Source organism: Stegodyphus dumicola, chromosome X2 (assembly GCF_044657685.1).
Source record: "Stegodyphus dumicola isolate Sdum_Otavi_A_Nest chromosome X2, ASM4465768v1".
Classification (NCBI taxonomy): Eukaryota; Metazoa; Arthropoda; class Arachnida; order Araneae; family Eresidae; genus Stegodyphus; species Stegodyphus dumicola.
In genome coordinates, this window is record NC_140781.1 from 115521156 (window position 1) to 116557610 (window position 1036455).

Consider the following 1036455-nt stretch of genomic DNA (forward strand, 5'->3'; position numbering starts at 1 on the left):
CTTCCTTGCTACTGAATCTAACTTATAGTCTTAAGCTTTTGCTAACTGCAATTGCTTCGCAATTACTAAGCCAAAGTATAGTTAGGCATGCTGATTTTCATTCTATTTAAAGCAAAGTTATATTAATATAATGAATAGCAAGAGTGCAATAGTATGTTCTACAAATAGAATGTAACCTATCAATGAGTGTTTTGTTTTAGAGAAATAGTATGGAGAGACGATAACTGTTTACTATTTGTGCATATTTAGGTGTTTTCCATACTTATATCTATCTGCCTGTCAACATTTTACAACATTTTACTGGTCATTTAGTCAGTTATCATTTCCTCAGTTACTTAAAGAGTTTCAAGGTCTGAAGCATAGACAGTTGCAAATGTAGGGGAACAGGTTATCCAAAACACTTTTAATTCCACTGTCCTCTCAAATCAATGCAATGCCTAAATAAACCTAGCGATCAGAACTGGAATGCATGAGTAACGGTTATTATTAAAAATAGGCACGCAAGAAACAAACTTTATCATACCATGAGTTTCTGAGCAAACGAATTTGCAAACCAATACACAGACACAGATTTAGAGTTATAATTTTATTCTAATTCATATTATCAGCACTATAACAGGCCTTTTGTATCACATAGCGTTTGTACCGTATTATGAATATTGTAAAATTTGAATAGATAAGTAGATTTGCACTGTATCATCAAGTCACTTATAGTATATTATTCTTGAATTATCGTGACTGTTCCGTATTATTAGCGCAGTACGTAACTGAAAAACATAGTAAGATCTTTCTCTTGAAAAAATTTAAATTGAGATTAGATAGAGAAAACTGATAGAGAGAAAATTCATATTGAGATTAGATAGATATCTATCTATTTATTAATATCTAGAGAAAATCTATCTAGAGAATCTACCTAGAGAAAAATCTATCTAGAGAAAATTGAGATTTAGTCTGCATAGAAATGCTTGTCACTTAAAGTCACTTTGAGGCTCAGAAAACCCTCCAGTAATTATGGAGAAGTCATTATATTTACACCGAGTGACTGGAGTGGCATTTAGGCTGAGGGCGTAGTTAGGCCGTACTTCTTCAAATATGACGCCGCAAATCCTGCAATTCTGTTTGTTCACGAAGCTAAACAGAAAGTGCGCTTCATCACTGAACGTTACTTTCTTGATGAAACTCTTGTCTACTCCACCACTAACTTCAAAGACAACAGATGAAAATCGTGTAACCGTCAGTACTACTAACTTACTAGAGCAAAAATGGCTCGAATTTGAAAAGTTATGTTCTCTGTGTTATGTTCCTATATGAACTCCAATAATAAAATGAAAAATTCAGTTTACTTTTTGTGTGTGTTTGTGTGTCGAATAGCAATCATACTTTTTGTATTTTATTTTTTATAATGAATATAAAATTATGCTAAATATAAACATAGGGATCGGAAGCACATATAAAAAGTTATTTTTCGTAATTTTTTTTAAGTTAACATTTTAAAATTTACAAATGCCAAAATATGAATATTGAACAGAATTACGGATGGTATTCAAACAAAGGAATACGTAACTGAGATGCAACTTCATCTCAAAAATACTCAATGTGATTGATATCTAGAGATTGTAGAAGTCACCTAAGCAAGAGAGACTCTCCTTCGACATCAAAGCAATTCTGTGCAATACCACGCTATGATAGGACGCATTATCTTGTTAAAAGTAGCCATCGCCACCATTGCCATTGGGATAAATCAACATAACAGAATGTACTTGGTCAGCAACAATGTTCAGATACTACAGTTTATTCAGACACTCATGAACACGAAATAAAAGGCCCAAAGAATGCCAGGAAATCATTCTCAAAAGTATCACACCTTCAGCTGCGTGAAGGGTTGCAGCAATGCAATTAATGTCCATGCTTTCGTGCTAATTGCGCCAAATGCTCACTCGCCCATTTGCATTATATAACTGATCATGGAATTCATTGGACTAAATAACTTGTTTCCGATCATCCACTTTCCAATCCTTGTGTTCTTAGAAAATGTGAGACGTTTCATCTTGTAAAGCTGCAGACCAAAATTGCCTTCGGCATCCATATCCCATACAGCAAACTGTACGTTCGGAGATCATTTGAGACGATCTTTGATTAAGATCCGCTGCGATTTTCTGCTCTTTTACCGTTCTGTTGTCTTTTACAAGTATGGAGACTTTCCGTTCAGCCCAAGTATTCACCAGTCAATGGATGACCACAAGTTTCCTGCTGAGATCCAGTTTTTTTGCCTGACAGTCAAATCTTGAAACGCTTTAACTACACCTGCTCTTGAACATTTCATAAATGCGCTGGTTTCGTTGATACTTACTCCAAGCGCCTACAATCGTTTGATGTTCAAAATTCGTCAAATCAAGTTTTTCCCCAAAATTGTTAACAAAAAATTCACATATAGTAACTCTTTCGGGAAAGAAGATTCCACTCCATTTTTCTACTAGCCCAGCCTTCTCGCGGCAACAATGTGACGCCATAACTAATTTGCTTAAAACTGTCATGTGGTCATAAAAGTGGCCACTCGGTGTATACTTAATCCCGAATACAGTCCCAAATGAAATCATAACACATTTAGTATAGCTACTTAACACTTACTCTCCCCCTTAATTATATCCCTACCAATTATAATAAAAGGTTAAAAATAGAAAAGGTGAAATGGCACGATTTTTGAAATTGTTATCCGAAAACACCACCGGAGGAAGCCCGAAATAACACTATATTTGTTCCACCTCCAGAAAGCCTGAAATCGGACATAACGTTGAAAACGGGAGGATCATTAGAGTAAAGAATATGAAGATGCGTTCAAGCTATTAAAAAAGTTAACCAAAGAAATTATGCTATACACACCTGATTTTGAAATGGAATTTATTGTGCAAATACATGTTTCCAGTTTAGAGATGAAGATAGTATTAATACAACTAGATGCCAATGTGGAGTCAAACATTCTCTCTTACATTTAAGCGAAAGTTGCCAACGGCCATACTGCCAGACATATTGCTACCCAAAACAAATGAATATGTATTCTTTATGCCACGTGCAGTCATACTTCGTATCAGTACCAGCCTTATGTTAGGACCTAAAATATTTAAAAGCAGCAATCAGATATTTTATTTGTTTTAAAAATAGTAAACCAATTTATGAAGAGAGAAAGTAACATTTCCAGTAAACTAAAATGGAATTCAATTAATATTGCTTTTTTTCAAAACATATAAATAATTCTTGTTGCTATGAAAAGACCATATATAAGTTTTAAACCTTTCTATGGAGTATTAAAAAATATTCCGTTAAAAAAAACAAGCAACTCACTTTTAAAGTCTTTCATCCGTTAAGCTTATAACATAAACCATTTGCATTTTATGCTATAGTGCTAAGAGAATGATAAAGATTACTGGCAGTTATTAATAGTGTTACATAAGTAAAATACATCTTCGAAAATAGAACAAACAAGTCATCTATTGAATTTTCTGCAAAATTCAAACATTCATCCAGCAACTGTTTTGATAACATCAAATAAATTCATGCCATTAAACATGCTTTTAATTTCTTTAACAATTTTTATTACTTCACATATTGAATAAAGCCACTGACTTCCTAGTTAGGGCCTGCAGTAGAAAATTCATTCAATTTGTTAGTATTAACTACTTGAACTTACTGCATGGGTAACTGCTTCTATACCTAGGATGATTTTTCCACTAATTAAGTTTTTATAACTGAGCAGAAATTTAGAATAACTACTATAACTAGCTATGTAAGAGCCTTGACAATTAGAACACACTAAGTGATTGTCTCTGCCTCACAAACTATACTTTTGTGGTTTAAAGAAAGGCAGTTTAAGCAGCATCCCACTCCAAACTCTGGCAGCTTTGCTTATTTAGATCATTCAGAAAACGCTAAATCCCCACAATTACTCAAAGTGTGGCTTATGTCATTAAAGCGTCAATGTACTGTCTCTTGCCATGGTATAATTCCCTTGACAGCATGTGTTGAAATCATTTTACAGCACAACTGCTTTTTGTTAAACAATTCTCCAATCCTAGACTTTATCCTCCATGGCTAGATTTTGTAAGGAAACACTTTCCCTACCTTATAAAAGAAACTTCTCTGGGTATCCAGAAGTAAAATATACAGTTTCCGTGATCTCTTAAATGCAAATTCCCTTTCAAACAAAATGTTTTTAAATGATTAGAAACTGAACAAGGGAACAATTTTACCTCAATGAAAGAAAACACAAAGTACCACTTACACACCTGCATTCTTTATAACCAAATACTGCAAAGAATTTTGAACAGTTTTATCGTGATGATTCATATCAGTTTTCATATAACTCAATTACTCAAAATTGCTACTTAATGAAAAAAAAATCTATCATCTCTACTAAGACTGCATATTAATTGCTTACATAATATTCTTTTGCAGATGAAAATATAAAGCCTAAATAAAAAAAACTCCCAGTACCCATTAAATAAAACTAACATGAGCTTAATAAAAAAGCAATTTAAAATATTGACGATGCACAGACTGATAAAGTAACATTCAAATCAGGGAATGCTTTAGATAGTGAAGAGCACATTTATTCAAAATATTTCTATTTCAACACCAAACATTGCTATAGACTATTAGTACTCCAATGTGTATGAATTAGCATTAGCACTTTTATTCTGGGTTTAATTTTTAGGAAATGAGTTTAAAATGTAGATGTTTTCCCCCCATACCATAAACTTTAGAGATGATCCTCCGATTCCTAAAAGTATGATACTATGGAAAGATATTTCATTACACATGTCATTTTGCAGCTGAATTGCCATCTTTAATTCCAGCAATTTTTAGAATTCACAGAAACGTGACCAGTGAAAATCCAAATTAAAAATAAAATGTAACTTGTAGCTTGAATACATAATCAATATTCTTACATCAAAATCATCTGAGGGAATTTTATACTTCCTCTGTCTTTAAAACTTTGTTAGTTCAGATCTTAAGTGATGCACAAGCGAAACGGTAAAAATTTGCTGCAATATTCTAACCTCAGATTGCGCTAAGGCGGTGCAATAAGTTCAAACTCGTCCAACTAAGGTAGGTGGTGCTCTCTGTAAAGACACGTAATGCATGTACTTTTTGCTATACTCAATGGTTTTGCCCTTTTTCCTATGACATTTTGTTATGGAAACAGCTACGTTTACTTGCCAAGTCCTGTGTTCATTCTTACACATTTTTACTGCTTTATAGGTTGCTTTTTGCTTGCCTTATCATTCGCGCTTTAAAAATAGTATTATTATTATGACACCTACTCAAAGAAAAAGTTATGCAGCTGCTTTTGGCAGTGCAGTAAATGATCGAAATTGGAAATCTCACCGCGGCTAAAGAATTTCAAGTTGACGAGTGATGCATTCGGCGGTGGAAGTCCGAAGAAGAAGAAGTAGAAAAAATGCCCAAGAATAAAAAATCGCGCTGAACTGGTGTCATAGCCTGCTCTGTTTTCGAAGACAATTTAGAGAAATGGACAATACAACAGAGAGAAAAAGGATTATCAGTACGAACAGTTAGAACTTGCCTTCAAGCAAAGGTAATTGCTCGACAAATGGCCATTAAAAATTTTGTTGGAGGACATAATTAGTGTTTCAGATTCATGAAGCGAAAGAAATTATCTATTAGTACCAAAACAACAGTTAGACAAAAGATTCCCGTGGACTGGCTTGGAAAAATGATAGCTTTTTCGGAGTACACATCTAAGAAAATTAAAGAACAAAATTTGAAAAGAGGGCAAATAATTAATATGAATGCATTACTTTTGACTATTCTCTGAGCAGAACTGTTCATTGGTGAAAAAACTATTTCAGTGTTAGCAACCGGGAATGAAAAGACTTCTTTTACTTGTGCTTTGAGTTGTGTCACCAATGGAAAGAAGTTAATCCCTTTGATAATTTTCAAAAGGAAAACAATCCTGAAAGGAGACTTCCCTAAAGAAATTATTTGTGCCAACGAAAATGGATGGATGTGCGAAGAAGTGATGTTGTTTTAGCTGACAGAAATTTATCGAAAAAGGAAATATGCTTTTTTCCAACTTTGAGGACTCATTCTTCTGGTTTCAATGTGATCCCATTTAGTGGATGCGGTAAAATTGGAAGCAAAAAAACTTAGCAAGGATGTCTCAGTGATACCATGTGTGCTTGCAAAAATTTACATCTGCTAGATCTCACTATTAATAGAATTTTCAAGCATGAACTACGAAAGCAGTGAGAGAAATGGATGTAAAACGTATTCCATTCCTTCACAAATTCCGGATGAATTAGAAAAGCTTCATATGAGGAGGCTGCCTTAAGGGTTGATAAAGCGTGGCAATCAGTCCAAGCTGATATGATCATATCAGCTTTCATTAAATCGGAAATCATCGAAAAAGAAAATGAAAGGGAAGACAGTGACATTGAAAGAAGTGATTTAGAACAGAATGATGAAATTGACCTTGATGGTCATTTGTTAAATTTATTTAATTCTGACATCGACGAGTTAGATTTTGAAGGTTTTGTAAATAAATGTAGTTTAATTATAAAATTCTGTTTGTTTGTCTAATTTACATATTCTTTTTCATAATATGGTAATTTATGGTAATAAACAAAGTTTACCGAACCCGTAAAAATGTCTATTAGAAATCATCAAAGAAATCATCAAATATCTATTAGAATCTGTTTTCGGCAAGTACAAGGTAAATGTTTCTTTCTTCCTTATTTATTTATCTATTACTGATTATATTTATGTTGTAAATGTTATCGATGATGATTACATCAATATGGCAGGGAATTACTGAATACATGAATATTAAGTGCCATGTTTCGGAATGCTTTGCCGCGGTGTATACAGCAGTGTGGCTTATCCAATGAACTTTCCTTTTTTTTAGCTTTTTTTTAGTCAGTTATACTGTGTGCGGCGCATACGCCAAAGCAGCTTATCTACCCAAAATCATAGTAAATTCCAATTTAAAAATTCTGCTGTATGTGGAATAATTCAAAATGAGGTTTGACACACAGGACAAAGGCAGCATTTTTCTGAGAAGTGCCAAACAGGTAAGATGCTTCATGCATCAGGAAAGCTGATGTCTTTCCCTTTCTTTAATAATGCTGCAATACTGCTTTTAAATTAACTAAGACAGCCTATGTTAAGTTTCAAAATAAATATAAATAAAGGAGAACTGGTCTGAGTTTATCCATCACAGAAGTTTGGCAACATTACACCTCCTACAGTCAGCTAGATGTGTTTTCCCACATTCTTCTAACAAAAAACATCTAACATAAATGAAAACATTGAGTTGGATGCACTTCTCCACATTCTAATAATGAAAAAAAGCAAAGAACAAAAATGAGAACAAAAAAAAAGGAAATTTTTATCGAAATAAACAAAAGATATGGATGTTGCTTTAACTTCAAGAGCTGCGATTCCCAATTTGCTTGCGCCAAAAAATCTACCAAACCCAGAAGCATAGAACAGAAACAGACGCCCACACATAAAGGTCAAAAGCCATTTGACTCAACCGGTGTGAAAATCATTACCTTTTAGTGCCACCTACTGGCATTTAAAAATTCAAATAAATCGTTCTGTTTTCAAATTACGCATATGCATTGCTGGGCTGAAAAGACTGATCTGAGCTACTCACGTAAAAGCGACGCTGGGCTGGTAAGAGTGGAATCAATGTGTCGCGTCAACAAGATGGTCATGAACGGGTTAAAAAACAGTTTTATATGAATAAACTAAAATAATTTTTGGCATATTTGATTCATAATTTTCAGAATATATTTGAATAGAAAATACTGCATTGTTTAAAATGAACTGCAATATTATTTGAAATACAGTCAAAAGTCTTTAATCCGGACTCGTCGGGACTTCCACGATTCTGGATTATAGATCATCAATTTAAATCTGGTAAGATGGCATGCAGAATTGATACAATTAAAAATATGAAATCGTAATTTATGAAATAAAGAACAATTATGATCTAAAGGGTATCAAAATTTACGAAAAAATGCTTAATATTTATTTGTTTACTTTATTAAACATTTCTTACAATGTAAGTTGTTTAAGATGCTTCCACAAAAAAATCAAAAAGTTTCTTTTTCTTGTACCATATATAGTGGACTTTCCAATGCCATACTTCTTGCATACTTTTAAGACGGATAGGCCTTTATCCATTTTTTGCAGTAATTCCACTTTTCGTTTAATAGACATCGAGACATGCTTTCGCTTTGTAGATCCTTGGGCAGCTCCATATTTAGAAACTCTTTTTGACATAATCGAAAGTTCAAGCTTAATTTTTATAAAATTGCTCTAACAGTCTGCAAAAAATAATAAACTGGATCCAATTATGAGATTAAGGAACAATGCAATCTGCAACATTAACTGAAATAGATAATTAGATAATTTTAGCCTAGCTTATATCATCCATTATACATTAAACGCATAATGCATTTACGCATGCGCATAAAGTTTGTAGCTTTGAGATCCGGATTATAGATCATTTCGGATTACAGACTTTGTGCTGTATTGCAAATTGATCATAATTACGTTAAAATTTCATTGCCCATTAGTGAATTCAAAGTTCTGTTCTCACTCAGCATGTATTATTCTTAAAAAAGAAATTAGAAAAACTGAAAATGTTCCTGTAGTAACACTCCAGAAATAAAAAAAATCAATTTTCTATTATGTTCATATGCAGTTTAAGGCATGTGACATACTCATTGATGGACACAACTTACAGTTATAAATGAAAAGCTTATATTTTAGTTAAATGTTCAGTAAAAGTCTGTAATTTTAATTAAAAGAAAAAAGAAATCTAAATGACAGGAAAACTTTTCTTAATAATGTTTAATAGAAAATGTTTCAAATTTACAGAAAAGTGGCACAGTACAATAAAATGAACAACTGAATGAGAACATAAAGGATGATAAATATAATACCAAAATGTCTCCCATGACAGACACAAGCCTTATGTGCTTAAAGTTCAACTGCTTCTAAACACAGTAGTAAATCTATAAAAGAAGAAAACATGATTATAATCAATAAATTTAATATGCAGTAACACCAAGCTCCTTACTCAAAAGAAAACAAATTCCTAAAAATAATACTTACAGCCACATCATTATAAATACAACTGAACCTTAATATCTCAAAATTATTTTTTGTCTCTTCAATGTATTTTCCCACAGCTACCTCAAACATTTTTGTTGAGACCTTTGCTATCTCGAATATTCATATTATGTCACAGCAATGAATAAGCCCTTGTATCTCTAACATATTTGAAAATATTAAATAGCCTACAGAGGTGTGAGGGCTTATCCATCCAGTTTCCAGGCTCTACACTAGTGGGGAAAATTCTTTCTCTTTTTGTGTACTCTAAAAGCTAAGATATCAAAAAACTGCAACTATTCTTTGTATGGAGAATTTTTTATGACTTTTTGTCTCCAATACAATGATGACTTATCTGATATGAGCAGCAATTTTTCATTCCTGTCTCTCATGAAAATCAATTCTCTTAGAATCCTGAAATTTTATTTTTTGGTAGTGAACATTTTAATTGCAACATGTGGGGCTTTAAAAGATGCCAGAACTGTGCAAATATAACATCGCTATCAGACAAACATGATGAAGAAGAATTGCATTAAGATTATAAAAATGTGACAGTAAAAACAGTAGAGGAAACTATCATGAGACTGCATACATTTTTATTGTTCTGAAACAACAGTCCTGACAAAAGTAACTGGTGTAAAACAGATTACTGATTTGATATTTTTTTTACTATATCTCACTTGTTGCGGTTTCTACAGTTAGATTCGTGATTTCCAAAATTAGTTTTATACTAACATAACTTTTCAGAATTATGCCAATATAAAAATAATTTCCTTTTCATCATTTTTTAATTTTGATTTATTTTGTATATTGACAACCAAAATATTTTATCCTTCTCTATGCGATAATCTGAAAATCTTCAACTGTTTTGGTAGAATATTAATAGCTAAATTTTTTGCTGTTATGAAGTAAAGTCAGATGTAATACAAAGTCCATAATCTGTGCATCCAATATCTGGAATGGTCTAAAATCCAGACTTTTGGATCATCAGCAACCATTTTTTTTATGCTTTATGTTTGCGCATTATATTTTTCTATTATAAAACATGTGGAAAGTCTTGATTCTTAATTTTACTTCCACACTGACGACAACTTGGGCACATCATCATTAATTAGACTATCAACAAACACATTGCTGCTTGAGAAATAACTCACACAGCAATGTCTGAACATTTTTTTGTAATATTAGTAACTGAATACCCAAGAGCATGGCAATGTTTTATAATGCTTGACAATTACAGACTTCAAAGAACTGTACTGCAAAATTCTAAGTATGTTGACAAAGAGAAATCTAACAAAAATTTCTTTCAATTTGAACATTAATGATATTCATAGGCTAAAAAATTACATTTAGTGTTGTTTTAATTAAGAATAATTTATTTGCATTTCAGATAAGCCCAGGACCAATGGCAGAGCTGATATGGCTGTACTGGAAGCAGAATTAAGGAGAGGCCAAAATTTTACAATTCAAAGAAGCACTGAGCAATGAAATTATGGGATGGCAAAATCTTTAGAATTTAGGGAAGTTACTAGGATACAGAATTTAGGGGCAGCAAAATTTTTTTAATTTAAGGAGGCTCTTTGCAGCAAAATTTTAGACCAGCAGAGATTTCACCAGACCAAAAAATGTTTAGCACCAGCTTTTGATATGCCTTAAGTACATCGGGAATTAATTTATTAAAGACACAGCTAAGCCTTAAGCATGCGCAGAAAATATGCATAAGTATAATAAATAACTATTATAATTCAGGCTTAACTTCATCAGCATGCAATAGAAGCAAGACAAAATTTTGCAAAACAACATGTCTATGTCACCAATCTCATGATACATTGCCAACAGAATACAGCAGACACTAAGACTGCAATCTGGAGGTGTGTCGATATTGCAAGTAAAAAGTGAAATTATTCAAATAATGGAATTTTTGAAGAAATGTGGAGAAGTGGTACTAAATGAAGATGATATAACAAGAAGTTTTTCATTGCGATGACAATGCCCAATTATCAGTCAAATAACAGACAGCAAAATCTGCAGCATGGTTCTAAATCCAGAGAACCAGAAAAAAATAAGACAGAGGTTTTTTGAGAATGACAATTTAATGGGAGTTCTTGATCTAGCAATTACCTGCTTTGAACAATGAAACTTTGAAACCAAATAAAAATGTCTATCTATAGAATTACAGGGAATGTATTAGCACAAAAACTAAAGCAAATTAAACAACTTAATTCTTTTAAGGTCATATACACTTCATTATTACACAAATCACTATTTCATATTTTTAATTTCATAATTTCTACATATCATCTTATTGGATTAAAACTGATAATCACATAGCAATATTTAAACCAGGGGAAATCCCAAATCCAGAATCGCTGAAGCCTCGATGTGTTGGGATCTAAGATTTTGAGCTGTATAGTATTACATGCATATGGTTTGTAATAGATTAAATGCACACAGCTCTGATGATAGGTTGATAAAATTTATTTTATCAAAAGAAACACTTAGGAGTTCTCGAACATTTCACAAAAGTAGTCATACAACTCTTCACAATATCAGAAAGTACAATGAGCAGTTACACTTCAAACTACTAAGAATGTTAAACACAATGCAAGCAAAGCACATCTAAAAGGCAAAGCTTTCAATACTCTAAACTAACAGCTCACAATAACTGAGGGCAGATGCTCTGTTCAACTTTATATAGTTTTCACCCAACTGCTGACTTATTTCTAGTACTTTCTGTTCCTTGAAATTACTGGAAGGCATATGAGAGCCAAATTACGGTTGCAGCTACATATGAAATCAATTACAGTTATTCAATTACAACACCAATTACGGCGATACAGGGACCAGACAAAAATGTCAGGAAGTTTGGCGACTTTCTGCTAAATTTGGTGACAAATATTAGTCACTAAAACTGTTGCCAGCTTGGTGATATAAATTAGCGAGACAGCTATTTGTTGTTGTTGTTGCTGCCATCTTGTCCATATTACATGGAACAACGGTTGCCAAAGCCTACTTCAAAGAGAGGTTGAACTTCTATTTTCCATCTCAATTTTGAGGGACAGCACCCCCCAGGAGAATCCGGGGTCTCCTACCCCTCTCCCCTTCCACCAATCCACCCAAGCGGACTTTCAACTCGCCATATATTTAGAGTATCGCCATGCCACACGACACTATACATTTACAAGCATCCATGTCTTCTCCAGAATTCGAACCCAGGCTCTTTGGTACTATAGTAAGATCCCCTAACCACTATACCATCTGAGTGATAGATAGCCATTTACTCTGTTAAACAGACTTGCTCCTGTAATCTTATTTCTCTATCTAAGCATCCTGCCTCTAGATTTTCATGTTATGTTATAGAGGAAAATACAGTAATTTCACATACAATTGCACTAAGAAAGCATTTTTAGTTTAAAAGCATAAATGCTGCATTTACAAAATTTCATTCTTTATTCATGTCCATTCCTTGACATTAATTTTATACATCCTCATATATGCAAGTTTATAACATGCTTCCCTCTTAGGTTTCTACTTATTATTTCCTTTGAAGATGATAACCCTAAATTCTATTTCACATTTATTCAGAGCAGTCATTTTTTTTATAGATGATGACCGAAAGCAAAATGTTTTGACGAGACCATGAAGAAAAGCAATAATATTGCCAAAATAAAGAAGTTTTATTTCTTAAAACTATCAAGGTCCCAGTAGTTTAATACTGCCCAGTGCATAGCAACATTAACCTTAAAATAAAGAAATAAAATTGTGGAACAAATGCACACATACACAATCAAAGTATAAGATACCATCAGAAAATGTAATCAATGAATGTATTTCATGACAATCAACACATTTAATTGAATGATATAATACATTTCTAATGTATTAAAATATGTCATAGCTGAATGGAATATTAAACTTTGAATGAAAATATGGAAACAGAAAAATGTAAAGTGATGCAAAACCAAAACATATGCCTCTAAATAGCAGCACACTTAATAACAACCATAAGTTCTCAATAAATAATAATGAAAGTGATATAAAATTGCATAATTGCATAGCTAACTTATTTTGTCAAGGTCGTAGAAATCAAACAAGCAATTAAAAACCCAAGTCAATTTCTATTGAACATCTTTTTTCAAATATTAATGCCTCTGCTAGTAGGAGATAGTGCAGTTTGGCACCATTTTGCATGTTGTGTTTTCACCCACCTTGTTAAAAATTTAGTCCTCCACAAAAGCACATTATATTTACATTTTAATAACTATAATTTACCTTCTAATATACCACTCATCTTTAACCAAGAAGGCAGCTTCTAGTGCATCTAATAAAAGATCATTTCTACTAATGCCCTCACACTGGTTTACTTTTTTTAGTTTACTACCTGCCAACCTTGGAATCTTAAACACTCAGATTTTTGCAAGAAATTCAGGAGAAACTCTAAACCGGGAGGATTTCATGTTGCATGGTAGCACAATTTCAAAAGAAATCCAAACTGACTTTAACTCAGTTATAATGGATGATTTATGTTTTTCAACTATTTGTAAAACAATTCTGATGTAAAATATATTAGTATTTAATTAAGTATTCTAAATTTTATGTTTTTGGCTTACTTAATGTAAAAATTTTCTTACACTTTTAATTGAAGAATCAGTAAATTAAGTTAATTCAGATTAAATGAAATTTAAAAAAGTTCACTAAAATGTAATAAAAGAACAATTCAGATGAAATAAAATTTATTATGAAAAATTATTCTGAAAATCACTAGAAATGAGAGAATGAAATCTGCCTAATTTAAATTTCACTAATTGAATAAATTTCATTTATTACTGGGAAACATTTTCCTTAATAAGTCTAAAAATTAAAAACAGGAAGATATGATGAAAAACCAAGAGAAATGGCAGCTATGCAGTTTAATGCACTAACAGAGTTTATTCACTAATAAATATTCAACTACAGAAACCTTTCTAAGGAATGAGAACAACATGATTAAAAAGCAAAATAATTAAAACACTTAGAAGACATATGGCCATTGAGAAATGAAGGTATACGGTATACTGAAGGTGAAAAGTGTACAAAAGAAATTTGCCAAGAATTACTCAACATCTATGTTAGTAAAAAGAAAATTTTAATATGGATTCCAGATATTAACAGCAAACATAATGTCAATAAAAATATTTTTTCATCAGATTTAAGTTTTTTGCTACATGAATTCCATTAGACAGCAGTCTAGATGTTGACGGGCTGTTTCCTCTAGTGTTTTATTAGTTCATTTATAAATTGTTTGAATATGTTAAAAATACTGTAAAAGAACAATTAAAAAATACAAAATTTTTATATACAGTTTATCTTCATTTTCTTTTATATACAGCTATAGTTAATATAAAGTTCTCTATAAAAGTAATTCAAAATAATTCTATGTCTATAAATATGTCAAAACAAATTAAATACTTTTAACTGTTCTTGAATTATTTAACTTACTCTTGCTTTTCATAGTATAAGGATATACTATTTATGATCTGAAGTTAACATAACTTTTGGCATACTGCATTCACCTACAAAGTAATATTTTAAAACTGGCATTTTCTTCAATACAGAAACCAGTAGTTAAATTCCATAAAACATGTGGAAATTCATACAAATTATAAACAAAAACTAACATTCAACTATGTTAACCTACTAAGTGTATACACAATATTGATCAGAAATATGACTACACTTGAAATTAATACAGTGTGCTAATATACATAGCACAGAGAGATGATGAATAGTATATTGAACTTGAGTATATTGAAATATTCCTTTCATTTCTTCGACTCACATGGCCAACCTTACATCATTAGTGAAGATGGCACTGAATATGTAACAGCTAATTACAGTTGCAGCTCATGTGACTATATATCATACTAACTGTGAAGCCATAAAACAGGCAAGATTTAATTTAAATACAGCATTCTTTCCAGCAGCTGTGGGAATGCACTTAAAAACAGCAGCTTCCAACAGAAAACATGCAGAAAAGAAAATTTCCTGGAAGGATTACAACTATGATGCAGTATACACCAATAATAATTGTAGATATGTTCTCAATCAGCCTCTGGAAAAAACAATAAAACGAGTCTTGTGGTACTGTGTACTGTTCTTCAGTTTGAAGAAATGACATAACTATTTATTTATTAGATTATACCAAGCACATTAGGGGTATTTGTCTAATGAGAGGAAAGCCTTCATGGAAGATTTTTATTTAAGGAAATAAAAACATGTGCAGCCAAATAAAATATTAAACATTTACCGCACTGACAAAAAAGTGTGTATAGAGACTTTAATTAGGAAATACATCTTGTATGTTTACATGAAGATATAGATAACAGCAAGGTACATTTTCCTAAGTTTCAATGAATGAAATTTAGTAATAAATTCGTAATTTTAAACAGTATTAAAATGATTCTACAAATCATGTGATTAAAACTGTTTCATTTTAAAGATTAGTATGTTATCTACATTTGTGTAAACTAAAAATTCACTGTATCTTAATTCTATTTGTGTAAATTAAAAACTTCACTGTATCTAACTTTTGGTTAGTAGAATAATCTTCATCAGTATGCCTAGTAACTTGCAAATATCAACACATAAGGAAAAATAGATACTATTATCAGTTTAACAGCTGAAAAATTATAAAAACTAGTTTAAATACACTGCCTTAAAATTTTAACAAAAAGCAAAACTCTGAAAACTTGTTATTTAACCCCTTAACTGCCGCGGGCGTATATATATACGCCTTGCTCAGCCGATGCGTTAACTGCCCCCCAGATGCGCAGCCGATGCGTTAACTTTGCGAATAATTTTAGGTGTAGCAGCGCAAAGCAAATGATAGCAGTTTGGAAGGACGTATATATACGCCTGGGGCAGTTAACGCATCGGCTGAGCAAGGCGTATACATACGCCCGCGGCAGTTAAGGGGTTAAAAGAATTTCTGAATATAAAATTTAAGTAAGCATCTTTTTAACCTTTTATCTTTTTTTACAAAAAAAAAAAAAAAAAAAAAAATTTCTTCTTCTCTTGCCTGTTTCAGTAAACTACATGGGTATGAGGCCTGTGAGATGGCAGATGAATTAGACCATCAAGAAGAATGTCTTCATCAGCTGAATCTCCTCCATCCTGTGGAATTTGAACATCAACAACATTTTTACTTTCCAAGCAAATATATAAAAAATAAAAGCAAGCATCATTTCTAACTCATCCATATTATGAACAGTTAACAGAGAATGCAATAAAGAAATAAACATGACTTCAACTTGCAAAATTCAAAAATAATTTATAGCCTGAAAATTAGTATACTTCCCTTTCAGAAATATTCACTTAAGAAATTAATCACTATGTAGTTCAATATAGCACAATTTTATACTTTATTACATTGATAAATCAATGAATAAGAAGTGATGCTTGCTTACACAACAAAATGCTTTGCTCAGCATTGTCGCATGTATGTAGACCACTAAATAATTGTTCATAATGCAATTATATATTAATTATGTAGAAAAATCAGCTAAATATTTTGGAATAAATCCTTACGGTAAATTTTCTTCATTCAAGCAATCGATAGATCAAACTCCCAGGCCTATTCATCCAGAGTTCTATATCTTCCATTCTCTCACTGAATAAATAAATATTCTATTGAATGTATTTGCCAAAACAGCTCCACACAAATATTCTGCACAGGGACCAATAAGCAGACAGTTGTAAATAACATTTTTCATACGAACACTCCATAACACAAAGTTTAAAAAAATACCAGAAAACAATCATATTATTATAATTCCAATATGGTATAGCACAGTAAAACAGGACAATATTTTTGTGTGTTTTATTATAATTAATTCACTTTCATACACTTCTCACCTACAAATTTTGAAAACATTTAAGCACATCATTTACTCCCACTATCTTTATAATATAAGAAGTCTTTTCAGAAAGTCTCTAGTGTAATAAAATTCAAAATGTAACATTTATTCAACAATATTCGCTACTATTCCATACTAGAGTAACATATATGACATTTTATTTCCAGTTAACGTATGTGAAATAATCCCCATAAATTAAATGACTGCATTAATAACAGTTACGTAAAATGGCAACCTTATAATGAGAGATTTTGAAAAAAACTTTTTTGAAATGATTAATATTCCATAGCATGGCTATTTTCCGTGCTTTGTTTCATAGTTATTGTAACTCTTCTTTGAGCCTTTTTCGGTGGCTTTAGCATTCTTCGAGCCTTTAGCATTTGCTTATTTCCTGACTGCTTCAGGCTTTTGCTGTCTGCCACTCTTTATTTTTCCATTTGTTTTGTTCAACCATTTTTATCACTTACACCTGAATAATCTTGAAAATAGGTCTATTTTTTGCTTAAATACAAATGAAAAAATTTCATTCCCAGATTTATGCATGTTAAATATAATTCCATATCTTCTGTGATTCGAAAATTATGCACAAATTCAAAGTATCATTTTGTTACACTATCAAAAAAATGTAATTAAGTATGAATTATAACACCTTTAGCTGAAAATTGCCAATTTTTGCACCTCTTGATCTCAGTCTATAACCAAAACTGTGAGTTATCATCAATATTTGTTTATTTTGTTCAAGATTTATGCCAACATAAAATCATACTTTTGTCTAAATTTAAATTTTGCACATGCATGTTTAAGGTTTTCTAATAGTCCTACCAATGAATAAAAATCATATCCATCTCTAGAATTTGGTGACACATCTCTTTCTAAGGCATTTGAAGACAGAACTCTCATCTTCCAGAACCTCTAAACTTGTGGTATTCCTACTTTTTTTATTCTCTTTAACATATTCGATTTATACTTCTTTTATTTTGATAAATATTTCCCAGCCTGAAATCCTTCCTTTTAAAATATAGCTCAGAGTCCTTTAAATAAAGCATCCATTCTCATCATTCAGTAAGAAATTTTTTCCATGGCCCCATTTTCTATATAACCTTTCTCATTTATACACCTTATCTCCTACTTTTATTGAATGATCTTGCATTTCTATGGTAACTATTTTGTCTCTTTTAAAAAATCGCTTTTCTTGTTATTACTCCAGAAGAAATTTTATACAGATACCAATTCATTAGCTTTTTTTCTAAATGTTAATTCACAGGGGATCTAAGTTCAGTTGAAGCAGGAGTGCTACATGATTTGAATAAAACTAAAGCCCTCACTTTGCTAATATTATAAAAATTATTCCTAAATCCAGCAACAATGATTATTCACAATTCTGTAAAATAATCTAGCTTTTGTATTCTATTAAAATGCACTTAACAAATCATACTGGTCAAGATTCCCATAGTTTATCTGAAGCATTACTCAAAATATTGTGTGGTTAGAAGATTTGTGGCAACAAATGAAAAGTTCATAATCACTTTTTTTTAGTACTCTTAACTCATTTAGTAAAGTTTATCTTGAAAGCTGTAAATTGCATTGTTGACATTTCAAAATAAATCAGAAAACGAATAAGGCTCTCACAAAAAGTGAAATTTGTACGCTTTATTCACTACTGAAAGTATACATCTTGTTATTGGAAGCTGTTAAGCAACTATTTAAATGTGACTAGTGTAAGGCTGGCACAGAATAAAATTGTCCCTCAAATAAATATTTGGTAATCTGGGATTACTTTATCCCAGATTACCAAATATTTATCATATGTGCAACCAATTTGCATTGGCGTGTTTAATTATGATTTGTCAAATGATTTTCGGCATTTGAAAGAAAGAGACTTGCTTTAGAACACAGTGTTGTGAAATTTGCAAAAAAAATATTATCTTTAAATACAAGGTGTCTGAAATGGAACTATCATGCTACCAGATTAGAACCATTATTTATTTCCAGTTCTGTTGCAAAAACTCAGCTACAGAATGTCAGCAAATCATGTCTACAGCTTTAGGTACTTGTATCATATGGCACTGTGAAGGTTTGGCACCAAAAGTTTAAGGAAAAGGACTATGACACTCAAGAAGCAGAGCACTCTGGCTGGCCTACTGATGTTCATGAGGCTCGTTTGAGAGATCTTGTGGAAGAAAATCAGTATGCAACCACTCGTTAGCTTGCTAAGGAGTTAGACGTTAGTGCCATGCCCATTAGTCGCACTAAGCATCGTAGGAACTGGATGTACAAGTTCAGTTGCTAGGTGCTGCAGAGCTGACTCGAGCAGATAAAGACAGACGTGTTCCGGACTGCACTAATCTGCTTGAATATCAATGCAAGGACAAAATTCTGGACCGAATCATAACTTGTGATAAGTGGATTTACTTCAACAGCACAGGCCGAAATGGGGGTTGGTCTGTGCCCGATGAGCCTGTCAGCAGCATCAGAAAGCACAATTTGACTAACAAAAAGAGCATGCTTTGTTATATGATGGGACTGTCGTGGTATTATCCACAAAGAGTATCTGGAAAAAATAAAACCCTCAACAGTAAGTTGTACAGCGAGATGCTAGTCTGTGTTGATGATGCTATCAAGAAAAAATGTCGAACTGAGTTCTGGCACAAAAAGATAATATTCCATCAAGACCACATGTCAGCATTCACCACCTGGACTCTCTATGGACTCAAATGGGATTTTTACCACATCCACCATATAGCCCCGACATCGCTCCTTCAGACTTCTTTTTTCACATCTGCAGTTACACCTTCCATTCCACACAGGACGTCCGAAATGAGGTTGATCTGTTCCTGGATTCATGGCTACCAAGTTTCTGGTCTGAAGCCTTTGAAAAAGCTACCAAACCATTGACAGAAAATCGTAGATTTGGGTGGTGATTCCTACCTGCACTAAAGATATTGCTTTCATGCCTTTTTTTATAACTTTATTAAGAACGTTTTTTGGCGGAAAAGTGTCATTACAACCAGATACATCAACCCCAAGTATCATACTAAAATAAAGCTTTTGAGATATAACAGGAATTCCTAAAGACAAGTGGTCAATCTCATTCACAACTTCCACTAAAGAAGTAATAAATGAAGTATTTGAGAGTACAGATGTCCAGCTAACAATAAATAAATTTTATATTGAACCTATCCATTCTACAAGAATTGCAAGCTGATGTTAATAGCAATAGAGTTGCTCAAACATCGGAAGACACACAGTCAACATCTCTGAATTAGGCATATGCTAAGGTACCTACCTACCTTTTGTTCTGGTATTTATAGTTTGAATTTTAAAAAAGCTTAGGAAATAACTGAATGAAAACATTTAGCTAGAAAAATCATTACTACTTCATATTAGCTGATGCAGGTAAGAGGATTTCTTCTAATATTGCTCTAAATCTATACAGAGAATATCTAATATCAAGTACTTGCAGAAATTTGTGTAATTCTATTCATAGTTTTCTGATTCTGAACTACAATATCACGCTATATACACAATGTATGTATGGCATGATATTTATGTAACATACATAACAGCTGCAAAAATGAACTGATGAATTGCACACAGAAAGATATTAACAACATTAAATGAAATAATCATAAAATGTAACATAAGTAATATCTAGGGGCATTCTTGGGTTGTTGGTTGCTCAGACGCAAAACCAACAATGCTGCCATTGTTAATTTTATTAAAATTTTGATGTGATTTTTATTTTTGTGTTCAAAGGCAAATCATCAAAATTTACATTTATATCAATACTAATCATAAAAACATTTTGTAAGTAAAAGCTTGATTGTTAACATTTCACATAAATGGACTGTGACTGCCTATGTGCAGAGACACCTTTTGTACTCATATCAGCAATAGCCTTACTTCTGTATGCTACAGCACCTGAAATAGGCTATTAATGTAAAGTGTGTCATAATATAGTTTCAAAACTGGTATAGCTATAAAAGTTCTATTTTGTTTTACAAAAACAGTGAAACATTCAGCTGAATCTTGTAAGCATACTTCGCCTAAAGAATGGATTATTCTGTAAGAAAACTACGACAAGTTTGAGTTGTTTATTCATCCTGTCACAATCCCCTTCCCCCCCTCCTACACTTGATGCTCTTAGGTCATTTATTTTTCAATTTCCGTATTTCTTTACAATAGCAGGTGTTTAAGAGATTGTGGAAATGAGGATTCTTTTAGAGACAACACTGATATCCTAAATGGGTAAGCTGTGTAATTTCTATACTGTTACCATTTGTTACAAAATACTGATTACTAATTCTATTCTATATGTTTCATGATATAGAAATATTTATTACAAATATTAAATATTTTATACATATCATACAGAAATATTTTATCATGCATAAATACAGAGTATCTTACAATATTTAATACTGTACAGAAATAAATTAACGTATAATTTGAATATTTTATGTGCTTTTGAATACAATTAGCACCATTAGATTTTTCATATAAATATATAATCATATTACCAGAAATTGTTATATTGAGCTAATACTGCATATACAGTGAAGTTCTGTTAGTTTGAACAAAAGATGATGTCCTGAAAATCAGTTAAGAAATAATAAATTTTGTTAGTTTGAATTACTTGTCTAATACCTTCAATAAAATAATTTTTGAAAAATTAATACTCAAAATAAAATGTCTTTTAAATATCCAGCAAGCAGGCTATTACTTTATTACTCTTGAAAGAGGATCATCAAAATTATCAATATGTGAAATGAACTGCAAATACAAATAATTTGAGTTGAAAATTTTATATCCTGGTACACATATATCTTGAGTACTAAGCATTGTAACACCACCATATCATAAAGTTTACTGTACCAAAGTGCGCATTAGGCAAGCAATCAAGTTTTGTTAACCTTTCCTGCAACTAAATGCAGCAAAGGTTGCAACCCGTGATCATCCTCTATATTAGGAAGGGCCGGAAATTGTCCACAGTATCCCTCTAAAAGTGATTTTAACCACCCATCTTGCTACATCGCAATGGCCTCAATCCCACAGCACAAACTATTACTTGAACTTTCTCTTAAACCCCTGAGGCTGAACTGGGACACGAGGCACTCGTCTCACCTCAGGTCGTGAAGACCACCCCAGGGGAAAGACAAACTACAGATACCATTGTTAACCTGGAAGAACATTAGAACATATATGGATTTTTCTGTTTAATTATGTCCAAATTTCTTAGATAAATTTAGAAACATAACATCTAATATGAAAGTATATCTAAATTTAGAATTTTTTCATGTTAATAAAAAGACTCGTATCTTGTATTCTCCCTGACAGATGGCAATGTTAAGGATTATTTAAATATAAAAAATAATACTTCAACAAGTAATAATAGTAAAATTTTAACACAAAGTAGTTTAACACTAAGTAATAATTTTTAACACAAAAAATCTGAAGCTATCTGCAATATAAGATTACCCAATGCAGCAGTGGATCTCAAACTTTCGGTACATTGTGCCTGGTCACGAACAAGTCTAATACAGATGCAAGATAATTTCCCCAGAGAGGTTTTGAGATATTATTGGAATTAGATGACATTTTTATAACTAAGCGATATTTTTAATCTGGGGAAAATATATCTGCACTTAAAAGTACCTCAAAGCTGTTGAAGTTATTCAATTTTTATTGCTTTTGAATTATTCATTCAAAATCTTAATAACCAACTTAAGAAACTAAACAAAATTACAATTTTATTTATAACAATTTTATTTCAACTGTTCAAGCCACTTGTAGCATAATCTCATGTTTTATATTTCATGTCGAAAAGACCTGTGACATCTGGCTGCAATATGCAGTTGACTCTGGATTCCACTGAATTCTGCATTCAATTTTATTGACACTATTCCCACGTTATTACACATTTTTTGTGCATATGTGTGCGTGTAAAACATATAAACAACCTATTTTATTTCTCGTACCAATTATTTTTAGTCAATAATAGTATGTTCTGTGAATCTTCTACAAACTGAAACATATATTTGGTCTTTTTGTAATACAGTCAAAAGTCGTTCATTCGGACACCCATAATCAGGAATGATCTATAATCCGGATCTATAATCACAAACTCTTGTAGAAGCTTTTGTGTTTAATCTTCAGTCAGCCTTCTTTTCCGTTACAGCATGCTATAAGATTAAGCAAAATAACTCCAAGAAACCGCCCTTGGATGCAGAATATTTCAGAGAAATACTAGGCTCTGTTTATGGGCTACGAATGAGGTTATCTTCAAATTCTGAAGTTGCAAGAATGAAAAGGGAATGATAGGGAAAACCGGATCCTAACACAAATACTTTTGAAAGCAATGTGGTTAAGACTCTAGGGACATCAAACCTGACAGTTCACTCCACTCTTTCAGCTTGGAAAACATGGGAAAAAGACATGCCACTAAAGTGGACATCCCCGTTTTTTCAAACAGAGAATATTAAGGCCAATATAATGGCCATCCCATCCCGAAAAGTCAAGACTGCAAATATTCATAAAAATTCTCATCTATATGTACAATCAAAATGGAACAGAAAACAATCATTATGCATCATAATATATCCTTGGCAAGTGTTTATATTTTATTTATGAAATTGATCTATTATAAATGACAGCAGGTGGTAAATTTATACTTATTTTTTCAATAATGACAATGCCAATATGCATATCATTGTGAATACTTGCAGTCGCAAAATTCGAGGAAAAGAAAATATAAGAGAGAAGGAAAGTATAATTAAAGCTGCTGAAACAAAGAGTTGAAGAAATGAGGAAAATATGATGAGAATGATATTAAGAGTAAAATGTATAAATAAGAATGTTTCTTATGATAACTTATGCCAATTATATAAAGCACATTTCACACAATTTTTTTTTTCTTTTTTTTGAAAGCTAGAAATCACTGCTGTGATATAATACACTCATGTCCATAAATTAAGGATAATGCAAAATCAGGCAAAGGAAGAGTTAGAAGCAAAACAAATTTGACTTATTTGTAAAGCTTATTTATTAAACAAAAGGTAAAGAGCAAAAAAAGATGCTATATGTTTGATATTATTAAAAAAATTAGCGATTTTTTCTCCCTGGAGCAAATTACAAAAAAAAAACCTATTTACAAAAAACCAATATTACATGGTTGGTATGATTGTTAATACATTGTATGTCTCCCAGACGATGCAATACAGTCCGTACATGCTGAGTATCAAATTATCCATCTGATCTTGGGGGATATTACACCACTCAAAAAGCAATGCTCTTCGAAGTTCCGGCAGACATGCAGTAGGAGGTTGACTGGCTGCAACTTGTCGGCCAAGCATGTCCCACACATGCTGTACTGGATTCAAGTCCAGTGAGAATGCTGGCCAGTCCATATAGGTGATATAACCCGATTGAAGGCATTCGCTTACGATGTTTGCACGATGAGGACGGGCGTTGTCATCCATAAGCACAAATTGTGCACCCATGGCGCCCCGAAACAAACGTACGTGTTGTTCCAGAATGACGTCCCGATAGATTTGGCTTGTCATGGTTCCAATTTGAACATGCAGGTCGGTTTTGGAACCCAGAATAATTCCACCCCAAACGAGCACTCCTGCACCACCGTAACGGTGTCGTTCAATGATGTTTTCTTGGTGGTAATGGGTACATGTAGCTCTTCATATGAAAGTCCGGAGAGAATTAGACTGCAAGCTACACCTGGACTCGTCGGAAAACATCACACAAGCCCACTGTTGCGGTGTCCACAATGCATGCTCTCTACTCCAGGCTAACCGCAGACGACAGTGAGTTGCAGTAAGTGGAACGCATCTGACAGGTCTACGAGCATATAGACCAATCTGCCCTAAGCGTCTGTACACGGTCTGCCTTGAAATTGTCGTACCAGTGGCTGAAGAGAGCTGACAAAACAGGTCTGAGGCTGTGCTCCACCTGTTTCTTTTGGCAGTAACTGCCAAATACCGGTCCTCATTCAGCGTTGTAACTCTGGGGCGACCTGTGCTGTAACGTCTACTCACATTACCATCATCTTGGAATCATTGCCAAAGCCTGGAGATGACACTCTGGGCAATTCCAAGTTCATCTGATACTTCCAGTTGTGTACGCCCACATTCCAGATGGCCGATAATTCTACCACGTAAAAAATCATCAAAATGCATTCTTTGTGTCATAACTATTCGGTTATTGCACTGAAATGCTTATAAAGTGCCTGCGAACAATTTTACTTCTTTGCCTGTATTCCTTATATATCACTCTCTTACATTCTCGTCATTGTGACGTACCATCAGTGTCATCTGGTTACTTCCTGAAATTTGCATATGATTCTTGAAGATGTGTGTAGTGATTTTACAGGTGATATATTTATTTTAGAGTTCGATTTCTGCGTGACTTCGAATTATCCTTAATTTATGGACATGAGTGTAAATCATTCAAACTAGAATGCAAAAAATAAATAAAAAATAAGATGTACAGTTTTCCATACACAAGTATTTACAAATCTGATTATTTAACAGCCCAGACTTAATACTATGTGCTGTTCCAATTATACAAGACAAAGTCCAAGATCCGGATTCGCTGGAACTTCGGCGATTACGGATTTGGAATTTTTCTGAATATTAGATTATATGTTGACACATAGAAATTATAAAATTAAAAACATGAAATTGTGATTTATGAAATAATAAAACATTCATGATCCAAAGAGTATCAAAATTTACAAAAAAAAGAAGAAAAAAAAAAGGAGCTTAACATTCCTTTCAATGTAAGTTGTTTAGGTTGTTTCGTTTTTTGTGCTAATGGTTTCTCTTTAATTCTACAGACAGACATAATTTCTTGCTCAGTTACAAAATTCCATTATTCAAGCCCAGTAACTGCTGTGTCAAGAATTCCAACTAACTTGTCAATTGAAATTTTTTCATTTTCAATAACCTCTCTGTCAACTTCTTCACTATTGATAGCGGTATTTTCTGGATCTAGAACCATACTACAGAATTCACCATCGTTAACTGACTGATGATTAGGGCATTGTCATCACAATGATAAACTTCTGTTATGGCATCTTCATTTATTACCATTACTCCACATTTTTTTACAAAAATCCTTTAATTAGAAAATTTCACCCTTGAATTGCAATAACTGAAAACTTTCGAATTCATGGCTATCATCCTCACCATGAAATATGGCAGTTGGCCATAAGTTATGCCAAGCATTTTTTAAAGTATCTGGAGACACATCCTTGCATGATCTTATGATGCTCCACACAGCAGATTTCATGCTAAAATATTTCAGAAAGTCTTGAACGGTCTTGCCATTATTCAAGAAATTTAAATGGATTTTAAAAATGCTACTTTATATTTTCGTTTCAGCATGCACGTTATTCCAATATACATAGGCTCAATGATGGATGTACAATTTGGAGGAAAGAATAATACAGATACATTATCTTTACTAAAACTTTAAGTGAAGTATCAGCCGAACAATTTTTTAACAAGGAGGAAGGACAATTTTTGCATCAACAGGTAAAACGAACCAAATTCAAGTGTTGCTGTGCCTCAAGTATGAAATGATTTTCAAGCCAATCATTTATTAACGCATGTGTCATCTATGCTCTTTTATTTGCACTATATATAATGGGGAAAATCTTTACTCCTTTAAACGTTTGAGGTCAGGTATTTTTACCGATTGTAAAAAGTGCATACTTGTGCCTTCCTGTAGCATTTGCGCATGCTAAAATTGTTAGTCTCGCTTTGGAATCTTCGACACCAGTTGAAGCATTTTCTCTAGAGGTTGCCAAGATATTTTCGTGGTACATATTGCCAGAAAATACCAGTTTCATCAGCCTCGTAAATTTGTTCTGGAGATAACTTTTCACTATTAATGAGTTCAATTAATTGAATGCAAATAGTTCACCAGCTTCAGTATAAGCGAAAGCTTTTTCACGTTTTTCAAATTTTTGTTAAATTTTTCCTCGTCAAAAGACGAGGAAAAATTTAGCACATTTAACTTAAATCTGTAATCACATTAGCACATTTACTTAAATCTGTAAAAAATTCTTAGCACATTTAACTTAAATCTGTAATCATCACAAGTCATAATCTCAACATAAAAGATTACCATACTCTTTGTTATTCAATTACTCATATTTTAATAAAAATTATTTAGGCATCGCTGGATGAGTCATTACTCAAGTTGTCATGTGTTGATAAACATGCAGTGATGAAAGCACAATACAATAAATAATGATTTGCTAGGTTGACATCAGTGGTAAAAAATATTAGTAGGAGTAAAATCCATATGTTCTTATGTAGAATGTTTTGGTTTGAGATGTATGCCAAGCAGATATGCAGCTACAAAGGCAAATTATTGATCCCACAAATTTATGCTATAATGATTTCTTCAATAACAAGATATTTTATTTAGTGCCAAAGTGAAATTAAGAATCAGGGCTATGCATGTTTTATTATGGGATGGGGAATCAAATGCACATGTGTAAAGCATTAAAAAAAAAAAAAAAAATTCCTGAAAAAAAAAAAAGTTGGCGGGGGCTTTGAGGTCCAGATTTTAATCATTCTCGATACTGAACATCTGAATCTTGGACTTTCTACCATATTGGCTCATGAAATGTAAAAAACATATTTGTTTCAATTATGCAATTATAATAAAAATGCAAGTTTTTAATTCCATTTATTTTAACTGCATGAAACATGTTTATAAAAACATGGTTAAAAATTTAAACAGGTTTAAAAACAGAAATATTAAAATATAAATGAGAAATTCTACTTAAATTGCATAAAATGACATCAGATAAGAGTAAATATTAAAAATAACCAACAGCTTGCATTTGCTGCAATTTGATCCCAAATATGAAAAGCTTCTCGCCTTTAGTTGTCTATTGAAATAATTAATACCCTCACCCTTGTACAACATCACTGTTATTGGATTGTACAATCATCCTATTTTTCAACGAGTTCAAAATCGCAATCCTAAGGTAAGTTATGCTGAATATTTATGTTATGCCAAACATTTTTTAAAGACTTTGGAGGGGCCTTTTCACTGAGGACATTGCCACTCTCGTGCAAACACAAAACTTGAGATTTACAACATAATTAACATGGACTTATAAAACATAACTGTATTCTACTCACAGTTCCATGTTTTCCGTTGAGTCTAATCTATACCTCTGCAGTAAGACCGAAATACTGAGTAAGAAGCCATGATTCCAAAGAATACCATACCTATTATGCTCAAGAAGGAAATTTCATCTCCATATGTGGTGAGATACAAAGACGTCTCTGAAAATACTCCATTTCTACATGAAAAGCATTATGAGTACTACTTGGCCATCATGCTATTATGTCTACAACTGCCTTTTTAGCATCATTTACCTGTAAGACAAAAACAGAAAAAATTATTCTTAAAATATAAATGTTATGCAAATTTTCATACATACACCAGTTGTATGAAGTTTTATACACACAACACCAGTTTCATACACACAACATAACCTAAAAATACTATTTTCACATTAAATAGAATGTCTTTCAATAAAAGTCAAATTACATTACAATTTCAAGAAGCTGATATTTTTAATATATCAACCTGAATGTTGAAACACAAAATTCAAATGCATGTTTGCTTTTTCAGACAGTTAAATGTTGCATAATTTGGTTACTTGAAACATTTTCAATTTTGGTTTGCTTGACATGTTTTTTCTTTTCATGTTCCCTTTGATTTTGGTTTATCAAAGCTGTACTGTATTTATAACGCATTAAGAAATTCGTACCATCTTTGAAAAAGTTCAAAGCTGAAAAATGCAGAAAAGGAATACTGAACATTTGATAGCATGCAATTTCAGCAAGCACATGAATAAATTACAAATCAATCTTACCAATCAACCTACAGAAATTGAAAATATACATCTTAATTACGTTTCACTGAATTTAGCTGCCAATATAGAGAGGAATGAAAACCTGAAAAGAGATGATAAAAACTATATATAAAAGGAATTTCTAATTTAAGGATATTTTTTTTTTCATTTTTGCATGGCAACACATAGTTGAATTTAGTCCTTCACTATAACAAAACCTTTAACAAAACAAGCATTTAGCCTCATACCCATGTACAATCTTAAATAACAAAGCAAAGGAAACTGATATTTAAAATTATGGAGAAAAGTAATATAAATTTATTTGTAAGTTACAATTTTAATGTTATACTATACCTTAAGTAATGTTGTGATACTGTAACCTGCTGAGACTGTAGCCATTAATAATTTATAAATAAAGAAAGAAAAAATAAGAACTGGGAGTATGAATTATGTACACTTAAGAATTAAAAAAAATATTTGAATACAATAACCTGTATTTCTACAGAATAGTCCCCAACAGATTAATATAGACACAACTTTAACAACTCACGCACCTTTATCAATGACAACTGAGATAATATTATAATACCGAATATACTTAAATAAATCAACTAGGTCCTTTATATACTGAAATAAATCAAGTAGGTCCAGTGGTAATACTACGGTAAATCCAGTGGTTGTCCTCCAAATCCAACTATGCCCCATTTGAATTACTCGTTTTTATCCATTTAATACCATTAAGACTGCTATCCATCACGTCACAAAATGATGGGTTTTTCAGTAATTTTTGAGCCAAAAGATCAGAAATAAACACAACTTAATGATTTCAACTGAATACTGAATGCAATCATAACTGAAAACATTTTGCCACTGACATTAAACAATTCAACTGAATGAGGCCTTAAATACAGATTGAAATCTTAACTATAGTCTCTTACTAAAATACAATTTTTCCTAATACCTATTTTACCATCTAAATACATCTTTCAACCATATCATTTTATAGTAAATAATTTGGCCTTCAAAATTCCCCTCTATTGCAATTTTTTTTTTTTTTTTTTTTTTTAATTATACTACAAACCACCAACTGAATATAATTTCAGGATGTTATATCTTGAGAAAAAAAAAATGAAAGCTTATTTTATCCCAGCTATCCTTGACAAATCTTAAAAAAATCCAATTGCAACAAATTTATTAAAATAAACTATAAATTTGAAAATATAACGCTGATTTTTGTTGTTTGACTTCTGAATTAGTAACCTATAAATATTAGATATTTCTGTCTTGAAAGTCGAAGAGATCCATTCCTAGTATAGTTCAAATGGACTATTTTCTTTAGTGATCATTGGTTCTTTACCATTAGCTCTTTGGGAACTTAAACATGTAGAGTTAAGAAAACTCTATTCCTTTTAACATTCTTGCCCAATATAATATTCCTACTATTTTAAACTGCGTTCAGATGGTGGCATAAAAAGCATAGACGCATAGTCATAAGGGCATAAAATACGGGAGTTCCATTCACACCTGCGAGATGGGGATCTAAGCTGTGGCCAATGAGAGAAGCTAAATTTGCACATGCGTGGATGTGTCTACACTTTTCGCGCATCGTTTTCCAGCTCGATTGATTTCCCGCGCTCGCTCTGCTTGTTTTCGTTATTTTGTGTCATGGCTTTTTCTGCTCACAGCAAAGTTTTACTGGTTGAACAGAATGCTCTTTTATCTGCCCTTCTTACAAGCCAAGAGGCAACGGAAGAAGGTAAAAAAAGAAAAAGCACGAAATGGTCTAGAGATATTTTTTGGAAAGACCAATACTTGGCAATACTTATATTTCTGTGCAAAAGCAGTATGAATATTTCTGCATTGTACTGTAGTACTCTCTATACTATAAACATGCACATGGCATATTTATATATATAAAAACCTTCTTCAATTTTTATATATAATTTCTCTTAGGAGAAATACGATATTCTAAATATGCCTAATTAAAAAAAAAACTTGAGGATAAGTGACAGATAGCCTGTTTATAATATTTTTCCATCTTGCAGGTATAAAAGCAGTTAAGCAAAAAACAGTACTTACCATACATTTTTTTTCTTTTTTATTTTCAATCAAAAGGAACATTTTTCTGTGGTTAGCACTCTTTATTCACTGTCACTGTCGATCACTACAATAGCTGGCTGCACTACCAGTATCAATTATCACTAGTACTAGTATCTCACAACTGGTCACCGTGATAAGCAACCACGACTAGTACAATACTATGAAACGTTCAACCAACAATGTATTTTATGCTCAATCATTAAATACATTTTGCTGTGTTGCCAGCTGTTTGTATACATCTATTTCTAATAATTTGCATGTATAAGCCACACCCCTGAGTTTCATATGATTTTTCTGAAAAAAAGGGTTTACACCCGAGAGACTACAGTACATAGTAAACACTAACTTTCAGGAATTTTTGTGGATAATTCTGCAAACTGGTATGTTTACATCATATGAGTAATTCAAATTAAACTCTGCTGTGAGATGTCCTAGATGTAAGTTTCATACACGTCTGTTGTCAGAAGTAATTACTTTTAATTATTTTATTTTATTTTATTTTATTTTTTTGCTGACAGATTATGACAATTCTTCACTCACTGGCAGACATGCATATTAAAGCACCAAAAAGAGTTTAATTTCAACATATGCTGTCATTTCTATTTACGACCAATATCTCAAAAATAATTTCCCATTGACAAATTTTAGGTACCCAAGTCTTCAAATACAACAAAATTATAAACATTCATACCTTATCCAGGAATTTCTACCAGAGAAATAGCATGAATTTAATGATCAAAATTCCATTCAAATGATAGTAATAAAGAATGGATAATAATAACAAATACTATTCATTAAATTAAAGTCCATGTTATGAATTATGTGTGCTATTCAGTTTCATTAACCCCTTAACTGCCGCAGGTGTATATATACGGCTTGCTCAGCTGATGCGTTAACTGTCATGGGCGCATATATACGCCCTTTCAAACTACTATCATTTGCTTTGCACTGCTACCTGTAAAATTATTCGCAAAGCTTTGGAATGAACACCACAATGACCTTGACAATGTATGTGAAGGAGGATACTATTTCAGAGAAGTGTGGGGAGAAATTGGAGACAGGGATGTGTCTAAAGCGGTGAAAGTAATGACTGCGCGGTATTGGCTGGTGTTGTTTGAGTAAAACGTATTTTTTTTTATTCTGTGTCCTCCGTTTTAGTTTACTTTTTGTAGTAGGTTCCAGGAATAAAGAAAGATACAACAGATGTTTCAAACCCATTTATCTTTTTTAAATTATTTTTTGATGAACTGCTCGTACTTCATATTATTACTGAAACTAACCGTTTTTAGACGAGTATATGAACCAACATCTTGCAAAAAAAAAAATCAAGAACAAAATCATGGCATTCAACCAGTTATATATAAACATATAAAACATATAAAAATATATGTTTTTTAGGCATACTGATTTCACAAGGTATAACACTGAAACCTGATATTACACATTACTGGTCTAAAAATGAATTGATCAAAACTCCATTTTAGGGATCTTTTTTATTATAAAAACATAATTTTTATTATACTTACATCTTTTACTCAAAACATTAAATTTTGTGCATTCATTTTTTTTTTTTTTTTTTTTCTTTTATTCTTTATTTTGTGAAAGTAAAACTTGCACTTATTTTCCCCCTCTATGTGTGCTTGTGTGAAAAATCGTGGCACTGGGAAATAAATCTTGTACGTTTTCTGCAGCAGTTAAGGGGTTAAAAGTAAATTCCTTTCATGGAGACCGTAATTAAAAAACAGAACATCAACAGGAGACAAAAGTGTCTAGACTGTTGACTGCTGTTTTAAGGATATTTCACTACATTTTTTCCTTCTTGGAATTCACAAGTGCCAAATCAGGAGAATAGGAGGGGAGAAGACTGAGCAAATCATTACCCAAATCCTGCAGTTTTTCTATCGCCAACGCACCCTTGTGCACAGGTGTGTTGTCCTAGTGAAAGATGATTTTTTTCTTCTTCAAGCAAGGCCTCTTCTCACAAATTTTTGGCATCTAGCTGGCCAAGAAGGTTGGAGAAATATCCACCTGTAATTGTTCTCCCTTATGCAAGGTAATCAACTTACAGGATCCCTTTTGCATCTCAAAACACATTGGCCATGGCCTTTCCAGAAGATGCAATTGCCTTCGATTTCTTTGGCACTAAACCACTGGCTTCCACCTACTGCTTGGATTGTTGTTTCTGGCGTGTAGTGATGGATCTATGTCTCATCTATAATGGCAAATCACCGTACACAATCGGTAGAATCCCTGTTGAATCGGTCCAAAGACTGGTGGGAAAATTGTTTGTGCATTTGCTTTTGATCCGCATTCAGCAAACGCTGCACCCATCTTGCACAAAGCTTCGCATCCCTAATTCTTTATGCAGGATGTTTTATACCCTTTCTTCCAATATCCCCACAGCTTCAGCTATCTCACACACCTTCAGTTGCCTATTGTTCAACACGATATCATGCACTTTTTCGATGGTTTTCGGTATGGTTGCGGTTTTTGGCCATCCTTCACGTGGGCCATCTTAGAGGGATTTGTGACCAAGTTTAAATTCAGCTGCTCACTTTTTAACAGTTGACATGGAAGGAGCACAGCTCCCATAAATTTTATCAACTTTGGATGAATTTCCTTAGGGCTTATTCCATTCAAAATGAAGAATTTTATGACCGCACGGTATTCAAGTTTATCCATTTTAATGGATAACATGCAAGACGTCTACTGCAAAAATCCGTGTAAATAAACTACTTAAGAGAGCAAGTTGAAACTTGTCATACGAACTAATGACACCTGCACCCAGGCAGGAAACATGAATTTTTTGCTGATTGGAGTGCCATCTCTGGGTCAGGCCAGGGACTTTTCACCTTACCCTCATAGCAGTTGAAATTTCATGGTGATTTCTTTGAATACTTTACCTTGAGTAAAAACTATTTATTTCCTCAATTTAATTCAGTATGCAATTCAGAATCTCATTATTCTTTCTGTGCCTTGACCATCCATGCCAAAATTGCTGCCCAAGATGGGTCGCTCCCTTCTAGCTATGCCACTGCAGTGGAGTCAAGGAAAGAAGCTTAAGCAAATTTAATTAACATGGCAATACTAGGTAGTTCTGATTTTCATTTTGTTTTAGACTCAATGCTTCAGCAGACCAAAAGTTCACAATATATATATATATATTTCCATAATTCTATTTCTTAGAAGAAAAGTGATTATCTATTTGATAGTTTCTAACTTTTTTATGCGACAGAAATACTTTCAACTGCTGAAATGACATTAAGCAAATTATCTGTTTATTTCATAAAATCAATGAAAAGTAGCTGTTTCACAAGAGATTGATGCCATTAAATTTGATAAAGACGGCAGTCTTTAAGGACAGATTTTTTTGGGGGGGGCGGATATATAACCAACCTAATTTTATACATGTCTCTTTCAGAATACATTTGAATTTTCTGAATGAATTAACTTTTCTAGAATTCCTAATAATCTTTTCAATTTCTACACCAATAAAAATAATCATGGACATTTATCTTCAAGATTACCTGTCATAATAAGTATAATTTAACATGGTACATAATGATAATTATGTATACATGCAATTTCTCAGTTTTTGAGATTCTGAATTTGAGAAAATATAGGCAGAATTTTGGCTATTTCATTCCAGAGCACAATCACCTAGCTTAGGTAAAACCAGCAATAGCTATACAGTTGCAAAATGTTTCAATGAAGCAATGTAAATGGCTAGAGAAATTAGCAATGTATTAAATACTATGTAAATTTACCCACTTTTAGATAATTTTAGTAGATTGAATGAGAGAAAAACATGACAAAGCAAAATTTAACATCAAGCTAAAATATAACCTTAGCTTGGCATATATTTTGAGTAAAACTTTGATTGATTTCGAGGGCAATTACAGACAGAAGTAAAAATATTTTTGCCAAACTTTTTCTCTGCCAAATTATAGTTTTGGTTAGTCTATATTTTAGTGTGCCACTTGGATTATCGCCAAGTTGTTTCATTTATGGTAACCTGAGTAATTGAATGTTATGGAAACCCTATTATTATGTGACTGGTTGCATGATTGCAGTGAATTTGACTGATGGGAAAATATTTGTAAGGGCTTAAAATTTCTGCGTTGGATGTCGGTTAGGAAGTATGTTGCTTATCTTGTGTTGCACACCATAAAATGGCTGCATGTGATGAGATTAATGTGCATTAAGTTTCTGCACGAATGGGATCAAAAGGGGAGGGGACAATGATATTTTTTACTCATATTTTTACCCAAAGGAGCGTTAGCTCAGAAGGGCTATTAATTTCGTTTTGGCATTTTGCATTGTTTCAATTTCTGCTTTGATTTACTTTTCAAACTGCTGCCACCAAATATTACCTTGTGTTATATTTAAAGAAATTAAATAATGAATAATCTGCATAAATGTATGTATGTTTTTCGCATTGTGATAAAACAGTACGCAGAGCCATCAAATTTTGAATAACGTAATCTTCCTCCAGATATGGCCATCTGGAAGCCCAAATTTGGAATTTGTTTTATTATCTATTTCATATTTTATAAAGCATTTATGAGTTTTTGATTAAGAAGCTCAACAATTTCAAAGCAAGCAATGGCAACACTGTACGGGGAAAAAAAAAACATTTTTATCACTAGCACGTGAGACTGTTCATCAGAAATTCTAAAAGATAAGCTCATTTTAAAATAATTTTGCAATATTGCTGTTGTATTAAATTTTATGGCTTAAGTGCGAAGAACATGATATTTAATAAATAAACGTAACATAGAAAACGTTAAAAAAACGCCCCTTTGGGAGAAAAGTAAAATCTGAAGACTGTCAGATTTTTTTTCCATTTATTGTGAATTTATGTAGTGATGGCACTATGCATATTCTAGTTCAGATCATTTTTGAAAGTTTTTGGATGCTGTTAAAGAATTTTGTATGCCACAGACTGAAGACACATAAATTCTTAAATATGGTAAATCAATATTTCCTTTTTGTATTGCGTATATGTGATAAGATATATTTCTTTTTTTATGTTATTTCATTGTGTGATTTAAAATGCAGTTTATTGAGCTTCGAATGGTTAGAAATTTTGTTAAACTTTGGTGATGAGTAACTTTGTTGATGAGTAACTTTGTTTTAACATTATACAACGTCATCATTCTCCTAATTTTTTTTTAAGTGAAAATAGATCGATGCGTCGATGGACACCAAGTTTGTGCAATTCTTTGACTTGTTATTTTGGTTTTGTGTCAGCCATCTTGAAATTGCGCCTTGCTGGCCAATCGCCAATTTTTGCCAAGGGCATAATATTAATGGATGAATTTATAATAAATTTTTCCTCTTATAAAAAAAGTATGCAAATTTATAATACTTGAATCTGCACATCAATTTAAGCATTCCTTTTTTTTTTTTTAAGCCTTCAGTTCTTACAGTCAAAAGTCGTTAATCCGGACTCGTCGGGACTTCAGTGATTCCAGATTATCGATTTTTCCGGATTATAGATCATCAGTTTAAATCTGGTAAGATAGCATGCAAAAATTATAAAATTAAAGCTATATGAAACCATAATTTATGAAATAAAGAACAATTATGATCTAGAGGGTATCAAAATTTACCAAAAAAAAAGCTTAATATTTATTTGTTTACTTTATTAAACATTTCTTTCAATGTAAGTTGTTTAAGTTGCTTCATTTTATGTGATAATACTTTCTCTTTAATTCTATAAACAGACATAATTTCTTCTTCAGTTACAAAGTTCCGCTGTTCAAGTCCTATAATTGCTGTGTCGAGAATACCGACTAATTTGTCAATCAAAATTATTTCGTTTTCAATAACCTCTGTGTCACTTTCTTCACTATCGGAAGCGAATTATAATGACGAGGAATTTGATTTAAATCATATCACAGACGGAGTACATTGAGACGAAATACGACATTTAGTAGGAATTATAAGCTGAATAAAATAAAAACATCTGCCCTGAAGATAAGGATAGTGCTGACAGATCAACTTCCAATTCATTGCGTGCCGTGGTGTTCCCCCCCCCCACCGGCCGCAGAGCAGTGTGAAATTGATAAACAGATTTCGGAATGGTTAGAGAAACAAAGGATATGCCTTTATCCATTTTTTGCAGCAATTCCACTTTTTGTTTGATGGACATTGAAACATACTTTCGCTTTGTAGATCCTTTGGGAGCTCCAGCATCATAAAGGTTTAAGCAGCCATAAAGGTTTTACGTGCATGCGTCAACGCGACACATGCGCAGAAAGTTTGTAGCTTTGAGGTCCGAATTATAGATCATTCCGGATTATGGGTGTCCGAATTAACGACTTTTGACTGTATTAACATATTATTTGATATAAATCTACAATCATGGAATATTTATTTGACATAATCGAAAGTTCAAGCTTACTTTTATTAAATTGCTCTAACAGTCTGCAAAAAATAATAAGCCAGATCCAATTCGAAGATTAAGGAACAATGCAATCTGCAACATTAACTGAAATAGATAATTTTAGCTTATACCATCCGTTATACATTAAACGTGCATGCGTAAACCTATCATACGCATGCGCACACGCATATGCGCAGCCATAAAGGTTTTACGTGCATGTGTCAACGCGACACATGCGCAGAAAGTTTGTAGCTTTGAGGTCCGAATTATAGATCATTCCGGATTATGGGTGTCCGAATTAACGACTTTTGACTGTATTAACATATTATTTGATATAAATCTACAATCATGGAATATTTATATTTTATCTAGACAGATGAATAAGGTTACATAAGATACAATTGTATACTTCCTTACGCAGCTCATTTATCAAATGATGTAAAATTAAGAGAACTAGCAAGTCTGCCCTAGTAACAGAATTTTAAAAATTTAAATCCTGCTCTACAGGACATACCAGCTGGCTGTTTAAAACAAGCAAAAGAGAGCTGGCTTTGCTTTCGTGAATAAAACTCCAAATCAAATTCCATGGAAGAGAATTTCAGCTTAGCTTTACTATTAGTCCTTTTGGCAATTTTTTGATTTGGCGACAAACATTTGTCGCCAAGGTAGACCCTGCTTTGATGATGGGAATAAAATGGTGGATTGTCAATAAAACCCATTAAGGATAAATATATCTAGACTAAATAACAAACATGAAAAATAAGCTCTTAATTAGAATACTGCAAAATACAGTCTTTCTCTAATTTTTAACACTTAATACTGCTCTCATAAATTCATTTATGGCAGTGTTTATGTTACGAGTAATGAAATTTACAAAAGGTTAATATGTTAAATAATGAAATATAATATTAATTATATTAAATATTAATTAATATTTTAAGTAGTTAGTAAATATTTATATTATATTAGTCTTTAGGAAATATTTTAAATTTACAAAAGATTAATAAATGCATTTAAAGCTAATATATGTTATTTTAGTTTCTTAGATTCTGTTATTAAAAGTAAATAAGAAAACGTTTCAGATTGAAGGAAATCGAATTAAATTATTATAACGAGTAAATTTTGTAACAGTGTTAGAAATACTTAAGAATTAAATTATGCAAATGGTAATAATATTAAGAAGTGTGTATTTTTTAATCACACAATTTTTTACAAATAAATTATGATTATAATTTAAAAGTTAAAATTAAATTATCATAATGAGTAAATTCTGTACCAATGGTAATAATACATAACAACAATTGTCATAACTGATGATTTCTGTGAAAGATTCGAACAGTCATTGGAATATACTGGTAGTAGAGTAATAAGTCACTGAACACTATGTAGTTCAAGGCTGGCTATATGGGAATTTTTGTGGTTTTCTTTATATGTAATATGAATCTGATCCAGTTTCTCTTAAAATTTCCTTTATGAAGGCATCCGTCCTCTGCTAGCTTGCATATATATTTATTTTCTATTCATAAATGCTGTTATAAATACTGTTCACTCTTCTTAAATACAGATCCCTATAGTTTGTTTGCCCTTTTGCAATAACTATCTGGCAACAAACGTTAGCTTGTTTTAATTAAGGAAAAGAGAATGTTTTTAATTATGAGTTAAATGAAATATTTTGAAAATAATGTTACTTTTTATTTTTCTATGGTTTACACTGCTGTAGCTATCCACATCATTTTTAATGAAAACTTTACATAGCAATGGTTTAAAATTGTGGTAATAATATTTGTAGTTACCTCATTTTTTTTTTCATTCTGAAACTATCTTTCCAGCAGCAATTGAGTGATGTTTCTTAACACATGCAATTAATTGATTTCTTAGAAAATAAATCTTATTTCTGAATTGAAGACGTGTTGTATCTATAGGTCGAAAAATTTGGTCAATATCTAGCCAAAATTCTCTTCTGATTCAGACAGCATTTAAATAAAATAAATAATTTGTATATGATGCAAACAAAAATGCATTACACTATTTCATATAGTAAATAATTAATCAGGGAACAAAGTATAATGCAAGGTTTCTTTATTTTGTAAACAGAGTTATTTTATGTTTGGGATCTTTACTATCACTTTCCCCTTTCGTTTTCCCACCAGAATTCAAATGAGATTTTTAGTTTATAAAACAAACCATGTTTTGCCTTTCGAGGCCAGGTCACTAGGTTGCTAGATAACATAAGATTTGTACTCTTCAGTCTTGTATTATGACTGCTGATAGTTGAATTCCATGCCAGTTAAGTTTTGAGCTAACTTCACATTAAATTAATTTGTGTAGCCTTTGGCTACTAGTTTATTTTAATTCAAATTTTACATTTGAAATTAATTGTTATCATAAGTTATCTTGCCACAAGTGGTTACTAAGTGGTTAGTACTAAGTCGTAAGCACAAAGTGTGCCTTCTGTTCTATCTGTCTAAACTTTATAATAGAATAAGAATATATCTTAACTTTATAAGAATATATCAAAACTTTAGTTACAATTAAAGACACTGAAATCAAGATTTAAGTACTTGCAATGTAATCAAGTTTTTACAGATAAACTGTACTCTTACTTTTATTACAGAGTTTTTATTACAAAAAAATCCGACTTCTGTTAGATTAAATGTTAATCTAACAGAAATCTGAAGTAATGCAGAAAATTTGCATAAAATTTAAAATAAAAAGTCGACTGCTATGTCAACATTCTATTAATAAAAGTAATGATACTCAATGAAGGTTGTTCATATACAGCTATTAGATTGAGAGATTTATAAACTTTGAGAGCTGTAAATTATAAGCAGTATATTCCATAATCTAGGCAACATTATATTTTTTATAGTCAGGTAAATTATAAAAATGTTATGAAAACAATAATGAAAACCTGATTTTGCTCTATGAATTCATGCTAATAGTTTAGATCATTGCCCATTTTAAGAAACATGTAAGAAGTCTAAATTTGCTTGTGGTTCCTTAGCAAAGGAAACAGCAAGAGTTTACCTCATGCTACTAAAAATCTGTTTTTTTGGGGGGGGAGGGTGAGAGCAGTGTCTACAAATATATAAAGTTCACATTCGAAAAAATGTCAAAAATCATAAGATGTAATATTAAAAGCATCAGTTTTAACTATCAAGTTTAGCTTTTTAAGCATGATATTTAAAAAGTTTTGTTTTTATATTACACAAAAGTAACTTTAAGAAAAACTTACAATTTATCCCTCCCGCCATCAAAGCTCTGACACCTACCAAATTCCTTTAAGTTACGTGGACAGAAATGGCGGCATGTGTTTCAGTTCAGTATTGAGGGTTACCACAAATAACAAAGTTATCAATGTTTTATTTATCGCACCCAAATGTCGCCAAAAAGAACTGCCAAATTCAGGAAGACATGAAAGATCATAAAATAGCTATAAAAATAACTCATTTCAATTTCTCCATAAGCACGATGAGATAATGAAGAAAGTGCAAAATTTATATGTTGCTGAAATGCCTGCAACAGGTTGGAAGAAGATAACACATTCAGCATAAATTTTCACACGTTAGAGTTATAATCGGGTATTTCATAAAACAATTTTAAAAAATTGGGGATACTATATAACCGCAACTTGCCGAGGTTCCTGCAATCGCGTGCGAAAGACGCCAAACAGTGAGGTTTCTAGCAGAGGCGTAGCTAGGGTTTTCAGCGCCCGGGGACAGCTGAAGATTTTGCGCCTCTTTCTCTGTGCCAAGAGCGGAAAACATTTCATTCTAAAATTTCGTAACATCAATTTGGCGCCCCCTGAATACTGCGCCCGGGGCAGATGTCCCCCCTTTACCTCACCCTAGCTACGCCACTGGTTGCTAGCCCAGATGTTAACTAAGATAGGGAAAAGGGTGTGGGTGTATGTGATTATGGCAAAGCCTCGAAGGCTATCTGCCTAAGGGGAGGAATGCCTGCGTGGAGGACTTTCTAAGAGAACTGGCTCGTATACACGTTATAGACATGGGAAAACCACGAACACGCCCATGCAGCCAGCCCGTTCGCGGGATTCGAACCTCGGACCGAACTACCAGTGTTCAGCGACTTTACTGCTCGGCCGCTGGTGGGCCCGATCGGGAAAAAGGAACGGGGTATTTTCTTTCTATATGGTTGATTCCTTGATTCCTGGGTCATAAAATATGTATTGTAGACGTTCTTTGGTTGGGTGTCCTGACTTTGCATATAAATCTTTGTGCTGATGATCATATGACTTTGTCAGTAGACGTTTTGAATTTGATGTTTAATTATTTTCTAAATAAATTAAATACAGCTGTAATTAGAATAAGATAATTTTATTTTTATACAAGAAATTACAAAATATGCTCCTTTTCCTTACTTATGGCTCACAGTATCCCATGTGTAATACATATAATTAATTTCTAAATAAACTAAGTACACTTCTAATCAGAATAAATTGAGTTTATTTTTATTATAGAATAAAATATGCTCTTTTTCTAACTTATTGTTAGTATTTCTAGATAATTTCTAATTAGAATGATTTTTTTTAATTATCTACTTAAGATTTAAATATATGGGAGTCTGGCCATGACAAATAGGTCCAGATCGACTGGTGGAAAGAGTGTGCGATGGATTCTGATTCAGACGCGGCGGACGGGGATGATCTCCCCGCGTTACCTCGTGAAGATCTCGCTACCTCTGCTCAGGTATATTGGCTCAAAACTTTATTACCAATTTCCGTCTGCTAATACCAGTGGATCTAGTTCAAATTATGAATGTGTAATTGCAGACTGGGGTTCTGCTTGTGATTCAGAGAATTTTGACTATGATGTTGCACAAGCCAAAATTGCTAAACTACGTAAAACATCAACGCGATATTGTGAAAAGTACTCTGCATGAAAGGTGGGCTAAAAGGGACTGTACTGAACCGGACAATTTCAAGATGGGATTTCTTGATGGAATAAAGCTGTTCAACAGACAAATCTCCAAATTAGAAGGTAAGTGCAATTTATACCTAGCAGGTCGTTCCAATGCTAGAGCTCCTAAAGCTAAGTCTAAATTTTGTGCAACTACATCTAATAAATTTGAAGTATTAAGTCATAACTCCAGACTGTGATAGCAATTCTCAGCCTGAAAATAATGATGTAGCTTATTCAAACTCAAATGTATCTGCAAATATTTCATCTAATAACATTTGTAATATAAATGTAAATGCTAGTAGTTCTCAACAGCACGCCTCTACTGTTCTTAAACGTGTAATTCCCCCCCCCCCCATAATGGTTAGGCCAGAGGCAAACGTTAAGTTTAATGATTTTGCTAAGGACTTAGCCGCTAAACTACCTGATGTCAAGTTTTTATTGCGTCTTAGTGGTGAATTTCTAAAGGTTCTACCCCGCACTGATAATGATCATAGGACTCTGAGTAAATACTTTCTCGAAAACGACATCGATCATTTTTTAGTCAATTTTAGGCATGAAAAGCCTGTTAATCTGCTGCTGAAAGATCTTCCTTCTGATATCGAGGTCTCCGAAATCAAACATGAGTTAGTTAAGCAAGGATTCAAGGTTCAAAAAGTAGTGCAGCTGACAAAAATAGGACTCGGGCCCCCATGCCCTTATTTCAAGTACAGTTATTTAAAACGAAGAACGGTAGAAACGGCATGAACTCCAGTAGTTTGCCAAACGGAAGTAATCTGATTGAATTATTGGAACTAATGAAAATTCTATCTGACTTGCAAAGAGCGTTTGGAACTAACCTACACAAAGTTATCAGGTTCAGTGTTCCACCTTACTTGCTTGGGGAACATTCAAAAACCTGACTCGGAACAGGGAGCTTACTAAAGCTATGTTCAATGAATGTGGGAAGTAGACAAGATACACAGGAAGGGTATACGAAACCCTTTATTTTTCACTCTTTACAAGGATTTCCGGACTTCGGAATACAGAGACCAACCACTTGTGGTCTGAACGTAAGAATATAAAAATATTAACTAAACTCTAACTTAACTTTGGAATAACAAACAAGGGCCTCCGAGAAGATTGGCTGTATATTAACAGAAAGCCGTATGTAGTACAGAGAACTGTTAACACTACAATACGTTTAAAATTATCAAGAGGATTAAACCTCTGGCCTGGAAGGCAACCAGCAACCGAGTTAAACTGCTAAGGCAAGCGGCCTGCTTCTACTAACTCCTTCCTCTCCCTTGCTTGGCAAAAAGCCACAACTTAAGTACTTGGTGTTCGCCAGACAAATTTGCATAAATAAGTTAAAGCTTTTAATTCTGGCCGGAAGTAGAAAATAAGAAGTGATAGTAAAGATTTAAAATAAAATAAACGTTAGTAAAACTTAAGATCCTTACATACTTCCCGCCAGAGTTAATTAGTTTGAAACTGAGGTCTAAAACGACCTTGTTGAAAACTTTTAGCTCTAGAATCTAACGCGAGGCCAATCTTTTACAAACATTCCTCACTAGAAACTAGAAATTTTTTTAAAAAAATTTGTTTTTACATTATGAGCTCCATGGACAATTACTTTTCATCTGTACTGCATCTAAACAGGAGCTTTTAGTTGAAATCTGGTTCCTTCCAGAGATCTGGAAGGAAAACTAGTTTAATGAAATGTTACACAATTAAATGGCAAGTAACATGAATATTTATATTTCTCCTAACATTCTTATTTCATTCATGACTTTATTTAATTATCTCTCCCCGTGCTCTCTGACATGTGTTGTAAAAGAAAACACCAAACACGAATGTGTTTATGTATAAGTGTTCAACACTACCGCCTACAATCAAAACACTAACGTGTTAAAAATTCAACATAACAAGACCTCATAACACACCTTATCTTTATCTCTAAACCCTGAGGTACTATTCTGAAAGTGGCTAACTCTGAAGTGTAGCGTCAGAGAGCCTAACTACATTCATTCAACTTTTAACACATATTCACAATAATTTGGTCTTTTTACAGTCACACAAATAAGTTAAAATTTTCTGGCATTACTTTCACTTTTAACATATCACAGTATTTCTTAACACTTAAAATAACAGTTCACATTGTATATAAGAACATATTAACATGCCGTTAATTTTACGCATTTTAAAACATACATTAGTAGTACATTGTTAACTTCTATTCTTTTCCAAGCAAGTGCCAATTCTTCTACATTGAAATACTACATTTCAAAAGTCTTTCAGACTAAAACTTCTTTCTTGCCAGAATGTTTTAAATAAAATTTTATACAATAACTTTTACAATATTCAAGTATTTATACATTCCTATTATACATCAACTTTAGTTTTACTCGCAAGTAATTGAAAAACATAATACCAAAATAGGTAATAACTCATTTCTCGCCTTTTTGGCGATAAAGGTAGACCTCACATGAGGTGAAACGTCTTGAATTCTGCCACTTGCAGTAAGAATGAAAGATTAACTTAAAGTTGCAAAGTAACATAAAATTTTACTTATCTTTGTGATATTCGGACATTCTTTTTTCTGCCCAGTCCTGGAAGGTAGCGAAGATTAGCGTTTGGTTTATCTTCCTTCTTGTGCGGGCTCGCCCTTCAGTGCCTTCCTCTAGGAGCTTTCTTTTCCCTCCAGTTCGGTCACCCTTGAATACCTTCTTTTTCGCCTCTGCCTGTGGTCTTGGCCGTTTGATGGCAGCTGGTCTTGGCGGAACCGGGACACTTCTCTCTCGTTCCTGCTTGGATCTCGTAGCTGGCCGTTTAAATTTTCCTTGTTTCTTTTCCTCCGCCGCTGGTGTTCCTTCCGCAATTCGGCGACATTTGCTGCGTAGAGTCCTGTCCGATGAGTACATCTTCCGTTTGGGGGCCGGGTTATAGTTGCCGTTATTTCTCCTGGCTCTCTTTGCATTCGTCGTACTTCTCCCTTCTTCATTCTGGGGGTGGTCGTGCGCTCTCTTTTCTGGTCGGTGGAACGGCTTCTTTTTCTTGTTACCTTCAATTTTCCAACGGGGAAACTTTCTTTTCAATTGCTCCTGCCTCCTAATGGCTTGCCCTTGTGCTTGTCGTTGTTCCACCTCTGGAGCTTGTGCCTGCAGTGCCTGCCGTGCCTGAAGTGCCGGATCCTGCAAAAGATCTTTAAATATTTGCATTTTATTACGGTCATAGTATGGTTTTATCTGGTCAATGTTTGCGGAGCATGTTTCACCATTCCTGGCTTTTAACACCACTACAGCCTGAGTTATTTTTTCTATGACATATGGTCCTTCAAATCGTGGAAAAAATTTGGCGGTTTTATCTTCTGGTGCTGAAGAAAGTGAATGCTTAATTTTTAATACTTCATCTCCTACTTTATAAGTTACTCCCCGTCGTTTCAAATCGTAATAGAGTTTTTGTTTTCTCTGTGCTATTTCAGTGTTCTTTCTTGCTTCTTTAATTAATTTTTCTATATCACCCATTTTAAATTCTGGGGCTCTTTGTTGAACATAAAATAATTTCTGATTCAGAAGTCAAACAACAAAAATCAGCGTTAATTCACAAAATTTTCACAGGACTAGTTTCGATGGTTTTACCGAACCATCATCTTCAGCTGCAAACCGCAAATGAACAAGATAGGAAAAGATGTCTAGAAACCAGACTTCGCGAATTTCATTTCTCTTGCATCGAAATTGATGAGCTAATTTCTCTCACTCAACTCTGTTTGAAACAAACACATTTTGTTTTCCAAAATAAATATTACAAGCAAACTGAGGGATTAGCCATGGGAAGCCCCCTCAGTCCCATCCTGGCTGATATCTACATGCATTATTATGAATCAAAATTGTTTGAAACTTTAAACTTCCCGGCATGGTTCCGCTACGTAGACGATACTTTTACCCTGTTTGAAGGTAATAAAGATGATTTAAATAGAGTTCTTTCAACAATGAATTCTATTGATCCTGCTATTCAGTTCACTTTTGAACTTGAGACTTGCAATTCTCTTTCGTTTCTCGACATTCTGGTCACACGTAACACATCCAACTTCAGTACTACAGTTTACCGTAAACCTTCATCGGTTTGCCTTCCACCACACTTTAAATCATGTCATCCGACTAAACAAAAGTTAGCTTCATTTTATTCCTATGTTTTCCGTGCTCTTCAAGTTTGCTCCTCCAAACTAGCCCTTGATGAAGAACTAAATTATTTAAAAGCAATAGCTATTGACAGGGGCTTTTCACCCAACATTATTAATCAAGCAGTTAAAAAATTCTCATCTCAACACACTAAAAGCCACACTCTTATTTTAGGAGATTATAAAAATTCTGTTGTCATTCCCTTCTTTCCATCAATTAGCTATAAAGTTGCACATATTTTGCAGAAATTTAACTTTCGGGTTGTTTACTGTCCCATCAATAAAATTCCAACTTCTATACTCAAGGACCCCATTCCGGATATGAATTCCTGGGGTATTTATAGGATTCCTTGCCAGTGCGGTTTAATTTACATTGGCCAAACTAAGAGAGCCTTAAAATTTCGCGTCAAAGAACATGAGGCATATGTTAGAAAAAAGGAAACACAGAAGTCTTCTGTTGCTCAACATTGTTGGTCCGAAAATCACACTTTCAATTTTTCTGCTGCCAAAATTATTCAAAAAACATCTTCCATTGGAGAACTGGATTTCCTAGAGGCATTTCACATTCATAAAAATCTTTCTGTTCTAGTTAACGATCCTAATTCCAATCCAAATTTGCCTTCGGCTTTTAGAGAAATTATGTTTTAGTTCTGGTTTCGCCAACAGATGGCGCCACTTGCTTATTCTTGTCCAGGCTTTCTTATCTTATCTAAACATTTTTCTTATCTTGTTCATTTGCGGTTTTGCAGCTGAAGATGATGGTTCGGTAAAACCATCGAAACTAGTCCTGTGAAAATTTTGTGAATTAACGCTGATTTTTGTTGTTTGACTTCTGAATCAGTATTTATTCGGCGTGTTATTGTGTCTTAATAAAATAATTTATCTAACGGCGTTAGAATCTTTCTGCCTAAAAATAACTCAGCAGGAGTTTTGCCCGTTGTATCATGTTTTGCGGTCCTAAGGGCGAAAGCAAATTCATTGACATAGTTATCCCAGCTTTTATGAAAATTTTTAACATAACTACGGATAATTTTCACTATATTTCTATTGACCCGTTCCGCTATATTTGATTGCGGCCGATACGGGACCATTTTTAAATGACGTATGCCCAGTTTTTGGCACATGTCTTCAAATATATTACTTACAAATTGAGGACCATTATCCGATATAACTTTTAGGGGCGCCCTGTATTTTAAAATATATTTATTTAAAATAGAATCAGTAACTAATTTCGCGGAGGCTCGTTTTAAGGGAACAATTTCGGTCCACTTACTAAAATGATCAACCATAACAAGGCGATACCGACTTTTATTTAACTGACTTTTTGGGAAAGGGCCCAATAAATCGATGCCAATTATTTCATTTGGAAAATCGGATTTAATACTATTTAGAAACCCGGCCGGGCGGAAATTAATATAATTAACTGCTTGACATGTTGGGCAGGACTGGACATACGCCCTTGTTAACTTTTGCAGTTCAGGAAAATAGACTGCTTCGCGTACGCGTTTGATAGTTTTTCGAATACCAGCATGAGAAGCTAAAGGGCTGTCATGGAGCTCCTGCAGGATATTTAATCTAAGACTAGCTGGGATAACAGGTCGAAATTCGTTGTTGGAATTCGTAGTTTTTGTATAAAATAATAGACCATCTATTAGTTCGTAATGGGCCGCCCTATTTCTTATCGCCACAATATCTTGGTGGCTAAAATTTTCAGGATCCTTGAAATACTCATAAATGTTTCTAAACTCAGGATCCTTACCCAGTTCGGTTATTACAGTTTCTCGGGAATTTATTGTACATGCTGTGAGCATTGCCACCTTTACAGTATTACCTTCTTCATCTATTTCTATTCTGGATAGGGCATCTGCTACGATATTTTCCTTTCCGGGGGTATGCTTGATTACCAGATTATATTCTTGTAGCTTGAGTGCCCATCTTATTAACCTTGGGGATAAGTTTTTCCCTGAGTACAATCTAGTTACCGCCGCATGATCAGAATACACTGTTATTGGCGCCCTTCCAAAATAGATTCGGAACTTTTGCACTGCTAACAGAACTGCAAGTGCCTCTCTCTCGGTCGCGGAATAATTTCTTTGTGTTTGATTTAAAGTTCGACTAAAAAATGCCACGGGCTGCTGATTTTGCGAAAGTACCGCTCCTACCGCATAATCCGGAGCATCCGCTGAAATTTCTAAATTCTCATCCTTTTCAGGAAATTTCAACACAGGGGCTTGCGTTAATGCTTGCTTTAATTTTTCGAAAGCACTATTGGCTTCGGCCGTCCACGAGAATCTTGCCTTTTTCCTTTTAATTTTAACAATGGTTCAGCAATAGCTGCAAAATCTTTTATAAAGGACCTATAATATGAACAAAGTCCTAGAAAAGAATAGAGCTTCTTCGCCGTATTTGGCGGCGGATACTTTTGCACAGCGATTATTTTTGATTCGTCTGTCTCGATTCCTTTCTGAGATATTTTGTAACGTAAATATTTTAATTCAGGGGCTGCAAATTTGCACTTTTGGACATTAACTTTTAGACCGGCCTCATTTAATAATGAAAACACCTGTCTTAAATCCTGTACATATTGGTCCAGATTATCACTAGTAATAATGATATCGTCTAAATAGATAAATGTGGACTTTCCAAGAACAGGCCTTAGCACAATGTCCATACATCGCTGAAACGTTGCCGGTGCCCCTGAAAGGCCAAACGGCATACGCAGGAATGCATAAGTGCCAGACTTGGTTATAAAAGCAGTCTTAGGCACGTCCTCCGGTCTAACCCCTATTTGAAAATAACCAGTCGTTAAGTCTAAAGTCGTCATGTATTTGGTAGACGTTATGTTCCTTAGAATTTCTCCAATAATAGGTAACGGATATACCGGATATTTAGTCATGGAGTTTAATTTACGATAGTCGATCGCAAAACGCCACCTTTTTGGATGTGACAAAGGATAGTCATTACTTTTCTTACATAAAACCACCGGGCTAGCATAACTACTTGAGATGGGCGTTATGATCTTTTTACGTAGCATATCGGTGATATGCCATTCTATAATTTTTTCCTTATTCTTATCATACCGGTATGCTTTGTGGCGAACTAGCAGTGAATCTCCGGTGTCGATACTATGGTTAGTAACTTGAGTAAATCCTGGAATATCACTAAATAACGAAGCAAATTCACTTACCACTTGTCGGATTCTTTGTTGCTCTTCCTTAGGCAGGTGGTCAAGGTTTAACATTGGCGGTTCCGTTTTTTCTTCTCGAACTGGTTTCATCGTCAGCTTAAGGGACGCTTCATTAAAATCCAGCGTTGCTTCTGCTTCTGAAAGAAAATCTATTCCTAAGATGATATGTGCTTGCAGATTCCTTACTATAAAAAACACATTCTTCACTTGTTCGTCCTTCATACGAACGTATAGCGGTAATTTACCTATGCACTTACATCTTTCTCCTTGCGCAGCTAACACTGTCGTATTATCCGAATTATATATGCGATATTTACGAAAATACTTCCTAAAAAAATCTTCTGCCACACAGGAACACTGCGCGCCTGTATCCAGGAGTGCGGTGGCTGGGATGTTATTCACCAACACTTCAATCTTTGGAAGAGTCAAATTTTTCACCATCACTGTATTTAACTTGAAAGAAGAGGGATTTTCTTGGCCTTCGGATTTCCGCACCCTCCCGTCAGCAGAAATCCGTTTTAGTTTAAATCTTGTATTTTCCTTTCCGTGCTTTCCTTCTTTTCCACTGGCCTTCAGACTTTTTTCCTGGACTGTCGACGTTCGCCGGTTGTTTTTTGATACTCGGGTTTCCTTTTCCACTGATTCGCTTTGCTTCCGTAGCCGTGTTCTTGACTTTGCTGTGGTCTTGGCGCACCAAATTGGTTTCGTTTTTCATACTGGCGTCTTCTTTCAATGTCCGCCGTTCTTCGACTTTCAAACTGGATTGCTAGCTCAAATAACTTTTCCAGTGTAGTCGGATTTCTTAATTCAATAAAGTCTTGTACTTGGGGACGTAACCTAGGCAAAATCACTTGAATTATCTCAGGATCCGGACGGTTTCCATACAAGAGTTTGAAGACGTGAATTTTTCTTAAAATAAAGCTTGAGAGATTTTCAATTGGTTTCTGGTATATGCTGAAAAGTTCCGCTTCTAATTTCGCACGATCCCTTACGACAGGGAAGGCTTTTACTAAGGCAGTCTTGAAATTTTCGTAAGTATAGGTGGGACTTCCCGCTTGACCCAAGAGACTTCTGCCTATGCATTTGAACCAAATAAGCGCTTGGCCCCTCAAAGCGCTGGTAGCTAAGGTGACTTTTTGGAACTCATGCACGGGATACATCATGAAGTGGTCATCTAGTTTTTCCAAAAAACTGGTTACCGGTGAGTTTCCATTAAATGTTGCTTCTGGTTTCATCGCTGCGCGCATGGTCTGGACGATGTAACCAAATCCTTCCAGGGCGGCAGCTGGCATTTCTGGATTCTGAGCCGCTTCTGCAGGCAGCAGAGATTCTTCTTGAAACTCGGCCATGGTTATTCTTCTTCGTCGGGCGCCACTATCAGGTTCAGTGTTCCTCCTTGCTTGCTTGGGGAACATTCAAAACCCTGACTCGGAACAGGGAGCTTACTAAAGCTATGTTCAATAAATGTGGGAAGTAGACAAGATACAGAGGAAGGGTATACGAAACCCTTTATTTTTCACTCTTTACAAGGATTTCCGGACTTCGGAATAGGAATAGTGGAAGAGACCAACCACTTGTGGTCTGAACGTAAGAATATAAAAATATTAACTAAACTCTAACTTAACTTTGGAATAACAAACAAGGGCCTCCGAGAAGATTGGCCGTATATTAACAGGAAGCCGTATGTAGCACAGAGAACTGTTAACACTACAATACGTTTAAAATTATCAAGAGGATTAAACCTCTGGCCTGGAAGGCAACCAGCAACCGAGTTAAACTGCTAAGGCAAGCGGCCTGCTTCTACTAACTCCTTCCTCTCCCTTGCTTGGCAAAAAGCCACAACTTAAGTACTTGGTGTTCGCCAGACAAATTTGCATAAATAAGTTAAAGCTTTTAATTCTGGCCGGAAGTAGAAAATAAGAAGTGATAGTAAAGATTTAAAATAAAATAAACGTTAGTAAAACTTAAGATCCTTACAAAGTCACGCAAATTTTTAAAAGCAAACTGCCTGTTATGCAGGCTGCAAATGACTTAGTTACTAAATCTGACATCCTCTACTCTATTATGAACGAAATAAGCCCTTTATATTAACTTCCTATGTCGCATTTTTTGTGCTATTGCTCAGTAGGTCTCTCAAAAATTAATTCTATAATACATTTATAAAAATATGTAATAGAATGTTTAAAAATATGTAATTTTCTGTATTTAAATGTTTATATTTAACTGCTTAACTTTTGGTACCATCTCTTGCTTTGGTTAAGACTGTTGGGAGTTTTTGCATTCCTTAATTGTTGCTTCTTCCTAAGTTAAAGTACTTCTCGTCTTTGTTGCATTTCTTAGCCTAATTTGAGCGTCGTCACTTATGTAGCCCTGAAACATTTCATCGAGAACTTTTCCCACTTCCTACACTGTTCCTGATCGACGTGATGTCTACTTCGGAAACTCTGTAATTGCTTTTCCGTACGATGTTTTCAACCTAATGTTCTCCCTCTTCTATGCTCGGACACATTACAGATCGAAAATCCTCAAGATGGTTAGCCCGGGATAGCGCTGCCGCGCGGGTGCCTGAATTTTGCGAACTGCTCTCGCCTGAGTCGACATTCTCTTTCCACTCGTCAGCAGACTTGACTATAAATCTAGATCCTGCTCTATAAATCAATGAGAGGCCTATTCTGACTTACGTAAGTCCCGTGTGGGGCGCAGCAGCAATTACTAACAGGAAACATATCCAAATTTTCCAAAATATTATGCTTCGGCAGATCTACAAAGCTCCTTGTTTTGTTATGAACGATGACATTCATACTGCAGCCAAAATTCTTCCCTTAAATCGCTTTATACCGCGAGTTTCGGTTAACTTTTTGAAAAAGATGCCTTGGGTCGGTAACCCCGTTCTCCATTCATTGCCTATTTATCATCCAGAAAAAGACCCAGAGCCACTCTAGAAAGCGCCTATAGTAATGCGTTACCATTTCCTAAGAGGCGCTGCTATGGAGACGAGGCGCCTCGAGGTCATCACTCAACTCGTTCACTAACCCTCCCCCCCCCGCCTGAGTGAATTCGCTGTTCTTTCAGCTTCGCTCAGGGTCAATCTCTTTGTCCTGTAATCGGGCAATTGTTATTTCTTTCAACCGTAAAGCTGCATTCACACCAACGTGGTCGCGCGTAAAGCGCGAGTTCAGAGGCGGCATGCTTATTCACAAAGCCTACAGACCGTTTCTTCTGCTGTTTGCTCCGATTGGTTAAAAGAGGTAGGGTTACAGAATCTAGTGCTTGGCGACTTTTGATTTATCGCCTTTACGAATTGTATCTGAGCGTCGTGTACCAAAAAGTGAGCATAACCCACCGGAGAAACCGCAGACCAGTGGTAACGAGCGCGAGAAAAATTCTCAGACTTCTAGGTCGCCGGTTCTATCCCCGCTCGTAGCTTTCATAAACTCTGCTCTATACGGATTTATTTTTATTTTAACTTTATTGAATGTCTTTGTCATTATTTGTCTTTTCGCCTTCGGGTACGGTGTTAAAAATTAAACGCCTTTATTTTCTCTATTTTTGTTAATGTTAATTTTTCTTTTTTTTATTTACTGGTTTGTACTCTTTGTAGTAGGTACCAGTAAGTAAGATTACGATCCAAGATCTCGAAAAGCGTTTTAATAGATATAGCGCATAACTGAATAAAATATAATTTTAGTTATATTTACTCGTAAAAAGAACAGGTATCCGACACCCTTAAATGTTTACTGAATGTTTTCATTTGGTTAATTTTTTAATATTCCTTTAATTGTATAAATTAATGCGCTATGAAAATTTACACAACAGACTCTTCCTAAGTGAAATAAGGAAAAAGTGCATATGCTGTCTCGATATAAACACCTTTTCTTGTAAAACAATTACGTACTTTTAAAAGTTTAAATTCAAATACAAATGAACTATTAATAAGATCACTAGGTTATTTATGATATATTGCACACAATTCCTCTAAGCTTTCATTTATAAACTAAAAAAATATTGAATGAAATAAACGCTGTTTCCGTTTGTTTGGCGTTAATTACCACGCCTACAGGGCGATAACTCGCCATTCCAAATATGACCGCCAAGCAGATGTTTCCTCCAATGAGAGCAGCCCGTAGCGAAATTGTCTGTAGGCTTTGTGAATATGCAGGCGGCATTTGCCGAATGGCCGGAGACCGCGTGAGTTGCTTCAACCGCGTGAGTTGCTTTCGCGTGAGTTCTATTCTAACCTCCTTGGTTTCAAACATCCAGTTTATACCATGGTTTTTAAATGACTGCACTCTCAAAATTTTTTCTTGATGAAAAAAAAGGCCAAATGGATTAATCTTAATAAAAATTTCAGATAATAATAAAAAAAATGCATGTGCTAATAGAATAAATAGCTTTGTAAATTATTTGAAGGAAAATTCTCAAGTTTATTAGCAGTAATAAACCTTAATAATCAACCATAAATTATATATGGTTCATAATCTCTATAGAATAATCTAAAGCAATAGATTGTTGCTAGAAAATAGTGATCGATTTCGAAATCCCATATTTTGAATATTTCTTAAATTTTATCTACATCAATTTAAGGTTGCTGTTGTTGCCTAGTGGATAAAACGTCAGCTTCTTGAGTTAAAGATTTTAGATTCAATTGTCACCAGAATTGGTAATATAATGGAGTTGGTATTTTAAAAAAATACTTACAGAAAATATTATTGCTAGTTTCAGAGTAACCGGAATGCTTTTCAGTTTTCCGAACGTTAAGTGTGAAAAATCTCTCCCAGCCGTGAGATACCTTAGCTCAGAGGTAACATGCTCAGCAGAAAGTTCAGCTTTTACAAAGGACTTGTGTTGCGGCTTAGGGCCTTGCTTTTTCCTACCTTTGATGATGGTTCGAATACACTTTTTTTTTTAAATCTACCGCGACTTTTTTTAGAGGGGGGTGGATGCAAGAAGCTTGCATTTATTTTTCATTTCATTTCATTCATCATTCATATAAACCTAATTTTCGCTGGGCATTGTGTGCACTATCTTTCTTTTGACATTCGGCTGACACGAGACTAGCGAAAGCGATACTGATTTATTAGTATGAAGTTGCTGTTTCATCTAATTAAAAAATTTAGTGAGTTCTGAATTTAAAACGAGTGGTGACGAGTAAACCATTTCTTTAAAAAAATTAAGAAAACTGTTATTTAGACAGAAAAGAAGCTTGCTAGTATGAAGCTGATTTTACGGAATACTACTGTGCATTTTAATGGCTTCATGTTTGTTTTTCTTAACATGCATGACCACTTTTCGACAGGTTTAATCTTGATGATAATTTTTCATTAATTTAAAGAATTTTTGCATGAGCATTAGCAAATTTGCTAATTATGAAAATCAATTTTTAACGCAAGAAATGAAGAATTATATAAAATGCAGTTGCTTCAAGGAGTTTTAAATAAAAGTGACCTTATAAAATAAACCTTTAGATAGTGGCTGTTCATTAATATATGAATGACTAGATGAAGTAATTATTACATTTAAGGTAAAAAATATGTACATACGGCAGAAACTAATATATTTTTTAAAAAAATTCCTTTTGTTTATTACTTTATAAATAACTATTTTTTTAAGTGTGATTTTTAATTTAGTAATGCTGTAAATCCTGCATATATTTAAACAAAATATACTTTTTTATTACATTATTTAAATCAATTGAGGGAAGTTTATTTAAGGAAGCATTTAAGGGAAGTTCATAAATCATGCAAAAACATTTATTGTATTCTACCCCATGAAAAATTTACTCTCCAAAATAGAATCATGCAATTCGGATTTTTTAATTATCATTCAAAAATTCATAAATAAATTAAATTAGATATATACAGCGTTGGATATATACAACGATCCTTTACTGGGATATCCTATTCCTACAGTGCAAACGATTCTTTTCTGGGATATTCTGACAAAAATTAGTGTTCTGCTTTTGAATAAATAGTTCAATGAGAGCTAGAAATTCATCGAATTGATGAGGTTTCATGCGAAAGTAGTTAAAAGAAATTTCGTTTCGTTCAAGCGCATTTCAATTAAATTATTTGCATCTCCTTATCATCTCTCACATATTAATATAAACCACTGCATTCTGCGAGCATATGACATCTTTTAAAGCGAAAGTTGTCGCACTGTTGTGAACTGACGTACGCGGAAAGCGTTTTTTACACTTTGACGTTTGACGCCCCAACGGACTGTAACACTGGGCCATCCGAAAAAGCGGCGACCAACAAGTTCCCTGCCTCTTTCCCTAAGGCTCCTATAACGTCTAGAGGAGTCTTATCCAAAGAATATGTATTGTTAGACATAGACGTTCTTTGCCTTATCTTTCCCTCTTCAGACCCGAATCACTTGCGACGTGAATGATCTTTCGCGAGTGCTTCCTTTCTCGTGTAGTTAACACTACAAGATCATTGATCAAGGAAATATCGAATCTTTTCAAAAATCATGATGTAACCCGTCGAAATTGATTCTGGCCCTTTATTCGATCTCAAAATTACTAAATTAATTAAGTCCTTCAGTGTTCTTACCTGTTTTTTTTTCTTTCACTGTGGAAGTCAGTTTACCTTTTGTTACTTTGACAATTCGAGACTAAATTTTACCTCTTTACCGAACCCTCTTTTTGATGATAATTATTTAATCTTTGATGATGTGGGGCTAAAGGCATTAAGCCTATGAGCCTCGTAATTGAACCATTCCTTGATCCTTTTTTTTAAGCGGTTAGCCTTCCTGAGATTTTGCATTCGGAAATATCCTAATGATTCGAGCCATTTCGAGTCCTCTTATTTTTTTTTATTTAATTCTTTATTCTGTGTTTAATTAGCGTAAATGACTGAAGAAATCGAGAATATCATGCAAATCTTGCGGCTGAAATATTCAGGGTATGTGAAAATTTATATATCAGGAGCAACGGAACTTGAACGAAACCCAGTTTATAACTTTGTAACTCGTTTAGAAGAAAGAACGTCTATGCAAACAAAGAACGTCAATACATATTCTTTGTTTAGAATACGCAGCGCCATCTCTGTTCCTGTTGGAATAGGAATAGTCCCTGATGTTCAAATTTTGTAAAGTTTTTTGATTCGCAAACTATTTGGAGAGATAAATGTTTATTGGTGGAGTGTTTTTTTCGCTGTGTATCGACGATGTCTTGTGATTTCATTTCGGAGTCACTTAGTGATAACTAAGCATAATGACATATTATGTTGATATGCTTTCTTCTGTATAAAATGAAACCGACTGTTTTACTGTGATCCTCTGTTTCGCTAAGAAAGGTTGCGTAAATGCAGTCTTTCTGTATGAATGTATTTCCAAAATGGGAACAGAATATAGTGTTCATAAAAACCGAACAGGTAACATGCATAATTCATTATCATTCATTTTAATAAAACAGTACAAAGTTATCTGTATTTTTGTTTATGACTTGATTTGAATTTTTGATTACTGAAAGTATTAGATATCTTATTTCATTTTTTTTTTGAATTTTTGATTACTGAAAGTATTAGATATCTCATTTCATTTTCTGCAGTGTGCGTTTAAAATAATATTTATTTATACAGGTATGTGTAGATGAGACTGTCTGGTTTTTGTGTGCTTTTAAATTCGGAAGCATTAAAAATTATTTTTTTTTTGTTTTACTGAGAATTTGAAATGTGAGGATGGTTTGATACTTGCATTAGATGTTTTTAGTGGTCTTCAGCTCAAAGAGTAATAATTTTAAAGAATAATGTTTAAGATGCTATGGTTTATATACATTGTCAGAAATATTTGTCGGTATTCTTTATAGGCGATAGTTGGAATATCAGGTTTCTGAGTGAGTAAGTAATCAAAAGTAAGCAACCAGAACTATTTTTATTTAATTGTCTTATATTACACTTAAATACTTTAGTCCCCTCCTAAGCATTTTCCAATACTATCGGTATCCTTTCCTCAATGTTTTGCTCGCTTCTAAAAACAGGGAAGCATGATACAGATGAGTCAGATTTGGAATCAGAAGACGGCGATATGAAAGAAATAGAAAATAAAATAAATGATAATGAAGAAGCATCATTTATAGCTGAAGATGAGCATAGAGCAAATATGGAAGCAGATGTTTCAGAAAATTGTAATTAAAATGCAGTAAAAACCTAATCTACTAATGTTAACAATGATGTCGTAATTTTGTCCCCATTTAACAGCTTTTCGGAACCAAATCATAATTTACCTGTCGGTGCTTCACCTTTGCAATGTGTAAAGTTGTTTCTTACGAATGAAATTTTGGGAATTAATTCTCACAGATACAAATAAATATGCTGAATTCAGTGCAAGAAAGCGTGGCACTGTTGATTGTCAATGGAAAAAAAAATTCATCAATAAAAGAAATATGGTCATTCATTACAGCTCCTCTTATAAGGAGTATTGTAAAATTACCAAGAATAAGTGATTATTGATCAAATGACGGAATGCTTGGAAATGAAATGGTGAAGAAAATGATGAACAGAAAAAGAATTTTGGAAATCAGGAATTATTTTCATTTATCAGATGGGGAAACTGAAGTTAAAAATAGTGAAGAGAATTTTACGAATGCAAAAAAAAGAGCCCGTCATTTCATATTTAAGAAACAAATTTCAGCAACATTTTGCACATTGTGTTAAGTATCAATTGACGTAGCACTAATTAAATTTAAAGGTAGATTAAAGATCATGCAATATATGCCTATAAAACCAACTAAGCGTGGATTAAAAATATAGATGCTCTGCGCATCTTGCTTAGGATATACTTTATTGTGGTAAAAAAGATCAGATACAGGATAACAGTGAACTTTATTGTGGTAAAAAAGATCAGATACGAAAGTCAGCAAAAGGTATAGGTCATGATGTAGTTATGCACTTAAAAAACAAAGGCCATGAAATCTATTTTGACAGATTTTTTACATGCGTAGGCTTGATGTCTAAGTTATACAAATCTGGACAATTATCACGTGGAACTGTGATGACAAATCAGAAAAATATGCCCGATAACATGAAGCAAGTGAAGTTCGGAAATTAATACTACAGCCTAGTTATACAATGCAAAAAGCCTGCCGAATTTACTTTATTCGTCCTGGCTTGATAAAAAATTGATACATATCATTTCCATGAACTGTAAAAATGAACCACAAGAAGAAAAGGCTCCAAAAAACATACACAGTACCAAATCCGAAATCCAGACTTGTCAGGACTTCGATTCCGGATATTAGATAATCAGTTTAAATCTAGTAAGATGGCATGTAAAAATTATAAAATTAAAAATATGAAATTGCAATTTATGAAATAATGAAGTATTTATGATCTAAAAAGGTATCAAAATTTACAAAAAGAAGCTTAATATTTATTTGTTTACCTTATTAAACATTTCTTTCAATGTAAGTGGTTTAAGTTGCTTCGTTTTTTATGCTAATACTTTCTCTTTAATTCTGAAGACAGACATAATCTCTTGTTTAGTTACATTGTTGAAGTCCTGTAACTGCTGTTTCGAGAATTTTGACTAACTTGTCAATCGAAATTTTTTGACTTTCAATAACTTTTTCACTCTCGGTAGCAATATTTTCTGGGTCTAGACCTATACAACAGATTTTGTCGTCCATTAATTGATTGATGATTGAGAAGCATTGTCATCACAATGAAAAACTTCTTTTATATCATCTTCATTTATTACCGCTTCTCCAAATTTCTTTACAAAATCAGTTAATTGGAAAATTTCACCTTTTTGCGATATCCGAAAACCTTTAAAGTTAGCAGCTATCATCATAAAATTTAGCTATCCTTCACTATACATATTTGGCTATCCATCATGTACTTGGCGACTAACGACAAGTTATTCCGTTAAATTTTATCTTGCTACTATTGTGCACTGAGACAATTAAGCCTGACTTGTATTAGTTTAGTTATTATACTTGTCTGTTTCTTGCACATGCTTAAGGCTTATCAGTTTTGAATAAATAAATTCTCACATATAGTTAAGCCTTATTGAGGGCCAGCCCTAGATATCTTACTGCCTGATGCAGTCTCTGTGGGTCCTAAATTCTGCGACTCGGCACGTCCATACGAGCCCTGGCACCGGTTCTGGGTTTATGTGAATAACAAATCAGTTTGGTTAATCTTTGGATTATGGTAACTTGGCGATTTTTTGGCGAACATTTGGCAGCCAACCCTGCTACAGCAACCTGCTAGTTTTGTTTTGGACGCCATTTTGTTTTCACGAAGTAAAGGCATTTTTTGTTTTTACTCAACATTTTTTTCCAACAATCTGCCAACCGAATTACGCTTATGCTAGAACTTTTATGGGACAAAAGTGCTTAATCATGACGAAGATTAGGTGTGAAATTGAGAGACAGTGCAGAATCGCCCACTGCGTGCCCCGTTTTTAAGAATTGCACATACTCGGTATCCATGTACACGTCGACCAATTTTCACTTAAAAAAACATCCCAGAATTGCACAAAAATGGTATTGCGCACACTCTTGACTTTATCCATGTACACTGCTGAAGTCCTAGCTAGTAATCTTTATCGCCTTACCAAAATGTCGCCAAACTACCTGTTACCATATTCCAAAGATTAGCCATCAGTTTTTCTTAATTCAAATAGACCTAAATGTAATCTTTGGGTTTATGAGTATCATCAACAAAATCTATTTTTAGCATATGGAAAGAAATGTTTAATAAATTTTTCCTCGTCAACATTTTTTTAGTGTATTTAAACTAAATCTGTAATTATTGCCAAGCATAATATCAACATGAAAGTTTACCATACCCCTTTATTATTCAATTACTAATATAAAAAAATTGTTTAGCCATTACAATTCATTCCTCAAGTTGTCATGTTTTGATAAAAGGAAAGTATAATAAATAATGATTCGCCAACCAAAAATTATTGTCTATGTAGAATGTTTCAGTTTCCACATAGAACAATTGGAATGTTTCTATGAACAATGTGTCTGTGTGGAATGTTTCGGTTTGAGGTGTGTACCAAGCAGATGTGCAGCAGCGGAGCCAAATTATTTATCGTACAAATTTATGCCAAAATGATTGTTTCTTCAGTAACAAGGTATTTAATTTAGTGTTGAAGTGAAATTAAGAATCACGACTCTCCAGACATTTTATTGTGCAAGAAGGGGGAGGGGAATCAAATGCACATGGGTAAAGCCTACCAGAAAAATGTTATTGGCGGTTTTGAGGTCCGGATTTTAGGTCATTCTGTATAATGGACATCCGGGTTTCGGACTTTGTACTGTAGTACCATGCCCATCCACATTTGTTGGGTACGATAAGAGTATGGGAGGTGTATATATAGCAGATCAATGTCTAAAATATTACTGAGCTTCTAGAAAATCCTCTAAATGGTGGATATACATAAGCCTTTATAGTTCATAGAGTCACTAATTATCCAATCCTAAAGCAACCAAAGCAGCTATACAACTTCAAATTAGAATTGATTGAAGAATCCACATCTCAAAATTTGTTTCGAAAACTAACGTCGGGCATATTTTCGCCTAGTGCATTTCTTGATCACAAACGTCAAAAAATTTAATGGTTGTTAAACAAAATATATGTAAATCTCTAATAAATCAGACTGATCGCAGTCAAAGTAATAAACAGAGGAGCGTTCTTCCACACAACATTTATTCACGAACACCAAAGACGAACTGATACATATACACAATTGACATCACAGTTTCTTTTTACAAACAAACACTACCACCATCTATTGGCGATCTATGGATACACAATCCTAAACTTAACACTCCCCCCCCATGCATCCGTAACGGATGCATCAATTTTACTGAACTTCAAGATTATAAAGTCTTTCAATTGGTCTTCTAACAACACCCTTATCTAACTGAATCTCACAAGATCTAATTCTATCATCTCTTCCATGAAATAATTCCTTAATCCTACCTATCTTCCAGTTACAGCGTTTCACATTATTTTCTCGTACAAGTACAACATCATTAATTTTAAACACTGGAGAATTCTTTGGAGGTTTTGAAAACATGACTGATCTTAATTCTAACAAATATTCTTTATAAAACCTTTTCCAAAAATGTTCTAATATTAATTACCTATGCTTCCATCTTTTAATCAACTGAGATCTTGTAGATTCTAGTTTAGATTCAGGTGAAGGTAAAACAGTCAATCTAGATCCAGTTATAAAATGAGATGGTGAAAGAGGATCAGGTTCATTTGGTTCATTGTATACATACGTTATAGGTCTAGAATTAATAACAGCTTCAACTTCAACTAAAACAGTATACAGTTCTTCATAATATAAAGAAGCTTTACCTAAGATACGTTTTAAACAAGTTTTTACAGATCTTACCAAACGTTCCCAGAATCCGCCCCACCAAGGAGCACCTTCTACAATAAATTTCCATTCAAACCCATTTTTACCAAGGAAATTTAGAACCTTTTCATCTTTACATAATTTATACAAATATTTTAATTCACGATCAGCAGTCTTAAAGGTTTTAGCATTATCAGAATATATAACTCTACAAATACCCCTACGTGCAAAAAATCTACGTAAGGCTTGAATGAAACACTCTGCACTTAAATTTGATAACAATTCTAAATGGACTCCTCGAGTCACTGCACAGGTAAACAATGAAATATACACTTTTGTACCATCCTTTAAATACAAGGGGCCAGCAAAATCTATGCCACTTACCTCAAATGGTTGAGCTTTCTCCACTCGGTCAGCTGGAAGAGGAGCCGATATCTCGTGTCCAGCTTTAGCATTATATTTTTTACAAAATCTACAATCATGTAACACAGATTTTACAAAACGTCTAGCTTTTAAAATCCAAAATTTCCCTCTTACTTGCACTAAAGTCATTTACACCACTATGAAGTACGTTTTCATGACAATTCAAAATAATTAAATGAGAAAAATAATTATTTGGTAATATTATAGGCTGAATTTCATCGACATCTAATGATGATTTCACTAATCTACTTCCAACTCTTAAACAACCCTTTTCATCCATTACTGGATTTAACCCAAACAATTTGGAATTATGAGACAATGGTTTTTTACATTTAACATCATTCAACTCTTCAAAAAAATACTCACCTTGTGATAAGATAATCCAATAACACATAGCATCACATATTTCATTTTTGGTCACAGGACCAATCACTCTATTCTGTGACTTTAAATTATTAATGAATCTAAATACATATGACATGACTCTTAAAAGTGTGCCTAAGTCACTAAAGTTTTCTATTTTTAACACAGGTTGTAAAGGTTGAACACTGCTAGTAACTTGAGTCACAAGTCTTTCTTCAGCACTATCTACTATGTTACAATGCTCGTTCACTTTAGGCCAATTTATTTCATCTTGATGAAGCCATGGAGGTCCATGCCACCACACTTGATCTACTACAAGATCACTCACTTTAACACCACGTGTGATTTTATCGGCTGGATTATCTGAGCCAGGACAATGATGCCACATGCTCGGGGATGTTTTGTCTTGAATTTCAGACACTCGATTTTGTACGAATGTTTTCCATCGCCGTGGTGAGTTCTTTATCCAATGAAGCACAATAAGAGAATTAGTCCATAAATGAATCTTAGCTTGAGGAAAATGCACACGGACTGTAGTTACAAGTCTTGCACCTAACACTGCTGCCATGAGCTCGAGTCTTGGTAAAGATAATTTTTTCAGGGGAGCCACTCTGCTCTTGGCTATCACTAAACTTGTTCCACAATATTTTAAGCTGCGGAATTTCACGTACACTGCTGCTCCGTAAGCACTTTGAGATGAATCACAAAAACAATGTAGTTCCAGTGTTTCAGGCGTTTCATCAACATCACGAAAATACCACCGAGGTATCTGGATATTAGGTAGATCACATAGTTGCCTATACCATTTGTTCCACTTGTCTTGCAATTCTGGTGGGATAATTTCATCCCAATCAACACCTTTCAGCCATAAATCCTGAAACAGAACTTTTGCTTGAATAACATATGGAGCAAGAAACCCAATAGGATCGAAGATTTTTGAAGCAGCTTTTAAAACACAACGTTTTGTTTGGTCATTTGACTGGATGAAATCAATAACGTCTTGTGCATTAAAACAGAAGATATCCTTAATTGTATCACATTGAAGTCCAAGAATCTTTGAGGGGGAATCACAGTCAGGCAATTTAAAGCTAACGAAGTTGTCACTTGATTTATACTGGTTTTTTACAGTATCCGAATTAGAATTCCATTTGGTCAAAGTCATTAATGCCTTTTTCATTATATCATTGGCTTCATGATATATCTGTATAGCTTCCTCCTCCGTATCTGATCCACAAATAAAATCAGCAACATACATGAAGTTTTCTAACATTTCTACAGTTCTGGGATGGATGTCTTCAAATTTCTTTATATGATGCTTAATGCAAGCGCTCAGCAAAAATGGACTTGATTTTGCTCCAAAAATTACACGATACATCCGATAAACTTGAATTCTCGGATTGCTCAAACTTGAATTCTCATCAATCCACAAAAATCGCATTGAATCCCGATCTTCAGGTGCAACAGAAATTTGCAAAAATGCTTTCTCAATATCTGACGTAAATGCAATTCGATGAAGTCGAAAATTTATTAAAACTTTCAAAAGTTCAGGAAGAAGATTTGGTCCTTGTAGTAAATTATCATTTAGAGATTCATGATTTTTTTCCTTTGAAGAAGCATCATAAACAATGCGAAGTTTCGTAGAATTATGATCTTCACGGATGACAGCACGGTGAGGTATGTAGTAAGTTCGTCTCCCAGATGGAGTACCAAGATCGACCTTTTCTATGATTTCTTCCTTAAGCTGATAGTCAATCACTTCTTTATATTGCGCATAAAGTTCAAGTTTGATTTAAATTGTTCGATCAGCTTTAAAAATCGTCTTTCAGCATTCTTAAAATTGTCTCTTAAAGTCACATTCTGATCTTTCCATGGAAGTCTAACTTCGTATCTATTACCCTTTTGTGTAATCGAGTTGTTAAATATTTGCATGGCCATTTCATTTTGTTCTTCGTCAGAAATATTTTTAATTCCTATAGATTCAATATCCCAAAACGATTCGACGCTTTTTAGAAGTTTCTCTTCTACACTTACGTTCAAACACGCATCATGGATTTCAAAGTCTGATGAAGAAAATTTGCCTTGTATACACCACCCAAACAAGGTTTTCATCGCTACGGCATTTCTGTTTATCCTTTTTATTTCTTCGCTTGCTATTTTCCACATTATGTCCGCGCCGATTAAAACAGAAATATGATTCATTCCATCGGCGCCGCCGCCGCAGTCTGTCAAAGTGACACCGAATGCTTGGAGTTTGGATTTGATTTCTACATCTGGTACTCGTATATTGGCATTTGTTATGACTGGTATTTCAATGACTTCGAGATTTATGGATTTTTCAGGGTCATTAATATTTCGGAGCGTAAGTTCAACTTTCTTTCGACGCCAATATTTCCCGTTCTTTTCACCGAAGGTATGTAGATTTAAAACAGTTTCTCCTTTCACTGGTAACTGTAATTTTCTTCATAAATCTTCTCGAATTGCAGAGATTTGGCTACCGCTGTCAAGAAGACATCTCACAATACAATTCTTATTTCTGCCCTCAGCCACAGCATACGCCGTTTGAAGCATAATATTAGATCCAGTTTTGGCAGAAGAATTTTGAACAATTTCCGCTGATGTTTCGGTTTCCTTATTTTTTGCACTGGAGACAGCTGATGCGGGATTCACACACACACTTTCATGATGTTTACCGCGGCACTTTTTGCAGGAAAACTGTGTGTTCTTACAGTTGATAGCTAAATGTTTACATCCAAAACACAGAAAACATTTTCCTGTACGTTTCAAAATGTTGCGTTTCTCATCAGCGTTTACCTCAGTACATTTGTATCCAATTGTTGATAAAGCTGAAGCAGTCGGAACTTTCGGTTTATAATTCGGATAAACTTTCGTGCGTTGTTCATTTTGATGAAAGTATGGTTTCTGATTTGTTTTCGCAGAGTTCATTAAACTTGCAGCTTCTTGACAGTTAACTTCCTTTTCTAAGAATTCGATAAGTTCCTTTATATCAAATTCTGCTTCTATATTTCGACTTCGATTAAATTCCAAATTTAATTCCTCTGGAAATTTCTGCAAAATGATAGGACAGAGAATATTTCCATAACTTCCAGAAGTAACGTTTAACGATTCTAAACTTCGAATGTTGACTTCGCATTCATCGTACAGCTTACGCAGTGCTTTAACATTTGAAATGTTTCCCACTGGTTCAAGGGATAATAATTTATTCATATGCGAGGTGATAACAACATCTTGTCTTCCAAAACGTTCTTTCAATATTTCTATTGCGGAATCATAATTCTGGTTACTTAAAGCGAAACCGGAAATGGCAGCTAAAGCATTACCTCCAAGTAAGGATTTTAGGTACGCAAATTTTTCAGTTTTTCTCAATTCACTATGATTATGAATTGTATTTTCGAATTGGTTCCAAAAGTCTAACCATTTACACGAATCTCCGTAATAAGTTCCGATTTGCAGACATGGCAACTTCACTGTTTTCGTTTCAACTGGAAGTGCAACATTAGCCGTTTCGTTCTGATGAACTGTTCTAGAAGATTCCGAATTCTTCTTCAAAAATCGTTGCATTCTTCCTCTCCATATAACAGTTTTATCCTGGTATTCTTGACTTAAGGTAACTTCATTTTCAATCTCCTCCGAAGTTACTTTCGTTTCTATTTCTGAATCTAAACTTTTCAGTTCATTGATTTTCTCAATTAACTGTTCATATAAATCCTCGATTATCTCAATTTTCTCATTTAGCGGAATATTATTTGCTAAATTCGATTCGACTTTGGTTATCAGTTTCGTAGTTAATTGTCTAACAACCGATCGTTTCTTTTTCAAATGTTCAAGAACGCCCTCCATTTTCGAAATGTTCAGTCTGTCGATTTTCTGGTTCGTAATAATCCCGGTTTGCAGGCACCATAAACAAAATATGTGTAAATCTCTAATAAATCAGACTGGATCGCAGTTAAAGTAATAAACAGAGGAGCGTTCTTCCACACAACATTTATTCACGAACACCAAAGACGAACTGATACATATACACAATTGACATCACAGTTTCTTTTTACAAACAAACACTACCACCATCTATTGGCGATCTATGGATACACAATCCTAAACTTAACAGTCGTAAACACACTTGTGTTCGATGTAAGGAATTAGGAAAAAAGACAAACTCTGAAAGATATGTTTAAAGTTCTTGAGAGTGTGATATATGCAGAATTGTGCTTGTGCAAATCATGCTTTTAGGTTTCAAATTTCAGTTACTAAAATACAAAAAAGGCACTTTTCAGGACCATACAATTTCAGGTACAGTTCTGTTATCAGGACCGGATTCAGAAATGTATGTATGCATGATGGATGGATGTGTGTATTCATGTATGCATCTATATATGTAAGTATGAATGTATGTATGTGAATGTATGTCTAGACACAAATATGCATATACAGATACACATGCATCCACTTGTATATTTCTGATCCGGTTCCCGATTACTGAACAATACCCAGTTTCAAAAAGGTAAAAATGTTATTGCATCATCATGAAAAATGTGTTAAATGTGCAATGAACAGCAATATGTATTATAAACATAGACACATTTATGTATGCATATATCTTCTGCCTACAAATTTATGAGTGATAATATGCACATGCATATTTACCTATAACATATTCAGAAATAATAATATACTTCAGAGTCGTAGCTAGGGTTTTCAGCGCCCAGGGACAACTGAAGATTTCGTGCCCCCTACTGCTTGCCAAGGATGGAAAAAATTTAATTCTAAAATGTCGTAACATCAGTTTGGCACCCCTTAAATTCTGCGCCTGGGGACAGATGCCCCCCTCTAGCTAAGCCCCTGATATACTTATATAACAAAATAAATGAAAACATGGAAAAACAATGACATATGTAAACACACTTTGAAACTTGTACAATAAATAAAATCATAAAAAAGTCTATAAACTAAAGTTTATTCCTCACAGAGATGGGATCAAACAACTGATCAACAAAATACAAAGACCCTCATTATTTTTGGAAAAGGAAAAAGTCAAATAAAATAAAATGAAGAATAACACATCACTTTAACGAAAAAACTGCAATTTAACATGCAAAGAAAGAAAGTACATGAAGTGAATACCTCCATGCAATAAAAGAATAAACAAGAAATTTCTGTAAAAATGAAATTTAGAAGATTAAAATTATTTATTTATATTATATTCATCGTGGGATGTTAGGGTAACCCATTATATATGGCAAAGTACAAGAGGTATCTGCTTGAAGATTGGTGAAGGCATGGGCATGATTTTCCCAACAGAAATTGGCTTGTATTTACTTTACACATGATAGTAATAATATAGTACAAAGTCCCTAATCCGGACTCATCGGGACTTCGGTGATTCCGGATTAGGGGTTTTTCCTAATTGTAGATCATCAGTTTAAATCTGGTAAGATGGCATGCAGAAATTATGCAATTAAAACTATGAAACTGTAATTTATGAAATAAAGAACAATTATGATCTAAAGGGTATCAAAATTTACAAAAAAAAAAAAAAAAAAAAAAAGCTTAATATTTATTTGCTTACTTTATTAAGCATTTCTTTTAATGTAAGTTGTTTAAGTTGCTTCATTTTTTTTGTGCTAATGCTTTCTCTTTAATTCTATAAACAGACATAATTTCTTGTTCATTTGCAAATTTCCACTGTTCAAGACCTGTAGTTGCTGTGTCGAGAATACCGACTAACTTGTCAATCGAAATTTTTTCGTTTTCAATAACCTCTCTGTCACTTTCTTCACTATCAGAAGCGGTATTTTCTGGATCTAGAACCATACTACAGATTTCACTGTCCATTAATTGATTGATGATTGGGGCATTGTCGTCGCAATGAAAAACTGTTATATCATCATCATTTATTAACGCTTCTCCACATTTCTTTACAAAATCGAATAACTGGAAAATTTCACCTTTAGTTTGCGATATTCGAAAACCTTCAAATTCGTGGCTATCATCATCCTCATCCTCACCATGAAATATGGTAGCTGTCCATAAATTGTGCCAAGCATCCAATGTCATACTCCTCGCATAATTTTGAGACGGATATGCATTTATCCATTTTTTGCAGCAATTCCACTTTTTGTTTGATGGATATCGAAACATGCTTTCGCTTTGTAGATTTGGCAGCGCCAGAATTGGAAACTCTTTTTGACATAATTGAAAGTTCAAGCTTAATTTTTAAAAAAATTGCTCTAACAGTCTGCAAAAAATAATAAGCCGTATCCGATTACAAGATTAAGGAACAACGCAATCTGCAACATTAACCGTAATACCTTAGAATCACTAAAGATAATTTTAGCCTAGCTTATACCATCCATTATACATTAAATGCGCATGCATAAATGCATTACATGCATGCGTAAAGTGTGCCAAAAAAAGTTTATGGCTTTGTGGTCAGATCATTCCGGATTATGGACTTTGTACTGTATATGTATTTTGCTTAGTGGGGTCCATTTTTATATCCTTTATAAGAAACCCAGAAATATTTTGGTACTTAATAGAATTATGATAAAATATCTGCTCTTTAAACCAGAGCTATTTTATCATAAATTTTAAACAGCAATTTTATTGCTGTTTAAAAATTTAAGGATTATATCTATTTTTAATCAATTTATTCCTTCGTATAAAGATAACGGAAGTAAACAAAATCTCAGTAGCTATTTGATTTTATTAACAACTACCCAATCTACTTTTTCACCCCGATGGATCATACGTATTTACTGGACAACTCCAGAAGAGGAGATATTTTAGATCTTATTTTGGCCACCGCTTCGATTCCTGTGTGTCTTGAAGTTAAAGTTGAGCTCACTGCTGACCACATTTCAGTTATTGCTACATTATGCACTAATAGATGTAGTGTTGCAAAATACAAAAAATCTATTGACTGGACCATTTTTAATGATTATCTACTTAAAACATTCTCTCGAATTCAGTGACCTTAAAAGCATCAGTGACATCGATCTTGCTATTGAGATTCTCACGAATAGTATTCTTGCAGCTTTATAATAATGCTACGAGGAAATTCCCTGATGATCAAAATGCAGAAAGGCTCCCACATTACATAAGAAATCGGTTTAAAGAGAGGAATAAACTCAGAAAAAGATGGTGCATATCTTGAGATCCTAATGCATATCTTGAAATCCTAATATCAAAAGAGAACTTAATAAGCTTAATAGAATTATTAAAGAGAACATTTACAGATATAGAGATGAGAAGTGGAATGATAAAATTGCCAGTTTTAACGAATCAAACAATGCATTTTGGTCATTCGTTAGAAATCTGAAAAGAAAATCCAGTTGTGATAAGCCTATTTACAGAGAAAATAAAATTACATTAGCTAATAAAGATAATGTAATGGCAGATCACTTAGAAAAGCAGTTCATACCGAATCTGGAACCGTGCAACCTCACTTTTTCTTATGATATCAGATATTTTATACACAACTGGAAAAATGGACTTAGCCCAAGAAACAAACCCTATCTAAACTACGCCTAATGAAGTTAAAAAATTATAAGAAATTTAAAGAACAGGAAAGTTCCAGGTTGTGATGCAGTAACGAATATCGCAATTAAAAATCTACCGTTAAACACTGTTACTAAATACACAAGTATTCTTAATGCTTGCATTACAAATAATTATTTTCCCAGAAAATGGAAAACTGCAAAAGCTATATTGTTACCTAAGCCAGGCAAAGATATCATAAAACCTGAAGGTTTTAGCTCAATCAATCTCTTACCAGAATTATTTTGCGAAGAATACAATCCCTAACTGGCCAAGCTTCTACCCAAACAATTCGGGTTTAGAAAAACTCTCTCAACTACCAAGCATCTTGTTCGCTTAAATGAGTTTATTGGATCTGCACTTCATAATCATGAAAAGGTCGCCTTACTCATGCTAGACATGATGAAAGCTTTCGACTGCATTTGGCACGAGAGCTTATTTTCAAATTATTCTGCTTAGATTTCAACAGGGATTTAATTTTACTCATCTGATCCTTTATTAAGAATCGGAATTTTTTTCCTGAATATAGGTAATGACAACTCTACTCAGAAGAGACTTAACGCAGGAATAGCTCAAGGGTCTATCTTGGCCTAATTTTGTGTATATTTTATGTGGCAGATTTTCCGCTTGTTTCCTCTGATTCCAATGGTTTTGTAGGTTGCTACACTGATGATACGGCCCTGGCTGTAAAATCACTTAGTGTTCAAAATGCCGTCAATATACTTCAGATTATAATGCCACAGATTGAACACTGGTGCACTGTTTGAAGAATTTTGATAAACACACAAAAGTCACAGTTGCTCATTGTTCAGAAAAAAGCCAAAAGGACTCCCATCACTGCCAGACTTAAACTCTTTAAAATTAAAGTCCCCACAGTAAAAAAAGGCCAATTACCTAGGTGTCGTCATAGATAGCAAGTTCACTTGGAGTGATCACATTAATAAAGTATGCAGCAAAGGTCTCTCTACGATGGAAAATCTATTTCCTTTAATAGGTAAATATTCGAAACTGGACCTGCTTAGAAAAAGACATGTATTTACAGCTATCGTCAGACTAGTTTTTACTTATGCATTGCCCACCTGGGTGGCGGTCAATACAAAAGATCTGAATAAGCTACAAAATGTTCACAATAGATAGATACCTAGGATTAATCATGCAGGCTCACGTCTATGTGTCCATAGACTCCAACCTTCAGCAAACCTTGTCAGTAGTCAACGCGCGAACGACATTTTTACAACTTTGAAAATGTGCGTGTAGCGTATGTTGTAATTAACCATTCATTAATTTTAAATTAATAATTAATTGTAATCAATTTTATTACATTTAAAATCCATATACATATAAAACTGAATAATTAAAAATATACCTTGTAAATTATATGCACATTTAATTAGAAATTTTCTTTTAACTCCTCAAGCATTCACTAATAAAAAGTACTTCAAATCACTACTAATCATAGAAAAAATCAGAAGCTATAAATCATATCTTTATTCTGGATATGATTTCTACAGGGAAATAAAATTTAAATAACCAAGAATGATACATATAAGTATTAAACAAAATACACATAATTTATGAATGCAAAGATTTATATGTAGCATGCTTAGCAAGCTTAAGTTCTGATTTTGAGAATGTTTTTTTATAACACAGTTCTTCATTTGCCTGCATATTTATTTTTTCAATCAAAACTGCTTCAAGAGTTTTAAGACCTAAATTTGGTCGAAATTCCGTCTGATTTTTTTTTAACAATAGAAAAAATTCTTTCGCAAGCTGCATTTGAATGAGGTATTATTAAGACAGCAAGCATTACAGAAGGCAATACTTTGTATTTAATACACCCATTCATATTTTTTAATTTGGCAATTTCTCCCCATGCTATATCAATACGCAAATCTACAATTTCTTTCAAATCATCTACTTGATACATGGAAAATTCAATTTCTACTTGATTAAGACATTTTTCATCAATAATGGATGGAAAAGTATTCATCAAGTAAAGAACAGATGAAAATGAGACTTCAGTTCTCAAGTTGATGTCAGCAACTTCAGCATGTTTTAGAAATGGATCACTCAGTGGAAATTTATCAATTATATATGAACATGCAGTTACAAAAAAAGCTCGCACAGAATTGAAAAATGATTTCACTTCACTTTCATTCAACTTGGCATTTTTTAAATATAGTCTTGTTTCCGCACCAATCACTAAATTTTCATTTTCTTTTTGTTTACTATACTTCTGAAATGGAATAGACGTTAAAGTAACATCTTCATTTTCTTTAGAAATTACTGATGGTTTTACGAATCTAACAAATAAATTCATTAAAAGTTCAAAAAGTTCTCTTCTCAATTTATGTATATAAGGAGCGTGTTGTTGCAAATTAATATTTACTGTTATAAACAAAGGCAAAGTATTTTTCAAAAATAACAAGTACAATTTGGTGGTCGGTGACTGTAAAATTTTTTTAATGTTTTGCAATCTCTTTCCTTCATTCTCACTGTTATCTGGTTTATCTCCAAAAAAATTTATCACAGCATCCCACTGTTCCAAAATCCTTGTTATAGATTCTAAAAGAGACAACCATCTCGTACTGCAATATTTCAAAATTTTATGAGATTTTGCATTCTGTCCCAAAATTTGTTGAGCAACTTTGAAGCTATGCTTCCATTTCGAACTTTTCTCCAAGTAAAAATATATATCTATTATCAACATTTCAATTTCTGAGCCAATTAATTTTTCAGTAGCTTTTTTTGCAGCTATATGCAAGAGGTGGCACGGACAACCTCGGGTGATTATACTTGGTTGATGCATTTTGATAAATGATGCTACACCTTTAAACTTTCCAATCATATTACTAGCATTATCTGAAGAAAATGATAAGCAATTTTTCCATTCTAAACCTTTGTTTTTAAAGTTTTCATTTATACAATTAAAAATACCTTCTCTATTATTCGTGCATTCTAAAATAGAAATCAATGAAGTAATTATCACTCCCTTTTCTTTACTGTAGTATGTTATAACCAATGGGTACAGTTTGTTATCATTGTTATCATTACTTCCATCAGTACTTAGAGAAAATGATGTACTGCACACTGATTTTATAATATCAGCAACAGTATTTTCTGCAAGCGTTTTCACAATAGCAGCAGTTTTGGTATGACCGCAGCTAAATTTTTTTGCTATGACAGAATCCGGAAACATTGCTTTGAAAAGCTCTTTGGAATGATCCGAAACAGAAAGCGGTAGATTATGTTTAATTAAAAAACGAACAAAATAGCATTCGGCTTTTATAGGATCTGTTTCATCATCTTTTATTAAGAAATTTGTTATTTCTTTAGATTTTACGGTGCCAAGTTCTATATGCTTTTGAGAAAACACATGCCGTTTACAGTCATCTTTTCCGCCATGAGCAACTGAGAAGTCTTTGTTGCATACACTGCAGTGTGCGTGATTCACAGAAATTTCGGACGCTTTAATGCATGGAAATTCTGAAGAATATGAATTTTTAAACTTCTGCTTTGATAATTTTGGCTTCTTCGTTCGAGGCAGCATTATGATTAAAAATCTTTCACCTGATTCACAGTTCACAAGACACACGCTAAGCTCTCGCCGTAAACTACACAATGCAGCCGAATGCAGACTAAACACGCATCAGCGAGGAACCTGGGAGACAGACAAGACAGACAGACAGACAAAGTAGACAGATGTCTTGTTTTGCACCCGCTAAATCTTTCTGCACCGATGGTTGAAAAATCAAGCATAGGTGCGAAGGAAAGGTATATAGAAAGAGGGGCAATTTCGTATTTGAGGAGAGTAAAAAGGAACTTCGTACATCTTGTACGAGTTCAAAAGGCCAGGAAGAAAAGATGGGACAAAATAAAATTTAAAATAAATGGCCCAAAAATAATAGAGGGAAAAAAGGAGGAAAAAAAAAAAAAAAAAAAAAAAAAAGGGCCTATAGAAAGAAAAGGAAAAGAAGTAGAAAATATCCTAAAATACGATTGTGTCCATGAGTGTAGTTAAAAGGAGAAGAAACTGTCTTCATTTACAATAAATAGTGTCTCACAGGTGTGTTTGTGTAGTGAGTGTGTTTGGTAATGGTGAATAGATGTGTTACTGGGAAAAAAACAAATATTGACGGTGTTAAAATGCTTCGTATCAAGGTATTTAGCATGGAATATAAAGTAATATGTACGCTTGCATCCTGAGATATCAACAAAGGTCATCAAACAAAAGTATATATTAATTTAACCAAAGTAACTTATGCTACTTTCATTCTCAACATTTTCATACATTTTTCAAAAAGCAGCAGCAGACTAACAACATAGAACCATATACAATACAAGACCACAACCGCATACACCCAAATAAATAAATAAACAAATAAAATAAAATATATATATATATATATATTTATGTGTGTAAATTACTGAGTATATGTATTAAAAACACAAACAGTATTTATTAATTTAACTATCATAATTTATTACAAGATTAATTATTTTACTATCATAATTTATTACTAGTTAAATAATGTTAATATAACACAATGAGGCACACTGTTATTTATATAAGCTCATAGTTCTAAAAATTGATTTAAGGCGGTGAAGAATAAAACATCCCTTACATATGGACATTTAACAGATAGCAAAGAACAGTATGCTTTAAACTGATGAAAAATTAAGATTTATTGATTTAAAGGCACTTATTTATAGAAATTTGATTTAGTTTAGATGAAAGAAAAGTACTTATCTTAAAATTCCAGGCTTTTGGAGTATATTCTTACATTGTCCGCTGTTTTATTCTCGTCAACATTGGAGCCGAAATTCATTGGAATGATATAGGTTTTGTAGGGTAAAAATAAACATTTTTCAAAGAAATTTATTTGATAATCACCAAGAGGAAAGGAAAAATTTTCACTTTTTTACGGAGCGCAGCGATCGTGCTGCCGCTTGCCTCGGTGATCACACAGCCCCCCCCCAAGTGTGAGCAAGGAGACAGACAATTGGGTGGAACTATTGATAAGTCGTTAACGGTTGGAGTTACTGATCTACGATTGGCTAATTCTTCAAAACTAGGAACGCACTCAACACGTGATATATGATAACACGAGTATTCAGCCAATCATCGGATGAATTAGTTGGTTCCGTTTTGCGTACTGGTTCTATTGCTCTTGTTTCTGTAAAATTCGTAGTTTTTTCCATACTTTTCGTAGCTCGTAGTTTTTCATGAATTTCCGTAGAAACTACGGAGAATCCGTAGTAGTTGGAGTCTATGTGTGTCTAATGACACTCTACATAATGACTTAAAAATTGAATGTGTAGAGGAGTTTATTAACCGGATGAATAAAAATTTCTTCACGAAGGCCAAGAACTACAGTCAAAAGTCTTTAATCCGGACGTCCATAATCCGGAATGATCTATAATCTGGACCTCAAAGCTACAAACTTTCTGCGAATGAGTAAACAAATAATGCATTTATGCATGTGCGCAAAATACGTTTACGCATACGCATTTAATGTATAATGAACGGTATAAGCTAAGCTAAAATTATCTAATTATCTATTTCAGGTAATGTTGCAGATTGCGTTGTTCCTTAATCTTCTAATTGGATCCAGCTTATTATTATCTGCAGACTGTTAGAGCAATTTTATAAAAGTAAGCTTGAACTTTTGATTATGTCAAAAAGAATTTCCGATTCTGGAGGTGCCAAAGGATCTACAAAGCGAAAGCGTGTTTCAATGTCCATCAAACAGAAAGTGGAATTGCTGCAAAAAATGGATAAAGGCATATCCTTTGTTTCTCTAACCATTCCAAAATCTGTTTATCAATTTCATGCTGCTCTGCCGGGGGGATGCGGGGAACGTCGCGGCGCGCAATGAACTGGAAGTTGATCTGCTAGCACTATCGTTATCTTCAGGGCAGATGTTTTTATTTTATTACTATATAATTCCTTACTAAATGTAGTGTTTCATCTCGATGTACTCCGTCTTTGATATGATTTAAATCAAATTCCTCGTCATTATAAATATCACGAATACACATCAAATGGTTTTCTGGTTGCAATTTTCTAATTTCGTCTATGGGTAATGTATGCTTTATGCATGCGCGCTTTGAAAAAAATGTTTAATAAAGTAAACAAATATCTATTAAGCTTTTTTTTTGTAAATTTTTATACCCTTTAGATCATAACTGCTCTTTTTTTCATAAATTACAGTTTCATATTTTTAATTTTATAATTTCTGCATGCCATCTTACCAGATTTAAACTGAGGATCTATAATCCGGATTGCCGAAGTCCCGACGAGTCCGGATTAAAGACTTTCACACATCCAAAATGTTTGTCGTTCTTCTTTCGATATGCTGCAATATACACATCATCTCCTGCTCATTCTCTTTGGCGTTTTACTTACATTTTTTAGTCTCTTTTCTGTTTGTACGACCGTTTTTTTAGTTTTCATTTGAACTGGGGATTTCAGTTTTCTTTTCAGCTCTTTCTTGCCTGCAAGTGCCATTAGACCTTCTGTAACTGAGAGAAGAAAATCTTTCATTGTTTTTACATCATGATCAGGTTCGCGAACAAACTTGAATAAATGTGTTTACTATACTCGCATCTAAAAAGTAAAAAAAAAATCATGTGCCACCATTTTCTTGCTTTTGCGGCCTATTTCATATAGTCCTTTCAGTTGATCAATCAGTCGACATATCCCATATTCTTATTGTATGAAATAATGCTGTTTGGGCACAGTACTTTTTTTTTTTTGTCTTCCCATCTCGTTCTTTTCTATTAATTTCTTTCATTTCAGTTGCCTTTTCCAAGCAAGACAGGATAGAAATGGATCTTTTATCCTTCCATTTTATGCAATAAATTGAATCATCGCTAACTGAAAAGTCTATATATTCTCTTGACATAAATTTGTCTTTTAAATTTTTGGGTAGATACTTCCGATCCATATTTACAGTGCCACATGCATAGATGGGTCTGTGTCTTTAAAAAGCGAAACAAATTATAACTACTTCCTTTTCTTCTTCAGCAATAACTTCAACCTCAGTTATTCTCTCCTGGATTTCAATTTCATCTGAATCAGAACTGACATCTGAAGCAGAGTCGCAATCGGATGGCAGTTCGGCAAAAAGATCCAAAGCTTCCTGAGTTGTTAACTTTATCCTAGACATTTTAGCACATCAGAGCATACAACAGATGTAAAAGCACGAGCAATCATGAAAAAAGTAGATGCAAAAAAGAAAAGAAAAAATAATCGTGAGTGCTGCCATCTATTGAGTGGAAATTCAAGTGCGTGGTGAGACAAATTTTAACCCACTTATTTCAACTGCAAAATTAATGTTATAAAATATTGAATCCAATTAAGATTTTTGAAAATAAAATACCTTTGAATATTAAAAAGAATCATACATATCATAAATTGTATACCAAAATTTTTAAAATATTGAAAAATGCGAGATACATGGATATCACTCTTGTGATCCTATTTTGAATATTTTTTGCATATAAACTTAAGCCCTGGTGTAGTAGTAACATCTACTGAGAAAAATAATAACTAAAATAGATTATTTTTAAAAGATTAGCAAATTTCTAACGGAAATTGCTAACTGAGAAAATAAATATTAATTAAGTGGGACATATATTGACCCACCATGCCGCAAAGGGTTAAATGAGTTCAACATCTTAGATTATATTATTTTACCTGAGGATGCAAGTATCAGACCTTGCGTGGCCCACCTCACCCGTGACTCAAACTTCCTGACTTAGCACACTTCATTTGTATTGTACTCATGTATATGTATTTTATATAGTATCATATATTTCCTGTTTCTTTTCTCATTATTGTATCTTATATTTTCATAGTTAATAAAAATTTGTATCATTAGTGCATTTTATCATATATCTTTCTTGACAACATCTGTCAGATTACTCTGCTCACTTTGCTAAGCCCCACTCATTGGAAGGGATTGGGAGACGTAGGAGCATCGTACTAAAATTACTTATATAGCTTAAATACTGTAGAACATTTAATTAGTGAAATAAGAAAATCAAGTGTTACTTTGCTGCTTGTTGCACTACAGTTGCGTTATTCTGGATGCTTTCTTGGCCTGATGGAAATTGTGTCCTAGAATGAAACATATAGATCTGTCTCTGAACAAAGGATTAAATTTATAAAATGAATTTCAGAGTTAAAAGCATTTTTCACTGTAAATAGGAATGAATAACTTCATAATTCAGTAATTTACTTAAGAAAAATTTGTGGTGATCCAGAGATAGTTGAGGATTATTGGCACAGATAGAAACAAATGGTCTGTGAAAAATTGGAATAGGCTCACTAGTTATAAAATCTGACTTGAAGGGAGAAATTTGTTTTCAATGGTGGGAGTCATCCAAGAAATCATTAGATTTCAACAGCATCCTTGCTGTGCCTTCCTTATTCGGAGTAGCCAACTCTCCTGATTTAGGCAGACTCCTGATTTCCGACCATGCTCCTGCCAGCCTGATTTGCAACATATTTCTTCTGACTTTCTCTTATTCTAAAAATTTCCTTCATGATTTTTATGTAGCTTGGCTTAATACTTCATTATTAGCACCTAAAAAAAATGATTTTTTGTCGTCTGAAAGGGCTTGTTTTCTCTTGATACAAATTAAAAAAAAAAGAAGTCGTTTCATCAGTGAGATATGGTGCATTTCTGCTTTGTGTGTGAGTCCAAAATACGTATCCGAAAATGTTATATTCTAGTTCTCCAATAAGAATCAAGCACTGCTGAAAATCATCTGGCATATATTAACCAATTAGCACAAAGCAAGATTGAGGTTGTTATTTTGTTTGTCTCGTCAGTGAGCAGCATAAGCTTCACGTGCTTTCCAGAAACCGTTTAAGAAACGATGATCTTTTGTCTTACTTTATGTCTGGACAAAATGTAAATTACTCATGTACTTTTCAAAAATCATGCACAGATGACTTTTCTTCTATTATTTCATCAAGAAAATATAATATTGCAATACATAGCATATAATATTGCAATGCATTCATCGTTGCGATTTTTCGATTTTGCACAGTGAAAGGGCTGATGTTCTCAAGCATGTGCATACACAAGGACAATGCGAATTGTATTGGAAAAATTAAAATTTTCTGTGGAAACAAAAGGACCAAAAAATTACTAATGCAGCATGCCTGTTCTGTTCCTTTTTTACTGGAGCACAACTTGCCTCTGAGTGTATCGGATCATGCTGCAACTTTATTTAGAAAAATGTTTTCTGTCAGTGAAATCGCTGAGAAATACTCAAGAGCAAGGACAAAAACGGCCTCAGTTGTAGAAGAAATGTGTTCAAGAAATTGGTATGAAAAATAAATTTTCTGTTATATTAATTGCCTTAAAACAGTTCCATTCTGCTTGTCTACAGATGGAAGCAATAATACCAATGCAAAACTGTAACCCAATAGTTTCATTTTTTAAATCCAGAATCTTCAGAAATTGAGAGTAGTTTACTTTCTGTCCCAACTCTAGAAAAAATCCGACAGGCTTTAATATGCAGCACAGCTAATTATTAAAGCTTAATTATAAGGTGCACCTCTCACTTCATAAATTTAGTAGTTGATAAAGAAAGGGTCAACTTCTTGCCACTCTTCCACACTTACTGGAAGTAAGCGTGGATGAACGCATTGTTGATATTTGTTATTATTTTGAAAAGATTTCTAAAAGGAAGGAAAAATTGAAACAATTCCAACAGCTGCATAATATTGAAATAAGAAAAAATCTGAAATAAGTATGTAAACACAGTTATCTTTAGGGAAATATTTATCTAGAATCCACGATTCATGGAACCCACATCTTACATTTTTTTGAGGAAGAAGTGAATGCTTCTAAAATTAGAGTAAAAGTCTGCATTGAAAGTTATAAAATATCTTAAGTAAATGGAGATTTAGTTATTACTTCCAATGTTAAAAATAGATGTAAGAAAAATTAAGTAATTTCTGCACCTGTGAGCAATTTAATTGGCAAATACTAAAAAATGTAAGCGTAAATCTCTCCCAAAGTAAAATTAAAAAGTGTTTGACAAAGGGACACATTTTCCGATTAACGTTAAGTTTATCTTTTAAAGAACGAATATTTATGTTTTTATCTTCGGACCTTAAGAAAGCTTTTTGCTTTCTTGTATGCTCCGTTTTTCAGCGTTCTTAACACAATTCTTCAGTGCAGAATTTCATTCATATTTTGCAATCAGTGATTAGTGATCTGGTTAAAGTATTATTTAATGATTAGAGACAATGCTCATTTGCTATAATTAGAAGGTATGAGTAATAAAACAGGTTTTTATATGTAAGTATTTTTGCATTATTTGCATTTAAGAAATAATAACTGAACTTTCAGATATTAATTAGTTCTTATTTAAAGTTAATTCATTTTTTTTCAGTGTATTTTTTCAGTATATTTTCTTTCAGTATATTTTTATTGTTTAAAAATTCTCTTTGTGTTGAGAAAAATCTCCTGATTTTTTAGTGTCGTATGTTGGCAAGTATGTTTAATCATAGAATCTTTTGAATAGTAAATATGAAGCCAATTAAATAATAATCATTATGATAGTAGTAAAGAAAATTTGCTTGTTAATGGATAATTTATTTCTGTTTCTGCCTTATAAAATATGAAACAGAGATGTTAAAGGGCAATCTTTTTTGAAATTGTGCAATTTATTTTAAATAGTGCCTAGAACAATATTCCAGATATTGTCATACAACTGAAAAAGTTTGGTCATTGTGTCTAGTTGTAAGGAGAAGTTTTGTAAGGAAAAATTGATTAAGAATTACCCAAGGTTTAAAAATGAGATCTTGCATTTATGAAATCTTACCATAATGTATGTAGAACAACACCTGAATAATGAAATAGACATCGAAATATCACCAATTTGCCAATTGTAAGGCAAGGAAAATATTTGGAAATGTTTGAATTCAAGTTTTTACTTAAAGAATACAAATTTTAATTAACTTTCCTGTTCACTGTTTTGACATTTTACAGTATGTTTAGTGTGTACTGAGAAGGTGGACCAGCTTAAAGACTACCCCTGGTGAGAAAAGATGTACTGTGTGCTGATATAGTCAGAAGTATTGTAATAATTCTGTTAAGTATCATGTAATTTTGCCATTTTAGTAAAAGTTTTTTTTATAAAATTTTCTGATATTGCATAGTAAAAGTATGCTAATTACATGGTATTTTTATTAAAAAAAATCTTTTGGTACACCTTAGTTGAAACCACCAGATTTTCTGAATGTGCCAAACTCTGGCAGCTGTGGGCATAATCATTCTTCCAGTAGCCATTCTTATAATAATCCTTTTGTCAATAATGTGGGCATTTTTGTAATCTTTATTTTTTGTTGTATTTCGAGCTCGAATGGTTTTTATAAACAAATTATATATTTTTTACCTTAACTCTTTCCGGCACGCTACCTTTTAAGATCAAAGTTTTAATAGGGAAAAAAAAAGAAGAGTAGGCAGCCTAATTATACCTAGAGGAGTACACAAGTAAAATTTGTGAAGATAGCACTTATCGTTTTAATTCTGTAGGTGTGCCCAAAGTGGCACACTGATTGAATAGAGCTTCGAAAAGAGTGCTAAAATGAGCATTGTTGTCAATGAAATGACCGCTGAGATACGGACAAACAAAGAATACAGACTCTCAGTTGTCCTAGATTATCGGTGAGCCCAGTCTTGCTACACCTAGGGTTCGCTGTTTGATTTTAGGCAAGATTTCAGGGTAAAAATTTAAAACTAATATAGAATAAGAAGATTAGCATACAGCCAAAAAAATAACATATAAATTTCTTTTCAAACAATTCCTTTTATACCCTAAAAAAAATCTGGAAGATTTCTTAAAAAAATGAGGGTCTTAAAAAACTAAACATGGCTAAAATATTTGGACTGGTTTGTGTTGAGCTGCCATCTACTATAAATAAAGAAGGTTCATAGTAACCTATAAATCCTTTTTCATTCAATTTTTCTGTGCATACAGAAGGAAATTTTTAGGTGTGTCCAGACCGGACACACTGTGTCGCAAAGGGTTAAACATTGAGTTTGTGGAATTTGCTAGACATAAAAGAAACTGCAGTAAAATTTTTGCATGAATACAGAATTTTGCTGAAATTTTTCTAAAGGGGACAATGAGAAATGCATTTCCTAGATAACTGTTGTTGCCAAGGGTTGCACAAAGCTGAATCTCCGCAATTCTACAATTTTTTTAAGTGAAAACAGATCTATGTGTACTTCAGGAGAAGAAGAGTGCAATAAATAAAATAAAATAAAATAAAATAAAATGAATAAATAAAAATTACAGGAAGATTTGAAAAAAGATTGTTTTATTTTTGTAATGTATCATGTAATCTTTATTTAATAAATTAAATTTGTATTTTAAATTACTAAAGTATATTTTCTTTTCTTATGTTGATAATGTTTACTGACTTAAGATAAATAATAATAGTTTGGGAGTGCATTTCATGCTTGCTAATTACAAAATAGAAAATTAATTGCATTATTGATTAGATTTGAATGTATGTAAATTAATGTTATATTAACAAAATAGGAGCTGTTTAGATTACACGTTTTTCATGCTATATCTGAAATCCTGTCATTAATAAAAAATTCCGATTTAATTAGAAATTCGTAAAATATCTTTTTTTTTTTTTTTTTTTTTTTTTTTTTGTATGGTAAATCTGGTGTAAAGTTATTAATTGTACATTGCTATATACATTTTATAAAATTTTTCATGTGTAATTTTTTGTTATGCTTTTCTGTATATGGTACTTAAGCTTAATTCTTTTATTTCAGTTTCACCTTCTGATGAAGGCATGGCACTAAGAATGAGAAACAATTATCACCCTCTTCATTTTCATCAAATCCATGGTGATAACGTAAAGTTGTCAAAAAATGGAACAGTAGCATGTCGCTCCGAAGGTTTTTGTAAGGGAATTGTTTTTAGTGATCGCCCGGTTATGGTTTGTGAACAGATATTTGTGAAATTTATAGATATATCAACAAACTGGAGTGGAGCTTTAAGAATAGGTTTTACAATGAATGATCCTGTGTCTATGAAATCTAAACTTCCTCGATATGCATGTCCTGATTTAACATCTATGCATGGAAACTGGGCTAAAGCCATAGCAGAGCGTCAGGTCAAGAAAGATTCAATTTTATTTTACTATGTGGACCAGAATGGTGATGTTCATTATGGTATTGATAATGAGGAACATGGTGTATTTTTTGGTGGTGTTAATACGTCTGGTAAATTATGGGCCGTCCTTGATATTTATGGAAATACAGTGGCTGTTGAATTCCTTGGTAAGTTCAGTTATTTTTTTGAGAGTCAAAAAATTTATTTTTATTTGATTTTCATGTTGTTTTATGTTTATTTGATTTTTGAATATTTAAAAAAGACATATAATTGCTATATTCCTTTGCAGAGAGTGATGTTACTGTCATATGAAACCACATTTTTGAAAAAGAAAAGGTGTAGAACATACGTTAAATTTTTTAAAAGAGGTGGTTATAACATATTCATTCTAGATATAAACATCTAAATACATGGTTTCACAAATAAGGAATTTTATTAGAAAAATTTTGACAGTATGGCTGAAATGTTTTTCGCAAAGTAAATATGGTACTTCTCAGTTATACCAAATCACATATTCATTTCAATAATTTTTTTGGTCTTGAGAAAAAGAACAATTGAAGTAAGTACTAATAGGTGAAAGTGAACAAAAAGTAATTCAGAAACTCAAATTTACTTCATAAGAATTGTGTGCTATACCAAAGAAAATTTTTGAAAAATAAATTCTCATAAAACTTGTATTTCTGCTATTGAATGTAGTTGCATTAAATAGAAAAAATCATGTTGGAAGGTTATTACGAGAACAGTGGACTGTTAGTGATATTTTTCATGAAAGAAGAGAGTTTTTTTACTTGTAAATGTTTGAAATTAGGAATGCATAAATTTTAGTGGAAGTAATTGAGGGCAGTGTGACTGACAACTCAGTACTTTTTATGGATTGTTGGAAAGAACATTCTACACAACAGTAGATATGAATTACAAAAATGTCATTGGAGATATTTTGTGATAAAAAATATTCTTGCTGCCAAAAACGTACCACCAATAATATATGGCCCACTATAATGGATAACTTCTATAAAGTACTTCTTTATTGTTTGCATAAAGCAAAAATTCCAGTTAAACTATTAATTTTGCTTTAGTTAATTAAAAATGAAATTTTCAGAATTTTCCTTAATTTAATATCAGACGCTATTTTGGTCAACACAGAAAAACAACAGCTAAAAAGCTGCTCCCTAATATTCTCAAGCTTCATGAGTTACTTTGGTCCATAAGTTCAGTTTTGAATATATCCACAAATTTTGCAAGTATGAATTTTTTATTTTTAGTTAAAGCATACCAATATTTTATTAATTAAAGTTTTTGTCCTAGCAGGTCTGTGTAAAAAGCTTATTTTTACAGATTCCTTCTACTTGTAATTTTCAATAGTTCTCACTAAATTTTCTTAACAAATTTAGCGATTAGAACTGAATGTCTGTCATCAGTATTCAAGGAAATAAAGCATGTAGCTATCTTTTTCAAACATCCCATATAATATTTGTATTTAAACTCAGTTTAGGGAATAATGTAATTAAGAGAAAAAGTTAAAAGACTTTTAGCTGAACATTTTATAAAAATTTTGAAAACACAAGATTATGAAATTAAAAAAATTATTAATGTACTTTTTCTTTTTCCATCATCCTCAGAATAATCTCCATTAGACAGCATAAAATGATGCTATTGACTTAACCTTCAAAATAATCTCCATTAGATAGCTACACTGATTCTATTGACTTTTCCCGCGATTAAGAACGCATGGCAAAGTGATGTTTAGAAAAACATTCAGTATCACCTTGCATATTTACCTAGCTTTCAGTTACATTGCTAAATCCATTTTCCTCTCTGATTTATTTATTTATTTTTTTCATTTTAGGAAAGAAGGCACTGGGAGAGACTTTTATTGGGAGGTGGGGGAATCTGGTATATGACCTTTCTTGTCAAAAATTACTGCCATTGGAGAGGGTTTCTGGTATGATTTTGCATGTCAAAAGTGAGAGTGTGAGCAGGTGCATTATAATGATGCTGAATGTATTTATTTTGGTGCCATTTTTGAAGTGATGAAATCATATGTAGGTTAGCTTGTTGCAGTCTTATCAAATGTAAGGGGCATACTTAACATATTGATGACATAATTGCCATTTAAGCACAACTTTTCTTAACAAATTTCAACAGCTGGCATTCATGAAAGAATACGTGCAGATGTTGCAGTAGTTTATTAATTTTGTATTCTCCATATTTTTGAATTTTCGTGTGTTATTCTTTTTAAATTTTAAAAGCAACTTGCATATAAAAAAGTATCTTCTGAGGAAGTCTTGCATTCTTCATACTTTTTCAATGTTTTCTTTCATTTCTTTCATTTGTTTTTATACTGCACTTATTGCTTTAAAAATGTGTTTAAAAATATTATTGATTTTATGTATTAAATAAATTTTGTATATTTTTCTTATGTTTATTTTTTATGATTTCTTCTGTATGACATGATATAATTTTATATTAGTAAATAATTATCAGTTTCATTAATATAATTTGGTACTTTTCCATTTTGCCGGCGCAAATCTCGCCAAGCAGACTTTATTGGTGACAACATAAAAAGTATACATAAAATATGTTAACAAATGTTAGTTCTAAGAATTTTTATTTTGAAGGCATAAACATTTTAATATCGTTTAAAATTTTGTAAAAAGACAATAAATAGAGGCAAATTTGTAAAAAGACATTAATTTAAGAATTTACTATGCTCTCATGGTTCAACATCTTGATTCACCGGTTCATGTCATGCGACTCCAAGTGATCTTATCTCACATAAACTACGGTACAAAAATCTAATTCTCTCAGTAATTATCTACATTAATTTCAAGTTGAATTTTAAATGAAATCTTATGGAATACAAGTTTAAATGCAAGAATTATTTCAATTCGTACGTATAGCTTACTCAGAAGTAAACTTCGATAGTGTATTCTCATTAGAATTGATGAATTTAACCCTTGACTTTGCCTTGTCTATATTTTCACCTTTGGGTGAGCATTGTGATTGCATCCTAATTGACTTAATTACCACGAATGGCCTTGGGGCATAAAATTGATTTATCTGGTAAAAATTCTGTGCCAGTATTGAAAGAAACAATCAATCTGATAAGAAATGGTTGCAACTTGTTTTGAAAATGAGGTGTTGAAGGTTACCAGCGAGGATATTCATTCTGTTTGGCATTGGTTGTACAATTTTTGGGGCTAGCAAAATGGGAAAGTACCTATAATTTTTATGATAATCGAAATCTTGATTATGCCAATCATTTGCCAATACATATTTGGCTATCAACCTTTTGGACATCATTGACATAATTAGGAATCCATGGACTAGTGTGTTAGGCTAATAAACGTTTTAGTTAAATTTTATCTCTTGCATATATTACTGTAGTTAGACTTTTCATTGTGAAGATAATTCAATTTCTTTTCATTGTGTTTTATTGTTAAGATAATTCGTCAGAGCAAGGTAGATAAAGCAAGTTCAGAGTTAAATGGCTAATTTGGTGTACACTGTGCCCCCCCCAAAAAGGGGGGTAGTTCTATATCACCTGTTCTGGGCGATTGACAAAATTCAACTTGTGTTTTTCATGTCTCAAAAGCATGACTTAGGATATGTATTAAATTTATATATAGCATTATTCTAATATAGGTATTTTGACTCAAAATCGGACTTTTTCTGAACTGACATGCCAATTTTTTCCCATATTTTGATTCTATGACTCAAGTTATGCCAAACTGCCAAGTTTTGTAAAAATTGCATGAGTAGTTTTTAAAAAATTAGCTCTTAAATTTTAGCTCCTCCATGTTAATTGAATCTTCTATATATTTATTAATATTTGTTTTATTAAATTTATTTGATTCTTCCTTTCACATTTTGAAATTTAATTTCATTCCAAATAAAATTCACCCATTTTTATGATTAATTTTTAAAATTAATATTTTAAAGTAATTTTTATAAATTTTTCAAAAAAAATTTTGAATTATAACCTACAACATTTTACAAAATTTAATATTTAGGTATAATTTGAGACATAGAATCGAGATATGAAAAAAGATTGTTATGTCATTTCAGAAAATGTCCAATTTTGTGTCAAAATGCAGTAGAAGTCCAGAAATCCGCAGAGGTTGCGCAGATTTTAGGATTTTGCAGATTTCAGAACAGAAAAGATAAATTATAATATTCAGACTGAAAGTGCAAAATAAATAAGGCGTATTAGATACATTTAATTCAATTATTATATACATTATTGCAATAGCCCACCAGTGGCTGAGCGGTAAAGACGCTGAACACTGGTAGTTCGGTCCGAGGTTCGAATCCCGTGAACGGGCTGGCTGCATGGGCGTTTTCTTGGTTTTCCCCATGTGTAACGTGTATACGAGCCAGTTCCCTTAGAAAGTCCTCCACGCAGACATTCCTCCCCTTAGGCAGATAGCCCTCGTGTGCTTTGCCATAATTAAGTAACCCAATCCTATCCATTATTGCAATAACTTATTATATGCATTAAATTATTATTACATATATAAATTGATTATTTATTCATTGTATTATATGTACACAGCATCGAGTTTGCCGATTTCACCTCATGCAAAGATTTCCGGTTTCAGATTCCGGTGTTAGAATCACTCTCGCTGTAAAATTTCAACAGCTTTTCTTTATTTTCCCATATATCATACACAATCGTGTTGCAATTCCATACGATTCTGCTATAAACCGAGGAGTAGCACCTGCTTCCATCTTTTGCAGAATTTGCACTATTTGCATTACCGTCAATGCAACGTGTTTACGTTTTTCACGTGTTGCAAGCAGTAAAATCATGAGTGTGTTTCTTATCTTATTGTATTAAAAAGGGCTGAAATTAAAAATATTCTTAATTTATCCACAAAATATCTGGATAAAAAAAGAAGGCAGCACCAAATAATCTCGTGAAATAACAAAGCTCAGAAAATACAACGTGAATCATGAACTTGAAAGAAGAGTTGAGTGAATTTTCTGCTTTTTTATCTCGATGCAGATTAGAGAGCGAAAAAACTTTTATCATGATGTCAATAATTTGGTATTTCCATTATAACTCATTATTATTCGGTAATTATGATGTCATTATTTGGTAAGTATTTTTTCTTCGATATTTTGTACTGAGTGTTGAGATTTCCGGAACCTATAAACTGAATGTTTATATTTTGAGAGAAAACACGGATTTCAGGTCGGCAAATTTTCGGTATTTGACTGTACCTATGTTGGATCAGTGCTATGTATAAATATAATATACACTCTTTTGGGGGAAAAAAAAAAAAAAAAAAGCCGAAGCACCAAGGACTTTTGCAATTGTGACGAAATTTGGTATGCAAAAACATATTGATTGAACATGCAAATGGTCAAAGTTTCAAGGCAAATGAACAGGAATTGCAATCATAGTGCGCATTTCTAGTGTGCAATTCACAAAGTATAAAACCGGTAACAGAGACTGAATTTTTTTTTTTTTTTTTTTTTTTTTTTTTTTTTTTTTTGTTGCTGCCATTGGAATTTGGTAAAGAAGCAACTAAATATGCCATTATGACGAAATCAAAGACCTTACAAACAACTAAACGACTTCGAACGTGGTCGCATTGTAGGGTTGCGTGAAGCTGGGTTATCATACTGAGCAATAGGCCGCCACCTGCAGCGTACAGCTACTGCTTTGCAAGGATGTTGGCAGCAATAGTTACTACAAGTAAATTGCCGACGAAATGAAGGCTCTGGAAGGCCAAGGACAACAAATGCGAGGCGAGATAGGATGATTGTTCGCCAGGCCCGAACCATCCCAGTGGTATTATTGTCGACTATTCAATGCACTACAGCCATGTCTATACGTCCTGTGGTACTGTCTACCATCTCACAACACTTATTCTGATGTGGGGTTACACTCAGAGAGGTCTTTAAGACGTTTGCCTTTGACCCCTCAACATTGGCGGAGTCGTCTAGAGTGGTGTCACAGCCGATCATCATGGCTGCCATCAGATTGAAAAGCAAATACAAGGAACTTATTTCAACTGCAAGTGATCCAAATTCTAATGAATTTTAGAAATTTGTACCAACAAGCGATTTTTGAAATTTACATGATTTGGCTGTCAGATATTATTATGTGTTTGGATTAATATATGTTTGTGAACAAATGTGTTGTATTATGAATGTAATAAAATCAAAATATCATTCAAGATTAACTGATATGCACCTAAAACACCTAATTTTGCTAGCATCTTCAAGAACAAATCCTAATATAGATGATTTGATAAACAAAATTACATATTCAAAAACAACATTAATTAAGTACTCACTGTTTTAATAGTTATTTGGAATTAAATGTTCCATATTATTAATTTTTATTTTATATGTAAGCTAAGTGACTGAAACTTTAAAAATATTTACTTACAATAAAACTATAGTTTGCATGTTTCTTTTATTTTTTTACATAATTTTATAAATGTTCACTACTCAGACTTGCATAAAAAATGTGCTATTAGTATAAAAATCCCATAATCAGCCTATAAATAACATTTTTCTCCCTTTTTTTTAAATATTTTTTAGTGTGTTGGAAAAGTTGAAAACATAAAAAAGTTGAAACATAAGTTGTTAAACATAAAAAAGTAAGAACATAAGTTGGAAAAGTTGGAACATAACTTTTTTTTTGCAGATTAAAAAAGTGACACTCTTCCTGAAAAGGTTGGCCACAGATGTACGAACGGGGGTGAGGGGATATAAAGTAAACAAAACCCAGCTGACATGTAGCTGAGGCTTCACGTGATATAAACATTGGACAATTTAAATGCTTCATTTTTTTTTTTTTTTTTTTTTTTTCTTATGGGAAGATTGGGAGTGGAGTTGTGTTTTTAGGAATTCCTGTGTGTTTTCAGTTTGCATCTTTAGAAAGTAGACTAAGTTTTTTTTTGCAGATTAAGAGAATTAAACTAAAATTGCAGTGACTAAGAGAAACTTAAACAGAGTATATTTGAGTGGTAAATGAGCCCGAGTGGCTATTTTGACACCAAAGACAAGTGAGTTTAGCTATTTGGATACTGAAAGTTTGTCAGAGACTGATGGTTTTGAATTTGCTGAATTGAATTTGCTTCTGTCTCATACTCCATCATGAACTTGATCTGTTAAGTAGTTGAAGCCTTATGAATTTATGTAAATTGAAGGAATAAAATTAATTTAAAGTTATGTGAATGAAACTGAATTTTTCACTATTTTTTCGATGATCTACTGAACATAATAGTTGAAGAAGCTAATAATTTCTATGAACAAAAGATGAGTGAAAACTCATCTTCATCCCTTGTCAACAAAGTTTACTCATGTAGGTGTGCCTAAAATGAGGGGATTCTTAGGATTAATTATTCTACTGGGAATAATTAAAAAGCCCGACCTCAAAATGTATTTCACAAGTAATGAAACATTAGCATCTAGACCAGGGAGGGCCAAACTCCGGCCTGCCGGAAGGTTTCATCTGTCCCGCATATGGAAATTTAATTTGCTGGTCTGAGGCGAATTAAAATAAATATATATTTATGTATTATATCTCCTTTCCTTTTCTACTTTGTTCAAATATTATTTTTTTCTTCCTTTTTTTTTCCCAAAGGACTGTGGATATTTTTACTTTTCCTATTTTTGTTCTACAAAACATAAATCGCTGGAAATAGCAAGCACAGACAGCTTTCAATCGGTAAAGTGTTAAAAGCGGAAGTTCTTTGTTAGTTATAGCTATAGATTGGCACCAACAAGCGTTATCTCTTTCTCGGGGAGCAGACATATTTGAATCCAATATAGGTGAATTAGACCTCACATGGGATAGACTGTGCATTTTATGCTCCAGCCAGTGGCTTTTTCTTTTGGCACGAGTTCTAATATTATTGACTGCATATAGAAAGATTGCGGACTTATAGCATCATTGTGAATAGTGGTGAAATTATTAAAAGTATAGTGTAGCTAGTGCTTGTTTGGGTTATTCGTAAAATATTTCAACCCTAAAATGGCTACTAAAAAATGAAAAGTTTTAAAAGAAAATGAAAAGTTGATTCAGAGTGTCATGTATGTAATGATGAATAGACATGGAAATATTTTTTTTACAGTTGTAAAACATAAACTAGTGTGTTTCATCTGCAATGAAGCTGTAGCAGTCTTCAAAGAATATAACATTTCCTGTCATGTCACATCTAAGCATAAGAATTGCAATTATGATGCAGTGTCCAAATATGAAAGAAAACAAAATGCAGAAAGTCTTTGTAAAAAATTATCAGGCCAACAAAATTTTTTCGAGAAGGTAAACAGTATCCAGAAAGCATCTACACATGCAAGTTACATTGTAGCATACATTATTGCTAAAAATAATAAAGCTCTTGGTGATGGGGAGTTTGTTAAACAAGGCACGCTCCAAGTTCGTGATGTTTTATGTCCAGACAAGAAAAATAATTTTGAGACTGTAAGCTTATCTCGAAAAATGGTGACTTCTAGAATCGAAGATATTGATAAAAGTTTCACATCACAGTTAGAGTCAAAGATTGGCCACTCTAAATTTTGCTCCATAGCTATGGATGAAAGCACTGATATAAATGATACTGCTCAATTAGTATTATTTATAAGAGGTGTTGATGAGAACTCTGAAATTACCGAGGAACTGGCATGCATGTGTTCTTTAAAGGGAACTGCAACATGTTGTGATATTTTTCGCGAATTTCAGGAAGGGTTTTTAACTTTGAAAGTGCCTATAACAAATACAGTACAAAGTTCACAGCTAGAATGTGATATTCCCGTCGTGAAGGGTTTGGGGGGTATTGTTCAGTTTGTTGATACCAAATGTAAATTTTAGAGATGTAGTTTTCTTTTGAGCACAAAGCATTTTACTTTTTTCACATTAGAATTTTTTGCTTAACTTGTGTTTTATTTGGCTGTGGAAAATTACATAATTTTGAAACTCTTGATATGCAAATTATATTACATAAGTGCCTGTAATTTTTAACTGTGCAATAAAATAATTAATGGTAGTAAATTACATAATAGTCTAAACACCCTAGAGGAAATTAGTTTTAAAGAGGGCACACATGTTCCAGTTTGTGGGAGGGGGGGCTCTGAAATTACTTGAACTGCATGAGTTTAGTGGTGTGAATTAACAAAAATATTTGTCATTAAAATCACTTCTAACATACATATACAATTTGCATTGTTTCTATTTCTCAGTTATGTCTAAATTGTTTTTGTAATTTGAATCTGCAAAAATTAGTTATTTTAAAATGCTGCATTTATGTGCATTTGCAGTCTGTACTATTGGAATTAACACTAAAATATATGTAAAATCATAAATGTGGTTAAAGAATTTTCGGTACTTTCTGTTTTTCTACCAAAAGTTGGAAACTTGTTGAAAATTTTCTAGAATATTTGTAAATTCATTTTCAACATATTAAATACACAAAAGAAAACAGTCATTTTTAAAAGTACAATGCACTAAGAATTCCATACAAGAGCAATCAAACAATATAACTGAAAACGTTAGAAACATTGGTAATAAAACACTTACCTTTTTTGAGATTTTTTTCTTCCATTTTAGTTATCCCTATGTGCAGAGTAATCTGTTTTGATTTAAAAACTTGCACAGAATGCAGACTTGCACATAGCAATGCATATTTGCATTGTAAAACAATGACATGATGCTCCAGTCAGTATAAACATGTGGTATGTGCATACTTGGCTTGCCACACAAATACCTTTTAGCAACATCATGGGTTGCTGCGTAACTATTTTAGTGACAAACTACTTTGCCTCATGAATACTGTTCAGTGCAGGTGTTGATAGTAAGAAAGTATGCAATTTTGTGATACTAATTCTGTTATTGTAGGTATGTCTACTTGATAGTACCTCATTTGTGAATGAACACTGTCTCATATAGAGGCAGAAAATATTATTAATCTTTGTCTGAAGACAAACTAAAGTGGATGTGTTAGATTATTTGATTATAGCAAAGTGCTAGGACTGTCTGCCTTCAGGGAAGGGGTACCTTGGTGGAGGAATTTTTAAGGAACACTGGTTCATATTCATGTTACAAATATTTCCCTATTTGTAACATGAATATGAACCATGAAATTCCCATGCATCCAACCTGTTGGCCAGGATTTGAATTCATATCAAACTACCAGTATTCTGTGATCATACTCCTCAGCCAACGTTGGCCCAAATCAAGATATATAGGTGTGTAGTGGTTGCTACATCACAACGTTATTTTTTTCTGTTTAAGAATAAAAGAAAAAATTACTATTCACTTTTTAAAAACGTTCTTTTTAAAACAGTATCATCCTACAAATATTTCTACTGTTGCCACTCACAGTCTACATAAAGTTGTACAAAAATATTTTACAGTACAAAGACCGTAATCCGGACTCGTCGGGATTTCGCAGTTTCGGATTGGAGATTTTTCTGGATTATAGATCATCAGTTTAAATCTCGTAAGATGGCATGCAGAAATTATACAATTAAAAATATGAAACCATAATTTATGAAGTAAAGAGCAATTATGATCTAAAGGGTGTCAAATTTTACAAAAAAAAAGCTTAATATTTATTTGTTTACTTTATTAAACATTTCTTTCAATGTGCACATGCGTAAAGCATACAAAAAAAAAAAAAGTTTGTGGCCTTTGAGGTCGATATAGATCGTTCCAGATAATGGACGTCCGGATTACAGACTTTGTACTATATATGATTTGTAAAGGTTACAGGTGTAAAAACAGCATTTCGTATATGAACATTGAAGAATGCCACTTCATGATGGAGGTATTAATGAAGTTATATGATTTCTGGTATCAAAACTCATGATGTTTAGTCTGAAGACGTGGATGGCCATTCAGTCTGAAACCGAAAATTTTGGATTTGCCTTACTGTCAGCTTCTTTCTGAAATTTGAGAAGAGTGGTTTACAGAGAAATAATGGGATTAATATTCCATGAATGTCATGAAATCAGTTATTAATTTTTCTTTGAAATTAGGAATTATGGTTGTAACAGGCTAATGTAATATTGATCTTTTGCAGTGGTAGTTCTAAAGCTCAGCCGCATGCAGAGCATTCTAAGCTACAGTGTGATTGGTGGATACAGTAATAATTAAAACATTTATAATATGAGATTCTTTAACCTTTTAACTACTACAGTCATCAGTAAGTGATTTACCTAGTCTGCCGCATATTCTGGCAATGGTCAATAGACATTTTACAGTTTTAAAGCAGTTGTCGAGCAACATTTTGTTGTCAATGAGCGATTATAAAACAACAATCATTTATTATTCATATTGATAAATACCAAATTGCCTCAAAAATAAGCTAGTTATAACATAATAAATAACTAATTATAAAATATCATAAATACCCCCCAAAAATCGTACATTTTTTAGTTTCGGATTTTGTTTAATAAATAATACAATGGCTGCATTCTATCTGTTTATGTTTTTACATCACCAGCAATATAGAAAATTAATTCTGTCATGGTGTTCAGTAGTTTATGTCCATCAACACCTCGCCCATCCTTCCACCCTATTTTGAGAATAAATCGGTCTGAATGGCGCATGGGTGCTTGTGCTCATTATTGTGGATGAGCCAGTTGAACTATAATAAGGTTGCTGCATTGAGATTTGTGTGCATTTTTATTCTTTTGAAATAAGCTCGGTTTTTTTATGTGCATTTTTTGCATAAGTGTGGCTGGGCTATATAAATCCCCAAATAATACATTTTCAAGATTTTATGTCAGTTCTAATAAGGCTGCTGCATCCAGATCATGTGTGCATTTTTGTTCTTCCGTTTTTATATAACTGTCATGGATCAACCTTCATCATCTGCAAACAAATGGGTGAGATTTGAAGATAGTAGTGGCGGCAATAGCAATAGTACTAGTACTTATGGAAGCTTATTTGCTGATTTTGAAAATGGCAAGGAAAAGATAAGAAATAGTGACATAGACGAAGATATAATCGAATGTAATATTGAATCCAGTGATACTATTGGCCAGGATAATGTTAGTTTTCATTGGAGAGAATGTGACGAATTTCAAAGGGAAGCATATAATTTTGACAGTGTAAGTGTGGGAGTGAGTGATAGGTCTGATGTGGTTGACGATGCTGAAGAATACGATTATATCATAAAATTTTTTGGTGTGGGCCTAGTACAAATAATTGCAAATGAAACCAGTAGATATTCTGCTTATTTTGTACAAGAGACCAGAATGATGCATCAAGGCCCGAAACAAAATGGTGGGTAAACACAATGATTGACGAAATTTATTCATTTTTAGCATTATGTTTTTTGATACCTCAAGTGAAGAAGAGTACCATGTTCCGAGTATTGGTCGGAAAATGCGATGATTCGAACAGATTTTTTTTTAGCAAATATATAACTTATGGCAGATACATACAAATTTGCAATTTTGCCATTTTTCAAATAACTACAGCCAACCCAAAAATGATAATCTGCGGAAAATTCGAGATCTGTTTGAAAATCTAAACACCAAATTTTCTACATATTTTTCACCATTTCAAAAAAATATGTTTTGATGAATCTCTTGTTCAGGGGCAGGTTATCATTCAGACAGTATATACCTTCAAAATTACATCGATTTGGACCAAAACTGTTTTTCCTGTGTGATCGTGAAACTGGAATTATTTTGAAAATTTTGGTTTACACTGGTTCCATCAGAGATATACTACACAATGAAACACTTGGTTCTCGGGCACTATAGTGAAAAAGCTCATAGAAAATTATCAAGGGGGGAAACCATCTTGTATATACTGATAATTGGTATACCAACCTGAAGTTGGCACCACTATTTGGTTGAAAATGTCATTGGTGTATGTGGCACCGTCAAGAAAAAGTATTTTTCACAATTTACAACACTTAGATGCTGTCAAATAAAGCTGAAGAAAACGGCAAAATTTTGGCTTAAAAGCGAAAAGATAAAAGGGATATGCATTTTATTTCCACATTTCACAAATTTAATTTTAACATTTTTTTTTTCCACTATCCACCTCATTCATTGGTAGATAGTGGAAAATGAGTCATAGATCATAAGAAAGGCTTATGAAACCAGCTTGTGTATTGGACTATACCACAAATATGAGACTTATAGACAAGACTGACATCTTTTGTAGAGAGTGTTCGTAAAAGTATGAAGTGGTATAAAAAGATTTTTTCACCTGTTAGACATTTCTATTTTGAATTTATATTATGTATTTCTGGTAAAAACAGGAAACAATGACTTGTCATTGAAAGAATTTATTATAAACATTATGCCAAACAAATTTTGTGAAAACATGAAACCCTTACTCCAGTTCGATCTGGTAGATGAAGCAGAGAATTGCTTTTACAATAAGCCACCAGTAATTTCATCAAAAGACATTTTTTGGACAATGTTCCACCCACTGCTGGGAGAAGAAATGACCAAAGAATGTGCCACATTTGGGTAGTCACACTACCAGAATCAAAAGAATATGCAAATGTGTGACAACTTTGTGTTCGGAATGTCAAGTGAGTTTATGTGTTGGACATTGTTTTAGTATATACCACAGTCAAAAAAGCTTTTGATAATAACCTTTTTTGTTGTTTATAGTTTATAACATTTTATTTAGTCGAGGATTATATGTTAGTGCTAGTTATATGCTAGTGGTTACGTTTGTATGTATGTCTATATGATTATAAGTTTAGGCAAATATCTATAAATTGTTGTTATATTGTTTAGGGATAAAATTTTACCCTTTTCTTTTTTTATGACGCTTTCAACCTCTCTGAAGCTAAATATAATATGAAAAAAGAAATTTTGCAAAATCTAAATTTTTGCATTTGGTGGTGTAGTCATGTATAATTTTACCTGTAGTTAAAGGATTAATCTCCCCTTGCATAATTTTCTTTCTTTCTGTGTTGATTTCATTAGCATATGTTGCAAATTTTCTGAAACACAATTTCTATCAGTTTTGGATAATTTTACATATTTGTATTATTTCTATTTTTTAATTTACTGCTGCAAAGAATTAAACTGTAATTAAAGGAAATTTAGTATTCAGTTTATTGTGTGTGTATATATATATATATATATATTAATTATACTTGATGTTTGTTTATTTATTTTCAGATCCTGGTTTCTTAAATCAAGATTCTGTTACAGATGCTCAAAGCAATGCTCTAACCATATTCAGGAATAAAGGAAATCAGAATGCTTCCGGTGTCTTACAGATTTCTAATTTAAACTGCAATTTGTCTTTCCACCGTCTTCACGGGAAAAATGTAGTTCTAAAAAAGAATGGGTACTTATTGTGTTTTATGTATTGTGCTTTTTATGTATTTTTAATTATAATTGCAAAGCCTATATTTTGCTCTTATTGCAATAAAGCCTCATTATTGCATGTGTATATTATGCTGTCAATGTACATTGCTTTTTCATTAAAATCACTGTTTTGGGAAGGAAATCGTCAGAATTGTATTCATTTTGAAAGTGCATTATATAACAGAAGGATGAAATGATTTAAATTTCAGGTAGTTTTTGAAATACATAACATCCAGAAATCCATATCCCAACTTCTGGCTATCATGGCAACTGTTATATGGCTGGGTACAGAATTGAATAGACATTAGATGGCAGTAAAGATATTGTAATCTATGTGGCTTTAGTTCTGTGCCAACATTTATGTGTTGTACTAGTTGGTGGGTGTTGTCTTACCAGTCTCACTGCAACCATTGATTAGGTATTTTTTATTGGTGAGAGATGGACTGGTTAAAACAGTAGTTGAACATCCTTGCTACTCAGAAAATGTAGGATAGTTTAAGAAATGTGATCTCATGTTCTATAGAAATATATGGCTATAGAGGTTTTAAACTAATGGCATAGCCACCAACATTTAAACCCCAGTAATGTAATGATGGTTGATCAAAATACTGGGTATGTGTATGAGGTGAATGGGATTTGTACCTAATAGCACTTCAAACATGAATCCAAGTGTTGGGTGATGATGAAGAATGCAAAGATTTCAGCATTCATTTTCCTTGGTGTTTCTGTATGCAGATATATGATGTCATGATGCTATGAGTAAATGCAGGATTCATTTAAAAAAAAGATTACATTATGCCATTGAAGCATCTGCGAATCATTGAATATGTCATTATAGGTACTGATTTTTGTGATGTGTCTAGGGAAGCCAAAGCAATAGTAACTGTACTGACAGTTTATGATACTGCAAACTTGTTTAATATGGCTGTACAGTTCTAATTGCGATGTGGATGAGATGTCTGTTATCTCAAAAATTAATGAATGAGGTCTGTTTAGATCCTGCACTTCACTCTGTGTAGCCATCTCAAACCATGGCTTGCTGTCTCATAGCAGTCTTTCAGATTCACCAGTGTGAGCAACAGTTATTAGGTATGATATACTACAGTTTTAATATGCTGATTTTCTCCTGTGATTGAACTTCAATTACAAGTTCTTTCTTATGCAAGGTATAACATGATCTTAATAATAACAATGAGTAAATGTGATTTTCAAATGAAAAGTTATTTTTTGCCCAGCCCTTTTAAGCTGCTTTGAGGTATCATTACTCTTGCCTGTTTTGAATATGCCATGAAATGCTAATAGTTTGCATATCCCAGCGTGTTTTATGTTTCATGAAAATTTCAAGCTTGTATGCTTTCTTCATAGTAAAGTTATTTAAGTGACCAGCACTGCATTTGATATTGTTTAATATGAAAACACTATCTAAGGAATATTTTATAAAATTATTAGAATGTTATTTCTATGCCTTTTTTTGTTTATTCTATGAAAAACATGTAGTCTAATCAGTAAAATGTTCATAATGCTAAATGAGATAATTACAAATTATTCCATTCTTTTACATATAAAATTTTCAAAGCTATTCCACAGCAGATTTTATGGCTTAGACCACTTTTTGCTGCCTCTTAATAAGCAATTTTGAACAGATATTAAGCAACATTTTGGGAGGAGGATGTTTATTTGAATAATGGTTCAATCTTGGTTAAAACTAGGGTCAATCAATTTAGAAGTCAAACCACAAAAATCAGTGGTATATTCGCAAGTTTTCACAGGACTAGTTTCGATGGTTTTACAAAACTATCATCCTCAGCTGCCAAAGCTCAAATGAACAAGATAAGATGTAGTGATAAGATAAGATTAGAATGACTGGACAGGAGTTAAGCTACTGGTGCCATCTGTTGATGAAACGAGAACTAAAACATAATTTTTTTAAAGGCTGAAGTTGCCTTCAGATGGTGTGGAATTTTATTGATAGGAGATTAAACGACCTAAAAGTTAAATTTCTGTAAAATATTTTACATTCAAATACTCAAAATTTTACTGATAGGAGAATAAAATTTCAAGTACCATATTCAAGGGCCCCATTCTGGATATGAAATCCTGGGCTATTTACAGGATTCCTTGCCAGTGTGGTTTAATTTATATTGGTCAAACTAAGCTGTAAAATTTCACGTTAAGGAACATGAGTTATATGTTAGAAAAAAGGAAACACAGAAGTCCTGTGTTGCCCAGCATTGTTGGTCCGAAAATCACACTTTCAATTTTTCTGCAGTCAAAATTATTCAAAAACGTCTTCCATTGGTGAATTAGATTTTCTAGAGGCATTTCACATTCAGAAAAATCTTTCTGTTCTAGTTAACGACTGTCATTCCAATCCATCTTTGCTTTCAGCCTTTAAGGAAATAATGTTTTAGTTCTTGTTTCAGTAATAGATAGCACCAGTAGCTTAACTCCTGTCCAACCATTCTTATCTTATCTAATCACTATATCTTATCTTGTTCATTTGCACTTTGGGAACTGAGGCTGATGGTTCGATAAAACCATTGAAACAGTCCTATGAAAATTAGCAAATATAACGCTGATTTTTGTTGTTTGACTTCTAAATTAATTCTTATTTGGCATGTTATTTTATATTCATACTACGGTCAATATTAAACTGTGGGGATAATGAAGTTCCATCAAGAGATCCACGATCTCATTTTGCTGATTATTATTGTATATCTAGATATTTTCTAGTATTGAGCTTGATATATAAAATGTATGCATATATGTATAAAATTAGCCTTTTTTCATTAAACTGCCTGATTTCTGACAGATACTGTTTGACTTTTATTATTTTATTTGTAAATAAAAGGTTTTTGATTTACATTTGGTATGAATATTTAGAGCAAGATTAAATGCAGAACTACTAAAAATAATTATATTTACCTATTCAAATTATCTATATCTGTGAAGGCAAGCTCTCACATTTTTTTTTTTTCACTCTGAATTCCATTTCGACAGTGACAATGGACATTCATTAAAAGGACTGCAAATACACCTGTTTTCAAGTTCTCTCTCTCTCTTTCCCTTTGAGCATTACCCTTGCACATGTGAATGAAGCCTTTACAAGACATGTCTGGTAACTCTTCTTCCATGCTGATTCAGCACCGCTGTTTCTTTAGCAAGTACTCGTGCTTCTTCCTATGATTATTTATTTTTCATATCTGTGAAAGTGTTTAACATTAGTCATCAAAATTTTCCTTGTTGCATATGCTGCTAGGATGAAGAAGCATTCCTAATTATAGTTTTTGAATCCTGTGAGAAATTCTCTACATCACAGTCATGGGATTGACATAGCAGAATATTTTGTTAAAAAAGTAGCTGGCATTTTTCATTTCTTCCAAATCCAGTAGTCTTCTGCAAGCATGATGTCAAAATTTAATTAGTGATTTTTGCGATGCTTTGAGATTTTACTTCATTCAAGGTACTGTTCTCCTTCGAAGAACTCATGATTGCTATTTTATGATTGGATTTGTGTCAAAAAATAATTAAAATATCTGCATCTAAATAATTCACTAACAAGTCTAATCCCATGACTCTCAAATTTTAAGCATTCTTAATATTCTCTTTGGCTTATTGCCAGGAGTAAATTTTACAACAATATCCATTAATAAGACTGAAAGCTTAGAAAATGCTACATATTTCTTCTTTCTTTCTCTGTATGTATGTATGGTAATGATTTAGAGAGGTATGATGAGAGAAGATCACAAGTTTCACTCGTGGCCAAAGTGGGGAAAGACGAGATACTTGTACAAGATACAGCTTAAAGCTGCTATGTAGTAGATGAAATGATGGAGTTGCAGACAGATGTGCCAAGTTCATCATATAATTTATTCGTAGACGTTCTTCAAACATATTTCCAATGACATTAATTTCTTAGGACATGTTTTTGATTGGTACACTACAGTGTATTCATGTAATTGATTAGGGGGTATCAAGTGTGAAGATCACAATTAACTTTCAGTATGGCCAAAGTGCACAAAGGCGAGATGGTTGTACAAGAGATACAGCCTGAAGCTACTCTGTAATAAATGAAATGATGGAATTGCAAACAGATGTGCCAAGTTCAATATATAGTTTATTTTTTGACACTCTTGAAACATCTTTACAATTATATCTTAATTTCTTATGAAATATCCTTGGTGGGTACTGCACAATGCATGCAAACTACGCCCCACAATTTATAAAAAACACATTTACATTTTTGAGCAATGGTGAAGAAATACAGCAAAGTGAGAGAGATGCCTTATTTGGGCAGCAGCAGGTGAGCATGTAAAGTGTATTAAACAGTTGGAGTTATTCATAACATTGGTTCCTTTATTTCATAACATTGGTTCCTTTATTTATGTTCTGTATAGCAAAACAAAAGTTTACAGCAGTGCAGAGAAATTTCAAGGCAGTGTGATGTAAATGATGCAGTATAGGTGTGCTGAGGAAGGTTAAATTAGGATTAAAAATTAGGAATTTAAATGTCTGTTGAAAAATTTTTGTTAGATATTTATATTTTACTTGTATATATATATATATTATCTGCTACAGTCAAAAGTCTTTAATCCGGACTCGTCGGGACTTCGGCGATTCCGGATTATCTATTTTACTGGATTATAGATCATCAGTTTAAATCTGGTAAGATGGCATGCAGAAATTATAAAATTAAAAATTTGAAACCGTAATTTATGAAATAAAGAGCAATTATGATTTAAAGTGTATCAAAATTTACAAAAAAAAAAAAAGCTTAATATTTATTTGTTTACTTTTTTAAACATTTCCTTCAACGTTCGCATGTGTAAAGCATACATTACACATAGTCGAAATTAGAAAATTGCAACCAGAAAACTATTTGATGTGTACTCATGATATTTATGATGACGAGGAATTTGATTTAAATCATATCAAAGATGGAATACATTGAGATGAAATACTGCATTTAATAAGGAATTATAAGCTGAATAAAATAAAAACATTTGCCTTGAAGATAAGGATAGTGCTGACAGATCAACTTCCAGTTCATTGTGCGCTGCGACATCCCTTCCCCGCAAAGCAGCATGAAATTGATAAACAGATTTCGGAATGGTTAGAGAAACAAAGGATATGCCTTTATCCATTTTGTAGCAATTCCACTTTTTGTTTGATGGACATCGAAACATACTTTCGCTTTAGATCCTTTGGCAGCTCCGGCATCGGAAATTCTATTTGACATAATCGAAAGTTCAAGCTTACTTTTATAAAATTGTGCTAACAGTCTGCAAAAAATAATAAGCCGTATCCAATTTGAAGATTAAGGAACAACGCAATCTTCAACATTAACTGAAATAGATAATTAGATAATTTTAGCTTAGCTTATACCATCCTTTATACATTAAATGTGCATGTGTAAATGTATTACGTGCATGCGCACACGCATATGCCCACGCATAAAAGTATTACGCGCATGCGCAAACGCTTATGCGCATGCGTGAACACATTATGCGTTGACGCATGCGCAGAAAGTTTGTAGCTTGAGGTCCCGATTATAGATCATTCCGGATTATTAGTGTCCGGATTAACGACTTTTGACTGTATTATAATACTTATGCCTGAAAATTAAAATGTTTTTTTTATTATGTGATACAATACAAATCATTGTTCTTTAAGTTCTTTAAGTAAACTTGTAGTGCTCATTGTTATATATTAAATAGGCAAGTATACGTTTTACAACTTATGCCTGAAAATTAAAATGTTTTTTTATTATGTGATACAATACAAATTATTGTTCTTTAAGTAAACTTGTAGTGCTCATTGTTATATATTAAATAGGCAAGTATATGTTTTACAATCACATTGAGTGTCATTTGGCCATTTGGCACTCTTCGTACAAAATGCACACTTGCTTCTGTGTGCATTTTTTCTACTATTATTTTCATGCATTTTAGGAATGTTGTACAATAAGATGTAAAAGTTTTTTTTTTTTTTTATACTTTTTGATTTGAATTCCCAAATCCTTCCTTTAAATGGTGCTTTGTTATTTTATTAATCACATTTATGGAAAGTGGAATAAGACTGTTTCCTCTCATATTTTACTTGGATAATATATTTAATCAATGTATTGAAAAACTCAAAATTCATATGAAAAGTACATGTATAAAAACCCAGAAATTGTCTTTCAGCATCATTTGTTGTCATGCTCTTTTATTATTTCTTAACACTTATCTGCAGGGAATATATTGCATTAATTAGCCATTTATAGAGATAATAAAATTGTTCTATTTCATTTGTGCTAAATTATCCCCTGTTGTATACTACCATAATTTCCGGAAGAAAGGCTGCATCAGCGTAAACGCTGCACTCGAGAAAATGACGAGAAAAAAATTCAAATTGCACAGGAACGCCGCAATAGGTTAAATTGTGCATGACATCGTCGTGGGCCGTATAGATGCAAAATCTCAACCTTAGTCCTGATATATGACATATCAGTTAAGAAAAATGCATGAAATGAAACCATAACTCAAAAATAAATTAAAGGTAAGAAATGTTTAAAATATATTTATGTTCACGTATATACTTATATTTACCCACTAAAGAAGTCCATATTTGTAATACTCAGACTATATTATAAAAAATGTTACAACAACGAAATATTAAATTTGGATGACAAAAGGAAATTTTAAATTTTACATACAAAAATGAATACATCATATGAAGCCATCAAAATCTGATTCTTCACTATCTGAATTAAAAAGGTTTAGTAAATCCTGATCTAAGTCCAAGTCTTCCAGATCGTCATATTCATCCTCTTGGTTTACAGTCTCTTTATCTAAGGATATAATTTCAGCTTCTTTGAACCCTGCTATTATTGATGATGTTTTTACCAATTTCCACACACTTCCTACCCACTTTGCAACTTCTTCATAAGATGCTCTATGCATTTTACCGCTTTTGGTATACGTATGCAATCCTTGACTCATCCAACACTCCCACCGCTTTCGGACTTCAGCTTTGAAGGATTTATTACCTGACAAATGTAATGGTTGTAAGATTTTTGTCAAACCACTAGGAATTACTGCTGTGGTCTTAGACAATTTTTGACATCTGGTTTTCACTGACTCAAGTAAATGAGCACACATGAAATCCATACTGGATAACCCTTTTGGTTGGAAAAAAGATAGTTATGACACTGCCAAAAGATAGCCTTACGACACTGCCAAATGTTTTGTAGCCACTCGTGCATGATTGTTTCGCACATCCAGCTGTTCTCGTTTGCACAAATAATTACGTCATTAGGAAAATCTCCCTTCATAATAGTCTTTCGTTTAAAAATGATCATCGGCTTTAGCTTGCCATTGTTTGCGGCACAAGCTAACACACATGTAAATGACATTCTTTCATGCCCCGTCGTAAGTACAGATGCAGTTTTTGCACCAGTTTCATCAACAGTTCTGTTTGCAGGAGAGTCGAAAGCTAACAGCGTTTCATCCATATTTATTATCTGTGACCGAAGAAGTTTTTTTTTTGTCAATAATATCTGTCACATATTTTAGAAAAGATGCCTTTTTATCCTGTCAGTCCATTGGTAATTGTTGCCCGACTGTTGTTCTAGTACGCACAGAAATATTTTTTCTTTTCATAAATCAGCTACACTAGCAAGGCCCTCCTTCGAAATCATTTATGTTCATTTATTTTGCTATAAATTTTCCTTGTGAGTGAATTTTTACAGTCGAAATTTCCATTCCTTTTCCTCGTTGCTCCTTTATACAGTTTGCAAGGTCGTCCTCTAGATTTGGCCTCCTTACAGTGCCACTTCTTTTGGCTCATTTCTGTTGTGGCATATTTTTAAGAAGTTCTTTTTCAGTTCTCCAACGTCGAATACATCTCTCATCCACTTCAAACTCTCGAGCTGCTGCTCTATTTCCAATCTGTTCAGCACGTGAAATTACATTAAACTTAAAACCAGCAGTATAGCTTTTATGCCGTTTAGGTGCCATTTTCAAAAATTTTCCGCTTCCTTCTTACTTAAAAACTATCCAACAAGTACTTGTACCCAAACTGATGGGATCTGTATCTGACAGAATGCCAAGAAAAATCGATTCATGCTGAAGGGGAAATACGTCAGAGTTTGTTATTGCGAGGCAGGTGGAGTCGTGTCCGCCTTTAAAAAAAATTGCAGAAAAGGCAGGGGTGGAGAGAGGATGGGTCCTGGAAGATTCATCGAATGGCAGAGGAGAGAGACTCTTCAAACTGATGAGAATGTTGATTTGAAAGGGGTAAGAATGTTATTGTTCTGAGATCCTGTTTAGGGTGAATAAGGCATGTAGGTCCGTTCAAGGAAAAGAATGTAAACAAAATAACGTTTGCAGAAAGCAACTGAGTGGTCTTTTGTGTGGGAACAGCACCAGCCTACAATGAGAAGGCCATCCAAACTATCTACAATGACCATCATAGGAAATATTTTAGAAAATTTAAGTTTTAAACATGTAAACGCCGCGGCGTTTCTTTCGGAAATTATGGCAGTCTTAAATTATGGGCTACCTTTATTTTATATTATTTTTTATTAGTACATGTCCAACAGCCAACTGCAAAATAGATGCTCAGGAGGAAGAAATGTGATAAATTGTAGAAAATATTATCCTTGTTAAAACTTTTTTTTTTTTTCCAATGGCAGATTGTGAACAATTACAAATGTAACCCAGTCCATTAATCTATACAAGGCCGGATGTGGTGGTCTCTTTATAATGAAGGCACCTAATAGGTAGGCCACCATCGCCTTTCCTATGAAGGGGACGGGCAGTTACAGCCATGCCTTCTCCGCGATTCGAACCCAGGCCCTTCAGTATTGCAGTCAGCTTCCCTGACCACTATACCGGCTGGACGACTTATCCTTGTACTAAGAAAAAAATTATCGTGATGTTGCATTTTTGGCAAATTTTTGAATCTCTGAAACTGCTTTTATGATGAAAGTCTCTAATTATAGTTGTTTCTGATTTCTTTATGCAGAACCAGGAATTGTATTCATTGCTTAGTAATAATTCATTGCAAGAAGATAAATCTGAATGTTTTCGAAAGCTTCTTCCTTGTTTCAAATGAATATTTTCAAAAGCTGTTATTGTAGCCAATGGTATTCTACATCTATGAGTCTTCATGGTGCTGTGCTATTAAATTTTTAAGAGCATTTTGTCTTGTCATTGTAGTTATTGTCTTTCGATAATTACTTCTTTATTGAACTTTGATGAAATGCTTCATTTTGTGATTACTTCAACTGTTTAGTGGTGTAATTTCTTTTTCTGGAAAATGTTAATAGCTTTTTCTCTTCATGTAAAGGAAAATTTTAAAGCCTCTGTCCTACTTAATTTACATCAGCGTTAGTTTTATATGTAGATACGCTTGTTTCAGTGAAGGAAGGACATAAATCTTTCATGCTTAATTTAAATCAATATATTTTTTATATTTAGATTATAGAGTATTTCACCCACCTTCTTGGTGTGCCTTCGTGGTGTAGTGGTTTTGCACGCTGGGCCGGTATTCCAGAGGTCCATGGTTCGATCCCCGATGAAGATGTTGCTAATTTTTCATCTTGCCTGCTTCCAAAAAATACCTAATGTCTCGACAGGGGCGCCCGAACTAAAAGGGTGTTGTACGATGGTTCTTCACACCCAGAATTCGATGATTGAGTCCCCTAAAAACCCCAATCACCCTTCCTTCGTGGTGTAGTGGTTCTGCATGCCGAGTCGGTATTCCAGAGGTCTGCGTTTCGATTCCTGATGAAGGCGTTGCTAATTTTTCTTCTCTCTGACTTCGAAAAAATACCTAATGTCCCTACAAGATATGCTTGTTTGAAATCATAGCAAATTTAAAGCTGTTTTTATGTTTTTGTAAGTTTACTGAGTTGGTGACTTTTGATGTTATATTCATGCACCTAGCTAATATGCCAAGTACTCTCCTACCTTCTTTGAAATAAAAAGTAACTTTTTGTTATTCCAAAGAGGATAACGATTAGCTGTGGGAATATTTACTATGTAAATAAAATATCTAGGCTTAGGCTTAAGATCTGAATGCACCACTTTTTCAGCTACCAGTAAGCAAATTAGATCAATTAGTGTCAAGTTACAAACATGGAAGGAGGACGTTAGAGGATGTTATAAAGAGGTGATAGAAATGAAATATTTTATGCCATGCATTGGTGAAAATTGAGAAACAACTGAAGAATTAAATTTTGTGTAGAATTTGAATTCTTAGCAAACATAAAATGATTGTTTTTTTATGTAAATATGCTCCAGAAAATTTAATTAACACTTTAACTATTTAACTGTCAAGTTATTTTGATGATTTGGGTGCATAAATTGTCAATTTTTTTATCCCAAAAATGAAATGTTTGCCTCGCAATCAAAAAAAAAAAAAAAGTTCGCTTTTTGAACTTTAACCTCTATCCTTTGAAACCTTCAGTAAAGTTCTGCCATCTGTTGAATTGAAGCCGAAATAAACTTCTCACGATATATATTCGGGTATAACAATACGATGCACTCAAAAAAAAATTAGCCCGAGTAATGTTTGGGCTTGACATTTTGGAATACCAGTGCTGTGCCCGAGGTTAATTCGGGCATGACAGGTAAAAGGTTAAAGAAGGTTTTGAATAATTTAGCTATAGAAAGCTGGAAAGAATGGTTTTTCTGAACAGCAGTGATACGTGAATGATGATTTATCAGTTTCTTTCCCCCCCCCCTGAGCATTGTGCTCATGTCTCTTGTAGCAAAATTTCAAGGTTTGCTTTGTTTTACTGATGGTAAGTCATGGCAGGGAATACTGTAAATAACCGTGGAGTTTATATGTGGAATAACACCTTAAAAAGCTGAACCTTTACAAAGAGTGTGTGAATTTGTAATTAATTAAAGGAAAGAATTGAATAATTATTAACTTATAGAATGATAGAATGTTTCTTTCTGCAGTGAAGTGTAAATTTTTCAACTACTTCATGATATAGAATTAGAAACCTCAGTCAGTTACAATAACTGTAAATATTTGAATTTTGTATCAAGAGCTAACTGAAAAAAATAACTTATCTTAAAATAGCCTTAAAAAATAAGAAAGTAAAATGAGGCCAATTTTTGCATAGCAGATGGTAGAATTGGTTTGACAGAGAAAGCATGCTCAGGAAGGTTTTGGAATGCAAAATAGGGATGAAATACAATTCAGAGAATGTCTCGTGGAATGGAAAAGAGTTAAATGTCTTGAGTTCAAAAGCTGATTGATTAAGAAGACATATGAATTTATAAACCAAGAGAACTTTAGTCAGATCTGCTTTATTTCTGTCAAACTGAACTATAGCATGAACACAGTGAACCTAAAATAGAAAAATTAATATTTTCAATAATTTGAAGTCATAATAGAATCGGACTGAAAAGACTAATTCATCAGTTTTGGCAGTAATAGTTACTCTTTAAAAAAAAGTATTCGATTGAGATAGGTTAATTCTTTATTTTGATAATTACTCTTTTAAACAAAATATATTCGATTAAGACAGGTTAATTCTTTATTTTGATAAATCAAAAATGAAAATAATCATTTCATAGTATTTTTGAATGTTTATTTGCGTTTACATCTTGGTGTACAATTCTGTGATCTTATTTTCTTACGGGTAATTCAATTCAGTGCATGGTGGGATCTTTGAAAAAATAGTCCTGCTAGTTTTGTTTGTGTTTTGACAGCTCTCGTTGAAATTTCCATTTATTATCAAACTAAATGTATTTGCAGTATTTCTCATTTTATTAATCTGAAATTATGTTAAGTTACAAGTCAATGACCTAAATCCAGCTGAGGCTATTTAATTATATCATTGTATTTGCAGAGTTGTCAACTCTCCCGATGTCCGACTGTTTTCCCGCCAACGCAATTTAAAAATACTTCTCCAGACTTTCTCTTATTCTTAAAATTTCTCACGATTTTTATGTAGCTTGGCTAAATACTTTGTTATTTGCACCAAAAAATCTGCTTTATGAGCGAGATCACATGCATCAGAAAACGTAGCGTTCCAGTTCTCCTATGAGCATCAAGTGCCAGTGTGTGAGTAGCATCTCCGTTCTGCGGGTCTTATGCTTCACTCACATGCAAGACACATTTTTTCAGTAGGCAACCTTCGGCGATTGGCGACGAATGTAGACGTCAGGCACGCATTATCAATTGCTGCGAATTGTGTGTGTGTTCTTTTGTCCGTATGCAAAAAATAAATGTTTAGAAGTAAGTATTCATAGTCCAAAAGATAAATATTCAGCACTGTTTGCATTAAGACTTACTGATTTGTTATTCAGATAAACCCAGAAATGCAGAATTTATTTATCGGGACTTAAAAGCTTATGCTGAAACAGACGTTCTTTCTTTAAAATAGACGTTGTTTGTTGACGTGTTGATGTTAATGCTGTAGGTTACTATAACGCTTAATAATGAATTTACTTAACCTTATTTCATATTTATTTCTTAATGTATTTTTGTTTGATATTCCATCCTATATTTGCTGTTATAAAATTTCTTTTTAAATTTATTTGAATTCATGTTTTCCACAAAGTCATCTCTTATCCAAATAATTGTTGAGTGCTTTGCCATAATCAATTAATTTAAACTCATTTTACAATTTTTTTGTAATGCAGTTTTTATATCTATTTATATATCTATCTACATTTTCTTATGTATTATATATCTATATCTTTACATCTTTCTATATTATATATCTATATTTTCTTGTTGTTGATTACATTATCTTACCTATTAGTTATCCGTAAGACATACACATTATTCATAATCAATCCTCTAATGACTAGGTTTACCATTTTTTTTTTTTTTTTTTGTTGTTGTTGCTCAAACCGGAAGAATTAAAAAAAAAAAAAAAAACTCGCACAGAAAATAAAACCTGAAAAACCAACTACTAAGAAAAAAGGAAAATAAAGAAGGATTGAAAAGGCTAAATGAAGAAGTTATTAACAAAAACCAACAATGAGTTTAAATAAATTTTTAGTAACTCAGTAATTATTCATTAGTATTTATCATTGGTGTCTAGGGTTTTTATCACTAGTGTGAACTTTGTTTAAAAATTCTTTGTTATTTTTAACAGTATTGAAAAATTCACTGCAATTTAGTTGACTATTAATTTTGCAGCTTAGTAAAGCTTTTACTGTCGATTCAGCCAGTTTACCTCTTTCTTCAAACAATTTTTTTTATGAAAGTATAATTGACAATTTTCTTTTGATTCCTGCCAGTGTGTTTCACATGCTTGAAAATGTATTCTATCATTTAAATGGTACTGTGCAATGAAATGTGTTTTTCTTTGAAAAGACTGAAATTTTTTAGTCCATTTTTTTAACAATTTTTCTTTTTCTAAATTTCATAATTAGCTGACCAAACCTTTTGAAATCATTAATTCATAAAAAACTTGATCCATATTTATTGTATAATTTGGACAATTTAATTAATTTTTTCATTTGAATCTTCAATTTCAGACCATTTTAATTTACTGTTGTCTGTTCAAATAAAAGATTCCACCTCACCAAAACTGTTTTCCCATAGCTCAGTATAAGATAGACATCAATCAAAAAGGTTGTAAATTCTTGTAGGGTTGTATTGATATTAATAGTTCCATTAGTTCAAAATAAAAAACTTCTTTTTTCAGATGTGTCATTTTTACCATGTTCTATGCGTTCATGTGCACAAAGCAGGTTTTGTTTTGAAAAAAACTTCTTCATAATCATCACATGTAAATTTGAGAGCAGTTCTTAATTCTTAATGTAGGACATTACAAAGGAGCAAATTCCTCTAATTTCGAAGGATGGCACTTCAAAATATGCACCCTTAGATTTCGTCAGAATGAATATGACTTTCCAAACAGGAAAAAATTTCTTCCATAATAATCATACTAAATATAAGACACAAGTAAACTGGTCAGTTAGGGTTAACTTCATAGCGTTACAATATTTAGCGGAACAACATTTCTTTAATCGCCAATAGTGTATATCAGATGCCAGCTTATTGCGCGAAGCATATCACTGCGCATGCATGAAGCTAAAGCCCCGCAGAATGGAGATGCTACTCACTGTTTGCCATCTAGCATATATTAGCCAATGAGCACAAAGCAAGATCTATGTTGTTATTTCGTTCATCTTGTCTCTGAGCCAAAGAACGTTTGTCAAGTTGCGAGCCAAGCACTGAACAATACATGTTCTTTGGCTGAGCAGTCTGAATGCACATGCTTTTGAGAAATAGTTTAAATCACAATCTTTTGTTTTAGGTTATGTCTGCATAACATACACATTTACACTGCAGGGGAGGCATTTCTATATCTCCCGTTCTACTGGGCCGATTGACGAAATTCAAATTGCGTTTTTCATGTCTCGAAAGCGCCACTTAGGATATGCAGTCAAAAGTCTTTAATCCGGACGTCCATAATCCGGAATGATCTATAATCCGGACCTCAAAGCTAATGCGTTTACGCATGCGCATTTAATGTATAATGGACAGTATAAGCTAAGCTAAAATCATGTAATTATCTATTTCAGTTAATGTTGCAGATTGTATTGTTCCTTAATCTTCTAATTGGATCCGGCTTATTATTTTTTTGCAGACTGTTAGAGCAATTTTATAAACGTAAGCTTGAACTTTCGATTATGTCAAAAAGAATTTCTGATTCTGGAGCTGCCAAAGGATCTACAAAGCGAAAGCATGTTTCGATGTCTATCAAACAAAAAGTGGAATTGCTGCAAAAAATGGATAAAGGCATATCCTTTGTTTCTCTAACCATTCCGAAATCTGTTTATCAATTTCATGCTGCTCTGCGGGTGGGAGGAGGAACATCGCGGCGCGCAATGAACTGGAAGTTGATCTGTCCAGGGCAGATGTTTTTTATTTTATTCGGCTTATAATTCCTTACTAAGTGTAATATTTCATCTCGATGTACTCCGCCTTTGATATGATTTAAATCAAATTCCTCATCATTATAAATATCATGAATACACATCAAATAGTTTTCTGGTTGCAATTTTCTAATTTCGACTATGCGTAACGTATGCTTTACGCATGCACACATTGAAAGAAATGTTTAATAAAGTAAATAAATAAATATTAAGCTCTTTTTTTTGTAAATTTTGATACCCTTTAGATCATAATTGCTCTTTATTTCATAAATTACGGCTTCATATTTTTAATTTTATAATTTCTGCGTGCCATCTTACCAGATATAAATTGATGATCTATAATCCATAAAAACCGATAAACCGGAATCGCTGAAGTCCCGGCGAGTCCGGATTAAAGACTTTTGACTGTATATTAGATTTATATATAGCACTATTCCAACATAGGTATTTTGACACAAAGTTGGATATTTTCTGAAAAAACATACCAATTTTTTTACATATTTTGATTCTATGGCTCAAATTATGCCTAAATATTAAATTTTGTAAAATTTAGTGCGAAATTTATGGAGAAATTCAAAATTTATCTTGGTGCTTTTTTTCAGTTTGTGCCAAGAATAGTTCACTTGGCAAACTTCTTAATATATGGCAACCTATTTTCCTTTCCCTTTTTACATGATGCATGAACGGAATAAAAGTCACATCGTTCTTTCTTTCAAATAATGTTCTTTATATTGTATTTTTAATTATAATTATTATTATTTTAAATAATTTTTTCTTTTTCAAATTTCATTTAAGTTGCAGGGTTTCTTTCAAATAACTGTTTTAAAAATTTCTATTTACTCATTTGATTAAAATTTGTAGTTTAAATAAAAGGTGCATTGTTTATTTTTTTCAAATAGTTCACTGTATTTTTTAGTCGTAGTTATTATTTTAGGTAATTTTTACATTTTTAGACTTTTATTTTAATTGTTTGTATTGCATTGCCTCTTCAGATAATTGTTTTAAAATTTTCTTCTCATTCATTTGAACTGCACATTTTAAATATATTCATTAATATAAATTTTCCAGAATTTGATTTTATTTATTTGTATTGCGTTTCTTATGGAAGAATATTTTGTGACCCAGACTACGATGCGTTTGAAAACTTTATATTTTAAAAGAGAAAATACAGTAAAGCACAGTTAACATGTCTTTCAATGTTCTGTTCAGGAAACATATATAATGTATATCTGTCATTTTAATTTAAGATGACTTGCATACATTGCTTTAAACAATCTTTTAATTGTGTCCATTGCTTTACACAATTTTATCATCCTACATTTAATTTCTTAACATATTATTCATATATTAGTCAAATATTTTATTTTCAAATCGCAAGAATCAAATATCATAAAATTAAAAAAAAATTAATTAAAAAAATACTAAATTTTATGTAAAAATTTAAATTTTCTTCTTAATGGCTTGTTTTTTTTTTCTTCAGGCATTCTGCAAGTATATTAAAAAGCATCCAACTTTTCTAAACATTTGGTATTTCTGACAATCATTTTAAATAAAGTTATCGCCTTCCATTTCATAAAGGCCTAAAAGTGGCCGAGCGGTAAAGTCACTGAACTCTGGTGGTTTGCTCCAGGGCTCGAATCCCGGCTGGGGCATTTTTGTGGTTTTTCTCGTGTAACGTGTATATGAGTTGGTTTCCTTTAGAAAGTTCTTCACAAAGGCATCTCTCCTTTTAGGCAGATAGCTGTGCTTTGCCGTAACTTAACAATCCAATTAAATCCATTTCATCAGTATTTGGTCAGAGCTTTTATCAGTTTTTAGAGGCTAGGCATTTTGAAGGTATGAGATGAAAGGAAAGACTGGTTTCATCAAGAGGGAAAACATCTTTAGATTATATCCATATCCACTGGATAAATTCCTGAATCTTCACGTAATTCGACTGAGAAATCATGGGATGCTCCGTTTATGATACGATATGATGTTCTATGATGTAATTAAAATTTATACAATCATATAGTCAAAAACCAGTCACTCTTCACTTTAATCTGCAATGATATTGTTTTTGCCGTTTTTTTAGGCACAAACTCAATTCCTGCTGTTTGCTGGTGTACACATACAGGTGTTTACTCTTTGAACACCCATCCTTTTTGAAGTACCCCATTAAATTTTTGCTCCCCCGGCCTGATTTCCTTCTTTCCTTCTACATTTGTTTTCAGTGCCAACACAAGGAAATTAAGATTTTTCCATCGTTACACTGCCATAAATTTTGCATTGTCAAATTTTTTAAAATATTCGTTGCATCAAATGCGTTTTAGCTGAAGACAGCTTTTCATTTTCTAGACATTTTAACTATAAATAAAGTTTAAAGCAAAGTCCAAAGGATAAATATTTGAATTAAAAGATTTTTTTAAATGAGAAAGAAATAAACCACTCCAGCAGCACTTATCCTGTGCACTTAGTAAACGGATTCTTATATCATGTGCAAACAATCTAAATCGTATAATTTAGATTTTTTTAAGCCTAATAATTTCTATATTATATTAAAGAACATGTTTTTATATAATATACAACACAAGAGGAAATTACTACTTAAAACATTCTTTCTAAGAGGATTAATGTAAAAATTTATATATATATATTTTTAAAGTTGAGACATGACCCAAACTGTCAAAGTCGTGTTTGCTTAAAAACATTGTGAAAATAAACATCAAACGAACTTTCTCAGTTTTAGCCAATTCAATTTAAAAGCAGTTAAAATAAAGTAGCAGACGATAACATGGCGAAGGTAAAATTTTACTCTGACAAATATTTTTATAAAAAAGGGAAAAAGAAAGAAATTTTATAAGAAGTTAAAAATTTGAATAATATCATCTATAATTTTAAAAATAGCTTTTCTTATAGTATTAATAATTTTTATTACGTATCATTGAGGGATGAAATTTAGGCTTAAAAATAGCTGTGGTAATTTCACTGTAACAAAATCGATAAACTACATTTGGCGTTATTATTGCTCGGAAGAAAAAAAAAATGATGTCAAATTTCAATATGCAAAAATATGTAAATTTGCATATATCTTAAAACATTTTGAATAAAAATCTCTAATGTTTTGCAGGTATGCTTAGGAATACACCTACGTTAAGCTAGTGGTAAAAATTTTATAGGTTATAGTTCAAAATGGTTTTCAAAAAATTTATAAAAATTACAAATTTTAAAAATAAATCATAAGAAATGGGTGAATTTTATTTGGAATGAACCTAAATTTTGAATTGTGAAAGGAAGAACAAATATATATATATATATATAAAGAAAGAGATATTAATAAATATATACCAAATTCAATTAACATTGAGGAGCTAAAATTTTGAGAGCTAATTTTTTAAAACTACTCATGCGATTTTTTACAAAACTTGGCAGTCTGGCATAATTTGAGTCTTGGAATCGAAATATGGAAAAAAATTGGTATGTTATTTCAGAAAAAGTCCGATTATGTGTCAAAATACCTATGTTAATGCTATATATAAATCTAATATATATCCTAAGTCGCACTTTGAAGAGATGAAAACCACAATTTGAATTTCGTCAATCGGCCCAGTAGAAACAGGAGGTCCCTTCTTTCTTTTTTTTTTGTGCAGTGTACTTTTCAAAAATCGTACGCAGATGACTTTCCTTCTATTATTTCCTCAAGAAAATGTAATACATTTGCGATGCATACCATTTGTTGTGGTGATTTTTTTATTTCCCATGGTGGAAGGGCCGATGTTCTGAAATATGTGGATACACAAGGACAACATAAAATCTCTTGGGGGGTGAACTGAAAAATTAAATTTTTCTATGGAAACAAAGGAGCAAAAAGTTAATAGCGCAGAACACTGTTCTGTGCCTTTTTACTAGAGCACAATCTGCAGCTTAATGCATTGGATCATGCTGTAGCTTTATTTAGAAAAATATTTCCTGACAGCGAAATTGCTAATACTCAAGTGCAAGGACTAAAAATGGCTGCAGTTGTTAAAGAAATGGGTATGAAAAATAAATCTTCAGTTATTGATTGTATTGAAACAGTTCCATTCTGCCTCTACGGAGGGAAGCAAAACTGCCAATTCAAAACTGTATCCAATTGTTGTTTCTTTTTTTTAATCCAGGATCTTCAGAAATTGAATTTAGTTTACTTTCTGTCCTCACTTTAGAAGGCCATTCAGTAAGCTTTAATATAGCACACCTAACTATTAAAAATTTTTAAGAAAATGCGATTCCTCTGGGTAATGCGTAGCACTTGGTGCCGATAATGCACCAGTAATAGTAGGTTTGAAGACTGGTATTGCAGACATCTTAAAAAAAGAAAAATTCAGATTTGTAAATTATGAGGAACACTTGTCACCTCTTAAATTCAGCAGCTGAAAAAGGGGCAGCTCCTTTACCAGTAAGATTTGATGACTACATTGCTGATATTTATTATATTATTGCCTTGAAAGTAGTTCTAAAAGGAAGAAAAATTTGAAAAGTTCTAACTGCTGCATAATACTGAAATGAGAAAAATTTTAAAGCATGAAATGAACATGAAAAATTCAGAAATTTTGAATGTATGTACACATGGCTATCTTTAAAGAAATGTTTAGAATTTTTGACTAATGAAATCCACTTCTTGAATTTTTTAAACTAAATGCCGAGTTAAGACTATTGAAAGTTATAAAATAACCTAAAGTAAATAGAGATTTAGTTACTACTTCCATTGTTAAAAATAGGTTTGAGAAAAATAATTTCTATGCAAGTGAGCAATTTAATTGGCATTTTTCAAAATAATACTGTAAAATATAAGCATAAAGTTGATACAAATTTCTCTAAAAATAAAAATAAAAAAAATTGCTCATCAAGGGAAATATTTTCTGATTACTGTAAGTATATCTTATGAAGAACTAATATTTATATTTTTTTCTTCAGACCTTAACAAAGTGTTTTACTTTTTTGCACAATTAATTTTGCCATCATTCGATGTTCTTAACACAGTTCTACAAAGCAGAACTCCATTGACTGCAAAACATTTTTATCAAAGTTTGTAAAACCAATCTTTCTTTTGTCTTTTAATTCTATATATGATGTGATTTATTGTGAAATATAAAATCAGAAGAAAGTTGATTTGCAGGAATAGGGGCTGTAACTAACAAAGTTGTTGAAGAACTTTCAGAGGAAGACAGAAATAAGTTTTATTTCCACATTAGAAGCTACTTCTGCCGACTATTTCATTACATACTACATAAATTTCCAATCAACAATAAAGTGATTTATATGCTAAAGTTGCATATGTTTCTGCTCTAGTAAATGCATCTTTTTCTGATATATAATTTCAGTTGTGAAAGACGATCTTGATGTTGCAGCTGATAAATTGTAGACACAGATTTGCAGTTTATAATTACAAATTTTGGATAAAGTTATAAAACCTGCTAGGATTAAAACCAGTGAAGTTTAGTTGGAGAACTGAAAGGGGCTTAAATAATTTTAAAATGTAGTGAACTGTCTAGAATAATGTTGGCCATTCTGACAATTCCCCATAGTAATGCAGAGCACGAGAGGATTTTCAGTGTAGTTGCAAAAACAGTCACTAAATTTAGATCTAATATTAGTAATGACATATTAGGTAAATTTTTATTAGCAAAAGCAGGCCTACTGGCAGTTGCTATGAACAAAATTATGAAGTTTTTTCCCTTAATGACAGCAACATCTGCCACTGTTCATAGCATGTGTAAGAAAACTGATTAAAGTATTATTTTTTGTTAAAAGATGCAAATAATAAAAAAAAATTTTACATGTAATAATTTTTACTTTACATTTAAGAATTAGTAACTGAACAGGTATTAATTAATAACTGTTTAAAGTTAATTCATTAAAGAATGTATTTTTATCATTTAAAAAAATCTTTTTGTTGTGAAAAAAACTCTTGGTTTTTTGAATCTCTTAGGTTGGTTAGGTTATTTAATTACGGCAAAGCCTCGAGGGCTATCTGCCTAAGGGGAGGGATGCCTTCGTGGAGGACTTTCTAAGGGAAACTGGCTCGTATACACGTTACATATGGGGAAAACCACGAAAACACCCATGCAGCCAGCCCGTTCGCGGGATTCGAACCTCGGACCGAACTACCAGTGTTCAACGACTTTACCGCTCGGCCGCTGGTGGGCTCTCTTAGGTTGATAAGTATGTATTTGATAGAGTTGTAGGAAAAAAGAAGAAATAAAGATAATTAAAATTTTAAATAATAAAAAGAAACATTGCAATGTTAGAGCTCAAAGGAAGGTACAGAAAAGAAAAAAAAGGTGTAAATTATGTTTAGATTGTAGTATAATTGAATAATATAGAACATTTAAAAGTCTTTAGATAAAGAGTTTATGTTCCATTAATTGATTATGGTGAAACATATGAGAGCTACCTTCTTAAAGGGAGGGATGTATTTGTGAAGAACTTTCTGAGGGAAATTGACTTGTATTCATGTTTTAAATGAATAAAACCATGAAGGCTCTCTAGCAACCAATCCATTTGCCGGGATTTGAATTTAAATTGAACTACCAGTGCTTGGCAATCTTACTGCTAAGCTGTGGTGAATCTTCATTTAAGGGAAAGAAATAATGAATTTTAAATAATATAAGAGTATTTAAATTCATAAAAACTATGATTTGAGATTTACTCACCACAACATATTTAATTGGGTAAAATTTAATTGGAATTTGGTATTGATTTTAAATTAAAGTTTCACAATTTTTTTTTCAAAATTTTTTTCCATAATGTATAATGTAAATTCAAGTTATATTCTCTTAGAAATTATTGATGATTATCTTGCTCTACCTGCACTGATAGCTATGAAGTGCTTCTTGTTTTTAATATAAACTTTTTATCTAAATAAGACTTTTGATCAATTCATATTTAATTGATATAATTTCTGTATAAAAATAATTTTTGCTGTGTTTTTTATAAAGATTCATTTGTTTGGCTGTAATGAAATTAGCTGCTTTGGAATATAATTACATATAATTTTTAATGTGAATATATTTAATGTATCTATTTTTGAAGGTTTTGTGTAAATTTTTATGTAAAATCCACGAAGGTATAAAAATTAAGTCTATTTAAAATAAAGGTAAAATGTAATTTTTTATGGTATTGTTTGGTTTGTTGTTAATTGATAAGATTAGCAAAGAGATTAAGTCTTTAATAATAGAAATTTAAGAGTGACTGTATGAAGTTTATTTCGGCATAATATTTTATATAAATTATAATTGTAGACCAAAAGTAGCATAATTTATAATTTCACCCTTTTGCTGTTCATTGAGCTGTTGTTGTAACTCTGATGACTGATAGTTTCAGTCACAATATTCTAGCAACAATTTCACAAAATTTCACAGGAAAAATGCTTTTCGTATTATGTATTTATGTGTGTGTGTACTAGAAATTATGTGATTACGCATTCCCCTTTATCTTTGATTTTCTATATATTCTTATATACATGCATACACATACACACACATTTATATATATACAATATGTGTCTGTTATGTGTAATAATTTATTTTGTAGTAGATAACTAATATTAGATGATTACTTAATTAGGGAAGCCACCAATTCACTTTAATCATGGTTTGGAAAACTGCTGTGGAGATTCTTGGAAGTGGTAAACATATTGGTGACATCTTACTAGATGTAACTTTTGAAGAATCTCAAAATGTTGATAATTAGGAAATATCTTTATTATTACTGTATGGCATAGCACAGCACAATGGGGGCAATCCACACCCCACAATATTAATTATGACCTATTACATTTTTACTGATGAGAAGAAGTGGCCAAGCTAGAGACATCCTTTAGCTAGGGAGCAAAGGAGAATGTTTACTAGTTATAGTAGTATTTGCTAGCTTGGAAAGTCGTTGCTTTAATCCTGAGCAGTGATTGGGCACTTTTTTACAGAGAAATCCCAGGGAAAAAGTGACATAACATGCTGCAGAATGGTGCAAAGTGTATCCTTGAAGAGGGGATATGTTTAATTAAAAGTTTTGAATTTAAAGGCCTATTGCCAGTTGATTCCAATTAAGTTTAATAAATTTGTTTGTAGTTTTGTTTCAGTCTTTATACACATATATTTTTATTGTTTTCTAGAGCTGTTGTTTCAAGGAAGCCAGGATGCTATAGTCTTGCGTATGCTTTTACTGAGAAACCTGTAAACATTGGTGAAAATGTTATCATGCAAGTTCTTCAAACTGATTATTTTGCGAAAGGACCTTTAATGTATGGTATTACATCCTGTAATCCATCATATCTTGATCAATATGAACTTCCAGAAAATACAGATGATTTAATGGATCGGCTTGAGTACTGGGTTGTTAAACCAGATACTAACCATTATCGAATTGGGGATATTATTGTTTACAAAATAAATGCAGAAGGTATGTATTTTTCTGTTTTTTTAGGTATATTTATAAGGCTGATGTACTTAAATGATTTTTTTAATGCAAAGAGTTTGTTAAAATTTAATACTATAAGAGTCATGTATGCATTCAGATTTATGTAGATTGTGTCTCAAACACAGTTGAATTAGGTCAGCTTCTATACTGTGAAGTAAATTTTAAATGGAATGCCCTAAGATTTAAAAAAATGTTTGAATATAAAAAGAATGCGTATAGGTGAAATATAAATTGCACAATGTAGTCTTTTTCTTTCTTTCTTTTTTTGGTAAAATGCCTTACTTTCATTTTGTTGTTATCACCTGTAGCCTTATTTAATAAATAAAAATGTAACTTTATGCCAGACTGACATAAAAATATGTATTATAATTCATGCTTAAACTAGTTATATTATTTTTGAAATTTAAAAGTTGAAGAAATATCTCTTGTACTTTGGTTTTAAATGTATGAAAAATTAATTTTTAAGAATATAGTGATATTTACAGTTGCACATAAATTTTATGTGTTCTAACCCTTTACCAGGGCATGTAGCAGTCCTTACAAGTGCTTATCAACTCCTTATATTTGAAAATAAAGTATAAAGGCCCATATTGGTGCTTACTTTTCCTCTAAAGCACTTATTTTTGCTTTTAATGCTTATTTTTAGTTTTTAGCCCCTTTTTTTAAACGAACGTGCATTTTCTTTCGTATCAAAGCCAAAACTAAATAAACAATTTTTCTTTCTTATCTGGCATGTCAGATGGTGAATCATACTTAAGGAAATAGGCTTTTCTCCCCCTTTCTTTGCATTCATGTAACCTTTAATTTGCATGAGTACAGACAGGTGCATGTTGTTCTATTGTCGAAGAATTTGAATGAGGTGGAAAATTCTGATACATTCCATGTTCCTTTTCCTCCCAGTACCTGTACCCCCAGATTATAGGCATGCCTCTGTATGCAGTTGAACTTCTATCCAAGATTTTAATAATTTGCATTCTCATTCCAAGTGGTCAGTTCATGTTTGCATTTATTATGATCGTTATGCTTATTTAATAAGCATATGTGTGAATATTTATAATTATATATTTGCAATAAATGAAGTATAGATTGTTATGTATGTGGATTTGTCAAACACAGATAGATTACTGTTTATTTATACGATTAAATTATATTATTTATACATAAGAGAGACATTAATGCTACGTAGTCCGCAACAAGTGACGAGAGTGATGCAGCACAATTACCGTGCACTTGTCTGGGCTAACAGTAAGGTTAGAGGCACTGCCATCTATTGGTTAGCACAATAACAAATATCTAACATGCTCTTTTTATATCTAAAACAAGACAAGTGCATGTTACAAAATTAGTACAATAATTATATTAAGTCATTACTTACTTATCGGTTAACTTTAGAAACATTTTGGCAAATTGCATCTGCATCATTATTTAACAGTTGACTTTAGAAAACTTAGCAAAATTGCATACCTTGATGACTAGCTTAAATCTTTAAAATTATGATTTACTAATTAAACTGATATTTTAGAGTTATAAACATTTCATTAAATTCCATAATTAGTCCATAAAGTATAATTTTATAGCATCAGTAAGTTCTTCGTAATTGTATCTATATCAAAGAGGCTTTATTCTATTTCTGCTTGATCTTCTTAACACTGACTCAGTTGACACATTTCCTGGAATTTGAGAATGTTTAGTAGAATCACTTACCTGTTCCTTAGGTGGATTTTGCTTATCATCATCTACAAGAGCAGGTTGATCCTGTGTTGATTGACCAAGTCCAAAGAAATCTTCTGCTCTTCTGTTCCACTCTCTAGTTTTACACACAGATTTGTCTTTATGAATGTGATGTTGGTTTCTCCTATACACGCTTCCATCATTCGCTTTTATGACATCAGATCTTGGTTGAGGACTTGTCTTCATGATTATACCCTGTTTCCAAGGCTCTTTAATTTTTCCTTTGAACCATACTTTATCATTTTTATGAAGTTTTGGAAGATGGGCTTCATGTTTATTGGGATATTTCTTTCGCATCATCTGCCTTCCTTCAAAAGCTTTGCTTTCACCTTTTATTCGAAATTTTGGTTGCAATGTTTTAGAATGTGAGTGCAGGAAAGATCTGTCTTCGTCTCATTAATAATTCAGCTGGGGATGGCAAATCTTTTGCAGATTGAATTCTATAATCTAGCATAACAATGTACAAGTTTTCTCCTTCTTCCGCAGTTTTTTTCAGAAACTTCTTGAGAGTTTGAACAGATCTTTCAATTTGACCATTTGCTCCAGGAAAATTTGATGTGATGTGATGCTATGCATAATACCCCGTTCTTCAAGAAATTTTTGCAATGCTTCCTAGTTGTATGGTGGTCCACTATCAGCAATGAGCTTCTCTGGTATTCCATGTGTTGCAGAAATGGACTTCATAACTGTCATTACAGCTTGAGCTGTTGTACTCTTAAGTGGTTTCAGCTCTACATATTTTGAAAAGTAGTCTATCATTAACAGATATTGTTATCCACCCAGGTAAAAGAAATCATTGGGAACTTTTTGCCAAGGTCTCTCTGGTAGATCACAGTCTAAAAGAACTTCTTTCTGATTAGCCTGTTGATTTTTCTGACATATCTCACATCTGGAAACATATTCTTCCACATCTTTGTTGATTTTAGGCCAGTAAAAATACTCTCTAGCTTAAACCAGAAACTATACCTTTGTGAGACACGTGCAGTATTTTCATTTCTTCTCTAAGAGGCAATGGCAAAACTAGTTGTCCGCAACAAATTTTGCAATCCTTTGTCACATAAAGCCAGTAAGGTTGTACTGCTGGCCTTGTTTTACTTCTTTCTGGCCATCCATTTTTTATGTAAAATAAAACATCTTGCAATTCAAGGTCTTTTTCTGCCATTTTATTTCTAAGTTTTTCAGATGCAAGTACTCCTTAAAATATTACTTTATGCATTAAATTCAAGAGCAGAGTTAATTCTGACACCGTGTTATATATGTGGACTCGTGAAAACATAGATATAAAATAATGAAGGTGCACGTTTAGTTTTTAGAAACCATTTATTTATAATCATAGAATGTATTATATTACAGTGTATTATAAATTGAGCAAGCTTCTTTATATTGCAGTAAAAAGAGATAATAAATTCTTAAAAATAACCCATGTACAGACATTTCAAAAGCAAAAAATAAAATAGTAAGTAAGGGATTAAAAAACATTTAAAAAAAAATAAATCAAAAATTTCAATTTTAGTAACTTCTTGTAAGTTATTGATCCAACTGCATGATGTTATTGATCCAACTGTTGGATGGGATTTAATTATGGAAAGCCATTTTGTTGGGGTTTCTAGAAATTATGTGTTCATTTATTTTTATACATTTTCTCATTTAAGGGAGGGGGGAAAATTACTTTGAAAGCAATTTTGCTGGTAAATATATAATTCTTTTTACAAAACTTTGAGGTATTTCTTTAAAAGAGTTCTTTAATTCATTCCACAAAACAGTTTCTTGTTATTTATCCCTTTTTCTCCCTCTTAAATTTTTCCCTTGTACTGACATTAATTTTCTTTGCATATATGTATTAAAAATATATCAGTTTTGTAGTCAATAAAAACTGTGTAAATAACCTTGAAGTATGATATGATTATTTATTTATTTGCAAACAATCAAATTTATTTTAAATGTTGGAAAAGTGTAAACAAAGTTCATAAAAACATAACCTATAATCCTCAAAGTTCTCTAATTTGCATGACTTTTGTTTCCAAGATCTGCAGATTTTTTGAATTGAATGAATATAAATTAAGTACAAAGTCCATAATCCGGACTCGTCGGGACTTCGGCGATTCCGGATTAGGCCTTTTTCCGGATTATAGGTCATCAATTTAAATCTGGTAAGATGGCATGCAGAAATTTTACAATTAAAAGTATGAAACCATAATTTATGAAATAAAGAGCGATTATGATCTAAAGGGTATCAAAATTTACAAAAAAAAAAAAAGCTTAATATTTATTTGTTTACTTTTTGTAAACATTTCTATCAATGTAAGTTGTTTTTAAGTTGCTTCATTTTTTGTGCTAATACTTTCTCTTTAATTCTATAAACAGACATAATTTCTTGTTCAGTTACAAAGTTCCACTGTTCAAGTCCTGCAATTGCTATGTCGAGAATACCGACTAACTTGTCAATAAAAATTTTTTCATTTTCAATAACGTTCTCCACTATTAGAAGCGCGCATGGGTAAACACTTTACTGGCTTTACGAGCATGCATAGCGGATTCGCGCACCAAATGTGCATGCGTGAGTTTGTTGCTTTGAGGCCGGATTATAGATCATTCCGGATAATGGACGTCCGAATTAGAGACTTTGTACTGTATTATGAATTATTTTTATTATATATGATAAATAAAAAGTATTCCTTGTAGCTTTGCTCTTCTTTTATGATGCCTAAACTTAATGATTTGAAATCATTTTCCACTTGCGTGTGAATTTCTTGCTCGTTGAAGACCCTTGGCTTAGTAGGTCTTCAAAGGAATGACATTTTTAGGTATTCAAAATAATGCTGTTTTTAGGTATTCAGTGGAGTTTTGTTCTTAGAATATAAGTATGGGATCCATTAAATTGCATGGATAGTTTCTAGCTTGGCTGAGTTAAATAGTATCAACAGTACTGAAGTGTGCTTAGTAACAAATACAATTTGCATCTCAGCTTAAGAATGTATAAAATGGATTCAGATACCATACTTATAAAAGGAAAATGACTTAAATGAATGGAAATGGGAAATGACTTTGGAAATGTGTATTGAATATGCATAAGCAGAGAGCTCCAGATTAGGGAAAATATAAATATTTTATGTAGTCTAAGGATCATGTTTATGTAGTTGGTTATGTTTAAAAGCAGGAAACAAAGCAGGCTTCGAATAGAAACTTTTTAATAGTTGAAGCTTTGTGAAAATTTATATCATGGATGGTCAAAACTTTAACTACATATTTGAGTTAAAATATTCAAGAGCAAATGGATGTTTATGTCATTTTAAGAGTAGTAAAATAGTTTTAAATTCAAAAGTATGTTTCATTTAAACTAACAAGGAATTTTGCATATATTAAAATTAATGTATTTTTATGAACAAAAATTTTTGTTGCTGTTGCATATATTAAAATTAATGTATATTTTTGAAAAAAAAATTTTTGCTGTTGTTTTGTATTTAGAAAAGTATGCTAAACTTTCTTCTCTTTGTGTATTTATATTTTTAGAATGAAAATCAGGCATTTACCCCCTATTTCCTGCTTTCCCCTCTTTTTTTTTTCTTCTTGTTTATAAATCTTAACCGAGTTTAGAAAGAGTAAACTGAAAATCGAAAGAGATAAGAACGAGTCTTTATAATAATATGCTAACATCACAAGTAAAACCATCAGTTTCTAATTAATCTTAATCCATGCACCCAAGTGTGCGGAACTGAACCCATACTGTGCAGAAAGAATATATAAAAAAAAGTTTTAACAGAACAAAGAACCTGCAGTACAGAAAATATGGAATTGAAATACTACCCAATTGTTTTAATTAAAAGTATTTTTTATTTAACTCACTATTAATGCGACAACCAAGACCCTGTCATATCCAAGCTTTGCTTGACATTAATTACAAACTGGGGCTTTGGATTCTTTTTTTTTTTTTTTTTTCTTTACTCAGAGCAGATTATAAATATATAAATATCCATAGTATTGTTAGTACAGTTTGTTGATGTTTTCATCTTTTCTGGTATTCCTTTAGTTAGTACCTGTCTTAAAAATTGCATCGCCATAACATGACGTCGCATAGATGAAATTACCTAATTATCTGTTATTTAATACTCTGCTAATTACTGTAAGCTGCACATTTTGAACTTGTCAAATTATTATATGCTTAGTATAATTAAATGAAATTTGATTGTTAAAAAACTGAACTATTACTGCAATATCTGCTGCATATTGTGTTTAAAAAAAAACCACTTGTTACAATGTAAGTTACATTTAATGAGCTAGAGAGCCATTCTGCAGTTCGGCCATGCATGACCTAGATACCTTTTGGAATGTGTTTCTTGTAGATTGAGTGATTTTATATAGTTTGGAGATCTGTAAATAAGACATCAAAAAATGTTTACTCTGTATCTGAATTTTAAATGGTAATTCCTTGTAGTCAATGATATTCATGAAATCAAAACTCAAAGAAAATTTTTCGTTAATGTAATAAGGAACGCATCAAATGCATACCTCTTTAAGTTGGCATTAAAATTAGAAGGAATGGCTTTATATTAATTCCAAAGCCTCCATGCAGAAGTAAGAAACTACATTGAATGGCCAGTTATGGGCAACATTCTTATTGTTTGGTTATACAACTAATATTCCCTTATTTTGTAGATGTGTAAATAAAATACGTTTTTAATTTTTTTATTTTGTGAAGTGACAGATTTGTAAAACCTCTTTTTTTTAATAATATTAATTACAAAAACACAATTTTTTAAATATTAGTAAATATCTTTACTACTTATAATATTAAAAAATATTTCTATATATAGTATTTGAAATTTAGTAATAAGTATTTTTCTCTTTTTAGGGGAAGTAATTGTTTTGAAGAATGATCAAAAGTCAGCTGTTTTTCATGTTGATCCTACACAGCCACTATGGCTGTTTATTAATATTATAGGCTCCATCTCAGAATTGTGGCTAGTTGGTATGTCTTTACAAAAGCGTATTCTAGAGAATGTGAATTATCAGATTTACAAGCATTATATGACTAAGACACAATAAGTTTGTTGTTTTACTTTTGAATTAAGCATTATATGGTTTTAATTTCATTGGCATTCAATTTTAATTCAATAAAATTTCATTGTCTGAGGTTCAGTTTTTGAATTTTATTTTGTAGGCAGGTATTGTATCAGTCTTTGATTGTTAAGAGTAAGTAATTTAAGCTGCAGAGAGCTTAGTACCACAGCTGTTGTACAGTTTTTAAATTAAGCCTTATATTTGTACCATTTATAAAGAAAGCCAATTGCTTGTTTTACTGCACAAATCAGTTTAAGCTTCTTGATCATTTTATGTAAAATTTGCTGGATTTGTTTTTTTTTTTTTTTTTGGTAGGCATCATGATGTAGTACAGTACAAAGTCCGTAATCCGGACGTCCGTTATCCGGAATGATCTATAATCCGGATCTCAAAGCCACAAACTACTTTTTTTTCCGTATGCTTTACGCATGCGGCTAAAGAATGCACATACATTATGCACCCTATACTTCCACAGTTATAACACCTAGGTTCGTTACTCTTATTAGGTATAGGGCATGCTTTATTTTGTGTGTTAGTACTTAAATAAGCCTTATTCTTCGTATCTGGAATGCGGATTTTCTCATAAATTTTTAATTCTCTTTGAATTCAGAAATAGTTTTACATCCATACAAAATAATTTTGTTACTACTCTGATCGGGTATCCCATTGATTACACATCAAGAATTGATGAATCATCAACAGAATCGCGACTGGCTATTTCACGCATGGCAATTAAATATTCGGAAAGGGATTCACCAGGTTTTAAGTGTCGTTTAAGTTTCAGACATAATCTAAATGAACCACATTTTTTCTACTTGGCATGATATTACTTGCGTAATCAGAACAGCTTGGCTTAATGATTTGTTTTTCTAACCATTCCAAAATCTTTATCAATTTCACGCTGCTCTGCGGGGGGGGGGGGGGAGTCATGGCTCACAATGAACTGAAAGTTGATCTCTTAGCACTATCCTTATCTTCAAGGCAGATGTTTTTATTTTATTCGGCTTATAATTTCTAAGTGTAGTATTTCATCTTGATGTACTTCGTCTTTGATATGATTTAAATCACTTTCCTCATCATTATAAATATCACGAATGCACATCAAATAGTTGTCTGGTTGCAATTTTCTAATTTCGACTATGTGTAATGTATGCTTTACCCATGCTCGCATTGAAAGAACTGTTTAATAAAGTAAACAAATAAATATTAAGCTTTTTTTTTTGTAAAATTTGATACCCCTTAGATCATAAATGCTTTTTATTTAATAAATTATGGTTTTTATTTCATATTTTTAATTGTATAATTTCTGCATGCCATCTAATTTAAATTGATGATCTATAATTCGGAAAAACCCCTAATCCGGAATCACCGAAGTCCCGGAGTCACGAGTCCGGATTACGGACTTTGTACTGTAGTTGTTTTTGTGTCATTCATGGATGTATAAAATAAGCCCATCGTAATAAAATACCATTGCTTCTAAGTTTGGGAATGGTATTTGACTCAAAATGCCCCCGCAAAATGAGATCTGCTTCTATTCATCATTGGTTGAAACTGGTGTATAATGATACAACAAGGAACAAAAAAAGGGTCTGACTACAGTGTGAAATACTGGTTGTAAATAAATAGTTCAAAATTTTGAATTGAACCATGGCATTGCTTCTCTCACCATATACTTGGAGCCTTAATTGAATGAAAAACGTTGAAATACAAGTGTTTTTCTCTGGAAGTTAATTTATTCCACTGACCCTAGCATTTCTCATTCTCAGCTGAATGGAGTAGCATCAGAACTCGGCTAGAAATAAAATTTCTGCTCATCACAAACATCTTTGCCTCAATTCATTTTCTTTACTTCTAATATTAAAATGGAATTAGTTGTGATATTTTTAGTGCAGTATATGGAGATGATGATTTTCTATTTAAAGTTGTGTCTGTAGGTGAAACTTTTATTTTATTTTAAGCTCAAATTAAAAATTTCATTAATGAAGTTAGAATTTATGTATACACGCATGCAAACACACGCACACTGTGTCCATTAAAGTCCTTACCCAGCTGTTATTTTCAAAACCATCGGTTGCAAACATATACTGCCAGTTACAGAAATGTAAATATTTGCCTCATTTAAAACATTTTGGCATTTTCAAATTTAAAGAAATTAATTTCATAAAAATTATGAAATTCCATTTTTTACACATTCCTTTGCCTTCTACACTTATGTAGAAAAAATTTGTACTGATTTGAAAAAATAAAACACAAAAGGTTCGACTGACGTACAACAAAAATTGATGAGATATTTGTTACAAAAATCGGAGATCAATTTTAGGGTCTATATACAAATTGAAGAGCAAAATGTATGTTATGGAAAATTAAATGTTCTTTAGAAAAAGGCTTCTGATGTTAGGAGAATAAGTGATGACAATTCTAATAAAATATCAGTGAATATATTTTTTTTCAAATTGGAAACCTTATTTATGTACAAAATTCATGTTCTAGGCAGGCTTCAGTATTTGCATTTAGCCAACCTGTAATATTGTTTGCATTGATTAAAAATTAAGAATATTTGTAATTTAATAACTTTTTTTATAATTACCAGATTATGATTTTAAAGTAGCAAAACTTCATGGGAATATTAATTACATATTAGTCTGTGAAAACAAATTACATATGTGGAATTTTTTTGGCATGCCATACGTAACAAAATTATAAAGATACTAGCAAATTACAAAAGAATACCATTAAGAGTCAAAACTTGAAGTATTATAATTTATTTATTACCCACCCCTCAATGCAAACTCAAAAATAATATGAAATATTGCAAATTTTGAAAATGAGTATCTCTGTCCATTTAAGCCTTGAATATTCCAGCCTTGAAATCCAACAGGACTGATAAAAATACGGATTACTTTGATTTGCTTTCTGAGGTTATTTAAAATTTTAAACCTTGTGTCTAGTGGCTCAGAAGCATAATAATTTATGTACTTCTTTCATCCACGAACCCCTTGATTGAGGATGCAGTGAAAGATGTAAATTTCTTAGTTCATTTCTGGTTTTGGCGTGTTCCCCCCTTTTTTTTTTGCAATTTGCCACTATGCTTCTTGTATTTTGTTTTTACATACGTTTTTTCTGAACTGAATATAGGATGAATTTTAGATGTATTTTATTTAAAAATTTATTTTTCATTATTACCACCACTTTTTGCTTTCAGTACACAGTTGGATTAGGTTTTGAACTGCTTTTTAAGCTTATGTATGTATGTATATATCAATATACGTGCATTTTTTACTTTGCTTTCCATGTTAATATTTTTAAAAATTATTTCCATGTTAATATTTTAAAAAATACTGCGTGGAACTATTTCTTGGAGCCACAGCTCCTGGTAACTTTTTAGCGAGCTTTCTACAATATTTCTTCCTATTATTTCATATTTTTGCAGCATTTTGTGCAAAATTTTTAAGACCAAATAGGTCTTACCACACTTTACTTATTAGCTTTTCAATTTCTATTTCAATTATATATTCATATATATATATATATATATGTATATTCATATATCATTAGCAAAGTGACCTTCAAACACAGCTAAGACTAATTAAATGTTAATCAAGAGATTATCACCTTGGAAAATAAAGAGTTAAAACTACTGTAATTAAAAACTTCTTAATTCAAGAAAGTTTTTAAATACAATGGTTTTAATTCTATATTTTTCAAAGCGATAATAATTAAGAACTTCTGAATTCAAGGAAGTTTTTAATTACAATGGTTTAAGTCTACATTTTCCAAAGAGATAATGTCTCTTTTAATATGTACATAACAGAAAAAAAGAACTGGAAATCCAAAATATTTTAAATTCATCATTTGATGTTAGTGGCTGCTACAAAAAATGCAATTAAATAAGCAGAATTGCAAGATTCTTATTTATTTCTCGTGGTTAGCTTGCCTGGATAAATTGATTGTAATGTAGCAATTTTAAGTAATCATTAAATTGCATGCAAAATCAATTAAATATAGAATATTATTAGAGTTAAAAGGCCATATAAAGATCATCTGTTACTGCTTGAGACATCATGTGACCTACTTAAGATCACCTTTCACTGCATTGGATTTTATTGAGAGGAAGAAAAATATGAAGATTTTTCAAAATTCAGAAAACCCTCTCTCTCTAAATTCGCTTTTAGACGGCTAGAGCCCTTTCCCCGCCTTTTTGTTAAACTTAACCTTCATTGACATATGCATGCTGTCATTGTCATACACTGAAATTAATATTTGAGTAAATGGTTGAAAGGTAGTTTGAATTCAGATTTCAAGCACAAAATTTGCAAAACATTCCAAAAAGTATCAAGTTCTTAAACAGTTCTTAAACTGTGTAGGAAGATGTGATGGCAAACTAAACTTTGAATAAGTGACTTTATTTAAAATATTTTGTTCATTTACAAACTCGGTAATAACATTGCCTTGGTGTAACTTTTGTGAACAGTGTTAACAAATTGATGCACATAATACCTAAATGTTTTAATATCAGTTTTCTCAAAATTATTTTTAAGAATATCACTACTTAGATAACTATGAAAATAGAAGTTCATTAGCTACTGTATACTTATTATGAATTGCAAGAAAGTATTACGTATGTGCTTAAAAATCAGTCAATGCTGGTGTGCCATTTATCCTATTAAAATTATTTATAATAATCTTGGGAGATTTTAACCCTTTGAAGGGCATAATATATACCGGATGTTTGTCAATTTTTTAACCTCCTAAAAAATGTTAATTTTTCTACACCAAAAGCTGTAATCACAAGTTTCTATTCTTTCCTTTTGATTCTAAATGGCAGCGTCAATGCTCAATGCTCAATATTTTGTAGTTATGAAATTAATATACCTCTTTCAAAGGTATCATGTTTGAATATTCATAAATTTCATTGGAGGGTAGGAAAAAATTCACAGTCTTCAAATATATGGGAAGTTTACTAACCCTGTCCTTAGGACTGAATACAAGTATATTAGTTTCTTTTTATCGAGTATTTTTACACCACTCGAGTTTCTCATTCGTCTCTGTTTAGCTAAAATTTTAATTTCAACATTCCATCCTTTCCCATGAGAAAGGCTCGTCTGGCGTCAAAAAATGTTACATGACTGTAGGGGTTAAATGTGGCATTGTTAGCCCCCAAACACACCTGTTGTTTCATGTTTTCTAAAATCCTAGAATGCAGCGAAAATGAAAAGAGGTGATGGGCAATTAATTTGTCACACAGGGGTCATGCCATCTTCACAAAGGGACTGTGATAACATCACACAAAGAGAAAGCTGTAAAAGTACAGGAAATTGAAATGCACTTTAGGTCCACTTCTTTGTGTAATGGAAAAACTGCTGATTTGAAAACATGCTTTTATTCTTTAGGTCTTTGTTAATTTCTAATGAGAGACTAAGGAATACAAGAAAAATTTCCCCCCTGGGTTAGGAAAGAAGTACGTGGTTTAGTCTTCACAGCTGGTGAAAGGAGGGAAATATTTCTAAGACCAGTTTAAGATGCAAAATATTTATCTTTGGAAAGAAGAAAAAAAGGGGGGGGGGAATATTTGAGTTTTAAAATTTTGATAGAAATAAGAGCTTTGAGGTGCATCAAATAATAAAATCGCTTAACAGCTTTTCTTCTTGAACAAAATGATATATTACAACCTATATTTACAAAAAATTAAAAAGCGCCTCTTACTGGGCCTAATAATCGAAAGTGTATGTGTGTGTGTGGGGGGGCGATTCTTGCTATCATAGCATAAAGCATACTCTTTTATATATTATCTAAAGCATAAAATATAATAATTTCAAAATTGCAACATAATTTTTTAGCCGAGTCGTAGTGTTTCATTTAAAATAAATTTTTTACTTGAGTAACATCTCCTTGTTCAGTTACAGCATGATACGGTTTCTGCTTGCAGCAATGCATGCATATTTGCTAAAATTTTTTATAAAAATATAATATTGAATTTAAATCACTTTTAAAATCTTTTCCCCCGTATTTTACATAAGTATATTCATCTGGGTAGCATCATCAAAGAATGAAAAACATAAATTTTATTTTCTAATTTTAAATTTCTAGCGAAATTTTAAAAATATTTTTTGCCTTCAGACTTACATAACTGTACATCTTTATAGATGCACGTCAAAAGTTTTCAAAAAATAGATTTAAAAAAAATTAACAATTCCCAGCTACCTGGGAAAAAATTGTCGTATAGGGGCACCGGTATAAAATATATATAGGCCCTCAAAATTCAGGATTTCACTCTAGAAGTCTCAGACCCTTAAGACACAAAATTGTGTTCTAAGGGTCTATAAGTTACAATTCATTCAAAATTTTACCATCATTTAAATTATTTTATATACCGCCCTTCAAAGGGTTAAAGCACGTGAATTTCATAGGATATGTAGCTTGTGACACCTTTTATTCTGGCTGCTTACCACTTTATCATGTGAAGTATTTCTGAATTCTTATTACAGCTTCCTTATTTTAGGAAAGGAATCACTATATAGTACTGGTTTTTTATTGACATGATGCTCAAACAGGGTTCGTAGCAGTCCTTACAAGTGCTTATAAGTCCTTATATTTGAAAATAAAATATAAAGGCCCTTATTGGTGCTTACTTTTTCTTTAAAGCTTACTTTTTCTTCTTTCTTTTATTTTTGTTTTTGTTTTTAGTGCTTATTTTTTGCTTTTAGTGCTTTTTTTTTTAATCCTTTGTTTTTAATGAACGCTCATTTTTTCCCCGTACCAAAGCCGAAACTAAATAAACAACTTTTCTTCCTTATATGCAATGTTAGATGGTGAATCATACTCCCGAAAATTGCTTTCCCCCCCTTCCTCTGCATTAACGTAACCTATGGTGCGCACGAGAGTACAGACAGGTGCACGTCGTTCTGTTGGCCAAAGAATTGCGAAAGATGCACGTCGTTCTATTGGCCAAAGAATTGCGAAAACGTAGAAAATTTCGGTACATTCGGTATTCTTTTCCTCCCGCCCAAATACTACACACGTTTTAATTTCTATCAAGATTTTAATAAATTTGCATTCTCGTTCCGCGTGGTCAGTTCATATTCGTGTTTATTATGATCGTTATGCTTATATTATGAGCATATGTATGAATATTTATTATAATATAATTTCAGTAACTGCTGAAGTATAGATAAACTTTCAAAAATGGGTGTGTTTTTACACAGATTTAGCTTTCTAAGGAATAATATTCGGAATGGCTTAAATAAAAGGAAAGTAATTGAATAGTCAAAATAATTTCATTTTCTTTGCCAATACATTATACAGTACGGAGGTTAGGAGTTTCTTCGCAAAATCTCTAATATTGAAGCAGCGGACTTTTTTTTTGGTCATTGTCCAATCTGGATTGAATAGGACTAAAAGTTTTTGCGGTCTACCCAACTCAAGCGAAGATTGATTCTATTCTGAAAATTTAATACAGTCTGTTGAAAATTAGAATCAGAAACACCTCAGATTAGTAAGTCTCTTTCTTTTCCTTTATTTAGTTCTTTCTCCGAATACCGGCAGGTGTTGATTCTGATTGCGTAATATCACAATGGAAGAATTACGCTGCACGTATTGTGCAATAACGTTTGCAGTATTTTGCATTGGTAATTAATTTTGATGTTCAGTCTGAGATTTGTTTATGAACACTTAAAAGAGTTTTACTGTGCTTTCTCTCAGTTCCGTTGGTTTTTATATGATGCACATATCGAAATGTCAAAATCATTTATTTAGCCTAAATTTAAATCTAAAGAATGGCTGCAATCTCCCCCACTCCTCTTTTTCCAGTTACTATCCGGAAAATTCGGGAATTTCCGAGTATGCTGGTTAGTTAAGCTTTTACTGTTAAAGGATGACTGAATGAAGCAATTTCTCGTCTTTTGATTTCAGAAATGTGCCTCTTTTTTACTTAAATTACTTTGCTTGGGATATATGTTAAGGGAAAACTGTTATGCAGTGAAAATTTAGAAAATGTTCAGAATTTTGATTGATTGTTCAGAATTTTGAATATTAAATTATTTAAATATTAATATGAGTGGAAAAATAAATTGTATTTATTATTAGGTGCCAAACGAATACAATTAATATGGCTTATTATTTAATGTCTATATTTTCAACTGAAACATCATCATTAAATTTTGTAATATAGTTTAGTTCTGCATAGTTTTTTTTTTTTTTCCCTCTCATTGTAAACTAATTCTGTAAATTGAACTGTCATTTAAAATAAAATAAAATAAAAAAAAATTGTTTTCCATTGTTGAGGTAATGCTCATTCTCTTAATAAATATTGCATTGCTCATATTTTAAATTACAAGTCTAATTTTTCTTTTGAAGTTATGCAGTTGTGTATAATGTAATTAGACAGGTGCTTATTTTTTTCTTAAAATGTGCTTGAAAAGTGCCTATAGGTGCTTATCTTTTTAACTAAAATGTGGCTATGAACCCTGTCAAATATGTTGCAATCATATTTCCTCATTGCTTTATAATGTGCAATTTATATTTCATGTTTTATATTTGATTTTCCTCTTTAAATTTATATAGAAACCTCATGTAATAATGCAGTAACTGGTCTGGAAGATCAGTTTGAAAGTATGTCAATATCTTCTGAACCATCTGCAGATATGAGTATGAGATCTAGGTCCTCAAGTAATTCATCATTTTTTGCCTTTTTTAACTTCTGTTTTGATTTATTCAATGACGCCATTGTCTGTGTAATGACATTAAATTAACTGTTCATCTCATTAATATGATGAACTGAACTTTCGTGCCTGTGATTGTTATCGTGTATTGTGTATATATATATATTGTGTATATGTATGTTATCGTGTATATATATGTTTCGTGTATTTTTAAAGCTGAAGTATTTTAGCATTTACACATTAGACATTTATAAACTTTAGTTTAATCCATCACTGCTGGCAAAATTCTCATGTTTTACTTGTTAAGAAGATAGCAGAAGTGGCTTTTATATGGTTTTAATTGAATTTTTTTTTTCAAAATTTAATGTTATATACAGGATATTTTTAGGACTGTTTTTGTGAAAATTAAGAGATTCATATAGATTAAATATGCACTTAGACTGTCATAAGTTATAGCTGTTTCTATAATTTAGGACTTAAAAATAGTAATACTGAATTTTCATTTCTTTTCCCATGATGGTACATTTCCAGGTTAATTGTAATGTTAAAGTGTTGAGGTTATAATTTTCATTACTTTCTTTAACCTTAGAATTATGCAAGTAATCATTTTGACCACAAATGAAATTGAATTTTTCATATTTTTTCATTTTATAAAATTTTTGATATTTTTTTACTTTTTAAATATATATATCAAGATGATGTAATTTATTTTGCAGTAATTGACAAAACAGGCAATCTTCTTATTAGAACATAAATTTTATTTCTAGTTCACTGAGATAGATAATTTGAAGAAATTCTTTAGTGGCAAAACTTTCTTACTACTACTAGCTGTTAAAAAACTTCAGAATTCTAATTTAAAACAATTTCTAACGTTGCTGAGCAAAGGTTACATAATACAAATATGGCATTGCCACTTCAACAAAAAATATAGTTATTTATTAAATAACAAGATATTACAATGATAAAATAATTTAGTTGTCCGGTTTTAAATGATTTATTTTTTATACATAACTATATGTACCTAGAATTATGGATAGCAATCATTTTAACTGTTCTGTTAAGTGAAAAATGAATTCAGCTTAGTGTAGCATTGTTTTGATGGTCTTTGGTTTTTCTTTTTATTTTCATGCTAGATGTTTTTTTGACAACTGGTTGGAATAGAAGTGAAACTCCCCCTTTTTAAGTGGTAATGTTCCAAATGAGTTTCATGTTTCTTGTCTGAAAGTTTTAGTATGTTCTTTTCTGTGTTCTGTGTCACACCTTCATTTCGCCTGCAAATGTTCAGGGCTTCTGACTACTTTTTTTATTTGTTATTTTTTTTCTATCAATTATGTGGAACCATGGGAAGAAAACATCTTATCAGAAGAAGATTTAGTAAAAGTTTTGTAAGCATTATCCAATAGCAATTCTGGTACAGAAATTAGTTCCTTTGAAGAATTTAACACAAATTTATTGTATTTCATCTGCTGAAGAATGGATTATTCTAATTGCAAAAGTGAACCTGTTTCATCAAATGAGGGTCTGTTATGCCTTCAAAAAGAAATTGTCATAATATTTCACTGTCTAGTCCCAAGGAAGGAAAGGAACTTTATCGTTTGCATGTTGCATTGATTCCAAAACTAAAATTCTAGCAAGAGAAGGTTATTGGGGTTAAGGATTTAGCCTTGAATGTGAATTTATTTGAGGACAAGGAATGAGTCATCTTCCAAAAAGATCACAAAAGGTGTGGAACAAACCATAGTCCAGTAAATAAGCAAAGGCAAGTTAGATGTTTTGTAAATGAAAATTGATCAGAGGAGGAAGTAATGGCAAATGATTGTAGAGTGTGTAAAAAGGAAATTATTTCAGCAAATTTTGTTGGAGGACTTCAAAATGTTTTGTGAGAAGCAAGTAGGCCAACTACTTTTGCTAAGAGAAAAGTTATTTTATGGGAATACACATAGTTCATGGAGGCTATTAATAAAGTCTCCATGAACCATCATTGATAGTTAACTGAAGCCAAATCACATCAAAAACTTGGAAATCTGAACTAGAATTAGATGCTTTTATTGCTGTGTTATATGATTTTGTGGCTGCCAAAGGACTTTCAAGTTTGTGGTCCAAATCCTGGAGCACAAAATTCCTTAGTGAAGCAATGGCTAGGGACAGATTCTTAGAAAAAATAAAATATCTACACTTCAACTTGAAGTCGACTAGATCGTAAAGATTACAAATTGGTCCATTTGCTCTTGCTTCAGAGGTATGAAATATTTTTATTGAGTTCGAAAGCAGATGGAAATATTACAATTGATGAACAATTGTTCCTACAAAGGCAGGATGCTGCTTTAGTCTGCATATTCAGGAAACCCGATAAATTCGGCATAAAATTTCGGCTATTAGCTGATGTAAAAACGAAATGCTTTGTAAATGGATATCCTTATTTTAAGAAAAGATGAAAGATGGCAAGTTGAAGAAATTGTTGATGTGCATGCCATTTATTAATTGATTCGATCCTCTTTATAACACCGGAAGAAATATTGCTATGGACAGTTTCGTTGCTTTGAATTAATTAAATATTTAAGGAATAAAGGAATTATTTATGTTGACTCAGTAGTGCAAAAAAATTGTTTTGCATAATGTTAATATTAATGGTAGATAGTACAAAAAAGAAATTGTTGGCATGTAATCATGTAAAATAAAAACTTTTTTGAAGAATTATAACCTTGTAACGAAAATAAATATACTGAACTGAATAATAACATTTTATAAAAAAAAACTTTTAAAATATGCCAGATTTTTTCCATTTTCTAAGCAATGGTCATAATAACAGCACACTAATTAGAAGTAAACAAAACAAAACAAAACAAAAAATGCCACAGTGCTAGTGTTAACTGACTTATCAATAGTAAAAAAACTCAGTTTTTATATATTGAAAATACATTACAATTAAATTTTCAATTTTGTTCTCTGTATCTGCTGAGGAGTTTCAAAGAAGGGAGAAGACTAAAACCACAGTTTAACCCAAAGGACAGTTGAAATAGAGGGAAGGGATGTAATCACAATGCTTTAATATTTTTGCATTAATTTCAGCACGATCTGTGAACTTTTTTATCTGTGTTTGTAGTAGTCAACAGATTTTTTAAAAAATCTAATTTTTTAATTCTGTTGCTTCCCAAAAAGTTTCTCAATTTGAAGAGCTATTAGGTTTTTCAAAGCAGCAAACATGAAAAATCAAATATGCCTTCACTAGCTTTTGAAATTCAGACCTTCAGATTGCCAGCCGAACATGTTACCATTTATACTATGAGAGCATCCCATAGGGAAGGCAAAAATTCCTTTTTTTCATGTCCACTTAGAAGGCAATTGTAGAGAGAGGAATGAGACCCATTTGGCCAAACTCAGAGATGAATTACCGTCCACCACAATTTAGTGGAGTTCAACTGTAGAGTTTTTTTTTTTTTTTTTTTTTTTTTTGAGAGTGGAAGGAAATAGGAGAAATCAAATGTACTCTCATTGAGATTTGGATTTTCTGATTGCCAGTTCACCATACTACAAGAGCATGCAGTGGGATGAGGTGAAAATTCTCTATAAATTTACTGTAAAATAAATGAATTGCTGGAAAATATTCTTACTATCCCTGCACTGCTTGCAAACAGTAGCTTTATTAAGCAAACTAGAGTTATGAAATCTTCATTTTTAGCTTTTTAAACATAGATTACCAAACAGAATCAAATATTTTGTACGACTCTTCATTTGAAAAGCTATGAAATCAGTATAAAATGTGAGTTCATATTATGAAGTAATGCATTAGCAGTCTCTTGTTGCTCAATGGAAAAATTAAATCTGATGTAGTATATGTGAAGCATGCAAGCTAGAATATGTTAAATTATTGCCTGAATGAATCTATTTTAACCCATTTTCTTGAAATTATCATCAACCATTAGAGCAAATCATATTTCACAAGTGTCTTCAGTTGAGCAGCCATATTTTACATTTTATGCAGTGCAACAGCAATATTTTAACAACTGCAAAATGTTTTTAAATTGTTTAATAATAATGATATTATTTATCTCCTCAACTACTCCTTTTTCATTTATATTATTTTCATGATGTTCAATTGTTAAGTAATAGGGAGGACTCCAAGGAATATATCAGACTGGCTTGTATTTGTTTCTTTCACAGCATTTGGCTATTATTTAAGATGAGTACCTTGTTTGTGATGATTTTTTAAGTATTTCTTAGCAGAAAACAGACACTGATTTACTTTATGATTTGACTGTGTTTCTCAGACCTAATATTTATATAATTAAAGGTCCCATATTCACTATCAATATGAATAGCTTTAGCAATAACTGGGTCATTATAGAAATTATTGCAACCCACTTGAATCACTGTAACTGTTTTACAGTTGACCTTTCTAGTCTGTAACTTATGCAGTTTAAGTTGTAATTTACTTTATCTGACAGGATTTTAGCTAGTTATTTCCTAATAGAAGTTGTGTAAAGCACAGATTTTTCACTTGCAAAGAATGGAATACTATTGTAAAAGAATTTTACTTTGCCACATCAAAAGTCTGTCTTTTGGATTTGTTTCAGTGGCATTCGTTCATATTGGTCTGCTGTGTTGAAAGTCTTTGTTCTTCAAGTTCTCGTGCTTTAGTTTCTCTGCAAGTGCAGTTGAATTGTAACTAACCAGATGCTTCTATAACTTCCTTAAAAAAAGTAGACTTATAGCTTATTCTTACTACTGATATCATCATTTTACTTCTTGTGGTGTTTCATTCTGTAGTGTTTAGCAATAACAACTTTCTTGCATATGATACATTTTACTATGATTTTTATTAATGTCTGTGTGCACTTAAAAACAGAAACCAGCTGCTGTTTAAATGAAATATAAATAATCAAAGATGTCACCAAATTAACTTTCTTTTTGTCAAAACTTCTCTTAAACATGAAACTATGCTCTGAAGTATGTAAGATATGATTGGTGGTTAGCTACGACACATTCTACAAATATGATAATTTAGCATTATTTTTGTATTAAAAGTTATATAATTAAAGGTTGAAATTTGTTAAATGTATAATTTAGATATTACAATCTAAAACTGCTAAATAACAAAATAGCTTCAAAATTTGCCACTGTGCATTTAATTACATTAGATATGTAAAGACTGAATAATGGGCAGTGTGTTAATTATGACACAAAGTCATTCATTTACAACTGCAGCTTGAGTATAAACAGTAATCATGTGCTGAGAAAGAGAGTTATTTTGCTCTCGTATAATCACATTTTCATGTCTGTGATTTTAAAAATGCAATGATCTGCTTTTATTTTGATGCATTAAATTTATTTATTTAATATTTTTCATTGCTAAGTTTACATACACACACACACAAGACTAAGGAATGAAGGAAAATAATATTTTGACTTTTCTAACAATTTTTTTAAAAATTTGCATATGAAATACTAGATTAAAACTTATTTTCATACACTGCATTTATTTTGGGTACAGTTTTTATCACTTTTTCATTCTTCTTTCTGTTTTTCAAAAATATTTGCAACAGTTAAAGAAAGTGATTGCTAAACAAGCATGTGGTTATTAGAGATAAGTAAATGATTGCATCCTTCTCAAACCAAATGAAAAAAATTGCATGGGAAAAGCTGCAAAAAGAACTGCATGTAGTTTAATTTTTTTACATATTTATTGTCTTTAATATAATTAGTATTTAACAGCATATCTTGGTTTTATCTTTCAGATCAGCAGTCATTTACTGAATGTGTCATTTGTTATGAAGAACCAGTTAACTGTGCTTTATACCGTTGTGGTCATATGTGTATGTGTTATAATTGTGCTACGAAAATGTGGAAGCCAAGTTCTACTGTCCATTGTCCCATATGCAGAGAGACTATTCAGGATGTTATTAAGATATATAGATAATTAATATTTTATTAAGTTTATAAACTTAGGAATACAAGTTTTATATATAGCATGTGAATATAACTAAAGTGACTACTTTTTGAAAAATTTTGAATGTGTAATTCTTCTGAGAAGCAGTTTGCATTTTATGGTTTGCACAATAGTTTTCTGTAAGCATTTATGTTTAATATTTACTTTGATAGCTTTTGTATTGCATATGGCTTATTTTATCGTAAAGGTGACATGTTGTATTCATAATTTGTTTATCTTTTAATTTTATTGCTAGGCAATAAAATAATGTAAAGGTTTTGGCCAAAGTTAACTAATTTTTTTAGTATCTTTAATTTTAAATTCAGATGTATGCCAGAACTGCCAACCCTCTCAGCTAAACCAAGAAACTTTTAATATTTTATCTTATTTTGCAGGCCCCTGGTAAATCCCTAATTCTCCATGTTTTAAATTAATCTCTTTACATGTAGTTTTGGACAAATAATTTATTACTAAATGTCATAAGGAAAGGAAATTCTCTGAACACAATTTTGGAAACAGCTACTTAAAAAATTCTAACTTTTTTATCATATTCAGTTTAATTTTCTGATTAATTTATCTTCAATCTGATCCGTGTTAATCCTTTATAGAAATCTGTAAAAGAGTTTATAAAGACAGTTAACATTCTGAATTTTGACAGTTAACAAAGTTCAGAACAATGAATAAAATATTTACAAAGTTAATATATTTTACTTCATAATCATATTATAGCTAGTTTTTAATCCAAATGATGTGTTATAAAGGGACTTTATGTCAAGTTAGTCAGTTTATAATGTTTTAGAAGTCATGTCGCGCAGTTTTTCACTTTTAAAGCTTGGCAGCCATGGTAGTCATCTGAATTTTATTTATTTAAGTAAGTTTTATTTCAGCTAAGAATGAGTTATAGTTATTCCTTTATGTGATATAGTTTTGTGTGACTATATTTTTATGAACATTTGAAGTGAGCGAAAAGCGACTTACATCTCTGGATGAATTATTTATGTAGAATATATTGTATGAAAATTTTGGTAGTTTAAGAATGTTTCAGCATTGATTAAATAAAATATATGTATTATAAAATTATGATATTTTCCATTTCTTTTCTCAACATACAGCTTTTATAGGTACTCAAAAATGTTTTACTGAAATATGGCTTTATGTTAAAAAGTGTGCAGAAATGCTTGTAGAGAGCTCTGTTTGAAGTGTAAAAGTTATTATCTAGTCACACTTAAAGTAATGAACACACACACATGCTTCAGCACTTTTGACATTCATGGAAGCATTTAAGCCTCTTTTGATGTCTGTCATTGTTTCAGATAACTTGAATTGTCTGAAAATTGTTTTCTGGTCAAAAAAAGCCCAAGCTTTTTGTGCTGTACTCAAAATCCATGATCAGAATTAATGATCAAACGATGCTTTAATTCTATTTGCATTGTGACCCAAACTGCTGTGTTCTGGATGATTCCATTGTATGCTTTTCTTCTTTATAAGGTGGGCTAATGTCCAACAGCCAAATTAAATTACTTCAAATACAGTACAAAGTCTGTAATCCGGACTCGTCGGGACTTCGGTGATTCCAAATTAGGGGTTTTTGCGGATTATAGATCATCAATTTAAATCTGGTAAGATGGCATGCAGAAATTATACAATCAAAAATACGAAATCATAATTTATGAAATAAAGAACAATTATGATCTAAAGGGTATCAAAATTTACACACACACACACACACAAAAAAAAAAAAAAAAGCTTAATATGTATTTGTTTACTTTGTTAAACATTTAAGTGGTTTAAGTGGTAAGTGGTTTAAGCTGCTTCCACGAAAAATTCAAAAAGTTCCCTTTTCTTGTGTCATATATAGTGGACTTTCCAATGCCATACTTCTGGCATAATTTTGAGACAGATAGGCCTTTATCCAATTTTGCAGATATTCCACTTTTTGTTTAATGGACATCGAAACATGCTTTCGCTTTGTAGATCCTTTGGCAGCTCCAGAATTGGAAACTCTTTTTGACATAATCGAAAGTTCAAGCTTAATTTTTATAAAATTGTTCTAACAGTCTACAAAAAATAATAAGTCGGATCCAATTAGAAGATTAAGGAACAGCGCAATCTGCAACATAATCTGAAATGCCTTAGATAATTTTAGCCTAGTTTATACCATCCATTATACATTAAACGCGCATACATAAATGCATTATGCGTTTACGCATGCGCATAAAGTTTGTAGCTTTGAGGTCCAGATTATAGATCATTCCGGATTATGGACGTCGGGGTTACAGACTTTGTACTGTATTACACACGATATGACTTTTTCTCAAAATTTTGGAACAGTTGGCAATAATAATTTTGTGTATGATAGAGAGAAAGCTTCATCCTAACAAGCCTACATGTGATGGAATCATAGAACATTCAGAAATAATTGGAATTTGGTTAGGTTGGATTTCTGCTAACTGATCAGCTCCCTGCGTGAACTTGCTGGTTTCTGCATTTTTGTTTGGTTATCCTGTTCTCTCTCTCTATCCTTTTTGTTTTTGTTTTGGTTGTAACTATGAATTAGTTTTCTGTAGAGTACTCCATGAATGCAGCTTTTAGCAAATAGTCCTTGTTGACTGAGTGAGCTACACTCTTTCCTAATAAAGTTAATTTGTTGGAATTAGATTTAAAAAGCAAAATGTAATTTTAGATGTTTTTGAATCTGCTATAATATCAAGTAAGTCTTTTTTATTAGGTAATATGCACATATTAAATTTTCATTGCAAGTTGCTCGTCATAGGAAAAAATAGCAAACAGAAAATGTTTTTCTTATTGATGATAATTTTCAGTGGTCACATTTTGTGGGAGTTATAGATCTTTTGTTACATGTGAAGTTTTTCCTAATACAAAATAATTTAATAATGTATGGCAAAATTAAAACTTTAGTTTGAGAGAAGCATACATATGGTTCTAGAAGGGATACAATGACGGGGAGTTTATCATTGAATAGCGACTTACATTCTGATTCAAAATGTACCATAGCTTGGTCAGAAGAACATGATGTTTTTGTTGTAGAGCAGTTTATTCACAAGAGGTTGTTAGTAGCAAATGCAGCATCTCTTTTATCACCATTTCACACTCAGATAACAGCACCCTGTTCCTGATAAAAATCATTTATGGTTGGATGTCCTACTGTAAAAGTTCTGAAGGAGGTAATACAACAGAAAGTTACTGCTTTTATGCTCAAAATGATTTCCGAAGTTCTGGACAACTATCAAGGAAGGCTCAATCACATTGCATAAACAATGTGAGCCACCACTTGAGTGACACTTCCTTATCATCTTACACTAATATGCTTAAAAAATAATATTGGTGCAAGATGACATTATGTGTACTTTTCAAAGGTTAAAAAAAATTCATATTGTTTTTGGCTTAGATTTTATTATCATCCTAAGAGTTCTTTCTGCAGCACCCTGTATTTTCAAAGTAATTTTTTTCAAAATTTAGCAAATTCATATTAGGGTTCTTGTATGTTTTAAAATGACTTGAGTGTCATTTTAAACATGCAGTGACTTTTTTTGTATACATATCTGGTAGCCGTTTAATCAGAGATAGGTGCATTAATTATTTAATTATTGGTTGGGCGTGATGAGAAAATATTTTGATTAATGTATGGATTTCGTTAACTATCATGTTGAAAGGCCAAAATATCAGTAACTAAAATTAAATGATAAATTGTAGACAAGTTTTATTCACAATATTTATTCTCCAGAAGGTGTTTTCATTTACTCTGCATATATTTTCAGGTGATAAAACAAATTCTGTGATTTGAACTGAGATCTGATGTTGGGTGGGACAGCTTCGTCACTAAATGTTATGTTTAATAGATTACAGATTAATGATTGTATTCTTTATAACCTGTCTTTGAGCTGAGTCATATTGGGAATACTGATTGCAAAACCATTACATATGAAATAAGCACATTTTCAAAATCCTTATACTTTAGTTATATAGTGAAGTAATGAACTCATCTGGCAAATTATATAAGAGGTTCTAGATATACAAATTTATGTGCATCTTAAATTCTTTGTGATATTCTTGTGAGCATTTTAGGTGTTTAAATGATTTGGCATATGGCAGAATTGGAAACCTCTATACTTTATATTTCAGTTGACTGTTCATTACGTAATGTTTCTTCACAACCTCCCCCCCTTAATAGCAACTAAGAAACTAATGTGAGGGGATAGTACAGTGAGCACTAGTGCTGGATAGGGAGTTGCATCATATTCAACCTCATCCTACCAAGGAAATGTTGCTTGGACAATTATATCAAATTTCGTAGTGTCATGTAAAGTACTTTAAAAATCATTTTCAGAAATTATACAGGGCTAGAAGAATTTTCTGGATACATTGTGCAGTCTTTTGTTCTAATTAACTAGATTTTTGCCTCAAAGATTGTCATAATTTGGATTTGGTCTCTCATCTTTTGAACATTTCTCAAATGCAAGCACAGCTGAAAGCTTATAGCAGAATGATCATTTCAGTAGATGTACTGCTTAATTGTACCACAAGATTCTGAAGTACTGTAGATTGTAGATTCTTAGGTATTGGAGATTTGAGGTGTAGTTTTAATTGTCCTAGAGTACCTTCCTTGTCTTGAAAATAAATTTCCTCAGTAACATTCTTTTGTACTATTTACAGCTTCAAATCTCTTCCCTTCTGAAATTTCCTGACTTTATGCACCACTTTAAGGTATATATGTAATAGGAACAAATTTAGAAGTACTGATGTAGAAACGTAGAAATGCTGCAGCATATAGATGCAGCAGTGGTGCAGCATATAGATAGCATAGAATGTAGATCCATATTGAAGAGGAATTCTGGTTGTGTAAAATGCTAAGATGTTGAATCCGTAATGACTAGATAACTTGGCAGCCAGATACGATTAAATATTAATTTTTATTTCAATTGACATTTGTGGCCACAATTCACTTGGCACTTTAGCTGTGCCTGTTTTTGATACATTTGCAATAGAAAGAGGGCAGAACATACTCATGAAACTTCTTGTAATATTGTCTCTTGTAATTACGTGTAATACCGATTCAAATAACTTTAATTAACTTTCAGGTAAGATTTTTATATATAAAGTTCATATATATGCCACATATTATTAAAATAATCCCACACAATATTGGAAGCAATAAAACAAAATATCCAATATCTGCAAACCCTCTAAGGAATTCTATTTACTGGAAATTGTAAAACGTTGCCCACTTGTCGATGAAATATAAAATCTCATAAAGCATTATTATAACACTTAAGTAAGAATTTATTTCCTAAGGTGAATTCCTATTCGTATGATAGCTTATCAAACCTTAGGAAGTAAGAATAAGATAACGAACCAAGTCTTAGGAAGTAAGAGTAAGATAATGAACTAGGTATTTAGAAGTTTTCCTTCGTTTCCTAGATCTATGCTATTACGCTAAGAGAAAATTCCGTGAAACTCTCATCAGCTTTTACCACGAAGGCGAATACATTTCCTCTAGCGCACAAAAATCGGAATTTTTCCCGGCTACCGAAGATTTAGCTTTAGACATATTTTCATTGAAAAAGAAAATGCTTTTACTTGAAGAATAAGATATGTCTTACTATGAACTCTGAAATAATCACGATTACGCACATATGTATCAGTCAATAATTCGGAATTCACAGCAAACTTCGATATGTTTTAATGATATTGTAAGGATTATGTTAATTTTATTAACAGTTAAATTTTGAGCTAAACTTCCTTTCCTATCGATTCTTACTTCAACTTACCACTTCCGGCCAGAATGTAGTTTTAGATGCACGTCTGAAGGCTAATGAGCGGTATATAACCGCGAAGTTCTACAGTCTTAGCGAGAGAGGTACCAGATATTCTGGCTGCACGCGTCCGCCTTTTCAGGCTGCTCTCTCGTAAGCTATTATTACGCTTGGCCGTATTTTAGGCCCTTGATAGCTTCGCAGTCAATTAGCGTTAAGGGGCCAACTCTGTTAGAATCTTGATAACTTTGCCTATATCTCTTTTTAGTTAAGATTAAGTTTAGTTTAATTCTTAGTCTCTTAAGTTCAAGCCTAAGTGGCGGCTTTATTGTACAACTCCAAAACAGAGTTTTGTTAAACTTTAATTGGAATAATAAGGGATTATTTTACCCTTCTATCTTGTTGTTTCCTGCCACACGAACTCAGTTCTTAAGATTCTTCACTTCCAACAATAACTTAGAATTACACAGTGGAGAATCATACAATATATTCATCAGTTTTCCTCTCTCAGCTCTAACCGATGAAAAACATATTTGAAGTTTTTCTAAAATTTGACACGTTTATCCTGTTCTTTAATTTATAAAATAAGAAATAGTGAAAATAATACGAAAAAAACAGTACTGTTTTAGAATTTAGGAAGAGGATTGCACTTATGAGAGAAAAAATATACTGAACTTTATGTATGATTTTAATCATTTCCTACTGAACATTATAATATCCTGTGGATTGTAATAAATATATTTTATACGCTTGTAATAAATATATTAATGGCGTCCACAGTCACACTTTCTAAAAGAAGTCTAGTTTTAAGTATTTTAAATTATTCTATTGGAAAAAAAAAAAAAAAAATTAGTATTTTCAGAAATTTCATTTCAGAATTGCATATTCAATCTCTGTAACATCTGAGAAAGATATTTTCTACCATACTGACAACTAAATATTACAACAATTTTGATGAAAACATGAAAACTGTTTTCAATTCCCCTTCTAGAGGTACTAATAATTTCCACAATAGGCACAAGATTTAATTCATATTTGTAACTTTAGACACTATTTTCAAACAGAAAACAACTCCAGATATTTGCATGAAATAACATTATCTGACAAAGTGTTATATATTCAACTCAGTTTCGGTTACTTGATTATCAATAGAATTCTTCAAATTTTAATAGGGATATATTTCCATTAGAAAACCCCTGATATTTTCTCCCTTTACTTTTTAAATCATGTAAATGATTTCAGATTACTTTAACCGATGTAAAACATATTTGAAGTTTTTCTAAAACTTGACACGTTTATCCTGCTCTTTAATTTAAAAAATAAGAAATAGTGAAAATAATACGAAAAAAAAAAAAAACAGTACTGTTTTAGAATTTAGGAAGAGGATTGCGCTTATGAGAGAAAAAATATACTGAACTTTATGTATGATTTTAATCATTTCCTACTGAACATTTTAATATCCTGTAGATTGTTAGAACATAGCCTATTCTTTTTCAAAGAACTCATATCATTTTATATTATTTAGGGAGTACCATGGGACTTTTATTACGGATCCTTACTAAATGATAATAAAACGTTGCAGAAGAAATCATATTTTTCCCCTTTTATGAAGAATTACGATATGTCATTAAAGTCTGAAAACTTCACGTACCATACTTGAATAGCATGAAAAATTTCTTCAAAATCTCAATACCCATAGAAAATCTGAGACATTTTTATATTATTTACGAAGTTATATCACTTAACGCAAACTTGAAGACATGTTAATCAACTAGATTTTTTTCCCCTAAGATTTCGTGTAGTTCTTACTTTTTTTTTTTTCCGAAAATAGAAGTTTATATTTCGCATGTGCTAATTATTACGTTGAATAAATTTCTTCTTATACACATATTAATTAGCAGTTTTTACTGTGCAAAACTTTTTTAAAAGCCATAGTCGATGTTTCGGTACTATTCGGTTTCGAGGGCCGTAAAAAAATCGCCAAACTATTGTTGTTGCCAATGCTGCCAAAAATAATTGCGGCAACCCTAATAATTGCGACAAGAAAAGAAGTATAATAGTAAACAACTATCAAAGATTGATATTTTAATTTAGATGAAAGGTTAATTTCATATAATACTTTTTTATTATTATAATTTATATGAAAAAGGCTAAACATGACTGAATGGAAGCATAAGAGTAAATAACTATTTCAGATAATTATTATAATTTATATAAAAATTGCTAAACATAACTGAATGGATGTCTGCATCGCTATTTCGCTACCGACTTATCGCTAAAGCATAATTTCATCTCGTTGGTTGTTCATACGTAATTTTCTATATAATGAATGATACCTTTTCTTTGAAAATATTCTCGGGAAAGTGCAGAATCGCTCACTTATTTGTTTGCCGCTTTTTACCAAGGGTAAAAACAATTGGATTTTTGTCAATTTTCTTTTACTTTTTAAGTGAAAATAGGTCAATGTGTACATAGATAAAGCCAAGGGTGTGCGCAGTGCCATTTTTGTGCAATTCTGGGATTTTTTTTTAAGTGAAAATAGGTCGATGTGCACATGGATACCGAGTATGTGCAATTCTTAAAAACAGGTCAAACAGTGGGTGATTCTGCACTTTACCCAAAATTTTATTGCCGACTTTTCGTCATGGGCAATTCCCAAATTGTTAAATCCATAGGATATTAAAAAAGGATTTAAAATCAAAAAAAGATTAAAAAATTAAACTAGTATTTCAATGGCGTCTTAAGAAATACACTGACTACCAATAAGTATTTGGACACCTATACAAATGACGATATCTGCGGTCCTAAGGTACGTCACGGACTCCGCCGGTATATATCGTGTAGGAAACAGCATCGGCTTTAGTCGCATGCAAGATGCCTCGCAGTTCGGAGCTCTCTGATTTCGAGAAAGGTATAATTATCGGGTATCACAAATATGGCCGATCCTTAAGGGACATATCTAGCGATCTGAAGTACCCAAAATTGACAGTGGCCTATGTGATTAAGAAGTGGAAGGTGAGTGGTGATTGTCGGAATGTGCCCCGAGTCGGCAGACGAACGAAACTGAGAGATAGAGACCGACGAGTGCTGTCCAGAGAAATTCGGAAGAACTGCACCCAACCGATGGCCCTCATCCGCGAGGAGTTTCAACAGGCATCCGGGAGTATTGTTTCAATGAATACCATCCGTATGGAAGCACATCTGCTTGGTTTTCACGGTCGTGCTGCTGCCCATAAGTCCACAAAGTTCAATCGCGCTGCTCGGTTAATGTCGTGCAAAGCACATCGAAATTGGAACGTATATCAGTGGAAACGGGTTCTTTGGAGTGACGAATTAAGCTTCACCCTTTACCGTTCGGATGGCAGGGTCTGGGTCTGGCATCTACTCGGAGAACGTCTCCTGCCAGAATGCATTGTGCCAACAGTCAAGTTCGGCGGAGGTGGAATTATGGTCTGGGGGTGTTTCTCCTGGTATGGGCTGGGACCCTTGGTCCCCATTCATGGTAAGCTCAACTCCGATACCTACTGCACTATTTTGGATGACAATGTGCTTCCTACGTTGTGGCATTTTTACGGGTTGGACCCCTGTTACTTTCAGGACGACAATGCCAGTTGTCATGTTTCGACGTTAACCAAGGCTTCATCGAATGGACTGGCCTGCCCAGAGTCCAGACCTGAACCCTATCGAGAACCTCTGGGATGAGTTGCATCGCCGAATTCAGGGGTGCTCTACCCGTGCAAAATCGGTGAAGGAACTTCTATGTCTTCTCCAAGCCCGAGTGGAAGAAAATACCACTAGCTGTCATACAAAGACGTGTGGAAAGTATGCCTCGGAAGGTCCACGCTGTAATTACCTCTCGTGGAGGCTCTACCAACTATTGATTTTGAATAAAGTTAGTTTTTCTTTTCTATCACAGGTGTCCAAATACTTATTGGTAGTCAGTGTATAGAACTATATAAACTTACGCAATCGGAAATCAGCTCGTACGCTAGATTTCGCGCGCTGTTTAAATGGTCGCGTTTGCTAGATTTGCTTTTGCGCATACATTTTCGCTGCAATTTTTTACGGTCCTCAAAACGGAATAGTACCGATGTTTCTTTATACTCGTAATATCCATCACTTTCGCATAATAGTACAGTTACACAACGCTGACTAGAAGAAAAGCTGAATAACCTATATCATATGCAGAACACAAGCCATAACTTTCAAGAATTACTTAAAAATACATTCAGTTATCCAAAAAGTAACCATATTTTGTACAATAATATGCAAATTTCATATTTTCAACAAATTTTTTATTTCATATTTTCATTTAATTCAGTACTTATGTAGATAAAAATAGTAAAAGACAATTAATATTCAAATTATCTCTAATGCTGTGCTTATAATCTGTTAATTATTTTATCGAATGGATAGTATCAATTCTCCCATGACGAACGAGCTGCGTTCAGCGACTTTACTACTCGGCTAGTGGTTGCGTTGCCCTTTTCAAATTTCTGCAGTTCGATTCAATTCGCTATACGCCAGTTAGTATAAAGCAAATTGCTATCTTGATAATATTAACTAAACTACGCTACACATACAATCCGCAAGTAGCGTATTTACTACAATGCAAAGGAGTTGCGTTTGTATAGTGCTAAAATGACTAAAATATGACGTATCTTTCTACAGTAAAACGATTTCCAGGATTTCTAGGCCTCTAGCCTAATTTTTCAACTATTAAATTTCCCTTAAATTCTATTAAATTTTCAGTTTCATATTTGTGAGTATTGGCAGCCAAAATATTTTTGCTTTCGTTTTTTATCTTTTCATTCATTATTTTATATTTCCGTTGCATGATCGAATTTACGAAATTTTCGAACTTGCGTTCTGAAAATTTTGAAAATCGGCAAATAGCGCTGTATCGTCTATTCATGTTATTTTTTACAATTATTAGCAGCTATTTTTTAATGTTACAGATGTCTAAATGAATAGATTCATAAATATTTCTTTTCAGAAAAAATAAGATTTCAAATTTGGAAAGCATTTCTTTATAAGATAAACCTGTTTTTTCAGCAATTAAAGTGTAACATATTGTATGATGCAGAAGTAACCTCTAATAGTCTAATTCTAAGCAAATACGAAAGAAGCAAATTTAACCGCGGTTTGGAAATAATTTTTCAGAAAGTCAGTTCAGCGTAGAAGAAAATATTGGGTCCTTTAAAAAAAGAGAAGGAAACAGGAAAAACAACAATATATATTAAACATATTTTTAATAATACGTACTATCAACGCATTGGTCCCAATAAAATTTGAAGATCAGAGTATAATAAACACAAAGTTTTGAACTAATTGTTGAACGCATGTAAAAGTACAATTATATTTACTTATAGAATACGTATAAAAGAAGTAGCAATCAGAAATTTGAACAGGGAAAACATAGACTTTTAGGTACTTTCTGATTATCCGCCTAATTCTCAAAAGAATTTCACCCGGCAACGCGCTATGTCGCCAAAATAGGCACTACATGACAATACCAATGTGTATTTATGTGGCAACCAGGTATGCATGCGCGCAGCAGACGAAACTGCGGTCATTCGCATTGTGTTCTTGTTGCACTAAGTGCACTTTTTTTGGTAAAAATGTATTTACGGGTGCCCCTTGGGGATAACTGGTGATTTTTGGCCGTACATGGACACCGATTTTGTGCAATTCTTTGAATTTTGGATTTGTGTAACGGAGATTATTGGCGCAAAAGTCGCCGCTACACAAATCCAAAATAACAAGTCAAAGAATTCCCCAAACTCGGTATCCATGAACACATCGACCTATTTTCACTTATAAAAAAACATCAGAGAATTGCACAAACTAGGCATTGCGCACTCCCTTAACTTTGTCCATCGATCTTTATTCATTTAAAAAGTCAAAGGAGCAGCCAACAAAAAATATATAATCTCAATAAACTACATTTTAAATCAAACAATGAAATAACATAAAAAAGAAATTCATCTTAGTACTACACAAAGGAAATATCGACTTTCCTTATTTACAAATTTCCGTGTCTTCAGTCAAACGAAATTCCTGAACAGCATCCAAAAACATTTTAAAGTTATCCGAACTAGAATCTGTATACTGGCGTCGACACATAAATTCACAAAAATAAAAGTAAAAAATATGCTCCGTAGCGCCGGTATCCTCCGACGTTCGACCATACGCATTTCCTTCCTACAAAGGCCCACCAGCGGCCGAGCGGTAACGTCGCTGAACACTGGTAGTTCGGTCCGAGGTTCCAATCCCGCGAACGGGCTGGCTGCATGGTTGTTTTCGTGGATTTCCCGCATGTGTAACGTGTATACGAGCCAGTTTCGCTTAAAAAGTCCTCCACGAAGGCATCCCTCCCTTAAGGCAGATAGCCCTCGAGTGCTTTGCCATAATCTAATAAACCAAACCAAACCTTCCTACAAACTGGTGTTGGTGTATTTAATTAAGGCAAAGCACACTAGGGCTATCTGCATAAGGGGAGGGCTGCCTTTGTGGAGGACTTTCTAAGGAAAACTGGCTCATATACACGTTACACAAATAATTTCAAATGTATTATTTACTTCTTAACATCATTACTGTGTAATTTCTATAATCAATGTTCATACAAATTTTGTAGTAGATAAATGTATTGGTAACATAACTAAAACTTTTCAACCAATACTGTATCATAGTGTAACATAAACAATAAAACAATTCTAAATATCAGAAAATTTGCGTTGTGTTGCTAAACCCATTCTATGATTAAGGTCCAGTGTAAAAGAATTAATTACAATAATTACAACAGGGTAAGTAAAATCAAACTAACGTTTATTTTTGGTGAAAAGGGTATTAGGTTACAATTCTGATAGAGTCATGACACTCACTATTTACGTTACAATTATTAAAAGGTGGCTGTATAATGAGCATAGCTGAAGAACACAAAAATATAAAACATACCTTTAAAAACATAAACAGGGTCAGAGGGGGCCCCACAACTTTAAGAGAAGAATGGAACTATTCACACAAAATCTTGAAACTTAACATGTAGTAGGACTTAGGCATCTTTACTAGGCTTGCAGCATATCTGTTGAAAAGAAAGGATAGAAGTTAGCAAAACAAATAAAATCAACCAATGACAACAACAGCGACGAGGTCTGGCTCCGATTTTCCGCCCAAAGCAGCAATTCCATTAGGAAGGTTCGATACGTCTAACCTCTATAGACCATTTCTGAGAGGATTATGGATCACTTCATTTTTCCTTCTCGGCTTAGCATTTGGTGTAGGACGTATTTTCCCTGCAGCTCTCGGGGTCTGCCAGGCAGAAAGAAGAGGGTCTCATCTTGTCGCTGCGTCAAGCGTCAGCAAAAAAAAAGGGTGTCATCGAAAATCCTTTCCTTCTTTTCCCTCTCGAAAACACTGCGCAGCCACTTTAATAGGTGGCGCGTTTTTTGAAAATTTGGCGTAGAAGGAGAACAGCAACCAGCCAAGTCCTGCAACCCAAACAGAGAATTCTTGACGGGAAGGGGCTTCCCGACTACCAGAAAATCCAGTTAGCGCAGTTCAATCATTCGGGCTCGAAGGTCACACCAATGTGTCAACAATCTCCGCAGACGAAAACAAGGGGGATATCTAGCCTCGCATCGAGGTCCAAGTCGACCATGTAGAGCTTCCTACCCAACGATTATTTCTCCCTCCTCAAAATACGCTGTAGAACCTTTCCCTGCTCGCCTGTCCAGCAAAACAGGGTCCTCTTTAAGGGAAACTCCAGATGGTGAATACATCGAACACGTCATCCGCACATATGGTTTTTCGTTTGGGCGAAAGAATTTCGGGGTGCAGTAATCGTCTGATAAGGGATTCTGAGAATGAATTCCAAGCCGACGGTTGGGGTGTGAAAATTTTCAGAACCAAGTCAACACAAACGAATTAAAAATTAAACTATTACATAACAATATAATTCATAAAAAAATGTCAGCACTATATAAATTGTTTCTTCAGCAGCATTTTAAGTATAAATACTCATAACCCAGATTGAATTACAATTACTATTGATTTACCTTATCGCCAGTCAGAAAATATGTATTCGACAACTTTAATAGAAAGAGGGGTAAAAAAAAGTTAAGTTAAAAAAAATTAACACACTACAAGTACAGCAACAAAACTTTAAAATAATTAAAGTTAAAAGTTAAACAACCTTAAGATTCAAAATAAAGTAAACTTAAGTCCCTAAACTCAAATTAAAACTAAACAACATAAGAAAACTTTGTTTAATCTTTAGATTATGGTAACTTGGCCATTTTTTGGCGAAAATTTGGCGACCAACCCTGCTACAGCAATCTGCTAGTTTTCGTTTGGACGCCATTTTGTTTTCACGAAGTAAAGACATGTTTCCCCCCTCTCTCTCTCAACATTTTCCAACAATTTGCTAGCCGAATTACGCTTATGCTAGAACTTTTATGGAACAAAAGTGCTTAATCATGACCAAGATTAGGTGCGAAATTGGGAGAAAGTGCAGAATCGCAAACTGCTTGCCACGTTTTTTTAAGAATTGCACATACACGGTAACCATGTACACGTCGACCTATTTTCACTTAAAAAAACATCCCAGAATTGCACAAAAATGGCATTGCGCACACTATTGACTTTATCCATGTACACTGCTAAAGTCCTAGCTAGTAACCTTTATCGCCTTACCAAAATGTCGCCAAACTACCGCCAAACTATCATATTCCAAAGATTAGCCAAAGTTTTTAAATCAACCAGACCTAAATTTCACCCATCATTCAAATTCCCCGCAATCCCGCAACCAATTAAGTCATAATAAGGTTTCCATAGCATTTAACTACTCGGGTTGCCATAAATGAAACAACAACGTGGCGATAAGTGAAACAACAACTTAGCGATAATCCAAGAGACACCCTTAAATGTACTCTAACCTTTTTTTTTTTTTTTTTTTTTCTGATTAGGAATCGTAATGGGACTGTAGAGTTTTCCAGTTGATAAATAGAAGATGATGCATTTCTTCAGGAATATGCGCATTTTGTGTAATAGCAGAGAATGCAAAAATTCTCATTCCATGAAGCTGTACTTCTTAAACAATGGAATTTTACGGATCACAATCTGCGCACCGATGCCTAATTTGAGCAATTCTCTGATTTTTTAAGCGAAATCCAAGTGTACGCAATGTCAAGTTTCTGCAATTCTTTGATTTTTACGAAGCTAAAACAGACCGCTGTGTACATGTGGAAGAGCAACGCAAAAAAAAATATGTGTTTTATTATGGATTTATCTTGCGTTTCTGGCTTTGTTAATTGGTTGCTGTTTTATGCAATTTTTAGTGCGCAGCAATTTTTGAAAATAGCAATTCCCTTTCGCAAGTTAGGCTAGCGAAAAATTATTGGCCAACAATTAGCCACATTTTGGAAGGGCTGAGCGGATTATCAGACAGTACCGAATTTTATTTCAAAATAATATTAGAAATGTGAAAACGTTTTAAATGCATTTTTCCTTGTGTTTTGCTTTGCAAGCATATTAACTATTGTCATCACATTCATAATTCTCAAGTAAACTGCTCTCTCTGTATAAAATAGCAGTAATATTTACTCTTTCCTCTGGCACTAAATTTCTTAGGTAAATGTTTAGCATTTTTAGACAGGAAAATGAACGTTACCCCGATGCGTTTGAAACTGGCATGCTTAAAAAAATTTTCAAAACAATTTCCACGCTTGAAAAGTTGCTTTCATATGTACCGTATATTCCTGTGTATAACACGTACTTTTAACACCAAATATGTGAACGAAATTTGCGGGTGTATCTTATACGCCGGATATAAAAATGATAGATTAAAATTATGAAAAAAAATCAGCATACAAAAGTTACATTTTTACGTGCACTTATGCTGTTTATTTAAAAGAAATGACATACTGTTACGGATTTGGTATTTAAATAGCTAATGTTAGTTGCATTATAAATTAAATTAATTTATTCCCCGTGCAGTGCAGCGCGTGACGAATATTAAAAGAAAGCTAAGCCGGAAAATTGAAAATACAAGAGCGCATGCATTTAACATTTAATAAATATCTCTTTCGAGAAAGTTCCAGAAAGTTCTCACGCGCGATTTAAGATCTTATAAAAGGAGGAAAACCTCTCAATTCGTTGTATTTTTTAGTTAGTTTGTTGTTGTTTTAAGAGTGTATTTAGAAAACTGCTCTTGTTGACTGCAACGAATTTGCGGATTAGCTTTCTCTAGCTGTTTTGAATTAAGTTCTGTTGAATGTTTGAGTAGTTAAGAGATAACTACTGTGAGATAGTGTAATACTGTACGAATATCTAAGGAAATTTAAGCATTTTGTGATAATAATAAATTTTTGTTCATTTTTCATCAGACTTGTGCATTTATTTCGTAACGAACCCGTACGCACGCAACAATACCTTTTGAATTTAAAACCCTTTCATTATTGGATAACATGGAAAGTTCGTCTTCCGTTATATCTTCAGGCACATCATCGATTTCTGTTTGATCTTCAGCATCATTATTACTCTGATCCAAAAGTAAATAATCATCACCCGCTCCATGTTTCACCAACACCAAACATCCTTGCTGCAGCATGATTTCCAACTTCTTTCGCAAACTGAATGACTTTGCATTTGAAATCAGCATTGTGATGTTTCGTATGGCAGAAACCATATTTACCTACTAAAAGGAACACTAGATCAACTGTATTTCAACTAAAACCTTGGATGTTCACTTCAAAATCATGCCTTCAAATGATTACAGAAAGAGAAAACATCTGAATCCTAATTCTGCGAATTCTTTCGGGTTGAAAGTGCATTATTACTTCAAATTATTTCCCCTTTTCTCGAAAACCTATAATAGCTTTCTTTTGGACACTTGCATTGAATACAATTCATCCTCTTTGCAGGAATATTTCCTGCTTGTGTTGTCTACTTCACACCTTCTTGAACGTAGCTTGAGTAAGCTCCCTGTTCCTATTCAGAATCATTCATGTTTCCAAAGCAAATCAAGAGAAATACAAGTCCTGACAGTGGCTCCCGAAGAAGAAGAATAACCATGGTCGAGTTTCAAGAAGAACCTGATGTGCCTGCAGCAGCGGCTCAGAATCCAGAAATGCCAGCTGCCGCCCTGGAAGGATTTGGTTACATCGTCCAGACCATGCGCGCATCGATGAAACCAGCAGCAAGTTTTGACGGAAACTCACCGGTGACCAGTTTTTTGGAAGCATTGGATGACCACTTCATGCTATATCCAGTCCATGAGTTCCAGAAAGTCACCTTAGCTACCAGCGCTTTGAGGGGCCAAGCGCTTAATTGGTTCAAATGTATAGGAAGAAACCTCTTGGGTCAAGCGGTAAGTCCCACCTATACTTACGAAAATTTCAAGACTGCCTTAGTAAAAGCCTTCCTTGTCGTAAGAGATCGTGCAATATTAGAAGCGGAACTTTTCAGCATATACCAGAAACGAATTGAAAATCTCTCAAGCTTTATTTTAAGAAAAATTCACGTCTTCAAACTCTTGTATGGAAACCGTCCGGATCCTGAGATAATTCAAATGATTTGCCGAGGTTACTTCCCCAAGTACAAGACTTTATTGAATTAAGGAATCCGACTACACTGGAAAAGTTATTTGAGCTCGCAATCCAGTTTGAAAGTAGAAGAACGGCGGACATTGAAAGAAGACGCCAGCACGAGCAACAAAGCCAATTTGGTGCGCCAAGACCACAGCAAAGGCAAGAGCACGGCTACGGAAGCAAGTGGAATCAGTGGTAAAAGAAACCCGAGTATCCAAAAACAACCGGCGAACGTCGACAGTTCAATAATAAGCCAGAAAAAAAAGTCTGAAGGCCAGCGGAAAAAGAAGGAAGGCATGGAAAGGAAGAAACAAAATTTAAACTAAAACGGATTTCTGCTGACGGGAGGGTGCGGAAATCCGAAGGCCAAGAAAATCCCTCTTCCTTCAAGCTAAATACAGTTATTGTGAAAAATTTGATTCTTCCAAACATTGAAGTTCTAGTGAACAATATTCCAGCCACCGCACTCCCGGATATAGGCGCGCAGTGTTCCTGTGTGGCAGAAGATTTTTTTAGAAAATACTTCTGTAGATATAGAATATATAATTCGGATAATACGACAGTATTAGTTGCCCAGGGAAAACGATGCAAATGCATAAGTAAAATACCACTCTATATCCGTATTAAGGACGAGCAGGTAAAAATTATGTTTTTTATCGTAAAAAATCTACAAATTACAAGATATGTAATTTTAGGGATGTAATTTTAGGGATAGATTTTCTTTCAGAGACCGAAGCAACGCTTGATTTTAACCAAGCGTCTCTTAAGCTAACCATGAAACCAGTGCTCGAAGAAAAAAAAGAACCACCCACGTTAAATCTTAACCACCTGCCTACGGGAGAGCAATAAAAAATTCGCCAAGTGGTAAGTGAGTTTGCTTCTTTATTTAGTGATATTCCCGGATTTACTCAAGTGACAAACCATGAAATCCACACAGGAGATTCACTGCCAGTTCTCCACAAGCCGTATCGGTATAATAAGACTAAAGAAAAAATTATAGAGTGGCACATTCGAGATATGTTAAGTAAAAAGATCATAACGCTCATCTCAAGTAGTTATGCCAGCCCGGTTGTGTTACGTAAGAAAAATAATGATTATCCAGTTACACATCCAAAACGGTGGCGTTTTGCAATTGACTATCGTAAATTAAACAGCATTACTAAATATCCGGTATATCCGTTACCTATAATTGAAGAAATTTTAAAAAACATAACTTCTACGAAATACATGATTACGTTAGATCTAACGACTGGTTATTTTCAAATAGGTGTAAAACCAGAAGATGTGCCTAAGACTGTTTTTATAACTAAGTCTGGCACTTATGCATTCTTGCGTATGCCGTTTGGCCTTTCAGGGGCACCGGCAACATTTCAGCGATGTATGGACATTGTGCTAAGGTCTGTTCTAGGAAAGAACACATTTATATATTTAGAGGATATCGTTATTACTAGTGATAATTTGGATCAAAGTATAAAAGATTTGAGATAGGTGTTTGCATTATTAAATGAGGCCGGTCTAAAAGTTAATGTTGAAAAGTGTAAATTTGCAGCCACTGAATTAAAATACTTGGGATATAAAATATCTCAGAAAGGAATCGAGACGGACGAATCAAAAATAATCGCCATTCAAAAATATCCGCCGCCAAATATGGCGAAGAAGCTGCCTTCTTTTCTAGGACTTTGTTCATATTATAGATCCTTTATAAAAGACTGTGCAACTATTGCTGAACCATTGTTAAAATTAAAAAGGAAAAAGGCAAGATTCTCGTGGACGGCCGAGCCAATAGTGCGTTTGAAAAATTAAAACAAGCGTTATCGCAAGCCCCTGTTTTGAAATTTCCTGAGAACGACGAGAATTTAGAAATTTCAGCGGATGCTTCAGATTATGCAGTAGGAGCAGTACTTTCCCAAAATCAGCTGCTCATGGCATTTTTTAGTAGAACTTTAAATGAAACTCCAAGAAATTATTCCGCGACTGAGAGAGGCACTTGCAATTCTGTTAGCAGTGCAGAAGTTCCGAGTCTATTTTGGAAGTGCGCCAGTAACAGTGTATTCTGATCATGCGGCGGTAACTAGATTATACTCAGGGAAAAACTTATCCCCAAGGTTAATAAGATGGGCACTCAAGTTACAGGAGTATAATTTGGTAATCAAACACACCCCCGGAAAGGAAAATATCGTAGCAGATGCCCTATCCAGAATAAAAATAGATGAAGAATGTAATACTGTAAAGGTGGCAATGCTCACAGCATATACGATACATTCCCGAGAAACTGTAATAACCGAACTGGGTAAGGATCCTGAATTTAAAAACATTTATGAGTATTTAAAGGATCCTGAAAATTTTAGCCACCAAGATATCGTGGCGATAAAAAATAGGGCGGCCCATTACGAACTAATAGATGGTCTGTTATTTTATACAAAAACTACGAATTCCAACTACGAATTTCGACCTGTTATCCCAGCTAGTCTTAGATTAAATATACTGCTGGAATTGCACGATTCGCCTTTGGCAACTCGTGGTGGTATTCGGAAAACCATCCAACGCTAACGCGAAGCAGTTTATTTTCCTGAGCTGCAAAAGTTAACAAGGGCGTATGTCCAGTCCTGCCCAACATGTCAAACAGTTAATTATGTTAATTTCCGCCCGGCCGGGTTTCTAAACAGCATTAAATCAGAGTTTCCAAATGAAATCGATCCATTTCCAAATGCATCGATTTATTGGGCTCTTTCCCGAAAAGTCAGTTAAATAAAAGTCGGTATCTCCTTGTTATGGTTGACCATTTTAGTAGGTGGACCGAAATTGTTCCCTTAAAACCAGCCTCCGCGAAATTAGTTACTGATTCTATTTTAAATAAATATATTTTAAAATACGGGGCTTCCCTAAAAGTTATATCGGATAATGGTCCTCAATTTGTATGTAATATATTTGAAGACATATGCCAAAAACTGTGCATACGTCATTTAAAAATGGTCCCGTATCGGCCGCAATCAAATATAGCGGAACAGGTCAATAGAAATATAGTGAAAATTATTCGTAATTATGTTAAAGTTTTCATAAAAGCTGGGATAACTATGTCAATGAATTAGCTTTCGCCCTTAGGACCGCCAAACATGACACGACGGGCAAAACTTCTGCTGAGTTATTTTTAGGCAGAAAGATTATAACGCCGTTAGATAGATTATTTTATGTTCAACAAAGAGCCCCCGTATTTCAAATGGGCGATATAGAAAAATTAATTAAAGAAGCAAAGAAGAACACTGAAGTAGCACAAAGAAAACAGAAATTGTATTATGATATGAAACGACGGGGAGTAACTTATAAAGTAGGGGATGAAGTGTTAAAAATTAAGCATTCACTTTCTTCAGCACCAGAAGATAAAATTTCATTTTTAAGAAGAAAAAATGTTCTATCCACGATTTGAAGGACCTTATGTAACTCAGGCTGTAGTGATGTTAAAAGCCAAGAATGTTGAAACCTGCACCGCAAACATTGACCAGATCAAACCATTCTATAATCGTAATAAAATGCAAATGTTTAAAGAGCTTTTGCAGGATCCGGCACGGCAGGCATAATCTCCAGAGGTGGCACTATGACAATCACAAGGGCAAGCCATGAGTAGAGAGGTCCGTATGAAAAGGATGTTCCCCCGTTGAAAAACTGAAGGTAACAAGAAAAAAAAAAAAAAAAAAAAATGCCGTTCCACCGACCAGAAAAGAGAGGGCACGACCACCCCCTGCATAAGGAAGGGAAAAGTTCTACTAATGCAAAGAGAGCCAGGAGAAATGGCAGCAACCATAACACGGCTCCAAAACGAAAGATGTACCCATCGGATAGGAGTCTACGCAGCAAATGTCGACGAATCGACCCGGGAAAATCAGCTGCAGATGCAAGAAAGCAACAAACGTTTGAACAGCCAGCAACTAGATCCAGGCAACAACGGGAGAGTTGTCCCGATTCCGCCAAGAACAGCTGCCATCAAGCGTCCGGGAGTACAATCAGATGTTAAAAAGAAGTTCTTCAAGAGTAATTAAACAGAAAACAAAAAAGAAAGCTCACTGAAGGAACTGAAGGGCGAACCCGCACAAGACGCAGGATAAACCAGACTGTAGTCTTCGCCACTTTCCAGGACTGGGCGGCTAAACGGATGTCGGAATATCACAAAGATAAGTAAAACTTTATGTTACTTTGAAACTTTAAGTTAATTTTTCATTATTACTGCAAGTGGCAGAATTTAAGAAGTTTTATCTCATGTGAGGCCTACCTTTATCGCCAAAACGGCGAGAAATGAGTTTTACCTATTTTGTTACTATGTTTTTTAACTACTCGCGAGTAATCTAAAATTATTGTATAATAGTAATGTGTAAATACTTGAGTATTGTAAAAGCTTTTGTAATTTATGAGTAAGGTACCTTAAGAAAATTGTAAAAATATTATATATATATATATAATATCTCTACAGCCTAAACACTGTTTTATTTTACTTAAATCCCTCATTTCAAAGGTTTGCTGAGCGTTTTCTTAATGTGTATCATAGAAGATTCACTTTTAGTTAGAATTATCAAATCATGTACATATATCGCGATTATGATATAGTCATCAGTTCGTTTCTGAATATATATAAAGTTATCCGAAGTTATCTTTTCGAATTTGAGCTTTCGGAAAATTTCATCTAATTTCAGATTCCACATTTGTCCTGCTTGTTTAAGTCCGTAGATAGACGTTTTCAGCTTGCAAACGTTGCCTTCAGATGTTACGAAAACTGGTTCAGATATGAAGATCTCTTCATCAGTTTTTCTGTTCAGATAAACTATTTGAACATTCCATTTTATGTATCAACAGGTCATATTCGGCATCTAAAACTAGCAGTGTTCATATATGTAGAGTTGTAACGAACTACGGGTGAAAACGTTTCCGTATAATCAATTTCATACTTTTGCTAGTATCCTTTGGCGACGAGTGTGGCTTTGTACCTATCGACTGTGCTGTCTGCTTTTTGCTTTATTCGGAATATCCATTTGCAGCCAACGGCTTTTTTATTCTCTGGCAAATTGTTCAATTCCCATATATTGTTCCTCATTAACGAATTATATTCTTGCATAGCTGCTCTCCACTTAATCTGCATCTGATCTGGATAAAGTTTCTTCTACAGTTTTCTGGATTCGCAAAAACTTTAGAGTTTAAAAAAATTAGCGTGTTTTTGGAATTTAGGTCTTCTCTGTCCTCCTTCTAAATTTTGACTTTACGCTGCATTTTCTTCAGTTTTTAGTTCTTCTTCAGTTTCGCGAGTTTTTTTACCGCGGTATTATATATTTTAACTATTTCGGCTCAGCGCAGCTCCAAAGGTGAAATGCAAATTTCCCAACAATTAGTTAATGCAAAAATATGAAATGTAAATGTAAATTTAAAAAATCTTTTTCTTGTACTCACAAATCATTATGCGAAAATTCACTTGAAATTTTTACTCTAAAAAATACATGTTTGCTATGCTATTATCATACTATTATTTGTAGGTGCTTTATTTTTTTACCACGAAGTTTTGTCTTCGTTTGCCTCCTTAGGCGATGTTTATATCACGATGTTTTTGATGGATACAATTAGATATTTGGATTGCTTTTTGTTTAAATGAAACTGTAATAAAATAACAAACAATGTTTTGCATAATGATAAATTAAATTTAATAAAGATCATGCTTGCCATTTTTTATTTCTGTTTTAAATTAGTGACTTCCTCTGCCGTACCTTGTGTAATAAATTATTGAACGTGTTCCCTTATTATAAACACCTTGTATTTAAATATTTTACTGTTAGGCAATTATTTTTTATAGGATTTAAAAAACAGCATTAAATTAATATGCACAAGCAGCGGTTCATTCTTTAAAACCACTGCTTATGCATGTAATATCACAATAGTCGAATCGATGGCTAGGAGAGTTTTTCTTCTACGCAAAGAAAGTTATGCTTGTAGTACAGGAGGTAGACGCATGCGTTCAAATAAACTACGCGAGGTTTCGTTGCTTTAAATATGGCTGTCATTTTCACAAGATATTCGGTGAATAATTTTTCCACTGAATTGCTAGGTATTTTGTCTTTAATTGATTTAACGACGAGGACGTATTCAAGGAAAATATAAAAAAAATCTAATTTTCCTAATATTTCGTATATAATAAAAATAATAAGGAAAAGGTAAATTAACAATTTTTAAAGACCTTGGATTTCTCAATCATTCACCTTCTCAAATTTCAAATCAAGGAAAATGTTTTGATAAATACGATGAGAACAAAGGATACATTTTTAATAAAAGTTGTATGAAAATGTGTAAAAGGACGAGGACAAATTTTTTAATGAAAATACGAGAACAATGATAAATTTCTGATAATATATATGTAAAAATGGAAAACATTGTAAATGTATACAAAATTACATTGAAGATTAAATGAGGATTAATAATAATAATAATAATAATAATAATAATAATAATAATAATAATAATAATAATAGTAATAGTAATAGTAATAATAGTAATAGTAATAATAGTAATAATAATAGTAATAGTAATAGTAGTAATAGTAGTAATAGTAATAGTAATAATAGTAATAGTAATAATAGTAATAGTAATAATAATAATAGTAATAATAATAGTAATAATAATAGTAATAATAATAATAGTAATAATAATAATAGTAGTAGTAATAGTAGTAGTAATAGTAGTAATAGTAGTAATAGTAGTAATAATAGTAATAATAGTAATAATAATAATAATAATAATAATAATAATAATAATAATAATAATAATAATAATAATAATAATAATAATAATAATCGGCCCTTAAAGAGACGCCCTTAAATAAAAAAAAAGAATAAAAATTAGGTATAAGAAAATTAGATTTTTGAACAAATTTTAGCTAGGTACTTCTAAACTACTTTCTTGAAAATAACATTTAAAACTTTTTCAGACAAGTCTGTCTTCAATATAATGTCACAATCTTTTATTTCATCAATATGTTTAATTACGAAAGATTTTTAAATTTAGGGGAGAATATTCGTCCACTTTTAAATATTCAGTTTTTAAAATAAAGTTGAATAGTTTTTCTTTGTCTGCTTTCAGTCTCTTCCCAAACGATCATTAATTTTAACTTTGGCTAAAACGAAACTTTCTTTCTCATAATATTATTAAGCTCATAAACATACGAAAGGAAGTGTTATGAATCGTTATTACAATTTCTGGAGTATCTGATTCAACAAATTCGATAAATAATGAAATTTTAATATATTCTTATTTAAGAAATTTTGAATTCTCGATTAAAACTGTTTTAACTGAAAATATCATAAATCAATAGAAATGTAAATTTTGCGAGGTTTAAAACTAATAAATTCAAGAGAGCGAGTTGCATAAAATGGAACAGCTGTGTTATAAACCAAATGTTTCGTTATGTCATCTTGATAATTCACAGGATATCTATAATTGGTTAAAATGTGATTTTCCGTGACAAAATTTTCATCATTTGTTAATTTGATAGCAACAGAAACATAATACCCTTTTGATTATATTGTAAAACGCTATTATTCTCTCCCCATTTTATTTTTATTTTTTTTTCTCTAAATACTTCTTATTGACAACAATTTTTGGTTCAGTTTGATCTTTAAACGTTTCCAGTTCTTTCAACTCTTCCATCTATAGCATCCTTAACCCTTAATTTATAGTAATATAACTAATTTATATAGCATCCTTAATTCTATGTTTTTAATTTTGAGCGGATGAGCAGATTCAACCGTGAATTCTTCCGGCTTAGCTTTTGAATTTAAAAATAAATACTTCATTCATATAGAACAAAAGTTTCACTCAAATCATTCTATTCTTGAGTAAAAGAAATTGAATATAAGAAAGGAAATTGAAGGAGATCGAGTTTCATTTCTTCCGGCTATGTATTTCACGCTGTAAACACGACGTTAATACATAACGGATTTTTGCAAAAAATTATCATTATATATTGTTTTTGAATATTAGTCAATTATCATTATATATTGTTTTCATTATATATTGATTACATATTGAGATATTTTACTGCACTTTCACAAATAGGATTTCTTTTTATTTTAATGTTTTCTAATAATCACCAAAAGAATCAAAATTTTGAACAGAAATATAATTAATTCGGAGGATTGTGATATCAAACGCAATAGGCTCCAGGGTCTGTAGATATATCTAAATTGATAACACTGTTTTCCAATTTCTTTTGTTTCCAAATTTTTCATTCCTTTGGCTAGTAAATCTGAAGTAAAAATGCCCCCTAAAACCTTTTTTTATTTTTAAAATTATATTCAATCATTTGGTGGAAATTCCAAGTTTTGGTGCACTCCCCTTCATGAAATTATTTTCAGGAATCATAAAGGGACGAAATCTTTTCTCTCTTTGTTCTGATTTGGTTGATCTATGCTCAAATGTATTCTTTCTCCATTTTGAATGTTTTTATTTGAGATTTTGTTAAATGTATATAAAAAATGTGCCTCTTATCATTTGTGATTTTTAAAGAAACATCTTTCTTTATTTTCATATGTTTTTCTCATATTATCTCTCTGACGTTCAGAAAAGTGAACGCTCTTTTTAAAATAATGTCTCATTTATATGAGAAGCATTTATTATAATATTACTTGACAAATCATTATCCACTAACACAGTTCTTAGTAAGCTGTTAAGCAGCATCATTTTCTGATCCTATTTACACTTAAAACCTTTGCAACATTTTTGAGTTAGCTCTTTTAAAAGATCTAATTTATTTTCAAGCCTTTATTGATCAGTAATTTTGAAGAAGCTCTTTTTTTATGTAATCTTTCCAAATATATCTTCAACACTTTTTTTATTATCATTATAATCTGTAGTCGATTTCTTTACCTAAATTTCTGCTTCAGTCAAATTTTTAGTCTTAGAATCTGACTGTTTAATTGCCATCTTTCTTTTCATAAATTTTGTTTTTAAATCATTCGCTTTTTCAATTATTTGAGCCGTGTTTTCTTCATTAAGAGTAGTAACATAGTAAACTACACCTCCTCTATAATTTTACTCCCCATATAAGGATCACATGGGTGACAATAATAGACCACTATATGAAATAATTCAAACCAAATATACAATATTAAATCACTAAACACATTTATTAAGTTTTTTTGAATAGCATAAATAAAGGTAACTGGGTTAACTGGATTCAGTCTCTACATGAACATTATTTTAAATGCACTCACAAATTAAAACTCGCATCTAAAACTAAATTTGAGGAACATACAAATTTTCCTCACCAGTAATACAGCAATATTTTATCTGCTGACATTTAGTAATTAATTAAATTACTTTATATAACATTCTATACACCTTAAATCAGTGATATTATCTTTTATAAAACATTAAGATTTTCCCTCATCTATTAATTTAAATTAAGTTATAACTTATATCAATTAAACATTTTAAAAATTCACTTTCTCAGTTATTAATTAAGTAACAAATAACATTTCTGATTTTCATCTAACATTAAAAACAATTGCTCATGCCTTAGAAATTAACTTTCCAAAATCCTAATAATTAAACATTAAGGAAAAAGCAAAGGAAAATAAATCACTCACAGATTCAGAACACAAGGGTCCATTTTTGAAACTGAAGGTCCTCGCCCAATAAGCACGGTGATTTACGGATTTACTTAATTAGGGACCATGACATCTAATACTCTTGGGTTGATCATTCTACACTCAAGAAGAAAGAGGGGAATACGGATATAGAAGAGATTGTCCTTTCCATTATTTTTGGCATCCTAATTGATGACTAATTCTCTCATCCAAAACTGCACAGTTCACAGGCCTAAATGCACGGTTCTCAAGAATATCAGGAGTAGTAAACATGTCATACATAACCCTTCTTACTTTGGTGTCTTTCCTATAGCTAGAAGTTCCATTTTCGGAGTTTCAGGTATAGCGACCGCATATTTAGATGCTCCCAATGAAGACAACTCCCACATAGCACAAAAACATCCTTGGGATATCCCGAGGATGTTGCTCGCGGGATATGCGCACATCCTCAGGACATCCCGGAATATCCCGCGAACCTCCTAAACACCTCCTCCGGAGTGCTTAATGTCACATCCCGGGATATCCTCAGGACATCCTAACTAAGTCCCATTGACAGCGTGCGGGATGTTATTAGGATATGAACTCCTACTTACTACATCCTCAGGACATCCCGGGATATCCTACTAACCTCCTAAACACATCCCATTATATCCTAAAAACATCCTATCTATGTCCCACCGACAGCGTATGGGATGTTATTAGGATTTAAAGTCCTATTTACTACATCCTCAGGACATCCCGTAATAACCCAGTTTCCTCCTAAACTCATCCTCCCTAGTGCTTAATGTCACATCCCAGTATATCCTTAGGACATCCTATCTAGGTCCCACCGACAGCGTATGGGATGTTATCAGGATTTGAAATACTAGTTACAATATCCCTTTAACCTCTAAAATACATACTCTCAACTGCTTAATGTTACATCCCAGTATATCCCCAGAAATCTTCTTTATATTCCAGTGAAAGTGTGTGAAGGTGCTGTGATAACCTGAAACTTGCTTATTTTCCACAGACAGTCTCAGGTCCTCCATCTGTAGTTACTATGGAAAAATAAGAAATGTTAAGAATATTTATACAATTTATTTTCTAATTTGAATTTCAATTTATTTAATAATTTGTAAATATATCTAAAACTGAGCAAGAGACTTGAAATGAATTATTAATACAAAATATTATAAGAGAAAATTTTGCTTTAAAGTATTAAAAATCTTTCGATAATTTTTAACCATTCAATAGCCCAAAACTGAATTCTTCGATATATTCATAATTAAATTATTCTACAAATTCAGTTCTGACTTCAGTTAATTTGTATTCAAAATTCAATAATAAAATTAAGCATTTAATAACCTTTAAGTAGCGGACCAGATGTGTGTAAATTTTGAAATTCTGAACTTAAGTCGGTTATGTTGATTGAATCATTATTCATGGCTACAATATGATTAAACAGTTCATGAGTTCATCTTGCTATTTTCTGTAATGGAGCGGAAGATTTTCTAATCAATTTTTTTAATAGAAGATACATAGCTTTCAAATTTAAATGCACTGTAATTATCTAACGGCCGAAACATTTTTACATCTTCGCAAATATGCAGTAGGCCGTGAACATTATGAGCAATATACTGTTTTTCATAATAAAGCCCAAAATTTACTACGAAGAGTTTTAATAGAGACTGTGCGTATTCATCAATTGCCGTCTGATTCTGTATTTTACATAAGAGTCTAATCGAAATATGAAGTAGTAAAAAATGATCATGTAGCTTTTTGTTAAATTAAAAAAAAAAAAAAAAAACAAATAAATAAAATAAGTGGGCTAGTGTACAGTAAAAATTGACGGTATTTTGTAGCTTTCCAGTGTTTCAATTCTTTTAGAGTTGGTTCCTTGGTTTTCTTGCAAATTCAATTGGTACATAAGGCTTTAAAAACTGGTCATTAAAAAAAAAAAAAAAAAAAAAAAAAAAAAAAAAAAATTAGTTCAACATTTTTATGTGGTAATCGTGCTTGTAAGGTGCCTCCGCCTATCCTAATAGTAATCATTTTTTGTACTACTCCTAAGCACACAAGGGACATAAAGTCTAACGGAATATTTATTAGTCCTGTATTTGGAATGTTCCTTAAAATGGGATAATCGTTTTGATAATCGTCATCAGTCAGTTCTTCTTGAGACATAAAAGTTCATATTTCGAATCACAGTTTGAAATGGAACTTAAAGAATATTTGCTAGCGCGAAAATTCGACACAGTCCTTTTTCATAATTAAATACTACTTCATCTTCTGACGAATCCGATAATATACGTTGATTTATTCTGCTGTAAATCTGTCTTTTAGATATCTGAGATAATTTTTTTTTTAGTTCTGATCATTTTTGTAGAATAAAGGAAACATTTAGAAACTTACTTTTCACACTCTGTCAATCTAACGCTTGCAAGAGTCAGCAAGTCAGTTCGTAACTGAAAGAGAATTTGGAACGACGGCTATTAACGTTTAGCAGAATAGCTGAATTCTGGAAATCAGAAAGTAAGTACGTGTACTTTCCACTTTGTGGGGTTCTTCAAGGATATCACTATTACGGAGCAATTAAAACCGTTGGGGGCGTTTTGCGACTTTGTTGTGAAGGGGGAAGGGATGTGAAGGGATGTTTCCCTTGTAGGGGGATATACAAGAAGGGAAGGTCTGACACATAAATCTGCCACTTTAACAAAAGAGAAATCTTCTTGGGGCATCGGCTACAGAAAAAGTGCTCAGAGGTGTTACATTCTGAGCGGAGCTCGGTTTCTCAAAAGCAAAGAAAATTTGAGAAGCAGTTTTACGACCAATGATAATGATGATCAAAACTTTAAGATTTTCAACTTCAATTGTTATTTATAGTATAAAATAAAGTAATAAAACTGCTGAGTTTAAAGAACGCGTTTAATTTAAAAATTAAATCATTTTAATTTAAAGTTTGAACATCTATTTAATCCGTTATCTAATTTTGAGTTTTCATAACAACATTTAACTTTGTGTTATATACCTTGAAGAAACGTGTTTACTGCATTTTCTGGATGTTACAAATAAATTAATAAAGCAGCAATTATTGTTAAATTATGAGGAGTCATGTAGCATTGTCGGCATAACGTATAAGACTGCAGAACGCTGGATATATTTTTTTCGCGCTTTGTTTAGCAGAGACCGAATATTTGTATGGTTAAAGAGGTAGCAAAGTGAGGTTTGAGGAGAGTAAGAACTTAATGTTAGTTCTTCCCATTCTCAAACCTTATTTTCGTATTACAGAGAGGTAAAAAATAAGTTACTTCTTACCTCAGTCGCTTTGAAAAACTAATTCTCATTATTAAAGAACTTACCAGAAAATGAACGAAGAAACTGCAATGAATTTTTTAGCCCAATAAAATTATTCTTCTGTTTATAAATTCAAATTAAAGCAAGTTAAACCTCGTACAGACTAGTTTTTAACTGCGTCTGTAAACTAAAATTTCTTTTGTTAAAAAAAAAATATTGTTACTTATTACTGCGCAGCACTAAACATCATTCATTACTAATATAATAGTGTAACAGATCAAAAAGTATTTTTTTTCTTTTGCAGTTTCAAAGTATAGTTATTTCTATGCTAAGAACTATCGATGAATTTAATAGAATACTTTTATAACTTGATATTTCTGATTAGTGCCTCAGAGACGGGTAAGTGATTATATTGACCGATTGCCGTACAGAAGGGCTCAAGTTCGAATGCCATATAAGGCATGGATGCACATCATGCCCATCTGTTCATAGGATAAATGTCTTCGTAAAAGATTTTCTGAGTTAACCTGTAACGTACATAATATTTGTGTTCAAAGATATTAGAAAAGTATCTAAAATAATGTTTACAAAATATATTATGTAGCAATTAGAATTTAATCCTAAACACACTTTCAATATGAAACTCAAAAACGGATGAAAACACGTGCCTATAACTTGTAAGAAAGTTCTCTTATCAATTGGCACTGTGAAACAACAACAAAAATTTGAAAATATTATTACTTAATATTTACAGCCAACATATACAAGACGAAATCCAGTGTAAGCATAACAATTAAATTTTCATATGCAGAATAGGTAATCCATAGAGTAAGATTTCGATTCTTATAACATGACTTGCGTGTGGTACAAGGTTACTTTAATATTTTCAGATATGAGCTTCCATAAAAAGTAAGTACTGAAGATATCTGAGAAACAACATTCTCAGGAGATCTTCATATATCCCGGGACATTACGACTTGAACAGGACATCCTTAAGATGTTGATTTACGATGTCCTCAGGATATCTGAAAATCAACATCCTGAGGAGATCTTCATATATCCCGGGACATTGAGACTTGAATAGGATATCCTCAGGATGTTGACTTAAGAAGTCCTCAGGATATCTGAGAATCAACATCCTCAGGATATCCTAACTGCTTCCCGGGAGATTGCGACTTAAATAGGATATCCTGAGGATGTCTTGTGTTATGGGGGCTGCAAGCAAAATTCTTAATTAGGCAACGGAAGAAAGACGACCAATACCAACCTTTTATAAATTTCCATCTGACTTGAGACCAAGCACAATAATAATGAATAATAATAATAATAATAATAATAAAAAGACCAAAACAAAATCTTCGAGAAAGAGCTTGTTCGGAAAAACGCAAGACCCAGCCCAGTTCTTCCACTATAATCGCCGACAAATATCACGAAGAAAACCCGTAAAGCAACTCAGTCCGGTCCCCGCCATTGGCAAGCTACGGGAAGGTTGTAATTTACCTCCTTTTTCTTTTACATTTCTTTACGGTAGAAAAATCTGCTCCTGCCTCTTGTGCAACAACTTTTAAAACCTCGGTAATGCTAAACTACTGATTTCCTCTATGTTCCCTATTGGCTCTAATTAACTATAAATTAATATTTACCCAATCAAACACTTATTCTGAACTCCCTCTAACCAACGAGAAAAAGGTAATAATTTACGTCCAAATTTCCAAGAATATTCTAACCACTCTTTTAAAACTGACATACCCTTTCTCGTTCAAAACACCAAGGAATGTTTTTAACCGTAATTCTGTCAAAGACGCGACACCAGTAGTGATAAACAAAACAGAAAGTATTCATTTCAGAAGAAATATGTAATTTTTCGCCTCCAGCAAGCAAAACACGTGTTTAGTTTGGAAGTAAAGGATTGGATTGGATTGGATTATTCAATTATGGCAAAGCACACGAGGGCTATCTGCCTAAAGGGAGGAATGCCTTCGTGGAAGACATTCTAAGGTAAACTGGCTCGTATATACTTTACAGATGGGGAAAACTACGAAAACGCCCATGCAGCCAGCCCGTTCGCGGAATTCGAACCTCGGACCGAACTACCAGTGTTCAGCGTCTTTACCGCTCGGTTGCTGGTGGGCCCGTTTGGAAGTAAAGAGGGAGGCGGGAATGCAGCTGCATTCCTGACCTATGACCCCAAATGGATAGCCGCGTGGGAACGAATATCTCCGCTTTTTAGCTAACGTATTAAGGAAGTAGGGCATTCAATAGAAAAATGAGTTTAAATAATAATATATTAAGAATTAATTCACGAATATTATTAATATAAATTCACTATTCACTGTAAATTAATACACAAAAATAGAATTGCTTTTTAATTCACAGGTATGGGCTTTCTCTATTGTATCAATAACAGGCTAATGAAACTTCTGAATTGATTTGAGTATTTCAGTTTCCTTTGCAAATTTATCTTCAATATTTAGCCTAATTTCTTTTTGCAACTTTATGGCCTCTAAGATCTTTTGTATGCTTTTTTTTAGTATCGTCCCTTTGTAATAATGTAAAACTTGCATCATCCAAAATTTATTTCTGTATAAATAATAAAAATTCTGACAAAGAAGAAAGGGTTATAGATCCATATCAAAATTCTCTGATGCCTAATTGTAGAGACATTAGGATTTTTTGGAAGCAGGCAAGATTAAAAATATGCATCGCCTTCACCGGGAATCGAGCCGTGGATCTCTCAATTACACGCTGAGCGTGTAGACCACTACACCACGAAAGCTCTAAAAAGGCGGGAGAAATACCTTATAACTGTAAGAGTATCTAAAACAAGAAAAACTGTATAAAATTATATGGGAATCGGAAACTTTTAAACTATGATGCATTATATATATGTGCTAAAAATATTCATAAAGATAAATATTCAGATTTAAGTGAAAAATTAAAATACTTGAAGGTATTCAAAGAGAAGATGTAATAAATTGCATATAACTGATAAAAAAGTTATAAACATATTTATTACGAAAATATAATAAATATAACAAACCATTCTTTGTAATAGGCAATTTAGAAGAATTTGTATGATTAGAAGATTTAGATCCGAGCAAAAGGAATAGAAAAATATTAAAAAAATTGTACTTTTAGCCTAGACATAAAAATTCGCCCACCATTTACCTACATCAAGACTATTGTAGCTTTCCTAAAAAAATAAGGATAACTATACTGGTGGACAAAATTGAGAGATGGGACACCTTTTCCCATATATCTCGAGAAATACTGGGTAGAAATAGAAATTGGGTATGGCTATAGTTTATTGTATGACAAATAATGTGTAAAAAACAACAATTAAATACCATTTATTAGCATGAGTTATCGCCAAGGGTACAATATAGTCCAAAATTAAGGTTGAAAGATGGCAGTGAAAATGTGGCTAGTATGGGGTATGGTCGCCTCTGACAAACAGACAACATGCACAATGAGTAGCCATGCTATTAAATAGAGAGTTCAGGAGTGCCTGTGGAAGTCGCAACCACTCCTCTGCAAGAACAGTTTTTAACTCTTGAATGGTTCTGGATGGAGGCTGACGTACTGCAGTAGCTTTCCCAAAAGCATCCCAAGCATGTTCAATAGCAGTAAGGTCAAGAGATTTGTCTGGCCAATCAAATCGGTGAGTATTCTCGCTTTCCAGATAGTCATCAACCAGGTGGGCCGTATGTGGTCGTGCATTGTCGTCCATAAAACTGAAATCAGGGCCGCACATACGGTTCTAAGATATTTTGCCTGCATCTCTGGGCATTCTCAGAACCAGTGTTAAACACATGGAGCGGTGTCCGGGCATTTTGCATGATCTCTACCCAGACCATCACTCTTATACCATCATATTCGTCCGTTTCCATGATGTTGCTGCTATGGTATCGGGGCCCAGGTTCCCTCCATATCAATATTCTCCGAGCATCAAATTGTAGACTGAATCTGGACTCATCCGTGAAGAGAGCGTTAGCCCAAGAAAGATGTGCTCAGTGTTGGTCTTGTATTCATCATTGTAAATGCTCTCTTTTGTGAAAGGGAGTGTGTGGTATGCAAATAGCGGGCTTTCTGGCAAACAGCTCTGTCTCAGGAGCCTTCTGGCAACTGTCTTCCTTAAAACTGCTGTTCCTGTGGCAGTAACGAGATCACGAGACAGTTGTGTGACTGTGGACGTCATCTGTTGCTTGGCTGAAAGTACAAAATACTGGTCGTCATTACTCACTCTGGCTCCCGAGCAACTTTTTTCTGGTTTTCTGGACACTGTCCAACTGTTTTTAAACTGATTCCACAAATTAGAGATGACACTTGGTGTTATATCCAGTTCTCATGCAACCTGAGCTTAGGACTCCCCTGCCTTAAGCCCTACCCACGTTTTTCCATCTCCTACCTTCGTCTAAGCGATGATGTGTACTCAGTTCACCTAAAAGCAGCAGAAAATCACATGATTATTCAAGAAAGACGATAAAAATCACTTCTGTGCAGCAGAGCGGAATGAACTGAGCACATGGGCCCGGACTTTTACCTCTTGCTGGAGTAGCGATGCCCACATGATACGTAAACTCATCTCAGTGACACAAGCACCACAGTGACAGTTTTTGGCAACTAACTGTCCAGGTTTTATGTGGTATTTTAAAAGAAATATAGGAAAATGTTTTCGAACTCTTAATTTTGTCCACCAGTGTATAATTCTTTCTTTTTCAAAGTTTACAACCGAAAGAAATGAAACACATAATGAGAAAAATCGATGGAAAATTAACGAGATAAAAATTTAGTGAAATATATTATAGATGTGTTAAAGAACGGTATGATTTCATTATGTTTGGTTTTAAAAATCCTACAATGAGATATAGAAAAACTTTAAATCTATATAAATGCAAAAGAGCTCAGAACACTGGTTATGAGTTTTTAGTGTTTATAATGATAATAGTTTATTGTTATAAGACTCTAAATTTTTATTAAGTGCCAGTAAGTTATCGGCTTTCGCAATTTTGAAACTTACTTCATTAAATATTGTAACAGGAATTACCGCAATTCTAGATAAATTAAAAAAAAAATTCAGAAAGAAAAGGAATATAATCCTATTTATAAATTTTATAAATCTCCGTTAAATTCTTTGAAAGCTAAAACCATGACAGAGGAAGACGTTTGTGTAATAGAGAGAGAATTAATTAAAGTTTTATAGACTTTTCCAATTGAAAAATATCTGAAAAAGAAAAATTTAAATAGTTATTAGATTTTTATACTATATAAATGTAGAAGGGGAAAGATATCATTAATAACTATTTAACAATTCACCTTTTGAAATGCGTTTGCCTGGATACTTATTTAAAGGTCCTAGCGCACACTTGTTATGGAGTAAAACGAGATTAAACCCTGATTAAACTTATAAGGAATGGTCTAAGCCTGTAAACAAAATGGATGACAAAGCATACAAACATGGTATATGTTATTTAAAATATAAAGTTACTAAGACTAGATATAAGGTATGTGATAAAATATGATTTAGATGCAATTCCAAATCCCCCAGTTCGTGAAAGAATCGAAAAAAGGTTTGTTAAATTCAAGCAAATAACGCATTTAGAATGAGACACTGTGTAAAATGCAAAGAAAATAAAAAAAAACAAAAATTTACATGAAACCTTTTCTAAAACAAGAAACCTATACTGAAAGGTATTTGTGATGTTTGCACCCCTATAAAATGAACTTCTGTGGATCAAACAGATCACCCAAAGAAAAAGAAAAATCTTAAAAGGACGTGTATTATAATTTAGAAACCGGTTATTTTGTCATGAAAGAACTGCAGAGAATGGCTAAAATACCTCAAAAGGTTTCCTTTTGAGCATACAAACATGGTATATATTATTTAAAACCTTTGAAAACTTTTTATATCAACAAGATAGTTTTGAAAAACATATACCAATCACTATAAATTTTAATAGAAGGAGAGTATATATTTCTTCAACGGCAAAAAGATTTATTATTCTTAAAGCCCTTTAGTAAAAATAACGATGGAAAAAACTATTGATTAAAAGTAATTGATTGTTTTAGTAAATGTGTGTGGGCTATTTCTGTTAATAAGAACCCGGGGAAGAACTGACAAAGGCACTTAAAGAGATCTTTAAAGAACGAATTCCATGAAGATTCAGACCGATACGGATATAGAATTTGTCAGTAAAGAGATTGAATAATTATTAAAGGTGTCACAATGTGTCATAGTTGAAAGATTTCATAAGACTTTGAATCTAAAGATTAGGAACTAGTTGGATTCAAACAGAACTACAACATATATACACGTGTTAGATAAACTAGTTAAAATTATAATAATTTATTATCATAGAGCTATAAAAATGACACCTGCAGAAGCATCCGATAAAGATACCGAAGCTGTAGTTTATAAGACTTGATATAAACCGAGAGAAGTTAAAAGGCCGGAACTCAAAATACGAGATACATTCAGAATTCCAAAATTTAAGTACATATTTATCAGAGGTTATGACCGATCATTAACTGAAGAAATTTTTTATTACTTCTTGCGGTTTTAATCACGGATCCTCCTATACAGGGTGTTTCATAGATCATGGGACAAACTTGGAGGGGTAGTGGAGCGTACTAAAACATGCATTTTTTTATAGGAATGTAGGGTCTAAAGTGACGGCTTAAGCCGGGAAAAAAAAAAAAAAAAAAAAAAAAAAAAAAAAAAAAAAAAAGACACTAGAGGAAAATGTGTTTATGTACAAAATCAACGCAAAGTGCTTCTTAGTAGCAATACAGCATTCACAATAAATGTTCAAAATTGCGACCACCAGCAGTAATACATGCTTGGTAACATCGCGCAAGGGATTGACGAACATTTTAAAAAACGACAGGCATTTCGCGCACGCTTGCAGCAGCAATGGTCGTGTAACGAGGTCATCCAGTGAATCAACGGGAGTCTCGTAAATGCTGCTCTTCAGATGGCTCCATAAAAAAATCCAAGCTGGATAAATCTGGCGAACGGGGTGGCCGTCGAACGGGTCCACCACTGCCAATCGATCAGCCCAAAAATGTCCCATCCAAGTAATTGCGGACTCGAAAGTGGTTATGGGCTGGTACACCATCATGCTGGAACCACATGCGATCACGAACGACTGCCGGAACATCCTGCAGCAATTCCGGTAGCACCTCTTGCAGAAAAATATGATAACATAACATAAGACATTTGTACGTGCAGGTAAGAGGTATGAGGTAGTCGTTAACAATACTCTCCCACACATTCACGGAGAATTAGGGTTGGAATGCATGTGGACGTGTACCGTTTGGATTATGAGTTGCCCACACGTGCATGTTGTGGCTATTGAAGATGCCGTCCTGTGAGAAAGTTGCCTCGTCCGTGAATAGCACATCCGATGGGAAATCCGCATGCGCCGCACAATGCTGCAAGAACCAATGACAGAAATGAACTCGAAGAGGGTAATCTGTCTCTTGCAAGGCTTGGACTCTCTGCAAATGGTATGGGTGCAAACCATTTTCATGCAGTACTCTCCAAACGGTGGAATGACTCAACTGCAGACGGCGTGCAATAGCTCTTGTACTTGTCTAAAGTAATTCATGCACAATGTTCAAGATGGATTCTTCAATGCGAGGTGGTCGTGCACTTCTTCTTCCACTCCTGGTGTAAGACGTGGCTTCAAATGAGCCGTTTTCATACAGAGACCGATGCAACCTCTCGAACATTGTGTGCTTCGGCATACGCCTTTTCGGAAACCGTTCCTGGTACAACCGTAGCGCTGCTCTGCCGTTCCCATTAGCAGCCCCATACATGAGATGCATGTCAGCTTTTTCCCTGCGCGTAAACTCACCCATCACGCTCGACATCAGAGCTGCGAATGATCCTCTGATGCATCGGATCGTGGTTTGTCTGGCTCACTACCGCTATCTACCGCTGTATTGCCAGCCAATCACAGCTGTAGTTCCTATTACTGTTAGTGTTCCCTTTTTTTGAACATTTATTGTGAATACTGTATTTGCTGCAAAAAAGCACTTTGTTTTGATTTTGTACATAAACACATTTTCCTCTCATGTCGTTTTTTTGCGTTCCTGCCTTAACCCGTCACTTTAGATCGTATATTCCTATGCAAAAAATGCATGTTTTAGTACGCTTCACCACCCAAGTTTGTCCCATGATCTATGAAACACCATGTATATAGACTAAATAATTTGAATAACGAGGAAATTAATATACCTTTTTGTGAAACAAAATGCTGAAATACATTAAAAAAGATTAAATTTATAAAACTGAAAATATAACAACGAAAAAAAGAAATAAACTGTTTGTTAAATCGTTTGGATATCCAAAAGGTTTCAACTGTTTGAGGAAGGAAAGTTTTTAAAATGACCCATCAGGTCTCTTCTCTGTGTTTGCAAGGACTTAGACATCCCATGGCTATATTAAAGGGCGGTTGGAGCCAAAATTAAAACATAAGAATGATTCTATTTCAAATCAACTACAGATATTTGTTTTTTAAAGTTTTAAAATTTCTGAATCTTTAGATCTGAATGACCCATAAAACCTCTTCTCTGTGTTTGCTAGGATTTAGATATCCGTGGTTATATTAAAGGGCGGTTGGAGACAAAATGAAAAAGTAAAAATCATCTATTTCAAATCAACGGCCGATAATTCCTTTTCAAAGTTTTTAAAGTTCTGAATCTTTAGATCTGAATTATCAATTTCAATTTCCGTTGACTTTGCTCTTCTAAAATACTTTTACGACTAAATTCCAGTTTTTGACATTTTTATTTTAATTGCTGATTTTTTTTTTACTTTTTTCTGCGCATAATTATCTTTCAAGTGTGTTAACGCATGGTCTCGTTGAAATGATAGAAGATAAAAAATCTCTTACTCTCTAATTTGCGTCCTGAAAAGATACGCCTATAAATTGGTCGTCCATCATCCCAGCGAAATGAAATATACAAAGTAGCGCTGAACATTAAATGCGCGAAGCAGAAGGAGCTCTAGAGTTTTGCTTCATTTAGAAAGACTGGATGCGTGCAAGAAAACCTGTGGACACGAAGACGGCATGTTTTCAGTTTCTGCACAAACGAAATTTACAGGTGACAGGTGACGGAGGACGGGGACGCCTGATGTTTAACAGAGGTAAACAGGCATATGTCCCGCGCCCTCCCCTATCTAGTGGCAGCAACTCCCAGGAGCCTCATGAGGCCACCTTGGGAGTTTATTGAAGAATTTTACGTAATTGTACATGGCCATACAGAAGCGTCTTAGGAATACATTAGTTTTGATCGATAGGCGGATGATTTGTTACATCTTGGTTTTTAGACACTGTTAGACACTAATTACAGCATATACATACACGTACAAGTACATATAATTGCACATATAAAGATACATACAAAACACTTGTAAAACACATATAAAAGCACATATATAACACATATAAAACATGTAAGCACATTATATAAAAATAGAAATTAGATACTAGTTTGCACACACTTATACAAGTAAAACACATACTTATAATGAAACATATTTAAGCTAATATATAGTATACACTTACACTAAAGACACATTTAGATCATTTAGACACATTTAGATCACATATCACATGTAAAATGCGCAAATAAACATACATAAAGCATGCAGGCACACTGTAGAATATTAAATTTTGTTATTAGATGATATAGTAATTACAGATGAAACTTTACTCTGGAGAATACATTATGCAATACGTTATATCAGGTACACAATACTTATTTAATTTGAATAGATATGCAGCGCTTTTTATGTACATAATGCTTACAGAATTGATACACAATGTAAAAACAGATACACTATGCTTGTAAAGCATTAGATATTAGAATTTATACTGCGCACAATTGTACAAACGAAATAAGACACTATACTACTATATACAACACAGTTATGGTGTACAAATATGCAAACACAATTATACTAACGTATTAAAACACAGAATAAAACACTATACTATGGTATATAACACAATTGTGCACAATTATATAAACACAATTATACTTACACATTAAAAAAAAATCTATACTATTGTATACACACAATTATAGTACGCAGCACCATGCATGCTATGTTGCCAAGCTATATATTTCTATGCGAAGCTATGAGATTATACAGGTAATGCAGATACAATATTGATAGATATAGATGAATTATACATTATGCATATGTCATATACAGTGCAGATATAATACAGATAGTTTGAGTAATACAGATATGATGTGCAGGCAATAACTGTAGTGGAGACACTATGTTATAGAATGCGCTGAGCTTATTTTATATTATATTAGATGCACAGTGTTTATTGGATTAAAGTAGGTACACAGTACTTTTTATATACACATTGCTCACAGAACAAATGCACAGTGCAAAGTCAGATACACAACAGGTTGTAAGGTATTGCAGGTAGTGCACACGCAATGTAGATAGTTGCATAGTAATTATATGCTTTATATACAGCAGATACTGTGCAGAATTTGACAAATTCAGTGCAGAATGAGGTGCATGTTTATTGCAGATAGTTTGTATAACGCGTTTGTGTAATACAGTACTGGCAATGACTGTAGGAGAAACACTATGTTGTAGAATACACAGTGCATATTAGTATTGTAATAGATACATGATGCTTGTTATATACACAATGCTTACAGAATGGTTACACAATGCAAAGTCGGATACACATTTGTTTTACACTGTTCAGTTAAGCATGGACTAGCATGGACATGCAAGTAGTAATCTGTGATTAGTCAGTGTTGAGCTCTGTACACTGTTGATGAGTTCTGTACACGATTTGTCAGGGCGTTCCAATTACTCTGCGCACAGTACCTTATACACTGATAACTTGCAGTTGTTGTAATAACTGTGGTTATTCCAGGAAATACTTCTATAGATATTTCAGTCGTTGTAACTACTACAGAACAGTCGTTGTAACTACTACAAACGAAATTTACAGGAAGACGAACGTTTTTCAAGGCTGGCTCGCTGGTTCGAAAATAAATAAGCGAAGAGAAAAAACACTGAAACGTTGACTCCCGCCGCGTTGAAACAAATAAAAAATATAAAGAAGAAGAGGAATTTTTGTTTTGTTTTGTTTACGGAAGAGCGTGTTGATTAAATGAATGCAGAGAGAACACTGAAACAAATAAAAATAAGGTCAAGTTGTAAGGATCTTAAGTTTTACTAACGTTTATTTTATTTTAAATCTTTACTATCACTTCTTATTTTCTACTTCCGGCCAGAATTATAAGCGTTAATGTATTTATGCAAAGTTTGTCTGGCGAACGCCAAGTATTTAAGTTGTGGCTTTTTGCCAAGCGAGAGAGAGGAAGCAGTTAGTCGAAGCAGGCCGCTTACCTTAGAAGTTTTACTCAGTTGCTGGTTGCCTTCCAGGCCAGAGGTTTAATCCTCTTGATAATTTTTAAACGTATTGTAGTGTTCACAGTTCTCTGTACTACATACGGCTTCCTGTTAATATAAGGCCAAACTTCCACGTTTATTATTTTAAAGTTAAAGTTGAGAGTTTAGTTTTATTTTTATATTTTTACGTTTAGACCACAAGTAGTGGGTCTTTGTATTCCGAAGTACGGAAGTTATTGTAAATAGAGAAAAATAAAGGGTTTTGTATACCCTTCTTGTGTATCCTGTCTACTTCCCACAGTTTTTGAACATAGCTTTAGTAAGCTCTCTGTTCCGAGTCAGGTCCTTGCATGTTCCCGAAGAAAGTAAGACGGAACATTGAACCTGATAAAGTAAGGAAGAAGACAAAACAAGAAGAAAAAATGTGATGTGGACACCATATGACTTCCTTGTGTGGTCTATTAAATTATAGACATTTTTTGCTGCATTTCCTTTAAATTTATTTCCCCGAATTTCATTACAGATACATTACTCATTCAATTAATTTACTTCTCACTTCTCGGCAAAGCTAAAATACGTAAAAATTCAAAACATCTTCATTAAAAATTGTAAAATACAGAAAAACATAAAACACCAAAAAGGCATAAAAACCTTAAGCCGAACATAAAAACTACGTAATTCAATCACTTTTAAAGCTAGAGATGCACAATTTACCAACATATAATAATAAAAAAAACTAACTCACCGAGCCAGGTAACAGAGTGGGAATATATATATATATACGATTGGTGCAGCCGCTTGCACAAAAAAGGAAGGTGCACAACTACATGTTATAGCAGTCCCATATACAAAATTTTAACAATCTACGGCTATTCGTTCTTGAGTTATGCGAGATACATACATACGTACGTAAGTACGAACAGACGTCAAGAACATAATCTGAATCGGTTGAAATGGAAATTTTCGTTAAAATATGATACCCGAAATTTTTCGCGATTACAACGGTTCCTTTACTTCGTACAAGGAAGTAAAAATTATTATACTGTTTACAACTCATGGACAAGTTTTAAAGCAGAAGCATAAAGAGCGGATTAATTATTTGATAATTAAAAAATAAAACACAATATGAACAATATGAAGTTATGTTTTTTGTTTTGGATTTCATGTTTTACGAAAAATCTATTACTATATTGTAAAAATTGTCAACCTGTAAATACACAAAATATGATTGTGATTTGACAAAAAATGTACTTATTCAAACAGTCAAAGACATCATAAAAGTAATTACCAACTGAAAAATTTACCTTTATAAAAATAATCTTACATAAATGGAGGGTCTAGAATCCAAGAGAGTGAAACAACTTCATTCTTATTGTAAAGAATATGACATCCATAATTCTGCAAAGCTCAAAAAAGCTGATTTGATTAATCATCTAAATAAAGGAAAAGAGTTTCCTTTGAAAGAAAACCATTAAAACCTAAAACTGTTAAACAACTTATTATAAAAATTATAATAAGTTGTTTAACGGGCTTATTATAAAAATTATGATATCAATAATTATTCAAAGCTTAAAAAGGATGTTTTGGTTAATCATATGATTGATCAAATTCAAGGAAAAGAATTTAATAAAATCATTCCTTCAAAAGTTATTTTTGAAAACAAAGAAACCTAGACAATAGCAAATTAAATGTGATCCAGTGTGGTAAATATTACAAAAATTCATATGAAAATCATTATCAACGAAGTTTCATTCATAGAGATAGCACGCGTAATGATGAAGAAATTAAGCTAATGGAAACCGCTTATAAATCAGGTTTAGAAATATTAGATTATAATTAGTTTTATCTTATAATCGATGTTAGGTTATAATAGAGATTTTAGCTTATAAAAAATCAAGTTTGTAATCAAGATCAGAAAAACGAAAACAAATTATGATTCCTTTTGAGAGCTTAGAAAGTGAAAGAAAGTTTGCGGCGATTGCTGTGTAGAGGGATTTTTTGCAAATTATTGAGAACTAAAAACTAATAAATACAATATTTAATCCTTCTTCCTTATGAATGTTTTGGTAATTAAGTACAAATGCTACCGCAGTTAATTTACTCAAGGTTCGTTTAACATACATAGTTGTCAAGTCGTGGACAGAAACCATATTCCTAAATATCCTTAGGCACATAATTATTCTTTTTTTCACACATTTTCCTAATTACCCCAATAGCATATTTGGGTCAAAATAGACATACAGATGCAACTTATCGTAATATAAGGACTAAATTACAGAATAAATATTCATATTTTAAATATAAGATCCTAAGTACTACATTACATAATAAATTCACAAAAAATCACTTTGTTTTACATAACCATCACTACATGCAAGGAGGAGGTGAAGAGTACTTACATGAGCAGACTGCTGGAACCTGGAATCTAAATCAAACTCACGCAGTGCTGGAGGCCAACCTTCCGAGAGTCAGACTGCAAAATGTTTTTTTGAATTCATGAAACTTTTCCTTAACACAGTTACTTATCATATTTAACACAGTTAAATAGTGTTAGCAGAGAGTAGCCATTTTCTCTCTTACGCTAAATATCAATTCGGAACATTCTTTTTATAACACGTCAGAAGATAGGAACACATTACACATTATCAGTCGAAACTAGAAGCCGGTGTTCTAGAGTCCAGAATAATCTATTTACACTTCGACAACAGGAACATACGCCGGGAACATCTCACAGATTGTCTCACCTTGTTCTCAGGTCATTTATGAGTTTATTATATTTCTTCTACATCATACACTTATTCTTCAATGCAGCTGATATCTTCCACGAGGCTGAGATTTGTTTCGTAAGTTTTCTCATATCTCATACACGCTCGAGAGTCATCATCGCATTACTTTGCCTTTTTCTTCTCCATTACCACACCGTTCTACTAAGTTATCACTAATAAAAATGTTCTTTCTGAAACCTGAGGGGAAACTGCACACCTTTTTACTAGTTATCATTCGCAATTTTATCTTTCCTTTCCCCCTTTTTCATGTTACTAAATTCTGAGGGGAACCACCCGTTAGAATTTGTCCTTCCTGCTTCTCACTCACATTACATCACTCTTTTTCCTTCATTTTCTCTAACTCCTCATCCAACTCAAAGCAAGTCCAAAACTAATCCAAAGACCCTTTTCCAACTAAAACTTTCCTATTTAAATTCGGACTTAATTATTAATTAAATGGAAACATCTGACGCAACCACGATTCACTTGAACATAACTTGTCCATCGCAGTCTAGCATAGCCTTTTAATTATAATAACGTAGTAAATTAAAATTAGGTGTCGCACATATTTTCTACAGCGCCCCAAGAAAGACAAGTAGAATCTTCTCGATTGTCACTGATGACTCCAAAGGAGAACTCGGGACTGGCAGTGCCTGGTGTGCAATGGAGGGTGACCACATAATCCATCCCTGGGCTAAGAAGCTTCATCAAAGTAACTCGGTGTATCAGGCAGAACTTACAGCCCTAAAGGCAGCTCTGGACTTTACTGCTAACAATGGCAGGTATGAAGTAATTTACATAGACTCAATGTCAAGCTTGCAGGCCATCCAAGGCGGCCGCAGTAGACATCCCATTGTCAGAGACATACAAAAACTATTAATTTCGATTCCTGCAAGTCTGAGGCCCCAGCTACAATGGGTTCCAGTCCATACGGATATTAAAGGAAATGAAGTAGCGGCTATGATTTCGAAAGGCGCAGCCAATGAACCCCACGTGAGTAGCATTGGTGTGCTCCTTTCGCACTCGTATCTGAAAACTACTCTCAAATGTGAACTAATGAAGCAGTGGCAAAACTACTGGGAGACATGCACCACAGGCAGAAGACTGTATGATTTCCAACCTAAAGTTAACCACAATTTAAATAGCAGTTCTTCGTATCTCACTGTTGGTTGTGCATTAGCACTGAAGGCGTAATGAGTACGTTTCCTCAAGCACAGAATTAAAGAATCATAAGTCAAAATTTTAACTACGAAATCTTTATTTAATAAAATAAGATAATTCTGCTTAACTTAAGCATAACAATAAAGTAATAATGTTCACGGACATTAAAACACTGAAGTATTGAAAAGAATAACTTACAGAGAATCTTCATCAGTCCTAAATTTCATCAGGCTTACCTATTTTAGGCAATAAGAAAAAGAAACAGCAAACATACTTTGCCATCGTACCTGAAAGAGAAGAAAGTACTACTGGATTAGACCTTTGGCCAGGTACAAGTAGCTACGGTGAAAAATCAAATATACTGCATTGCACTTGAACTGTACTTTCTCTCGCCAATGTATATATCTTGGCGCACGTTCGTTTCGTATGCCTTTCGAGTTTCATTATGCAAAATACCTAAATTTATGCTAACACTCACACAGTATCTGGCAGGGCATGGCCCATATATGTCCTATCTTCACAGATTTCATCTATGAGACAGTGGCAAATGTATTTGTGGCAGTACTGGTGACCCAGATCACTATCTGTTTGACTGCTCGCCCACAGGGAATTCACATTTAAAAAGACCAACTGCAATCAATATGCCAGCATGGTTCAAGAACACAATTAAGAATAAATATGCGCTCAGCCGCATTAGAGACTGCACTACCATTGTTAAAAGCATTGCTGACAACCTGGAGTGACTTCTTTCCTTGGACACCGTGCCGTCAGCAGCCTGCTCTGTACTTATATTAATATACTTAATGTCTTGCGTTTTTTGTTTTTGCTGTTTTTAATTATATTTAATATTATGATTAATCCAGAACAAATTTAATGTATTCCACAATTCGTAATGTATTTGGTCATCTTTACATCTGTACCTGATATTTATAGCACATACTTCATATAACTGTATGCCTAACATGTATGATAATAGTGAAAAGTGTTCCGCTTAGTCTCAGCAGTCCCCACCATGCACCTTCTTTCCATGTTCTGGTCCTTACTTCAATGTTCCTCGTTTCGTGGCCAATCCCCGGAGGACACAGAAGAAAATCTTCTCGATTCGCCGTGGGAAATTCTTTGAGTTACACCTCACCCCAAGAAAACGTCTGTTACGAAACCAATACATTTGCCTACTCTTCTGTTTGCTTCAATAGTTCAAGGAACACGTAACAATAAATGGCGCCAATGCTCGATGTAAATTTTTTTACAAAGCTGCCGCATCCATTTACCTCCTATAAGGAAAGGCTTTCCAATAATTTCAAACTCAAGTGAATTTGATGCCTTGTGTGATTATGCCATTGATAAACTGATTAGTGAATCAGATGACCTTATGGCAAAAGGATCATGATAGACAATTTCAGAAATTAAATAATAAGAAATGAAACCTAAAATATACGATCCTCTTCATGGATTCATCGACTATTTCTCCTTTTCATCGACTTCTTCTGTACCGGTTTAAAAAAAAAAAATAAAATAAAATAAAAAAAAAACCCACTCATAAATATAAAAAATAATGATAATAAATATTTTATGTGTTCCATTCTACCAGCTTTGTCCTGTAAAAGTTCATCCAGAAAGTAAAACTGGAAAATAACTTAAATTTTAAAGGAACTGAATTCCCTGCATCTCTAGATAATATTAAAAAAACTGACTTATTAAACAATTTATCTGTAAATGTATATGATTTTGAAAATCAATACACCCATTAAGAATAAATTATAAATGTATGAAAACTTGTTTTGTATGAAAGATGATCAAAATGCTCATTACTGTTGGATTAAGAATATAAATAAATTAAAAAGAATTCAAATAACTACGCATCAAGTATTTCTCTGTGGTAAGCCAATTTAACTTTTGTTTAAGATAATGTTATTAAAAACACTTAAAAGTATATGAAATTGATTACGCATTTAATACTCCTGTAAAAGTAGAAATGTCTGAAAGAGATAAACTTTAAAAATTATAAAAGACCAATAACAGTACCATTTGTCATTGACGCAGACCATGAATTCCTTTTGAAAAAGAAAGACATGTGTCAACCGAATCCAACAAAATCCTGTTTAATGAAATAACAAAAACATGAAACCTATTTTTAGCTATTTACATTAAATATTGTTATGTTTTTCCTTTTCTGACACCAGTTGTTACGTTATTTTCTTTCTTCACGTTCGCACGGGGTTTGTAGATTTGGAGTGAATAACGACGACACTGGATGAAGTGTCGAAACACACTTTATTTATCAATATTAATCAGGACAGCTCCAAAACACTTTTACAGTCGTCAAAGATCTACTATAAACACGCTGGAACAATCAGCGACACAGCCTTCACACTATCAGGCAATAACGGTGGAGACAGCTTCCTGCAAAGCACCCGACTCTGCTTTCCGGAATACAGCTCCCGACTCTTCTTGGTCGTTCTCGGAACTCCACGTACTCTCGAGACTCTCCACGCTACAACTCGCGATGCACTCGACGGCACACAGAGCATAGCTCCTGACTCTCGGTTCAGTCGTTTCCGGAGCTCAACATGCTCTCTCGATGATGCACTAACCGCGATACACTAAGAGACTCCTTCGGTGAACTCGACGACCCACTCGGCACTCGCTGGTCGGCTGTCAACGCGATCGCTTTCGCATGGATTGACTCCCTAGACGAGACACACTCACTCGATGAGAGACGCACACTCCCTGACTGCAGACCAGCAGGGTTTACATAGCTTTTGGCTTGAGTTCGAGAACATTCTGGACTAAACCGGTAAGAATTCGTTCCAGAAGGTTCTCCATCCGTCCATGGGATATCGCCAATTTTGTCGCCAAATGGGCAATTTATCGCCAAATGTGGCAACCCTAAAACTGCCATCCTACCGCGCCTGTACATTTCGTAACAATATATACACGAAATTTATAAGCCACCTACTGCGAGTATTTACAGAGCAGCTGACGCAATTCAGCAATGAACAATTTATTGATGAAAAAATATAAAGACATTAGGAACATAGTAGACTTAAATGAAGAGCATTATAAAATATTAATGTTTGACATATATGTAAAAAGGAAACCATACCTAATACTTCAGATGATAAAAGCAAGCTATAGGTAATTGCCATGTAACTGAAGAATATAGAGTACCACCACTTACAATTTAAATTATCAAATTAATAATTTCATTCCTGTAATAATCCATAATTTAGCAGAATACGATGCGTATTTATTTATAAAAGAACTTGCATAGAATAAAACAAATATTGAAGTTATTCCAAATATCGAAGGAAACATACATGTGTTTGATTAAAAAAATTGGAAGAATGAAATTGAGGTTTATAGGTTAATTCAAATTTATGCCACCTAGCACTGATAATTTATCACAACATCTTACACTGGAAATGTTTAGAGAAAGTTCAAAATTTTATTCTGACGAAAACCTTTACTGCACAAAAGATATTTGTTGTTATGACTATATGTATTCTGAAGAAAGATGTAAAGAAACGAAATTACTAGCTCATGATAAATTCGATGATACATTAAACGAAAGTAAAAGTTTCGGCGAAGAATATAAGCGGGATGAAAAAGTATGGAATGAGTCTGAGATTAGGCATTTGAGTTATATACAGATTTATATGTAAAATCAGATGTATTAACATTAGCAGATGTTTCTGAAAACTTAAGAAATGTATGTTTAAAACATACATTTAGATCCCTCATTGTGCTTTATGGAGGCAGAATTAGTTTGAGAAGCAATGATAAAAATAACAAAATTGAATTAGAATTATTGAGTGATTTTTAACATGGTTTTAATGTTAGAAGAATGAAACAGGGAAGGTAAAAGCGAATAATAAATACATGAAAAATTATGATAACAGTAAACTATTCAGTTATTAAATGTGTCTAGACGTCAATAATTTATATGGATGAGCTATGAGTCAATGTCTACCGTATGGTGGATTTATATGGAAAAACAATGATGATTGGCCTAATAAAAACTGATGAATCAGATATCGGATATTTATTTGAAATTGATTTAAAATATCTAAACGAACTATACGATAAACTCTTTAGCGACTGAAAATAGAATTGGAGATCAGTTTAGACAAGCTAAATTGCTAACAACTTTATACGATAAAGAACATTATGTTGTTCATTATAGAAATTTGAAACACTAATTTGAAAATTGATTTAAAACTGGAAACGATTCACTTAATATTATAATTTAAACAATCTTCGGGGGTAAAGAAATACATAGCTTTGAGTACAGAAATGAGAACTAAAGCTGCTAATGATTTCGGAATCGTCTTTTATAAAGTGATGTCTAACTCAGTATTTAGAGAAAGAATGGAAAACATTAGAAAGAGAAGTGATGTGAGATGAAACTAAAAATTTAATTGCTAAAACAAATTTTAAATATACGAAACATTTACAAAAATTTAGTCACTGTTAACATGAATAAAATTACGATGACCTGCAATAAACCAATTTAATGAATATATTGGATTTATCAAAACAACTAATCCATGACTTTCGTTATAATATTGTTACAGATTTTGTATTTAATTAGATATTTTTGGTAGAGTTATAATTAAAATTGTTGTGTTTCCCCATGCAATGCAGCGCGAGACACTTTTTAAGAGAAAGCTAAGACGGACAAGTAAAAATACAGGAGCACGGGCATTTAATATTGAATAAATGGATATCTAGGTAATTTGCATTGGAATTGAATGAATGTAATTGACTACTGTGTTTACTGTAACCGTAATTGCATCCTATTATTGCTTTCCAGAAATCTAGAAAAGCAGAAATTACTAGAAATTTCTCGCGACCTATTTAAAGCTATAAAAAGCCAGAGAGAGAGAACATCTCAGCTCAGTTGTTTAATTACTGTTATTGTGAGTTGTAGCTTCGGGCGAACTGAGATAAATCAGAGTTAGCTTTCTTTTTAGATAACGCTTTGCACTACGTTGTATTTTAACGTTTTTGGTAGTTTAAAGTATAACTACTGATTATATTGTATGATATTTTGAACACTTGTACGAATATCTCTGAAGAAAATTCCAGCATTCCAGCAATATATTTCTTTTGATAAGAAAAAAAAAATTATTAACCTTTTATCGGACTATGAATGTATTACGAACCTGTACGCACGCAACAATATTATGAAATCTGAATATTCGGATAACATTATGCTATTGTATATCGATACAGATAGTTTCATATATTTTATTTAAACCAATGATTTTTATGAAGCGACGAAATGTATGATCGATTATTTTAATACATCTGATTATCCAAAAAATAATAATTATAATATCCACAAATAAATAGCAAGGTTTTAGGGAAAATGAAATTAAAAAAATGCATTTATTATGGAAGAATTCGTTGGATTAAGAGAGAAATACACTGAAGAGGATATAGCTTTAAAAAATCAAAAGGTGTAAAACAGAAAATGTGTCGTTAAAAACAGAATTTCATTTGAAGATTACAATGATTGTTTGTTTAGTAAAAATTAATATTACAGAAGTATAAAACATTATTTCGTTATAAGAACTGTATTTAATAAAATATTTATAAATAAATAATGGAAGAATTCAGCATTATGACAGCAAATATGACATTAGTTCCTAGATATAAAAAATTGTCAGAAATTACTACAGAACACTTGAAAGATGTGATAGCTTGGAATGAGATTTTCAAATATCAGACGTTACAAAATATTTCCTAATTAAATATATTGATAAAATAAAAGATTGTGACATTATATATTTCAAAACGACTTGTTAGAAGAAGTTGCAAATGTTATTTTCAAGAAAATGGTTTCAAAGTATATAACTAAAATTTATTCGCCAATCTAATTTTCTTATTCTCATTTTTAATAAGGGGTGTCCCGTTTTTCGGGCTTCTTTTTTACTTCCTTGTATGAAGTAAAAAGGAAGTATTATAATCGCGAAAAGTTTTAGGCATCATAGTTCAACGCAAATATCCATTTTGACTGCTATAGAATGCAATTTAACGATGTTTTTGCATGACATCTGTATGTAAGGATAGAATAAAAGACTCTTTTCCTCCAAAAAAATTATAAAACTGCTTTAAAATGAATTCTAAAGAGAGTTTCGTGGCGTCTGTACGTACGTACGTATCTCGCATAATTCAAAAACGAGCAGCCTCAGAACGTTGAAATTTTGTATACAGGACTGCTATAATAACATGCAGATGTGCACCTCGTATTTTGGTTGCAATCGGCCGCACCTAACGTATATAAATATATTTATATATATATCCGTATAAATATATTTATATATATAAACCGTTATTAAATATATTTATATATATAAACCGTATATAAATATATTTATACTCGTATATATAAACCGTTTGTTAAACGGCTCAGTGATCTCAGTTTCTTTACGCTTATATGCTTGTAAATTGTGCATATTTTGCTTTAAAGATGATTATGTTGTTCTTATCTTCCGGTTAAGGTTTTTATGCCTTTAGTAAATTTGCAAGTAATATTTGTACAATTATCAACAATTTAAAATATGTTTAAGTGCGGTTAAGCCTAATTTTTAAATAACATGGCGGACATATTTGTTTATATTTGAAACAGCAGAATAGGAGATTTGTTGCCAATCTAGAGAGACTAAGCTTCGCAACAACAAAGATAACGCCTTCATTTATTATTGCAAATTAAATTATGCTTAATCCTTTCTGGAATTTTTTCGAGAAAATAAGTGTTTAAGATTTACTTCGTAATTTTTAATATAGATATTTTGAGTTTTTATGTATTTTTACCTTGTCGCGAAGTGAGAATTGAATTAATTGAATGAGAAATACTAAATCGTTTGTAAAAAACTGTTTCTTTTTGTTTTGTTTGCTTAATTTCTTTTAAGCACCGTTCTAGATTTATTATAGTATTTGAATAGAACATGTGGCAACGATTAGATAATTCTTCAAATGATATAAGTTTTGTGCATTCTGAGTTATAATATGAACGAAATATAATTCTGTTAAGTGAAACTAGCGCCAGAGTGTCGCTATGGTAAACAAATATAGTGAATTTTAAAGAGTGCATTTATTCTATTGTGGTTTATGCGCTATCGACGAAGTAGATTTAATTTAATCCAATAAGTTTAAATGAAATGCAAGAAAAAATGGGTATAATTTAATATCTCGTACAAGAAAGTCATGTGGTGCACACATCAGATATTTTTTCATGTTTTTATGATTTGTTCTCATTCGATTTTAGGGCCCACCAGCGGTAAAGTCGCTGAACACTGGTAGTTCGGTCCGAGGTTCGAATCCCGCGAACGGGCTGGATGCATGGGTGTTTTTGTGGTTTTCCGCATGTGTAACGTGTATACGAGCCAGTTTCCCTTAGAAAGTCCTCCACGAAGGCATCCCTCCCGTTAGGCAGATAGCCCTAGTGTTGCTTGGCCATAATTAAATAAACCAAACCAAACCATTCGATTTCAAAATTATTTTTATGTACACTTTCTATGATTTACCATTAATCCATTTTTATATATATATTTATTAGAAATTTACTTATCCTCTTTCGATTCTTAATGTATTTTTATATACAACTTTTATCATTTTATTAAAGATTTATAATTTATTCTCATTCCATCTTTAACTCATTTTTATTCGAAAATTTGCTCTTGTCCTTTTATTTATTTGATACACTTTGAATATGAAATTTATCATTTGTCCACATTCGATTCGATCTCGGCCTTTTATATATCTTTCTTTTTTATTAGAAAATTTTCATTTATCCTTGTCTTGTTTATTAAAAATGTTATGTGATTTTGAAAGTTGAGCTTATGAGCTGTTAAGAAAATTTAAAGTAGTTAAAAGTGTTAATTTAAACTTATTAGCCCAAAAGGCGTTAGCCCAGAAGGGCTATTAACTGCATTTTGGCATTTTGCGTCGATTCACTTTTCAAACTGTTGCCACCAAATATTACAGCTCTATTATATTTAAAGAAATTAAATAATGACGAATCTCTATAAATGTATGTATGTTTCTCGTAATGTGATAAAACAACCGTACCTAAAGCCATCAAGTTTTGAATAACGTAATTCTTTTCCAAATATGTGCGTCTGAAAGCCCAAATTTGTAATTTGTAATTTGTTTTATTACCGATTCCATACTTTGTAACACTTTAACGAATTTTTGATAAGAAACTCAACGATTTCAAAGCGAGCAATGGCAAAACTGTAGGGTGAAAAATTTATCTCCAGCGCACGAGACTGTGCATCAGAAATTCTAAAGATATTCTCATTTAAAAAATATTTTGAGATATTGCTGTTGAATTGAATTTTATGGTTTAAGTGCGAAGAACATGATATTTAATAAATAAAGGTAAAACGTTGAAAAACTCCCCTTTGGGTGTAACGTAAAATCTGAAAGCCTTCAGATTTTTTTCCTTTTTTTCCGTTTAAAATTTTTTATTATAAGTGTGCGTATTAGAAAAATTAGATTTTTCATAATTTCCTTGAATGTGTCCTCGTCATATCATTTGTTAACTACTTATATCAGGCCTTGGATTATGAAATATTCTGTTAATGGGCTTATATACTTACGGATTAGATATAAAGGTTCATGATAAAGATAATTTATCATTAAGGAATCAAATGAATAATTCACGAACCATTATTTTCTACCGCATGGAACGAGATCTGCTAGGAGTAAGCGGATTATTAGCTCAATATTATTATGCTAATGTCTAGTCTCATTGTTTATATGTCCCCTATGCATAGCATAACTTTTATCTTAACTTTTCTATTCGATTCTGTTTTCGAATTTGCATTTTCCCTAATTACCATGCTTTCAAAAACGCATCACATTCTGTTTCCCCGACATTGCTCCATTTTCTCACGCAACGTCGTCATTATTATCTTCCACTTACTGTTATTTTATCTTATTTGCCTCAAAATACCTCCTTCAGTAAACAAGCTATTGATATTGCATTAAGTTAGTGTTTAACTCTCTCTATATCTTAGTTTTTTAAGATCTCTTTGGCTGAATTAAATGAATGAGTATAATGTTTCTGTAATTCCTGATTACAGTACATGGTATTTTATTATTATTATTATAAAGCAGTTATTATTAATAATATTATTAACTTATCTACGGTTTTCATTAAGAATCTTTATGTACAAATACTTTCTTGCGTATTTTGAGGAATGTTTCTATTTCGTAATCCAGGGACTTCTTGTTTATCATGCCAGTCATTTGCTGTGCAGTGGGAATGGATCATGTTTTGAGTTTCGTTTGGTTTCGAAAATATATTTTACTTTTATTTTGGGTAAAGTTTTAAGTTTTTCGCTGTCCTTACGGCGTGTCTTTGTGGTGTAATTGTAAAGCACGCCAGACTGACAGTCGGAATGTCAAGAGTTCGAGTTCCGGCAAGGATACTGCATATCTTTCATGTCTCCTGCTTCGATATACCTGATAAGTGGTTCCCGAACTGAAAGGTGGCGGACGATAATCATCACCAGCAATAGCTAGCGAGTGGGTCTTCCTTTCCCCAGTCGTCCTTTAAGCGGGAGAGACTGTAAAGGTTTTTTTCTGTCCTCACTGCATGCCTTCGTTGTGTAAGTGGAATGCCCGGAGTCCAAGTCCCGGTGTGGGCACTGTAAATTTTTTATGTCACCCGCTTTGACAAATCTATTGACTCTACAAAGTAACGATTCTATTCTTACCAAAATTAAAGCTTTCAGGGAACCACTGACCATTTGCTTTCGTGGTTACGATTTTAACATGACCTTAAAAGAGATAGATGTATACCACGCAGAGATCATTAAGATTTTTGCAGCAAGGAGCATGCAAAATCAACTTTGCGTTCCCCGGGATTCGAGCCACGGAAGTCTTAGTTGCTAAATGGATGCACTAACTACGTACACTACGAAAGTATGCATTAAGTAATGTGATAATTCTTTACAAGCTTTCTATATGAAGCTGAAACGAAAACGTATCAGTTATAACCCCACAGTTGCGGATGCATCGGAAAAGTTGGCGAGCTGTTTGCTGCCTCTGGTCGTAATTCTGAGGATACCTGATGTAGATGAATGCTTATATTATAATGATGAACTTAACAGCAGATATTAGTTATGGCAAAATCGAGGTAATAGTGTGAAATTTATTATGTAAATCGTTGCGGCTCAAAAATTTATGTTGTTACAAAAAATTGTAATATCTAAAAGCAACAAGTAGATATTTTGTGGTTTATATTATTTGAGCTGAAGCTTTCAATAGCTATATGATCTTCCCTAATTTCTTATAGCAATGTTATTCAGCTGTATTGGTGTCTTTCCTCGTCAAACGAATTTTACAGTGAGTGATTTCTTTCCCCTCGAAATTCACTGATATCATAAACGGCTTCAGAAAAGGCTAAACGAAGAAACAATGAAAATCCTTTCAGAAAAGAGTTATAAGGTATTTTCCCCACCTTCTTGGTGTGCCTTCGTGGGGTAGTGGTTCTGCACACGCGGTCGGTATTTCAGAGGTCTTTGGTTCGATTTCCGGCGAAGTCGTTTGCTAATTTTTCATCTTGCCTGCTTCCAAAAAATTCCTAATGTCTCTACAGAGTAAAAGACAGCTACCAAAATCTGATTCTCGAGATCAGATTTTTATCAAAATACAAGATGGATATAAAAATAATTTGATAACGAGTTATTTAGAGAGTTTGATATTTTATAAGTATAATAAGAAAATAACTAATAATGGAAATTAGATGCAGTACGTTAAGCAAATTTCACGCATTTATACCTCGGCCTTTCCATGGCAAGTAGACTTATTATTGTACATAATCGGAGAAATTATGTGTTAAACAAATTATTAGAATATTTAGTATGTAGTTCTAAAAACTCGATGAACTATTTTAAGTCTATTTTTAGAGTTCGAATATCGTTATTATCGGTATGATATAATATCTCAGAATGATAAAAGAGCTCAATTATGGCAGTATTTAAAGACTGTACATTCTCATTACATTTAAGAAATTTCTTGCACATATATTTTATTACATATTATGAAGTTATAGGCAAAGCTTTAAATACCAGGGGCGTAACCAGTTGGGAATTAAGAAACGTATACATTGAGAGATCAAGAGAGGCACAATTTTATAATGGGTGTTCTGTTTTTATATGATGACGATATTTGAAGACATTTGGTATAAGCTGTTATCACAGAATCACGTTTTTTAATATATGGCAGTGAGGATGAGCGACTAGATATTATTTGAAAGAGAATGTTATGTATTAATATTTCGATGATAAATGTTTCATTTTGATGGCACCTATAAAGTCCCGTTGTCGCAGTTATTCCAGATTTTCCTCGTCTTGTAGCCGTGGTGTTATTTCATCTTTTGACAGTGCATGATTGTTTGAATGCCCATGTGTTTAAAATTCGACTTATGAACTCTTTCACTATGTACTTTTTGTAACTTCAAACAGTCTATGGATAAGGAGCATATTGACGAATGCATTGCACTATTAGCTTTTAATTTTACTGTTCTTAAGTAGAGGGAAGCGAGATCAAGACAATTGGCTTAGTGGACAAATGTCTGGCATTAGTATGAATAAAAAAGTCCCGTTGTTAAGATGCAGGTTTCATATTTATGTAGAGGTATATTGCATACTGAAGATACATTTCATTATTTTATTGTTGCATGATATGAGTACCATTAATTACTTTAGAGAAAGAAATCAGCCATTTAATACTTTGCATTGAATTCCACACTATAGTTTCAAATGTTAACTTTGCTTCTGAAACAGTAGCCCGTATATAAACGTGGTGCTGTGGGGGTTAAATTAGGTTTTACGAGATAATAGATTAAAACAAATATGGCAATGGTTACGTTGGAAACTATTCAGTACAACGCAAAACTCACAAATAGTATTTGAACAGGGTTACAGTGAGCCAAAAACATATTGTTAATAATCTATGTAGCATAACGTGAAATAAATACCGTCATGAGAGACCCTTAATAATACAATTTTCCACTCTCTTCTATGAAATGATGTATGAATGAGATGTGATTTGATGTGAAAGAGGTTTATAGTGTTCTAGATGTATTTAATTATTATAAAAACTAAACAAGAAAGCAGACGGGGTGGAGGCATTGTTTTAAATGAAGTGCTTATACTTAATACCCATAGAATATGTTCTGCTAAGAAAGTTATGCATAGTTACATTAAAAGAGCTTACTATATTTTCATATCTATAGTACCATTGCAGACTAATTCGCAACATATTATTTTCTACCATGATTCTTACTTTCACATTTTATTATATGATTAACGATATTCACCGATACCTATACAGGTCATCGTTACAGTTGTAGCAGAATACATTAATAAAAGAAATGAGCACAGCATGTCATTAATGAATATTCTTTCAATACAAACAAGTAGAAATTTGCTGAAAGAAAGCGTGATAGTTACTTTTATGAAACAGCGAAGTTTAACACGTTTAGGGATTGGGGATACATGATGAAGGAGGCCTTTCTCTTTGATGTTTCCACTTTGTTAAATTAACATCAGAACCTTTCTGTCAGAATGTGAGTTCATTACTAAAGATAGTCTGACGCAGATGCACTGTAAGAAAGCATTTTTGATTAATACCAACAAATATGTTGACGGGCAGAATTCATCGGGGGAAAAATTATAGCGCGGTACTCTCAAAATTCAAACGCTGTCATATAGGTGCTAGATTGATATGACACTACTCATTTAATGCACAGTTATTAATATGCTAAGCTGCACTTCATGCTGACAGAAACCTCTCCAGTTATGATAACTGCGAACAATATTTGTAGCATGGCTTTTGTAAAGAGTGAATAGAATTAATTACAAAAAAATTTCACTAAGGCTATCTACCTAAAGAAATCTTCATACTGGATTCAATCAGGGAAAATATGCATTCGAAAAAAAACATTATAAAGCTAATTAGCTAGTGTATTTAGCAGTCTAGTCTAGAACTAACTGTCACTGCTTCGTCGCTTTAGCTATTGTGCCACTTAGAGGTTTCTTTTTTAAGAAATATATTCTTTGATCCATTACTTGACTACAATAAGATGGCTAAGTGATTTACTATATATCGTACGTTTGTGTGCTATCATCAGCTGTTTCAGACTCCACCAAATTTGCATCCATTTTACCCCTAATGATATCTATGTTATAGCTCTAAGTCAGAAATATTGGTAGAAAAGCATATGGTAATTGAAACACTGCGGCTAAAGAAATTATTTATAAGAGAAAATTCCACGCTAGTCGTAGTCGAAAAGAATTAAAGGATCTCCGTTAATGGAGAAAGATGACAGCATCGTTCATTACAAAGATAATTTAACCTCGGTTTTGGAGTTGTTGCGGTTTGATAGTTAAGCATCTGGAAACAGAAAACGGAGAAGGTAACGGAGAAGGTACATTCGAGAATACAAATATTTGATTTCACAACCATGCCTGTAGAGAAGATAATCGCACAAGAAGGAGAAATTATGAGTATATCATTTATAAGGATGAGAATCTAAGCTCCAAGAAACCAGACTCATTAACCTTAAGAGACTGCGTGGTTCACAGGTACGATGAAGTATTATTGCAAACATATGTTGGCCTGCGGGACAAGAACTATATTATGAACTGTGAAAGAAATATTCGAAATGACCTTGACAGAAAAGACGTGTTTAATAATGTAATTTGGATCAGATGAAAACTCTTTCGCCTTTTCAAATAAGAAAGCAAACGATCAACTTGATGTTTCAACAGGACGATTTATTTATAGGAGAGAGATAAGCAATTCTCTTTATTCAAATTTCTCTCTTCATTATTTTCAAATACAGTGATGTTTTAATTATTGCTCTGAAGGGGAGGTTATAAATGTTTGTATGTTTTTTATGAGAAATTTTGATTTTTACCTGCGTATTCAAACTTTCACTGGCCTTTTTTCCTCTGTCTTTTATGTTAAAAACACGCACATATATTTGAGAGTTTGGAGATTAAGAGACCTTCTGAATTAAGAGGTAACAGTATAGAAATGGGCTTAGAGTTTAAGAAACAAATGTTTTAATGTACAAAAAATGGTGTCACAACTAATCTGAATCAGCAGGAAAACAACATGAATAAAATCTTTTCTCCACATATTCGGAGAATTTAAAAAATTTGCAGTAGGATTAAAAGATTTTTGGTTTACGTTCCGTGAACATGCCGTCAAGTTTTCAGGTTATTTAAACTATTGCAAGTGCAGTATCATAAAAAAACCCTAAAAAATATCATCTCAAAATTATCACATGCTGCCTTGTTGTACGATGTTAGAATCCCTCTATATACAAGTTAGAATTCAATATATAGTGCAATTCACTTAAACGTTTTACAATGCATTTAAAAAAAGTTTGTCCGACTAAATACGTCTTGAATGACTAATCATAGACCCTCAGTTCCAATTTAAAAGTGAATGCTATGATAAACTTTCAGAAGGTTACATTTTTAACCACTTTATTAGAAATATACAAAATATTATCTTTTACTTATTTTTAACAATAGACATGTATTTTTCATGAATTAAGTGTGTACATACAATATTTTGGGAAACAAAGTCAAGGGCTATATAAAAATTAAAATTTTTTAATGCGAATACTGCTTTTAAACTGAACTTTATATTTGATTATACTATTATTTCTAAACTAATGAAATGGCTGCCGTGTAGTATTATGAGAAATCGTGTAATATTAACCTGTAATATTATGAAATAGCTATCATGTAATATTATGAGAAATTGGAAATAATTTTAATAACTTTTTATTTGAATTTTGGATTTTTTAAGTTTCAGAGTTAAAAAATTTTGCTTAATGTTTGTTTGAATTAATATATTTCAAGGATTTTGCTTTGTTATAAAATTCTACTTTTATAATAGAATAAATCTGTGATTTTGTGTCTTTCAAATTAATATAATTCTGTACTTCTTTATTTATAATTTTGTAACTTTTAATATTAGAAATACCATGGAAACACATCTGTTCTTAAGATATGCATTGGTTTCTAATTTTATTCTCTTTCATTGTCAATGTAATCGAACAAAATACGATACACTTCACACCGTAAAAAGTATCCGAGATATGACTAATTAAAATTTTTGAGAGACGAATGAGGAGTATGATTTAAAGAAAGCTATGTTTCTGACGTTTTGAATGTAGTTTTCTAAAAGACACCATTTATGGTTTAAAATCGTATCTCTAGGAGCATAGATTTTAAGTTCCCTTAACCAGAAGCGTGAAAACTTGAATTTTCTTATTTATCTAAAGTAATTCAACTTTTATACGGCCCCGAAATAGATTTACTAGCCTTTTCCAAAATGTGTGAATTGTCATCTATAATGTTGACGATATGTTTCCGAGGTAAATTTAGCATTTCTCATTGTAAGGAATTAAAATCATTCCTCTACCGCGATCTTGTGATGCTACAAGTAGCATATCATTATGGCACACCAAAAATGCCATCTTCGTATCCTAGAACATGGTTTATTTTCAATTATTTCTCAGGCCTAAATTCCACCCGTTCTCTAAAACAGAATATTGGTTTTTGAGAAAATGTCTTAAGTAGTATAAAGAACGATTTACGAAAGGGAATTTCGTTTGCAGATTTTTTTTTTTTGAATAAAAATTTGAGTTTCGTATTTTTTTTTCTATTAAAACGTGTCATGTGACCAAATTCATTGTAGTTTGGAAGATAACAGATATAATTTTAAAGAAACTGTCTTCAGTAGCATAACGAACGATTTATTAACTAGAATGTTTTTCGCAGAGGGTTCAGGTCAGACTTTAAATTTCTTACTCCTTCACTAAAGCGGGTCATGTGACCTAAATTATAGTAATCTGAGAGATAACATATGTAATTTATTCCTCTATCTGGAATTATAGTTAAATGTCCTACCATTCAAGATGTATTCTGCTTTCTTGACAGTGGGCCCCGGGCTGCGTAAGCATATGCCCTGAACAAGTGGTCAGCTTGTCGCAGGACCCCCAGTGTTTAGTCCTCAAGCGAACTTGGTATTCATTTTATCCACCCAAGTGATGGAAATCAAGAGATGAAAGGCTGAGTCGACCTTGCTCAACCCGGGAATCGAACCCCGGACGTGTGGTGTTGTTACGCGATGCGCTAGCCACTGCGCCATCGGGCTTTGAATTAATAATATGAAATAAATTAATAATATTGAATTAATAATATGAAATAAATATTTTTTGTAGCCGTATTAGAGCGATCCATGGAAACTTCATGAATCCATTATTCGTGAAAGAGAGGGAAAAGAAAGATTCAACTGAATTTAAGCGAAATAAAATTTGTGACATTCGTGAAAAGGAATAAAAAGCGAAATAAAGAAGTAACACCCGTAAAACTTCCGAATTAAAAGTCTGCGTGCTAAATAATTAATATTAATTACTAAACGGAAATTAGCAGTGAAAATTTAAATTTATAATTTTGAACATGTTTCATGAAAATCTGCTTCAGTGAAACTGAAGACGTTTCATTGGGTTCGAATGTAACTATGGAAGAAATTAAGGGAATTCCTTTGTGTCTTTGAGGTTTAGGGGTAAACACGTCGAGCTCATAGTTACAAGAACTCGGGCTCGATTCCAGCTCGAGGGCAAAGCTAAATTTTTAAGATTCTTGCTTTCAAAGATTATGCAATAGAAGTTAAAAACTTGAAACCCTTAAGTGTTTTAGCAGAGCATCAGTGATTTCATTATTTACTTTACAAATCTATCTCTGATTTATTAGCATACGCTATTTTTTTCATTCAAAAGTTAATTAGACTGGAACGGGAAACGTGATCTGAACCACTACGAGTGCGCATGCTCTCAAACTAGACAGGTATTGAACGGGTGAATGAGTTGGGCTTGAATGGACTACGATCGCGTTATGCACTACGAGGTGGTTTTCTTTCTTTCTTTATGGTGTTATTTAACATCTGCAACTTAATAATTATATGTCTTTTAAAATTTCTTCCCTTTTTTGTGAACACTAGTTTTGCAGAACAAATATGGAAAAGAAATAGGAATCTTAGTAGTTTATTAAACTGTAAATGTTGGACTTAGGTTCGATTCTAGCTAAACAGGAGCTCTCTCAGGGTTATAAAAATACAAACTATTATTAAAATTGGTAATGTTCTAAAGCTGCTTGTATGAGCTGAGACTAATCTCACTGATATGAAAGACAGAGAATATGAAGGTCCTTCTTTTCCTTGGGGTAGAGAATTTATCATACAAGAGATTATTTTAATGCAAAGAAATTGAGGACTGAAGCAAGTGCGCAAGTGGACTGTTGGTAAGATACTGCTTGAAGAGATCAGTATTTCATGTTGAGTTTTATTTTAATGAAAATAATTTTAGTTCATTTCAGTTATCAATATCTTAGTGTAATACGCACGCTTTCTATTCGATAGTCATAATTTTCTACAGAATTCATTAACAAAGTTTCTTCAGCCAATAATCTGTTTATGAGAAAAATTAAACTCTTTGGCGTCCGTTATGAGCCGGATGCAAGGAATCAAAGCAAGTCTGTGTGTAGTCCAAACTAATTTCCTAATAGAGAGAAGCTTCATTTGTATACAATGAAAGGAGAAAAATTGATCTTAGGCAGCCGAAAGTTTGGCACTCGTTTCTCCCCATTACGATAGCAGTGGCACTCCCGCAGCATTTTTATCAGACGATCGCTCGCTTTCCCCTCCCCCCGCACCAAAGCGAATGGCCCATTTCTGACGTCAACCGCGCAGAAGTCACCCATTGGCTGCGCAACTGACGTGTTATTTCCGTAACTTATTCATGAGCCCCCTCACACATCTGACAGCAGCACATGTATATGTGCGTGACTGCCGCTCTCCGTTACCCCATCACCTAAGGACGGACGGGCCCTTTAACTCGTGACCTAGATGGCCCGCTCCGAAACCTCGCCGGGACTCACGAGAAGAATCCGGGAAGCGAAGGGGTGCCACATCTACTACTACTACTACTACTACTCCTACCCAGAATGCAATGGCGCAGACACCACTCAAACTCGCAGTATACGGCAGCCATGTCTTCTAACAGACGTTGCTGTGACGCTCTTTTAAGACTACCACGCGCTTGCTTCGGATTTGGTACTCTTGCTCTGACAGCAGGGCTGTGCTGGCGGTGCTACTACCACTGCTGCTATGTGTGCTACTCTCGGTGAGTCGGACGTCTGCTAGGATATCACCAGTCTTCCATTTTAATAATCGTAGGCCACCTATGTCTGAGGCGCAGAATGAGACAGGGGGCCCAGTGCCCCTCATGCCTCCACCGATGCCGGATCTCAGTCATCTGACCCCCGAAGAGAGGGAGATCATAGAAAATGTCATATCGAGGCAGAAAAAAGAAGAAGAGAAGGAAATGGAAATTCTGAGGTACGTAAAACTTGTCTTGAAAATAATTATATATTCCGGAAAAAATAATTTCTCAGAATATTTGTCTTGTTTCATTTCCTAATGATCTAAAGCCCAATGGGACATATATTCATTATTCTGTGCTTTCATAACATGTAACTTTCTAAACGTTATGAGAATATATTAAGTGCATTTAAGTTTGATAAATGTAATATAATAAAAAGTGCAGGAAATAAGAATATTTCTCTTTGCTGGAGCTAAATTGTTCGAGTTTTGGTTTACACATGGTATAATATTTAATAAGAGAAAATTTCGATTATTATACGTTTGATCATTTAATGGAAAATAACATTAAATTTTGCATTACTTAAGATGGCAATTGGAAAGATAAGGAAATTTTTATACATTTTAATGAAAAATGTGCGTTGGAATTTTCTTGGTGGAAGGAAATATGTTTTGTGTTGAAAATTGATTTCTTTCAATTGCAACAGCTGCAGTGAAATTTTATCTTACTATATTCATGTTTTAACAAAGAGGCAAATCTGAAAAATCTGGACGCGGATATGAAAAGCGTACTAAGTGGATGTTTGTGCACAAATTATTTTAAAAGCAAAATGCATTAAAAACGTAAATACATGCTTGAAATCATGTTAAGTATTTTCGCGTTTTAATATCAATTTAATTCAAAGAAGATTCTGCAGAAACTATGAGTTTTATTTAAAATTTTATGCATGGTGTACATTCTACTTCTACTGCAGTTTCGTTGTAATTTAACATCTGATATCTAGACATACGTAAGATAAGATATCTAGACATATGTAAAAAGATCTAGATAAGACTAGACAGAATATGTAGTAAGAAAGCACCATAATTTGCAACTTAAATTATATAAGTATCTAGGAAATTTTTAAACATCAAGTTTTGAAATCGGAATACACTAACAATGTATTTAAGATTTAGTTTAAAAAAAACCTCGTAGTTATAATCAAGCAAACTGGAATAAATTTCTGTAACATTTTAACCATCGAGAATACTGCAATTGCTTTCATGACAGAAACGTCTCGTTTGGTTGGAAAATAGCTTGCGAATTTCCAATTACTGTAAAGAGGTTTCCTTAGCAATCATGAGTCTTTCGCAGTGAAATAACCCACGAGGCAAATGTATTTGCATTGGTTGAATTGCAATGGGAAACGAAATTCAGCAATTTTTCGAAATCTCTTCCGTTTTATGGGAAACGAAACTTAGCTATTTTCGAAACCTATTCCATTTTAACGTATTTGCATTTTAAGAATGGGAAAATTAAACCCGTTGTTGTCCCTGTTTCGTTTGTATGAATGAATACATGCAATGTAAATTGCTTTGTATGAGAAATGAAACCGAAAATCTAGACCCATCATTTTAAGCAGTTTTTTAATGCTGATGAGCTTGAACGTTTTGATGAGAAAATTAGTTCAAATATAAATATATAACAGAAGTATGTTCAGAAAATTTCTAAATAGGATAATTTATTTTCTAAGCGTGCATATAAATTTTCTTTCCCTGAACAAAAACTAATTGTAGTAAAACATGAATTAACCTAATGTTTTTTTAAATCAGTATTCAGTAAGTTAAGAATTTAATGATATTTTTTAATGCAAAACTCAATCTGTCCGAAAACTTGATACCCAAATTTGATTTAAGTTACTGTTTCATAGAATTCACTTCTGAGAATTTAATGAATGTTTTTTCGATAAGTGAATTCTGGAAATTTAATCATGAAATTTATAGTTTCTCTAGCCACTCATGTTTTCATGACTACTATATTCCAAATTAGATTACAGCTAGAAATCTTTGGATTAAGTAACTTCACGTTTTACCTTTCAGAGCTTTTTAGCATTCATTTTTGCAACGATGCAGTGAATTCAATTTTTGGTATTAGTAAATAATAACTTTGAATAAATACTATAAAGAAAATTAGTAAAGAATAACGGTGAATAAAGCTATAAAGAAAAATGAATTCAATTATTTTTTTATAAAATTTATTTTACTTAAACAAGCAACCGGAAATCATTTTTAAGATTTTAATGTCCTACAAGAAATGTATAGTTACTGAAATGAATTACTAAATTACTAATGTATCTGTAAATCCTTCTTAGTTCCGTAAACAGAAAAAATAGTTTTTTATAACCTCTAATATAAATAAAATTCTACTTTACAAGGAAATGTAAACTCACCTGGAAACGTTCTAAATACATGATCTCAATGTTCGTAAGCTGTATAAATTTTAGGATTATCATTTTTAAAAAGAAATGTCTAAAAATTGCTTCTTAGTTTAAATAAATTTTCCTTAATTGCATTGATAACAGGTTAAAGAAGAAATTTAGAAAATGCAATTTAGAGAACTGGGTTAAGATATGCAAGCTATTTTATACAAACCATTTACTTTATTTTTCAAATGAGGACATGTCTTCTGCCTGCTGCGTAGGATAAATATTGCATGGCTATATGTTATGTTTACCTATTTTTATGAGAAGCCTTAGTCCCTAAAACGGGATTGGGAGTGGAAAACAAACGATTATAGAAATATTCTACATTGGTTAGATTGGAAAATGTTCTGAACAAAAGGAGCTTTGACACAAAAGGTTTTCTGTTATGATACGAAACCTTTCTTTCTTCGCTTTCTGTGCCTTATTCAACCAACTTGATACATACACCTCCTCTCGCGAACAAAAGCGTGACCTCTTTTTACGTTGTTACTTGTTCATTATATTTAACTTATGTTGTTTGTTGTTTTATTGAGTAACGTAACTAATGTTTGAATTAGTTCATGAAACTTGATATAAACTAACAAAGCAATGACCGCTTTTATATTATTTTGTTTTACATGTGAAGCTAATTTTTATAACTGTATTTTTTAACTGGTTGGTTATTTACTTTCTTGAGGTATAAATGTATTTTGCATTAACCTTTTCAATGTTTCGTGCAGATTTTAACTGGTTGCTTATTTTTTTCTTAAGGTATACATGTGTTTTATATGCACCTTTTCACTGTTTTGTATAGATTTTAATTTATCATTATTTTCACTTTATAAGCACAACTGTATTTGGTGTAAATACAGAGTAAATATTTTCCTATTTTCCTCTTAAAATGAAATATTAAAACACATATCGTAGAATTTAAATTTTATTCTAAATATATTTAAATTTATTTTTGCTGAACTAAGGTTTATGATGTCGTTTTCTTTTCTTAAATGCCCTTCGATGTGAATTTTATGTACATATAATGTGTCTTAAATTTATGATAGAATGAAAGTTACATCTATTAATAATATGCATAAATTAAACATATGTAATTAATTAAAGACTGAAAGAATAAATAATTTTGAACCAACTCATTCAAAGACTGGATGAAAATACATAAATATAAAATCAGTACTACTTTAAAATTTATAATTGAAAAACGTGCTTTTGTAAATGAAAAATGTAAAATTCAGTAGTTTTAAATTAGAAGAAGTACTGAAAACAATGTATATATATATATAAAAGCAGAAAAGGACCATTTTACAATTTTCATTTACAAGAACACAATATTAATTAAAATTTCAAATTAGTACCAATTTTAAATTTATGTATCTTCTTTGAAGTCTTTGAACGACTTGGTTCAAAATTAGTTACTCTTTTTGTTATGTATAACAGGAAAATGGAGTGAAGTAATACGAGTAAGTAAAGAGAAAGAACCGTGTTGATGCGAAGTTTTTAGATTTGTGATTTTGCGAAATGTTCAGTATTGCATAAAATAATATTTAACGAATGAAAACGACTCGAGAGTTACTGAAATGCAAGGAAATGGCTATCAGAAAAATGATATTCCAAAGTATTTAATGCTTCCGAAATTATGATCAATATTTTCTTTCTGAGAAACATGAAACTCCACTGACCGCTAGGAGCTGCCACGTGAAGGGGGGGACTGAATTTGTTTAAAGGGAACTCCACCAATCGAGTACAGACTCTACTGTCTTCAGCAAGACAGAAGAGTACAAACATTAGGGAACCATTCACATAACGTTCGTGGTTGCCATTCACTGTCCACGCATTGCCTTGTCTATTGTAGCTGATCATTGATTAAACCTCTCGAGGTATGGCACATCACTTGTTATGGATCATGTAATTCAGTCATTTGCATTTATATATCTACTACATTAAATTTAAAGTTTTAATGTGTACATGACTTCTATTTTAAGGGTATGCAAAATAAATGGGTATTTTTAATGGCAATTGTATAGTTATGTGACTTTGCATGGAACATGCGAGCCAGGACTTATTCAGCAGATGATAGAGCCACTCGTGTTTTTTAATGCAGTAGCCCATAGCCACATGTACCTAGCGACCTCCTGAAATGTGGCGACTTTGTTGTAGTATGTTTTTATTTTAATTTAATTTTCAATTAATTTTAATTTAATTTTCAATTAAATTAAAAAAGAAACTACCGTCTGTTAAAGTACTCAATTCAAATTAGTTAAATTCATGTAAAATATTTTTTACTCCATAGATTTGAAATTCGCGTTTGAAAATTTGTTTTGAATCGCGTTTGAAAATTTTCTCATGCTAGATGATATGATATTGCTGCTTTGAAGTCAAAGTAATTTCCAAAAAGGATGAATCAGTACTGAAGGTATAGATGCAACAGTAAAGGGAAATGTGTTTATGATACTAGATTCGAGACTAAAATCTATTATTTTATGATTGGAGAAATGCGGTGCTCTAAATTAACTGTTAATCTGAAATTAATAAAACTTAAACTAAGCTCTGTCATCACATTAGTCATGAAAATTGAGGTAAGGTTGTAGAGACATTAGGTATTTCGAAAGCAGAAGATGTGAAAAATGAGCAATGCCCTCGCCGGGACTCGAACCACGGACCTCTCGAATACGCGTCGAGCGGGCTGACCACTAAAACCACGAAGGTATGCTAAGAAGGCGGGAGAAATACCTTGTATACTCCCCCTTTTTAAAGGGCATCCTCTGCACATATTGAGTAGCGTAATATTTCTAATGAATAACTCTGTTACTGACAATAACCCTATTAAACTATATCATGGGTCTATAATTCTGTTTTCTAGATAAAACTGTTATATATTGAACAGTTTAAAATCTCAACACTTTATACTTAATGCCGTACAGGAGATTATCCATTTTAACTCCATACATCACATAACATATGTACAACAAATGTATTTAGACAGAAATTTGCGTTTATATTTTAACTCGAGCTTGTATCACTCTATTGAAAGAATCTGAAGTTGCTGTTAAACAATATGTGTATCACGATGCTGCTCAGCGTTTGCGATGTGGATGTGGAGTAGAAAATGTACTGATTCCGCATACAAGGGTTCTATCTTAGTTGCTTGTCAATCTTTGTTTTTCGTTTTTCTTATTGTAAGAAGTCTTGTTTTTATAGTTTACAGTATTACAGAAATTCGTCCAGGATGTAATAATCAGCATTCGCAGCTGGAAACTGGAAAATCTATTTTCGTTTCCTGTCTAAGGCACAGCTGAGATTTCAAAAATTCCCACTCCAAAAACGTTACAATATTTTCTGAAGTAATTTTTGATTTTCGCCAACTTATGAATTTAATTATATGTTTATAGAGACATTAGGTATTTTTGGAGCAAGAGAGATGAAAAGTAGCAACTGCTTTCGCGGAGAATCGGACCACGGACCTCTGAAATACCGGCTCAGTGTGCTGACCACTACACCACGAAGGCACGATAGGAAGGCGGGAGAAATACCTTATATGTTTGTAGTATAAGAATGATAAATCATGGCTTATTTTCACAGTTTCTATTGAGTATTTAAAGTTTTATCTATATTCCAAACTTTGTGTCAGCAGTTTACTTACCCTAGTAACTCGGCTTGTCAAAATTTCTCAAAAACTTTGTTCCTCAGCCTTAGTGCAGTGCCTTGCTTCTATTTTCATTCTTCTTTCCAAAATTGGCCCTTTTCAGAAAAAAAATCCCTGCTCTTTCATATTTGTTCAGTTTACTTTCTTCTTTTAAAACGTGCGCTTTTGGAAAAAGGAAAAAAAAAATCCCTGTCAATTCTCATAACACCAGTTTTCACTAGTCGAATTTTATGTCTCTATAAAATATTTCAATGCTGTATGAAAATCGTTTATTCACTCGATTACCTAATCCCCGTCGATAGTATTTTAAAGTGTATATTTTAGACAGCATTGTTTAAATTTCTGATACAGAAATATAAACAGCATACATTAACAGAATTAACTAAGTTAAACTGCCTTTTAGTAATTCAGTGAACTATAATTTAACTGCATAATGTAACTATAATTTCACTTGTACTGTGAAAGAGGACTTTAAACAGATCAAAATTAAACCCAAAGTCAGTGGAAAAATCATTCCAGTTTCATCGCAAAGTAGGAAATATCCGGAGACGGATGCCGCCTCCTGATAGCTTAGATAAGAAAAGCAGCCTGATTTGATATCGGCTGTTTGCAGAATTAATATCCCAGCAAGAGCCCAGGTCGTTCTACTGGCATTCGAAATAAGGAGAATCTTTGGAGATTTAAGAGAACTATTGTCATTTGCATTTGAGTGTAACATTTTCCAGCTCTAAATAGGAGAGAAATAGTTGGATCTAGAAAACTCGAGGATAAATCTAAAGCGAAGAGAGAAATTAATCGAGTTTTGTCTTTAATTAGAAAATATTTGGTCCTGATTGCCAATTTCAAATAGCTCACTTAAAGAATAGTTCGAATTTTAATCAAAGCTCATATCTTTGCAGTGTAATTAAGAACTTAATAAAACCGTATGTTTGTCACTCTTAGAATTTTAAAACAAAAATTTTATATAACTCTATTTTAAGTCTTCCTCCGCTATATATTATGATATCCCGAGTTCAGCACCATGCAGTCAAAATAATAACTTTACTTTGTAAGGATAAAATCCTAAATAAAGTAATTACTCTTATTTACACTGAACACATCAATTAGCTTCACTGATCATTAAATGAGTACGCACGGAAAACTGAACTGAAAAATATCGATAGTCCAAAAATGGTCACGTGTATTGTAAAATTAACTCTTCAGAAGTGCGCACCATGGAGATCAGACAATATGGCGAAAGCTGTGAAAACCTATAGCGTCTCTTAATAATGCTGAATCAATATTATTGAATCATAAACTCAGTTTACTGACTTAATAATCTAACGACCTGTATACATCTTTTGAATGATGGAAAAACTTATAGCGTCTGTCAGCTCAATAATATTGACTCAAGGTGACTGAGTTTATTGACTCAATAGTCTAACAAATTGTCCATATATTTTAGAAGATTCCACCACTGACGGAGTGAATAAATCGTGGAACATAGTAGTTCCACAGGGTAGAAAAGCCAGGGAACACTAGTTGTATGTGCATCTTCCCCTCGCGAAACGTCAGTTGATATTCAGGTTTTTAAAAACTCACTCCTGACAAACAATTCTCGTGCATTTGGCCATAATTGACTAAATACGCATATTTAAGTGCCATGTCGTTGCTCTTGAAATTTCACACTCATCGTCATCTTTTTGTTCCCATTCTTTTATTGACTGATCGCAAATGACAATATCTAGAAAGACCTGGTTATCTTAAATTACTACTGTCTTCATCGTTTTTTACTTTTCCTCAAACATCATTTCGTATATTATTTCTCACATATTCAGATTACTGAACATAGGAAATAGTTTCTAAAATGACTGTTACTGCTATCTCTTTAATACCAACACGTTCAAAAAATTAGGACATTTCCCTCTACTCTATCATGCTGTATTGGTGCCGTGATTAGACCATCCAAAAAGAAACTGAAAGACAAGTAGTTCGATTCTTGGTGAGAGCACTGTTGAGTTTTCTCGTTTTTAACATCGAAAACTTAAAATAATTTGTATTTTGGTTTACTTACAGCGTAGTATTAAACATATAACTTCGTTCTAAGTTTTAGTCTTGATATTCAGTGCATTGAGTATTGAGTTAGCAACGTTTGCCCATTTCAATATAATATACACACCATTTTTGTCCTTGATGCTGATAATTGAGAAACGAGAGTAAAAGACTGAATTTTGCTCTTGATACTTCAGCTTTTATTAGCTTAACCTTTTTTTTGGCTGTGTGCAGATAATCCTCCCATGAATAATAGAAAAATTTGATTAGCCACTTTTAAAATTAATGGCAATTAGCACTATGAATACATACGCAGAATTATTGTGTACTTTTTAGAACTGCAAAACTATTCTGTATAATTGATTATTTTTTTGTATCCAAATATAATGTTTTTCGATTATTTTATTGATGTTTTTTCACTTTTTGTTTCACTCGTGAAGTAAAGTTACCTTTTGAGCATTCACAACTAATAAGGATACCACTCCGATGCATCACCACCTTTTTCTTCTGATAAAGTGCATCAAGCTCATAAATATTCAGGTGTACTAAATTATTATAAATGATCTGCCCTGTTCAGCTTGACCTGGTTTCCATACGTTTTGTCGCAACTTCATCATTATTCATCTATATTTTGCAATCAGTAACCCTACTCAGTTACACTTTTAATTCTTGGAAACTTAGAGATGAATTCAGCAGAACAGCTTTACATTAAACAGGCAAAACGTAACTTACATCTATTATATCCAAGTAATAATAAATCCCTTCCGTGTTTTTTGCTCAGAAAATTGCATTTACCAGCTGTTACATGAATCATAGTTTTTATTAATTAAACTGTTTTTTCTACTGCCAGTAAGATTTAGAAAAAGTATTAAATGATAGGTTTGTAGATGATTCGTTATAAAATTGTAGCTGTAGAAAATACTATGCTAAATTTTAAGAGTTTAAAGCCCAATTTTCTGGATTAATTTGCCTCATTGTTTGGCTCATAAACAAGTTTGGTTAATTCACTAGAGTAGACGGTTTCATTCATTCTAAAAAGGTTATCTAGGTAACTATACTTTTAATGTTGTCTCTGACCTGTATGTTTCAAAATTTAGGCTTATAAGGTATTTCTCCCACTTCCCTAGCGTGCCTTCGTGGTGTAAGGGTAGTACGCTGGACCGGTATTCCAGAGATCCGTGGTTCGATTCACGGCAAAGGCGGTTGCTTATTTTTCATCTTTTCTGCTTCCAATTAACCTAATGACTCTACAAGTGGCGCCCGAACTAAAAGGGTTGTGGATGATGATTCTCCGCACCCAGGATTTGGCGACTAGGTCCCCTAAAACCCTAGTCGCTCTTTAAAAAGGGAAGTATATAAGGCATTTCTCCCACTTCCCTAGCGTGCCTTCGTGGTTTAACGGTAGCACGCTGGGCCGGTATTCCAAAGGTCCGTGGTTCGATTCCCGGGAAAGGCGGTTGCATATTTTTCATCTTTTCTGCTTCCAATTAACCTAATGACTCTACAAGTGGCGCCCAAACTAAAAGGGTTGTGGATGATGATTCTCCGCACCCAGGATTTGGCGACTAGGTCCCCTAAAACCCTAGTCGCTCTTTAAAAAGGGAAGTATATAAGGCATTTCTCCCACTTCCCTAGCGTGCCTTCGTGGTTTAACGGTAGCACGCTGGGCCGGTATTCCAGAGGTCCGTGGTTCGATTCCCGGCGAAGGCGGTTGCATATTTTTCATCTTTTCTGCTTCCAATTAACCTAATAACTCTACAGGCTAAGGTAGCTATTGCTAGGCCGGCTCTTTCCTTGAGCCGCCTCCATTATTTTCTAGTTATTGCTAGTAAGCGTTTTGTGCTTTTCTTCTAATTACCAATATATCTGAGATATAGATATCAGTGAGACGTTAATAGTGTTTCAGTTGTTACTTATAGCATTTAAAGCTGCGTTAAATAATTTATTTTTCTATTTTAACAATGATTGTTTACTTTGTTTTAACTGAAATCACGGGTTTATTACATACCGACTGTTAGTTGCCTTCAATGAGCCAACCAGCGTTGCTATGAATGAGCTGGTGCCCCAACCATGATATCCGTATCAGGGCTAATATTTTGTAATTTGTTTGAGTTGAAGAACAAAATGCATATCAGTTACATCAATAAAACATTATTACATCAATGAAATATTATTTAATCTATGAAATGGACAGGTTTTTACGACAGAGACGGAATAAAGAGAAATTAGAAGTTGTCACCACGTTCTTTGCAGCAAGATTGTTTAGGAAAGTATATGGACAAGCAGAAACAGTAGGAACGGCAATAAACATTTTGTTGAAACAAGAGTTTGGCCAGTTAACAGAGATATATTTTAAGATTCTCATTTTGTTGCATCAGTGCAGTTTGAAAAAAATTATGTTCCTGTTGTAAAAGTTCCTGACACAAACCTAACTGCTTGTACAAGTGCAATGTAACATGACATGCAGGCTCTAGTGAGAAAAATTTGTTGCAACCATCAGTGGAATAAAATCAGAACTGCGTCCAGATGGTGCATAAACATTGTTGTCAAAAGTATTTTGGGTGAAATCTCTCCGATTTTATCTGAATTGTCAGTTGGAAAAGGATAACACTAAGCACAAAAAACAATACTGATAAGAAGTAGTACATACAAGAAGTTCCTGGAAGAGGCTGAAAAAAAGTCAAAAGGAAGAAGAGGCGCCGCTATGAAAAGAAGACTCCAAACTTCTGTACTGGAGAGAACATTTTAAGGCTAAACTTTCATTGCCTTCAGTAAATAGGCCTATAAATTTCAATGAGGATTCATGGTTCTGTATTATCTGTTACGATGACTTCAAGGAACACATCCTTCGATGTCCATCGCGTAAAGTGTAGGTTCAGGAGAAGTATGCTGGTTTAAGAAAGGGGATCAAAATGTATATTGCGAAAAATGTAGCTGAATTCGTCAAGAACGAATAATTGATGCAGTAATTTGTGTAAGATTTGTAGCCTAATATTAATAGTACGCTTAAGAATTCTTTTATGTATCGAAGGTTTTCAAGTTATGGCTATTGTTCTTTTTATACTAGCCTAACTAATCCTCAAATTCTCATTTTCACTAAATTGTTTCTAATAAACGAAATTCAATGCTGTTTCTTAGATTCTCACATTAGGCCTATTTTATGATTATAAAAACTAAACTAAAATCCAACTCCTGATTCCTTATGAATAATGTGAATGTTTCAATGTATTTTGGTGTATTTCAGTGGTCTGTGTTAGCTTCTAATCAGCATTTTATATTTACGAATCAAGCTCAAAATAATTTTAAACATTATATTGACTTTTTTTAAAGATGATACTGTATTAAAAAGAAAATAGCTACCGACCCATTTATAGGAACTACTCTGCTCAATGGAGGCGACCAGCTTCTTTCATTGGATCAATGGCACCTATTTTTATTTATTTAATATTTACTGAACATTTCGTAATTATAACGTCTAGTCCTAAACATAGTAGTAGGAAAGTATTATTTACATTAACGCGTACAAAACTGTAAAATTGCCAAATTCGACGTTTCTAAGGATAATTTTGCAAAAGTGGCCTATAAATAGGAACTGTAACAGCTTTAAATAGTATTAAAATCTTGTAGTTTAAATAATTTAAATAGATGAACATTAAGGTATTTGTGAATGGCAATATTTGAAACCAGACTCGACTGCCACGTGCGACTCTCGCACGAAGAATGTAAATTATTTTTAAATGTTAGAATATGTTTTCTTTTCTTGTTTGTATGCCGCCGTTATGTATGTAATGATACAAATATCATTAAAAGGCTGCAATTAATTTAATCATTTACTTGCTGTAGTGATAACTTAGTATCTGCTCAACTTACAAGGAATTGTTGCATTACCTCATGCGTGCTTTTTGAGTGTAAGTGATTAACTTTAGAGATAGAGAGATAGAAAGTGGAAAGTCCATGATTAGAATCCCAAAGAGTGCACAGCTGCTTGCATATATTTCCCATTCCAAAATTTCTAAAATTTTCTACATCGGCGTCCGAAATATAATGCAGTAGACGATAATTTGCTATCATTTGGATTTGGTGGACTGGGCTCTTGACTTTTCTTTAGACACCTTTATAAAAAAGAGGAGAATATGAGGAATTAGCGCATTGCCCTATGATCCATGAAACACATCTTCTGAAAGATCAGTGGTTCAAATTTCGGCAAAGATACAGCTGATTTCACCGGTTTCCTGCTGTACAAAACCTAACAGTGTGCAAAAGCTTAAATTTGACTTATTTCGACTTAATTTTCGAAATAAGTGTAATTGAAACTGTAAAAAATTAATAACAGTTACAATTAGTAATTCTTCTTTCAAAAATGGAAGAGAACACGACAAAACTTCATATTACAGAGTAGCCTCTGGTTTATAGTTCAGTCGCTACTTCAGGGAATATTGCTTTCTCATCTTCAACAGCACGTAAAACTGAATGCAGATAAAAATTTGAAAGAATGTAGGTAATTGGGCAATTTTTCGTTCCAACGGGTGCTCTTGGAAGCGGATATTCCGGCAGACGTTTCATGGGAAACAAGCGTGCTTAAGTAATCAGTATCTAGAGCAAGAATCCCAAAAGATACGCAATACACAGCATTACTTCCCAGATGCCGCTTAAGTATTCACCAAGATCTCTGTTGAAATGTCTTAATATGAGTCATTTTTATTCGTGCATCAAGTTTGAATAAAAGAGGAAGATTTATGTAGAATTTTAGCAACAAATTTCTGAATCACTTATCTTTTTTTCTGGTTTTTCTTTTGCTGAATTTTACATGAGGAATAAAACTGACCTTTACCAGAAGTTTTTGCATGTTCTTATTTTATTTAAACGTGAAACTAGCTGCTCAGAAGTTTACATTTACCATGTTCGTAACCAGATATGAAAGTCTGAACTTTTGATATAAAGAAATACACAGAAAATTAATAATATTTTTAAATATTCTGAAAAGAATTAACTCAGAGGTTCAGAAAGAGCTCTGAGTAATGAGAATACAAAATTTAATCTTCGGTTATTTCTACCACATATTGTTTTTCATTTATACAAAGCTGGCATACTAAACGCAATTTTACACTTGAACTTTTTAAAATTAAAATAGTATACTTTTTTAATTAAAAAAGGTTTTTGCAGTATCGAGAATTATGTGTAGGAAATATGAATCAAATTTCGTTTGCAGTGCTTTTTAATTATGTTTCGATGAACGAATAAATTCATTTTTTGACGAATATTGAGACCTTTGAGCTCAAAATTTTCATTTAGTTTGTTATTATTTTAACTGTTTTCTTCCAGCATATACTATTTATTTTCTTATTTCATAAAATATTCTTATTGAGCGAAAAATAAATAAGTAAAAACTGAAGAATATGTAAAAAAGGTTTGAAAAGTGGTGAGCAAGAAGAATTAGGATACCTGCTTTCTGCAGTTTTGATTGGAACACAGCTAATAGTTGGCGCTCATAAATTTCATGTTTCAAACTTAGCTTACGGCATAGCATAATGTTTAAGGATTGTACTTATATGAAGTGACTTTGGCTTTTCCATAATACGTTTTTAGTTTACTAACAAGGGGACATTAGAATTAATCTCTCTTGATTTTAATTTTTATCGTTTAGAGTCTTAATTGCTTGCACAACGAACTGGAATTAATACATGTTTTAATCTACGGAGTGAATGCCTCTTTTCCTGTTTTTATAATATTTATTACCTTCAGATATAATTTTATACCCAGATAGTTAATTCATTAAGGCAAATCGGCCCGCCAGTGGCCAAGCGGATAAGCCTTTTGAACACTGATAGTTCGACTCGATTTGGAACCCCGGTCAGCGGCTGACTGAGAAAATGTTTTCCTGGGACTTTCCCCGTCGGACATGAGTACGAGTCATTTTTGCTTAGAAATACCTTCACAAAAGCACGTTTTTCGTTAGGGAAATAGCCATTGTATGTTTTGCCGTATTCCAGTAAACAAACTCGTGGAGGTCATCATAAGAGAATTACATTCAGGTTATAAATACATGGGAAAGGCAAAGAAAAGTTTTCAGTTAATCTTTTCTTCGGGATTTGATACTACGAAATCGAAGTAAAATTTTAAGGTATTTCTGTAGCCGAAGCTCTGATATAATTACATAAAATATAAGTGTATTTCCTGAATTCTGGCCTAAGTTAGTTAAACACCTAGTGACTGCGTTTAAGCCTGAGAAAACTTATGCAGACTTCTAGATATTCACAACCAGAAACATTCTGATATATAAACCTTAAACATATCCTTCGTTTACTATAAATGTGTAAAACAAACTACTTTTAACCTTTCCAGATCAGGTTTTTAGAAGAATTCGCTGCTACAAGTCATATAAAAAAACGAATATGATTAGAAATAAATCATATATTTTCTATTCGGCATACATTATGTTTGTAATTCTAATTACAATTATTTAAATAACATAGAACGTTAATGAAGTACAACAGAAATTTATATGTAAAGCATCTCATTTGATCTAAACTTCCTGCAACTAAGCGAATTTGTGTAATAGAATTCTGAAAGAAATCCCTTTAAAGCAATACTCAAGGAAATATCATAGAACTCCGTAAAGAGAGCTTTTAAGCAAATGAAGTGGCGTTTTCATTTGGAGGTAATTTGTTAGATTAGTTGTCTTGAATCCCATTTATCTGTTGGAGTGGGAATATAAAACGTCGCATTTGGAAATTTTAGGCATTGTTTCATTTGGAAACTTTAGTACGTATGGAAACTTTTTTTTGAATCCCTCTAAGATAACTTCTTGTGAATAAGAAAAAAAGAGAAAATCTAAATTTGATAGGAAGGATCAGCGGTTCTGCCAGAGTATAATTAATGGATGCATGTGTAAATGTACTTTCACGTTTAATTTTAAAGCTATAATTTTACGGATTTTGTTTCAAAGGTTTCAAAAATACCATGATTTATTAATTATTTAATGTGTTTAAATACTGTAGTTCCACTAAATTGCCATAATTTATTCTATCATTTAAGCATTATCCATAAACGTTTAAATTATTGCAGTAGTTATAATTTATTTTCATTCTTTTAGTATACGACGGCTCGTACATGAAACCTATAAACTATACGTTAATAATATTAGTTTACTTTTTATGGTGTTTGCGGATAAACGGTTAATTTTTTTTGGTGTGTGTGTGTGTGTATGAGTGAACAAAACTTATAATTCTAATTATCTGGTATTCAGAGTTATTTTCTATTAGCGATAAAATTACTATTTGCTTAAGCAAACAGTAATTTTATCGTTGTGTAAGAATAATATGGCAACTATTAGAAAAAATATATTTTTCTTAATGGGAAAAGGCCACATAAGCGGCCGAGTGATTAGCGCCGGTGAATACGGGCAGTCGCACCAGATAAACGTGCTGACTGCAACACTACTTTCCATAGTTTTCTCCATGTCTAATGTGAATATGAACCAGTTTCTAATAGAAAGTCTTCCAAAGGTGTCCCTTACCTTAGGCCAATAGCCCTTGTAGGCTCTGATGTATTCAAACAACCTTTTTTAACCGTATCGCGAAAAAAAGACAGATTTTACAGAAGAAAAAGTATTTTATTATGTTGGGGTCCCAAGAGACGTGCATATTATTTCAAGGGTTCTAAAGGAGTGAAACAGTTTTGATGTAGTTGATACAGAACTGTGATATTTCGAGCGAAAAAAAATTAATTTCCTTCAGTGAATAGACATTTCACCGAAGTTTTCGGATACTTTTCGGTATCGATTTGAGCATATAATAAAACGCTTAAAACAAATTTTATAATTTATGGGTTTGTTGACTGCTATAATATATTCCAAAATGTACCGAAAAATTTAGATGACACTCAATAATCTCAAATAAAACGAGCAAGTTTTCTTCTTTGAGAAAAGCCTCCATACCTATTAATTTACTGTTACTTTGCTTGTGCTATTTAAGTACGTAAGTTATTCTCATTGTATAAGAATCATATGGCAAGGATGAATTTGGAAAAGGAGCACTTCAAAAATTAAAATAAACTTTTGATAACTTTTAAAATAGGACGAAGGGAAAAGAAAAGAAATTTTAAGGGAAACTTCAGGAGCTATTAGAAACTAAAATAACAATTTTATCTTACACATACCAAACGTATAATCCCCCCATCCCAAAACATGGTGAGAAGTATGCAAGTAGTTCGCTTACCGTTTTAAGTAAAAATAATATCTTTTGCTGCCAACTGCTGAAACTAAATCTTCACATCTGGATAAAATTATTGTTACGAAAAAATTTCAATTGTTAAAAGCTCCTGTGTTTGTTTTTGCAATATCTTTCGGAATGGGAAAGGGTAAAAATGGAAAATTACAAAAGTAATAAAAATTTATATTGTTTTAAAAACTAAAAATATAAAACTTCACGTTACTAAAAAATTTTATCAAGGGCATTCGATTTTTGCTTTAAATGCGGTCCATATTATACAGGAAAAGTATGAAAAATTTGGCAGTCATTATGTATTATAGAGTATTTAGTAAAAACGTATGTGAAGTAACACTATAGAGTAACCCTTGCGGTCTAAAATAATACTCGTCAGAGAATGTTATGAGAAAATTTAGCAATTTAATTATTTAGGCGATTCGCTTTCTCACGCTGATGTCCAAAGCTTTTTTTGTAATATTGAAGATCAATAAAAGATATTAGGTACTGTAAATTGGCAACAGAGTACTGTAGTGTCTCTGATTTTTATTTGTGTTGGCGAGGAATTGTATTTTTAACTGAAAGCAATGATACGTCTTTTAAGTATCAAAAATAAAAAAAGACTCTTTAAGGGGGAAATGTTAAAGTTTTGAAACGTTTTATGTTGCAGAAGTTTGCAAAATTAAAACAAATTCGAACAGAATCTTCAACTGTGAGGTTTGATAGAAATTACTCCTTAATTATAGAAAGATAAATTTTTCAGATGTAGTACATTATAAACCGACGAGATGATATTATAATAAATGATGCAACTTAAATCTTCACTGAAATTCCATGTAATAGATGAAGATAATGTGTAAAGCTTTTCGATGCATAACGTATTTCTTATTAATGGGCATTCATTAGCTCACATTATTTTTAACTGACATCTAATGTAAGTAAAAAATAATAATAACTACGCGTTTGATTGTATCGTAGGATTATAATATTATGATTAGGGAAAATGAGATAGTGCCATTAGAAAGCCGAAGAAATATATACAACAGAATTTATCAGTGTTAGCTCATGCCTTAAACTACTTTCCGACTGGAACTCTTCCACAGTCTTTATTCATGTTGCCTCATTGATCCTATTACGAATCGTTTCAAGAGATTTACTTTTCCGAATCTCTCCCATTTTCTCCGCTTTCTCACAATGAATGTCAACGATGTTGCATTAAAATCTCGTCCCTTAAGTATTGTAGCCTCACGATCATTCTGCTATACAATCGCCCACACTTCGGCTGTAAATTGCTGCTGCATGTTAGAGGCCATTTTGCTTAATGATAAATGCTCATGCACGTGACTAGCATTTGAAATGAAAAAAAAAGTTTCGAGTTTAATACGCAATTCACCTTTTCCGTCTTTAATATATAATAGAGATAGTTTTTATTTGTTTAGAAACGTATAAGCGTATTTATGATTAGTTCAAATATACACTCATGCTTTTAAAAATAATACAGAGTGTACATTCATCTAGATTTAATAACAAATCATGCAATTTGTAATACATAAATGATGATGTGTGTACATTAATGTAAGTTTAATAGCTTCGTAAAAAGCATGTACTGTAATTTTTTTGCTTCTTATATTGCAACAACAAAAGAAATAACAAAATGTATAAATAATAACAAAAGGATTAATTTTATTCGGCTTAGAAAAAGGAGCGAGAGATCCGGATAACTGGAGTGCCGTTTACCCAAAATCCAGATAATTGGAATTCCATTGTGATTAATTATCGTAAGCGTCAAGGCAATTTGCTGCCATCACTATAACTAAAATTTGCGAGGGATTAAATGAACTTAAAATATGAACTTTTATGTGGTAAATTATAGTTATTAAAATAATGTACCATACAAAAACTGAAGACTCTCTAGCTTAACACATCGAGCGCCAGAGCATAAAAAATTTATTACTTTTAGCCGCGGTTAATGTTTTGAAATCATAAATGTTCCCTAATGTTATCTAATAGCTTCGTGGAATATAATATTATAATCATACCTACCTGTTGAGAGTGGCTGATATGGGGGAGATTAGCTGCCTTCACAAGACTAGAACCATCTTTTCTACCGTAATCCGCTCAGACGTGGCAGAGACTCGGAAGGTTACTGTCAAATTTGAACTCGTGTTGCGTGATCACCAGAAGTTTGATTTTGAAAATGTCTTCCTATGGGGTTTCGGCCTCTTTGAAAGACTTTAGATTCTGGCATTTAATCGTGTATGGGCTTGCTTTGCCTACTTGGGTCTGAGCCTCACCTCTAGTGTTATGCCTCTACAGTATATTAATAGACCATAATCTGTTTGTATTCATTTGGATGAAGAAGGTCCACAAGGACAAAAAATTCTATTTTTCCAGCAAATGTTTTATGTATCACTAAAACCACTATTTCGTTCAATTATATATAGAAATTATATGAATATATGCCACAAGTATCCAAACTAATACAAGTGGCCTAAAATGGCACTTATTGTGTTAAGAAATAAACTTAAACAGCTGTCCAAAATCTCTAACAATTTACAATTCTTTCTAATTAAACAGCTGGAGGGTTTTGAGTCCCATTACAAAGATTATGATTCAACTTTCAATTACCAAAAGACTCTCAGTTTCACAGTCAGCGAGAAGCGCACGAATAGCTCTAAAGCGGAAATGACTTCACATAGCAGTATCTAATTTCACTAGGTATAAGTTTGTAAGTAAGAAACCCCAGTATTTTCACATTATTCACGTTTGTATTAATTTCTGAATTCGTCGAATTATTGTGACAGAAGCATAAACGTAATAAGACCGTGTAAAAGTTTCAAACTTCACCACTAGAGAATTAACGTAACTGTGATAAATGAATGTCTTGCAGGTTACCGAGCTATTAACTGCATTTACATTTTTTAACTTTCTAATTTCAAACGTGTCAAAAAGACTGCGGCAGGAAACCTACTTTAAACAACCCCTACATTTAGCTATTCCAGAGGAAATAACGGAAAAACAGAAGAGAGAAAAGCTAACAATAGAATTTTCTCTTACAGTTAATGAAAGACCTGAAACAAGATGCTCTCTGGAGACATGAAACTAGGTCTTCCGTAAGAACAAAACAAAGGGCAAAATACATCGGAGGTGTTTTAGTGGCGCTACAAAAGGAGTCGATAACTTTGATAAATGAGTGACATAATGGAGATTTTTAGCAGGTGTCTCTCTTCTAAAAATATAACTAGCTATTTTTCCCTATTTACTCGACAAAAGAGAAAATGGTAATTGCAGCGTTGATATTCGAAGGGAATTAAAAACATTTCCGTAAAGAAAATTTTCCATTTAATACGATAAATTTTTCAATAAAAAGACAGTTAATACCCCGCGGATTCCTGGTAGTCCGTCTCGGGTTGTATTCCTGACGGTTCAATGATATATAAACTACTAATTTAAATTCTGAGGTTTTCCTCTTGTGCAACATAAAACATAAACCCAGTTTTCCTTAGAAATTCCTTCTCGAAATCCCCTGTTCCTCACATCTTTTGAAATCATTTGTTAGATAAACCAAATGTGCATTTTTATAACTATACGATTCATTTTAACCCTCTTTTTTAATTACTTATCGTAAAGTAAAAAACGTTTCATTGGAATCGTTTGTAGATTTTATGTTAATTCATCCATTATTTTTTTATTTCAAATGTATTGTGTCTTTTACTTTTCCTTACCTCTCCCCCGGATGTAAATGAGATGCGTGCATTTAAAGATAGAACTTTTGAAATTTAAATACTTTTTGGCAGGTCAGGTTAAAGTACAGCACAATGTTTAACTATAGGTAATGTTGGTGTAGTTCAACTGCACTAGCTATTTAGGTCCCAACACACCACAGGACCCCAAAAGGACCCGCTGAGCACTTTAAAAAATGTTTTGCAGTTAGTGCCTTAGATAAGAACAGTAATTTGGAACAGCTGGTGTCTTTTGCACTTATAAAAATTTAGAATAGTTTTGACAGTAGTACTATTCTTTCGTCCAGCTCTGTGACTTTTTAGACTGAGTTGGTTACTTTCCTAGCCGAAGTCATTTGTGTACTTAGCAAATTTGAGCTAACGCTTGTTAGGATGTTGCCCAGTAGTCTCAAGAATCAAATTACTTTTGAATTTTAAGTTTACATTTCTGAAAACTCATACCCCGGAAGTATAAACAATTTAATTGGAAGCACAAACCGTGAATTTTGTTCAGTTTAAAATTTTAATTAAAAAGTTTAAATTTCTTAGGACTCAATTGTTATTTACACAGTCGGGGCCATAACTCGTCTGACGTTTTAGTACGGATTAAGAAGTCAAATTAATTTATGGATTGAAACCCTACGCGTTACCTTCAGGAATTCCAGTAATCCGAGTCTACAGATGAAAGTTATTTTGCTGTTTATCATTTATATTGCAAACTGAATTATGTTTTGACTAAACTGACAGCTGTGAGGTATTAGACTAAATTGAATTAAACGAAATTTAGAGTAATGTTTAGAGACCTAAAAGATTCAGCAACTATAGTTAACGATTAATAATGTTTTCTGCAGAATGTGGTTAATAGCCTTTTCCACAGAATCTAATTTTGTTAAATATAAAGATTAAAATCTTACCTGAGACAATTATATTCATTCATTTTAAATTACAGTTTATCAGTAACAATAATTTTACATTATTAATTAAAACGGACACAAATAATCGTTTCAGTTTCTTATGAAATTCTAGTTTTGTAAGATATCCAGAGTTTTCAGCAAATAATAAAAGTGCATGGCAGTTATTTAAAAGCTAGGGCCACGGCTCACCTGAATAATCTAAAAATGTGGTTAAATGGGTTGTCTTTTTTCTCTAAGACAAACATGTATTTAATGTAATGTAGCTCAGGGAATTCTGTTTTTACCTTTTCCTTACTTAGTTGCAGCAAAGATTATATTGTTAAAAAAATAAGATATTTATAATTCTGTTGAATAAAGCACAAAACACTTAATTGACAATATTGAAACATTTTTGTTTGTCTGAACATAACCAGTTTTCATTCCGTATAAAATAAAACAATGAAATTAATTTTTACTTGTATGTACCTTAAAATTAAAACGCATATTCTTGTTTTTTACATTTATTGAGTTAAAGTTAAGCAAGTAAATTACTTTACATATGTGTAAAATGAATGTATAAGTTATTTCTGTTACCTAAAACAAACTAAACGAAGCTGAATGCTGGTCGCGTTTGTTTAGTCTGCTTAAAAAATATTTCTTACGCATGCATGTTTATAAGCAACATATCTGCCGGGAGATATACGATGATATAGTGTTGAAAACCTCCATATTTTACGAAGCGTTGTGGTAATATGTTATGGATATATGAGGAAGTTATAGATAAGATATATGTATGGTTTATATGTTTATAGGCTTACAAAAAATTATATTTGTTTCAAGATAATAGCATATACATTCATTTAAACTGATTTTATAGTTTTTAAACTTATATATTCTGTAATATTTCAATACATATCTATACTATATTCTTTTTTCTCCTGCTTAAATTAAGAAAAAGATTGAAAAGCACTCAAACAAAATAATAGCAAGCTTAAAATTGAAAACATACTAAGAAGAATAAGCTGCCACGATTAAATGCTGATTTACTATACGAGGTAGATGCTTAAAAATTACTTTACGCAAGATAAGGACGCGACAGAATTAAAACTAAACTTTAAATATGTTAAATACGTAATAATATTTATGGTAAGTAACTATTAACATAATTAAGTAATTCTTAACAACATTGTCTCAGGTCTTAATTAATCACAATTACAAATCAATAAAGCACGTATGATGTATACTTGGCTTTCAAATGAATTTGTTAGTGACTAATCGCAAACTTAAGCAAAAAATCAGTAAAGAAAGTTAAAGTTCAAACATAAAATCCGTAAAGAATAAATAAATAAATGAGTAAACAATAATAAAAAAAGAATTGACCACTAGCAGTATGCCTTTCTATGCTGCTGGAATTCTAAAGAGAAATTTCCACAGTAGCTTCTGTGATTACAAGCTTTTAAAAACCCTTTATCGCATTTCAACAAAATCTGACAGGGCCCAGATTTTACCATTCTGTGTCTGAAATGGAGAAATAAAGTTCACTTTCAATTTAAAATAATTCATCTTTTGGGTTTACGTAAAACAATAAATTTTAATATATTGAAAAATTTTGTCTTCGATAAAATTCTTTATGAGCTTCTTTTGTTTTGTAAGCACTATTCAAATGTTGTGTGAGATTTAATTATAGTTGTTACTGATTTTCTTTGTCAGGCTAGTACTAGACGAAATCGAGTAATCCATTCGTTTTTAATTCTTCCAAAATTTTGTTATAAATCAGGGGTATCTAAATTAAAATATAAATCATGGGTATCTAAATTAATAGATAGATTATGGGTACCTTAATTAGCACAAGATCAACGGGAATGATGGTGTGAGGCAAGTGCTCTTTCGCAGTTAGGGTAGCACAGAAGAAACATTATGTCTCGGGATAAACTATAGAGAGACATTGTGTTAGGAATTCAGCGACACAATTCAGAGACTATTTTGCACCTAATAGCTTATATGCTCACTGAAAATTGTTTTTACGATTGTGCGATAACGGTTTGGTCTACTTAGAATTCCTTAGCTATATATTGCGTTGATTGTAAGTTCACTAATTTATCCATAATGCTGTGCAACAGGCAAAAGCCTCAGGCATCTTCTTCGTGATATCATGTCGTTTATAAAAGGATATAAAACAAAAATATGCAATTTAATACATGTGAAAAACGAGCCATATCTATTCTTCCCAACTTCACCTTTTATTAAAATCCAAAAATTTTATATTATCATTTGATTCCACAGATGTCCTTAACTGCTGATCGATCGGTCATAAGAATCTTGTAATTCAACACGATTGTCGTTTAAGTCTTAAAATTTGCATTTAAATCTTAGTTTTTGGACGTACTTACATTTTGTCAAGTAACGTGTTTTCCATGTTAAAATATCAATATTTAGATTTTTTAATTATTATTTCAACGCTCAAATATCTGAAAACGAATCAACAAATTCTGCTCTTGGATAGTTTTAAAACTGTAACGGCTTGAGGTTTAGAGTTTTATATTTATATTTGTTAACATATATGATTGTGAAAACATCACTAATTATCAATTATTATTGTTTGACTCCTTGATCCAACTATTTATTTTCATTTAATTATCTAAAAATTATCCACTTCAAAATAAAATAATAATTTGTTCCCCAAAACAATTCAGTATATTGCAGTTTTTATTAAAATGCCAGGTTGCAGAGAAACAGTTTTGGATAGTAATGGATAGTTAAATACTGGTACTCTGTCAAGGAGTACACAGGTACTTCAGTTTCCTGGGAAATGGCTGACTGTGTGGAATTTTCGCATACAAAACGTGAAAACAAGTTTCTTATCCTTAGAAAATTTTCCATGAAGGTATCCTTTCTAAGGAAAATAATGTAATCCGTTAACTAACAAATCAGTTTGTGGGGCATTTGTAATAAAAAAGATTACAGATTATTCATAAGGAATTTGTAACAATAACAGATACCGTTACCGACAGATGTCTGCAAGTCGATTAAGAACCTATTATGCATGTTCCCACAATGCTGACTTCAAAAACACATTACAAAGCTGTTATATGAAAGAAACGTTACTATGAAAGATAATTTGTGTGAAAGGTAAGAATGTTTAGACATAGCTACTAATGTAAAATTTTGTCATACCCATTCATATACGAATACTTAAGCACAAAAATGTGGAAGACAGCTAATTGATTGTATGATTTATTTAGAGACAAACGACTGTCTGATGTATATAGAGTCCCTTTAAGCCTAAATTTAAAATATGAGAACTATTGTGTACCACGACCTAAAGAAATAAATGCATATGTAAAGATGTAGAGTAAACAGTCACACGTATTAAAACAGCAGGTTAAGAACATGATTTTTAAAAGTAAAGTGGGTGGTGTTAAAATGGAAAGAACAGAATTGAGGAAAAGACAAATTTCTAAACTGAAAAGCTTCTATGCTTCTAAGCTTCTAAGTTGATTTGAAAGTATACGTCTTGTAGGCTACCCACGCACCAATGCCGTAAATATATCTCAAAAATGGGGAGGGGGCAATATTAGGATAACAAATGTTTGGTTTATTTGATTGTGGTAAACCACACAGAGAAGGAATGCCTACATGGAGGACTTTCCAAGAGAAACTGAGTCGTATCCAAGTTACACATGGAACCATAAACTACAAGAGTCCCGAGTAGCAAAATTATTCATCTAAATCCGAACCCAGGTCCAAGTACCAGAGTTAAACAATGTCCCCGCTTCGCCCATGGTTAGCTTGAGCGGCTGGAAAACAACAGCAGCGAATCGTTGACATTGTCGTACGTCGTTCATAACGATCGCAGAGCTTCAACTCCTGCAATTCCTCAAAACACTTAACACCTTCGACAATAGTTAGCAGGCTAAAATAGCTCAGTCCTGTTTACTATCGCTGTAGTGTTCATCGAACACTTCTGCATATAATGTTGCATAGTACTAGACCTCTCTTTTTTGCCAAGAAGGATAATCTTTGACAACTACGTATAAAACAGGCATAATATCATGAATGCTAGACAGCATAGGATTAAAACAAATGTCGTCCTGTCCAATGAATTCAGATTTCTAGTGTATCACAAACAGCATCCTTGATAAGTATAATGGTTAGCGACGACGATGGGTCCAGGTTCGAATCGCGGAGAAGGCATGAATGTTCGTATCGTGTCGGTACGGCAAGGGGATATTAAAAACAATGGCGATCATGAAGTACTCTGTTCTGATGGCTCGCCCGCTTGCCTAGTTGTATACGCAAATTACCATCGGAGACAATGGCACTCAGATATACACCTACGAGAGAGTAAGAGGGGGGTTAAATAATGTTTTCTTATGGAGTTTAGCAGCTCTTAACCCAGAAAAATAAACTCTAACAGCTGTAAAGAAGTTCAAAATCGTTGTGAACCGGTTTCTTCAATTCATATCAATTGTATTTACTGTAGGTGATAGCATTAACAACAAGGCACTGCAGTATTACGTACTGTCAAATTCGTCAAGGAGTAATTCAAGGATGTTGATGGTAAATTTTATTTAATGCCACAGTTTTCAAATTCATTGGACTTGAGTCCAATCCAACATCTTTGATTTCAATTGAAGAACTAGAAGCACAATAATACGAATTCAATAGGGAAAAGTCGGTGAATAGAAACATTAGTTAATTTAAAACCGTAGTATTCTTGATTTATCTGTAATGAGATTCTGCTTCAATTTCAACGGATCCTGCATTCTTTCATTCTCTCCCTCCTCCTTTTCCTGCATGAAGCATGATACCCGAAGCTGCGTTTACGGCTCTTACCTTAGGCTTAGAACGTAATCCAAGGTATTATAGATTCTTTTCTGATATAACTTTCATCAGAAATCCCTGACCCAAACGTATTAGATTGATCTCCACATGATCTTTCTGAACAGGAAAATCAAACGTGACTGTTCTCCTATATGATACATTCTTTAGAACTTGTGAATTATTGAATAAAATATAGATAACTTCTCTCTAGGTTGCGGGAGAGAATTGCGATTTACGTGAAGCCTAATCACTTTTGTTAAAGCAGATTTCTGTCAAGGGTGAAGAATTTCAGCGGCCTTATTCATTCAAAATAGTTATTGCTATTTTTTTGTCAATTTATCTCTAATGCGAAATATATATTTTATTTCATTAAAAAAACTCAGTATTATGATTAATGATTATAAATTTATCTGCACGTAAATTAATCACGAACTATAGTGTCATGGATAATGTATGCTTATAATATTTGATATTTAAATGCAAAATCCAGTGCATGTACGTATTTTTAATTTATTCCTGCATAAATTAGATCAGTTCATAGGCTTTGTTTTCCCTGTGAATGGGAACAACAAAGTGAGACAAGACTTTAACATTCTCTACAGTACGAGCTCGGATACTATGTAGGCACCTTCTACGTTGATGACACTGTGCAAAAACCCCGACTTCTGCAGTCCATGTACGCCAATATATGCGATTTTAAAAACAATTTCTTTTTAAATTTATTTGTTCATAAATTAATTATTAAGATGAGAACAGAAGAAAAACTCTTACCTGATACCATTTTAGAAAATCCAGACTTTACTTTGATTCTTTTTTTTACTAATTTTGTACTTTGAAAATCAAGAATAGAATATTAAGCTTTGTATACCAATTCTGAAGATAGGGTTTAAAGGAAGAAAATGACAGTCTAAAATCTGCACAATAAAAATATTACCTTATTCTTTATATTTCAAAGATGTTAGTTACAGTTAATATTTATAAAACTATTTTTTTTATTTACACAATGGATTTTGTCGATTCATATCTTGTACGTTACTATTATTGATCAGTAATTTCTAAACCATATGCTGAAAAGGTCAGAGATAACGTAAGCAAGGGCGAAATATTCGGAAGCAAATACTTTTTATTATTATTATTCTACATTTTCGTTAATGCTTTTGAGGATACGACATCGTACTAATGCGACTTCATTTTTAATACAAAGTTTAAAAAGAGGCCAAATTTTCTCAACAGTTATCTGAGTATAGATGCACTGCATCACAATTCCTTGAAAGAAAATTAATGAACGGAGAAGTCTTCTTCCAAAATTAATAAATTATCGCTTGAATCGTTGATAAATGTTAAAGTTCTTAGACATCTTCGTATCATAGTTTTTATTGATTATATACAGTCCATTTTAAATGACATTAAGTAAAATGAGATTAGTGCTATCACGAGGAAAAGACTTTAAAGGTTTTTATTCATGTTTAATGTGACGGTTAAAGAAAGGAAATGCATTCAACTCCTTAACGCTCATTATAACTAAAATTTATTACATATAATCAATTATAAATTACAAAGAAAACGTGATATATTTTAATTGCTCGTCCGAGAATCAGTCAGAAAGAAGATAATATCTATATATTATTCTTTATCATGAATTAGTTTTGTTCTTAATCGTATTTAGGTGAAAACGATAAGGTGAAAGGGTATAGGTGAAAAGGATTGGCTCGTAATACCTTTCCTTTTCAAATTATGACCCATTATGCTCGTGGGTTGAGATGTGATCCAATGATCTGAAATCCATTAATGTGATCCAATAAAAGCCAGATATGATATTAAATGATAGTTTCTTAGTACATCTGATTTATTCAATAATCTGACTTATTCAAAACTTTCCCTTAAAATAAAAAAGAATCAGCATGAAGCATTCAAAGCGAGAGCCCAGTATGAAGCTACTTAACATAAGATTACTTTGCCCATTATAATTAAGACTTTGGAGATGGTATTTCCCATTACTTCTGTGTTCAGGTGGGATACTTGTTGCATAGGTGTAACAAATTCAAATTTTTAGTATAAAGGCCATGCTTATGCAGTCCAAGGTAGAGTAGTCGGTGGTAGAGTATGTTTTGAGAAACAGTTATGATAGTACTATTTGAAAGACTACTTCTATCTAGATATATCTAATATATTTGACCTGAATCATTGGCAATGAGCTACAAATAACAAACTTGGATGTGCTTTGCTGAAGCATCGGCTAACATTTTCCTTTTGTGTAAGCTTAAAAATGGTATCACGGAATATGTATATCTGGGGAACATGCATCTGATTAGTTTTTCTCTCTGACTCTAGGACACATTAACTGAGTTAGTTCGCTGACTCAGTTTGCCCAGCAACTAGCACTTTTAAGCTCAAAAACAGCATATCTGGAGCTATGTCACCTAGCTTTCATAAGCGGAATTATTACGTCAGTGTGATGAGCTTTTTCGCTAACGTTACAAAACTGTCATACATCGTCTAGTATAAAAAATTTTATTTTGCTGAATGGCAGATGCAGAAATTCAAATGAACAAGGTATTTAATCTGATATTTTTTAATCCGTAGTTATTGAATACCACCAGTGATAGTCTCTATTTAGAATCAATTAATTTGATTTCTATAACTCATTTCGCAAAGCATTGAACAGAATAAGAATAGTCCATGGAAAGTTTTAAAAATGAATAATGTGTAGTGCAAAGCTGTACTGTGCTATGCCTGGAAAGAGCTTATTGCCTTAAACACAGTTGAATGAACTTTAAAATGTCACAATACAAATTTCATTCTGGAGCTATTCAATAATATTATGTTTAAATACTAAGGGAAATATTCAGTAAAAATTTGGAAAATCTCTTATAAAAGTTTTAAATATAATTAAAAATTTGTGCTTCGTAAAAAAGTAAAAAATATTTTAAATGCGAATGCCTAATATACAAGTTGAATTATACCTACACTAACAGATGGCATGACGCAATTATTTATTTGGTTGATTTATATAATTTTCATGTTGTAATAAATTATTTACTAAGTTGAATTGCCTTGAGAAATGAATAATTCGTAAAATACGACATCAAAATACTTCAATAATTTTAAGTTATTTAACTTAATTATACGTGTCCATAAGGCAAGAGAAGGTAGCCTTATTCCTTCAAAATTCTGATATAATAGTAGAACCGTATCTCGTCGCTAATTATAACGTTCTTATACATTTACTACATTGTATTTAACACTAGTTGTATAGTTATTATCAATGAATATCTTTTTTCACTTGCGATAGAGCTGGTAATTAATTATGCCAGAATATGTTTAGTAAGCATATCCAAACAAAATATCATCTATTGCTTAGGTTGTTTTATCAAAAAACGCCGAAAACTAATTAAAAAGTAATAAAAATTTAACCTTTTAGTTAAAAAAATCTGTTTTCCTTATAAATATTTCAGTTATGGGATATTTAGTTTAACACTTGTTTGCGATAAATATTATAATACAGGTGCAAAGTTAATATGCCTTTTTTAGAATTTTTATGCTCAGTTAATTTGTTTTTCTTACATTTTGAAGAAAAGAAATGTTTATGAAAAATAATTATGAACCACAACTCGATTTAGTGATTTACTCTTAAGAGTTTATTAAGTATATACATATTTCACCCTTTCATTTAAAACACCTTTGAATCGATTAGGAGGAAAACGACTTCTTCCCCTGCAAATTTAACATACAATGTTGTACATTTCCTGAAAATAGGACAAAGGGTTTCTTCCAGTACATTGTTTTAAAAAACACATCTTTGTATCAATGTATAGTCGAACAGGAGTAAAATAATTTTTTTCTGGATGTCTTTGTCAAAAATTCTTTTTTAGAATTATTCGATCCAGATTTCTTTTTAAAAAACCTCATCTTACAGTTGTTTGCGAAGGAAAGATAAGAATTATTCTTCTTTGATACCATTTTAAGAAATACAGACTTGTCTTTGGCTTTAATGTCAAAGTCTGTAAAAAAAATCTCCTTGCTTCTAACAAAAAGGGAGAAGTAAAGGATAATAGGCTGAAGTATTAAAAAGAAAATAAGTAGCCTTTTATTGAAGCGAAGTGGTTATCAACTTTATTTTTATGGCATAGTGGAAGACTGCCTTTTAAGGCTACCCTTTGTGTTTACGATGTAAGAGTAATTATCCTCACATGATGCTTATATGTGATTGGCCACTTATAGAGAAAGGAAGGAATCCGTGTTGAAGCCCACCAATACAAGATTTAAAAAATAAAAATGTTATCTTAAATTTGATAAATATTGACTTTATAAAATTTCTTATTTTTTTCCTATCTGTTTGGAGCACGAAAGTAAAATTTCAACCTACGTTTGGAACAAGTTTAATAAATAAATTATTTTTGAGTTAAAATTTATTTCCAAGCCTGATATATTGCGACTATCTTTTTGACGTGAGTATATCGTTTTTGCATTTGAAGTAATACGGCTATTTAAAATGGTGAATATTATTATGCGAAAACAAAACTTCTGTTCGAACAAACTTAACGTTTTGAAATTCCCGTTTTCCCCCTTTTCTTTCTAAAGGAGAGCAGACTTCTAAAGAGTGTATCTAAAATTGTAAGTATAAAAATCATAGTCTCGGCAGAAATAGGAGTTTATAGAATGTTGAAGGAAAAAAAAAGGAGTTTATTAATAATTTTATTTAGCTTTTTAATAGGTAATAACATTTATAAATAAAAACTGTGAAATGCGAAGAAACTGTACTAAGTCTTTAAATCGCTACGCAATGGGATTGCTTTCATTTCAGAATGCTGAGGTTTTCAACTGCTAGAAGAAGAAAAGTAATCAAAATAATTTACGAAATGATTAATGAAAAATATTGCTCACAATCTTTCATAAACGTGAGCATACTCTACATTTTAATTCTTTACATACCAAGCAGCAAGAACACGTGTTTCATGGATGAGTGAGAAGACCCTGAGTGAGGCAATATTTCTTAAGAACGGGAAGTGGAAGAAACATTGTATATGACTACATTCTAGAATACTACGAGCATAAATTCATTTTATATGTAGAGGAGAGTTTTTTTCTAAGATTTAAATTACAGAAAAGTTTAAGAATAAAAACTTGTTCATGCAGATTCATTCGCATATCGTGAGGTAACAAATATCTATTTCGTTCAAAAATCCATTCTGTGAATGGGACCCAGAAGGTTAATGTAAAAAATTAGTTTTTGAAAGAAATAAACATGTCATTTGCAACTAATTTATTCTGCGTCAGTTTTACTTATGCTTATCCAAAGTACTACTCAACATCAAATTTTACTTTTCAAGGCTTATCCAAGGTGCTATTCAACATCAAATTTTACATATTCAGCACTTTCAGTCTTATTACTTTAGTTTTAAATTAAATATTTATGTTTTACAGAAATAGTATCTCTTACGAATAAAAATATATTTTTTCTATCCAAGCAACAAGATCTACTCATGTATTTTAGACCTGCATTCTTACGTCGAAGTCTAAGAATTGTTACTGGCGTATCTATTACTGCTGGCGTCTCATGCTATGAGGTTTCTAAGACATAAAATGAAATTCATTTTTCATCTGTCATTTTATCGGAAGTTCCCTTATTTTGAAATTAGACTTATATAACGTTTAAAACAATTTACTTCTAAGAAACATCCACGAAAACATTCTATCCAAGGCAGTGAGTTTTTGTGTATTACTCAGCAATAGAAAAACTAAAGTTATCATCGTATCAACAAAGCGAAAATTATTTAGCGAACTTACGGTGTTAAAAAGTAATTGAGCAGCTGCTAGGTTTTCGTCTGTAGCTTCATAGATAAAATGCGCATAGACGATCTCCGCTTTCGTGTAGTAGTCCGTGTTCAAAATTCACACGAACGGCCCGATGATTTGCACCAGCAAAGCGCTTGTGTCTGCTCATTGTACCACCTACTGTGTCAACTTTATGCGACAATTTCACGCACTCATTATAAAATCTGCTTTATTCGGTCCCTTCAGTCTGCATTCAGATTTTTGCCAAGTACTTTTAAATTACCCTGTATAGACAATAACTGGTAAGAAATTAAACATTTCATAATATTTTACCATTAAAATGTAATATTTTTAAAATTGGCAGAGTTTTCAGATTTTTAAGATGCTTGAATCGTTTTACTATTATTTTTAGATTTAGAAATTCTTTTTTAAAGTACACGTAAACTCAAATGTTGATGAAAGATAGCGTTTATTCATCAGAAGAAGTACTTCTATATATGTATCTTAATGAAATCGTTGCCACTCTCAGCCAATTTATACTCATCCGATCCAAGAAGGAAATTAAATTTATATGAATTATCACTGGGATTTTTACATAAATATTTTAAAGTACTGACTCACATTTATATTTACTTCAAGTACATTCAAAATGACTGATGTCAGTTCACATGCTTTTTTAAGAACAGTTTCTGAATGAAATTCAACACATTTCTGTTATGTTAATTAATTTTATTGACTTGTTTCCTTAATTCATTTTAAATATTTTTAAAAAATAAACTTATACTTCAACATACTACAATTTTTATTCTGAAAAATTACGAAATTAATTTCATTGACTCTATTTTCAATGTATTTATGTCTATTAAGCATTCTACTAAAGTGTTAACTTTTTACCGCGAAATGATTGAATTCTCGCATTTATAGAAACTATAAATGAAATAAAGATAATTTTTCGAAACGATTCTTTATGTTTTGGATAATTTTAGAGATGCATCATTATTTCCGAAATGAATATGTATTTTAATTGATAAATTTAAATTCTTTGTATGTTTAAACTTTCTTATTAATTTAACGAATCAATAATGCATAATTCTTTGGTTTAAATTTTTATGTTTTACTGTATCGTACTCATTGAAATCGCTATATCAAGATACGAGTACACGAGCTTCGAAAAATCAAATACGGATAGTTTTTCTTTCATTGCAACTTCTACATTTTACAAAATATGATTGACAGACAAAATAAAATGAGAGTATATGAGCCTGTTTTCATGTCACGTATAATTGTTTACATGTCTAATGTAAACAGTCATATGTCATGTGACATGTGTGAACAGACACCTCCAACTGTAAATATCTGTGGGTATGGCAATATCAGAAAACTGAGAAATGCTCTAAAATAAAAGGTTAGAATTCTTATTACTTTAAAAATTGAAGGATATTAACATTTACTTTTGTTATAAACAGTATTTCACAGGATACTTTTATAGGACTTACATATTATATTCGATTACATATATCTTATATTCAATTTTAAAGCTAATGTATCATGCATGTATTTTTCTTGACCTCGCTTCTTTTCTTAGATTCATTCTTATGCAGTTAAAGCTTTGCAATAAAGAATATGAATCAAAGACACCAAAAGTAATAAAATAATTTTAGGCATTAAATAAAATGTTTTCTCGAAATTATTTTAAACAAACTTTTTCATGCAAATTGTTTCAAACATACATACAGTTATTTGAGCTTTACATGGAAAAGTTCAAATAACTGTATGTGTGTTCCTTCGTATTTAATAAAGCTCAAATAACTGTAACTGTATACACATACAGTTATTTGAGCTTTACATGGAAAAGAGTATTTAAAATGTCAAGAGCCTTATTAACTTTCTCTTTTCATTCATACATCATGACTCATAAAGTAGTAAAATAGACCTTAAATTTACACGCCGAACTAAGTTTGAACTCGGAACATTATTTTGCCTCGTAATGTGTACTAAAAGAATGAAAGATAAAAGAGGAGTTTAAAAAACCGGAGAAATGAAATGCATTTTTGAAGCGAAATAAATAAAGTAACATTTAAAATTAGCAAAAAGGATACCGCAGATTGGCCTACATTTTAAATAAAATTCTACGAGTTTCTTCTTTTCGAAGAATCATGTGTGTCTGATCACATCGACATCTACTGAGTTTCATTCAAAATCTGCATCAATCCAATAGTTTCATTTTCTTATTTTTAAATTAAATCTCATTTAGTTTCTTTTTTGTATGTAATGAGTTTAGGATACTTTTCACATGCGGCTTTTGTGATAAAGTGATAAGCTTGGTAAAGTTTTGGATTCAATTTTCGACCAGAGGAAGGTTGAATGCTCAAAGTTTCTTTTTTTGTTTCTCCAATGGGCGGGCTGTAGCCGTTTATAAGCGTCGACCACTACTAAGGCCAGAAGAAGTGGTTTCTTTATTATAGAGGCACCTAATAGGTGGGTCACCGTTGTCTCTTACGAAGGGACGGACCAATTATATCCATGTCTTCTCCGGAATTCGAACCCGTGCCTTTGGTACGGCAGTCACACTTTCTTTCTGGCGGAATTTTCAAGATTGCTATGTACAGAAAATCAAATGGCCATACGATGGGTCCCAAATTAAAATGTGGTGGAGGAAGTTATTTCCTTGATTGGGTCGACTGTGTTTCACCTACCTTTGTAGCCAGATTTTTAAGCTTGAAAAATATAAGAAATTCAAGACATACTTCCCTTGTGTCCTTGTGGTACAATGATAAACACATCTAGCTAGCACTCGGAAAGTCCAGGTATCAGTTCTAGGCACGGAATACTTAGTTTCAAGATTCCTGTTTACAAAACACCTAATGGTTTTCAAAATCATCAATCATAAAGCAAAGAAAATTTACTAATCACAACACTCTAAATGCTCAGGAAGGTTATAGCGAATACAATAAAACCTGTTTAAGACGTTTTGCTACATAAGACGTTTATTTTACAGTATTCTAAGCCTTTTTATATTTCGCTAATATTAATTTTTCTCGCATAAAAGGTTTTATTTTGGATGATTTTATGGCTGAAAAGGTTGACAGTAATCTTTTGGAAAACGTTTTATTCTTTCAGAAAGTAGATTTCTTAAAACAATTACTGAATGCGCATATTTTTCCAGTCTGAATTAGAAACGGAAGTAATCAATCTTGTTTTTAAAACAGTCATGACTTTTCCCTATTGTTACCAATATCTTTTGACTGACCACAGCCCCTTGCTATCATCATAATGGTAAGCAAGATCCTTAGACAAATTCCTCACTTAATGTAGCGAGATACGAGTATCTCGCTACATTAAGTGTATAGAAATAATATACATTAAGTGTATCGAAATAATATACTACATTAAGTGTATTAGAAAAACAACTAAGTTTCGGTCTACTTTCTTTCACTGTATGCAAAACGGAGAAAAGGACTGTTTGGTATAGGAAAAAGAAGGATGCTATTACACCGTTTCTATTGTTTTTAAAATCGTATCATCGATTTTTGAGACATTAGATAATTTTTGTTTGCAAAATGAATTAATGAATGTTTTTAAGCAAAGAATAAAATTTTTAATTAACAAAAGATTTGAGGAAAGATATGTTAAAAGTCTATAAAAAATTCAGGTAATTTTTTTCTATTTTGCGTTTTTTAAAAAAAATGTAAGGAGATAAGTTGTAAAATAACTTAGTCGAAATAAAAAGTGAAAGAAAGGAGTTTTAAAAAAGTAATTAAATTTAAAATAAAAATTTAAAAATAAAAAAAAGTTTTGATTTCAGTACAAGTAGTAAAGCTATAAATTCAGTACTAAGCAACGCGTGATTAACGACAATTAAAAAAAAAAGATTCTGTAGTTTAAGATGCTTTCCTTTTAGTTTAGTCCTCTGAAAAAACTTCTTGAGCATATGCAACTGCATTAGATTACAATTAAGCTGAAATTGAATATTAAGTTGTCAAATGAGAGCTAGAGCAAATATAGCATTACCCTTTCCTCATTTTAGTTTGACCGCGATAAATATGTCAAGATTACAAGCATATCTTATTTAGACTATCAGTACGTTTCTGAAGTTTGTTTTACTGCTAGTCAGTTTTTCCGATGATTTTGGAAGTTTGTTTTACCGTTAGACACTTTTTCACGATGAGGAATCATTTGTCAGACGAAATGGATGAGTGAGTGAGAGCAAATGGGATACTGGGAGGAAGTGAGAAACAGAGCGTCAGGAGGATGTGTGAGTGAATGAGACAAACGTTTCGGTGTTCGACAGACAAATATCTTTCTTAGGGATCTAAGTCAGGAAGTTTCTCTTCACTGTTAGTTTATCTTTACTTGCAGCTTTCTGATTTGTTAGCTTCACTATTAATCTTGATTTTCTTTGCTATTTGAGCAGAAAATTAGAATACATATAAATAGCTTACCTCTTAAATTTACCTCGCATTACATGTTGCTGATAATTTGGAGCCATTAATTTTGTAACAAGAACTAACAAAATGTGAATGAAAGTGTTTCCGGTCTGTACTAACCGTTTGATCCGTAAAAACCTAACATATTTTTAAGCATCTCCTCCCTAAGAAGACAACATCCGCAGAAGACCAAAATGATTTGAAAAGTGAGTGTTCGTCTAAGAGAGTGTACTCAAATTAATACTGCACTCGCCATAAAATACGTTTCACAGTATTCAGATTGTTTCAAACGTATAATATGTACATTTCTGAGAAGTTTTTTTATTCGGTGCTTTGCAGCTCCTTTCTTTCACCACAATGTTTTGTTCGATGATGCTTTCGAACTGCAAAATTTTATCTCTATTTTAACTTTTACGAGAATGTTTCTTAATGTGATGTTTTAGAACTGCGAAATGTTTCTCCCTGCTTACTTTTCTACTGCCATGATTAGTGCGACGATTTGTTTTCACCTTCGGTTGTTTTCTCTGCGACATTTCTTTCTGCTATGTGTTCTGCTGACACCAGTCGAAATACCAGCATTCAGCGATCTTACCATTCTGCAGCTGTTTCGCCATAACATTTTTTTCAAAAGATAAGTATAATAATTATCCAACCTAATCAAGAAAGGAAGCTCTTGAACTTAACAAATAACTAATAAATTTTAGACTTAGTTTTATAACACAATTTATAGAAATAAACATCTTAAGATTACTTTAAACATTTCTTGGAAGGAGGGTAGCTCTCTATAACTTACTATTTTTTTTTCTTTCTAAAAGCAGTCTCGGATGGTTGGTTGGTTAATGAATCAAGGCAAATCAGCGGAGGGCTTTTTACCTAAGCAAAGGGTTGCCTTCACAGAGAATTGTTTAAAGATATTTGAAGAACTCCGTGCATTTTTAAATACTCGTTCGCAGGAATGCGAATCCTAGTCAAACTACCAATGTTCATCGGTCTTACCCAGTGTTTCTATTTCCAAGTTCAGTTTTCATGATGGAATAAAAGTTTTTTAGAATACTGTCTTTACGAATAACACTATGGTATCTGCAGAAAAAATAGGTAAATATAGTAAAATGTCTTTTAACATTCCGCAATATTTGTGTCCAAATCATCCCAAATGACTTCCGATTTTGTTATGTTGTGAGATATAGACTTTTCCAAGAATCGAAGCTTCCTTCAGGGAGAATGTTGAGGTAAGTCGTATGCAAGTGAAACTCTTTCACCAAGCCTATCTTGTCTTAATTGGTCATCTTTATATTACAGTTGCGAAGATATAAAATATGCTATTTATGTAGTGTTCATCGGCCAGTGTTCATCGGTCCCTGATGAGCTGGATTACTATCAACATAGCTGTTGATGAAAATGGTAAGTGTTGGTTACTGATTAGATTACTGATGCCATCTGAACAGAAATGGTTGCTTATAAAAATATTTAATAGTAACTGATAGAAATATTTACTTAAACAGGGATTTTGACCTAAACAGGGAGAAAACTTTAAGCTTAAAGACATTGTTATTTATTGCAAATAAATTCATTCTTAACAACATACAGTCTGGCGAACATCTGCAACATTTTATTTGCTTCATAGCAACGAGATATGTTTAGATAAATGGCGTTTTTTTTCCAAACTTCTATTTCTTTGAGATGTCAAAATAAATAAAGAAATTGAGAAAGATATTGAACATTCTACACAGAGAACAACAGAGAACACAGTTAGTAAAAGGCGAGCATGGATTAATCTGCATTAAGAGAATATTTTTGTAATGCTGAGCTGAGTGTTACGATAGATTAAGAGTTCTCTCTTTAATCGCTTTACTTATTTGACACGGGTTTAAAAACTTATGTATATGTTCAGTATCAGAAAGGAGATACTAAATGACTTTATCTTATTAGTATCAAACCGGAGTACAATTTTGAAGATTGCTTTTATTCAAGGGGAAGAAAAGTGTATTTTGACCTATAAATATTTAATGAAAGCTGATTTTCAGAGTATTCTAAGTTAAGTACAAAGCCTGACTTTGATCTGTACTTAGAGTTTTCTGATTTAACATCCTTCACTTGTTATGGCTACGTCGAAAAGAATATAAAAATAAATCAAAGTATTTCATTTTACCCTTTGTCATTTGGGAGCGTATAGGGGTTTCTTAAATTGATCTTTCTTTATACGCAGATACCTTATACTTCCACTTATAAGTGGTCTAGAGGAGAGTAGCTCGATGCGAGTTCGAACCGTTACAAGTTAGCTGCATGGTCGTTTTCTTGGTTTTCCTTATGTAAAACGTGAGTATGAAACACTTTCATTTAGAAAGCCCTTCAAGAAGGTATCTCTATTTTTGGCAGATAGACCTTGCATGCTTAATTGAACTCATCTAAATAAACAAATACTCTAAAGGAGCGTTTCTAAATCTGTGGTCAACTGACCATAGGTAAGTCCTCGATGTCTGTCCTTGCAGTCCTCCTAGATGTTAAAAAAGCGCGAATTAATTGTGTATACAACAGTACAGCTGAAATTTCAGAGCTTGGAAATTACATATGTCGTCTTTCACTTTTAATTCACATTACAGTCGCATATCGCTTTTATTCCCAAGACCGATATTTTATGAAATTAATTACCGTTATCCTACGTACGGACTTCCCACTCTAATCTTAGACAAAAGAGGGATTTAAAGCAGTATAAATGTGGGTTTTTTTAACAGCATACGTCTAAACATAGAAAAACAAGATAAGATTCTGCAAGCTGATCCATCTCGTCCTCTCATCAAGTACCAGCATTCATTTAGTTTTTAGCTCCAACAGCGGCGGAGTGGTAAAGTTGCTGAACACTGGTATTTCGGTCCGAGGTTCGAATCCCGCGAACAGCCTGGATGCATGGATTTTTTTGTGGTTTCATCAGGTGTAAAGTGTGTACGAACCAGTTGCCCTTAGACAGTCCACCACGAAGGCATTCCTTCCTTAGGCAGATAGCCCTAGAGTGCTTTGCCATAAACAACCAAACCATTTAATTTTTAGTTAATAAGATAAAGATTATCCATAATCTAATAACCTTGAATTATTGAAAATGAATGTAATTTAACAGAATATTAAATTAAATAAATTTAAATTAATTGCATTTTAAAGCTATAAGTATACCGATGTAACACGTGTAGAGACATTAGGTAATTTTTGGAAGCAGAAGAGATGAAAAATTAGCCACGCCTTCGCCGAGAATCGAACCACGGACCTCTGAAATATCGGCTCAGTGTGCTGACCGCTACACCACGAAGGCAGGAGAAATACCTTATATGCTCCCCCTTTTAAAGGGCGACTGGAGTTATTAGGGGACCCAATCGCCAAATCCTGGGTGTGGAGAGTCATCATTCACAACCCTTTTAGTTCGGGCGCCACTGTAGAAACGTTTGGCAATTTTTGGAAGCAGAAGAGATGAAAAATTAGCAACTCCTTCGCCGGAAACCGAGCCACGGACCTCTGAAATACCAGCTCAGTGTGCTGACCACTCCGCCACGAAGGTACGCTAGGAATGCGGGAGAAATACCTCACACATGTGTTAAAAGTAGCTTTCGAAGGGTAATTTATTGAAGTGGTCTCCAACTGAAAGAAGTTGGAGAAAGGCTGTTCTAAAGCAACCTTATTTATTTCTCACGCCAAGCAGTAAATTTCTGTTTTCTTGATGGAATGAAAACTTTTCCTAACTTAAAATTTCTTAACATTCCGCCGTATTTGTGTCCAAACCATGCCAAATGACTTCCTATTTTGTTATGCTGTCAGATATAGATCTTTCTAAGTATTTAATCTTCCTTCAGGGAAAATGCAGCGGTAAACAGTAAGCAACTCGTTCATCAATTCTAACTTGTCTTATCTGGTCATCTTTATACATTAGTTAGGATGATATAAAAAATACTACTTATGTGATTCAGGCTCATCTCAAGAGTAAAGTGGTTTAAAGATTAAACCAAAATGAATGTAAAAAATAACAAATCTTGAAATTTTTGAATTCTGGAGGTCTTAAATGCATTTATTTGTTACAGTTCCGAAATTAAAATTCGAAAAGCAACTATATTCATAAAGTTCATATTTTCATTTAAAGTTTTAAATTTCTAATTCTAATGTTGGTATAGAATTTCGGATTCTGAATGAATAAAATCGCTGTAAACTGGTGATTCGATTCATATTCATTTCTCAGCGAACAGGCTGACTGGAAGTGTTTTCGTGGATTTCCTTTTGTGCAAAGAATACAAGGATATTTCTCTTACAAAATCCCTCACGAACCTCCACTTTTAGGTAAATAGCTCTCGCGCATTTAAGAATATTTAGTTAATCAACAGGGACAAGAAATGGTATGGATATATGCAGCGAGAAGAAAATTAAATGAATATCTATATAATTGTATATTATAGTGGCGGATTCTACAGCTCTGTAAGACCAGCAAAAATGAATGCACATTTTTGATATTCCTCAACAAAGCAAAATATGAATCCATCATTAAAGCTAAATGTAAAATACATAATTCAAAGTAATAAACGTCATAAATAAATTAGAAATCAAATGTGCCAACTGAATGCTTAGCAAAGGCATATACAAAATTAAGCATATGATGAAACATTGTAGTTTTAAATACATTAATGGAATTTTAAATTTAAAAACTAACGAATAATTCCTTTTATTTTATTACTTTTATTATTTAAAGAAAACATGGATTTTACACTGAATTGTTTACTGCCTCGTTACAATTCAGAAACTTTATTTCACCATCATCATTAAAGTTATGGCATTTCATCGAAACAGTTATCAACATTTCATCGAAAGAAGTTAAGCTTATTATTTAAACGGCAGGCGACATAGAGAAATTTCGTTATTTTTGTGTTATTGATTACTTTATTACTTTTGCTAGAAATAAAATATGAGATGAATTCAATCGAATGAGAATATGTAGAATTCGAATTCGAATTTTCCTAGATAACATAGGTATAGGTATAGGTAACGGGGAGCACGGGCACTGTCCCTTTACCATAATGGTTAATCGGTATTGCACCGTGCCCACCACTGTCTAGAGCCAATGTGTAGGAGCCACATTTGCGCCCAGCACCAAAAGCCGAGTCCCAACGCTCGGACCATCCAGAGGGCAGTTAAACGGACCAAAAGCGCCCTCCACACAACGCTCACCCAACCGTCCAGGCATTAGTACATATGATAGCAAATACTGAGATTCTCTGACAATTATAATACAATGTGCAATTGGTACATAATGAAATTGCAATTATAAATATACTGCATAATACAAGTCCAATAGTACAATATCAATGTAAAAAGTAAGATATAATTACAAATGCAAATATTTCTTGAACCATAAGTGCAAAATAATAGTAAGTTAAAGGACTACTGCTACAAATATTAGTACATATGATAACAATACTGAAATTCTCTGACAATTATAATACAATGATCAATTGGTACATAATGAGATTGTAAATATAAATAGACTGTATAATACAATACAAGTCCAAGGGCAATATAATGCAAACACAAGTATGTAATTACAAATGTTAATATTTCATGAACCATCAGTGCAAAACAAGACTAAGTTAAAAGACTATGCATATCGATGCAAAACATAAAGTTAAAGAGTAGTAGTATACAATGTTAGATATAGATATACTATACAAAAGAAAGTCATATTCTTACAACAGAATGGTATTGCAATTAAATACCAACAGTATTAAAATATAATTATAATAATAAACTCAAATAAAAATCCGAACATATGACCAATACAAAAGCAAAATGTTATTCTTAAAATATCTATGCAATGCATATTCAAATGCAGTCAGTAGATATATACTGATATAATTATAAATGCATAACAAGTTTGCCATTACTTTCGTGTTTCTTTCTTATTTTTATTTAATTCTTCACAGTTGTTTAAAGAAATTTAAAGAAGAATTTACTACGGCTTAAGAATTGTAAAGCTTGTTTTCAGTTACTAACAGAGGAAAAAAAACAATATATTTCCGCATGCGATATTTTTCTTCCATTCAGTATAAATATAATTGATTTCGTGAGCTCCTTATAAAAATGCTACGTTTCACTGTTTTTATCTCATATATATGTTTTATTATTTAGGTTGCGTTCACGCAAACAGGAAATTAATTTATTTAACAGTGAAAACATAAGTTTCTTAAAATACATTACCTTCATTTGTTCTTAATTAAAGAAATGGTCTTAACAACACGATTAACTGAAAGTCAATAATATATTCAGGAGGTGAAAAAAATATCTCTTGAAATTTCGAAAGAAAGGGAAGAGTTTATAATTTAATAACGAATTTTAGGTTTGGCACGCAACAAAATTATCTCACTTAAATGTTGAAACCGAAGCTTTATAAATTACGTGTTGACAGTAAAAGGAAGCATTATCTCACCGAAGAAAACTGAGTTTTAGGTTTGAGGGTTTTTTAAAAATTAATTCTGCGCACAGTGTTTGATTTGCTGGGGAATAGAAGTAAAGGATTGTATATTTGTGTCCGATATATGTGAATGAAAGGATGCAGGCAGTTGTAATGCCAGCGTTGGCATGCAATTCGTTTTTCTTTTTTTCACGAATATACTTAAACAGGATGGAAGAATATACTTTTAAATTAAGTATATTAGTTAAAGTATTCGCAGAGTCGTTTAAATATTTTATTTCCATTTATTGCAATGTATTTGAAAACAATAATTAGTTTCAGTCTTAAAAACAACTGCTAGAAAATTTCTATATCAGGAGGGGAAGGAAGCATTGAATTAAGTGTTTTTTTTAATAATGTGGGAATATTTAAAATTATGCGAAAAGCAACCTTAGATTGGTGTAAATATTGATTAAAAAACCTACCAATTTCGAAGGCAATCAGACGTAGCCCCTTACAAGGAAAAAAGTAAGTTTAATGGTGTAATGGAGCAACAACCAGTTTTTGCTATTGATCGGCATTTTAAATAATTTCTTGCGACTTCTTAGTTTTCCACCTTACACCATTTTTAATTTTGATTTCCATTTTTTCTGGCCCACCAGCGGCCGAGCGGTAAAGTCGCTGAACACTGGTAGTTCGGTCCGAGGTTCGAATCCCGCGAACGGGCTGGCTGCATGGGTGTTTTCGTGGTTTTCCCCATGTGTAACGTGTATACGAGCCAGTTTCCCTTAGAAAGTCCTCCACGAAAGGCATCCCTCCTCTTAGGCAGATAGCCCTAGTGTGCTTTGCCATAATTAAATACACCACCATTTTTTCTGTCTCAGAAATGGGGGTAGTTTTCAATATCACTTTTATTTCTTTTGATGCATTATATTTTATTATCACTTTCGTTAACAGAATGCGTTACATTCGTGTTTGCTTTGCCTACTGAACTTCATGTCATTCTATCCGTAATTGAAAAACATTTTATTGCTTCTGAAGAGGAGGGGCCTATGCCTTGATCACGCTTGAAACTAATAGAAGTTTACTCAAAATTGTTTCATATCTAACGTTATTTTTGCTCATTTTGATTTTTACATTCGCGTATTTCTCCTCCAGTTAAACTTATTAATAATTATGTTGTTACAGTTATGATATTTTCCTCATACATATGCTTTTAAGTTTTAACATTCTGCAATTTGTTCATCACAGTAATTCGTTTCAAAAGTGTTACTCAAATCTCAGTTACGTGAGTATAAGTTTAAATATTGCGGTTTCTTAATTGCAACTTATACTAAACTCTAAGGCAATTAATCTCTACTTGGACACCAAACGCTCAAATAGTTAAAATTCTCTTCTTATCAGTAGGGTCGAGTCCCAGCGAACGGACTGGCTCCACAGACGTTTTCGTGGTTTTCGCTATTTGTAACGTGGATACGAGCTAATTTCCCTTAAAAAGTCCTCCGCAAGACATTTCTTCCTTTCTTTCTAGCGCGGAGCACATAATAAATAAATAAGCAAATAAATGAACTTTCGCCTAAAGAACTGTTTTAAGGGTTAAGGAGAGATGTCGCCAGAATAAAGATAAGAACTAAACAGCAATAACTAAACGTTTATTTGAAAAAGAGTTTAACTGCCAACTTAAAGTAGTTAGCAACACAGCTTTAAGATTTAACAAATTTATGAATAAATGCAGCGCTTTGATGGTGTGAAGCAGCTAATCAACTTCTAGTTATAACTGCAAAATCATAAAAAATCTGGAGGTACTCTAGCTCTCAGATTTAAATTTGCACTTGGTTGCAAAGAGTTGTACAGTCAAGATCGATTAGTAGCGCTAAAGAGCGCGCTCCTAAGAGCGATAAGCACTGTCTCAGTCAACAGAATTAGTAGCATTTAACATAAATTATAGTTCAGACGTTATCTACACTTACCGTCGTGCAAATGAGATCAGAAAAAACTCCTTGTTAAAAAAAAATTATTGTGTCAGAAACCAAGTAGAAATAAGTCAGTGGTAAAACTTAGAGCTTAATAATTGCGATAATAACGGAATTGTCATAAAATGATTGCTGATAAATTGCCTAATACGTGAAATATATGTTGTTACTTTAAAATTGGGACCATAATCAGTTCGTTTTCCTCTGCGAAGCTCAAAAAGTTATTCCGACTTTGATTTCCTTAAATTCTTTCACCAGTATTTACACGCACATTGTAATCAAATGGATAAAACACCGGAATTTCCCTTTGGGCTGTATCCTAAATGAAGGAGGTGAGTGATACAGGGATTTCCATGCCTAAACGAGAGAGTAACTTAGCTCCCGTGGGAATATGATTCCAATGTTTTTGCTCATATATTAATATAAAAATAGCCGGATTCGTTTGGAAAGTCATCAAGAAAGCAATTCGTCCACAAAGTAATAATTAATTGACTTAAAACTGGTTAAGTGTTTAAAGCTTTTATGTTTTATGCAATTGTAAAAATACTTTTATTTAAACTACTCTGTAAGCAGTCAACGATTAATAAGATTAGTTTAAATTAAATTTCCAGGAAACATAAAACAAAACAGAGTAAAAAGAAAGTGATGTGTGAGCAATGCTGTTTCTGGCTGCATAAAAAGAATCACCTATAAGAATCACTTAAAATATTAGCACTACTCCACCCTTATAAAACCTAATACATCACAGCCAGTTAGTATACTATAAAAGTAACCAGCAAGGCGGCTCTTTGCTGATTAATGATTTACTTCCGATAAGGCACTTTCCAACATACAGAGAGCGTTAACACTTGTCTTTTTATACCATCTTCTCTCAAATACGTTCTTTTTTGTCGCCGTTCATGGAGCAATTATAAGTCAATGCCATTTTTTTTCGCAAAGGAAACTGTATGAGCTACATTAAACTTACCGAAAACGGTAATTGTGGTTGCGATCAATATGGAACTTTTTTAGCTCATGAGGGAATTGAAAGGCTACCAGAATAGATACTAGATTTGGATAAGGTAATCAATTTTCTGTTCTTCGGGAGAGTTTGGGTATGAATCAGCCATACGGTTGAAATAAAATCTTTGTTTTGAAATTTGACAAGTTCTCGAAGAACTATGAATATATTTTACTTTCAAATTGCTTTTTCTCAAAGCTATCATTTTTAAAAAATTTTACCAAATTCGTTTCTTCTTTCTTGGCATTTCCTGACGAACAAAGTTATTCATGTTTCGATAACAATGTATGATTCAGTTTTTAACTGTAAAATTTCGTAGAAATTTAATATTCTACCTATTTTAAGTTTTGTACTACTTCCTATTTTAAAAATCAATAATTTTTAAGTTTACTGAATACGGATTTTTAAATTTTCGCAATCTTAGTTAATTCAAAAGATTTATTAAAAAAATGAAATTTTGTCTTTTATAAGCTATTATTCCTATATTTATATTCCGTAGTATACTGAAACTTAGCATTTCAGCTGACGATTCGATGAGACTTCTGGTTCGATACCTAGTAGAGTCCAGACAAACGCATTAAATGCATGGGTATTTTGACCATTTCCCCATATATAGAGCAAATAAGAGTACGTTTATTGTAAAAAAAACATGCACGAAGTCATCCATCCTCTTAGGCACGACCTTCACGATGTTAGCAATGTTTAACTAGACAGACAAACAAACAAACTAAATTTTAGATAAATATTTAGTCTTGTATATTAAAATTTAATGCTTGATTTAAGACGAACAATTTAAGGTCAATATTTCAGACTAAAATTTAATATATAAAACAATGAGAAAAAAGGTCTCAAAATAAAAATTTAAAAAATGAATTTCATGTAACAGATATTTGCAGTTCATGTATCTATATCTTTAGGGATTTCTCTATCTTTAGGAGGTCATTAGTAGATTCATATATTCCTATCAGCTAGTCGTGTTAGTTTTGCTGAAACTTTGTTAGCTTTTTTTAGCTTAAGTAACTAGTTATTACGATATGGTTCCTTTACGATTTCTTTAAAAATTATTTATATTTATATAGAGTTTTTATATGTGTGATGCTATTATGTGTTTCTGTATGCCTACGTACGATCACATAATCTAAATAATTATTTAATAAATAATTGCATAAATAGGATATTCCAAAAGTGTTTGAGAACTTAAAAAAATCGAAGAATTGAGTATAATAGAATATACTGTTGGCACCCCAATTATACACGTTTGATAGCGTGTCAGAAAATATTTTCAAGTTTCCTATACACGGGAAATTTATTTTGATTCCTCTAAAAAAATTGAATAAATAATCTATGTGCATTAAGACACATGCTGGAAACACAAGAAGGAAATTAAAGTCATTTCTAAATGTGTGTTAGCATTTGGTTCTATCATTAGCAATAAAAAGTTTACTTAACTTATAATTGCGTTATTTTATTTTTTATGAGTAACGATATTTTATTATAAATATATAATTGTCATAAACTTGTAATAATATACAGTTATTTAGTAGAAGCTGAGAAGCATTAGTTTCTTAAAAAATTCACAATGATACAATTTAATGATACTTTATGCGATTTGAACAAATAAATATACTTTAAAAATTTTCATATTTTTGTTAATTAGTTTTGAAACGATTAATTTAGAGATTTTATTGAAAATAAATCCAAGGATTCTGATTTTACTGAAAATAAAATACTAGGATGTATTAATTAACTAGGCAATTATATCGTGACTACTGTAAAGATAGGTCATTCGTGAAAATCATAAAGACCAACTTCGGAGTGTAGCAATGTAGAAAATCAAGTGCACCTTCTTTTTCATCTAACCAAGGATCTTCCGTTTGTTAATTGGCAATGTAGAAAGCACAGAAGGTATGCTGTAATACGTTACAAGCGGAATAAAAAAGAATGCTACAATTGTTTTTCGGGTTGTCAAGCATTCTGCTTAAAGTTCAAAAATATTTTTCATTGTTACGATTGTACAACTTGACTGTTGGTTTGGTTCATATGATTATGGGAAAGTACACGAGAGCCATCTCCCTAAGCGAAGGGAGGCCTTCATGAAGGGTTTTCTAAGGGGAACCGGTTCACATCTGCATTACATATGAGGAAAACTACGAAACGTCTAATACAGTCGGCCGGTTCGCCTGGAGCGAACTACCAATATTCAGCAACTTTACCTCTCGGCCACTGGTGGGCTTAACCTGACTGTCGGAATAAATTATTTTTGACGAACATTATATTAATCTACATTAAGAAATTGTCGTACATAAACGAGCATCTTCATTATTAGAACACTTTAAATTAATTTTATAATTAAATTTATTTTTGGTGTTTCAGCCAGAGGTTTTCAGTTGGGGTATATCTAGTATCCCGCCAGAAATCATTTGGAATCCTCGAGAAATTGGAGCAAATAGACTAATCCCATGTAAATGATGTCTGATTACACGATACGTTTAAGTTGGGGTTCCAAGGATTCTGTAACAGTAAAAACGTTGAAAATCGCTGCTTTAAATATTGAATGAATTGCCAACCCTAAACACTAAAAATATGTAAGGAACATTTTAATTTTATAATCCGCTATTTTATATTAATTCACTTTCCTATCAAACCTAGTTTCATTTCTCTGTCAGGATGTAAATTTCCAGCCTGCCTGAAGGCAACATTGCTATCTTTGAAATCCTAGCTATTAGATTCCTTTGTCACTAAGCACTTCTTTCCATTAGGCTTGTTGACTCCGACTTTGGCCAGAGCCAACTTGCGCGCTGGTTATACTTAGCTTCATTAGTTCGGTTTATTTATCCATTATCTTAAAGCAAAAATTATTGGCTTCTTTAAGCACGAGTTGATGACATCCGTTAAACTTTATTTGGATTAATAAACGGGTCCTTTACACCTTTCCCTGTCTCTGTGGTATTTGCAAGACATTCGTAGTTGCGATAATTCGCCACTTGGCTTTCAGAGTTTTGGTTTTCTTAGCGTATGCTCCCTGAGAAAACCAAACTCTATAAGGAATTGATAAATTTATCATATATTTCAGAGGTAACAGCATAAAAAGGTAAACGATTAAATATACTGTCTAAAAACGGTAACTGATAATTAACTACTTACGTGACTGAAATATTTTAAAACGTATAACTGAATTATATCTCCCTAACATAAGAACGGTATTAAATATCAATAAATAAAGCATTAAGGTCAATGCATTTTGCGAGAAGAAAGCTATAACTAATCGCAAAATTATTGTGGAGGGAAATATTAAATGAAACAGTGCTAGCTACTTATTGGACCTTCAGTGTTATAGAAATACTAGGAGGTAAGGTTTAAACTTTGGGAAATTCCATTGGTAGAATAATCGTAGTTGGCAAGCTGGCAATTCAAATTCAATGTCTTGAACAAAATAAAAACTTTGCACACCTTATTCCATTATGTTAAAAGATATAGTCATTAGAGTAACAGAAATTCTTAATTATCTGAACATAGCTTAATGGCAATAATTCATAAATAATAGATTTAAACTTTCTTAGTTTAAAACAAATAAACATTGAAGGACCACAACTATCAGCCCGAAGCCAAAATTATTATAGTTTGGAAGAATGAATTATCAATAATGCTGTAAACAAATAGTTGAATAATAGACATTTTCTTACACAAAAGGTGTATTCCTGAAGAAAAAAAAAAAAAAAAAAAAAAAAAAAAAAAAAAAGGTTTTCCTTTGGTATCTGAAACTTTAATCGAAAGCATTTGAAACACCTATTTATGAAAGAATTCCATAAATTTTCTACGAAGAAAAAATTTAGATTAGGAAAAAGTTTGGTTTCATTCGAATCATCGAAGCATTATTTGAAAGATCTATTTATGAAACAGTTTCGTAAAATTTCTACGAAGAAAAGGATTAGACTAGGAGAAAGTTTGATTCATTCGAATCATCCAAGCATTATTTTTTATGTAAAGTAAGAAAAAGTTTAAATATTTAAAATCTATATAGCTTAGGTCTGAAGAATAAAGTTAAATTTTATGATGATTAAGCACAATTTCTCTCTGCTATTACTAACACTAGAGAGAAAAAGAAATGTATTACAAACAAAAGAAAATAAAGTCTGAGAGTATATTTTAATTTAAAAGACAGTAAAACATTATCAATATAAGCAAATAAAAAGGGTTTCTGACCTGTAACGGGGTATAATATTTGTGAATTTTAATAATGTGAATTTTAATAAACAGAGCATACAGTTCAGTGATAAGGAAATGTGGTTCACTAGAATGAAACGAAGAGAAAATGTGAAAAGGTTTTATAGTTTAGCTTTTACCTGCCTAATATGACAACGTTTCCTTATTTGAAAAGATTATGACCCATTCTGTATAAAGTTAGTTTTCAAAAATATTAACAGGCTTATAAGAATCATTAAAAAGTCTGGCTGAAAGAAAGCGAAATGCTGAGTTTTATGCTGCTAACGAAATTGCTCCACAGGAAACGCGATTCATCTGCTCTCAGTTCTTTCTCGACGTTACCCCCAAATTGATTTTTATCTGAAGTTGGAGTAAGGACGGTCAAACTCTAAATCTATAAATAGAAAGCACAGAGGACGCATTATCCGCTTTTGGAAGCCGCAAATTTTATTTCTGTCGTCTCGCTAAACTTTCAGAAAATAACAGTCCAATGGATACTTTGTGAGAATTCGGAAGGAATGAGGTCTACTCGTTACACGTCAGAGCAATGTTTCATTTCTGTAGTGTTTATACTTGAGAATGGCGACATTGTTGGAAGCTTGAAGGAATTTAAGGTTCTAATCATTAAGCTTAGATTTAGAGGCATTCATCATTATACCTGTATTCATCTCAAGTATTAGATCTTCGGATTGCGCTGCTTTGGCTTAGGATTTTCAAGACCGTACAATGCTTTATTGTAAAGATAATGTGATAATGCAGATCAGATGCATTAACATATTTTCTCCTTTTTAGTTCGTATGTTAAGCTATAGGCGAATTCGAAATTTTTATTTAATTGTCCATTAAAATAATTAATTATAATTTAAACATTTTTACTTTTCGATTCCGCTTACTGGCACAAACGCCATAGCTTTTTTATGTGTTGTTCATGTTTATACGTTTGAAGACGTGACATTTGTAAAATGCTCATGTGTCAGCAAAAACAGATCATGATATATCTTATATTATTATTATTGTTTAATCATCGATTACGGTTATGATAGTAATCAAACTATTTTAGTATTTTGGTATTTTCTGATAAGTTTGCTGTTAGCCAAACCAGATTCTACCGTGACTGTCATGAAATCGAATTCTGCATAAGGTGTGGATATTTTTCTGCGTCGATGTAACTCACTTTGTTCGTTCAACATCAGTCCATTTCTTAGGAGAAAACCAGATTGCTACTAGATCGCACAGTGATCGATGGATGAACTCACTTGCCGGAGAATGCGTAGGATTAAGTGCCTAGACACTGTAGAATTAAAAAGGTGCTCTTTTGTTATCAGTACCGGATGCAGAAATGCTTATATATATGCACGTATGTATGTATGTATGCATGTATGTGTTCATGTATGCATGTGTATATGTATGTAGGTATAGTGTATACACACACATACGCACATAAATGCATACATTTCTGAATCCGCTCCCGATAATAAAAGAGTACTATTAAAAATTCGAATCAAATTCTTGTTGCCTAGGTGGTAGTCTTTCTTGAGGCTTCTGAAGCTTATAATATTGTTGTTTAAATATTTAAAGCTTTTTATCCAAACTAAAGCAGTCAGATCTGTATGCAGATAAAACATTAACGTATAAAAAAGATAAAATTTATCGACAGTTTCAGTAATAAAGAAACGTTTCAGGTCAGTATTTGAATAATTTTTCTTGTGAAATCTTAAATTTCTTCAATGAATCTCTGTGTTTGTAGATTTTGATACTTACATCACAATTTTCAGTCGTGCACTGCCAGTATCTGAAACGAATTAGAAGAACATTTCCCTGCATTTATCGCAGACAATTTAGAATCAAGTTTCCTTTTTTCATACATTTATTTTCGTGATTCCAATTTTTAGTTTTATTTTCCGTTGAGAAAACATTTGATAGCAATTGTCGTAAGCATAAATTCAATTTATTTTTTTAATACCATTTATCGTAAATCCTTGAAAGTATTTTATATTTTATTCGAAAATAAAGCTATTTAGAAGTGGAGGTTTCAGAAATATAGGATATTTGTTAATTCCTTCATTAATGGAATGTTAAAGAAAGTTCTGAAGCCAATTATCTGAAGTAGAAATTGACTTAAACAAACATCAGATCACATCAAGGTCAACAGAACTGCTTTTTAAAATAGCCTGCTGCTAAGGTGAATTTTTGTTTTTGTGAATATTAAAATAGTTAGAGGTCTCATGGCATTAATTGACTTTAGTTGTTACTCTTCGGGTTTGGATGAATTATGATGCAGCATTCACCGCCTAATTTCGCAAAAGCTGAAAATATTTCTCTAGTAGGTTCGGTTTATTTAATTATGACAAAGCACTCGAAGGCTATCTGCCCAAGGGAAGAGAGATCTCCGTTGAGAATTTTACTAGGAAAACTAGCTCTTATGCAAGCAACATGTGGGGAAAACCAACATAATCGCCATGCAGCCAGCCCGTCTGTCGGGATTCGAACCCCGGGCCGAACTACCAGTGTGTCCAGCGATTTTACTGCTTCGCCAGTATTTCTCGAGTAGTAACTTGAGATTTACTTTTGCGATTACGTATTTTCTGAAATAATGGCGACAAAACAATCGAAGTTTATGTTTACTTGAAAAAGAAGGCCTTGGTGGAGCTTGCTCAAAAAGAAACTACGCTGCATTTGGTTTTGAACTTGGGGAAAGCCAACAACAGCTTTAGCGAAATTCTCATTTGTAATATTTTCACTTGAGCAATATTTCAATCTGAAAATTTTAATTTGCGAATTTTGGCAAACGGACTGGCTGCATAGGGTCTTCGTAGTTTTTCCAAAATTTTACCTGTTTTAGTTTACTTCGTAGTTTTACCAAAGTCAATGCCAACTAGTTTCCTTTACAAAATGTTTCGCCAACTTATTTATTTTTCTAAGCAGACAGCTCTAACTTCTTTTGCCTTAGTCGCTTAACCAGTTTTATGCTGTAAATTCTTGAGACGACGCTATTTAAGCTCATCAGTAGCAGAGAACATAGGATACTGAACCTCGGTAGATTGTCTTGGTAGTAGACTAGTTAAATGGGATTTCCGTGATTTTACCACGTGCAGTGTGAATAACAATAACTTTCCTTTAGAAAGGTCCTTCACTGTGACACATATCGTAAAGCAGATAGCCCTTGAAGATTTTCATATAATCAGTTCACAAAAGAGGCTATTTAAAATTTACGTTTTCATTTCACAAACTGAGTGTTCGAATTGAAAGATTTTATCGAATTACAGTATTTCAGAGATTCCGTTTTCAGAAAATTTTTCTGTAGATTTAACATGTAACATTTCTGGAAAACAATGGCAAAACTATTCCACAAATTTCTTTTTGTAAATAATGAAATCAAAATATGCTAGCAATTAGTCTTTATCATTTTATTAATGGTCTTTCATTTTATACTTACAATTATTCATCATTTTCCAAAAAATGAAAACTAGTTAGATAGTTTGCATCCGTATCGATTTTATTCAGGAACAGCTATCTACTATATTTTTATTTACAACAGGAACTAAAGCCTATTCGCCACTATAGGTGTGAAAGCATCATAGATATCTTTATATCATTCAGATTGACGTATATATATGCATATATATATATATATATAAGTTATTGTATAAGAATATAATTTTTTGGTCAATAACATTTACATGCACATATATGTATTCCAGGTGTTAAAATGTTTTCAATATAGCACGTTTTCACATAAGTTTATTTCCTGTAATTAAAAATCTGTCGAAAAGTAAAGTTAGTGAACTCTGGTAGTTTGATCCCTGGTTCGAATCCGAGTGAATGGGCTGGTTGAATGGGGGGTTTCGTATTTTTCCCCATGTGCAACGTGTAAACGAGCAATCTTTCCTTAGAAGGTCCTCCACGAAGGCATCCCTCCCCTTAGACACATAGGCATTGAGTGCTTTGCAATAATCAAATAAACCAAACCAATCAAAATCTGTTTTTGATCATGCCTACCATTTTTCTTTCACGACTCTTTGCACTTCCGTAGATTTTATAGTTTGCTTTGAAACACCTGTTTTTGCTAATTACTACCTTTCGTTTCGTAATTGTACAAATTATAAGAACTATTACTTTGCAAAATTGAGTTTTTTTCCTGTTCTTGTAAGTCTTTTAGAAAATTTCATCTACCTTCTGCATTTCACTTCATGACTTATTTTCTTTCAGTTTGAAATTTAGCATAATATACGTGCAATTCATACCTTGTCGGTCTTTTTCCATTTGTCGCTAGTTTTTATATATTCTTAGCACTGCTTTCATACGTTCAGACGCAAGTTGTTCAGTTACTTCTTCAGTAAGAAATAAAATTCTTATTCATTCATTTCTTTCTTATCAATTTGAAATGCATAATATCATGCTGATTAATTGTATAGATAGAGTATAGTATTATATTATTAAACTACTGTACAAATCAAGTAACTGAACACGAAAAAAATATTTTGTATTTTTGATGTGAATAAACATTCAATGAAGAATTAATTAATGCAGGATGTAAAAATAATTTTGAAAAACATAACGTTGCCTTAGACAGTGAAATATAAAAACAGTTTTTTCCTTAAAAAACAGGAACATTGAATAGCGTTTACTGAAATAAATATCTCAGTGCAGTATGAAGTACCGTTCTGACTCACTTTCATTATTCAGTGAAAATGCATGCATGTCTTGTACACCGACTTCCCTGCAATGCATTTTTTATCTTTTATTTTGTTAAGGGATAGAAACCCCCCAAATATATTTCTGAGCTCCCTGATCTTAGCTGTCAATTATGTGGTCATACAAAGTTATTCGTACGCTTCTGACACTAGATCCATGAAGGAGAAAAATATCTTCGACTAATTCCATAAAGGGAGTCCCAGAACGCTCTAACACGGATCCTGGATGGTGATGGAGTAATAGATAAGTGCATAGAAGAAAGATTGAAAGACACCCAAAGCAGTCATTTGTTGGAGGCTGCTACGTATATTTCCCTTTGCAAAGCAGTATGCCTTCAAAGGAAACTTATGAAAGGCAGTATTCTCTGGTATAAATAAAAGCAACACTTCAGAGTGAGGCTTGAGTTTACTGGAGTAAACGCAAAGAGGCAGTCGTAATGATGACGTATGTTTGCGAGTGAATGGTAGCTTGTAGTGAGTTTAAACCTGAAGCAGTTTTTCACAATTTGGTTTTCATTTCAGGTTATTACCCTTTTCCAGGATTTTACACTTTTAGGTAATCTCTTACAATATTTACGGTGTTTTCCCTTTTGTTTCCATTTCCAGGTTTCACATTTGTCTTTATTATTTACACGATTGCTTAACGCGAATTTCTATTTTTTTGTACAAGTGATAAAAGAAGATGTGTTTTTGTCCGAAAATATATTTAAATAGTACGTTGCTTTTCAGCATAGTTTCTTCATATATTCTGTAAATGTTTTCAGGGTCCAATCGGTATCTGAGAGCCATATATTTGATGTCTTTTTTTAAGCACAAAAATATAAATACCATAAAAGTCTCACGTGCCTTTCTATCACAAACTAAGATAGACGTTAGAGACTATTTAGGGAATTATCACTAAATACGACAAAATCAGAAGTAGGGTGTAAAGAATCCTTTATTAACTAAAATAAATGTTCATAGACAGCACTATCTCGTGCTTACAAAAGCCAACACTTTTGGTTTAACTCAAAAAGGTAATGACTAACTTAAAATTAATGAAGTTTAATTTAGCCTAACTGCTTCACAGGTTAATTACCACATAGGCTGGCTCTGACTCGAAAGTAGGTGTAAACAAGCTTAATGGCAAGAAGCGTTCAATGCCCCAAAAATCTACTCGCTAGAATTTCAAAGGTAGCAACGTGGCCTTCAGGCAGGCAGAACATGCTCTGTTTTCACCTTCCAAAACCTTTCCCTAAATACTAACTTCTTTCTACCTCATTTGAATGCATGTACGCTAGATCATGTGTATTCTGGCAAGAAAGTGTGAGTGGAAAGCAAGAGCGACAACAAAGGTTGTTCAAAATATAAATTAACTGCTAAGTAAATTAAATAATTCCTCACAGCCATATCTAAAAGCTACATCATATCATGTGTGAAGGTTTAATTATATCAACATTTCGTAGCTTTGTCAACCAGTTTCCACTAATTATACCCTTAATAATAGCAAAACTTTTCTGATTAATATGGTTAAATACGTTTGAAATTTAAAGCTGTATCTCTAAACAGATATGTTAATACCAGGATTAAGAAAGCATTAAATAATAAATAATAATATGCTATATTTTTTAAATCTTCAAATATAAAAAAATTACAGTGAGTTTAAGTGAATGCATTACAGATAACTTAAAAAATTACATTATATTAACTAATGGACTGAATTTCTAATAATTAAGAAAATTTTAATAAGATTTAACATCATACTTATAAAATGAGGAGCAAAATATTAATTGCGATATTTCAGCTCAGTCTGAGATGCATAGTTTTTGAAATCATGTTCAATTAATACGAAATGCAATCTAAAGTCTAGAACTGCAGTCAGCTTAGTAGGGTACTTACTATTTCTTTCAATAAAATTAGTTGAAGTATGACATTATGCAGATCTCACATTATGCAATTTCGTTACGCGGTAGATAAAACTGCTCTATTTTTAAACAGAACAAATTTTTTAGTTAGAAAAATTATTATTAGACTTTAATTGGTTAAATGCAAAATGTTGACAGTCTTTACCTGCAGGAATCAATCAAATATGAAAAACTATTACTTTCTCTGACCCAGGTACAATGATAATTAGCTTTTTATCCAATGCAATTTTTATAAACGGATAGGTGCAAAAGTATGTATACAGTGTTCATAATTAGAAAACAGTATTTTAATAATTCCCAAGGAGGATGACATACAAACTGAAATGAAGTACAAATCTTATATGCTCAAATTACTGGCTTTTAACATTTATATATTCCCGTATTTTCCGCTTATATATTCCTGGTATTTTCTACCCTCAAGCATATTTGGGGGGCAGAGGTGTCTAGGCATGCTTCTCTTATGCGTTGAAACATGTCGTCGTCAGCAGTGTGTGATTCTTGAAAGTACTTTATTTTTGATTACACCCCAAAAAAGAACATGACTGGGTGATATTTGGTAATCACGGTGTCCATTTGTTTGGACCCTAGTCGACATAATGTATACCGTCTCTTGAAAACTGCCTGTATTTCTTCTTCTTCTTTTACTTTCGGTTTTCCTTGGGTACTATGAGATTTGCAATTTAAGTCCAAAATATGCATTGAAAAACGATTTAAAACAGCAAATTTGTTTTCTAAAGGCATTAAAAATTTGCATGAAAAGATGCACAACTTTTTGCGTTTAACTTATTGAAGCATGTTGCGCATTTTCTAATTTACTTGTTGCTTTCGAGGCATGATGTACGAATTTAAACGTTCTAATCTCCAATTCAGAAACTGTTATCATAAGAATTCTCTAGCTAACGTAAAAACATTTTAACTGGAAGTATATGCTCGGATCAATAGTAAATAAAGACTGTAGCTATATTTAGCGAAAAACACATATACCAAATTCAGACCTTACTTATTCATCACACTACTTTCTTTTTACAATTATTAGAAGAAGTGAAAACTGCATCTTTTATGGCCATTATTATAATTTTTTTAGTTAACCCTAAATATCTTGGCTCATACCCAATGGAGTGTGCGTATCACAAGTTCTTAATTGGTTATCTATGGCTTTCTTTGTCCAATTCAGTAGCCATTAGCCAAGTATGGCTAATGTTCTTATGAAATGTGACATAGAAATGTGGCAACAGAGATCACTTTTATTTTTAATTTAGCATTGAATAAGTTAATAAGTATTTAAAGTTAAAATTAATTCAAAATTCAGTTTGAAATTAGCACATTTAATTGGTTAACTGCCATTAAAATTTACTTAGTTAAATTTTAAGTTAGTACTAAAATTCATTTAAAAGAGATCAAAAGTGACACTTTGATTTATAATTTCTTACTGAAATTGCGTAGTATCTGAATGAATTAAATCTAAAATAGCAAGGAAAAGGTAAACTTATTTATAACTTTGTCATATGGTATAACAACTTATATTAAAACAGTATTTTCCTTCAGCATTTTTGTATTCATTTCATGCACTTTCCAAATAAATATGCAAAATATTTTAATTATAATCAGCAGATTTATGTAAACCGTTTACTGATATTAAAAAGTTAAAATTTGTAATTTAACTTTTGGAATATCCCTCTAAATTTGTTTGTGTAATATTAAGTTAACAATACTTTTACAATTACTTAATTCAGATGTGCATGGATTTGGATATGATGTATTACTGCTTTAAAGATAAATTTATTTGATAAAGGATGAAGCAATGTTCAAAATACTAAAGGAAAAGGGTTTTATATACAGTTATTGCACATGAAACGGTTTGGACCTTTAAATCAATGAAATTTATAAAATTAATATAAATCTAATGCTATTGATGAACATTTAGGCATTAAAATTAAATATGCAAAACTAAAAAATTTGATGTGAAGAGTTTCTAGAATATGTGTTTTGTTTTTAATATAATGATTGCATTGGATAACGTTGGTTTAAACTATCAGCTGAATGTTTAATAGATGCATTCTTTGCCTTTTTTAATGCATTTTAGATCACCATCTTGGTTTTGCTTTGCATCTGAGAAAAAAGTTTTCTTAACATTATATTTTCAGAAAATGGGGAAATCTATTTAATGAGAATCCAGTTCTTTTTGCAAAACAGATTTAGGGTTTTTTTAATAATTGTAATTTCATTTGTTACTTACCCTATATACAGATATAATTCGATTTAATTCAAAAGTTAAGGTTCCTGTAATATGCGAGTAAAATAAAGCTGCGGAAGTTGAAAGGAAAGTTTAACAGTAACATAACTAAAGACATCGAGCTTAATTTAATCGAAACATATATCAGGTTGCCTAGGGTAAACCGAACTACACATGAGAGAGTTCATTTCGGTTTATCTTGGGCACCCGATATAAATGCTTTAGAAATATTCAATAATGAATGCAAAGCACTAAAAAGCTCCATTTTATGGGATGTATGAACTGAGATTTATTTAATGTTCAAGGTAATAATAAGACTAAACACGTTTATTCTTTTTCAAGCATTAAAAAAACGCTTGTCTGTTTTTCTTTGTTTCCAATAATAAAGTATGTGTCTGCAAGATTATCTTAACTCTTCTTGCAACATCTTAGTACCTACCCCAGTCAGGGATCATTGCTGCAGAAGATCGCGCATTCCTTATTAAAGAGAGCGACAGCCTCTCGCATTGATTTTGTTGTTAGTGTCCTAACCGGCGCTGCAAAGTCAGGGCTAAGAGCAACTAGGAGAAGAAGAGAAAGCACTTGTTAAAGGGACTGAAAAGGACCGTCAAGGTTGGGAGTAGGTCCAATCAGACTTAACTTTTGGCGTCCTTTTGGCTAGACGACAGACACCCACATCGAAATCACATGAGGGTCAGGCGTGTCTATGAAATCCAGTTGAGCCATGAGTCATTTTCCTGTCCAACTGTGTCTTCGAGAAGCGTAAGAGTGAAGTAGTCGTAAACCGAAGTGGGAGTAAATTGAATTTATTTTCGTTACATTCATGTTATATTTCTATAAAATTATTTTATTATCTCTGTTTTTTTATTTTATTTTCTACTAGCTGTACCCGCCCGGCGTTGCCCGTGCATTTAGAAAATGCAGATAAGTGAATAGCGCAGGAATAGTAGTGTAGGACATGTAGACTATCTCTCTCTCTTCCCCCCCCCACAAGCTACAAAAAAGAAATGAATTGTAATTAATCGATTTAATGTATCGTCAAAACAGCAAACTAACGCTAGAATAAAGAAATCAATTGTTACAATCGAACGTTATTTGAAAACAAATAATAATATCAGTGAGTCAAAAAAAAACCGTGATTAATTAATTATAAATAATAAGCTACAAAAAAGAAATGAATTGTAATTAATCGAATTAATGTATCGTCAAAACAGCAAACTAACGCTAGAATAAAGAAATCAATTGTTACAATCGAACGTTATTTGAAAACAAATAATAATATCAGTGAGTCAAAAAAACCGTGATTAATTAATTATAAATAATAAGCTACAAAAAAGAAATGAATTGTAATTAATCGATTTAATGTATCGTCAAAACAGCAAACTAACGCTAGAATAAAGAAATCAATTGTTACAATCGAACGTTATTTGAAAACAAATAATAATATCAGTGAGTCAAAAAAACCGTGATTAATTAATTATAAATAATTTTTTTAAAATTTTTCTAATTCAAAAATCGAAAATCGGGCTTCGAGGTCTGGTGGCCAGCCCCTTTGTGCTTCCGTATAAAAAATTCCAGGTCCCTGCGTGCGATAGATTTGGCTGGAGAGCTCGGTCAGACAGACAGACAGACACATTACACTTGCTTTTATTATTATAGATGTATTTTCATGTTCCCATAAAGTAAATCGTAAGGCTTACATAAGTAATTTATAACACTACTATAACAAATACATAAAAAAATCACAGTAAGAAAGGAAACAAGAAGGGGATTTTTAAGTAATAATTAAATAAATATTATAAATTTATAAGTCTAAATTGAAAGCGAAATATCTAAAAGAATATCTTTGCTTTAAGCTCCGTATTTTACTTCTTCACCGACTGCTTACACAGTTGAATATGCTACCGTTCCTCAATCTCACAAATGTTACCAAGCCTCGAAAAGTGTTCTAAGACAGCGGTCGTGAACCCTTAGAACTTCGCGGACCACTAATATGAATTTAATAAAAAAAACCTTAAATCAGACTTTAAAAATAAATACGCAAAAACAATATTTAACTTTCCAAATACATGTAATTCTAATTTGTTAATATAATATTCGAAACATTTTGTGTTCAGCAGCATGCCTTTAGGGAAATTCAGGCTACGCCCCTGATTATGAGTAACAATTAAAACACTATTAACATCTCACTGATACACATATTTCGTTCACATTGAAAAATGATATGATAAGTATAAAAATCTTACCTTTTTGTACAGAAAGCTTCACATTTCCATGTTACTGAAAAAGAACTTCAAGAACAAACCGGCAATATCAATACGCTGAAAGTGTTATGCCGCCAATTTTTAATTATTGTAAGCATAACAATACTCAGCAATGGCGCCATCGATCAGCAGTTAGACAAAACAAAAATGGGAACTTCCAGTGATGCAATTATAAACAAGAATGCAGATGGTTCTCATAAAAATCCATCAAGCTGCCTATTGACATGGAGAAAAACTGAATTACAAACGATAGCATTTGTTTGTAATTCAAAAGGAAAGAGAATTCCACTATTAGTGATAAAAGCAGTATATCAATGGATGCCAACTCTCACTTTTAAATGTCGCTAGATACACCTGCAAAAGTAGCTAAGAAGTCGCTAAATTCAGAAGGAATTTCGCTAAAAGGAGTAGCTAAAATTTAAAAAAATGTATAATCCATATTCCGTAATAGGTTTTATTCGTCATTTTTTAAACTGAGTCTTCATAAAAATCTAAATAATGCCCCAATTTTTCTGCGGACCGTCAAAAAGGTTTCAAGGACCACCTGTGGTTCGTGAACCACCGGTTGCCGGCCGCTGTTCTAGAATATCGATAGAGATAGGGCAACCACCCTAGAAGTCCTTTCAGCTGAACAGCGCTAGCTCAAGGAAGCCTCCTTATTTTATTTCGAAGAAATGTACGCCTTAATTCTTTCATTATCCTTTTTTATTTTCATCCAATTTTTTCTTAGATTTATTGGTTTTCTACATATTGCAATTCAAGCGCGTGTTTAGTTTTGCACTCTTTTATTCATAAGGAGCTGGATTTGTTTTGTTTTTGTTTGTTCATTTTTAACTGTAAAACTCTTTTAATTGTAAAATTTATTTTAAGTTCATAAGTTATTAATAATTTTCTATTTTGACTCCGCCCTGTGTCTTCTGATTACTTATGAGTTCTTACTCACCGTAGAAGAAGTGAATACGAAGGGACGAACATAAATACGAAGGGAAGAATATTACTGATCATTAAGGGAAGCTGATAATCTTTGAATTGTCCTGAAATGAATTGTTGTTGTGAGTATCTTTTCCCTTCACCTTCATTAACTATCAAAGTTGTTTATGATGGAATTCACAGGAGAGACTTCAGGTCGTCAAATGTAACTTTCGAACTGATATTAGATAACTATGGTTAAGTGTAGGACATTTTCAGGCTTTCATATAAAATAAATTTAATTTACAATGCTAGAACGTTTGAGTTTCACATTACACATAGCAAGTTTTTTAAATTTATAAAGTTTTTTAAGTGAATAAAGATTTTTTTTTCAAAAGTTGGAATCAGAACCCGCAATCCTTCTCTAGAAGACGAAACTGCAGTTCGAGCACAGTTTTCCAAGAGAGTGATCGGCGTCCTCTCCGACGAATTGTACGGCAGAACAGGAACTCCACTGTGCTTCAACTGACACAAATTGTTAACCAACGCTCTTCCCAACAGATTTCAGCTCGAACGATACGCAGAGAATTGCAGAGGATAGGAATTCATAGTCTGGAGCCTGTGAGAAGATCACTCAATTCTGCCCGACATGCAAGAATTCGTTTGCAGTGGTGTCGGGAAAGAAGACACTGGACATCTGAGGATTGGAAACGGGTAATGTGTTCGGATGAATCACGTTACGCCTCATTTTGCACTGATAGAAGACGTCGAATTTGGCGAGAAGCCACGAATCCATCTTGCCTTACTTGCACTGTGCAAGGGTCTGGTTTGAGTATCATGATATGGGGCATGTTGTGCTGGCATGGAAGTGGTGCCTTAGTGTTTCTCGAGGGTAAACAAACAGCTTGGCAGCTAGATTTATACTGGAAGCTCAAGTGCACCCTGCAGTGTTGCATTTTTACCCTGATGGCGACGGATACTTCATGGATGATAATGCAACTACGCAACGTGCCAGAAGTGTTCAAATTTGGTTCGCTGAACATCAGTCTGACTTCCAACAAACTTTCCTGGCAACCGCATAGCCTGGATCTTAACCCTATAGAAAATGTGGTGGATATGGTGGAAAGACACATCCGACAGCACTCTCCTCTTCCATCTAATTTACAAGATCTAAATATTTGTGTAGCCAATGCATGGTATTCTCTCGACGTTAATGCACTCCAGAAACATGTGGACTCGATGCCCAAAGGAATCAGAGCAGTTATCCGTGCAAAAGGTGGTCCAATAGAATATTTGTCTTGGGTTTCTAATTCCTTGTATATAAATAAAAAACAGGATATTTGGATATAGTGGATCTTACAACAAATACAGGTTTGTGAGAATGCTTATATTATATATATTATTATATTGATAGTTTGTAATTTCTGACTCCTCGGAATAGACAAATGAAACTGCTTGCAACATGGACGCTCGTGTAAGGACCAAATTTTCTTACAGTGTTCTTACAGCCTTCTGTTTCATCCTTCCCAGAATAGTGATGCGCCCTTCCCTAGATCGTTTCAACGCCGATAGGGGAAGATAATGCCCACAATGGGGAACTATAATGTAAAATAACATTTGTTGCAAAATATTTATAAGAAGTACAGATAAGTAACTTGTAAAATTATTGCTACGCTGATGAGTAACTCGTCTTGATGAGTAACTCGTCTTTATAATATGGAAAACAAGTAAAATAACTTAAATCTGTGTCGATTGGCAACAATATTTGATGCGGCTACCAGTTGATGATGCACCATTCTACTGAGAAAAACTTAAACTGAAAATGGAAATCTTTGGGACAGGATCTTTGTTATGTCCCTAGTACACTACCGATTCGTGCCCAGTCTTCAGTATTAGCTGTCTTTTTCCTGGGTGTCTCGTTATATGGTACCTTGTGCGGCATATTAGAGTGCTATTTAAAGTGTGTATGATGGAACACTGTACATGAACACTCTGAAGCAACTAATGTATCCACAACAACTATATATGTAAAATGCACCAGAGTAATCTATGTGTGTTTATTTATATATATATATGATGTACCAGCTTTTGTCGGGAATAAATAGATTGGTGAAGAATCATAGATGTCGTCGTAACTTAAATTATCAGACGATAAGTTTAAAAAACAGGACCCATATATTATTGGTCAAGAGAAATAGCAGTTACAAAATCAGATAACCGGAGTAAATAAAAAAGAATTACTAATAACTTTTTGTATGAAGTTTACTGCATCGTTACATTAAAGGAAAGAACCCGATATTCCTTTGCGAGTCCTTTTATAGCGTCTGAAAAGGCGGAGCTTCCAAGAAATGACGTCAGCCTCGTCAGCCATTCTAGTTCGCTTTAAATATTTCCAGAACATTCTATAACTGTACGAGTAGAAAAGGCTGGAAAAACAACTTGACTGCGGGGCTGTGAATTTAATTCCATGTACTTTCAAATAAGAGACCGTCGCCATTAAAAAATGAAAAGAACCTACAGTTAGAATTTTAAGTGTATTCTTGACTATGGAATTTTATTATTACATATATATTATTAGTGCATAATAATTATGTAAAAGCTGCAGTGTGTGCATTAGTATATAGTTATTGTGTTATGTAAAATGTATAATTTCAGTATACAGCACCAACAAAGATTTCTCTGGAGCTCCTGACGCCGCACATCTAGAGCGCCAAAGAGTTCTCGCGTCGTACAGTTGCGAATTCCGAACGATACTCGAATAGTCCTAGTCAGCCGCAAGGGTGTCCGCATCCGCTCTCACCTGTCACCTATAATAGAAAAGTTGTTTAGTGTTAAAATTTCTTAAACCCGTATATGACTACCTAATTGAAGGACAAAGTGAAGGACGCATACGATAACGTTTAGCTAAATGTGCCAACATGTCTCAGATCATACCGTCATTGCTCGTTTTCCGTACTAATCGTTCTTAAGTATTAGATACTCGAAGACGAGTTCCGGCTTCATTAGCCTGGTGCGTGTGAGCTTACCTGAGTTTAAATCCTAACAGCATTGAGGTCATTACAACTTTACGACACTTTCAGCCAGTCAGTTTTAACGTCTTGGGATATTATTTTTTATAAAGTTTTATAAAATAAATTATGTATTTAATTAATGCAGTTTATTTTAATTCGTATACTAGTGGCAATTTAGATATTTAAAAAAAAACATTTCGTAGCTTTATATAATCAGGTTTTAAAGCTGTTTCCATGTAATAAGTATTTTACCTAAACTCGCAACATACATTATGTGATCCATTTAACTTACAAAACAAACATGCACATCTGAAAATGAAATTTTGAGAAAATAAGGAACTTAATTAATTTACAGAGTTAAATAAATGGAAAATTATTACGTATATGAGAATCTAATCCTATCACATCAAACGATATTTGAGGTATTCCAAAGATTGTCTTTGCAATTTTCAAGTGTTGCAGTCTTTCTGGATGAGAGATTTCAGTTTCTTTTGAAACTCCTTCTTTTCTAATGGTTAGACACTTGCTCGAAAGCATTCGTCAGGAATGGACCAATCCATTATTTAATTAGCCGGATCATTACTGAGAACATTAAACACCACAAGGTTAGATACCGATACATTTGAGCATGGTCCTACCCTAGCTTTAAACCCACACCCTTGATTTTAGACTCTCAGTCAGCATATGATAATTACTATACCATTCACAGCTGCTTCTTTTGAAAACGTTTAAAATAGTTTTGAGTTGCATTATAAAATTAACATACTCCATATGCGTTCTTTACTGCTTGCTTTATAAAATATTAATCTTAAATCTATTTCTTCAGATACAAACTGCGGGGAAATGTAATGTTCGTTTCACTAATAATAATATCTATATGTTGAAAACTACACTCACATTATCTTTCCCGTTCGGGCATTTACATTGTCTCTCAGCAGAGTTCTTGTATAATAAACAACGGCAAAAGTTCAATTAAGATTTAGTTTAAGAGGCATGCCTCCGTTAAGAATTTTCTAAGAACTAGGAAGAATTTTCTAAGAAAAAGAAAATTTTCTAAGAATTTTCTAAACTTCTTACACTCAGGGAACAATTATACATAGTTAGTTTATTCAGACACCAGGATCTATGCCGGGGAGTTTGGTGATCTTATTCACTCTGCTCTGGTGCGAAGCTTGATTAATACAGTCGGAAGTTCCAGGCATATTACTTTCAACTCATCAACGTATTCGAAAGCGTGTGAAGCTTATCTTCGATGTCCTTGATACGAGAAAGCCAGGAGAAGTATTTTCGAGCTTCACACCCAATTAGCGAAATTATCTAACAAACTGAACGTTTCTGTCATGCAGTTTTATATATGGGTACGCTCATTACATGTCAAACTTTATAAACGGTATTAAGTTCGCATCACAAGGACAGACCAGGTGAATATGACACATGAACAGGAAGACTCTGAAGGCTTCTGTAATCAGGGACATAAACTCAAACTTTGAAAGCGTAGACAGTAAGCAGACCCTGATATAAAGGGCCTCTTTTGGGGTGATTTCCTGCCAATTTTATACTTGAAAAATCACATTATAGCATTGAGTCGCTTGTGAGTTGTTTAGAGGGCAAATAACGGAGAATAATAATTATTGAATTATGTGTCGATTAAATATTGAGTTTGTTAGTGAATATCCGATGGTGAAGTTCTGTTAGGATAATATTAATTTTAAATTGTTCTTGTGACTATCAGCTGGAGTTTTATGTGTCTGTTATTTTGTGTCTGTGCTTTTAATTCATTTGAAAACATTGCTAAAGTTAAAAAAGAGTCTGGCCTCTATGTTAAATATAGCTAAGGTAATAAATAGGCTTCTAGTCGTAAATCTAAGCACTAAGTGTCTCGGTGTAGATTTTGTTGTTCTGAATTTAACAGATGAAATTAATTTCTCAACGAAAATTACAGAGCTATAAAATCAACAAACATACATTTCATAAATTATTTCTCTGAGTTGATTGTGAATTAAATATGGACATTATAAATGGTAAAATTCACACTAGACTTATTTAAAAATAGCCCGATAACGAAACGTCTCTCAGAGCTAACCATAGATCTAACTTAAACTGTTTTCCTGCCCCATTTAAACAAATTCCTAAATTTAACAAATCTCATGTTCCCTCATTAATATGTAATATCTTCTACATCCAGATGTTTCTCGAGCTAAGCAAGATAGAAAATTATATGGAGCGACTAATTTCTTGCTTGATGGTATGCAGAAACTAGCAGTCTTTCGCATTCAGATAACGGTTCTTTTCTGTGCAAACATTTCAGTGCAATGATTCCCTTTTCAAAATTCACATTTGTTTGTTGCGAAATTAATGTTGTCTCTCAGAGTGGCCAGTACTTTGGTTACATATGTGACAAGGAATTGAAAATAGATTTGAGAAACTATTTTTAGATCATCATTATCATAGTTTTGAGAAACTATTATAATTTTGCAAATACATTCCGCTTTACTATTAATGCATCTCGTGGGGTTACACAAAATTACCCATATCAATCTGCAGACGTAACGAATATCATTTTGGAAGATCGATAACCACATCAATTAATCTTTCGGGGTAAAAAAATCACAACTATGCTAACCAATAAGTCTTTTCATCTTTCCATTATATCTGAGGCAAACAATATGAATTCATAAAAAAACATACAGCAAACGATCTTCGAAGAACTGAACTTGAAGAGACCAGGAAAAAGTTCAATTAAAAAATTAAAATTAACTGGTTATTATAAATTTTGACTAAAAGCAATTAAAATTACATTTATATATGATTAATGTATTTATTAAGGCAACACGAAAATTACTGAGTATACTAATCATGAAAAATTTCTACTTATTAGAAAAGTTGAAATGTTATTTAAATGAACAAATTCATTATAAGCCATGTTGATGAAATTATACCAAATAAAAATTAAAAGGTTTCGAAGAATGTAATATTATCAAGAAATAGTCTTGTTCTTAACAAGAGATTGAGAAGCATACGTCCACATCGACCATGATAATAAATGCTACTAAAATAGTTTTCCCTGCATTTGGTAACATTCCTTTTCGATCTAGTACAGAAAATAATTCTACAACTTTTCTGAAATTATTATGGTTAAAAAGTGTATAGAGATTTAGTAGATACTAGACTTATCCTGTTTTTACTGTCATTAATCGCAAATAAATATGGTAATGGTTATAAAAATGCAAACTGTAAAAATCGTTGGAGACTATCCTTGCGACTGGTTCAGTAACATAAACAAGAACTGAATTTATACACCATAGAAAAAACATAATCAGGGAAGGAGCGATTTTTTCCTTTTACACTTGATTTATATATGTGAAAAAAGCATGCAGGTCTTTTCTTGTTAATGTAAAAAGAATCAAAATTAAAAGTGTGAAAACTCCTCTATATCTTCATCCATTGTTGGGATTATTAGTGGATAAACTATTTTAATGATATGTTGAGAGAGAAGAAACCCCAAATGATTCTTGCCGAGTCGCTAGAGAAAGTTGAAGATTTATTCTTAGGCAGTTTTATTTAGGAATTTATATTTGTATTAGAGCTGCATACCGTTATACTTATCAATAAAATTAGAAAAAAATTGAATCTTAGACTTGTTAGTTTATTAGAAAGATTTTCAAGAATCTCCTTGAAGTTGTTAGATTCCTCCAAAATCGATACAGTGTTCTATTAAACAAGGCCAACATAAGGTTGAAAAATTGCTTAATCTTATGTTTAACATTGGTACATATCTGTTCCATATAAACAACGTTCAGAGTTTGATAATAAAACAGCAGGAGATCTGAAAGGTAGTTGATTATTTTCACTGCACAGTTGCTACTGAACACTGGTAATTTCACGGGCATACGATTATCTGGAGAAATGTTTCCTCCCTTCAGGTTTAGTGACTTACATTTTGAGTCCTTTCCGGTTAAAAACAACCCAGTTAGTTCCATTTAGAAAGCACTCTCTGGAAGCATGCCTCATTCAGAGGTAGATAAACGATATTTAATTGCTTCACTATGAGCAACAGCATCTAATCATTTTTATGAACAGTGATATAATTCTTGACACTCGTGAAAATATAATCACGCGACACTGAACTTCATGGAAAATCAGCAGAAATATTTACGACAGCTTTGTTTGCAGTGCCTGATTCTTGGTTTTGTGTTTGTTAAGAACAGCTTCTTAAATGCTTTTGGCTTTTAGAAACATCTAATGATTAATATTTTAATGGGTAGGAACGTGTTTAAGTAACAAGCCGAAATGCTGCTTTTAAATGAGTTATTTCACAGCAAAAGGAAGAAAGAAACTGTCAGTAAAGAAAAGGCTATTTTTAAAAAACTCTGCAGGGGCGAGTAAAATTTTGGTATAGGGTAACTAACATCAATTTTGGCTGCGCGTGCCAGCAAGTAAATTGTGACGATCGATTTCAATTTTTTGGCAGATCTCCAACTTCCAATGAAATAGAAAATTTTGTTTTGTCGGAGTGTTTCCGTCAATGCTATTCAGTGTTTTTCCTCTGATGTCTTTCTAATTTCCTGCCAAGAAACCCATAAAAATTAAAAATAATTAAATTCAATATAAAAAATTACTTAGTAGTCATTTTATGGTGTTATAGAGAGTATATTTATGTATCAGTAAGCAGTGTACGTGAATACATAAAAGGTATATGTAAAATATATACAGAGAAACGCTCCTTAGTGGAAGACTTCTATATAGGAACACATGTACGTGCATGATTTTATGTAGGAATTTGTCTAGAAATAACCCCTCATGCGGATTATTATCTTCATAACAGCATTTTTTTCTCTAACTATATTTTAATGAAATTTAATAATATGTAGCTGTATCTAAGTTTGTAAAGATTAATATTTAGTTATAATATATCTGTCAATATAAAAGAATCACTATTATACAGAAAAACTCCAATTATTCTTACTAACTGAGATCTTATTCTATCAGGATAATCGGGAAATCCGGGTAAGATCATCTCTTCTGGGGTATTGTAAACTGAGATTTGAAAATTTGCAAGTTTATTACTGTTATTTTCCTGTTATGTACTTTTAAGGCCTTTTCATTATTTCACAAATGCACGAACTGTCTTTAGGCGCAGTTCGTATTTCACCTGAGCTAAGAGAAACTGGGAGAAACAGGAATTTCCAGCTTCATCGAGCTGTTTTCCGTCCCCGTCGTCATTCAAGCGTGTTACTGAATGGCCGCCCACGGACTCCTGCTTGTTTGACTTCCCACGCGCTGGCTTCTGGGCAGTGATTCATGCCCGGCTACGATACAACTGTGCATTTGCTCATTTCTGCGGTTGGGTGATGTCATGACACGAATGTGAACATGCCTACTGACATTTGGGAAATAGCATATTAGTTTCTCAGAAATATTCTCTATTGCTGCACCTAATTTCCTGGGATTGATATTAAATACATTTACTATTTCTCTTGATAACTTTACTCCGTTGCAATGTAAAAGCGTCTTTTATTTCTTTACTCGCAGACTCAGGTACTGTTAAAAACACTTCGAAAAAGTGTTGTTTGTTTAGGTTGCTTGTAATCGTATATATAGACATAAATAGACATTTGCCTCAGTTGTGATCCATAATATTTTTCTTTTATCTTTCAGAACAATAAAGTCAGTGTAGCCTTTAATTTGTCATTCATTTAGTCTGGACTTCATAACAACATTCTGAAGCAATTATTATTTTATATAATTAGTGCCACAAAGAAAAGATGCTTCTAATTAACTTTCTAACAATTGGCTGCAAAAAATCTTATTTTACGAGACTTGAATAACTCATTTGCCTGCATCCAAAATACAAATGAACAGTCGCGAATGTTGCAACAACCTATAGAGTGCAAGGTAGATTGCTATTTAAATTTTGCATTTTAATTTTGCTAAAATAGTAATATTTTGAAAACAGTTTGATAATTTTCCGTTTATGACATTTTGCGTTCAAAAAAGGAAAGCAGAAACAAATGCCAGATTTTTTAAAATTTAAATTCCTTTTCGTGGTTTTAATTTTATTCAATATTAGAGATTTTGCTTGTTCATTTCATACTAAAATATTTTTGATTAAATTAGACAAATATTTTGCTATTTGATACTTGTAAATTGTTCTACACATTTTAAATCTCAGTTAAAAATTTAAATATTATTTAAGTACGCAGTATGTAAGGGGAAACTAAAGTAAACTTAAATCTCCAGGTATTGTTCTGCATTGCGTTATTTGAGAAAGAATGGAATTAAAAATTAAGTGCTTAATCAGTTACTGATATAAGAGAATTAAAATATTGTTTCCCTTCTTTCAATGGGATATGTAACGTTTAATCATATTTATCCTAGCATACCTACCTACTGTTTTTTTTTTTCAGTATCTGCGAATTAGTTACATGTTTGTATAGATTTTTTTTGAAATATCTGCTGGTTTGTTTAAAGTATGACTATCCAACTTACTTGTTCTTTCAAATGCAATAAAAAATAAGCTTGCAGTTAATTCATTTACGCACTTGTAACTTGTATATTGAATTAAGGAATACATGAAGATAAAACGTGATATTTTTTATGAAGCTGAAATTAACTTAGTTTAATATGTTATATCTATTTATTGGCTTACAATAAAAATACTTCATTTTAAGCTAACGAAGCATATAATACATATTTTTGTCAATTAATACAATATTTCATATGAAGGTAATTGGCAAATATTTAATTCATAAACATTAATAGGAAACGAAATTATATACTGTGTAGTATTTGAGCTCTTTGTTTACTACATTGCTTATTAATCATGAAGAGAGGTTTTTTTAAAATAGAGAAAACATCATTGTGACTTAGTATCAAGTTTTTTCCCACACAAGAAGTTTACATCTTATTATATGATGTGTAATTACGGTAGGTGACTTCTATTAGTTTTCTGATATAGGTTACGAATTTTGTATTTAAATTTCAAGGAAAGTTGTACCGTTTTTGAATGTAAAATATTCTGGAAAATAAAAAATACCTTTAAGTCTCAATTTTGTCGAAAGAAGGAGATTCTGCGCCAGGGTTAAGGAATTATAAGGTTCTATTTTGTTTATTTTCTTTTTAAGTGCATAATTTTTGTTGTAAAAATGCAGAATAAATGAAAGGAAAAATTACTTTCATTAAATATATATTTAGCCACAGAAGCGTTTTTGCACTAACAGATTTTTTTGTGGGGGTACTTGTAAATTACTTTAAAAATATCAAATCTCAGTTTAGAAATGCGAATATTATTTAGATACACAGCACATAAGGAACACTAAAACAAACGTAAACTATCAAGTATTTTTATAAACACTAAATATTTGTTATTTTATTGAGTACTTAAATGAGGAGAATAAAATATTGTCCAGTTTCAACTGATTGTGGTTGCAGTTAGTTCGATTAGCAGAAGTTCTACAGTATTTATACATTTGCATTTAAATGACAAACTATATATCTAAGTTAGTTACTTTTACCTACCTAAAAAGAGAAAGAACTTTACCTGCATACTATGTACTCTAAAACGGAACATTGAATATATGCTGACATGGCTTTCTTTCTGCGTTATTTTTGGAAATTCACACTTTTTAAGATCTTAGCAGATATGATGTAGAATATAAGCGTCTGTATGGAACGGTTAATTATTATCAACAGGAAGTCTCTGCGTTATTCGCGGCGTCGTTTAATAGGCACTGAAATCAATTAGAATTACAGCATACCGAGAAGTAAAAGAATTCCCACAATATACGTATGTTTCCGTTACCCCATCACAGGTGCTCATTGTATGGAGATTTTCATGGTTTTAATCACGTGGAAATTGAATAACAAAGAGCTTTCTTTATAAACTTCTCTATGAAGGCCTCATTCCTTTTAAGTAGATAGAGAGCCTTTATATATTTTTCTCATAGAATCCATTTTATAGGTAATATATTTCAAAATTTTCTTATTCAAAATCTTTAACATAATATAAGAATAAACAAATGATAGGTTTACTACATAAGACTCTTCATTTAGCTGGTGTTTAGTTTACTAAATGTTCATACTTAGAATTTTATTTTGATAAAAAGAGATGTCACTACTTTATGAATAGCATTTTTACGAATATTTGATTTTAAAACCTGAATCCGTGTTCGACATGCAGTCCTCTATTTTTGACTGTTTCGTCATGTTTTATGAAATAAAAACAAGAGATTTTCATTAATTTTACTACAGTTTTACATTTATAAAGTGTGTTACACAAACGGTACATTAGAAACATAAAATCAGAATTTTCCCAGCCATTAAAAATAACAATAAGGATAGTTCAAAAGAAAAAATAAAACTAAAACAGTATTAAAAGAATAATAAAATATGTAGGGAAGTAAATATGTGTAAAACAATGTCTTAACAGAGAATTACTATACAAAATTCTCAATGTATGAACAAAGAAAGGTAAAAAATTAGCTTCTTGTTCTTATTTTGAAGCAAATGCAGTACCAGAAGAAAGAAAAGCTGTGAATCTATTACACCTTTTTTATTAGCAATTAAAATTTTCTATCATATTTTACGAGCTTTAGCTGTAAAATTTCTCTTTCAACTTGTACTCTTATACATCATCTACATAAAAAATAGAAAACTGATGACATTAAAATAAATCCTTAACAACATATAGATCAATTTTGCTGCATTCTTTCTTTTTATCTTCAACAGAGATTTTATTCTTTGGTGGGGCATGCATGTAGAAGTATGTCAATAAACACAATTTATATTTGATTAGAGAATATTAGTATTATGTATACAGTTTATTTCTGTTGTATTTCTTCAGCATTTTTGAAGTATTTATTCAGTTTATTTCTGTTGGTTTGTGATTTGTCAATGTTCAATTCACAGAGTTAGGAATTTACTTAGTTTACGTATGACACATATATGTCAGTAAATATTTCTTAACGTAAAAAAGAAAAAACAAGCTTCAGTATATTTATAGACTGGAATATTTCCCTCACTTATAAGAGCAATTTATCATACATTTCAGATGTTAAGTTGGGATGTGTAAGCTAAAACTGCAAGCATTTTATAATCAAAGCCCTGTTTTAATTTATTTTTAAGTTGATTGTTTATGTTTTGTATTTTAAAAACGCAAATATAACAGCAGGTGCGTTATCATAACTTTATCACAAAAGGTCGAATATAAAAAGTCACCATTATAAAGTTAAATTGCCATTAAGCAACAAATATCAAATATCTTGTCTTATTGGAAAATTTCGTATGTGGCAGGAAATTTGGAAGTGAGCATGTAAGTAAGGGGCAAGTATTCACCATGTATCAAAAACTTTTAACATGCATAAAACTTTAAATTTTCGTTTCTTTTTCAGAAAAGCTGCTTTATTTTACCTGTTGCAACAACAATGACAGAAATTAGTCAGAATAATGTATATGTAAATTAGAAAATTTTGCTTGTATTCTTACAGTTTCAGTTTAACTGTAAAACTTCTGTTTATGGTTTGAGTTAATAAGTCTCCAAATTAGTTCATAATCAGGCCGTGACTACTGCCTAGCTCAAGAGGATCTGGACCGGAAAGCGGCAGCATATTTTAGGGCTCTGAAACCACTCTGTAATTTCTTACAATTCTAGTTTTGGCTCAAAAATTAGGAAAAAGAGAAGTTAGATGCTCTTAAAATCAAGTTTTGTTTAAAGTTTCAAGTTGTCTTAATCCAGCCGTAACTAAGGTTTAAGGAAAGAGTGAACGAATAAATCTCGGATGTACTAGTATTTCTTGCCTTACAAACTCAAACATAAATAATAAATCTATGCTGCAAGAAATAATACAGTGAATAAAATTTACCGCATTTTATAATGACTCTTAAACAAAAGCACAGGTATCCAATAAGCATCCAATGCATTTAGTATTAAAATAAAAACGCTTATTGGTAAAATAAAAATTGCACTAGTATGAGAATAAAAAATAAAAAGTATACTAGACAGCTTTCACAAATATTCTACAGAGTAAACAAATACCGCGTGCCATGACATTTAGAAAAAAAAATACTGTTTATGGTCTGCTAAGCGACGACAATACGAAGATCGCTCAGCTGGTCATCGATTCCAGACGGCTATTTTAACGCATGCGCAATGAAGGAATCCAAAGAGGGATCACGTCGCACTTCTCTGTTTAGTCTTTCTGTGGAAAGGAGGTCAGCTAGATGCTCCGTAAAGCTATATTAAGGATGAGCTCGCATGATTGATATTTTTCAATTATGTTTATTCTTTTTATTATGTACATAGGACTCACTTTGTATGCTCTGCTAATGCAATTAATAAAAATATCTCTGGCAGTCTAAACATTTTTCTCTAGCAGAAATCATCTGAGAACTTTTCTATATAATGTATCATAGACTATAATCCAAAAAGTCCTCCGTTTCATATAAGATGGACCTTAATAAAGCAAACATTTATAAATCATCAATTAAATTAACAACCAGTATGTGAATTATAAAAACCAATGCTAATTTTTCTTATTCAGATATGCGTAAACAAGGAAATGCTTCATTAATTGTAATAGCTAAAACAAACAGTACACTTGAGTGACAAGTTCCTTTATATATCTTAATACTTTACATTAGACATGTCCAACTCCTGGCTCTCGGAATGTACTTGATTCATTTTACTGCGGCTCTCTGTTTTTCTCGAGAAAGTAGCAACATCATATAAAAATAATATATTAATACACTGCACACTGGAAGTCCACCGAATATCAAAGTGCATATACAACCTTGGATTCTAAAAAGGACTCTTGAGACAGTCTTTTTACATAAATATTTTTTCAGAAGACGTTGAGAAGGCTATTTATAGATGGCTTAATATGAATTCAGCATAACTGAGTGCTAAAACGAAAATCTAGTAAAGTGGGTGTCCCCGAATTTTACAAAAGCTTCCCTGAATGCTTACCAGAAAGTAGAAAATTTTGCTTCGTATGTGATTTCTATATTCAGTAGTACGTACCAGAGTAAAACGGTTTTTTCACTTGTGAAAAGGAACCAGATTCTAGAGAGATCCAGATTAACGCATATCCATCTGACTTCAATTTTGAAAATTTCTAGTGCCAGCAGCATGCAGCTAGACATTCGTAAGCTGGTTGCATGAAAACGATGCCAGGTGTCGAGGGGGGGGGGAGACACAATCGATGTCCATCTTGCTATCCGGATTCCGGATTCCCTTCCTCCCTTCTTTTTGGAAACAAGCACAATATGTGATGGAATTACCCATTTTTACAGTCACTGCATGAAAATGGCTTTTTATTTCTTGCGACCCACTCAATTGTACGCTGATATTGGCTCACTTAAAACAGAGTTTGAAAAGCCTGCTTTAATATTGTTTACATAACATTCGCTAAAAGGTATTTCGTAAGTTCGTAGAGTCGATTTTATGGAAACGATCTTGTGATTATAAATCGGGAACGATCCTGTCTCATGCTTTGTTAAACTCACAAGCAGATATCGCTCCTTTCTTTACTAAAAATGTCAAATCACAATGCGCATTACAAAGAAGGAATGAGATGGAAACTGTTGATTACCAAATCAAGGATTGTTGTAGAATTTTCTATCGGTTTACGCTAAGATGATCAGGAAACAATTGAGACATTAAAGTACTGTGAAGTAAAAATTCGTAAGCTGGCCTCATTTAACCACTTCATCCTAGAAAACTCAGATATTTGGTATCATTTTGTTCCTCCAAAGGTAAACGTTTTTGCCTCAGAAACTGATCTTAGTTTACGATGGAAATGTAAACTATTTTTCCCCTTTCACCAGCAGTCAAATCCTATTTAGAAGTTCCAGTCAAATCAGCTTGAACCGCCTATTTGTCATACTCAGGGATGTTAAATAGCGTTACTCTACCTAGAAGACAAAAGTTTTCTTGTTCTTTTGTGTTTCCTGGTTTTTATATGAAAATTAACGAAAACGATCCCTTGAAGGCACGCTTTTAATTCCCATTGCAATGACAATTGAAAGAGGCATGGAAATACATACCTATTGCTTGTCTTTTTAAGTGACTTTGTTTTGTACGATCTACTCTGGAAGAAGCGTGACCAGGTTTAGGCCGTAAATTTCATTTTTTTAGTTTCGCCGCATTCACAAACTGGAAACTCAAAGCGACGAGCCTGCCGCTCTTGGGTGTAACGATCCAGGTCAAGCACAAGGGTGTTTCGTTGCTGATGCCTGGCGACACTTTTCAAATTGACGAGTCTGTTTCAAGGAAGACTGTGAAGGGGCTAAATGACGGAAACATTTTAAGGAAGGTAAAAGTAGTGTGTAGAATGAGCAGAGAAGTAGGTACCCATTAACATATGTGAATGATGAGAATATCGGAAAAGTAGAGATATTATTGAAAGATGAACATTTATCGCTTAGTGAAATGTTATCTAAATTTTCAAATGGTGCAGAAAAATGTCATGATATTCGTAAGAAGCATCTGAAAATGCATTTTTTCAGGATGAATGTCCCATTCCCTGACGAAAAGATAATCCATTCCATTCTGTTCTGCCAGACATTTCTTGAACGAGATGAAACATATGTAGAGTTTGAACAGGATAACTATCACTAGGACAGATTTCATGATCTCGAATAAAAATAGCCTCTCAGACCACGGGATAAATAGGCGTTCAAGGAAACAGCATCTTTCTGATACCAGAAAATTTCGGGTTTCTAACCCTTGAAATAAATCCATGTTATTCATGCAGTTCTTTTCTTTATTTGGAACAGTGCTGTTAAATTTGGTTGCAGAGAACGGAAATACATCTGGTATTGCGCTATTGTTCCCTGAAGAGCAATTCCTAAAAGAAGTATTGAAACTAACAATTTTGTAAACACGTGGCTGCTGATGTTATGTGGAATTACTTTAATATTAGTGGTAATCAGTTTTAGAGTTTAGTACTCATTTGCCTCTAACAGACGTTAAGTTAACAGGTCCTGACATTCTTAATAACCTTTAAAACCTGGTACGTGACAATATTTTGGATATCTATGTCTTCAACGCATAAGCTTATTAGTGGCTGTACAGCTAAAAGTATTGAATTTTGTTCTTGGAGAATGGAACTGGCAACTGAAGCTTTTTGGCATTCTACATGTGCAATTTGAAGGTAGCAACGTGGTTCAAGTGCGACGTGAACACCAGTTTCCTATAGAATATAATATCCTTCAAGAAAGTATCTATCATAAGACAGTAAGCCGTCGTATACTTACCTAGGTAACCACAGTTAATTATCCAACCACTTTTGAAATGCATTATATGCAGAACGAAACTTATGCGCATATCCCATTGTTTATGTCTGCTTGTAAAGCCATAAGTAATATCTGATGTAATTACTAATTTTTACACTCACTGCATTATTATTACTATTTCGAAGCAGGAGACATGAAAAATAAGCAATGGCCTTACCGGGACTCGAACGTTGGGCCTCTCGAATCGCACGGAGTATGCTGGCCATTACACCCCGAAGGCATGCTAAGAAGGCGGGGAAAATACCTTCTATACTACAACTTTTAAAGGGCGATTAGGGATTAAGGGACTCAATCGCCGAATCATGGTGGTTTTTTTAGTTTGTAGAAACATTAGGTTATTTTGAAAGCGCTGTAGAAACATTAGGTTATTTTGAAAGCACTGTAGAAACATTAGGTAATTTTGAAAGCACTGTAGAAACATTAGGTTATTTTGGAAGGAGACATGAAAAATGAGCAATGCCCTCGCCGGGACTGAAACTAGGATCCCTGGAATACCGCCTAGTGTGCTGACCAATATAATACCACGAAGGCATGCTAAGAAGACGGGCAAAATACCTTATATGTTGTTTATAAGACTTGATTTCTTTTATCTTCCTGTTAAAAGCTCCAGCTCCATCACAAGTTTATAGCTTGAGCTTAGTTCGAACTCAGGCGAAACTGCTGGCTGCATGACTGGGTTTTCACGTGTTTTCCCATGTGTAATATAAACACGAGTCACTTTCGCTTATAAAGCCCTCCACGAAGATATCGTACCTTAGGCAGATAGCCATTGTGTGATTTGCTGTATTTAAATAACTTAACCTAACCTTAAATTGCCCTTTTTATATTTTATATTTAAATCATATATTTTAATATGTATTTTAATTTCTTTCAGTGGTATATAATAAGGGGATACCTGCGAACTTTTATATAAAAAAAGTGATATAGGAATTCAGTGTAACAATACTGAGACTACATGCATTTAAACCTGTTTTAAAGCAAGCATATTTCATTAACTCAACGATATTCAGATGTCGCTGAATAAAAATGTTTGGGATTTATTTTGTATAATTACACTAGAGCCTGCGAGTAATAGCGTTTCAGTGTGGAAAGAAAGACTCCCGGTGTGTAAAGAGGTCATTATAAAGAGCCGTTATGTTTACACAATGATATGAATATCTGTTTGCACGTAACATTCTCATTACTCAGTCTTATCATTTCAGTTCTTTATAAAGAAAAAACAAAAAACTTTCATCAAGAAACACGTAAGAGAAATAATAAGAGCAAATGGTTCCATATTTGAATTCAGCGTAAGAGGGCCTGTAGTTGTTCCATAATTGGATGAAAGTAGTATTGTTATTAAGGCTACCTTAGTTGTTATGTGTATTTTATCAGTTATTTTTTAAAATCTTTTTTTTTAAATTAAATTTTTTTAAATTACCGAGAAAATAAAAGGTTTCATGAAAGTTTTATTAGCAAATTTCAAACATGCTGAGGCAGAAATATCTTGCCATGAAAGGTAACGTCTCTTTATAAAACATAAAATATTTTATACCCTCTGGAACTAACTGTAATGAAATTTAAAATACAATTTTTTTTATAATAGTTATGGTTTCCAAATAAAACAAAAAGGATTTATTTTGACTGCAACCTCCGAATTTCCACAGAAGTGTCTAAAGAAACAAATTACTGAAGATTAGTTTATGAGGTTAACGTGAATGGCTAATATTATCCTAAGCACGTGATGCGTCTGTCAGTCTTACCTATTTTAATAAGAAAATTAAAACAGATTAGACTGCCAGATTATCTCTTATTAGATTTAATGTCTAATATAATAAGTTGCGTTTGTGTTCTCCGTGCGCAACAGGAATATCACCTAGCTTCGTTTAGAAAGTCCTTCAAGCAGACAACATTCCTTTGAGCATATAGCCCGCGAATGCTTTGTTATAATCAGTTAATCTAATTAAACCAACTCTTTCACCAATTCGTATACAGAACGTTTCTGGACACTATTGTAAAAATTGTAATAAAAAGTATTTAGTTTGCTGAATGGCTCAGAAAGACGAATTAGTACTGATGCATTGTATTCTCACTTACTTTTTGTTTCCTCCAATGGCAGCCTGTAGACATTTATAGGCGTTGACCACTACTAAGGCCGGACGCAATGGTCTCTTTATTATGGAGGCAACTAATAAGTAGGCCACAGTTGCCTCCCTGGGAAGGAATGGACAAATTACATCCATGCCTTCTCAGGGATTCAAACCCGGGACCTTCGGTACGGCAGTCTGAGTCACTAACAATGTCCCGCCTCGGCGACATTTTCACTTACTGTGTATCAAGTATCATAGCAAGCAATCATGTTGAGATCCTTAGTGTGTTTTGTATTTCAGAAGGTTTGAAATTGCAGACATTAATAATACTTTTAAATTAAAAGCTTGATATTCCCTCTCAGTTATAAGTAATTTCAAATGAGCAAATATAACAATTTACATTAAAGGTACATATTTTATTTTAATTTTTCTCTTCACAATAAGCTTAATAAATTTGGCATTATGGCATTCAGTTCAATAAAATTAAACACACAGAATTTAAGCTTCGAACATTGATATAAACTAATCAGAAACTTAAATGGTTATGTGTTTCCTCGTGACGTTTAAATGAAGTTATATGAGGTGCTCAAAAATGTAGCTATAGGATGTATATTATTAAGTATTAGTCTTAGATATGTCATAAGGTTACAAAGTTTTCCGAAATACCAAAACAAGCTAAAGAATTTTAAGAAAGCAATTTCAATACTGGAAGTGGGAAAGGTTTGAAAACATTAAATCTCAGTTTTTATATGTTTTACTCTATATAGCAAAATACTCATTTAACAAACAAAATGTTTATTAGGCATTCATGAAACAAATACAAAAACGCATAAATTACGCTCAAACTCAGAGATATGCGTAATTTATATATTCACGAAGTCTGTTACGAATTTAATACTGATTTTTTTAACCCTGTTCGGAAACACAAATGGAAAAAACAGGGAACTTTTTTTTTGTATTTTTTTAAATGATTTATTGGTTAATTGATTACGACAAAGCATTAGAAATCCATTTCCTTGGAATGGATGCGTTCCTGGGAGAGTTTCTACAAAAGAATTACACTTTAAAAACTAACGAAAACCTCATTACAGCCAGCCCGTTCACAGACAATCAAATCCGAGACAAATCGGTTGAGTTCAGCGAATTTATACGCTTGACTACTGATGGACCAAGCTGGCTTATGACACAAAACTAAAGTAAAAATATGTGAAGGAAATTTTGTATAAATTAAAATACCATTACTCTTAAATTTAGATATTATGTTTAGCTTAAAATACATCAATTTTGAAAACAAAGAAATGCTGACCTTGTTTAAAAACTTTTTTAAACAATGACAACTTTTAAATGAACAATTTAGGGAATTTTATTTAGTCATAAACATGATCCAAACAAATTAGCGAAATTGGAGCTAGAAAACAAAACAAAAATACAGCTGTTTTAAGACTCTCACTTAAGAACGTAGCAAGTGCTTTTACCTTCTGAAAGAAAAGAGTTTCATTCTGGAGGGTATATGGATTAGTAACTGACTGTAGAAATTAAGTTATCAAAAAAGTATCTTGAAATTTAAATTAAAAGTAAAGAATGGTTCATTTCAGAAAATGCGGTTCCTTTAAAAAGTACGGAAAATGCTGTCGGACATTCATTTCTATATCACCATGCTGAACAAATTCAACCTTATATTAGAATATTTTATTGTTGCAGTTAAATCATATAGAATGAGTTAAACAACTAGCTATTAATCCTGGATAATGGATATCATTGTGATGAAACCAAATAGAATTACATTCGACAATGCATGCACCTATGTTAACTCATGCATTAAGCATGTACCGTTTATTCTAATTGCCTAGCGAGTTATTTTAAGTTCTATTTTGCCATGTCTAATTTAATTTTCATCATTCCAAAAGATGATGTAAATTACCTAATGCAATAGATTTGAGGAATGGTTATTAATATTGCGCATGAACTGTAGTTGTTGATAATTGAGTGACCAGACTTAAGTGGCAATGAAGTGAATAGTGGCTAGACTTCTCTCCTGCGGTCTCTCAGTTCTGGCTGGGCTTATGTATTTATTAATTAGAGAGTGTAATGTAGAATTCAGGTAAGTGATAATTTCCTAATTTGATGTCTGTCAAAGCCTAATGTAGTTCCAGACGCTCATGTCGTGTAACTTTGATTTACTTAATCGTAACTTCTGTCAAACTGTCAGAAGGACTACAGAAACCATTAAGTTTCTGTAATCCTCAAGTCATGGCTATAAAAGCTTAATTTGATTATTATTTAAGTTGTGTTGTACTTTAATTTAGTTATTAGAAAATATTTTACCGACCTTAATAACCTAATATTACAAACCGTTCAGAAAACAAAACGGTTTAAGCTACGATGAATTAAATGATTGGAAAACAATCGATGGGTTTGATATGAACGTTCTTTCATTTTTAGTTTTAATTATCGTCTTAAAAGTTTTACTTCTCAGTAAACGTTTTGGCAAGTACTAGTAAATTTTAGTAAACGTTTGTAAATGTTATTTCTCTACACATGTATTTTGGGAATTACACTGGAAGTGTCATTGAGTAATAAAATAACTAGATTGGAAATAACTTTTGTGGATAACATGTAGTATATGCATCATATGCGTGTACATGTTTGTGCATATCTATCTATATCTATATCTATGTCTATCTATCTACCTATATATATATGGATAAATCTGCTCTAGTGTGGTCTCAGGGTGTAATTTTAAGATCAGGAATGAAAAATGGAATACAGATATAAGTCCAGAAACTGGCAAAAATATTGGAGAACAAAAAATTTTTTAATTTGAAAGCTATATTCTTGAATTTAATTTATCTTAATGATATATCTTGAATCTTAATTTAATCTTATATCTTGAATATCTTAATTTGAAGGTAATATTCTATATTTGCAGACTTTACGATAAGGAATTAGTACAGTAGGAACAGGTCAACCAAAAAATTATATATAAGCTAAACAACATTACTCGAAAACTATTCGCAATAAAATTACAGCTTTTCACAAAGATTTATAATAATTCGTAAAAGCAATTTTGACAGCCTTCCAAATTCATATATTTACTAAGTTTACGTAAGTTGTACATAAGTTATTGCCAACGTAAAATAATTACAAAAATACTATAGATATCGCTTTATTCAAACTGCCACCTCTTTTAAAAACAGATGGGTTTGTTTATGTTAAAATCCTCGCGTAGTCTTGTGAGATGACTGCTTTCGACATTTCAGATTTATACTTATACTTATCTTCTAACGTTTGCAAATCCAGTTCAACAATTAATTTTTAATTCAGAAGTCAAACAACAAAAATCAGCGTTATATTTTCAAAATTTTCACAGGACTAGTTTCGATGGTTTTACCGAACCACCATCCTCAGCTGCAAAACCGCAAATGAACAAGATAATTATTAGATAAGATAAGAAAGCCTGGACAAGAATAAGCAAGTGGCGCCATCTGTTGATGAAACCAGAAATAAAATATAATTTCTTTAAAGGCCGAAGGCAAAGATGGATTGGAATTAGGATCGTTAACTAGAACAGAAAGATTTTTTTGAATTTGAAATGCCTCTAGAAAATCCAGTTCTCCAATGGAAGATGTTTTTTGAATAATTTTGGCAGCAGAAAAATTGAAAGTGTGATTTTCGGACCAACAAAGTTGAGCAACAGAAGACTTCTGTGTTTCTTTTTTTCTAACATATGCCTCATGTTCCTTGACGCGAAATTTTAAGGCTCTCTTAGTTTGGCCAATGTAAAATCTTTCTGTTCTAGCTAACGATCCTAATTCCAATCTATCTTTGCCTTCGGCCTTTGAAAAAATTATATTTTAGTTCTGGTTTCATCAACAGATGGCGCTACTTACTTATTCTTGTCCAGGCTTTCTTATCTTATCTAATAACTATTTTCTATCTTGTTCATTTGCGGTTTTGCAGCTGAGGATGGTGGTTCGGTAAAACCATCGAAACTAGTCCTGTGAAAATTTTGAAAATATAACTCTGTTTTTTGTTGTTTGACTTCTGAATTAGTATTTATTAATTAAACATTATTTAGTAAATTCTAAAAACCTTTCAAATCAATCTGCGATTTAAATTACAATTATTGTTGAAATATGTAAATTACTTTAATTTCTAGTTATCTTTCAGGTTATCTACACTGTAAGAAATAAATAATATGCAATTACTGTTAAAATAATGTTTTACAAATTGTATGAAATGCGTTTTCACCTTACTATATTTAGTGAATATGGATAATTAGATTTTATAAAATATATGCAAGTATTTTTAAGATACAACTGATATTAGCAAGGGTTACGACATTTACTTACCACGGAAAGCAAAAATTTGAAGCACGCAAGCAACGTATTAGTATTTTTTGGCGGAAACTTTGCACGTTTTGAGAAATTTACAATCCTGATTACCAAATAAAATGAGCAGGGTAGTTTCTTGTATATTTTAGAAATTAAAAAAAAGTATTAAAAATTAACAATTACTTTAAAAAGCATTTTCCTTGCAAGGAATATAATTCAGAGAATAATCCTGCTTCCCAATAATAAATAATTTTACATTTTAGAACTTTATGAGCATTTTTGAGCAAATCAATTATTCTTGAAAGGTTGCTTTATTCGTAATAATACTCTTACTGCAGCGAAACTAGTTTTACAGAGAGAGACTGCACATGTAATGCTGAAAATACGCACTCACAGAGCTTCTAAAATTTTAAATTGCGTGAGTAAAAATAAATTACAAATATCAAACAGTTAAATCGCAAGAATAACTAAGCACATTTAATAGAATGATGCAAATATTTACGAGCATAAATATATTATAAACAGGAAGTATGTTGTTCACCGACTGCATTAATGGACAGGACTAGACGAAATGCTTGCTGTCACTTTAAAACCCCACAGAATAAACAAGTGTTTATAGACGAAACAGGAAAAAATACTTTGGTAAACGACCCTGTCTTCCAAAACTTTCGATTAGATTTTATCCTTAAAACTTTTATTTTCCATTTTTGTTTACTGTAAGCAGCAGTAAATGGTTTTTTTTGCCCGTAGAGACCATCTTCCTTCCTCCAGGAAATATGTGTACTTCCTCACAGTCTGCCAGAATATAAAAAAAGAGATATTGACATGTCAGAGGAAATAGTAATTGAGCGCACATATCATAAAGTGCCCCACAGCAAAGAATACAGCAAAACTTTAATAATTTCAACTACAGTCTTTTCCTTCCTCCCAGTTTGTGAATTTCCATGTGTTTCCGCAGTTTTATGCTTTAGATTTCAGGGAAAAACCAATTCATAACTTAGATTATGATAGATATGTCTCGATGCATGGAGATAGAATTCAAGATTTCTTGAATTTTTTATTTCTCATAGCGAAAACTTTCTGTGCGTGAACACCAATTTTTTTCAGAAGTTTAATGGGCATTGAAAAAAGTTTTACTCGTAAGTTTATTAAATTACTTATAATTATGATTACAATTTTATAAAATAGATTAAATCTGATATCATCAAGAAAGGTTATTTAAACAATCCAATATCAGTTTCTTGCTTCTAAACGCAGTATAAATTGGAAAATATTAAATAACATAAGGGATTTCAAATTAAATTTAAATTTTATACTTATTAATATAACGGAAGTATATGTTATCAATATGTATCTTTCGTGGAAAGTCTTAGATATTTATGTCTATAGTGCTAATGGAAAGTTGCTAAAGTTAACAAAATTATGTAAGGTATATTTTAATGTTATAAGTTTTAATTTTGAAACTTTTTCCTGTCATTTATTGCTTCCACTTACAACTCCATACCAGAATGAGCTTTTAGAATCGCGTTGAATGCAAATGAGTTCGAAGACGTATTTTAGGAAAGTTCAACCAACTTCGATAGAGAGTGCTAGGAGTTCTTAGCAGCGCGTGTTTGCCTTCTGGCTAAGTCTCTCTTGAAGCTGTTACGCTCGGCCGTATTAAACGTGCCTATTGATATTCGCCGTCTAATTTAATTTAAGGGCCAACTACGTTAGATAACTGTGTTTAACTTCAGCTAAGTCTCGTTTAGTTAATTATAATTTTTATTTTCTTATTCTGAGTCAAAGCCCGGGTAGAGGCTGTTCTGTAAGCCCGAGAAGGGGGTCGACTGTTATTCTTATTTGAGTGAAAAAAGAGTATTTTAAACCTTCTTGAGTCTACGTCTCAGTTATCTGAACTCAGCGATAAGTCGCTACATAGTTTACTAGGTTTCTTGACGTTTCCTCTTATGCAAAGGGTCAGAAACCGGTCAGAAAGTATTTTAATATGCCATTTAGAGTTCCATTGTAAGACTAACTAGGCCTAACCAAATGAAATAGATTAAATTCGTTAAAAATAATCTAAATGAAATATGCCATCGTTCATAAAGTTCGCACAAACAAAAGCTTCCAACGAAAGTTCGTCGAAGTTGAAGTATTGAAAAAGAAATACACTCATGTCCATAAATTAAGAATAATTCGGAGTCACGCGGAAATCGAACTCTAAAATAAATATATCACCTGTAAAATCACTACACACATCTTCAAGAATCATATGCAAATTTCAGGAAGTAACCAGATGACACCGATGGTACGTCACAATGACGAGAATGTAAGAGAGTGATATATAAGGAATACAGGCAAAGAAGTAAAATTCTTCGCAGGCGATTTATAAGAATTGCAGTGCAATAGCTGAATAGTTATGACACAAAGGACGCATTTGGATGATTTTTTACTTGGTAGAATTATCGGCCGTCTGGAATGTGGGCGTACCCAAATGGAAGTATCAGCCGAACTTGGAATTGCCCAGAGTGTCATCTCCAGGCTTTGGCAACGATTCCAAGATGATGGTAATGTGAGTAGACGTTACAGCACAGGTCTCCCCAGAGTTACAACGCCGAATGAGGACCGGTATTTGGCAGTTACTGTCAAAAGAAACAGGCGGAGCACAGCCTCAGACCTGTCTCGTCAGCTCTCTTCAGCCACTGGTACGACAATTTCAAGGCAGACCGTGTACAGACGCTTAGGGCAGATTGGTCTATATGCTCGTAGACCTGTCAGATGCTTTCCACTTACTGCAACTCACTGTCGCCTGCGGTTAGCCTGGAGTAGAGAGCATGCATTGTGGACACCGCAACAGTGGGATTGTGGGATGTTTTCCGACGAGTCCAGGTTTAGCCTGCAGTCTGATTCTCGCCGGACTTTCATATGGAGAGCTCCAGGTACCCGTTGCCACCAAGAAAACTTCATTGAACGACACCGTTACTGTGGTGCAGGAGTGCTCGTTTGGGGTGGAATTATTCCGAGTTCCAGAACTGACCTGCATGTTCAAATTGGAACCATGACAAGCCAAATCTGTCGGGACGTCATTCTGGAACAACATGTACATTTGTTTCGGGGCGCCATGGTCGCACTATTTGTGTTTATGGATGACAACGCCCGTCCTCACCGTGCAAACATCGTAAGCGAATGCCTTCAATCGGAGGATATCACCCGTATGGACTGGCCAGCATTCTCACCGGACTTGAATCCAGTAGAGCACGTGTGGGACATGCTTGGCCGACGAGTTGCAGCCCGTCAACCTCCTCCTACATGTCTACCGGAACTTCGGAGAGCATTGCTTTTTGAGTGGTGTAATATCCCCCAAGATCGGATTGATAATTTGATACTCAGCATGCCTAGGCGTTGTACGGACTGTATTGCATCGTTTGGGAGACATACAATATTAACAATCATACCAACCATGTAATATTGGTTTTTTGTAAATAGGTTTTTTTTTATAATTTGCTCCAGGGAGAAAAAATCGCTAATTTGTTTAATAATATCAAACATATAGCATCGGTTTTGCTCTTTACCTTTTGTTTAATAAATAAGCTTTACAAATAAGTCAAATTTGTTTTGCTTCTAACTCTTCTTTTGCCTGATTTTGCATTATCCTTAATTTATGGACATGAGTGTAATTGCGTCTTACGTCTTGTACTCTGGTCATGTTCGTTCAATAATCTTGAAAATCAAACAATGCCAGCCCCTCATTAGGGAATTGTTGCTGTTCCTCCTTCGTGATTTCGTGATATAAGCTGCTAGCATGTAAGCTTGGAAAATCCATTGCTCGATTCCTAGTGAGGACAACTGATGTTTTATGTTTCCTGGCTTAAAAAAACTCATAAAATTAAATTAAATATATAGGTATTATGAGACGGAATGAGGCAAATAATGCGCCAAAAAATCTTTGATGTGTATAGAAAAATGTCCTATAATCTCTATTCAAAGGCCAAACAGTAATCAGCCATGCGATTTGACAAAATACCATTCTACGCGCGAAGTGTACTTTATGATTGCTAATGAATGGATGAAATTTTTGCAGTATTTTACCAATATATGCAGTACTTAAAAATTAGCTGTTTTTTTTTGCTAAACTATAGAAAGAAATTTCAAAAATATGTTGGAGATTTCTATGAAACTTCACCGTCTCTTTGTTTAGGCTTCCTTGAAAAACTTTGCTATAGAAAACGAGGAAATTAAAAATTTTTTTCTTTTTCCAGACCTTATAGAAATCTGCATTTAATATAGAGATTTATATGAGAAAAGAAAGTTGCGAAAGCATGGATTTTACAATTGCCGTCTATAAAATATTTATAACTGACATCCTATTAAATGTGTTAGAACATGTGCCCGATTTCAGTCATTTAGATCTTTTAAATACTAAAATGTCAAGAGCGTTTTTAAAATACGTTAATTTCTTAATGAATTTTGAATGTCAATGAAAAACAGTTTTAGGAGTTCAAAATCTCAAAGTTTATGAAATTTGAATCATGCACTACAGCTAAATAAGGCTGCATTTTGACTGCTTCCGTTTGCAGAAGAGTAAGAGTGTTAAGAGCGTAAGAAATTATGGCATTCATTCTATTGTTTGTGGTGTACCTCATTCAGCTAGTAAATGCAAAATATGCTGTTCGATTCCTGGTGAAAACGTAGAGTTTTGCTCTTTTGCACTTTTTAAGACCATTAAATCTTACTAGTTGTGCATATTAAAAATTTAAATAGTATCTACTAGTTTTGTAAATAGCATACAGAAGTATTTTCCTATCTGAAGCACAAAAAATAAAAAAAAAATAAAACTAGATCATGAAAAGAATAATATTTTAGCAAATAAAATGTTACATTCCTATTAGATTGACAATATTTCCAGCTGTTGCCACTTGAAGTAATTTAGTGGCCGAATGATTAAGGCCACGGAGTACTCGGAGTTCGACTTGCGTTCGATCCCAGATAAACAGGGTGGTTGCATGGCTAGTTTTGGGGTTTCCTCATGTGTAAAATGAGCTTCTCTTAGAAATTCCTTCATGAAGGTATGTGTTTCCTTACAGAGATAGCCCTCGAGCGCTTTTGCCATATCTAACTAACTGAAACCATTCAAATATCCATAAATATAGCCATTGAACTAATCATACTCATTAAAAATTTTAAACATTGAACTAACGTACAAGTGATATATGTATTTGTAAAATAAAGTTAAATCGGCATATAGAAAACACATGTAAAGAAAAGGAATGCATCAAATCTAGCGAAAGTTACGTGGATATTCACTTTTAAAGAACGAATTGTTTCTCTTGAGCACTTTCAATTAGTACGAAGTGACAGTCTAACACATTTCCCATTATAATTCGCAATTTTTGAACATCGCGTAAATCTTTACAGTAACCACTTGCAGTGTTATGATAATAGGAACTTAGCCAGTTTTTAGCATAATCAAAAAGAGGATATTTCAGGAACTGTAGACACATCATTGTTTATTAACGAACGCATGGTTTATTTTAAAAATATGAGTAATTTTGTTATCAAAACTGCTTCTTAATGTAGCCTCATTGCATAAAAATTCTGCCTTTGGACTTATAAACCTTCGAACCATAAAAAACACCTCTTATAAAATTGTCCTCTCCGATCCGTTACAGAAAGCATGGATTTTTGTTGGAAAGTAACTTTTCCAATGACAGCGCTTCAAAATGCAACAGACACCCGATTTTGAAATACCTGTCTCACGATCCGCTGGTTGTACATCGTTTTTTGAACTTCGGAAATATATTTATATTAACCTTGCCTTGCCTTGAGGAGCTCGTTGCTATCTGAAACGTTCTAGAACTCTCCTTGTGGAATATTCTGAGAAGTTCAATCTGCTTTAAATGTATCCGTAATTCAAGTGATAGTAAGTCAAACAAGAGGATATATTTAATACTCTCTCCTAAACTGACTCCAAAGTTTAACTGCATTTTCAAAATTTTAGTGGCCATTTAGAATAAATTTGCAATTATTAAAAGCTTAGTAAGGTTTAGTCTGTTATTTCAAATCGGCTATGCGTTAAAGGAAGAAATATTTTGTGTCAACTGTTAAAATATGCACACAGTTTTGAAACACACCAAGCAAATCATACGAGATTAATATTCCCAATAATGTAACGTTCGACCAATATAATCATAATATTAGTTTATTTCAATACATGCTTGTAAGTGAGTCTATAGTAAAATTATTAAATCAATTACAATGAATCTAAAACTCACGATTAATCTTACGAATGAATTTTTATGACTAATTTTGTGAATTGTAATTTATGCGTAATTTTTGCCCTTAATGTTTTGTCTAACGGAATTACTGCTAATAATGAAAGCTACATTCGTATTATCAAATACTTGCATTCATACTTAGTGATTCGGATTCGTATGTCTTGTATAGTGTTAAACCTGTGTTGTATCTCTATACTCGTGTCTTGATAATCTTTCTTCTTAGCAATTATACTGTAAGTAATGCTAAATTTGCTGTTTGTGTACGTAAAGCGCATAATTATTTGCACCTTTTTTGTTTCTGATATGTGATGAAGTACTAAACTATACAAAATCAATTTATGCCTTCAACCTAAGATTGATTTTATTGATACTAGGTAGCAGTGATTCCCAAAATGTGGGTCAAGAGAGAACTTTTGATGGGCAACAAAAAGATTTTTAAAGTATTGTTAACTCTAACTACGAAGTAGTTTAAGAGTTAATTAATTTTTAATAGTTATACATGCTTATTTGCTAACGATTAATTAATACATCATTTTCTTGTAATCTGTCTTATAGGTTTTCTGGAAAAATGAACACAGATGTATAAATTCTGTGTATTCAGAGCAATTATATGCTTTTGGGATACGAAACTGAAAATTTGATAAACGTTTATATATATAACTACCGTTCTCTGGTTTAGTGGTAAAGACTGTGGAAAAGTGGTCTTTCGACTAGGTTTATATTTTCGACGAGCTTTCGACAAGCTCGCTGCATGGGATATTTTTGTTTACGTATGGCGTAAGTGTGAGATAATTTCCTTACATTCCAGGTTCCACATTTAAGCTGCCCTAGTATAGCTAGGGAAGCTTAATGTAATTAATCCACAGGATAAGCAAAAAAAAAGCAACCCAAAAGATTATAGCACATCCGTAGATTATACCAAAAGAATCACATCCGTAAAATATAGCAACACATATTAACAACCGTAGATTATAACAATACATATTAACATCCGTGGAGTATACCAACACAAAGACACCTGTCGCGCATTTTGTGTGACAGAAATATTCATGCTTATTATCGAGAATAAGAAAAATTCCATTTGAATGCAAAGTCATTAGTAACATAATAAAAGTAAAATTAAAACAAATATTATTCCAAGTCTTAACTATTGTAAAAAAATGCAAATACCACGTGAATTAATTGAAAATAAAGTTTCTTTAATATCGTCTATAAAATAAAAAAAAAAGTGCGATTGCTTATCGCGTACATAGTACTATATGATCGTTTGGAATCATTCGTTTGTTAACTATACTGCGTTTCAAAAGTAAACATACAATAAAATTCTGACATTTAAAATCTGAGCTCCAATTTTATCATATGTTTTAGAAGGGAATATACAAATACATCATGTGACCAGGTAGGATTTATTCTACAGAATGTTCAAACTAGACAAAGATTAATGATGACACGCATTTCTGAAGCCTTTGAGTAACTGAATTAAAATATTAACTTAAGAGTTAACTTTGCTGTTAGGAATATCATTTACTACTTTACTTAATGAATGTAAAGCGCACAGTGTTAATCAGCGTTTTATTTAGGGTTTACTTATAGTTTTATACTGTGAAAGCACTTTTGAGGTTTGTATATAAGTGTGGAAATAGTATATAATATGCACTGACCCTTTTAATTAACACTGTCTCATTAATGAATAGAATAAATTTAATGTATAAATATAATCATTAAAATTTCGTCCTTTATCTTATTTACAATTTTTATTTTATTTGAATAAATCAGGATATCTACTTATACATAAAAATATTCCTTAATTAATGTATGTAAGAATAAAAGCTTATAATAAAAAACATATTTAAGAATTTTTTAAAACATTTTACTTGCATGTTAGGTTTGATTGTGTCACTGTGTGCATTGAAGCACAGAGTGACGTACAGCCCTCCAGATCACGAGTCTTCTTCTCCCTCCGGGAGCAAAAATATGAAGCCTAAACGCCTAGTTTTATATTTACACGCTATAAAACGTTCTCGCCTGCTATTTGAATAAAGTCGTGATTTCTCATATAATCTCATATAATATAGTCTTAGACAGATTAAGAATAATTTTTCCATTTTCTGAAAAAAAAAAAGTTGCTAAAGATAAAACATGGCCAGTGATATTTTATTTTATACATGTATCATATATCAGTTGTTTATAAAATCATATAATCATGCATCATAATAAATCTATATACAAGTAAACCAGTCCTGCGTATGGAGAATTCAGACAGTTACATTTAGTGACATTCTGTCGATTCGTAATATCATTATAAACAGGAAATATTCCTCAGTGAACTTCTGCTAGGCACTTATCTTTTGTAACGAAAAACCATATAGTGACCAACATCTCACAGTTTAGAGGATTCTAGATCGCGCGTACCATTCAAACTAATTATACTCGAAGAAGCTTTGACCAAGCGAATACTAAGTAAGCACGTGAATAAAGCAACCTGGTTCAAGGTAACTGGTAGTGTGATAATTTTAAGACTCTAGCGGCTGGCTTCCGACGTTTTGTTACTTTCTGACACTTTGTATGTTTCTCCTCTCTATCAGTTTAAAAGAAGTGTCTAATGTTACTAAGATTACTACTAATGTTACTAACTTACTAATGTTACTAAGATTGGCAAGTGAGTTATCACTACGTCTTTGAAAATTTAACAAAATCCTAATAAGGTTTTTAAATAATATTTTTATCAAGAACTTGAACTTAACAATTGCACAACTTCTGCGTACTAATTAAAAATCTGCCACTTGCGTGCATTAGATAAAAGAAAATCACACTCATAAATTAAAGTAATTCGTAACAGAAGACTACAGTATCAATGATTTAACTATGCGTTTGCTCAATTTAACTTTGGCTAACAGAATGGCTAATCTAACATTCAAGAACTTTGCCTTAAATAGTAGCAGCTGTTTTGTGGCCTGGTGAGATGTAAAGGGAAAGAGAAAAGACAGTATAGATCCAAACCATAAGAAAAATGGTTAATTAACTTAGACTAAACAACATAATAATATTTTCTAGAATGACTTGCACTGGAAAATTTTAAATTCTAATTGTAAGTAAAAAGCTATGAAACTATGAAAATTCTCTTTCAGGAAGCCCATTTGCCAGTAATGATTGAACTGCGAGTGGTCAGCAGGTTTACAGTTCGGCCACTCGTGGACATATTTAATAGGATTGGATTGAACTAGATTACTAGGATTATGGCTCTAGGATTATCATCGTAAGGGAAAGAATGCCTTCAACAAAGCCGTTTTAAAGAAAACATGGCTCATATTCCTGTTACACATGGGAAAAGCTCTGTAAACTCCCAATCAGACAAATCACTCGTCGAAATTTGAACCCAGATCGAACTACCAATGTTTCTCAGTTTACAACTTGGTGTATCAGGATCAGGATTTACAGAATTGAATTGATTATTTAAGGAATACTAGCTTTTATTCACGTTTCCATTGAAAAAAAACATGTAAACTTCCATAGTTTCCATAGTTTGTTCCCTTTTGGATGCATTTGAACCCGAGGCGAACCAATGTTCAATGGTTTTAGCTTTCAGCATGAAAAAGTTACAATTTGTATTTCAAATAAAATGTTCAAGCAATTTATAATTTCTTTCATTAATTTAGCACTCATCACAGATATTAAAAAGTAATATCTGTTATAGAAAATCCTTTGCCATGGCAAAATCATAATTAAACCAAAAAAATGTATAATCATCGTCTACTGTTGAACTTGACATGTTGCTTTATTTGTTATAGAAACCTTATTGCAGGGAAACAGGTTTTCCAGATAGAATCTGCATTTGCAATGCTGAAAATCTGTACACACAAATCTTTTAGAATATTTAGAATCTTTTAGAATCCTAATCTTTTAGAATTTGTACCCCAAATGTATATTAAAATATTCATAACAGCTAGGTTAGAATTAAATCGTAAGAAGAAACAAGCAAATTTTATAGAACGATGAGAATACTTAAGGGTGGATGAGAATACTTAAAAATATTATAAACAGGAAATATGTCGTTTACTGTCTGCATTAAAGGACAAGACTAGACAAAATGCTTGCTGTCACTGGGTATCCCACAGCGTAGACAAGTGTCTGATGGCTTCAGACAGAACCCAAAAAAAAGACTTTGGGAATTGATCGTGTCATATAAAACTTTGAATTTGAGTTTTATGCATAGAAATATTTATTTTTTATTTATTTTAAACTGCAGCGAATAATCTTTTCTTTTACCAATGGAGAACCAACTTATTTTCCTGCAGGGAATATGTGTGCTTCTTCACTGTCTGGTAGAATAATAAAAAAGGATGTTTACAAGTAAGAGGAGCTAGTAATCCAGTTCACATATCATATAGTGCCTCACAGTAAAATATACACCGAAACTTTAATAATTTCAACTACAATCTTTTCCTTCCTCTCCATTTATGAGTTTGCATATGCATCAGCAGTTTCATGCTTGGGATTTCAAAGAAAAACAAATTCTTGGCCTGTGTTACGGTAGTTATATATTGATGCAAGGTAATAGAATTCAAGATTTCTCGAACTTTTTATTCTTCTATGCAAGGAATTTCTGTGCATTGACAAGAATTTTATTCATAAGTTTAATATGTATCAACAAGAATTTTAATCGGAAGCTAACTTATAATATTAAGACATGTTTAATATTACTGAAATAGACTACTTAACTAATTACAGAAAAGATTGTTTTCTCCTAAATTCAATATGAACAGGGAAATAGTAAATAAAATAATGGTTTTAAATTAAAATTTAATGGTTTTAAATTTTAATTTAAAAGAGACAAAAACTATACAATATAAGGTTAAGTAAATAAATATTATGAGGAGGCATGAGTTGAATAATGCACCAAAATTTCTTTGATGTCTATAGAAAAATATCTTCTAATTTTCTATTCATGGGCGAAACAATAATCAATCCCGCGATTTGACAAACTACCACTCTACACGCGAAGAGTACTTTATCTTTCATGATTACTAGGATGCAGTTAAAAGCAAGGTATCTAGTACTTAAAAATTATCTGTTGTGTTTACTAAAGTATAGAAATAAATTTTTAAAACAAGGGGCAGATTTATAATCTCTCTCTATATAAAATTTAAATATTACATTATAAAGTTGCGAATATGAGACTTTTGTTTGCCGACTATAATGTGTTTGCAACTGACATCCTGCTAAATGGGTTATGATATATGTCCATTTCGATGTTTTCAGTCACCCTTCAATGTTGAAACATTAAAAAGTGTTTTTTTATAAAGAATTTTGATATCCTAATGAATACGGAATGCATTTAAACGTTGATGGAAAAACATTTTTTAAAGTGTCAGAAAGATTAAAAACTCCTAAACAATTAGTAGAGCAAAATAAAATCGCCCTGCGATCTGCTTCTATTGCGTAAGTTAAGGGCATAAAAATTCATATCATTCTTCAATTTAGTTGTGGCTTTCCAGGTTTTAGAAGGTATATGGTTCGTTTACCGAGTACTATTTAAGTAATACCTGTAAGAAAAAAATCGATAAAAGCAGATTAAAAAAAACTTTTTTGTTGTTGTTACTTATGCTGACTTGTCTGACAGTAACATCAGCCGAAGCCCCACGAAATTCCTCGTGGCAAGAAGCGCAAGATACGCCTGTCGTTGGCAACAGCCTTGAGCACAGATAACAGTGCGATTTAGCTCAGTTCCGTCCCCGCCCCCAGGTTTGATGGAGAGATGAAGGGTCCGAGGGTCTCCTACAGCAGACTACACGAGAGGACTTTCGGCTCGCCGTATACTTAGAGCACAGCCATGCTGCACCGACATTATACATTTACAAACATCCATACCTTCTTCGGGATTCAGACCCGGGCCCTTCGGTACGGCAGTACGAGACTCTAAACACTATACCGGTTGGGCGGAAAAAAATCTGGAAAAAAAAAAGGTTTCAGATTTTAATTACGTCCAAAGGGGCGTTTTTTTAACATTTTATGTGTTACCTTTATTTATTAAATATCATGTTCTTCGCACTTAAACCATAAAATTCAGTTCAAGAGCAATATCGCAAAATAATTTTAAATTGAGCATATCTTTAGAATTTACGATACGCAGCCTCACGCGCTGGAGATAAAAATGATTTTTCTGTAAAATGCTTTTATTGCTCGCTTTGAAATCCTTGAGTTTGTTAATCAAAAATTCGTTAAAGTTTTGTAAAATATGAAATTGATAATAAAACAAGTTACAAATTTGAGATTCCAGATGCCCATATTCGCAGCAGGATTACGTTATTCAAAATTTGATGGCTCTAGGTACCATCACAACGCGAGAAAAATACATACATTTAATGCAGATTCTTCATTATTTAATTTCTTCAAATATAATACAGAACGATTATACTTGGTGGCAAACGTTTGAAAAGTGAAACGGACATTCAGAATGATTCGACGCAAAATCGCAAAAAGAAAACAATAGTACCTCAGGGACAAAGCCCCTTTGGACTAAAAAAAATTCGTTATGTGAGCTGCTAAAAGTTCTTGGGGACTCTGTGAAATTTAGCTCTTTTAAATTCACAGGTCCATGGAGAGACTTTATTCTTTCTATGCCAGGATTAAAAAGATTAAGCCTCAGGTTTATAGTTCCACGCCACAAAACACTCTCGCTTGCTGTTTGTAGAAAGTCATAATCTCTCAAATGACTTTATCGTTATCGTCGAAATATTTACCAGTGAGATGAAGAAGCTAGTGAAAATATAGTTCCACGCCACAAAACACTCTCGCTTGCTGTTTGTAGAAAGTCATAATCTCTCAAATGACTTTATCGTTATCGTCGAAATATTTACCAGTGAGATGAAGAAGCTAGTGAAAATCGCTGGGCAGTAATTCTAATCTATGCGGTGGGTGTTCCAAAATTTCTCATTAAAATGTTTTCAGAAGGAAATAGTGACATTCGTACGGTGTGTGTCCTAGATGAAACGTGGCAGACGCAAAATGTCGGTACTCCTCTTTTTTTGCTTTAGATGGCGAGCTGAAGTATTTGATTGGATTCAAGTATATGGTAAAAAAATCTAAATGTAAACCGCAAACAAAAGGGTATCCTGGAATTCATTGCCTTCGTCTGCAAAGCACGTGAGAAATCTGAACACACAAACCTGTTCTTTTGGTTTTGTGGTCTTCCAAAATCGTTCGAACAGTTTTATGCACCAAAATTATTCAATTAGGCAAAGTTAGAAATCGTATATATCCGTCTTCATATATCAAGGTCTTGGCGATTTGGGGAACTAGAATAGAAGAGAAACACTCCAATGTGACAATCAAAATTGCAATAACAACAATTATTGCGATTTTGATTTGGGGAAACGTTTAAAGTTTATTATAGTCGTTTATTATAGAACTGAGCATGACTCGTGCTATTTTATTCGATATAAATAAGTTCTTTTGAGAAATAAAGGCAATAACATTTTGTCACATTTTTACCGATTTCTAACTTTGCCACATATCGCAAATATCCGTCTGTGAATTTCTACTAGGCGCTCATTTCTTTCAGTGTGAATCTATATAACGACCCACACCTTACATGTTACGAGCTTTTAAATCGCCATTGCCTATTGAAACTCATTAAATTCGAATAAGCTTTAGTGAAGCGATTCTAAATAATTACTACAATAATATTTGGTGGTTCAAGGTATTTGGCAGTGTGGGCATTTTATGCAAAACAGCAGACTCTAGTGGTCGGCTTTCGATGCACTCTTAGTTTACTAAACAGTCATTACTCAAATCACTTGAAAGTTTTGTAAACTTTGAAATTCTAACTGAAAATAAAAATATATAATACATATTTTACTTTTCATTCACGAAGCGCTACGGAACCTGAACTAGGAGGCTTAGAGTGATAATAAATATTTAAAAATAAATTAAAAACTCACTGCTGCACTTATAAAACTCGTTGACATTATTTGGGTACTGTAAAACAGGATTTATATGATATGAATCGAATTGGATAATTTAGATTACGAAAGCGTAATCGAGATCTATCTGCCTAAGAGAAAGGATGCTTTTGTGGAAGAATTTTTGAACAGAAATGCCTAGTATTTACATCACATACGAAGAACCCCCCCCCAAAAAAAGACTCCCTAACAGCATTTGAATTTTGGTCGAACTTCCAAGTTCCAGCGGTTAGTTTCATCTCTGGTGTACAAATTTTACGGGATTAGATTGGATTAGATTATTTAGTTTATGATAAAGCGTTCTATGGCTATATAGTTTAAAGAAAGGGGTAACTTTCAGGAGGACATTTATAAGGAAACTGTCTCGTAAATTCCCATATAGACAGACATTTCACCGGGATTTTAACTCCGGTAAAACTACCAATATATACCGGTTTTTTTTCCTTTGCCTGAAAAATTTATAAGCTTAATTACAAATAAAATGTATAAGATATTTCTCCCGACTTCTTGGCATGCCTTCGTGGTGTGGTGGTCTGCACGCTGAGCGCGTATTCCAGAGGTCCGTGGGTCGATTCCCGGCGAAGGCGTTGCTAATTTGTCATCTCATCTGCTTCCAAAAATGACTTAATGTCTCTACAGTGGAGCCCGAACTAAAAGGATGTTGGATGATGATTCTCCACATCCAGGATTTGGGTGACTGGGTCCCCTAAAAACCCCAGTCGCCCTTTAAAAGGGGGATTATATAAGGTATGTCCCCCGACTTCTTGGTGTGCCTTCGTGGTGTGGTGGTCTGCACGCTAGGCTCGTATTCCAGAGGTCCGTGGTTCGATTCTCGGGGAAGGCGTTGCTAATTTTTCATCTCTTCTGCTTTCAAAAATTACCTAATGTCTCTACAAATGGATGAGATAATTTCCCATGTCTTTAATTAATTTATCACTGAACATTAATTTTTAAAACTAGGAGCTAATTTAGAAAAGCGTCTTCTGAGGTCAAAACATAATTCAGCCGAAAAATAATATTCAACCTACCCTTTCACATATAATTTCACATTTTTCAGCTTGGCGCCTGTCATTCAGACGGAAAAGTTGCTTTGATAATACCTTTATTTCAGAGATGCAGGTTTTACTGATATACTCTAAATTTGCAATGCTGAAAATTCATATGCAAAAATTACTACAATTCTTCTTAATTTTCCAAATCAGAAATGAAATGAAAACAACAACTAAAGCGAGGAGAGAGTTAGATCTCTAGTTGATTTAAACAAGTTAAAAATGCAATTATTAATAAATATTAGAACTATTATAATCAGAAAATATACCTTACAGCTTCTACATTAATATGCAGCTCTTAAGACTTCCCTATTATCAGTCGAACCCCACAGCACAGAAAATAGCATGATGGCTGCAGAAAGAATTTAAAAATATGACCCCGGGAATCGCCTATGTCCTTCAAGAGTTTAGATTAATAATTTATTCTAACTGTCCCTTTTAACTGCCCCCCTTAACTGTCCTTTTTTATCTATTGATTTTATGCTGCAATAAATAATCGTTTCGTTTTATCATTGAAAAAGTAACTGTCTTCCTACTCGGAATGTATATGTTTTTTTACTGTCTGACAAAATCTAGAAAAATTATATTTTCGTATCATGGGAAAAAGCAATTGAATGAATATATCATAGAGTGTTACACAGCAAAATATTCATAGATTAATCAATTATAACTGCAATAAACTTTCGTTATGAGATTAAGCATTTGCCTCAAGGGGGATTTGTCACAGTTCAGCATTTTCCCGTATTTTGGATTTTGTCCCAATTTTGTATTATGGATTTCAGAACTGAATTAAATTCATAGGTCATAACAGCAATTTATCCATACATTTGGTTAGAATATGCGATTTCTCGACTTTTAATTTCACTTGAAAAGAAATTTTATTTTGTAATAGATGTCACATTAGATTTTTTATTTTACTTAAAAGTCTCTTATGTAAATTGCATTCCTCTACAATACTATAGCAACAGGATTTGAATCTCTTTTCAACACAACGGAATATAATGTATAAGACATTAATGGCCGAAATAATAGAGCGCTTGAAAACCAAGCTGTTTTGATTACGGTTTGTATTTGCGAAAAAAACCGACGATAATTATTGAATCACTAAACAATGAAATTAAATGAATCAATTAATTTTATAGTTGCAGTGTAGTTATAATTTATGTATTATGTACTTTCGAATGAGCATTGTATTTGCACTCTTGCGCATTATCTGTTTCGAAACCATGTTCTATGTTAGTCATTTTTGTACCTTTATGCCTTGAGCCTCTTTTTATATAACGAATAATCGTTACATAATCCTAAAATATGTGTCTCCTCATATATAAGATTTATTTTTTTGCAACGTTTGATATTGATATGCGGTGAAATACTTACTTTTACAGAGTCAATATTTTTTTCTATTTGAGCAATAATAATCTTATGCTATGCGGGAATGCTATTCTTTATTCGAGCAGAAAGTTAATTTGCATAAGAAATAGTACCATTCAACGTTCATGAGTTTCTAATTCTCCTTCCTAGAATAAAGTTATATGGTTAAAAAGATTAAATATTGTGTTGCTTGTTATACATACTACATATTCATCACTTCTTAAGTTTCTTTTTATATTGAAAGTACTGTTTGTTCACAGTCTGCTTACAACAGCTTAATTTATTTAACTTGTCATCAACGATTCAAAAACTTATATAACACGTTCATATTTTTCATATGGAAATTCTGCCTCGTAATTAAGAACAGAGGAAATTCTGATTTAAGAATTTTAACTTGTATGTGATGCATGATATATAAGTAGTTACATATTATTAGTTTTCACTTACTTATTCATTCCTGTTAGACGTTTAATCAATTAGATATTATTAGATGGGAAAGGAAGCGAATTCTATATTCATTGTCAACAGAAACACATAAGGAATAAATCCTTCGTCACGAAACATATTTTTAAAGGTTAAAGTGCTATTTTTTGTTATATCTATGACGAGGTAAGTGAATTATGTTTCTAGTTCAGATGTATAACGCGGGAAAAATTGCCCAAAGTAGTTAATCGAATCAACTGCCTCTGATGTGATCGATCCGTAACACGTGACGTAATCGGAAATGTAAGTTCTCTCGATGTCTTGATTCGACTTTTATAAATATGTCACCAGGACATCGATCATTCTGGGAAATGATCCTTTACGCTCGATTTATGTCAGAAGTGAATAGACGTGCTATCGATCTATCTAATAACCGAATAAATGATCAAGTAATCAGTGAATTGTGACGTCATTTGGTGGATTCTTAGCTTCCGGGTTAGTGTAACAGCTACGAGAATGTTCTTTAAACAGAAATGACATCCAACTGAATTTTATGATGCGTAAAAATAAACTTAGTTTATTTACGCAGTTTTCCGCAATAATATGCAGTATATTTTATAAAAAACAATACAAATTATTATTAGACTAAAATTTAAATACTTTAGTGCATGCTTTTCAAAGCCTAAATTTACTAGTTAATTTGTAAACACCTCCCAAGTGGTCGAGTGATTAAGACCACAGAACAGTCGTACATTGCACCGGGTTCGCACCCAGGCGAACGGGCTGGTTACATGGTTGGTTTTCGTGGTTTTTTTCATACGTAACATCAATTCGATCCAGTTTGTTTTAGTATATTCTCCACGAAATCCTCCTTTCTAGAAAGCCTTCCTGTTAATTGAGATAATATTTATTCCGCATTCATTTGCTTTTTTACGTTAGCAAAACAAGCAATGTTTTCTACAGTACGAAGAAACAAACTATAGAAATGTGGAACTGATCTGGCCATTTTGACGAGATTAAGCTTCTGAGAGGTGTAAATCTTGAAATATCAACTTTAGCCTCTTCGGTAACCGAATCGAATTCTTTCCCACTGAGAAGTGGATGGGCTGAATACTACACCATAAGAACACACAGAAGAAATGCGTTTAATTTATTTTTTCTTGCATTTTCCATCACTGAAAGGATAAATTAGGAAGCAGATAAAGCCACCTTTTGCTAATCATCAAAACCAAATCCAGGTGGCGATGAGTTATTCTCTATTAGATGTTACTTTACGCGCGATTGCAGAGTCATCAGATTTTGAGAGAAGTAGATGTCCTAGCTGGTAATCGAATCTAAGGTCTATGAGGAGTGTTGGGTATGTGAAATTGGATGTATCGATTATTAAGCTACACACATATATTTAATTCATTACAGTTTTAAGGTAATTTCTTTACTCTCGATGAGCTGTAAAAGTTGCTAGGATTACCATTATATTATGCTGAAGTAAAATTACCACATACTGCAGAAAATTTGGAAGCACATGAATGGAGAATCAAGAGAAATTATAAAAGCATAATTAAATCTATATTATGTTGATTAATTACTAATCATTATTTACGTTAGCAATGCAAAATCTTTTGAATACATAAGAACAAACCATGTGTACTATGTGTCTGATTACTACGTCCTCAAGCTTTGGTTCCCCAAAAGTTAGATTTTTCCTCAAAAATCAGGAAAACCGGCTTTGGAACACTTGAAAGGACGCTTTGCCTAGAGCACGAAACGATCTTAAACAAACCACAGTATGAATAAAAAAGGTCATAAAATTCGAAAAAATAAAGTTTTAATTTTGAGATCCTTCGATTTTAGAAGTGTATATTTGAGGGAAAAATGCATTTTAGAACAAAACAATTAAGGTATTTTATTTTTTAAAGGTATGCATACGTTTATAAAAATTAAGTTTTTCGCAGCTGGTGAACTCAGTGATATATATTTTGAATATATATCACTGCGATCCTTGCGATCACTTAAAATAAATATCTTCATTATTTATTTTAAAAAGTTTTATTGAGTTTTTTATTTTATTTTTCTTACTGATTTTATTATTTTGGATATTTTCAATGTGCAGAGAGCATTGCTTTCAAGAAATGCAGTAAAGTCAAGAGTATAGGTTTATAAAATTCATTCCTGTTCTTTTTTACGTAACATAATTGCAGAGCAACAAACTAGCTATTAAATTATTAGAAACATGCTTGTGTTACGTTTTTTGCGAAAAGAATTTCAAACCTAAGTCAAAAATGTAATTTAAACAAATTCATATCATATCCAGTGAAATGGTAAAGAACGTCAGTCCTTTAGCTTTGAAATCAGTTGCGAAAGGAATTGAAGACTGCTCGTTTCTGAATGCGCCATAAAGAAGAACCTGATACAGGACAACTTTATCACCTACATCAGCTAACTGACATACATAGAAGCTATGCATGTGAACGGGCTTAACGTTTTACCTTAATTAGCTGTGATTAGTATAAGAGCTAACCAGTTACAGCGACGGAAACGCTCTGCGTCAGATGGGCATTCAGGCCTCGGCTCTATGATCCCTGATTGGCTATGGCTTGAACCTTTCCGTAGGTGCGAACTAAGTTGACTTTCCTTACTTAATATTATAGCGTTAGTGACGAAAAAGTGATCGTATGAATGCTTTCTTAGCAAATCTGCCGATGAAAGTTCATTGGAGCTTTTATCCATCATTTCAAAACTGATCAAGCAATAACCTCACCGTTAAATAGTCATCGACTTATTTTTGGAGTACAGATATTCAAGCACTGATCCTTTTTAATGCAGAAATAAGCTTTACATTTTAGAAAACACAGTTTTAATTTTTCCCCATTTCTTTTCCTTTGTAGGAAGAAACAGGATGAAGTCCGACTCCTTGAGACGGCAATCCGCATGAGGAATGAAGAGCAGCGGAGGAAAGGTATCGAATTAGACGCTACTTGCCAAATCTGCCTAAAAACTAAGTTCGCTGATGGCATAGGTCATGTCTGCAATTATTGTAACGTACGTTGCTGTGCACGGTGTGGTGGCAAAGTTTCTCTTAGGTCAAATAAGGTAAATAAAATTGTTTTATTTATATATAGTTAGTATTTATGTTTAGTTAAAATAAAACAGTAAAAGAAAGAGAGGAAACCTAAAATTGTTAAATTCATTAACCGTGCTTCGATTGCTGCAAAAGTACAAATAAGTAAGTGAAAAGGTAAATCTGCTTCTCATGGAAAAACTACAATTACAATTACTCCTGATAGATGGAGAATCTAGATGGCAAAAAGATAATAAATCCATTCAAAAAATGAGAGATATGAAATGAAAGAAAGAGATCAGTTTTATATTTGCTTGAATAACGTATTAAATATTTAACTTAAAAGCAGCAATAAATTAAAAATTTTGCAAAAGTAAAATTATCTTAAATAATTACAAGAATGTTGCTTAATGTGCAATGACAACTGAACCTTGCAACAAATGTTTTACACCCGGTAATTGCATCTTACCTTCAGATGTTTCAAATAACTGTTGTTAAAATTAGCAAATGCATATAAGGCAAACATTTAAATCTATGTTAGAGATATAATATCCTATTCAATTCACAGTAAAATTTCAGATTTTATGTCATACATGATGTGATAACCCACAGCAAGCTCAAAGGATATTGGTAATATGTAGTACTGTGGCTAGTAGGAGATACGTAAATTCTTTTCGAGTTTTTAAAGGAGAGTAAGAAATTTAATTTTTAGTTTTGTAATTTTCCTCATTATCCAATAGTTATTCAAAATAATAATTAGTTTTATAGACCGACAGAGGAGAACATATTCATTGTTTTTGCCTACCTTCAAATATGTACACTACACAGGTTTACTACCTGCAAATATATATATATATACTTGATAAAATCGCTGAACATTGCATCGAATATCAATACTATATAGAGACCAGATAGTTTAGTTATTGAATATTTAATATATATTTAATTGAAAATTCGAATACAGAAGTGTGCTTTCATACATTCATTTTATCAAGCTTTTTTTCATAAACTTGATGTTTAAGCAAATTTTTAAAGATAGAAAACTTCAGCTAAAAGCGTATTAAATATTTGAAAAAATATTTGGATTATTCAAAATTGGAATGCTTTTAAAGGCAGTTCTCTTTTTTATTCATTTTAATGTTTTGTGCTTTTGTAGTAACTTGTCATTAGCACCTCTCATTTTGCAAAGAACCTAAGTAAAGAAAAGAAATATTAATTGCAAAATGCCTTTTCCTTTTTGGATAAAACCTTTTTAGATACAAATATATTTCCTTTTCAGATAAAACATTTTCTGTTTCCTCCCCCAAGCTGAAAAGCAAATGGCTTCTTGGTTTGCGGGAGTTTTGTAGAAACTTTTATTTCAGAAGCATTTCATATCATTTCAGCCATTAAACAATCGATTAGTAAGAATTTCAGGAATTCTAATGTTCTTTCCATTTTGAACATTTGTTGCAAATCTTTCATATTCTTTCAAAGAGTTTTTAACCAGTATGCTTATGTTTCTTTCTAGCTCGAATTTATTTAGCAATGATCACGTATGTTTGAATAAATTTCAGCAATAATTCTTCCAAAATATTTTATAACCGAATCGCATAAGGTAACATCATATCCTAATTTACGAAACTGTTTCTTAATTAAATTCTTTCTTTGATACGACATATCTTGTAACTCGCCCACCGCTTTATAAAATTGCTTTAATCCGAGATGTTCTTTGTCACAAAAGTTAATTCCAGTCATTTAGAACAATGTAGTAAAGCTGTAATAAGCCATCCAATATTCTTCTTGAGAAGTAAATATAAAGGTTTATTGTTTTGAAGTAAATATATTCAGTATAGTAAATTCTGTCGTCTAGTTATAAAGCTGTTGCTTTTTCAGTTCCCATTGGAAAAGAAAAAGCAAATGAAAATATTCATGCAGTTTCCATATTAGACAGAATTCTTGGACTGTTAGTCTGTGAGTTAATATTTAAAAACTTCCTACTAATGGTAACATAATTTTAATCATGATTTTACTAGGGTATCAGATGAGTGTATGCGAGTTTATTAACTTGAATCTCAGAAATTAAAATATATTATTGCAACACTTAACATCTAAACTAGGTTTAATTTAGTTCCTCTGTATTATTCCTAATACAGAATAATGCAGTCTGTGCTTTCATGTACATTTAAATATGTATTTTTAGGTTAGTGAATGCTTTCAAGAAAAGCTGCAGTTATTATAAGATATTAAGTCAAAAAATCTAATTTCAAAAAGGAACTATCTGCACGGTATTTAGAAATCTAATGCTATACCATGATAAGTGAGTAATCTAAAATATATACTCAATTCTAAAAGCAGGTCAGGTATTTAGGCCACCCAAACATCTTTCTGTGAGGGAATTGTCTGTACTTTAGAACCTTAAATTTTTTTAAAATTGTTATATGAAGAAGGTAACTATACTATTATAATCCGGAAGCTTTGAAGTTAATGTAGCTTCTATAATTCAGGAAATTCTACATGAAATGTCAAAATGGGTTTCACTATGGGTTCAACTACAGCACACGTTTACTCTTCCAACAACACTATTCACTGGAACACCTAGTACCAATAGAGGACTCCTGGAATAACCGCGATAATAGCTAAATATTTATATTTAGTTTATACAAATACAGAGAATGACAGATTAATAAGATAATTTTCAGTTTAGGGTTGAAAGTCATGCCAGCAAAATTTCTCTAATTAAACGTGTTATATTGGTCTTCAAATCATCCATATTTATTGGTTTATCCTTAATCAAGCTCTTTCTTTTAGGAAGCTTTGAAAAAAGTAGAAAAAAAGCTGGGAAAGTCAGTTTGTATATAGCTCCTGTTTTATAATACAATCAACATTCCAAGTTATCCATTCAGCATGAAATATCATTAAAGTTCTAGATGATATTAAAATAATTCTTGTTTGTAATTATGTTTTCCTGACTCTATGAACACCTTATATAAATGAATGAAAACTTTCAGCTCATAAAATCTTCCAATATGAAATTAAGCAGCCAATGATGCCTTTTAAATTGTTTTTTTGGAATGTATGTTGGGAGATTACATACTACCTGGCAGCAGAACATTGCTTCACAAATAATCAGTTAAAAACTGACAAATAAATATTAACTGTCAGTATTTTTGATTCAAATACATATACCAGCAATTCACCAGTGGCTGAGTGACCAATGAATTTTAGTAGTTCGTCCCCTTTACGAATGCCGGTAAATGGGTTAGTTTTGTTGAGAGGTTCTGGTATTTTCCCCATATATAATGTGAATACGAGTCAATTTCTTTAAAAAAACTTCACGAAAGTCCCTAGCCTTCGGTAGGGAGAAATCGCGTTCTTTGCAGTAATCGAGTAAAATAAAAAGAAACGTACACTTAACAAACAAAGGCTTGGCTTCAAGAAGTATAAAATGATAGATTAATTTGTCTGAGAGTCTAATAGCCAAATAATTTGTCTAATTTTTGTGCATGGAATTGTACACGCTTTGTAAAAGTAAAGAAAACAAAATGCAAACCTACATTTATTTTCTCAGTTACTGATTAGAATTATTGTAATTAAATTCCAATAAATGTAAGATGATTCAGTAAATAGAGTTAGACAAAGTATATACCTTTGATTTCAAGTAACTAAAAAACGAGTCAATTTCCATTTATTGGCAAATGATTAAATGCATGTGAGATAATCAAGCAAACTATCATTTAGCACAGATGATGAAAAATTTTTCTTGCAAGAGTTTCATTAGATAATGAATAAATTTCAGCAAATTCTTTAAATCCTGTTTTGCGTAATGTGATCTGCAATGGTATATAAACTTTTAAGATGGATGAATGAATCAGAAAGTTTAGAAATAAGTCTAATTCATTAAGTTCAGTTTGATTTAATTCTTTAACCTCGAAACCAAATGCCAAAAACCAAATTTTCTCATTTGAGTACAAGTTTAATAAGAATACAAACAAGAATTTCAGTGTCAGCCGAGTATCAGCCTAACAAACACATGAAATAACTTTTACATATTTATAAAATTCAGACTTTAGTAACTATACTGATTTCATTCGTTTTTAAATTTTATATTTCAGAATTTTGTAGAATTCCTGGATTCCTAACGTTTTTATGTTGGCAATGCACTTACCGCAACATCTGTGATTTTCTTATGCAGTGATTTAAATTATTATTAATATTCCCACATATTGATTTAAGATGCATGCTTAATGTGTTTCATGGGTGTTAGCATGAGGAAGTATTATGGTTGAGAAATCAACAGGTGCCACCTCTTTCCAAAACTATGATGCTCTATTTTAAATCTTCATAGCTGTCTAAGCATTTATTTACAGCGGATGGTTGAGAGTATCATCCCACTGTACTGAATAATCAACCGCGAATATGGGTTCCCTGTGTTGCATAGTCAGTGACGAGTATAAAAGGAGATGGGGCTACTTGATTTTAACTTTCTTAAAATCAAATATATTCATGGTATAATTTTCAACTAATTGTAACTTAAGAAATTAATATTTGCATTATTTTGACGAAATATAAATTTTCCTTGCCTTAGATTCATTGATTTATTATGAAAATGAATTAATGCTTAAAATCTACCTTTCTTGTTATTAGCAACCCACCAGCGGCTGAACGGTAAGACTGCTGAGCATTAGTAACTCATTACGCTTTCAGATATTGGCAAGCCTGCTGGCTTCATGGGATGTTTCTATGGTTTTCCCCATATGTGAAGCGATTATGAGCCAGTTTTAATTAAAATATGCTTCATGAAGAAACCTCTGCATTTAAGCTGATAGCCCTCGTGTGTTTTGTGGTAATCCAAATAATACAAAATTCAAACCAATCAGTGAGATGCAATTAGGGTCATAACCCTAATAATGGAATCAGCGACAAGCTGGAGTATTCACATCGGCAGTCGCTTTCTGAAACGAAAGTGATCATTAAAATCAAAGTTAATACCTCTCGATATGATCTCCTGGGTCTCTTCTGCCTTCTTATGTTGGAAATGACATTCTTTAACAGGAATAGTTTTTTTGCTATTACTTAAGCGAATGGACAGTCGTCACTTGTGTCATTTAACCAGAAATTATTCCTTAGTTGAAAATAAGCGCACCATCTAAACACGTAAGAAAATGAGCTCTGAAACGTACTGATAACCTCTTATAGCATCTATCCAAATTAACTATTTTTATAGACTTGAACCATGCATTGTAAAGCCCGAATCTTTTCCAGATTCAAAAAAGGGCTTTATCAGGATTACGAGTATCCTTGACGAATAACTTGGGAATTTGTTTATAAGGTATTTCTCCCACTTTCCTAGCGTGCCTTCGTGCTGTAACTGAGCCGGTATTTCAGAGGTCCGTGCTTCGATTGCTGGCGAAGGCGATTGCTAATTTTTCATCTCGTTTGCCTCCAAATAACCTAATGTCTCTACAGTGTCCCGAACTAAAAGGCTTGTGGAGGATGAATCTGTACACCCGGAATTTGGCAATTGGGTCTCCTAATCCCCAATCGCCCTTTAAAAAGGAGGAGTATATAAGGTATTTCTCCTATTTTCTTGGCATACCTTCGTGGTGTAGTGGTTCTGCATACTGGGCCGGTATTCCAGAGGTCCGCGGTTCGATTCCAGGCGAAGGCGTTGCTAATTTTTAATCTTGCCTGCTTCCAAAAAATACCTAATGTCTCTACATGTTTATAGCGTTTACCAACTAGGAACTTGTGAGATGTGATGCAATGTATTTACTGAAGTGCAAAATGAAAGGATATGTTTTATTAGGTATTTAATTTTCATACATTCTGAATATATCAAAACGTTTCAAGAGACATATTTTGACCAAACGTTAGTTTGGCTTAATTTGAATGAGGTAATAAAAATATTATATTCAGAGTCAGCTAATCATTCATGTTAAACGTTTTTAGCTTAAAAGTCCGCTTTTAGATATATTACATAATGCGGTGGTAATTTCTGAGAGCTTTAATGGTCTTACGTGTACCACAAATCACCTTTTTTACTTTTTAGTAATTTGGTCGTAGTTACTAATTAAACAATTTTCCCATCTCTTTTTCTTTCCTTTTAAATTATTTATAGCTTACATCTTGTCAAGTGGTATACTATTAGTCACACAGTTATTTAACTAATAAATGAAATTACTTACTTTCATGAGTAAAACGTATACAGAAATAAAGTCCTTTATATTGAAAACATTCATTTCGATTATGACCTCTGAAATAAAATTTAGGTTGATCTTTACAATATGGTAACTGGTAGTTTGGCGACATTTTGGAAGCGATAAAGGTTACTACCTGGGACTTTGGTAATAATGTGAGCAGTACTCAGTTCCGATTACGCATTATTTTGCGTGAGGGAAATGAGAGATCATGGGATATGTCATGTGATATTAATGGACGAATTACGGTTCTTTAATCGGAAAAGGGGGGAAATCGGGAAAAAATGTGGAAATTTTGTATTTAGCTTTATTCTGTGTTGTGTGAAACAGTGTTGTGTAATTTTTGGATCCCATGGCCCTAACTAAAGTGAATTCGAAATGGGTATTTAGGCATTGTGATAAAGAGAAGTTTGCTTTTTATTTAGCGGAGGAAGTATGGAGGAAAAATTCGCAGAAAAAAATCTTTCAATAATTTTATTGAATGAATTAGAAAAGTGTATCCGCCACGTAATCAAAATTCTGAAGAAGATTAGGTAAGTTAGTATTTTTAATTATTTGAAGGTATTATTTTTATGCAATGTTCTAAATGTAAGGTGGAAAGGAATTTGGTATTATTGGGAAAATTGTTATTAGCAATGATTTAGTTTAAAGTAATTAGGATTGTAAGGTAATTTTTATTAATTTAATGTATGTGCTCATTTATATTTTAAGTAGTGTTTTTGAATTTAATTATATTTTAATGAAATGATAGTTATTTTGTGAATTTTATGTTTGTAGGAATTTGGTATACGTTTAAGTTGAAATAAACGTGCATGGAAATAATTTAAATATTTGATACTAAGTATTTGTAATACTTGCGGTATGAATTCGTTGGTGACGTGTATAATGTAATAGATGATTTAGAGGTAAAAGTTTTTGGATATTTTATTTATTTTATATGTGGAAATCTTCATATTTGTAAAGGGTAAATACTTTTTCGCTATGAGGTAATTTCATATATGTTCTTTTTACCGGGTTTAAAGATTGAGAAAATTGTCATGTATTTTCGTGAAATTTTTCTAATTTATGAGAAAAAAGCAATGTACATGGATATAGTGAAGAGTGTGCGCAATGCCATTTTTGTGCAATTCTGGGATGTTTTTTTTAAGTAAAAATAAGTCGGCGTTGGTTTATGTGTATGTGTTATTTTGAAAAACGCGTAAGGAGTATGGTATTGTGCACTTTTTCCCAATTTTGCAGTGAATATTTTTCATGATTAAGCAGTTTTGTTTGATAAAATTTCTAGCATAAGTGTAATTCGGCTAGTAGATTGTTGGAAGAAGTGTTCAGTAGATAAGAAGAAAAGAAACATGTCTTTACTTCGTGAAGACAAAATGGCGACAGGGAAAAAAAAATAGAGGGTTGCTGTAGGAGAGTTGGTTGCCAAATTTTCGCCAAAAAATCGCCAAGTTACCATAATGTAAAGATCAACCAAAATTTACTCTAAATATTTTATTAGCAACAACTTTCTAAAATTTGTGTATTGTTTCGTTTCTCATCAATACAATCTGGGGGAAATTAGACTCATAAAACTAATTTCAAAGAACTAAAGAATTAGGTTTTTATTTAAACAGTTCTATCTTAGAATAAAGTAAATCAAAATTTCGATTCAGAGGAATTTTTCTAAAATATTCGAACTGTCACTAGCTTTGTTACACTATCAGAATTGCTAAAGGAGAGTTCATCGTGTTAATAAAGAAATACTGAAATTTAGATTTCGTTTACATCACATCAAAATTCAAAATATTATAAGTCTGTTTCTTCTCTTGATTCGAGTCATGTAAACTTTTTTACGCGATTGTGCTCATTACAATTTTTAAATTTTTACTAAAAAGTAAGTTTCTGCTTCTTGCTCAGAATCTTACAAATAGGATGAAAATTATATTAATGTGAAACTAATAGTTGTACTACGCCATGCGAGTTACAAGAGTTTAGAATTTGTTTAAACTGATAATTGTCACAAATATTTCACAGTCGTGATATGTTCGATACATGATTATTTGGGTTAATGTGCTAAGAATCTAGCTATCAGCTTAGGGTTATTAGATATTATAAAACAAATAGTCTTGAATAATTTACTAGACTTCTTTTAAGAGTTGAACCTGAGTCTTCCAATAATTAGTTCTACATTCAGGCCATTACACTACAGGATTACATGCCAGGAATGTCTTTAATTTCGAATTTGTAAACATCTTCTACTTAACTGCATATATTATTCTGATAAACAATTATTAAGTGAGTAACCACAAATGGCTGTGTAGCGCGCAAAAATACAAATGTGGTTGGATGCCAAGTGAAATGAAATAATGCCAGAATACTAGGACATAAAAATAAAGATAATGTATTGTGCTGTGAAAATTGTTCAAAAAGTACATGGTCATTTTGTGTTGAATAAGTGAAAGTGAAAAAAAATACAATTACCGTCAGCAGGCATTATGGCGTAAGATGTCAAAACGGGATATGACCACCATAGAGGGCGATGCAAGATTCCACTCATCGTGTCATTCTTTGCACAATATTATCCAGCAGCTGTTGGGGCAATATATCCCATTCCTCTATTAGTGAATGGATGAGGGTGTCCTTGCTTATTGGAGGACATTGCTGATCAGAAATATTTATCCCCAAAGCATCCCAGACATTTTTAGTGGGATTTATATCTGAGAATGTATCTGAGAAACCATGCGAGGTGTTGAATACCCTCACTCTCTAGACAATCATGGACGAAGACTGTTCGATGACATGTTACGTTATCTTCCATGAAAACAAATTTATCACCGACAGAACCACGGAACATGCAAACATTAGGCAGCAGAACATCATTACTGTATCGTTGGCCAGTCCCAGCTGGAAGCACACAGAGCAATGTACGGTCGTTGATCATGATCAGCCCATACCATGATACTACATGTAGAATACCTGTCTCTTTTCTGCATGTTTGCGGACTATTATGCAGTACAACTCTCACGCCACATCAGTTTTCGTCCACAATCAGACGAGAGACTGAACCTACTTTCATCTGAGAATGAAACTCAAGCCCAGTAGTCTTCCCTCATTGCGGTGCTGAAGACACCATTGCAAAAGAGCAGAACAGTGACATCTAGAGAATGAAAAGCATGCAATAGGACTGCGAGCGTATAGTCCTTCTTGAAGCAAACGTCTTGCCACAGTTTTTCGGGAGATTTGCTTGCCAGTAGCAAGTACCTTAGTAGCTGTGTTTCGCTGGTTCCTTTGTGTAACTAGCAATATGTACCTATCTTCTGCAGGCGTCGTACTGCGAATACCGACCTCCTCCATGATGTCTGCTATACATTCCATTCATATGTAGTGATTTCCAAAGCTTTGACTGTGGCAAACACTGTGGATTCATTAGCAGCATCTCGAATTCATTAGCAGCATCTGTTATTTTTTGCCCTTCTCCAATCGGCCAGGCGTAAAATCATCTAATTGATGTCAGAAAGATGTACTGAAAACTGCAAGTTTGTCAATTCATTCTTTCCCGTTAAAATTTGCTTTTGAACAACAACTATCAATACGCGTCAAATCCTGCACATCTCTTATCAACGCTGTTACGTGACGAACAACATCTGCAATCCAAAACTTTCGTACGCACAACATATCTTACTGTATCACGCACTTGTGCTAATGTCCCCATTTTCCTGCGTTCCATTTTGTCGTTGCTATCACTGCTACTGTCATCCGTCCTTAACAATTGTCCAACAGTGTATTATTAGTGATAAAGTTATTTACATTTCGCTTTAGAGAGTGGTAGGGTAATTGAAATAAATTTCCTTTTATAACGTCTCGTTACTACAGCAACACAGAGTAATTGTGATTAATTAGTTGATGGAAAAGCCTGATCGCACCCTTATGCTCTGACTTACATAAGATAATCAACTGACTATTGTTTTTTAGTTTATCGCAAAATACAAAAAAGATATGACACAATTTTTCCTGAAAAATAAAATTTTTAAAGCTGCAGGCAGCAGGTAAATACTCTATGCTATGTCTTTGGTAAATTTATAAAGAAACGACTGATCTAATATACTGTTAAATATCCCTGTAAATATGTACCTGTTAAAAATTAGTTTACAGGATTTAAATTACAAGATGTTACAAAAGATTGGGGCGATATAGCTAAGCATGAGATCCGCCATAAGCTTGCAGAGACATTAGATGTTTTTGAAACAGGAGACGTGAAATATGTGCAATGCCCTCTCCGGGACTCGAACCTAGATCTTTCGAATACGTCCCGACTGTGCTACCATTACACTACGAAGGCATGCTGGAAGGTCGGAAAAATACTTTATGTACTCCCCCTTTTAAAGGGCGACTGGGGATTAGGGGACTCAGTCGCCAAATTCTGACGATGACAAATTATTGCTCCCCACTTTCAAGTTCGAGTCCCATTTGTAGAGTCATTAAGTTATTTTGAAGACATGAAAAATGCCTAATGTCCTCACCAGATTTCGAACTCTGAACTATTCGAATAATTGAAAGCATATTCGAATACACATCGAATATGCTTTCAATTACACCACGGAGGCATGCGGAAAGGAGGGAGGAAATACCTTATGAGCTATAGTAGAAAAAAAGTACGTTTAAAATAATTTTTAGGCATGGATTTGAATGTGTATGCTTATTGTATTGCATCTCTAAAGAAATTCCAAAGATATAGTTTGGTAACACCCCTGCTACCTAATGAAGGTATCAAAATAAATATATTTTTACGCTGCAACATTATTACATTAATTTGCATAACGGACAATACTTGATTATTAATTAGTATATATGTATATATTATCATTAAACTTGGATGTCCTACAAAAGCTAAAAGTCATCTCGATATACTTACACAGGGTAAACATACAATTGCCCAATTCAATTTAAATTATAAAGAAGTAACTCATAGTGATGCACAATACTGATTTACAACAACGTGATGATTTAAGATATGATGTGGCGCAATTTTCCGATAATCATATTGATTTAACTAGTATTTTACTTAGTATTTATTTTAGTATTTAGTGAGTTTTCACAAGATTGACTCACGTTGATTGATTTTAAAAATCGATACACATTCCATTACTTTCCCCAATACTTATACGCAGAGTTTTTGAACGACGTATAACAATTAATTCTTGCATATCGATACTTTTTCCAAACACACCGTTGATGCTCACTGAAACATATCACTCAAGTCACTTAACAGACATGATATACACTTTTACTAGATACGTAAGAACAATTGGTGCAGTTGAAACATTCTGTTTCTCAACATGTTTATCGTATATGTGTTCCCTTCTGCGCAGCATATTCTAAGAACAATCAGTTCTGTCAAAAGTCAGTCATATGATGATATGAACACTGGATGGAATCACACTTGAAAAAAAGTCAATCCAGTCTGGAAGCATCAAGATAATAAGAGTTTCCCAGAAAATTCGTAAAAGTAATTTCTTCCACTCATCTCAAATTTCAATGTCTTATTACTCCATAAAAAATAAATATTAGCCTAGAACATGAAGCGAATACATTGCAGGGAACTGGCACCAGGGCTTGCAGTTTCAGTGCGTAGTAACTTCACCAAATCTAGAACAAATAGATTCTCCAAAAATGCTAAAGTGCGACTCCCAAAATGCATGAGACTTTTGAAGCTGGTAAGAAACTCATACCAGTCACTCCACCTTAAACTTAGTCAATCCTATTGAACAAATAAAAGTCGCTGGAACGGAAACTGTCCAATTAATTAATTGTATTGAAATGTGAAGTTTGTCTTCGGAAAACGTTTTACGCTTTCCTTACTAAGTTCAAAGAAAACACTTTGAAGAGCAAGGTGAGCCTTTAAACAGGATATGCTAGACATTAAGCAGATTATCAGAGACAACACAATGAAAGCGTAATGACAGACAACATCTGGGTGAAGTACCTGTAAATGATTGATTGCGCAAGTGTAATATTCGGAAACTTTTACGTTTGATACCTAGAAAAATAATTCACAGTAATGTTTTGTAACATTTTTATTTGTAAAAAAAAAAAAAAAAAAAAAAACGCGTATTTATATAAACGTTTCGCAAAATTCATATCTTGGTAGAAATCAATTGATTTTTATAATTTACTATAAAAACATCAGACTTTTGAATTTTTACATCAAAATATCCAAAAAAAATTACTTACTGAAAGCGGTTATATTTCTTAATAAAAACCCGTTGGTCACAAAAACGAATTCGGCTAGAATAATAATGACTTTCTGTAATTTTTAGAAAGAAAGAAAATTAGAAAAACTGTGTATAGAGCAAAAGAAAGAGCTCGAATTATTGTCTGAAATAATAAATATGTTCAAATTTGTAAAATAATTAGTTAATCATACTGCGTTATATCCTTTCTTCTATCTTAAATTTGAAAACTGTAATTACTTCCCAACATAAAGAAATTACCAAAATCGAAAAAAAAATTAAAAGCATATTTTCTTACGCATTACAAAAAAATATACTTGGTGCCCCAACAAAAAATTTGACAGTGTTACTTGACGTATTCAGAAGATTAGAAGAAAGAAAATATCATTGAAATAATTTCGTAACACGGCTTCAGTCAGGAGATAATGCGATTCAAAAATATCATGAAGTCAGTTACGGCTGACTGATTCTTGGAGACGTTATTTCTATCTACGGATCGTCGGACTTGAAATGCACACCGATTTCATTTTATGGTCGAAAATGATTTTATACCAGGAGTTCTTGATCATTACATAATAATTTACTGAGATCATTCGGTTAGACTTCGACAATATTCACAAGATTTCTGGCATTATCACGTCATGCATCTGAGTGCACCATGTGTCACACCCTATAAACTAGCAATGCAACATCGCCCATGTTGATGTCATTTGAGAGGCTACTATAGGATAATCACCCAGACACATTCACCTGCCCACCAGTGGCCGAGCTAACCACTGGTAGATCGAACTGGCCTCGAATCAATGCTAACGGTTTGGCTGCATAGGCGTTTCCGTGATTTGTCCTTTGTTTAATGTGGGTACATGCCAATTTCCCTCAGAAAGCCCTCAACGAAGGTATTCCTCACTCTTAGGCATACAGCTCTTGTGTGCTTTGCCATTTTTTTCGACTTTGGTAATTTCTTCATGTATAAACCAAACCCCTTATTCACCTTCATGGAAGTGACATCATGGGACTTTGAAATCGCTTAGATCTTGAATGAACTGAATACCGCATTCATTCCAAAGACATTTTATTTTATAACTTCTCGAGTGTAACATAAAATGTGTTTTTTTTTCCTGGGAACAACATATTAACTATTAAATTATGTTATGGGATGCCTTGTATATTATAAGGAAAATTATAAAAAAGAGTAATTTTTTTAAATTGCATATACAAACAAGATTTTGTTCCCTAATTTATAGAAATAATAAAAAAAACCGTGGAAAACCTTCTTCATCAATATATTGTTTATTTCAGAAGCAACAACATAATCTTATTTAGAACACTTTTTATGCATAAAAGTTTCCGTACAAAACTTTTAGGAAATGAACAGTCGCAAAGAAATATTTCATAACAAGGGGCACGTATATGTTATATGGAAATGTGAAATTTAATTTAAGAATGCGATTATTTCTTAAAACCTTGAGAAATTTTATAAAAAAGGGAGCATAATAAAATATGCAATTAAAATTGACTCTGATTTCTAACGTTGATATCTGAAATGTTTATACAAAGCTATCAATTACTTGTAACCTAAAAAATTCTTTTGCTGAATGGAGCTTTTAGAATTCAGCGAGAGAAACGCCAAAAGTGGGAAGAAAATCACTTTTTCTCTTTACACCTCTGTGGTAGGGTGGCAAATCGTTGGCTTCTAGAGGAGCAGTGTATAAGTTCGAACTCATTATCATACAAAATGTGTGGATCCCATTCTAAGCTGTACGTCTCGTCTGCACCATATGGCAGCACAATCAATTGCCCCTCTCTCTATATCGTTTAGCTATTTAGTCCGAAAGTGGACAGGACTTATTCACTATGCTAGTATTTAGGTGCCGCCTTCAATACCTTTCTACGTAATTAGACGCCGAGTGGCTTAGGGGAGAATATTTCTCTTCATTACCAAAAGACGGCAGCGCAGTAAACACGTAATCTAGTTTTCGAAGATAAAGTTGGAAACTATGTAGTTATGAATTCGCGTGCGATGAGTTATGAGGTTTTGGAGTCAGCAGTCTTCTCCTGGTTTAAGAAAGTCTCTCAAAGCAAATCAGTTACTTCGATGAATTAGAATGAAATAATGAGAAATAGATTGTTTTTTTTTTTTTACCGATTACTGTAGGATGTATGCATAGTAATAAGAAGTGATGAAATCTAAACAGCAGTGATCAAAGATTAGACTGAATTTCGTGCATTTTGAGTACAAAAAACCCTGGAAAACAGAACTTGCGGCCATATACTATTGTTTCCCTAAACACGATCGTCAAGTTTAACGGAAAAAGAGAATATAAGGCTCAGTATTTTGCATAATTTCGATTAATGAATAAGAAATAGTTTTTGTAAATGGGAAGAGGTTTTCAAAGAAAGATAAGCATTTGAGGCTAATATTCCAAAATAGAGTAAGACTCATTTTACTGGCCAATATTTTTCTGCGAAGAAATGTTCTAATTGTCTAGAAGAATGGAAGAGACACTTGTACAATTATATCACTTCTAAAGAGCGTACAGCTACCAGAAACAAAGCTTTCTTAAATCTATTTCGCTGTTGCAGTACATTCTGTTGTGTAGCTTATAATTTAGAATATCGACACATTAAATTTTGATTACTGTGATTAAATTTGCTATACAACAATTTAACGTAATTAATTTAATCACAGTAATCAAAATTTAATGTGTCGATATTCTAAATTATAAGCTACACAACAATTCCACTCGAAAGAAAGTATTCTATTTTAAAGAATAATTCAAATTCACCATTGTGTAATAAAACTATTCGCCAGTTCGGCTATTTCGTATATAATTATTACTTTTACTCTAACCATCTGCATCAAAAATCAAAGCAGGAGTATTCGGATCTCATATAAAAATACAGCGAAATGAAAGGAATTTTCAAGGAATCCAATAAGTTTGTTATGGAGGTTTGCAGCTTTATTGAGGTAAACGGCTTACTGGTTAACCACAATACCAAAAGCTACACAGAACTTGTCTCAAGTTATTATAAGATGTCTAAAAATGAAATGTTTGTACTCAGAAGAGGCTCTGACATTGATTTATACTGGAATTTTAGCACTTTTTTCAAGGACAGTAGAATATGATTGATTATATTTAGTAGCTAGGAAAAATACGTAAAAGAGACTAATGGTGAGTATGTATAGTTTGGAGAACTACTAAGAAACCATATTTATTCACTTTCACAAGATTCATACTTTATGCTTATTGATCCAACCCATAACAGTAATTATCCGTGTACAATAGATACTAGTTTGTCGAATATAAAAAAAATTCTCTAATATATACTTTCGTAATTAACATGTTGAAACAAGGCCGATTTTCGGATAGCCTCAACCTGATCATAGAAACAAAGTTTTCACGGTATAATTATCGTTTGTTGCGATTTTTAGAACATATCTCTAAAAGGATTACGGCGCTTACATAAAAAAGTAAAACAGATATTAAAAAAAAGTACCTTGATATTTTATATTAGTAGATCCAACGAAACGATTTTATAATATTTCCAAGTGGGGATGCAGTCTTTAAAGCCTGTAAGACTGCAATCCACGTGGCTTGGTGCCTGTGATTTTGATTATGAAAATACAAAACATAAGTAAAGCATCTATTCTGGCTTTCCCAGCCACCAAATATGGAACAGTATTAAGCCTGCGCAGACTATTCTTGAGATCAAAGTTAGGAGAACACCACTGCCTGATTCAACCAAGGAATTGACATCATTATTGATTGGAGAGTGGTACAAAATTGATATTAACATTGCTCATTATTTATATTTGTCCACTGCTTACGTGTTTCACCCGTGTAATGTGTAAAGGAGATATCATCCTTTATTAACTATTAAATTATGTTAGATGTATGTGGATTATTTTACCCACCGCTGGCATATAAAGTCACCATGGCTACTTTTTGCTACAGCAATACTCATGAGATTTCAGGCTGTGCTTCAAAAAGAGGGCTTCTTTCTTACATTATAATGAAGAAATGCAATATTGTTCAATCAAGATACAACTAATATTGTTAGAAATTCGGAAAATTTGTTCTGTACTTTTGTAATGTATCAATATATTGAATATTTCCGTCAGGTAACCTTAACTTCAAAGTCATTATATGAGAGATATGAATAAGCCGACTTTTATGCTTAGTAGTTAACTTTGAATGTTTATAATATAGCCAACCGAGTGCACCATTTTAGTAGTCCTAAATCTACCTATATCTCTGACCTTTACATGAGCCTCAATTTTTCCCCCGCTAGGATGGGATACCTATACAGAAAGTCTACAAAGATAATTAGAGAATTGGAATACATCTAAAGGGCAAGCAGTGAATTTTTTTATCATTGATGAAACAAATACGGTCTCAAAATGAACAAATATTCCTTTGTAGTTCATAATGAAGGAAAAGATGATTAAAAAAAGTAAAGAAAATAAATAAATGTTATCAATAGCAGTCAGAGAAAATTATAAAATAATGAGCATTATAAACTTATCTGAAAGGTTGAAAATTAGTTTTTTGTAAAATCCTTACAGAAAAACTGTATCAGTATTAAATAATATTGTCATACCATTAGATCAGTATAATACTATATCTGTGTAGGATACTTTACTTACATATGCTTCACAAATGGTCAAGTGGTTAAAGTCTCTGAATGATGAGAGTTCGACCCGGGTTCTGTGGCAGGAGAACGGGCTAGATGTATGTTATGTTTTGCGTTTTTCCGCATGTGCAACATAAATATGAGCCAAGTTTCCTTAGAATCAACCCTGCCATGAGGCAGATAGTCCCCGTGTGCTTTACTATACTCCACTAACCTAACTTGATCTTACAAATATTATGAAATTAAAGGGATCAATTTTTTTAATACGAAATTAAATTGAATTATCGTCTATTAAAGAACCGAAACACCTAGATGTCAAACATAAAGCAAGCGTAACCATAATAATATGTTTAATACTGATAAATATTGAAAGTAATAGAGACAGGAGATTTTTTTATACTAAAGATGCTTTCTAACTATTCATTGGTGCTCAATTAGGTTACGTTAGGTTATTTAAATACGGCAAAGCCCACTAGGACTATTTGCTTGAAGAAAGGAAAGACGTATTCAAGTTACCATAGGGAAAAGAACGAAATGAAACCATGAAGCTAGCCTGTTCGTTTGGGATCGAATGTGGATAGATGTTGATGTTTAATTAGTGAAATGAATGAGATTTACTTTAAAGTATGCGTGATTTTTCAACATTGATATGATAGTACCCAGAAACTGTTTCAGAAAAAGTGTAAATACTAGTTCAAATCACACCAAAATCGTTACTAATTGATTAGTAATAGAGATTGTATAGTTAATTTATTTGCAGATAAAAATGTTAACATTCATAGGCAAACTAAAATTATTGACGTTAGGTCATTGTTCATTATTCAGTTATTGATGTCAAATGATTGTTTTACTACCCGATAATTCATGTTTAATATAACTATTATTTTAGTCGAAATATTTAACTATTTATTTTAAGGCTGCTGTAATTGAATAATTTATGATTCGGTATGCAAAACGAAGGTATTATTTATCGAAGATAGATTTTTTTAACAAAGAATCTTTTACGTTATGGTAGGAAGTTAGAATGCTTTCGTTTCTTTCCCAATTGCAGGACCTTTTTTTTCACAAGAATACTAGAAAAAAAGCACAAAACAAACACTTTTAACAACAACAGCGTTTCTATTTTTTGAAAATATTTATAAACCCATTATTAGAGAAGTGCATTATAGTAAACGTAATCTTTAGTTAAAAAGCGTGTAGACTGATTAGAATTTTTTTTTCGCAGCAGGAGTACATGAAAAATAAGCAATGCACTTGCCGGGACTCGAATCTGAAGCTCTCGAATATGCGCCGAATGTTCTACCGTTAAGAAGACGTGTTGGAAAAGGAGGGAGAAAATACCTTAAATACTCCCCCTTCTAGTGGGGGACCGAGAATCATGGGATTCAATCGCCAAATCCAGCTGGTGACGAATTATTGTCCACCACCTTTTACCTCGGGCGCCACGGTAGAGTCATTAGGGTTTTTTCTGAAACAGGTGCACATGAAAAATGAGAACTCGCCGGAACTCAAAACTGGACCTCTTGAATACGCGCCGAATGTGATATTGTTACACCACGAAGGCATGCTCGAAGGAGAAACAAAATACCTTATAAAAAATATTTAAAATTAAGCAAAAAGGTAAACAACCCTGGTCTGATGTAGATTTTGAATAATACTCTATTGATTTTGAAAGCGATAGAGCTGGATGCTCTTTTTTATGAGAATTAAAAATATTTGCATGTATGATTTTTGGTTAATAGCGCAAAGAATGGGTGATCTGTAGGAATGAAAAATTTATAGTGAGGCCCATGTATCGGTGCATAATGTAGTATAGAATCAAGAAGATATGTGAAAAAGTAAACAAGCTAGCAACATTATGAAAAACGAAATATAATGTAGATAAACGCAGAATCGCGATATCGAAAGGCTGTCGCCCGAATCACCAAGAACGTAGAAGTCGGTGTTACTGTTCGTTACTATCCCAGCTCGTATAAGATTCTTCCTCTCTAATGGACTCTTTCGACTAAATTTGGTGCCCGATAGCGTATCTCTGGCTCTCGCCATATCATTGCCCTTCGGGATTCGTTCTGGATGTTAAATTGAGACTCATCCGTAAAGAGTGCGAAGCTCCACAAATCTGCTGTGCAACTGCGATGTTTGCGGACTCAATTCAGCTGCATTCTGTCGTGCGATGGCGACAAAGGAACACACGCCACATGTCGTTGGACATACAGTTCATCCTAATGCAGTCGATTTGATACAGGTTTGCGGGATATGGGACGTCTTGTTGTGCTGTTAGTGATCTACAGCGTTTTGCACATAGCAACAGGACGCGATCTTCTGCATTTGTGGTAATCCTCTGGCGTCAAGATCGACGACTTCTACAGGGGTTTTGATCTCTTTGGTAAGGATGTCACAGCCAATAGATGACACTGCGATGCACATTAAACTCTCTTGCAACAGCGGATTGTCTTGCACCAGCTTGAAACATCCCGACAACCCTCCAGGTCATTTCATTGTGCAAATGGTGTCCTCCGCTCATGTTTTTCGCCTTAGCTGTCTCGGATTACACGAAACTATCACTGCTTGGAAACTGACGCATTTATGATGCCTCTTTTTAAGGCGTTGTGGTGTAAATGCAGGATTGCGTTTTTTGCTAATTTGGTTGCCTATTTTCATTCGGCGAGGCAACTTGTGCCTCGTATGTAAATTATATACTTTCGCCATTAACATGTTGAAACTCCTCTTCCTACATTCACACGTTTTCTTTTAACGTTTGCTGCTTATTTTTTTAAGCACAAATGTGTTACAATTTTCGCTTGTTCTGTTTCGCTTATATCAAGTGTGCAGCCTAGAATAGTATTCAGTAACCTTTCGAATGAAGAAAAAAATGTACTTTAATACATTATTAAATCTACGGAATTTTATTTGAGCTTTCTTGTAGAATTTAAAGTAACAAATGCAGCCAGTTTTGTTATAATGCTTTTTCTACACGAATTTGTAGAAAAAGCATTATTTTGCTTTGGTTGCGAATACTATGCTTTCGTTATTAGAAAAAGACAAGATTTACCTTTAAATTAAAACAAACAGCACAGGCGTCTATAATTGCATTAATTGTAATTGATAAAGATATTTTCCAACAATCTGCCCTGAAGACCAAAACCGTCTGGATTTCAAATTGTTCTTCTTAAGAAGAGGATACAGTATAAAAATCGAACTAAAAGAATAATTCTCATATGTCTTTTAGAATTTGACATAGTAGGCAAAACTTAGTGAACATTTAGTCTTTAACTGGGATGGTTAAGTCCCAGGAACTCGACCACCATGCTTCACATAAGACTCTTTTATATACCTAGAGGGGTTATCACATGTCATCATTATTTTCGATTAAAATATTAAGCACATTTTATCATAATTAAAACTATTAATCTTTTATAAGCGATTGAACATTTGAAAATATTTTCGAAAGTTTTGATTTTATTTAAGGGTTCATTAGACCTAAAATATCATCTACGCATGAATTTTCGCCATAGCAATCAATAAAGTTTCCGTTGATATATTTACCATGTTCTCTCCCCCTCTCGGAAATTTGTCGAATGCGAAATTAATGAAGAAGTTATCGAAACTGAAAAATAAGCGTAATAAGTGAAGTATTTTTCTGAAGTTTATGTGTTTAAAACGCTGAAGATATTAAAACATGCAATTTTGGGAAGTGTGCCCTTTCAGACTACGAATCATTATGGATGTTATATAAATTCGACATCTGTTTTATCTTACTTCTACTTTAGTCTACATTTATCTTTTTAACAAGTAATATTCAGCGAACTTAAAATATAAATTAAAACATTTAGTTGAAAATAGGGCAACATAAAAAACTTTCTCATTTAAATTATCTGTACGTAGAATGCAAACCATATATTAACGGAAGTTAAAACAATACAGTTACAATTTTCTAAAAATTATAAATCTGGTGTTTTCTAAATTATAAAATTTAAACCACAACGCTGGTAAAAGGAGATTGTTGTATTTTATAAAGAATGAAGAAGTGCGGAAAATAAATCCAAGGTAAACGTACTTAAACTGTGCGAAATGGAATGATGTTCAGATCTGGCATAGTTATCGCTTTCAATCCAACACCAATTCTGAAATCATGACCATATGAAATTTCCATACACGAAATTTTCATATACACGAAACGTTTGAACAAAAAATTCCAAATTTGTTTCAAGTATGAACAAAAAGTATTTACTCTATGAAGATATACAAATTTTATAGGTTATTCAGAATGTTTTTCGAAAATTATTTAAAAATAAAATTGTTTATTATAAATCAGAAATATACCTGAATTTTATTTGAATTAAACCTAAATCTTAAACAAGACAAGAAGAAAACAATGAAGAAATTAAAATATTAATTAGAAAGCGATATTGTTAAATATAAAAAGCAAGTTAATTAATATTATTGAGCTAAAAAACTGCTCATGCGACTTTTACAAAACTTGATACTTTGGGATAATTTTAGACATGGAATTGAAACGTAAGAAAAAAATCGGCCTATCATTTAAAGGAAGTCTGATTTTATGTCAAAATACGTATGTTAGAGCAGTGCTGTTTATAAATCAAATATGTATATATTTAAGTAAGCAGTAATTTCGAGACATGAAAAACAAGTTACCGAGTTGTATTTTCGAGACATGAAAAACGCCATTTAAAGTTTGTCGATTGGTCAAGTAGAGCAGGAGGTTAAGAACTGTCCCATCGAAACTAAATATAGTCAGACATAACATTAGGTGTCTATAATTTAGAATAGCCTCTATTTCCAAGAGTAGTGTAACAGATTCTTCTAGTATAAGTACTCTGTCTCCTATGATTCTTTTGAGATGAAAGTTTGCAGATTTAAATCCACTTTCCAATATACCAATAGAGTGGAAAGGCAAAGCAGAAGGAATCATATGCCATTGAATAGGAAAAACCATTCAATGCTTCTATCTTGAATAATTCCTTTAAAGTCATTCTCAGTTCACTCAGTTTCCTTTCCGCTCCAACAAATTTAGTCACATTTTCGCTAAAAATGTGTTGGGGTACTACTCCATGTGCAGCAAACTTCTTCAGAACCGTAATAAATGTATCCACAGTTAAGCTACTAGGTGAATAGCTTTCGTTGCCATAAGAAAGAATAATGCATTATTGCCCTTAGTAGGTTTAGCAACACGGCTTTTGTTGAATTTCAAAGTTATTGAGCCAGCAATAGTCGATTCTACAGTTGAAAAATGGCTGTTTTAGTTGTACTCTAGATTCTGGAAAATTACCCAAAAGTTGAGTAAAAGTAGTATGCAAACGACGGATGTTGCTATAAAACTTTTAATGGCCTCCTTTGCTCCAATAATCCAGTAGTTCTACTTCAGAATATGAATGCTCAAATTTTGATCACTATAAAGTGCACTTGGAACTCGCGTTTAGAATGTAATGCTACGTTTACTATACAATAGCAATTTTTCTAAAGAGTTAAGTATATTTATCTAATTTAATACCCTTGATATAATTTTTAACAGTTTATTTTAAAAGTTCTTGCCTTTTATTATTTTTGGAAAATATTTTGAATAATTTCGTATTGCACTTTTTTGAACTAAGCCTAGTCCTATATTTGATTTTATATGCATCATGAGAACACCATTGCTTTTCATCAGGACTAATCCAGGGCTTTCAGTTGATCAGTTTCAGTTTCAGTTGACTTATGAAAGTCATTTTTTTATAATATTATTTATTAAAATCATATTAATAATTTTTACTCTTTCCAGCCAAAATTTATTCGGATCCAATTATTGCAAAATGACATCTAGAACTTATGATTTACAGCGTCTCCTTTAACTAATTGCCCAGTAATTATGTATTTATTTTAGCCAATTATTAGTTTTAGCAATTACAAAAGCTAAAATTTATTTGGACTTTTGTACCAGCATCTTCACATTTAGTTGCATTTTCATTTTGGTTTTTATAAGCACTATGAGATGCTATATTAGATTTCTGACATTATTATAGGATTTCTACCTTTCTTTTTCTTAAACTAGGTCTACAATATATTGTTTAATTCTCATTAATTTCGTAAAATTTGTTATAATTGTAAAGAATTCATTTTCACATTATACAATGTCATTCTCTATACTGAAACACAGTACTGTTAACGGAAGTGTTCAGTATGTACAGGACTATATGCATTTATGTGGCTGGTATTTAGTTTACCAACCAACTTATTTCCGTTTTCATAGGCATTCACATTTCACTTTTCAGCAAACGTTTTTTGGTTCGGTTTGTTTTACAGGCAGATAGTCAAAGCTCTCAAGACTATCTGCCTGTAAGGCCCAGCAGCGGCCGAGCAATAAAATATCTGAACGCTGGTATTTTGGTTCCAGGTTTGAATCCTGCGAACTGGCTGGCTGCATCGGCGTTCTCGTGGTTTTCCCAATGTGTAATGTGTACAACAGCCAGTTGCCCTTAGGAAGTTCTCCATGAAGGCAAGCCTTCCCTTAGGCAAATAGCCCTCGATTCTTTGCCATAATCACATAAACCAAACTAAGTCAAACTATCTGAAAAAACTTGGCAGTCGAGGCAGTTTTAATTCCATTTTTATTTTCCAGTTGACGTTTGTGTCCACAATCACTTGACTCTCTAGTCGTGCCCTTTTACAGAACATTTACATGTTTGATATTATTGCAATAGCAAGCAAGACAGCGAAGTTAAATCCTAGCACAGTAGGGAGTGAAGCTGAAATACGTAGTTATGCACGATGGAAGCACACGAAGAGAAAAGCTTTGGTTTGAGTTAAAAAGTTTCAGTTTCCAATTATTACATCATCATCACTGCGCAGGCGATGCAAAATGGAATGATCTAGAAATGACGCAATCGGGATAAATTATTGCTATTTCGATTTTTAGAACCGAGAAGAATAAAAGAGAATTAGGGGTTAATTTAAATTATAACATTGATTCACATATTTTTTATCTTACATATTTATATATACATATATGTTCTCCTTTCTTAAATTATATAAATATAAATATATCTGTGTATTCATGACTATGGAATTTTATTATTACAAAATATATATATGTAATACATATACACTACACACACATACACACACACACACACACACACACACACATATATATATATATATATATAAACAATCAGCTATTTTTTATATGCCATTATGTTTCATTAAATTTTTTGTTTAATGTTTATTATATTTTAATGTTTAACGTTTGTTATATTTTAATTTTGTTTTATTATTTTAATTTTATTATTATTTAATGTTATTTTCGTTTTTAGTTCTGATTTATACACCTCCTGTTAGCTAATTTGCCTCCATTTTTGATTTAATTTTATTAAGGCTTGATTGCATATATATGCAAAATCAAGAGATTATAATTAAATTAAAATTAGATCATGAAAAGAGAGCAAAACTCTAGCAGGAAATATACATATTAAAATTAAAACGAAAACATTTCAGAATCGAAACGGGAAAAAATTCACTAAAATAATAAATCTGATATAAAAAATAGTATAAAGTATAAAAAATTATTAAAACATTCTTGGTCTTTTTCAAGGCGCAGCCTTAAGAGTTTTCAACAGAGCCACGTTTCGAACTGTTAACAATGGAACTGCCAATTTAGTAAATGAATTAAAATTAAAGTACTTTAAAAGTGCAAAAAAGAGGTTTTCGCAATTCAATTAATCATTAAGTCCACCTGCTCCGACGGAACCCCAAAGTAAAACTATAAAAAATTAGAAAAGGTTAGAATAACCACTGGGTACAGCAAAAGCAATCAACTAAAGAAAAAGAAGAACTGTTGAAATTTTTACAAATTAAAAGCAACTATTGTAAAGCAAAAGCAAAACGTTTTGGGTCGAAGATATGAGGAAACAAATTTATTTAGAATAAATTAATCAGGAGTAAAATAAGTAGGAATTAAAAGTAATAATTAATGCAGAAAAATTTCCAAATTGGGTGGGTTAACCATACAAAAATAGAAGGCTTATAACCTACAAAGAAAAACAGAAAAACATTAAAAATTAATAAAACAGTTATATGCCTAATATTGGGAAAAATAAATAAAGCTGAAATAACAAACTCAAATAGATTAATCTGAGTTGACTCTGTAAAATGAAATAAAATAAAATAAAAGCTGAATGAAGCAAAACATCCACATGGCTATTTACCGAGTAACCCTAGAGAATGCTATTTCAAAGAAAGGGTGGAGGTTGAGCAACAGCTGGGAAGCTTGATTAAGTGAAAATAATAACAAAGCGAAAGAACTGTATTGTTTTCTTTTTTGCTTTCGTTAATGTTTTTTGACAAATTGCAAAATTAAAAAATTGGAGATTGAAAACTTAATGTAAATTTGTAAATTTAATTGACATTAATTTTGTATCGTTCACTAAATTAATTTCTAGAAAACTAAAAATAATTATTTAAAAAAATTGGCTATATATATATATATAATATACTTATAAATATATATATATATATATTTATATTTATTTATATACGTAAATATATATAGTCCACCAGCGGCCGAGCGGTAAAGTCGCTGAACACTGGTAGTTCGGTCCGAGGTTCGAATCCCGCGAACGGGCTGGCTGCATGGGCGTTTTCGTGGTTTTCTTCATGTGTAACGTGTATACGAGCCAGTTAGCCCTCGAGGCTTTGCCATAATCACACACACACACACCCGTAAGTATATATATATATATATATATATATATATACTTACGAAACTATTCATTAAATTTTTATGTTACGTTACTTATATCCTCGCATACACACAGATACTTTTGTTTATTATATATGTTATCGTGAAAGACCGAAATTGGGGAATGTCGACTTTCACCGGAGAATATCAACATTTACCAAATACGTCGGTGAAAGACCGAATATTTCACTACATTCTTGTATATTCGGACTCTCACCGGTGTATGTCGACAATCACAGATATGCTCTGGTGAAAGTCGAAAAGAGAGGTCATGAAGTGCCATAATAGTTTAAGTTGTTGCAATTAATAAGATTTGAATCACATAATTTAGTAAGTTTTTTATTACTGTTATTTTATTTTCTCATTTAGAACGTACTGTATAATTAAGTAAATTTTTAACTTCTATTATTTTCCTTTCTCATTTTGAATGCATTGTGTGTTTTAGGTTCTCATGTTTTTAAGTTCTTATTTCAAGTCTCAAGTGCGTTTATTCGCGACTGAATTACGGAGAAGAAAATATAATATTGTTATATATTCAACATTCACCATTAGTACATGGTGAATGTCGACATTGACCGGTGTAAGTCAGAAATAAGAGTATTTGGAAAATATTTCGGACATACACCAAGAGACTATGTGAATATTGACATTCACCGGTGAAAGTTGACATTCCCCAGATTTCGGTGTTTCACCGTAACATATTTTATATATGCATATAAGGAAATAACAAAAAGGAAGTAAGAAATATATATATATAAAGAAGTAAGAAAAGTTTAGATGTGTTATTCAATTTAAAGGATAATTTGCGCTAAAGCAGTGTTAGGTAATCAAAATTTAACGAAAACAACTTAAAACAAATTTTAATCCTCCTAAGGAAATAAAAAAATAATAGAATTAACATTATTATTATTTTTTGTTTTTCTAGAAAAGATTAAAAATTAATCCTTCCCTATTAGCTCCCAATTAGCAGGTTAATACTGAAGGCTACAAAAACGGTTAACTGTAACTCCCGGTTAATCCGATGTCTATTTAAAAATGAAAAAAAAAGGGGGGAATGACTCATGTTATTACTAGAAGAAAAATATCATTCAAATTTTGTTTGCGTTTCTAAGTAGTTTTCTGGATAATAGGTTCATTTCGTTAAGCAAATCAAATCGATATCACATCACCTACCTCACTTCATCTGTACAGTGCGGTATGTTTTTCTACATTACCCTAAATTTATATGAGTCAGTGGAAAACAATTTAATGGCTGTATGCTTGCATATCTGAGAATGAGATTACTGTTACGAGCTACTTTAATGTTTATATATTTCAAGTTACGTACTTAAATTCCGTATTGTCATGGGTAAAAATAGTTTCTAGATAGTATGACAACATCTGTTATAATGTAAGAAACTTACATTTCCTTTCCCTTTTCGTGTTTTCGGCAAGCAGCTTTTGGTAACGCTGATGATTTGTGTCATTAATTTTGCCACTATTCCGCAATAAACAAATTTAACTTCTGGTTTTAAACAGGCGAAGCTAATTCGCTTTGGTTGTTCAACTTTGAGAATGTAAACGGATATATTTGTATATATATGAATTTGTTTATGTCGATGTTGGAAGGCATGAAATTTTGCCTCCTGTAACATTTTTAGACAGGAAAGTTTATAAATAAAATTCCTTATAATGCCAATCCACCACTCAGAATAACAAATTTTAAACTATTTGTTAACTATCGAAAATGTATTTTCATTTTACTCCGATGGAAAACACTACTTTCAGTCAATTAGTTTCTCGTTATAAAGAGAAAGTAAAATCCATAAAAGCAAAATAGATACATAAACTTTTCTTATCGAAATATCGCTTGGATATTGAATTTCAAAAGCATTCAAGTAAACAGACATACCTCATCTTTATCCTGCGACGTCATCCGCCTTATTCGTTTTCTTTTTCTACTCGCATAATGTTTTGGTGGCTTTTGTTCTTCAGTTATTTTCTCTGGAAGCTCCCTAATTTAATCTAGGCAACTGCTCCCGAATGTAGAGAAAGGAAGTTCAATTGCCGAGTATATATCTTCCTTTCGGTTGCCGTTAATGTCCGTTAATAGTTACTTTTCGTAATGGTGCCTAATGTGAGTTTTGGGAGTGAGTCGACATTTGGAAAACAAAGATCGATGGAATGCGTCTATCTTTTGTTTTCTTTTATTCTGCTTCGCCGCAATTCAGCATCCATAAACACTTTAATGATTGTCTTTTATGATGGTGGAGGGATATAATTAGAAGTGCAAAGAATAGAGCTCCGATGTCGTCGATCTCCACCTTTAAAATAATTAACATTTACTTTGAGTTTCAAAATATAGGCTGCCCATAAATTATCCCTGGAACTTCAAAATTTATTTCTTTAGATATTTTGATGCAGTTTGCTCCATATTTAAGAAAACCGCTTTACGTTTTAATCTAATTATTTTTCAGAGAACGAAATGACATTTATGAAAATTCGCACTTTAGAGGAAGATTCCTACTTCGTATCTTACCATTTAGAGTAAAATTCATAATCCAAAACAGAAAGACTTCTGAATTAATAGGAAAAACTATATAATTTGAAGTATGCAGAGTTTATAGAGTCTGCGATACTGACCATATAACGCATCAAATCTCTAAAGTAGGCTTTAGGATTAACTAAGACATCTTACGCTAAGTACGATAGGTAATATAACTTAGGTTTTATTATCTCCATGTAACTAAGAAACTTACACAGATGTATAGAGCGAAAAAAATGGGACAGTTATGTATCTCCCGTTCTATTGGGCCGACTGACGAAATTTAACTTGCACTTTTCCTGTCTCGAAAGCGCGACTTAGAATATTATTAGATTTATATATAGCATTTTCCTAATATAGGTATTTTGGCACAAAATCGGACTTTTTCTGAAATGACGTGCCACTTTTTTTCCATATTTCAATTTTACGACTCAAATTACTCCAAACTACAAAGTTTTGTAAAAATTGCTCAAGTAGTTTTTAAAAAATTAACTCTCAAAATTTTGGCTCCTCCATGTTTATTGAATTTGGTATATATTTATTAATATCTCGTTTTAATTAAACGTATTTGATTCTTCCATTCACATTTTAAAATTTAGGTTAATTCCAAATATAATTCGCACATTTTTATGATTTATTTTGAAAATATATATTTTTGGTGTATTTAATTATGGCAAAGCACACGAGGGCTATCTGCCTAAAGGGAGGGATGCCTTTCGTGGAGGACTTTCTAAGGGAAACTGGCTCGTATACACGTTACACATGGGGAAAACCACGAAAACGCCCATGCAGCCAGCCCGTTCGCGGGATTCGAACCTCAGACCGAACTACCAGTGTTCAGCGTCTTTACCGCTCGGCCGCTGGTGGACAAATATATATTTTTAAATAATTTTTTCGAAAAAAAGTTTGAATTATAATACATAAAAGTTTTACCATCATCTTAAAGTTGATGAATTTCTAAGCATACCTGCAAAAAATTAGAGATTTTATTTAAAATTTTCGAAGGTATATTTGAGTTTATACGTTGGCGCGTTTTGAAATTTGGCATATTTGTTGAAAGCGATAATAACATCAAATTTGTTTTAGCCACTTTGTTAAAATTATTTGAAAGTAGGAACAATGAAACTTTTTTTCATTCATGCACAATGTATAAATGGAAAGGAAAATAGGTTGCTATATCTTAAGAAGTTCGCAAAAGGAATTATTCTTGGTGCGAACTGAAAAAAAAATGCGCCAAGATAAATTTTTGAATTTCTCCTTAAATTTCACGCCAAATTTTATTACACTTAATATTTAGGCATAATTTGAGTCGTAGAATCGAAATATGGAAAAACATGGCATGTCATTTAAAAAAAACCGATTTTGTGTCAAAATACCTAGATTAAGAAAATGCTACATATAAATCTAATATATATCCTAAGTCGTGCCTTTGAGACGTGAAAAACACAATTTGAATTGTGTCAAAGGCACGTCTCAATCGGCCCAGTAAAACGAGAGATATAGAACTGTCCTCCCCTTTTTTTGGGGCAGTGTAAATTAATTCTCGTGGAAACGATTTAAATAATTTTCTAAAATGTAATATAAACAATATAAAAATAGTTCAAAAATTATCTTTGGTTTACTTTCTGAAGTTATAACAATAAATAATGAGCTTCATATATATTCTCTGTCTAAGGCGGTTTAAATAAGACTAATAAGAAAAAATAAGTTAATTTCTAATTTTATATATTTTACGGATTCTTAAAAGAAACTACTTTAAAAAAATAAAAATTATGGAAAAAATGCTGTAATGAAGTAAAGCAATAAAACTGCGCAGGATTTTTATGTTTATTAACTAATTATTTTATCATGTTGCCTTAACTTTCACTTTTGCTTTCGTCGGCCCCCACCAAAATGCGAAGGTTAGTGTATTTAAATCACAGAAGTTCTTGAGTTCGGGAGAGAGCTTTTGGCAGCTATCGCTGACCATCTGGTTATTATTTCCTCATTCTGAATTACAGTTTTGCTAGTCATAATTGCTGACAATATTTGAGTGCCGGAGATAAAGGTTGTAGGCGAGCTTTGCTTTGTAAATTTAGTATTTAAATTTTAATTTAACTTTATGCAAGGTTACTCTTAGACTTGCGAATTAATATAAAATGTTTGTATCTTGATTGTCCTTCCAGGATAGAGAAATTAACATCTAATGTAATTAGGATCAGGACAAAATTAAGTAAAATATGCTTCATGGACTTGCTTCGTGAGTGAAGTATTATTTATGTTACTCTTCAATGAATGGGCCCACCAGCGGACACTGGTAGTTCGGTCTGAGGTTCGAATCCCGCGAACGGGCTGGCTGCATGGGCGTTTTTGTGGTTTTCCCCATGTGTAACGTATATACGAGCCAGTTTCCCTTAAGAAGTCCTCCACGAAGGCATCCCTTCCCTTAAGGCAGATAGCCCTCGAGTGCTTTGCCATAATCTAATAAACCAAACCTTCAATGAATGTTCGCAGTTAAAACATAAGTCTTGTTATTTATAAACTAACAGAACTTTCTTTAATATTTAGTGAAGTTAAACAGTTGTATAATACGGTATAGCATTTTTTAATTAAAGGGAAACGACAGCCCTTTTTCCCCCAAAAAAGAAACCTTAAATGTTCGTCGTGTATAATCAGTATATATGTAAGAAACAGAAGTTTCGATATAAATATACACTGGTGTGCAAAAATTAAGGACGAAGTCGAAAAATTAGCATATCAGCTGAACGAAGAGGCAGAGCGGACAGAAAGACCAATCAGGAGATTAAGTAAGGTGATGTACGGTAGCACATGCGCAGATATGCAGGTAGACGTAATGGGGGAGTGTCTGAGTAGTATAAAGCATGTTGTCGGTGTAAGATCAGTATTTCTGGCAAAGAGATTGCATGCCGTATAGCAGTTAAAATCACACCGAGTTGCTGCCTCAGCGAGAAATGGCGAATAATCAATCTGTTAGACGACATCTGGAGGCTTTTACCCGAGGTCGAATCATTGGGAAGTTGGAGGAAGGCCGCAGTGTGACAAGCGTGGCTGCAGAGTTTGGAATTGCTCACAGCATCGTTTCACGACTTTGGAGACAATTTCAAACTACAGGAACAGCTATCCGGGGGTTTAGTAGTGGTCGTCCACGAGGAACCATACCCGCAGATGACCGGTATATTGCCTTACAGGCCAGAAGAAACGGGCGGCAGACAGCGAGAGAAATCACTAGACACACGACACAGGCGACTGGACGACCGATATTGCGTTTTACCGTGGCCAGAAGACTGCACGGTGGTGGTCTGTTTGCACGACGCCCTGTACGGTGTGTACCTCTAACGCCTGCCCATCGGAGAAGGCGTTCTCTGTGGTGTCGGGAACACCGGAATTGGAGAGACAATGAATGGGGACGAGTACTCTTTACAGATGAGAGCAGATTCAGTCTGAGTAGCGCTTCTCATCGCATACTCATCTGGAGAGAGCGGGGAAGCCGCAATCATCCCTCGAACATCATTGAAAGGGACAGGTATGTAGGAGGCGGTGTTCTCGTTTGGGGAGGCATCATGCTTGGTAGTCGTACAGACCTTCACATCTTCGACGCAGGTTCAGTCAACGGGACCCGTTATTGTAACGAGATTATTCTTCCATATGTGCGTCTTTTTAGAGGCGCTATGGGTCCACAGTTCCTTTTCATGAGCGACAATGCATCATGTCATAGCACAGTAGCTGCCGAACAGCTCTTAGAGAGTGAGGATATTGAACGTATGGATTGGCCGGCACGATCTCCGGATCTCAATCCCATCGAGCATGTATGGGAATTTCTAGGCAGACGCTTGGCAGCTCGTACCTTACCACCAGTAACGATTCCGGAGCTTCGATTGGCGCTGCAAGACGAATGGGCAGCAATGCCTCAACAACTCATTGACACCCTCATTCTCAGCATGGGCAGACGCTGTGAAACCTGCCTAGCAGTCAGGGAAGATCATATCCCCTATTAAAGACCGGATGTTTCTTGCTGGACACCCATCACAGGGATGTTTCGGCCCTCAGTCGCATTGCGCTCCATGCTACTTTTTCAACAAAGCTTCTTTTTATCCCTCTGATTTCTCTTTTAGTAAGTGTTGCTTACATTACTCATGTCCTTAGGTATTGGGGATCTTACGATATTAAATGTGTTGATTTGGAAAGCTTTTGTACAAAGTTATATTGTAAAAACCGTCTCGTCCTTAATTTTTGCACACCAGTGTATTTTGTTATTTTCTATACACAAGCCTCTTACATGCCTTAAATACTTGCGAAATACTTATCGAAAGTTTCTGAATAGCCCGAAAAAAGTTATTCTATTGTACAGTCACTGTTACGTAAAATTAGAGATATTAAAACAGATACATTACAGTTTTTAACTATACGCAATAATTTCTTCTAAAGGGAAATCAAACGAGATCATGCTCCAAATGACATGTGCATATTTTCTATGAGAAGCATTAAAGCTTTTTTGACTTTAATTTACAACTGATCTGGTGAATTTTGGGAAGTATATTCACTTTTTAAAGCGAGATTGTATAGTTATATCCAAGTGTAAATGTCACAAATTTTCACGGCATTCTGACCTTTCGGAGAGCAGAGAAAAGCGTCCATCAGTAGAATATCTCAGTTTTCTCTCTCTCTCAAGCAGAAAAAACTGTAATCTACCATTAAAAACGATATATGCCATTATTTTATATCTATTTATTTATTTTAGATTTTGTTCAAGTTTTATTTAAACTGCATATTAAAATTTAGTCATGAAAGTACTGATTTCCTTTTGTATTCAACCAGATAAAATATTTAATAACTGTGCGTAGTAGCAGAGCAATTATTAAGAAACATCCACATGCGCCTTTAGCTCATATTAGTGTGGTTTTTAACTTTTGTGTGATGTGCCAAATGTTATGGGAAAGGTTATATTTGTATATAAAATAAAATTCCCAAGGCTAATTACTTAATGAAGATTACTGATTATGCCCAATATGCAAGTGAATTTCGACTAAAATCTTCACCTATTGCGTAGTACATGCAATAACCCAGATATTAAAAATGCTGAACCTATCCTTCATATAACTTATCGTTGGATAATATCGAAACAATTTTACTTACTTCTTACATGTATAGTGTTAGTTGAGTTCACCTATGCTTACAGAATAAATACAATTACACAATTGCTCGTTTTGTTTATTAGTAACTACCAAGTCCTTTCACTGTTTTCTTGCCTACATATAGGATCTCGGTCGTTACACCAAAGCTGTAATAATACTTTGACCGTTCTGTAACTTACTAGCCTTGCACCATCGCAGAGTGCACCATCGTACGTGCAACACTAAAGAATTTTATTTCATCTTCATAATGAATTATAGTGACAAAATGTAGAAACGGCAAAATTACGTTGAAGTATTCGTTCTTTAAAGCACATATATTATTTTCTCCAAGCAAGAAGAGGTTGCTCGATATTACACCTGAAGAATTTTACATAAAAGCACATGACGACCGATAAACAATGCCGGTCGAACACGTCTTTAGAAAGGCATTATCTCTTCACAAAAGAAACTATTTTCTTGGAATTGTAGTTAATATCAGGCAGTTCTGTAAAGTTCTAGTTTTACACATTATATCACCACGAACTACAAGGTACTTTGTAGAAAAATGGGAATTTGAAGTTTTCGATGGCGCAGTCACTGCTTACAACGTGCGAAGAATAAGTGGCGGCGGAGACGAGGCGAGGAGCTCTGTCGATTGCAGTGCGCCACGTAACAAAACCGCTTCGCGCTGAGCGATGAAGATTATTTCAGCGAAGTCGCAGTGTTAAAGTTTGCTTTTACATTGTGATAACAAGAAAGGAAAATACAAAGGTGCTTGCAAACTATACAAAAATGATCAAGGCTTTATTTCCCATGAAAAATGATTCTAGAAAAGTATAATTTTTCCGGTGATCTAAGGTATTATGACGTATGTTAAAGTCCGTAAGCAAAAATATACATTGAAAAATTATCAGTTAAATTACGCTAAAATAATTCTTTTACTGACCTGAAATCGCTTTACCAAGAAATATAATTATGTAGAATTCTAATAAGTTTTAGGCTAAAATGATAATTCTTAATAATAATAATAATAGCAGTTATATATAAAATTGAACTTTGTGTTTAGGAACTAAAACAACAGTTCCTAAACACAAAGTTCTAAGGAACTATATCAAACTAGCTTATGAACGTCCGATTGTGAGTTCTGAATGGTTATAATTTTATTAATAGTAGAAGAATGTAAAGTTTGAATTTTAAGCTGTTCTAGAAGTGCTGACTTTGAGCATTATAGAATAGATATATGAGATATAACAGAGTTACACGAAGACAAATATTGATGCTCGTCTGGCTAGTATAAGTATTACCGAGATAGTTCTTTTTGATGTATCTAGGGCCACAGTATCTAAGGTTATATCTTTATGCTTAGTCAAAAAGAATTTTATTCAGAATATATAAAACAACAGTTACTCGTATTATGGTGGAAATAAACATTCTTCTGAACTTACATATTTCTACAAAAACTAAAGGCTGTGAGCTTCGCAGGGCAATCGGGCAGCTACAGCAAACACACTGTTAACCAAGCCAATTTGAAGCGCTGGCTTAAGTGGCGCCAGAAGAGCAAAATGTGGGGACTATACAATGCAAAATATGTATAATTCAGCAATGGGTCTACCTTCATCGTCTTCCTCATTTCTGAATGAGTTTATCCATTGGAAGGTCCTTCAGAGGCGCATGATATTCACAGTCTCACGCTCAGAGTGAAGAACTTAGGTGGAAGTTTCTGGAAGCACTCATAGTTCTTAATAGGCACACCACTGTAAGATCTACTCATATTTTCTGAAGAATTAGGTCAACCCTTTGTTCAAACAGAGCAAAAATAATAACACAGTCGTTTTAAAAATATGAAAATACTTTAAACATATTCCATTCCTGCGCGTTTTCCTAAGCTCAGAATAAGAGAAACTGTGTAGGGTATGCTAATGGACAGTTAAAAATGTTGTTTTCCTTTGCTGTTATGAAATGAAACAGTCATTCCTTTTCAAGAGAAATAAATAAAGAAATTTTATCACCACTACCAAGAATATTCGTTTCAGTATTGATCTCCAAAAGAAGGCTTACATTTTATTAGAAAAGTATTACGATATAAATGCATATTGTTACGAATTTGGTATTTAAAATGCTAATGTTAGTTCAATTAGAAATTAAATGGTTTTATTTCTCGCGCAGTGCAGCGCGTGACGAATATTAAAAGAAAGCTAAGCCGGAAAATTGAAAATACAAGAGCGCGTGCATTAAATAAATAAATATCTCTTTTTGATTTCGAGAAAGTACTGGAAAATTCTAGCGCGTGATTTTAAAATCTTATAAAAGGAGGAAAACATCTCAGTTTGTAGTAGTTGCTTAGTTTGTTGTTGTTTAGAAAACTACTGTTGTTGATTGTAGCGAATTCGCGGATTAGCGTTCTTTAGCTGTTTTGAATTACGTTCTATTGACATTTGAGTAGTTAAAAGAAAACTACTGTGAGATATTGTAATACTGCATGATAATTTGAGAAAATTTAAGCATTTTTGTTGTGATAATAATAAATTTTTGTTCATTTTTCATCGGACTTGTGCATTCATTTCATAACGAACCCGTACGCACGCAATAATTTTTGGTGTCAGAAGGTCTTAAGTGGGATTTGAATGCCAATAACAAGAGCGATGGAAGAACAATTGAGACAGCTCATTAGTGCTTTTGCTGCATTCCAAGAAAAGATGGAAGCTGGCCAAGCATCATTTAAGGAAGAAATGAAATTGGGCCAGGAATCCGTTAAGGAAGAAATGAAATTGGGCCAGGAATCCGTTAAGGAAGAAATGAAATTGGGCCAGGAATCCGTTAAGGACGAAATGAAAGCCGTTCAAGCTGGTCAAGAAGAAATGAAAAGAGAAATTACTTGCATAATAGAAAATAAATTTGAAGCTATGGAAGGCAGAATTGACGCAGTTGAAAATAAAGTTGGACATATTGAAGAAAGAGTTTCTTCGGTGAAAGAAGAAATAGAAGAAAGAGTTTCTTCTGTAAAAGAACAAATTGATGAGAGAGTTTCTGCAGTTGCCAAAGAAATGGATACTTTAAAGAAATTCGTAGCGTCGGCAGGGAGCAGGAGTGATGATTTTAAATTCTTACCAATGCCTGCTCGTCCACCTCTGAAGCTATCCACATATGATGGGAAGACCTCCTGGCAGGTGTATAAGACACAATTTTCTATCGTGGCGGATGCGAATGGATGGGATTCCCAAGCTAAGGCCTGTCATCTCGCCGCTTCTCTAAGAGCCGACGCAGCGGATATCCTTCAGACTCTTCCCGAAAACAAAAGGTTAGATTTCGAAGCTCTGTCCGGCGCCTTGGAGTTCTTTGGGGAGAAGTGTTTAAAAGACTACAGCAGGCTCCAATTAAAATCTCGTCAATAGAAGCCTACCGAAACACTTCAGGAGCTCGCCGCGGATGTTGAAAGGCTGTCCCATCTCGCCTTTTCGGAATGCCCGACAGAAACAAGGGAAATCCTGTCCTTGCAATACTTTATCGACGGCATCCGAGATACTGAAATACAGAAAGCTCTACGAATGGCGGATGTAAAAGATTTAAAAAGTGCTCTAGTGTACGCCATGAAATTTGAGGCAGCCCAGCAAGCCACTCGTCGAGACCGCCACCCAGTCAGAGCTGCTCAAGTCCAGGAGCCAGGGGATCAAGTCACCGCTCGACTTGACGATTTAACTAGACAACTGAACGCCTTGAGACGGAATATTGGTGAGAAGAAACCGACCGTTAAGTGCTGGAACTGCGGTGCTGAAGGACACATACGACGAAACTGCAAAACACCCCAGGGTACTGATGTTAAGACCGCTTCTAACAAGCAGCAGGGAAACTAATTAGTGGCCATCTCGCGGGGCGGAGGTTGCCAGATAATGAAAAGCCCCCGTTTAAAGCGCTTCAGATTTCTGCAGTGAGAGGCGGCAGTAATGGACTTTTCATAATAGGACATATTAATGGAGTTCCGTGCAATATGACTATAGATACAGGAGCCAACGTCACCATCATCCGAAAAGATTTGGCTCAACAACTAGGAAACAAACTTATCTGGACGCCGCCCTGCGTTACCCTCCAGACTGTGTCCGGTGAGAAGATCGACATCGACGGAAAAGTAAATGTTAACATCACGTTTGGAAGTGCCGCTTACCATCACACGGCATATGTAGCAGAAATCACTGATTCTTGCATACTCGGATTGGACTTTCTAAGGAAATACAATTTTTCCTTGGATTTTAAAAATAACGAATTGCATTCTACATCTGAGGACATAGCGTTATTTCTCGTTAATGATGAAGAAGTTAAATCTGTCCATAAAATCATAGCACAAGACTATATTACAATACCGGCAAGAACAGAAATTTTACTTCCTGGATCCATAGCCGAAAATAGAAATTTCCGCTACGGCATCATAGAATATCCCAATAACTGTAATATCCCAAAAGGAGTATTAGTAGCCTCAACACTCGTCGACCTATCCAGAACGGTTATCCCGGTGAGAGTCGCCAATGTAACTGAAAAGTCGAGAGTTATTAAGAAAGGTGAAGTGGTTGCAACATGTACTCCAGTAACCAGCGTTGAAAAAAAGAGTAGCATCCCAGAATCCGTGTCCTCAGAGAGCATTACATCGGAGTTATTGCAGAATGCACAATTAAACGATAAAGAGAAAAATGCTGCCGATCGCGTCATTAAAGATCTTCAAGTTGTTTTCTCCCGCTCTTCTTCTGACGTGGGTCGAACTAGTTTGACACAACATAGAATAGATACTGGCGATCATCCCCCGATCAAGCAACATCCAAGACGTCTACCGTTTGCTAAACAGGAAGAGGTGCGAACACTGTTAAAAGATATGGAAGAAGGCGATGTCATCGAGCCTTCAGCGAGTCCATGGGCATCTCCCATCGTTCTCGTCAGAAAGAAAGACGGCTCAACAAGATTTTGCGTTGACTATCGCCGGTTGAATGAGGTTACGAAGAAAGACAGTTACCCTCTTCCTAGAATTGATGACATTCTAGACACTCTTTCTGGAAGCAAGTGGTTCTCAACACTTGATTTAAAGAGTGGTATTGGTAGGTAGAAATCCATCCTGATGACCGAGAAAAGACGGCATTTACTACGGGACAAGGACTTTGGCAGTTCAAAGTGATGCCGTTTGGACTGTGTAATGCGCCGGCAACATTCGAACGTCTTATGGAGACTGTTTTGAAAGGCCTTTCTTACGAAGCCTGTCTGATATACCTGGACGATATCATCATCGTCGGAAAGAGTTTTGAAGAGCATCTAGAAAATCTTAGAAAGGTGCTTCAGAAACTGAAAGAGGCCAATCTGAAGCTGACTCCCGCTAAATGCAAATTGTTTCGAAAGGAAGTGACTTACCTGGGACATGTCATCTCTGCAGAAGGTGTGCGCACGGATCCTGAAAAGGTATCAGCGGTTAAATCCAGGACGCGTCCCGAAAATGTCCATCAGCTGAGAAGCTTCCTAGGGCTTTGCACCTACTATAGGAGATTCGTGAAGAACTTTTCTTCCATCGCAAGACCACTTCACAAGCTGACAGAGAGCAAGCAAAGATTCTTGTGGACAAAGGAATGCGAGGATGCATTTAACAACTTAAAGGAAGCTTTAACATCTGCTCCAATCCTGACGTATCCTCAGCTCGACAGACCATTTATTCTCGACACCGACGCGAGCAATGAAAGTGTCGGTGCTGTTTTGTCCCAAGAAATAGACGGCCAAGAACGTGTAGTAGCTTACTGGAGCAAGTGCCTGTCTAAACCGGAGAGGAATTACTGTGTCACAAGGAAAGAGTTGCTCGCCATAGTCAAAGCTGTAGAACATTTCCATCATTATCTATACGGGAGAAAATTCCTCCTCCGCACGGACCATGCCTCATTGGCGTGGCTTTTAAATTTCAAAAATCCTGAGGGTCAAATAGCCAGGTGGATACAGAGACTCCAAGAATATGACATCACTATCCGTCATCGTAAGGGATCATCACACGGAAACGCCGACGCCCTGTCTAGAAGACCTTGCCAAGAAAACTGCCGATATTGTTCCAGGGTGGAAGCGAAATACGAACTGCTGACTCCGGTCGCAAGACAAATTACAACATCAACATCGGCTGCTCGAGACCCGTGGAGTGATGATGAAGTCAGGAAAGACCAGCTGGAAGACCGCGACATTAAACCCATACTTGATTTAATAGAGTCATCAAACAGAAAACCTACATGGCAGGACATTTCTATCTGTAGTCCTACAACAAAACAATACTGGGCACTCTGGGATTCACTTCACATTCGAAACGGCGTCTTATACCGGAAATTCGAGTCGGATGATGGGAAGACGTTCCGATGGCAACTGATACTTCCGAGATCCCGGATTCCTGATGTCCTCAAAGAACTACATAACAGCCCTACAGGAGGTCACTTTGGAATTATGAAGACCTTACAGAGAGTTCGTGAGCGCTTTTACTGGAATAATGCAAAGAATGACGTGCAAAAGTGGTGCCGATCTTGCGATGCCTGTGCAGGTCGGAAAGGACCGAGGAAACGCAGCCGAGGCAGACTGCAACGTTACAACGTAGGTGCGCCTTTTGAACGTATCGCCTTTGACATCCTGGGACCTCTGCCACGAACTGCTGATGGCAACAAATACATACTCGTTGTCATTGATTACTTCACCAAGTGGCCTGAAGCTTATCCTATTCCTGATCAAGGGGCAGTCACAGTAGCTGAGGTAATGATACAGCACTGGATTTCCAGGTTCGGAGTGCCTCTTCAGTTACATTCCGATCAGGGAAGGAATTTTGCCTCGGCAGTAATCAAAGAACTATGCAAACTACTCGGCATTGACAAAACTCAAACGACGCCATTGCATCCCCAGTCGGACGGCATGGTAGAGAGGTTCAATCGAACCATCCTTAATAACCTCTCATTAGTGGTTTCCAGAAACCAACAGGACTGGGACAAGAAATTACCACTCTTTTTACTGGCTTACCGCAGTGCTTCCACGAGACTACAGGCTATTCTCCATCACAGATGCTCTTCGGTCGTGACCTTCGTCTGCCTTGTGATCTATTGTTTGGCCGCCCTCCGGATGCTCCTTCATCGTCTGAGGAATATATTCAAGATCTCCAGGCCCGGTTTGAAGTGATGCACAACTTTGCACGAGAGCGAGTCAACTTGGCGACGGAGAAGATGAAGACCCGCTACGACACAAGAGCTACTGAACATCAGTTCCACGAAGGAGACAAGGTGTGGTTGTGGAATCCGACTCGACGGAAAGGACTTTGTCCGAAATTACAGTCACCTTGGGATGGGCCGTACACAGTCCTAAACAGGCTGAATGACGTCGTGGTTCGGATTCGTAAGTCTTCGAACTCTAAACCTAAAGTCGTTCATTACGACAGGTTAGCTCATTACTATGGCCATACATAATGTAAATAATTGTAAATAGTATAAGACCATGGTCCATTTTTGTTTTTAAATGTGTATTTGATTTGTATTTGATAGCATTTGATTTGTTTTATGTATTGCATTTATTGTTCATGTTGTTTATTATTGTAATGTAATGCTTATCAATGCATTTATGCCACAGTTGTAAGTTTTGCTTCCTGTCCAGGGATTGTACTGCCCGGGACGTGCAGTCCTTGGGAAGGGGGCAGTGTTACGAATTTGGTATTTAAAAAGCTAATGTTAGTTCAATTAGAAATTAAATGGTTTTATTTCTCGCGCAGTGCAGCGCGTGACGAATATTAAAAGAAAGCTAAGCCGGAAAAATTGAAAATACAAGAGCGCGTGCATTAAATAAATAAATATCTCTTTTTGATTTCGAGAAAGTACTGGAAAATTCTAGCGCGTGATTTTAAAATCTTATAAAAGGAGGAAAACATCTCAGTTTGTAGTAGTTGCTTAGTTTGTTGTTGTTTAGAAAACTACTGTTGTTGATTGTAGCGAATTCGCGGATTAGCGTTCTTTAGCTGTTTTGAATTACGTTCTATTGACATTTGAGTAGTTAAAAGAAAACTACTGTGAGATATTGTAATACTGCATGATAATTTGAGAAAATTTAAGCATTTTTGTTGTGATAATAATAAATTTTTGTTCATTTTTCATCGGACTTGTGCATTCATTTCATAACGAACCCGTACGCACGCAACAATATGTTTCAGTTTCATAGCCAACCTCGTATATATTATGATCTCTGTAAAAAGTTGTTTAAGGGATTTTTTAAGTAACTAATACTTCTGCCATTTTTCAATGATGCAGCTATAACTTATATTTAGATATAAAACGTAGCAAATAACACATGTATCATAATAGCAATAACAGAGAACTTTTATTGATATAGTCAGTTTAAATGCATGTATTATTTTATTAATATATTTCAGTTAAATACAGTGAAATTAGCTATAATAATTTTTAAAATCAGAAATGCTAAAAAAATCCTACTTTATATATGCATATATATATATATATATACATACATATATATATATATAGTCGGCAGGATTTATCCTCTACGTGGGAAAAAAGCTCCTGGATTTATTTATAACGCGCTTCTAAATTCAACAGTGGGTCAAGGACAGTGTGTGATCGTCTGATGCTTGTGCTTCTTTTCCGGCGATTCTTAAGTACTTTCCCTCGTCTCCAAAGTTATGCGTTTTATCAAGTGCTTCTAAAGTTATTGATTTTAGTGTTCAAATTGATATGTATGCGAACTCTTAAATTCAAGATTTTGTGATTGGAATGTTAACACGCTCAAAAACGGCAAAAATGTCAACTGATAAGAAAGAATCCGTAGCTATTGTGGACACAATGAAATTTCAATTCCCTATTTTTGATGGCAAAAGTACAAATTTTCCAATAGACAAATATCTTCTATTGTTTGAAGTGAAATGTGCCGCAAAGAACATTCCAGAAAAGGAAAAGAAATTTGTTTTCTCAGAGTGTATTAGAGGAGAGGCTTTAGCCCTCTATTTACGTGATTGTTTAGATAAAGACTGGGACAACATAAAGGCTATTTTCGAGACATACTTCACAACATCGGAATCTGTTACTTTTAGTGATTTTGTGTCTTTAAAATACGAGAAATTTAATAATATTGATGTTTATTTTCGTAATAAGTTGAAATTAGGAGCCAGCTTGAAACTAACAGATTCCACAATGGTGGAAGCACTTACGGAAGGACTTCCTGAGTCTCAAAGAATGCTGTTAACAGTGCAAAACATAGACACACCGAAAGACTGGATTACTCTTGCTAGGAAACTGTTTCCAGTTCGGATGCCGTTGGATGGTCTAGGAAATAATAATTATCAATTTGTTTCTCCAAGGCAAACTGTTCCGAGGTGCTATTATCCCAGACCAGTGCAAGCCACTCCTTATCAAAGTTTTCGTAGTGTGAGACCTTTTAATTATCAACAAGTGCAATACCGACATCTACAGTATGCGTATCGGCCAATTCGATATCCACAATTACCTGCTATTAATTATAACACGGTTCCTAAAAGAGAAGTTAAAAAATGATATTACTTTAAAGTGAATGTCCAAATTGGACAGGAAAAAATTCCCAGTATTATTGATACGGGATCGCAAATTAACGTTTTACCGTTAAAATATTTTAACAAAATTGGTGATAAATTTAGAAAAATTTCATTGAAATCTCATGATAAAATATTTTCAATATCTAGTCAAGTTCATATAGAGAAAATAATCAAAGTAAAGTGTAAAGTAGGTAAAATAGAAAATAATGTGATATTTTATGTAGTAGATTGAAATTTGAATTATTTATTGCTTTCATCACCATGTGTTTCTATGAAGTGTATCAGCTTGGAAAACAGGTAAGTAAAAATGTTAAAGTAGACAAGTTTTTCCAAAATAATTATGTATGTAAAAATGATATCAGTGCTGAAAAATCTAGTAAATATTTTGATAATAGCGAAATTTTGTATGTAAAAATGATCATAGTACTAAAAATTGTGGTAATTATTGTGAAAATAGTAAAAATTCTGATAGTAAATTATAGAAATTGTTGAATGATTATAATCATATATTTGCAAAAAGTAAATATGATGTTGGATGTATAAGGGTTGAACCTCCCAGAGTTATATTAACTTCTGAATTACCAATAGCCTATAGACCATATAGAGCATCTCCTAAAGATAATAGTGAAATTAAAAAACAAATAGATGAATTGTTAAAAGCTGGAATTATTAAACCTTCTTATAGTCCTTATGCTGCTCCTGTAACTTTAGCTTATAAGCGAGACGAGCAGTCCAGAAGCAGATTGTATATTGATTTCAGGAAGCTTAACCAAATTACTAAAACTGATTCTGAACCTATTCCTAGAATTGATGCTGTATTAGATCAATTAACAAATGCAAAAATCTTTTCTACATTGGATTTGGCATCAGGCTATTGGCATATAAAATTAAATGAAAAGGATACTGAAAAATTGGCATTCACTACAAATTTTGGACTATATGAGTTTACTAGATTACCTTTTGGTTGGAAAAATTCCCCAGCTGTTTTCCAACGAGCTCTTAGACAAATTTTAAACAAATATCAGATTCAATTTGCTTTAAATTATTTTGATGATATTATAGTATTCTCTCCAAATTTTGGTGAACATTTAAATCATCTTAAAATAATATTTGATATATGTGAGAAAGAGAATATAAAATTAAAACAATCTAAATGTAATTTTGCTAAAGAAAAAATTAATTTTCTAGGATATGAAATTCAAGCAGGTAAATACCAGCCCAGTAATGCAAATATAGAGGTTATTAAGAAATTGCAACCCCCCAAAAATGTCAAAGAATTACAAAGATTTTTAGGAAGTGTTAATGTTTATCATAAATTTATTCAAAATTATGCTAAAATTAGAGCCCCATTAACAAATTTACTTAAGAAAGATACTCCTTATAATTGGACTGATGAATGTCAAAAAGTTTTTCAAAAATTAAAAGATGCATTGATTTCTAGACCTATTTTAACTTTGTTTAATCCTAAATATCCCTGTCATGTATTTGTTGATGCGTCCAAAGAAGCTGTTGGTGCTGTTTTAAAACAAGAACATCCTGATGGTAGTTTACATCCAATTGCTTTTCATTCTAGAAAATTAAGACCTTATGAACAAAATAATGCCATTACTGAGCTGGAATGTTTATCTATTATTGATGCAATTGATAAATTTTATTATTATTTACATGGTAACCATTTTACTGTACATACTGATCATGCTGCTTTGGTTTGGCTTAAAAATATAAAACACCCTACAGGTCGTCTATTTAGGTGGTCTTTAAAATTATCTATGTATGATTTTGATATAAAATATAAAAAAGGATCTACTAATGTTGAAGCTGACATGCTCTCTAGAAATCCTATGTATCAACATTTAAAATTGCAAGTTAATTTATTATCATTAGAAGAAATAAAAGACTATCAAAATTTAGATAATGTTTGTAATACTAAGTATAGGAAAATGAATGATGTCTTACCTATTAAAAAGCAGGGATTGTACAAAATTGTGATACCCATGTCTCTACGTACGAAATTACTTGAAAAGGCCCATATACAATTTGGTCATATTGGTGTATCATCTATGCTAAATTTGTTATCTCCACAATATTATTGGCCAGGAATTCTTCAAGATGTTAAAAATTATTGTAAACATTGTGAAGTATGTCAGTTTAATAAGAAAAGTAAACAAAAGAAATTTGGTTTAATGCAAAATTTACCATCAGTTAGTGAACCTTTTGAAATATTATCTATTGATAATGTAGGTGGTTTAAATTATTATAATTCTACTAAAAAGTATATTCACATAAGTAGCATGAAAATGACAGTTCTGCATCAGGTGGATCAGTGGATCAGGGGGCGTGGTCAATGACATCACAGAGGGCGGGCCAAAGGCAACGTCATCACACTAGGAGGCGTGGTTTCGAGTGGAGTTGAGTTGTTGGTAGACTGCTGATTGAGTTGTAGACCTCCTGCTTTTCATTAAAAGTTAGTTTTTTTTAATTTGGCAACGGAGTCATGGCGTCCTCTAGGGATGAAAAAAGAAAATAATCTATTTAGGAATTGCTTATGGCGTCCTCTAGGGACGAAAAAAGAAAATAATTTATTTTAGAAATTTCTATTAAAAAAATACTCTATTATTCAAAATATAGAATTGAACTCTGAAACAAAATATCTCACCAGCTGAGTAGTTTGAAGATTTTAACCACTAAGCTGACGGGATACATTCAGATTTAGGTAAAAAAGCCTATATAAGAAAATGGAATTTGAATCGACTCATCAATTTATTCTGATACTTTTATCCTTTCTAGTTTTTCATGAAACTTTAACTTATTTCTCAGGTTTTCTGTTTCATAATAACATATTCATTTACTGTCATATTTTTTTAATACTTAACGTTTCTAATTTATTTGTAATATTTTATTTAATTTCCACATACTATTTTTTTCATACCTTTCATAAATTTCAGAACTTATACGTTATATTTCACAAACGTTCCCGCACGTGCTGTTTATTTGTTACATTACTTAATTTTAGATGCAATTTCACACTTTTTTTAACGTTATAATGTTCAATATATTCTGAATTTTAACTTCATTTACTTTTTTTAAACCATTCTAGTGTTAAAGTGTGTATATTCTATACACACTTTAACTTAGTGGTATGAAATTGTATTTAAAAACAAACGTTTATTTTTCATGATCTTAGTTCTTTTACTAAATTTTCTACAGAATTTCTAATTTCTTTCACGTGTTTAACAATATCTTCCTTACATTACCGAATATTTAAAAAAAAAAAACTTAAGTCTATAACTGTTAATTGCTTTTCTTACGTTCATGATTTCCCTTCTGTGTTTATATTTATTAATTCTAGCTTAACTTATTTATTATAATGTTTTTATTTCTGTCTCATCTCTCGTAATTCCAACATTTTATCCCTTTTTATTCATTTTAACGATATGGATTGTTTTCATTTACTCCATAATCAAATATTTCCTTACAATTTTTATAATACTTGTTTTATTCCTCGATCATAATAGATCATCTACAGGTTTTACTCAGAAATTTCCATTCACAACTTTACAGTATAATACCATTTATATCTAAATGTATTTCTTTCTCATATAGTTTTATGGTCTTCAAAGTTTCTAACATCATATTTAGTTTTAAATCCCGATTACCTTTAAGTGTGTTGATAATTTTCATTTCTAATTTTACAACCACGTTCAGTGTTTCATCCACACATACCAAAATATTTCTTACATTTTCTGATATTTAGTCTATGTTATATTTCAGTACTTCAAATGAATTTACACTGCTCACACTATTATTTTTTCATGTTTTAGAGACACTAACTATACTAATTTTACTATTTTTCCAGCACTAATTGCATCTATATCAGCACTCATGATAAACTAGCAATTGTTTTGCATCACATGCATAAAGAAATTCTTAAAACCAACTTTTTCAATATCGTACTCAAATTACTGTTTTCCAGATAGGAATTACCAGTATTCTTTGGTTTTACTCTGTTACATCTTTTTAAATTTTAACATCTTACTTTTAATTCTAACATACATCTTTTAAACAGTTTTTTCTTTTAATGATAGCCTTACCTTATTTGTTCAAATTAATTCTTTCATTCACCTTCTTTACTACCTTTCAGTACCTTCATAATTCACTATGCAAACGCAATGTCTTTCACTGACATTCTGTTTAATAATACCACAAGTTTCCTTAATTGACAAAAAGCGAATTATTTCTCATTTCAAAATAGAACTACTATATTTTTGCACAAACATTACCTTTATCCATTCAAGCCACCCCTTAACCTGTAACTGATGTAGCGATAGGAAAGGAGATTCTTATCATATGCTCTTTCGACATTTGAGGTTTCTAGAACTTCTTTGACAAGTATATCAATACCATCAGAAAATATACTTAACACTTTTACCCAGTTTAAAGGCAACATACTGTTATAAGAATGGTTTTAGTTAAATTTATATCACAAATAAACGCATTTTGTGCTAAATAGGCATAAACATTTAGATTCAGAGTATTTCTTTTTAATCCGATGTAAGACTTGAATTTCATTCATGATACGGATTGTCTCTTGATTTTCTTTTTGTTTACCTTACACTAATAGAAAATTTTTATTTTACAAGTTCAGCTTTAATGAAATAGAAATAAAAACTACGATACACCTGCTGATTTTAAGAAAAGGAACTTTGATATATTTCTGGAAATGTAAATGCTTTTAGAGTTTTCTTTCAATAACGTTGATTTTCATTACTTTACTAACTTCAATAATTCTCTTATTAGCTAATATGAATGAAAGAAGATTGTCAAAAATGTGACACAGTATAATTCTTACGGACATATGTACCTTTACCAGCATACAGATATTACTGATTCAAATGAAGAAAGATACAGATATTTTACTCCAATCTACATTAAATTAAAAAAAATATTGAAACTTTCATACATTCCAAAGAATAAACGAAAACTCAATAGATATTGTCATGTTTCTATATATGAGATAAAAGTTTTATGAATGGTATTTAAAGTAATGCTTAGAACTTCATAAAAGCGAACATTCACTATGTTAATACACATATCATCAGTTATTTACATTAATCAATTTAATATTAATCATTACATGTACTATATGCATATATATTTAAAGTTTAATTGTCTTACAATTGAATAATTAACTATTGAGAGAAAGAGGTTCATATCTTACACTATTTAATTCACATGGAACAAATTTTTCCATCAACCACATTGAACCAAGTTTATTAAATTCGCCAAAGCTCTTTTATTTCTGCATTTTCACACTCACGACACATTTTAAATGTAACTATTGATTACCATTTCAAACACCGATATCATAACTCAGTGTAAAACTACATCATAACTCATTTTTTCCCTACTAACTACAATTTTATATATTCAAGAAGTACATCTAAGACATGATCATTTTCTATGTTCTAGCAAATCGATTCAATTGCGAACATACTATTAAGACTTGCGATTTTAGAAGACTTGCATGTATTAACGATGTCAACGTTTCTTCGTTTTTGTAAGATTCGTATCAAACCATGTCGCATTCGAATGTGGTGTAAGAGATCACTTTTTCTTTTAAACACTTGTAAACAATGGATGCAATTTATAAGAAGAGAAGTATCATGCTGTTTCAAAACATCATCATCAGCATATTTCTGTTTCTTTTGACACCAGCAAAATTTAAAAAAAAAAAAAAAAAGGTTCGTGAGATTTTCTTCAAATTCTGTTTTACTTGAAAAAAATGTCCGAACATTCAATACGATGTAAAGATTCATATTGTTTTAAATTCTTATGCTCATTAAATATTTTTTACCACGATTTACTCTTAAAAGTAACTTTATAAGTTTTCATATCCTTTTTACATGAAAAGAACTTGTGATTATTCACTACAAAATTCTAAGACGAGAAGCTTCGCGACTTTTCAAACTACAAATTTAAATTTCTTAGGACATACACTACATCTGATGTTTCTTTCATGAGATTTCAAATATCTCTTCAGATTACTCGTATTCAAGAAACCTTACAAATATATCACATAAGTTCAGCGAATAATCGCTTCATAAACTCTTAAATTTTCAACACGAGTGAATCACTTGAAGCATATACTGCACTGTAAACATACAATACTTAAAAAAATTGTTATAAAAAATAAAAATACATTCATTTCACCAAGAAGCTTTTCTATTTAAATACATTTATTTATTTCCAAAGAACAAGTTTCTGTATTATACATAAAATATACTTAGAATTTTCTTTCATTAGTTAATATCAAATTAACAACAATATCCATTTACTGATATTTGATATACATGTTTGCTTTAAAATTAAAACTAAAATTTCAATATATTTCTATTAAAAAAACATAATGAAAAAAAAATACTCATAACATCAACCAAAGACAGAAATTTAAATAGAATAGCTGTACTTATATTAGTGCATTTTTATAATCTTCATAACATTTCGATTCAAAAAACCTACGAGTATTACAAAATAAATGAAACATTTTTTTCTGCCTTAAAGAATCTCTTATATTTTTAAAATTAATACATAAAAATATATCTTCACCAATATATTTAATTCTGTCCTCAACACTTATTATAATGCAATCATGTCTTGTTTGTGAAGGATGATTTACAATGCAACCTTCGCATTTATATAGCTTTTTTATCACTGAATTTAATTCAGTTTTGATAGAGTTTATGAGTTCTTTAAAAAGTTCATCATCATCACTTACCATATCCGAACAATTGTTTTTACATTTGATTTGCAACGGTAAAATAATTTCAAAAATACTTTTATATAAAGTATTAGATACATCAGGAATAATTTCTTTCAATTTTTTTAAAATATCACAGTTTACTTTTAGGTATGTAGGTTTTAGTTTAAAAGAATTTTCATCTTGTTTAACAACTTGTTGAAAAATACACTCACCTTCTTTGTTGAAAACTACCAACTCATTATTGCAAATGATGCTGGCACTCATATAGACAAGATTAAATTCATATATTTTTGAGGAAAATTCTTGCCATGTTGCAGGAGTTGTAACAACACTGCGTGTAGTAGGGTATAATATTTTATTTTGTTCCACACATTCACGTAGATGAATGTTCATTCTGTTTTCAAACTGATTTATGGACACAAAATATCCCCAACCAAGAGTCCACTGTGCAATCAACTTCGAACTTTCTTTTTTCTGTTCTCGATTATTCGGCATGAAGATATTTTCAGGAACAGACTTCATATAGTGGGCAAACCAGTCATCCTCTGGAAGTTCATCCTCATTATCTTCCAAGCGTCGTTTTTTAATTTTCGAAATTTTTATGTTTCGGAATGTGATACTAATTCTAGGATCTTTAACGTCAGGTTGAGAGGGTATTCCGTGCATCCAAAATTGATTCGTTGGGTGTCTCATTACAAGGAGAGTTCCATGAGTTAAGTCCACGCTTCGAGATGTGAAATTTCGCCTGGTAAATACCATTTGACGTTTTGCACCTAAACTGATGATAGGTATATCACTTTCAGGTTCGAGACAAGTTTCATTGTCCTTATGCGTTGAAATTTTCGCCACTCCGTCAGGATAATAGTTCAATAAAGCAAAATTATATTTTTTTCCAGTTATCGTTTCAACATAATCTTTTACATTTAGAAGAGTTTGAGTCCATGGTTCTGCACAAATGCTCGTTCCAGAGAATTCGTAACTAAGTCCTTCATCACCAAAACCGAGTACTTTTCTTCGTGGAACATACTGAGTCCCATTAATTTCAAAACTAATATTTTTAAAATCATAATTTGATAGTTCATCTAGCAAAATATCAGCTTCATTTCGTGAATAAAATTCTTCGTATAATTCCACATTTAACTCTGTATCACATATATTCCTCATATTCGCTTTTGAATCTAACGACAATTCTGAATGATATAGAAATACGTAGCATTCTTAAATAGCAAAAATTATCTAAAACATACATTAACGAAATGATTTCATCAACACTTATCGTAATACATTCTTGTCATGTCTTGTTTGTGAAGCCAGTCTTTAGGGCGTCATATGTGTAAAAATAATCATGATAGGATAGTGGGAAAGAGTTATAGTGTCTTAATGTTGTTATTCTGAACCTCGATATTACATATATGCATAAGGAGAATCTGAAAAGCATCATCCACTTAACATGATAGAGTAATGGAAAATTTCTAAAACTCTGATAATCATACGCGAAAGAATGTATTATCTTAAGGTTGTTGTTGCTATTCCAAGTTTGACAATACATACAGAAGTGAAGGAAGACCCTTGATGAGTGCTGCACGTTATCATGATAACGTGAAGTCTACAGCGCAGATACTTATATAAATTGCTTAAAACAAATTTTCCAAATTCAGGTCCCTAAAAAGATTTTAAGTGATAGGAACGCTGCTTTTACATCTTAAAAATTTAAGCACTTTTTAAGGAATCATAATGTAAAACAATTGCTAACTACTGCAAATAGATCCCAAACTAATGGTAAAATTGAACGTGTTAATCAAACTATTATAACTAGATTAAAATGCAAACTAAATTCTTATCACGGTAATATAGCATGGACAAAATTATTACCCCAAGTAACTGAAGAGTATAATAATACCCCTCATTCTGTAACAAAATTCCTTCCATCATATTTAATGTATGGAAAATTACCTTATGATTCCTTAATTCAAAATCAAGAATTGTATCCGTCAATAGAAGAAGCCAGAAAAATAGCTCAAAAGAGATCTGATGACTATCATAATGTAAATAAAGAAAGATATGATATTCATTTTAAACCTAGTAATTTTAAAATTGGTGATTTAGTAATGTATGAAGAATTTCAATACCCTAATACACGTAAATTATCTCCTCCATTCTCAGGACCTTATAAAATTTTAAAACAATATTCTGAAGTTACTTATGAAATAGATAAACCTAATCCTTTAACTAAAAAGAAATCAGAAATTGTTCATTCAACTAGATTAAGACCTTTTAATCCAGCAAGTGAGTTTAAGTTAACTGTCCGAAATAGTAGAATTCCTATCTCTGTTCAAAATTAAAATTAATTTTTTAAAAAATTCTCTTTTAAACATTTTCCTGATTATGACCTTTAATACCTGATTTAGACTTAAACCCTAACTATGACAAGTTATTTTCCCGACTATGACAAATTATTCTCCCGATCTTGATCTTTTATATCTTTCACATAATTTGAATTATTTTGTAGCAAAAATTTTCTTCTTATTGTAGGATAATATTTGTTTCTAATTTACAACATTATAAAAAAGACTTTAACTTGATTATACAAGTTATCCGTCTTATAATTTTGATTTTATATGATCTTTTATTTTTCTAACACCACTTTGAGGTAATGTACAATGCCAAAAACCAGTTACCTTCTATTAGGCAACGGAGGTTTTTCGATATTTGTACCTAGCACCCCCCAACCATCAGCAAGTAATCACGCTGATCTGTTGGCGAGGACATGCCATAGTTTTTAAGTCAAAGTGTTCATGTTCTAGTGTATAATTGTATTATTTATATTGAATTGTTTTTTGAATAAGTATAATATTTTATATTGAAGTGTAAAACATGTCAATCTTTACGATGAGAGGAAAAAATGCATCATATTTGTGAACTATCAACATGCATCATATTTGTGGACTATCTGGCATTTAGAGATTTTACCAGATATTTTCATTCTATTCGAACTCTTTGTATGAAAAGGACTTTAAAAAAAAAAACAAAACAAAAAAAAAAAAAAACAAAAAAAAAAAATAAATAAAATAAAAAAAAAAAAAATTGACATTTTTAACAAAATTGAGGACTTTTGCAATTATAACTTATTTATTTATCAGTATTCCGTATTTATTATGTTATAGTCTTAAAATTAGTCATATATTGTATATTTATTTATAACTCATTGTTTTAATGTTCAAAATTTCATATGCTATAAAGTCAAAATTTTATATGAGAAAGTCATGAACTATGATAGGCCATAGTTAAAGCTTGTACGCTATGTTCTGGATGTTTTCATGTCTTTTCTCATACTTTTGCTTCACTCCTGTATTAATGCTTTTCTCACCCCGGCCTCTCTTTTTGACGGGGGGGGGGAAGATGTAAAATATAAAAAAAATACGATGGCTTTGCTCTTTGCGAACCAGCAACCTTTAATTAATTTTCTGCAATTCAGCATCTCCCCTTAGACCATTACCTTCTAGAACATTCGCACCTATGACATAACCTCCTCATATAAATGCTGCGTCATAAGTTTTTCTACATTTTTCTAGAAGCTACTCTGTTACATAACCTTTCATATAAATGCTGCGTCATAAGTTCTCTAAAACAGATGCCTTCTCGCCTTCGTCCTGCTAACGCTTCCGCTATGATCCTCTTTCTTTGTTAGAACATTATGACGTATTAAAGTTTAAAGTCAGTCTTATCTAATAGTTCAAGTACTGAATAAGTTATTTGATTAACTTCATCTGGAAAAAGTCATCTTCTATAAATTAAAATAAAGATATGCTTGCTGTTAAAAATGAAAAGTCCTGAGTCGTCATTTTTCTCCGTGATTCAATCATCCCAGCTTCGTCAACCATCTGCCAGAACGTGTAATGGAATAGCCTCACCATTCGCCCATGATGTGTTGGAATAACTGAAAACATTACATATATATATATATAATATTAAAATTTGCTTTCAGTATGCATGTTAAAGTACTAAAACATTATATATGCATGCGTGACTATAAAGAAACTCTTAATCCATTAAAATATAATATCTTATCTTAGAAAATATCCTAAATATCTTCTTATTTTGAGAGCCTCCAAATAAATTTCCAGGTTTAATTGTTGATATGAAAATTAAAATAAACACTTTTGAGAAAATAATGCTTTTAATAAACACTATACATTAAAGCCTTTTACTGTACTTCTTCTTAACATACGTGTATAATTCGCATACCTAGGCGAAATATTTATAGTTTTTAATTCTTTTATTATTTTATTTTCATAAACTTTATATATGTTTCTTAATTTTTGGGGTGTGCTAAATAAATTAATTCAAGGCCTTATTTTACTCAAGTGCATATTTAATAAACATTTATGATGAATAAATAAGCATATCTTTACTCATGTATCGTGCTCGAAGCATAAATATTAAAATCTGATCTTCTTTCACTTTGAAAATAAAAAAGGTATAATAAATGAAATGGTATTATATTACGACTTTTGTACCAATCCATAGATTTATACACATTTCCTTGAAAACATAAGGTATTATCTAACAACTGAAATTGAGTGTGTGTATGTGATTACGGCAAAGCCTCGAGGGCTATCTGCCTAAGGGGAGGGATGCCTTCGTGGAGGACTTTCTAAGGGAAACTGGCTCGTATACACGTTACACATGGGGAAAGCCATGAAAACGCCCATGCAGCCAGCCCGTTCGCGGGATTCGAACCTCGGACCGAACTACCAGGGATCAGCGACTTTACCACTCGGCCGCTGGTGGGCCCAACTGAAATTGAAGAATAAATAGTAGGAACAGAAACATATATGAGACAGTAAATAATTTTGTATCAGAAACTGGGCTTTTAAAGAAATTCTTAAGAGTCATATTACAATCCATTTAGGGGTTCATGTATTAAAAATATAGCAAATTAAAACGGATTTTAATCCTTTATAACTTTTTATGAAATAAACATATATATTTTTTCATCGGAAGATGTCATAAAGTCTTTATCGGAATTTTTTCATTTACTACTATTAAATTACGGAACTTGTTACCAGGATTTATGGTCCAGGCATATCCCCTATTTTTAGACTGTAAAATATATAGGAACTCATTTATAATAGTGAAGTAATCTTTCAGTAAATTATTCACTTTAACTTCTTACAAAAAATTAATTCCTTTTTGAGATGTACACGATAATAAGAAAAGGCGGGTATGCCTCCGTTTTGAAATCTTTCTTTAAATATTAAAAGATATTAAAAGCTTTTCTAGTATACTCCTATTAATATTTCATACATTATTTTCACGTTTTACCGCCTTAAAATAAAAATTTAATTAAATTCAGATTTCCCTGCTTTTGCCTAATTCAATAGTTCACTACAGAAAAGTCACTACACCAAGGGACCAAGGCGTTTGGATTACGGGGTACCTTTGCAATTAATTGCAATTACCTCCACATCATCGTTCATAAAATTGAAATAAATAAGAGAGAAGCAGTCGCTAAAGTAAAGGAAAGAGCAGTTAAGCTCTCGGCCAAAATTTACCATTTTTAACTCCGCCTACGAAATCCCTCCCACTTTTCTGATTTGCCGTTTCTGGTGACATCTTAACTAGACGGAGGCTAATTTAACTGTTGCTTGTTGACAGCTTAAACCTCGACAGATCTGCCACTTCTAAGAAGAATTCAGTGAGTGAAGGGTATGATACTGTAAGCTTCAAAACTTTTTCTACTTCTCTTCTTTTATATTAGTTTATCTTAAGCAATACCTGTTCATTTCTTTTTTAAGATGGATGTTTACTGATTATTTCAATATTTAGCCACATTAATTGATACTTTAAGTACTTGATTTTAAAAATTGAAACAACGAAAGAGGTTTTCTCCTTTCCTCACTTTTTTTCAATTTTTAATTGTAAAAGACATTTTGTAGTTAGCATTTAATCAGATGAATTAAGCAAATAATAAATTATGATTTGAATGTTTCAGTTAATGATATCCCAATACTTCACAAATTTATTTGAACTAAATGTCAGAAAATAAGCAGCTAAGATTAGTTCAGTTAAGCTTATTTATTTCCTACAGAACAAGCTTATCTAAATAGTCTTATATTAAATCAGTCTGTATTATTCTTTTATATTTGGACTTGTGATTAATTACTCACAATTATTGTTTTGTTGTTTTGCGTAAAAATTGTTATGGGCACGCTCTGTATACACCGTGTTCAAACAAGTCACTACCCGGCCTTTTCGAAACCGTTGTACAGAACATATACTTCTAGTTATTAAAACATTTTATATGAAGCAAATATTCATGTTTTGGCATTTTTAAGTAAAACAATATATAGGAATATTATTATTTTTGCTCTTTTTCATAAAAATGTTCATGGACTCGGTGTATATACACTTTATCCAAAAAAGTCATTATCCGTCCTTTTCGAAACTTTTTTTTTGGTAGAGAATATATACTTATAGTTATAAAAATATTTTTAAAGACTCAAATATTCATGTTTTGACATTTTTAAATAAAAAAATGAGTTTTTAAAAATTACGAAACCATAATTTTTATACGTTCCCCTGGTCCTTATAACCATTGTTAGGAATGTGTGTGTGTATTTAATTATGGCAAAGCTCACTAGGGCTATCTGCCTAAGGGGAGGGATGCCTTCGTAGAGGACTTTCTAAGGGAAATTGGCTCGTATACACGTTACACATGGGGAAAACCACGAAAACACCCATGCAGCCAGCCCGTTCGCGGGATTCGAACCTCGGACCGAACTACCAGTGTTCGGCGACTTTACCGCTCGGCCGCTGGTGGGCTAACCATTGCTAGGAAATTATTATACTAATTATAAAAAAGTTAATTTAAAATTTTTTACTCCTTTTCGACAAGATTTAGTTTTAAAAGTGTACAAAATATTCAGGAGCTGCTCCTAAACTGAAAAGCGATGTGTTTGCACGTGTACTCATATTTTAATTTAACTAACTCTTTCACTGGCACCGGAGAAAAATAAAAGGAATAAAATAGAAAGAAAGAAGAAACCCTATATTGTAAGGTGGAACTGGATATAAATCTGACTCAATTAAATAAATAATTACATAACTTAAAAAGTAATTCATTTCAATAATCAAATCAAACTCAGTTTTTCTATGATCTGAAAGTAAAGAGAAATAAATCTTCACTGATGCTTGGGTATAAAATCAAACTTATACTTTTCCCAAATAAGGTAATACATATTCCATAAGAATGCTGTTTCTCAAAAATACCGTTACTTAAATCACCATAAGCTAAATACTCAATTATTTTTATAACTTTCTTTTAAATAGAAACACAAAGAAATAAATCCGAATACTTCAGTTAAAATTTTAAATAATCCATAATAACAATTAATTTAAATTTTGCTACACAACATCTACCAAGAACCGAAAAAAAATTATTGTACAACCAAAATTTTGTAATCCAACAACATAATAAATGACATTAACAGGCTAAGTAGACTAACATTTTACTAATAAAACAGCATTTGTCATGAGATCACTGATAAACAAATTCACAACAATTTCAAATTTACCTACAAAATAATCTGTAAGTTTAGAAAAACATAAAATTTGAATACAACTCAAACTGTACCCCCCCCCCAAAAAAAAAATCAGACAGCAGTAGCCATTGCACTTATTTCCTAACTTGGTAGTAAAATGTACGCAAACTCAAAATTAAAAGCAAGTGTGTAAATAATATATGCTTTAGCTCTCTGGGTAACCAACAGTAATTTGAACCAGAAAAGTTTATAAACTAGCTAAACACTAAACTGAAACAGATGTTGAAGCATGTAGGGTGAAGTGCAGAAACGGAATCCCATCACTTGACCAAAAATAAGCCGAAAGAATCTAGGGGTAACTAGAAGTATAAAAGGGAAAAAAATTAACTAGCTTAACTTGAAATCAGGAAATGAAAGTTCCGCCCAGCCAAATTATTCCCTAAACACAAACTAACTGTGAAGCCAAGAAACCGAAATTAAGGAACACCGAAAAGCGCACGCAGCCACTAGGGCCAAACCAGTTAAATTAAATGCAAAAATGAAATATAGCTTTAAAGAAAAAAATTCCCACACTTCCAGATTGTTTTCAAAATTCAAAATTAAACCAATTAAATAAAATTCTGTGAGTTGTCAAAGAAATACGCCAAGAGTGAACAAAATAAACATGAAAGGGTTCAAAATACCCACACATTTTGATTTTATGAAACACAATTAGTCTCAAGATCTTCAGACGAGATATGCACCGCAATTACAAAAGTAGTCTTTAGCAAAGTCAACCAATCATACATAAATACAAAAATCATACATAAATCATACAAAAACAAAATTAGAAAACCAGACAGCATTCTGTTAAATAACATGAAATGAAACCAGACAGCAGTCTGTTAAATAACACTGTAATTGTGAGATATAGTCTTTAGCATAAACCCAACAATTACATAATAGATATTTATGCCGCAAATATTTAGTCTAATTTTATAAACTGAAAAATAAACTAAGTAATTTCTAAAGATGTGTTTGAAAATCCTAGACCCATAAAATTTTATTTACATATTTATAGCTGTAGAGTTCCTCACTTCGGAATTCTAGGTTAATGTTGGAAGTGAAGAATCTAAGAACTGATAAGCGAATAATCGCTTAAGTTCGGTGACAAGAAACAACAAGATAGAAAGGTAACTAACCCTTTTTTATTCCAATAAGATTTAACAAAATTCCGCTTGGTAGTGTACAAACAAAGCCCGCACTTGGGCTTGAACTTAAAAGACTAAGAATTAAACTAAAAGTAAGATTAACTAAATAAGTATAGCCGAAGCTATCAAGGTTCAAATCGAGTTGGCCCCTTAACTTATTTGACTACGAAGCTTAGCAAGGGCCTGAGTACGGCCGAGCGTAATAACAGCTTTGAGAGAGAGAGAGTGGCCAAAAAGGCAGACGCGCGTAAATCAGAAACTCTGATTCTCTCTGACTCAGTAAGTAACTTCGTGATTTAAATACCGCTCCTCCTCACTAAATATTCAGCAAGATTCCAAAACTACGTTCTGGCCGGAAGTAATAAGGTGAAGTTAAGAATTTGACAGGAAAGGAACTTAAAATTTAACTGTTAATAAATTTAACATAATTCTTACATAGTTTCTAATAATAACTTATTCATATTAACATGTTACATATTATGATAATTTTTTGACTAAAAATGGGCACATACTTCATTAAAGTTACAAGATCGAAAAACAGTAAGGGAACGCATACAATAGGAACCCTTAAGTGCTTCACACATAAAAAGCCAAAGAAAAGCAGCTAAATTCATGTTGAATCACTTACCAAACACTTCTGAGATATTATTTTTGTACTTAATATTTTAATACAATTCAGATGAGCTTGCGAAGTATAATTTACCAACTGTGAAATACGTAAATACATTCAAATTTATTTCAATTATTACTTTTTTAATATATGACCCTTCAGCGTACAAGCGGTAAAGCCGCTGAATATTGTCGTAGATAGTCCGTTCTGGGTCATATCTCAGCGAACGGTCTGACTGCATGCTTGGTATTTGTGACTTTTACCATGCGTAACGTGGATAAGAGCCAGTATCCTTTAAAAATTCCTTTAAAAGATGATAGTATTCTTTAAAAATCCTTTGAAAAGCTTTATAAAGGTTCTCTCCCTCATAAGCAGATAGTCTTTGAATTGTTTTGTCTAAATCTAACCTTATCAGTTAGCTTATTTTGATCTCTTCCGCTCACAATTTCATTACCCGTATTTTTTGCAAAGTATCATGGCATAAAAATGACGTCTCTAGCCAAAAGAATAATTCCGTAAAACAGTGCTTCTCCCAGCTCCATTCCTTCACTTAAGTAACGCGTAGTGCTTCTTTACATAAGCTAATTAGTAGTCAGGGAATGAAGCGAGGAACACTGGCAATTCATCCCAGTTTCAATTCTTGACATTTTAATAGGTTGGTTGCTTGATGTTTAATAATGGTTACCACTGTAACTAAAATGCAAGCCAGTTTTACCTCAAAAATCCATCTGAATAGGCAGGTAGCCCTCAAATGCATTGCCATAAATAAGTACCCAGAGAGCTGCCTGTTCCCTCCAGAATGCACTAAGACTTAGGAGAAGTGATGTCACGCATCGGCTGCATTTCAGCAGTGTGTTATAGTCGACATACACGAAATAAGTGAAGCTCGTCTCTATTACTTTTCAGTTTCTGACAGAATTCATAATTCCAGCCAGAGTTCAGAATCATCTGGCTTTGTTCTGAAATTGAAGAGCAACATCAGCAGAAAATTATATTATTCGCTAAACATTTCTTTTAATAGTGATGTCCCACCAGCTTCCGAGCGGCAGAGTTTCTGAACACTGGTAGTTCGATCCAGGTTCGAGTCCCGGCCGGTAGGCTGGTTGCATGAAATGTTTTGTGGTCTCCCCGTGTATAACATGGATACTATTCATTTTCCCTTAAAACGTCCTCCACGAACGCATCCCCCTCTTAGGTAAATAGCCTTCGTGTGCTTTATTATATTCAAATAATTTAACATAACAAAACTTTTAAGTGATACTAAGTACTAAATTTGTGGTTTATTTCTTCGAGAAGAAACAAAATATGTGGATCAGCGATTTTACCACTTGAGGCTGGTGGACCTAGAAAGCTTTGGAAGGAACAGTTCAAGCCGAAATGCGATTTTTTTTCAGGAAGTGAAATATTTACGTGTTGCACCCATCCTGCGAATAAAATAAAAAATATATTAGAAGTAAAAAATGCAGAAGCAATTTAATTTGATTCGTGATGAAAATATTTGCTTTCCTTTTAGCTTCAGTACTATGTCTTCAGTACTATTCCTTTTAACTTCATTATGAAAGACATAGATGGCCATTAAAATTCTTTTGTCGTTGTTAGTGCTACAAAATTCATTTTGCAGGTTTCTTATAATATAAATATATAGAATCATTAAAATTTTAGGCATGTGTGAAAAACAGACTATATTATGATAAATACGGTATATGACCATAATGATCATAGTCACCGAGCTATTCAGTGACTCATAGAATCAAAGAGACACTAGATGGCATTCTGAGACTCAGGTCCGAGAAACTGTAAATTGTTATTAAAGTTCATATGTTGTTAAGCCTAGTAGTATTTAACGTGCCAGTGGTCAAGTCAAAACCGCAAACTACTATGTATCGAAGATGTTTCCGGCTTGAATGTGACGTGTAATTGCGCATTATCAAGTTAAAAGCCGATTCTGGAATGCTGTTGAAGATATGGGACATGCATAGGCCTTAATATAATCTAATGCTGACTAGTCGAACTGTCAGATATGCATATTAGTCACAAGCGAGATTCGTTTCGATTCGCGTTCTTTGCCATAAATCCCAGTACTAGAGCGGTATGACGATGCATAAAGACAGAAATCTCAAAAAGCGTTTCCCAGATTTAGGCCCTACGCATACACGTCATTATGTTACATGCAGACGCAAGAACCACCTGAAAGGACGATGTCAAGCAATTCGTGAATTCTTCTGCATCGTTCAATGTACCATGGATAATAATGTACTTGCCTTTATAGGTAGGCAAAACAATGGCTCCTCTGCAAAGTAATCTGTATTGCTCAAGACGACAACTCGCCCTTATATGCGAACACTTTTTGCCTTGCTCTGTACTATGCTTCTTGTGATAGGGAAAGTGATGCGGTTGTACTGATGCGTACTGGTCATTTGCCGAAGTGTGCGTTCTCTTGGGCATTGGTACGTCGAGGTCGTTTCGAGCTTTTATACCGCACCGTCCGTCTTTTCCTGTTCCATATTCACAAGATAGTGATTTAAATTCGTCCACCTCGCCGAGACTAGAATACGAAGCAGGATCTCTGGAATACGCGCCGAGTGTGCTATCATTACAGCACGAAGGCATGCTGGAAGCAGGAAATAAGCACCTTATAAAATGATGACATATATCGCTTTGGTTCTGTTTTCTTACTCAACGCTCGCTTTACACTATTAGTCACAAAACAAACAAAAACACGACTTCCGTATGAGAACCGCCCTCTTTTCTTTGTTTTATATTGATTCTAAATGGCATTATAAGTGTGCCTATTATTTTCATGTGCGTTGCTTGCTACTCATTTTTATGTCCTATAATCGTCTATCTATTACACAAGTTTCTCATTAATTATCTGCTTTCTTTATGATAGCCTGTGGCGTACTTTACAAAGGCTAATGTTGTAAAGTAGTTTAAATGTTTGCATTTTTTTAATTACTTTGTATTTTAGTGTATTTGTTTTTAATTATTTTTTATTATTTATCATTTTGTTGTAACTTTATGTACATTTCTGTAGGATTTTGCTTGGTTGTTCATTTTTTGTTCAACAATTTTGTCTTTAGGTTTTTAATTGCTAAGTTTCGAAGAAGATGCATCGTTTTCTCTTAATACATAAAATCTTGTGTTAGTAAAATAAAATCCGTAGACACAATCATGCTTCAGAAAGTGATGGACGAGAAGAAATGAAAGAAATCAGAAGCTAGTGTTGCCATTGGACATTTTAAAATTTAAAATTTTTTTTGTTAATTGATTTATTTTCCACTTCTCATTTATTTATATTTAGCTTCCTCACATCCATACAATTAGTGGATTCTCAGACAGTTGCCGTTTAGTGAAGCCTAAACTATAATCACATTGATTAAAACTTAATTATTAATAAACTGAGTAAAGTAAAAACAATAAACATAATTTTATCAATTTAGGACATAATTTTACATTTTTAATAAAAATGTAACTCTCAAAAATGAAAATCTGAAAGGTTTCAGATTTTAAATTACGTCTGAAGGGGCGTTTTTTTAACATTTTATGTGTTATCTTTATTTATTAAATATCACGTTCTTCGCATTTAAATCATAAAATAACCAAGAGCAATATCGCAGAATAATTTTAAATTGAGCATATCTTAGAATTTCCGATACACAGTCTCACGCGCTGGAGATAAAAATGATTTTTCTGTACAATGTTGTCATGGCTCGCTTTGAAATCCTTGAGTTTGCTAACAAAAATTCATTAAAGTTTTACAAAAAATGAAATCGATCATAACATATTCCAAATTTCAAATTTGGGCTTCCAGATGTCCATATTCGCAATAGGATTACGTCATTCAAAATTTAATGGCTCTAGGTACCTCTCTTTTATCATATTGTGAGAAACATACATACATTTATGCAGATTCTTCATTATTTAATTTCTTCAAATATAATACAGAGCAATAATATTTGGTGGCGACAGTTTGAAAAGTGAAACGGACATTCAGAGTGATTCCACGCGAAATCGCAAAACGAAAACAATAGTTCCTCAGGACTAATAACGTATCTAATTGATATACATTAAAATTTGCTTAGTTGCTAATACCTCCAGCTGATACTTTTTATGAGCATTTACAGCTTTGTTTAGATGATGAAAGATGCTTATCGCCATGTGTTAAGTAAATGATATGTTTTTATTTACATATAAGGTTTCAACCTAGAATTTGCAGCTATGTGTGTGGAACCTCGAGAACTGGTAAGCGAATAATAGCTTTAGCTCAGGAAACAGAAACGTAAACTCAAGACGGGTTAATTACTCTTTATTGCTCAAAATAAGGATTAACAGATGGCCCTTTTCTCAGGACGTACAGAAAAACCTTCACTTGGGCTTGAACTCATAATTACTAAGAAAATCAAACTTAACTAATGCTTAACTAAAAAGATATAGCTGAAGCTATCAAAATTCTACAGAAGTTGTCCTCTAAATGCTATTTAAACGGCGAAGCTATCAAGGGCCTGAAATACGGCCGAGCGTAGTAATAGCTTAGAGACAGTGTAGCCAAAAGGCAAACGCGCGCTAGTCAGAATCTATGGCTCTCTAAAAAACTCAGACTTAAGTACTGCTCGTCCTACATTTGCATTAACCGCAATTCTGAAAACACTGGCAGGAAATCGTAAGATGTAATTAGAAGGAACAGGAAAGTAGCTTTAACTAAAGATAACTGTTAAAAACTTAAGATAAACCTTACATACATTTCAAAGTTTTTAATATCTTTCAAAATTTTAAACTTTTTTATCTTAAATTTTCATTTGACGTATAGCGCTAATATGAAATCTTCAGATTGTAATTCTTCATGTGCTGGGAAATCCATTAAGTTCTGGATTCAAAAACTGTTGAAATTTTGTGTATATTTCTAACAGAACACGAACACGATTTTAGTGTCTGCTAAAATCTACTACGTTTTGGTGAAAAATTTTATCGATAACATTTTAAAATTTTTGAGAAACGAGGTCTTTTAATCTTAAGAGCATTCTGAATAAATTCCACTCAACCGCGTACGCGGCGAAACCCTCCGAGCTTCTAGTCCCTTCCGCCAGTCGATGCTATACATTGAGTATTTTATACTATGACATTCAAATCGTGTGAGAATCTAACAATGAGTGCAAGTATTCAGTAATTTAAGCTTTTGTCCATGCATGAGTTTGCAGTCCTCTTGAGTCTTTTGAACTTAAACTATGTCAATTTTTATTAGCAAGTAATTATGTAATTTTAAAATCAAACAAAATATATTTGTATTTATGTTAAGAAAGAAAGATTCTGCATGGAGACCTTTGGTTCTCCTGGAGCTAAATTGTCGCTTTTTTTTTTATCTGTATTGTATGGTATTCCTTAATAAGGGATTTAGACTTTTATTTTAATTTTCTTGCTTACTCAGAAGATGAGAGATAACTAAGTAATACGTAACAATATTAATAACAATATTCAGGAAATTTTTATTCTCCCCGTTCTTAAAGGAAATAGTTATAATTATTCTCTTTTCAATTAATAAATATTCCTTACGAATGCCGCGAAGAATTCATCTTTATAGTACATTTTATTGACCAATTCTATCTAAGAAGTACAGTAATCCTAGCTGAGACTTAACATTACTAGTTCAAATTGGGACCATTTTTGAAACTAAATACCTTTAAAACATTTACTCTTTCCACGGAATAAATCTTATATCGGAAAAGAGTTCTGTTATAGCAAGATCTGTGCAAGTTTCAGTCACTCATTATTGTACATTAAGATAAATGAAGGTATTTAAAAATAAAATAGTATAAAATAAATGCACGTTTATTATATTAGTTGGATTTGAAAATATTATTCGAATATGGAACTTTGAAAAATTAAAAGTTCATAGTTCATAGGTGAAATTCGATATCACATTAAAGTTCGTTTTTCTTAAGTTAATTTGCAGGAAAAAGTAAACAAATAAATAACGGATACTTGCTTCAGAAGAAATTTGCAACAAAGTTTCATTCATCAAATTATGTGGGCTTCAGAAATCTGAGCACCTGAATGTGTATCAAATTGATCGATAATATATTTAGACGGTGAGAAAATAGTGGAGAGATGTACCAAAAGTTTTTCAGTTTTGAAATTCTTACTTTGTGAAACATGATTACCCAGAAAGAGCTTTAATTAAAAGCACTTTTAAGATAACAACCGATTGCTTCTCTATTAATGAGCCGCACTTCACTCTCATAAAGTGCTTCCTAAGGTATAATTTGCTAGTATGTTTGCTTAATATTAATAACTTCTTTAGTTAAATGGAACAACAATGGCACTTCCCAATAAACTATCAACGTGTACCAAAACCGTTATAAAATGGTCGGCAGTCGTAACCATTGTCACTTACACTCCCGTCCGTCAAAAGAAGAGATCTGAGTTGCCCATGTGTTATAGTTGTATTTCTACCAAGGCACGACTTGCCTTGATCTTACGCCCTGTTTTACGAAATTCTTGTGGCGGAATCCCTTGGAGCAGGAAATGCTTTTAATGAAATATTAAAATCAGCCGCGGAAATACAGCAGTCACAAACAGGATGTGAGAAATAACATTTGCTATGTAAGTTCTTAACTTTTTATGAAATAAAGCATGGTGATAAGCTTGGTGCAATAAATACGACGTATTAATATTGAGGTCCATAATATTAAGGAAGTACGTTTGCTTGAATTTTTGTTCAGTCTAGTACTCGCAGATTTTCCTCCTTGTTTACTTCAGATGAGCTTTGTTTGGCCCAGCTTAGTACAGAGAAGCTGTTTTGGGTAAAATGGTTTTCTTGGATAATTCGGGAGAGCTATTTTGGTAATCAAACGTAGAATAAATAAATACGTATGACATTTTTAAGCAAAACCTATGTATCATAATATATACACATTTACATTATGATATATGTATGTAGCTAAATAATTTAATATCACATATGATTACTATTTTGGATTTTTTTATTATGTTTTGCTCTTGAATCTATCAGAACATCCACTTAATCTTGATTTGCTAAGCCAGCTTAGTTTTCATGAAAAGTGAGAATGGTTTAATTTTGTACACATCGTTTCCAACTGGACTGGAATCGATATTTCAAATTAATTTAAAGAACACTGGGATTATGTGCCTAAAAGGGATGCTTTTGTGAAGGCCTTCTTAAGGGAATACACATAGAGAAAACAGAAGAATTCTCATGTTGCCCTAAGCTGGGATTTGACCCCGGGTCGACCTGTCAGATTTCTGTGATTTTACCACTCGGCTGATAGGCCTCACACGATTTTCAACAGTAATGTTATGTTTGAACACGTGTTGCATGAAATGAGCTTCAAAATTTTCCATTTCATAAGTTCCATTTTCTTTCAACTAGAGTAGAGAAAGTAATGTTGATTGGCAATTATAAAAATGTTAAACTTTTATTTTTATTATATAATACTGATGATAAAAATCACTGAACTCGTGCCCTACAAATGAAGAAAATAAAGTGTATAATGAATCGGAAAACTGTAATTTAAACTCTGGATTATTTGCCAAACGTTGCAACATAAAACAAAAAGAAATGAGAAACTCACAATACCTGTACAATATTGACCCGTTTCAGATAAGCTTTCTTGGAATATTGTCAAGATGAATGGTTGGCCACGGATAAAACTTTTCCGATAGAAATGCAAAAATTCATTTGAAATGTATGGCAAAATGCATTTATAATTTCGTCTGAGCAAAATGATTTCGTGTTTCAACCTAGCTTAGCAGTTTTCAGTAGCTGACATAATCATAACTGAACACAGATACTGGAAATCCTTTCTTAAACGGAGATTTATTTCACACTTCAATTACCAATTCAGTTCTACTTATTTGTTTCGATTATAAAGTATGCAAAATGCATTGCAGGTAAGTAATTTTTATTCTTTAATTCAGTGTTACTTTCCATCTCCATTTTGGCATTAATTAATTACTGATTAATTTATAATGAAATAAAAATCCACTTAGAGGTACTTAAACATTTCGTTTAATATGCTAGCAAACTCAACAGATTACGTATTTTATTCTCTTTTGTATGTCAAGTTTAGTTTTAAAATCAACAAAAAGTTTTTAGAATTTTTACAATTTAAGTTTAAACAAAAGTTCTTTAGAATTTTAGAATTTAAGTTCAAAACACCTTATCTGATAGCCAGTCCGAAATTAATTGAAAGGTATCATTTTCCTAAAGAGAAAGTGGTAAAACTCATAATAAATTATAGTGGTACATAAGATTAGCGATAATTTCCATTTAACGATTGATTTCAATATTACCGTCCGAAATACATGAAAAACAATACCAATTTCTTTTTTCTGATTTAGCGGTGGATTTCCTCCATTTTTAAGAAAACGTTTTATAAAGGTATGCGTATTTTGAAGTCAAACGCAACTCTCTATTCAAATTTTTCTTAAGATTTGTTTTTTTACTTTATAAGGTATTTCTCCCACCTTCTTGGCGTGCCTTCGTGGTGTAGTGGTCAGCACACTGGGGCGGTATTCCAGAGGTCCATGGTTCGATTACCGGCGAAGGCGATGCTAATTTTTAATCTCTCCCGCCTCCCAAAAAATCCTAATGTCTCTACTGTGGCGCCCGAACTAAAAGGGTGTTGGATGATGATTCTCCTCACCCAGGATTTGGCGAATGGGTCCCCTAAAAACCCCAAATGCCCTTGAAAAGGAGAAGTATATAATGTATTTCTCTCACCTTTATGGCGTGCCTTCGGGGTGTAGTGGTCAGCACACTGCGCCAGTATTCCAGAGGTCCGTGGTTTGATTCCCGGGGAAAGCCACTGCTAATTTTTCATCTTTCCGGCCTCCAAAAAAATCCTAATGTCTCTGCACCTTCTTTCTTTTCAAGTGAGAAGGATAGGAGGGAAGGTGTACGGGAAAAATATATCCTAATTACGTAAGTTGAAATTTATGTTACGAAATTATGTAAACTAAGATTAAGAAATCGAAATTTGAGAACTCAGACCATGAAAGAAATGTAATTACTTAAAGGAATACGGCAAAGCGGACGAGAAATAATGTACCTAAGGAAATACTGTCTTCGTGAAGGACTTTCTAAAAGGAACTAGTTCATATATATATATAAATTACGGTTAAAATTACGGTTTCATTTTTGTTAATGTTTCACATTCAATTTCTAAATTTGTACTAAATGTTTAACAATTGCTTTGAAACCTTATAAAGTATCCTATATATTTTTAACATGTATATGATACAGACATTAGGCAAATCCCCTTTAACTGATTGGTATATTATCTCAGAGATGTGAGGAATGTAGTGCAGCTGGTAAAAGCAATTCAACGACATTTTTTTTTTTTTTTTTTTTTTTTTTTTTTTTACCTCTGTTACTTTCATGAATGCACATTTGTTATAAATAGCATATTCATTTATAAGGTGTCCTTGCATTACTGCTGTTTTCTGTGTGCATCCAGATATTGTTTCCAACCCAAATTTCTATGTAAGTCTAAGTCATTTGGACGCATCTTGCCCCTTCCACCTTTACTCTAACCTGGTGTATAACCTTGGCACTGAGACAATTGTATGTATTAAAAAAACTTAAAAAATTAAATGATGGATTATTTTATTTTCAAGTTCAATGATTGTTTCTATTCATATAATTTCGAATAAATAATGAATAATTAATGAATATTTCCGTATATAATACTAAAAAAATATGAAAGCTTTTCATAATTTATATTACTCTCAAAGTTGCGCTATTTTTTATTTAGATACACATACACATTTCGAGAGTATTTGGTCTAATATCTGAGCTGAAAATATTGAAAAACAGCACGTCATTAGAATTTCCGATAGACAATCTCGCAACCGGGAGGTAAAAATGGTATTTTTTCGTGCAGTGTTGTCATTGCTCGCTTTGAAGTCGTTGAGTATGTTAATCAAAAATTCGTTAAAGTTTTACAAAACATGAAACACATAATAAAATATTTAAAAACAGGCTATCTTTAGAATTTACGATAGATAAACTCGCGAGCTGAAGATAAGAATGATTTTTCCGTACAGTGTTGCCATTGTTTGTTTTGAGATCCTTGAATTTGTTAATCGAAAATTTGCGAAAATTTTTTTTAAATACGCAATAGGCGATGAAACGAATTTCAGACTCCAAATTCAGTCTTCCAGGTGCCCATATTCGGTTGGAGGGATACGTTATTCAAAATTTAATGGGTCTAGGTACCGTTATTTATTCACAGTACGAAAAAAATGCATACATTCATACAGATTCTTCATTATTTAACTTCTTTAAATACAATACAGGGCGATAATACTTGGTGGCAAGAATTTAAAAAGGGATACGCCGTTTATAGTGAACCGACGCAAAATACCGTTTCGAGAATAATAGCACTTCTGGGATAACGTTCCTTTAGGCTAATAATATAATACTTTAATAGCAAAAAAATTTAAAAGTTAAAAATTAATTTCGAATTTATTTAAATGAAATTTAATGATAGGGATAATCGAATTTAATGATTTATTTAAAGAAGTTTAATTCCTAAAAATCAGCAGTTTTAGTCCATTATTTACTGTAGCCAATACAAATAAATTTAAGCTGTTAATCAATAAAGAACACCAATACTATACTTACAAAAGCAGTATGAATGGTCGCTTTATTATATTGAAGTTCACTGAGTTTTCCGTATCCTTTTCTGAAACTAATGTTCAATTTTTAAAAATTTCTTCATTGATAAATAATTTTGAAACTTCCATGTTTAAAGTAATATAAATGCTGGCCTTTTTTGTAATGACAATAATTTTAAGGTTGATGGAAACCTATTAACAGTGGGCTTAAATGAAGTTATTTAACAGTATTCTCATTTAAATAATATTACGATGAGAGATGGAAAAACGTCTGTGACCTAACATAGGATTAACAGACGTCCGTTGATTTGTAATTGCATCCGGGGTTGCTCGTGGATTTAAACGTGTCCGGGATTTTTAAATAAGAGTGATTGTCCATTCAGTTTATTTTAAATAAGAGTGATTGTCCATTTCAGTTACCCTGTAATTACCTTCAGTTAGCATAAATTATTTTGAAAGGAAATCAGAAATTCGTATTGCACAATGCAGACCTACTAGGATTTTCAAGACCGTTGCACAAAAGTACTCCCGGAGTAAATATTTTTATGAAAATGATACAAACATTGCAAACAGCTTTCTTTTTAATGTTTTAGGTGAATGAAACAAAAAACTACACAGGACGTAGTTTTAAGGATTCTTAGCTTAAGCTATGTCCGCTTATTTTAAAACTTATTTATAGGCAGAGTAGAATAGAAACAAGAATTTTAGCCAAGCGCATTATCTTCCCAATATGCACGTTGTAAAATTTATGCACCTTGCTAATCAATATCTTGAATATTTTGGAGTTTTAAATCTATGGTTTTCTTTTACCATTTCTTCATAACAAGATATAGTTGCAATACAAGTTTGTATAATTAAAATACTGTAGGCTTTTCAACCATTGAAATAAATTTTTCGTAAAGTGTTTTAGATATGAAGTAAAGCATATTCGATTAATTTTATTCGGGACATTCCAAGTCGATTTTAGAATAGGTTATAGAATAAAATATTGTATTAACACAAAAGTAAATGTATTATAAAAATGTATTGTACATACGCCACTAAATAAGTATATGTTTTACTGAAGTATGGTAACCCTATCTCTGCAGCAATACTTGTAGCAGGGGTATAAGCTGATCCTCAGCAATTAACTATAGTTTAACTGCGCAGCCTCGAGCATGAGCACAAACACGCATGCGCTGTTCGGACTGATTTATTCGGGAAAAAGGGTGGATTAACATGAATTTATGCGGTAGAAAATTCTTCCTTCCTTTTTCCCCCGCTGTTTATTTTCACTGTTTTTAAAGAGTACTTTTAAATAATTTAAGATAATATGTTGATTATCATTTGTAATTAACTGCTTGATTACATTATGCTTGATTTTTGCAATTATTTATACAGTTATTTTTCTATTGGTAAAAAAATGAGGCTTTAAAAAACTTTATTCTGCTATATATACATAATTTTATGGTAAAGTGTAGTAAATAATATTTGTTATAACAATTATTTAATGATCATATTTTATTACATAATTTCCATTATTGTATTATCATTACATTCTAATAGCCTAATTATTATGCTTTATTAAAACCACCTTAACGATAAAATATGTTTATACAAATTTTAATATAATTAACAATTATTATATACTGGTGCTAAAAAAATAAGCACCAAACACTAAAAGAAAAGAATATAAAGAGGGGAGTTAAAGCATACAGTTTACATATGAGGTAAAGATTGCATCTTCTAATGTAAATAGACAACCAAAATTATCATGAAACGCGATCCCGCAAACACACCGTAATGTCTTAGAAAAGGGTCTGCCGAACCTATGTCTCAGTAGTCAAACAGAGGATAGTTCCGCTTAATTCGAGATAGCCAAAGCGGAAAGCATGAGCCGAATACACCATCTGCACGATGAAATGCGTTGGAGGGCTATCGGGATGTTTCAAGCCGCTTCAAGACACTCCGCTGTTGCGAGAGAGCTCAATGTGCATCGTAGTATCATCAGTAGGCTATGTAATTGTTATCAAAGGGATCATACCCATGTAGAAGACGTGGGTCCCGACGCCAGAGGTTTGACACAACGGCAGATCATCGTTTTCTGTTGTTATGTGCAAGATGCTGTACATCACTAACAGCACGTCAGCTGACGTCGCATCTCTCTGCTGCTGCAGAACGGCTCATATCCCGTCAAACTGTGTTGCGTCGACTGCATGAAGGTGGAGTATATGCCCGACGGCCTGTGGTTTGGGTGCCTCGAAACTCAGAACGCAGTTGAGTTGTGCCCATGAGCATCGCAGTAGGACACCAGAGCAGTGGGAGTACATACTTTTTACGGATGAATTGATTAAACATGGAGAACGATTCACGAAGGGCAATGATATGGTGAATGGCACGCGCTATCGGGCGCAAACATCATCGAAAGAGATCATTACAAACGAGGAGGTTTACTTGTATGGGTTAGGATAACAACTAACAGCAGCACCAACCTCTACGCATTTCCTTCTCCCACAGCCATACGATATCGCGACGAAAATTTACACCCTCTTGTGCATCCTTTTATCTCTGCAATGGTTATAGACGTGATCTTTATGGAAGATAATGCCTGCCCGCATAGAGCTCGAGTAGTGCTAGTTATCTGGAGAGTGAAACCATTATACATCTGCCTTGGCTTACTAGATAACAGGAACGGAATCCCACAGAACTTATGTGGGATATGTTGCTACGCCAGATAGCAGGTCGCAGTGTGCTACCACATACTCTCCATGAGCTCTGACATGTATTATTCCAAAAATGAGCACTACAGGCACAACAAAAAGAGATCAGCGACACTGTTGCCAGCTTGCTTCGGCGTTATCAAGCAAGCATTTTAGCTAGAATGTAAGGAATTAGAGTGTATCATACCCGTTATTAGCGTAGTGTTTCCCTTGCACATTCGTCCTACCCATTTTGTCTTTCGCAATGTGATTATCGTAATGCATATGTTTTCGTGTGTCTTTGCTTTATTTTTTGCTATGCGGTGTAGTAATTCCATACCAACTTCTTGAATCAGATTCACGTATACCCATTCAATAGTTTTTATTTTATTCCGTGCTTTGCCTTTGTTGCTTAATTTTGGAGCAGGAGTGAATCCTTCTTTTTATCCCTGAGCAAAGTTGTACCTACATTAATACACACTGAAAAAAAATTCTTAATAATTAGTAAGAATTCGTAGAGTCATTAGGTTATATCGATGAAGGAACGTGTAAATTGTGCAGTGCTCCCACTGGCATTCAAACTCGGGAACTCCCGAATACACGCCGAGCGAGCTTCCAGTGTCACCGCAGAAGCATGCAGAAAGGAGGGAGAATATTCTTTATAAATTATAGGATGATAAATGATTATTTCATTAGATATACATTACATATTACATTATAATAAATACTTAATATATTTCTTTTTTATTTTTGCTCTAGAATATATGCGCATTATTATATATATTTGGATTTGGGAAAAAAGTATTTAGGAAGAAAGAACTAAAAACATTCTTGTATAAGGGGAAAATGTCGCATTAATTTAACTATTATCAGGAAAGACTCTCTCAGACCACTATAAGTTTTAAAAGTAAACAGCAAAGTATGCACTGGTCACGGAAAATTCATGTATTATGAAAACAATTTTCAACATTTTTGGTTTCTAGGGTGGCAAACCAATGCAAACCTTCGCGTTTGCTTCTGCCAATATGAAAAAAAGATGCAAAAAATAACTGATGATATCCGATGACACTGGGACTTTCCATCTTTTGATATATAATATTCCTTCTCCCCGACGAAGAGCGAACTCTGATGTGACACATCCTACTATACAGCACATAATTAACATCCCTCTTGGATGATTCTAAATGTTTGCCAGTCAAGGTTCCGTTTGCCACGCTCGAACTATAATGACGTTTAGAGCCTTAATACATTAAAGTACAGAACTTAAGATACTTTTTTTAATACTGGGCTATGTTCTTGAAACTTAAGTAATTAGTAATTAGTAAGAATTCGTAGAGTCATTAGGTTATATCGATAAAGGAACGTGTAAATTGTGCAGTGCTCCCACTGGCATTCAAACTCGGGAACTCCCGAATACACGTCGAGCGAGCTTCCAGTGTCACCGCAGAAGCATGCAGAAAGGAGGGAGCATATTCTTTATAAATTATAGGATGATAAATGATTATTTCATTAGATATACATTACATATTACATTATAATAAATACTTAATATATTTCTTTTTTATTTTTGCTCTAGAATATATGCGCATTATTATATATATTTGGATTTGGGAAAAAAGTATTTAGGAAGAAAGAACTAAAAACATTCTTGTATAAGGGGAAAATGTCGCATTAATTTAACTATTATCAGGAAAGACTCTCTCAGACCACTATAAGTTTTAAAAGTAAACAGCAAAGTATGCACTGGTCACGGAAAATTCATGTATTATGAAAACAATTTTCAACATTTTTGGTTTCTAGGGTGGCAAACCAATGCAAACCTTCGCGTTTGCTTCTGCCAATATGAAAAAAAGATGCAAAAAATAACTGATGATATCCGATGACACTGGGACTTTCCATCTTTTGATATATAATATTCCTTCTCCCCGACGAAGAGCGAACTCTGATGTGACACATCCTACTATACGGCACATAATTAACATCCCTCTTGGATGATTCTAAATGTTTGCCAGTCAAGGTTCCGTTTGCCACGCTCGAACTATAATGACGTTTAGAGCCTTAATACATTAAAGTACAGAACTTAAGATACTTTTTTTAATACTGGGCTATGTTCTTGAAACTTAAGTTACGGAAAATAAACTTATCTCGAGTCTCAGTTATAAAATATTTCTGGAGAAGAGTTACTCTTAAAATTAGCGATTTTTTAGGTTATTTCTAATAGGATTAGGGCACTACATCTAAGAAAAAAGGAAAAACTCTAATTCCTTTCTCTGTTGAGAACTTTATTAAGAAAAGTGCCTTTAAATCAGGTGACACATGAGCAAGCTTACTAAATTTCCATGCATTGAACGTTCAACCACTGAAAACCGAGATGTTAATTACTGGTATTCAGGGTTTCTATCCACTACACAGACTGAAGAATATGTTTATCTCTCTACATATAATGTACAAAATAATTTTTTTGCATATTTTTGAATACTGTAAATATTAATTAGTTTTCTTTGTAAATTTAATATAAACACTTTCTTTCATTCCTTTTTTCAGGTGATCTGGGTGTGCATTTTATGCAGAAAGAAACAAGAACTTCTCATCAAAACAGGGCAGTGGTTACACAGTGGCATGGCAGCTAAACAAAGAGAAATGGAAGCAGGAGATGTGATGTCACCGAACTTGGACAAGAGGCCAAAACTGGAAAGAGCGCACAGCGAAGGGAAAGGGAATGACATACAGAACCAATTTTCACGAGGTATTAGTCGAAGGGGTTCTCTTCAACAAATCCACAGGACTAACAGTCAAAGAGAACTAAGGCGACAGTTCTCTCAAGAGAGGGATTCTACGAAACAAGAACCCCACTCCGAGAGCTCCAGGTATTCAGACAGAAGCCGGCCATCGCATGAACGAAGTCCTCCAGGGGGCACAAAACAAATGAAACAGACAGACATTTCCACACGTGATAGCATGTCTCGGTTGCATGGTAACAGTGACTACACGGGGAGGGGAAGGGACGAAGGGGCCGATCCTAGGAAAGAGAGATATCCTCTGTTAGACTCGGCTGACAACAGAAGACCTGTGAAAGAATATCAAATGGATAGGGAAAGCCAGTGGAAAGAACCTCAGAAACACCGAGACAGATTAATAAGTGATAGAAGAATTGGTCGAACTCAACCATGGGTAAATCACGAAGAGCACAGAAAAGTCCGTAGTGATTCTTCTAGGAGAGTAAGCCAAGAATCCCTTAGGAATCATTCCGATAGGACCCATAGGGACGTTCGAATGTCTATGGGAGGAGGTGTAGGGGAAGAGGACTGGAAAGAAACTTCTATTAAAAGAGAATACGATGTGCATAGTTCTTCGGATGATCCGCGGTTACGTTTGCACCCAGTGAGAAGCGGAAATGACAGAAGAAATCATTTAGATCCCTGTTATGCTTCTGACGGGAGAGGAAGGGGTCACAACAATCGAAAGAAAGTGGAATCTGTAGTGAGAAACGATTCATTAAGTTCAGACCAATCAGAAAGCGTGAGGCCACCTCCTCCGAAGCCTCATAAAAATAAGAGAGGAAGAAAATTGAGACAGCGGTCTCTTAGTAGCTCTGATGATGAGATAAGATCAACGCCGGAATGTTCTAGCTGTGAAGAAAGAGACGACGAAAGCGAAAGCATCAGTGAGAAAGGTAAGAGCATTTATACTTTTGAAAATTAAAAATATTGGTTACATTTTAAACACCATTTGATTTCATTTGTGAAATAAGCCATATATTCACACATTACCTTATGAACAATATGTCCAAGTTTGGATAGGTAAGACTCATTTAAGCTACATGCACATGCTAATTTAAACTGCAAAATATGTAAAAAAAACTTCTTAGATTTATAACTTCTTATTCTATTTAATTGATGAATTCTGTAAGCTTTCCTTCGACTACTTGAATGTAGTAATCGTTTTCTTAACAAAGGTCTAGGCGGAGGGAGAAACCATAGTTCAATAATAGTAGTACATTATTTAAGATTGAATAGAGAAGGAGGTATATTAAAAGCAAGAGCAACTGCAATTCAATCCAGTTTTCATGCCCAGTTTTTCTTAGCACTATTTGCACAATGCACAAAACGTATTTCTTAGATTTCTCTTAAAAACAATTTATTTATCTATAACTTGTCTAATATTCATTTCCTTATGAAACAAAATATGAAATAGTTATATTTATATAATAAGCAAAATATGAAATAGTCATATTTTGTTTCCCAAAATTGTTTCAGAAAATTTAAACTCCTTTTACTTCGTGCTTATGAAAACCTATTTCCAGTCTAATCATTTTTGGCAAAAAGTAAAATTTGGAGATGATTTAATTTCAATTAGTTTGTTCACCTAGTTTTAATTTCAATTGGTTTACAGCCAAGTTTGTTCAGGCAAAATTTGGAACTAGTTAAATTTCATCTAGTATCTTAGTAGAAATTTGAACTAGTTTGTTAGTAGAAATGACAAAATACTCCAAGGCTACCTACCTAAATCTCTGAGAGATCGTATACATGCATGAATAATTTTCTCTAGGATGCGAAAATAAGCACGTATTCACTTTACCTATTAAGAAACCACAGGAACAACCATGAAGTCTATCTATTCGCTGGACTTAGAAACTGGGTCCCTCTTTTACTACTCAGAGATCTTACTATCCGTTCGGTCATAGGTGAATGTTTGATTTTGTAGTCTTTGGGAATGTATCATCAGGCTTATTAGGCTTTAAGATTTTAATTAAAAAAGTTCCGTCAAAATGAAGATCTTCGTTTAATTTCTGAGTTTGGTTACATCCTTTTATCGGTTTGTTTTACTCCGAGCTTTTGATGAAATGCATTTTGAGCATTGCGTTTTCTTTCCCTCTATACGACTTTAGTTTCCTTCAGCATTCATCTAATGTTATTTTACCATCTCGGTTACAGTGTTGCTCTACAAATTTTATTTCAAACTTACTCTTCATTTGTCTCATTTTTGAAACATTTTCTATTTTTCAGACATAGATTAAGAAATTTTAGTTACCACCATATTCGCATAAAATCTTTGCATTTGTCTGTCAAAAACAAATGAGACCAATTTTTATCTCTCTCTATATAAACTTCCAACTTCAATTTTATTTTAGAACTTCATACTTTAGAGCCTTGTTCAAAATGGCATTACCAGGTCGCCGTAAATATAAAACATGTACGTGTGTTTTCTATCTGTACCAAAGCTTCCAGTTAGAAGATCTGTCAATTTTTGTGGTTTTTTTGTTTTTAAGTTATTTATTCTGTAGTTGTGGATCAGAATTAATACCTACATAAATTAGAGTTTTATTTGCTAAAATATGACTATAGCTGTTATTAAATGCTCTTTTTATGCAATATTCGGCTCTTGCCTGCTTTGCACTGATTTTAGTTAGGCCAGAGGAAAGTCTCATTCCAAAATAAGGGACTGACACAAAACAAATTCAGTTACAATAATAGGGAGATGTAGGCTTCTGTTCCTAGTCAATACAACTTCTACTTTGGTGGAGTTTCACCAGAATGGAAATAAATTAAAAATAAATAAATTTCTAGGCTCTAATGTTTTCTAGAGTTGTCGAAATTCCTCATCCTCACGCAGCGCCCACCAGCGGCCGAGCGGTAAAGTCGCTGAACACTGGTAGTTCGGTCCGAGGTTCGAATCCCGCGAACGGGCTGGCTGCATGGGTGCTTTCGTGGTTTTCCCCACGTGTAACGTGTATACGAGCCAGTTTCCCTTAGAAAGTCCTCCACGAAGGCATCCCTCCCCTTAGGCAGTTAGCCCTCGTGTGCTTTGCCATAATACACCAACCAACCTCATCCTCACGCAGCACTACCTATGCGCCGTGCACACGGTTCTTAAATTCTTCGGTAAAAACATGCCGAAGTTTACAACTGCTGATAATCTTGGATTCAAATTAATTCCAGGTTTCCCTGAAAGAAGCACATTTCCTACGTCTGCAATAAAGCCATGGATGTCACCATAAAACTTCTGCCTTTGTTAGGACGCCATAACCTGGGTATCTCAAGGACAGGAAGATAATACTTGTCTGTGATTCGTTCCATATTTAAATGTGTTTCTCCGGCGTAATGCACAGTTCCTTCTAACGATACCAAGCGCCTTCTAGACGCTCCATAATAAAGTATTATCATTTACAACGTTTACTGGTTTTATCGCAATAGAGTATAGCTCTAGGCATCTGAGTATTAAAACACTAAGGGAATATTTACACAAAATGAATTCTAATTTCTTCAGCAGTGCAGTCAACTCCAGCACTGTCAATTTTCTAAACATTCTGACTACGAAACTTTAGATATGGATCATGCATGGAGACGAAATGCGATCTACGTCCTCAGAAGTCACCTTTCTAACTAAAAAATCATATCTTCCTCACTTAATTTTACCCCTCTCTTCTAAAATAATGGCTTCTTTTTCCTACACATTCGCTACCCCTTCTTAAGGGCTTTCAGTGATGCCTACTAAATTATCAACTGAAGGAACATGAAAAAAAAAAAATAAGTTGTGGCGTTAACTCATGTATCGTAACTTCGTATCTAGGTAAGCTATTAGAGACAGCACTTGGCAGCATAGGCTGGCCTTTACCCTGCATTAGTTTCCTTCCTATTGCAATTTAACTTGCCTGCATAGGTTTCTATAAGCCGTGATTATTTATCGAGAACTAAGGGTTGGTCCAAGGTTTAATTGGGCTTGCTAATTTGCACGCTTTTATTTGAATATGTGTTTTGGTTGCCCTCAAGTTAATAGAGTTCTGCTAACCTTTGAGCATGTGAAACAGTCAGGTCGACATGCTAATAGTTCTATTTTAACCAGTTATGCTATTTGAGAGTCTTTTAGTTAGGTGGTGTTGGTGTATTTAATTATGGCAAAGCACACGAGGGCTATCTGCCTAAGAGGAGGGATGCCTTCGTGGAGGACTTTCTAAGGGAAACTGGCTCGTATACACGTTACACATGGGGAAAACCACGAAAACGCCCATGCAGCCAGCCCGTTCGCGGGATTCGAACCTCGGACCGAACTACCAGTGTTCAGCGACTTTACCGCTCGGCCGCCTGTGGGCCCTCTTTTAGTTAGGAGACAGATTGGACGAAAGACGTCTGACATTCTAGTTACTCAGAAAAATGTGATGTGATCAGATTTGGCATTGAAATGTAATAATAGAAATGAAATAGCTAAAATGTTTTACAAAAATAATTCCCAAAAGAAGCGAATTCGCGAAGAATCTCGAAGCGAGGTAGATAAATTCTGAAGGACAGCAGATTTATTTATGAAACCAGAAAAAATGGTGCCGCTCTCAAACAGCTAACTTATTTAATGCATAATGAGCTTTTAAAGAAACATCATTTTAAAAAAAATAAAGAATGTAAACATACACTGTATATTAGATTAAAAACATTGATACTTTTGAAATTACAACTTCTTTTCACGAATTTTCTGCGCTCTTGGTTTATAAATCACTCAGAGATATTTTTGCAGACTTTCCTGTCATCTAATATTTATGTAATAGGCAGTTTAATTAACAGTCGGTAGTCTATATTAGTATCGTGTTATTGTGCATAAAGTTTCAGCGTTTTCACAAATTCCTGCAACCTAATGAATATTTAATTCATGGCACTCAGTATTTGTTCGAAGTATTTGTTACCTCAAATATGTTAATCTATATTATTATAGGAAGTTAAAGTCTATTAATAATGTAAAAATTTTAGTGCCAGATCGTCCTTTACAGCTTTCGAAAGAATCTTGAATACAATCTTGGCAAAAATAGATTATTCATATAATGGGCATTTTATTAGAGACAATGAGACAATATAGATTCTCTACCATGCTTTGCTGTGAATTTATTATGTCATATTATAGATTAGAATGTTATTAAAAGGTTTCAATTTACTCTGGTTAATATTGTAGCACTGATATTTGTAAGTATATTCTTATATAACAGTACCATATAAGATTCCTTATACGCGTAACTAAGTGGAAAATATATGCAACAGATTAATTTTTCTGCTGAGATCTTACCTCTCGGAGAAGCGTGTATTGGCTCTTAAAAGCGATTGGACTGCACTTGTAGTACGGAGGTGGGGTCGAAAGGAATGAATCCGGCTCCGTAAATTAATGTAGTTTTCTAAGGAATTCTGTCCTTATAATGCCCCCTCCTTCTAATTGTACGGACCAATGCATATTTGTTACAGTGTAACTAGTTTATTTTTTAGTTTTATATCTTGTGATTGCATATAAATCCTTTACATTTCATTTGATTTTGTAGAGCATATAATGACTAAATAAAGCTTTTCAAGCATAAATATATTAATTCTTTTAGTATAACAATTTTAATCTTAAATTATGTATTTATTTGTTTACTTGCTGTACATAAATTTATATTATTAGCAACAATAAAAAAGGTGTATCTTTCTTGTTCTGGTTTAAGAAGGGTAATAACATCCTTATTTAGAAAAAGTTAAACTTAAGCATGCATAAAATAATACTTAATAACAAGGCATTATCTTTTACTTACATCTTTTATCTTTTTTATATCAAGCTCAATTAGTCTAGAGTCGCATTTCATGAGTGGGATATATTAGATACTTACTGCAGAAAAACGAAGCATTTGATAATGCGATGTTACATTTTTTTCAATATCGCAATTTAGTTAATTCACAGAAAAAGATCTTTTTATCTGAGAACAATTTGAGTTTGCTTAAAACTCTTATTAATGAAAAAATTGAAAAAATTTCTTGTCGTCTTTCTCAATTTAAAGTAATTTCAGAAACATACTAAGTGATGAAATACTACTAGCTCATCAGCGTTCTTTCCTGAGGTTAAACAGGCTGGTTGCATGAGGTTTTTGTATTTTTTCTTACATATAACTGAAATATAGTCTAGTTTGCCTTATAAAAGTTTCCACGGAAGCATTTGATTTTCAACTCATTCTTTGCCGTTTGGTTTATTTGATTATGACAAAGCATTCGAGGACTATCTGCCCAAGGAGAGGGAAGTCTTCGTGGAGCACTTTCTAAGGGAAACTGTCTTGCATACACGTTACACATGGCAAAAGCTACAAAAACATCCATGCGGCCACCTATTCGCCGGAGTTCGAACCCGAACCGAACTACCACTATTCAGGGACTTTACTGCTCGGCCGTTGGTGGGCCACTGGTTGCCGAATGGGATTGACAGCTGAACACTAATATTTAGTTCTGGATTCAATTCCCTGCGAAAAGAATTGCTACTCGGAATTTTCCATAAGTAGAACGTAATGACGAGTCAATTTCGGATAAAAAATATTCCATGAAGATAATATCTCATCTGTTAGGCTAATAGCTTTCGAGTGCTCTGCAGTAAATGAAATGAATAAACCTCTTCTAAGTAAACAACCATATCATAGATTTGCTACCTTAACCAAAATTCCTTTTTCAAATTAAGCTTCGAATCAGGTACGTATTTGTCTTCTCAATCATTATCATATAATCACTTCTTTCTCGCTGAAATATGCATAATAAAATTTTCTGTTCATATTATATCTGAAACCGTGGCCGTCAAAACTTCGATCAAGAGCTACGAGTATGTCTCCGCAACAAGCTTGGTAGCTCATGTAAGAAAATGTTTCTTTTAATATAATATTAAAAATCAACATAATGACTAAGCACTTGCAAGTTAAGTGATAAATAATGCCGTGCCAAAAAATTGCGTCAACACTAAAACTATTCAACTGCACCCTGCATTTTTCAAAACTTAATGGAAAACTATTCATTCGTATCATGAAATATTTATTAAAAACAGTAATACAGGGTAATTTATTTCTGAAAATTCCGTTTTAACTGCAGAATCTGTTAGTCACATTTGTATATTTTTAAGTTATTCATCATTATAATATAATTTTTAAATTGTTAATATATGAGTTAATTAAGCATTTAGTTTAACTGAAAAATTTTTAAATTTTATTTTACTCTAAAGATGTGGACATTTTGGATCCCTATATAATATAATCCTAATTCGTTCCGTAAAAGTGCTTTAAATAGATCGGTTGTTACCATTTTGAATTAAATTTTGAAATTATCACATGCTGATTAAGTTTAAGAATGACAATATAAATACATAATAACACGGCATAAATGTAGAATGTTTTATACAAAGAAATTGTAAAAAAAAACTTCAAACATTGAACATCTTAACCCGATGCCGAGAAACGCAGAACAGTCTGCAAAACGAGTACTAAGAGGGAGTTATCTGAGGGATTATTCCTCATTTGGGGGCTTAGAAGTGATTTGTTCCAAGAGGCGTCAGAGAAGGAGTGAGAGAACTATCAAATGGGGGTCATCATTGATAGTGAGGAGGAGAGTTTAGGGTATAATATCAGTTAGGAAAATCAGCACTGCGATGTACTTTGTTGCCCATAGCTAAAGTCCTGGTACGCCTGATACTTTCGCCTGTCACCTTATATTACCTTACATTCTTGCAAAAAAAGAGGATGCATAAGAAGGTGGTTTGCTATAGTTTGTTAGGCGGATAGAAGAGAGAGAGAGATCAAAATCCATAAGGAAATTTCTTAAGAACTGGAATGTATGATCCAAAATTTCAAAATTTAATTTGCTGTTTGGGCACCTACATATTTAAGTAACAATTTGTACCTGTTTCATCTGGCAGCTGAAATGTTTTGCCATATTCAGAATTCTCAAGAACAACAAAATTTTCTACAATCAGTTTATTTATTATTGTAATCTGCTTTATATAGTTGTTTGTCTCTTATTTTTACACCGCAATTTGCATCATTATATTTCTGTTGTTCGTCTACCTCGACATCCTTTTCATTAAATAAGTTAGAATTTAGCAAGGATTTACATGAGTAACTATTACAACTTGAACTTCTTCATAAATAAGGCTTAACAGAAGCCCAGACGGAAAGTCGCTGATCACTGGTCACTGGTACTGGTCACTGATCACTGATCACTGATCAGGGTACGAATCCAGGAGAACGGGCGAGGTGTCTGGGAGTTTTTGTGTTTTTCCCATATATAACGTGAATATGAGCCAGTGTTCCTTAAAGTATTCTCCACAAAAGCTCCTTTTCTTAGGCAGATAGCCCTCGAGCTGGGTTACAGCCGAAAACATCGCGGCAAAAACATCGCGGACGAAAACGTCGCGGAGAAAACAACGCAAGGCGAAACGTCGTGCTGCAAAACATCGTGAGAGAAAACATCGCAAAGAGAAAACATCGCAGTCCTAAAACATCGTGGTACAAAACATCGTTGTCGAAAATAAAGCGGTTCAAAAACTTCACAATTTAAAAACATCGTCGTCGAAAATATCGTGGTAAAAAATAAAGTATCTACAAATCATCGCATGACGATTACATCGCAGACATGCGTTTCGCAAACAGGCTTTAATAACTGTAAATGGATATTCCCATAATGATTTGTGAGCGCAAGATGGAAAGAAGGATAATTTTTACTTTCACATTTTTTTATTAACTAATAAATTTTTTCTGAAAAAGTAAGGAGCAAACTTAAGCATAGCAAATTAATGCAACATATAACAATTAATAGAATTTTAAACCGACATAGTTAACTAACAAAGGCCATTAATAAATAATTTTTTATAGTTTTTACTGGTAATTTTTAATGAAAAGTATAAGCTATAAGTTGCATTTAATTTTCTATGCTTAAGTTTCCTTCTTACTTTTTCAGCAAAAATTTATTAGTTAATAAAAAATGTGAAAGTAAAAATTATCCTTCTTTACATTTTGCGCTCACAAATCATTATGGGAATATTCATTTACAGTTATTAAAGCATGTATGGAAAAAGCATGTCTGCGATGTTATCGTCATGCGATGATTTGTAGATACTTTATTTTTTACCACGATATTTTCGACGACGATGTTTTTAAACTGCGAAGTTTTTGAACCACTTTATTTTTGACTACGATGTTTTGTACCACGATGTTTTAGGACTGCGATGTTTTCTCAAACGATGTTTTTGTAGCACAACGTTTTCGCCTTGCGTTGTTTTCTCCGCGACGTTTTCTTCCGCGATGTTTTTGCCGCGATGTTATCGACGGGCACACTCGAGCTGCTATATCTTAATAGTTTAACTTAAGGATCATCACAAATTAAGCTTAAAATATAGATTTTAAAAAACTTAAAAGCACTCGAAAAGATTTCGTTGAAGATTTCAAAAAGTATTCATACTACAGACCTAAATATAAAATTTATTCAGTGAGTTCTGAAATCTGGTAAAGTCAAACGAAGGAAATATTTGCACTAAATTTTATGTGCACTTAAGATACTCCGAAATAAATATCGGAGCTTAAAGGATTCAATCATTTCTAAACATTCTTCTTGAATTTGAAATAAACAACTTCTCTTTTGAATGTACTGTATAACTTTAAACTATTAAATAGTCTTTTTCTTCTCTTCGAAATCTAAACAAAGTATCACACATGCAGAAAGCCGACGAAGCCTGCTAATTTGAAACCGGAGCAAGTAACGGTTTTTGTGCTATGTTTATTTGGTTATTTGAATATGGCAGAGAATAAGAGGGCTAATTGTCTAAAGGGAAGATGTCTCCGTGAAGGAGTTAGTAAGGGTAACTGGCTGGTTACGATGTTATATTAGATTCTACATTACAAATGGGAATAAACACGGAAAGTAACCATGCAGGCAGACTTATGTGCCTGGCTAACCTTGAGCTACCACTATGCATCGGCCTTAAATGCTCGCCCGCTTGTTCGATCAATGGTAGGGTTAAATCAAAGGGAAATAAAAAAAATGTCCATCGCCTTTTATTGATGAATGAATGTGCAGTGTTTAATAAGTTTTATTTGATAATGCAGAAAAAGTAATTCTAATTCCTAGTCAGTTGCTCTGTTCGAAAAAGAGCTGAGAAACTGGGTAATAGCTTCAACCTCTAACTCATTCAGAATCCGGCCACGAATTAATTTGATTTATACATTTATTTGCTTTAATTAATTTGTTGGCATTTATTTGTCTTAATTAATTGTCATATTAGATTATAAAAAAAGAAACTTTTGTATTTATTACGTGTCTAATAGCATATGTGTAGATTAGAAGCTGTCCATTAACAAAAGTACGCTTTATATTTATCGATGTCCTCTGATCATTGGCATTTAGCCAAACGTTTCAAGACAAACTACCAAAATGAAACTCAAGTTCGGCAGTTTACCATCAAATAGAGATTAAAAGAGTTTCAAAGAAAAGAAAACAGAACATATGCAACTAATGCGCAGTTCAAAGAGAAACATAAAATCCTTGCGTATATGTTCAATGAATTCTTTGATTTACAAAACAGTGGTATTTTTCGAATTAAAATAATACTTAAACCTAGATTTAGGAAACAAGTTCAGTAGTAAAACGCACAAAATGGTATATCACGTTTAGATGGAATGGTACTATAATTCGTAAAAATAACTAACAGAATATTTCATGATTACATATATATTTCAGAAATAAGTAACACAAATTCCGTGACTACGAGATGAAATTAAAATTTTTCCTTAATCAATGCTTTTTAACCTTACAACATGAACTGAAAAAGCGCAAGAAAACGGGTTTTATATTATACCATAGTCGTTACCAACCTAAGCAAACATACTGATCGTACTGATCACTAATTTGAACAACCTGGAACTCCCCAGCTTGTTGAAATGTAGGGCTGAGCATTAAAGTCACCGAACACTGGTAGTTCGACCCAGATTCACTTTCTAGCCAGCGGGCTGGCTGCATGGCCGTTTGTATGCTTTTCTCCATGCGTAATATGCCGTTTATATGCTTTTCTCCATTTGGACAGGAGGCCGTTTCCTTTAGAAAATCCTAGACGAAGGCATCTCTTCCATTAAGCACATAGCTCTCGCGTACTTTACTGTACTCAAACAAACAAATCAATCAGCACGTTCGATATTGCTACTGCTGAGAATTTAGCTTCGATACAGGAATTCACTTTTTTTTATCTCGAGAAATGGTGTTTTATTTCTCTGCATCGAAAAGTAAGCGAAAACCAAGTAAAAACACTTAAAATCTACATTAACCTCTGCAACTAGCTTACACGTGAAAGCCTTCATAACGATGCCCGTCAAAAACACTTTGACTTTTTTTACGCAGGTCGACAAATGTTCTCATAGGTATAAAACCATTTCATCAGCGCATACAGGTAATTGGAATTTTATAAGGACCAGGTTTTTAACTTATGAAAGCAGCCATTATTAAACTGTCGGCACTGACAGAACGCTGGGTAGAAAGCAGGGTTTTATTCTGCAACGTTAATTAATAAAGTAAATAAACATCTAATTGAATAACACATCTCGACATAACAAAGCCCAGGCACCGTTGTAAACTTTCTTCTTTAGCAAAAACAGAGCCGCCAGTTTAAGGTGTGCACCGTTATGTGTGCAGCGAAGAGATTATAAGGTATTTCTCCCGCCTCCTTATAGTGCTTTCGTGGTTTAGAGGTCTGCACGTTGGGCGCGTATTCCAGAGGTCCGTGGTTCAATTCCCGGGGAAGGCTTTGCTCATTTTTCAAGTCTGCTTCTTCCAAAATATCCTAATGCCTCTACAAGATTATTGCTTAAAATGTTTCACTCTTTCCATCAAGTACAAAAGCTTATTTCACAACAGGTTTTAAAATTTAAGTTTGTGTTCACATTTATAGTTCTGTGGGTTTCAATCATAGACATAATTGATAAAAGAAATTTTGCTAAGAGTAAATTTACGCTCTTTTGAGTAAGTCAATCCTCCTTAAAACTAAACAGGATATTTTCTATTGTAGGACAGCACGTTCCAAACAATTTTCTCTAGAAAGATATCTCAGCCAACTTGCTACTTCCAATGAGAAAACATACTCTCTTAAATCAGCTCATTTTGAATGCAGTAAAAAGTTTCCAAACATAAAAAACAGTATTCGCCAAGTTATTAATTTCAATGGTTTTATAACGAGAAAGAACAATATATTTTAATACACTTTATTAACAATACTTATTTTGGAAACGGGTGCACTATTATGAGAGATAAATTAAAAGCGTTTTCTTAATAGAAGACAATAGAAACCGTTGGCACATATACCTCTCTTTAAAAACTGAGGCTTATTATGCTGTAATAGCCGCTAAATGATTAAAAATAAAAAACTTGGCTGTAAATTATAATTGAAAATAACTTTGTTTTGTTAATCTCCAGGCAGATGTTAAAAACTGCGACATCCATCTTGATGCCAAAGCTTCCACAAATGCTTTCAGTATGTCAGTAAAATTCACTTCAATTAAACGTATTTGTCGTGTACTTTGCTATTGAAAGTGTTTAAAAGCTTACCCTAGTTACCGAATTGAAATCCAAAGACACAAAAGAAGAAACCTACTAAGAAAATCGGGAATGAGCCGTTATCTTATTCAGTTATTTAGTGATGGTAGTCTGAGTCTGCTTGATTTTCGAAGACACGTCACAGTTGCCTTTTGTGACTTTCTATTTCAAGAAAACCATCTTTCAGAAAACTGGGTTTTCAACAGGTTAATTGAAGATTTTTTAAACCTTCAAAATGAACATGTTATTGTGAAAAACCCAGAAAATAGACAAAGAAAATACCAACTAAAAACCTAAAACAATTATCTGTAAAAAATGTAACGTTGGATTATGCTTAAAGCACCTTCTCCCATTCCACCTAAGTAAGAACGATTATCAGTGGATTTTACCATTGTCTTATTTTTAGGACAGGCTGTATTGGTCAAACTAATAAAAATCTGGTAAGTGTTTTGTTTTTATATCTGTACATAGATTTACAGAAACACATACGTACTTTAGAATTTATAAAAAATATTAATTTTTTCAATACTTGGTATGATATGGGTTAAATATATCAGCTTGAGAAAATCCGGTATATTTTCCGTTTTCATCTTGTATTGCGAGCGCATTAAATTAGTTCCTTCACATCAAAAGGCATTTTTTTTGCCTTTTTGAATTTTAGACATATTTAAGATCAAAACAGAAATTTAAAGCACAAAATGCTTTAAGCGGAAAATATTAAACTTTATTTCTATGAGAACTTTTGTATAATCTCTTCAAGCGACAACCATTATGAGCAGTTCATCTTTATTTGCAGTCCATTTGTTCCTGTTGCATCTTGCATTATAATGGAAAATGCCGAAATGTTTTGGCTTCATTTCAGTCTGTTTTTAACAGAAAAATTCAGACTAAGAAAGAAGAAGATATGTGACGTCTTCACTGTGAAAAATGACTTGTTTTCCATCTCGAATTATGATTGCTTTGCGCATTCTGAGATATTTTAGGTCAAGAAGATAAAGAAATTTAAAAGACTAGACATAGTTTATACAATGAATTTCCGGGTCAAATATTTCCAATGATTTTCAAAAGTGATTGAAAATTTGTATTACCAGCCTGGGATTTTCCTTTCATTTTGAATTGCTGAAATACGTTAAAGATTTGCGATGAACTAAATTCCCAATTAAAAGTGAATGGAGATTATTTTAGATTAGAGTTTTCATATATAGCAGAGCCCATAAGAGCTATTCTGCCTAAGAGGAGGGACACCTAGAATTTTCTAAGGTAAATTGGCTAGCATTTCCGTTACGCAAGGGGAAGACTCTAAAATAATTTGGGGCTCCACTGATGCAGCCCGAGATTATTTTAGAGTTTTTTTAAAATTGTCTGCCTTTATTCTCAAGAATAGCATTAAGAGCTGCTTTCTCGTAACAACGTTTGAAGTTTGCTTTCACTCTTCTGCAAATTGTGTGCCTACAAATGGAGCGTGTCATTTTGATATTAGTTTCCGAATTTCCATAGTTCCTTCTACATTAAGAACAAATAAATTTTGCTCCTGAAGGAGTGTGACCTGTGTCAGTCGCCTTCAAAATTAAAACTTTTGCCAATCAAAGTTACTCTAACCCCATTTTGCATTTCATATCAGCTTGATTCTCTTTTCCTTCCAATGGCGGGCACTTGCTTATAACAGCATTGGCCACTCCTAAGGCCAGAAGTGGTAGCATGTTATTGTCGAGATACCTAATAGGCGGTCACCGTCACCTCCTATGAAGGGACAGAGAATTTTACATCCATGCCTTCTCTGGGATTCGAATCTGAGCCCTCTGGTATCGCAGCCAAGCTTCCCTAACCACTATACCGTCTGGGCGGCGCTTGATTCGGCACTTTATTAAATCATATTAAAGAATAAAAATCCATCAGATAGTATGAATTCTACCAATAGTCCTTGAAGTTTATTTAAAGGAAATGAAAATACTATTTGATATTAGTTATTTTTTATTATCAATAACATGTAAACTTTTTATCTAAATAATTTTAGGATAAGTATTTGCTTTTAGTATGGAATAAAAGGTAAATTTACCTAATATAAAGGCATATTTATTGATTAGAAATTAAGATTTCGTTTATTTGCGTATTAAAAAATATATTTATCTGAGTGCTGTACTTGAATATTTTCTAATGATATATATTTTTCAATTTTGAACATAAGACTTTCAAAGTGGTTCTTTATTTTGCTAAAGTGACTACTATTTCCATAAGAATAACAAATCTCAGAACTTGATACGCTATTGTTTAGTATTAAATGATTCAAATGTGGCAGAAGAAGTATTGGACACGTTTGTACCAGAGTGCCAATAGTATTGGGCAGAAATTATATATCACAAAGCACGGTTACTTCATAAGATGCACAGGTATTCCAAACTCTTTCATAATTTAGAAGAGAAAAAATCAGTATTTTAAAATTCTGTGTGTAAATGATTACGAAACTTCTTTGTTGTTTTCAAAATTTCAAAAGTCTTAAATAACAGGAAAATAAGTCTGATACCTAAGAAAAACATTAACAGCAAAACAACTGCATAATGCATAGAGGCCTCATCTTCTTTATTTATTCCTCGAGTCATGACTAAGCCATAACATATGCAAAACGGAGTAGAGAGCCAGGGTGACGTAATGTCTATAATAAGTCTGATGTAATTCTATTGGTACATGTAATTACAGTCAATTATTCTCTGTTTTCTGAGACTATTCTTTGTTATTCAGTTACTTTTAGAGTATCTTGATTTTCCTCTCTTTCCACAAAAAGTATATACGTGGTGATACATTACCATCATTTCTTTGACTTTCATATGTAATATTTTTCCACTGTATCATATTCGCTGAAATAACACAACGTAAGTGACAGTGTGAAATTCTTACTCTTGCTTTGCAGTAAATACTTCTTTTACCTAAAGGAAAAAGACAATGCAGTTTTCCGGATAACTGCAGGAAGAACAAAAGATTTTTAGGAAATATTTCGAAGGAAAACATCAAAATACTTTTGTGTATTGTGCATGAATAAGAAATTGACAGCCTTTCTTCCATTGTTAAAATTTTGCATCTCTATTTACATTCGGGTATTTTATTTCTTAGGAGAGTAAGAAAGAGATATCTAAATTTAGAAGATGAAACGCATTTTTCCATCACTTTAAGCTCAAGACGCTATTCTATTTCTTGAATTAGATACCGAAAGCAATAAGCACTAGCGTTGAAGTGCTTCTCTGAAAGGAAGAGCATATTGATTATATATCCTACAACGCTCTTGAACATTCCAAGGAATCTGGAAAATATCTTGTTGACCCACTTTTTGCGTAAGCATTGAGTAGTATTCCTCCCTATTTATTCAGTTTTAATGCATGTTTTGTGAAAGAAGTTGTTTACGAAATATCGTGCTGTATAGATAAAAGAAAATGTCTAAAATAGAACATTTCTGGGATTTCGGCGAAAATTCTTTCATCCGTTTGAATGAAAATCCTCCTTTAAAAGTTATTAAAAATGTTTACTTGGTATATGCTATTTATATCTATTCTGCAAAGACAAACTTTAGTTTCTTTTGTGAGGAATTCGTACATCTGGCTTTTCCTAAATTGTTAAAACACCTGTCATTCGAGAGTTTATTCTATTCAGAATTCTAATTCAGAAGTTTTGCTTTTCGAATCTGGCAAGTATTTGATTGTCACAAAATACATGATAGTTATTTTTCTTACCTTTTTAAGTTATCTATCTAAAAGCTATCTCCCTTCGCCAAAGTCCACCATAAAAATTTGTACTTTTTACCTTATGACAGCACTTTAGGGATTAAGGGAAGGAATACCTTCGTGGAGAATTTCCTATGGGAAGCTTGTATTCAAATTACACATGGAGATAAACACGAAACCAACCATGCAGCTAGCTCACTCACAGGGATTTGATATGGGAAAGCACACAAATGCTACATTCCTAAAGAGGGAGATGACTTCGTGGAGGATTTACTAAGGAAATCTGGTTCGTATTCATGGTACACATGGAGAAAACCACGAAACCGAACCATACAGCCACTCCATTCGCCTGGGCTAGAGCGAACTGCCAGTATTGAACTGTTGTAACAATTAGATCGCTAGTGGGGGCATTATACATGGAAAAATTACTAAATGAAGATTCAGCTACATTTCGGAAGTTACTATTTACCAGCGTACCATGGCTTGTGTTGTTGAACGGCTTCTAAATTGAAATGTATCTCAGAGTGAATAAGGGTTAATAATGTTCTAAATATATTGGGAGTAAGAGGATGCGCAAAAAGATTATCAGTTTTTGAATGAAGGCAACAAAAATATTGTAAATAATATAAATAGTATACTATGGTATAGTAACATATTTTCAGTCATTGGTTCCTTTAAACGTGAAAGTACTCGAATTAAAAAGAACAAGATTCAGATAATTGTGTATGACTCAGATAATCACTGAATCCATGAGTCATTTTGCCATCTGATAACTCAGAATTTTACTCACGGTTCGGTATTAGCCAGCACGGAAGGACGGCAAAGAACACATGTACAACCAAGCCTTACGGAATCGAACACACATGTTTAATTTCAGGTAAGGAGATAACCTCTGCTAAACATCCTAGCGTCCAGGACGGTAACCAGCAAGTTAAATATTAAATTAAGTGCTCCTGTAAGTAATATAAATGGGATAGATAAATAGATTTATATATTGTTGATAATATATGTATATGTTATTTATTACGTAATATTTACAGATGCACTGTATGATTTCAAAAATTTGTAAAGTAACAGTTATGCAATTTTACTTTAGTTGTATATTTTCCTAAAGAAAGGGTGAGAACAAGTGTAAAATGGGATGCTACTTTTGAGAAGCGTTCATACTTCTGTGGTTATATTTTTTAGTTTAAGCTGATAATATTATCTGCCTCTCATAAAACTATTATTTTCATGAAAAAAAAAACTGTGAAAAAAACCAGTTAAACTTATTTTTTTTAAATAGTCATCTTAATCAAATTGTCAAAAAGGAACAGCGTATGGAAATCTGGCACTAGTATTAAGTCATTTCGAGAGTGAAGCTCTTGATTTTGGTGGTTCCTCCAAGTAAACGCACAGCTCTCATATTTTCGATATATTGTAAAGATATCTAGAATATTTTTCTATAAAATTTCGCCTTAATCTGCTCAAACCTTTGGTCTGTAAGTTTTAATGCTTTTTATTTGCTTTAATAGAAACAGGTATTATAAGATGTTTTCTACCTAATTTCTGCATGCCTTTTTGGTGTAACTGTAGCACACTCGGTGCGTATTCGAAAGATCCCAGGTTCGAGTCTCGGCGATGGTACTCATTTTTCAAGTCTTCTCCTTCAAAAAAAACTTAAAGACTGTACAGTGGCGCCCGAACTGAAAGGTGGTGGATGATGATTCTTCACCACCGAGATTTGGCAATTGGGTCCCCTAATTCCCAATCACCCTTTAAAATATAAGGTATATAAGGTATTTTCTCCCTCCTTTCTGCATGACTTCGTGGTGTAACGGTAGTACACTCGGTGCATATTCGAAAGGTACAGCTTCGAGTTCAAGCGAGGACACTGCACATTTTTCACTTATCCAGTTTCAAATTAGCCTAACCACTCTACAGTATAATTGAACATTTTTGGATGCATTAAAATACTGTAAAGAAATTCCGTGTCTCCTATGATTTCGTTCGGAGTTAAGATACAAAAGCATGTGTGCGTTGGAAAAACGGAATAAATATTTTTAATCTTTAAGCAAAATTTGCACATCTACGTCTTGTCCGATAATCATACCTTATTTAGACAAAAAATTCTTATGGCTAATATTTCAGTAAAGTGCTAGTAAAATTCACTATACTTAACAGTATCGACAATTTTATGCCAACATGCAGCTGTACAAATAAAGGCAGACACTATTAAAATATTAAAATTGGATATGTTTTTCGCAATAGTATGCTCATCCAACGTCCAAAATCAAATTAAAATCCATTGACTATGAACCTAGTATATTAGAGAAATGGGAATACGATTTCTTTCACGAAAGAGCATTAGTGAAGTCAAAATAAACAACTGCTAGAATTCAAGAATATGACCGTGGAATAGAATTGCCATATTATGCTATTTGGTGCGCAATATTAGATTCAAAGGCGTTTCTTTTGCAGAAAGAGTCAAAGCAATGTTTTCATGTCATAATTTACAAGACGTTTTCCAAACCTTACAAAGTTTCGCAAGCAGTAATTAAACACCCGGATTCAGATGAATCAAAAGAAAGTAGCGAATTTTTTGGCGTGTCTCAAAATGTAATTTCTTGACTATGAAACTGATTCCTAACTACTGAGTGTGCTCATATGCAACATCAGAAGCCGGCAATTGTTTCCTACACTTAACAGCCCGTGAAAACAGAATAACAAATACCACTTACCTGCAAAGGGAGCTTTTCAGCGCTGCAATACGAAACATGTCGACGCAAACAATGTAAATTTGCTTTCGCTAGTATGTGTTATATGCACGTAGGCCTTACGAATGCCTTCTCTCAATGTGGAACAACTGAGAAGGATTAACATCGCACTTGCAGTAGCAAAGAGTGGGATTCCTTTGTAAATTCCATACATCATAGATTTGCAGTCACTCTAACAGTTAGTGGAAACTACATGCCTTTTAAGATGGCATGAAGTTCTCAGAAAACATTTTAAGGTTTCTTACTTCAGATCAGCGAGGCATTTGAAAACTTAAATGTTAAGATAGAATGTTTTCTCTTAATAAAATACTAATTGGTAAGCCAAATTCTCTAGTGTCATACGCTTGTAGGACTACATAGACACACCTACTGCAATTTTGCTTCAATATGATAACGGCAGTGTATATATTTCTTCAGGAATGGGACTGATTTACCAACTTGTTTAGAAAGTCTACGTCTAAACTACAGCACCTTTACGCCATATTTCACAATGTCACTATTAACTTATAAAGCAGAAATTTATTATTTGCATTATCTTGATAGACTGTTATGCCAAAATCCTTAGCCTGGTTTTGTTTGGGGGGATTGTAAACAAAAATGTGGTTGTTAAAGGGGATTGTTTATTATTAACGGTTTAATTATGAAAGTAGTTGGCTGTGGAGGCAAAACCACTTGACAGGCTCTTTTTTTTTATAACTTACAGCATTAAAGAGCTTGACGGAGAGCACCGTATAAGTACTGTGTTTGCATACCTTCCCCATATCAGAGTTCTGTATTTCTTGCAACACCCATACCAGTTTTCTTCTTTGTATAACAAATAACAACTTTAAACATAGGAACCTCTTTCTCGAGTTAAAATTTCGCACATTTGAGCCATTTTTCAAAAATAACATATACACCAACCCCTAAGGCATCCACCTTTTATGTGGCAAATAATGAAGCAGTAAAGATAGTTAAGAGATAAGAAGAATAAGGCACAGTGTAATGTCCTACATTAATCTTTAGTATTGCAGCCAATAAGGTAACAGCTTTATTTTCTGAGTTTGTCTTCTGAGTTTCTGAGTCGTTCTGTGCACAGAACGAGGGAGACAAAGTTACTTTTCCCACCCAATTAGTAACTGGCAGCGCTAACAACACATCTCTGCTGGTTCTGTCTCATTGAAATAGAAATCCGGAAGTTCTTCAATAGTGAGAGGCTCGGGGATGCGGAGCAATAGTACTTTTGAGAAACATTCAAGAGAAAGGAAGCAATGGTAACAGGAGAAAATGTATAAAAAAGGAGTTTCTTCAGAAAGGTTATCAACATTTAATATTACATTAATTATACAAGTGACTATAGCCACTTTTGAAATATATTGTTCGAAAGCTACAACAAATTTGTTTCTCCTATTCGTTACCAAATATAATTCTATCATTTTGAAAGCGCCTATCTGATTAGTTTTTCAAACAGTATATGGTATTTTCCTCTTTTTATTTCAAGTACTAAGTCAGTAAAATATTTTTCAAAATTTTGATTTGATTCTCGAAATGCCAGTATTGGCTTCAGCTTCATCATCGTTGTTGTCTTTGACATTAGGGTAAACATTATGTAAATAGTATTACTTCAATTAGTTTCATAATTGGTTGGTTAATAGATCGCGGCAAAATAAGCTGGATCTGTCTGTCTTAATTGATTTCATGGAGCCATTTGACAAACATTTCCTACAAATGATAGAATTAAGCTGCTGTGCTTCATAAATGAAAATGGAACTAAATGTGCATTTTTCGTTAACAACCTATATTCGTAAACACCGTAAATAAATTAAAAGAACAAATTTGTAAAATCAAACATGAATCAATAATAATAATAATAATAACTTGAGAAGCATAGCTACCCGTTAATGTGTGTACAGAAAATCAAGTAAATTTACCCAATGAAAAAGATAAAACTCAGTACATAAATTACTTTATCTTTTTTTTTTTTTTTTTTTTTTTTTTTTTTTACCTGAAAGTTTAAAAAATAGGGGAAAACATCAAAACATGAATATCAATTAATTGCTTTTCTCTGAGGAAGATTAAATAGTGGAATAAGCAATACTAATACTATTGGAGCCTTTGTACACCACTACTATCATAATCTGAAGTCAAAGTCATCTTCTTGGAAACCATGAACCTGAAAATAGCAACCCGAGTTAGCAAATTATCTCTTCAGAGAAGGAAGACTGACTGAATTAAATGTTCCTGTATAGCTAGCTTCTGACTGTTATCAGGTCTGTCAATAAATTACCGTATTTGTAACTGCAAGCTGCAGGAGTTTAAGTTATAGGTATTCTGAGTTTGGTCAAATACTAATCTACAGTACATAGACAGATATTGTTCATTCATTTGTATGATTATTAAATACTTTTAAAATATATAAGCCCCTCGTCATATTTCAATGCTGACCACCTAAGTAATTAAATTTCAGCGTTAAACCTTCCGGTAGAAAAAGGTTACAGTCTTACTAAACAGAAAATTGTGTGATAAAAATAGAGTTTTTTCAAATATTTTGCATGGCATGGGAAAACGTTTGGCCATGACCAACATAATTTCGTATCTCTAGTTATTTCTGCACATCTCGTTAAGATAACAGCAGTTTAAAAAGCAAATGAATACCTGAAATTATTTTAAGTTCCTACATCATGATACACTAGATCAATAAGAAGTACTTGCGTTCAATTCATCTGCGCCATGGCAAATTTTTTAAGCGTCATAAGCAAAAAATAAAGCATTTATCATTACTTTTTTTATTATCAAAAACCGTCTGACTAATGATATCGCCATTGAAGCTTGCAGTTATCCATCAAACTAAATGAGATATGAGTCTGGCAATAGGATAAAATTTGGGTTCATACAGAACATGTCTCGGAAACTCAGAATATTTAGACTTTTAAATATGTAGAATTTTTTTTATAGGAATTGTCATAGTTTAGGAGAAAACAAATTATTTTTATTCGAATTTTCAAATTTCCTCTCAGCTAGTCATTTTTCGTAATATTAGTTTCTAATTTATCGGAGTGTTAAAAACCTTTTCATCATCTGCGTTTTAGAACAATTCTACAAATTTCAGCAAACATTCTGCAATAGCTTGCTGTTATTCATCAGCATAGCAATTATTGCTTGAGTCTTCTTTGGTGTTAAAAAGACAATAAATGAGTTAAATTACTCAGTACATCATAAGCATTTCCGTCACATTATCTAAGTGTACAAGTACTATTATTATAGTTATAAGGTATTTCTCACTCCTTTCCGCGTGCCTTCGTGATGTAACTGGAAGCATGTTCGACGTGTATTCGGGAAGTACGGAGTTTGAATCCCGGCAAAAGCATCACGAATTTCTTCAGTTTCCTAACATGGGAAAATTCAAAAATGACTCTACAAGTGTCGCCCGAATTAAGAGGTGATGGGCGATAATTCATCCCCACCAGGAATTGGCGAATGTGTTTCCTTCGTATTAGTAGCTCTTTAAAAAGGGGTACATGAGGTATTTTCTTCCTCCTTTCCACATGCCTTCGTGGTGTAACCATAAGCTTGCTCGACGTGTATTCGACAGGTCCGGAGTTCGAAACCGGCGAGGGCACTATGAATTTCTTCAGATTCTTGACCTTCGAAGAAAGAATTCTAAATGACTCTACAAGTGGTGCCAGAAATAAAAAAGGTGGAGGACAGTAATTTGTTACCGTCAGGATATGAAGATTGGATTCCTTCATCCCCAATTGGCATTTAAAAGAGGGAGTATGTTAAGTATTTTCTCCCTCGTTTCTGCATGTCTTCATTGTGCAACTGGAAGCACGCTCGAAGTGTATTCGGGAGGTTCATAATTCAAATCCCGGCAAGGGCACTGCGGATTTCCGCGATTTCCTTGCTTCGTAACATTATAATAAATATACATAGTAATGAGCTGTTTTAATAGTTATAATAATAACATTAAGGAATATGCGTGATGAGGGTAGAAACTACATTGTTGTTTTATTAAATACGCATTGTTTTATTTTTAACTGGTAAATCGAAAAATAAAGTATTTACTTTTTGCTCAGGGATTTTCATCTTTGAAATTCCATTTCATAAGAACGCAATATTATACACATGCAAACATAATTACTTGAAAAAAGAATTAAAACTGAGTTTCCATATCTTATATACTTCATTTATTGTGAAATCAGTTTCCCTGAGAATATTATGTATGATTTAACTACTGCGATATATAAAATGTATACAGTAAAGATTTTATGTTTAACATTTCAATAAAAACTTTGTAGAGTCATTAGGTTATTTTGAAGCAGGAGACATGAAAAATGAGCTGTTCCTCGGCGGGACTTAAACCCCGGACCTCTCGAATACGCGCCGAGTGTGCTACCGTTCCACCACGAAGGCATGCAGAAAAGAGGGAGAATATACCTTAAAACTTTATGTGTGCTGTTGAGAAGTACCTTAAAAATGATGTACGTGAGCGCGTCGATGAGTTGGCAGTTTCAGTATAAGTGATCTGTGTATTAAAATACAAGATAGTTTTTCTAATTATTTGCTCTTCTTTGATAAGAAAATATGTGCGTAGCGTATGATTTTTTTCACATGAGTCAGTTCTACGCTGCTTAATAGGAACAAACGTCTTGAGCAAAACTTTGTTTCCAAATACATTTCCCTTCTATATTTCCATAACGGAATTCTTAATTTTTATACGGGTATTTGGTATGTTTGCATGCTCTGTCTGTTTATGAACATGAAAAAGTAAGGAATTTTAATATGCTATTGTTTCTAATGACTGGGAATTTAACGCATTAGTCAGTACCAATCAGTCATTTAACCATCTCATCACCAAGAACGTTGCTCAACGTACGCTTCAAGGGGCGATTAATTTTCACACACGAGGACGGGGAAGTTCTGTCGAATTTTTGATGGAAGACACCCGAAGGAACATACCAAAGGGTCTTCTACCCTTCTGTTTCTACCACCAAACCTCTCAAGAAGATGGCTTGCCAGCATTTTAAGTGCCTCCGTGTGACATAGATAATATATCACTAAAAACATCCAAGACTTTTTCGAAATTTGAGCCCGAGCCTAATGATTCGGCAGCCGCAGGGCTGTTCTCTATACTGATCAGGATGGCCAAATTTAATATAAAAAGTAAATAAGTAAATAAAAGATAATAAGCAAAATGCAAAATTTCTTTCATTGCCATCAGGCTAATGTTTAGTTATGTTCAATAAAAAATATAAGAAAATGTAACAGTAACACCACAGAAATAAAGAATAAAGTAAGTAAAAATAAGCAAGAGTAATCGGCTAATATGAATAAGTTGGCAGAACTGCAGTTTCGAACGTTAATTAGAATCTCTATATTTAACTTTGGAAATTATAATCTCTAAAATTTATTCTCATGTTACACCAATTTCAGTTACTTATTTTTAGTTGCTTTAACATTTCGAAGAAACGGTATTTTAGGGTAAACACTGAATACTTTCGTTGATAAGTTCTAGGTATTTATATACCCTTTGAAATTTTTTTGTAATAAAATTCTTTGAAGTGTCTGTCAATTGAATTTAGTTTACCAAGAACTCCGAAATCCGAAACTGCTGATGTTTACATTACCCTGATTGTATGTTCAATGTTAAATTGCATTCCTTAAATTTCTTATAACAACTTAGACGATAAAAAGATATTCTGGAGTTTTAATGATGCCAGCTGAATGTTAAAAGGATTTAAAAAGGAGTTCTATATATAAAATTCAGCGAACCTCTCATGAAATAACAGGAAAATATTGCACAACAGTTCAGCTTCGCTTGTGCAATATCCTCTTTTTTAATAATATAATGGATTCACTAGAATTTCAGAGAAAATATTTGCATTGAATATCTCTGATGAATTGCTATTTATAAAATGCGTCTCCTTTTAAAAGACTGCGTTTTCTTTATTTATGAAATCCATCTGAACGGTTTCTTTTCTGTTCACAAATACTTCTTGGCTTTTGCTTTAAAACAACTTACTTGGAATTTAATTTTTGTATTATTTCTCCTTTTATATCTCATTTATTCAATTTACATTTTTCGGAATTTTGCAAGTTTTTAAATTCTTAACACATATTTTGCTTTTTATCAGTACACTCTAGATTACGTCATTAATATCATAATTAAAAATCGACCTTTAATTTCAAGTTTCTATTTTGTTCGCATTTAAATGTGTGTTTTATTTTGTGAAGAAGTTTAGAAACGCGATTTTTATTGAATAACATTCGTACAATTAGAGAATTTAAAACGAATAAAATGTAGAAAGCACTAATGATACTCATTTAGTTGCAATATTAAATTAAAAGAGACATTTCCAAGAAACATTCATAAAATAACGGAAGAAATTGTAAATAATTAAATATTTTGATATTTGCAAACAAATGTTTAAAATTTCCCTTTGATGAAAAGTTAAAATATAAGCCTTTATCTACAACTATGTAAATAATTAATTGCTTAGAACTTTGTGTTATTTTATAGGCTATATTCATGAAAATGTATCTTTCTAAGTTGTTTTTCTAAATGAAGATCACTATCATCATTGTATCTAGGATTCAAAATTATAACAAATATTTTCAGTATTATCAATTATTCAAGTAAACATTGCACATTAAAAATTTAATCATGACAAAGCAACATTTGTACGTCTTTCAATGTACTGTTGAATGCAATACGCATATTACAATCGCATAAAGCTAATTCAGTTACTATATTGTTACTAATTATTACCAAGCCATTGATATTTTAAGAATTTAATTTTAACATCGTGTTTTAGTTTGTTTCAAATACTGTTTGCTTTATGTATTTTTTAATTCTTCGTCAAGAAAAAAAGTTCTTTATGTTGTAAGGATCTTAAGTTTTACTAACGTTTATTTTATTTTATATCTTTACTATCACTTCTTATTTTCTACTTCCGGCCAGAATTACAAGCTTTAACTTATTTATGCAAAATTGTCTTGCGAACGCCAAGTACTTAAGTTGTGGCTTTTTGCCAAGCAAGAGAGAGAGGAAGGAGTTAGTAGAAGCAGGCCGCTTGCCTTAGCAGTTTTACTCGGTTGCTGGTTGCCTTCAAGGCCAGAGGTTTAATCCTCTTGATAATTTTAAACCTATCGTAGTGTTAACAATTCTCTGTACTACATACGGCCTTTCTGTTAATATACGGCCAATCTTCAAGTAGCCACTTGTTTATTAATCCAAAGTTAAGTCTAGTTAGAATTTAGTTAATATTTTTATATTCTTACGTTCAGACCACAAGTGGTTGGTCTCCGTATTCCGAAGTCCGGAAATCATTGTAAAGAGAGAAAAATAAAGGGTTTCGTATACCCTTCCTGTGTGTTTTGTCTACTTCCCACATTTATTGAACATAACTTTAGTAAGCTCCCTGTTCCGAGTCAGGTCAAGTAATGTTCCCGAAGCAAGTAAGGAGGAACACTGAACCTGATAATGTGTCGTCTAATGTTCCTTTGGATTTTGAACTTTAGGAAAAGTGCTGAGAAAGTGCAAACGACGAACAGTAGTTCAGTTAAAATATGGTTGCTACCCGATATAAGAATTAAGTGTCTCTCATCAGCAAACTTATCTGGTGAGCAGACTTCTTTGTCTGTTCTATTCCTCGAAGCGATCCCCTTGCAACCTCTGATTTGGTCTAAATCACTATCCATTCTGGGATATCGTACGCCTTTCGCTCTTCTCTACATACCCCAAGTATTATCGAAATAAAGGAATGTTTTTAGAAGAAACTGTTTTACTTGCGAAAACAAACGTCGACGAATACGTCGAGGGAAAAACACGTATAACTGAAGTTATATGCGTCGTATTGATGAAATACTGTTAACATAAATAGAGATAAATCGGGCAGAGATGAAAGCACATGTAAAAGATGTATAAATGAGAAACGTATAAGCAGTATGTTCTGTACTTTTATTTTTATTAGTATTAAATTTTTTGTAAATTTGTATTTCTTTTAAAATTTCATTCATAAGTTTCTCCGTAGAGGTACTTTTATTCATTTGAACAAGCTTTAATGTTTTTAGCATCTATTTTCAGAAAATCATTCAAACCGAATCGTTGGCATATTACCTTCTTTGAGTAAAGGAAAAAAATAGATGTTGGAACATATAACTTTTCACCTTTCACCTGAGGCATGATTTCCTATCAAGGCAGTTTAACATTAGAGAATTCGAGAGGAAACATGATAAGAAATTTGAGAACACGTTACAGAAACAAATATTATATGTTACTGAACCTAACACATTATAAATTCATTTTTTGACATAAAATATTTATGTAATTCGTTTAATTTCTCTTTTCTAATTATTTTTCTTCCTCTTTTCTAATTCTTTTTCCAATTCCTTTTACTTCTCTAATTTTTTCATAAAACATTTATCTAATTCTTTTCTTATTCCATGAAATAAAAGGTAATTTTATTTATATAATACTATTGGGAACATTTGTATGTTTTAAAAATATAATTCATAAAATGAAAGAGATTAAAAGAAATTCACAAGTACAGTATGTTTTTGTAATGCATATTATTCATTAATTATATTATTCAGTTCTTTACAATGCACAAAAATTGTTCAAAATTTGTATAGCTAATTTCTTTTCAAATACGTCAGAACGCGAAACCACAATCTTTGGGGATTGTCAAAAAATCCAATTTTTTTCTCTTTTCTGGAGAAATAAGGCATTTACTGCAGTGCAAATATGGGGATTTTATTTTCTCGTTCATCTAGTATTATTAGTACCATGATTATGCAGTTACATTACGCTTTATAAGCAGGAAATAGATAGATACTTTGTCCTTATGAATAAAAACTGTTGAGAAGAAACAGCATGAAATACACTAAAAGGCTGAAAATAAGTAACTGACTGCAGTTACGCTGCATAATTAAAACAAAATTTCTCCTGGGTAGAGAGCAGATATAACGTTATTACAATTGTTTAACTTATTTTTAGAATCAACCGAGGGGAAGCTAAACAGTGATTCGTGGATTAACAGAGAACAGTAAACCTGTATGCGGTAAATACATTACATACAGTAGAAGACTTCTAAAGTTTTTCAGATGCCAAAGGACTATGAATTTCTTAAACGTGAAAGCATGCTAATAAGAAAAGCTTATTACAAGCAATAGGTTGTTTCATATTTTAATAAGCACCAGTGGAAGCAGAATGAACACTGCTGGATGTGATTTCGACTTCAAATTAGGTGGCTACAGTTTAACGTGAATACAAGACACTTTCCTGTAGAAGGTACGCCGTGAAAGCCCTTTTCTTTATACTTAGCTTTCTCTTTTCATTAAATATTGTCAAATCCTGTCGTGTTTTACCGAGAACAATTAAACAGACAACCGCACCAAGAGCATAAAAAGTTATAAATTTTAAAAACGTTTAATTTTTGAAGTCGATGAGTTTTTGTTTTGCTAGAATTAACAGTTAGTAGTAGAAGCCTTCTTTAATACAGTGCGTCAACTGTCACTAAATACAACAAATTATACTTCTGTGGAGATTTCTTTAGTTTGACTAAAGGTTAATTTTTAGTTAAAGCAAATTTTTCTTTTAGTCTTGTTTTGCCCACGCTTTTCTGCCAGAATGCTAGTGAGACAGCGCGCGTGTATTCAAATTAAGGTTAAAAGAAATGCTATTTAAGGTTTTAGAAGTTGACTTTAGAGAGTTTTATGGCTGCTTGAATGCTAAGTTGTTATTTTGAATTACTAGTGATTTGATTCTGTGACGCTGAATGCTTCTAGTGAATGGGCTTGTTTCCGCCAACTTCTACGAAGCAGAGCCTTCCTGCGCGTTAAATTATCATGTGAGTCGTTAGGCTAATTCAATTGCATTTTATTTTAAGCCCAACGTTACTTATTTGAGTTAAGCCAGAAGTGTTCTCCTTTTTGTAAACCTAAGTGAGGCCATCTGTGCAACTATATTGATTAAATAAAGGTTTTTTACACTCTTCTTCTGACTTTTCCGTTGTACTAAAGTCTGGAAATAATTCCTCATATAGCCTTTTTAGGACTCATTAGTTTATACTACCTAAGGGAACGAGACTTTATAACTTCATTTTTCAAGTTTCTTCTCATTCATTACAGATACTCTGTATGAAAACCTTTGTCACGCTACACACATCCAAGCTGTAGTCTGTGCCAATCCATACATTTCAAAGTATATAAGAAATGATTGATACGGCGATATAAGATAATGCGAATTTTGTGTTCACCTCATTCAGATGGAAACAACGGCATAAAAACAGTAATTTTACCGTACTTCCATACATACACACATACACAAAAAATTCCTAGTTTGATGTCTGGCAAAGTTAGAAGCTGGGGGAGGAATACATTGCCGTTTTCTCTTTTGTACTACAGACTAGAATTGTGTGGCGTGACAAAAGGATATCACTTCAACCGTCTATAATATCTGACAAGAAAGTTAAATCATCAAAGTTTAATTCTGATGTATTACTGGTAAACATATATCAGTTACATTGTTTCCAATAAACATTTGTAATAGGATGATTCTTTTTTTTTTATTAAATCTTTGTTTATGCTTATTCTGTTTTAATGTATGGGGTAAAAGTTTGTAATATTTTTTTCTTAACATGTAATTCTTTTATTTAATAAGAAGCATCTTGTAAACTATTTCCGTTTAAAAATTACTTTTAAATTCAAAAGACGAGCAATTTATATACTTAAGTTTTACTGCATAGTGGTGCAAGAAATTGAAATTTAATTTCAATTTAAATGCCGTACAACTGTTTCCGACGCTTAAATTTCATAGAAGCTATAATTTAATGCAGTCTGACTATGGTACTTTTTATTTTTTGACGGGAATTGTAATTCCAAGTGAAGTCTTAGATGCAGTGAGCTCCTTTGAAATATTTCAATAGAAAGCATATACCTTGTAATCTTAATAAGCTGAAATTTTCTTCAAATTATTTACTCTTTTATCCTCGGTCTCAGTGTTATTAATTTCCGCAAATGCCGTATGCTTTAACTACATTTGAATCTTATAATATAGTTGGGAATCACTTATACCAAATTAATTATTTATTTCTTATTCTCTGGTTATTTTTATTTAATATATTAGAAGATCTGGTCTTCTTCGCTAGTCTACATTTAGACCAGAACCTTAAAAGACTACTGGGGACTTTTCACGGTGTCTTTATAGGTGACCTTTCACTGTGTCTTTTTTTTTTTTACTTTTAATTATTCACAATTTATTATTTAGTTATTACTTGATTCATGTGTTTTTCTTCACATAATTTACAACCTTTTGTATGACCTCAGTCCATTCATTTTTAGAAATTAAGCCCTGTTTTGTACATCAGCTCTGTACTCTTTGTGGCATGAACGCATTTAAAATATTTCTGACCTGAAAGGAATTATATTTCAACTGTAAAGGAATTATATTTCAACTGTAAAGGAATTATATTTCTGTAAAGGAAATATACTTCAACTATTTGATAAGGCCGAATGGACATAAAAAATGTACCTCTTTATGTCCTGCCAAATTATTAGTTCTCAAAAGAACAACGAGAGGTATTTATGTTGCTTTTAATCCATATAAGAAAATGAGATGAAGTGTCCTTTTTCAAATTAAAAATTCCCTCTTCCTATCTTTGTACCTTCCTATCATCAAAGACGGTTTTCTTTTCTGTGGTGGTTTCGATGAATCATAAAAATCATTAACATAAACCTCTTTCTTTGAAAATGACCTCTTTACTTTAATCCACGTAAAATACATTCCAAAAGGAAAAATTTCTCAATCGTGAAAATAGAAGAAAAATCTAGATTTTTCTCAATGTACAGCGATCAAAATTATTACACGTAACTTTCCATTTTTTATTCTTCTAAGAAATGAGAAATTGCTTGAGAAATTATAAAAAATTTCTCAAGAAACTATGAAGCAAAAAAAGAAAATATACGTCTCTGCGTTTTATCTTCAAACTAAACAAAAGTTTCAGAAAAAAAGGCGTAATTATTCTTTATTTAAGAAGTACGAGGCGAAGCATCGCAATTAATAATGCAAATATCACAGTTATATGCACGGTGAATGATGTTCTTTACTTTCAGATTCTGAGCCATGGTGTACACTTGATTAAATATGCCATGCCCACCTATTCGTTTCATACATTATAATTAGAAAGGACTCACAGTCACATGCTTGGAATAAGAAGATGAAGTGGAAGCTACATTAAGGAAGACGTAAACGATTGTTTACACCTTTTGCGGGAATAATGGCTCATGTGTGTGAATAGAGATTAGTTTATTAACATAAGAGTAGCTGATTCCGCATGTATTTATTTCTTTTCCTGGAAGTGCTGAAGCATTTATCTTCTGTTTAATTAAATATCAGCATTCAAGGAGAAAAGTTATGATTAGGTGTGAATAACGGAGAGCTTTAAGTTATGTGGAATGTCCGCAAGTAAGAAATGCGCAAAATGCACTGAAATATCATTAATATAAAATCCTTTACAAATAACTGGTTTACAAAATTTTTTAATTCTCTTTACCATTAATAAGACTCTAAGAGTAAATAATCGTCTGAGACGCATCATAAATTACTGACACAGTGTGGGATACACATGAAGAATATCTTCATCTCATTCAGCATCCATTTAAACTTATATATATTTAAAACCATTTGTAATGCATTTAACACATAAATCACTTAAGAAAGCTAGCAGAAAAAATTATAAATACAAAAAAAGAATGAAGAGCTAGAAATAAATCTCTGATTATCAAGTTGAACTAGCCAACAAGTGTATAAAATACGAGTAGCACATTTCAATTACCTGAAATATTCACTGAGGTGAAGAATATGTGTCCAATGAAAGTAATTTTGTGGTTCTTAGGAAGAAATTTTGATGTATGATGAATTTTCTTTTTCATATTTATTTGGACAGAATTTTAAGCAATAGTGCATTTTCTTGAGTTAGCAAACTAAGACTACTCCATAGTCGCCCGGCTGACATAGTTGTAAGGAAGACAGCTGCCATAATGTTAGTCCTAGATTCGAACCCTAGAAAGCATGGAAGTTGGTAAGTGTATAATGTCTTTGTGGCATGAACGCATTTAAAATATTTCTGACCTGAAAGTCCTCTCGAGAGGCTAGTTAAGCAAGGATGGATTAACATTCTACCAGCTGCCGGGAGATTCACCTTCAAAACTGGGATGAAATTGGGCAAATTCGTACTATCAACCAGTGAAGTACTCAAAGACAAAGCCAACAACACGCTCAATTCTTGCCATTTAGTCAAGATAAAATTCGTGGTCCTGATATGACATTACTGTTGGGCATGTGATTGTCACAAGAACAATACACAGAGTATTCCATTTACAAGAATTATTAGAAATAAAGAATTTTATCACAGAAAGAAAAGGAAATCATAAATATAATAAACTTTCTGTCCACAAGAGGCACGGAGCTTTGCAACATAGCATAAAATGCAGAAACTCCTGGTGGGGCCCATAGCGTGCCCTGTGTGTTTGGGGGGGGGAAGTTGTCTGGATAATTAATGTGGCTGGACAATACCCACATTGCCTATGGTTAAACAATGTGTCTGCCACTCTTCATCATATCCATAATAAGCGTAAAGGACGAAAGGGAGATTTTTCCTAGAAGGTTACAATAAGATCAAGATCAATAGTGAATATAAAAGTATCATTTCTGTAAAATATCCAACGTTGAAGCTCGGAGCAAAGTATATGGGTAATAAGGATCAAATAGAGAAATCATTGCTTAAAAATAATAATTTGAGACGAAAGGTATCGTTATTATTAATATTGTTGCGTGCGTACGGGTTCGTTACGAAATGAATGCACAAGTCCGATGAAAAATGAAAAAAAATTTATTATTATCACAAGAAATATGCTTAAATTACCTCAAATATTCATGCAGTATTACAAAAACTCACAGTAGTTATCTTTTAACTACTCAAACGTTCAGAAGAACTTAATTCAACACAGCTTAAGAAAGCTAAACCGCGAATTCGCTACAGTCAACAAGAGCAGTTTTCTAAACAACAACAAACTACGTAACTACAACGAACTGAGAGGTTTTCCTCCATTTATAAGATTTTAAAATCGCGCGCGAGAATTTTCTAGTACTTTCTCAAAATTAAAAGAGATATTTATTAAATGTTAAATGCACGCGCTCTTGTATTTTCAATTTTCCGGCTTAGCTTTCTCTTAATATTCGTCACGCGCTGCACTGCGCGGGAAATAAAACCATTTAATTTGCAATTCAACTAACATAAGCTGTTTAAATACCAAATCCGTAACACTTCCTCCTTCCCAAGGACTGCACGTCCCGGGCAGTACAATCCCTGGGCAGGAATCCCTGGAAGTCCGATGAAAAATGAACAAAAATTTATTATTATTATCACAAAATGCTTAAATTCCCTTAGATATTCTTTCAGTTTTAAAATATCTCACAGTAGTTAGCTTTTAGCTACTCAACCGTTCAACAGATGTTAATTCAAAACAGCTAAAGAAAGCTAATCCGCGAATTCGCTACAATCAACAAGAGCAGTTTTCTAAACAAACTCTTAAAACAACAACAAACTAGCTAAAATCACTAACTAACTGAATTGAGAGGTTTTCCTCCTTTTTATAAGATTTTTAAATCGCGCGCGAGAACTTTCTCGAAATCAAAAAGAGATATTTATTAAATGTTACATGCACGCGCTCTTGTATTTTCAATTTTCCGGCTTAGCTTTCTATTAATATTCGTCACGCGCTGCACTGCGCGGGAAATAAAACTATTTAATTTCCAATTCAATTAACATTAGCTATTTAAATACCAAATCCGTAACACTGCCCCCTTCCCAAGGACTGCACGTCCCGGGCAGTACAATCCCTGGACAGGAAGCCAAACTTACAACTGTGGCATAAATGCAATAATAATCATTACACTACAATAATAAACAACATGAACAATAAATGCAATAAATAAAACAAATCAAATGCTATCAAATACAAATCAAATCAAATACTAAATACACATTTAGAAACAAAAAGGACCATGGTCTTACACTATTTACAATTATTTACATTACGTACTATGGCCATAGTAATGAGCTAACCTGTCGTAATGAATGACTTTAGGCTTAGAGTTCGAAGACTTACGGATCCGAACCACGACGTCATTCAGCCTGTTTAGGACCGTGTACGGACCATCCCAAGGTGACTGTAATTTCGGACAAACTCCTTTCCGTCGAGTCGGATTCCTCAACCACACCTTGTCTCCTTCGCGGAATTGATGTTCAGTAACTCTCGTGTTGTATCTGGACTTTACTTTCTCCGTCGCCAGGTTGACTCGCTTTCGTGCGGAACGGTGCATCACCTCAAACCGGGCCTGGACATTAAGATACAAGGTTTACTTATATGTGTTAATTACATCGTATTCAAAACTCAATTCTTTTACAACAAAACAACTGTTACTGAATATAATAATTAGGACTTTTATTTAAAGTTCTTTTTCTGTGTTGTCAAAAGTTCAAATGAAGGTAATCTTTCAAAAGCAAAAACTATCAGTAATAAATTGAATCAAATCGGATTCAAAGTCCTTAATTGCATGCAAAAATATGATGACAATTTACAAATGTTGTCATATTTCTGTTAAACAATATACCACCACTGCTATCAATAATATTCATAATACATTGAATATGCAGTTGAATTGAGAGGCGATGAAGGCGCATCCGTAGGGTGACCAAACAGGCGGTCACAAGGCAGACAAAGGTCACTACCGAAGAGCATTTGTGATGGGGAATAGCTGGTAGTCTTGCGTTTCTTTTCGACCCTAGTATGCTTTCGGCAGCTTCCCGAGCTCGGTCTTTCGGACAAGGCGTCGGCATTTCTAGCTGAGGATCCCTTCTGAGGATGGATAGTCCTATCATCAGATGCTGAAAGCAGTTTGTTGTTTTCTAAGTCTAAGGAAAAATTGCATTTCCTTAAAAAGTTCAATCCGAGTATGCATGGATCTGTAATATCCGCCACATAAACCGTGTGATGGTAGGCGGAACTTCCAAACGTGATGTTCACGTTTAACTTCTCAGCTATGTCGATCTTGTCACCAGACGCAGTCTGAAGGGTAACACAGGATGGCGTCCAAACAAGTTTATCTTTAAACTGTTCAGCTAAATCTTTCTTAATGATGGTAACATTAGCTCCTGTGTCAATGATCATATTGCAAGGAACTCCATCGATGTGCCCATTGATGGACAGTCCGTTACTGTTGCCACTCACCGTAGAAATCTTGAGTGCTTTAAAACAAGGTTTTTCATTATCTGGCAACCTCCGTTCCTTGATAGGGTCATTAATTTGTTTCTGCGTCGTTGCTCAGAAATGGTCTCAATTTTCGTACCTGGGGTGTTCTGCAATTCTTTTGTACGTGGCCTTCAGCTCCACAGTTCCAGCACTTTAGTTTCTTGTCAATCTTTTTTCCGTCCCATGGAATTTAATTGTCTGTTTAACCCACCTCTCTTATTTTCCGTGCTCTGAGGTGTTCTGCAGTTCCTTCCTATGTGGCCTTCAACACCGCAGTTCCAGCTCTTTATGGTTGGTTTCTTCTCACCATTATTTCGTCTCAAGGCATTCACTGGTCTTGTCAAATCATCCATTTTATTATCCGTGCCCTGGGGTGTTCTGTAATGCCGTCGTATGTGCCCTTCAATACCACATTTCCAACATCTTAGAGCCACTTTATTCTCACTCCTACTCCGTATCAAATCGTCGACTTGTCTGGATAAATCATCTAAACGAGCCATCAATTGATCCACTGGCTCGTGGACTCGCACAGCTCTGACTTGGTAGCGATCTCTACGAGTTGCTTGCTGTGCTGCCTCGAACTTCATGGCGTACAACAGAGCGCTTTTTATGTCCTTCACATCCGCCATTCGCAGAGCTTTCTGTATTTCAGGGTCCCGGATGCCATCGATGAAATATTGCAGCGACAGGATTTCCCTCGTTTCTCTCGGGCACTCCGTAAAGGCGAGGTGGGAAAGCCTTTTAACATCCGTGGCGAGTTCCTGGCGTGATTCGGTGTTCTTCTGTTGACGGGATTTTAATTGAAGCCTGCTGTAGTCTTTTAAACATTTCTCGCCAAAGCGCAGCTCTAATGCGCCGGATAGAGCTTCGAAGTCAAGTCGTTGGTTTTCGGGAAGCGTCTGCAGGATATCCGCTGCGTCACCTCCCAAAGAAGCGGCGAGATGACAGGCCTTAGTTTGGGAATCCCATCCATTTGCATCTGCCACGATAGAAAATTGTGTCTTATACACCTGCCAGGAGGTCTTCCCATCATATGTCGATAGCTTCAGAGAGGGACGAGCAGGCATGGGTAGAAATTTAAAACATTCCGGATTGCTCCCTGCCGTCGCTACGAATATCTTTAAACCATCAACTTCTTTGGTGACCGCAGAAACTCTATCATTAATTTGTTGTTCCACGGCAAAAACTCTCTCTTCTATTTCTTCTTGTAACGAAGAAACTTTTTCTTCAATGTTTCCAACTTTATTTTCAACTGCGTCAATTCTGCCTTCCATAACCTCAAATTTGTTTTCTATTATGCAGGCAACTTCTCTTTTCATTTCGTCTTGACTTTCTTCAATCTTTACTTGTATAGCTTTTATTTCTTCTTTAACAGATTGCTTAACAACTTTTATTTCGTCTTTAAAAGTTAATTGACCAGCATCCCTTTTCTCTTTAACAGATCTCATCTCTCCTTTAACGGAATCTTCCATCTTTTCCTGGTTAGGTTTCATCTCTTCCTTCACTTCTTCTTTAAACGAGGCAAAGGCTGATATCAACTGCTTTAACTGCTCTTCCATCGCTCTTGTTATTGGCATTCAAATCCCACTTCTGACACCAAAAATTGTTGCGTGCAGACGGGTTCGTTAAGAAATGAATGCACAAGTCCGATGAAAAATAAACAAACATTTATTATTATCATAAGAAATATGCTTAAATTTCCTCAAATATTCATGCAGTATTACAAAAACTACTCAAACGTTCAGAAGAACGTAATTCAACACAGCTAAAGAAAGCTAATCCGCGAATTCACTACAGTCAACAAGAACAGTTTTCTAAACAACAACAAACTACGTAACTACAATGAACTGAGAGGTTTTCCTCCTTTTATAAGATTTTAAAATCGCGCGCGAGAATTTTCTAGTACTTTCTCGAAATCAAAAGAGATATTTATTAAATGTTAAATGCACGCGCTTTTGTATTTTCAATTTTCCGGCTTAGCTTTCTTTTAATATTCGTCACGGGCTGCACTGCACTGGAGATAAAACCATTTAATTTACAATTCAACTAACATAAGCTATTTAAATACTAAATCCGTAACAATATATTTACCTTGATTTATGGCATCATAAAATCCTAGTTTAATGAATTATGCAAAAGCTTGAAACAAATTTGCATTTCCTTTTATGTATAATTTCTTTTTAATTAAGAAGAAGCATTTTGTAAAGTGTTTTTTAAATTAAAAGACAAGCTTTTGCCTATAAAGTTCAAAATATACTTTGTACCAATGATCTAAAATGGCAGTTATACGGTTTATGTGTTTTAGAACTTCTGAGAGTTATAATGTTTGTCTTGAGCACATGTCTTTTGAGCTATCATTTTCAGAAGCGGCTTGCCAGCGGCAGAGCGGTAAAGTTGCTGAACACTCAGCGGCAGAGCGGTAGTTCGGTCTAGGTTCGAACGGGCTGGCTGAATGAGCGATTTCGTGGTTTTCCCCATGTGTAACGTGGATACGAACTAGTTTCCGTTAGATAGTCCTCCATGAAGTCATCCCTTCTTTTAGGCAGGTAACCCTAGCGTTTTTTACCGTGGTCATATTAACACAAAAAATCCATCATTCCCAGAATTTTTTACAAGGTCTGGAATACATAAGAGCTCACGTTATAATGTGAACAGAGTGCGAAAAAAGCAATTCATAATGACGAAGAAGTATGTGAAGAAATTCTTTGCTGTGGAAAAGTCCAAGTCAGTTTGTATATTTTTGGATTCTTAGCGTAACAAAAATATCTAGAGCATTTGTTAACAGGTATTTGCATTTAGTCTCTGGTTTATTAAACATTAGATACCCTAGACTATCAAGAACTTACACAAAATTGATCTTTTTATTTCTTTTCTGTTTTGTCTTGAGGTACTATCAGTAATGAAAACCAACCTTCTGAACCCTCCGGATTATCTTCCTGACCCATCTTCAGTTCCAGCTTCTCATCACTAACTGCGAGTATTTATGCCTTGGTCATATAATTATGAAATCATTGTAGCGCTTTAGTAAGAGGTTTAGTAGCAAATCTGATGAATTTATTACATTTATTTGTTAAGAAGAGACCACTAGACAGTCTTTTTTTAGCAGAGGAAAATGAAGATGAATGAGAAAATGAAGTATGAATAAATACTTACATTCGTACCAGAATTGATGTATTGAAATTAGTATACATTTTCAGATTCCATTTGCACTTTAATTTTTGCACATCGGCTATTTGAAATGAAATCTAGGCTCACCAGGTACCGAGCGGTGAAAGAGTTAAACATTGCTTATTCGCCCCTGGTTCAGCTCCTAATGAACGGGCTGGCTGAGTCTGAGTTTTTGGAGTTTTCCAAAAATGTAACATGCATAGGAGCCAATATCTCACATAAATTCCTCCACGAAGAAATCCCTCCTGTTATGAAGATAGCCCTCAAGTGTTCTGCTATAATATAAATAACCCTAATTCTAGATAAATTCTTAAGTTCGAAAGCATGCATTTTATTTTAATTCAGAAGCCCACTAACGGCTAAGTTGTTAAAAGCCTTTGAATACTATTACTTCTAGCCAGGTTTGAATTCCGGCGAACTGCTGGCTGCATGAGCATTTCATGGTTTTTCTCATGTAACGTAGATATTAGTCAGTTTTCCTTAGAAATGCCTCCATGAAGGCAAGAACTTCCTTTAAAATAGCTCTTGTGTGCTATCCAAGTAAAACAACCAACCATGATAATCCAGAAGTCGTTATCAGCTTGAGGGAAAATTCATTGAAATATACTCCGATCATTTAAAGAACTCGAAATTTGGTATAAAGAATGGCTGGAGGGTTTTATTTTCTGTGGAAGGTTAAGCAGTGATATTAAAAATAATAATCAACAGTTTTATTTCGGTTTTTAAAGTTGTTAAACATGTGTTTTGCCTAGAAAAAAATGACTCAAAGATTTTGGAAACAACCAAGTAAAACTGCGTAATGATGAGATACTACAGTGTTATTCTGGAGTTTTACTGACTAAGCAGTGCTTCCCAGAGCAATCACATGATTCCGTACGGAGCATGAGAATGAAAAGTACATTTAATGTGTCTATCTTAGGGAGATTTTGTATGGTGAAAAGAAGAAAAAAGGCGCTTTTCGTATGTAGCAGCTAAAGACGTCACGCATCCGCTACCATCTACAGCACTAGGAGAAAATCCAAGCAGGGGGATGGGGAAGATGAGTGTTCACAACTGTGAGAGCAGCACCAGCTTCCGGTAAGTGCGTAATAATGCCAAAGCCAGCTCTTTAAACTATTGTTGTTTCTACTCATCTAAAAGTCCCTGTGTTTTATAACACAGGAGATAATTTTGCTCCCCTTCATTTATTACCGTGAAAATATTTTTAACCTTATTCTGATTGGATTATATATGTAACAAAAATTTCCATAACGTGACCTACTTAACTGAATTCAATATTTTCAAAGCATACATAGTAATAACTATAGTTCAGCGTACATAATAATAACTATGTAACGCTGAACGAGAAATGAGAATGAATATAATAAGCGATGAAGCTTAGTTCTCTTAGGGTGCGGTACCATTTATCCCTTTTTTACTAAACAGACATTGTACGCATCAGAAGACAACAGATCCTTTCTATTTTTCTTCAAAGTTTTCAGGTGATTTTATTGAATTCAAATGCATTTAAATATCTAAAATTAATTCATGTTAGATTAGGTTCACTAATTAAGGCAAACACTCCAAGACTATCTGGTCTATGGGATGGAATGCCTTCGTGGAGGACCTTTTAACTAAAACTGACTTTTTTTCCAATGCGAGCGATTGCCTATGCCGGCATCGGCCACTCCTAGGGTTAGATGTGGTAGTTTCTTTATTATGGAGGCACCTAATAGGTGGGCCACATTTGCCTCCTTTGAAGGGATAGAAAATTTTTACATTCATGCCTTCTCCGGGATTCGAAGCCGGGCCGTTCTGTATCGCAGTAAGTCTTCCCTAAACACTTTGCACTGCACATTTTTCACTTCTGCTTAAAAATAATATAATGTCTCTACACTGACGCCGAACTAAAAAAAAAAAAAAAAAAGGTGGTGGATGAGGATTCGTCACCGCAAGGATTTGGCGATTGGGTACCCTAATCCACAGTCGCCCTTTAAAAGAGGATGTATATATCCCTCCTTCTTAGCATGCCTTCGTGGTGTAATGGTGAGCCTGCTCGGCGCGTATTCGAGAGATCTGATGTTCAATTCCCAGTGAGACCATTGCTCATTTTTCAAGTATCCTGCTTCAAAAGAAAATCCTAATGACTTTACAAGTGGAAATTCTAGTATCTGGATCTTTTTTTTTTTTGTTTATTTAACTGACATAGGAAAGCCGCAAGAGTACCTCCCTAAAACGAGGGATGGCTTTTTGGAGGTTCTTTCTAGAAGAATCTGGTTGGCATTTATATTACGCATGGGCAAAGCATGAAAACATGCATGTAACAAGCCAAAGCGCCAGTATTTGAGCTATAGTTTAACTATCAGTGTTCAGTAATTATATCCACTTTTCCGCACTGGCAGTAAGCTTGTAAGGTACTTCTTCCGCCTTCTTAGCGAGCCTTCGTGGTGTAGTGTTCTGCACGCTCAGCGCGTAATTGAGAGGTCCGCGGTTCGATTTCCGGCGGAGGCGTTGCTAATTTTTCATCTTGCCTGCTTCCAAAAAATGCCTAATATCTCTACAAGCTATCCGGTTATCTCAATCGGTTATTGCTCTTTCTAAGTCAAAGAAAATTATGACTGCTTTTTATTTATTTAAGTGCTTGCTTTTAGTTTTTTCGTAGATTTAAGAGTTCTAAAGTTATAATGCCGCACAGTACAAAATTAAGATAACAGTTCATTTAAGCTAACAAATAATAATACAGTGCATGCCAAAATTTAGGAAATAAGTAAATAATTTGGGTGATCATGTGTACAACAGGAAGACTGTCCTAAAATACTACGTAAAAAAGATGGAAAAGTTGTTTCAATAAATACGAATTTGGCCTAGAAAAGAGGACAATCCCGATTCTTCGCATATTTGAGTGGATGCTGGTCTCAGATAATTAAGGAATATTATTGCATATGCACTTGCCACAAAAATCACTACAGTAAAAATAAAACATATATAATAGATAACTGAACATTTTGAAAAAGCTTTTTCCTTTTGATGAAATGGGTACAATATATAATTAAAAATAATTTAAATAACTTCCGTATTTGGAGATATGCGATAAAGTTTATCTCAAAAATAACCGTGTAAGGTAGTATTGAATTTCTCTTTTTTCTTTTATAAACTGTATAAAATTTTTCAGGTCATCATCATAATGCGCAAAACCTCTACATTGATATATATTTCTTTAAGATTTTAGTAATAAGGTACAATGAGTGTTTGTTTCTCATAATATATAGTGACTGGATGAGTTTATTTAATTACGATGAATCACGCTAAGGATGTCTGCTTAAGCAGAAGGATGCCTTTGGGGAGAACTACCTAACTGAAATTGGTTCATACTTAGGTTAGACATCGAGGAAATCATAAATACACTGCTAGATAAAATACACTGTACCAGCGGAAGCAGAACCTGGGAAAAATTATAGTGTTTTCCAGCTTCAACTACTCAGGGCTAAATTAAAGCGTTTTTAGTTAGACTAATTATTTAAGGCAAAGCACACGAGGGCTGTGTACCTAAGGGATGCCTTACAAACGCAGATTCACTAAAATGCATATAATAACAGATTTCAAAGACGCAGTTTATCCGAGGGAAATTTACCTATTATTAGACGTTAGCGTTAGACGTCACTGACTGTATGTATAGTCCTAGCCGTCATTAACGATTCGCCTGTTTGGATACTACAAGATTAAAAAAACATTTAATTCTGGGTGCTAAAAATAAGAAAGGAATTAAATTTTATTATATTTTTTCAATTTATGTAAGAAATTTGTAATTCATTTTCCCTCCTGATATGTTACTTCTAAGCAAAGCAGACTGCAGATAACCACTGGAAGTAGATTCGAGGAGAAACATCTCAATCACTCAGCTTCAATCATTCATCATCTTCACAAAGTAGCTTCAATCACTCAGAGACAAACTCAGATTGACTAAAACAAAACCAGGAACCAAAGATTATTACTTACGGAGTTCCTACGTTTTTAGAACTATTCACTTCCTCATTATACTTCATAAAAGTTCAGTAGAAATAAAAAAATATGAACATAAAGTATAATTAAGAAAAAAAATATGGGACTCAAGATGAATGAGACCAGTAAGAGCATAAATTGAAGTGGCGGAGTCTTTCGATATAAAATTGTCTATATAATGAAGTAGCAGTAACACTAATTATCTCTGGCAATTCTATAGCACTAACCATCATTGACAACGCTAGTATTTATCTTTGCCAAATTTGAATTTTAAATTTTAAGTAATGGGAAAGAGAAAAAAAATATATTGCAATCTTTTAATTTAATATACCGAATTTTAATAACTTATTCATTTCCACTGCTTATTAATTATTTTTAAGCCAAGAAAATAGGCAGACGGTATTATTTTCTCCTTATATTATTTAACAAACACGGTGTTTTTCGACTTTCATTAGAAAAGTATATTGCCAGAACCCTTGGGGCCCTACAATTCTATTTTCTTTTAGTCTCGGAAACTCGTTCTAGTTCGCAGTCCCTGGTGACCACTAGGCCAGACACTTTCTTGTTCGACGTTTTTTATTGCTAGATTTCGAAAACCTTTCAAGTAATTTTTTCGGGTAATTTAATTTGTGTATCTGAGAAAACGTTCTTATGTTAACACTGAATAATTTAAAATGGTTTTGATTTTTTTTTACTTACTTTATGCTCTCTCGAGAATCAACTGCAAGTGCGTTTTTCCTAAATTCATGTGATTAAAAATTAGTTAAACAAAGAATCTGAGATAAATTTTTAACTCCTGATATCGACCTTTTAAAAAAATTTCATTTTTATGTCCTAAGAGACTAAAAGCCTAATATCCTTTACAAATGCATTCTAGTTTTGTGCATCGAAGACACTACCATTTGTAGATACTAAGAAAAATGCGGCAAATCTCTAAGGGATATTCCAGATATAATTCCATTATTTCTAAATAAAAAATAACGAAGTCTCCACCTTTTTCGCAAACTACATCTGAATTTTATTATTCCCCAATGGGAATCTTAACATTCGATAGCAAAAATTCTAATTTCTAAATAAAGCAAAAAAATGCATTTCTTTCATTCTACGATTCAATATCACCAACTTAAGAGAAACTTTTATCCTGAGAAAGCTAAACTAATGATATAAATCCTTGAAAATATGCCTAAGAAACATTTTGAATAAAATAACAGAATCGGATCATCATATGCACTTCCAATCAATATGCACCTTCTTAGTCAATATCATTTTCTAATGCAGTTTGGGATCCAGTTGTTATCACTAAATATCTTGAGCTATTCTTATCATCGTTATCCAACAACATTTTTACTGAGCCACACTGGTCATGCAACATTGTAATTGCCGCTAAATTATTCTTTGCAGAAGGAAGTTCATTTTGCCACTTTTGATGCCTCTGCTTTGCTTATTTTTCCTCAGAGCGATGGAGGAAAGTTTTCGATAAACAGCAATGATCCTTATTACTTCTTCAAGTAATACTTAAACAGTGTAATCGCGGTAAAGAAGAATTTCCAAATTAAAGGACTTAATTGATTGATTAATTATACAACGTGTGCACAGAAGTCCTTACCCAGTCTTTAGTTTGTAGAGTCCTACAGATTCACTTTTGTGTGAAAACTGGAATAGTAGTAACTGCACAGGAGAAGGATTAAAAGTACCCTTTATTAGCTCTTTAAAATTTACAATGCGTCAACTCGATGCTAACAAACTACGCCTCTTTTAGGGTGGTAACTGAAATTCATATAACGAAACTAAAAATTTGAAGATATGTACAAGTACTAGAATTACGGTACAGAGCTCAGCTAAATCCCGTTTCTTAAACCCCTGTAGAAACCTAGTGTCAGCAAGTAAATGCAATTAAGCCACACGAACCAGCAATAACTCTTGGAGCAACCGCTTAAATAGCAAAGGTGACGGCAGTAGCCTAACTCTTCCTATTTCCTACTGAAACTAGGTTTTAAAACTCTTTCTTTGAATTTGCATTCCTTCACGCGCGCTACCAAATTTAAATATTCTGGCACTGACAATTAGGGGAATGAAGGCTTATAGAAAAGAATAGCAAATTAAATAAAATTGGCTATTTAAAATAAATATAAATCCCTACAAGTTTCACAACCGTTGGTCGCAGACGTATTCTTCTATTTAAAATGTTTCAAATGATGCAAATATTCATGTTCCTCCATTTTTAAATGTAAAGACATCAGTTTTCTAAAATTTAAGTAATCTAACATTTATACATTTATCCAAACCCTATATTTATACTTTGGAATGTTTATATTCGTTATAAAAGTAAAACTCACAAAGTTTCATTCTGCGACTGCCAAAGTCAACCGAGGTATTAATTTCAAAATCTAAGAAATCTGACGTCATTTCCAATTTGCATTAAGGTTCGGTTAATACATACACTAAAATTATTCGAGGTTGATTTTTTCCTCTTAAATGCTTTCAATGGTATTGTTTTGTCATTTACTAGTGTCTTTAGCTCATAATTTGGTTACATTTGATAAGTCAACAGCGTTTTCACGCAAGTAATTCGCAAATTTCCTTAAAATCTAAAAATTCGTCATCAATATTCTCATGATGTTTTATTACATCAGCATCATAACATAGTAATCGTGCAAAAAATTTCATTAAAAATGAATATTTTTCATTTTTAATTACTGCAGATAATATTACGAGTTTGCTACTTGCCAGTATTGAAGTCTGTTGGTGCTTTTTAAAACACAAATTCTGTAAGATTCTTTGAATAGGATCTCCATTTTTTTAAAACAACAGATTCACTTGTTCTATATTTTTCACATTAATGTGCATAGAAATGTTCAGAACTTTGTATCTCAACGTCAGAAATTTTTTTTTCTAAATTCGTATTTTACTTTAGTTACGTATATGCAAATACAAAAATTTCACTCTTCAATTTGAGTACGGTCCCTGGATATGATTTTTCGATTTTAATATCAAGTATATCAATTAATTTCTATCGTACGAGAGTCAAACGCTTTATGTTTCGTTTTTATAACGAGTGCAAAATTCTCCTATATGTACCTATAGGGACAGAAGGAACGTATAAAAAATTAGATTTCGTAAATTCTATAAGATTGATTTCTTTTAGTTTAAAAATGCTAAAATACGAATATCTCCGTCATTTAAAACATTTTTGTAGTTGGAAGTACATGTCTACGACGAAGGTTGCGAAATTAAAGGCCGTATAAAAACTTTTGTGAACTTTTGTGTGTATATGGTGAAGCACTAAGAAAGAATACCTTCGTGGAGGTTTTCTCAAAATAATAGATCGCAGGTAAGTTTACTTTCGTGGCTCACATTTATGTTACACCCTAGGAAGACCATGAAAGCCTTATACAGCCAGCCAGTTCACCGAAATCTGAACTCATACAGAATTACAAGTGTTTAGTTGTTTTATCCGCTGTACATCAGGGAAACCTCACAATAAAGCAAATAGTTTTTTTCATATTCGGAGCACAAGAAAATTTGTAAATAAAAATTTCGATTTTAGGATTTAAAATCGTTTTTAGTAATATTTATATCGGGGAAGTGTCTTAGAACTACAGAAATAAGATATAAATGATCAAAGAAGGTGAAGTAACGCTAAAGTTCAGCAGGATCTCATAAAAGTTAAAGTGTGTCATTTTCCGTTCAGCTACCTTTGTTTTGTGATAAATATAATATTTTATTTATTTATTTATTACCACAGGAAACTCACTTTTGTTTTGTCCATATCACTTTTTAAATTGATGTTATCGCCATGTAACATGTATCATCAAATGTTATCCCCATGTACTATTTTTAAAGAAATTAAATAATGAAGAATCTGTCTGTATGTATGTATGTCTTCGCATTGTAGAAAAGGGATTGTACCTAGAGCCACCAAATTTTGAATAGGAGTAGTACTCCACCCGAACACCGAAATACCTCCATCAGAAACAAAACACATTTATATCGCTAACTCGCCTGACTGTTACTGTTCAGAAAAAAAGTAAGATATCTTATCAGTAAGTTAGCTTTATCTTACAGTTTTAATCAACAGACTCGGCTATTTGAAGCTGTCAAATTTTGCGACTGTTTGAACGATGAGATTTCAGATTCTCAGAAAACAAATACTTTTATCTTCCAGCTTGTCGCCATTCAATAAAGCCTAAGATAACTTTCAAATCTAATTTGGAAGATTATTGAGTAACAAATAAGCTATTTAAATGCAATAAACACTGTTTTTAAGACTATTTTTCCTACCTTTTAATATGATAAATTTAAATAAAAATGAATTAAAATCATGAGATGACTAATTAGAAATATTAAATATTTTTATGAAATTACACAAGCTGGACTCATTGAAATCATTATTTACTTTTCTGTTTTTATGATAACAATTTTAAGAGGCTAGTTTTTTAAATATATGCTGTGTTTGAATGTTTTGTAAGATAGCTAATAGGGATATAATAGGGATTTTATATGGCCTAAGTGCGAAGAAAGCGGTATTTAATTATACAATTAAAAAAAATTGTCTAAGAAAGTTGTTAGAAAGTTTAATAAGATAAACAAAAGTTGTCTATCTTATTAAAGAAAACTGGACACTGATATGACGAACTGAAAATAGTTTGAAACAAACAGAAAAATATACACCATCATTTAACACTCTATTGGAATACACACTGTACCGGGAAATCTAAATATCGTATGTTTCTCATAAAATTTTATGATTTTGCTGTTTAATTTTATGCGGCGTATGTTTTAAGCGATGAAGGGAAAAGCAAATTGCATTGCAAATCTAAATGCAACAGCAAATTTTTAACTTACGATGATCAGCAAGAGCATAGAAAACCTTAAGGAATCCTCTGGTGCGACGTTAAAATATGAGTCCTTTCAGAGTTTTACTTTTTTATTTATATTTATATTTGATTTCATTTCTAACTTTACGTATTTGGAGGAAAACGCTTTTCCCAAATTCGGGGCTATCAGATCCAACCCGATCAGCCACTGGGTAGAAAATATATAGAACGTTTACACTGTTTAACAGCGAATGCATCATGTTAGATGGCAGTGCATTTCAAATACTTCCCGAGCAAGAAAAACAGATATTTCTGAGTTTAACTGTATCAAACTAAAGGATTGTAATAAATACTATAAACTACTTTTAACAAGTTTCAAATATCTCTTACAATATGTAATGAGTATATTGAATGCGGAGATTGCGAATTTTGTTGTTATTTTCATTTGAGGGTATTTTTTGTTTGTTTTCTTTTGTTAATTACTGTTATTAAACTCAGATACCTTTTCCTCATTTATTATTCTTTATTATTCATTTCCATCTGTATTGTCTATATTTATTATTCCAGTTTTGCCAGTAACATTTTAGTTCTTTACCTCTCATGATATAATCCCACGGCATGAAACATTTTTAAATGCTTTTGCAATATTATGTAGAGTTTTTTTGAGTTCAATTTGCATGTTATTAATTTTGCTGCGTTTTAAATACTCACAAAGTACAGGAGAAGTTTTAAAGTGACCCTTTTTATTTTAATCTAAACTGAACGCAACTTTCGCCACAGACAAAATCACTACTCGTGGCTATTTAGATTAAGCAATAACAGAAAATTAAATTCATAAATCGGTACGTAGCAAGAATGCCAAAGTCGGAATATTACCTTCAAACAAAGCTGGCGAAAATTACTGAAATTAGATGCCATTGCCAGAGGCTTTGTCAACTAATGATACAAAACTATCAGTTTAAATCCACTCAAAGTTAATTTGAATTTGGTGAGTAAAACAGAAAGAAGAATAGAAAGAAGTAAATATCAGAATCATACCTGGTTAATTAACAAAAGTTACCTTATAAGCCAATATGACGATGGGGATAATGATGCTAGAAAATGAAGAGCAAAAACTGGAGAATTATGATTCGATTTTGTCGCTGTAGGGCTCTGAAATCAGTTTCTTAAACAATATAGCTAGTAATTTTTATCCCCTTCGACTCAGTTTATATAAGTGATCCTTATGATATTGAAGCTCGGTATAAAAATCTGTGTATGTCATGCGGAGCATGCGTTTGTCTTTAAAAAACATAGATTTAAAACAAACGTAAATAATCAGCAGAGTCGAAAGTTGTTAGCTGAAATGAATAAACCAATAGCGTATGTTCATATGTGATCGGTTAGCAAACACATATCCTTAGTAAGAAGAAATACAGAAAATGTGTCAATCGGGTTTTCCTTGCTCTTCCCGAATTATTCATTGAAAATGTTTTTATTATTGTAAGCCCGTTCTCAAGCATGGAATAATGTATCTCGAGATTTTCGAAATCCCTGAGGCTCTTATACCATAACTATTCAAACTGTGAGACATGAGAGCCCAGAACAGCTAACAACTAGCAACACTAAATTCAACATTTACAATGTACTACTTGCTGTCTTTTGTCAAAGCTCCCAATTAACAGAATGCGAATATTAATCGGTAGTGAGGGTGCAAGACAATTAAACTACAGCTGTAAGGAATTATCTCCCCTCTTATTTCGTACCCTTCATGGTGTAATTGGAAGCAGATCCGGAATACGAATCCCGGATAGGAATACTGTAAGTTTTTCATGTTTCCTTCTTCGATAAACTTAACAGTTATAATAGCTATAATAGAACAGTTATAATAAACAGTATAATAGAACACATGTTCCTGTGTAACACTCATGGGAGTCTGAAGGTCTGAAACACGGTTGCAGAAGACACAAAAGAAATGGGGTAATAGGGAGAATGGTCCCCTCTTATAGCCATACAGGCCTCGCAGCATGATGTCATACTGGAAATAAGGCAGTTTATCAGTGCCTGTGGCAATTGGTCCCATTCATTCAGCAACGCTGTTTTCAGTTCCTAGATGGTTCTCGGAGAGGGGTTGCGATTTGCAATTGCCCTCCCCAGAGGGTCCCAGATATGCTGTATAGGAATGAGGTCTGGAGACTTGGCTGGCCAATCCATCCGGCGAATATTCTCACTCTCGTGAAATTCGTCTACCAGAAGAACTCTATGTGGTTTCGCGTTATCGTCCTGTAAGATGAACTCGGAGCCTACTGCACCCCGGAAAAGGGAAACATAGGGCGCCAAGACCTCATCCCTATACTTCACAGCAGTCACAGAGCCTCTGTCAAAGACGTGGAGAGGTGTCCGGCCATCCAACATGATGCCTTCCCAGACCATTATCCCGCCTCCGCCATAATTGTTGATTTCGCGGACGTTGAAGGGTAGGTAGCGGGTCCCTTGTTCTCTCCATATGAAAGTACGGCGAGAATCGGTGTTTAGGCTAAAATGGGACTCGTCGGTGAACAGAACGGTCGCCCATTGCTCCGTACTCCAATCACTATGCTGCCTGCACCATGCTAATCGGACTTTCCTGTCCGTAAACGTGAGCGGGATGCGAACAGCCGGTCTTCTAGCAAACAACACGCTCTCATTCAGTCATTTGGAAACAGTCACGTCTTTCTAAAATGGACAAATAGCGATCTTCTCTGGCCGTCGTGGTTCTTGGACGACCTTGCCAGGCTTTCTCTCGATGGATCCAGTATCCTGGAACTGTTTCCATAGGTTACACACGACGCTGGGCGTTAAATTAGACTCTCTGCATATCTGGACTTGGCTCACCAGCGGCCGAGCGGTAAAGACGCTGAACACTGGTAGTTCGGTCTGAGGTTCGAATCCCGCGAACGGGCTGGCTGCATGGGCGTTTTCGTGGTTTCCCCCTTGTGTAACGTGTATACGAGCCAGTTTCCCTTAGAAAGTCCTCCACGAACGGCATCCCTCCCTTTAGGCAGATAGCCCTCGTGTGCTTTGCCATAACTGAATAATCCAATCCAATCCAATCCATATCTGGACTTGCGATTGGCCTGCCTCTAGCCTTCCCATAATTCGCCACCTCATTCCATCATCTAAACGTTGGTGGTTACTCATTTTTACTGTTCTGATGTGAATTTAACCGATAGCTGCGAGATAACACCAAGAAATGTGACGAAGTGTGCTAGCGAACGCAATTCGTCTTAACCCTCCACGCGCTTATAAAGCCTGTTTTTCTGCTGACTCAGCCTACATACACGTGTACGCTTACGTATTTGCCGTACAAGATTTTCATTTTTATCTAAAAGCAGTGGTGTTTGCTTCAGTTCAGTTCTTTTCATGCAATTCGATAAAATATGCAAATTCTCTTAATTTATTTCACCAGTGTATGTAGCTATAGTTATACACACTGGCACTTTAAACATTTCTGCTTCATATAATGAAAGCATATAGATTCTTTCGTTATAAGAATATTTTAAATTAATAATTGAAGTAATAAAAGAATATTTGAAATCAACCATCTAAGAGAAATGAAATCAGTGAGACAGACGTCTAGTGTAAGTGACTGGCAAAAAACTGTTTCATATTATCTTGTTGGTTAAATGATCATAGAACCAAAGAAATGGCATAGTTCCCAGTTACTATTAGTAAAAGCGAAGCTCTCCTTGTGTATGAATACTAATTAAAACAAATTTCACTGATTATAAGAAAACGGGGAGGAAACTGCTTTGATAAAGCATACCAGTGAATGAAACAGCTTTTAAACAAAAACAAATTCTCTTCTTTTAGTTTTGAGTAAAATATGTAAGATTATGAGCGAACACTCTATATGAAGATTCATCAGACGAATATCTGGAGTCAAGTTGCTAGACAGAAATCCCGAGCAAAAAGGAGCGTTTTATTACCGTGAGTTTAATAAAACGCTCGTTTAGCTTGGGAAAATTTCCGAGGAATCTTTTTTGATCTTTGAAAGGGCGCTCTATGCACTGATGAATCCAGATTTTGCTTACACTCAAAGAAGTGAGACTAAAAAAGTGATCTAAACGAACATTCAAATCTGCTGTACAAGTAATTGTTACGTATAAGATGAGTCTATAAGGCTGGAGGCGAGATACTTTTAAAATTTGTGAAGTAGGCTTATTGGTAGAAGTGAACAAAATGACAAATTAGCATTTTTCGAAGAGTGATTGATTACCAGTACGATTTCTTTTCAATGATTGTTGACGGATTTTCATAAAATAATGAATACAGTTTATCAGATTGACAATTCTGTGCTCCAAAGAGCTAAACTAATTACAAATTTTCGTGAAAAGCCTAGAAGTATATTAGGCCGATAAACGTCATCTTATGAGAGAACATTTCGTTTGTAAAGATTTCATGAACTATCTATCGAAACAGTTGTCCATATAATTGCCAAAACTTTACAGAATTTATTTGTTCATGAATCACGTTTATCCTGAATAATTGCTATGATACCTGTATGTGGCAATGTAAGTGAGTACCGAATATATAAATTTTATTTTCAATATTTGTATTATGTAGCATTCTGTGACCTGTTGTTTTCCCATACGTACTTTAAATTAGGAATTGTAAAAAGCATTTTTTAAAAAAATCGTCTGAGAATTTACTTGATTATTTTTTTACTATCATGTTTGAAATTAACTAGCATTATGCTAGTTAGTCTGATTTCAAAAACATTAAAATCGAAATTTTGATATTACAAACAATGTTCCGACTTTTGTGACGTCATTAGAAAGAAAAATGATGTCGATTGTTAGGATAAAACATGCGAAAATAGCTTGTTTTGGAACGGTTGTTTATGTGAAAGATCTTTCTAAAGAAAACAGCCCGTCATTTACATTAGTATTTAGTACATTGGTATACTTATTACCAATTAACCACAGCGCTGTGTACAGTCAGATATTTTCTGTAGACATTAAATCAAGAGGGAAATATTTATCCAAAAGGAACGCATGTTTTGATGATATTGGACAATTTTCGTGTTACATTCGAATTAAAGTTGTAAACAATACAGTTGTAACGGAGTTTATTTGTACTAATAATTGCTTCGCAACAATTTAATGCGAGGTAAATTGTTTAAAGTTTGAGTATGCTATAAAGCTTTTGAGTATGCTATAAAGCTTTTGAGCATGCTATAACCTTAAGTGTCGAAATGCTATTTCTATCATCGAGGTAAATATTCATTTTAATTAAATGTTTATCAGACCCGCTTTTAATTCAGGGACCTCAACAAGCAGCTCTGAATTTCCTCGGGGTAATAAAAGCGGAAATCTTTTAAATAAACCTCACAACTAGAACTGGCGGGATGAGGAAAGTTGGATTATTGCCACAGATTGCTTCATTAAGTAAAGCATAATTTTATTGCGTCATCAGCCTCAAGTTCCTTCATATGTTGCCTCCTTCCAGCTTCGCAAAATGGAGTCATAATTTAAATTTCGCTCTACAGAGTCTTGTGTTCTGACACATTTAATTTAATATAGAATGTAGCAGAACTTTGTAAATACTCTTGTGTATTTACGATTGACAGAGATTTTTATCACTCCTTTCCTCCTTAGTTATTTATTTATGACAGAAAAATTTCTCAAATGTTGTAGATTTGTTATTTTGTAGAAATTCGTGATAAATTAAGTTTTAATTACCGTTACTGCAGCCGTTTAAAATGCATGATAAATATTTTGATGAAATTAACAATTCGGCGATTTTTGATATGATTCATTAAAAAACATTGAAAGCCATCTAGTCTAGATATGGATGACCTTTTGAAGAATTCTCTAAGGAATATGGCTAGCATTCATTTTCTATACAGGATAAATCATAAAATTCCCATAAAGTCTGTTGATCACTTTGAAACAAAATCGGAATAGATTTCCCTAGCTTCCGCCACGTGGTCTCTAGCACCAATAATCGCATAGTGATTCTGATGGAAATAACAAAGAGGTAACACTGGAACCATTTTACAGTAATTACTTTTATGTATGTGCATTTAATATGTTAAGGCAGTGTTGTTAAATTTATTTAAAGATCAACTACAATTTGGGATCATCATTAAAATTATTTTCAAATTCCTTAAATGAAAACGATCAGTATCCCATAATTACAAATCTTAAATCATCACTGAAATACAAAGAGTCTTTGAAGGTATGTTACTAAAACTTAAACTCACATAAGAGCTGAAATTTCTCCTCTGAGTTTCGCCACAGAAGTTCTGCGGAGGGTTGAATTGGGTTTTTTGGTCATAAAATATTAACCCTAATGCCTTTATTCACACAAGCTCTACAATTTCGTTCTAAACATTCAAGGTAGGAAGCATAAGTACAGGACACATACGTTAGAGACATTTAATTCATTATAAACTATTTGCACACGCAGATGTTAAAGGTACGTAAAATATTTTTATTTTTTGGTATTTCAACTAAAATATATACAAGTCATCCTAATATTCTCGGTATATGTATTATATTGTAATGAATTAAATGCATTCCTCGCAGGTATCCTTGTGGTGCAGTGGTGAGCATATCCGGCTAGCAAATGGAAAGTCTGATTTCGTTTCTCGCCGAAGGGCATTTTATATTTCATGATTCCTTCTCACAAGAACTCTAATGATCCTATAGCCTAAATTTAGTTCAAATTTAAATTTTGACGTCCAGTATTTAAAAATGCGAAAATCAGTAGTTTTATTTTATATCGCCTAAAGGTAATTTCTAAAGGAAATAAATAAAATTTAATATTTGCTTTAGGTTTTTCTCTTAATGTAATCTATGTCCGGGATTTGGCGATGCATATCTTTTATCTAACTGATGGAGTTACAGAGTTGTCGCTTCGAGACAAAGATAGAATATGGATAATTATTTCTTTCAGATCGCGCACCTATTGAGACGACAGATATCTGCAGTTTATGACTCTTTTTAACAAATAACTTGGGATATAAGGATAGCAAAAACGGCATAAATTATGATACGTGATTAAATTTGTTTTTTTCTTCAAGGAATGGAACAAACACTATAACCATTATTAGCCGTTAACTACCAAACTTTCTGATTCAAGACTTTAACTTGAAATCTGAGCTTATGCATGAATTAGTTAGGAAACTCAAATCCTTCCCTAACCATTTTCATTACAAAACATGCTTTGTAGACAAATTGTCAGCTGCTTGTCTGGACATTGACCACATCTAAGCCATTTCAGCATAAAACTGGGTAAGATGTGCCGTTCTTGAGCGCAGCTTTCTTGAAGAGCTGTAGTTAAATTGCGCTTAGAAGTTCAAGGCAGCACTTTTATGAAATAACTTTTCATAATATTCAACATCAGTATAAAATTATGATAGGAGCAGGGCAGATAGGTATAGCAGCTCGGTTTGGTTATACGTGTAACAAACATTAGATGATTCAGAGAAATGCTTTGCACATGTTGAATAGCAATTTTCACATTTTCTTGAGTTTGAAATTATTTCTTTCTCTCGTTCGTTATCTTACGATTCAGTCATGTTAATTCCAAATCTCTAGTCTTGCGTAATCATGGCATAATTTCTTCCAAGGTCACTATTCTCTTCATATTCATTAATTACTACTGGTTTTTACATACTTTATCGCTTACATTACAATGCTTTCTTAAAGCTTTGGATTTTTTCTTTGTTTTTTTTAAATGACACATTTCACTTCAGTTCATATTCAAAACGATAAATATCTAATTCATAAGCTATGGCTTTCAATGTAATATTCTTACGATGTACAAGTTGTCCAATACGTCCCTAAGTAGCTTTACGTTATTATTGTACCGTATCCTGTAAGGGGTAGAGCTGTATTTTTCTAGTGTTATGACACGTTTATCAAAGTTTGTTTCCTAACAATTTGTTGTGGTTTACTACATATGTTACGGTGAAACACAAAAATCTGGAGAATGTCGACTCTCACCGGTGAATGTCAACATTCACGTAGTCGCTTGGTATATGTCCGAAATATTTTCCAAATACTCTTATTTCTGACTTACACCGGTCAATGTCGACATTCACCATGTAGAACATATAAGAATATTATATTTTCTTCTCCGTAATTCAGTCGCGAAAAAACGCACTCGAAACTTAAAATAAGGACTTAAGAATATAAGAACTTAAAACACACAGTACATTAAAAATAAGAAAGGAAAATAATAGAAGTTAAAAACTTACTGAATTATACAGTACGTTCTAAATGAGGAAATAAAATAATAGTAATAAAAAACTTACTAAATTATGTGATTCAAATCTTATTTATTGCAACAACTTAAACTATTATGGCAGTTTGAATTGTCGACTCCTCTCGTTTCGACCTACACCAGAGCATATCTGTGATTGTCGACATACACCGGTGAGGGTCCGAATGTACAAGAATGTAATGCAATAATCGATTTTTCACCGACGTATTAGGTGAATGTTGACATTCACCAATCTTGGTCTTTCACAGTAACATATACACATAATGTGAGGACTTGGGGATCCAAAAGTCCTCATGTTGTAAGAAAAATAAAGTGGGACAGCACGAAAATGAGTGTCTGGTGTGGGATGCCGAAAAAAGTTTAGGACCATCTTTCTTCCATGAACAAACAATAAGAGCCTAAGTTCACTTCGATACGCTAATTAATTACATTTACCCACAGTTGGAGGACCGACAACTAGAGGTCCTTTTTCTGCAAGGTAGCGTGCCACCACACTGGGCCCTCGTCAAAATATTTTGACCGTTGCTTTCGAAAGTGTGACTAGTACTAAAGGGTCAGTTGTTCCATTCTCCAACAAGCTGTTAAAACTGTTCACGAACTTTGTGGACAACCTGTAGAACTGCTGGATTTTTTATCACCTTGTTGTCTTGAATGATAAAGTTTTGGTATGGCAGTTACTTGTTATATTTATTTTCTTTCTCGATATTTAACATTCCGATAATCACAGTCAACTTTTTTTACCAATGGCGGTTTTTTGGCGGTATTTTGATAAAAATCATCTTCATATACGGACAAACCTCAATGTATCTTTCGCGTAAAGATCGCTTTTCTGCATGCATCGTTTGCTATATTTTGTCGGAAATAACGATATGAAATAACGTTATTTATTCCCTCATCCATCGTTCCCCAAACTACAATTTTACCGCATTAATGGTTTTTCCGTCATGTTCCCGATGCAGCATTTTTCATATGAATGTTTGAAAAAAACATGAAGCGAAGTACGTAGCGTTTTATTTGCGTTACTTACTGTTTGCACTTCTGAATATGAGAACTTTATAAGGACGTAATGCACCGCATGTAGCTTTCAGCTCGACATCCGCATTTTTAGATTCATTTCCAAATGTTATTTCGCTGCAAGTTGCAATGTATTTTTCTTGTTAGTTTTTTGTCATTTATATTTGTCGGATTTCTAGAGTTTCGGGGCTAGTTTTCAATTTGTGTATATGTTACCCGCAATGTATGAAATCCTGCATTCTCTAGAATACCTACTCATTTTATAGAAAACCGAAAGCTATAGAACACGATTGACATTTCATACATTTTCCAGGATTTCTATAGAATGCCAAATTACAAGCCCACAAAATATAAAACATATCTCTGATTCGTTTCGAATATCTATACATTTAATATATTCATGCATAATCCACATATTTAATACATTCATTCCCCAAATCCATACATTTCCATACATTTATTTTAAGGAGAAAGACATAAATTTTGTTTTGTGCAATTTTCATTTTTCTCTGTTTATTCTGAATAGAAGTTTTTCAATGGCACTCTTTCATTATTTTTTCAAAATAGCATTCGTTCTTTTGAGGAATGCATGTTTCTAAGTAATAACTTTATTATGATCTTTTTTTTATACTTTCACTAAACTGCATTTGCCAATCTAGAAAATCCTTAGGTATTTTACGCAGTGACTAAGGAAAGTATAAAATTCTCATATGCCCCTACTTTGCCTAAACACTAAACTTAAAATGCCTAAATATTCTGCAGAATGTCGGTGTTTCACACATTGCCTATAACATATAAAAGGATTACTGGCGAAAAATTATTAAGAAGATAAAAATTAACAAGCGATGGTGGCGATCTTTACTGAGAGACTTACTAAGCTTTAGAAGACTTACTAAGCTTAGCCAAAGCATTTTTCTGTGCTAAACGTGGAAGAGACGAAGATCGTGAAAACATTTAAAGTCTCGAAAAAAATGTAGTTTCAATTGAGATAGAATTCATCCAACGATGTATTTCGAACAATGGAATTTGATATATTGTATTCACGAAAGTAATGCATATTATTTAATTATAACATATTATTTATTTGCAACGTGTAACATGTTTTCCGTTTAATCGGTTTCCTTCTCATTCACTCTCCTCTTTTACCTTTATTACTTTGAAACCCGATAGCTTCCAGTTCCTTTATGCTTTATTTCTGACAAGTAAGAACTGCTATTCCATTGACACAAGCGATAAAAGAAAATCAAAATTACGTTTTTCTTTGAAATAAGAAGAGGCATATTATTGATACTTCTTTCGCTGAAATGTTTCTGCTGTATGGCTTCCGTATTCCTTTCATTATATATTGAACGAATCCTTTCAGTATGTTCTTCCTTTTTAAATTTCTTAACTTTCTACCTTAACTTTGCACAACATTCTTCACTGATTTTGAGATAAAAACCTCTAAATAGTATTCGATAAATTACATAAACAGATTTTTTTTATTACTAATTGTCATCAGATCATAGTTTTCTTTGTTTTCTCTTAATTATTACGTGGCTCTCTGTACTAAATATTTTATATGGTTTATTTGATTACGGAAAAGGACACGGGGGTTATCTGGAGTGTTTTCATGGAAGATGTTTTAAGGGAAACTGTCTGGTATTTACCTTTATACAGCGTGAAACAACGACAGCTTTCATTCATGCAGCTTGCATGTTCACCGGAACGGGAACGTAGTCGAATTACCAGCGTTCGGCGATTGTATCGCTTGTTTGCTGGTGAGCATCATGCTTATTTAATAGATTTAATTAAGTATAAGGTATTTAATCTAACGGTTCTGTCCCCAAAACTGAAGAACACTTTGATTATTTTCTAGAGCTATTTTCCAGATTTGGATAAGAACTGAATTGAATTAATTATGTGACTAAAGATACATCACATGCAGTTTATCAGCCCAGATTTGGAGATGAACTTAAGGCATGAGATAGAAATACTTCTTAAAAGCATAATTGTTTTATCACCAGTAATATTCTTAGAATTACCTTCTGTCAAATAATTCTTCTAGTATTTCTTTTATTTTCATAAACTTTTACGAATTCTGTTTAGGCTTAAAACCCTTTATACAAAATAGGTACATTGAGTCTGAAAAGTATTTGGTCACCTTAAAAATTTCGCAGCTTTATCTGACTTAAAATGCTAAATGCAATAAAAATATAAAGAAAAATGTTTGAAATTCTCCATTTGATATTTAATGCTGGAGGCGAAAATAAAAATAAATAATTTCAATATGCAAGAAAATTACATTATAAATAAAACCAAGGACTAAACGACTCACATATTATTATTCCGCCACTTGGAGTAAAATAAGTAACTAAATTTTAAAATTTAATCAATCGCTATTATTTTGTTTCATCATCTCTTGCGAAGATGACTGATCTGAATCTCGAAGGCATTCGTTTGATCAGCTTCAGGATCTGCAAATTGCTTTCCTCTCTGAGGCGCAGTTTTAATCTAATTTTGCCTTTCACAGAAATATTATTTAAGGAATTTTTCAACTCTCCCCATTAATGTTCAGTGAGGTTTGAATCTGGAGATTGAAATGTAGTTTCTAAGCGCGTGGAATTGAAATACAGGAGCAGTAGCCTCGTATGTAAAGCTGAGTATTTTAAGTCATTCTTCTTTTGGAAAACGTAACCTTTAACCTTAATTTCCTAAATCTTTTTCAAATTTCTTTTTAATGTACCTATATGTATATATATATATATATATATATATAAGCATTGAAAAATTTTGGCACGGAGATATGGAATATGATAACGTAATGATGGGGCAGTAAAGATAACAGCAGTCATCCTGGCCTTGTGGCATTTCTCTTATAGTTTATATTAAAATATTCGTTTTACGATTTTTAGCACAGAAAGGGGAAATGAGTTAAAACAATTATTGAAACTTAAAGTTAGAAATTTGTTTTAACTACTTTTGATGTTACATATACAAATTTTATCTTTAACGCCATTCATAAATTCCAGTGTACCCAACCCAGTTGCTCACATCAATCCTGAAACCTTTCTCTGCTTGACTGTAGAAAAACGACTGTGTTTATCAGGCTTTAATCCGAGCTTTCACTAAATGCTTCCCCTCTTAACAGTGTTAAATAATTCGCATATAGAGTATTTCAGGAAGTCCGATGTTAACAGCAAATGTTTATAAAAAAGTTACGAAGATAACAAAGCGAAAGTTACAAAGTTTTTTTGTAAAAAATAATTCCCTTTCTTTAATCACTCTGAGTAATACATCAATCATTTGGCAGCCAGTCTCCCATATCGATTATTCCATAATGCCCCACGCACTATTTCACTACCTAAATTACTAGAAATTGCAGAAACTTTAAAAAGAATTTCACTGCCTTTGCTTTGCCACGTCTAATAATTTACCCCTCTTCGCAATAATCCGGAGATTTTGGTCTCCCAGTTCTTGGTTTATTCTTCAAGCTTCCTTGCTGATATATTTTCATCATACTATGCACTTCTGAACGCAGAGTTCCAGTCAGTTTGGGAATATGTTTTTGCAATGCATTCTATTTTGCAGTGAATTTCCATGTTGATAATGATTTCTCTTTCATTTTAACTAAGGTATAAAATTTTTGCCATTTTGAAACTCGAAACAAAAACTTTCGAATTAAAATTTAAAGTCATCTCAAAGAAAAGATTTATGTAAACAACTGGCGAATCTTGCATTTTGCGTACCTATGATTACGATGGCCGAATACTTTTATGTGGCTATTTAGTTCTTTTAATTATTTATTGGTAATATTTTCTTGAACTTTAAATTGATTTATTTTTATGTTGTTGTTGTTGTTGTGACCTATCTCATGCGTCTGACAGTAACATCAGAACAAGCCCATGAAATTCATCGTGGCAAGGAGTGCAAGATTGCGCCGCCTGTCGTTGGCAAGAGCCTTTAGCACCGTACAGGTGGCAGTACGACTTTTCTCAGTTCCGTCCCCTGGTTTTGATGTAGAGCTACCAGGGGGGATGGTTGCGAGGGTCTCCCACTAACTTCTCGAGAGGACGTGCGACTGGCCGCATATTTAGAATGCCTCCATGTCGCATAGACACTGTACATTCGCAAACATCCCTGCCTTCTCCGGGATTCGAACACGGGCACGTCGCTAACCACTATACCGGTTGGGCGGCGGTTTATTTTTATTTCTGTATGTAATGTTAGAATGCGCATAGTAAATTTCAGATAACGTGTTTATTTTACTTATTTATTTACTTATTCATTTATTAATACTGCATTTAGTGTTCTAAATCATTCAGAGTTGCGAGTCTTTTAAAGTGGGTGAATAATTTTGTGACACTGTACAGATTTTTTCCAGACTTTGTATCAAAAGGGGAGTTAAAGAACGTATTTCTAATTTTAAAAATTGATAATTAATTTTGGCGGCTTTATAGAAGATGTATTACAAAACTAACAGTAGACAGATTTGTCGTTTCATAAGTTATGAATCAATTACTCTTGTATTTTCCATTTAAATGTATTAGTATTTCCTGTTAGTAGTACACAACAGTTCTGAGAGCACTCCTTATCCTCGTAATATTTTGAGCGTAAAATTTTACTGTAAGAACAAATCTAGGAAGGATATCTACTACAAATTTGTTTTCTATCACTGAATAGAAATTTTAAATTTTTTTAATCTTTCCTACATTTTCTAATCTTATTTGTAACTGGGTAATAATCAATCATTTGAACAAGCAGAATTTTAGGTAAAAGAACAATTCTTTTTCGGATATCGCCTTTTAAGCTGGGAAAAGACACGAACTTCAAAAGAAGCTGATATCTTTATAAATTTTATTCAAAATTAAGCAAAACTGAATGTTAGATTTTCATTAGATTTATAAATAACTTTATGCATTTCTTTGGAGACCAGCATGGAATCCGTCTTCTTCAAATAGCAGAAATATTGTAAGCAGTGCAACAATACTTCTGTTAGAGCTCTTAAAATAATGATATATTTTCAAGTCGTATTGACAGATTTTATCAGTTTTTCTGTATTTTATAGATTTCCGTAGTAACTTAAACTGAGGAGTCTTCATGCAACGGAAGATAACTGGAAATTGAGCTTCTTGTTTACTTGACACTTCATACTTCAGGACCTGTAAAATAAAGGGCACTAGCAAAAAATATGCAGCTCAAACATACAAAAGTTCATTTGCATAATCTCATTTGCAACATCCCATCTATACCATCACGATGATTGGCAAAAATATCTTGAAGCAAGACGGCAAGAATGTATGCCCTCAACTTAACACATGAAACGCAATTATAAATATTATGCGTATGTGATGCACAACAAAGTCTCAATAACAAAATTAAAATATACCTATAATATGCTAATAGAGATTAGTACAAATCTAATTATATTCAATTATTTTCCCTACTTTTGAGAAACTGCGCTGTTAAATAAGATTTTAAAAGTGCTGCTCCTAACTAGTTTTTTCTATGCATTTACACGCTTGAAAAATTTACCTTTCGCAAAGGTTACAAAGCGGATATATTTTAGATATAATAAACTTCTTGTAAAATATTGTTCTTCTTCTTCTTCTTGTTTTTAACATTTGATTTAGTTGAGTTTTCTACACGAAGTCAAATATTTATTACCTTTTTATTTTATGAAAAGGTTAAAAGCTTCAGTTTCATAAGTGTTTTAAAATAACACCTTAATTTGTAAAATCTAGATAAGGGAACAAAGTTTTCTAGTGAGTAGTTCAGTTTCTTTGATCTAGTTTCGTAAATTGTAATGTCCTATAACTTGCCAAAACAAGACTATATCCGTCAGTAATCTTTCTTAAACGGTTAAAATATTTCACTACAAAAGCGCAAATAAGCTTGGGAAGCTTTATAGCTTCAGACTGAGGAACTAAAGCAAAACAAAGGAATTAAATCTTCAACCTATAAAACTATGTATTTTCTTGATTAAATCCTGTCATTGTTCATTTGTATTTCAATCAGAGCTATTTTGTAGCTTCTCTGCCTGAGTTGTAAATAGAGATAAATCAGAAACCTTCGAAAATATTTAATTATTTAATGTATCTGATATGTGTATTGTTGTGAATTTTTCTCAAAATGCATTATTAAATTATAGTTTAAAATATAAATTTCCATTATAATTATTCTATATTACAATTTTTATATTAATAAATCACTTTAAGTCAAAAATTTTACATTAATAACATGATAGATCTTTTAAAACTCCCGAAATATTTTACCTACATTTAATTTTCCTTCTCGAAACTAAAATGTCTGAGGCTATTTTTCTTAAATTTAACGTGGCATGTATTATGGACGATAAAGTTACTTTTATTAGGATCTTATTCAAATGTGTAAACTAACTCATTTTCAGGATAATTTAGTACACATTTCTTCCGAGATGAATGCGTGTAAATATTCAACATTAATTACTAAAATAAATTACGATGCTTCAGTTGCTGTTCTTCATGTCAATTCAACTATGCTATATTATCGCTTTAAATTTCCTTTTAGTTAATGATAAAAATAAAATTAAAATTGTATAATAGTAATTATAGATTGTACGCTATAGAGTTTAATTGAGTCACTAGTTCTTCATTCTTTTGAAATTAAGTCGTATCCACTACAATACATTTAACTGGCTTTCTCAAAAGACAACACACATTCTACTGAAAAACAAAATAACACATTTTTTTATTTAAATAATTTATAGCATCAAATTTTGTCCGAAGAATCACTGCAAATAAAACAGAAAATGCTGTTATAATATTTAATCATGAATTTACTTGATATAGCTATTTTTACCCTTTACGCCAAAATAGTTAACGTATACCACTCTCTATCACTTATATTACGAATTTAGTATATAAAACTAATTTTAGTAGAATTTTTCCGTTTTGCCGGCGCAGGCGATAAAGTCGTCAATAATGATAAAACTGATGCCAAGTGGAATATCCTCGCTAGTAACCTTTTACGCCTCATTCTCAAAACAAGTCGGAGCCATTTCTTATCAGATTGATTTTTTCTTTCAATACTGACATACAATTACATAAAAGTTTTACCAGATAGTTCAATTTTATGCCCTAAGGCCATTCGCGGTAATTAAGTCAATTAGGATGCAATCACACTGTTCATCCGAAGGCGAAAATATAGAAAAGGCAAAGTCAAGGGTTAAATTCATCAATTCTAATGAGAATGCACTAGCGAAGTAAAGCACTACGGTTTTACATAATTTCTGAGTAAGCTATTTGTACGACCTGAAATAATTCTTGCATTTAAACTTGCATTCCAAATTAAGATTTAACTTGAAATTAATGTAGATAATTACTGAGAGAATTAGATTTTTGTAGCGTAGTTTACGTGATTTGAGATCACTTGGGGTCACGTGATATGAACCGGCGAATCAGGATGTTGAACCATAAAACCATAGTAAATTATAATTAATGTCTTTTTACATATTTATTGTTTTTATTTATTGGCTTTTTACAAAATTTTAAACGATATTAAAATGTTTATGCCTTCAAAATAAAAAATTCTTAAGAACTAACATTTGTTAACATTTTTTATGTGTATACTGTATGTTTTCTTTAATAAAGTGTGTTTGGCGAGATTTGCACCGGCGAAACGGAAAAGTATTAGAATTTTCAATAACACTCCCCGTAGCATATATTATTGGCTTAATGTTACTTCAGGTATCAGGTTCAATGTTCCGTCTTACCTTCTTTGGGAACATGCAAGGACCTGACTCGGAACAGAGAGCTTACTAAAGCTATGTTCAATAACTGTGGGAAGTAGACAGGATACACAAGAAGGGTATACAAAACCCTTTATTTTTCTCTCTTTACAACAATTTCCGTACTTCGGAATACAAAGACCCACTACTTGTGGTCTAAACGTAAGAATATAAAAATATAACTAAACTCTAACTTGACTTTGAAATAATAAACGTGGAAGATTGGCCTTATATTAACAGGAAGCCGTATGTAGTACAGAGAACTGTTAACACTACAATACGTTTAAAATTTTCAAGAGGATTAAACCTCTGGCCTGGAAGGCAACCAGCAACTGAGTAAAACTTCTAAGGTAAGCGGCCTGGCTTCGACTAACTCCTTCCTCTCTCTCGCTTGGCAAAAAGCCACAACTTAAGTACTTGGCGTTCGCCAGACAAAATTTACATAAATAAGTTAACGCTTATAATTCTAGCCGGAAGTAGAAAATAAGAAGTGATAGTAAAGATTTAAAATAAAATAAACGTTAGTAAAACTTAAGATCCTTACACAGGTTACGTATTAACGATGCTGAAATTAACAGTAATAAAGTTGTTCAACTAACGATTCTTTTGTAGCACTAGATTTGCTTTTTCATTTTTTAAACCAGAAATAAACTATTATCCTACTATTTCGTTTCTTCGGTTTGAGTTACATAAATTTTTAATTTCTTAAAAATGGTCGTTTGTTTAAGTAATGAGCCTAGGAATAAATGAAAAGTATTAAAATCTGTATATTTTAAGACGGTTACTTTTAACGAAGCATTTTCTAAATTTAAATTTTATGGTTCTCCTCCGTATAATACGTGCTATTAAACTTTCTATCCTTTTTGTACATAAAAATCAACTTAAACAGATATTTTAACTTAATTTATACTAAAAGCCAAACTTTTATTCAGTAGGCATAATATTTCAAAGTGGCAGCAATCCATGTAACCAATGCCTTAGAGGAAATATATTATAAAATAATTATGTTACGCTGTAAAATATTTTTGAAAGGTCAGAATTTAAATAAATGGCATTAGGGTTCATTTATAACTTAATGCCATTTAATGACATTTAAGCTAGCTAATGGAAATTAAGCTGTCTTTGTCATAATTCATTAAATAGACACCCATGACGAAAGGTTACCTACAACTTAACCTCAACCTCAATTCTTTAAATAGAAACTCTTAACTCGATTAAATTATTGAGCTTTTGTTTGAATAAAATTTAGTATCTATACAAAGTGACAAAAGCTCTATTTAATTGATAACATTGGAAACAGTTAAATCATGTCAAACTTATTAAGATATTAGATTCGTTATTTCAAAATAAGTAGAAAACACAAATTTTGTCTTACTGATGTTATTCTAAGAAATGAAAAATCAACTAAAGCTTAAGAGATACACAAATAAGTTTTCTCTCCCAACTATCATTAAAACTTAAAAATTAACTTTAAATGCCTACGTGTAATTAAATATAAAAAAGATCTGTAGTCATTTAAATAGATCCTTACTCATTAATTAAAGGTGTATGCAGAAGTGCTGCGGACACCTGGAATTTATCAAGTGGTGAATAAGCACTGTTTCCGATATGGCCGCTGTTCCTGGCCAAGATCATTATAAAGTGTTTTGTTCGTGACACACTATACAGCAATACTTTGGCCTCCTACGGACGATAGGTCTACTGCTTGAAATTTAATTATTGTTAGAGAGTTTGATTATTTTACATAATATAAGAAGCACACCTGCCAATTACACTTGCAAATCTTTTATATTTATCTAACAATGCTTTATTTAATAATATTATATTTTACAGTATATCATTTTACGTACTAACTGCATTGATTATTACACTTATAACAGAATTTTTTACTTAGCATAATTATAATGTTTTTGTTATACAATTTCGGATACATATTATTATCATTTTTGCTTGTTACTGAGCTATTAGAAATTTTAACACGTAGTACGGTTACTATACACTGCATTCAATACAGTTATGTTACCCTTTCACATTAGGCAATACATTATATTGAATCTTATTTCGTTTCTTATTTATATATATATATATCTTTATCACATAAATTTTACTTTCTACATTTGCCAACTTTTTGTTTTTGTCTTACGACAAATCTGTGTTTTATGTATTTACCTTGAGTCACAGAAATCCTCTCTCCTAACGGAGATCTACGTAATAATATTAATTACTTTCTAGCATAATAATTATTTGCTTCCTACATATTTTGTATATCAGGTTCTGTCGTTACAGTTTCTGGGAAATTATAGCTAAAAATCTGTTTTTAATTCGCAATTGTAAATATAGCGGTTTGATTCAGCCTTTTCCTCACATACGCATATGGTTAAACTTGACATATTTCTTTCGTAAAAATGCATGGAGAAAACGCCGCGGCCTGTGACCAGCCGATTTACATACCTATTTGTACTCGAATTGCTTAGTTTTATTTCTAACCGTACAGTAAGACCCGAACAGAATGCTGCCATCTGGATAAAGGTTTGAGAGTTTGCTGACCAAAAACTGCAAAATCGAAATTCATCGCTATATCTGTAAGCATATTGTTCTTTAAGAGCTCACATCTGTATGCTCACATCCAGAAATCCTGCCTTAATGCGCCAACAGAAAAATAAATGAGCTAAAGGAGAACTTAAACATTTACTTGAGTTAAGTAAACATCATGCGTATTATTATATTAAGCGCGATTGGAACCGTAATCTAAGAGCTTTGTCTCAAGTCGGTCGACAGAGAAACACGTCCTTAATAAAGCAAAAAAAATTCTTTTTTTTTTTTTTTTTTTTTTTTTTTTGCCTTATCAGTCATTAAATACCACTATTATATATAGAATAATTTTGTTGTCTTCGTAAATCTTGAGATAACAAATATCATGCAAACTGCACAGCAATTTAAAGGCTAACATACATAAAATTTCAAAAGAAGTAACAGTAATTTTAAAATTAAAACACGCATCTTTTTTCCTCGTATAATGGTGACTAAAATGATTTGTTTCTTCAAATCGATGTTGTGACAAAATCGGAGATTTTTTTAATTGCTAATTATTCTAAAGCAAGAATTTTTCTAAATTATTGATTTGAATAGGAGTGCTATTAATAAGAAATGGAAACTGATTTTTTAAAATAGTTTTTTAATGTATTTTGCATTTTATTTCATTAATTTTGTTTTCTAAAAACCAAAATCGTTTTTACTTTTTCTAGATATCATAGTGTAACGGAATGCTAATTTTTATGAAGTGTTTCTAAATTATTAACTTAACTAGGAGTAATAAATCGAAATTGAGTATTAAAAATATTTATGAAAGAACAAATGAAAAATGATGCGCGGTTTAGACAACGAAAATGAAACACTTAGCGAATATAGTAGTTCGAATTTTAAACCAATGTAACTATATGTTTCTAACTGAAAAATTTGAATGATTTCGAATTTTATCAACAGCAGCAAAGTGTGAAATTGGAATTCGCATCAGTATTACATGTAGCGAAATCAAGCATTGCGAATTATTAAAATGTAAAATATATCAGAGTTAAAAAACAGAAAAATTTACTAGTTTTCATCGGGCTAGTGTAATTGTTATTAAGATAGCACGATTCTGATACAGTGGGTGTTGCACCAGAGTGTACCTGTGCTTGATACAACAACTTTGCATCAAACAGTTTGTACTTTCTATTCAATACTTTACAGTAACTGAATGGATGATGGAAGTACTAAGATGGGTCGAGCTGCACTTTAAGATGCCGATGGTCTTGACTGTTCGAACACTGGAGTCTACACTTTTCCGAGAAAACATTAACTCCTAGTTTCAATGGCTCCATTTATTGAACGAATGTAGAATTTCACTAGAAGATGGAAATTGTGCTAAATCCTTCCATGTTGTGGTGGAAGAAATCGTTAATTAATTTCTCCAAGTTTCATGCATTATATAAAGTATTTCCAAAGCGATTATAAAATCTAAAATCTAGAGTTACAATGGCGGCAGGTAAAAATTTTAGTACAGAAGAAGATAAAATAAAATATACCTTAGATACCTAAGATACAACATTAGCTCAGACTATGGATATGGGCCTGTACAAAAAATACTCCACAAATATTAATAGCGCATAAATTCGCTGTAAGATAACAACATTTTCTTTAAAACGCTAAAAGTAAATTTTAGGTATTCCGGTCAACACCAGGTACATAATAACAAAAAATATCATCTTTTCACAAAATCTTTATCATCAAATTAGTAACGCTTATTAATTTGGTTAATACCTTTAAAAAATTAAGAACATCATTTTATTCAACGTAAACTTAAGAGGATTACCATAATTTAACAGTGTCGAATTTCATTAAGTAGCAGTATAGGAATTTCAGTAAATGAAAATACTTTTTCAAAGTTACCAGGAGGTTTTTAGGTGACAATTTCTTAGAGGGGACGTAAAATCTTCAATCCCGCATAGTTTCTAGTAGACAACATCATATCTACGAAAATAAAAGAAAAGAAAACGAATAAGTAAAATTTAATCGAAAGGGTTAATTAGTGTCCAAAACAAGGCTCTCCGCTCATTTATCCACCCTGGGCAGTCCTTCTCCTCGGTCTATCTGGAGGGTCCAACGCTTTCTATTTACTGTATCCCATCATCAGCTGTTAAAAAAAATACGTGTCGTTCTCGCTGTCTATCGTCGCTGTCGCTCGGGAGGTGGGTCACTCGTTCGTAGTTCTGTCTCTGTTTCAGCTGCTCGAAAACCCCACGCGGACGTTTTTCTTCACTTGGTTGGGAACTTTGAACATGGCGAGGAAGCAAAGTCGCCCAGTTTCTGCAACCTTCTGAGCGGCAAACGTGAGTTTCTCCAGATTTTCCGGTTTCCATAACTTGGCACAATTCTCCCATTTTCAATGCAGCAATTCAAAGCTACTCCGAGAAGTCAAACACCTATCCGCCTAATTGTGACGTAAACAACATGCTTCAAGTTGGCCTAGTCTAAAGAAAAACACTAAACGGCCAAAATTTCCACCCTTCGCAAGCGCACCCAGTAATACAGTTATATATAGAACCCAGCTAGTGAAGGGTGCAGAATATCCAAATAAGAACATATGGTAGACCGTTTGACTAAAAAGTCACCTTGAGGAACGCTGTTTGTCAATGATAAGAAAATAGCTTTAGCAAATTGAAATATTTTTCGTTACATCAGCTTACACTTGTTGGAAAAAAATAGTGTTAACAAATAGTACTCAAATTTAATTCTATTACATAACCTTCTTTCATAACAATTAATCAAGTTCTATGTATTGAATTTAAATTCGAGTACATGAAGTTTCAATTCATTCTAATACATACGGTTTCATTACAAATGTCGAGTAGTATAGTTACACCGTTATTCAGAAAAGTATTCATTTATATTAATTAAGTTTCTTCGCTACATTAGTCGAAATTATACAACCTGAGTCTGAAAATATGGATTCATATGGGAGGGTTGAAAATTAAATAGGGAAATAACTAATTCAATTTACACACCAAACTAGTGTAACAAAACAGAAAACTTTAATGGTCCTTTTTTCAGTGTTCCAAATATCCTCCAGAATCGTTCACTAATTTTTAAATGAAAGAACTACTAAAACTATATGATTAATTTCTTCAAAAAAATAGCTAAAAATTCATAGTAGTTTAGTACACAACTTTATTATTGTATAATAGTAAATTATGCATGCATTCCTGCACAACACTGCGGATTCAAACCTGGCGAATGGGCTGGCTACATTGGAATTTCTGTGTTTTCCATACGTGAAGAGAGAATGCGAGCCAGTTTTTCTTAAAAGGCCTTCCACAGAGGCATCTTTTCCCTTGAGCAAATAGTTCTCTCATGTTTTGCCACATTCTTAATAATTCAGTTCAGGCTTACATATAGACGCAAAATCTGCAGACATATACAAAATATACATTTGAAGATATGACCTTCCGTTCTCTAAAATTTCATTTCATCGCTCTTTTCATCCAGAACCCACCAGTGGTCGAGCGGTTGGGTTGTTGAACATTAGTACCTTGACCCGGCTCAAATCCCGGCGGACCATCTGTATGTATGAGAGGTTTCATGTTTTCCACCGCATATGTAACATAAATACCAATCAATTTTCCTTAAGAAATCTTCCCCAAAGGCATTCCTTCTTTTAGGCAGAGAGCCGTAGTGTGTTTTGATGTAATCCAAAACACTCAGAACGTATTATTGTTACTCCCCTGTGCAAATAAACTTTGTGTGCGCTGCATAAATTAAATAATCCAATGCGCACACTTGACTGTTGATAGTGATAAAGGATTTTTGCGTGTACAGCGGGTATGATTCGATATTTCAGGCAACATGTCGTTTAAAACTGTAAATATGGTAAAACTGTACATATGGTATGCTAAACATTATCAGATATAAAACAAGCATGTTAATTTCAATCGCCTTACTTCAGATTTGTGTCCTTTCCTTCCGTGCTTCAAATTTTTATCTCTATACAGAATACTTGAGAGAATGCTTCCATATTTATGCTAAAACGCGTAAAAAAGTTATATTTTTATAATGTAAAATATCATAAGTTGCACCAGATTTTCTCCGTTTCACAAACGAAATTGTTATATCTAAAAAATTTATGTTGTTGTTTTAATACCTTTAAACTTTAAACTTTGACTGATGGTGCCGGACAAAAAAAATTTAAAAAAAAAAATCCAATATCAAATAATTCATAATTCACATTCAAATCTATTTCATAATATTCATATATCATTTCGACATTCTTATAAACATTCGTATATCGAATCTATCAATCAATCAAATCAATCATATAGTGGTAGTACAATTTAACGTTTAAGGTTTTCGTTGTGAGTAACCTATGTAAAAATAAATATCAATAACTCCAAATTCAATTAAACTCCATGTTTCTTAAAAGCCTCCCGGCTCAAACAAATGGAGGGACATGACAGACCACAGTAAATTATACGCTACATAAATACACAAATGCAATTAAATTTTAAACACACATTTATTAAATTCTTGAATATATTATATAATTAAATAATGGATAACTGATCAGTATCCTACAACATATTTTTACTCTGAAAAGTAACACATAATGTCACACGCATTTACAGCTTACAAAAATTAATATACCTTAAGATGGAAAATAACACATATCTCATTCCAAAATTAACATACTCATATTAATTTGTAAGTTTACTATTTTTGACGTTCAATAGCTCACTAATTAAGCCGGTAAAACAAATCTTTAAACCTTCCTTTACAGACTTTAAATTAATTAGTCATTATTTAAAATATTCTAATCATTTAGTAGTTTACATATATAAAATAAATAATTTCCGTTTAAGTAATTTGAAAAGATAGAGAGGTAGACAAATTTAAAAATCACTCACAGATGGAAGACAGTTTTTCTGGATTGAAGAATCTTTAGTGTTCAATCCACTTGGAAATGAGCTAAAACAATTTTTTTTTTCAAAACACTTTCAGAAGCGTCCATTGATTCAGGAACCGCCTTAAATATGTCCATTAAGTGAGAGACAATTTCCGAAAGAAAAGATCTTTAGCGTCCCATCTTTTTTCTGTCAAAACACTTTCAGAAGCGTCCATTGATCTCAGGAACAAGGGAAGCATGATACCACCTTCTGGAACAAATCTGTATCTCATGACAAATTTCTTCAACTGGAATGTCTCAAACATTACTATTCAAGTTCTCCAAAATACACGATGAAGCGGCGAAACTAAATTTTGGGTAGAGCATTTTTGGCACAAACTTCTTAGTTGTAACCAATCTCTCCTGTCTATGACGAACAATTCTAACTGGAAAGCCTCTAACATGACAATTCAAAGATCACAAAATACACGATGAAACGGTAAAATCAAATTTTGCGTAGAGCACTTTCTCCGTGCGAACAAATTCTCATCAGCGGGAAAGCGGCGAGAAACCTCGCCTCAGACCGAGTCGCAAGCCCCCAGCAGGAGGTAAAGCCGCACCGAACTTTTTCTTTTACTGCCTTACATCTTCGCAACTCAAATGTCTCCCAATCCGACGCAATAGCCGGCGCCCGCGAGAGCAAGACCCGCAAGGGGTCAAGCCCCCACTCCTCTTCTTACTCTTAGCTTGAAAGAATCAGGAAACAGAATCAGAATGATCTCTAGCCTGGTGCAAGCACCCAGGAAAACTCGGTTTCTCCGCCTCTGTGAGTTCATAGGCTTTCAAAAAAATCATAAAATTAAATCTTACCAATCCCGGAATTTTAAGTTATCCAAACTGAGAAAATGACACACCCATTACGAATCAAACACCAGAAAATCTGACAATGCAATCCGAAAAACATCTGCACTCACAACGTGAGAAAAAAAATAGACCCCCCAACTAACAAGTGAAACTAAGCTTTTACGAGAATCCAATTATCTAACTTAGTACACCTCCCACTGTCTTGAAGTAAGAAAACTGCAAACCCTAACAAAGCGACAGGAAAGCGATTTCCGTTTCACACGCATTAGCTAAAAAAGGGCGACACACATACCCTACTGCCTCCATTGTTAAAAGGCCATAAACCAGATGGCTCCCGCCTTTGTTATAATTCCTACTCAAGAAAAACAAGTTAAACAACACCTTAAGAGCCTAAGAATACTTTTTTTTTCAGATTAAAATACACATGAATACAAATAAAAATATTAGAATAATAAAAACTTAAAACACATATTAATAATTGAAATTCGCAACATAACAAAATTATGATCTTGCTTTCTTTCTAATTACGTTGTCTTCAGAGCTGATATTCATCTCTTATACTAGATTTTACTTCATATGGACTTAGACTGCTTGTATTTATTTTTCTTTGTATATGATATTAGATTTAGATTGTTTTTATATTTTTCTTATAATTACAGTTCTAAGGGTAATTTTTCATATTTCCTTTTCCAATTTTGTAAAGCTTCTTTGTATGAAACTAGCGTCAACCTAAGGTTTAATTTTGTTTAACTTTAAAAGAAGAGAGTTCGAATTTCGAGAACATTTGAACAGGTAAACACTACGTTTGCAATAAAACGTTGAGAATTCATTATTTCGCACAAATAATTTTATCCACCCAAAATTGAGATCAGTAATTTGTTCAAAAATTGAAATATTGTAAGAAAACTTTAAAATTTAAATGTTTTCTGCAAAAGTAAACACAGAATTCGCCTAAAACTTTCCAAACATTACTTCAAATATTTACAGCAAAATAATCAAAGTGATATGATATAAAGTTTATTTAAAAAATAGCTAATCATATATTTAAGTAAATAGTAAATAGTATAAATACATACAGTAATAGTAACTAGTAAATAGTACCTAGACTAATAAATAAACAGAATGAGTTATATGAGTTACTTGGCGAGTTTCAAATTTTATTTATGGTATTTATAGAGATGAGATTTTGACTATAAGAAATAAACAAATGAATTACATTTAAAAATACCCGTTTAAAGCGTTCTGTTTTCACTGAAAAGCTATCACTCAGTTAGCGTTTTTATGTGTAATAAAAGAATGCATATTTAAAGAATTACAACATCTTGAAAATAAATTTTATTCGTTACACACTTTGCAGTTAATTTCTTCTAAAAATTGAAGAAGGACAGTGACTAGAGTCCCAAATTCAAAACTTGAAATTCTGAGAAAATTTGATTTATGATTTTTCGGATCATCATTTTGGAGGCATAAAGGAATGTTCAGAGTTACTATAAAAAATTCAGATCGGACATATTTCGTCTTTAAAAGACTGAGGATAGCCAAGATTAGATCATAAAATTATTTTCAAATCCTCATTCCGAAAGACAGACACAGATACTGTCGAATTCCGCTATAACGAACTTAAAGGAATTGTAAGTTTTGTTCGCCTATAACTGGTGGTACATTATACCCGATCCTTAAAGAAAATTAGATTTTCTCAAAAAAACAACATGTAAAAATTTAATCATGAATCCCAAAAAAATCTGATTAATATTTTCACAGCTACCTCAGTGAAAAAAAATTTAATTGAAAAATAAATTACAATTATTATTATGCGCAATTATAAAATTTGTTCACCTCCATTTCCACTTTCAATATATGTTAACAATTTTACGCAAAAAAAAATTATTATCATAAATACGTTGGTTCTAATCCTTCTTTCAAATAACACAGTTATGAATATGAATCATAATTTTATACCTGAAAATATAAAAACAGTAAAATTGAATAATAAAAAATATTGATGAATTTACTTTTAATTTTACTTAACTTCTGAGTACAAAAATAATCTAACTTTAAGTTGGATTGTTGCAAATTACAGGAATATTTTATCGATATATTTGTCCAAAAATTTAAAAGATTCCATCATTTTCGATTCTACAGTTTACATGAATAAAAACTTATTAATGGAATACATCGCAGCAAACCTGGCATACTCTGTGGTAGGGAGTTCACTTTCTGTGTAATGCGTTTTCTCAATACTTCATCAGCATCTGAAGAATCATCTACGCCTGCCTTTCTCATTTAAATTTCTATCGCAATATTTTCATCACTTGTATACTCTCATGTGGATTATCAATTAATTACTTCGATCAACATACCAAAAAAAATGTCGGATGGTAATTTTTTAACAAGTCAATCAATTCTTTTCTAGCCCGAGCATTCCATCAAGATGTGAAACCTTATAATCGGTGAGTTTGTCATACTTGTCCAAAATGCATAAAATAACTGCTTCTTGTAGAGATACTTCAGACTCATGATCACGCCTCTATGCCATAATAGCAAAAATTTCAAAATTTCTATCACAGTATCAACTTTGAATAGCGCATTGTCTGACAGTTTAGTCAAAGTATTTGAACGGAATCAGAGAACCCACTGACATTCTTTGGGTCTATGGTCATATATACCATACAGGTCCTAACAAATACACCATACAGTCATATAAACCATATAGTGTTCCAATGAGTCCTCGTTTTCCTAGAATTAAATTCACGCTTGCTTTTCAAAGCCTTTGTTTAGAACACACAGAAAAGTGAGGGTGAATATAAAAGAAAATGGAAAGGTGCTTTTTCCTTTACAAATGGAAAAGCAGCCTAACTGTGGATTATACTATGAATTAAAAAATTTTCTTTGAAACTCCCAGAAATTCTTGAAACAATATGAAACATACAGAAAATGTTTCAATGGAAGACTGTTTGTTGAGATTCGAAACCGGGTCGAACCTCCAGAGTTCAACTATTTTACCGCAAATAACACAGAACGCAGTTATTCGCTTAATATCTAGGTTAGTATCCACTTGATACGCTAGATACTTTAATCATACTCAGAAATTTACCTCTAAATATAACTCACAAGTTGTATTAAGTAACACTTAGTGGAGAGTATAACTTAACATACTTTATCTCTTATAACTCTGATTTATGAATATAATGTCCAGTAGTGACTTTATATTCATAAATCAGTAAGATGTATGTAGAAACTTTTTGTCTGTTTGAACTATTGGTTGTTAATGAGAATAGCATTAAGCGCGATAGCTGTGTTATGGTATTGAAGTTATTGAAGTTATTTATACTTACAAAAAAGAGCAGACACGCCTTCAAAATATATTAGCCTTTAGTGATTTCATTAAACTTTTGATTCTTACAAAAGAAATACATTTACATACATTTTATATATTATAAATTGGTTTGATCCAGACATATAATTCACGTTTGAAATTGAATCTGATATTTCCCTTACTTTTCTTGACATTCTAGTTATCATTATCAAATTCATTGCTGTTTACCGTAAACCATTTCCTCTGCTTGTTTGCCTTCCCATGCCAAATAATCTCACCCTGCTGAAAAAACTAGCTTCTTTTTGTCTGTTTGAACTATTGGTTGTTAATGAGCACAGCATAAAACGCGATAGCTATTGGTTGTTAATGAGAACAGCATAAAACGCGATAGCTGTGTGATGTAATTATCGATATTGAAGTTATTATTGTATCGTTACATTTTAAATTGTGTTCTTCAGAGCTTTTGCTCTCCTATGATTACAATCGTTTGAAATCATTTGCTACTGACAGAGAGTTTTCTCCTTCAGGCGCTGGTAAAGCCTTTAAAAGCATTTCGTCTTGCCATCAAAACAGACATTTTGCTATATAACCGTAATACCCTAGTCGTTATTCCATTCCATTATTCTATTAATTACTAAATCAGTCGGATTATCTAGATATTAAACTTCAATCCAGATATTCTCAGATTATAATTCTTCGAGTATTTATAGCATATCCTTTCAGTGTAGTTTATGTACATTAGCCAAACTAAAAGAGAACGCGCATCAAGGAACACGAATCTTATGTTCGAAAAGAAGGAAAGAATAAATCTTAATAACAAATCATAGCTGGGCATTTGATCGCAATTTTGATATTGGTCCCGTAAAAATTGTCCATAAAATTTCTTATGTTAAGGATCTGGATTTCCTAGAAGCTTTATGCATTCGCAAAACATTAATTCCAATCCAGTCCTCCCTAACGCTTTCAAAATTCAAACATCTTACTTTTCCCGTTTCATTAGTGTTTTCTGAGTAGATGATGCTGTCTTTGCTCCGCCCATTACATTCGGTATAAAATAGGTCGTCGCTCTTTTTATTTTGCAAAAATTTCTTTGTCTCTGCAGAAGAGAGACCTGCGTATGACTTCCTTAAAATCGATTAACTTTTACTCAAAAGCTACACCAAAGCAAAACTGCTTTTTTGCCTGATCTTAAAAAGGTTTCGTTTTTCCAGCATTAATTAAAGATACAATACGAAGAAATTTCTAGCATAGGTATCACTATTTCAGTTATTCAAACTGAAAATGGCCTCACTTTCTCTCCTTGGACTCCCTTCCCTACCATTCTGATGTGTTGCTTTCGTTCTTAGCTTTTGTTACTTTCAAATTTTACAATCCTGAGCCTCACTTGACAATTACAAAGCCAAAACTTATTTGGATGAGAAATATAATACTTTTCTCCTAACTCAGAGAAAGTGGGTAACTTTTCTATTGCTTCCACTCAATAATATCTCGTTCTCTCGCAGCGCGGATTTTTTATCATTGAAATACTGACATGAGAAAAGTAGTCCATGCCTGTTAAACAGTCCCAGGTATTTTCTTCCACAGAAAAGTACTTGGTACGTGCACGAAATCCAAGTATTGTTTTTTCATCAAAACAAGTCACATTAACAGCGAAATTGAGCATCGAATTAGAGATGTCGATATTCCAGGAAGTATAAGTAACTAGGAAAGCGTTTATACATAGCCAATAAAATTGTTTTCGAGTTCCGCAGTGTTTAATGATGCTTCTAGTTAAGTGGACTGACCAACAGCTAAGTATCTGACTCAGCGTTTGTCTTTCTCGGTTATTTTGCTAGCAACCGAATGGGTTAGCTGCATGACCTTTCTTGTGGTCATGTATGAGTGCAGCATACAACTTGCTCAAAAAAGGGACAGTTCTGTATTTCCTGTACTAATGGACTGATTGTCAAAATTTGTTTTGCGTTTTCCACGTCTCGAAAGCGCGACTTGGGATGTATATTAGATTTATATATAGCGTTGTCGTGGAATAGGTATTTTGATACAAAATCGGTTTTTTTTTAAAATAACATAGGAATGTTTTCTATATTTCGATTCTACGTCTCTAATTATACCAGAGTGCCAAGTTTTGTAAAAATTGCACGAGTAGTTTTTAAAAAATTAGTTCTCAAAGTTTAGCTCTTCAGTGTTAATTGAATTTGATATAGATTTATTAATACCTTTTTTTTATTAAGCTTACTTGATTCCTTCTTCCAGAATTCGAAATTTAGGCTTAATACAAATATAATTCGCTCATTATTTTATGATTTATTTTTTAAATTTTTATTATATTGTTTATAAATTTTTCGAAAACATTTTTATATTATAATGTATGAAATTTTTAACATCCTCTTAAAGTAAATGTATTTCTAGGCACACATGCAAAAAATTAGTTTTTTATTCAAAATTTTCTAAGATATACATGAATTTATATATTCGCGAGTGTTTGAAATTTAGCATATTCGTTATAATCGAAATAATAATAATAACTCCGAATGTCGTTTTTATGCCCTTTGTTAAAATTCTTTGAAAGTATGAATGATGACCATTTTTCCGCTCGTATACAATGAAAAAAAAGGAAAGGAAAATAGATTGCTATAAATTAAGATGTTCGCCAAGTGAATTATTCTCGGCAAAAACTGAAAAAAATGCACCAAGATAAATTTTTAAATTTCTCCATAACCTCCATAAATTTCTCGCTTAACAGAATCTGTGAGTTTTGTTGAAATATTAGTAAATCCTGTTTGCTAGGGAAAATCTGTATTTGTTGCCAATTTATTCAAGTCTACCTATATCATTCATGCTTTCAAAGAATGAAACTCGGTGAGCGTTCAGACAAATATAAAGCATAATAAGTTTATAAAAAAATGGTAAATAACAGTCGATTTTTGCATTTAAATTTTAATTATGAATTCTGTAAGGTTTTCAGTTCATAAAAGGAAGTTTCAAAGAAAGACTGAAAGAAAGCATTTCCTTTTGGGGAGAATATATTGCCTAAAACCTAAATTAAATTTCGAAATAACAAAGGTTTTTAACAGTTTTTGAGTAATGTATATATTCATATATTCATGAAAACCTCTTTTAAGTAAATTATTAAGCGAAATAAATTTTACTTCCTGGCCAAATGCTTTCTTTATAGTTTATTTTCATATGTCAAATTCGGAATTATTATGCAGCTACGCAATTTAAAACTTACTTTCTATCAAAACATGTTATGATCAACGTGTATTTCTTGGTTATAATTGTAGGTGTAACTTCCAGATTTCATACTGTAATTTGTAAATAATTGTTACGTTAGTTACCCCGCTTGTACGCTTCCACTTCATTGTGATGTTATTGCCTGTGAAGAAGAAAACAGCAGATTTTCAATAACATTGCATACAAATCAGCAACAAAAAATTATCGCAAGTACTTATTATTTTTGTAGCCCATCAGTGGTCGAGCGTAACATTGCTGAACATCGGAGTTTGTTCCGGGATTCGAATTTCGACGAACGGTTTGGTTGCATCGACGTTTTCGTGTTTTTCCCATGTGTAACGTGTATACAAGCCAGTTTCCCTTAGAAAGTTCTCTACGAAATCATCTCCCTTTCTTAGGCAAATAGCCCTCGAGCGCTTTGCCATAGTTAAATAAACCAAACGAAAAGCAATAATTTTTTGGTAAAATTGTTGCTTTAATTTGGAAAATTATCCTGCTATAAATGATGGCAGCTCTGAAGCATTAGCATTTAAGCTTGCTTATTTATTTTTGTTTCATATTAATGCTGCCACCCATCAAGAAGAACTTCGTCAATAATCATATATTATTAGAGGATATAATATTACTTATGCGTAAAAAATAATGCAATCTAATATTTCTTTTGCAATAATAATACTATGTATTTCATTAAACCGATTAATGGATTCCATTCGGATTAATAAGAAAGATAAATAAATAAGTAAACAGAAGACGGTTTTACATTTATAAAAATAAGAGAAAAAATAAATTTTGGATATACGAAAGTCAAGATTTGTTTTCCAGGCTCTTTTTAAAAGCATTTCCTATCATTTTTCATCTTCTGATGAATTTTAGGGCCTGTTTAAAGCGATTGTGTCTTCTGGTATCCATGAATTCAGGAAAGAAAATGTTTCTTTCACTCTTCTAATACAGTAGAGGAATTTCCAATTTTTTTTTTTTTTTTGGATTATTTCTGACCAGTCAGAGAATAAGACAACAGTAAAATTAGTTTCAGCTATTTCAGCATGTATACTGTATACATGAAATTACTTATATAACTATTTCAAGCATGTATATTATTTTTTGTTAAGCATCTCAAACATGCATATTATTTTACAGAGTTTTGTTAATGCGTATTGTATACATGTATAAATTCTCTGATCTCTCCATATAATAAAAAATTTTCATTTCATTAATTTTTGTTTAATCGAGGGACAGTTTTTAAATTTCACCTTCCTCTGAGGGAAAAAATTTTGTAACTAGATTTTATACGTGCATACAACTTGCCAAGAAAACGTTGGCTTCTGAGGGAAAAATAAAACTCGTCCTAGCTATCGATAACGAGACTTCATTAGAAATATTTTAAAGTTTTCAGCTAAAACAGCTACTTTGAGCTGTTTCTGACACCCGCTTTCTTATATTGAGAGGGAAATTTTATGAAAAAAGCATTATACTTACATTAGAGTTGTTTACTAAAACGTTTCGTAATTTCTAATACGAAATACAGTAAAACATGTATCCAAATAGAATTGTACTACCAGTAAATATGGGTATTCTACTATATAATTCTACAGCAGTATGCAGATATTCTACTATAGAATATAGCAGAAAATAAGAAAATACTCCTAACGATGTAAAATAAGCGAAAATCAGATTGAATTCTTGTAGTTTACATAAACCTAAAATCATTTTAGTCTAAAATGCTGAAACCTTGAATTATTCAGAATTCTATTTTAAATGTGTCAAATTGACATCTTTATAATGTCAAATGTTAGAGTTCATCATAAACACGAAAGTGAAGCTTCTTATGTAAACATTAAGGAGTATTTCCCTTCATATATGTAGGGAATGAAATATTATGAAATCTACGAAAACATTTTGCTGTGGTAAACACGCGGTTGTAAACAGATTAGATAGATCCGAGATTGTACTGCAAATTTCAGGCATTAGACAACAACTTCCTATTTGGATAGAATTCTAATTAATGTCTGGTGAAAACGGACGTTATTCGCCTGCTGAAAGTAATTTAAGAAAACGGTATTTTATTAGATGAGAAAGCTGATGCAGTTCCCCACAAATTAGCATAACAAATAGCCGTCTAAAATCGCATTTATTTCGTGACTGATGTGTTTTCGAAAATTTATGAAATCAGGAATAGGGGAATTTGAATGGGTAAAAGTGTAAAAGGCATCTCTAGAAGTTAATAGTCAATACAAAATATCTTTAATCTGAATTAAACATTATGGGAAACTGAAATAATAGAAACATGTATTATGTGAATTATTAAATCAATAGTAAACAATTGTTATGTGAATTTTTTAAATTATTTAAAATTTTTATATTGTTTACCTGGTAAGGAACACGTGGACAAAGAATATTAAATTGCGTGGAGTTAAGGATACTTCTCCGAGGTTCTTTACCAGTGTAATGGTCAGCACATGCAGCCTGCATCAGAAGACTCACGTTCAGTTCCTGGCAGAGCCACAGTTAATTTTGCAAAATATCTTGCTCCAAAATGCCTTACGACACTAAAATATCAAGGGCCTAAATTTTGAATTAATCGTTCAATATTTAGTAAAACTACCCACAGATCAGCAAATAAAAGTATTTCAATGTTGTGAATAGTTCATTAGTTAAGGAGATAAATGTTCAGGTAGATTTAGGACCAGCTGTAAAATGACCGAAAGAATTGAGTTAAAAGAATGGTGTCGTAGGCAACAATTCCGTAATGCAATTGCCATGTCTAAACATTGCAATGATTTCCGCCTGCAGAAGAAGTGTATTTGAAAATCTAATACTGCACATGGGGGAAGGAACTTATGTTGTGCTATTTGTGGAATGCATATAAAATAGTAAGAAATAATAATTAGGTGTTCGCACAGCGAAAGCGGATTTCAATTTCCTTCATAAAATGTTTTGCAGGCTTTCGAGAGCTAGGAAATCTTTCACAATTTTATGTTTATATGTGTAAAAAAGCGAAAAAAGGGAATGGAGATGTTAGGTTTTTTTTGTCTGTTGCATCCTGTTAAAAGAATCCACATTTAAAGCCATTTCCATGGATGTCATTTTCTTTGTTTCAGTTCTAAAATATTTTAATAACTTTTCACGTGAAAAGCGTATAAAATTTAATTTTCTTCTTAAGAATTCTTTTGTTAAAATTGAAAACAAAATACGCCTTGGCGTTTCAGTTTTTAATTTTGAATAGTGTTGGGCAAATTCTAGCTTTGAAACTTGTTGAGTTTCAGTTACTTAATTTTTCGACATTAAATTAACTTGCTTTTTATCTGTCTGTAATATTTTCCTTATTAAGCTTAGTAGTTTCGCTTACCATTCTTCTTTACAGAAAATTGTAATAATCGTAAACTCTACGGATGTAAGAATAATAGAGATTAATTGAAAGATGGCAATAACTACCGTTCTTGCCTTAATTCCTTATTATTACTTTATACACAGAAAATTGCATGGGAAAGTAGTTTTTAGCTAAACGGAAAGTACTCATAAAGCTTTTAAGATTGCAACTGAGCTGATACTTGAATACGAATCCTACAATTCTTTTAGACAACTAGCAAGTTATCGTTACATCTGAAAATATGGCAAACATTTGTAAAGGGTTAAAACAACCCTTTTATTAAACTGAACTATTAACGGTAACAGACACGACTTGAGCTACAGGTAAACAACTTCTTGTGACGATATAAATTAACAATAACAGACATTTAAATTTAAAGGATGATAAGTAGTCTAAAACTATACAATCAAATAAATAGGCTATTAGCTGGCTTAACTATAAGATAAATCAATCGGCTGCGAGGAAATGCAAAAGCCGGGATAGTATCTTTTAGATAGATTCAAATAGATTCTTTCAAACAGAGTTACGCGAGTTCCAGAAGCTTTCTCTGTCTAAGATTCAAAATTCCCAGCTTAAATGCACTAAACGCTTATACTAAAAGAATACTGAAAGACGAAATTACAGATTAAAATAATGAAATCTGGATAATTAACATAAAAATAACAAGCTAATGAGTTATTGCAGTTTTACATGATATTCTGCTTCAATATTCTGCTTTTGTTGAATCTGAAACATGTGTTGGGTTTATCTATTAATTTTTAACTAATAGCTCATTTTAAATTTTACTACTTTCTTTTAATTCTCTTTTCATCCATGTTTTTCATGCCAGAATGTAAATGAGATAGTGATAGTTTATTCGGATTAAGGTAAAAAGGAGTGCTATTTAAGAAAGAGTTTCGGAAGTTAATTTTAGAGCGTGTCTGCGTATTCCAGGCCACGTTGTGCAGTGATTAATAGTGATATGAGCTAGCGGCGTTGAGTGTTTCTAGCCATTTGGCTTTGTCTCGGCGATTTATTACAAACTAGAGCCTTTCCTGTGCGTTAAAGTAATCTGTGAGTCGTTAGGCCAATCTACCACACCTTGAAATTGTTATTTGTTTCATATTTCTGTTTAGCCAGAAGTGTTTGTCTTCTGTAAACCCAGGATGAGTCATTTGTTAAGTTGGGTTCGAATAAAATGGTCTTACACCCTTCTTCTGATTTCTGTTTTGCTTAACAATGCTAGAATAAAATTCTTCAGTAGTCCTTTTTAAAGTCTATAGTTTATGTTCCCAAAGAGACATAGACTTTACACATGTATCAAAATCATGGTTACACAATCATATATTTGTAGAGTCATAAGGTTTTTTTAAAGCGGGAGATGTAAAAGATGTGCAATATCCTCGCCGGACCTCAAACCTGGACCTCTCGAATACGCGTCGAGTGAGCTACCATTACACCATGAAGGCACGCTGGAAGGCGAAGAAAAATACACATGCGTGACGTATTAGAATATAAAATGCTTACAGGATTTATTTAGTATTTTGAAACAGTTTATTCTGAAGCGTATGTTCAGTTGGTCACTTAAATTTAATTATAGCATTCAAAACAAAGGTGAAATGTTTTTTTAACGTTACTATTACATTTTGATAACAGCCAATGCGAAACAAAATTAATTACTATGCACTTGACGTTTTTACACCACTGAGCAATTTACATTTAACATATTATTTAATTATGTTTATAATTTGTATTTTTCCTTTTTTTTTTTTTTTTAAATTTTCAGTGGACAGTTTCGTTTTACCTTTATGATTTGTCATATTAACCTTTCCGCTTTGACAGGGGTAGTTTAATCCACAACCCAATTAATGCGTTTCTGATGAACTGGGAGTTAACTGCATTTTTATATGCATATTTATAATAAACATTTCAAGTCTACCATAGATGACAAGATTTATTGTGAAGGCTGGATGGTTACATGCAAAGAAGAGAAGTCATTGCCGACTGAAATGCTTCTTCTTGGTATTATTCTCGTAAACATACGTAATTAAACTAGCGCAGAATGCGCGGCCAATATCCCATCCTTGTAAATGTATTTTCATAGTATTCGAAGAGGAGAAGCTGCAGGCAGCATGTTATCAGGATAGAAGCAAGAAGGGTAAGATTAAGAATAGCAAAGTACCATTTTATTTCAATTGTTTAGTAAAAAAAATTTGGTTTGACTACTTTTCAGTAGCTCTGGACAAAATTCGGAAAATGTCGTCGATGGTGAATATGATTTTGAAAGCTGTATAGTTAAAACAAGGAAAATGTCCTCAACTTCCAGTAAACCATTTTTCCTTGGCATAATACTCTTGAAAATTTCATTAACTAAACTGGGGCAAAACGCACTTTCACCAAAGTATTCATAGCAAATTGAATAGAATTGCAGACAGCACGTTTTCTGAATAGAAGCAAGAGTTAAACAAGGAAATTAGACTAAGAATAGAGAAATTTTAATTCCTCATTTTCTGTTGGTTAATTAAAAGTTTTTGTTTGAACACATTTGAATACTATTGGATGAAATAATTTCAGTTTCACTTTTGCCACCATGTCAGTACATTGCATCATTTAGTATTTTCTAAAAATTATATAAGAGGATTAAATACTGAAATAAAGGATTTCAAAAAGATTTATTATAAGCACATTTCGGATAGAAACAGGAAATAACTAAATTGAAAAGGATATTTAAATCACTCTTACGAATTATAAACTATTATTAAAATTATTATTAGAATTTTAACTTACATATTCCTTATCTTACACAAGCACATGTATATAATGCACATACCTTTTAATTCAATAGAAGCATTAATAACACAGCAACGTACACTTTCATGGCCTCTTTTGGTATTGAATGTATTACCAATGCCTTCCTTCTTTTTATGCAGTCACACAATATTGTTAATACCACTAACTTAAGTCAAGATCTCCAGTTATTCTAATCACTTTTTCTTCTCATACCATCTGAAATTAAGCTTACTGTTAATTTATTTGTTTATTGTTTATATTAACTTACACACACAAAAAAAAGAAATCAGTATAATACATTTATTTTTAAGAAGCTTAATTAATTTAGATGAATGTCTGCGATGAATTTTCCGAAATGCATGTCATACGCTTTTTAATCTCATTTAGTTTTAAATTATGGCTTTCTGCATTGCATACTGTCAAACAGTAAGTATTTAGCATTTTCAGGTAGCAGTTGAGGACCTGTGTTCCAAATCCCGACGAAGGCATAGTTCATTTTTCATGCTCCATGCTCCCTGCTCTGAAACTTTTAGATTGTCTATGAGATATGATCGCATTCAACAACCGATTGACACATAAGACTAGAAACTATGTCTATTATGAGCATTTCCAGCATAGCAGTTACATTCTGTGTAAGTCTGAACTTTGTTCACTCCGTGAATCATAGCGCTTAGCTATAAAATGTGTTCCTTTTCTATAAACATATTACAGATAACGGAGTGAGTTATTTAGTCTGTTGGGATAGAATGTCTATTCCCTGTCTACTCGAAGAATTTTTATCATAATTATTCTTGAAACCGTAGTCTTAGCTATCCGAAGACCTCGAAGAAGGTATAATTTTCGATATCAAAATTTTGTCTCCTGTCAAACCAAAAACTGTGTCCATTTTATTTGCGAGAAATATTTATTGCCGCGGGAATATTCGTTGCAAATCTCATCTGTAAGCGATCCATTTGAAAATAATTCACAGCTGGGCCATGAATAACCTTTTTCTTTATTAGATAAAAGCAAACGTTTTTGCATGGCATTACTTTATGATGGGAGAATATGATAACAATATTCCACTTGTATTATTTGGCATTTCTACAGCTCTCTTGAAACAGATGATGTCATGTTTTGTATCTTAAATTTCTGGAGATTAATTGGAATTCTAATAAAATGTATTTAACTTAAAACTCTTTAGATGTTAAAATGGGTTTAAATACGAAGTTCAAATTGCAGTTTTTAAATTTTACTCTATAGCCTCTCTGTTTCTCTCTCTCTCTCTCTCTCACTATATATATATATATATGAATAAATACAAAGTAAAATTCATTTCAAAAGCACCTAATCCATTTGCGAGCTGATAGCAGCAAGAGGCGGTATTAATAACGTAAAATAAAATTTTAAAAAATCGTTTAAAATTCATCACTAATTCAGTTGGAAATAAATCACGTGCAAAAACCTGGCAAATTACAAGAAATATGGCGGGTTAATATGGCAAAACCAAACATGAAGAATGAAATTTACATCTTTCCCCTGCATCATGAATCAGAGGCTTGGAACAACAGAATAGATGAATAAATAGAAAAATACACAAATTAAAGTTTAAAATTTTAAAATAGTCTTAGAAAAACAATAAAATTATTCCGAGTCTTTGTCAGTCCAATCCCTGCAGGAGGAAATAAACAATGCAAAAAATTGCAAAATTACAGCATCAGACACACCAACAAATTCAAAAAATTTGACGAAGTTATACAACTATTTTGAGCAAACTGAGTCCAGAAAGAAATTTGCAAAAATAATAATCCAATACTTGGAAACAAAACCAACGCAAAATTTTTAATCGCATATTAGAAATAACAAATCTATATGCAACAGCCCAGGTTAAAAAAACAGCTTAAATCATAAACAAGCAATAAAGCTTAAAAATAAAAATTTACAATTTTATTGGACCGAATCCAAAACCACGTAAAACAGAAGTAACTCATTTGAAAAAAAATTTAAATAAATGAAAGTTTGATCAAAAAATAAAATGAAAAAAAATAGAAGAGTAAATTCTTAAAATCAAGTAATAATATCAAGTAACAAGGGTAATAAAATATTTTAAAATGAAAAATAAAAATATATATATATATATATATATATATAGGGATACAGCCAAAATGTGTAACGTAATGAATTTAGAAATACTAAAAATTTTAAACAAATGCATATAAATGCATATAAATGCATGTATATATATGCATTTGTTTAATATATATATATATATATATATGATAAAAATATGAAAGCAAACTTCTAATTTTAATTAGCTATAACCTCTTTTATTTTTTATTTAATTTGGGGACTTTTTCTCTCCCTGTCTTAGAAACAGCGCCGTCTAAACTGCAACATTCAGATTAATCATGCGATCTTACGTAACGCTTAATGCAGATATCTCTTGACCAATCAAAATAATTGTAAAGCAAAACTTTTTGACTCCCTGCCTTCTTCCTCTGAAGTACTGCGACACTCTTTCACTTAAGCTTTTCTCCTGGTTTCACGCTTTGCGGCTGCCTTCTTTGTTCAACCAATATGTGCTGCTATGCTTTCAAAAATGTAGGGCGCTTAAGACGCCCCTCCGTATGTGAACCAAATATTGGGATTCCCAAATTGTTTTCCTGAATAATAAAATTATCTTGGATCCATCCGGCCATGTCTGTTTCTTTTGCAAATTTCTTCGCAAGTTTGGGTTTCTTTTGCAAGTTTGGGTCGTTTTCCGACATTACATAAAATAATTGGATTTTAATACCGACAAATAGTTTCAATGTAGAATGATTCTTTTTTCTAAATTTAAAATTATGCTACTTGCTAAAGAAAATTTATTGCATGCAAAATCTGTATTTATACACAGATTTCATCAATACGTATATATATATATATATATATATATATGTATATATATATGTGTGTATGTATACAGTGGCTCACGTCTGTTTCAGGACACTTATGGTTTTCATTTTATTTGCGAATATCAATTACTAAACATTAACAAAATGACTTTGTTTTTCTTTTACGTATATATTTTTGGTTTAAAAAAAAGTGAAGTATTCAAAAAGTTCTGAAAATGAACTCACATAAGTATTCGAGCACTTTGAACAACAAATGTATATTTATTAAAAGCATGAAAATAACGTGACATCCAATATTTCGTTAGATATCCTATACCCTTTACCTAAAATTACATTTCTCATTCGCTTTGGAATTATGATGGAGTTTAATCTTGCCATTTTTAATCGAATAACCAACTTTATTAGTCAAACTTACAGAATAACTGAAAAACATTTTAAGCGCGTGCTTCTTCAAGAATAGATATTTTATGCGCGAGGTTTCTTTATGTTTCTTATTGGTATTATGTTGGTATCGTAGCAACGCAAATACGTTACAGTCTTAAATTCCTTTCTCATGGGGAACTTTTCAAACAATTCTTTTTTCTATGGAACTTTCAATACAAAATGTTCAGTTTAAATACATTCAAATTGTTTCAAGACAAAATGTTCAGTTTAAATACATTCAAATTGTTTCAAGACAAAATGTTCAGTTTAAATACGTCATTCGAACTTATGGTTGATTTGCAACATTTTCCTTTTAACAAATCTGTCAGTGATACAGAAATCACAGAAAATTCAGAAATATACCTTGAATATCCTGCAAGTCCTAAAAATGACCTGATCTTTGTTTTCGTGGTAGGTTTAGGGAAGTTCTTTATGGCTTGGATTTTTACTTCGGCTGGTCTTCTTTGACTTTGTCCTACTACAAGACCTAGATATTTCACGATCGTATGAGTAAACTGACATTTCGAAGAATTAATAAGCAGTTTAGCCACTTTCATCTTTTCCAAAGTAATTTCTAAGTGTTCAAATGGTCTTGTCAAGTTTGTGAGAATACTGTGACATCGTCAATATGTGATACAGCAAATTCTTCACAGTTTATTAATAATCCTGCCATCAAACGGCTAAAATCATATGGTGCATTTTTTAGCCCGAAAAATAACATTAAGAATTTAAATGTGCCTAAACTTGTCACAAAAGCAGCGTAACGCTGGGCTCTTTTAGTTAGTGGGATCGGCAGTAACTTAGGGTAAGATCTAGAACAGTTATATATCTGGCAGATGACACTTTTTTCTACAAAATGTTCAATGTTTAGCAAGGGAAAGTATTGTGTCTTAGTTGCCTTGTTTAAACGACAGTAATCAATGCATGGTCTTTCCTCTTTCCCAGGAACTTCAACCAGTATGAAATGAGTATGAAGAGGTAAAATCCGATTCACCTGGTTTTATTACTTTGAGTTTTATCATCTTTTCTACTTCAATTTTTAAAATATCGGTTTGTCTGGAAGACATCTGATAAGGTTTTGCTCATATCGGTAAATCTGCTAATTCAATAGTATGTTCAGTGCGGTCAGTATATCCTGGTTCATTAGAGATAATACAGGAATACTTGTATACCAACTGCTTTAAATCTTTCCGTTGAATTTCAGAAAATAGTGAATTCAACTGCATGCCTTGCAGTGAATTCAACTGGATGCCTTGCAGTGAATTCAACTGGATGCCTTGCAGTGAATTCAACTGGATGCCTTGCAGTGAATTCAACTGGATGCCTTGCAAACCTTCAGATGTTTCCGTATCTGAGCTATAATTTAGACTGAATATTTCATCTTCATAGTCGTTTATCCTGTCTTCTAAACACAGAAAGTTTATATTTTCTGCTCATTGAAAATACGGTTTCGCCATATTAATGTGTTACATCTGAGTTCTATTTTTCTCGGGAAACTCGACTACATAATTTGTCTCTGATAATTGTTGACTGTTTTTCCAGAACATCCCCACTGACTTCATCCCCACTTAATTACTTGATAGTTATTAACTGACAATTTGATTGGCTTCGAAGGAGCCACAACTAGGACTAATTCTCCTTCCTGAAATTTACATTCTACGGTTTTGCGATCATACCAGAGATTTTGCCTTTCTTTGGCTTCTTCCATATGCTGGTCAGTGAATTCTTGACATCTCCACCTTGGAGTTATTAGTTCAGAAACATAGTCCACTAGACTATTTTCTTCCTCTTCTTTATCAGATACGTTTTCGTACAATATAATAATTGGAGTTCTTAAGTTTCTGCCGTGAACTGATTCTGCTGGATAGAAATATGTACTGTCGTAAATATTGGTTCGAAGAGCAAATGAGGCCTGAGGTAAGATTTTATCCCAATCCAACCTCTCGAATACGGCCGAGACTTCCGACCATTACACAACGAAAGCATGCTAAGAAGGCGGGAGAAATACCTTATATACTTCCCCTTTTAAAGGGTGACTGGGGATTAGGGGACCCAATCGCATCCTGGTGGTGCACCTTTTAGTTCGGGCGGCAATGTAGAGACATTAGGTTATTTCGATGCTTAGAGACATGAAGAATGAACAATGCCCTAGACAGGACTCGAGCCTCGGATCTTTCGAATACGGGCCGATTGTGCTGACCACTACACCACGAAGGCATGCTAAGAAGGTGGGGGAAATACCTTATAAACTAAAGAAGACGCTAAAAATTGCTCACGGTTTACTAGAAATAATTCCTAAAAAAGAGTGTAATATTTCCGAGTCGGCTAGAATTTGCGATCAGATTATAAAAGAAAATAATAATCAAAAGAGTTCAAAAACTAAAAACAATTCTCTAAAATGATTGTATGTGACATTTTATTTTATTTTATTTTCTGAATTTTTTTATTTTTCTTCTTTATTATTTTTATACATCGGGCTCTAAATGATTCCGAAAAGTATATAAAAATTGTTTTCTTTTTTGTATTACATAAATTGATAAATATAGATATGTAATAATTACGTAATCCGGTCGCCGTCTGTTTTAACGAACATCATGATATCGAGGAATGATGTTGGCAAGTTGATTACATTACAATATCAGCAGATTATATTACATACAAGCAATATAATAAAAATAATTGCTTAATTACTTGATAGTTATTTGTGCTATTACTATATAGCTACTCGAAACGTATTCTCTGGATATGAGTGTGAAACTTCAGCGACAGACGAATTTCACTAAATTTCATAATTTATGCCAAGAATTCCGAATTTTACCATCTTCCTTCTAGATAACGTTAGTGCCATACATTGATATCATATGATATTTAAAGTTTTGCTTTGTGCCAAAAATATAGCCAAATGCAAATGATAGGTACGTTCATCTAGATACGTTCAGAGATATCAAATAATAAATTTGCATTGATAAAAAATCCCTAAAACTAACAAAAACGGAAGCATATTCAGTGGGTATTATAATCAAGTATAATATGATTATATTAATATACAGGAGGATTCAGATAAGATTGTATAAACTTCTAGCATCGGAATCATACTGCTGAAAAGAGCGGCAAAAGATTATATAAAACACAAATATGTAAGAAAAATATAATTTATATACACATATATTATATTTTAGAGTACAGATAGGACAAGAATTTAAAAATGTTTCTTATTACTCACAAAACATTTGTGAAACGTGCTGATGTTACAGAAGGTGGTCAAAAATTCGACCGTTGTGTTGTAACACAAGTTCACTTCGTCGGCGCATGGAATCGCATACATTTAACGTTCGGATTTCCGAAGCAGTTACAGAGACATGAGTACCTTCTACAAGGTCTTCCATCTCATCATACAACCAGCCTTTTTTACACTGATCCAGATGTAATCTCAGAGCTTGTTAAACCCAATGATGTAAAATGATGAATTTCAGGTATCCCGAAAGAACGGTGGCCTAGTGCGTGTGGCCGCTGAATACTGGGAGATCGACCGTAGTTTAATTCTAGGTGAAATGGCTAGCTGCATGTTTAGTTTCGTAGTTTTCTCACTTAGTAACGTGGACACGAGCCAGTTGCTCTTGGAAAGTTCTTTACGAAGACCTTCTTCTTCTTAGGTAATGGTCCTTCGTGTGCTTCGCCATATTCATATAACCTAACCTATACACGCTTAGCTGAATCATCCTATATATATATACACTGAATGCATAAAAATATTCTGCAGTGCCTCGCATAAGAACTGAGGAAATCTGTCAGTGATATGTCATTGAGGTTCACGAAACTCTACTAAAGGATTTCTGAAATAGGAAACCTTATGCTAATTTAACTATGAGTTTCCTTAATTTCATTTTCTTCTATAAATTTCCTTTTTCTTCTAAATACTCATGCGTTTAATCTTCAATGCCATTAATTTTCATCATGAAACCCTATTTCATTCACGAATCTCTAATTCATTAGTACAAAAGAGGCAACTTTGGCAAAGATTTAACACATATTCTGTCACTAGAAATGCATATTGCGTTCTATAAATCAGTTAAGTTAAAACAGAAATAGTATTATCGGAAAATGGATCGGAAGTCATTTGTCGAAAAAGTAAGCCAAATTCATTTTCGACTAAAGTTAATTTTTAAATTGGAGAAGTAGAATCGTACCATTTTAAAAGGAAGAATTTTTAGATGACGTAGATGGAATTTTCAGCTGCTAAATTCAATTTCTCCCCCGTTTTGTATCGGTAATATGATTCTTTTTTTTTTTTTTTTTTTTTTTTGTAGAATTAATTTTCATGTAGAAAACTAGTTTTATGTTTTATCAATTCAATTATGGGATTTTGTAAATCAACTGAGTAGTAAATACATTATTTAATAAAAATATAATGATACATGCTTTTATGACAGTAAATTACTCCATATGGCTAGGAAATTTACTTTCTGAACCATGCTTACTGTACTATAAAAGTAAACACCAATTTTGCTTATTACGAAATACTGCAAGACACTACCTACTTAGCATTTAATAGAATCTAAATAGAAAATAGAATAGGATTAAAAGGAAAAATAAATGGCCATAAACGTTGTTCAGAACAGAAACATTTTTCCAACAATTTCGAAAATGTGAATTCTTTTCATATTATTCGAAAAGCAAATTTCAGATTCCGTATATAAGAAACAGAATTTCTCAAAAACAGAAATTTTCTTCGTGTATGTAATTATTTCATTTCCATTATTGAATAGAAAGGATACATAAAATTAATTGAAAGCCTAAAAAATATAATTCCTTTGAAGGGGCATTCACATCAACAAGGAAACTGAAATGGGTGTGTCAGGCGTGCTAAATATAGCTTCGCGGGAATTGGTTACAGGGTTAGAAATGTACGACCTAAGAATTCTGCTCATTCTTTTTTATGAAGTCATGGCATTCATTTTTGCTAATTTCATTATTGGCACTTTTTACTTTCGTTAATTATCTAGGACTTTATCACAGTGCAAACCAAATTTTAAGCATTTAAATTAATTTTCTCTATTCTATATGTTTTAATACTTTTCTTTTCCAGAATTACATTTCACTTTATCAATGTTAGAGTGTTGCATATAATTTATTAATGCAATTTTAACGGCTGGTAAATAATCAGTGAAATTCAGAATTGTACTTCATTATATGATTGAAACTAATCCTTTTTTACTATATTAAAAAACCTGTCTGAAAACAAATCATTCAGCTTTCTAATTTAAAATTGCTAAATTCATTTCACGAAATGGTATTTAAATCTCTTACAGATAAACAAAAGAAAAATTATGAAAGAAAAAGTTGTAACACATAATTAATTAATTGTTATAATTTTAAATTAAATTAAGTGTTCCTTTTCTACTGAATGCTGAATTAAAATATAAATAAAATCGGATGCAAAACGTGTACAGTCATTAAATGTTCGGAAATAGGAAAAACGCAGTACTAGTAGGCGTTATTATTTGCTTACTTTAAGGCTGTTAAGTGTTGTCAATCAATGATGTTTCTTAAAATTATAGTTATAGGTAATAAAATAGTTAATATTGTTTTGTGAGTGATTGCGATCCTTCTGTATCATGAAAATGTGGACTATGATACTTAAAAAGGAGAAAGGTCGCTCAATTACAGTTCCAGAGAGCACTGAATAAATTTGTGCTGGAAGTAGAAGAATACGTAATGGAAAATAGAAGACAGACAGTTTCTCAGATAGCTATGGAAATTATCATCAGTGCTGGATCGGTGGAAAATTGCTGCATGAAAGGATAGCGATGTCAAAGATCTTCGCGTAAGTGGGTCTTAGAAATTTTCCAGAAAATATCGGATCAAATGCTCCTATGAATTTTTTGTAGAATTAAGATCTCTATCGTAAACGCCAATAAAAATTTTGATTCACTGCTAGTACATGATAAAAGCCTAAAAAACATTTTATTTATGCCTGGACCACAATGATGAAACGTGGCTTCGTCACTGTGATTCAGAAAAGAAACATGAGAACATAGTATGGGATCACAATGCCGCTTCCCAACCCCGCGTAGCTAGAAACCAGAAATCTGCACGAAAGACTTCGGACACAATTTTCAAGGAAGGAGAGAAACCACTTCTTATTGACTATATGCCAGATAATACCACGATAACTGGTGTCAAATCTGCTATCTAATTAAGATCAAGAAAACATAAACGTAAAACGCAATGGTAAAGTCAGCAGAAATATTTAAATTTTACGGTGCAACACTTCAGTACTCAAGGTTTAGCGGCGACGATGATCTGCAGAAAGTAGGTTCAGAATCGGCTTGAAGTTTGTGACTAAATGTTTTTCACTGCTGGTGTGTATGTGTGTATGTATTTTAATTATGGCAAAGCACACTAGGGCTATCTGCCTAAGGGGAGGGATGCCTTCGTGGAGGACTTTTTAAGGGAAACTGGCTCGTATACACGTTACACATGGGGAAAACCACGAAAACACCCATGCAGCCAGCCCTTTTCACTGCTGGTATCCGACACTTAACGAATCGTTGGGCTAATTAGAGTCAAAAAGAATTACATAAGAAACTGAGAAAGCAAATCTCATTATTTATCTTGTAAACGATTGTTAGGCACTTATTGCACGCTCTTCTAGAGTAAATGTTAATTGAACAAACATTCTGAATGAAATAAAGGCACTAGATATAATATTTTAATTTTTTTACACGGTGTGCATACCCTTTAAAATTATCAGCCATTGCTAGAATTTTTAAATAAAATTGAAATTGAAACAAAAGTCGTCCTGATGGCTTGTAATTTAATTTTTGGAAGATGAAATATTTCTAATAAATTATACAGCTCAAATCAAGAAAGTACATTAAAGTAAAATTTGTAATACTTAAGGAGGAGAAATAAATATAGATTTCATACAACCGCTAATTCAAAAGTAATTTTGAAAATGTTACTCTTACTTTTAAGGTTTAAGTACAAATAATATAACTGTTTACTAACTCTTTCTTGTGTATGCATGTTTCCGAAAAAATATTTAAATTTAAATGAAAAGGTACAGGGGGAAATTCTACACATTTCTGTCGGGATTCGTTATTTCAAGCGATTAATGACAGCTTGATATTGCATGTAGAATATAACAGAGGCACATGAATTATTTGTTCAACTTCCAATATACAATTTGCTATCATATGTTCAGTAATGCCTTTGCTTTCAGAAAGTAGGGTCTGAATTTGTATAAAGCAAAACACTTCTCTGTATATCTAGGATTTGAATCAACGTAATACCAGAAATAAATCCCGATTTATGCCAACAGGTTTTTATTATGTATATTCGCACCTGCTGCTTGAAACTTTAATCTAATACCGATGGTTAGGAAGCAGATTTCTTTCACATAATTTCATCTAAGTAAAATACAGGACAAAGGTAATCAGATTAGCAAGAAGAAACCAAAGCTGTTATTTCATCTTTATCTATTAGTCTTTGGTATGTCATTTCTAAAATCAAAATGATTTTAGAAATATATTTAGAAATAGATTAGATTTTAGATTTTCACTCGTAAAATACGAGTGAAAATCCCAACGGTGAAGGCTTTTAATGTGATGTTGAAGATTACCATCACATAAAGATATCAAGATTACCAAGTTAGGCAAAACATTCTAATCCCCGTTTTAAAAGGCACGATTATGTGTTTTACTTACTATAAATAGGTATATTGATTTTTCATAAAGCAATATTTGATCCTTCTAATCTCTGCACAGGAAATTTTATGAAGTATAAATTGCAGCATGGAATATTGTGTTAGTGCAGGATAAAATGATGGACGGACTAGAATTTATTGTGGATTGAGCAACATTTGTAGATATTATCAGCTTATGGAAGTGTATCATAGGATGTCCTTCGAGAAAGTTTTCAAGTAATGGGTATTTCAAATCAAATAGATGGAACTAAATTTGATTTTATCGGGAGAAAGAAACGTTTCTATAGACGATAGAAAAAATCCGATATGTTACACCACATAATTTCCTTGTACGGAATATTAAATTATACGCATTTTTCCTGCATTTCATTTAAACTTAATTAAAGATTGAAAGATACAGAAAAACATACAACACCAAATACGGTTAAAACAATTTTTACAATTAAAATTACAGATTCTACTCAAAAACAAGCAATTCGGCCAGCAGGCATATTTTTTGCCGCACCAAACTAAAATTTTCCTTTTGGTCCCACTCGGCAAAAAGACACTGAAGGTGCAGAAAGACTTAATTCACTATTCGGATAAGTTTCAAATGTAAACATGTATGGCTGCTATAGTAAAAAAATCAGGCTTAGCCGCAATTAAACAACTTTTAATTACATTAACACATTAAAGTAATGGGAACACTCTAAGGAAAAAAAAGACATTTTAATCCCCAGCGCGCGAGACTGTTTATCGGAAATTCTAAAAATATGCTAATTTAAAAATTATTTTGCGATATTGCTCTTGAACTGAATTTTATGGTGTAAGTGCGAAGAACATGATATTTAATAAATAAAAATAACACACAAAACGTTAAAAAAAATGCCCCCTTGGGCGTAATGTAAAATCTGAAAGCTTTCAGTTTTTTTTATTTTTATATTTTATTATTATTTATTCTTGCTTCCACATTTAATAATGCTTAAGAGGGATAAGTTTGGTTTCGAAGAGTACTTTACTTGCCTTAAGATGAAATCAATTCAAATGCAGACAATATTCCCTTGCTTTTCGAAAGGGTAGCTTTTAACAAACTTCGTTTTTCAATACAAAAATGATTCGCTTTCTCTTTGGCAAAAAAAAAAAAAAAAAAAACACTTATTTATTATTTCTATTGCAACAAAACAAGAGAAATATTTTTACAAAAAATTGCAAATTGTACTCTACTTATTTCTATTTACTTTGTAATGTATCTTAAATCTCCTTACCATATACCTTCATGATGTAATTAGATGCACATCCGGTTAGCAATATGGAGGTCCAGAGATCGAGTACCAGGGCAGGTATTGCACATTTCTCATGTTTCCTGCTTCAAGAAATCTAATAAACTCTACAAGTGGCGATCGAATTAAAATGTAATGGGCGATAATTCGCCAGGATTTGGCATTTTGCTCCACAGTCATGCTTTAAGTGGGTGAGAGTGAATATATTTTTCCGTTTCTTACCACATGCCTTCGTGGTGTAAATGGAAGTACGTCTTGCTAGCAATCGGGAGAACTATCGTTCAAATTTCGGCTAGGGTTTAGTCGATTTTTCACGTTTCTTAACCCTAATATCTCCATAGCGACTTCAGAACGAAAATGTGCTGGATGATAATTCTTCTCTGCTTAGATTTGGTCCATAGATGTCTTTTGTCCAATCGCTCTTTAAGTGGGGTATAATATAAGGAATTATCAAATTATCCTATGTATGCTCTTGAGGTATCAGGTACTAGTACGTTCAGCTGGTATTTGAAAAATCTGTGATTCGAATAAAGGCTTAGATGTTTTCTTTTTCCTTTCCAGCTACGAAAAACATAATTGCCTCTACAATCCGTTTCCAGTTAAAAACGAATAATTTTCTCCGTAGTTAATGAAAGTACATGCATAAAATGTTAGTGTCTTTTGATTTCTCTTCTTTTAAGACATCAGGCCCACCAGCGGCCGAGCGGTAAAGTCGCTGAACACTGGTAGTTCGGTCCGAGGTTCGAATCCCACGAACGGGCTGGCTGCATGGGCGTTTTCGTGGTTTTCCCCATGTGTAACGTGTATACGAACCAGTTTCCCTTAGAAAGTCCTCCACGAAGGCATCCCTCCCCATAGGCAGATAGCCCTCGAGGCTTTGCCATAATCACACACACACACACACACTTTTAAGACATCAAACCAAAATATGACCAATTTATTTGAATAAAATAGCCTTCGATGAAAGATATGGTAGTTACACAATAAAATGTAACTAAACAACCTTTGTCTGGCAAAACCATCATGTCATAAGTATATTTCAGATTAGGGCTAATGAAGAAATTTATGACAATTTTAAATAAATAAATTTAGAGGCTTAATTTCTTATAATACAGAAAGCTGCTGGCAGAAATTTTTATACATCCACATCATAAATTCAGTGAACATAAGGTCTTACCTATTCCTCTTTTGTTTCAGTTGTCAAAAACCTTCTCTGTGAACATATAAATGAGTGGACTACTATCAGGCACTAACAGACATATTCTCCACTTCCAGATTTCAATTAAGCATATAATTCCCATTCATATGCTTAATTGAAATATGAATATTATGACATACCCTACACATCTCCATGCAACACTTTCGATACAATTTTAGAAACTTAAATGAGGGCAAAAATTTTTAACAGCATGTAAAAATAATGGAAGACAATTATTAGAAAATAATGAGTATTTGTTCAAAAATAGGTTATTTCTAAACCGCTCTATCCTAACAAATTTCACCCTATAAAAGTCATAAAAGAAGCTTCTTGCACGTTGAATAACAGATTAATTTTATGTGAGGTTTAATTGCGAATAATATTAGCGCATTACTTCGAATTTAAGTAGCACATTTTATTCAGATTTTTAAAACTCAAAATTAGGCTGCGACTTAAATTTAAAGCGGATCTTTTAACAACTTATTTCTGCCGATCTTCCACTCCCCAATGATTGGGTCTTAAAATAGTCAGGTCTTAAAAGACAAAATGGTTTTATAGTGGGTATTTTTATATCTATAATAAAGCCATTTTAAATTTTTTACGATTCCAGTTCTAAAATCAATCTGAACATAAATTCGAAGGCAGTTATTTTTCACTATTTTGTTAAATTTTCCAGTTTGTTAAATTTCCTACTGGGGCTTAACTTTAACGCTACTGGGGCGGTTTAAATTTGAAGTAGTACAGTAGTGTGTTTGATTTTAAATCTACTAAAAATTTAATTGCAGCGATGTGGGACTATTTTATGTTATCTCATACACTGCATATAATTAAACCATCTACTTTAACTCTTCTTGTGTTTGCCAGACATCTAAACTTGTATAAATTTTATTTTCTTATTGAATTATAACACCAGATTAAATTTTAATAAATGCTAACATGAGATTATTTTAATACTTATTAACACTTTAAATCAGTAGTCATATTGTTTATATATATATATATTGCTCAATTGACCCATGAAGTTCATATGTTGAATCTCAAACTATAGCTAATAGTACAATGCTAGTATACATACTGCTACTGATGTGAATTATATTGATATCAGTATTAAAGTCAACCTGACTAACGTGGTGTTAGTGTTCAGAGTGGTACTGTTATAATGATCTCATAATGAGTCGTATAATGGCTTACACTGGTAGATTCTTGGTCTTTACCGTGTCATGATTATGCTGTTCCCAATACAAAAAGTATGGAGATCTTGTTATATTTACAAAGACTGTTTATTCATTACTCCATATTACACTGAAATCCGCACTAATTTTTCGAAACCGGCCAGTGTAGAATCCTTCCTCCTACTTCTAGCACTGAAGAACGGTATTCTTATGTAGCTTACACAGTCTTCGTAACAGCAGCCTGCACCACCCCGTTGTGAACACTGGTCTCCAATACGGTGAACGTCGGATGGAAAAACGTAACCGGGGCTCCGTCCTGAGAATATGGGTATCTCCAGTCCCCAATCAGAAAACTTCAGAAAAAGAAAGGGGCGGTAGCTCTCAATAAATGATCGTGGTGATAATTTCAGCAGCCATCACAACAGCACCTAGACGTAAACGTGCCTTCAATAGCAATGCCATAATAACATTCATTTATTCAGCTCCAAAAGAAAGCGAAAGAAACAAAAGCCTCGAGGTTCACAAAATCCCGCCTTTAAGCATTTCTGCCAAACAAAATTATACGGTGAGAAGAATAAGAATCATAAAATTCCTCTTTCTTTATTAGGCAAAGTGAAATAAAATGAGTTCTTATCTGATAAAATTGCTTACCCATGTCACAACAAACAAGTTGGCGAATAACTGAGTCGCCAATGGAAAGTGATATAATGTCTTAGCTGTTCACATCATAATCTGATGCAATCTATCAGCTGTTTTCATAAAAGACTTCCACAACTTAAATCCAGTGTAACCTCGTCACAGCTGCATATACTTAGTGGTTAAAATTAACGTCTAGTGTTCAGAGTCCCTTGCAGCCTTTCTAATTAATATGCATTAATAAAACTTTGACTTTGAATTGGGTTATTTAGACCATGGGGGGAAAACTCCGAAAGAAATAAATCTTTCAAATTTTTGCCACAATACTGTTGAATAAAAATTTATTTAAAAGAGAAATTATTATAATTTGTTCAGAATTGGGAATCCTGAGGTAAATAATCTAATTCTAAGGCAAAGGCACATAGGTTTGCAGCGAGTATTCTGTACCCAAGCTTAGGCATTTATAATATTTTGGTAGCACAGGATAGGTGCATGATGAAAAAGGTAGACACCTGTGCATCCAAGTGGGCATATTATGTATTGCCGGAAGGAAGAGTAAGACAGCATGATTAATAGCCACGTGGAGAGTATCTTGAACATTATCCATGATATGCCGTATTATGCTACCTTCATCTCAGGCAGAATCTAAATATTTTCTTGATAAATACGATCATTTAGAAGTCCCCACAGCTATGGGCCCACAGAAAGAGAAAAACTCTTAAAAACCTTCTTTAAATGATAAAAGCATCGCTAAATTTGGTTCACATTACAGAACCTTTAGGTGATGGTTCTTCAAAGAAACATGGCTGCAAAATAAAATTGACTGTTAATTCGCGTATACAGTCTCAAAACATGGACGCAGTGCATGTTTTGAGACTTGATGCACCACATCAGTACGCGAAGCTAACCACATGCTTCAGTTTTGAGCAGTTACATCTTCTTCTTAAAATATTCCTCTACTGTCCATAGAATACTTCAGGGCCACATTTTGGTGAAAACCATCATTGAGAGAAATCGGAAGTAAAATCTGCGAGCTCTCGCACATCTTCCACCATGTAGATTTTATAGCCACTTCAAAATGAACCACAACTCTTCCCACACTGTTGACAAGAAAATGGGCAATTCACGTGCTATTACCAGAGCACTCGTATTCCAATATTGGAAACTGGAAGCTCCGTAAGCCGTAGCAACACTGATGTCTTGCGGAATAGGTCGCCGTCCCTTCCCTGGAACCACACAAATTTCTAGCATTTTCAAATTTCTTTATCAGTCCTTATCCAGTCTTCTCACGTACATTCTTTCACAGTCAGTTCAAACGACGGCATTATCGCAGTGCAGATGAACAAAACTTCATTTCTGATAAAATAAACTGACAACTAGAAGCCGTTACTTTTATTTAAAGTCATGCTAATCGAAGGAGAAAAATTATCTATTACTGACCAATTGCTTTTTATACGGAAGTGTAGTTTTTAATTTGAGAATTTGATATTTTCTATTTTCAAAAAACTTTTTTGGTGAAAATAGCAATTTAAGGGTGAAATTTTGAATATTTTTTGTTAATTCTTTTTCCCATTTTATAAGCAATCTAAATTTTAAGTTTCATTACGGTACGTTTATTGGAACGGGCCACAAAAAAACTCTGATAATAGGGGAATGCTGTTTGTAACCAACCCACAGATCTGAAAATATGTGTAATTTTAGTGCATTAGTATGTATGTTGAAAACTGACGATTTAACATATGCTGAAGTTAAGATTTCATAAATCCTTTATCTGAAATTTTTGTTTCTAATTCCAGGTGAACTGGAGTCCATTGGAGTAAAATGGAAAAAGGAAGATATTTTAGATGCCAAAATCAAAAAGTTCCTCGCGGTAAGAGATTTTAATGCACCATTTACTGCTTTTCTTTTTCTTACTTGTGAAATAAGTTATAAAAGTGTTAAAGAAGTAATGGTATTCTCAGTGGCGTGTTAAGTTCCAGATAAAGATATCTTTTATATCCCTTCCATACATTGCAAACGTTCTATAGATCCATCTAAAAATTACTGCTAAGGCATAACTGAAAACAAATTGTTTTCTGCCCTTCTAGAAAAAAACCCGATATTAGAGAGATCTATTAATACTTGTACTTTAGTTCTTCAACTGCAGATGCACAACTTAATGCAAAATTTCTGAAACACCTCTTGGAGGCATATTGTCTAAGCACATAATATAATCATATTTTCAAAATTAGCTTCATATCCAAATTTGATAAATTACGCATCGTATTAAAGATACTTTTATGTATAAATCGAAAGTTTTTACTATTTTAAAGTAGTAGCATTATTTTAAATGTTATCAAAGAATGAATGGCTGCTAAAAAGCACAGTTAACCCATAAAACATTAAAACTGCTTGTCCAACTCATTGCAACTCTTTGTGACGTCCGGATTCTTTCTATATAAGAATGATTATTACTTAATTTAAACGTCTTGAAGTTGACAGCTTTGTTTGAAATTTTGAATTTCTTTTACATTATTTTAAAGAATATCTTCTTCAAACAAAGTAATTATATATGCTAAAATTGTCATCAAGGAATGTTTTGACAGTCAAGAATATTACTTAAGATAGATTGTAATGATTTGCAAAATGAAATTTTCATGGAGATAAATGTCCCATTAATGATAAATTTTCATGGTGATAATATTCCTGTTTTATCTTACTGAATGCAAGTAACCTCCTCTTTGGGTAAGTTTAATTGCGGGGAGTATAAAAACTAGCTGCTTATAAATTTCGTTACATTAAACACCGTCATGCAACTTTTCTTCAAAATTCCAACGTTCAGAAGGAAAAATAAAACTACGTGAGAAATACAAGAAAGAGCTTGTTGAATACTACAAGGCACGGAGTGTTTCCCAGCTCTCACTACGGTAACACTGAAAAAATTCTCTTTCAACAGTGGGCAGGCGTCCCATTCTTTACCGTTGGCCCGTATCATATCAAAGTAATATTCTCTCTAGTGAGCAATCTGTATATTAAGTATGGCTATTAATAGCTGCTGTATCTTCATCTGGCTTTAACGAAAAAAGTAAAGCATTTCTTAATTTCTAACATTCTGATACTTCCTGATGAATAAATTATTTTAAATTTTCCTCTTTTTTAAGAACGAAGTATTAGGAACCAATAAGGTGTAAAGAAAAGACATTAACTGCATAGCTTTGTTAATTCATATAAAGTTTTAATAAAGTAAGCTGACAAAGAAATCGTAAAATATTATAAGGTATTATATTTTAGAAGATTATTACAGAATTCATAATGAAGAAGTTAGAATTTTGGATTTATTGTCACAAACTTTTGTAATTTTAAATGAAATGCAAAACTTAAACTTGTAATTATGTTTTCTATTTGATTTGTAAACATGAAAATAAAAAATTTGATTTAGAATTTTTTAAGTATTAATTTTCTTCCCCCTAGGCTTTTCCGTATGTAATTATTTTTCAAAGCGAACAAGTAAACCTAGTTATAATTATAATGCAGTTTAAAAAATCCTATAAATAGAGAGTATTGAGGTTGAAATATATTAATTGTACTTCAAGCTCAAAATAGCAAACCTTTCTTTTATTATAATACGGTACAAATGATGCTATCTTATGCAAAATACATAACGTCATCGCATGCAGATGCCATAACTGGAAATTGTCTTCTTAAAGCTTGCATTCATTTTGACTAATCTTCTTTAATATACAAAATTTCGAATTCTCCTAATCACCCGCAAAACTAGATTTTGCTATTAGTATACGTTGCTTATCAGACTCTTTCATCTGTTTTGGTCCATTTCTTAATTTCATTATTTAAGTATAAAGGAATCAAATTAGTTTAAATAAAAGCAAAAATTAAATTTTGATTTTATTTAAACTAATTTGATTCCTTTATACTTAAATTACAGAAATTTAAATTATTGCTATTTTTTTGTCATATGAAATTGTCCTCATGTTAATTATCCTCCTCGTCTTTTATGGAATGCAAATTTTTATAAAACCTCGTCTTTTGAGGATGACTCATCGCTTATGCAGACGTACAGTGGTGCCAAGAACGAACAAGATTTTTGTAAAACAGGCACTCTAATCCTAATACGCCGCGCAGATAAAACTGGGGAAACAGGGACAGAGTGAAGGTGATAACACGCGAGTAGGTGACCCCAAATGCAACGCTCCTGTACATGACGTGTAATCGTAAATTTATTATTTTTTTGCATTAAGATTAAAGTTTCTGTATCATGGCGATATCGGAATTGTGGTTGGCGGCTACATAAAGATAAGACAGCGAGCTACCGGACCCCCGCGAGCCATTGGTTGAATACTACTGCTCTAGACCATGATTTCTCAACCATTCTTAGCTTCTTTTCGTTTAGCGCCCCATCCTTCCGATGATGATATATTCGATGTCCTTTAAATGTGGTAAACAGGTACTAACTGAAAAAAGGATAAATATTTTCATGATGAGTTTTAATATTTGTATAAGTTAAATGATGATTTATTTTTATATATCTATATATAGAATAAAATGTTTTATATGTACACTCATCAGGAAATATTGAAACAGAATGGCTATGATTAAAGATTTTTCAAAGCATTTATAATAATGAACCTGATATAACACGCAGACTCTTGCCATGGCACATATAGTGATATATATATATATATAGACATAACATACTACTTGTACGGACTGGATATTACTGATAAACGGAATTATACGAAATTACTGAATATACGAATTATCTTTCAGAATTTTAGACTGATAACTCGTAAGAAACAAAAAGGAGTGAACCTACATAAAACTTGGACGAACGAGTGATTTAGTATGATTCCTATAAAGATGCATGAGTATAATATCTATATAATCAAAGCTTCTTAACTGTCCTTCAGTTCAGTAAAACCCAGTTAAATCTCCTTTTTGCTCAGTTCAGAAGCTCCAATTAAATCTCAGGAACGCTGAGCTCGCCTCGAAGGAAAGGTATTTCTAAAATCGTTCATGTCAGACTCAGCTGTTTTTGACTGCAGCGTTTTAGTGATCAAGCTAGGATACCGATGATCCCGAATTCTATACTTGACAAAGAAGCATCAGCCAAAAACAGCGACCTTCGCAGGCGCCGGCTATTGGTAAACATCATCATTAATATTTAAAATTGAGTATATCAGGACTTGTATTTCTCTTGCTTTGCGTTGGAAACATGAATGGTCCTGAATCGAAACAGGGAGCTTACTCAAGCTATGTTCAAGAAGGTGTGAAATAGACAACACAAGCAGGAAGAGTATACGAAACCCTTTATTTACAATCTTTTACAGGATCTTCCGAGCTTCGGAATACAAAGACTAACCACTTGAGGTCTGAACGTAAGAATATAAAAACTACTAACTAAAACTCTAACTAAAAACTAACTTTGAATTAGTATACAAATGCCTAGCGCTAAGATTGGCCTTTATTTAAAGAAAGGTACGTATGTAGTACGCCGAGCTGCTAAAACTACGATACGTCTACAATTATCAAGAGGGCTAAACCTCTGGCCTTAAAGGCAACCAGCAACAGAGTGAAAACTCATAAAACTACAGTGGCAAGCGGCTTGCTTCCTATAACTCCTTCCTCTCTCTCTCTTGGGAAAAAGCCACAACTTAAGTACTTAGCGTTAGCAAGTCAATTTGCATAAAGAAGTTAAAGCATTTAATTCTGGCCGGAAGTAGAAAATAAGAAGTGATAGTACAGTTTTAAAATAAAATAAACGTTAGTAAACCTTAGGATCCTTACAAGTAGACCACGAGAAAATGGTTCAAAACACCAATCATAGATTATTAAGCATTATTTTAAAAATACCATATATATTATTACATACAAATTTCTTATTGAAAATTAAATTAAATTCTTAAATTTAAAAATTGTAATGATATAGAATTTTGAATGTTTGCCTGCTTATAGATTCTTGCTAAGTTTTAAAAATTCGCTGTGCATACAATGAAGCTTCTTGACATTATATACTGACAGAGATGAGCATTGCTCGGCAAATCTGATGAAAGTCTGCAATCCTTCCACATATTTCTCTTATCATGTGTCTCGTCACCAATTTCCTTCTTGCCTCAACATCATCTTTCTCCTTTTCCAGTACGTGGCCGATTATTTCATCGTATCCTTGAGAGAGTGGGGCGGAAGCAAAATTCTCTACACCTCCCGCACCTTCTCTCTTCTTCCAAATCTGCAACTCCTCTTTCCTAACACTAAACTTCTCCCAGTATTTGATTACATTAAATTCCTCACATGGGCACCAGAAGAAATTTAAAACCCAAGAGGATCTTTGTCGTTCGACTCGTCATCTGAGAACATGATCACAGGCCAAAATTTATCCCAACAGCGACGTAAAATAGTGTTTTTTATATCTTTCTACACAGGAACCAAATTAAACCTGTCGTTTCCAATGTGAATTGATTTTGGAAGTCATGGATACTACTTTCAAAGTTCATACATAGATGCATAAAAGGTACCGGGCAGCAGTCAGGATAATTTGTTGGTCGGATAATGGTTCTTATGTTTGACGGCAGAAAAGTAGCACAAATTTTGTCTACATTTAAGTCTTCAAACTATTGGTTCCTTAAAGTTTTTTGTATCTCATAGGCCTAAATTTCGGGTTTACATTTGAGCCTTCAAAAGGGCCGTTATTTTGGTATTGCCTTTGAACTAAGTACCGATTACGAAAGATTTTACTGTATTTTAAAAGATTACTAAAAATTTTATGAAACTTATCAAAACGATAATCGGGCTTCTTTAAAAACAAAGGGGAGAAATAAAAACTTGATGCTCCAAGCATTTTCCATTGCAATAATTTGATATGAATACGAGCCTGTTTCCCTTAGGAAGGCCTTAGCGAAGACTTCCCTTTCCGTAGGCATATAGCTTTCGTGTGCTTTATAATATTCAAATAAACAAAGCTATCTTGACATTGTAGGGAAAAAACTAAAGAACACATTTTACATAATCTCGTAAAATTTGCGTTACGAGTCTATGGGAAGCACGGGCCCTTAAACTATCAAGCAAGTTTTATACTATACATAATAGTTTTTGCATACCAAGATTGCTGTCGACTAATAACAATCATTATAAAGCTTTATTATCAAGAATTATGGATTATAAAACTTTGACTGTGATATGATAATTTAAACATTCACAGGCAATTCTTTTTTACAATTGGGGCTGCAATGTTCAATAATTTAAAATTAGTCGAAATAAACTTCTAGAAACTCTACTGCACCTTCTACTAGTATAAATTCAGATACTACCATTTATCAATTTTTCTAATCTTGAGGAACGTTTTAATTAAAAGGGCGTTTGTAGTATCTCTATTAATAGGAAACAAAACATGTAGGATCTAGTCTTCTTAGCTAACATACGATGTAACTAGATCTACTTAAAAGTCTATCTTTGCGACTTCTCGCAAAGACTCCAAGATGAATACAGCAGAAGGAAGGTGTAAAAGACCCCTTTATTGAACACAATAATTTACATATGGCACTGACTTACGTGCTTAGATAGTCACGTACCATTTGCGGTGAGGCACTAAACAGATACTGTAACAACTAAAGTCAAAGCTAATTAGTAGTGCAAGACTACAGAAATCAATTAAACCTAGCAAGTTGACCCAGAAACCTACATCGGCAAGAATACGAAGACAATATTCAAAGTTAACAGCTGTTAGAACTTACAACGCGCGCTCACGGTTGAAATCATGCTCTAACTCAACGTTTTGCTACTTCAGTTTAAATGCACACTCGTTCTGATTTTCATACTGGCGAGAAACGCAAGAGGAGTAAGAAAGACAGAAAAAGTTGACTAATTAAAATAACTATTAGTAAAGGTTAGAGAACCCTACAGTGTATTTAGTTTTTTTTAAGTGTTGAATAATATTATACCAATAAAATGCTAATAGAACAATGAAATATACTTAAATCTGGGAAACGGCTGCCTAAGAATTGTCTTTTTAAATTACTACTATTAGTTCACACTCTCCCTATACCTTGTTAAAATTTTCAGTCGTTAATAAAATACTTTTAATTCATTCACTCAAGTTCAGATACATTTTTTTAAACTTGTACTGGATGACACTTGATGTTAATACAGTTTTTTTACGCTTCCTGAATTACGTCAATACTAATAATAATATTTACTAGTATTGAGTTAATTCAGGAAGCTTACTGAACGCCTATACGCTTGTTTTTTTAACAGAAAACGTATTATAAAGGAAAAGCACTATTTACATGCACTACGCAACCAATTTTTGAGTGTCTTCTTTACACTGTCATATATCTTATTTAAGCAACAGCTGGTTTCTGGCTATACCAAAAACATATGGAGATAGGTAAAATGTCTTATTCCTACTATTAGTTCACACTCTTCATATATCCTGTTCAAATTTTCAATCGTTAAAAAAATACTTTTTATTCATCCACTTAATTTCAAATACATTTTTTAAACTTGTAGTGGATGGCACTTGATGTTAATACACTTTTTTCACATATTAAGTCAATTCCTACTTATTTATTCCTGCTTATTGGAACTAAAGATATGTTGTTTTTAAATATATTATAAGACTTACAAATTATGACCATTTTTTAGGAATTCTCACCTGTGGAATTATAACAACTTATAAATAATAGTACATGACTGTGATAAATGGCATTGTAATATTTAACAAAAATTAGTGGCAAAAGTAAGACAGAGTTCTAAAGTCTTTTAAAGGGTATGGAATAAAAGAATTGTAGTTTTCTAGGGTTGGATGAAGCAGATGCTATGTCCTATTAAAGCGAAAATTCTCCCCATATTTCTATGTTGACCTAAGTAGGAATTGATTTCAAATTTTTTATATTACTTGTTTGCATTAACTAGGTATTAACAGAAAGAGGCAAAACGAAGGAAAATATCTAGCAGGATAGTCTACAGACATATTGGCACGAAATAAATATCTTTGCCGTTTATATCAAAAATAAGCTTTTAAGAAATTTGAAATTTTCTTTGTTCTTAATCAAATTAATAGCATCTACTTCTCAGTTGATTAAAATGTATAGTTTATTCCAAAATAAGAACAATTAATATACTATGATTCAAAATTTCAAAAAATAGGAACAACACGAGAAACGCAATATAACTCCCTTTTATGCATTTACAGCACCCAGTGTCTTGGCAACCTTCTAAAGATGGTACTCGGATGATTGGACATATGATCCTAAAGAAACCATTTAAAGAAGGCATGGACACTTCATCAGGAGCAGCAATGTTAGGTCTCAGGATAGCGGGAGGCAAGATACTTGATTCTTGTCAGATGGGCGCAGTGGTAGAAAAGGTTGTTAGGGGAAGCATTGCTGATACTTTAGGAAGAATAAAGCCAGGTAAGAACCACTCTGATTTTTGTACTAAAAATTCTTTGTGTGAAAGACAAGTTTTAAGTAATCCTTAGTTTTAGCCAGATTCTTTATTAGTAGTAATTTTAGCAGTATGTGTATTATATTGAAGAGGGCTCAGAATCAATATTTCGCATGTTGTATCTAAAATGTTATTATAGAAATAATGGAATTATTCTGAAATATCATTAGAACAGTGACAGTATTATTCTGAAATAGCATTACAAACACAATAGTATTATCTTTAAATATCGTTCTAACAAATGCTAAATAACTTTTTTCATTAAAACCTATACGGCATTCTCTCTCAATGAGACAAAAATTATATGCTGCTTATTCTTGGTGACTTACAGATAGCTTTATGCATAACTGTCAGACAAACGGATTTTTCGTAAAATGCTTCTTCATTTTCTGTGAATTTATTGAATGAATTAAAATTTATAATATAAAATAGAATAGTATTTTTATAGATTTTTAAAATTTTCATTCTCTAAATAGAATACTTCAAATACTTTAAGTGTTAATTTCATTCATGTGAAGTGATATATTCGACCTTTACATAAAATGTAATGTAATTGGATAAAATTTAAACTAAAAACAAATATGTTAAAATATTATTTAGGAATTATATTAACAGAATCTGTAGGCAAAATATTTTGAAATTCCTGTAAGAACGATGTGAACACAGAATGGATATCGAAATTTGTTTTTTTAGAACGTAAGTAAATACCACAAATTTTATTTTCGTGCGAGTTTCAGTAAATTGATTTGTGAGCTTATTACTTCTGTGTTTTTAAATTAGTTCCTTTTTAATTAATCCCGGACTAATAGTCATACAGAAACGTCTCCCATCTTAAAATTTTTCGATGCAATGAAGCAACAACATTTTCGAAGAACAAGTTGGTAATTCATAAATCACAGTTAGTAGTTTAAAATAAATTGTTTAATTATTTACTCTAATTTACTGTATTGAGTCACATTTTTTCAACAATGCATTATTAGTTTTTTTATTTCGCCTTATAGTACACTATTCATTGAAATATTTAAAATACTGTGATTTTATCAATAAATTCGTAGTATCCAGAGCAGTGTTTCTAAATCTTGTTTACCCCATGCGCTTTTTTCACTATTGCTAGAAGTTTATCTCCCCTTTCTTTCCCAAACTCCAAAAATATATACACATTTATTTAGATTTAGATTATTTTTAACGTGATTTGATAAATTTAACAACAAAAATACAGAAAATGTTGATAAATATCAAAATTTAATTAACAGTAGTTTTTTTTAATATTCATAAAATACTTAACAGCCAAATAATAAGCTAATTGTATCCCCCTTGAAACTATAAAATTCCGTCAGGAGAATTGCCCCTTTGGTTGAGAACTCCTAATATAAAGTAATCTGAAATACGAACAGTTCAAAAAAATGCATTCAAATATTCCTTCTTTAAATATTTGAAGCTCTATAGATTTATAAATAAGAAATTTTCTGAAGACGCCTCTAAATTCGCTTTCAGTTACGTTACAGCTTTATTTGTAGAATCTTAAAATTAAAATTTTTCATTCATCTTTATTGTTAAAAGCGAATTTCACTTTAAAGAAGGAATGTGAAACTCCTAATATATCATTTGAAGTAGAAATGCATCACGTAAACTCGTAAGATTTAAATAAGGTGCTTTAACAAGGTGCTATAATGTATCGCAAAATTCATCCTTCTAAAAAAGTGAAAATTATTTTTAGAAGCTAATTTTTTTTAAATACAGTTAAAATGTTGTAAATTTTAACTAGTTAAATTTTAGATACTGTTTAACTTTTCGGAGCAGGAAACACGAAAAATAAATTATGCTATGTTCGAGATTCGTTCCACAGATCTTCAAATGACTATTTAGATGTCCTAACCGCTACAGCAGAATAGCGTGCGCAGAAGAAATGTCGTCATTGGTTTCAAAATATAACACTAGATAATTTCATGAACTTTATTTTTTACTTTAGTTAAACTGATTTTATTAATTAATTGGGACAAGGAATTTAATTTTTAGTATTTTATCTTCAGGCGTCGCTTAGAATTAATTAAACGGAAAGTTAGCTGTTTTATTCAAACATTTTGGAATATTTGGTGTGTTTCTGCTGCCAATAGTTCGATTTTCTGAATTAGAAGGAATTTTATTAAGAAGTTATGCATTTATAATACTTAAGTTTGGGTGACATGGCAAAAGGTTTTGTAACTGCTATGCCTTTTCAAGAAACTTAAAATATTAACAGCTAGCCAAAGTTAAAACATGCTAAAAATGATATTCTGGAGTATATAATTTTTCTGTTTTATTGTTAAAGTCTTTTTTAATACTGCTCTAGAAAATAGCTGCCAAAACCTCCAAGTTCTAATGCTGAATTAGACTCTTAATTTCAAGATAAAATGTCAAATATGTGTTGTTGTAACATAAAAAATTTCCGTATAGCCTTCCCGCACTTATTGCTTCTAAATGAACTCACCGATTAAATGTTTAATTTTATCTTATAAGGAAATGTTTATTAAATAAATTAAATAAAGTCTGTCTACTTTGGAATAGAAATACTACTTTGGAATAGATTTAGAATAGAAAGAATCTCTCATGCAACAGCAATTAGTAGAAAGTTTTTTACATTTTCCAATGAATAATCTCATAAATTGCTTGGTTAAAAAAACATGAACTACTATGTTTTTTTTCTCCATTTATTGATATTTGAATAAATTATAATTTTTTTTTCATGAGCTTTGAAGTCTCGAAGTAAAAATAATACAGCTTTTAACACACATTCTAAGATTTCATTTAAATGAGAGCACGATTTCAAATGTAAAGAAAAAGAAAATTTCGAAAAGTAATTAGAAGGAATGCGAGAGCTTAAAAAGAATAAATATATTTTAATAAAATTTTAGATCTTTGAAGCAAATTTATTACAACAATGATTATAAAATACATATGGAATAAGTAAAACAACATATAATTAATCAATATTTTTAAAACACAATGAAAAAAAGACTATAAACAGTCATGATTAATTAAACGTAATAAAAGGAAATAAAAAAGAAATAATAAAAACGTATTCCTACTTTTTAAGGAAAGTAAATTTCTAAATGATTTATTTATGCGGAAGAGCAAATAATAATCTTTCTTTTTTGTATCACAGGTCACGAAACATTTCCGTAGGGAAGTAAATACATTTATTTTTTTATTTTGTCTCTAGCTACATTCTGGTGTTTTCGATTTGTCAATTAGAGGGAATGGGTGGAATGATAAAATTTCCATTTAAAAATCTGATTAATCATCTAACGCTATATTTTATGTTATGCAGAATTCTTTGTAGTCAATTACGTGATATTTTATGTTATGCAAAATTCTTTGTAGTCAATTACGTGATATTTTATGTTATGCAAAATTTTATGTAGTCAATGTGCCGCCGAACATTTTTTCAAGTCAAGCAGCATTGATGAGACAGGCAAAATACTCAACTGCTTATTTGAGAAGCATTGCGCCAAGAACGTAATACATGATAAGAAAGAAGATTTTTGAATAAAATGTTTAGTCATTAGGTTATTTTGTAGAAGGAGACATGAAAAATGAGCAATGCCTTCGCCGAGACTCGAACCTGGACCTCTCGAATACGCGTCGAATGTGCTACTATTACATCACGAAGGCAGACTGAAAGGAGAAAGAATATACCTTATAAATATTAAGGCAATATTCGTTTTGAAAGAGTTGTAAAATAGATTAACCCCTAGAATTAAATTAAACTTTTTAATGTATTCTTACCAGACCTTTAATAAAGATTAAAGCTCCTATTTTACAGTAATTTTAAGGAAATCATAGCTAAAGTGTTAAGAGTCCCTTCTTGTTAGGCAAAAAAAAATTATTCTTACTTAGATTCTCTGACCTAGTTTTAAATCTGAAACGGAAATTTCAAACTAAAAACCTAAAGGCAAAACTATATAAGCTAATTATTTCAGACTCAAGCAGCATATTAAGAAAAACATTTTATTGCCGATACTGAGGAATAACGAAGTTTCTAAGCCTGCCAAAATCTTTTTAAAAGAATAAAAGATATTGGGAGTTGTATGAAAAAGATTAAACAATTGACTATTATTCAAAAATGGTTACATAAAAATTTACCTGTACAATAATTTTTGATAACTGCCATCTTGATCTCGTTGGAAACTTTACCTTTTATTTCTTACGAAGGTGACGAAGTATTAGAATGGAATGGAAGGAGTCTTCAGAATAAAACATATGAAGAAGTGTACGACATTATTGCGGAATCCAGACAAGAGCCTCAAATTGAACTTATTGTTACTCGTCCAATAAGGTGAATTTTGTTATGCATTCCTTTTTCTTACAATTTTTTGAAGCGAAGTAAATAAAATTTTACTAGGAGATATGTATTTTTAAGTATTTCATAACCTTTTCTCTCGTAAGGGACCTTAACAGAGTTGACAGGGACCAGCCTTTGAGACGCCATACACACATTGGGACGCCCTCCACTATGGCTGACAGAGGTAATGTATGAATCTTAAATTAATTTTGTTAAATATTAATAGAAGTTTTGTATGCTTTCTCCAGGTAAGTTGGCTCAGTAATTAGAGCACTTAGCAAACAGAATGTTTCCGATAATAAGCCTATGTTCTCAAATCCTGGTGCTTCCTGATAGTTTCGGTCTACTTGAAGTTATTATATTATAACATCTCGTATTCTTAGCGACCATAAAATAAACAGACGTTAACAGACTGTGTAAGGAATTATCTTGAAGTCTTAAATACGGTCTTACGTACGCCAGTCTGGAGTGTAAAGAACCCTTTATTGACTCAATATTATTTACAGATGGCACCGACTCGAGCTTACAAGAAGCCAACAACTCAAAAGGCTTCACTAAAAAGATAACAAATAACTTGGAATAGAATTAAGTTAGAATAACGGCTTTTCACAGATTACTTAACGCGCAGGCAGGATCTGACTTGTAAAAGTCTGCGTAAACAAGCCCAATGGCTATAAGTGCTCAATGCCACAGAACTCTAATTGCAAGTAATCAAAAATAACAACGGGCCCTTCAGACAGCCAGAACACGCTCTAAAATAATCTTCCGAAACTTTTCCTTAACTACTAACTTCTTTCTACTTCATTTGAACACACGCGCGTGAACTCCTTGCATTCCGGCAAAAAAGCGTGAGTTGAAAGCGACAGTAACAGGAAGGGCTGCATCAAAACAAAATTAACTGCTGAGAAACTTAAATAAGTCCCCACAATGTTTTGCCATGAACCATTATGCTTCAACTACTTGAGTTTCTTAACTAACTCAAACTGTACTTGTCACGAATATGCATGAAATTATTAGAGCATTCAAAAATGCAAAAATTCAGTATTACGGTGGCTCATCTGTGAAGCAGTTCTTAAGATGGCTCAAATTCGAAGCTACCATTTTTCAGTTTACAGCAGTTTAGAAGCTGCATGTAATATGTTTGCTGCTCGCACCGTCACATTTTCATACTATAATTCATTTCGTTTCCTAAGATCTTCGCATTTGCGAAACTCATCTGTCTTGTAGCTCACCAGCGGCCGAGTGGTAAAGTCGCTGAACACTGGTAGTTCGGTCCGAGGTTCGAATCCCCCACGAACGGGCTGGCTGCATGGGTGTTTTAGTGGTTTTCCCCATGTGTAACGTGTATAGGAGCCAGTCTCCCTTAGAAAGTCCTCCACGAAGGCATCCCTCCCCTTAGGCAGATAGCCCTCGAGGCTTTGCAATAATCACACACACACACACACACACATCTGTCTTGTATACTAAAATATTGAAAGTAAATTTAGGAACTTCTTTCTCAGTCCTTTATTACTTAAATTACTAATTTAATTGAAGTCTAGTGTATTCTGAAGTAAGCAGTTAATATTGAAATCAAATTCATAAAATAATTCATGACTCGTGAAATATGCAAAATAAATGTTTATCTAATTAATGTTTAATTGTATTGCAAATCCGTATCTCCGGTGCAAATGATAACTCTTTGTAGTTCTTTAAGCAAGTGCAGGCCGTTATGTGCTCATATGCAAAATGATTTAGAATATGACTCAATATAAGTTTTGCAATCTTCTGAAAATCAGATCTGCCTATGCAGTTGTTCTATTAAATTGAAAATCTATGAAAATGTTTTTTAAACCATGTTTAAAGTCAGGAAAAAGGTTTAATGAAACTTTAATTTTTAGGAAACCGAGTGTTTCTATTGCACTCTAGACCAGTGATCTGGAACTGGCAGCCCCAGAATGCATTTCAATTATGTATTTTTTGCAAGTACGGGTTACAAAGATATCAATATTTAGTTATTTAAATCCGAGTTTACATTATTTTCATCACCATTAATTACGAGCAAGAATAATACCGTAGAAAATTTATAAATGAAGTTAATTAATTCACAGTGATATAAATCTTATTCAAAGATTTGAAGATCCAGATTTTATTAATTTTTTTTCATACTTATCAAAAATTAAATAAGCTCGGTTATGACATTTTGCACTAAGAATAATCGCTTTATTTGGGAATACATTTATATGAGAGTAGTTTTTTTTTCACGGTTTAAAATTAATAAGAACCCGATTGGTCGATGAGCATCTATAATCCGTGATGAAAATAATTTCTAGCAATTTTTTCCAAGGCTACAATATTTATAAAAATCGCCATCGAGTGTTAAACTATAGCAAAAGAAGTTCATAACTGTTTACATACAAACCTATGTGTTTTTATCTGTGCGTCGAAGAAATATTTAATAAATAAGAGAAAAAGACTATGTCGTCATTATTTATTCTCACGTTTTGTCCCACTCGGCATATTATCTCTGAAAATTTAAAAATTTTATTTATTTATTTATTTTTAGTGTAAATTAAAGTACTTTCTTTAAGGATTAATTAAACATGCTAGAATTGTTTAAAAGAAACATCAGTCTAAGAATTTAATATTCAGTAATCGATGTATTTGAACTGCAAAATATAACCAACAAAAGTATCTTACAGATACCAAACTTTAGATTTCAAACAGAAAATAAATATAAATTTGATTTTTTTCCATTCCAATGTTATTATTATTCTTTGTATATGTATTGATAAATATTTAATCAGAAAGTTTTAAATTTATTTAAAGTATTTTTGTTTTGTTACTAAAATATTTTATTTAAAAATAAATAAATAACAATAGTAAAAATTCTACCCTGTGAGCTGTTTTTAGATCGTGCACTCTGTACACATACTATCTGAGTTTGCTACCACTACTCTAGACGACTATAAAATTTATAAAATACATCTAGTAGCAGTTTAGCTATTTATATCTCTTGCTTAGTCCAGGCTAAATATATTTTACTATTATTGATTTAAATTCAGTATTTTAAAAATATAATACAATAAAATAGGTACTTTTTAAGAAGCTGTTAAATAAATTTAAATGAATATTTATCACAAATTATATGTGAAATTAATTACGATTACGTGCGAAATTAATTACTCATTCCATGTGCCATTTCCGTTGCCGCAAGAGATTCTTATCTATAAAGGTGAACTAAATAAATCTGCTATCATTGCATCATTTCCCTTTCCATGCAAACAATTTTTATGGTACAGTATGCTACATAATTTCAGTCAATTATTTTATGATATGCACGCTTTGTACCCTTTTCCTTATAGTTTTTATTCTTGAGAATGAGTTTTGATAAGTTCCTGAGAATGTGTCTCGTGCACTAAACTTTTGAGAAAGAGTATTTTATTTCCTTTCAGTTTAAGTGTAAACGTTTAACTATATATAATTCGTCTTGTAATAAGAGACGATAAACAATAAAGACTTATACTTACATTGAAGTAAGTAAAGTCAACAGAAGCAGGGCAACTAAATTATGTAGATATTTCCAATAACTAAATGAGCCGTGGTTCTATAGTTAGTTTATATAATTCGAGCTCTAAGTAATTTCTTTGATCATTAAAATTACTGGAATGAAACATGTAAGCTGCTTTACGTTGTAAAGGTTTCAAATTTGATATTTTATAAGTATTTTGCTTTTCAGGAAGCAATCTTAGACAAAGCAACAAAACAAATCAAGTAACAAACATTAAGCTCCATCAGAGGTTCGTTGTGATACAAATTTCGTAATTACCAAGTACGGAACTTTTGCCTATGAAAACTCTTAACTCCGAAATTTATAACTTCCAAACAGAATTTCGTGATACATTTTGCCCTCAACTTCAGGCAAGTATTTTCGGGCTGCAAGAGAGTTTCCGAGGTTTTCCCTATATAGAACGTGGGTGCGAGACAGTTTTTCTTAAAAAGATTTTTAACAAGGCATTCCTCTCTTTAGAGAGACAGCCCTCGTTTGCCTTGCCACAATCAAATAAACGAAACCAAACATCATAGTAAGTCACACCAACGTAACCAAGCAAATCATTCTTGTCTCATCGTATGAACAAAATATCCACTGCCAGCAATTAGCTCTGGAGAGCTCAGAAGGTTACAAATTAGAGGAATACGACCGATCCATCTCATCTAAACGTAGACCTTATGATCTTGTTTGGGTCGCCTCTTAAGTTCACCACAAAATAAGGAATCTAACCACAAAAACAAACTCAAGCACAATCACAACATTAAAACACAAACTATATACATACAATCAAGTAAAAAACAAGGACATATATAATTAAAAAATCACACGGCATAAAATTAGAATCTCAATAAGTCAAAATGAATAAAATTATAAGTAAAAAAAGACGTAGAAGGTAGGAAAAAAAGCTTAGAAGGTACGAGCAAGACTGTGCACATATCAGTTAAGTTCTAGATTGAAACTCCAGTTCTAGCTCTGGTCTTTGCAATGCCCCTGACCACAGATGAATCCTCCGAAACGGAGGGCTTTCGTTAACCGTTATCACATTTAGTAGAATACATACTTCTTCAAGTCGAAAGGGAGGTATGACAGCACATGTAGAAGCCTTGACGTCAACAGATCATGTCAAGAGGTCAGACTGAGTTGAATTTCGTAATTTCATCTTTCAACAGAAAAATATGCATTCCTAGTTGCCTTTTGTTAGCACACTGGATAAAAACAGCTTTCCGTGAATGTGTAGTCTTGGGTCCAACTCCCAGCTTAAGCTTAGGTCTTTACATTTGCACAGGCTTAAATACGAATCCTTTGCATTGACTATATATATGAATGGGGTCGTCCTCTCCAAGCAAAAAATATGCGAACGTGAACATCCTGACGGTCAAGCCACATTGCAGCTATCAACTAACATACTCTCTTCTGTAGAACCTGTCCTACCGGCCATAATTAGTTGCTTTAAGTGCCACTGCCAGTTTTTACTTTCACAGAGATAATGATTTACAATATAATTAAACATCAATTAGCTTAACATTTATTTATTCATTGATTTTATTTCAAACTAGAGAAAATGTTTAAAATGAAAATTGCGCTGCTACAATGAATTTGATACACTAATTCATAGTCAGCTAATTGCTTCAACATGCATGCAGAAATCTGGTCGGCATCAGTTAGATAGCTGAAGGTTTAGATCAACGCTGTTTCTATTAATGACTTTTTCGACTAACTACAGATCGCTGATTCTGCTTTCCTCTAAACAGGATCTCAAAGCTTTTAACAAGAGCTCATAACCACAATTGTTGACTATAGCTCATAACAACCTAACTTCAGCGATGAGCTTTTCAGCCAAGAGAGTCGGCAATTCAATAAAAGTCTAAACTGAAATTATGAAACCGCAGTATTTAACTTCATTTACACAAGACTTAAATTTCTATAAACTTTTGGTCTGAGCAAACTGCTGTGACTAGAGTCAAAAAAGAGATAAGACAGTATGACAATAACTTAAAATTTAAATATTTGTAAAATTAAAATACAATGGAACTTCGATTAACTTTCTATAACATGGATAACAAACTATACAAGGATAATTAAAAATCTTCTTACCACTATTACCAAGAATGGACAGTCTATAATTAAAATCCATGTTTAGCATATTACATTGCATTATAAGGACACAAAATCAAGAGTTATAATTGAAAATTGGCCCAATGACAGTTCCTTAGGTTGATTGCTATTATGCATAGTTAAAATATAACATTTTAAGCGAATTCAAAACCGTATGTTGCTGCAATACGATACATACATCAAATATCTTTATTTTCTTAAACAGCTTTCAATTTCCAACTTAATTGGCAGTAAATCGCGATACTATATTTTTTGCCTTATGGCATGGTCACAAGGCGCATGTAAAAATTATATACACAATTCATACAATACAAAAATTATTAGTCATTTCAGATACTGCGTACCTAAAATAACATCACACGGTTAAAGTAACAAAGTATTTGAATGCACATAAATAAAAATAATAAATAAATGTGCAAGCCTACGTCAATTGCATAAGCAGATCATAAATCATATATTTCCAGCAAAAAAAAAATCTGTAAATATTCAATCAGCAGAGTACTGCAATTATGATTTTAAAGCATCTCTCATTTTTCTTTGATATAAATACTCTGTGCGACTTTTTCGTCAATTTGCTGTAGATCATTATCTGTAAAAGCAAGAACTACGTAACGTCTGTCACCTAATGTTGATTGAATTCATTGGATTTCAAAAGTATGATTGCAACTTATTTCTTATTTTCTTTATCTTCACTTACGCAATCTTTCCCAGATTATTCTCTAGTTCGTCGACATTTCACTTCGAAGAATTCCCTAAGTCTATCCAATTCCAGCAGTACTATTTTTTTCCTGTCAATGACATGACCACTTTAATCCTGTCATGATTTAATGTCACTTGATTCATTTTTTTAATATTTTTTTAATAATTTTTAGTGATCAAAATATCATCCCAATGAAAAAATGGAGGCCCACTAGCGACCAAGTAGTAAAGTCTTAGAAAGCTGGTAGTTCGGTCCGAGTTTCGAATCCCGCGAACGGGCTGGCTGCATGGGCGTTTTCCTGTTTTTTCCTATGTGTAACGCGTCAATACGAGCAAGTTCCCCTAGAAAGGCCTCCACGAAGGCATCTCTCCCTTCCGTGTAGTGCCTTGACGTAACACGTAAGTAATAATAATAATGAAGACGAATGAAATGCTATGAAAACAAGGTTTAAAATAGGCCCGTATAGCAAATCTCGTTAATAATTTCTCTTCAAATGTAACTCTTCATGAGATTCAAAATGCCATGCCACTCAGGAAATCAAAACAGTATTTTAACCTTTTATTCTAAATACAGTTGCTCACTAGTAAGTGGATAAGATCAGTAAACTTTGCTCATTTTACCCAGATTCAGATTCTGAAGAAAGAACTGTCTAGGTTACTTTTCCTTTGGTTAACCTAAATACTAGCCATCGCCTCTCAAAAATTACTCATCGAATAGAACTCTACCCTTAGTTAGACAGATCTAGCGTGTTTTTCCATAATCCACTCTGAATAAGGCGGAAAAACAACTATATTTTGTGACGAGTTGTGACCTATTTTGATTTCTTTAAATTTATTTTTAATCGTTGCCTGTGGTTGACTTATTTTGTGCACCAAACTGGCTCAATTACTGACGGATCATAAAAGTAACGGTTAAATGAATGTTAACCAGAGGATCAAGTTTCCTCTATAATTATCACAAAACAGTCATGGTCATGCATGCCATCATTAAGTGGGAAATGCCGGGAGCCAATAACAGACTACTACTAGATTGGTGAATACAAGCAATGAGTTTGTTGATTAGGAATGTGCTTGGATACAGATCCCAGTCGAAATCTAGATCTACAAATTTCATTGAAATGCACTTTAAGCTGATTCAAATGTTCTGGAATATTTTTATTCTTTGAAAAAGGATTCTGCATCTGTCGCCCTCGAAATCAGTTTTTTTTTTTTTTATCAAATCAGCATTTGTCTAAAATTGAATTTTGCCTAAATTCTTATTATTGTTTTAACTTTTTCAGCACAACTAGATCCAAAATTTATTGACGGCTCTTTCTGCAGTATATAAATCTACCAAGATAAAAAACAATATTCACATTCTTCTGTCTGAAATCTTTAATTAAATTTTAATTCCTTTCTCAGTTTTTCAGATTTTCAAAATTTAACATTTTTTCGTTCTTTATGTGGTCGGTCTTTCTATGAGTTTTGAATTATTGCATTAATAACTCTCACTTATTAACACAATAATTCAAAACTCATAGGACAAACTTTACAGAGTTGCAGAACCCTCACAACGAATATTTTTGTGCAGATATGTATAGGAGTAACTGAGGCTTTGAGACACAAACAAAAGAAATCAGACACGAACGGAAACGTAAATTGTTTGCTTACAGCATCGTTTCTTTAGATCAATGTCTACAATAATTTCTCAAAAGTGTGTCTACCTATAGTAAAAGTATATGCTTGCCAGCTTTGGATGGAATGATTGGCTTGTACTGTTACCTATATAGGGCAGTAGATGGTTTGCCGTCCCTCAAGATCACGCATATGTGGACGCCATTTGCGACTGTTTTATTGATGGGAGATTTTTATGAATGTTCCGAGCAAGCAGACCTGTGTCTAATGTACGAAGTGGAAAAATGGGAACAGCAGAAGCAACGCTGAAGATGTATCAGGAAAGTTTAAATGGGTGCCTGAAAAGACGCATGCCAGACCACAAAATGTTTGAGTGGTTACACCAGCAACTTTGCAAAAGTAATTCGTTTGAAATCAGAAAGGAAGAAACGGCTCGGCCGAACGCTGTACGATATCCAGACGTGAATGAATTCATCTTGAACCTTGTGGGAGACAGACCCGTTATTACTATTGCACGAACTTGTGTAATAGTAACAAATGGTCTATTAGAACCTAATAGCACGTCATTTGTAGGTATGAGTCAAACCGTCGTTTAAAGAGTGTTAAATGAAGAACGATTGCATCTATTCCATTTTCGGTGAATTCAAGCTTTGAAAACAGAAGTATATCCTCAGTACATGAAATTCTTCTGCGCGGTTTTTTTCTTTTTTTCCTATCAAAGGGAGTCTTACAGCCGAACTTCCCACCTCATGTGCTATTCACGGAGGAAGCAATATTTACACACGAATGTGTTTTCATTGCACCCAGTTGACGTGTTTGGTCAACCTCAAACGCGCATACTATACGCCATATGCGTTCCAAGAACGATTCCCTGTGAATGTATGGCGAATGTTCTGAAAGTTTTCTCCCGACTGGCCTACTTCTACTACCAAACCGAGTAACCGAATCGATGGCAGATGTTATCTTATATTTCTAGAAGTTTCATGACAACGATTTTAAAAATGTTCTGATTGCCGTTTTCAATCGACTGGACGTGGTGTATCAGTCCATTGGCCCTCTCGATCGCCCGATTTATCATGCCTAGATTACTTTTTACGGGACATCTGAAAACCCTCGTTTACGATAATCTAGTTTAAGTCGTTAAGGACGCATGGATAGAGTACTCGTTGGTGGACCCGTTGGTGAGCAATTATTGTAAACATTTTTGTAAAGAAGCATTGTCGGAGATACTTTAAGTAAACTATTCATGTTTCCTTTCATGTCGTGTTTCTTATGTTTGTGCCGCAAATGTCACTTACAGTCTTACATTCCTTCATAAAAATGTATGTTGTAGTGTGTTCCACCATTCTTTAAAGTTTATTCCATGAGTTCTGAATCACTCTGTATATAAAATATGAACAATAATAAATATCTAACATGTACTTATACACATGTGTGATGACCTTTTTAATTCATTATTTTTTAATGCTGTTGCGTTTAGTAAAATAAGGTAGTAGCAATTGCATCATGAGATTCCTTAATCCAATCCCAAACCAGTTCGTTGGTTCTTTTTCAAGAAAATCTGAAAGCTCATGGTTCTTTTGTTTAAATCCAAGATTAACTTCAGTACATGGTGCTTTTCTATGTTATTGCTTCTGATTCTGATCGAAAGCTGTTCCTGGTGAAAATTTTTCGGCACAGTTCTTTGCAAGTTTTTGGCTGTTTAAATTGAATAATTTCATTTAAGAAGCATTCCTTTCTCTAAATACCTGAACTTTTTTTCAAATTCTTCAATTCTACATAATGCTTTTAGCTGAGTTTTTATACTGTCTAAATTGATAAAGCCATTCGATATTGTTTTGTTTTTAGTAATAAGCTAAATGTTTTAGAGATTAGGTGTCTGCCTTGTCCTGAAAACAAGTGAAAGGGAAACAAAATAGTGCATGTTACATTACACCGAATTCTTGCATTATAAGGGGTGTTTCTGCAAAGCACTTATTATTTCTTTGCATGCTTAAGCTTGCAATTTGAACGTTACTGTAAAGAAATTCGTTTGTTCTTTCCCCATTCTTAGAAAGGTCTTTCTCTGGTTCCCTGGTAAGCTAAGTCATTTGCTACCGCAAACTGCACACTTTTCTTCTATTTCTATGTGCTCCACGAAGTATCTACTGAACTTTTACATTGCTTTATTAAAAATTTAACATGTGTCTTCTTTATCCATTGATATAAAACTTTCTTTAAATTTACGTACTATGTAGAATAGTTGTACACTTGTTGAATACTTCGGTGGCAATCTTCGAAAATATTTCGGGATAAATGTTTTAGGCACCTTCCCGTAGATTCTTCAGTTTAGTCAGTATTTTAAAGTGGAATAAAAAGTAATTGGTCGGTGCCAAATCTGATTAATAAGGTTAGTGGCATAACGCAACCATTTGCTTCTGTTTCAAAAACGATTGGGCAACATTTTCTTTCAAGTTCTCATGGCGCATGTTGGTACTACAGAAACCAATCATCAGATTCTACTAGATCTTATGTACATACAACTTTTCATAGCTATCAGCCTCAGTTACTGTGAACTGTTTTCATTCAGCATTTATTGAATCTTTTCAGTATTATCATAACAGATTAAGAGACAACCCTTGTTGGGATCATTTGCCACGTCTCCTCTACTATCATCAAAGAATCTTTAATGCCAAAGGAAAACACCGACACAAGAAAAAGCTTCATTGCCAAGGCAGTTTTTAACGTTTCAACGGTTTTTAAACTCATTGTGTATGTGTTTTTAAATTAGTTCGGTGTTTTTTCACAGCACTAGTTTAAAAACACCTCATTTAGTTCACTATATTGCACCAAAACGGAAACTTATTCCAGTAAATACTCAGCGCATGTGACATTACGTAATACACGCATCAAACGACAAACGGGAGCCTGTGACTTTCTGTGACTTCCCTTCTTATTTAATCCTAACACTGAAGTGTTCGAGTAACTGAAGTAAAAATTTGCGAACAGCAGCTTTTCTACATTCGTTGCATTTATTAATTAATTAATTAATTTACGCTCATCAGATTATAAATTTTATTAGTATGAAGTTAAATTGATTTAGCTGCCATTCCATATACAACGACAGGACTCCAGTTATCCGTATTAAAATTATTCGGATTGCTCATTCTTCCTTCAAGGTCGTTTAAAATTAAGCTTGACATTAATTTACTTACATATTTTTAATTTTTTGCTGATTTAAGCGATACAAAAAGATAATACATTGAGTTTTAAATGCATTTAATTAATTTAAAGGAATGTAGATAATAATTTAAGTGAATGCTTATTGTCTTATAGTAAAAAGTAATTTATTCAAAACCAATAAACATGTCATACAGTATCGTCTTATTAATCCAATAGGATGTCAAAACATATCAATAACATGTCACTACATATCATTTGACAAATATGTAGCTTATAAGCAGAATCTTCAAAGCTGCTCATTTTTGGGTACGCTATGTTTTTCCTTATTTTGTGTAATACTTTATTAGATGTCATTTTTACCCTAAATGTTATACCTGTTAACTGCATAATTATTGCTAAATTTAAGCAGAACAAAAAATAAATGAAATAAAATAATAACCTTCCTGACTTGATTTGCATTGAATATGTATTTGGCCAAAAAACATTCTATTGTCCGAATGGATAAGTCTTAACTATGTCCGACAACTAGAATTTTACTCTATCAATACCTCAAAGAACGCAACAAAACTGTTAAAGCGCAACCATTTTACTAACCTTAAATTCTGTGGAACTCCATTTTTTATCCGAACTGCCGACACCCTCCAAAGAATTTAGATGATGCTTTAATAGAGCTTTCACTGGAAGAAATTGAATTGTTCTTATGATTCCTTTGAACCAATTCTCCAGCTTTAGGAGATGGTATTTAATTTGCTCTAACAATAGAAAAATCGCTTCATAATATCAGTACAAAAGGAGTTTAACTATAGACATCCATTAAAATTATTTAATTCATATGTTGATATTGGTAGAATTTCTCTCCCTCTAAAGTTGATAAAGCTTTTAAAATTAAATTTCTATTTTTGGCTTAATCCGGGGCCTTAAAAACAGGGTAGTTACAGGCTTTATTTCTGAAAATATTTATTCTAGAAATTTATTTCCATTTGCAAAGTTTCTGAAAATAATAATGTCAATTTTGTGAGAACAGTTTCAACATTATTGGTGGAAACGTTTCAGTGCCTTATCTTAAAGTGTAAAGTTCCAGGATACGTTCATCAATACTTTTATTGAATGAATTAAAGCTTAAAAAGAAGTTCTAATTTATACAATGCGGAATAATTTAATACTGAATAATTAATAATAAATTAATAATAATGCGGAATAATTAATAATGAAACAGCAAATGCGAATTTTATACAATGCGGAATAATTAATAATGAAACAGCAAATGCGAATTTTATACAATGCGAAATAATTCAATATATTTATTTATACAATGCGGAATAATTGCTCGCCAAAAGGTGCAAATGTTATTTTTACAAACGATTCCTAAGTTTACTAAAAATGATGCTGAGTTTTATCTGCTGAATTCAAGGTAAAATAAGCTGTGACAGTTAATTAATTTTGAAATATCAACTGCGAATTTTACACATAATGATACGCATCAAAGCATAACGAATACTTTATTAATTGGAATTGTTCCATCTTTATCATTTAACAAATCAAATCAGATTTTTGAATTTATAGAATCCTGCCCCCACAGTAGTTCAATTGTTCTCACAAAATCATCTTTATAATTTTGAGAAATTTTTCATTTAGAAATACATTAGTATTTTAGTAAAGAAAGCCTACAGCTTCCGTTCCCGATAACTTAAAAAAAATCAGTAATACTATTCACATTATCATCTCATTTGCTGCAGTGATCGTTATAGTGGATAGCACGCTGACTGCCGTTTCGATGCTGCCCGGGTTCGAATATCGGAAAAGACTTTTGTAAATGCATAGAGTCTGTGCAACATGAAAGCATCTAAAATACTAACAAGCCGAAAACCTATCGTGTGGTTTAGTAGAAGGCAAAGAAGGGTGGGAGACTCTCAAATTCGTCCGCCGAAGTGTTCTTCATTTTAAATCAGAGCGAACTCTACAATTAGACAGACAGTGAGGTGGGATTATATCTCAACAACCAATGATGGAATTCTGGTGCTCCGCTCACTTCTTCCTGTCCTACATAGAATATAGAAGAATGCATAATGCATATTCTACATTATGCATTCTATATTTTATGTACATAACATCAAAATTTCTGCTAATATTTATATGAAATTCTCTCAATGTGTGTCAAGTATATGCCAAAATTAATTCAAAATAATGTATATATCAAAATCAAATTTTTATTGTAATATTATTAAATTTAAATAAACATGTTCCCCTTGAGTAAGCAATAAAGCTAAAAGTCTTCATGGCGGCACAAGCTGCTACCATTGTGGTCTCCTGTCTCCTGTCCTGCCATCTCATTATCCTTGTATTACACAATCATCCGTATTAGATATATTTCCAATTTATAAGTTATTTTCTCCTCTTTCGTTGATAAAATTTATTAATGCATAAATTTGGCCCCAAAATATCGTCTATCAGATTTGAACTGTCAAGTAATTAATTGCCCTTTGTGTCACTGTTATTTAACGCACATCAGTCAAATCGAACGGACTTTGCAATTTTGCATCAAAGAACACGAGTCTTAAGTTACAGTTATTTTAATTTCTTAGCAATTCAATTTCAGATTTTTGCCTGTCCTGTTTCTCCTTGGGTTCCATCCTAATAATTCGTTCATTTCAGAAAGTAACGCAAAATTCTGTTCCTCTAAAGTACAATTTAAATATTGTGGCTCTTTAATTGCAGTTTAATGCTGAATCTTAACGAGCTTAGTTCCTGTTTAAAAAAGCGCTTACTGATTTTGGAGCGCGCTTTGGGGTTGCTTGTCGACTGTGTAAAATCCTTGCGGGGATTATGAGGAAGTTTAACTTTGAGAGCTAAAAGCCGTCCAGATGTCTAACTAACTTAATTGTTAGAATTCTAATTGTTAGCGGCAAGATTAAATAAACGTTAACTTATAATTGATTATATTGGGTTTTAACTTCTTTATTCTTGTGCTGACGATAACTTGCCCTGACACTTACATAGACCGTTATACAGACCATTAGGTCATATTAAACTCGTGCAGTTTTTAAAAAATAAGAACCATTTAAGGTAAAATTTAGCCCAGAAATAAAAAGGGTTTAACTGTGATAACGTTTCAAAGAAAATTTCACATTCAAAATTTAAAATCACCTTAAAAATCTTTTTTGCCTTTAATTATTTTTTTTCTGTTTCCTTGCCAATAATCTTTTATATGTATAATCATAAAGCTAATATTCTTGAAGTTAAGGGAGATTTCATGAAATTTTAAATAATGAACTTAATTAGAAATTTTAGTTCTTGTAGCAGAGATAGTCTGTAGATAATATTCCTGCAATTCTAAGATATTAAGTTTAAGTCCACATGGATGTTTACAAAGTAGAGGCTGTATTGCATAATTTCATGAACTCTTAGTAGGAAACGAAGCGTTAGCTAATTGCTTTCAGAAATGATTTCTAGACATTAAAAAACGGGCTTTAAATCTAAGTAGCAGCACTTGAAATATTTCAAATTCATGGCCATTGATCACCAGATTCCTTTTGCAATAACATGTAAAGGACATATAATTCTTCTGGCTGAGCGGTTGAAAGTTTCGTAGAAATTTCGCATTAAGCTTCTGACCTAGAACATTAAACAGGTCGTGAAAGGGTGTTCAGCTAACATCTTACTTGCTGCGACGTATACCAAGTATCTTATTAAAATTTTCAACTCATCTAAATGAGAATAACCGTTTATATAAATCAGCAAACTCATCTCTAGAAAAAGCTTCTGTAAATTACTTTTCAGCCACCTGTGTTATAATTGTTCTTTAGCTCGATAGTTACATTTACGAATATTATGTCTAATTAAATCCCCGTCGGAATATTTTATCTACATAAATTACTCATATTCGAATCAACGAAAAGGAATATTTTGCCCAAAATGGAAAGAAAGTATTCTATCTTTAACCATCGATCAGCGTAACGTATAATTAAAAAGAGACAGAAACAGCATTTCACTTTATCAAAACAGTTGAAGTAACTAACCCAATAATTAAAAACCGACTTTCTTTTTTTTAGTTTCAAAATGAGGCATTAATTCAGCCATCATTTCCCATACTTTTAACGGGACCAAACTTTAATACAAAGCATAAGATCTGGGACACAAAACTTTTAAGAGCCTCGAAAAGTAGAAAGAAAGGTTGTTGTTTTGACTAATCTCACTTGTCTAACCTCATCAGAACAAGCCCAGAACATGTATCGTAGCAAGAAGAAAAAGAATACGTCTGTCTTTGACAAGGTCCTTAAGCAGCATATAGGTGACAGTACGATTTTGTCCAGTGCCACCCCAATTTTTAGAGAGAGCACCGCCCGGGATAGGTCGGAGAGTTTACCACTTCTCTTTCCCTACCACCAAACCACACGAGAGAACTTTTGGCTCATCATATGTCTAGGATGCCTCCATGTCACAAAGACATTATTACATTTACATGGGCGGCAGAAAGAAAAGATAAACTGACTAGTTGCGTTGAGTAAATATAGGGTTAGCCCTAAACGAAACAGAGACCTAGATTAAATGCTTATAAATCAAAAAGTGCTTGCTTTTTATCCGGAAAAATTTAGTATCGTTTCATGAAAGAAGCCTTTAAGTTTACAACCGCCTATTTTTTGCTTGTTTTCATAACATTGTAATATTCTAGGTATTTTGGAAATCCTTGACGACTAAAATATTTAAGAACTGTGAAGCGACTTATCGTAGAGTTCTTGTAAGCAAATGACCAAGGTCCTAGGAAGGATTAATTTACTCTTTATTCCAAATCAAACTAAATGAACAGATAGCCCCTTCTTGGGCTTACAGTAAGCTTCCACTTGGGCTTTTAACTCAAAATAGAAAGTAAGAAACTAATCTAATACTAACTAAAATAAAACCAGCCGAAGCTGCACATAATTAAGTAACAGAATTGGCCCTTATTTAAAATCACCGGCGGATACTACCAGGCACGTAACAATACAGCCGAATAGCAGTAAGATTATACTAGCAGCAACAACGTGGCCGAAAGGCAGACATGCGCTTCTAAGCTCTTCTAGTGAAATGATCGATACTTTAGATTAAATACTTGTTTCAACCTCATTTACATAAAACGAAATCCTAAAACCTCATTCTGGCAGGGAACGTAGTTGGAAAACGAGAAGGTAAATGAAAGGTATGTCCAAAAATGAAAATAACGATCAGAAAATTAAACTAAACTCCTACAACATAAACATCATACGAGAGATCTTGACGACAAACAAATACACGGGCTGTTAACTAAGTAGATAAGCTTTTTATGATCTTAGATAAACAAGTTTTTTTTTACTTTAGTGCGGCATCATCTTGAAATAGTATGGGCAAAAGTCTGCCTTGGTATTGGATTGGCCTTTCAACGGCCCAGAACATGGCTCTGGTATGATGGCTATAGAAATCCGGATTAACAGTGATTACTTCATGTGGGAATACATCAGTAACAGAGGTTTTCTTCCTCCATTTCCTAGAACTTTGGATAATCTGATTGGATTGGATTGGATTATTTAATTATGGCAAAGCATACGAGGGCTATCTGCCTAAAGGGAGGGATGCCTTCGTGGAAGACTTTCTAAGGAAACCTGGCTCGTATACACGTTACACATGGGCAAAAACCACGAAAACGCCCATGCAGCCAGCCCGTTCGCGGGATTCGAACCTCGGACCGAACTACCAGTGTTCAGCGTCTTTACCGCTCGGCCGCTGGTGGGCCTTGGATAATCTGAAACAACGCATCACAACAGTTGCTACAAAGGTCATAACATAATAAGAAATGTTTGGGAAGAATAGAACTATCACATTGATATGAGACGTCTTATAAAATCCTTACGGGAGAGTTACTCAGACAATTCGTAACTTAGCCAAGTAAATTCCAGAACATATTCTTCTAATGGTGTAGATCTTTCATTCGTGGTATTGAAACTCTTGTCTTTATAAAACTTCTAAAATGTGTATTTGTTTTAGGCTAACCTTTTATTGTATGAATTCAAAGCATCAAACTAAATTTCAGCTAAATCTATGAATCATATAACTATGATATAACATCGTGGGTAAATAATGTTCGGTACCTCTTTTGTGTGTAGGTACAAAACAAGTTAAATTAGACAAACTCAACATTAAATTTTAATTCAAGAATAGGCAAATTTTTGCGTTGTGTGATAATCTTAAAAAAACCCGGTGATGATAGCTGGTAAAAATCATGGAAAGTGAATAAAAACAAACCAATAAAAAAAACAAATTTTAACTTTTAAATAACTCAGAATTTATTTTTATGTAAACTAAATATGATTGGACAATTATAATTTATAAACACCACAAATCTCCCGGGTGAAAGGGATCCAACATTCAAAGAAAGAAGAAAGTAAGTTTGTACCAAGGCGATTTAGCAGTTCATTTCAACAATTTCAGTTTAGCATACGAATTATTCAATACACATTTTAAATATAAACGGATGATTATGTAATTTCTTTAAAATAACATAATATTGCACTTTTGTTTTATTATCCAATTCCTTTAAAATTATCAAAATATAAAGTAAATATTGCGCATTTGTTTTATTTTCCAATTCTCTTAAAATTATCAAATATTCACCAAGAATAAATTAACATTTTTTTGCGTTGTTTCCTTTATCCTCCATAAAGCTAATAATACCGTGGCAATTAAGTTAACATAAATTTTATTAAATTTCATTACCATGTACTACTGAACTGAACCAGGGATGCGAGCACGCTTCTAAAACCGGAATTTAAAAGAATATATAATTTTCCTACCGCACTATTGCAATCAATTTAGATAATTAAATTCCTTCCGAAACCTGAATAATTTAACTTTCCTCTTCTTTCTTAACCTTAACTTATTTTTCCTTTAATTAAAAAAAAATATTGACATCGAAATGTCATAATTGCACATTAACCCAAAAGGAAAGAACTTATCTGTCTGCATTAATCCTTGAATCCGGACACTGCTGCACGTACTGTGGGACCGGGAACCTAAGAGAAGGTTCAGATGAAAAACGATGGAAAAACAACTGCCAAAATCATTCGGCTGGAAGCAGGAAACACATCAGCCTTAGGCGCGGATGGATCCCGAGTCTGAAATTCCTTTTCCTTTTAAAAGACGAACTGCACAGTTGGCTCCGCACGTTGTAGAAACGGTAATGCTCATCATCAGACACTAGTCGTAGAACTTAGGATCAAAATGTGAAATCAGTCCTCAATATGATATGCTGGGGAGAAACTTGGCTAGGAGAACCACTATATTATTATTCAGAGGCTCTCAGCCCTTCAAGGGAGGAAACAGTAGATTACGTATACCGGTATCGTTGGTAAAGATGTCCAGGCGAAGAGAGCCATCGCAAATGGTCCATGGAGGACGCCCTCAGGCTTAAGAAATCGTTGCTTTTAAGAAATACTGTAGAAACTGCATATTTATCCCGACCATGAAAAGTTTCGTGAATATTGCATCAATCAGTTATGGCGGAAAGTTAATGAAGAAAACCGACTATGAAAAATCAAGCAGCATCTTCATGCTAATGCCCGAGGGAGCAACAAAATTTTTGCCCCTCTTCACTGCTACGAAGTTACTGTACAGCAGATTCAGGAGCAAGAGAGCGAAAATAGCCTGCACGCATTTTTTAATCTGAATGGACACCACATGCCGGAGAAATCACTAATGTTGGGGAAAACCTCACTCAAAAAGCGCCAAGAAGAAAATAGTAGAAAAAATTTCACTTTTTCTCTCAGAAGTTCATACAAGTTCTGGCAACTCCCTCCCCTTCTCGCCAAACCCCCAAAGAATGTAGAAATCTTTTTATCGCACGCAAAGTTTCCCATCCAAGTCAAGAAACAAAAATGGGAGCTTGTAATTGTAACGACACGTAGTCCTCAAAAATGACTATTTTAACACTCGAAAGAATCTAACCGGATTTACAAAAATTTAGATAATTAATCAGGCGTAACTTAATTCCTATTGCACCTATCTTAACGAAAGTAGGCTCACATGAAAGATATAAAGCTTAAGCAGATTATGTTTCATATATAAATGATCATATTAAGTAATTTTAAACCTCAATATTACGTAGAAAATTCGACCAGTTACCAAATGTCTCATTCGCGTTGGCTGAGAAATTGAGTGAGAAACAGAGTTAAACTTATAAAACCCTCAATTAGTAGAAGGAACAATTATTCTCCTATTAGATAAAACAAGCGTTGTGTAGTATAAATTTGGAATAATTGAGAAATTAATTAGACTACTTAAATTCACTATACAACAATAATCATGTAACTATAACACAAATCGTGAATCGTTGTAGCAACATTCTCGTTCCATTCTGTTGTTTTTAAGAGAATAAGTAATTTTTTCAGTGCCAGTGCTTTTTATTCTTACTATAAATAATGACCTAATACTAAAATTCAGGCATAAGCAGATTTAAATTTACAGAGGGACAGGATAACGTCTGTGATTTGGCTCTTTCTCAAGAGTGATTCTTCAACAGTATCATCCTAAAGCTCTATGACTAAATGTTTTCTCGTAGTACTCAAGATGAAGGAGAAGCAGACGCTAGAAATCCTCCTAGAAGATTCTACCAAGCTATGTTAGTCTGATTTCAGCTGTTGCAAGGACGTTTCTATCAGTTATGCTCTTTGTCAGTAGTTTCAGATGGGGATGAAAAAAAGGAATGGTATAATTACATTTTACTGAATTACTGTCATAATAAAATTTTATTGTCATAGAAATTCGATTTGTCGGCTTCAAAGATAGTGAGAATGGTTCTAAACATTTATGGAGTTACAATTCAAGGTCGCTTGTTTGTTAACGTTATCTAAAATCAGTTAAAGATGACATTAGTCGACTTTTACGAAAGCCATGGTATCATTTGTGAACGAGAGTTGCGCAGTTAATGCAGAATAATTTAAATATGTCAACACGTTACTCTTGAAATAATTTTACTCGCGACCTTTTTCCTTTCTGCATTGCAAAGTCTCGGCTCTTCTACGGGCATTGATGCTTTAATAAAAAATCCAGTTGGAGATTTTGCGCCATACCATGTACTGATGGATTTCCCTGTCCCGAAATATGTTTTATTGCTAAACCTTAAACTGCAGCTAAAACAACCCGACTGTCCACATTCAAATATAAGTGACCGAGCTTATAAAGAAATTACCTTCGGACTCTTAGTTCTTCTTTGGCAGAGTGGTGGGGGGGGAGTGTTTGTTTATTTGGATACTGGAAATCACAAAAGTTTTTCTGCCTAAGGTAAAGGAGACCTTGCTTTACATGCCAGAAAAAGCATAAATTCACCCGTGTAAACCCAGACCAATCGCCGGGCTTCAAATTCGCACTAAATTATCAATGTTCAATGGGCCTTTTTTGAAAGACTGCTCTAATGTCACGCAGAAACAAAGAACTCGTAGCAAACACTTCATTGAACAAAATGCAAATATTTTGAATGAATATGAGGTTAAACAATTAGCCTACTTCTTTATTTTTGTTTAGTCCTGAAACATTCTAGTACTGTATTTTTATGTCTTATATCTCCAAATCTCTTGCTAATGTTAGAACTCCTCAAGTTGCTCGTCATTTATGCCTGTGATTTCTATGACACTTACACCAGAAGGTCCCAAACTTCGAGCCTTGGTGTCTAGGATTGCCGTCGCTACCTCGCAGGGCTGGTGTATTTTCATCAAAGAGGAACTTGGCATACACGATTATATAACCGGATTATCGATTTGTTGATACTATGGTGGAAAATACCATCAATAAAGCACAAACTAGTTTCAAAATACACCTATCATAGATCTAACTTTCCTAATATTTTCAAGGAGATAATACCAAAAAATTTGTATGAATTCAGGGCCATTCCATAGCCCAAACTTCAATTGAATTTACTTCTATAGAACGAAGTCTTATCGAGTTATGGTAATATCTATAACTAGTTAACTGTTGGCTTTCAGTAAACGATGAATATTCGCTATTTCAGTAGTAAAATTAAAGGACTCTTAATTCTGTCTGAGACGTCAAATGTTTCTGTAAAGTTATATTGGGGGGGTCTGAATAAACAAATGTGGAGCTAGAAATAGTTTGACTGTGTCCAAGTTGATTTCAAAATGAGATGCACAGTATATAACACACATATTTGTTCCGCTAATTGAGATTTATTTAGTGATACGTTTATTCAGGATAAATATTTATTTTAATACATTTTACATAAACTGTTTGTAAATCAGAAATAAGTGTTCCATTTATTTTCTTTTTAATTTAATTAATCGAACAGCATCAATTTAATCAATCTAACTGTTAGTTAGTCTTATGTTTTGCCTAAGGACACCGCGAACCGAGGAAATTTGAGAATCATTGGCTTAAACTACAGCACGAATGAAAGTTGTTGAAAGCCGATAGAACTCTCAGCTCTTGAAGCAGATGAAAGCTAATAAGTGAATCCTCTCTTTGCAATGCACTTTCAAACAACGGGTTTTACATTTTTTAATGAACGACAACACAGCCTCAAATCTAACTTCCTTTAATAATTTAAAAAATGCTAAAAACCGCCACCTAAAATAACTAGAATGTAATTAAAGTCTACTAAAGTACTACAAAAGAATGTAATTAAAGTCAGTTCGTATTCTTATTAAACGAATGTCTAACAGCTTCAAATACAGGCAAAAGAGAAATATATATACTTTGTATATCAGTTAAATGTACTATTGTTATACTACATGTCTTTCAACTGTCCAATCTCTTCACTAATACATATTGGCTGCTTTCATGCATGCATTAATATTTAAGCTAAGCGAGCTCAAATTTCTATTAATGAAATGCATTTTAGCGCAAAATATTTTATGACTGAATAAATGGTACTTCTGATTTAAATATTAAATCTTACTTAATTAATTACCTTGTATGTTAATCATTTTTCACTGTTTAATCTTGCAATTTATCATAATAACTCTGCTAATATATATAATAAGTATAATAAATCTCTAATAAATATGGTTAATTTATTAGTTTGCATATCTGACGTTACTCATATTCCCGTTTTTATTTGCACGTTTAAGTATACTTACCAATCAATTTTGAATTCAACATGCATTAATTGTTTTTGATTCGAAGGTGTAAATTGATAAATAAGTAAACATATACACACAGCGTATGGAAACTTTAAATTTTGAATATAAATTTACGTATGTATTAACTCATGCGAGATTGAAGTTATATTTATGTTTTACAGTGTTTAAAAGATCTTTATGTCAACTTACGCTCAAATAAAATGCGTATAGGAAGTTAGCTTACCAGTCTGCCTTGTACTTTTTCCATCAAAAAGTGACATTTATCAATGAATTTTTCAATTTTTTTTTTTTTTCTTCATAAGTCGTATGTGAACATCTGATATTTTGTACTACCATATTCTCTCTATTTTACGCAATATTTTTTGCACAAAATTCTAAGGGCCATGTGATTTCAAATTCTTAATCAGCAAGAATATGTTACTACGTAATATGCCGTTCTTCAACTTAAGCATATTTTAATTAAAAACTTTAAATTACTATTACAATTCTGGTACTAAGCAGAATCTTTCATATTTTTTTTTCTTCTAAAATCAGATTGGCTCGTTACTTTGGACACCCGAAAGCAAATGAGCCTCCAAGAGGACAGAAGGCCAAGTGTGATGATCACGTCTCCAAGCTCACCAGATAAAATGCCACTCAGGCCTCGCCATGCTTCCGTTGGTGGAAGGATTCAGGTAATAAAAACTTAATACATGCAGAACTAAATAGAAATGAATCCAACGAGATGGAATATAATGTCTTAAAGCTATTAAGAAATATTTTTCTTTATTAACAGCAGCAGTTAAATATCTGCAAACCTTATTTAAACAAAAAATTGCGAAGGGTATTTGGTTTATTTGACTATGGCAAAGCACTCGAGGGCTATCTGCTTAAAGGAAGAGATGCCTTCGTAGAGGAATTTCTCAAGAAAACTGGCTCGTACACACATTACACATGGGTAAAAGCACGAAAACGCCGTGAAGCCAGACCGTTCGCGGGATTCTAACCTCGGGTCGAACTACCAGTCTTCAGCAACATTACCGCTCGGTCGCTGCTGGAAAGAAAATGTTATTTAACTATCAGTGTTAAATGCGGTTGCTACTAACTGCAGTTATTTTAATTAAGGGAGGTTTTATAAGTATACTAACTGCACAAGACTATGGAAAATACGCAACTTATTCTCGCTTCCTATTAACAGGCATCTGAAATCCAATAAAAAAAATCCTTGGAAATCTACGAATTGTATTACTTTTGTTTCTTCTTCTCCTTGATATAAATGTGTAAGATAAAGTAAAAAGATAAATTATAATTTAAATTAACTATAACCCTTAAATCTCCTCTTTATTCTAAAAATAGTAATAATATTTCTGGACTGCATCATTTCTAGGCTTCTATGTCACACGGCTTGCATAATGCTAAAGACGTTGTTAATTCAAAACCTGAATTAAAAATTTCGAAAACTGAAACTCTCCCTTAATAAGCAGCTTAAGCTGAAACCTTCTCTTAATAGACTGCCATTCTGGATAATTCCGCGCTTTTCTGCTTCAGATCTCTTGCCGCTAAGACACTACTTCACTCGCTCTCCTCCCATCCAACAGTACCAAAATGTAAACGTTCTTGAATAGGCAAGATTAGAATGCCAAGCAAATTGTGGCTGCAAATGTAAATTGAAATAAAGCTGAATATTTAATCCTCATCCACTATTTGTAATGAAAAAAAAAGTAGTAATGTTGGTGGTGTAGAACGTAGAATGAACAGCAAAACTGGCAGAAACATTTTACATGCTAAATTAACATGAAATCAAACGTTTGTAGGTTGTGCTAAAGTAAAAATGAATTGAAATAACAGCTATGTTATACTTTAATAAAGCTTAAGTGAGTCTTACATCAAATGTTGAAGTTCTCATAGAATACGCTGTTATACAAACCGTCGTAGCTTTTAACTTCTGATCTATTCTGATACACATATAACGGGTGGCCATAATTAAACTGACAGTGCTCACAGTGTTCTGTAGCGAGATCTATTTGCGAGAATGACGCAACATTTTGTAGGAAGATTAAACAAGACAGGGGACGAATGATTCCGCGAAAAAAAAAATAGTTCCAAAAGTCACCGCTAGGGGAATATTTGGCGCTGTGTAATAGAAAATAGAGTGTTAACAAATGCAAATCAATAAGGAAATTACCTTTTACTTTGCATTCAAATGAGGTTCAATGTGGCTGCCGTTGTTGTGGACCACATATTGCATTCTGTGCACAGTATGCACAACAGCAGAAAGTAACATGTCTGCAGGAATCTCCCGTACAGTCCTTGATATGTTATCCTTCAACGTAGCCAGGTCCTGGACCACTCCTTGATAGACCTTGGACTTAAGGTAACCCCATAGCCAGAAGTCGCATGGGGTAAGATCAGGCGACCGAGGTGGCCATGCAGTTGGAAAGTAGCGGCTAATGACTCTTTCTGTTGTGAATTTCTGTCGTAGCATCTGTTGCGCCCGTACAGCAACGTGTGGAGGGGCTCCATCTTGCATGAAAATGATTTCCCCCAGGCATTGTCTTTGCTGAAGTGCCGGAATGACAAAGCTGTTCAACATGTGGCGATATTTCTCTCCGGTAATAGAACAAGTTTACGGTCCTGTCGGGGTAATGTTCTCACAGAAGAATGGACCTACGATAAATTTTATTCCGTATTAATTTGCATTTGTTAACACTCTATTTTCTATTACACAGCTCCAATTATTCCCCTAGCGGTGACTTTTGGAACTAATTTGTTTTTTCGCGGAATCCTTCTTCCCCCGTCTTGTTTAATCTTCCTACAAAATGTGGCGTAATTCTCGTAAATAGATCGCGCTACAGAACACTGTGAGCACTGTCAGTTTAATTATGGCCACCCGGTATATATATATTATTTATAATTTTTAGCCTCTCTTTCTTTATGTATTTACATATATATATATTAGCTTTTGACCCATATAAAGCTATTAGGTTAATTATATATATATATATATATATATATATATATAATCCAAAAAACTGAGGTACATTTTATACAGGTTAAATAAAATTACGGAGGGTGTTTGTGCATTTTTAGAACGATTTCGAGGCCGTTTAATGAATTTTTAAAATATGGAGAGTTTTATTTAAATGTTCGATCTCAGAGCTTTTTTTCCTGGTTTACAAGTATTCATCATGATTTCCATGACAGAAAGGCTTTTCGTAAAATTTCCAGAGGTACTAATTTCCATTCCTCTTCCATTAATTTCCGAAGTTCATCAATCATGGTGAGTTTGAGCTAAGAAAGAGCTCTTTACGAGAACGGAAAGGCAGCAAGAGAGTTACAAGAGTCCACAGGTGAAAAGTGAGAGAACTTCGCAGGAATACGTTGAAAAGGTACATATGCAATACCTGTACAGTTTTAATTGTTTCAGGGAATTCAATGGTACCTTTGAAGTACATCTCGTTGGTCTTTGAAAGTTATTGGGATAAAGAAATGGAACTTCTGCAAATATCGGGGTAAAACTTTCTCTTGATAGAACACTGAAGTAGTTATAACATTTTTTCCGCACTTCTTATTCTTAATTACCCTCTGTAAGAGAATCCTGAAACAATCATAAACACCTTATTGGAGCTTTTTTTGCATTGATGAAATCAGATTTGTAACTTTCAGAAAACGTGATCATAGTTATGGATACTTTTATAATTTTGCTAATTTTCGTTCATTTGTACGTCCCTACTTTCTTCTGTTATTAATTCTATTCAATTTCCTCACTACTTACATATATTATTATATTTAGTCATTTACCTCACTACTTACTCATGTTATTACTTTTATGCATTTACATTAAAACTTATTAAAATATTTTAACTAAAATCTTTTAGGAAGAATTTAATATTTATACCAACCACACAATATGTATAAAGATTTAAATAATATTACATCAGCCAGACATGCTAAAAGACAGAAGACATCATAAAGTAAATATATCAACTAAGAAAAGTTAACAATATATCAAAGGGAAATAAACATTTCAGTTTAAATAAAATAGAGATTAAGTACTAAAAAAATCGCAAAATCGAATGAAATGTATAATGAATTTTCAGGAACATATTTAAAAACAAGTTACTCAAAAATTGCCTTAGTTAGGCTGTTGTTTATCCAAACTATCAATTTGTAAAAATGTTTGTTGAAATTTGTTGGAAAACAGCAAGAAAGTATTAAAAATTCCTTAAAATTTAATTTTAATGTTTCGAGCCATAAGTTCATTTTAAAGTTTCTAAAAATCAATTTTTACTCACTTGAAAACACCACTCAATATTTATTCTTTTAAATTCAAATTTTACTCACCTCTAGAAACTCGAGTTTTACTCATCAGAAACAAGATTTTTGGTGTGTAAAACCTAAAACACGAAAGTAAGCAAATTAAAATTTTTCTGTTACTCGCTTTGGATAAAATTTGGCTTCCAAAAGCAAAATTTATAAGTATCCCTTAATATTTTTAAAAGGGAGAAGTTTATTATGCGCCTTCTTCGGCAGGCATGCAGTCTTCTGTGATATTTGATGGGGGAGGAAAACATTTTTCATGCAGCTGTCTTTACGGGGTTGGAAAAGGGCCCATGCAATCTTTATATTTTCTCTCCTTTTTCGTGCAGTTGGACTACATTTGTCAGAATGGAGAATACAAGTATTCCTTAGAAATGGGTATTAAATCAGTTTACATGAAGGATAGCGACAGATGCATATCCTGCCATTCAAAAACGTATACTAACTTTTCAGATATTTTGGATACCAGCGGCCGAGCGGCAAAATCGCTGAACACTAAAAGTTCGATCCGAAGCTCGAATCCCCCGAACGAGATTGCTGCATGGAAGTTTTCGTGGTTTTTCCCATGTATAATGAACAAGTTTCCCTTAGAAATTCCTCCACGAAGGAAAACCTTCCCTTAGGCAGATAGTCCTTGTAGCTCTGTCATAATCACACAAACCAAACCAAAATGAGATAATTCTTTCACGAAGAGCAGGAAAAGAGAGTAATTTATTTATAAATAGGAATGTTTCATAATTTTGTTTAAAAGTAAATATAGTTAGCAAAAGTAGTTTTCAACTCTGCATGGTTCATAAGCATATAAATAATATAATATACATAATTTTTGTAAATTAATGAAGAATAATTTACTAATTAATTGAGCCTTTGATAAATAAGCAGTTCTTTGTCTTATTTTATTGAAGATTTTCCGCAATAGATGTATACTACCTTGGAAAACCAAAGCAATCACCCTCAATTTTTGTTGATCTATAGCGATTTTATGTATGAACAATAGTTTTATATCACTGGAGCAAAGAATTCAAATACCACATTTTGCTCTCAGTGAAAACTGTTCGCACATTTTTAGCATTCAACTACTGAAGTTTGTTAAAAAAGGGCTTCAGTGTGCCTTTGTTTGATTTTGTTGGAAAACTTTAGAGCTTTGGACAGCATAAATAAAAACTGCCATATATTTTCATTAATGTTCCTTCACACTTTAGCCTTACTAAAAGGAAAAAGTTTCTAAATTTGTGTTTCTTTCCACGTAACTTATTAGTAATGCCCCTTAACGCTATAAATGCACCCTATTCTTTCATTTCAATCTGCAGACACTTTCAATCTGCATGCAGCTTTAAGCAGTCATATTATTTTCCTGTAAATACTGCTTTCCTACTGTGAACAATAACTTCTACTACTAAAATAAGAAAATTCTCTGAATAAGAATGTATTACAGACACGAAAAATTTGATTTGATAGTAAAAACTATAAAATTTTGATAATTTTTATAATTAATTTTGGTAATAAAAACTTTTATTCTTGTGAAATACCTACCCCTTCACTATTCGAATTGAATCAAAAATAACGCTCAAGACTTCCATTAATAACTCAGTAATTTTATTTTCTTGCAACAGGTGAAGCTGTGGTATGATTCACGAACATTACAGTTAGTTGTTACCATTATGAAAGCTGTGGGATTGCCAACAGGCCCTCAAGGCCAGAAGAGGAATCCATATGTAAAAATGTTTTTACTTCCTGACCGCAGGTACGTTTGAAACATCAATAGTCATGAATTTCTAATCTTAAAAGTGTTAAAATTTTGAATAGTACACAGCATTAATTAAGAATTTCAATGCATTTTCTTTAAAGAAAAATATTCATTAATTCTACTTCATGATTTTTAAATGACTTAGATTTAGCCTTATTATATGGAAAATTATGTTGATTCTAGTCATACATAAATTGACCGTAGTCAATTTATGTATTCCAAATCATAAATTAGCTGATTTTATATCCATTGTATTACAAATCGATTAATTGTAGCTATAAATATTACACAGATTCTGCTTCCTAGAGACCAGAGAAACGCTGAAAAACTCATTTTATATCTAGTTATGGACGTAGTAATATTTCAGTTATGAAGAATATGCACTGCTGATTAAAGGACGATTTAAAAAACTAAGCTCACTAATTTCATCCAGTGTCCAAAGGTGTAATAATTTATGTTAATTATCTATAACTGAGAGCAAAACTGGACTTTTGCGCATAGGTTCGATCATGAAGTATACAAATTAAGCGACTGACAACCTGTTGCACAATGGTCACATCTTGGAATCCGACTCTGCAGTACTGTTTAAAGTTAATATGGTTTCTGGAAAAAGAGCAGCGTTCGTTAGTTACGATTCAAAGGCATCATTTAAGCAATGGGCAAAAGTGGGTGTTAACTGAAAGCTTTAAGGGGGGAACAAACATAAATGCAGCTCAACCAATATATGAATATCTGTCTAAGTGTCATATCAAGAACTTGAAGCCGCATTTTAAGCATTGAGTGTATTACTAGACAGCCCGGTTAAGAGCGGCGAAGTGCAATAGTTGCATCCTAAGACTGTTTTCGTCATTTCGCCTGGATGTGACCAGGAAATGGTTAAAAGGTATTTGATTTAATATTATTTGGTTTTAGACCTTCAGGCTACCACAAAAACTCGAATCATCCGTTATCCAATTTTACAAAAACCTCACAAGGTTGGACTTAATGTGAAAAAAACCTATGGTTTGTGCCCTAATTTCATCTTCCAAAAGAACGCGGTTAGTTTGGTACCATCGTCATGTCGTCTTCTTCAAATGAGCCAAGAAAAGTGGGACCGCGTACTGCTTGTAACCTGTGTTACGAATCTGGATACGTTTTTGTCTTGAAGCAAGCGAGGAGCACGCAACTTGCCTTCCCGTGTTCATGAAAAATACCATGTCTAAAGAAAATGTTTCATGGTTTAGGATGGAGTTATCAAAAATGCCCGAACTGAACTGCATGGATTTGATAAAGGTTCTGTAATTGGTCACAGATACGTAGACAATACTTGGAGCCCCAAGTAAAAACTTTTAGGCGTCTGTTAAGCCAGTTTGTTTGCTAATGGATATCAAGGCTCATACGCATCGAGCAAGAATACTTGGAAACAGAAAATATCACTCGAACGAATTAGCCAGCTTAAATAACAGACATAATATCTCATAGATGCCCGAATGAACATCTATGAGATGCCTTAGCAACATAAGTGCAGAACGTCAAATGCCTCCCCGCACCGTCAGATGCCTCCAGATCTGAAAAGCACATTTCCAGAAGAGTGGCGTTCAATTCTCCAAGGACTTAATCAATAGTTTGGAAATTTTAAAAACTTAAAACGTGAGGTTTGTATTTCTATTAGCGGTGACCGTACACCATATTAAAGAAATATTTGTTGCAAAACAGGCGATGTCATTTTTCCATCATCTTTAGATTTCCATAGATTTGGTTTTTAATTCAATGTTTTGAACTTTATCAGCTGGAAAACATGGTCATTTATATGAAATCATATTTTATAAATTGTTTTAATGATGGTTCAGTAAGTAACAGTAAGTTTTATTTCTCTCAATTCCCTTTATATTAACAAGTAGTGAACTAATACAGAGGTTCTCTATTCTTCCACAATGAGTTTTAAAAATATAATTGAAAAAATGCTGTTGTACTTATAAATTTTCATTCTGTATCTGTGACTTAAATAAAGGATGTCCCCAAAATACAACAGAATTTAATGTGAAAAATGAGCAACGCATTCGCCGGGAATCGAACCACCGACCTCTGGAATACGCGCCCAGCGTGCTGACCACTACACTACGAAGGCCTGCTAAGAAGGCGGGAAAAAGACCTTATAACATAAGCCAGCACTTCTGGCTTAACTTGAACAAATAATGATGAACTTAAAATGGAATGTAATTTAGACTAACCTAAAGGCTCACAGGATGAATTAACCGCGCAGGAAAGCTCTGGCTCGTAGAAATCGGAGAGACAAGCCTAATGTCTAGAAGCACTCAACGCCACAGAATCAAATCGTAATTTAGTCACGGTAACAACGTGGTCTCAAGTAGGCAGAACACGCTCTAAAATCAACTTGCAAAACTTTTGCTTAAACAGTACTTCTTTCTCTTTTAATCAGAATAAACGCTCGCTATCTAATTTACACTTTGGCATGAAAAGCGTGGGTGAAAAGGAGAGAGACAGGAAAGTTGCTTTAACTCAAAATTACCTATTAGTCAAAATAAATAAATAAATTTTCACAAGTTAAAACTCAATGTTTTTGTTTCAAAATTAGAAATTTAACACGTTAATGAGAACTTTTCCTTCTGTTTTTAAATTTATTAAGCGCTCTACAATTTCATTTCTTACGAACAACTGTTTTTAAACAAATTACGGTTTTCTTTAAGCATTAAAAGTAATTCATAAAAAATAAAATAACAATTTCTGTCAAAATAAAGATTTAAACCGCAAACTCTATTTTATTTCGGAATGAATTTACTTCAAACGAATTCAGTTTGTGCATATATTATCAAAATACTCTTCATCGAGGTACATAATGTGATATAATTTTGAAAACACTTAAAACTCCTAGAATTATTCGGGAAAACAATATTTTTCACTAGTATTTTTGAAGGCCAAGAAGTTTCAAATTATAAGTACAAAATTCTAATAAATTACGCCGTTCTTTTCTTTAATTCCTTGTGTAGATTTAACTCTCTTTAAATTCGTTAGATTTTCTAGAAATTCGTTATAAACCCCTTCTAATATGAAAAAAGGATATTTTCTAATTTTTAAGGTTTATTTATTAATGCTTAGAAAATTTGCGAATAAATTCATTTTGCCTGCATTGTAGCTAACTTTATTAATATTTCTCTCAGTATCAAAAAATTAAATATACTCGTATATTAAAATTTCATAGACCAGTTTTTCATGTTACTACCTTGTCACAGTACCATGGGTAGTAATATTATTTTAATATATGCCATTTGACTAGTTTAAAAACTTCTCTTCTGAATATTTTATTAAAAATTGATTCAGATCACAAGGTTTGAAAATGCAAAGTAATATTCACTTAACAAATGCATAATTACTCGTTTTTTCAACTTCCTATATTAATTATTAATATAAATATCAGCTTTATTTATGAGTTCAAATGCAAAATGACGTGCTCATATTCCTGAAAAATCTCATTCATTTAAGGAAAATGAATAAAATTTTATTATTTTAGATTTCTCTGCTATTAAAATTAACTGATCACTTTCAATTAGTATTTTATGGCGTTTAATTTTTAAGGAAGCTTGTTTAGCTAAAACAAAAAACTTTAAAACGGAAACTTCAGTTTAAATTTTTAAAAAAAATAAAGGATCAAAATGCGTCTTATCACAAATAACATATTTCGTTTTATAAAAAAAAAATATTTTATGCTTGTAAATTCTCCAAATTCTTTGTATACAACTACTTCAAATGACAAACAAAGTCTTCATTTGTCAAACTTCTGGCATGCCTTTCACTTGTGAAAAATATGTAAATAAAAGATTTAATTTCTGTGATACTTATTTCCGATCATGTAAATCGCCGCAAAAATTCTATTCATTGTAAAACAAAGTTATTTATAAATTACCTCCACGTCAGTTTCTGCACTGTGTGTCATGAAAAGATCTCCTCTGACGTCACCAAAAGCGAGGGTTACAGCATAAAACATCCCGGCAAAAACGTCGTGGACGTAAACGTCACGTAATAAAAAACGCAAGGTCAAAATGTCGTGGTACAAAACACAGTGAGAGAAAAGAAAGCAAAGAGAAAACATGGTGGTGCAAAAATACCGTCGTCGAAGAAAAATTGCCAGTAAAACTATATAAAAAATTTATTTATGAATGACCTTTATTAGTTAAAATAAATTAAGCAAATTTAAACCTCTATTAAGTGTTATAAGTTGCATTAAATTCTGCTCATTTTCAGTTTTTAAATGCTTAAGTCTTCTTACACTTTTAGCAAAGATTTATTAGTAATTCAAAAATTTGAAATGTAAAAGTAAAAATATTCCTCTTTCCTTCAGGTGCTCACAAAACCTTATGCGAGTATGCATTTACAAGTTTTAATGCCTGAAAAATGCATGTCTGCTTTATTATCATCATGTCTTCTTTATTATCATCATGTCTGCTTTATTATCGTATTATTTCACCAAGATATTTTCGACGATGGTGTTTTTAAACTGTGAAGTTTTTGAACCCCTTTATTTTCGAAAAGGATATTTTATACTATGATGTTTTAAAACCTGCGGTGTGTTCTCTTTGCTTTCTTTTCTTCCACGATGTTTTGTACCCCGACGTTTTCACCTTGCATTATTTTCTCCTCGACGTTTCCATCCTCGATGATTTCGGCGGACATCAAAATTAGAGGCTTATTAGAACATTCTGTAGTTAGAGTACTATTTGCCATTAAAAACAAGTAGGGTAAAGATTATAATAATGTAGAAATAATTACGTTTATTTGTCTCCTCTTGCAGAATTCTGTTAGACCCCGATGAAGGATGGCATTTTGTGTCCGAAAATGTGTCCAGATACTGTTGATTTTCAGCAAATTTTCATTTTTTATATATATTTTTATTTGGTTTTATTTTAGGTCAGTGCCTTTCACATTCAAATGACTATTACTGATAAATCATTATTTGTAATCAAATTATTATGTGCATTAATGTTTTGATTAATTGTCTTTTTCAGTGAGAAAAGTAAACGTCGAACGAAAACTATAGCTAATACGAATGAGCCCAAATGGCACCAAACTTTTATATACTCACCCCTTCGAAGATCTGATTTACAAACAAGAACTTTAGAAATCACGTGTTGGGATTATGATCGGTACAATACAAATGACTTTCTAGGAGAGGTAATTCAACTGATCTTCAGAAATTCAATTTATTTTACTGCTGATTTTTTTTTCCATTTCTTTTTCAGGCTGACATAAAAATTTCAAGTTGGTTTTGAGAGATTCAATAAAAAATCTAGTAGCAAATATATTGGCAAATGAAAATTTGATTACACAACTTTCATCATTATGGTTCGATTTACTCCTTAGTCTGTAATGAAATATCGATTAACGGGGACAAGGATGTCGGCGACGGCTTTCACAATCAACTCAAAAGGCTACACTGGAAACAAGAATAACCCGTATTAAAATTAAAAGAAAACTAATGTGAACAAGTTAGCTGGAGTTTTAAGCAGCTCATTTGGAGAATAATTTCCTTTAATTTGATAAATTAAATGTGCGTTCAAAATACGCAGGACAGATGACGGAGAACCGGGACACCTGGCGTCTGCCAGAGGTAAGCAGGTGCACGTCCCTCGTCCTCCACTATCCAGCGCTTATCGAAAAATGAAAGGCGTTGAGTGAGAAACATATCCTTACAGGAGCTAGATGACTAGACAATGGCTACAGATTTGGGAACAGAGGATGCAAGAAACATATTGCAATGTATGTAAATATAACAGGAAACATAAAGCATAAAAGTAATACAATAAATAAATAGTGCAATATAAAGTACATAAGTAAAAATTACGTAAAAAAATAAATAAGTAGTGAAATGTAAAAGAGACATCTGAGTGAGAGAAAGTCTTATATGGACCTGGCAGATGTCCTGTCCCAGAACTGCAATCACAATAATAGCCTGACATAGCTTATGCACGGTGACCGGAAAAATACCCACAGGAAAAATGCTCACAGAATAATGCTCACAGGTATAAATGCTCACAGGAAAAAAGCTCACACAGAAATATGCCCACATAGAAAAAAGCTCACATGGAAAAATGCTCACTTAGAAATATTCTCACACGGAAAAAAGCTCACATAGATATATGCTCACATGGAAATAAGCCCACTGATAAATAAAATACGTAGGAATATCCTTACATTAATCAATCAATAAATTAATCGATTTGAACATCGTACACCTACTTGAATTTTTCAAAGAAAAATTATTTAAATTACCAAATCATCTATGATATATATATAAATGAAACTGTATAACTTATGTGTAGATTTAGTAATATTAACAAATCGGCTGTTTTGAATTAGGAAAAAGAGAGGAAGAAGGAAGAAAAACGAAACAGAATATACAGCGAAAACTTATTACAATTTTAATTGTTAAAAAATAAAATAATAGTAAGTGTAAGTTACGCATTTTATAATATAAACATTTAGAAGAATAAGCAAATAGAAATAATTATTTTATTTAAATTACGTAAAATACCTTGTTATATATAAATCATGTACATTTTACATAAATTTATAAGGTATTTCTCCCGCCTTCGTGGTGTGGTGGTCTGCACGCTGGGCGCGTGTTCCAGAGGTCCGTGGTTCGATTTCCGGCAAAGGCTTTGCTAATTTTTTATATCTCCTGCTTTCAAAATACCAAATGTTTCTACAGTGGCGCCCGAACTAAAAGGGTGGTGGATGATGATTCTTCACACCCGGGATTTGGCGATTGGGTCCCCTAAAAATCCCATTCGCCCTTTAAAAGGGAAAAGTATATAAAGTATTTCTCCCGCCTTCCTAGAATGCCTTCGTGGTGTGTTGGTCTGCACGCTGGGCGCGTATTCCAGAGGTCCGTGGTTCGATTCCCGACGAAGGCTTTGCTCATTTTTCACATCTCCTGCTTCCGAAGTACCTAATGTCTCTACAAACTTACTGAATATTAGCTAATATATGTAAATATCTAATTTTATCATCGATTTCATCATAGTTTCTTACATGATTCGCGATTACCAAATGTAAGTTTTCATATTTTCGTTTTCTTTTTACTTCAGTTCTCCCTGTATTTACAACAGCTAGAAATAAATGTTGACAGGCTAAATCTTTTTTCAGTCCGTCAGACAAAAACCACATACTAGGATGGTTACAATTAAATAATGAATTTAGTATCTTATGAAAGCTTTCGTAATAATTTGTTGTTTTAGGGGATTTTTAGAAGGCTGCTTCATAATGATTCCACACTTTGATTGAAAACTGTGGTCTTCTAGAACTTTTGTGGCTCCAGACTTAAATAACTACATTCAAACATCAATTTCCATAGATACACATCAAAAGTATGCAAAAATAGAGTAAATAAAAAACGAAAATAAACTATTGGCAGTTACAGGAAAAAAATGTCGGACAAGGGGCAGTGGTATAAAATATTACAGTACATGCAAAATTTTACTATAATTTTCATTCTTTTATATACCGCCCCTAAAAAGGTTAATAGGAGCATTTTTCCAATAATTTTTTCAAATGATCAAATAATTTTTCTTTAAAAAATTCAAGTAGGTGTACGATGTTCAAATCGATTAATTATTGATTGATTAATGTAAGGATATTTCTACGTATTTTATATATCACTGGGCTTATTTCCATGTGAGCATATATCTATGTGAGCTTTTTTCCGTGTGAGCATATTTCTAAGTGAGCATTTTTCCATCTGAGTATTTTTCTTATGTGGGCATATTTCTGTGTGGGCCTTTTTTCCTGTGAGCATTTACACCTGTGAGCATTGTTCCTGTGGCTTTTTTACTGTGTTTTTTTTTCTAGAACTCTTATGCACAATGTTCAAAATAAGCAAAAAGTAATTAAGGGTAGAATGAACAACATTACAAATGAATAGATTAGGTTATGACTCGCATTATTAAAGGACAGTATTTACGATCGAATATGAATAATGCCACTGAGTTCAAACTCGCGTGAACAAGTCTGTTAGAATTTCGTTTTTCAATGTACGATGTTCATAAATCCCCGGGTCAACTACTAGTAAACTTTCTATTGTTGTTGAAAAAACAACTCCCAAGTATTGTGACAACATCTGCTATCACTGTTGTTGTCACATGAAAATTTTTTTGGAAAGAACTCGGTTTATTCTTCTCCAGTTAATCGGAAATCGAGCGTACAGTATTTTTTAATTAAGATGCTTCCTCGTACATTACAGAAGAAAAATAAAATAAAAGCTTTTCTCGCAAAATATAGAAAAGTTGTATTTGTAATACTCCTACTTAAATCTTGATACGTATCTACTTAATCTTTGATACGATCTATCTAATCTTGTATCTATTTACGTTTAAATAAATTAAAATTTTCAGTATTTCAACGGTCTTTTCTTAAAACATCTTTACGAGAGAGTGAGAGAAAATATTGGAGGGTTAAATCAAAACCAAGTGTATGCTTCATTAGGATAAATTCTTACAACAAACTTAGTTACTTTACCGTCTTTATGATGCTTGCAAATAGCTTCATATAAATTAAGGTTGTACTATATCCGAAATGTTTTCAGAGATATGCTGCCCCAGTAAGATTAGAATTAAAATTTCTGCTTTGAATTTCTTCTGTTATTATTCAATTTCAAATTAAACTTTTAGAAACGTTTCTGATCGTAACTAGAAAATTTTTAAATTTCTGTATGCTTTCAGGTTTAGATGCCGGTCTTAATGACTACGTTTATTATGATATCTGATATAAAACAGCTGTAAATTATTCAAACTGTGGCTGATGTTTCACTCTTCTGATTTGAGAGTACAGGTCAAGGAGAAAACCCAATGCACAGATTGCGCTTGAAGGGAAGCTGAGAAAAATCATCCTTACAATATTTTGCATGTATGCCTAAGCGGTTTTGCCTACAGGCTTTCTGCATTTTGAAAACAAAATAATAATTATTTATGTGTACTTCAAGTGCACACTCTTCCATCTTGTGACCTGTAACATCGGAAGCAATCTTACCAGCATATCAAAAACACTCAAGAACAGCTAGGTTTTCACCTAGACTCTCAGAAGTGTGACCGGCATATCAGAATGTCATGTAGAACACACAGGGTAACCCAAAATAAACCGAATCCAAAGTAAGTGAAGAACACATGAACTGTAAGGAAATGTTATATCGAATGGCCAAAAATAAACCGAACCTGACATGGGAGACTTGCTTGGGTTTATCTTAGGTCACCCCATCATAGAATTCTAGTAACGTGCCCAAATGTTGGTGAAAATAACAACGACACAATAACGCAGAACAAAATTCAGAATGGCCATTCTAGCATTTACCGCCGTGAAAAGGATGCAACGTTTTCAAAGATATTATGCGTTTTCAAAGTATATCATCTTCAGCAGAGAATATAAACTCTTCGATGCAAGATTTCCGAGCCTGCTACACTTATAGTTATTGTTACTCTTAAGTTAAAGACCGCTTTTGTTGGTAATATTTCCCATTCGCCCGTAAACGCCTTATTCAACCAATGGGCAACATCTTTCATGAGATTTACACTACATATCCAACAATCACTAGGCATTTTTTTTTCAAATTTCTAGAGAAGTGATTGACCAATTGCTCTGTAAATTGCTCCATAAATAACGTACTCAGTCCCGCGAGCTTTTAGAGGACCAAAAACAAAGTTATAACGAAAAACGCATTTTTTGGTCACACTGCATCATAAAAACCAGGAAATAATCTTCAATTTTCAAAAAATATTTTGCATGCTATGTGCAGTATTCTATGCATTTTCGTAAAACTGACACGTCTTTTAACAAAGATATTAAGATTTTTTTAAAACCTCTGTTTTTCTCATTTTATGCACAGTTATCAGCCGAATTTAACGGTTCTAACAGGAAAGCTCCAAATGATGAAAAAAGAAGCATTAAAAAGAAATTTGATATAAAATCATTGAATATTCAGTAAGATATAAGCATTGAAAGTGTAAAGACATTAGGATTTTTTGGAAGCTGGAGACATGAAAAATGAGGAACGCCCTCACCCTCTGGAATACGCGCCCAGCGTGCTGACTACTACACTACGAAAGCATGCTAAGAAGGCAGGAGAAATGCCTTATAAAAGAACTGATTTTTAACTACGCATGTGCCAAATTTATCAGCCTTTCCCTTTCATAATTAGGTAGTCAGCCATGCAGGGCAACTTACATAAAATTTCCTTATAAATTCGAAAAGATAATAGAGTTCCTCGCTTATATTCTGTTACATTAAGTGTCGAGGAACCTGGGGAATTTCTAAGAGAATAATCGCTTAGTTCCAAGAACAGAAAGCTCAAGAAGAGTTAATTATCCTTTATTCACTCAAAATAAAATTAACAGTCGACCCCTTTTTTCGGGCGTACCGCAAAGCCTCCACTTTGGCTTAAATTCAAAAATAAGAAATAAGAACTAACTAATGACTAACCAAGAGATTTAGTCGAAGTTAATACAATTCTAAAGTAGCTGGCCAGTAATCATAACTAGCCGGCAAACTATCAAAAAGCACATAATACGACCGAGCGTAAAAGCAGCTTAGAGAGGCGTAGCCCAAAGACAAAAGCGCGCTACTCGAGAATCCTGACTCTCTTTTTCGAAGTCAGTTGAACTTGACTGAAATACCATTCTCTTTCTCATTTGCATTCAACGAGATTCTAAAATCTCATTCTGGTAGGATCGATTAAGCTGAATCGAAATAAAACACGAAAGATTCACTTAAATTAAAACAACTGTTATAAAATTAAAATATACCTTACAAGATATAGACGATATATTGAGCTGTATTGCAGTTGCATTTTGGAGCTAACTGGACGATAAGTGATTTTCGACAAATTGTCATTTTCGAAGTTTATCGGACACTTCTTTGCCGTAAATGCACGAGTCCAGTATCTTGCAAATAAGCGAAAATACGCATCTAATGATATATAAGTAACGGGAGAAAAATGTTGAGTATAAGAGCCATATTTTAATGTTAAAATGAACGAATATTAAGTTAAGAAATTGATAATGTGTGGTACGCGTATTGCAACGGTTAATCCGTGGTTCGAATCTTGATAAAGACACACTCGGCTCACATTTCGCGGCTGCAAAAAGCTTCATAGTCTTTGTTATAAGAAAGCTGTTATCTTCACGGAATCAAATGTTAGAAAGAAGACGTTAAACTGTATGTGCCTAATAAACATTTTTTATATTGAAATATGTAGTACATTGTTTTGTATAAACTGTAACCGAAAGCTAGAGTAGGATGAGAATGATGTTTATTAATCAATAGCTATAAAATAGAATTTTATAGCTATTGATTAATAAACATCATTACACTAAATAGTGCCAATTAGAGAAATAACTACCCTTCATGTATTATTCTTTATTTGCTAGCAAATACTTAAAATTATTCATTATCGGCATGTAAAAGGCTGCCAAAAGGAAAATAAAATTACCACAAACATCTAACAGTCCTTAAAAGTTCTGTAATATAGACGCAATGCACTGAAAATTATGGAGCCCTGTCGCTCTTTTGACTAATCCGCATAAATACTATTATTATCAAATCTTGAATAAAGAAATATCAATGAAGCAATCACTCCGCAGTAATCTTGTCAATTATTTTTAAACATAGGAAGAAAGTTTCGTAGCTAGGAAAACCGTGGATCTCAGACATCGGCGTGTGTCGAAAGAAATGCACAGCACGTGCTAGTTGCAGAATACATCACATCTTATGGAAATAATGTTTCTCTATTGCGAGATGAAGTTACTTGAAATTAATGATCCTCATCGAATTCTAGAAGCAAATTAATCTTTCATTCCTCCATGAAAAATGACAACTTTAAAGAAAATCTCTATAAATGATCAAAAACAGGTAGTAAATATACATATAATAGAGAGAGAGAGAAAGCATCGTTCAAATATCCCTTGGCTTATTCTAAAAAAATTATTTGAATTATATATTTATATATAATTCAAATATATTTATATATATTTGAATATATATATTATATATATATAATTCATGTTATGTTTGTGATATTAATTTTCGATAAAATTTCTGCACAAAGGTACCAAAATAGTTCTTTGTGTAATTTACGTTTTAAAATTGATTATTAACTATAATGTTCAAATTTCACCCCCCCCCCAAATGTTAACTTGTGCGATGATGTTTAAATTTTACATATTGGAAACGATTTGGAAATTAAATTAAAATTTTTTGTAAACCATATATTTTGGCTATGCACTTCAGTAAAAAATAAAATGCTCATCAAAAGCTTCAAATAAGTCCATAAAAAAATCTGTGGAATTTAAAATGTCACAATTTGCAATTATGATTAAGTTCCAAAATTTGTAAATAAAACAATTAACATAATACCTTATTTACCGGTATACTTCTATATCAGAAATAATTATTTATTTTCATTTTTCAGGTTTTAATTGATTTATCAACTGCTCACATGAACAACGAAAGTGAATGGTACCGGATGACTACACGTGAAGAGAGTTTAGCAGCTCAATTAGTAAGATATTTTTCATTGAACTAGTTAAAAACATTAAAAACAAACGTCCTCAAACTTACAAGAATGCATTACTTTTACCAGCTCCTACTGTCGCACATACATAAATATAGTCAACGAAAAAGGCAATAGTAAAACCTGTTGATGAACCACGCTGACATTTGTATGAAATTCGATAAACAGCTGAGTTACGAAATATTAAAAATCTATAATATATGATATAATCCAAAACAACGATTTTTATACTAAGGGCTATTAAAGATATAATTTTTTTTTCATTTCTCTCGCTTTTCCAGCTATAAGAAAGAATTTAAGTTATTACTCTGAGTCGCCCAGACGGGAAAGTAGTTAGTGATTCTGACTGCCGTACCGAAGGGTCCGGGCTCCAATCTCATAGATGTAAATTTGGCATGGATGTAAATTTGCTGTCCCTTCGTGAAAGGCAACAGGGACCCACCTCTTAGATGCCCTCATAACTACTTCCGGCCTTAGTAGTGGCCAACGTCTATGAGGACTTGTGCCCACCATTGAGAAAAAAAATTATAACTATGCCACTTAAAGGATTTTTAAAGTATGCCTACCATACGGTACTTCACTTAGAGTTATTTGTCGCTCTGGCAATAATCGACATACACACAACTACAGATGTAAAATTCAACCAAATCTTTAGCTGTACACTCCTAATGAGACACACTTAAAACTAATATGTTACAATTAAAAAGAAAAGCCGATTCCTTCTCAAAAATAATGTTAACGATTAGGTGACCTCCTTCGGAGTACTACGGTTGAAAAATATAATTTCTCTAAAACAAGGCCACCTTATTATTTCCCTCAGATAACCATTATAATGAAAGTTACCAATCTCGAGCGACAAATGACAATAGCACTTCGGCTCTTAACAAATACACACTGATGCTAAATCTTTTCAGCCATCAAGGGAGCTTTTCACTCCATTAAGCTTGAGCTGTGGTTAATCTAACTAGTTTTTAAATTTTCTTTTGAATTCTCTTAATTTGCAAAACCTTCTAGTCTAAACGAATATATGTGGCAAGAAGCAGAAAGAAGATAGGGCAGAGTTCAGATTAAGCTTAACTGTTAGTTAGACTTGGTAATAATTTTCGTAATATTAGCTGCACTAATTTACTTTTTTTCTCTCACTTCAGCAGCGAAACAACATGTTTCTGGAAGCCGAATTATCCGGATCAGTGACGTCCGTAGATCGTCTTTCTCCCCCTTCCTCCATTTCCGTATCTCGTTTATCCGACAGTGATATTTCTGAGCTGGATTATGATGAAGGAATTCCTGTTACTAGAAGAGGTAGGAATAATTTTCAGAACTTTGCTAAAGCTCCCAATATGCAATATTTCATAAGAGTAAAGCGTTAGATTTATGGAGTTTATTAAAGTTCTCCAAATATAAAAGTCAAACTGATTTATTGTTTTGAGAATGGAGGATTAAATGCTTACAGCTTTAAACTAGCACTAAATATATGAATATTTCCGATCAAATTCAACTGTTGTCTTATTCACCTATTTGGTTATTAAATTTCGTCTCCTTTTGCCAATCACACAAAATTTTAATTTAATAAAAATTTTAATTATAATTTTAGTTTTTATTAATTCGTCTGTTACTTATTTTATGGTTTAAAGTGTCCCAAATATATATTTTCTAGTGCAATTGACTATAGTTTTATCCATACCTTTCTGTTTTTCTTATCAAACGAATTACCAAATCGAATAAACCCACTACAATGTTTGCTTGTGTAAAATGTGCAAAATAACTTTATACACGTCATGAGGTCCAAAATCGTTGGTCAGAAATTGATTAAAATTCTGTATAATATAATTCTCTGAAAGCTCTCGAGTTCATTTCTCTGGACACTGTTAAGCAACACCTCGATAACTGCTTTATGAATAAACCTAACGACTTTTTTTAAAAAAGGAGTTTTCCAATTACCATTCAAATGGGAAAAAATCATAGAATAAAATGGTGCTTTCACGATTCAATGAAATTTTCTTATGTTTTTGGGTTGCTCCATTTGTATTTATTATCAAGATGTTCCAGATATGATGATGACGATAAAACTAAACTTTTATCTCGTCATCATCAACTTCATTTGGGCTGTTCCATTTGTATTATTATCAAGATATTCCAGATATGATGATGACGATAAAACTAAACTTTCGCTGCCTGATAACACATATTTTTTACAGATCAAAATATTAAAGAATAGGAGCTTGGCTTGCGAGCTAAAGCGCTTTCTCCCGTAAACCATAAGTGACAAAATAACTCACCAACAATCAGTACACCAGTAAAGAAGGAACAAGATCACCGCGCTCGGGGCCTAGGTTGCCAAAGCTCTTTTTCTGTACTTAAGATTCGGGCTCGTTACTTAAACTCACTTAGCATGCATTTTCTAGTCGAGCAGACGGAACAATAGGAGTGGAGAAAAGCTCCGCATACTAAATAAAGTATTAATTAAAATAAATCTCACAAACACTCTACTATTATCATCTGCAGGAGGGAAGTTTCGTGGAGAATTTTAAAGAAAAATGATTTGAACTTCAGGTTACACGTGGGGTAAACCTTGAAGCTAAAACAAGAATAAAACTGGCACCATTAACTAAATTTGGATGCATTAGATATATAGAAATGTATGTTGCTTAGTTTGAAGCTTAATCTCTCCAGGTGGTTGTTCTTCAAAGGGACTGCTAATTATAAAATACGAACAAAAATTTGCAGAATATTTTTGGCATGATACACATTAAAACAGATAAAATAAAAAACGGAGAATTTTCTAATTAACTTCCTAATTGTCTTATAAAATTAACATTTCATCTTCATATGTATATGTGAAATTATAGACAATGAAACACTAGCAATGCTTTTGAAGTAGTATATGCTAAGTAAAATATTATTTGTTTTTAATTCCAGTGTAAGTCTGAAAATGAATTTCTTAGTGGTGAATTTTCTGTCAAACGGCCTAATGCAAAGAAATTTATTTGCTCTTATAAAACAGTAAATCATGAAACTGATATTAGCGATAACAATTTTAAACTTTGTCAATTTCTAGGGTCTATCCTGCACAAATCTAACATAAAGTTTTTGAAAGTTCTTAAAACCCTACTTAGACTAACAAGCGAGTTACCGCTCCGTCTGTGAAAGCTCTACAAAATCCCAAGAAGGTTTTAAAATAACCCTTTTATTTACAATTTGAACTTAACCATTGCACAACTTGAGTGTGCAAATCAAACGCACCCATTTGCGGGTATTAAACAACAGAAAATTGAATTTACAAATTAAAGTGGATTCGTAAAGGGAGACTACAATAACTGGCCTAACTAAGCTTTGATTCGAAATTTTAGTTGTGCGATTTAAGTTCGGCTAGCAAAATGGCTAATGCCGAACTGCTCACTTAGCAGAACTGAACGAGAGAAATTACAAACTGCAGCCATCTCTGCCAAAAGCTTTGAATCTAAAACTAGCCTATCCCTTAAGTAAAATCTCCGAAAATAAGTTTCAAGAACTCCTCCGTAAGTATGCTTACTCTTTTGCACTCTGGTGAGAGTGAACTAAAGGAGATTCAGTATACAGAGCCATATCATAATAAAAGCGGGTTAATTAACATAAACCATAAAAATTACGACATTTGTAGATGTAAATCTAAGTTTCGTTTGACGAACATGTTTCAGATTTAATATCAAATTCGGTTTTGACCTCAAATGAAGTTTATTTTTAATTTTATCCATTATTACTACAAAACAAATGTCAATTATTTTGTATATTCCATTTCACGTGTTACTATTATTATTACTATTAAATTGGTTTTTATTTCGCAGAAAATCGAATTCCTCCTGTTGATGGTGGCAGTAGTATTAGTTCCGTAGGAAGTAGTCCCACTTTAGTTGGGGAAGACATCATTGGAGTTGGAGAGAGAAGGTCAAGAAGGGATTTATGGCCAGATGACAGGAGGCGCTCTAGCACAGGTAGTTATGTATATAAAATAATTATGAAAATAAGGAAAGTACAAGAAGATAGAATAAAATTAAATAAATTAGAAATGTAGTTATGTCATAATAAATAACATGAGCTGCGGATCTAGTTCATTAATTCAGTTTTTCATCTATTCATCAGGTTTTTCCTTCCTTCTCTTAACCCCTTACTTACAATTTATAATTTTAACTCTAATTTCAAAGCATTCATGGTATAAATAAACTGTGACAATCACACAAAGAATTCATAAACAATTGAATGTTTATGTCAAATAGATTTCATCATCAATAAGCTTTTAGTTAAATCATCCTTTTTCCGTAAAAATGGCACATAATTAAAAAGCTCCAAACAAAAAAAGAGGGTAATCAGTTTGGAGAAATTTTAACACACTTTACTGTAAGCTTGACTAGAAATGGGAAGATTTGTCGTAGCTAATACTTATGTTCGACGATAGTAATTATTAAACAAGTGTGTCTTACAAACTATGAACTCTACTGATCGCACTATTCAGTCCCTGTCTTAATTTGAGTCCTTTAATTCCCAGGAAATAAAGTATGGCGGATTTAATTTTAGTAATCAAAGAATATCGGAAAACATATTTTATTTTTTTCCTGTTAGCAGGACTTTATCATTCCATCACAGAAAATATGTTTTTTTACTCTTGCCTAGCAAGTCAGTATTTGTTATTCACAGCATTGCTCTTGAATATTATTGCATTGGTATGCAAAAATACGATATAATTTATAAAATTTAATATCATAATGTTATGTATGTGAAGGAACATTGTGCAGTTTTATATAATTGAGTCAAGACATAATACGCTCTTTACCCAAGAACATTAAAATGATTGATACTAAAAACTTGGCGAAGAAATACATATACATGATTATAAAATCCCAAATCATGATATTTTCATTTTACCGGATAAAAAGTTATTATAGTACATGATCCTCATGTGTTTGCATGTAGACATTTCCATGGAATCAATCATCAATTAAATCTTGTAAAATTTACACTCATTCTTTTAAGAAGGCCAGTTTGAGTTCCTCGGCTACCGGAAGCATGTTACAAGTCGCATCTTAATATATTCGAGTTCATGTGTATAAGCTTACTAATTCTGAGCTGATGAACGATATTTTAAGTTCAACTTATTGATCCCCCCCAGAAAGAATTTATGAAATTCCGAACTATCACTCAGTAAGAGAAATTATCTAAATAATAAAATTTCGAGTTCTAATACTCACTTGTACTTCCTCCCCGCGCCTTTTTCTTATTTGTATTTTTCAGAGCTTTAATATATGTACAGGCATTTTCTAGATTCGTTACTCTCAAATTAGTACGAACACTCACTTTTACAAAAATTTTCAGTTGCTTATTATGTATTAATGATTATTTATTAAGTTAATCTTTAAATTTCCACATTAATGTGTTTATGACTTATTGGTTTTTCACTCTCCGCACATCATATTATTAGCTTCCGAGTTTATAAATTTTTATACGTGTCATAATAGATGATTATCTAAATAATTACACAGTATGGTAGTCTATTTACGTAAAACCATTCCTAATAACGTAAATGATATTAGTTTCATCCTTCCTCTTAGTTTAATAATTAAATATATTCGCTAGGTTCAACTCTCAAATTACTTCGTCAGCGTATAATATTTAATTTTTTATAAGATTCTAAAACATGTGATTCTCGAAAACTTAAAAAATTCTTGCTAGAGTTTTTTTTCTATACGTAAGTCAAAATTGGGAGTTTTTAAAATTTTGTGTTAAAAATATGAACGTTATTCCCGAAATGAAAAACATTGCTGCATTCTTTGCTTGTCACGAATGGTATTTTGCGCGATAGTTCTTTCAACATCTGAGCTGGTAAAATTTATAAAAGATCTTTCACTGGTGAATTAATATTTCCTTGAAGCTCTACACATTCTTCAGTAACTATCAGTTTTCCTTAATGATACTAATTGTAGTCTTCAGTACCCATCAGTTTTTATGTATTTAACGTACTGTTTTTTCAGTTAATAGCTTTAGCATCTTTGGCATTATTTTACATTCGTAAAATAAGTTTTCCCTACTGTAAAAAATATTCGCAGCGCCTAATATTAACTTTGAAATCAATGGCAACGCAGTAATAAATATAGCTGATTTTAAATTGTTTAACACATTAACTGCAATTTTTAAGGCTTATCAGTATACCATTTTGTTGTTGTTGTTACATTCAATCTATGAAATGTCCATTAGTATTTATGGTATCAAACATATTAACAGATGTATTTTTTCACAGTTCATCCAAGAGATCTATACTCTTACGAGAGAATGGAAAGAAGAGAACCCCTTCCAGGATTAGAATTTTCTTCCAGAATGCCCAACCGGGTGAGATCGAGGTCAGTGATGCCAAAGGAAGGATCAATGACTCGATCTCGATCCCCTGCCAGGAGGTTGATTGAGGGCGGTGTTAGGTCAGGATCTCCACCTGACCAAAAGTAAGAATACAACTTTAATTTCTGAACTAATTAAAGATGATTAATTAGTGTTATCAGATGACAAACTAGAACCAGTACCTGTGATCCGCGTTTCTGTGAAAACAATAGCGCAATAATTTTAAGTGCAAACAGTAATGCCAACTAATTTTAAACTCATTTGGACTATTCTTTTGTGTCCTTTGATTTAATATTTTGCTAAAGTTTCGACGCGGCCGCATATGTTATCTTTACCCGAAACTCAGAACATTTCTTAAGGACGTTTTGAGAAGCATTCAGTGTGACGTTTATGTTCCACTAAATTAATGAAAACATTGGTTATAACAAAGAGCAGCATGGGATAACTTCCTACAAAATGAACAACATTCAGAATATGAGTTAGTCTATCCCATCTATAACTTGAAGGCTTGTTTTGGGATTCTTTGGAAAGATTCAGCCTCCTATAAGAACATTTTCTGAGTTAAGAGTAATCTTCACGGCGGAGTAAAATTTTTACATCGTGCTGCTTATAACAACCTTGTTATTTAAAAATTTCTGTTACAACGTAAAAATCTGTAACAAATTACCTGACGATATCCAAAATGCCTTACTACTGTATGCAATATTTACTGTAGCATTTGGAAAATACTGATTATATTCGTAAATTATTAATGTAATTGGAAGACAATAGTATGTGCTGATAAAGTCCAGAAAAATCTAGTATTGCGGCAGAATCAGATTAAAATTCAAATACAAATTTTTCTTAAACTTTTTCTAACTGATTTCCGAATGAATTATTTTCACCATATTCAAAGGGTCTGTATGCACCCTGCATCTTACCTATGAGTTAAAAATTTTTGAATGAATAAATGTGATGATTTGTTGTCATACTGTGAGATTTTTAAGGATATGATATGGAATTTCAATAACCGTGTTTTTTTAATTATAAGCGTAGTATGCGATATTATTGGTAAATATACCTTTCAATAGCTAATATTTTAGAAGAAAAAAAATTACCTTTGCATGTGTGTGTGCATACACACATATATATATTGAAAATACCCATCCTTTCTGAAAGCATAAACAAACTTAAACTGAAGAAACAGTGCGAATTTTGTAGCAAATAATACCCTAATAATGCTTTTAAAATAAATACTATGTGTTTTAAGAGTTTGCAGAGAAGCTTAGAATTGCAATCCGAATGAAAAGGTATGAGATTTGAAAATATGTATAAGGCTAAAAGCAGTGGCTTTTACGATTGTAGTTTGCTTGATATGTTTTCTCCTATAATCATATAATATTCTTTTGGTCTTCATATGAATTTGTAACAAATATCCCTAAATGTTAGTTTGTAGTCTGAAAACAGGCAGAGGCTTAATGTACATTTCTAAAAAATTCATATATTTATTAAATGTATTGTTTTCTCTTAACAGCGAGGCGCCAGCGCGACAACCTTCTGGTACCCCCTCATCTAAGAAAAGAAAGCTTCCGCAGATTCCTCCAGAAAGGATCACTAGAGACCAGATGACGCTCGATTTAGAAGAACGTGCCAGACAGTATAAGCTTCGAATGCAGAGGAGACCTGATGGTATGCATCTTATGAGAATTTTTTATTTTAACATTAGAATTATCAAAGCAGGTCATCCGTGGCCCAAAGCGTGTTTTGTTTCTCGTATCGCCTTTGCTTTTAAAACGTAAGTTTTGTAAATTTTTTACCGTTCTTAAATATTCAAAATCCTTCCTCAAACAGAAGTTCTGTAAAATTGAATAAATTATCTTATTTTTCATGAAACGTTTCACTAGAATTACTTTGGCATATCATTGATCATCCAAGGTTGATAAGCATCTGATGCATCTGATAATTTAGTGTGGCTAATGATGCAAGAACAACAAAGCAAAATTTATTAACGACAAATATAACAAGAATTAAAATAATTAAGGATTCATTATTATGCTATCTCGGTCTTCCACATCTTACACAGTTACCATCTTTTCTGCCACTGATCATAGGAGCACAGACAACGCCCTCTAGCCGAATGGTGCTGGAATTTTAAATTTAATAAGGCCCATTGTCTTCTTTTTCTTTATTTATTTTAATGACTCGGTGCAAACAATTTTAGTCATAATACGAGTATTACGACGCAAACAGCGATAAACGCGAATCCGCGTAAAGCTCTTTTGTCAACGAACTTATCTCAAATCCTTTATCTGCGTATATTTTAATCTAGAAATATCCAGAGATTGATCTGAAACGAGGTCGATATCTAGGTTAAAAGCTTCAGTTCTTTTCCTAATTAAAGACGAGATGGAATGTTCACCAATTCGTGTCAAACAAATTTCCTGTGATATATTATACTTTGTTCAAGAGTTAATGTTGAAGAAAGAGAGAACACTTCTTAATTTATTTCAGGAAATAACGGCTAATATCTAGAAAAATTTATTTTTCTCGTTCTACCAGGTAGGAAAAATACGTATGAATAAAATTTAAGCTCAGCAGTGTGTAGCTGAAATTATTTAGCATTATATTGGAACTGGAGCATTTTGGGGAGTCAATAATTTGTAAATAATGTACAATCAACACTTCGCTGCATCTTCATGGAAAAATAAAATTTAGGCTCAGCAGTGTGTAACTGAAATTATTTAGCATTATATTGGAACTGGAGTATTTCGGGGTGTCAAAAATTTGTAAACAATGTACAATCAACGCTCCGCTGCATCTTCATGGAAAAATATCATCGAAAAAATATATTTTCTCATTTGATAAAAGCGGAAAGAAACAACAACTATAGATTAACCAAAGAAAAAAGGCTATCGCATTTATTTTTAATAGCATTTAATACCACTGCCTGGATTTATTTTACAAATGTAAATAGCAGCATATAAAACTGGAATCAAAACGCTATCTTTTAAAGTATTTTTGGACTTTTAATGTTTGAATAACAAAAGTCTAGAAAACTACATATTATATTTTCAGGCGTGTCGACAATGATAGTGTCTGACAGCGAAGTGTCTCCTCGCCACAGTATGGACAAACAGTTCAATGTCCATCCCCATCCTCCTCCCAGGAGTTCTCGAATGCCTCCTCATCAACAAGGGGGTCCCTCCAACAGCAGACCAAGAGGCTCTGCTACCTCTGCTGGTACAACGGAAGGCATGGAGAAGGACGTAAATGCAGTCCCTGCTCTTGAGAGTGATGGATCTGAAACCAGTTCAGTTTCTAAATACAGCGTCACCAGTGCCTTTTCTTCTCAGTCAGAGCATCCTAGGGGCAGCAGGACATTGAAGTATGAGGCATTTTTTATAGCTTTAAGCATATTCTAAAATTGTTTTTCGTGCTTCTGAATCTTCTTTTATAATGCAAACTGCTATTCCATGTACGATACTCAGAAAGTTATAAAAAATATCCTTCTAGTTTAAATTACCTTGTTAGGTGTACTCTTATTTAACAGCCGGTTTAGTGAGACTACATGTCAAGACGCGAGTTATTGCTTAATAACTATATGAAATACAACTCAGACTTGAATAATAACGAAATTAAATCTTTATTACCACAGCTTTTAAGTTACTCCTCACAGGTCAAATCTACAACTTACAAACAATTCAGCTTAATGTTCAACAATTCAAACATACTTGACTTAAGCACCTGGTATTAACTAACAAGTACTAACTATAAATTCAGAAATTTTCACTTGCCACGTGAAATACCTGTCCGTGTCTTCAGTCAAAAGATACTCAGACCGGCAGCGAAAAGGAGGAGTAGCATAAACATAACAGTAATTATCTTCAATGTGAATTAATGCAAGCAATTATCACTTATGTATACTGATTATATCTGTCCCTTACCTTTTGGCTGTGTTAACTAATTAACACTCTTCTTTTAAACTGCACTTTGTGCATTTCAAATCAGAAACAGCAGGACATAGACTAAAAACGTTTAAGAACTGGCTAGAAGTTTATGGCTAATATCATAGGATAACTTTTACGTTTCAAGAATTCTCTGAAATCTTTTTTGTCATTTTCAAATTTTATATTTGTTACCTAAGTAAGGGAAAGTGAAGTTTAATCTGTGATCAGTTTCTGATTAAAACTTAATCTTCATTGTATTGTTAGGAGATAGCTAAAATATATAGTTGCATAATATTTCTATTCGAAGACATTTTAATACATTAACTTTTGCGGCGCTAAATTAAATTCGCAAAAAAAACCTGTAGTCAGTCCATTTGAAAACTATTGTAATATTTCCATTTCTCCATCCATATATCTTGCGTATCAATTGCTGGAAATTAACTATTAAATTATAATCCGTTTCCTAGGTCACACATCATTAATTAATTACATACTTAAAGATTGGTTGTGTGGTTTCTAAAAAAGGCATTTTTTTATTTTTTATTATTATTTTTTTTACTTTAAAATTATTTTTTCATTGCAAGTTTTTAAAATACTCTCATTTCACGAAAAGTATTTGGCTTCTTACCAAGCAATTTTGATTATTTTAGAGAGCATTTTTTATCTTCAAAAGCATTTATTTTAAAAAGAAAGGAAGTAAAAAAAAAATAAACAAAAGAAAAAAGAAAAAATGTAAAGCTCTGCGGGAAATCAAAGGTAGAATTCTTTTCACTGAAACATGTTTAATATTTTTTAAGATATCACTTCTAGAAAAAGGTATATTGATGAAACTGCAAGCTGCAACTATGTTTAGAATGTTCGTTTTTCAAGAATAATCATGTCTATATATAAAGTTAAGCGTAACTCTTGAGATGCATTTTTAAAGTCGTTTTCATCATATGAACAATTTTAGTTTCCCTGAAAAGAAAGTTAATACGCTTCTAAAATCAGTTATTGTATTAATTTTTCTTTCTCCCATAACAATACTGTCACAGTTTAGTATATATCTGAGCTCTCACTTTTGTATGCTTAACAGTAGCAACGTAACTATAATATTTGTGAAGAAAAAAGAATTTTTGCATTACTGATATTCTTTTAGGTATTTGTCTTGCGTAGAAACTACGTTTTTATGATATTCATCTAAAACTAATATTGATTACTTTCAAAAATTTTATTTAAATTTTATTAGTAATACTGATTACTTTCAAAATAGTTTATTGTGTATGATTTGCCTTTTGATTATCTTTCTGTCAGGTCTGCATCCAAAAAATACATCTGTGTATAATTTTGAATTAATTTATATTTTCGTGGAGAGACAATCGGAATGGGAATTTTATTTTCAGTATCATTTCTTAAACGATCTTATTTCATTCACTGAGGAAAGTTTCTTACTTAAACAACGACATTACTTTTCTTGTTGATAAGTTATCCTCTGTAATTTTTGCTTATTTATTTATTTAAAACAAAGCTCATTGAACTGAGAATATAACTGATTTCGGAAAGTATTTTTTTCTTTACTTTCTTTCCCAATAACAGTTAAAATGTACATATGGCCGTTTTATGAATGATTTGAAAACTATCATCAATAAAATCATATTTATATAAAAAGAAAAATCGGAGTAGCAATGACGAAATTTTCATGGAAAACTGTCAATTCTGCAAGTATATGACTGCTTTTAGTAAACTGTTTATACAAATCAACTGCAATTTTATTTATTTACTCAGAGAAGAGGGATAAACCTCATTAGTTATAAATGAATTTAAAAAATTAATCTTTTCTAGAAATATTTGTATAGCTTTCCCAATGGTCCTAATTGTAAAAAAGTTATGATTGCACAAGCATTTTATCAGGTGACACTTAGTAATTATTCCTACTAAAATCGCATATTTATTTATAGGAAAATCTTTGCAGTGATACTAATCAATCAGAAGACTTAACTTCCTTACTACTATCATTTCTAATATGCATACATTTCTTTGCAGAGAATTCACATCCCCCACACCAGGATATGGCCCTGTCCATCCCCCTAGGCCATCCCGTGGGTCTTTAAACAGAAGTAGCAGCGATGGTGCTGCCAATGAAAAAGCAAACGGAAGCCTTTCTGATACAGCTATAAGTAGTTCAGGCGAGAAAGGTGCCAAACAAGGTCAACAAAGAATAATCATAGGCGGAAAAATTCCGAAATTCGGAGGTCTCTCCGCTAAAAGAAGTAACAGTACATCTCAGCTTAGTGTTAGTGGTAAGTATCCTCTAATTTACCTAGATATGAGAAGTCTTTTATTTACAGCTTTATATAATAAGAATATCAATTTCCACTGCATTGTCAGCAACCATTTTTACTCGAAACAAAGATAGCACTTTAATATTAAAAGACAAAGATAAGACTTCTTTAAAAGTTTTGACTTAACACTTTACTTAAAATAGTCATAAAAGCAGAATCACCCAGATTTCTAAAAGCGTCAGTTTATTTTTAAATTGCGATTTTCTGAATGTCTTAATTGGAATATCGTATGCAAAATTTGTTCCTTCATATTGCTCTTTTTTAAGTTAAATTTACACTATCTCATGTGATCTTTATATGAATGTAAAGTATAAAATGCTGGAATGGATTAGTTATCGAGCTATGAAAAAGAAAATGTGGGGAGGGGAGACAATGAACTCTTTGCTCTAGAAAATGTTGTAATTTATATGAACAGAGTAAGAAGGTTAGCTCGGGGCTAAGTACCATTGGGAAGTAGAGTCCATGGTGGACAGATTTTGTAACCATAACCGCATATGAAAAGAACACCTTGATTCCTTACATTCCATTTGAAAATGACTACAGAGAAGCCTGAATACACCCAATCGACCAGCCTTACTTCAGTGATAAACCAGGTTTATTTTGCGGTCCGGCTGTTAAGTTTCAAAATGTTTTGCGTTATTTCATCCTTCTCTACAGGTGGCGCTGTTCCCGCTCCAAATTTTTTTCTGCGCATGTATTTTTAATTTTGTTTTTGGGGCAACAGATGTAAAAAACCAAACGACGCAAGAATTCAACATTCAAAAACTTCTACTAGTGCTCATAAAAGTCCAAGTGTTATTTATTTTGCGTCCTTATTTATTTGTGTCAAAGCCAAGTGTTTCAAGGTAGCTATAAATCTATGATTCAGTGGATCTTCAAGGTAAGCCTTTTAATAATTATTAATTGTTTTACTTACCGCCAAACATGGAGCCACCAGTAAGGATTACTGGTAACCGAAAACCGAAAGTCCAAGCCTAGTATTCTATTAGAGTTACTTGGTTTATAAATAAACCAAAATACGTATTTTTATGTTATAAATGAAAACCTATTTAAGGAAATTTTATTTGTATTCAGATTGTTTTCATGTAAAATTTATTCTCAGATTCTAGTTTCTATTATACACTTTAAATATATTTTTGAAGTTTGCACGACATCTGCACGGAATTAATTTTATTCTTTAGAGTAAACAAGATATCAAAAAAGAAATCATCAATTCCGTTAAAAATCGAACTCAAATCAAGTAAATTGGAAGATTTTCTGGAATGTTTGACGATATTTTAGCATCAGAAAATTTAGGGAAAATTGTTGCATTAAAATCAAATCTACAAAGATGTCGTGACAAGCTTGAAAGATATTCCTATGGATGTTCTATTTTTGATTTCTAGTCTCAGGGTTTGGCAGATGACTCATTAGCGAGAACAGAAATATATCTAATTTTGATTAACAAAAACTCCCACCTCACTGATGGTGAAACGTTAAAATCTGCCACATCCTATGTGAATGTAAAGCTTCCAAAGTATGATCTTTCAGCGCTTTCAGGCCAGTTTGAGTCCTGGTTGAGTTTTATATCTATATTTTCTTATATTCGGTTGATTCTAATGAATATCTCACAGATATTCAGAAATTGCGATATCTTCAAACTGCAATTTCATCTGATGATGCGAGACTTATTAGAGGATTTGCAAATAACCTCTTAGAATTATAAACATGTGTGAGGCGCTTTAATCAATAGATACGGTAATCAAAGAGAATTAGGATTTTTCTCAGTGTAGAAATTTATTTAATCTAAAATTTATAAAAGCATCATCTGATTCCATTAGAATGATGATAGATACCTGCAGTGAAGTAATTTAGAATTTTAAAACACTTGGTCTAGAATGTAAGCACTTAGTCGACTGATACATGAGTTACAAAATAAGCTAGAAGATACACTTAAAATCAAATGGGAATTAAAGCTAGAGGATAAGAATTTTTATCTTTAAAAACTTTTCTTTCGTTTTCAGAAAAACAAGCTAGAAGTCTTCAGAGTGTAAAAGAAAATTATAATAATCAAGATAGATCAGCAAACTCTATTAGCAAATCTTTCGCTCTTAAAACAAGTGTAAAATTCAAGCAGGATTATTGCGTATTTTTGCAATCATCACACCATTTACATAAATGTGAGAAATTTCTTAAAATGAATACTGATGAAGAGAACTTCGCAAAGCAAACCTGTGTTTTAAATGTCTGAGACAAATTCATAGTGTTTCCTCATGCCCATTTACTACTTGTTGCAGGGCATGTTGTAAACAAAAACATCCCACAATTCTTCACGCATTTCGAACTGATAAAAAACATTCAGCTGAATATCATTAACAGTCTACCCTATCCCCAAACCAAACTTTATGTCAGACTTTAGCTAGCACCTCGGAAGAGTAGCAGTTTTGCTTCACAGGGAATGCAAAGAATTCTAATTTAATTTTCCTTGCAACTGCTGTTATAAGAGTACAAAACAGTCAAGCTCAGTTTCTTTAATGCCCAGCTTTAATTGATAATGGTTCTCAAACATCTTTAATCACTGAATTGTGTTGTAATCTACTAAATCTTTCATTTCAAAATTCTAAACACACTATTCTAGGACTTAATGACAGAGTTGTCACACGTGCTACGAAAGAAGTTAATTTAAGCTTTACTCCTCATTTTAATAAAGATAACTTCTTTGCTAATATTGTAGCTATCAAACAGCTGACGTCAAACTTACCAGATTTTGACATTACAGAATTTCGTTGGCCACATCTAAAAGGACTGCAATTGGCGAACCCTTCTTTTCACATAAAGAAATAAATTGTCATTATTCTGGGTGCAGTTATATTTAGATTTAATTCAAACTGGAAAGATAGTGGGAAATCAAAACCAACCGTCAGCTCTAAATTCAAAATTGGGTTGGCTCCTCTCAGGAAGGGTATCCGTTTGAAATCGAATTCAGAATTCTTTAATCAATTGTCATCCTTTAGTAGACATTTAATAAATAAATTCTAGAAAATTTAATAAATAAATTCTAGAAAGTCGAGTCATTTCCAGATATGAGTATATTGAATGAAGAAGAGCAGGATGTCTAAGCATCCTGTATTTAAATCACACTAGTCGAAATTCTGATAGTAAATTTGTTGTCGATATCCCATTTAAGAATAAAGCTGTCTTAGGTGATTCATGAAACCAAACGAAGAGACTATTCTTTTCCTTGGCAAGAAACCTTCAAGAGAATCCAGAACTTAAAACTCAATATATAAACTTCATGTGAGTATATCAAACTATGAATCATATGCAGATTGTTCCAAATGTCGATTTTTAAAAATCATTTTCAGAGTTTTTTTTTTTTTTTTTTTTTTTTTTTTTTTTTTTTTTTTACAGATAAAAGTAAAATTACGGATTTTGTTTGACAGTTTTACAAAGTCTGAGTCAAGAGTTTCTTTAAATAATATTCTCCATACTGGTCCAAAACTTCAAAATGAATTTTTCAGTAGTCTTTTTAAATTTAGAACTCACTGAATCGCACTCACTGGAAAGCTTAAAGAAGCAACTAAATCTATTGTTAAGTTCATTCGAAAATCATAATTCAAGCTTGAGAACGACTATTTAAAAACGAGACTTCCCTTGCCTCAAGACAGCAAACTGATTCCAATGAATATTTATTATTATTAAGGTAGGAGATTATTAGACGGGATTATTAGAGTAGGAGCACGATTAACAAACTCAGATTAAAATCAAAAATATCAAATTCTTGTAGCAAAAAAGCATCATTTCACCACATTATTGGTACAATATTATCATAAAATTCATTTACATAGTGGCCCTCAACTTACTTTATGCTGTAGCCGTCAAAACTATTGGATACCTTCTGGAAGAGGGGCAGTGAATTCTATCTAAATGATTTTTTTTTATTTCGATTCAAGCCGCAACCAGATAGTACCATCATAGCAGGCTTGCCTTCTAGTAGATTTAGCGTCGACAGTGCACTTTTAACGTTGGACTTGACTCTTATGGACCATTTATGACAAAACCTTATCTGACACGCAGCAGCGTAAAAATTAAAATTAGACATTGCTCTTTTTATTTGTTTCGTCATTAAAGCAATTCACCCCGAGGTTGCTTCATATTTATCAACAGATGCCTTTCGAGAGGCTTTAAGATGGTTTATAGCCAGACACGAAAAGCCAGTAAATTTGTATTACGATAACTCAAAGAATTTTTGAGGAACAGGAAACTAAATAAATAAGCAATCAGTGTTTCGCATTTCTCCTAAAATTCAAAATTTTGCAACTTAGGAATTGTATGGTATTTTATCTCACCTTTCGCCGTAGGATTGTGGGAGGCTGGAATCAAGGATGCAAAGCAATATTTATTCATAGTTTGCATATCGGCTGTCTTAACTTCTGCGTAACTTATCACTCTCGTAACACAGATTGAAACAGTCCAGGCCACAGACTCCTCTTTTTCAGATTCTGAAGACATAGAATCTATTACTCCAGGATATTTTTAATAGATGCTCCTATGATGTTATTTAAGAAAACTACAGCAAAATTGTTTTGCTTAAAGTGAAGGTGGCATCTGATTCAGCAACTTCGTAATCAATTCTGATCAAGATGGCCGAAAGAATATCTGAATCAACTGTAACTATGAGAAAGTGGACTTTGCGTGCGAAGATTATTCAAGTAAATGACTTGGTGTATCACAACGAGGATTCGCTTCCTCCTTTGAATTGGAATCTTGGATGAATCACAGAAGTTTTTCTTGGAAAAAACAGAGTCGTTCGGGTTGTTAAAGTAAAACCTTTGAGAGGACGTTATCGGCGTCTAGTTTTTAAATGCTGTCCTCTTCCTAACTATTAATCTTTAACTAGAGAGTTCAGCAGAGCGGAGGAACAGGAAAGGAACCTATAGGTGGCGTTGTCATAGCGCCAATGTTTTTCTGTGTATGTATTTTTATTGTTGTTTTTGTGGCAATAGATGCAAAAACCCACACGACGAAAAATTTCAGCTTTGCATGAAAATGTCCATGTGTAAAAAATTCTACAAGTGCATATGAAAGTGAAAAAATTCTACAAGCGCATATGAAAGTGTAAAAAGTCCAAATCTTATTTATTTTGCGTCCTTATTTATTTGTGCAAAAATCAAGTTTTCCCAGGTAGCTATAAATCTATAATTCAATCTAAATTCAAGCCAAGCCTTTTAATAATTGTTAATTGTTGAACTTACCACCAAACACCGGCAGTAGAGGGAAATAAGATGAGCTTGAAACTAAGATACTATAACGGAATATACAGTTCCTTGCTCGAACTCGAAATTGGGACGCATTAGTTTTAACTAAGAATGGAAAAGCACACGAGGGCTATCTGTCCAAGTCAGTGGCATTCGAACGTTATGGCAATGCGATCCATAAAATGCTAACAACCCGAAAAACCAATTTTGCAACCCCAATCAGAGCTTCGACCTTCAGTTATATATATCATCAATTCAGATTTTTTAGTACTTTTATCTACCTTGCGACTCCACTAAAGAGTCGCGACTCATAGTTAGAATACCACTGGTCTAAGGGAAGGAATGCTTTCTTGGAGAACTTAGTAAAATAAATTGCCTCTTAAATTTACTCGAGAAAACAGACAAAACAACCATGCAGTGAGTCCATTCCCTGGGATCCGAACCAGCAGCCTTATTTACTTGGCCACCAGTGAGCCAGCTTTTGAATTCATGTATTCTCCATTACACCACAAAAGCAGATATAAGAAATGTCTTAAATTCTTACATCTGTATAATGCAATTGTTATTTGTAACCTAACATTTAGGAAAGTGAGTAACATTTAACCTCAATGCAGAATAATGCACTTTCATCAGAAAAGTAGCAGAGAAGAGCCTTAATTGTTTGGACTAACTGGCATCACAACACTTTCAGATAATCAGGATAGTTCGGCTAACTTTTTTATGTCAATTAATTACCTATTTACGGTCGGAATTTTATTTTATTTCAGCAAAGTTATAGAATCTTAAAAAATAAAACATTTTTTAATTCCCCAAAACGATATACAATTCACACACGTTTTTCGACAAAATTATTTTCTGTTTGCGTAGCTAATTTATTTTCAGATTAAAATGACACAATAAAATTCCTTTTTTATTTACATAGACCCTAAAACTAAACCCATGTTTTTGTTTTTATTTTTTTATATACCAAAAACTCACAATTTATTCTTCTTTAACTAAAATTAAGTTATGACGCTTTATTGACTTTAAATAATAATTTGTAACTAGGGTAAACTGATGTAAAATGATAACAAAATTAACTTTTGTGTTATAGTTAGTTAAGAAAAAATTAAAAAGGTGTATACAGATTAATAAGTCATATTTTACTTGGTTAGAGAGAATAACAATTAAGCCGCCATAACAAGAGTTTCAGTTAACAGTAGGTAATTTGATTACCTGATTTTTCTCAGGTAGTTTGACTACCGAGTTGTGTATATGAGGAGAACAACATCTCCACATATACATACATACCTGTTTTCGCTTAAAATACATCAGAGAATTACACAAACTCGGAATCACTCAGAGTTTCGGGGTTGAATATATTAAACTTTATTTATATTATATTACAATACATTATATTACATTATAAAAGTTCTCCCTTCTGTCAACATGTTTTCGTAATGTATCGGTAGCACACTCAGCGCGTATTCGAGGGGTCCAGGTTTGAGTCCCGGCGAGGGCATTGCACATTTTTCACATCTTCTGCTTAAAAATAACTCTGCAAGTGGTGCCCGAACTCAGTATACCTTCCGACGTTTTCAACAGATCGATGTAGTCTTAATTATTTCATGAAAAAGGGTCTGGGTGCAAAAACTGATATAATATATAAAAAAAATTATCTGCTTCTTTATTTGTTGCAAGGGTTTATAGGTTTTATTTTCTGTTGCAGCATAGGCAAGATTTGTGGAAAGAATAGCATAATGAATAGAGAAAACAAATTTCATTAGATAACCTTGAATCTCTTTTGGATATTCTTAAAAATTTTCAAGAATCTGAATATTCAAAATTTGAGCTCTGTCTGAAAAACAAAGCTTCATTGATTTATTTGGTTAATATTGTACTGAAAGTGAATGAATACGTTAAAATACGTCACCATTTGGTTATAAGCTTTCCTTTAAGAATGGGGACTTTTTAACGAGGAAAGCCGCAAATATGGTCTAGTTTCAAACACTCTCTCTTATGCTTTTTTGTCCGTTCAACCTAAATACGGAGTAGCTTCTTACAGAAATTCCCCACGGAAGCATCATTCCTAAACAGTTATCTCCATTATTAGCAAATGTCTATATTCTTTGTCTCGTTTAAATGTACAATTAACTTCTTTCCTAGACTCAAATCTCAATAGTATTAGCTTCTTATTGCAAAGTTATAGTCTCCGACAGCTAGTAAAATTATCTCAAACTTAAGAGCTCAGTAAAGCAAGAAGAAAGTATAATTAGTTGGTTGGTTGACTGATTTAATCAAAGCCAAAATACGAAAGGGTTATCTGCCAAAAGACTTGCCTTCTTAAAAAACATATTAAAGAAAACTGGCTCTGAAAGCTTCATGAGAAAAACTACGGTAGCTACGTGAAGACAGCCTGTGCGCCGTAAGTAGAACACGAGATGAATTACCAGTGCTCAGGAACATTAGCCACTCAGCCATTAGTGGAGTCTACTGCGAAAAAATGAAATCTCAACTAAACTTCATACGCTACCTGTATTTAAAAGTAATCAAAACTGTTGTTAGATGCAAACTACAAATGTTGCAGAGAATTACAAATTTTAAAAAAATAACTACTTAAAACACAAGGGATTATTTCATTCCCTAAAGTTAAATTTGAATTAATAAATTTCAAAATTAGGTAAAAAAAAGCAACTTTTGTTTAACGTAGATATTTTTTTATTTTTACAAAATTGATTTTTAAAAGATGGGCATGAATATTTTTTTAATTTAAGCATTTTTCGTAACTGTACGTATATGTATATAACCACTGGCTGCAAAAATAACGACCGTGTAATGACTTTTATGGACACTCTGAATAATGATTAAAGTTACTTCCTTGAACTATTCATTAGACCCAAACAAAGAATGCGAGTTAAAAGTCTATAGCGAAACAAAACGATTTAAATGCGTAATATTTTCAACCCATTTAAGGGAAAATTGTGATATTGAATATCAAATCAATAAACTAAATCAGAATTATAATTAATATCTCAAGAGGGAAGACATCGAATAGCATATACAAAGAAATCGTATTCAAATCTGAAGCAGTAAATCATTCATGCGGTTTGGTAAGCTGCTGATGCTGAAAACTCTAACACTCTGCTCATCATGAGATCTTTAACTCAACTTTCAAGCTCACCAGAGTAACAAATACAGCAGTTTCAAAATGATATAAGTACCCTTTAATAAATTTATTTTTTATTTTATTTTTAGTTACATAATTAATTTGTAATGTTCTTAAACAGCTACATCATACTAGATTTTCTTAACATGAAAAATCAGCTGTGTCTTCTCCGGGATTCGAACCGCAGAACTTCCAAGTGCTAGCTGAACATGGTTGTCACGTACAATACTGAAGCATGCCTGGGGGAAAGCGTGAATTGTAATTCATAAAAAGTTTTTAAAACATATTAGTTTGGCTATAAAATAATGATTTACGCAACGTATGAAAAGAAGTTTGCTAATACTTTTGCTTCTTTACTATTGTGTTTACTTATAGAACAAAACATTGAATTAATTTTCTCAAAATGTTATTCATTTTCGGGAAGTTTCGTGATTTCTCTAAAATTTCTAAACTTTTTCATAATTTTAAAATTAAAAATTTTACTTTTTATCGAAAAAGACCTCTCGAGAAGATTTAACTTATTCAAGAATATAAAAACTCTCCTCTCAAATTAAAATTCTGTTTACTATGTTTTCTTCTCCCAAATGTTTGTGCTTTTCTTAATACCTTTCGTTTCAAACAGGGCACAAAAAGCGCATGGGATTCCGTAGAAAGAAATCTTCTACTATAAACGTCCATCGAAGCGAAGAAGTAGCTCCGCTTGAGTGTCGTCATCTAGTGAAACAAGCCAGTAGTGTCTCCTCAGATGGCGAAGGAAGCCTTAGTGGAGATAGTTCAGTGTAAGTAATCCTTTAAATTTTTTCACAAAGCGCAAGCTATCTATAACTGAATTAGACTGTTGAAATCTCAGTGTGTGTTGAGCGTGGTAATAATTTCTTAGGAATACAATGTGGCACATTCGACACAAGCCTTTCCAGCTGGAGTGATATGTAATTAATCATGTTGTTTATACTCTTTATTATTAACTAAACTGAAAGAATTAAAGGCCTATGCCCACCTTAGTTAAGTTTTTCGAAAGCACAAAAGAGATTCTATTATGAATAATTTTACAAGCATTTCTAATTTTGATACCATTAGTTAAAGGTGTTTTTAATAATATAATATGACATTTAACTAGACTTCGATTCATCCTGATTCATTGTTGGTTTGCATGCTACGTCTACTGAATAAACATCTCTCAAACATTCCTTTCGGTACCATATGATTATAGTTCATAAAGAAGATACACTTCCTGTGATTTCTTCCTTAATATAGGTGATGCTTATTAATTTTGTTCGTGACAAGCTTTACTGAAACTAAGTGAAAGTTAATTTACATACACTTCTCTTATACGTAAAAGGAAGTTGTAATCAACCAGTTGTACCTTATTTGAATGAAGATGTTAAGGTAAAAACTGATTTCTGATATATGCGAAAGTGCTTCTGAAAAAAATGATTTGAAAACTTTCTATGATATAGCCACTCTCACCTGAAGAAATAAGTGGCCAAAATAACAAATTTGGAGTTGTAGAAAAACTTTAATTTTAGGGTGATACAAAAATGTAATTTTGTTAAATAAAAATTTTCGATTTTTAGCATTTCTACGAATGAGAATTTGAAACCTAGGTGTCTACATATAAATGTTTCTCTAATGGAGATAGCATCCTTCATAAACTGCATTTAAGAATTCACACGCATAACTCTCTTAATCAGCATTTGCACATATCACCAAAACATTTTTCTGATTCATATTGATTTTTTTTTTCTACGGGATCCGTACAAAAATTCCAGTTGCGTATATTTTTACTATAAAATCAATATACAGTAAATTCCGTTGATAGTATATAGTAAAAATATACGTAATAATATAACTAAATAGTTCTAAAAGTCTACATTATTTATCTCATTAAGTGCTCAGACAAATTGTCTGTGATAGCTGTTGGTGCGATATTAGTCGAGTAATCTTTCTGAAGCATCCTGTAGACTTGGTACTGCCGTACGGTATCAGATAATGATGCTGTACGTTATTAATACTTCATAAATAACAGCTGAAATGTATAAGATTCAACAGAGACGTCCTACCCCAGGCAGCCTATTCATGAAAGATCATAGTGCAGGATACTAAATGTCAGCTCAAGTATAAGCCGTTTAAATCACCCAGGATTGGGAAAACGCATGTTTATTTACACGATTCAGAAGTTCTTACTACATAAGGCCGAAGATTTTGGGAAGAAATGCCGCCAGCAGCATGAAACAAAGTGTCCTAACATGCTCGTGTTATGAATATTCATGACATAGCTTTTTCGAAACTTAAACTCTTCGGAACTGAAACTTTTTTGACCTAAACCAAAACCTTCCTCTTGGCGATCTTCCAGACTGGATAAATTCGCACTGCATTTCAGTGCTGCGTGGATGACATTTCGCTGTGCTATCTTTCTATCGCAACAATATCAAAAATGTAAATGTTATGGAAAATGTACAAAATAAACAAATAATGTGCCAAGTTGTGTGTGGCCGCAACATGTTTGCTGAAAATAAAATGAATAGTTAATCTCGCTTGGGTGCTCGTTTCCAATTCATTGTGGATCGTCCTTTCAGCATTCTACGCCATAAAAATTCCTCCTCTTCAATATTCCCTCTACGTGCTCCGTCATCAGTATTCTGTGCGTTTCTACATCTTAATGTTCCTACATCAATACTTCTCTAAATTTTGCTTTCATTACACACACCCACACGCGGTATTTGCTATGCGTTTAAACCGACCCTCTTTGCAACATACCATATGTAAGATATAACAAAATATGACAGCTGCTGTAAAACAAATAATTGATGACCTCAAAATTAACATTTTAGATTTGGTGATCACCCCCTAAATTTATCTGTTCTCCAAAATTCCAGATTTCTCTATGTTACATAACGTTTTAATGCAGATACCTCTTCTCCAATCAAATTAATTGTAAACCAAAGCTTTCTCTAACTCGAACTGAAACTATCGACTCCCTTCCTTCTTCCTCTGAGTTGAAGCGTTCTCTTTCGCTCACGCTTACCTGCTGGCAAGACGCTGCTTTTTCATACTGGTGCTTATTTGCCTAAGATAACGTCGTACTTTAAAATGGAACTTATTGTATTCCACTGTAATTAAGAAATATCTTGTCTGAAAAAGGATGATTTGGTAGGGAAAAAAATAAAGATTGTGATTCTTCAAACTCAGGTTGTGCTAAATGTGTCATCATGTTTTTCCACTCCGTGCTACCTTCAGGCCACTACGGTCTTCTTGGTCATCTACGCAATATCGAAAGCTATTAAAAGTTCCAATGTTTTCATATTAAAATAAGTTAAAATATTACCATCAACAAATCATAAAACAACATAATTATTTATAATGCAAGGTTATTTTAAAACGTAATTTACTCAGTTTGGAGCATAATACCACTTCAACATCACTGCTGATGATATTCCATTCTTTTAGTGAAAATAGCACTAAACACTATTTCGTTTTACTGATAAGGGTTATTGAACTTCAAAGCACTTTGGATGTTTCCTCACTTTGGATGCTTCAATGCACTTTGGATGCTACTGAACATTAAAGCGTTTTCTTTTTAAGCGATGATCGGAAATGGAGAAATATTGTGAATATTCCAAGCGAGCAAGAATCATTAAACATATTTGACTACGTTGCGACACTGATTAAATGACCTTCATTCAAAACACTTTTTCTTCTCTTTCAATTTTTAAACCCGCAACCGCAAATACTCGATGACGTTCAAGGCATTTTTGAAAACGTTGGAAACGAATTTGATGATCCACTGGAATTAAGGCAACAGAGTTCGAAACCCATTGCGGAAATTTTAACCCGGTTAATCCCGTCGACTTTCTTAACATATTTGTTTAAAAGTTAATATTATGTTTTGTATTTTCAAAATTATATCTCTTATATTTTGCTGCTCTAATGCTTTTTCTTCCACCCTGCTTTCCCAACCTTTTTTGGGGGGGAGGACGGGGAATATGTAAGACATAACGAAATATGATAGCTGATTTAAAAAAATAATTGGCGACCTTAAAATTAACATTCTAGATTTGGTGATCTTCCCCTGAATTAATCTGTTCTCCCAAATTCCAGATTTTTCTATCTTACATAACGTTTTAATGCAGATATTGTCCAATCAAATTAATTGTAAACCAAAGCTTTCTCTAACTCGAACTGAAACTATCGACTCCCTCCCTTCTACCTTTGAGTTGCAGCGTTCTCTGTCGCATATGCTTTCCTGCTGACAAGATAATGTTGTACTTTAAATACGTAGAAGGAAACAACCTGCACTTTTTTACATATTTCGATATTGCGTAGATGGCCGAGAAGACCGTAGCGGCTTGAAGGTAGAGCCGAGTGGAAAAACATGATGACGCATTTAGCACAACTGAGCATAAAGAATCACAATCTTTATTTTATTTACTTTGTATATCAAATCATCCTTTTGCAGACAAGATATTTCTTAATTATAGTGGAATACAATAAGTTCCATTTTAAATGGCGTTATCTTAGGCAAATAAGTACCAGCATGGAAAAGCAGTGTCTTGCCAGCAGGGAAGCGTAAGCGAAAGAGAACGCTGCAACTCATAGGAAGAAGGGAGAGAATCGATTGTTTCAGTTCGAGTTAGAGAAAGTTTCGGTTTACAATTAATTTGATTGGAAAAGAGGTATCTGCATTAAAACTTTACGTAAGATAGAAAAATCTGGAATTTGGAAAAACAGATGAATTTAGGCGGAGATCACCAAATCTAGAATGTTAATTTTGATGTCGCGAATTATTTTTTAAAGCAGCTATCATATTTTATTATACCTTACATATCCCCTACTTCAAAAGAAAAGTTGGGATAGCAGGATGGAAGAAAAAGCATTAAAGCAGCAAAATATTAGAAACATAATTTTGAAAATACAAAACATAATATTAACTTTTAAACAAAAGTTATCATCGTAGAAGTCTGACTGATATTTTGACTCAGTTTGACATTTCACTGAAAGTCGTAGAATTTTAAATTCAATAAAAATTTTAAGCACTGTATTCTTTTAAAACAATTGCATATTTTAGAGTTCTGAGATAAGAATTTCCAATGAAATTGTGTAAGGATCTCGATGAAAAAATCTCCACAAGGTAAAAGTTCAAATTTTTTCACAAAGTAAATGTTCAAATAAAAATAGTTCAAATTTTTTGTTGACGAAAGTATTTCCATTATAATACAGACTGAGATGCCAACATTCATGTGAAAATATAATACTGAATTTATGATTAATTGAATAACTTCTTCCTATTGTAGATACAGATATTTAATACAACAGACAAATACAGTATAGTAACAAATACAGTATAGTAACATAGTATAATGCAATACTCAATAAAATAAGAATACTTTGACGATTACTTAGCATTTTCTCTCCAACAAAATCAGCGTACCATCGGGGATGCTTAAGTACAACAGATCAAAAAACCTCCGTTCCTTAGGAGAGGTAACTGGTTTTTAACATTGTACAATTATCAAAGTTTTTCTGTTTTTAAAATCTTTCATATTACTTAATAATAATACAACATTATGCAAACTTAAAACTGAAATTGAAGATAAACAACTTGTATAATCAAGTTAGAGTCTTTTTTTTAACCTGTCCGTACAATAAGAAGAAAGAAAATTTTTGTTTTAAAATTTGTGTGCGTGTGTGTGCTGTAGCACTACTGTGCTAAAATATGGTCAGAGGATCGTGACTGGTAAAGAAAATAGAAAAACCAATCACCAAGTCAATCTCATGACCAAAGTTGAATCTCCTAACAGAAAAGAAGAAATATTCAGGGGGATGTTAGGAGTATACCTAGGGGGGGGGCAGAGGGTGTGTGCTATTACTTCCTGTATCTTCCTTAAAGAGAGGATGCAAGGAGTAATACACATAGTGTGAAACCTAGTGTCGCATAAAATGAATAAAAACATTCGTCTTTTAATGAAAAATCTAGTATAAAATCCTGATTTTCACAATGTGTTCGAAGAAATTTTCCTCTCCTCATCTTCTGGGCTATGGGGAACGTATACAACAAATTTTGAACCGAAAAACTCTGGGAAGAAGGAAAGGCAGGATAGGAAAGGAGCTAGATTGGGAAAGGTCAAAATCGGGAAAAATAATTTGTCACAGTTAGGATTTAAGTCTAAATTAGATATTAAATGTCATGATCGGGAAAAAAATTTAATGCAGAAGTTTGGAAAATTAAAATAAGTTAATTATGGACAGAGATAGGAATTCTAATATTTCTAACAGTTAATTTAAATTCACTACCTGAACTGAAAGGTTTGAGTCTGGCTGAATGCACAATTTCCGATTTCTTTTTAATTAGAGTATTAGGCTTATAAGGTATTTCTCCCACTTCCCTAGCGTGCCTTCGTGGTGTAACGGTAGCACTCTGGGCCGTATTCCAGAGGTCCGTGGTTCGATTCCCGGCGAAGGCGGTTGCATATTTTTCATCTTTTCTGCTTCCAATTAACCTAATGTCTCTACAGGCTTATCAATTTCACAATTTCAAAAGTAACTTCAGAATATTGTTTTAAAATTTTGTAAGGGCCCGATCTACACATTTGGAGCTTTTATAGTACCTGCTTTTATAGCATTTGGAATCATTACATATATATATATATATAATGTGTCGCGTGCAGTTTCAATTGTCTGTTTCGGCGAAACGCGTGATGGAGTTAGCTTAGTTCGAGATGCATTAAAAAATATTTCCCCTGACGTGCCTTAATGAACTTCGAATTGGGCTATCTGCCATTTACCACTTCTTACTTTTTATTTTTAACTCGAATAATTAGTTAATACTTTTACTATGTTTTAAATATACCTTAATTAGTTTAGCATATTGCTTACTATTAGTATTGATTTTTACTTGTAAATAATCAAATGTTATGTTTTTCTCTTTTAACACATTTCATTGCTACTTATTTTGCTTATGTTAAAGTCTTCACGGAACCACAGTATTTCAGCGGCTTTTTAGCGTTGGTACTAGGATTTTTCTTTTAATTTTTTTTAATTTTGCAGCACAATGCGCAAAGTTTTTGACCATATAGGTCTTTTATCGTTTGTTCTTTCGGCTTTACTTTAAATTATATATATATACATATATTCGTGTCCAAAATTAAGAGAATTGGCAAATTATCTCTATTTTTATGAAACGCCTTGAACTAAAGATACTAGTGCCACCGAAGAATTATGCAAATATTCAGAATCAGATATGTAGGAGTACAAGTACATGTCTTCGGAGCTGTGATTGTGGAGGGGATGAAAGGGTACAAGAGGTAAGGAGTTTCCAACGATCTGTCTGCTCGTACTCCTTGTCGACATTCGCCGTGTCATGTGCCAGGTAAAATGATTAGCCACGAACGTATGAATGACAAAATGAGATAGAGAATTTTTGGAACATTGGAGGCAAGCCAATCACAATCATAGGAGACTGCAGAGCTCAATGTAACGCCCAGTGTCGTCTTCAGTATGTGTAAACAGTTTCAGGACATTGGATCCATATCAAGAAGACCTGAACAAGGTATACCAAGATCCAAAACGACGAATGAGGATTGATATTTGGTGCTCTCAAAGTAGCGACGCAGGACTGCTACAGCACTCACTTGAGCAATATGGTAAAACTGGAACCCGCGATCCAAGGTATACAGTTGCCGGAGGACTTCATGAGATAGGGCTGTGTGCCTGACGATCCGCTGTTTGAGTCTTGATCACTGCAGCACACAAAAGAGCGGATCAAGCATGATGGTGCAGAATAGCATGCGTCTTATAGCAGACTTCAGTGAAGCATCGTACTTTTTACAGATGAGTCGAGATTCAGCCTAAACACTGATTCTCCACCTGCCTGTATCTGGAGAGAGTTTTGGACACGATATCATTCCTCCCTCATCAGGGCAAAGAATCATTAGGATATTGAACCTGTGATGGTTTAGCCAGACATTTAGTTGCATGGCCGCTCACACCTGTATGTGTTTGACGAAGATTTCCTGACTGCCATGAGGTATAGGAAGGAGAGATTACAGCTTTATGATCAACTTTTCAGGGGCAAAGTTGTCCTAAGTTCCGGTTTATGGACGACAGCGCTCGTCTGCATGCAGGGGCGATGCAGGGTCCAGTATGCCATCACCTGTTAAGCTCAGCTGTTCGACGATTACCTGGAAAGTGAGGATACACACCGCATGGGTTGACATCTAGATTTCCTGGCCTCAACATTATAGAGCATGTCTAGGAAACGTTTGGGAGCGCAATACCATCTCACTATCTCTCTCCTAAAACCATCCTTCAGCTGAAAACCACTTTGCTGCAGGAGAGGGGTCGACTCTTCAGAGACTCTTCATCTGCGTCCTGTCTAGTATGCAGTCACGAAAAGCAACCTGTCTTTCTGAAAGAGGGGACCATTCCCCATATTAGACTCATTTTCAGCTCGATATTACAACGAAGATTTTGGGATTTTGGACATCCCTGTACTTCTTAGCTTTTCTGATAATCATGCATTCATAAAATTATTTTTGAATAGTACGTATCTTTCGCTGTAACATGCATTCATAAATATATTGTACATTCATAAATATGTTATATATTCATAAATATTCTATACAAGCGTACTCATACCAAATTTCATTAAAATCTGTCCATTAGTTTTTCAGAAATTCGATATAATGTGCAGTCTCTTAATTTTACACCCAAGTATATATATATATATGATATTCTGAATAGAATTATTTTTTGAAATTCACAGAGATATTTCCAAATTTCGAGAAGATATGGAATGGTATTTCGATGTTTAAATCTTGGATTTCCAGAGAAAATTTCAGTCTGTTCTGGAATTTTGTTCTAAAATCTTATTCTATTATGAATGCATTTTAAAATATTTAATACCTAGATATAAATAAATGAATTAAAATAGCAAATGTGAAATAGAGCTTTTCATTTCAAAATCTCTTTTTAGGTGGTTACCCTCTATCAGATTAGTGCCGGAAGGAGAATTTTCCAGCTTCATGGAAGGGTTAGGACCTGGTCAGTTAGTTGGACGACAAGGATTAGCTTCTCCTAGTTTAGGTGACATTCAATTAAGTTTAGGAGATAGAAAAGGTAATTTAGAAGTTGAAGTGATACGAGCTAAAGCCTTACAACCAAAACAAGGAAAAGTTCCCCCAGGTAAGATCACTTTCTTAAATATTGAGCATATAGTAAGATTAATCAACATGGAAATATACCAAAAACAGAAACCGATTATTTCATGCCAGTTTTAATTTGATAAGCATGGCAAATTTATATTTAACACATTGAGTGCCACGCGAATTTATAAAAGAAATTCTCATTAGGCCACGCGAGCAGCTTAGAAGTGGGCTGGTATCGTGGTATAACAATGCCAAGCGCACTTCCTAATATTTCTAGTTAAGAATTTTTTTTTTTTTTTTTTTTTTTTTTTTTTTTTTTACTTTTATATGCACTCACTTCTCTGTTGTTCTTGGTCCAGCGCAGACAAAAATGTTTCTTTAGCCTACAACGTGAAAATGTCAATTAAACCAGTTTAATGTCACCTCGCAAACTGCCAGGACAAAGACAGTCTATTTAGCAGTATTTGCAGCTATTACTAAGAAAACACGACACAAACTCCAAAAAAATTTGGAAAGTCTCTACAATGCGAAGATATTGTAAATTATGCTATGAAGAAATTGCGGCACAATTTGGTAAAGAAGTGGCCAGCAATTTCGCTAAATAAATTGCCACATTTTGTGATACCTGCGAATATCAACCGTTTTTAAATCTACTGTGTTTGAATAATGTTCATTAAAACAACGGGTTTTTTTTTTTTTTTTTTTTTTTACATTTTTTAGCGTATTTATCACTATCAATTATCGGAGACTGAGGCGGCCTGAACGGAAAGTTCAACGTCAGTTATCGGTGACTAATGTGGCACTCAACGTGTTAATCTGAAATGCTTTTGATTTTGATACAAGGGAATACGCCGGTTAGTAATAAAATCTGTTTTCAGACTCTCATAGGCAATTTTGAAAATTTGCTCATATTTGGAAAAAAAAGTAACATCAGTCTGCATTTCAGTGAATATACGTAGATAAGGTTACATAAATTATAGCACAAATACTTTGATAATTAACTCAAATAAGTTAGTTATCAAATGCTTACCTAATCTAGCAAGTTGCTTGCTAGATTAGGTAGGTAAGATTATGGCAAAAAAACTCGAGTGCTAACGCCTTGAAGAGAGGGATGTCTTCGAGGAGGACTTCTTAAAGGAACTGGCTGTATTCACATAACACGCGGGGAACCATGAATACTTCCATGCAAACAGCCCGTTGGCCAGAGTTCTCACTTGTGTCTATTAGTATTGAAAAATTTTAACGATCGTTATGTTTTTGCTGGGGTTTCTTGAACTAAGGCAGTCGAAAGATAAAAGTTGATCCCGGGAGAACGGGCTTGCTGCATGGTTGGTTTTCGTAGTTTTTTACATGAGGAGTGTGTCTATAATCCAGTCTTCCTCAGAAAGCCATCCCTTTTCCTTAAGCATTTCGAGGGATAAGAAGTTTTAAAGTGCGACGAAGTCTGAGAAAAAAGTTTGCTTTTGATAACTAAGGTGTTTATATATATATATATATATATATATATATATATATATAAAGTTTTATGGTGTGTGTTTATCTGTTTGTTTGTTTCATCTATAGGGCTTAACAGCTGATTTTAACTTATTGCCTTTCTTTGAGAATTAAACTATATTTTCCCCCCGAATAAAAGTAAGTTGAAGAAAGTGCAGATTGCACTTTTATTGAGAAACGAAGGAAGCGTTTTCTTTCATTGAGTCATGGTATTTAAGTTTCACTAAGTACAGTGCTGCAAATAAGAAGTTCTAAGTCAGAATTCTGTATTTTTATCACCATCATTAATTCTTTATTTTAATTTGAAAGAAAGTTTATTCCTAAAATTTAACTTTAGGAGAATAACGTATAAATTCATCTAGGTCAAATAATTTATAAAAACATCCAATAAAGAGTTCCATTTCACATGCATTAAAAAATAAAAGAAACTCTTGATTGCATTTTAAAATCATAAATCTATTTACATCTTTCAAAACATTATTCATATTTAACAGATTATATTTGGCATATAAAGAATGAATTTATATAAATTGTGAAAAGTCCCATTCCGAGTGGCATTCTTGAAGGCTAAATGGGGAAATGAAGAGAAATGAGACGTAAAAGGAGGCAAATATTGATGAAGAGATGTCGAGCGCAACAAAATTTTGCCAATACGATAAACTATGAATTAATTGGGGTAACACCAGGGACAAACGTTAGCTCACTTTAACTCAAAGTCACGGTTAATCTGAGGGCAGTTAAAAAATACACAAAAAAATAGAAATAGCCCATATTGTAATTAACAGAAAAATACTATCAATAATTTACCTGTACTTTCAAGTAACTTAATCTGGAGAACAAGTTAATTTAGTTTTGTAAATTAAATCAGTATTCAGAGTTAAGATAGCACAGTGTAAATAATTTGACTCCGCATCATTAGAAACGAAGGAACTAAGTTATAAATGATATTCAAGAACAGAGCAGTATTTTCAAAAAACTTGAACAGTATCATTGAGCTTAAACACGTGCGTAACTGCCGGTTACTAGTTTTGTTTTTGCTAGTGCATCGTTTTATAAATCCCAGATTACATGCAATTAAATTACATACTGTTGTGAATATAAAACACTCCTAGATAAGAAAATAAGAAACAAATTAAGAAAGGAAGATTGTTTCAGGGTAACGCTAATGCGACAGAACATAAATTAGGTTAGCACACAGGTTTGTATTTCAGTAGATATCTCTCATTACATGTCGGTATCTTATCTCTAAATTTTAATCTATAAAATTTTTCAATATAAATTAAACTTGCTTACTTGCCACCCTGCAGGTATTTAATGAATAGATATTTTTAAGTTTTGCCAAAAAATATTCCTTTGAATTTAAATAATTACACAAACCAGCCAAAATATTTAACCGAATATGATAAAAGTTATTCTTTTGAAGCCTCAACAGTTTTTATTCGAAAAGATATTTCATCTCGCTGAATGTTTGATGTTCTTAAATATATGGTACGAAGACTGCAAAAGAAAGTCCCTCGGTTTCTGTAAATTACGTACTATACATAATGTTACTCGTATGAATTTCACAAATTCAAACCGAAAATGCTCTCCTAAATTCATGTCCTGGTTCCATGGAAGTCAGGAAATTCCTTTCTATAATATTGAAACCATTCCTAAGCCTTATTTGAAGTTTGAAATAGCACGCTACTTGGCAGAAAAAAAAATTCCACCTCCACTAAAGAATGCAATTGCATAAATGAAAGCTACTTGAATGTCCATGAATTACGATAGGTGAGCTGCTAGAGTTTCCGAGTAGGGATTCACCGGGCTTTATGGAACTCCAAAAAGCATCATTCTCAAGCATTGTTCTTACTAAAGCGCCTTCAAAGAGTGACCTGCTCCTTATCAGAATCAATTAAATCTTCCACTTTTCTCACGTTACAGGGGAAAATGTACAGAATGAGAGAACTTCATTTCAGGTATCCACCGCATCCAGAGGAGTCTTTACGTGGTCTTTATTTTCCCAACTGTTGGTCGTAAGCATATACTTCATTTTGCAAAAATGCTTAAATGACGTAATGATTAAAGTTATCATATTTTTTCATTTAAAAAAAATAATTTTGTACAAAACACGGGATCTAACTTTTTATACGTTCTCTTGGTCCTTATAGTTAGGAAAATTCTATACTCGTCATAAAAAATAAAACGCACAGAATTTGACGTCTGTATGAGAAAAATTGACCGAGAAAATTAATTTAAGTTTGCAATGTTTGATGTTGATGTTTTCCTCTTAATGCCTTGAATGATATTTTTTGTGATTTACTAGTGTTTTTAAATTATAATTTTGTTACATTTGGTACGTCGATAGAATTTTCACACAAGTATTTTGTAAGTTTCCAAAATCTAAAGATGCGTAATTGATATTCCTATGAAGTTTTATTTAGAATCATAACCTGGTAATCGTATAAAAGAATTCACTAAACTACAGGTATTTTTTCGTTTAAAACTAAAATAAATAATATTATAAGTTGGTTGCATGCCAATACTGAAGGCTGCTGGTGTTTTCTAGAATGCGCATTATATAAGACCTCCATTTATAAACATATTTGCGTTGATCAGTATTTTTCATAATAATCTGTATGGAAATACTCGTCGCTTAATATCTTAACACCATTAAACCTTTTTCTAAACTGATATTTTATTTTTAGTTACGTACACATGCTAGCATTTCGCTTCTCAATTTGGGCATGGTCCCTAAATACGATTCCCAACTTTAATACTAATATAAATATATACTATAAATACTTGGTCAATTTTTGTCGTATGGGAATCAAACGTTTTGCATTTTATTTTTTACAAGAAGTATAAACTTCTCCTACATATCGGAGGATGGTATAAAAAAGAAAGATTTCGTAATTTGCAAAATTTGTTTCTTTATATTTCAAAATGCTAAAATATAAATCTTTGCATCATTTAAAATATTTCTGTAACTAGAAGCGCATATGTCTGCGACCGACGGCTGTGAAAATAAAGGCCGGGTGAGGACTTTTGTGGGCACGATGTAGATATGTGAGTATATCGTTTGTGACCTTTGGCAGTACTAAAACATAAATTTTCAGAAATTTTTGGCTGTCAGGTTATTGTTTAAATTAATTATTTTCATTAGCTTCTTAGATGCTCAGTTTTATAGTAAATTTCAGCATTAAAATGTTCTCATGCATCAAATGAAAATAATACAAAATGCCATTTTATATTTGTAGCGCCTTATGTTAAAGTGTACCTTGTTAAAGGCACAAAATGTATTGCTAAGAGAAAGACATCAATTGCAAGGAAGACGCTTGATCCTCTATATCAGCAAACATTAGTATTTCACGAAGATTACAGGAACTGTGTACTACAGGTAAGCATAAATTTCGAAATTCATCTTTTTATTATTCAATTTTTTAAGCTTTTCAAATTAAAGTGTATTCTTAACTATGCAATGCAAAACTAATTACCGTCGAGTTACAATTATTCTTACCTTAACATTTTCTATGAATAACGAATTCGTATATTTCCCCTCAAAACAGATTTACTTCTTAATGCAAATGTAGGCAACATATTACTGGAACAATTTTAGGCCAATCTGCATAATGTACACCTTCATCTAAATTAATTTAATAGCTTTTTAATAACATGTACTCTCCTATATTATACTTTTGTATTACTTAAATTAAACGAAAAATTAAAGAAAAGAACAAAAAGAAATTAACAACAAGCTAAATTTATTCGCATAGGCCCAAAAATAAAGCACTATGAATAACTAAAGTTTCGGATAGGTGGAAGCCGAATAACAGGAATTCTAGTACAATTTTAAAACAACTCTTACACATTGCAAGAGACAGCTTTGCGTACATACTTCATTTTCATTTTTACAACTAATTGTGCTAATTTCCAATGCACAGATAATAGTTATGCGCCAGCAAACTCATTTTTAAGTAGCTAATTTTATATATGTAATATTTCGCTTTTGGAAACATAAAAAATTTAACTGAAAACGGCCATCGAAACAAGCATCTATTAAAGATCTTATGAAGATGTAGAAAAAGAAATGTCCACGAAGTTGTATTCTTCTTATTATTATTATAAGGGCACAGCCCCGATCCTCTTAGCCGGCACAAGCCGGTCGTATGATCAAAAAATTGGACTGGCCAGAAAAAAAAAACAAATATAAGAAAAAAAAACTTATAAAGTCAAAAATCTAAGCCTCAGTACCGAATTCCAATTCTATCTTTGTTCGTATTTGTAATCTTCATTATTGTCTCTGCAGAATCTTTCAAATTTGAATAGTTCCTTTTAAAATCTTCCTTAAAATTCTTTCTATATTTCTCTTTTGCACTCCGGGTAAGCGTACATTCATCGACGAAGTGCTTGGCGTCCCCAAACTTATCACATATTAAGCATTTATCATTATTCTGTAGATGGAACCGATTAAAATAAGCCGGGAAACGCCCATGATTAGTCAGTACCTGATTTACATCAACATTATTTATAATATTCATATTCTTGTTTAACTTTATATTTTTCATAACTCTTTTTTCTTATTAGACGACTCCCAGCAAAAATTCCATTCTGTATAAAGCCAGTTTTCCATTTCAGCAATGGCCTTTTTTCTTGAATCTTGGATTTCAAAATTATCGGTCTCATCCTCAAATGCCGCTATTTTAGCAATAGTGTCCGTTCTTTCATTTCCGTCAAGTCCACTGTGTGCTTTACCCAGTGTTATTTAACAATATGTTTTCTTTCAGCCTTTTTAAACAAGTCTTTTATTTCATTAATCAGTCGATTTTTATGACCTGGTTGGGCGAATACCTAAAGCGCAGATAGGGCATTAGTATAAATATTTATAAAACGTCAAACTGTTAATTTTTTCCTAATCCAATTCAAAGCCTCTGTCAATGCGTATAGTTCTGCTTGATAAACAGAATTCATTGGTTTAAGTTTTATTCTCACATTGCCTATCTCCACTCCATGAAAATAAGTTACCACAACGCTACCCCCCCCCATCAATTCCAGAACCATCTGTAAAAACGTCTACTTCGCTGCCAGAAGTAAACTCAAAATCGTAAAATAATCCAAATCGTGTCATTGGGTGAATAATATCATCATTCTCTTGTTGAAAGGCTTTACTTATGAGTACTTTTTGTCCAATTTCAGTATCTATAATAAATTTATTGGCTAATAGAAACTCTTTGTAGTATGATTTGTATAAAATTGAAAAGGGCGGAACACCCGCAACGACTCAGGCATCTTTAGTCGAAACGGTTCTGAAGACTCTTGTAATGGCAAGCATACAGTCTTTCTGCAGGGTGTCCAATTTCATTCTAATCTTAAGTACCTCCTAAGCCCGGCAGCCCCAAGCTCCGACTTCATATATTACGGATGATATACTACTTTTTTAGGGGGGTCGATAATTTGCAAACACATTTGCACAAGCAAATTTACATGTATTAATATTCTTCTTATATGAGTGTAGTTTAAAAAAATCATTGCAATCGAGACAAGTATCTTACTAATTTATCAATTAGCAGAAAAAAAAGGAAGGGCGCGAAAGTTTAAGAAGCATCTCTCTTCTCCCCCTCTCAACCCAAATTTCCTTTTGACATTTACCTCTGTGAAGCCTTATGTAATGAACTCGCTACTGTGAGCATTTTATTTTGTAAATGCGGGGTGAATCAAAACATCTTTTTTAAAATTCATAAAAATTGTACAATTTGTCATGTAAGGATGCAGTCACATCCAAATTTTGCCAGGAATTCGAATTTCTCTGGCAGAAGGGGGAAAAATCTAATTATTGCAAAAAAATTTATAGTTAAGGATTTTAACGATAATGATTGTAAACTAAGTTTGGTTGATAAGAAACTGCTTCTGCCTGAAAAACGAATAAGTTGTTCCAGCTCTGCGATAGCTTTTTAGACAAAACAGTTGAAAACCTGCCGAAGCTCAGTGACTGTAATAGCACTATAATTCTCATGCGACATTTCGAAGAAACCGGAGGTTTAGCCACTCGAAGCAGCAGTAGCAGATCGTCATTGGTAGATTTTCGTGCAAATCGTGTAACCGGCACAAGTAGAGATTCTACCAGCACAATCAACGGAGCGGTGTTAAAGCAGCAATGCTTGGGAAACTGCGAGAACCACCGGTCTGTTGAGTTCTTCAACCTTGCGAATCTTGCATAATATGTTGCAACTGCATCTCCACAGTCTACCTGTGCTGGAGTCAAATGATAATTCATAAGTAGCAAGAATTCGCTGTATGCATTGAGAAAAGTTGCTAATAATCCACGATGGATTGTGAACAATCCTTGGGACAGATGAAAAACATTTTCCGCTACACAGAACTATTAATACCTGTAACTGTCAAATAACAGCAATGGACAGTCTTAGCGAATACGGCTTGTTCTTTTTTTGAAGAGCCATTGGCAGCAAGTAACACGAACATGTGCTCCATAACACACAAATTTACCTAAAATATTGTTGCTTCTTATGCCTTTATTCGGAAATCAACCCATTTGCATCAGGCCACTAGCCAAAAACAAAAAATTAAATTCAAAATTATATCACCAAAAAATTAAGACATAAAAATTTCACAATTAGAATGCTAAAAATCTTCACTGATTAGAGGCGAAACAATCGCGTGCTCAGGACATAAGATCTCTAGCCATACGATATAGCAGGAGAACATCACCACTATGCTATAACTTAAAGCGTCAAAGTCCAGACAGAGGAGCAAGTGTTGCTTGTTCATAGTGCCTATTTTACAAATACAGCATTGGATATTAGTCAATATGTCTATTTTGCTGAGATGTTCGGCTAAGCAGTCGTGCCCTGTACCCAGTCTGAAATTAGCCACTGCCTTTCTACGTGGCCTGCAACTGAATTCATTCCAATCATTCCTGATATTCTCCCAGAAGGTTACCTAAAATGTTTCAAGAGGAAGATTGTCTTGTTTGTGGGCACAAAGCCTCACAATGACTTTTTCTTTTCACCATCAGCATTACAGCTGGTCCACTGGGTTAGGTGTTCATCAACTTGGTGAATCACGTCGACGGAATTAAAAAAAAAGCTTGACTATATACAATACAATAAGGAATATTAGAGGATCCGGAACAAGGAGAGAAATCATATGATGAGGACACTGCTATTATAGTATAAGTTTGACATACATATATAAAAGAGTCAAGGTGTGAATACAAGTACAGATGTAAAATTGAACCAGTACAAATATTTAAGTATTACACATCAACCAGGAAGAATTTAAAATATTAAGTTAACAAGAATGTAAATGGATATACAGAATGGCTTGACACAGCTGAAAGTGTTATATGGTGTTAAACTAGTTACGAAGCATTAGAGTGCGGCTGGCAGTATTCATCACAAGTCTCGTCTCCTTGATAGTGAAGGTCCCACTGCATTCACTTCTGGTTTGCGACAAAAATCAGGTAAAGCGTTTTAATTTGAAGTACGAGAAAGGCTTCCATATCTGGTATTCTATGAGTGATGTTCTATTCTTGATGTTTCTATGCCTAGTGAAAAAATTTAAAATATTTTTTCTCTTCCAGGTCACTGCTTCTATATCTGATATTCTATGAGTGATGTTCTATGTTGATATTTCTATGCCTCATGAAAAATGTTAAAATTTTTTTTCTCTTCCAGGTCACTGTTTGGGGAGATTACGGACGAATAGAGAAAAAAGTGTTCATGGGTGTAGCCCAAATTATGTTAGACGAATTGGACCTTTCTAATTATGTGATTGCTTGGTATAAACTATTTCACGAGTCATCACTGATTAACCTCTCAGCTGGCGTGCCACAAACTATGGTATCAGTGGATAGCTTTGGCTGACTACAGCATGCCTTAGCCTTTTCTACTGCAGATCGGACATTACAAAGTGCCACTTGTGCTGCCGGGTGAATGACAGCCCAGCAGTTTACGAATCCATGAAGTCTTATGCACAGAAGCCCGTACCGTCATTTCCAGTGGGAAGAGTGCCTGAAATGTTACGTCAAATATATAAATATTCCTCATCATGACTTTCCTATTCTCCAAAAACAAATATTCATATTTTATATTCTCTTCCACAGTGCAAACTCATTGTGCACGTTTGCTGCGTATGGTTTACTCAGGACTTCACTGATGTATAGGGGTCCACGGGAATAAAAATCAAATTGACCCATTTAAAATCTCATCAAACAATGCCAAAGCTCCAATTTCAAAAATTTATTGCCAAAAGAACAAAGTTGTGTCGCTATCTCCAGCGTAGAAGGATGGTCTTGTTCACTGCTTGAACAATGCATTTGGTAATGTTGCCAACACATTTCAGGCCATTATTTCTAACAGCAGTTTTGTGACTTAGTATTATCAATCTAGATATGAAGAGAAAATAATTTTTCCTCTATTTTCTTTTTCCCTTTTTTATACACTCTCGTAAGTGAAAGAAATATGTGCTAGTTTAAAATGAAAATAGAAATGGTAAATAACAGTAGACAGTAAAATGCACTAATCTTTTTAATAAAATTTAAGATATTTGCAGATAAGTGCAAATTTTTTTTTTGAAGAGCTCGATATTTTTATTGAATGGATATCAAGGTCTACACATCTAGGCACTGCAGACAACGATCATCCCATATATGCTTAAAGAAATGGCGTACACGTTAATTTTATGTAATGGTGACTGCATTAATTTAAGTTATGAAAGAACTGAAATCTTTTGTAATTATTTTTGACAAACATTATAAAAAACGTATATATCATATCTCAGGTCTTAAAGTTAGATCTTATATCATGTAAATTTAGTTTCAACTTTGTAGCAAATTACTTAGTGTGTAAAAAGAATTTTTAAGATTATGATTTATCATTTTCTCCAAAAATGAAAAGAAAAAAATTGTTTTTCTCGTACTGTATGAAATTTTCACGTATACATAATTTTTAACATCTTTGTTGTGTTTTAAAGATTTACATTTTGTAAGAGTGTCTGATTCAAAGACTAAGGAATCATGCCTTGTATATGTTTGTAATGAAACTCAGAAATCTTGAGAAAGATTTGGGGAGTTAAAAAATCAATAAAAACAGGAAAAAAACAGAAAAAATTAAGAAAAACTGATAATTAACTGTGAATATATCTGTACAAGCTCATTGTAGCTACAGTATCATATCATGTTAACATTTTTTTCATTGAATATTATTATATATAAAGCGACTGCAGTTGTAACATTTGTCGGTACAGCTTTTTTGGCTGTTGTCTTCAAGAAGTTTGTTATACGCTTACATTTTAAAAAAAGTATGTTATTGATAAGTTTTGATGATTACAATAATTCTCTATTATAATCATCATATCAATAATGCATGCTACTACATCGATTATTACAATTATTCTACTAAACATAATTAAATTTTCGTATTCATCACTTTAAGATTCTGTGTTTTTATTCTTGTGTAGCCTACATTTTATGCCATATGATTATAAAATACTAATCACATTAATGAAGCATGAATTCTAAGCATATCGTTAGAGAGTGATATGTAAAAGATATGATGTAAAATGTACTTTCCAATGTTAGAGGAACAGAAAAACAAATAATTCAGTTGAAAAATCAATTCAAAACACTTAAATCTTCATTCCAATTAACTCAATGTTGGTACAGCAATCATGTATGCATTTTTAAAAGCATCAACTTTTAATCATCAGTATGAAGCTCATCTCGCAAAACTGAAATTTACCTTTCGACAAATTAAATCTGATATTTTTATTTCCGTAATAAAGCACAAGAAAGTCAAAATTTGTATTTGCAAATTAAATTTATTCAAAATTAAGAGCTCGGGTGCTTTGAGCATGTTAAAAGTATAATAAGTTTAATATAAATATTTAATGTATTAAAGCCATGGAAAATATACTTTTTATACTTAAAACGAAAAGCATATATGTACATGGTGTTTACAGTCCAAGTTATGAAAAATTAAAAGCGTTAATCTTTCAAAACCCTTTTATTTAATTAAAATTCCCAAGTTTTTTGTTGAGAGATTGCAACAATACTGAACTGCAAAGAGAATGTAAAATCAATTTAACCTGATATATTTAATCGCTGGAAATGCGATAATCTGAGCGAGTAACTGTATTTTCCTACCATTAATTATGGATTTTATATGAGGATGTAATACAAATTCCTTTGGCTGATAAATTTAACAAATTAGTGATGTAAACAGCTAGGTTTCCTTAAAAATGATTAAATTTATATTTTTATAAGCTAACAAAGCTATTCTGTATTAGCCCTCTTGGCATTTTTTAGCAGTATTGCTTTCCATTTTGCTCATTTAGCGTAAAGAATGGTCATTCAAATAACAATATTAAATTGATCATTACCAGCACAAACATTGGGATAATAATTTTTCAAATCCTTGTTTTTCACAGAAGGTATGGAATCTCGTTTCCTTAGATCTTCATGATATTTTTTCGATTGAGCTGAAAGGGGACTCTTCTCCTGCTACGCTGATGTAAGAAATTATGTGAGACTAAAAGTACTGAGAGTATCCCTGATGATATTATTCATGTACCTGGGCCTTCTTAAGTTAACAAGATTCCAAATTATCCAAAATCATGATAAACCATTTCTACCAGAAAACTCAAACAGCAAAGGAAAACCCAAATTACTACTGCCGATACTCAACTATGCCCAATATTCCAGCCTCCAAAAAGGCTACAGTACAAACATAAAAACCACCTTCACTGAAATCTGATAGATTTACGAGTATCCCACAAGTCAACAATAAGGTTTTCCAAGCTGAGCATACATTTTCCAGGCGATAAAGCCTGGAAATTATCAGAGTTACTCACTCACTTTCCAGACTAGTTGAAATGAAGGCAGAATATTCAGCAACAGAGGGAAAACTGCCAAAGCTATTGAGAATGCTTCTTTGGCAGGGGTTTACACTGAGAGAAATTTCTGCTAGACATTTCTCTACGCAGCACTGAGTTCCAAAGATATTTCTAATTGTATTCACTGTCCCTGTCAGGTAAAGCAGACAAGATGGCAAATGTATTACATTTTCTCTATATAAGACACAGTGAAGGAAGCAGTTCTACTTGGTACAGGATGAAAAACTTGCGATATCGTTAATAACCAAACAGACAGAAAATCCGAAAAATCAAGTTACTGCTTTAATCCAATGATCAGTTATCTGTGGAAATGCCTTAAAGTATGATTAACTCCCGATTTGTGAAGAATAAGACCAGTTCACAGCATCACAGTAATTTCTGGCTAAGCATATCCACATATAATAATATCTTTATAAAAATAAAGATATTCGAATCGGCAATGTAAAATCTCTGTCTAAAAATGAGCTTCTCGATTTCCACTATTTTATACGAACAACATGACAAAGAAATTCGGTTCCTCTATTTTATAAAAGTAGCTTAAGCAGAGGTTTACCATAGAACTCTAATATTTCGAATTAGAGTTACTTCTTTACTGGTAGATCCACCCTACACACACACATACATACACACACCTTAGAAGAATAAACCACTAAACGCTCGGTTAACATGCTTCAAAAATTAAATTTATTTGAAAATTACTTTCTGTATCACAAAACACTGGACGCTAGTGGTTTGTATACTAGTTGCCAAAGAAGAAATAGACAATATGAAGGACAAATTCAAATGACTCTAACAGAATAATAAAATTCTCCAACAGAAATAATTCATATTTTCAAATTGGGAAACCGTTTTGATCACATTTTTTGCATTTCAATCAAATACTAGTTAATTTTTTCCCCTTAAAAATAAAATATTTAGGAATGGTATTCGATGGCTTACATCCCTTTCACATGCGCTTTATCTAAGGGAAGATGCCTCTGAAACTTTGAGAATCTTATCGAATACGTCCGTGGAGAAATTTCTGCTTGAATTATGTGTGTTTACAAAGCTTTCACATGATCCGCACTAAATTCAGACGTCTGTCAATGGGCATGAAAACCAGTATCGATATTCCAATCAAGCTAGGTTTTCACGTATACCATTTGGTAGATTTTGAGCTAGTTCGATGTTTGGCAGACACGACATAGATAGCGTAAATGCCAATGCAATAAAATGATTCGAAAGTTAATTAATTAATTATCTATTCGAAGTTGAAAAAAAATGAGCCGGTAGCGTTACATACAAATATCATTCAATGAGCATAACTACACACTATAATTTTCTATGGATCCTCAGCTATGATCAGGTAGGCTCTCCTTTTGTATGCAATTACGATAAAACATATATTTCGAGTTTTGTAAAACAATAAATGATGCTTGTTCTACGCTTTCATTGATATTCATCATGATTTATCATATATGCTTCTAAACAACAGAACAAATTTTATCTATTCCGATTTACAAGAAGTTCTGAATGTAGTGCAAGATTCTTTTGTTGTGGTAATTCTCTGGCTGTTAAAGGGTCTAAAGAAGAACGAAAGTCGTTGGAATCAACGTTAGCTGTCTTCTTTATTGTTCGCACAATTTATTGTACGCACTGAATGTTCGCATATCGAAATCCACTGATATATGTCCGTAGGCTTCGTAGCAAATAACTGCTATGAAGTGTTACCTTATATACGAATATAACCGTCAGTTCTTGACACTAAAATAATGGTCCAGGAAAACACTTCCATCGGTGTCTTGTTGGACTTTCAAATCTGCAATAAACAGCAAAGCATTAATTAAGAATGAAATACCAGAACATAAAAATTACTAGGACGGCGTTTTTTTATCTTTTTTCCGGATGCCACATAAGATTCATTCATTACCCCCTCCTGAAAGGAGACAAAACACCGATCTGTTGAAACTATAATATTCCTCTGTCGATGCAACATACACTTGTGCGTAAAATTGTGAAAATTTGCACATTATGCCGTATTTCTGAAAAACTGATGGACCAATCTTAATGAAATTTGTTTACGAATATACATTATGAAAAGAAGATGACAAGACCCATTCAAAAGTCATTTTTTACGCACGAAAGATAATCACTAAAGTTCACAGTGCATGGATGTCCAAAATCCATGCCCAATCCCGTTATCGTCCCGGCATGTGGACAAGGGCTGTCGTACACTAACAGGAACCCAGGACCAACTGCGCCCCCTAAAAAGTCGAACATTTCTAAATTTCTGTATACCTCATAGTAGTCGCGGAACTTTTGTTAAACGCATGCAGAGGTGCGCAGCCGTGCAACATAATATTTCCCCAAACCATTACGCCTTCCCCACAGTAATAATTCTCTTCTTTGATGAGGGAGGGATGGTATCGTGTTCAAAACTCTCTCCAGATACAGGTAGGCGGAGAATCAGTGTTTAGGCTGAATCTCGACTCATCTGTAAAATGTACAATGCTTCATTGAAATCTGGTACGCATGTTATTCTGTACCATCATGCTTAATGCGTTTTCTCGTGTGCTGCAGTGAGCAGAACGGAAACAGTAAGTCATCAGGCACACAACCCTATCTCATGAAGCCTTCCACCAACTGTATCCGTCATTCTCCGGTTCCAGTTTCAGCAGGAGTGCTGTAGCAGTCCCGCCTCGCCGCGTTGAAAGCACCAAATAACGATCCTCATTCGTCGTTCTGGATTTTGGTCTACCTTGTCCAGGTCTTATTGATATAGACTTAGTATCCTGAAACTATTTCCATATATTTTTGAAGACTGGAAGACGATACTGCGCGTTAGTTACACTGAGCTCTGTAGCCACCTGTGCTTGTGATTGGCCTGGCTCCAGTCTACCGACAACTCTCCATCTCATTTTGTGATCACATTTTCGTGGCTATTCATTTTACCTGTTACCTTATAAAACTTCCCAACCCTTCCGAGAAAGACAGCGAACGCAGTGAAGGATTACGAGCACGCAAATCGCCGAAAACCTCTCGTGTACTTATATCTCTTCCACAATCACAGCCATGCAGACACGCACATGTACACTGAGCAAAAAAAAAAAAAAAAAAAAAAAAAAAAAGACAGTTTTATATCCCTTGTTCTACTGGGCCGATTGATGAAATTCAAATTGCGTTCTTCATGTCTCGAAAGCGCGACTTGGGATATATAACAGATTTATGTATAGCACTATTCTAACATAGGTATTTTGACACAAAATCGAACTTTTTCTGAAATAACATACCAATTTTTTTACATATTTTGATTCTACGGCTCAAATTATGCCAGACTGCCAAGTTTTGTAAACATCGCATGAGTAGTTTTTAAAAAATTAGCTCTGAAAATTTTAGCTCCTCAATGTTAATTGAATCTGGTATATATTTATTAATATCTCTTTTTAATGAAACTTTTTTGATTCGTCCTTTCGCATTTCCAAATTTAAGTTCATTCCAAATAAAATTCACCCCTTTTTTATGATTTATTTTTAAAATTTGCATTTTTAAATAATTTTTTATAAATTTTTCGAAACAAAATGTGCATTATAACCTAAACTTTTTACCTTCATCTTAAAGTAGCTGTATTTCTAAGCATACCTGCAAAAAATTTTAGAGTTTTTTATTCAAAATTTTCTCAGATATACACGAATTTACATATTTTCGCGGTTTGAAATTTGGTATCTTTTTTTTTTTTTTTTTTTTTTTTTTTGAGCGATAATAACGCCAAATCTGGTTTAATTTCAAATAAATTTTTGCGGATAATTAATTATATAAAAATTTTTCCCACAATGATGCGTAATAAATATTTATTAATACTATATGAAAAGCTTTTTTTTTAATTACGGATGATATTATTCAACTTTTTAACTTTTTTTAAAAAATTTTCCTTCTTCTTCCTTTTTTTTTTTTTTTTTTTTTTTTTTTTTTATAATGTTTGAAAGAGTAAATTTTTACCTTTGCCGTGTTATCGTCTGCTACTTTATTGTAACTTCATTTAAATTTAATTGTCTAAAACTGAGAAAGTTCTTTGATGTTTATTTTCACAATGTTTTAAGCAAACAGGACGTTGACAGTTTGGGTCATGTCCCAGCTTTAAAAAAATATATATAAATATCAATTTTTACGTTAATCGTCTTAGAAAGAATGTTTTAAGTAGTAATTTTCTCTCGTGTTCTAGATTATATAAAAAACATGTTCTGTAATATAGAAATTATTAGGCTTAAAAACTCTAAATAATATGATTTAGATTGTTTGCATCCGGATATAAGAATCGGGCCACTCAGTGGTACAGGATTGTTGGTGTATTTAATTATGGCAAAGCACGCGAGGGCTATCTGCCTAAGGGGAGGGATGCCTTCGTGGAGGACTTTCTAAGGAAAACTGGCTCGTATACACGTTACACATGGGGAAAACCACGAAAATGCCCATGCTGCCAGCCCGTTCGCGGGATTCGAACTACCAGTGTTCAGCGACTTTACCGCTTGGCCGCTGGTGGGGTCAGTGGTACAGGATAAGCGCTGCTGGAGTGGTTTATTTCTTTCTCATTTAACAAAAATATTTTAGTTCAAATATTTATCCTTTGGACTTTGCTTTAACCTTTATTTATGGTTAAAATGTCTAGAAAATGAAAAGCTATCTTCAGCTGAAACGCATTTGATGCAACTGATATTTTAAAAAATTTGACAAGAATGCAAAATTTATGGCAGTGTAACAATGGAAAAATCTTAATTATCTTGTGTCAGCACTAAAAACAAATGTAGAAGTACAGAAAGAAATTAGGGGAGAAAGCAAAAATTTAAATTGGAATCTACTTCAAGGAAGTTGGGTGTTCAAAGAGAAAACACTTGGACGTGTACACCAGCAAATAGCAGCAATTGAGTTGGTGCTAACGGAAAAGATAAAAACCATATCATTGCAGATTAAATTGAAGAGCGACTGGTTTTCGATTATATAGTTGTATAAATTTAAATTACGTCATAAAACATCACATCGTATTCAATGACGGAACATCCCATTCTCCCGCCTTCTTACCGTGCCTTCGTGGTGTAGTGGTCTGCATGCTCGGCGCGTATTCAAGAGGTCCGTGGTTCGATTCCCGGCGAAGGCATTGCTCATTTTTCAAATCTCCTGTTTCCAAAAAACTCTTAATGTCTCTAAAACGTATATGGATATCGTCTAAAGACGTTTTCCCTCTTAATGAAACCAGTCTTTCTTTCATCTCAAGCCTTTAAAATGCTTAGGCTCTAAAGACTGATGAAACTGATTGAATCGGATTATTAAATTGCGACAAAGCAGGGCTATCTGCCTAAAAGGAAGGATGCCTTCGTGAAGAACTTTCTAAGGAAAACCAGCTGGGATACACATTACACATGAGAAAACCACGAAAATGCCCATGCAACTATCCCGTTTTCCGGGATTCGAACCCCGAAGCGAACTACCAGTGTTCAGAGACTTTACCGCTCGGCCGTTTGTGGGCCTTTATGAAATGGAAGGCGATAACTTTATTTAAAATGAATGTCAGAAGTACCAAGATGTTTCGGAAAGTTGGATGCTTTTTAATATACTTGCAGAATGCCTGAAGAAAAAGAGCAAGCCATTAAGAAGAAAAAAATAAATTTTTTCATACAATTTAGTATTTTATTTTTTTTAGTTTAAAACTTTTTTAATCTTATGATAGTTGATTCTTGCAATTTCAAAAATAAAATATTTGACTAAAATATGAATAGCATTTTAAGAAACTAAATGTAGGATCATAAAATTGTGTGAAGCAATGGGCACAATGATAAAATGATGTTTAAAGCAATGTATACAAGTCATCCTAAGTTAAAATGTCGGTTATCCATCTCTCTTATTTATATATCTTTTCTGAACGGAATATTGAAAGGCGTGTTAACTGTGCTTTACTGTATTTTCTCTTTTAATATATGCAGTTTTCAAATGCATCGCAGTCAGGGTTACAAAGTACTCTTCCAAAAAAAAAACGCAATTTAAATAAATAAAATGAAATTCTGGAAAATTTATATTAATATATTTAAAATGCTCTATTCGAATGAATAAATAGAAAATTTTAAAACAATTATCTGAAGAGACAATGCAACACAAATAATTAAAATAAATGTCTAAAAATTTAGAAATTACCTAAAATAATAACTATGACTAAAAAATATAGTATAAAGAAAACTACTTAAAAAAAATAATAAACGATGCACGTTTTATTTAAACTACGCAGTTCGAATGAATCAATAGAAATTTTTAAAACAGTTATTTGAAAGAAACCAGGCAACTCTAACAATTAAAATGAAATTCGAAAAAGAAAAAAATTACTAAAAATAATAGCAATTATAATTAAAAATATAGTATAAAGAACATTATTTGAAAGAAGGCACGATTGTGAATATTTTCCCCGCTAACGCATGATGTAAAAAGGGAAATGAAAATAGGTTGCCATATATTTAGAAGTTCGCCAAGTTCATTTTGCGCCATTCTTGGCGCAAACTGAAAAAAAAAAGCCCCAAAATAAATTTTTGAATTTCTCCGTAAATTTTTCACCAAATTTTACAAAATTTAATACTTAGGCATAATTTGAGTCGTAGAATCGAAATATATATAAAAAAATTGGTATGTTATTTCAGAAAAATTCCGATTTTTGTGTCAAAATACCAAGTGAGCTAATTTTGGCGCAAACTGAATAAAAAGTGCCAACATAAATTGTTGAATTTCTCCATAAATTTCGCACCAAATTTTACAAAATTTAATATTTAGGCATAATTTGAGTTGTAGAATCGAAATATGGGAAAAAATGGTATGTTACTTTAAAAAAAGTCCGATTTGATGTCAAAATAATTATGTTAGAATAGCGCTATATATAAATCTAATATATATTTTATCAAGCAAAGCAGTAATAACAATTTTTGAAAAACCAATTTTGGTCAAGAAAACATCTTGCGCAATATGCTGCAAAATAAGTAAAAAATAAAAATTGTAGAAAGCTCGCCTAAAAGTTACCAAGAGCTGCTGCTCCAAAAGGTTTAAGACGTTTTCAAAAATTAATACACATGAAAAGCAAATCATTAGACATGTAAAACATAAATACAATAAAATTAAAAAACAGAAAAAGTTAAAAAGTAAGCGGAAAATGGTAAATTAGCCCAATTCGACATCCAAACAGGCTTTTCAAGGGAAATTTCATTTATTTGAACGTCGAATCAAGCTAACCCCATTACGCGTTTCGCCGAAACAGACAATTGAAACTTTTTCGCTAAAAAATTTTTTGACAAAGTGTCTTGGAAATTTTAATAGTCTCAATTCTCTGTTCCAATTTCCCGACGCGTCCGCTCAGAATGACACATTAAGGTGTTAAAATATGTTAATCAAAATCAAACTTTCTAAATCTAGTCTAAAATTAAAATCAAAACGAAAATAAATAGCGATGAGCTATTAGTCCTAAAAATACAAATACATTCGGGCTGGGCCTGCAAGCTTAAAGATTAACAATTTTATTTTTAAAAAATAGATTTTATAAAACTGTAAGAAAACCTGTAGTTAATAATCAATATAAAATAAAAAATTGAGAAAAGAACAACCCAGTGGGTCTTGCTAAGACCAAGAAAAAGTTGTAACAAAAGAAACAAAAAACTGACCTTTGGCGATGTAAAGCTGTCCCTCTGAAAACATGCAGAAAAATGGCTGCTAACTTCTAGCGTCTTATTTTGGATGACGTACGTAGGGGGGAGCGAAGTGTTGTGGGCGTTTAGCCAATGCGAAGTGATTTTCGTTATCTGTAACTCGTCTCCTATTATCGGAGGGGGCCGGAAACCTCGGAAACCGTGTGAAGAGCTCAAAAAATGGCGCTTGGCTTGTAGTAGGATGGGAAAAAAATTTTTTTCGAAGTGAAAATGGCAAATTCAGCTAAAACTATAAAAACTTGGCCATTAAAGCATGAGAAAAAGGAAAAAACAGTAATTTGTTAAAAAAGTAGTAATTCTTCAAGCTAGCGGGCGATCAAGCTACTATGAAAAATGAAAAAAGCCCGATTTGTTAATAAAAGCAGTAAAATTGGCCACTAAAGAAATTTAAATTTAAAAATATGTACATAATAGTATTTAAGATTAAAGTGCCAAAATTTTTTGGAGGAAAGAGAATGAATAAACAAGAATTTTCTGTACATTTTTACAATAGATTCTCTGAATTAGTCATCCTTCTTAAACCGTCCGTAGCTTTAGGTATAAAAAATCATTATCTAACTCAAAAAATCTATAATTAGGTAAGGTTAATGCCAGCTTTGGTAAGGGAATTTTTAATTATTTTATGTGGTATTTGGTTACTTTTTAAAATAGTTACGAAGTATAGTATTTCTTCTTGTAAGTGTTCCGCAGTATTGCAAATTCTTTTCATTCTAAGTAGCTGTGAATAAATTGTGTTGATTATTACTCTTTTGGAAATATTTGAATTCCAGTTAGTGAGTTTAAGTGTGGAAAAATTAAATTCTCTTCTTTTATCGTAAACTTTAATAAAACGGTAATCAATAATATGTAAATCAAGGTAGACTACATCATGCTGTTCTGTATTGGTTTTATTAAGTTTTAAGCAAGCAGGGTAGATGTTAGCGTTTTCTATTTTGTTGTAGTTATTAAATGCTATGACATCATCAATATATCTATAGATGTGTTGGAAAAAGAGACTTTCTTCCGTTCTGAGTGAACGTACATAGGTTAGTTCTTTAGTGAACAGGAATAATTCACAAACTGAAGTTGAAAAATTCCCGCCCATAGGTATTCCTTGAACTTGTTTATAGATGTAATTGTCAAATTGAATAAAATTATTGAAGAGAACGCTGGTAAGGAATAGCTGCCATTTTTCGTTGCTGAGAATGGTAGAAATTTGTGGAAATAAATCTGGAAGAGCAAGTAAACTTGTAAAAATTTCTTCGAGTGGTAGAGATGTATAAAGGTTTTCAAAGTCGTAGCATTGGATATGTTCTATTTGAAGTGAATTCAGAGTTTTAAGAACTTGTTCATTACTAGAGATCATCCAGTTGCAATGCAAACCTTTAAAATCATAGTTATTGATTAGTTCACGAATCATACGAAGTTTTTGCGCAAAGAGATAATCTATTTCTTTGAGATAACTTTTAGTACTATTAGCTATGAACCTGAATTTAATTGGAGACTTATGAAATTTCGGTAAGGCATAGAGATTTGCAAACCTGTTGTTATATTTCTGGGGTTGTATTTTAAGTCTTTTATGTAGTGCTTTAAATTTATTTAGAAGAATCTGAGTACTGGAAGTTATTTTATGGTAAGTGCAAGTGTTATTTAACTCTTTATGCAGAAGGTTGTAGTAGAAGTGTTGTCAAATAATACTAAAATTGTTGCTTGCTTTGTCAATCTTCGTGATGATAAAGTTATGTTGCAATTTTTGAATGAGATCCTCCAGGCGTTTTTTATTGTGTAAAGAGTTGAAATTAGGCGCCTTGAAAAGCAAACATTGAAATTCTTTTATAAGTGCAGCTTTCCATTCAAGAAAAGTTGTAGTGGGTAAATTGGATCTTGTACTAGCAATAATAATAAATTTATCTAGATCATTATTGAATTGTTTGAGGCAGACGTGTCTATTAAGACTGAAAGTAGGACGAAACTTGGTGCCAAGTTGCATAAGGTTACGTAATTCAGTATTTTCTACAATATTAAGATCTGTGACTATATGTTGGTGGAAAGGATCGACATATTTTTTGTAGACAGGCATTTGGCAGTAACATGTGCTATTATCTTTTATAACGTGGTGGTTTATAACTAGTTGACCCAAGGTTTTTTCAAATTTAAAACAGGGTTTAATCTGGAGAGGTTGGTTAGGAAGCAAGTGCTGATATTTTTTTAAAATGCTAGGAATTTTGAACTTATCGTAAGAAGGGTGTTTGAACTGAATAGTACAAAAAAGTTTTTTGTGAAAGAAATTACTGTTTTTTAGTTTAAAATTGCAGAAGTCTAAAATAAGATCCTTGACTATTTTGGAGCATTGAGACGGTTGATTTACTGTTTTAATCAGATTCCATAAGGTAGTATTCTTAAAGGTATGAAGAAGTTTTATGGCATTTTTAACGAAGTCTTGATGTCCAAGGTAGGAATTAAGATTATGAATAATTAATTTCAGATCTTGTGACGAAAAAAATTTTTTGTTTTTAGCATCACCTCCTCTAGTTCCTCTGTTAGTAGTAGTGCTAAAAAATCTGAATTGTCCATATATAGAAATCTCGTGCTGCCTATTAGTGGTATTACTGAGATATGCATTCAGTCCGTAAGGATAAAGTGACTTATTTTGAAGTATGTAAATCGACTCCTTAAACAGTCGAAGTTTGGTGTTAGGAACAATATCAAGCACGTTAATTTCTATGTGATCAAAATTATGTTGATTATAATGTTCAAGAATAGCTGTAAGTTGATGATCTTTGGTGCTATTATTGTTTTTATTTTTAAATCTTTTAATATGAGATCTATGGTTATTAATTCTGAGGTTGAGAGGGTTTTTAGTTTGACCTATATATGCGAGAGAACATTCTTTACAGGTGATTTGGTAGATGCAATTGTATGTCTTTCAAAGTGATTGTGTTTTACTTGCAGTAGAAGGAAGCCGAGTAGCATTAGCCTTACAGGTTTTTCAAAGCTGGTTGATTCATTTAATTATTTTTATGTTATTTATCTGAGCCAGTGATTGAAAGTAAAGAGGGAGCTAGCCTGCTTTACAGTGTTTTTTGGGAGGAAGACTAACCTATCGTGAAAGTGGAACTGTTAACAGTTCCCGGCAACTTATAAGCTAAAGCTCAAAAACCTGAAAAACTGAATACATCAGAACTTACTGACACTTTTTTGCGCTAATAGCTGCGAAAAAGAAATAATTTATCAAGCAAAGCAGTAATAACAATTTTTGAAAAACCAATTTTGGTCAAGAAAACATCTTGCGCAATATGCTGCAAAATAAGTAAAAAATAAAAATTGTAGAAAGCTCGCCTAAAAGTTACCAAGAGCTGCTGCTCCAAAAGGTTTAAGACGTTTTCAAAAATTAATACACATGAAAAGCAAATCATTAGACATGTAAAACATAAATACAATAAAATTAAAAAACAGAAAAAGTTAAAAAGTAAGCGGAAAATGGTAAATTAGCCCAATTCGACATCCAAACAGGCTTTTCAAGGGAAATTTCATTTATTTGAACGTCGAATCAAGCTAACCCCATTACACGTTTCGCCGAAACAGACAATTGAAACTTTTTCGCTAAAAAATTTTTTGACAAAGTGTCTTGGAAATTTTAATAGTCAAGTCGCGCTTTCGAGACATGAAGAACGCAATTTGAACTCCGTCAATCGGCCCAGTAGAACGGGAGATATAGAACTGTCCTTTTCCTCCTTCGCAGTGTACATTTACGTATTCGACTCTGAATATTGCATAATTCATCGATAGCATAATTAGTTCCTTTGGTTCAATACTTTTCGTAAAGGTAGACAGAACCTGCAAATTCTCTTAATTTTGCGCAAGTGTATTTTAAATTAATGTATATCTTTTATTAGCCTTTAATACCATCTTATTAACTTGACAAAATCAAAATGACAAAAATCAAACTTCATTTATCGTTAATTTCAAAAATCAGATTGCATGCGTTGCCTAATTTTATTAAAATAAGAATCAAACCACTGTTTCTATTACAATTTATGCGAAATTTTGCACGATGTTGCAATTAATCTAAAATACACTCTATAACAAAAAAATCGAAGCACCAAGAAGGAATCATCCGACTGCTTTGAAAATTCGTATGCAAAAATGTTTTGACCAAATATGCAAATGATTAAAATTTGGTGTCCAACGAACGACTAGTGCGATCTCCAGCGCATCGGAACTAAGCGTCCAGCATATGTTTATAAGGAGCTGTTCTTCAACTGTTGTTACTACAGTTCTAAATGGTAGGGATTGTATATATTATCTAATATTTTTTATTTACTTCATTTAAACAAGTTTTATATTTTATTCATATTCAACCAAGTTTTTATTTTCGTACCTTGCAAAGAAGATTTTTGTACCTGATATAGCAGGTTTTGTGGACTGTATTTATATGTATTGTATTATATTCTATATGCGACAGCTCTATGGCGTAGTAGATAAGACAAACAATTGGAAACTTCCCATGACGGGTTCGAGTCCCAATAGAATTCTTTACGCACATAATACCTGTACAAAATGGTTTCTCTTTTTTGCAACTTATTTTTATGCTCTTCATTGTATTTATGCCAAACAGAATTTGTCTCAAGAAATTATCTCAAGGAAAATGTACTTCTTCAAAATTATACCATAGATATGCCATTGCTTATGCTTTATCCCATGGAATGAGATGGCGGCACATGAACATCACTCCAAAGATATGCCATTACTGAAGATTCTACTCAAATCAACAGATGGCGAAGCACTTCTTTCTCTTATGAGATCCGCACCCAGTGCTTTAAGACTTTCCGCTTGTTCGGATTTTTTTTCCTCATATTTATGCCATTAAGAACTTAAGAAATATAGACTGGTAAAGGCCTCAACAGGCTGCATGCCTTTTACACGAATGATGATCTGTGATCTGATCTGTTGTTACTACGCCGATTGCCTCTTAATTGAGTTACGACATAGACACACAGACTGTTGTTAAAAGAGGGAGCTCTTCCCGAGTTAAAGCTTTCTACTTTTGCGGTTAGTTTTGAATCTGAAATTATTAATGTGAAAAGGCGGTTTCTGTACTGAGTTGCTGATTTCTATCAATAGACATTCATTTCGGTGAGCTAATTCAGTTACTTGACTTTGCTGTTTGTTGCCTGTGCTTCGTCTCATGTCTCCTGCTGTGCTTATTTTCCTGTTTGTGGCTGCTGCTTCGTGTTCTATGATGGAGCGTCTGATTAACTACATTGCATCAGAAATTACAAACCTCCAGTTATAAGCCGAGGTTTACAACAACCTTCCTGACAAAGATGCTCGCGACCTGTCCTTTTTAAAACGACTAAAACGATTCATTGACCAGGAGCTGCTGGAAGACCAAGTTAATTCTGCTACTTCTGCGACCTGTAGTGATAGCTACAACGAAGAATTCCCTCAACTTCCAACAGCTAAGCCGAATGTCAGACGCGCTGAAGGTCCTGCATGTTCCGACGAGGACATCAGATAATATAAAGCTTTGAACGGAAGTTCAGATTCGGAGAACGTTCTGAAAGGGGACACTAAGAAACGCACTCGTAAACGTATTCGAAAGACTACCCCTCACCCTCCACCTCCTGAGCATTCTAGTTCACCGATTACTGATCAGGCAGTTGCTGCCTCCAAACCTGATGCTATGGATACCACTCCAAATGATCAACCTGCACTAACGACACCTTCAACTAATCAGGGCACCTTAGGACGTAAACCACCACCCATTATGATGAAAGATTTATTTTCTCCCTGGTTAAGCTCTATTAATGGGATATAATCCGTGATTAGTATGGACAGGTAATTCAGGCTGGCTTCAAAATCCAATCTAAGACTCCAACTTTATACAGACAAATCATTTTGGTGCTTACGGATGCTGGAATCCGCTATCACTGTTTTGAACTTCCTGAGGACAGGTGTATAAGAGCTGTGATAAAAAGTCTACTTTCATATACTCCGATCGATGAAATAACGGATGATCTACTTGCTAAGGGTTACAGTGTTATTCGTGTTAACCAATTAAAACGTAGAAGAAACGGCGAAGTGATCAACCTCCCCCTGTTCCTAGTAACTCTTGAAGAAAAGATAAGAGTCATGAGATCTTCCATGACAAATTTATTAATGGAATGAGAATCACTATGGAGAGATATAACCGTCGTGGCTGGGCCACTTTAGTGTTTCCGCTGCCAGGGATTTCATCATGTTCAATCACACTGCAACCACGAACCCAAATGCGTACGATGCGATGACTCACATGAGTCATACAACTGTGACAAAGAAAGAAGCATTCCACTGAAGTGTGCCAACTGTCAGCAAGTGGGTCACACTGCAAATTACCAGAAGATGCAAGAAATTTCTTAAGCCAAGACCTCCCCCACCAGTATCATCTTATGCTAACAGAGTTATTACCAACAAATCCTATTCAGAAGCCCTTGAAAGCAGTCTTGCACCGGAAGTTCTCTCTGAGGCAAAAACAATAAATCAGCGAACTTAAATGTTTCGTTAACATCATCAAAGAATCTGGCCTCGCACTTCTATTTAAACAACTCACTCAAGACATGAAACCAACATATCAAGACACTCAAAAATCTAATAATGGATAGATAAAAAAATACCTTTTATATCATTAAACGTATATGATTCGCCGTACTTTTTTTATTTAAACGTATATAATTCGCTAACGGTCTCCAAAATCGAAAGCATGAAATGCAAGAATTTCTTTATGATCACGACACTGACATTGCGATTATTACAGAATCGCAGGCGCAGCAGTGCCACCGTCTTAATATTTCAAATTATCATAGCTACCGTTGTGATCAGACTTCTCATCCAGGCGGAGGTGTCATTATCTACATTACAAGACATTATGTACGTTGCGGACATTATCTACGTCCTTTTTGTCTCATAAATGAATGCAGTGATAAAGGCTATGAATCAGTGACTGTCTGTGTTACCCTCCCTGTGTTCAAAGACTTATATTTTCGTGCATTGTATAACCCACCCCAAAATCACCTTACTGAAAGGCTGCTGGTTACGCTATTACCTCAGGATATTTATGTTATACTTACGGAGGATTTGAATGCCAAAAGCACTGTATGGAACTACAGATGCAGTAATTTGAACTTCAAAATTCTCCAGGATTATATTTTAAACCATCCTGTAGCACCTGTAGCATCATGTTAACGCACCGGATGAATAAACCTATCGTCTTGACAGGATTGAACATTCTGACATCTTGGACATTGCATTATCTACAACTACGATTCCCATTACTTTAGAAGTTGCCTATGAACTCTCGTCAGATCACCTACCCGTCATTGCTACACTTGGGATTCAAAAAAGTGATTTCAATTCCTCAAGGAAAATAACTGAATGGCAACTTTATAGAAATATTATGAAAACTTCTACTTTTAATTTAAATGACATAAACAGTGTACAAGGAGTCGATGTGGCTGTCTCTTCTATTACTGAACATATTCGAAGCGCTGTGGAAGAAGAAAGAAGCGATACGTTTAATAAAAGAAGAAGCAAACGATAAGAATTAATAAAAGCGAAAAGACTTCGTCTCCCTAGGAATATCCGACACCTCATGAGGCAGCGCAATCGACTACCACCTAGTCTGAGATCCCGTCGCAAAAAGGGCTTAAATAAGGACATTTAAGAAAGCAGTGAAATCCCACAAAGATGATATGTGGAGCGAAAAATTATCGGAGATTAAGATTCAGGACGGTTCGCTCTGGACTCTGATAAACATCTCAAATCGACTTATATTTCAAATCGCCCTCTTTACTACAACGGAGAAGTGGCTATCTCTAGTAATGATAAAGCGGATATTTTTGCTATGCATTTGGAAACGCAATTCACGCCAAATGAATGGCTGGTGATAAAAATTTCGAATCATTTACGTTACTTCAAGCACGTGACTGAATGTTTGCACCATGCGTAAAAATATTCCCAAATTTGAAAATTCTGCGAAAGTTGTGAATATTATTTAAAAACTTAAACCGCGCAAAGCGCCCGGTAATAACGGCATCACAAATGCTGCTATCAAAAACTTGAAGCACAGCATTATTTGTAAAATGACCAGCATTTTAAATGCATTCTTGTACCACAACTATTTTCCTAGCTTATGGAAATATGCAAAAGTTATTTTGATTCCGAAGCCTGGTAAGGATTACAATAAACCTGACGGTTACCGGCCGATCAGTTTGCTACTAGTGCTAGGAAAAATCTACGAACGGATTATTTTTTTCACGCATGCAGTCTTATCTTAATTTACTACCGCCTGAACAATTTTGTTTGAACATTCTGACATCTTTCAAGCTTTCAAGCATCAACAGCCAAGCTTTCGACGATTAAGCGGATCCGAACTACGAAGTACGGATTACGGAGTTTGCTGGCTCAGCGCTTACTTACGATACATTCTTTCATCACGAATAGGACTTTTTATGTTTGTGTAAATGGTGCTGACTCCTGCAAAAAGAATACTCGTAGTGGTATTCCTCAAGGCTCGGTCCGAGGACCGATATTTTATTTATTTTATGCTGCAGATTTTCCAGAAATACCACGGTACAACTCTATTTCAGCTTGCTATGCAGATGACACCGCGTTAGCTGTGAAATCTGCAAATGTAAATCACGCAGTCAAAAAACTTCAAGATCTTAGTCCTTCGATTGAACAGTGGTGTGCACAAAGAAAAATCCAAATAAATGCCTCAAAGTCACAGCTATTGATAATTCGGAAAAGCAAAAACAACTTTCTTTATTCAACGAAATTGTTCCGGTGGTTTCCCAGGCCAAATATCTTGGCGAAGTTTCTCAGAAAGCTCAATGAAAGCTTCTATCAGGAAGCATTGGAACCTTATATAATGAACCACTTAGAACTTTTCAGCTACGAGATTCTTCATGAGGACCGCCATCTTCGTCCTTTTGCAGCTTTCGTGCTTAGCGATAATCAAAATTTTCTTACATAGAGCTTAAAAGTGCTTTCGCATCTGCTCTGTCCAAAATCTCAGCTGAATTTGTGTTTATAGCATGATTTTGACTTCGTCCTTATCACTCATTTAATGCAAAGCAAATGGTTGTAAATATTGTGTACATAGTCTTCCAGTTTATGAGAAAAATTTTTATTTTGTGTATTATATCTTGTCTCCAGGGCTCACTTAGGCATTTCTGTCCCTACATCGCTACATAAAGCAACCAAATGAAGATATATACAGCTTGCAATTTTGCAAGCTAGACGTGATGGCAGACTCAACGGAACTGTTGTTAAAAATTTCTGTTGCATTGCGATTTAGGATACCTTTCAACAACTTGAAAAATGTCTCGCCGCAGGATTCCAGCTCATTACGGGCAACTGTCAGGGTTTTAAAGAGGCAGGTTGGACAAATAGGAGAATCGCTCGTCATATGAGTCGAAGCGATGCAGCGATTAGAAGATGCTTGCAAGAATGGGTGGACAATGGCAGATTTCAGCGTCTGGCTAATAGCGGTAGACCTAGGGCCGCAACAGATCAGGAGAACAGTGATTGTCAGATCAGCTGTCACAGCACCTGATTCATCTCTATCAACCATCAGACGTGCGACCCGCACACGAGTGTCCACCATGACCATTCACAGGCGGCTGACAGAGCGAAATATACGCTCGTGCCGATCGTTACGCCACCTTCCACTCCAGCCTTCACACTGTCGAACCAGATTACAGTGGTGCTTGGCTCGATCAAGTTGGAATGAAGCTGACTGGGCACATATAGGCTTTAGCGACGAATCCCGCTTCCTTTAGCTACGAACTTCGATCATTCCTTCTTCGATGATCGTAAGACGTGTCTGGAGACGCCCAGAGCAGCGCACCGATCCTGCTTTCCCTACCTCGTCACTCAGGCCCTCAACCAGTAGTTATGGTTTAGGGTGCCATTTTCTTTGATAGCCGAACCCCTTTGGTCGTCATTAGAGGGACACTTACAGCACAACGTTACGTCGACATTCAGAGACCTGTTTTGCTGCCGTTCCTTTTGCAGTACCCTGGCCTTATTTTTCAGCAGTGCCACCTTTAAGTCCGATTATGCTATACCACATCGATAGTTCTCGATATACTACATCCCTCCCCCTTTACCATAACTGCAGTCTATCTGGAGGACGTCGAATTCTACTGGACCGACGCAAAGGTTGTGGCACTGCAGGTTTCTTTGGTAACCTGGTTGTATCAGCAGCAGGTCCGGTGGATGGAACATCTGGTACAACCTTGGGCTCGGAGGACGACACAGACTCATCTTCCTGGTGGCTACTAACTTTGAATGGTTCTGGAACTCCACTCTTATCAGGCTCTTTGGAAATCACGAGAGCTGGAGGTGGACGTATGAGCCCCTCATCTGTTACGATTCCTCCATCACGCATCTGATCGATATGTCGTCGCCATAGCTGACCATCTACTAATGAAACTGCCCATCCTTGGACTCGACGATTCCAAATCTCCATCGTCTATCACCTTGGCGATAATTTCTTACTGCCACTCTATCTCCTATTCTAAATCCTCGATCTGCAAACTCGTAGGTTCCTTTTCGAATTCTGTCTTCCACCCGCCTATTGAGATCTGGTCTCAATAAATCTATTCTTGTTCGAATTTCCTTCTTCAGCATTAGCATTGCAGGGCTCTGTAGAGTAGTTAAATTCGGAGCTTTTCTATATTGCATCAAAAATGTACTGAGTTTTTGTTTCAAAATTCCTGGATAATTTTACTTTGTTCTTAAAGATTGTTTTACTGTAAACACATACCGTTCAGCCTGCCCATTACTAGATGGTTTAAATGGTGCTGTAGTTTTGTGTTTGATTCCGTTACTCTGTAGAAATATCTTGAACTCATGTGAAGTGAATTGTGGTCCGTTATCACTCACCAACAATACTTGAAATCCGAATCGTGCAAAAAAGTTCCGTAAACATTCTATTGTTTTGTAAGTCGAGCTTGATTTCACTGGATAGGCTTCTAGCCATTTTGAGTGAGCATCGACGATTATCAAAAATGTATGTTCAAAAATAGGTCCTGCATAATCGATGTGAATACGTTCTATTGGAGCGCTCGGGTACTCCCAATGATGAACTTTTAACTTAGGAGGATCTATTTTATGTTTTGCACATTCAGAACAGTTTTTAGCAGTATTTTCAATATCTTTATCTATACCAATCCAAAATACATAAGATCTAGCAGTTGCTTTAATCTTTACAGTCCCTAAATGTCCGTAATGAAACTCTTTCAAAACATTCTCAAGGTATCGGTTTGGAATACAAACGCGTTGCCCAAACAGCCACCTTGGAGACTCTACTCCATATCCCTTCCTTTCAATTCACCGCCGCTTTGTAGTATTCGTAGCAGAGGACTAAGTTCAGCATCTATTTCAGTTTCTTTAGCCAAATCTCTGGCCGTGATTGGAAGAGTTTCAATCTGCTGTAATTGAAAAATAGTTACATCATTCTGAACAGACAGTTGCTCTGAGTTCGTCGGCAATCGTGATAGAAAGTCAGCATTACCATGCTCGTTTGTTTTACGGTAAATAACATCGAATTGGAATGACTATAAAGCCAAAGCGTAATGTAGGAGTCTTGTTGCTGCCAAAACTGGCATGCCTTTCTTTGAGCCGAAAATTGCAACAAGAGGTTCATGATCTGTAATTAACGTAAATTTCCTGCCCTTTTAAGTACAGAAAAAAGTTTTTTTTTTCATTCCCCAAATGATTGACAAAGCTTCTTTATCGGTTTGAAAATATTTTTCCTCCGTTTCAGTCAGTGTTCTTGAAGCATATGCAATTGGCCTTTCAGTTTCATCAGGAAGTTTGTGAGAAAGTACCGCACCTAACCCTACTGGTGATGCATCAGTTGCCAATGTTAAGCGCAATTTTGGATCATAATGCATCAAAACTTTTTGTGAACACAATTCTTTTTTAATGTTTAGAAAAGCCTCTTCACAACCCTTCGTCCAAACCCATTTTGAATTTTTCTTAGTTAATTGATATAAAGGATTTGCGATTGTCGCTAATTTAGGGCAAAATTTTCCATAAAAATTAAACCAATCCCAAAGAACTTTGAATTTCCTGGACATTTCTGGGTCTTGGGGCTTTTGAAATCGCTGATATTTTTTCATCAGTCTTATGTAAACTATTAGCATCAATTTTATGACCTAAAAATTTTTCTCATTCTGAAAAAAAATTATTTTTCTCTAAATAAAATTTCAATCCGTGAGTTTTACATTTTTCGAAGAACTTTTTTAAAGTATTTAAATGTGCCTGATTTTCTTACAAAATCTGCAGATACTTGTCTTAAATTTATAAGAATTTCTATCATGGTCAATCCCCGTACATCGCGAACACAATTTGCCTTTAGCACTCTTAGCTGCGAAGTTTTGTTTTTCAAACTTTTGTTTTGGAGCGACTGACTTAGATTTACCTTTATTCCTGGCGACTGCATCTACAAGGAATGTTGATGACCTAGCCCAATTCGAGCAAATTTGGCTAGAAATATCGCAGACCATCCGGGAGCTTTACCAGTCGATACCACGCCGTGTGGCAGCTTGCATCCAGGCTAGAGGTGGATCAATACCTTACTGAGCTCGTTACTTTGTAACTATGAAATAAATCCCTCAATTGTTCTGAAATTTTAATCATTTTCTAATTCTGTGCATAATCTTCCTATCCAATAATTTTTGTCTCCATCGGACAATTCCTTCTTGGTGCGCCGATTTTTTTTGTTATATTATGACGTTTTATCGAAATTAACGCCAAACTCAGGATGAACTTTGCCATTTATTTCAGTTCATGTAGACGCGTACGTATCAAATATCGATCATTTAAATTTGTAATATTTTATGCTCAATGCAATTAACTGGGAATAAATCTTGATTTGAATATTTTTTATTTTCTAAACGGTGTGCTTTTTACAGTTTGTTTAAACAGATTCAAATCATGCACAGATAATTTTAATAGAACTTTAATTAATATTTGTATATACCATGCTTTTCTGTTATTTTATCATACCATGCGTCAGGTATGAAATCTTTTAACGAAGTGCTGGCATCTGTAGATTTAAAATTACCTGTCGGTTAAAATTCCGATTTTTTAATACTTCATGCATCATTACCATGTTTTACTAATTTTTATCTTGCATTTGGTGTAAAATAATCTTTACTAAGTTTTCTGCCATAAATTCTGAGAACCATTTCTTATGCTGTTTCCACTGTGTACTATCATAGTCTTAGGTCGAATGTCTTTCAGATAGCGATGTATTTGTTCGACAGACTGACCATTAAAAAAAAAAAAAAAAAAAAAAATCCTAGAGTGGTAAACATCACAAATGCTGATAAAAAGGCAAGGCAACAGTTTAATTACTGACATTATAAACTACTTCAATACGGAGATAAACACTAATAGAAATTATTCGATTCTTACGTATTATCCTGTTGACAGTGAAACTGTCGTCAAGCAGCGCGATTTAGCACCATTTATGAACATGCGGGACGTTACAACACACTCATAAAGTTTCGTTTGGAAACCCAACTGATTCTCGAGAAGCCACCTTTTGTTTCAACGAGAAAGGATATACAGTACCCTACGCTTATTATGTTCAAATTTCCAGAAACCGAAACAAATGCATATTAATTAATTAAAAAAAAGTCGCCATTTATTATACTCAGCTCCACTCTTAGTGAATTCAGAATGACAAAAGACAGATTCTTCTGTGCCAAAATTTCCTGCTTGTAAATATCAAAGCTTGGTGTTTACGTATTATCGCCACCACCATACTAAAAGCCGCCATACTTTCAGAATACACCAAAGTGACAAACATTCGCATATACTAATTCTTGAGTTTTGATGAGCAACTTCACCATTTTCATATGCGTTCTTTTTGTCATATTCCATATTCCAAAGATTTTTTACAGAATTTTTATCTTAATTATAAAATATGCGCTTGTAAGATTTGCCTGTAGTGGAAGAAACCGAATATAGAACTTCTGCAGAAATATAGTACTTTGCCACAAAACCACTAAAAAAGACAATTGTCTTAAATCTCTAGCATGGTGCCTCAAAATTTCAGTCAGGTCAAAAGAAACAAATTTTAATGCCTCCAGGTTACCGCTACGTGTCAAATGACATGATGGTGGGAATTTATAGTTATATATCATAACGAAAGTAATTTTCCCTGTTAACCACTTTCTCCATAAGCCAAATTCTTCTGTTAATTAGGGAGCTATCAACTGATCCATCACGGTTATGTCCCACTTCAGACTTTCCAAGAAAAGGCATTTTGGAAAATTGTCCCATTTTAGACTTTCCAGACGTTAAATCCGAAAATGCGATTGAAGTTTCACGACTGAGAAATATGTATGAAATAATGTAAAGGTCTATAGTAAATAGGTTTTATACTCTTTTTCGGGTTAAATCGTTATTTAAAGCGTAAAAATATATGCAATAATATCTGCATTTGTGCTAAATTATTTTTTGCAATTTTAAATCTCTCGTCTCTTTTTTTTTTTTTTTTCTTTTTTTCTTTTTTGGTAAAGTTCGCCAAATTGTGTCAGGGTGGTTGTGCTTTTCCGTTCAGATTCATTTAAGTATTCATTTAGTATTTCATTTAAGTATTGTGGACCGTGGCTTTATCTTTCAGGTATGTAATACTTAATAAAATGAGCCTGACAGACATTTTCCAACTCCCGCCGGTCCCTATACTTGTGCGACACTGTTTTCAGAGTTCTTTGTCTGCACTGGACTTCAGAGGGCAGAATTTCCTTAAGGTTGCTAAATCAACCCTCTAGAGCAGGGGTTCCCAACTTTTATGCATTCTTTTCACCATTGCTAGAAGATCATTCCCTTTTGTTTCCAAAACTAGAAATATATACATGGTGTTTGTAAATGAATTGTGTGGTTTTAAAACGAATAATAAATCAATGCATTACTTGATATGCACAAACCTTATAGCATAAGCTATGGCAATGTCCAAGTTTTTAATGCATTAATCAAAATCCTTCAATATATGCACCCTTGGTCACATGACACACATTTACACAATGATCAAATTTTTCCCATACTCGGTGTACCATGTCGGTCTGCAGTGCATGCTTTATCCAACCACAAATTTTCTCAAGGGGCCCGGGCGGTACATAAACTTGGTCTTTAACAAACACCCAAAGAAAGAAATTGCATGGTGTTAAATCCGGCAAACGGGGTGGTTAGGGGAGAAGGTTGTTTGTTGTTGTAGCATGCCCAATCCAGTGTTGGTGAAGAACACAATAAAGAAGCTCTCATACATTCCTGTGAAAATGGGGTGAAGCACTGTCCAGTTGAAAAATGTAACTATCATAACTGATGTTCAGCTAGGGTAACAACCAGGTTTCGATCATATCTAGAAAGGAGTCACCGATCACAGTTTCTTGTTCGAAGAAAGATAGGCCAAGCATTTTCTCATGGGACACTGTACAGAATATGTGTACAAAACTCATGCTGCACTAAAACTACAAACCTGGACACCTCAAAAGAGCACACAGAAAGCTTTTTCCTGTTGCAGCATCATCTTGGAACTTGACACTGCAGCCGCGCAGTAAGCATGACAAGGAAATAGCAGATAGCGCATGAGAAACTCGGACAGTTGCCAATGTTTACGGTGTAGGTTTTACAATGGGTAAGGTAATACATCAATTTATTATTAATTTTTAAAACTGCACTATTCATTTATAAACACCCTATATGTGTAATATATATATATATATATATATTCATACAGATTTTAAATCATTTTTTAGACATGTTTTATAAATTAAACAACAAAAAATGCAGAAAATGTTGATAAATACCAAGACTTGGATAAACGTAGTACTTTATATTTATAAACTAAATACTTAACAGATCAATAAAAGGCTGACAGCATTCTTCCCTGGTTGAGAACTCTTGCCCTAGAGCAGTGTTTCTTAACCTGTGGTTCATGGACCCCTTGGGGGTTCATGGGTCATATTTTGGGGTTCCGCTGACTGCTCCTAATTTTTAAAATGTTTGCATCAATATTTAAAAACAAACTTTTTTTGTCACGGGCAACCTCTGTAAGCCAACTTGGATAAATGTAGTATTTTATATTTATAAACTAAATACTTAACAGATCAATAAAAGGCTGACAGCATTCTTCCCTGGTTGAGAACTCTTGCCCTAGAGCAGTGTTTCTTAACCTGTGGTTCATGGACCCCTTGGGGGTCCATGGGTCATATTTTGGGGTTCCGCCGACTGCTCCTAATTTTTAAAATGTTTGCATCAATATTTAAAAACAAACTTTTTTTGTCACGGGCAACCTCTGTAAACCATCTGTCTGCCATTTCCCAATAATAGAGACCCCCACAATACGAGAAAAAGAACATTCGCAAACCATATAAAATTTGAAATTTTTAGAAACACAAAGTAGCCTTTGAATTTTACTTCACTTGGAAATAAAGTGACATTAAAATCGGTTCCGCAAAGTTCTAGCAAATTTTTAAAACAAAATATTTGTTTTACTTTTTCATAAGTTGTAATTAAAGTTTTTTTCTTTTCTTTTTTTTTTTTTCCAAGTGTGTTTTGGTGTCTTAATGTTTCATTTGGTTATTTGATATTTTTTGTAGTCCAAAATGTCCAAAAAAAGGAAGTATGATGAAAATTATGTAAAATATGGATTCTGCTGCATGAAGGAATCGAACAGTGTTGAAAAGCCACAATGCTTTCTGTGTGAAAAAGTTTTGGCAAACGTCAGTATGAAACCGGCAAAATTGATTGAGCATCTCAAATCTCTTCATCCTGAAAATGTATCTAAAAATCTAGATTTTGTTACAAAGATGAAAGCCCAGTTTTTGAAATCTGGAACATTAACCAAACTTGGATTTGGTATTTCACAAAAACCTTTGGTTGAGGCATCTTTCAGAGTTGCATATCGTATTACCAAAAGTAAGAAACCGTATACTATTGGAGAGATATTAATTAAGCCATGTGCGCTGGAAATGGTTGAATTAGTTTGTGGACTGGAACAGAGAAAAAAAACTTGAGGCTATTCCATTGTCCAAGGATGTGATACATTCAAGAATAGTTGAAATTTCTTGCAATATCTTGAAACAAATTATCGATGAATTGAAAGCATCGCCATTTCCCTTTAGTATGCAACTGGATGAAACTACAGACATCTCGAATTGTAGTCAACTTCTTGTTTTTGTTCATTACATGTATGCTGATACTATCAAAGAAGAATTCTTATTTTGTGAGCCTCTTTTGCAAACTACAAAGGCAGTTGATGTTTTAGCGATTTTAAATGTTTTCTTTTCCAAACACGACTTCGACTGGAAACAAAAACTTAATTCACTTTGTATGGATGGAGCACCTGCGATGCTTGGCAATAAATCTGGTTTTGCCCATTCGGTAAAAAAAAAAGAGGCTCCTAATGTTATTGTTACACATTGTTTTTTACATAGACATGCACTGGCTACAAAAACTCTTCCAACCTTAAAGGAACCTTAAATCCAGCTTAAAAGAAGTATTGTCAATAGTTATTAAAACTGTGAATTTTATTAGAAGTAGAGCTCTTAATCATCGTCTTTTTAAAACACTGTGTCAAGAAATGAACGCAGAACATGAGGTACTTCTGTACCACACGGAAGTGCGCTAGCTGTCACGAGGGCAGGTTTTGAAACGAATTTTCATGTTGAAGACAGAAGTATCACTTTTTTTAGAAGAAAATGATAACTCACTCTTCGAATATTTCAAGAAAAAAGATTTTATATGTAAATTGGCTTACCTAGCAGACATTTTTAACCACATGAACAATATATGTCTTTCAATTCAAGAGCCTGATACAACAATTATGGATGCCACTGAGAAACTACAGGCATTTTTATTGAAAATGTCACTTTTGAAAATTAGAATTCAAAATGGGATATATGCAAACTTTCAAATGTTGGACGAAGTGCTTTTTGAAAATGGATCTCGGAAAGACAGTTTGTTATTGAATAACTTGAAAAATGAAATCTGTGAACACCTGGAAGTACTTCAAATTTCATTTGAAAAATATTTCAATTCGGATGGAATAAATATAAAAGATGAGTTGTGGATTCGTAATCCTTTTCTTTGTGATATTGACTGTATCGATGACATGAACCTTGCCAAAGATGAGCTAATTGATTTGAAAACAAAATCCTTGTTAAAAATGGATTTTGATTCAAAAACTCTTGGAGAGTTTTGGTCTTCTTTAAGAGAAGCCTACCCATTGCTTGTAAAACGAGCTATGGCAGCCATTATTCCGTTTGCTACAGTATATCTTTGCGAAGTGGGATTTTCCACACTTGTCACAATAAAAACAAAACATCGAAATAGATTGAATGTCAAACATGATATGCACGTTGCTTTGTTGAAAACCATCCCTTGATTCAATCTGTTAATCAAGGAAAAGCAGCAACATTAAAAATTTTAATTTCTTTTATACTATTGAAATAAAAATATTAAAATAATTAAATAATAAAACAGAATATATTTTGTAATGAATGATGTTTAAGCAATTTTTTTACAGAGAAGTCCGTGACATATTTAAAATTTTTAAAGTGGTTCATTGTGCCAAAAAGGTTAAGAAACACTGCCCTAGAGGCACTGTAAATAAGTGAAAGCTTCTTCTTGAATACCAGCTGATAGGAGGTGGAAATGCAACTTCTGTATGTTATCCCATCTTTCAAAGTTTCAACATTCAAAATTTTCAATTTGGGATAGATACATTATGTTTACATGGAGTAATAAGAAGAAAAAAGTTCCTGAAATGCTTTTAAGCATTGTTGCACAAAATAATAATATTTGAATAGAAAGGAAGTGGTAGCTGTAGACTGAAGAAAAAGTGAGGAAAGCCTTAGGCATGCTTTTAATCATGAAGAAGCAGATTGACTAAACAGACAAATTTTAATCTTTCAGTTAGCTAGAAACAGAAATTTTGAAACTTCAATAGAGTATTATAAGAAGCATCTTTTTAATGCACTGTGTGCTTAACTTATAACATGCTGAAATGCCAAACGAATAGACTTACGCCTTAGCAAAAAGTATAAATTTTTAAAAGATTTTAATGTTCTTCACAGCTGCAGCGAAGGATAAACTACATTTAAACTGGAAATTTCCATAAACAAGGAATTATAATTAAAGAACTAATAACAAACGCAACCATCTCAAGGAAGCGCAAAGAAGACAGAAAAGCGAAAAAAAGTTGTTAAAAGTCGCTTTTGTAGAATAATTTCACGTTACAGAGCTAAAAAATGTTTGTTTCCAGAGCTTTTTTTTGCTAATTCATTAAGTGTTAGGAGAGAATCTTTTATCAACTAGCTTATGGCTCACAAGTTCGAGAAAGTGAAAGCTGATATTGTTCATCAGAAACTACACAGTAAAAAGAAAGAAGCAGATGAATCATCATGCTGATGCTAACTGGATACAGGACATTTTTGCTTGGGCTGCTAAATGAATACAAGCCACATGAAATTTATAATACAAATTAAACTTGCTTCTGTTAGAGAACGTTCCTAAAACACACATTAATATTTAAAAGTGAAACAGTAGTTGGTTTAACAAACTGAAGCAATAAATTAATGTGTTATTAACATACAATATAGACCCAACAATTAAGAAGACAGCACAGGTTAAGCAGAAAACGTCGATTTTGAAAGTAGTTAAGAATTTACCTCTAATTTATCATAGATATAAGAACTCATGAATGACAGATAAGCATTTTTACTGATTTCCTTTCAAAATGTCACAGTGAATTAAAAAATGAAAAAAACTGCTTTAACTAAATAATTGTGCAGCACACATGCCTCTAACAGCTTTCACAAATATATTAGTGTCCCTTCCTGAAAACAAAATTTCTAACATTTAACCTTAATTTTATTGTATTATAAAAGTTTTCAAATGTTTTTACAGAACATGTTTAGTAAATGATGGACAAAATTGAATTTTTTGAAAAAAAGCAAGCACTTTCAAGGAGATAAATAAGTCGATACTTCTGCTAGAGGCCATGCACATTAAACATAACACAATAAAAACAGGTATACGAAATATTTAGATTTGTATATTAAATTGTGATTTAATACGATACAAAAAAAATTCAACTGCTTATATAATAAATTTACTGTAAATGAAGATAAATACAGCGGTGATAGATAAACAGACCATCATCAAACTAGTGATATGATTGTAAAAGAAACTTTTGATTATTAATGCAGCAGCAATTCTTTTAAATGTAGCAGTTCATAACAGTATGTTTAAATAAGTATAATAGTTTGTGGGTGCACATTTTGAATATCATACGGATTTTGTGCAGTTTGACGCACAAAAGATAAACCTGAAGCAATATCTGTATGCATTATCAAAAATCAATATCTATTATATGAATAAAAAACTATGAACTTTGAGAATACTCCCAAATACAGGAGTTTCAACTACGTTCAGTGAATAAATCAGTTTTTCAAGTTTTTTTAATCGTTTTATCTCTAAAATAAGATGCAGGTTAATCTGACCTAAAAACAGTCAATTTCTTCTGCCTGCATATAAATTTCTAAGCTTTCTAAGCAACAAAAACATATGGAACAGACACATGCCAAAATAAAATGAAAAAATATCTTTGTTTATTGAGCAATTAAACAAAAGAACTTTATCTCCAACTTGATACAGGAAATGCACACAATTTTCTGAAAATTCTACTTTTGTAACATAAGCTTCAATTTTGTATTTTGCCCCAGCCTCAAATTTGTATGTGTGTTTGGCCGAAAATCAGCAGTATTTTGATATTCTGCAGCAGCAATGCATTCAGCATAATAAAATCTTAGTACGGCTTTTAGTAAATAATGCAGCACTCGGAAAACTGGCATTTTAACTTTAAAAATTTTATTAATAAAAATTTTAATGAAATGTTAAAATTAATAAACAGCAAAATAAAATACATATTTCTTTTAAAACAAAATCAATATATACAACATTTATGACTATCACATTTACACAATTACCACATAAAAATATGCAAATATAAGACAAACATAACAAGATATGCAGTTATGATAAACAGAAAACAAAAACAATACATACCTGTCATTTTTTATTTGAAATCATACTAGGTCTAAAATCCAAGACCAGAAATACAAGCTAGTCCATCATCAAATAAAAAAAACATTTTAAAACTACTTAATTCCAAAATCCAAAATGAAAAAGCTTCAGATAAAAATACTATTGCAAATCCAGTCTATCATACTGTGAGTCCTTTGCTTTTAAAGTTATATTATAAAAATCATGTAAATATATTACAATGATAATCATTATAAATTTGTATAGCTACAATATAAATTATTTTATCTGCCATTTTACATCATGAAGAATTATGAAAAGCAGAGTGGAATGTTAGATATTTTAGGAACATTTACATACTAGAAAATATTCCAGTTTCCTTTGCTCGTAAAAATAATCCATACTGTGCAAATGGGCAATAAGTTGTATTTCATACCATTAAGCTAAACTTAATTTTCCAAATGGATGAACATATAGTGATAAACAAGAGTATCTCTCCTTTCTCTCTAAATCACATCATTGTATTTCTCAAATTTAGCAGAAAAGATGCACTTTTTTTCCAGAATTTGGGGATGGCCTTGGCAATATGCATGAATTTAATATCTCCACCCCCCAAAAAGAAGAGTGAAAGATGAAGATTTATGTTCAATGGGTCACGAAATGCAGAAATGAACATCAATATGCTAGACAAAGCACTCAAAAGGTTCCAAGATATTCAAAATTTATCAATAATCATATCACCGTATGTTAATAATTTAGGCGTGCATAAACGAAATATCACCATACATTTTTAGTTCATACTTTCAGCATGTTACAGTATTATGCCACAACTTCCTGGTTCAAAACTGCTTTTTAACTAGATGGCCACAAGGGATGCCTAAGACACTCAGAATCTTAAAACAGCACTGATAATTAAAAGATTTTTTAGCTTTATGTTTACAAGGCTTCAAAAAGTTACATCAAAAGAATATTATAGAAGATTACCATCATGTCTGAAAGATAAAGATTCTTATCTTAGTGTCGCAGTATTTAGATAGTGCACTTATTTTAACTCTTTCGCATAGATAGAGGCTAAAATCTGTTTCTCTCAAATATCTGAAATGCCTGTATATATCAATTTTTGTTGGAATGGATTTCCTTTCCCCATGCCACGTAGAATGCTACAGCATCAACAGTAACCTACTTATGTGAAGCAATTAGTTTTATTTTGGACATCTAAAGATCTCCAAAATAAAACTAATTTAATTTAAATTAGATTTATTTTGGAGATAGTTTTATTTTACAGTTTCCCTTAGGGACAGGATTGCAACTATGGGCATCAATAGCTAAACAAAGGAGAGGGAAAGTGTATTCAAGTAACAGAGCTACTTTTAGTCACTTCAGAAGAATGATTGGGATGTCATTTAACAACTGCCGAAACTAATGAGCCACGTACTTACCTGATGGCAGAAAGAACCAGGTAGAAAACAGACGCAGATGTTCAGGTAACCTGCTGATATCTGAAAGTTCAGGCATTTCAAGTGACTTTGTTATGAAAGAGTTAAACTTGTGAATAACTCTACAGAAGACCATCTATCCACTTTAGCCATAGCAAAGAATGCTGTTGCTGTAGAAAATCTAATGAATCAAGGATGTCATATCTTCTATATCCATATGATGGATACCTTAAAGATTAAATTGGGAAGAGTCTACCCTATTCTTCAAGAGCATCTTAATTTCCAAATGGTGAAATGGTGCAAATTAACATTAAAAAAATATTAAACAACACAAAAATTGAAATGTCTGGAAATTGCTGAAGGACATGAAATAGGAAAATATATGTATGAAATGTCTTTTGATCCTAAATGAAGCCAGCTTTTAATGGTGATGTTGAATTCACAAGTTACATCGAAATCATAATAGTATGTAAGAGTTTACATATTCATATTCTTGAAAAATGGCCCAAACTGAGACCAGAATATGGCTTGTGATAAACACACCAATGTGCCTTTACATACAGTTGCAAGAACTGCGGAATTTCTGCAACCAAAAAAATAAGTTATTATATGATATCTACTGTATTCATTTAATTTGGATTCAGAAGATTTAGTTTGTCTCCCAGCCCTTCGATGAGTTTCTACCACCTGATGAAGCTGCAGCAGCTATGAACAATTCGAATACACACCAGATAAGATTAAAGTTTCGGTTGTCTTGAAAATGGTTTCAGTACATGATTACATAACTTAACAGTTTTAGTGTAGGTTTTGAAAAGAAGCAGTAATTATTTCATTTTTACCTGTTTTCATGCATTAAGTATCTGAAAACTTTTGAGTGCATCCCATATTTTTCCTGCATTTATAAACAGTAAAAATGTACTTTAAAATTCATTCAGAATTTATACAAAATAAAGCTCAATATGGTAGTTACACTAGTGATGTAGTTCATAAGATATCAAACTAATGAACTACAACATAGTTTATGATATTAAACTGGTATTGATAACACGCAATGGCATAAGGCACAGCAAGATCGAGTAAGCATTTCCTGTTTAAATGCAGAATGGTGGCATTGTAAACAAGTCCATTGTAAACTGGGATTCATGATGGGCCTTCCAGATGCAACACATACGGGAAAACTAATGCCACAACTAGGACAGCATGAATACCTGCATGGAAATTTTTACAAATTAACAATATGAACTTCTAATATAGACTACAGTTATTACAGACACTATAAGGAAGGAACTGATTGTAAGGAATGTTAAATTATACTTCATTCTTGCCACTACAAAAAGAAGGCTGGTTTTTAGTATTCAGTATTTATCTGAATTAGTAATGATCTTTTCAACAGTTTTAATGATTTAACTAGGTAAACTTCAAAGAATCAAACAAAATGTTACATACTACACTGAAGTGCAACTGAATTAGGGATAGACATGATTATGCAAACTGTGTATCACTGTGACGCATTCATGCTGATGTGAGGTCGTTGTGGTAAGATTGTTGTTAATCAGTCATTTCAACTACCGGTATGAGTAAAATTTCTGATTTGGACACCTCCGATTGTGGACAGATAGTAGGCACTCGATGCATAGGCCATTCACTTTCTGGAGTCATCAAAGTACTATGGTTTTCAAGGTCGAAAGTGTCAAGCATACGGATGGTGGGGAAAAATTAGCGATGAGGCAAATTGCAAAGGACAATTAGCCTTGAACAAGCATGGTGTGAAATGGCTCAGCCATATTGTACATAGCCAGAGACGCCAAATATTAACTCAAACTACCACCTAGCTGAGACATAGGGCCAGTCATTTAGTCAGTAAATGGACCATGCAATGATGGCTTCACCATATGGGCTTTGGGAGACATAGATCCACAAGAGTATCATTGTTCAATGATTGCCATCCAGTTGCACGTCTTGCCTGACAAAAGAACACAGAGAATGGACACCAGAGGACTGGAAACAAGTAGTATGGAGTCCTGAGTCACGATTTCAACTACTTAACACCAATGAGAGGTTGCAAATATGGCATCAAGCTCATGAAGTCATGGATCATAGCAGCTCAGTTATGGTCTGGGGTGTTTTCTCTTGGCAGTGTTTGGGATCTTTGGTACTTGTACCAACCTCCCTCAACATGATTTGGTACATATAGTTGCCGAGCAATCATCCTCCTTGCATTTATGTTGTCCTGTCATTCACAAGAAAATGGAGCCCTCCATTGTTTGTCATGAATTGGTTACCTAGAACCAGATTTAAATCCTGCTGAGCACTTCTGGGATGCTTGGAGAAAGATGTGAAACTGCATCACACAACACCTAGTCACCTTTCCTGAATAATGGACAGCTCTATCTGATGTTTGACAAGCCATTCCCAAAGAATGCACCCACAAACTTACTGAATCTATACCCTGTCATGTGGCAACCATTATCAAGGCCAGAGAAGGCCCAGCTCTTTATTGACTTGCTATCCCTAATTCAGTGTATTTACATAAAATGCAACTATTTCAATATATGATAAATGCCAAATGTAATAATTGCACTTTTATTTAAACAGTTCTATATTGCATAACAATATGTGTGTGCTCTTGCTCTATGGGATCATTTGAAACTAAAAACGTGAAAAACATAAAACTGATGCGTCAAAAGTTAAATAAATGTAAGTGATTGACCAAAAAATAGAACAGATTTTGGCTGGTCAAAAGGATATAGTATGAAGGAAGTGGAAGCATTTGCAGCTGTTAAAAAAGTATAATTATATACCTGTATAAAGGTCAGTTTAACGACACTCAATTGGAAAAAAACTAGATTATATGCTATGGCGAAGAAAAAAAAAAAAAAAAAACCATATTTTGGCTGGTCAGAAGGAGTTAGTATGAAGGAAACAGAAGTATTTTCAGCTGTTAACAGCAGCATAATTATATATCTATATAAAGGTCGATTAAATAAGCCTCAACTGAAACTAAAAAACTGGACAATATACTATTCCCAAGTAGCACACGACGCTGCAAACTGGTCATGGTAACTTTTATGGCGTCTTTACAACGTTGCGAAGATGCAAAATATTTGCCATTGCAACTTCGCAATTTGTCGACGTCATTGAAACGTCATGATATGACTGCTTTTAGACGTTGTAATAGAAAAGAGCACTCTTTTCATAGTTCATCAGTGTTAATTTTAGAATGAAAAGAGACTAAATCTGCCCTTTCAAGAATCTGAAGTCCACGTAAGATTTATTTTGCAATGTTTCATTACTTTATTTCCTCTAAATATATTCATTTAAGGTAGATTCATCTAATGAAATATAAATTTAATATAAATGCTTTTGATCTATTAAATTTAATTAGTACTAAAAATACGTGCTAAATTATTGTTTAAAATTTTGTTAAAATAATTAATACTTAAAATATTTTTTTATAAATATTACAGCAAAATATTTAAAAATGAAACCAATCTATAAAGTAAAAGTTATTAAGTTATGCATTTTATATATTTTAAAAAATCATATTTCCTAAATCAATGCAAATCACATGTTAGCAATTATTTTACTGCTAAAATATGACTTTATTTATTATTTTTGAAGTAAGGATGAATTAATATGCTGACATAATATGAAAATTTTGCCGCATGCAGAGCAAAAAGTACAATTTTCGTGAATCTTTATACTTGGATAACAATAGGGTAACTTTAAAAAATCCAAAAGGGCGATTTTAAGAATTCCGAGAAAATGTCCAATGTTAAAAGACGATGCATATCCATGCATTTTTAACGTCTGTCCAATATATATGACGGAAAACTCATCGACGGTCAGGACAAGCAGAACGGAAAAATTAATGGAAAAGGAGAAAGAAATATTAACAATTTTAATGGAAAATGATAAAATTAATGGCTTTCATAAATTACTAATAAATGTTGACATCAAAATTAGAAAAACTGTGAACAAAAATATGAAATTCATTGCCTATAAAAATTCTGATGAACTGTTTTTTTATGTTTTTACGTTTTTCCCATGCATTCAAGAATGCTTGTTTTAATCCTAGTACACTCGGGATTTGGTGATATTGACATTACAAATGTTTTAGTGAGCTCAATAAATATTTTTTTTTTTTTTTTTGTAAATTTTGTATTCTGTGAACATTGTTCGTAATTCTATTCAGTTGAAATAATTCTTCTACGCCATTTAAAAAAGATTCTATTAAATTATCAGAAGAACCGTCGAAAGGTTTAATGCAATTGAATAAATCGTTGAAACGTTGCACTGAATTGCTGTTCAACATTCGATGTATATTATTTACTGGATGATTATATAACGTAAGATCTGAGCTCGAGGCTTGCGTGCTTTGGCTAGCTGCCAAATTTGAACAAGTTAGTAATTGCACGATAATTTGACTCCATCTTATTTTCAGGAATATTTTCTTCACGCTTTTGTAATTCGCCGTCAGAATTAAATACTGGAGACCTTCCATACAAAAAGAGAACGACGCACAAAAATATAATGATGGCAGTTTATACTGAATTGAGAAGAATCTTCATGATAATGCCGAATTTCTGCTTATTTTGTTTGTGAATATCTGCTTGCACTATGCTAATAATATTATCTATAAAGTTAAATAGTGTTCTGTTTTGGTGTTTTGTGACTTTCTGATGATTAAACTTATATTGTGGCGGTGCAATATTTGGATACACGGATTATTGTTATATTTGGATACACGAATTTGGTTATAACACCGTGCGATATTTGGATACATGGATCATCGTTATATTTGGATACATGGATTCGGTTATAACGTCCTAAGTGCTACAGCGTATATCATTCATATTAATCAATTATTGTGTTCATGATACAGGTTGGTGCTCAGACTTTAAGCATATAATAGAAAAAAATAGTGTTAAGGAAACATTAGCCTTACTATGAAATATTGTAATCTATAATTATGCCATACTTAATTGTGAAGTATTGAAAAACACTAAATTTTTTTCATTGACTGAAAATTACAGTTTTACTACTTGTTGTTTGCTATTTATTCTTCCAAACACTGTGGAATTCACGTTTTTTTAAATATTGCCGTTACGTATGTCTATTAGATACGTACATATGTCTATTCATAAATGAATGTTGGAAATAAGGTTTTGTTCTTTATTAAATTTAAGTATATTCATTATACTTCAATAAGTATATTAAGTAAGTCATTTAAGTATAGTATATTCATAATTTAAGTATATTCTTCGCTTACATTTTATGTGCTTGTGATAAAAAAATATTTCATTGTGTGCTATTTAACGAAGAGCTCACTTTAACGTACTTGCTTACTATCATATACTATATTATTTAAATTATTTCTGTACAGTATCAAGAGGAAAGTTATTGATTACAAAATGTGCCTGAAATGATCATTGTAATCTAGCACTATTCTAAAATGTAGAAACTAAAAATAGGTAATACATTTACATATGATCGAAAGAAATGATGTTAAGAAACATCAGCATTACTAGTAAATACCGCAATCCATCATTATTGCACTTTCAATTAGTTACTATTTAAAAAACATAAACATTTTTTTATTAATTGAAAATTTTAGTTCTGTTACCTTCCTACTGTTATTTATACTTTCAAACTCTACTAGTTCATGTTTTTTTTTTTAAATAGTGCTGTCATGTATGCTGTTTGTTACGTTATTATTTCATTTTAGATATGAATATGGGAAGTTATTAGATTTAGGTATATTTTTGTATGAAATATTTTTGATCACATTTATTAACTACTTTATACTGTCTTTCATTTGCATATCTTGGAGATATAGAAATTAATGGTTATATTTCTTCCTGTGAAATACGAAATAAATTTATACTTGAGTTCAGGTAAAATACTGATTATGTTACCTTAAGAACCGCTTCCTATTTTATCATGACAGGGGCAATTTTCAATTTCTCTGAGATTTAACAGAAATAAATGTGATAATTCTGTTATCAGAAACGCTCTTTTTTTAACCCACATATATATCTTTACTTTTATTTATGTCTAATTGAGTTTTAGTTATTTAAAACATACTATTAATGTTATATATTTATAATAACCACTTTCATAATTTCTCACACTTAAGGGGGAAAATATGATGAAATCTTAAACAATCATAACTTGGAATTTTAGTTATTTAAAAAATATAGTTTAAAGTACTGAAAATAATTAAGGCTATTATTAATTATGCATATTTAGTCTAAGAAAAAATTGTATTATCTTCTGGTTTTCAGGAAATGATAAAATATTTAAACTTTAAATAAATAGAAGGAATACAAAATTTTAAAAAAAGAAGAAAAATATATTAATTAGTAAGCCTTTTTTTCTGCATAAATCAATATGTCCACATAACAACATTTTCACAACTGTTGCAAAAACGTGGAACTTTGCGAACATTTAGGTGTCGTGATATGATACTTTCCACAACCAAAATATCACAGGCGAAACGACGTCTACGCAACAAAAACCTCATCTGCAAAGATGTAATAAAGACGTCTTTGCAAAGGTTTCAAAACAGTGGATGTTCGCCGACATCTGGGCATTTTAAAGATGACATATTGCAACATTTTTACGACATCTGAGACGAGTTTGCAACGTCATTACGACGTTGCTGTGCTACTTGGGTTTAAACAAGACATGCTCAGTCAATGAAGATGAATTTTGAACAACACACAAATCCCTTCAATCAGTTAACATTTGGTACTTTATGACTATTGTTCTGTAAGCATTGCATAAGCAGCTTCAATATGGTTACAATAACAGTTCTGTACCTGTATGCAGTGCATTCCACAACATTTCCCAGATATGTAAAACCGTAGATATCAATGAATGAATGCTATGTGAGACAGGATATCCATGTAACATATAAATTCAGTGAAGGTTAATTGATAAATTTGCCACAAGATTTTATTAATTTATTAGCTTTAATAAATCAGAACAAAATATACCATACACCAGTAGTCTCAAACTTATTGTATGTAGGCCAAATGCATGATCTGAAAACAGGTGATGGGGCAGTTATTTTAATAAAATGAAAACTTATTAATAAAATAAAAAATATTTTTAATAAATTTTAAATATCACTTACTAAATATTTATCCAAACATGCATAAGCAATAATAATACCACAAAGGAAAACAAAAATTCAAGTTTATATATATATTAAATCTGAAATCTACAGGTTGGTGCTAAGATATCTGTTATTGGTTTGCAATTTGTAATTCAACTATATTGACAGCTAAGCATGAAATTCTTACACTGGCATTTCTTTAAAACAATGCTAACAAATTTAATTAAACATTAAATCACTGCAACATGAATAAAAAATTTCTGAACACAAGAACTGTGATAAAATGTCACCAGTGAGAACTAGGATATTGTTAATGCTGAGCTAAGAGAACTCTACCACGGCATTCTGTGTATGCGTGTGGAAGGGGGTGTAGGAGTCAAGATGTTCTGACCACAGATAACCATGGCTCTCTGCTTGCTGATATTTTTATAGCCATGAATAGCATAATATCCATTCAGAAAAACACAATTCTAAACAGCAATTTGTAACCTGCAAACATACATAATGTTTTGAAGGCGACCATTTTCATCCCCCCTTTCTGTTTAGTTACATTCATTAGCAAAGTATATGCCAGGGACGGACAAACTTCAAGACGATGGGAGCTGCATGATAGATTTTATGAGCATTCGAGGGCCGCAGGTCCAAATTTATATGGTTTTAAAAATAATGAGACAGATTTTGTTTATAAAGAAAGTTTGGAAGTAAAGTAATGAATATATGATTACATAAAAATATGAATAAATACATCTTATATCTACTGTTTTGTGTTTAGAAAAATTAAGTCCCAAGAAAATAAAAATTTGTAATTCTTGTACTGGGCAATTGAGTGTTTTTTGTGTAGAGAAACCAAATATTTTCTTCTGATTTCCTTTACACCTCTACATTTATAAATATTGTTGTTTTATTTTACTAGAAATAAAATAAATCAGAAGCATATTCATCGGTTTACAATTACATAAAAAAAATTTTTTTTGAGTAGATCATTCGAATCCTTGCACCCTAACCCAAGAATTTGTTAATATTTTCCTCTAAAACTTTTCCTCTAAAATACTTTCACTGATGACCAGTATAGAAGAATTCAGAATTAAAAAAAAAAAAAAAAAATCACTGATATTTGAATAATCAGTATCTCCCATACAGCCCTGACTGTTACAATACTTCAGCGTAGCATTCAACGGAATTAGCCAGACTTTTTTAATAATCAGTACACTATGTATCATTAAAAATTCTTGAAAGTATTTCTCGAATCATCCCAACAATTCTGGACATAGATAATGATTTTCAGCCGCATCATTGAAAATTCTCGAATCATCTCAATAATACTGGACATGATGAGAGTTCATGACAAGACAGGACAGATGTAAAAAGGACAAACTGGATGCCATCCAGAATATCTTTGAATCATTTCTAAAAAATTGCAATGCTACACTTTGGGTGAAATTATTGATGAAATGCTGCATCCCTTTCGAGGTCGCTGTCAATGAATTAATTACATGCCTAGTAAACTATCGAAGTATGGAATAAAAATGTATGCTTTGTGTAACTGAAAAACATTTTATACATTTTGGTCTCAAAACATATTGTGGAGCACAACCTAGTGGTTGTTACGCTGTCTCAAACAGTCCTATGAATGTTGTGAAAAGATTGGTCTTTCTAGTTAAAAACTCATGCAGAAATTACAATAGATGATTACTACACAAGCATCACACTTGCAGATTATTTACTGCAAAAGAAACTGACTTTTGTTGGACCATTGAAAAAAAACATAAGAGGAAGCGCCACAGGAATTTTTGCCAAATAAGAGATGGATGGCGCGAACAGCAGTATTTGGTTTCCAGTCAGGCAAAGTTCTTGTTTCTTACATTCCTTGTAGAAACAAACCTGTAATTCTTCTTTCTACTACGCATGATGATGACAGCATTGATACAACTACAAATAAACCTGGAATAATCATGGATTATAATGCTAGGAAAGAAGAAGTGGACACCATAGATAAATTGTGTGCAAGCTATTCAGTTTTGAGAATCAAAAGGAGATGGCTTTGTGCTATCTTTTCCAATCTTCTGAATTTGACTGGGATAAATGACCAGGTTATGCACATGCTTGCAATGCCAGCTAACACAGCACCATGCCAAAGGATCTTCCTAATTTATATATTAGTCTTATGAAAGAGCATCTTCATTCACGTGCAAAAATATAAATATTACTTTCCAACATTTCTAAGCCATAATAATGCTGCTCCTAATGATGAAGTGCCAGAGCAATCCTCATTGAAATGAGGAACATTATTTTCCAACATTTCTAAGCTGTAATAATGCTGCTCCTAATGATGAACTGCCAGAGCAATCGGTTTGTGAGACAGAGAAAGAAAGAGATGATCAGCATCTATGAAATGGAAGACATGCCTTACACACACATGCAAATGTCATTCTATTACCAAAAAAAATTTGCGTGGAATGCAATGCGAGCTTTGAACATTGAGAAATAGCTTTAGAATTCTGTTATTAGTCTACTCTATCCTATTTATATCTGTACTATTCTTTATTTTCTTAATTTTTATTTTTTTAGATATAAATAAAAATATTAAAATTAAAGTTAGTTTAAAATTAACTTTTCTAACCAGTAAGAAGTAAATTTCTTTGCAGAAGTAAGTATTGCTAAACTTAAGTTTTTTCCTACCAAGGTGAGTGTAGTTTCCTTTTTTATTTGTCTATACTTCTCTTTGATGAATATTAAAACTAGCTTGGATTTTAAAATATAGTTATTAAATAATAAATTCTAAATTTTTTATAATGAAATACATCATCGCCTTTCCATCTGACTAATATAAGCATTTATAAATTATTTTCTTTCATTTGAATGTGACATTATTTGTATTTTGAAATGATAAGGTTAACATTTTATTTCTTAAATTTATTATCAATATTCACTTATTTCTGCTGTTTTTCATGCCAAAAACCATAAAAATAACATGTGTAAAAAATGCGATGTGCGCGAGCTCATGTAAAACTTTATATATACTCATGTAAAATTGCCATGTGCACATGCTGGAAGGTTAAAGAACCAAATTGTCAGATTAAATTGTATACTGAAGTCATGATGCACTGAACAGAAGATCAGCATCAAATCCCAGTAATTTCAGTAAACAGTGAGATGTAGTATTCTTGAAAAAACTAACCCAGGTTACTTAAACAAACTTTTGGAATCTCTCCTCCCAAGAATTACAGCTATGATTTATGCACATGATGATGTAACTACATATTAAAGCTAAATTTTTAAGCGTGGAGGAGCTTTTTTCATATGCATTATATGAGCTGACAGCAAAAATAAGAATTTTGTAGTCAGCATACTTCTATTTTCAAAAACAAAATGAATTCTTACAAATTTTAACTCCCTTAGCATTAAAGCCTAAATGTGACTTGAGCAACTTTGTTTGTGTTACTAAAATATAATAAATGTAAATTTTTCAGGTATAAAATTGTCAAAACTGCTAAAAAAATATTCAAATTTTCGTTTTCAAAGCAACAAATAATCAAATCTTAATTATTTTTAATTAAAAGAAGTAATTACCATGAATCATTTTCTAAAATAAAATGAGCATGCAAATTATTTAATGAAATGAACTAACCAATCAGGAATATTTTCTGCACATCCCCGGCAATGAATAGAATTACTTCGACTATCTTTCGGTGGATGCCTAGGTTTAAAATATATATATATATATATATATAATAAATGCATAATCATGTTCAGTTTATAAAGGGAACACATTAAAGCAAAATTATAGAAACATTTGAGTTTAAAAAACACACAGACTATCAAATAGTGAAGGAGCTAAAGAAACAAAAATTAGCACAATATTCAAATGAATAATACTCTAATGAACATGACGTAGATTCTGATTGCTTTTAACTCCTCCATGAATAACAGGAACAGTTAGTGTCCAGATATCTCAATAGTCACAGAAACATTTCTTACTCCAAAAAATATCTGTCTTCATAAACAAAACGGTTAGTTTAAATTGTTTAGCAATATGAAACTGTTGGACAATCTTCTATTTAAGAACTTTTAAATTATAAACTTTTTTGCAGCAAGATTTCTCATCATTTCTTTTTTAAACACATATACAGCCTTTCACTGATTTCGCTGAAGTTGTTATAAAACATGAATATTCTTGGTATTATTCAACAAGAATGATTGACTCCAAGAAAAAGCTACAAAACAGCATCTTTAAAAAAAAAAATTAAAAAAAGTAAAATAAAATAAAAAAATTTAAAAAAAAACTTGGCATAAATTCTTTACTTATGTGCCAGCTTTCAATCTCAGTTAGATCATAACTTTAGGATGTCTTGTTAAAACACAATTCACTCCTGGTATCATATCAAAAGAATGGGAGCAATATAAGAGTCAAAACTTAAAATCCCACTTTTACAAAATAATTGCAACTGTTCTCATTGCAGTCATCACACTGTTTTGGGTTTGAAATGGTTTTTCATGATCAGACTGAACTAAATAACATGACACTGTAAAAATGCTTCAAAGCATGCTAAGCCATAAAAGCTGTTGTGTCAGTATATCATAACAGACTAGCTATTAAGCACAACTGAATCATCACTCTTAACTCTCCATGTATGATATTGAATGGGAATGTTTTTCATAAAACCAAATGCGATTCAAAAAGGATGAAATTTTTGCTACACTTGCACACACTACACTCAATTTACAAAATTGCCTTGAAGAGAAAATGAAACGGGAGAAACTAGAAGTCAATGAAAGGCATATAATGAAATCAGTATCTTTTATTTCATGGACCAATCAAAGAATACACCCAGAATAATATGAATAGAATAATATGAAAAAAGAAGCAGATTTCATTCATTTGCAAAATCTGTATTTCTTGTAATACGAAAATGAGTAAGGAAAACAAGAAAGACTATTTAATCGCACATTCAGTTACTCACGTTAACTGAATGTACAGTTCATGGTAATTGTTTATTTTAGCAGCCCCCAAGATTAAATCACCAATGAGAAAATTGCCACAAAATGAAACTTTATGTTAACAATGAAACTATGAGTATTTAAAGATGCAATGCTAAAGATTGCAAAAAGAAGAACAGCCTAAATGTTGGAAATTGATTCAGCGGTTCTGGAATATTGTCACTGCTATTAGATTTATGTATTCTTGGGCACAGGAGTTGATGTCCATAAAATGGTGTCACAAGCAGCTATATAGATGTCAAAGAGTAGCAGTTGACTAGAAAAATTATATGCATTAAAATAATAAAGCTAAGGTTAAGATTCTTAAAAATACTCTTAGGAAATGATATGTGAGTATTATCGTTATTACAGTCAAACTTCTTTAATCCGGACGTCCATAATCCAGACCTCAAAGCTACAAACTTTCTGCGCATGCGTAAACATATAATGCGGTTATGCATGCTCATAATACGTCCACGCATGCGCGTTTAATGTATAATGGACGGTATAAGCTAAGCTAAAATTATCTAATTATCTATTTCAGTTAATGTTGCAGATTGCGTTGTTCTTTAATCTTCTAATTGGATCCGGCTTATTATTTTTTGCAGACTGTTAGAGCAATTTTATAAAAGTAAGCTTGAACTTTCGATTATGTCAAAGAGAATTTCCGATTCTGGAGCTGCCAAAGGATCTACAAAGAGAAAACATGTTTCGATATCCATCAAACAAAAAAAGGAATTGCTGAAAAAAATGGATAAAGGAATATCCTTTGTTTCTCTAACCATTCCGAAATCTGTTTACCAATTTCACGCTGCTCTGGGGGGGGGTAGGAAAACGTCACGGCGCGCAATGAACTGGAAGTTGATCTGTCAGCACTATCCTTATCTTCAGGGCAGATGTTTTTATTTTATTCGGCTTATAATTCCTTACTAAATGTAGTATTTCATTTCAATGTACTCTGTCTTTGATATGATTTAAATCAAATTCCTCATCATTATAAATATCACGAATACACATCAAATAGTTTTCTGGTTGCAATTTTCTAATTTCGACTATACGTAATGTGTGCTTTACGCATGAGGACGTTGAAAGAAATGTTTGATAAAGTAAACAAATAAACATTAAGCATTTTTTGGAAATTTTGATACCCTTTAGATCATAATCATTCTTTATTTCATAAATTACGATTTCATATTTTTAATTTTATAATTTCTGCATGCCATCTTACCAGATTTAAACTGTTGATCTATAATCCGGAAAAAACCAATAATCCGGAATCGCTGAAGTTCCAATGAGTCCGGATTAAAGACTTTTGACTGTATTATATATTCTGTTGTTTATTTTTACATTCGCACAAGCTTGGCGAAATTAGAGCTGAGATCTTGGCACAAATCTTAAATTGCTAAATATGACTTGGGGCCACTATAACAAAGAAGCACCCTGTTCTTTACCTCTGAATCCAATGAAATGCTTAAGATGACTATCTGTTATAATGCTGGTCTCTAGACTTAAACCCCTTGTAAATATTCCTCCACAGGTTCATTAAAGATATCACACTCATTCAAATCCTGTCTTCCACATAACAGGAGCTTTGGAACTAAACTATTAAAGCACTGCAATCCATAACCATTGCACAGATAGAATGCTTTCGACAAAAAATTTTCTGTTGCTATGATTAATGCTGTCTTAACATATAGATACTATATGCACTGCTCCAAATGCATACAAGTCTATAATCTTAGGCAGCTCATATTATGCTTGATAGATTTGGTAGAAAACAGAATGTAGAATTTGGTACAGAAGAAACAGAATTTGGTAGAAAACAGAAGACTTAAAAAGACCAGAAGCCCATCATTTTATAAACACATTACTGCCTCTGATGGATGCTGTTTTATAGAAGGCATGCACCACATAGAAAGAATATGACTCTGTAAACTTTCACACTTTCCTTATCACATGATATATGAGACAATTTTATTGTACACAAAATAACAATTTTACAAAAAATTCAAATCTACTCCTTCTTTTAGAAATACTTTGTGAACTAACTGCAATGTATTAGTAAAGAAGGTCTAGGAAAGATTGAAAAAAATACACATGCTTGAAATCACTCACACTTAAAGCAAAAAGACACACCCTTTTTGACAGTCTACCATTAAGTAATACTCATTCAGGTTAGTTTGAAGGTTAAAAAAAATAATTACATCATAAATAAATATCAATCTAATTGTATATACATTTTCTTTTTATACAATATTTCAATGTATTAAAAATGACAGATGCAATTTTTTTTAACTTCATTTTGTTTTAAATGGAATAAAATTATGATACCTTTCATATGCTCTAAATAATTTTAAACTGAATAAGAATTTCATCAGTTTTCATTAATTGTATTAGATAGAAATTTTATGATTTTATTTGGTTAACAATTCACAGAAATGGAAACAAAAGTTCTTTATTATTATTATCAAAAGCATGTAGAGTACAAAGTCCGAGATTTGGACTTCCAATATCCGGAATGATCTAAAATCCGGACAAAAAAGCCACAAACTTTTTTTTTTGCATGCGCATTTTATTTTCCCTTCCATAATAAAACATGTGAAGACTTTCGCTTAAAAATTCCAATTCTTAATTTCACTTAAACACAAAATAAAATACCTCAATATGAAGAAACCATCACATAAGCATAAAATTGTGAGATTAGTAATTTGGCTACGTAGCTGAGAAACTGCCTGCCATACATTTCAAACCGAAACATTCACCTACTACACAGGTTATCATAAATTAAGGAAAAATCACGATTACTGAAAAAGTTACATGTAGAATTTTATGAAAGTTACCCACAATATACAATACACAGTAAGGTATCAAATAACATAAAACAAAATTACCAGACAAATATGATAGCATAGAAATTAGCACATGTATAAAATGAACAAATCAAAGGGGTCTGTTTGCTATAGGAAAAGTACCTTCAATATTGAATATGATTGCCTCTAGAAGCAATACAGCACATACAGCAACATGTGATGCTTTCAATTATGCAGTCTATCAGTTCCATAGGAAGCGAGAGCCATTGCTCTTGCAAAGCAGTTGCAAGTGCGACAAGGGTCTGAGGGGGTGGATTGAAAGCAGCTAGAAGTCTCCCTAAAGCATCCCAAACTTGCTCGATAGGACTCAAGTCCGGGGATCGAGCTGGCCACACCGTGCACATAATTGTTTCCTGTTGAAGATAATCATCTATGATGCGAGCCCTGTGTTATCTTGCGTTTTCGTCCTGTAACAGGAAAGCATCACCTATTGCCCTGCACCTATTGCACACATAAACATTAAGGATGTCATCTCTATAAATCTGAGCATTCACGGTTCCCCTTGGAAAGACATGGAGGTCTGTGCATCCACCCAAAGAGATGCCACCCCAATTACAGACACTGCCCTTTCTGTATGCATCTCTTTCACGGATATTAGACGGATGATAACGGGTTCTAGGTTCTCTCCATATCAAATAATGCCTAATATCGCTTTCTAGACTAAATCTGGACTCATCTGTAAAGAGAACCGCCCTCCATTGATCAGGCATCCAGTGGACATATTGTCGTGCCCACTGAAAACGGTCCCTCCTATGGTGTGACGTGAGCGGCACACAAATGGCTGGTCGCCTCGCATACAGACCACCTTCGTGAAGCCTTCTATGCACAATTGACGTTGACATGAACCTTCCGGTGGCTGCAGCAAAGGAGGATCTAAGAAGAGTCGGAGTAGCGGTTCTTATCCTGCATGCGCATAATATCAAATATTGGTCATCAGCGCTCATCGTAGCAGTAGGCCGTCCTCAGCTGAGCCTCCTAGATGCCGAATCTGTGGTTTGAAATTGCCTCCAAAATCTATGAACCACAGAAGGACTCACATTTAGCCATCTGGCCACTTCTGTTTGACTTTGTCCTACCTCTAGTCTCCCAATGGCTCTCCATCGCAGTTCTGCAGGCAAATGATGCCTGGAGGTCATTGTTACGAATTGGCTATCTCAGATTTCTGATGTCACTGTCACAGTGAAATTTGTGGGCTTGCTCTCAAACATGGACTTTTATGCTCCTCACAGATGATGTATTCCGGAAGCAGCGCCACTAATTTGCATATCGCAGTTTTACTTAGCTACTCTTACTTGGCAACATATTCAAATTTTACACGGTTTGGCTTATTTTTGAGGGAGTTATCACTATTTTTGTGATTTTTCATTAATTTATGATAACCAGTGTAGTATTTTGTATCCCTGATGCCAACCTCACGAGTCATTATTTATTATATTTTGCTTTCATCACCGCATATTTATCAATACATGACAACTTCAGTAACGACTCATGCAGCAATGTCCAAAACTTTTCTTATACATATTAGTAATTGAATAACATGAGAATGGCAACCTTTTATGCTAACATTACACCTGGCGATGATTACAGATTTTTAAATGCTCTAGGAAATGCTGACAAAGAAAAATTTAACAAAAATTTCTTTTCATATGCTAAAAATATATTTTGTTAATGAAACTCATAGGCTAAAATATTACATTTAGTGCTATTTTAATAACTTATATGTTATTCACATAAACCCAGAAAAGGAGGCAAAATATGTTCGCACTGGACTGCAGAATTTAGGGAAGACAAAATTTTTGGAATATGGGGAAGCACCGAGCAAAATTAAGGGTTGAGAATTTTTTTATAATTTAGGGAAAGAACTGGGATCCAAAGTTAAGAGTTGGCAAAAATTTAGAACTTAGGAAGGCGCTTTATAGCAGAATTTAGGACCCGCAGAGACTGCATCAAGCGGTATATAGTGCCGTCCCTAGATAAAGCCTTAAGCATATGTGGGAGGTTATTTATTCAAGACTCAGATTAGTTTCAAGCATGTGCAAGAAATAGATGTAGGTATACTAAACTAATACAATTCAGGCTTGAATCAGTATGCAATAGGAGCAAAAAAAAATTTAGCGGAACAACTTGTCTCTCGTTGCAAATCTTATGATACATAGCCAATAAGGTGTAGCAGACACTATTAAGCTAGGCTAAAATTATCTTTACTGATTCTAAGACATTTCAGATAATGTAGCAGACTGTGCTGCTCCTTAATCTTCTAATTTGATTCAGCTTATTATTTTTTGCAGATTATTATTATTACACCAATTTTATCAAAATTAAGCCTGAACTTTTGATTATGTCGACGAGTTTATAATTCTGGAGCTGCCAAAGAATCTACAAAGTGAAAGCATATTTCGATGACTATTAAACAAAAAGTGGAATTACTGGAAAAAATGGATAAAGGCGTATCCGTCTCAAAATTATGCGAGGAGTATGGCCTTGGAAAATCAGCTGTATATGACATAAGAAAAAAGAAAAGGGAACTTTTTCTGAATTCCAACACTTCACTCGCAATGAATAACAGAAAAACTGTTCATTATGCTAAGAGTGACGATCATGACAAAGTGATGATTGAATGGGTCAGACAGCATCGCAGCGAGGTCGTGCCATTGACGGGTCCAATGCTAATGGCTAAAGCCAAAATATTTCACAAAGAAATTACCTTAAAAACTGAGTGCACATATTCGACAGGTTTGTTAACCAAATTTAAAAATTGCCATGGTATAAGGCAATTAAAAATTTCAGGTGAAAAAGCTTCAGCTGATACTGAAGCTGCAGATGAATTCATTGAACTCATTACTAGTGAACAATTATCTCCAGAACAAATGTACAATGCTGATGAAACTGGCCTTTTCTGGCACCGTACCGTAAAATACTTTGGCAACCTCTATAGAAAAGACTGTAACTGGTGTCAAAGATTCCAAAGTGACACAATTTTAGCGTGTGCAAATGCTGCACGAACTCACAAGTGTAAACTTTTCATAATCGGAAAATAACCTTGAGCATTTAAAGGAGTAACAAATTTCCCTGTTATATATCATGCAAATAAAAGAGCATGGATGACACAAGCATTAATGAATGATTGATTTGAAAATCATTTTATACCCAAGGCTCGGCAACATTTGAATTCGGTTGGTTTACCTGATGACTCAAAAATAGTCCTGATTGTAGACAACTGTTCGGGTCATAATTCACTTAGTTTTAGTGAAAGATAATGTATCCATATTATTCTTCCCTCCAAATTGTATGTCCGTCATTCAGCCTATAGATATGGGTATAGTGTGCATGCTGAAATGCAAATATTAAGTAGCATTTTTTAAATCCATGTTAAATTTCTTGAACAATGGCAAGACTATTCAAGAATTTTTGAAATATTTTAGCATAAAATATGTTGCATGGAGCATTGCAAGATAGTGGGAGGATGTGTCTCCAGATATGTTACAAAATGCTTGGCATAATTTATGGCCAGCTAGCATATTTCATGGTGAGGACAATGAAGATGATAGGCGCAAATTTATAGGTTTTCGGATATCGCAAACTAAAGATGAAATTTTCCAGTTAATGAATTTTGTAAAGAAATGTGGAGAAGTGGTAATAAATGAAGATGATATAACAGAAGTTTTTCATTGCGATGACAATGTCCCAATCATCAATCAGTTAGTGGACGCTGAAATCTGTAGTACGGTTCTAGATCCAGAAAATACCACTATTGATAGTGAAGAAAGTGACAGAGGGGTTATTGAAAACAAAAAAAAATTTCGATTGACAAGTTAGTCGGTATTCTCAACACAGCAATTACTGAACTTGAACAGTGGAATTTTGTAACTCGACAAGAAATTATGTCTGCTTATAGAATTAAAGAGAAAGTATTAGCACAAAAAACGAAGCAACTTAAACAACCTACATTGAAAGAAATGTTAAATAAAGTAAACAAATAAATATTAAGCTTTTTTTTTGTAAATTTTGATACTCTTTAGCTCATAAATTCTTTTTATTTTATAAATTATGATTTCATATTTTAATTGTATAATTTCTGCATGCCATCTTACTAGATTTAAATTGATGATTTAATATCCGGAAAAATCCCAAATCTGGAATCGCTGGAATGAAATATGTTCTAAATTACAAGAAGCTTTTTAGCTTGTGTAATGATATCTTTCATATCCAAAAATGTATTTGCAGTATAATAAATTTTTTAAAATTTATTATAATAAATTTTTTTAAATTTATTTTGATTTATTTTAAAATTTATTATATTATAAATTTTTAAAAATTTATTTCGAATTTGAGTAGCTTTTCTAATAATTTAATACTATAACTTAACAGTTCAGACTTCCATGCAATTTATTTTTTATCCAATTGAGAAGGGGGAAAGTAAAAGAGAAAAAAACCATGAAAACATCCAATGTGGCCAGCCTGTTCGGTATGATTTGAACCCTGGACCGAACTACCAGTGTTAAAAAAATTTTACCGCTCGGTCACTGGTGGGTATTTTAGATTTGAAGGAGGAAAGAGAAACAAGGTCTTTCCCTTCTGTTCTAACCTACACAGTCTATATTTTAACATTCTTCATGAAAAAAATTTTTTAACTGAAAATTTCTTAAAATAGTAGGCACCTGTATTACATAAAATGTGCTACTGTAGATGCACTCAATATCACAAAATTAATTTCACAGGCTAGTTTCAGTTTCCAAAAAGAATCTGCAATAAATAATTCCTAGACTTGCTTTGGATAGACAATTTTCGAATTAGGCCCACTGCATTATTTCTGTTTTCCCTCCCGTAATTTGGCTATAATTTCGAAGGCGATCACTGGCATTTATCGACCTTATTTCTAAAGCAAAAGCATAGTATATAAAGTTTTACAAAATAATGTTAAAGACAAAATTTGGCATGAACACTAGAGTTTCTTATATTGAATAAGCATTCAAACACTAACATGTAAAGAAGATAATTTCATAATGTTTACCTTTTGTATTCTTATTAAAAACAAAGGGAAAAAAAAGAAAGTTTATACTGAGTATTAAATTTATTCTGATAACCATAAAAAGTAAAAGAAGTGAAAAGTACAAGATTTTATAATAAAAAGGAATCATTTTTAGTTTTATATTTAATTTTATTTGCTATAAAACTTACTTCATTATAGAATGATGAGTAAAGATGAACATAGAAGTTTTTAAAAAAATACTGACACTCATACTCGGAAAAAGAAGAGAAGTCTAGTTTGAGTGAATAGCGAACAGTTAATTCTAAAACCTCACCTTACTGTGCATTAGCTAAATTTCAATATAAAGTTTACAAAAGTGAAATTAATTTCCACCTCTCTACGAGATCCCCAAACCGTTTGTGAACAGGAAAAGAAATTCCTATCAACCATGACATGGCCATTGCAAGATTTCATTGCCAGAACTACTAGCAGCCATTACAGGGTTGAGAGGGTTAATGTCTGTTACAGGTACTAAGGCTTTATTGGACTAACAGTCTTACAAGGAACATAAAGCTTGAAGTCACATGCAGCAATAACAAGCTTATTAACATGCAAGATACAACAGCTGCATCAATCAGGATTGACAAAAAGCAGAAAATCACACAGAGGTAGCTCATAATCACATGAAGTCCCCCATTTCAAGAAGCTCCTAAAATCATTAATTTCCTTTAAAAACCAATAAACATATCCTCTGCCTTAAGATGGTAGGTTCTCAAAAGAGCAAGGTAGGAAATAGCCTCTAACAAAGCATTTGTTTCTAATACAATAAATGGGGGATTACAAAATGTTGTGTGAAAAACCTCTAAACAGCCACATAATACTTGGCAAGCTTCGTTAATTGGCGTATTTAACCCTATTTGATTTATTCTAAGAGATTTTGACAAAAATACTGTCTACCAGATAAAGGGTCTTTAATCTACGTAAGTCCAAGCAGCAGACACTATAGTTACAATTGCACCAAATATACTTTAGGCAAAATGAATTACTTCAACTACCACCAAGGCCTTTGCTGCAGTATTATTGGTGAGCACAGTGAAATTAATTCAGACAACTGTAGCTACAAGAAATCTCAGCCTGCACATTTTCTGCTTTCATGTAATGTTTTCTGTCCCTTAACAGTCCCTTCAAATTTAGAAAAAGCTTCTTGGCAGATCTTCAAATGATTTAAAGATGAAAAATAATTTAATAATTTTAGTACAATTTAGAAAATATGGGGGTGGGGGATGAAATCAATCTGATCAATCTGGAAATTATTTGAAATTCACAAAATGTTCAATAATCTCCCAATAATCTCAGAAATTTGTGTCACAAGAAAGTTGCTACCTTATGCACTAAGATTGGTGTTATAATATCCAGTTGTAAGATGTTTTTTGAAAAACAAATCTGGACACTCGAAGAAAGTACTTACGGATTACTTACTTGATAAAAATTTCTGCAGCTAAAGATGCATATTTAGCCTTTTTTTCATGTGATATATTTTCTAATGATTCCAGTCGCATAAAAGCTGCCGAACAAGTAGCAAAAGCTCTATTTGCACAACTTGCTAATGCTAGAATAAAAAACAAGTGCTTTCACATTGACTAAAAAAAAGGTTCATAAAATAATACAGAAATAACTCATAAATTTGAGAACAAAACAAAGCAATTTTCTAATTGCATGACATATGAATAATTTTCACTGTTTTGATTTTAAAACATTCAAGCAGTATAATTATCAATAACAGTTATTTTATTCCAAATTTCCCATTTTCTCCTGCCTTAATTTTCATTCATTACAAAGCTTCTCAGCAGGTTTATAGATTTAGTTGATTTTTTTACAATAGGAAATACATATGGACTTAAATTGTGAACAAAATAGCTACAGATTTATTAAATACAAGAGTACTTTAATTTACACTATCTCTCTTAAGCAGTTGTTTTACACATATTAGACACCCAGATAAGAAGGGATCACACAGCTTAAACCTCAATCATGTAGAATGTCCTATGTATCTTGTAGTTCTGTATTCAGAAATACAATCAACAGAATTCCTAATTAATTTTTTAAAAAAGGCAAAAAGTTATTTAAAAAACAATCTAGGGCTGAATTTTTTTCAAATGTTAAAATAAATAAATTTGATGAAACATTTGTCAAAACAAGAACATTCGCAAAACGTTATCATAAAACATTTCAACTACCTGATTTTCAAAGATATTTTAGTCTCTGATCAAGTCAAATATGCTTTTAAATCAGAAAACAATTGGAGTGCTTCCTTTCAAAAAATGCAGGTCAAACTTTTCTCATAGTACTATAACTTCCCCTAAAACTTTCTTTCTAGCTGGAAACTACCTGTTGTGCTTGCCAAAATAGCCAGGATGTAACACAATACATGAGTAAATGTAACAATTTTGTTATCCAGAAACATGACTTTTATGTACAAATATTTACACGTTGATGATATTATATGATTTAAGAAAATAACTCCAATGAAACACATATGTTCAATACCTTACAAATTAAACCAGCCCTATTGGCTAAACTTGAAATTCCCACTCAGGCGTAAATGCCCTACCACACGTTCTGCAGACAACTCTTGTCTGTCTCTCTTGATTCCTATCGTGAGAGAGGCAGCTGATTGGCTGACTGCAGCCAGATACATGACACTACCATTCCAGCATTTCCTCTATTTTGAAAATGTGCCAACAAATATAACAAATATTATTAGTGCAACTGAAACATGCAGATTCATTAACATATCATGTGTCTAATGCTTTGTACATTATGTGAAAATCAAATTGTAAACCAATGTTAGAATGCAATGCATACTCTAAACTTCTTCAATATATTATACATTTAAAAATAGCCAACTACTATCTAATGACAGTTCTACCCTCTCAGCTGTCATTTAATGCACTACTATTTTCTAAGGTGAGGAAAAATTCAATATCAAATGGACTATATTATATGTCTTTACACACACACACACACACCAGTGGCTGAATGGATAAGAAATCCGAGCAATGGAAGTTCATCTTTGTTTTGTGTCCAGTAGCTACACACACAAATGTGTAATTGAGACATCCATTGTAGCCCTTCTATAATAAAAAACTTAACTTTAAACTTCCGGGGATGTTATCTGCATCATGGCACATTCAGATGTGAGAAACAAATAGCTTAATAAGAAACAAACCATTATACTGGTGCAGATTTTGAATAAAACTACTGATTCTGGGGGCGATCAGATACAGATCACTCTTCTTCAAGATTATTTTTACTTCTGAAGAAGAAGGACTTACTTAAGCGATGAACATATTTTTAAGTGAATTAATTTTCAAACTTCAGACCAAATAATATTCATTCATTGATTTTAACCTACCTTTATATTAAACATGGCAATTTATGAAAAACCTAAATACTGTCCAAACTTAAAATTTTCTAACTGCAGTTTAATGTACGTTTTAATTCATACTAACGAATAAAATTTTGATCAGATGTGACCAACAAAATTATTTATGTTTTAAATTTTACTGATTGCACTGAAGAGAACAGCATATACTTGCATGCAATAATGTGGTGCATGCATACAGTTTTCTTTCCTAAAAATCACATCAATCTCAGGTAAAATAATTCATTTAATATAACAGCTCCCAAACAATGCAAAAGCATTTTCTAAACTCTCTTATCTTTCAATGCTTAGTAAGATTTAAAAATTTAAAAATTAAAATTTTGTAATTTTTATTACTTTGTCAATAAGAAACAAATTTATTATTTTATACAACTTAAGTTTTTAAATATACATTTAATGAATTTTAAAAATGTTAATATTATAAAAAATATTCTATAAGGTTAAAGATAAGTCACAGGGTATCTTACGTCTAATATTATGTAAAATATCTCACTCATTCACTATTAAAAGCTATTTTTAACTAATATCACATTTACATACTTAAGAAAGCAGGGAAAGTTTTGATTTACAGCACACATTTATATAAAAAAATCATGCATGTTTTAATTAATAAAAGTTTATTGTTTATCTACAAAATATACTTTTTTGCAATATATATGGTTTTAATTATCCTCATTATATATATATTTTAGAGCAATTTTGAGAATTTGAGCATCACAAGCAATGAGGTGAAAAATACTAAATACTTTTGTACCTAAAAGGGAGTAAATATCTTCAGGATTCAAAATATCTTCATATTCCCTGAGATGCAAAGCTGTTTTCATAGCTGCATCCATATAGCCTTCAAAACGAAAATTAGTATGTTAGAAGGAAGCCACAATAAATATACAGATTTTGCATCCTATTCCGAAACAGATTATCGCCTTTTAATATCAGAGATTATGATAAAATGACTGGGATATTACAGACTTAACATATTTTTTTCATATTAAACTTGGCATGAAATATCTAAAAGAAAATAAAACTACTTTACTGCAAAAGGAAATTACCTTTCTTCTAACTGCAATTATTAAATAATGGCAAAGTGGGATCATCAAGAAACATGAAATTTAGTAGAAACTATTTTACACATCACTGGAAAACTATCATTTACTTTTTGAACACGTGTACACTCATTTTTTATTTTCTATGTCTTCTGTTATTTAGTCAAAGTAATTAACCACCAAAGTTTTGTACAATAGAGATCCTTTCTGCACAAAATTTAGGCATTTTGTTCTAAAGAGAAAATCAATATGAACACATGAGCAGTAACTAAAAAATGTCAGTTAAAAAATTATTCAGAACTGTATAAATAGCCCTGCAAACCCACCTCACATTTAAACTGACAATGTTAAAGCAATTCAGCAGTGGGGGGGGAAGCTTTTATTTTAAAATTCATTCACAGGAACTTCTAAAATGCACTGCCATACAACAATTAGCAAACCTGTCTTATTTTAAAAAGTTGCAAACTACATTTGAAATGTGTTATTACACATTTCTTAACATCAGCTTTTATTTTTTGATTTCAGATTTCATTTATATTAGTTGCAGTTAATTGAAAAATATATTTGAATATGTTTAAATGAAAATATGCTGCTATCATCTTGTTAGATCATTGTGACACTGTTCATTTGTAGCTCAGCAGTTGTGAGGGCTACATAAAACAAAGTTTGTAAAATGAATATTATTATCATCAATGGTTTCATGAGCTCTATGACACAAACTACCATTCAATTGATGACCACTTACCATTGGTAAAAACTGAATTTTTCTGTGACACAGTGCACATATTCACGGCTCCTATTTAAAATTTAACTGGACAGAAGCTACAGAAATCACCAAACTGAATCTTCCTCCCCCCACCAAAAAATTAAGTTAGACACCAAAAGGTGCTCCTTATGAACTAACTGATTCAATTCCAGGTCATTTGTTGATGAGCAATAATTATGATGACTCAAGTTAATACAATGTAGATTTTTATAAACTCTGTCTCAGACATTAATTCTAATTAAATCACTTTATTTATTGTGAATAAAAATATTTAAGACACCTGCAACTGAAATTTTAGTGTAATATACAAATAAGCAAACATTATTTCATAGATTAAAACATTTACATTTAAATGATTTTAAAAAAAATATTGTTGTTGAAAATTTATGTCAGTGATTGTTAAGTGCTATGTAGACAAAAAGGTTGTTATCAATTTAAAATCTTTATAAAAAATTAAATTTTATTTGCATATAGGAAAATACTCTTCATTTTCTGAATGATCCTTTTATTTTGATACAGTTTTCTCACCTTGATATAGATGCTTCTGAGCAAGCATGAAGAAATGATAAGCCTTAGCACCTCTCCAGGGATCATCAATTAAATAAGGAGCAATAGTTTGGAGAGATACTTCTTCTTCCATAATTTTGCCTAAATCATTTATCTAAATTAAAAACAGAGAACACTGTTAGTATAAGAAAGCTAATCCACAAATAAAACAATGAAAGAACAAAATATTTCTTTCTTGTAATCAAATTCTTTTCTTTAATGACTTTAATGTCTGTAAATGACATCTGCAAAAGAGGTTAACTTCTAGGGCTAATTCCACATTTCTCATAATTTGGCTTATAAATGTTTTATATAACCTTACATCATACTGAGATAGTTTTGCAATATAGTAGCAAATACCTTAAAAAAGCACAATTATATGCTGGCATACTTATGAAAATTTTGTCCTTGCTGAGGTGTGTGTACAATTATGGCAAAGCCCTGAGGGCTATCTGCCTAAAGGGACAGATGCCTTCGTGGAGGACTTTCTAAGGAAAACTGGCTCGTATACAAGTTACACATGGGGAAAACCACAAAAACGCCCATGCAGCCAGCCTGTTCGCGGAATTTGAACCTCGGACCGAACTACCAGTGTTCAGCAACTTTACCGCTTGGCCATTGGTGAACTTGTCCTTGCTGACCGGTGGCAATCCCCTACCTTTAGGGGCTGCCTAATGCAATTTTTCAGCAGGATAACGCCCGACCACACACTGCTCACATCTGCCAACATGCTCTGCAAGGTATACAGATGCTTTCCTGGCCACCGTACTCTCCTGACTTGTCGCCAATCGAACATGTGTGGAATGTGATTGGGTGCCGTTTGCAGACTCTGCCCCTGCCTCATTCGGAAGACGAACTGTGGCAAATGGTTGAAAGGGAATGGAGAGCCATCCCTCAGGACACCATCTGCACTCTTACTGAATCTATGCCTAGACGTGTTTTTTTTTGTGCATCGCTGTCCGCAGTGGTCCTACATCCTACTGAGCCGACGCCGTTCTCACTCTGTATTCTGACTATCATTTTGAAATAAAGATCACTTATTGCTGCTTGCTGTCTCTGTCTTTTTTCCAAATTTCATCACTTTCTGGCCACTCCTTCTTGGCATTGCATTTTCAATGTCGAGCAGTGTATATACAAAGCCTCAAGGTTTGCCGAATTCGCCTCATGCAAAGATTTCCGGTTTCGGATTCCGGTGTTAGAATCACTGATGCTGTAAAATTTCAAGAGCTTTTCTTTATTTTTCAGTATATCATACACAATCATGTCGCAATTCCATACAATTCTGCTATAAACCGAGGAGTAGCACATTTCTTATAGTAATTTACTCATGGTTTCTTTTGATGTAAAATCATTATTCACCAATGTCCCAGTGGAGGGTGCATTAAGATGTCTAGAAACCAGACTTCGTGAATTTCATTTCTCTTGCATCGAAATTGATGAGCTAATTTCTCTCACTCAACAAAATGTGTTTGTAAGCAAACTGAGGGATTAACCATGGGAAGCCCCCTCAGTCCCATCCTGGCTGATATCTGCATGCATTATTATGAATCAAAATTGTTTGAAACTTTAAACTTCCCGGCATGGTTCTGCTATGTAGACGATACTTTTACCCTGTTTGAAGGTAATAAAGATGATTTAAATAAAGTTCTTTCAACAATGAATTCTATTGATCCTGCTATTCAGTTCACTTTTGAACTTGAGACTTGCAATTCTCTTCCGTTTCTCGACATTCTGGTCACACGTAACACATCCAACTTCAGTACTACAGTTTACCGTAAACCTTCATCGGTTTGCCTTCACACTTTAAATCATGTCATCCGACTAAACAAAAGTTAGCTTCATTTTATTCCTATGTTTTCCGTGCTCTTCAAGTTTGCTCCTCCAAACTAGCCCTTGATGAAGAACTAAATTATTTAAAAGCAATAGCTATTGACAGGGGCTTTTCACCCAACATTATTAATCAAGCAGTTAAAAAATTCTCATTTCAACACACTAAAAGGCACACTCTTGTTTTAGGAGATTATAAAAATTATGTTGTCATTCCCTTCTTTCCATCAATTAGCTATAAAGTTGCACATATTTTCCAGAAATTTAACTTTCGGGTTGTTTATTCTCCCATCAATAAAATTCCGAGTTCCATGCTCAAGGACCTCATTCCGGATATGAATTCCTGGGGTATTTATAGGATTCCTTGCCAGTGTGGTTTAATTTACATTGGCCAAACTAAAAGAGCCTTAAAATTTCGCATCAAGGAACATGAGGCATATGTTAGAAAAAAGGAAACACAGAAGTCTTCTGTTGCTCAACATTGTTGGTCCGAAAATCACACTTTCAATTTTTCTGCTGCCAAAATTATTCAAAAAACATCTTCCATTCGAGAACTGAATTTTTAGAGGCATTTCACATTCATAAAAATCTTTCTGTTCTAGTTAACGATCCTAATTCCAACCCAAATTTGCCTTTGCCCTTTAAAGAAATTATGTTTTAATTCTGGTTTCACCAACAGATGGCGCCACTTGCTTATTCTTGTCCAGGCTTTCTTATCTTATCTAATCATTATTTCCTATCTTGTTCATTTGCGGTTTTGCAGCTGAAGATGGTGGTTCGGTAAAACCATCGAAACTAGTCCTGTGAAAATTTTGTAAATATAATGCTGATTTTTGTTTTTTGACTTGTGAATTAGTATTTATTCGGCGTGTTATTGTGTCTTAATAAACAAATTTGTCAGGCAAATGAATTGTTCTCCTTATGTACAAAATGATCTGTTTTGACTTTAAAAATGCCAGAGAACTGCACAAATTTGGCATCACATGCAATTTCAGCACTGCACACATTAAACACCTTCTAAAAATACATTACCCTAATTATATATTATCACCCAATTGTTCATGATGCAATATTAATAAATTACCACATTTAACATATATTTGCAGTGTCTCATTAATAAAGTAATACCCTTTTCATATTTAATTTTACTTTTATATGCATCTATAAAAATAAGATCATTCAGTGATAAGATCATTTTTAAAAATCAAAAATGTATTTGAATTTTAAAGAATTTGATAATTGTAAGCAACTTTTCAATGCTGTTAGTTTCATTTTTAACATATTCTACAAACAAATGTTATTTAGCATCAAGCAGACAGTGAATAAAATTTGTTTGCAGCAACAGACAGCATATTTTTTTGCATCTACTTTAGCAAAAATGGGAAAAATTAGACAAGTAATATAATGGTAATAATAATGCTGAAATACAAAAGAATTTTATCCTACGTGTATGACTTACATCTCTCTGTAACACATAAAAATTATACTGTTTAGAATACCAAAAGTGCAACGATAATAATGATACTGAGACACAAACCGAATAAAATGAAAAACAGTTTAATGACTGGCACAAATGCCTGATGTTACCATTAAAGTAAACCCCTATGTAGTACGTTTCAACATTTGCTACGGTAACATGAAACCAATCACACATTTGCAATATACTTCCTCAACATCTTACACAAATGAAAGTAAAGGAATCTAACAGTAACAAAGCTATTATGAACAATACATTAACAATAAAACATAAGTCTTACTCATATACAGGGTGTTTAATAGATCATGGGAAAAACTTGGAGGGGTGGTGGAGCGTACTAAAACATGCATTTTTTTATAGGAATGTAGGGTCTGAAGTGATGTGGTTAAGGCAGGAACGCAAAAAAATGACACGAGAGGAAAATGTGCTTATGTACGAAATCAACACAAAGTGCTTCTTTGTAGCAATACAGTATTCACAATAAATGTTCAAAATTGCAACCACCAGCAGTAATACATGCTTGGTAACATAGCAGAAGGGATTGACGTACATTTTGAAAAACGACAGGCATTTCACGCACGCTTGCAGCCGCAATGGATAATCGTGCGACGAGGTCCTCCAGTGACTCATAGGGAGTTTCGTAAATGATGCTTTTCAGATGGCCTCATAAAAAAAGTCCAAGCTGGATAAATCTGGCGAACGGGGTGGCCATCGAACGGGTCCACCCCGGCTAATCCATCAGCCCGGAAATGTCCCATCCCAGTAATTGCAGACCTGCACGTGGTTACGGGCTCGTGGCACAATCATGCTGGAACCACATGCGATCACGAACGACAGCCGGAACATCCTGCAGCAATTTCAGTAGCACCTCTTGCAGAAAAATATGATAACATAAGCCATTTGTATGTACAGGTAAGAGGTATGGGCCTATGAGGTAGTCGTTAACAATACCCGCCCACACATTCACAGAGAAGCGAGTTTGGAATGCATGTGCACGTGTACCGTGTGGATTACGAGTTGCCCACACGTGCATGTTGTGGCTATTGAAATGCCGTCCTGTGAGAAAGTTGCCTCGTCCGTGAATAGCACATCCGATGGGAAATCCGCCTGCGCTCCACACTGCTGCAAGAACCAATGACAAAAATTAACTCGAAGAGGGTAATCTGTCTCTTGCAAGGCTTGGACTCTATGCAAATGGTGTGGGTGCAAACCATTTTCAAGCAATACTCTCCAAACGGTGGAATGACTCAGCTGCAGACGACGTGCAATAGCTCTTGTACTTGTCTGAGGCGATTCATGCACAATGCTCAAGATGGATTCTTCAATGCGAGGTTGTCGTGCATTTCTTATTCCATTCCTAGAGTCAGAGGTGGCTTCAAATGACCCGTTTTTGCACAGAGACTGATGCAAACTCTCAAACATTGTGTGCTTCGGCATACGCCTGTTCGGAAACCGTTCCTGGTACAACTGTAGCGCTGCTCTGTCATTCCCATTAGCAGCACCATACATGAGATGCATGTCAACTTTTCCCCTGTGCTTAAACTCACCCATCACGCTTGACATCAGAGTTGCAAATGATCCTCTGATGCATCGGATCGTGGTTTGTCCAACTCACTACTGCCCTCTACCGCTGCAATGCCAGCCAATCACAGCTGTAGTTCCTATTACTGTTAGTGTTCCCTTTTTGAACATTTATTGTGAATACTGTATGGCTGCAATGAAGTACTTTGCATTGATTTTGTACATACCTCTCGTGTCGTTTTTTTGCATTCCTGCCTTAACCTGTCGCTTTAGATCCTACATTCCTATACAAAAAATGCATGTTTTAGTATGCTCCACCCCCCCTCCAAGTATGTTGCATGATCTATGAGACACTCTGTACATTTTTTTATACTCATGGTTGGTACAGCAGAATCCTGCAAACTCGACTCCTGATATCTCAACATTCCGTGTAACTCGGACAACGTTTTATGAACTCATTTCAGATATCTCTACTCCAAACAGAGCAAATATTACATACAGTACATATAATTATTATTTACGCACATGTCTTTCTTGTTCTGTTGAAAGACTTCAGTGTTCTTTTTCTGTAATTTTTGCTGTTTTTGCACTGTACCATTAATTCTTGGAATTGACTAACAAATTTCAAGATATATACTTGGCAATGCTGTTTGTTTCTTTTGAAAATATGATGAATGTCAGGTTACAGCTGGCTGCTGGCTCACATTGCCTTCTATCGCTACTTGTTTGAAGTTCTGTGACTTCCATGTTATTGCAAACTTACTCCAGTTCATTGCAGGTATCATACCTTAGTTCACATCCAGGCGTATAAGTATTACATACTTTTTGGGAAATTTTGATATTCTGTGAAGAGAAGTGAAAATGTCATTCAAAGAGAAAACTAATGTGACAATGGAAATGACACTAAATGTCTTAAAGAGACTGGAAAAGGAGAAGTGTAAACAAAATTACCATGGATTTAGGTGTTGGACGGACTACTTTGATAGGGTGAAAAAATAAAAGGTCCGAAATAGGGTCTTGGTGAGTGAAAAGAGCATGCATGGATTGTTTAAAGGAAAGGTATGAAAGGGGATGAATACAAAAAAGTGAACGAGGCACTTATTAGTGGTTCAGGCAGTGAAGGGAACAGAAAACACCAATTTCAGAACCAATTTTAGAAGAGAAAGCCCTAAAATTTTATGATGAATTTCAAGGACAGCCTGGATTTACTGCTAGTGCTGGCTGGCTCAACAGATGGAAAACACAGTACAGCATCAAGCAATAAGTGGGGAAAAGCTATCTGCTAACTTGGAAAATGTTGCAATACTCAAAGATAATTTCCCCAAACTAATTGAAAAGGAGGGTATATCTGGAGATCAAATTTATAATTGTGATGAGACTGGTCTGAATTTTTGAATGCTGCCTTCGAAAACGCTGGCATCCAGGGAAGAAAAGTTGGCACCTGGCTGCAAAAGAAGCAAGAAGAGAGTCACAATCTTGGCATGCAACAGGCAGCAACTGGGGCTTATAAGCAAATTAAAAAATCCTTGAACATTTAAAAACATAAAAAAAAGTATACTAATGGGACCGAAAGCAACTATAATCTTCTTATTAGGTACTGGAACCAGTCAAATGCATGGATGAAGAGAGCAATATTTAATGCTTCGTTTCATCAGCAGTTCGTTCCATTGGTGGAAAATATTTTTAAATAAAAAAAAAATCTACCAAGGAAGGCGATTCTCATTCTAGACCAGCAGTCATCAACCCTTAGAACTTCACGGACCACTACATATATAATTTTATATTTGGTGGACCACTAATACGAATGAAAAAAAAAAAAGATAAATACATTTATACAATAATAATCAGCAAACAACACATATTTCGTTCACATTGAAAAACTACATGAAAAGTACAAAAATCTTACCTTCTTGTACAGAAAGCTTGACATTTCCATATCACTGAAAAGGAACTTCAGGAAAAGCAAGAACAAACCTTCAAACGCAAGGCAATATCAATAAACTGACAGTTTTATGCCGCCTATTTTTAATTATTGTAAACATAATAATCATCACTTACTTAGCAATGGCGCCATCGATCAACAGTTAGACTAAACAAAAACGGAAACTTCCAGGGATGCAATTATAAACAAGAATGCAGATGGTTCTTACAAAAATCCATCAAGATATCTATTGACACGGAGAAATGCTGTGTTATTAATGAGCACAATAGCATATGTTTGTAATGCAAAAAGAAAGATAATTCCAGTTTGCACTATTACTGATAACAGCAGCATATCCATGGATGCCAACTCTCACTTTCAAATGTCGCTAAATACACTTGCAAAGTCGCTAAATTCAAAAGGAATTTTGCTAAAAGTAGTAGCTAAAATTTTAAAAAAAAGTATAATCAATATTCTATAATAGGTTTTGTTACTCCTCATTTTTCAAACTGAATCTTCACAAAAATATAAATAATATCCCAACTTGTCTGCACACCATCAAAATGTTTTCACCAATCACCAATGGTCCGTGGACCACCGGTTGGCAACCACTGTTCTAAACAATGCCTCATCCCATCCTGATGCAGAACAGTTATGAGACGAAGATACAAGAGGCATGTTTCTCCTTCCCTATGTAACTTCAGTGTGTCAGCCAATGGTACAGGGTGTTTTGGAGGCACTAAAGAGAAAATACAGATGTAAACTTCCTTCATATCATGTCCTAGCTCATTTTTGGAGTGAGATCGAGCAGATAAGCCTCGCTTGTTCCTGCAGAAAATTGCTGGATCATTCAGGAAATAAATTTCATGAAAGCAGAGAAGAGATAGAAAATTATAAAAATTTTAGGCTGCGAAGAAGTTAGTGATAGTGATGTTGAAGAATGGATGGGATAAGGTAAAAATTGTGAAATTTTAGGACATGCAGGAGTAGTTGCACTGGTGAAAGACAATGTAGATAAAAAAAGATGAATCAGAAAACGAAGAGACTGAAGACAACAAAAAAGCTAAAATGATGACCCATAGTGAAGGACAAAAGGCCGCTGAAGGAACACTCTGTTACATGGAGGAGCAAGGTGCATCTGGTATGGTCATTTTGTTTCTCCGTCACCTATGGAAGGAAGCTGCACAATAACAGAATGAGTGTGAGAGACAATCTACCATTACACGATATTTTTCTACCAAGAACTACTAATAATGTTTCTTCATTTTTTGTATGTAAGTTTTTCACTCAGTTTACTACTCTTAGGGTATTTGTTCAGTTTATGACTTCTTATTGTGCTAGAACCTGACATAAAAAAATCAACACTAACTTAATTGTATGCTGTACTTCTGAAAGAGAAGAGTTCTGAAAAATCCACCCCTTATTCAGTAAGCGTCAACAGTCCACATCATGTAAAGTTTGCGGGACTCTGCTATACTGTGTCAGAAAGAGTGCACTAGGCACATTTAAGCTGCTATATTTCACTATATTATAACCACTCTCAGGGCATTTCACAATTTACATAGTGCTTGTTTAACTTTTACACAATATTTTGGTCTGTGGTTATTTTCAGATATAAATGACATAACTGCATTTCCCTAACCGCTGTAATATGTTAAAAAAAAAAAAAAAAAAAAAAAAAATATTAAAATAACCATTTATAATTTCAAAACAACTTACATCATTCCTATCAAAAGTTGTAACTTTCCGATTAGCTTTGTACTCTTCCACGAGAATTGCAATCAAAACATAAATTTTCCTTAAAAGCAAGGGGTCAGTAAGTTTTTCGGGTATTTCCTTCACAAACTGAAAATATATTAAATTTAGCATGACATAAATATTAGTACTATATTAAATAGATACAGAAAATAAATATTAGCAAAAAATACCTTATATAATACAAGGGCAGCATGCAAAAATTTGCAAGCTTTCTTGTAGAGTTCAACAACGGTAAATATGGATTTCTCTTGCTTCAAGTAGACAGCATATTGTGAAAGAAGTGAATCAACATCTTTGATATCATATTTTTGAGCCAAACCAATTGCCATTCTCCACTGATTCAGTTTTGTGCAGCATTCAATAGCAGCATTCAGTTTGTTACACTACAAATAAAAGAAAAAATATTTTTAATAACTGCAGATCTCACAAAAAAAAAGCATTTATTAGTCTCAAAGCTTAATGACATAGTAAAAAAGACCCCTTACAAAGGAAGTCTTCTAAACTTTCAGTTGTTCTTAAAAACACACAAGAATCTAAACATGGTGTTTTGATCACCAAACATGAACCTTTAGAAGAGTTTGATCACCAATACCAAACATTCTGATAAGTTTCATTTTCATCAAATCTTCGAACAACTGCTGCACTATCAAAAATATTTAGATTTCTATAGTTTCAATTTCCTATTCACAATGATTTAGTAGGCGACCTTTTTTTAAACCGTTATATACTTCTAAATGAGAAAGAGCATTTGTAACTATTTTGTTACAGACTGTTGTTACTACTATAATCTATAACATGATTTATGTTCCAGATTTTTTTCAAGCTGCAAGTAACTTTATTTCCAATAACTTCATTTTAACTTCCTTACTGTAAAATACTTAATAATTTCCAAAAATGCATGCAGTACAAAAAAAATTTAGTTTAATGTATTGGAAATATATCTATTAACTTCCATACCTCTTAAGCAAACATTTCTGCTTCGAAGAAATGCAGACATGCACTAGCAGGAAAATTAAAGGAAATTAAAGGATATAAAATGCGATTTAATTCGATTATTTGAAGTCCAATGAAAGGTAAGTTGTCAATATTATCACATAGTCAATGGGATTTGCCCTTGTTTACACAAAAACGTGCTAATTTATGCCGCTTCCCCATTCTTTCAACAAATAAGGGGAGGAGTTCAAAAGCATTCTTCCAATTCTAATTTCAAACACTATATGCTGGTCAAAATTTTTACATGTGGAAGGTGAAACATGTTATTGAGACAGGGTTCATAGCCACATTTTAGTTAAAAAAATAAGCACCTATAAGCACTTTTCAAGCACATTTTAAGGAAAAAAATAAGCACCTGCCTAATTACGTCATACACAACTGCATAACCTTAAGAATTAGACTTGTAATTTAAAATATGAGAAATGAAGTACTTATTAAGAGAGAATAAGCATTACCTCAACCATGGAAAATAATTACTTTTTTTTGTTTTTAATTTTAAATAATAGTTCAATTTACAGAACTAGTTTACAATGAGAGGGGGAAAAAAAAACTATGAAGATCTAAACTATATTACAAGATTTAATGATGAAATTTCAGTTCAAAATAGAGAAAATAAATAATAATAAGGTATATTTATTGTATTCGCTTGGAACCTAATAATAAATACAATTTATTTTTCCACTCATATTGATATTTAAATAATTTAAATCTAAATTCTGAACATTTTCTAAATTTTCATTGTATATCAGTTTTCTCTTAACAGATATTGCAAGCAAAATAATTTAAGTAAAAAAGAGGAACATTTTTGTAATCAGAAGACAGACATTTGCTTCATGCAGTCATCTTTAACAGTAAAAGCTTAACTAACCCGCATACTTGGAAATTGGCGAATATTCGGACAGTCGAGCGTAACTTGAAGGAGCAGAGTGGGGGGGTAGACTGTAAATTATGCTCTTTAAGATTAAAGAGCTCTGTTATGCTCTTTAAGATTTTTCCGCTAAATAAATGCTTTTGACATTTCAATATGTGCATCATATAAAAATAAACCAACGGAACTAAAAAATATTCCGCTTAGCAAGCACAGTAAAACTCTTTTAAGTGCTCATAAACAAATCTCGGACTGAACATCAAAATTAATTATCTCTGCAAAATATCGCAAACGTTATTGCGCAATACATGCGCCGTAATTCTTCCCTACGTGATATTACGCAATCGGAATCAACAACTGCCGGTATTGGGAGAAAAAAGAACTAAATAACTGGGGTGTTTTTCATTCTAATTTTCAACAGACAGCGTTAAATTTCTGGAATAGAATCATTCTTCGCTTGGGTTGGTAGACTGCAGAACTTTTAGTCCTATTCAATCCAGATTGGAAAGTGTGTCCCCCCCCCCCCCGAAAAAAAAGGTCATTGCTTGTTTTGCAGCGAACTGTAACAGTTTCAATATTCAAGATTTTGTGGAGAAAGGGGAGACCTCCCAACCTTCGTACTGTATAATGTAGTGGCCAAAAAATTAAATTATTTTGACTATTCGATTACTTTCCCTTTATTTAAGCCATTCCGAATATTATTCCTTAGAAAGCTAATCTGTGTTAAAACACAACCATTTTTGGAAGTTTACTATACTTCAGCAGTTACTGCAACTATGTTATTATAAACATTCATACATATGCTCATAATATAAGCATAACGATCACAATAAACACGAATATGAACTGACCAAGCAGCACGAGAATGCAAATTTTTAAGATATTGATAGAAATTCAAACGTGTGTAGTATTTGGGTGGGAGGAAAGAATGCCGAATGTAGCGGAATTTTCTACTGCTTTCGCAATTTTTTGACCAATAGAACGACGGGCACCTGTCTCTACTCTTCGTGCACACCAAAGGTTAAAAAAAAAAAAAAAAAAAATAAGGGCTTTAAAGAAAAAGTAAGCACCTATAAGGGCCTTTATATTTTATTTTCAAATATAAGGACTTATAAGCACTTATAAGGACCGCTACGAACCCTGTGAGAAATCATCTAATTGATTGTGAGAAATCGTATACAATTCGGAGAATGAAAGCAGGACAGCTACTGACAAAGGTCTACAAAGACATAAAGTAACCAAAAGCATCATGTCAAGAATCAAAAAGCATTTAAAGATATCAATGAAGTATGCAGGCAACCATGTCAGTCGAAAATGTGCATAACACACACTTGAGACCATTATTTGTCAACAAGTGCTGAAAGAAACTGACATCTTCCCAAATTGCAAGGGAGTCTGCTGCAGCCACACCAACTCAACTTCCCAGATGTACCGTGAGTGATAGACTACAAAACCCATGATTTGTGTCTCTCTAACTAAGGCTGCAAAATACGCCTGATTGCAGCAACACAAAGGCCATCACAAATGGGAGTACCATAGACTGGAGCTAAGTTCTCTTTATTCATAAGTCTTGTTTTTGTTGGGAAAGTAATTCTTGATATGTAACACTCTGGAAGGAATGCTGCACTAGTGACCAATTATCTTGAGGGTGAAGAAATACAACAGATAGATAGAGTGACCTGCATATTCTTCAGATTTGAATTCAACAGACTAGATGTGGGATGCATTGGGATGCTGATCTGCACTATATCTGCTCCCAACTAGCATTCTCCAGAAGCTCCAAAACACTAATTATTGTGAATGTCTTTTTAATGCAAAACCTTCTAGACCGGGGGTCAACTAGTGGTAAGCAAATAAAGAAGCAAAGTATTTTTAACTATTAAATTCAAAAATTAAAACCTCAACATCCTGATTGAGTTTTCTCTCTAACACTCATAAATTTATGTGATCTGAGCTTTGTTCAAAGTCAGTAGCTGCTTACAGACTTTAGCAAGAGGCGAATGATCTGTCTGTATGGCAGTTTTCGTGGTTCTTCTATGTTGCATGTTTCACAAATATTCTTTTAGCTGTAGACATAACAAAATTTGCCATAAATGATGTTTTTAAAAGGAGTGATAGAAATAGATGCAGTATTTAATACGAAACAAAAATAAGTTCCTATTAAAAAGATAATAGTATCTCATTAATTCTCTTAAGAGTTTATTGATTTATTAGAATGTCATCGATTTATCTCGCCATTTCCAGGCTCATATTGCTTCATTTTCAATGAGAATCACTTTTTACATTGGTTTGCTGTCTTTAACAGCAGGTATTTTGTCTTCTTGTTTTGTATTCCTTACTTTTTTATGCAATTTGAGAATATCGCCGTCTGTTTTTGAAGACCTCATAATATATTCTGTATTTAAATATTTGTTAAAAAAATAATATACCAAACCTAGATTTTCAGAATACAAAAATGGCTTGGATTGATCAAGCGGAAAAGCAACAATTCACAGATGATGGATCCAGGACAATCTACTAGCACTAAGAATATTGAAAAGGAAAAGGAAAATGTTTATCGAAAATATAATGAAAGTTATTTACTATTTGGGTTTACTTGGAATGGAGATGAAATGGACCCTCAATCTAAATGTGTTATTTGCACTGAACCATTATCCAATTAAATTATAAAATCATTGTTTCTTTAAAGACATCTTGAATTACTAAGCATAACAATTTAAATGATAAATCTGAAGAATATTTTAAGAAGAAAATTATCAGAATTCAAAAGTAGTAGACAAGTAATGAAAGGTTTTATTACTTCAAGTGAAAAAGCTTTGAAAGCTAGTTACTTGGTAAGCCTAATAATTGCTAAGAATGGGAAGGCTCACACTATTGGAGAAAACCTTATATTACCAGCAGCTAAAGATATCATTTTAACATTATTTGATGAAAAAGCGGCTAATGAACTTTATAATATTCCGTTATGAAATCATACAGTACGTTGATGAATTTATGAAATGGCAAATACCATAAAAGAGACGCTTATTAAAAAAACAAAACACAGTGCAATTTCACATTGCAATTGGATGAAAGTACTGACATAACGAACTTCGTACAATTATTACTTTACATATCTTCAAAGAAGATAAAACAAATTGCTGAAGAATATTTTGTGAATCTCTTCATGACAGAGCAACTGCAAGTGCAATTTTCAAAGTAAATGACAATTTTATGTCTGAGAATGATATTCCTTGGATTAAGTGCATTGCAGTATGCAGTGATGAGGCTTGGACTTTAACAGGAAAACATTCTGAAGTGATTTCTCAAATAAAGAAAGTCATACCTTAAACTAAATTTACTCACTGCTCCATACATCATGAAGCTTTAGTAGCCACAGCAATCTCTGAAAACAGTTTTAAATCAATCCCTGAAAACAGTTTTAAAATTGTTAATTTTATAAAGCCAAGCTTTAAATTCAAGAATATTTATTATTTTATGCCAAGAGATGTGCAGTGAACATGAAACTCTTTTGTTACATTATGAGGTAAGGTGGTTATTCAGGGGAAAGTTTTAAATCACCTTTTTGAACTTCTACCCAAAATTTAAATTTTCCTCTGCGATTCAAAAATTGAATTGCAAAAATGTTTATTTAGTGAATTATGGTTGGCATGTTTAGCATATTTAGCTGATATTTTTGCAAAGTTAAATGAATTAAATTTAGAATTACGAGGACAAAATTTTAATTTGTTTATCATTAGAGATGAAGTAAAGGCAATGATAAAAAAAGCTTGAGCTGATAATCAAAGAATTGTATGATAATATTTCAAGCATTCTGCCAATTTTAGAAAGTTTTCTAACCAAAAGTAATTTGAAAATAGAAGAACTAACATCAATATTAAAAATCATTCATTCATTTTTTCATTAATAAATAATTTCAACAAGTATTTTCCCGAGGATTAAGAAAAAGAAAATTGGATTAGAAATCCATTTTATCCAAATATACCTAAAATTTTGTCATGAAGGAAAAGAACAATTGATAGAAATTTCTTGTGATCTAACTGTAGCTAAAGATTCCAAAAATAATGCACTTGTTAACTTTTGGCTTAACCAAAAAAAGAATTTATAAGCATTTCAAAAGAAGCTATTAAGGGTTTTTTTTTTTTTTTTTTTTTTTTGTACAATCTATATGTGTAAACAAGGATTTTCTTCCATGATATATTTAAAAATTAAACACAGAACAAAATTAAATGTGGATTCTAATTTACGCTTAAAACTAAAATGAAATAAGACTAGACATAAAGAAATCGATTTCTCTTAAACGGGCCCAAATTTTGCATTAAATTTTAGAATGAAAGTATTATAACTTAAATTCTGATAATTAAAATAGTAACCAATTTTTAATCTAATATTTTATGTGTGCAATAGGTTGTGCAAATGGCAAAATATTTTTAGCCCTAAAGGAATTAATTTTAAAACAGCATTTTGTGTCGATTCACTTTTCAAACTGTAGCCACCAAATATTATTGCCATATTTAAAGAAACTAAATAATGAGATCTGCATGAATACATAAATGTTTCTTGCATTGTGAAAAAACAACAGTACCCAGAGCCATCAAATTTTGAATAATGTAATCTTCCAACAAAACATGGCAACTTCGAAGCTGGAATTTTCAGTTTTGAATTTGTTTTAATATCTATTTCAAATTTTGCAAAACTTAAACGAATTTTTTATTAACAACTCAATGATTTCAAAGCGAGCAATTGCAACACTGTACAAGAGAAAAAACATTTTAATCTCCAGCACGCAAGACTGTGTATCGGAAATTCTAAAGGTGTGCTGTTTTTAAATATTTTGTGATTATGCTGCTGAATTGAATTTTATGTGTTTTGAGTGCAGAGAACACGATATTTAATAAATATTCTTTCTTTTTAGCCCAAATGGCATAAGCCTAGATGGGCTATTAACTTCAATTTGGCATTTTGCATTGAAAACTTTAATGTCCATTTCACTTTTCAAATTGTTGCCACCAAATATTATCGCCCTGTGTTATATTTAAAAGAATTCAATAATGAAGAATCTGCATAAATGTATGTATGCTTCTCGCACTGTGGTAAAACAACGGCACCTAGAGCCATCCAATTTTGAAGAATGTAATCCTCCACCGAATATGGGCGTCTGGAAGACCAAATTTGGAATTTGTTTTATTATTGATTTCATATTTTGTAACACTTTAACAAATTTTTGATTAACAAACTGAATTATTTCAAAGCGAGCAATGGCAACACTGTACAGAGGGGGAGGAATTTTATCTCCAGAATGCGAGAGTGTGTAACAGAAATTCTAAAGATATGCTCTTTTAACTATTTTGATATATTGCTGTTGAACTGAATTTTATGGTTTAAGTATGAAGAACATGATATTTAATAAATAAAGATAACACACAAAACACTCCTTTGGACATAATATAAAATCTAAAGCTTTCAGACTTTTTTTTTTAATATTTCTATTCAGAAATTGAAAAATAATCATTGTAAATTGTAGTGGTGATACCAAAGTTTTTCAATTTTTTTTTAGATGGTATGCATTAGTTAAAAGGTTGAGGACTGCTGTTCTAGACAATCTAATACAAAGCACAAAGAATCACTGTAAAGGTTGGCCATTACCTCACAACTTATTCATTTTTTCTATGTATCTCTAAAAAATTGTAACACCAACTTTCTCTTACCCAAATTTATATCACATTTTCTGTTTTTATTTAAATTTGTTTTACGTAAATATAGACTATTTTGCATTTTGCAGATTTGGCATGACATGACAAAATAAAGATCTTGAACAAGTTTCATCCTCTTAGCTGCAAAATTGATCAAATTACATGAGTTTTTATAGTTGGTCCATTAACTTTCCTAACCAGTATAAAAGCATGTGGCACAAAGAGAGCATATTGAATGCTAAAGGTAGAAGTAAAGGAAATGAGCATTCGATAATTTAAATTTTTTTAGCTGGAAAACAGATCATACACTCTTTTGCAGAAAACAAACAAAAAAAAAAAAAAAAAAAAAAAAACAAAGCACCATGAAGGAAGTGGTTGTTTTTGATGAAACTGAATATGTATATAGCTCATACACAAATAATAAAATTATTAGAAAATCAAGATCATAGTACCTGTTCACGGCTCACAATCACCATTGAGTGTTCAAATTAGTAACTGGTTGAACCACCCCTGGCAGCAATGCTTGCTTGAATTCGTCAAGGCAAGGAGTGGTAGAGGTTCCTAATGTCATCCTGTGACACATTCTGCCAGGCATTCAGCAGTTGTTGTTCCAGATCTGTGATATTTTGTGGTGCCCGAACCTGGCAGAATACCATGTCCCAGATATGGTCAATTGGTGAAAGGTCTGGTGACTTTGCTAGCCAAGGAAGAGTATCAACTGCATGGAGAAAGTCCACAGATGAGCGAGTGGTATGTAGCCTGGCTTTATCTTGTTGGAAAATGGCCCCAGGATGACGTGCCATGAAGGGTAATGCAACCGGCCGCAGAATGGTATCAACATATCGTTTAGCTGTTAAAGATGTACGGAGGATGACTAAAGATGACCTGCTGTCATAAGAAATAGCACCCCACACCACCACACCTGAGGTTGTGACTGTATGCCTTTGTAAAATAAAGGCTGATTGGGACCACTGGCCCTGTCCTCTCCAGACACAAACATGGTGGTCATCTGCTTCAAGAGTGAAGCGGAATTCATCACTGAACACTATACGATGCCAGTCTGATGGCAGCCATGATGATCGGCAGCAACCCCACTCCAGATGACTCTGCCGATGTTGTGGGGTCAAAGGCAAATGTCTTAAAGGCCTCTGTGAGTGTAACCCCACCTCAGACAAGTGCCGTGAGATGGTGAACGGTACCACGGGAGGTATAGACGTGGCTGCAGTGCTTTGAATGGTCGACAATGATATCGCTGGGGTGGTTCGGGCCTGGCGAACAGTCAACCTATCTTGTCTCACATTTGTGCTCCTTGGCCTTCCGGAGCCTTCATTATGTCGGCAATTTCCTTGTAGCAATTATTGCTGCCAACATCTTTGCACAGTAGTGTCTGTATGCTGCAGGTGGCAGCTTATTGCTAGGTATGACCACTTAGCTTCACGCAGCCCTACAATGCGACCAAGTTCGAAGTTGTTGAGTTGTCTGTAAGGCCTTCGATATCGTCATAATGGCATCTTTAGTTGCCTCTTTACGGAATTACAATGGCAGCAACAAAAAAAGGTAAATTTTCCGCCTTTGTTACTGTTTTTATACTTTGCAAATTGTGCACTAGAAATGCGCGCTATGATCGCAATTCCTGTTTATTTGCCTTGAAACTTTGATCATTTGCATGTTCGATCAAGATGTTTTTGCATACTGAATTTTGTCACAATTGCATCTTTTTGGTTGCTTCAATTTTTTTGCAAAACATAGTACAAACAGATATGAAGAAGTTGAACAAGTTAATAAGTTTTAATAATGAAATATTTTTTGAATAACATGAACTAAATAAACCTATTTTTATATACAAAACCCTTCAAAAATAAAGTACTGAATAAAAATTTGTAATTAAACTATTACTACAGCTAAATTAATTTTATACCATATGGCAAAGTTATTTTCAGAGATTATTATTTCTCTGAGATATTTCGCTGAGAATTAATTTCAGCGTAAAAAAGAAAATGCATTCTGTGAAATTTGTTACATTTTTTTTTTTTTTCATTTTAAATAAATTTATTTAGAACCTGGATCACCTAGATCAGTTAACAATGGCAGCAGCCAATTAATTAAAAAAATTAAGTAACAAGAAGATTCAAAATTTCCAAAAGAATTATGCTTTGCTATTGATAAGAATTTATATAATTTGGAAATTAAACTTCATATCATATATTAATGTCTCCCAAAATTTTCTTTATATTTTGCTTTTAAATAATAGAAAGATTAATTCAAAAATTCCATTACCTTTACATAAGCTCCAACAGCTTGCTCACACATTCCAACAGAGGCAAACATAGCTCCAAGGTCCTATCATATTTCAGTAAAAAAATTAAATTCGTAGGAATAAATTGATATAAGAGACATACAAGGAACATCCAATAGTAAAAAAGGAAAATAAAATGTACATTGCTCCAAAAAAAAAAGGGGGAGGGGACAGTTCTATATCTCCTGTTCTACTGGGCCGATTGACAAAATGCAAATTGCGTTCTTCATGTTTCAAAAGCAGGACTTAGGATATATATTAGATTTATATATAGCTCTACTCTAACATAATTATTTTGACATCAAATCGGACTTTTTTTAAAGTAACATACCATTTTTTTCCATATTTCGATTCTACAACTCAAATTATGCCTAAATATTAAATTTTGTAAAATTTGGTGCGAAATTTATGGAGAAATTCAACAATTTATGTTGGCGCTTTTTATTCAGTTTGCGCCAAAATTAGCTCACTTGGCAAACTTCTTAATATGTGGCAACCTATTTCCATTTACATTTTTACATAGGAAAAAAAGACCCAATCGTTCCTTCTTTCACATAATGTTCTTTATATTACATTTTTAATTATAATTGTTATTAATTTTTAGCATTTTTTCTTCTTTTTTGAATTTCATTTTAATTGTTTAAGTTGCATGGTTTCTTTTGAATAACTGTTTTAAAAATTTCTATTTACTCATTCAAACTGTGTAGTTTAAATCAAAGGTGCATCGTTTATTTATTTATTTTTTTTTTAAATAGCTTTCTTTATACTATATGTTTAGTCAAAGTTACTATTTTAGGTAATTTTAAATTTTTAGACTTTTCTTTTAATTGTTAGTGTCACATTGTCTCTTCAGATAATTATTTAAAAATTTTCTATTTATTCCTTCGAACTGAGCATTTTAAATATATTTATTAATATAAATTTTCCAGAATTTGATTCTATTTATTTGAATTGCGTTTCTTCCGGAAGAATACTTTGTAACCAAGACTACGATGCATTTGAAAACTGCATATATTAAAAGAGAAAATACAGTAAAGCACAGTTAATACGCCTTCCAATGTTCCGTTCAGAAAAGATATATATAAATAAGAGAGATGTATAACCGACATTTTAACTTAGGATGACCTTGCATAAAAAAAACTGCTTTAAACAGTTTTATCACCGTGCCTATTGCTTTACACAATTTTATCCTACATTTGGTTTCTTAAAATGTTATTCATATTTTAGTCAAATGTTTTATTTTTGAAATCGCAAGAATCAAATATCATAAGATTAAAAAGTTTTAAAAAAAGCACAAATACTAAATTTTACGCAAAAATTTATTTTTTCTTCTCTTTTTCTTCAGGCATTCTACTTTATTCTTGCTCTTTTTCAATAGGCATTCTGCAAGTATATTAAAAAGCATCCAACTTTTTTAAATATCTTGGTATTTCTGACAATCATTTTAAATAAACTTATCGCCTTCCATTTCATAAAAGCCCACAAACGGCCGAGTTGTAAAGTTGCTGAACACTAGTAGTTCACTCCGGGGTTCGAATCCCGGTAAACAGGCTGGTTGCATGGGTTTTTTTTCGTGGATTTTCTCATGTGTAACGTGTATGCGAGCTGGTTTCCCTTAGAAAGTTCTTCACGAAGGCATCCTTCCTTTTAGGCAGATAGCCCTGCTTTGCCATAACTTAACAATCCAATTCAATCTATTTCATCAATATTTGGTCAGAGCCTTTATCAGTCTATAGAGGCTAAAAATTTTGAAGGTATGAGATGAAAGGAAAGACTGGTTTCATCAAGAGGTTTTGGTTTATTTAATTATGACAAAGCATACTAGGGCTATCTGCCTAAGTGGAGGGATGCTTTCGTGGAGGACTTTCTTAAGGAAACTGGCTTGTATACACATTACACATGGGGAGAACCACAAAAACGCCCCTGCAGCCAGCCCGTTCGCGGGATTCGAACCTCGGATCGAACTACCAGTGTTCAGCGACTTTACCGCTCAGCTGCTGGCCGGCCCCATTCAGAGAAAGTTTTTTGAAATATTTGCAATTACTTTATAAGGATTTATTAATAACAGTAATAATTACTTATTATGTTACTGATGATTAGGATTCAGTTCTTGACAATTACATTCTAAATTAGAATTTTAAGGATATAATGAAAATACACTACGCACAAAAATACATTTTAGGATAAAAATGAGTTGATTTTTTGTGTTTAAAAACTTCTTAAATTATTTAATAAACATCGTACTTTCGTTGTTAATTGAATCCATAATGTTGGGTGTGGTTTATATAATTATTCTTACTTGTCCACAGAACCTGCTGACTTATCCAGCCATTAAGTAGCTGCAGATCATTTCTACATAACCATTGAACTTCTATTGATTTGGTCTCTAGAGGGTTGTATGTTTATATCATACTTTTATAAAAATGATTATTCTGAATCTTATGTTTCTATAAAAATATACTGTGCTTTAAAAATATGGATGATAGTATCAGCCGCTCTTTCAGCCAGTTCATAAGCAACAGTTTGTTTAGAAATAAATTATGCAGTTAATGTCATAAAATATTTTCATAAAATTCAAATAAACATCAAACAAAAGTTCTCAGTTGTACACAATTCGATTTAAACGAAGTTAAAGTAAAGTAGCAGACGATAAAACGCCGAACGTAAAAATTTACTCTTATTTTTTTTAAAAAAAAGAAAGAAAGAGAGAAATCAAAAAAATTAGTTAAAAATTTGAATAATATCATCTATAATTTAAAAAAATAGCTTTTCATATAGTATTAATAAATATTTATTATGCATCATTGAGGGAAAAAATTTCATATAATTACTGCTCCGTATAATTTTATTTGAAATTTAAGGTTAAAAATAGCTGAGGCAATTCACTGTAGCAAAAATCCATAAACCACATTTGGCGTTATTATTGCTCCAAAAAAAGATGCCAAATTTCAAAACGTGAAAATATGTAAATTCTTGTATATCTTAGAAAATTTTGAATAAAAAAAGTCTAATTTTTTGCAGATATGTTTAGAAATACACCTACTTTAAGATGATGATAAAATTTTATAGGATATAATTCAAAATTCTTTTTGAAAAATTTATAAAAATTATTTAAAAATAGAAATTTAAAAAATAAAACACAAAAAATGGGTAAATTTTATTTGAAATGAACCTTAATTTCGAAATGTGAAAGGAAAAATCAAAAAGGTTTAATAAAAAAAAAGAGATATTAATAAATATTTGCCAAATTCAATTAACATTGAGGAGCTAAAATTTTGAGAGCTAATATTTTAAAAACTACTCGTACGATTTTTACAAAAACTTGGCATTCTGGCATAATTTGAGTCGCAGAATCGAAATATGGAAAAAAATTTGTGTTATTTCAGAAAAAGTCCAACTTTGTGTCGAAATTCCTATGTTAGATAAGTGCTATATATAAATCAAATATATGTCCTAAGTCACGCTTTCGAGACATGAAAAACGCAGTTTCAATTTTGTCAATCGGCCCAGTAGAACGGGAGATATAGCAAATGTACTTTTTTTTTTTTTTTTTTTTTTTTTTTTTTTAAAGCAGTGTACATCAGTCTAACACTTTGCAAGTGCCTCCTAGAAGCACAGAACTGTAGAAATAGAGTAGTGCATGAGTTTTACAAATATGCAGATGTGTTCTGAGGACAATGAACACAATACTGCAGGGAAACAGTCAATTTTCTTGTATTCAGAGGTACAGGACTTCACAGTGTATTGCATAATGTCCCAGATGTATTCAATTAGTTCAGATCTAATGACATAAGTGGTCATACCAAGATTAAACACAGATGAGTATCCATCTTACTACAGTTTGGTGTCGTTGAAGACATGTAGTTGCACGTAGTCATCTTAGAAGAGGGAAAATCGAAATGAATTAGCAACAGTAACTCATCAGAAAAAATATGCAACTCTCCCAAGTAAACCTTCTTTCCTTTGATACCGGTTTTCCGGAAATCCATACATTTTCTGAAAGCTTATATCAGAAGCAGAAAAACAGTGAAGTCTTAGGGGCAGAAGGTCAAGCGTTTAGGAAATACTTTATTGCGTACTTGTGAGAGTAACAAAATACACAACTCTCACAAGTAAACTTTCTCTCCTTTGATACCTATTTTCCGAAAACCGATACATTTTCAGAAAGCTTATATCACAAGAAGAAAAACTGTGAAGTCTTAGGGATAGAAGGTCAATCGTTTAGGAGCTATAGAACTCAAAAAGTAGCATTGAAGTGTGTATAGATGGACATAGTTCCCCAATGGCATCTGTATTTCTTGTATGTTCATGTACTGTCTGCTTCCGAACTACCTGATGGTCAAGTTCTACAAAAAGAACTGGTACCTGAAGAATTTATAGGAAAGACCCAGCCTCTAGATAGTCAATTTTTCAGACACTACAAATCTTTTGTCAGTTGCATAACGGGCACAATCATTAGCGAGACACAGGAGCACATTTGGGATCGCAATAGTTTTCTGGCCCTGCAGTCTTTTTCACTATATCAATTCAGCGCTCCTCGTTTTAAGAACTTGATCAAGTATACTTTTTATAAAAGCAGATACTTGGATGACGAACCTCGAAATATGGATTGCTGCTTCGATTCATTGACAGATAATGAGTGTGCAAAGTATGATGCTATCGATTTGTAAAATGTACCCATTGTGAACTGTCTTTCTGTCTGTCTCACTGTTTATTTGATGAATTGCACATTGTTTGTCTCTTGTAACAGATTTTGTTTGAAGTCAATAACAAGTCACATTTTCAACATCCCAATGTATAATGTTTCTTTTCAACAAGTTGTTCCTTTATATTGAGATCCCCACCTTCTAACCATATTATTAGTTCATATAAACACGTGAAACGAGCATTTTAGCTACTTTAAGTGTCATGTTTCCAAAACTTTTTTTTATATACTTCGTGGGCCCTATAGCTCCTAAATGCTTGTTCCTCTGGCCCTAAGATTTCACAGTTTTTCTACTTGTGATATAAGCTTTCAGAAAATATATGGTTTCCCAAGAAAACGGTATCAAAGGAGAGAAAGTTTACTTGTCCGAAATATTTTAAGTGTAGCCAGGTGTCCTACGGAATGTCAATTAAATTCTATACCACTATAAAGATAGTATGGCCTGTTATGGTTGAGTTGCCTGTTGTATGTGGAGATTTTCTTCATACATAGATCTTTCCATCTGTCTAAAAGAGTCGAAGAAACTCATCAGACCAAGCTACTTACTTCCAATCAAAACTGTCCAAATTCAGAACTGTCAGACCCAGATAAGCAGCATAGCTCTGTATTATGTATTCATCAGAAGTTCATTAGTTGGGTGTCTGCTTCAGCCTATACCATAAAGGAAATGTTCCAACACTCTTATATCACTATTGCACAAAATAATTCTTGCCAGTTGATGCCAATCATATTTACCTATAGTGATGTTGTAAGCTCTTTTATGGTTATAGGAATGTCATATGTTCAAAGTTTTGCAGGAATTCTTATATACGGGGTACATTTCTAAAATGGCCATTTTATGGAAAATTCAAATTTTGTCTCTATCCTCAAAATGCTCAGACAATCCACTTCCCAAACTCCAACCATTAAATAGCATTAATAATCATTTAATTCATAAATGTTTGTCATTAGCATGTTGGAAGCACCTTTAGGACTTCTTTAGGTTTCTATCATTTTATACATGCTTTGATAGACACAATCAGACAAGCATAAGTAGCATTATTATGTATATTTTGCAGAATCCATTGTGCCACTTCTGGCATTTCAATACACATTATCAGGAAAATAAATATACAAAATGGGAGGTATTTGCATTATTTGATTAAACAATCTACTTCCAAAGCACAAGGCAACTCTCTTAACCTTTTGAGTGGTACAGGTTTTTAGATCTGCTCATGAAGACCTGTATTGAACCACATTTAATAGATGCATTTGTAAAATTGCTTATTCTAATCTCCACTTTCAAAAACTTTCATTCATTAAGATGATATTAACATCCTTAAATAAAGTAAGAAAGCAAAATATTCTAAATAATAAACTAATATATACCAAGAAAACAAAATTTTCATTGACTGGATAAATGCAGTGATGCCACTCAGGGGGTTAATGCTAATGCCACTGTTTATTACCAACTGAACTCATTCTCTCATATATAATGCACAAAAATTAACAATCCATTATAGTAGCTTGTGAAGTAAACATTGCTAAAAAGAAAATCCTTTTAATTTTTTTAAGAATGATGCATACAGCTGCAAAATTAAAGAGTTAATTACTACACTGAAGAAATATATTTGTTGCAGTCACCTTTTTGAGGGAAAATGCAAGAGATGTATGTGTGTCCTAACAATATATGGTGCAAGAAAATTTGGCTTACAAGTTATTTTAGCCAATAAGAGAAAAACATAATGTTCCAAGCAGTTGCTTCAGTAGTCAGGATAAAGAAATTAAAGAAATTGTTTTACTCAGGACTTCATGCAATATACATAGAGCACAAGGTCTCTCAAACTGCTAAAACTACTGAACATCTTTTATATGGTGATCCCACAAGATGATTGCAAGGCAAATTTTCACTTCTTCACAAGGAAACTAGTTCTCAAAGCCTCAGAGGAGATCTCAGCTAAGCAACAAAATGTCTATATCAATCCATGCAAGTGGCATTGGATTCAGGTCAGGTAAGCATACTAGCCTGTCCATACACTCAAGGCCCTACTCCAGAACACAATCTTCCAAAGGAAGAGCCCTTATGGTATCAAGAACTATCATCCATTAAAGAGAACATATTTCCAGTGGCTCCTCCATATGACAACACCAAAAGTCCAAACATCCCATCCCTGTACCCTCTACTTATCACACTGCCATTTTGTATGATGTACATCTAGTAGATGCCAGTACATCCTCTTATTCCTGAATAAATCATGAACTGCCCATTTCAATTTTGAGACCTTTGGTCACAGAACAGTGAATATTTCTTACGTTATATTCTATCCATAAAAAGACACAATGATTGGTTACAACAAATCTTAAGACACATGTGATGAGAACATCACACAACTCTATATAATACAAAGCAATATCAATTTGACACCTCCTCCATATTCTACAATGGCTCGTGTTTAAAGGAACACAAAGTACAGGTCTACATGTATAAAACCATATTGAAGAATGCAGTTTTTCTATAGTTTAGGCCAATATATTTCATTCTGCAACCCAAAAAATCTCTCTTTGCAGGTAACTGGCATTTCTTATCCTGTTTGAAGGGCCAATTCAGACAGAAAATGATCATTGGCTTCTGCTGTCACATGTATGTGACCCTGACCTGAACATCTGTAAACATCCCAATACTCAGGAAACAGTTCTGACATTGAGAAATCATACTTTGAAACATGCCAAAGTAATTCAAATCTAACCCTTGTGATTCACATGTTTCTAGGTGACCAAATACTTGACAAGGTACTTATTCTTACAAATCAAACCACTGAGACACTGCTCAAATTCTTTTTGCAAAACTTACACTATTAAATTGCACAATGTGAACAGCATAACACTGCATTAATCTAACTTCATATTCTTGAATTCAGACAATTACATATATGGACATCACTGATGCTCTTCTATTTTAGAAACCTTCTGGTATTGCTGAAGCATTAGATTTGTACTCAGATTTAAAATTTAACATTTGCAAAGATATAATTAATTATTTTCAACCGCACATTTTAAAAACTTCTTCTGGTACACAGAAATGTATTTAATAGGTTAATCGTTTTAATTAAAACTGTATCTTTAATTCAACTCATTCTCTTTGTGGATATATAAGCGAAAAAGATGTGCATTACATATCTATGAAATTTTAGCTAAATACAGTCACAGTTTCATTAATATATTTGTTACAATTCAACTTAATCATGAAACCTATCTATTAACAAAATTAAAGGTGGATTAAAAAATATTTTGAAATTGCCACTGGTGATAAATTATTTAATACAACTGATGCTCCATTAAATGTTGTATTATCTCAGTGCAACGTATCAAATAATCGCAAATGCATTCGACATCAAGAGTATTTTTATGTGGCATGATAATCAGTGCTTCATATCAAATGTGGCATACATCTGAATTATGATGCATACATAAAAATTAGGAAATAATGAAGAATTTCATTGCCCTAGAAATCTCTACTTTTTAAAAAAAGTTTTGTGATTATATTTCATGCGTTCTTATGATGATTCATCAAGTTATTACACTGAGCTATCCTCAGAGATCATGCTGCAGACCAGAATTCTGGACAACTTCGTGTGATTCTTTCTCAAACTTACGGCTTGTTTAGGTGGTGAAATTTTTTCTTTTGGTGATGATCTATAATAAATTAAAATACACAAACAGCTTAAATGAAAAACATACTACAAAAACTGTATTTCTAAAATTTTAGAATAGAATAGGGGCATCTCATAAAAGTCTATGAAATCAAATATTTTAAATTTTACTAGAAAGAAAAAAGAACAGAGTGATAAGGTCGCATAGAGGTTCTTTGTCTAAAATGAATAACTTCACAGTTCAGTAGTACCTTTTCAGTACATAGGTGACATCCTGTTGCAATGAGTTTCCTTTGTTAATGGTTGCAGTCTTGAAGGTCACTCCAAGGGACAAAGAGATAAAAGAAGTCTTTTTCATCAGGGTCAGGAGATGGCAACTTTGTTATGTACGAGTGAAGGAATATCCCCCCCCCAGAGTTCGACACAGGTAACAACAGAGTGAGATATAAAAGGTTTTTCAAGAGAAGAGCGAGGTCTTTCCTGCTGGAGCTATAGGTATATTGGCCCGCTAGAACTATCACTCCTCGTGTATAATGCAATAGAGCATTCTTCCCATTAACAAATTTCTGAAATTATGGGGCTGAACTTATTCAAGTTCCATACCTTCATGATTTGCAATTGTTAGCATTTTTATTTCATTAAAATTCATGTTATTGTTAGAACTTGAGTTAGGGGTTCATTTCAAGCCTGTATTACAACCTGGGGTTTGTGTAGCAGTTTCCGCCACTACACTACAACAGTAATGTAGTTAAATACTAGTACACATTGCAGGAATTTAGGGACTAATACTGAAATTTTTTATTTAGGTGAGCTACTTAATAATAAACTTAACTGGGTAATTAATAAAATACATAGGAAACATAATGTGATTAAATATGCTATTTAAATTGGTGAACATCATTTTGGAAATAAGACCAGATGCCATGAAAATTATTTATGAATGAGCTACTTTATGAATGTTGTCTTATGGGGCACTACAGTATAAGAAAAGTTTAAGGTCAGTTCAAACAACATTAGCCCTACATATCAGACGTTTTGCACAATTTTATACGAGACATTATACATTCTAACCACTATTATACCTAACTGTTTAAAAATACAAGAAAATTAAGAACTTATGACAAAGATCCTTTTGATGTAGAGTTTTCTCAAGAAATTGGTGTCACTTTGATAAACAGGTTATTATTGATTCTGGATTGAAGGTTGTACATACTTAAAAATTTGATCATGTAGAAGCATGTAAACAACAGAAGCTGTGTTTCTATCTTCTTTCCCACCCAATTAGTAACAGCAGGAAACAAATTTTAAGTTCACAGAGCAAAACTGCTCGAGTTACCAAGTTGAAGTGATATATATATATATATATTTTTTTTTTTTTTTCTAATGGGGAGTTGTGACAAATTTCTTCACAAATTACAATCTCAGATATATATTTAATGAGCTAAATAATCATGGATAAAATTCAGAATAGCTGAAATTATGGTGAACTGGGGAATAAATTTAATGTACTACAAGAACTACTTATAGGAAATAAAAATATGCATTAAATAGATTAAGGGACACACTGGAAATCATATAGCAGAGAAAATCACTACAGAGACAACATATCCAATCTGCATAATAGTTTCAGAAAAGTTCTTAAAACGTATTTAAGAACACGGGGCATTAAAATACAGCATACTTTAAAACTGGCATGAACAATGGTCCTTAAAACTTAAATGAATTTCATAAAAGTACAAAACAAAGCAAGAAGAATGAAAAAGCATCTTCTCTAGTCAAGGAAAAATTATTTAGATTTATATATGTGGATTCTTCTTTGTGTCCTTGTGATTCAACAGAACGTATTTTTTATTGAAAATATTAAACATATTTTACATTATTGCCCTTCCCTTGTTTATAACTTAGAAGACCACAGCTTAAAATCTGTAATAACCAGTGGCGACTCATGGCATTAAAACTAGTACACAAACTTCTAGGGACAATTTAACAAAAGTTTACAATTTTTTGAAAAATCCTATTTTAAATTTTTGTTATGTATTGATATATGCATTTCAATTAAATTCTACTTTTATATCAATGCATGCAGTGTGACTTCAGAACATCAAACATCAACAGTCTATTAATGAACAATAATCAAGTTATCCATCGAAGACATAATAGAGAGAAAACACTTTACTATGAGTAAAACCATACAGAATTCAAGGAGAAATACTTGAGCAATATTCCTAACAGCTTTGCCTTGACCAGGAATAAAATTTTATATCACTTAGTCAGAAGATGAATGCTTTGATAATTGAAATGTTAACTATGCTTTCATATTTTTTAAACTGATTAAAATGTTTAACTGATGCATAAATCAATGTCGCTTACTACTTCATTAAACAATTTGATAAATGCAGAAAAACATATAGTGTATAAAGAACAGGGATCAAGATAAGAAATCACTGTCACAAATAAAAATAAAATGGAATTTGTTTAACATATCAAACAATGAATAATTTAAGATGCCAATAGGTTATTTACTATTGGAATTAAAAAAAAAAAAAAAAAAAGATTAAATCAAGCTTTGCTACGCTTGCAGACTTCAAACTTTAAAAGGTTTAATATTAGTTTCAATAATTTGCACATTTTGTAATGCAACAAATGTCAAAAAGTTATACGGAAAATATGTGTTCTCATTTTTTCCCCTCTATCCAAAGTGCTAAGAATATTATTTATGCTACATTAATTCCAAGTATTGTTCCTGAACAGTAAAGCAGCATAAGTAATTATTCCATTTCCTAACACATTCAAAAATAAAGTCAAAAATGTATAACAACAAGAGAAATAAAACTAAATTTTAATATTAATTTTTTTAAAAATAACCATTAACAAAAAAGAAGTTTTAAGATATTTCATAACTAAAGGCAAGTCACCTTTAATAACTTGTGATTCTCTGGCAAAACATTAAGTAGGTTTTCTAATCCTGCATAATCTTCAAGAATATAATAACATTCTGCAGCACGTTCATCATTATGTGCCTTTTGATAATACTTGACAGCTTCAGACCTTACAAGAAAAAGGATAAATATTTTCAGTTTTACTCATGAATATTTAAAATTCTGCAAATAAAGGAGAATTATTTTCTAGCATAATACATTTCTGCGCACTTACCATTGCTGTCTATCAAAGTAGTAATCAGCAACACCATTCCAAGCTTCTTCCATTTCTTTCACTTGTAACACATTTCCTTTTAGTAGTTCAAACACTCGAAACCAATCCCCCAATAAACGATGAAGTTCAATAGCTAATGCTCTGAAATAAAATTAAGTACACACAAAATAAAAATGAAAGAAACATACTCTCTTACGCATTGTTCAAAACAAATAGAAATTCTTATTCAGTAGACACCAGTCTAGTTGATTCTTGTGTGTAGAAGCAAAATAATTTAATTAGTCTCCATTTGTAGAAGTATGTAATTGTTATGTCTGCTGAAAAAAGTTGATGAAATCAAAAAGTTAGGAGATATACTTTCTCCATTGATTTCCTTGGTTCTAAACAGCTGTAATTGGATAACTAGATATGTACAACACATTCTTAAAGTTTCTTTGCCTCTAAAGTTTTAAAATAATAAAAAAGAATTTACATTTGTGCTACGACAGTATGGCTCCTGATGTAATTACCCAAGCATAACTTCCTGAGTATATAACCAACGCTGAACTGGAAATAATAGTAGTGTAGTGTTCAACATCCTTATATTTTAAACACTGGAGAAAAATGTTATAAAAAACTTCAATCTCTGAAATGCTGCATGATCTGAACACAGTGGTATAGACTCTATCTTATTAGAATATTTCAAAAGTGTGGGCAATTTAAAAGCAAGCAGAGGTATAGAGAAGGGATTTCAAAGTAATATAATACAGATAAAAAAAAACACTTAAAATCTAAGCGTCAATTCAGGAAAAAAAAAAAAAATGCAAAATACATTTGATAAAAATTAATGGAGCTATTTAGAGGGAGAAAAAGTGCTAGAATAGCAAATGATATTATAGGATGAAAAGAAATGTTTTAACATGAGCAAAATATATAAAAGTCAGTTCTAAACACGCCTTGTCACATAGATATCCTAAAGACTGCACAACTAAATATCTCTTGAATAGTTGACCATAAGCTTCTGGTTCCAATTACAGAAATGTATCAAATAAGGTAAGTTTTCAGATCATGATTATTTCAATCAGGTGTGTGTGTGCGCACACGCATATTACTAGTCAAGATGCTGCATCACTTGAGCACACCTCACCCACTTTTGGCGAGGACACACCTTTCAGTTAAAATATACAAATTCTTTCACCTTTCAGTTAAAACATATAAATTTTACACAGACCATATAAAAAATGTGGCAACAAGAATAAATTTTATAAAAATTCAAAACACATGCAATTACTATCAATTAAGCTAATTAGTAAATATCTTTTACAGATTACATACAAGTATTGTTAAAACATCAATGCATGTTAAGTTTTTTTATGTAAATTTCGACCAGCCACTTTTGCATTAGAAAAGCATTGTTTTAACCTTTTTGGGATGATGTGTCATATACGCATTGGCAGCCAACTGTATTACAGAGCAGTGTGTGTTATATATGAATCACCATTTAAATGCACTGTCAGGACAGGTATACAACATACGAATTTTTAAACAGAATGTTTAATATCTCTTTTTTTCCCACAAGATATAGCCCTTTGTTTATTATGATGGAATTTATCAAGAGAGGAGAATGCTGATCTTCATTCTGTAGCAGTATTTTTTGAGGAATCAAAGGAGAAACTGTGGGTTGAATAATGTAAATAAACAGAGCCGTCTATTAACTGCGTCAAGTGATATAAACATATGGGAATGCTCTGGATGCTTTTGAATTTTTTTTTTATACAGAGATATATGTCTTATTGTTTTAGAGGTTTTATTTATACCTCTTAGAGTTTGTCTAGTGTTGAGGCAAATATTTTGTGCATGGTTTAGCAAAATATTTTTTTATACTTCAAATGGCTAGGAAAATATTATGATAAAGTTTTAAAATTAATTCTGACTTTACCTGAGGGTTCTCACAACATGCCCAAAGCTGGAACAATTGAACCACAAATTTAATTGAAGAGAATTTTTTCCAAAGTTAGGCTTAAGAGCAAAAATTGCTCATCCTGACGAAACAGAACATCCTGTCAGTGCAATGTAGAGGTTCAGTGACTAAGGTGCTTATCCCGGCAGTGTTAATAGCATAAAATGTTACTAGCAACTGATTATTTAGAATTGGCAAATTCAAAATTTCTTATGTAATGAAAATCAATTAAGAGCTTTAATAGAGAAAGGATACCTTACTAACAGCAACATTCTTCAAAGAGGACTTTCATATAATCTTACTGAAAAATATCACATGACCAAAACTGCCACAGTTTGAAAGCTTACTGTGCAAAATTTGTCTCTTAAAAGTTTAATGATATGTCTATGACCAACAACTCAAGAAATATTTATTCATGCAAACTTTTAAATATCCTATATAATTGCATTAAAGTGAACATTAGCTAGCTTGTCATGAATTTACGTAATTTTAAAGAATTAAAATTTTATCATGTTTCTTATGAACTCTGAATGTTTCAGATATAGCACAGGCACCTGATAGCCTATCTTAGCATATAGTTTCACACCCTGAAGCATTAAGCGATTAGTTTGGCAAACATAAGTCTAAACTAAGACAGTCAATCCACCATCTGGATTCAGACATAAAATAAAGGCATAAGGGCTAATTACAAAATATATACATTCCAATACCCTCTTCTGATTCTGCAAATAATAAAGATCAAGGAACAATGCTCCCAACTGCTGACCAAGAAGTTTCCTTATAGGCTTGATAATATAAAGGCTTGACGACTGGAGACACGAGGTACTTCCCTTCAGTTTCAATAAATAGTTCAAAATTAATTTGCTCTATAGGTGGCACATTAATCACCACAGATAGCCAAAAAGCAATATCATTTGCACCATGCAATATCATGAATGCACATAGTGCTGAAAAATGACCATGTATCCCAGCTGTTACAAAGCTATCAAAAACAGTTAAGGACTGGGAAAATATCATGTTGCAGGCACACACACAATCAAAAAACATCTATCATATCTGGAAATATGCAAACAGTATGGCATGCTTCTAATGAAGATTTCTACACATAAGCTCTTCACTTGGTGAGAAATACTGCAAACAATTCATTAGATTAAATGGACAAATTTCCAACCATCAAAATTCCAATTCTGATATGGTTTTCAGTACTGAAGGATTTACAGTTTGCAATATGATTATAAAGGTCTTAGTTTGTGAATAATAATTCTGCTTGAAAAAGGATTCATATAGCCTAATTTTGTCTACATAAATTTTGATTACCATCTCATTCAAATAAAATTTACTTACATTAATATTTATGAAACTAATTTCAAATAACTTTCTGATAATTCCTACATTTTCTCAGGCATAATACAGAGCAGAAGCACATACAAAGAAAGTGCAGGAATAGTCAAATAGATAAGATAAGATATTACTCTCTTTTCTGAAAGTCTAAAATATTTATTATTAGATTTGAAACAAAAAGAAAATTTATGAAACTTCTCAATAATTAAAAATATTCAAACATATATTAAATAATAATACTAATATATATAAAAAATATGTTTTTTCAAGTAGCAAACACACTTTTTTTCAAACAAAAATTTTATACACTTGCATTATAATTAATTTTAAATAAAACTTTAGAGTTCTTTTTTTATATATATTTGCTATCTGTTGTTATGTGACATAGACACTCATTGAAGAAGGAAAATAAAGCCATTAAACACACACTACAAAATTTATCTCTAAAAAAATACTCAAATTAAAAAAAGGGAAAGAATACATTTTGTTCTGCCATTAATAAACAATATATTTTATATAAAGTATAATTTTAACAGCTTTTTATGAAGACATTTTTCACATATACATTATTTATATCAACATTAAAGAAAAATGTACAACATCAAATTAAATAATGCCCTTGGATGAATGTAGATTGACCAAACTTACGTTCTATCTGTTTCCAAGTATATTTGATCCACTTCTTTATAATTTTTGAAATAAGCTTCTATTTCAGCTCTTCTTATGGTATCATTCTAAATGAACACAAAATTAAGGAAGGAGAAAAATATTAGCAGATAAAAACAAAGACTTTAAAAGTTTTCAAATACTACTACTGTGACCAAGAAATACAAGAATGATCCATTTCAGATAAGCACTTGCGGGAAATTGCTTGTAAAGTATTTGCAAACTTGTTATACCTTTAGCGATATCTGACAACAATCTGCATTTCATTTTCTTTTATTTTTTGTAAGAAAACTGCTTTTAATGAACATATATTTGCTTCTGCGATTTCCCAAAGGGGCAAAAGTAAAAAGAACATGTATTGAATTTTTTTTCCACAATAAAAACTTAAAAAATACTGGGGGGGGACCTATCAAGGACAATACATTATAAAAAAACAAGTTTTTAAAAGGCATAAGATATTTAAGGAAGGTAAAGAATAAATAAAGATGAACCAACACTCTGATAGAGTGCAAACTTCACATAATGAACACGTAACATATGTCATTCAGTGCTCAGTTTATCATCATTTAACAATCAGAGATATTACTGAACAAGTTTCTATATGATTTGCAGTTTGTTAGGTAAAACAAAAAGGAAGATAATGCTTAAAGCAAATGTAATGCTGTTTTTCTGAAAATGTCATACAGTTGAGAATCATAAATTTCCATGAACTGACAAGGCTTAAATCAATTGAGTGTTCTGTAGAGTTTGCATGAAGCAATTCTTAAAAAATTACCTAAATTGTGGCAAAATAATTCTTCACATCAGAATACTACTATTGTTTATGATATGTTGGCCCATAACTCAGCAAATATGGATTCATCAGCTTTGTATTCACTTTATACTGCTGCTTTAAGTTTATCATTTTGAATTTACTGATGCAATAATGAAAATTTACAGGAAGAGGTTTTCCAAGAATGACTAAAACATGTTTTGAGAGCTGGGAAAAAAATGCTGGCTTAAGCACCATGCAGATGGAGAGTGTTACTTTTAAGGGGATATAATAAATCTGGCAAATTATGGAATATTTCCCAAAACTTTTTCTTCTTAATATTAAATCAGGGGTTTTCAACCTGTCATTCACTGGGGGACCACATTAACACTATTAATGACATTCAAAGGCTAGTAAGTTATACTGTAATATTTAATACTGTAAGATATTGGCATCTATCATTCCTAGATTATAGTGTACTAGAAGATATAGTGGGATTATCACCCCATAGACCCCATGTGAAAACAGGGTAATCTTTTTTGTACAAATAATAGAGGGCACTGTCAGCACATGTGCCCCATCAAAATCAGATAGATGTTTGTTTACAATCGTTGATATGACGCTTTCTTCCTGAAATTAATTCATATTAAAAATCGAAACATTAGTCTATTATTTTTAATTTTGCTCAATAACCTCGGATATTCTTTTTTGTTGTGAGTTGCTAAACTTAATTTGATATGTCGGCAAAACTCTTACGAAAGTGTTCGTACCTGGCTTTATATCTAGGCACCAAAATGCCACAAAAGCATCACTGTTTAGAGTTTCTAAAGATGAAATACTTCGTCAAGAATGGGTGAAAAGAATTTCCAGAGGGGATACAGAACTATTGGATCCACCACAGTAAGTGTGAACGGCATTTTGAAGAGCATTTTATTGATAAATTTTACCATCATATTAAAGAAATAAAAATTCCAAGAGAACGAAGTGAAGAAATAAAAATTCCAAGAGGTAAACCACTGCTTAAACCTGTAGCAATACCTAGCACATTTCTGAATACTCCAAATATTTTAATAAACCACTACCAAAGAAAAGAGAAGTCAGAAATAATATAACAACTGTGACAAGAAAAAAAATATGTTTGAATAAAAATAATGGTATTTCAAAAATCCCTGTTTCAAGAAATCTAAGCATAAATGATGTAGAGACTGTCCAGTTACCTTCTCTATTTGGCCCAAAATTACAAATTAAAAACTGTCCTCAATTCTTAGTATTCTTAATTCTGATTTCTGATAAAAATTTGCAGTACCCTTTGGTGAGAAAATTAATCAGCATCATTGACAAAAATGAATTAATTGCAGATGTTTTCATGTGTGGCCAAAAAACTCAGTCTATTACTTTTAATGCTGTGAGTGAGCTAATGATTTTACCTAATAATGTTGATTCGATACCTGTCTGCAATGGAGCTGGAACCATTTTGGAATATAATCAGCATTATCGTAAATATGTAAATATTATGCATGATCAAATATACAGTAAAAAGTGTACAATTAAGATTAATGAGTCTGCAACATGTGTGCATTGTAAATATGTAAATAGATTGCTAAAAAGAAAAATTTGTAAAAATAATTATTTGAAATCAAAATTAGGAAATAATAGAAAAACAAATTGATTTGCTGGTTAAGGAAAAAAAATTATGAAGTTATCCTTAATACTGGCGGAACAAAAAAGAAATGAAATGTGCACTTCTGTTGTTGCCTGAAATCCGAAGCAATTACTTGCTATAAATGCTTACGATAAGGCCTCCAGACATAAAAGTACTCAAGGTATGATTTATGGCCCAAAAATGTTATTCAATGCATAATAATGAGAATGAAAGGACCTAATCATTATGAACATATCCATGAAAATAAAATTCTGATTGCGCCTGAAAAGAACTGCTTCAAATGTACGTTAAAAATTACCGCAGTAGATTTGGTTCTGCGATTCTGTTCTTCAGGCAATCAAACTCAGGGTTCGTACACATTTCTGCACACGGAAATTAAGTACTTTTAACCCATTAGCCGCTGGTGTTGCATTGACGCAACGGTCAACATAAATGCGTATATAAATATAACTATCTAAGATATTTTATACCAGCAGATGATTTTGTGTAGGGAATATTATGAAGATTATTTCTGCAAAAAAATATTTGCCTTCAACAATCATTTTGTTTATAATAATTAATCTCATACTATAAGCAAAATTTAAGCAAAATTTTCAACCGGGTATTTTTGCTGAAAATATTTAACGAAAGAATCGCCGTCTTTATGAGTGATCTATTTTTAGTCAAGGTCACCGTTTATCAGAACATTACATCTGTCAGTTGTTTATATTTGTGTTGGGAAGGAAGGGAAAACAAGTGTTGCGTTGACGCAACGTCAGCAGGAAACGGGTAGTCAATCTCCTTTTTCACTCATTCCTTTCGATGTTCTGGTTGTTTAAAAATGCCTAGAACGAGATATCTTACATTAAAAGAAGCCCTTCAAAGATTTTTTGATGAAGAAACAGATGATGATAATGTTAATAATGACCAAAATGAAACTGATATTGTTGTTGTTCCCCCAGAAATTGCAGAAGCTAGTGACAAATAAGAAAGGAATGGCAATGTTTTAAATAATGATATTTTACCAAATGATACTGCTGGGGAAGTTGAAATTCACGTAAGTACGTTTCAGCCTTCTGAAAGCAGTTATAGTCACACTAAAAAGTTTAAAAAGCAGAAGACTGAAATCTTGAAGTGGATAAAAAAGGAACTGTTAGTTATGTCTCAGGAAGAACATGAAGAAAGAGATAGAAGAGAAATTATAAAAGACAAAATACAAGGTAAAACTAGTGCACATATTTTCAATTTTCATTTTGGTTAAGACATTTACTCTCTTCTCGTTGAACAGACAAATATATACGCTCAGAAAAAAAAAAAAAAAAAAAAAAAAAAAAAACAGAATTTATTGCATCTGTAGCCTGTATGAGAATATTTATTGAAATATTATTGCTTACAGGATATCATTCTTTACCTTAAGAAAAAAATGTGTTGGTCTTTTGATAAGGACATTTCTGTTCCTGTTGTACAAGAATCGATATCACGTTAGCAGTACAGGATTATGAAGCAGAATTTGCATTTGACAATAGTCAAATCTTACTAAACATCACCACTACTGGAAATTTAAAGTCTCTTTCAGATTTCAGACGCGAGAATGCATTATTCCTTTTGCAAACTCCTATTGAAAGTGTAGAATTAACCAGAAATAGATCAGCAACAGGAAGACCTAGTAAATTCAGCATTCAAAAACCATTGCATGGAGATGGTAGACATTTTATCGTAAAGTCCGTCGATAACAAAAGACTTTTGTTGTGAAGAGTACCATAGCCAGACTGTTTATAGATGCTAAGTATGTAATGTAGCTTTACATCATGATTGTAATGAAGCTTTTCATGCTTGAATCTTTCAATTGAAATAATCTGTATTTGTAAAACAAATACAATGTATATTTTAATATATTAAATTAATTACAAGTAAAGTGATTTGCAGATTTATAAAACGTTTACAGCTAAAAAGTAATCCTGCGCTCCACTCAAAAGAAACATCACACGAGTACAATCCTACTCACTAAACATCCGTAGTCTTATTCCGCTGACGTTGTGTGAACGCAACACTCGCTTTTTCCACAGGTAAAGGCATTTTTTTTTTATTTTCAATGTAAATTTATGTTATAAATGCTTAATTTAATATTTGTTATTATTTTCATGAGAAAAGAAACATTCCTTGTAGCTTTGGCGGTTAATGGGTTAAGGACTTGCAAGAACCACTGACAAAAAAAATTAAGGACCTATGAGCAAATGGGAACTGAATAAAATCAATTAAAAATATTATCTATGCCTGAACTTCACCTTTGTAATACCATCCTAAAAATAAAACAGTTCTGTAAGTAGAATGCATTATTTTAAACATAACTTAATTAACATAATTATTATTCCCTCCATCCCAAATCAGTTGCTCCATTTAGGTCGAAAATTTTGTCCCAAATTAGTTGCTACATTTCAAGTATGTGGAGTCATAAACAACTTTCGATGGAGTTTAGTAGACTGATACCAGTACAATTATACATCAATTCAAATTGTTTTATTTGCGATTAAAATTATCATAACTTGGTATTTTCGTTCTCAGTTTTTACTTTCCACAAATGTAGCACTTATTTCGGGACAGTTTTTCGAAGCAAATTTACAGGATTCGCATACTCTTAAGCCATGCTCCATTTTGTAAGGATTCTACCAATGGTATATCAGAAAGATCATGTTTGTGTGATTAAGGCAAAGGGCTGTCTACCTAAAGGGTGATGCCTTCATGGAGGACTTTCTAAGGGAAACTGGCTCATATACAACAGAAAGATCAATTGAATTCACAATTCATTAGCTAGAAGATAGTTTTATGTGTTACTGGAAGAGTCCTTACAAAATGGGTTCATGTCGTAAAGGTGTGCGAACCCTGGATTTTTTAATACTGATTTAAGGAGGGAATGCTTGGTAAGTAAATGTTATTAATTTATAATGTAGCATCCTGAAATTTCTGAAAAATATTCAAATGAAATCATAAAATCATCAGTATCATTAATCAGTACAAAAGTTCAAATGTAGCAACTAATTGGGGACAGGGGGAGTAATAAGTTTGAGAATAAAATAAACTTCATGAAATTTATCAATTGGCATTAAATATTTTACACTTATAATAGTTGGACATATTTGAAAGAAGGGATATTTTATTTACATTTTACTAACAGTTAACTTTATGCTGATTTTTTTTAATGTTTTATTTTGTCTTATACTTGCTTAGTCTAGAGGTTTAGTAAACAGCAGATAGATTTTATCTCATAGGTTAAAATGAGAAGTAAAATCATAATCAGCATGATTGATAACAAAAGACTGGCTGTTGTCACCGCTGCTGCTTGCCTAGAGACATGTACTGATCAGAACAAACCTGAAAGGCCTGATGAAGGCCTGGCTGGCAAGTTTTGAAAGTTTGTTGGGCTCTGCCCGAGGCAGTAATTGCCATGGCTTCATATAGAGTTCCAGTGGTTTTAACCCAGCTAATATACTTTAAGGTTTCTATGAGCCAGTAAAGCAACAGAGGTGATAAGGTGTTCTGTATTATTTCAAGTCTCACTAGATGCGAAAAAAAAAAGTTTTACATGAATTTTTATATTTTTGTGTTTTATCTTGGGATCATTGTAAGGATTAATGAACCACAATAACTCGTTTTAATATACAGGGATAATTTTTAAGAGTAAGCAGTTAGTTATAAATAATTCAATTAGGTAGTTGAACCTTTGTCATTATGGATATACATGGCCACTAATAAATTTTATTTATTTTTTAACAATAAAAAAGCCCTATTAAAATCACAATCTAATACAATTTCACAGTTTAAAATACATGTAATTTATGACACTGATTCTTAAATGATATTAGGATAATTAAATATTAAAAGCTACAAAGCATTTATGTTTTGTAGCAAATACACTAAACAAAATATTTATGCATCTTTTTAATTTGAAGCTTTCCCAGACATTTTGGCTAATTTATATTGATCTACTTCTCTTTAAGCATCTTTTCTAACAATCAGAAATATGTCTCAATATATCTCTATTTTCTGTGTGCTTTAACTCCTAACTAGACAACCTCTCCACAATGCACCTATGAGGGTTTACTTGATCTGGTAAAAATTAAATAGTCCAAAGCCCTCCAAAAGGCATGAAGCAAATTATTGGTATGTCTGAAAGTAACTAAAGTCAAACAAAGGTTTAAATAAGCCTCTTATTTAAAAAGGATTTAGAAGATAAAGGTTCTAACACTAAATATATTTACTATCTTCTGAACATTTGTTCAGAAGAATTAGACAATTTTTAACCTAAGGTTTTTGCAGTGTAAGGCAGAGTGTGTTTTTGACCTCCACTTCTCATTGCATTAGTTCTTGCCAGCTCTGATAATTTGTGAATATTCATCTGTGCATTATCACTGCTGACATTTTAATTTGTTATGACGATAGAGTTACCGAGTCAGCTTAAATTAAAATTAAATTGTAGAGTCTTTGACCATTATACGCTATGACTTTGTCCACATTTTTAGTTTGAACTTGACTCTTCTTTAATTACATCACCACGAGCTATAATTGATTTTGTTAGCATAAGAACAGGTTAAAATGAGAAGTAAAATATTGGGTATAACACTAAATTTATTTTGAAAGTGTTTTATAGTTATTCCACAAGTGCAACTAACTATAAAACACTTTCAAAATATATTTAGTATTATATCAAGGTATTGTCATTTTTCTCATTTCATTCATATGTAGTTTAATATTGTTTTGAAATCTAATTTGCACATTATTTGACTACATTTCATATGTACAAACTACATTCAAACAACAAAAAATTGACATTACTAATTTTGCTTTAAGTTAACCAGCAGAACAGATGTGATAATTTTCATTATCATTTCGAAATGATTATTAGGTTGTTTGATTACAGCAAAGCATATGATACACTATAGAAATTAAACTAAGAAGAAGCTAAGTAACTAAGAAGAATGTTTTCATGGAGTACATTTTAAGGTGCCAATTCATTTCTCAAATATTATTAAATCAAACTGGCTTACTTGCATGACTCAGTTTGATTTAATAATATTTATAAGTATATACATTGTTATAATTTATTTACTAAATAATATTGATTAATTGATTATATTATCTCCTAAGTTTAATTATAGTAGGATTATCTTACAAGAGTGAATCCATACTAGTAAGTTATAGATTGAAAGATGTTTTGAAATAACTTGAAAGTTAATTGTAAAAATGTTTTAACGGGGACTGGAATTAAGTCATGAATAACAAAATTTCAATTGTAAAAGGAATAAATTAAAGGCAAGAATTAAATTAAATGCATGTAATCATTGTCATTGATCGGAAATTAGTTGACTTTTCAAGGGGAACAAGCCAATTCCCGTTCAATGAACAATAATTAATAAATAAATATAAAGGTGTTTCATCTTTACTTGAGCAATAAGGTTGAGCCAAACCAGCAATTCAAGTCAGGCCAAGTTCTTTGAATATCAGCATTGGTTCATAATCCCTTCTATTCACAGAAATATTTGGCCTGACTTGAATTGCCAGTTTGGCTTAACCTTATTGCTCGAGTAATGACGAAACACCTTGGTATTTATTTATTAATTATTGTTCATTGAACGGGAGTTGGTTTGTTCCCCTTGAAAAGTCAACTAATTTCCGATCAATGACAATGATTACATGCATTTAATTTAATTTTTGCCTTTAATTTATTCCTTTTACAATTGAAATTTTGTTATTTATGATTTAATTCCAATCCCCGTTAAAATATTTTTACAATTAACTTTCAAGTTACTTCAAAACATCTTTCAAAATATAACCTTACTAGTATGGATTCACTCTTTTAAGATAATCCTACTATAATTAAACTTAGGAGATAATATAATCAATTAATCAATATTATTTAGTAAATAAATTATTACTAACTTACTTTGCAGTAATTGTGCAAGTAGTAGTAACTTGTTTTCACACTAAATGAATTTAAGATCATACTACATTGTTATAATGATGTAGAAGTCATGCAAGATTTTCTGTTCTAAAGAGGTGCTAGAATCAAAACGAACTATGAAATTAAGACAAGGTAAAAATATATTCTTTTTTAACAAATACATATATTTTGTGTATGCATTTTCTCACTTTCATTTTATTCATATGATAATGCTTGGCATTTGTAGTAAAATTTAATTTCTATATAAGTTGCCTGCATTTCAGATGCAGTTCAACAATAAAAAATAGCATTACTTAATTTGCTTTTAAGTTAGTTAGCATATGAGATATGGAAATTTTCATTATAACTTAGAAATGATTAAGGTTAGGTTGATTAATTTAGGCAAAACACATGAAGGTTATCTGCCTAAGAGGAGGGTTTTATGTATGCCTTTGTAGAAGGCTTTTGAAGGGAAAGGGGACTTAGATTCACATTATGTTGGGGGAAAACCATGCGAAATCACATGCAAACAGCCTGTTTGCCAGGAATGATTACAGGTTACCCAGTGTCGAACAATTTTACCTCTTGCCATTGGTGGGCCTCAATATGATCAAAAATTGTTTCACACTTTTGTGCACTTTATTCAGATTTTATCTGTGAGTAAAACCAGGTAAATATTAAAAGATCATGTACAAAAAAACCTGAGCAGTAAACATGTAGAACTCTAAATGTTCGCAAATTCGATTTAAAATTGTCTATATTTTTACAGTTTTTATAGATTCATTCAATATTAAGTGATATACCATAGTGTAATTTATATAGTTTCATATTAACATGCCTGTCATAAAAAAAATTCATATATAAGTTTTAACATTCATATAAGTAGCTTTGAATAAAGGTGTGAGTCTATTGTTCTATGCGAGTTCATTTGCTATATTACTTGAAAAGAGAGAAATGTATTGAGTTTTATATAGTTAAAATACAAGAAATAAATATTAATATAGTCTCTTAGAACTTTATAAAGAATTTATTTATCAAATATTTCTTAACAGAAGAAATTTGAATGTTTAATTACTTCCAAAACGTGATTGGTATAGTTTTTAATATAGATGAATTTTTTAATATAGATGCATCATTTTGCCAACAAATTTGTTTATGCCAAAATTCAAATTTTAAAGGAGAAATATTCACTATAATATTTAGGAAATGGCAAACTTAAAAAGGTCATAAAAATCTAATTACCCAGCTTACTCAATTTTTATTTCTTTGCTAATTTACAAATGCTACTATTTAAAAAGTTACTTTTACTTTTCTCTATGAAATGAAAATTATCAAAAATATTAAAACTACCATGAATCAAACTAAACATGAGCATTAAAAGATATATAATTTCTATAATAAAATGCACACAAAAACGAGAAAACTTCTCTAGGCCACTTAAAGGCAAATAAAAGTAAATAAATATATTTCTTAAAAAAGAAGAGAAAAATCTTGTGTGAAAGATGTTAATTTAGACCTTTAAGCAGAATTGCAATTTCAGTAAACACCTCGAATTTATGGGGCATAAGCGATCACAGCGCCATCTAACGGAATGTCAAAACTCGATTATGAAAAAAAGCGCCGATAATTCCATTATAACTTCTAGTACACTGTACCTAGGTAATGCTAAAATGGTGGTACACTTAACATTGTAATTAAAATGGTAAAGGGCAGTAGATGGTGTTAGTTTGAATGCGTATTCTAGTAGTTTCCAAACACATTTTAAAGGTACCCAATAATTATTTTCATGTAAATACAAAAGGATCCAGTCCACAGTTGGTCACTCAAGTGTAAATCAATTGCCTAGTAATGCAAAATTCTTAGACTGGCCAGCTACTGGCTGTTAATGTTAAAAAATCCAGAGTTTTTTAATTAAGAGTGAGACTTAGAGTGGATAATAACCATATCAGACTAAAACTCAACTTCCAACACTATGTCATCTATGAGTAAAAAATATAATTAAGACACAATAACACGCCGAATAAATACTAATTCAGAAGTCAAACAACAAAAATCAGCGTTATACCTACAAAATTTTCACAGGACTAGTTTCGATGGTTTTACCGAACCATCATCTTCAGCTGCAAAACCGCAAATGAACAAGATAGGAAATAATGATTAGATAAGATAAGAAAGCCTGAACAAGAATAAGCAAGTGGCGCCATCTGTTGGCGAAACCAGAACTAAAACATAATTTCTCTAAAAGCCGAAGGCAAATTTGGATTGGAATTAGGATCGTTAACTAGAACAGAAAGATTTTTATGAATGTGAAATGCCTCTAGAAAATCCAGTTCTCCAATGGAAGATGTTTTTTGAATAATTTTGGCAGCAGAAAAATTGAAAGTGTGATTTTCGGACCAGCAATGTTGAGCAACAGAAGACTTCTGCGTTTCCTTTTTTCTAACATATGCCTCATGTTCTTTGACGCGAAATTTTAAGGCTCTCTTAGTTTGGCCAATGTAAATTAAACCACACTGGCAAGGAATCCTATAAATACCCCAGGAATTCATATCTGGAATGGGGTCCTTGAGTATAGAAGTTGGAATTTTATTGATGGGAGAATAAACAACCCGAAAGTTAAATTTCTGCAAAATATGTGCAACTTTATAGCTAATTGATGGAAAGAAGGGAATGACAACAGAATTTTTATAATCTCCTAAAATAAGAGTGTGGCTTTTAGTGTGTTCAGATGAGACTTTTTTAACTGCTTGATTAATAATGTTGGGTGAAAAGCCCCTGTCAATAGCTATTGCTTTTAAATAATTTAGTTCTTCATCAAGGGCTAGTTTGGAGGAGCAAACTTGAAGAGCACGGAAAACATAGGAATAAAATGAAGTTAACTTTTGTTTAGTCGGATGACATGATTTAAAGTGTGGTGGAAGGCAAACCGATGAAGGTTTACGGTAAACTGTAGTACTGAAGTTGGATGTGTTACGTGTGACCAGAATGTCGAGAAACGGAAGAGAATTGCAAGTCTCAAGTTCAAAAGTGAACTGAATAGCAGGATCAATAGAATTCATTGTTGAAAGAACTTTATTTAAATCATCTTTATTACCTTCAAACAGGGTAAAAGTATCGTCTACGTAGCGGAACCATGCCGGGAAGTTTAAAGTTTCAAACAATTTTGATTCATAATAATGCATGTAGATATCAGCCAGGATGGGACTGAGGGGGCTTCCCATGGCTAATCCCTCAGTTTGCTTGTAATATTTATTTTGGAAAACAAAATGTGTTTGTTTCAAACAGAGTTGAGTGAGAGAAATTAGCTCCTCAATTTCGATGCAAGAGAAATGAAATTCGCGAAGTCTGGTTTCTAGACATCTTAATGCACCCTCCACTGGGACATTGGTGAATAATGATTTTACATCAAAAGAAACCATGAGTAAATTACTAGGAGAAATGTTTTTAATCTTTTTTACAAACTCTATTGAATTTTTTATGGTGTAAATGTTATTGTCTAATAGAGTTGAAAATCTAGAAACTAAATATTTAGCTAAAGGATACGAGGCAGTACCTAAATTTGATACAATAGGGCGGAAAGGAATACCACTTTTATGAATTTTGGGAAGAGCATATAATCTGGCACAATTCGCAACAGATGGGATAAGCGAATGTTTTAAGTTGCTTGAAATGATTTGCGAAGATTTGATCGCAGTTTTTATTTTGGATAAGTCCGAAGGTGAAGGATCTTTAGGGATCGGATTATATGGTCCTTCGTTTAAGAGTTTAGTGACACCATCGATGTAAGTGTTCTTATCCATGACGACTATCTGGCCACCTTTGTCGGCCTTTGAAATGATAATATCCGGGTTAGAATGAATTTCGCGCATTGTAGCTCTTTCTCTCGCAGTTAGATTTGGTTTCAAAGGTTTATTATTGAATTTCACATTATGAGCGATAAGATGCCTAATCATTTCTTTCTGTGAATCTGAAACTTTACTGAACTTGAAAGCTTTTTCGATAGGAGCCAAAATCTTTGGAATCGAGGGTTTACAGGTTTGTGAGAAGTTAAAATTATATTTTAGAATTCTCTCTTGTTCTTCTGAAAGACTAACATTAGAAATATTAACTATTGGCTTGATGTTTACAATGGGAAGATTTTTTGAACTACTTGAACTGGAAGACTGTAAAAGAAGTTTTTCGAATTTAACTGCAAGGGTGTTTTTATGACGGTTAACTGCATTCTCCGTTCTAGACCAAGACTTTTGTTCAAGGGCAGTGAATTTTGGATATGATTTAGCGAGTTCCAGATGGAGCTTATAGAGTTCATGTTCAATTTTGGACAATTGTTGACGTGTATCCCTTATCACGGACCGAAGTAAGGCAAGCTTGCAATTTAACAGAATTCTTGAAACGCGACTCGAAGGTTTTTGATTAGATTTGATTTGAATAAAATTGGGGATCAATTTTTTACATTTACATTTAAGTAAAAAGTCAAGATGATTCAGGAATTTTTGCCGTTTCAGTCGTAATTTAGTGAAACGATTAACGGATGAAGGCATGATAAACAATGCAGAAAATCAAACTAAATTAACTGAGCAATAATAATGTACACACGAAACAGCAGAAAAATCCCTCAGTGAAATGAATAGAAAACAAAACGTTTGTAAGCAAAATGCATGAAATCAGACAGGCAAAGCACAATATCCAAATGTACAAAACATAAACATAAATTGAAAAGTGCAAAAATGTACTCACCGAAACTCCTACAATCACAAAATGGCGGCCACACCACGTGCAAAAAAGAAAGCAAAATGTAAGCCTGTTTGGGGCTTCTATAATTAAGACACAATAACACGCCGAATAAATACTAATTCAGAAGTCAAACAACAAAAATCAGCGTTATACCTACAAAATTTTCACAGGACTAGTTTCGATGGTTTTACCGAACCATCATCTTCAGCTGCAAAACCGCAAATGAACAAGATAGGAAATAATGATTAGATAAGATAAGAAAGCCTGAACAAGAATAAGCAAGTGGCGCCATCTGTTGGCGAAACCAGAACTAAAACATAATTTCTCTAAAAGCCGAAGGCAAATTTGGATTGGAATTAGGATCGTTAACTAGAACAGAAAGATTTTTATGAATGTGAAATGCCTCTAGAAAATCCAGTTCTCCAATGGAAGATGTTTTTTGAATAATTTTGGCAGCAGAAAAATTGAAAGTGTGATTTTCGGACCAGCAATGTTGAGCAACAGAAGACTTCTGCGTTTCCTTTTTTCTAACATATGCCTCATGTTCTTTGACGCGAAATTTTAAGGCTCTCTTAGTTTGGCCAATGTAAATTAAACCACACTGGCAAGGAATCCTATAAATACCCCAGGAATTCATATCCGGAATGGGGTCCTTGAGTATAGAAGTTGGAATTTTATTGATGGGAGAATAAACAACCCGAAAGTTAAATTTCTGCAAAATATGTGCAACTTTATAGCTAATTGATGGAAAGAAGGGAATGACAACAGAATTTTTATAATCTCCTAAAATAAGAGTGTGGCTTTTAGTGTGTTCAGATGAGACTTTTTTAACTGCTTGATTAATAATGTTGGGTGAAAAGCCCCTGTCAATAGCTATTGCTTTTAAATAATTTAGTTCTTCATCAAGGGCTAGTTTGGAGGAGCAAACTTGAAGAGCACGGAAAACATAGGAATAAAATGAAGTTAACTTTTGTTTAGTCGGATGACATGATTTAAAGTGTGGTGGAAGGCAAACCGATGAAGGTTTACGGTAAACTGTAGTACTGAAGTTGGATGTGTTACGTGTGACCAGAATGTCGAGAAACGGAAGAGAATTGCAAGTCTCAAGTTCAAAAGTGAACTGAATAGCAGGATCAATAGAATTCATTGTTGAAAGAACTTTATTTAAATCATCTTTATTACCTTCAAACAGGGTAAAAGTATCGTCTACGTAGCGGAACCATGCCGGGAAGTTTAAAGTTTCAAACAATTTTGATTCATAATAATGCATGTAGATATCAGCCAGGATGGGACTGAGGGGGCTTCCCATGGCTAATCCCTCAGTTTGCTTGTAATATTTATTTTGGAAAACAAAATGTGTTTGTTTCAAACAGAGTTGAGTGAGAGAAATTAGCTCCTCAATTTCGATGCAAGAGAAATGAAATTCGCGAAGTCTGGTTTCTAGACATCTTAATGCACCCTCCACTGGGACATTGGTGAATAATGATTTTACATCAAAAGAAACCATGAGTAAATTACTAGGAGAAATGTTTTTAATCTTTTTTACAAACTCTATTGAATTTTTTATGGTGTAAATGTTATTGTCTAATAGAGTTGAAAATCTAGAAACTAAATATTTAGCTAAAGGATACGAGGCAGTACCTAAATTTGATACAATAGGGCGGAAAGGAATACCACTTTTATGAATTTTGGGAAGAGCATATAATCTGGCACAATTCGCAACATATGGGATAAGCGAATGTTTTAAGTTGCTTGAAATGATTTGCGAAGATTTGATCGCAGTTTTTATTTTGGATAAGTCCGAAGGTGAAGGATCTTTAGGGATCGGATTATATGGTCCTTCGTTTAAGAGTTTAGTGACACCATCGATGTAAGTGTTCTTATCCATGACGACTATCTGGCCACCTTTGTCGGCCTTTGAAATGATAATATCCGGGTTAGAATGAATTTCGCGCATTGTAGCTCTTTCTCTCGCAGTTAGATTTGGTTTCAAAGGTTTATTATTGAATTTCACATTATGAGCGATAAGATGCCTAATCATTTCTTTCTGTGAATCTGAAACTTTACTGAACTTGAAAGCTTTTTCGATAGGAGCCAAAATCTTTGGAATCGAGGGTTTACAGGTTTGTGAGAAGTTAAAATTATATTTTAGAATTCTCTCTTGTTCTTCTGAAAGACTAACATTAGAAATATTAACTATTGGCTTGATGTTTACAATGGGAAGATTTTTTGAACTACTTGAACTGGAAGACTGTAAAAGAAGTTTTTCGAATTTAACTGCAAGGGTGTTTTTATGACGGTTAACTGCATTCTCCGTTCTAGACCAAGACTTTTGTTCAAGGGCAGTGAATTTTGGATATGATTTAGCGAGTTCCAGATGGAGCTTATAGAGTTCATGTTCAATTTTGGACAATTGTTGACGTGTATCCCTTATCACGGACCGAAGTAAGGCAAGCTTGCAATTTAACAGAATTCTTGAAACGCGACTCGAAGGTTTTTGATTAGATTTGATTTGAATAAAATTGGGGATCAATTTTTTACATTTACATTTAAGTAAAAAGTCAAGATGATTCAGGAATTTTTGCCGTTTCAGTCGTAATTTAGTGAAACGATTAACGGATGAAGGCATGATAAACAATGCAGAAAATCAAACTAAATTAACTGAGCAATAATAATGTACACACGAAACAGCAGAAAAATCCCTCAGTGAAATGAATAGAAAACAAAACGTTTGTAAGCAAAATGCATGAAATCAGACAGGCAAAGCACAATATCCAAATGTACAAAACATAAACATAAATTGAAAAGTGCAAAAATGTACTCACCGAAACTCCTACAATCACAAAATGGCGGCCACACCACGTGCAAAAAAGAAAGCAAAATGTAAGCCTGTTTGGGGCTTCTATAATTAAGACACAATAACACGCCGAATAAATACTAATTCAGAAGTCAAACAACAAAAATCAGCGTTATACCTACAAAATTTTCACAGGACTAGTTTCGATGGTTTTACCGAACCATCATCTTCAGCTGCAAAACCGCAAATGAACAAGATAGGAAATAATGATTAGATAAGATAAGAAAGCCTGAACAAGAATAAGCAAGTGGCGCCATCTGTTGGCGAAACCAGAACTAAAACATAATTTCTCTAAAAGCCGAAGGCAAATTTGGATTGGAATTAGGATCGTTAACTAGAACAGAAAGATTTTTATGAATGTGAAATGCCTCTAGAAAATCCAGTTCTCCAATGGAAGATGTTTTTTGAATAATTTTGGCAGCAGAAAAATTGAAAGTGTGATTTTCGGACCAGCAATGTTGAGCAACAGAAGACTTCTGCGTTTCCTTTTTTCTAACATATGCCTCATGTTCTTTGACGCGAAATTTTAAGGCTCTCTTAGTTTGGCCAATGTAAATTAAACCACACTGGCAAGGAATCCTATAAATACCCCAGGAATTCATATCCGGAATGGGGTCCTTGAGTATAGAAGTTGGAATTTTATTGATGGGAGAATAAACAACCCGAAAGTTAAATTTCTGCAAAATATGTGCAACTTTATAGCTAATTGATGGAAAGAAGGGAATGACAACAGAATTTTTATAATCTCCTAAAATAAGAGTGTGGCTTTTAGTGTGTTCAGATGAGACTTTTTTAACTGCTTGATTAATAATGTTGGGTGAAAAGCCCCTGTCAATAGCTATTGCTTTTAAATAATTTAGTTCTTCATCAAGGGCTAGTTTGGAGGAGCAAACTTGAAGAGCACGGAAAACATAGGAATAAAATGAAGTTAACTTTTGTTTAGTCGGATGACATGATTTAAAGTGTGGTGGAAGGCAAACCGATGAAGGTTTACGGTAAACTGTAGTACTGAAGTTGGATGTGTTACGTGTGACCAGAATGTCGAGAAACGGAAGAGAATTGCAAGTCTCAAGTTCAAAAGTGAACTGAATAGCAGGATCAATAGAATTCATTGTTGAAAGAACTTTATTTAAATCATCTTTATTACCTTCAAACAGGGTAAAAGTATCGTCTACGTAGCGGAACCATGCCGGGAAGTTTAAAGTTTCAAACAATTTTGATTCATAATAATGCATGTAGATATCAGCCAGGATGGGACTGAGGGGGCTTCCCATGGCTAATCCCTCAGTTTGCTTGTAATATTTATTTTGGAAAACAAAATGTGTTTGTTTCAAACAGAGTTGAGTGAGAGAAATTAGCTCCTCAATTTCGATGCAAGAGAAATGAAATTCGCGAAGTCTGGTTTCTAGACATCTTAATGCACCCTCCACTGGGACATTGGTGAATAATGATTTTACATCAAAAGAAACCATGAGTAAATTACTAGGAGAAATGTTTTTAATCTTTTTTACAAACTCTATTGAATTTTTTATGGTGTAAATGTTATTGTCTAATAGAGTTGAAAATCTAGAAACTAAATATTTAGCTAAAGGATACGAGGCAGTACCTAAATTTGATACAATAGGGCGGAAAGGTTAACTAAAAGTTAACTTCATTTTATTCCTATGTTTTCCGTGCTCTTCAAGTTTGCTCCTCCAAACTAGCCCTTGATGAAGAACTAAATTATTTAAAAGCAATAGCTATTGACAGGGGCTTTTCACCCAACATTATTAATCAAGCAGTTAAAAAAGTCTCATCTGAACACACTAAAAGCCACACTCTTATTTTAGGAGATTATAAAAATTCTGTTGTCATTCCCTTCTTTCCATCAATTAGCTATAAAGTTGCACATATTTTGCAGAAATTTAACTTTCGGGTTGTTTATTCTCCCATCAATAAAATTCCAACTTCTATACTCAAGGACCCCATTCCGGATATGAATTCCTGGGGTATTTATAGGATTCCTTGCCAGTGTGGTTTAATTTACATTGGCCAAACTAAGAGAGCCTTAAAATTTCGCGTCAAAGAACATGAGGCATATGTTAGAAAAAAGGAAACGCAGAAGTCTTCTGTTGCTCAACATTGCTGGTCCGAAAATCACACTTTCAATTTTTCTGCTGCCAAAATTATTCAAAAAACATCTTCCATTGGAGAACTGGATTTTCTAGAGGCATTTCACATTCATAAAAATCTTTCTGTTCTAGTTAACGATCCTAATTCCAATCCAAATTTGCCTTCGGCTTTTAGAGAAATTATGTTTTAGTTCTGGTTTCGCCAACAGATGGCGCCACTTGCTTATTCTTGTTCAGGCTTTCTTATCTTATCTAATCATTATTTCCTATCTTGTTCATTTGCGGTTTTGCAGCTGAAGATGATGGTTCGGTAAAACCATCGAAACTAGTCCTGTGAAAATTTTGTAGGTATAACGCTGATTTTTGTTGTTTGACTTCTGAATTAGTATTTATTCGGCGTGTTATTGTGTCTTAATTATAGAAGCCCCAAACAGGCTTACATTTTGCTTTCTTTTTTGCACGTGGTGTGGCCGCCATTTTGTGATTGTAGGAGTTTCGGTGAGTACATTTTTGCACTTTTCAATTTATGTTTATGTTTTGTACATTTGGATATTGTGCTTTGCCTGTCTGATTTCATGCATTTTGCTTACAAACGTTTTGTTTTCTATTCATTTCACTGAGGGATTTTTCTGCTGTTTCGTGTGTACATTATTATTGCTCAGTTAATTTAGTTTGATTTTCTGCATTGTTTATCATGCCTTCATCCGTTAATCGTTTCACTAAATTACGACTGAAACGGCAAAAATTCCTGAATCATCTTGACTTTTTACTTAAATGTAAATGTAAAAAATTGATCCCCAATTTTATTCAAATCAAATCTAATCAAAAACCTTCGAGTCGCGTTTCAAGAATTCTGTTAAATTGCAAGCTTGCCTTACTTCGGTCCGTGATAAGGGATACACGTCAACAATTGTCCAAAATTGAACATGAACTCTATAAGCTCCATCTGGAACTCGCTAAATCATATCCAAAATTCACTGCCCTTGAACAAAAGTCTTGGTCTAGAACGGAGAATGCAGTTAACCGTCATAAAAACACCCTTGCAGTTAAATTCGAAAAACTTCTTTTACAGTCTTCCAGTTCAAGTAGTTCAAAAAATCTTCCCATTGTAAACATCAAGCCAATAGTTAATATTTCTAATGTTAGTCTTTCAGAAGAACAAGAGAGAATTCTAAAATATAATTTTAACTTCTCACAAACCTGTAAACCCTCGATTCCAAAGATTTTGGCTCCTATCGAAAAAGCTTTCAAGTTCAGTAAAGTTTCAGATTCACAGAAAGAAATGATTAGGCATCTTATCGCTCATAATGTGAAATTCAATAATAAACCTTTGAAACCAAATCTAACTGCGAGAGAAAGAGCTACAATGCGCGAAATTCATTCTAACCCGGATATTATCATTTCAAAGGCCGACAAAGGTGGCCAGATAGTCGTCATGGATAAGAACACTTACATCGATGGTGTCACTAAACTCTTAAACGAAGGACCATATAATCCGATCCCTAAAGATCCTTCACCTTCGGACTTATCCAAAATAAAAACTGCGATCAAATCTTCGCAAATCATTTCAAGCAACTTAAAACATTCGCTTATCCCATCTGTTGCGAATTGTGCCAGATTATATGCTCTTCCCAAAATTCATAAAAGTGGTATTCCTTTCCGCCCTATTGTATCAAATTTAGGTACTGCCTCGTATCCTTTAGCTAAATATTTAGTTTCTAGATTTTCAACTCTATTAGACAATAACATTTACACCATAAAAAATTCAATAGAGTTTGTAAAAAAGATTAAAAACATTTCTCCTAGTAATTTACTCATGGTTTCTTTTGATGTAAAATCATTATTCACCAATGTCCCAGTGGAGGGTGCATTAAGATGTCTAGAAACCAGACTTCGCGAATTTCATTTCTCTTGCATCGAAATTGAGGAGCTAATTTCTCTCACTCAACTCTGTTTGAAACAAACACATTTTGTTTTCCAAAATAAATATTACAAGCAAACTGAGGGATTAGCCATGGGAAGCCCCCTCAGTCCCATCCTGGCTGATATCTACATGCATTATTATGAATCAAAATTGTTTGAAACTTTAAACTTCCCGGCATGGTTCCGCTACGTAGACGATACTTTTACCCTGTTTGAAGGTAATAAAGATGATTTAAATAAAGTTCTTTCAACAATGAATTCTATTGATCCTGCTATTCAGTTCACTTTTGAACTTGAGACTTGCAATTCTCTTCCGTTTCTCGACATTCTGGTCACACGTAACACATCCAACTTCAGTACTACAGTTTACCGTAAACCTTCATCGGTTTGCCTTCCACCACACTTTAAATCATGTCATCCGACTAAACAAAAGTTAACTTCATTTTATTCCTATGTTTTCCGTGCTCTTCAAGTTTGCTCCTCCAAACTAGCCCTTGATGAAGAACTAAATTATTTAAAAGCAATAGCTATTGACAGGGGCTTTTCACCCAACATTATTAATCAAGCAGTTAAAAAAGTCTCATCTGAACACACTAAAAGCCACACTCTTATTTTAGGAGATTATAAAAATTCTGTTGTCATTCCCTTCTTTCCATCAATTAGCTATAAAGTTGCACATATTTTGCAGAAATTTAACTTTCGGGTTGTTTATTCTCCCATCAATAAAATTCCAACTTCTATACTCAAGGACCCCATTCCGGATATGAATTCCTGGGGTATTTATAGGATTCCTTGCCAGTGTGGTTTAATTTACATTGGCCAAACTAAGAGAGCCTTAAAATTTCGCGTCAAAGAACATGAGGCATATGTTAGAAAAAAGGAAACGCAGAAGTCTTCTGTTGCTCAACATTGCTGGTCCGAAAATCACACTTTCAATTTTTCTGCTGCCAAAATTATTCAAAAAACATCTTCCATTGGAGAACTGGATTTTCTAGAGGCATTTCACATTCATAAAAATCTTTCTGTTCTAGTTAACGATCCTAATTCCAATCCAAATTTGCCTTCGGCTTTTAGAGAAATTATGTTTTAGTTCTGGTTTCGCCAACAGATGGCGCCACTTGCTTATTCTTGTTCAGGCTTTCTTATCTTATCTAATCATTATTTCCTATCTTGTTCATTTGCGGTTTTGCAGCTGAAGATGATGGTTCGGTAAAACCATCGAAACTAGTCCTGTGAAAATTTTGTAGGTATAACGCTGATTTTTGTTGTTTGACTTCTGAATTAGTATTTATTCGGCGTGTTATTGTGTCTTAATTATAGAAGCCCCAAACAGGCTTACATTTTGCTTTCTTTTTTGCACGTGGTGTGGCCGCCATTTTGTGATTGTAGGAGTTTCGGTGAGTACATTTTTGCACTTTTCAATTTATGTTTATGTTTTGTACATTTGGATATTGTGCTTTGCCTGTCTGATTTCATGCATTTTGCTTACAAACGTTTTGTTTTCTATTCATTTCACTGAGGGATTTTTCTGCTGTTTCGTGTGTACATTATTATTGCTCAGTTAATTTAGTTTGATTTTCTGCATTGTTTATCATGCCTTCATCCGTTAATCGTTTCACTAAATTACGACTGAAACGGCAAAAATTCCTGAATCATCTTGACTTTTTACTTAAATGTAAATGTAAAAAATTGATCCCCAATTTTATTCAAATCAAATCTAATCAAAAACCTTCGAGTCGCGTTTCAAGAATTCTGTTAAATTGCAAGCTTGCCTTACTTCGGTCCGTGATAAGGGATACACGTCAACAATTGTCCAAAATTGAACATGAACTCTATAAGCTCCATCTGGAACTCGCTAAATCATATCCAAAATTCACTGCCCTTGAACAAAAGTCTTGGTCTAGAACGGAGAATGCAGTTAACCGTCATAAAAACACCCTTGCAGTTAAATTCGAAAAACTTCTTTTACAGTCTTCCAGTTCAAGTAGTTCAAAAAATCTTCCCATTGTAAACATCAAGCCAATAGTTAATATTTCTAATGTTAGTCTTTCAGAAGAACAAGAGAGAATTCTAAAATATAATTTTAACTTCTCACAAACCTGTAAACCCTCGATTCCAAAGATTTTGGCTCCTATCGAAAAAGCTTTCAAGTTCAGTAAAGTTTCAGATTCACAGAAAGAAATGATTAGGCATCTTATCGCTCATAATGTGAAATTCAATAATAAACCTTTGAAACCAAATCTAACTGCGAGAGAAAGAGCTACAATGCGCGAAATTCATTCTAACCCGGATATTATCATTTCAAAGGCCGACAAAGGTGGCCAGATAGTCGTCATGGATAAGAACACTTACATCGATGGTGTCACTAAACTCTTAAACGAAGGACCATATAATCCGATCCCTAAAGATCCTTCACCTTCGGACTTATCCAAAATAAAAACTGCGATCAAATCTTCGCAAATCATTTCAAGCAACTTAAAACATTCGCTTATCCCATATGTTGCGAATTGTGCCAGATTATATGCTCTTCCCAAAATTCATAAAAGTGGTATTCCTTTCCGCCCTATTGTATCAAATTTAGGTACTGCCTCGTATCCTTTAGCTAAATATTTAGTTTCTAGATTTTCAACTCTATTAGACAATAACATTTACACCATAAAAAATTCAATAGAGTTTGTAAAAAAGATTAAAAACATTTCTCCTAGTAATTTACTCATGGTTTCTTTTGATGTAAAATCATTATTCACCAATGTCCCAGTGGAGGGTGCATTAAGATGTCTAGAAACCAGACTTCGCGAATTTCATTTCTCTTGCATCGAAATTGAGGAGCTAATTTCTCTCACTCAACTCTGTTTGAAACAAACACATTTTGTTTTCCAAAATAAATATTACAAGCAAACTGAGGGATTAGCCATGGGAAGCCCCCTCAGTCCCATCCTGGCTGATATCTACATGCATTATTATGAATCAAAATTGTTTGAAACTTTAAACTTCCCGGCATGGTTCCGCTACGTAGACGATACTTTTACCCTGTTTGAAGGTAATAAAGATGATTTAAATAAAGTTCTTTCAACAATGAATTCTATTGATCCTGCTATTCAGTTCACTTTTGAACTTGAGACTTGCAATTCTCTTCCGTTTCTCGACATTCTGGTCACACGTAACACATCCAACTTCAGTACTACAGTTTACCGTAAACCTTCATCGGTTTGCCTTCCACCACACTTTAAATCATGTCATCCGACTAAACAAAAGTTAACTTCATTTTATTCCTATGTTTTCCGTGCTCTTCAAGTTTGCTCCTCCAAACTAGCCCTTGATGAAGAACTAAATTATTTAAAAGCAATAGCTATTGACAGGGGCTTTTCACCCAACATTATTAATCAAGCAGTTAAAAAAGTCTCATCTGAACACACTAAAAGCCACACTCTTATTTTAGGAGATTATAAAAATTCTGTTGTCATTCCCTTCTTTCCATCAATTAGCTATAAAGTTGCACATATTTTGCAGAAATTTAACTTTCGGGTTGTTTATTCTCCCATCAATAAAATTCCAACTTCTATACTCAAGGACCCCATTCCGGATATGAATTCCTGGGGTATTTATAGGATTCCTTGCCAGTGTGGTTTAATTTACATCGGCCAAACTAAGAGAGCCTTAAAATTTCGCGTCAAAGAACATGAGGCATATGTTAGAAAAAAGGAAACGCAGAAGTCTTCTGTTGCTCAACATTGCTGGTCCGAAAATCACACTTTCAATTTTTCTGCTGCCAAAATTATTCAAAAAACATCTTCCATTGGAGAACTGGATTTTCTAGAGGCATTTCACATTCATAAAAATCTTTCTGTTCTAGTTAACGATCCTAATTCCAATCCAAATTTGCCTTCGGCTTTTAGAGAAATTATGTTTTAGTTCTGGTTTCGCCAACAGATGGCGCCACTTGCTTATTCTTGTTCAGGCTTTCTTATCTTATCTAATCATTATTTCCTATCTTGTTCATTTGCGGTTTTGCAGCTGAAGATGATGGTTCGGTAAAACCATCGAAACTAGTCCTGTGAAAATTTTGTAGGTATAACGCTGATTTTTGTTGTTTGACTTCTGAATTAAAAAATATAAGTTAGGCAACTTTTGTCAAAATTTTAATGAGAAGTGATTGACTACTATTTTGTGAAGATTAATATTAGGCCAGCATGTTTAATAAGCAATGAGTGAGTAACAGCATCAAAACAATGCAGCATAAAATGAAACTCAGAAGGAATCCAATTTTGATCAACTTCAAGGGCAGTGTTCAGTGCACAACAAGAGAATATATAAGCAAGTGTAAAGAAATTTATATTATCAGCAAATGTTATAAATGTTAAAAGCAGAGACAGAAATGTGGGCCAAAGTAAGATATGTGACAGCCGAAAAATTTAGTCAGAAAGCATTTCATCATTGCAAGGGAAATTCTACACAAATAAAATGTATTAAAAAAATGAGTTTGTCTAATTGTTGCATGATGTTAACCTTGCCGATCACATTGACAAAGTTTAAAAAGAAAGTCTTTCAAATTTATGTCAGATCCACTCACTTAAATAAGAGCACAGACCCAAAAGCTACAGCATAATTGGCTATCTTAATCCATGGCACTTACTAGCAATTCTATGTCATCGAACTGCAAGCACTCAAACTTATAAAGGCGAACGAAAAATGGCACTGATGATCCTGATGATATCAAGAAAGATATAGGGCATTTTGATCTCAGTTTCAAGCTTCAAGGTGTGGTAACTGATACTGCCCCTCCTGTGATTCGAAAGAAAAAAAAAGGCTTTGTAGCACTGCTATAGAAACAATCAGAACAAGAGGGAAAAGATTTATATTGTATATACATCCATTATAATTCAGACTTTATGAGGAGAATTTATATGGAAAAACTAATAGATCTGAAGATATCATGAAAGTTGCTGTGACTGTCACCAATTTTTATTACAGCAAGAAAACTGATTCGCCATCAATTTGCAAAGTTTCTGGCCCAAACACTTTTAGTAATCTTCTCTCTGCTCAACAAATATCATTACATAATAGATCAGAGCAATCATATAATAATGCATGTTTGTTGAGCAGAGAGAAGGTTACTGTAAGAATTTTTAATTTAAAGACCAAACCATACAGTTCATGAAAAGCAAGGGAGAACTGACTGATGAATCCTATAATTCAAAGTGGATCAAAGACTGCGTCTCTGACCAACATTTTATTGTAGTATGAATGACCTAAATAGATGGCTACAATTAAAAAGCAACTGATTCAAAATCTGTTTGATCATAACAAAGCTTTTGTGACCATGGTCCACTTACAAGAACACAACTTATAAAATATTTAGTTTGTCTTCAGCATCTGTCGCTACCTCTTGACAAATATGCTACAAATATATTCAAACTGTAAAATAAGTTCAAAGAGAATGTTCATAACTTTCATGACCCACAATTACCTTTAGATTTATTCTTTAAACTATTTATTGATGATGCTGTCAACATTCCATATTTATTACAAATGAAACTACTAGAACTTCAAATCAACTCTTTGGTAAAAAAAACTCTGCAGTGTGCCCCTGCTTATAATTTACAACTATATTTTTTTGGATATATTCCCTAATCGTAGCAAACATGCTTTGAAAATGTATGCTTAGTCAGGAAGCGCATATTCATGAGGGCATTTCTCTGAAATGAAGCATGTGGATTCAAAGACAATAAGTCAGATTAAGGATTAATATTTCAAAAATACTCTGTGCATTAAGAATTTCAAAACTGGTATCAACTTAAACAAGTTGCTGAAGGAAATCCATCGTTAAGTTTGTAACTGATATAGTAAAAAATTAATGTTTCATTCATTCTTTATAAGAACTGATTATTTTCACCTACTGCACTGAAAATGTTTTTTATTTAATCGAATTTTCATGTTAAGTACTTAATTTTTCAAAAGAGCACAAGCCACAGCAAAAAGCTCAATATGCCATGCACTGAAGACCAATTTCACATATAGAATATTATAATAGACAAACTAGCACTTTATAAAAAAAATTCTCCTATCCTCAAATGACAACATAAGCAGAAATGAAAAAAAAAATGAAACTAATCGTTTAACACATTTATATACATGTGTATATATATATATACACACCGGGTGGCCATAATTAAACTGACAGTGCTCACAGTATTCTGTAGCGCAATCTATTTGCGAGAATGACGCCACATTTCGTAGGAAGATTAAACAAGATGGGGGAAGAAAGATTCCGTGAAAAAACAAATTAGTTCCAAAAGTCACCGCTAGGGGAATATTTGGCGCTGTGTAATAGAAAATAGAGTGTTAACAATTGCAAATCAATACGGAAATTACCTTTTATTTTGCATTCAAATGAGGTTCAATGTGGCTGCCATTGTTGTCGACCGCAAATTGTATTCTGCACACAGCATGCACAACAGCAGAAAGTAACATGTGTGCAGGAATCTCCCATACAGTCCGTGATATGTTATCCTTCAACGTAGCCAGCTCCTGGACCACTCCTTAATAGACCTTGGACTTAAGGTAACCCTATAGCCAGAAGTCGCATGGGGTAAGATCAGGCGACCGAGGTGGCCATGCAGTTGGAAAGTAGCGGCTAATGACTCTTTCTGTTGTGAATTTCTGTCATAGCATCTGTTGCACCCATACAGCAACGTGTGGAGGGGCTCTATCTTGCATGAAAATGATTCCCCCCAGGCATTGTCTTTGCTGAAGTGCCGGAATGACAAAGCTGTTCAACATGTGGTGATATTTCTCTCCAGTAACAGAACAGGTTTCCGGTCCTGTCGGGGTAATGTTCTCATAGAAGAATGGACCTACGATAAATTTCGCTGTGAACCCACACCAAACAGTTACCTTTGGTGAATGTAAGGGAATTGCTGTGACGGCATGTGGTGATTTGTAATCCTACATTCGGCAGTTCTGGGTATTCACAGTTCCATTCAGGTAAAAGTGGGCCTCATCTCCCCATAAGATTTTCCACGGCCAAGCATCATTAACCTCCATTCTGGCAAGAAGGGTGAGAGCAAAAGTCAATTGCTTATCATGGTCGGGGTACAGTAACTCCTTTACACGGCTGATCTTGTACGAATAGAAGTTGATAATCTTTCGTAAGATTTTCCATACCGTAATGTAAGGCATATCCATATTCCAAGCTACTCCATGAGTGCTAGAGGTGGCAGCAATATTGTCTGGTCCTCTGTCGACAATCGCCGTGGCAATTGCTTCGATTGTATCCTGTGGTACAGGTTTTCGTCCTCTGCCTGACTGAACCTTCAGAGAACCTGTTTTCTCAAACGTCGCAGCCATTGCTTTTAGCCCATTAACTGACACAGGACCGTTACTTTTACACATTTTTTTGTGCGTTCTAATAGCACGAAGAGCGGCTGATGCGTTGCACTGGTTGAGGTAAAAGAATTTGACCAGTAACACACGCTCGACTAAAGAAGGAAACATTGCACATAAACTTTTAATCCGATTGATTCTAAACATAACACATTGCCTTTTAAAACTCAAGCAGCTGGCACTGTGTGAATGGATGTAACATGAAATTTGAATAAACTTCTTCTGCTCAGCGTACGTGATATTGCAGATCACGAGACTTTATCGGTGTTTATGTAGATTTTACGCTTTTTTAAAAGTGTTGCCATATTGCACTTGAACTAAATCAGAAAATGTGCATAATAAAAGGTAATTTTATTCCGTATTAATTTGCATTTGTTAACACTCTATTTTCTATTACACAGCGCCAAATATTCCCCTAGCGGTGACTTTTGGAACTAATTTGTTTTTTTGCAGAATCCCTCGTCCCCCGTCTTGTTTAATCTTCCTACAAAATGTGGCGTCATTCTCGCAAATAGATCGCGCTACAGAATACTGTGCGCACTGTCAGTTTAATTATGGCCACCCAGTATATATATATATATATATATGATTCATACAAATAAACGTACATGTATACAAATATATACTTTTCTGTTTTACAGAAGTAATTTTAAATTTAATTAATACAACATACAACTCTAAATTAGTGATTTACACTAGTAAACTGACTTTTCACTGGTTTCTATCTTTTAATTGCATGCAAAATAGCTTTTTAAGTATTTACTCTTAAATACATACATTGATGTCCAAAATACTTTTCACAAACTGAATCCCTTGGTAATCTTTGCATCTCACAAATGCGGACTCAGCAGTTGCAAAATCCATTTTCAACAATGCAGCTTCAGCAAGCAATCGCCTGAAATGTTATATATGTGTTACGAGGGGGCATGAGTGTGTTTGTGTGCATATATATTCACACACACACGTACATAGAAGATTTACAAAATATAATACTAAAATTAGTCCCTAATAACTTACCAAGAAAGTAAAAATACTATGTATAGAGAGAGAGAACGAGGGTGTTTCATAGATCATGGGACAAACTTGGAGGGGTGGTGGAACATACTAAAACATGCATTTTTTATAGGAATGTAGGGTCTAAAGTGACGGGTTAGGGCAGGAATGCAAAAAAATAAGAACACAAGAGGAAAATGTGTTCATGTAAAAAATCAACGCAAAGTGCTTCTTTGTAGCAATACAGTATTCACAATAAATGTTCAAAATTGCAACCGCCAGCAGTAATGCATGCTTGGTAACTTTGCAGAAGGGATTGACGAACATTTAAAAAGAAAAGACAGGCATTATGCACATGCTTGCAGCCACAATGGATAGTCATACAACGAGGTCCTAAAGTGAGTCAATGGGAGTCTTGTAAATGACGCTCTTCAGATGGCCTCATTAAAAAAAATCCAAGCTGGATAAATCTGGCGAACGGGGTGGCCATTGCAAGGATCCACCACGGCCAATCCATCAGCTCAGAAATTTCCCATCCAAGTAATTACGGACCCGCACATGGTTATGGGCTGGTGCATCATCATGCTGGAACCCCATGCGATCACGAACAACAGCAGGAACATCCTGCAGCAATTCCAGTAGCACCTCTTGCAGAAAAATATGATAACATAAGCCATTTGTGCGTGCAGGTTAAGAGGTATGGGCCTATGAGGTAGTCGTTAACAATACCCGCTCACACATTCACAGAGAAGCGGGTTATGAATGCATGTGGACGTGTGCCCTGTGGATTATGAGTTGCCCACACATGCATGTTGCTGCTATTGAAAATACATTCCTGTAAGAAAGTTGCCTCGTACGTAAATAGCATATCCAATGGGAAATCCGCCTGCACCGCACACTGCTGCAAGAGCCAATGACAGAAACGAACTCGAAGAGGGTAATATGTCTCTTGCAAGGCTTGGACTCTCTGCAAATGGAATAGGTGCAAACCATTTTCATGCAATACTCTCCAAACGGTGGAATGACTCAGATGCAGACGACATGCAATAGCTCTTGTACTTGTCTGAGGTAATTCATGCACAATGCTCAAGCTGGATTCTTCAGTGTGATGTTGTCATGCACTTCTTCACTTCCTAGTGCCAGAGGTGGCTTCAAATGACCCGTTTTCACACATAGACTGATGCAACCTCCTGAACATTGTGTGCTTCGGCATACGCCTGTTCGGAAACAGTTCCTGGTACAACTGTAGTGCTGCTCTTCCATTCCCATTAGCAGCACCATACATGAGATGCATGTCAGCTTTTTCCCTGTGTGTAAACTCACCCATCACGCTCAACATCAAAGTTGCAAATGATCCTTTGATGCATCAGATCGTCATTTGTCCAGCTCACTACCGCCCTCTACCGCTGTACTGCCAGCCAATCACAGCTGTAGTTCCTATTTCTGTTAGTGTTCCCTTTTTTGAACATTTATTGTGAATACTGTATGGCTGCAATGAAGCACTTTGTATTGATTTTGTACATTGCTCTCGTGCGGTTTTTTGGCATTCCTGCCTTAACCCATCACTTTAAACCCTACATTTCTATACAAAAAATGCATGTTTTAGTATGCTCCACCACCCCTCCAAGTTTGTCCCATGATCTATGAAACACTATGTATATACAAGGTATTTTAAGGTGAGGAGGTAAAGAGGAGCAAATTTTATTGCTTGGAAAATTACTGCTTCTTACAAATTGTTCAAAGTACACAAAATGCCAGTGAGCTGCACTTTAGGCTTCTCACCTCTACTAACATGACCTCGCATGACTTTTTTACCTTAGGATTCATCAAAGATACATGCACAGGTCCCTTCTTACAAAGAACATTACCATAACTTCGGCAACAAATTGTTGAAGCAGCAAATTTCATAGCTTATACAGCTTGAATATGCATGGCACAAACTGACTATGTGTTATTCCATGTCAATTAAAAGGTGATACACATACAAAATGCCTGGCTTCACAAACTTTGATCTTTATTTTATCAAAAGTAACATGATAATTTTACAGGCAAGTAAATTCCTCTTTTTGAATCTCCATATAAATGCATATTTACAAAGAGATTTAAATTGCTAATGTGTGCATAAAGGAATTATTTCCTGACACTAGTTTCCCTTACTCATAAGAATATACAGATATAATAATAATAATAATAATAATAATAATAATAATGTGAAAATATGCAAATTCATAGCATACTGGAATAAATAACAAGAAAATTGCAAATGAGTGAATGTTGAAATAAAAAAACCTCACTACATTGCAATAAACCGAAAAACGCTCATATTTGCCCCAAATTTAAAATCCCAATGAACGAAGCAATATAAAAAAATAAAATCAATTATACATGTATCATCAAGGTGTGGCACATGCATTTAAGATATGCGTTGTCCAAAAGATTGCTTTCAAAATTTAGTTCTACTTTCTACATATTGCAATTTAGATGATTACTGCAAAGTGTAGAATTTAGAACAGCTCATCTAAAAAACTGAAATGATTCAGCTCACAACAAACAAAAATGCTTTATCATCAAATGCTCTCTCAGGGGAAGCACTGTCTTTTACTTAATAAGTCACTTTGCAGATACAGTGGCAGTGTATTTCATTAGTGCTTATTCCTTTCCCCACCTCTATTGTTATGAGATAAAATGGATCTTGTTTAAACATGATTGGACATATCTTCAAATTATTTTCAAGTGTTAAGATCTTAATTTTTTTGCTTATTGATTCCAAAGGACCCCAAATTCACTTTGCATGCTTTCAATTCCAAATACACCAGACATATCTATCTGAGGGAAGGGATTCTTCAAAGAAGGACTTTCTAAAGAATAGTAGCTCATAATACTATGCATGGAGAAAATGACAAAAATGGCCATGTCGCCACAATGTTTAAGGAATCTAAATTTAGATCAAACTATGAGTATTCAGCTGCCTTACATGCTCTGCCACTAATGTGCTCTTTCACTATAAATAACCTATTAAATATGAAAGCATTAAAAATTTTGAAAAATTAAAACATTTTTGCTGGACTACCTCAAAGACATAATTAACCTTAAAAGATAATGCTTCAGTCTTACTGAATGTGTTAGCACCTTGCAAACTGCAAATAAAAATATCCATAAACAGTGGCGATAAGGGTGTAGTAAATCAGATTGGCACATCTTAAGGCAGTGTAAATTCTGCATATAATGAATTAGAGACTGCATTTTATGATTTCAAGACTGAAGGCCACAGTGCTTAATTCACTTGCTGATATTTGGTAATGGTTTGGATATTATATGAAATTTTAAAACTGTCAAATTTTGTGAGAAAATTCACAACTGCCAATAAAAAACTCCATACTTATTTCTCCCCTTTGGAGACCAATACTTATAAAGCATTTTTGGTTAATTTTTCTTATTATTATGTATTACCTGAAGAGCAGTTTTGTATATACTTTTGAGGAAACTAGAGTTTAAGGTTGGAAGACCTTCCTTGTGAGTATCAAAACATCAAGTATAAAACCAGGTACAGAATTATTGTACAGTAGTACTCCAGGACATCTAATTACATTATAGAAGTACTGAATACAAAGGTCAGAAGATTCTTTTTTCTTTTTCAGAAAATTTGCTTTTACTTTCCCTTCATAATGCAAATTAGATAAAATTCCAGCTCTTTAAAATACCTGAAAATCATCATATACACGGTATTTAATTTGAAAATTACAGGTTATAATTACTATGTTGCACATGTGTAGTCACAAATTATAACTACTGTCATCAAGGAGTCACCATTTGAAAATATTTAAGAATTACAATTCTAAACAAACAATTTTCACAACACTTAGCAAAGATAAAATTATTACACAACAACCTTGAGTTTGGCATAAGAGTTAGGTTGTTGTGTTACTAATTTTATGTTTCACTTGGAGTGTTTCTCTTCCGCTTTCAACTTAGCAAAGTTTATAGCACACATGAGGTGTAACACATAAAAAATGAGACTAAATGTGTAGGTTGAAAACAAAGTGCAGTTGGCAGCGACTGTTTTGGTGATGTCATGCCACACACCTCCTCTATCCATGCAGCCAGTTTCGACTTAATTGACCATGCCAATGAGGAGTACTGCAACTTTGAGTGAACACGTGCAACTGCATTCTGCCGGAAAAATGTCAAAATGTAAAAAACTGAACAGCAAATTAACATGAAGTTTCTTGTGAAACTTAAGAAATCAGCCAAGGAAACATTTCAAAATGTTAACCGAGGCTTATAGAGATGAAACTTTGTCTCATGCACGTGTGTTTGAATGGCATAAGCAATTTTCAGGGGGGACGGGAAAGTGTGGAAGATGATGAACAGGGGTGTCCAGCATGTTTATCATGATTGAATGGGTTCCCCGTGGTTAGCCTGTTAATCCATACTACTACATCAAAGTACTAAAAAGACTTCATGAAAAAATTAGGGAAAAAAGGCCACAGTAGTGGAGTGATAGATGGCTGTTGCACCAAGACAATGAACCCGCTCACACCGCTCCATCTGTCAAGTAGTTTCTGATCAGCAAAAACATTACTTTGATGGGGCATCCTCCTTATTCACCTGATTTGGCTCCATGAGACTTTTTTTTTATTTCCTAAAGTTAAATCATAACTAAAGGGAACCCATTTTACCTCAGCTGAAGGGTTTTAGGCAAAAACGGAGAATCTCCTGAAGGGCCTTCCAAAAACGTTGTTCCAGAACTGTTACCAACAATGGTAGCACCGAATGCAGAAGTGTGTGAATAGTGAAGGGAACTACCTTGAAGGTGATAATGTCACGGAGAACTGATTCTGTAAGTACAATGATTTATTGGACCAGTCTCTTTTTTTGTGCGTGTGTGTCACACCTTGTATAACTTGAATTCTTTTACACAATATAAATTTTAAAAAGCATCATTTATGAATTAAGCTTTACTACATTTATGTATGATATATAAATGTTACATTACACATTGCATTATTAATTATTTTAAGTAACTGCATTAGGTTTTGTGACATAGTACCAACAGATAGAAGGCACTACTACATATACACACACTCAGCTAGACAAATAGGCTCAAAAAAGAAACAGGACTCACCATAAACGTTTATGAGGATTTTCTTCAATGAACTGAGCAGCATCTTTAAGACCAACATTGACAATTAAATTTCTTGTATCTCTCAAAGACTAAAAGTAAAAAATTTTTCATTTTAATTACTAAAGATAAAATTATACAAAAATAATTAATACAATTATATGTATGGAAATTACTTCCCATAATAGATATGAAAAAGACATTGGTTAGTAATAAATTGTAAAACAGGTATATCCATCTCAAAAGTAGAACTGCTGCAAAAAATGAATAACGGTATATCCATCTCAAAATTATGTGAGCAGTATGGCATTCGAAAGTCAATTGTATATGACATAAGAAAACAGAAAAAGGAACTTTTGAATTTTTTGTGGATTCCGACACTGCACTCTGAATGAATAATAGAAAAATTATTCTTTATTATGCTAAAAGTGAAGATTATGACAAAGTGATAACTAAAAGGGTCAGACAACTTTGCAGCAAGAGTGTGCCATTAAGGGGTCAAATGTTGTTTTAGCAAAGGCTTAAGCTAAAGCATTTCACTAAGAAATGAACTTAAAAACAGAGGGCACATATTCAGCAATTGGTTAACGAAACTCAAAAACTGAAATGGTACAAGGCAATTAAGAATTTCAGGCGAAAAAGCTTCAGTTGAACTATTTATAGATGAATTCATTGAACTCATTAATAGTTAAAAGTTATCTCCAAAACAAATTTACAATGTTGACGAAACTCGCTTTTCTGGCAACATGTGCTGCAAAATACCTTGGCAACCTCTATAGGAAAGGCTCCAACTCATGCCAAAGATTCCAAAGCAAGACTAACAATTTTAGCATGCTCAAATGCTGCAGGAACGCACGAGTCTAAACTTTTCACAATTGGAAAAAATACACGACCTCAAGCATTTAAAGGAGTCAACATTTCCCATTATATACCATGCAAATAGAAGTACACGGATGACCCAAGTGTTAATGAATGGTTGGTTTGAAAATGATTTCATACCAAAGGCTCAGCAGAATTCAGTTGGTTTAACGAGGCCTAAGTGATATGTATGTAGGCCTTGGTGGTTTACTTGATGTCACAGAAATTGTCCTAATTCTAGACAACTGTTCTGCTCATATTCCACTTAAAATTTTAGTGGAAGATAATACATCCATATTATTCTTTCCTCCAAATTGTATGCAAATCATTCAGAATATAAATACCCAAATAGTGTGCATGCTGAAAATGCAAATACAAAGCAGAACTTTTAAAATCTATGTTAAATTTCTTGAATAATGGCAAGACTATTCAAGAATTTTTTTAATATTTTAGTTTAAAATCTGCCTGGTCGAGTATCGCAAGATTGTGGGAAGATGTCTCTCATACTTTAAATGCTTGGCATAATTTATGGTCAGATAGCATATTTCATGGTAGGCATAATGAAGATGATAGCCAACCACAAGTGAAATTTTCCAATTACTGGATTTTGTAAAGAAATGTATAGTAGCAGTAATAAATGAAGATGTAGAGCAGAAGTTTTTCATTGCGATAACAATGCCCCAATTACCAATAAAATAACAGATGGCAAAATCTGTATGTAGTAAGTTTCTAGATCCAGAAAATATCGCTATTGATAGTGAAGAAAATGACAAAGAAGTTACTAAAAATGAAAAAATTTCTATTGACAAGTTAGCAGAATTTTCGACACAGCACTTGCAGGACCTGAACAATGGAACTTTGTAACTGAATAAGAAATTATGTCTGTCTACAGAATCAAAGAGAAAATATTAGCACAAAAAAATAGCAACTTACATTCAAAGAAATGCTTAATAAAGTGAACAAATAAATATCAGGCTTTTTTTGCAAATTCTGTTACCCTTTAGATCATAAATGCTTCATTACACAGTAAAAAGTCCGAGATCCAGACGTCTAATATCTGGAATGATCTAAAATCTGGACATCAAAGCCACCAACATTTTTTTTTTTTTTTTTGTATGCTTTATGCATTTGATCCCCCCCTAAGCTCATAATAAAACATGTTGAGAGTCCCGATTCTTAATTTCACTTCTGCACTAAATAAAATACCTCGTCACTGAAGAAACAATCATTTTAACATAAATTTGTATGATCGATAATTGGCTCCGTTGCTATGTATCTGCTTGACATACATCTCAAACCAAAACATACTACGTGGATACATCGCTGATTTACATTTACTAATATTTTATATCCCTGATACCAACCTGGCAAATCATTATTATATTTTGCTTTCATCACCACATGTTTACCAACACATGACAACTTGAATAATGTCTCATGTAGCGATGCCTGAATAATTTTTTTATGTTAGTAATTCAATAATAAAGTGTATGATAACCTTTTAAGTTGACACTACGCTTGGTGATGATTACAGATTTAAGTTAAATGCACTAAGAAATGTTGACGAGGAAAAATTTAACAAAAATTTCTGCCCATATGCTAAAATAGATTTTATTAATGATACTCATAGGCCAAAAATTACATTCAGTGCTATTGAATTAAGAATAACTGATTTGTTATTCATATAGAACCAGAACCAGCGCCAGGGCTCATACAGCGGCACTGGGCGGTAGAATTTAGGCAAGACAAAGGGAGGCGCTTTGTAGCAGAAGTTAGGACCTATAGAGACTGTATCAAGCTCTAGCGCCGGCCCTCAATAAGCCTTAAGTATATGTGGGAATTTATTTATTCCAGACTCAGATAAGCCTTAAGCATGTGCAAGAATTAGACATAAATATAATAACTAAACTAATACAATTCAGACTTAATTGTGTCAGTGCGAGATAGAAGCAAAATAAAATTTAGCGGAACTTGTTAGTCACCGATCTCATGATACGTGACTAAATACATATTACGATGATAGTCGTGAATTTTAAAGATTTTTTAATATCGCAAACAAAGGGTGAAATTTCCCAATTATAAATTTTATAACAAAATGTGGAGAAAAGCGGCAATAAATGACAATGCTATAAAAGAAGTTTTTTTATTTAGATGACAAAGTTCCTCAATCATCAGTCTATTAATAGATGGCAAAATCTGTAGTATGGTTCTAAATCCAAAAAATACCACTACCAATAGTGAAAAAAGTCACAGAGAGGTTACTGAAAATGAAAAAAATTTCGATTGACAAGTTAGTCGGAATTCTGAACACAGCAATTACAGGACTTCCATGATGTAATTGAACAAGAAATTATGTCTGTCTAGGATTAAAAAGAAAGTATTAGCACAAAAAAAGAAGCAGCTTACATTGAAAGAAATGCTTAGTAAAATAAACAAATTAAAATAAAGCTTTTTTTTTTTTTTTTTTTGGTAAATTTTGATACCCTTTAGATCATAATGCTTTATTATTTCATAAATAATGATTTCAAATTTTTTATAATTTCTACATGCCATCTTACTAGTTTTAAACTGATGATCTAAAATTCGGAAAAATCGCAAATCCGGAATCGCTGAAGTCCCGACGACTCCGGATCTCGGACCTTCTATTGTACTTGTTTGTCTATTTGTATATGCATGTATATGACTACACAACTAAATCTCCTTGAAAGTTCATATGACACAAACACATTAAATCAATTATCAAGGGGTCATACAATCTTTGTTCATGCTTTAATTTGATGCATTTACTACTTTTATCTATTAATTTCTACAACTATCTCTATTTAATCTTTAAACATGTTGGTTCAGAAGACTAAAAACATCATTAATTTATAGGCACTTCAAGTATAAAAATTAACACAAACTTTAACATCATTTCTGAAGAAATAGTTTTCATCAGGATCATCTGGATTTAGCATTAAATCAGACAGAAGAACTGCTGTCACTTCCAAATCTTTAAACTCGCACATGTATCCCATACAAGTCATTGGCTCCTAAAAATATAAAATACAAATGTCATCTTTCATAAAATATGTTTAAAAAAATGTATTAAGATACTAAAAACAATGGAAGCAATGGCAATAACTTACAGTGTTTTGAAAAATAATTCATAAAATTCATGAAAAGTTATGAATGCAAATAAAGTATTCACCTCTGGTTCTGTGCCCCGATAAATATACATGCGCATTTTATCCATAATTGCACACATCTCCCCATCATCCTGCACAGAAAAATAAAAGTATAAGCAATATTGCTTTATTTAAAGTTACCATACAGAATACTAAACATGATTTCATACACATTAATTAAATGAATCATTCATCAATAATTAAGAACTTATATGTATTCTATACTGTATTGCTCAAATCTACATTAAAAACAAGGCATTAACACATTACGGCAGCTAGAATTCTATCAAATGTATTGATATAACTAACTTAATAGAAAAAGATAACTTCTATTAAAAAACTATAATATAAAATTGTGAATACAATTTAAGGGATGGAAATTTATGTACAAATACTATGTTCTTATCTATTAGCTACACAAAGAAACCACAGCACTAGACTTTATTTGGGATACAAAAGATTTAAAAACCACATAGAGTGAAAACATACATTTAAATATTTAACTTCTAGAATTAAAAACAACAGCTAAATAGCAAATAATAAATAATCCAAAAATAACTTCAACACAATACTAACCGCAGCCCATTCAATGTCCCATGCATATTTCCTATCAAATGCCAATGGTTTAGAGATAACAGGTGGTAAAGTTGCAGCCTTATGAACATTTAAATTGGCTCTGTTATTAGAATTGTCTAAAGCTCTCCTTTGTTCTAATTTTGATAAATCAGTTGTGCCTTTTATACCATTTCCCTCTCTATGTTCATTGTATGAAACTATAGAACTGCTCTCTCCAGTATTTCCTGCCAAGGATTTGTTTTGTTCTGATGATATTTTTAAAGCCTCCATGTTATGCAATAGTGAAGATGCAGCCGATTTTGAAGAAATGTGATCCAGCTGTGAAGAAATGTGATCCAGCTGTGAAGAAAACTTTAATGTACGAGTAGTAGGAGAATCAAAAGTATCAATCATCCCTGCTACTTTGCTGCTAGAACTATCAGTATGTTCAGACATCTTAGGAAACTGCAAATCAAAATCTGATGTAACAAGCTTTGATTTATCAACTTCATGACTTTGGGGAGAAATGTTTGCAGTCAGTCTTGGAGATGAAGGGAAAGATGAATCAGAAAATTTCCTGTGTGTAGTAGAACTGTCATTATATGCATTATCTTGATTAGCCCAATAATCCATAATTCCATGGAAGGTAAGTTCTCCATAAATATTAATGCATGCCATTACACTGAAAATTAAAAATATAATGAAAAATTAGTAAACTTTAAGAGCATATACATTTTTAGAAAAGGTTTAATAAGCATTTTAAGAAACAATGTAAAAGACAAAGAATATTATTTAACAAGAGCTTTTCAAGTAGCATTTTGTAGTCTACTTAACATAAGCACTGAAGTGCATCTCAGATGAACAGAAAATTGTGAACTCTTACAGCTTTTATTGATCGCACAAACATTAAATAATTGTTTACAAATTTAAATATGCATAAAAAACTTAACGTAACTTCAAACAAATCCAGAATTTTTGTAAATATTTTTGTAAACCAATGGCAGGCCTTCAGCTGACTTCGGCTTGGTCATTACTGAGGCCATAAGTGGTGGTCACTTTATTATGGAGGCACCCAATAGGTGGGCCACCTTTGTCTCCTATAAAGGGGCAGACAGTTACAACCATGCCTTCTGCGGGATATGAACCTGCGCCCTTTGGTATCGCAGTATATATATATATGTCATAATAAAAGCACAAGGAAAATGACGGAACACTGTAGATGCGTGATTAGACCCATATTGAAGAAGATTTTGATTGCGTAGTATGCTAGTAATGCTAACTTGGTAACATCTAAAGAACTTGGCAGTCGAAGCAGTTTTAATTCCATTTTTATTTCCAATTGATATTTGTGGCCACAATCACTTGGCACTCTAGTCGTGCCTTCCACAGAAGATTTACATTTTTGATATTGTTGGGATAGAAAGCAAGCCAGCGAAATCACATCTTAGCACAGTAGCGAGCAAAAGCTGCTGAAGTGCGTAGTTATGAAAGATGGAAGCACGCGAAGAGAAAAGTTTTGGTTTACAATTCGGTGATTGGTCGAGAGGGATCTGCATTATGGGTTAAGTAAGATCGCATGATTAATTTGAATGACGCAGTTTAGACTTAAGCGCTATTTTTAGGACAGATAGAGGAAGTTCTCAAATGAAATAGAAAATAATGGAAGTTATAGTGAATTAAGTTTAGAAGTTTGCTTTCATATTTTTTATCTTACATATTCCCCCCTTCAAAAAGAAAAAGGCGTAGCGACAGAGAAGCCTTTTTAAAGAGAGAGTTAAAGCACTAGCAAATATAAAGAAAAAAACAAAACACATAAGTCATCAAATTTTTGTTCTGTAAAGTATAATTTATAAAGATCAATTTTTTTTTTAATAAATTTTTAACTTTTAGAGTCCTATTGAATTTTTCAGCATTTCAGTGCAAAAGTCTTTTTGTTTGAGAATTCACATAATCATAATTCTTCAGGGAAGGTTCTTGTTATTACAGAATATCACAAAATAAACTTTTACTTAATGATTACTTATAAATATTTATGATATTAATTTTCATACTGATAAATTTTAATTTAACATTATAAATAATAGGATTAAGATTTTCAGAATTTATGGTTTCACCTTTATCATCTTTCATTTACAATTCCTGATATTACCAAACTGGAAGCCTCACAATACTTCTAAACAAACATATACATCAATAGGGCTGTCCTCTTGAGCTAACCAGTGTGTTCTTTGCACTGGTGGCCCAGGGTGCCTAGACAGTTACTTGAAAAGGCCTCCGTTCCTTTCATTAAGGTTACTGGCCTATGAGAACTGCACTAATACATTCCATAATAAAAAAACACATATAATAATAATAATAATATAAAAAAATTACACACACACTCATAAAATGAGAGCTTCCAACATTATCTTACTTGAAGAGGGTGAAGGGAACAACTGTACAGAGGTAATTACAGACCTCTGTTGAAGGAACCAGTACACCCTCATCATACTATACTTAACACACAATAACCCATAAATTTTAACATGCATTTACCATAACTTCATATTACATATCTGTAACAATTTCACTTAATTTTTACACCAACTTCATTTTTAGAATAATTATAAAATTCGTATTCAAAATTCTCAACAAAATTTCAAAAACATAAAAACTTATATTTCAAAAACATAAAAACTTATCTTAATATCCTTCCCTATGAATAATTTAAATAGCTTAAAATTCGTTACTTAATTTGCTCACACATAATTATGAAAAATTCAAAATTAGAAAAATTAATGAACAAGAATTTCAGATTTTCTCAAACAAATTGCAAAATTTTAACCAATGTTGAAATGAAAACTATAGAATCCGCAGCACATTAAATTATTTAGTTCCTGAGCTAGATTCACACGAATGTAATAATTTTTTAGCTGTTGAAAAAGCGGAAGTGCAAATAATTTTCTGTCGCACATACTTGCAAACACTAACTCGGATCAACCTTGAACTCGCTGTAATGCTGAATTCCTAAACGGTAATTCACTGATGATTTCTTTTTCACTAGGCATTCGAACTTCTCAATTTATCGAGATATTACTTTCAATCTGTAAACACTATGCGTGATTATTTTTTGAAGCATTTGCAGAACACCACAGCAGAAGAATGATCCGTTATTTTTTAAACACTGAAAAAACAAATTTGATGATTCACTTCTTACACATTATCTTGGAGTTATCACAAAACGATGATTTGAAGAGCTGAATTAAATTTTCCATTGAGGTTTCAGGCTGCAGGAAGCTATCCTTACCGGCTTAATTGTAATAATAAAAACACAAGGAAAATGACGGAACACTGTAGATGCATGATTAGACCCATATTGAAGAAGATTTTGATTGCATAGTATGCTAGTAATGCTAACTTGGTAACATCTAAAGAACTTGGCAGTCGAAGCAGTTTTAATTCCATTTTTATTTCCAATTGATATTTGTGGCCACAATCACTTGGCACTCTAGTCGTGCCTTCCAGAGAAGATTTACATTTTTGATATTGTTGGGATAGAAAGCAAGCCAGCGAAATCACATCTTAGCACAGTAGCGAGCAAAAGCTGAAGTGCGTAGTTATGAAAGATGGAAGCACGCGAAGAGAAAAGTTTTGGTTTACAATTCGGTGATTGGTCGAGAGGGATCTGCATTATGGGTTAAGTAAGATCGCATGATTAATTTGAATGACGCAGTTTAGACTTAAGCGCTATTTTTAGGACAGATAGAGGAAGTTCTCAAATGAAATAGAAAATAATGGAAGTTATAGTGAATTAAGTTTAGAAGTTTGCTTTCATATTTTTTATCTTACATATATATATAAATCATTAAATGCAATTAACCTAGAGCAGAGCAGTAAAATAAAATTACACAAAATAGAAATTGAACTATTTCTAAATTATGATTTTTCAATAGTTATTTGTGAATGCAAATTGATGTTTAAACACATATCTACTCCAGCATGATGAATAATGACAGTATTCAGATCTACATGCATACGCATTTAATTCTTAACCCTTTCAAGATGGTCCTTCTTTGTTTAAGATGCTCCCTCGGGCGTATGAAAGTCGAAACAAATTGTCCCTCAAGACAGCGGTGTTGTGCCACTATGCTTAACTTTAGGGCAAAAATCTCAAAAAAAGAGTTTGTCCTCACACCATAATTTTTAACATCTTTTCAGATTATTATTTATGCTACCACATACAATAAAATTAACATTTATAATCTTTTTCCTTTACTTTACATGAAAATATAAAAGAAAAAATTGGTTACTTTGAGAAACAATTTTCGGAACATGATATTCAAATTATTCCAAAGTTTTAATTTATAAAACATATTAATTAAAAAAATACAAGAAATACTATTTACAGGAAGAAGTAGCAGAATCTTTCACGGGAAAGGCAGGCACACAATGAACTCACTCTCTTTTTTATTTTATTTACAAAACATCCATATCAGAACCACTGAAATATTGCATTTTAACTCTTTAGAAAATGAATCATCACTCTCATCCATGTCACTAATAGGCTCATTTACATTACCAGTACGTCCTTTCTCTGATAAATAATGCTTGGTCACCATAATAAACTGACGTCATGGCTTTCCAAAATAAAAAAGGAAGTATGCAAAATGCAAGCAATAAAAGCAATGCAAAGTGTAACAGTACCCAAAATAGTATACCTAAAAGACCCTATAAAGTAGCAAATAAAAGAAGAAAAAAAAAAGGGATTCCTAAGAATTTCAGAAACAGGAATGTTTATATCACATGGTGAGGTAAAGATAGGAGCTTTATTTGTTTACATTAGCTTCCTCTCCTCTCCCGCAATAGCTGACACCAAAGTTAGGCAGAAAGGGATCAAACTGAAGGTCAAGATCTGAAAACTATATTTATTTCAAAAGCAATGGACATGGGATGCTGTCTAGTAGTTTTAATAAAACGGTTCAGCTTACAATGCGTATCCACATCACCCGACCTGTGAGTGCTATCTCCAGTGGTGAGTGGGTGGGATGCTGGTCCGGAATCGCTTAAAGTAACAATAAACATCCACTTGCATAAGAAAATAATACATCTAATACTGATAATATAGCTTGTATGATCAAAAGTATCGAGATCTTTCTATAGATGGAAGTGGATTTTACCAATGACCTCAGTGCAAGCTCAAAAAAAGTATAAAAAGAAAGATGCGAGTTGCCAAAAGTCACTGTAAAATAAAAGATATAAAAACACATAATAACCATTAGATGATGATGGATATGTAAACTAAATTATTTTTGAACTTCCTGGAGTGATTGTGTTGAAACAACTGTGTGAAACTGCAAAATTTCTGAATGATTATAAGCTACCTATGCTATTATAAACAATGTCATAATAAGAGTAGAAAGATGCAAAAACTGAATAATACAACTAGCTTGATACACCCGTTTGGCACACCACACTGTCTGTCAGATAAAGACTTGAAAATACTGAAAAGGACTGTAAAATAAAACACAGGAAATTGGCAGAAAACATTCATACTGAATTCCATGTTGCTTTTTGGATGAACTTTAGATTGTCATGATTATTGAGCAGCTGCAGATAAAATAGTTTGATAACAACATGGTATTCCACAAATAAACCAAACATTAATGCATCTAATGCTAAGAGTCACTCACAGTGGTGCAAAATTCGAACACATAGCAGCTTTGAGTAATGGCAATATGTGTTATTAAAAGCTAATCTTGTACATTAATTATCAATCTAAAAGCCACCTGTGCACGTACAGCATGCCAACAAAGTGTTACCTAAATGTACTGTATCTAAAGTTTAATGGCGGATACACAATGGACTGTGACTCTTTCGCATGCTTTCGACTCAGTTCTCTGGTTCTCATATACAAAAGTCAGAAAACATAGGCCTGCATCAATGAAATGATCCCATATTGTCCATACTGTGGCAATTATTTGGAAAGTGTGAATTCCTATTTATATATGATTGTGCTCCCATTCAAAAGGCATATGCCATTCAAAGCTGATTTGATAGCATGGATGTTGATGAGCTTGATTGGCTAGCTTACAGCTTTAACTTCAACCTATGCAGAAACTCTGGAATCAGCTTTTCATCAGTAACAAAACTGACTACTGCTCTTTTACAAGCATAGTACTTAATTCCTACTACAACATTCCAAAAGTTAGAGAAAAAACTCAGTCATGAAGTGGCTGTTGTCACTGCAATAAAAGGTGATAACACGCTAAATTACTTTTAATATCTCAACGTGTCCAGGTACTTATGACCAGAAATTATTTTCAAGGTCTACACAGAAACATTAGATATTTAATTCCTAGTCAGCCTTTTGTGAGAATATTCAAGTATTTCTTAATCGTCTTTTTACTCATCAGCTATACTACAACATAAATTCTGCTAAACTTAAAAAATATTTGAAGACACTTTAAATTAAAAAATTTAGTTTTATCAAATACAAAGACAGTAGAAACTCTACTAAACAGCTTCTATCATCCAAGATCTGACCAACTGACAACGTTTACAGGAATAATTGAAAAAAATGTAGTAACATTAGAAAGGGTACAATGAGAATCAGGAACATTTGCAAATTTTATTATTAACAGAGTTTTTCACCTTTCTTATCAGACATTCTGGAATGAACAAATGTAGAAAACAGAGAACGAAATTTTCAAGTTTTGAGTGAAGAAAAAATCATCCACAGCACAGATCTGGAAGACAATAAAAATTACAGGAATGCTGAGGATGACAATAAAATAGAAAACGTGAAAATTAGCCATGCTGAAGTCTTGATTTGGGGTTACTTGGGGGGGGGGAGGGTTAAGGCATGACAGTTTTTGCTTAAAGGAAGAAATACCTTTATGGAAACATTTGGGCAAAACTGTGAAAACTTCCTGTAGCCAGTCCATTTGCTCAGATATGGACTCCAAAATCTAAAGCAGTGGAGATTTTAATAAATTTCTTTAATATTTAACCCAAGTGGCATGGCTCTTTGCATCTGATCATGAAAATCTGTATTTAAAAGGTATTTATAAGCTAAATTTGCATAATTAAATCACTGTTTTCATAAATTTAAGCTAATATATACCAAGTGACTAAAATTTTCATGACTGGATTACAGGCAGTCATACTATGGGGCAGTGGGATGACGATTACATCCTGATGCTTCTCCTAAGGATTTTTTTAACAAGAAATGACATGATCATGTGACAGTGAACACGGTTACAAGATTATTTCAGGAAAAGATTAACTACTTTTCCCAAAAGAAATTGTCACATAAAAATACAAGAAATTTGACAAAATTTAAAAATTTGTGCAAATTTCAATGGACAGCAATCCATTTTTTTTCCCAAAAGTATTTTTGTCATTAAATAAAACCTTAGATGCCCCATTTGTTAAGTGAAGGAAGCAAATTTTATGTTAGTAATAAAATAGTTTAAAATAATGACAGCTTAATACTGCACTTATTTTCAGAATTACAAATAAACAGTTCTTGAAAACCTCATCAAAAGCCATAATTTCATCACTGCCATGATTTAAAATTCATTTATCTAAACTTAAACTATCCAGATTGATCATGGTCACAGTTGCCTTGGATAAGTTCTACTGCAGTTCTACTAAGTTCAATTTTCAAAGTTCACTCAAAGTTCTACCGTATTAATTACATACTAACTATTTTGTATAAAATGCATTTGAAAATTACTACTTACTGAGATGACAAATTCAATGATATCTTTGATGGAATCCCAGGTTGAGAATTTTGAATGATATGATAAAGATATACCTGAGGTAAAGCATGAAGAAAAAAACGACCAAATGTGTCACCCTTGAAAGTAAAAAAAAAAGAAATAATAGAAAATACAATCAACTAAATTATTTCATATAAATGTACATAAAAGTATTAATAAAAACTGCACTTTTAACAGATAAAATGAATTTTGAATATCTGCAGAATGGCTACAAAATCCTCAAAAAATGAAACATAACTTGATCATATTTAAAAAATATAATGCATTAAAAAATAGCTTCAAGAAAAAAAAAGATGCAATTAAATTAATCTCATAAAATAAGTAAACAACAGGTACAGTTCAATAACTTAAGCTACATTCCTACAAATGAATCATTCTTATTTCTGTCATCTCTCAAACCTACAATTCAAACATTATCATTTATAAAAATTGTAATTGCAACACTTCAGTCACTTTCAAATGTATTGGTCTTGGAAGAGAAGGCAAAGAAAATACCATTCATTTTAAATATTCATTTACAAGGTTTGAAAAAAAAAAAAAAAATAGCCTATCAACTAACAAAATAAATAAAGATGCAACTTTTTTACAAAAAAAAAAAAAAAAAATTGCAACTATCGACTAGCTAGCAGAAAAACATGATTTGTGATAAGTGTGAAGTCTATAACCTAATTGAAAACTACGAAAAGCATGTGCGATGCCACAAAAGCATGACAACTACCTTCAACAACAATTGAAGAAAAGGTTTATAAATTATGCGAATTGATGTTTCACTCGGCAGAAATCCAGTAGATAAGTTTCACAACAGCTCATACGGATATTCTTAGTATACCTATTGGTGATCTAAGTATTTACAGGTTCTGGAAACACATGAATGGAAAGCTGAACATATGTCATGCAGACCTACTGCAAAAAGGATATTCAGACAGAAGTGTAGAATTTTCTGAAAATATTTTAGACAAAGTGAACTACATCTGTTATTTTACAGTTTTTTGGCATGAAAAATGAGTGAATATTGATAATAATTTTTTAAAAAACCTAAAATATTAACCTTATTATTGCAAAATACAAATGTCAGAAGGAAGGGAGGGAAGAGAGAAGGAAGGGAATTATGTAGCAATTACCTTTTATATCAGATTACATTTCAGATCACATGACAGATTAATGCCCAGATGTTGGGTTAAGATTTCATTGATAAGTGCGCAATAGAGAATAGATGACAGATCTTTTTTGTTTAGTTAGAAAAATTATTGCTCTATTATTTTTTAATGAAGATGGGAGTTAAAGGGCTATTATTAATTTATTATTCAAAATATATATACATAATCTGTTTTGAGTTCTAGAATTTCAGACTTTGATGCAATGTTACATCAAATACACACAGTTTGAACTAGTCTTTAGGTGCAAGAAGATATTTCCAACATAAAACACATTTACAGAGCTTAGACATGTTGTCTATTACACTTTGTTAAACCTATGCATAATCCTTTTAAACTGTACACTGGGAGCCAAAACAAACAATAAATTAATTTGAAATATTCAGCAGCTAAAAATATATTTGTGATAAGGAAAAAGAAAAAATAATTCCCAATACATTTCAGTTTAATTTTAATAATTAGTGTATGATTTCCAGATAATTAAAATGAGCTGTGAAATATGTGAAAATTTGCCAAATACAGTAAAAATAACAAACATCTTCAATTTCAAAGTACTTCAGAGTAGATATGTAAATTTTGAAAAATGATTTTAAAGACTAAGAAAATTTTACATAATTTAGGAACTGCTGATAAATTATTTGAAGGTTTATGATAAATTAATACTAAATTTTGAAAAATGATTTTAAAGACTAAGAAAATTTTACATAATCTAGGAATTGCTGATAAATTATTTGAAGGTTTATGATAAATTAATACTACTAGTTTCATTTTCTAAATGGCAACTTCCATTTGGTTACATTTTTGACAATTAATATTTTTAGACTGTGTAATCCACGTGAAAAAAAAAATGATGTAAAAAATGGAAATTCAAACTCACCAGAACTAGGACGGTGTCACTGCATGTGATACAACAAATAGGTCTACTATTTAACTAAAAAAAGAAGATAACATTAGAATTTACATATAGTTAAAGCAGTATGAAAGTACAACTGATTACTCCTCTGAGTAGCATGACTACCTTTAAAATGGCATGAGATTCGTTTGTCAGCATTTATTACATTGTTATTTAAAGTATTTTCTTTACTAATCTTAATATTAACCCAACAATTTTATGAAAACAAAAAGTAAAATAAAAAATTATACAAATGTAACTAACAAATGCTATTTAAAAATAATACTTCATAAACATATCTGAAAACCCATGCAGCTCAGAGGATTTAAGATCATAAGAAAACAAAAGGCAAATTACTTTTATTTTCATGCGGATAATTAAAGGAGATTTGCAAAATATTTTTCAAATATATGGTTTTTAAAAAATGAATTTCCTTTCAAAGTGTGGATGAGATAAGCAGCTTACACAAAAATGGATGTCTACATTTTTCGGCCTGCCAACAATGAAGCAGATAAAATCATCATGTAGACAGGTAAACTTAAGCATTGTAAATTTCAAAAACGCAGAGAAATTATGTACTGTTCATTTTAGTCAAATTACTGCATAATTAACTTCATTTATTGATGTCTTTATATTTCAAGTTATAAGTAATGATGGCATATGTAGTTTAATATCTTGATATATTATTGCTGCTGTAAGATATAATAAAAATTCTCTTTTATTACATGAAACAATTACTTCTTTGGTCCAAACCCAAAAATGAAATGCCTGACAATTATTCCTTTCTTTGATATTCAGTGTAATGATAAAATAAATGTAATTTGGTCGGTTGTCCTTTCTTGTAAAATTCCAACCCTTTTCTGGACTCACTTTCAAAAATAAGAAATGTGTGATTTCCAAAGCATTAATTATGGAGACAATTTAGAGGCTTAAATCCTGCTAGAAAATTTTTCAGCTGAAAATGTTTAATGACAATCAGTTTTACAACATACTTTTTTGGTAAATGCAGAAAAGTAAGCAAAAAAACATGAAAGAATGAACAGTTTTAGCACTAACATTAAGACACATTTTCCCTAGTACCTCTCTTCACGTTTAAAAGTTTCTTTAAACCACCTTGCAGATTCTGAACACATAATTTTCAATACTAGAATGCATTTAATACATGAAAAAAGAGAAAATTATCACTGCATTTTGAAGACTAATGAATCCAACATTGAATAGCAACAGAGCCTTTGGGGGGAACAAATTATTCTAATCATAATATTCACAAGTCAAACAAAAATGAGCAGACCTTCGAAAACTGAACGTCTGCTTAGTTCCCCATACTTCTTGGTTAGATTTAGAAGTATATGGTAAATATGATTTTCATTACTCAGTTATGCTCCTAATGGCAGCCAAACAGCAAACAATTCCCGACTTGTTATCTCCAACGAGTGCAACTCATAACCTTGCATCACTTAATTCACTCTTACTCTTCATGATTATCAAACACATTTAAAGAAACACATTTGCAAAATTCTACCTCACATTTTAATATCACTGGCCTTGTGCAACTGTTTGTAAAATATATTTGTCACTTTAGTTTACTTATATATTTTTGGTGAAAGCACTGAGAATGAAAAATCATTTAAAGAGCTTTCTGCCTAAGAAATGCCATCTTCATGGAAGTATTTCTAATGGACACTAGCTTATAGTTGCATTACACATTGGCTAAGCCACAGATATACTCATGTAGCTATAGAATCCTGCAAGGATCAAAATTCCAGAGTAAACTCAGTGTCATTTTTAACATCTAAGTCATCTTAAACAGTTTAAACCCATAACAGCATCAATGCAATTAATAACGAGAGAAACTATGTATTTAATTAAAAATGTAATTTTTGAACATTTTTATGATACATACAGATGATCTCTAAAATGCAAATATTTTTTTAAAGGCATTACAGAAGTTCAATTAAAATCAAAAACAGCAAAATTCCATTTTATACAATACAAAAGTTAAACTACATACTAAATTTTTTAAATAAAACTTACATTTTTCTGAGTATCACTGGGGTTCTGCCCAATATTTGGATATTCATACACAGTGCATCTACAAAATATTACTTTTATGTAGCATAACATATATTATAATGAATAAAGTATACAGGCTTAATTTACCGTATCACAAAATCATTCTCAAAATTTACATTTTCTACTGCTTATAAAACTATAACAGCTTATATTCTGCTAGAATAACTAAAAAGGAGCTGCAGGAAAAATTTCCAGGACTGATATAGCTTTAAAAATCACAGCTACTGCACAAAACAAAAACAAGTTCATATTCCTGTTTGATACTATGCACAAACAATTTCATCACAAATCATACTAAAACACTGTGTATTGTTTGATATAACAGCTATTATGTAAAGGAGCATGCCTGAAAGACTACAAAACAATAGTCAGTGACTCTCATACATCTACTTTTCCCGATCTTTTTTTAAACTTCGTAAGAAGCATAATATGCATAGTCGCTTAACTATGATAATATATAGAAAATCAGAAGTTTATTGCAAATCATATACACTTAACTAGCACTGCCATTCTTGCACAGCTGCTTAATTTATAAGATTTTCAAGGAAATAAATTTGCTGCTTAAAATGATTTTATAAATAATCACTCTATATCACAAAACAAGTGATGCTGCTGCAGCTGCTATTATATCAATGGCATAAAATGCTAATCATTTGCATCTTCAAGCTTACCATTCTCACATACCAAGTTTCATTGCAAGTGCAACCACTTCTTTGGCTCTAATTCTTTTATCAAAAAGTGTAAAAATAAATATTTGAAAGAAAATAAAGTTGTCATGTGTTGATAAACATGCGGTAATGAAAGCAAAATATAATAAATAATAATTTGCCAGGTTGGCGTCAGGGATATAAAATATAAGTAGGTGTAAAATCAACGATGTACCTATGTAGAATGTTTCGGTTTGAGATGTATACCAAGCAGATACGGATCGGAGCCAAAGTCTCGATCATACAAATTTACACTAAAATGGTCATTTCTTCAATAACGAAGTATTTTATTAAGCGGCTAAGTGAAATTACAAATCGGGATTCTCCACGTTCTTTACTGTGGGGGGGGAGGGAATTCAACATGCATGAGTAAAGTATATAAACTACTACTGTTTATGCTGAAGATTTAATTCTTCTAAAGCTTTGTTCACGCAACAGTTTTTCGACCATAACAGGTCTAATCTTAGCTTCACTGCTAGGCAACCAGACCTTGCTACATTACACAAACTGGTTTAAGGATTGTGCTTAAAAGTTTTAACTTTTTAACTTTATGCCAGTTTGGTATAAGAAACAACCAAACACAGAGAGGCAAACATAAACTGCATCTCGGCAGACAGTTTCGCTGATTAAACTACACATTTATGCATGTGCAACTTTCCTTTCCTTGATTGGCTACAGCTTAAAACCCTGCTAAACAGATGTGAATGGTCTTAAATGACATTTATGCCTTTAACCACACAGCCTTATGATGACAAAAACTTCATCTGAATGAAGCCTTAGTTAATGTATTGGTCTTGGTCAGTCAGCTTTATTACAACATCTATTATTTATTGCAGCATTTTAAAATGATATAATTTGGGGGAAAAGAAAACCATCTGATGACTAAAAAATTATTGCTGAAAATAAAAAGCAACATATCACAGTAAAATTTCTTTAAATTTAATAACTAAAAGGTTATTGAAATCAATACCATTTGAGTTTCAAAAAAATAATTTTAACAGATAAACTAAAAACATAATTACATCATTTTACTACCTCATTTTAAAATTTGCTTCATTTAAATCCAATTTGATAATGAATTCCAAGTTAATGATTAAACAATAATAGTTTACTAATAACTGTTACTTATTTTTTTCCTCTTATTCTTTAAGAATGTTCTAATTTATCTAAAAGCTGCATTATTTATGCTATACATCAAAATTTCATTAACAATTTTAGCATTATATTAATCCATATTGCATGGCAATAAAATAATCATAAAATTGCCGGTGAAGCAAAATTAAGATAAATTGAGAAATAAGATTATTTAGCAAATCTGTCAAAGGGAGATTTAACTGACAACACATTCATATAAATGTTAGTAAAGAAAAAAAGGACTCTCAAAACCATCATGGAGTTATAATAAAGATGAAATAACTTTAATCTGAAGGTTTATATTGATGAATACTGTAGATTTAACAATGATAAATTTTTACCTTTCTTCTGATAAACCAGGCTTTTCGTTTAACATCATCAAAGTTTTACTCTTTGGAGAATGGAAATGGAACTTGCAGAAACTACTACGTGAGGCAGCGAAAATATCTGAATGATTCATGGTAAGATAATGAGGCTCCAAGTTAATATTGCAGGAATCAATTGGGGATCCAATGCCATTACACACAATCAAAGAATACTAGAGAGGAAAAATTTCAAGTTCTGTGATATGTTTTTCTAACAATAAAATTTGTAAAAGCTTAAAATAACTAAAACTATTAAGTGTATTTTCCTAACCAAAATGACATTCACTCAGACTGGTACAAAGAGTATGTTCCATGAAGTTGTAGGGTTCCTTTATGTTAATTAACTAGTTATTTTATGATTTAGACCTTTACTATCACTTTCTTATATTTCCAGAATGCAAATTACTTTATGTGTATTTAAGATGAGGTTTTTAGATTGCAAGACGTGCTCTGCCTCTTGAGGCCATGTCACCAGGTTGCCAACTCAGATAAGATTTGTAGCCTTTGCCCTTGAATTATAATCGCTGATACCGACTCACCACACTGGTTTTAGCCAGCTTCGTGTTAAACTGATTTGTGTAGTTTTCAGCTACTAGTGTGAATTTAAATTTATATCTGACTGTTACTTTATGTTATATCACCATAAGTGCTGGTTGACCTTTTAAGCTCCAGGTGCACCTTCTGTTCTACTTTAATTTTATATAATAGGGTCTTTTACACCCTTCTCAAGTTTCAGTTGTTATTTTATGCTTAGCAATAATTTGCTAGGTCTAACTAAACATTTGGACACTACATGATGACTGCAAAACATAACAAACTGTATAAAGTGCAAGATCATACTTATACAGATATGCGGCTAGCTAATTTTGTCTGGCTCACCAAATTAGATGAAGTTAATATTGAGTAGTTTTATACTCTAATATACCAGTTGACAGCAATGAAAGGATTCTTAAAATAGTAAAACTTACAAAAGTCATAAACCAGAACCATGTTCCTTTCCTCATTGACCTATTAGATGTGATTGCAACTAATTCACTGAATTTGTTTTAATGCATTAACTTAGTTGTTAAGTTCTTTTAAAAACATATACATACCCTTTCATATTGTACATTTTCTCACACAGAAATAATGGAAACTAATGATAAAATAATATTAATTCTTCTAAGGGCCCAGAATGTGACAATAGTTTTGGATAAACCCCCATTTCCATTGATACACCTGCAGTACACCTGCAGTACACATGTGATTCTCCAATCAGTGTACGAAATGATGTTGACTGACATTTTTTTAAAGATGAGGCCCAAGGTGAAAGATAGAGGGAGAGAACTGAACGATGTTCATCTTTGATCTGTAGGTTTGAATATAAAGTGGAGACAGGTGGTGCTGAAGCAGCAATCAGATGCTGTTAACAAAAGACAATGGCAATTGAAAAATGGCTTCTTTAACTCCAGGATTGCTTTCTTTCACTATGAGTGGCATGACTGCTTTTATCCCAGTCATGAGTTTTTGGTCAATTGATATACATTAGCTTAAAATTTAAAATATTTTGCTTTCTCTTTTTTTCTAATGATGTAAATATCATCCTAGTGAATGGAAGTTCATGAAAATAGACTAAATTAATTATAGAAATTTAGCTTAAAATGCTCTTTAAATACAGGTCTTCATGAACAGACTCAAAAAGCCATACCACTCAGAGGGTTAATGAAATATGGCAAAGCATGTAAGAGATATCTAGGTGCAGAGTTACCTTTATGGAGGACTTTCTACAGGAAATTGGATCACACTCACTTTACACATAAGAGAAACCACAAAAACAGCCACATAGCCAGGTCATTCACTGGGATTTGAATAGGGATCAAACTACCAACTTCTAGCAGTCTTATTTTGCTAATATCAGCAATGAGATGCGAGGAGCAAATAAAATATCTCTCAAAAGCCTTCATTTTTAATTTCAGAAATTTCTAATATTACTGTGCAGTTTTCATATTGAAGAATGCATTAAAAAGGGTTCTAAAAGTGATGACTGTTCTTCAGTTCTTCTTATCTGTACAGAGTAGGTAGCATTCAAATTGCTAGATACTTGTCACTGCTAGTACTGTTAGCCACTGCAACCATCTATGTAAAAATTCAAGTTTAGAAGTGAAGAGTTAAATTATGGAAACTTTGCATTCCAAATATTTTCTTAACCTAGTTACATAACTTATGTCCACCTTGAACTGTTTTTGTAAAAGTGCTGCACATTTTGAAGCATTTTGTCACAGCTCCCAATAATAATCATGAGATATTTAAAGAAATTAAATGTGGTAATTTTATAAATGCTTTATAAATACATTACTATACAGCATACAATCTTCTTTATAATATATTAGTTTTATGAGCATTATACATACAGATAACTGATTTAATAATCAGTTAACTGTAGTCTTCTGTTTATCATAAATTAATCTTTTACTTCATTCACACATTTTGAAAACTTTATTTTAATTCCAAGAAAGCAAACCTAAAAATTCTTAATAATAAAATATAAGGTAAAGTTTAGATGATGGCATGCCTGAATGGGACAAAAAAGAATTAAACTGCAGAACTACTTTAACTGTCTACCAAAAGAAATCTAAGAAGTCCCAGCATTCATACTAATAACATGGAAATAAAACTTTCAGCTAGAGTTTTGAGATTGTGTGTTCACATACAAAGGGTTCACTGGCCACCTCTAAGCATTTTTTCCCTTGAACTATAGTGTTTCCCCCCCCTAGTTTGTGTTGCAAGTGATGTATGTCACTATCTAATAGCTTTTTATTTTTAATATAAGAATTTTTAGTATTTTTGGATTATCCGCAACCTTATCAAAAAGTTACAAACTCGCTGCCAACTTTGCACAGCATTTACAAACTCCTCGGTGAATAACTTTTCACCAAGCTAATGCTCAAAAAGCAACAGCCATTTTCAAAATGGTGGCCCACTAAGAATTGCATACAACAGCAACTAAGCAATAAAATTAATGAAGCAAAAAACATCAGTAATAAAACATAAAACAAAACTCATTTTTTATACTCTTGTTCTTCCCCATGGAAGTAAAAGTAATGAAACAGCAATCACCAACCTTTATTGTAGGGCTGTTTGAAGCTATTTCGCTGCTAAGCTTTCCTGCCTTGTTCGTTTTTATCAGTCCAGTCAAACTGCTAATCACATGTAACTACACATTTTTCAGTTTTAAATATACTAATAAAACCATCCCTTTGTAATAAAACTAAAAAATTTTTTGTCACGCTTTTAAAAGAGCTTTTAAATTTATCACAGTTAAATGTTAGAAGCATTACAGGTTTGAAATAAGCATTAAATCAGATATCAATAAATGTCTTTAAATAGCAGTGATAAATGCAGATGACTAATTTAGGAGACGGTAATAAAATAAAAAATGTATGCATATATATAACTTTAATACTTTATTAACAAAAAATGTCATATGTTTTTCATAAATCCTACAACTGGTTAATATAACAATTTCTGGATAAAATAATAAAACTTCTAATATAATTTTGTATACTTGATGAAAAAACATAGTATATTATTTCATGAAACATGATGAATGGTATTAGTTTAAATAAGAAATTCAGAAGACTATATTTCATGAAGGCAGTTTATGTTATTCTAAATCTCTTATTCCCCTGATTTTAAACATTTCTCTCATAATACTTATCTGTATCATAAAAAATTAATACGAATTGTGAAATATATTAAAACAAAAATTCTGAAATAAGATTTTTATATCAATAAGCGCAATTAATTTAGAACTAATGAATTTTAAGGGGAATATAGCTGTGGGGTTCATATAACATAAATACCTTCCTTTGTTATCTTCTTTGTGATATATGTGATAAACATAGAAATGCATTCTGAAATTCTGAGGAAATATTACGAAACAGAAAATTTTGTTATAATTTCGGAAATTAATTACAACAATTGTAATCATGTTTTTTTTTTCCCCCCTGCTATTTACAGTATTTATGCATACTGTTCTTAAAATTAACTGAAATGTTGACTAATTCAGTTTGGTTAAAAATAGGTTAAATAAACCAAATTAATCAGTTAAGATTTAAATTAAATAAATTAAAATTTTTATCAAGAATGTTCCTATTACTTAGTTTTATGATTAAAATTATCTTTTTACCAAAAACTTTATTACACATAACTAATAATCATAAAAAATTATTCTTCTCTAAGCAAAACTAATTTATTAAATATGTGCCATTTTATTTTCAAATGTAGCTTTTCCAACAGCTATTTACATCACAATATACTTCTGATCTTTAGCTATTTTCCTGCATTTAAACACTAAGATAAATATGTTGCACTAATACAGTAAACATAAATCATATGTACCGATTTCTCCAAAGAAACATTATTTTTTACAAACCATAGTAGCTTTCTTAGAAAGAGAAATGTAAAAATGAAATTTAAAAAAGCTCTTGCATATAATCTTAAAAACTACTTAAATAAATTATTAAAAAATAAGATTTTCAATATTCATTCTAGCTTAAGAAATAGCAAAAGAAGTAAAAGAAATTACATTTTCAGTCTGAAAACATATTTCATGAGTATTTTTCGATGATTTTCAATTAGTGATTAATATGTAACAAAAACGTTGATTTACTTGCCCCTTTTATAAAAATACTACAAGTAATTTTAAATTAAAAAATCTTTCATATAATTATAATCAATAATCATAATTCCACCAAACTATAAGATAATATTTTAAGCATAATATCAATGAAAAAATTAATAAACATTTAAATAACATCACATTCATTATATTCAGCATTATCTTATTTCCAATGCAAACCGTAAACAGTATTTTCAATACAAAAATGACTGCATCTAGGGAATTCTAATACAAAAGAAAGAATATACAAGGATATATCTCATATCTAATACAAAGCTATGAGCTTTTTAAGAATATCATTTATATAATACATAAAAATTTTGAGTTTAAACACTAATTCTTCCCAGAACCCAAGCAAAATGTTTTATTTGGATATAGATCAGAACTACACATCTTCATGAACTTTAATATGCATGCTGAGTTTTTAAGAATAACTGTTTTTCAAATGGTATCAAATAAAAAGGAAACTGTTGACATTTAAGTTAGAAGTTCTATGTAATTTTTTTAACACAAATAATGACAAAATCATAGTTAAACTCGCACCATTCAGAGTAATTCAATATGACTGAACCAATTTCAGAAAAGTATAATTCCATATATATCATTATATCTATCTGAAATAGCAAAGGGAAATTTTCATGATTTAAAATGCCACAAAAATGCTCATATGAAAGCTATTTTAATAAAAGCTCCAGTTGCAGCATGAACTCACTCACAATTGGAGTTTTTTTCTCATACCACATGCCATTGGTACAGAAAATATACTTTCACAGACATCACACTGAGAAGAACCAGACAGAAATTTTGAAAATGAAACACATTGTTCGGCCATCGCAGAAGTTTTTTACACTCACCTACCAGATATAGAAATTTTATCCAGAGCGACAATTATTATCTGAAAACGAATTACCTTTCAGGTATAAACATCGGTAGTAGAGTGAAATTAATAATCAATAATTCATTAATCATGTTCACAAAATCAAAGTGATAAACATAGTTTTAACTAACTTATTTTTAGTTAACCTACATAAAATAAATAATCACAAAGGATGAAATCAAAAATCTTTAAAATTTATTTACAGCTTTATCAGTTATTTATCTCAAGAGATACATTACAGAGAAATTTTTTTGGTACTTTCCCGTTTCGCTGGCACTGGCGACAACATACAGTATACACATAAAAAATGTTAACATATGTTAGTTCTAAGATTTTTTTTTTATTATGAAGGCATAAGCATTTTAATATCCTTTAAAATTTTATAAAAAGCCAATAAATAAAGAAAATAAAATTGTAAAAAGACATTAATTTAAGAATTTACTATGCTTTCATGGTTCAACATACTGATTCGCTGGTTCATATCGTGATCTCACCTCACGCAAACTACGCTACAAAAATCTAACTCTCTCAGTAATTATCTACATTAATTTCAAGTTAAATCTTGATTTGGAATGCAAGTCTAAATGCAAGAATTATTCCAATTTGTACGAATAGCTTACTCAGAAATTATGTAAAACCGCAGTGCTTTACTTCGCTAGTGCATTCTCATTAGAATTGATGAATTTGGCTATTCTTTATTTTTGCCTTCGGGTGAATGGTGTGATTGCATCCTAATTGACTTAATTACCCTGAATGGCCTTAGGGCATAAAATTGAACTATCTGGTAAAAATTCTATCTAATTGTATGCAGTATTGAAAGAAACAATCAATCTGATAAGAAATGACTGCGACTTCTTTTGAAAATGACACATAAAAGGTTGTCAGCGAGGATATTCCGCTTAGCATCAGTTGTACCATTATTGCCGACTTTATCCCGTGCTGGCAAAACGGAAAAGTACCATCTTTTGTTTTTCTCTCTCTCTTAGCCTGATTAAAATAAATACACCCCATTCACATTCATTTAAAGTTTTAAGATGAGATTCTATATGCAAAACCTCAAATATAAAACAAATGCATAATATAAGAGCATGCATTATCATTAAAATCTAATGTGTACAGCATTCTGAAACTGTTAAGAATGGCACAAATATGAAAATATTACAAATATTGACCATATTGGTCCATGTCTTGATGAATTTCTATTAAAAATTCTACAGCTATCTAAACCAGCTACAGATCTAGTGGGGGGAAGGGGGGCAAGCTGGGGTTCTTGCCCCAGGCGGCAACTTTTGGCGGCAGAAAATTCAAATATAATGCTGGATCATATTTGGTATGTTGTTCGCTAAAACAGCTCTCTAATTTTAGCACAATGTTAATAGTTTTAAGGCCAAGTTTAAAAACCTCTTTTAATAAGATTTATAATTAAATATTAAGAACCCTTTTAAAAGAAACATGAGTTAAAATAAAGTTAAGTACAACCGATTATAACTATACATATAAGATCAGAAAAAGGCCAATAGAGGGACTCCAGGCGTCACTGATAGAATCGGACTGACCCTATCAGTAACAACTGGAGTCGCTCTATTGTTTCCTGTCTGGGTGGGATGTATTCAAATGAGAAATAAAACGATAGCTTCTTGAAAAAGTTGCCTGGTTTCCATAGCAACGTCTGCTGGGAAATGAAGAAGCATTGTAACCATTTTCTAAGAGCTAACCCAAAAAATTAACCTTGGGAAATCCTGGACAAATGAAATAATTCAAATTAATATTCATCGAGTACAGGGTGATTAGTTCACACAGATTTAAAAATGCTCTAATTTTAAATCTACTTGTCAGAACTGTTTGAGAAGGAAAAAAATAGTTTCAAAATATGCTGATAAATGGCGCTGTCAGGATTTTTGTATTAGAAAATTAAGTGTAAAAGAGGGGGGGAATTATGTGTGTCAATACAGTTCTTCCTCAAATTTTAATACACACTCCTGAAATAAATTTTCAAACATTTTAAAAAGCTTAAATGTATTAATATCAGTTTAATTACAGTAACAGTTTAAATGAAATAGCTTTATAAGCATGCATTCTGTGATAATTAAACATACCTCTTTAATTATTTCATCATTCTTGGCCGCTATGCAACAAAAATCCCCACATGCAGTCACTGCAGAAAGATTCTTCACTAATTTTATATGTTTCTTAAATAAAAGAAAAAACCATGACTTTTACTATGTTTAAAGCATTAAGTCTACCAATGAATAATAAAAAAAAAATACACATACCTCTTTTGTATTTGAATTCCAAAACATAATAGTGCTTTCTTTTTGATCTTGTGATTTGTTAAAAGCATATGCTAATGTGTTAGAAAAATAACACCACTAAAAAAAGGAAAAACAAAATCAAAACCATTAGCAACAATATAAAAATAAAGTGATATATTTAAAATGTACTCAGAGCAACACAAAATTATGCCAAAAAAAATTATGATTTTATAGCACCACAAAAATCCAAAGTCTTTTACAAAACTTCCACTGTTTGCAAAACATGTAATATAACAATTCTGAAAACCTGAATGACAGAATTATAAATATCAGAAACAAATTAGTAATCATATAAACTGTAACAAAAGTACTAACTTTATAATATGGGCGTATAGTTGCAAAAAAAATATAACAATCTACAGCAAGTGCAATCCGCTGTCCATCACCTTCCCAAGACAAACCACAAATACTTCCACCAAAGCGAAGTACATGAAGTATCTGGAAAAATTTTAAATTGTTTAATTAAAAATACAGTTTATTATATGCAGTGTGGCTTAGAAAATATGTCCAGTGAGCATCAGATTAAGATGGGAACTCAATAACCATGAAAAAAATGCATTTATTTATTTATTTTTAAATCATAAATATTTCTGTCAGTGTCACCAACATTAAATAAGATTACAAAAATCTACATAGGTTTGTTAATTAAGAACAAATGTATTAACAGTACACTGTAGAGAACAAACTCCTTTAAATAAATTTATTAACAAGAGAACAGCAGTAAAACAAATGAAAACAATTCTTTTTATTTGAAAACAAATTCTTTTTATTTTGAACACTTTTACTGCTGCCACTTGAGCAAAAAGAAAATTGCAATGCAAAGAGTTTGATTGATGGCATTACAGTACTGCAAATGATGTTGCCACACAACCCCTTTCCAGAGACAATATTATACCTCATAGTCTTTTAGATATGCAGAAAATCTCACTCTTCAACCAGGTCTTGTGTTTCTAGGGTCAATGTCTTTGAAAGGATGAATGTTACTACAAAGTTGTTGTGAGATTGCAGAGTTATCAGCTTAACATGTCTGAAGATTAGTGGTTACCTCATCTTTGAGTGTGAAACAAGGTTTCAGTCTATCTATCAATATTCTTTGAATTTTGCCTGAAACTATCACATTGAAAAATTTTTCAAAATGTTGTTAACCGAAATATAGTTTAAGACAGGGTGGTTGAAGAGAAGATAAAATTATGTTATTAATGTTGAATACCTGTAAACAATTTAAATTGTTATTAAAGATGAATACATGGAAACAATTTGCCAAGTCCTTGTGGTGTATGAAAACTGATTTTTCTCCATGACTGGTTGCTGGAGTGCAGTTTTAGATTTTGGATGTCGCTTTGCAACTTTTGTATAAAATCTGAATGCTTCAGAGTTGGATTTACTGAAAAATTCTCCACGCAAACAGACTTGCGTGCCATACATAAATCCATAAGGAAAAAAAAATGCAAATCTTCTTTAATCACATATCTAATGCCAAGAAGAACTAAAGATAGAACATCAATCGAGTAATTTGTGTTAGAAAGTGGAATTTCAAGCTGTTTTTCAAAGTTCAATGCTGCTGTTTGGTTAAACCATTAGATTGGGGGTGATAAGCTGTGGTGCTGTTTGCACTGACACATAGGTATCTGCTCAAGTATTGGAAGAATTGTCTTTCAAACTGTCGCCCTTGGTCAGATGCTATCTTCTTTGGTATTCTAAATCTGGAAATCCAAGTCGCAACAAATGAATTTGTAATAGAATCTGCAGTTTGGTCTTCTTACACAGCAATCCTGATGCATTGTAGTCCAGTTATCAAATGATTATAAGAACACATCCATACACTTGGCTGAAAGAATGGAAAATCCTAGTGAATGTTGCCAACACACAAGCCATCCTGTTCACCAAAAAGAAAAACATGAACTGAACTTTTAAGAACTTAACTACTACCGGCTTGCAAAACATTTCTACAAAAACTGATAAATAATCCTGTTGTTAGAATTTGCAATAATGGTGTCAAAGAACCCCAGAATTGTAACAGACCCATGTCAATCCTTAGCATTCAAGCTGATTAATCTTTGCTCATGTTATTGTCTACTGCTTAGTATCTCTATATTTGTAATTAATTAGTCCCTATTTGTAAGTAATTACTCTACAGTATGTATCTCTTTACCTGTAATGTATAATTCTGTTTGCAATCTTTATGACAAATGTCCTTGCTTAAGCTCCTCTTTTATGTTCTATTTTTTGTCACTTTGCTTTATTTGCACAATTTTGTTTTTCCTTTATTATTTACCCTTCATAAAAGCACCAAGGATTTCACACTTGCCTGTTGTTAATTGTTACATATTTAGAGTACCACATCAGCTTGAGGGATTTCATGACTATCGGCTCTATTACTATCGTGCGCTCTTTTAATTCCTACATACAAAATACATGCATTATTATACTCTAATTAAGTCTATTCTTTAAAAAATCTCATTAGACTGTATTAGTCATGTTTTGGTATCTAGTAAGAAAATTTAACTTGATTTGATTAAGGGTTAAGGTCTTGCTACTTAAGCATCCTGGTGTGTACACCATTTCATGAAGGAGAAAGTTCAGAATTCTAAAGGAACAGCTTCGATCCACCAAGTGAATCTATTGATGATAGTAAGCTTATACCTAAAATCTTTGCAGGATGGTTAAAGAAAAAATAATATCGATGTTGAAGCGCTTGAAATGTTGAAACTTTGAATTTAGCAGCTGGAGCATGGCTATATTTGTGAACTTTAGCTGATTAGCATGCCAAGCATGCTCTAGTCCACAGTTGACAAGCTGTTGGGTACCGATTTCAAAACTCAACTACAAATCGATATTACTACCGTCTAACCACACTAGCGAGAGCAGTTTGGATGAGAGCCAAGATGGGTCATTTAACCGAAGGGTGTGGGTGAAAAGCTTGGGTATTTTTCCTTCTCAGAGGTTGAAGGGTGTGGGTGAAAAGCTTGGGTATTTTTCCTTCTCAGAGGTTGAAGGGGTGTGGGTGAAAAGCGCAGGTATTTTTTCCTCTCGGAGATTGGGGGGGGTCATTTAGTGCTTTTTTCTTACAATACTACACTCACCCCTACATCACTAATAGATATGCCCACTTTTGCCCCAAACCAGAAGTTTACATAAATCTGGAATACGTAATCGAACAGTAATACTCAAAACTCAAATAATGTACAAAGTATTGACAGAACATGCCTTTTATTCTTTGTAACATAATTAATGACAATATTTTTATTTTATAACATTTAACATGAATATGAAGATAATTCTTTCATGAAATTCAAAACATAAGAAAACTCTTTTCAGTTGCCAGACTCAGAATTACAAAGTTACAAATCTTAAACATGTGAAGTTATACTGATAACAATACACTTGCATAAACTTAACACTCAGCTTTCCACATCCTCCCACCTTGAGTTAGAAGACTTCACAACGCAACAATTAACAATCGTATTACAAATCAAGTCTTTCTGGTACTTTGATACTCTTCCAGATTGCGTTGTTTCAGTTTGTGCAATGGATTCTGCAGGGCCTGCTACTCATGCCTGGGATACGTCAGAATGAGACACTTGCTTTATTTGCATTTTCGCTTAAACATTCTTAGCCACTTCTTAAGTAATCTCTATTGGAAACAACCATTGTATTGGTCTCATTATTTCTCCATGAGCTGTTCAAAGTTTCACAAGCCTGGTGATTTTTTCTTTTTGAGCAATAATTTCTGTTACTTGTCCTACAGGCCAATAAAGGCATTTCTGATTGTCACTGCCTATGAGAACAATGTCTCCCACAGATATCGTTCACCATTTCTGTAGCTTAGGTCTTTGAATTCATGAACCTAAATATTCAGACCTGAATCTTTTCCTAAGATCTTTTTTAAGTGCAAGTCAATATTTTAACCTTCTATTAAGGCTTTTGTAATCTGCTGCATCACAGTCTGGCACTCCGATTTCCTTGATGTCTTGAAGAAATAATGATGGTGATAGAAGAACAAAATCTGAATCATTTTCCGAAATATATGTGAGAGGTCTTGAGTTAATAATCAACTCACAGTCACATAGAACCATGATCATTTCCTCATATGGGGACAAACAAGTCACTCTCTTTAACATATCTCATGATTCGAATGAACTGTTCTCACCAACCACCCCACCAGGAGGCAGAAGGAGGATTGAATTTCCATTGAATGCGAATCACATTTGAATTCTCATTGATTCAATCCAAATTCAAAGTTTCTAACAAATTGTCGGCTCCAACGAAATTGGTTCCATTGTCACAGTAAATTACTGCATATCTACCTCTTCTTGTCACAAATCTACATAGGGCCAATAAAAAGGTATCAGTTGAAATATCCGACACAAGCTCAATAAACCACACAAGTAAAGAGATAAACCCAAGTCTTTTTTCGATCTTTCAAATATAATGGACTGGCTAAATCTACCCCCAAGACTTCAAATACTGCAACATCTCAAATATGGTCTTTAGTGATGAGGGCTAAGTCAGCATTCAAATTTTTACCAGAATGTCCTTACATGTAACAGATTTTGAGATGATTCACTTCACAATTTTTCTTCCATTTAAGATCCAGAAACATTCCCTCAAAAGATTAAATAACATTTGAGTCCCCACATGTCCATGCCTTTTATGAAAAGAAAATATTAAAAGTTTTACAACCTAGTGTTGAGAGGGGAGAATCACAGGTCTTCTCGATGGTCAAATTTTGTTCTTATTCTGATGAGATCGTCTCCATCTTTATGAACTTTTAGTGTTCTCGATTTTTATCTTTCTCATCTAAGAATGCTTCTCTTTGAATTATCTTTATTACTCATTTCTCAGCTTCTGAAAATTCCTCTGCATCCAGACATCCTTGTTCTTTCAATTTTTTTCGATTTTTTAAAGTCTTCCAAAAATTTTGAAATCCATCCAATTATGTGTAAAATTTTTTTCATAATGTGAAAAGTAACGATAGTACCAATCAGTATCTACATTTTTTATCTGAGTAGTCAAGCAGGTAGTTGAAGGTGAAACACAGTTTTCTTTCATTCCCTTAAGAACTTCATCTTCATTTGCAACAAATTCTGAAGGCCATTTCTCATTAGATAAATACAACCAATCAGGGCCCTTCCACCATTCTGATTGTATCATTTTCTTCGCAGAACAGCCTCTGCTTGGAAGATGAGCCGAGTTTAATGTCCCTGGCCCATGTCTCCTTTTCTTCTCTGAAGTCATAGTCCTGATTTCCGATTGAGCAAAGGTTCCCCATGCTTCTTTTCTTTTAATCCAAGTAAGTAAAATAGTGGAGTCAACCCAAAAGTAAACTTCTCCATGGGGAATCTCACACCTAGTTTTAGAGGCAAGGCAAGAAGCAATTGTGGCTGCTAATAACTCTAGTCTAGGAATATCCCCCCCCAGTTGGGGAAACTCTGGATTTAGCATTTAACAACTGTACTTTAACACATTCACTAATCTCAACTCAAAAAAAGGCTACTGCAGCACAGGCATGTATGCTTGCAACACAAAAGAAATGTAAAGAATATTTTTCATTATCATCACCGATTTTCACATATCGAGGAATGCACACCTTTTCTAAATAAAAAATATTTCTCACCCGCTTCAGAAATTCTGCTTTGGTTTCAGAGTCAACCTGTTCCTCACAATTCAACTTCCTTTCCCAATTTCTCTGCAATATTAGTTTTGGGAACAATGCAACAGGGAAAGGTCACACCAACAGGATCGAAGATTCGATGAGCAACAGAAAGTATAATTTTCTTCATAACTTTTTTTACACAAAGCTCCCTCAAACTAGCCACATTAATACCAAAAGTACCCAATTTATACTCAAAGTAATCCCACTGCATCCACAACACATCTGTAACGGGAGTGATTTCATCAATGAAATTTGTACATTCTCAGTCTCTTAAGTAATATTTTCATTCAGCCATAAAATTGGTTGAAACTTTACTTAAGCTTTAATTCTTGTTCGTTTGGCACACTTCTTACACAGTTATCTACACAGAAACTTCTCATCAATAATTTTAGCACATTCTCTGGATATTTCATATCTTTACGGTCTAAAACACTTTGCAAATGATGTAGAATCACAATTCCAAACAAGAAAGGGCTACACGACACACCAAACAATACACAGCAATGTCAAAAGTGCTTCACAGTTGGCTGTTTTCTCTAATCCACAAAAACTGCAAAAAGTCTAAAAACTATCTGATGAATCAGAAGATGAAATACAAATTCGTAGAAAAGCTTTGCAAATGTTAACTATAAAACCAATTTTTTCCAACCAGAAAAGAATACAAAATATTTGGTATCAATTCAATCAAATTTACTCCATGCTCCAAACAATCATTGAGACTCGATCTATCTTTCCGTTTTGCCAAAGCATTAAAAACCGGGCTCGATTTTGGTTGTACTATTGTCCTTTATAATAGAATGGTAAGCTAAATAATATATAGGGAGTCACAATTCACCTTTGGGAACTTCCTCTATAATATTTTTCTCTAACCACTCTTCAAACACCTTTCCATATGATTCAAACGATCCTTGTGTTTTAGATTCTTTACAACTTAGTGTAGTCTTTTTTCAGAAAGCTCAAAACTATCAGGAAGTGGGAGATGACCTTCAATCCAAGGTAAGTTCACTAAAAAAGCCTTTCATTTTCTATCCCAAGCCAAGAGATGTTGCTAAAGTCCACAATTCTGAAATGCAAATACTAGTTGTGAGCACTAAAGTAATTAAATAAACCTGAACTCTCATTACTTGTGTGACTAATGACCACCCAAACCAACTTTTTTTCAATTTCAGCAAGTCTACTATTTAGTTCCAGATGGTTTCCTGTGATTACCTTTCCCGCATTGTCTGCTCCGATGAGAACTCCAATCAAACCATCCAAATCTTCTGTTAGATGAATGCCCTGGTATCCAAGTTTTTTAAAAGGTTGCCCGTGCTTGTTAGCTAATATTGTGTCCCAAATCACTGCTTGTCCAAGTCCTTTAAAATGGAAACTACAGACCTGAGTTAAGCTTGAGAAGTATATTGTGAACACATCATGCTGGCAAGTTGACGTACTGGAGCCACCAAACAAGGCATGCTGTAGATACTCTTTCCATTTGGAACCTTACTTCATTACTTCTGGCATTTATTTGTGAAAATATGATCACTGAGGGCAGAATCTATTGTTCAAGCTTTACATTTAATATTTTCCAAATTATTATCACTGTTAAGGTCTGACAAAAAACATTGGAAGATTTAGACAAGTTGGTTAGAGCTTCATCATGATGTACCACTGGTTCGCACAGTTCATTGTTTTTGTTAACCATGGAAAAATTCTGTTCTTCCGACAAAGTATTGCACAAAAATATTTCCCCCCCCCCACATGATTGGCAATTCATTTTCGAATGGCTCATTTTCACTCTGCTCATCTCTTAAACACAAAAAAATAACAATGGGCCTTTTCAACTGCACTTTGTTTTTCTTGTAAAGTTAATTTTGGAGCTCTTTTTTATAGTTCCAGGATTTATGCTTCTCAGAACAAAATATGCACAATTTCTTATTATTTATATTCGATGCCAAAAGTTCTGCTGCTGATGAATTTCTGAGTTGAATTTTCCTTTCAACAGTCTCTTGGCGGTTATTAAAATAGCTTGCCTTTTTAATACTGGTCAAAAATTTGAGTAGCAATCAAAATTCTCTCCTCCCCCTCCACTTCATATTGAAGAAAGCCAAGGGAATCTAGATCATTAGTAGGCATTATCGTAATCAAAGTGGGGGTTTCTTTGGAGGATTCTTCCTTCGCTCATCGAAGGGCAGTTCTAAACCGTCCCCATGCTTTTAAAGTTTCATCTGGGAAAGGTGACTCGACAAAAGGGTAAAGCATTTCAGCTTGGTAACTCTCTTAGTTTCATTTCCAACTGATCATTAAATTTTCAAAATGAAGCCTTTTGTGACTTATGTTTTAACAACATAATCGATAACAGATCTTGAACGTAAACATCGATGAGTAACTCCTCCTTGCCATAGCATAATTGCAACTGTTTCACAGCCTTATCATAGTTTATATATATTAATATATAAACTAAATATACATATTTATCATGATTATCAAGGTTTGGGTCTTTATCAATTTTCTGAAATTGTACCCAAAAGCAGCGTCAATTCTTGATATTTTCATCAAAAGTGGGTAAATTAATTTTAGGGTAATGTAACAAATTATTAGATGCAGTACTTACAACTATGAGAACAGCAGATGCAGCATAATGTTGACTTTTTTCATTAATGAGATCCTTTAATTTATTCTTCAAAACTCTCCACTTGTCAATGTAGCTCTCTGGATACATCAATTGCTTCTTCGATATCTTCCTCCTTCTCCTGGGACGTAAACAAAAGGTTTCTAAATTCATATTCGCATGCCACCATTAATTTTGCTTTCTCTTCAATAACTTTTAATTTCGAAATTCTACCTTTGAGAGATAACTCTTTCACTTATATGTAAGTCATTGTAAGCAGTCATAAATAGTCTTCTATTCCGTTTTCAAGAAAGTTTTAATTTTTCCATCACGAAAATATAATTAGCTGAATAATTATTATAACTCACTCAAATCACAGTAGATGTCCTGTCTACAGACGTCAGATGTCGGATACTGATTTCAAAACTCAGCTATAAGTAAATATTCCTAATACTCAAAACTCAAATAATGTACAAAATATTGATACAATACCCTTTATTTTTTATAACATTAATAATTACAGAGTTTTTATTTTAGAACATCTAACTGTGAATATGAAGATAATTCTCTCGTTAAATTTGAAACACAAGAATACTCTTTTCAGTTGCCAGAGTCACAATTACAAAGTTGCAAATATTAAGCACATGAAGTTATACTAACAACAATATATGTGCATAAATTTAACACTCAGTTTTCTGCAGTCTTGTTTATACCAGGCCAAACTGAATCTCTTTGTCACCAGCTTCACTGTTGCACGAATTCCAGGATGGGATAAGTTTTCTATAGCGATAAATATTCTTTCGTGAAATTCTTTAGGAATGTATCGCCAGTTAAAACTAATGGAAGTACCACAGTAAATTTTTTATTGCTGTCTGGGATAGTAATTTATACTATTCCAAAGCTGGAATTTGATTTAAGAATCTTAAGGTGTTCATCCTCCTGGCAATCTGCTATCACTGTATTGAAATTGGAGTAGTGACAGTTTCAATTTTTGACAGTGTGTCTGCTATGATGTTTTCTTCTCCAAAATTATATTGTACGTCTGTAATGAATTCAGCAATGTAATTCACTTTCTGGACTTGTCTTTAAGGGGCTTTATCTAAATTCTTCTGGAAGGCAAAGGTGATAAGTTTATGATCAGTGAAAATAGTAAATGATTGTATTTCCAGACTGTGTTTAAAATGGTTTATGGTTAATAAGGATCATAAGCACTGTAGTTTTTCTATGCTGATGATAGAAATCAAGGGGAAAAGCCTTAATAGCTGTTGAATCTAGTTGATAAATCACGGCGCCCATGGTAGAACTACATGCATCTGTTGTTAGTGATCTGTGGCATCTATTTAGGGTGCATTGACATTGCTCAGTTGCACAATTTGCTTTCCATATCAGCAAAAATATTCTGTGCATCTTTGGTCCAAATTAAGGCTTTTTTTTGCTGTTTTTCTTTCCTTCTTTAAGCAAGATTGTCAACAGCTCTTGCAGGTTGGCACAGTTTGGTATGAAGTGATTGTAAAAGTTCACCATTCCCAAAAATCTACATAAGCTTGTGAAGGTGTCTGGTTTAAGATATTACATATTGACACTGGATGGAACAAGTTTAACTCCTTTTGCTGCTATTTCATAAAATGAAAATTCAACTTTGCCAAAACCAAATTTACATTTTGCAATGTTTATGCTCAGCCTACAGCTATGACCCTTCTAAAGACTAATTCAAGATGTTTTTTATGTGTTTCTGTGTCTGAAGAAGCAATGATAATGTCATCCATACAGCAGAACACAAAGTCTAGGCTGCTCAGCATGGTGTTCATAAACCTTTGGAAGGTTTGTGCAGAACTGCATATATCAAATGCCACATAAGGAAATTCAAAAAGTTCTAAAGGTGTTACGATGGCAGTCTTCAAAATATCAGCTTTGTGAATAGGAATCTGTTGGTAGACCTTTATTATATCTACGGCTAAAAGCATATTTATACAGTCCGTTAAAAATGGTAGTGGGTAATAGTCTGGTACGGTGTTTAAATTAATTGCATAGGATCACTGCATGGCCTCCTGTCACCAGATTTTATTTAAAGTGAGATGTAATGGACTTGACCAGCTGCTTTTGGATGGTCTGCAGAAACCTTCTTGAAGAATATAATCAAAGTCCTTCTTCACACCAATCAACTTTTCTTGAAAAAGTCTTCAGAGAATATGGGGGTTCCCTTTGGCTTTAATGAAATGTTACACATAATGTTCTTTAATTTTATTATTTATGTTGAGTTTAAGTAAGTAAGAAAATTTATTTAAAATGGCTCTATATTGGTTTTAGAAAGTGTCAGCAATGAATTTAGGAGTGATGCCATTGTTACATAAAGTACCTTATCGATGAGGAGATACTGAACATAAATTTCCTATTTTTACTGTTGACTAATAAGTAAAAATGTGAAAGAAAGTCTATTCTAATGCTAGGTTTAAAAAAGGCCATTTGAAAGATCCACGTAGCCCCAAATTTAACTCCAACAATTTTCTATCACACGTTTTTGAAAGTTGTACTATTACCTGCAAACAGCTCAAGCTTAAACACAGTTCTTTTTTCGAATGATGATGAACCGATATCTAATATTTCTGCTCCAGTGTCAATTAAAAAATGGGTTGCTGATGCATTGTCGTGAATATATAAACAACTCAACTTGAACCCTTGACTTTCAGTTGTCAATGAAAGCCGGGATTCAGTTTTACTGTTTCGAACCCTGATATTTGTATGGTGGCATGCATTTGTAAGCTCTCTTGCCAAAGTGCTGGTGAAAATAACAGTTGTTCGGGTCAACGTTATTTCTAGAATGATTCCTTAAATTTGATCTGTTTCTTTGTCTTTGTGAACTGGAATCCTACATTTACTCATTCTGCTATCTGCAGTACTATGTTTGATATCTGTTTCTGTAAACCTTGTGCAAAACTGTTATTAAATGGTGGAGAAACAATGTGAGCTACCTGAGGTGGATTGGGATTTAATTCCCATATCTTGTCAGCCATTGTTGATAGTTTAAGACAAATCATCACTACAGACAGACAAAATGTTTCCAATATTAAGTAGTAATCATTGCATCGATAAGGCTTTAAAAAATTCATCTGCCACCTAATCCGTCGAAAAGTTGCACATTTCACAAAGAAGTTGGGATGGTTTCCTCTCACCCTATTAAAATTCAGTTAGAAGTTTCTGAATTTTTCGTGATTCAGAACTGGAAAATTTCAGTAACCCTCTTTTTAATGGCTGGATTTTTGCCATCATCTGGTGGTTTGATGAGGATATTAGCAACTTGTGACAATACCCCTGCTTCAATTGAACTGACTACATAATCACATTTTGTTTGAACATGCGTAATTCTAGCTTAATAAATGGAAGTGTGCTTTGATCTGCAGAAAGCATAGTTTGGGGTCAGGTTTCCAAAAAGGAGGAATTTTTAGACTTACCCTGGGCATTGTTAAGTTCTCCAACGGTGTTTGAGCATTCCCATTTATAGACGCTTAATTGCAATCAATCAATCCCAAACACAGTCATCAATTTATAGGTTCTTTGATCAAGAACAAATGTATTAACAATATAAAAGTATACTGTAGAGAAAAAACTTCTTTCAATAAATATATTAATGTTAAAAGAGGAGTAAAACAGATGAAAACAAGTTCCTTTTTGGAAACAAATTCTAATGTTTATTTTTTATTCTGAAACCGTTGCCACTTATGCAAAGAGAAAATCACAATGTGAAGCGTTTGAAAGATGGTGTTTTAGTACTGCAAATGCACTCTAGATCAGTATATTCAAACATGTATTAAATATTACAGCAAAAGAGGCAGCTTGAAAACAATTGTTAATAATACTCACTGTGTTCCATCCTCATAAAATTTCAACAAATTCAGTATTACAAAGATTTTAGTGCACACATTCATTCATTCAGTATTACAAAGATGAAGTGCCTTCCTATTATAAAGACTTTAATGAAGTGCTGTTATCTATGATAATGAATCAAAGTCATTGCTTACTAAAGTTACCTGACTAATACTATGAACAGGTAGAAAATTATCTCCAGTTTTGGCAACTGCACAGAATAGCATCATATAGAAAACAATCATTATTATATTTCTACGAGTTATTTTTAATAAATTTAAAAGGTAAGTAAAATTACCTCTCCACAGGGGTTAAAAAATTTTACTTCATGTGACTTTTCATCTCCAGAAAGTGTAGCTTTATCTTTCTTTCCAGCAACAGCAATAATGCTCCCAAAAGGATTCCATTCTACTGATGTAATTACCAGACCAGTGTCAACAACAACTGCACCTAAAATTAAAAAAAAAAAAAAATTTTTTTTGAAATAATATACAAATTCTCTTAATTTTGCACATAAGTGCATTTTTTTCATAACACATTTTAAACTGAGAAAAGGACTGATCAGCACAACAGTGTTTGTGAGTATTGGCAAACAACAGATGGCATCTTTATCTACCTTAGAGGGAGATTTTATTATAGTCCAGAATTCTAAAACATTTCACTGATATGAAATTATTTTGCTTCATATAAATAAAGTCTGATTCCTGTTGGTCCTCATTTTTGACACATAAACAAATATGGATGAAATAATCCTTTGAAGTCCTCAAAAGTCCAAGTGCTAAAAATGATCAGTCATACGTGTGTTGAATTATGCATGCCTTCAACAAATTTGCAACTGGCTGACACAACTGATGCTTTTATCTTCAAATACATAATGGCTAATTTCAAATAGCAATTTAATTTTGCATTAGATTCAACTATTCAGTTACAGAAAAGCATATTGGAGATCTCTTCCTAGGAAGAATCATGTGTCACAAGAATCACCTAATGGAAAGCAGGTTTCCATTACACAGTTGGAAAAACATTACACAGGTAGCTCACGAAACCATTAGAAACAGAAACTGGAGTGAATTACTTAATTTTTTTAAAGTAAGATTAATCTGTATTGAATTTGTCACACAAACATAAATGAAGGCAATATTAAAATATGAAAAATAATCAAACAATTTTTCTTGAAGCTCAGAAAGAAAAAAAAAAAAAAAAAAAAAAAAATGTAATTAGTTGATTTATTGGACATTAGTACAAAATTTTTTTCAGAATATAAAAAAATCCAATAAAGTTCACATCACAGAAATTCACGCTAGTATGAAATCTCTATTTATAGCTCAATAAATTTCACAGAACCATTTAAAAATTTTCTATATTACACAATTGAAAGAAAATTTCATTTTTAGATGAATTATATGTGAAAAATCCTTCACATGTCAGAAATAAAATTGTGTTCGCTTTTTAATGATTGCAAATAATAATAAACATGACACACAGCTTTACATTTCATATTTATTACACATCTAGAAATTTTAGAAATCAGCTTAATATTTTATCTCAGTATGGTCTATTTTACAATAAGAAACAGTGTAGGAAGGATATATTTTGGTATACTTTAAAATAAAGAACAAAAAAAAAAAAAAAATGAAACATGCAAATTACAATAATATAACTTAAAAGTTATATGGCTTTAGTAATAAGATTATCAAACATTATATATTTGTAATAAAAGAGATACATTACTAGACGTCCAGCATACATAATGGAATGCATCTGAATGAAAGCAAATATTTCACTATGAAATCAAACACAAAATGGGGAAACAAGAAACAGAGGAGATAAAGGAATAGTCAAAAACTAAACTGCTGCTGCACAATAAAAGGGTTGCCCATATGATGTACAGGAGAAACTGCTAAGCGGTTAATAGAATTCAAAATGATAACCTGCATTACTACTCCCTGTTAAGCGTTATATTCACACAGCAGACATTATTCCCTTTTGTACAATATTTCTACACTACACTTTTTGTTCATAAGAATGATTTTGAAATGAAAAAATATAGCAAAACATACAGAGTGCTTCTAAAATATAGAGCAAAACAACATAGCAAAACATACAGAGTGCTTCTAAAATATAGAGCAAAAATGTAAAGGCAGCTAAAGGGGAAAGATAGAAAACAGATTTTATAATGGAATGTGGAAGTGGAAATGACATATGTAAGTGTTCACATGTATGACTGACAAAAAAAAAAAAAAAAGAACCAACCATTCCAGTTATTGGGAATTTTACAACAGACCCTCAAAAGTGCAACCATCAGTCATAATAAAAGATTCATAGAGGTAGTTAATAAGTTAGCAATTCTGCAGCTATCTACTTGGGTATCAATCTGTGTACATCTTTTCAATCATTGCTCTGCTTTTTCTGTCCACAGCCCCAGAGATAAAACACATACTGGTCAGCTCTCTATATATTCAGCAATAAATGCCACTCAACACTGATCTCAACAGCACCCTCCGCCATCTCAATGCACCAGTTCTCCATACGCATTACATAACAAAATCTACTTATTTCAGTCCCCTCAACCTGTCATCATATTTTTGAAAGATATTTTAAAATCACCCTATGTAAAATAAGGTCAAGTAGGCATAATGCCCAGCAAATGAAACAATCTTCCAGGCTAATTGGAGAAATGAAAAGTATAACCTCTGTGTTCTCATGTCTAGGCTTCTTTCATGGCTAACAAATATTAATTAGCTAGCATTAATACTCAAAATACTTTCTTAGAAATTTCTAATTTTAAATCTCCATAGCATTATAGCCTACATGACTCATTTTGCATAGAAATCAGAATACTAAGCTATACAGATTTTCACTCATCAGCAGCCGAGTGGTTAAGACTGCTGAATACTGGTAGTCTGACCTGGCTTGGGTTCAATCCCCAGTGAATAGGCTGGCTGCATGGCTTGTTTTTGTGGCTTCCTGCAAACAGTCTCACAAAGGCATCTATTCTCTTAGGCAGACAGCCATATTCGAATAACCTAACCCAGTGGTCTAAAACTGATGTCCCCCGGAAGCAATTTTGTGTGGCCTGTGAATGCACTTCCCATAAACTAATTAGCCGTATTATGACATGAATTTGAAAAAAAAAATTTTAAGAGTTTAATGGCTTGGAGTACAATTTTACATTGTTTTCATTAGCTAAAAATAACAAAGTCATTACTCCAGACAATCTACAAATGGAACTAATTAATTCACACTGTGATATAAAACTTATTCAAAGATTTCATGATAAAAATTTGATTAACTTTTATTTGTACTTGTAAAAAGATATTTATCCTCAGCTTTTTTGCAATAAGAAAAACCTTCTTTGTCTGGGAGTACATTTTAAATGTGAACAGCATTTATTCCGTAGTTAAAAAGTAATAAGTCTATGAATAGAACCAGATTGCCAATGAATATCTACAATTAGTGATGACAACATTTTCTAATTTTCCTCCAAGGTTGCAAACTTTCTCAACATCAAATCACCAAGAGATGTAGCTGAAGGTGTAGTAAGAAACAAAAATGCTTATCATTATTTACATAAAAATATGGATTTTTTTCTATAAGTATCATAAGAAAATGTAATTAAAAAAGGAAGAGAATCGGTTATCATTACATAGCTTTTAATATTTTAATATTTACTTTATTATAATTATTATTACTCTTACTATAGTGGCACATCAGCTACCTTCACATCATGCATTTAGCCCATGTACAATTTGTGTTTGAGACCACTGAACTAATTTATACTGATATGAAAAGTTATGTTCTATATGTTATTTGAACACTGAGGAATTATTTTTGTACAACTTCAGTACTAAAAGCATAACAAAGGTGAAAATAATGTTGGCCATAAAAATTCAAATTCATATAACATATAATTTACTTGTCTGAAACATCATCTGCAATAAGATACAGCACATAATCTTCAAAAGCATGAATAATAAAATACAGGAAAGTAGATAAGTAAAAAAAACTGTCTATTTGAAAACTAAAATATGGGGAACAAAATCTTGGTTAAAATTAAGTTGAAAAAAAGTTAATTTAGGGGGTTTTGCTTCTTAGCTGCTAACTGTAAATTTACAACATAGATGTAAAATGTTACCACAGAAAACATACAAGTACAGGAAACAGTGCCATACTATTATCATTTTCATTTTTCATCAGCTGTATCAAGCCACTCTCAAAAACAATAGCAAGAGAAGGAATATCCCAGTCTTTTTGTTTCTTGAACCAACTTATCATTATTAAGTCATCTTTTTTCTTGTTATCGGTTAAAACTGACAAAGGAACTTTTCCCTGCAATAGATATTAATACATATAGAGAAAAAAATTACTAATAGAAACACATAGACAACTCATCAGACTAATAACACTGTATTGACATGATAGCAGGAAATTAAAAAAAAAATTGTCAAAATCTATTTAGAAACTTTATAATCACAACATAGGTTAATTAGAACCTGGATATGATTTACAAATTTTTTTAAAAAGTTCATTACTGCCTGCATTACTTATATTGATCTTTGTACAAGGTTCCAACTAAAATTCAATTACTAAATTCTTTGACTTCCTGTCTCTCATAACCAAATAGAACAATTTTCCTGATTAAGCATAAGTTATCAAATTAAAAGTGGTAACTGAATACTTTATTGCATTTACTATAACTAAATAGCGTATAAAAATTTTAATGTACCCTCTTACACAAAAAAAAAGATGCACCAGCAAGGAGTTATCCGAATGGGACAAAAATCGGTAGTGACATACATGTACAGAAAAAAAAATGATTACAGTTTCAGAAAAATTGGATGATTTATTGAAGTTATAGAGCTTCACAAAGTGAAAAAGTCAGTAACGCATTTCTCCAGCTCTGGCCCTTATGCAAGCAGTTATTCGGCTTGGCATCGATTGATAGAGGTTGTGGATGTCCCTTCTGAGGGATACTGTGCCAAATTCTGTCCAAATGGCACATCAGATCGTCAACATCCCAAGCTGGTTGGAGGGCTCTGCCCATAATGCTCCAAACGTGCCCAATAGGAGAGAGATCCGGCCAGCAAGCACTAAGGCAAGCAGTAGAAACGTGCAGTATGGGGGTGGGCATTATCTTGCTGAAATTTAAACCCAGGGTGGCATGACATGAAGAGCAACACAATGGGCCTTAGAACTTCGTCGATGTACCGCTGTGCTGTAAGGCTGTGACGGATGACAACCAAAGGGGTCCTACTATGAAATGAAATGGCACTGCAGACCATCACTCCTGGTTGTCTGCCTGTCTGCCAGAAGACAGGTTGGTATCACACCTCTGTCCGGGGCGTCTCCAGAATCGCCTTCGCTGGTCATCGAGGCTCAGTTCAAAGCAGGACTCACCACTGAAGACTATTCTACTCCAGTCAGTGACATTACAGTGCGAATGAGCCCGACACCACTGCAAACGGGCTTGAAGTTGTACAGAGGTCAATGGTAGTCGGCACAAGGGGTGCATGACCTCAGCCCCCCTTCTGTGAGCCATCTATGAATGGTCCTTGCGGTCACTGAAGCACTAGTTGCACGTACAATCGATAGTAATGATGCATCTGGGGCTGTGGTTGTGCCACTGTGACGATTGCTCGGGCTTCACGTTCTGTCGTTTCTCTATACCTACCGCTTCCTTCTTGACGCTGTGTGCAGCCACGGTTCACCCATTCCTGCCAACATCGTCTAATAGTGGCATCGCTCCTGCTCAAATGTCGAGCTATTCGCTGACAACCGACTTCTTTGAGTCCAACTACACGACCTCTCTCAAATTCTGACATCTGCGCATATCGTTCACGCACCTGTATGCGAGGCATAGTTACTGTCTACCAGAGTACATGGAATGAAATTCCTGAAGAATTTATGACCTGGAATAATAATTTCTCCTCTTAAAAATCCTGCCAGTAGCGCAGATCAGATGCCCTGTAGCGACAAACCTTCATTCATTGGTAGCCAAAATGTAAAATTTTGCATTTTCCATCAAAACCTGTATACATATCAATTTGCGTCCAATTTACTTTACATCTTCTCGGTGTGTCGTGGTGCATTGCTTTTATTTTTATCTAATAGTGTATTTTACTCACTACTTGTAAGCAAATCAAATGCATATGGAAAAAACATATAAAAAATATTCAAAAAGCAGGAAGGTTTTTTTTAAAAAAGAAATATTAAATTCTGGAAAAAACAGTTCATTTTGAAAATGATTTTTTTTTACATCAGTACATGATTCACAATGAATATTACTCCCGAGTTTCAAAATAAAAACTGAATGGCTAGGAATAATATTATTGGATTGCAAAAGTGCTTAAATAATACAGTTCTTTATTATAATGTATTAGTACACAACAATAGTCACTTTTAAACATTATTCATTTTTGAAAGACCGTTACGCTTCTATAAAGAGTAGTGAGAGAACAGTTACAGTCCTAAAGAAAAGCATCAGCAACAGCTCACAACAGCAGGTGGAGAGGAGAATGATGGAATGACAATATTGTTCCAGACATGAGTGAAAAAAAAAAAAGATGATAACATTAATTCTTCCTTTTATACAAAGGCAAATTTACAGGTTGGTATTTAAAATATGAATTTCTTAATAATACTTAAAAGGACTAATCTGCAAAAATTTCCCGATTCTTTTGGAAAAGTTCCAAATTTTCTGAATTTAAAAAAATGTTTATGTTTTTACTGACCTTCTCTGACTATTTTCCATTTCCCTTATTTTCTAGGATTATCCAAATATGTAGGAACACTGTTCACAGTTATAAAATGAAATTTTTCTAGCAAAGGATAAACTACATTCCTAAAACATTTAATATAAATTCTTCACTTCTTAATAATGAAACACTTTCATGTCCACTATGAATAATACATGAAGTTTTCATCTAACCATTTTCAGAAAGTTTTCCAGTACTGTTTCCATTAATTGATACAATTTTATTTGCCTTAAATGCATTGCTGATGTTATGCTCTTCAATGTTTTACACATAATTTTAAAAAACTGGCAAGCAATTTATAAACTACAAAATTCACAACAGCTAAGTATTTTAATAGCTCTTTTTTCCCCAAAAAGCTTCACTGATTATTGCACAAACATATCCTAGCAGTCTCAGCAAAAATATTTTAACATGATTCTAAAAATCTCCAATTACTACGTATCTTCCTAATTGTTAACAAATTTAGTTATTGATATATTTAATTAACATTCACTTGTAATTATTACCTGTGACAAGAATATATATAGTGCATTTATAATAATTGCATAGTTTAAGGAGCTGCACAACAATTATGACCAGAAATGTTACATGATTTTTGCTCTAACATCAAAATGTCTCTGTAAGCTATTAATAGATTTTGTTTGGGTAGCTATGGTACAATTAATTATTTTAGCAGTCTATTTCGGCCTCTGGCTACTAAAAAGTAAACATTGGCAGTTCATACATATATTGGATCTCAGGAGGAGAACAGACTAGCTAGAATGGATTTTGTGCTTTCAGCTATGGGTAATCCAAATACAAACCAATTTTTCAATAAAACCTCATATGCAAATGCCAAATACTTTGCGTTGTTCTGCAAGAAGCTTGGAAATGTTCTGCAAGTAATATAGCACAATTTTATTTAGGGACAAGTTCATATATTTTTAATTACATAAAATATAATTTGGAGAGCATAAAATGTAGAAAAGATTCAGTAATGCACATACATAAATACGTAGGTTGATCCAAAAAAGTTTACAAGCAGAAGCATTTGAAACGTAATAATTGTGGAGCGAATATTTCCACCCAGGGTGGTTGACAGATGGCGCTAGTTGTCCTACAGCAGTTCTACGAGTACATAGCGTCAGTACGCAGACACTTAAGAGTGACAGTACTGGCACAACGTCTAGAAAAGTGGTCTCACAGAGATGAAAGCTGTAATTTGATTCTTATGGGCCAAGAATGTGGCCGCATCCGAAATTCACAGACGAATCGTTGAGGTATACGGGGACAAAGCAATGAGTAGACAACAGGTAGCGAAATGGTGTCATTCTTATCAAGCGGGCAGGGAGAATGTGGAAAACCGCAATATGGAAGCAAACGGCCGTCCAAGTTCTTCAAGGACGGATATCAACACGGCACGTGTTGAAGACATCATCCAAGGGGATCGACGAGTAACCGTGCGTGAGATTGCCTCAGAGTTGGACCTGAGTTATGGTAACGTTCAGCGTATCGTAACCAATGAGTTGCGATATTCCAAAGTTTGTGCCCGCTGAGTTCCAGGTGCGTTGTCCACGGAGCATAAGGCCACTTGAATGATGTGCAGCCTCACATTTCTTCAGCGATACCATTCAGACAGCCAACACTTCATTGATTGCATCGCTACCGGTGATGAAACATGGCTTCATCACTTCACCCCCACATCCAAAAGAGCCACGATGAAGTGGAAACACGCTGGATCACCTACGAGGAAGAAGTTTAAGGTCACACCCTCTGTCGGTAAAGTGATGGCAACCGTTTTCTGGGATAGGACTGGTGTTATTCTAATCGAGTATTTGGAGCATGGCCATTCCATTAAGGACGATCATTATTGTCCCACCTTAACGAATTTGCGTAAAGCCATCTGACGCAAACGGCCTGGATTACTTTGCAAAGGCGTCATTCTTCTACATGGCAATGCCAAGCCCCATACAGATCGCCTAACTCAGGAATTGCTGTAAAAGTTCAAGTGGGAGGTCTGGAATCACCCTCATACAGCCCCGATTTGGCTCCAAGTGACTATTTCATTTCTCCGACGTTGAAGTAATACTTATCCGGAACACGGTTCACCTCAGAAGATGCAGTGAAAACAGCTGCCGGGAAATGGCTCAATGAGCAGGGCCCTGATTACTACCTAGACGGGATAAAACAAGTTGGTCGAACGTTCTGACAAATGCCTAAACAGGTTTGGCGACTATGTGGGAAAGTGAAGGCCAGATGTGTCTCTTGATTCCCATTTGTATCTTGTTTCTATTGTTAATAAATACTTTTTCATTTGCTTTGTAAACTTTTTTTTGGATCACCCCTCGTACAAATATTTTACAAAAATTTGGGATAGATTCATTCATGGACTGATCTGAATAATCATTTTTATGGAGGGAGGGAGGCTTCCTTTATTGTTCTGCAACAGTGTTTAGCACATTCTGTTTGGGGTCTGCTACAAATATATCATAATGTGCACTTACCTACAACAGAAGATTACAAGTTTAGTAGAAAGGAGCTTTGATATTCCTATAATAAATTTTTAAAAAGTCTGAAAGCTTTCGGATTTTATATTATGCACAAAAGGGTGTTTTTTTAACGTTTGGTGTGTTACCTTTATTGATTAAATATCATGTTCTTTGCACTTAAACTACAAAAAATTCAATTCAACAGCAATATCACAAAATATTTAAAAACAGCAAAACAGTATATCTTTAGAATTTCTGATACACAGTCTTGCATGCTGGAAATAAAAATGTTTTTTTTTCCATAGTGGTGCACCAAACTTTTAATATGATAAAAAGAGTGCATACAAAAATGGCAGTCTTGCTTGACTGAAAGACTGTTACGAGTACGATTGCCTGAGTTTGGTACATCCTTAAAATTGGACAACTTCCATAGTGGTTTTTTTCCATAGTTTCTCACTTTGAAATCGTTGAGTTTGTTAATCAAAAATTTGTTAAAGGTTTACAGATTTTTAAATAGATAACAAAACAAATTCAAAATTTGGGCTTCCAAGTGCCCATGTTCGTTGGATTAGATGGTTCTAGGTACCATTGTTTCTTCACAATGCAAGAGACATTCCTGCACATTCTTCATTATTTAGTTTTTTAAATATAATACATGGCACTAATATTTGGTGGCAACAGCTTGAAAAGTGAATCGATGCAAAATGCTGCTGTGAAATTAATAGCCCTTCTGGGCTAATAAAATTTATAATATATCCCTTCATTACAACTTATAAATTAATAAGTTAATATCCAAAACTGCAGACTGGGGTCACAAATCTGTGTTCTGACAAAACATCATAATGTTTAGTAACTTTGTATCAAAACTCTTTCCTTCCTTTAAGTCTGCTTACTACAATTTTAATTTCAGGTCATTATAATATGTTCATATCATAATACAACACTTATGTATTATTGCAAACACCTTAGTAGAAGTTGTCCAATTTTAAGGATGTACCAAACTCAGGCAATTGTACTCATAACAATCTTTCAGTCAAACAAGATCGCCATTTTTGTATGCATTCTTTTTGTCATATTAAAAGTTTGGACAGTTTTTATCAACAAATCATAATTTTTACATTAAATTGAATTTTAAGTATGTGGATATAAAACTTCAAAATATGTGGATATACAGCACATGTGCAATTTCCCAGCAATGGAACAAATTAAGGTAAAATTTCAGCAGGAATGCAGCATTTTACTGCAAAATCAATATTATGAGCAATGATGATATGTCTCTGAGAGATAGTTAGGGCATAATAAGTTTGTGCAATTCTGTAACTCTTTTAAGTGAAAACAGACCGCTGCATACATGAGAAGGAGAACAGGGAAAATAAATTACAGAATTTCATGAGAAATTCATTTTACTTTTCTAATGTATTATATAATCCTTATTTAATAATTTAAATTTGTATTTTAAATCCCATTTTCTTCTGATACATGTTGAAAATGTTTGCCAAATTATCATAAATATTGATAGTTTGATAATCTTTTTAAAAAATGTCATTAAAATCATCATCACCAAGTTGTACCTGTTCAATAACTCATGTCTTTTCATCTATACTAAATCAGCAAATTGGGCCAAGTTTGTTGCATTAACATGCGAGTATCAATAATAGATTTAAATATTTTATTCCTAAATAATTAAATGCTGAAAGGAAAGCTAAGGAAAAAGCGAAATATCTTGGTTGGAATAAGTATCGTGTTGCTGAACAAACATTCAAATAAATTTCCAATTTCTTAAGGGAGTCAGGTAGCTTTTTTGGATTAACCTTACTTTTTCACAAAATCAATTTTGATTTTATTTCTGCATAAAATAATAAAAAGAATATCCCTAATTCACCACAATTCTTTTGTATTTTAATTTATGCACTGCAAGCTGAGTTCACAGTTGAAGAATATTCAGTAACAGCAAAACATTTAGAAATACTTGACAAGTAAGCCATTGACATATATGCATAAGACTACATTCTTAACATGAATTTAAAAGAAAAAATCATACATGTTGCTTCAAGGTGCGAGACGAAAGATCAGAAAACAAATACTGATTTAAACAGCATCGACACATATAAAGCTATTATATTGAATAACACCATTTAAAAGATAAAAATAACGCATTTAATTTAAAAGTAGCCAATAAGCAGCAATGTTGGCTAAGATCTTCTTTTTAATGTATCTCAACATAAATTCATATTAAATAAGAATTGAATTAAAGTACAACAAGTACCTTGGCCACATATCTTTCAAACAAAGTTATCTGGTGCATGTTTGTCCTATAACAGAAAAAAATCTAATTGGTGAATTTACCATGGTAGAAATAGTACCTGCCTGCCCCTTCATACTCTTTATAATAAAATGCAATGAAAACTGCTACTGTTTACTAAGAAAAATTAATTAATTAATTAAATACTTAAAAACATACTACAAAGGCTCCACCAAATTCATATATATGCACCTCCCCAGTGTTACAACCAAGCAGCAGGAGTCTTCCATCTGGTGACCACTGAAATTCATTTCAAAACATTAGTTACCACTTGGAGGAATTTTCAGTGTGTATTAACCACTGCTGGGAACTATAAGTTGGCACCAAAATATGATAACAGCATGTCAATAAATAGCTTTACATGTCTGAATTATGCAATTACCTTTTCCATATCCTTTCAACCATGTACTCGGTTTTATTACATGACCTCTGAAATGTTCCAAATTTGCAATTTTCTTCTATATTCCTTTTTATTTTCCAAATAATGAAACAGTAGCTATCCAATTTTTTTTTTTTTTTTTTTTTTTTTTTTTACAGGATCACAAAGTACTGCCATACATTTCAGAATGTTCTAGTCCCCATACAATAAAACTGCACATGAGGAAAGGAAAAAATACTCCAGAACTAAAACATTGCAAAGTAAAAAGAAAAATAGTAAAACCAGTAGTAGAAAACTGAAGCAAGTTAACTGATCATATCAGCTCTAACGTGTAATCAAACAGAAAAATGTTGCCAAGAACTAGATATGAAAGTTAAAATGTGTGCACATTTGAACAATTATTTCTGAAATTACTGAAACTGAAGAATCTGAGTCCCCAATATTCAGATCACTAACATGAATTGCAATTATTTAGACCACTGCTGAAGTTACCCTAGTGCCAAATTAAAATTTCCAGTAGTGGTTAATACGAATAAAATTCATTACTAAAGCACATTTTGTTACTAAAATCTCAAATTTAAAATACAATTACATATTACACTAAAATATTATGATTAAAACATAGTTTGTGTAAGAAAGAACCCAAGGTATTTTTACTATTTACTCATTTGAATATATAAAATAAGCAGAAAGATATCTAGTTCATGTCCTAATGAAATACTTACTTCAACACATGTTAGATTCAATCCTTTCAGTTCTTTGCCCCATATCCGGTTCCCATCAACAGAACCAACAATTATAACTCCTAAAAGAGATTTTTTTTTAATATGAGACAAAACAGGATTAAAATAAAAATGAATACTAAAATAACAAATTTCCAAAAATAAAAGTGTATATATTTACCATCATCATAAGTGATGGCTATCTTCGAACCATCATGGTTCCACGCCATTCCTTTCACCAATGACTTCTGCCTGTTATTTACCATCTCCTCGTACCATATACCTAAAAATAAGTACTTTAAATATTTCTAATAAGATAAATGATTGAGTTAAAAGAATTCCAAAAATAAAATTTTAGCTTTACATTACCACTAGCATTACGGTGTTTTCCGTATACCTATAACTACGATCAGTGGTCATTTTAACCGCTTGTTCTGAATAGAAGAAAAGGCTCACATTTTGCTAATGTTATGTAAACTTTATGCTTATAATGATACCTTCTGCTTGTTTAATAAGTAAATGAAGTAAACTGAGTAAATACATGCAACCAAAAGATAATTTAATGTAACAAAGAGCAAAGTAAGGTCAGTAAATGCATTAATCAAAGGCTAATTTAATATGACAAAGAGCTAAAATCACTCTAGATGTTTGTAAGCTTCTTATCATTTAAAAAACTGCCTCATAAAAATTTTCAATGTTAAATAACTATACTGAAAATTATACATATTACTATTTACATTACTCTTTTGCAGTGCATACATATTATTCATTTTTTTAATTTTATCTGTACATGTTCCACAAACAATTTTTTTACAGAATTCACCTGTATTCAACAGTTTTGTTGCAAGTACCAATTCTCTTTTCATTATATACAGAAAGTTTTTAAATTTTGGATGAAATGTACATTTTTCAAAGCTTCTCAGCCGTATTCAAAATAGAATAATGACGCTCAATATTCTTATATGCAATTGTTTCCTAGTAAATTATCCATGCATTTATCACAGCCAAATCAAGAATGTTAAAAAAAAAAAGTTGGACTGACCAACAATTGGATGAGGATTTCACTGAGTATTTTCTGACTGTCGCGTCCAAAACAACTGCATACTTGGTCGAATTGTAAAAATTCACAACTCCCGGTGTATTTGTTTCATCAGACGCAATTTCCAATGTTGAGTGCATGGTACTCAGGAGCAGGATGTTCTCGTTTTTTTTTTTTCCTTGATAAAATGAATGCATTATAATGTCATGCTTAGCAATCTTACTAGAACAGAGCTCACACCTTGTATTTTTGAAAAAATAAGGATACTTCTCTTTTTGAATGATTTATTGTGCCAATGCAGCTTATCCCTGAATTCCCCATTTCTTAAACTAATTTCAGGTTACATCAAGCGAAAAGCTGAATGTTCACCTACTACTTCTCCAGCTGGTCTTGTTTCGTCTTTTTCCAAATAGGGAAATCTGTTCAGTAAATATTTTGACTGCACATAAGTAGCAAGCCAAAATTTAATGTGGTATTTGTCAGGCCTTTTTAGGCATATACTGAATAAATCAGCATCGGGTCTTCATGGGAAATAATTGTTCATCCACTATTTATATTTTCTTCTGGTTTATAACACTTCAAGTTTTCTATAAAAGCATTCCAGATATCAAAAACAAGGGCAAATGGATCAGTTTGCAGTCTTTGGGATCTAGATCTAAATTTTTATTTTCCTTTTAAGTTTTCTGAACAAGTTCTCCAGATGAATCGGATTCACTTGTTTCAGTAGGAACAATTTAGTCCTTGTCGGATAAACTGGATGTAGTTTCAGTATAAAATTTTTCATCGGGTTCAGTTTCTGAAGCAGAATTAACATCAGAAAGACTTTCAAAAATTTTCAGCATCCCTTCTTTCATTAGATATGTTCTACCAACGCATCTACACGACATGAACAGATCAGAACAACAAAACTATCCAAATGACGCAAAGTACATTTGTGTCTACTGAAAAATAAACTTTCTAACGCAAGCAAAATCTGCAAACATGTGGCACGCAAAAATTCCAAAAAATTCCAAACAGATATTTTCATTCAACCCTCCTCCCCTCCCTACTCACTTCTGTGAAATATGTAACCTTCCTTACCAAAAATACACTTCTTTATCTATCAGCAAACCAGACAAATATTTAAAAATCTATAATTTTCTGGATGCAGTCAAAATGACCAAAAGCCATAATTCTAGGTACAGTCAAAAGTCGTTAATCCAGACTCGTCGGGACTTCGGCGATTCCGGATTATCGATTTTTCCGGATTATAGATCATCAGTTTAAATCTGGTAAAATGGCATGCAGAAAATATAAAATTAAAAATATTAAACCGTACTTTACGAAATAAAGAACAATTATGATCTAAAGGGTATCAAAATTTACAAAAAAAAATAAATAAATAAATAAATAAAAGCTTAATATTTATTTGTTTACTTTATTAAACATTTCTTTTAATGTAAGTTGTTTAAGTTGCTTCGTTTTTTATGTGATAATACATTCACTTTAATTCTATAAACAGACATAATTTCTTGTTCAGTGACAAAGTTCCGCTGTTCAAGTCCTATAATTGCTGTGTCGAGAATACCGACTAATTTGTCAATCAAAATTTTTTCGTTTTCAATAACTTCTGTCACTTTCTTCGCTATCGGAAGTGAATTATAATGATGAGGCATTTGATTTAAATCATATCAAAGACGAAGCATATCAAGGTGAAATACAACATTTACATTAGTAAGCAATTATAAGCCAAATAAAATAAAAACATCTGCCCTGAAGATAAGGATAGTGCTGACAGATCAACTTCCAATTCATTGCGCGCGGCGTTAAAGATAAACAAAGTTTAGATAAACAAACGTTAAAGTTTAGATAAACAAAGGATATGCCTTTATCCATTTTTTGCAGCAATTCCACTTTTTGTTTAATGGACTCCGAAACATACTTTCGCTTTGTAGATCCTTTACATATTAGTAAATATATATCGGAAATTCTATTTGACATAATCGAAAGTTCAAACTTACTTTTATAAAATTGATCTAACAGTCTGCAAAAAATAATAAGCCGGATCCAATTCGAAGATTAAGGAACAGCGCAATCTGCAACATTAATTGAAATAGATAATTAGATAATTTTAGCTTAGGTTATACCGTCCGTTATACATCAAACGAGCTTTCGTAAACGTATTTTGCGCACACGCAAATTTGCAGCCGTAAAGGTCTTAGGCGCATGCGTAAACGTCTATGCGCATACGTGAACTCGACGCATGCTCAGAAAGTTTGTAGCTTTGAGGTCCGGATTATAGATCATTCTGGATTATGGGTGTCTGAATTAACGAATTTTGACTGTATTTACATTTCATATTTACGCTTTGTCTTTTTTTTTTTTTTCCATGGTGATACTTTTCGAAGAAAGTGACACCACCTTTGAAAATGCACAACCCAACATTGCATGTTTTGCACATGTACCACTTTCAGTGCTTCAGAAATGGTCAGCCCTCTCCCATCCATTTACAAAATAATTAGAAATCGGGGGGGGTGAATTAACTAATGTTATATCTGCAATTAGAAAATTTAAACTATAAAATTAAATAAACTTCTACAACTTAAAATTATCAAAACCTTGATCTTTACAATATGGTAACTGGTAGTTTGGCGATAAAGGTTACTACCTGGGACTTTGGTAATAATGTGAGCAGTACTCAGTTCCGATTACGCATTATTTTGCGTGAGGGAAATGAGAGATCATGGGATATGTCATGTGATATTAATGGACGAATTACGGTTCTTTAATCGGAAAAGGGGGAAAATCGGGAAAAAATCTGGAAATTTTGTATTTAGCTTTATTCTGTGTTGTGTGAAACAGTGTTTGTTAATTTTTGGATCCCATGGCCCTAACTAAAGTGAATTCGAAATGGGTATTTAGGCATTGTGATAAAGAGAAGTTTGCTTTTTATTTAGCGGAGGAAATATGGAGGAAAAATTCGCAGAAAAAATCTTTCAATAGTTTTATTGAATGAATTAGAAAAGTGTATCCGCCACGTAATCAAGATTCTGAAGAAGATTAGGTAAGTTAGTATTTTTAATTATTTGAGGATATTATTTTTATGCATTGTTCTAAATGTAAGGTGGAAAGGAATTTGGTATTATTGGGAAAATTGTTATTAGCAATGATTTAGTTTAAAGTAATTAGGATAGTAAGGTAATTTTTATTAATTTAATGTATGTGCTCATTTATATTTTAAGTAGTGTTTTTGAATTTAATTATATTTTAATGAAATGATAGTTATTTTGTGAATTTTATGTTTGTAGGAATTTGGTATACGTTTAAGTTGAAGTAAACGTGCATGGAAATAATTTAAATATTTGATACTAAGTATTTGTAATGCTTGCGGTATGAAATCGTTGGTGACGTGTATAATGTAATAGATGATTTAGAGGTAAAAGTTTTTGGATATTTTATTTATTTTATATGTGGAAATGTTCATATTTGTAAAGGGTAAATACTTTTTCGCGATCAGGTAATTTCATATATGTTCTTTTTACCGGGTTTAAAGATTGAGAAAATTGTCATGTATTTTCGTGAAATTTTTCTAATTTATGAGAAAAAAGCAGTGTACATGGATATAGTGAAGAGTGTGCGCAATGCCATTTTTGTGCAATTCTGGGATGTTTTTTTAAGTAAAAATAAGTCGGCGTGTACATGGTTTATGTGTGTGTTATTTTGAAAAACGCGTAAGGAGTATGGTATTGTGCACTTTTTCCCAATTTTGCAGTGAATATTTGTCATGATTAATAAGTTTTGTTTGATAAAATTTCTAGCATAAGTGTAATTCGGCTAGTAGATTGTTGGAAGAAGTGTTCAGTAGATAAAAAGAAAAGAAACATGTCTTTACTTCGTGAAGACAAAATGGCGGCGGGGGAAAAAAAATAGAGGGTTGCTGTAGGAGAGTTGGTTGCCAAATTTTCGCCAAAAAATCGCCATGTTACCATAATGTAAAGATCAACCAAACTTAGTGCTAACAAAACTTCTTTGAATGAAAAAGAGAAATGCTCTAGTGAAAAACCAAACAGCTAACTGATAAAATTACCCCTGACCTTCAGAAAATCACCCCAATTATTAGATTAGATAATTTTAGCTTAGCTTATACCGTCTGTTATACATTAAACGCGCATTTGTAAACGTATTTTGCGCACACGCAAATTCGCAGCCGTCAACGCGACGCATGCGCAGAAAGTTTGTAGCTTTGAGGTCCGGATTATAGATCATTCCGGATTATGGGTGTCCGAATTAACGACTTTTGACTGTATAAACAATAATATTGTTGAAAATAATTACTAGAAATGAACAAAAAAAATATCATGTAAGTTTCTAGAAAAAGTCAAAAAATATCAAAGTTATAAATAAAGAACTAAAAACGTTACGTCCAATTAAAATGGAGATAAGTCAAAATGCCTATTCCCATAATTCCAGTGTTAATGAAAGCTCTTTATGCTCAACTGTGCAAAATTCTTGTGTGTTTTTGTATATATAAACGTAATGAACTCTCAACAAATTCAATTCAACAGGGCTGATATGAAAGAAGGACGTGGCAGTATTTTATCCAGTAAATAGTTTTACAATAATATAAAAATTTAATTTTTCAAAGCAGACCATTAAAGAAATACAGTACAAAGTCCGTAATCCGGACGTCCATTATCAAGAATGATCTATAATCCGGACCTCAAAGCCACAAACTTATGCATGCGCATTTGATGTGCGTATGCATAAGTTTATGCACATTCACTACACATGCCCGTAAAGCCAGTAAAGCGTTTACCCATGTGCGCTTTCGATAGTGAAGAAAGTAACACAGAACGTTATTGAAAATGAAAAAATTTTGATTGACAAGTTAGTCGGTATTCTCGACACAGCAATTACAGGACTTGAACAGTGGGACTTTGTAACTGAACAAGAAATTATGTCTGTTTATAGAATTAAAGAGAAAGAATTATCACAAAAAAAATGAAGCAACTGAAACAACTTACATTGATAGAAATGGTTACTAAAGTAAACAAATAAATATTAAGCTTTTTTTTTTTTTTTGTAAATTTTGATACCCTTTAGATCATACTTGCTCTTTATTTCATAAATTACGGTTTCATATTTTAAACTGTATAATTTCTGCATGCCATCTTACCTGATTTAAACTGATGATCTATAATCTGGAAAAACCCCTAATCCGGAATCGCCGAAGTCCCAACAAGTCCGGATTACAGACTTTGTACTGTATTTAATAATACATTCAGTTAATTAAAGAGCCATAATTCTAGCATGTGCATCTGGATTCTTCAAAGGTGAAAACATAGCTTGTTTTTGCATCATACCCAGAATGAAAAAAAATTCTTTATTTGATCTTCAAAGTAGAATCCTGCTTAATATACCAAATTAAATCCTCTTTTTGATGTAAATTTGGATTGTTGTATTTCCACTTTAACATTTTAAGGCTTAAATCCAAATATTTAAAACCTGGTAATATTAAATTCAAATGAAGGCCACACAGTTTACTCCCCCTCGAAAGCATGCAAAATTAGAATGGGAAGAATTGCAAAAATTGAGCAAGCGGATAAAAAATGGATTAGAACCAAACCAGACACCAACTCCTCCCAACCAACTCAATTTTAAAAGTGAACATTTCTGAAAGGGTATAAAAATGTTCATAACACAAGCTTCAAAGACTTCAGAAAAATGGCAATTTTGACTTGACAAAAAAGCTTAACACTCTAAAAATAATAATAATAATAAAACAGACCTAAGATTTCATAAAAGTTTTAAATATATATTCAACTTATCAAATTTGAGTTACCATGAAAAGAGATAGACATTTAATAAAATTACTAACCTTTATGCTCCATCCATACCATAATAAAGCCATTAGTATCACAAGATGTAAGCTTCTCATACCGTTCATTCCACTGCACAAATGAAACAGTACCTAACAAGACATAATTCAAAATTTATTTACGCACATGTATAGGTTACAAAAAAACTTTATACAATTCTTAGTAGAAAATGCGAAAACAATAGCAGTAAACAATTTTTTTATGATAAAGTTTAAAATATTTCAAAAATAAAGAAAATATACATATTCAAAAGAATGCAAAGCTTTTGAATACAAACTTATCAAAGGTGCAACAAAGGAAACAAGCAAAACAAAAGAACTGTATAAGAACATAAAAGTTCTTTAGCAGCCACTGCATCATGGAAAGAGTCTCTTTTAATGATTAAGAATGAGTAGTTAAAGGCAAGAAAATCATAAATATATATGAAAATTAAAGTTGTGTCCATTGCATTACTTTTGGACAATATCACAATTTTTAAATGTTACAGTAACATTCAAAGAAACAGTGTAAATGGTACAAATAAATCCAGCAAAATAAGCTATGTTGCTTTGCATTAATAAATTACAAGATAGTCAGTATACAGTAACTTTTAGATTATTTTAAGTCTGCATTTATATGAGGCATATCAAGAAAATTAATGTTCCCACACTGACAACAGATTGCATGCCATGAATTGTAAAACACAAATGTGTATGCCTGACAGTTAGGACTGGCCGCAATATGCAGCAGTTGCCTCTTTGTATTGCAATTATAACAGCTTAAAATGTTGCCTCTTATTTTCCACCCACCAAGTGCTACATTAGGTCTCATAAAGTTTTTGAATGCATAAAAGGTAGTACCAACTGAAATTCATCATTCGCTGTCTCAGGTTTGTAGGTCTGATGTCATGAACATGCAGGCAATTTTTGAAGGCTTCATTACACTGGGCAACTATTAGTCATCAATAATGACCCTGTGCAACATGTGTGGCAAAGCATTTTCAAGAACTGTTATTTCACAATTATGAAATTTAGCAGCCATTTTCCCACACATATCTCAGTCTTTGCTGCACAAAATTTTGATAATGCATCTTCTTCTGACAGGTGCCACGCAGCTTAGTATCTGAACATGGGATCTGAACTTTTCTGCAGCAACACGATGATGACAAGGACGAATTCCATGACAGGATCACCGAAGGCAACAAGACATAGGTTGCTCACTCTGGCCCAGAAACAAAGCAGAAATCAATCCATTGGCATCACAGTGTATCTGTGTTCAAGACAAAATTCAAGCAGACTGTCTGCAAAACTGGTGTGTACAATATTCTGGGACAGAAAGGGCATTCTGCTCATTGACTTCCGAGCTAGTAGTGAAAAAGTGAATGTCGACCATTACTCATAAATCCAAAAAAATAATGCTCACCCACATAATGCTAAACGCATAACATATCTTCCACTAAAATTCTGCCTAAGGTTTCTATCTTTTCTAATACTTAAAGAAATTTCTGTTTGATCGGCATTTTCAGTACGATGAAGAGGTACAGATGGATATAACATTTTGGTTCCCATTCCAGGCAACAGAATTCTTCAGCAGAGGAATACAAAAGTTGGTATGGTATAACAAGGGTGTCAATTCCAGTGGTGAATTTATTGAAAAGCAGCTTACCAACTGCTGTATCTGTTCCAACAAGATGATTGATGCCTGGCCACATACTGCTCTCATACCTCTGGACTGTCTCCATGCGGTTGATAATCTTCCTTGGCCAGCAAGGTCACCAGACCTTTCACAATCGAGCATATTTGGGAAATGAGAGGCTGCCAGATTCGGGCACCATAAAATATCGCACATCTGGAGCGACAACTGATGAATGCCTGACAGAATGTGCTGCAGGATGACATTAGAAACCTCAACTCCTCCTAGCCTCAACAAATTCAAGCATGCATTGCCGCCAGGGGTGGTTCGACCAGTTACTAATTTGAACACTCATTGGGTGATTGTGAGCTCTGAACAGATACTATGACCTTGATTTTTTTTATCATTTTATTATCTGTGTATGAGCTACACACATATTCAGTTTCATCAAAAACAACCACTTCCTTCACGGTGCTTCGATTTTTTTGCAAAAGAGTGTATATTTAACTGGACAAAGGTTTAATTTGTTAAAATTAGAAAAAAATGTGTAATAATTTAGATACTGGAGAAAAGCAGAAAGTAAAATTGAAACAAATGTGAAGCCAACTATTTACTATTTACTTATCATCTGAATTAATTTCTGTAATACAGGATACTTCTTTCAGAAAAATAAATTTGAATAAACTAAAACATTTTTGACATTTTGCTCACAAATGCATTCATAAGATTACAAGTTTACACATCATTCTAAATTTTTAAATGTGAAAATGTAAAATTTCCTTTGAATATATTCCAGAAATGCATCCATAAGATTACAAGTTTACTCATTATTCTAAATTTTTAAATGTGAAAATGTAAAATTTCCTTTGAATGTATTCCAGAGTACTTTAACATTTGAACACAGTCTGCTATGGATACTTATGACTGGATGCCCTGAGAAACCATATTTTGATTTAGTAAACTAGTTAGGGCTACCTGATTTAGGAGAGACATCTGTGTGACAGGTTCCATACTCATTTCTTTACATGAAATTAAAGACAATCATCATCAACAACAAAAAAAGAAAAGGACCTATCAACCAAAGAGAGCTGAATAAATTAAAACAAGAATCTATTCATTTGCTTTAAATCTTGCACTATTATTCTGAACATTAAACATACCCAAAAGTCACTAGGCCATTTTAAGATGAAATAACTTTTTTATTTAATGCATTTGTCACTTAACAAAACAAAAAACACTCTTCTTGGGAAAACAATTATTCTTAGTTTTGAAAATTACGTCCCTTAAATAACCAACATTTTGCTCTTCCAACTAATGCACTTTTTCTAAGGATTAAAGTTGTATTTAGATACTAAGTTATATTTAGACCTGGAGTTGGTGAAACCTTACATGTTTGGACTTAATTTCTAATAATGGTATTTGATGAAAAGATAGTTTCAAGTAAATATAGAGCAATAATAATAATAATAATAATAATAATAGATTACAGATTAACTAATAAATGAATAATATTTTGTTTAAAAACACAGTAAATTAAATTTCTATTGTACATTACATAACATTATTAAAGAACATTTGCAGATAAAAATATGGATAATGCTAGACTAAATAATATATGAAAGAAGTAAGAAGCAGTTATGAATTTTACAAGTAAAAAAATGAAGCCAAGCTGAAAATACCAAGAAAGCTAAAGCAATAGATTTTTCACTTTCAATGCAAATTTGGTTTTAAGCACTGTTTCAAGATCCAGTAGACACTGTTTGGTTATTTACTGCTATTACATTCATTCAGAATAAAACTTTCAGATCAGCTGTTCTTGTCATTCTTAAATCAGTCATGCTTGCTTTTCACTCTTCTATGGCAAGCTACTTTCTTTTGCCGTTGCTCCAACTTTACCTGTGCTGGACACTTGTAGGCTGCGGCCAAAAAAGTTCCTTGGTCAGTCGTCTGAGCTCTGATTTCTCAATAGCTTCTTGAACCTGGGATATTCCTCTTCTACCCTGTGTTTCCACTGTAGAACTTGCATTGCTGTCTTGTCCTTGACCTCCTTCCTTGGTGACAGGATTCATGACCTGTGATGTCTTAATTGCTTTTCCTTCCCTGTTCGCTAGCTGGTAGATCTTGTATAGGGTCTTGTTTCGCCTTCCTTTCTCACTGACTTGTTCCTCTCTTACCGCTGGCTATAGTTTTCATTTATTAATGGTAAGAGAGGAACAACTCTTGGATCATTCTGTCACAATTTCTTTTCTCCTGGCTCGACCACTCTGGACTCTTTTCTTTTTGTTCCTGGCAGAACCATTTTCGACACTGAGGACCCTTCTCCAGTGCTCGATGCTTCCTGTAAAATATCTTTAAAAACAGGTATATCATTTTGGCCATAGTATTGTTTGACTTGATCCACATTAGCCATGATATTGCCTGCTCTTTCTCCTTTTAAGTATAAAACCGAACCACAAATATGCTTAATGATACACAGACCTTCAAAACAAGGATAAAATTTAGATACTTTCTGTTGTGAGGGTTCAAGACAAAGAATGTTCCAATTTAAGAACTTTATCCCCGCCTTTAAGATCAAAACCTCTTCTGCTCCTGTCACAATACAGTTTCTGTTTTGCTCTGGCTAGGTCTGAGTTCCTTAGTGCCTCTTCTATTCTTTCTTTGAATATCATTTATTATAAATTCTACCTCCCTTTTCTGGTCAAAGAACAGTTTGTCTAAGGTGTTAATTATTTTTCTCCGCAAAAATAATTCACAAGGAGTTTTTCCCATGGTATTGCACTTGGCTGTTCTCAGGGCAAAAGCCAACTCATTGACGCAGTCATACCAGCATCAGTGATAAGTTTTTACATAGCTACGGATTATTTTTTTGTAAAAATACTTAAAAATTATGCATATATATACAACTATATATTTTGTAAAAATAATATAAAAATATTATATTTTTGTAAAAATATTTGTTCCTATTTATGCGCTGGGCAATATTTGACAACATTCTGATAGGGACCATCTTCAAGTGGCAGATGCTAAGCCCGACACACAACTGAAATTACACTGAAAATCAGAAAAGGTGGGGAAATGAAATTTGCAAAGTTTAAATTTCAGAAATTCGATAAATTTCATCGATGGCTGGGAAGCAATTTTCTTTTGTAAAATCTGAAAAATTGAAAGCAGAGAGACCAGTAATCTACTAGGACAATAGGATATGTAATGGGAGCTATGGTACTATGTTGTAAAGCCATGGAATCCCCCAAGAATTTCATGATTTCAGACCAGGAAGTATTAACTCAAGACTGATGGACCTACAGCTTTTTGTCACAGATTTTATTTTTGGTGATATGGGGACGAGGGTGTAAGCGGCATAAGTGGTTAAAGCCGAGCTCCGTTGCCAAGGCAACCAGTCTCTGCTACGTCACAGAATCTGGTTTAGGGCTCGTGGCATAGGGTTCAAAGTTTTTAACTTTACGCCGCGTTTGGGATAAGCGTCGACCAATCAGAGCAAAGCTAAAACGAAGCGACTTTCTTTAGACGATTTCGCTGTCACATCGAAGGCGACGTTTTTTTTAATATGGAACACATCGTATCCGAACGAAATAATAAGTTGTAATCGTATCCAAACAAAATAAAGAGTTGATCTTGCAAGAAATCTACGATGATGACATGCTTTTTTAATGAGTTTTTAATGCATTTTTAATGAGTTTTTCAATTTATATTGAAATATATGGATGAAACTCGTAAAGCGAAAGTTAAGCTCAGGATTATGCATGCTGTGTATGATCCTGTAGATGATTGATCCCATTTAATATTTTTCATTTTATTGTGAAAATTCTTTAAAAAATGCATGATTGCAAAAATTTTATTTTTTCTGTGTAAATTATTATTATTACTTTCTTTCTGTCTATAATTTTTTTTCCTGTTTAATTATTTTTGTATTTAAGAATAAATTTATTGAAAAAGCTGAAAATATTGTATTGCTATTTGCTTCAAATGCTGATTTTCTTTCCAAACAAACTTCATGAATTAATTTTACTAAAACATCAAATGAATATCAAGAATCTGCTGTTTTTTTTTTTTTTTTTTTTTTTTTTTTTTTTTTTTTTTTTTTTTTTTAACAGTAAAAATATTACTTTAAAGAAAAAAGAAAAAATTATTTTCACTTATTTAAGATTAGTCACAATAGTCAATTCAATGGTGTAAGCTTTGTATAAGTAATAAAAGATTAATCTTTTGAGAAAATGCTCTTATGAATTCCAAGAAGGAAAAAATATAGTGAAATATCCTTAAAACAGTCAAGAGCCTAGACAGTTTTGTCTCCTGTTGAAGTTCTGTTCTGTTTTTTAATTACGTTTTTCATGAAAGGAATTTACTTTTAATGAAACTGAATAGCACACATAATTCGTAACATGGGCTATAATTTAATGAATAGTATTTATTATTATTATCTACTCTTTATTACTATCATTTGAATGGAATTTTGATCATTAAATTCATGCTATTTCTCTCGTAGAAATTCTTGGATAAGGTATGAATGTTTATAATTTTGATGTATTTGAAGACTTGGGTACTTAAAATTTGTCAATGTGAAATTACTTTTGAGATTTGGTCGTAAATAGAAATGACAGCATATGTTGAAATTAAATTCAGGGGTATGGGTTATACATGCAAATTATTAGAAATAGGTGTATACAAACAGCTGGCAAGACAGCAAAATGTATTTAATGATTGAGCATAAAATACATTGTTGGGTGAACGTTTCCTAGTATTGTACTAGTTGTGGTTGCTGGTCATTATGACCAGTTGTTGGATAGTAGTACTAGATAATTGATACTGGTAGTGCAGCAAACTACTATAGTGATCGAAAGGGACAGTGAATAAGGAGTGCTAAGCACACATGTTTCACTGTCATAGAAACATGTTCCTTTTGATTGAAAATTAAAATAATAAAATAATAATGTATGATAAGTACTGTTTTTAGCTTAACTGCTTTCACACCTGCAAAATGAAAATATATTATGTACAGGCTATCTGTTAGTTACCCTCAAGATTTTTTTTTAATTAGGTATATTTAGAATATCTTATTTCTCCTAAGAGAAATTATATATAAAAATTGAAGAAGGTTTTATATATATAAATATGAATGTGCATGTTTAAAGTATAGAGAGTACTACAGTACAATGCAGAAATATTCCAAACTGCTTTGCACAGAAATATATGCGCCAACCAAGTATTGGTCTTTCAAAAAAATATCTCTCGACTATTTCGTTCTTTTTCGTTTCTTACCATCTTCCGTTGCCTCTTGGCTAATGAGAAGGGCAGATAAAAGATCATTCTGTTGAGCCAGTAAAACTTTGTCGCGAGCTGAAAAAGCCATGACACAACGAAAAAAACAAGCAGAGCAAACGCGGGAAATCAATCGAGCGGGAGAACAGCGTGGGAAAGTTATAGACATTCCACGCATGCACAAATTTAGCTTCTCTCATTGGCCACGACTTACACCTCGTTCTCGCAGGAGTGAACAGGTCTCCCGTATTTTATGCCCTTATGACTATGCCTCTATGCGCTTTACGCCCACGTCTGAACGCACCTTTACAGACATTTAAATCCAAACCCAATGATACAGCAACCAGGAGCACTAACCACTATACTGGCAGAACGTATTCAAAAAAAAAAACCTTAAAATAATTTTACCTGCATGTCCTTCTAAACTTTGATTGATTGAAAGACTAGATGAACTAACAACACTTGCTGTATGCTCTTTACCTAAAATATTAAAAATAAGAAATCAGATTTTTTAAAATTATTTTTATAATACACTACATTAATATGCATATATATATATTTTTTATTTTTTCCTACAAAATCTTATTTTTATAAATTTGCACCAAATAAATAAAATTAAAAGGAGAACTAAAATTCATGCAGAGATTCTGATTACACTTACAGAAAACTTATTTGCCTTTAAAAAGGATTGTAGTGCCCTCTATGTTTCCTCTTCATCTTATCTTTAATTTCTGTACATTTTAATTTTTGTAAAATGACAACACAAAAAGATTGTTCAAAAGATAAACATTTTTTGGAATTTTGTTTTCAAATAGGCCACTTGATATTTGTTCCTATCCTGTTTTCTCATAAATAAAATTGTTTAAAAAGTTTGTTTTTTATGGCATATTAATAATACTTCAGATTTTAAGCAACGCACTTCACTGGTGACTACCAGACATGTTACTCAAGAATCGAAAATGAAAAACGAAGGCAAGAGTTAAGTAAGTCAAAGAAATGATAAATATTTTGAACTTATCACTGAAATGGAGATATGAAAAATTAAGTAAAATAAGGGAAAATTTTCAAAATTATACTTATTATTTCAAAGTTAGATAATAAACTTCTTCTGACATTGTTTAAAGAATGATACCTAACACTCACTATATCAGACAATTTTAATCATAGACAGACGTTCATATCATGTGTGATACATTTTTAATCACATCTAATGGCGGACAAAATATAGGAAATAAAATCTGCATCACATCAGAATGCTGCTGTAGCTTGCTCTAAAGATGACAATGTTTTAGTTAAATTACAGGAGCAGGTTTCAGAGTTATCCCTACAAGTTAGCAAACTGAATAAAAGACATTATTCTAGACGTCAAACAGTCCAGATCTCACTCTAGAAGTAATTCTACTAATAGGCATAGTAACAGAAATGAAAGTTTATTTTATCACTCAAGGTTTGGTTACAAGGCTTTCAAAGGCAATAATCTTTGCAATTGGCCTAACGAAACCAATATTCATTCAAAGGAAAACTAAATCCCCGACTCTCGCAGACGACAGAGGGCCAAGGGGTAGAGATGTGTCGTCTTTTTATTCATGACAAGGAGAGCATCACCAAATTTTTCATTGATAATGATGCCAAAATTTCCGTGATTCCACAATTATCGAAAGGAAAAAGAGCTGTTGCAAAGCTGGAACTCTTCACTGCAAATGGAACCAAAATTAAGACTTATGGACAAAAGTTGCTAAAATTGGATTTGGGACTGAGAAGGGCATTTGATTGGCCTTTTGTCATAGCTGACGTTAATAAACCAATAACAGGTATTGACTTTTTATCTCACCTTTTGGTTGACAGCGAAACTCGTAAATTAATTGATGACATCACTTCATTGTCTTCAATTGGTGACCCCTCCTATGCTGTCATTTCACCAATGTTTCATGCAGTACAGAACCAGTACGATGTAATCCTCAAACAATTCCCAGATCTTTTGGGGCCAACACTCATCAATGATTAAATTACAAGTCACAACATTGAACATTTCATTAAAACTAAGGGGTCTTCTGTTACCACTAGGGTCAGAAGACTAAGCCGAAAAATTAAAAGCAGCAAAAGCCGAATTTGAGTTTATGTTGCAACAAGGTCTTTGCAGGCCTTCGAAAAGTTGTTGAGTCCTCTACATGTCACTCGAAAGAAATCAGGTGACTGGAGGTCATGGGAGATTACAGGACTCTTAATAATATCACCACTCCTGATCAATATCCTCTACCATTCCTCACCAACTGTGGCTATATTCTACACGGAAAGAAAATTTATTTCAACCATTGACTTAAGTAGAGCTTAACAAATTCTGGTGCATGAAAGTGACATCCAAAAAACGGCCATTATAAGTCCTTTTGGGCTATTTGAATTACCATTTCTGACATTTGGTTTACGCAGCACAGCACAGACATTTCAGCGATTCATGAATATGGTACTATTAGGATTAGACTTTATATTCTGCTATTTAGATGACATACTAATCACTTCTCCAGACAAAGAGTAACACCGCAAGCACTTACACATAGTTTTTCAAAGATTAAACGACTATGGTTTATGCATCAATGTTGCAAAATGTATTTTTGACACTTTTAAACTTAATTATTTGGGGTATGAAATCACACCTGAAGGAATAAGACCTCTCCTGACGAAGGTTGAGGCTATACAAAACATACCCGAACCCACATCAGCTGCTAACTTGTGCAGGTTCTTAGGGATGATGAAATTTTATCACCGCTTCATCTTAAAGTGTGCCAAACTTCAACGTCTAACCTCACTACTCAGTGGAAGATGTAAAAATAGTAAAATATCGTTAACATGGGCTGAAGATTCTCACAGCGCATTAAAAAACCTCAAAAATGTGCTTTGTCACGCTACTATACTGGTTCATCCCTTAACTGACACCACTATATCTCTCACATGCCACGCTTCAGATACAGCTCTTGGGACCATCGCTCCTCAAATTGACCAAAGAGAGATGTATCCATTAAGTTTCTTCTCACGTGCCTTAACTGACACACAGAGAAAGTACAGCACATATGATTGAGAGCTCTTGACCATCTACACTGCAATAAAGCATTTTAGGTACATATTCAAGGGAAGATCTTTCAAGATTTATATGGACCACAAACCTCTCACCTTTGCTTTTCAACAAAATGTAGACAGAGCCTCTCCCAGACAAGCAAGACAATTGAGTTATATTGCTCAATTTTCACCAAATATTCGCTTCGCCAAGGGAAAAGAAAATGTTGTTGCAGATACTCTTTTGAGAATTAATACCATCCCCAATCGATTACACAACTATTGCAGAGTTTCAAGATGATGAAAAGCTAAGGATTTTAAAAAACAACCCAAGGCTGAGAATGGTTCAGATTGCCATTCCAGGCACTGACAAATCGATTTATCATGATGTCTCCACCAGCAGTAACAGTAAATACAATCTGTACGTATTTCAACTCTATATGGATTTGGGAGAAATTATAGTTGATTTTACACCTCAAACAGAAACTTGATAAATCAACAGCTACATTTTTACAAATATAACAAAAAAGAAATGATGTTTTTAGTCACCAAATGCAAAATTTCTGTGATGTATATTTAAAATAACTATAACTGTAATGGCATTCATGCTATGCGATTCCGTTGTTGTGATGCACGTGTTACTGTGCTAGCTGAATGTCATGTGAACTGTTTAAAAATGTAATAATAAAAATTTTGATTTCTTGAGATATTAAATCAGAAGTCAAACAACAAAAATCAGCGTTATATTTACCAAATTTTCACAGGACTAGTTTCGATGGTTTTACCGAACCACCATCTTCAGCTGCAAAACCGCAAATGAACCAGATAGGAAATAATGATAAGATAAGATAAGAAAGCCTGGACAAGAATAAGCAAGTGGCGCCATCTGTTGGTGAAACCAGAACTAAAACGTAATTTCTTTAAAGGCCGAAGGCAAATTTGGATTGGAATTAGGATCGTTAACTAGAACAGAAAGATTTTTATGAATGTGAAATGCCTCTAGAAAATCCAGTTCTCCAATGGAAGATGTTTTTTGAATAATTTTGGCAGCAGAAAAACTGAAAGTGTGGTTTTCGGACCAACAATGTTGAGCAACAGAAGACTTCTGTGTTTCCTTTTTTCTAACATATGCCTCGTGTTCCTTGACGCGAAATTTTAAGGCTCTCTTAGTTTGGCCAATGTAAATTAAACCACACTGGCAAGGAATCCTATAAATACCCCAGGAATTCATATCCGGAATGGGGTCCTTGAGTATGGAACTCAGAATTTTATTGATGGGAGAATAAACAACCTGAAAGTTAAATTTCTGCAAAATATGTGCAACTTTATAGCTAATTGATGGAAAGAAGGGAATGACAACAGAATTTTTATAATCTCCTAAAACAAGAGTGTGCCTTTTAGTGTGTTGAGATGAGAATTTTTTAACTGCTTGATTAATAATGTTGGGTGGAAAGCCCCTGTCAATAGCTATTGCTTTTAAATAACTTAGTTCTTCATCAAGGGCTAGTTTGGAGGAGCAAACTTGAAGAGCACGGAAAACATAGGAATTCTTGAGATATACTCATTAGTTGAGTCTACTTTGAAAGTATAGAAGTTATTAAGTTTAACAAACTAAACAAGAAGTTACATGGTGTCAGGAGCAAAATGGATTTCAGACCACCTGCTCCACTAACATTCTCCGTCGGAAATGTTAAAGAAAAATGGAAAAAAATGGAAGCAAGAGCTAGACAACTATTTACTTGCAACGGAAAAAGATGCCAAGCCAGATAAAACTAAAATTGCAATCCTTTTGAATTTACTCAGTACTGAAGGACTCGAAATTTATAACACGTTTCGATTTGAGCCACCTGAGAATAAAGAGAAGTACGAAGAGGTCTTGAAGTTTTTTGAAGATTATTGTTCAACACGGCAGAATGTCGTATATGAATGTTACAAATTCTTTTCGTGTAGCCAGCAAGAAGGAAAAACAATTGAATGTTATGTCACTCAGTTACAGACTTTAGCTTCAACTTGTGAGTTTGTTAAACAAGAAAATGGATTGATTCGCGACCGTATTGTATTAGGCATTCGGAATAGGAGTCTGACCGAACGTTTGCGTTGAGAATCTAACCTGGGATTAGAAAAAGCTATAGAAATAGTTCGCACCGCTGAAGCAAGCAAAGAGAAACTCCGGAACATGAAAGATTATCCAGCGACTGTGAACAGTGTGAAGAAATATAGAAAACAGCAGCATCAATCAAAACAGTCAGTGCCACCAAAATTGTCGTCGCAGCAGAAGCAATCAGCACTAGAATATGACTGCAAGAAGTGCGGAAGAAGGCACAAATATCAGGATTGTCCAGCTTTCGGAAAGACGTGTGCGAAATGCAAAGTAAAGAACCACTTTGCCGCGGGGTGTCCCAAGAACATTTGTGAAGTTGGAATACCAAATAATGAACTTAGTATATATAATGAACATAGTGTATTTGTTGACTCTGTAATGATAGATCCACCAGTAAATGGGCATAGTGAATTTAAAATAAGTGCAAAATCATTCAAAGAACTAACAAATTCTATTGATGAAGTAAATAAGGATATTCACAAGGTAAGTGAAACATGGGTGAAAAGTATTACAATGTATGTAAATAATAAGTCTTTCAAGGTTGATTTTAAGTTAGATATTGGTGCAGAAGGAAATATTTTGCCTTTATATGTTTTAAATAATGTTAAACTTTAGCCTAAACTTAATGAAACTGATTTGTTCTTAACTGCATATCGTAATTTTAAGTTAAAACCAGAAGGTACTCTTATAATTAATTGTTCAACTGAAAGGCTTAAGAATGTACCTTTACAGTTTTATGTTCTTGGTGATCTAAGCCTATATTAGGGTTAACAGCTTGTTCTGCATTAAAGCTAATTGAAAGGATTGATTCCTTAAAGAGCAATATCATTAATAAAAATGATTTAATTGCTCAGTATAAAGATGTATTTACAGGTACAGGGAAATTTCCTGACAAACCATATCATATAACCCTTAAAGATGATGCAATACGAGTAATACACCCCCCAAGACGTGTTCCTTAGGCTTTACAGCCTAAATTAAAAGATACTTTAGATAAACTTGAAAGAGAAGGGATAGTATCGAAAGTAAATAAACCAACTGATAGGGTTCAAAGTTTGGTTACATTTGAAAAACCTAATGGGAGTCTTAGATTATGCTTGGATCCTAGAGATCTAAATAAAGTAATTAAAAGGGAACACTATCAAATTCCTTCTCCAGATGATATAATTAGTAGGTTAGAAGGTAAAAAAGTATTTTCAGTGGTAGATTTAAAAGATGGATTTTGGTATGTACCACTAGATGAAGCTAGTTCTGAACTATGTACATTTAATACTCCTTATGGAAGATATAAATTTAATAAAATGCCATTTGGAATATCCTCTGCCCCAGAAATATTTCAGAAAAGAAACCAAAAATTATTTGGTGATATTGAGGGTGTGGAAGTTTATTTTGATGATATCATAATTGCAAGATCTGATGAGGTTACTCATGATATAATTATCTCTAAGGTTCTTGAAAGAGCTAGGTCTCTAAATATAAAATTTAATACTGATAAACTACAATATAGGGTACCGGAAGTCAAATATGTAGGCCAAATTATTTCTGAGTCAGGTGTAAAAGCCGATCCTAGTCATATTAAAGTAATTATTGATATGCCAACACCAAAATCAAAAACTGAAGTAAGGAAGTTGTTAGGAATGTTAAATTTTCTGTCAAAATTCATACCTAATGTATCTAATGTTACTGCTCCTTTAAGAGAAATCATTCAAGAAAAGGTAGAATTTAATTGGAGAGAGACTCAGGAAGAGTCATTTAACAACATCAAACAACTGCTAATCAAAGCTCCGATTTTAAAAGTTTTCAGTGGTAATGAGGATATAATTATACAGTGTGATAGTTCGAATGATGGCCTAGGATCGTGTCTAATTCAAAAGGGTAAGCCTGTATCATTTGTGTCTCGCAGCCTAAATAACAGTGAAAAAAACTATGCACAGATCGAAAAAAAAGCTATTGGCCGTAGTATTTTCTTTCAAAAAGTACCACAATTTTGTTTATGGACGAACAGTCACAGTACAAAGTGATCATAAGCCATTAATGGCAATTGTTAAGAAACCATTGCATAAAATCTCGTCTAGAATGCAAAGGAGGATCTTAAAATTACTAAAGTATGATTCTGAGATAAATTATGTTCCAGGAAATCAAATGCTTTTTGCTGACACTTTGTCACGTGCATATCCTGTAAATGAAACAATTAGTGATGATCTTGAAATGCTAAATGTTGTTCACATTATTTCAAAATATTTGCCTATGAGTGAAAGAAGAGTGGTGCAATTTAGGAAAGAAACTGAATCAGATCCAGATTTGCAAATAGTTATGAAATATATTAAAGAAGGTTGGCCTAAATGTTAGAAAAAAAGAGATAGTAGTGTAAAAACATACTTTAAAGTTTAAAATGATCTTTATACTAATGACGACTTGTTACTTATTAATGAATAATTAGTTGTACCTTATGATTTGAGAAAAGACATGTTTCAATTAATTCATGAAGCACACTTTGGAATTGAGAAATGTAAAAGTAGACCCCGTGAAATTTTTTACTGGCCAGGTATGGCAAATGACATTGAGCAGCTTGTTTCCAAATGTGAAATGTGTGAAAAATTCAGAAATAGAATTAAAAAAGAACCTCTAATGCAACATGAAATTCCAACTAAACCATTTAAAAATATTGCCCTTGACATCTTGCAATTTGGTAATCAAAATTATTTAGTAGTTATCGATTATTACTCTAAATGGATTGAGGTTTCTAACATAAAAGATAAGACAGCAAATGAAATTATGAAAAAGTTAAAATGCATCTTTGCCAGGTATGGTATTGCAAATGAAGTCGTTTGCGACAATAATCCCTGTAATAGCTACTTATTTAAGAAATCTGCTGAAGATTGGGATTTCAAACTTAAATTTAGTAGCCCCAGATATCCTCAAAGTAATGGGTTGGATGAAAAAGCTGTAGGAATAGTGAAAAATATCATGAGAAAAGTGCAAGATATAAGTGTAGGCTTAATGGAATATCGAAATACCCAATCAGTGGAATAAATTTGTCTCCTGCACAACTTTTACTTAATAGAAGATTAAGGACAAAATTACCTATCAGTAATAAATTGTTAAATACTAAAATAAACAAACCTTATTCTAAATTTCATGCACTTCAAGCTAGGCAAAAATATTATTATGATAGAACCGCACAGAAACTGCCTGAGTTAAAACCTGGAGATAGTATAAACTTGTTCAACTTTAGAACTGGGCAATGGGATAAAAGTGGAATAATTTCAAAACATAAAGTTCCTAGATCCTATATTATAAGAAATTCAAATGGGGAAATATTACGAAGAAACAGACTCCATATAAAATTTTCAAAATCACCTTACAAAGTTAATAATGATTATGAGGATATATAAGTAGATAAAGAGGAAAATTCAAATGGAAGCCCTGATAATCTTTCTGTGCCTATTAATATAGGAAATCAACAAAATAATTTGTCCAATAATACAATAACAAGAAGTGGACGGTTGATTAGACAACCTTCAAGGTATAGAGACTTTGTCATGGAATAAAATAATGTAACATATTGCATATTGTGAATATACTTGTATTGATATTAATTGCTATTTTTATTATTGTTTATAAACTGGAGGAAGGGATGTGATGTATATTTTAAAATAACTACAGTCAAAAGTCTTTAATCCGGACTCATCGAGACTTCGGCGATTCCGGATTATCGATTTTTCCGGATTATAGATCATCAGTTTAAATCTGGTAAGATGGCAGAAATTATAAAATTAAAAATATGAAACCGTAATTTATGAAATAAAGAGCAATTATGATCTAAAGGGTATCAAAATTTACAAAAAAAAAAGCTTAATATTTATTTGTTTACTTTAACCACTTCTTTCAACATGCGCATGCGTAAAGCATGTATTAAGCATAGTCCAAATTAGAAAATTGCAACTAGAAAACTATTTGATGTGTACTCGTGATATTTATAACGACGAGGAATTTGATTTAAATCATATCAAAGACGGAATACATTGAGATGAAATACTACATTTAGCAAGGAATTATAAGCTGAATAAAATAAAAACATTTGTCCTGAAGATAAGGATAGTGCTGACAGATCAACTTTCAGTTCATAGCGCGCCGCGACGTCCCCCCCCCCCCCCGCAGAGCAGCGTAAAATTGATAAACAGATTTCGGAATGGTTAGAGAAACAAAGGATATGCCTTTATCCATTTTTTGCAGCAATTAAACTTTTTGTTTGATGGACATTGAACATACTTTCGCTTTGCAGATCCTTTATATATTAGTAAATATGTATCGGAAATTCTATTTGACGTAATCGAAAGTTCAAGCTTACTTTTATAAAATTGCTCTAACAGTCTGCAAAAAATAATAAGCCGGATCCAATTCGAAGATTAAGGAACAGCGCAATCTGCAACATTAACTGAAATAGATAATTAGATAATTTTAGCTTAGCTTATACCATCCGTTATACATTAAACGCACATGCATAAACGTATTATGCGCATGCGTAAACGTCTATGCGCATGTGTTGACGCATGTGCAGAAAGTTTGTAGTTTTGAGGTCCGGATTATAGATCATTCCGGATTATGGGTGTCCGGATTAACGACTTTTGACTGTATAGCTGTAATGGCGTTCATGCTATGTGATTCCGTTGTTGTGATGCACGTGTTACTGTGCTAACTGAATGTCATGTGAACTGTTTAAAAATGTAATAATAAAAATTTTGAATTCTTGATATATACTCATTAGTTGAGTCTACTTTGCAAGTATAGAAGTTAGTAAGTTTAACAAACTAAACAAGAAGTTACAATTTCTTTCAAGATTTCCTACAAAAAATATATAAAATATTTTTTTTTTCCTTATTCAAAAGCTATTTTTTTTTAAATGCTGTATTTTCAGATATTCTGGAAATAAATTGCGAATATGACTTTATTACTGAAGCTTACTGATTAGCTTTTTTTTTTTATTTTATCTGACAGATTCATTGTACCTATTGATTGATAAATTTTGTTAGTTTCATAATTTAATATTTTGCTGAGTTTTATATTTTACTACTGTAATAAATGCATTAGGTAACAAGTAAAATTTTACTATGAATAAATAAAATGTTATGCATAATCTTCAATTTAAATAAACATCACTAGTAGATGCCTTGTGCTGAAACTCTAAAGTGACCACACGTCCCGATTTAGGTGGGACAGTCCGGATTTCAGACTTCATGTCCCGAGGTCCCTCGCTTTTCTCGGCGGGTGCCTGTTTATCCCGCTTTTCTGAAAAATAGAATTTTAAAGTCAATTAACTCGAATTGGGCACATGGTGACACCTCGCTGTTGCTTGCTTCGATAAAGTTATGATGTCATCACTCAGAAACACAGGAATTAGCGAAATGGCGACCACGTTGGTCACTAAGGCAAAGAATATATATTGTTGTTCTTTGGCAAAGGTAGTTTGTTGTGTTTCGGTGGTTATTTTTTTTTTCTCACATTAGTGACATTACCCTAGGCTTCATTGAGCATCAGTCATGCCAAAACGAAAGTCAAAATTCAAAGAGGAATTACAAGGCAAGTTTCCATTTATAAAGAAGGCTAGAAGTAACACCGATAGTGACATGAGGTGCGACAAATGTGGATCACATCTCTCCATCGATTATAGCGGGCATGGAGATATGAAGCATTTGAATATGGATCGTCCCCAAAACAACCTGAAATCGTCAGGTACAATTACGAACTATTTTTCGAGATCTTAGTTAGGGGAAAAGGAAGCTTGGTTGGCTGCTACAGAAGGCACCTTTACATACCACACAATTTATAAAAATCACAGCTTTAGGTCGATGGGCTGTACTTCCAAATTAATGAAAAAGTGTTTTAATCCAAAATTCACTCGCGCACGAACAAAATGTGAAGCCATTGCCATGAATGTTCTGTGTCCATATGTAATGAAACAAGTCAAGGTAGAATTAAATGTCTCGAATTTTGTGACAGTGTCTACAGACGTGTCGAACCAAAACGATGTCAAGCTATTTCTTGTAATAGTGCTGATATTTTGTGCCACTGTCAGTTGTGAAGGTTAAAATCCTGGACATGCAATCCCTTTCTGAAGAAACAGCACAGATGATTTGCAATTTTCTTGTAAATGCATAACAATGCCATTGTCTGACAAAAAAAATTGTTGGCTTCTGCGCAGACAACGCTAATACGAATTTCAGTGGATTAAAAAGAAGAGGCAGAAACAACATTTTTGCAATATTACAAGATGCACTCGGGAGGAAACTACTAGGTATTGGTTGCGCTGCTCATATCGTTCACAATGCAATCCAAACAACAGGGGATTTCTTGCAAATTTATATGGAAGCAGTTGTTATGAAAATTTATTATTATTTCTATATCTATACTGTTCGTGTTGAGTCATTCAAAGAATTTTGCGACTTAGCCTGTGTAGAGTACCAGCATATTTTAGGATATGGGAAAATTAGATGGTTATCACTGATGCCTGCAGTAGAGAGAGTTTTAAAATTGTTTCCTGCACTTTGTTGTCGGAAGAGAAGTGCCTCACCCTAATCCGCAACTTTTGTGAGAATCCCTGCGCTGAATTGTGGCTCTATTTCGTACATAATATCGCTGCGGTGTTTCAAGCGGCAATTCTGCCCATTGAAGCACAGACTGAAACAGCATTGGAAGTATCTTCTGAACTGGATGATTTAATACATAAATGCTTTGAGAGGCATGGAAAAACCTTTTTGCCCAATGAAGTACGCATGCAGATTACCCAATTAGAAGAGCAAGGATTGGTGAGAAAAAATTACGTTATAAAAACCATTGTAAATTTTTACGACAACTGTGCTGAATATCTAAAAGAAAAGCTAAATGCATTTAGTTGGATTGCATTAAAGGAGCTACCATCGTGGAAAAAAGTACAAGAGAGCTTGCAACATTTTGGGTGGAAGATTCCAAAGGTTGACAACGATAATAATGAGTTATTTGATGAAACAAGCTACATTTGTGGTGATGGCGATAAGGAGTGCGCCTTGCGCCCTCCGATAAATGTGGCAACCCTAGAGGAGAAGTTTCTTACGAGAAGCGAGCAGAGCGAGACGGGCCGGCTGTCGGGAAGTATGCACGAAGTTCCGAAATAAAGCTTAATTTTTATTGTGCACTATGTCTAGTTAATATTTGTATTAATGCAGTAAGAACATAATCTGTGATATGGAATGTGAGGATTCGTGGTAAAACATGTAGGTAACAAGAGTCACCATAATGGTGACCCGGACTGTGTTAAATCAGGCCGTATGAACAGTTTTCAAGCACTTTCGGTTTTGACTACAAGCCATTACTCAAAATGCCCAACCAGAAGTGATGGATTAAACCGGTTTTCATCCTCTGCATCACAGATGAGTAGTAATTATAGATCATTTTATAATTCTGTTTTCTACTTATCATTTAATTTCATTTTCTTTAGTTAAATTTTTGCTTTTATTTTGGCTTAAAAACCTTGCACAATGTCTGATGTTCATGCCGTACAAATTCCAGTTTATAACCGATCAGACCCATCTTTATGGTTTATTATGTGTGAAAGTACCTTTATTCTTGAAACCCCCAAACCTATCACAGAATCCATTACTAAATATAATTATGTAGTTGCTCATCTTCCTCCAGATACTGCATCACTAGTACGGGATTTACTTATGAAACCAGACCCTATTGATTCATATACAAAGCTCAAAACTGAGTTAATAAATCGATTATGAGAATCTTCTCCGCAAGAAATTCGCCAATTATTATATGGAGAGGAATTAGGTTCTCGAAAACCTTCTGATATGCTTAGAAATATGAAATGTCGAGCATAATCTTTAAATGCTCCTGATAACTTAATGTTAGAATTATTCCTTCAACGTTTGCCTTCGACTGTTCAGTCTATTTTGGCAGCAGTTTCCAATTTAACTGTTGATAAAGCTGCAGAAATCGCTGAAAGAATTTTAGAAGTAAATCCAACCCCAGGGACTTGTGCCGTTTCTCGCACAGTCTATCAGTCTTTTGAGGATAAATTATTTAAAGAAATAGAAAAATTAAACAAACGTATTGATCACATTTCTCTTTCTCGTGGTCGCTCGTCAAATTGCGGAGATCACAATAACGAAAGAAGCAATTCCAAAAGGAGAGATTATTCTGTTTACTGGTATCATAGACGTTTTGAGAAAAAGTGTAGAGAAGACAAATGTACATGGCAGGGAAACGAAAACAACAAAGAATAGAAGCAACTTATTCTTTCCCTCAAGTTTCACATCGCCTGTTTGTTCGTGACAGTAGAACAAACCTTTCATTTTTGGTCGATACCGACTCCGACGTGTCCTTACTTCCAGCAAATAATTCTCCCCAACAAACACTTTTCGTTGCTAATTCTTCCACTCTTCATGTTTATGGTCAAAAAACACTTTCTTTGGATTTCAAATTAAGACAACAGTTTACATGGACTTTTCTTACAGCAAATGTTAGCACACCCATTCTTGGAGCAGATTTTCTCCATTTCTTTGAATTGGTGCCTGATCTCAGAAACAAATGTCTCAAAGATTTAAAAATGCAATTTAAAACCATCGGCTGCATGAAAAATGCAGGCATTTATTCAGTAAAAACTGTGTTTAGTGATACACCATATCACAAAATTTTAAAGGAATTTCCTTCAATTACCAGATCCTAACCAACCTGTTAAACACAACACTGTTCATTATATCATAATTAAAGGTCCACCTGTGGTTGCAAAACCTCATCGGTTAGCTCCAAATCGCTTAAAAATAGCAAAACAAGAATTTCAAACTATGATGCAATTGGGGCATTTGAGACCTTTGAGCAGCAATTATGCATCCCCACATCACATGGTTCCAAAAAGGGGAAGTCTGGAATGGAGACCTGTAGGAGATTATCGAGCATTGAACGCTCAAGCAATAAAAGACAAATACTCTATTCCAGGCTTAGCCGATTTTACTGCTGCATTGCACGGTACTAAAATTTTTAGTCATGTCGACCTGATTAAGGCATACACCACTAAATACCAATTAAACCAGCCGACATCCACAAAACCACCATATGCACACCATTCGGTTTATTCGAAAGAACCTGTATGCAATTCGGCTTTTGCAATGCATCCGCGACTTTTCAGCGTTTTATAGATGAAGTCACGCAGGATTTAGAAGGTGTTTATGCTTTTGTCGATGACTTGCTCATAGCCTCTAGAGATTCTGAAGAACATTGCAGGCATTTGAAAACTTTATTTTCCAAACTTCAGGAATATGGACTTTGCATAAATGTTTCAAAATATACTTTTGGTCAAACGTCTATCGATTTCTTAGGTTTTTCAACTTAGTGAAAATGGAATTGAACCTTTCCTTCTTCCCCTCAAATGTATTTCAGATTTTCCTCAACTTACCACTCTCACTCAGCTTCGCCGATTTTTAGGCATGTTTAACTTTTACAGATGTTTCATACTTAAAGCAGCACATATTCTTTCTCCTTTAATAAAATTGTTAGAAGGCTATATTAATAAAAGGAAATCTCGTTCTCGTGTTCAGGATTCATCCGCACAATTAAATTGGAATGAGAATGCTGAACAAGCCTTTATTACTGCCAAAAATGCCATTGCTCAGGCTACCCTTTTGAGACATTCTATTCCCGGAGCGCAGCTAAGCATCTGGGTAGATGCCTCAGACGTCGCAATAGGTGGCACACTTATGCAATTGTCTCAACAAACATGGGAACTTATAGCATTTTTCTCTATGAAACTCAATAAAAGTCAACAGAAATGGTCCGCGTACGATAGGGAATTATTTTCAATTTATTCTGCAGTTAAGACATTCCGACACATGTTAGACAGCAGAAATTTTATCATTTATACGGATCAAAAACCGTTAATATACACTTTTAAACAGAACCCTCATAAATGTTCACCTCGACAATTGCACCATTTAGATTTTATTTCTCAGTACTCTACTGATATTAGGCACATGCAAGGTTCAAAAAACGTCGTTGCTGATGCTCTTTCAAGAATCAAAATTGATTCCATAACAAAATCTCCATTTTTGGATTTTAAAAAATTTTTGGAAGCTCAACAGCATGATCCGGAGGTACGAAACCTTCTCAAAAACAATACATCATCTTTGAAACTGGAATGTAAACTGTGCCAATATTCTAATGGTAATATTCTTTGTGACATATCAACGAACATTCCTCGTCCATTTGTTCCGAATTCCTTTCGCAGACTCATCTTTAATCATCTGCATAATCAGTCACATCCAGGAATTGCAGCTACTACGAAGCTTATTTGTTCTCGTTATGCATGGCCCGATATGAAATGTCATATCAAAAATTGAGTGAAATCCTGTGAATCTTGCTAAAAATCGAAAATTACTAGGCATACTAAAGCACCACTGGGCACATTCTCTCTTCCTGATGCACGTTTTTCAGAAATCCGTATGGATATCATTGGACCGTTACCTCCATCAGAAGGCAACGTGTACCTTTTGACTCTCATAGATAGATTCTCCAGATGGCCTGAAGCCATTCCCATCCGGATATGAAAATGGAAACCATTTGCAGAGCCATCTTCAACTGTTGGATACCTCGTTTTGGCTGCCCATCGATCATAACAACAGACCAAAGTTCTCAAACGAGATCCGCAATTTTTGCAGAATTTACGCGCATTTTGCGTACGAACAGAATCATAACAGCCTATCATCCAATGTCCAACGCCATTGTTGAACGATTTCATCAACATTTAAAATCTTCTCTCAAGGCTCACGAGACCAATAACTGGACTGAAACACTACCAGTTGTTATGCTTGGTATTCGGACAGCCGTAAAGGAGACATCCTGTGCTGAACTGGTATACGGCACAACTCTCAAGCTGCGTAGTGATATGATAATGTCATCTAAGATATCTCCGTATGACACTCAATTTATCATGAATCTTCGGCATAGAATGCAACAATCAAATCCAATAGCAACATCTGCACATGGCCAAGAAAAGTGTTACGTAACTGCTACCTTAAAGCATGTATACTTACGTGTCGATCAAGTAAAGCCACCTCTGTGCTAACCATATACAAGTCTGCATAAAATCCCTTCTAAAACAGACAAACCTTTCACAATTGATAGTAACGGTCTGAAATCTACTATGTCTATAGACCGTATGAAACCAGCTTATTTGCTTTTGGACTCTAATTTGCCTGAAATGAAAACAAATAAAGCCTTGAACACAGTTCAGCAGAATAAATCTGCAAATGAACTCTCTAAGACACAAACTGTCACTAGATCGGGAAGACATGTTCACTTCCCTAAAACTTGTTTCTTACATAACAATTTAAAACTTTTTTTAATTCATATCATAACATATTTTTTTGTTATTTCATGTTTATTATATGTGTTTACCTTGTTATATATTGAATTGCATTTTGATCTTTTCTAATTTTATATTCTAATTTTGTAATTCTGAAAAGAATACCCGACAGTACGGATCCTCCGAGATATTTTCATAACCTGATGTTGTTCCTTTGAATGGCCATCAAAGGAACTGGAAGAAACTCTGTGGTGATTGTGATAAGGAGCGCTCCTTGCATCCTTCAATAAATATGGCAACCCTAAAGGAGAAGCTTCTTACGAGTAGCGAGCAGAGCGAGACGTGCCGGCTGTCGGGAAGTATGCACGAAGTTCTGAAATAAAGCTTAATTTTTATTGTGCACTATGTCTAGTTAATATTTATATTAATGCAGTAAGAACATAATCTGTGAACATAATATGTGAGGATTGGTGGTAAAACATATAGGTAACAACATGATAGGAGTCACCATACATTAAGCAATTTACTTCTCCACAAAAGATTGCAGATTCCAGAACGCTAGTGTCGACTGTCGATGGACTGAAATTTTTCATCATTTCAAGGATAAAAACATGCATGTGCGCAAATCCATAAAAGTGTGGAGTTTTTGTTGTGTTTCCCAGGGACAAACGGTGAAAGAGTTTTCTCCTGTATGAATATCATATGGACAACTGAAAAGACACAGTTAAAACTGGAAACAGTACAAGCAATGTTAATGGTGAAGTGCAATTTTGAGTTTGACAGTTCCTGTGATGAAGTCTACGAGAGACTTCTACAAGAACCAAAACTTCTTGGAAGCATTCATTCATCAATGAACTTCGTGTACGGTGCACCTACACAGGATGATCCTTCTAGGTCAGCGGCTGATCAGGAAGGCCCATTGTCCGCGTCATATTAAAACATTTACGGCATCGTGTGCTGGATGGACACATTCAAGCAGTAAGGTAGGTAGGAAGTTACAAACTTTTGTTTTCCGACTGCTATTTTTTTATTCTTTGACTTCACTCTTACTGGAAGCACATCTGAGTCCAGATACCAAAGTCCGTGATTGCTGATTTAATTGTTTGATTCAGTCTGAGATATGGATAAATTCTAATTTTACCTTCAATAACAGAGTCTGTTTAACACATAGGTAATTCGCAAATGATGGGTAATTCTTTAAAGGCAAAGATCTTTAATCCGGACTCATCGGAACTTCGGCGATTCCGGATTATCGGTTTTTCCAGATTATAGATCATAAGTTTAAATCTGGTAAGATGGCATGCAGAAATTATAAAATTAAAAATATGAAACCATAATTTATGAAATAAAGAGCAATTATGATCTAAAGGGTATCAATATTTACAAAGAAAAGCTTCATATTTATTTGTTTACTTTGTTAAACATATCTTTCAATGCGCGCATGCGTAAAGCATAATTACGCATACTCGAAATTAGAAAATTGCAACCAGAAAACTATTTGATGTGTATTCGTGATATTTTTAAAGACGAGGAATTTGATTTAAGTCATATCAAAGACAGAGTACATTGAGATGAAATACTACTTTTAGTAAGGAATTATAAGCCGAATAAAATAAAAACATCTGCCCTGAAGATAAGGATATAGCTGACAGATCAACTTCCAGTTGATTGCACGCCCCAACATTCCCCCTCCCCCCCGCGACGTTCAGCTGACTGAAAATAAATCAGATGACATATTTGAAATTGAATTAAGAACCGTCTCATCAAATAATGAATATGTGGGAAGGGAACAACCAAAGTCTGAATCATGTATCGCATTATAATAAAAAAATGGTAAAATTCTGCCATAAAATAAGAAACAATTTAGAAAAATCAAAATGTAGCTTGTAATATATTCAAAATAAAACTACGCATGTGAAAAATATTGTAGCATTTTTATTTTAAAACAGAGGATTTTTAAGGAAAATGATTTGTATTTGTCCTACCCATGGTTAAAAACGCAAAAGCTCCCATGCAGCCATTTCATTCATCAATTCATCACCATCTGAAACCACATTGAATTTCTCGTTTTCAGTGGTTTTAAAATCTGTCCACCGATGTCATTGAAATTTTTAAGTTTTTAGCCCAAAACGCGTTAGTCCAGAAGGGCTATTAATTTCGTTTTGGGATTTTGCATTGAAAACTTTAAATGTCGGTTCATTTTTCAAACTGTTGCCTCCAAATATTATAGCCCTGTACTGTGTTTAAAGAAATTAAATAATGAAGAATCTGCATAAATGTATATAGGTTCTCACATCGTGATAAAATGACGCTACCTACAGCCATCAAATTTTGAACAATGTACATTTCCATCTGAATATGGGCATCTGGAAGCCCAAATTTGGAATTTGTGTTATTATCTATTTCTTATTTTGTAAGACCTTAATGAATTTTCGAATTAACGACCTTAATGAATTAACAAACTCAACGATTTCAAAGCGAGCAATGGCTACACTGTACGAGGGGGGGGGTATCTCCAGCGCACAAGACTGTGTATCAGAAATTCTAAAGATATGCTCATTTTAAAAGAATTTTGTGACATTGCTGTTGAACTGAATTTTAAAGTTTAAGTGCAAAGAACATGATATTTAATAACTAAAAGTAACCCACAAAACATTAAAGAAACGCCCTTTGTCATAATGTAAAATATGCTTAAAAAAGTTTACAGATTTTTTTAATTTGATTCCATTTATTAATAACAATTGCCATAAAACAGATTACTACTATGATAATATTTTTTACTGAATTCCCCATGTGCTGTACATTAAATCCATAATCAGAGCACTTACTATTACAATCACAATTATGAAGTATTTATTATTACAGCTGCATGATCAGTGCATTCATTATTACAATTGTGAAGTATTTATTATTACAATCTGCATAATCAGGGCAATTATTATTACAGTTACGGAGTATTTATTATAACAATCTGCATTATCAGGGCATTTATTATTAAATCTGTAATCAGGGTATTTATTATTACATAAACTAGTAGCATTTGTATAATGCTACAATGCCTAAAATATGACACACAATTCGTCACAGAAAAAATGACTTCTAGAATTGCTTGTATTTCAGTCTAGTTTCCCAATGATTAAATTTCATCACTTCTATTAAATCTTTTTTTGTATGGGCTCACAGTCAAAATTTACTTGCTTTTCATCTCTTTATTAATATTTTATATTTTTGCTGTGTTAATTGAACAGCTTGGTGATTTTTCAAATTTTTTTGTTTTCCAACTTTCTCATTTTAAAGTTTGCAAAGTAGCACTAATTGTCTATTGCCAAATCTTGTCATTTTTTACAACTTTTAACTGTTTACCTTTAGAATAATAGCAGCTATTTTTTTTAACTTTTATGTATTCCTAGATGAGTAGGTAAATGGATTCCCCACCCCCAGAAAAAATGATAGTTCAAGGTTGGAAGACCTTCCTTGTGACTATAAATTCTGCAGCAAATGCAAAAGCCAATACTGTTCCTTTTTTCATGCATGAAAGCATAAGTTATGAAAAGTAAGCTTTAGAAGTGATTCCAGAAATTCGTGCTTAGCTATTTCCTAGAATTTTGAAAAGATTGTGCTTTTGAAGAAACTAGTAAATCTATTAATAAGGGGAGGGAGGAATTATCAATGGGACATTTGAATCTCTAAATCTCATGAATATTAAAAATGATTTGAAATTTAAAAGCTTGAATCTTTATGCCTCCCCCCCCCATCTGAATCTGCTAAATCCTAAACTATATGTCATCTCTTTATTAATATTTTATATTTTTGCTGTGTTAACCTTTTGAGGCCGGGGCTTTGGTAGCAGTAAAAGCTACCAAAAGAGGGGAAAATCTTGAACCCAATGCTTTCCCCCCTTTAAAAAATCACCTCCTATTTGCAACAGAGATTCTTGTGTAGTTTAATGGATTCTCAGAGGGGTGCATCTATGTCGCAAAAGGGAGATCTTTGAAAGAGATAAGTGGTTGAAAACCCAGGGATGTCAAATTTGACATTTCACCCCACTTTTCAGCCTGTAAAATGGGGGAAAAAGACATGGCCATTAAAGTTGACAACCCCGTCCATTCAAACAGGGAATACAACTGCCAATATATTGGTCATCCGTCTACAAAAGGTTAATTGAACAGCTTGGTGATTTTTCAAATTTTTTTGTTTTCCAACTTTCTCATTTTAAAGTTTGCAAAGTAGCACTAATTGTCTATTGCCAAATCTTGTTATTTTTTACAACTTTTAACTGTTTACCTGTAGAATACTAGCAGCTATTTTTTTTTAACTTTTATGTATTCCTAGATGAGTAGGTAAATGGATTCCCCACCCCCAGAAAAATTGATAGTTCAAGGTTGGAAGACCTTCCTTGTGACTATAAATTCTGCAGCAAATGCAAAAGCCAATACTGTTCCTTTTTTCATGAATGAAAGCATAAGTTATTAAAAGTAAGCTTTAGAAGTGATTCCAGAAATTCGTGCTTAGCTATTTCCTAGAATTTTGAAAAGATTGTGCTTTTGAAGAAATTGGTAAATCCAAGGGGAGGGAGGAATTATCAATGGGACATTTGAATCTCTAAATCTCATGAATATTAAAAATGATTTGAAATTTAAAAGCTTGAATCTTTATGCCTTTCCCCCCCCATCTGAATCTTCTAAATCCTAAACTATATGTCTGTTAAATGTTTTAACATTATGGAAGGATTAAAGGATCAATTTTATTGACATCCAATCAGCATTCATTAAAAAAAAAGAATACAAATGACGTTATTTCAGTTGACTTGAATTATCAGCATCATCTCATAGCAGCCCTTCAAGGCTTAATGCCACATACTTTATTCTTGACAGAACTTAGTATTCCTCGTTTACTGTTTATCTATATAATGCAAAGTCTAAAATCCTGATGTCCACTATCCAGAATGATCTAATATACAGACCTATTGACCACCAGCCATAAATTAAATAATATAAAAAAAATCCACTTACAAAATCTAGAAACAAAACAAAAGGAAGCAGGTGTGCCACAAATATGATTTTTCTCCTGACTAACTGAGATTTTTGCATGTCAATTTCAAAGATCTGCTGGCTAGGGAATCAGACCATTGCCATTTACAATGCAATAATTGACATTGTATTGATATTAGCCAGTATCACAAACTTTCAGCACTGAGTGATTGTGAAGATGTTAGCAGTTTTCGATCTGACATAAATAATTAATAGAAGGTCTCACTGTTGCTATGTCTACATGTCACCTAACTAGATTTAAACTGATGATCAGAAATTCTTTGAAAGTGGAATCATGAAATTGCCAAGATAGCAAACAGCTACTGAATAAAATGGTCAATATGTTACCGATTGACGTTATTTCTTTGTATAAAGCATTTTTATTTTAATTATGGAAACAAACTTAATTTCTAATGAACTTTAATGCACATGCGTTTTATTCCAAATAAGTCTTTTCATGTTCAAATTTCAAAATCAAACACTCAGTTGTTATAAAAAAGTGCACATCTGTTGCAGATATTCATTATATAGGATACCTGATAACTGTTAATATGATGAGAGTTTAAAAATCAGTCTAATAATTTTACCTATTTCAACAGCCGATATGAAGAACAGCTTGCAGACATAGAAAATTTCCATAAGATGCTACTGCAAACCATATCAAACCCCCAAAACACATCAAAATAAAAAAAATCCTTAATCTTTGAATTGGATCCGGCTTATTATTTTTTGCAGACTGTTAAAGCAATTTTACAAAAAGTAAGCTTGAACTTTCATTTATGTCAAAAAGAGTTTCCAATTCTGGAGCTGCCAAAGGATCTACAAAGCGAAAGCATGTTTCGATCTCCATTAAATAAAAAGTGGAATTGCTGCAAAAAATGGATAAAGGCATGAAGAAAGTGACAGAGAGGTGATTTGTTTCTCTAACCATTCCGAAATCTGTTTATCAATTTCACACTGCTCTGCAGGGGGGGGGACGTCGCGATGTGCAATGAACTGGAAGTTGATCTGTCAGCACTATCCTCATCTTCAGGGCAGATGTTTTTATTCTATTCGGCTTATAATTCCTCACTAAATGTAGTGTTTCATCTCGATGTACTCCGATATAATTTAAATCAATTTCCTCGTCATTATAAATATCACAAATACACATCAAATAGTTTTCTGGTTGCAATTTTCTAATATCAACTATGCGTAATGTATGCTTTATGCATGCGCGTGTTGAAAGAAGTGGTTAAAGTAAAGAAATAAATATTAAGCTTTTTTTTTGTAAATTTTGATACCCTTTAGATCATAATTGCTCTTTATTTCATAAATTATGGTTTCATATTTTTAATTTTATAATTTCTGCAGCCATCTTACCAGACTTAAACTGGTGATCTATAATCCGGAATCCCGATGAGTCCGGATTAAAGACTTTTGACTGTATTATGTTTTTTACTGTAAAGTTTACAGATTATAGTTATTTTTTATAATTATAGTTAATTTTTACTTTAGTTTTGAGAATTTTATTTAGATATTTAATAAGCTATAAATATAACTACCTTTTTTCTGTATTTATTTATATATTTCATGCTCCTGTTTTTTGGGGGTAGGTATAATCAAAAATTAAAATATCAGAAATCAAAGAAGATTACCAGCAGAAATTTAGTAAAGGAGGAAAGGGGTGCTTTTTGACTTATTGCATACTACTTTCGAAAAGTTGCAACTAATTTTTTGCCAAGCTAATACACAAAAGGCAACAGCCATTTTTAAAATGGCAGCACATTAAGAATTCCATAAAAGAGAAATCAATAAACAAAACTAAAAACAGCAAGAAACATCCATAACAATATGCCTTTTTCAAGAAATCCTCATGCAATTTTATGCTGTTCTCCCCTATGTACACACCAATCTGTTTCTTCTTAAATAAATATCAAAGAAATGATAAATTCCACGCTGCGCATGATGTTGTTCTCCGACACCTATGCTGTACATAACGACTGGTTTGGTTTTGGTTTGGTTTATTTCATTATTGCAAAGCACGCTAGGGCTATCTGCCTAAGGGAAGGGATGCCTTCGTGGAGGACTTTCTAAGGGAAACTGGCTCATATACACATTACACATGGGGAAAACCACGAAAGCGCCCCTGCAGCCAGCCCGTTTGCGCGATTCGAACCTCGGACCGAACTACCACTGTTCAGCGACTTTACCGCTCGGCCGCTGGTGGGCTCATAACGACTGGTTCTTGCTTTTTAAAAAATCACAATGTCTCCAGAATGTACAATGAGCCCCCCCCCTAAAAAAAGGAAGAGTTCTATGTCTCCCATTCTACTGGGACAAAATTCAAATTGCGTTTTCCACGTCTCGAAGGCACAACTTAGGATATATGTCAGATTTATATATAGCATTGTTCTAACATAGGTATTTTGACACAAAATCGGGCTTTTTCTGATATAACATACCAATACCTTTCCATATTTCAATTCTATGACTCAAATTATGCCTAGATGTTATATTTGGTGCGAAATTTACGGAGAAATTCAAAAATTTATCTTGGCGCCTTTTTTTCAGTTTTCGCCAAGAATAATTCACTTGGAAAACATCTTAATATATGGCAACCAACTTTTCTTTCCCTTTCATTATGCCAGAGAGGGAGAAAAGGCACCTCGTTCCTACCTTTTTACACTGTGCATGAGCGGAAAAAAAGTTACATCGTTCCTACTTTCAAACAATTTTAGCAAAGTGTCTAAACCACATTTGATGCTTTATTGTCAAATTTCAAAATGAGCCAATATATAAATTCATGTATATCTTGGAAATTTTGAATAAAAAACTGTAATTTTTTGCAGATATGCTTAGAAATATGTCTTCTTTAAGATGATGGTACAAACTTTCTAGATTATAATTCAAAATTTTTTTTGAAAAATTTATAAAAATTATTTAAAACTACAAATTTTAAAAATAAATCATAAAAATGGATGAATTTTATTTGGAATGAACCTGAATTTTGAAATGTGAAAGGAAGAATCAAATAAATTTAATAAAAAAAGAGAGATTAATAAATATATACCAAACTCAATTAACACTGAGGAGCTAAAATTTTGAGAGCTAATTTTTTAAAAACTACTCATGTGATTTTTATAAAACTTGGTAGTTTGGCGTAATTTGAGTCATAGAATGAAAATATGGAAAAAAAATTGGTATGTTATTTCAGAAAAAGTCTGATTTGTGTTAAAATATCTATATTAGAACAACGCTATATAAAAATCTAATACATATACGAAGTCGTGCTTTCGAGACATGAAAAATGCAAGTTGAATTTTGTCGCTCAGCCTAGTAGAACAAGACATATAGAACTAACCCTCCTTTTTTTTGTTTTTGCGCAGTGTACTTATGTGGCAATCTAGGTATGCGTGAAGTCCATAGACAAGTATTGATTTCCACCTCTAAATCTGACAATAATTTTTCCCAACTTTATTTTTCCATCTTCAATAATTTTTTCTTATAAGGAATTGTAAAGGGACTGTGTAGTTTGCCAGCTGATGAAAAAGACAGCTTTACATTTCTTCAAAAATATGGCATTTTGCCCACGAGTAAAAAAATGCAAAAATTCACTTTCTATGAAGTTTTACTTCTTCAACAACTAAATTTTATGGGAATACAACATGAAAAGCTGCAAGCAAAGTGTCAGAATGTGGAATGTCAAATGTGAGTAATTCTTTGATGTTTAACACACACTGAGTACATGCAAAGAATAACAGGATATACAATGCCAAGTTTATACAATTCTCTGATGTTAAGCGGAAACAGATCACTGTATACATAGAGAAAAGAGCACAAAATATTCCATACAGGTTTTGTAGAAGATACATATTTTATTTCAAATGTTTCTTGCTCTTTTAATCTAATTCGTTTATTGTTCTTATATGGAATTTTTAGCATGCCACCAATTTTAAAATGGCTGTTGCATTTCACATAGTAGACTGACATAAAAAATTGGGCAATAATGAGTTGCTAATTTTTTGGACGGGGTGTAGGTAGTCAAAAAATATCCAGTTTTTTTACACTGTATTTCAAAAAAATTTGACTTTTTAAGAAGTACAATCTCACTGAATGCGAATTTTTGTACTCTTTAGTCTTTTGCAAAGTCCCATATTTCCAAAGAAAGATATCTGACATATTTTTTTAAGATGCTTTCTTTTTCATCAGCTAGCAAATTCCACAGTTCTCTTATCATTTGTTACAAGAAGATAACAAATGTACTCAAAGTAAAAAAAAAATACACACTAATTAGAAAAATGACCATCAATTTTGGAGGGCTGCATGTGCCTGCATGCCTAGTTTGCAATATAACATTTTGGTGATGTCATGGGCTGTCGCATCATTATTTTGTTGATATAGTGCTATCCCTCGTGAATACTTTTTTTTTGGGGGGGCAGACATCTTGTATGAAAGCAAAGGGCATAGGAAAGAAGCCAAAATGCAGCAATATGCCACCGAAAATGCACGGTATAGCTTTAACTGAAAACTACTTCCATAATTACATATACCTATAAATTAGCACAACCACTTGGGCACCATTTAGCAACTTTTTACAAAATGGTGACTTATAATTGATAAAAACTGTTTAGTACAGTCAAAAGTCGTTAATTCGGACACCCATAATCCGGAATGATCTATAATCCGGACCTCAAAGCTAAAATCTTTCTGCGCACGCGCCGCGTTGACACATAGGCATTTACGCGTGCGCGTAAGATATTTTACCACTGCGCATATGCGTGTGCGCAAGCGCAGAATACGTTTTCGCGTGCGCGTTTTGTGTATAACGGACGGTATAATCTAAAATTATCTATTTCAGTTAATGTTGATGATTGCGTTGTTCCTTAATCTTCGAATTGGATCCGGCTTATTATTTTTTGCAGACTGTAAGAGCAATTTTATAAAAGTAAACTTGAACTTTCGATTATGTCAAATAGAATTTCTGATTCTGGAGCTCCCAGAGGATCACACAAAACGAAAGTATGTTTCGATGTCCATCAAACAAAAAGTGGAATTGCTGCAAAAAATGGATAAAGATATGAAGAATGTGACAAAGAGGTTAGTGAAAATGAAAAAATTTCGATTGACAAGTTAGTCAGTATTCTCGGCACAACAATTAACGGGACTTGAACAGTGGAACTTTGTAACTGAACAAGAAATTGTGTCTGTTTATAGAATTAAAGAGAAAGTATTATCACATAAAACGAAGCAACTTAAAACAACTTACACTGAAAGAAATGTTTAATAAAGTAAACAAATAAATATTAAGCTTTTTTTTTTTTTTTTTTTGTAAACTTTGATACCCTTTAGATTATAATTCTTCTTTATTTCATAAATTAAGATTTCATATTTTTAATTTTAGAATTTCTGCATGCCATCTTACGAGATTTAAACTGATGATCTAAAATCCGGAAAAATCGATAATCCGGAATCGCCGAAGTCCCGACGAGTCCGGATTAACGACTTTTGACTGTACTTAATTATTTTAGATTTTAATTCGGCACATAGCTGGAAGATCAATCAATAATCACAGTTACTTTTTTTTTTTTTTTTTTTTTTGTCTCAGGTAAAAATTTTGTGGTGATTGCATATAGAACAGCTTCAAAGTAATAGTAATTGTTCCTTTCAGTGATTTTGCAGCAAAATGCTGTACTCCTGCAAGAAATTTTCTGCAATTTCATCCACTGTAGGTATCACTGCAGCCATATCAAACAAGTGCATATTTTTAAATTCATTTAAAGATGAAAATACTATATCATGATTTATCCATAAAAATCACTGAAACTTCTATTACCAAAAAAAATGACATTTGAAAATGGCAGTACATTTTGCTAAAAACTGAAAAATTTTTATGTATATAGTAGCCACAGTTTGGTTCATTCTGGAAACTTGGAGGCTTCTACTAAGATAATACATAAATCAATACTAATATGCAAATATTAACCCGGCGGAAGTCGCACCAAGAAAAGTTACTAGAGTGGGCGCGTGGGGTATCACATACCCCAATATTTAAAATACAATAAAAATAGTATTATTTAGTTTTAAAACTTTTTTTTTCTTGTGTTTTATAAATAAGTGAATAATAATTGGGTTTCAAAAAATTAATTTCCGAAATAATCTTAGAGTTAAAATTAAGATAAATGAAAATAATAAATATCATGCCTCTAAGTTTTATTGCATCTCTAATACACCATGCTTATTTTATTTCTTCACACTTTGAACGAAATAGATTCATGTGTTCTTGGCACAGAATGTTTTCACATTTTAAACATTGCATTCACGTTCTTCTGTCCTTGGCGCAAGGGCAAAAAATTTATCACATCTTTCATACTTACTTGTTTCGAATTTCATGTATTCGTTTTAATTCTTCATTGAAACTTCTGCTTTTGTTTTGCATGCAGTACGTCAATTTCTTGGAAAAGTATTAATCTCTGATCTTTGTTCAATACTTTTTCTCATTAATTGTAATGCTAAGTTCTTCAAAAACAGACTTTTGTTTCTTGTTGGTGGATTAGCAGTTGAATGTAATATAATTTAAGCATTTATTACAGCAACATTCAGTGCAGGAAAGAAAATTACCATTGGCCACCTTTTTGTTATTCAGGCAATTGAATAATTGGCTGGCATTTCATCCCCCATATCCACTGCTCCTTTAGTCTTATTATTAAAACATATAATTCCTGACGTTTTATTTTCTCCAATAGTATCATCTATAGTATGATCATTATATAATTTTGAAAGCATAAGAACAGTTTTTCCTTTTTTAGGAACATCAGGAATTAATGTTTTATCTTTTTTGAAACCAAAACATCGTAGAAAATATTCTTAGTTTCATTTTCAGTTTCCAAAATGCAATCTTCATCGCTTTCAAATATTTCTAATAAATCTCACATGCGTTGCATCTCCAGTTCAAAGGAACTCGTTCTTTTTACCATAATGCAGTTAGAAATTTTTAAGAATTTAATGTCAAGTACTTTAAAATCACTTGCGAGTAGAAATATTTACTGTTACACTCTAGAAATAAATTTCTGAACTAAATATTCAGTCAGAAAACCACTTACACGGACAGGCGCATGGGGTGTGTCATACCCCAGTTCCAACAAAATACCGATAAATCTTTTTCTGAAACACACAGGCAAAGAAAAAGTGGTTCTGAAAGTCAACCACAACTAGAAACTCAGCTACTGAAAGCAGCACAGAATTTCAGTTTCACAAGTTAGGAATATTCCACTTTTATGTAGGGTTGGGGTAACACCCCACGTGCTTTCCCGCAGGTTTTTCTCCAGGAGGAAATGCTTCTGACATTAAGAATTATAATTCTGTTATTGCACTTTTTAATGCTACATAATATGTAGAATTGCATCAGTGTTGGTTTATATCCAAATTCTACTTCAATTTACAATTTAGAATTTTATTTATCATTAAATCATAAAAATTTTATTTATCATTAAATCATAAAAAAACTCAAATTTACAAATCTCATGTAGGCTGAGCATTGGTGCAGGATACCTACAATATATTTGTCATGTGTCTTGCTGGCATTATGCAGTTTACATTTATGAATTAAGTTTCATGATATAGTGCTAGAAATAATGCATTTACTCAAATGTTTTATTTTTTTCATTTCTGCATACCTTTCTTTAGTAGTCATAATGCACTGGTTTATGATTAATTAGTAAAGTGGACTCATGAATATAATTATTATTGACAAAGCTTCTGACATTATGCACAAAGTGAAAGAAGTTACACTGAAGGCCTTATGATTTGATACAATCATTTCAAGATTATGAATTTTGTACTAACTGAGATTAAAAAATGTACAAGAATGCAATCCACATGAAAATAAACAAAAAGTGTAACTTACGGGTTTCCAATTTCAAAACTTTCAAAACGCCATTATCACCTCCACAAGCAATATAACCATGTGTTTTATCCCATGCAATGGATTTCACACTGATGCTCTTTGGTAGAGCAATCTAAAGTAAAAGAAGACATCTCTGTATGCAAATTACAGTTAAATATGGACAAAATTTACAAATAAAAGTCAAACTGTACTTGGTCAGTTTCCTAACAAAATTATCAGCAAGCATTAAAAAGAAATAAAATAAACAGAGTTAATACACTTTAAAGCCTGCCTAATGTAATACAGTGAAACCCCTCAATGACAAATTCAGTTCATAACAAATCTGGATATAATAAACAGACATTTTAATTCTCAAATATTCTTAATGTTATTTTACACAGTTATTAAGGACCTCCAAATGTATGAAAATCAGATATAACAAACTTCATGAAAAAATACTTTTTTCGTTTCTTACAAGTTTCTGCAAGTTTTAACAGAAAAATTACAAACCATTATACTTGTATATGCTTAAGCTATATATTAAGATAGTGAAAAACATCATTATGTTATTGTTCTTTTATCTATATGTTTTTCTTTGCATTTTACTTAACACCCATTTTTTGGAAAAACTAGGTGCACAATAAACATATTTCAGGAGCTTATTGTGTACCCACCCGCCTGTAGAACATCTAGGCTATTGATGATCAGAAAATCTTACATGCCAAGATTTTTTAGAAATGTGAAAATTCTTCTGTTTCCTATCCAAAGCTAATTATAAGGACATGGACGACTTCAGAACTGTTTGAAGAACAACTATTAAAATGGGATGACGAACTTGCAGTCAAAAAACAAAAGATTCTACTTTTGATTGACAACTGTATTGAATGCATGATTGTCAAAAACTTGGATTGTTTTCTTGTTCCAAATGCAATGTGAATTCTCTTGCAAACAGACCAAGGTGTAAGCAGGAGCATGAAGTGTCATTACAGAAAGCAATTTATTTGAAGTATTTTGGAGAAATATGATAAACATGTAGATTATAACATTTCAGTTGATGCAAAACTAGCATTAAAAGCATCTTGGCAATCTGTTATAAAATCAAACATTTGAAATTGCTTTCACCACGATTATCTAACAAAGGATGTTTAACAGGAAAACGATGAAAAGGATTTGGATATCACTACGTAACAAGAGGAAAAAAATTTCATTTTAAATAGCTCAATCAAAAGGGTGTTTTCTCAAACTTGTGATAATAATGGTACTTCGTGTGAAGATATTATAATAGAAATTAAAATGAAAAATGCTTATATCAGAGATTCTTTTGATATCGATGAAAATGTTAAAGAAATTCACCATACAGAAAGCAAACTCTACCATACCACATGCCAAAACTGTGTGTGTCAGTAATAAGTTTTTATTCACACAAACTATAAACAGAATGTGATGTACAGTTCAGCGACATCGTTTTAATTTTCAGACAAAAATTTGGATAAAATTTCCCTGCAGGCTGCATCATACAAGCTGAAAATTATGAAATATCCCTTTACTCAGATGCTAAGTAAATAAGATAAAAGATAAACATGTCAATATTTTAAGCTGTTCATTTACAATATTTTATCTTTTGGGGATAAATTGATTACGCATAGTTATAAATGTGTGCTTTATACAGAAATATGTATTTCAAGAAAAGGATCTAAACTATAACTTTTATACTAAGTAATGCATTATGCAAATTTATTAATATACAATACAATTTTTCTTACAAAAATCAGTTATTATTCTCTTTTTTTGATAGATGCGACAAACTAAAGAGTTCCCTCCCCCTTCTTTGTCAATAGGACGTCAGTCACCAAATGTAATGGGCTGTTTATATCCCACCAAGAATAGTTCTGCAATGATTTTACAAATAGGTAGGAAGAATGAACATCAATCCATACATTTTCTCTCATAGATTTTCACTTGCATAAGTGGATGAATTAGCAGCTGCCAAATATAAACATCTGCATGTTAACAACAAATACTATATTATTGATTCAGATATCAAGATGTGTAAATGACAAAATAAACATCAGTGTGGCACTGGCTGTCACCATTTTGATTTTTACCTAATTGAACTGATACAGTCAAAAGTCTTTAATCCGGACTCGTCGGGACTTCAGCGATTCCGGATTATTGGTTTTTCTGGATCATCAGTTTAAATGTGGTAAGATGGCATGCAGAAATTATAAAATTAAAAATATGAAATAGTGAAGCATTTATGACCTTAAAGAAATTAAAATTTGCAAAAAAAGGTTCAATATTTATTTGTTTGCTTTAAACATTTCTTTCAATATAAGTTGTTTAATTTGCTTTGCTTTTTGTGCTAATACTTTCTCTAATTCTACAGATAGAGGTCATTTCTTGCTCAGTTAAAAAGTTCCATTGTCCAAGTCTTGTAACTGCCACATTGAGAATTCCCACTAAATTGTCAACTGAAATTGTTTTGTCTTCAACAACCTTTACATCACTTACTTTACTATTGGTAGCAATATTTTCTGGATTTAGAACTATAGTACAGATTTTGCCATCCATTAGTTGACTGATGATTGGGGCACTGTCATTGCAATGAAAAACATCTGTTATAGGATCTTCATTTATTACCACTTCTCCACATTTCTTTAAATACTTCATTATTTGGAAAATTTCACTTTTTGTTTGTGATACCTGAACACCTTCAAATTCTCAGCAATCATCATAAAGTTTAGCTACCGTCTGCTATACATTACTGCCGATGTATCATGAGACTGGTGACTACAGACATATTCCAAGAAAATTTGCCTTGCTTCTACTGTTTGCTAAATAAGTTAAGTCTGAATTATATCAGACTATCAGTTATTTATTACACTTATGACTCTTTCTTGCACATGCTTAGCCAAGTCCTGAATAAAGTCCCACATGTACTTAAGACATATCCAGGGCAGGCACCAAACATTTAGGAAATCAGTGCAGTCTCTGCAAACACAAAATTCTAAAAATTTTGCAGTCCCTAAAATTTTGTGTCCAGTGATTTCCCTAAATTCTTGAGATTCTGTCATCATGTAATTTTAAAATTATGCTGACCAGCTCTGGAGCTGTTCCTGGGCTTATCAGAATAACAAATCAGTTATTATCAATTCAAACAGCACTAAATATAATCTTTTACCTATTACTCACAAAATCTATTTTTTGCATATAAAAGAAATTTCTGTTAAATTCCTTCTCGTCAGCACACTCAACACTTAGCAGCAGAGTTAGCTGAAATCTGTAATCATCATCAAGCATAATGTCAAGATAAAAAGTTGGCATGCTCTTTGGCATTCAATTACTAACATTAAAAGAAAAATACTTCAGACATTGCTACATGAGTCGTTTCTCAAGCTGCACTGTGTTGATAGTCATGCAGTGATGAAAGCAAAAAATAACAATTTGCCAGGTTGGCATTAGTGTCAAATGAATATAAGAATCAGGATTCTCCACGGGTTTTATTATAAAAAAATACCAAATGGTTCAGCATAAAGCATGAAAAAAAAAAGGTTGCTGGTGGTAGGATTTTAGATCATTCCAGATTTCTGACTCTGTACTGTACTGGTAATTCTGAATCCAATTACATAATACTGAAAAGAAAAGTTTCAAGCAATTTCTATGATCCAGTATTCTATGAATGGGAAAAACCTTATGGCAGACACCCCAAAAGACTTGACAAAAAACTACACAAAAAATTAAGCTACTGTTCTTTTATTGGGTTATTGGGACTGAATCCAGTGTGTATGTACACTGCGCAGGGAAAAAAAAAAGGGGCAGTTCTATATCTCCCATTCTACTGGAGCGATTGACGAAATTCAAATTGTGTTTTTCACATCTCGAAAGTGCGACTTAGGATATATTTTAGATTTATATATAGCACTATTCTAACATGGGTGTTTTGACACAAAATCGGACTTTTTCTGAAATAACATACAATTTTTTTACATTTTTCAATTCTACAACTCAAATTATGCCCAATTATTAAATTTTGTAAAATTTGGTGCAAAATTTATGGAGAAATTCAAAAATTTATCCTGGAACTTTTTCTTTTCAGTTGTGCCAAGAATAGTTCACTTGGCAAACTTCTTAATATATGGCAACCTATTTTCCTTTTCACATTGTGCATTAGTGTGGGAAAAAAATCACATTGTTCCTTCTTTCAAATAATGTTCTTTATATTATATTTATAATTGTTATTATTTTAAATATTTTTTTCTTTTTCAAATTTCATTTTAATTGTTTAGCTGCATGGTTTCTTTCATTCAAAGAACTGTTTTAAAAATTTCTGTTTACTCATTCGAACTGCGTAGTATAAATAAAAGGTGCATCGTTTATTTTTTCAAATAGTTTTCTTTACTATACAGTCAAAAGTCGTTAATTCGGACACCCATAATCCGGAATGATCTATGATCCGGACCTCAAAGCTACAAACTTTCTGCGCATGCGTCGCGTTCACGCATGCGCACAGGCGTTTACGAGAGCGCGTAAGACCCTTACGGCTGCGAATACGTTTGTGCGCATGCGCGTTTAAATTGTAACGGAGTTATACGCTAAGCTAAAGTTATCTAATTCAGTTAATGTTGCCGATTGCGTTGTTCCTTAATCTTCGAATTGGATCCGGCTTATTATTTTTTGCAGACTGTTAGAGCAATTTTATAAAAGTAAGCTTGAACTTTCGATTATGTCAAATAGAATTTCCGATATATATTTACTACAAAGCGAAAATATGTTTTGAAATCCGAAATCTGTTTATCAATTTCACGCTGCTCTGCGGCAGAGGGGGGGGGCAGAAACGTCATTATTAGATTATAAAGATTATGTCAAATAGAATTTCCGATATATATTTACTAATATGTAATTTGTATCTACAAAGCGAAAGTATGTTTTGAGATCCGAAATCTGTTTATCAATTTCACGCGGCGGATTGGAAGTTGATCTGTCAGCACTATCCTTATCTTCAGGGCAGATGTTTTTATTTTATTTGGTTTATAATTCCATACTAAGTGTAGTATTTCACTCTGTCTTTGATATGATTTAAATCAAGTTCCTCGTCATTATAATTCGCTTCCGATAGTGAAGAAAGTGACCCAGAGGTTATTGAAAACGAAAACATTTCGATTGACAAATTAGTCGGTATTCTCAACACAGCAATTATAGGACTTGAACAGCGGAACTTTGTAACTAAACAAGAAATTATGTCTGTTTAATAGAATTAAAGAGAAAGTATTATCACATGAAACGAAGCAACCTACATTGAAAGAAATGTTTAATAAAGTAAACAAATAAATATTAAGCTTTTTCTTTTTGTAAATTTTGATACCCTTTAGATCATAATTGTTCTTTATTTCATAAATTACGGTTTCATATTTTTAATTTTGTAATTTCTGCATGCCATCTTACTAGATTTAAACTGATGATCTATAATCCGGAAAAATCGATAATCCGGAATCGCCGAAGTCCCGACGAGTCCGGATTAACGACTTTTGACTGTATTTTATAGTTTATTATTTTAGGTAATTTTTAAATTTTTAGACTTTTATTTTAATTGTTTGTATTGCATTGTCTCTTCAGATAATTGCTTAAAATTTTCTATTCATTCATTCAAATTGCGCACTTTAAATATATCTATTAATGTATATTTTCTAGAATTTGATTTTATTTATTTGAATTTCGTTTTTTTCGGAAAAATACTTTGTGACTCAGACTGGGATGCATTTGGAAACTGCATATATTATAAGAGAAAATACAGCAAAGCAGAGTTTACATGCCTTTCAATGTTCCGTTCAGAAAAATATATAAATAAAAGAGATATATATCCAACATTTTAACTTAGGATGACTTGCATACATTGCTTTAAACAGTTTTAACATTGTACCCGTTGCTTTATCATCCTACATTTAATTTCTTAAAATTTTATTCATATTTTATTTTTGAAATCGTAAGAATCAAAAATCATAAAATAAAAAAAATTTTAATTTAAAAAAAAAATACTAAATTTTATGCAAAAATTTATTTTTTCTTCTTAATGGCTTGCCTTATTCTTGAGGCATTCTGTAAGTATATTAAAAAGCATTCAACTTTTCGAAACATATTGGTATTTCTGACATTCATTTTAAATAAAGTGATCGACTTCCATTTCAAAAGGGCCCACAAATGGCCAAGCAGTAAAGTCGCTGAACACTGGTAGTTTGCTCCAGGGTTCGAATCCCGGCAAATGGGCTGGTTGCAAGGGCGTTTTCATGGTTTTCTCATGTGTAACGTGTATACAAGCTGGTTTCCCTTAGAAAATTCTTCCCGAAGGCATCCCTCCTTTTAGGCAAATAGCTGCATGAGTAATTTAATAAACCAATTCATTCCCGTGTCGATTCAATCCATGCCAATTCAATCCATTTCATCAGTATTTGGTCAGAGCCTTTATCAGTCTTTAGAGGCTAGGCATTTGGAAGGCATAAGATGAAAGGAAAGACGGATTTCATCAAGAGGGAGAACGTCTTTACATGATATCCATATACGTCACTGGATAAATTCCTGAATCTTCTAATAATTCGACTGAGAAATCATGGGATGCTCCGTTTGTGAGATGATAGGATGTTCTAGGACATCATTTAAATTTATACTACCATATACAGTCGAATCTGGTTAATTGGACTACCGGATAATCAGACCAGCCGCTTTTTCGGACCAAACCCTAATTAACCAAAACAAATCCTATGTACATAAGCCTAATAGTATTCGCTTATTTGGACCAAAATTCCGTTTAATTGGACCGAAAAACATGAAAGCGAATAAGAAACAGAAGCCACAAGTTGGCTGCATAAGCGGATGTACAGGTGGTCTGCGATATATTTGAGGATCTGTGGTTGTGACTCCCCAGGAAAATGCCTTATCGAAGATCAGGAATTCCTTAAAGTGCATGACAAAAGCAAAACTGGTAGGAGATGAACACGCGCACCATTTTCTTTGACCTTTCTTTAACCTGCACCTCCGAGTTTCGAGGAAATGAACAATAGAGATCCAGCTCCACCTGAAAGGAATTCCCGCCTGTTAATCATGATTAAAGTTTACACAAGAAAGCTGTCATTTCATCACCTTTTGGGGATGACTTTAGTGTCAAAGCTTTGAATGGGCAGCATTTTATCTCCCTCTTGACCTCAACATCTTGAACACGAAACACCAAGGTTTCTTCAGACCACTTTAATCAGTGAACTGTGTGCGTGTCTTGTCTCGCCTGCCAAAATACCATGACAGGACTTGACGTTAGCTGAAAAAATTGGTTTCCTGGATAAGATCAAGCAACAACCACGAAACACTAGTCAGTGTCAGTTGGAGGAAATAACCGGATTGGCAAAGACTACAATTTTGCGCTTGATAAAGCAAGAGAATGAGCTGGAAGAAGTATGGGCCCAATGTGAAGGACGAGAAGGAACTTCCAAAAAACAGAAGCGTAAAGGCAAGTACCCAGATGTCGATGAGGCCCTTAATGAATGGTTTGCCATTGTTACTGGACGATCGGTGTCAGTAAGCAGCCCAATGTTAAAATGCAAAGCAGAAGAACTCGCTAAAAAGCTGGGCCACGATGACTTTCAAGCTACGGACAGTTGGTTGTCTCGAAATCTAGACATGACATAAAATTCAAGGAAGTACATGGCGAGAAAGAAAGTGCAATTTACTGTAACAAAATCCATAAACCTCATTTGGCATTATTATCACTCAAAAAAAAAGATGACAAATTTCAAACTGTGCAAATATGTAAATTTGTGTATATCTTAGAAAATTTTGAACAAAAAAGTCTAATGTTTTGTAGGTATTCTTAGAAATACTCCTACTTTAAGATGATAGTAAAAGTTTTATAGGTTATAATTTAATTTTTTTTGAAAAATTTATAAAAATTATTTGAAAATACAAATTTTAAATATATGTCATAAAAAATGGGCGAATTTTATTTGGAATGAACCTAAATTTTGAAATGTTAAAGGAAGAATCAAAAAAGTTTAATAAAAAATTATATATTAATAAATATATACCAAATTCAATTAACATTGAGGAGCTAAAATTTTTTAAAAACTTCTCATGCGAATTTGTACAAAACTTGGCAGTCTGGCATAATTTGAATTGTAGAATCAAAATAAGGAAAAAAATTGGCATGTTATTTCAGAAAAAGTCCAATTTTGTGTCAAAATACCTATGTTATATATATATATAAATCTAATATATATCCTTAGTCGCACTTTTGAGACATGAAAAATGCAATTTAAATTTCGTCAATTGACCCGGAAGAATAGAACATATAGAATGGACCTTTTTTTTTTTTTTTTTTGGCGGAGTGTACTATAGTTGTATTTGCATATATACATGCATTTCTTAACCTGGTCCTGATAACAGAACAGTACCAATATTAATAAAGAGAAGAATGGAAGTCTAATTAAAACAGGCATTAAAAAATCGACAAGCAAAGTTGAATGATGATAACAACCATTCTGTAAGCAATTAGGGGCTGATCTTTGGAATATGGTAACTGGTAGTTTGGCGACATTTTGGAGGCAATAAAGGTTACTACCTAGGACTTTGGTAATAATGTGAGAAGCACTCAGTTCCGATTACGCATTATTTTGTGTGAGGGAAATGAGAGATCATAAGATATGTCATGTGACATTAATGGACGAATTACAGTTGTTTAATCGGAAAAGGGGGGAAATCTGGAAATTTCGTATTTAGCTATATTCTGTGTTGTGACATTAATGGACGAATTACAGTTCTTTAATCGGATAAGGGGGTTAATTTGGAAAAGCTTCATTGTGTGTTGTGTGAAATAGTGTTGATTAATTTTCGGATTGCATGGCACTATGTAAAGTGAATTCTAAATTTTTAATGCGTTTATCTGATAATAATAATAAGTTGAGATTGTGTGAAAGGAAGGATATTACAAGTTTAAATGGCGGTGCAAGAAATATGGTGAAAATGGACATTTTGTGAAAAGGAGTGTAAGGAAGGATACGTGGTTTGCTGAAAGTAGTTTGAGTATAGGTGAAATTTTATTAATTTCTTATTACTTGGTGAATAGACTTCCATTTGACTACTGGATTTAGGATTTAGAAATTAGCAGTAGTACTGCAGCGACGTAATGAAGATTCTGAAGAAGATTAGGTAAGTTAGTATTTTTAATCATTTGAGGATATTATTTTTATGCATTGTTCTAAATGTAAGGAGTAAATAAATTAAAATGGTATTATTTGAAAATTGTTATTAGCAATGATTTAGTTTAAAGTAATTAGGATTGTAATCTAATTTTTATTAATTTAATGTATGTACTTATTTATATTTTAAGTAGTGTTTTTTAATTTAATTATATTTTAATTTAATGATCGTGATTTTGTGAGTTATATGTTTGTAGTATTTTGGAATATGTTTGAGTAGTATACGTTGAGTATTTTCATGCATTTTCCTGAAATTTTTCTAATTTATGAGAAAAAAGCAGTCCTGCTAATTTATGAGAAAAAACCAGAGCTAATGGTTATAGTGAAGAGTGTGCGCAATGCCATTTTTGTGCAATTCTGGGATTTTTTTTAAGTAAAAATAAGTCGATGTGTACATGGTTTAGTGATATTTTAATTAAATGATAGTTATTTTGTGAATTTTATGTTTGTAGGAATTTGGTATATGTTTTAGTTGAAGTAAACGTGCATGGAAATAATTTAAATATTTGACACTAAGTATTTGTAATGTTTGCGGTATGAATTCGTTGGTGACGTTTATAATATAATAGATAATTTAGAGGTAAAAGTTTTTAGATATTTTATTTATTTTATACGTGGAAATGTTCATATTTGGAAAGGGTATAGACTTTTTCGCGATAAGGTAATTTCATATATTTTCTTTTTACCGGGTTTAAAGATTCAGAAAATTGTCATGCATTTTCGTGAAATTTTTCTAAATTATGAGAAAAAAGCAGTGTACGTGGATATAGTGAAGAGTGTGCGCAATGCCATTTTTGTGCAATTCTGGGATGTTTTTTAAGTAAAAATAAGTTGACGTGTACATGGTTTATGTGTATGTGTTATTATGAAAAACGCGCAAGGAGTTTGCGATTGTGCACTTTTTCCCAATTTTGCAGTGAATATTTGTCATGATTAAGCAGTTTTGTTAGATAAAATTTCTAGTATAAGTGTAATTTGGCTAGTAGATTGTTGGAAAAAGTGTTCAGTAAATAAAAAGAAAAGAAACATGTATTTACTTCATGAAGACAAAATGGCGGCGGAAAAAAAAAATAGAGGGTTGCTGTAGCAGAGTTGGTTGCCAAATTTTCGCCAAAAAATCGCCAAGTTGCCATAATCCAAAGATCAACCCAATTAGGTACAGATTACTGCTACAAAAATCTTAATGAAATAATTTTATAAAGTAAACAAACCCTTAAAAGTTAAAGACCATGTTAAAACTAATAACCCAAGTAAAATCTCAGAACTTCTGGAGTTTTTCAGCTACATAAATGAGATCAACAATTTTTTTTTAAAAGAATATGTTGGCCATATTGAATAGCAGATTTAAGATACAAGTGCCTAAAATAAAAACTTGTGACAACCTTGATGATTCAAAGTATGCTTTCTTTGAAATTAATAACAATGCCAGTAACTAATTTGACATATATTTGGCCATAACAATGCAATATGAACTTGCATATTTATAATTCCACTTGACTAACAACTTTTTTAATTACTTGTTTCCTTTTACACTGCATAGCTGATATATCTGCTTTTGTCACTCCTAATCATTATTCTCCCCCCCCCATCTCATTTCTATTTCGGTTTCTCTCTTAAAAAAATATGGCTTACATACATCAGTCTATACGGTATTTCTCCCGCATTCTTAGCATGCCTTTGTAGTGTAGTGGTCAGCACACTCGACGCATATTTGAGAGATCCGTGGTTTGAGTCCCAGCAAGGGCACTGCTCATTTTTCATCTCTCTTGCTTTTAAATACCCTAATGTCCCTACAGTGGCACCGAACTAAAAGGTGGTGAATGATGATTCTTCACCGGGATTTGGTGACTGGGTCCCCTAAACCCCAATCATCCTTTAAAAGGGGGAGTATATAAGGTATTTCTCCTGCCTTCTTAGCATGCCTCAGTAGTATAGTGGTCAGCACGCTCGATGCATATTCAAGAGGCTTGTGGTTTGAGTCTCAGCAAGGGCACTGATCATTTTTCATGTCTTCTGTTTTTAAATACTCTAAGGTCTCTACAAGTCCCCTCTGCATTTATCCTAGCTATCTGGTATGTTCACCTTTTTCCTCTCCTCCAGCTAACAGCAATTCATCACACCAGCCAGTCAAGTGCTATACAGACTATATGCTTGCATCTATGTAAAAAGAGCCCTACCTCTCTTCTACAACATTTATATATTTTCCCATTCCAAAACAGCAACTATGCTCATATGGTAGCTTGCCACACCATGGTGTAGCTAGGGTGGAGATCTGTCTCTGGGCACAGCTTTCAAGCGGTGCCAAATTAATGTTGCAAAATTTTAGAATGAAATGTTTTCCATTCTTGGCATACAGAAAAGGGTACAAAATCTTCAGTTGTGCCCAGGTGTTAAAAACCCTATCAATGACTCTGTTGCCACATACATGTCTCAATATATCTCAACGGACTATGACTTTTTGGCTTGGCCACCAGAGCTTCTCTGTGAATTGCTTCGCTCTTCACACATCTGAATATAAGTCTATGCTAACCACAGTAAAAGCTATTGTCCTTCAACACCAAGATGTTACACAAAGGAAGGGACTCCATCCGGGTGCCTGAAACAAGTGACCTCTTCACCTAAACGATACACTATGTTAGCATTATTTAGAGAAGATGGAGAATTTAATGATCAATACCATAATATCACGAAAATTAGATTGGTATCATAATATTATCCTCAATATTGGCTGGAAAAATAAGACAATGATACATTAAACCTAATTTATTTAATCATACATTAACACTAACTAATCAGCAATTCACCATCACTAACACTTATTAATATGAATGAAAGCATTTTCATTTCAGTTGCATCAAAAGTTCCGGGAAGTACTTTGAGATTATGCAATATGAAGAGTATATAATAAATTTTTATTGCTACTGTTCAAGATAAATTTTATTCTATGCATTGTCGCCTTCGTATCTACAATATGGGTTGATCTTTACATTATGGTAACTTGGCGACCAACTCTCGTACAGCAACCCTCTATTTTTTTTTTCCCGCCGCCATTTTGTCTTCACGAAGTAAAGACATGTTTCTTTTTTTTATCTACTGAACACTTCTTCCAACAATCTACTAGCCGAATTACACTTATGCTAGAAATTTTCTCTACCAAAACTGCTTAATCATGACAAATATTCACTGCAAAATTGGGAAAAAGTGCACAATATCATACTCCTTACGTGTTTTTCAAAATAACACGTACACATAAACCATGTACACGCCGACTTATTTTTACTTAAAAAAACATCCCAGAATTACACAAAAATGGCATTGCGCACACTCTTCACTATATCCATGTACACTGCTTTTTTCTCATAAATTAGAAAAATTTCACGAAAATGCATGACAATTTTCTGAATCTTTAAACCCTGTAAAAAGAACATATATGAAATTACCTGATCGCGAAAAAGTACATACCCTTTCCAAATATGAACATTTCCCCATATAAAATAAATAAAATATCCAAAAACTTTTACCTCTACATTATCTATTATATTACAAACGTCACTAACTAATTCATACCTTTACTTCACTACAAATGGTTACAAATACTTAGTGTCAAATATTTAAATTATTTCCATGCACGTTTACACAAATTACTTTACTTCCACCTTATATTTAGAACAATGCATAAAAATAATATCCTCAAATAATTAAAAATACTAACTTACCTATTCTTTTTCAGAATCTCGATTACGTGTCCGATAAACTTTTCTTATTTCTGTTTCAGGATCTTTAAAATCATACTTATAGTTAAAACCAAGGTACCAGGTAAAATAAATAACTTAATAAAACATCTTTACTTCTATCTTGCACAACCTTAAAGAAACACTTATTACTACTCCTTTCAATCCCACTAAATACCCATTTTGAATTCACTTTAGTTAGGGCCATGGGATCCAAAAATTAACGAACACTGTTTCACACAACACAGAATAAAGGCAAATACAAAATTTCCAGATTTTTCCCGGTTTCCCCCCTTTTCCGATTAAAGAACCGTAATTCGTCCATTAATATCACATGATCTCTCATTTCCCTCACACAAAATAATGCATAATCGGAACTGAGTACTGCTCACATTATTACCAAAGTCCCAGGTAGTAACCTTTATCGCCTCCAAAATGTCGCCAAACTACCAGTTACCATATTGTAAAGATCAGCCACAATATGATTGCTTTAAATATTTTACGTATAAAAAAATCAAAACAGAATGATTAACAAGCCTAAGCGATAATTTTACATTTGGTGAAAACTTCCTCATGATTAATCAAATTCACAGCTTCAACATATTTTACATCTACACGAACGATATTTGACAATTAACTCAAAACTATTTTTAATCTCCACTTGCACTATTCTAATATCATAAATTTAAATGTATAAACATCATATTAATACTGAAAACTACCTTCTTACTCATGTAGCACTGCATTTTAAAAACTTTTAACCATCCAAGATCGTAACTGTCTTTCCATATATCCAACAAATCACATATCTCACCGGTATACCAAACAGACACAGCATCGCCCAAAGAAGTCTTTTAGCCCGACAATCGATGAATATCATAAACTTTCTTTTTTTGTTACCAGATTACTTGACGTGATGTAAATGTAAGGTAATGCTCGTAATGTAACGCTAGGTTACTTCACAATTCTAAATGGTGAGGGAATGATAAAACTCTTCTGTCTGCTACGATGCGTATTCTTATGGTGCCCTTAGGTAACAAATAATGGCATACCGCCATTTTCATCGAAGAACACTATTTGTGAAGAAAAGCCATTTTCTATAGAAAACAAACAAAAATCAATAATTTGCAATATACTGCAACAAAATTCTAAATAACATAAGGAGGATCATGAACTCATGGGAAAAAAATTCAAAAATTTAATGAATGCCAAAGTAAAAAAAAAATGCAATAAATTTGTTTAAAAAAACACAAACGGGTCTAAATCAGGTCCAAAAGTAATTGCCCAACGTTTTTGTCATAAATGCACATTGCTTGACTTTTAATACTAATTCATCTATATAACAGAGCCTAATTAGCAGTAAATTGAAATCCTTTTTCCTATATATTTCCTCTTCTCCCCTAGCCACTCTTATTATTATTATTATTATTATTATTATTATTATTATTTTTTTTTTTTTTTTTTTTTTTTTTTTTTTTTTTTTTTTTCAATAACGTTTACTTCCATTGAAGTAATAAAATGCCACTCTCATCCTTAAGGAGCCAAATATCACCACCAAGGCTGCTTGCAAAATATTATCCATTTATTCTTCCCTTTTTGCGTATAGTTAACGGTTTCGAAGTTGTTTAGCATTTTATTTTGAAAGAGTGAATTCAAAATTTTAGTTCTGTATTTACAAAAATATCTGTTATATGATCGACTTCTGCTATAATACTGTATTTCTTCTAAAACAATGAAAAAGTGACATAGAAGAGAACATGAAAATGCTAACATTTGATCAATACAATTAACTTCAGCATCTTTCCTTTCTTGCGCATGCTCGATTTCACTGGAGAATGGTGTACACACTCGAGTACCTGGACCTCAGGCCCTACCTCTATGGAACAAGAATTGGGTATTCCCTAATTATGAGAGCATTAAGGCAAAAGATGAAGTAAGAATAAATTAAGGGTACATCCTAAGTTTTAGATAGTTAATAACTTGTGGGTTGCTTGGTGAACTTTGAAACCAAATTAAAGTGTTTATATATTATTATAAGGAAATTTTGAAGCAGTTAAGTGGATTGATAGTCGGGCATAAGAAATTAGAAATGAATGCTATAACCGAATGAATAATTCATTAAAAATGAGAAGCAGGGGAAGATAAGTGAATCTGTTACTGATGTAATTGATTGCTATAACCAGAAGTGTGTTTATCTGTTACTTGAAGTGCCAGAGTGGAGATCAAAGTGATTAGCTTGGTAGCAATCACCTTTCTATTATCTTCCATAACTAACAATAAAGTTTAAAACGAAAAGAGTGTGAGCGATGCAAAACAACACGAAGAAGCAAACGTCACTTTCGCCAATCTGAGCGATAACTGATTCTTGTTTGGCCTTTCAGCCTGTTTACAAAGTGAAGATGGTAACCCGATTTCGCGGAAGAGCGATTCTCAGAACTGTTCCTCCAAACGTTTTGTTCTGGCAACAAATATCGTATGTGATAACAGCATTCTCGATCAAACAATTCAAGCATATACTAGAAGGACGACCATTCGCACTCCCCATAAACCTTTGATTTTTGCTTTTCATCAAAAAACGAGAAAGCCTCACCTAGACAGCTCCGTCATTTACAATATGTTTCAGAGTTTTCAACAGATATACATCACATTGGCGGGAAAGATAATATTGTTGCAGGTTCTTTATCCAAGATAGAATCTATCTCTGACGTATAGTATGAAAAATTGGGAATGCACAAATCAGTAACAAAGATCTTATCGAGTTACGCTCGAAACCATCTTTTTTAGCCATATCCTTTAGACTCTGGTAAAGATTTTAAGCCATATCCTTTGGACTCTGGTAAACTAGTATATTGATGTGATATTTCAACAATAAAAATTCGTCCATTTATACCTCAAGATTTTCAAAAGCATATATTTAAAAAATTCACAACTTAGCTCACCCTGGTGTGAGGACTGCAGTTAAATTAATAGCTTCCAGATTTATTTGAGCCAAATGGCAAACCCAGTGGGCAAAATCTTATATCTATTGTCAAAAGAACAAAATTTCCAGATATATGCTCTCACAAATTGCCACTTATAAAGAAATAGATGATAGATTCAGTATTATTCATGTTTATATCTTACGCCCGCCTCCTACTTCTGAAAGGAAAACACACTGCCTTACCTGCATTGATCGAATCATATGTTGGACAGAACTTATTTCTTTAGAAAATGTGACAGCTGAAAATGTGACAGCTAGAGACATTTTTAATCACTGGATTTCACGCTTTGGAATGTCATATCGTGTAATCACTGATCAAGATAGTCAGTTTCGGTCCGAATCTATTAAAAGCATTGGTATTAATTATGGATTTAAAGTGCGCACAACAAAGGCATATCATTCATAATGTGATGGAAAAATTGAAATGAAATCGAATGATCCATCGAACTTTAAAGGTTTCAATCAGAGAACATAATTCTGTTAAGTGGACTCAAACCTTATCAACAGTTTTGTTAGGTCTAAGGTCGGTTTGCGTAGTGATACAAATTACACCATTGCACAAATGGTTTATGGAAAACCTATCAGGCTACCTCGAGATATCTTGGAGAAACCAAAAGATATCTTGGATACGGAGACGTTTGCTAAAGAACTACAGAAGCAAATGGAACTATTGAAACCAGTAGAAACTTGCCGAGATCCTTCTCTAAAATTTTTGTCCATAAAGACTTGCATGATTGCCCACATGTTTTCATACGTGTTGACAGAGTTCGAAAACTATTAGACCCCCCTTATGATGGACCCTTTCCAATTGTGAAGACATACGACAAGCATTTTACTGTGACCATCAAAGGCAGAGACGTCAACATATCTGTAGACAGATTAAAACCAACATAATTGCTATTAACTGAGGTGAACACTCTGTCGAATAGTGTACAAACATTGCCCAATGAAAATCTGACTGCACATCAACAACCTGAAAAACAACCATCAGATTTGCTGGACACAGATGTTCATAAAAAAACTACACGCTTTGGGAGAGAAGTAATATTTTCATCAAGTTACAAAGATTAATTACATAATATTCATTATTGTTTTTTCATATTAATCTCATATTTTTTATATTTATATACATATATTTCCCTTTCACATTTATATACATTGCATGTACACTAAAAGTTTTGTTATTGTCATTAGAATTTGTATAAAAACTTAAATGGGGTCCTACCAGTGACCTAGTCGTTAAGGTTGCTAAATATTGGCAGTTCAACCTGGCTTTCGTTCGATCTCAGACGAATGGCCTGGCTGTATGATGATTGTGTTTCGTGGTTTTCCCCATGTGTAATATGAACACTAGCTAGTTTCCCTTAGAAAGTCTTCCCCGGAGGCATCCCTTCTCTTAAGCAGATAGCCCGCATGGCTTCGCCGTATTTAAATTATCTAACTGAAATTAACAGTTCTATTGAGTGGTGAGTTCTTAAAGTTTTAACAAAGGACTAGCACCCTTAGATGAAAACGCACGTCTGTAAATTCTGAGCATGCGTTGTAACCATCGCTCGTTTTATTTTCAAAAAATAAAATAATAAATAATATCCCTAACAACAAGGCTAACACTCCATGGTTCTATTCCATAAGGTTTTGCAGCCCTCTGACATAATTTATGCGCGTTTAAGCTTTGAAACTTAACGTCCTGTGTTAGAGTATCAAATATGGTACAGTGGGCTCACAGGAGGGAACTGAAGAGCTGTGTATATGATATGATGGGAACGAAGAGTTCAAGGGCCATCTACATAGATTGTTCCAAAGGTGAGGTAGGAACAGGAAGTGGATATTGCCTCCTGAATGTCTCAAACGTATTAAGTGCATGGAACAGAAAACTCAAACACAATAATTCGGTCTTTTAAGAAGCGGAACTAGTTACCCTGCGAGCGGCAATGAGCTTCTGGTTTTAAAGATTCTTATCTTTGATGGAACGTCCGTTTTAAATTAGAGGACTTCCTGTTCTCAAGAGAACTAATTTTCATGTAATTAACAACGGAAGTGCGTTAAGAGCACCCCTTGTGCTGTTTCCTTGCTAACTACCACCCAGTGTCCGCTAAATGACCAACATATTTGCTATTAACCCACAGATAATTCCCACAGAGGAAAGTCGTAGAATTAACGTAAAAGGAAAGAAAGAGGTTTTTGTGTGAGATTTTTACTTTAAGAGATGCTGTAGGTAAGTCGCAGTACGCGACTGTCAGAGCCGCATCAAGCGGAAGTTTTGTATGTGATGGCTGGACTGCATTAATGATTTACTTTTTATTAATCAAGAAATTTTTATTAAGTTTTAAAATAAATATTTAAAAGACCTCTGGTCTGTTTATTCATACATCACGGATGATCCTACTTTATATGATCCTATTTCAACATGTATACAGACTCTGCATGAAGTCTGATGTCAATTCAAGGAAATCGATGCAGGCATCCCATTATGAGACGTATTCAAAAAACCTTCTCTCTTTTACCCAATCACCTAAGACCTAAGTTGCAATTAGCGCCGGTTCATACTGGAATCTTTGGCAATGACATAGCTGATCAGAAAGCCAAATTAAGGTAACAGATATTAATGTTATTACCACTCTCAGTGTAAAACATCCAGCTTCTCAAGTATCCACCCGTCAGCTTCTTTATAATAAATGGCAACTAGATTGGAAAAATTAATTTCCAAGGAGAAGAGTTTCAATTTCATTCCAAAAGTTGATACATTTCTCAAAAGTGCCAAAGTTCACAAAAGTCTTCATTCGAGATGGACCATTTATGAGCTACTTTAATCGGTTTGGTTTCATGGAAAGTGATTTATGGATACTTGGCAAAATTGGCGCTCTAACATTATGTATTTGACTGCCCATTTACCTGCAACTACTATCTCCGGAAGCCAACAGCTAAGAATTGTCATGTATGGGCAGCTAACAGCTTTAGAAACAGGCATGCAATATCTTGCACTAAGGCATGTACTTCACATGCTGTCATTATTACTAGGAGATAAGATTGATCAGTTAATACTGACAGTCACATTAAAATGTTTTGTAGCTAGGAAAGCACCATGTTTAACAATATCTAGCCATTGCATACATTCATGTTTACTCTTTATGCTAACTTATTCTTGTACACTTTTCTTGCTTGATGTGTAATGTTTAAATATTTGTCCTGATTTCACCTATATTTCTCTGTTTGTGTTTATATCCTGTCCTTATTATATCTGCATGCCCAACTTATGCTGTAATAAAGCAATACCTTGTATTTGCCCTCCCTGTTCCTCCCCTTCTTTTAATATTTCCGGGTGAAATCTCGAAGGATATTGCGCTAAGCTCTAGTATTTTTCATTTCATTGACAGGTTTGGTTTGGTTTACTTAATTATGAAAAAGCACACTAGGGCTATCTGCCTAAGGGGAGGGATGCCTTCGTGGAGGACTTTCTAAGGGAAACTGCCCCGTAGACACGTTACACATGGGGAAAACACGAAAATTTCATTGATGGGATCCAAGATACTGATCAGCACCTAATCCAGTGAACTATTTCTTCTATTGAATACGAAAAGAAAAGCCTGAAAACCATCTACCGTAATGTGAAATACTGTTACGTTAGTTGTTTGATTACTTTACTTACTCTATTTTTAACTTTCAAAATTTTTTATGATTCTTTAATGAGTTCTGTTATTACCATTTGTTATGGTTTCTTGTAAAAAATGATTTCAGAATTTATTGCGCCCAGAGTCACAACTAAATGAGGGAATGCAACAGAGATTATAAACACCGCTGAATTACTGACTTAAGGAGTATTTATTGGGGGTGAATGGTATATTTAATTATGGCAAGGCACACTAGGGCTATCTGCCTAAGGGAAGGGATGCCTTCGTGGAGGACTTTCTAAGGGAAACTGGCTCGTATACACTTTACGCGTGGGGAAAACCACGAAAGCGCCCATTCAGCCAGTCCGTTCGCGGGATTCGAACTACCAGTGTTCAGCGACTTTACCGCTCGGCCGCTGGTGGGCCCGAGTATTTATTGAATTAGTTGTTTGTAAGAACTGTGCCCTGACAAACCATTGAATTCTTAATTTTTTTAATTTTTTTATTAAAGAATGTTTTTCCATTTTTTCTTTTCCAAGTTAAATCAACAATCCATTCATACACAGTAATAAAATGTTCAAGTGTATGATGAAAAAATTAAAACGTTATATTTTTTGAGAAATATTATTATCATGCAGACAAATGTGCCCAATCTGATCTGGAAACTAAACTAAAAATACTTTTCCCCTTGTTCTCGTTAATTATGAAGAATAATTAAAAACTGCAAATTTTAATCATGTAATTTCGACTTTTTGTTACTGTGTGCATCATGTCAAATATATATTAAAACATACTCATATACTTACCTATCCATAAGAAAAAGGTCATATTAGTAAAAGCAAAAAAATTATAAATCATCCTGCGGAAGTTTCGACTAAGAGTTCTCGCACAAAATGCAACAATCGCATGAATGGCTACCTCGACTACTTAAAGATGTGAGAAGAAGAAACATGTTATGGAATCTAAAACCTTCGTTTTCATATGCATCGTATAACTACATAGCGCCTGCTCCAGCAGATGGCTGCTAGAAGAGTTACGAAATTGAATTTGACACAATATACTTTCTGGTTCGTTTCCTTTCCATTATTTGATTCGATTTTTTAGTTCTTGTTCTAGAAGTTCATTAATTATTATTTATTTTATTTTCTTAAAGTAGCCGCGGAGCAACGGTAGAATGCACACGAAGCTCTTGGCGGCCAATGCTTAATTTCCAAAACTAGAAGTGCCGGAACTTTATGGAAGATCGTCAGAAAAGAGAAAAAATAAATCAAATAACTAAAAAAATGTAAAATAATTAATTAAAACAATAAAAGAATTAAAGATTGAAACAATTAAATCATTAAAATTCAATAAAATATAAAGAGATATGAAAAAGTTTTATAAATCATTAAATTAAGGGTGGGTAGTGAAATGAGAAAATAAAATAACGTACATTGCGGGGAAAAAAAAAAAAAATATTGCTACAGCTCTATATCTCGTGTTCTACTGGACCAATTGAAGAAATTCAAACCGCGTTTTTCATGTCTCGAAAGCGCGACTTAGGATATACATTAGATTTATATATAGCACTATTCTCACATAGGTATTTTGACACAGAATCGGACTTTTTCTGAAATAACATACCCCCTTTTTTCCATATTTCGATTTTACGACTCGAATTATGAATAAATATTAAATTTTGTAACGTTTGATACGAAATTTAGGAAGAAGTTCAAAAATTTATCCTGACGCTTTTTTTCAGTTGCGCCAAGAATAATTCACTTGGCGAACTTCTTAATGCATGAAAACCTATTTTACTTTCCCTTCCATTGTGTAGGAGCGGGAAAAAAGGCACTTCGTTTTTTACATTATTTGCATGAGCGAAAAAATGTCACATCATTCCTACTTTCAAATAATTTTAACAAAGTGCTTAAATTACATTTGATGTTATTATCGCTTTCAACAAATGTGCCAAATTTCAAAACGCGCCAATTTATAAATTCACATATATCTTCGGAAATTTTGAATAAAAAAACTGTAATTTTTTTCAGGTAAGCTTAGAAATACAACTACTTTAAGATGATGGTAAAAGTTTTATAGATTATAATTCAAACATTTTTCGAAAAATATATAAAAATTATTTAAAAATACACATTTTAAATATAAATAATAAAAAATGGGCGAATAATATTTGGACTGAACTTAAGAATCAGATAAGTTTAATAAAATAAGAGATATTAACAAATATATACCAAATTGAATTAACACTGAGGAGCTAACATTTTGAGAGCTGATTTTTTAAAAATCACTCTTGCGATTTTCACAAAACTTGACAGTTTGGCGTAATTTGAGTCGTAGAATTGAACTGTGGAAAAAATTTGGCATGTCACTTCAGAAAAAGTCCGATTTTGTGTCAAAATATCTATATTAAAAATGATCTTTATAAATCTAATACATATCCTAAGTGCCCTTTCCAGACATGAAAAATGCAAGTTAAATTTCGTCAATCGGCCCTGTAGAACGGGAGATATAGAACTGTCCCCCCTTTTTTTGCGCAGTGTACCTCGTTTTATTTGAGGGTTCGCCTGAATTTAAGCTCTGAATATACAGTATAATATACAGTATTACGACAAGGGGTCATAGAAACAAACACCCTTTTTTTATGGCCCACCAATGAAAAAAGTTAAAATAGTTAAAGAGTCACTAGTGAGAATAAAGAGAGTTCTATATATAGTAACAGACTATAGAAGGAAGATTAAGAGATGATGTGTAGGTATGAAAACAAAGAGAAAAGAATTCAGCCCTTTCTGACCAAGATTTCCTGTCAATGTATCTCTAGCTGTCAAGCAGAATATGACAGGAAGGGAAAAATTTCTTCCGAATTCCAGTGGAGAACATGTTGTAGACTCTTCTTGTGTATTTTGGTAGCATAAGCTGTACACTCTACTGAAAAGATGAAGTAGCCAGTTTTCGCTAGGTCTTGGAAGAACAGATGACCGCAGACGAAGGCTATAACAACTCTTTAATTTAACTAAACGGAACAGAAAATGCACTCGGTGCTCACAAATTTAACCAGCACTTGTAGCTGAGTAACTTCAACACAAAATAGTATTACAGTCACAATGAATTAACTTTTAGCTACGCGACTGGCTTCTACTTAATCTAAACGGCTTGATCGGCAGCACACAGCAAAGCCGAGCCTAGAATAACAATATAATAAATAATCAATAAAGTAAGTAATCAATAAAGTATTCACCATTACAGCTATATTCAGACACGCGGCATAAATTCAGAACTCAGTCTCTTATTACGAATTCTTAAAATCTGCTACTTAACTACTGTTCCCGAGCTCACTTACATTTTCATATACGTCATTAAATTTGAATTTGGTAGGAAATTGAAATCAGAAGGAAAATGAAGGTCAGAATTGCGCTTATATATAGACCGTAATTTATCAAACATATCTTTGTAATTCAATATGTGTATCCTTTGAACTTTACTTAGTTTTTTAGGTTCATCTTTCCAGGCCCCCTAAAATTTCCTTTCTTGTTATTATGTCACGAAAATTAGGTGGCTTAAATAATGTTATAATTTAAAATTTCTTGGAATGTAGGAAGCTCTTTTCATTTCTTAACGTAGTTGTCATCATTTTTATTTTTCTCCACTGTACGTATTTTACCTATTTTAGAACAATTCTATAAAAATTAATTCTTACGAATAACTTTTTTCTAGTTAGAATTTTATTTAATGTTTAAATCATCTCTCATTTAAATTACATGGGTCATATAACTTGATAATAATTTGAACACTTTTCTTTTATAAAGCTTATTTCACAAATAACGTAAAAAATGCAATAAAAAACATTTTATATCTTTATTCCAGAACACAAAACACAAACTTTAAAACAACTGAAAAAGAACCAGTTTTTTACTTACTGTGGCCAGCCACTTGGAAATAAATATAGAAATAAAAATTACCCTTCAGCAGAAGTTCCTTCCACAAAAGTTTTCATAGACTTGACAAAACATATAAACTCCTCATAAGGAAATAATTTCAAATATATTCATCATTACTCTTAAATAAAATTCAGTATCTAGTTAACTAGTAATGTTGGAGAAAAAAAAGTGCGATATTTTCAAAATTAATTTTGATTATGTAGTTTAAGAGCTTCTTGGAAACGACGTCATATTAATAACTTCAACTAAATTCAGAAGTACAGCAGAATTGAAAAAGAAAACAAATGCTTTACGTGAACTCATGCAGAATGAAGCAATACACCCCAGCATATAAACAAAAGATTGATACTGGGCCTTTTACCGCCCGCTCCAATCTTCGTTCCAATATTGCCGCTCCGTGCTTCTCTAAATTCCAAAAAGTTTTCCACTACTAAATTCTGTCTTCAGTGCGGTCTCACCCAGAGCTTAAATTGCACTGGAACTTCTTAGTTTCGGGTATAAATCATAATTCTAATCGGAGCGCACCTGAGCCCTAAATAAGATGGCTCCGGTACTTTCTTTTAGGTAACTGAACAAAAATTTCAGTAAACATTTAATCTCGAAAATTTTTATAATTCGTAATAAAAAAAAAAAAAATCTAAAAGCTTTCAGATTTTATATTACCCACAAACGGACCTTCTTTTTTTTTTTTTTTTTTTTTTCTTTTCTTTTCTTTTTAATTTACAGACACATACACGTTTCGAGAGGATTTGGGCTAACTCCACATTGTGCTAAAAATATTTAAAAACAGCATATCTTTAGAATTTCCTATAGACAGTCTCGTGTACAGGGGGAAAAAAAAATATTATTCCCTACAGTGTTACCATTGCTCGATTTGAATTGTTGAGTTTTTTAATCAAAATTTGTTAAAGTTTTATAAAATATGAAAGAGACAATAAAACAAATTCCAAATTCAGATTTCCAAGTGCCCATGTTCCAGTGGAGGACTATTTTACTCAAAATTTGATGACTCTAGGTACCGTTGTTTCTTTCACAATGTGAGAAACCTACATACATTTATGCAGATTCTTCATTATTTAGTTTCTTTAAATATAATATTTAGTGGCAACAATTTGAAAAGTGAGTCAGTGTTTTGAGACTAATAAGCCCTTCTGTGCTAAGGCCCATATGGGCTAAGTATATTAAAAAACAATAATTAAATTTTAATTTAGCTTTTCACACTTTATTAAATTTTGATTTAAATTATTTTATTGCTTTAATGATTAATCAATTATTTTCTAAATTATTAATGATTTTATTAGTAATTGTATTTATTTATTTATTGTTCCTTATTCCTGACGGTCTTCCAAAGGGCTCCGGCACTTCTAATTTTAGGACTTAAGCCCTGGTCTCACCGGATCTGGCACCGACTGTGGATGTGAATGATAATATATACCAGCGAACATCTTTTGTCATGGAGAAAATTAGTCAGAAAAGTTTATACTTTTAGCGGCGTGTAAACTAAATTATCGTCATTTTCATTCTTCGGAAAAAAATGCAAAATACTCCTAAAATTTACATGGTATAATTTTATTTTTAAAATTTGTATTGGTTTCTTACGATTTTTCTAGCATATTTCTGGGCCTATAAAGATGCGATGACAGAATACTGCAACTTTTGAGGAGACAAAAGTACATCAGTTGAAATTCAGAATGCTTCTAACAAACGACCTTGCGTAATCATTCTAAATAGTGGCTCCATCTATGTGTGGGATTTTAAAATGTGTGAATAAAATTTAATTATTTCACTAATTCATTCTTTATTTATTTTCCTTTTCGTTTTGTAAAGGTATTTATTTATTTATTCCTTTTACTAAAATAAACACAGTTCTCTACCTGTAAATTCCTACAGTACATTTATATTTATTGCCATGACATAATTAGTGGAGTAATTTAATTAGCATTATCTAGCGAAGTGAAACTTTCACGTTTATCAGATAGTAAACATAGTACAATTGTTAGTGCTCATTCTCAAGGAAAGGTTTGAATAAATGTTCTTCGTAATTCAGTAAAAAAAGATATAATATAAGGAGCAAGCATTGTCAATAATGTTGAGCTTTTAAAGTCAGCAGAACTAATAGAACTGAACTGTAGAACTTCTTTCATGCCTTTTGTTTCTTCCCACAATTTTGGTTCTTCATAAATAGTTTTTGACAGAGACAACTTTAACAGATTTTTATTGAAAATTTGCGCAAACAGACGCTTACAAAATTTAATTATAAAAAATAAACTAACAGCATTATTTAAAATATATTAATTAAATTACATTAAATTAAATTAAAAGAAAACAGTCTTTATGAAGTGTTACTACTTATTGCCATCGGACGATGCACTGATTTTAAAAATCTTTTTAACTTGGGACTCGAGATCTCTACTGTTATAATCCGTAACACAGTTTCCCACAGTGGACGATATTAATTACCAGTGGGCTCTGAGGGAAGTTAAAGGGCTGGTGGTCCGAAGGGTAGTAATTGAGAATCAAATGAGGGTTAAACACATGCTTCTAAACATTTTTAAAACAAAACATTTCAAGCATCCTTATTAGAACTATATGACAGTCGAACTCTCACGTATATTGGTCCAGTTTGATCTTTTATTTTAAGAGAACGCAAATTACAGATTATGAATCTATAAAATTCTACAGATAGCGCTCTTTTTAATAACCTCTCGCGTTCTAAAGAAAAGGGATGTTACAACGAGTAGTTGTTGTAAAAGTGGATTTCATATATTCTTAGCCGGTGGGGACATTTTTTGCCAGTCGTTGTAACGAGTAGTTGCCGCTATAGCGAGTGGCTATTGTAGCTAGCGTCAACTGTATAAACATGATAACAAGTCTGCAGCTGAGGTGGTATCTATAAGGATCAAGTAGCATGGTCTTTCAGTATACTCCACTGCATGTGCGGTGGCAGGAATTTGTGCATATTTTGTCAGGTCTATTGTTGACATCAACGCTTCGAGGGGTCTTTCATCACTACCATTCTATTTCTGTATTGCCTGATATGTTTTAATAATCGATGCAATGCAAGGTCAACAAATTTCTAAAAATTTCGTGTTCAATTAGTGCTTGCAGATCTCATTCAAAGGATACATCATTGTTATACAGGTAGGACAGAGGGTTCTAAAGAAACTCAAAGGAGGAGTTGAGCAAAAAATAGCCTCTAAAAGAGGAGAGTAAAACACAAAGGATTGGGAGAGTATGGTTTATAATTTAAACTCCACAGAACTGTACGCCTTGCTAACAATTATAACAACAGGTAAAAGGAAAACAAAGTGCATGAAATTACTTTCCAATCAAATGAATCATTATATCAGATGGATTTAAATTCTAAATTTCAAGTAATAAAAACGGAGTTGGTTTTTTTTTTAAGGAGGGGGTTCCCAGTCTGTAGCCGATTTTCCTTTGAAAGTCTTCCTCGAAGATATGCCTTCTATATTCAAAAACTGATTAAGCAAACAACTAATCATTCGTTGGCCTTCAGTTCACCGCACATGCCTAATTCACATTCTTAGAGCACTCAGATAATTTATTTCATGACATAAATTGCTGCTCAGATGACGGCCGTTTAGTGTAGAGACAACTTTCAAGAATCCTCTAGCGTAAATCATAAGCTGATGCATTTGCTGTAAAGTAGAATAGTTGTTTGTTTGAATATGTTTGTACTTGTAGCAGATAATCGAAAATATCGGTCTTGCATAATAGACGTAACTCGCGTTTTTTTTTTTTTTTTTTTTTTTTTTTTTGCATAACTTTTTTTCAGGAACTTTTCTTAATTAATAAAAATTAGCTGTCATTGAAATACAGCCTTATACTTTGTAGTAGTAGCTTTTAATTCGTAAACTTTTTCTTTGAGAAAATCCATCAGTTAATGGATGAAATACTTCAGCTTATACTAGGCTAAATAAGGGAAAGTGGAAAATAAAAAATAGTAAGTAAATAAAATGTTCAGTCTTGCTATATTGAAGTCTCGTTATATTGAATTCTCGGTCTATTAGTCTTTAAACTTGATCTTACATACCTAATAGTTACACTAAAGATTTCTTGACTGTCGGGCTATAAACTGGGTCTAAAGGCGCCAAAAGTGAATATGATTGAGTGTTGATAAACATAAGAAAATTTTGCTGAAATTGTGATGAGGAGTTTTCAATCTGAATTTTAAATCTTCTACAAGAGCACTCGAGGCTGCGTGTAAGAATACTTTTATGATAATCCTTTGTAATCTTATTGTGCGGTGGTTTGTAAATATTGAAAACATGCTTGTTGCTGTTTTCTGGTAGCTTCTCAGCACTAATAATGATTTAACGCTAAGTCTTTTAAAGTTTTAAATATCCTTTTGTTTGAATTTATATTGTCTTTTATAGAATTAAAATATGATTATAGGAACAATTTTTTCACCTCGTTGTTATAATTTTGCTGATTTGCTCCTATCATACTTAAATATACTATAGTCCTTCAAAATGGTAAGCTCAATAATTTTATAATTAGTTGCAAATGAAATACGTTACAACTACGCTGAGAAAAAAATATGCAGTAACACTAACATCTGTTTATGCTAGACTTACCAAGATTTGTTTCTTTAAATATCCTGATCTACATTTTATGCAAAAATATTAGTATATATGTTACCGGCAAAGTATGAAACGCCGGCATTCTGTAGGCACTGTATATAATGCTGGACGATTTTAGGCAAAGTATGAAATAAGAGATTTGTTACGTACTTTACCTAGGCATTCTATAGAATGACAAATGCTTTTTTGGCAAAGTAAGTAAAGAAAGGTTATGATAAGACTATTATTTAAAAGACGTTAATTCCTCTAAAATACAAATGTTATTTTAAAAAATTAATGAAAGAGTGTCATTAAAAAACTGTTCTTCGAAATATGGAGGAAAAAAAAAAAAAAAAAAAAAGAAAGAAAGATAGTGAGATGATCTTGATACAACGTAATAAATTAGTATTTTCTGTCTGGCTGAGACTGGCAATTGGTAAGATCTACCTGATAACGGAAGTTAAATTCAGAAACAATGATAAGTTTCACATTAGTGCCCTTTTTAATACCTTTTTTTTTTTTTTTTTTTCTGGAAGAGCTTACAAATGTGCTTGTTATAGTTCAATATCATTACGTGTAACGTTTTTGTAATTGCTTGAAAGTTCTTTCGACATTCTGTCACGTCATTCCTGTGCAGTACTCAAATGAGTTTTCATGAAATGCGAAAATAACTCAGCGTCCGTAACGCAATACTGCGTAGTACTGACCCTTTTTTTTAACAGGATCAATGAATTTACTTTTGTTTTCTACAACCATCACAACCTGGCGATTCGGCGGCCCGGTAGTCCCGTGATTCCTTCTTAGTAGTCATTTTGGCCTTTTTACATCATTTATTAACTTTTGGTAAGTAGTTTCAGTTTTTCGAAACGAATCGGAAACGTATTTTATACTTTGCAGGTTTGTCATTTGGCATTCTATAGAATGCCTAGGAAAAGTATGAAATATGAATCGTTTCATACAGTCCCGGCTAGTTTTAGGCATTATTTACAATGCTTAGGCATTCTACAGAATGCTGTATTTCCTACTTTTGCCAGTAACATACATACAAAAATAAATAACATAAATATCTTATCTAACATAGTGATCGTATTCTACCATTTTCCAAATCAACTCTACAATTAGTGCAACGTAGGCGAATATTCCATAACATTTTAGGAATATTTAATTTTCATTCTTTATCATATTCTACCACATTCAGTGATCGTATTCTACCACTTTCCAAATCAACTTTGCAATTAGTGCAACGTAGTCGAATATTTCATAACATTTTAGGAATATTTAGTTCTCATTCTTTATCATAAGCTTGGGAATGTAGATAAGCAAATGTCACTTGTACAAATGGTACCAAAAATGAAAAAGGTAAAGGTTGTGGTTAACATCCTAAGGAGCATGACAACACCAGACTCAGTTGGATTAGCAGAATGAATCTGCATAACTTAATTCTTCAAGCTGGGTTTATTGTCATACAATACGTTAGAAGTTTTGATTCCAGGCTGCCCATATTTACTGATTTCGCTTCCAGTCTGGCAGCTACTTCATACATTCACTACAAGAGTCCTTATGTTTTCGGTATTCAACAAATGTTTTTTACTCTTTCAATGAACCAGAGATCTTCCCTGGGCTGAGTTCCAGTGCGTACTGTTATCCAAGGAAATAAAGACAGTTCGCCAAGCTCGTTGCTGCTTCTTTCATGAAACGTCTTTGTTTTCACCATACCTCACATTAAAACTTCTACTCGCCATCAGCTTCTTTCAAAATTGTAAGAAAATCGGTTACTGACTGAAAGACTCATATTTTCACTCCAAAACTCAGCGAAGACTTTATAAGATCGAGTTCTTCACTAACCCGTTTCTTCACATGATTCGCGGTATACATAAAGCACTTTAAATAAAGAGTCAGTTACGTTTGCAACTGTAGCAGGATTGATAATCCTGATAGTTATGTTTTTGAAGTAAGGGAATAGTTCATTTCTCATGTTCATTTTAGGAAGCTTAAATGAGGTATATTAGAATAATATATTGAATAATAATCAGGAAAAATATAATGTAAGGAGAGGGATTAAAGCCAACACTGGTCTTGCTGTTCATCCCTCAGCTTTGGTTAAGACCTAATCGTGTACCTGTGGCTGCAATACTGTATAATAATACACTATAAGCGTTAAACCATGTATATATATATATATATATATATATATATATGGGATTTTAAATCCATAATTTTAAATCCTTAATATTTTTCCTCGCGCGCTGTCTAAATTTTAGCTGTTAGCACGAGTGAAATTGATAGAACTCTCGCCACTTTGTTTTACTAGGAGATATAAGCTGTTGTTATATAGATGTAAGATGTTGTTTTAGAGATATAAGATGTTGTTTTATAGATGTAAGATGATATAGATATTGTATTAATAGATGAACGGTCTTATACATGTTTTAATGTTTTATTAAATGTGTTTTGTTTGAATATGAATTGTGATTTCGAAACTAAAGAACCCACAAAATTGGTGTCAGAATCGGGATCAAATTACAAGCAACAAATAGAGGAATATGAAGGAATATTTGGTTGACAGAAGTTGGATGACAGAAGGAATATTTCTGTTAATAGTGAAATCGATGCATCAACTGCTCGAATTTTCAACGACTCTTCTTTTGCTGTTTTTGATGAAGATCATGAGGTAAAACAAAATATTAGTAAGTCGTTAGCTCAATTTCCGTTTTCACAGTTTTCAAATATGTATATAAATTTTAATGATATTGAAAGTTTGATTTCCAAATTTGATGGTAATCCGTATAATTCGGTTGACAAATTTATTGAAAACTTTGAGGATGTATCTAATTTGTTCAAACTAAATGAATTACAGAAACTGATATTCGCCAAACGATCTTTAACTGGTAATGCAAAATTATTCATTGAAAGTGAAACGAAAATTAATTCGTGGAATGCAGTTAAGGCTTTATTAGTAAATGAATATGGTGTTCAGTATAACTCTGCTCAGTTACATGAATTATTATCGAAAAGTAAAATGCAGGAAAAAGAATCCCTTTATGAATATTTTTTGGTAATTAAAAATCTATGTTCTAAAGGTAATATTGAAAACGCTGCTTTATTTGAATCTGTTATTAATGGTATAAACGATTCTACATTTAATAAAGCTATTCTTTATGGTTGTAAAACGTTGGCAGAATTTCAGGAAAAACTTAAAATATATGAAAAAATTAAATTAGACAATGATAAAAATAAATCCGTTAAGCCTAATTCTAAAAATCAGAAGCGACCATTTTGAAAGTAAAATAAAAACAAATATTCGTTGCTATAACTGCGGAAATCTTGGTCACGCGGAGAATTTTTGCAAAAATAAGAGCAAGGGAAAAAAATGCTTTCGTTGTAATTTATTTGGACACGTAGCTGCAGAATGTATAAAAATTAAGACAAACACAAAAGATCTTCCCAGAGTGAATCATATATTTGTAAAGAAGCAGTTAAATGATATGCATAAAATTGTATCGATAGATAATGTAGAAGTAAAAGCTCTCATTGATACAGGAAGTGATATAAATATAGTATCGGAAAATATTTATAAAGTAATTGGTTCACCTAATATTAATTCTTCCGACATGATTCTAGTAGGCTTTGGTAGTAATAAAGTAAAGCCTATTGGTTATTTTAAAGGTTCCATACGAATTGATGATTGTGAAATTAAATCAAATATTTATGTTGTGCCTCAAGGAACAATGAAAGAAAATGCTGTTATTGGAAATGAATTGCTTTCGCAAATGGAAATTATTATAAACCAGAAAGGCATATCCGTGAAAGCAGTAGAAGATGAAAATGAATCGGATTTAATGTATGTAAATATACATCAAGAAGATGAGTTAGATAATTATTCGGATATTAATAAAGCATGCGAGTCCAAAGTAAACCACTTAATTGAATGCTATATTCCTAATAAAACGAAAAACCCTATAGAAGAAACAGATGCTGCTTTAGATGAATTAAAGGAAAAGGTGTCTCAGGAAGAGAAAAGTGATGTTAAACGTGGACAAGGAAAATTTCAAAATGTAGAGGAAGAGAAGAACTCCATTCTTAAAGGAAGAATAAAAAACCCACCTAAGAATGTTCAGCAAGTCAAAGAGAGTAATAGAAAAATTAACGATTCCAAAAAACCCACTTCAGGCCCAAAAAGTTCTAGAAAAAGAAAGAATTCAGAATTTAAGAAACTGGTTGAAGATAATTGTGGTAAAACAGGAATATCAACAGTAAGAAAGAGTAAACAGCAAGAGTTCCATCTGAAGAAATGGATCCTGGCATATCTGAAAATCTTAAAGGAAGGCAAGCGAAAAGAAAATCTACTAATATTGAAATGCTTAGTACTTTAAAAGATGACCAACCTATTTCTTTGAGACCCAGATTACCAATTATAGGTAAAGAACAACTAAAGCAGGTAAAAACTATTTTACAAATGGATTTGGATGCTCCTGAACAACAACTTAGATCTTTGGAAAGAAAAGTTTCCGTATCAGAACAGACTGTAGAAATATTACAGAAACAACTATCAGAAGCAAAGAATGAAGTAGAAGCTGCAAAATTTCAGATGAGAATCAAAGATAAAATCCTGCCTGAGAAAGAAAAAGAAGTTCAACATGTTAACCTGAAAATGCAAGAACGAAATAAGAAAGCGTATAACAAATATAACCTTCGAAAACGTTCTCCAAAACGTTATGAAATTAAAGATTTAGTAGCAATCAAAAGAACGCAATTTGGATCAAACGTTAAGTTAAAATCAAAATATTGAGGCCCGTATAAGATTATCAAAGTAAAGAAAAATGATTACTATGATGTTGTAAAAGAAGAAGATCATGAAGTACCCACTAAAATAAGTACATGCTTTGAATACATAAAAAAATGGACTCAAGCAGAAGAAGATGTATAAAATAATACTGATTATGACATTTAACCTGGATTGATACAACTGATAACCGAACTTTGGTTTTTCATCTTATAATGACTTTCAGTTAATGTTAAAGATGAAATGAAATCTTCGAAAATGTTAAAGATTGAAGATATTTTTCATTTCAGATGAAATTTTCTGAAAAATAGAAGGGACTGTTGACGATGTTATAGTTGCAAAGATGAAGGAGAATTAAGATGTTTCCTTTCAATATTGTCCTTAGCACACAATCTCCCCCTTTCCCTTCGTATTTCTTTTCAGGTTTCGGCTTATTCATGGTGATGGTTCTTTTACCGAAGAGAACGATGATGTAAGATGACCAATGATGTATGATGCCAAGAGTAGAATAATGTCGTCGAGGTCGACGCATAGCAGGAAGGCCGAATGTGGGATTTTAAATCCATAATTTTAAATCCTTAATATTTTTCCTCGCGCGCTGTCTAAATTTTAGCTGTTAGCACGAGTGAAATTGATAGAACTCTCGCCACTTTGTTTTACTAGGAGATATAAGATGTTGTTATATAGATGTAAGATGTTGTTTTAGAGATATAAGATATTGTTTTATAGATGTAAGATGATATAGATATTGTATTAATAGATGAACGGTCTTATACATGTTTTAATGTTTTATTAAATGTGTTTTGTTTGAATATGAATTGTGATTTCGAAACTAAAGAACCCACACACACATATATATATATAATACGTTTAGAATTCCTCAAATAATCAGTTTGGAATAAATCACATGCAAAAACCAAAAAAAATCAGAAGCAAAGTGGCAAACTGCAGGATATAGGGGAAAAAATATGCCAAAACCAAAAAATGAAATAACAAATATGAAATGCATACCTTTCGCTGCATCGTCATCAGGGGGCTTGTGAAACGCAAGGAGTAAATAAATAAAACAACTTGTTTCTGAACCGACAAAGACACGAACGAAACTTTAAATTTTAAAAATGGTCTTAGAAAAACAATAAAAGGAATCAACAATAAAAGTAATCTTTATCAGTCCATCCCTGTTGAGGAGGGTAGACTGATAAAGGCACAGTCATTTTTCACATAAGCGGAAGAAAATGTAATTTTCTTCACTGTACTGAACATTTAACGTTAGCAGTGACTGAATTTATTTACTTCTTATCAATTCTGTCTCAAATTCTAATAATGACAAAGTAAAGACAAACAACCAAAAACAAGAAAAACTCATTTGCCCGCATACGATGCGAATTTTACAGTACTTTTAGATTCTGTTTATGTACAGAAGGAAGAAACATCTGATGATTTTGAAATGGACATTTTTAGTGCTGTAGATTTGTGACACTGCCCCTCATAATGACCACAAGCTCACTGAATGATCTCAAGCGATGCATAACGTAAGAGGTATAGAATTATTTCGCAGGAAATGCGGCAATAGCTAATACTGAGCTTCCGAAATCGACGCGAACAATATGTGTGGTCTGATAGAGACTATTTAAAAAGAATTTTTTTCGATATATATAAGTAGATGTTTAAGTTTCAAGAGCAGATGATTTACAAAACTATAATTTCCTTTCTTAGAAAACTGCTAATTAATTATTCAAACTCCATTAGTTCAAAGTAATTTACTATTTATAGCAGGCAAAGGTTCCGATTTAAAAATGTCGAGTTTGATTTGACCTGGTATTTTATCACTATCAGTTCATTTCGTAGCCTTGTTGCCGCAAATGAATAATAAGTAATCAAAATTTATTTCCTCAAATAAGTTTTGATTTTGAAAGCTTATTACAAGAAGAGTATTATGCGCAGACTGTTAGGACATTCTGTGTAATCTTTGGATGTGAAAGTGCACCTAATGAAACAGTAGTTCGCGGACAAATAAAGAAATTTGTGGATTCGACAGTAGACATTAAATCAGCACGCTCTCGATTCAGCCGGCCTGTTGAAAATATGGCTATTGTGAGTGGCAGTGTTGTTGCAAGTTCGAAAAATCCGAACATAGAGTCCCAGAAAGACTAACAACGAAAGGAACTTAAAGATGAACTTCAGTGTGTCATTAGCCACTCTCAACAGGCACATGTATGGAAAAGCAATTAGGAATTTCATCGAAAGAGTGCGGTGCTGGAGAGCAAGCACTGGAGAACAGTATTTTTCATTCTTAAATTGGAACATTTACTTGTGGTCAGTATGTGAAAATATTTCCCATATTTTAAAACTAAGATATTTTACTTGGCGTATTAAATACAGTTTTTTTGTTCGGACACTATTTAGTGCAGTTTTTCATCTATCACAATATTCTCACAGAATCACTAGTACTAACATTGAAATGTTATCAGTGCAACTACTAAGAGATCAGATTAAGATATTTTCTATCTGACTTGTCATGAAATCTCTTATAAGGTATTTCTCCCGCCTTTTTAGTATGCCTTCGTGGTGCACGCTCGACGCGTATTCGAGAGGTCCGTGGTTCGAGTCCCGGTGAGGGCATTGCTCATTTTTAATCTTTCGTGCTTCGAAACAACCTAATGTCTTTACACTCTTAAAGAGCTTTACAAACGTTAATTTTGGGGAAACTGTTATGTATGTTCTTTATTATGCGTTCAATTTTTGTGTATGTTGGAAATTAATTTCGATTTAATGAAACATTCTAACGTTCATAAAGTTTCTTGCTCCTATGAACAAACTAAATGATAAATGGGTAGTTCCGAAAGATTAAATAAAGAATGTCCTAAAATTCAGGCATGATTTGAATTTTGCGCCATTTGTGCGGTAAAATGTTGCGAACGAATCAAAAAGGACAGCATGGCAGTTAACAGTTCGGGGTTATTAAAAATGTAGCGCTACATGAAAGAACAACACATTTTCATTGTTGAGCAACATTTTAAAAATAATGAAGATTTAGTAGCTACGCTTCGCAATTTAGCACAAAATATAGTCGGAAGAGTGACTGAACTTCAACAACTGTGAAGAGGTTAAATAACAATTTAGGAAGGCTGGACAATTAGTGATCTTCTGGCCGTCCTTCAACAATCGTTTAACACAAAACATCGAAGCAATTTGTTTTAGAGTGTTGCTGAGCGTCTAGGGATATCAGTTCGGCCCCGAGTTCAAAAACTGGACATCTCGAGAAGCTCTCTATAGCGTATTCTTACGAAAGATTTGCATCTTCACACTTACAAAGTTCAATTGATTCAAGAACTTCCACGAAAACTTTTACATATAATTAAAATAAAAAGCAAAATATTAATATTAATAATAAATAACCAAAGAAAGAAATCAGTAAAAATAAAAATAGTATTATACTAATGATTGCTTTAAACACATTCTCATCAGGGAAAGAAGTGTATAGATTACCTTAATTAATTTAATTAAATCAAAAGCTAAATTTCTAAAATTACGCGAGACAAGGTAAACATTTTTTAAAAAGCAAAAAATAAAAATAATATAAAATGAGATGTGGCCTTGTCTGGCGTAACGCAAATTACATACATAAATCGTCTTTCCCTTTATGTGTATGATTAAGTATAATACTCTTGATTTACTTTATAGAGTCTCACCCTCTTTGGTAACATAAATTACCCCTATGTCTTGGAAATTACAACAGAGACTTGGAAAGGGCGTAAAAGACCCTTTTATTAAAATCAGTAAATTAACAGAAGGCACTGCTCATGCTTACAAAACCTGCCAGCATTTATAGCATAATTCAAAAGTAAAGCTTTTGTTTGGTTTATTTGATTATGGCAATGCAATTGAGGGCTATCAGCCTAAGGAGAGGGATGCCTTCGTGGAGGACTTTCTAAGGGAACTGGCTAGTACGCACGTTACACACGAGGAAAATCACGAAAGCGCCCATGCAGCCAGCCCGTTCGCGGGATTTGAACCTCAGACTGAAATACCGGGGCTCAGCGACTTAACAGCTCCGCCGCAGGTACTCAAATTAAAGAATTTAGCTGAACTAAGTAATTCGTAAGTTAGTCCAAAGGCTACGCAGAAAAATGGGATCTAGTTACTCCAGCCGCGTGACAAGCCGAAAGCGAGAGTAACGGAAAGCCGCAGATAAACTGCTGTCAAGAGATTCAACTAGTAACGTGGCCTTCAGCAGACGAAACACGCTCTGATTCCACAATCTAAAACCTCCTTTAAATACTATATCTTTTACCTCATTTGAAGACGCGTGAACTAGAAATTAGCATTCTGGCAGGAAAACGGAAAGGGAGAAAGACAGTAAAGTTAACAGAAAATTATTGGTTAGTAAAACTAAATAAATCCTCATTACTTATTTACAAAATTTTAGTTTAACGACTTTAAAAGTTATAAGATTATCGTTATTAAATTCTTAGTTTTAAGGTACGTACCTGCTCCTTAATTTATATTGTATGCATAATGTATTATTTGTGTATGCGTGCATTTTTTTCTTTTTTACATTCATTTTTCTTACTTACAGAAACCGCTCGAAAAAGTATCAGCCTCAAAAGAAGTAATAAACACCTAAACTGGGATAATTTCGAAGCTCAGTATAAACAGATTCCAAATTCTGACTGGTAAATTTAATTATTAAAAGAAGTGTATATCAATCTTAATAAATAGTAAAATGCACATTTTTGTATTAATTAAAAATAAAGATTTAATGTATTTAAACGAGTATCTTTTAAAAAATAATTTAGGTCAATTTAATTTTTTTAATGTAAAATAAAACTATCACATTTGCTCATAAGATTCTTTAAATCTCTGTAAGTGTACCAGAAGAAATAATATCAGACATTGCTTTTGCAAAGCAACTCAGAAGCAGAAAAAATAAAGGCTCTATTTAAAAAAAAAGTCTTTATTTATCTAGTTAGAAAACACTGAACTATTGTTTTTCAAAGGTTAGCTTCAGGCTCATTTTTGTAGATCAATGAAAAGTTAAAAGATAATTTATTTATAAAATATGAGCAAAGCTTCACTTACTCCATTACATTCATCTTGCAAACAAGAGCTAACCAACTCATAGCCAGTGGGTTTTATTCGGCCTGCGTCAAGATTGATAAATTATTATTATTATTATCTGCTACAGGCTTTCTGATATGTGTATATTGTCATATACATTTTCTGGCAGTGCATTATATGTTTTTGAACGAACTGTATTGTCTAAAGAATTTCATATGTTTGAACTGGGAACTTCAACCGTTTAAAGTAACACTCGCTCATTTTTGAAAACGGATTTTACCAGAACTGCATCTATGTTTGGAAGCCTTGCTGAGTTGCTATTAGATACAGTAAAGCCTTGCTGAGTGCGGATTTGCAAAACGCGATTTTACATATACGCATTACCTTAATAGTTTTCTTTTAATTTGTCCAAAGCTAGAATTTCTTTCATACGCATTTCAACATTTATTCATCAACACTGAGGGCTTGCTGGCATCAGCTCTAGCCAGAGGTTGTTAAAAATTTTAAAGGATTTCCATTCCAACTGAAAAGGAAGTCGATGAAATCGCGCATATTGCAAAAGCAATTGGCAGCGAAGGATTTTCAGATATTGAAGAAAGAGAAGAAAATAAATTAATCGGGAAACGACAAATAAAGAACTGGATGATCTTGTAACACCAACCAACAGCGAAAGCAGTTATAATAAAGAAGAAGATAAAGTGCCTTTAACTTTCAAGATGTTAAACGAATTGTTGAAAATATAGGTTCGTAAGATTCTATACTGTGTACTTTTAAGTTACAGTTGAATGTGAAGAATCTTAAGAACTGGTAAGCGAATAATCGCTTGAGTTCGTGAGACAGTAAATAAAACAGAACTCCGTCTTGGAGTTTTACAATAAAGCCGCCACTCAGGCTTGAACTTAGGAAACTAAGAACTAAAACTTAACTAATCTTAACTAAAAAGGTATAGCCGAAGCTATCAAGATTCTAACCGAGTTGGCCCCTTAAAGTTGAATAACAGCGAAGCTATCAAGGGCCTAAAATACGGCCGAGCGTAATAATAGATTAAGAGAGAGTAGCCTAAAAAGGCGGACACGTGCTAGCCAGAATCACTGGTTCTCTCTAACTAAGACAGTAGAACTTCGCGGTTAAATACTTCTCATCAATTTGCATTCAAACGCGATTCTAAAAATACATTCTGGCCAGAAGTTGTAAGTTGAAATTCAGGAAGACAGGAAAGGGACTTTAATTCAAAATTTAACTGTTACGAAAATTAGCATAATTCTTACAGGTGGTCTATCGAATTCCTAAAAAACGAATTGTTAAAAAAGCATCTGTTAGAAAAGGGTCCGAACTATATGATTTAAGAATGGAGACGGATCCAAATGAAGAAAGTAAAAAAGACCATTTTTTTGAGAAACATTGAAAACACTGCACTCCTTACCGCGAAAATTTAAAAAAATTGCGTCAAATATTCTGTCTGGCAAAACTCACCAGCTTTTTTTTTAATATATATATCACGTACTTATTAAGCAATAATAAAAATGCTTTTAAATGAAATTTGTTTTGCTTTGTCCTTTTGGATGAAAGAATATTTGGTCAAGTTACTTCTCGACATAAACTTCAATTAAATATTTTCTAACAGTGCTGTATGTTTTTTAATATCTTTCAGTAGAGCTGTTATTTTTTTATCTTTGATGTTGTAGTCTAGCTCTAAGTATGACGCTAGAATAGTTTTTTTTTTTTTTTTTTAAGTTCATTACGACAAAGCAAAGAAGACTAATTGGTTAAGAAGAGACTTGCCTTCATGGGAAGCTTTCTAAAGGAAACTAACTCGGATTCTCGTCGCATATGAGGAAAAAGAATGAAAAAATAACCCAAGGTTTTCCGGGATTCGATCCTGGATCAACCTACTAATGTTCAACGGTTTCATCTCTTCGCCCAGGAATTTCAAATCAAATTTATTCAAATTTGATACGTCATTTAACAGATCACGCTAATACATTTATGCCTGAAATCAAACTCCTTCAAAATGAGCAACGTTTTAACGTTTTACTGAAAACTTCCTGTAGTAGATCACAAATACGGACTCCTACGCAATATTTCGTCAGTGCACTGATAGTCTACTGGTTTTAAAATAAATTAATCGCTGCAGATCGGCAAAAAAAAATCGCGTAATAAAAACAACAACAAAGTGTGTCTTGATTAATCAGTCGCGTAAAGCGAGAAAGAATATCATTTCAGTCAGTCGCTAACTGATCATCGCGTATACCAATTCACGTTGAGAAACATTTTCCTGTGTTAGCTGAAGAGGACGGGAAAAAAAATTGCAGTAGATGAGGTTAAAGCGCGTTTTAAGCTGGCCTTTTTCGATACAGAAATTGGCTTTCCGTATATATATATGATGTACCAGCTTTTGTCCGGAATAAATAGGTTGGCGAAGAATCATCAATGTAGTCGTAGCTTAAATTATCAGACGATAAGTTTAAAAAACAGGATCCATTTATTATTGGTCAGGAGAAATAGCAGTTACAAAATCAGATATCCGGAGTAAATAAAAAAGAATTACTAATAACTTTTTGTATGAAGTTTACTGCATCGTGACATTTAAGAAAAAGCCCCGATATTCTTTTGCGAGTCCTTTTATAGCCTCTGGAAAGGCGGAGCTTCCAAGAAAATGACGTCAGCCTCGTCAGCCAGTCCATTTCGCTTTAAATATTTCCAGAACATTCTATAACTGTACGTGTAGAAAAGGCGGGAAAGACAACTTGACTACGGGGCTGTGGATTTAATTCCACGTACTTTCAAATAAGAGAACGTCGCCATTAAAAAATGAAAAGAACATACAGTTAGAATTTTAAGTGTATTCTTGACTATGGAATTTTATTATTACATATATATATGTGTATATATGTATATATATATATGTAAGATAAAAAATATGTCAATCAGCTTTATAATTTAATATATTAATAGCTTCTTAATTCCTCATTTTAAATTTGGATATTTCGTTTCTCTATTCTAAAAATAATAACATTTCTGGACTGCGCCATTTCTAGATTAATCTATGCTACAAAGCTTGGGTAACGCTAATGACGTAATTAACTGGGAAGCTAAACTCTGATAAATAATTGAAATCTTTTTAATTTAAACCAAACCTTCCTCTTAACAGACTGCCATAGTGGATAAATGCGTACTTTTAGCTTCAGCCTCTGTGGACGCCGATGCGCTCTCTTGCTATCGCAATAGTATTAAAAAATGTAAATATTCTTGAATAAGCACGATTAGAGTGCCAAGTGAATTATGGCCACAAATGTGAGTTTAAATAAAAATAGAATTTTATCCGCTCGAATTCTTCCTCTTCAATATGTGTCGATGCTCTAAGCATCAAGTATCTACGCCAAACAACATTGCTACGCTTTTTCGTCTCAGTTTTCTCACTTCAGTACTTCTAAAATTTGCTTTCATTATATATATATATATATATATATATATATATAGTCATTATATATATATATATATATATATATATATATATATATATATACGCAATATATATATATATAGAATGCGAATATTTTACGCAATTCTTTTTTATTAAAACTATTCGTTCGCTTCATGAAAACTTAAAATTATTATGCAAATAGTTTGGTACGCATTCGAGAAGCATTGTAAAATATTTAAGTATAGATTTTTTTTAAATAATAAAGTATTTCATTAATATATTTTCCTATGTGTTTGCGCAAATTTAATTTGAAATGTAGTTTAAGGCTTGTTTTAATATGGTAAAGGATGAACCGCTGAGAATCTCTCTTTCTACAATTTGTTGCAAAAATAAATGGAGCTTGGCGCTGATGTATCGATTCTTTTCTCCTCCTGCGAATCTTCATCCATGCAATTAACCGTCTCATTCTGATCCCGAGTTGAGCCATTAGACGAATATCTCGCAAAGGTCATTGGCTAGGGAAGAGAAAAGTCATCCAGCACCGAAATAAACTCGTATAAATAAATAAATAAATAACCAAAGAAAAGTGCGCGCAATCAAATTCCCGTGGGACATCGGATTTGAGAAACAAACAGCTTTTAGTAGGCGGACTTAGCACAAATGCGTTTCGTACCACTGAGTCTGTAGTTTCATTCGTTCGGCTGTTTCTGTTTATTCGGCTTAATGTCATTAATTATAGCCTTGTTCAAGTCCATTTGAATTCGTTTCGACAGTGTCGGATATATTTCGTTTTAATAGTGATGTATCTCTCTTTCCTCACTTTTAATTTTCATCGGAAACCAAGTACGCGAAACAGAAATTGTATTTTATTTTTACTGTCGAAATCTGTCTTACGTTGATTTTCAAGGTTAGTTGCGGTGTGCCTGTAATTATTCTATTCCGCCGTCAGTAACTCATAGTAAAAATAAATATTTGTCTGGAATATGGAATGGCGGATGCTAAAGATAACTTATAAATTTCTCGATCTTTTTTTGGGAGGTAGAATTTTTTTTAATGCAATTTTATTTCTGTTTGCGCAGAATGGAAGAATATTTCAGTACCGATAGCTGTTGGTTAGGTTAGATTATTTGAATAAGCACACGAGGGCAATCTGCCTGAGCTGAGAAATACCTTCATGGATGACTTTCTAAGGAAAATTGGCTCGCATTCACGTTACACGTAGTAGAAACCACGTAAACCAACCATGCAGCCAGTTCATTCGCCTGGGATCTAAACTGTGTCAAACTTCCAGTATTCAGTGGCCTTAACCACTCGGCCATTACTAAGACTAGTTGTTTGTTAGATTAGATTATTTTGATATGGCAGCTCACATGAAGGCTATCTGCCTGAGGAGAAAAATACCTTTCAGGAGAGCTTTCTAATGAAAACTGGCTCGTATGCTCATTGTTGTGACTAATATCGCTTGTCTGACAATAACATCAGAACAAGCCCATGAAATTCCTCGTGTCAATGAGTGTGCAAGATTGCGCCAGTCGTTGGCAAGATCTTTGAGCACCATACAGGTGACAGTACGACTTCGCTCAGTTCCGGCCCCGATGTTGATGAAGAGTACCCAGAGAGGACGAGTCCGAAGGTCTCTCCCTCCTCCTCCCCTACCACCAACCTCTCGAGAGGACTTTCGACTCGCTGCATAATTAGAGTGCCTCCATGCCGCAAGGACACTATACATTTACGAATATACATGCCTTCTATCTTAATTCATTTAAAAAGTAAATTTTTAATTAAAAAAACAGCTAAAACTTAATGTAGTGTTTGCATAATATGCAGAAATATAATAAAAAATATAATTATGATTACTCTGTATTTCTGTTACTTAAAAAAATTCTCTAATTCTTTTATAAAAAGTTAAGTCCTATGTTGTAGTTTAGTTAGTCCTATGTTGTAGCCTAGCTTAGTCCTATATTATACGTAAATCTAGCCTTCTCGCTACCATCAAGAATAGGCGACACAAGCAGCTTACTAGGCCGCTGATCTTCCGACGCTCATCAACTAATTGTTCTCATAAACGGATTCCAAGGAAAGGTGTATTTTCTCGGAATGATTAATACGTTTAACATATACGGGGCGCCAAATGTACTGCGCTTAGAGCTCAGAAAATACTAGAGCAAAGTCTAGATAAGATGGTTTAGTCCCATTTCAGTCGGTATCGAATCAGCCAAAAAAATTATAATTCCCATTCAGTGGAAAAAAGGCCCCCTACTGAACAATATAGTTGCAAGTAAATAAACACCCGTCAACTTCGGCCAAGACTTTGTTATTTTCCTCTTCCTCGAGTTATCGATACGCTGTTTCCAATCGTTAGAATTTGTTTGTCTACTTTGTGAAAACAAGCACATCGGTGTTCAGCGGTTTAAACCATTCGACCATTGGGCGGAGCCGCTTCGCTGTAAATAATTATTACTAAAACCTCAGGGTACATATTTTAAAGAGTTTCACCCCTTCACCATCATGTATGATAAATTCTTATCAATGATTAAATTACCTAAATGATGAAAATTTTCATAAAATGAAATGCAGCATCGAAAGTATTGCTCCTGCAAATATAAACAAAGAAAATTTCTATGTCTTAAATAAAGTATTTTTAGAAATCGTATTATGCATTCATTTGATTGGTTTCCTCTCTTTGCATTCGAAAATTTTGCATAATTAACTAAACAATTTTTGTACAGTATGTTAACCTTGTATATAACTATACCCATGGAAAACAAAAGTAAAATTATACACGCTTTAGTCATTCATTTCTATTGCTTTCAATATCTTTTAACTATTACTACAATCGTTTGCAAAATTAAGAGAATTTGCAAATTATGTCTATTTTTTATGAAAAGTATTGAACCAAAGCCAAATATTCATTGACGGATACGTAAGCCTACTCGTGAGTGTTTGCGGAGCTGGTGATTGAGGAGGGAATATAAGGGCACGAAGGTTTTTAAGCGATATGTGTATTTATTTATGTATATTTCGATATGTGCATATTTCGGCTCCTTCACGATTCTCAGGAACTGGTAAATTTTATAAGTTAAAAATGAGTGGTCACGTACGTATGGATTTAGAATGTATGATGACGGGAAGAGATGGAGAATTGTCGGCAGATAGGAGGTAGGCCAGTCACAAGAGCATGGCGGCTACAGATCTCAAAGCCGTTTGCAATTTGTGGAAACAGTTTCAGCTCGGCAAGGTCGACCAAGATCGTCAACGACGAATGTGGATCGATTTTTGGCCATTTCAGGACGGCGACAAATGACCGCTACAGCTTCTCAGCTCTCAGGTGAACTCGAGTGCTGCCACTGGAACTCGAGTTTCACGGTCTGCAGTTGCCCGAACACTTCATGAGGTAGAGCTCTTTGCGTCTCCTTTAGTGCAGCACCGAAGAAATCTGTTTAGGATGGCGCAGACATCATGTGCCTTTGACCAGACCTCAGAAGAGAACCGTGCTTTTTACAGATGAGTCGAGATTCAGCCTAAACACTGAATCTCCGCCTACCTGTATCTGGAAAGAGCCTGGAACACGATACCATCTCTCCTTTCATCCAGAAAAAGGATCCTAACGGGGGTGGAGATGAAATGAATTGGGCAGGCATTATGTTGGATGGCTGCACATTCCTGCATGTGTTTGACAAAGGTTCTCTGACTGCTGTGAGGTGCAGAGAGGAGATCTTAGAGTCCTATGTTCGACTTTTTAGGGGTACAATTGGTCCCGGGTTCTTGTTAATCGACGGCAACGCTCGTCCGCATACGGCTCAACTGGTCGACGATTGCTGGTAGGGAGGATATTCGCAGCATGTCTTGTCAAACCAGATGTCCTGATCTTATCTCTAGAGAGCAGGTGTAGCCAAACGTCATACCAGTAAGAGCCTCACATTAGGATTTAGAAAATTTCGACAGTCATATCTAGTTTTATTTCTTTTTCTCTTCTCTAAAAGCTGAAATTTCTTATTTGAATGCTTAAAAATTTCAAAATACTTATTCATAAAACATTTCACACGTACACAGTTTCATAAAAGAAACGTTTGCAGTAAATATTAATGTGAACATCTTCCTTGATATTTTTTTTTTTTTTTTTTTTTTTTGTTCTTGTAGTTAATGTGGCTGTATAAAAATAAGAACATTTATATTTCTCCTGCTGTGTATTCAGGAAGAATCTTTGCACCTAAGTTTTAAGATGCAATTCAACATTCGTTTGTTAGACAGAAACCAACCATTTCTTTCGGTTTCCATACCCCCTATTTAAATTGTTGACTGGTTTTAGCAGAAATAAATTAAAATCGAAAGAATTAATCGTAAAGGTCTTTACGGATACAAAAGCATAAAAGGACTTTTTATTTGAGGGAAGAATAAAGTATAAATTTGAGAAACAAATCCAATGATTTTTCTTATTTTTAAAAATTCATATTCAGGCATCTGGAAACAATAAACTATGTAAAAACAGGGGTAGCATAAGCTGCGGAGAAACTGCTATTCTAGAAAGGTTTGTTTGCCATCTTGTTTGTTTGAATATTGTGAAACATAAAAAAAAACTACCTGCCGAAGGAAAGGGATACCTTCATGGAGGACGCTTTGAAGGAAAATAGCTCGTATATATACTATTCGAGAAAGCAAATTGCTTTAAAATAACTTGTCAGTATTTTTAGGATTTTGCACAAATTTAGTTTTTCCATGTACAGTTAGTTAACCTACATACCGAGATGAAACCTAGCCCCTAAATAACTGATTTAATTATTTAGATGCAATGAGGATTAGCAGTTTTTTTTAAAGATTTGATCTGAATTATCAGATTATGAAACTCTTCAAAAAGATTTGCATGATCTGAGAATCTGAATTTACTGTCCTTTTTCCTATCATTAGAATCTTTCGAATCCTAACCTAAGAAATTGCTTAACTTGGTAAAACATTTGGAAAGATTAGCTTAACTAGTGCTTAACAGTTAATAGTTCAATAAAAAATAATAAATAAATAAAAAGAACGCGATTATATTATTGCAATTTCAGAGACATCTTAATCATTAAAATCATATCGTGACGGCTCTGGGCGCCACACTGTTTCAATATAGCATCCAGGTAAATCTGCCAGAATTTTCGAGTAATCCGTGCCTGCGCTTTATAAAAAATTCTTGAAATTAATTCTTGAATCGTCTTGATAATTCTGAGCAGAGATACCTAATACCAATAAGTCTTGTATGTTTCTAAAAACTCATAGCATGGTACACAAAAATGCTACGACATAGTTGTCTAGCACTTCTACTATTGTACTACTAGTATTGTTCATCCATGGTTGCTGAATTTGAGCTGTTGATTGAAATTTGGGATGACACTCATATATGTTTATTAAATTGTGTTGAAAAAAATTAACCTGAAGATTCATAACTTTAATCTTATTTTGACTGAATTTCATTCACATAATTTTAATAAATATATATATTTAAAAAATATATCCTTAAACTTCTTTTTTAGTTAAATTCCAAATTTTGCTTTATTTAAAAACTTTTAATATTAAGTAAAAGTTTTTCTTTTTTTTTCTTCTCCTTATTTGACGAATTCAAGAGGTTTGATATTAAAAAATATATCATGTTTCGGGCTGAAATTCGAGGTAACTCATGATTCGACCTAGCTTTAGCTTTTTTTCTTTCTGTTGCAAGTTAAAAACTGCGCATTTACCTATTACTATTTAGGAAGATTTGAGATATAGCAGCACATCGTAATGCCAATACACGTAAGGTCGTTAAAACAATAATTGCACAAACTAGCAAGACTGCAAAAGGGGTGATGCATTCGGAATGAAATTTACTTCCCAGTACCAACTGCATCATAAAAATTGCGATTAGGACAATAAGTATGAAATAGCCCATGATGTTAGTTTATTAACATGAGACCCAATTATTCGCCTTCCCTTACTGGCCCCATTAACTCCATCTCTGCTATATAAATCCCACTCTCCAGAGATAACTAAACTCCTTGTCTACTTCAAATTCCTCTGCATCCAGAATTGCCACAGTTTGTTCCTCCAATAGTAGCAAACGCGTGTCTAGCTCAGTAGAATCTAAAGAAGCACCATTCATCGAAAGTTCGTAGAAAGAATAGTTGTCCCACCCCACCAGTAAGCCCACTGAACACGCTTTGCCTATTTAGGCTAAGCGAAAAAATCCCTCGTATGAACAAGTTAGGAAACTATTAACTTTTAAAATGAATGTCAAACGAAGTGGCATTATTGTTGAGAAAATAAGGCAACGCGTTCTAAAGAATTACCTATGCTTTGTAAATATAAAGAAAACATTGAGGTTATAAAATATTTCGCCCGCCTTCTTAGCATGGTGGTCTTAGTGTGGTGGTCTGCACGCTGGGCGCGTATTCCAGAGGTTCGTAGTTCGATTCCCGGCGAAGGCTTGCTCGTTTTTCAGGTCTCCTGCTTCCAAAAAAATCTTAATGTCTCTACGGTGGCGCCCGAACTAAACCGGTGATGGATGATGATTCTCTACACACAGGATTTGGCGATTGGGTCCCCTAAAAGTACAGTCGCCCTTTAAAAGGGAGAGTATATAAGGTATTTCTCCCGCTTTCTTATCATGCCTTCGTAGTGTGGTGGTCTGCACGTTGGGAGTGTATTCCAGAGGTCCGTGGTTCGATTCCCGGCGAATGCGTTGCTCGTTTTTCATCTCTCCTGCTTCAAAAACACCTAATGTCTTTACAAGCTGATGAAAAAAGCTATTCAGGACAAGTCTTCTCTTTCCGCAGCTTTCCCATTGCGATCTTTCATCTCTAAAAAAACTACGGTCATAGTTTTCGGAGGGTCAGCAGAAGCCACTGCAGATGACCTGAAAGTAAGTTTTCAGAGTCTGGATCTTAACTTCTCTAGTGAGCACCGTTCAGCTCGAAAGCCACAACCCACGGATACCTGGGCCCGTGTAACTGGATAGTCGATATTCAACAAAACACTTACGACATCGTCAAAATCCACTGTAGAGTGTTAATCGGAATCAGTTCTTGCGCTTTCCGTCTTTTTTTAAGAATATTCAGGTGCTTCAGTTGCCAAAGATTAGAACATTTAAGTTACTTTTGCAAATAATCAACAGCATGTGCCACTTGGGGTAGGTAGGTCCATGCTACTGATAAGTGGACAGAGTGAACACACCACTGCATAAATTATGAGAAGCGCAAAAGGAAAAAAGACATAGCACTTGAACTAACGCACTGCATATATCCTGCATATGCCCTTGAACTGCATATATCCTGAATAACATTTTCAAACAAGATACTGTAGTTGATAACATCCCGGCACAAAGAGAAATAAGACTGAATGTTTCATAATATTATCCATCCATTTTGCAGATTCAGAGCCATTTTTGCCAAACAAAGAATTCAGCAGTGTAATCAAATATCTGAATACTAAGAAGGCCCAAAGTCCAGATGGTATGGATAATGATATCATTCAGGCAATATATAGCACTCATTCCGAACTTTGGCCCACCAGCGGCCGAGCGGTAACGTCGCTGAACACTGGTAGTTCGGTCCGAGGTTCGAATCCCGCGAACGGGCTGGCTGCATGGGTGTTTTCGTGGTTTTCCCCATTTGTAACGTGTATACGAGCCAGTTTCCCTTAAAAAGTCCTCCACGAAGGCATCCCTCCCTTAAGGCAGATAGCCCTCGAGTGCTTTGCCGTAATCTAATAAACCAAACCATCCCGAACTTTTGTTCGCTTGTATTACGGCATGCCAGAGGGTGAGACATTTTCCTGTGAGCGCAAACATCGCAGAAGTAGTCCTATTTTAAAAAGGACAGAAGGACTCTGAATGTAGCGCATTATCATTCAGGTCAATTTTTTTATTACCCACACATGGTAAAGCACTGGAAAGAATTATAATGCAGAGGATGCAACACCACATAACAAGATGAAGACAGCTAAACGGACGTGAATATGGTTTCATTGCAGAAAAGTCCGTTGAACTTACTTTAAATCATTTTCGTAGCAAAACTCCGTTCAACAACAGAGGAAAAATGCATTCATTGATAATTTCAGTTGATATTCAGAGAGTCTTCGACACTTTATGGTGGCATGTTTTGCTGAACAGTTTGAAAGACATGGAATTACAAAAGCATTCTAAGATTAAATTTACATCTACCTAAATGCTAAGCATGTTTAGTTCACAACAGATGATGGAGTTTATAGATCAAGCATTATCAAAAGCTGTCCTCAAGGATAATATCTTAGAAAATTCCTTTGGAATCTCTCAGTTGATTCTGCTTTCGGGCTCTTCAGCAACAACAACGACATCGAAATACTACTTCTTGCTGGCAGCCAGAGGACACAGCAGGCGGCACTATGAATCGTGTGCCCACTATGCACTTGATAAATTTATCAACTGAGAAGTAGATCACAAACTCATAATTTCAGAGGTTAAAACGCAGGTGCTCGTGATAAACTACGCAAAGATATATAACCGCATTCCAGGAACTAAAATAGGAAGCATTAACATTAAAGTCTTCCAATACCTCGAACACCTATGTGTAATTAAAGATAACAGGCTCAAATGACATCAGCACATTGCCTACATTAAGATACTAAGTTTTAAAAGTTCGTTAAATACAATTCTCAGAACAACAGCAGCTAAATAGGGGTATCCTCGAAAATGCTGCAGAAAGAGTAGCATTGCACGGGGCTTCCATGTGTGGCTTACATATAAATACGTATGTAATAAATCAAATTAGATAGACGCAACGACCATTAAAGCATCTGTCGGGTATACCATACGTCTCCCACTATTGCTTTGAATATGCTTGCTGGGCTACCTCCTTCATCTCGTGGTACAAACAGAAGTCTGCAAGGAAAACTTCAGCTGATGCAAATTAATGTGAACGATAAGCGTTCTACATTTGCTCCAGCCTAACCAAAAGTCCTTCCGGAACAAGTGAAAGAGGAAGAAGTTCCTTTTACTGAAGTCAAAAAGAGAAGAACAGGTACTATGAAGCAAACCAAACAGTTGTCTGAACACGTCCTCTTGTTAAAAGCAAAAGAAGCAGAAAAGACTTCTGAATAAATCAGAACTCAAGTGGCTTCTGAACTTAGCACCAGGAAACTGGGCATCACTATTGAAGATGTGCGGCGCACAGGCTCAAAAGAACTTTTAATTAGGTATAGCGAAAGAAGAAATATAGAAACACTCAGGAAAGTAGAGCCCTCACTTAGAAAGTCCTCAATTATCATAGTTCCATGTCCGTAACAGTAGACGACATACGTGAAGTTTTTGCGAACCTGATGGCGTCAGCGAGTGAGAAGCAAATACATCATAGAAATCCTCTTCGCCTAACTATTAGCCTCAGCTAGATCGTCGACTTACAGCAGAATCTAAAAGAGGATATTTAGGACCACAGAAGAATTCTCATAAGATTTAGCTCTTGTACTTTCGGAAAATATTTTCAAGTTGTAAGCTGATTTAACTGTCAGCGGCTGTAACACTTGAGCAACTCTTGTAAAACTGTGGTGACCTGTGCAAACTGCGGGCAGGCTAGCTCATAGTCTGCATAACTGCAAGGTAAACACTCCAAACTGCGTCAGTTGCGCAACTGATAATAAATCCAAAGGGAATAGCTTCAACACCACACAAAGTGCAAAGGAATGTCAAGCCTACAAAGGTGGTACTACCTTGCCTACTGCTACTGCTACTGCTACTACAAGTCTACTGCTCAGAATGGAAGCAGCGGCGCAGGGGTAATTGAACATTAGGCTTTTGCATTTCCAAAAATGTACATGGCTTTGCTGTCCTTCAAAGCAATTTGCAGCGCTACCAAGCATTAACAATGCAGCACAATTTATTCTAGAAAATAATGTAGACATAGTCTTCTCATAAGAGTATCGGTCAGCGAATAACAGGTTCACAGAATTCAGTGGCATTAAAACTTATCAATCCACAGGTAATCAAGCAGCTATCGACTACATTGGCCCACTTATGCCCCTGCTTATGCATAAAGGACATTGCACAGCTACTGTGCTGTTGGAAGAGCCTTACGGCAGATTGCCATCACCAGCATGTATTTTTCTCCCTGACACGAGATCACCGCAGTACCCCAGGAGCTCGACCATTTCATGCTGATTCCGACTGGAAATAAGATAATCGCGGGGACTTTAACACTGTTAGTCCTCTATGGGATGACCTTGAGGAAAAGAGGCGTGCTTGCCCTGTTCTTGCTTTCAACACTACTCACAGCCTTGCAGTCGTCAAGTCCATCGACAGCCCTCCTATGTACTGAACAAGTAGGGTGCAGGGGGGGGAGTCTGATATAACATTAGTTACCATCGGTATACTTAAAATAATCCATAACTGGAAAGTTAGTGAAACCTCTTGTTCAGTGACCATCGCTACATCGAGCTCGTATTGATTCGGTACATCAGCTTATGTCAAAAAAGAGATAGAAAAACAAATCTATTAACATAAAAAATTTAAAGACGCATTGTCATCCAATGTTTAGTTTAGTTTAGTTTACGAGTATGCTGCAACCCTCCTGGCCGATAATAATCGGCCTCAAGGTTAACGCGGCACACCCGACGCAGACAAACAAACAAACAAAAAAAAAGTTAAAAGATAAAAACAAAAGATTAAAATACAGATTGTGTATCTTTAAAAATACACTCACACAATACAAAATAAGGAAAATAAGCATAATCGGTTAGAAAACAAAAAATAGTAAGACGACACATAACTCACTCACCCAACACATAAACTCGTAAACAAAAAAAAAAAAAACTAAAATATTTATTGTCCTATTCCTATGATAGTCTTGTTTTCGTTCACAATCCTCATAATTTCTGTTGCATAGCTATTCAAGAATTTTCTTTTTTCAATTACATTCTGTTCATTTATTTTTCCAAATCTCGTCCTCACACTCTCGGTCAGTTTACATTCTTCCATAAAATGAGCTGCATTTCCGTACTTCCCACAAGCCAAGTATTGTTCATTGCCCTGGAGATTAAAACGTTTTAAATAGGCCGGGAATCTACCATGATCCGTGATAACTTGAATAGTATCTATATTATTAAATAGACCCATTTTTCTTTTTACGGTCAAAATCCTCAAGTAACCCTTATTTTTATTTGAACCATTCCATTCCAGAGCCCATTTCTCAATTATACTTGCTTTCATTTTTCTCAAGGTAATTCTTCTGGAATCATTAATAGCGTCATAAATATCACCCTCTCCCAGGGCTGCCTCTTTAGCTAGCATATCCGCCCTCTCATTCCCGGTAACACCAATATGTGCCTTGACCCAATGAAAATATATACCATGTTTCTCTCTTATTTTGTTATAAATGTTTTTTATATCCAAAAGAAGTCTATTGCTTGGTTCCGGATTTGTCAAGCCTTTCAGGGCCGAGAAAGCATCAGAATAAATATGTATTGTAAAGTACTGTTTCAAATTTTTATAACTCCACTGCAGTGCCTCTCTAATTGCTCCCGCGGCTAATCTTTGTAATATGGTAACAGGTAGTTTGGCGACATTTTGGTAAGGCGATAAAGGTTACTAGCTAGGATTTTAGCAGTGTACATGGATAAAGTCAAGAGTGTGCGCCATGCCATTTTCTGGGATGTTTTTTTACAATTTTTCTGGGATGTACAATTCTGGGATGTTTTTTTAAGAGAAAATAGGTCGACGTGTACATGGATACCATGTATGTGCAATTCTTAAAAACGCGGCAAGCAGTTTGCGATTCTGCACTTTCTCCCAATTTCGAACCTAATCTTCGTCAAAAAATCGCCAAGTTACCATAATCCAAAGATTAACCGCAACCGCATCAGCTTGATACACTGATTTATTTCCTTCTAATCGTATTTTTCTGTTAGCACAATAGCACAACCAGTTCCACCTTCATATCCGGAGCCATCAGTGTATATATCACTCATGCGAGTATTCATATATAATCTTTAGCGTACGGTATATCTTTGAAATCTTTTGGGTGTATATTAATAAAATCTTTTCCTGTCAAGGCGTTACCATTTAAAACATCACCATTTTCACATGTTAAAATCTTTTTAAAACCATAGCCGAGTAAAAATTTTTCATAATAAAAGTTATAAAAAACTGAGAGCGGCGGAATGATAGCAAGTAAGCAAATAACTTCTGTAAAAACAGTACGGAAAGCTCTTGGGATTGCAAGCAGCCAGCTCCTTTGCAATGAATCCAGTTTAGTTCCTCTGCCCGGCAGCCCCACATGACAGTACCATATAAAATGTTTGGCCTAATAACATTTAAATAAATATCTCTACGAGTGGTGCTTTTTAGCTTTAAAGTTTGTGAATCAAAGGTACTTTTATAATATTTTTAAAATTTCTCTATATCTCTGTGAATCGCCTTAAAATGTTCAATAAAAGTTAGCTTTTCATCAATAATCACTCCAAGATATTTAAAGTGACTTTTAAAATTAATCTTTATACCATTAAATTTCAACTTTGGTTTTCTAGTAGCCTTACCACCTCTAGGAAAGAAAATGGCGTTTAATTTTTCGTTGTTAAACTCTATATTTTCTTCTCTACTACAGTTCATAAAATTTTCCTCTAAACTCTTAAAAGTTTTTTCGAGTTTCTCTAAAAAGTCATCATAGAAAATAGCCAAAATATCATCTGCAAAGAATAATTCAACCCCAGTCATGTTAATAAAAATTTTATTGACAATGAGGCTCCAGAACAGGCGTGCGCTTCAGGAGCCTTGAGGACATCCTCTATCAATATCATAAACAAGATGAACAGAATCATTTTTATTTTTGAAAACAATCTTCCTATTTTTTAGATAATCTTTAATAATTTAAAATAGTTGTTTGTGATCCCCATTTTCTTCAATTCAGATAGCAGGGACGGCCAAATAATTGAGTCAAACGCTCCACGGATATCGAAAGAGATCAGGGCAACATGATGTCTTTGCTTCTTATCTTTCAAATGAAATAAAACGTTATATAAGGCCAAATCCGTAGACTTGCCTCGTTGAAAGCTATATTGCCTGTCACTAACATAGTTTATTTCTCGTAATTTGTGTTGAATTCTATTTGTAATTAGTTTGTCATAAATTTTTGCATACATCTATATCCTCTATTACATTTTGGAATGAGTATCATTTGACCAATTTTCCAAGCACCTGTAAAAATACGCAAATAAAGACATCTATTATATAAAATCAAATGAAATGAAGGAAACTCCTCAAATAATTTCTTACTAAGCCAAACCCCGTTTCTATCTAATCCGGGGGCAGAATGGACTCTTAAACACTTAATCGTATAAGAAATTTCTTCATAGGTAAAAGCATCTTCAATTTTGTAATCATCTTCCATATTGAACTCCCCGTGATACTTAAATCACTATCCTGCTTTCCATATAACGTCTTCCACAATTTTCCTATAAATCTCCTCCACAGAGGCGATCCTCACTTCCTGTGACGGTTTCAAAATCATTTGACTTCTTAACTTTCCTTTTGCAGTCCGATAATAATTATCATAATACTCCTTATTTAGTAGAAAGATCCTCTATTTCTATAATTTCTTTTATTTATTTTTTTTTTAATTTTATTTTTTGTAAAGAGCCAAATTTCTTTTGTATTTAATTTTTCTCTTCAGTCTAACATTATCATCGATCTCGCTAACCTGGGAACTCTTCCTTAGTGCACGAATAAATCCTCCTTTGCTTGTCCAAATCTTAAGTCCACCTACTAGTAATTTGTCTTTGTTTTTTCTTATATTTTATTTTTAGGTACTTATCCATATTATCGATTAAAAATTCTTACAGTCTAGAAACACACTCATTAATTTCCATTGATGTCTCGCACTTAATTACTCTATCTTCATCGTATTCAATGCTTTTACCAATATTATGAGGCATATGTTTGACTTTTCTTAAATTTCTACTGTAAGCAAAGGAGTAATCATCTTCAATTTGGAAATCTTTTAGTCTCACTAAAATATATTTATGATCACTCAGTGATTCAGTATCTAGAATTTCAATTTCAGCGTTCCTCATTTTTAGTGTCGACGACCCAAGCGCGAGATCAGTCCATCCAACACCCGGCGAGGAAAAGGTAGATCTAGAATCACTATCGTTAAAAGGTTGTAAATCATGTTCTAAAATAAAATCGTTGACTAAAATCCCCCTTTGATTCAAAATCTTAGCCCCCCAGTTAAAACTTTTAGCATTAAAATCATCAATTATAATAAAATCTTCTGCATATACGTTAAAACCTTCTTCCAGTTCACCAAGATGTTCATTCAGGTCTTTCGCCGGTGAGAAATAAACAAAGGTGACACTCATTTTAAAGCCTTCCCTTTCTACAGTAATTGTAACAATACAGTCGGAGGCCGCCCCTACGGAAAACTCCAAATTTTCATTCACAATAATAATGGGTGACGGGTGAGAGCAGGGTCCGGACACCCGGGCGGCTTTCACTGACTATTGGGGTATCGTCCGAATCCCGCAACTGTCCAGAAAAAGAATATTGCAAACAAGGGCAGATGGAGGAAAACAGGGGTATTGCGGATTCCTACAATAACAATGCTTATTATACAATATAAAGATACTTACATCAAAAAGTGCTGTTAATATGTTGAATTACCACAATAGTAGTACATCGTATTACATTATACATTAATAATTCACTATTATAATAGTCGACGTAGAGACGATAAATTAATACGTATAATAATAAAATTTTTTGAACTCTACAGACATTGCAGAGCGGTATCAATGCGCATTGTATAACCTATAGCTATATATATTATACATTAATATTACATGCATACAATACATTAATATACAGAACATAAAAGCTGCATTTGATATATTAATACACTATACATTAATAGTGTACTCGATTTAAGCCATACAATAAAAAAAAATGTACCTAAACTCTACAGACATTTTGGAGAGCAATACCAATGCGCATTACGCAATTTATAGCTATATACATTATACATTAATAACACATACACACGTCCATTACACTGATTCATATATAACAGGAAAGCTGCATTCGATATATCAATATAATTACATAATACAATAAACATTAAAAGTGCACTTGATATATTAATACATAATATAATAAAATTTGCTAAACTCTACAAACATATTGCAAAGCTGTACCAGTGCACATTATGCAGCTTATAACTATATACACGAATAATACAGGCACACATACATTACATTAACACATACGTTTCAAAAAAGTTGCATTCGATACATTAATAGGTGCACTGGATATATTAGTATTTACAATAATAAAAATTTTGGTTCCGGCAACGCAATAATATCTGGGGTATCATTCAAAATTTTATCTATAGCTGAGAGCTGGACTGCTGCAGCAGCACAATGATTTAAATTTAAGCTTAAAATCTTCATATATAAAACCAAACAAAGCAGTAAAATATCAGTTAAAATCTCAACAATAAAAACAAATTTCATAAAATTTTAAAACCACTTAGCCTCTTCTTCACTGTTAAAAGCTATAGTATGTAAAATCAAATCACTTAAAATTTATCAATATAATATCAAAAGTCTCTTACCTGACGCGAGAGGTGGGCGAGACAAACAAGATCCAAAAATCCAAGACAGTACAAAAATCTTCTTGTAAAAATCAGGAACAGAAGTTTGCAAAATTTGTGAAATACAAAATAGAATCTCTAAAATAAAAAAACGCGTAAAAACAAGGAAATTTGTTAGTCCCAGCCAACGTGCTAATCCAGCACCATTTTATAATTTTTATATATTCAAGTGATCTCTAATAAAACGTATTCCTTCCAAAAGCACAGGACAATCTTTTGAAGAAACATAATGATCTTCTGCATGTTTAGTACCATACTTCTTATTAATTTCTTTACAATTGATACAACACTTGGCAGTCGATTTACATTCCGATCTTAAATTATTTAAAGAACAATTACTACATGCTAATTCGCTCTTACAAAATTTCTTCTGGTGACCATATCCATAGCAATTTGAGCATCGCTTTGGACGTAGATACAATTTTACAGCACAGGATTTCCATCTAATTACCAATCGCTGTTCCTCCGAAAGGAAACCCTGACAAACACCATAGATTTGAAATACACGATGAGATACCTCTCTTTCACTTATCGGAACCCTAAACAATAGCCTAGTACGGTCTTCACCATATTCACATTCCATTTTCATTTTTTCAATGATTTGATCATCCTCCACAGTATCTGAAATACTATAAATTATAACCTTCGGATTAATAAATTTTTTCCTACGAGGTCTCATAATATTCGATAGTTTCTCATTTTCAACAATTGCTCTTTCAATATTTTACAATCTTCTCGACTGACTAACTGCACAACCACATCTCCATTTTTCCTACTATAAGAATTAATAACTCTTATGCCTAAATTTGGTGGGCTAATATTTCGTTTCATTTCCGTAAATACATCTACATCATTCTTAAGTGATTTTATTACAATTTCATTATACCCAGATCCCTTAGGTTTCACCACCTGCTCAACCTTGGTATCTTTTATACCAGTATTTCCACTCACTTTCTCCTCATTCTTCTTGTTTTCCCTAACTTTCACATCTCCTTTGATATGTTCTTTTATTTCAGCGATGTCTTGTATTAAGTTTTCCAATTTATCCTCTGTTTTCTTCATTTTTCCCATTTCAACATCCATTAAATTATGACGAGTCAACCAGTTAGCAATGTAAACTAATCCTTGATTAAGTGTTTCAATAAGTGCCTTTGCAATTCTTTTCTCTCTCATATCCTCAACAACTTTATATAATCTATCGATTACTAAAAATACATCTTCGTCGTCTTCCAGGATCTTATTATCCATAGGAATGGATTCTCTTGTGTTATCATTCATTTTAATGTAAGCACGCAAGACTGGGACAAGATGCGAGTTTAGAACATATTTACAAATAAATAAAATACTCTATAAAATTCCAAAATGTCTAAAAATCCATTTTCATATCAGAATCACAATATAAAACCCTTAAAATAATTTTTCCATAAAAAACGACATTTTTATCACTAAGTTTTGCCCCCATCGGGTAGAAAGACTTAAACAGTTGATGCCCCAGATTTTCAAATGTCAATAGGCAGCATTCATTAGGCCTGGCTTAGTATTCAAATTTTTAGAAGTTCGTAATTTCAAAACTATTTAAAGTATTCCAGCAAACAGTACATATTCTGAAATCGCAACATGAAATCTTTCAAATAAAACTTGTTTCAGTACAAAAAAGTCAATATTTACCAGAATATCAATCAATACGAAGAGCTTGACAAAATTGCCGCCACGTCAGCTCAGTATTCGAAATTTTTAAAGTTCATAAGTTTAAAACTATTCAAAATAATCAAACGAGCAATACATTTTCTGAAACCGGAACATATAATCTTTCGAATAAAAGAGGTTTTAACACAATAGAGTCAATATTTACCAGAATATCAATCAATAAAGAAGAGTTTACCAAACTCGTCGCCACATCTGTCGAGTTGAGGGACTCGCAGAGTCTCTCGCAGAGTTGCACTGCAGAGTATCATTTAATTTTCTCACCCAATGTTGAAGATCTCATCGCGCAATATAACAATTGTGACAGTGAAGAAGACATCGACGGTATGTACGAAGTTCTAATGCAAACACTGCTTACTGTGTGTGAAAGAGTTATGAAAAGGTAAATTTATGCTGTCGCGTAGCGTACTTGGTGGTGGAACTCCGTCCTGACGGCAGAACTTAGCATGGTCTGTGCCCTAAGGCGCCGAATGCAAGCCTATAATAAACTTACAGAAAGAGCAACACTCTCGCTAATATTTCGAAAGCACACAGTTGCCTACAAAAGACAGGTTACGAAAACCAAGCTTTCATCTTAAAAAGAGTATTGCAAGAAGACTGCGAAAAAAATTTGGAATTGTCTTTCGAACATGAGAAGATGTTTACAGCTACTAAGCTTTCGGCCACAATAAGCCATGGAATAACAACTAACGTAGAAGTAGTAGCGCACAATCTATCAAATCTTTCAGATATGAGAACATAGACCCAGATAATCCCGCACAGAAAAATATTAGAGCTAGTGTTGAGCAATGTTACAAAACCACGAAAATAAATTTAGAACCTGTGAGATTTAGAACCTGTATATTAAACCACAATAAAGCAGCAGGGCTTGATGGAGTAGACCATGGCATTCTGCAAGCCATAAAAAGCACACATCTGGTATTACTGTTCATCTAAGTAACAGCGTGTTGGTGCAACAGGCATTTTCCAGCCGGCATGAAACTTGCCGAGGTTGTGCTTTTCCTAAAAGCGAACCGAGACTCTAATGTTGCGGCGTCCAATCGGCCTATTTGTATCCTGCCCGCCTTGGGGAAAAAACTACAGAGTTGTCCCCCAAGGACTAAAATACTAGATCTTGTCTGGATATAACAGAAGAGGAAAGCAATACGGTTTCATTACTGGCAGATCGATGATCACGCACTGCAACACTTAAAGAAAATGATAGTAAATAATAGGATAAATAACTAACACACTCTTATTATCTCAGTAGATATACAGGGCGACTTTGATTCGTTGTGGTGGTACAACATACTCAAGAGATTACAGCACATATGTTGCCCAAAGATCGTATTTTACCTAGTCTATAGTTAATTTAATGATCGCCGCATGCAACACAACAAGACACAACAGACGCAGTGTGCACTCACATTCTATCAATACAAGTTCTCCTCAGCCTGGGTCCGCTGCTATGGAATCTAGTATCTGACACAGCGCTGAAAATCTTTAATGCAGATCTTTACACTGAAATATCGACTGAAGCAAATATATTTTTGCTAGTTATTAAAGGGTGCAGACGTAATGCATATGAGACTAAAGAGCAAGAACCAATGGACAAGATGACCAAATGAGCCAACGACCATAAATTAATTATTGCCAACTTAAAAACACGAGGTATGTAGATGACATACTCACTTGGGTCCCAAATTTAAAAGAGGTGAAGGGACGACTTCATAGGTTATTTTATTCCATGCTTCGGACAGGTGACAGCAGGACACGGCACCCGGACGGCTTTCTATCCATGCTTCTGACAGCAACACCAATATGAGAAGTTTCTTCGAGGACACTTAGGACTTGGTACACAATAGTTGCAGAGCATATTGCATTTTGTAGGGCCTCCCTGTGGGGGATAACTATCGGTACCAAAATTTAGAATCTGCCACGCTCAGCAAAAAGACTGTTCCTCTTAAGTATTTGACGGCGGTACAAAAGATCGCCTACTAATGCACTAAATGTGATTTCAGGACTGCCGCCTCTGCATCTGTTAGTTCAGCGCGAGAGTGTAATAGCTTGTGTACTCCAAATCAAAGAGACAACAAGTTTATGGGACAGAACTTACGTATGTACTGACTATGAGCAAAGCATTTCCGAGCCACTTTATCACCCGGCTGAATTCAATACTTCAATTAACTGTATTCGCAGGTGTGGTTCAAAGCCATCGCAGTCTACACTGATGGGTCAAAAGGGGAATGTGGCACCAGCAGTAAATATTGTATATTGGATGAAAGCCAGATCATAAAGACCTTGAAAAGAAAACTCAGGAAATGGACCTGGAAAAGAAAATTAAGTTTTTCAGGCTGAGCTGGTTACATTAAAAGCTGCACTTATCTACGTATTGGCAAATACTGTTCCAATATTTATACAGATTCTGCCTCTAGCATTTAGATAATACAAGGCACATATTGAAAAAATCCACTCATCAAGCCCATACAAAAACTTCTAATAAATATAACAGACAACCGGCGGCCCAAACTCCATTGGATGCCTGCTTACACAAGAATATTGAGTGACGAAATTGCAGATCCAACAACCAAGAGAGCAGCGAGTGAGCTACAAGTAGTTACACTTAATGTGCTCTCCTCCCTGGCTCGTTCTTAAAAACCCAGCTCGAAACAGAATTATTGAAGAGTTGGAAAATCTGTATGAAGCAAATGATACTGCTAGAAGTGTCTACAGATTTTTTGCAAAAGTAGGTCAGTTTTTAAGAAGTGTTCACCTCAATTTACTCTGTTTCTAACAAGGCATGGGTCCTTCTTGACTTATCTGCATCGTTTTAGATGACGTGAAAATGACTAGTGCTCATGCGCGGTTAAAAAAGGTCAGGATCACTATGTGTTATTTTGCGGAGAGACTGCAGAACGTCACCTTAGACAACCAGCAGACGAGAATATTCGTGCATGGACTGAAATTACTTTAAAAATAGCTACTCTTCGAATTGCATACGCGTCTGTTTCAGTATCGCACATAATGTCTCAAACAGACGAGTAAATTTCACCTGTCATCCTCGTCACCAGCACAACCCTATATGTACTGTACTTGAGTGTAATGTATTTTGTTTAATTCAACGTTTTCTGTTCTTTTCCAGTTTATTTTTTATTTGCTTTTGTCTTATTTCTTTTTTATGAGTTATTAAATTTTTATGTAATATGTCTTATATAGATAGATACAGACATATTACACAAGTATGTAAGAAAAATAAAGAATAGATAAAAGCCTAAATTATCAACTTTCTCTATTCTAAAAATAGTAACCCCTCTCTGCACTGCGTCATTTCGAGACTATTCTATGTCATATGATTCTTATGTAATTATGATGATGTAAACGGAACTAGAACTCAACCAGCCAGTAGTAATGTTAGAGCAATATTAACTGCCCAATCAGAATGTATTGAGAACCAAAACTAACTCAGTCTGAATAAGATTTCACCCTGAAAATAACGCACTTCTTTCTACGCTTTGCCTTAGCTGGATTGCAAGTCTGTCTGCTTCTTCTTTTTCGCTGCAAATATATAAAAATGTAAGCCCTTTGGAACAGGCAACAGGCACATTTAATGTGTTGACTTGTGTGTAGCCACAACATGTTGCTGAATATAAAACTGAAGATTTAATCTGCCTTCACCTCCAATTTCCTAGTTATTATGGATCAAAACTTCTACGCCATCCAAATTCCTGCTCCTTATCATTGCTTCTGAGTCTGAATATATTACAACTGAGTCGACAGGATACATGTCCTGTGCCTTGAAATTCCAGTAGAAATGTCTGCAATAACCAAGTATCTCCTCAAACTTCCATGTGTAACTGAAATTCATAATGGATATCGAGTCCAAACGTGCTCACTTCAGTGAAAACGAAGTGTACGGACATCTGCTGTATAATTAGAACAAAAGAGGCGTTTTACATCATCAAAGTGTGCCTGTGATTCACAGAAGTGTTATCATCGAAATTGTCGCTACGATTGTGAAAGCGAATTAGTTAATTAATGCCTTCATGTTCTAATCTTCAATATATCTACTGCTCTGTCAATCTACGCACGCAACCTGGCATCAGCAAGTCAACTAAACCGAATCGTTCCCAAACAAGTGTATTTAAAGTCAAAATCCACGCTTCGAAATTTAATCCAGCATATGCGGTGATTTAATAAGTGCAACGTAATTCAACAGCAATAAAAAATGTGAAAAAAAATCGAATAATATATTTGCTGCGAGTGCTTAAAAATGAAATCTAGTGCCAGCCTTTCAAAATTAATTCAGCGTTTGTTTATAGTAAAATGACGAATGTTTTCCCGCTTTGCCTTAGCTGGACTGCCGTCTGTCTGCTTCTTTTTCGCTGCAACTATATAAAATATATAAGCCCTTTGTAACAGGCAACAGGGACATATGGTGTGTTGACTTGTGTGTAGCCGCAACATGTTGCTGAAAATAAAACTGAAGATTTAATCTGCCTTGCCTCCAATTTCCTAGTCATTATGTATCAACACTTCTACGCCATCCAAATTCCTGCTCCTGAACATTGCTTCTGAGTTTGAATATATTACACACACACACACACACATATATATGTATATATTTGCACAGGAGAAGAAAGTTCAAAATAGCTAATGCTTAAAAGTACATTTGATATTTCAGTTCCAGAGGGAAAAAGTTATAGATAACTGGACATTATGGCATAGTAGATGATCGGATGGAATTTTAGGAGTACGACCAGCTTGATAGTTAACATTCAATTATTCTTGAATGACGATATTCTTAACACATTACTGTTAGAAGTCTATGGGTGCTAAACGCGCCCCATAATTTTGGATATGAAATTACATTTTAATTAATGGCGAATAGTTAGTACAGATAAGTAACATACAGACAGAGGCCGACCGACACGCTGTCAGCAGGCAGGCAAAGAGGGGAAAGAAAGAGAGAATACGCAGTTATTAGCTATTTATGTTAGGCGTATAGCTAAGCTGTGATTTGTTAATTTTAGGTTGTTATGTGACATGGAACTAACTCCACAAAGACATAAAAGAAATGAATGAAATTAAAAACCTGTGCCATCCCCGAAATCCCCTAATAAAAAATACAAAAAAAGAACTCCCTTCAACTCAGTGTTTTTAAACCAAAAAAAAAAAAAAAAAAAAAAAAAAAACGAAAAGAAAAGAATTACGTAAAAATACATTAAAAAAAAATAAAAATAAAAATAAAAAAAATTTAAAAAAAAAAAAAAAAAGACAGGAAAAGGAATACCAGCAAAGTCTGATTCACCGTTATCAATAGCAGGTAGACTATATCTCATCTGAACTCCATTTCTCGAGAAAACCACTGTGTTTTTGTTCATCCAAATTTAGCTGATGAGCCATTTTAAGTTATTTAATTATTATAATTCATCCGAAAATTCCTCGCTCTATGAGCTTTATTGATAATCATGCGTACATAAAATGACTTTTGAATGGCATATTTCTTTCTCTGTTATTACAGGTATATTCATACTTCGTTTTTCCGAAATTCGACATAATATGCAAATTCTCTTAATTTTTAGTATGAGTGTACTTGCTAACATTAGCTGTAGCTTAACGTGGATACATCATGAATGAAATTAAATCATCAAAATCTAATGATTTACGATATCCGTTACTCTTTCTATTTTATATAATTTTTAAGTAATAATTAGAAGTCATAATAAGCGTCAGTGAAATAATTTTTGCAATACCTGGTACAAAAATTTAATTTCATCAAACAACCGTAAATTAAAATCCAGTTGCTGTTTTCAAAACATACAATTTGCCATTAATTCCTTTTTTTTTCGAATAGATATAAAATAGAAATTTCAAGCTAGCTGAATAAATTCAATCCTTTTGAACAATTAATAAAGAAGCGAATTACTTTCGAAAAAAACGTATTATAATTTTAGTTAAGTGAATTTGTTTCAAAGGTTTTTTTTTAAAATAAAATTTGCAAAGAATAGCATTTTTCATCGTTCTAATTTAAGTTTAAATTACAATTCAGTTTTTAAACATACTAAAAATCATATGAATAGTATTTCGTTTTGTTATTTCATTTAAAATACACTGCTCGACATTGAAAATGCAACGCCAAGAAGGAGTGGCCAAGAAGTGATAAAATTTGGAAAAAAGACGGAGACAGCAAGCAGCAATAAGTGATCTTTATTTCAAAATGATAGTTCAGAATACAGGACAGGACAGGAAAAAGTGCAGGAGCACCACGACATCGTCATAGTGTTTTACTTCCTTAGTGTGTAAACTGAGGTTAGTATACTTGAATATGGCAAAGCACACGAGGACTATCGGCCTATCAAAGAGAGATTGCCTTCATGGAGGACTTTCTTAACGAAGTTGACACGTTTCATGTTAAAGACGGATAAAGCCACAAAACCAACCATGCAACCGGGATTAAATCTGAGTTGAACTCCCAGAATTTAATTGTCTTAAGCTCTAGGTTACTGATTATATTGTAAATGTGTATGTTAAAAATATACTAAATTCTAATAGCGTTGAATCGTTTGAGTTTTTCAATGTACATACAAGAATATTTGAAAAAAAAAAAAATAGAAAGAAATATGCATACTTTCATGCCGTGTCAACAACGACAACAACAACAACAAAAAAAAAAAAAAAAAAAAAAAAAAAAAAAAATTAGGCTTCGAGAGCTTATAAGTTATTTATGCTAAATCTCAAAAGTATATGGCATTTAATCGCAAAGAATGGCATTTAATCGGAAAAAAAAATTTGCTTTGAATTATTCGCATTTATTTATTCCATCCTCAAGGGAAGTTGGAAGTCAGTTTTTGTTATACGGGAGACTAGCGTTTTTCATTTATTCATTTACCTATTATTTTTTATTACGAATATAAATTTTTTCTAAACTAAGTGTAGAAACCAAAAAAAGTTAGTTTCCTCAGTTTTCATAAAATTTATAAAATTGATTTTTTTTTAAATTTAAAAATGCCAAAGTATGAACGTTAGCGTTATTTAAAACATTTTTTGATACTGGAAGTGTGTGTGTACGACCAACGGTTGCGAAAATGAAGATCGGATAAGGTCTTTTGGAGATACGGTGCATAGATTGCCAAATCACTCAAGTGCTATCTCAGAGGAAGCATATCTTCGTGAGGACATCTTACGGGAAACTAGCTCGTAATAACATTATACATGTAGGAAACCCCGAAAATTACCATGCAGCTAGCTTGTTTTCTGGGATTTGAACGCTACCAATGTTCAGCGATTGTGCTGTTCGGCCGATGGTGGGGTTGATAAAAGGGCTTAATAACATTTCTGCTTCAATCAAACTAAGTTTGTAGAATTAAGACACAATAACACGCCGAATAAATACCAATTCAGAAGTCAAACAACAAAAATCAGCGTTATATTTACAAAATTTTCACAGCAAATTTTTGTAAATATAACGCTGATTTTTGTTGTTTGACTTCTGAATTAAGTTTGTAGAGTCATTACGTAATTTTTGGAAGCAGGAAAGATGAACAATTAACAACGCCTTCGCCGGGAATCGAACCTCAGACCTCTGGAATACGCGCTCAGCGTGCTGACCACCACACCACGAAGGCATGCCAAGAAGGCGGCAGAAACACTATATATAGTCCCCCTTTTAAAGGGCGACTGGGGTTTTAGGGGACCCAATCGCCAAATCCTGGGTGTGGAGAATCATCATTTAACACCCTTTAGTTCGGCGCCACTGTAGAGACATATGGTGTTTTTGAAAGCAGAAGACTTGAAAAATTAACAAAGCCTTCGCCAGGAATCGACCCGCGGACCTCTGAAATACGCGCCCAGCGTGCATACCACCACACCACGAAGGCATGCCAAGAAGGCGGTAGAACCACCCTTCAGATTTAAAGAATTATCTAGTATGTTTATTATTTAAATTAAGTTGAATGTTTTGAAACAAGATTGTTTTATTTAAATACGAAAGGAAACAGATATACGCAATGTGTTTGTTCTTTCAGCAACTTCGGTATGAAATTTCGAGTATTCTTTCTCATAAATGATAGCTGATTTTAACAGAATGAAGGGAAGCATGAGTGGAACTTACGTGTGCTTTTAGGAGCTTTGACAATGCAATTCCAAGTCTTCTATCTCATAAATGATTCTCATCTTAACCTAAAAGAAAAGGTATAGGATCTCTGCCTAAAAAAATAATGCTTTTGTGGGGGATTTCTTATGGGTCTGACGCTTCGTTTTCTTTGAAAGCATCAAAATGTACGAAACGTTGGAATACTACATGAATTATCACTGTGTCTTGTCAGGTACCACAGACACTGAGAAAGGTGTAAAACTCAAATTATTTATTCAACTCAAATAAAAGTTAACAGAAGCCATCACTCGTGCTTACAAAATACATAGTCAGCAGTTATAGCTTAACTCAAAGATAAATAATTTAATTTAGTAAGGTAGCCTAATGGCTACCCAATCCAAGTGATGTGCAAGTTGGCTGTGATCTAAAAGGTCGGCATGACAAGCCTAATAGAGAGAAGAACACAACGCCGCAGAATACTATTAGCAAGGAAATCAAATTAGCAACGTGGCCCACAGTACGCAGAACATGTTCTGATTCTACCTCTAAAACCTTCTTTTAAATACTCTCTTCTTTCTATTTCATTTGAATATCACGCCAGCTAGAAGTTTACATTCTGGCATTAAAATGGAAATGAGGAGAACAGGAAGACTGTTTAACATAAAATAACTAGTTAAAGAACTAAAACGATACCTTGCAAGATCTTACTCATTATACATAAGAAAAACCTTGAAAATCTGATATAGTCAAACCGTTCTCAATTAAAATAGTCAATTTACTTAAAAAAAATAGGCACTTCAAGGTCGTTACAATCGTCTTCTCTTTACGAAACGATCGCAGCTTGTGTCTTCATCATTCTACAGAAAGGATTAGGGATTTTATCCAATTAGAAGACTCCGCCATATTCTGCAGCAGTCGTTACCGTGGTTACGAAACATATCATATAGTTCAAAAAGCCCTTGCAGTGCCTGTTATAAAGTAACAGACTACACCGGTGCTAACCGACTTCAGCTACTCAATACTGTTGTCCTACTATAACTGAACTTTTAAAATATTTGTTATCGATGTTGTATAAGTATGGAAACTTCTGTGACTTATTAGCAAGCTGCTACTAAGCCACAGAAGTTTTATTCTTAACTCCTGGAATTCCATGCTTTCAGAAAAACGGCAGATATGCGAAGAGAGGTGGAAAAAAAAACGGTAGAATGCAGCAGAGATTTAAAAATATAGCTTTCACCTGGCAAGCTAAATCGTTTAATAATTGGTTGGTTAAGTCTCCTGTAAGCGAGGAAAGGAAAGCTTTAGAACTTAGGTGCATTAGAGACGGTTGAGAAATCACTGTGGCTAACCTTTTTTCTCACTGGTCACTGCCTCATCGCTTTTCTTAACCGCTACCTTTGCTGCAATGATTCTTTCCCCTTTATATTGCTTCCCTAGATGACCATTTCTTTCGTACAGAATTACACGCTAGATTTTCATCAAACAATTTTTTAATCGCATTTTATTGCATTATAAGACTAAATTCAATTTGTATTAGTCTAAACATTAGCCTAAACATAAAACTTCCGGACGAATTACCATTCTGTCTTTACTTTTCAATACAAGAATAATATGTAACTACAGTAATGTAAAACAACGGGATTTGAACTGGAATGTACAGAACTAAAGCAATTCACAAAATTAAATTTGGGCAAACACCATGAGTATTTAAAAGTCAAAACTTGAATCTGAAGCTTAGGAATCTGGTTCTGCTATTTCACCACTGCTAACGTAATTTTCATCAAAAGATAAAGTCACCAGATAGTAACTTAGGTTTTCGCTACTTTTTTAAACTCATTTCATTTACACACCCATTTGAATGAATCTAAAAGTACAATGGTGATAGAAAGAACAATATTAATATGCATTATTAATTTGGCATTGGTGGAGCACAGGAAACAGTAGAAATGTAGGAAAGATTTTAACATAAGACATAAATAAATAAAAATAAACCTTACAGAACAGATTAAAAATAATTTTCCATGTGAGCGAGTTATGCTAAAAAGTTTTCTTTCCAGATAGTTGTCCTGGAAATCTTTGCGTGCAAAATTCCTTAAGCAATTGGAGAATGTTCTCTTTGTTTTACATTTTCTAAAATAAATAACTGCTGCATTTAGTTAGATAAAAGTCAAACAGCGGTTAAGTCACACAAGGCACTTTAAGCTAATTAAAAGAAAAAATAGATTTAAATTTGCATTTGAAATTTACAACATAGAAAGAAATGCAATATTCTGTCATTAGTAAAGGTGACTAAAAGTTTTCAATAAAATCCTTCTAATGATAACTGTACTAGTTTTCTAAAGGTCCACTCGCTAAAATAAATAAGGAGAAGAGTAAATATTGTTACTTTTCAGATTAACTTCACAGTTTTAGCTCTCCTATTGGCAAGCCGGATTAACCATAGATCATTCATTCAGTGGATGTACTTGGCATAATACCACGATTGTATCCTAATACAGTAAAATTTTGATTATTCCAGGAAAATATCCCTAAATGGTAATCAGATAACCAGGAGGTGTAGGATACTGATGGCGTTTACAAAAGACTGCTCATGAAAATATGGCCGCTGATGTAAACAAACCACAGACCTTGAGCAATTAAGAAAAGTAGCTGCTGAACACTGAAATCAGTACATTTAGTACTATAACAGGCAAAATTATGCCTACAGTAGGAAAATGATTTCATAGTTATATAAAGACAGTTCCGTTGCAATACGTAGTGTTCTTTATAAAAATTGTTCAGCAGCCGAAAAAATACAGTACAACGAATGCGAGAGAAATTTAAAACATGTACTCTGCGAAGTTCAGCAACTTGCTTTGCAAATGATAGGTTCAACACGAACAGTTGATCCAGCAGCAACACATCTAAGAATAAAAATAGAAAAACAGAGCTGGAATAACAGATAAATGCAAATTATTAGAGCGGACCGCTGTAACTTTGGTTATGAGGTGCCCTGTCTTCAGAACTATGACTCAATCGGTAACAATACAAACGATATATTTTGAATGAATTTAGAAGTACAATAATGATAGAAAGAACAATATTAATATGCATCATTGATTTGACATTGTGGTACACATGGGATAAAACAGAATATACGGTAATGGAAAGTCTAAACTCTACTGTACATTAAATTATACAGAAACATTGAAAGGAACTTCTATAATGTAATGATTTATCCGCAGAGACTGACTTCATTAATGCAGAGCAAAATAGGATGAAATGAGGCACATGAGCTAGCAATACATCAGCGAAACTTCTCTCGCTACTTAATATCCAAAACTCTAACATAACTCTAACATAACTCTGGGGTGCAAATTAAGAGAATTTTCCCATTTGATCAATTACCTCCAAAACTGATAGACAGATTTTTAATAAAGTCTGGTATAGATATAGGTTAAAAATATATAAAAAAATATTATAAAACAGTCATACTATACGCACATGATCGTGCATAAGGCTTATCGGCATAAGTAGGTCTAAACCAGAGATGACAAGATCAAACAAAAAGGAGGCGTCTCATAGGGGTTATGCTGCCCCCTGAACAGTCATATAGCTCTCACAACGTGACTTCATACTGGAAATGTGAGTCCGTCCTACTCTTAAAGCAGGCAGGTTTCGAGTCCTAGAGCGTTCTGGAATAGAGAAGACGAGTAACAGTTGTCTTTCCACGCTCATCCCAGACATGTTCTGTAGGACTTAAATCTGCAAATCTGGCTGAGTTATCCATTAGGTTTATATCCTCACTTTCCAGAAAATCTGTCAGATTAGTCCTGTGTGAGCAAGCATTGTCGTCCATAAAATGATATCGAGTTGAAGAGCTATTAGAATTTTCCGGGTGAGGAGTTGAGCATGCAACAACACCTCCATCAAGACTCGTACCCCATATCTTCCGATTTCTGGTCTAACGTGCTACCAATTATACCCCGAGGGCACGCGAGGGGGATGCAATATATCCTCACATTCTGCCCCATTTAAAGAGTAGCTGCGGAGAGAGGAGTGAGACTCCGTCGACCAGATCAGGTAGGGATGAATTATCATCCACCACGTTTTAGTTGGGTGCCAGTATAGGGACATTAGAATTTCTGAAGCAAGAAACATGAGAAAGCAACTAGAAATTGAATCATGGATCTTCTGATTACTAGTAGGACGTGCTGCCAGTTTCATTTAAGCGCTTATGGGGATAAGGCAGCAATTCCTTAAAATATTATTGAAATTTGTGTCTTCGGAGTTTTTTGTTTACACCTCATAACTGGATACCTCCGAATAAAGAGCTAAAGGGCACTGTATTTAGTAGATGGTTTTTTTTCGCGTTTAACCTCAAAAAATAAATAGCGTTAAAGAAGTCATTCAAAGATAAGCTTTAAAAATTTGTTTATTTGAAAAAAGCTAATTTAAAATGGTAATCATTTTGTTTACATGAGAAAAAACAATGTACTGAACCTCTGTTTATTTGAATATAATCTTTTCAAAACTGTATTAAATTAAGTGTACAGATAAGGGATTATGTTAAGGCAACAAAGTAAATTCTAAATCTGTCTTTATCTGTAGCTACTTTGAATTAATAAATAATTGTTAATAATTATCCATATTTTTTCCTTTGACAAGAGTTTTTGGGATCTTTAAATAATTATTGTTGTTGTTTTTTACGCAGGTAGATAAAACTTACATCTATATTTCAGTACGAGGTATACTCAGTGAACTATTGATAGATTAGCAAAAAATAAGCCATGTTATTCTTTCATGATAAATTCTCCTGGCCCAGAAAAATGCGAAAGTGAAGTATTGAAATCAAATTATCAGCCATACTGTGCATTTTTATAACAAATTTTTCATATTAACGAGCAAATAGTACAACAATTTATACATGGCAGTAAATAAAAAAAAATAAATTTCATTTTAAGTTAGTAAACTTCTATCTTGAAATAGTGTGGGAAAATCGAATTTTTTAGGTATCGCATGAACGGAATGCTGCTATTAAAAGTTGTATCTAGAAATTTATTTTCTTCATGAGTCTATATCTCGAAAATTTAATAAGTGATTAAAAAATAAAAAATAGTTTTGAACATATATTTTACTATATATTTATACCTCGCTAGAACGCACCTTATACTGAAACACAGTGTATAGACATTGTATGTATTTTACATCCTCCCTCCCTTAGACTATACCTACGACAACAAGTCGTTCGCGACACACTTTTAAGATAAAAAGTAGATCTTACATACAAAAAAGTTGGCCATCCCTACTCTAAAGGGCCGTTCCCACTGGGGTTTTTCTGAGCTAACGGGGACAACTAACGTAGCCGACCCATCTCCAAAACCAGTTTTCTCCCATAGGGCAGAAAGTTGAAAGCATAGCGGAACTGCAAGCATAGCGGAGCTAGTCAACACAGGGAGCTGACTCCGTTAGCTCAGATAAACCCCAGTGGTAACGGCCCTTAATAGGTAACCATTTTTCGACACTGCAGCCATTTTTATCTGATTTTTTTTTTTTTTTTGCAAGAAACGCATCATATTATTGGCCGGTTGAGGATTGCATCAGTTTCAGAAATGTTGGATTTTGCTAAGCGTCGCATAAGTGATTTTGCCAGATGATGGCAAAAGCATTGATGCAGCTGGAGAATAATTTCAATAAGCTGGATTTTCTTCGCCTTTTTATTTGCTCCGTTTTCAATGCTTCTAAAGAATCAATCATTCCGTTTGTAAAAACCCAATACTTTTCTGTCCTTTAATCTGAAATTTAAGACTAAAAATACTGTACTTTCTCCCAATGAAACATCCCATCTACATGCTAGCCATTAGATCAAGGCATGATCCTAAGTTTCAGACTTAAATACGGAAAATTATTCCTATGCCGCATTTTATCCAACACTTCTATAATTCAAAATTTTGATAATTTTGTCAAAAGTATAAACAATTTTTATGAGCAGTTTATATGTAAACAATCCAATATTGATCCATTGCTTTCACCATTAATTAAGTAAAAACATAAGCATTGAAAAATGCTTTTAAAACTGCTTAAAAAACACTGTTTAAATCTTTCCAATTTTATTGATAAATGCAAAGAAAGTGAATCAGACGTCACTGAATTATTAAATAAAAATATAATAACGTTATAAGGTATTTCTCTCGCTTTTCTAGCATTCCTTCGGGGGTGTAGTGGTCAGCACACCCGGCGCGTTTTCGAGAGTTCCGTGGTTTGAGACCCGGCGAGGGCATTGCACATATTTCATGTCTCCTGCTTTAAAAAAACATTTAACGTCTCTACAGTAGCGCCCGAACTAAATAAGGTGGTGGATGATGATTCTCCACCAAGTTAAGATTTTGATTCGGTTATTTCTTTAATTCAAAATGAATTTTGACACAATATAAATTTGCATGACACAATATAAATTTTGAAAGTTATTTTCATATTATGAACGTAGAACGTATAATATATATGTATATAATATAATTCTGAAGTAATGTAATGATACGATATATATGTATATAATAGAATGCTGAAGCACTTAAATAACGGTACGGTGCATTTATGAGAAAATTTATTCGCTGTTTAAAAAATATATTGTGGGTGAATTATAATTCTTTGTTATGATACACATAATTCATTTACTAGAAATCCTTTTTAGCAATATAAAATAATATCAATAAAATTCATAAAACCAAAAATTATGGTTAATTTTTTTTTTTTTAGGTTAATGTTTATGTTCTCCGAATAAAGGACATCTCAATTCAAAGGACAAAATTCGAGATCCAGAGAATTTCGTCTATTAATATGTACTAATGTATATAATTTAAAAATGCAAATTGGTGGGACGCATAACGCACAATAAAACAGACTACTTAGTGAAAAATCCTGGTACTTTTGCTTCGCTGTTTTGAAAATGCTATTTATAAACTGATGAGCCAAAACATTATGACCAACCCCACATTTTTCAATGAACTCGTCTAGAGGACATGGAAGGTTATATGATTAAGTGGAAATGGTATTTAACTGCTGCTGGAGAAGGTAAGGAATCATTTTCGCACTTAATTTTGCGAGTGATGGGAAAGGCTGCTGATCTAAGCGAATTTGACTGAAGGCAGATTGTAATGGCCTGGAGATTCCGGCCGAGTATCTCCAAAACTGCACAACTGGTATGTTATTCACGATCTGCTTTTGCTAGTATTTATACAAAGTGGATAAGTGCCAGTGAAACCAGCAGTTGACGCCAAGGTGTTCGACGTCCAAAAGAAAAAAAAAAATTAGACCGAAGACTGTCCCTCTTGTTACAGCAAAATCAACACCTGACAATGGCTCAACTGGCAGCTCAATAAATACAATGCAAGTGTTTCGGAACACACAGTTCAGCGGACACTATTGGATATGGAACTGCACAGCAGCCGTCCCACTCATGTGCCTCTGTTGACTAAGCATTATTGTCAACTACGCCTACAGTGGGCCCAGGGACATCGATAATGGATAATGAAAGACAGTTGCCTTGTCGGATGAATCACGATTTCTCATTCGTCACGTCGATGGTCGTGTCAGGGTTCGCCGTCTTCCAGGCGCACAGTTGCTCTCCCATACAGCGGTCATACATAGGCTGGTGGCAGCGGATTATGCTTTGGGGAACGTTCTCATAGGTGTCTCTGGGACCCTTAGTTGTAGTAGAACAGAGCGGGAAAGCGGCGGACTATCTGAACATAATTATGGATCATTTGCATCCATCCTTACATAGCGTCTGTCTTCCCAACTAGAAATGGAATCTTCTAGCAGGACAACGCTCCCTGTCACAAGGTTAGAATTGTGTTGAGGTGGTTCGAGGAGCATTAGGATGAATTCTAATTAATCTTCTGGCCACCCAACTCGCCGGATCTTAACCCGATAGAGCACATTTGGGACGTCATGGATCGGAAACTCAGAGCTCAAACACCACCTTGTCGGAATATCTTGACTTTACGTGACCACTGCTTAGACATTTGGTACAATCTGTCTCCACTCATCTGCCAAGAACTTGTGGCATACATGTTAAGGCGAGTTGCTACTGTTTTTCAGGCCAAAGGTCGCGCAACGCGTTATTGAGTAGGAGGTCATAATGTTTTGGCTCTTCAGTGTAAACTGAGCTTGGTATTAGTTGCTGAAATTAATGAATTTAATTTTCAGGTGTAGTCTGAGCTTAATTTCTAACGCCTATGAAAAGCCACAGTAAAAGGTAAGCAAAATTAATTAATAAATAGTGAGTAAACAAATTTATGTAAAATGTAATGAAATAAAAATATTTATAAATTAATTATAGAGAGATAAACAAGAAGTTTAAGCAATGTGTCTTAAAAATTAAAGTAAATAATAGAAAAATGAAAGGTAAATAAACTGATGTTTGCAAGACATGGTGCAGAGGATAAAAGATAGCGAAACATTTTGAAAGATATTGGGGGTCAGATTATTTTGGCGTCGAATCTACTTAGAGCCCTCCTTATCCAATGACTACAGTCCATGAACATTTCTCTTGCTGAAGAAATCGCTGTTTCTTTGCGCTTGTTCCTGTATATGTAAAAACTTATATTACATTAGTTTAGATTTATCAATAACTATTGAAACTGTAGGGGCATTAAAGAATCAGCTGCTCAGGATTTCCAGCAGTATATTTTTCTGTTACCAGGGGATATATGGCATGCATCAGTAATTAGTATCAATACCAGTTTTATTGATTGTTAAAGAATATTGTATTAAAAACAGGTGATTCTGTCAATATTGCTGTTTGATTAACAAGAAAGTACAGAAGTTCATCTTATTTACAACTCTGATGTGCTTCAAACGAAATCACGATTACTCTCGAGAAGTGCTGGTTTGCAGTGGACTCAGAGTAAAGTCTGGGTGCAATTGCAGATTTTCTGTATAAAAATATTTAATTTTTAGTTCATTAAGATTACAAGCGCCTTAGGTTTTACGAAAATGTTTTTCCCTCTTTTGTCCACCTTTTCTTTTTTCCTGTCTCCTTCTTTTCCCCCTTTTTTTTTTCTTTTTTCTCTTTTTGTGAATGTGTGCATGTAATGCCTCTTTGCACATGCGGGTGGTCTGTTTTTCGGCGCTTCGCTTTTACGCTTTATTTCAAAGCCAAGGAAAAAAGATATCTATGCAATTAATCTTTCTTATCTCACGCTGTCATTTCTGTTTGCGCTCTAGCTCTTCTGTTGAGTTTTGTTTCAATTACCTCTTCTTTTTAATTTCTCCAAGGTCTCGTTCGAATGTTTTTATTTTTTAAAAGTAAATATTCTGTAAATTGTATGCTTTACAGAGTTGGAAGTTACGGTCAATTAACGGTCTCTCAACAAGGTAACGGTGACGAAAATCGGTCACCTTGTTTTTTGTTGTCGCAGAGTACAAACTTCACAGATGATGATGACTGTTTTGATTAATTTTTATAAGTTTTAATTTAACTCTTTTATGATGTCTATGATCAAAAGCTTGTCATAGATTTTTAAACTACTTCTTGATTGCGCTCAAATTTTGCTCGCGCATACTTTGTGGATGAAAATACAATGTTATGAAGCGATGTTTTTAAATTTTCATTTTGTTTCTTGTAAGTTAATGGGGAAATTATTTTTCGCCAATATCTTCGTTTAACGCGCAGACGAAAAAATCTCAGAATTTTTTATCGGTCGGATAAAGCGAGAAAAAAATCTTTATAATGAAATTGATATAAATTTTTATATTTTTTGGCAAATTTTCGCTTGCTCGATTTGTTTCGTCTATTTCGCGTTTATTATTTTAAAATTTCAATATCTAAAAATGCATTTATTATAAAGCTTTAAAATTTTCTTAGATTATAAAACAAACTCTGCCCTCAAAATCGTAAAAAACAACCTTATATTTAGCGTAGGTATAGGTTGATAGCACAAACTAGACTAGAAGAGAAACACGCTAATCTCTCTCTATTTTGCAACAAGAAGAGAATATATTAATTGGACGATTTTCTAGATAAAATATATATATATATATATATGCTGCGCCAGAACTTGAAACAGAAGAATTTTCCGATCTTATTTTGGCAACACGGGGTTTTTCTTAATAGCATGGTTCCAAAATTATTATGATGTCATTACACGCCACACCATTTTTATAAGCTTTTATTTAACTCTTTCACGCTGCTCGATCTCATATTTTGCATACACACTTTATGGATGACAAGCCCGTGTAGTGGAATAATATTGTCTTAAAAACATTTTAATAGTATATAATTTATAATTCGATACATGAGATTTCTAATGTATATAACTGGCCAGGAGGTCGCCTTGCTTCGCATTCTGCCAAAACACACTTAGATTCATCCAAGACGGGCCTTAATTGCAAAACCACATCCGTAAGTCCTCCACTGACTGGAGAAAGAGGATTGCTTGATTCATGTATATACTCCCTATTTTTAAATAAATAGGTTACAACTGGAATGCTTGTGTCATGATTGCGCTTCTTATATTAAAAGTATAGCACAGTCTCATATTTCCTGTGAAGTTTATTATTTATGAAGGTTCAACAGGATAGCATTTGCCCGAAAATCGTGTTGCCGCTTAAATTTAATGGAGAATTAGAATCAATGTATTTTATCGTAAGGTAGTTGATAGTAACAGAATTGTTAGAAGTAAAAAAGGAGTTATTCATTGCTGAAAAACGATTTTTTAGATGAATAATTTGATTGTGAACTTGTAACTGAGATTAAAAAGTTGAAAACTAAAAAATAAAAAAGGTTTCATAAAAAAAGCCTTTATTTAAAACTCACAAAATAATTACAATCTCAAGCCCTGCTGCGCTGCCCCATTGTGGTGGTGGGGAGTGTCATTATGTAGAATGGGCAAAGTACGTCTGGAGCCTAACTCCTTTATGACTACCCTAAGCTTGAAGCGCATTCCAATATGCCCAGCTAAAGCATAGCAGATGAAGACCTTTTAGGGGACTACATTCCTGGTGCTAAGATGTCACAATCTCGGAACCCCAGTGACCTTTCCTCTTTTCCTTTTCCTCTCCTCTTAGCTTTCACTTCTCCCCTTCTTTCTTCCTTGTTGTCTCCTCTTGCGGAGGATGGGGCTGACTGTGAGGTGCAGTTACAATTCTTTTGTGTCTGTTTCACCATGGTGAAAAAACTGTCTACGCGTCTGCCGTACGTGGAGATCCTTACGGTTTAAAAGAAGGATCCTGGTAGTTGAGGGGCTGTCCCCAACTCGCTGCTTTGGCCTCTGCGCCATCTCAATCGAGAGGCACTTAGCTGTTCCGATAGTATCAATCGGCTGGTCACTAAGCCCTTCGTGTCATTGGCTTGAGGATAAGCTTTCAGAAGTTTCCACTTTCAGGAAAGCTGACTGTGGGGCTTTAGTTTGCGTATGGGTCTGGCTAGTACTACATTGGCATCTGTGTTCCCTCGTTGGGCTCCATGGTGGATGGGCCGGTGGGGCCCGAAACTTTTCTATTTATAATTCGGCAACTTTAAATCTTTCAATCACGTGGAAACGAAAAATTCTGGAATTGTTGAGAGAATACGCCATTCTGCCATTATTAATGACAGCATCAAATATTCTGAGTTCTTAATCATCACTGGCCAACTAAAAAATATATCACCATTTTTTGCCTATAAGTATATTGGGGCCTCAGCTAGCGAGACAAAAAGCGCAAAAAAGCTCCTTTCAGGATCTCTGCTCATCGAGATGATAATTGATGCACAAACCTCTTCTCTTCTAAAAACAAGAAATATGAGTGGAGCGAACTTTTTGTTAATGTGTCTCAAAATCGCTTCTTAATTTCAACTTACCACTTCCGGCCAGAACGTAGTTTTAGAATCACGTTTGAATGCAAAGTGAAGAAGAGTGATATTTAACCGCGAAGTTCTACTGTCTTAGTCATAGAAAACCAGAGATTCTAATTAGCACGCGTACGCCCTTTTAGGCTACTCTCTCTTAAGCTGTTATTACGCTCGGCCGTATTTTACATAATTCTTCGAAGACACCCAGAGGTCTCATTTCAGAAATAGACCTGATATCAGTCTCTGAGGAAGAACTTTTAATCAACTAGCTAAGGAAAACGTGTATGGGGCTCTCCGAATTAAAATCCGTAGGGATGGGCAACTCGTTAATACAAAGTATATTATCCTCACTTTCTTATCTCCAGAGCTACCGAAGTTCCATTCAGACGGGGTACTTGATTTGTCCCATCAGACCTTACGTGACGAACTCACGGCGCTGTCTTCTGTGTTAGCGGTTCGGTCATGCAATAGGCTGCATGCCGCGGAAACCTGGCTTGCGGTCGTTGTTCTATGACCAGTCATGAAAATCAGCGTTGCAATGTTGATCCAAAATATTTAAATTCTTATGCTGATCAGGCGTCAGACTTACGAACCTTCCATAAATGGAATGGAGAGAAAGAAATATAGCATATGAAAGCTATAAAAAATTCTCCAATCCTGACGCTAACAAACGTTTTAGCCCCGTAAACCAAGACCAAACGTTTCTTATGCCGAAGCCACCAAATCATATTTGTAAATAAGTACTCAAATATATCATGATATACACAAATAAATAACAGAACCAACACTAACTGACAGCGAAAAACTTTTAAATCCTCTTCCTCCCAAACAGGCAACAGATAGCACGGATATTGATCACCGAGCTATCTATTGCCTGTTTGGAAGTCCGTACTTTTGCAGCGCAAAAGAATGGACAGCTCTACTAAAAACAGAAGCCTAAGCCGAAGCACTGTCGATAGGATTTTATTGAACCAGATACGGAAATAGAGCGAGGCACAAATCTTCCCAAACATGCCTTGCTTCATAAAACGAAGAAACAGCATTGCACTAATAAACACTCCTGATGTTCATTCTCACATCGTGGAACTGTCGAGGATTCCTCCAAGGTCTTGAGGGTAACAGCTCATTAATAATTACCAGCCTTTTCGTATTGCAGTACAATATACGTTCCTCAAACTCGACAATTCTGCATAACTTCGCAGATACTCAGTGATAAGAAAGGATAACACTTGTATAGTCATTAGGTTATTTTAAAGCAGGAAAGATAAAAAATCAGCAATACCCTCCCCGAGACATGAACCCTGGACCTCTCGAATCCACACGAGTGTGCTAACCATTACACTACGAAGGCATGCTGGAAGGAAGGAGAAAATGCATTAAGTCTGTTTACTCCCCAATTAACTATCCTTTAAGTGCTCTTTCCTTGGATATACCTCTCCAAGCAGTTGTCGAAGGGGTAGACATCTGGTAATTTCTATCAGTAATGTTTATCTTCCCACAAATGAGAGTATCGATCAGAGAGATTTCCACTATTTAATTGGCTAGCTTCCAGCACCGTTTATTCTGTCTCGCTGGTGATTTCAGTGGATGCAATCATCTGTAGGGTAGTAGAGATACGTATCTATGTCGAAAGCAACTTAAATAGCTACTCCATGACCATGATCTCTGTATCCTCAACAACGCAGATAATACTTTCAACAGCCAACAAGAACCTTTCACTCGATTAAGCTTGTAAGGATTATATTAATTTTATTAACAGTTAAATTTTGAGTTAAACTTCCTTTCCTATCGCTTCTTAATTTCAACTTACCACTTCCGGCCAGAACGTAGTTTTAGAATCACGTTTGAATGCAAAGTGAAGAAGAGTGGTATTTAACCGCGAAGTTCTACTGTCTTAGTCAGAGAAAACCAGAGATTCTAATTAGCGCGCGTACGCCCTTTTAGGCTACTCTCTCTTAAGCTGTTATTACGCTCGGCCGTATTTTAGGCCCTTGATAGATTCGCAGTCAATTAGCATTAAGGGACCAATTCCGTTAGAAGTTTGATAGCTTCAGGTATACATCTTTAGTGAAGATTAGTTCAGTTTAATTCTTAGTTTCTTAAATTCAAGCCTGAGTGTCGGCTTTATTGTACAACTCCAAGACGGAGTTCTGTTAAACTTTAGTTGGAATAATAAATTGTTATTTCACCCTTCTCACTTAATGTTTTCTATCTCACGAACTCAAGCGATTATTCGCTTACTAGTTCTTAAGATTCTTCACATTCAACTGTAACTTAGAAGTACACAGTACAGAATCTTTACAACCTTGCCATTTTCTCTCATGATCTTCTACCATTCTGATCCTTTAGAGTAGGGAATTATCAATTTAATAGCCACAATTTCCAAATCATAGTACACTTTGCAGAAATGGGAAGTCTTGTCTGCAGAATACGACGGTTTTTGCTGGACAATGCAGAACAGGGCTCCTCTCATCATGCCTATTTCATTAAAGAAATGGTGAAGGATGTGTATATTGATCATACTGTGAGGATAAAACTATTCGAGCCACTGAAATATCTATTCCAAAATCATCGGTAAAATTCCCAAAATACCCAAGGCCTTGGTGTAATTTTGAATGTCAGGGTGCCGTTAGAAGACAGAAAAGCCTGGAAAATTTTTCGGCAATATTCTACCGAATCAAACCTCAGCATTTTTAAAATAACTGTAACAAAAGCACATCAAGTGCGTTGGAGGAGTCAGAGGGATTCGTGGATCTCGAATGTGTCTTCGATAAATTACTCAACTTCGAATAAGAAAGTGTGGCAAAGAGTCGGAAAGCTCCTGGTATAGACAAAGAACATATTCGCTCCATTTCGAAATGTCGATGTGATAAGCAGCAGAGAAGGAATCGATAATAGCATTTGAGAAGCGTTTTCATCCGTCTCAAATAACAGTAACTATGATCCTGCATTCTTCTCTGCAAAGCTACTCTTTCAAAAACAGTCCATTGATTTCACCTCCCCAAATTCTGAACTTTATATTCAAGATCTAACTATGCTGGACTGAAAAGAACTTCATCACAGACAAAGAGATCATGTCCTTGTCCTGACGGCATTAAATATCCTTTGTTAAAACACCTCTCCTGTAAGTCATTTTCAGCTCTCCTCATTCTTTTCAATACAGTGTAGAAAGAGGATATATTTTCCAATGCATGTAGCAGAGGTTTTGTTATTCCAACAGACAAACAAGGAAAGACTCAACGAATTCCTCTAGTTACCGTCCATCTCTTTAATTAGCTGCCTATGCCAAATGCTCCCAAAACATGTTAACATTCACCTCGTGTATTATTTAGAGATGAATAACTGTATTTCCTCTTATCAAAGTGGATTTAGAAAAGGATGGGCAGCTGTTGATAATATTCTGCTCTTAGAAATAGGTATTAGTAAAAGCTGATAAAAAAAAGGAATGACTTCATTTTTATAGTTTTTGAGATAGAGAAAGCCTATGTGGAGGTAAGGCATCCTTCGTGACCTGTACAATAGGTGGCTTACTAGGAAATCTGCCGATTTCCATCAAACATTTCTTACAAGATCGAAAGTTTCACGTGAAGATTGAACTTGTCCTCTCTCATGTGTTTAGTTAAGAAGAGGATGTTTCGCAAGGCAGTGTGCTAGGTGTCGTTCTATTTAACTTGAACATTAGCTTTCTCTTAAAACAACTCACTCCAGCAGTACATAGAATGCTTTCTAGGTCACGACCTGGAAGTTAGTCGTCAGGGAGCTGACATGAAATACGTCAAAAGAGAATCACAAATATCTCGAAATAGAAAAGTTAAATGCTTTCAGGTTGCAGGTTTTCTACCCAAAAGACTGAGGGCGTGCATTTTCGTCGAAAAAAGATTCCTCATCCTGATCTCGAAATTTATTTGCAGGCCATAGTGATTCGTGCATAGAAGGAGACAAAATTCCTAAGTGTGGTGTTCGACCACAAGCTTATTTTCCTTCTACATGTCAACTCTCTAAAAAAGAAATGTTTAAAAATTATGAATACTCTGAAAGGCTTTTATACCGTTTGGGGAGCCGATCGCAGCTAAATGTTTCTAATTTATTGAGCCTTTATCCGCTCAAAACGTGACTATGGATCAGTTATTTACGGGTCGGCAAGACCTTCTGGGCTGTCCAAACTTAATTACATAGTTCACTAAGGTCTCCGGATCTGCACCGCTGCTTTTAGAACATCTATAGTGAAAAGCCTGTATGTGGAATGCAACGTAACTTACCTGCATTTAAATCATGAACATCTTTGCGTGAAGAAATATTTTAAAATCCTGTCGAAAATTAGGAATCCCGTTTCTATACATTTTTTCAATGACTCATGCTCTCGTTTATATCAGGAGCGTCCATCAAGTATACATATAAACGTATACCGTAAATCTAAGAGTCGACACCTTGCTAGACCAGTACAATATGCCTAATATCAACACACAACCAGAGAATCATTTTGAAGTTCTACTATTGGAGGACTGGAAAATTCAACTTCTTGATATATTCCAACATTGGTATAAATCTAATAATAGTGATATATTTTACAGAGAGATCTTTACGAAGCATATCCATAAACAGAGAAATTATATTCCTTTCTATACCGGTGGACCAAAACCCTAAGATCATATTGGTGAAGATTTTGTATTGGAAGAAACAATTGTTGGGTTTCGATTATACCCAGCTAGTTCGTGTCTGACTTCTAAACTCACTGCGGTTTATCAGGCTTTAATCTTCCTCTCTAAACAACGTTGCAGGAATTTCATTAACTGCATAGATTCTATGGCTGCCTTAACGTCATTTAAAGATACTAGTTATAGTTCACATCCCATTATTGCCGGAGTTCTGAAATTTAATTAGACTCTAAAATGTCTGGATATCAGGTTCTGTACTCTACAGTCCTTAGGCACGCTAGCTTAAAGGAAAATAAACTATCAGATATTACAGCTAAGGGTGCTACTACAATATCCAGCCTTAAGGTCCCACTCGCAGATATCGGGGCGTTGATAAAACATGAAATTCTCAATAAATGGTAGATGCATTGGGATGACCAAACAAACAGTAAGCTAAGAAACGTTAAACCTCCTATAGAGGGTTGGTCGTTTATGCTAAATACGTAGGGAATACGTATACTCTTAACTCATTTAAGAATCTGTCACTGTCAACTGACTTATGAGCATCTTCTAAAAGGCGAGAGAGATCCACTTCGTGTGAATTGCAATGAAATTCGGACAGTTCGTCATATTTTACTGGATTACCATTCTTTGCGCAGAAATTGCATTACAAACAAACAAACATAAAATAATTAATAAAATAAAAGGAGAAAAATACTTTATCATATAGCTTAACTGGAGGAAGAGGTTAAATAATTTTCTGTAAAAAATTCATCCGCAATTTTATAACACGAATAACAGAAGCGTGGGAACTTAAATAGTGAAATATAATAATCTAAGTGCATCGTCAAGAGTATAAGCCTATAAGCCACTATCTTTGTGAATTTAATCAAGGAAGCCCCACGCTTTTATTATTCATGATGTAAAATTGTAGTAAATTTTGTAAAGTGAATTACTTAATTTCTTGTTTCCATTAAACTACATGAAAAATTGATTCTCTGGTTTTAATTTATTAATTATTATATAAGTAAAAGCTTAAATTGTTTTATAAGATATTTCTCCCGCCATCTTAGCAGGCATTCGTAGTGTAGTGGTTAGCACGCTGGGCGCGTATTCCACAGGTCCGTGGTTCGATTCCCGGCGAAGGCGTTGCTGATTTTTCATCTCTTCTGCTTTGAAATAACCTAATGTCTCTACAGTTTTATTACTTGATTAATTAAATCCGCTAAAGCACGTTATCTTGTATTTATGCGACTCATTTCAATCAAATACGGCATTTTAATACATTCTGTGTTTAACTTATGATGTTGGGAGGCCCCCAACTTGTCAGCAACAGTAGTAGTGACTCCTATGAACTGGAAATTACACAAACTCTTAAGAAGGGTTTAACTCCCTTTTTATTTCACTTCAGAAATCACAGTTGCGTTCACTTGACGCTCAAAAACTACGCCGACCCGGCGGTTGAACAAAATAGACAAAAATGCAACTAAAAATAAATGACAGGATGAATAAATAACGAAGTCACTCCTACGAGGCTCTATAATCGTAACTAACTTAACCGCGTTCTAAGATACAGCTGAGATTCAGCAAACTTTCTGATTAAGAATTTGAAAGATTCAACGAACTGTCGAAATAGGCACACAGGCCGAAACGCGCAGTTCTTAAACTTTCTACCAAGCAAGCTTCAGGCTCGTGATTCAAGAAGAACACTTACAATCTCGTTTCCCTTCTATTTAACTCAACTTACTTCTGCTAAAATTTGAATACTTTGCGCGTTCTACTACGATTTACATACTCTAGCTTTGGCAATTCTAGGGGAAAGTAAAGGCTTGACAGGAAAGATAGCTTAAAATAAATGTTAGTTAAAATAAATATAAAAACTACAAACTAATGATTTTTTTTTTCATTTTTACAGGAAGAAAATTTAGTTAGTTTGTTATAAACATTCCATGGTTCATTAGGCTACGGTTTCCGTTAGAGAATCTTCCCATGCTTAAAGCTGAACTTAGTCTTCCAGTTCAAGAGTGTGTGTTAATAAATAACATAAGCAATGTCTTCAATCTCAATTCTGTTCCTTTTTCTTTCCTCTTTGACTTCAGACCATGCCAGTATCATAACTGAGATGTACGTTAAATCATTAATCACCTCGGAAACGAGCCACGTACACATATAAAAAAAATATGAGAGTAATTGATGTAAATTAAAGAAATAATTTTGAATTCTTTCTTAGCTCTTGACGGCAACATATAAAATTATTTTCATGTCCAAAATTATCTTTACATACCCAAAAATGATGATATTCAATGAAATATCGAATCAATGTGATCCGTATTTGCAGGGAATGTGTGAAAACCAAGCCTAATTAGCATTATCCAATCAAAAGTAATCAAACGGTTTGTGATATGCAAATCTAGGCGTTACGTCATCCAAGGGTGAATCAAGCGCTTTGCGCAAACTGAATATTTGAGTGAATTTCTGCAACATAGCGTTTGATTTCAGTGTGTAGGGACTCAAAGCGGTTTGTTATGGCTTCGAAGTATCATTCGGAAGAATCTGTAAAGTGGCGAATTATCGGCCGTTTAAAAGCAGGGCAGTCAATCATGGAAACAGCCACATGTTTGAATATTTCAAGACAGACAGTCTCTAAGCTATGGAAAGAGTTTCAAAATGATGGAAGTGTTGTAAGAAGGCCTGGACAAGGTCGGAAACGAATGACAACTTCTTCTGAAGATCGGTATCTGGCATTAACTGCCCGTCGTAACAGAAAGGCTATTGCTCGCCAGTTAAATTCAGAGCTTGCAGCCGCCACTGGAACTCTTGCATCACGGCAAACAATATACAGAAGGCTTAATGAAAAAGGCCTGTATGCCAGAAAGCCAAGGGTATGTGTTTTACTGTCTTCACAGAAAAAGAGGGATCGCTTTAATTGGTGTAAAGAACATCAAAACTGGACTGAACATCAATGGTCCCATGTTCTCTTTACTGATGAGTCGTGGTTTAGTTTAACTAGTGATTCTAAACGTGTTTACATCTGGAGGGAGTCAGGAACACGAAATGATCCCTCGAACATTGTGGAACGTGACCGTTTCGGTAGTGGGGGTGTCATGGTATGGGGTGGAATAATGATCGATGGACGTACGCCCCTACACGTGTTCAGCAGCGGATCTGTGACAGGCCAGATATATCGAGATGAGGTCTTAGATCCTTATGTAAGACTTTTCAGGGGTGCATATGGACCTGACTTTTTATTTATGGATGATAATGCCCGTCCACATCGAGAAAACCTCGTTGATGAATTCCTTGAAAGTGAAGACATTAAGCGAATACCTCGGCCACCAAACTCTCCTGACCTTAACCCGATAGAGAACTTATGGGACTACCTTGGAAGAGCAATTGCACGTATACATCCTCCTCCTAGAGATGTAAATGCTCTGAAGACGGCATTGCTGGAAGAGTGGAGATTAATTCCCCAAACTGTGGTTAACAACGTTATTTCCAGCCTTAAAACACGTTGTGATATGTGTGTACAAGTCAGGGGAGATCATATTCCATATTAAATTCGTAAGACTTAATTCTTTTTCTGAATCATTCATTTTTTTTCTTAACTCTCTTTGTCACACTTTATTACCATTTTTATTGTTTCATGCTACAATTTTATATCATATGAGGTGATCTTCAATTTTTTCTTTTGCATTTATGTGTCATCATGTTATGTATGATTCCACGAAAATTCATTAAATTATAAGTCATAGTCTCTGAGAAATCCGTGAATTTATGCATGTAAACATAATTTTGGACATGAGTGTAATTTTGAATTCTTTCTTAGCTCTTGACGGCAACATATAAAATCATTTTGAGTAAACTAACCTATCTGCAGTCTTTTGAAATGAGTACTGAAATAATATGCAATAGACTTTTGATATTCTGTAGCTCAGTTTATTCATATTTACTAATTGACTGGTATATTTAAAGTTTATAAATGAATTTGAGTGATTTAAACATTAATATATTAGTTGTATTCTACTCTTTGTCTTCATTATTCTAAAAACTTTTGAGTAAAAAACTGTGATAATTTTTTTAAGTTTTAAATATCCTGACTGTGCAGATTTTCACTTTATTACCTTTTCTATGAACTAAGTACGGATATTTCTGCCTTCATAAACAACATAATGAAAAAAAAAGCCCTTTTTTGTATTACATATCTGATGAAATAACTAAACACTAATGCTTTTAGGATTAGCCTTTTACTACAAAAAACTTACACTAGGTACTATTAAATTTATAATTATATCAGGTAAAATTACTCTTAAAGGTTTTATAAAAGATATTCTTAGTAATGCTTAAGACTCCATAAGAGTCAGCATTCACTATGTTAACACATTTATCATCAGTCATTTACATTAATCAATGTCATATCATCAGTCATTTACATTAATCAATGTAATATTATCAGTCAGTAAATGCTTACATTTTACTTTACTTTTTTTTCTTTTATAAAGATTTTTTAGATTTTATTTTCAAGTTAATATTTTTATTTTTATTATATCTGCATAATTAATTATTATAAGAAAAGGCTCCATACCTGACCATATTTATTTCACATTTTCACTCACGGCTCATTTTAACAGTTACAACTGCATACCATTTCAGACACCAATATGTTGCTACATTAGCACTCAATTTTTCTATAAGTCGCCACTTTATGTACTCAAGAAATAGAACTATATCTTCATTATTCTTTGCATTAGAGAAAATCGACTCAGTAGCAAACATATCCTTCACACTTGTGATTTTAGCACCCTTACATGTATTGATAGCGTCAGAATTTCTTCGTTTTTTCTAAAGTTGGTGTTAGCCTATGCACCACTCGAATATGGTGTAAAAGGTCACTTTTTTTTAAACGCTCGTGAACATTGGGTGCAAATTTTAACATGAGAAGCTTCATGTTGTTCCAAAGCATCATCACTAGTGAAACTCTTTGAGCAGCTATTGCATTTAAAAACAACTTCGTGTGCTTTCACATGTCTTCTTCTTAAATCTCTTTGACTTGAAAATCTTCCGAACATTCAATACAACTTTTAAGATGGGAAACTTCATGAAGTCTTAAGTTATCAAGTTAATAAAATTCCTTTTAGCCGGATCTACACTTAGTAGTAACTTTATGAATTTTTATACTTGTTCTTAAATCCCTCTGATTTGTAAAGTCTTCCGACCATTCAATACTTTTTTAAGATGAGAAGTTTCAGGACGTTCCAAATGATCAAGTTGACTAAATTTCTTAAGAAATAAGACTCTTCATGAGATTTCAGGTGCCTGTTCAAATCCCTTGTTTTGGGAAAACTTGTAAAGATATTGCACAAGTAAAATTCGAAGATGAATCTCTTCATGAATTATTAAGCTATCAGTGGGAGTGAATCGCTTAAAACACATATTGTATTGGAACCGTGTTTTTTCATCATGAGTTTTCATATGCCTATCTAAATCGCTGTGTCGAACGAATGACATTTCACATTCTGCACAGTAAAAGGATTTCTCTCCGGAATGAATCTTTAGGTGGCGAGTTTATGCTTTAGATCAAACGCTTTATCACAAGTAGGACATACCTAAGAGAAAAGTGCAGAAACTCATAATTATAAGAATAACTTAATATATATATAATATATATATATATATATAAACCTATTTTATACGCAAACATTGGTATACAAAAAATAGAATTTAATAGAATATTGATATTATGCACTTTTTATGCTGTAACGCGCACTTCTTAGGCTGTAATAGTTGCATTTATCATAAATCTTAAACGTTGTAAGGATCTTAAGTTTTACTAACGTTTATTTTATTTTAAAACTTTACTATTCTCTCTTATTTTACACTTCCGGCCAGAATTAAATGCTTTAACTTGTCTATGCAAATTGTACTTGTTAACGCCCAAGTATTTAAGTTGTGGATTTTTGCCAAGAGTTAGAGAGAGAGAGGGGGAAGTGAGCCGCTTGGCCACTGCATTTCTGTACGAGGTTTCAATCAGTTGCTGCTTGCCTTTAAGGCCAGAGGTTTAGTCCTCTTGAGATTTAAAACGTATTGTAGCTTTGGCAGTTTCGCGTACTACATACGTATACTTTTAAAAAGGCCAGTCTTAGTGTTAGGCATTTGTAAACTAATTCAAAGTTAGCTCTCGATTAGAATTTTAGTTAGTAGTTTTATATTTTTACGTTCAGATCACAAGTGGTTGGTCTCTGTATCCCGAAGTACGGAGAATAAAGGGTTCAGTACACCCTTCCTGCTGGTGTTGTCCATTCCACACATTTGAACATAGCTTGAGTAAGTTAACTGTTCCTATTCAGGACACGTAATATTTCCAAAGCAGATCAAAAGACATACAAGTACTGACAATGGCGCCCGAAAAAGAATACCCATAGCCGAGTTTCAAGAAGAATCTGAGGTGCCTGTAGCAGCGGCTCAGAATCCAGAAATGTCAGCTGCCATCCTAGAAGGATGATCACTGCGCTAGCCTAACACAGTTCTTGACAGGTTATGGAGCATTTCCAGTATACCTGAACATATTTAGACTTAGGGATACTCCTTTCTGCGAATGCGGAGAGGAAGGCGACACGGACCATTATTACTTCCATTGTGTACATACAAGAACCTGGCACTTAAAGAAACTAGCGGACTGTTCCTGGGCAATGTGGGCGTCTAACACACTCAAAAACAGAGTAGACCTTGGTAAAATACAGAAAATCTCAAGACACTGCCTAAGCAGAAACAACCGTGAATAATATTATGTTTCAAATGTTCAGAACTGAAAGCAGATAACCAGAATAACGCTTAGTGCCTGCAGTTATCAATATGTAAAAATTGTTATTAGTATGTAATATTCAACCTTGTTACTCTGGAGTCTTTCCCGCCGTGATGGTATATAATTTTGTTTGTTCATGTCCGTGGTCGGAAACCATAATAGTGGTGCACTCACTCACTCACCCTAGAATACATCGTCCAGACCATGCTGGCATCAATGAAACCAGCAATAAGCTTTGTTGGAAACTCACCTGTGAATCACTTTTTGGAAAAGTTAGATGACCACTTCATGCTGTATCCAGTCCATGAGTTCCACAAAGTCACCTTAGCTACCAGTGCTTTGAGAGGTTAAGCGCTTAATTGGTTGAAATGCATCGGAAAAAATCTCTTGGGTCAACTGGAAAGTCCCACCTACACTTACGAAAACTTCAAGACTGCCCTGGTAAAGGCCTTCCCTGTCGTAAGAAATCGTGCGAAATTAGAAGCGGAACTCTTCAGTACATACCAGCAAAGAGTTGAAGACCTCTCAAGTTTTGTTTTACGAAAAATAAAAGTATTTAAGCTTTTGTACGGAAGCCGGCCAGATCCTGAAATAATACAAGTAATTTTGCCTAGATTACTTCCCCAAGTACAAGACTTCATCGAATTAAGGAATCCGACGACTTGGAAGAGTTATTTGAGCTCGCAGTCCAGTTTGAAAGTCGAAGAACGGCGGACATTGAAAGAAGACGTCGGTACGAGCAACGAAGCTAATTTGGTGCGCCAAGACCACACCAGAGGCAAGATCACGGCTACGGAAGCAAGTCGAATCAGCGGTTAAAGAAACCTGAGTATCCCAAAACAACCGACGAACGTCGACAGTTTAGTAACAAGCCAGAAAAACAGTTTGAAGGCCAGCGGAAAAAGAAGGAAGGCTCGGAAAAGAAGAAAGAAGATTTAAACTGAAACGGATTTCTGCTGACGGGAGCGTGCGGAAGTCCGAAGGCAAGAAAATCCCTCTTCCTTCGAGCTCAATACAGTGATTGGGAAAAATTTGGTTCTTCCGAAGATTGAAGTATTGGTGAACAATATTCCAGCCACCGCACTCCTGGACACAGGCGCGCAGTGTTCCTGTGTGGCAAAAGTTTTTTTAGGAAATACTTTCGTAAATACAGAATATATAATTCGGATAGTACGACGGTGTTAGCTGCTCAGGGGAAACGATGTAAATGTATAGGTAAAGTACCACCCTACGTCCGTATTAAGGACGAGCAGGTAAAAATTATGTTCTTTATCGTGACATCTGCAAGCACACATTGTTTTAGGGATAGATTTTCTTTCAGAGGCCGAAGCAACGCTTGATTTTAACCAAGCGTCCCTCAAGCTGACCATGAAACCAGTGCTGAAAGTAAAAACGACCCCGCCCCCACATTAAATCTCCACTACCTGCCTATGGGAGAGCAAGAAAAAATTCGCCGAGTGGTAAGTGAATTTTCTACTTTATTTAGTGACAGTCCCGGATTTACGCAAGTGACCAGCCACGATATTGACACGGAAGAGTCTCAGCCAGTTCGCCACAAGGCCTACCGCTATGATAAGTGTAAAGAAAAAATTATAGAGTGGCACATTCGAGATATGCTAAGTAAAAAGATCATAACGCCCATCTCAAGTAGTTATGCCGGCCCGGTTGCTCTATGTAAGAAAAATAACGATTATCCGGTTACACACCCAAAACGGTGGCGTTTCGCAATTGACTATCGCAAATTGAATAGCATTATTAAATATCCGGTATATCCGTTACCTATTATTGAAGAAATTTTAAGGAACATAACTTCTACAAAGTATATGACTACTTATATTTAACATCGGGATATTTCCAAATAGGCGTAAAGCCTGAAGATGTACCTAAGGCCGCTTTTATAACTAAGTCTGGCACTTATGCATTCTTGAGTATGCCATTTCAGGGGCACCGGCAACGTTTCAGCGATGTATTGACATTGTGTTAAGACCTGTCCTAGGAAAGAACACATTTATATATTTAGACGGTATTATTATTACTAGTGATAATTTGGATCAACATACAAAAGATTTGAGAGAGGTGTTTTCGTTATTACATGAAGCCGGTGTAAAAGTTAATGTTGAAAAGTGTAAATTCGCAGCCACTGAATTACGATATTTGGGGTATAAAATTTCTCAGAAAAGAATCGAAACGAATAAATCAAAAATAATTGCAATTCGAAAATATCCGCCGCTAAATACGGCGAAGAAGCTGTCTTCTTTTCTAGGACTTTGTTCATATTATAGGTCTTTTATAAAAGACTTTGTAACTATTGCTGAGCCACTGTTAAAATTAAAAAGGAAAAAGGCCAGATTCTCGTGGACGGCCGAAGCCAATATTGCTTTTGAAAAGTTAAAACAAGCGTTAACACAAACCCCTGGTTTGAAATTGCCTGAGAACGACGAGAATTTAGAAATTTCGGCGGACGCTTCGGATTATGCAGCAGGAGCAGTACTTTCCCAAAATAAGCAGCCCGTGGCATTTTTTAGTCGAACTTTAAATGAAATTCAAAGGAATTATTCCCCAACTGAGAGAGAGGAATTTGCAGTTCTGTTAGCAGTGCAGAAGTTCCGAGTCTATTTTGAAAGTGCGCCAATAACAGTGTATTCTGATCATGCAGCGGTAACTAGATTATATTCAGGGAAGAATTTATCCCCAAGGTTAATAAGATGGGCACTTAAATTACGGGAATATAATTTGATAATTAAATACACGCCCGGAAAGGAAAATGTCGTAGCAGATGCCCTATCAAGAATAAAAACAGATGAAGAAGGGAATACTGTTAAAGTGGCGATGCTCACAGCATATACGATACATTCCCAGGAAACTTTAATAACCGAACTGTGTAAGGATCCGGAATTTAAAAATATATATTATTATTTAAAAGATCCTGAAAATTTTAGCTACCAAGATATTGTGGCGATAAGAAATAGGGCGGCCCATTACGAACTAATAGATGGTCTATTATTTTATACAAAAAACTACGAATAATAACAATGAATTTCGACCTGTTATCCCAGCTAGTCTTAGATTAAATATACTTCAGAAATTGCATGATTCGCCTCTGTCATCTCATGGTGGTATTTTCGAAAACCATCCAACACGTACGCGAAGCAGTTTATTTTCTTGAACTGCAAAAGTTAACATGAGCGTATGTCCAGTCCTGCCCAACATGTCGAGCAGTTAATCCTATTAATTTCCGCCCGGCCGAGTTTCTAAATAGCATTAGATCAGAGTTTCCAAATGAAATAATTGGAATCGATTTATTGAGCCCTTTCCCGAAAAGTCAGTTAAATAAAAGTTGGTATCTCCTTGTTATGGTTGACCATTTTAGTAAATGGACCGAAATTGTTCCCTTAAAACGAGCCTCTGCGAAATTAATTACTGATTCTATCTTAAATAAATATATTTAAAATACGGGGCGCCCCTAAAAGTTATATCGGATAATGGTCCTCAGTTTATAAGTAACATTTTTGAAGAAGTGTGTCAAAAACTGGGCATACGTCATTTAAAAATTGTCCCGTATCGGTTACAATCAAATATAGAGGAACGGGTCAATAGAAACATAGTTAAAATTATTCGTAGTTATGTTAAAAATTTTCATAAAAGCTGGGATAACTATGTCAATGAATTAGCTTTCGCTCTTAGGACCGCCAAACATGACACCACGGGCAAAGCTCCTGCTGAGTTATTTTTAGGCAGAAAGATTATAACGCCGTTAGATAAATTATTTTATGTTCAAAAAAGAGCCCCTGAATTTCAAATTGTCGATATACAAAAATTAATTAACGAAGCAAAGAAAAACACGGAAGTAGCACAAAGAAAACAGAAACTGTACTATGATATGAAACGACGGGGAGTAAATTATAAGGTATGGGACGAAATATTAAAAATTAAGCATTCGCTTTCTTCAGCACCAGAAAATAAAATAGCCAAGTTCTATCCATGATTTGTAAGACCATATGTGGTCGAAAAAGTAACTCAGGCGACAGTGGTTTTGAAAGCAAAGAATGGTGAAACATTTACGGCAAATATCGACCAGATCAAACCCTATTATAATCGTAATAAAATGCAAATATTTAAATATCTTTTGCAGGATCTGGTACGGCAGCCACAATCTCAAACAACGTCAACCGCCAGAATCAACTACGAGTAAAGACATTGGAAAGAAAAGAAGAGGGTCCCCGATGGAAAACCGAAGGTAACAAGAAAAAGAAACTATTTCCCCGACCAGAAAAGAGAGGGCACGATCGGCTCCAACAAGACGAAGGGAAAAATTCCAGCAATGCGAAGAGAGCCAGGAGAAATGGCCGCAACCATAACACTGGTCAAAAAGGAAAAAAGTGAATCATCAAGAAAGGATTCTACGAAGCAAATGCCCGCGAATTAACCAGAAAATCCAATTGCAGTAATAAAGTAAATGAAAAAAAATCTGCCTGATATGTTGCTCTTTTACTTCTAATTCATTTAAATGAACCCAACCAATGAATAAAATATTTCAATTTTTATTCAGATTTAGTACATTTATACAGTTATTTAATTTATAATATACGAAATATTGAAAGTAATAAGAGTAGAAACACCAGTCTTTCAGAATTTAGGACGAAAATTTCTATAATGAGATTGAAAATATACTGAACTTCATGCAAGATTTTTATTGTTTCATACCAAACTTTTTACTATTTCGTAGATTCTTAAAACACATTCCAATCTTTGTAGATGGAGAATGTATATCATTTCACATTAGTTAGGGAGTGCCTTGTGACTTTAATTGCAGGTGTTTACTGAATGATATTAAAACTTTCAAGAAAAAGTCAAATATGTTTCATCTTTCATGAAAATTTATGAATAATAACGATATGTCCTTAAAGCTCGAAGACTTCACATGCTATAAACAGCTTCAAAATATAAAAATATTTTCAACATCTCATTACTCTAAAAATTCGGAATCTAACAAGCCAGTTTAAAGATAATTGGGACTCAAAACTCATAGGTAACATCAAAGAGTTTAAAAGCATGTGTTCAAATGTAAATGATATTAAAACATTATATGAAAATATCTGAATATGTGGAGAATGATAAAGGTTAAAAATGCCAATGAAATTAATATTATTACCTAAATGATGTAAGATAGTAGAATTAGTCTTTGTAAGACTATTATAGATTGAGAAATTAAACAACATGCAAATTAAAATAATACTGTATAATCTAGACTAAGTAAGGGCTATTCAATGAATTATAGATGGAATAATAATTAACAGCCATAAAGTTTAAATATTTAATTAAAAAATTTCGATTTTCGGCATGTTTAAGAAATTTAAACATGTAAAATACGCGAAAAATATGTAAAATTAATTAAAATCAATACGATATTATAAACTAAAAATATTAATTAATCAGTTAAAATTAAGGTACACAGGAAACCATTAAGGAAAAAATGATAAAAAAGAAAATTACATCTAAAACTAAATACAGTTCATGTATATAGTATGAGAATTAAAACTCAGAGTGTGTTCAAAATTAAGAAGGTTACAATGTACGAAAGAAGTTAAAAATTGCATCTAAAATTAAATAAATGTCATGCATATGATTAGAATATGAGAGTTATGTTGAAATTAAGAGTATGCTGCAAATTACGAAGGTTAAAATGCATTTTAAGTTAAAATTTATATCTAAAATTAAATAATTAATACTCAAAATCACGTATTTTTGTAATTACGCTCGTAATATATAATAAAAATATTAAAATTAAGAGTATTGGTTAAAGGTATGATCAGAAAATATAACAAATTACTTAAAAATTAGAATACGTTAAAATGTATGAAGGTTAGAACATACAAAAGATGTTAAAAATTAGATCTAAATTAAGTAACATAATAAATTAAAACGCGGATCTGGACAATTGCTTTCGTACAACAAATAAGATAACACTAAAGGCTCTGTTCAGACGATGGTATAAATGTCAGAGGGACATAGTCAGATGGCATAAAATGCGGGTGTTCCGTTCACACATGCGAGACAATGCTTAAGTCGTAGCCAATTAGAGAAGCTAAATTTGCGCATGCGTGGATTGTGTGTATAACTTTCCCGCTCAGTAGGTTTTGAGTGTTCGCTCTGATTGGTCGATTCTTATACCAAGTCTGCAAAAAGTTACCGAAACCCCTAAACCAGTGTTTGTGACATTGCGAGGTCTGGTTACCCAGCAACGAAGCTATGCTTAAACCACTTATGACATTTATACCACTTTCTGAACACGGAAAAATTAAAAATTTACATCCAAAATTAGGGCCTTCTGAGTCAATCATTAAATTCGAAAATAAATGCCGTTAAGTATCATCATATACATAGTAAAACCGCTGGAATACGAAGAAAAGTACAAAGGCTAAAAATCAATTAACAAAGAAATTACCTCCGGTAAATCAATAAAAGATAATCTGTTATCAAATTGTAACGTCATCTTATCAACTAATAAAGAATGAATAAGCACTCCTCCGTTAGCTGCAGCGCCGCGTGCTGGTTCCTCCGCACACCGCGTGCGAGTTGTTGCACGTTGCGCCTCCTGTCTTTGAACCGGCTATTTAACACTGCGGACAAGCATTTGGAAGAAATATATTATATGAAAATTTTATTTCAGCAAAGGTAAGAAACACGCAGATAAAATTTGCTAAAAGATTAATAATTTCCCGCAAGTCTGAGAAAAGCATCATTTAGGCCACTACAGACCGTAGTGAAATGTAGTGTCAACATTGTTCAATGCATCAACAAGAAAAATTTGGCAAAAAGCATGAAATTAAAGTAATGGCTATGAGAAGAATGAAAAATCTAGCATTTCTGAATTGTAGGTACTTTTCTTCACAGCCTGTTACAGAATGAACTTTTTAAAAAAAATTTCTTCTTTGAAATGTCAGTATTTTATGTGTCAATTTCAAAAATTTCATTATATGAAAACGAGATTTAGTAAGAAATTTTACATGAATTGTGCTTAATAGACGATAAGACATCCAGCATTCGTTATATCAGTCATGGTGCTATCTGCGTTACCTGTGTTCAAGATTAAGAAGCTCTACATTGTGGCATGATTTAAGACCATCTAATTCTACATGAATTAGGACCTACTTAAAAATTATCGAGCTTAAGATAAAAATCCTGATAGAGATTCTCTACGAAACCAAAATTAACATTTTTCTATATCTAGGAAAAAGCGAAAATACAGAGCATTTACAGGCTATCATGAAGAAAAAGTTAAAATGGAAAAAAGGAAAAAAAAAAAAAAATTGCAAATTATTGGTTCAGAGCAAATTATTGCAAATTATTGGTTCAGGTTCTATACAAATTAGACTTGATTGAGTTTTTAAAGTTTTTATAAATTGAGTTTTTAAAGAAGAAAGCATGGGCATGGAAAATTATTTTGAGCATGTAATTAGCATATAATATGAAAATTAAAATCAAATTTAATGTAATCCTTTTAAAACCACTACAAATTTCGAGTCCAGTGTAGAATAAGGCAGCCGAACTACGAAAAACTAACTTCTCTACACGAGAGTACTTGAGCAGTTTAAGTACGACTTGAAGAAATTAAAAGAAAGTGAAGCAGGTTTCGGTAACTTAATCAACAATCATCTAATGACCATTCAGCCTGTCAGAAATGCGATTTGTCAGCTTTCAATAGAAAGGTAACAAATCACATTACGAATTTCTCTCAAAATAAAGAATTTGGTTCTCTGTTCCTCCGTATAATTTTGTCGACAGTCAAGACTAGACTAGTGGTTCTTATTTAGTGAGCTTCTCTTCAAATGTTCCAATAAATGGAAATTCTCGTTTCAAGGCTCTCTCTTTTCTTTCTTTCTTTTTTTATTTATTTTTCTTTTATTTATTAATCATTTTTTATATTTTCTGACATGTTTTTGTGGGGATGGTAGGAGATATCAAAATACAGTTTAAACTGAGACCTTCATTATTAATGGAAATACTATAGTAGTTACATAGTACCTGTAGGCGAAATGAACAATTTCAAAATCAGATACTCTTCCGAAGTCAACTTCCGGTGAATCGGGTTAATACTGGGGACGAGTCCAAGTTTAACTCGCGATTAATGCGAGGGCAATTAAAAAGCATGAAGGAAGAGAAATAACCTACGTGGTAATTAACAGAAAAACACAGGGAAAACCCGATAATCCGGCGCACTGGAAAATTAGGCATGCTGGATTATTGAGCTGAAATTGCATAACGACCTAAAACGATTATTTTAGCATATTCAGGGTAATGAGGAATGAAAAAAAAAATGCATTATGATAATTCTGCAAGAATAGTAAACTAGTAATTTAAAGAACATTATTAAATAAATTTGTGCGTAGTTTATTTATACAGTTTTTATTCGGAAGTCATCTTTTTAAACTGATTTTGAATGGATACCTGTTTCAGAGAGATCCTCCCATATTTTGTTTTAAAAAAGGAACACATTCTATAAAATATGAACTTTCATTATTTTTCATTTGGCGAATTTTACAAATGTATTTAACGCTTTACTATCTTCATGCCTTTTGTATTTTCCCATATGATTATGACCCACAAAAACATTTCCACGAAACGAAAGAAATTCGAATTATTTTTATTCAATTAAAAATATGTTGAATGTTTTTCTTCGAAATCTCCGAAAGTAGAACTTGGGAAACAACACCATATAATACATATCTCATCAGCATCATACATTTCACAAAAGTAAAAGTTATTCTTGGCCACATTTGCATTGGAAGTTAGCTCACAGTTACATGCGGTGTTTTCATCAGTATATTTTAGTTTATCTGAAATATTTAATTTACGGGTGCCATACCTTTTTTTAAAACAATGAAACAATCTGCCAAAAAGAAATAGCTATCTTTTGGCATATTTATTTCTTGAAAAAGTTTTCAACGTTTTTTTAACTTTTTCTGTCTATGGGTAGTATTGCAATCGACAAAGTGCACTTGGCGTGTTTCGTTCTCTTCTCCTAAAATGTTGCTATTTTTAAAGGAGTTGAATGTTAGTCGCCGAGGAGCGGATGTGCTGAATTATTTTATGTTGTAGGAGTGATGTACTGCTCCGAGTAAAAGTATATGCTTAATGTTATATTAATAAATGTTTTTGTTTCGTCTTGTCAAATGGTGCCTTCTTAACCACGAAGCCATTACACCGTGTTAGAGACTTACTTTCAGATATCTTTATATTTAAGTATACTATATTCTACAAGTTATCACGATACTGGAAATTGGGATATTAACTTATCTATAATGACTAACCATACTTTTTGTATACTGCATATATAAAAGCTATGGTTAATTAAAACAACTGAAGCCCTTAAAATCTCAATAACGAAATTTTAAATTTTGGCACTTCAAACTGCTGGTCTTATAACTATAATAATTTATTTTCAGTTTATGAAGAAATAGTCAAAATGAAATGCATTTTTCAAATATGCAGCAAGCAGGCTAATGTTTTAAATCTGAATGAGAAGAATATTCATCAAAAGTTGCCAATTTGAGAGTTTGATTGCAATGTACACCGAAAAGCCACTACATTGTGACCCCATTCCATCTATAACAATGGGCTCGCCCAGGAACAAAACCACTGCGCGTGCGCGTCTGATGTTGGAGCATATAAAGCGGCTATTCATTGTCTTTCCAAACATAGCGCGATTAGTGACATAATGGGAAAAGCAGCTGATTTATCAGACTTCGATAAAGGTCAAATCGTTATGGCTCGGCGACTGGAAACATCAGTATCAGAAACGGCGCGTTTAGTGGGCTGTTCACGTGCAGTTGTTGTAAGCACACATCGAAAGTGGTGTACGAATTGTGAAAGGACAAGTTGCTGACCAGTTGGACAAGTTGCAAGTGTTTCGTCGATAACACACTGATTCCAGAGGAGAGCGGAGATTGTTACACATTGTTCGCCGTGACCGAAGAGTTACAACAGCCGAAATCACCACTAGCTGCAAGAGTGGCGACTTAGACAGTGTGCAGCGTACATTGCTGCATATGGGCCTACACAGCCGGAGGCCGAAGCATGTCCCTGCACTGACGGCACGCCATCGTCAGCTGCATCTGAAATGGGCCAAGACACATGGGAATTGGACATTAGAAGAATGGAAGAAAGTTGCATGGTCCGATGAATCATGTTTTGTAGTCCATCATATCGACGAGCTTATGCTAATGCGCCGATTTCCAAACGAACCCCTGGCTCCCGGATGCGCAGTTGGACGGAGACAAGCCGGTGGCGGGGGTATTATGGTGTGGACGATGTTTTTATGGAGCACATTATTACCCATAATCCAGATAGAACAATCCCTGACGTCTTTGCGATACGTGAACATCGTTTCAGACAAGGTTCACCCATTCATGATAACAGTATTTCCAGAGAGGGATGGTGTTTACCAACACGATAATGCACCATGTCATAAGGGTCGAATCGTCAGGGAGTGGCTCGAGAAACATTCCAGTGACTTTCAAGTCATGTCTTGGCCTCCAAATTCACCTGACATTAATCCAATAGAACATTTATGGTCCCACTTGGAAAACCAAATTCATGCTGCCACGCTACCCCCTCGCAATGGGCGGGAATAGTAGTACCAGTTGGTGAGCTCTTGGTACCAGATACCTCAGACTACGTATCAGCACCTTTTGGGGTCAATGCCACTCCGGGTGTTGGCAGTTTTGAGGACAAAAGGTGATCCTACATATTATTAACAGGGTGGTCATAATGTAATGGTTCATCGGTGTATATAATTTGTAATCAATTGGTTAGCTTTGTGTGTACATACATATATCTTGTGTATACATACATATATAAGTGTTGTAATTCCAAATATTAGTATAACACTTGCGTGCTTTAGTAGTAAAATTACTGTCATTATCCATGATTTTTCTTTTTAATTCTGCCAAAACTTCTTTGATAAATCTAGAAAAAGAATAACTATTAAAGTATTTCTTGGTGAAAAAAGTATGTTTCATACGCCTATGGAAATTTCTTAACTTCTATATTATATTTTTTCCCTCCCAGGTGATGGCAGTGTTAAGGATTTGCTGATGCTGAAGACCAGTAGTCCAACTAGTAAGTAATAATTCCATTTATAACAGCCCACCAGCGGCCGAGCGGTAAAGTTGCTGAACACTGGTAGTTCGATCCGAGGTTCGAATCCCGCGAACGGGCTGGCTGCATGGGTGTTTTCGTGGCTTTCCCCATGTGTAACGTGTATACGAGCCAGTTTCCCTTAGAAAGTCCTCCACGAAGGTATCCCTCCCCTTAGGCAGATAGCCCTCGCGTGCTTTGCCATAATTAAATACACCACACCATTTATAACAAGTCAACGAGTCGCATGTGCTTTCATTTTTTTATGATTCAGTGGCAACAGTGAAACGATGTTTTGTTCTGAAGATTTTAATTCAAGGAGACAGTTTGGGATTTGGATACTGGTTTGTGACGAAATTTTGTACGACGATGCTTAAATAAATGTTCTTGTTTTGAATAAATGTTATAGATTTCATTAAAAAAGTTATGATCCTTCTTGTAATATAATAATACTCAGTGCAACAGTGGATGTCAAAAAATTTTCTAGATTGGAACCTTTGATCACAAATTAAAGTCTAATGTATGTAGTAGATAATTTCCCCACAGAAGTTTAAAAAGAAATTACAGATAATTAGTTGGCATTTTTACAATTAGATGATAGTTCATAACCCTAGCGTACGGATTTATTTGAAAAAATTCTTCTGTTGACTTTTCACAAACAACATTCACCGAAGTACTGAAAGAAGCTTACTCTTATAACTGATACCAATCACTTTTGCCATGAACAAGAATGTACATGTTTAATTTTGTCCTAGTTTGAATGACTATTAAGATTCATTATCCATAACTTAGACAAAACAAGTGCATGACAAGTCCAAGTCGTCAAATGTACCCAAAGGGTTAATTCATTAAAAACACATCTTTATTCAAAATGATCTCAAAGCTGTTTAAACTGCTTTCAAATTATTATTATTTCAAATTATTCTGTATTCAGAATCTTTATGAGCATCTGAAAACATAAGGTAAAAAAGTGCAACTTTATTTTGACTGTTCCTAGGCAACATGTGCCAAGTCATATCATATCAACGTGTCATGTAAAAAAACCCACTATATTTTATCATAATATGCAATTAAAGTTACAGATGGATACTGCTGAATTCAGCGTGCTATTTTATTGATGCATCTTTGCAACAATGTTTCTCCTTTTTTATGTGTATAAACATGTAAGTAACATATTTTATTTCTAGATGCCATCAGTTTTTATTTTTATTCAACAGTGGTATGTTTTGTACAAGAAGTACAAGAGGAACGAACAAGATACTTGATGTGATTTTAATATCAATTTCTAGTAATACTGCTGTAAATGCTTTTATATATAATTGTTTTTTAATATTTTATCATAAAACAATAATTGCTTTCTGCCCCACCTCCCAACAGAGCTTAAATGGCGCGGAGCCTAGCTCTGGTACTTCTTAGTTTCTGGGACATATTCTAACTCTAGTCGGATCGCACCGGAGCCCTAAATAAGAAGGCTCCCGCACTTCTTTTATGTAACTGAACAAATATTTCAGGAAAAATATTATCTCGAAAATCATATTTTTAGCAATAAAATTATATTAAAAATCCTTATTAAATTTTAATTTATCTCTTTATATTTATTTAATTTTAATCATTTAATGAGTTTAATATTTAATTGTTTTAATAAATAATAATAAATTAGTTATGAATTAATTAAATAATAATTATAAATTAAATAATAATTAATTAATTTTATACTCGTTAACAATATAATTTTTAAATTATGAATGATTTCAATAGTCATTTTATTTATTTATTTAACTCTTGTTTCTCTTTCCTGAAGATCTTCATAGGGCTCCGGCACTTCTACTTATAGAAATTAAGCCCTGCCCTTCAAGAAAAATACCTGTCCTTGAGAACTGTCAACATATCCCTGAGATTATAGGCTGAGAATTATTACAATACTGTAAATTCCGTTTATGATATTTTTTATGAATGTCTTAAGTTTTGCGCTACTATGATAAGTACCATATGCCACAGTTTTTGCATTTTGCGCACATATGTGAGCTTATGTTGAAAATGAAAATTAATTATGGAAGGCGTTTCCGATGAAATTAATTTTAAATTTCTGGTTTAACGCAAAATGTAAATATGAATGTATAACATGAGGTTTGATTGATAAATATTATGATGTCTTTATTTTCAAATATTGAAAATAATTATTATGAGATGTCAGCAAATAAGATCTGATATGATCACATACAGATCATTATGCATCATAAAATAACAGGCAGTGACACACACAAGGGGGGGTCCAGGGGGTCCGGACATCCTATCGTCCTTCATTTTTTTCGATTTGTTATAATCCTACGTGTATAGTATGTACAATAATTTCAAACGAAGGTAATGATAATTTCAGTTCTAATAAATGAAAAATAAAATTTCTTTTCTCTTTTTCTTCCCCTTCAAAACTGAACTACATGGAAACATAAAACACCCTCTTATTCTCAAAACTGAACTATTCATTTGCTTCCTATTGTAATCTGTAGTGTACTTGCAGGACTAAAGAGTCTATTTATCCCTGGTGTACATGAGGGAATTCGTTATCTTTCCTCCCTATTTTGTTAACAGACAAGGTCAAAAGTTGAGTCATCTCGCCACGTGCACTAGTAAACCCACGTGACAACAAAGTCAAAAATTCTTTCATTACCTTTTATTTCATGATCCTACATCACATGTAACGCGCATATTCTTTCAATGCAGCGTAAATTCATTTTGATTTTTAAGTTGTAAAAATACGATTTTAAAATTATATTGTAAAAATGAATGATCAAAATCGTAAGAGAAAACAAGTCACATTATTATCTTTTGTAAAAAAAAGTACGTGAAGATGAAAATTAATATATTCCGGAAGCGAAAGAAAATTCTCGGTCTACCGCAAATTGTTTGTCCCAGACCGGAGAGATTTTATATGATGAATGTACAAGAGAAAACCGAAATAAGTAAAAATTTAAGGTATCCAAATTCCAGCCAAAATAATGAAAATAATATTTAAAGTCCAGTTTCAAATATTACAAAAACTGATTTTGATACACGTTAATTACACGTTAACACGATAATTACGTTAAAATTAAGGGACCTGTATCGAATCTTGAGGTAATTGATATTTTAAGCAATATATGGTACCCTGATAAAAATTATACGTTTAGAATTACACTGATAAACTCAAAAAAAAAAAAATTGAAATTTTATTGTGTTCCATTTTCTACGAAGAAGTAGGTGCCCACAAAAACGAGAGCTCTGGAAAATTAGTACAGAACCTTTCAAAAAGTGGAACCACGCTGTAGAATATTTTAAAAACCACGATTCATTGAAATATCACTAACAATGTCTCAAAATTTACTCAAATTTGATAAAAATCAGTGAAAATTCTATCGTCAATATCGACAAAGTATTAGACGAAAAGAAAGATGAAGAAGTTTCTAAAATCGACACATTTTATGTTCTATTATTAAAACCGTAATTTTCAGCGGTAAACTAGGAATTGCTTTAAGGGAGTATTGTCTCTTAAATTTAACCGGGGAAACAAAGAAAAATGAAGGAATCTTTCGAGCGCTGGTTAAATTTCGTGTAGAAGCTAGAGATGATATTCAAGAACAGGATTTCTTAAACTGGGGTCGCGACCTGCAGCAGGGGGGTCGGCAAAGGTTTTAGCAGTTTTGATATTTCTTTAACTTATTATAATAGTTTTTAAATTACCAAAAATTTTTACACAATGTATCTGAAAATAGACAAAGATAAGACAATACAGACAAAAAAAAAAGGAAACGTTTCGATGCATTCTTTTTATAATATAAACGTTCATTTTCCTTGCTTTGCACTTGACACCGTCATTTCGTCTGTTACTTATTGAAAATGTTCACATTGTTTTATGTCTTAAAATTAAAGTAAATGACCTAAAACTGCAATTGTATATTACAGTACAAGTGAAAAAATTGACAGTTTCACTCACGCGTGTGTCGAATTTGCGCAATATTTATGGGGTTCCACAAATTTTTTGTAAATATTATGGGGTCCTGGGGGTCGTGAAGAAATCTTATTGATAAAAATGGGTCACGACTGGAAAAAGTTTAAGAAACCCTGTTCTAGAAAAACATTTGAAAGACAGTGGGAGAAATACTTACATCAGCTGGAGAACACAAAAGGAAATAATTTCATCAATCAATGGAATTATATTAAACGATATTGTCAACAGTGTAAACAAAGTGAGTGTTTCAGCATCATTGCAGACAAAACGACTGATACTGTAGGCATTCAGCAGTTATCTTCAGCTGTACGCTTTATTAATGATAATTTAACTCATGAAGAATTTCTACAATTTATTTCAGTTACTAATTGTACTGGCATTGATCTAGCATCAACGATTTTGAAATCATTCGGAATAAATTTATTGTTTTTGAGGGGACAAAGTTACAATGGAGCTAGATTAATGAGTGGGGAACTGCAAGGGCATAAATGCTCATTTATAGAAAAAATATCCTCTTGCTATAAACGTTCACTGCATTTCGCACAGTTAAATCTAGAAATACCCGTTTTATGCAATATATCGGAGATCCAGAATTGTATCAGGAATATATATATATATTTTTTTTTCAAACATCAAAACGACAACATTATCTAAAATCTAAAATTGAAGAATATTACCCAGAGTCAAAAAAAAAAAAAAAAAAGTTGGAATGTGCATGACAAGATGGGTTGAAAGACACGATTCTATAATCGTCTTGGTGGAGATTTTTCCTGCTGTTATAGCAGCCCTTAAAGAAATTTCGTTTGGGAAAGACAGAGATGTCTCAACTCATGCATGTTTAATTCATGCCTCATTATTAAAATCAGGTTTCTTAATATCCCTGTTGTGTTTAAGTAAGTTGTTTGTTCTAACTAAAAAAGCTTTGTGAATATTTACTGTCGATTACTCTTGACTTGAAAGCCGTAAATTACGCAGACTCAGTAGTTGAAACCCTCGAGGATTTAAAAATTAATGTCGATTGTATTTTTAAAGAAATATATGACGGAGCTGAAAAATTATTGAAAGGTTCAGAAGGAAATAACGCAGAATTGAAAATGCCCAGGTTTCATCTCGGAAAATGCTCCGGTTATCGTAACAATGTCCCAGCTGCTAATGCAAAGAATACTGTAGGTGAGGTATTTTTCTACCTTTTTATAAACAACATGATCTCACAACTCAAACTACGATTCCAGAAGCAAAATAATATTTTAGGAAAACTTTCGTACTTGATGAACCCAACTTATAACGCAGAAAATGTAAATGACTTTTTTGAAATTGGACGAATTTTATTCAAGAGGCGAACCTTTTATTTTTAGAGCACAGAGATATTTTACTTTCCTAGCTGAAACTCTTTAAGATGACATTAAAACATGGTTCTTCACCATCCGCATTTGAATATTATTTGTCCTGCAATGATGAATTTTATCCTCATGTTAAAGAACTTTTAAAAATTTTGTGCATTCCTCCTATAACGAATTGCATAAGCGAGAGATCTTTCTCGACTTTGAGAAGGCTTAACATACTTTAGAAATAACATGCATAATGAACGTTTAAATGGTCTTGCACTACTAAATACTAAATTCAAGCAACGTCATCATCACTCCTGAGGAAGTTATAAATGAAATCGAAAAAAAAAAAAAAAAAAAAAGTAAACTACTAGATTTTATTCTGTGACTATTTGTAAGCCTATAGAAGCGGACTAATGACTGTAAATGAAAACACTATAATCATCATGTTTTCAGTTTTACAATTACAGATTAAAGTAAGATTTTTCTTCCTCTATGACTTTGTGCTTCTGTAATGATAAATTTGTTTTGTTGTTTTTATTTTTGAATTATGAGAAAAGCAAATACATAAATTCTTGTGCTTTCTGGTTCTTTAATTAAGCATTTGTTATTAATAATTAATTTTATAAATTAATGCTAATTATTTATTCAATATTTTTTTGCTGTTTTTTTTAGTCCCGACAAAAGATAAAATCAAAAGAGTATGTTTGGCGGCGTATTGGAGTATGATATGAGAATGGTGGAATTTCGACCCTCGATCCCCCCCTTGAAAAATTCCTGTATGTTCCTCTAGGAAATGTTTATATTTTATTTATGAAATCAATACGCTAAAATGGTAATATGTGCTAAATCTATATTTATTTTTGCAGCATGTCAGTATCCCAGGCCACAGAATTTAGGAAGGAAAGGAAAATGCAGGAGAGAAAAGAAGAAGGAAAAAAAGTTTAAATATTAATAATATGTTATATGTTAGAAAAAAGGAAACACAGAAGTCTTCTGTTGCTCAACATTGTTGGTCCGAAAATCACACTTTCAATTTTTCTGCTGCCAAAATTATTCAAAAAACATCTTCCATTGGAGAACTGGATTTTCTAGAGGCATTTCACATTCATAAAAATCTTTCTGTTCTAGTTAACGATCCTAATTCCAATCCAAATTTGCCTTCGGCTTTAGGAGAAATTATGTTTTAGTTCTGGTTTCGCCAACAGATGGCGCCACTTGCTTATTCTTGTCCAGGCTTTCTTATCTTATCTAAACATTATTTCCTATCTTGTTCATTTGCGGTTTTGCAGCTGAAGATGATGGTTCGGTAAAACCATCGAAACTAGTCCTGTGAAAATTTTGTGAATTAACGCTGATTTTCGTTGTTTGACTTCTGAATCAGTATTAATAATAGTGTAGGATACATTACATAATGAGAATGATATTAAGAGCAAAATTTATAAATTATTTCTTACGAGTTGTGCAAATTATATGAAAACGGTTCCATGCGAAAAGGTTTTTCATACCATTTTGAAAGACAAAAATCATTACTAAAATGATATAAAGCGTAGCATTTTACAATTATGATCTATTTATATTCATTCTGCATACTTTTTTAAACATAAGCGATTCCTTATTATGATAATTTACGAACCCATATTTAAGATAAAAAACTGTCCCAGTTAAATTGTTTCAAGTGTAATAAAAAATTCTTAGTTATTTAAATTAAAAAATTACCATCAAACTTCATTTTATTTTTTAATTCCATTTATTTTAATTGCATGAAATAGCTTTAATAAAAACAAGAAAAAAGGTACATAGCTTTGAAAACAGAAACATTAAACTATACATAAATGAGACTTAAATTAACATCAAATCATATAAAATATTATAAAAATGTTCCATGATGACTCTAAGAGTCTTCTAACTTTTGCTGAATCTAAATTAAGCTTTGATAGGAAAACTGAAATGTTGTAAGCCAAGCCGTAGTTCCAAAGGATTCACATTATCTCCAAAGAAAGAAGTTTCGTTATAAAGTATTAATTATTCACATGAAAACTTCAGGAGTACTATCCTGCCAACATTCTATTATACCTAAAATACACAAGTATATGTACATACATATATTGTAAGGTTTATACTAAGTTTCTAGCAGTTAATTTTGTTAAAGCTACTTTCCTGTCCATCCTAATTTCAGCTTACAATTTCCTACCGCAATGTGTTTTTAGAATCGCGTTTAATGCAAATGAGTAAGAGTGGTATTTAAGTTCCACTGACTTCGAGAGAGAACTTCTGCCTAGCGCGCGTTCGCCTTTTGGCTAAGTCTCTCTCTAAGCTATTACTACGCTCGGCCGCATTTCAGGCCCTTCTTGAATTTACGTCTTAACCCTTCTTGAATTTACGTCTCTGTTCCTGAACAAAAGCGATTGTTAGCTTATCTGTTCACGATGTTTCTACACGATGTTCACGATGCTGTTAGATAAAAGAGTGGAACCCCACAACATACACACATGTAAACATACTTACATTTCTGAATCTGGTCTCGATAACAACAACAGCAACAAAGCAAAACAAAAAAAAAAAAAAAAAAAAAAAAAAACCTGAAAGGTTTCAGATTTTAAAATACGTCCAAAGGAGCGTTTTTTTAACGTTTTGTGTGTTACCTTTATTTATTAAATATTATGTTCTTTGTACTTGAACCATCAAATTCAGTTCAATAGCAATGTCGAAAAATAATTTTAAAATGAGCATATCTTTAGAATTTCCGATACACAGTTCCGCGAGGTGGAGATAAAAAGGTTTCCCTCCCCCGTAAAGTGTTGCCATTGCTCGCTTTTAAATCATTGAATTTATTACTCAAAAATGCGTTGAAGTTTTAAAAAATATGAAATCGATAATAAAACAAATTTCAAATTTCAAATTTGTTCTTCCATATGCCCATATTCACAGGAGGATAACGTCATTCAAAATTCGATGGCTCTATCAACCGTTGTTTTATCACAATGCGAGAAATACATTTATATAGATTTTTCATTATTTAATTTCTTCAAATATAACGTAGGACTCTAACATTTAGTGGCAACAGTTTGAAAAGTAATTCGCCGTTTATAGCGATTCAACGCAAAATCGCAAAACGAGAAAAATAGTCCTTCAGGAACAAAATTCCTTTGGACTAAAAAAATATACCGAGATTTCTAATTTAAGGATAATACTTTTCTGTAGTAATACATAGTTAAGTTTATTCCTTCACTATGAAAGAAACCAGTTGAAACTATGAAACATTCAAGTTGGTTTCGTGAAATTAGATTTAGGAGAAATAAAACTCCTTGAAGAGTACATATAAGAATAATATTGAGAAGTTTCCTCCTGTTTAAAGAAACTGACCGAGCATTAAAAGTAAAAACTTAGCCACTGCTTTGCAGGCATAGATTTTTATATTTCTATTTAACACAGACAATTATCATAGGAAATTTCAAACTACATTTATGTAGCTGCAATTAAGCTTACGAAGTAATTAACATAGCTGCTTTCCAATTAACCTAACAGAATGACAATTCTTGTTTAGAATACTTTTCTCAAATGCACAAGGAGGCAAATTTCTCAAGGTAATTACCTAAGTAACACACGACGTTGCAAAGACGTTGCAAACTGGTCCGAGAGGTTGCAAAGTGGTCGTGGTAACTGTTACGACGTCTTTACAACGTTGCGAAGACGCAAAATATTTGCCGTTGCATGTTGGCAATTTGTCGACGTCGCTGAAACGTCATGATATGAGTGGTCGTTTTAGCATCTTTTTCATAGTTCATCAGCATTAATTTTAGAATGAAAAGAGACTAAATCTACCCTTTCAAGAATCTGAAGTCCGCATAAGATTTATTTAGCAATCTTTCATCACTTTATTTCATCTAAATAGATAAATCTAAGGTAGATTCATCTAATGAAATATAAATTTAATGTAAATAATTTTGATTTATTAAATTTAATTAGTACTAAAAATACGTTCTAAATTATTGTTTAAATTTTTTAAACAATTAATACTTAAAATATTTAGCTCACCAGCGGCCGAGCGGTAAAGTCGCTGAGCACTGGTAGTTCGGTCCGAGGTTCGAATCCCGCGAACGGGCTGGCTGCATGGGCGTTTTCGTGGTTTTCCCCATGTGTAACGTGTATACGAGCCAGTTTCCCTTAGAAAGTCCTCCACGAAGGCATCCCTCCCCTTAGGCAGATAGCCCTCGAGGCTTTGCCATAATCACACACATTAAAATATTTATTTATAAGTATTATAGCAAAATATTTAAAAATGAAACTAATCCAGAAAGTAAGTTATTAAGTTATGCATTTTATATATTTTAAAAAATCATATTTCCAAAATCAATGCAAATCACGTTAGCAATGATTTCACTACTGAAATATGACTTTATTTATTATTTTTGAAGTAAGGACGAATTTATTTGAATTAATATGGTGACATAATATGAAACATTTTACCACATACAGTGCAAAAAGTAAAGTTTTTGCGAAGATATGAATTGTGCGTTCACGGTTAAAAATGGGACGATTTTAAGAATTCCGAGAAAACGTCCAATGTTAAAAGACGATGCATATCCATGCATATTTAACGGCTGTCCAATATATATGACGGAAAACTCACCGACAGTCAGGAGAAGCAAAACGGAAAAAATAATGGAAAAGGAGAAAGAAATATTAACACTTTTGATGGAAAACGACAAAATTAATGGCTTTGATAAATTACTGATAAATGTTGACATCAAAACATAAAAATTACTGTGAACAAAAATACAAAATTCATTACCTATAAAAATTCTGAGGAACTGCTTGTTATGTTTTTACGTTTTTGTCCATCTAAATGCATTCAAAAATGTTTGGTTTAATCCTAGTATAGGGTACTCTCGGGATTTGGCGACATAGACATTACAAATGTTTTAGCCAGCCCGATAAATAATTTTTGTAAATATAATCTTGGGAACATTGTTCGTAATTCTATTCAGTTGAAATAATTCTTTAAAGCCATTTAAAAAATATTCTATTAAATTATCAGAAGAACCGTCGAAAGGTTTAATGCAATCGTATAAATCGCTGAAATGTTACACTGAATTGCTGTTCGACCGATTGACAATTCATGTAGTATATTATTTACTGGATGGTTATATAAACGAGTATCTGAGCTCGAGGCTTGCGCCTTGCGCGCTTTGGCTAGCTGCCAAATTCGAATACGTTAATTAACTGCGCAATAAATTTTAGGCTCCCTCTTATTTTCAGGAATGTTTTCTTTACGGTTTTGCAATTTACCGTCGGAATTAAGTACTGGAGAGCTTCAATACAGAAAGCGAACGATGCACAAGAATATAATGATTCTACACTCTTATAGACGAAAAAAAAAAAAAAAAAAAAAAAAAAAAAAAAAAAAAAAAAAAAACGACGCACCACGACGCACCGAGAAGATATAAAGCAAATTGGACACAAATTGATATGCATACAGGCTTCGACGGAAAATGCAAAATTTCACATTTTGGTTGCCAATGAATGAATGGTTTTCGGTACAGTGCATCTGATCTGCGCAACTAGCAGGATATTTAAGAGCAGAAATTACGATTCCAGGTCATAAATTCTTCACGAATTTCATTTCGTGTGCTCTGGTAGACAGTAACTATGCCTCGCATACAGGTGCGCGAATGATATGCGCAGATGTCAGAATTTGAGAGATGTTGTATAGTTGCACTCAAAGAAGCCGGCTGGTCTTATCGGCGAATAGTTCGACATTCGAGCAGGAGCGATGCCACTATTAGACGATGTTGGCAGGAATGGGTGAACCATGGCCGCAAAAGCGTCAAGAAGGAAGCGGTAGGCCTAGAGAAACGACAGAACGTGAAGACCGAGTAATCTTCACAGCCGCACTCACAGCCCTAGATGCATCATTATCATCGATTGTACGTGCAACTAGTGCTTCAGTGACCGCAAGGACCATTCATAGATGGCTCACAGAAAGGGGTTTGAGGTCACGGCGCCCCTTGCGCCGACTACCGTTGACCCCTGTATAACGTCAAGCCCGTTTGCAGTGGTGTCCAGCTCATTCGCACTGGAGTATCACTGACTGGAGTAGAATAGTATTCAGTGATGAGTCCCGCTTTGAACTGAGCCACGATGACCAGCGAAGGCGAGTCTGGAGACGCCCCGGACAGCGGTGTGATACCAACCTGACTGTCTTCCGGCAGACAGGTCGACAACCAGGAGTGATGGGCTGCAGTGCCATTTCATTTCATAGTAGGATCCTTTGGTTGTCATCCGTCACAACCTTACAGCACAGCAGTACGTCGACGAAGTTCTAAGGCCCGTTGTGTTGCCCTTAATGTCATGCCACCCTGGGCTTACATTTCAGCAAGATAATGTCAGCCCCCCACATTGCACATGTTTCACACTTTCACACTTTCAATTTTTCTGCTGCCAAAATTATTCAAAAAACATCTTCCATTGGAGAACTGGATTTTCTAGAGGCATTTCACATTCATAAAAATCTTTCTGTTCTAGTTAACGATCCTAATTCCAATCCAAATTTGCCTTCGGCTTTTAGAGAAATTATGTTTTAGTTCTGGTTTCGCCAACAGATGGCGCCACTTGCTTATTCTTGTCCAGGCTTTCTTATCTTATCTAAACATTATTTCCTATCTGGTTCATTTGCGGTTTTGCAGCTGAAGATGATGGTTCGGTAAAACCATCGAAACTAGTCCTGTGAAAATTTTGTGAATTAACGCTGATTTTTGTTGTTTGACTTCTGAATCATTATTAATAATAGTGTAGGATACATTACATAATGAGAATGATATTAAGAGCAAAATTTATGAATTATTTCTTACGAGTTGTGCAAATTATATGAAAACGGTTCCATGCGAAAAGGTTTTTCATACCATTTTGAAAGACAAAAATCATTACTAAAATGATATAAAGCGTAGCATTTTACAATTATGATCTATTTATATTCATTCTGCATACTTTTTTAAACATAAGCGATTCCTTATTATGATAATTTACGAACCCATATTTAAGATAAAAAACTGTCCCAGTTAAATTGTTTCAAGTGTAATAAAAAATTCTTAGTTATTTAAATTAAAAAATTACCATCAAACTTCATTTTATTTTTTAATTCCATTTATTTTAATTGCATGAAATAGCTTTAATAAAAACAAGAAAAAAGGTACATAGCTTTGAAAACAGAAACATTAAACTATACATAAATGAGACTTAAATTAACATCAAATCATATAAAATATTATAAAAATGTTCCATGATGACTCTAAGAGTCTTCTAACTTTTGCTGAATCTAAATTAAGCTTTGATAGGAAAACTGAAATGTTGTAAGCCAAGCCGTAGTTCCAAAGGATTCACATTATCTCCAAAGAAAGAAGTTTCGTTATAAAGTATTAATTATTCACATGAAAACTTCAGGAGTACTATCCTGCCAACATTCTATTATACCTAAAATACACAAGTATATGTACATACATATATTGTAAGGTTTATACTAAGTTTCTAGCAGTTAATTTTGTTAAAGCTACTTTCCTGTCCATCCTAATTTCAGCTTACAATTTCCTACCGCAATGTGTTTTTAGAATCGCGTTTAATGCAAATGAGTAAGAGTGGTATTTAAGTTCCACTGACTTCGAGAGAGAACTTCTGCCTAGCGCGCGTTCGCCTTTTGGCTAAGTCTCTCTCTAAGCTATTACTACGCTCGGCCGCATTTCAGGCCCTTCTTGAATTTACGTCTTAACCCTTCTTGAATTTACGTCTCTGTTCCTGAACAAAAGCGATTGTTAGCTTATCTGTTCACGATGTTTCTACACGATGTTCACGATGCTGTTAGATAAAAGAGTGGAACCCCACAACATACACACATGTAAACATACTTACATTTCTGAATCTGGTCTCGATAACAACAACAGCAACAAAGCAAAACAAAAACAAAACAAAAAAAAAAAAAAAAACCTGAAAGGTTTCAGATTTTAAAATACGTCCAAAGGAGCGTTTTTTTAACGTTTTGTGTGTTACCTTTATTTATTAAATATTATGTTCTTTGTACTTGAACCATCAAATTCAGTTCAATAGCAATGTCGAAAAATAATTTTAAAATGAGCATATCTTTAGAATTTCCGATACACAGTTCCGCGAGGTGGAGATAAAAAGGTTTCCCTCCCCCGCAAAGTGTTGCCATTGCTCGCTTTTAAATCATTGAATTTATTACTCAAAAATGCGTTGAAGTTTTAAAAAATATGAAATCGATAATAAAACAAATTTCAAATTTCAAATTTGTTCTTCCATATGCCCATATTCACAGGAGGATAACGTCATTCAAAATTCGATGGCTCTATCAACCGTTGTTTTATCACAATGCGAGAAATACATTTATATAGATTTTTCATTATTTAATTTCTTCAAATATAACGTAGGACTCTAACATTTAGTGGCAACAGTTTGAAAAGTAATTCGCCGTTTATAGCGATTCAACGCAAAATCGCAAAACGAGAAAAATAGTCCTTCAGGAACAAAATTCCTTTGGACTAAAAAAATATACCGAGATTTCTAATTTAAGGATAATACTTTTCTGTAGTAATACATAGTTAAGTTTATTCCTTCACTATGAAAGAAACCAGTTGAAACTATGAAACATTCAAGTTGGTTTCGTGAAATTAGATTTAGGAGAAATAAAACTCCTTGAAGAGTACATATAAGAATAATATTGAGAAGTTTCCTCCTGTTTAAAGAAACTGACCGAGCATTAAAAGTAAAAACTTAGCCACTGCTTTGCAGGCATAGATTTTTATATTTCTATTTAACACAGACAATTATCATAGGAAATTTCAAACTACATTTATGTAGCTGCAATTAAGCTTACGAAGTAATTAACATAGCTGCTTTCCAATTAACCTAACAGAATGACAATTCTTGTTTAGAATACTTTTCTCAAATGCACAAGGAGGCAAATTTCTCAAGGTAATTACCTAAGTAACACACGACGTTGCAAAGACGTTGCAAACTGGTCCGAGAGGTTGCAAAGTGGTCGTGGTAACTGTTACGACGTCTTTACAACGTTGCGAAGACGCAAAATATTTGCCGTTGCATGTTGGCAATTTGTCGACGTCGCTGAAACGTCATGATATGAGTGGTCGTTTTAGCATCTTTTTCATAGTTCATCAGCATTAATTTTAGAATGAAAAGAGACTAAATCTACCCTTTCAAGAATCTGAAGTCCGCATAAGATTTATTTAGCAATCTTTCATCACTTTATTTCATCTAAATAGATAAATCTAAGGTAGATTCATCTAATGAAATATAAATTTAATGTAAATAATTTTGATTTATTAAATTTAATTAGTACTAAAAATACGTTCTAAATTATTGTTTAAATTTTTTAAACAATTAATACTTAAAATATTTAGCTCACCAGCGGCCGAGCGGTAAAGTCGCTGAGCACTGGTAGTTCGGTCCGAGGTTCGAATCCCGCGAACGGGCTGGCTGCATGGGCGTTTTCGTGGTTTTCCCCATGTGTAACGTGTATACGAGCCAGTTTCCCTTAGAAAGTCCTCCACGAAGGCATCCCTCCCCTTAGGCAGATAGCCCTCGAGGCTTTGCCATAATCACACACATTAAAATATTTATTTATAAGTATTATAGCAAAATATTTAAAAATGAAACTAATCCAGAAAGTAAGTTATTAAGTTATGCATTTTATATATTTTAAAAAATCATATTTCCAAAATCAATGCAAATCACGTTAGCAATGATTTCACTACTGAAATATGACTTTATTTATTATTTTTGAAGTAAGGACGAATTTATTTGAATTAATATGGTGACATAATATGAAACATTTTACCACATACAGTGCAAAAAGTAAAGTTTTTGCGAAGATATGAATTGTGCGTTCACGGTTAAAAATGGGACGATTTTAAGAATTCCGAGAAAACGTCCAATGTTAAAAGACGATGCATATCCATGCATATTTAACGGCTGTCCAATATATATGACGGAAAACTCACCGACAGTCAGGAGAAGCAAAACGGAAAAAATAATGGAAAAGGAGAAAGAAATATTAACACTTTTGATGGAAAACGACAAAATTAATGGCTTTGATAAATTACTGATAAATGTTGACATCAAAACATAAAAATTACTGTGAACAAAAATACAAAATTCATTACCTATAAAAATTCTGAGGAACTGCTTGTTATGTTTTTACGTTTTTGTCCATCTAAATGCATTCAAAAATGTTTGGTTTAATCCTAGTATAGGGTACTCTCGGGATTTGGCGACATAGACATTACAAATGTTTTAGCCAGCCCGATAAATAATTTTTGTAAATATAATCTTGGGAACATTGTTCGTAATTCTATTCAGTTGAAATAATTCTTTAAAGCCATTTAAAAAATATTCTATTAAATTATCAGAAGAACCGTCGAAAGGTTTAATGCAATCGTATAAATCGCTGAAATGTTACACTGAATTGCTGTTCGACCGATTGACAATTCATGTAGTATATTATTTACTGGATGGTTATATAAACGAGTATCTGAGCTCGAGGCTTGCGCCTTGCGCGCTTTGGCTAGCTGCCAAATTCGAATACGTTAATTAACTGCGCAATAAATTTTAGGCTCCCTCTTATTTTCAGGAATGTTTTCTTTACGGTTTTGCAATTTACCGTCGGAATTAAGTACTGGAGAGCTTCAATACAGAAAGCGAACGATGCACAAGAATATAATGATTCTACACTCTTATAGACGAAAAAAAAAAAAAAAAAAAAAAAAAAAAAAAAAAAAAAAAAAACGACGCACCACGACGCACCGAGAAGATATAAAGCAAATTGGACACAAATTGATATGCATACAGGCTTCGACGGAAAATGCAAAATTTCACATTTTGGTTGCCAATGAATGAATGGTTTTCGGTACAGTGCATCTGATCTGCGCAACTAGCAGGATATTTAAGAGCAGAAATTACGATTCCAGGTCATAAATTCTTCACGAATTTCATTTCGTGTGCTCTGGTAGACAGTAACTATGCCTCGCATACAGGTGCGCGAATGATATGCGCAGATGTCAGAATTTGAGAGATGTTGTATAGTTGCACTCAAAGAAGCCGGCTGGTCTTATCGGCGAATAGTTCGACATTCGAGCAGGAGCGATGCCACTATTAGACGATGTTGGCAGGAATGGGTGAACCATGGCCGCAAAAGCGTCAAGAAGGAAGCGGTAGGCCTAGAGAAACGACAGAACGTGAAGACCGAGTAATCTTCACAGCCGCACTCACAGCCCTAGATGCATCATTATCATCGATTGTACGTGCAACTAGTGCTTCAGTGACCGCAAGGACCATTCATAGATGGCTCACAGAAAGGGGTTTGAGGTCACGGCGCCCCTTGCGCCGACTACCGTTGACCCCTGTATAACGTCAAGCCCGTTTGCAGTGGTGTCCAGCTCATTCGCACTGGAGTATCACTGACTGGAGTAGAATAGTATTCAGTGATGAGTCCCGCTTTGAACTGAGCCACGATGACCAGCGAAGGCGAGTCTGGAGACGCCCCGGACAGCGGTGTGATACCAACCTGACTGTCTTCCGGCAGACAGGTCGACAACCAGGAGTGATGGGCTGCAGTGCCATTTCATTTCATAGTAGGATCCTTTGGTTGTCATCCGTCACAACCTTACAGCACAGCAGTACGTCGACGAAGTTCTAAGGCCCGTTGTGTTGCCCTTAATGTCATGCCACCCTGGGCTTACATTTCAGCAAGATAATGTCAGCCCCCCACATTGCACATGTTTCACACTTTCACACTTTCAATTTTTCTGCTGCCAAAATTATTCAAAAAACATCTTCCATTGGAGAACTGGATTTTCTAGAGGCATTTCACATTCATAAAAATCTTTCTGTTCTAGTTAACGATCCTAATTCCAATCCAAATTTGCCTTCGGCTTTTAGAGAAATTATGTTTTAGTTCTGGTTTCGCCAACAGATGGCGCCACTTGCTTATTCTTGTCCAGGCTTTCTTATCTTATCTAAACATTATTTCCTATCTGGTTCATTTGCGGTTTTGCAGCTGAAGATGATGGTTCGGTAAAACCATCGAAACTAGTCCTGTGAAAATTTTGTGAATTAACGCTGATTTTTGTTGTTTGACTTCTGAATCATTATTAATAATAGTGTAGGATACATTACATAATGAGAATGATATTAAGAGCAAAATTTATGAATTATTTCTTACGAGTTGTGCAAATTATATGAAAACGGTTCCATGCGAAAAGGTTTTTCATACCATTTTGAAAGACAAAAATCATTACTAAAATGATATAAAGCGTAGCATTTTACAATTATGATCTATTTATATTCATTCTGCATACTTTTTTAAACATAAGCGATTCCTTATTATGATAATTTACGAACCCATATTTAAGATAAAAAACTGTCCCAGTTAAATTGTTTCAAGTGTAATAAAAAATTCTTAGTTATTTAAATTAAAAAATTACCATCAAACTTCATTTTATTTTTTAATTCCATTTATTTTAATTGCATGAAATAGCTTTAATAAAAACAAGAAAAAAGGTACATAGCTTTGAAAACAGAAACATTAAACTATACATAAATGAGACTTAAATTAACATCAAATCATATAAAATATTATAAAAATGTTCCATGATGACTCTAAGAGTCTTCTAACTTTTGCTGAATCTAAATTAAGCTTTGATAGGAAAACTGAAATGTTGTAAGCCAAGCCGTAGTTCCAAAGGATTCACATTATCTCCAAAGAAAGAAGTTTCGTTATAAAGTATTAATTATTCACATGAAAACTTCAGGAGTACTATCCTGCCAACATTCTATTATACCTAAAATACACAAGTATATGTACATACATATATTGTAAGGTTTATACTAAGTTTCTAGCAGTTAATTTTGTTAAAGCTACTTTCCTGTCCATCCTAATTTCAGCTTACAATTTCCTACCGCAATGTGTTTTTAGAATCGCGTTTAATGCAAATGAGTAAGAGTGGTATTTAAGTTCCACTGACTTCGAGAGAGAACTTCTGCCTAGCGCGCGTTCGCCTTTTGGCTAAGTCTCTCTCTAAGCTATTACTACGCTCGGCCGCATTTCAGGCCCTTCTTGAATTTACGTCTTAACCCTTCTTGAATTTACGTCTCTGTTCCTGAACAAAAGCGATTGTTAGCTTATCTGTTCACGATGTTTCTACACGATGTTCACGATGCTGTTAGATAAAAGAGTGGAACCCCACAACATACACACATGTAAACATACTTACATTTCTGAATCTGGTCTCGATAACAACAACAGCAACAAAGCAAAACAAAAACAAAACAAAAAAAAAAAAAAAAAACCTGAAAGGTTTCAGATTTTAAAATACGTCCAAAGGAGCGTTTTTTTAACGTTTTGTGTGTTACCTTTATTTATTAAATATTATGTTCTTTGTACTTGAACCATCAAATTCAGTTCAATAGCAATGTCGAAAAATAATTTTAAAATGAGCATATCTTTAGAATTTCCGATACACAGTTCCGCGAGGTGGAGATAAAAAGGTTTCCCTCCCCCGCAAAGTGTTGCCATTGCTCGCTTTTAAATCATTGAATTTATTACTCAAAAATGCGTTGAAGTTTTAAAAAATATGAAATCGATAATAAAACAAATTTCAAATTTCAAATTTGTTCTTCCATATGCCCATATTCACAGGAGGATAACGTCATTCAAAATTCGATGGCTCTATCAACCGTTGTTTTATCACAATGCGAGAAATACATTTATATAGATTTTTCATTATTTAATTTCTTCAAATATAACGTAGGACTCTAACATTTAGTGGCAACAGTTTGAAAAGTAATTCGCCGTTTATAGCGATTCAACGCAAAATCGCAAAACGAGAAAAATAGTCCTTCAGGAACAAAATTCCTTTGGACTAAAAAAATATACCGAGATTTCTAATTTAAGGATAATACTTTTCTGTAGTAATACATAGTTAAGTTTATTCCTTCACTATGAAAGAAACCAGTTGAAACTATGAAACATTCAAGTTGGTTTCGTGAAATTAGATTTAGGAGAAATAAAACTCCTTGAAGAGTACATATAAGAATAATATTGAGAAGTTTCCTCCTGTTTAAAGAAACTGACCGAGCATTAAAAGTAAAAACTTAGCCACTGCTTTGCAGGCATAGATTTTTATATTTCTATTTAACACAGACAATTATCATAGGAAATTTCAAACTACATTTATGTAGCTGCAATTAAGCTTACGAAGTAATTAACATAGCTGCTTTCCAATTAACCTAACAGAATGACAATTCTTGTTTAGAATACTTTTCTCAAATGCACAAGGAGGCAAATTTCTCAAGGTAATTACCTAAGTAACACACGACGTTGCAAAGACGTTGCAAACTGGTCCGAGAGGTTGCAAAGTGGTCGTGGTAACTGTTACGACGTCTTTACAACGTTGCGAAGACGCAAAATATTTGCCGTTGCATGTTGGCAATTTGTCGACGTCGCTGAAACGTCATGATATGAGTGGTCGTTTTAGCATCTTTTTCATAGTTCATCAGCATTAATTTTAGAATGAAAAGAGACTAAATCTACCCTTTCAAGAATCTGAAGTCCGCATAAGATTTATTTAGCAATCTTTCATCACTTTATTTCATCTAAATAGATAAATCTAAGGTAGATTCATCTAATGAAATATAAATTTAATGTAAATAATTTTGATTTATTAAATTTAATTAGTACTAAAAATACGTTCTAAATTATTGTTTAAATTTTTTAAACAATTAATACTTAAAATATTTAGCTCACCAGCGGCCGAGCGGTAAAGTCGCTGAGCACTGGTAGTTCGGTCCGAGGTTCGAATCCCGCGAACGGGCTGGCTGCATGGGCGTTTTCGTGGTTTTCCCCATGTGTAACGTGTATACGAGCCAGTTTCCCTTAGAAAGTCCTCCACGAAGGCATCCCTCCCCTTAGGCAGATAGCCCTCGAGGCTTTGCCATAATCACACACATTAAAATATTTATTTATAAGTATTATAGCAAAATATTTAAAAATGAAACTAATCCAGAAAGTAAGTTATTAAGTTATGCATTTTATATATTTTAAAAAATCATATTTCCAAAATCAATGCAAATCACGTTAGCAATGATTTCACTACTGAAATATGACTTTATTTATTATTTTTGAAGTAAGGACGAATTTATTTGAATTAATATGGTGACATAATATGAAACATTTTACCACATACAGTGCAAAAAGTAAAGTTTTTGCGAAGATATGAATTGTGCGTTCACGGTTAAAAATGGGACGATTTTAAGAATTCCGAGAAAACGTCCAATGTTAAAAGACGATGCATATCCATGCATATTTAACGGCTGTCCAATATATATGACGGAAAACTCACCGACAGTCAGGAGAAGCAAAACGGAAAAAATAATGGAAAAGGAGAAAGAAATATTAACACTTTTGATGGAAAACGACAAAATTAATGGCTTTGATAAATTACTGATAAATGTTGACATCAAAACATAAAAATTACTGTGAACAAAAATACAAAATTCATTACCTATAAAAATTCTGAGGAACTGCTTGTTATGTTTTTACGTTTTTGTCCATCTAAATGCATTCAAAAATGTTTGGTTTAATCCTAGTATAGGGTACTCTCGGGATTTGGCGACATAGACATTACAAATGTTTTAGCCAGCCCGATAAATAATTTTTGTAAATATAATCTTGGGAACATTGTTCGTAATTCTATTCAGTTGAAATAATTCTTTAAAGCCATTTAAAAAATATTCTATTAAATTATCAGAAGAACCGTCGAAAGGTTTAATGCAATCGTATAAATCGCTGAAATGTTACACTGAATTGCTGTTCGACCGATTGACAATTCATGTAGTATATTATTTACTGGATGGTTATATAAACGAGTATCTGAGCTCGAGGCTTGCGCCTTGCGCGCTTTGGCTAGCTGCCAAATTCGAATACGTTAATTAACTGCGCAATAAATTTTAGGCTCCCTCTTATTTTCAGGAATGTTTTCTTTACGGTTTTGCAATTTACCGTCGGAATTAAGTACTGGAGAGCTTCAATACAGAAAGCGAACGATGCACAAGAATATAATGATTCTACACTCTTATAGACGAAAAAAAAAAAAAAAAAAAAAAAAAAAAAAACGACGCACCACGACGCACCGAGAAGATATAAAGCAAATTGGACACAAATTGATATGCATACAGGCTTCGACGGAAAATGCAAAATTTCACATTTTGGTTGCCAATGAATGAATGGTTTTCGGTACAGTGCATCTGATCTGCGCAACTAGCAGGATATTTAAGAGCAGAAATTACGATTCCAGGTCATAAATTCTTCACGAATTTCATTTCGTGTGCTCTGGTAGACAGTAACTATGCCTCGCATACAGGTGCGCGAATGATATGCGCAGATGTCAGAATTTGAGAGATGTTGTATAGTTGCACTCAAAGAAGCCGGCTGGTCTTATCGGCGAATAGTTCGACATTCGAGCAGGAGCGATGCCACTATTAGACGATGTTGGCAGGAATGGGTGAACCATGGCCGCAAAAGCGTCAAGAAGGAAGCGGTAGGCCTAGAGAAACGACAGAACGTGAAGACCGAGTAATCTTCACAGCCGCACTCACAGCCCTAGATGCATCATTATCATCGATTGTACGTGCAACTAGTGCTTCAGTGACCGCAAGGACCATTCATAGATGGCTCACAGAAAGGGGTTTGAGGTCACGGCGCCCCTTGCGCCGACTACCGTTGACCCCTGTATAACGTCAAGCCCGTTTGCAGTGGTGTCCAGCTCATTCGCACTGGAGTATCACTGACTGGAGTAGAATAGTATTCAGTGATGAGTCCCGCTTTGAACTGAGCCACGATGACCAGCGAAGGCGAGTCTGGAGACGCCCCGGACAGCGGTGTGATACCAACCTGACTGTCTTCCGGCAGACAGGTCGACAACCAGGAGTGATGGGCTGCAGTGCCATTTCATTTCATAGTAGGATCCTTTGGTTGTCATCCGTCACAACCTTACAGCACAGCAGTACGTCGACGAAGTTCTAAGGCCCGTTGTGTTGCCCTTAATGTCATGCCACCCTGGGCTTACATTTCAGCAAGATAATGTCAGCCCCCCACATTGCACATGTTTCACACTTTCACACTTTCAATTTTTCTGCTGCCAAAATTATTCAAAAAACATCTTCCATTGGAGAACTGGATTTTCTAGAGGCATTTCACATTCATAAAAATCTTTCTGTTCTAGTTAACGATCCTAATTCCAATCCAAATTTGCCTTCGGCTTTTAGAGAAATTATGTTTTAGTTCTGGTTTCGCCAACAGATGGCGCCACTTGCTTATTCTTGTCCAGGCTTTCTTATCTTATCTAAACATTATTTCCTATCTGGTTCATTTGCGGTTTTGCAGCTGAAGATGATGGTTCGGTAAAACCATCGAAACTAGTCCTGTGAAAATTTTGTGAATTAACGCTGATTTTTGTTGTTTGACTTCTGAATCATTATTAATAATAGTGTAGGATACATTACATAATGAGAATGATATTAAGAGCAAAATTTATGAATTATTTCTTACGAGTTGTGCAAATTATATGAAAACGGTTCCATGCGAAAAGGTTTTTCATACCATTTTGAAAGACAAAAATCATTACTAAAATGATATAAAGCGTAGCATTTTACAATTATGATCTATTTATATTCATTCTGCATACTTTTTTAAACATAAGCGATTCCTTATTATGATAATTTACGAACCCATATTTAAGATAAAAAACTGTCCCAGTTAAATTGTTTCAAGTGTAATAAAAAATTCTTAGTTATTTAAATTAAAAAATTACCATCAAACTTCATTTTATTTTTTAATTCCATTTATTTTAATTGCATGAAATAGCTTTAATAAAAACAAGAAAAAAGGTACATAGCTTTGAAAACAGAAACATTAAACTATACATAAATGAGACTTAAATTAACATCAAATCATATAAAATATTATAAAAATGTTCCATGATGACTCTAAGAGTCTTCTAACTTTTGCTGAATCTAAATTAAGCTTTGATAGGAAAACTGAAATGTTGTAAGCCAAGCCGTAGTTCCAAAGGATTCACATTATCTCCAAAGAAAGAAGTTTCGTTATAAAGTATTAATTATTCACATGAAAACTTCAGGAGTACTATCCTGCCAACATTCTATTATACCTAAAATACACAAGTATATGTACATACATATATTGTAAGGTTTATACTAAGTTTCTAGCAGTTAATTTTGTTAAAGCTACTTTCCTGTCCATCCTAATTTCAGCTTACAATTTCCTACCGCAATGTGTTTTTAGAATCGCGTTTAATGCAAATGAGTAAGAGTGGTATTTAAGTTCCACTGACTTCGAGAGAGAACTTCTGCCTAGCGCGCGTTCGCCTTTTGGCTAAGTCTCTCTCTAAGCTATTACTACGCTCGGCCGCATTTCAGGCCCTTCTTGAATTTACGTCTTAACCCTTCTTGAATTTACGTCTCTGTTCCTGAACAAAAGCGATTGTTAGCTTATCTGTTCACGATGTTTCTACACGATGTTCACGATGCTGTTAGATAAAAGAGTGGAACCCCACAACATACACACATGTAAACATACTTACATTTCTGAATCTGGTCTCGATAACAACAACAGCAACAAAGCAAAACAAAAAAAAAAAAAAAAAAAAAAAAAAAACCTGAAAGGTTTCAGATTTTAAAATACGTCCAAAGGAGCGTTTTTTTAACGTTTTGTGTGTTACCTTTATTTATTAAATATTATGTTCTTTGTACTTGAACCATCAAATTCAGTTCAATAGCAATGTCGAAAAATAATTTTAAAATGAGCATATCTTTAGAATTTCCGATACACAGTTCCGCGAGGTGGAGATAAAAAGGTTTCCCTCCCCCGTAAAGTGTTGCCATTGCTCGCTTTTAAATCATTGAATTTATTACTCAAAAATGCGTTGAAGTTTTAAAAAATATGAAATCGATAATAAAACAAATTTCAAATTTCAAATTTGTTCTTCCATATGCCCATATTCACAGGAGGATAACGTCATTCAAAATTCGATGGCTCTATCAACCGTTGTTTTATCACAATGCGAGAAATACATTTATATAGATTTTTCATTATTTAATTTCTTCAAATATAACGTAGGACTCTAACATTTAGTGGCAACAGTTTGAAAAGTAATTCGCCGTTTATAGCGATTCAACGCAAAATCGCAAAACGAGAAAAATAGTCGTTCAGGAACAAAATTCCTTTGGACTAAAAAAATATACCGAGATTTCTAATTTAAGGATAATACTTTTCTGTAGTAATACATAGTTAAGTTTATTCCTTCACTATGAAAGAAACCAGTTGAAACTATGAAACATTCAAGTTGGTTTCGTGAAATTAGATTTAGGAGAAATAAAACTCCTTGAAGAGTACATATAAGAATAATATTGAGAAGTTTCCTCCTGTTTAAAGAAACTGACCGAGCATTAAAAGTAAAAACTTAGCCACTGCTTTGCAGGCATAGATTTTTATATTTCTATTTAACACAGACAATTATCATAGGAAATTTCAAACTACATTTATGTAGCTGCAATTAAGCTTACGAAGTAATTAACATAGCTGCTTTCCAATTAACCTAACAGAATGACAATTCTTGTTTAGAATACTTTTCTCAAATGCACAAGGAGGCAAATTTCTCAAGGTAATTACCTAAGTAACACACGACGTTGCAAAGACGTTGCAAACTGGTCCGAGAGGTTGCAAAGTGGTCGTGGTAACTGTTACGACGTCTTTACAACGTTGCGAAGACGCAAAATATTTGCCGTTACATGTTGGCAATTTGTCGACGTCGCTGAAACGTCATGATATGAGTGGTCGTTTTAGCATCTTTTTCATAGTTCATCAGCATTAATTTTAGAATGAAAAGAGACTAAATCTACCCTTTCAAGAATCTGAAGTCCGCATAAGATTTATTTAGCAATCTTTCATCACTTTATTTCATCTAAATAGATAAATCTAAGGTAGATTCATCTAATGAAATATAAATTTAATGTAAATAATTTTGATTTATTAAATTTAATTAGTACTAAAAATACGTTCTAAATTATTGTTTAAATTTTTTAAACAATTAATACTTAAAATAGTTAGCTCACCAGCGGCCGAGCGGTAAAGTCGCTGAGCACTGGTAGTTCGGTCCGAGGTTCGAATCCCGCGAACGGGCTGGCTGCATGGGCGTTTTCGTGGTTTTCCCCATGTGTAACGTGTATACGAGCCAGTTTCCCTTAGAAAGTCCTCCACGAAGGCATCCCTCCCCTTAGGCAGATAGCCCTCGAGGCTTTGCCATAATCACACACATTAAAATATTTATTTATAAGTATTATAGCAAAATATTTAAAAATGAAACTAATCCAGAAAGTAAGTTATTAAGTTATGCATTTTATATATTTTAAAAAATCATATTTCCAAAATCAATGCAAATCACGTTAGCAATGATTTCACTACTGAAATATGACTTTATTTATTATTTTTGAAGTAAGGACGAATTTATTTGAATTAATATGGTGACATAATATGAAACATTTTACCACATACAGTGCAAAAAGTAAAGTTTTTGCGAAGATATGAATTGTGCGTTCACGGTTAAAAATGGGACGATTTTAAGAATTCCGAGAAAACGTCCAATGTTAAAAGACGATGCATATCCATGCATATTTAACGGCTGTCCAATATATATGACGGAAAACTCACCGACAGTCAGGAGAAGCAAAACGGAAAAAATAATGGAAAAGGAGAAAGAAATATTAACACTTTTGATGGAAAACGACAAAATTAATGGCTTTGATAAATTACTGATAAATGTTGACATCAAAACATAAAAATTACTGTGAACAAAAATACAAAATTCATTACCTATAAAAATTCTGAGGAACTGCTTGTTATGTTTTTACGTTTTTGTCCATCTAAATGCATTCAAAAATGTTTGGTTTAATCCTAGTATAGGGTACTCTCGGGATTTGGCGACATAGACATTACAAATGTTTTAGCCAGCCCGATAAATAATTTTTGTAAATATAATCTTGGGAACATTGTTCGTAATTCTATTCAGTTGAAATAATTCTTTAAAGCCATTTAAAAAATATTCTATTAAATTATCAGAAGAACCGTCGAAAGGTTTAATGCAATCGTATAAATCGCTGAAATGTTACACTGAATTGCTGTTCGACCGATTGACAATTCATGTAGTATATTATTTACTGGATGGTTATATAAACGAGTATCTGAGCTCGAGGCTTGCGCCTTGCGCGCTTTGGCTAGCTGCCAAATTCGAATACGTTAATTAACTGCGCAATAAATTTTAGGCTCCCTCTTATTTTCAGGAATGTTTTCTTTACGGTTTTGCAATTTACCGTCGGAATTAAGTACTGGAGAGCTTCAATACAGAAAGCGAACGATGCACAAGAATATAATGATTCTACACTCTTATAGACGAAAAAAAAAAAAAAAAAAAAAAAAAAAAAAAAAAACGACGCACCACGACGCACCGAGAAGATATAAAGCAAATTGGACACAAATTGATATGCATACAGGCTTCGACGGAAAATGCAAAATTTCACATTTTGGTTGCCAATGAATGAATGGTTTTCGGTACAGTGCATCTGATCTGCGCAACTAGCAGGATATTTAAGAGCAGAAATTACGATTCCAGGTCATAAATTCTTCACGAATTTCATTTCGTGTGCTCTGGTAGACAGTAACTATGCCTCGCATACAGGTGCGCGAATGATATGCGCAGATGTCAGAATTTGAGAGATGTTGTATAGTTGCACTCAAAGAAGCCGGCTGGTCTTATCGGCGAATAGTTCGACATTCGAGCAGGAGCGATGCCACTATTAGACGATGTTGGCAGGAATGGGTGAACCATGGCCGCAAAAGCGTCAAGAAGGAAGCGGTAGGCCTAGAGAAACGACAGAACGTGAAGACCGAGTAATCTTCACAGCCGCACTCACAGCCCTAGATGCATCATTATCATCGATTGTACGTGCAACTAGTGCTTCAGTGACCGCAAGGACCATTCATAGATGGCTCACAGAAAGGGGTTTGAGGTCACGGCGCCCCTTGCGCCGACTACCGTTGACCCCTGTATAACGTCAAGCCCGTTTGCAGTGGTGTCCAGCTCATTCGCACTGGAGTATCACTGACTGGAGTAGAATAGTATTCAGTGATGAGTCCCGCTTTGAACTGAGCCACGATGACCAGCGAGCCACGATGACCAGTTTGTGAAGGCGAGTCTGGAGACGCCCCGGACAGCGGTGTGATACCAACCTGACTGTCTTCCGGCAGACAGGTCGACAACCAGGAGTGATGGGCTGCAGTGCCATTTCATTTCATAGTAGGATCCTTTGGTTGTCATCCGTCACAACCTTACAGCACAGCAGTACGTCGACGAAGTTCTAAGGCCCGTTGTGTTGCCCTTAATGTCATGCCACCCTGGGCTTACATTTCAGCAAGATAATGTCAGCCCCCCACATTGCACATGTTTCTACTGCTTGCCTTAGTGCTTGCCGAACCTTACCTTGGCAAGCAAGGTCGCCGGATCTCTCTCCTATTGAGCACATTTGGATCATTATGGGCCGCGCCCTGGAACCAGCTTGGGATGTTGACCATCTAACGCGCCAGTTGGACAGAATTCGGCACGATATCTCTCACGAGGACATACGCAAATTCTATCAATCAATTCCAAGCCGAATAACTGCTTGCATAAGGGTCACAGGTGGACAAACGCGTTACTGACTTTTTTACTTTGTGAAGCTCTATCACTTCGATAAATCATCCAATTTTTCTCAAACTGCAATCACTTATTTTTCTGTACATGTACACCACTTCTACCGATTTTCTTGGATAACTCCTTCTTGGTGCGTCTTTTTTTTTTTTTTTTTTTTTGTTTAAGAGTGTAGTTTATTTTGAATTGAGGAGAAATCATCATGGTAATGCCGAATTTCCGCTTATTATGTTTGTGAATATCTGCTCTAGAAGACCACACGAAAATTTTGAATTTATCATCCTTTAAAGGCATCGTTTAAAGAAAATATCGGATACAGCTTGCTAAAATCGTCCATACAGTGAAATACTGTTCTGTTTTGGTGTTTTATGTGTTTCCAGTGATTGAAATTATATGGTGGTTTTCTCCAGTCTTCAGTGGCACCAGCGGTGCAATATTTGGATACATGGATTAACAATTCGGTTATAATGTCCTAAGTGCTATATCGTATATCGTTCATATTAATCGATTATTGTTTTGGTGCTCCGAAATAATTCATATAAGACCAAGAACAATATATAACGTTAATGCATTTTCTGATTCTGCTGAAAATGCAATCAATGCAGCAGCAATAACAATTTAAGCTCTTATGGTATGTTCATTAGTTTCAAAATACAAAGAAATCATTGGACTGGTTACCAGCACTTAATATGACTGCTAAAGATGAATTAGATATATCTAATAACAAGAAATAATACATTAAAATTAATAATAATGCACATTCTATATTATGTTGTCTTTTGTATAGCATGCAGAAAAGGTTAATGATTTTAAAGCGTATGAAATGTATGATCGAAAAAATAGTGTTAAGGAAACATTGGGATTACTATGAAATATTGCAATCTATAATTATGTGATATTTAATTGTGTAATAGTAAAAAACACGAAATATTTTTATTGATTGCAAATTGCAGTTTTATTACTTTTCGTTTGGTATCTATTCTTCCAAACACTGTGTAATTCGCGTTTTTTTAAATATTGCCGTTATGTATGTTTATTAGATTATCTCAATAAATGAATGTTGGAAATCAGGTTTTATTTATTTTTTAAATTTAAGTATATTCTATTTTCTTCGCTTACTTTTTATGTGCTTGTGATAACAAAGAAATTCATAATAAATAGAAACAAAAAGTTTCATCGTGTGCTCTTTAACAAAGAGCTTACTTTAACGTAATTAGCTTACTATCGTGTACTATATTATTTAAATTATTTCTCTACAGTAACAAAAGGAAAGTTATTGATTATAAAAAGTGCATGAAATAATCATTGTAATCTACCACTATTCTAAAATGTAAAAACTAAAAATAAGTAAATACATTAACATATGATCAAAAGAAATGGTGTTAAGAAACATCAACATTACTAGTAAATACTGCAATTCATAATTATTGCTTTTTTAATTGCTTACTATTTTAAAAACACAAATATTTTTTTATTAATTCGAAATTTTAGTTCTGTTACCTTCCTTCTGCTTATTTATACTTTTAAACACTGCTAGTTCATGTTTCTTCTTAAATAGTGCTGTCATGTATGTTGTTTCTTAGGTTATTATTTCATTTTAGATATGAATATGGGAAGTTTTTTTGGTTATTAGATTTAGATATATTTTTGTATGAAGTATTTTTTATCACATTTATTAACTACTTCATACAGTGTTTCATTTGCATATCTTGGGGATATAGAAGTTAATGGTTATATTTTTTACTATAAAACTCGAATAAATTTATACTCGAGTTCAGGTAAAATACTGATTATGCTACCTTAAGAACCGCTTCCTAATTTATCATGATAGGGACAATTTTCAATGTCTCTGATATTTAACAAACATTAATGTAATAATGCTGTTATAATCAGAAACGCTCTTTTTTTTTTTTTACCCATATATATATCTTTACTTTTATTTATGTCTCATTTAGTTTTATTTACTTAAAACCTACTATTAGTGTTATATATTTATAATAACCACTCTCATAATTATTTTCACTTACATACTAAAGGATTAAGGGAAAAAAAGGATGAAATCTCAAATAATCGTAACTTGGAATTTAAGTTATTTAAAAAATATAGTTTAATGTACTGAAAATAATTAAGACTTATTAATTATGCATATTTATTCTAAAGAGAAAAAGTTGTATTATCTTCTGGTTTTCAAGAAATGATAAAATATTTAAACTTTAGAAAAATACAAGGAATACATAATTTTAGAAAAGGAGAAAAATATACTAATTATTAAGCTTATTTTCTACATAAATGACTATGTGACAGAAGGACATAATAACGAATTTTTCACAACTGTTGCATAAAGGTCGTATTCTATGAATATTTAGGCGTCGTTAAGACGTCGTGATACGATGCTTTCACAACCGAAATATAACCTAATAAAGACGCAATAACGACGTCTGTGCAACAAAAACCTCATCTGCAAAGACGCAATAAAGACATCTTTGCAACGGTTGCAAAACAGTGGAGTTTCGCGACATCTGGGGGTCTTAAAGACGACATATTGCAACGTTTTTGCAACGACATCCACGAAGAGTTTGCAATGTCGTTACGACGTTGCCGTGCTACTTGGGTAGGAATTTCTAACTTTTTATTCTCTTTCGCCCCATTTCGTAAATATTTCTTTCAATATGGAATTACATAATGCATTAAACAAATGCACTTTATAAAAGCTTTAGCATTTTCCGAATTTTTCTCGACAACCCAAATTCAAATTTTCCCTCCGCAAATGTATATTTTCATATAAATTTTAAAAGTAATTTCTGAAATTACCCTTATAGAATATTTTGAAATAATTAGTTTTCATAAATTTAAGTTATTATTGAGTAAATCTTAAGTGGCAAAAACTGTCAGCTGTTTGCAAATGTCGAGGGGTATTACCAGGTTCTCCAGTAGAAATTTGGACACAAAACAAAATTTCCGTTTAATATTTACTCTGAAATATTTTACTGCTCAAGCATATAATGTACTATCTACTGTCTACAAACTCTTACCATCTGCCAGGCAGGTGCTTGATTCTATTCTTGTGGCCGACGGTGGAAGTTGCTGTTTGCAAGGTCATTAGACAGACAAGTCTGGGTTCTCCCAACGCTCGAATTTAATGATGTCACTTCACTTACAAAAGTGAGAAAAACGGAAACATAACATTGGAGCATTCGATGACCCAGTTACGTCACACAAAGCCAGTGACTTTAAAGATTTCTGGTCGATACACAGCAAACCTTGTGGTATGAATTTATTCGAAAAACTGCAGGTCTTGTCTCTTACAGATCCTTTACTATGTAGTAGAACATATTCTCATCCATCAATGTACATAATTTTTCTCAAGTTAACTTCGTCTAACTTGTAGTATTTTTATGTTAATTAAACAGTTATCTTATTATTTTAACTGTACTTACACTTTTACTTTCGTCATCTCCCCACGATACAAGTTAGTTCTCATATTTAAGCACAGAGTTCTTGAAACCTGAAGACAATTATCAGTGATCTCCACACAACTGAATTACACTGAATTGTTCTTAAATAAGTTTTAGCTTCACTGTTCATAAACGTTTGAGTGCTACAGCTTGAGGGCCTAGGTTCTAAAGCTTACTAGGCGAGCTTTAATTTGTATTTAATATTTTAATTTCAGTTGAGCATTTATACTAATTTTCCCGAAAGCTGCGAAGATTTGATTTTCTGTTATTGTTATTAGATTCTGAAAGCTGAAGTATAAGTAAAAATGTTTATTTTATACTTTCTTCTGAGTTTGTGTTATAGGAATTAGGAATAGGACAATGAGTCTTTTGACTGTCTCTCGGGTTCTAGAAGTTAACACTCGGAGTAATATGAGAATCGTACAAACTCATGAAATATAAGCAGTCTCACTTAGGTAGCGTATTCATTCCGATATATATTTGATTAATTTGATGGATTTAATAGTAACAAAACGTATAGACCAATATCTATACGTTTTGTTTATGAACAGTACCCATTATGACGAATTTATAGCCAACAACATAGAAATTTCTCGCAAATTCTATGTATTTAAGGAAATTTTTAGAAGAGAGTTCAAATTTCAACTATGTTCTGATATCCGAAATCTGTTTCTTTAAATAGTAAACCGATATAATATCAGCTAAAATGACAGGATTAGCATCAGCGAAAATGATAAGAACATCGTAAGAGAATATGTACCGTCAGTTCTCGATTAACACGTGCGATATGGGGATGATATCCACAGTTAACTCAGAATCAATCTTAATACGAAAACAAGTAAAACACACATGGATAGGGTTTAACCCATATTATAATTAACCAAAAAGTATTATAATATTAATAAATTGCGGTTATTTTTAAGGGCAGTATAATCTCAAAAATAAGTTCAGTTATTTACGAAAGTTAAATCAATATTTAAAACAAAAATAACTGTAAATAACGAAAGAATAAAACATATGTAGAAGGGAAGAAACTAAAGTTACAAAAGGCATTAAAGAGCAATATTTTTCAAGAGAACTTGAGCAGTGTCATTGAGTCCAAATTCATCTTAAAAAGCCGGTTGGAACTTTTTGTTTTTTAGCGGAGTTCATCTGGCAAACAGCGTTTACTATCACTGTCGTTATAATCTTGTAGTTTTCTTTTCTTTTTCCTGTACTTTTAGTTCAGAGTTTAGGTGAATGGGATAGTAATTTTTGCACCGTCCACGATACGCAAACATAACTTTTAAGACGAAACCCGGTTAATATGACTCCATTTAATCGCAAATTGATTGCAGTTAATTTCTCCCAATAGAAATCATTGCTTAGATATATAACTCTTTTTACATACTTTCAATACATTTCCGTAACCAAAATATGTAAAACACTTCTTTGCTCAAAGTAGCCTTTTCATAAGGCTACAGAGTTTGGTATTTTTTTCCTTCCAATATGATTCGTTTGAATATTTAAAAGAGGTTGAGATGCAGAGGTAGTCCAAATAAAACTGACTCAAGACGCAAGCTTTAAAAATTCTTTCTTTAAAGTTCAAGCATTTCCTGAAACAGAAGATCTCAAACCATAATCCAGTTATGAACAAATTCATGACTTGCACCCAACATTTAGCAGAATTTTAAAATGTATAAAATTGTTTACAAAAAGTTGTAAAGACACTAGGTTATTTCGAAGCAGGAGACTTGAAAAATTAGATACGCCTTCACCGGAAATCGAACCACGGACCTCTCGGATACGTGTCGAGCTTCCAGACCACTACACCACTAAGAAAGCGGGATAAATACCTTATAAAGTTACAAGTCTGTACCCTTTTTGTTTGTATTGTAAAATTTAATTAGCTGTATAAACGTTTGACGAAAATAATTAAATTATTTTTAAATACTCTAATTAAATTATATTTAAGGACAAGATTCAAATGATCTTTGAAGACAACTGAACGATCCTTAAAGAACCCTTTTTCTGTTGCTTTATACATTTCTTGAAGACGCTGAATCTGTCCAGCAGATGGTTTCCCAAATAAACGTATACTCGGATCGAATAACAAAAAACATTTGTTAGTGTATGTATAAGATGGACATAAATGTAACATACTAAATTAGAACAAATCTAGTGCAAATCATAATATCAATGCGAATCAAATTAGTATGCTTTTAAAATTGGTTTGGGCATATTTTTATTTGGACACTTCGTATATATATATATATATATATATATATGTATGTATATATATGTATATATTATTTTTAAAGTAATAGAATCTGAAGCTTTTTATTGAATTTTAATTGTGAGAGTAGGGAAATTAATTCTAGGTTCGTGGGAAAGTTCGGATGAACATTAAATCTGAAGTCTTGCTCGAAGAAACATGAGACATCATCTTTGAAATAGCTTAAGTCTTCTTTATGATTGCGTCAGGGAGACCGACATGATTTGTATCTAGACTTGTTTAAAGTTTAAAACTAAACCAATTCCTTTTAATACATATTTTTTCCCTCTTTATTTCTTTATGACCTGATGGATATTAAATCATTTTTCTTCTTTTATATGCAATTCCAAGAATGTTAATTTCTCTTTAAAAGAATTCTTGTGTACACAGTGTGTTGCAGTCTCCTTTTTTGATTCTCAGTTATGTTCCCGTGTGAAAGGCTACATGCCGGAAATAAATCTGCCGTAACGCCTTCTGTTTTCTCTGCATCGCTGAGATTTCTTAACTACCCGAAGCTTATCTGACAACCTTCTTTAACACTCGAATCATACAATACTATCTGACATTTAGCTTCATGATACCACCGCAATGCTTCACGGCAGAACTAATTGCTAAAACCCAAAATTTGTATCGATTATGCCTTGTGTCACGAGAGCAAAGTTACAAGCATCGCTGAGAAAAAATTAAAACTGGAATTTTTCCGATTTTGCAAGTATAGAGAGGGCTCTGAACTTTATTTCAAGTTGCAAAATTCCCGCTTTTGAAATAATGTGAACTTTGAAGGAATCGTTATACTGTATCTTTTTGTTCATGATCAACAAATTAAAATTAACTAGTTATTCTAATAGTAATTCTGGACAGTGAAATATGTGCTCCAAAAACACTGCAACTTCATATGAGACATATCTAAATCGCAGAGCCGTACCTAGATATGTTTTCACCTGAGGCAAAGAGAGAAGTGAACGCCCCAAATGCAATGCAAGGTGTCTGGCCTTTTGCGGGGTTGAGGGAGAGAAAGTAAAAAGAGATATATATACACGCAATACACATACACACGCATAATAAAACTTAACATATACAGTTTTATATTTTTTTAAAAGTATCTATTTAAAATCGTAATACCATAGCTTTTATAATAATAGTTGATCATTGTTCCACATATTTAGAAAAATTACTCGCATAATGATTTACAATTTTAAAATAAAACGCATTAAAAACTTTCTTTTTGATAAATGAAAATTAACATTAAAATATTGAAACAGTATACATTGTAATGCAACTTGGAGAAGTAAGCGTAGCACTGATCTTTAAAGCATCATATATATATTCTTTTAGCGGAGTAAAATCATCAATGTTTTTACAAAACCTAGTTGATCACCGAATTAAAAATATGTAGACAGAATGGCCATGATTAAATGTTTTTCTTGACCTAATGAAGATCCTAGTATTTTTTATTTCCTGAAGCTTCTTTTTTCATCACCAGCAACAGTAACTGGAAACGTTAAAAGTATTTTTAATCCTGCTTCCAAATTTGGATACAATTAAACTAAATTATATTTGTGAATTATTTTTATAGGATCTAGGCTTGCAGATTCTTTAATATCCGAAATTACTGAAAATAGCGTGTTTTTAAAACTAGATATTTGTAACTGAATTTCTGCAGCATTTATATTACACGAGTACTTAAGTGCAAAGTTATAAGCTGCTGCCTTTAAATTACCTGAATTCAGTGGCATTAATTTTTCACCAGTCAGAAAGGGGAAAACGGAAGTTTAGTTTCCGTAGCTCCATTTCAGTTGTGATATTAAAACATGTAGCAGTTCTTTAATTTCGACTATGAAATAATAATTTTCTTAAAAACACTTTTCTTATCAATGGATTCTTGACGGTCTGATTTGCTAACCTTTCATTTAATTATTTACCTTTTGTTTCTGTTCAAATCCTTCTGAGATATTTAACTCTAAAAATAAATTTTCACAGTTCTCAAGAATATTTTTATAAATATTTTCTGTCATCTAGTGTATAGAAAGATATAATCCTCTATTAAGCATGCAGTTTTATATATTATATCTGTAGTCTTTGATTTTAAGGCTTTACTTATTTTTTCCTATTAATTGCGTTACTGAATTTAGCATAAAAATACACATAAAATTTTTAATTGTTTTGCTTCAATACGCGTTATTTTCATTCCAATGCAATGAGTTGACATTTGATCTTTTAATAACCGGTGTTTTGATAATAATTTCTTCGGTGATTTGTAGATCTGATTCTTTAACAGCGTTTTTTAAAGAATCAGATCTACAAATCACCGAAGAATGCGTATACGTATGAACTTTTAATGTCGTTTTTAAACATACATACGTACATCGCGTCAACTAGTAAAATAAAACGAAATTTGTAGATTCCCTGTGCAGATTAACAAATATTAATGTGCTTGAATTTGCAGAAGCAACATTTTTTCACATAAAATTTAAACTATGAATCGAACAAGGAAAATATTTAGCTTGATCATTTCTTTGCAAAATAATGAATTGCACATCTTTACATAATTCAGCCATACTAGTCCTGTTATCATAGCTTTGGCATCGAACGCGAAAGCATAGGCTATTTTTTTTTTTTTTTTTCTAATTTATACACAACTTTGTTCGCTAAATTATTATGAGTTTTTTTTTTACTTCTTTAAAATTGATTAAGCTTCCTTATGGATTCTTTTTTATGCACACATATCTAATAGCTGCTTATGCTTGTGATGCAGTTGTTCATGATGGGAAACATGGGATGTACAATTAAAAATGAAAGAAAAATAATTCACTTCCTAATTTTCAAGCAAAATTTTCAAATTGAACATGGCTACCTAATATCAACCACGCTATTTTTTTTCCTAAATGTAAGAAATATATATCTTAGTTTAATTATCTTAATAAACAAAGAACGAAATAGAATGATCTATTTTTAAAAACCTTTTTATTGGCAATGCTTGCTCTGAAAACTACATTGTTACAAGAGATAGAAATACCCATTTTTTTTTTATCAAAGGCTGATAGGCAAATATATTTTTTTGAAGAAAGCGGTTTAGTGCGTGCTGTCTCATAACGGAATATATCCTCTATTTTAACAAGAACTGAGGTTTCGTTGCATGATTTTGGTAATAATTTTCTACCACAATTAATCCATTAAAGTCCCCAAATTCACAATAGTTCCTAAATACACTAATAACCTATGTAGACTGCAGGACTTGATTGATTACTGAATCGTGAATCTAGTGTTCGTGAAATAGTGTCTCTGTGGTCTATAGCAGTCTGTGGACTATAGTGATCGTGAAATAGTGTCTCTGTGGTCTATACCAGTCTGTGGAATATAGTGATCGTGAAATAGTGTCTCTGTGGCTCGTGAAATAGTGTCTCTGTGGTTCGTGAAATAGTGTCTCTGTGGAAATAGAATCTGTCTCCAATCACTGTGGTTCCAGCGGTGCAATATTTGGATAAACTTACTAGCTTTGTGCTTCGGTTATAATGTCCTGTCGGCTTTCAGAATTAATTCATATAAAACCAAAAATAACATACAACGGTAAGCCAATTTCTGGTTTTGCTGAAAATGCAATCAATACAGAAGCAAAAACAATTCAATCTGTTATGTTATGTTCATTATTTTCAAAATACAAAGAAATTATTGGACTGGTACCAGTACTTAATATGACTGCTGAAGATGAATTAGATATATGTACAATATGAGCAATTAATTAAATATTAAAATTAATAATAATGCACATTCTATAGCAATTTGTCTTTTGTACAGTATGCAAAAAAGGTTAATGATTTTAAACAGTGTATGAAATGCACGATCGAAAAACTCCTGTTAAGGAAACATTAGCATTTCTATGAAATATTGTAATCTATAATCATGTGATATTTAATTGTGTAATATTAAAAAACACTAAATATTTTTTATCGATTTCAAATTGCAGTTTTATTACTTTTCGTTTGGTATCCGTTCTTCCAAACACTGTGTAATTCGCGTTTTTTTAAATATTGCCGTTATGTATGTTTATTAGATTATCTTAATAAATGAATGTTGGAAATCAGGTTTTATTTATTTTTTAAATTTAAGTATATTCTATTTTCTTCGCTTACTTTTTATGTGCTTGTGATAACAAAGAAATTCATAATAAATAGAAACAAAAAGTTTCATCGTGTGCTCTTTAACAAAGAGCTTACTTTAACGTAATTAGCTTACTATCGTGTACTATATTATTTAAATTATTTCTCTACAGTAACAAAAGGAAAGTTATTGATTATAAAAAGTGCATGAAATAATCATTGTAATCTACCACTATTCTAAAATGTAAAAACTAAAAATAAGTAAATACATTAACATATGATCAAAAGAAATGGTGTTAAGAAACATCAACATTACTAGTAAATACTGCAATTCATAATTATTGCACTTTTAATTGCTTACTATTTTAAAAACACAAATATTTTTTTATTAATTCGAAATTTTAGTTCTGTTACCTTTCCTTCTTCTTATTTATACTTTCAAACACTGCTAGTTCATGTTTTTTCTTAAATAGTGCTGTCATGTATGTTGTTTGTTAGGTTATTATTTCATTTTAGATATGAATATGGGAAGTTATTAGATTTAGGTATATTTTTTATCACATTTATTAACTACTTTATACTGTTTTTCATTTGCATATCTTGGAGATATAGAAGTTAATGGTTATATTTCTTACTGTGAAACGTGAATAAATTTATATTTGAGTTCAAGTAAAATACTGATTATGCTTCCTTAACCCATTAACCGCTGGTGTTGCATTGACGCAACGGTCAAAATAAATGCGTATATAAATATAACTACCTAAGATATTTTATACCAGCAGATGATTTTGTGTAGGGAATATTATGAAGATTCTTTCTGTAAAAAAATATTTGCCTTCAACAATCATTTTGTTTATAATAATTAATCTCATATTTTAAGCAAAATTTAAGCAAAATTTTCGACCGGGTATTTTTGCTGAAAATATTTAACCAAAGAATCGCCGTCTTTATGAGTGATCTATTTTTAGTCTAGGTCACCGTTTATCAGAACATTATATCAGTAAGATGTTTGTATTTGTGTTGGGAAAGAAGGAAAAACAGGTGTTGCGCTGACGCAACGTCAGCAGGAAACGGGTAGTCGATCTCCTTCTTCACTCATTCCTTTCGAAGTTCTGGTTGTTTAAAAATGCCAGAACGAGGTATCTTACATTAGAAGAAGCCCTTCAAAGATTTTTTGATAAAGAAACAGATGATAAAGAAACAGATGATGAATAATGACCAGAATGAATCTGCTATTGTTGTTGTTCCCCTAGAAATTGCAGAAACTAGTGACGAAGAAGAAAAAAATGGCAATGTTTTAAATAATGGTAATGATGTTTTACCAAATGATACTGCTGGGGAAGATGAAATTCACGTAAGAAGTAAGTTTCAGCCTTCTAAAAGCAGTTATAGTCATACTAAAAAGTTTAAGAAGCAGAAGACTGAAATCTTGAAGTGGATAGAAAAGGAACTGTTAGTTCTGTCTCAGTAAGAACATGAAGAAAAATTTAAAAGAGAAATTATAAAAGACAAAATACAAGGCAAAACTAGTGCAAAGATTTTCGATTTTCTTTTTGGTTTAGACATTTACTCTCTACTCGTTGAACAGACAAATATGTATGCTCAGAAAAAAAAAAAAAAAAAAAAGAGCCAAGAATTTATTGCATTTGAAGCCTATATGAGAAGATTTATTGGAATATTATTGCTTACATGATATCATTCTTTACCTCAAGAAAAAATATATTGGTCTTTTGATAAGGACATTTCTGTTCCTGTTGTACGATAATCGATATCACTTTTGCAGTACAGGAATATGAAGCAGAACTTGCATTTGACAATACTGATAAATTATATGAGGTGAGACCGTATCTAAACTTACTAAATATCACCACTTTTTACTACTGGAATTATAAAGTCTCTTTCAGATTTCAGTCGAGAGAACGCATTATTCCTTTTGAAAACTCCTTTTGAGAGTGTAGAATCAGCCAGAAATAGATCAGCAACAACAGGAAGACCTAGTAAATTCAGCATTCAAAAACCATTGCATGGAGATGGTAGACATTTTATCGTAAAGTCCGTTGATAACAAAAGACTTTGTTGTAAAGAGTACCATAGCCAGACTGTTTATAGATGCAAAGTATGTAATGTAGCTTTACATCATGGTTGTAATCAAGCTTTTCATGCTTGAATCTTTCAATTGAAATAATCTGTATTTGTAAAAGAAATACAATGTATATTTTAATATTAAATTAATTACAAGCGATTTGTAGATTTATAAAACGTTACACAGCTAAAAAGTAATCCTGCGCTCCACTCAAAAAAAAAAAAAAAAAAAAACATCACACGAGTACAATCCTACTCACTAAACATCCGTAGTCTTATTCCGCTGACGTTGCGCGAACGCAACACTCGCTTTTTCCACAGGTAAGAGCATTTTTTTAAAATTTCAATGTAATTTTATGTTATAAATGCTTAATTTAATATTTTTTATTATTTTCATGAGAAAAGAAACATTCCTTGTAGTTTTGGCGGTTAATGGGTTAAGTACCGCTTCCTAATTTATCATGACGGGCAATTTTCAATGTCCCTAACAGAAATAGATGTGATAATGCTATTATAATCAGAAACGCTCTTTTTTTTACGCACATATATATATATATATATTTACTTTTATTTATGTCTGATTGAGTTTTATTTACTTAAAACCTATTATTAATGTTATATATTTATAAAAACCGTTTTCATAATTACTCTCACTTAAGGGAAAAAATGATGAAATCTTAAATAATCGTAACTCAGAATTTAAGTTATTTAAAAAATATAGTTTAAAGTACTGAAAATAATTAAGGCTATTATTAATTATGAATATTAATTATGAGTCTAAAGAGAAATTTAAAAACTATAGTTTTAAGTACTGAAAATAATTAAAGCTATTATTAATTATGCATATTTAGACTAAAGAGAAAAAAATTGTATTATCTTCTGGGTTTCAGGAAATGATAAAATATTTAAACTTTAAATAAATACAAGGAATACAAAATTTTAAAAAAGAAGAAAAATATATTAATTATTAAGCTTATTTTTCTGCATAAATCAATATGTAACACAAGGACATAATAACGGCATTTTCACAACTGTTGCAAAAAGGTGGAATTTTGCGAACATTCAGGTGTCTTTAAGACGTCGTGATACGATGCTTTCATAACCAAAATATCACCTGCGAAAGACGCACGTCTATGAGACAAAAACCTCATCTGCAAAGGCGTAATAAAGACGACTTTGCAACGGTTGCAAAACAGTGGATGTTCGCGGACATCTGGGCGTCTTAGACGACATATTGTAATGTTTTGGAACGTCGTAACGACGTTGCTGTGCTACTTGGGTTCATACCCTATATTTTCTTTCTTAATGCAGATCAACAAATCATATCCTATAAGTTCATTCTTACTATCGATCAAAAAATAATTCCTTTCAATATGATAAAGTAAAATGTATAGCTTTCATATAAGGGAACGTACCGGCAAGCAGCACATCGCCTGCTTGTAATGATGCATCTCATAGCGAATGGGTTGGTTGCATATATTTTTGGACATTTCTCATGTGCAACTTGAAAACGAAACTGTGCCCTTAGAATATCCTCCACAAAAGCACTTCTCCTAAAGCAAACAGCCACGTGTTTATAATGAATTAAAACAAAGAACCGGCCCTTAACATTCGTACATCTTTTCTAAATCAACTGAATTTTTATTGCAAGAAAGGCTTATTTGAGCTTGATCAGAACTTTATATATTGAGTATTTGCAACTTATTTTCATTTGCAGTAATAAATTAATTTGCGGCACTTGTCCTGATTACATTTAACGTTTTAATTTAAATTTTTCTTTTAAATCCTTAGCTTTAGAATGTTCATTTATTTCTCTTTCTACCTGTTTCAATCTTTTCGGAACTGTATTTCTTAAAATTTCTTTAGCAAAAAATCATGACTTTTATAAGTATTAAAAGTTTCACACTTTTAATCTGTCAGATTAAGTGTCGAGGAACCTAGTGAAGTGCTGAGCGAAAAATCACTTAAGTCCAAGAACAGAAACGTAAACTCGAGAAGGGTCAATTACCCTTTATTTACTCAAAATAAGATTTAACAGTCGGCCCCTATCTTAGGGCGTACAGCAAAGCCTCCACTTGGGCTTAAACTCAAAATGTAAGAAATGAGAATTAACCAATGACTGACTAAAGTGATTTAGCCGAAGCTGACACAATCATAAACTAGTTGGTCTGTAATGTTGAATTAGCCAGCGAACTTTCAAAAGGCACGTAATACGGCCGAGCGTAATAGCAGCTTAGAGAGGTGTAACCAAAGGCAAACGCGTGCTACTCAGGAATCCTCACTCTCTCTGTCGAAGTTAGTTGAACTTAAATACTGTTCTCCTTCTCATTTGCATTTAACGCGTCTAAAAACTCATTCTGGTAGGGAGTTGTAAGTTGAAGCTAAGTACGGTAGGAAAGAAGCATTAAGTTAAAATAACTGTCATAAAATTAAAATATACCTTGCAAGTATATTTATATCTGTTATCTTAAAGTCAACAGGAACAAAACTACACTGTATAAAAACATGTTCTTTTACATCAAAATCTGTTATATTAAAATTAGACAGGTTAAAAACTCAAAATTTTAAACCACTTTTTTATTTCTTTGATGCTAAACAATTAATTTTATTGATGTACAAAATTCTCACGCAAAACGGCATTGTGAAACTTACCGTTGTTTCGCATCTTATACTTAAGAATAGCAAAAACCATTTATCCAGCACTTTTAATGAAAGAAATGGGCGATATAATTATTTGTTTGAATTGCAATTTATGGTTCAAATACTTATCTAAATACTTATCAAAGTTATCTGCGCCAAAACAATGGTTGAAGCGAAGATTAAAAAATGTGTTAAAAAACTGTGTGCGTGCAAATCCAATATAGTTGAGGCTGGATAAAAATGAGAATAAAAGCAGATTACAATTTATAGTAAAAGCCAATATCTTCTGAAAAACAGGAACAATTTCTGATGAGCTTGCTTCCTAAATTCCTTTCGGAACAATAAAAATCTTTTAGGCGAAAATATTTAAAACTATGACATTCCAGTAAAATATGACGAATAGTCAGAACTGCATTGCTTTTTTACACAAACTGGATTCTTCTCGCCTTTCAGAAGATGCTCATGAGTCAGGCGACAGTGACCAATTTTCAAACGAGTTAAGAGTATCAACAGCACTCAACAGTGGGTTAACACTCCTCAGCTTAGTTTGGTTGCTTATTCCATTGCATCTGCCATTTATTGAGAATTTTACGTTTGATCAACGCTCTGTTATTTGTGAGCAGTATTTGAAGATTAGATATTGTAGTAGCCGCTTTGGCTGTAATATCCGCTAGTTTATTTCCTTTTATGGCTGCGTGGCCAGGGATCCAGGAGGACATACAGAATCTGATATCCCAAACATTTCAAAGTCTGAATAAACATCAGAATTTCGGTAATAATGGGATGCTGGATCTTTCAGTGACGTTAAAAAACTCAAACAGTCTGTGTAAGATAATGAAATCCTGCGACGTTGTTCCGAGAGAAAAATTGAAGCCTGAGAAACTGAAATAAGTTCAAAAGAGAAAAATCACCAAGCAGGTTGTGTGTAACCAAAACCCGACATTTGTTTTTCCCACTACAAAAGCTGCACCGGCATGATTTCTGGATTTTGATGGATATGTAAACAGAAGGCTATAATTTCTGAATAGATAATATTCTTGATATAATTTCGGGTATAGACATAAATATTTATGTCTATGCTCCGCAATGATCTGTCTGTAAATGATATCTGTCATGGTGAGTCAGATTTATCCCACTGTTGGAACGTATCAAGAAGCTAAGTTTTCCAGTCCTTCCAAGGTGGAATCTCATATTAGGCACATTATACTTCTCTAGCAGGGTGCTTAGACAAAATGGCAGTATACATGATAGATGTGCCTGATATAAACGAGAGTATGAATCATTGAGTAAATGTAAACAGACGGAATTCCTACTTTGCGCCATGATTTTAAAATATTGCTTGACGCAAAGATATTCACGTCTTAAATGCAGGGAAACCACGCTGCATTCCACATACAGACTTTCCACTGGAGATGCTCTAAAGGCAGCAGTCTAGATCCAAGTGCATGGCGATGTACAGGATCCAGTTTGGCCAGCCCAGAAGTCCTTACCAACTAGCAAATAACTGATCTGTAACCACGTTTTGATCGGATAATGGCTCTTTATATAAGAAGCACTGTGCTGCGGTCTGCTCTCTAGGAGATATTTGACAAGACTTTCAGAATATTCATAATTTTTAAACGTTTCCTTTTATAGAATGATATAGGGGAGGAAAGTAAGCCTGCAGTCGAGCAGCAACCCTAGGAATTTTAACTTTATTTTTCTATAGGAATCAGTATGCCCTCTAAATAATGCTCGGGATCAGGATGGGGAATCTTCTTACAATAAAATTTACCACAGTATTTTGGGTAGAAAAACCTGCAACCATTCTCCTGTGACTATTTAACTACTCCACTCAGAGATGTTAGCAATTCTCTGTCGATGCACTTCAGGTCTGCCCCCTGCCAACTAACATGCAAGTCATGAATGTAAAGCATTCCACGGACTACTGGAGGTAACCATTTTAAACACAGAGTCAATTTTTAAGTTAAATAGAGTGTTACTTAGCACACTGCGTCGCGGAACACCCTTCTGTCGACTAAACACACCAGGGATGACAGAGCCAATCGTCACATGAAATTTTCGATCTTGTAAGAAATGTTTGATTAAAATCGGCAAATTTCCTCGTAAACCACTATTGTACAGGTCACGAAGGATGTCGTATCTGCATGTAGTATTATAGGTTCCCTATACCAAAACCGTAGAAACGAAGTGATTTCTTTTTACGAGCGGTTTAAGGATATCAGTTTCTAAGATCAGAATATTATCAACAGTAGCCCTTCCTTTTCTAAATCCACCTTGATGACAGGAGATACAATATTTCGTCTCTAACTAAACTAGACGAGTATTGACAATCTTTACAAGCAGTTTGTAAAGGCAGCTTGTTAAAGCAATGGGCTGTAACTAGAGGGATTCGTTGGGTCTTTTACTGATTTGGCAATTGGGTTAGTAAACGCTGTCTTTTACGAATTAGGAAACACGCGTTTCTTCCATACTCTGTTGAAAAGAAAGAGAAGGGCTGCCAATGACTTACATGGGAGGTGGTATTTTAACATGAGATAACTAAGGCCGTCAGGAGCAGGGCATGATCTCTTTGCCTGTGGCAAAGCTGTTGTCAGCTCCAGCATAGTTTGATCTTGATTATAATATTCAGGAGTTGAAATCAATGGGCTGTTTTTCAAAGAGTAACTTTGCAGACAGCGGTATTAGGGGTACCTCTCCAGCGGTATTAGCGATTCCTTCCCTGCTGCTTATTATATCGCCATTTAGTTTTAAAATGGAGAGCATGTGATCTTTGTAAATACCAGGGGCTTGCGGAGTTCTTTTTCATACATTCTTATTCGAAGTTGAGTAGTTTATCAAAGACACATACGAGATCCACGAATTCCTCTGACTCTTCCGACACGCGTGACATGCTTTTGCTTTAGCCCGTTTGAAAACCACGAGATTTGATTCAGTAGGATGTTGCCGAACGCTCCAGGCTTTTCTTTCTTCTCTGATGGCGTTCTGAATCACGAAGACGTTGGTTATTTGAGGAATTTTACCGATGATCTCGGAATAGATAGTTCTGCAGCTTGAACAGTTTTAGCAGTAAGAATCCTCACAGTATGCACATTCTTCACCATTTCTCCAGTGAAATAGGTATGATGAGAGAAGGAATCCCAGTCTACTTTATCCAGCAAAAACGTAGTTCTCTGGAGATAGGACTTCCATTTTCGTAAAGTTTACAAATAATGGAGAAATGGTGGCTGTTAAACGGATAATTCCCGACACTAAGGGAGCAAAATGGTAGACGATGAGGAGAGAGAATATCAAAGTTAATCTAGTGGAAGGTTCTTGTTGGCTAATGAAAGTAATTTTCTTTTGCATTGTTGAGAATACAGAGATAATGGTTATAGAGAAGCTGTTCAATTTTCTTTCCCCATGGATTTGTTTCTCTTCTACACTATAAAGGATTGTTTCTATTGACATCACAAACCAGAATAAGGGTACTTGGAGCTGGCCAATTAAATCGTTCGAATCTCTCTGATCAACAATGTCATTTAGGGTAAGATAAATATCACCAGATATTTACCTGTACTTGCAACTACTTGGAGAATCCAAATGAAGAGCACTAGAAGGATTTAATTGAGTATCTACGAAACTTTGCAGGATTTTCGGGTTTGAAGAATGTCTATTGTACTGCAATACGAATAGGCTGGTAAATATTAAGGAGCTGTTTAATACCGTGAAGTATTTGGGGGAATCCGCAACAGTTCCACTATATGAGAATGACCATTAGGTGCATTTATTACAGCAACGCGGTTTCTTTGCTTTATAAAGCAAGACCTGTTTTAGAGCTCCTTTTATCTAAAAGCTTTCTATTGCCTGTTTGGGAGGAAGATGATTTACAAATGTTTCGCTGCTATTTAATTTTGCTTCAGATTTTTTTCTTGTATATTATAAGATGTTTGTATACTTATTGAAAAATACAATTTGGTAGCTTTAGCGTAAGAAACGTTTGGTCAGTTGAACAGTGCTAAACAATTTTTTAGCTTCAGAATAGAAGATTTTCTATAACTTTAAAACTTATAAACTGCATTTCTTTCTCTTCTTTCCATTTACTGCAGGTTCGTAAGTATAACGGATGGTCGGCATGACAGTTTACACAGTGCCGACTTTTATGACCGGTTACAGAGCAGCGAGCACACTCCAGGCTTCCATGACATGCGGCTTTGGCATGACGGAACTGCTGACTCTGTAGCAATAGTGCAGTGGGTTCGGCATGTGATCAGATAACCCGACTTAGGTTCAGGTAACGTCTTAATGGACTTTAGTAGCTCAAAGTAGCTTCAGTAGCGGACAATGCAATAAATTCTAAATGGAATTCAGTATGAAAGGTAATTGCGTCGCGAATCTCCGTCTTCTCGCTCTTCTCCTCTGCTTCTTTTCGCTGTGTCGCCTTGTCACTAGCCACGCTGAGTTTACTTTTCTAATTTCGTCCATTGTTTAAGAAATGTAAACTGTATAAAATTGTGGTGTGCATAATGCACCCATAGTGATTAAGTGCATTAACGTGTTAAGTAAGAAAAGGTTCTAAACTGAGTTTTTGTCACATACGTTAGCAATATATTAGCACTGGACTAGAAAACAAATTTCCAAAGGTAATTAAGTGGTATGAAAATTTATCAAAAGTATAACATGTACAAATGTTTCTTCGAAATAAGTTATGAATGTTTTCGTTTCAGTAGAATGAAGTCGGAAAGTACAAATTTGGTAATGAAACACTCATTTCAGCCTTTGAGATTTTATCACAAAGTGCAATAAACACATGTGTGCGTTAGTAAAATTCTACTTGAAAAATTAGCATTTAGGGGAAAACATGACTTTCTTCTCATAGTCACTTGATGTGTAATACAATAAGTTAAAATAGAAACTTTTGAGTCAGAGAAAAACGTATTTACAAAACAGTGATTCTTAGTTTCCTAGTAATTTAAATCAAGGCGCTGATGTTTATTATGAATGTAAGATATTTTCTTAGACATGTTTCTAATGAAATTAGTGTATAAACTTCTTTTAAGAAAGAAATAGACTTCATGAGAAAAATCTACGACAGTGAAAGTCAGTCATTCTTGGTGACTTCACGAAAATATTCTGTATGAATTGGGTTAAGAGTCTCTATTATCTACATTCGAATACATCAGTGTCAGATAAAATTAATCTATTCCCATAGTATACTAAGATGAAAATTCCATTTCTTTTCTTAATTTTCTGATTCAGCGTGGTAGTACATATTATTGAAGTTAAATCTTCCAAACGTTTAAAACATTATTAAATTAAACAATATAACTATTTAATAAAAATTTTTTCGCAAATCTTTACAAGGCGTTCTAAAAGATAAATAAGAAAATATTTGAAAATTCAATGATTTGCAGTGGCTGTAACGTAAAAATTGGTAATAATCAAAGTTTTCAAAAGGTTTATGAAAACACGATAACATCACAGTAATCCGTAAATAACTTCCATCGAAACTGAAAACTTTATGTGCAAAATTTACTTGGAATGCAGGAAAAGGAACATTAGAGGATTCAAAATGAAGAGATATTTTCCCGAATGAAATGTGCAGTATTTCAGGAAGTATTCACTTAACTTCTAACTTGGTTGTAATGAACATATGTGAGACACGAAATGCATTCGGATGCGAAAAAAGAATAACAAGCATTTAACTTTCTGGCATGAAAAGCAGAAAAATTTCATTGGAAATGTAATCATGAAAAGCAGAAAAATATATGAGTGGAATATCTTGATGATAATTTCTGAATGTGTTTGTTTTTTTTTTTTTTAAGGCGAAAAATGTTCACTGCAGTTTCCATTAAGGCTCAAAAGAAACAGTTTACTTTTTTGAGTTGGAAAAATTTTCACTTTAATATTTTAAGACGAAAAATCTCCACTGTTATTTCGTCTATGGAAAAACCCATGTTAATTTCAAAATGTACTTAGAAAAATTACACTTATTACACACTTTAAGTTTAAAAAGCTGAAAAAGAATTTGTTTAGACTTTTTTAGGTCGAAAACGTTTCGCTTTATTTTTTTAGGAAGAAAATTCTCCACTTTTATTTTGTCTATGGGAAAACCCATATTAAATTTAAAATGTTAGAGGAAAAAGTTACATTTTGCTTTTGAAAAGTCGAAAAAAATTCATTTAGATTTTTTTAGGTGGAAAAAGTTTCACTTAAATTTTTTTAAAGAAGAAAAACATTTTTATTGGTTACGGTATACTTCATTATCGTTCTAACCTTTCTGCTTTTGAGTTGTAATATTTCTGAACTTGAATCTTCAGAAAACGAAATCACTCTGATTTATTAAATTCTTTCTAAGTGTAGAATACAGTCTTCAAACAGAATATTTTAGTATAAATAAATGCATTTATAGACAATCGGTTAAAAGAGAAATGTGTTTCGTACTTTGTGAAATGTATTTTATTTACTTATTATGTGTCATGCTCATGATAAATAAAAATGTTATACATGTGCGCTGAAGTAAGTGGCTCCAATGTTTAATTAAAATAATGCTTTTTTTTGAACATGTGGTCTTTCTTATAATAAGTCATACTAAAATGCGTTAAAATTTTTTAAGTTACCGATCATTTCAACTTCCTTTAATGCTGAATTTTTTTTAACTCAAAGATGTTCCGCTTTACATATCTTCTAAGATGAAAAAAGTGTTTCTCTTATATGCTTTAAGAAGATTAAAATGTTTCACATCAGTTTTCTAAGATTAAAATTTAAATATTTAGGACAGGAATGTTTTCCCTTATGTAATTTATTTGCTTTGTGAAAAATAAATAGAAAATATATTTGATTTATTTTATTGCCTGAATACCATTCTTAAACAGTAACTCTTTTTTACAAAGGAATGCGGAGCACCCATTTTACATAAATGAAAGTACATGCAGTTTGTAGATAAATAGAAAATAAAATAAGGCTTATATATATATATATATATATACTAGAAAATTAACTTCATAATGTAATATTTTTCCAGGAAATAGTTTAAAAAAGGAAATCACTTGATGATTACACATATGAATCAAATCTTTTTCTTGGTAAATAGTTATCCGGTACATGTTGATGCAAACTTTATTCACAGCGAAAGCTGTTCCCTTCTCATCATAATATTCCAAAGGTTATTGCAGAAATTAAAAGTACATTACAGTATTTCTGTACAGAAGTACGAACTTTTCAATACAAAATTACAGCCAAATAATATTCCATTTTCTTATCATTGTGCGAGAACTATAATTTAATTAATGTTACCTTTTTCCGAAATGAAAACTTCAAAGACTATCTAATTCATTCAAATTTTTCTACATTACATATTTATTGCTTTAGTAGATAGTACCCATCTTAGAACTATTTTATTAACATAATATTAGGAACTAAATATGAAGTATGTATGTTCTACTGTAGAATATTTGCTATTTTACTCAAATGAGGATAGAAACTTTACCGAATTTAAGTTACACTCATGTCCATAAATTAAGGATAATGCAAAATCAGGCAAAGGAAGAGTTAGAAGCAAAACAAATTTCACTTATTTGTAAAGCTTATTTATTAAACAAAAGGTAAAGAGCAAAAAAAGATGCTATATGTTTGATATTATTAAAAAAATTAGCGATTCTTTCTCACTGGAGCAAATTACAAAAAACACTTATTTACAAAAAACCAATATTACATGGTTGGTATGATTGTTAATACATTGTATGTCTCCCACACGATGCAATACAGTCCGTACAACGCCTAGGCATGCTGAGTATCAAATTATCGATCTGATCTTGGGAGATATTACACCACTCAAAAAGCAATGCTCTCCGAAGTTCCGGTAGACATGTAAGAGGAGATTGACGGGCTGCAACTCGTCAGCCAAGCATGTCCCACACGTGCCCTACTGGATTCAAGTCCGGTGAGAATGCTGGCCAGTCCATACGGGTGATATCCTCCGATTGAAGGCATTCGCTTACGATGTTTGCACGGTGAGGACGGGCGTTGTCATCCATAAACACAAATTGGACGCCCATGGCCCCCCGAAACAAACGTACATGTTGTTCCAGAATGACGTCCCGATAGATTTGGCTTGTCATGGTTCCAATTTGAACACGCAGGTCAGTTCTGGAACCCAGAATAATTCCACCCCAAACGAGCACTCCTGCACCACCGTAACGGTGTCGTTTAATGATATTTTCTTGGTGGTAACGGGTACCTGGAGCTCTCCATATGAAAGTCCGGCGAGAATCAGACTGCAAGCTAAACCTGGACTCGTCAGAAAACATCACACAAGCCCACTGTTGCGGTGTCCACAATGCATGCTCTCTACTCCAGGCTAACCGCACGCGACAGTGAGTTGCAGTAAGTGGAACGCATCTGACAGGTCTACGAGCATATAGACCAATCTGCCATAATCGTCTGTACACGGTCTGCCTTGAAATTGTCGTACCAATGGCTGAAGAGAGCTGACGAGACAGGTCTGAGGCTGTGCTCCGCCTGTTTCTTTTGGCAGTAGCTGCCAAGTACCGGTCCTCATTCGGCGTTGTATCTCTGGGGCGACCTGTGCTGTAACGTCTACTCGCATTACCATCATCTTGAAATCGTTGCCAAAGCCTGGAGATGACACTCTGGGGAATTCCAAGTTCGTCTGATACTTCCAGTTGGGTACGCCCACATTTCAGACGGCCGATAATTCTAACACGTAAAAAATCATCTAAATGCGCCCTTTGTGTCATAACTATTCGGTTACTGCATTAAAATGCTTATAAAGCGCTTGCGAACAATTTTATTTCTTTGCCTGTATTCCTTATATATCACTCTCTTACACTCTCGTCATTGTGACGTACCATCGGCGTCATCTGGTTACTTCCTGAAATTTACATATGATTCTTGAAGACGTGTGTATTGATTTTACAGGTGATATATTTATTTTAGAGTTCGATTTCCGCGTGACTCCGAATTATCCTTAATTTACGGACATGAGTGTATTTACACAAAACTCCCAACGAGTTTTAGAGAAATTTGCAATAGAAAGCAACTATATTTACCTAAAGAATGAGTCTTAACAGATTCTTATCGGTTTGGTTTGGTTTATTAGATTACGGCAAAGCACTCGAGAGCTATCTGCCTTAAGGGAGGGATGCCTTCGTGGAGGACTTTTTAAGGGAAACTGGCTCGTATACATGTTACACATGGGGAAAACCACGAAAACACCCATGCAGCCAGCCCGTTCTAGGGACAGATTCTTATCGGCTTCAGATCTACTATGAGTGGGGAAAACTGAAATATATTAGTACACAATACACACATATCATGCTATCATGTTGCAGATGTAGTATGACATCAGAGTAGCGGGGAGTTCTACGTCAATCGATAAACGTGTACATGAAACCGGATTGCAACACAAACAGGATGAAACATGTGGCTGACGTAGCAAGGTAATCCGAGGTGACAATGCGTGATGACGTCACGAACAGGATGCAACGCGTCCGTAGTTGGTGACGTAGACACCCGCACGTATTCCCCCGTAAATTCCCTCCCCCCTGTGAGTGCCACGCAGTCCCAGCGCCACATGGCCTAAAAGTGGTATTTTCTATCTACTTAAATACATTTTGGGGAATGGGAAAAGCTTCTCGAACGGAAGAAATGTTCCAGATGCTTTTACCAGAACTAAAGATAAAACTGTATTTATTATGACTATAATGGCCTTGAAGCGCAAAAGTCACGTGATCGAGATGGTCGATGTGTTTTTGTGGTAGTGTGTGGTTGTGAACTCGTGGTCGTAGATTTTTTGGATGTATATTTTGCTGTTAAGTGATTTTAAATCACTAACGCTAAGGTAAATAATATTTTTATCTATACTTCGTTTTATACTTTTTAATTTTTAGATTTATTTAGGAAAATTTGTAGCTGTTCTCAATCCTATTCAAGTATTTCGTTTTAACATAACATCGAATACATTAGTTTGGACGTTTCGCATAGTGTTGTTTTGAATATTTGTTTGGAATAGTACATTAGGAATTCCTTATTTTGATTATTTCTTTCTAATAGCATATTTAACATTCTGTCCCAATGAAAGAAACTTTATCACCACAAACATTTCAGGCATTAATAACAACTACAGATGCATTCATTCAATTGATTCCATGTTTGTTTCAAAAGTATGAAGCTGAATACATATTGTTAGGAAAATTTCAAACTGATGCTCCTGAATCACGTTTTGAAATGTATCGGCAAATGTTAGGTTCAGATTATGAAATAAATGACCTACAATTATTAGAAAATGAGAAGAAGCTTCGTTTTATAATTTAATCATCAAATATGACTGCCCCTTTAACCAGATTATGATAAGGATTCTATCTTTACTTTTGCGAATATTAATTGATTATTCAAATTTACTAATTAATGATTTTTTTATAGAAAATGTTTCTTCTGATATTTTAGCAGTGCTAGTTTATGTTTCAGGTTATGATGCCATGAAAAAATTAAGGGTGATAAAATGCAATGTTTGCCAGGACTTGTTGTAAAGTATTTATTCAGTAGATACAGCAGATGATATTTTTGGTTTTCTTAAAGAATTAGATAAGGGGGAAATTAAAAATTTTCCATCTGAAGTTACTCTATTAAAATCTTCAATTTTCTATTTTTTATTTGGTGAAATTCTTAAAAACATGGAAAATGCATTTCTTATGCCAGGAAAGCAAATGGATATTTTATATAAGTTATCTTGCATACAGTTATTACACTATACAGTTACTTTAATTTAACAGCTTCTTGCACTTGTGGAATGAATTTACAAACTCGGTTAGAAAATATGTTTGATAATTTGCAAAATAATGTTAAATAATTATACAAAATATAAAAATGACAAAATTAATATAAAATGTTCATATAAAAATGTTAAAAAAATTAATTAATTTCAGTTAATAACTCAATTGTTTATTTTGATTTATGCTTTGTTTCTGCATAGATTATGTATAACAATATGTAGCATGTATGTATATGGTACAGCTCCAAATTTTATGAATTTATTTTTAATAGTGGAATAGGCCTGTAATTTGGGGAAATACTTAAAAATAAAAACCAAGCCTAATCACTTATCTCTTGGATAGTTTGGAAAAAATGATTCAACATAAAAATGGAACTGGTACAAATAGGTGGTTGTCCTTTTTTATGAATGCAATTAGCATTTAGCTCTTTGAAATTATCTTGAAAGATTTATTTATAGTATAACGTGCTTGTAATTTCATCTTTATATTCAAATTTTCTAGCATTTAAGGAATTTTAATTCATTTCCCTGTTTCGATAAAATTGAGATATGCAGATTTTATTAGTGAATGGAGTAAAGAGAGATGACTATGGGTATTTGACTTCTAAAAATTTATATAGCTGATGCGATGGTAGCGGCATGGAGTTTTACAAAATAATTTTTCCCTTAATATTTATTTTACTAGTATGAAAATCTAAAATTTGCATCCATAAATCTATTGAATTCCCCCCTTATGTGGATTTTATATTATTTTGGCAATAAATTTGATTCAAATTACATAAATGAATTTCATTTTTATCAAAATTACATAAATAAAGTTCGCATGTGGTGATTCTCAATGATATTTTTAGTTACATAAACGAAGTACAAATTGTTAAAAAAATTATTGAAGATATACATTAGCCTGTAAAAATATTGCACTGTGAAAAATTTAATGTAAATCATATGACCTACTCACGTTTATTAATTTTACTTATATTTATTTTAAGACAAACTACTATTTTCGGTAAAATTTAACTCTGGGATTATGGTAAAGCGAAAGAGATCGACTATTTTGATCACGTGACCTTCCGAAACTGATTTCGCTTCAAGGCCAAGATACAGTCGGCTGTGGTCCGCAGTTGGTGACGTAGCAACCCGCACGTATTCCCCCGTAAATTCCCTCCCCCCTGTGAGTGCCACGCAGTCCCAGCGCCACATGGCCTAAAAGTGGTATTTTCTATCTACTTAAATACATTTTGGGGAATGGGAAAAGCTTCAAGAAACTCTAATTCTCGAACGGAAGAAATGTTCCAGATGCTTTTACCAGAACTAAAGATAAAACTGTAGTTATTATGATAAGTTATTAAAGATTAATTTATTTCGCCTTTCAGAACATAGTATTCGAGGTATTTTAAGAAAAACAGCAACATTGCATTAATTTGGTGGATATACGGGAAACCACACTAAAAAGGAGAGCTAAATATTTTTTTAAAAATTGAAATCGGAGATAGATAGGACCGAAAACCAAATTTTAATGATGGGTAAAAAAAATAGCCTGAATGTTCAGACTGGAGAATCCGAACAATTTTGTACCCGATAAAAAAAAGTGTTTATAAACAAATTGTTATGATTGTTTCTAATGATGGCGGGAAGAGAAATTTTTAAAAGCTTTATTCAGTACCCGTGGGAGAAAAACCTCTATCAACAGCAACAGATTTTAAATAATTGCGATGTTGAGAGGGCCGAAAAAAAGAAAAAAGCCTGTAAACAGGAAACCTTAAAAGCACGATAGTCGAAAAAAGTTTTTTGAAAAGACCCTAACTAAATGTACTGAGAATAACTGTGCGATAGAATGTAACTTTTTAATTTTTGTGTATATTTCTTAACTTCCATGTGACCTTCTAAATGGACAGTTCCGACAGGGTTCCGGTTCAACGAGTGTAACATTTTTAATTCACATTTCGAAATATTATTATAATTTCGAATCCAATGAATTATTTAGAATTTATGTTTAATATACAACATGGTTCCTAAAAAGTGCCTTGAAACCTAAATCGGGAAAGCCTTTCTGTACAATACGTAATAAACTTTACTAAAATTTTTTGTATGACTTGTACATGTACAGTGGGTAGAAAAAGTATTTGCACACCTACATTTTTGTTTGCAATTCATAAAAAGAAGCATTAAGAAATAAAAAAATTGGTATTGCCAAATCAGAATAAGTTTAATCATCCAAAACAAACAGAAAAATTACAATAATATAAATAACAATGCTTTTTTGTAACAAAAATTAAAATATCTCGTATCAAAAAAGTATTTGCACAACTGCATGAATACAAAAGAAATAAAATATATAAGCAAATTTCAAATAACTAATATTTAGTATGCATTTCTTTAGCATCTATTACTGCTTGTAATCTTGCTGACATTGATTTAATTAAATTTTCTGTAACAGTAGGATCAGTATTCTATCACTCTTCAATAAGGGCAGGTTTGCTTGAAATCTTCCTTTTTCTCATTTTTAAATCCAAAGAATTTCATAAATATTCCAAAGGAGTTAAGTCTGGTGATTGTGGTGGAGTGGCATGTTTTCTGGGAACATTATAAAGCAACCACATACGTGTTATACCGCCAGTGTGCTTGGGATCATTGTCTAGCTGAAAATAGTACGAATTACTGATACCCAATTTTATTGCACTTTGTGGCAAGTTATCTCGCAACACATCAATATAGGTTCGAGCTGTCATATTCCCATCAATGAAACACAAATTACCAACTCCTTTGCTAGCCATGCACCCCCAAATCATAACAGAACCTCCTCCATGTTTAACTGTAGGTAACATATTTTTGGTATGAAAAGCAGTACAAGGTTTTCTCCAAACTAATTTCCTGCCATCTGATTTAAAGATATTGAACTTACTCTCGTCGGAGAATATGACATTTTTCCAGAAATCAATTGGCTTATTGATATATTCCTTAGCGAATTCAAGTCTCTTCAATCTATTTCGTTCAGTTATGAGAGGTTTTTTCCTTGGAGATCTCCCATAAATGTGTGCATCGTGCAGGACATTTCGAACACTTTGGGCACAGATTTGAACTCCAGATGTTGAAGCTACATCATTGGCTAAAGTAACTGCACTAATAAATGGATTTTTCGATGCTTCTCTTATGAGTTTTCACTTCATTCGCAGTGAAAGTTTCTTTGAGTGTCCAGAGCGCAAGTTATTTGATGTAGATCCTCTTTCTTTATGACGTTTTATAACATACCGAACAGTAGAGAAGCAAACATGTACTTTTTTACCTATTTTTCGATAACTTAGGCCATTTTCACGTAGAGAAACAATTTTTTCTCGCAACGAAATCGGCAATTCAGTTTTCTTAGGTGCCATTACAGTTTGAAGTCGACAATCAACTGATAACGTTTCTACAACACCTCCTTTTATAGTCGTCTTACGTATGTTATTTACTGCGGGAGGACTGTCAAATAATAGCATAAAAACTCAAATTTGCTAAAGTTGAGTTGAGTGTGCAAATACTTTTTTGACATAAGATATTTTAATATTGTTGCAAAATATTTTTTTATTAATATTATTATATTTTTTGTAATTAATTTAAATTAATAAGCTTATTCTATGTTTTAAATGCCAATTTTTGTATTTCTTAATTCATTTTCTTATAAATTGTGAACAAAAATGTATGTGTGCAAATACTTTTTGTACCCACTGTAAATATTTGAGTTTCTAATAAGAACATTTAGTTACTGAATTTATATTAGCAATAAGAAGATTATAACTTTCTATTTGTGTTCTGGCAAATTTGCTAAGCGGCTTTCCTCACAGCAAGTAAATGAGTAAATTTTATTTTCTTATCTCAATTAAATAAAGGAGATAATCAGATTTACTAATAATCTGATTCTTTCCTCTCATTTAGCATGCTATCCCATTCAAATTTAGATTCAATTATTTAAAGGGGCCTTTGAACGTCTTTTTTAATTTTCTTAGGTTTAATCTTTCCTGCACTTCTCTTTTCCGATAACTCAACAGTTAATTATTAATTGAAAGAGCAAAAAATCACTTAGTCGCAAATTAAGTAAGTTTAAATAACGAGCGAGAATCTAAGAGAACTGAGATAGTAACTTTTACCACGACAAGTGTAACTCTCGGATTCTGCCTTCCATAATGCTGTGATGATTACTGGTACATTTTGGGTTTTGACTTTGCTTGTAGTTACTTTGGAAGGCGAGTCGCTCTAGCAGCCAGATTCGTAATTTTTAATTTGATATTTGTTCTGTAAATAAGTGTAATTTTGTATTCTCAGACCGCAAGAAGTGAACGTTCTATTTCTGTGAACAATTTTAATTTTTATGACTACAAGACGAAGTACAAATATATATTTTAGCTGTTTTACGTTTTTTGTAATCACTTTGGAGTGTTGATACTTTCTAAATTAAGAACGATACGAGAACTCGTCCGACAGTCTAAAAAGGTTACCCAAAATTTAAATTAATTGTATTTAGGGTTTAATTTTACAGCTCATTGTCTCAGTCTGTCTGTATGATGATTACTTTCATCGCATTTATCTAACTTACCACATCTGAACCAGTGAACTGTACTCTTTCAAAAAGCCTTGCGATATTATTAACACTTACAACAACATTCCAAAATTTTTTTGCTCTTTTCCTTAAGACATTTTGAGAAAACAATACAATTTGAAATGCTTAATGGTATAATTTTCACTCATGTGTTAGATTGCACGCTAACAAAGCGGTTCTCAACCTTTTATTTTTCTTTCGCATACCCCTTAATGAAACACTCTACATCCCCTTCACACCTATGATCCCCCCTTCAGCGATCTCAATCTCACAATGTTATTGCTTTAATGCCATAAAATTAATTAATTGCAACGAATAAAATCCGAAAAAAAAATTTTTATCCCATTTTTTTCCGTTCAGAGAATGATAATTTGAGATTGCTTTAAAAGAAGCTTCATTAAAAGGACCTTAAATCCAATTGTCCTTCTCATTTCGTTTGGGAGAGTAATGTTTGAATAACTCTTGGAGGCCTCTTAAGTAGGTTACTGTGTTTTCGGTGACTTCGTTTGTAAAGTGAATTTCATTTCTCTGAAAAGAATTTGTAAAGTGTTTCGAATATTTCAGTATAATTCAAACGCTGTTATTTTAATATCGTAAAATTAATAAAATGCAATGAATAAAGTCTGAAAAATGTAAGTTTTTTTCAATCACAGAATAATAATTTTGAGACTGCTTTAAAGAAAGCTTCATTAAAAGGTTCTGAAATTCGATTGTCCATCTCACTTTGTTTTGAGCCAGTACATGTTTGAACAACCCTTAGAAGCCTTTCAATTGGGTGATTATGTTTTCTTTTTTTACTGCGCTTGTTAAGTGTACCTCATTTTTCTGACAAGAATTTGATTTGTAAAGTTTTTAGAATATTTCGTCTTCAGTGCATGATTTCCAAAAATCTAACTTTTCGAGCATAGAACCAGTTTTGTCAGACGCTTTTGAAAACTTATGGAACTGTTCAGTAATCCTAAATTAAGTTTGCTTATTTTTTAAAAATATCGGATAGTTATGCGAGACTTTGAAGCCATTCATCATTGTGAAATCTCAAGCTTAACTGAAATGAGTAGTTTTCCTGAACTTGCTTGGCGTAGACGCCGTATCAGAACGATTTTTCACAGCAATTTCTGTTCCATACAAAAATCTAACTTTTAACTATTTATCAATTTTTATATAAACAACACTTTAAATTTAGCAGCTTGTTTGAAAAAAGATCATCTTCAGACGAAACACCATTTAAAAATTCTAAATCAATAATAAGGTTATTGTTTTATTTCGTTTCTCATATATTTCTATGAGACGTTCACTAGTAAAAAAATTTTCGCAGTTTCTGACTATTTTCTTTTGCTGCTACTCCTTCAACCACTTTTTTCTCCTGTAGTGTGTTCAGGACTTTCTGATGAGATTTCACCAATGAACATTTTTTTTTAACTCCCCTCCCCTAACTCTGTCATTTTGTCATTTTCTACTAGAAACTGGAAAAACTCCGAAACATATAGCAGCACATTCCTTTTTAACAACATAAAACTTCAGTATCTTAGTTCGGTCAAAATAATTTGCTTTTCCCCATGTGTAACGTGTATACGAGCCAGTTTCCCTTAGAAAGTCCTCCACGAAGGCATCCCTCCTCTTAGGCAGATAGCCCTCGAGGCTTTTCCATAATCACACACACACACACACACACACACACACAAAATAATTTGCCAAAATTTAACAACTTTCTTAGCGTAGGTGCAGACAGAACTTCGAGATTTTAGAAAACAGTTATACAAACAAAATAACTGATTCATAATCTTTATGGTCGTGCTGTTGGTGGCATGAATAGAATCGCATTCAGTTAAAAGTCTTACAGATCCCAGACCGCTGAATACTATGAATTTAGCACCGGGTTCGAGCCCAGGCGAACCCAGGCTGACCGCTTGGTTGCTTTTAGTGTTTTTTCTTTCATGTATAACGTAATTATAAGCCAGTTTCTCTCTACTCAAGTAGATAGCCCTCTTGTGTTTTGTATATATTACCTAACCTCTTTAGGAAACGTAACCCTCTCCTGTTCTGCTATGCCTAACCAAAGATAAAAGACATACAAAATTTTTAATTCTTACTTTAATACATTGATTTCAATGTTCTCAATAAACTATAATAAGAAATTTTATTGGGAGACTGAAACTTCAATAAATCTATTGGTGTCCAAGACAGAAGAAAAAAAAAATGTGTGCTTTTCATAAAAGGTACTGGAGGGAAAAATCGTTAAGAGGGAAATAAATAAGAGAACATTTTCTATTTACCGTCAATAAACATATGTCGAACTTTTTATTCACAAATCAAAGAATTTCATTTTATAGCTTTCAAAGTTCAGTTGATAAAGTAAAAATGTGAAATTCGTTAAAAGGGAATCAAAGCGATTGCTATAGGGAAATTAAATCTGAACGATTAAAATTAGGCACAAAATGTAATGAGATGAGCTGGAAAAAGCTATAAATTATATTTGCGGCAGGATGAAGTTTGAGCAACAGTTTAACACGTTCACGCCGAGGCCAATTTTAATGTTCTTCGCCGTGAGAAGGCGCTAGAATTTTTGCCGCGTTTCATCTGGCGGCGCGCGATTATTACTTGCTCAAACCTGTATACGAGTTGTATGTTTGCTTAGTTATTAATTATAATTGTTACTAAAAAAGTGTTTATAATAAATAAACGTTAATTTTTCATTATTTTAATTTTCAGCGTCTAATAACACAATCGAATGCGTACCATCGGTGGCACACGCCGCCCGATAAGACAGACTAGTGCGGGCCACCGGTGGCCCGCGCCGGCGTGAACGTTTTAAACTCTAATTTAAAGTTATTACATTAACTTTATATGATAATTATCATATGTCGCTGTGCAACCTTTAAAATAAATCTTGATATTCATTGTTACATTGGTTTGGTACATTTTTTAAATGCTTTCGAAAAAACTTTCGTTGCTATTCAATTCCCAACTAGAAATAGCTATTAGCTAGATCCTTGGGCTTAATTTGGAGCTGTTGCTAAATGTTATGATGGCTAATTTTTTTCTACATTTCAGAGTAAATTGTGTATATAATCAGTTGCGGATTTATGAACTGGAACACTTACTCACCTGAACATTTAGGAGCCTTCCATATTAAGATGCAGGGTATTACTAATTTTTAAAATTTAATTAATGATTTAGAGTCCCCTTGATTAGGTTTGGTTTATTTGATTACGGCAAAGCACTCTAGGGGTATCTGTCTAAAGGAAGGGTTGCCTTCTTGTGACTTTGTTTTTGTCCAAGGGAAACCGGCTTGTGTCACGTTACACAAGGGGAAAACCATGAAAACTCTTACCCAATAAGCCCGTTCGCTGTGATTCGAACCCCGAACAGAACTTACCAATACAGGCCCTCTGGAACACAGGGTCTCTTGCGATTGCGACATTTGCGGCCTCATAAATCCACTTCTGCTTATAAGTTTATTTAATTGTGGCAAACCACTCGAGAGCTATCTGCCTAAAGGGAGAGGATACATTCGTGGAGGACTTTTTAAGGGACACTGGCTCGTATGCACATCACACATGGAGAAACTATGAAAACGGCCATGAAACCAGCCCAATGGCTGGGATTCAAACTCCGGACCGAACTACCAGTATTCAGCGACTTTACCACTCGGCAGCGGATGGATGCTCTGCGTATAATCTTCTTTCTTTTCAGCGTTTATATTAACTATACCTTGAATGTCCAGTGTAAATACCTAATCTATAATTCATTACTTTTATCTCTTTAAAATTTTAACATATCTATATATTTCCTTGTCGTAGTTTTATTTCATGTATTTTCAGTGATATATTTTGTGTGTAGTATTAGTATTTTTATGTTGTTGTTTTAAAATTATTTGAATTATACTATCATCGCGTTCGAATATGTGTACACAATTAGAAAATTAAACTGATTCCCCAGAGAACTTAAAAATACTGCAAAATGCGTCATTACCACTTTTCCAAGTCACTAATTGCCTGAGACTAGGTACATTTAGCACATCATTTTATAGCCTTCTTTTCGCAGAAGAAAAACCTCATAATCATCCATCCATTTGCTATTCAAAGTCGAACAGTTCAAAGTCAGTCAAAATATAATGCTTTTTATGAATCATATGATAGTATCACTCGAGAACTAAAATTGTTTATCATTTTGTTTTATTTTATACTTTTCCACCCAGTTAAACGGAATTGTTTAAGCATGAGTGATTGACTGTTAAAGATTTGTGTGTCAGTTCTTTGTTATCTCGGAATATTTATATCACGTACACGCTGATATCGACACAATTTGGATCTAAAACCTTTCGCCATGTAATTTTAATTTTTTAAAAGTGTATTTTAATGGTAATCTTGAATCTGAAGAATGAGCACTGAGCGTTTCATATTCTTCTTTAAATTTAAGATTTTGTTTTAAGAAAAATCGAATTGCAGTCTCTCTTATAATCTTAAAATTTAAGAAGTGAATGGTGTCGTAGTATTTCTTGTTATTTTATAAATAGTCACAAAAACATACAAAAATTTGTCTATTGAACTATATTTTGTGGTCTAATAATCCTTGAATTAATTCTAAAGCTGTAATGCATTCGATCTTCTAAAACAGTGACAGAAATGTGACTTATTACGATACACTTCGCAATAAATTGAAAATCAAATGTTTTCAAAGCACAAATAAGATCTATTACAAGATAGTTTTCATATTTATTACAAGTGCAAAAAGCCTCTAAATGAACTTTTCTAAAACCCTTCATAATGCATATAACATTAGAACATATTTATTTGGAAGGGGAAGAAATTTTTTGAGAATTCTTATGCATCTTGTGTAATACACTCGCAACAGACCGGAGTGTGACAACTTTGAAAATAGCTTTGGTTTAAGCAGCATTCAGTTTTGGTTTGGTTATTTAATTACGGCAAAGTTCGCGAGGGCTATCTGCCTTCTAAGGGAAACTGGCTCGCGTATACTTATGGAGAAAATCACGAAAACGTCCATGCAGCCAGCCCGTTCGCCTGGAATCGAACCCAGGTCGGAACTGCCAGTGTTCAGCGATTTTACCGCTTGGCGGCTGGTGGGCCTCAGCATTCAGAATGAACTAGCCTGCTTAGAAAAGACTGGCTATTAATGATTAAAGTGGTGTTGCCAGTTGCTAAAATAAAAGCTATGCAATTATTGAGTCATTTCAAAGTATTTGTGCTTGGTTACGGTTGCATGTGGTCTGTTAAAATTGAATTTCTACAAAATGTACAACAAATAGCAGTCACCTAGTAATCCCCGAAGCACTAAATGAAAGTGCCTTCTGAAAAATATACTTTCTAAGCTGGCCATTTTTTAAACTGCAAGACTGTAAAGCCTGTTAATGCTATACAGCAAATTTTTGTTCAGTTTTAGAAATGGTGACAAACTGGAGATTTTATGAATTACGCAGTACGATTACAGATGAATTATGAAAGAAGTTTGCAGTTGCTTAATAAGCAAAATTTCCAGTAAACTGAACGAGTACACTACCATGCACACTACTTCTACATATAAAACACTTATAATACATTGCACATGTTTAATCTTACCTGAAAATATTTTACATAAGAGTACTTCTGTCCCGGGCAGTAAAAGAAATATTAGAGAGCCTAATATTTATAAGGTGTTGAATATTATTTTATGCTGCTTTCAAAGTAATGAGGGCATACTTTAGAATACAAACAATGGATTACCCGATTTGTAAACCGAGGATTGTGTAAGCAATTCTGATAACAACAACAATAAAAACAGATTAGGATAAAAGTGTTCTCCTGAAGTTTTATTTGTTTTTCAATCAACAAAAGTTTACTACTCTGAAAACATCTTATCTCATTTATAATTCAGGCCACTTCTTTAAGCATTTTATATAAATAAAAACAGAATCAAAGATCTGAACAAAATACTTTTAAAGTGTTGTTGTTGTGACTCTTGTCTGACATTAGAAAAAGTCCACGAAATTCATCGTGGCAAGATGTAAAAGCTTATCGTTGGTATGAGTCTTGAGTAGTATATAAATGACAGTATGATTTTGCCGAATTCCATCCCAATTTTGTGGAAGAGCAATTGGGGGAGACTAGTGTCTTCCACCCCTCTTCCCTTACCTCCAATTCACATGAGGAGACTTTCGGCTCGCCATATATTTAGAGTGCTCCCATATCGCAAAGACACTATACATTTACAAGGAATCGAAACCGGGCCCTTCGGTAAGGTGGTTAAGAGTCATCAACCACTAACCCGTTTGGGCGGCACTTTTAAAGTGTTGCTTACTTTTTCAGGGTAATACTTGCTATAAAAGAATATAACATAACTAGTTTAGTTTTACTTTATATTATTTTAGTTCTAGCTTCTGCGAGCATTTTACGCTTTAGGAAACATTACGAGGAAGTAGCTTGTTATTCTCCCTCACAAGTTTTAGTCATAATTTTATGTTACGAAACAAATCTACCTAATTTTATCTTATTTTGGCACTAAAACATCAGAAACTTGAAAAATATACTTACTAAATAAAATACACATACTTGAAAAATAGTAATAATACTGACTACTTTCATGACCTATTGATGTTACATTCAAGATACTTCATACAGACAAACTTTTCAATCTATATCATCTTGTAAATAAATATCCAAGTATTTCGAAATTGTGGTCTAATTTTAAAAAATGGAACCTGCTTACTGCTTTCCATTTTACCTGAGATTTTAGTTATTTGAGATGACACCGTTCTTCAGATAATCTAGATTTTGTCCCTTTGTGATTAAACCAAATCGCGATTTTACTCCTTTGGAACCTTTGGAAATATTTGTGTTAAATTTATTAAAGCATAATTATTGTTTTTGCTACATGGGCACCCTGCCATTCTACAAAAAACGTGTCGGGACATTTGCTTTTTAAGCGTTCTTTGGGAATAGCTGAACCCATTGATTATTTAGCTCTTCTCATCCCCAACAGTTTTTCTCCTCTTCCGTTATTTCATCATCTCGTCTCATCACACAGAATTTTGCCTAAGGTACACCAAAAAGGGATAACCAATATTACACTCTGAAAGGTGAGAGAAAAGGCTACGAGAGTTCAGTCGAGTCTTACGAGGAAGTCGAAACATCACCCTTATTTTGTGATAAAAGTAAGCCTCCTTTAATCGTTAAGCCGGGATCTGACTACGGGAGTAATGTAAAATGTTAAATTTTCGTTTTATAAGGCAGTACCTCCTGAACTGTGTCTTAAAAAATGTGTACCTTATTTTAAGAACTTCACAAATGGAAGGGCATGTGGTAACAATTTAAGAAAATAAAAAGCCTTATAAAATGAATGTCACAGCCATCTTTTTCTAACATCTTCTATAAGCAGGATTATGTTAGTTACATCATCAGAACTTGTAATACCTAAAAAGATATTATACAGAACTATCCAAATTGCGATGGACATTAGAAAACGACGTGATTATAAAGTTCCTTTCAGCAAAGCATTATACATTTTCTTTTAAGAAACTTATTGCACTTTATTTTTAAATGCAAGACTTCTCTCTTTGTGATTATCTTTGGCTCATAAAGGCCCATCTATACTAGAAAACATTAAGCCCAACAATCGCATGCGATCTTGACGAACTTGCTAACTGGAGGAAGAGGCGCTCACTTTTTTGAGATAAAACTGATGTATTCATTTATTGCATAAAACTCACAAAGAGCCGTGTTTTCAGAAATAAAGGAAAAGTCAGAAAAATCATCAGTTTTTAGTTCATTTCAAGATTCACATTTCATAGGTGTAGAATTTTAGCTACATTTACAAGCCCTGAATGTAAATGCGAATCAAGAAAAACAAAATTTTAATATCACGATAATAAATAACGTAGATAAATAACTAACTTCCTACTTCAGTGAGTTCAACACGTGCCATGTTTATGCCATAATTTTATTCATAAGCTTTAATACATTTATATATGTCTATCTAGCTGCAATTGTGTCTTAGCTAAAACACGAGCTTTGGTATTAAGCATTTGTATTGGTTGACCAACTTCATGTGACACCCCCGGTTTTTTCTCTTAAGCTGCAATTACTGAGTTAGAAAAGAGACCGCCAATGACAGAGTATATTCACTAACATTAGTCACGCTTCGACGGTTTCTGTGCGAAGATAAAGAAGATAAAAGAAAAGCGATAGTTTTCTTTTCACCCCCCCCTTTCGTTTTCTTGACACCTTTTCTTTTCTTTAACCTTTCCTTCAATCAGACCGAATTCGATGAATTTTCGAAGACGCTCTGTAAATAAAAGTGAGCAATTATTTCGGCATGAGATATAAGAACTTCTTTTTTTCTTTCTTTTTATGCACTGTGGAGTCTTGATTACGGACAATGCAATGTTCTTTCACTATTGTCTTCTTTTGTTCAATTTTTAATTTTGAATAAATGGTGATGGGAATTTTTTTCACTTATTTTTATATGCTATCGTTTTTTCTTCTTGTATCGGTTTCTTCAAGGAAAATGTCTCCATTGTCTGCGAGTTGGTAATAAAGGGAGTAATTATTGGGAAATTTTTTTTCTTGATTGGTAAATCAAATGCATCACGGAGTTTTTATGCTAAATCATTTTAATTTCTAGCAACTGAAATTGCAGTTCATTTATTTCAGATACTGAAAGTTAAATGTAGTTTTAACAATTCTTTGTAGTTTTAACAACTCTTTTACTGAATATAGATTGACTAAAAATGAATATTCATAATATTCATATTTGTATTTCAGAATGAATTAAAAGCTTCTAAAACTATGTTCTTAAACATGTAAAGGTACTAATTCAGAAGTCAAACAACAAAAATCAGCGTTATATTTTCAAAATTTGTTGTTTGACTTCTGAATTAGTATTTGTTCGGCGTGTTATTGTGACTTAATGTAAAGGTAGTTAAATAAAAATGAAAATAACATAATAGCATTTACTTGCCAATCATAAGCAATTTCTCTCCTTTTTTTTTTTTTTTTTAACTTCGTCTTCCTTGAGTTGAAATCCCGGGAGTTGAAATGTAACATAATGTACATATATATATATATATATATATATATATATATATATATAATTTAAAGTAAAGTAAAAAGAACAAAGATAAAAGACCTATGTGGCCAAAAACTTTTTAAATATACCGTAATTAGATTAGCATATTGCTTACTATTAGTATTAATTTTTACTTGTAAATATTCAAATGTTGTATTTTTTTCTCTTATAACACATTTCATTGCAACTTATTTTGCTTATGTTAATGTTTCCACGGAACCACAGTATTTCAGCAGCTTTTTAGCGTTAGAACTAGGATTTTTCTTTTAAGTATATATTATTATTATTATTATTATTATTATTATTATTATTATAAGTAAAGTTGTAAGAACAATACAAAAAAGACCAATTTTGGTCAAAATTTTTTTTATATTCATAGCATATATAGTAAATGCACTCTCAGTTAGTTTAAGACGAAAAGGTGACATTTTATAGGAAAAAGACTTTAGTTTTGAATTATTACTTTAGTTACTGATCCAGATACTTCTACCAACTGCTTAGACTACGCTAATCTTAGTAAATTGTACTCCAAAATTTGAGCTTAGCAGCTCTAATGTTATTCTTTAGCTCTTATTCTTATTTGGCTTAACTGTAACTTTCCCCCAACGTTGAATATAAACATGTCTATGGAAACATGTATAAAGATTTTTTTTCTTTCTGAACTAAGAAACATAATATGTAATACAGATTTCACGCTAAATGCTTCCCAAATAAGTGTTTGGAAATTTGTTTTTTAAATAAAATGGTTTCTTTTCAAGACATTTAACTTCCTGACCCCATTTATGGTATGGTTCCCACTAACGGCAGAGCGGTAAAATTGTTGAACGTTGGTAGTTCGACCTGGGTTCGATTGCAGGCGATGCTGCTGTCTTTATAGGTATTTTCGTGGTTTTCCCCACATATAACGTGAATACGAGTCAGTTTCTTTTATAAAGACCTCCATGAAGACATCCTTCGCTTTTTTATATAGCCCTAGCGTGATTTGTCATAATAAAATAAGCCAAACAACCATCTGTGATTGAATAACTAAAGTCATTAAAAATAATAGCTTTTCCTCAGGGCTAATTTCTAGCGGAAAGGTCTGACTCAGGTTTCAATCAAATCAAATCAAAGGTTTTTAAGATTTTCTCTGGTCTAAATAAATAAGTAAAGAAAAAAACTAATTGCATTCAGAAGGATTGTTTTGTAGGTAACCCATTCCAAATAGCCCTTACATGTTAATAAAATTACGGCTCAGGATACCGAAAATATTCAAAAAGTATGTATTGAACTGCATATGGATAAGTTATTATTATCACTATTAACTTTATGAATGATTATAGAATATTATACAACTGGCTACGTACTAAATCACCTCAATAGTTAATTGTTAAGTGATGTCATATATAAAACACAGGAGAGAGGTAAAAAAGAACAAATGAATCAACTGTATAAATCACTTTGCTTATTAAAAGTATTTGCTTTCAGCCTGATCATAAGACCGCGAGGAACAACTGGAAGTTTAATTAACAGACTTAATAACGGCTGAAAATTTTATTATGTTCTCATAATTTCTACTAAAAATAATTCAAGTGAAAATAAGTTATCTTAAAATCAGGAAAAGCTCTCACACATCAGCATTAAATATTTGTTAGGTTGTTCATTGCGGCGATGCACTCAAGGACTGTCTTTGTTCCTGTGGCCTTTCATACGGAATTGCATGGATTGTATTCACCTTACGCATGAGCAGAAGACGAAAATCCTTTAAGCCAGCAATTTCAGTTCTGAAATCCGAATCCAGGTGAAATTACCAGCGCTTAGTTGTTTTATCTATGCGAGCACTGGCGGGTTTGGAATACAGTTATCGCAAAACATAAATTTTTTTCTGATCTCTTGGATTCTCATTGAGCGGGAAATCCTTTCAACTTCAGCTAACCTAAGGAAATAATAAAAGAAATGAACTCCCTTCACGCTTTTACTAAATAATGATTCCATTTATGTTGGAAATGAGTTGGAAAAATTTCTTCACAGGAATTCCCTCTGGAGAAAGATCGAGAATTTCGGTACCTTTGTTAAAATCCTTAAGTCATTTTGTTAAGCTAGTTAGGCCTAGAATGCTATTGCAAATTTTTTTAATCGATACTCATCATCACCACTTCTTTGTCTACAATCCAGTAATTAGTGCAATGTTTGATATTTATATACAATAGCAGATTCTTGCCACAGTTATAGCAAAACATGTAGACCAAAACTTAGAATTAATTGAGTCTGAAAATCTATCTTTTCATGTACTTAGAATTGTTGAAGAGATTGCTGTGCAGTGTTTACAGCAAACTTCTGTGTAGTTGATATTTATATCAACTTCGTAAAAAGATATATTTTCAAAACCAAAATTTTACAGAGGATATAATGCAATATTAAAAATACATTATCCAGTAAAAATGATACCTGAGTACAATATTAAAAATACATAATTCAGTATTGTAAATAAATGTAATATCACTATTACCGTCTACGTATTCATATTATTACCGTATACCGTATTTGCTCGTATTAAATTTTCCACCCTTTTCCTACTAATTTTACCGCTTGAAAACCGAGAAGGGGAAATTACTCGGTGTATACTATTTCTGAAATACGGCTTAAATGATGAACACAGCGCATTAAAGAGCATATAAAAGACATACTAATATTTTTATGTGTTTTTTCTTGGTGACTTATCTCACTTGTCTGACAATAACATCAGAACAAGCCCTCGAAATTCATCGTGGCAAGGAGAGCAAGATTGTGCCTGTCGTTGGCAAGAGCCTTAAGGTAGTAGTACGACTTCGTTTAGTTCCGCCCCCGATTTGTAGGATATCATCCCTGGGGGACGAGTTCGGAGGTTTCCCAATCCTCTTTCCCTACCACCAACCTCACGATAAGACTTTCAGCTCGCCATATATTTAGAGTGCTCACATGCCGCAAAGACACTATACACTTATAGACATCCATGCCTTCTCCTAGATTCGAACCCGGAGCTTCCGTTACAGGAATAAGCTCCCCTAACCACTATATCGTCTGGGTGACACTAATATTTTTATATATTACGTATTCAAAACGGCTTATCAGTTTCAATAATGTTCTCCCTGTTTACACACAGTACATTTCTATTTGTGCATACGTTTTACATTATCCCCATAAATCAGACATTTCCAAATCATACGCAAAAAAACTAAGGTAATAAAGAGTATAATAATATAATAATAATAATAATAATAATAATAATAATAATATAATATAATAATAATACTATGATATATAATATAATAATTCGAGGGAGAGAAATACGAGAATAATCATTGTATTTACGTAAATTAAAACAGTATATTAAACATGTATATTTTAATGTATTTACCAGGTTCATGAGATCAAAAATTAATTTTTTAATCTTAGTATGTATTCCTTTTTTATAAATTTTATGATTTTAATTCTCGTTTTGGTACTTACGTATTAACGCATCTACGTTAGTAAAATAAGCAAAATTTTCAGATTGTTCCAAATTCTGGCAATCATGGGCATGACCATTCTTCCCCCAACCATGCTTATAAGAATCGTTTCAGTCAAGCAACGCCGCTATTTTCGTATGCGTTCTTTTTCGTTGTATTCCAAGTTCAAACGGTTTTTTATAAACATATCGTCATATTTTTGCCTTAGTTTTAAAATATCAGATTGTTGAACTTGCCAGCAATGGAAGAAACTGGGGTAAAATTACTGCAGGAACATAGAATTTTGCTGAAATTTTTCTAAAGGGAATAATGAGAAAATACATTTCCTAGAGGATCACTTTTGTTGAGGATTGCCCGAAGACGAGTTCCCGTAATTTTCTGATTTTTTTAAAGCTAAAACAGATCGCTGTGTACTTCGGAAGAAGAATAAGGAGAAAAAAAAAATTGAAACGTTTCAGATTTTATATTACGTCCAAAGGAGAATTTTTTTAGCATTTTGACTCTTACCTTTATTTAGTAAATATCACGTTCTTCGCACTTAAACCATAAAATTCAGTTCAACAGCAATATCACAAAATAGTTTTAAATTGAGCATATCTTTAGAATTTTCGATACGCAGTCTCACGCGCTGGAGATAAAAATGTGTTTTCTGTACAGCGTTGCCATTGCTCGCTTTGAAATCCTTGAGTTTGTTAATCAAAAATTCGTTAAAGTTTTACAAAATATGAAATCGATAATAAAACAAATTCCAAATTTCAAATTTGGACTTCCACATGCCCATATTCGCATAGGATTACTTCATTCAAAATTCGATGGCTCTATGTACCGTCGTTTTATCACAATGCGAGAAATATACATACATTTATGCAGATTTTTCATTATTTAATTACTTCAAATATAATGCAGGACTCTGACATTTGGTGGCAACAGTTTGAAAAGTGAAACGGACATTTATAGTGATTCAACGCAAAATCGCAAAACGAAAACAATAGTCCTTCAGAGACAAAGCCCCTTTAGACTAAAAATTGCGAAAAGGTTTGAAGAAAAATTTAAGTATTTGATTTTTTAACGTATCACGTAATCCTTTTTTAATAATTCAAATTTGTATTTTAAATTGCTAAAGTTTGTTTCCCTTTCATATGTTATTAATGTTCATCGACTTAAAAATAAATATCGATAGTTTGAGAAGTTTCCTGAAAAAAAGGGCGACCATCAACTTGCCCTCAATAAGTAGCTTTTACTTTTTTATTTGTAAAAAATGGCCAAATTACGCCCAGTAATTGCGTTAATACGTAAGTACCCTTATTTTTTCAACAAAAAATTAAAGAAATAAGGTAACACATATAAAAGTATTTTGAAATCATTTTATCTGAGTTATTATAAAATATATCACGCAAGTATCTTAAATATCGTTAGAAATTATATAATGATAAAATGTTGCCGTCTTGTTTTCCGGGAAAATCATTGTAAAATGTTTTCATTTTCTAGAACGCTGTTACTAAATATTCTGAACTAAATGTGATTGCTGTGCGGAGCAATTTTAACATGACAAATTAGTAGATGGGTAGATAGTTGATTCAGTCGCCCTCCGCAAGGTAAGTGTTTTGACGTGGACCATGTACTATAAATGATCAAGCTTTCATTTTACGTTCGACCTCTCTATTACTAATAACAACACATGTCTTAGAATATCTTTTAAATCTTACTCTGTTCTCTCTCTGTATATTTCATGAATATCTTCTACAAAAAAGCAAACTTTAAAAAATATTTTAGGTGGTGGAAAATTAAAATGGAAGTCAATTGCTTAGAAAATTGTGAGCCAACGAATATCTCTTTTTATGGCCCTGGTATGTTTCATAATATTTTTAAATAGTTTTCTATGCTATATTTATAATTTAGCTTTGTAAAAGATATTGCAGTAAATTTTATAAATATTTGTGATTACGCGTTTGTAATTTTTTTCTTGCATCCTTGCATATTTATTTTTATTCATTCATTTATTTATTTACTGCACTCATATATTAATTCCTTTTACTACATTTCCTTTTTCGTGGCTTTTTATTGTGCACGTAAAATTTATTTTATGCATTATTTTGCATAGTTTTAATTTTGAATCAATTAACTTTACAACTGTAAAGGTAAATCATAGAATCAGAAATATGAACAGAAATATGACTGGAGTTGATGATAATTGTTATCAGAGACAGATGTGTCTGACAACTGTCATAATATTGAAAATGCTAAACATTATTTTTGCAATTAAATTCTTCACAAAAGAAGGCATAACATTGACAAATATGCATGACTGCAGTTACTGGTGACACAAAATCTTGCTATATTCTTATGAAAAGACGACAAGCTGCATTGTTTAGATAGAGTAAAGTGTCATTTAAAGATGATACCAGACTACTAGACCAGGCCTCAGTGTATATTTGACCGCTGAATATGTGTGTGCTCTCATGTCGAGGAATATCAGATTGAAAGCAGAACAAGTGTCAGTTTTCCAGACATCAACGGAAATGTTGCAATGAAAAAAATTCTGCCTGATAAGGATGGGGATGTCGAAAACTTGAGTTTGAAAGGTGTCCGGAATGTTGACGAGAGATAGAAAGAAACATCGGGTCGAATATTCTTGAGAAATTTTCTGCTTGATAAACGCCGATAAAAATTTTTATTCACAGCTAATAACGTTAATTGAAACATTTTTTTCAGTGTTTCATCTCATGGTGTGGAAGATCAGAGGATGTTCTCAATCCCTCAAGTTCAGAACATAGAAATCTGCCATGAAGATTTTTAGCACCATTATTTAGATAAAGCTGGATCACCTTTATTGATTACACGCCGCAACAGAACAATAAACGTATTTTATCATAGTACTCCACTGTAAGAGATGTTTAATTGTGCTGATCTGCTGATTCAACTTCAACAAGCTATAAAATAAAAAAGGCTTTAGCTAAACAGAAATGTATTGTTTTTGAACGAGAACGCTTCAGCACCCATGGCTCCATTTTTTTAGACAGCTATTCAGAAATACGGATTTCAGCTTCCTCTCCATCCATCTTATTTACTAGGCTTGACTCTAAGTGACTTCTTTTTGTTTGAAAAACTAAAGCAGCGTTGCGTGGGTCACGTTACAGCGACTATGATGATTTGAAGAATGCCTTTCACGTGCGGTTTAAAGGCTGTGATAAAACACACTTTTTTTGCCGGAATCCGACGCTTAACGGATCGCTGTGTTAAATGAATTGAAGTCAAGGGGAACTATGTGGAAACGTGAGAAAAAAACGTTTAAGCTTGCACATTTTAAAAAAGTAATTTTAATCTTAGAAGTGAGCTATGCTTGGAAGTTATTGAACATCCCCCTTTCGTGTATTACACGATCTATTAATATATGACAATTATGTGCAACGTTATTACAGAAATAATTATAAAATATTTAATTTTAATCTGATTAAAGAAATTGTTCTTGGTAATCAGCTGCTAATTTTCGCAAAATAGTTAATTGTTTCAATAGATACTAAACGTTTTCTCCAAACTGAAGCAGTGCATTGCTTTTTCGTGTAACAAAAACACCATTTAAAATCAGCATATGTTTCTTGAAATATTTAATACTTTTTGATTGAAGTAAATTGTATTAGTACTTTTAGCAGATTTAATAAAATAGATTTCTAATGATATATATTATGCACCTCGACTACAGCATTTGTCTTTAACTATCCTATCTGTACAAACATATTACCTGCATCAGCTTGCAATAAAGGTAAAACGTTTTGAAGTAATATTTGCATTACAAGCTTTTTCCTTTAACTCTTTAATATTTTATTTGGAAAGTAAAAGATTGCATTATACTAAATTGCATATGTTTATAATTTAAGCTGCATAGAGTTTTATTATTTACTGCCATTCTTACAGTGTACTGTTCTTGATTTACTGCCATCTTATAGAAGTAAGTCATTGCCGTTTTGTAAAGACTTGTGTTTTAATAAGACTGCAGGAGGGAGAGTTTTTAACATTTTAATTACAACAAGAGAAAATAAATGCTTTAGATTGCGTTTTAAATACTAGATAGGTTCAGAATGAAATCTTCAACTTTCGAAAGGAAGGTTCTCTCTATACAAAAAGATAGAAGAATGATTCTAGACGTAAAAGTCGAGTATAATAAATAAGTTATTAAAAAAGTAATCTAATTTTTGTCTTTGAAATATATTTGAAATTAGGCAATATGAAGGGAACTTCAAAAGGCCGAAGAGAACACACCAGCACTGGCATACTTAAGGTATCCAAGTGTATTGCGTGGAGACATGCTAGCTTATACCTGGATTAAGGCACAGTATGTGAGGGCTATCTGCCTGACAGGAAAATTGCTTTCATGGAACATTTTCTAATGAAAATTGATTCGTGCTTATGTAACACATGGGAAAACAATGAAAACCATATACCCTTTGCAAGGATTTCAACCCTAATAAAGCTACCAGTATTCAGCGGTTTTACCTATTCGGCCAGTAATGGTCGCCGGAGAACTTGCCACTTTGATTTCTAATTGTATGGATCTGGCACAGTTTAACGTTATTATACTGCATGGTATCAAACGTTAAATAATCATGACTGTGGCGAAATTAAGGGCTGCCTAGGTACATCATAAGAAGAAAGGATAGACAATTACATCCATCCACTCTTCTCGGGAATTCGAACCCATTATGACAGCCCCCTATCACAATGCTCAATAGGGCGGCATTTTTTTTAACTTTGTTTCTAGTATTTTTCTTAGCATATACATCAAGAATACGCAATAACTTATAAAAAAACAACTAATTCTTAATGGATTTAAATCTTCAGAATTTATTAAGGCGAAGAAAGAGTTTTGAAAGAAGAAGAAACTGCTCATACCTTCAAGTCGCAATCATTTATCTTTGAAAACATAAATAATGTTGCGTGCGTACGGGGTCGTTATGAAATGAATGCACAAGTCCGATGAAAAAGGAACAAAAATTTATTATTATCACAACAAAAATGCTTAAATTTTCTCAAATTATCATGCAGTATTACAATATCTCACAGTAGTTATCTTTTAACTACTCAAATATCCAATAGAACGCAATTCAAAACAGCTAAAGAACGCTAATCCGCGAATTCGCTACAATCAACAAGAGCAGTATTCTAAACAACAACAAACTAAGCAACTACTACAAACTGAGATGTTTTCCTCCTTTTATAAGATTTTAAAATCACGCGCTAGAATTTTCCAGCACTTTCTCGAAATCAAAAAGATATATTTATTTATTTAACGCACGCGCTCTTGTATTTTTAATTTTTCCGGCTTAGCTTTCTTTTAATATTCGTCACGCGCTGCACTGCGCGAGAAATAAAACCATTTAATTTATAATTGAACTAACATTAGCTTTTTAAATACCAAATTCGTAACACTGCCCCCTTCCCAAGGACTGCACGTCCCGGGCAGTACAATCCCTGGACAGGAAGCTAAACTTACAACTGTGGCATAATTGCAACTGAGGCATAAACATTACATTACAATATCAAACAATATAAACAATAAATGCAATAACTAACTTAAACAAATCAAATGCTATCAAATACTAAATACAAAACAAATACTAAATACAAATCAAATACTAAATACAAATCAAATACTAAATACAAATCAAATCAAATACACATTTATAAACAAAAAGGACCATGGTCTGATACTATTTACAATTATTTACATTACGTACTATGGCCATAGTAATAAGCTAACCTGTCGTAAGAGTTCGAAGACTCACGGATCCGAACCACGACGTCATTCGTGTTCAGCACTGTATATGGACCATCCGAAGGTGACTGTAATTTAGGACTCAGTCCTTTTCGTTGAATTGGGTTCCACAACCACACCTTGTCTCCTTTGTTGGATCTCTGTCTAGTAGCTCTTGTGTCGCATCTGGTCTTCATTTTCTCCGTCGCCAAGTTCACTCGCTTTCGTGCGGAACGGTGCATCACTTCAAAACGGGCCTTGACATCTTGGATGTGTTCCTCAGGCGATGAAGGCGCATCCGTACGGCGATGAAACAGGCGGTCACAAGGCAGACGAAGGTCTCGACCGAAGAGCATCTGAGATGGAGAATAGCTGGTAGTCTTGAGTTTCTTTTCGACCCTGGTATGATTTCGGCAGCTTCCCGAGCTCGATCTTTCGGACAAGGCGTCGACATTTCCAGGCGAGGATCCCTTTTGAGGATGGATAATCATACCATCAGATGCTGAAAGCAGCTTATTGTTTTTGAAATCTAAGGAAAAATTGTATTTCCTTAAAAAGTCCAATCCGAGTATGCATGGATCTGTAATATCCGCCACATATGCCGTGTGATGGTAGGCGGCACTTCCAAACGTGATGTTTACGTTTAACTTCCCAGTTATGTCGATCTTGTCACCAGACGCAGTCTGAAGGGTAACACAGGATGGCGTCCAAATAAGTTTATCTTTAAACTGTTCAGCTAAGTCTTTCCTAATGATGGTAACATTAGCTCCTGTGTCAATAATCATATCGCAAGGAACTCCATCGATATTCCCATTAATGGACATTCCGTTACTGTTGCCACTCACTGTATCAATTTTAAGCGCTTTAAAACAAGGTTTTTCATTATCTGGCAACCTCCGTTCCTCGATATGGTCACTGATTTGTTTACTGCGTCGTTGCTGGGAAATGGTCTTATTTTCCGTACCTCGGGGTGTTTTGCAGTTTCTTCGTATGTGGCCTTCAACTCCGCAGTTCCAGCACTTTAGAACTAGTTTCTTTTCACTTCTGTTCCGTCTCAAGCCACTGACTTGTCTGGTAAAATCATCTGCTTTATATTCCGTACCCTGGGGCGTTCTGCAATTCCGTCTTAGGTGACCTTCACTACCACATCTCCAACACCTTGGAGCCACTTTCTTCTCGCTCCTACTTCGTATCAAAGCTTCGACTTGTCTGGCTAAATCATCTAAACGAGCCATCAGTTGATCCACTGGCTCCTGGACTTGAGCAGCTCTGACTGGGTGGCGGTCTCGACGAGTTGCTTGCTGGGCTGCCTCAAATTTCATGGCGTACACTAAAGCGCTTTTCAGATCTTTAACATCCGCCATTCGCAGTGCTTTCTGTATTTCAGGGTCCCGGATGCCATCGATGAAATATTGCAGGGACAGGATTTCCCTTGTTTTTGTCGGGCACTCCGAAAAGGCGTGATGTGACAGCCTTTCAACATCCGTGGCGAGCTCCTGAAGCGTTTCGGTGAGCTTCTGTTGACGAGATTTTAATTGGAGCCTGCTGTAGTCTTTTAAACATTTCTCGCCGAAGCGCAGCTCCAAAGCGCCGGATAGAGCTTCGAAATCTAGCCTTTGATTTTCGGGAAGCGTCTGCAGGATATCCGCTGCGTCTGCTCACAGAGAAGCGGCGAGATGACAGGCCTTAGCTTGGGAATCCCATCCATTCGCATCCGCAACGATAGAAAATTGTGTCCTATACACCTGCCAGGAGGTCTTCCCATCATATGTAGATAGTTTCAGAACGGAACGAGCAGGCATCGATAAAAATTTAAAACCTTCAGAATTGTTTCCTACCGTCGCTATGCACTTCTTTAGGCTGTCAACTTCTTTGGTGACGGCAGCAGAAACCCTATCATCAATTTGTTGTTCGACGGCAGAAACTCTCTCTTCTATATGTTCTTTTACAGAAGAAATTCTTTCTTCTACTTGTTCTTTTACCGAAGAAACTCTTTCTTCTATTTGTCCAACTTTAGTTTCAACCGCGTCTATTCTGCCTTCCATAGCCTCAAATTTATTTTCTATTACGCAGGTAATTTCTCTTTTCATTTCGTCCTGACCTGCTTTCATCTCGTCTTTAAGGGATTTCATCTCTTCCTTAACGCATTCCTGGCCCAATTTCATTTCTTCCTTAACGGATATTTGACCAGCATCCATTTTCTCTTGTACAGCTTTTATATCTTCCTTAACGGAGTTGACGACTCCTTCCATCTTTTCTTGGAAAGCAGCAAATGCAGTCATCATTTGCCTGAATTGTTCTTCCATCGCTCTTGTTATTGGCATTCAAATCCCACTTCTGACACCAAAAATTGTTGCGTGCGTACGGGGTCGTTATGAAATGAATGCACAAGTCCGATGAAAAAGGAACAAAAATTTATTATTATCACAACAAAAATGCTTAAATTTTCTCAAATTATCATGCAGTATTACAATATCTCACAGTAGTTATCTTTTAACTACTCAAATATCCAATAGAACGCAATTCAAAAACAGCTAAAGAACGCTAATCCGCGAATTCGCTACAATCAACAAGAACAGTATTCTAAACAACAACAAACTAAGCAACTACTACAAACTGAGATGTTTTCCTCCTTTTATAAGATTTTAAAATCACGCGCTAGAATTTTCCAGCACTTTCTCGAAATCAAAAAGAGATATTTATTTATTTAACGCACGCGCTCTTGTATTTTTAATTTTTCCGGCTTAGCTTTCTTTTAATATTCGTCACGCGCTGCACTGCGCGAGAAATAAAACCATTTAATTTATAATTGAACTAACATTAGCTTTTTAAATACCAAATTCGTAACAATAAATAAGTAAAAGAAGGAATGTTGTGAAATCATATGCAAAATATTTTAGCTCCTTTTCTCTCCTTGGCATTCCCCCTTTGTGTGTGTGTGTGTGTGTGTGTCATAGAAAATAAACAATTGCCTATTGCATAATTTAAGATAAACAGTTTAAAAATTAAGTAATTAAAATGCTTAAAATTCAGTATATGGATTCTTTTCTTCATGCTATATTTTCCAAACATTTTTTCATAGACTATGTTTACTATTAATGGCTAGATCTGTTTGTTCACAACATTTTTTTTACATAAGCTTAATAACAAACTTTATTTATTAATCGAAGAATCAGCTATTAACTAAACTCGAGAGTATGAGTAAATTCTGTTACTTCTATTTCTAATTTCGTTGTTCTACAGAATAAAAATACTCAATATTTACCATATTTGAAAGGCTTAGCTGCCGCTGAGCGATAAAACTTTTGAATACTGTTAGTTCGACAAGGGTTCAAATCCCAACAAACAAGCTGGTTGCATGGCCCACCAGCGGCCTAGAGGTAAAAGCAGCTGAACACTGGTAGTTCGGTCTGGGGTTCGAGTCCCGGCGAACGGTCTGGCTCCATGGACATTTTCGTGGTTTTCCCCATGTGTAACGTGGATATGAGCCCATGAAGCCTTAAAAGAACATCCACGGGGCATCCCTTATTTTCCAAGTAGTTCCTAAGTGCGAAGTATAATAATAATAAGTTAAAAAAAAAAAAGAGCTGGTTGCATGAGAGTCTTTATGCGTTTTTCCCAGTGTGTGACATGAACTCGAGCCACTTTCTTCTTCACGGTTGGTTTGATTTGGTTTATGTGATTACGGCAAAGCCTCGAGGGCTATCTGCTTGAGGGGAAATATGCCTTGGTAGAGGACTTTCTAAGGAAATCAGGCTCGTGTACACGTTACACATAGCGAAAACTAAGAAAACTCTCATGCAGCTAGTCCATTCGTGGGATTCGAACCCCGGACCGAACTACCAGTGTTCAGCGACTTTATTGCTCGGCAGCTGGTGTGCCCTTATTTCTTTTTCTTCACGAAAACTGCCATTCCCTTACGCAAACAGACCTTACCTGCTGCTCTATAATTTAAAAAATTCATTCACTTTTTATAAACAACGCATTAACTCAAATACCACACTACTGCATCGCCTTCTAGAGCTTAGGTTTTTAAGGAAATTTAAAAAAATGTATTTGTATAAGAGTTTCAAGAATTCAGAATAAAATTATTTACGTTCACATGTTAGAAGCTATTGAAGGTAATTCAAAATTTGAGAATTACTGTTCAATTCTAAATAATTTGTCCAACGCAACAAGTTAATTAATTTTTGCAAGTTAATTAATTCAAACAAAGAGCGCAAAAGAAATATAAACCTAACTATCATATTTTCTATCTTCTAAGGATGATTATAATTTGCAAATATTTAGCCATTGTATTTTATTATACACTCTGTCACAAAAAAATACTTGAACCCAGAAGAAATCGAGCCGCAATCACGAAATTCGGCAGGAATATAGTCTAGTAAGAGAGATGAAAATGATTTAAATTTCGACGCCAATGAGACAATGGTATGCGCGCTATGCGCATATGAGATGCACAGCTAGGACAGCTTAAAAGCATGATTTTCCATGCCGTAGGGCTATTCAGAAAACGAATCTGTCGACTTGAGTGGACGTTATCGCGACTAGCGATGCCTCTGAGACGTAACCGGCGACAGTGTGAACAGCATGGAGGTAGGAAGTAAGACCTACCTCCATCCTACCATACCCTTTCCTACCTCCATGGTGAACAGTTGGGCGACTTCAAGAAGGGGCGTAGGCCTTAGAGAAGCAGGTTTTTCGAACAGACGTATCGGCCGCCATTTCTATCGGAGCGATATGGTAGTTGCTAGGTGTTGGCTACAGTGGATCACAGAAGGTATACTGCACCGTCGTCGAGGGTCAGGGCATTCCAGGAGTACAAATGAGCGCAAAAGTCGCGCAATTATAAGAGCGATCACTTACGAACCAACAACGTCGCTAGCATCAATTCGACACCATTTACCACCTTCCAGCCATCCGATGGTACCAAGGGAAAGCATTCGGAGACGACTAGCTGACGCTGGTATATGCTGTCGACTTCCATTGAGAAGCCTACCTCTGATCCCACATGATAGACCGATTGGATTTTTGCCGAACTCGGGCAAGCTGAAGTGTCACCGACTGGAGGTGTGTGATCCTTAGCGATCAAACACGATTCAGTCTCAATGCTGATGACCAAAGCACACTCGTGTGGAGGCGGCCAGGTCAGCGGTCCGATCCGGCATTTGTTGTCGAGCGGCATACGGGGAATACTTAAGGTGTGACAGTGTGGGGAGCGATTTGTTGGACACACGACCACTTCTAGTCGTTCTTTAAGGTACTATGACGGTTCGCAGTTACGCATCCGACATTTTAACGCCAGTTGTACTGCCTATGATTTCAAGTCGCACACGTACCATTTATCAGCAAGACAACGCCGACTCTCCCTAGAATATCTTCAAGGATATGACGGACTATCGTGGCCTGCCAGGTCACCAGACCTCTCGCCAACCGAGCACGTTTGAGACATGCTTGGAAGTCAACTGCAGCTGTCCCTGAATATTGATGAATTAACTGCCCAGTTGCAAAGATGATAGCACGATCTTCTGCAGGGTGTCATAAGTGACCTACTAGGTTCGATGTCACCCTGTGTTTCGGCTTGCATAGCTGCCAGAGGTGCCTGTACTATTTACTGATTTGTTACTTTTTCATGCCATAACTTCTTAATAAAATGATCTTTTGTTCTGAATTTGTAATCATTTATTTATCTCCTCATACACTACACACATGTTAAGTTTAGTGATAGTAGTTCATTTTCTTCTGGGTGTATATATTTTTTTGTGGCTGAGTGTATTTTCAAACTCTCGATACCAAAATACGCAGAAAATTTAACTGTATATAATTAATACAAAATATCTTGTTGTTTGACTTGGCCAGACCCTTGAACTTAACTCATAGCCAGTACTCATCGATCATTTAGCCGTCTTATCACCGGGAATGTTGTGCACATAGCACCAGATGGAGCGATTCATTTTGTTTCTGGGAGAACGGTGAAGTTAAGTACCAGTTTGGTTTCAAAACAACTCAAGAGACGAATTTGAGGGTCTTCTCCCTTTCGTTTACCATTAAGCTACTCGAGAAGATATTTCAGTTTACCAGTATTTTAAGTGTCCCATGCTGCACAGACACATACAAGCTGTGATACTTCTTTGACGAAATGAAGCAATTCCAATGATGGAACACAGCAATAACTTTTATTTAACACTCAAAAAAATGGCGACATACAAACAAGAAAGAGAAAACATATTCTAACATTTAAAAATAAATTACATTCTTCGTGCGAGAGTCGCACGTGGCACTCGAGTCTGGTTTCGAATATTGCCATTCACAAATAACTTAATGTTCATCTATTTAAATTATTTAAACTACAAGATTTTAATACTATTTAAAGCTGTTACAACCTCTCCCCCAACGGAGAGACTTTTTCCGAAGGGAAAAGTTCTGTAAAATTTGACAGTTTAATAAGCTCGGCTTGCTCATTTGCTTAAAGAGCAAAGGTTATTTCTCTTATAAATTTCTAAATTTCAGGCCAAAAAATTTTAAGTTTTAAACAATACTTTTACACTACATTTAAAAAGAAAGAAATGGAGAACGTTCAAATACATTAGTTGAGCATACATTAAACAATAAAATTAATTCTAAACGTGGTTACATACACTAAGAGTTACATTACTTAATTCTACTCAGAACATCTACGTTCTTGTGCAAAGATCCTTTGCGATGAATGACCTTAAAATTATAAGGTTGTAATGAGAGTGCCCAGCGCATCAATCTAGAGTTACATTTGGCGTTGGATTGTAGCCAGACCAAAGGATTATGATCAGTTTGAATCAAGAATTCTTGCTGACCATCCAGATAAAAATGCAGTTTCTTGATAGCGTAGATGATAGCAGCGCACTCCTTTTCAGTAGTACAATAATTCTTTTCAAACTTAGTAAATTTTTTGCTTATATACAAGATAGGATGTTCACGTTGTTCATCATCTAATTGGCATAGTACTATACCCATGCCATTGTCTGAGGCATCGGTTTGTATAATAAACCTTTTATCAAAATCGGGAGCATACAGAATTGGTTTCTTGCATAGCAACTCTTTTAAATTTTTAAAAGCTCTGTCACATATTTCAGACCATTGTATATTTCCTTTTTTTGTTACCCCCTTCAAAGCGTCCGTGAGGGGTAAAGCAATTTCCGAAAATCTCGGTATGTACTGGCGATAATACCCTACCAGTCCTAAGAAAGCACGTACTTCTGTTTTGGTTTTAGGTGTAGGATACTCCTTTACAGCCAGGATCTTTACTTCATCCGGGGTTCGTTGTCCTTGTCCCACAACATGGCCTAGGTATCTCACTTGATCTTGTGCAAATTTACATTTTGATGGTTTTAGTCGTAAATTTGCTTTCTGTATTCTCTCTAGAACAGAAGTTAAGTTTTTAAGGTGCTCTTCCCAGTTTTTTGAGTAAATGGCAATGTCATCCAGGTATGGTACAGCGAAACCTTCGCATGCAGCCAGGACTTTAGTCATAACTTTGCTAAAAAAATATGGGGCATTTTTTAATCCAAAGGGTAAACGTAGAGGCCTGAAACTTCCAAAACTAGTTACAAATGTTGCATATCTTTGGGCTCTTTCTGTTAACGGAATTTGCCAGTAGCCTCTAGATAAATCTAATAGGGTAATATATTTTGCTTTTGCTACAGTTTCGATACGTTCTTCAATATTAGGCAAAGGATAGTATTCAGTTTTAGTAACAGCATTGAGTTTACGATAATCAATACAAGGCCGAGGATCCTTTGATGAAGATTCTATCAAAATCATGGGAGATGTATAGTCCGATTCTCCCGGCTCTATAATTTTAAGATCGAGCATTTTCTGTATTTCCCCTTTGAGAATTTCAGTCTGTCGGGGTGACAGTCTGTATGGCTTTATTTGTATTGGTTCGTTATTTAATAGCTCAATATCGTGACAAACTAAGTTTGTTAGTCCAGGATTATTTGAAAAACAACCAGAATATTTCCATAAAATCTTTCGTAAATCTTCTATTTGCTCGGATTTCAACCTTTTCTCGAGTTCATTCTCTTCTATGATGTCCGAGAAATTTAATATACTTGGATTGGAAGGTAAACGAGGAATGTCCATTTCTAAGTCTCCTTCCACTTCAGTTATCATATTAATCATTTCTGGTCTTTTGTAATATGGTTTAAGCATGTTAATGTGATATACTTGATTTGGCTCATTTTGTTCCTCGAAACTTACAATATAATTGGTTTCTGAAATTTTCTGCTCTATTTTTCCAGGTCCTTTCCACTGTACTTCTAGTTTATTTTGACGATTCGTTGATAAAACAAGAACTAAATCTCCTCTAGCAAATTCTCTTTTCACTGCGTTTCGATCGTACCATGTTTTCCTCCGTTGTTGAGCTTCTTTCATGTTTTCCACGGCAAGTTCCTGGCATTTCTTCATTCGATTAATAAGTTTGAAAACGTAACTGACAACATTATTACTTTCTTCAATCGGTTCTAGCCACTGCTCATAAAGTAAAGTGACTGGCGTTCGTAGGTTTTTGCCATGAACTAATTCTGCTGGTGTAAAACCAGTGCTTTCGTGTGTGACTGTTCTGAGAGCAAAAAGAACTGATGGTAGATAATTCTCCCAATCCGAAGTCGCTCCTATACATACGACTCTTAACACCCTTTTTAGCGTTCTATGGAATCGCTCAACGGGATTACTCTGCGGATGATACACAGAGCTTCTTACATGTTTAATGCCGAAACGCTCCAAAAATTCCTCTGTCAAAGCACTGACGAAAGAGGTCCCCTGATCTGTTTGGAACACTTTTGGGAAACCCATACGACTGAAAATCTGTAAGAAAGCATCAATCACAGATGGCGAAGAAATGTCTGTCACCGCTACAGCATCTGGATATTTGGACGACATACACAGAGCTGTAATAATATATTTTTTTCCAGTCTTTGAAATAGGTAGCGGACCAACGGCATCGACATTTATTTTAGTGAATATTTCGGAAATTACTGGTACTAATGTCATTGGAGCCTTCTTTTTGTCATTTCCTTTTCCAGCGCGCTGACAAGCATCACAGGTTCTTACAAAATCTTCAGTTTCTTTGTAACACCTCGTCCAGTAAAAATATCTAGCAAGTCTGTCTTTGGTCTTTTTGACACCCAAATGACCAGAAGTTCCTTCGTGGCACATCTTTATAATTGACGGCTTGAGTTTTTCAGGTATAACGACAAGCTGTCTTTCAAAGCCCATTTTATCCGTCGTTTTTTTAACTAAAAGTTCTTTTCCTGTCAGACTATAGTTCTCATTTTTGCATGTACCTTCTTTAACTTCTTGGATGATTTTAGACAGTTCCTTATCAGCAAGCTGAAGTTGTGCAATTTCTTCTGAGTCAATTTTTACCAGTTTCATGAGAGCTTCATCTTCCGTATTTAGTTCCGGTAAATTATCTTCTTCTTCAAAAACATATCTGGATGCTTTATTTTCTTCCTTCATCGGTTCCAAGAGCTTCTCTTCAGCTATTTCTCTTTTCCTTTGAGCTCTAGTAGAGACAGCATTAACCTGGTGAGGACAACTATCAGGCTCCTTTCTTTGTTTATTCAACAGTGCAAAAGTTCGATTGCCTAATAAATACCTTCCTTTGTCGAGTTCATTTCTAATAATGGCAGCCTTAGTTATTACTCGCCCAAGATCGCAATTTAGTTCGATCTCAGCCAATGGTAAACAGATTGGATTCAAGTCTAATGGCTGTTGCACCCACACATTTTCACCTGTCAGCATTTCCGGCGTGATGTATTTGCGACAAACTATATCAATACTAGCACCTGAATCCCTTAATATAGGAATTTTATGACCATTTACGTAACCCATACTAGTATAAGGTAATAGAAATTTATCCTCTGGTTTTGCACTAATTCTGTTAAGATTAGCAGGAGATTCAGTACTATTCTTAAGTTTTGGACATTGGGGCCTTAAATGTTGATAGGACCCACACTGATAGCATTGTGGCGTCTTTCGTTTTTCATATTTATCATCTGGACGTGGACTTCTAGGTCTATGAAACAAGCTTTGCGTATTAAATCCTGATGACATTTTGTTTTCAGTTTTATTTTTATTATCTGAACTCAATTTACCTTGAGTTAGTGCATTGTATCTTTCTTTCTGCCTATCCACTACAGGCTTTTTTTTAAAGTTTCCGCAAACGTTTTCATAGGCATCAAGTTTTTCAGCTAATTTTTTAGATGAAATCATCTCTACCCACTCATCAAGAAAATGATCTCGAATTTCAGGAGGAACTCGACGCTTAAGTTGGTCAATCACCATCAAATCTAGCAACTGATCAAAAGTCTTAACTCCTAGACCAGTCACCCATTCCTTGCAATAATTTTCTATTTCATAATTGAAATCCACCCATGTGGATTCGGTACTCTTTTGATGTTTCATAAGTTTCTGCCTAAACTTTTCCGGGCTTAGTTTAAACCGTCTTAACAATAAATTCTTTACGTGTTCATAGTCTTTAGCTTTATCGGAGGGTTCTCTAGCTATTAACTGGGTTACTTCGTAAGGAAGTAGTCCTAGTAAATGAGATACAAATTCTTCTTTATCAATTTTAGCCCATTCTGCTTGCCTTTCAAACAATAGCAAATATAGACTGATATCTCCTTTCTTGTCATCGAATTTCTGCATAAGGTGACGCAGCTCCGTTTTCGGCCGGATCTGTCCGGTATTTTGAGACTTTGTCTCTGCTTCAAGTCTTAATCTCTCTAATTCATACTGTTCTTTCCTTCTCCGCTCTTCCGCTTCTTCCTGTCTCCTACGTTCTTCTCTTTCCCTTTCCTCCCTCTCTTTCCGTTCTTCTCTTTCCCTTTCCTCCCTCTCTTTCCGTTCTTCTCTTTCCCTTTCCTCCCTCTCTTTCCGTTCTTCTCTTTCCTCCCTCTCTTTCCGTTCTTCCCTTTCCTCCCTCACTTTCCGTTCTTCTATTATTGTGTCTAAGACTCCTTTGACGAATACTTCATCATAATCTCTACTTTCAACAATTTTCTGTTTTAAATCGACTATTTTCAAATCTGCAGTCACATGAACTCCCAGTTCAGCCGCGAGATTTTGCAAATCTTCCTTACGAGTTCTTCCTAAGTAAGACATTGTTTCTATGTTTAAAATTAACGAACACTGTTTTCTTTATATTTCCTCAAAATAGCTCAATTCAATTACTTTAATTAATTAATGCAGTCAGGAATCACGAAATTAAATGCACTTTGTTAAGTACGTATACCTCAAAAATGAAATATTTAAATTATATGAAGTTCATTCTCTCTACCACATTAATTGTGATTAAAATAAGAATAATAACATAGAGCAATATATATATATGTCTACCGTCTGCACAACTAAAATGAATATTAAATATAATATCAAATACGGTAATAAAATAAGACAATTTAATATTAACAGGAAATAATAATCTGGTATCGCTAATATTGCGTTCAGTGATGAACTAATAAAATAAAGCAATTCTATATGAACAGGAAGTAATAATCTGGTATCACTAATATTATGTTCAGTGATGAACTAATAAAATAAAAATACGCACGATTATTCGATCTTGGTCGGTGCCTCCAAAATAATTATGACTGTGATACTTCTTTGACGAAATGAAGCAATTCCAATGATGGAACACAGCAATAACTTTTATTTAACACTCAAAAAAATGGCGACATACAAACAAGAAAGAGAAAACATATTCTAACATTTAAAAATAAATTACATTCTTCGTGCGAGAGTCGCACGTGGCACTCGAGTCTGGTTTCGAATATTGCCATTCACAAATAACTTAATGTTCATCTATTTAAATTATTTAAACTACAAGATTTTAATACTATTTAAAGCTGTTACAAAGCATACAGAATTCGAATACGGGGCCAGAGATACGGCAACCAGCAGTGCTAACATCTATTCTAAGAGTTCTCAACCAGGAGCGAATTCCACCTGGAGATAAACTTTCATAGTTTCAGGGGGGATTGCATTCAGCACTTTATTTGCTTGTTAAATATTTAGTTTTATTTTATGAATATAAAAAACTCTTTTTATTCATGTTTTGGTATATATCAACATTTCTATACTTTTTCTTGTATTTTTTATAAAACACATTTAAAATAATCTAAAATAAATATACGTGTATATTTTAAGTTTTGGAAAGGAAGGTGATGGGAATGAACGTCTACCAACGGCAAAAGGTGTGCATGGAAAAAGAAAGGTTGAGAACAACTGCTCTATACAGATTAGGGAGTATTTTTTATAACATAACATAGCGGTGTAAACAAAACAAAAGCAATTTAGATATGCTATAAGTTTAGAGTATAAAAATGCTGATATGCCGTAAAAATGATTCTTCGCTGTAATCAATAATAATGCGAGATTATTCACTGATGGCGCTAAATCGGTCTTCTCTCGAAGTCCGATTCCTGGTTAGATCAGCGACTCATGAAAGTGTACATCGCGGAAATGCTATCCTGGGCTTAACCTCTGCATGAAAAGGTACCCAGCTATCGCTCTGTCAATTTAATATCCCGCGAAGCATTACGAGCGAGCTTTTAACTCCCCGATGTCATAATGTCTCGGTCACTGGGCATCCCGCGCATTTATTTACGCAAGCGCCAGCCCTCGAAATCTATTACTACACATTTTGACGATTTTTGAACGGTAGCGCCGATGGGAAAACTTAAATTCGGGTTTCTCACGCGAAAACCTTTTTTGATTATGCGCAGCTTCGTCGTTTTTGCTTGTCTTGTTAATGTTTTTGAATGTCTTCTTTGTCTGTGTATTACCCTTTTGTCGTGTTTACTTTACTTTTTATAGATCATATATTTTCAGGTTAAAGGTTAGAAGACTCTTAGGTGGTTATGTTCAAATAGGTGGTTTCTCCACTTTCTCAACTACTCGCAAAAGTTATAATGATGGTAATGTGTGTTAAAAGGAGTAACTTTTTTTAACATACTTTTTTTTTTTTTGAAGGTCTCTAAGAGAAGGACACTTTTGCTTCCTGGAGAGGAGGAAGTTAAAGATCTCTTATCATTGTCGCAGTTATTTTGGCTTATGTTCATTACATATGTTAGAATTTTCATATATGTAGAAAGAATAAATGTTTCTAGTTTATGATGAATCTTATAAAGATTCTAACAACATTTCTAAATAAATGTCATAGTTCGAAACTTTTTGACCTGTTAAATAAGTAGTAGATTTTCCATGTGTTATGAATATCAACAGAAAGAACGCAATGGTTTCTATTAAATCATTCTTTTTTTGGTTGCACTGAGATTTCGGCTTCTTAATTTTACTAGACAGAAATTTGAAATGAAAAAAATTACAATGAGTTTTATTCTTCTTTGAAAATAATTTTGCTTTTAGAATTATTTCACATGTGTTCACGACAACATTTATAGTTATATTGCATTTTTTTTTTCAGCAGTAATATATGAATTACTTTCTTCAGCAGTTAAAAAAAAGGGGGGGGGGAGTCTTCCGAAACCAGAATGCAAATAACTTGCAAGTTTGCGTTATGGGATACCTAAGCGAAGCAGCAATTTTCGACAGCCACCTTTTGAATATAGTTATCTGACACTTTTTTGTTCGTCACGTCTTTTTTAAGATTTTTTGCTTAGAACCTCCATCGAATTTATTTAAAGCCAGACTACCCTTGCAAAAATTATATGTTAAGTGGTCTCTGAATAGTATATCTGTAAGCACTGAGGTAACACTGACTGACAATTTTAAATACTTATTGCACCTTAAATACAATGGATTAGATCGTATTGGACCTATCCTTAAAGATCGTACTGGGATTAGTTAGTTAACAAAATCACAATAATTTATCTCTGATTTACGTACATGCATGCTAAACGTACACGTGTATTAATTTATTTTCCTTAAATTTAATCCTCTTTTTATAATAGTTCAATCTATTGTTATTGCAGTTCTTGATATGCAAGATAATAATACATAGTATAATAATCTATATTAAAAAAAGGAACGACAGAAATATTATTATTGGTAATTCTGTCATAGTAAAAGAAAAACAATAGAAAAATTATGTTATTGTTAGGATCTTTTTATAATTTAGTTTTTTTCACTATTAGTAAAATAAAACCATCAATGATATTTTCGAAATCGCTTTGATTACTTGAATTGCGTTTGAAAGCTACAATAACTATATATTTCCATGACGAAATGAAGATAACTAATTGTTTATTGCGTTTCATCAAGTTTTTAAACTTTAGTTTCAGTAAGTGGCAATGTTAAAAATAGTGTCTGCCGGATTAGAAAAAGTAACTGAATTGTATTTATGAACCGTTTTGAAAATTTTAAAATTATAACTAGTACTGAGCATTATTTGAGTAGTACTTTTTTAACTAAGTATTTCTGATACAATGTTTGCAGTATTTATGAACATCAGATTTCTATAAAATTTTTTTTAAAGTGTGTTCCCTCGACTTTAAAAGGACTAAGGTTATAAGGTATTTTTCCCACCTTCTTGGCGTGCCTTCGGGGTGTAGTGGTCTGCACGCTGGGCACGTATTCCAGAGGTCCGAGGTTCGATTCCTGGTAAAAGCGTAACTAATTTTTCATCTTGCCTGCTTCCAAAAAATACTTAAAGTTTCTACAGTGGCGCCCGAACTAAAAGGGTGTTGCATGATGATTCGCCTCACCCAGGATTGGGCGAGTGGGTCCCCTAAAAAACCCCAGTCGCCCTTTAAAAGGGGGAGTATATAAGGTATTTTAGAGGTCCGCGGTTCGATTCCCGGCGAAGGGGTTGCTAATTTTTCATCTCTCCGGCCTTTAAAAAAAAAAAAAAATCCTAATGTCTCTACAAGGTTAGATTGATTAATTATAGGAAAGTGTACTAAAGCTATCTGTCTGGAGAGAGTAAATAGTTTCGTGGAAGATTTGTGAGCGAAACTTTTTCATATTTGTTTCGTAGGAAGAAAATTCAAAAAATCTCACCCAACCAATGAGTAAGACCGTGGATATTAGAACCCGGAGTGAAATACTTCTGTTTCGTGGCTTCAGCGAAAGTTTACATGTACATTAGTTTCAGCAATATATTTTCATAAAATATCAGGTAAATTTTAGCCTTATAATTGACGTTAGTTTTATGGAAATACTTTATGCGTTTACTCACTTACTATATATTTGTTCACGTTTAAAAAAAAGTTCTAACATATTTTTGTGTCCTTGTTAAGTCCTTTCAGCGAAACTTGTGCAGAACTACTACCCTTCCATGACTTCAGTCAACACCTTTCAGGTAGTTACAAGGACTAAGCATGAGAGCGTGACGTCACAGCCGAAGACTTTTAGCTCGTGGCTCTTCTCCTTGTTCACCCCTTGCTTTCCTCGTTCATTAACTCGTTCGTTACATTTTGTGTTTCACTCATTGTTTAGATTTATAATTCATAATAAAGTTTTTCATGGAATTTTGAAATTGAAACCTTGTGCATTATTCAGAAGACAGAAAGATTTCTTTGTTAACTCCCACCAATGTATTTGAAGTAAGGTTTTCGGTTAAAAATTCGATAATGAGTTTTAGTAAATAAATATAAATTTTTACAATGATGTCTGTCTATCTGTGTGTATGCGAGTGACAATTTTTTCATTTATGATAACTCTTACATCAAATTTCTATTTTCCGTATTTAAATTTTCTGTTGATTAGATTGAAGATGAAAGAGCTGATTAGATTTTTGGCAAAATCTAGACATATGGAAATGGCATTTTAATTGAAGCACATTATAGGTTTTAATGAAACACTGTATTAAAATACAAACCAAAACTTTTTAATTTTAATATTTAAGACTGTTATATGAATGGAAACAACATACTAGATTTTGGCTAAAATTGAAAAATTGGAAGTGATACTTTATTTGAAACACTGAACAGAACTAAGTGGAAAAAATTTATTACAATATAAAGCAAAACTTCTCATGTTTGATACATAAAACTCGTATATACAAATACGATGCAAATGCAATCATGATTGAGAGAAGCATATTAGATTTTGACTATATATGATTAACCGGAAATGATTCCTTACATGGAACTCTTCACATGTTTTTGTGGAAAAGTATAAAATAACTATAATAAGAGCTTAGTCTGAAATAATACAGAACACATTAAGGCTATTTCGTTTATATACAGACATGATGTTTATTTACATCGAACTGTAGAAGAGGAGGATTTTTATAACATCATTTCATTTACAGAACTTCAAAACTCTTGTTAATGCACGGCAGTCCCTATTCAGCTGTAATTCCAAAATCTAACGGGCACTGAAATGAGCTTTTATTAATACCTAAATATAGTGGGGATATGCGTGCAGATCAAATTGAATTTAGATTCTTTAATACTATAGAAATAACATGGAAGAAAATGAAATTGTGGTTTTGGTTTCAAAGTATTTATTTAAAATATATTATACAAACTTAATGTTCTTTAATTAAAAATCAATTAAATATATTATTCAATTGCCTAATAAAATACCCTTTTTAATAAAATAAAATAAATATGTAAACATTTGATTATATTGATATAAGTTTAAAGAATTTTTACACATGGCCGATTATAGCAAATAAAATGTCATTCAAAATTTCGTATTACATACCTTTTTTGTTTATTAAAACAACAAATTAGACTTTATTTACAAACGATTAATCAGAAGTAATATCATACTTAAACCTCTTTGCTGTTTAAAATATGGAATTGGCGGGAGGTCATGTGCTGGCCATGTAAGACTTTTTTCATTACATTAGAAAAGTATAGGAAATGAAACCCGATGAATGAATATGAATTTTAATTTTTCTCTTTACTGATTATAGTTACTAGATGATTAATCAAAGCTGATCTGTAATTTTCTCCAAGAATATCGTTAAAATCATTTACCTTAGACTATGTTGATCAAACAGATGAAATTTTTCCGGTGAAGTGAAGGTATGAAATATAGGCATTTAATTTCAGATTTCATAAAGATTTAAGTTTTAGAATGAATTTATCAGCCTAATTTATTATTAAATGAAACTAAAACTGATTTTCGCTATTTTTCCATTGCTTTCTTTTTATCATTTTATGATAAACCTGATATTCTCATTTAAATGGTAAAGGAAAGTTTTTCGCTCGTTAATAAAACCTTGTTTCAATAAAAATGTGAGTGTTTTTGAAAAGAAAAGTGTTGATGCTTTTCAGTGTTTGAAAAGTGACACATGTTACACGTTATGAAAATAATAAACAGCAATTTGTTATCAAAGGTAGGAAATTTTTCTGTGAATTTCATGTTAAATAGACCAGCCTGTTGAAATTCATTGAAATTCTAAACTTAAGTTTAGAAAAGGAATGATTTATTTGCAAAGGTAAGAAAATAAATATAAAATCTTACGCAATTTAGATCAAGTTTTATGTCTTATGCTAATATAGAACATAAAATTTTATTTTTCATTTTGCATGTGCACATCCTCTGTAGGCGAGTTTCAATTTGTTTCGTTCTGTAGTTGAGTTTTATGATTTAGCGATTGTTTCACCAATTCCTAGAAGAATTCTTCAAAACATCGTCAGTTAAAATTCCGAGTTTATAATAGAAGTTTTAAAATATTTATTATTCAAAACTTTTTGCATTTATTGAATTTAAAAATTCTGGTGTTTGATTTTATGCATTTGCGATAAAACTATTTTATATCTTTCCCCCGAAATATACAAATAAAAATATGCATCATAAAGGAAATGAAATTTTATTCAAAGTATTTACTGCTCTTTCATCCTTGTTTCATGCAGTATCATGCCTTAATATCAAAAGTTTTGTTCACTTACTATATATTTGTTCATTAGTTTTCGTGGCATATTTATCAGTTATTATTATTTAAATTATATGCATAGTTATCATTAATTAAAATTATTTTATTATTAGTTGAAATTTAATTTTGAATTTTATTTTAATTATTCACATGTAGCTTGAGAAACAAGTATTCAGGCATTTGGAAGGGAAAAAGTACACATTGTATTTGCATTTTTATTTTTTCATAATTTTAATGAATTTTCCAAAAGGTTCGGAAATTTTAATTTAAAGTTAGGCTCTGAACTTAAGACTGTATCCGAATACACAAAGCGAGAGGGTAGTAGAAACAGGAAAATTATAGACTCATCCCTGAAATATTGGTTTAAGAAGAGAAGGGTTAGTTTATATATCTTTTTCCTCTGAAACAGGAAGTGAGAAGTGATGATGTTGTTATGCTGACACTGACCGCGGAGACGCAATTCGTTAAACTTTCAAAAAGTAATAATATTTAGTCATTAATTTAAAAATAATAGGTAAAATGCGCTACTGTTTTAACGTAGAGTTTCATTTTCTTAACAGTTGCAGTTTTGATTTCCTTTTTCTCTCTTTAATCCTGGGTTGAGCTGGGAAGTTTCGGATTTGAGCTTGAAGGAGACACATTCGGCTGCTTCGGATTTTTTGATCGTGACGTCGGTGACCAGTTAGCGCTTGTACTCGGGCTTTATTCTTCGAGACGGTGTAGCTTTAGTTCATCAACTTGTGGGGTAGGCCTTCATTTTCCCCAAAGATGTGATTTTCATATGACTTTGATTACGCGCCGAGTCTCAATGATGTAAAAGATATGTATGGTATATTTCAAAAAGATTGGATAATATTTAGAGGTTGCACACATTGATAACTTTAATCTCAAACTTGCGAAATTTCTGATATTGAAGTTCTTTGTACTAATGGGCTTCTCATACATTTCTTTCATCTTTTGCAGATAACTGAACCTTAAAATGGGAACCAAAAGAGTAATTTGGCTGCTACAAACGGTGCCTAGTGGTGAGTTTTTAGGAGCTCGGCTCCCCTCAAAGGAACAAGTACTTTTGGTTTTTATTTATCATTGCAAGGAAATGAAAGAAACGCTTTCGGTGGTGGTAAATCTACCAGTATTAAACTAAAGGAAGTGTGGAGGAAAGCAAATACCCCTGTTAAGACGGAGAAGAATATCCGTGCTGTACACAGAAGCTGTACAAAGAATACCAAAATCTGAGTAAAGAGAAATCGAGAAACTCAGATAAAGCAAATGTGAAACTACAAATTTGGAAAGGTGAATTCTTCAAATTATTTGACATTTCCAGGGAAAACGCAATGGGCGTGACTAGCATATAACAAGAGGATAAAGAATTTCTTAGGTCACTAAGAGGAGATCATATGAGTTCGTCAATGAGTGGAGTAGACAATGTTTTCGCCTCGAAAATAAGAACTGAGTGTACAAAAGAAGACCAAAATTATTCATACAAGAATAGACATTACAAAGCTACCATTGAAATCAGTAAGACAGTTATACTGGAAAACTCATCTCTCTCTTCATTCTAGTGATGAAGAGGCCGAGTTTCGCCTCTAGCAACGAAAAATTAGATTAAAATCTCTATACCAGACACTCACGTCTACTTATTATTGAGAACAGTCCTCTATTCGACAAGCAAGTATGTACAAATCAAAATTTTCACCAACACTTGTAATGATAAGCAATTTTAGCATAAAATACCTTTTAGCATGGAGCTCTGATTCGGGACTTAAAATATGAATGCACTTCTCATTGATTAAAGGAAACATCTTCACGATTGTTGCATTTTATGTAAGTACCAACCTTTGCAACAAATTATTTATATTTTTTGCGATACTTCTTATCTGGTTATAATTAAATTTTGGCCTTTCTTAGTTCTGATGCCGGAATTTTTTTTCAAATGTATCAGATTATTTTCCTCCTGGAACTCGTATTCTCCTGAGAAAGTAATTAAGTAATTTGATTTTCTTTTACTGGTTTTGCTATACTATATATAATAGTTTTTTTTTTAAAGTGGAAACCCAGCTTTTGATATAGTTTTGATTTACAGAACAATGCTATATTCTTGAAAGCAAAATACCTGATTTCTTGTATATCTAATTTCACATATTTCAATGTCTTTTCAAAATTGCTTCAAGACTATTTTAATACATAGCTACTGGTCGCACAGCATTATCTATCTTCACTTCAGTTATTCCTCTGTTTTAATTCTCCTTTTATACATTTTTTTCTTATCCTTCATTCGCAGTCCTACAGCAAAATATAATGAACATATCAATATGACTAAGTCTTGGCTGTTTTCTGGTAATAGACAATTAATGTACCAGTAGTAGGCCATGCAATGCACTTCTGGTTTTGATTGTTATGAAACTGAATGAACTGCTAGAATGTAAATAAATATTAAAATTTTATACCTTAAGAAAACATGCATTTCAATTTTTTTCCAAAAGCAGGCCAGGAGACGCACTACTACAGCAATTTAAAAAAAATGACCCAGACGTAGGCCTTTCCTCAAAATTAATAAAATACATATTTTACATCTTTTTCTCCTATCATACAATATCAACAGATGTAGAGACATTAGATTATTTTAAAGCAGGAAATTTGAAAAATGAGCAATTCTCTTGCCGGGACTTGAACCTGGAACTCTCGAATAAGCGCCGAGTGTGCTAACCGTTACACCACGAAGGCATGCTGAAAGGAGAAAGAAAATACCTTATATACTTCCCCTTTTAAATGACAACTAAGGATTAGGGGACCCAATCGTCAAATCTTGATGGTGAAAATCATCATCCACCACCTTTTTCAGTTCAGGCGCCACTTTATAATAATTTTAGAATATTTCGAAACAAGAAAATAGAAGAAATGAGCAATGCTCTCACCGAGACTCGAACCCTGGACCTCTCGAATACACGCCGAATGTGCTAATCGTTACACCACGAAGGCATGCTTAAAGGAGGAAGAAAATACCTTATACAGAAATAAAATTTAAAGTCAGAAGTTAAATAGAAATGTGACCCTTGAATATAAAATGTTGAATACTTTTAAATACAAATGTATAGCATGAAGATTACCTCAATGAAAGCAGTAAGAATAATCTAAAAATATCCCTTTGTCTCACCATTTCTAAAAAATCAGTCTTCCAGCTTTAAAATTAACAGACTGCTGATATTGTGATAAGATAAGGTGTCAACCAACCAGTGCTACACTACCATGTTTTGATATTTAAATTTGGTTGCGGGTATAACACAGGTAATGAGCAATCAAAGAGAGATAGTTTATCATAGCCTAGCTGCTGCCAGCCAAGAGGAGCAGTGAAAATGCGAGCAGGTAATGCGATAACAAAAGTTCATGTGAATAGTTTATTAGCAGAGGAAAATAAAAAATAAAAAAAGGGCAGTAAACAACACTAAGCATGAGCGAAAGTACGAGCTGGGGTGTAAATAAGAGTACAAAAAAGGCCCAGATCAGATCCAAAACAGAAAACATATAACAGCAGTAAAATGTGTAATATACATATAGGACTATCAAGTAATAAAATGTAATTTTAGGCTAGTTTAAATCCCTTTACCTCCTTAAGGGCCAACCAGCGGCCGAGCGGTAAAGTCGCTGAACACTGGTAGTTTGGTCCGAGGTTCGAATCCCGCGAACGGGCTGGCTGCATGGGTGTTTTCGTGGTTTTCCCCATGTGTAACGTATATACGAGCCAGTTTCCCTTAAAAAGTCCTCCACGAAGGCATCCCTCCGCTTAGGCAGATAGCCCTAGTGTGCTTTGCCATAATTAAATACGCCATCACCTCCTTAAGAATCTCATATAAAACGTACATCTTGTCTAACATAGTATTTGCACAATTTTGGATATCGTTGATTTTAGTTTTGTAAATTCGAATGATCTGGGCAAGGTTTTTGCCAAAAGCTCTACTGAATTCAGTCAGGAATTGCATCATTTCGGATATTTCGCTAGCACTGGTGTTTTTTACCAGAGAGTTCCTCAATTACACGACTTTCTCCTTCCGAATATTTTCGGTAAATTTCTCCGAAAATGTTACAGATTACTGGAATCCCAGGGGTGGTTGCAAAAGGGAAGAACGACTTTATATTCTTACGCATCTAAAAATTTAATAATTTGTGAAAATAAACTTTGAAAAGATAACTTATAAAATATAAAAGGAAAAGATACTTGAAATGTCACGTATTTTCCGTTTTTTTTCGTTTAGTTGTTTACAGTTGACCACAGAAGATTTCAAACGAAGCGTTGAAATTTGAATTTGCAACGTAACATTGCAAATCATATAAAAGTTAAACGGTGAAGTAAGCAAAATGAAGCTGTATATTTATTAATTAACTGCACTTAACTAATATTAACTATTCTAAATTTAACCTAGCCGGAAAATGATAGATGTATATGTTTTTTTCCCTCCTCTCTAATAAAGTAAATATGTTTCCTCCACAGAATTCGACTTCGTAATTTATAGCACTCACGTTTTCTAAAAGCTGTATAAATCATAGGTACTGTAGAGGAAAAAAAGAAAGCGGAAAAGAGAAGCTTTTAAAAATGAATGACTAAAAGGTAGTTATAATAAATTTAAAAAAATGTTATCACGTTATTTCATTTATTTATTTATTTAAGGGCAATGCAAACAAATAATTTTGAGCTTTCTTTTCTACAGATTTATTGAATTTCTTGAAGTTAAAAAATAAATGTAAGATAACTTCAATAACCCCGGAAAGCATGTGTAAACGCCTTAAATTCCAGCATGGAAAACTCAATAAAAATATGCAGCAATCTCCGAAAAAATGCGTTCCAGTTTTTTCCGGGAAATAAACCCAAAGTTCTATCTCGGCTAAGATGACTGAACAGCAATGATGTCTCAGAGCACATACAAGTTCAAAAGTCATAACCCAATTTGGGCGTCAGCGCACATGTTGCTGAGATTAGAGATACCTGCATCATACTCTGTGTCACTGCTGCTTGCTTTTTCTCGAATATTGCTCCTTAGTTAATAACGGAAGCGTATAAACCAGGGATACTTAACTCTTTTCTTGTGTCAACCCCTTTTAAAAGAATGTTCTCCCCCTATCAAACCCCTTACATATTCCCTATAATATGCAGCCTGCAACATAATCACAATACAAATATTTACACATTGTAGGGTATATATTTATTTTAACTAACATTTATTTTAAGTTTAAACTATCTTTCCTGTCAAGCCTTACTTTCCCCTGGAACTGCCAATGCCAGAATATGTAAATTTGAGCAGAACGCGCAAGCATTCAAATTATCAGCGGAAGTATTCTGATTTAAATAGAGAGGAAACAAGTTCGGTATGTGAGATTCTTACGTAGCGAGCGCGGAGGTAGTTAGCGAGAATTGAAGAACCCCGCGTTGCGGCCTATGTGCTTGGCGGGAAGTAGTGGAAATTGTTCCAGTGAGCTTCAAGTCTGCTGAATTAGCAGCGGTATTGTAAAACACGGTGAGTTAGTTATTTTAGAGAGCCTCGTAGTTAGAATCTTGTCTTTATTTTCTTTCCAGGTTATTATTTTTATTTTGACTGCCTAGTTGGCACAGTTTGTACGCGTCAAGAGGACGCAATTGTAATTTAGTACGTTGAATAAAAAGGGACTTAAACCCTTTACAAGACTCTGTGGTTTATACAAGCTTTCACAGTCACCCTTGGTTGCGTGCAAGTTGGAGGCGCGCAACGTTATATTGGCGCCCGAACACTTATCGAACTGAAATGGCTGAAAACTGGATGGAAGCCGCTGGACAACACCAAGAAATGACAACGCAGTTAGAAGGATTTGGATACCTGGTCCAGACTTTGAGAGCATCAATCAAGCCAAACGTCTATTTCGACTGAAAAAATTCGGTGTCCGTATTTTTAGAAGGTATAGAAAACCACTTTCAGCTCCACCCTGTGCCTGAAAGACAAAAAGTTGCCATCGCCACATCAGCACTAAGAGGACAGGCCGCGCTATGGTGGAAGAACATAGGCAAATTTCTATTAGGGGAATTTGGAAGCCCGACATATACATTTGAAAATTTCAAAAAATCGTTAGTAAAGGCCTTCCCCATAGTGAAAGATCGCGCACGGCTGGAAGCCGAGCTATATAGTTTCTATCAACGGGATACAGCAGAATTGACGGACTTTATTTTACGAAAAATCAAGCTAACGGATATGTTGTATGGGAAAAAACCCGATGCGGAGATAATTGAAATAATATTACCAAGATTGTTACCCGCTGTCCAAGACTACTTTGAAATTAGAAACCCAAGAACATTGCAGGAACTCTTCGAATTGGCGGTGAAGTTTCAAAATCGCAGAATTGCGGAAAGAGCGAGAGGGGAAACATATTCTCAAAGTACCCGAAGGAAGGAGGAAACCAGAAATGGAAATCGCTCATATGGGGGAAAGAACTATCAAGCTAACGCATCGAAACTCGAAGGTCAAGGCCCAAAAAGAAAATTTGAAAATAAGCATCCGCGTACCCAGAAGACACAGATTGAAAGGAAAGCTTTAAACGACTAAAGGGGCCTGTGAAAGGGAGGGTCCAGACCCCGGAAGTTTTAGAAAAACCCTCAAATAGACATCTAAATACAGTCATCGTAAAAAACTCACAGCTACCAATTATACAAGTCCTGGTTGGCGATGTACCAGTAGAAGCCCTCATCGATACAGGGGCAGAAGGAAATTTCATGAGTGAAAAGTTCTTCAAAAATAATTTTCATAGAATACGACTATTCAAAACCAGAAATACGGAAATTATAGCGGCGCAAGGAAAAACATGTCACTGCATCGGGAAAGTATCATTAAACTTACAGATAAAAGAGGAAAATCTCAAAGTATTAATTTTTGTAGTGAAACACCTCCAACACTCTCTTATTTTAGGTATGGACTTTTTAAGGGCCGCGAGGGCCAAATTAAATTTTCAAGATAGTTCCGTGGTGCTGGAGATGGACCAGAGGGTGGTGGAACCTGTGGAGACACCTGAATTGGACCTTAGCCATTTGAATGACCAGGAAAGTAAAGCAATACAGCAAGTGGTGAGTAATTTTTCTCATTTGTTTTCAGAAAAACCAGGAAACTGTCAGATCGTGACTCACAAGATTCAATTAAATGCCGAAAAACCTTGTAGGACTAAACCGTATCGCTATGATAAACAAAAAGACTTAATCATCGAAGAACATATTCAGGAGATGTTAAAGAATAAAATAATAACGCCCATAAATAGTGAGTACGCGAGTCCAGTCGTACTATGTAGGAAAAAGAACGAGTTTCCTCCTTCGGATAAAAGGGCTTGGAGGTTTGCTATCGATTATAGAAAACTAAATAGCATAACTAAATTTCCAGTTTACCCTTTGCCGGTTATAGACGAGATCATTAGACAGATCAAATCGACGAGATATATGTCTACTTTGGACTTAACGTCTGGCTACTATCAAATAGCTATGAGACCCGAAGATATACATAAAACCGCGTTTATAACAAAATCGGGCACTTATGCATTTTTACGCATGCCCTTTGGGTTGTGTGGGGCCCCATCAACATTCCACAGAGCTATGGACATTGTTCTAAAGCCTGTCCTAGGAAAATCAACTTTAATTTATCTAGATGATATAATTATAACGAGTAGTACGTTGGAGCAACACATTAATGACCTCGAACAAGTTTTTAAATTATTAAAAGAGGCCGGTCTTACAATTAACGCCTCAAAATGCAAGTTCGCAACTAAAGAACTTAAATATCTCGGTTATAAAATTTCGCAAAAGGGTATAGAAACGCAAGATTCAAAAATAAAAGCTATTAAGAATTTCCCACCGCCCAACACCGCCAAGAAACTTTCGTCTTTCCTTGGATTATGTTCTTACTATCGATCTTTCATAAAAGATTTCGCTAATATTGTTGAACCACTCTTAGTAATCAAAAGAAAAAAGAGTAAATTTACGTGGACAGCGGAAGCTAACACAGCTTTTGAAAGATTAAAAGAAGCGCTTATTAATGCCCCTGTTTTAAAATTCCCTGAGGGGGACGAAAACCTGGAAATTGCGGCAGATGCATCAGACTATGCGGTGGGTGCGGTTCTTATGCAAAATAACCATCCGCTGGCAATTTTTAGTAAAACATTGAATCAAACACAAAGGAATTATACAGCTACAGAAAGAGAAACATTAGCCGTATTAATGGCTGTACACAAATTTCGAGTTTATTTCGGCAAATCGCCAGTAACAGTCTTTTCGGATCATGCGGCTGTTGGTAGACTTTACTCGGGAAAAAACCTAACGCCCAGGTTAATAAGATGGGCTTTAAAACTCCAAGAATATAATATCACAATAAAATATAAACCGGGTAAGGAAAACAAGGTAGCTGACGCACTTTCTCGTATAAAACTGGACGATGAAGGAAATGAACTTAAATGCGCTGTGTTGACTTCAAAAATTTTAGATTCTAGAGATACGGTTATTACTGAACTGAAAGCTGATCCTGAATTTGGAAATATCTATGCTTATTTGAAAGACCCCGAAAGCTTTCAGCACACAGATATCGATGCGATAAGAAATAGAGCAAAAAACTATGAAATAATAGATAATTTATTATTCTATACGAAAACAACGAACGAAAATCTTGAGTATAAGCCAGTCATCCCAGCCTCGCTTCGATTAAGCATTTTGAGGGAGTTGCACGAAAAAAAAACAGCGGGCCACCTCGGGTCAGAAAGACTATAAAAAGGGTACGCGAGGCGGTATATTTCCCGCAATTATACAAAATAGTAACGGCGTATGTCAGGTCCTGCAATCAATGTCAGTTAATAAATGATATTAATTACAGCCCGGCCGGGTACTTAAATAGCATTCGCGCTACATTTCCGAATGAAATTTTAGGAATAGATCTCCTTGGTCCCTTCCCCCAGAGCGAGTTAAATAAAAATCGTTTTCTTTTAGTAATAGTAGATCATTTTTCAAAATGGATAGAAATTGTTCCACTTAAACGCGCGTCAGCCAAAACAGTCGCAGATGCATTCTTACACAGATACATTTTAAAATACTGTGCACCGATAAAAGTCATTAGCGATAACGGAAAACAGTTCATTAGTCAAATATTTGAAAACATATGCAATGGACTTGGCATACGCCATATCAAAATGGTTCCGTATAGACCACAGGCTAACATAGCAGAAAGAGTTAATAAAAACATAGTAAAAATAATTCGCAGTTACGTGAGCACACATCACAAGCGCTAGGATGACTACATAAATGAATTAGCTTATGCTTTAAGAACGGCACATCATGATACTACGGGAAAAAATCCAGCAGAATTATTTTTAGGCAGAAAGTTAATTACGCCTTTAGATAAATTATTCTTTGTGCAACAAAGAGAGCAGGAGTTTAAACAAAAGGACGTGCAAAAGCTAATTGATCAGGCGCTTAAAACCTCGGATACGGCAAGAAATAGGCAGAAAATTTATTATGATAGAAAACGCCGTGAAGCAGATTTTAAAGTTGGGGATAAAGTATTGAAGCGGAAATTTTCTTTATCAAGTGCTCCAGACAATTTTATGGCAAAGCTAGCTCCAAAGTTTGAAGGCCCCTATGTAATTCAGGAAATCAAAGGGGTAGTATTATATCTTAAGAACGACAGAGGGGAAATCTGTAAAGCAAGTCCCGACCAGGTGAAAAAATACTATAATCCAAATGATTTTGAAATCCTTAAAAGTTTCTTGCAGGACTCAAGTCTAAACGAAATAGAAGGGCCAGAGACTGCAACAACTATTCCACCACCCAAGAAACGGAGAACTGAAGAGAGACCTAGCACTTCTACAACCCGGACGTCGGTATCAAAAAGAAAAAATGATTTTCAAACTCCGGCGTTTAAGAAAAACAAAAATACAGATGAACCGGGTAAAGAAACCGTGGTAAAGACGAAAACACCACCTACAAAGGATGGCAGGAGAAATTACACATCAAGGAGAACGCGCACACGGCCACAGAGTCAGGTGCCAGCAAGGCCTCCGTTCCGGAAACTGAAACGCCAACAGGAGGCACAAAAATACGACGAACAGAAGAAATTCAAGAAGGACTCCAGACCGGAGGACGTCAACACCAGCCGTCCCAGGCAGAAACGCAAAGGCCAACAACCAGACGATTACTCCGTCAAGAGGCCAGCATGTAGAGGACACAAAAGAAAGAGCAACGTGGACGACACTCGGAGATCAATAAGGAGAAGATTGACATCCATGAAACCTCTAACTTGGGATCAATTTTGCCAAAAACGGATGACGGAATTTCAAGCATCGAAAACTCAAAGATAAGTTGAAACCTTCTATAAATTTTTCTTTCTGTTTTGTTCCGAAATGTTATGCATAAGTACGAAGTTCTATGTTTTGACGAAAGTCAATATGTCTCGGTTGAGACTTAGTTTTGTTTTACTTTATTTAGCTAAGGCAAAAGTATTATTTTCTTTAAGTGTAAAAGCTAAAAACAAGCATTTTCTGTTGGTCGAAAGACTAAGTCTGTTATGTTAAAGCCAAAATTTGGCCGAAGATAAAAATAACTTCGTATTCTTGTATTAATAAGAATTTTAGTTTCAGTGCCGACAGCTTGGCGAAGAATGAGTAAAGTAAAAATTTATTTTCTCTTATTCATTTTATGGTAAATTGTAAAAAGCATATGTATTAAAAATTTGTAAATGTATGTAAATACTTGCATGTTATGTAAAAGTAGAATTTAGTCTAGAAGCATAAAATTGTAGATGCTAAAAGTGAACGCTTAAAAGCAATGAAGTCAAAATTTAAGTATTAAACTGTAAAGTCATGCTTTAGAGCGAAAGCCTGCATGTTTAAAGATGAATGAGGGGGAAGTTAGAATGAATGTGTTTTGTAGGGTTCTCCACCTACATTTGAATTTTTAAGAATATTAAAGTAGCTCATTGAGTTGTAGAATGTCGAGTAAGGTGTGTCTATTTGGTTGTTGAATTCTAACAAATCATGGTGGTTAGGGGAAGTGTTGTAAGACTAAAACACGAATATTCCCGTTTGACACCACACACGGTGGAGAGCCAGGGTAAAGTTAAATTAATGCTTGAAAAATTGAATGAATGTGAAGTGAGCAATAACTAAGAAAAACGAATCGTTTAAAAACAAAAAATGTATTGTGTCAAGAAAGTGTAAATTATAATGTATGTAGAAAGATACTGATACTTATTCCTTCCAGATGCTGGAAGGAAAGACCAAGATTGATTGATGAAGTCCAGGAAAAGTTGCTGTAAGAAGAAAGCTTTGTAACGAGCAAAAGAATTTTAGTATATAATTGTTACATAAGATTTTTTTTGTGTAAACGAGGCTTTCGCCAGTTAGTTCAGAATTAGATAAACTTACAACAGGTCGTTTGTAAGACCTGCTTCCAAGTTTTCCAAATTCTGGCAGCGGCAAATGTAGGGTTTATATTAATTTTAACTAACATTTATTTTAAGTTTAAACTATCTTTCCTGTCAAGCCTTACTTTCCCCTGGAACTGCCAATGCCAGAATATGTAAATTTGAGCAGAACGCGCAAGCATTCAAATTATCAGCGGAAGTATTCTGATTTAAATAGAGAGGAAACAAGTTCGGTATGTGAGATTCTTACGTAGCGAGCGCGGAGGTAGTTAGCGAGAATTGAAGAACCCCGCGTTGCGGCCTATGTGCTTGGCGGGAAGTAGTGGAAATTGTTCCAGTGAGCTTCAAGTCTGCTGAATTAGCAGCGGTATTGTAAAACACGGTGAGTTAGTTATTTTAGAGAGCCTCGTAGTTAGAATCTTGTCTTTATTTTCTTTCCAGGTTATTATTTTTATTTTGACTGCCTAGTTGGCACAGTTTGTACGCGTCAAGAGGACGCAATTGTAATTTAGTACGTTGAATAAAAAGGGACTTAAACCCTTTACAAGACTCTGTGGTTTATACAAGCTTTCACAGTCACCCTTGGTTGCGTGCAAGTTGGAGGCGCGCAACGTTATAACATAAATCACTTAAAGATAACAATTAGACTAAAACTATGAACAGATAGACTAACAAATAGACTAAAAATATGGTTTTGCAAAAAAATAGGGTTTATTAGATTCCTGTTTTATTATTTTTTGTATATATATATTTTTTAAATTTTAGAAATATAAACAAATTTCAGAAACAAATTCAGATACTCTTATTGCAGAAAAGTTCGATTTTAATTAATGTTATGGTTATGCTTAATGTATTGATGCTTTTAGCTTTTAATATTTGGAATAAAATTCCTAATTTATACCAAATATTAAAAATAATTAAAAATAATTTATTGACTTGACTAAAGTCTGCAAAGAAGGAGAAAAGGTCAATCATATTGGATCGGTAACAAATGTTATTTTAGGATATTTTTCTGGGATTACTTTTATAGGAAAACTGAGTGTATCCACTTTGTGCTTGAACATCCTTCAATTATAGAAGTAATAGAATACTTTTCGATTCAGTGCCGGTACACGCAAATCGGCTTTAGTTTCGAATGTTTGAACAGAACCTTCTTCTTCAGCTGCAGAAGTAAAAATGCGGAAGAAGTAGCATGTACTCACTCGATAAAAACAGACCAAAATATTCAATAAAGTTTCAGTTAAATGAAAAAAAAAAAAAAAAAAAAAAAAAAAAAAAAAAAAAACAAAGCTATTGGAGCAATTTATTGACCAAAAAATGGAACAATTATGGAATAATTTCCTTAAAAGTTAAAGATATAGACGGATTAGAATTAGGATCATTAACTGCAACTGAAGGAGTTTTATGAATGTGAAACACCTCCAGAAAATCTAATTCAGCAATAGAAGACGATTTCGGAGTAATTCTGGCTTCTGAAAAAGGAAAAATATGAATTTTTAACCTGCAATATTAGACAACGGAAGATTTGTGAGTTTATTTTTTGCTAACATATGTCTCATGCTCCTTAGTGTGAAATTTCAAAGCTATCTTAGTTTTATCAATGTCTATTGAGCCTTATTGGCAAGGAAAACTGTATATACTCCAGAAATTCATATACGAAACGGGGTCTTTAGTAACTTGATCGTTACTTGAGCTTAATCGTTAGCAGAAATGCGAACTTAATCGTTAGCAGAAAAGACACTAAAGTTAAACTGTAAGATACCTTCAGTTTTATGCTAATCGATGGGAAGAAAAGACTGAGTATCAAATTCTTATAATACCACAGAAACAGAAAATATTTTTATTATGTTGAGATGAAAATATTTTAACCACTTAGTCAATAATACTAAGTGAAAACCCTTTGTCAGTTACGGTTCTATGAAATATTTAGTTTTTGATTAGGACTCAACAATAGGCTTAATAAACATTGATCAAACTAAGAGAGCCTTGAAATTTCGCCCTAAGAAACATGAGACATATGTTAGGGAAAAAGAAACGCATATATCATCTTTTGTTCAACATTGCTTGTAAAGAAAAATCCTGTTTTCATTTTTCTGCAGCCAAAATTATTTTAAAAAACTTCCATTTGCGAATTAGATTTTCTAGAGGTGTTTCACATTCGTTAAAGTCTTTCAGTTGTAGGTCGTGATCCCAATTCGAATCCCTCTTTAACATCACTTTTTGAGGAAATTGTTTTATAATTGTTTCAACTTTTTGTCAACAGAGAGTGCCAGTAGCTTTGTGTATTTCCTTATCTGAAACTCTCTGGAATTATTTCATTTATTTTTATCGCGTGATGATATGCTTCTCCTTCATCATTTTCGCTCTTGCAGCTGCGAAAGAAAGTTCTATTAAAACTTTGAAAACTAGTTCTGCAGACTTATGCAGCTTATACTACTCTTGTTGTTTTAGTATTTTCAACATATTAATCAGCTACCAAACAAAATGCCATGTTATTTACATAATGTATGCAAATTCATTTGTGGAACGTTTACCCCGAGTAAAATTTGATTTTCGAAGGCCAAATACTCAGAAATACATAAACTTATTAGCCTCGTAATCAAATCAGCATGGGTATGTTTAAAATATTTTTCATTCTGGATGCAAAAATTTTGACTATCATTAAACAGGTTTAGGAGCAAGTTGCAATATGTTTTATAGAACCAGGTATAGGTTAACACTATCAAGCAACCTTTATACTACATTGCTTCAAAAAAGGCAGTATTTTTCAAGCTGATGCTTTCCTCTTGTTACACATAATGAGATTATGAGACCTAATCAATAATTGAAATATTTGTGTATCGGTTGAAACCAATCACTCCTCACTTTTTAAAATGAAATACTATCTTATATATTTTGTAATAATGAGCGCACCAAAAGTGGTAAAAAATTAGCAAATATTAGAAACTTTCGGAAAACCGAAACTTGCGGCTTAATAAATGTTCCTCGCTGTCACGGAAATTTTGTTTCCAATGTTATATGGTATCGTAGTTACCATTTTTGAGCATTCGTTACATGATTTATATTACTGAGCAAAATTCTGGGTAAAGCAAGGGAAATAATTATTGAATTAATATGAATCTTTAATAAGACAACTAGCTTTTATATAGAAATACTACTTTTTGCAGAGCAATATCACCCTTGAACATATAAGTAAATGCCAGGTTTAATGATTTTAAAAGTAATTTTTCCATATGTAACATTTTAATGCGATATGTAATTTTTAGGATTTCTTTAGGAAGTCATTTATGACACAGACTCATCGAGTGTGAAAGAGATGGTCATCATATGCTTTCTCATGATTAAGATATTACATCAGGAAAAGTACTTTTTGAAGCTATTTATATAAACTCTTTTATCATTTGAAAGATATTTTTTGACTATCGAAGTCTAAAGAGAAAAATTCTCCAAAAACATTATATACTAATACATGCCCCATAAAAACTTTTATTTTTTTCCCAACGACAACAGTACATTGCTTATCAAGGTTACATATTAAGCCGGTTACAACGTAAATAATATGTATTTCTCAATATTTTTTACTTTCGATAGCAATAATATTATTTACAGGATATTTGTTGTTAGTGATGCCGCAGATTCCCCGCATTGAGCATGTGTACCATTATTATTAATACTATTACGAATTTTGCACATAGATAATTTTAGTGAAATTATATGTGAAATTGTATTTTTCAGCTTAATATAACGTGAAAAGCTTGAGAGAAACAATGCTCTTCCGGAAAAATAAGAATACAGAGGTAAGTCTATTTAATATTGAGTAAACGGCTACCTCGCTAATTTGGCGAGATATCGCTAAGCTGGCAACGGTTTTGGTGACTAATTTTTGTTACCATAATTGCCGATAAATCTTCAAAAGTGGCCAAACTTGGCGACATTTGGGTCCGGTACCTGTATAACTGTAATGGATATTGTAATTGAATAACTGTAACTGATTTCTATATTAGCTGTAACCGTATACGGCTTTATATCCTTCTAATAATTTCGAGAAGAAGAAAGTAGAAACATCTCGGCGGTTTGGTGAATATTACACTAGTTATTAATTCATTAATTAAGAAGAAATCACAAAAAGGACGATTACTCAAAACATTGCATGTAGAATTTAATGAAACTGACTCACAATATACAACACATAGTAAGGTATAAAATAACATGAAAAGAAGTTACCAGACAACTATAGTGTTAGAGACATTAACATATGTATAAAATGAACAAAAAAAGATATGTCTGTTTGATGTAGGAAAATTACTTCAGCATGGATTATGCTCTTCTCTAGAAGCAATACAGCGATATGTGATGCTACCAATTATGCGTCTATCAGTTCCGTAAGAAGTGGGAACCATTAATCTTGCAAAGCAGTTCAAGCGTGGCAAGGGTCTGACCAGGAGGACTGAGAGCAGCTAGACGTCTTCCTAAAGCATCCCAATTATGCTCGATAGGATTCAGGCCCGGTGATCATCCTGGCCATTCCATGCATTGAACTGGTTGCTTATCAAGATAATCATCCACGATGCGCGCCCTATGAGGTCTACAGTTGTCATACTGTAGCTGTAAATCACCACATATTGCTCTAGCATAAGGGCGCACATGACCATCAATGATGTCATCTCTATAGCCCTGAGCATTCCCGGCTCTTCTTTCCACCCAAAAACATACCATTCCAAGCACAAACATTGCCTCCTCTGTATGCATCTCTTTCACGGATGTTCGATGGATCATAACGGGTTCCAGGTTCTCTCCAAATCAAATCACGCCTACCACCGCTTTGGAGGCTAAACCTGGACCATCCGTAAAGAGAACAGCCCTCCATTGTTCAGCTGTCCAGTGGACATGTTGACTTGCCCACCTTAAACATTCCTTTCTACAACATGACTTGAGTGACATGCAAATGGCTGGTCCTCTCACTTGCAGACCTCATTCGTGAAGCCTTCTACGCACGGTTGACGTTGACACCAAACTTCCAGTAGCTGCAGCAAGGAAGTTGAGTTGGAGTTGAGGTTCTATTATTTCATGCGCATAACAACAAATATCATCATCAGCGGTCATCAGCGCTCGTCGTAGCGGTTGGTCGTCTTTAACTAAACTTCCTGGATGCCGAATCTATCGTTAGAAATTGTTGTCAAAGTCTATGAACCTTAGAAGGACTCACATTTAGTCATCTGACCACTGCTGTCTGACTTTGTCATGCCTCTAGTCTCCCAATAGCTCTCCATCGCAGTCCTTCGACAAATGTCGCCTGGAGGTCATTGTTACATATTGGTTATCCCAGATTTCTTATTTTGGCATATTTTAGCTTATTTTAGCTTATTTAGCACAGCGAAAGTTGCAGACTTGCTCTGAAACATGTAATTTTACGCTCCTCGCAGATTACGTATTTAGATTGCAGCACTAGTAATTTGAATGTTGTAGTTTTACTCAGCCATTCTTATTTGATAACATATTCAAATTTTATATAGATTGGCTTATTCTTGAACGAGTTATCGCTATTTTTGTGATTTTCCCTTAATTTTTGGAAAACAGTGTATATAAGACCGAAGAGAGCATCATTTTTACAACTGTTAATTGTTAAGTTCAGTGTAAGTTCGGAGTATTGAGATATCTCTGCCGTGAGCTTCCTTTTTCAGATGCATTTTGCATTGTGTTGTGTTTAACGTTTTTAGAAGTTTGAAATGTAACTACTGACTGTACTCTGCGATACTCGGAAGAGCTCTACGATTATTTTTGCGGAAAGTTCCAGAACTGTGGTGAAGTGTTTGTTTGGATGGAATAAATTTTTCAAGCTATCATTGGTTCTCTGTGCATTCACTCTGTTACCAACACGTACGCACTCAACAATATTAAAGTATATTATTATTATTAATAAATAATATGTGATTTATCCTGCTTCATTTGCAGTTAAAAAGAATGCAGTGAAAAAGAATGAAATATTTCCTTTCCGTTAAACAAAAAATAAAAAAAAGTCTTGTTTTGACAGCACTGAACAATGAAATAACTTTTTATTTGCCTACACACATCCCTTTTTGATTTCTAGTAAAATGAAATACTGAAATGAATTCTCGTTTATGTAGTCTCTAAAAATTTAACATTTAAATTTTTTTATTATATTAAAATTATTAAATGAAACTTTATAGTCGAAAGGGGCAATTTGCCCAGGAGGACTATTAATTTCGTTTTGCCACTTTGCGTCGATTCTCTATAATTTTCGATTCACTTCTCAAAGTGTTGCCACCAAATATTAGAGTCCTGTATTATAGTGTAAGAAATTAAATAATGAAGTATCTGCATAAATCTATGTATGTTTATGGCATTTATGATAAAACAACGGTACCTAAAGCCATCAAATTTTGAATAACGTACGTTTCCACCCGAATATCAGCATTTGGAATTTTTTTTATTATCTATTTCATATTTTGTAAAACTTTAACGAATTTTTTATTAACAAACTGAACGATTTCAAAGCGAGCAATGGCAACACTATACGAAAAAAGAAAAAACCATTTTTATCTCCAGTGCGCGAGACTGTGTATCGGGAATTCTAAAGCTATGCTCATTTTAAAATTATTTTGCCATATTACTGTTGAATTGAATTATGGTTTAAGTGCAAGGAACATGATATTTAATAAATAAAGGTAACACACAAAACGTCAAAAAAAACGCCCCTTTGGGTGTAATGTAAAATCTGAAGGATTTCAGTTTTTTTTTTTTTTTTTTTTTTTTTTTTTTTTTTTTTTTTTCGGTTAGAGTGAAAAATTACATGAAAAACTTTTATTTAACTAAAATGAAGCTGGATTTTTAACACGTCTGTTTACTAAAGTTTTAAAAATATTTCACTATGGTTAAGCGATAGGTTACAGAGGAAACAAAAAAAGGAAGAACGCGCATGTGCAATGCGTAATGCCTTTTCTGTTAATTTTATCTGCTAAATATTTGATTAATATTGCATGATGATGATGTACATATTTTCAAATCATACGTAGTGTCGTGTTATTGAATTAAATTAAATTAAATTAACATACAAACCATGTTTATTGACTTACAATAAATAAATGTTTATTATAATCTATGTCATGCAGATTCAGCTAACGACTAGCTAATTTAGTTTAATATCTCTTAAAAATATTTCCATGTTATTTCATCTTTCTGTGTCTTCTGTGTCATTAATGAACACATTTCATAAATTAATCGTAAGCTTAATTTTTTACAATCTTAAAAAAAGAACAAATAATCAAGATAATTAAAGTTCTTCTGTAGAAGGTTCTTATAATCTAATTTTAAAAAACTGACATCTTTTTTTGCAGAAGAATTCAATAATTCTTTGTTATTACCGTTTCCATTAACCCCCTAAGTGACCTACACTTCCCCTCTTTCCCTAATAACTCTCCCAAAAAATGTTCAGTGTTCAAGGGCAAAAAATTCCATTGAGTTTACTTTACCGTTGGAAAAATGCTTAACGAAAACATTGCTTTCTTGTTGTTGTTGTTGTTAGACATTTTGAAACACTTATTGATAACGCTGTATAACTTTTGAAAAGAATTCTCAACTTCCTGAAGCGTATGTTTCTTGTTTCGGGCTGGTCCCTGCGCACGTGCATCTCTTTCTTGATCGCCAAGGTAAGCTTGAGTGAGAAAAACTCCCTGCTTGAAATAAAGGCACCCTCAAGACTGTGGGAAAGCTACCAAGAATATTTCTCTGAGCCTAAAATTTTCCGCTACCCTTATTGTAGCGTGAAATCCGATGTTTATTCCCACAGAAAACCTTCTTTGATGTACCTTCTTGGCTTTTTAAATCAGGGCGCGTTAATTTTCTTTTGCATATTGCATGCTAAATCTTCCAAATTTCCACGTATATGTTTAAGCGCAGACTATTTAATCAGAGGTGACGTTTATAAATAGAAGCCTACCGGATATGAAGCCTCAGAGAACTGATTTGGATAACTATTGTTTCCTGCACTTTATCGTTCGGTTTATTATCACTTAAGAGTGTAACCAACGGTAAAAGCATATATTGCAAACTTCTGTGTTTGTTTTGCATTAAGTAATGATGCCGTGCACTCTCTTAACGTATGTTTTAAGTTGTTTTTGATTATTGCGTGTTTAACGCGAAGTGAATTTTGAGATTCGGAGTTAAAGCATTTCCTTGTACAAATCTAAAGAGAGTCACTTTATTGGTTGATTTCGTATTTATGAGGTATTTTTAGAGTGTTCGCACTTATTCGCATTAGAAAGTCAAAAATGAGATATTTTAATTGCAGCATTCATTAATCAAAATTGTGATATTAACTTTATCATTGGGGTGAATTTCTACGAATTTTACAAATTTCGGAGAATTTAGTGACATTTCGCAAATTTCAGATTTTTCCGAGAATTACAAATAAATATGTGAGTTTTAAATATTTTCTCCATCATTTACGAATTGCCATTGAAATTTTTAAAATATCTTACGTAATTCAATGATTTTAATAGCGCCATTCTGTGTTCAAATAAGGCGATATAATCAATATAAAGCAATTGCGAAGATTTCCTAGACACTGGAATAGATGAAAATGTTTTTTTTTCCTTCACTACAGAAAATCGCTACTAGTTAGTTATTTTCATAACCTGCAAACAGCATAGAGTTCAAACGATACTGGCTTCATTACAGGACAAGGCACGGCATTAAAAAAAAATATTGTGTACATCGAATATAATGTATCACAATGCACTGATATCAGAATTCGGCTGCTTTCTTAAATGTATCTTTAAAAAAATAGTATATGACGTAATCTTTAGTTCGTTACTTTTTTGCAGGAAGTGTTAGTATACCGGTTACTATTCATACCCCAGGCAGACGTTTGTCAGAAATGTAAACATAAATCTCTAGCCCTCAAAATATTCATGAAATTATTGAAGTAAATCCTCAATCACTAAAGTTTCATGAAAATTAATGATTTACCCTTCGATTGTACCGTAAATATGGTAACGCGATAAAATTACTGCTTTAATCAAAATCCATCAATAAGTTTTTTCGTCATACGTTTATTGCATTATTGTATCCATCGAAAGTAAAACTCACTTGTATATAAAATTTTTAGATAAGTCACGTGGGTGCCCTATTAGCATTTTCGTGGGTCAGTTGCATCGCGCGACAATACCTGTGTTACCATATTGTAAAGTTCCTTTTTCTCACTTGTTCAGTCCTATTACACTATTGCTATTGGCCTTTATTTTAGTTCACCAGTTATCTTGTTATTTGATTTTTCCGTGGTTTTATTTTGATCAGCTTCTACAAGAATTCAAGGTATAAATATGCTTCAAAATTCAAAGTTTATCAGAGTGTATGGTAGTGGTCTGTCCGTTACTATGCTTTAGATTTCTGCTGTTGCAATTAGCTTGCGGGATTAAAGGGTTTGCTTACCGCGACTTCTTTGCAAGTGTTTAGTCAGGGGAAAACAAGGTGTATGCTATGCTTTACTAGTATTTGTATTAAACATTCGATTTAACTTGATTCGATCAACTTGATTTAAGTTTATGAAAGCTGTTATTTCTACCCGCAAGCCAATGAAATTCTGTTCCTGTTATTTTTCATTTTTTGTAACGGTCAGGTCGGTGGATTTAAAAAATATTTTTATTTAAACTTTTACTTTTGGTTATGCTATTTTTTACTATGAAGTTAGACGGCGCGAAAAGGTTCATCTCTGGGACAGTCTTCTATAGTTATTAAGATCAGGGTTGGTAAATTACAATAAACAGCATAACCATCTATAATCATATAAGTCTCTGTTGCTGGGAGTGATAGTATCATTTATAAACAAAGCAGAATATATTTTGGGAATCTCGGAAATAAGACCTAAATAAATGACTTGCTCAGCATAACTATAATAATAACATTCATTTGTTGATGAAGTAAGTAACGTAACTATAAATGTACCCTGATCTAGTTTCCTAATCAGATGCAGAGCCTGCTGACAGATTTTTTACTCTCAAAGCTAATCTCAAATTACGCCCTCTAAATATTTTTATCCCTTTCACATTAATATTTATTTTCTTATGCTTTAATTTTGCTCCTTCCCCCTCTCTCTATCTCTCTTTTCCCCTTGAGACAAGTACATTACTCACCTCAGTAAAACTCCGAACAAATACATACATTTAAAAATCTTCTTATTTATCAGAAGTCAATTTGTGCCTTTTCGGCTCTAAATGAAACATTTTATTAAAGTATTGAAAACAAGACTATTGAAAACCAATTGCTCTTTTTAAACTCCTTTTCAAATGATTTTGAGCAGTAACAAAATTATTCCATTACAAGACATTGTTTTAGTTACGATACATTCCCAACTCCTTTGGTACTCCTATGGTACAGGCGAAAACCAATAAAATCGATCACCGCAATAGAATTCAAAAAGAAACAACCAGTTTCTTTCACAGACTTTCAATTCATTGACTATTAATCATAGTAGTATTTTATAAAATGGGAAATGGGCTTCTTTTTGTGCTTAGTACACATGCACATAAAATGTTTCATGCTTCAAATATACATCAAGTACAATAACTTCATTTTTAACTAAGAAATTTCAGATTTCCTACAAATTTTTTTCGAAAGTTTTTCTAGAGTTTTAAAGAATGCCCTGCTCCCTCCTTTCTTGAAGAAGAAATAGCTTCATCGAGCGAATCTGATATTCGTGAAGAATTTTATTTTAATCATTAGATTTCATTTCTGAAGTAGAATCTGAAGTAGAAGATAATGCACTCGCAAGAGTTTCAATGAGGAACTCTGTAATTAAAATACACGATATATGCCATTAATAGTATCTTTTAATAATTGCACGAAGGACGTACTTGACAGTAAACTTTATTATGTCGAAATAAAGCTCACAAATTTTAGGTGTCTGAGCCTCAAAAGGAAAAAAATGGAGTTAAAAAACACAGGTTCTTTGTATTTACGAATTATTGGCATGTTCATTTACATAATTCAGGTTGAAAAGTTCAGAGAATGAAACGTATTTCTCCCACATATCTCTGTGATGAGTCAGCATATCCGGGCATAACAACTCATCACCAACATTATTTGGAGTAGGATGTCTCAGCTTCTACTCTAAGTTGTTATTTAAATGCGAGGACTTAAGGATTTAAATACTTTCCTCCCATGTAATTTAGTGGTGTAGTGGTGAACATATCCAGGTTAGCAGTTGGAAGATTTGTTCGATTCACGGCGAGCGTACGGTTCATTTTCCAATATTTGTGTTCACAAAAAATCCTAGTGCACAAAGTTTGCAGTAGATGATGATGTAGTGTGAAAACGTACTGAAGAAGGTAATGTGACAAGACGAGAGCGACATATGCAGTCAACTGTATCTATAATTCTCAAATGTAATTTTTTGAATGGAGGATTGAAAGAAAATATAAATTAAGTAAATACAAGACTGAAAAAATGCTTGTTACCAGATGCTACTTTTCGAGTAACTCTTATAGGCTAGGTAAGTTCTAAAACTGAGCAGTTTAATTAAATCTTTGCTGCCTGTAAAGAAATTTTCTAATTTTTAAGCTCAAATCATTTGAGTGAAAGTGCTACCAGTTTTTGCTCTAATACTGGCATTTCTCTTCCTGTAGTTGACAGTGATGTGACTTTGTGTCAAGGACCACTGTAGTGAAAATGTGATGACAGAAAAAAAATTCTGTCTAATAAATTGAGTTAGTTGGATGGAATTAGCCAACTAACTCAATTTATTCACATGCTGATCATCAACAATTCAACTCAATTCAACCACATGCTGATCATCTGTATTCTTTAGAAAAGTCAAAACGCGTGTCTTGTCACTTCAGGTGAGTTCCAGACATCTCTGCTGGTATCACACTTTATGGGGAGGAATACAATAATGCTTGATAAAGTTGCCGAAATCATTAAGAGTTGTACAGTTATCTGCAAGTAAATTACTTCTTTCAACATTTTTGCTAATAAATTGTGGTTATATAGGTTTGCAACTTTCTTGAGATGTAGGACATATGTTGTAAGTGTTTTATGGGAGATTAGGTGCAGTTAATTTAGACTAGTGGTCTTCAAACTTCGATCCGCGGAACTCCGGGATTCCGTAAGTCAAAAATAAAGTTCGAAAAGAAAATCATAAAACACTCTCTTGTTTACTAGTGTTTATTAACTAAAAAATATAAAGGCATACTTAACTTTCTTTTCAAATTAATCATAAGCTTCGTGTGTGAGCTGCCGACGTTCGTAACGCAACGTCAGCAGTTATGTAAGTGCGGGAGTAGTTCCAATTTTTCAATTGTTCACTTAATGTGTATGTAAAAATGTTTCTCAGACAGCTTTTAATCATCTTAATGCCATTCGGAAGGAGGTAGTTAAGTAAAAAATTTTTCTCAACGCATGTAGCAACAAAAACAAAATATAGAAACAAATTGAATGCAGAACATGAAATGCGACTGCAGACGACATCAACAGAGCTGGACTTCGACAGTTTGTTTAAAAAATGCAAGAACATCCCTGTCATTAAATATAATGCAAGGATAGGTGACACCTGGGGTACGAGTTAATGCTATTAATGAGTAAATTACATTAATTTTATGTTAAAATCTTTTGATGGTTTATTTGATTACGGCAAAGTACTCGACGGCTATCTGTCTAAGGGAAGAGATGCCTTAGGGGAGGAATTTCTAAGAGAAACTGACTTGTAACACATGGGAAAACCCATGAAAGCGTCTATACAGCCAGCCCGTTCGCGAGATTCGAACTTCTGACCAAACTGCCAGTGTTACCTCTGGGCCGCTGGTGGGCCAAAATCTTTTAATATAAAGAAACCCAATACTTTTCTTTAATTGTCTTTACATAAAGTAACTATAACATATTTATCTACTTTAACTATTATTTTAAGACATATTTTTAAGGGTACAATGAAATTTCCAGGAAAAAAAAAAAAACCTTATAGTAGTTCTAAGGGTTTCGTGAGTCGACAAAATTTGAAGCCCACTGCTTTAGACCAACTATTTGCGTGTGTGTTAGAACGTGTGTCAAAGCAGGAAGCAACTTGACCGACTATGTTTTTAAGAAAGGCGTTATTTTTAAGAAACAATAGGCTTAAAATTTATGTTTTCAATATATCATAAAGAAATATACTAAATCTACAATCCCGATTTTTCAGATTTTCTATTGATCAGATGTAGTACGTTGACTTTGCGCTACGAATTTAAGGAATGCTCATTTTCCTTCGTCCCATTGCGCCCTGTGGGAGAGTAACAAAATATAGGAAATATATTTTTGCGTAATTACTTTTCCCATGAACTTCTATAGGATGCGAGGAGAACCTTTAAGTGAGGCAAAAAAGTGTGAAGTATCTTCTTTAATGATTATGGGATTGACTTTTTTTTTATTGTGGTCTATTTTGTTCCAGAATGAGTTCTCATAGGTGCAATAAAGAACTTCCTTTCTTCCTGAACTGTCATTTGAATTCAATCTTCCATAGTCTTCTCGTTATCATAGTTTATTTTTTGTAACCACTGCTTCAATTTGAAAAAAAAAAAAAAAAAAAAAAACTATGAGCTAATGCAATTTACTCAGATGTAAATCGCTTATTTCATCAATCTCAAATTCTAAACTTTAATTGCACTGTAGTAAAATCCTGCTATATAATCATTGGCCGCTGCGGTGAAACACACTTCGCAGTGCAATTTATTATGGTAACTTAATGTTTCTGAAACATTTCTTAGATTGTATCGCTCGATCGAAATCAGCCTATATGCGGTCTAGTCGTAAATTTACAACCCCTTTTTTCACGAGGGATCTGAAAGGAGGGGATAATCTTGCTCGGGGTCATGAGAAAATGTGAGGGCCGTTTAAACATCTAACTTGAACGATAAACTGTAAGGCAAATAACGTCTTTTTTCTAAAGCCATAGGAATAGAAAGACAGATATTTGTTACATCAATGAATTCGTAGTAAATACTGAGATTTTCACTTCGAATGCTATGTTACATGTATGCGAAGTATCTGAGTATCTGAGAAAATAGTTTTAACTCATATGGCTTTCAACTTTATCACGCCTAAGGACTGTTTTTCAATTACATTGTGGTCGCTGCTTTTTGGTTAATTTTCTAATGACGTAGAAACATTAAATTGGTTTTACTTGAGATTTATGAATCAAATAACGCAATCTAGACTACAGAAAATTCTTCAGAATGAAGTTAATAATACTGAAAAATAAATTATTGATGCACTTTGAATACTTAAAGTTATATATATCTATGTATAGGTATATATAAATGGAACAAGGTATAAAATATCAAAGAAAATTAGCTTTAATATACAATGTTCCTTACAATACGTATATTTATGCAATATCAATAGAAATGGTTAGTTAGGTTTCGTACATGTATAATTTATTTTTATATTTTGTATTTTTTGAATTATATTCAGTATTGTATACGTATCTGAAGTTTAATTTTATTTGTTCTTCTTTTTGGTTACGACTTTAAGTGAGAAAGAATTGTTAGGGCCTTTATAGGGATTAAATTATATACAATCAAGATCCGACTTTTCTTCAATCAATTAAGACTTCTTTTCTTTTAATAATTATATATATAATATACTATTTTATAAGTATACATAAAGTATAACAGTTTTTTAAGCTACATATTTATATATCTATTGTTTGGTTTGGTTTGTTTGATTATAGCAAAGCATTTGACGCCTATTTGCTTGAGGGTAAGGATGCTTCGTGGAGAACTTTCTAAGCAAAACCGACTCGTATGCACGTTACACATGGCGAAAACCACGAAAACGCCAATACAGTCATTACTTTCATCGAGATTCGAACCCCGGATCGACCTATCAGTGTTCAACGACTTTACCGCTCGGCCGCTGGTGAGCCACACATCCACATCCACACATATACATTCAATTACATTTACATGTCGTTTATAAAGTATGATCGAGTGCAATTTGGAATGATGGAATGGAAAGATCGATTTGTTAATTCATTCCTAGTTTCAAATCGGATGAATGGACTCAAAAAAAAAAAAAAAAAAAAAAAAAAAAAAAAAAAAAAAAATGGGCACATTAAAATACGGTCACTGAACTAAAGTGAGCTATAAAAATTTTAACGAAGGTTTTGTATTTTATCTTATGAAAACAAAGTATCAGAATCTAATTAAATGTTTTACTTCTTAGAAAAACAGAAAATATAAATATTTGTGAATAAAAAGAAAATATCTTTAAAAAAATTAAATTTAAATTTAAATTTACAAAAATATAAAAATTACACAAAATATTGCAGAAATTAAATAATATAGCGAATAAACGTATTCGTCACAAGCTCGCTAAATGTAAAATAGATTGTGCAGTCAGAAAGCTCTCCTTGTCACAGAAATATACTGTTCATCAGGTTTAACGGTTATTCAGACTAAAGAGCGAAGTTCAGTGAGTAGCATGTATTTTCCTTTGAATGAATAAAGTAGCCAAAAAAAAAAAAAAGTGGGGCACTTGAAAATTAGATGCAAAGCTAACAAATGGATTGAATGAGCCTTCCTACAGACTACCACTATTTGTAAGGAATTTCGTAGATTTCCTTAAGATATATAAATATGAGCCCATTTTCCTTAGAAAATTCTCCATGAAATCATGCCCAGCCAACCTGTGTATGCTTTGCCATATTCAATTAAATAAGCACACAAAATCAAAACTAGGATACTTTCCGTAAGCAATTAGTGCTAATTAGTGCTGTTCAACTGGAAATGGATCGGATTACTTGTTTATAGCAGTGCTTTTTCAGCCTCGTGACTTATATGTATGTAATGCTCGGGGGGAAGAAAATTCCTAGACGAAAATAATGTAATAATGAAATGTTAATAAACAAACAAATATAATTATCAACTTCATTTCATAATTATAATTTAATTTGCAGTTATAAGGAGATGTATGTTATTTATAATTCCCAAAAGTGCATACTAATATTATTAAACTGTATAATAAATACATAAGAGAGCCCTTCAAAACATTTCCCATCCTATATAATTTGTCTCCGTTCTAGTACCTTGTACATCCTTGTACACATTACGGACTTACAGTGAAGAATAGAAGAGAACTCTGTAGCTCCATTCAAGTTTTTATTCTTGATATACTGATACTGAATGAGAGCTAAAAACACTTTTCTTTTACAATATATCTCCCCTTATGATCCCTAACGCACTTGTTTATTTTCCCCTTCGCAATTAACGTCAAACTCCCCTTCCTGACCGCATTCGGGACGCCACCGCTCGATCATGATTGAAAGTCTGCTCGCTGATTATTTTATTAGTATTTATACTGTTGAGGAAATGAATCTATAGCACAAATATTTCAAATGAGACAAAAATTATACATAATTTAACAGTAGAGCAAAACTGCAATTATATTGTCTCCAATTATCCACAGCTTCTGTTAGAAGGATCCCTAATTCTCTCGAGGGCAAGTAAACCTTGGTCTGCTGTTAGCTTATTTGCATATGTTTTACTTTTTTATTTAAGTACATCCAAAACTCTAAAGCATTATAATGCATACTTTTGAAGAGAACTATTAAATTAATTTAGATATGTATGGTACTTTTATTGGCTTATAACAAAAAGTAGTTTATTGTAAGCCACTAAAACTTATCTTACGCATTCCTCTCATTTAATTCAATAATACTTCACCGCGGATCATCTGGAAATTATATACGTTTATGAATAACGTGTTATCCGATATCATTTGCTAAATATGTGGCTTATAAAATAGTATTATGATAGGAGGTATATGTTTATATATAGGTACTGTTTGGTTTAAATATCTATATTTATTACTCAGCTTGTTTGTAGAAGGAAATATTTCTTCTACAAACAAACTGGCCAGTATTTAGTCAATTAAATTTTAATTAAATTGAAACATGTTAAGAGATTTCTTTTAAGCAAATAAAAAGTAATTTCTTTGTTAAATAAATATTTACTAAATAAAAAGAAATTTCTTTACTGAATAAATAATTAATTTTTATTAACAAAAAGCAATTTATTTATTAAAAATAACATTTAAAAACCAAACTATGCATTTAGTTTTACGCCTGGTTAAATAAAAATTAAATTCGTTGTTTTATTTCTTTTGAAACAGAACAATATGGCGTACTTAGACCCAAAAAAAAAAAAAAAAAAAAAAAATTCAACATTATCGAAAAAAAGAGTGTTTTATAGGTTATGTCGCAGAAATATGAATCTATTGTAAGAAGTAACCAGGATAAACAAACAAAAATTTCCCACGCTTAGTTTACAGTAAATATCATTTTCGGATTACAGGAAAATGTAACTCAATTTTATAGAGACTCATTAGACTTTTTTTCAAAGCAGGGAACGTAAAAAATCAACTATGCTCTCGCCAGGATTCGAGCCATGGATCTTCGCCTTTCTAAATAAATGGATCAGCTGTCTGCATCATGAGAACATGCAAGAGAGAATGCAATAAATTTTCAGTAGCTATCCGGGTTTTCTGACAATTTTGCGGATTTCCTCGAGTTTCCCAAAAATTGAAAATTGAAATTATAGTCTATTGTAGCAGTCTCATACCCTTTGATAATTCAACAATTTCCTATAATGTATGGCACTTATGAGGTACGTTTTGGAGCTGGAAATATTTAGAACGGTAGTGAACCTCATAATGCACAAGAGGCATTATATATTAACCCTGTTTCCCATTATCTTCAATCAAATTTTCCAGATTTTTCTTGAATATAGTTCTGACAAACACAATGGACAGGTAGTTTTCCTTGAGGATATAAGGTATTTCTCCCACCTTCTTAGCATACCTTCGTGGTGTAATGGTTAGCACGCTCGGCGTGTATTCGAGAGGTTCGAGTCCCGGCGAGGGCCTTGCTCATCTTTCAAGTCTCCTGCTTAAAACTAACATAATGCCTCTACAGTGGCTCCCGAACTAAAAAAGGTGGTGGATGATGATTTTACACCACCAGGATTTGGCGATTCGGTCCCCTAGTTCCCAGTCGCATTTTAAAAAGGGGGAGTATATAAGATATTTCTCCCGCCTTCTTAGCCTACCTTTGAGGTGTAATGGTCAGCACGCACGGCGCGTATTCGAGAGGTCCGAGGTTTGCCGAGGTCCCGGCAAAGGCATTGCTCATTTTTCAAGTCTCCTGCTTAAAAATAACCTAATGACTCTACAAGGAGACATCGGTTTTTCAGGGAAATGCAAATATTAATGAATGAACATCTTTGTAACATTTATGATCATAAAAAATATCGATATAATGTGAAATTGTTGATTGTGTATGCGAATGGGAAATGCTAATTGTGTAAAATGTTAAACTTGTTTTGATAATAAAGAAATGATCCGAATGAAATAATTAAGAAATTAGTTGAAAAGTATCATTTCTAAGAATTATTATAAGATAAAAATGCGAAAAGTCTTAGTTTATTCCAAAACTGGTAATGAAAGTCAAAATTCAGTAATTTAACTGGCTGCTCTGAAACAATGTGTTTAGAGTTCCTTGCTTATGAAGTTTATTCCTTCTCGGGATTACCTTAAACCTCCGGAGACTTTTCTTACCTCCCAGGATTTCCGGAAATGATTTTTAAAAAAATGGCGACCATGCATGATTATATATTTCTCTATTCGGGGAAAAGGCTTGCAGGACAGTTCTATTTGAAATATAAAATATTACTTCTTAATTACTTTCGGTGTAGCATCAATCGAAATACGTGCACTTGGCTCCATTGTTCCTGACATTTCTGGAAAAACTAGTGGGATATCACTCTTGGTATTTATCACAGAGTGGTGTCGGGCCGTTTTAGAGAGTTTGAATTGCATGTAAATGTTGAATCCCTTGTATCATCTTAACAAGAGAGAATGTCGGGGAATAAGAAAGGGTGAAAACTGACAAATAAGGTGGCTACGGTAAGATAAGAAGTCTGTTTCTGATCAAAGATTCAAGCTTTTTGACTAAAGAAGCCTAAGCAATGGGCTTAAATGGTTTTCACTTTAACAACCAAAGCTTACTGTTACTAATGGAAGCTGACTAAATTCTAGCTACAAGCGCATTTAAACTCCTCGCAATTAGCATTTTGGTGAAGGCCGAAGAAAAAATAGGAAGTCTAAGAGAAGAATTCATGTAAAAATAGTTAGTTATTTAAATAAAATCTTACAAAACTAGTTGCCTAATTTCTAATAATCACATTTAAAAAATATTTTATAAAGCAATATTTCTAAAAAGTAAAGTCTTGTCTATTTAAAATTATTTCTATTTTATTTTTATTTTTCCTTAATTAAAAATACATTACTCCTCCACCTAAAAAATAGTCATCAGATAAAAATGATTTTGGCTTCTTTGGCATAAGTAAGATAAACAATAATTTATGCCATTTTCAAGTCTTGAGCATTTCAATAAGTAAATTCAAGGCAATTTTAACATTCCGAGAAAAATCCAAGAAGTCTTTTAAGTTTTGAGAAACATCCTGAATATTCTTAATTTACTTGAAAGGATATCCGTAAAAATAACCGAGAATCCAGGCTAAACGGGATTCTTGATTCCTACGAAAGAAACTCTAAACGCATGGAAGTTTCTCCGATTCTTATCTTTTTTGATGTATGCTGTGTTGCTCTATTGAGATTTTGAAAGGAAAGACCAACTAACGGTTAATCCTACTGAGATACTTTATACGCACTGTAAAGAACCCAATTTCTCAAGCAATGCGGTGGACATGAGAGAGAGGCATTTTTGCGTTAGACCCGAATGCGTGGAATTTTTTCCCAGCTGCTGATGTGGGTGTCGGAGTGTTTCCTTCAGCTGCTGATGTGAGTGTCAGAGTTTTTTCTCGTCATAAGACTTTGTGGTTTAAGACGTAAAAATCATCAAATCAATTTACACCTGTTTAACAGGAATCAAACCGCAACAAACCAGGGAAGAGAAAGTTGTGCATACGTAAAATGTGTAGCTGACTAAACGAAACAGTCAATCGAATGTTTAGCTTCGTTATGATTGGCCGTTTCATAGGTACCAAATTGGAAAATAGTTCAAAAGTTAGGTCCACATTTAAGCAAAATCCTCAAGCGATTTATTTTTCGTGATGTAGCTGAATCTGGTTGCCAAGAAACGAAGCTCAGCTTTTTATTTGATCTAATGATCAAAAACTCATCGTGTACAGAAAACTGGTCAAAACAGAAAGAGATTAGAATTCGAAGCGAAAGAACGGATGCTGAGCCTTCTCTCTCGGTTGCAAATACATATATATATATAAATGTCCCCTAATGTAAGAATTAGATGTATATATTTGTTTGCATTTTAAAGTCTGATATTCTTAGGAAGCATACACCTACAGACAAAATTATTAAGTCATAATTAAAAGACTATAGAAGAATTTTCTTCAAGTCTTGGGATTACAAAAACAAAAGTCAGAAGAAGGGTGTATAAGACCCTTTTCTTTGAACACACAGTAACAATGACCTAACTTGGGTTTACATAAGCCAACATTTAAATACGTAATGTGGAACTAAAATCAAATATAATAGATTAGCCTGACGGTTCACACGATAAAGTAACGCGAAGAAAAGGCTCTGGTTTGTAGAAAAACCCGCGAAACAAGCTTAATGGCTAGAAGCACTCAACGCCACAGAATCAAATCGCTAATAAGTCACAGTACATTGCTGCTAAAGCCAAGTAGATTCGTCTTCTTTGCGCTCAGCAATTTTTTACTATCGTAATCATTCCAAAAATTGGATCTTTCCCAGATAGAGCTTTTGCTTGCTTTAATTCTGAGAAAATTATTAATTAGACTCTAAGCGTTTTAATGATGCGAGAAAACTTTCAAAAAATTTTTAAGGTTTCCCACCTGGGAAGGGGCGTATGAAAACGGTGAAAATTCAAAAAAAAAAAAAATTCTCCGCCGACTCGTAACTCCAATTTAATTTTTTTAAATTGACAATAGTGGCGAAAAACATCCGTCAGCGAAGACTGTAAGAAGGAGCAGGAAAGTAACGGTTCGCTAAATTTCCTGCGATTATCTTGTTTACACTAAAGAAAGCAGATGCAACGGTTATATTCAATTACGTTAAAAGAAGAAATCTTTCTAAAGTAAAAAAAAGAATGCAATCAAGTACGCTTCGAAGGGAAAATAACAGTTTGATTGAAGCCAGGTAAAATGTCTATCATGAAATCAAAAGAAAAATCCCTCATCTCGCCCAAAATTTCTCTGTTCTTTTGTTTTCCTCGCCATTTTCTGAACAGAGCTGTAGACATATATCTAAATTCCTATCATGTATGTCTGAAGATAAACCGAGGAGCTCTCAACGGTTACCTCAGGTAATAAGCAGTGCTTAATTTTAAGAAAGCTTAATTTTTAAAATAAAAAATGTCGAAGACCTAAACGATGGAAACATTGATTTTAAGTATAATAATGACGTAAAATATATAAAATAATAATAATAATTTTAAAAAATTTAAAAATACAGATTTAAATTAGATGCATAATTGATGAAAGTAATGCAAATATCTTTAATGCATCGTTTTTCGAGAATTAATCGGAGATCATGTGTTAAACTGAATATTTTAAGAAAATAATTTTTTTATATTTATTAAAACTTAAATTTACTCTTGAATTTTGTACATATCACAAAATTATTAAGTCATAATTATTTTTTAATTTAATAAAATAGATTTAGATAAAATTAAATAAATATTTATTTACACTTTTCAAACACGCTGTTTGTTTCGATATGTTGTCTAAGTTCAAACTTCTACGCAGAATCTTTGTAACTCCAAATTTCGGAGAATCTTCTGAGAACTAACTGAGAATTCCTAATCTAACGGCTACTCTGGCTGTATATTATTATAGCAAGTCATCGTCTGCACAAAAAGTAAAGAGTACCTGAATAATAAGAAATAAAAGCTTATTAATACCAAACCAGCTTATGTTTCAGCTAAAAACTGCACAAAATTTACAAAAACTGCGCAATATACTGCACAAAATTTAAAGTAATCGCTCTCTTACGCCAAATCAGAGTTGACCTATAGCAGTCAGTAGTTAACTAATCTAATTCTCATACAATTAGATAACTGGAAATCGTTATCTATTAATGTTAATTTCCATCTACAGGGAACCTTTGAATCAAGGCAGACTTCAGAGCAGAAAGGAATTTCTAAAAGCCACGCGAAATTTCAACAACACTAAGTAACCTCTTAATGATTCAACTCGTGTTGCATTTAAGACTACAACATTTAACATCTCTCATGTAGCTGAGATTTGCAAAATATTCTGAATTGGCCAAAATATTATGACAGAACCTGAGAATAAAAAGGCAGCCAAGAAACGGGACTATTATGAATAAAACATCTTCATCGAATTTGTTTTTGACATGCGGGTATTTTTATAACACATTTTCGAACTGTATACTTGTTCTATTAGAGACCGCTTCTGTACCTTAAAATTTGTGAATCTTTGAAATTCTTATAATATGAAGTTTAGTTTGATGTTGAGTTATTTAAATGGGAAGGCCTAGAGTTATTTTGGACAAGGGCTGAGTTGTGCGCCGGCAAAACTAATGATTCCTATCTTAAATGAAGAAGTTCAAGATCTGAGGCTCGGGGGTACTTTGTTTGAAATTAAACAGTGGCTATTAGCAGTCGTAGAGCTGATGCTAAGTCGCCCACAAGAGGTGAACAATCCCCTCTTACACTTTGCCATAAACCATTGAAAAATAAAAATTAACAGCTGTTAATGAAAACGAAAACTAATGCTATTATAGCTTCCAAACAACTTACCAATTCATTTTGAGGAGAAGTTCTGTTCATTTTGATAACAAATCTGTTGATTTTTAACTCTGCAAGAAGCATTTCGGATTGAAAGAAAAATCTATTAAAACCTTCTTAAAAAGTGTGACTACGTAGTGTAATACAGTTTGGAAAAAATATCAGGAAATGAAGAAAAAACTTTCACTTTTAAGAACCCACTTTTTTCAGTTCTTCAGCGGAAACGGAATTCAGTGCAAAGCAAATGTACGGTACTAGTAATCAAGAAGCGGGGATTCAAAAGAAATAGAACTTAATCACGGGTTAAGCTTTTTTGCGAGTGAAATTGCTCTTCCTGTCTTACGTAAACTATTATTTCACTGAGAATCGATTAGTTTTGTTTTGTTTACTGTAGGTAATAATAGGTCTGGCGACCACTCGTCTGAAGTTTGTTTACGTAAAAAGTGAATAATAAACTGAATTCGTAGCGATCTGTAAGTTAACTGTATACCTTACTTGGAATTTTGCTATTAATTATGCCCGGAAAATGACCGTTACTTTCAAACAGTAAATTGCCAAACTTTTCTCCGGTGGTTATTCTGATTGCTAATAAAGAATGGAATTTAGATCGCCGATTAGAAGTCAGATTGTGGAATGCATTATAATGCAAGAAAGTGAAAGGAACAGAGATGTTCGAAATGCTTTCATCTGACTTTCCTTTTTTTAATTTATTCTGTTTTCTTCTTTGGGTTTTATTCTTTTTTCAACGTAAAGCTCAACTTTACAATATTATGCTTATTTTACCAAGTTAACATTTTTTGCTTTCAAGTAGGAATTTGATTAGTACTTCTGGTTAAAATAAAAAAATAACTCTTTTCATGTAAATATTAACTCACTTATAAGTATACATATATAAAATAGTATATACATACATATCCTAACATAAAAGCTTGCATTTGTTTGAAAAAATACATGAATGAAGACAAAATGGAAAATTATTAGATGTGGCTCAAAGTAAAACTCGGAAGCCTACACTTGAAATGGTAAATATTTTTACACTTGAAATTTTGAATAGTAAAATGACTTCTAAAAAGGGAAAAGAATTTTTAAAAAATTATAAATTATTTATATTATTCTTTTAAATCACATAGGCATTCATTACGAAAATTCAAAAAACAATAAAGCAAAATATTTTCGCCATAAATTAAAAAAAATAAAAGTTAAAAAAACAATGAGTAGTAATCTCAAAATTAAAGAAGGACATAATTATTATAGTAATTAATTTGAATTATTTAAATAAATTTCAGTATTTGGTTGGTAAGCATTTATAGAGAAAAATACAAAGAGACGGATTGAAAAAAGTGTTGGAAATTCCTACTTTAACCACATACATTCAAAATCTTAAATATCGTGCTCTCAAACCTGCGTATTCTAGATGAATTGAGGTAAAGCAGTAAGAGTGATTGGAAGGAAATTAACAAAACTGGTTTAAAATAAAATTTTATGTTATATTTTTTGATAAATGCCATTTACGCAATGCTTTAGCATTTCAATTCTAGTCATGTAATAATTCTTTGCGTCAATATACTTTTTAAAAGGTAACAGCTATATATAAAATTTCCGATCCTAAAAGTGTCATTACATGCATTCCCCTAAACCCAAGCATAACAGGAACAAAAACCCAGGGCAAAGACGCGGAAGTCTGGTGTTCTCGCTGTTTTCGGTTACTATTGTTTGCAATAGCGATAATTGTTTGATTGTTGCTCAAACTCAGTGTTTGCCAAGAACGTATTTCTTCAAACAGTGTCTTTTACAGACACGTTTTCCTTGCATATTGAACTGCAGCAATTAAAGTGGTTTTCGGCTATGACAAAAATTCTGGAAACATAATTTAAATTAGATAATAAAGCTAGGAATTGTGCTTTATAGTAAAATTTGAATTATTGTTTGTTGCTGAATACAAATGGCAAAATTCAAATTCATTTCAAGATGCAAATGACAAGTTTTTTTTTTTTTTTTTTTTTTTTTTTTTTTTTTTTTTTTTTTTTTCAGAACCAACTTATTCTGGCAGAACAATTTAGAACAGGTCGTGTAATGTCTCTGTCGTGAGGTTTTATATTTAAAATCAGCTCCAAATAAGGACTGAACTTTGTTATTACTGTTCTAACTGGTACACTGATATAATACTTTTTTTATTGTCAGCATAAAATGTCCAATTAGGTCTTCTTTCATATTTACAATAGAAAAGGAAAAAATCTAACACTAAAAATTAGTACTGGAATCTTTATTATCTATTAACTGCTGAAGAAATGTTACTAAAGCCAAACTTAGTGCATTAAAACGGGATTTTTGATGTGTTTAGTAAAAATATGGTTTCTACATACATACTGTTTGCATCGTATTTTGCTAATATCTTGAACGTTTGAAAGGTTTGCCGACCAAAATTTAAGATTCTCCAATGTATTATTCCTCTTTAACTATGGAAATGAATTTGATCCATTTTCTGCGCTTTTATTTTCATCTTATTTTATGATTAATTTTCTTCGTGAATTTCGACCTCGTGAGAGTAATGCAAGCTCTGTTTGCTTGCTACAGTAATTTATAATCAGTATTTTCTAGGCTTAAGAAGAACTTTGTTGTTTTCTGCATACTGCATCTAAGCACGTTAAATGAAATCAGTATTAATAAGATGTATGAAGAAATTAAGTAGTATTAGATTATACTTAAATAAGAGATGTTTATAATTAAATACCATTATAGAAAGTAATAAATATTACTGTGAGGTCTTTTCAAAGAATTATTTCGAAGATAAAGCCATCAATTGGGGTGAATGTGAATTAATAAGCCGATTTAAGTAACGTCCAAAGTAGAAGGTAAGGTTAGATTATCTGAATATGACAAAGCACACAAAGACTATTTGCCTAAGGGTTGAGATATCTTGTTGGAGAGCTTTCTAAGGAAAACTGGTTCGTATTCCCATTACAGATGACGAAAGCCATGAAAACCATCCATGGAACCAGCTTATTCTGCTGAGTCGAACTCCAGAATTCATCAATCTTAACCACTCGGCCCCAGGTGGGACTCTAAGTAGAGGATAAAAGGTAAAGTATAGTGTAAAATGCTCAGTTTCTAGTGGGAGTTGGGTTAATTTTAATTCAAGCAAAGCACCCAAGAGTTATCTAATGAAGAAAAGATGCCTTTTGAAAGACATTTTAAGGGAAACTGACTCTTATTCGTATAGCACCTACAGAAAACCACACAGACCTATACAGAAAGTCTGTTCTTCGGACACCAGAACCGAAGACAAACTACCAGTACTGAATAGCTTTAACCACTCGACTACTGCCGCTTTCATTACGAAATTTTTATTCGAAACCTAGCAAAGCATTTGAATTCGATTCTCAGCGCTGGTTAACTTGGAGTCTCAGATTTTCTGATTGTTCAGTCAGCTCTCTTCTCAAGGCTATTTTGGTGATACTGATTCTCAATTTAAGATTTTTGCTTCATTATTTTAATTAGCGTCATCCTTATCATTCTTTCTATGGAAAATGATTCCGGGAATATAAAATATTTCAATATTACACCCAAGCTTCTTGTAGATGGCGTCTTACGATTACCATTGTTTTAGATTAATATGATCGTATTGGGTTATCATAGAAGTAAGCAGAAATTCCTTATTGTTAAAATCATACCTTTCACCACAGTGTGCAATTTCTAGTCTTCTTTTTTTTTTTTTTTTTTTTTTTTTTTTTTTTTTTTTTTGTATGAAAAGAAGTCCCCAGTATCCAGATAGATCCACAAAAACCTCAGAACATAAAAAAATAAATAAATAAATAAATAAAAAGGTAATGTTTCTTTTCACAGGTACTTACTGAATAAAGTAGGCTAAAATGCTCATATGCAAATCTGTAGCAAATAGTTAAATTTTAAAAATTCCAAGTAAATTCAAGTTTGTGTCGCGTATTTTCTCTTTCTATGGTAATTTTAGCATGACAGATTGATTTCTTATATTGTTCATCACCGCGAAAGGCAAACATGGATTTTTAAGATTATTTTAGACGGTTAAGTTAAATTATTTAAATTCAACAAAGCACACGAAGCTTATTTGCTTAAGGGAGAGAGGGCTTTGTGGAGGACATTCTAAGGGAAAAGGAAAAAAAAACTCTCCCTCTTTTATGCAAAAATTTGTGATCTAAATCTTCTGTTACTTTTCCAGTATATAAATGCATCTCATTCGCAAGAAACCTACGAATTTCTTAAGATTTCAAAATTTGTGTAAACCCTTTTTAACATGTAAGATCTATAGAGTATTAAGATTTTAGGTGATGTAGGGAGGAAAACGTAACCCCAAATTTAAATCTCTGGAGATATTTTCCAGATTTCTACCGTGTTTACTCGCGTAATAGTTTTTTTTTTTTTGGGGGGGGGGGCTTATGACGTGCTCAGCCCTTGGGCACTACACGGAAAGAGAGGGATGCCCCGTGGAGGTCTTTTTAAGGGAAACTGGCTCGTATCCACGTTACACATGGGAAAAACCACGAAAACGCCCATGCAGCCAGCCCGTTCGCCGGGACTCGAACCCCGGACTGAACTACCAGTGTTCAGCGGCTTTTACCGCTCGGCCGCTGGTGGGCACTCGCGTAGTAGTTGAACCCCATTTTGAAGGAGAAAAAATCGTCAAAAGTGTACAATATGGTACAGTAGATTTCCCCGCATAATAGTCGCACCTAGTCTTTCACGATGAAAAATTGGCAAGAAACGTGCGCTTTTACGCGAGTAAACACGGTAAATAATACAAGGAATGAAATAAAGCACTTCAAAATGATCCTTTACCGATCGCATTATAATACTGCAAAACAGGTAAATAGAAACATAGTTAAAACTATCCTCATTTATATTACATTACCAACATTGCTGGCAATGCAGTATTAATGAGCTCGCCTATGCACTCAGATCCGCTAAACTCGATACCACTGGTAAAATTCCCGCTGAATTATTTCTTGGGAAAATGTTGACTACGCCCTCGAAAAACTGTACATTGTTAAAAAAAAAAAAAAAAAATAAATAAATAAATAAAAAAAATCTGAAATGTTTCAGATTTTAAATTACGTCCAAAGGGGCGTTTTTTAACATTTTGTGTGTTACCTTTCTTTATTAAATATCATGTTCCTCGCACTTAAACCATAAGATCCAGTGCAACAGCAATATCGCAAAATAGTTTTAAAACGAGCATATCTTTAGAATTTCCGATACAGAGACTCACGCGCTGGAGATAAAAATGTTTTTTTCTGCACAACGTTGCCATTGCTCGCTTTAAAATCCTTGAGTTTGTTAATCAAAAATTCGTCAAAGTTTTAAAAAATAGGAAATCGATCATAAAACAAATTTCAAATTTCAAATTTGGTCTTCCACATGCTCATATTCGTTGGAGGATTACTTTATTCAAAATTCGATGACTCTATGTACCGTTGTTTTATCACAATACGAAAAATATACATACATTTATGCAGATTTTTCATTATTTAATTTCTTCAAATATAATGCAGGACTCTAACATTTTGTGGCAACAGTTTGAAAAGTGAACCGACATTTATCCGTCCGACGCAAAATGCCAAAACGAAACTAATAGTCCTTCGGGATTCAAATCCCTTTGGACTAAAAAAAAAAAAAAAAAAAAGGTGCAAATAACTTAAGATACAGACATTTAGAAATTGGTGGATAAGGCAAAGTACAAATAAATATAAGTTGAGTAATGTGTAACGTTGGGTTATGCAAAGAATGCTTTTTACCCTGTACCATGCGATGTAAATCTATTTCATATAATAAAGTTTCCCAGAATAATAGGTGTGCTTCTAATAAGTCAATTGTTATGTGTGGGACATATGCATCGTACCATTAACTACGGCTGAGACATATGTGTCTCAGC

The 1036455-nt window shown here is 33.1% G+C and overlaps 3 protein-coding genes and 1 long non-coding RNA gene across 7 annotated transcripts; 2 read left to right on the plus strand and 2 right to left on the minus strand.

Annotated features, from left to right (window-relative positions):
- Positions 1–2879: 2879 nt before the first annotated feature.
- LOC118187465 (uncharacterized) lies at positions 2880–40808 on the minus strand. Of its 2 annotated transcripts, XR_015038893.1 has the most exons (6): positions 40659–40724; positions 28954–29035; positions 28301–28450; positions 16199–16293; positions 8973–9044; positions 2880–3109 (listed from the first exon to the last, which is right to left on the minus strand). It is a non-coding gene; the product is annotated as an uncharacterized LOC118187465 (long non-coding RNA). The 2 variants fall into 2 exon arrangements; XR_015038892.1 differs by lacking the exon at positions 28954–29035 and having other exon boundaries at positions 40659–40808.
- A 15904-nt stretch (positions 40809–56712) lies between these two features.
- LOC118187466 (protein neuralized-like) lies at positions 56713–143617 on the plus strand. Its single transcript, XM_035357700.2, has 7 exons — positions 56713–57064; positions 83174–83683; positions 97638–97809; positions 120861–121147; positions 127746–127862; positions 136514–136618; positions 142347–143617. The coding sequence occupies exons 1-7, from the start codon at positions 57028–57030 to the stop codon at positions 142526–142528; spliced, it is 1410 nt and encodes a 469-aa protein (XP_035213591.1). The 5' UTR covers positions 56713–57027; the 3' UTR covers positions 142529–143617.
- A 62344-nt stretch (positions 143618–205961) lies between these two features.
- Positions 205962–582001, plus strand: LOC118197358 (regulating synaptic membrane exocytosis protein 2-like). 2 transcript variants are annotated; one of them, XM_085808856.1, is made up of 21 exons: positions 205962–206563; positions 310546–310750; positions 385622–386750; positions 488172–488245; positions 495560–495779; positions 500005–500128; positions 500251–500318; positions 522887–523026; positions 528265–528395; positions 533399–533564; positions 540847–540936; positions 542097–542250; positions 544773–544919; positions 547217–547415; positions 548825–548979; positions 550366–550675; positions 553260–553516; positions 562563–562719; positions 570912–571120; positions 575817–575956; positions 580251–582001. In XM_085808856.1, the coding sequence occupies exons 1-21, from the start codon at positions 206409–206411 to the stop codon at positions 580437–580439; spliced, it is 4419 nt and encodes a 1472-aa protein (XP_085664982.1). In that variant the 5' UTR covers positions 205962–206408; the 3' UTR covers positions 580440–582001. The 2 variants fall into 2 exon arrangements, with proteins under 2 accessions (XP_085664982.1, XP_085664981.1); XM_085808855.1 differs by having other exon boundaries at positions 205963–206563; positions 500239–500318.
- Positions 582002–582383: 382 nt separating this feature from the next.
- Oseg4 (intraflagellar transport protein Oseg4) lies at positions 582384–814925 on the minus strand. 2 transcript variants are annotated; one of them, XM_085809853.1, is made up of 32 exons: positions 814782–814925; positions 801114–801225; positions 772117–772188; positions 764820–764912; positions 758105–758206; positions 757927–758006; positions 756982–757062; positions 749470–749626; positions 745596–745747; positions 733506–733628; positions 733152–733247; positions 732975–733067; positions 725318–725514; positions 723097–723154; positions 721048–721101; positions 718978–719093; positions 711275–711935; positions 710722–710790; positions 710435–710563; positions 706677–706765; positions 701336–701453; positions 673205–673290; positions 669277–669417; positions 669039–669171; positions 657771–657833; positions 648110–648322; positions 647901–648026; positions 639418–639550; positions 637835–637921; positions 635115–635244; positions 624448–624516; positions 582384–585265 (listed from the first exon to the last, which is right to left on the minus strand). In XM_085809853.1, coding segments are annotated over exons 1-32 (3858 nt in total). In that variant the 5' UTR covers positions 814806–814925; the 3' UTR covers positions 582384–585264. The 2 variants fall into 2 exon arrangements, with proteins under 2 accessions (XP_085665979.1, XP_085665978.1); XM_085809852.1 differs by lacking the exon at positions 582384–585265 and adding an exon at positions 611811–614904.
- Positions 814926–1036455: the final 221530 nt, after the last annotated feature.

Bases quoted from the DNA above. Each gene is read 5' to 3' on its own strand.
- LOC118197358 (XM_085808855.1), top strand. From the start codon at position 206,409: ATGTCTGAGGCGCAGAATGAGACAGGGGGCCCAGTGCCCCTCATGCCT. The intron at 386,751-488,171 runs GTAAGAGCATTT...TTCTAATTCCAG, and splicing joins CGAAAGCATCAGTGAGAAAG to GTGAACTGGAGTCCATTGGA. The intron at 533,565-540,846 runs GTAATTCAACTG...TTCATTTTTCAG, and splicing joins CAAATGACTTTCTAGGAGAG to GTTTTAATTGATTTATCAAC.
- LOC118187466 (XM_035357700.2), top strand. From the start codon at position 57,028: ATGGGAACAGAATATAGTGTTCATAAAAACCGAACAG. The intron at 57,065-83,173 runs GTAACATGCATA...CTTTTATTTCAG, and splicing joins TGTTCATAAAAACCGAACAG to TTTCACCTTCTGATGAAGGC. The intron at 97,810-120,860 runs GTACTTATTGTG...ATTGTTTTCTAG, and splicing joins GTAGTTCTAAAAAAGAATGG to AGCTGTTGTTTCAAGGAAGC.
- Oseg4 (XM_085809852.1), bottom strand. From the start codon at position 814,805: ATGCAGTGCTACATGAGTAAGAAG. The intron at 745,748-749,469 runs GTATGGCACTGT...TTTTAATTTTAG, and splicing joins GAAAAATGAAAATGATAATA to GTGCAGTTGTTGTTGACACT. The intron at 711,936-718,977 runs GTAAGTAGTAAT...TTTAATTTTCAG, and splicing joins TCATTGAATTTGTCATCTCA to TGTAATGGCATGCATTAATA.